At 36.1% G+C, this 1153433-nt stretch overlaps 2 protein-coding genes and 1 long non-coding RNA gene across 12 annotated transcripts; all 3 read left to right on the top strand.

The window, feature by feature from the left end:
* Window positions 1–108524: 108524 nt before the first annotated feature.
* Window positions 108525–296721, top strand: LOC145686588 (uncharacterized). The gene is made up of 31 exons (XM_081760044.1): window positions 108525–108737; window positions 124200–124348; window positions 127254–127348; window positions 134538–134692; window positions 138861–139054; window positions 145915–145996; window positions 152969–153187; window positions 159118–159298; window positions 163139–163267; window positions 165257–165440; window positions 168760–168874; window positions 171624–171700; window positions 176043–176182; window positions 177553–177703; window positions 184293–184472; window positions 188556–188648; window positions 197567–197677; window positions 201128–201259; window positions 202529–202632; window positions 213315–214125; window positions 232558–232659; window positions 233169–233277; window positions 237197–237320; window positions 247257–247419; window positions 252523–252684; window positions 256598–256669; window positions 261888–261956; window positions 268282–268385; window positions 281252–281289; window positions 292341–292450; window positions 296456–296721. The coding sequence occupies exons 2-31, from the start codon at window positions 124202–124204 to the stop codon at window positions 296531–296533; spliced, it is 4431 nt and encodes a 1476-aa protein (XP_081616170.1). The 5' UTR covers window positions 108525–108737; window positions 124200–124201; the 3' UTR covers window positions 296534–296721.
* A 41211-nt stretch (window positions 296722–337932) lies between these two features.
* On the top strand, window positions 337933–348352 carry LOC145684841 (uncharacterized). The gene is made up of 3 exons (XR_014131411.1): window positions 337933–338313; window positions 343942–344080; window positions 348206–348352. It is a non-coding gene; the product is annotated as an uncharacterized LOC145684841 (long non-coding RNA).
* Window positions 348353–466851: 118499 nt separating this feature from the next.
* LOC145686586 (uncharacterized) lies at window positions 466852–1145215 on the top strand. 10 transcript variants are annotated; one of them, XM_081760035.1, is made up of 19 exons: window positions 466852–466966; window positions 634887–634955; window positions 836931–837123; window positions 841627–841879; window positions 971181–971376; window positions 1030501–1030708; window positions 1049632–1049723; window positions 1062713–1064449; window positions 1070392–1070559; window positions 1076875–1077003; window positions 1078259–1078539; window positions 1090543–1090723; window positions 1098139–1098259; window positions 1102004–1102143; window positions 1104594–1104671; window positions 1114614–1114677; window positions 1117045–1117230; window positions 1127449–1127562; window positions 1139598–1145215. In XM_081760035.1, exons 3-19 carry the CDS (start codon window positions 836943–836945, stop codon window positions 1140086–1140088), a joined length of 4620 nt encoding a protein of 1539 aa, XP_081616161.1. In that variant the 5' UTR covers window positions 466852–466966; window positions 634887–634955; window positions 836931–836942; the 3' UTR covers window positions 1140089–1145215. The 10 variants fall into 10 exon arrangements, with proteins under 10 accessions (XP_081616161.1, XP_081616164.1, XP_081616160.1 ...); XM_081760038.1 differs by having other exon boundaries at window positions 466950–466966; window positions 634887–634908; window positions 1030501–1030546; XM_081760034.1 differs by having other exon boundaries at window positions 466950–466966; window positions 634887–634908.
* Window positions 1145216–1153433: the final 8218 nt, after the last annotated feature.

The following is a 1153433-nucleotide window of genomic DNA, read 5'->3' as shown; positions in this document are numbered from 1 at the left end:
ATTAATAGGAACCACTAGGCTAGGGAAATTACTCTCAGATAGCTTTTATAACCCTTTAATTTTAATGCATGAACTATTTTAGCTATGTGAAAAACATTTCTCCCTTATGCATTAAGGAAATGAATGTAAAAAATACTGGTATGATTTTTGGCTTTTTAACTTACGCAGTATCAATTTACAGGGTTGATGTCATTTGCTTATTTTTGTTTACTTTTTTACTTTATTGTAAATTGAGTACAATAAGTATAAACCTATTGATAGTGTTCACCTGTTTAGTGCCAATCTCAGTGAAAATAATATAGCATGGAAGATTATGAAGCGTTTATTTTTTATGTTAGTCAGGAAGGAAAAATGTTACCTATTTTACGACTAACAAACATGCACACTTGATATTCTGTATGTGCTCACTGACTCTCTCGTTCTACCCTTTGCCAGTAAATGGGAACAGTATGGTAGAAAACATTCTGCATTAATACCTTGTGTCATCACCAGGGGCGGATCCAGGACCGACTTCTGGGGGGAGCCGGTGGGTTATCATACAGCTATAATCCGCATCTCAGGAGGTTGCAAGTCTACGGAATTCGGTCTTCGCGACCCTTCCAGCTGAGTTTCTCCACCCACTCCCGGCTGTGAAGATTTTTTCAAGGTGGCCAGTCTTATATATATACGAACACACGACTAACTTTATTTCTTGAAATGGAAGGGTCTTGGAGAAAAGGAAGCAAAGGATGTAGTGTGTGTGCATTGTCCATTCTCAACATGGCACTTGACACAATCTGTTTCACATTTATCACATGGCTACTGGTTAACATTTGTGAAGAATACTCTCATTTCACGATATTTCAGAACTTGTTTTAAGTCCTCCCAGTCAACTTTTTAAAGTGTGTATCCATTCGTGCTTCAAGATAAAGGATTATCTTGTTACTTATTGACAATTCATCCATAAAAAGTATCCTACAATATAGAAAAACTAAGAATACTAACTGCAACTTTTTCGTTTCACTTGACCGAGATCCCGCCTCTATGTTGGATACCAAATGCCCAAACTCTAAAACTGTTTTCCTTTTTCATATCAGACAAATACTGGGACCGGCACTTAGAAAAGCTTGAGCCACTTTCTTCCTCATTTTATGTCATATAATGTAAGCAGGTATTTGGACTTGAGATAAAAATATACGTGCAAGATGCCAACAAAGGAAACAATGTGAAGTCTAGTCTACTGGCATTTTGATGTTGTCCAACAATCGCAAGTTTTCTCACCTTTCTACATATGAACATATACATAAGAATATTAATTAATAATAATGTCCTCAGCTAAATCTATTATCCATAAAAGCATTATGACGCAATTGAAAAAGATAAATGCAAAACATTTTCTAAGACCTCCCCCCGCCTAAAAAAGTAAGTCTTTATCCCGGTCGTGTGGTAAGAAGTTCTTTAGAGAACTCTTTTTATTGTACTTATTAGACATAGCTGCCCGTCAGATTGTTGCACGGGTTTTGCTTTATCGTAAGTTCCTCTTAGTTATTTTATACTTATCCAAGGGGGTCTAGAGGGGCCGGCCCCCTAAAATGTTCACGGTAGGTTTGCAAATGAACTATAATATGTAGATGAACTATAATATGGTTCGATCGGGCCTCCCTAATTTCTACCGCCCCCGACCCCCCTACATTTTTGGGCTGGCTACCGGCCTGGCCTTTCCCTTTAGTTATTTAGTCTAAGAGTTGAAGAACTCTTTCGTTTTGTGTGAGCCGCAAACTGAAACAACATAACCTAAAAAAGATGAACTCGAAAAAGTTTTCTAATTATTTTTCGTTAATCATCATCAAAGCACCACTCCATAATCGAAAAAAGTAGTGTATATTATATTTAAGATAAAGAGGCATATATTTAAGATATGATGGCTGAAATAAAAGAAAGAATATTTTTATTGCTGCGGGTGGGGTGGTTATAATGTATGTAATTGCTTGGATTGTATTCCATTCTTAATCCTTCTTTGTTCATCCTTTAAAAAGTGAGCATTTTTAAAAAGTACTCTTAATTTGTCATTTATTTCGTATATCCGAATGTTAGTAAATATATAGTTTGTACGTTAAAGGGCATATGTTTAGAGTATGAACAGAAATATCATTTGATTGTTACCTTTCTGTTTCTGCTCGAATTTTTAAATTTCTGTTTTCACTAATCTTCAGAATGTCTCATTCCGTTTATTACTAAAGTCTGTTGCTTATTTGTATGCGTGATAAGTATTTCTATTAACATGTATATAATTTTAATCAGTTTGAAATTTGTTCAGATTCCGAGTCAAATCTGATCAACTGCCCCTAAATTTGCCCTTAATAGCCAAGCATAACTGCAACTGAAATGAATAATTTTGGGTCAAATCGCACACGTTCGTAAGTTGTTGGATAGTTCTTTCATAACCATAATTACAAGTATTTCGATCCGATACTAAAAAAGAAAGGAGGTTATATTTTAACTCTGAGTAACCATTGGCAATTAGTTATTGAAATTTTGTTAAAACAATTCTTAGAAAAATGTTTGGAAAAACTCCCTTTAAAAACTGTAGGCAGCTGTTAGACGATAAGATAAAGATTTGTTGACAATATCCTGTTTTGACCGGGCCTAGGACAAATCTGCCAATTACCAAATGCGCCAATCGTGAAAATGGACAAATCTGCCAATGGACAAATCCGCCAATGGACAAATCTGCCAATTGACAAATCTGCCAATTACCAAATGTGCCAAACGCGAAAATGACCAAATGCGCCAATTGTGAAAATGGACAAATCTGCCAATTACCAAATCTGCCAATTACCAAATGCGCCAAACGCGAAAATGACCAAATGCGCCAATTGTGAAAATGGACAGATCTGCCAATGGACAAATCTGCCAATGGACAAATCTGCCAATTACCAAATCCGCCAATTACCAAATCTGCCAATGGACAAATCTGCCAACGGATAAGTCACCGAACTATCATTTTATTTTAGATGTATTCTTCAATCATCATCCTACAATATTACGAAAAAGAAGAAGAATTATTTATGAAAGAAAGCGGAAAAGGGTATTTTAATTTTGATGTGTCTTACTTTAATTAATTCGCAATTATGTTTCAAAATGAATGTTTACTGATGTTGGTTGTTAAAGTTTAGTATCCCATTGCTGTACATAGGTTATATGAGACGTGACGTAACGCGATTGAATTTTAATGTCCTCTTACTGGGAATCGAACCCGAAAAGACTAATGTTTGTTGTAATTATTCGATAGCCAACAAATAATTTTCAGAGTAAGTTTCTCTTTATGTAGTTAATACGTTTAAAGTGGATTGAATATGATCCAAGATTAGTTCATATAAAAGGAAAATTAGTATAATTGAGTTCACTTCGCATCTATTAGTAAATACACATTAGTAACTGATGTTTTGTAACTTGTATGCTTAGTGATTTTGTAATAATTTTGTGATCCTGATTACAGATTTCTAAAGTGAAAAATATTAACTGTTAACAATCGGATTGTACGTTTTGTTACTTGATTTCTCTTAACACTGACACATATATTTCCAAGAATGAAACGCGTAGTTCTAACAGTCTTCCAATGACGAGACATATATCATTCCATTGATAATATTGAGGTAAACAAAATGTTATACATGCGTGTAAAAACCCATGTAAACTTTTCTAGAACATGTAGTAAAATATCGTATTCGTAGATATGAACATTGATGCTCTGTTACAGCTACTTACTGATATAAAAGTGAAATTGAATTATATCGTCATTAACCATGCACACTGATCTTGGAATTGGCCTCCCTGGATGTAGATATCTTTATTCGAATTTGTGACAAGGATATACACATATTTCAATACCTCCCCAAAATTATACAGAAGTCGTCATCGCTGTCATTAAAATATTTATTACACCAATTCTAAGACTACATTACTCAGTTAATGAGATATAGTCCACACTGTTGATTGATTTTCTTCCTTTAAAAATAACATTGTCAAACACATTATATATGTATAAATCGAACCAAATAAAATGAGATGCTCGAATACAAGTTTAGTTTATATATATATATATAAAAAAATATGCTGCACTAACAACTGTATCTTTCGTTGCCAATAATCAGTGACAGCTTTCATTCATTGTCCTGGCAGTAGCGAACTAGCAGTTTCCTTGTCTTTTCGTAAGGTGACACATACACTTTTTCGAACATGATAGTTGTAATCGTAGGTAATAACAATAAAGTTAATTAAAAAGTCTTGGTAATAAGTAGTTTCAAATTTGTTAAAATGAATACGAACCTGTTTTCGGAACGGGTAATTTGAATAGGGACATCAAAATATAAGCCGTCACTTTAGAATCTTTTTAAAGAAAATTACAAAAGTGTTTACTTAAAATATTTACTTTATATTTTACAAGGCTATGAAAATATTTCTTCACATTCTTTCAAATATTCATAACTTTCACAATTACAAACTAGAATTTCTCACCAAGTACAAGATCGTATAAAAAATAAATACCAAAATTTATAGTTGTAAAAGAATTTTTTCTGTTATAACTTTCGATTTTAAATTTCACGACTGTAAATCAGGTCAAGAGGACAAAAGTTACCTGTAATATGGGCAAAGTTCCTACAATCTAAGAACCCCGCAAACCTGACTCTTAATAAATTATATGAAAATATATATATATATTCTAAACGTTCTAAATAGAGTACTCAAAAAAGATCTCAAGATACGTGTTTGCAAACAAGTCATGATTATACTAACTACTGCCTACTTATTAACGATGTTATTATTGCTAAAATAATTGCGTTTCTTCTTACTTTCCTTATCCATTTTCTGTTAAAGATTATAGATTCTTGTTCAAGACTTTTTATTATTAACTTTTACCGACTGTATTTTTCTACTTATAATAAGGAATATATATATTGGTTTATTTCGAAAATGTAAAAAAGAAGCAGACATCCGCTTAATGAATTAGGTCAGCCATAGACAGGGCTGCTCGTAGATTTCATGGTCTTTCACACAAATTCTATGTGAGGTCCAACCAAACTTGTGAAATCTCCATCCCCGTAAAGGTCGTCAGCACAGTTGCAACTTCGTTTTTGTTGAAATAGTCAAGTAACAATAATTATATGGTTCAAGTCCTTTTTCTTTATTATTTCTTCTACTACTTTTAAATTTGAAAATTGAAAGAGCTTTCGTGTAAAGTGTATCCCTCTCATAGTGGGCTACTTACATGATGATGCACCACAGGCACTTCGTCGGTAACTTCAAACTTGAAATACTCATAACGGAATAAATTGAGTTGAGTTGATTTTAGCTTAGCGTCTCTTTCAGCAGCGAGTCTATATGAGACGTGGACCTACTGATTAACGTGGAATCCGAACCACATGAGCTCCCGCCGGGAATCGAACTCGGGTCTCCCACGCCAAAGGCGCGTACGCTAACCGCTTAACCACGGAAGAGCTCTCATAACGGAATAAACAAAATAAACAAAGAAGAGAAATAAACTGGCTCCCCAAAGACCCGCTTTTCCACAATATTAGCCACGGTTACCCCCTTTGCGGTCATATTAGTAAAGAAACGCAGTTTGTCCTTTACAAGATAATATTTCCTCTACATACATTTACAGTCTTTTTAAAATTAAATAATATACAATAAGCCAATACATTACTCACATATTTATCTTCGTATTCTCTTGTATTTCTTTCATTATAATATATTCATGGGCATATATAGATTGATCCTTTGGAACAAATGCTATACTTCAATAAAAGTATCACAAATTGCCTACTTATAATACAGCATATATAAAATATATATATTCTCTTATTTGTGTAAGTGTTATTCTCTTACATACAATTTTTACTTTATGGTTTTCAATGAATAGGTTAGGTTCTCTAAAATAACGATGTGTATGACATGTTCCTTTTCTGTACTTATAAATTTATTTATACAAAACTTAACATTTCGACTCACATTTCTTTGATTTACTAACTAGTTATATATTTTTCATTATTCATTTCGATAACCTGAGAATAGTTGTAAACTATATTTATAAAGGAAGTAGTCATAACTTCGAAATCAACATGTTTTCTTCTTCTATTTCTCATTCAGTCACTTTCTTTTAGAAAAAAATGTACTGTGTCTTTTTTACAATTGCAAACGTAATATAGTCACAATGATACAATTTAATGGCATATAAATATTATAATGTCTTAGGAATGTTCGTTAAAATGTCATACATTAAAGCTTATACATACCACGTTTTTGATAAAGTTATTATAACCCATTATGTATCAATAGTGGCATCTTAGGAAGAAGGGCAATGCATTATACGACATTACATTAGTTGAATCGCTTTTGGCGTTCTTTTAGGTACCTCATTGCAACCACAACCTTGAGCTACACCACAAGATGTAGAAAGAGTAGAAATAACATTCTAGATAAGTGTGTTAAGTCTGGTGAAGATACTATTATAGTATTGAAACTTTACATTTTATACAGTGTTTTTACTAAAAAAGTGCTGTACCTTGTCATGACAATTGAGTTAAATATAAAATTTGTTTACAAGGTCTACAGGTGGTTTATTTAACGTTAGAAACATTCTTTGAACATATCGTTGTGCATGTTAAGGAGATGCAAAGAATTTTCACCTATACAAAATTAAACATCACTTTCATTATTGCTTACAGTAACTGTTTACATATACTTAATTTTCAACTCTTTTCATCTCTGAAGCAAAAACAGATAATTTTTCCAGATATATTTATTTCCTTTCTACAGAAAGTAATTTATTACTTGAATTATTAAAGGTAAACTAAAATATTGCTCTGAAGTTTACCACTATTTTACGTATTTATAGACCATTCTCGTGGGTAATGATGTATATAGTTATTCGCTGTAAGTCGTAAGTAAGACACGTGCGGATAACCATAATTGATAGGACGATCATTACCAACTTCATTGGAACATGTGTGGGCCCACGTGAACGCACGAACAGTAACCAATCTACTATTGAATCGCACGTTTATGTTCTTTTCCTACGATTTTTCTCCATCTGTTCATCGCTTACAGAATCTTCGTCATTGACTAGGCACATGGAGGACGCTGATATTTCGATAATATTGTCGTTTTACCCTTTAACACAATGACGACTATTGAGTGTGTATGAATTTCGCATATAGGATGAATACCAAAATTTTACTATAGGGCATTAAGCTACATATCTCACACATCTGTTGTTCCGCTATGGGTGCTTTCATCCTCAATTGTCATCTCTATAAATATTTGAACAACTTTTTGCGATTTCATCTTCGAGGAGGATAACACGTTTTCATAACATGAATCAGGTGTATTCTAGTCACTGTACACCTTCTATTCTCGTTTGATAACCTACCCTTGGTTCATCAAACATAGCCCTAGCATGCGATTCTGACAGACACATGATTATGACAGCATTTCCTACGGCCACCACCTAGCTACTTTAAGACTACATACCTGCTCAAATAGCAGTTTGTATTTGTGCTGGAAGGTGATATTAACATGAGTACTATGCGTTTTTTTTACAGCCTTTATAACGTATGTCTGATGCGAGCAAGTGATGCAGTCATGAACACCAAGTTTCCCTTCTTCTTTTGAGCAAGCTTTCGTATAGATGAATGAATTCTTATTCTATGTACTTATCTTGAATGGGGGCAGACATCAAAGGGTATAAGAGTTAAAATGGTCTAAAGCAAATATTGTAATCCTCGGAGTGTATAAGAGTTAAAATGGTCCTAAACTAATATTGTAATCTTCTGAAAGTCCTTTTTGCACACTTATCTACAATATCTATAAACCCTCCCTTTGAGCCTTCGCGTTAATCTAGTCGCTAGTACGTGAGCATTTTGTATAAGGGGTCCCGGCCTTGATTCCTGGCAAGAGATACTTTATGATTTGGACTGTCCGTTACATTTCTGTTTGTCACTAACGTGTATGCTTAAGTTGAATTGCAACCAAAAAAGATTACTACACAGTCGGGTGTCGCTGTTGCAACTAATTAAAGGAAATTAAGCTGGTATAGTGGCTGGTGGGTGGGTTTTTGGTGTATGGGTCCGAGGTTTCATCCGCAGTGGAGATTCTCTGTGATTTTAACTGTCCTCGATCTTTCTGTGTCCGTGTCTCTGTCATGTATCATTCAGTACAATTAGAATCAAAAGATAATTACAGAGAATATTGTCTCAGTTGGGGCGAGTTAAGAGACTGACAGCTGCTCAGGAAATGCGAATTGCACATTTAAGTCGGCCATACATTGACGTATTTTTCGGTCGTAACCATAAAATTTCATACGCTAGTCTTGTTAGCAGCTGTCAATACGTTAGTGTATGGGACCTGGCGTAAGTTTGCGTAACGAATTTTTATACGCTGGAAAAGTCTGTCTGCTTTTAACTTCCAGCGTAAATACGGCGCGTAAAAACGGCTCAGATGAAAGAGTTTTCAAGCAGCAGGTGGTATCTTGCCCTTTCCAGGCCTTCTCCCCGTTCTGGTTTCATTGTTTTCAGAAGAGAAAACCTGTTCTTGTGTTGTCCTCGCGGATCGTTGCTAAGGTTTGCTGGCAGACCCACCAGAAATCATCATTCCAATCTACTTTCAGTCTTTCTATACAATACATGGTTTCAGCTAAATTAATATTTTCTATTGCACAAAACGAGATATTATTTCCTAATTAAAATTCATAATTAATTTTCAGTACATAGAGAAAAAGCTATTTAAATCCAATACTTCCTAATCAGAATTCGCAAATGATGAGAGCTCCTCCGTGGCTATATGGTCAGCGTACGCTTCTCTGGCGCGGGACATCCTGTTCGATTCTCGGCAGGAGCTCATGCAGTTTGGATCCCACTTCTCATATAGCCTCGCTGTTTAAGAGGTCGCTAAATTGAAACCCAATCCAAGATGATGTCTTTCGACTACGAATTTAACATTAAATTTAGTATTTGCATATTAGTCCCCCACACACACAGAGGTCGAAATGGTTATAAAGATGAAGTCACACCTTTAGAATTGCTCATGTTCTGATATTAAAAAGAGAAGTATAACATGACTTTTAATAGGGTGTGACCAATTCTCGGCAAACTGAAAATGTCACGCTATTTATAAAAGAGAGAGAAAGCAAGAGAAGGGAAAGAAGGAAGGTTAGGGCAACCAACAGCAATGTTACTTCCAGATATACTTTCGGGCACTTGGTTCTCTCAGTCGAATATGAATAAAAATGTCCCCAGTAGCAAAGATAAATTACATTTCACTCTTGTGAAGAACACTTCACCAAATAATGTCCAAGTGCAGCTTTCTGATAGTTTGTTTTGTCCCACGCTACCCATACAATACTTTTAGAAGAAATCATCACCAGTATAGAGGCTAGAGGTACCTACTAGGTATATTTCAGATAAAAAGTAGTAATCCTGACCTTCAACAAGATGCTATCTCGATATCTGCCTGATAAAACTAAGCAAAAATTTGCGTTTGAGTATCGAAATTCGCTTAAAAGTTTTTTGCTATTTCGACCACCTGCTGCTTGTTATTTTAAGTACCTTCTCAATCTTACAAGAACTTGTAGCAAAATGTGTTCAGAAAGTCTATTTTTTTTCGTGACTATACTCGTGAAAAAGAAAATGTGATAAACCACAATACATAGCCTAATGCTTCTTTCTTTGTGTATTATTTCAAACCTCAGAATGTACACATATTTAAGTTTAATAGACCTAATAATCCTATTTTTCTATTAATGCTCACATACTAAGTATAAATAAAAGAATCATTGTACCGCTTGTTTTAGTGTGCTTGCTTTCCAGTGATAAAAGTTCTAGTTCAATCCAGGATACCAGCTATGTTGAATATTTTTCAACATTTTATTATATCTCGTCATGATGGGGACTGTACCACCACTTACTTGAAAACTTATGTAAGTTCAAAACAGAACATACCTAACATCAAAATTTAAATGACACCCATTTGCAGGAAATAGGAATACACTCATAATAGTTCATGTTAACTTGTAGTATTCCATTAAAACATTTCTCAACCTTTGTGGTATGGTTACTATCAATCTTTCCCAGATAAACGTTAACTTAAGGTATATTACCACAAAATATTAAATAACAATGAATACCTGACACTTAAATAATTTCTTTCCTGAACAACTCAATCGTTTTACTGAGCTCCTATGCCACTAAACGGTTAGCGTACGTGTCTTTGGCGTGGAAGATCCGGGTTCGCTACATGGGAGTCATGTGGTTCGGATTCCACGTTATTCAGTAGGTCTCATATCATATAGCCTCGCTGTTGAAAGGGACGTTAAACTCAAAATCAACTCAAGTTATATCGTTTTACTATGTTTGTAAGTAGCATGTCCATCACTGTCAGGAGAATTGATATAATAATTGACGCAACTTCCTACTTAATAGTGTGTTATTTTAGTGGTATTTTAACTACTAGAGCTTCGAAATTAATTGATATTTAATTGTTTTCAGTTTCGTATAACATACAAGTTTGTTTACATTTTTCTTTTTACTTTCTCCTTAATTCCTTATAACCACGATTTCTTACAGTGAAATATGCCTTATGTAATGAATATAAGAACTATGAGTATTAAAAACATACAATTCGACGGGATCTTTACACTGAGAGAAATGAAAATTTAAAATAAAACAAACCTGTTTATTTTCTGAACCAGTATGGAAACTCTTTCGACTTAGATTCCTTCAAACTGATTGGTTCATAAGTTGTGAAACAAATGTAGTAAAAAAATAAATTTAAATGAACGAATGGATTTGGTTCAAAGTGTCTTTAATGAGTTAACAGTTTAATCATTTGAAAGAAAAAATCTGAACCAAAATTGGGTAGTTCTCAATTCATTTAATTAAGCAGTTAGATGTTTGTACCAACATGTATTAAAATTTAAACAAACTAGTAGTTCAAATAGTTTAACTTTGTTTGAAAATAACCTAATCTGAGTTGAATTGTAGGATAGAGAGTTGTGAATGGCTAATGTTTGAACAGAATTTGACTACTATAAGTTCGAAATTAAATTGGCCCTAAATTAAGGTCTATATTATGGTAAAGCTTCGTGATAATATGCCAAATATCATATCTACGCCAAATTCATGAAACAGCTCCAATGATTTGTAACAACCCTACATTTTATTATATGTTGTTCCCATATAACATACACGTGCAAACCTCTCTTTTTAGAGAAAATCAATATTTAGTATACTAACTAACTATAACAATTTTAATAAAGTGTGAAATTTATCTTACTTTCCGTGATCGATTGTAGTTGCGCAAAAACAGATCCATTCACTTGTAATAGAAAGTACGGCAATTGGGTATGAACACTAAAAAGGGGGTCAAAACACTACTAATATAAAGGGGCCATGTAATTAGGTTATAGTGTAAAGCCAAAAAAGTGAGAGCAGCAATTACCTCCACGCATCTAATCGCCGATGGACAGCAAACTTGTTAATATTATTCCCAATTTAACTGAATTTTAAGACATTGTTGAGGAATAATTTTAGTAGTATTTAATTATATCTATACGCTTTTATTTGAATCACTTCACTTCAGATCTACAATTAGTTTCATTATATTTTCATTAATTGTTAGTCATCCAACGATGCGTTCAAACATAGAATATTCACTAACAATCATTGCATTGGCCAACAACTTAAATTAATTTGTTTACAGTTAACTAAATTATTTTTTTTAAAAAAACACCAAATTTGTTATATTTAATTTGAACATGTGGTTTAGTCCAGTCATTTGAATCAATAATTTTTCAATTTAAAAGTTGGTTTACATCGATCAAAAGTGTCTGCTTACTGTGTCAAAATGTTTTCAGTAGACCTTACATTGAATGCTGTAAATTTCTTATATCTTATACACTAACATGAGAGACGGACATAGGGCGTATTGTGAAGTTATACACTCAGAAAAAATGTATGTGGCGTACGTAAAAACGTAGGTTACATGTGTAAATCCTGTAGTTTTTGGACTTAAGGTAGAACTAAAAAAACGTATAACTAAAAAAGTATAACAAAAACATACTTTCCGTATAAATATTTCGAATAAACGTACTTTCTGTACGAACGAAAGAACTGTATATAAGTGATCAGGATGTCACATACAGATATACGCATGTAACATACAGCTGGCGTATGTAACATACGTATACGTATGTGATACATGGAAGACTGTTAGATGTCATACATCCTAAAACGGCATTATGTAGCATCTAAGTGAGGAAAGTCTGTAGCATATGGATAACGTGTGCTCCTTGCAGATTCCTGTAGTAAACATAATGATTCCGTATATTTGTACAATGTATCGCTGTCCGAATAACCGACTTTTCTCAGTGTATTAATTAATAAGAATTTGCGTCCGGTGAAGGGGAATGTTAAATGTTCGAAAAAATTTTATATATATTTTTTTTACAACAATGAGGAATATCACAGTCGAATCGATAAGTGTTAGTAAACTAGACAAATGTTTAGAAGGGGGATGAAAAACAGAGCCGTAGCTATAGACTTCGGCGCCCCTACACTCACCTTATCGAGCTTTTCCTTTTTTTTTTTTTTTTTTTTTTTTTTTTTTTTTTTTTTTTTTTTACAAATAAGAGAAACACCTGTTGTCTGGTTGCACAGATTATTGCAACAGCCAAAAGTGATCATTCTCTATTCTTTTACAAATAAAAGCTGTTTTCAAGAGGCTTATTTTGGACTTTTTTGTTGAACTTACAAAACTGCCTCTGGCTGTACCTTGAGAACAGTTATGAAAATTTACAATGTTTACGTTTCATACTATCTAGAAGAAATGAAATTTTAATATGTTTGAAACTATGTGTTTAAAAAGAAATGTTCGAAATGGGTAAGAGCTTCAATTTCCAGTAATAATTGTAAACTTTTGTAAATTTATTCTGTATGTGACCACATAAAGAAGATTTTAATTTTGATTGTTTTATAGTAAAAAATATTTTGTGAAATGTAACGGAAGCTCTGAATGGACCTTCTTTGTGAATTTCTTAATATTGATCGATAGAGGTGAAGAATAGTTTAATGTTTGTACTTGAAATGCAAAATATAGTTTGGCTACTACATACATTTAAAATTATAGTACTTACTTAATTTCTTAATGACTGAAAATTTTGAATTTAAGGTTACTTATTATTAATAAACATACAAAATATCACACAACTAGATACGTAAACACACACACACACACAAAAGAAATCCTGGCGATACAAGTGGTTGATGGGGAAATGATCCCAATCGTGTCTTCACTGTTCGCCTTTTCCCATTTTGCCTTATGATTCTTATCACAGGAAACGTCAACCAAAAATTGGTACTTAATGACTTGTTATCATAAGGCAAAATGGGAATTCCCCTTTCGCCTTACAATAATTTTCATATATTGGTAGCCCTGCTTTAGCAAATATAAATGTAATTAAAATGTTCAACAGAAGGATACTGAAAAACTGGAAAGAAATAAGTTGCATTGAAAAAGAAGGTAACAATGTAATGGATTCGAAATCAGAACTAAGAATTAATTATCACAGAGCAAACTTTGGGGAACCATCAAAATTTTGACCCATGAATCCGACCATTATGGCTCACGAATCCGGATTTTCGACACCCTACTGCAATTCACGGGAACAAAGTTATACCTAATTACAAAAAAAGAAAAAAGAAAAAGAAAAAGAAAAAAGAAAAGAACAAAGAAAGAAAGAAAGAAGAAAAGAAAAATGGCATAAACATAGTCCTACAAGTTCTGGAGTGCGTAAGTGTTTGTTTTTGTACGTAAAACAGTAGAATCTCTTTTAACAAGGGCGGATCCAAGGGGGGATAAGGAGCTACATCCCCCCTTGACGCTCAGGTTTACACTGGATAAAATGGGCTTCAATTCTGCTTTACACTGGATAAAACGGCAAATTATGGATTATACTCTTGATCATATCCTGGATCCGCCACTGCCTTCTAACCTTACATGTATTCACCTTACATGTATTTTATTTCTTTTACCTCAATATAAATCGTTTATTCTGCCTACAGAAATAGAATTGTAACTCCTCGAAAACAACTTAATTTGGATCAGGAACGCAGAAAATTTTTGAAGAGTGAAAAAAGTCTTCACCGACGCTCAATGCTTATGTGTAAAGAAAAGAGACAAACTAAAATGATAGTTCTCATAATCATGTTTCATTTATTGCGTAATGAAAACATTTTTGCATAAATTCCGATTGAGAAAACTTCCCAGATATCTAACAGTCTGAGCCTAACGTTCCATATAGGGATGCACACGAGACGAGTCGGGATAGGATTTTCCTGACAAAATTCGAGTCGAGACACGGCTCTTCCAATACAGAAATATACATTTTTCGAGTCGAGACATCATCTCTCTCTCTGAACATCTTATATTTCTTGAACCTATTGCTATGGGCAGCTAATTTTTTGGGAATGAACATCTCTGCTACAGCTCTTTCAACTGGCATAGGCCTCATCTTTCACTGCAACTATCATTTTCAGAAGGTTCCCTTGTGAGACAGTGGTGAACAGAAGAGGAAGAAAAGAACACATTTCTTTCAACTTCCCTAAGGGGTTTTAGAAGTGACATGACAATTGTGCAGCAAGAATAGCACGATCTTTCAAGTGAAAAATCCTTGTTCTTTAGGCGCCAAAAGAGAGGGGTGAGGAGAGAAGTACGAAATTACATTTATACATATAAACTAGTTCTCACTTTGGTCAACCCTAGCACACTGATAAGCATCAAATACTTTCTAGGCGCTAAGTATACGATATTATATGCGGGCGCTAAATCTACGGGCGCTAAGTATACTCCACGGTGTATAAGTATACTCTTCTATTGAGCGCAAACACACGCAAAAACATCCATTCTGTGGTTGTTCCATCTGAAATGTTTTGGAAGTTGACAATTTCTCGTTTAACATTTTACTCTTCTCTCTTTCTTGCACTTCGTTTTTCCTTTCTAGACCACAATTTACATTACTTCATGCTTGATTTGTCAGCAGTAAGTACGCCAGAAATTTTTACTTGGGGGGTGTTCAAAATAAAAGGGGGGTGCTCTCAGAATAGTGATATACATTTTTAAACAAACTTAAAGGAAACAGTATATTTTGTTACGCAACTATTGCACCACCACCACCACTACTACTACTACTACTACTACTACTACTACTACTACTACTACTACTACTACTACTACTACTACTACTAGTAATAATAATAATAATAATAATAATAATAATAATAATAATAATAATAATAATAATAATAATAATAATAATGATATATCAGCTCTTCGCAGTGGTAGGATCAATAAAGGAAGTTCACACATTTGAACATTTATGATTATTATTATTAAACTAAGTAATACAGTGAAACCTCTCAAAACGGACATCGGTAGAAACGATTGTCTGTAAATGACCGGTGTCCCTAAAAGGAATGGTTCTCATTCATAACACCACACCTCACATATTTATGGCATGGAAGAATAAGAAAGTTTGTCCTGTTAAGAGGTGTCCACTATTGAGAGACGCCTGTTAAGAGAGGTTTCACTGTATTAGGAATTAATCACCACTATTTTACCCAGTAATTACATATGAATCGATTACATACGAATTATTGTACGTTATTGGCTCTGAATATCTTTCATAAGAAAATTATTCATTGGTTTAATTGTTTTCCAGAAATCGAGTTTTTCAATTTACAAATATTTTGCATCTTTCTGTTTTGTCTTTTTTAATGTAGCCTAATTTTAATAATTCACTCAATGAAGTTACGTGGATAAAAGTATACTTTACAAAAAAAAAAAAAAAAAAAAGCTAGCGACCAATGCGTTCCTGCATAACATTAGACTCAGTTTAAAATATATATAATTATTACCTGGATCGATCTCTTCATTTCTAAAAACGTTTTGACTATACCCTTCTAACTTCCATCCCTTGATACATCACTTGCAGAGTCGCACTTACCAACTGAATCTGGTATAGGCTTATTACTATATTGTCAAATTATACCTTATTGAGGAGGAGGTAGGTGAATGACCACTCAAGACGTTGCCAATTTCAGTCATCTACATCTGTCAATCAATCTCTTTTCGCGGAGCCCAGGAGAGTAGGTATGAGCGGGTCTGTTTTGTCAATTTTTTTGATCGAAACAATGACGTCATGTGGTTCTCGAAGCCGTATATGAGAACGAGGTCACTTCGTATTTTGAAGTGAAATAAATAAATAAGAATATTGCCTTCTTTCCTAAACGCTAAACCTTTTTTAAATAACTTATATGATACTGATTGATACAATTGGATTTGGGGGAGTATTCAATTTCCATCTAGGGGTGTGCGTAAAGAAATTTGGGGGGTGTTAGGGGGTGTTGGGAGGGTGTAGATTACTCCCTGTTTGTCAGAATCTCACACAATAAACCGAATTTACAAAGCACTTCCACATTAACATACATTTGCACAATAAAGCTAGGCAAATACTAACGTGTTTTCCCGTGCGCATTTTACGTCCGTAAATTTCCGACCGAAATGTCTATCCGTATTTTGGCCCTTACACCTAGCGTAAAAATACGAGCGTAAAGAAAAGAAGAAAAAGTAGCGGTCGCTTTCCAGTTTCCTCTTTCTAGTTGTTTGAACGAGTGGTTATTTTCCAATGTACTCAAGTTGTTTAAACAGGATAGATCGATCTAAAGCTATGCTTTTAAATACAGGTGCTGTAAACATTATGCTATTAAGAAAACGAAAACACATAAGGAATAGTACATAGAAAGATGTTAATTAAGAGCTAAGAATTAAAATAACTTAACCGGCGGTTTTCATTTGATAATCAAACAAAAGTGTCTAGGATAAGCGCAGATTATAATTACACATGAGACTGGATTTCAGACAGGTCTAGTGCCTAGGAGATGTCTGCCACGCAGGAAGTCCCGGGTTCGATTCCCAGTGGGAGAAATTTTAAGTTTAAGCGCATTGTGGTGGTTCGGGTCCCATCTCAAACTGTAGGTCCAAGTTATAGTCTCGGTGCTGGAAAGAAACGCTAAACATTAATAATTAACTAATTAGATAGGTGCTTCAAGGATCAAAGATTTATAGAGGATTTTTGATTGGCGTTCAGCACCCATAGAATTTTTTGCTGAAATTTATTTCGAAATTTATCCACTCTGATGCCGATCGATGCAGGGAAGAACATGATTGTCACCTTAATTGAACTTCACCAATGAATATCACTATTTAATTGCACGAATCACTCTTAAAACGGTAGTCCGGACCACCAGAACTTATCGCTTGTGTATGTCTCTGGTTTGTATTTTATAGGTTAAACTAGCTGAAATGCCCGTCCTTCGAACGGGAAGATCAGGTTTATAAAAATATTTGAACTCCCAACTACCCTAACAATATACATTTCAATAATTGATTACACGGTTCATTCCGACTATACATGTCATCCTCCATATGACCTCGAAGGGTTGATAGGGGTTTCTTAGCCATATTTGGACGGAAACGCCATCGGAAGTCACCATTCATCTCCACAACCCCGAAAACCATGGATTCGAAACAAATATCGCTAATTTTCGAGTATTTGTACGTCATTTCCCCTGTGACCCCCTTAGGGATGGTAAGGGTATCTGACCTCCACTGGGGCTGAAACGCTATCGGGACTGTCACTATTCATCTCCGTGACTCCAAAAACTAAGAATTCGACACTAATACCAGTCATTTTCGATTATTTGCATAAGTCATCCCCCTATGACCCTCTTGTGAATGATAGGGTATCTCACCCCTACAACATTTTTTCCTGGTTATAAGTAATATGTGTACCAAGTTTCGTTAAAATTGCTCCGGGCGTTCCAGAGTTATGCTAGACAATATATAGATACATACAGACACCTACATACATTGTTTTTTACATATCATCCTCCTGTGACCCTCCTAGGGATGAAAGGAGTATCTTTCGCCCATAGTGTTTGTTTCGAAGTAATACGTGTACCAAGTTTGGTTGAAATTGCTCCAGGCGTTCGAGAGTTATGCTCGAACATACATACATACATCCTATTATATATAATGTCTTAACAAGTTTGATGTTTTTAATCTATGTACAGTACCATCTCGTTTATCCGGCCCTCGTTCACCCGGATCTCCGGATAATCCAAACCAGATTTGAAGAAACTTTTTAAAATTTAATGTCCCCATAGATAATAATTTTTAACTATGATAGCAAGAACGCAACCATAAATACGACAAACGTTTCTTTTTTTGTTTTGATTAAATGTACAGTTTGTGTATAGATTTCACAGTAAATTATGGTAATACTGTACATAAAATGCTTCTTATCGAGTTCTAGAAAGCTTTACTCACAAGACGTTGAAGTGAATTGACTCAGGATTTGTTTTGCTTATTATCCATATTATCAGGATTATTCGGATTTTCGATTTTCCAGATTGCCTTTGGTCTCAGATAGTCTGGATAAACGTGGATGTAGAATACTGTATTGTATATATATATATATATATAAAAAGACGTATGTATAAAAGTATGTAGGCCTTATGTGTATGTGTGTATATGTTCTAGCATAACTCTGGAACGCCTTGAGCAATTTCAACCCAACTTGGTACACGTATTACTTACAATGAGGAAACAAACACTATGGGCGAAAGATACCACTTTCATCCCTAGGAGGGTCACAGAAGGATGATGTGTAAAAAATAGTGTATGTATGTATCTATATATTGTCTAGCATAACTCTGGAACGCCCGGAGCAATTTTAACGAAACTTGATACACATATTAGTTATAACCAGGAAAAAATGTTGTAGGGGTGAGATACACCTATCATCCCCAAGACAGCCACAGAGGGATGACATATGCAAATAATCGAAAATGACTGATATTAGTGAGAAGTTAAAAATAAAAAGTCACGGTGAGTATAACATGAACAAAGAATAGATTCAGTCGAGATAAACCGGGTAATCAAACGTTGAAATGAGGACTCTGAGGAGTTTCAATTATACACAGATTTCCATTTTATTCAAGTTCCGGTTTCTACAAGTACCACTGGATATACACTTCCTCTTCTGAATGGCTTGTGGTAGGCGCATACACTTGAATCACTTGTAGTGTATATCTCTGGGAGAGTTTGACTACAAGCCTTGCTACTCGACTAGATATACTATCTACCTCAAGGACCTTGTTTTTCAATTTTTCGTTGATAAGAAATCCCACCCCGCCGATCTTGCCACATTCTGATCCTCTGTAGTAGAATAAGTGTCTGTTCTTCAATTCGCTTAATTCTTCTCCCTTTCTTCTTACTTCGCTCAATCTGACGATCTCCCAGTTGATTTTCTGTAGCTCTTCTTCCAGCTCCTGGAATCTTGTTTCTGAAGCAAGGGATCTTGAATTGTATGTAGCCATTGTCAGTTTTAAATGGTAACCTAGTCCGTAACTCCGGGGATTCTTAGCACCCTCTGCCTGCATGTGATTCTGAACGTTGCCTTGCCCAGACACACTTCTGCTTCCAGAGAATGAGGGTCTTGGCTTACTGTGTCCTATCATGATTGTTTAAAGAAGTTGGAGGTATTTGGCAAAAAACACCGTGCCGGTCAGGCATGTTGGCGATAGCCCTCCCTGTTCGCCTTCCTATCATTACGGAAACCTGTAAGTTTCACCGTAGACAGGAAGTTACCAGTCTGCACCACTAGCAGGTACGGGTAGGACATAAGTGGCTAACCCGGGCGGTTCCATACATCGTCGACTAATTCTCAGCGTGCGGGTCTTCTTCCGGTTTACTACTAGACACCATTTCGCACATTACATATATATATATATATATATATATATATATATATATATATATATATATATAGAGAGAGAGAGAGAGAGAGAGAGAGAGAGAGAGAGAGAGGGTGCGTCATTTATAATGTCCAACCTTGATAACAGAAAAACAAGAAGAGGGAGGGAAGCGAAATCTTGCATGAAGAAACTGTAGGAAGGGTGACACCTAGCCATGTATTGGTTAATGTCATCGGATGAAAAGTGTTGCCAACACTCAACACAAAGTTGTATTTTTTTTAAATAGCACTACGTTAAGTTATTACAAATTTTAAGTGTACATACAAATCGAAAACAAACAATACCACTTTTATTGTTCAGTGTTTCAAACTAAGGATGCTATAGTATCACAAAAATCCAGAAACTTCCCAATTTTGGAGACCTCTACAACAGTAAGGACGCAAGTGAGACGGATGGTGCATCGCACATCGAAAGCAAATTAGTATCGAATACTATAGTCAGCATATAATGTATTTCTATCAAACAGAAGAAAAAAGCTACAAGGAAGGTGTCGTCCCACTTGCGACAGTCCTATTAGCGACGGAACTGTTAACTGTCCTATGAGCGACCGATTCGATCTGTGAACTGCCCTATGAGTCACCGATTCGTTCATACTAAGATAATGGAAGAAGATAAGGTTCTCTCTTTTTTAACTTGTTTCATGCCAATGTGATTTAGAACCTAACAAAATGTATTAAGAAAAATTTCGCTCTACCTGAATTTGATACGTGAGAATGCTCTCATTACATTTTCAATCTTTTATACGTTCGTCCTAATATTATATTTTTGAATTAATTTCTATGAATACACTGACTATATCAAGGGGAAAAATAACTAAATATTTAGAGTACATTAGCCTTTAAATTTCATGTAAAATGGTACGGAGCATACGTTTAGATTGAATATGTTTATGGCATAAGAAAGAGATCAGAAAGAGATAGGGGCGCCATAAGAAAATTTTCTAGGGAGGGACATCTCCATGGTTGCTGTATCACGTCTGGTATATCTGTTATTTAATATACGTGGTTTGCTATATTACGTATACATTTTCGTGAGCCAGGGGGGCGATCCCTGCCTTCCCATCGGGAGCCCATGGAAAGTGGGTGTTCACCACGTGAGGATATCAAAGAAATCTAAAAACACGGTGTATTCGAAAAACATTATTATACAAGTTACAAATCTCTCGCAGGACTTAACAGTTCGTCTAGTTATAAGGGATTATTTCAGATTGTTATACGACAAGCTTTTATGTATAAGTCAAAACAAGGGAGGAAGGCAAATTAAGCAATTAGTTACGTTTTACTAGTAGCTTACAATAAGGGGAAGGTAGTTTAAAGAGTTTGTTTATCTTTTAGATTGTTTAGAGTGAGCTGCATTGTAATTGGTGGGATTGGTTGAGAATAGCCAATTAGATGTAAGGGATCTCAAAAGCTGTCTTTCATCATTGGCATTTTTTTTATTTTATTCACAGTCTTAGGAAGTCTAAAAAGTAGATAGTTGACGAAACTGTTACATGTTTAAGTTTTCCAAAATAAAATATATTACTGTGCTTAGTGAGTAATTAGATTTGAATCAAATTAAGTACAGCAAACAGAGCTTTTGAAGAAAGGGGATATTACAACTGGACTTTCAATAATTACATAGGAATATACTTTTAATGGAAATATTCCTGTTGTCTCGTCATATCAAATCTAACTCAAAATTAAAATAAGGTTTATTTGCACTCACAGTAAAGGAAAAATATATTTGGCGAACAGTATCACTGGCACGTACATATTTCATACCAAGGTTGTTCGGTCGCTAATAACGCCAGAGGCAAACATATTTTACAAGAGGGAATCATATCATCTTCCATTATCTCAATATAAATGAATCGGTCGCTCATAGGACAGATAACAGTTCCTGTCGCTAATAGGACTGTCGCTTCTGGGACTAATTCACAAGGAATTCAAAACTTGACTTCTTGCAAAGGGCTTTGTTTCGAAAAAGAGCTGAGATAAGTATCACATCTAATTACGTAGATTATTTTCAAAAGATGTAATGATCATAATGCCGTTTACAGCAATTTGGGTGGCGTGTTGTTTGCAACGGTGTTGTTTGCCACGACTCGATTTTCGAGTTGTTTGCCACGACGTATTTGCATTCCGATCTTATCATATCTTATAATCGTGAAAATTTACACACATCTAGAGTAAGAGGAAGGGTTGCCAGGCACCTCTGTTTTGATCCTCTGGAACAAGTGGTAAATGTTCTCGCCTTTGGGACGAGAGAGGTCTCATTAGAGTCGCTAGTGAAAGAGACTCAAAACAAACATCAAACAAGAGACATTAAACTCAAAACAAATTAACACAGAACATCATTAATATCACAATAACTTAATAAATTGATATAATTGCATTTTCTCTTCTATCGGAGTTTTAATATTATCTCCTGTTGTATAATTTTCTGTTTTCAATTTCAATCACGCCCTACCACTGGCGCAAATCCCAGGGGGGACATGTCCCCTCCAATCTTGGAACTGAGGGGGACTGTCCCCCCCAATAATCTGACAAAAAGTGCTTTTTGGGAAAGTGTGATGATTTGTGTCCGACTTCCACAAAGGAATGTAAGATGAAATTGATTTCTCTTGGCTTTTCCATTTTTTAAAAAAGAATCGTATTCTGTAGTATTTCAAACTGAACTTCGTGCTGTAGTGCGTTTAATAGTCTCATCGCTACTTGGGCACAAATTGCAATAAATGCCAGAGGAGGATATGCCTCTCTCCTCATGCTGGAAAGTTGTCTCAGCTGTAGGCACGGGCACAAATTCCGGGGAAATGGGGAGACATGTCCCCCCCAACATAGGAACTAGAGACTCTCCCAATAATCCGATTTGAAAAGTGTTTTTTGCAGATAAGTGTGATGATTTGTGTCCGACTGCCACAAAGGAAAGTGAAATGAAGTTTGTTTCTCTTGGCTTTTCCATTTTTAATGAAAATGAAGGCGTGCAACTGTGTGTGACGTAACCTGATATGAAATCTTATCTCCTCCTCTCCCCTAGGCCCTAGCACGGGAAGAGTATAGACTATCCAATGTCAGTAGAACTCATCTTTTCAGTAAATGCGTATTTAATCTATTTGTAGTATCAGCCTAGGCATCTACTCATGCTTCGTAAGCTAACTACCTTTGTAGCCAATGAACCCGGACGTTCAATGCCGCGTTCACAAAAGCTCTCCACTGACTTCTATCCTTAACCAACTGGATCCAGTTTCTACTTTCTATTCCTATTTTTACGAGATCCATCTTAATATTGTCTTCCCATCTGCGCCTAGGTCTTCCTAATAGTCGTTTCCCGATTTGTCTTACTGCTAACACTTTGAAAGCGTTCCTACTTTCTTACATCCTGGCTATATGTCCTGCACACCTAAGCCTCCTAGACTTGATGACCCTAACAATATTTGATAAGCAGTATAATTTACGTAGTTCCTCGTTATGAAGTTTCCGCCATTTCCCATTCCCATTCCTCTTGGGTCCGAATATTCGTCTGAGCATTTTGTTCTCAGATACTTTACGTCTATGTTCTTCCCTCAGAATAAGTGACCATTCCTCAACAGAATTCGCGACGACAAGAGATTTTGAACTGAATAATAACACGAATTTCCTGTTTTTGGTCGACATTTAATTTCTTCGTGAATAGGATTTTCGTCTGTTAATATTGATCCTAAATATTTGAAAGTATCCACTCTATCAAAAGTATTATTTAATATTTTAACGCATTCATAATTTCCCGTATTACGGTCCCGACGCACTTTCATGTATTTAGTTTTCTCTGCATTTACTTCTAAACCCTTGTCCCTGCAAGCGTTTAATAACACCTCTGCATTTCTTTCTATTGTTCTCCTACCATCTATTAAATTTACATCATAAGCGTACGCATAACCTGATGAACACCGTTCAGCTCTAGGCCCTGGTTGCTATCTTTGATTTTCCTTGTAGCGTATTCTAGGACAAAATTGAATAATAATGGCAACAACGCATCTCCTTGTTTCAGGCCATTCTCGACGTGAAAGCTCGTGGACAAAAATTTTCCTACCCGGACTTTATTTTGGGATTTATTTAAACATGCTTTAATTGATCTAATTAGCTTTTCCGGCATTCCAAATTCTGTAAGAACGTTGTACAATGTTTCTCTCCTAACCGAGTGGTAAGCCTTTCTAAAATCAATAAATAGTTGATGTACCGGGCTACTGTATTCCCACTTCTTTTCGAGTATTTGGCGAATGGTAAATATTTGGTCGATAGTTGATCGATTTCTTCTAAATCCACACTGATAATCTCCAATAATTTCATCTGCGTATGGGGTCAATCTTGCTAATAGAATGTTCGAGAGGATTTTATAGGATATTGAAAGATGAGAGATGCCTCGATAATTATTACAGTCAGTTTTGTCGCCTTTCTTGTGGATTGAAACAATGATTGATTCTTTCCACTCTTGTGGCAATTCTTCCTTGTTGTAGATAAGGATAATGAGTTTGTGTATCTTGCTCCACAATTTTTCGCCTACAGCTAAAATTAACTCAGCCGGAATTTCGTTTACACCCGGAGATTTGTGTTTCTTTAATTTCTTTATAGCGATTTCTACTTCTATTCGGGTGGGTTCTGGAATATACGGTTCTGCGGTGAGTATCTCCCTTTCTCCACGCACATTTGTTTTTGACTGGGTGTTAAGCAAATCGTCAAAGAAATCTTTCCATCTATTTAAAATGCTATCTGTATCAGTGAAAACTGTTTCATCAGCTTTCTTTAATATATAAGCACGAGGTTGATAGCCTTCCTTAAATCCGTTGATCCCTTTATACATGTCTCGAATGTTTTTATTTTTACTATTATTTTCAAGTTCTTAAATTTTAGCTTTCAAAAAATCGCGTTTCTTTGTTTAGAAGTTTTCCGCCTGATATCGACGAAATTTTGTGTACCGGTAGTTATTTCATTCGGATTTTTTAGCCAACATAATTTTGCCTGTTTTCTCTTCTCTGCTAGATCGAACCATGGTTTGTTCCTACGTATTTCCGTATACCAATTTTACTTTTGAGAGAGGATGCTTCGTAAGCAAAGAAAAGAATTCAATTGCTGGAATATTTTTCTCCATAATCTTAAGGTTACATCTGTTAACTAAAGAGTATATGACATGCGTTAGATTTCTGTAACGATTCATGTAGTGTTATTGAGATTATCATCATTTTGCTCAAACAGTATTGTTGCGTCATACATAATTGATATTCTTTCTTCATAGTTTTGGGGAAGTCATTTATATTATTATATTATTATAAAACAATTTTAACATTGATCTTTGTGGATGCCTAATTAGAAATATACCAATTATAAATATGCGTGTATTCAGATTTCAGAATGTGTTCACGGCAGTGATTTGTAATACTGATATGTACAACTACTTCACCTACATCGCCTAATATATAATATACTCCACAACAGTTGATCAGATTCATCTACCGTAATATGAGTTTCATCTCCCTTCTCTAGAATAAGGTGTACTTAGTATTTTGTTTCGAGGGGCTTTGCCCAACACAAGGAAGGAAGTGGGAGTGCAAATGCCCATCTGAGTTTGAGAATTAAATATATTTTAATTTATGCGTAAATTTTATTTATTTATTTATTTATTGAACAAATTCCCAGATACAGCATAACTTTGCCATTTTACACAGGGACATGCTAACAAAAGAAAGAAAAAAAAGACAACAATAACAACAACATAGAAAAAAAAGAGTGTAAAAGTAAAACTATTCCGTCAAAGCTCGTTTAATTGCTCTTTCAAACACTGGGTAGCTCGAAAAAATGTCCACATCAGTTGTTACTTGATTATAACAGTTTGGTATTCTATAAAAAAGAGACCTCTGTATAACAGCCAACCTAGGACGGGAGAGATGGAATAGGTGGGTATTCCGGGTGATGCGGGAAGGGACACGTAAGGATAGTTCCTGAAGTAATATTTCCGATCTTAAGCTTCCATTAACTATTTTCTGTAGATATTTCAGGTCAGAGATAATTCTGCGTACTTCAGGAGTCTGAATATTAAGATGTCGCAAGAGCTCCTTCTTAGATAATATTCGAAGTGCAGGAACACGAAAACGAACTATAGCGATGAAGAAATTGAGAACAGAATCAAGTCTGGAGAGATGTGTAGGTGCTGCCATGGCCCATATGGGAGAGCAGTATTCGATCTTGGGCGCTATCAAAGTCTTATAAAAAGTTGCTAATGAAGAAACAGTGCGTAGTTCGGTGAATCGATAAAGAAGTCCCAACATGCGCATTGAATTCTTTAGTATTGAGGAGATGTGGTCAGAGAAGGTGAGTTTTGAATCAAAGATGACACCAAGATCGTTATGACTAGCAGAATGTGTGATAGGGGAGTCGTTGATATGGTATGTGGAGGGAACAGGAGACTTTTTCAAAGTAATAGTAATACTGTCACATTTCTTACTGTTGAGTTTCAAGTGCCACATTTCACACCAGCCTGTAAGGTAATTTATGTCTTCCTGTAGAGCAATTGTGTCATGGAGACACGATATTTCTCTGTATAACTTACAATCGTCAGCAAAGAGAAGAAGGCCACTAGGTTGAGCTGATAAGTGCGTGTAGAGATCATCCATATACAGGACAAACAGCAGAGGCCCAAGTACACTCCCCTGAGGCACCCCTGAGATCACGGGTTGGGGGTTAGAAGTCGCCCCTGAAAGAACAACTCTCTGTTTACGGTCCTTCAAGTAGCTTGTGATTAGAGAGAGAAATTTGCCATGTACATTAAATCTATTGGAGAGTTTATGAAGAAGATGAATGTGACTGACAGAATCAAAGGCCTTCGAGAGATCAAAGTAGATAACATCTAATTGAGTATTGTTATTCATACATTTGACTGCACAGGAAAGAAGAGTACTTAAGTTTGAGAGACTTGAGCTTTTCGGTAGAAAGCCGTGCTGAGAACTATGGATGTAAGGTGAGGTGAATTTAAGTAGCCTGTCTTTGATTATTTTTTCGCAGATAATTGATATTACAGAAAGAAGAGATATTGGCCTATAGGAGGATACATGATCTTTAGGTCCTGATTTATATATTGGGGTCACGTGAGCTAGTTTCCAACTGGTGGGATAATACCCTTCCTTGAAGCATCTATTGAATAAGATAGATAGAGGAACCGCAATAACTGAAGCAGTTTTGTTGAGAAAGAGAGGACTAATTTTATCAGGTCCAAGTGATCTATGTGGAGATAACGATAGCAAGAGAGCCAGAACTTCGCCCGGGGTGGTAGAGAGAATGGATAAGGTGTCCGAACAGATGGGTTGGAGAGGGGGGAGATGGGTCGTAGAGGGAAGGGAAGTAAATGTTTTGCAGAAGTAGTTATTGAAGAGGTCTGGTCTTTGATCATCACTCGCTTCAGTATTTTCATCTTGAACTGTTGCCGGTATGCCCGGAGATTTTGTTCTAGATTTAATTACAGACCAAAAGACTTTAGGGTTACTAACAGTAAAATCACCAATTGATTCCATATATTCAAAATATTTACGCCGCTGTATCTTCTTGGCGAGACTTCTAATTCTAGCAAAGTTTTTGTATGTGTAGTCACTCGGATGTGATTTCCATAGAGTCCAGGCAAGCTTTTTGTTTTTAAGAAGTTCACGAAGTTCATTGTCGTACCAGACCGGAAACCTGTTCGATTTTGATGCTTTCACCGGCACAAAGTCCTTTATGGCTGAGTGGACAACAGATGTAAATAAGTCCACAGCGTCGTCAACAGTTCCTACCTCTAACAAACACCAAGGAAACAGTTCAATAGCCCGGCAGATGTCACCCCAGGGGGCTTTCTTCCAAACAAGTTGTGACCTACTTTTGAGGGGCTGGTTTGTAGTAGTGGAGGGGAGGAAATCGAAAGAAACATCCAAGGAATCATGATCCGAGGGAAAAAGATTTCTGCATGGGACAACACAACGAGGTTCTAAGTTAGAGAGAATATAGTCAAGATTGCTATTATTGCGGGTATTATGCATATTATGTTGACCTAGACCAAGTCCATGAATAAAATTGTCCATGAAATAACTGTCGTTTCCATCTTTAGCGACGCCATGCTTGCTGTCCTGCCACGTGATGGAAAGGTTGAAATCACCCAATAGGATGACGTCACCGTGTGACAACGCATGTAACAGTGAGTCATGGCAAGCTTCTAAGATGTGCTTGGGGGTGTTCTTGTGCGGCCTATAGAAGCATCCAATAAACACAGAACGACGCTTTGGAATAAATACTTCCACCCAAATAAGTTCACAATCCCGTTCGAGATCCAGTCTTCTCTTGCTCTTCCACTTATTATTTACACAAATCATCACTCCACCTCCACGAGTTATGCGGTCTTTACGATAAATGGTGAAATTATTAGAAAAGCTAATTTCACTGTCGTGCACTGATTCATTCAGCCACGATTCGGTCACTGCGAAACAATCCAGTTCCCTTATCTCACCTAGGTTCAATGAGCACTCAAGTAATTTGTTTTTAATGCTACGAACATTTTGATAATATATATTGAAAGCACTGGTGTAATATGGACAGGGTGGGCCAGGGTTTACGTGAATATCACCACAAAGGAGGAGAAAACAAACGAGAATGAGGCACTGTTTTTTTGCTTTCGACTCATACCTTGGCACAAAATCACTTGTAGTTCCTCCGTCACTGTTAGCAGTACCAGAGAGAGCACATGGCGGTCCTCTTGGTATGAAGGCAGCAGCAATAAAATGAAATGATCTTCCACTACACTTCAGACCATGTTTCATTGGCAATGCTTCACTTGGGAAAGTCACAGCACCAACAATACATGAAGACAGTAGAGCACGCACATAAACACTACACACAACCACGAAAAACAGGTAAACAATAAGAGCACCACTTTGCATCGACTTCGAGCCTGACGCCATATTGATACAAAAACTTATGAGTGAATCTAACCCTTTATTCTATTCATACAAGAGAAAGGAAACATCTTCTTGGCCTTCCTAACTTCCTTGACTAATTATTCCCCCGTTTTGATTTTCTTTAATTCAAATATTTCCTTCTTTTAAAAATAACTAAACGATATATTATTTCCTTTATTATAATAACTAAAGTCCTGACATGTTGATATCCGCGCATGTTGGTGTGGAACACCAGTTTCTCTTATCAACTCCTCTTAGTTTTGGTGTTACTGACGACGGCCCACTTGAATCACAACTGACAACGGTCGATAAAGTATGATAGACGAAATGAAAGAAAGTAACGTCCAGAAAAAGAAACAGAAAAGTAGAAAGAACGAAAGAAAGAACAAAAGGACGCAGTTCTTACGTGGAATGAAATTTGACAAATACAGTATTATTTGTGAACAAAGAGCATAAGAAAATGGAAAGTCAATTGCATTCTTAGAAATGGTAAGAAGGATTATTGTTGTACGTGGAATGCGAAAAACTAACAAATTTATTTCGGGGGGGGGGGGGGGAGGACTTGAGCCGGATAGCCTCCTAAATAAGCCACTGAAGACAATTCTGCTCCTCTGATCCTTCACAGCATTGTTTTTCAACTTCATAAATATTTTGAACATTGCTTATATATATATATGAGAACGGTCTTACTCGTCCCCCCCCCCCAATGTTGAAGACAGATTTGCGCCGATGCGTCCTACCCTTATGCCGTGTAAGCTAAAGAATATGGTAATGATAAGAATGAATGAAAAATAGTGTAATGAAGGAAATGGGAGGAAGAAGAACCCCGAGAAACCTCAGACACACTGTGTTTGTCCACCACAAAATCCACTTCGCGCGAGGAAATTCTGAAGTTCAGGAAACACAAATATAACATCAATTTATAATTTTTATTGTGAAGATCCGAGTAAGTAGCTGCACAGAGACTGACTTATATACTTGTTTCTCTTTGACAAAATTACAACTGAAGTCATCAGAGTAGATTGTAATTAATTTCTTGATTGTGACACTGTCATCCCAAGTGTTTACTCTGAGAATTGCTTGAAAAGTCAAGTAAATATATCTCATTTCTGTACATCGAGAATCCACCTGACATACGATCTTGTGTACGATTACATCAAAAAGCCAATATTTTAAATTGTTCTTCTCTGATTTCTTCTCGGAGTGGTTCAGTATCAAATGCGGGATTCAATTTCTTACATTGATATGATCTAGATTTTATCTTCAAACGTCCGGAAGAATTAATGGTTGTAACTTAGAGAAATGTAACCTACCCGTTTCTTCTGCCATAGGTTTTATAGTCTTAAATCGTACACAGGGCTCCCTTGTGGCTATGTGGATACGCGCCTTTGGTATGGGAGACCCGGGTTCGATTACCGGCGGAAACTCATGAGTATCGGAAACTATGTTAAGTTGTAGGCCTAAAGTAGGTAACCCGTAAAAATCTTAGTTTTTTGGTAATTGAAGTAATGAGTATTTTCAATGAGAGTCTAATTACGCTAATAGCGCAATGAGTATTTTGCAATTGAACTCATGAACGAGTACGATGTATGTAATTGAACTTATAAAAGAGTATGGGTTGTTAATGATAATATGAATTAATTTTTTATATGACTTACATATGTAATTGTTATTTGCATACGACACAATGTTTCGCGCAATGAGATTAATCCCTAATTACGATTTTTTAATGATGTACACGTACATAATGTTTCGCACAATGAGACTTTTACCTAATTATGAATTTTACTTGTACTTTTATTAGACTAATTACGAATTTACCTTGCACCCTGTTAATGGGGAACAACTAATATTTTTATTGAAATTTAAACTAATTAACTTATAGAATAACTAATTACCTTTTAATTTATATTATGTACATACTTACCTATTGGAATGGTTTTATTGAAACGCCCTGTATATATGACTGAACGAATGTAGCGCCACGAAATTAATAGCGGGGGTAAAAAACGGGCAGCGTTTGCTGCATGCAACTTCGAACACGAAAGATGAATGACGGAGCATTAATGAATTTTGAAGCTTGTATTACTATCCTATAGGCAAATATAAGAATTGTGAGAAATTGAATTTAATGTTTGTTTTTGTGTAAATTATATATGCTTTATACATATGCTTTGACACTTGTGATTGTATTATTATTATATGCTTATGGATAACAGAAAATTATATAGAATTGTTAAAGTACTTGAGTTAATTTGTGCAGAATACTGCTGATTGGTGCTGCCATCTGCTGTACATTTTTACAGTTTTTTAGGAGTATAAGAGAATGTGTATATGAAGTGAGCGAGATTTGATATGATTGGAATGAAATGAACTATGAAAGAGAATGAAGAGATATATTTACAGTTATGTTAAGCCTTATTGATTAAAAATTGTGCAGGAGATATAATAACCATTTTTTTATGCTTGATTGTTGAATTATATAGAATGGCAGGTGTAACTGCGGTATTACTTATTTTGTTATTTTTAAACACTGATGTTATTTAATACTGGATTGAGGAGAGTGATATTTGGAATTTAGCGAGTAGAAGAAAGGAAACATTATTTACGTATAGACATACATTTATATGTTTTTTTTTTTTTAACTTTTTGGATTGCAAGAGAAATACACAGTGCAAATTAAGTTACTTATGAGAATTAATGATTATTGTAAGTGCATTATTGCGAAAACAAGAATCGATTGAGGACATGTATATTTCACAGTAAATGGGTTGTTATTTTTTTATTATTGCAAAATATTACGGAAAACATTTCTTATTTGGACATATTTTTTTAAAGTTGGATTTAGTCTTGCAGGAATATACAGTGTTAACACATATTGGAAACGAAATATGGAGTAAGATTTTTTTTTTTTAAGATAGAGTGTGCTGATGACAGAATTGCTCATGGAATTTGCATTTTATGTTTTGAACAGAACGTATTGAACGCTATATATTTGATTAAACTTAGTATTTTAGGAATAATATTGCATTTAGAAATACGATATTACTCACATTTAAGAAAGTACGTTATATTACTGACCTTTTGAATTAGCTATCACTCTGTATGATACACTGAGTTACTGAATGCTAGGCATTAGACACAGTTGTTTTTTATTGACGGCATTGAATAATAATATAGGAATAACATTTTTTGACTTGATTGCTACGCTATTGAAATATATTTTTATAGTTTACTTTTTATAACTACATCTTAGAAATCTTGCTGTAATTTTTGAAAGAAAATTACGTTTATTTTTTTGTGTGAGGTTTTACATTTAGTTTTTTTTAATGGAATGAAATAGATCCTATGATTAATAATTTAATTTGATTTGTTAGGAATATTTTGGGTTTGGACATTTATGATCATTTTAGCTTGTAACATGTGAAGGATGACGCCTTTTGGCAGCTAGATTATTTGATGAAAGGAAGGAAATGCTTAGGTGAAATATCGAAGTGACCTGGAGCATGTATAGTAGGTATTATTCCGGCATTTATTTGATGTGAATGAGGAGAATTCAGGAAAATTTTTATGCAGAATAGCTGCTATAATTTTTTGAATGGTATCGAACATGGGACCATTTGTACTGAAGGTGAGAATGTTTGTGACAATGCTATGTGGGGACACAAATTTTATTTGCGAATGTATGTGATTATAATTTTATGTATTTGTTTGGATAACTTGTAGCGTATGAAAGATGACGCCCTTTGGCGAGCAGATTATTTGATGAAAGGAAGGAAAAGATAGAAGAAGGAGGGAAGTGACTTGGAATTTGTATACTAACTATTATTTAGGCATTTACTTGGTGTGAATGAGGAAACCGCAGGAAAAAAATTACTTAGGCTGTCTGTTTGACTTTTTGAACGGCAATGAATACGGAACCATTTGTAATGAAGGCGAGAGCGTTTGCGACAATGTTATGTGGGGGGAACAAATTTGATTTGTGTACGTACGTGATTATAATTTTATGTATTTGTTTAGAATGTGAGTAGAGGAACCTTTATTTTTACTATAAATATATAAGATTTGTAGAAATTATGGATGAAGGATGTAGCGTGTATTGTGAAATATTTGAAACTAATGAAGGGAATGTTAGGGGATTTGAAAATCTGATATAGTGACTTTAATATTTTAGAGTACATTTATTTAGGAATATATGTAGGAAGTTGAAATATTTTACTTTTATGTTTGGAATTGAGCAGAACAGAGACCAGAGCATAGCGTTTGGTGCCTTGATTTTTACTGAATGAAGTATTTGGTACTTTAGTGTTACAGATTTTGTTTGTTATGTTTTGTTTTGGATTTGTATGATGGTATTTGTGGTGAGGACTAGCTATAACTGGTTGCAGAGCGACAATACAGAAAGCATATAGAAATGAAATTATGTGCGTATATTTGTAGGATTTGATTTTGGCATATAGCAGGAACAAAACTTAGCCGTTTAAAATTTTGCAGTTGTAAGGATTTTCTTTTTGATTTACTTTATGAGCTACAGCATAAAACAGTATTATTGCTTGGGAAATAAAGATACTTATATTGCCATTTGGTGGTAGAAAAAAAACATAACACATGACATAAAGATGTAGAAATACTAATTTGAGATTATTATTATTTCCATGTAAAATAAGGCTATGCGTTTTGGAAAACAAGGATCAAATTTGATTATGAAATTATATTTTTTTAATTAGTGAACATACACATGAACTATAGGCATTGGAAATTATAATTTAACATTTTTAAATAAAGTGAGATTAGCTGAGGAAAAGGACACTTTTGTAATTAATTTTGTATAATATTTATAATTTTGTTTACTGTATATGGGTTGTTATGGAAATATATTTTGTAGATTTTGTATGATAGGTTTTAATTATTGTGGATGTGGGAGGAAACGGAAGAATTTCTTGAAATTTGCATGTGTATTGCTGTATATTGTAAGTTGAAAGCTTCTGTGAACTAAGCCAGTTTGCTTTAGAATTGAGGAGTAGGGAATGATTTGATTGAAAAATATTGGTAGATACGTAAGGACTAGCTTTTAGAATGTTATGTTCTAACGTGATTTTTTTTTTAGTTTAGCTTTTATTATTTATGTCTTTAAGTATTGAACAGCAGTATTTTATAATATTTATTATATTTAAAGAAGGAAACAGATAAGCAGAAGAATGAAGAAAGTTATGAATATATGGTTTAACGATGTTATTAAATGACGAAACTTGATTATGTAGTTGCTGAAACGCGCTTTGGGTAGTATTCAATGATGATTTACTTAGGACTGTAATATCTATGACTGACTAATTTTTTTATTTTAGGTATTACTTTATGTAGATGTGAAAGAAATTTACTGTAAATTTGATTTCCTTTACGTTTGAAAATGGAATTTTGATGAGATATGTAATACAGATATCTATATAATCCCTATGGATTTGACTTTTTGGTGGGAACTTATGTGGTTTGAATTTTGGATTAATTAGTAGGTGCACGTTTCATATAGCCTTGCTGTTGAACGGGACGTTAACCCCAAAATTAACTCAACACAACCTTTGGATTTGCCCAGTTAAAATTTGGAATATTACAACGTATATATATTTTATTGTAGGCTTTTGAACATGTGGCATGCATGTCTTTGGTGTTAGGGTTGATTTTTTTTTGTGATGATACGTTTGACGTATGTTGATAGTAGTAATTAATATGTTGATGTTATGTTGTGGAAGGATTGAGAAGTTACGACTTGCCATATATGGAAACGATTATTAAAATTTTGAGTTACAGAAGTACTGAACATTAGTTATTTTCATTTTTTTTCTTTGCAGTTTTAGGGATACACTTGAAAAGATTTATTTACATTATATGATTGTTGCAGAATATTTGTACAATACTTTGATTTGTAATTAGCATGGTATTGAACCTTTATTGATGAATGAAGCAATCTTTACTAATAGAACTATCGTACAGATTGCTTATTATAGCTTTGGAAATATTTACTAATTAACTAGCGTAAAGCCATATGGATTTTACAGGTTTACAAATATTTTTTTACTGACTATGGTTGCAGCTATCAATTGTATTTGATTATTTTTACTTTGTATTTTTATTTGTAGGAGAATTATTTTAACATTGTTCAATGAATTACATATAGGTCTTCTTAACGGTTGTTTTTCGATTTGATTTTTCAATTTTGGCTTTGAAAAGCGTTTTACTCTTTGCCATTTTGGATATATGACTTGAATACCTTAGCCACGTACACACTTGGTTTTATTATTGTTTTGGTAAACGTAATACATTATTTAGGTGTTTGCTGTGAAGCTTGTTTATTTTTATTACCGTTTTAGGATTTGAATGTATGGCTTTGAATTTTGTTTTAATAACTTTAGTGTATTTTTTTGAGAGTAACCGAATATGTTTTTATTTATATATTACAGAAGCCATAGGCATTGTTTATATTTAAGCTTTTGCATTCTTTGATTGAATTTGTGCCCCAAAAATATTTTATTGCGTTTCAATTAATATTTATTTGGTATGATTTGTTATTATTGATTTTAGATATTTGAAACTATTTACTTTGACGAGACTATTACTGGATATTTTAGTGTATTGATATTTTGCAGTATTACGAATGCAGCGTAGCGTACTTTTATGTATTTAGCTTTTTTGGCAATTAGTTTAATATTTATATTACTGCAAGCGTACAATAAGACTGTTGTATTTGTTTCTATTGTTTTCCTATTAGATTTATATCATCAGCATATGCCATAACGTGATGAATATGATACAGCTCTAGATTCTGTCTTTGATTTCCTTATAGAATACGGCAGATCAAACTTGAATAATATTTTGAAAATGCATTTTCATGTTTTAGGTTACTTTGGACACAAAAGTTTGTGAACAAGACTTTTTCAAAAATTGAACTTTACCACGGAATTGACTTAAAGATATTTTAAACAATATAACTAGTTTTGGAATTCAATTTTCTAAGAATACTATATAATGTGTTTTCTGTTTGAAAAAAATTAAAAGCTTTTGTCTTTAACGTTCCACAACTAGGCACCGAAGATAGGAAAGACGATAATTGTTAAGAAAAATAATAATTACGGATTAAAGAAAGTGGAAGGAAATGGAAGAATTCCGAGAAAACCTACGAATATGATGACTTTGAAATGCTTCTAAATTAACATATATTTGACGCATCAGAATTTTACGTTTTCATTTTTTTGGGATATTTGTGGAATAGTAAAATTTTACACGATTTACACAAACTTTATTGATATTTTTGTTAAATTTTGGTACGCAGGATTATTTTTAATATCCCGATGTGTGAGAGGACTTATAAAATGATGACAGAAGAGAAATACAGACTTAATAACTATTGCTACTGTTTTCTTGTTTATGAACAGAAAGTACGATGATTTGATTTTGTACTACTACTTTTTTTGTTACAAATAATGAAACTGATTTTATGTATGTTGTTTACATTTTATTCCAATTAGCATTAAGTCGGTTATAAAATACATCTATGTTTGAAGGCAACTATTTATTTAACGTTTTTTGTACTAGCTTTTTAAAATAAATAATTGTCTGAAATCATTTTTTTTAAATTTATTGGTGATTTTATACACATAATGAAGGATTTTGGTTAGTATTAACCGCAATTTTATTATCTTTTAATATCAAAATTGTATTTTTTTTTGCTCTAAATATTGAAAGTTAAATGTTTGATGACAAGGAATTTTATGTAGATATTTGTATGGATCTGGGAACGATTAAAGTTTTCCATGTTTATGTATGACTTAAGACTTTTTTTGTTTGTATGTGTCACGAGTTGTTGGTATGTATGTTTGCATATTTATTTTGCTTGTTACTGTCTGCAATTTTAAACTTATTATTTGTATTATTAACTAACGAAAGTTACAGTGCGCTATATAATGCTACTCACAGACTGTGATGTTTAGTATAGGAAATTTTGATTTGACTTAGCTGCGGTATTTAAGTAAATACAATTTTATTGATTATAAGCGACAACTAGAGACCAATTTGTGGTCAGTTTTTTTACTAAGTACAAGATTTGAAAAGGATAGGAACATCCCGAGAAAGAAAATCATGTATGAGCTTATTAATAACTACATACTGATTAATTAACAAATAACAAAACCTAGAAACTTTTACTTAGTAGTATTTACAAGAAAACATTAGGTAGTACGCAGAACTAAAAATAATAAGTTACATTAAGAAGAATGAAACGTACAATCAAAGACAGGAGTATTAAAGAAGTGAAAACTTAAATTAGTTCAAGATAAATTACTCAGATCATCTAGGCAAGATCATACTAAAAGCCATCAAATATGTGTCGCAACACGACATCAGTAAGGAAAGCAAGCAGAAAAGATCTACCAAGAACTACGAATGAGGAGACCACAGAAATATGTTAGAGCATCTTGAAATCAATTTTGAAAAAGACATAGTACTAATAAAAAGAAAAGCAGAAATAAGTTAACTGAAAGATACAAAATATAAACAAAGTTACTTAGAAGGCACGCTGTCAAAGCTAAGGTAAATTAAGTTGTAGTAGCATTAGGTTCCATACGATCGTCAAACTCAAGCAAGAGAAGATATTATTATGTAAGTGAACTATAGAAAGAAATGCATGCAAAAAACTGAAAATAAATATTTTAAAATAGCAAAAGGTGAAATAGAATTTTAATAGTATACCATAAAGAGCAAAGAAAGAAGACAAACAGAAAAAATATAGATACATAACTACAAAGATATAGCTAAGTAGCTGAAGAGAAAAAAATGAAAGATAGGTAACCACATAGATCTAACTAAGTAGCTGAAGAGAGAAATGAAAGAAAGATAAGTACACAGAACTAGCTAAGTAATTGAAGAGATAGAGAAATTTTGGTTAGGCAAAGATATACATTACAAGAAAGAAAGTAGGTCGTGTGTTAAGTCATTTACATTAGGATCTTAGAAAATGTAAATTATTCCCTTCAAGCAAAGTTTCAGCTGGGGAACCAAGGCAAATCGCAAATACAATAAATTAAGTTTTAGTTCACATTAGGAAATAAAATCAGAAAACATTAGTGGGTAACAGAAAATGAAGACTTGAAGGTAAGAAATCACATAAGGAAAATTTCAGTTCATAGGAAGAACACAATAAATGATAGCTATATTACTTTATCAGTAATGATAGGTTATGTTAAATTAAGAAATCATTTAAACCTACAATACTAATTAAGAAAAGTTAAAAAGTAAAGTTGGAAGGGCAATAAACATGCACATCGAATCAGGTCATACTTTAGATTAAGTTTAGTTAGAAGCCAAAAAATAGTAATGCCAAAGTTAAAGTCAGACAAACACATTATGTAATACCAATAAAAAAAATCAATTTCATAAAGAACAACGCTTGGATATCATGTCAAGGGAAATTTGTTCCTTAAGCAAAATCCAAAATTTGTAGTATCAATAAGCTTATTCAAATTAATGTAAGTCACCTTTATCTCTTTACGTATTATCGGTATTACAAAAATATTTCTGTTGTTATGCTTCTTCGTTTCACGCTATGATAGTACGATTAACTTGAGTGTGCAGTAACATTACCTTATAAGCAAATTTTCGTTCGGTTGGTATAGTAAAACAAGAATCCAACATTTCGTAACGTTTCCTTATAATCAAAGTATTCTATTTTCTCCATACTCACATTTCGTACAAGTCAATGCAGCACAAATGGAATCATTGACTCATTTGTTTACACCGTTTTGCGTTCTATAGATGCATAATTACCCGCTTCCATATTTTTCTCGCCCTATTGTTACTTTATACTAAGAATACTTAGAATAAGAATAATAACGTATTACTGGAGTTTAGTTTAGTTACCAAAAGTGTAAAATAGTCTAAAATCAGCAAAGCAAGTGCAATCAAAATAAGTATATGTGGTTTATTCTCTATATAATGAAAGAATTCTTTAATAAAGAATCAGGCGCAGACAACGTTCAGAAAAGCAAGGCAAGTGCATAACTACTGCTAATTAAAACCTTTCACCCGTAAGCCAATAAAAGCTTCATGGCGCCCCAAAAAATAAAATACTATGTACCACTGTGGTAATAGAGAATAAGGTAAAAGCTAAACCAAAACTAAAGCTAAACCTGTAATATCTATGACTGACTAATTTTTTTATTTTAGGTATTACTTTATGTAGATGTGAAAGAAATTTACTGTAAATTTGATTTGCTTTACGTTTGAAAATGGAATTTTGATGAGATATATAATACAGATATCTATATAATCCCTATGGATTTGACTTTTTGGTGGGAACTTATGTGGTTTGAATTTTGGATTAATTAGTAGGTGCACGTTTCATATAGCCTTGCTGTTGAACGGGACGTTAACCCCAAAATTAACTCAACACAACCTTTGGATTTGCCCAGTTAAAATTTGGAATATTACAACGTATATATATTTTATTGTAGGCTTTTGAACATGTGGCATGCATGTCTTTGGTGTTAGGGTTGATTTTTTTTGTGATGATACGTTTGACGTATGTTGATAGTAGTAATTAATATGTTGATGTTATGTTGTGGAAGGATTGAGAAGTTACGACTTGCCATATATGGAAACGATTATTAAAATTTTGAGTTACAGAAGTACTGAACATTAGTTATTTTCATTTTTTTTCTTTGCAGTTTTAGGGATACACTTGAAAAGATTTATTTACATTATATGATTGTTGCAGAATATTTGTACAATACTTTGATTTGTAATTAGCATGGTATTGAACCTTTATTGATGAATGAAGCAATCTTTACTAATAGAACTATCGTACAGATTGCTTATTATAGCTTTGAAAATATTTACTAATTAACTAGCGTAAAGCCATATGGATTTTACAGGTTTACAAATATTTTTTTACTGACTATGGTTGCAGCTATCAATTGTATTTGATTATTTTTACTTTGTATTTTTATTTGTAGGAGAATTATTTTAACATTGTTCAATGAATTACATATAGGTCTTCTTAACGGTTGTTTTTCGATTTGATTTTTCAATTTTGGCTTTGAAAAGCGTTTTACTCTTTGCCATTTTGGATATATGACTTGAATACCTTAGCCACGTACACACTTGGTTTTATTATTGTTTTGGTAAACGTAATACATTATTTAGGTGTTTGCTGTGAAGCTTGTTTATTTTTATTACCGTTTTAGGATTTGAATGTATGGCTTTGAATTTTGTTTTAATAACTTTAGTGTATTTTTTTGAGAGTAACCGAATATGTTTTTATTTATATATTACAGAAGCCATAGGTATTGTTTATATTTAAGCTTTTGCATTCTTTGATTGAATTTGTGCCCCAAAAATATTTTATTGCGTTTCAATTAATATTTATTTGGTATGATTTGTTATTATTGATTTTAGATATTTGAAACTATTTACTTTGACGAGACTATTACTGGATATTTTAGTGTATTGATATTTTGCAGTATTACGAATGCAGCGTAGCGTACTTTTATGTATTTAGCTTTTTTGGCAATTAGTTTAATATTTATATTACTGCAAGCGTACAATAAGACTGTTGTATTTGTTTCTATTGTTTTCCTATTAGATTTATATCATCAGCATATGCCATAACGTGATGAATATGATACAGCTCTAGATTCTGTCTTTGATTTCCTTATAGAATACGGCAGATCAAACTTGAATAATATTTTGAAAATGCATTTTCATGTTTTAGGTTACTTTGGACACAAAAGTTTGTGAACAAGACTTTTTCAAAAATTGAACTTTACCACGGAATTGACTTAAAGATATTTTAAACAATATAACTAGTTTTGGAATTCAATTTTCTAAGAATACTATATAATGTGTTTTCTGTTTGAAAAAAATTAAAAGCTTTTGTCTTTAACGTTCCACAACTAGGCACCGAAGATAGGAAAGACGATAATTGTTAAGAAAAATAATAATTACGGATTAAAGAAAGTGGAAGGAAATGGAAGAATTCCGAGAAAACCTACGAATATGATGACTTTGAAATGCTTCTAAATTAACATATATTTGACGCATCAGAATTTTACGTTTTCATTTTTTTGGGATATTTGTGGAATAGTAAAATTTTACACGATTTACACAAACTTTATTGATATTTTTGTTAAATTTTGGTACGCAGGATTATTTTTAATATCCCGATGTGTGAGAGGACTTATAAAATGATGACAGAAGAGAAATACAGACTTAATAACTATTGCTACTGTTTTCTTGTTTATGAACAGAAAGTACGATGATTTGATTTTGTACTACTACTTTTTTGTTACAAATAATGAAACTGATTTTATGTATGTTGTTTACATTTTATTCCAATTAGCATTAAGTCGGTTATAAAATACATCTATGTTTGAAGGCAACTTTTTATTTAACGTTTTTTGTACTAGCTTTTTAAAATAAATAATTGTCTGAAATCATTTTTTTTAAAATTTATTGGTGATTTTATACACATAATGAAGGATTTTGGTTAGTATTAACCGCAATTTTATTATCTTTTAATATCAAAATTGTATTTTTTTTTGCTCTAAATATTGAAAGTTAAATGTTTGATGACAAGGAATTTTATGTAGATATTTGTATGGATCTGGGAACGATTAAAGTTTTCCATGTTTATGTATGACTTAAGACTTTTTTTGTTTGTATGTGTCACGAGTTGTTGGTATGTATGTTTGCATATTTATTTTGCTTGTTACTGTCTGCAATTTTAAACTTATTATTTGTATTATTAACTAACGAAAGTTACAGTGCGCTATATAATGCTACTCACAGACTGTGATGTTTAGTATAGGAAATTTTGATTTGACTTAGCTGCGGTATTTAAGTAAATACAATTTTATTGATTATAAGCGACAACTAGAGACCAATTTGTGGTCAGTTTTTTTACTAAGTACAAGATTTGAAAAGGATAGGAACATCCCGAGAAAGAAAATCATGTATGAGCTTATTAATAACTACATACTGATTAATTAACAAATAACAAAACCTAGAAACTTTTACTTAGTAGTATTTACAAGAAAACATTAGGTAGTACGCAGAACTAAAAATAATAAGTTACATTAAGAAGAATGAAACGTACAATCAAAGACAGGAGTATTAAAGAAGTGAAAACTTAAATTAGTTCAAGATAAATTACTCAGATCATCTAGGCAAGATCATACTAAAAGCCATCAAATATGTGTCGCAACACGACATCAGTAAGGAAAGCAAGCAGAAAAGATCTACCAAGAACTACGAATGAGGAGACCACAGAAATATGTTAGAGCATCTTGAAATCAATTTTGAAAAAGACATAGTACTAATAAAAAGAAAAGCAGAAATAAGTTAACTGAAAGATACAAAATATAAACAAAGTTACTTAGAAGGCACGCTGTCAAAGCTAAGGTAAATTAAGTTGTAGTAGCATTAGGTTCCATACGATCGTCAAACTCAAGCAAGAGAAGATATTATTATGTAAGTGAACTATAGAAAGAAATGCATGCAAAAAACTGAAAATAAATATTTTAAAATAGCAAAAGGTGAAATAGAATTTTAATAGTATACCATAAAGAGCAAAGAAAGAAGACAAACAGAAAAAATATAGATACATAACTACAAAGATATAGCTAAGTAGCTGAAGAGAAAAAAATGAAAGATAGGTAACCACATAGATCTAACTAAGTAGCTGAAGAGAGAAATGAAAGAAAGATAAGTACACAGAACTAGCTAAGTAATTGAAGAGATAGAGAAATTTTGGTTAGGCAAAGATATACATTACAAGAAAGAAAGTAGGTCGTGTGTTAAGTCATTTACATTAGGATCTTAGAAAATGTAAATTATTCCCTTCAAGCAAAGTTTCAGCTGGGGAACCAAGGCAAATCGCAAATACAATAAATTAAGTTTTAGTTCACATTAGGAAATAAAATCAGAAAACATTAGTGGGTAACAGAAAATGAAGACTTGAAGGTAAGAAATCACATAAGGAAAATTTCAGTTCATAGGAAGAACACAATAAATGATAGCTATATTACTTTATCAGTAATGATAGGTTATGTTAAATTAAGAAATCATTTAAACCTACAATACTAATTAAGAAAAGTTAAAAAGTAAAGTTGGAAGGGCAATAAACATGCACATCGAATCAGGTCATACTTTAGATTAAGTTTAGTTAGAAGCCAAAAAATAGTAATGCCAAAGTTAAAGTCAGACAAACACATTATGTAATACCAATAAAAAAAATCAATTTCATAAAGAACAACGCTTGGATATCATGTCAAGGGAAATTTGTTCCTTAAGCAAAATCCAAAATTTGTAGTATCAATAAGCTTATTCAAATTAATGTAAGTCACCTTTATCTCTTTACGTATTATCGGTATTACAAAAATATTTCTGTTGTTATGCTTCTTCGTTTCACGCTATGATAGTACGATTAACTTGAGTGTGCAGTAACATTACCTTATAAGCAAATTTTCGTTCGGTTGGTATAGTAAAACAAGAATCCAACATTTCGTAACGTTTCCTTATAATCAAAGTATTCTATTTTCTCCATACTCACATTTCGTACAAGTCAATGCAGCACAAATGGAATCATTGACTCATTTGTTTACACCGTTTTGCGTTCTATAGATGCATAATTACCCGCTTCCATATTTTTCTCGCCCTATTGTTACTTTATACTAAGAATACTTAGAATAAGAATAATAACGTATTACTGGAGTTTAGTTTAGTTACCAAAAGTGTAAAATAGTCTAAAATCAGCAAAGCAAGTGCAATCAAAATAAGTATATGTGGTTTATTCTCTATATAATGAAAGAATTCTTTAATAAAGAATCAGGCGCAGACAACGTTCAGAAAAGCAAGGCAAGTGCATAACTACTGCTAATTAAAACCTTTCACCCGTAAGCCAATAAAAGCTTCATGGCGCCCCAAAAAATAAAATACTATGTACCACTGTGGTAATAGAGAATAAGGTAAAAGCTAAACCAGTAAGAGGTAGACAAGACATTCAATATCTAGATGCAGTCATCAAAGAGTAAATCTTAAGTCATTCTTCTCCATACATGCATTTTGCAATATATATGCTGCATCAATGAATATATGTTTCCCCTCGCAACGCTAAGTAAACAGCTAAAATTGAAAAGCAAACACACTGAAACTACAGTTCCTTCGTTTTCATTTCTAGAACCATTTGTTCCGTACCAATCATCGGTATTCTCCACACCCACATTTCAAAGGTTTGCCATGCATCTTCCCTAGAAGAACGCATAAATCTAATAATCATTAGATTAGGTCTTATCCTAATTTCCCATTTCTTTTATTTTTAAAAAAATCGAGTCCTATTAGTCACAAAAATGAATTAATTTCCAAATATAAACAGTCTTTCTTTGACCCGTCAAAATGGCCTTAACACCGTTTAAATACGTGTTTCCGTATCTTTCATATAAGTAAAACTCTGTTCTTTCCCTGCTCTAATATTTACTTAATGATTCAGGTAGCATTTCGGTGTAAACTACCTCAAATTGCTGAGGGACAGCACAACAAATAATGATTTTCAAATGCAATGCTAACAAGCCTCCTCGTCAATTTTCAAGACCTTCCTTTCTTCTTAGCGCCTAAAGGAGTATATGCAAATATCACTTTCCAATAAGCATTTGCAAGCAACAATATATTTGATTTTACTTTATTTAAAAAAACATCTCTTCCCCTCCGCTCCTGCCTTTTGATACACTTGAAGAAAGGTGTAAATACTTTCCAAGTTAGACTTCCTAAGTTTTTTTGCAATATACCAACGTAACTATAATAGTTATTATAATTAGTGCGGCTTAGCACAATGAACATTATTATCTAAATTCCATTCGGTCTCCTCCCAATCTTCCAAGCAAAAAAAATGTACAGAAATTCAGTTTTAGTTAGCTGCATTAGTTGTCAAAGATTATAACCTAATATTGTTTCAAAGAAACACATATATTTTTTTTTCAAGATGGGCAGGGTAATGCGCAAATAACACAATATTCTTCCTACCAAGCAAGTAAAAGCAATCCTACATTTTTCTGCTCCATACAATAAACAGAAAACAAGCCCAGCTCCCAACAAAAAATTTCCAACTACTATTATTTAAAATTTTAATGCCAATGCCAGTATCTCATATAGACAAACTATACAGAATGTTCCACATCTTAGTCAAGAGCAACATTATTTTTAAAACCCCACCACAAAATTATAACATTAAAACTATCTTTTGGGTCTGCAGATCGTTTTAATGTTATAATTTTGTGGTGGGGTTTTAAAAATAATGTTGCTCTTGACTAAGATGTGGAACATTCTGTATAGTTTGTCTATATGAGATACTGGCATTGGCATTAAAATTTTAAATAATAGTAGTTGGAAATTTTTTGTTGGGAGCTGGGCTTGTTTTCTGTTTATTGTATGGAGCAGAAAAATGTAGGATTGCTTTTACTTGCTTGGTAGGAAGAATATTGTGTTATTTGCGCATTACCCTGCCCATCTTGAAAAAAAAAATATGTGTTTCTTTGAAACAATATTAGGTTATAATCTTTGACAACTAATGCAGCTAACTAAAACTGAATTTCTGTACATTTTTTTTGCTTGGAAGATTGGGAGGAGACCGAATGGAATTTAGATAATAATGTTCATTGTGCTAAGCCGCACTAATTATAATAACTATTATAGTTACGTTGGTATATTGCAAAGAAACTTAGGAAGTCTAACTTGGAAAGTATTTACACCTTTCTTCAAGTGTATCAAAAGGCAGGAGCGGAGGGGAAGAGATGTTTTTTTTAAATAAAGTAAAATCAAATATATTGTTGCTTGCAAATGCTTATTGGAAAGTGATATTTGCATATACTCCTTTAGGCGCTAAGAAGAAAGGAAGGTCTTGAAAATTGACGAGGAGGCTTGTTAGCATTGCATTTGAAAACCATTATTTGTTGTGCTGTCCCTCAGCAATTTGAGGTAGTTTACACCGAAATGCTACCTGAATCATTAAGTAAATATTAGAGCAGGGAAAGAACAGAGTTTTACTTATATGAAAGATACGGAAACACGTATTTAAACGGTGTTAAGGCCATTTTGACGGGTCAAAGAAAGACTGTTTATATTTGGAAATTAATTCATTTTTGTGACTAATAGGACTCGATTTTTTTAAAAATAAAAGAAATGGGAAATTAGGATAAGACCTAATCTAATGATTATTAGATTTATGCGTTCTTCTAGGGAAGATGCATGGCAAACCTTTGAAATGTGGGTGTGGAGAATACCGATGATTGGTACGGAACAAATGGTTCTAGAAATGAAAACGAAGGAACTGTAGTTTCAGTGTGTTTGCTTTTCAATTTTAGCTGTTTACTTAGCGTTGCGAGGGGAAACATATATTCATTGATGCAGCATATATATTGCAAAATGCATGTATGGAGAAGAATGACTTAAGATTTACTCTTTGATGACTGCATCTAGATATTGAATGTCTTGTCTACCTCTTACTGGTTTAGCTTTTACCTTATTCTCTATTACCACAGTGGTACATAGTATTTTATTTTTTGGGGCGCCATGAAGCTTTTATTGGCTTACGGGTGAAAGGTTTTAATTAGCAGTAGTTATGCACTTGCCTTGCTTTTCTGAACGTTGTCTGCGCCTGATTCTTTATTAAAGAATTCTTTCATTATATAGAGAATAAACCACATATACTTATTTTGATTGCACTTGCTTTGCTGATTTTAGACTATTTTACACTTTTGGTAACTAAACTAAACTCCAGTAATACGTTATTATTCTTATTCTAAGTATTCTTAGTATAAAGTAACAATAGGGCGAGAAAAATATGGAAGCGGGTAATTATGCATCTATAGAACGCAAAACGGTGTAAACAAATGAGTCAATGATTCCATTTGTGCTGCATTGACTTGTACGAAATGTGAGTATGGAGAAAATAGAATACTTTGATTATAAGGAAACGTTACGAAATGTTGGATTCTTGTTTTACTATACCAACCGAACGAAAATTTGCTTATAAGGTAATGTTACTGCACACTCAAGTTAATCGTACTATCATAGCGTGAAACGAAGAAGCATAACAACAGAAATATTTTTGTAATACCGATAATACGTAAAGAGATAAAGGTGACTTACATTAATTTGAATAAGCTTATTGATACTACAAATTTTGGATTTTGCTTAAGGAACAAATTTCCCTTGACATGATATCCAAGCGTTGTTCTTTATGAAATTGATTTTTTTTATTGGTATTACATAATGTGTTTGTCTGACTAACTTTGGCATTACTATTTTTTGGCTTCTAACTAAACTTAATCTAAAGTATGACCTGATTCGATGTGCATGTTTATTGCCCTTCCAACTTTACTTTTTAACTTTTCTTAATTAGTATTGTAGGTTTAAATGATTTCTTAATTTAACATAACCTATCATTACTGATAAAGTAATATAGCTATCATTTATTGTGTTCTTCCTACGAACTGAAATTTTCCTTATGTGATTTCTTACCTTCAAGTCTTCATTTTCTGTTACCCACTAATGTTTTCTGATTTTATTTCCTAATGTGAACTAAAACTTAATTTATTGTATTTGCGATTTGCCTTGGTTCCCCAGCTGAAACTTTGCTTGAAGGGAATAATTTACATTTTCTAAGATCCTAATGTAAATGACTTAACACACGACCTACTTTCTTTCTTGTAATGTATATCTTTGCCTAACCAAAATTTCTCTATCTCTTCAATTACTTAGCTAGTTCTGTGTACTTATCTTTCTTTCATTTCTCTCTTCAGCTACTTAGTTAGATCTATGTGGTTACCTATCTTTCATTTTTTTCTCTTCAGCTACTTAGCTATATCTTTGTAGTTATGTATCTATATTTTTTCTGTTTGTCTTCTTTCTTTGCTCTTTATGGTATACTATTAAAATTCTATTTCACCTTTTGCTATTTTAAAATATTTATTTTCAGTTTTTTGCATGCATTTCTTTCTATAGTTCACTTACATAATAATATCTTCTCTTGCTTGAGTTTGACGATCGTATGGAACCTAATGCTACTACAACTTAATTTACCTTAGCTTTGACAGCGTGCCTTCTAAGTAACTTTGTTTATATTTTGTATCTTTCAGTTAACTTATTTCTGCTTTTCTTTTTATTAGTACTATGTCTTTTTCAAAATTGATTTCAAGATGCTCTAACATATTTCTGTGGTCTCCTCATTCGTAGTTCTTGGTAGATCTTTTCTGCTTGCTTTCCTTACTGATGTCGTGTTGCGACACATATTTGATGGCTTTTAGTATGATCTTGCCTAGATGATCTGAGTAATTTATCTTGAACTAATTTAAGTTTTCACTTCTTTAATACTCCTGTCTTTGATTGTACGTTTCATTCTTCTTAATGTAACTTATTATTTTTAGTTCTGCGTACTACCTAATGTTTTCTTGTAAATACTACTAAGTAAAAGTTTCTAGGTTTTGTTATTTGTTAATTAATCAGTATGTAGTTATTAATAAGCTCATACATGATTTTCTTTCTCGGGATGTTCCTATCCTTTTCAAATCTTGTACTTAGTAAAAAAACTGACCACAAATTGGTCTCTAGTTGTCGCTTATAATCAATAAAATTGTATTTACTTAAATACCGCAGCTAAGTCAAATCAAAATTTCCTATACTAAACATCACAGTCTGTGAGTAGCATTATATAGCGCACTGTAACTTTCGTTAGTTAATAATACAAATAATAAGTTTAAAATTGCAGACAGTAACAAGCAAAATAAATATGCAAACATACATACCAACAACTCGTGACACATACAAACAAAAAAAGTCTTAAGTCATACATAAACATGGAAAACTTTAATCGTTCCCAGATCCATACAAATATCTACATAAAATTCCTTGTCATCAAACATTTAACTTTCAATATTTAGAGCAAAAAAAAAATACAATTTTGATATTAAAAGATAATAAAATTGCGGTTAATACTAACCAAAATCCTTCATTATGTGTATAAAATCACCAATAAATTTAAAAAAAATGATTTCAGACAATTATTTATTTTAAAAAGCTAGTACAAAAAACGTTAAATAAATAGTTGCCTTCAAACATAGATGTATTTTATAACCGACTTAATGCTAATTGGAATAAAATGTAAACAACATACATAAAATCAGTTTCATTATTTGTAACAAAAAAAGTAGTAGTACAAAATCAAATCATCGTACTTTCTGTTCATAAACAAGAAAACAGTAGCAATAGTTATTAAGTCTGTATTTCTCTTCTGTCATCATTTTATAAGTCCTCTCACACATCGGGATATTAAAAATAATCCTGCGTACCAAAATTTAACAAAAATATCAATAAAGTTTGTGTAAATCGTGTAAAATTTTACTATTCCACAAATATCCCAAAAAAATGAAAACGTAAAATTCTGATGCGTCAAATATATGTTAATTTAGAAGCATTTCAAAGTCATCATATTCGTAGGTTTTCTCGGAATTCTTCCATTTCCTTCCACTTTCTTTAATCCGTAATTATTATTTTTCTTAACAATTATCGTCTTTCCTATCTTCGGTGCCTAGTTGTGGAACGTTAAAGACAAAAGCTTTTAATTTTTTTCAAACAGAAAACACATTATATAGTATTCTTAGAAAATTGAATTCCAAAACTAGTTATATTGTTTAAAATATCTTTAAGTCAATTCCGTGGTAAAGTTCAATTTTTGAAAAAGTCTTGTTCACAAACTTTTGTGTCCAAAGTAACCTAAAACATGAAAATGCATTTTCAAAATATTATTCAAGTTTGATCTGCCGTATTCTATAAGGAAATCAAAGACAGAATCTAGAGCTGTATCATATTCATCACGTTATGGCATATGCTGATGATATAAATCTAATAGGAAAACAATAGAAACAAATACAACAGTCTTATTGTACGCTTGCAGTAATATAAATATTAAACTAATTGCCAAAAAAGCTAAATACATAAAAGTACGCTACGCTGCATTCGTAATACTGCAAAATATCAATACACTAAAATATCCAGTAATAGTCTCGTCAAAGTAAATAGTTTCAAATATCTAAAATCAATAATAACAAATCATACCAAATAAATATTAATTGAAACGCAATAAAATATTTTTGGGGCACAAATTCAATCAAAGAATGCAAAAGCTTAAATATAAACAATGCCTATGGCTTCTGTAATATATAAATAAAAACATATTCGGTTACTCTCAAAAAAATACACTAAAGTTATTAAAACAAAATTCAAAGCCATACATTCAAATCCTAAAACGGTAATAAAAATAAACAAGCTTCACAGCAAACACCTAAATAATGTATTACGTTTACCAAAACAATAATAAAACCAAGTGTGTACGTGGCTAAGGTATTCAAGTCATATATCCAAAATGGCAAAGAGTAAAACGCTTTTCAAAGCCAAAATTGAAAAATCAAATCGAAAAACAACCGTTAAGAAGACCTATATGTAATTCATTGAACAATGTTAAAATAATTCTCCTACAAATAAAAATACAAAGTAAAAATAATCAAATACAATTGATAGCTGCAACCATAGTCAGTAAAAAAATATTTGTAAACCTGTAAAATCCATATGGCTTTACGCTAGTTAATTAGTAAATATTTTCAAAGCTATAATAAGCAATCTGTACGATAGTTCTATTAGTAAAGATTGCTTCATTCATCAATAAAGGTTCAATACCATGCTAATTACAAATCAAAGTATTGTACAAATATTCTGCAACAATCATATAATGTAAATAAATCTTTTCAAGTGTATCCCTAAAACTGCAAAGAAAAAAAAATGAAAATAACTAATGTTCAGTACTTCTGTAACTCAAAATTTTAATAATCGTTTCCATATATGGCAAGTCGTAACTTCTCAATCCTTCCACAACATAACATCAACATATTAATTACTACTATCAACATACGTCAAACGTATCATCACAAAAAAAATCAACCCTAACACCAAAGACATGCATGCCACATGTTCAAAAGCCTACAATAAAATATATATACGTTGTAATATTCCAAATTTTAACTGGGCAAATCCAAAGGTTGTGTTGAGTTAATTTTGGGGTTAACGTCCCGTTCAACAGCAAGGCTATATGAAACGTGCACCTACTAATTAATCCAAAATTCAAACCACATAAGTTCCCACCAAAAAGTCAAATCCATAGGGATTATATAGATATCTGTATTATATATCTCATCAAAATTCCATTTTCAAACGTAAAGCAAATCAAATTTACAGTAAATTTCTTTCACATCTACATAAAGTAATACCTAAAATAAAAAAATTAGTCAGTCATAGATATTACAGTCCTAAGTAAATCATCATTGAATACTACCCAAAGCGCGTTTCAGCAACTACACAATCAAGTTTCGTCATTTAATAACATCGTTAAACCATATATTCATAACTTTCTTCATTCTTCTGCTTATCTGTTTCCTTCTTTAAATATAATAAATATTATAAAATACTGCTGTTCAATACTTAAAGACATAAATAATAAAAGCTAAACTAAAAAAAATCACGTTAGAACATAACATTCTAAAAGCTAGTCCTTACGTATCTACCAATATTTTTCAATCAAATCATTCCCTACTCCTCAATTCTAAAGCAAACTGGCTTAGTTCACAGAAGCTTTCAACTTACAATATACAGCAATACACATGCAAATTTCAAGAAATTCTTCCGTTTCCTCCCACATCCACAATAATTAAAACCTATCATACAAAATCTACAAAATATATTTCCATAACAACCCATATACAGTAAACAAAATTATAAATATTATACAAAATTAATTACAAAAGTGTCCTTTTCCTCAGCTAATCTCACTTTATTTAAAAATGTTAAATTATAATTTCCAATGCCTATAGTTCATGTGTATGTTCACTAATTAAAAAAATATAATTTCATAATCAAATTTGATCCTTGTTTTCCAAAACGCATAGCCTTATTTTACATGGAAATAATAATAATCTCAAATTAGTATTTCTACATCTTTATGTCATGTGTTATGTTTTTTTTTTTCTACCACCAAATGGCAATATAAGTATCTTTATTTCCCAAGCAATAATACTGTTTTATGCTGTAGCTCATAAAGTAAATCAAAAAGAAAATCCTTACAACTGCAAAATTTTAAACGGCTAAGTTTTGTTCCTGCTATATGCCAAAATCAAATCCTACAAATATACGCACATAATTTCATTTCTATATGCTTTCTGTATTGTCGCTCTGCAACCAGTTATAGCTAGTCCTCACCACAAATACCATCATACAAATCCAAAACAAAACATAACAAACAAAATCTGTAACACTAAAGTACCAAATACTTCATTCAGTAAAAATCACGGCACCAAACGCTATGCTCTGGTCTCTGTTCTGCTCAATTCCAAACATAAAAGTAAAATATTTCAACTTCCTACATATATTCCTAAATAAATGTACTCTAAAATATTAAAGTCACTATATCAGATTTTCAAATCCCCTAACATTCCCTTCATTAGTTTCAAATATTTCACAATACACGCTACATCCTTCATCCATAATTTCTACAAATCTTATATATTTATAGTAAAAATAAAGGTTCCTCTACTCACATTCTAAACAAATACATAAAATTATAATCACGTACGTACACAAATCAAATTTGTTCCCCCCACATAACATTGTCGCAAACGCTCTCGCCTTCATTACAAATGGTTCCGTATTCATTGCCGTTCAAAAAGTCAAACAGACAGCCTAAGTAATTTTTTTCCTGCGGTTTCCTCATTCACACCAAGTAAATGCCTAAATAATAGTTAGTATACAAATTCCAAGTCACTTCCCTCCTTCTTCTATCTTTTCCTTCCTTTCATCAAATAATCTGCTCGCCAAAGGGCGTCATCTTTCATACGCTACAAGTTATCCAAACAAATACATAAAATTATAATCACATACATTCGCAAATAAAATTTGTGTCCCCACATAGCATTGTCACAAACATTCTCACCTTCAGTACAAATGGTCCCATGTTCGATACCATTCAAAAAATTATAGCAGCTATTCTGCATAAAAATTTTCCTGAATTCTCCTCATTCACATCAAATAAATGCCGGAATAATACCTACTATACATGCTCCAGGTCACTTCGATATTTCACCTAAGCATTTCCTTCCTTTCATCAAATAATCTAGCTGCCAAAAGGCGTCATCCTTCACATGTTACAAGCTAAAATGATCATAAATGTCCAAACCCAAAATATTCCTAACAAATCAAATTAAATTATTAATCATAGGATCTATTTCATTCCATTAAAAAAAACTAAATGTAAAACCTCACACAAAAAAATAAACGTAATTTTCTTTCAAAAATTACAGCAAGATTTCTAAGATGTAGTTATAAAAAGTAAACTATAAAAATATATTTCAATAGCGTAGCAATCAAGTCAAAAAATGTTATTCCTATATTATTATTCAATGCCGTCAATAAAAAACAACTGTGTCTAATGCCTAGCATTCAGTAACTCAGTGTATCATACAGAGTGATAGCTAATTCAAAAGGTCAGTAATATAACGTACTTTCTTAAATGTGAGTAATATCGTATTTCTAAATGCAATATTATTCCTAAAATACTAAGTTTAATCAAATATATAGCGTTCAATACGTTCTGTTCAAAACATAAAATGCAAATTCCATGAGCAATTCTGTCATCAGCACACTCTATCTTAAAAAAAAAAAATCTTACTCCATATTTCGTTTCCAATATGTGTTAACACTGTATATTCCTGCAAGACTAAATCCAACTTTAAAAAAATATGTCCAAATAAGAAATGTTTTCCGTAATATTTTGCAATAATAAAAAAATAACAACCCATTTACTGTGAAATATACATGTCCTCAATCGATTCTTGTTTTCGCAATAATGCACTTACAATAATCATTAATTCTCATTAAAAAAAAACATATAAATGTATGTCTATACGTAAATAATGTTTCCTTTCTTCTACTCGCTAAATTCCAAATATCACTCTCCTCAATCCAGTATTAAATAACATCAGTGTTTAAAAATAACAAAATAAGTAATACCGCAGTTACACCTGCCATTCTATATAATTCAACAATCAAGCATAAAAAAATGGTTATTATATCTCCTGCACAATTTTTAATCAATAAGGCTTAACATAACTGTAAATATATCTCTTCATTCTCTTTCATAGTTCATTTCATTCCAATCATATCAAATCTCGCTCACTTCATATACACATTCTCTTATACTCCTAAAAAACTGTAAAAATGTACAGCAGATGGCAGCACCAATCAGCAGTATTCTGCACAAATTAACTCAAGTACTTTAACAATTCTATATAATTTTCTGTTATCCATAAGCATATAATAATAATACAATCACAAGTGTCAAAGCATATGTATAAAGCATATATAATTTACACAAAAACAAACATTAAATTCAATTTCTCACAATTCTTATATTTGCCTATAGGATAGTAATACAAGCTTCAAAATTCATTAATGCTCCGTCATTCATCTTTCGTGTTCGAAGTTGCATGCAGCAAACGCTGCCCGTTTTTTACCCCCGCTATTAATTTCGTGGCGCTACATTCGTTCAGTCATATATACAGGGCGTTTCAATAAAACCATTCCAATAGGTAAGTATGTACATAATATAAATTAAAAGGTAATTAGTTATTCTATAAGTTAATTAGTTTAAATTTCAATAAAAATATTAGTTGTTCCCCATTAACAGGGTGCAAGGTAAATTCGTAATTAGTCTAATAAAAGTACAAGTAAAATTCATAATTAGGTAAAAGTCTCATTGTGCGAAACATTATGTACGTGTACATCATTAAAAAATCGTAATTAGGGATTAATCTCATTGCGCGAAACATTGTGTCGTATGCAAATAACAATTACATATGTAAGTCATATAAAAAATTAATTCATATTATCATTAACAACCCATACTCTTTTATAAGTTCAATTACATACATCGTACTCGTTCATGAGTTCAATTGCAAAATACTCATTGCGCTATTAGCGTAATTAGACTCTCATTGAAAATACTCATTACTTCAATTACCAAAAAACTAAGATTTTTACGGGTTACCTACTTTAGGCCTACAACTTAACATAGTTTCCGATACTCATGAGTTTCCGCCGGTAATCGAACCCGGGTCTCCCATACCAAAGGCGCGTATCCACATAGCCACAAGGGAGCCCTGTGTACGATTTAAGACTATAAAACCTATGGCAGAAGAAACGGGTAGGTTACATTTCTCTAAGTTACAACCATTAATTCTTCCGGACGTTTGAAGATAAAATCTAGATCATATCAATGTAAGAAATTGAATCCCGCATTTGATACTGAACCACTCCGAGAAGAAATCAGAGAAGAACAATTTAAAATATTGGCTTTTTGATGTAATCGTACACAAGATCGTATGTCAGGTGGATTCTCGATGTACAGAAATGAGATATATTTACTTGACTTTTCAAGCAATTCTCAGAGTAAACACTTGGGATGACAGTGTCACAATCAAGAAATTAATTACAATCTACTCTGATGACTTCAGTTGTAATTTTGTCAAAGAGAAACAAGTATATAAGTCAGTCTCTGTGCAGCTACTTACTCGGATCTTCACAATAAAAATTATAAATTGATGTTATATTTGTGTTTCCTGAACTTCAGAATTTCCTCGCGCGAAGTGGATTTTGTGGTGGACAAACACAGTGTGTCTGAGGTTTCTCGGGGTTCTTCTTCCTCCCATTTCCTTCATTACACTATTTTTCATTCATTCTTATCATTACCATATTCTTTAGCTTACACGGCATAAGGGTAGGACGCATCGGCGCAAATCTGTCTTCAACATTGGGGGGGGGACGAGTAAGACCGTTCTCATATATATATATAAGCAATGTTCAAAATATTTATGAAGTTGAAAAACAATGCTGTGAAGGATCAGAGGAGCAGAATTGTCTTCAGTGGCTTATTTAGGAGGCTATCCGGCTCAAGTCCTCCCCCCCCCCCGAAATAAATTTGTTAGTTTTTCGCATTCCACGTACAACAATAATCCTTCTTACCATTTCTAAGAATGCAATTGACTTTCCATTTTCTTATGCTCTTTGTTCACAAATAATACTGTATTTGTCAAATTTCATTCCACGTAAGAACTGCGTCCTTTTGTTCTTTCTTTCGTTCTTTCTACTTTTCTGTTTCTTTTTCTGGACGTTACTTTCTTTCATTTCGTCTATCATACTTTATCGACCGTTGTCAGTTGTGATTCAAGTGGGCCGTCGTCAGTAACACCAAAACTAAGAGGAGTTGATAAGAGAAACTGGTGTTCCACACCAACATGCGCGGATATCAACATGTCAGGACTTTAGTTATTATAATAAAGGAAATAATATATCGTTTAGTTATTTTTAAAAGAAGGAAATATTTGAATTAAAGAAAATCAAAACGGGGGAATAATTAGTCAAGGAAGTTAGGAAGGCCAAGAAGATGTTTCCTTTCTCTTGTATGAATAGAATAAAGGGTTAGATTCACTCATAAGTTTTTGTATCAATATGGCGTCAGGCTCGAAGTCGATGCAAAGTGGTGCTCTTATTGTTTACCTGTTTTTCGTGGTTGTGTGTAGTGTTTATGTGCGTGCTCTACTGTCTTCATGTATTGTTGGTGCTGTGACTTTCCCAAGTGAAGCATTGCCAATGAAACATGGTCTGAAGTGTAGTGGAAGATCATTTCATTTTATTGCTGCTGCCTTCATACCAAGAGGACCGCCATGTGCTCTCTCTGGTACTGCTAACAGTGACGGAGGAACTACAAGTGATTTTGTGCCAAGGTATGAGTCGAAAGCAAAAAAACAGTGCCTCATTCTCGTTTGTTTTCTCCTCCTTTGTGGTGATATTCACGTAAACCCTGGCCCACCCTGTCCATATTACACCAGTGCTTTCAATATATATTATCAAAATGTTCGTAGCATTAAAAACAAATTACTTGAGTGCTCATTGAACCTAGGTGAGATAAGGGAACTGGATTGTTTCGCAGTGACCGAATCGTGGCTGAATGAATCAGTGCACGACAGTGAAATTAGCTTTTCTAATAATTTCACCATTTATCGTAAAGACCGCATAACTCGTGGAGGTGGAGTGATGATTTGTGTAAATAATAAGTGGAAGAGCAAGAGAAGACTGGATCTCGAACGGGATTGTGAACTTATTTGGGTGGAAGTATTTATTCCAAAGCGTCGTTCTGTGTTTATTGGATGCTTCTATAGGCCGCACAAGAACACCCCCAAGCACATCTTAGAAGCTTGCCATGACTCACTGTTACATGCGTTGTCACACGGTGACGTCATCCTATTGGGTGATTTCAACCTTTCCATCACGTGGCAGGACAGCAAGCATGGCGTCGCTAAAGATGGAAACGACAGTTATTTCATGGACAATTTTATTCATGGACTTGGTCTAGGTCAACATAATATGCATAATACCCGCAATAATAGCAATCTTGACTATATTCTCTCTAACTTAGAACCTCGTTGTGTTGTCCCATGCAGAAATCTTTTTCCCTCGGATCATGATTCCTTGGATGTTTCTTTCGATTTCCTCCCCTCCACTACTACAAACCAGCCCCTCAAAAGTAGGTCACAACTTGTTTGGAAGAAAGCCCCCTGGGGTGACATCTGCCGGGCTATTGAACTGTTTCCTTGGTGTTTGTTAGAGGTAGGAACTGTTGACGACGCTGTGGACTTATTTACATCTGTTGTCCACTCAGCCATAAAGGACTTTGTGCCGGTGAAAGCATCAAAATCGAACAGGTTTCCGGTCTGGTACGACAATGAACTTCGTGAACTTCTTAAAAACAAAAAGCTTGCCTGGACTCTATGGAAATCACATCCGAGTGACTACACATACAAAAACTTTGCTAGAATTAGAAGTCTCGCCAAGAAGATACAGCGGCGTAAATATTTTGAATATATGGAATCAATTGGTGATTTTACTGTTAGTAACCCTAAAGTCTTTTGGTCTGTAATTAAATCTAGAACAAAATCTCCGGGCATACCGGCAACAGTTCAAGATGAAAATACTGAAGCGAGTGATGATCAAAGACCAGACCTCTTCAATAACTACTTCTGCAAAACATTTACTTCCCTTCCCTCTACGACCCATCTCCCCCCTCTCCAACCCATCTGTTCGGACACCTTATCCATTCTCTCTACCACCCCGGGCGAAGTTCTGGCTCTCTTGCTATCGTTATCTCCACATAGATCACTTGGACCTGATAAAATTAGTCCTCTCTTTCTCAACAAAACTGCTTCAGTTATTGCGGTTCCTCTATCTATCTTATTCAATAGATGCTTCAAGGAAGGGTATTATCCCACCAGTTGGAAACTAGCTCACGTGACCCCAATATATAAATCAGGACCTAAAGATCATGTATCCTCCTATAGGCCAATATCTCTTCTTTCTGTAATATCAATTATCTGCGAAAAAATAATCAAAGACAGGCTACTTAAATTCACCTCACCTTACATCCATAGTTCTCAGCACGGCTTTCTACCGAAAAGCTCAAGTCTCTCAAACTTAAGTACTCTTCTTTCCTGTGCAGTCAAATGTATGAATAACAATACTCAATTAGATGTTATCTACTTTGATCTCTCGAAGGCCTTTGATTCTGTCAGTCACATTCATCTTCTTCATAAACTCTCCAATAGATTTAATGTACATGGCAAATTTCTCTCTCTAATCACAAGCTACTTGAAGGACCGTAAACAGAGAGTTGTTCTTTCAGGGGCGACTTCTAACCCCCAACCCGTGATCTCAGGGGTGCCTCAGGGGAGTGTACTTGGGCCTCTGCTGTTTGTCCTGTATATGGATGATCTCTACACGCACTTATCAGCTCAACCTAGTGGCCTTCTTCTCTTTGCTGACGATTGTAAGTTATACAGAGAAATATCGTGTCTCCATGACACAATTGCTCTACAGGAAGACATAAATTACCTTACAGGCTGGTGTGAAATGTGGCACTTGAAACTCAACAGTAAGAAATGTGACAGTATTACTATTACTTTGAAAAAGTCTCCTGTTCCCTCCACATACCATATCAACGACTCCCCTATCACACATTCTGCTAGTCATAACGATCTTGGTGTCATCTTTGATTCAAAACTCACCTTCTCTGACCACATCTCCTCAATACTAAAGAATTCAATGCGCATGTTGGGACTTCTTTATCGATTCACCGAACTACGCACTGTTTCTTCATTAGCAACTTTTTATAAGACTTTGATAGCGCCCAAGATCGAATACTGCTCTCCCATATGGGCCATGGCAGCACCTACACATCTCTCCAGACTTGATTCTGTTCTCAATTTCTTCATCGCTATAGTTCGTTTTCGTGTTCCTGCACTTCGAATATTATCTAAGAAGGAGCTCTTGCGACATCTTAATATTCAGACTCCTGAAGTACGCAGAATTATCTCTGACCTGAAATATCTACAGAAAATAGTTAATGGAAGCTTAAGATCGGAAATATTACTTCAGGAACTATCCTTACGTGTCCCTTCCCGCATCACCCGGAATACCCACCTATTCCATCTCTCCCGTCCTAGGTTGGCTGTTATACAGAGGTCTCTTTTTTATAGAATACCAAACTGTTATAATCAAGTAACAACTGATGTGGACATTTTTTCGAGCTACCCAGTGTTTGAAAGAGCAATTAAACGAGCTTTGACGGAATAGTTTTACTTTTACACTCTTTTTTTTCTATGTTGTTGTTATTGTTGTCTTTTTTTTCTTTCTTTTGTTAGCATGTCCCTGTGTAAAATGGCAAAGTTATGCTGTATCTGGGAATTTGTTCAATAAATAAATAAATAAATAAAATTTACGCATAAATTAAAATATATTTAATTCTCAAACTCAGATGGGCATTTGCACTCCCACTTCCTTCCTTGTGTTGGGCAAAGCCCCTCGAAACAAAATACTAAGTACACCTTATTCTAGAGAAGGGAGATGAAACTCATATTACGGTAGATGAATCTGATCAACTGTTGTGGAGTATATTATATATTAGGCGATGTAGGTGAAGTAGTTGTACATATCAGTATTACAAATCACTGCCGTGAACACATTCTGAAATCTGAATACACGCATATTTATAATTGGTATATTTCTAATTAGGCATCCACAAAGATCAATGTTAAAATTGTTTTATAATAATATAATAATATAAATGACTTCCCCAAAACTATGAAGAAAGAATATCAATTATGTATGACGCAACAATACTGTTTGAGCAAAATGATGATAATCTCAATAACACTACATGAATCGTTACAGAAATCTAACGCATGTCATATACTCTTTAGTTAACAGATGTAACCTTAAGATTATGGAGAAAAATATTCCAGCAATTGAATTCTTTTCTTTGCTTACGAAGCATCCTCTCTCAAAAGTAAAATTGGTATACGGAAATACGTAGGAACAAACCATGGTTCGATCTAGCAGAGAAGAGAAAACAGGCAAAATTATGTTGGCTAAAAAATCCGAATGAAATAACTACCGGTACACAAAATTTCGTCGATATCAGGCGGAAAACTTCTAAACAAAGAAACGCGATTTTTTGAAAGCTAAAATTTAAGAACTTGAAAATAATAGTAAAAATAAAAACATTCGAGACATGTATAAAGGGATCAACGGATTTAAGGAAGGCTATCAACCTCGTGCTTATATATTAAAGAAAGCTGATGAAACAGTTTTCACTGATACAGATAGCATTTTAAATAGATGGAAAGATTTCTTTGACGATTTGCTTAACACCCAGTCAAAAACAAATGTGCGTGGAGAAAGGGAGATACTCACCGCAGAACCGTATATTCCAGAACCCACCCGAATAGAAGTAGAAATCGCTATAAAGAAATTAAAGAAACACAAATCTCCGGGTGTAAACGAAATTCCGGCTGAGTTAATTTTAGCTGTAGGCGAAAAATTGTGGAGCAAGATACACAAACTCATTATCCTTATCTACAACAAGGAAGAATTGCCACAAGAGTGGAAAGAATCAATCATTGTTTCAATCCACAAGAAAGGCGACAAAACTGACTGTAATAATTATCGAGGCATCTCTCATCTTTCAATATCCTATAAAATCCTCTCGAACATTCTATTAGCAAGATTGACCCCATACGCAGATGAAATTATTGGAGATTATCAGTGTGGATTTAGAAGAAATCGATCAACTATCGACCAAATATTTACCATTCGCCAAATACTCGAAAAGAAGTGGGAATACAGTAGCCCGGTACATCAACTATTTATTGATTTTAGAAAGGCTTACCACTCGGTTAGGAGAGAAACATTGTACAACGTTCTTACAGAATTTGGAATGCCGGAAAAGCTAATTAGATCAATTAAAGCATGTTTAAATAAATCCCAAAATAAAGTCCGGGTAGGAAAATTTTTGTCCACGAGCTTTCACGTCGAGAATGGCCTGAAACAAGGAGATGCGTTGTTGCCATTATTATTCAATTTTGTCCTAGAATACGCTACAAGGAAAATCAAAGATAGCAACCAGGGCCTAGAGCTGAACGGTGTTCATCAGGTTATGCGTACGCTTATGATGTAAATTTAATAGATGGTAGGAGAACAATAGAAAGAAATGCAGAGGTGTTATTAAACGCTTGCAGGGACAAGGGTTTAGAAGTAAATGCAGAGAAAACTAAATACATGAAAGTGCGTCGGGACCGTAATACGGGAAATTATGAATGCGTTAAAATATTAAATAATACTTTTGATAGAGTGGATACTTTCAAATATTTAGGATCAATATTAACAGACGAAAATCCTATTCACGAAGAAATTAAATGTCGACCAAAAACAGGAAATTCGTGTTATTATTCAGTTCAAAATCTCTTGTCGTCGCGAATTCTGTTGAGGAATGGTCACTTATTCTGAGGGAAGAACATAGACGTAAAGTATCTGAGAACAAAATGCTCAGACGAATATTCGGACCCAAGAGGAATGGGAATGGGAAATGGCGGAAACTTCATAACGAGGAACTACGTAAATTATACTGCTTATCAAATATTGTTAGGGTCATCAAGTCTAGGAGGCTTAGGTGTGCAGGACATATAGCCAGGATGTAAGAAAGTAGGAACGCTTTCAAAGTGTTAGCAGTAAGACAAATCGGGAAACGACTATTAGGAAGACCTAGGCGCAGATGGGAAGACAATATTAAGATGGATCTCGTAAAAATAGGAATAGAAAGTAGAAACTGGATCCAGTTGGTTAAGGATAGAAGTCAGTGGAGAGCTTTTGTGAACGCGGCATTGAACGTCCGGGTTCATTGGCTACAAAGGTAGTTAGCTTACGAAGCATGAGTAGATGCCTAGGCTGATACTACAAATAGATTAAATACGCATTTACTGAAAAGATGAGTTCTACTGACATTGGATAGTCTATACTCTTCCCGTGCTAGGGCCTAGGGGAGAGGAGGAGATAAGATTTCATATCAGGTTACGTCACACACAGTTGCACGCCTTCATTTTCATTAAAAATGGAAAAGCCAAGAGAAACAAACTTCATTTCACTTTCCTTTGTGGCAGTCGGACACAAATCATCACACTTATCTGCAAAAAACACTTTTCAAATCGGATTATTGGGAGAGTCTCTAGTTCCTATGTTGGGGGGGACATGTCTCCCCATTTCCCCGGAATTTGTGCCCGTGCCTACAGCTGAGACAACTTTCCAGCATGAGGAGAGAGGCATATCCTCCTCTGGCATTTATTGCAATTTGTGCCCAAGTAGCGATGAGACTATTAAACGCACTACAGCACGAAGTTCAGTTTGAAATACTACAGAATACGATTCTTTTTCAGTCTTATCGTCCCGTTCAGCATCGAGGCTATATGAGACGTGGACCTACAATTTAACGTGGAATCCGAACCAAATAAGGTCCCGCCAAGAATAGAACCTGGGTCCCTACGCTAACCGCTCATCCACTAGGGAGCTCTTTGTGTGGACTTGAAAATACCCCAGTAACTATACATAAGTCACTAAATTTTTGTATTAGCAATAGACTAAATTTTTCTCTTTTCACCAAAGGTGTTTAAAAGATCGCTAAATCCAGATTTTTAAATCTAATTTTAATTTGATCTCTAGAAAGGATATGAAATATATACGTATATATATATATATCGTATATATATATCGCGTATCGCGCCCCCTCTGGAAGGTTTGGGTCCCCATTTATCGGGATTCCTATACCAAGGGGGGTATAGGGTAGAAGTGAGACAAACCCCTCGTAGTAGTTAAGTCTCATTGAGACGAGTTATGCTTAATTGTTTACAATGGGTTTATTGTTGACAGGAATCTCGCTTAACCTTGATCATATACTTGAACAATAGATGGTTGTTTCGGAATTTCTAAGAAAAGCTTGTGATTGTTTGGGGAGAGGTAGAACACAGGTGTGCGTTAAAAGTTTTTATTGTTGACAGGAATGTCGCTTAACCTTGATTGATCACGTACGCAGAGGTTTGTTTTGCATTTTCTAAGAAAAGCTTATGATTGTTTGGGGAGAGGTAGAACACAGGTGTGCGTTAAAAGTTTTTATTGCTGACAGGAATATCGCTTAATCTTGAATAGTCATGTAGGCACAAGTTTGTTTTGGATTTTCTAAGAAAAGCTTATGATTGTTTGGGGAGAGGTAGAACACAGGTGTGCGTTAAAAGTTTTTATTGTTGACAGGAATGTCGCTTAACCTTGATTGATCACGTACGCAGAGGTTTGTTTTGGATTTTCTAAGAAAAGCTTATATTGTTTAGGTGAGAAGTAGAACACAGGTGTGCGTTAAAATTTTTTATTGTGACAGAGAAGTAGTTTGACATTGACTAGTCACGTAAGCATGGGGAAAAAAATTCCAAGATTTTTAATGATCACGTGATAGGGAGACTTGTATGAACTTGTTGTTGTTAGGACGCCATTTTGTTGTGACGTAAACGCTTAAATACAGAGTTTCAGTAGAGTGTTTTATGTATTACGCTGTGGCTCCCGTACCCAAGTTAGTTTTTAGCGAACTCAACGACGAGGAGACATTATCATCGCCTCCTGCGGGAACTAAGAAGTTAAAGACCGACAACAGGGCGGATTCCCCGCACTCTATTGAAGTAGTCTACATATCATCTTCGGATGATGAAATTTATTCATCATCTTCGGATGAAGAAGGCGAATTGGAGGAACCAAAGACACCATCTCCAACGGTGTCGCCAACGCCACCTGCATCACCATCGCTGTTAAGCCGATCCAGTTCCAGATTTTGGAGTTTAAACTGTTCATGTTCCAGTCAAAAAGTGGATCGTGATTGTGTAATTGATGTAATTCTTAATTGGGACACTGATAGAATATTAATTTGTGGTGGATGCGCAGAAGCATTGGCTAATCAAATGGGACATGACTGTTTGTTTTTGAGTCCAGAGGAACTAGAAGATCGGGCTCTGAATTCTTTGCTGGACGTTGAAGTAGTGGACTTATTTTATATATATGCGAGAACGCATATTATTGGCATATTTACACAAGAACTCTTTTATGAAACCTTTTTGACTTAATTGAAGAAAAGGACCCTAATTTTTTGAGCGAGTTAGTTAAAATTTTTGAAAGTAAAGACAAAAAGAAAGGCTTTGTAAAGTGATTGTGCGTGTGTGTATGAAAATAGTGAAAATACTGTATGCAAACTGAAATGACAGTGTTTGAAAAACATGTATTCTCATATCAGTGGTGATGGTGATTATATTTGTGTATCTTGTAGTGATAATAATATTAGTGAACTGTGTATTTTAAAAACTATAAATGTATACTTACGTTTAAATATTATTTCCTGTGAACAATGCATGTTGAATCTTCAACACCGGTGTTTGCTTTTTCATGATACTGGAACTTTTGCTGTACAGCATTTATCCAATGAAATAACTCTTATTGATTTGTTTGAAGTGTTTGAAGAACATCATAGTGAAATCTCAAGTATAAACTTTATACGAAAAACGCGAGAATGTTTAAACAACATGGAATTTGTAGGACAAATAATTCCGTTTTTGTTGAATCGTAAACATGAAATTTCACCATGTGTTAATGAATACATTATCGACATACAAGGTTTTAAGATTTCAAATAACGAATTTATTATTCGTGAATTTTGTTTAATTGCATGTGATGATACAGTAAATTTCCATTGTTTAGTAAAATCTCCGATTGAATACAATCAATTATCTTTAGGATGTCAGAAACAAGTTGATTGGTTAACATCAAACTTACACGGACTAACTTGGAATAATAAAAACGGATATACTGTATTACATATACGTAACCTTGTATATCAATTATGTTTGCAAGATGCTACCTTTTATTGTAAAGGTGCAGAGAAATCCATTTGGATTAAGAAACTATTTTTGTTAGATAATGTTATTGATCTTGAATCAAAACAATGCCCACCATTAAATGAATTATGTGCAAATGTTATGAATGAATATTGTTCTTTTCATGAACAAAATATACAACTTGAGAAAAAATCAGGTTGTGCATATCGAAATGCCCAACAACTTAATTTTTGGTGGAAGTTTCAACGATCAACAGCATTAACTAACATGTTTTCAATGATGTAACTTTACTTTTTTTATATTTTTATGTTTGTGAAATGAAACACACGAAGTAAAATTTGAAACTTTTATTTTTTAAAAAAATCTTTTTTTATTTATATATATATATATTTATGTACATAATATATACATACAATAAACTTATTATTTCAGATAAATATTTTGTTTTCTTTTTAAAAATTTATTTACATGGTTATATACAATTTTATCATTTTTCTTTAATTTTGTCTTATGAAATAAACTTAAAGTTTTTTCAAATGAATTATTGCGTACTATATGATACATGAAAAATAATACGAAATATCCACACAGCACAGATTCTTCGTGTTGGTATGGTTGACTATTTACATAATAAACTTTACTATTTTTACATAAGAATGAATGAATTTCTTTTGGCACAGGCATTCGTAAACTATCGAAATAAAATCCTTCATGATTTTTGTTTATGTATAGTCCAACCCAATGACTTCCTGTGGAATCTGATGTATCAAGATTAATGATTAGTCCAACAGGAGTTTGCACTGTTTGTGGAATTGTATCAATGGAATAAATTCCATTCACATATGATCCAGTTTGTTTATCACTGAGAAGCACTTTTAAAATTTCATCTGTATACATGACTTTTGTTTATTTCTTTAACGGAGTAGGAACATATTTATCACTGTTATTGTTCACAAACAAAACTTAGTCATACACTTTTACATATTCACTGTATAATAAAACTTCATGCACACTGCACTTGTAATGTCCAAAGCGATGATTATAATGTGCACACTTTGACACATGAAATCCTAGAGATGTGTACCGTGGACAGTCCAAATCCTCGAGATTGATAATATCACGTTGAAGAATTTCCTGCAGAAAGTCCTGACGAGCTTTGCCGAAAGTGTAAACAGATGAAATATTTGTACAATATTTGCGAAGAATTTCTTTAAGGTGTGAGTATTCGACATCTCCTTCATGCCATTGGATTCCATAGAAATTATCACACAAGTATTTGTTTGCTTCTATTATTGTTTCACACAGTTCAGTAGTAGCGCACGGAGGTTTAAATATCCAGCTTTGTATGAATGGTATATCTGGATTAGCTATTGCTAACTCTTTAACAATAAGTTCATCGTCATTCTCCCCACGGTAAGCGGAGAAGTGAACAACAACCCTCATGCTACTCAACTGATTTAAATTTAAAATGAATTATCACTATATACATTTCTATCTTTATCTATTTATATGAGTGAGTCAAATTGTGCGTACACAATACAAGTGATGGGTTGTGTTAATGACTCTTTGAATGATACTTTTAAATTAACGGGAGCATCGCGTACAACATCCCAAGTAGTATCATCCAATGTAGCAGTAGGGGATAGAATAAATGCATAAAGAGTGTATCCATGTGGATATTCATCATAGGTAACAGTATGACCATCATCTTTATAAAATATTCCTGTACCGGAGAACAGAGTCTGGTAACTTAGAACGTATAAATTATTTGAAAAATCAGGGGTGAGGGGATTGGGAGGAAATGATTTTGAACCAACTTGTAGTTGCAACTTGTTAACGTTAAAGTTTCGGAATTCAAAAGGATTAATTTCTGATTTCCCATTAAAGGCTGCGTTAGAGACAAATCCGATAACGATTGCTTTAGGTACATTTCCAAGGAACAGATTATCAAGATTGTAGGAATTTACTAGTTGAGGTATTGTATATGATCGAGTTTCAACTCTTGTAAGAGGTAATTTGGCCGTTTCATGCACCATACCTGAATTTATTTCCATACCAACATGTGCAGATGTGTCAACACGTCGTGCATACATCGTAACTTCTTGAAGCACTACTTTATAAGATGTATTTGGAGCATGCATTAAACAAAACATATCTTTTGTTCGGTGTAATTTAATACGAAGACCAACTTTGTTTGGAAGCACACGACCTAAACTTGCAATATCAACATGAATACGTCCGTACATTTCAAATGGTGTACTATTCTTAACAAAAGCAGCACGTTTATTAAACCCTGTATTTGTTTCATCTAATGAATTAAATTGTTTTGCGGTATCTTTGTACCATAAAGAAGATGTAAGATGTGTTTGCGAAGCATCATTTGAATAATTTAACAAGGTTTCAATATATGCGCGATAAGGATAAGATCCAGATGATGAACTAATTAATTTATCATTTAATGAAATATCAACTTGACTAAATAATGAATGTAAAAAGTTATTTACTGGTGCAACTACATCGTTTGCATCTAAATTATTACCGTTTGATTTTGTAATTTTACAACGTACATAAAGATAAAGATAAGCAAGATGAATAGATTCACCTGTTTCACCAGGAATAACAAATTCAATAGGTCCTTCTGAAGTTAGTGTAGAAATAGGACGATATTCCACATGAGAGGTTGCTTCTATCGCAGTTTGTGTCATTGGAACGGAAAATAAGTCAAATTCTGAAGTACAACACTCATGGCTATTTGAATTAAGTAAAGCCATTATGAAAATATATCTTTAGTCTTCCTTCTTTTTGTTTTACGTTTAACAGTACGAGAACGTTTACGTTTGATTGGTGGTCCAATTCGTATTACAGGAGCTTTACGTTTTCGTGGCCGTCTCTTACCGCTACCAGATAGTAACTGACCAACTTTATTAACAGCTTTTGTCTTTAATGTTTCACCAGCTTCTTTTACACGTGCGCGAACGGATTCTTTTATTGGACGATTTTCTAATACATCGCCTGCAACTTGTATACCTGTTTGTAATGCTTGGCGACCTAATGCTTTGGCACCTTGTTTAAGGAATGGTAATGCAATACGTGCTAAACCTTTAAAGAAACTACCGATACCGTGTCCACGTTGATAAACTGGACCTGAAAAATAAGGTATTCCACGACCACGTTGATAACATATACGTCTAGATTTCATTCTTTTATTTAGGAGCAGCGCGTTTAAAATGAAGTGTTACCGTTAATGTCCCGGAACGAAATGGCAAATTTCGCCCTGCATGGTCCTTTAGTAGTACTTCGATATTGTTAAAACAAAATTTTGAAACTGGTAAATAATGAATATCTTGAAATGTAATTGTTTGCACTTTTCCATATTTCACATTTCAAATTGTTGCAATACGTAATAATGGTGCCTTGGTATCACCTAAATATTGATATTGTACAATATCACTATACACAAAATTTGATGTGGATAACCAATATCAACGTAAGGTTGTTTAAATCCACGTTTATGTAAAACAAGATCTTTATTTTCAGGAAATCCTAATTGTAAAGACAATGTAGGTGACAATGTAAGTGATTTAACACGTTGATCACATTCTACGAATACTGTATTTGACACATTAAATCTTATGAATTTGGAAACTTTATTTAATTCTTCAATTAAATGGTACACGGTTGAATAATATCCCGGTGTAATTTTACTTTTCTGAGGTTCCCCATCTTTTAATGTAAACCAAACAACATTTTCACCATCGAGAACATTATGACATGTTAGCGGAATGTGTATTTCATTTAAACCAACACACCAATCGGATTCAGATAAGCGAATAGTATTATTTAATTGATTAATAAAATGTGACGGACTATTTTTAGGATATACATCAGTACTAGCATTTGAAACGAGTGTAATGTAAAAACTATCATCAATACTATCAGAAATCATTTTTGCTTAAAGTGTAGTGTTAAGTTTGAAGTTCCAAATTGAAATGGTAGTTTTTGCCCGTGTTCATCTTTTAAGTTTACTTCTATCGTGTCAAAATATTTTTTCTCTACTTTAACATAGTGTGGTGTATGAAATACAAAACATTTGATGCGTGCATGCTCTTCATCATAAACATTAAGTTTTCGAAGTAAAGGTCCAACGTCTTGTTGTTGCTTTACAACATCAACACAAACATTTACTTCAGTTGGAATATTATAATCTAAATTGCACGGGAATTTTCCACGTGGTAGTATTCTTTCTTGTGTGTTTGGTGGTTTTAAGTATACAACAGGAGAAAAATCTGTTGAATGTTCATTAATAAAACCTAAAATGTGTTGTAATCCTTTTGTAATACCAATCATACATTGATCGGATGATTTTAAAATATGTGATATAAATACTTGATTTTTATTTTTATGATATCTTATCATACGTACATTTTCAGGTATCATATCTAAAATACTTTTTATAGAAGAATAATATCCCGGTATGATATTAATTTCGTGACGTTCATGTTTACTATCAATTACAGTATTTATGGTAATTTTTTCGTTTTCAACTACATTATAAAAACTCCAAGGAATATTAATTTGTGTTAATGCAACACCCCATTCTCCATCCCTTAAATCAATAGGTTGTGCAAGTTTTACTCTATACGATGCTGTTGTATTATCAAAAAGTTTACTACTTGCATTTGAAGGAAGAGTAACGTAAAAGTCGTGTTTAAATGTTGAATTCATGTTGAAGACTGAACGGATTTCGCTTTAATCCATGAATTCATACTTGACGGATATCCTAACCACTTTACATAAATCCAACCCTTTTTCCGTTTAAGTACTTTTTCAATTAAATAATTTTTATTTGAATTAATTATTACTTTTTGTAATTCTTGTGCATAAAATATTCCTTTAATTTCATCACCATTCCAATCTTTTAATTTATAAGTTATTGAATTTGATTTAATACATCGATCTACAACAAATATTTCTTGCGACCATTTTGGTAAATATCCTTTCTCTAACTTGTGTTTATATTTACTGACACGTACATAATCACCTGGATAAAATTTACATGTTAATTTCTTTTTCGCAGTTAATGTTCCATATAATGTGTTCCATACTTGATTAATGTTTGAATCATTTACTTCTGCAGGTGCCATTTTAATACTTCTGTGATACGAATGATTATAGTTATGTACAATTTTATCGAGAACATCAATATAACGATAAGTATTTTTTGCTGTAAAGTATCGATACAATCTTTCTTTTAATGTTCGTATAAAACGTTCTGCTAATGCACATTTAATTTCCGAATGCACACTATAATGATTAATTTCATTTTCTTGAAATAAACGTTTTACACGTTGATTATAAAATTCACCACCTAAATCTGTTTGTACATGAAACACGGGTAATTTTAACTGTTTAAAAATTTTTGTGATTGCTTTAACCATTTCAGGACCGTTTTTTATTTTTAATGGAACGCAATACGCATACCGTGAGAAAATGTCAATACAACATAAAATATATTTATAATTATTATTATACTTTGCAATATTTTGCATATCTGCTAAATCTATTTGTAATGTTTCATTCGGTGCACTAACGTAATATTTCTTTCGCTCGAAAACTTTTCGTGCTGGTGCATGCAATGTATACGCATCTTGTGATGCTAACCATTCTTTTATTTTCTTTTGTGATAATTTAGTTTTACGTTGCAATGTTTTAAAACTAGATAAAGAAGCGGGATTTGAATAATCATAATATATTTTTGATAACTTTGTCATTTTTATTACATTTTATATTCTTTCCAACCTTTTAAAAAATCTGTTTTACGAATTTTACTACTAATAACTTTCGGTGTACTCAGAGGAGTAGAAATAAATTCTTTAGGAACATTAAGTTCTTCTAACAAAATTTTAAACTCTTGAATTCCTACTGGTTGTCTTGAATATTTTCGCATACGAACAACATCATTTACTAAATCTATAATATTTGAACCTGGAATTTGTTTTCCATGTATCTTTACTGTTCCTGATTGATCCCAATCTATTTTATTCGAATTTATTAATTGTTTAATTAATAGATCTGTTTTCCTTCGATGTGTTTTCGGTACTGATTGTAAAATGTCCGATACAACGGGTAAAATAGAATGATTCTTTTCTTCAGATGATGTTGATCCTTGAATTTCTTTTTCAACAATAGGTAATGTAACAGGTTTTTGTGTAGATGAATATTTTAAATATTGATGTAATGCTTGCTGGTACATTTTCCATTTTTCTTCAACACTAAGATCACGACGTTGTAAAATATTACTCATTTCTTCATCTAATCGCGATTGATGTGTATCTATAGTCTTAGCATTTGATTGAAATTGATGCATTGCATTCTCAGGAACTAAAATCATTTTACGTAAGCCTGACATGATTTTTTATCTTCCAAAAATACTACTTGCTACAGCTCCTAGAATTGGACCTAGTAACATTGGTAAGAACGCACCGCCTTTCTGAAGTAATATCTTCCTTTTCTTGTTTAATGCTGTACGTTGTTGAGAAAGAACTCGCAAGATCTTTTTATGTCTACGTAATCGTTGCTTCTGACGAGAATTTAAAGGAATGTTCCCTTTTATTGTATTTTTAGCAACTTGTGAAATGGTTCGTATTAAATTACACGAAGCATTTTTCAAAATATGTTTACGTTTTGCCGCTTTGCATTTACACAGAGCACGGAGTGTGCTAAAGTGTTGTTTCACCTTCAACATCTTGATAACAACTAAACATAAACTACGATTTCATCGTCTTTTACGCTTGTGTACACGTACATTGTTTCATCGGGAAATATGTTTGTACGAATTCTTAATGCGTCATTTGTTTTCTGTGTTAAATCAAATAATAAATAAGTATGAGGTGAACGTGTAACTTCATCAAATACATCAACGATATGTTTACTTTGTCGTGGCATGATTTGTCTAGCTAAATATTGAATTTGTAATTTATCACGTGGATTTTTAAATACTATAATATAATGTGCATTTAAACTAATATCACGTGCATATTTTCCTTTTGGAAACAAATTTTGTACTATAAATATTAGTTAATTTTTTATGATGTGCATATTTTGTAAATAAATTTGCGACATCACCATTGGTTTCAGACATTAAATCATCTAATATTAATAATGAATTTTCTTCAATGTGAAAAGTATTCATATCTGGAATTCCCTCTACGAAACGAATATTTGCATGAGAATCCAAGTGTGGTATTACTGCCCCATAACACCATACAATTTCACGAAATGTTGTAGTAAACATATGTTCACGTTCATTAAGTAAACGATTTACAAAACAAGTTTTACCAGCCCTTGATGGACCGGCAATTAAAATCGTAGAGGGATGATTAAACTTTAACATCTCGTTATCAAATGAATGCATGGAATAGAAAGCTCACCTTTTTATACATTCTCACACACACTCTTACTCAACAATATTAAAAATGACTAGACTATTTAAAATGACTAGAATATTAAAATGACTAGACTATTAAAATGACTAATATTTAAAATGATTAAAATATTTAAATTACTAGAGTATTTAAAATGACTAGAATATTAAAATGACTAGAATATTAATATAATCACAATCAATAGGAGTCAATAAATAAATAAATAAACAAATAAATAGATAGAGCTTCAATATGAATTTTACGAAAGAGTTTGCATAGCAAACAAAATAGCACGCACACACTCAAAAGCATTTGGCGTTCGTGGGTCAAACGTTAAGTCTCTTGGTAACCGTATGGTATAGTCCTAGTCTTGTGTACGTCATGTAAAAGAATATCGTCTTCGTCATCAATACGTTTACGTTTTTTGTTAACCATACGGTGTGTCTTGGTCTCACGTCTTGAACCCACGTTTGCGGATAATACTTGTAGGATTTTCTATTATTACAGAATCAATTTCTTCTCGCACTAACGCATAGAAGCTCTCAAAATTAATTTTTTCAGAGGTTCTATGGTTCAGTGTTATCCCCCGAATTTTGTAAATGTGCCGAAATTCCCCTGCAGCATTTCTAAGCCGCATACTATAATTTTTGGGGCCAAGAGCAATCAGAGTGATAAATTCCCACCCTTCATCTATTTCATCTGTTAAATCCCCAAGATAATTACCCAACTGTAACACGGGTTCCTCATCTTTCCGTTGCAAAAACATAATACTGTCCGTATCACAGTAAAGTGCTCGTTCAGGTCCTACAGCAGTCAAAAGGTCATAATGTTTAAGTCTGGCCCACGAAGTAATAAATGCTGCCAAGACGACATTGGAAAATCCTAACGGGGTGTTATCATTTTCCAAGTCCTTGTAGTTCATTAGTAAATGCCTATCACCGACTGGAATCACTGAATGAACTTCATATCTTGCCGATGAAAGGTACCTAAGAAACTCTTCTGAGCTGTTGAGGATTGTACACTTCATCGTGTCCGGGCGTTGACCCCATTTCCCATACAGCGAATTAAGATATAATTTCGCTGTAGCGCGCAATCCCGGGTTCTTCCTTATATTATCATAATTTAATTTAATACCTTCATGGGCATAATATTCATCGATGTATTTCTTTTTGTCTTCTTCGCTTTTGCAAGAAGCAGGAAAACCTGAGGCTTCCTGTTTCATTTCAAGAAAGGAGTTCACGTAATTCCCGAACAGACCACCTGAATTCCCTTCTTCTGGGTCCATGAGTTCGAACTCCCAGATTTCGTGAATATCGATGATCTTATAACCTTTTTTAAGAGCAAGGTGAAGCTCTGGAGTACAAAATGTACTTGTTATTGCACGCTCCATTCCTTCATGTGTACATTCCCCTACAACTTCAGTTCCCTCTTCTTCCATACATGTCCGGCACAAGCCAAAAAGTAAGCGTCCACCTGCCACATATGGGAGAATAGGAAAATACATGTTTTTAGGAGGCATAATGGTGCATTTCACTAACCCATGAGTATTTTCTACTTCTGGAAAATCCGGCCCCCTGTGAATCTTAGGCATTCCAATTGGCATTGGTCTACGTGCCATTACCCAAGGATACAGAGATGTAATATCGAAGTAACGGATTGTCTCATTATCCTTGCAATTAACGTATGATCTGAAGACTTCAGTACGTCCACCTTGATATGCCATTCTTGGAACAATAGGATCCGCTAGATGAGTACAATGTTCTTTAATGAACTTTTGTAAATCTTTATCTGTCTTCACCTTATTATCCCAAGTACATTCCCAGATCTCGTGTAACTTTACACCAAGATTTTGAATGTATTCTCGACGTCTCATGGTTTGTTCGTACCGTCTTGCATACGTATCGCAAGGATCCTGAGAACCATGAATGATTTCATCACGGTTATTAGGAACACATGAAACACACCCGTGGAAAAAACAGCCATAAAATTCATACGCTGTATTTGTACTTGGATCATATCCATCAACCCTGTATTTACCGAAGCGTACCTCTGGACCAGTACCACAGTACTGGATATTCCTACCAAGTTGATGCTCAACATATTTTAACCACAAGAGTGCTTTTGCACTTTGTCGCTTATTATGTTGAAATCCCTTTGGTGGAATTACAGCAATGGTATTCTCCGGTAAGTACAGAGTACGATATTTTTTCATACTTAACCCTGCAACCGTTGAACAAGTAATAAAACATTGGAGACCATTCGTCTTCTCTTCTATGATGTTACTAAATTTGATGATAGCTTCTGTAAGAATTCTAACGTCATTTTCACAGTAAGCTAACATTTCCTTTTGGAGATCATACTCCTCGCCACTTGCAGCACGTTCTTGGTGCCAGGCGATTAGTTGTTGTCTTTCTTCCGTGTTTCGCGAGTCAGGATCAAAATATTCAAGAGCGGGAACCGGACCTACATAATTTTGATTTTCCAAAGTGTTAAATAAATATGGGTAATCTCCCTTTTTCAAATTTCCAGATAGACCTAACGTTTTAGGAATTTTGGATAATTTAATTCCAAGGAACAAATAAGTGTCACGGAAGAAGAATCTATTTGCAATATTCATACAAAATATTTTTTGACCCTGTATCAGAACATCAGGAATAATATGTTGCTTCTCAATTAGATTTCTTAAGCAGAAGATACCATCAAAACGCCCAGAATTATGAGCCAAAATTACTATGCGTTGAAACACTGGACGCGCCATTAAAACATGTTTAATGAAGTCAACCATTGTTTTAAAAGAAAACTATCGATTTCCATTTTTATCACCGCAAAAGTTGCAGGGTTCATCCAAAGATTTACTCATACAGTGTGAACATGTATGTCTGCTACAAATCAGGGCGACTTCATGTTTCCTTTCACCATTCTCATTTTCCGGCATTAACATCGTTTCTATATCATATGCAATGTACATAAACCTTTTGATATGTGTAGGCTTCAATTTTTGCACAAAGCATTGATGATTAGGTTCAACGTGAACCTTACACGTGGCACAAAAATGTTCACCACACTTATGTGCAACTTTTCGAAGTCTACTGTCAGTCATGCGATTACAGTCGGGACAAACCTTTACATAATGACACTCACTAAAGCCAGCCTTATTACGTGCCAAATGATTATTAAAACATTCACCCTCAGAAAACTTTCTATTACATGCATCACACTTAATTTTTCTTAATGTTGGGTTTTGGTAATGCTGCTTTTTACAATCCGAACACCGCAATTCACACTTGTGTTTACGCCGACGATCATCGTATGCTTCCAAACATTTAGTGCAATACTTTCTATTTTCTAAAAACGATGTAATGCACTTAATTGGTGCGAAATGGCCAACTGTAATACCTCTTTCATAATAAATATACATTTGTTTTGGTGCAGGAGTTCCAGGGACAAGTACCTTATATTTACGCTCATTAACGGATTCATCTCTTATATAAACAACAATTTGATACTTCCCTGAAAAATATTTCTGAAAAGTATCAACATCGTTTAGATCGCAACCATTCTTTGCTTTAACATTAACATTTACAAAGTTGCTCTGCTTTGCTGTTCCAAAGTTTATCATTGTCTCTTTTTAGATTATATAAACTATCTTTGTTTCCATTTAGTTTCTCCAAATACCAAACAATACTCTTTGGCAGACAGAGCATATCAGAGCCGTTAATATAGACAATATGGCGGTTGAGAACTTTTTCCATATCTTCGTAACGGGCGGCATTACATCTTTTTGATATACCTTGCCCGCTTACGTTTTTAACTCTATGAAACCGAAATTGGAGTTCATTTCCGAGCAAAAATTCTTCATTGGAATTTAGTATATTTTCCAATGAAGTTAAAATGACCTCAGCACTTAAATCGCTCTTTCTTCTCCAAGGAATATACGCTGGTTTTTTGTTTCTACTGTTCGAGCTATCGATACAGAGACCAACGTAATCCTCTGCTCGGGCGTCAGCGAGAACCTCGTCTAACGCAAAGTTAACTAATTTCTTAATATATCCTTCTGGATTTTCAATATTGTTTTCACCAGAAGGACGAACAGCGATTTCTCTTCCACGAAGATTAAAATTCGTGAAATCTTTTGTGCTGTCTCTTACGATTTCGAAGTTACCATCATCTGATTTTTTAAATTGTTTGTGACCAACTTGGTCGCGCCTATGCGACACATTTCCGTGAGATGGTCCTGGCTGAGGAGATACTGATCCATAGCCAATAGTATCCCGTGAACATTGCACATCTGGATGAACACTGTTTACAGGATTTGTCCCTTGGGTCATTTGAGCAGATGAAACTACATCGATACCCAACTCTTCTTCTAAAAACTTACCCAGTATCTCCATATAATCATCATTATTATCAACGGAATTTTGATTATATTCTTGTTGTTCAGCATCATCAACAATCATTCTATTATCCACCATATTACCCAAGTTTGAATTTCCTTGGGGGGTATTGACTATGGAATTGTTACATGATGATGCTAGAACATTACGTTGGGCCAAAACAAAACGCGAGCCATACTGATAAAATTCAGATACCTCTCTATCATTTACTCTATCAAGTTGTCCTTCCCCCCTATTAAAATAATGAATAAACCTCTCGTGCGCTAAATGATACATGTTTTCCCCTCTGAAAAATCCTGCAGAAAAAAGATATAACACATCTGCAGAGGAAAGACATGTATTCAAAACTGCGTGTTCATCAGAAGCAAAATACTGATGTAATAATGAAAGCAAATACTCACACCTTTCACTCCCTCTATGGCCATCCTTCTGTAATTTAACAATTTTCTGCCAAGCCGTCAGGACTCTTTCAGCATTATGCAACCCCTTCAACTCTTCCTGGAAGAGGGTTTCACGAGGACGAGGTTAAACTCCAAGTTAAAGAACTCCATCTGTAATCAGGAATTGAGTTTCTTCTTAATATGAATATAATAATAATAATAATTTGCTGTTTCTGTATATCTGTTAATACAGTCACTTCAACTTCAATATATGTACTTGTTTTGTCTTGTTTTGTTTTCCTTAACACAATAATTTCTTCTTATGTCCAATTTTTATCTTGAGTAATAATATACAATAAATTTAAATTTGAGGATGTAATAAAATTATGTCATGCAGGTATCGTCGTCAGCATTCAAATGATTATAATTGTACAACAATACAGTATATATATACAAAACAAAGTATGACGTCACACAAATATAAAGTGGTAGAAAACAAGTTTCAACATGTTTTGCAATTTTCCTCGTAGTTTGCACTGCAAACGATACGTAAAAGATTTGAAAGGGGAGGAAATCAAAGCTATGCCGCCTGAGTGGGAGAGGAAATCAAAGGAATGCCGACTGAGTGGGAGAGGAAATCAAAGGAATGCCGACTGAGTGGGAATGCCGTCTAAGTGGGAGAGGAAATCAAATTATTTATCAGTTCACACAGTGTTCCGACTAATTTATTAGGAGAATTTAAATAAGAACAAGTTTCGAAAGGAAACGAAAAATAAATAAGTTGAGTGGGAGGGTTAATCAAAGGAATGACATCTACAATGTAATTATAAGGCTTGTGTTACATAGACATCTTTCTTGAATGTTAGTGAAAATATTAAATTAAATTAATATGATAAAATCATCATAGGGAGGTCAGGAGATTGGAAAAACATAAAATGAAGAAAAGGGAAAAGTGAACATGTCCGTTTGGACATCAAGAATACGAATATTTAAATAGTATAGTGAAAATCACCATAGGGACGCCAAAACATTGGAAAAACATAAAATGACGAAAAGAGAAAAGTGAACATGTCCGTCTGGACATCAAGAATAAGCATATTTAAACAATATAGTGAAAATCATCATAGGGACGCCAGGACATTGGAAAAACATAAAATGAAGAAAAGGGAAAAGTGAACATGTCCGTCTGGACATTAGAAATAAGAATATTTAAATAGTATAGTGAAAATCGCCATAGGGACGCCAGGACATTGGAAAAACATAAAATGACGAAAAGAGAAAAGTGAACATGTCCGTCTGGACATCAGAAATAAGAATATTTAAACAGTATAGTAAAAATCACCATAGAAACGACAGAAAATTGGAAAAACATAAAATGAAGAAAAGGGAAAAGTGAACATGTCCGTCTGGACATTAGAAATAAGAATATTTAAACAGTATAGTGAAAATCATCATAGGGACGCCAGGACATTGGAAAAAGATAAAATGAAAAAAAGGAAAAAAGTGAACATGTCTGTTTGGACATCAAGAATACGAATATTTAAACAGTATAGTGAAAATCATCATAGGGACAGCAGGAGATTAGAAAAACATAAAATGAAGAAAAGAGAAAAGTGAACATGTCCGCCTGGACATCAAGAATAAGAATATTTAAACAGTATAGTGAAAATCATCATAGGGACGCCAGGACATTGGAAAAACATAAAATGAAGAAAAGGGAAAAGTGAACTTGTCCGTCTGGATATCAGAAATAAGAATATTTAAACAGTATAGTAAAAATCACCATAGAAACGACAGAAAATTGGAAAAACATAAAATGAAGAAAAGGGAAAAGTGAACATGTCCGTCTGGACATTAGAAATAAGAATATTTAAACAGTATAGTGAAAATCATCATAGGGAGGCCAGGACATTGGAAAAACATAAAATGAAAAAAAAGGAAAAAAGTGAACATGTCTGTTTGGACATCAAGAATACGAATATTTAAACAGCATAGTGAAAATCATCATAGGGACAGCAGGAGATTAGAAAAACATAAAATGAAGAAAAGAGAAAAGTGAACATGTCCGTCTGGACATCAAGAATAAGAATATTTAAACAGTATAGTAAAAATCACCATAGGGACGCCAAGACATTGGAAAAACATAAAATGAAGAAAAGGAAAAAGTGAACATGTCTGTTTGGACATCAGAAATAAGAATATTTAAACAGTATACTTAAATTGAGTATAGGGACTGTGGAATTGTGGAAAAACAATGTTCTAATCTTAACAAAGGAAATTTAACATTTCGGCTATCATGAAAGATACTTCCAACATTTTATTATTGTAAGTTCCCGTAAAAGTTTGTAGTTTGCACTCAACTCTGTTAGTTGTCTTTTCTAAGTATAATAAGCATAATAAGTTACTATATCTTCTGCACCTCCAATTTATTCATATTTAGCTTTTACGCATAAAGAATACTATAATTTGTGCGTGGCGTGAAAATATACTTGGGCATCTTAACATTGGTTGTTCACTAACATATAATATACCTACTGCGCAACCATATCACGCACTGGTAGCCGTCGCGCAGAAAAATAAACGATTTTGTGCATGGCGGGAAAATGTACACGGTCATCTTATCATTGGCTACTAGCTAACATGTAATGTACCTACTGCGCAACCATATCACGCACTGGTAGCCTTCGCGCAGAAAAATGAACAAATTTGTGCATGGTGGGAAAATGTAAACATGTACCTGAATAGTGACAGTACACATATCTAGCCTGTATTATCATTTACTGAATGTGTTGTGTACAAGAACAACAAATACTACTTATCGTACCTATATAAAAATCACTATGGATCTCTTGCGTACGGGAGCGGTGTGTATAGATACCATATGTTATCTAAGCATTACTGATCTTCGCGTAACACGTACCTGTTCGCGTGCGTAACATTATAATGTTCGTCTTCGCATTCGCGTAGGCGTTCGGACGCGTTTTTCATTCGCGTAGCCCGCGTCGCGAGGGGTTTTCCGCTACCGGGCACCCGCGTTGCCGCAACCGGATATTAATGATTACGTATTCAGATCTAAGACAGTTTCCTACTTGTGCAAGCAAATATATTTATGCAGAAGCCTTTAGGTAAGTGAAAACTGTTTGTGTACTCAAATGATATTAAAATTAAAATTGTGTATAGGTATAATACATACAAGACAATAGCACATATAAAATCATGTGTACCAATGCAAAACACAAAACAGTGCAACAGCACAATCGTACAAAGTCATACATACGAAAAGCTACAATACACATCCACACATACAAACATACACATGTACACACACCCTAATGCTTCACCACATACAAACATATATATATATATTTATATATATATGTAGGTCTAGAATAATGAACTCCCACAGATAGAAACATATGTACATACAGGTAAAAGGTTGTCTACTATCGAAAAGGATAAGGCACAAACACACATACAGACACACATATGTACACACATCACATACATAGGCAAGCAGCAATAATACAACTGGAAACACAAAACAGAAGGCTACCATTGCCTACAGAGGCAAACCTATGTACATGCACAACAATACTCCACCACACACATCACATACATGTGTAAAGCCACAATACTACAGCAGGAAACACAAACGGAAGCCTACCAAGGCATACAGAGGCAGACCTATGTACATGCACGGCAAAGCTTCACCACACACATCATATACATATGCAGAACCACAATACTACAGCAGGAAACACAAAACGGTAACCTACCATAGCCTACAGAGGTAAACCTATGTACATGCACGGCAATGCCATACCACACACGTCACATACATAGGCAGAACCACAATAATACAGCAGGAAACACAAAACGGAAGCCTACCAAGGCCTACAGAGGCAGACCTATGTACATGCACGGCAATGCCGCACCACACACATCACATGCATGTGTAAAGCCGCAATAATACACCAGTAAACACAAAGGGAAGCCTACCTAGACCTACAAAGGCAAGCATTTGTACAAACACAGTAATACCGCACCACACACACACACACACACACACACACACACAAACATACATACATACATACATACATACACATACAAACATGCACAGAAAGAGAGAGGGTAAGAGAGAAAGAATGAAACGGATGTCTATCAACGCGCAAAACAAGCAACAGACAGATATACTTGTAAATAGATACCTACATATAAACATATATACATATAAACAGTTGTGGGCACGTACATATATACATATATACACATATATAAACAATATATATGGTCATAAACCAAAAACGTAATCAAATACCCTCAAATAACGGATTCATATCAGAAGTTCATACAAAATATGCTACAAACTTGTCTTGATATCGTTCTCCTCCCCTTTCTCATTCCACCATTTCACTCATCATAAAGAAAACTAAGACAAAATAGCTCAACATGTGTATTCTTGGAACGTAAATCTATTAATGTCATTTACATGTATGTAAAATACAAATATACCAGTCACCCCACCGTAAAAATGTCTTACTACGCCCCTAAAATGCATATAGAACGTTTTATCCTATCTCTTTCATGAATATTTAATCTTTCTAGCCTAATTTAAAAAAAATAAAAAAGATTCCAATGAATGAATGAATACTGGTTCCATTTTATTCAGTCAAAACAGGAAAGTCTTCCTTTTTACGGCCGACCGTCATAAAAACATCAGTTGTCATTCAAGAAGATTCCGGCCAGGAAGGAAAAAGAAAAAAATGTCAACAATAACAAACAATTTAGCCAAAGCAGTTAGACTTGTCTCATTCATTGATAGTTTCGTAGCCCGGAAAGGGAGTTTCTTGGGGAAAGGGATGTCTGGTTCATTCACAAGTTTTGCTACTATTTTTTTCTTCTTTTTCTATGAACGTAAACAAGCCATTATTCCTATTTCATTCACAAACTTAGAGGATTACCTGAGTCTCCTAAAAAGGGAAAGTATACCTCCTATCTGGTTCGAATAGCCTGTTCTATAGGAACAGAAAAATGCCTGTAATTCACGTATATTTTAGCATAAAATGAATAAAATTAACATAATTAATTCCATTTTTTAATCTTTTATCATTTCCAAATACTTTTCACATCTCAATGGATTATAATAACCCAAAAATCGAACATATATTCGTCTCATAATAGTACTTTACTCTTATAGAAGTCCGTATTTACATTGAAAAGTCTGTTAAGATATGATTCTCTCATTTATATTTTCAGTACAAGAGTTCAAACACCGATACCTACAATCAATAAGTGTGTTTACTACAGTATATTCTATTTCTCAATTGTACGTATAATAACTATTTGCTTTCTTTGCTAAGGGTGGTACGATGGGTCAGTGAAAAACGTTTACTCTAGTCTCGGGTTCAATTTCTGTCAGTACAAAGTTATGTTGGACAACATTATGTCTAATTTTTCTCGGAATTCATCCCGCTTTCATTAACTGCAGTTTATAATCTAATCTAATATGTTAGTCTAACTGACATAATTGTGGGACGATAAACTGATTAACTTCATTTTGTTTTCTTGCATTCATTATATCCACTACCATTTACTTCAAACGAATTCCAAGTCATAGCAATTTCATTCCGTTAAACATCAAGGATATCATATGAGTTCCCGCAGGTATCAAACCCGTGTCTCCCCTCATACAATCAAGTGTTGTTCCCTCTAAAACACATAAACAAATACTCGTTGATTCAAAGATATGTCTGCTAAGAAAACTGATTCCCTCCCTATGTCCACATTTCAAATGCATAAAAATAATAAATATTCTTACCTTAATGATGAACTAATCACAGGAACAAAAATATATCACCAGCAAGGTTTCATACAAAAACAATCACAACGAGTAATATCACACAAATAATATCAATCAGCCAAGAATCACCCACTCAAAGAAACAGAGATCAAGTCCGAACGGAATACTTGTTCAATAATAAAATGTTCGTTTCTCTTCCTATCAATTTTATAAACCCATCTTCCCGCCAAAACAAGTTTGGGCAACTCAGTTCACCCCTCCGTCCCTTCCGTTCCAACATAGAATCCGGCGCCTCTTTCTTTTCCAGCGGTCATAAACAATAAAAGAAAGAATGTTTCGTTTCAATACAATCTTTACAAAAAACTCGAGGGAAACAAATTCATGTAACAACCTAACTGTTACGTAAAAGGGGAACAATACATAAAGCTTTTCCAAGTTCAATGTCAAGTTTGGGTTTTATTTTCTTTTTTTCTGTAAGGGAGAAAAATTTTCTTGAAGGACATTCACATTCCTAGAATGCAATCTTCACAAAGCTCTCTAAAAAAGTAGACAATAATCCCTAACAGTTTCTTTTTTAACGGTAACTAAATTGCACAATTGTGTTCCAAAAATCTCTTTGAGTGGGACTCTGGTATCTATGTGAAGGTCACACTGTCTAATTAAATCTGATGGTTGTATCTAACGGTCAATCCTAATTTTTTCACGGCTCCTTTCGGGTGAAGGACGGTATCACGTCATAAATACCAACACAGAATCACAGGTGTATCCTCCAACAAAGATGGTTAAATCTTCAAAGAATTCTTCAAAGAATTCGTATATAGCCAATAATAAAGAGTTATTTTCAACTTGGCCTTGCATCAACTCTCAAAAAACCTTCAGGCTTCATTTCTGAGAATTCAGGTGTTCTATTACAAAAAATCAATAATAAATGATCAAACAACGTGCCAAAAACAACAATAAAGTTTTATTTTTTCAAGATAACCTTCAGTTAAATTGTATTTTCTACGAATTTTAACTTTCACAACCATAAATTGTCAATAAACACATATTTTCAACGTAATAAATAACATAAAAACACTCATAAATAGCAGACACCCCTCTAATCATGCAATAAACCTTTATTTTTCAATTAAGCATAACTCGTCTCAATGAGACTTAACTACTACGAGGGGTTTGTCCCACTTCTACTCCCCTTATTGTTAGTCCTGATGATATGCCTAGATTTAACGTTGGCTACACAGTCGAACACAAACAAATTGTAGGCACTATCAATTTTGAAAATGCACTTGGAGAGTTTCTAAGCAAACAGATTATTATATTGAGTGCTTGAACTCACCTTGAATAAATTTAACTGTGGCGTTAACAGCCGATAGCGTAGTAACCCAATAACGTGCTTGGGACAATTCGTATTGTATGCATTCTGTTTATAATATAATAGATTTTATCATTATAATATGCTCATCTGGCAACCCTTAGCTTATAAGTCGATTTTGTATAAGTCTTCACGATTCTGGTATAAGATAAGCTAGAGAGAATAATACCGTGGCAAACAACACCAAAATGGAGTCATGGCAAACAACACGTAATAGCAATTTGATATTTTACATAGTTTAGGAGATGTGATAATGAATGTTAATGTTGGCAATACTGCTAAAAGTCGTGAAATTAGGAGAATATGTAGTAATCGCGACTCCCAAAAACTGTTGGTCAAGTGTCAAAAGTACGAAAACAAACAACGATCGTTTTAAAAATTTCTCGCAACTACGTCATTTTAAGAAGTATTGCCAACTGTAACAAGTATAGTGTAATGTCCAAGAGGTCGGTCACCCAAAAATATAACCTCAGTGCAGAAAGGGGGCAATCACTCCAGCAAATAACAAGAACATTCATTTTTAACAGTTATAAATTCATCAAAATTAACACATAAGAACAAACAAATTATCTCATTGCGTTAGAGCATGTACGATTTATTGAACTTTTACATCACGTCTCTCCGGTCTTCATAAAATAACCAACTTTTTTTTTTTTACATATATTGAGTACACGTTAATATTATTTTAAATGGTTACCTCGTTCAAATCCTCAAATATTTGGGCGATGATTTGATTACTTTCTATTAATTACTTTTAGTTTCTTGCTTGATATTCATATATACTTTCTTTCTGTATGCTTTTTACTAGACTATCCAGTTATTTGATGATAATACAAACAGAGTTCGGTGTTTTCCGTTTGGCAGATTTGTCAATTGGCAGATTTGGTAATTGGCAGATTTGGTCATTGGCAGATTTGGTAATTGGCAGATTTGGTGATTGGCAGATTTGTCCATTTTCACGATTGGCGCATTTGGTCATTTTCGCGTTTGGCAGATTTGGTAATTGGCAGATTTGGTAATTGGCGGATTTGTCAATTGGCAGATTTGTCCATTCTCGTCATTGGCGCATTTAGTCATTTTCGCGTTTGGCAGATTTGGTAATTGGCAGATTTGGTAATTGGCAGATTTGGTAATTGGCAGATTTGGTCATTGGCAGATTTGGTAATTGGCAGATTTGTCCATTGGCTGATTTGTCCATTTTCACAATTGGCGCATTTGGTCATTTTCGCGTTTGGCGCATTTGGTAATTGGCAGATTTGGTAATTGGTGGATTTGTCATTTGGCGGATTTGTCCGGGTCCCTTTTGACCAATCAAAAGCAAACATTTGCATTCATATTTCAACTACATCCTATATTATGTATCCTAGTAACTACCCTTTCAGTTTTGTGTAAATTATCCCCATATTTGCATTTCCATCATTAATGTTCGTAAGTGCTGTAAGAAAGTTTTGGGAACTAAGAATAACAGCTAATTCCTTTAGGTAATAAGCCATGATGATATTCTTCTTCAGGAAGAAAGCTACGAAATTAACAAACGGGTAATCATCAAGAAGGACAGTAATCACAGATCCTGTCAAATTTTTAAATTTAAAACTACTTTAAACCAACATATAATAATAATAATAATAATAATAATAATAATAATAATAATAATAATAATAATAATAATAATAATAATAATAATAATAATTTGTTTGAGTCGATAATGAATGCTAGCTGCAAGAAGTATAAATTCAATGTGATGCGAGGTAAATTGATTTATAATTTTATTTTCTGGCTATGGAAGTATCGAGACTGAAAATGTGTCAAATAATTTGTATTTATTTTTTCAAGCAACCTCCAGATTTTCCCTGTAGTCTAATAAATTAAACTATAGCAAAATGAGTAACATATTTACTCTCAAATACAATATATTCATTGATAAGTTTTTCAAACGCGTTTTTTTTCTTCTTCTTTCTTCCTTCATTCTAAAGACTAAGACGGAATTTTTCTGCTCTTTAACTGCTGGCTAGCCATGTGTCAGGTGTCACTGAAGCTTGATTTACAGCATCTCCTCCCTCCAAATGATCAGAAGGGAGCATTTCTTTGGATTTCACACAAACATGGCATTCACCATATACCTGGCAACTCTGAGAAAAACTATCGTAGAAGTTTTCAGAGGGTAACAACTACATCCTCCTGTTCCCCGCTTCCTCACCCCGAACTTGTATTCTTCTCTGAAGGGGACATTACTTTTAAAGGCTCCAAACTTTGAGATGGGTTTTATTTATATATATAAAATAAGAAAGTTTCCTCTTCTGGGGGGGGGGCGATCGCCCCTGATTAATATCATACTATTTACCATTTAGGACTGCCTAAAATTTATAAGTGAGATTTTGGGGGATTGTCCGATCTTACGTGAACGTACTTTCGCTTTGGTTCATGAAATTGGATAATTAACGTGCTCTGAGGTTTTTATTTTTAAATCTTTCCTGTTATGCAGGGGTGCCCACAAGGGGGGGCTATGACGCAAACTGCGTCATTGAAATATTTGGGGGGGGGGGTAAAATCTATATAAATATGGTTGATGAGGGGGGTGTAAACGGCAAGATTGACTTGGGTTCATTTGCATATTAATATTTAAATTAACTATTTTATATTGTATTTTTTTATAATTTTTATTAGTTAATTATATATAGTATATGTATGCATTATTCCTGCATATTCTTGGAAACGCTCGAACTTTATAGTATTTTATATTTAATCGGTACCTCCCAAGAGTTTGAATTTTTCATACTTTATTTTTTTAAATAAAAATAGAAGGAAAAATCTCAAAAACGGTTTCTAGAGGGTGAAACATCTGAGTGAAATAGCAAAAGCTGAAGGGTTTGCTTGCTTGAAGCGAACAGAATTCGTTAGTTGACAGTCACTCCGTTTCGAAGGCTGTTTTATGGTCCCCTCAGTGGACAGGTCAAGAGGCCACACAAGAAGAACGAGGGGTGAGAGGAAGTCCTCTGAATTCCTGCAGAGCAAGTGGGTGGTAGTTTTTTTTTTTTTTTTTTTTTTTTTTTTTTTTTTTTTTTTTATTTACATAACTCGGTGCAAAGAATTTGAAGGGTAAAGGCAGTTCGTTTTTAGCTTCAAGAGAGAAAGTTGAGTAAATTGGTCGTTGGCTTTTTGTGTCAGTTTTTCGTCTTCAAGAATGGTGTTCGTGAGGTCACCAACTGATATGGCTTTTTCAGTGTACATTGAGACAGCAGTTAAATTCCAATGAAATGATGGACAATGCAAATTAAAGCCATCAGATACCAAAAGGCATCAGTGTCATTCTCTCATGGGAAGAGAGGGAGATTCTAGGATAGATGGAAATAACTGGAACTTTTCGTGTGGAAAGACTTCCTTCAAGTGATTTTATTTTCTAGTAGGAACTCTACCACATAGTTGTGGTGTATAATAAACTTTGAACATAAAAAAAAGAAAAAAAAAAGAAAAGAAAAGAAATAAGTGACAAAACCAAGTTCAAAAGTTATTGGAGTGGGGATCCCAAGATGTTGTAACAGTTATTTTTTTCTTTGTTTTTGTTCCGTGGCCAGCATATATCATATAGGCAATAAAGTGTGTGTGTGTTTTTTTTATGAGATGGAAGTTGATAATTAACTAAAGTTTTCTGAAAGGCAGAGGGTGAGTAGACGCATTTTGCTATGTTTTATAGGCTTAGATGTCTTGTTTTCAGATGCCTGGTTTGAGATTTCATAGTGTTATTGTGTGTTGGGACTCCTCAAGGGGTAGAGGAGAATAAATAATTACCCACAGGTACAGAAGTGAAGAAGAGGAGGAAGGTGAAAATTAGCAAGAGAGAATATTTTGATAATATTCATGTATAGTGTACAAGGGCGTAGCCGTTACATATTGAGGGAGCAGAATTGTTTATTTTTATATTTTTGTTGTTTTCTCTCTCCCTCACTTTCTTGTTATGCAAATAATTAATTTATGTTTGCCTCCTCCTCCTTCATATATCACCCAGCCTTACGGCAGTTAACACCCACAGGTACAGAAGTGAAGAAGAGGAGGAAGGTGAAAATTAGCAAGAGAGAATATTTTGATAATATTCATGTATAGTGTACAAGGGCGTAGCCGTTACATATTGAGGGAGCAGAATTGTTTATTTTTATATTTTTGTTGTTTTCTCTCTCCCTCACTCTCTTGTTATGCAAATAATTAATTTATGTTTGCCTCCTCCTCCTTCATATATCACCCAGCCTTGCGGCAGTTAACAAAACATGGCGCCCAGTGTGAAAGGGCTCTTGTAGCTTACACTCTTGTGTGCAATTTTCTTTGGCATAGCACCTAGCGTGGCAGGCTACTGTTGCATTAGCCTTATAGGCAATACGGAGCCCACACCAACACACAATAATACAAAATTTTCACTTGTATTTGTCACGGTATGATTATGTATTCCCCATTAAGTTTCCAAGAATAGAGCATGGAAATATATGTTAATTTATGTTTGGAAAATAATTTAATGTTGTGAAAATTAGTGTTTTGGGGGGAGATATTTTTCTTATATAGAAATTTTAGGACGAATTTGTTGGTTTGTTAGGATTGTCGTATGGTGAGAACACGATCACAAACAAGAAAAATCGAAATGGATTTGACATTAGAAGCGCCTGCACAAAGAAGCGAAAACCTCTTAGAAGGTGACGGAGAAATAGATGTCAGACTCGCGGATGTTCGGAGCGCTGAAAGTGATACCCCTCCAGGCGGAAGCATCACGCCACTGGAGTTGGACACCGGTAAGGCTGAGGGAAATCGTATTGCAGGAAAAGAATGTCAGGGTGAAGATAGTAGACCAGCGTGGGTGGATCTTCTTTTTCAAAAGATAGAGAGATTAGGACAGGCCAACCAGACTTTGGAGGCGAAGTTAGATCAGGCGAGACAGGAAGCTCGTGAGACAAGCTTGAGGTTAGAAAACAATTTAGAAAACAAAATGCAAGCTAATAACGAAAGACTAGAACAGGGTCTAAAAGAGACTAGGGAACAACTCACCAGAGAGACTTTGAAATTAGAACAGCGATTAGAACAGGTGAGAAAGGAGTCGAATGAGAATGTAGAAAGAAGCATGTATCAGGTGAGACAGGATGTTTCACATCAGATAGGTGAGTTCAGAGAGGAAAATAGCAGAATGTTAGTGGAGGAAATGGCCCGTATGAGGGAGACAGTAGGAGACAATATGGCAAGAACAGAAAAAGAGTTGACTCATCGGATCCGTGAGACAGGCCAGAGGTTTGACGATTTAGAAAACAATGTAGAGAGTCAGTGTTCGGAAATTAACACTGAAGTACAACAGTTGTCTGAGGGGCTACAGAATGTTGGTAGTCGGGTGAATACGCTAGGAACTTCGGTCGGAAGAATCACGAATGAGGTCGAACGAGTCAAAGTGAATCTAAGAGAGATAACGCGAGCTAGGGAAGAAACTCTGCAAGAAACACATCTTGAAGAGGTACGTTCAGAGTGCACTGAGATGATGGAACGCACTTGCGAAAACATCCAGAATAGTTGGGCGCAGTGGAAGGAAACACTTCAGCGTGAGACAGCTGAAATAGTTGCTGAGAAATTGGCCAATATTTCCACTGACTCACCGCGTAACGAAAGATCATCTGGGCCATCTCGGTCTTCAGGATGCGACTCGCAGGTTCTTCCTCAAGCAAACGCAAGAGATAATCATGAGACAGCGACTCGTACTGTTAGTCAGCAACCCTCGACATCGTCCGGTTGTGCGACTGGACACGCGAACACCATGCAACTTGCTGCTGCTATGGGGTTCATACACAGAGATCTTTCTTTACCTACCTATTCGGGAAATGAGAGTGAGGTACTGACTCACAATTTTCTCATAGACTTGGAACGATATTTTGAGATGACAAGGGTACCCGAGGAATTGAGGCTTAACCTCGTGGAAAAATGTTTGAGAAATAGTGCCCTTCAGTGGTTTCGAGTGACCTCTAACAAAATAACCTCATATGAGAGCTTCGTGAGTCACTTCCGTGACACTTATCTAAGCCAAGAACGTCTGGCTAACTTGAGAGCAAACATTCTAATAGCTCACTATGACTATAAGAGCAACAAAATGCCGTCACAGTACTTACTAGAGTTACTACATCGCAACAGTATCTTGGGGGGGCTATGACGCAAACTGCGTCATTGAAATATTTGGGGGGGTTAAAATCTATATAAATATGGTTGATGAGGGGGGTAAAATTAATCGAAAAGAAGATTTTTCATGGGAGAACACCTACGGATAGACAACTGGGGGGGTGCGTCATAGACATAAGGGGGGTGGGCACCACTGTGTTATGTATTTATGTTACTGCTATTTTAAAATAATTTTCTAGTTCCACACACACACTTTATTGTTTATTCTTTTAGCCTTTTGATGGCCACTATTTTAGTTTTCATAACTTTCTTTGAATTGTTACCTTTAATTTTCAGTACTTATGTGAAAACTACACCTTTCCAGATTTTTTAATTTTTAATTTTTAATATACAACATGTATCGATCATTGGCTTTATCGGACGGAGACAAATAATCTCAAAATTGACATTCCCGTTAAACTACAATTTTCTTAATATTCCTGGCTTCTGAGCTTGTCCTTCGCAGATATTAGGCTCGCTGAAATATTACAAGATTGTTAAAATAAAGCAAACGTTAATTTTTTTGTCTTTGTTAAAATAAAGCAAACGTTAAATTTTTTGTCTAATTTCCTTCATTATTTCTGGCGATGTAATTCCTTGCAGCCTTTTGATTTCTCGGAATGTACTAACTTCAGATAATCTGAATGGCATATAGTAGTTTCAATCTTTCAATGGTGCTGTTACATCACTCTTTAATTCACTATCTTACAGCGTCATTCCTAGGCTAAAGACTAGCTTTTGAATTCTTACTTCTTTAATTGGGAAAGTAATATCTTCGTAACAGAACTATTCAAGTGTATCGCTAAGTCGTATCTGTGCTTACGACTCTATTTGAACAAAGGTCACGCATTAACAGGTAGGCGTCGACACAAATGTCAAAACTAAAACCCTGTAAGTTGTGCAATAAATTTAAGTTATTCTGAAAACATGGATAATCGAACCGAGAGCAGATATTACTAAACGCTGACCAAAGGTTCACTTTATACTCTAACATATTATCATGTAAATGTATGGTTTATATGATAAGTTAAAAGTGACTCTCATACACTCCCAACCTAATTTCCCAAAATATTTTCGCATTTTGAATGCCACAAATGAAGCTTTTTCTATAAATCACATTAAACAGGATTTGACATTGCAAAATATTTCATTCCCCCCCCAAAAAAAATCCATATTTCATTCATTGCAAAAGGTAATTTTTTTTTTGTATACAAGGGCTTTATTTTTAAAAAATGGCAACATTGTTATAATTCGTACCCAACACATATTATGCACAGAACACCTGTTACATTCATTCAGTACAATCGCCTTCCATTTCTATCACCTTCTGCCACACGTATGGAAGGCATCGTACACCGTCAGTAAGTTAATCTTTGTCGATGTCCTGCCGGATTCGCCATATGGCACGGATGATGGTTTCTTTTGTGTCGTAATGCTTCCCACGAAGTGGTTAATCCATTGACGAAAAAGTCCTCACGAAGTCCCTGAAAACATTGTTGTTCACTGCGCCCACGTTCCACTTCAATTTTGATCCTCGTAAGTTGTTCGTCTTTCCGAAACATATTGTTATGATGCTTCCACTTTCCTCCTCTATTGTACGCCACTGCTTCCTTTATTATTATTATTATTATTATTATTATTATTATTATTATTATTATTATTATTATTATTATTATTATTATTGAATAACACACAGTCGTCGTCACCCGCCATAGTTCTTCACCTCGCATTTCTTTATCAGCTACGGAAATCTTATAATGCTGAGACACAACCTTCTGAAGTAAAACAGTGTTGCTACTATTTTCTACCCAACCTATATATTTATAATTTTTATTTCTATTTCAGGTTGATTAATAAAGCTTGCAATTCAAGATCCTAATTAATTGTTAGTTATCTTCTAATTAATTGGTCGATTTTTATGCAAATCAGAAACTCTCTTCTATTATTTATTTTGATGCTTACAGCTGATTTTACTTAAATAAGGCTATTTTTATTTCTCTAAATTGCATTTTGATACCAACTATCATCGTAATGAATTAATATGAACAATAACAATATTCCTAAAACGGAACATTAGCGAAAAGTGCACGGTGATGAATCCTTCTCGTTGGCATGGTAACCGCCATGTATTTTCCTAAACAACGCGGACTAAAGAACCTAAACACAAAGCAATAATGGTGACGTGTTACGTTCAGGATTGCAAAGAACACTGTGAAAATACAACGGATGAAACTAAAACAAGGAGATAGGAAAATAAGTAATACGAGTTGAAATGTTAAATAATATGCGAAAAATGGAACTACTAAAAATAAAACGAGCACTTTACTCATAAGCACTGTGAATCGTAAATACACAGTATTACGTATTAGATACATTTTCTGCAAAATTTTGATTCACTAAAATCAGTTCAGGCTACATGTATGCAAAAAGAACACGCTACAAATAAAAATAAATATTTTCAGGCCAATACTCATTCGAAAGTTCGTATGATAAGCTTGGCAACAGCGTAACCATTACGCTGCGCGCTGCATACCGAGAAATCTCTGTTGATATTGGAACGCGCTTCCTTGAGATTTTCATGATGTGGACCCCATGTAAAGTACTATCATAGCTATCATCTTGGATTCAGATTCAAAATTGTTAAAGGAAAGGGATCACGTGATATAGTTTTGGAGTAGCTTTTCACTATACACACCTGACGCTATTTTCAACTTACCTTTAATCATTTAATAATTATTACTTTCAAATATCTGTTTGTTAATTTACAATTGACTTTCCAAACTTACAGTACACCTTTCTCTCATATTGTGTGCTGTTAATGCATTGAAAACATGTTGTCGCTTGTGACACCATTTTATATTTTTCAATTGAGCTAATTTTTCTAATGTATTACCTTGATCTGGTATGGAACCATTTTAGGAGGTGAGATTCAAAAAGAAACTTGGAAGTTGAGATATAATGACCACCTCCTAGAACAATTATGCAGTTGGATTTTTTTCTGCAGGAACGATGCAATTGGCCTGGTATTTCAGATTCTAGGTAATAAGGCTTATATACACTATGTGTAAGAGAAACACAATCGTCAGCAACCAGGTAACATTATTTTTAGTGAAAATCAGGGTACAATATGAATTCGATTACAGTAAACCTATAACGTCAAACATGACAAATTTTACTAACTAAAATACAAAAATATGCCCACATATCAGAGAGCCAGGATGCGGTCCCCAAAATATTTCTTCGCAACGTCAAACACTCTCATGGGCAGACAGTGGTGCCCACCCTCCCTTATGTCCATGACGCGCCCCCCAATTGTCTAGCCATAGGTGTTCTTGCATGAAAAAATACTTTTCGATTAATTTTTACACCTCCTGAAGCATATTTATATACATTTTTAACCCCCAAATATTTCAATGACGCAGTTTGCGTGATAGCCCCCCTTTGTGGGCAGATGGGGTCGAGATCCATTCTGTATAAATCACATCTTGTCGAAATCAGGGTCACTTTGGATAATGGATATGAAATCATTTTCCAAAACCGTCATGTATCGTGCAGTAGTCACCGTGCCGTCAAGGAATATCGCACCGATTATTCCGTAGCTGGACATTGCACACCACACCGTCACCCGTTCAGGGTAAAGATACTTCTCCATTACGAAATGCGGATTCTCAGTCCCTATATGTGCTGTACCGTGACATTTTCACTTGCATGTGCACGTTGCGTGCACATGTGAATACGAATCCCCATCGTTCCCTGTGCTCAGCCACACAGTTTGGACGTAATCACGCGAACCGTTCAGAAAGTATGACTGTTTTATTTCGTATAGTTCATTAATTATAGTTACCCTGTACATAAAAATTAATTACAGATTTGATTTTCTCATGCAGAAATACCTAAGAAAAACATATTTCCATATAAAGGACAGATTTCGTGTTGCACAGTGTAATTTGCGAGAAAACTGATGTGATAATAAACGATTACTCATTAAAAAAAAAGATCATACATTACCATGTGGTTAGGTGACTAGTAGAACAAAAAACTATAATTATTTCGCGTCAGGACAAAGTGAAGCTTATTCTTCCGAGGGAGTAGACGCAAAACAATGTTGAGTATACCCAAAAATGATAATTCATGCAAAAACGAGCACCAACCTGTGCTAAGCAGCCACCACAAACAAGAATTACAATTATTTCGCGTCATTGAAGGACAAAAATGATGAACCACGCAGGAAATATAAAGCAAGCAAGAAATAGTGATGGCGGCGGGTATACGAGAAAACGATTATTCATACACGCACCAACTTCTACTAGATTACCACTACAAACAGATCGATCATGCTTGTATGTTGTGTTACCGTTCTCGCAGAGTTTCAATGTATTTGATTCTCACTGGACCAAACAAAATCAAACTGTCTGTTGTAAACATTCCTGAAACTACTAAGAAATATCAACGGGTATACGAGTTCCCTCGTGTAATGATTCCACTGTTTACTCTTGTAAATATAAAATACAGCTTCCTCACATTGTGTACTAATACTCCGCCAGTGGAAATAATATCCTAATACAAGTCTTATTCACATGTATTCAGTCAGTTTAAGGATTTTCATGACGGTCTATTGTGAACCTGCACTATAGTTCCAAATTTATGTTATGCTGTTATTCTGTATATGAATAAATATTATTTTGCTTCCGTTTAAGGAACTTACATTCCCTTTGCAGGGAATAGATTTTTCTCGAGAGTGTCACGAAGACGCCACTCTCCACTTCATTCATATTACCTTACACTATAATATGTCTGAATTATGAATATACGTAATATAAAATGAGAAACATAAAATGTTTGTATTTTAATAAATCGAATAGTTTAAAACACATGCGTAGCATGAATTTAATGTTCGATGATACATTAAAATAAACAGTGTTAAATTTAGACACAAATATTTCGATAATACAGTACAAAATTATTTTTATTGTTCCCGTTCTTTCTAAAATGTATATTTACACTTTATTTACTCATACCGTTTTTCGAAACACTATACTGTTGCATTGCTTCGATTCCAAACGACGCTTATTTGTAAGAGTTTGAGACAAGAGTCCAACATATTTTCTTCAGTCTTTGCAATTTGCAATCTCATTTGGATCCAGCGGAGACGCTCCTATAAGCCACAATCGAGGGTCAGGAAGGAAAGTACAGTTTTCTCTGCTTTCTGATGGACATTACTTGAAGTAAAAATAAAGTGCGAAAGGTATATTTTATATCCCCTGCTGAGTCATACTAGGTCAATGCAACCCGACCTGAGCAACCATGCTCTTCAATGCGAAAATGCCTTATGGTACAGCTTAAGACACATTCATATCTGAGACAGTTCGATTCGGCACGCATAGGTTTGATTCGCATGACTCAGCGCTGACGAAAGTATGTGGGCTTTGGTCAACCCAATCTGGAGTCCTAGTGTGAAAAAGACTAGGAAGTAAGCACTGACTTGCATGCACAAGTGGGGGGGGAGTGACAAACTGAATAATAAAAGTGTTATTAGGTCACCTTATAGAATACCATTATTGTTTCCTGGGTTGTTTAAGTCTCATGAGACTTTACCGTAATTGGGACTTACTTGCTGCATGAATATCTACAAAGTTGAGTGAGTGATTGCCACAACTGTAAACTGTGTCTCTGACTAATGCCATTTCTGTGTCCCGTCTTCACAACAGTATATTGTCATAGCACTGGGAAAGAGGATCTGTAATGTAGATTTTGCTAATTGATATGTAAGCCATGCTTACAACACCGGTTTAAATATTTAGTTAATAAAGAAATACATGAGGGAATAGCAATATGGGGAAGGAAGAAGTAGTATAATACACTAAATTGTCGGCAGAGTTTAGAATACAACCGTCGTTATCGGTTTGGTGAAGAGTAGGCGCCAGAAAGATATTGGAGAGTACAGCAGATGAGACGGAGCCTTAAGGAAGATCTTGAGAGCTGGTACGTTCGGAAGAGAGGTGAAACACAAGCCGAAGGTTGAAAACAATGTGAAAATATTTAGAGGATATGCATTGCTGACAGTGAATGTCAATGAGGTAATAAGGGACAACAGTGTCATAACCCTTTCCGGATCCTGGCTTTTTGGGCTATTTTTTAGACTTTCAATCAAGCAGCTACTGTTTCGTCACTATTTATCCTAGGATCATGGTTCATACCTCATTCTCTTCAGAATAGAGCTGGCTTTCAAATGCTACCACTTGCATGCTCATACCATATACCAGAAGCGGGAAAAAATGTCAAAGTGAAAGTTTTGGAGGGAATTTTTTTCTCGAACTTTGGCCCCCCTGCCCCCCCCTCTGTCAACGTAGCCATCTAAAAAAATCTGAGAAATAGTACTTGGTATACTGAATTGTGTGCCAAATTTCAAGTTTCTATCTTGAATAGTAAGGGAGGGAGAAATTTTATCAAAATTTCCCACCATGCCCCAAATTACCACAAAACACTATGATCTCAGGGAAAAAAATCCTGAGACATCCCTAATTACCCTAGGGTCATGTGTCGCCCATATTCTCTTCTGAATAGAACTGCCTTTCAGGCGCTACCATTCAAATGTCTCCATCATGTATCTAAGGTGGGAAATTGCAGAAAAAAGGGGTTTTTTGGTCTAAATTTCCCTTTTTTCAACTTTTAGACCCTCTGGACCCCCCTGTTTTAACGCAGAAATCTGAAAGAAAATCTGTTAAATACTACTCGGTGGACTGAATGTTTGTGCACAATTTCAATCTTCTAGGTGCAAAAATAAGCCCGCCAGAAAAAAAATCAGAAATTTCCCCATGTTACCCTATACAGAAGTATATTTTGAAAAAAAAATCACTGAGACGTCCCTAATTAGCCTAGAATAATAATTCGACCGTCATTCTCTTCAGAATGGAACTGCCTTTCAGACGGTATGACTCACGTGTCTCCATCATGTATGTGAGGCGGGAAAATGACCAAAAGCGGGATTTTTTGGTCTAAAAATCCCTTTTTGCAGTTTTTCCCTCTCTGGACCCCCCCTGTTTTAACGCAGAGATCTGAAAAAATCTGATAAATACTACTAGGTAGGATGAATGTTTGTGCACAATTTCAATCTTCTAGGTGCAAAAGTAAGCCCGCCAAAAAAAAATATACCCACCATGTCCCATTTTTCCCTATATAGAAGTATATGTTTCAAAAAATCCCTGAGACGTCCCTAATTACCCTAGGACAATGATTCTACCGTCATTCTCTTCAGAATGGAACTGCCTTTCAGACGGCATGACTCACATGTCCCCATCATGTATGTAAGGCGGGAAAGTGACGAAAAATGGGATTTTGGGGGTAAAAATATCCTCTTTTTTTTACCCCTTTGCCCCTCTGGTTCCCCCCCCCCCTGTTTTAGCACTGATATCGGAACAAAAAATCTGGTAAATACTACTCGGTAGACTGAATGTTTGTGCAAAATTTCAATCTTCTACGTAGAAAAATAAGCCCGCCAAAAAATATTGAACATACACTTAGAAAATGAGAAAAGAAATTTTTTACTTATGACGTCATCACCTCCTATTTCTGGAGGCAGGACGGTCTGAAATCATACGTAATGTCTTCTACAAGGCCTCTGGACTTGGAAAACAAAAAAACCCGGACGAAAAAGCTCAAATAGAAGAGAAATAACGCAATGTACCATGAAAAGTGCGTATGGTACAAATTGTACCATAGGATCCCCAAAGGGCGGAAGAGAGGTGAAACAGAAGCCGAAGGTTGAAAACAATGTGAAAATATTTAGAGGATATGCATTGCTGACAGTGAATGTCAATGAGGTAATAAGGGACAACAGTGTCATAAACGTGAAAGAGAGCAATAAAGGAGTTACTTGAGAAAAACAAACTGAATACGGGAGGAGGCCAGCCAAATCTCGTAGATAAGAGAAACAGTCATAAACACTGCAACAAATGCTAAAGCCATATTGCTGTTTGAAGAATAAGAGATTATCTTCTGACGAGTAAACCTTACGTTTGGGTGAATCGAGTTGCTGACTGAGACACATATGAGAAAGTAGTACTAAATGTGGTCAGTATTTCAGTGAAGTTGTAGGTGCGAAGCTCCAGGGGTTTAGGAGATATAGCTACCAGAACATCACATGGAAGTACAGAATAATCTTCATACAGTTGGAGGTAAAAACTCTGTAAGACCTCTTGTAACGACAAAAGGTGAATAACAAATATATGGGTACATATTAGCACTAGGAGGAAGTCATATAGTAAGGGTATACCTGACGGCGGCCATCTTGAAATCCGCCATTTTGAATGAAGGTTAAGTTTTTAAAATAGGAATAGGGTCATGAGACACATGATTTAAGGCCCAAATTTAATCAGAAGAACAATGGTGTCGTTAATTTTGATTTACGCGCAATTGGTAAAAAGTTACAGGGAAATTAAATATTGTTGCAGCATATGTATTAGTCCTTTACCCCACCTTGTAAATTTTGTGTTAATGATAATAATTAAATAAAAAGCAGGTGGAAAAAATATTAGATCTATGGTAAGAGTTGCCTTGATGGCGGCCATGTTCAAATCCGCCATTTTGAATCAGACAAAAGTTTTAAACAAAACGCATAACATTGACACCTTATTAATAGCAAATTTTACCATAAATCCAACGGTATAACCATTTTTGCTTTCTCATTAACCAGCATTTGTTATCGCATAAACAAGTTGCTAATTTAAAGAAAAATGACCAAAGTGGAATTGAGTCATAATTGAACTTGGGACTTTCTTCCAGAAAAGTCCTCAATTAGTACAATCAATATGTAGTTCAGAAAAGAGTGCATGACTTGCACAAATGCTCTGCTCACAGTGAGCACACCTGACAAAGGCAATCGATTTACACTTGACACATTTATCGTTAACAATTCCGTCAAAGCAGTACTCGTAAGGAGCGATCCATTTAATTTTGTGCTGGTTAATGATACAGCAAAAATGGTTATACCGTTGGATTTATGGTAAAATTTGCTATTAATAAGGTGTCAATGTTATGCGTTTTGTTTAAAACTTTTGTCTAATTCAAAATGGTGGATTTGAACATGGCCGCCATCAAGGCAACTCTTACCATAGACCTAATATTTATCCACCTACTTTTTATTTAATTATTATCATTAACACAAAATTTACAAGGTGAGGTAAAGGACTAATACATATGCTACAACAATATTTAATTTCCCTGTAACTTTTTACCAATTGCGCGTAAATCAAAATTAACGTCACCATTGTTCTTCTGATTAAATTTGGGCCTTAAATCATGTATCACATGACCCTATTCCTATTTTAAAAACTTAACCTTAATTCAAAATGGCGGATTTTAAGATGGCCGCCGTCAGATATACCCTTACTATATGACTTCCTCCTAGTCCTAATATGTACCCATATATTTGTTATTCACCTTTTGTCGTTACAAGAGGTCTTACAGAGTTTTTACCTCCAACTGTATGAAGATTATTCTGTACTTCCATGTGATGTTCTGGTAGCTGTATCTCCTAAACCCCTGGAGCTTCGCACCTACAACTTCACTGAAATACTGACCACATTTAGTACTACTTTCTCATATATGTCTCAGTCAGCAACTCGATTCACCCAAACGTAAGGTTTACTTGTGAGAACCATTGTAGGTGTTGCATGACGACATATTCCTAAAATTCCAAGAGACACGAGGAGAGCAATAGAGTGATAATGATCATCAATGCCACTTGTTGTTTATTTGATTTGAGGATGGAAATAATAATGTAGTCCTACCAAGGAGGGGGGATGCATTCAAAGAACCAAAAGAAATTATACGGGGTAAGTAAAAGAGGCAGGTACGCTGGTGAAAAATGTTGGGGCGATAGATAATACCATCCTTACGAGAAGAAGAGTGGTAAACGAGATATGGTGTGTGTGTGTGAGAGAGAGAGGGAGAGGGGTAAACGGGAGATGTAAGGACGAGATCGATTCTGTGTCATAAAGAGAAGAAAGTCAGAGAGGAGGAAAACGGGATGTGGCAGCAGCTAATTGAAAATGAAAATGGTGGTGTCAAGGAAAAGATAAAGATTCACCAGATGGAGGTAAGTGTTATTGCGAAGGGAGCAGTAAAAAGTCGCCAGGCGTTACGACGAGTTTGCTAAAAAAAAAAAAAAAAAAAAAAAAAAGGTTGTTGTAGCTTGGTTGTTTGGTGTCAAGGTAAGTATTAAGAGCTTGGCGCGTGTGGAAAACCCATTGCTGGTATTCCACCATTTAGGATAATGGGACGGAAAAGCGGAGAATAAAAAACAGCCTGAGAAATACGATGATTAGATGTAGTGTGAAGCAGGCCCGTGCTGGCCCACCGGGACACCGGGACATGTCCCGGTGCGCCCTCCGAAACATCACATTATATATAAATAAAGGTACGAATTTTTTGTATAATAAATTCTTACAGTTGTTATTGGTAAAGAACCTGTGATAAGTACACTGCGCCCTTTATATAAGGCGCTCTTGCGAAACCACATAAAAGATAAACGGTTTTATTTATTTTTCTCTATGGCATAGTTCTATACAATGAATACATACTTTTACTGTTGGTAAAGAACCCGTGAAGGGACACTGCGCCCTTTACATAAGGCGCCCTTGAGAAACCAGATAAAGCATAAACGGTTTTATTTATTCTTCTGTATGGCACAGTTCTGTACAATGAATACATACTTTTACTGTTGGCAAAGAACCTGTGAAGGGTACACTGCGCCCTTTATGTAAGGTACCCTTACGAAACCACATGAAATATAAACGGTTTTATTTATTTTTCTGTATGGCATAGTTCTGTACAATGAATACATACTTTTACTGTTGATTAAGACTCATTTGAAGGGTACAGTGCACCCTGAGCACAGAGCGCCCTGCGAAATATCACTTTATATACCGGTATTAGTGGCTTTAGTTGTTCTGTAGTATACCATTTCAGTATAGTAAATTCATATAATGACTTGGTAAAGAACCTGCGAAGGGTATAGTTCGCCCTTATAAAAGACGGCCTACGAAATATCATATTACATTTTTTTTTTAAATTCTTCTGTGTACTAGTTTTGTATTATGCATTCATACAGTTGCTATTGAGGGAGAACAGGTAAAGAGCACAATCGGGATATACATAGTCCGATGGAATTGCTGTATAACAGAATAGAAAGTGATGCGTTCAACGTTAGAGGGTTGTGTCTAGGTATTCACGGTCTAATAAAAGTGTAGACGTCGGTGTTTAAGTAAAATTGATTGTGTTAATCTGTATGTGCCTGCGCAGTGGTAGATTACGCTATCCATGAGCTGGCAGATATGCACCTCATTTATGGAGAGGCAAAAGAAATAGCCCAGAGACGATTCTTTTATATCGTGACCGTCGCCCTCAAAGGAGATTAATTTTTCTTGTATTTTTTCCACGCGTCCATATTCGCATTCGAGAGATAAGGTCTCTTCAATTTCCCCTACGTGAAATCGGATCGCACAATGTGGGCAGTTGAATTTGAAGACAGCGAACTTGGCATAATCAGAGGCCGTCCTGAAATTAGCAGTAGGCTAGTGTAGGGCGTAAAAGTCCACATGCAACTCTAGTGTAGGATCAGCAGCAGAGATTTAATATGAGCGGGCTGTGCAGTATGGTGGATAATTTTGTGGTAGGACCTTATTTATTACGAACTCGCCTGTGTGGGAGGACATATTTTTTTTAATTATTATTTTTACGTAATGTTCTTCCGAAACTGTTAGAACATATGCCCTAGAACATAAGACAGCAGATGTGATTCCAGCATAACAGAGCACCTGCACATTTTAACAAAAATATGCAGACCTACCTAAATGAAACTTTCCAGATCTTTGGGCTGGGGAGAAGGATACCATGCCGTAAGCGTCGGTGGACCACCGATGGGCACTAGCGACATCTCGTCAAAAATTGACGGCCCCGCAGCGACGATCCGCGGTGGCCCCACTTCCGTTTTAAAAATTATACCACCAGCGGCCCACCAGCGGTAGAAACGCGACGAAACGCCAATGAACCACAAAATATGTTAAATCGTCTATATGAATAATTTGTTTAAATTTAAGTGATTCTAAAAAACATTAAAAAAGTAAAAAAAAAAATGTACCGTGGGAGTGGTAGAGGCGCGAGCCATCAACCTTTGGATTACTTGGTTCGCATGCTCCCGACCTAGCCACGGAGGCGATGAAGATTACGTCGCTTGTAGAGGGATAAGTGTAAGAGGTCTTTTTAATTTGGCTAATCAGAGTGCTCCTTTAATAGTGTATATTCTATGATAACCGTTTGGGATCAGATAAAATACGTTCGCCATGTAATTTTATAATAAAATGATGCTTGTCTATTTAATTTATTTCATGGTTCTCCCATATTCATTTTCAAAACATCGGTGACAGTTGTTACCTAAATTCATACAATTATACGAACTTATCTCAAGATTTTTCACTTCATGATGCTGAGGCAGTAGTTACTCTTAGCCCTAGAGCTCACTTTAGGAACAATTCGTCAGGAAAAAATAATATATAATAATAACCGCAGCAGATGACAGGCGATAGTTCGTGTTGGTCCCTTTGCGATTCTCCGCGACGAATCGAAGGAGTGCGGATCAAAATGAAGTCCTCGCTGCTACGCGGTGGTAACTCCAACACCCCGACTCTAGATATCTCTTTCGACTCGACGAAACCCTGCCGCCAGTGGCACACTAGTGGGAGTCCTTCGACGCGTCGCTATATCAACGATCGACATTTACTGGCAAGTGGGACACTAGGAGTTGGTAAATTTTACGGCATGGGGACCTGTGTTATGACGACCTTGTTCACTCTACCTCACGCCCGCTTTATTCCTTTTTAAGGGGGTGATTGAAACGCTTTTTGTATGCAACACCAGCTACGACAGCCGAAGAACTTGTTGCTCGAATTAATATAGCTGCGGCAGTCATCTCCGATATTTGGTCACAGTACGGTCAATGGTCCACAATATCAGACTGTGAACTCCTATTATTCACATCTGTCTCGTGTACACATACTCCATTACGCAAATGCTGTACAAGGTACCTATGAGTATTTCATAGTTATACTACTTTGTACAAAACAGAATAAATCGGTAGTTTGAAACTGTATTTCTTTGTATCATTGTGCAACACACACCCAACAACTTGTGTTTCGTCGAGTTTCATTGCTTCTGTGCTCGGAGTTATTATCTTTCAAAGAATTACGTATTACAAATAGGAAACCTTTTAATACAGCTTACTTTCGCCCTAATTGTGTTGACATAATTTGTGACAAATCACTGTTATAATATGAAGAATCCCTTGTAATCTCGTTCATCATACATAGTCTTTGCTGCTTGACTGTCTTATGCACAGTCGTTATAAACCTAATCTGGATCAAAGTTATTTTTTCCATTTTCACACACTCTTACTTTGGACAGGAAGCAGTTAATTTGTCATCCGTTACCATTAGACTAGAAGATATAACTGCGATGTGTTAAAGACTTCTTTTCATTTAAACTCTTCTTCCGAGAGTTTATTTTGTGCTGAGACAAAATAGCTCAATCACATATGTGTATTTCTCTTTCGAAATCTAAGTGTTCTAATTTCAACTCTGTACTATTACTTTTGATGGTCCAAATCTTGTACTTGATTGTTGTACATTTCCTCATTCAACGTTTGCTAAAATACTCGAAGCCATACTTCAGTTTCTTTGGGAGTCACCCTTGCACCGCCATTTTATTACACCCAATTGTACACTAACCTTAATCTAGAATTAAATATAATGGACATTCTCTTTTGCCCAGTTTCGATCCGACATTTTGTTCTCGAGTATGGCTGTTTTTGGAGTTTTCTGAAAATTTTCGGGTGTTCATAGCTCCAATGCATCTTTACACCCAAGTTGGTCTATACTTTCCGTTTTATCTCGGGGACAGGAAACACCTCCGGATGTTTAAGACATTAATTAATTTATAACGCACACACACACACACACACACACACACACACACACATATATATATATATATATATATATATATATATATATATATATATATATATATATATATATATATATATTCATGTTTGTATGGGCACCCTTCTGGTAGACTTGTCCACCGCCCTCGTTAGTATCCCAGCACGGCCCTGGTGTGAAGGAATTATGGATAATGAGACGAAGGAGAAATAGGTAGGTGGTCAAATGGGGAAGAATAAAAAGACTGATCAAGGCTAATATAATACGGAGGAAGAGGTAAAAAAGATGATAAAAGAGGAGAAACATTATTATGCAGAATAATACGAAATTATCACAGCCAGTGCCGGTCAGTAGCCCAGGGTAGGGGCAGTTTTTTGAGCAACAGAAAGAATTGAAGTTATTATTTATATATTTTTGAAAGTTTATAACATAATCATGATATACCTAACATACTCTGAATTCTGACTTACCCCCAATTTTTACCTTCTAGAACCGCCACTGATCACAGCCGCATGGATCAGAATAATCGGCCATTGTTATATGCCCAGAGTAAGCAGGAGAAACCTATGATTCTCTGGCTGTACGCTCCAGTCCTATCTACAGTTTTCTTGGAAGCTGCGAGGCAGTGCTAGTGGTACGCATGAGCACTTTCCTGATGGACACTGTTCTAGAACATAGTATTTAAAGTAAGAAATGTGATATAAAAGAATTTTATTAAAAGACTCCAGTGTTCTTAATACGAACGAACTTTAGTTCTGATCAGTCAATTTTAGTGCTGCTTTTCACCTTAACCCATAGAGAATTCTAATAAAAATCATGTAAATTTAAATATCGGATTGCTGTAAAATTAAATACATTCTGTAGCAACGCTTTATCTCAACAGAAAGCAAAATTAGCGTTTTAGATGTGGTAGGAGGTTTAACGGCTTATTATCCTTAGCAAAAATTGCGGAACGTACGCCAAACTGTCAAAAATTATTAATAACGGCTGTGACTATTATCACAAACCAAAACTCAGATTTGGGTTTGCGCTGACACAACAGATACAGAATGGAGCCCATAGTAGAGACCTGCACGGCCCGGGCTTGGGAGGGCAGACTGTTATTTCTTTGGGTCTGGCCGGGCTTGGGCGGGCCGACACTGATTTTTCTTCAAGTTGGGCCGGGCTGGGGCCGATTAATTGCAATTCTTCAATAATTATTGACTTTCGTTAAACGATAATTAGAATAAAGGCAAACGTTGAAGAAGTGTGCACGTGAAAAATTTTAGAAAATGAAACTTCTAAAACTTATTTTGCCCGGGCCGGGCTTGGCCCAAGAATTTTAAAAAACTTATCGGACCGGGCCGGGCTCTCCAAAATATTTCGGGCCCGGGCTGGGTCGGGCATAGGTACATTCAGGCTCGAGCCGAAAAATTCGGTCCGTGCAGGTCTCTAGTCCATAGCAGTTATACTACTTGTAGACGATCCAAGAAAGATTGAACAAGACTTGTTCAAGACCATTCAAGACTATTTGATCAAAAAGACGTCAGCACTGACGTCATTTTTGTCTTCAATTCAATAGTTTCGTTCAAGAAATTTCGTTTCGGTCCTGTTCTAAACAATCCAATACAAGAGCATTCAATAGCCAATCAGCGCTCGAGTTGAGTGCAGGAAAACACAAAACAAGTATGAATAAATATCTTTCCGTTACTCTTTTCCATAATTATCTGATATTCCAAGTGTGTATTATAATAAACAAAAGCTAATGTTTGCGCCGGAAGATATTGTTAGTACTTTTTGTTAATAATATTGACGATTTATATAGTTATAATGCTTGCATGCCCATAACTTTTGTTAAATTTTGAGGCAATGAGAAGTATAAGTATTAATTTGAGAATTTAATATACAAGAATACCGGATGTAGATTAAGAAAGAAGAGTCCAATAAATAAAAAATATATAACTGACTTTTCTCGATTTAAAAAGACGTTTTGTACTGTTATTAATCTCTGATAATATCAAATAATTGCGTACAGATTGATAATATGCCCGCAAACTGAAGTATCCTGGAAATGATTGCATGTTATCCTATTGTAATCTAATTATTTTATCACGAAATCCACACGTAATATTTTAGAAGTTATTTCTTAAGATAAAGGTTGCTTTCACGCGTGCAGATTAATTTTACCAGTGCTTTCCCGTAAGGTACAAATGTGCATCCTAACATATGCTTCATACATGACTGTGCAATAATAATAATAAATAAATAAAATCGAGATGCTATTCAACAGTGTCGGGGCAGGAGCATTGAAGGGGGTCCACGGGAGAGTACGTCCGTACGGAGCAGGCACGTCATCGACGGAGGTTATAGTACGGTACAAGAATAAAAATCATGTATAAATGAGAATAGTGCAACAAACCCTTGACATCGTATTCACTCATTTGAACTGAACTATAGCTCTTGTAATGATTTGATACTGGTAACATTAAACTTCTAAACATAAAATACTGGTTTCGTACATTATACAGGCATGTTTCGACAGTGGGTATTATTACGGTATCTCAGATAATTGTCCTTCATTCACACTAACAAATTTTAACAGTAAAATTACTATTCGTTTGACGGGTTATTCTTAACCAGTTCCAAAACAGGGATAGATTTGTGAAGAAAGTCTGATGCAGATATGGGCGGTAAGTCCTGTAGCTGAAAAAATATTATCATTGCTTCGTTTTTTTTTATTTCAGCCTTTTCTTTAAACAGTCTTCGATACCAAAGCATAAATAACATCAAAAGGCAGTCATTGCCGCCTCGTTATACACACAATTTTAGGAAATAGTTCGATTTTTTCTTTTTGAGTGTGGTTCTGTCATCAGCACGCCATTTGATTAATCAGATTTTTTTTTTAAAAAGGAAAGCTTAGTATAGGGAACGATTTTATACCTAAGCAGCACTTTATTTTTTTTTAACGCCAGGTAACCTAACTCGCATTTAATGTAAAAGGGACAAACTATTTAGTGAAAATTCGATAAGATTGCTGCAAAATCAATTGACCTGTTTTCTAAATTATTTAATATAATCTATTAAATTACAAATGCCTGCAAAAAGTTACGAAAAATATACTAATATTATAGCTATTCATGCGCAGGTCTGAACTAAATCAGTACGCAGTTTCGCTTTTATTTGTTTTCATAGTTACAATCTCTTGTTTTAGACTGACATCTATTAACAAGAATATAAAACAGATTCAATACCTCTGTGATCGTGTAAAAGTTGTTTCAAGTCCATTCGAGAATCTTGTTCAAGCGTCTCGAACAATACTCCTTTGAACGTGTAAATTTGAGGTATTGAATGGTCTTGCTCAAGCTTTCTTGGATCGTCTATAAGAAGCATTATAATACCTCATTGCATTCCTTTTGTTGCGTTTCAAATTCGCAAATTTTGCGAAGGTCCTTAAAAATGAGGTTCATCATCTGGGGAATGAACACATTCTGTACTGTTCTTCGCAAAATTTACAAACCGCAACGCATGCAAAAATGCGAAGTTCCATTATAAGTGTTATGCCGATTATCACAAACTAAACAGCAAATTTTTCAATCTCATGATGCGAAGTTTTTCGAAACGTCTTGGTTCACAGAAATATGAACATTGAAGACGCTGCAATATGTGAAATTAAATTGTATACGATCTGACAACTGTGCTGCAAAGGGAACAGCGCGTTTTCTGATTGGCTTCTTTGTTCAAAAGTTGCGGTATCGGCTTGGTGTGTGTTTTGTTACCCATTAATGCAAGGAGCGCTGATTTTTAAAGCTACGGAAAGAATAAATATATTTTTTATTCTGTGATTTGAATATGTATACTTCGTCAGTTAAATGGTGACTAGTTTACATGTTTGCAAAAGCTTCAATCTGAAGAAACTGAGTGTGGCCGTAGGCAAGCAGGTAGATCAATTTATTTTCTTGTCAGTTTAACTTCTTTACATAGACATTGTGTCAGTAATAAAATGCATTGTTTACAGTCGTATGCCGAGATGGATGGCACATATTATTTAATCAGTGGGTGTAGTGTCATGTGAATTTTTGGAAATCTAATATGCAGTGGTGACAGATGACATCTCTTACAAGCTTACACAACAGTAGGCATCTACGGATTTCTCGATTTGGATAAGTAAAGGATAACCTTAGTAACGAAAATATGAATAAAAAGTTACCTGACTTGTTAGGGTACCTGCAAAACATGAATTTCCAAGAATGTTGCCCTTAACATTTACGTACAACCTACGTTTTTTTTTGTGGAATTTACTCGTTAATTTGAAGTTTTGGTGCATGACATATAATACGTAAGGAAAGGGGACCTGGTAAGTTCTTCACGAGGTCGCTTTTGAATTCTCGTTTAATCAGCACATTACTTCAGGTTATGGTTGAACTTTACAATATACGCTTCAGCTGCGCATCGATAAGTAGGCTAGCGGTAGGAATGGGTTAGCTAAAGGTTAGGGAAGTTTTGGTCAATTTTCATAAAATTATTAGAGTGTAATTTCTAGTCACTGAGTGAGTATTCCAACTGAAGCAGGCATTGTAAAGTTTATTGATGTATTTACGAACTCCTTCATGCCTGTATGTTAGCTCTGACCTAACTTGAAAATGTAAGAAATGTGTCAACATATGGTAGAACTGTCTGCTCGAGTAATGCCGTATTTTATAGGAAACATAACATTCTTCGGTGCAAGTTTATTTTAGGGATCATAACTGTTCATGGCTGTATATACAGCAGTTAATGGAAAAGTAAAGAAACAAAAATTTTATTTGTGCGAAGAACGCACACCAATGTGTCCTAGAATGAGGCCGCGTTAAAAGGAACTCTGACAACTCTCACGTGCGATCTAGCGCGGGTGCCATATTTAGGGTGAACTAACCAGTGAATGACCATTTAAGATAACTTCTCCATATAAACAAGTGTGAAACCAGAACAATAAGTATAAATCAAGGTTTGTTTATGCTATTAGTTTCTTGAAATCTTTCCTTTAGAAAAAAAAGAAAAATACATTTATTCGTAATGTATATTTAGAGAATGAATAATAATGACAAAAATTAAAGATGCCAAAGTCCTAGTGGATGACCGGCGAAGCTAGTAAATAAACAAGAGACACACCAGTGAATGACTGACTAAATCATTTCAAGAAAATAAGTGCGCAAAATTTAACCTTTAAACCATTACATCACCTGGCCTTTCAACTGTAGCAAGTCTCATGGCAGAAACACAGGTTCGAAAGGTGTACATAGTTTCACAATGCTAGGATTCTTATTGTCTTGCGTAAATTCTTATTGTTGTAGGACTAAATACAACATCCAGGTATGAATAAGATCAAAAGATAGTCATGTTTAAAACTGAAGAAGTTAAAAAAAAAAAAATGTAGTAGATTTATGCGTGGACAATTTGCCGATTTCAAAGGGCTTGAATCGTGAAACTATAGCATAAAATTCTAAAATTTTGTAGTTATATACACATTAAGAGGAGTTTATGACGTCTGGCAATCACTAGGTGAACTTCATGACACATGATTGTGAGTAAGATTAAAGGTGGTCGCATTCAAAATTGAAAGAATAAGTTGTTATGGAATGATGATGAATCCAGGGGTTGGACCCACCTGAGAAAAAACACTTTAAAACCCACCTGGGTTTTATTGCCTGCCTGGGTATTATTTACCAGTAACTGTCACTTTAAAATTATCGAAACAGATGAACACGTATAATCTTTACGTGACAATTTTGGATTAGGAAAATGAAATTTATTCTTTAAATTTATACTTCAACTACAGGGAATTGCTTTAAGAAGTCCTTTTTCACTCTCAATAAATGTATAAAATTCCTTACAACCAGGGTTTGAAAAAACCCGGGCTTTTTTGAAAAAGCCCAACCCACTTGGGCCCATATGCGGGTTTAATCTTTTTTTTTTTTTTTTTTGAAATATTTCAATGTCTATGGGGTAAAGGTGTTAAAATGTGATTTATATTTCAAGATTGTCATTGTCACAACTTGCAACAATTTTCTACTTACTGCTGTTTTGAAAAAAATGACTGCCATTTTGAAATTTTACATTCTATTGCCGAGATAATTTATACAGCAAATTTAGTATATTTCTTGCTTTCCACCGTGAAATTTTCGACTTAAAAGACTGAAAATTGTGCTTCGTAGCGTGGATACTCACTGTTTTGGAAAAATGGACGCCATTTTGGTATTTTACGTTGATAGGCTGCCAAAATCTTTACAGAAAATTTAGTGTGTCTCGTGCTTGTACTCTGAAAATTTTAACCTATAAGGTCGAAAGTTGTACCCTGTAGTGTGTGTGGTAGGGGCAGACAAACGAGTTGAGTTGATTTTGTGTTTAGCGTCCCTTTCAGCAGCGAGGCTATATGAGACGGGACCTACTGATTAACGTGGAATCCGAACCACATGAGCTCCCACCGGGAAGCAAACTCGGGTCCCACGCCGAAGACGCGTACACTAACCGCATAGCCATGAACGAGCTCGGCAGACAAACGAACAAATGCAGATCAAGTCATCCAGAAGCCTGACTGACGTTCGCCAAATATGAATACTAAAAGGGGTTTATTCATTTAAAACAAAGGTACAATTCATGTTGTATGAAATAAATAAATGTTTTAAAATGTCTTATATGAAATTAACATCTTCCAGCATAAATAAACTTGTCATATTTTCTCCATGAGAATATGGGACACCTAAGATCCCCCCCTCAACTTGCCAACACAATGCAATGAGCTGTAGTCTGTTTATGAACAAAAATATAATAGGCCGCGGTGGCTCAGTGGTAGAGCGTTCACCTCTAGTGCGTGGGGTTCCTAGTTCGATCCCAGCTCGCGCCAAGTGAGCTTTGTGGTGGACAAACACCTTGTGCGTGGGTTTTCTAGGGATTCTCACGTTTCCTCCCACTTTCTTCATTCCGTCATTTCATTCATTTCTCATCATCGCCGTCATCTTGAGCATAGCAGGTATAACCGTGAGACTAAAACTAAAAGATTTTTTTTTTCTTTCTTTTTTTTTTCAAGAATATAATAGGCGAAAGTCCACTAAGCAGCAGCTGCTTTTCTCTGTTCGTACCCGCAATTAATTGTACAGACTGATGATGCCTAAATTATGCTTTACAATGCCAACGAAACAATCAAATACAGTTCGTGTCCATACGAATCAGTTCCGATCACTGCGATACATTGGATTGTTTCAGTTTGCGTTCTACAAGGCAGCTTACGAACAAATTATAGGCCTATAACTTTTGAATCGCTTGTTGAATTTGCTTTGGAACTGTTCCCTTGACGGATGCAACGAATTGCACATATAAAATGTTCATGGTTCAAGGGAGTCTTTTGCCTGCGTCATTTCTTCATACAACAAAAGAAGAACAGTGATCAATTTTCATCTCTAACCTATCATTATTGTGAACAACATAATGAATAATTGTATTTAACAAACCTGTTTGTTATTGCAAATTTTTTTTTTTTTTTTCTGTTACTTCCGATAGCTTTCAATTTGTGTGTCCATATTCGTTGCTAATTATGTTGTACTTAACGCGTTTAAATACGCATATCTTCATTTTCTCATATAAACTTCCAAACTGAATTTCTCGAACAGTTCTCAACCGTACAGGAATTTTATTAGCTTGTTGTAATAAGCATAAATTAGGGTTTCAAACTGCATACTTATTTTCTCTGTAGGCGAGTGCTTTCTCCCGGACTTCCCTTGTGAGGGACAGTCAGCAGTGTTTTTTTGATGGAACTTTCAAGAGCTGCTCGAAACAATTTGCGCAGATGTATATAGTTCATGCTGACATAGGGAGTTTAAGTGAGAACACACAAATCGTATCAATTTTATACGCACCGCTCCCTGACAAAACTGAAAGTACATACAGAGAAATGTTTATGTTTGTTAGGAGTTGTTGGAACATCACGATCCTAAGGTTCATCACGTTTCTTTCATGCTTCTTGGCGTCCGGTAATGTTGCGTCTAGCAACTTTCTCTCAGGCTCGTGGCAATCAGCACCAATAATTGGCTGTGGCAGTCAGCACCCCACAATTTACATGACTGTATTTGCAAAAATTACGTTCGTCAGTTTAATCTGATGAAAAGTTGATTTTTCTCCCTGTGTCGTGTGTAATTGTCAGGACCAGATTTACATTTTTCTAAGAATTGGACCAAAGCACAATTCTGTGCCCCAAGCCTCTGAAAAAGATTATAATTCTTGTTAACTTATCTAATGTGTTGCCGGAGAAAAGGTTAGTCATCTGCCCTGTGTTTGTAAATGTAGAAACACTAAAAGCCATTTTTTTATTTATGTATTTATTTTTTTATTTTTTTTTTAAATCCGGAGAGTGTCCGAGTTTCCATCAAGTGCAATGGAAAAAGTAGCATTGCAAACTTCGCTCACTATCAAGTCAAACAGGATGGTGTAATAACTTCCTCAAATTGTTACATGCAACAGCGTACTATTCATTCACTAATTACAGGATTCCCAGCCAATGTCAGAATTTTTGTTTTTCACTTTTCGAATAAGCTGATATTGATAGCAGAAATGGAACGGAGTTAAAATACGGGACATTTCGCTGTCCCGACTAAATTTACGGGGACGCGGAACAATCGGGCCCCAAAACGGGACATTCCCGTTTTTCACGGGACGTATGGCAAGCTTAAGCGTAAAATAAATAGTTTTATTGTTGAACTATTCATTTCCGGTCCTTCTGCGTTTAATTCGGAAATTTCCCGAGCACTTCTTTCACGACGTGTACATCAAAACTTTCGCTAGTACGCCTTAAAGTTGTTTTTTTCAGGTTTGTCCAACCCGAAAAAATCCACCGGGTTTTTTCGGGCTGGGCCCACTTGGGCAAAACCTGCTTACAACTAAGTTTAAAATTTTCCCTGATACAGCACAGTCCCTGTCATTTCTTTAGAATTATCTAAACAGATGAACAAAATGTATTAATCGTTGATAGATGGTGAAAGGTGAAACTTTTGGACTTACTGAATGAAAGTTACTTTTTAAATCTATACTTCGAATTAGATGAGGTTGCTTCGAACTGAATACAAATGTGAAAATACCACTGATAAAGGGGCTGGTAAGAAGTTTGTACCGGTCACCGGCTTTAATCAAATAACATTTCCAGCCAGTTGCCAACCCTATTTGGAAGTGAACTTTAACAAAACATTTGGCGAATGTCACTGAGGCTCCTGGGATGATTCGATCTACATTTGTTCATTCAGCCCTTAAATCATTAGACGAATATTTCACCTCCATTAGATCTGACCGCTCCCCCCCCCCCCCCCCCTTTGGAGTCTATCCGCCGCCTCCGGAACTCCGTCCTGTATCCACCCGTGGTGTTACCACACATACTACAGGGTACTACTTTCGATCTTTTAAGTTGAAATTTTCAGGGTACAAGCACGAGACACTGTAAATTTCCTGTTTAGATTTTGGCAACATACCAACGCAAAATTTCAAATTGGCGGCCCTGTTTTTGCAAAATAGCTGTTATCCATGCTACAAAGCTCAATTTTCGGTCTTTCAAGTTGAAATTTTCAGAGTAGAAGCACGAGATACTGTAAATTACCTGTATATATTTTAGCGGCGATCCAACATAAAATTTGAAAATGTCGGCCATTTTTAAAAATAGCTGTTATCAACGCTACAGGGTGCAATTTTCAGACTTTTAAGTTGCAAGTTTGAGAGTAGAAGCACGAGACATTCTAAATTTGTTGTATAGGTTCTCACGGCAATTCAATTTAAAATTTCAAAACGGTGGCCTTTTTTTCACAACAGCAGTGAATAGAAAATTGTTGCAAGTTGTGACAATGATAACCTTAAAATATAAATCACATTTTAACACGTTTACCCCAAAGGCATTGAAATATTCCGAAAGAAAAAAAACAACGAAAAATCCCAGGTGGATTGGGCCTTTTCAATAAAACCCGGGTTTTTTCAAACCCTGGTTGAATCAAAAAAGTGTCCTCTGGTGATGATAGGACTTGAATTACCATTTCTTGCTTAAAGGGAGATTATTATAGCAATTGAGTTAATAGCTAGGCGACTTTTTTATTTCTTAAATCTATTGACCACTCACCTGTGTTGACTTGATTTTTGAGTGATTCAACAAGAGTAGATATTTCACTCAATGATCTGATAGGATGTAGATTGAATATTATTAATGCTTGTACTCGTTTAAGCAACCGGCTTGTCACTTTCTTCGGTACGTCCCCTTTAAGGAGTTTTACAGTATTTGAAGAATCATATTATCGCGTAACATTTCTGCATTGTAAAATAAATTATCAAGACTCACTTCTTACTTTAAATTGACTTGTTTAATTTTAGAACACACTGAAAGGGTTAATTAATGTAATGATCCTAGTTTTGTTTCGTTTTTTGTGTTGCCTCCTTTGTAGTGTATTCAAACTTGGGGGTGAGAAACATATTTAAACTGTACACCAAAAAGCTTCTCGACTTGATGTAAATTTAGTTCCTTACTTTTCGAAATAAGGACATACAATGAAAATAGCAAAACCGCTCGCTCCTACAGTGAGTGCAAACATAATTAATAATGAATATTTCATTATAGGCTCATTCCATCTCCATTCAGGCAGGGGAAGGAGGGGGGGGGGCAGGTGGCCATCACAGATTAAAAAAAAAAAAAAATGGTAGTCCTGCTGGAGATATGAAACCTGCGAAGAAGATTTTCCCAGAAAAAAAAAATTGTCTTCGAGTTATGGGCTAATGAAATTCGGACGAAAATCACTATTTGTAATACAAAAGTGAATTAGCATAATCTTGAAAGACACGTAGTTCAGTAACTACTTGTGATAATTGGATGATTCTTTTTTTTTTTTTTTTTATTATTATTATTTAAAAGTACTCAAATTACATTTGAAGTTCTGATATAAAAAGCACGAATTACACTCCAACAAGAGTATTTTGTTAACACCGGAAAACTTAGTAAAAAAAGTAAAATGCAAGAATTTTGACATTTATTTTCCGTATGAAAGAATGAGAGAATAACTGTATTATTGTGACACAATATAATACTCCTTCTGGGATCCCTATAGATAATTTTGTTTCCCGTCTACGATGGCACATGGATGAGAAAACGTGAGTGAAAGTATGATAAAACGTAATTTTCGTCTGAAATTAGGGCGGATTTTCTCCAAAAGGCCATTCTTAAAAAATCTGAAAATCTGCCCGAACGATCTTTCATTGTTCTCTATGTGAATCATGCAAACAGAAATGGAGATATTTGTGTATTAAATTTTTCGCAAATTTTTAAAATATTATGTTGCACAGGGACCGGGTATGCAACCACGCATAGCATTGGCGCCTGTAATGTATGCACCCATGATATTGGAGTTGTTGCATAGTAGAGACCTGCATGGGCCGGGCTTGGGCGGGCCGACTCTGTTATTCCTTTGGGTGGGCCGACACTGATTCCTCTTCGGGTCGGGCCGGGCTGGGGCCGATTAATTGCAATTCTTTAATAATTATTGACATTCGTTAAACGATAATTAGAGTAAAGGCAAACGTTGAAGAAGTGTGCCCGTGAAAAATGTTACAAAATGAAACTTCGAAAATTTGCCGGGCTTGGGCCAAGAATTTTGAAAAACTTATCGGGCCGGGCTCGGGCCGAAAATCTCCAAAACTTTTCGGACCCGGGCTGGGCCGGGCCTACGTACATTCGGGCTGGATTGGGCTCGGGCCGAAAAATTTGGCCCCTGCAGGTCTCTATAGAATAGTATTGCACAACAGGTATCTAGGTATGATGCAAGGGGGTTTGCAGTATATCAAACACTCTGGAATAGCTCCCATTTGACATTGAGACTGCATTGGAAATACATTGCATTGTGTGAAGTGTTATATGCCAATGATATTACACATTGTGCATGTCAGTGCATCGTCTTGTTCATGTTTCATAATAGATACACTATCTAATGTATTTAAAAGTTAGTTAGCATTGCAAATATGTCTCCACAATATAGCACCAAGAGAGTTAAGTGCAGTGATTATCTAAAAACACACAAGAAAGTAATATACAACAGTAACACGAAAAATTTTACTGTTGGTAATCTTGCAGAATCATTACAAAATTATTTCGGATCACAAGTACAAGTAAACAGTGCTGATAACTTGTGCAAAAACTGTTTTATTTATTACAAGGCTCAGATCGAGAAACCAGCTGCTTCGGTTGAACCAAATAGTGCGATTATTATTACAGATCAAATGACTGCAGATGACGATTCAGTGACTTCAGATCCAATCTACGTTCCATGTAGTGCAGTGATTGGTACTTTAAATAGTAGCATAAGTGTACTTGATACGCAAGTGTTGCCCGTGAAAAAACATGACAAGTGAAGGAAGAAAGAAGAGTCACGTACGTAAACGAAAATCAGAAGAACTAGAAAACGTGTTTTCGACGGCAGTGTCTGGAAAATTACAAGATGCTTTTGATGTGAGTGTACCGTGTTCCTCAGGAAGTTCGTCTGAGAGTTGCAATAATTGTGAAATATGATTTTCCAACATCACTTGTGCAATAGAGAAATCACCCTATCGTGAAAAAGTACGACTTCTCAGTATCGTGCCTGAAACCTTCAGTAAACGCATGATAGTCGAACGCATCCCATCTGTGACAAAGTATCTAATAGATAAGTCACGCAAAGTGAAAAAAGAAAAGGGTATGTGGGCAACTCCGGATCCGTACCAAGGACACCCTTTACGGGCCGCTTACCTCGAGACTGCATTGTCATATTACGTGCATGATAGTAAAGACTGTTCTAGACAAAGTCCGAATCAAAAAGATGTTTCTGTATATGAAAACGGTGAACAAATAAAAAGGGTTGAACATTTTATGACCCGCTTCATTAAAGAAGCCTTCAGATTGATTAATGGAGGTAATCCCGATATAAAGATATCTATTTCTAAATTTTACTCTTTACGTCCCAAGTGGGTTAAATGTCAGACGGTGAAACAAACATGCACATGTATTTATTGTACCAATATAAATCTCATATGTACATCCCTGAGCAATCTTACTGAACGAAATATAGTAAATACAGATCTGTACTCTTTGTGTCTCTGTGGCGATCCTACCGAAAAGTGTTGGTTGCAAGAATGTGAGAATTGCCCAGGACTAAATGCAATTTCGGAACAAACTTTAGAGATACAAGATACTGATGAAATCACGTATGTACTATGGGATAGCGGAGATCTTGTGAAAGAAACTGGAAACCTAAATAGATTTTTAAAGCATGTAATGTACTGGATTTCAAAAGGAATAACTCATAGCTATATTCGAAAAATCCAGAGAGAAAGTATAGCGGAAATAAAAAGATCTACACTTCTTGAAACTTCCTTGGTATTGCATTTCGATTTTGCCGAGACTGGTCTGTTGTTTTGCCAGATGAAATACAAAGTTATCATTGGCACAATTCACAGATATCTATATTTATGTGTGTAGTGTACTTCAATGGCAACACAAACAGTTATACGGTAGTGAGCAATGACTTGCAACATGATAGTGCTCATGCACTTTGTGCAATCAAACTGATACATCAAGATGTTAATGAAATCACCGACTCATACAATGAATTGCTCATAATTTATATTTCAGATGGAGCAGCTTCTCATTTTAAAAGCAGGTTCCAGCTGTATGAGCTTGAAAAACATTTCCAAGACGATTCAATCAAGAGAAGATGGATCTTTTCGGCAATGGGACATGGAAAAAGTGCATATGACAGTATAAGTGGGCTCTGCAAACATTACGCAACAACGTTTAATCTTCGAAATGACCCGGTAAGAGCTATAAGGGATGCAGAATCGTTTGTCAACACGGTTTCGGAACTTATCAAAGGTACAAAGCTCTTATTATTAAGTGCACGTACTATTCAAGACTTCAGAAATCAAAAATCACAAGAGTGGGCCAATGTTAAACCTGTGATTGGTATTCAGTCTAGTCATTTTTGGCAGGTCGACAATAGAGGAACATTCATGGCAAGAAGCACGAAACATGTACTTGAAAAAAATACAAGTAGCTAACAGTTCCCAAAGAATATATTGTACTTTGAATGACCTTCAAATTGGAGGTTTTGTTGCTTGCGTCTATGATAAGCAGTAGTGGGTGGGTCAAGTAGTTTCACTCTCACAGGAAATTCGCGATATTACAGTCTCTTTTATGATTCCTCATGGACCTGCAACTTCCTTTAAGTGGCCAGCTGAAAACGATGAGTGTAACGTTAATTTGAAAGATGTTCTAGAACTCACCCCGCCGTCTCCTACATGTGCCGCAGCACGCTATCAGAAATTCCTTCCCAAAGAAGTGATGCTGGTAGAAGACCTCTTTGCTTCAACATGACTTACAGAGAGAGAGGCCAGTATGTAATAATTAACTATGCTATTGATTAATTTTTCATGTTATTTATACATACCACAAAATTGTTTAAATCGACCACTTTTTGTAACATGTTAAATTCCATATATATATATTCTAGTGTACATTTATAAAAGAATATTGCATCATTGCACGTTTCGATTTACTTCTTCAAACGATGCAAAATAAAAAAGGAAAAGAACTGCCACGCCAAGCGTGGTTGCATACCCGGCTCCTGTGCAACACAATATTTTAAAATTTTGCGAAAAATTTAATACGCAAATATCTCCATTTCTTTTTGCATGATTCACACAGGGAACAATGAAAGATCGATCAGGCAGATTTTTAGATTTTTTAAGAATGGCCTTTTGGAGAAAATCCGCCCTAATTTCAGGCAAAAATGACGTTTTATCATACTTTCACTCACGTTTTCTCACCCATGTGCCATAGTTGGGAAACAAAATTATTTATAGGGATCCCAGAAGGAGTATTATATTGTGTCACAATAATACGGTTATTCTCACATTCTTTCATATGGAAAATAAATTTCAAAATTCTTACATTTTACTTTAAGTTTTCCGGTGTTTACAAAATACTCTTGTTGGACTGTAATTCGAGCTTTTTGTATCAGAACCACAAATGTAATCTAAGCACTTTTAAATAAAAAAAGAATCATCCAATTATCACAAGTAGTTACTGAACTACGTGTCTTTCAAGAGTATGCTCACCCACTTTCTTATTAAAAATAGTGATTTTCGTTCGAATTTCATTAGCCCATAACTCGAAGACAAAATTTTTTCTGAGAAAATCCTCTTCGTAGATTTCATATCTCCAACAGGGTTACCAAATATATATTATTTAAAAAATCAGAGATAGTCATCTAGTCAATTTTGCATATACTTGCCTGAATTGAGAAGGAATGGGCCTAAAGAATAAAGGTTAACATACCAGTTTCAACCGACCTTAAAAAGCCTGTGTATTCAGTTTACTCGTAAAAAGCCCTGGAAAATTAGGAAATTTGCTGAAAAGCTTAAAATGTCTGGAAATGTCAGAGAATTATAAGTACGATTTTTTTTTATTTCTCAGAACTTACATCTATTTAACTACAAATTTGACACAGCTTATCCTAAGCCGCTGATCGGATCGTCTACTTTTTCTGTACGTGGTATTCACTTCATTTTTTCTTTTCTTTTCTTTATTTATTTTTGTATATACGAATTCTAAGAAACAAGAAAAGTGTGATAATTATTTAGGCTTACTACTTACTATGGCGGTAAGTGGATAAGCGTTAAATAATTATTAATATGCATATTTTTTGTCCTTAAAAGGTTGTAATTCTTACCGTGTTTACTCGCGTAATAGTCGCACTTTTTGTACCGATTTTCTAATGCGAAAATCCAACTGCGACTATTACGCGAGGAATGCTGCCATTCAATTATCGCTACGATCAAAACAGCCAGGAAGTGATTTTTGAAACTGCGGGGAATTTTTTGGTGAATGTTTTTACTCCAAACTTAAGGTGCGACTATTACGCGAGTATTATTTGTCATGGTAGTCTTAATTTATTTTTGTACTTGTATGATTTCGACAACTAATCCTGTTGCCTTCGACAGCTAGACACTAATAAAGAGCATCGGCATTACAAATATTTTATCTTATTCAGCTTGGTCCTTTTTTTCACAAATTCTAAAATTAACAAGTTACTGAAATGTTTTGATTGCTACATATTAGTAACATATTGATTGTCGCTAAGTTGTGAGTAATAATTACAAATGTTTCAATATCTTATTGTTAAGAAAATGCTAACATGCTCAGGTATTTTAACAATTATTGTACTTATTGTGAAATAGCAACTTTCCCTACGTGAATAAAAGAATGCTCTAACTGAGCTCGACATTTTACAGCGTACTGCACCACCGTTCGACGTGTGACTAGCAGCTAAAACAATCTGTTTTTTCACTGCTTTAACCCAGTGAGCCCATTCGTTTTTATTTTTCCCGATGGTTTTTCTTTGTTTTTGTCTTCCTTGAACATGGCTGTAGGAAAGAGCCGACGCTCGGAAGTACAAGATTTCACGAATCACAGTTACGTGTAAGTTTCTCATATTGGTGCCATTAAGTTGTGAGTTAGTGTGTAGGAAAAAAAAAAAAAAGTATTAAAATGTAAAATATTGTGAAGTCGAAGCTTGTCATTATTGTCAAGCTGTCGAGGGCAACAGCAATATGAGTTTTTTTTGTTTAACGTCCCACGATTAAGCCTTTTAGGGTAAAGGAGACAGATGGTTAACGCCAGTGAAATTATGTTTTTGTGATTTCCTACCGGGAATCGAACCCGGAGCTACGTTTACCAAAGGCACACGCACTACCCACGAGATTAGAGGGAAGGGGGTCTAAGGCAACGGGATTTGTTGCCGAATTCATACTGGGAATGTGAATATTCGGTTAGGATTCCCAGGAGAGAGGTTAGTGTCAGTAATACTTGGCTAATAAATTGTTGTATTTATATGGATTTTACACTTTCCTTTGTTTCATGAAAATTGAATAACTACATATTTTTACTTCACATTCATCTACTCTGTATTATTCAATATATTAAATACTTGATAAAGATTACTGTATTAGAACCATAATTTTATGGGCATTGTTGACCGTTTAATAATTTTGGCGTATTAATAACTTTAGTCTAAGTGACTAATATTTTTTGTATTTTTCGTCTCGCGTTTCTGATCTGTGAAAACTGCCATAAGGAATCGAACTCGGGATTGCATAGCCAAAGGCAAATGTGTTGATAGTTCCACTTTACAGTGACGAGTTAGTTTGTTTACTTAAATAAGCTCGCTCTTTCACTAATATCAAGTTGTGTTCAGTTTTTCGCTTGCTTGTATATATTGTTCTTAAGGCACGTAGCTCTAAACTGTATAGAAGAGATACAGATTCTTATAAACTTAAGGGAACACCTGAAAAAAAGTGCAACTTACCGGATTACAATGGGTTGGACTAGCGGCGAAAATCTGTCTTCAACATTGGGGCAACGGGTTAGACCCTTCTCATATTTTTTTTTCTTTCTTTTTTTAAGCGGTGTTCAGAATATTTATGAAGTTGAAAAATAATGATGTGGAGAATCAGGGGAGCAGAGTTGTCTTGAACATTTGGAGGCGGGCAGATTTGAAGATTGTTCTGGGAGGGAGGGAGATGAGACTCGTATTACGGTAGATGAATCTGATTTCTGAGGTGAACCTGTTGATTATTATATATGAGGCGATGTAGATTAAGTTTTGGTACATATCAGTATTACAAATCAGTGCCGTGAACACATTCTGAAATCTGATTTATAATTTGTATGTTTCTACTTAGGCATCCACACTGATCCATATTAAAATTTTAGGACATTTGCTTTATAATATAAATAATCACTTCCCCAAAACTATGAAAAAACTAAATTAATTATGTATGACGCAACAATACTGTTACTTGAGCAAAATGATGATCTCAATAGCATTATAGCAATCGTTACAGAAATTAAATGAATAGCTGAAAATAGACTAAGAATAATTAATGACAATGAAATATTAAAGAATACATTTTTTTTTTTTTTTTTTTTTTTTATGGAACAAGCCAAGGGTCATCAATTTCATCCCACTTTTCTTTGTTGGCAGTCGGACACAAATCAGCACGCGTTTCAAATCGGATTATTGGAGGACATGTTCCCCTCATCCCTTCCCCGGGATTTGTGCCAGTGATTGGACTATTGTTCGCTCTCAAAAGAGCTTTGATGCGACATGGAATGGAGTCAAAATTCACGAATGGTAGCAAGTGTAATATTACAGTATTCCGCGTACGGTGTATTACTCAGTACCACAAACGTTGATGGAGGCAGAAATCTGGATCTGATTCTTGTCTCCGAAACGTAACACAGATGTTTATTTCCAAGGATTCTGCGGGCCAGAAGTGTTCAACTTCATCCCGATGTTTCTCAAACCACGCAACAGCTCCAGCTATGTGGATGGGCTCATTATCATCCTGGAGTATGACGTCATTGTCCGGAAAGAACATCTAGAGCATGGGATGTGCATGGTCCCCTAATATGGTGACATGATCACGGGCTGTGACATGACCAATAAGCGTCAGCACAGGAAACACTGACTGAATGCTGAACAGCCAAGCCAAGGAATGCAGGACAAAATGCGGAGAGAGAAAGAGAGAGAGATCTTTCTCTAGCATGTGAATATACATAAACTGTATTTTGGCTTGGCCTCTGTGCTTTGGTCAGTGTGGCCGGCCACAATCGAGATATTGTAGCTCACAGCATCACGGAGCCGCCGGTGTGTTTCATTGTTGGGCGAAGACACTGCGGATCATACGCTTCTGGGCGTTCGTGACACACAATGTTTACTCATTCGACCATATCACACGTTTCCAGTTATCAGTGATTCACGTTGCATGTTCGTGGCACAATTGGCATCGTGCTGTAGCGTTCTGGTCCTTTATTAGCGAGTTCACCCGCGTAAGCCAACCCTATATGTTATGTATACCTCGCGGCAGACTGATTGTTGGCACAGTCTGTGGGAGATCCTGTTTTATTTCTCCGTCACTAGCACCAGTGAAGCACGGCGGTTCTGAGTGGCAATCCACTTTATGGTCGATGGGACCTGTCACTGAGGGTTTCCTTCCGATCAATGTTCCTCTTTGTGATGTGATTTTGCTTGATTTTTGTTTAGGCCGTCATCACCTTGAACGTTCTCCCGCAAGACACCCAACACACTTGACACTTTCGTCACGCTCGCACCACACAACCGAGCTTATATCTGCTTGGAGATATAAGAGGTCGCCCATTCTATACTAACACCATCTATTTCCAAATCCAGGAATTCCCATTATATTGATAAGAATATGTACCTAATTTCACTCTGAATCGCTTGTATTAATTTGTTTAGTTTAATGATTTCGTACTCTTTCTTCGAATAGATTTAGTAAAATGTAATATTTTATTTCAGAAATGGAGGGGTCTATTGATCAATCTGCCTGTATTTGGGGCTCGAGTATAATTGAAATGCCTTTTAGCAGAAGAAAGTTGTGCAGTGAATTCGAGGATGAAGAGGATCAACACATAAGAGTGTATTTACGGTTGAAACCAGAAGTAAATGTAAGTTCATTCTCTCTTTTGATCTATAGGTCTTTGTTTATAAGACACAAAAATTTGAATGATAACCACACTCATCTTTTTAAAGTATTGCAAAATTTCTACTGGGGTTACATCATGCATGTGATCAGCTTGTTACACAGAACATAAGCCTGTTTTTCCATTCTGATGAAGGGTAGTCTATGAATTTTCTCGAAATATTGACCATTTGAGGAATTTCACCATAGGAATATGTATAAGGTATTCGCACAAGCTTTAATTATTAATTTAAAATGTTTTCCTCTCGCGATCTGGCAATGGGAAAACAACGCAGAAAACATTTCTCTACCCCCCACTCTTTCCCCTGATATTTGTGCTTCGAATCTCGTCAAAAGTAAGGAATTAACTACTAAATTTTTGCGTTTTTCCTCTAGTAAAATATTTTGATTACTGTTCTTGTGTTTCTGTGATGTTAGTGTACGATGAATATGCCTGTAAATTTTTTGTGAAAATTTTATACATTGTCTCGTACTGCCCTTGAAACCAGTAATTTCTCTGTAATTGGTCCACATCATGTTCCAACTTGCACATGCCTGCTATAAAGCATAAATCAACAGATCAGACTAATTCCATTTTTTTTCCTTTCCACCCCTATCTTATGCCAATGATGCGATACAAAACATAATTAGTCCATACATCATACATGTACTAAAAATCGGCAGATTTAGTACAGCGGTCTTAGAGGATTTGGCAATCAAAATATCGTTACATTCATTTTTATTTGTATAGTTACCGTCATTAAAACCCGTCCTTACTCCGTTAAAACAGATATTTCTAAAAATGCTGGAACTTATTTCCATTACTTTTAATGACCAGTGTATATACTAAATTTCATCTTCCTAACATAAATTCGTGATAATTTTTTGAACCCATTATATCTCCTTTAGGATACGCCTTTCTAGAAAACTAATGTGATTAAAACTTTAGTTAAGCCATGGTCGTTTCATGTACCGAAAACCATCAAAAACGGTCCTGCAGTTTAGGAGTTAGCCATTATATATTTTTACATTTTATAGATTGTTTGGTGGGAGGACCTGGCAAGAATATACATATGAGTGCTTGTAAAAAGTGTTTTTGCTCAGAGGCTTTTTTCTTTCCATTCGTCTTATTTTTATTCTTTACCAAAAACAGCAGGATACCTTCCTTCCCTTGAAACATTAGTGGGATTTCCTCTTTCAGCTTCAGGATAGATGGCCATGTCAGTAATGTGTTCGGAAGTCCCCTTCTTCCCCTCAGAAAAGAAAAAGCCAGTAATGACATAGACAAGTCTACCAGGTGCTTGAACATCGCGGAGATAAGTAATTAATGCTAGCATAGGATCGTACAAATTACTCATTATTTTTATTATCTTGTATTGTAGTTTGAGGAAACTCTTTCCAGTGTTGCTTTTCGAAAACCATTTGTGCATTTAGAAACAACCAAGGTTCTATCTACATTCTAAGCTTATTAAAATGATTTGGCGTTTCCTTGTTTTTTATTGTTTTCTTTGTGGAGTTTTCGATTATTAATATACTAAATTACAAGTTTGTTATGTGTATGAAGCTTCTGTTAATATAGCTGCATTAACGTATCTGTAGGTTACGTTGAGCTATTGTGAAAAAAGAAAAAAAAAATCATAGCCCCAAGATATATAGTGAAAGTTGTTATGGACCATGTTAAATCGAAGTTCTTAATCCATACTGGCTGTACAGTCTTCCAGCCTGTCCATTTAAGTGTTTATTTCTGTCAATAGCTCAAGGTTCCCACTCGTCCTGGAAATGTCCTTAAAAATACATTTCTGTCCTTAAAATTTAAAGAAATACTGAATGCCAGATTTTTCATAATTATCATGAAAATTTTAATTGATTGCTATATTTGTTTGCCATTCCTGTTTTTGTGGTGAATAATAATTTGTCGTGATCCTGCATGTGTGAGTGGTTGGTGGGCTTTCTCCCAACAGGGTGGTTAACTAGAACTTCTTTCTTTCATCAACTAAGTGTGTCAACCCATTCTTGGATTCTTCCTTCACTAGCATTATCCTCCAGAAACTGTGCTTTGTACCTGTATCAGTCCTCCATAATCAGTCTATTTTCGCAACTGTACTTACTTTTCAGTAAAATTTTATATGAATGCTATTGGTGACAAGATCATATCTAGGTGAAACTCAATTCCTTGCTCTACCAAAGAAACTTTTTCTTGCAAATGAAGCAGAGCAGAAGTCCTGCTTTACTTTATTGACAAAGTCAAATGCTATCAGTGGAGCAGTTTCGCTAAAGAAGAAAGAAATTATGTCTATAGATGAAGAAATCACACAACTCCATACTGTTAAACAACTTTTGATATAATTCCTCCCCCCCCCCCCTATTATATCTGTCTCACTATCATGCAATGAAGATGCCATGTACGAAAAACAGATTTTTGTTGTTTGTAAATTTGTTCGGTGCACAATTAAAATGTCATGTAGAAAGAATGAAAATACATGTGCTGGATGTGGGTGGTTCGAGTGCCTATAAGGAGTTGGGAGGCCACTAAAATAAAGCAGCACATTACGCTTCGCCTTGGGTACTAAATTATTGTGTATTATTACTGTACTTGCATTAATATTCACTGTGTAAGCTACTGTACTTTTCATTTTACTATTGTGAGTTTTGAACCTACAGTTGCAATCCTATTATACCTTTCTGTGTCGAAGTTCTGGAAAATTGGTGATTTGTCCTGGAAACGTCCTGGAATTTTTTTTGGGAAAAAGTGGGAACTCTGATAGCTTATACCCCCTTGTTCACTCTTCAAGCACCCCAGGTTGGGAACCACTGATCTGTAATAAAAATGTTAAAATTTCACCCCTCTTATAATAATAATAATAATAATAATTTTATTTTATACTTTACAGAGAAATCCCACTACGGATACGTTTCAAGTTTTGAACGACACGACATTGAAGTTTCTCACTAATGATGGGAGTAAAATAGCGAAAAAGGCTCATAGGTAAGTTTTACAAAACTTTATATAGAACATTCTATTTTGATATCATAATTGATGGGTGTTCAAGTTACAACGATAAGCTGTTTCAGAGGCTCGTATTAATTTGATATCTTGTTTCAAAGTATTTTTTAAGTGTTAGCCAAGATTTTGAAGTTGTGTGTGCTGTAGTTTGAATAAAAAAAAGTTTCCAAGGTTAATCAGAAAAAAATATGCTCACCAATGCACCTGCATAACAATTCGAGTCATACGTTTCAACGAAAAATTTTCATGAGTGCGCTTCCTTGTGTTATGAAGACAGAAATTTTATGAGTATATATTTGGTCTAGGAATTAATTCGTGCGGGTGGACAAGAGATGGCGCAACGAACGGAGCGTCCCACAGTTCCGTGTATCCACACATGTGTTGCAAACCCCTGTCATCGCGTATCGTTCGTAGTATAGGGCAGTGGATTAAAGCGTCAACAACACCAGTTTGTAGTTAAGTGAACATGGCGCAATTTGTGCCTGATAAAGTGTTTTTGCGGGGTGTCCTGCTGCATTACTTTAACATGCAGAAAAGTGCGACTGAAAGTCATCGTATTTTGGTGGAAGTGTATGGTGACCATGCTCTAGCTGAGCGAACGTGTCAGAAGTGGTTTGCACGGTTTAGAAGTGGTGATTTCGGCTTGGCAGACCAAGAGCGAGCTGGACAGCCAAAAAAATTTCAAGACGAAGAATTGACAGCATTGCTCGAGCAGGATTCGTGTCAAACGCAGGAACAACTTGCAGCAGCATTAGGCGTTGATCAAACAACAGTCTCCAAACGCTTGAAAGCCATGGGAATGATTCAAAAGATGTCACATTGGGTTCCACATGAATTGAAAGACAGAGACGTTGAAAGACGAAAAACCATTTGCGAATTGCTGCTTCGACGACAGAGCAGAAAGGGGTTTCTGCATCGAATTATTACGGGTGATGAGAAGTGGATCCATTACGAGAACCCTAAACGAAAAAAGGCCTGGGTGAAACCAGGTGAACCAGGTCCATCACAACCAAAACGAGATATTCACTGTGCAAAGGTTATGCTGTGCATATGGTGGGATATGAAAGGTGTGGTGTACTATGAGCTGCTGCAACCGGGTGAAACTATGAATGGAGAACGTTATCGACGACAATTAATGCGTTTGAAGCAAGCTCTGGCCAGAACACGACTAGAATGGGAGAACAGACATGATAAACTTATTGTTCAACATGATAACGCTCGCCCACATGTCGCAAAACCGGTCAAAACCTATTTAGAAAATGTCGGATGGGAAGTTTTACCCCACCCGCCGTATTCACCAGGCGTTGCTCCTTCGGACTACTACTTGTTCGATTGCATGAACAACGATTTGATTGGACAGCGGTTTACTTCTTCAGAAGATATCGAAACATGGGTCTCTGACTGGATCGCTTCCAAGGATGAGGACTTCTTTCGCCACGGAATCCGTACATTGCCTGACAGATGGGCGAAAGTGGTGGCTAGCGATGGACAATATTTTTCTTAAAGTATTTATGTATTTTGTGTTTGTACTACAGCTTCAATGTGTGCGTACCAACCGCACGAATTAATTCCTAGACCAAATATATATAATATTCGGGATGCAACGGGCGAGTGGTTCATCGGTGTGGGCGAGTTATTAAACAGTAAAGACTAATAATCACGATTGGAATGTGGGATGTGGGAAAATAAAATTTTGTTGCTTATTTGCATCCCTGAGATATATATATATATATATATATCTCGGATGTTGCAAAATAAGTGTTAGAACTCTTGGGAGGTGACTCCTGCCACTAAGACAAGAAAAAAGTTCTCTTGAACTTTCGACTATCGGACAGTTTCAGATCTACAAGGTGCCGAAAGCGTGGAAAAATTACTTTCGGACGCCAATAGTTCGAAAACTATCCAGCGTAAAGAGGGCGGGTAAAAAAATCACCGAAGAAGTCATACCTGCTGTATTGAATTGTGCATGTTTCACAATCCTACTATGCACGCGCAAGGGATTAAGGGATTCCCCCAAAAAAACGTAAGGAGTCCCGGATTATCTGCCAAATGAAAATTGGTCTAAATGGATATGAATTGATAGGGTTTCTACCAGGTAACAATAATTCGTTTGTATTAAGTCGATATCTGGAACAAATACTAAATGGCGGACACCTTCATGCCCACTATGTGTGGTTGCATAATCGCCAGATGCGAATGCTGGCCAATAGTGACGTTCTGAGTATCAAGTGTAGTAAATTTGTACTCAAATGCTTTAGAAAGACATGTGGAGTGTCGGTAGAGCACAACAGATGAAGCAAGGCGATTCACATGTGTGAAAACACATAACGAAAAATGCCCAGAAATGCACTCATACTCAGTAAACGTGAGTTCGAAGCGTCGGAAATGTAAGGAATAGCATCAAGAACATGAAAGTCATTGCCAATTCACCAATAATATTCCCTCAAACTGATGGAATATTATGTGCACGGTTGCATACCAATAAGGATGCAACAACTGACGCCAAGTTAAAATTGTGCAAGGGGTCTCATTAAGAAACTGAGGAAACTAACGAAATGTCAGTAGTAGGATTGCAGGATCGATATTGAAATATGGCCAGTGTGTGTGTTGATATCGACATGTAGCTAATGGACAAATGTCAGCATGTCGTACTACTGCTGAGACACCGTTTCTATTTTTCGCACGTGGAATGGTGTCGCAGCAGTAGTGGGACATGTTGACATTCGTCCATTAGCTACATGTTGATATCAACACACACATTGGGCCACATTTCAATATCGATCCTGCGATCCCACTAGTGACATTCTTTTAGTTTCCCCAATTTCTTTGTGAATCCGCTTGCACAATTTCAACTCGTCCTCAGTTGTTGCATCCTTATTGGTATGCAACCGTGCACATAATATTCCATCAGTTTGAGGGAATATTATTGATGAATTGGCAATGACTTTCATGTTCTTGATGCTATTCCTTACATGTCCGACGCTTCGAACTCACGTTTACTGAGTATGAGTGCATTTCTGGGCATTTTTCGTTACGTGTTTTCACACATGTGAATCACCCTGCTTCATCTGTTGTGCTCTACCGACACTCCACATGTCTTTCTAGAGCATTTGAGTACAAATTCGCTACACTTAATACTCAGAACGTCACTATTGGCCAGCATTCGCATCTGGCGATTATGCAACCACACATAGTGGGCATGAAGGTGTCCGCCATTTAGTATTTGTTCCAGATATCGACTTAATACAAACGAATTATTGTTACCTGGTAGAAACCCTATCAATTCATATCCATTTAGACCAATTTTCATTTGGCAGATAATCCGGGATTCCCTACGTTTTTTTGGGGAATCCCTTGCGCGTGCATGGTAGGATTGTGAAACATGCACAATTCAATACAGCAGGTATGACTTCTTCAGTGAATTTTTTACCCGCCCTCTTTACGTTGGATAGTTTCCGAACTATTGGCGTCCGAAAGTAATTTTCCCACGCTTTCGGCACTTTGTGGATCCGAAACTATGTCCGATAGCCGAAAGTTCAAGAGAACTTTTTTTCTTGTCTCAGTGGCAGAAGTCACCTCCCAAGAGTTGTAACACTTACTTTGCAACACCCGATATATAAAATTAATGGGGATTCAGATAAGTTACAAGTGTTTAGTGCTGAAGTGTAATGGTAAGAAGAAAACCTTGAGACTGCAGTCTTAATGGACTATTAATATGTTTTCTTTTCGGAAATGACCTGTCCTGTAGGATAAAGGGATTTTTAATTGCTAAGGACTCATAGTTTAGCATCTTATTGAAAATTAATGAGTAAAAATTTGTAATGAGGGACCTGGAGTCGGGGGCATCATTGGTCTTGGTGTCTACCAAGAGAGAGAGATGGAGGGAACTAACGAATCCTCTGAGATCGTATTAGTCATGCACGTAAAAAAATATTAAAAAATTTTGTTCATGCAAGTCTCTTTTTATTATGTAAAATTTAGTTTAAAGCACAGCTTCTTGTTTTGGTCTCTTAGCGAATATTGGTTTATAACATTTAATTCAGTAACAACTCTGAGAAGTAATTTACTTTCTTTTTGTAAAGTTGTAATTTTCTTTTATATTACTAAATTGTAGTTCTATTATTTAGAGGTTGTAACGGTTATTTTACTTAACTTCCGCAGAGAAAAGAATAGAACCTACTTCGTATGCGTAGACTTTTCAGTTCTGACAGGTTGGAATGCCATTGCCAGGGTTTGCCCGCCGGGTTTTTTCGGATTGGATCCAATTGGCAATGTCCAGCTTAAAACCTACTTGGGATTTTGAGCTTTTTGATAGTATATTATTGGTACAACTAAAGTGATCACATTAAAAGTTATTTTTATTAGATTTTGGAATTTTCTTGGGCGAATTAGATGCTTTCACGTTAAAAGTATGCATCAATATTCAACATAAGACCTTTATAAAGTTCTGAATACATTGAATGAATAAATAAAATGAAATGCCTTAGCTTGAGATAATTAAAAAAGAACAAATTAATGTATGAATTATGCTAATAACCTAATTGAAGTAAAATACGCAGTTTTATATTTTAGAAAATACTTTCCGTGAATAGTGTGCTCGCTGACTCGGTGACGCCGAGGGGCGGTATCCTTCATACGTTTGACGGGTTTAAGACCATAGGTGGCGGTATTACCAGTAAATATGTAAATACATTAGTAAAACTATTTAGTATTATTTCTTATCTGTGATGGTAACGCAAGTATTCTTCAGTAAAATTTGGTTTTCCAACAACAGTTTAGTTCAGTCATTTGTTGCTACTCTTGATATAAGCATTCTGTAGAATAGTGTAGCAATAGCGGAAAAATTCTTGTCAAATTTAAGAAACTTAATGCTCAAAGTTTCTAGGACTACATAACGCTACTATTTCAAGTGCTAAGTTCAAATTTCTGTACTAGTGGAAGTTTCGATGTACAGTAAAGAAAGCTACATTTTCGGGAGAAACCCATCGTGAAAGAAGTGCTTGGGAAATTCCCGTAATTGAATTGCACAAAGCATTGGAAGTGAATACTTCAACAATAGAACTATTTATTTTACGCTGGAAGATATTTAATTTCATTTAAGACATTTTGAAATGTTTACTTTATGAATTATATCTTTGTTAATTGTTTTAAATTAATTTTCGGGAAAGAACCGTCTTGCAACAAGTCCTCGGGAAATTCCCGTAATTGAACGCATAAAGTATCGGAAGTGAACTTCAACGATAAAACCATTTATTTTACGCTTTAAAATATTTATTTCATATAAAACATTTTGAAACATATCTTTATAAAACATGAATTTTATCTTTGTTTTAAATTAATATGTTTGGTATTCATATTTCGCGAACGTCACTGAGACTCCTGGGATGAATAGATCTACATTTGTTCGTTTGTCTGCCTGTACCACACACACCACAGAATTCAACTTTCGATCTTTTAAGGTTAAATTTTCAGGGTACAGGCACGAGAGAGAGACTATATTTCCTGTATTGATTTTTGCGGCATACCAATGTAAAATTTCAAAATGACGGGTTTTTTTTTTTCTTTTCTTTTCTTTTTTTTTTTTTTTTTTCAAAATAGCTAGTATCTACGCTACAAAGCGCAATTTTCGTCTTTTAAGTTGCAATTTTCAGAGTAGAAGCACGAGACACTCTAAATTAGCGGTATATATATATGTATATATTTTGGCGGCGATCCAACGTAAAATTTCAAAATGGTGGCTATTTTCAAAATAACGGGTATCCACGCTACAGGGTGTAATTTTTGGACTTTTAAGTTGAAATTTTGAGGGTAGAAGCACGAGACATTCTAAATTTGCTGTATAGATTTTCTCGGCGATACAATGTAAAATTTCAAAATGATTGCCATCTTTTCTAAACAGCAGTGAATAGAAAATTGTTGCAAGTTGTGACAAAGACAATCTTGAAATATAAATCATATTTTAACGCTTTTACTCCAAAGACATTGAAATATTTCAAAAAAAAAAAAAAAAAAAAAAAAAAAAAAAAACCGAAAACTCGTATGGGACCAGGTGTTTTTTAAATGTTTTTTCAAACCCTGGCTATTTTCCTTTAAGATAATTTTATTTTGATACAACTGCCAAATTAACACACTAAACTTTCATTTTTATTAATCGCTTAGGACATTACGCTTCTTGTAGAATTATAATCTGATCAGTTTTCTGTAAAAACAGTATTAATAGATCTTGAATTACTGCCTTCAAATTTCTTCGTCCGATAAAAGATGATTATGAATTATATATCTACATTGCTTCTTAATACCACTTAATATATGAAGAACTGGTACGGATATTCCACCGAATCACTAGTAGTTATCTCTTAACGCTGTGTTGCTTATCTGCCATACCTGAATTGAGAATTTCTTCTCAGTTTGATGGGAGCTGTAACTTATAACTCTGCCTAACGCACTTATAAATTCATTTAACTTAGTATAAAGAACCGGTACAAATGTATAATCTATATAGACATTATAGGTCTTATCTATAATATCTACATAATTATTATAGATATCTCTTACCGGACAAAGATGTTTAGATCTTACCTATAATATCTGCATAATTATTGGGCCGCGGTGGCTCAGTGGTAGAGTGTTCACCTCTGGTGCTAGGGGTCCCGGGTTCGATCCCAGCCCCCGCCAAGTGAACTTTGTGGTGGACACACCGTGTGCGTGTTTTTCCTCGGGGTTTTCCCGTTTCCTCCCACTTTCTTCGTTCCACCATTTCATTCATTACTCACCATCACCGTCTCCTTTAGCCTAACCGGCATAACCCGTGGGACGTAAAACTCAGATTTCATTTTCATTTTTTTTCTACATAATTATTGTGAATATCTCTTACCAGGCAAAGATGTTTAGATTTTATCTATAATATCTACATAATTATTATATATATTTCTTACCGGGCAAAGATGTTTAAAAGCAGAAATTCAAAGTCCATATACTATTTTTACAATGGAAGAAACTGATCAAAATAAGTTAGTTGTACAAGCAGCATGGTGTCCTAAGTATGAAGACAATTGGTTGTTGAACCGTATGCGTCAAATTGTGTGTTGTGGTGAGTATACTTTTTATGCTTAATTAATATGTATTTTCTCACGTTAATATTTCATTGTCGTTGAGGTTTTTTAATTCACAGATTCAAATTTACTAAAATATTTCGTCCAGATACTACGCAGAAAGAAGTTTTCGATGGATTCGTTACTGATTTAATGAGAAGCCTAATAGCAGGTGAAAATAGACTTCTTTTTGCGTATGGAACTACGAATGCGGGAAAGACATATACAATGCAAGGTAAGTAATACTTTTCTTTGCTAAGTTTAGAGTTTGTAATTATTCCCAAAACCTTTTTCTGTGAATTGAATATTTCGACTTCCATTATTATTATTATTATTATTATTATTATTATTATTATTATTATTATTATTATTATTATTATTATTATTATTATTATTTACTAAATTGTATTAACTCTTTTTGTAGACGTATTAGTAATATTACAATAGCGGACGGTTGGGGTCTTCAGTGTTGCTCAACAACTGATATTCAATTGTTAAAGATATTTAAAATTGGAGATGTTAAAAAGGTTTTTTATGGATGTTTTTCTCATAAGAAGCAATATTATATATATATATATATATATATATATATATATATATATATATATATATATTTATGTACAGTTTTATTATTCAACTATCACTTCAAGCCAGGGTTGGCTGGTTTAAGCCAAAGTAGTTTAAACCAGCTGATTTTTTCAAAAAAAAAAAAAAAAAAAAAAAGTTTAAACCAAAAAACGAAAAATGTTCGTAAACGTGTAAGTGTTTGTACAATCTCGATAAACACACATTTGTGGGTAATCACGTTTCACTCCCGTATATTATGCGTATTATATTCACACCTAAATTCCCCATTCATTACTCAAAAAGATTATACTACAAAAGCAACTTTTTTTTTTATGTTTATGAATGTTTGCTTTGTAATATTTTTATAGTTTATTATTATTGTTATGTAATTGCAATCAAATAAAAATTCTAAATATTGTTTCGTTTCAATAATGTTTATTATTGATAAAATACATCGAAATGCCGTATTTTTGTGTGTGTGTGTGGGGGGGGGGGGCTGGGGGTCATACAAACCCCACGAGAGGCATTTAGTGAAATGAGAAGTATCTTTGGTATCTATTTATGTATAAATGTGTCTGAGCCAAAGTGGACTCAAATAATTCGTATCTTTATTCACTTTTCTTACTGATATGCAAATTAAGTCGTATTTTTTTAATTTGAACTAAAGAAGTCGTTGTTAACTAACTTGGACTAAATTAGTTCTTCTATACTCTGTAGTACTTTGAAATTGTCCATATGTAATTCTGTATAATGGTTTCATTTCTGCAACTGTGTATCCTTTTGTTCTTCTGAAATGACTCTTGACAATTATATTAACAAGTAGGCCTACGTAAAGATCAGTACAACGTATTTTTATCAGGAGTCCTTCGTGAGTGAGTCGGCAGACGTATTGCATTTCTGGCCAATTAGTCCTGGTTCCGAGTTCAAATGGAGAACAGTTTCTCTCGGATGTAAGTCGAGAAGCGGTTTGGATTCCGCTTTAAGCTTGTGTGATCCCTTCCAGCATAACCCAGTTGTTGCATAATAACACCGGGGCGAAAAAAAAAAACTTACTTCTGTCCATATATGATATGAATACATAGACTATTTAAACCCAAAAAATCTGGTTTAAACAAAAAAAAAAAAAAAAAAAAAAGGTTTAAACCAAAAAACCGGTTTCTTTGGTTTCTTCAATAAAAACTATGGTTTTTGCCAACCCTGTTTCAAGCTATAAGAAAGTATCTTTAAAACATATAGCATTTGTAAGGCCTATATTCAATCCAGAGCTTTTTATCTTCACTGGTTTTCAAACATTGCATAATTATACAACCTAACTTCTTATCCAGGTCATTTAGGTTATCTAACCATCTTATCAGTGCCGGAAAGTAACACACATGTTACCTTCTGTGATTTGATTTTTCTAATTTCAAACAGGCAGGCAAACTATAAACAAAAAAACTGACAAAGTCATATTTGTTTAGATATAACTTGCTTAAGTCTCGTTCTTCCTTTGAGAAATTTTATTGTCGGTATCAGCTACAGATCAGATGTTCTATAGAGGTGAGTAAGAACTCTTTTGTTAAAAAAGGTAATACGGTAATCTTACTTTATTTCTGAAAAGTACACAGAATGCCATTTTAAACAGGATTTGCCCAAGTGGGTCCAACCCTTAAATAAATAAATAAATAAATAAATAAAAAAAAGAGGGGGGGGTTGGACTCACGTGAAAAAAACCTAGGGTGCCATTTTAATACTTCGGAGAATATTAAGAAGAGCGTAGCCGACAGGCTGAAAGATATTTCAGCAGAAGCCTTTCAGCACTACTGCGAAGAATGGAAACAATTCCTCCATCTGCCAAATGAGCCTATTTTGAAAAGAATAACCTTGATTTGTAAAAATAAAATTCACCATTACAAAAGAAAGTCATTATTTTTTAACACACCTCGAACACCACAGTTGATGAAATGGTAAGTAGTAATTAAAGGTGGTTTTGGTCTCTAGGCGATCGTTTAATTAATGTGTTAAATCCGAAACTTGGGTTTATTCATACAAAGTGGAATCCAAATCTTATATACTCCCAAGGGATCAAACCTGGACCTTTCACACCAAAGTACACAACAATAACCATGTAATCACGAGTAGCTGAGAAGATAACTTTAGAAAATTTACATCAGTGTTAGAACCTTATATTTCATTTCCACATATGCAATACCAGTTTTTTGCTATATGCAACTGTAGCACTACCGGTGTCTTTTTCCTGGAGGGTTTTTTCTAGTCATTTTTTAATATGTGTTCTACAGTCTGCAAATCCTTGCATCAACATTGTGGGCGTTAAAAATGTTGTATATGATCTTACAAAGGTATGAGATTAAGTCGAAGTTTGTTAAAATGTGGATGTAGCTGTAATAACATTGAAGGTGAGTATTAGCACCCTTTCCCCCAGTAAAAGAGCAGTGTGCAATACTATGAAAGGAAATAGGCAAGACAAGTTAGTATTAAAAATGTAAACTATGGATAAAATCATCCTCAACCTATTAGTGCAGATGTATTCGAGAAATCAGATGTGATGTTTATTACTTTTACATTCATTATAATGACACATCCATAACTTGTACGGACAGAATATTGTTGCGTAATCGTATAATAGTCTTGAGAGTGTTTTATTGTTGTCGAAAAGCTGGCAACTTTGGTTTTACAGGACTATCGGTTCAGATACAGGATTGGTAAAGAAATGTCAATTTTTAATGAAAATCGAAAACAGTTAACTAAAGTAACCAAGTGTAAATTTTGTATGAAGAGTAAGATATATATATATATATATATATATATATATATATATATATTGCATTATAAAATATTGGTAAAATGTATTACTCTTGTGCATGCAATCCGATTTTTCGGGTGGCATCTCCCGCCCACTACAATCAGAATTTCAAATCGAGTTCATTACGGATGTTTAAAGTGTTGTAAATCTGGTCTAAGAAAACAAACTATACACAAAAATTTCCTCTAGGAAAATTACTTCATGCATTAATGGATTCAAAGCATGTAAATGACTTGCAAAGAACTGGAACAATGGTATTGGAAGAAAAGAAAAAACGGTGTAATAAAGTTGCAGTGACATTCAGTTTGGAACATATCTTTTACGAATTTGGAAGAAAAAGAAAAGAAAAACTGGTATGGTATCATGTAACGTGAAAACTTGATTTGGATAAGGGTTTTTGTGTAGCGTTTTCTTCAAGATGAGTTTTATTGCATAGATGACTGTGCTTTGATATGAACCCATTCCCGCACAAAACTTACCAAAGTATACGTCAAAGTAATTCCTCACAGTCCCCATAAAAGAAAAAAAAATCTGTAAAAGATGAGACGAAAATTAAGAAAAAACTCACTTGTAAAGTTTCAAATTTGTTACGTGACCTTTTAGCCAAATCAACTATTAAAGAAACTAATTTAGCATCACTTCATCGTACACTCTTCTCTTGTTTTTTATGCTGTCTTTGTGACAGTTTCTGAAAGCATATATGTGGTTTAAGAAATTTCCATTTATATATATGTATTTATTTAATCCACTTCTCTCGTAACTTTGATAATAGTTCATTTTGGAATCGAATTATAGTATTCTAATATTGACAATTTGAGGTTTTAGACATTTGGAAGATAAAATTTGTCATTATTTAGATATTTAGAAGAATGTTGGCGCCCATTACATTTATTCTACACTTATTTATTTACAATCACAGTGATCGTTTTAATCTTTCATACTGTTTTTTTATTTTATTTTATTTATTTATTTATTATCATAGCCGTTCTGTCCTAGAATAAGTATGTTAAACTTTTTGTATTTTTTTTTTCAGGGACTTCTACACAACCTGGAATTCTACCCAGATGCATTGATGTGTTATTCAACACTATAAAGGATCAGCACAAAACAAATCTCAGGCTAAAGCCTATTGATTTTAATAACGTGATGAAGTTAGATGAATCGAGTTGGAAAGCTGAACAAGATACAAAGCATCGTATTTTAAAACACAGTATAGAGAAACTTCAGGTAAGTTCTTAGTAAATATTACTTACGAAATTCACCAACTCTGAATTTGTATGTAAAATAGACTAGCAATTGGAAATATTAAATTCTGCACATCTTTTCAAATTTCTTATCCATAATTTTCTCCAGTTCACATAGTCATCACTGAACTAGTGTTCTCTAAACCTTTCCGAAGCTATCGAAATTACTTTTTTCTATCTTCCAGGTCTCTCGGTGACCCCTCTTTGCAATAATGATTTAAGTTTTAAATTGCTAACTGAACACACACAAATTAACTTTCTCATACAGGTTACAGAGTGCTTTTTGTGGAATACTTCGTTTTCATTGCGATAATAGAATTACAATAATACCACTCAACTCATATATTGCTTAAACTGTTGCATTGTTATGCCAACCAGATTCTACACAACAAAAAATGAGATGTTGGTACAATACAAAATGAATACCACTGAAGCGTGTTACTTGTGTGTTAATTCAGCACCAAGGATATCGCGTTCCTAGCATATGAGAAATAACTCGTTACTGGCTGTGAGTATTTGCATTGATTTTTATTGTTTGGTATGGGCAAAGCTTTACGCAGCATATTTGGCATTTATACCAAGTAATGAACAACATTCTATGTTTTCTGTAATCAGTCACAGTAATAGTTTTGTAAACCTGTGAATTGTGTGACAGCAGTTACATGGGAAGCGCTTGTGCTATCTGTTATTCTTAAGTACTAGGACATAACAATAACATAAGGAAAACAGATGGCAGTACTGCTATTTATATAACTGTTCATGTAACAGAAAACATAAAACGCTATTTGTTACTTGGTATAAATGCCAAATACACTGCGGAAAGCTTTGCTTATAAACTTTTAGAAACATCTTAAAAACCTTGGGGGGAGGTATGGAAAATTGATCTATTAATCTTCTCCTCCTACTACATGGTAGTGAAACAGATACTTTCTCCGAAATCCGGTGTTGCCAAGAAATTCTAGCTAGCTGACAATTCTCGACCAGAGGAGTGCGTATTCCTCTCTGTCGCTTGAGAAAGGTTTTGGCGAAAAAAAAAAAAAAAAGCGTAGAAACTCCGAATGGTTTGTGTTGTTTTGTTATTTGACACTTTGAGTGGAAAAATCTTCCTCCTTCCTTTGGAGAAGAACAAAATTCAAACTGGACAGCAGCTCTCGGCGAAAATAGGGGGCGAGCAAAAGCTGATCTTCTCCGTCACATGAATAAGGAATGGAGTGTCTTAAATGTTTTGGCGAAGAAAAAAGTAGTCTGGAAACTCCGAATGCTTGATGTTGCTTTGTTATTTGACACTTTCAACCTGCTTTCAACAGAATATTTCTTTTTCCATTGAGAAGGAATGATCTATATATGCAGGCAAGTTGGTCAGTGTTTGTTTATTTCCCCCTTCTGTATATAGAAAGAAAGAACCCACATGTGTAAGCCATTAATCACAGTGTAATGGGCAACGTCGTTGAACATAAGTTAAGTTACAATGTCACTAGTAAGAGGATATGATTGTTCGGACAGCTCCAATTACCACCCACTAAGGTTTTTAAGACTCTACCAGTTCTATACCAAACAATATCAATGTAAATACAGCCAGTAACTAGTTATATCTGATATCAGGGTTCCCACTCGTCCTGAAAATCATGGAAAATCTGGAAATGTCCTTGAAAATACATTTTTGTCCTTAAAATTTACAGAAATACTGAATTTCAGATTTTTCATAATTATAATGAAGATTTTAATTGATTCCTAATTTTGTTTGCTATTTCTGTTTTTGTGCCGAATAATAATTTGTCATGATCCTGCATATGTGGATGGTTGGCAGGCTTTCTTTCTCCCAACAGGGTGATTGACTGGGAGAACTTCTCTCTTCTTTCATCCACTAGTCTGTCAACGCATTCTTGGATGTTGTTTCCACTAGCACTATCCTCCAGAAACTGTGCTTTGTACCTGTATCAGTCTATTTTCGAAAGCGTACTTACTCTTCACTAAAATTTCATATGAATGCTTCTACAAGGTCATATCTAGGCGAAACTCAATTCTTTGCTATGCCAAAGAAACTACAGAGTCCGCTCGTATTGGACCCTGAGAGGCTGGATTGTTTTTACGTAAAACTGTTGTATGATTTGAAAGAATTTAAAGATTTGTTGTTAATCGTAAAGAAGCTTCTGGTTTTGTCTCATAGACAGGCTGCTGTCGAACGAGGCTACAGCATAAATAAAGATCTGCTTGTTGAAAATACGAAGAAGAAATCATTGGTCGGTTTGAGATTGGTGTATGATAACATTTCCCATAAAGACCGTACTTCAATCTACATCATGAAAGAAATGCTGTATCATGCCTTCCAGGCAAGATAGCGTTATGTGGCAGAGTTGGAGTAAATAAGAACTGTTGAAAGTGATGTGCAGAGAAGAGGAAAGAGATAAGTGGAAATGTACAGCAGCTGCAGAGAAAGAAAAGGAAATTGATGGAAATAAATGAAGCGTTGCAGGCTGAAACAAACCAGCTTGCACATGAAGCAAAGCAGAAGTCTTGCTTTACTTTATTGACAAAGTTAAATGTTACCGGTAGGGCAGCTTCGCTAAAGAAGAAAGAGATTATGTCCAGAGATAAGGAAATCACACAACTCCGTACGCAGTTGTAAAACTTGTAATATAATTCCCTTTTTTCCTTTCATTGTATCTGTCACACTGTCACGCAATGAAGATGCCATGTATGAAAAATAATTTTTATATGTAAATTTGTTCGGTGCACAATTTGAATGCCATGTAGAAGGAATGAAAATACCGTGTATGTGGGTGGATCGAGTGCCTATAAGGAGTCGGGAGGGAAAAAAACGCTCCGCTTTGCATATTTAATTATTTTGTGTATTAATACTGTACTTGCATTAATATTAACTTTTAACTGCATAAGCTACTGTACTTTACATTTCACTGTTGTGAGTTGTGAACCTACAGTTGCAATCCTGTTATACCTTATTGTGTCGAAGTCCTGGAAAATTGATGATTTGTCCTGGAATTTTTTTTAGGAAAAGAGAGTGGGAACCCTGTTACATGTTCGGAAGTCGATATCCTTGGTGTTGAATTAACACGCAAATAACACACTAAAGTAGTAGTCATTTTGTGTTGTTTTTTTTGGTGTGTAATACAGTTAAACATTAATTTGATCCAGTTTTTGTAGAACTGCAAATTCTCATCGTGAAGCATGCACTACTTAGTACTCACTAAATTGACCACTTATGTATCTGTATCGTGTTTAAAGAACTTTATTCCTAACAAAGTCAAACTATTTTTATCATTTTTGAGTGCATTATGTAATTTGAAGTATATAGTATTTCTGTCAGCTTGATTTCGCAAAATATTTCTTCGGAATTACTTGAACTGCTAACTACATCATATACATGTTCTTTTGGTGTGTGGGTAAAGGAACTTCTCTCTTTTGGAATATATATTTAGTAAAATTTGTAGAAGTACTAAAAATAATGAAAGTAAACTTTAAAAATTTAACTTACACGTGGGTTGGGTTCCATCTTTATTTTCCAAACTATCAATTTAGCGATGTCTAAAAGTTCTGTATAGGAGAATATTATGGGATATTTTCTATTCGGCTGCTACGGAAATGTTGATGCATTATGGTTTCATATGGGAGTCTACGATTTAATACTGTTGCTTTTCTAAGCCTCTTTTGCCTTGATTTAATTTTAGACTCTTTATTCTAATGAAGTAATATATTCTTTCTGTTAACGATGAAATTTTATATAGAATGTGAATTTGTTTAATGGATAATTACTGGTAGATGCTATAGCAGGGGACATTTTAATATATAGGAATGTGCTTACCTTTGCACCCGTGGTCCTCTTCGTTTTAGTTTCCTATGTTGATATTTCGACTCGCGCAGGAGTCATGGTCGCCACTGTTTCTTACTATTTGCATGCAGTTAGAAATGGTTGTGACCATGACTCTCGGACAAGTCGAAATATCAATATAAAGTAAAACGAAGAGGACCACGGATGCAAAGGTAAGCTTTTTAAAGGAAGTTTTATATTCTCCTAAGTATTTAGTATTTAACGTTTGTGATCATTAGAATCATTTGTGTACTGAGTCTGATTCGGTGTTTTCTTTCGGTCATCTCTATATAGGTTTGGTCACAGCTACATACCACCTCGTATGCAATTCAAAAATTTATCTTTCCTGCTATACAGTAACTTCTGTTAAAAGTTTTTCTATATTTTTCGTCGGTTTAAAAACTACATGAGACTTACCTATTAAACACTACGACACATTTTTTGTTCTTTTCTATTTTCTCCACTAAAAGCGAGCCTATAGAGCATCTAGAAACAGCTACATTTACTTTACTAATGGGTTTTGACCAGCAGGCAGTGAAACGAAACTCTCTTTTTCTTGTCAGGTATTTGCAACATGAATCAGAGCGTTACTTGTGCATTTTCTGCAAGCTCTCCAGAAGGAAAAAATTCAAACGCGACGAAGAACATTCATAGCTTAATAAATCTATCTGAACTGATCTACCAATGTCTTGCAATATATTACTGAGTATTCAAGATAAAACGTCCAGGGCTTATGAATCACGAACGTTTGAAGATTTAAAGGACTACACAAAAAATGAAATAGGAAAATGTCAGTTGGCGTATTGAATAAGCACTCTCGTTGTTCCGTATAGCTCCCTATCGTGGAGCACCAGCAGATCATCTGATAACTTCAAATAGCAATATATATAATTCTTTACATCATTAGAAAGATCATGGAAAAGCAAACAACTTCTGTAAGAAAAAAGTTCCTGTAAGAAAGCATAGGCAGAGATTGCAATACTGCTAAAATGACGTAATTGTGTGAAATTGTTTTGAAAAAGTGTTGCTTTCGTCTACTTCTATAACACTCCAACATTAGATTTTGGTAGTTGTAATTGTAGTAAGTACTCGCAATTTCATCATTTTAAGCAGGGATGCAAATTTTACCAATGTTCATCATATCTGCTAAACGGATAGAGAGATCAAATTTCTGCAAACGACATTATAATCTTTACGGGCTCGTGGGTTTTCTCGAGGCTCTCCCGTTTCTTCCCACTTTCTTCATTCCACCATTTCATTCATTTCTCATCATCACCGTCTCCTTTAGCCTAACCGGCATAACCATGGGACGCAAAACTTAAAAGATATGATTTAAAAAGATTATGATCTTTACGTTCGTCGTAAACAGTCTGTGATTGGATGTGATACTTTAAGCACCTTTTCGAAGTAAATCTTTTTGAAGAAAGTGAAACTTGAAATTTCTTGTGACTTTGTTCCTGGTTGGTAGAGACAGGCCATATAGCCGTAGTATTCGACACTCAAGTGCTTCCGATGTGTATTGACACGTTCGTCTTATTTTTGTTATTACTGTCGTAGAGACTTCCAAAATTTGGATGTGTACGAATGTTTGTGATACTGTAGCATCGTTAGGTTGTAACACTGAATGATGTATGTGGTATTGTACGTTTTCGTTTTCAAATGTAAATTTGAAGTAGGTAATATCCTGATGTAAAGCCATTTAAAAAATACAGTTTGATATTGGGTTGGCAACACTGTTAATTGGGTGGTATTGCGATGTATGTCAAACAATGTTTCCCTATCGTGCAGAATTTCATCAGTTAATTTAAAATTCACAAGGTCGTTTCAAGATAATTGGCCCACGCTTTATACCAACAATTTCAAGCATTACTTAGCACTAAGCAAACAACAACCCGCGGGCTAGACACGGCCCGCTAAAAGGTTTTATCCGTCCCGTTACTGATTCTTATCTGACAAATGAAAGGAAGAAGAATGAAGGGAAACAAAGTAATTCTGGATTTTCTTCCTCTTATCTTCTGCTTATATATAGCTTAGAGACTAGAGGTTATTTACTTATCCACAATATTGGGATGTTACTGTAACATTTGTGAGGTACTGTTGTTTTTAATAAATTCCATTGGCCTATCATTTATTTTTCTTTGACCCTCTTCTTTAAAAAAGTTTGCCCATAGTACGTTAAGTTTAAACTTATTTAAGGACTTTTTTTGTTTTTCAATCTTGTCACGCTTAAATGGTGGCTGGTCATTTTCAGTACGAATCCTTGAAGGAGTTATTTTCGTTCCTTTTTAAACTCCGTTACCAATAATACTCCTTACTATAGAAACATTTATACTCTGTCCAAGAATGTTACCGGTAATGTAGCCTACAATGCAATGTAAATAATCCAAAGCAGTGATTCCCAACCGGTGTGACGCGCGGTCCCATAGTGTCGCAAAATTTTAGAATTTAAAAATAAAGAATTTAATAAATTCAATTTTGAAACAGAACGTACTAGTGTACGCTTTGAGTGGCAGCAACAGTGCTTAGTATTATCTAGAGTCACTACTTTATAGAGGCTTATATAGTCTCACACTATTATAATTTATTTTATTGTTAATAAAAGATCAGACAAAGTGTGTCGTGCTGTCATTGGCGTTCAGTATAGTGTCTCATTAGTTAAAAAAAAGGTTGGGAACCACTGCCTTAAAGGACTCGTACTGAAGTTGATAACAAGCTGTGTCGTTTGAACATATATGGATAACATTTTAAAAAAATAAAATAAAACTGGTATTTAGATGAGTTCAGTCTTATTAATACACAATAAGCGTGTAGGTTATAAAGTTTTTTAAAACTTACTAAAAGTCCACAGGATAGTATTTTGATATATTTATTTTCCAGGCAGAATCACTCCGGATAATCGAGAGTTTTTTTTTTTTTCAGTATTTTCCAACACTAAGTTAGAATTAACGCTAGGTTTATATATTATAGATAATTATGTGTGAGAAAATGTAATTTTTTTTGTGTTTTAATGTCAATAGGGAACTGGAGATTCAACGCGTTTCAGATATACTTTCGAAGAAACCTATCATTCAGCTAGCTCAGACTCCAGTACATCGTCTGGTAAGTAGCCTTTTATTTTACTTGTTTTCAGTTCTCGATGTAGAAAATTGTATTGTTTTATTAGCGTTTAACGAGAAAAATAGCAACTTTTCGAAATAAAACTTTGAAACTTCAATCCTTGTAACTTTGTTTGTAGCATTGTAGTTTACTGTTATAGTCATATTTAGTTCCATTTTCACTTATTACGTGTTATATATATTGCACAAAATACATGCCTTTGTACTGTACCCTGATGTTTTGTATGTTGTACTTTCCATCGTTAGTTTTATACCTGAATACTCTAAAATAAATTCCTATTTTATACTTTAAGTAGAATATGAACTTAAGTAGCATACATTTCAGAATTTTCGCACTTCTCCCACCACAGGTATTTAAATGCAAACATGGGCATCCGTGTTCCATATTTGATGCCCTATAAAATCATCATTATTCATTTCTATGATCTCACGTCGTACAACTGTACATTCTGTGAACGCAAATACTAAGTTCATATAGTACAATCTTGACCCAACTTCTTCCCATGGCTTAAAAATGATAATTTGGCTTATACTCATTCATGACTTAGTAATATTTGGAATTGGGATTTTAAAAAGCTTTTTGCATTGCTCATTAAAGATCACTTTATTTCCTTTCCTATAGTTTCTCATATCTGTACCACTTTCCATTTCTGAGATACTGCGTTTCACATGTATCTGATTTTCTCATAATTTGATTGTTGGAATCATAGTCGGCATTGCATTCGGAATGGAATCCTATATTTTAATCACACCAGGAGCCGCGGTAGAGTATTCATCTATGGTGCATGGGATCCATGGTTCGATCCTAGCTCCACCAAGCAGGCTTTGTAATGGATAAACAGTTTGTGTGGGTTTTCTCGGTTTGCCTACCACTTCCTTCATTTCCATCATTTCATTCATTTCTCATTATCACAGCTTTCTTTAGCCTACACATCATAACAGTAGGACGTAAAGCTGAAAGATTTCATTTCATGTCTAATCATACTAATGTGTTTAAAACTTATGTACCAAATGTAAGGTTAAAAAAAAAAAAAAAAAAAGAAAAAAATTTATTTATATATTACTATTAGTAGTTCTATTAGTGTCTCTTCTGTTCTGGTCGCTTCGCTTTATATCAATTTGAAAGTATAAACCTAATCGAGGTTCTTTATCACACCACTCATACGAGTCTGCCATTTTTACCTTACAACAAAAAAAGATATAAATTCCAAAAGAAATAAATCGTTCACTCGCTGTTGTCTAGGTAACAAGTTCAAAAATACGATTGAGTTAAAAATAACAACTCAAGGTATTTACGGAGAATAACTAGATTTATTAAGCTTAATGTTTCTCTAATTAAGGTAAGGTGAGTGATTAGAAATTTGAGATTCAAAGGACGTTACTTCGCCCTTGTAAATTTAATCTTTAATATTTTGCTCGGCTTCCCAAAAACTCATCATGAGAGTTCAAGGAGCACAAACTCTAATATAAATATCACTAAACATAAAAATAAAAGACTTCTCTAATAATTCTTTGGGAACTGCGGTAATATGGAAACTAGTACTCTCTCTACTCTAGGTCCATATTCATTACTTTCAAAGACTGCTTAACTTCACTTAGTAACAGTCCGGCCTACACCTGGTTTGGACTCTCAACACTCTGAGAAATCCAGAAAAGAAAACTAGCTAAAATCTTAAGGATAGGTAAACTTCGGGAATTAGGAGTAGCAGCCGTCACTCATGGCCCAGCTATAGTATTACGTCTTCCATTCAAGACTCTAGGTTCAAAGGTGAACACACACTCTAATACTTTCAAACACGAAAGTCGCAGCGTGAAAACAAAACAGCAGTCAAGTCTCACTACTGCCTGACTGTACGGGGAACGAAACCAAATCGCAACTTGGATTCTATTTTAATGGGAAAAACCTCCAGCACCTGGAGAGTTTCAAAACCTAAGTGCCCTGGGTTCACTCTCTCCCTAGGGTCACCCCAAGAGCAAGTTACTTTTCACTCCTTGTAACCAGTAACTAGAGCCCATTTAAGCCATTACTCTGACGTAGAGCTCAAAATTCCTATTTTATTCTTTAATTCCTATTCCTAACTCTGGAATTCACCTAAGTTACGGCCAGAGACCACTTTCTCTTTCGGGACTGAAAGCCAAGGACTAACATATCCACTGGTCATCCAGTAACTAATCTAAAAGGAAAAACTCCCAGGAAAAAGCTCGCTTGCTAATTCCCTTCGGACTGAACAGCCACCAGCATAGCCCTCTACTCTACAGGCCTCCCTAGCTGAAACAGCGAAAGCCATATGTTTTGCCGGGGACAGAAAAAATGAAGAAAAAATCTAAGTATTAACGGTTCTAGAAGCTTCTACAGCAGTGGAAAATTACTGGAAAAGCATGAAAGAAAAGAGAAATCTTCAAAAAACTAGCCTCTCTACCAGGTCTATAATCAAGTGGGAGCGAGAGTAATACTCGATCTAACTAACTGAATCTTAATCTTAAAAGAAAATTTGGCTTATATAAATGATTGGGATAATGCACTAATTGATATTTACATACATTTACATATAATAAACATAGTAAGATTATATATTACGCTATACTTATTAAATAGTTAGAACCAGATAAATGCATTAGATAAATACGTGTCAGGCCTGACTTATTAATACACACAACTTAATTATGCATAGATAGATTTAATATTAAAATATATAACCTGAAATATCAAAGCAAGGTAACGAAGTGCCCCTTGCACAAAATATGTGTAAATTATCAGAACTTTCAACAGTGGTCGTGCTATCACAATCGGGCGATTTTCGGTGGAATGACCCAGTAGATATTTTGAAATCCCAGTTTCTTGTTGCAATGATATTTTTTTGCCACTAATAGAGGCAGTTCTTATAAATGTTATAGTATTTTGTATTTGTCCTTTTGTGGTTGAAAAGTTTACATTGAAAAATTAAGTGATTTATAGTTCCAATCAGCAGAGATTCGCATCCTTCTTTAAAAATTAAATTTATATTTTGTTAAGACAGTATTGAATATGATCCGATAGAGACCAGATTTGAATGTCTGTCTCTGTTGTGTTACCGTTAATGTTACAGATATCCTGGACCTTATGTATTTTTTGTTCATTTGATTTTCTGTTGTCCTATTTTAGTTTCAATATATTATTTTATTAGACATTCGAAGTTGTAGAAAGTTATGGTTATGTTTGTATTGACTGCATTGTCTCTTGCAAATTTTGATAATGCATCATATTCTTCATTCATATTTATGCCAACGTAAGCCTTGACATAATTTAAGTATATTGCATTTCTTGGAACGTAAGATTTCGGTATAGATTTTTTATGCTTAAGATATTCCATGACTTTTTGTAAGTCCAATTATTATTCGTTAAAACTATAAGTACACTCAATGTGTCTGAACAGATTCAGACTATAAAAATATTAAATTGTATGGAATATTATTGGAATAATATGGAATATGTATTAAAATATATGAGGTGTGTTAGAAAAGTAATGAGACCGAAAACACTGTGACAACTCTGTGGCCTCCACCTTCATACATTAAACTAATCCTTGCCGTTGACTCGGTACAAGTTTGAAGTTGCTCGAGTTGTTACACGATTGTTGAGATCGTCTGAAGTGAAGTTGTTCTTGTGAGGTCATTACGAAAATGGGGTCGGCAAAATTTTAAATAAATTTTATGCCGCCAGACTTTGTGCAAAGTTTGGCGAACCCGCTATTGTGACTTACAAAAAGTTGCAAAAGACTTCTGGAGAACATTCGCTTTTCAGGACACAAGTGTTCAGCTGGCACAAGTCCTTTATAGAAGGCCGAGAACAGGTGGAAGCCGAACCTCGTACGTGAAGGCTCTTGTGAGGTCAGATCGTCGATTGACGGTGAGAATGTTCAGTAGAAAGTTAAATTTGAACGTGTTTACAGTTCATCAAATTTTAACACAGGACTTGGACATAAGAAAAGTGCGCGAGGATGGCTCCAAAGAACCATGTCACACGGCATCTTCAGCAATGAATTTTTAGCAGAAAAAAGCTTCCTGTGGTTCCTCCCCTTTTTTTAGCGGATTCCAGTCTCTGCAACTTTTTTATTTCTTTTGCTCAAAAACTGCTTGGAAGGGCGCCATTATGGTACTTTGGATAATATCCAGAAGAACGTAACCGACCAACTGAAAGTTCTTCCAGCACTGCTAAGAAGACTGGAAACAACGCCTCCGTCGCTTCGTAGCTGCCGAATGGGACTATTTTAAAGGAGATAATCTTCATTTGTTAAAATAATAAAATTATTAAGAGAAAATCATTTTCCTAACACACTTCATATCATAGCTTGTCGAACGGCAAATGCTTCTCCTTCAAGGATCGATATCAATTTAGGAAATTCAATTATTTCTGTTTTTAAATCGGTGTATATGGTGTGAATACAGCTGCTCGTATAGGTTTTCTGCTGTCTTGGAAGCATGAACTTCCAGTTTTTTGTGTAGCAGACAATATTCATTAGTATCATGTTGAGACAATTGTAATTTTTTCAATCTTCTATTATTACAAATTACTTAACGTTGGATCAATCACACATGTCTTGACGTGTCTAGACGCTCACACGTGCACTTTCCTCTGTAATGTCTAATAATAATTTTATCTTGGAGAACTTCCGCAAATCGATCCCTCTCATATGTTATCAATTCCGTCAAATGAGTCTAACGATAACGCTTCCATGCCCCCAGAAAATTGTTTGTAAAACTTATCATCCTTCATGACCCTTCAAGCTAAGAGATGAACATTCCATTAGGTTAAAAGACAGAATGAGCAAGTTATATGCATTTTTATGTAAGGTACGCGAATTATATAACACTTCTTTAGCTTCACGCAGAGTTGTTTAAAAATAAGTTTAAAAAGAAATTAGCCCATTGAGTTACATTGGGTAAAATTGTTATTTCAAGTGCAAAGTTTTTTATTATTATTATTATTATGTTTTGTACGTACATTTAAAGCCGTATTCCTACTTAAAATATTATTTAAGCACTCATGTTTTATTGTACATATGAAACTGTGGATTTCCCTTGTCACACAAATTGGATCTGTGAAGCTTCATCCGCGTTTCGTGGGACATACTTTTCACCATTGGCACTCGTTTGTATTTCAATTTCTAGAAAGAAGAAAGTAGACTATTTTGTAGAGTGACAAAGATGTAGGTAATTCAGGTAATTCTATAAAATATAGAATAGGAATAAAATCTGTTACACTCAGGATTCAAATTCCTGGGTTACCTGTCCTGACTGAAGACTCATTTAGTTTCCATCAAAACACGCCAAACAAATATTGGGTTAGTACCTCAGGGTCAAAAATATCCAAGTGTAATATTAAGAAAATAGAGGCATATTTTTAATATTTTCCAATTTTAATTAAACGTTTTCGATTTGTAACTAACTGTCACATGAAGGAAGAAATTTTATTATTTGTTAAGACAGAGTGCCTACTACAAAAACAAAGAAAATGTAGACACATTACTTGTTGTTCCAGATTACTGTTCTAGAACACTGTTGCAGCGAATTTGACAGGGCGCAAACAAAATTCGTTAACCATACATGTTTCTGGCGATCTTCTTTTGATATTTTAAGCCAATTCTGAATTTAGGCGTGTAACATGTTACGGACGAACACGGTTGAAGAAAGTAATTATGATCATATTAAGATTGTAATTTCAGTCCAAGCTGAAGTATATTTTTGAAGGTGGATAGGTCCCTGGTTCGATTCCCGGTGGAGCCACTCGGTCGAAAAAGTATAAAACGCTTTTTCAAGCCAGCCACCCTGAATGAGGTTTTCCTCATTCACACTAGGCAAATGCCGGGGTGGTATCTAACTTACAGGTCCCAGGCCACTTCTTTTCATCCTCAATCCTTTCTTCCTTCCCTTTCCCCGGATAGTGTGCTCGCCGAGGGTCGTCATCCCTCAAACGTGATGGGCTAAATGGCCTTTGATGCCGAAAGCCCATAAATCTAAATCCTAAATCCTTGAAGGTGGGTATTTTTGGACTGAGGAAAATTCCAGAAACCCTGTCCATTGAACCTCTGTCTTGAACCGAGAATTGAGCTATGAGAGGAAAGTCATGGAACCTTGGATATGTTGATATTCTTGTATCTACCGTTCTAGTACAAATATCTAATCTAAAATCGACCATAGAGCTGTATTCACTCACTAATGGACCTAATTCTACAGTTTGTTTTTTGCTTAGAAAAGCACTCATTCATTTCATACAGTCACTTCATACTACCTAAAATGTACACTTTTATTATTATTTTTCCTTGCTCTAGCTTTTCACATAGTTGTAAGTCACAAATCTCTAGACTTCTTACAATCAACTAAGATGCATTATGATTTAATTAAGATGCATATGCGTTATCTCTAGATTTCTATGATGCATTATCAACTATGCTTGGTGTAGCACAGTTTGTGCTTTGAGTTATTTGAAGGGAATGCCAAGAGCATTTAAGTAACGGGGAAAGAATAGAAAAACTCAGGTGTCTTATTTATTTGTCTACAGTTCATTGCTTCGCTGTTAAGGGCTTGAAGAGCAAGATTATTTGAGTTTGTGTCCTTTAATCTCTTTTTAGATTATGAAAATAAAATGTATAGTATTTAAAATTCCATTACAGTTACCATTAGAACACATAATCCAAATATACATGTTCGAAACTCCTTTCCCATATGTGCTCTTAAGAAACAATCGATTTAGCTGTAGCGATCCAACTCCTCCTCTGATTAACACAATTGTAAGCATTGTACGTAATCTTGTAGTGCATTTTATTCATCCAGAAGCGTTATTTGTCCAAAGCATTTTCCCACCTTATATTAATAGAATTCCAATTATAGTATTTGGGCTACTAGTTCAATGTATCTGCTAGCAAGATAAAAATTTTGAATTGCTATTTGAAATAAATTTTATTTTTTTCTTTTAAAGAATTTGTTGTGAAAACTGTTTCTGATCTAAGGGATAGAGTCAGAGATGACACTAGAATATCTATAGATGTTCCTGCTGATATTCTTTGTGCTGTTTGGATATCGTGTGCAGAACTATACAATGAACGAGCATATGATCTCTTGGATATAGTACCGCTTCATGGGCAAAGACAACAACTGAAAATTATTGAAGACAGAAATGGAAATGCCTTTATCAAAGGTAAGACAACAAGCAAGTTTTTTCATAACAAACTACTGTAATGTAGTCTTTTCGTGATTAATTTTGGCCATTGGTACAGAAATTTTATATTTGTCTCACAGACGAAATATAAAAGTTACAAGGTATTGGATAAGTCTAAAGAGCCAGAAATTCCTAACATAAACTTGCTTTCATCTAATTATCACAAGAGATTGAAAATAGCAAACATTTGTATTTTTACTTATTGCGATTTCTTAATTCTACCATATACTTTTTTTCTTATTAATATAATGTGCATACTTATAGCATTGAATTCGTATTGAAAGGCTCTATCAAATCATAGAAAAAACAGTAGAAACCTAGCTACTGTACGGTTCAAGAAAGCTGACGTCTGATGATTGAACAGAATATGTTGTTCGTTGGAGGCACTGTTGCCAAAGGCTGCATCAATAGAGAGGAGCTTTGCCGACAGGCTTAGAATGTTTAACAAGTAGTCTTGATTCCATGAGCATAATAATGACAGAATGATTTTTAACGTACGATTTTCAAATTACAAAAATAACGATAGTTGGAATGTTGATCCGAATACTCAATTCAACTGCCAGCACTAGCGCTGTTAGTGACTATAGTTGCCTCGAAACAGCGTAAAAGAATACTGTCATGATTGGCGAACAATTTTCCGTTTAGTTTTGTTTACAACACGTGCAGTTATTTCCTAGCTTTTTTAAATCGCATAATAGTTATTGGTTCCTAATAATACCTATGCCTGAATCTTCCATGTTTCATCATTTTCACAATTCTAAGAGCATGGAAACGCGATTTTGAATTGATTCACTTATAAATGTGTTAAAGTCATCATGTCCAGTTTAGCTTATTATAAATTTTGTCTCCTTTAAACCTTGTTCTCTTACTGATAAAGCAAATAATAAAAACAAGTAAAACATATTTTGATCAATGGTCTGCAAAGGATTCAATCCTATCTAAGTAGATATCTTTTGGCAACTACAGTATTGCCTCTGAAATCCGAACGCTCCAGAAATCGGAATAACTTAAAATACAAATTTAAAATTGGAGCAAAGTATGGCCCGGAATATGAATCCTGCTTTGGAATCCGAACGCTCAAGAAGTATATGTATAACGCCTTCGTGTATTCGCCATTTTAATTCAAGTATTATTAGTTAATATTTTACCTTCATATCCAGTGTATTTTCTGTTAAAATTATTTTGAGAATTCAAGTTGTGCGACCCAGGAACAGATTCATCCAGTTTCTGTTTTTTGAAAGGGAAAAGGTTGTGTTGGAACTCGAACGGAGTTGTGGAACGGATGAAGTTTATATTACAAGGTGTCACTGAATGTTGCAGATGCAATTCAAAATTTGTGTTATTTCAATAGAGAATTATTCTACTTTAAAAGTGCAGCATGAACAAATTTTAAAATTGTTTTTCTTCTTCATATTGGATGATTAAAGCAAAGAAATTCTCAACCGAAATACCCATACTGTCTATTTAATGTATAAAAGATTAAGTGGTCTTGTTTGTGTTGAAACATGAAAGAAAGAAAAAAATAACGATTGAATAAATTTTTGGGTGTGATTGTTATCTCGAACTAGTTTTTCATCATATTACTTTGATTAAAATACATATCATAAAGAGAAGGGGGGATATAATTCATGAAAGAAACTGTATATCTAACGACTCTTTCAAGTTAGGAAGATGTAACTCGTTATGTAAACTCTTCATTAAAAATAAACGGATCCTTGTCCTAACGTTTTTTAAAATTCTCGTTTTAAGGGGAGCATTTCGTGCTTTATACCTAGTTATATCATAAATACTGTCACAAGTTTGAATATGAATAACACAGAGAGTATTAACACCAAGGCAATTTATTTTGGTCATGTTTTACATTGATATGTTGTACACCTGACGCACGAATCGTTTTTCGAAATGTCCCCCCTTGGCCTTGATGCAGGCACGAAGTCTGTCCGGCCACTGGTCAATGGCATTACGCACCACGTCCATGGGAAAATTATTCACTGCTTGAGTCAAGGATTGTTTCAGACTGTTGACAGATGGATGCCGTTTATATCAGACCTTTGCCTGAAGGACTGCCCAAAGTTTGTAGTCCAACGGGTTAAGATCCGGGCTGCTAGAAAGCCAATCAGTGGTAGAAATGAAGTCCGAGACGTTCCGTACCAGCAAGTCCTGGCTTGTTTTCGCTTTGTGGCCTGGAGCGGAATCCTGCTGGAAGGTCCACCTTTCTCTAGGAAACATGGTAACAGACAGTGGTTTCACTATAGGTGTTAGCACTGTGTCCTGGCACATCTTAACAGATGTTTTTACACCTTGTTCGCAAAAATGCAGCTGGGTTGTGCTTGAGTAGCTCACTCCCCACCAAACTATCACTGAGGCAGGATGATGTGCCCTCTGAACCCTTGGAGCTGCCTCAGCAGCTGCAGAAGATGATGAGGTGGCATACACACGGTCATTTTGGGCGTTGTAGGCCTGCTTAATTGTGAATACCTTTTCGTCAGTGAACAGACTCTTTCTGTGCAGATTGTTGGCGTAACGCCGCAACATTCTCTTTGATTTAAGGACCTTCTGCGACATTAATATTTGGGTCAAAAAGTGACCAGTACGCCTCTTATACGCCCATAGATGTAGGTCACTCCTGAGCACACGAGACATGGAATTTCTGCTGATGTTCATCTCAGCAGCCATCACACTTTGTGTTCGAACAGTATTCGAATTCTTGCTGCGACTGCTTTCTGGACCTGCGGGGTTCGTACCGTTCGTGGTGTGCCACTCCTTGAGCGGTCAGCTGCCGTTCCAGTCTCTGTGTATTGCTGTATGGTGCGATACACGAATCTCTTGCTGATCAGGAGGTTGAAAATCTCACCTGCTGTCTTCCCGACCTTGTGTAGTGCAGTTACTGCTACACGATTTTCCTAATCGCCCCACCCCATCAGAACTTAGTACAATATCAACGTGTGTCATGAACAGTCAAACACACACTACATGCATCTTCCGCTTTATACACAGATGGCAGCACTGTGCCACTCCGGATGCCTACAGCGCCACTCCAAACTTTGTGACAGTATTTATGATATAATTAGGTAATTTCTTTCTTCACGTTGAAAGCAATGTTGCCTGTTTGGGATCACATCCCAAGGAAACGATTAAACAGTTTGAAATTAATTTTGGAACATAGTAACTATCTTAACCTAACTTTTCAGCTTTTTTATTTTGATTAAAAGACGTATTCTAAGGAAGATAGAAGGGATTCAGAATTTATGCCAAAAGTGCAGCATTTCACTAATCTGTCAATCTAAGAAGATGGAAGTCCAAATAAGTGGACACTTGTCTCAGTGTTTTTGAAAATTTACGTTTCAAGTTGGGAAGGAAAAGTGATTTATATCAGGGTGTCTATCGGTCATGAAAGTAATGAAAAAGTCACAAAATCAGAAAACGGTAATGAAAGTCAAGAAAAAGCCACGAAATTTAGCTTTTGGGTCACGATTTTTTTTTTTTTTTAATTTATTATATATATCTGTACAAATATAAATACAGATTGGAAAATTTTGTTCTATAAAACGTAAAAATTTCCCACCAAAAATGTTTATGGTCGGCTTTAGACGCTACCAAATCGCAAGCAAAGCACACTTCTATCGCATGCATGAAAATTCGGCCTAATTCACATTCAAATTCGCTCTTGAGACTGTCCTTCAGCTGGCATCATTGAGCAGTGGCGATGCAAATCGCATCCCATCGCCGAAACCACCTACGCATCTAACCAGTTTATTCAACTGTGAGAAGATACCAACCTTTTATCACTCCAAGGAACAGCCTTTAAAAGTGCTGAAGAATATAGGTACTGTTGTTAGTTTTTGAATGTTACGAAATTTTATGATTTGGTAAAGAAAAGGTCACGAAATTTCATTGTGGAATTTTAGTAGATACCCTGTAAAAGAGTACTTTATGCGTACCTAAAGGGAAGGAGATAAGGGGGGCTCAGATATTTTGCACGAACCTACTTTTCTCGTACGACGAACGTGTATTCCAGCTAGTACAAAATAACTGCCAAAGGACATTGATTTCGTTGAATAAACAGTAAGTGCAGAAAACTGGGATGGCTGAAGTGAAAGAGCATGAACCGGACAGTCTCCACGAGTCCAGTATTTTTTTTTTCGTATATACTATGTAACCCAAGACTCATACTACTACTACTACTACTACTACTACTATTACTACTACTACTACTACTAAAAAAAAGTATGTGTAGCCTTATAATGACATTTAGCCAGTTCCACCCTTTAGAGTAATAGGTTTAAAGAGTAAAGACAGATTTTTCATTAATAGACAAATTGCGGGCATCAGATTTGCAACAAAATCCGTTGTTTTGGATTGGTAAGTTTAGATATACTGTTGATTATATATTATTCCGGTACCTTATGTCTGTTTTCTGAAAATAAGTTCTTAACTATTAGTGTGTGGACGATTGTGTACTGACAAGAATAATAGATTGTTGCTAAATGTAGAATTATTTCTTTGTGCTGAAAGATAAATTGTGAGTTTGTATGGGTATTTGAAGAAGCAAATTTATATATATATATATATATAATTAGCAGGTCTTAATAGAAAGAAAATGGTAATGATAATTGTATGAGAGTATATAATATATGAACTGTGAGAAACATTTCAATCTACTCATATTGTAAAGGATTGTTCTCTCATTACTGTCCTAGGAGAGGAGAAAGAGCCAAATTGTTGAAAAAAAAAAGGGGGGGGGGGCGGGGGTCATGTGACGTGTTCGGTACTTTTCACCACAAACACACACATAATATTTCAACTTATGTCTAATCACGTAATAGTTTTTACTCACATCTGCTTATTAACTTACAGTTGTCTTTCCGCACTTAAAAGGTACCTAGGCTCGTTGTAAATGCATTAAAACTCAAGGTCGGTTGGGATATCAGGGGCGAGATTCATAAAACTCGTAAGTTGAAAAATAAGGACCACGATTATATATATAGATCAGGAATACCGGTATTACTCTAAATACTTTTCTTCTATCTTTATAAATATTTTGATACATAACAGTTCCTTTCATACCAATAATTTGAAATCAAATGCCGTTTATCATTATAATAAATTATTATTATTTTGTGAAAGTCAAGTAAGTTTGTTAGATGATGTGAAGTTATACAAATACACACGACAGTAATAATAAAGCAATGCTATAGAATGACAATCTTGCCTTCTATGTCACTGTCTTTATCTGCACTATCCAAAAATTTGGTTAGTTGCAAGTTTTAGATGAGCTTCAAACTTATTTTTGTCAGACACGATCTTCTAAAATTCAAAATGCAAATGAGAATGAAAAACTTCTCTCATCTGAAATAGATGTTGAATGGCTCTGATTCATTGACCATCCAGTTTGACCATGAACCATTGAACTTTACACATCATAATGTTACTTTAATTTACCTCCTGTTCCTCATGTAGTTCAACTGTAGTTTTATTTTTAAATTTTTAAAATTGAAATTTCAATATGAGTATGATGTGCTTTTATGCTTTTGCATTGTTCTTGAAACCACTTATCAGAGAAGTCCAAGCTGTCTGCTAGTTACATACATATAGTGGCGTATTTAAGGGGGGAAGGCTTCTTGGCTTAAGCCCCCCGAAATTTTATTTACTATTTTAAAATAAATGGAATATTTTGCAGAATTTTCACATTTCCAGGAATCAAGTTAGCAAAGTCCCCCCGAAACAAAATCGTAAATACACCACTGTGTGTATATATGTATGTAATACTTTTAGTAGATCTTTTTCAATACTATCTTATGTAACAGTATTTTTTCTGCAGGTGCAAAGATGCTATTTTAAGATAGCTTTTTTAAGTTTACAGTTGTTAATTGAAATTCATAATTTTAAAATGATTGTTTTACTTTCAGGTTTAAAGGAAATCCAGGTGAACTCTTCAGAAGAGGCGTTCTTGCTACTAGTCCTCGGAATGCATAATTTGAGGTTCGCTTCTACAAAACTTAATCAAAATTCCAGCAGATCACATTGTATTTTCACAATAAAACTAGTAAGAGTGGCAAGTGATGATCCCACCATTGCTGCTACAAGCACGTAAGTTGGAAGTAAAGATGCGTAATACGTATTATCTTCCTGTAATGTCATGTCCCTGTTCTTTTACTTATTGGTAGACACTATATTTATTCGATTGTAAGCCGATCTCCCGGAAATCAAAAACGAAAACAATTAAATTCAGGGTGTCCACATTCTGGAAAGTCAGGGAAGTAAAATGTATCAGAGAAAGTCAGGGAAATAGCGGATTGGTCAGGGAAAGGCAGGGAATAGTCGATTTAGGTCCATTGTTCAGTTATTGAATTTATGAGATAGTGTCATATCGGCCTAATGCATATGTTTGTAAATTTACATTCTTTTGGATTAAAGAAAATTGTAAAAAAGAAAGAAACAGAAGTGGAGAGAGCACAAGGTCAGCTATGGGGAAGGTGGAGACTCGGGTTTCTATATTTTTTTCTTATTTTTAAATTATTCAATGATCAGGGAAATTGGAACTTTAGTCATGGAAAGTCAGAGAATTTTTTTGGCCAAATTGTGTGGACACCCTGTAAATTAATTAATAAACAATACGAAACAAAAGGAATAAATTTTCTTTCATTTAATTGTAGAGTCAAGCATCACCACCAGATGACTCAGATTCATCGTCACTGTCTTCGTACAGAGCGAAGTTTCTGTACCATTAAGCGCACATTTTTAAATTGCATACCGACGATTTCTTTCGAGATACTCGTTCGCGATTAGTCTGTCTATGTACACTTGTGATAGACTGGCGTGCTTCACACGTCCAGTAGGCGTCAGCATTCTATTCTGCGTGGTAGGCCAGAGTGTGTACATTGCTTTCAACTTGCCCTTGAACATCTTATTTATTCACATACTAAAGGGTTAAAAAAATTGAAATCATCACATCTGGAATATTAGCTAAGTCCAAAACTTCGCAATTCTTTCTCGACAAAATCTAATTAAAATCCACTACAATTAGAAGAAAATTCACTGACTTGGCAACACCGAATATGCAGAATAGTAAGAGTGTCTACTTCATTCTTCATGATTACCATTGAGGATAACCTTAAAGAGCAAACTTACTCTTATGGTCAGTCCGTACTTCCAAATACCAACCAGGATCCATATGTGGGTATATATAAGGGGCTTTAAAGAAATTCCTTACGGTTACCCGGTATTATTGCTGAATGCTTGTGTTGTTTCCTAGCGAGTAGAGGCTTACCCCATTGCAATGATGGCACCCGAATATTATAAGGCAAGCTCATGTTCCCTTTGGAGAACGTGACTCCAAGTTCCCGAATCTCACGGTATAACAACCCAACAGAATCCTACCCTATCCAGGATCCTCGTCAACCCCGGGGTACTCGGACCCTGGCCCTACCTACCTCCATATCTTCCACCAGCGCTAGGAGATACCGCGCAGGCGCCCAACCTACCACCTCCCGGACTCAAGGGCACTCTTTAGTTGCCCATTTGAGAGGTATCCGTCCTCCGGTAGGGATGACAAGGTCCAGCCTATCTGATTCTACGGAAGAGGTGCAGCGTACATTACCGGCACAAATGGGTACTGTAGGCCATCTGTACCAGGCAGATATTCTCATTAGAGGCACAATCGTTTCCCTCCCGTAAGTGTGGCTAAGATATTCTGCCTCAACAATATCTGTGGTGAGGCATCACTTACACTCCTGGCTCCATGGTTCGTGCCATTGAACCGTTTGAGAGGCTCACAGTCTGTCTTGCCTCCTCCAGAAGGGGAACCGAGTCTGCACAGCGGGGAAAACTTGTCGCTGCTTCTGCTGTTTTTTGGATTTTTTTTCCTATTGCATCACTAAAGGGTGTCGGCCACTTAACAGACCTATGGACAACACCAAGCTCAGGGACATTTCTTGAAGGCAGAAAAAAATTTTTTTCCCCTTTCTTTTTCAGGGCGTGATATTGTTTCACCCTGTTCCGAAGAGTCATAAAATTGCGGGCGAGTATTTACGTACACTTTTGGATCCAGAATTTAAAAAAAAAAAAAATGACTGAGAAACTACTACAACAGGGTTCCCACTCACCTGGAAAAGTCAGGGAATTTCATTAAAATGTCTGAAAACCTGGAAAAGTCAGGGAATTTCATAACTTATTGTTTCAATTTCATTTAGCTACTACAGGCATTTCTTATGTAATGTCAAATGCTTGAAAGAGGTGGCAACTCTTGCTCCTGGAGCCAGTGGTTTAGTATTTCCACTTTTAAAAAAAATATAACAGGGCATTTCCTGGGTTAATGCATGAATGTGTTTGACTTCTGCATTTCTAATGTTGAATAATAACCACATATCTTCAACGCAAGCAGACGTTGCAAACCAGCAGTACACCCGATTTCTTTCAGATCCTGAAGTCCATCAGAAGCTCAAGGAATTTTCTCTTGAAAATGGTAAGCTTTGTCAAATGTACGCAAACATATTAACAGACAACAAAGAATATAAGGAATTATGATCTGTCATGAAATTAACACTTACGCTTTCGCATAGCAACGCGAATGTTGAAAGTGGATTTTTTGTAAACAAAGACTTACTAGTGGAAAATTTGCATGAAGAGACAGTTGTGACTCAAAGAATGCTGTATGACTCAGTTTATGTAGAGGGTGATCCATTAAAAGTGAACGTGACCAACAAGATGCTTCAATATGTACGTTGCTCCCACTCAAGATATACTGATGCATTACAGAAAAAGAAAAGTGAACAATCAGATGAGCATAGAAAGAGACTGCAGAAGAGACACATTCAATCTCAAATAAGAGAACTTGAAGCTAAGAAGTCCAAGGTTATTACAACTTTATCTCGCGAGGAATTATCAGACTTGCGAAAATTTTTGTAATTATGTATCATCAGTGCAGAAAGCTCTCTTGACAGACAGAAAATATATATCTGTAGTAAGTCTTACAAATAGTCAAACTGATGATAAAATGTTTTAACTTCTGAATCCGTCCATTAACAACTTTAATGATTGTAAATGTTTACTATAATTACTTCTGTGAAAAGGAAAAATAATAGATTACTTATAGCAATAAATAAAAATAAACAGCCATACCCTATCCAGGGTGAAAAGTGAAGTCAGGCTCAGATTGAAAATGTTGAGCACTTTCATAAATTCATCGGCAACATTATTGACCAGAAAATTTATATAAATAGCGTACAGGTTATTTTCATATATTATTTTAAGTTACCAGATTTCACTTTTTGCCTTATCCGGCTATTTGGTAGGGGGAATTTCATAATTTAAAAAAGTTTTGTTTCTTTTCCTTCATGTGCAAATTCTATTTTTCTATGCACTGGTACAAATATGTGCTACAAAATGGTGTACCTGGAAATTTCTGAGAAGTGACCTGGAAAACCTGGAAAAGTCAGGGAATTTGATCTTGGAAAATGAGTGGGAACCCTGTACAAATGACAATCTCATCTTCCACATGGGCAGTGCACCACCACACCGTGGTAATGTTATAACTTCATTGTTGGCTGACCACGGTATTGAACTTCTGCCACATCCACCGTGCTAACCAGATTTAGCCCGGAGTGACTTCAAGCCTCAAGGATTCTCTTCGTGGATGCCATTTTGCCAGTAGATTATCCCTGGGAAGAGCTCTTTTCCAGTATCTGAAACATAACCGCAAAAATGACTATGCTACATGCTACACAATATAGTTTAGAGTGTTGTTTCCAACTGGATAAAAGATAAGTTGTTAAATAAGTAGAAGAAACTAGCACTCACCTTATTTTAGCATGCCCCCCTCCTTCCCTTATGAACTCTGGCCCTAAAAATCCTAACCCTGATTATAACATTTGTTTTTACATGTCGATATAATCTCATTGATTTTTTTTTTTTTTTTTTTTTTTTTTTCAGGTTTTCTTTCTGTGATCTAGCGGGTTCAGAAAGAGCACAAAAGACTGGCAATCTTGGTGGAAGACTAAAGGAAGCAGCTAATATTAATACTTCTTTACTTGTGTTGGGAAAATGCATTAGTGCTCTTAGGTACGTACATGAAAAGTCATTTTTGTGCGTTCCGAGTTGTATTTGTAATCATATCTGATGTTTCGTTAAATGTAAGTTGTTAATTACCTTCTACATATGAATATTGTCACGTGGAGTGATCGGTATCTTTCTAACAAATTGATCCTAATAGTATAGGGGGGACAAAGACGACGAAAACTTTATGTTTGGTAGTAGGTTCCACATAACATCAAAATACTGTGTCTTCTACGTATAATTCTAAATGCAAGTGGATGAAAATTACAATGTTAGAGTTACTGAGTTCGGCCATAAACTACAGTCAAAATAGTAAAATCACATATATAATCCGATGATGAATTTTTAGTTAGTTTTCATAGTTAGAAAATTCGAATCTGTATTTTTACAACATTGTAAATAATAAGCGACGAAAATGGAAGTTTTAAAACATAGAGAATAATTTCAAAGTAGAACTTACCTAATATAAATAAAATAAAGAGTTTGTTTGTGTGTCTGTGTGCGGCCTGGGAACCAGAGGAGTAGACCGAGAGTTATCAAATTTTCGTCACGGGTACTTTGGTTCAGGCGTTTTTTTTTTATTTATTTATTTCAAAATTCGAATCAGGGGGCCTCGGGGGAAGGGGGCGTTTATTGGGAGAGGTAAAAGTAGTAGAAAATGACTGGTATTAGTGTCAAATTCATAGTATTTGCGGTCGCTGAGATCAATGGTAAACCTCCGATCGCATTAACTTCTAAATTCACCACATTCGGTTATAAGCCAGGGGAAGGAATACCGAGACATGTAAAAATAATCCAAAATGACGATATCAGTATCAAATCCATTAGTAAAATAAGAGCTTTTACTTTCGTTTTTCAGTTTGTTTACATAGATATTTCATCTGACCCGTGCGAAAAACACAACCGGCTATCTTGAAATTTGCACATGAATTTAAATTAAAAAACTAAATAATGTTCACGTAATAACAAAAAAATAATTAAAAAAAAAAAACATGTAATAGCCTATATACATATAGATCGAACAAATAAACATTTCATTATATGGGTACATTTGCAGGACGTGAAATCAAGATTTATAACAGCAAAAGGTCGGGCTGTTATAATTTTTAAGCATCTTGCTCTGAAGTTACGTGTTTTGGATCAACTTTATATATTTATACAATTCTTATAGGAAGGATTAATGCGTGTAGGAAAAAGCTTATATGTAAATTGATGTTCATGTATAGAAAGATGTAATCCTCTGAATACTAATAAAAAATCTCTTTAAATCGGTTATTTACCTTATCAACTTAGATGTAGAATTGTTCGGTAGAAATGTTTGCCTTGGAAATACATAAAAGTTTAGGACAAATGCACGATTTCTGATTATATATAGATTTGTGCAGTAAATATAATCTATAAAAGCAAATATTTCAAATTTATCACTATGTACAAGTGGTTAGATTTCTCTATTCTTCTATATGTTTTTATGTTCTTGTTAAGTATCTGATCCAAGCAGGTTGTCCACATTCTGGAAAGTCGGGGAAAAGTCATTGAAGTAAAAATGTGTCAGGGAAAAAATCGATTTAGGTCCATTGTTCAGTTATTGAATTTACGAAATAGTAAAAACAGAAATGGAGAGAGAGAACAAGACCAGCTATGAGGAAGGTGGAGACTGGGGTTTCTTTCTTTTTTCTTATTTTAAATTATTCAGTGGTCAGCGAAATCTGGAACTTTGGTCATGGAAAATCAGGGAAATTTTTTGGCCAAATTGTGAGTACACCACCCTGCCAAGGCTTCATGCTGAATGCTAAAGACAGGCGTAAAGTATATGTTCATGTATCTTACACTATCCTCGGTAGAAATGTATATGGTACACCTTTCTTTATTCTCCAGTTACTATACCTGAAATTTAATTCACTCGAGATTTTGCGATAGATAATATTTTAAAAACTCATGTAAAATGTATAGAGAAAGCTAGAACTCATTCTTTCTCTTATTTTATTTTACTTTAAGGGAGAGACAAAAAACCAAAGATAATAAGATAAGAGTGCCATATCGAGAGTCAAAATTAACGAGGATACTGTGGCCATTTCTCGCCGGAAGAGGGAAAACTAGTATTATTGTGAACGTATCGCAAAGTCCAAATTTACACGATGAATCCCTCAATGTACTTAAGTTTTCTGCAATTGCCAAAGAGGTAAGTATCCGTTATTATTATTATTATTATTATTATTATTATTATTATTATTATTATTATTACCACCTATGGCCAAAGAAGTGCGATGTATAGTGTAATCTTCAGGCGTATTTTGTCTTGTAAAATGGAAATAGTGAAGAATTTGTAATGACCGTGGTGGTATGTCATACTGTCTTTTTTGATGATTGGTGTACTTTATGATACCCTGTAGAGGACTAGTTTATAGATAAGTAGACCACCAATGATTTCTGAAATGAACAGTAGCTCTCAAACCTAAAATGGCTGATCATCCCTAGGATACACAATAAGTAAATGTACAGTCTCACGTGATAACACGAAGCATTTGTATTTTAATCAGTTTAAGTATATGTGTGTGATGACTTCGAGAAATTTTTAAATGAAACACATGGGAGGGTTCTTGCCTACTTACGGAATCTTTTTGAAAGAAAAGTAAAAGTACTTCACTTCTCAAAACTGAACCAGACTTCTTAGAAGTACGATACATAGTTCATAAACTCACCAAAGATTTTAATTAGTCGACCTTCCTAGAGTAAAAACTAAAATGAAATTCTTGACCACTATAATTCACTTATCCAGATAGTTCAAAATTGTAATGAAGTCGGCTTGAAAAAAGAACGAAGCACAGGTTATAATATAACCACTGTTTTTAATTTCTTGACTTCAGTGAATTTAAAGTAAATTTATGATAACTGTAATTCACTTCTCAACTAAAGGGTGAGGCATAAGTCTGTTCAGACCCCTTTAGCACACGAACGGCTTGGCGTTCACACTTGGTTCATGGTATGTTATTCGGGTGGGTAATGGACCATATTGCACGACATGGTTGCCATGGCGGCTATCTTGGAAGCCGCCACCTTGGATCCAACTTTGGATTTTTAAATGGGAAGGGACATGACACGAGCTCGATCTCAGGGAAACAGTGATGCCATCCATTTTCACCTACTGTTATTGGTTAATGACTTATTGCGTCACAAGGGTGAAATTTGTCATTACAGCATGTGCTCTATGTGCTTTCTTTCTTGAGCAAGACACACTGCAAGTCGTCTCTGCCATTCCGCATGGATTCGCAACAGTATGTCTGGGTGACGGTTTCACAACATGGCATAATTCGCTGCATCAAATGGTAGATATCAGGGGTGGGTTCTTGATAAACCAGGATCTTCAGATGGCCCCAGAGGAAGAAGTCTAGCGGCGTAAGATCTGAGGATCATGGTGGCCACTCTATCGGTCCCCGTCACCCTATCCAATGTTCCCGAAATTGTCTATTGAGCCATTGGCGTGTACATAACGCATAATGAGGTCTTGCTGGAAAAAGGATGGGAAATCACCGTCCTCATTCAAGAGAACAGGGAGCACATCATCCTCGAGTAGATCACGATATTTCTCATCAGTCAGTGTGCCGTGGGTGAAGTACGGTCCAATAATGCGCGTCACCCAGATTCCACACCACATCATCACCTTTTCCCCACCCACCTCTTTGCTGTCTTGGCCCCAATGTGGGTTTATGTCACTCCAGTATTTGTAATTTTATTTATTGACCTCTCCGTGGACGAAAAATAATGTCTCATCACTCCAAAGAACACGTTGTGGGAACACGGGATCCTCCTCACACATTTCTGTGGCGATTCAGCAAACTGCACTCGCCTGTCTGGATTATCATCTGTTAACCGCAGCTGGAGTTGCAGCTTGTATGAGTGCCACTTGTTTCCATATAGCACTCTTAACACTGATCGCAGACTGATTTCTGTTATAGATTCCATACGACGAGAACTGCGTTTTGGGCTTTTCACAATAGCAGCCAACACTTCTTTCGCCTTGTCGTCGGCAGTAGCGGTCCGTGTGCGTCCAGATCGATCCTTGCCGTGCACCGAACCCGTCTCATGGAACTTCTTCAACAAGTTGAACACTGCAACGTATGAGATGTTCTCCCTCTATGGGTGGGATGCATTGAACCCAGCCGCAATCACCCTGACAGATCGTCCACCACTCTTCTATACGACCTCGATTCTTTCTGGGATTGTTAGCGACATCTTACATCACCTGAAACAACAGAGAAAAACACGCTGTAATGCCAAATTTTCATCCTTTGTGACGCAAAAACTCCTTAACCAATAACTGGAGGTGAAAATGGACTGCACCACTGTTTTCCATGAGATCGAACTCGTGTCAAATGATACCCCACATGCCCCCCTTCCCATTTAAAACAAAATCCAAAGTTGGATACAAGATGGCCGCCAGGGCAACCAATTCGTGCAATATGGCCTATTACCCACCCGAACAACATATACTATGAACCGAGTGTGAAAGCCAAGCCATTCGTGTGTTACAGGGGTGTCAATCGACTTCTGCCTCACCATGTAGTTTAAGATCTAACCACAAAATAAAGTGATTCTTCCTACTACTCTCTTGAATGTTGTTGGTTAATAGGTGTCAGCTCACACTGAAATTTTGGTTAAATTACAACGTGATATAAGGTAAGACTACATTTGAGCCCTTAAAATCGTATTAAAATTAAATCAAGCATTTAAGAAGCATAAATGTCGAATTATTTTGCAATGTGCTGTATATAATGGAATGCAAGTTTCATTAAATGATAGTTAGGTTCGATTCTGACCTCTTCATTACAGCTGAATCAAAAATCAATCAAAATGATTCTGTATTAGTGCTGGATATCTAAATTGCAACTGAAATGTTATTATTTACTCGATATCTAGGTCAGTAATTCTTGACTTTTTTCTCATGACACAGACCTCCTTTGAGTGTACCCATGACACACTAACGTAATTAATGAGACAGATCCTCATTGATAACTAGTGTCAATTGTTGCTCGACTTTAGAAAATAAACATTTTTAGGTCTTTGTGATATTGTTCTTGTTCCTTTTATTTATTTATTTATTTATTTATTTATTTATTTAATTTATTTTTAATTACTTTCTACCTTCCTTGTCATACTGCCTTCAAAGTTCCCAGTATACACGCTGAATCTCTCGGCACACCGGTAAGAATCATGGATCTAGATGGTAAGAATATTGTAAATTTCTGAACTAACCTCTGATAGGTTTTCTTTGTACTGATGGCTTGATTTATTTTAAATATTTATAAAGAAAATTACGTGAGGAAGAATTTACCTCTGAACACACTCCTTCAACTTCATTATTTTTTTCGTACGATTTGTTTCTTTCTCTTTAACAGTTCGTTATTTAACTTTGGTTCAGTATATAGTGCATACTCAGATCTTATAGTGTAATTTACTGTATAGTGAGTGATTCGATGTTACATGAAAGTTACATTCTTCAGGTTTTGTTGGAGACTAAGAGAGAGTCAGCACCAAGGTACTCGAGGTTCTCGCAGTTCGCTAACGCACAAGTGATGAAAAGTACAAATATTTGGGAGTCTGCACTGGCGTCAGATGGTAGGTTTACGAAATACTGTTTTTTTTTTTTTTTTTTTTTTTTTTCTGAAATATTTTATTTTTTTCCTTATTAGTAATCTTAAAGAAAGGAAAAAAATCGAGGCACAAGGGCTCAGTGGAAGTGCTCAGCTCTGGTACTTGAAAGTCTTTCTTTCGATCCCAGTTCTCACTAAATGGGCTTTCTGTTCGAGAAATACGGTCTGCGTAGTTTTTCCTCGGGGTTCCCCGTTTCCTCCAACTTTCTTCGTTCCATCATTTCGTTCATTTACCATCTGCACAATCTCCTTTAGTCTTAGAACATAATCGTGAGAGTTAAGCTTAAAAAAAATGTTTCAGTGGATTTTCTCGGTGTTCTCCTATTTCCTCCCACATTCGTATTCCACAAATTCTTCCATAATCACTCACATTCATTAATCACCTGTCTCCTTTAGCATAAAGGACATAACCATGAGACAAAAGTTAATAATTTCGTTTTATTTCAATAAAAGCGTCTGCATTACGTAGTCTAATATATTTATAAGCAAGTAGGGTAAGTGGGACCGCGGTGGCTCAGTGGTAGAGCGTTCACCTCTGGTACATAGGGTCCTTGGTTCAATCTTAGCCCGCGCCAAGTGAGCTTTGTGGTGGACAGACATCGTGTGTGTGAAGTTTCTCAGGGTTCTCCCGTTTTCTCCCACTTTTTTCATTCTCCATTTCATTCCTTTGTCATCATCACCGTCTCCTTTAGCCTAACCGGCATAATCGTGGGACGTAAAACTTACAGACTTCCTTTCATTTCATTTGAAGTAAAATAACCATATGGTAAAATTCTGAATTCCTAATAATATCTTTGTGAAGATGTAGAAAAACAAAATGAAATTGCACTTATAGTGGCCGGTTAGAATTCTCTTAACCTTCCTAATGCAGGACTAAAACCTAGCTATTGTATTAGAGTTGGTTTGGTTATTTCGCCGTTGGTATATAGTAAGGATATGTTCGTGACTTGTAATTTGCATTCGATGTGTCATAATTAGCAGTTGAGTTATTAAATGTTGGATAACATCATTTCTAGACTGAGTAAATTTAGATAGGTATAAGATCAAAAAGATGGAAATTTAATTGCTGCTGCTGTTTTCTTGAAGGAGAATTTCGTCAAAATTCATATAAATTTTCGTGAATTTTTAAATAGTTTTAACCTTCAATAGAGATGTATATTTCCAATAACAAAAATCATATATAAGATTATTCAAAAAGCGCGTCGGTTTTGGATCGTCTGGCAATTTTTTGTCTCTCTTTTATCGACATTGTTTTGTATTGTTGCTCTACCCACAAACATTCCGATTGTCGCCTTAGTCTGAATTTCTCGCATTTCTTCAGTCTGTATCTGGCCATGAAGCAGTGTACTATAGCGCAACGTGTGCTAATTGTGAAAACTTTTTATCAGATCGGAGAAAGTTATGCAGCAACTGTTAGGAGACTTTGCGCGGCTCTAGGGTGAAATGAGGCAGCGAATGAATCAACAGTTCGCAGACTTATGAAAAAGTTCATTGAAACGGGTTCAACAGTGAACATTAAAAATCCTAGGCGTCGTCGTAGTGGTCGTTCTGCGCAAAACATTGCGGTGGTTCGTGACAGTGTGGCTGTTAGTCAGGCAGTCATAGCCAATTTCACGAACAGAATTATTGCATGCCAGCGCAGTAGAGGTGGTCATATGCTCGACGTCATTCACCATACGTGTGTGTGATGTGAATGGGAATGTGTGATGAACATATTTATGAATTTTGTTAGTGTGTTTTGAAAAAATAAAGTTCATTATTTGATGTGACAAAACCGGCGCGATTTTTTGAATAATCCTTTATTAACAGCTGTTACAAAAATTTAAAAAAAAAAAAAAATCTCAAAATAGATACTAGAAGGAAGGGAAGTTAAAACTTGATTATTTTTTTATGTTGGAACGAGAGTGACAAGTCATCCGCGTGCTGTAAGTAGGAATTGAAGAAAATTCAGTCCCATTTCCAAGATTCCCCTTCCTTCAGTCCGCAACAACACGATGGCTCAGTGGTTATCTCTAGAAGAGAAAAAGATCTTTGTTCGGTGCCAGCTCGTGGTGAGCCATCATGTTCGTGGATGTTTCTCTATGTTTTTTTTTTCTCACCGTTGCCTTTATTCTATCAATTCTCTTGCCAACATAGCATAATTGTTCAACGCAGGAGGGGACCGCGGTGGCTCAGTGGTAGACCGTTCACCTCTCATGCATGGGGTTCTTGATTCGATCCCAGCTTGCGCCAAATGAACTTTGTGGTGAACAAAGACCGTGTGCGTGGGTTTTCTCGAGGTTCTCCTATTTTCTCCCGCTTCCACCATTTCATTCATTTCTCATTTTCTCATCATCATTACAATCTCCTTTAGCCTAGTCGGCATAGCCATGGGACATAAAACTTTGTATATATATATATATATATATATATATATATATATATATATGTGTGTGTGTGTGTGTGTGTGTGTGTGTGTTTGTGTTTGTTCAACGCAGGGCAAGGTAAGAATGTTGAAGAAATTTAATTTTTTTCCCTTTAAAAAAAAAAAAAAAAAGTAACATTAAAATTAGACTTGTGTCTTGTATCGTAAGTTTGTCACACTGCAGTAACGAAGGTCCCGTAAAGGATTACTAAACACAATGAAAATAATTGCAGTGCGAATAATTTTGAAGTAAAGTTATACCTTTAAAAAAATGCACTTAAATTGATAGTTTTCCTTTGTTTTCAATTAGTTATTACGGAGGAAGAAGAAACAGTTGAAAAGACTGCTAACGAGACTAAGGCAGAAGAAGAACGTGAAACTTACAAGGTAAGTGATTGAATTGATATTTGGAATTAATTCATATATACCATATTAAAAATTGCATATTCAAAATGTATTCTGGATATCGTTGCTTGATTAAATATCAAATCATTCATTTACTTTTGCAACTAGTTAGCAAATACGTAAGATATTCAGTCAGCAGTTCCAGTTTTACTATATATTACAGTGTGTCAGAGTTACCAGTGGTGGTATTGTATTTTAACGAGTCGCGGTGCAATTTACTGACATATGGAACTTTTAATAAATATTATATTAAAGTATTCTGTTGATTAAAAACTCGGACTTGTGGCAGACTACAAGTTCCTAGGATATTGAAAGTTTTTTCCGAGAACTAGCCATAAATTTCTTTCCTGTGTCATATATACATTTAGTATGTTAGAACCTTTATTATTATTATTATTATTATATTATTATTATTATTATTATTATTATTATTATTATTATTATTATTATTATTATTATTATTATTATTATTATTATTATTATTATTATTACAGAATGTAAGAATTCATGGATAAACAGTCCTTAATCCTATATATAAAAATTTTTGTTAGTTTGGCCTGTATACAAATCCACACGGTCGGCTTCGAATACTTCTAAGTAACTGTATAGAAGAGACCTAGACTATTTAGAAATATTTTATGCTTACCCTAAGGTGAAAGGAAGGGGGTTTAAAGGTAAGAGGTCTTCAGGTGAGCCTCAAATCCACAACCGATTCCACTTCCAAATTTTTATATACCTCGCGATACATCCACGAAGATGCGTGCTAGTTGTTTTTTCTTTTACTTTTCCGTGTGCGTGGGTTTTCTAGGGGTTCTCCCGTTTTCTCCACTTTATTCATTCCACCATTTCATTCATTTCTCATAATTTAAGACGATGTATTGAATCCGCGCGCATGAAAGTTGGGGGTCCGATCGGACCTAGTCGTGTATTCTTGGATTATGGGCAAGGGGATAAATTACAGTTGAACTGGCAACTCGGATAGTCATTTGTTCATTATTATATGAAGAAGCATGGGAGAAGTTGGATGAGTTCCCGTTGCTTTTAGTGTTAATAAGTAGTTTCTTTGTGCAATGAAAAACGAAGAAATATGCGCAGATCAGCAAATTGACGGAGACTTCAGAACACTGGTATATTTATTAAAAAAAAAAAAAAGCAAGTCATTCAAAAAGCAACACGTAGGTCCGATCAACCCTATAAAAACAGTAAATACTTGTTAATTGATATTCAGCGCCTCTAGCGGCGTTAATCAGCAACATCTAACAACAAAACCTACAGCATAAATATTCCGATATAGTGTGTGATAGAAACACTACAGTTCATTAACACTAGATGCAGCACTTTAAAATACAAGGCTCTAACGACAACTCGACGAATTAGAAATTGTGAGTCCGATCGCACCCAAATGGCAGCTAAAGTGTTAAATATGCTAACAGTGTATTATGAAATTACTGTAAAATACTTTTAAAAATTGTTAAAGTTCAGCACCGAGTCTATATGAGACGTGAACCTGAAGTTCAAGGTGGAATCCAAACTACCGTATTGCGTTCAGGAGTTTAATGCTCTTTCAATGAGAATTGAACCCGGGCGCACTCGCTAGCCCCTATAATAGTGGGGAGGGCTGCTTGGTAAATATTCGTTAACAACTCATTTAATGATACTTTCTTACTAAAGTCTGTTTCAGGCAACCTGATAGAAAACTCCCCTACCTCCCCACCACTTCAGAAGGGGAAAGCAAGTCTTTGACCTTCACAGGGAGGGAAGCTTTTCTAATAAACATAATCGTGAAAACTAAATTCGTGCGTCAATTCGCTCGCTCCTGATGTGAAGAAAGCACTGCTATTCTTGTTAGCTATCAACCCCGAGTAACAAACAATTACTGTTTTTAATTTTTGTCTTGTAGAAAAGTATTGCATATTATTTATGTACTAAAGTTTACCCTACTGTAAAACATTTCATTGTCCTAACAAATATCAAAAATATTAAAATCAATAAGAGCTTAATCTGCCCAATTTTGTATGCATGTGGAAGCTGATCCCTAACATGAATACAAGAACGGGAACTGCGGGGTTTCGAAAATAAAATGTTGATAAAATATTTGGAGCAAAAGAGGCATACATTCAGGTGAATTAAAACCTATACTAGCTTTTACTTCACAACAAATACAGGTCACATAGTATTATAGAAATAGCAAAGTTAATACATATAAGATAAGCATGACACGTTGCTTGTGTAGGAAATAAGTAAGTCACCAAATCAGTCAGCGAGTAACTCACCAAATCTTACTCGAAAAGCCCAGGAGATGGGCGAAAGAGAAGGCTTCCGGACAATGTAAAGCATTATCTTTAAAGGATGGTTAATAACAAACATGGTACATTGACTTTCCGTAGATTAATATGTAATGGAAATGTTTGTTTCTGCTACGATAAGCCTTTGAGCTCTTTAAGTCAAGGCGTTCGTTATTTTTGTATAATTAAACCAACTTGTATTTAGTTTTTACTCTCTCCCTCTCTCTTATACAATAATCAACTGTTGTTACAACATTAGACTACCCTGCACGCCTGGGGCCGCGGTGGCTCAGTGGTAGAGCGTTCACCTCTGGTGCATGGGTCCATGGTTCGATCCCAGCTCACACCAAGTGAACTTTGTGGTAAACAAACACCACGTGCTTGGGTTTCCTCGGGATCTCCAGTTTCCTCCCACTTTGTTCATTTCACCTTATTTTTTTCTCATCACCAGTTTCTCCTTTAACCTAGTCGGCATAATCGTAGGATGTAAAACTTCAAGATTTCATTTCATTTTATATCCTGCACTCCATAACCGTCCCTCTTGCAAGTTAAATAGTGCAAATGATTATTCCTATTAATGGAGACCGATAATATTTCTAAGACAATAAAGCGTCATTTTTCCCCTCTTCTGCAAGAGAGACTCAGCAAACAAAATTATTATTGGAGCACTATTATCAGTAAATATATGGTTCTTTTCCTTTTTGTTCTTTTTAATGTAAGAATATGTTAATAAGAGAGGAAATGAGGAGTGTTTTTTTTTTTTTTTTTTTAATCATTTCAGGTTCTATTATCATCTTAACGCTCTGATAATTTACCCATACAAATTGTACGTGGTTTTCGATTTTACAACGTGTACGTTGGTTTTCTCGGGGTTCTCCCGTTTCTTCCCACTTTCTTCATTCCACCATTTTATTCATTTCTCATCATCATAGTCTCCTTTAGCCTAGCCGGCATAATCGTGGGACGTAAAACAAATATTTCATTTTCGGTTTTCGATTTTACATTATCAAATTATTGTATCAATAAGTAAATATTCATTCAGTTGCCAATCCTTCTATCCCTTGGCATTCCAACATTATGTCACAACTCCGACTGCCAAAAAGAAGGAAAATAACAATACAACCGTTAAAATTTTCATTATAATAAGACGTCTTCCTTGCCTCACTAATACAAGTAAATGTAATTCAGTGTTTTAAAATACGCAGTGTTATTATGAAAGTTGTTTTTATTATGTAGACATATTTATATACACTCTATAGGCCTACCTTTTTGTGCGGCGACTGATGGTGGAAGACGGAACGCTAACATTCTCCTGTACTTGAGCGTTGTGGGGGGGGGGGGGGAACTCCCAGGTTACGTGAAACAGATTATAGTGTTGTAGGTCACTGGACAGATCTCTGTAGCTTATAATAAAGTAATTTTCAGGAAACTTTTATTCTGCGAACGAGACTTTTTTTCTTTCTTTCTTTCGGTTTCCTTTATACCAAAGCAATCTGAACTACTATTGGAAAATAAATTTATTGTTTTAGTTTGGTGCTATATGGTTGCAGAAATGCGTGGTTTGTGCTAGGCTGATCAGAAAATACTATATAAATTGTACAATTCTATCCATGAACGCTCTAGGATAAATTGAAGGGCAACGTGACTTAGTAATACTCATATTTAGAGTGAAGGAAGAATTCAAATATTTTATTCGTGGTGGTGTGTTGGTGTCCTGCAGTTGCACTACATATAGAACTATAATCGATTTGATTATTTTGAGATTTTACAAACTTCAGATTTTAGTGAATGACGCTTATTATGTCTTTCATAAATGTTTAAAAAGTCAAGAGTAGTACACTGAAGCGCGGGGAGCCTGTGTACTCACTAAGTCTCAAGAGCACGCGAAATTTCAAACTGTATTCACAAACGGACCTTAAAAAATAACCCTTAAAAATAATTAAATTTGTCACCAGTCTTCTTTCCTTTAGGGCTTGTAGGACACTAATATATGATTTCGTATCGGTAAAATTATTTTTCTTTTCTTTTTCTTACTTTAGGACTTGATTTCCATAATCGAGAAACTTGAGGAGCAACTGAAGCAGGAGAAGAAAGAGAAACTAGAATTAGAACGACGGCTAAGAGTGGAATTGTGTGATGAGTTCGGCAAGATGCTTGTCAAAGTTCAAAAGACATACGAGTGAGTTATCTTATTTAATCATTTCTTTGTATAGTTAGATTGCATAATTTATTCTTTCAGCAAATAGAGTGGTATATAATTCAGTTTGCTTGGTAAATTCTACAATGATAGCGCTTGACGAAAGTTAAAATAGTCAAAGATGAGGCTTGTGTTAATCGATAAACTTCGGAGCGAAGTGCAAATCCTCATGCGTAGGTTTTGAGAAAGACAGTCTTGTGTATAAATATGGAACACAATAGTGTTAGCCTTAATTCGAGCCTTCAAAATGTATTTGGTACACTTTTTTCTGTGTGAGATAAGATAGAGGCAAGAATCAGGAAGTTAAATTGTGGTGGAACCGTTTGGAGAAAGGAAAATAGGATTCCTTTTATATACTGAATGATTTCATTGATTTCAATGAACAACCTCTTTTTAGTGATGTTTCTGAAAGTATGATTGCTTTTGAGGTCACTGGCATTTTAAGTAGTCTGTATTTTCCGATTTGTTATAAAAATAAAAATTAAAAAAAAAAAAGGCCAGGAACAGAAGTTTCGAAGTTGCAACTCGTCCACAAATATTGATATCATGTGCCTGTCATCGTCCTGTGATTACAGTAGTTGAGTTCTGCACTCCATTGTACCGGACTAACTTAACAGATCTTTATAACATTATTTTTCATTGTTCAAAACCCAAGTTTCATATGAGATACCTAGAAGGAAGGCGATAAGGATTACCGAAATAGTATAGTATATACACCGTATTTAGACTTAATAAATAAAAACTGAGTGAAGAACTCATGTTTAACTATTGTAATTGTTACAACGCTTTATTGTGAACCTAGTTTGATTTAACCGTTTTTAGGAAGATTGAAGAAAACCTGCGTAGTGTGGCTTTTTCAAAAGGAAAGTTTCTACCACTGTTTGTATTTATGTATGTACACTCATGTCCAAAATTATTGTCGCATATCTATAACTGTCTTCTTGTAAGAATATAATTTCATAATGATTTTGCAGGTTACTTTTAATACTGATACTATGTGTATAATTGGGAAATGTATATTTGTGGTAAATTTCATAGGAGAAGAATTATAAATACGAAAATTATAATGAATAAAACAAAATGTTTCTTAATGGACAAGAAAACTTTATTTTTGTTTTATTGTTGTTATTTTATGCTCTTTTGACATGAAATTTTTCACATACATGTCTTTGCCGATTATACACATACTAACATCATAAGAAATTCCGGGCGAATTCATTATCAAATTATATTCCTAGAACAACATATTTATAGATATGCGACAATAATTTTGGACATGAGTGTACCTGGTTTGTCCCTTTGGAGTAACTGCTTTGTTTTAATATTTTATTTCCTTCCTTTATTTCGAACAGTGAGAGATTGAAAGAAGAGCAAGCACGACAGGAAGAACTGTCTGAATGGCGAATCAAGAAGGTAGAGGAATTCTATAAGAACCAGAAGAGGCGACGAGTCAGTGACTCCTCGGATGACAGTACGGCGAGTGAAGACAGCGACGATGATGAAGTAAGTTGGTAAAGATGTCTTATGAATATTGTATATAGATACATCATTGAAGTGATTTCAATCAAGTGCCAAGTACTTTCAGAAAAATAATATAAAAATTATTTGGGAACATTCAATGAAACTTAAAAATTTTAGATGCAATTGTTTAATTTTTAAATTCGCTACTTTTCTTAACTTAAAGCATTTGTTTGTAAGTTAATTTTAATATTATTGATGTTGTAATAGATTTTCTGTTCTGGGAAATCTGTAACCTTTTCGATTGTCAAATATCGTTGCAATTATTCATAGGATAGAAATGAAAAATATTGGAGCAATTAAAACTGGTTAGAAATCTTTTTAGAGGGAATTGTATTCTAAGCGACGTGATACAAAGTATGGTGAAAGGAAAAAGAGAAAGACAAAGAAGGCAAAAATTTATGGATGATATTAATGACTTACTAGAAAAGTCGTGACTTTTTTTAAGGGTATTTTTATATAGAGAAAATATCAATCAATGATACGTCGTTTGCTTTGTTCGATAACTTTTTGTCATGATTCGGTGACCTAATTTCCCGTTCATAGAAGGACCTGTCTTTATGGGCGAGAATTCAACTTACTTACCGTGTAAGTAGTTTAGAAGAGAGCAAAACAAGTGGAAGTCTAACGATGTAGGGTCAAGCGAGTAGTGTGGATGTGGCGAGACATCCTATCGAAGCTTCAATAATTTATGACGTGTGAGCAAACTTGTGTGTGGTTTCGATTCGGCTTGATGGACAGTCTGAACGTTTCTGTATTATAAATTCGTTTAAATTGTCCGATTACCGACAATACACATTCATATTGATTGTTTGGTTCTTTAGTAGGAGCTGAAGAAACACACCTTTAAAATCCCACCTGAGATTATAATCCTCTGATGGTTTCGACGACGTTTGAATCGAATCATATCGGAACAAAACTGTTTGCGCACTATATTGTAAACAGTTCATTTCTCATCACAAGCTATCAGTCGCTGTATATATATAAACGTCTGTGACATGCTCATTAAACATGAAGATTTATGTTTAATATAAATCTTCATGTTTAATGAGCATGTCACAGACGTTTATATACAAAGTCAATTGAACTTCCCTTGAGTGCATGAGGAACAAAAACATCGAGCTTCCTTCTTGAATTGTTCGTGAACGCTTGAAAGATTGATGTTCAATGTCTCTGCAACCTCTTATTGTAATAGGTTTCAGTCGATTAGTGTATTTATTTTGTCATCAACCTCGATAGGCCTCCCTGATCGTGGAAGTCGTTGAGATCAAATGATCAAATCACCAGCAATACGAAATTTCAGTACAGTGAATCATCGTCTTCACTGACGTTCTTGGAAACATTTTCACTGAAACTTTGCGCAGCTTTTCACAAGCTTTACTTGCGTTCTTCACTTTGTGGAAGTCAAGCAGTAAAATGTGGTATTAAATTAAATATATATATACTTTGGTCTTTCATCAATTTGTTGTAAAATATGCAAAACTACAAAATCACTATATATATATATATATATATATATGGTATCCATAAAGTCCGTTGCCACCCCGTCTATCTTACGAAACGACTGCGAATATGAGAAAACGCAAAAACATGTATTTAAGAGGCTTCAATTTTGAGCTATAAAAGGTCCACTCCAGACACCCCCATATAGGGGTAGGTGGGGTCAACTTGAAAATTTTAAATGACAAAGGATGTCGAGTAATATATCGTTGGAAAGGTCTCGACAAGAAAAATATTTTGCCGAAAGTTTCAAGTCCCTATGTTGACCCCATCCAAAACGGCGGGGGTTAAAATTTCGTGTTCATAAAGTTCGTTGCTACCCCGTGTATCTGCGAAACGACTGCGAATATGAGAAAACGAAAATACACGTCCATAATTATTTTAATTGGTTGAAATTGTGTACTATAAAGGGTCCAGCCCAGACCCCCCAAATAGGAGTACAGGGGTAAACTTGAACATTTCAAATGGTAAAGGGGGTGGAGTAGTTTGAACGGGCTCGACAAAAGAAATTTTGCTGTATGTTCTGAATTTGCTAGGTTGCCGAAATCTAAAATGGCGGTGAAAATAAATTTCAGATTGAAGGCCAATCTGAAGAGGTCGGTCCTTAGCGCTTCGTGTTTCAGGAAACTTGTTCACAAGTTGGCGCACATACTGATGATTTACACTAGTTCGTTTGGTATACAATTCATTAAATCTTCGAGCAATCACACGGTAGTTTCGCCCATATTTTCCGAAAAGAAAAATAAGTTCAGTTATATCTTCAGCAGTGCGTGCTCCTTCGATACGATTCATTATGAATGTCGTAAGAAAATCTTCAGCAATACTCGAACACTCACATATAACCTCAAACTATCCTCGATAAAATGTCTTACAACAATACAGCGTTAACTACTTCATTTCAGTACTAATTGGAGGACTGCATCCAATTAGATTCATTTGTATGAAGATTGGATTCGACGAGAAGAAAGGCAGAACTACAACAATACTAAAATTTATGAGCACTGCAACGCATGACTCACCATTGTGTGTCAGAAGTGTAAAAGTTGCTAAGCAAAATAACATCCAAATGGCCAAATAAGATAGGTAATTGTACTTTTAATTGCTTGCGTTAGCCTAATTTCTCTTAAGATTGTCTCCGTCAAATGAATAACTTATTGGCCGATCACTCAACCGAAGGAAGAAAATAGCTAGGTTGTAGTCAAATCTGCTTCGACTAGAGGCAAATCTCAGGATGAACAAGTGATCCATTAAGATGTTTATGCAAAGATTGATTCACGCCAATGTAACTAATTTTAAGGTAATTTGGGACTGTGTATGTGGGTTGTTTAATTTTCAATTAGCGAAACTACATAGTTCTACATGTCTAAAACCTGCAGTGATTACTACTACTCTAAACTCTGGTAGTACTGATCTCTCCTTGTGAAGTCCATATTTTCTCAACTCTTTATTTCTACTTTTGAAATAACCATTTCTTAAAACCTTACTCTCCTGGCTATACAGTATAACAGCAAAATGGGCCTCCGTTTACAAAACTAGGGGTAAGATGCACAGAAACAGTCTCAACCTAATAACTCATCATTTTCTCGTTTACAAAATTATTTACAATACTTACACCATGCCTAAAAATAAATTTTAAAAAACGTAGAAGGATCATATTCACAAGCCATAGATATCTAAAGTCATCAAAGGTCCGAAATTTGATTTCACCGCCATTTTAGATTTTGGCAAAATAGCAAATTCAGAACTTACAGCAAAAAATCTTTTGTCGAGCCCGTTCAAACTACTCCACCCCCTTTGCCATTTGAAATGTTCAAGTTTAACCCCATACTCCTATTTGGGGGTGGGGTCTGGTGGAACTTTTTATAGCTCATAATTTCAATCCCTTAAAATAATAACGGGCGTGTTTTTGCGTTTTCTCATATTCGCAGTCGTTTCGCAGATACACGGGGTGGCAATGGACTTTATGGATACACTGTATATTATCAACGAATGATTCTTGAATTAGCGCCATCTGTTGCAAAATTTTGTTTTTTCCGATGACTCAATTGAACAGCTAACTCATACGCATGCCTGTGTTTTAAGTAAGTATTTTATGCCCCTGGACCCAAGCAGGTTTTGTGCTCAATTATTTGTTCGTATTCGTTTGTAAATATATATAGAATATCCTCGGTTGAGCTGTGGTATCAACTTCTTCGTTTTCAATATAGATCTTGTTTATTTTTTTTCCTTTCGTTTTTCTTTCTTGCATATGTCACTTCAATCTAATTGAAATTGGGGGCGCGGTGGCTCAGTGGTAGAGCGTTCACCTCCGGTGCTTGGGGTCCCTGGTTCAATTCCAGCTCGCGCCGTGTGGACTTTGGTGGACAAACACCGTGCTCGTGGGTTTTCTCGGGGTTCTCCCGTTTCCTCTCACTTTCTTCATTCCACCATTACACTCATCATCACTGTCTCCTTTAGCCTAACCGGCATAACCCTGGAACGTAAAACTTAAAGAAATCATTTCATTTTCAATCTAATTAATATACCTCCCGGGTCCCTGCTGCCCATGAGTAAATTCGGATCTCCTAGTACGTGAAAATAAAAAGATCGTCTTAAACGCATTGTGCATGGAAACTTATCGGTAAATGGTCTGCCAGTGTTTGATAAGTTTTTATTATTATTATTATCAAACTATTTTCATGTAATTTATACTTAGGTATTTTTACAGTTTACCGTCCTTTTCTTTCTTTGTGACCACTGCAATTTTAATAATAGTTGATTCGGATTGAAAGAGAGTTTTACATCCTTAAATGAACCCACCTTATACTTAAATTCACACAGATCTACACCGTACACTTGACCATACTCTCTGTGTATGCCGTATGTAGCCTCTATATCTTTCTTCCAGATTCTTCTACGTTTCCTCAGAAAAAGATGGGAAGACTTTCTCATCGTAACCATGAATACCATCACTCATTCTTCTCGCTGTTCTTAGCCGACTATAACACCTACCTTACTACATTCACTCCATTCCCTGCACAGGTATTTTTTCCTTTGTCATTATATATTAGTTTTTCACTTATAATTTCCATTTTTATCCCGTATTTCACTATGGAGCGAATTCAATGAAATTTAAAGAGCATAAAATGAGAAATTGGATCAGAAATCAAACCTTGCTCTCCAGACAACTGCGAGCCAGTGCGCTATTCCACTTCCTAACGAGGCTCACACTTCAACCTTTGTTGCCAATACTCAGATAACGTGACTCTTGATGCACTTGGACAGTCCAGTGATTAATGAACACCTATAGGGTGACGCAATACTTACCTGCCAATTTTGTAAAAAGTACTGAATAAAAAGACATAGAATTTTTTTTAATTTTTCTTTTCTTTTCTCCGTATCGGAGGAAGCTTATTTAACGAAGTGTACTCCTTAGTGTGTGTATTTTTTCGACTATTTGCTAATAAGTAATTTACATTATATAGAATTCTATAATATTATTTAAAAAAATATAAAAGTCGAAAGATGAGACAATCCATCGATAGTTCTTACGGAGCTGAATAAAATGTGATAAGTGTAAATCCTCGTGGATATTTTTCGAGAGAATGGAGAAAAAGTTCTTGTAAACCTAAAACGTTGATGCTGTACTATAACGTAATACGATGAAAGTGATACTGAAGTATCCATTCTACAAGCTCTTCATTAAGATACTAACAAAATTACACTATTTAATATAGTTAATGAGAGATAACCAAGGATGTTATAAAATAGATCTGCCCACACATATCTTCATCGTATGAACTCATTGAAGCCAAAAAACAACCGAGCATCATCTGAGCCGGAACGTCTGATTGGCTACTCTCGTTTCCGCCATGATTGTTGGCTCGAAACATTGCAATCATAGTGGTGCAGAGTGGGCAGAGTAGGTGTGGCGAAGCAGTGACGTATGGCTTCACAATTTTGTTGTATGGGCAGATCCTCTATTTTATAACATCCTTGGATATAACCCAAAATTGTGATTGATTAACACTTAAAAATTATTATTGTTTACTGATCTATAATATTGTCCAAATATATGAGACGTATATCAGTTGATAGATCAATTGACCTGAACAAAACCTGCTTGAAGGTAAATTATCGAGATTGTAATTTTACAGCGTTAAAAAGTACAACGTTCTTTGTCAGTGTGATGCAGTTTATAGTTTTTATTTCCCTGAAATTATTTCTAGACTGTATATGAAAACTATACACTATTAAGTAACGATCGTGTGTGTTATTCTTTGATTTTTCTTAACTGCGATGCATTTCCCACTTCTCTCTCTCTTTCACACATTTTCTTTGGAAACTGTCGATGAGCTGTTCGCTACTTGATAGCAAAGCGTCTCACATTTCATGCTTTCAATTGATACTACTATTCATGCATTATTTTCAACGAACTTAAATTATCTGGCTGTTTCTGTTATTTGCGAATTTTTCAATGTTGAGATCCTCCATTCGATAAAGCATCAAAAACTATTTAAAGAAATGATGGAATTTTTCCCGTCACTCTTACCATTTCTGACATATTAGCCCAAAATTCCGATTTCGAGAGATTTAAGGAGCCATATCTTGGGAACCGTAAGTCATAGAGAGATGATTTTGGTGTTGATTAATACCTAAGAGGATGGTGAACATTTTGGTACAAAATAGTAACCGGTGGCCACTGGTTATATCTGTATTTTCGGTATATATACGGTGATAAAAAGTGACAGCTCATTACAGCTAATTCAATAGATCCCCTAATACGCAGGTTCTAAATATGTAAATGTATTATCTGTTGAATTTAAATAAATATAATATACAATTTCATATAAATTTCAGAAAGATTATTTCTTTTTAAGTTCATTCTGGTAATGCTCTTGGAGCATTCTCTATTGGTTTAATTTTCATACGAGCGCTATACATCGCGCTATTTATACTATACAAACCTTGTTATATTTTTAGTTGTGTGTAGCTGTTTGAGATACCTCAGTGGGTCGATATTGTGCACTCTTCTTCTTTTGATTATATTATAGATAGCGGAATTTATTCTTTGCTTATTGTTGTTTTCTTTCAGAATTATACCCGAAAGGAACTACTTGCTGAACTAGATCAACTGAAAGAGAAATATGAGACTGTGAAGAAAACTTTGGATAAGTTTTCTGAAGAGAGAAAAATTGCTATACAAGAAAAATCACAGTTACAACTTGAATTAGGGCTATGTAAAAAGGAATTGGAAGACCTGAAGAAAATTAAGGTATTTTTATTTGCATTTACTTTTCACTAGGATAATCAGGTTAATGATGGAAAAAGTTCTAGCAAAATTTGAGTGTAAAAGAAAACCTAATGATTGAACCATATCAAAATCTATGTATAAAGTGTAATTTATAGAATTGCTGTTCTGCTTTGTTGTTTCAGTAGTCAGTAACTAAATTTTTCTAATAGGCATTTGATCCTGGTATTCGACTAGGGTTGCTTAAATTTGAAAACTACTATTTTCGTGAAAATCTCCAAACTTTCTCCCGAATTTCACATCCGTGAAGCATATTTAAAAGTCTGCTTCATTCTGAAGCCAATGATGTTCGAACCACAAATTCAAGATAATTAGGGTACGAGCAGAACCTTTGTAAAATGTATTTTTTAAAATTATTTTTCAGTAATTTTCCACTAATATATGGTTAATTTTTTTTTTTTTTTTTTATCTTCCTACCTATTACCTGTATTTCAGTAATTCAAAAAACATTTCAAAGAGAGGAAAATGTTACTTTTAAAATAACCTATGGAGGTAACTTCACTCTAAGTTCTGCTAGAAGCGCCCAAATAGGTTGCTTGAAAATGAATTTCCAGGAAATTCTCCTGAATTTTATATCCTGGAAGTCTATGTGTAGTATCATTCGGAAGGCTGATTAAGTCTAAAATCAATTATGTACAAATCATGAATCAAAGGGAATCAGGATATCAACGACATCTTTCTACAGCTTTCTAAGTGAAAGTCTGCAATTTTACAAGAACAACTTTGAGTGTAAAAGGAATAGCCGCAGAGCTGTCTCCAAGTGTATATTTTACTTGCAAAACAGTTTAAGAAAATAGAAAAGCACTCTAATCCAGTTTGATTTTTTTATGCTTTCGTTATTCGCTAATTTCAAGAAATTAGAAATTCTTGTTTTAGTACATGAGTAAAGTTAGTTGGAAGTGGTGAAACTGAAATATTAATGAAAACCCAATTTGTCAACTCAAATGGACTTTAAATCAAGCAGGGATTAATGGATGAGAGAAAAAAGAAAGAGACTACTAAGGGTAGATTCCATTATAACGTGCCAGGGCATCGGGAATATTAAGTAGAAACTAAAATTTCTTTCTTGCATATTTCCTCTAAGAGTTTGAATTTCTATAGATCTGTAGATTAAAAGTAAGATAGATTCAGGTAAAATTAGATAGAGCCAACCTAGCTGCAAGAGAATACTGTGTGTGAATGCTTGTCTAGATCTGTGCAGTAGTTTAATCCCGGAGTTAGCATTTTGGCTTGAAAGTATTCAAATAAGAAAATTCAGATGACACATAAATGTCTCTTCTGCACATTCCGCAACAAGCCAAAGTCCATGTTTGGAAAAATTTTGTCCCTAAAGCTTCAAAGTAATGTTCGTAAATGGAATTTCAAAGTACTGAGTTAGGATACTCTTAAAAAATAACTAATACATGACAAAAGAAATCTTTAAGTACGAAGTAGTCTATAACTACTAGAAAAAATAAGTACCGCAACTATCACATGCGGGGTCATATGCTACCATTATGATATCACATGCGAATATGACGATTTTACATTGGCATGACTAAATACAGATATCATGACCAAGGAACACACACGTGACTAAAACTAGATCAATGTTTTGCCTTTACAATTATTTAAATGCACACAAATCGAAAACGACAGCAGATAAATTTATTTGAATATATATATATGAAATGAAAGTCACAAATTCAATATGTAATATTGATAAGGGCAATTTGAACTAAATATAACATATAAACAAATAGTTTCGCGAGGTAAGGCCTAATACAGACAGAAGAAACAACACAAACACCTGGATGGGAGGGGTGCCCACAGAGGGGGCTATGACGCAAAGTGCGTTATTGAAATATTTGGGGGGCGTTAAAAATCTATATAAATATATTTGAGGGGGTGTAAAAATTAATCGAAAAGAAGATTTTTTCATGGAAGAGCACCTACGGATAGACAATTGGGGGGCGCGTCATGGACATAAGGGGGGGGGGGCACCACTGTGGATGGGAACATAGCGACTGGCGGCCGCAGGAATTTACCCGTTATTCCACATTGATTAAAGGATTAGACCTTTGCACTCAGCTCTGAACAAGTATTAACAGATGCTGTTTCATATATATATATATATATATATATATATATATATATATATACATTTTCAGTCTTAAATTTTACCTGAATTTCCCTGCTTTTATTCCTCTTTCTGGCACTTTGAAAACGTCTTTAGACAATAGGTGAAATACAGGGCTGTGGCAAATATTATTCCCAATTTCAAAGTTCAGTAACTCACGTTATTTATTCACAGTGAAATGAAATTTACGTTAAATAACAAGAGAAACTCAAAAAGGTTTAATGGCTGTCAATGCTGATATTGAGTTCTGCATTCCGCCGCTAGAGCGAAAGTAAATTTAGAAGGAGGAAACGAAGACAAGAGAGCCTGTTGTATTCTAAAATTTCATGTAAAACAGTCTGTTGTTGATGTTCAACGAAGTTTTGGGTCAAAATTCGGGTCAGATTCATCAAGCGGGCACTCAATTTGGAAGTAATACAGATAATTTTAAGAAAATAGATGCATCTGCGTAATGAAATTAGCAGGTTGTCCTGAAGTTTATGAGCAAACAGTTGATCGTGTACGTGCGACTTTCGCCAGGAGCCCACAAAAATTATCGGTTTGTCCAAGCAAGGAATTGAACTTGAAGCAGATAATAACGTGGAAGATTCTGCGAGAACGTTCGAAGTTTCACTCATACCGATTTAAATTGTTGCAGACGCTTAAATCTATTGACAAGAATAAGAGATTTGAGTTTCGCATTGCAATTCAGAACCTTACGGAAAGAGATGGTTTCATTGAGTCAGTTGTGTTTAGTGATGATACCTTCTACTTTTCGAGGAAAGTAAACAAACAAAATATGAAGATCTGGGCTTTGGAAAATTCCAATGATTATGAACATATCCTTTATTCCTCCAAGGTGAACGTGTTTTGTGCAGTCACCTGTAAAAATGTTTCTCAAGGAGGACACTAAAAACGGACTTTTCTACCTCCTTATTCTGCAGACATGTTTTTTCCAGCAACTGGAAAAGCACATGGACAGTTTTAGTTTCTAGCAAGACGGAGCACCCCTACGTTGGCGCGGGGATGGCAGGAGGAAACTCAACAGGTTTCTAAATCAATGGATGGGACAAGCAAGTTGTGAGGATCAGTTTCTGCTTCCTTGGCGCCTCCCGGCCCCCAAACATCACTCCGTACGAGTTTGTTATGGGGTTATGTTAAAATCCAATTCACCTGAAAAAGTAGTTTATCTGAACATCGAGTACGGTTTCAAGAAGCAGCTGCATCTATTGACCTTGGAGAGAGTGGCAAGAATTACTCTTGCATTGATGTATACAGAATTGCAAAAGGCATTCATGTTGAACATCTTTGACTTGGGACATAAGGCCTATATATTAAAAAATCTTTCATTTAATATAAATTGCATGTTAGTGTGGATAAACAAACGTGAGTTACTGAAGTGTGAAATCGAAAAGATCGTTTACAATAACCCCGTATTAGTGAATGTAAATTGGTTAATAAAATAAGAAAATCAATCTATATATATATTTTTACCTTTCATTCTTTTTAGGTTAAAAAGACAGACAGCAGTGCGATAATCATTGCACAAAAATGTAGTAATGTACTTACGTTTAAATTGTTAAGGTACACTATCTATCCTGTCATGAGCTTGAGTAGAATTGAAGTTCCTACGAAAGTAGCGTCCTAAAACATGAAATATTCCATTGTTCTTTATAGTGATTAAACGCACTTTTCTTTTCTTTTTTTTTGGGGGGGGGGAGGGGCTAAATAGTGGAAGTAACTATTTAGTCATTCCTTGTAAAGATATTGCATGTTTGTAAACGAAATAATCAGATTTTATTTGCTATATTATGTGAGATATTATTCAGTTGTATCACTTACACAATGCATGCTTTTTAAATAATCCACCCCTGCAGTATTTCAATAGGTACAAACTGGAGTATAATATATCATTTTGTTTAATACCGTTCTGTATTTAACTATTTTAGAATGCCGAGGCTGACAGTGAAGTACCACGAAAATCCAGTGATGGCCATGAAGATTGTGAAAAGAAGTTGAAGGAAAAAGATGAAAAAATACAGGTACGTAATACTTGTAACGATTTTTAAATTTAAGGGAAGAATGATAGTTCGGTGTTTCATTGCATGTCTGGAAACAGAATTTTGTGATTTTATTTAATGTATTGTAAATGTGATATTGTTCAATATTTCTGTAGAATATCATCCTGAAACGATTGAGATTAAATCCTTAGTTAGGGATGGTCCAATTATCCTGATGTTGGATAATATGCAAATGTAGTCTGTCCGTTTTTAAGGAGTTTTGTTTATCAAAACTCCTTTATATATTTACAGGGTGTCTACTGGTCTGGAAAACCTGGAAAAAGCCTGGAATTTGACAACAAACCTGGATTTTTCTCAATTTTACCTTTTTCACTGCATATAATAGAAAAATCTTAACTTTTCTTAAAGGCTTATGTTGTGTGTGTATGTTGATGACGACCACAGGGATACCTGAGTTGAGTTCTATCATTGCTTGCATTTCCTTTTTTTCTTATTTCATTACGCTTTCCTGTGACAGAGTTCCCATAGTCCTAGAAAGTCTTTACTTGGACACATTTTGTGTGGCAGTTCGAAAACATTTTTTGCTACAGTACAAACCTAGAAATCAGGGAAATACTGCAAAAGGATTTTTTTTTTTTTTTTTCAAAAAAAGTAACGGACCAGTTAGGGAAAATGATACTTAAACTGGGAATCAGGGGAAATTGGGTATTTTTGCTCAGGAAATGAGACTTTTTACGTTTTGCTTATTTGTTAAGATAAGACGATAATTGAAACGCGAGAACACAATGAAACAAACTGAGGGCAAAACATGCTCCTGTGTGCCGTAACACACACTGTTGTTAGTACTTACTTTCAGGAATCCTTTTTCCAGTACCTAAGTTTCAACATATTATATCGCAAAATTAAGTAGCAACTTCTAATTTTTTTTTCTTGGTAAAAGATATTAACAGTAACAACTTTTCTTTGTTTAAAAAAGAAAAAGAAAAATAGAGACCTGAAAAATAATATAAATAGACCTGCAAAAAGCCTGGAAATTAAAAACAAAAGTCTAGTAGGGGTCATTCCATGCCAAATCATCACAAAAAAGTGTACTTTTCAACCCGACCATCTCCGATTGACATGAAAGTCGGTGAAAAGTGAAAATACATGAAGTTATACACACACGTAAAATTTTACCCCTCACTGATGCACGATGTCCAGACAGCAGTGTTGCCAACTTGAGAAAAAGTGCAAAATTTGACGTCGGGTGCTCTGCAAAAATAAATCATAACTTCGCTTCTAATTGAGTTAGAAACTTCATATTGGTCTTATTTTGAAGCTAAAGGATCATAGTGTCTATTAAAAATAGTTACAGTTCAAAATATTGTATTTTTGTTTTCAAGGTCAAAAGGCGTAACCTTTGACCTTGAATATCTCAGAAAGTGTATCTTGATTTTCATTGTAGAAAAAATATAATTAACAGTAAAATACCATCTCTTTTTGGTATAAATTTCATTTTGGGAAGGCTATGGGAACAGGAGTAAAAAAATTCCTGAAAATATAATACTGCAGATTAAATTGAATACCTTAACATTTATGTATAGAACGTACCTAATAGAAGGATGAATGAAATGCTGTATACAACACGCAATGAAACTTATAAGCAAAAAACAAGTTAGTGCCTCCTCCTCTGTAGTACTTCTTCTGAACTTTGAGTGTCCACAGCAGTTAATGTGTAAGTTCGCCCAGTTGCAGTACGTGGATCAACCTTAATGAGAACTTGTTCACTTGGAATGCTCAATATGTCTGGATGGGGAGGATACACATATGATGGTGATGGTCCTTTGGGATGTAGGAAATTGATCAAAACTTCTTGTGGTGTTACATCTACATTCATGACACAACCTAACCACCAGGCATCATTATAGATACAAGTCACAAAACCTTTAATTTCGTCCAATGGCAATGTTTCATGTGGGCTATATGTTTCCTGCACAGTACTGGTTGTGTCTGTTGAAAACCTCTTTATTACTAATTCATTCCTTGTTCCTGGGATGAAAGCATGAAATGCGTGAGTTCCAGGTATTGGTCTTGCTTCTTCATGTCGACTGTGAAGCATCCGCCCATTTTCCAGGATTTCATTTTGACACACATATACAAAGTTCATATTCTTGATATTGTCTTTTGTCCACTCAAACAGTTGTCTTGGAGTCATAATCTGATCAGTATAGATACGTTTCAAACTTGCCCTAGCGGCTAGTCTCTTGACAGTTCCACCTAGTCCGTCACATGAATTCTTACCATGCGATGTGGCAAAGAAGTGCCACTCCGCTGGAATCCCAAAGTCAAATTTGTGGTGTACCAGGTTTGAAAAGTTTTTTCTGTTTTTGTATTGGCCTGCACACCCATCTGAGAAATAATATATCTTAGTTACATGTTGAATATTCTGTTTTAGAAATTGAATGAGATGCTTTTGAAACGTATGTACAGCTATTGTAGTGTGTTGCAAACAATCTGAAATAACTACTAAATTTGTACATGCCAATTTTCCTGCAGGCATTTCTCTGTAGTAAATGGCAAATGGATGTATTGTTGCTTGGGCATTGTTCCAGTGGAAACCCTGCACCTCGTCTTGTAGTATGAACGAATAATTTTCTGCAAAATCACACAACACAATAATTTCACCCACCTGTATGTTATCTTTTAGGCTTTTCAAGTATGATGATTGCTGTGTTGCAATGAAAGAGTGTGTTTGTAATTGTATCAACTTAGAAATAAATAAATCTATGAATTCGTCCGTGGTCTTGACAAATGTCTCAAGTGTGCATATTTGTGATGTAATCCACTGCTTGCAGGTAACAGTTTCAATGGCATTGTCTTCTAGTACGTTTTCCAATATTGTCTTTACATTACTGGATCCTACACAGTCACTACATTGCTGGAACCAACATTGTACTTTGGTTGGATTGCACATCATATTTGCCAAATAGTGGTGGTACGTGGATAAATTAATATCATGGTCTTCCATTAGCTTGTCTAATTTACACCCTTCCATTAATAATTTAACATTTTGATATAAAGCACACACAAATACAGTGTGTGTACCACTTGCTCCCACAAGAACACAATGTTTAGGCCGCAGAGAGGCAAATTTGGAAAAACCAATCTTCACACCAGGATACGATTGTTTGAAATGAACATACACTTCTGCAAGGTTGTTTAACATTAGCCTTTTTTGTATGTGTTCTTTTGTACCACCCATTCTAAGACTCACAAAGTCTTTCTTACCTGGCATAATTCTGCTGACATCATCATTGCAGTAGAAGTTCTTCACAGTGTCAGCAACATCTGGATCCAAGCTCCTCCCTGGTTTGGGATTTGGTGTAGACAAAATCCCATGTTCTTTTACTAATTGCTTAGCTTTACGTATCATGTAGTTACTTGCACTAGGAAATTCATGCTCTATTTTTCTGATACTCCACTCTTTCGGAAGGATGGTCAAAATTGTCACTTTCTCACTCTTATCACTGGTTTCTTCGAACTTTTCTTTTAGTTGTTGCAGCATGGCATCACAACGTTGTCATCAGGTACGGGATCTTCAGCTGGTATGTGAAATATCTTCTCTTTTACAACTTTCGCAATTTTCGTAGCTTTTTTTTGGCAGTATGACTCTTCCTTCATTCTCTTCTTCTTGATGGGTGATGCACCGACACTACTCAAACTTTCATTTAATGACCGCATAGCAGATTCAGTCCTGTATGTGTTCACATCGATATCACTTTCTTCATCAACTGATGTGCTCGGTTCTTCCTCATCAGTTCTTTTAATTTTCTTCCTATAGTTGTCACAAATCATTTGTTCACTAGTCACATGTGGTAGTTTTTCTATCATCCATGGTAGCACCTTCCGTAATTGCTGTCTACTGCTCTTGTGCCCTTTCAAATCAAATGGGTTGCAGCACTGGGTCTGTATGTACTTCTTCTCCATTTTCATGCACTTTTTCGAACTATCACTCCTTACGGAAGCACTAGTCTTCTAATCACTTTTGCCCTCCACAGAAGATTGAGCAGGACTGAGCTTGCTTCGCAGACTAACAGTGCACCTAGAGAATGATAAAGAGAGAATGTGAACTTGTGTTATGTATGTTTGGTGCAATTATAATTTACTATTGTGTCATTTCACATGCCAAAACATAACAAAAAATGCAACACTCATACTTTCTATTTGTTTTTACTCCTGTTCCCGTAGCCTTCCCAAAATGAAATTTATACCAAAAAGAGATGGTATTTTACTGTTAATTATATTTTTTCTACAATGAAAATCAAGATACACTTTCTGAGATATTCAAGGTCAAAGGTTACGCCTTTTGACCTTGAAAACAAAAATACAATATTTTGAACTGTAACTATTTTTAATAGATAACTATGATCCTTTAGCTTCAAAATAAGACCAATATGAAGTTTCTACCTCAATTAGAAGCGAACTTATGATTTATTTTTGCAGAGCACTAGAGGTCAAATTTTGCACTTTTTCTCAAGTTGGCAACACTGCTGTATGGACATCATACATCAGTGAGAGATAAAATTTTACGTGTGTGTATAACTTCATGTATTTTCACTTTTCACCGACTTTCATGTAAATCGGAGATGGTCGGGTTGGAAGCTGTGATGATTTGGCGTGGAATGACCCGTAGACACACTGATTTATCCTGTCTGTCCGTGTGTCCATCCAGGAGACTAAAAAGTGTGCGTCATCCGGCAGACAAATAATCTCAAGAACTTCTTAATGAATTATTAATTTCGACCAGGATGTAGACGGTCAAAAATTAGGAACCGAGTTCATTAATGGAAGTGATATTCGAAGTGGAAGGGTAGAAATCAATCATTTCTGGTTTTGTCGTTGATCACTATAGAGAAAAACCGGTAATAAAGAGAAGTGCTTTCCTGTAATCGATTAAGCGTCCCAGGAAAATCTTTCATCTCATCCTTAACATTCTACTAAAACCGGAAGTGATAGAAATCCAGTACGACTTTCGGTTTCAATGTTGATTTACATAGAGCAAAAAGCGACAAGAGAGTCAAAACCGGTTCTTTCAGAATCAATTTAGCATTCTAATAATAGATATCGTCTTTCTTAATTGTCTATTCAAACCATAAGTGACAGAAATCAACCGCTTCCGGTTTTAACGTTGATTGGTATAGAGTGAAGATGGTAATAGATAGCGAGAAGCTATTTTCTACAGTCAGTAAGCTTCCCAAGAATATATTTCATCTCCACTCCAATCTCCCTAATAAAGGCGGAAATGGTAGAAAACTACTACCACTTTCGTTTTCAATATTTGACAAAATATCACTCCTCAGTCAATCAAGCTTGCCTCTCAGAAAGGTCAAGTGGAAAAAGAAATGGTAGTCGTTAAGCGATAGGTCTGATCTGTATGACGAATGATCGAATTCCTCCCGCCAAAAGATTTCGTTAGATCTTGTGAGTTTAACTTCGTGGACGCTCTCCCGATCTTCCTAGAACAATCTGATCCGTTTCACCCTTTGCTGTCACTCGTGGCCTTATCACTATACAGGGGCCGCGGTGGCTCAGTGGTAGAGCGTTCACCTCTGGTGCTTGGGGTCCCGGGTTCGATCCCAGCCCCTGCCAAGTGAACTTTGTGGTGGACAAACACCGTGTGCGTGGGTTTTCTCGGGGTTCTCCCGTTTCCTCCCACTTTCTTCATTCCACCATTTCATTCATTACTCATCATCACCGTCTCCTTTAGCCTAACCGGCATAACTGTGGGACGTAAAACTTAAAGATTTCATTTTCATTTCATTTTTATCACTATACACCTCACCTATCTAGTGATGAATATTCACTTTTGTCATTTTTCTTGTTGTTGGGAACTGAATGACTCACTGTATTTCACATTCTACGGACTGACTTATATATTTTTTAAATACGTTACCCCCCCCCCCTCTGTCTCTCTCTCTCTCTCTCTCTCACACACACACACACGCACACACAAAATAGAAAACGTAAGTCTGACGTCGTGAATGCAAATTACGCCCAATTATGGGCAAGGAATGCCAGGAGGCTGCACGCGCACTCATTGTCAAAATAACATTATCGAAATTATGTTGACTAATATACACAGGATAAAATTAGACTCTTTTAAAAAATTAATTTATCTTCGTAGTTCTTTTCATTTTACTGCGCCTGCATAACGACGTCGAATAGTATAGAAGACAACACTGCTTATTTCGAACCATTCACTTTTTTCATGGTTATTCGTCTGCATTCTGCACTAGTAGTCCTTTTTGAAGTTTTTCGATCTACCATATTGTTTCTTCCATTCTAGCTTATTGAAAGTATTTATATGTACTTCTTAGGTACGTTCTCAGTGCTTTCTCTGGATCAATGGAGGAGCCGCAGTAGCTCAGTGGTAGACCGTTCACCTCTGGTGCATGGGGTCTTTGGTTCGATCCCATCTCGCGCCAAGTGAGCTTTGTAGTGGACAAACACCGTGTGCGTAGGTTTTCTCTGGAATCTGCCGTTTCCTCCCACTTTCTTTATTCCACCATTTCATTCATTTCTCATCATCACCGTTTCCTTTATCCTAGCCGACATAACCATGGGACTTACAAGATTTCAATTCATTTTCTGGATCAATAAATGCTATGAATGTCTTGTTTATCGTATTCACAGCTCTTTCCAATTAGCTCTCAGTGAATATATATATATATAATATTGTTGACCTTTTCTAAAAGCCGTGTTTCTCTCCATTTATGTGAGTATTCTTTACATTTGTTGTAACATATCCAAAATACTCTGACCTCAGATCTAATATTAGCCAGATTTTGGGGAATAACCCTATTTTTGATGATATTGTTGTTAGTTCTGTTGGTGAGATTGAAATAGTTGATTTTATTATCTGAGAATTTTCTTTTTATTCTTAGTATATTTTGTTTTATAATGATTATTATAATTATTACTATTGTTTTATTTCTTTTTTATTTATTCTGCCTCCTTTTATGAAGCTTAGGTCGATTTACAGTTTTTAAAAGTCTTATTTTTGATAATTGTTTTTGTGCACCGGTTTATTTGAATCATGTGTCGGTCATTGGCCTTATCGTGATGGATACATACCCTCGCTGCTGACGCCCCCATTAAAGCATAAGCATTCAGTCCCTAGTAAAAGTTTCAGTCAATCTTCATTTATGATCTGTTCGATATTTTTAGTTTTTGTTTCATGTATATATATATATATATATAAAAAATGAAACATTGTTTTGTTAACGCACATTTAATCTCCCTGTAAATCTGGGGGACGTTGGGTCAGTATTGCGGTGGCTTTTGTCTAGTGCGTGGTGTCCCTGATTCGATCACTGGCCAAATAAGTTTGTGGTGGACATCATCATGTGGATTTTCTCAGTTATCCCCTCCCCCCACACAGACACATTGTAATTCTACCGATTCTTCCTCATCATTCACTTGCCTCGTCTCCTTTAACCAAGGGCATAACTTGGGACGTAAAACTGAGATTTTCCATATAGAGGTAGTATAATCTGAACCCACTTGTGTATCATTTCGATCGTTATTTCATCTGCTCCGAAAATTTTTCCTGCTTTTATCTTTATTAGAGCTTCGTCTGCATCTCTCAGATTAATTTCCGTAGTTATTCATGCTGTTTATTGTTTTGTTTTCGTGCTGTCTTTCTATTATGGCTTTCTTTTGCCACATAATCCATTTCTGATTCCCAGTTCTTAGTCCATTCCTTTCATTGAAATATATAATCTATTGCTTTGATTTTGTTGTACGAAACTGAAGTATCACAGTAGTTCTTCATATCCTTGTCTGACCTTCCCACTTGCGTATTCTTGTCTCCTATGTTATTCCTATGTTCTGTATTTTGTCTTGTTATTCGAAAAGACCTTTATCTCATTGACTTCAGTTTGTTTGTAGAGCATATACTTACGAGAGATATATTTTTTTTAACCTCCGTTAAGTCCTACGAGAAGAACCACGTGACATGACGAAACAGGGATAAGACAAATTGTTCATTGGGCATCGGCCATGACACACCAAAATACAGATTTTGTCGTTCAATTATTGTGGTGTGTATTCATGTGTCTTGGCAAGTCCTCCTTTAAAATCTTCATCACTTATAAGCCGTGCACTCAGCCATAATTTACAAGGTTCTCGCCTAAACCTTACTCATGTGACTATAAATTGTATTGATATTATGCTCTTCTAACTGCAGAAATCGAAGTACGTCACGTGATCCACTCGGCGGACGCTTTGATTATACTCGGCGTATTTTCATGTTCACTATTCCACAATAATTGAACGACAGAATCTCTCTTGGTGTCGGGGATTTGCAATGTTCAGCGATCATTTTTTTCTTATCCTTGTTTCGTCCTCTCACGTGGTTCTTTTCTGGTGGCTTAATGGAGGATTCCTCATATATGGTTTTCAGCTTTTTCATTGTTTACTATTGTCGCATTTCTGTATAAAATACTTGTATATTTGACTTAACATTTTTTACGTTGTTTCTAGCCATTATTTGTATTCTGTTTAAGGTATTATCAATATTTTTGCTATAACACAAATTTATTCCTTGTCTTAGAATCTTTTCGCCATTGACTTTTTATTTTGTTTCACAATGACAAAATATGTTCCTTCTTCTATATGCTCTTCACACGTAACTCCAAATGTTTATTCTTATTTCTTCCATAACATCTTATCTATTCTTCTACGTTACCTATAGAAAGTAATATATTTAGTGTATCAAATCACAAGTTTATTTTCATGTCAGATGTTTCTAAGAGTTGTGAGAAAGTAAATTAAAAAAAAAAAAAAAAAAATCACTTTTCAACAAACCCTGGTCTTTTTATCATAGTATTAATTGTCTGAAAAATAAAATATTTTATAGTTTTTCTAATCGAATGCATATTTTTTTTTCTTTATTTCAGAACTTAGAAGCTTTCCTTAATGAAGCGAAAGATGAATTTCTCCAGCAACAAACTGAGATCAAGAAACAAATGGAGGAGTTGGATCAGAAAGATACACGCATTGTTCAATTGGTGCCTATATTTTTCAAATTTTGTGCGCTATTTCTTCTATTACTTAAGGATATTGGTCTTCTTACAATTGGTTGTTAAATAAACAGAAAAATAATATATTTGGAAATAAAGTTGTTCGGATCATTTGTTATATGTATATTAGTCTCCAAAGTACATAGTATGGCAACAGGCCAAAATTGAAATAACGAAAAGTTGTTACTGTATATTTGCAATAGATGATAACAATAAAATAAAATGTTTCTAATGCAATTGTGGGTAGCTTACACGTTATTTCTAAAATTTAATGTAGATTCGACGATTTTTCTGTTTAAAAGTAATTGATTTTAATAGATAAAAGAGCCATTTAAAATGTAGGCATGCCAAAATACGAATGGAGACAGGTACGCTACAAATAGATATTCAGTTTTGCCTTAAGTTCTTTCCATAGTTGTTGGTGAAAAAAATAAGATAGTTTGTATGTAATTTATATAGACTGCACTTGTTACTATCTTGACATAAAGATGTAAGTAAAGTAAAATTTATTAATTTTTATGTATTGTCTTCTTCTACATACACAATCTAGTCTAAAAGCACTTCGATTCGAAGCATCACTCGTAATTTCAAGTAGGATTTTACGTTGTACTACAACTTGGAATAAATTATTAATATTCACCATGAAACAACCATTGAAAATCTGTGAACGTAGGAAAGTAACGTAATAGATACACGAAAATAGAGCAAGGTGAAAGAACATTTCTTAAAAATATGAAATTTAATTTATTTTCCACTCTTTCTGAGTATTCAGAAGAGTATTAGCTCTGTTGTAATTTTTTCGACAGAATGTCCTTGATCTCAGTACAGTTTGTGTCAGTATATAGGATGTTAATGAACTAGACCGATAAACTGTAGGAAGTGATTCCTTTCATCGAAATAAAAATAAAAAGTTCTTTTGGATCTATGAGAAAGTGCATAGTTTCGGAGCCAGGGCTATCCTAAAGCGTGGAAAAATGCATCGCAACACGGATTATTTAGAACACAAGAAATTGTGGAGTAGCGGTCCATACAAGCGTAAAGCAAGTCACACGAATGGTACCCGGTGGCTCAGTGGTAGAGCGCTCATCCTTGGCACATGCAGTCCCTGGTTCGATCCCAGCTCCGGCTCCCTATAAGTGGGTTTGGTTATGGACGAATACCATATGCTTGAGTTTTATTAGGATTCACCTGTTTCCTCCCACTTTCGTCATTCCATAATCATCATCACAGTCTCCCTTAGCCTCGATACATAATCCTGGAACGTTATATATATATATATATATATATATATATATATATATCCGGAAATGCATATTTCAGCAATGGGTGTGCAAGAAACTAATCACAAAACATAAGGAATTATTAGATGTACTCGGATTTCAAAGCAGGCAGAAATCAAGCCTTGACAGCAGTAAACATGGAATGCGACATGGTGAAGTCGGAAGTGTTACAAATAGCCATATAGTGATTCCTCGTGTCCGAAATAATACATTCCGCAGTGTGTTGTTTCACGTCACGCTTTTGGACGGTCCTGGCTTCGAAATTATGCAATTTTCCTTACATGCACATATGAAATTTTTTCCTACTTTGGTGTGAGGAATTATCTCTTTTGTCTAGTTCATTGACAAAGTATTTTCTTAAAGTACTAAGCTTTGGATCAATAAATTGACATGACAATGTTTTCTACTGTTTAGAGTTTGTGATTCGAACTTTGAACAAATATGTCTTCTGAAATGAACTTTCAAATAAATTAATGCAGATTACTAATTAAATTGTCATTCTTAACTTAAAGAACAATACATGATTTTCATATAAAAGTTCATTCATACTAGATCTTTTCTTTAATTTTTTTAAGTTGTTACCAGCAAATATCTTGAAGATTAGGACATCTAACATCTATTAACTCCAATAGCGTAACTATAAATTTTGTTTACGAGCTAATTTCTTTCTACTTTGATAGTGAATTTACGAACTGTTGTACTTAAGAACCCATAGTAACTTAAGGTCTAGGAGTCCTTGCGTTCTTCCTTATACCACTAGAGCTTCCATGTGAATAAATGATTAGCGTTCTTGTCTTTACAGCTGGAGACTTCTATTCTCTGCAGAATAATTTGGGTCTCATACATTTTCTTGATAATGGAAAGGGACATTGAAGTTTCTCTCCTTTTGCCTTTTGAAGATACTCTTGTAATTATACTACTGGACATTAAAAATGAAATACCAAGAATAATGCTCTGTACTGAACAAGTTTGTAGAATGTGCAGATGAAAGGCAGTATAAGACTAGGCATGCAGCTCCGCGGCACATCACATGTGCCAGCTACGTTCTTTGGAAACAACATCCGGAGGAAGGCCAGAGAGCTACAGTTGACAAGTAACTGACTGTTGCCGTGACGTGAATATGCCTGAATGGTCGAACAAGGATTCGTCATTCATTGTGACGTCAACTCCAGCAGATACCTTTACGGGGAAGAATTGTGGAATATTACGATTGCTGATACCGAGGCATTGGCAATCTTTTTGGAAGCAATGCAATCACAATGATGCGAATCTGTTATCGATGGCTTTGGGAAGTCAATATACAATGACGTGCAAGATCTCAGCGGCCGCATGATACTTCTGAGAGGATATACTTTTTGTGAACATTGCTATAGCGGATCGGACATCCACATCTCGAACACTGATGCACGAACTCGGGTTCTTGTGCAGCGACAAATGTCTCCACGAACAGTTCATCTCATGATATATATTTGCACGGAGTTCATTATACAGCTGCTATCTTTGTGCAGCATAAGTGCTCCAATGAATAGAGGCATCTTCTTTTCGTATAAATTTCGCTTCCGTCTGCTGCACAATGTTGACTGACGGCGACATCTGTATTGTGCTAGCCAATGGCACATTGATGAGATGTTTGATACGGTTGTGGTCCTGTTATTGCAGATCATGTGTCTTGTGTGAAATCATTCTCCAAGTTACCTGTGACTACATTGGCACGCAACGCACTATATTTTCTGGATGAACACAACATTCCACTACTTCCTTGGCCGTCACATTACCTGTCGCCATATGAATACTTCTGGTCCACGATTGCATAACACCTTAGCTACAAATGACGAAATTCGTTACAGCTTGCCATACTCAAGGAGGACATCCAAAAATGTCTTCCCCTATGCTTCGTCGTTCCTCAGCTGTCCTGAATGTCTGTATTGAATCCACGCGCTATTGATCTTTGGACTTTGGCTATGTTTTCACGGCACTATTACACGTGCACCGAGCGGTAAGTGTAATAATTTCACACTTACACCTTAAGCCATCTGTTTACCTTTCGTTCTTCTTGATGTTGCATTTTAATGTCCAGCAGTGTACAAACATGAATAAACTTGTATTTTTTCCTTTCTGGGCGTAGAATCGTTTACTAATATTTTTCACTTAATTCCAGGATGAACTCGTTGAAGATGCTAAGAAGCATGTTAATGAGCTAGAAACATTACTCTCGGAACAGCGCCAGAAGACAGAATGTGAGGAGCTGAAATGTGAAAGAATGAAGAAACAGCTGACTCAGGTTGAAAAAGTAAGGAACTAACTAAATTAATGGTTATCGTATAATAATGTTTCACGCTGAGTTAAAATTCAATTTTTTCTTCACTATTTTAAAAGAAAATATTTAGAAGAAAAACTATAATATGGATAATGTAGCGTTCTAGAGCTTTGAAAAAGTACAACAAAATAGTATTCAAAGTTTCTGAAGTGATCAAGTAGACAGTAAAACTGTGAAGTTGGCCACCTGCCTAACTTGGTTCCGTTTTTTGGGAACGCTTTTTTTTTTTTTTTTTTTTTTTTTTTTTTTTTATAAGATGGCCACTTATCTATCTTGAAAGTTGGCACAATTGAAACAACTCTTTTTCCATGCTGCTAATTTTGTAATTTTGAATTCATCTCTGTGTGTTGAAAAGCTAGAATATATCAGCAGTATACGTGATCTTTCTCGTTTCGGAAGGCCAATGAGCAGGGGCAAAAGTGGAGGAAATTCGTCCATCAAGAGTGGATCGCTCCAAGGTGCAGTTCATTGGTCTTATCAAAATCGCCTTCATTAAGGCTTTCCATTCACAGTCTACAATTTCAGGACCTTCGCTAGTTTAGTCAATATGGATCTAATGAACTATGTATCTCTTTTTTTCTTTACTAATTCAAAGGATTTTCCTTCTCAACACCTGTCTGGTGGGCGATCACACTAGGAAAAGATAATGGGATTCACGTTGAACATATATATATAGGTCAGTATCGAAATACTGTACTAATTGTGCGAATTTCTGAAGGAAATCCTCTCCAGAGAAACAAAAGTATCACTGGGGAGCTTGTTTATGTCTGCGTGTACTGTAAAAAATATTTCTGTATGGTAATTTTCTTAGGAGCGTAAAACGAAGAATTTGAAGTTTAGCTTGCTAGTTTCTGTATAGTAGTTCATCAGATCATGGATTTATGAGAGATTTTGTGAGAAATGAATTTTCTGTTTACTGTACTATCCCAGATTTATTTTCGAATTAGAGAAAGTATTTTCTATATAAAATACATATTAACTGAGAACAATTCGTGTCCGAATCTGAGGTTCTGTCCTGTAATATTACGTAATTTTTGCCACAAAATCATATTATGGAGGTATCAGTTACGGAGGGTTTCACTGTATTTGTTTCATATTGTGGCATTTACTAAGGAATTAATTCTGAAACCATTGTAGGATGAGTAAAATTTTGTTTTAATGTATATTTTGCTCTTCAAACAGTTTACTTACTATGGAGATTTTTCACAAAATAATATTTTTTTAATGAACTACTTTTTACAGGTTTTGAAAGAAAATTCACTGGAAATTAAGTGTCTGAAGGCCAAACTAGAAGAGAAAGACAAGGAAATCGGAGAGAGAGAGAATAAAATTGAAGAAGGAATCAGGTTTGTGTGTTCTATAAATCATTTAATATGTCATCCCATAAGTAATGTCATATTTTTGCACCCTGGGAAAAGAACTATAACTTAACTTAAACACTACTATCAGTCAGGAAAGTAGTCTCCATCGAGCTCCACAACAGTGTCACCTGTCAACTAGTTGTTGATTCCCCCACTGAAAGAAGTCACCGATGTTGGAGGCAAAACACTGGATCACTGTTCATTGTACGTCATCCTCATCTTGCAGGGATTTTTCGGAGAGGTGGTTTTGCACGCTGCGAAAAAGACAGTTTGTTGTGTAAGATCTGGTGAAAACTTCGGGTGGAGATTTTCTCCCAATCACGTTCCTCGATCTTAGCATAGGTCCTTTTTGCCGTGTGGTCGCGTGTTATCACTGTAGATGATGAGCACCCGTGCAGTGAATCAGAGCAGGTCGTTTCAACATTGTAATTCGTAGACATTCAACCTGTTGACAGTAAACATCTACATTGATTGTCTGGTTATGTGGCAAGAGCTAAAGTGGATTGTACTACGAAACACTCCAACATTGCTTTGCAGGAGTGGAAATCCTATTTTGGCACAGTTCCTGCACCCCTCTATCCTCCTTTTAAGTCTATCCACTGACGTTTAATAACATGGTCTGTGTTCTGGTCTGTTATCCATCTGTTAACGGTATACATATATAACATGTTATATATATATATCATATAGAGCTAAGTGACTTAAAATTACCAGCGGTCTCACAGACCGATAATACCGTTTAAGCGTTAATTTAGAAGTTAGAAACTGCACGCACAAATTTTTGAACCATAAGAAACGACTGCTTAATAGCATTTTGTAGGTCGCTTCAGTGTCAGTTTCTAATATTTTCTTTACTTATTCTCGAAAATTTGATTTCACTTTTTAAACTGTTTTCTACTGATGTTGATCAGAACGTAATTACAAATTGCAAGTAAAAATCCGTCACCTTGTAAGCACAAATTTCACCTATCAATATGAAATTTATAAAAGATATATTTTAGGGAAAAAAAGAAAGGAAATAAATTGCCCAATCACATTCTGTTGCATTAGATGGCACAAAGATGAAAGTTAAGATGGGCTTGCAGTAGAAGTCCTGGACTACCAAAAGGAAGACTAGTGAAGCTGAAGGTGTAGATATGTAAGTCAACGCCAAGTGGTATGACGGGTTTAAGGTTCTACTTGAACACCGAAGCAGGGTGGCTCAGTGGTAGAGAACCCACCTCTAGTGCGAGAGTTCTCTGATTCTATCTTCGGCTACCACACTAGTTTGTCTTGGGCATCGTGTTCGTAGGCTCTTCCGTTTCCTCCCATATTTTGATTCCATCAATTATTTCATAATCATTCGCTTCTATTAATTAATCCGTCTCTTTTACCTTAAGGTGATTATCAAGAGACACAATACTAGAAATGTCGTTTCAGTTTTCATTTATATTTTAGCACCCAGACTGTATGAAACGGAATCTATCGTTTAAAGTGAACCGAAACCACTATTCAGGTTAGTGCAAGAATGAGTGATCCAGCAATTAGACTGGGTGAATTTTGAAGTTCCTTCTCTTTAAAGGTATACAAGTAAGCAGTTTATACACATTTTGCAACGAGAATTAGAAATCCTACATTATCATTATTAGCGTTTAACGAAAAAAAAAAAAAAAAAAAAAAAAAAAAAAATCGAAGTTGATGTATACCAATTGTTAAATCTCATTGAGTTAAAGAAAATTATATGGGTCAGTGATAAATCCTCAGTGCAAAGTTATCGAGAAAAAAAGAGTATGTGTGTATATATGGATGCATGTTTTTATTTATTTATTTATTTTTTTAAAAAAAGACCTTCATGCTGTACGATAATTGAGGAGTTTGATGTAATAAGGGCGTAAGCAAGTTTACGCTCTTTTTGCATCAAACGCATTTGTGGCTTTCGCCATGCTTGTTTAGCCTCCTGGTAACATTTCAATTCAATATTGGAATAAAATGCTGCATATTACGTTGTTTTATGCAAGAAAAAACACTTAAATTTTGAACATCGTTTTTCTCCAACTGCATGTTTCAGACGTATGCCCTTATTGCATCAAACTCCTCAATATATCACAAATTAAGATTACAATTAAAGTGTAGTCTCATCAAATTTTTCATTATGACACTGGCAAGACGGCAGTACACAATTAGTTTATAAGATACAACCCAAAATTTGATTAACTGTTAAATTTTAATTCTTCTTTAACTATAATATTGTCCAAGGATAAAATATATACACTCACTGACAAAACCGAGAAAGAATCATCAAATTCAGGTGTAATTCGGCAGATATGTAGTACTGTGGAGGGTGTGTAAACGATGAGTATCGAAGATCGAGAACAACGCGAATGGTCGCTAAAGGGCAGTAATGTCAATGGTAAGGAATGGAGCCCTGGTCACGTTAAGCAGTTATGTTGTGAAGCGTGAGTGAATGAATCAGTACAATGCAAGATGGTCAAGAAAAATATACACGCCTCGTAACTGCATTAGACTACGTGAGGCGACTGGGCGTTTCGTGCGATTACTAGACATGTGGGGCATTCCGAAGTCACTGGCCCGATGTTGGGGCTAGTGAATACGTGAAGGCTCCCACACACGACGTAAAGGTTCCAGTCCCACGATAGACCACAACACGAGAGAACTGTTGCATTGTGTGTGAGCCATTACGTAACCTGTGTCATCCCGCATCGGATCTTAACGACTGGTATCAGCTGCAGTGGGGGTGCACCATCCCCTGCGTACGTTGCCACTAACACCAGTGCATAAACGACAGCATGTGGCGTCGCACTCTGGCAGCATGGAATCCTTATGAATGGCAACGAATAGTGTTCATTGACGAGTTTCGCTTCTGCATTACGACATACGCCATCATGTGGGTGTGTGACGATCTCGTGGAGAGAGAGGTCATATCCAATCAATATTATAGAATGGCACACCGGCGTTACTTCTGTTACGGTATGGGGAACCATCGTGTTCGGTCAGCTCTTGTAGTCATCCACAGAACTGCGATACGTGGGTAAGATTCAGCGTCTGCATGTGTTACCCCTGCTGCGACAGTACGCTGGTACAATCTTTCGACAAGACAACGCTGGGTCACACATGGCACATATCTCTATGGTCTGTTTACGTCATGTTGAGGTTCTCTGGCTAGCAGATCACCTGATTTCTCCCCCAATCGAACACATTCGGGACTATCATGGACACCAACTCCGTGCAACTGCTGATCTGAAAGATATCGAGGCGCAGTTACAATAGCTATGGACTGGCTTGCCTCATCGCAATACAACGACTCTGCGAATCTCTTACAAACTGCATCAACGCATGTATTAGGTGTCCGAGGAACTGGTACAATTTGCTGATATGCAACAAATATTTCGCTCGCATAACCATACCCGTTGTTAGATTGATCTGACATCCTAATCATTACAGTGCAGTTGTATGGTCCTACAACTCATGAAGTTTTATCTCATTCCCTTCATTCCTGCTGAGAGTTTTTTGTCAGTAAGTGTATGTCAATCGATAGATCACATCGAACTAAACGGAGTGAGATGCTTCAGAGCAAGTTTTCATGCATAATTTTCGAGAAAATCGAGAGAAAGTAATTTTTATGGAGCTAAAATGTATGTTTTCGTTGCCAATAATAACACTAGTTAACAAATTTAAACTTTTGTTTGTTACATGAGAAAAATCACCTGATCTTAAAGGAACTTTTTGCGCTGAATTCGAATATGCACTCGGTTTCTCTCCATCACGTACAGTTTTCCCGTAACAGAGGGATTTTCGGGAAATTCCCTCAAAAATTTCCTTTTTTCAGATATTTTATTCCCCTAGCTCCTGTCCCCTTACATATAGTAACATAGAAATTATACCTAAGTATACCTTGGTTTATATTTAACAAACCCTAAAAGTTTCGTAAAAATCGCTTTGTTCTTTCTAGAGAAATAAATATATTTGTATGTGTACTGTGTGCACTGTTTATTGCACCTGATAGTAATGCTTTCAGATCTCCTGAGTTGGGGTAAAAACGATTTGCTTTATTACTACAAACACAGACATAAAAATGAATATTTACAATAGTCAACAACACACTTGTATTGCTCTCTGTAAATTAGAAACGTGTATAAAAATAGAATGTACTTCCAACGTATATTTTTTTTAAACTTACAGTATATGTATATCTTAATACATATATATACAATTCTCCAAGTTTTTTCGTTTTGTTCATGAAATGGTTATCAATATTTGTTATCAAATGTAACAGAATGCAAAAGAAAGAAAGAATGGAATACAGACTCATTGTTGACAACAATGAACTAATGCAGTCTGAATTTTCCACTACGGTATCGTTTCCCCCCTCCCCCCGCGCATTTCTTTCTTGTGTTCTTGACACCTGGTGAGGGAGTTTTGTACATTTTTATATTGACGTGTGGTTTAACACTACTTCACTTTCAAAGTAGTCTTTGCTGCTAAGAGTGCTTTCATGTTTGATCTTAACGGCAATATACCCAACTAAGACCAGAAGTTTAGTTTGTGATCAGTACAATGGCGTCAAGAGGACGGCGTTCGTGTGTTAACTCACCAAATAGTTTTTGTTATGTGTGTGGCCAGTTTGTAGTTAAAGGACAGTGTAGATCCATTACGCCATCGGTGAAACTAGCATATTATATATATTTCGGATGTCGAGTGGGAGATCAGGACAAAACTTGGGCACCCAACATAATTTGTGCGTCGTGCTACGTCACTTTACTTGTATGGGCCAAAGGGAAACGGAGGTTCATGAAATTTGCTGTACCAATGGTGTGGAGAGAACCCACCAACCATCTGGATGATTATTATTTTTGTCTCACAGTAGTTAAGGGACATTCTAAAAAAAAAGCAAATACACAATAAGTTATCCCAACGTTAAATCCGCAATTAGACCTATTCCGCACGGGGATGAACTTCCACTTCCCGAGCCCCCTACCAACTGGGAAGAGATATGGCCAAAAGACTCTGATGATGATCATGACCTTGATGAACCATCGACATCAACATGTACATCCAAGGATCCAACGTTCATCCCTGACTGTGTTCGCGAGCCACATTTCATCCTCAATGTAAACTTAATGACCTAGTCCGTGATTTGCACCTGACAAAACAAGAGGCGGAACTTCTGGGATCAAGGCTCCAGCAGTGGAACTTATTGGATGCAGAAACGAACATATCAGTGTACAGGAAAAGGCATGTTCAATTTTCAAGCTATTTCTCAATGCAAGATAATGTGTGCGTATGTACGGATATAAATGGGTTGATGGCGGAGCTAGGAATTCCTTACGTTCCAGAAGAATGGAGGTTACTTATCAACGCGTCAAAGGTCAGCCTTAAAGCGTCCTTTTACATAATGGGAATAAAAAACCTTCTATACCACTTGCGCACTCAGTGAAGATTAAGGAATCCTATGACACCATGTCAACTTTGCTAAATCTTATAAATTACAAGGACCATTGTTGGCAAATATGTTGTGATCTCAAGGTAGTTGGTATTTTATTAGGACTGCAGTGCGGTTACACGAAGTACCAATGTTTTTTATGTTTATGGGATAGCCGAGCTGATGACAAACATTATGAAGTGAAGGAATGGGAACCTAGAGTGAATTACGTACCTGGAGAATGCAACGTCAAATACGCTCCTTTGGTAGATCCTAATAAGATATTACTAGAGGTCTGCGCGGATGCGGATATCCGCAGCAAAATGAGTATCTGCGGATATATATTTCTTTTCTGAGCGGATAGCGGATAAAGTTGCGGATATGGTGTCCTACATCTTTTCTCTACCTAAAAAAATCACTATAAAATTTTTGATGATGGTGGAAAGAGCACTAAGAAACGTTTGTTTTGAATTAAACGTTTTAAAACAGGTTGAAAAATAGCTAAAATCAAAATAAGTATGTTTGAAGCTTGTGACTCAGTGACAGCAAAAGGACAAGAAATGACATGAGAGTTGTCCTTTTATTGCTCTTTTCAATATTTTTAGCAGCCGTTTTGTAGGTGAATGACATCTCTGACCTAAAATGAACGATACGACAGGCCCCTTCGCTACTCCTCGAGTATCGCTATTTACTGTAAAAATGAAAAATAATTGCCGCCAAAGACCCTCTGATAAAGCTGAAAATTTTCAGACCATTGGCCTTGAAGATGAAGAAATGTGTTCAAATAAAGTTTCCCCAGCCTGAGAGGTCAGGAACCAAAACCATAATTTAACACACCACATCCCCATCCGTAAACTGGAAACTGGTGGCAAACTGGAGAAGCGCGTAGGTCACCGAAATAGTAAACAAATCACATCATTCTTCAGCAGCTAAAATCTAGAAAAATACGCTCATCTCTCTCTCTCTCTCTCTCTCTCTCTTTACTGTTACTTGACTGTTCTTCTTTACTGTTTTCTTTGAAGTACAGCAGATATCGAATGCACATTTGCAATCCCGCAGATTTCTCTTTTCGGAAAGGTACCAATGACCTCAATGAAGATCCCGACGGATTGGAGTTTTATAACAGCAATTTCTGTCTCTCTCCTTCTCTTCGTGTGTGTATATATATTCTGGGCCTCTGGTAACGAAAGAAAGAACAACCAATGCGTTGTTTCTCTGACCCTGTGTCCAACAATAAGTGGAGGCTGCAAAAAAAAAAAAAAAAAGTAAATTCTAAACTTCCTCTATTGCCTCGTCCCGAAATTAAAGGCATAGACCTCCTATTTGTATTCGAAGTTATTTTTACTTCTAGTTTCAGTAAAAGCGTGGTCGTGAAAGCATGCAGATTGTATTGCGTTGTTAGTTTCGGGACATTTTTTTATTTAGTGTAATTGCTGGTGCTAGTGTCAGTTTGGGATGGAGGCTACCTCAGCCACTACAATTACTTCCAAATTAAAGCAGGGTGTATATACTATTGTGCAAGAAAATAAACTGAAATCAATAATATGGAAAAGTTTTGGTCATGTGTACGATGGTGATACTAAAGTCAAAGATGTTGTGGCATGTTTCCAATGCAAGAAAGTTTACACTTACAAGGGACATCAGTCAGGTACATCAAATATAGCAAAACACAAATGTGATATAAAGCAGGCGTCGATGATTAGTTTTTTGAATGTGAAACCACAGAACAAGTGTGTTCCAGTTCCACCGAACTTAAAGCAAAGTGCAACAAAAAGACTTGTGACCTTTGTTTCAAAAGATATTGTTCCTTTCTCTGTTGTTTCTGGGAACGGTTTTGTAGAATTTTCGCAATTCTTGCTTGAAACGGGTGCGAAATATGGACCAATAAACGCGAAAGATCTACTTCCACATCCAACCACGATTTCTAGGGCGTTGACAGAAGAAGCTGCGTCTCTTCGAGATACGGTATCTAGTGAGGTGAAAGAGGTGCTTGATGATATTGGTGGTGCAGTGACTGTTGACTTGTGGAGTGATCGGTATAGAAAAATAAACTATTTAGGGGTCACTTTTCATTACATTCACAAAGGAGCACTGCAAGAACGCGTCTTGTGTACTAGGGGATTGGACTGTGAGATGAAAAAGACTGGTGATAATATAAGAATTGAGATTGTTCGCGTATTTAGAAGTTTTAATATCATCGAATTTATTGACCAAGTAGTGTTTGTGACTGACAGAGGTCCAAATATCGTTTCTGCTTTGCGGCAATACACAAGGATATCGTGTTCTGCTCACATTTTAAACACAATTGTAGAGAACACTACAACAAATTCAAACACAGAAGTGGATGATATTTCGTATTTGATTGGTTCTTGCCGTGGTCTTACGACATTCTTTAAAAGATCCGGACTGCAAAATCGTCTCGATAAAACCCTGAAGGGCGATATTGACACTCGCTGGAATAGTAAATTAATTATGTTTGAAAGCATCGAAACACAGTGGGAGAACATCTTATCCATTCTAAAGGAAGCAAACAAAGAAGACTTATTGGATGATTTAAACAGGGATTTGTTAAGAAAATTGATACTTTTCTTATCACCCTTTAAAGCAGCTTCCGATGAGCTTGAAGCTTCAAAAAGGCCTACGTTATTTCTTGCTGTATTATGGAAAGAGAAACTTCAAAGTATGTTGAGAACACAAACAACACAAGACTGTTTGTTTCTTCAGAACTTGAAGAAAAAGGCGCTTGCACTTATCAGTGAAAAGTGGGACATAACAATGATCCATAAATTGGCAGTTTTTCTTCATCCTAAATACAAAAGTATGAAGTTTCTCTCAGAGGATGAGCGAGAAGAAGTTAAAAACAATGCTAGAGAGATGGTAGCGAAGAGGATGAAAAGCTCTATCCGAGAAGAACGACTATCTCCACCAATAAAGAAGCAAAGGGTCAATGTTGGCACCTTTCATGAATTTGAAGATTCTTCTGATGATGAAGCCACAGGAAGTCCATCAAGCCGGAAAGATGAAGTTACCAGCTATGTACATGGGAAGTTTCACTTCGAGGAGGATTTTGACCTCATTGCCTGGTGGTTTCAACAAAAAGAAGAGTATCCCTTTCTGAGCAAAGTGGCATTGTTTGTCCACTCTGTGCCCGCTACAAGTGCTCCATCCGAAAGAAGTTTTTCAACTGCAGGTCATACTTTGCAGGATCGACGCACTAGTCTGAATCCAAGTTCAGTCGATGATATAATTTTTCTCAACAGCAACTTACCTTAACTCCAAAATTTGCAACATGTATAAAAAAAGTGTGCTTCTCTGTGGCAAATAATAACTAGAACATTATGTTTCGTTTGATTTTTTTCTTCTTTTGCGTTAAAACCTCTACCATAAATATGAAGTGTTTTTAATGTGAATTGTGATGTGTGATTGTATGTGAATTTGTTTGCGGTGCTGCGATTAATTTTTAATTCTTAATAACGATTATTTCTATTTCACCTTTGTGTTTTGAACAAATGTTCTTTTTTTTATGAGTAATGATGTTTAAAAACTTAGTGACGTGGTCCAAAATTACTCGATAGAGGGGATATCACCTACGTGGCATTATTTTGGTCCGATACCTGCATTTGAAGATCTTGGGTAAGTACATAGATCGTTCATTAATTTCTAATTTGTATTTGCACAGTTTATATTACATTTTATTTAGCGTAGTTGATATTTGATCACGAGAAAACTGATATAATATATTGTTTCGTTTGATTAAGAAAACTACAAGGGATAGCTATTTAAAATGTGTTTAAAAATATTTTCGAAATCATGACTATTATAGAATATGTAAGTTGTATATATTTGCTACCTCATTATCTGCGGATGCGGATGCGGGTGCGGATAGAGATGTTGCGGATGCGGATAGCGATGCTGCGGATGCGGTACGGATGCGGATGCCATATTTTATATCCGCGCAGACCTCTAGATATTACTACCGCCACTTCATATCAAGTTAGGACTTATGAAAAACTTTGTCAAAGCCATGGACACATCTGGTGAAGGTTTCAAGTATTTGCGAGATAAGTTCCCTAACCTGAGTGATGCTAAGATTTCAGCGGGAGTGTTTATTGGTCCCCAAATTAGGAAATTAATGCTTGATGATAGCTTTGACAGCAAGTTAAACAGTGCTGAGCTAGCTGCCTGGACAGCATTTAAGTGTGTTGTGCGCAACTTTCTGGGCAATAACAAAGCTCAGAGTTACACAGAAATCGTACAGGACATGATACAGAAATACAAAGAGTTGGGTTGTAGGATGTCTTTAAAAATCCACTTTTTGCACTCCCACCTCAGCTTCTTTCCTGCTAACCTAGGTGCTCTCAGCGACGAACAGGGGGAAAGATTCCACCAAGATATAATGGCAATGGAGAAAAGGTACCAGGGACGATGGGATCCTTCAATGATGGGGGACTATTGTTGGGGTCTTGTTAGAGAATGCAACATTTCTTACAAAAGAAGGAAGTAGTGTACGTTTTTGTAACCCAATGGAAGTTTCATATATTGTGATAGTTTTGATTGTCTTTTCATGACCTTTTGGTACATTTGTATTATTGTTTATTGTAAATTGTCACACTTGTAAATTATATTGTATTATATTTTATATATGTGTTTGTGGTAATAAAGCAAAACGTTTTACCTCAACTTAAGAGATCTGAAAGCATTACTATAAGGTGCAATAAACAGTACACACAGTATACATACAAACATATTTATTTCTCTAGAAAGAATAAAGCGATTATTACGAAACTTGGAGGGTTTGTTAAATATGAATCAAAGTATACTTAGGTATAATTTCTATGTTAGTATATGCAAGGGGACAAGATCTTGGGGTGTAAAATAAACGAAAAGGGAAATTTTTGAGGGATTTTCCCGAAAATCCCTCTGTTACGGGAAAATCGTACGTGATGGAGAAAAACCGAGTGCATATTCGAATTCAGCGCAAAAAGTTCCTTTAAGAACAGGTATTTCCTTTTATGTAACAAAACCTTTGTTAACTAGTGTAATAGATACTTTTATTATACTGAACAATAAATGATATTGTTGATTTATTTATTTATTTAATGTAAATGTAGATATAAAATATTGTTAAGTAGCAGATTATATGTATTGTTGTTTGTATAACGGTGACATACAATTCCTCACAGTTATTTAGCTATTACTTGTGATTATACACAACATAGTTGTTCATTCCATATTCATTTTATTCTAGGGAGCGTTCAAAGCTGCTGTTGGAGGTCTCTAGTTTGCGAGAACAGGCTTCACAGCAGAATATAGAAGCCATAAGGAAAGAACAAGAGCCGAAAGACACTAAAGAAGCTGCTGTGTATGTTAACCTTTCAGATGAAATCAGAGAGAGCATCGAAACTGAGACGAATTCTCAGTTGAATGAGGTAAAGTGTCTTCGTGAAGAGAATACTCGTTTGCAACAGGAACTTCAAGACTGTTTACTCTCTTTGGATGAACAGAAAACAAAGTGTGAAGAGATGAACAGAAGAATGAGTAACATATCTTCTCTCGCGAAAAGTCTAGAAGAAAAGGACAAAGAAATAGCTGAAAAGGTGAAAACCATTAAGGTTCTTGAAGAACGGACTCAAGCTTGTAAGTGTTCCACTCTTAATGAAAAAGTGGCAGAGCTGGAAACAAAATTAACCAAAGCGACAAATACACAACAGTCTTTGTTGGATCAAATCAAATCTTATGAGGAGCGTGTAGCGGATTATAAAAGTATTATTGGTGCTAAAGACAGTGAACTTGGTGTCCTTAGTGAAAAGTTATGTGAACACCAGCGACTTCTCGAAGTCGAACAAGCAGAGCATAGTGATCTTAAACATGAAACTGAAATGTATATGAATAGGATGGAAGAATTATTGTCATCTGTGAATAAATATGAACGAGAGATTGAAACGTTACGTGCAGATAAAATTACTCTGGAAGAAAGAAGTAAAGCGTTTGAAGCGAAGAAAGACATGATCTCACAGCAGACGTGTGAGATTGAATCTTTGCAAACACGAATGAAGGAGGTAAGATTTTTATTATTAAATAGTTGATTTTGAGTTTAACATCCCGTGCAGCAGCGAGGCTATATGAGACGTGGAGCTACTGATTAACGTGGAATCCGAACCACATGAGCTCCCGCCGGGAATCGAACCCGGGTCTCCCACGCCAAAGGCGTGTACGCAAACCGCTTACTCACGAAGGAGCTCTTGTTGAACATTGAGAAATGTTGGGAAACATTTGCTTTTTTACTAAGCAATGTTCGATATTTCCTGTTTAGAAATGGTGGCAGTTCTCTAAATATTCTAGATTTCAAGAAAGAGACCCTCGTTAGTTTCAGAGAAGTGATGCATTTGGAGGTATGTATACTCCTTGGAAAGAAATTGCTTGTGAGATAGGCATAAACTTTTAAGTTCTGTAGCATTTTTGTGGATAATACGGCTCGCTAGCGTGAGCAAAATAGATATGCTGATAAGAAATAATTACTACATTAATAAACAGACTAAATACTCAACAGTTACGCAGACATTGTAATTTCTGCAACATTTAGTGGGTAGCTCGTGTTTTTTGGTGCACTAGGTTCTAGATTCGATTCCCGGTGGGAGAACCTTGAAAGAACTACAGTGGTTCAAATTATATTTTAACCGTAGGGAGGGTTCCGGGTATTTGGAAAACCTGGAGAACCTAAAAAAAAAAAAAAAAAAAAAAAAAAAAAAAAAAAAAAAAAAATAAAATAAAATAAAATAAAAAAAAAATAAATAAATAAAAAAGTCAGTGAATTTAGTTGCTAGTACTGTGCTATGAAAAGCATAGTATTGAAATAATATGGTATATGCAGATCTTTAATTTTCAAGCTATTGACCATCGAAGATGGGTTTGAACTCAGTGAAACCAAGAAATTTTACTAAAAGCGATTGATGGAACACATCGTATCTTGACCAAATTTGACATAGTGGTAGACCTTCTTGAGGTTACTACGTGTATGAAATATTATATTGTTCATATCTTTGGTCCTCGAGTTATTTGTCATTGAAATTGAGGTTTAAACTCACTTGAGTCCAAATCCCAAGTTTGAAAGCCAATAACTCAAGAACCAGATGCCTGCACATCACTTTATTTCACAAACATATTTAACTTGCTAATAGGTAAGTCAATGAAGGGTCGAATAAGGAAAAAAAAAAAAAAAATGGTGGAAAGCTGGAACAAATTTTATTTTCTTTATATGTGTCCGTAACAACATACTAATTTTGCATCACTCTACCAACCCGTTTTTGGCCGCCATCTTGGAAAAATGGCCCCAAAAATTAGTTTTTTGTAAATATCTCGCATGGAAAGCATTTTAAGCAAAACATGTTATTACAAAAAAATAATCTATATTAAATTCTCTACAAGAAATATTCTCTTCATTTTTTTTTCTCTAGGATGCACCGTTTAGATGTTATAGGCATGGCAAATTACGCATTTTTCTTCCAACATAGCTTTGTAGCAGAACCTTTTTTAATGTAAAATATAAATTAATATATTTTTCATTAATTGCAGGTGTGACTAAGGATAAGTAATCATTTCTATTAGATCATCTATGTTCAAGATGTCAGCTGAAAAATGTTTTATCTGTGACAGACTTCTCGGTGATGGTGTTACATGTACAGTAAAAGAAAAGGGACTGAAAACATTAGTAGACTGCAGTATTAAAGTGAAAGATGGAAACGAATGTCAACTTAAGGGACTGAGAAGTGTTACACTTCATGAAAAATGTAGAAAAGTTTTCACCAAAAAAAAAAAAAAAAAAAAAAAAAAAAAAAGCGTTGCTATCGTAACGCACTTAATCACCTACGCACATAACCCTTAGGTCCGAAGTACTAAGATTTAATTTTTAAGAAGCCTGCCTGTTTTGTAGACAATGTACATCAGATGAAAGTTTAGAGAGAGAGTGAAAAACTTTGTGAGTGAGCGTGAGAGTGTACATCGCGTCGAAACCATTCAAGTTGAAGATTCTATTATGGAAGCAACCGACATAAGAAATGACGACTGGGCCAAAGAAGTTAGTATTAGGATTGACATTGTTCATGATTTAGTTGCTACTGAAGCCAAATACCATTCTTCATGCATGAAAAAGTTCTACAAGATTTCTTCTGGAATGAAACGTGGTCATCCGAAAGATAATGTTTCAGGTGCCATGGCTTATGCTTTCAACTACCTTGAAGCTAACAAGGAAGAGTGCCAATTTTCATTCAGTGAAATTTTTCAAGATTATAATAATGCACTGCCAACTGAAAAAGCAATAAGAATTAAACTGAAAGAAAATTACTCAGAAGATATATCAACAAACAAAGAATACAGGGTGTAGAAGAACCGAAACTTGAAAGAAAGCTGCCTCAGCATATGATGCATACAGTCCTAAGAAGATGCTTACTACCATACTTTTGATTAAAATGCATCGCTAGTCCTACTTGCGATGAGGATGAAAGATATTTTGGTGTAGGTGCTGTGATTATGACGTAAGAAATTGTTATACTTGTTCTTTCACATTTTGTGCTATTCCCAGTCTTGTTTTTCAAGATAATAGTATCGAGAAGGCATTTTAAGGTCCCAGGAATAAATGAATTAACGCCATTCAAAGATGATTTGCTGATTGCTATTCGTAAACCTGGGATCTGATATCTTCAGCAATTATTTGCCCGGCTGTCATTATGATTCTCAACTTCTCTTCTTCCATATACTTGCGCTTTTGACGATCACACCATGCATCCGTGAGAATTTCATGCCCTGTATCACGGAAGCAAACTATGGACTTTGTTTTTGTTTGTTGGCATAATAATATCTTCTAAGTAATTTTCTTTCAGTTCTTATTGTTTTTCTTTTTCAGTTGGCAGTGCGTCATTATAATATTGAAAGCACTGAATGAAAATTGGCACTCTTCCTTGTTAGCTTCCGGGTCAATCCAAATGAAATCGATAATGATGGTTGGTTGCTGACAAAATTTAGTTTATTAATTTTTTTTTTTTTTTTTTTTTTTTTTTTTTTTTTTTTTACCTAAGTTTATACCACATTTAGGGAGCTGAAAACGGGTATTCATTTATTTTTTAGTCGCCCAGGTTTTGTCGTGGCGGCCAGGGGCCTGAGCTCATTTTGAACTTGTTAGTGCATTCCGTTAAACACATAACTTTTTAGGTTTTAAAGATAACGAGTTCAAACCAAAACCATATGAAAGATATGGAATGGACAATATTCTATGTTCTGTGCACATTGAGACGTGCTTCAGAACGTCGAGAAAGGAAGCTCTGAACATTGAGGTTGGGCACCTAGAAATTGCAATTTTGGAATGTACATTTTGAAACAAAGAATTGAAAGTGTCTCATTTATTTTGTCTACATAGAGACTAAATAATAGACAACTTCCTAAACAAGTTTCAGATCTGAGAACTATATACTTGATTTTTTTGGAAATTTTTAAACATTGCTAATTTTCGAAAATTGTATATTTTCACTCTCAGGAAGGACAGAAGTAAAAAATCCCAAATTTGCACAAAATAGACGATAGTTGTGCAGTAACAAGTGGGTAAAATTGCACCACTGAGACTCGAGTAGTTTCAGTTATAAGGATTTTCTTCACTGGGACTTAATATCATGAAGCGCCATTCGAGTGAATATAAACTTTGTAGCAAAAGTCAAAATAACACTACAGTAATATTAAATGGGTAAAGTATGCATAATTTATAAATCATATCTTGTACAAAAAACGAAAGACGTCTGTTATTTCTTTCCTGCCTACAGCGCTGCTGTTAAGAATCAGTGAGGTAAATAGTTGACTAATTTGTGTACAGAGTTGGGCACTGATAATTGAAAGTAAGACCTTAGGAATTGTGAGATCTGTGGGTGTGAGTTTCCTTCAAACCTTAGTGATTGGCACCTACACTTTGTCATTCGTACATAGTTTAAAAGAAGTTCTTGGGCCATGGGGATGGAAAAAGTGATCCAAAAGATCGTTATTTTCCTGACTGATGTCTTCAGTTCCCTCAGTCCACCATTTCTGTCATAAATACAGGCTACGGTATCATTAGGTGCAAATGACAACATGCTATGTTCTGGAAGTACTGAATCACTGCAATCAGTAAAATCATCTGATTGTGAGTATTCATAACATCTGATTTGTTTTCATGAGAGGTACAAATCTATGATGTGATCTGGTATTAATTCTTTTACAAGTAGGAAATCTCAAATTTCTTGATGTTTGACTGCACTTCTTCTGATGAAACATAGATAAATTGTATGCCTGAGATACTATATCAACACAAAACCTGGACATCTGTTCAGTTTTTAGAATCGTGAATTTCACATTACTGCAACAACTTATAACTCAAAAACTATTCAAGGGGGCGCGGTGGCTCAGTGGTAGAGCGCTCACATCCGGTGCGTGAGGCCCCTGGTTCGATCCCAGCTCGCGTCGTGTGGATTTTGTGGTGGACAAACACTGTGCTCGTGGGTTTTCTCGGGGTTCTCCCGTTTCCTCCCACTTTCTTCATTCCACTATTTTATTCATTTCTCATCATCATCCGTATCCTTTAGCAGTGGTGCCCACCCCCCCTTATGTGTATGACGCACCCCCCCAATTGTCTATCCGTAGGTGTTCTTCCATGAAAAAAATCTTCTTTTCGATTAATTTTACCCCCCCCCATCAAACATATTTATATAGATTTTAACCCCCCCAAATATTTCAATGACGCAGTTTGCGTCATAGCCCCCCCCCTTGTGGGCACCCCTGCCTTTAGCCTAGCCGGCATAACCGTGGGACGTAAAACTCAAAGATTTCATTTTATTTCAAAAACTATTCAAGCCTCAGAGATGCAATTTTACTCACTTGTTACTGCATAACTATCGTCTATTTTGTGCAAATTTGGGATTTTTCACCTCTGTCCTTCCTGAGATATTTGATGGTGAAAATACATGATTTTCGAAAATTCGCAAAGTTTAAAAATTTCCAAAAAATGAAGTATATGGATCTCAGATTTGAAACTTGTTTGAGAAGTTGTTTACTATCTAGTCTCTATGTAGACAAAGAATTGAAGATGAGTCTTATTTATTTCGTTTCAAAATATACATTCCAAAATTGCAATTTCTAGGTTTCCAACCTCAATGTTCAGACCTTCTTTCTTCGACGTTCTAAAGTACCTCTCAATGTGCACAGGACACAGAATGTTGTCAATTCTGTTATCTTTCATATGGTTTTGGTTTGAACTCATTATCTTTAAAACCTAAAAAGTTACAACGTTTAACGGAATCCTCTGAAAAGTGCAAAATACGGTTAGGCGCCTATACAAAATAGCTGCCACATACAAACCTGCGCAGCAAAAAAATAAATGAATAACCGTTCGCAATCTTAGGTAAAAAATTTATAATAATAATAATAATAATAATAATAATAATAATAATAATAATAATAATAATAATAATAATAATAATAATAAATTTTGTAAGCAACCTTTGACCTGGAAATTGGTCGATTTCATTTGGATTGCCCCTTCCATAATGGAATCTTTAACTTGAATGGTTTCGACGCGATGTACACTCTCACGCTCACTCACAAAGTTTTTCACTCTCTCTCTCTAAACTTTCATCTGACGTACATTGTCTACAAAACAGGCAGGCTTCTTAACAATTAAATCTTAGTACTTCGGACCTAAGGGTTATCCGCATAAGTGATTAAGTGCGTTGTGATATCAAACGCTTTGCTATTTTTTTGTTTTTGTGAAAACTTTTCTACATTTTTCATGAAGTGTAACATTTCTCAGTCCCTTAAGTTGACATTCGTTTCCATCTTTCACTTTAATACTGCAGTATACTAACGTTTTCAGTCCCTTTTCTTTTACTGTAAATGTAACACCATCACCGAGGAGTTGTCACAGATAAAACATTTTTCAGCTGACATCTTGAACATAGATGATCTAATAGAAATGATTACTTATCCTTAGTCACACCTGTAATTAATGAAAAATATATTAATTTATATTTTACATAAGAAAATCACTAAAGCAAAATAGTATCAGAAAATTTTCGTTAAGGCTCTGTTACAAAGCTATGCTGAAAGAAAAATGCGTAATTTGCCATGCCTATACTATCTAAACGGTGCATCCTAGAGAAAAATGAAGAGAACATTTCTTGTAGAGAATTTAATGTAGATTTTTTTTTTTTTTTTTTTTTTTTTTTTTTGTAATAACATGTTTTGCTTAAAATGCTTTCCATACGAGATATTTACAAAACACTCATTTTTGGAGCCATTTTTCCAAGATGGCGGCCAAATCCGAGGTGGTAGAGTGGTATGTTGCAAAATTAGTATGTTATTACGAACACTTATATAAAGAAAATAAAATTTGTTCCAGCTTTCCACAATTTTTTTCTTATTCAACCCTAAATGATCCCTTATTGACTGGCCTATAAGATTTGCTATTCTTTTTAAATCAATGATTTATTTTTTTTATTTTTTTTTTTTTTTTTTTTATCGCTATAGGGAAATTATTAGTTTAGCTAAATATTCTGTAGAAAGTAAGATTTGTTACATTAAAAGAGAGATTTTGTTGTACTCTTGACGTTGTTTTGATTTTAAGAATGTTGCTGAAAGAAATTTAAAGAACAAATCAATCATGTTCACTATATCTATTAATACATTGATGATTAAAATTTTGAAAAAGTAAATAAATACATAATGCTTTAGTTGAAAGTTGACTTTGTCACTGACTATAGGATTTCTTTTTTTCACTTATTATTAGTAGTATTAGTATCAGTATTAATATTATTATAGAAATGCAACTTACTTATAAATACAGGTCGACATACAAAACTTGATTCTTGTAATTGCTTGTATCCTATGTTCACAGAAATACTCCATAATTATAAACTTTTTTTTTTTTTTAACTTTGTAAGTTGTGTATTATGAAATTTATATCACGCTATTAGAAAGAACGACTCAAAGAACTCCTTTTTGATAATTTTGGTAATCGCCAGTGAAAACAGTAGGTGATACTATAAGCACACTGAGCTGATACTATTATTTTATACTGGTCATCGCTCTTTCTCTTATCCTCTATTATTATTTGTTTGTTTGTGTGCATCGTCCCTTTTCAGCACTGAGATTATATGAAACATGGATCTATAGTTCAAGATAAAATCCAAACCACTGTAATGCGTTCAAAGTTTCATTGCTTTCCCACTGAAAATCTAGCCTGGGAGCCCGCGGGGAAAGGTGCGAGCAATAGTCACTAGACATTATGGAGAGCTCAGTTCTCTCTTGTTGCATGTGTTGAATGAAAAGAAAGCAACGATATGCGTGCGATTGTTTATACAATTTAAGTTAATTTGTACAGATATTAGTGAATTAATTGCGAACCTACAGAACGTAGTTAGTGTGTGTTGGAGTACCATATGACAAAGAGTGCAGAGAGTGTTCAGCGCAACATCATACGACAGTTTCAACATTACGCACGTAGTGATGAGATGATTGTGAAATAAAGCAGAAATTGGTGCATATGTAATCAAAGGAAAGGGCATTCAAATAAACTTCCTGTCAATGCGGAAATTATGGAACGTGTGCGGAATATGTACACAGTCCTAAAAAATTGTGCTAGCCTGGGTTAAACACCCATAAATTTATCGGTTCAAGATTCCGCGTATTGGGCTAAGATTTCACCCTTATAAATTGCAATTAGTGGATAATTGAAAACTGATGATTCCTCCAAAACGATTCCTTTCCGTGAAGTTTTATTGACACAAATAGATGATGAACGACCTGCTAACAAAGTCATTTTCAACAGTAAGACACTGTTTCATATCTCTGGAAAAGTAAACTCACACACTATTATACCGGGGATAGCGAGAACCCATATTTCATTTTGGAAATTTTAAATAAGGCAATCGAATTAGGTGTCGATTGTGGATATAATTAATAATGATTTTTTCTTCATAAGACTGCTTTAATTGTCTTCCCCATTAACATACTAAAAATTTCCATTGATCTGATTTATTAAGGCCGCCATCTTGGTAAACAGCAGACGAAGAGGCACCTTCATTCGGTTTTTGTCTAATTTCGTACAAGTGACCTAGGAAAGAAAATAAGCGGACCACTTTGAAAAAGGAGAAAATTCCAATTAGGTAAAGTTTTTAGATTGGAACCATTCCCCAGAAATGATGGTCGAGTTCCGAAAAAACATTGCATTGAAAAAATACATAGAACTCTCTGTCTTATCAGGATGTTGAAATTTTATTACGATTAGTAACATTGTACATATCCAAATCATGTTTTTTATTCTGAATGATTTTTACGGTATTTCTTGTTTTTTAACGATCGGCGAAATGTTCTCGTCCCTTTCCCCCAAACTACCTTTACTACTAAAGTCATATTGTGTGTTTTGTATTTAATATATACTAATGGCTAATTCCGGAATTTCTACTTTCCGGAATCCGGAAAATAAAATCTGGAAAAATTCCAGATTCTAGAAAATTTTGGCCATCCCTAATGTATATATAATGAAAATGTGACACTTGTATTTCGTTCTTCAAAATGTTCATACGACCCTTTTGTTACTAAGCACGAAATTCCCGAAATACTGGTTGAAATCACCAAAATCAATCTTCTTTCTCAATCGTCATCTCTCTCAGCAACTTTATCATATTTTCTTTAACTGTTAGTGGGATTACTTTCCAAATTTTCGTCTTATAGGAAACTTATTCTCAAATTTTTCGCTACATTCTTCTCCAACAAAATAGGCAGTTTCTTGCAGTGAAAACAGAATTCAGTCTGCCCTAATTTCTTTTTTACTGGAGATCTGCTCGTACTTGCTACGTTTTGTTTGATACTAGCTCGAATGATGTATGCAATCATTATGAACGGTAAGGATTTTTGTTTTTAGTTACATATGTATATATACGAGGAGGAATAGGAAAGTTTTTTGTTACAGCCAAACGAAACACTGCAGGAATAAAATTTTGATTGCATGAGAAGGACCCTTCCTTTGTAAGTGAACTTGCTTAGTCTCGCAACAATAATTCCATATGATGTGGTGAGTGGTGTTGCCAAGAGCCGGAGTTGCCACCATTTGCACCATAGTCATGGAGTTGGAAAAAAGGGATTTGCGAGCCATGATTCTGTGAGCGTTATGGGATTTAAATTAATCAGGTAGCTGGAAAGGTTGACACGAGCCTTGGAGAGTGCACCATCGCGTGCAACAGTGTTTCGTTGGTTTTCAGAATTTAAACTGGGCCGGACCTCATTAGAAGACGAGGGGCATAGTGGAAGGCCTCAACAGCTGTGACAGAGGAAAACATTGATGCCTTGCAGCAGATGATTAGGAATGATTTGCGAGTGCTATACAGTGACATCGGGTGTACCGAGTTTTTCAAACATCGTGCATAAACACTCGTGTGAGAAAAATTTCATGTCGGTGGGGTGCCACACAACTTGACTGAAAATCTAAAGCAGAGAAAAGTGGAATAGTGTCAGCACATACATCATGAATGTTCAAAGTGGGGACTCTAGGAGGATTTGAGACATTATGACAAATGATGAAACCTAGATTTACCAGTGTGATCCCGAGACAGAGCCCCAGTCATCTGTTTGAGTGTTTGGATATCGGTTTTCCATCCCTGAAGATGCTGTGAATCTCCAAAGAACAGTTAGGTGCACTGCTAGAAAACCTTTGCTTCCAGGATTAGTTTAGGAGGATGAGACGTTGTGTGGAATGGCGGAGAGAAAATTTCGAAAGTTATAATACAGGGTGGTCCATAAGTCTTAGTACAGTGGATTATTTTGGAAACAAACATGATTAAATCAAATCTGAGTAGCGGAGGGCGGACTTGGGTAAAGGAGCTACCGATTGATGCATGCGTGGTGAATGGTAGCCATCTTGGATCCAGGTTATTTTTTTCAATGGCAAGGTAGGCATGTGACACATCAGTTAACACTGTTTTTTGCAGGGGAATGCAGTCCTGCCAGCAGAAATGCGTTATGTCCCGTTCCAAAGTTATGACGCCCCAAAGTCCCACCTACAGGATGTGCTCCACATGTTGCCCGTCAATTGCAACACACAACCGGAGTCTTTTAATCCAGTCCTCCTAAACCCGTAACAGCATAGCGGGGGTTATGCTATCACAGGCGTCCTGAATACGTCCCTGTAGGTGTGCAACATCCCGAATCATCATCTTATACACCAGGTGTTTTAAGTGTCCCCATAAAAAAATCTAAGGGAGTGAGGTCCGGAGACCGATCCAACGTCCAGAAAAATGTAGATCCAAGCATTCCCAGACAGACAGTACATAGTGCGGTGGGGCACCATCTTGCTGAAAATATCGCGGCAAGGTGGCATCAGGGCGGAGAAGCAACGGAAACATCAACTCCTGTAACATGTCCAGATATCGGACACCATTTAGGGTACCAGGAGTGAATAAGGGTCCTATGATCTACGTGTTCCATACGCCACACCACACCGTGATATGAGCAGGGGTAACCCTTTGCAGGGATTGATCGCATGCGGGTTTGCATCCGACCAATATCGTATGTTCTGGCGTTTCACTTCACCATGCAAATGAAAGTTTGCCTCGTCTGTGACGAGAACGCTGGCTGGGAAATGCGGATCACGGTCATATTGTGACAAAGGCCATTGACAAATTCCATGCGCTGGTCCGGATCATCCTCTGAAAGGTTGTGGACAAGCTGCAGCTTGCAGCTTGAAGGGATGCTACTTGTTCGTATGGGGAATCCTCTTCACGGAAACACGTGGTACGCCTGTTATCGCTGATAGATGTCTTGTGCTATGCTTCGGACTTTTCACACTCGCAGCAAGCACCATTGTAGATTCTCCTCATCTGTCTCGGTTCGTAGGGGACCTGACCGTGGTCTGTCGGCAACATTACCAGTTACACTGAATTTCTTAATGAGGTACCTAACGGTGTTGTGGCTTATTGCAGGTCTTTTGGAGTAGCGCGCGTTGAAGTCCTGGGCAATCACATGACTGCTGCTTTCCCCAGACATTAGGATGATCTTAATTCTTTTCTACTTTGTTAGTGTCATCTCGCTCTACCTGCAACGAAAAGAAAATCTGTCAAATTTGGGGCGTCACATCTTTCTTGCAGCGTTAGTGCCGTGTCGCTCTCCCTGCAAGGAAACAGAAAACCGTCAACTTTGGGGCGTCATAACTTTGGAACGGGACATGATAACGCATTTCTGCTTGCGGTACTGCATTCTCCTGCAAAAAACAGTGTTAATTGATGTGTCACATGCCTACCTTCCCATTAAAAAAAAAAAATAACCTGGATCCAAGATGGCTGCCATTCACCACGCATACATCAATCGGTAGCTCCTTTACCCAAGTCCGCCCTCCGCTAGTCAGATTTGCTTTAATTATGTTTGTTTCCAAAATAATCCACTGTAACTAAGACTTATGGACCACCCTGTAGCTGAAATAAGTACACATATCTTTATTTCAATTATTGTAAGTTTAAAGTATTCTCTCCAACATTCTACACATCATCTCATCCTCCGAAACCAATCCTGGAAGCATTGTACCTAACTGTTAATATACATTTCTCTCTCTCTCTCTCTCTCTCTCTCTCTCTATATATATATATATATATATATATATATATATATATATATATATATATATATATATATATATGACCAATTCCATTTCAAATCGTCCAGGGTGGTCCACACGACTGTCTCAGATTTAGTTCATTTTTTGAAATAAGAAACTACATACAAAATTATTAGACCCATATTTTTTCTTTTTGCTGAAAAAAATTTTTTCTTCGACATACAGCCTTCCAAAATGGCCACCCTCCTCTCAGATTGCTCGAAAAACTGAAAAACATGTCATATTAAAAAAATTTATTGTAGAGAAACGAGTGTACTTAGTAACGTAATCGCAATAGCAGGAAGAGTATAAAGTTGTATGTTTCGTTGGAGGGCCAAAATTCGTCTATTGGTCCAATAGGAATCGCGCAATTCACTCGCAATGTTGCCAACTTTGATAAATTTTTGCTAACTTGAAACCTTTTTTTTTCTGTCCTCACGAGCAATATCAACCATCTGCTTCTAGCATCGAAATCTACTCCATAAGGTCTCTTGAAAATGTAAAGGACTTACGTTTCTGATTATTACATCCCACGTTATAGCATGATGAAAAGCTGAAAATTGCATTAAGACGCCATGTTTGGACGCCATTTTCTCAAAAACCCCACCTTTTAAAAATCTGAATTTTTTACATGTATTGGAGAAGTACCTAAGTATTTAAAATCCGTTAACCGTTCATGCGGCTGCAGCCCCTAACATTCGCAATTAATTATTGAAATTTCGATTTTTGTACTTGCAATGTAAATATTTCCTATGGGCATTTAGGTCCTATACACAAGGCGATTTGAAAGGGAGTGTGAAAATTTTGAGAGTAGAATCCTGACATCAAATCCATTAGAAAAGTTCCTATAAACATGAGTCGAATTCCGCTTCGTTTTCGAGTTACAGGGTTTCCAACTCGGGATCCAAAATCGGTTCGGGACAATAGAAAATGAAATATATATATTTCGCGTTAAAACAGAAACTGTGTGTTAAAGCTTTGATAAAATTACATGTATTTCATTAAAAGGTTTATCTCATGCGTTATTGATAGTTTGCAACATTACGTGTGAATTTCACTTGATGTATGCCATCATTAGTAAAACCAAAATGTCGAATAAAAACTACGTCTGTGTAAGTTGTAATAATAATAATAATAATAATAATATAATAAAGATGAAGAAGAAAAATATTTTTTATTATCGCAAAACCTCTCGTAACTCCACGCATCAAGTTCGAACTTAATCAAGAAGTTCTGCTTCAACCACGAAACAGTTTATTACGAGATTCGGTGTCGTGAACATCGTCCTAGTGTTCTCTGGAACCATGAAAATTGTTTTCACTGGTAACATGACATTGTAGTGCACTAGTTACAGTGTTTGTGTGAATAACAATGGGGAAGATCTACACAGAGAAAAATCCGTTCTCCGTACAGCGATATATTGTACAAATATACGGTATCCTCTTGCTTACTATAGAAATCAGTACGGAATATACGTTATCCGTATGCTACATAGACACTACCCTTAGATGTTACATCATGCTGTTGCAGGATGTCTGACATCTAACAGTTTTCCGTATATCACATGTATATACTTATGTTACCTTGGCCAGCTATATGTTATATACGTCCATTTGTATCTGAGATCCTGACCGCCTACATTGTTTCATACAGAAAGTACGTATAGATGGAACATTTATACAGAAAGTATTAAAAAACATGCATTTTCAGTTATACGTCTGCTGTACGTTGTCCAAAAAATACAGGAATTACGCATGTAACCTATTTTTTTAAGTTACCGCCTACAATTTTTTTCTCAGTGTATTACAGTAAGGACCGTATTAAATGTGTTGATGATTCTAAAAGGCATAAGATAATTGTGTACAGAAAGAATTCTTGACAAACATTTTATCTTGCGGTAAAATATACGTATTGCGTACAGCGCGTCTGCCAAAACGTAGTATTAGGAGAGGATGATTATTCGTGTAAAGGGTGCTTTGAATATTTACCGTGAACAACGTGAATGTGTGTGATATATTGGTGATCACGAAAGAAGATGTAAATATGAAATTATGCACCAGCAAGATAAAGAATTTGTTCCTCTGAATGTAGATTTGGAAACCATTAATCAGATAGTTAACATGAATGTGTCCCCATTAAAATGGCCGTTATCGGTGAAACCTAGACTACGGTGAAGGATTCACATCTCAAAATTTTTCATACTGCGTTTCAAATCGCCTTGTGTACAAGACACAAATAATCATCCTCCCCTAAGAGTACGTTTGGGCTGACACGCTGTACGCAATCCATATATTTTACCGCAAGATAAATTTTTTGTCTAAATTCGTTCTGTGCACAATCACCTTACGGCCAGCATAATCAACACATTTAATACGGTCCTTATTGTAATAGGACTTCCCCATTGTTATTCACACAAACACTTAACTAGTGCACTACAATGTCATGCTACCAGTGTAAACAATTTTTCATGGTTTAAGAGAACACTAGGACGATGTTCACGACACCGAATCACACAAACTATCAATAACGCACGAGATAAAACCTTTTAATGAAATACATGTAAGTTTTCGAAACCTGTGGTGATGTGAGGGAAAATTTTGCTTCGTGTGATGTTGGCAATCACTAATGAATACCAAATATCAAATAAAATCCACGTAGTGTCATTTGGAAACAAATAAAAGTTCTAGCAAGTTGGCAACACTGCCAACTTAATTGCAACGCTCGTAAAAATCATCATATTGATACGAATCAACTTTCTGAACTTTATCAAAGCTTTAACACACAGTTTCTGATTTAACGCGAAATATATATATTTCATTTTCTATTGTCCCGAACCGATTTTGGATCCCGAGTTGGAAACCCTGTAACTCGAAAACGAAGCGGAATTCGACTCATGTTTATAGGAACTTTTCTAATGGATTTGATGTCAGGATTCTACTCTCAAAATTTTCACACTCCCTTTCAAATTGCCTTGTGTATAGGACCTAAATGCCCATAGGAAATATTTACATTGCAAGTACAAAAATCGAAATTTCAATAATTAATTGCGAATGTTAGGGGCTGCAGCCGCATGAACGGTTAACGGATTTTAAATACTTAGGTACTTCTCCAATACATGTAAAAAATTCAGATTTTTAAAAGGTGGGGTTTTTGAGAAAATGGCGTCCAAACATGGCGTCTTAATGCAATTTTCAGCTTTTCATCATGCTATAACGTGGGATGTAATAATCAGAAACGTAAGTCCTTTACATTTTCAAGAGACCTTATGGAGTAGATTTCGATGCTAGAAGCAGATGGTTGATATTGCTCGTGAGGACAGAAAAAAAAAGGTTTCAAGTTAGCAAAAATTTATCAAAGTTGGCAACATTGCGAGTGAATTGCGCTATTCCTATTGGACCAATAGACGAATTTTGGCCCTCCAACGAAACATACAACTTTATACTCTTCCTGCTATTGCGATTACGTTACTAAGTACACTCGTTTCTCTACAATAAATTTTTTAATATGACATGTTTTTCAGTTTTTCGAGCAATCTGAGAGGAGGGTGGCCATTTTGGAAGGCTGTATGTCGAAGAAAAAATTTTTTTCAGCAAAAAGAAAAAATATGGGTCTAATAATTTTGTATGTAGTTTCTTATTTCAAAAAATGAACTAAATCTGAGACAGTCGTGTGGACCACCCTGGACGATTTGAAATGGAATCACTCATATATATATATATATATATATATATATATATATCATTCCCCAATATGGTACTTGCAATTGTTAGTGTGGAGAAATCTTTATAGTGTGACAAAGTTTTAACACGCAGTTTTTCATCCCACAGAATACACATTTTTTAACGACTGATTTCTACATTGCTTAGAATAAAATACGAAAATACAGGGTGCGGCACGTAAAACCGGCCCGTAAAGTGAACACATAAAATGAAAGGTAATGTATTGAATATGATTAACTACAACACATAAATGAAATGTAATGTATTGAATATGACTACTCACCTTCACAGCAGCCTTCACAGCAGGTGCTGAAAGTGTCCTCCGCCCACTTCAACACACATGTGAGCACGATTGAGGAGATTCATATATACCCTTGTCAGTTCTTGTGTTGTAATGCTATTGGTGACATCCTGGATCCTGGTCTTGAGTTCTTCAATTGTGTGTGGATTTGTTTCGTATACTCTTCCCTTTAACAGTCCCCATAAGTAAAAGTCCAGTGAGAATGAACCCTTCAACAATGGCAACACGCTCGGATATCGAATACGGTATTATCACACACTGACACTCACCCGGCTTAACACAACGAGACCTTTTTCTCAACTGGTTTCGACAAGTTTCACTGGCTGCGGCTGCACGTGACTGCTGCAGGTCACGTAAGTCGACCCGACCTCGACACGCCATCTCTTGGTAGGAAGGTAGATTATTTAAGTGTTGCCAAAAACACAATATACCAGAATATTACGACGGGCCAGTTTTACGTGCCGCACCCTGTAGCATCCTATTGCAAAAAACATTGTGTTTACATGTTTTTAATATTCTTCATTGAAGGTTCAAGAACATTAATATAAATTGGAAACATGATATTTTTATTTCATTCGCAAGTTTCTAATAAATTAACAAGCGTAATGACTCAAGCGCTTATCAATTCTTTACTTGCACTTAGTTGGTATTGCCGTTTTAACTGCGAATGATTAGTCCGTATGAAGTGTAAATATCACTGCGCCAACAGAGCTTTCTCCTCTATCTATCTCTATCTCAGTTTGTTTTACCGGATGACGATTGTTACATGAGACAGAAGCGAAGTGGAATTTTTTCTATGAACTATGGTCTAGACAGGAATTTTTTGAGGGGAGCATACTACATGTAGAACCTTATGTACTAACGTAAAGAATATTAAATATATCGTTGAGATATTCATTCGGGTCTGATCTTCAGTGGTATGTCACTTTTTGACATTTTCGAGCTGTCACCATATCTTCATTTTAAATATTATATATAAAGGGACCGTGTCCACTTGGGTTCTTTTTGGATATAGCTCTGATGTTAGCAAGAAGACCGTATGAATATTTTGATGAACGAAGGTCCAAGTTTTCGTTTAAAAAAAAAAAAAAAAAAAAAAAAAAGATAAAGTAGGAGAGGGAAGGGAGAACATTTCCTCGATCGTCAAGAAACAAGAAATATTCTAAAATTCATCTTTCATAATAAAACATAATTTAGAGATGAATGATGGACGTTAGTCCTAAAAGTATTCTCACATTCCAATAAAACTGACAGTTCTATGTTGTTTTTAAATTTAATTTTCTGGGAAGTGGTCATCGTTTATGAAGAATGGTGAGTCATGGAGAAATATCTTAAAATCCTGTTTAATAGGAAATTTTCTGCTCTTTTCAATCGGTCAGTTCAGTTTCTGAAGTTGACTGTCTTTGAGAAAGTCAAAAACCGAATGTTAATGCCTCTTCGTCCCCCATTTTTTCAAGATGGCGACCTTAGACAAAGTCGGATCAGTGGCGACTTTTAGTATATTAAAATGAGAAAGACAATTACAACGAGCCTAGAAAAATCATTACGTTCGTGAGTATCATATAAGTGAATTCTAGTTCTACTGGCTTAAAAGTATCTTTTGTACCGTATCGAAACAAACTGTATGACCTATTTTTCTTCCAAGAGCACACTATCACTGGTAGAAATTGTCTTAATATGAGCAGTAAATGGCTTTCCACAATTGGACGGAGGTGGCAACAATTTTATTTTCCAACTAGTCAGAGCACCACCTCACTAACATCCCGATATTCGGAATCATCTGAATGAACTCCTGTCAGGACGATGAATTGGGCGCGCTAGAGACCAAGATGTTTTCTACGAGTGGCCACCGTGGTCCCCTGACTAATATACCTGAGACTTACTTTTGTGGAATTATAGATCAGATATTTTACCTCTCCTACCTGAAAAGTGTCACTACTGTCATCGAGTCTATTCCAGTTGATATGTTAGCGCGTGTTCGACCTGAGCGAGAATATTAGCTCGATATGTCCAGTGAGACACGTGGAGCATACATTGAGCGTGAGGTCAACAATAAAATTTATGAGTTTTCATGACAATAGTCTCAGTTGAATACGATTAACAATAGCCACATTATTTGGTTTGATAAGTCAGGGTGGACATTCTGCACATTATTCACTCTCACATTTTCAAACTATAATTCTTGTTTTTCTCTCTTAAAAGTACTGAGCTTGTACATACCTTGGTACATAAACATATTTGTTTTCTGTTTCAAGTATCTTGTTATATCATACTTTGCATATATTCAATGCATATACGATATACTTTTATGTATGGTACAATAATAGGAGACTATTTATGGAGGCATTCGTTTTGGGTTTATTTTGATGATATTTGTCGAATTACTGCTAAGCATCGCATATAATTTCAGTTTCCATTACCGTAATTAATCAATTGATAGAAGAGACGAAAAGAATCAAACATAATTCTTTTTTCAAGATGATATTTCAATATATTACAGTGGATAGGGAACTTACAATGTCTTGCTACTGAGTGTCTATAATATATATGAGAGATTGAATTCCTACAACTGAGTTTCAGTTCGCAAAACTCTGACACATTATAGAACTTACGGAACATTAGTTGATATGACATCATTAACTTACACCTTTAAATCTCAAAACATAAGACGCTCATACTGAGAAAAAACTGGAAACTGTCATCTCTGGTAGTTATGTTGGTCGATTTTTCTGTGGTATTCGATTATTCTTCTATCTGAATTGGTGATTAATGCATATATGAAACAAATTAGCTTATTAATTAATTTGTTTATCAACAGTTGGAATCCCTTGCACAAGAAAAAGATGAAAAGATCCAAAGTCTTGAAAATAATTTAGAAGAACAGAGAAAGCAGTTTGAAAAGAATCAGCAGCTTCAAGAAGTAAGTTCCGTAATTTTTATCTATGTAAGGAAAATATTTTACATTCTTGAATTGTTCGATTTTAGTGACGCTATTGGAACGTATGTGTAGATTATTGTCTTATTTACTTTCACTGTGTCATTTTAAAATAATAATAATTTAATGAACCCTATATATATATTAACACCCCCTAAATTAATAGCTTAGATTTAACGTTAACCACGTTCTTATATATATATATATAAGAAAAGTGTTTGTTTGTGGTTAACGTTAAATCTAAGCTATTAATCTATATAAAATGTATCCACTAATGCATCGTCTTGAAAAATGAACTTCGTTTACATATGCATTTATTAAACTGAATCAAGTGTGGTAAAATCAATGTTTATGCAACATGTGTATTGTAAAAATAATTTAGTAGCTTAAGTACATTTTTAATGGGTTTTGTATTACCTTTAAAAGCGACAAGAGTAATTAGTTCATATTATTTCTCTAAGTTTTAATTCCTTGAATTTACACCGTTGTTTCAGAATTTGCATGCGGAAGTTGAGGAATTACGAAAGGTGCTTCATGAAAAGGAAAATACGTTACAGAAAGAAATATCTGGGAAGGAAAAGGAGATAACTTCACTGCAACAAGGTAATATATTATCATTTATCCAAGTCCTTTTTTTTCTGTATTGAAATAGACGTGCGTTTAAGAGTCACTAATACCTTAGAAAGATTTCCAACATAAATTTTTAATGGGGAATCACCTTTCGTTGATAATGACAAAACAAATAAAATTTCCTACAAAATATTAGATTAGTGATGTAATGCACAGAAATTAAATTAAATCTTTTATTTTACGCCTCATACTTATGCTCAATAGGTTAAAGCAATGGTTCTCAATGTGGGCGTCAACCCTCCGCCCCACCTCCAGGGACGTTTGAGATTTCATGATCTGTTTTACTTTGTGCTTATTACTGGACGAAAGCCATTATGCATTTTTCAAAATTATTAAAAGTTGGACATTTTTATAATTATTATTAATATAAGAGCCATCCAAGTAGTTGGATTGAGTTAAAGATGACGGAGACACTCAGGATAATCATATTCACCCAAGGAGACGCTAGGCTTGAAAACATTGGGAACCATTAGGCTAAAGAAGACGGACTATGAAGGAAAGTGAAAGGTTAGGAAAGATTTGACGGAAACAAAAAAAATATGCGGAAAAACGGAAGATCCTCGAGAAAACCTACTGGCACGATATCTACTACAGATTGATATGGTCTGGGATCGAACCACGGAATCTTTGTGCCAGAGGTGAACTTTTTACCGTTAGCCATCGTGCCCCAATATTGATGTACATCTACGACTTGTATCAGATAATTGTAAAATAATCATCTATAATTTGTATATATCTACTGTAATTGTTTGATTATGAACTTCATTCTTTTTTTTAAGTTTGTATTTTAAAAAATAAAAAGTTATTCCGTTAACAGAACACTGTCCCAAACCTTCAAGATATTGCCTTACACATACTGTTCAATTATTTCAGACATTTAATCTTACAACCTATCGAAATAAACAGACGACAGTTGTGTAAGAAACTTAATCATCAATAATCTATTTAAAACCTTTTCTTGTCTTTTTTTTTTTTAAATAATTTCTGTGTTGTGTGGTGGACAACATTGTGTCAGTGGTTGTCTTGGGTATTCCCGTTTCCTCCCACATTTTCATTCCAGAAATTCTTCCATCATTCACTTGCCTTAGTCACGTCTCCTTAGCTAAAAGGACATAATCTTATAACGTTAAATGGAAAGATCTCATTTCATCATTCTATGCAGTCTTCGTAAATCACGTAGTCTATAGTCTTTAAGCTAATTACTCCGATTCCAAAAATAACAATCTATCGATATCGCTGTTTTCTCCAAAGGTTTTTAGGATAAATTTTGTTACATTTTTATACTAATTTACTCACTCCTCAACTTAAAAGGAAAACAATCAGTAGATTGAGTCTTCATGTGATAATCATGTAGAATATGTGCATTGCTAATGTAAGGTTTTTACATGACATCTAGCCGTCAATAATATAGGGGAACATTGGAAGTTCATATTAAATTTTGAGAAAGCTAGAATAAATTCTGTAAATTCGTTCAAGAATTTGATTAATATGGATTTAAAGTCCCAAAACGTGAGATTTCGTTTGGAATTAAGTCCCAAAACCCACCAAACTAGGTTTTTCTCCTTCACAATGCACACTTCTACCAAACTAGTTAAAGTCGTTCATAGTAGGTATAGGAGCTCTTTAAGAGTTTAAATATTTTTTAGTGTATGGTTATAGCTACAGATCTTCATGTTTAGCTTTTATGCATGCATATTCAGAGGTAAGAGGCCTAACTTTGCTTAAGGAAAGAGCGGTCCCATTCTTCTCCTGGTTTGTACTTACTTGAGCTAACTTCCGTTGAACTCTGAATATGTTTTAAAAAAATAGTAACCTTGAACTCCACATAGGCTCCCGTATTATTAATTTATTCGTAGACATTTTGATGACTTTATCATCATGATCAGTACACGATAATTAAGAAATATTTACATTGATTCGTGACTCATAGAATGTTAAATTTTTAGTCCTTAAAAAAAGTTAACAGCAAAACAACTGAAAATTTTACTACAATAAATCACTTGGTGAAATTACGTGTCTCACAATAGTTTCCTCTTTTTCGTGCCTTTCGTTAAATAATTCGTGAATTCACTATGTTAATTCTGCGCGCATAATCTAAAAATCTTATGGAAGCTTAAATTATCGAGATAAAATAACATAAGATACTCCCTGTTGTAAAATCTTTGAACTTCAGTGTCTGTAATGCGATAGTATTAGAAAACGTTTTTGTATTTTTTTAGATTTTTTTAAAAATTTTTTATTTATTTATTTATTTATTTATTTATTTTTACATTTTTGCATATAAATAAACAAACATTTCAGTGTGGATTCTATCAGATTTGATGAAATCTGAAATTAACTTGACGTACAAATACAACAATTTCTGAAGAAAGAATTCTGTAAAAATTTTGAGCAAATCAAGTAACCCTTTCCATTAAAGAGCAATCTGTATCTACCACTATATCAATAATACGGGTGCTTAATAGGAGTTCAAGGTTAATGTGTCTTTAATAGTTATTCACCCTATCAATCCATTTAATAACTTCTGCGTAAGCTATTTCAAATCTAGCTTAACTCTGGTAATAGCAGTACGATCTACAGTACAGTAAAAGTTTTAGTGAAAAAAAAGTAAACAATGTATGATAAAGCCCGAGTTCATTTGCTTCATTCCGCACATATCATTAACCGAACCTGACTTGCAATTAATGATATGCGTGTTGTTGTCGAAGATAGAAATGCAAAATTTGAGGTAAAATTGGTAGTTTAAAAGATTGCAAAATTTGTCAGAACAGAATGAAAGAACAATATCTTTTTTATAATATATTAAGGTTGGTTTAAAGGGACAAGTTCTGCCGGTAGATGGCATTACAGTCTTCGTATCTCTCCCATGTATTTTTTTATCTTTCACGAAATTTCACCATTTCTCTTACAAATTTCAACCTACAGACTTCAAATTTTTAGAAAGGGAACTTCATAATCTATCGAAAGCAATATTCCGTGCCGATATTTTATTTAGAATTTTCTTCATTGTTGAAATGGCTTGATTGTTGAAATGGATATCCAAACCTTTAACTTTAACAATCGAACTCTTTCAACAATGAAGAAAATTCTAAATAAAAAATCGGCACGGATTGTTCCATTTAATAGGTTATGAAGTTCCTTCTCCAAAAATTTGAAGTCTCTAGGTTGAAATTTATAAAAGAAATTGTAAATTTTCGTGAAAGGTAAAAAAATACAAGGGAGAGATACGAAGATTGGAGTGACATCTATCGGCAAAACTTGTCCCTTTACACTAACCTTAAAAGAGAAAAGATTTCTGGTATACTGCAATTGATACTACTTGTTCTTTCTGATAGCTCGCTGCGCGCACGTGGTGCTCAATGCTGTGTTGCCAGCTTTTGCGTCGGGTATTGAAACACGAAATTATTTACTGCAAGTAAATCTCAGTTTTACAAAATTAAATAACACAAAAGAATGCTCTCAATAACTAGCAGGTCCACTACTAAAGTTGACATTCGACTAAAACAATGTGTATTTGTTTATATTCAAATTGGCAACGTGCGGAAAGGGTGGAATGTTTACCATTGCAGAGCGAGAGAAATGAGCCACTATAATTGACTGAACGAGCTGTTGCCATAGAAACAGTTCTTCTTTCCTGATCGTTACGACCACGTGCAGGAAGGAAAAAAACAGAGGAAACCATCTTTCAGAAAGGACAAGTATCAAACGGACTGTAAATTAAACCTTTAAAATTAATGGATAAGGTGAAAAAGTGGGAAGATAGATAACATGAGAGATTTTTTTCCTTTGTAAAACATTGCATTTCATGTCAGATTTGTTTGTATTGCGAATTTAGAGAATTAGTATTACATAACAATGTTAAGAATATTTATTCTTCTTTTCCTGCCTGTAGCATTGAAGGAAATACTTTCTCAAAAATCGAAAGAAGAAGAAGAAAGAAATACAGCGAATAGTATGTATTCTGAAGAATTGAAACATGCTGAACGTGTTATACGTGATAATTCAGTTACTATAAGGTATTATTTTTTATTTAAGTTAGTCGCAATTTATTATTGGAGTATTGGAAGAAGTCTTTGCATTATTTTTCAGTTACAACTTAACCCATTACTGCATGTTGTGATCTGAAAGATTATATGCCATGTTTATAATTTTTGAATTTATTGTAACCGTACATCCACAACTTGTGAACAGAATATTGTTGCGTAATCTCATAACAGTCATGAAAGATGTTATTATTCACGAAGACCTGATTACTTGGAGTTTAGAGGGTAAATACTTACAATACCATTGTTTGAAAAGACAATAGTAGCTCAACGACGTGGCTGGTAAAGAAATGTCAGTTTGCTTATCAGCAATTAAAACTGTTAACGAAAGTAACCAAGTATTAATTTTTGATGATGAATAAAATGTTATTAATGATAAAAATATTGGCAAAATTAATTACTCCAAGTGTTCCTGTGACCCGATTTTACGGGTGTGCCTCCCATCCACTGTAATCAGGATTTTAGATAGAATGTGTTACAGTTGTTTAAAATGTTATGAACCTTGTCTGCTATAACAGACTGTACACAAAAATTACCTTTAGGAAACTTCATGCACTAATGGGTTAATATATTCAAGGTTCAGTTGGCTATCTATTTGATTTGGTTGGATATGTATGTAACAATGTAGATAAAACATATTCTATTGTTATTCTGTGAGTTGACTCTGTGTTTTGAACATTTTCCTTAAAACCTCATCTGACGAGAGATGGGAACATACAATTAACTTAGACATTGTCGAACAAGATGGTCCGTTGTTGGGTGGGGAGGCTTTTGATCGCGGTACACTTACCAGTCAACGTTATTGAGACAATGTACCCCTTCTCCACGTGCATCTTTTCAGAGGTGCAGTTGGTCCTAACTTCTCTATGGATGATAACTCGCGACCGCATCGAACGGAAAGTTTGGGGCGAGAAGATATTCGGCAAATGGACTGACCTCCGTGTGCCCTCAACTTGAATCCATATTTGAGATGCTATGGGAAGACGTCTTGCAGTATGTCCAGATGCACCAAAAACCATCCAGCAGTTGTGACCAGTAATGGTGGAATAAAGGAACTCCATACCACAACAACTCATTACCAACTTTATGAGCACCATGTGATCACTTTGAAGAGCATGCATTCTTATCCGTGGTGGTCACACCCTTTACCTTTGTTCTTTTTATCACATGTTTCTGTCTGTTGTTTCCTATATCATACTGTAGCACTACTTGCTACGTATGCTTCATGTTGCACCAATCTGTCACTTAGGAGTGATACAACATGCGAAACTTTTGTTTTGCACACTAGTCTTCATATATTTTCCTGACTTAAATAAACACTGGTTACATTCTTGTAATAGAACAGGATGTCTATCGTTCACGAAAGTCACGAAATCAGAAAACGGTCTTGAAAGTCAAGAAAGAGTCACGAAATTTGGCTTTTGGGTCACGATTTTCTTTATCTGAACAAACATAAGTACAAATTGGAAAATTTTGTTCTATAAAACGTCAAAATTCACCACCAAAAATGTTTGTGGTCGGCTTTAGACACTATCAGATCGCAAGCAAACCACTCTTATATCGCATGCATGAAAATTCGGCCTAATTCGCTCTTGAGAGTGTTGCGAAATTGATTTGGTTAAGAAAAAGTCACGAAATTTCATTTTGGAATTTTAGTAGACACCCTGTAGAAAAATTGTTTTAATTGAATGTAATTGACAACTTGAATAAAAACTTATGGGTAATCGCAATTAGTACTTCGTTGTGCCAAAATATTTTAAATCGAAATAATTTAAATATACATATAACCAGTAATTCTTTTCTTCGGACTGTTGTATAAAGTGATAACATGCAAATAACTTATTTATTAGTACACGAAAATAATTTCATTCTTCGTTCTTTAAAAGATTCTAAGGGTTCTCGAATAGTTCTAGATTATTTGAACACCATGCCTTATTTAAGTTCAGTTCGCGCATGTCATTAAATGTTTATGTTCATTATTTCGAGTTAGACTTAAGTGCTTCTTGAATTATAAGTACTTTTTTAAGTGTGTAAACATCCTATCTCTATTGATAAGTGTTTGTAATTTTGCCTTACACCTTTATGCAGTATATTAACTATGAAGGACGAAACCTTTTATGTCAAGTATTACGTATCTCGGTGACTTTGTTTTCAATGAGTTCTTTACTCGAACAAGCAGGTGTTCGGAAATAATGATAAAAATAAATAAATAAATAAATAAATAAAAAGAAATTAATCCTTACACAGCAACACGAAAAAATATAGATCAACATGGGTGCACAAAAGCGTCATTTCGAAGCTAAAACTGGTCGAAAATTAGTCGAAACCTAAAATGAAGGGTCATAACTCGAGAACGAAATATCAGGTGAACGGGTAAAATGAGGTAGTGGTTATTTTGTGCTTAATTTCGTTAATATATCAGTCGATATAGAATTGTACGATTTTTCAGTTTTCTATTCTGTTTCGTTTCTATGAGACCTGTCACCGGCGGCCGATCCCTATTCTACATCCACTAATGGAATATTGGCTCTAAATAAGCACTATTTTCTTTCATCTGACATTTCGTTCTCAAGTTATGATTCTTTCTATATCGATCATTCCAGTCCTCGGCCGGCTGTGGCTCCGAAATGATGGATTTTGCACCCATGTTGGTCTATGAATTTTTTTTATGTTTTTGTGTGAAGCTACATCCCCTAAACAATCATATTATACTTGGAAAAGAATATATCTGTATTAACACGCGAGACTGGCAACCATATTGAACGTGACAAGCTGACTGCAAATGATCTGTGGTTAATTTTAAACTATTTAACAATTGTACAATGTCAACTTATCCTCGCTGTTGAGAACTTCAATAACCTTACTTTTAAATTCACCGTAAGCAATCAACAGATCATGAAGATTTTCACAACAAAACACAGTCAGGGCTTTTAACAACAGTTCAATTTTGTTGATGTGTACATCTTTATGAAGTGAAACAGTTTCTAGATCAAATAGCTCGCAGAGCTTTTCGTAAACTGTCCACACAGAATTGTCGTCACTTGCTTACGTGTAATTTTACAGCTTCATCAATACTTTTGATACGCAGGTTTTCAACTTTACTTCAACTTCAACCTTGTGACCCTTTTTAATTAACTCTTCAGTAGCAGACTCAAATTTTCCTCGAGCTAACTCTAATTTATTTTGCAAGTTTTTCTTTTCCCCGACAATAAGGTGAGCATAAGAATCCCGGCTGGCCTTAGTGACGCACAAAGAGGCATTGAAAATCCTAGGAAGTGACATCACGCCATGCAACCTTACGGATTTTATGAAGAACTTGATTTAGAGTCGTGCACGATTTCGGTAAAATGAAAACGATTTTTTAAGTTAAATAATATTGAAAATGTTAATTTTAGCTATAAGTAGCAAGAATTCCACTTTTTCACATCTATCGCAAGTAATATCGAATTTCGCGAAAATTCGCGATAATATAAATATGATTTCTGGATTTGAAATAAAACGTTTGAAGTTTCCTGAAATATATACGCAATATTTTAACGTTTCGCACAAATCGCATTAGCGAAAAAGTTTCGTCTCTACATCTTTCGATTGAGAGTGGGAAAGGAAAGGCGAATTACAATGTTGTGAAGACTTCACATTCCATATTTTCTCTCACTCCGTAACAATTCCTTTCGTGCGAAACAGAAACTGCGCAGCCCTGTGAGTTTAGGCAGAAATCATTCCTACTGAACACTGGTCGCCAGCTCTAAATTTCTAGGAAATTTTGCGCCCTGTATAATATATAATATGCATGAAAATAGGTATGAAACATATTTTAAGTTACGATTTCTTTACTATCAGTTTGAATTATACATATAAAAACGTAGAACCGTCTCACAGTGGGCCGAAATTTGCAATTTTGTGCGCATAATTAATGTACTATTGTCCAATGATTGTTATTTATTTTGTATGGTCAAAAATGAAAGAAAATGAAGAAACATAATGAATTAGATTGATTTACTGAAAATCTGGCATTTTAACATGCAGAAAATCGTTCAAGATGGGGATGAAATATGTGATATGACGATATATGAATCAGTACTACAAAACCTAGATCAGTGCACTCTAGTTGGTACATAAAATATATTATGAAAATATAAATTTAATAATGTTTAAAACCTATGCTTTATGTGCGAGACGTCACACAATACCTTCATGTGTTATGCAAAAAAAATGTGGATATGCAATTCTACAGTATAAATCTATGTAAGTTACACTGTACGCACCATATTGAATTATCACAAGTTAACCACACGTATCACCATGATCTCACTATCAGTGAGTGTTATTTCAGTCACTACTGTCTTCACTGTCACTTACACAGAGTTGTCGCTGTCTTCTATTGTTGTAATGTGAAAAGACTCCACCAGAAGAGCTAGCATTGCTGTTGAAAGTTTGTTTCTCTTGCTTTGCAGAGGTCTCATTGAGGAAATGACAGGGTCCGATGTAGTAAGTTTAAAAGTAGATCTTTGTGTGTAGCATATCATGAGAATTTTCTGCAATGATGCTGCTTGATTAGACGCACGTCTTTATTTCGTGCTTCCTGAGCTTCTTCGCTTAATTGTCCAATAGGAAGTAATGGAGCAGAAATTATAGAAGGACCATGAAACAAAATTTTATGCACAGACGCAGGCATGTAGTACCATGGATACTTCTCGACGAACATCTTGGCAGTGTGAAGAGTATACTCATCGAATGCAGGAACATTTGTCTCAAATCCGCAAGAAATAACTTCCAGCACAACACCAAACCCCTCAATAAGTATCTCGTCAATCCCAGTAATTGCTGCTGTCAGACTCAAATCTTGGAAAACTCTTCGTACCGATGCCGTATTGCCATCATTAGATGTTCCACTTGCATCAGGCTTGGGTTGGTCCACCAAAAGACCCATTTGAGTTTTGAAGTTCGCACGTATCATTTCCTTCTTTATTGTGAATTTTTGTTTATCTGATTCCCTAACTTGCCATTTCTTGATATCAAGCCGATATGAGACATGTACAAGGCATTCAAAAAAGCGAATCCAAGGTGGAGAGTCGATAATCCAAACTGAAAGGTATCAATATTAATGGGCCTCTTCTAACTTTATCAATATCCTAGTACTTCCATCACACGTCTTTCAAGGTTCTTTGTCTCTTAGCAGATTGAGAATGACTGACTTTCTCAAAAAGTACGTTGAACAGATCTTATATTCCATATTATTGTTGGCATATATTCCATGTTTACACCTCTAAAGGTAAGAAACAAAATTAATTCCAAAGTTGCAAGTCACATTATCTTACACAGTGCATTATCATCATGTTATTTAAATATTTGTCATTATCATGTCGTTTGTAAATGTATAAGACTTGTCTTTACTACTGTTGCTGACTTCTTGCAAAAAGTCATTTTAACATCCAGCACCTCATGATTAGGGGCAGGAGTTTTTCGCAAGTTGCGAAATCGCGCAAGTTTTCCTACAAAGCTGAGAGTTGGTTTTCCAACGAACTATGTCAGATTGAGTAAGGAAATAGGTATTTTGAAGTCGCGAAAAAATGCGATAACTGACATTTTGAGCGAAATGTGCCGCAAAACGCGACAAATTGCGAATTTTTAAAAACGTCAATTTTAGTTGTTAAAATACAGAAATAAAAAGTACAATTTTTCAAAGGGGATAAAAATTTAAACTTAAATAACTTATGCCTGTCGGCAATATGGCTTCCAATAACGAATACTGACTTTTTTTTTTCAATGATAGAAAGCTATAAATGAAATAAGAAAATGTTGAAACATGCAACATGCTGCACTTTTCATCAGTATAATAATTTGCAGACGAGATATATAGAAGATACTGCACTAATGTGTTCTATGTATGTTTTTACATGTATATACTGTATGTTTTCGGTGTATAACAAATACAATGTGTGGTGTTTTGTGATGGCAATCGTGATGATACTGTGCTAGTGTATTTCAAGTTTTTGGACTTGTAAAAGAAGAAAGAAGTAATTTGTTGTTAGTAACTTCATTGTCCTAAGTAGCATTATTGATTTATTGCTTATTACTTATATTGGGCTTACATTAGAATTTGTATAATTTATATTAGAGTTTGTAAAATAATTTACTTAGCGACAAAATGAGAAATTTTATGTGTCAAAATGCGACAAAATACGAAATTTTTAATTTCAAATGCGAAATAAAATATGTAATTTCAAATTGCGAAAAACTCCTGTCCCTACTCATGATACATTTGTCAGTGCTATTTGTATAGGGGCACACATGGGCAGCTATAGTTTTCACATGTTACACCTTAGATATGGTAGATTGAACAATGCTTGTATTTCAGGTGTACATCGTGGTACATTTTTTGAAAGGCAAGTATTGTAACTACTGATCTTGATTACAAGAACTTGCACAGTTTCATTTACATCAAATAGTATTCATTCTGTACATTTGCAATATACATGATTAACAGGGTGCCCACCCAACCGTAAAAGCCATGAATATATTGTGAAAAAATCCGGAATGAGCTGTAAATGTCGTTTTCGAACCATAAAAATCTAGAAAATTGTAATTTTGTAGTCTTCTCCCAGTTGTGTGTGAAGTTGACATTGGAAAATCCAACGAGGACAAGTTTGCTTATTCCACTGCAACATCCGTCGCACCTTGGATTCCGCACCAGATTGTTTTTATTATCATTGTGCGGTCAGCAAAGATTATTTTTATAAATTTTCCAACTATGAAATTTAAAAAAAAAGTGCCCAGAAAACCATGAATTTGATTATTTAGTTTGAGTGGAAATCTTATGAAAGGTTTTCTCCCAATACAACCATAAGCAAAATCGCTTCCATTTTTGTTTATAGAATTTTTAAATTTGGGAAATAGATTTTTTGACATATCAATTCTTCTATAGATGCGAATTCAATTATATACAAAGTAATTAAAGCTATAATATTAAGTGCAGATATAACTGTTTAAAAAAAAAAAAAAACTTTTTAAATGCCTTGCGTTGTATAGGAATATTTTTGTCTATTTTACAGTCTTTTAAATTGTTACATCTTTTACCAAAAACGTAAAGATATTAATTAGTCTCGTTTTTCACGTTTCAGCTTTTTCAAAACATTTTATAATCAAAATATTCTACTAAAAATTGTCTTCGTAATTTTGTAGTAAATACGAGATATTTCTAAAGGAAGTAGTTATTTTTTTTTTACATTATTTTTACTCACAGTCTGTCTTCTAAGCCTACAACATACATCTGTTTATTTATTTTTGAGAATGGGAAACTTATCCACAACACAGACTATTTCATTAAGTAATACGAACTAAAATGCCCGTTCTTCGCACGAAAAGAATAGGTTTATGGGAAAAAAATTGAATTCCCTCTTCCACTTTAGCCGCGTACTTGAACCGAAATAATTATTTTTATAAAAAATCTCAACTAAGGTGCTAATTGTACTCAAAAATTCATATCAAATTGTGCAGCCATTATTCTTTGCGAGTAATTCAAATCCCTTTCCCTTCCTTACGATACGCCAAAAGTGTAAGGAAGCAGAATTTTCCAAAACGCCGGTACACGTGATAACTTATTTTAAACAAGGAATTGATATACCAAGTTTCATCTCCCTAACTTGAGGAGCTCCTGAAATAGTCTATTTTTTGACATAAAATTTGAAACCCGCTTCCCCCTTGGATGCGCATTTTAATGAAAGCGACATGATAAAAGCCCAGTTCAAGGATTGTGGTATGTTCAAAACTAATTATTTCATTTGAAGTAATTAAGCCATTTTCCTATGATGCAAACAACTTCGATTTGGAGAAACGACTATAGAAATTTCCTTCCTACCCCTCCATTCTAAAAGTGAAATTTTCATTTAGTTCAGAAAGTAATTTTAAACTGTTCAACCGTTTCCTCATGATGCGATCACAAAAATCACATTTAAGATCCTGAAAATATTTTGTATTTCCTAGCTTTCGGCTCTCTGCGAGAGCCTTGTTCATGGAGGAGAAAAAGCAATAAAAATATCAGGAAAAATGAAAAGGAAAGGACTCATCGGGATAGAGCAGTGCGAAAAATACTTTCTTACCTGCAAGCTACACGTCGAATGATGTTGCAGAACACTATAGAATTGCGGGCTTAATTTATGTATCCTTTTGTTCACATAAGGAAGATCGCCAACTTATTCTGATGTTTTTGTTTTGGCGCAAATGTATGTACTTTCCAATTACTCTCTCCTATATCTTGCTTAACGAACTCTTATCTATGTTAAGCTTGGACTTTAAAAAACATTCAAACACATGTCTTTCAATTTCATTCTTGAACCACCATTCGAAATGTGATTTGCAGTTAGGACGAAATTTTTTTCTCAGTACTCTTCCCCGGTAAATCCTTTCCTTTTTATTTTTCCGATGTTTTTGTTTATCTTCCGTGAATATGGCTTTAGGGAAGAGCCGAAGGCTAGGAAGTATAAACTATTTTTGAAGATCACAGTTATAAGTAAATGAGATTATAGTTAAAATTTTTAAGTGTATTAACATATCTTCCAAGATTACTTTCTTTTCTTAGTTCGTATGATCTTATGGCTACTAAATAATTACTCAGACAAATTTTATTCTTTGATTTCCACAATATTTTGAAAAATAGGGCACACTGATCACGTTATGTGCAACTAACATGTAATTCTTTTAAATTGTGAATTCTTTGTTTGGTGTAAAGTTTCGAAAATAAATTCAGATTTTTTGTAAGCTATGTAGCTTCTATTATTTATAAAGTGGTTGTAAAATCAAAATAAGAAAGCCAATGCCCAAAACATCTTCTAATAAAGGTGAGATGGTAGTAAATTAAATATCATCTGAAAAATATATCTGTCATTATTGTTAGGTCACTTTGATCAAACAGAGAAGCGTCGATGCACCATGATCTTCGGCTAACCTCTTCGTCTCCACGTAAGAATCTTCGGTTCCAATACCATCCATCAACTGTAGCCTGTTTCGCTCCCCCCTTTATTCCTGTGCCATCATATCTTTTAGCACATTCCTCAAGATATAGTTCCTACTCAACTAATGTCCAAAGTGTTTTGGCATCTCTTCAATTACGTACATCTAAAATGTTTCTATTCTCTCCCCTGTTTCTAAACTTCCTGATTCGCTTTTCGTTCTACCCACTTAATTCTCTCAATTTTTCCCTGCATGCATATGTCGAAGTCCTCCGATTTTTTTTTCGTTGCATTTGCATGATGATAGTGTTTCTGCTCTGTAGAGTACAATACTCGACACGAAGCATTTTATGAGTCCTTTTCTCAAGTATTTATTCAAGTTAATTCTTAAAAAGACACGAGCTTTTCTTAAATACTATACAGTAAGATAGTAGTACTTAGCGAAATATGTGGAGAAAACATTGTTTTACTCACACTAAACGATGTGGTTTCCTTTCAGCATATTGCTGTTTGTAATCCCAATAAACGAATGGGAGTACTTCTTCATTTCAATTTTTTACAATTGCTTATCACACTCTCCCCTACACTTCATAGTAATTCTTGTTAAACTCCCAACCCTAGCATAACTCCATATTTTACTGTTGATAACATGTATATAACAAAGTAAGTTCTCAAGTTCAACAACTGCATCTAGCATGTGCATGTACGATAATACAATTCCTCTCCAGCTAACCCTGGAAGGAACTTCGATTTAATCTTAAGTGTTATATCTAAATGGTTTTTGAATGCTGAAGTTTATATAAGTAGAATTTGCAATATGCTTAATTCTGAGTAATTACTCGTTTGGTCAACGTTTCCGGTATTTCAGACTTCCAATGTGGAAATAGTTACTTAAATTGTGTGTTTTATTATCTAATAGATTTCTAAACATTTGTTGCTTTCTTCATTTGATACTTTGTAGGGAAAAAGAAGCTGAAATTGAGAAGCTTCAAATACAGCTTAAAGCTTATGAAAAGAATGAAATGTACGTAAAAACTATAAGGCAAGAATTCGATACCCTTCGAGGCGAGAATTATGAACTCAAAACGGAAATCGACAGCCTGAAGGAGGCTTTAGACTTGAAGGTAAGCAAATGGCTTTGAATGAATGTTAATAACAGATTCCTTTATAATTTTCTATTGCATTGTTTAGATGAGTTTTTTTTAACTTTGTCCCTGAGATCACTATATAAGATACATACATAGTTCTTTGATTTGCAGCGTAGCATTACTATTCTACTTAACTTCAGATAAGTGAAAATACAAAAGTGGGTGGGGGAATATTAAAACGTGGGTTTAGTTGTAACTCGTAAATATATATATATAATGTAGGCGAATAATACATACCGCTAATTCATGGGCAGTTAGTCCCACTTTATTATTATTATTATTATATATATATATATATATATATATATATATATATATATATATATATATATATATATATATAGATAGATAGATAGATAGATAGATAGATAGAGAGAGAGAGAGAGAGAGAGAGAGAGAAAGAAAGAGTATTAATTGCACAAAAGGTACTAAAACTTTTACCGTTTATAAACATATCTTTGTTAACACTTTGAACGTAGCAGGAGTTTAGAAAGTTACTTGAAGTTCTCAGACGATATTGGCATGACAACAACAGTAATAATAAGTGTATATCACAATCAAAGAACATAAAAAAGACGCCAAATATATCGATAATACTCTAAACTATTGTCTATACTATCTAAACATTTTAGACCGTGCAAGCAACAAAAGGTATTTATCTCTAGCTGAGAGACAGGCGTACGAAACATTCTTAAAAATCACAAAATTAGCATTTAATACAGATTTAGGTTGATTAGTTGGCTTGGATTTTCACGATTCTTTCAGCACCAAGTGGATATGAAGCCTGGACTACAGCTTAATACTATTCCACCGAGAATCGAGCCTGACTCTATGCTGCTGTAGGCGCGAGTTGCTAACTATATATCCACGTGGAAGCTCTGATATTACGTAATTTGATAAAAATTGAATACAAATCACGGATATTTTTGCCCACTGCTCTAGTTACTAGTGTGCGCTTCTTTGGTGCACAGGTTCTGAATTCGATTCCCAGTGCGTCCGTGTCTCATAGTAATGTGAGGTGGATATTTTTCCGGAAAATTTTCCGTTCTAAAAAAATATCAGTAATCAAGTAACAATTCCTCAGGAATCATGAAATTGTTTGAATTCATGTATAGAAATGTTAAAAAGTGAAAGATCGTTTAAAGAATCTGAAAATTTTCATGGCTCAGACAATTTTCAGTACTATGTAGGAACAAGTGAAACAATTTTTCATGAATCGAAATATTTTCTGTCTTATGCGGAAAAATTGAAGAACTTTTTATGAATCGGAAAATTTTCATCATTTTGAAGCAAAAAGTAAAACCACCTTTTGTGAATCGGAAAGTTTTATTGCTCTGTAGAAACAAGTGAAAGGAATTTTCATAGATCGGAAAATTTTCATCACGATGTAGAAACGAGTGGAAAAAACTTTTCGTAAGCCGGACAATTTTGGATATTATGTATAGTGATGTTAGGTGGAAAATTTTCCATTATATTTAACTGCACATCAGTGATGAAAATTTTCCGATTCATAAAAACATACTCCACTTATTCGTACATCGTTGTTTAGTCGTGATGTGAGGTGGAAAATTTTCTTCTATATTTTTCCGGAAAATTTTCCGTTCTTAACAAATATCAATGATCAAGCAACAGTTCCTCAGTATTCATAAAATTGATTTAATTCATGTATAGAAATGTTAAAAAGTGAAAGATCGTTTAAGGAATCTGAAAATTTTCATGGTACAATTTTCAGTACTATGTAGGAACAAGTGAAACAATTTTTCATGAATCGAAAAATTGTCTATCCTGTACAGTGATGAAAATTTTCCGGAAAATTTTGAAACGGAAACTTTTTCGATTCACAAAAACATATTCCACTTATTCCTACATCGTTGTTTAGCCGTAAAATTTATTGGTAATAAATATTGTCTTAAAAAGTTTCACGAAGTAAAAATCTAACGATTCTTCATTTCAAGAATGTTTCAAAAACTTCAGTGCGTTCTTCCTTCAGAATCCACCTTTGATCTTACAATATTAGATTTCGTCAGTTTAATACGCATAAGACAGTTTTTTCATAGCTTTACTACTTGTATAGATTTACATACTGCGACATTTATAAATACGTAGATATAATATAAAGTGCCTGCTGTAAATTTTTGACTACCCAAAATTCGAGTTTAAGTAACTCATGAACGCAAATACTGATCATTTTCTGGAAATAAACATTTATTTATTCATATATTCATTCAAAAGATAAAGTGAAATATAAATAATAAGGAAGCTGATTTGTGTAGTTGTTCTTCCAATAAAATAATAAAAAGCTGCACTATTATCGCTGCGTTCTAAAAGCAACAAGTAATTTCATTTTAATTTACAAAATAAAAAAACATATTTCTTATTTATATATATACAGGATGGGCCATTTTAATCAATCCACGGAAATATCTGAAAAATGATAAAACATAGAAGAAATGTTTGAAGTACACGTTATAAATTGCTAAGGGGGAAAACCAATTCCGCCAAAAGTACCCCTCCCCGCCCCCCCGTAAATGGGGGTTACGAGGGGTAACTTTGAAATGTCAAATGGGAACATGGGTCGAGTAATACCTCGTTCGAAAGGTCTTGGAAAACTAAGTAAAGCTGTACCAAAAGATGTTTCATATGGAGCACCAATTTCAAAATGGCCACCATGATATAGTTCGGAAACTCCAGTACCCGTAGTATGGAAACCATGGAAGGTAAATGAATGAAACAAAATTGAAATACGTAAATATCAAATGATGTGATCCCTTTGATCCCAGTGCCCTATGATATTTACGTATTTCAATTTTGTTCCATTCATTTAACTTCCATGGTATTCATATTATGGGTACTGGAGTTTCCGAACTATATCATGGCGGCCATTTTGAAACTGGTGCTCCATATGAAACATCTTTTGGGACAACGTTACTTAGTTTTCCAGGACCTTTCGAACGAGGTATTACTCGACCCATGTTCCCATTTGACATTTCAAAGTTACACCCCGTTACCCCCATTTACGGGGGGCGGAGAGGGGTACTTTTGGCGGAATTGGTTTTTCCCCTTAACAATATATAATGTGTACTTCAAACATTTCTTCTATGTTTTATCATTTTTCAGATATTTCCGTGGATTGATTAAAATGGCCCACCCTATATATATATATATATATATATATATATATATGTACTTGTTATATCAAATCGTCATTATTTCTAATATAGTACATTTTTATACATAATAATGGTAGTTTTACAATACAAATATCTGCTCTAAGATGTTTATACAAAATTCCAATATGGAAATTATGATTTACTTGTGTTAAATACAATAAAATCTTTTTTCTTATTTTCTGTTACAAAAATAGTCTTCATAAGGAACTTGGATGTAGTCATTTCATTACATAGGCAGTCCTACATGTGAAGAAATAGTGGAATTCTGTTTCTGAAATTGATAAATTCACAAAGGTTTCTTTTCAGTTTCTTGTTACATTTTAAATATTGGAATGGGATATTTGTTTTCTACGAACTCGATGTATGTTCCCTGCACTTTACACACACACACAGACAGCGAGAGAGAGAGAGAGAAACACTGTATATTTTTACTTCCCAACTTGAAATATTAGAAAATTTTCTGGTTTCCAAAAGCTAATTAGAAAAGTGATAATTTGTTGCTGTCTAACTTCCCTCTACAGGAATTGAATGTGAGTTAAATATAGTGTAAAATTTTCCACCAAACATCACTATACATAATATCCAAAATTGTCCGGATTATGAAAAGTTTTTTCAATTGTTTCTACATCGTGATGAAAATTTTCCAATTCATGAAAATTCCTTTCACTTGCTTCTACAGAGCAATAAAACTTTCCGATTCGCAAAAAGTTGTTTCACTTTTCGCTTCAAAATGACGAAAATTTTCCGACTCATAAAAAGTTCTTCAATATTTCCATATAAGACAGAAAATATTTCGATTTATGAAAAACTGTTTTACTTGTTCCCACATAGTACTGAAGATTGAGCCATGAAAATTTTCAGATTCTTTAAACGATCTTTCACTTTTTAACATTTCTATACATTATTTCAATCAAGTTTTTGAATACTGAGGAACTGTTACTTGATGACTGATATTTGTTAAGAACGCCGGAAAAATATAGAAGAAAATTTTCCACCTCACAGCACGGCTAAACAACGATGTAGGAATAAGTGGAGTATGTTTTTATGAATCGGAAAATTTTTCGTTTTAAAATTTTCCGGAAATTTTTTATCACTAGTGTGTCATACACCTTTGGTGCTGAAATGGCACGCTAGACTCTAGCCAACAAATCACGGACGCACGTACAAAAATATTTGTCCGTAAGAATTAAAAATTTTTTAAAAAAAATATTCTGAACAGCAAAATGAAAAGAATTTTAAAGCAAATGAAGAAAGATTAGAAGAAAAGTGTGATAAAGTTTCGTAAGCAAGTAAATTTGCTTTGGATACCTATTAACGGTTTTAATTATTTCCTGTAAGCGTTACTTACATCAGGAGCGCGCCCACGGGGAAAGGTTCGGGTCTATCCTCCAAAACTTTCTAACTCAACATAGATTTGTAAACTTTTTTAATAAAACTAGTTTAACAGAGAAATTATTGATGTAGCATGAACATTTCATTTTACACTTCATCTGTACTCTTTTCTTATAAAAGGAATCTACTTCTATCATTTCCTGTGTGAAGATATAGGTGAAAATATTTTACAGTTACTTATCGGGTACACAATAATACCCTTCAATACTACATAGACGTAGTAGTTTGTAGTATTGGACCTCCCTCCCCTCCCCCCAACAAACATTTCTGGGTGCGTTCCTGACTTACATACATACTTAATGTGCTAAAATATTCTCTCTTCCAATTATTTTTCCTTTAAATAGTAACGACACTGTAGATAGATGAAAATACTTTGACTTGTTGTAATAAACTTTTCATTGTTGAGTATTAGTATATAGTTTCATTATGAATTGAGCTTTTGTGTACCATACAAATTAATAAATAAAATCACGATAGTTAATGCTTATAAATTATCTTTTCTGTGTTTTGATTTTAGGAGACCGAAATGGTTTCATTCAAGACAAATCGCGACCAGTTGTTATCTCAGTTCGAAATGAGTTTGAAACAAAAGCAAGAGGAACTAGACCGAGAGAAGCGGGAAGTTCAAGCTCTTAGGGATGTTCTCTCAAAGAGTACACCGAAGAAAGTCGATATTGAAGTAAGTTCTACATATTATGAGAAGAGTCATTGAATATTGATAAACTATCACAAGAACTACCAAAAGGGTTGTTCTGATCTCTCAGCAACATTCAACATTATTTTATTTGAACATAAATTATAATGTAAAGTGTATTTCTTCTATACATGGGCAGTTCGGCAAATTCTTTGAACTTCCTCTGCTGGATTTTACAACAGTATCTCTTCCTCCCCTTATCCCTCTTTTGACCGCATTTGCTGGGTTGCAGTGTCGCAGCACCCACTGTGTCTCGTGTCTCTTACTCTTAGTAAAACTCCCAATACTATCGCTAATGTGAAACAGTCAGGCCTCCACATTTTGCTATAATCGAGTATAATGTATATGTATAAGAAAACTATATATATTGAACATCAATCTTCTAATCATTGACTGAAAGGACAGCGTTTGGAACTGTGACAACTAAGTATTCCACGTGGATTTGACGAGCGGTTGTCAAATGCTAGAAATGAGGGTTCTAGTTGGCCATTTAGTTATCGGGGGTGTTTTCCACAAGTTCCCGCGGACGATGACTTATTTATGGCACTTGCTCCCACACGTAGAAAGCGGCATCCTTTATATGCAAACTGCACATGTATAGATGGAATACACTTTACTCAACAGGTGGCGATACTTTTCTTCTTTCAGATCATAATGTTCATACCATAAATATTTTTTTTTTTACTGTCGTTGGTTGTCTTAGAAAATAAGAATTTACTTAGAACTACCAAGGGGGTAATTTTGACCATTGCTCACGATTTCTGTCCATTTATTCAATTCATGGGTAGTAAGCATGGTGTCGAATATGGTGTCAGGCTTTGGCTATTTGTTGAGGGGAAGAATAAATGCATTTTAAACAGTTTCCCATATGTAGGAAAAAGTGAATAGAGGCCAACAAACATCTCTTGCTGAACATGTTCTACAAATTGTGAAATTTTCCTTACACTATGTGTAACACATAAATTTAATCTCTCCTTCTTGTAAGATAATTAGAAAATAACCAAATTAATGTGATTTACACTATCCGAGCAAATATACTCCAAATAGTGAACTTCCACTAATACAATAACAGTGGAAAAAAAAGTACTGAGAGCCCTTCACACTGATATACAGACTATGAGTGATAAGAAAAGAGAAGAAACGTGTAAATTAGATGGCCCGCTGGCAGACGATGGTTCGTTCGGCTTTTATTATATGTTCTACGGAGAAAGAAAGAAGTGTCAGATCAGGAAGTGTAAAGAAAATTAAACTCTAGATCAGTGTTTTTCGATGCACGAAAGTAGTTCGAAAGTGTATGGTGTGCTGCAGCAGTTCTGAATAAAAGGAGTCATATCCATATGATGGCTTCTGGTTTTGATTTAAAAAATCGCAAGTGCGAGTAAATTGTACTATTTTGATATTAAAACCCTAATATCAGAGAGAGAGAGAGAGAGAGAGAAACTAATTTGTGAGAAGATTGTTCTGTATTATATTATTCATATATGCATTGAACTTCAAAGACCTATATGTACGCGTAAATAGATTATGTTCAGAATTTTGGTATAGCCTTGAAACTTGTACCGGTTCGTTTGAGGTTCCGGGTTCGATTCCCGACAGGAGCTCATATGTACTGAGAGGGACGCTAAATTCAAATTAAATCAAATTATTTGGTTATATAATAAACTGAATGTACATGTAAACTTCATAATCTCAGGAGTCAAAATGGGCCCCCTTTGGTAGTTATTTCATTTAGTATGTTTAGCTTAGTGTCAAATAAATTAGGTGGATCTGTGGCTTAGTGTTAGAACACTCACTTCTGGTACAAAGATTTCGATCCTAGGCCAGCGAATTCGTGGTGGACAGCATCGTGTCCGTGATATCTGAATTCTCTCGTTTCCTCTCATTACCTTTACTGCATGAACGTTGCATTGCCATTAATTTGTCATTCATCTCCTTTAGTTTAGTTATAGGACTTGGAACATTAACATAATAATAATAATAATAAGTGAAACACTTAATCCATTGGTTGCGCCTGTAAGAGTTTTCCTGAACTGTTTTAACAACTTATTCTGTTTCCTTGTTCACCAGGTTAAGTCACCAACATGAAGATTGAATCACTTTATAAACAAATTTTGCACTTTTGGTGCAGGAGTTTTCAAAACTGAAAATAAGACCTCTTGATAATAATCTTTTCAATTTTAGAACCCTTGCACCAAAAATGTAGAAAATCTAACCATCATGTCACTAATAAATAATTCCCGTACTTAGATACATTTCTAATTACGCTTTTTATACTAACTTGAGGACCCTGAATTCAATGGAGCTATTTTCGAACACATCAGTCCGTGGAATCACGAAGAAAAAAAAATAATAAATAACTCTCAGAGTTGTTATACAGGGTGGTTAAAAAAAAACGGGAAATTTTGAAAATTAAATAATTTCATGAAAAGTTTTTTTTTTTTTAATATTCCTTTAATAGTAATAAAAAAATGTCATTTTAGAATACATAGAGTACAATTTATTAAGATGAATTTGCAGGTAAGCTCCTTCTCTACGCAAATATTCCTGCAATCTCTTCGTTACATTGTTCATGGTTTGATGTAACATCTCAACTAGAATTTCGGCAATTACTTCTCGGATTTTGGCTTTCAATTCGAACACTTCAACTATGCAACTGTCTAGATGATGAGTGACAACGGATTGACCGACGTGGATTTACTACAGCATCTGAAACATCTTCCAAAATTGTCTGGTGTACGAACGGTTCGCACACGGCCTTTAAGTTTTTTTCATTGCTGAACCAGTTTGCACGAAATTACGTATCCATGTTTTAATTTCATGTGCTGATGGAACACGACCGTGACGTCCTAAATTAAAATGACGCCGGAATTCTCTCTACGTGCCCCCTCCACACTGTCATTGTTGTAAAACGCTTTGATCGTGAAAGCATGTTGCGCACTACTCCAAGCATTCATGATAACTAAATGGCAGGTTGTCGTTGACAGGCTGGCGTACGTTATTCAGTGTTACCAAACGCCCACTGTTGCCAACACAACTTTCAAAATTTCCCTTTTCTTTGAATCACCCTGTATTTATGCTTACTTAAATCCCAAATTTGAATCACTTTTCTAGGCTCCCATTGACGCGTATGCTTAAAAATAGCTCCATTGTATTCAGCGTCCTTAAGTTAGTATAAAAGGTGCAATTAGAAACGTATAGAAGCGTGAGCACTTTTACTATTGGCATAAGCTGTTCATCAAAAATCCCAGCTTTGAGGCGTTGTAAGCTTTCAGTAACGCAGTAATAGACCTCTCACCGTAATGCGAAAGATCTGTAAATAACGTGAGCGCTTTATGGACAGCATATTGTCCATCAGTTTTCTTCCGTTTTCTCTCATTAACTCCTTTTCACTAATCCTTTCATAATCATTCTTTTATATCTGTAATTCCTCCCTCTTAGTCTGTATGATATCTATAGTTTATTTTAGTTTTTCTTTTGTCTTTTCTGAATTTGGTAGTGGACAAAGCCCAAATGAGCCTGAGTTTTCTCGAGGTTCTCCAATCTCCCCCACTTTAGTCATTCCACCATTATCGCCATCCATTTCATCATCTTCATTAGTCTCGGTGCATAATCATAGGACGTTAAACTTTTTTTTTTTCTTTTTTAGTTCAAACTTCTCGCTGAGTAAAACAATACATGTATTGTAAAAATTATTAACATGGAACAGTTTCGCCAACTATCTACTTTAGCTTAATCAGAGACTTACTGTATGGCATATGAGTAACCCAATTTGTAGTGGTTGAAATACCATACTTCGAAGGAATAGATGTATTGAAGTTTTGTATATTAATTGAAAAAGATGATAGTGTTAAATTAATGAAAGAGAAATACTACACATGCTTTTTCATATATTTTGCAGACTTTGGAAGCGGAGAATTCCAAGTTACGAGAACAAAATAAAAAACTTTCAGAATCCGTTCAGAAGTGTAGTGTAAGTATTATTTAATTTCCTGGAATATAAACTTAGTTGTAACAAAATTGAAAAGTTAACGAGCATATTTACAAATTGCATCTGGAATCTTGTTCGTCTTGTCATTGTACGAGGGACTACTGAAAAACTCGTAATCCAACTCAGAGAATGATGAAATCGTACGGTTTTAAAGAACATATCTGTTACACAAAGAGTGCAAAAGTGGTTGACTGGATCGGAACTCGAACCCTGGATCTTCGGTGTACTATGCCAATGCGTTAACCACTACACTACCCAGACTACTTCCCAAAATAGTCATATACACTCTCACTCTTGAAGTCGGTGCTTTTTACTTAGATCATATTGTTTGTACCACAATCTAATTGTGCTTGGACAATCCAGTGTCCATATTCAGAACACTTCTGATCGTAGTATTATCATTGATAATTGATAATATAACCGTTAAAGAATGAGAGAGTGTATGGCTGTTCTGGAAAGCGGACTGGGTAGCGTAGTGATTAGCGCATCAGCACGGTAAGCTGAAGATCCTGCGTTCGAGTCCCGGACCAGTCAGACTTTTTCATTCTTTGTATATAATTGAATTTGCACCTACAAAGGATTTGGTATCTTAAAAATCTAGTTGTTTCTTTCTTTCATTAATATATATATTTCTGTATTTACAAATACAGATTTTCATATTACAAGGTAACCAAATTAGTTCTTGCTTTTTTTGATGTCCCATTAATCATGCGCTCACAGAGAGGAAACGAAATGACACGTACTTGCCAAGCGATCATTAGTTAGTCTGACCATCGACCTTCAGTAATACAGGCACGTTGCGTACACACAACAGTCATTGCTCGTCCAATGTCGAAGAGAAATGAAAGTATCGAACCAGTTTTTTTCGCATGTGTTTGTTATATGACTTTAAAGTGGGCCTGTCAGCTACCACATCAAATCGCTGCATATGCCAGGCATTTGGGGAGAATGCCGTGAATGAACGCAACGCCAGGCATTGGTTCCAGAAATTCCGTTCGGGAGGTGTGAGCCTTTCAGTTGTATCATGCAGTGGACGATTACATGTGTTGGATGACGAGGCTCTGAAAGCAGCCATCGAAGAGGACAGTGGTTTAATGTGTGATGAACTTGCAGAAAGGTTCCATGTTTCCGCTGAAACAATCAGACTGAACTTGCATGGGATAGGAAAGTCATGCAGGTTTAGCAAGTGGGTAGCCAACAAGAAACAACGAATGACAGATTGTCTGTCCTTGCTCATCGGCAACGAAATGTAGGTCTTCTGTGACACACTCAAGTGTACCAGACATTGGTTATCGTGTGGCCCTGTTCCTCACACCTTAAGACCACCTCTGCAGCAACAAAAGGTTATGCTTTCTGTATAGTGGATTGTCGGCAAGTGGTGCATTACGAGCGCCTTCCACCCGGTCAGATCATCATTGCTGACCTCTGCTCTCAGCAGTTGCAAAGGGTGTGCTGTTCTTGCACGACAGTGCCAAGTCACATATGGCAAAAAAGTCGCGGGAGACCCTTCAGCAACTTGCTGAGAGATATTGTGCCATCCGTCATATTTACAGGACCTTGCGCCAACATCACCACCTGTGTCATTTCCTCGACGACCACCTCTGTGGGAGACCCTTCCCAAATGAGGGAGACCTGCGGTACGTGCTCACGGACTTTTTTGTATACATGACCTCCAGGTTTTATCACCAGAGTATCCAGAGTGCAACTGCAGGAACGTTGGCAAAATGTGGTGAATGTTAATGGAGATTACTTCGAAATCTAAAGGTACGTACCGTCCACTGTATTGTTCTTTGTTTATCTCTGCTCTAGAACGGTAAGAACGTTTTTGTTTACCTTGTAATAACGAAATTATTATGTTCTTCAGACCCCTGAAGTAATCATGTGCCCAACCAGCGAATTTCATGAGCATCGAGATCAGAACTCTTATCAAATTTTTGTTCCACCAAGAAAAGTCACCGAAACAAGTTCATGAGGAAATCAATAAAACACTACGGGACTTTCCTCCGTCATATGCAGTGGTGAAGAAGTGAGTGGCAGAGTTTTAAACGTAGCAATTTCTCAACAGATGATACCCCACGTGCAGGAAGACCAAAAACATTGACTGTCTACGAAATCGTGGATGAAATCATGATATTATTTTGGAAAATCGCATAATCTCACCAAAACGTGTTTCAGAGATTGTGGGCATTTCTCGGAATTGCGTTGGTGGCATAATTCATAATCGTTTGGACATGCAAGCTCTGGGTAAAATGGGTATCCAGAAATCTTGTCGGCAGATAAAAGCGTGAAAGAGTGAAAACATCGAGGGAAGTAATCTTCCATTTTGATCGCAATGCCGAGCTATTTCTTTCGCGAATAGTAAACATGGTTGTACCACTACGATTTTAAAATGTAAGAACAGTCAATGGAATGGCGGAACTCAAATTTCCATTGCTCCAAGAAGTTCGAGACAGAAGTAGGCGAGGAAAGTGTTTGCAACATTCACCTAGAATAAGGATAGAGCTGTACTCGTAGACTACCTGCCCGAAGATCAAACATTTAATGAAGAGTATTACTCTGTATTACTCTGAAAACTGAAAGACAAATTGAAAGTGCAATGCCGCGAAAATTGAAAAAAAGGAATTCTGTTCCTGTAGGGCAATGACCCTGTCCACTAAACACAAATGACATTGCGTGATCTAAGGTTTCAATATCTGTCTCCGTCCTACTGTCATCTATACTCCAGACTCAACACTTGAAAGGACCTCATTTTGGATCTGGTAAGCAGGTGATTAGTGCTACGGAACAGTTAATGCGACGAACAGTCTTCAGATTTTTAAATCTGGTCTGCAAAAATTGGAGCACTGTGCGAGAAAGTGAATTGAACTTCGGGGGGAGTATGTAGAATAACTGTAAAAATTCATCATTCCATGTGCATTGTTTGGTGAGGCTGCGAACTTTTCAGCAGTTTCTTGTATGTTACTGGCCTACTATTCATAAATTAGTTTACGTATACTAAGAAATTAAGTTTGTAATGTGAAACGTTCATTTTTATTAACCTCTTGTCATACTATTCTTTACAATGCATAACACACCTATAAGTAGTAATTTTTAAGCGAAAATTGCAATTTTGAACATTTTATTTAATTCAACTTTCAAATTGTATAAGACAAGTCATTTGACATATTGACAGAAAGTTAGAATTAAAAGAAAAAAGAAAGATAAAAGTGCAGTTGAACTGTGAACCGAACTCAGATGTTCCCGGCATGCAAATTTGGTCTTCGGCCGAGCTCAGCCAGCAAATATAGTAATCTTTATTCCTTAGGCGATTGGCTACTTGCTCACTAAATTTCGTTGAGATCCGACCAGTGGTTACCGAGAGATAAAGTACCACATACAAGCCGAACTGAGTCGAGCTTTGGTCCCATGTATAGCGGTCTGTATTCCTTAGACGATAGCCTACGTGCCACCAAATTTAGTTTAGATCCGTCCAGTAGTTACTGAAGAATCCAATATCACACACACACACACACACCTGAAGTGAAACTATAAGCTCCCTTATGCTTACGCTGGAAGCTGAACAGATATAGACAGCTGTTTATGCCAATGGGTTAATTTAATATTGTGTAGTGTGCCATGTCCCGTTGAATTTTACTCTTTAACTATTAGAAAGCAAGTTTCTGATAATCTAAATTAACAGCTCAATGAATATACTGTGGATCTGTGGTGTGCAGTCCTAAGGTGTAAGATTCAACATATTATTTTTAAGATTTTTTTCCTCATCCAAAACTTTAAACTTCAGTGGGTGCTGATTAATATTTACGCGTACTTCAATGATTTTCCTTCATACTATGATATAAAATAAGCTCATACAATTCACTGTTCGTGAAAAGAATTGCCAGATAGTTCTTTGATGCCTCTTGAACTTTTACACTTCAAATAATTTGGAAAGTAGACGTTAAATGTATGTACTCATGTGCTTTATTTACAAGAGAGAGAGAGAAATTTGGGGAACGGTGTGTCAGTGGTAGAGGACTCATAACTGATACGAAGGAATTACATAAGAAAATTGTGGTAATTACAGAAATATCAACGTGTAAAAAGGTGAATCAAGTTACATTTTGTTAAGGTATTGAAATACAAGGTGGAGTTCTGAACAGTGAATGATTTAAAATAATGTAAAACTACACAGATTATTCGTCGATTATTGATTTTGTTTCGTAACCTTTTAAAATCCATTTGTTGAATTTGACTCAATTACTGGGAATAGTTTCGCTTTCTTACGTTGGAAAGGTAGGAAGAAGTGCCCTACATGGCAGTCAATCGTCTTTACTCTCCTATTAAATTCATGATATATGGCGTTGCAATTTCAAGAATAATTATTCGTTATTCTAAGACAAACATTATAATGTATTATGATGAATTCAAAGTTATAACCAGAAGTTATAATCAATCTGTTCTCTTCTTAGACAAGTGTTATACACCCACTCTGGTTCTCTTAAATTCAGTGCATATAACTGTTCAATATTTTGTAGAAGCTTGACACATATTTTAATGCAGGGAGTTTATTCTGCGTACGGCACTCATAATCCTATTGATACATTCCTACCTATGCTTCTTAAAATATGTGACGTAATGTTTTAAATTACCGTGGATTCTACAAATATCTCCCAAACTAACACTTTTCCAGCTCCTCTATGTTAGAACACAGAGACCATTTGTAATATTAAAACCGGAAAACAGGGAAGAAAACAATCTCTCCAAGTGCGTTGTCATAAATTGAAGTTTACATTATATTGAGTTCTTCCAAAGGTAGGAAAGAACTAGTTTGCTTTCGAAAAATCGTAGACGAAAGCAGACAACACTGTTTTAAATCATTTCAATTCAAACGTGAAAAAATGGAGCTTTTGTCCTCAGCTTAAACATACTATAATATCTTTATTTTCTAAGAAGGTTGTATAATGGATGTAGGAAAAACATTGCACAAAACAGTTGAAGTTGAAAGATGTATGTTGTATTATTAATATTTAGCAGCATTTCTTTAATTTTATGTTATGCTAAGTATTAGAGATATAACCGATCTTTTCTTTCTCTCCGTGCTATTCTAGTGGAATACTTATAAAAAAAAACACACACACACTTGTTTCACTAAGATGAATGTTAGAATTTGTCGTTAAGTTGTTAGAATTAAGTTCTAAATTTTGCTTCTTCTGCCTTTCAGAGGGAACATAGTAGTCGGAGGCCTAAAAAGGAACCATCAAGCCCTGATTATTCGCCAGAATCTGACGAGGTATGTTATATGATTATACTTCTTACTTTTTGTTCTGAATTTTACTTCTTCCACAACATAACTGATGATCCTTCGTGAACTTTCTCATACGAACAAAGTATTTCTTAAATAAATAAAATCAAGATACCAAAAGAAAAGTTTTTTTTTTTTTTTTTTTTTTTTTTTATTATTATCACTAAAACAAATATGTGAATATACGAGGTTTGTCCGGGAAGTAGTAGGATTGATTTTCCCCCCGCTAAAACGTGGTGAAGGAGGGGGATGTTACTGCGTTGGTTGGGTGATTGGAGGTCTTAGCTACCAGCGCACCTGTTGCCAGTCGTCTCCAAGCCTTCATTGAGTGTAAATCGAGTTTAAGGTAAACCCCTTTCAAGGTGCCTTATTATCTGTACAATGAATCGTTTGTTAGAGCAGCGTTACGCGGTGAAGTTTTGCATCAAACTGGGTGAAACTGCGAATGAGACCATAACATCATCAAAACTGCTTATGGAAATGATGGCATGGGTCGATCAAATGTTTTTGAGTAGCACAGATTGAGCAAGTCGAAAATTAGATTGATGTTAATAATTTTCATTGCAAAGGGGTGGTTCACAGAGATTTTGTACCGCCTGGTTAGACTATGAGTGCTGCATTCTGCGTGGAAGTACATTAATGTTTCCTCTTCAGAATTAAATTTTCGTTATATTTAATTTTAATAATTAATAATCAAACTTAAGTGATATTAAATTTATAAAGAATGCAAATTTATATTGAAAAAGTAGGGGACATTTAACTCAGTTTGAAGGAGAAAAGAAAATGAAATGAAATCTTTGAGTTTTGCGTCCCACGGTTATGCCGGTTAGGCTAAAGGAGACGGTGATAATGAGTAGTGAATGAAATGGTGGAATGAAGAAAGTGGGAGGAAACAAGAGAACCCCGAGAAAACCCACGCACGCGGTGTTTGTCCACCACAAAGTTCACTTGGCGGGAGCAGGGTTTGAACCCGAGACCCCTAGCACCAGAGGTGAACGCTCTACCACTGAGCCACCGCGGCCCCTAGTTTGAAGGAGAAATCAGAAAAATAATTCCTCATGTAAATCAATGGGTTAAAAAAACAAATGTGGTGGTTTTATTTCATTTTTTTCACTCTCATTTTAGTGCAGATACGAAATTTTCTTCTCGCATCGTCTAAAATTTTCATTCAAGTTTCATTGACAAATTAAATTTGTGTGGTGAAAAGTTTTAGTAATTTAAATAGATTTATAATTTAGTGATCAGGTAAGTTGTTGTTGTTAATTGCTACACAAATTTGCGCTTAGGACTTGAATATGGAGTCAGTTCAATAGTATTCGCACTTTCCAGGGAGTCTTTGACATATGATACGCATACTTAATTTATATTAGTCTTTATTCTGAAATATATTGGAAATAAATGTTTATGATGAAGTAAATATTGATTTATACTAATACTTTTTAAATTACTAAAAATAGCACATATATTTCTTTTCCAACATTGTCTACTAGAATTCAGCCAACCTATGTATCCCGGTCACAATATTAATCCATGCAAATCTCGCTTTCCCCATCTTCCAAACTTGTAACGAAACAGCACACTACACCTCGAAAAATATACTCATTGCTGTCATTCTGGCAATTGTGATTCCTCCATGTATTAATTTACGTTATAACCATGGGGGGCGTAGGTATGGGGGCATCACCCCCCGTAACTTTTTGACAAAAAAACAAATCAATTGATTTTAAATTAAAGAAGGCGAGTTGTAGCAAATAAAACTAAATAACAGTAAGAAAATGATCAAAAATGAGTTTTTCATATTAACTCCACACTTGTCTAGGAAATATTCCACAGGTCCGAGACCGACCAAAAGGTTTAACCTCCAGCAGACAATTCCGAACTCCGCCCATGGTTATAACAATGTTGAACACTTCTGCATTCTACATCGGAGAACCCCAGCCTCGTCTGTTCGTGTGTTACAATTACCGCTATTCCTTCAACATTCAGATTCCCAGTTATTCATCACCCACAATAATTAAAAAGTGACGTATATACGTCTATAATTCTGTAAACAGCGACAAACTGTTTCAGCAAACTACTGTGATCTTCGTCCCGTGGATTGAATATCACTTATAGCTGCTGACCACTTCATATTATGAAGTTGCTTTCAATTCATATATGATTGAACAAAACACACTACAAGCTCCTTCGTGGCTAAGTGGTTAGCGTGTGCGCCTTTGGCGTGGAGACCCGCGTTCGATTCCCGGCGGGAGCTCATGTGGTTCGGATTCCACGTTAATCAGTAGGTCTACGTTTCATATAGCCTTGCTGCTGAATGGGACGTTAAACTCAAAATCAACTCAACTCAACAAAACACACTACGTATAGACAAATGGAATGAATGAGTTCTTGATCGCTATATATATATATATATGCAGAAAAGCATCGAAGAAATTAATTTCCGCGAAGGAATCGCGAAGCTGGAGAAACATTGGGGCAAGTGCGTTGAACTTCGAAAAGAAAGTACATTATGTTGGAAAATAAAGTACATTAAATAAAACATAAACCTCTTTCTTGAATAACAAACGAAGTTACTTATCAAACCACCCTCATAGCCGAAACTTGCACCAGACAAACAGAGAAGTTAAAAAAAAAAAAAAAAAAAAAAAAAAAAATAGGTAAGATATTGGATCAGTTGTTTATGGGCATGACAAAAATGAAAGAGTAATTAGAGGTGCAGAAAAAAAAAATCCAGAATGGTAAGAACCAAATAGAAAGTTTGTACTGTCGGTTCAATAATGAAGTCCATGAAGCCTTGGCTGCTCTTGAAGGAAGTTACGTCGATAAACATTTAAAAGTCGAAAGTACAACATGCGTACGCAAAAGAGATATAGTGTCAAGTTTGCAATGAAACCTTAGTTCATAACCAATTTTTGTAATTATTAATTGATACGATGGAAATATGTCAACAATCGTACAACAAAGATCAAAATCTGTGGCTTCGAGGCATTTCTCCCTATTCTCAGTGCATTTAAAGAAAATTTGTTGAAAGGGCATGGTGTATCGAGAGAGATCATATGTCAATTTTGCAGACAAGCTTCCCAAACTTTGAAACGGTTACTGTAGTTTGTAACCAATTCGTATAATTACCGATTGATACAATGAGATACGTATCTATTATAAAGAAAAAAGAAAATATTCTCGTACGTAGTTAGTGTTGAAAAAAAACTTTTTTCTGTTAAGGGATTTTCAATAAAAAATATCGTTCTTTTTCATGTTTTTTTTCAAACGTCTGTTTTTTTTTTCTGGCAGTTATCATTTATTGATTTATGTTCCAGATAAGTCAAATAAAATCAGCGGTACTTGATTCGAAGCCTTGGTAACTTACAAATCCTTTGTTTTTTTGTACCTACACAAGTAAAATTGTGTGATTATTGTACATTTGATTACAGTTTTTCACTATTAACTCGTGTTGTTGTAGTAGTTACAGTCTCGACTAGTAATAGTCTCTGTTGCAAACAATAACTTAATAGAAAAAATTATCTCCTTTTTACATCTTAGTACCAATAGTGTTGCTGAGAAATACAAGGTATTTCAAAATGAATATCTAGGTTTTAAGGCTTTGTAGAACTTATTACATTTAACGTACGATTATAAACAATACATCAAGTAAAAGGGCAACTCAATCACTTTTTGCTGCAAGTGCTACGAGTGTGAGCACCATTCATCACACGGTACACGTAGAGCCGATAGGCGAAAAAAGGCCCATAAATTTTCCGCCGTATGGCATGTAAAATATAGACCCGGTCGGTATTTTATATAATTTCTTATTGTTATCAAACAGGTAGACCTAGTTTCTTTATTATTTGTTCTTAACGTCTTTTTATTTATAACTTAAGCCCGGAACAGTCGAAGTAAATAAATCTGTAATGTATACCATCTCGTGAGGATTTGCTGACCCACAGTTATGAGTGTTCACATCGCCACTTACGTGAAATGTTGATTTATCACTGAAGACGACACGATCCAGAAAATCTTCGTCATGCAGCAGTATTTCATTTGCAAACTGACATGTAAACCGTAGTCTGTAGGCTTTAGAGTTTGTAGCAACTGCAAACGATAAGGACGTAAGTGTCTCCTTAAAATTCTCCACATAGACGGATGCACTGTAACTATGGATTCAGTCTTTGCAAAATGTAAAACACAAAAAGCTTTCCGCATATTAGTTGCCATCTTTGCTACTAGAGCTTTCTAACGGCAGACAGAGGAAACCGTGTATGCGCATGCGTGCGTACAAAACTTGAGTTGTTCTTTCATTTGATATTTATAATTGTAATAGACACTACAAAGTTTCAAAACCCCAACATTCATTTTGAAACACCCTGTACTACTTCAAATTATGTCATCGTGTATTCATGTCTCTTATGTACACTCATGTACCAAAATGATTGTCGCATATCTATAACTCTTCTTGTAAAAATATAATTTGATAATAATTTGATAATACTGATACTATGTGTATAATGGAAAATGTATATTTGTGGTAAAATTCATAGGAAAGGAATTATAAACACGCAAATTAGAATAAGTAAAACAAAATGTTGTTAAGTGGACAAGAAAATTTTTGTCTTTGTAGTTATTTACTGCTCTTTTGACAGAAAATTTGCAACATACATGTCTTTGCCGATTATACACTTACTAACATTTTAAGAAATACCGGGCGAATTCGTTATCAAATTATATTCCTACAACAACATATTTATAGACATGCGACAATAATTTTGAACATGAGTGTACATATTATCAGGGACGGCCCTAGGCAATTTGCCGCCTGTGCAATGGCATCATTTGCCGCCGCCTCCTTTCTCCAGAAAGAACAAATCTTACTAGCAGGAACAACGAAGGGGAAGGAGAAAAAGGCTTTGCACTCAGAAAGGCTTAAATACTACAAATACAGTTTCGTTGTGTCTGTATTTTTTCTTTAAATAATAATCTATTATGTTAGTGAAAGATAAAGCAAACACATTTGAAAGATGGTAACCCTTTTTATACAATTCAATATCGAGCTTCAATCTCAATATATCAGTTTGCAACTCTAGTGCAATTAGCTCTTTTATCTTTGTTCCTTTATTATCCTTCTACATCTATTATTAAATTAAAAAAAAAAAAAATCAATCTTCAATGATAAGGAACTTGTTTGTGACAAAGACAAGACTAGCTTTCATATCAAAACTGTAATAACTAACTAGGTGGAACAAGCGTTCGAGAATTGAGTTCTTGTATTTGACAACTATCAAGCAATTTATGCTGGGATTTATTTGACCATTTGCTTTAGCACTGTCCATGTGACCTTAAACTAATGCGATCTAAACCTAATTTATGAATGTAGTATTCAAATAGAAGGTCAACTTAATAAATTTAACTACCATCATCATGAAGTCTGTTTCCAACAAGAAATATATATTCTAAATACTATACTTAGGACAGATTTTGCCAGAGCCGGCCCTGCATATCATATATCTAGACTACAAATTATATGATATTTAGAAAAATAGTACTTGGCAAATTAGTATTAGTTTTTACCTTTAGACAAGTTATTTGCATTTTATACTGTACGTGATATTATTTTCGTACTTATTAAAGGCCTGCTTTCACGAAAGAACAAATTTCATTTATACTTTTATTTCTTAGTTGATATTGGTGAAACACTGCTGAAACTCAGATTATCAATAACTACACTACTCATACTTTAAAATATTTGTACCGTATCAGTATCTACCGTTTAATTTATGTTGAACTTTATGGTAATTACCTATATAAAAATATTTCTTACTTAAATAGACGTTAAATACATTACAAATGACTATTTAAAAAAACGAAATTTAGAAAAAAAGCAATGTTTTTTTAACTTAAATTTCTGAAAAATTACCAGTCTGTTTTCTATTTACAACACTACACATAGTAAATAGTAAGGTGTAAATATTAGTGCCTTAAGCTGGCATAGTATTGCTCAATGCTAAAGCATTCCCTTTTATTAATTTCAACAACTGTGTTAAAGTTTTGCATCATTGCTACGAAAGTGTGTTCAGAAATGTAAGTAAAATCTAGTGTTTAAAGTACTTACCTTCTTCCAATAGACATGAATTAGTTTCTCCTGTATTTATTTATTTATTTATTTATTTATTTTTTACACTTGTAATCACTACTTTTCTCTTCTTTCTTTTTTTATTTATATACCTTCTTCCAATTCACATGAATTAGTTTTCCTGTACTTTTGTCTTTTACCTGTAATTATTACCTTTCTTTTATTTGTTTATTCACTTATTCATTCTAGGATGATGATGATTATAATCTGCAACGGAGACGAACTAAGACCCGACAAAAGAAAATGGTACTCAGAGAAAATAAAGAAAATAATTACGTGTCAAACGGTTCAAGGTAAGTATTCTAGTTAATATTGATTATAAATGCTTACTAGTTACTGTCTTCCTCAGCTTAAATCCTTTTAGAAAACTAACATTGTTTCTGGAAGTACAACCGTTGATTATTTTCTTTCCAATGTCATTAAAAAAAAAAAAAAAAGACTGTAGTATGTTATAAAATTTTCTTGTACCAACATATTCCTTTCCATAAGTATTAACCGATAAATCAGATACACAGAGCACGTTCTGTACAACTTTCTTTTGTCGTCTTTTAGTTTAAAATGTAGATTCTCTAAAATTATCTATTCCTTATTGCACTGAAAGTAAAAACCATGTACTCTACTTACTTTCAAATTAACACTTTGTAATCTCACAAACGTCCTTCAGAACTCAAAGTTTACATATGTATATATAGTCCCTTATATACTACGATTGCAATGGGACTTGATAAAAAAAATCACATTAATTGAAGATTGAAAATTCTGTATTTCATACAATCCACATTATTTCTTTCTACTAATGTATTTTATAGATTGTGTTGACAACACACATGGAACTTCATAATTGGTCCTAAGTATTGATGGTCGCCGCGCGTACCGTAGTCGCTAACGCTTTCGCCTTCGATGCAAGCTGTCCCGGGTTCGATTCCCGGTGGGAGCACTCGTCGAAAGTGTGTAAAAAGCTTTTTCAGACCAGCCATCCTAAATGAGGTTTTCCTGGGTTTTCCTCATTCACACCAAATGCCGGGATTGTACCTAACTTATAGGTCCCAGGCCGCTTCTTTCCTTTCCCAATCCTTTCTTCCTTCCCTTTCCCCGGATAGTGTGCTCGCCGAGGGACGTCATCCCTCAAACGTGACGGGCTAAATGGTCTTAGATGCCGAAAGCTCAGAAATTTAAAATCCAAATTCTAAGTATTAATGGAATAGTCTTACTGTTATCAGCCATGTTGTATACTAACCATCCTATTTCCCGCAACGAGTGACTTATTATTTTATCAACTTCCATTGTTTTACGAGTGGAAAGTCGTATGATACAGAAGAAATAGTTGTTGACCCAAATTTCTGTTAAATGTCTGAAGGCTTGTAGTATTTAATTCCTCTATATTGCTTTAAAGATTCAGTAATAATAATACATTTCATATCATTTCAACACAGCCATATACTTCACTCTCGAACTTTGCTATAATTGTAGATCTCGATGAGAAACCAAAATCTGCAAATTTTCACCTACGTATCTTTTGTAGCTCCGGAGTAATGGCACGTCAAATTGGGCATTTTTTTTCTTTCATTGCTTTATAAAACCGAATCTTATTCTGACTATAATAAACGTAGAATTGTCAGGCAAGAACCGTTATAGCGAAATAAAATATGTGACCTTTTGCGCAATTTTTAAAATTTGACCATGGTCTGTGACCTTTAGTTTTGAACAGTGAGAAAGAGGTATTCTTCGATTTTCGTCAATTTTTTTGACATAGATGCTAGGACAGCAATGGGATCCTAAGGAGTAAAAGAAACAGTAAAAGCAAGACACCAAAATTTTCCACTTACTTATATATATATATATATATATATATATATATATATATATATATATATATATATATATATATATATATATATATATATATATATTATACAGGGTGGTCCATTTTAATCTTTTCACGGAAATATCTCAAAAACGGTTGAACATAAATGAATCAAACAAAAACTTGCCATGGGGCACATCGAATGGCGTGGTTGCAGTGCTGCCCAGGGCCACCCTTCATGGGGGCCCAGGATCCAACTTGAAAATTTTAAATGGAAACATGGGACAAGTGATACCTCGTTGGATAGATCTTTACAAACTAAAAAGCGTTGTGGCAAACGAATTTTCATATCGGTCACCCTATTTAAAATGACCGCCAAGACATGGTGCCTGTATCAGATAAAACGTCAAGTACCATTAATGTGAAAACAGTTGAAGACAAATAAACAGAACAAAATATAAAACAGTAAAATGGCATGGGCACATCAAATGGTGTTGTTGTGGTCCCCAGGGCTGTCTTTCATGGGGGCCCAGGGCCCACCTTCGAAATTTTAAATAGAAACATGCGTCGAATGATACCTCGTTCGATAGATCTTCACACTAAAGAGTGCTGTGGCAAAGGTTTTTCATATGGGTCACCGTTTTGAAAACTACCAGTCTGTATCAGATAAAACGCCAAGTGCCCATAGAATGAAAACGGTTAAAGGTAAATAATAAATATTCAAATAGGAAAACACAGAGGGTATTTATAATTCTGTGGCTCGAGAATGATGCAACAGAGAGAAGTAAAAGTGGCATAATGCAAAGGAAGAAATCTAATTCATAGAATGTTTCCGAACTCCCAACGACAGTGGGTTAAGCGGGAATAAATGGTAAAATCTCAAGTGAGAACCACACTTTTACTTGGAATAGGTATGGTTTGTCTTAAACATTTGTATGTGCAAGTGACTAGTACTGTAAAGAATAATAATAAGGTGAAATTAGGTTTAAACGGTAACACTCATTTGTATTGCCAAGTATGATTTGGTAAGAAAAAAAATGGCGTGGGAGGCCCGGGTTCGATTCCCGGCGGGAGCTCATGTGGTTCGGATTCCACGTTAATCAGTAGGTCCACGTCTCATATCGCCTCGCTGCTGAACGGGACGTAAAACTCAAAATCAACTCAACTCATTGGTAAGAAAAAAGAAGCAACTGAAATGCGAAGCAAAGGTTTTAATAGTACTTTTTTGAAACTTGCAAACATTTTACCCATCCCTTTCGTTCTTGAGAATTTAAGGCAATGCGTGCAAGATATGTGGGAGGCATTGACATCAGTATATACCGTTTCGTTACTGAGGACCACAACTGAAATTTCCGCTCAAAGTTATTCGGAATGTAACTGTGGATAACATCTCAGTGAAACTCATATTCTATCTCCTAAATTTCCGTCGTAGGTGGTACTGGGTAGGTTGAAAATGGGCATGTATCCTACACCGCCCGTTATAGCTGAGATTGTCCTTGTCTTTCTGATCCACTAGACGAATCCCGGTACTGTACTTTCTGTACTGCCACGGCTGTTGACTTCACACATCTTTGCCTAATAATTCGCAATCTGTGAATTAGGCAACTGCACGTCAAAAATAAATTCATGTCACGTCAATTTTCGTTCCTGCACTTCACGCACGAAAACTGAAGCTTCAAGCGAAGCCCTCAAACGTTTATCCATCTGAAATATTCACTGTTAAGGAATGAAAATAAATAAAACAGTGTTGTTTGGATTATTACATAACAATGTACCAATACTTTGTACACCAAAACGTTCGTACTGTTATTACCCTAGTAGCAGAGACAACTTGCAAACCGCTTGCTCTAAGTTTCCATTGCAAATCAACCAAGCTTGCAAGCATGCCGGAAACTGGATTCCAGTAACGAAGTTACTTGGGGGCAACCCCTTGCATTCAAGCTTTACGCTGGCGGCAAGTCAATAGCCAATGAACGACGAGTGATGCTATGGCGTTCTGCGAAGGGCCTAAAGCATAGCTTGCAAGTACAACAAAAGCCAGATTGTATGAAAGCACACGTTGAACATGCAAGCGTAGAAAGCCAAAAACCAAGCACGCGCCATCTAGCCGAAAGATTTCTTATTGCTTGGGTAGCGTTGGCTTTCGTGAGTTTAAGCTCCAGATGTGATATTCAAGGAGACTCACGAAGAAAAGACACCCCCCTGGACTTGACATGCAACAAGACACAGAAGGAAAAGAATAGAACCAATACTGTGCAGACGACGGTTGAACAAAACCAACGTTTGTACACATTGTTCTAAAAACTACATTGTTCAACAATATGTTTTGCAATTCAATTCATTCATTTTTGCATCAAACCATTGCCTGCAACAAAAATGAAGGTACCATTTAATACGAATTTTACCTACTTTTTCTCATTACAGAGCATCTATCTCTTATACAAACACATTTCAGATAACTTTGTTGTGTAGATTCAGTTTTGCGAAAACTAAGATTCTCATTTGCAATTTCACCGTTCCTTCCCGCTTCACCCTTTTACGGAGAGAGGTTGGAGCAATAATTTTCTAGGAATTAGATTTCCTCCTTAGCACTATGGCACTTTTACCATCTTTTCTTCTGTTGCAACATTCTCGAGCCGTGGAATGATAAATCCTAGCCGTGGAATCGAGCCTCTGTGATTTCCTATTTGAAGTTTTGTTATTTACCTTTAACCATTTTCATTCTATGGGCACTGGGCGTTTTATCGGATACAGGCTGGTCATTTTGAAAACGGTGACCCATATGAAAAACCTTTGCCACAGCGCTCTTTAGTGTTTGAAGATCTATCGAACGAGGTATCATTCGACGCATGTTTCCATTTAAAATTTCGAAGTTGGGCCTTGAGCCCCCATGAAAGACGGCCCTGGGGATCACCACAACAACACCATTTGGTGTGCCCATGCCATTTTACTGTTTCATATTTTGTTCAACCGTTTTTGAGATATTTCCGTGAGAAGATTAAAATGGGCTACTCTGTGTATACAGTCTTCCACAAAAAAATAGCACCACTTAGGAAAAAACTTATATTGTTAATTCCAGCTGTATTTTACACACCTTGTTGGTCACACACTGTTCAACTGATATTTTAATAGTTCTCTAATGTTTATGTTGTGCTACTATAGTACATATATAAACATTACTTGAAAACATTGAGTTTTAACACCACGGGCAGCTCTTACTGCTGCAAACCAACAGCATATGATGTTCACAAGTGTTTCACTTAATGTAATATCTAGTTCGAGGTGCCAGATTCGAACCTGTTCCTCAGTGATTTGTCTCCTAGACTGATATATCTTCCCATGTCCTTTTTGAGACATACACATAATCTATATAGAATTCATATCCGGAGAATTTGGTGGCCACCATAATCTTTGGAAATTCATACTTTGAAACCAGTCCGCTTCACTCCGTGCTCTGTGTCACGGCGCATTGTCGTCTTGGAAAATAAATCAACTCGAATTAAGATCTGAGAAATAGTTAACAGATGGTTGTAATAACTTCCGGTTCAGGATGTCAATGTAATATGCCGCATTCACTTGTTTATTCCAGATTTTAATTCATCCCACTCCATTTGAAGTAAAGCATCCGCACAACATAACACTTTCTTCAAATTTCCTTCTTTTGGAAACTTACTTTGGCTTAACATTTTCTCGTTTTCTCATCCAAAATTTCATTCCACTGTCATTTCCGACAATCATAAACTTCTCCTCATCCAAGAAAATTACGTACCACCACTGTTCATCACTCCATGCACTGTGTCTACTCACGAACTCTCTTCTAGCGTTTACATGTTTATTAGTTAAAAGTGGATTCTTTCTTCGAGTTTTCTTATGTAACCCTTTTTTTATTAAATCGTCTGACAACAGTCATCCAGCTTATGTTGTAACCTGCATTAGAATAAATAATCGCTGCATTTCATACCCCTGGAAGCTCTGATACAGCCAACCGAAAAACCTCTCAATCAAATCTCGCAGCCGTTTTCATTTTCTGCCACACCGTTCTCATTCAGAAGACATACCATGCTCTCCTTGCTTCTGTATTATTCTATCAAAAATAGTATGATGTATACCTAGAATTTTTGCGATTTGTCTATTTGAGCAGCCCTCACTTCGCGGTGCCGGTCTTTTGTTTACAAAGCCTTGTGTCACATTTTTCTCTTATTTTTCTAGTTTCTAGGGAATAATGAGATTCTTCAACATCTTATAATGTACGTGAAGCACTTCCGTTTAGTACGTAAACAAAACGAACATTCAAAATAATGCATAATTTTCATTAAAATTTGTACTTTACACCGCTCCAGAAAAGCAAACAAGACGAGCATTTTAAGTCTCAACCACACTCATATTGAGTACAAAGACACCAAACGGAGAGCATCTGAACTACTGTAAAACAAAATACTGCTTTGATCTTTCCCAAACTTAAAGGTTGTTGGAAACACCAAGTAGATACTAGTATGTCACGGAATGGCTTATTTAAGTAATAAATATAATGAAACTGTTGCGGTTGCTCTGAGGAGTGGTGCTTTTTGTGACTGTATATAAGATAGATAGATATGTATTTTACAGGAAAGAAAAGTCTAATACATTCATTAATACCCCATGGCAAGGAAGCAGATGTATTTAGAAACTTTTCAGTGCATTTGTCGATTTCACAGTGTTCTGTACACTTAAAGTGTATGCTCATCCAGTTTGGGTTTATGGATCCACTTTGACTAGAACATGTGTGACTGTAATTTGCAAAATTTCGTCCTTATTTGGATAATAGTATGATGGTTGTGGACCTGCTGGATGTAAAATCAGCATTGAAGTATATTCTTCATATGCACTAACAGACAAAACGCATCCCAACCACCATTTGCTATTGTAAGGAACTGTAATAAATGGGCCAACGCCTTCGATAGGAATGCATTCCTTCCATACCTAAACAGAATATTCTTTGTGTTCTTTCAAAGATGAACATTGGTTTCTGTGTAAGGTGTTAAGATTTATTGGGATGAATACATGTAAGCCACACGTTCCAGCTATTCTGGCGGCTTTTTCAAATCCTGATGACAAGAACAAATCTTTTGCAGTACATCTTGTGACATATAATCAAAAGTTACATTCAACATACTTGCCTTTGCTCAATCATAGTTGCCGAGGAGTCATAATCGATTCCCATAAGGACGTAATAAGCTAGCTTTTCCGGCTAGTCTTTTGAAGGTACCACCTAACCCATCACATAGTCCTTTTCCATTGGCAGTAGCCAAAAAGTGCCACTCTGCCTTTATACCAAAATCACGTTCATGGAAAGAAAGATTAATGAAATTCTTCCTATTTTTGTAATCAGATAAGCAATGTCGCTATTCAGTGTACTCTATAACACATCGCGTAAATGCTCAAATTTCTGCTGCAATACGACTGTTACCTTCCGAAATAAAGCATGAAAAATGAAAACTTCAAAAATTCGAAGGATTGTTTCGTCTCAAAATATATCGTAAAGTGTAGTATACCAAATGTGTATTAAACGTGTTGGAAATCAAGAAATGTTTCGATCAATATTGTTGTAATAACTTAGTATTAATGAATTTAGTTATTATGCGTCAATAACTAAAGTAAATAAGTTGACATATAAAAAGGATTTCTTGGTTCCAAAAATGGCAGTACTAAAAAGAACTTATCAGTTTCATGCTACGACACAACTAACGACAAGAAACAAATTAATAAAATTTCAAAATGAAACATAATATTTGGTTAAGGGAGGCGTACCATAGTCAGCAAATACTTCAGAAATATGTTGTATTTTACATTTTGTGTTGAACATCTGCAACAATCTTACAACTCCCAAAGAATGTACTGTTAATCAAAAAGTGATTTACTGGTGTAATAATATGTGCAGAAAAAGAAGTCATATGAAAACTGACAGTGCGAAACGATAAAAAGAATAAGTGATGAATTGATACTACAAAGTGTTAGAAGTGTCGCACTTGTACACAAATTCCGAGAATATAGACATGTTTTTTGTCTATGGTTTCTGCAGCGGTGGTGCAAGGCGTACAATAGAATAATATAGACAACGGTATCCTGATCGCAGAGCACCTGACCAGCGCGTATTTCCCCGTGTGGATAGGGCATTACGTAATAGTGGCATGCATCCAGGTGCACAGTTGTCATTTGAACATCCCAACGACTCACACTTGACGGGATACAATATTTTAGAAATAATCCAAAGAAATCCTACAAATAGCATATGCAGAATTGCTACACGTGAACGTGTAATACTATCCTATATGCATCAGTTACTACTCAAAAAAGATTTACATTCTTTTCATCTACAACAGTTGCAACACCTCCATGCAAGGGACGGTGAGCTGCGTATGGAATTTTGTCAGTAGGTGCAGGCAGATAGACATTTACTTCTATATATTATGTTTACGGACGAAGCTATCTTTACCCGACAAGGCGTGAACAACACCTGAAACAGTCATCAGTGAATGCTTGAGAATTTGCATACAATTGTATAGACATATTTCCAGGAATGTTTTGCGATGAACGTATTGTAGAGATAGTCGATGATTTGATTACTGACCTCATTGTGTTACTAGGACGAATGACGGGCCAAAATTTTCTGCAAGATTATTTTCCACTGCAGTTAGATGTACTCCTAGCTACACGTTTAACAATGACTTCAAACTGACGGGGCACCCTATCATACTCACATCATCTCAATATAACCTTCCCCAATCGATGGACCAGTCGTCGTGGATTCGTTCACTGGCTACCTCAATCACCAGATTGTAACTTTTTTTGTATATAGAGTTGTGTTATGGAGATTTGTTACGGGAAAAGATATGGTATATGAAAACTGATTGTACAAATTCATGAGACCTTTGTGATGATCTGCGCTGAACTACAAAGCATGTCCTAACACGCATTGCCAAGTAAATTGCAGTTTGATGGCAACATTTTCGTAAATTTATTGTGATAATATACTCAGTAGATATTTAGCGAATAATTTCGTTTGGCTATTATTTTCAAGACGGTTTTGGCCTTTCCAATGGTCTTAACGTGTGGCAATGGTGTCTTTGGAAGGGAAGTTATCTTGGGAATCACTGTTACCATCCAGTTCCCTTAAATCTTAACTTACCGAAATTTCCTTCAATAACAAGATGCTCATACAAGACGTTCGAATTATTTGCGGAACCTCGAGTTACGATGAATTCTATATGAATGGTACAGAAGGAAGAACGCAAAATATTGTCCAGAGTAACACGTGCAGGCATTTGCTGGTGTATATATATGTTAGCAATTATCAATATTTGTTAAAAGATAACGAATAGCAATAAAATGAACAGAAAGTTTAAGGCGTCTCATTAACATGTTGATGAAACTTTAGATCATTTTGATTTTACGTTTCATAATTGTCGGATAGAAGGTAAATATTTATTTTAAAAAATAAATCTAAACTCTGTAGATACCTTTAAAAGCATACATTATGAGACTATACAGCTAAAAAAACAAAAATCTTCGTTTTCTCTAATTCGTGTCTCCCAACTACTTTTTCTACGCCTTTTTGTATTGTATTTGTTCCAACAGTGGTTATTAATATTACTTACTTAATTTCACAAAAGTTTGCTTTTTAATTAGTGTTTCCCAATAAGTAGAGGCACGAGTTTTTCGCAATGCGCGATAAAACGAAATGCATCAGAATTAAGTAATTTTCAGTTTCTTGACGTTTTATGATATTCTGTGTGTATTTTCATTGGTTTCCGTTGCACGATAAAACGTGAACTTGAGAGTTTTGCGCGAAATTTTAAAAATAAGTTGTCATTAATTAAAAAACCCTGGTTTTCCGCGGACGGAACGGTAGAACGTGCATGAAAGGTGCATTTTGGGTGATACGGACACAGGTATAGAGAGAATATGTTGTGCGTTAGTTATCACCATCGCAGCTGAGTGGGGAGTTCCTAAGTGATGATTGAAGTTTGTTGTAAATACACTTACATATGTGTGGCTTCCATCAAGCAATGCCAATTGTGAGATTTTTTTTTTTAACAAGTATGAATTGGTGATAAGTGACAAACGTACAACAATGGAGAAAAATGTGGAAACATGTAATATTCTTATGTTTAATACTTAAATGTAACTTGTACCTATCTGTTTTCAGAAGACAGCAAAACTTTCCTGCTCACAGTAAGTTTAGTTGCTGATGATTTTTTTAAAAAATGTTTATAAGTGAAATTTACAATGTCAAGTGAAGTATTCAGTGTATTTTGTTTTTAGATTATTAATGGTTTGTTTATGTCATGATCTATGAATAAAAGGAACAATCATAAAAAGGTCAAGGAATATCTTTTCTACAAGAGCTACAAAATGTGAAACTATATTTGAAAAATGCAACAAAATGCGAAATATGAAAAACGAAACGCGAAATTTTTAAATTCTTAGTGTGAGAAATTCGTGCCCCTATCAATAAGGTACACTTAATAAAATTTACCTCTTAAAATTCATTAATTAGTACTTTGCTAATAGCATTGTTTTTGTGAAAGTTCACTGTCGGTGTAACGCCCAATATTTTAGTTTATGATTAAATCTTAATTTTTTTCTTATATCTCACAAAAGTACATTACAACATTCATATGTATAATACCTGTATAGAGTTCCTTCGTAGCTAAGTGGTTAGCATACGCGCCTTTGGCATGGGGAAACCCAGAGTCGATTTCGGGCGGGAGCTCATGTGGTTCGGATTCCACGTTAATCAGTAAGTCCCGTCTCATATGGCCTCACTGCTGGAAGGGACGTTAAACTTAAACCAAATCATAATACCTGTATTTAAAACAACAGGCCAACTATTTGCTGGGTTACCTGTTGAAGAATTATCGTCATTTTGTGTACATGATCACTGTTTATAAATGTTCCCCATATAACTACATATACACTAAAGTTACGAAATCGTTTGTAACCCTCTTCTTATTTCTCTGTTTAATGTGTGTTAAAACATTTGCTTTCAACGAATTTGCAACTTTAAGTATAACAAATTATTTTTTTCATATTTAACTTTATTTTTATACAATGTTATTGAAATTCATTCTTTTTATAATATATATTTTTATTACATTATTCAGATGATATGGTAACCATTTTTCATTTATGTATATAGGATATCGGTTTAAAAGTAACCATTGTGCGTTATTCCATTACGTAGATTTTAGCACCTTTTAATGCAAGAGAAAAGGCACTAAGTCGTAGTCAAGATATAATTTATCTTATTATAAAATGTTAAAATTAACTGCAATTATGTAGATATTAAGGATTGAACTTACTTCACTATAACAAACTAGCTGTCGTTCTTCTCATAGGGAGAATAGGATTATGATTGAATCCCCCCCCTTCTCTTAGGATACGCATGGGGAATGAAATTGGACTATAACAAACTAGCTGTCGTTCTTCTCATAGGGAGAATAGGATTATGATTGAATCCCCCCCCCCTTCTCTTAGGATACGCATGGGGAATGAAATTGGAGTTGAACGGGATCAGGAGTGTCTTTATTCACCTCAACGGCCTCGAAAACTGTGATTGGACACTAATATCGATTGTTTTTATTAGTTTTACATGTCAATAAATTATCCGATCGTCAGTTCATGTAATTCGCATTATTAAACTTATATTCCTGTTCTGTTGTGAAATAGTTCAGAATCAGACAAACCAACGAGTCACATACTGATAGTGCATAGGTTAATAAAAAAAAAAATCGAAAAGTTACATCGAGTTCAAAATCACTTTTGCATATATATATATATATATATATATATATATATATATATATAATATAGTAGTATACTTGCAAATCATTACTTAGAATATGTCTATACCGTACCTTCTGTGTATAGTATCTTCCAGTTGCGGTATTATGCCATACCGCCTCTGGTTTTTCGGTGATCAAGACATACTGTCACTGGAGAGTAGATGCTAAATACCTTAAATTAATCCATTTTTATACACAGTAATTGACGAATAGCTTTGCACATAAAGATATTTTATTTCTTCTATAGAAATAATTTCTAAGTTGACAACACCGACATTGTTGTTCTTTTTCTAAAGTAAGGTGTCCTCAAAGAAGTTCATCTACTGTATATTTTGATGTGCCACATTCAATTGTTTTTTTTTCTTATGTATGTGTGTGTCTTCTTGCCTTAAGGTTGGTTTAAAGGAACAAATTTTGCCGATAGACGTCACTACGGTCTTCGTATCTCTTGTTTTTTACCTTTCACGAAAATTCACGATTTCTCTTACAAATTTCAAACAACAGATTTCAAATTTTTAGAGAAGAAACTTCATAACCTATCGAAGGCAACAGTCCGTGCCGATTTGTTGTTTAGAATTTTCTTCATTGTTGCAATAGTATATGGTTAAGATTTGCATATTCAATTTCAAAAATTAAGTCATTTCAACAATGAAGAAAATTCTAAATAAAAAAAAAATCGACTTGGATTGTTGCCTTCAATAGGTTATGAAGTTCCTTCTCTAAAAATTTGAAGTCTCTAGGCTGAAATTTGTAAGAGAAATCGTGAATTTTCGGGAAAGGTAAAAAATACATGAGAGAGATACGAAAACTGTAGTCAAAAGCTTGTCCTTTTAAACCAACCATAACGCATACAAATGTGTTTTAAGCATGGGCGGATTTAGGGATTGTCTGCTGTAGTGCGGATCTTCCGAGGGTTTGTAATATCCCTCAGTCGAGTGGGGGTCCGAGAGTTTTTCTGCAGAAAATTGTTTATATAAAAACTCGGTCTTTGAGCATTTTCGTGTATAATTTTCTATAATACAACATAAGGGGATATTTTTTTATTTTTTTTTTAAGAAAGTTGTTGGTAGGGGATCAAAGTTTCTCCATCCCCCCTCCCCGTAAATACAGAGACAATCTCCAATGGTTTTCAGTCATTATAAAAATAGAAATGCAATTTTTTAGGAAACATACCCTCACTGTATTTCAATATTTAGATAGCTGGTATGTCGAGTCAAAATCATAATGAAACATACCGCCTCTACTTTTTTTCCACTTTGAACACTGGTATCTTCGACAAACAGCCCAAGTGTCACTATTCCTTTGTGCTGTCAGACATTAGTTTGTGAGTCTTCCCCTGTAAAGATAAAGTATCCAAAATGAAGCTAGCCTGATAAATCCCGTCGTTTGGTATTGTATTTGGTTTTGCTTCATATTTTGTAATGCTCATTTTATTCAATTATTCTTGAAAATTATATGAAGCAGCCTCAATATTGTGACTTTTAACTTGTTTATGTATTGGTAATGATTGGTGTTTGTCTTTTTGTTGCAGAAGAGGACGAAAGCCACAAAAGGAGTCTCAGGATGAAGGTTAGTAAATATTTTATATATATAATATAGTGTGTCCGAAAAAGAAATGCAAGGTTTTCGATTAACTTTATTTTATTCTAAATTAAATGTGTGAGGCGTATTTCATGGAAGTGTATGGTCAAAAGTGTTTTTAAGTTTTAATATAATACAATTTATGTATAATCCACTGTCCTATGTACACTCATGTCCAAAATGATTGTCGCATATCTATAACTGTCTTCTTGTAAGAATATAATTTGATAATGATTTTGCAGGGTACTTTTAATACTGATACTATGTGCATAATCGGGAAATGTATATTTGTGGTAAATTTAATAGGAAAAGAATTATAAATACGAAAATTAGAATGAATAAAACAAAATGTTGCTAAATGGAAAAGAAAGTTTTATTTTCGTTTTATTGTTCTTATTTACTGCTCTTTTGACATGAAATTTGCTACATATTTGCCTTTGCCGATTATACACATACCAACTTACAAGAAATACCGAGCGAATTCGCTATTAAATTATATTTCTACGTGTTTATAGATATGCGGCAATAATTTTGCACATGAGTGTACATTGATTGATAATCCACCTGGGTCTACACTTAAATACAAAGACAAATTTTCGATTTAATGTATTGGATTTTACCTATGCACGAAGTGTCTCCATATTTTCCTCATTCCTTGACGTTCAAAAGAGCTCTTACCTTGAATCACCTTCAATATTTTTCCGTCCATATTTGAAACGGTTGTACTGTTGATACACCAGTCTTGTAACGCAGCATTATCTTAGTGTCCTCACCATCTGCAGCATTTCAGTAAAAGACTTTTGCAATTTGTAACAAAATTCTATGTTAATATTGTTCTGTTTTGATGCGCGTGTTTTGCACGACCACTTCGCAATGTGTGTGTTTGCTACAGAGTACCCAGATCCAAACTGCATCAAACCAGTTTAAACATGCACTAGTAGGAAGCTTAGGGGCCATTTCATATCAATTCAATACAGTGAGTTAACCTCATCATCTCACATTTTAATGAAATTTGGTACATAGATGCGCTCTAGGTAGACTAAGAAAAATACCAAATTTCAACTTTATATATCGAACAGTACGTATTAAAGATAGGGCTATGTAAAATTTGGGGAAAAAAATGCCCAAAATAACTTGTTCAATGTATTTTGAAATTGAAATTGCAGCTCTCTTAATTGAACTAGCGAGCTGGCTGAGGTGTCATTTTACAGCATTTTTCAAATCCTTTTCTGTGGTATACAACAGCATATAGGTTAATACAATTTTTTATTTTCAAAATCAAAATCAAAATGTTTCAAAAAGTACATACTTTTAAAGTTGAAATTAATTCCGTGAATAGATAGTATTGTTGTAAAGCACCTGGCAAAATATGAATTTGGGATGATAATAATGGGTTCATTGTTAAAAAAAAAAAAAAAAAAATTCAAAACTAATACTTACTTTTCAAGAATACTCTGTACGTAGGGTAATAAAACAAGAATACTAAGTTTTATACTTCTGTGAAAATAAAAATGAACACTAATTTGAATAAAGAGTATAGATGATTTCATAGTAAAACTTTTCCGTAAGTAATAGGATATGTTTATCACTTGAAATTTGAAATAGTCACATTTGTGCGGCATATATCACTTTCACGGAGAACATAACTTCTTTAATCGGGAGTTACAGGATTCACTTTTGTCAGAACGTCCACTACAGACATCCACAGAACATCAGCGTTTCTTGGATACGAGAATGATAGAGATCGCCAGGTGGATGAAGAAAAGTTAGTTTTACTTCATCAAGTTCTTCATTTTTCTGTAAAACATACCCGAACCACTAATTTCCTTCATAAACAGCGGTGACATAGCCTGGTATGTATTGGAGATTGTGACACTTCCTTTTCCCAACCCTGCAAACTATCTGAAAAGTGTTTCACCAATAATGTTAATGTAGTTATGAAAATGAATGCATGATATTGCTGTGTCCCTTTAATAGTCAATGCTTGATCGAAGCGACTTTCCAGGAACATTTCAGCTCCAGTATATTCCTCTTGGGTTGAGTAGGCAAAATTTACTTTGGTAATGTTTTCTACTGCCCACTCAAAAAGTTGTCTTGTGGTTTGAATTTATTGTCATAGGGTCTCTTTACTGAACCGCCTACTCCATCGCAAGGCCCTTTTCCATGTGCTATAGCCGAGAAGTACCACCCTCCTTTTACTTTAAAAAGTTGCATCATGAAAGCAGAGGTTCAAAAAGTTTTTATTTTTGTATTGAGCGGTAGACCTGTCGGAAAAATAAAAAAAACCTTGTTTGGAAGTTTTTGAAATTCGGATATCAGAAATGATACGAGTCTTTTTTGAAAGGTGTAAACAGCAACTGTATTGTGCTCCAGGCAATCGGAAACCTCTACATATTTAACATATTCAACTTCGTTTTCCTGTTTGAAATATGAAACAAAAGGATGGATTGTGACCTGTTAGCTTGTCCAGTGGTAGCTCTGTGCTATAATTTTCAGAAAAATCACAGATGACAGCAAATTCCGATTATTTAAGATTTTCTTTTGTGTAGTTAAGGAAGGCTCCCTGTTGCTTGGCAATGAACTCATGCCTACCCGCTAAAGCTGCTTCAATTCGTTTGGTTTGATTAGGCTTAACTCCTTATGTAACAGCGAGGTTATGAAGGATTGGACTTACTACTTGAGGTGGCATCTGAATCACTACTCGGTTTCCACCTGAGAGAAATTTTGTAGGCTCATCGGGATTCCTTAATTACAAGGGGAATGTTAGATTCAACTAACACAGATGATTCGACATAATGTGAAAACGTCACTATGAAATTCACGTGGCATTTGTGATTACAATTTGTGGCTTTATACACCAATTGTCTTTTCTATTTAAAAAACACCTGGTTTAAACCGATCAACCCTGCTGTTGTACCAGTGCTACATGTATACTTTTTACAAACCACGTTTTTAGTTACAGTAACATTTTTAATTGTGAAACTTGTATTAATATTATTTTAAAATTCAAAAGTATCAGCACTTGCTTTAAGTTAGTTTTTAAAGTATGAGGTAATAAGTATAGCCAGCAGATTACAAGTCGATATGTTTTAGACCCATTACTGTACTCTTCATGTTAGTGTTCAGATTTATTCCCACAAGTTGAAAAATAAATAAATAAATGCATTCGTGTATTTTTTAGCTAGGTACAGGATAGTAATGAAAACTATAGTGTCAGTTTCAAATTTTTTAACAATGAACTCATTATCATCCCAAATTCATATTTTGCCAGGTGCTTTAGAACAATAGTATCTATTCATGGAATTAATTTCAAAATTTTAAAATATGTCCTTTTTGAAAAATTTTGAAGTAAAATTTTGATTTTGATTTTGAAAATAAAAATTTGTATTAGCCTATATGCTGTTGAATACCACAGGGCATGAAAAATGCTGTAAAATGACACCTCAATCAGCTGGCTAGCTCAATTAGCAGAGCTGCAATTCCAATTTCAAAATACATCGAACATGCTACACCGTATTTTGGGCATTTTTTCCAAACTTTACATAGCCCTATCTTCAATACCGTTCGATATATTAAAAGGAAATTTGGTATTTTTCTTAGTCTATATGAATAGTAACCCTGTGCAAAATTTCATGACAATCTGAGACGGTAAGGTAAATTGTTTTGATTTGACCTGGAATGGCTCTTAGAGTGTCTTACCAGTGTTGTTTGATAACATTTTAAAGGGAATTGGCTGTTTAAAAGTTCGGTTACTTTATGGGTGAATCTTGTACTTTGACATGCAGTAAATTTTCATCTTAAGATCAATTTTGGGAAGTGATGTCATTGATAAACTAAACTATGCTCTTTAACAATGTAAACAGTGAATTGTAAAGAAAAGGAGCTAATGGATCATTCGTCAGAAACTCTTAGAGAGGAAGCTCGTAATGGACTACAGTGGACTCTTTTTAATTCGAAGTCCAAGGGGACACGAAAAAACTTCGAATTATCCAACAACATTCATTTTCACATATATAACAACAAACAAACCAAAGTACTGTGCATCAAAAACATATTCAAATGGTGTAGACTTTACCTTTAAAGCAGCTTATTATTTGCGTGATCGAATACCGCAAACTAACAAACGACATTGACTCCACATAATTCAAACTACGTGTACTATGGAAAATATATTTACGTACAACACTACAACATACATTGAATAGCCCAAACAATTAAACACCAGTAACAATTTGAATACTCTGTTCTCACTTTTAAGAAGTCATAAACCTCATTTACTTAAATTAGATTGTTTTTGTACGGTCAATAAATCTTGAATTTCATGTATTGCGTGGATTACAATATTAATAACATTTGGTTGTCTTTATCAATAATTCATCTTAAATTTTCAACCAATTCTGAAACAAGATGAGATTGGCACACGTTCTCTATCTTTACTTCTTCGTCAACTCACCTTCATCTTTATCATTACATAGATTTTCTATTCATCTTTTGTATTACTCTTCCCTATGGCTGCATCTGGATAACTGAAAACACGTTAAAACTGTATTTCTCTGTTTACATCTGTCCAACATTAAAAGTTTTCAACTGTATTTACTTCGAATTATCCAAAACATACGTTCAAAAGTTCGATTTATCCACGATTTTTTGCTATTGTTTTCAATACAGTTTTCAAGGGGAATGGACTTCTGTTCGAATTATCCAAGTTCGAATTAACGAGACTCCACTGTATAACGCAGCCCTACCAAAACCAACTGCTGCCAACCAAGAAAATACAAACACTCTCTAACAGCTCATACACTACAAGAATAAATGCACCTGACTAAAGTCGTTCTGCGTGTGAGGGGGAGGAATCGCATTTGGTCAAACATACGCGGAACAGCGTTCTGTATTCATTATATAGTGTTCTATATAGTTAATTTATTCCATTTTTACAAGCAGACTTTGACTTAAGTAATGATATTTTTTCCTATACCACAACAAAAATTAAATCATCAGATGTTATTGAAAATTATATTAAACGTAGAATTTTATTTCCATTTATGGAAATACTCTCTTTCTGTACCAGAATACCATTCCCTACCTAACTGTTAAAAATGCTGATAGCTCTCAGCGAAAATTTGATATTTAATATAATTTTTAAATATCTATTAGGTTGGTATGAATGAAATGTTCTTTGACGTCTGGTACAAACCTCACCTGAGCAACACAACTGAGTGACAGACAAAGTTTACGGATATAACGTCATAAACACTGTACATGTCCAATAAAGTCAATCAGGAAATAGTGGTTGTTGAACAGAGTTGTACGAAAGTTCACCATGGAACACAAACAATTACGAGTGATTTTTTTCCCTGGGGAATTCAAGCGAATTTCTGCAAAACAAGCCAACATTAACGGTGCATTTGGGCTAGGAATGGCGAATGAACGCATTATTCGCAGTTGCATTCTCAAATTTCATTCCGGTGACAGGATTGTAAAATGAGCTCCGTGGGTACCAAACATCATGATGTTCAGATGAGCTTCTCAGGAACACAGTGGAAGCAGATTGTCGGAAAAACGTTTGTGCCATTGCAGACAAGTAAAGCATATATCATTCCATTGTCATTGAGCGGCTCCATGTAATTGCTAAGGTGAAAAAAGTTGGAACCGACCAACAAGAATTGCCGTCTGTATTGTGTGCAGTTCTCTGGGTGTAAGAAAGAACCGAAAAAGTTATCAGCATCAGATTGTCACTTCAGATTAAAAATGAATCTGTTATGACAATCTTAAATGGTCAGAACAATGATTGAATCGTGATCAACGTTTAGGGCGGTTTCCTAAACAATCTTTTTGACGAACAGAAGGTGGTGGTGTTAGTATGGTGGTTGTGATCCATCGTATCTTTCTCATGCGATGTGGAATCATCAGCGCACATCGTCATAATACTGAACTCCTTAAAATGCATCACAGATTTGTCCGCAAATATCCAGCAATGGTCAACAGGCATGGTGTCCTCTTGTTGCATGACAGTGATCGCCCACATATCGTGCAGAGGGCGATCCAGGATGCCCGTGAGTTATAGTATGAAACACTTCCTCACTCACCGTATATCCCCGATATTTCTTTCGCTGACTACCACCTCTTCCGGTGTCTCGATGGCTTCTTAAGAGAGAAGACCCTCCTTGATGATCGGGCAGTGCAACGTGCGGATGAGGACTTCCGCATTGCAGACTCGAAACTACTTTGTCCGCGGAATCCAATCGTTGGCTGACCAATGGCAAACATATGTGACTGCAGACGGCGACTATTTTAATTAACCAAATATTGTAGTTTTCATTTTTTGGCATTTGGGGTGGGCATCTCATCTACATCAATCTAATCTAAGAGTTTGGAGAAGCAAGAGTGTGTACCTTTGATTTTATTGACACAGGGCTCTCAGCAAACAACCATTTGCCACTTTTTGCAACTTTTTTTCATGGATGCAACTATTTTTATTATTTTGCAACTTTTTCACGTGTTGTAGCCTATAAATTTAAAAGAAAAAGCTCAGTAAAACTTTGGTGGAGTATGTTGAGGACACAAGTTCTTCATGAACAAACCTGCATTTAAATTTCCCTCCATTGTGTACATTCCCTCCTCACTGGTGTTCTGGAAGGGAGTGAATCGGCCATTTGTGGAATAAGATTTTCTCATTGAAAAACGCCAGGGGCTCACCAAAGTATTCTACTGTCGTGAACGTAATGAAGTCCATCTTGACACTGTTCTATGGAAATTGTGACGTTGAACGTGGGTATTCTTTCTCAAGGAGAGTTCTGTCTGAAGAACGAAGCAGCATGTCAGAGAGAATGTTAAATGCAAATTTGTTGTGTTCGAAAGAATGAAGAAGTATGGAAGCAACCCAACAGCGTTTCCTATAAGTCAAGAACTCATCAGAATGATTCAGATGGCTCATCACAGTTGCCTAAATTACAAAGAAAGGATGAGGAAACAAAAGGAAGAAGAAGAACTAAAGAACACGAGCGACTCGAAAAGAAATCAAGCAAGTAGCTAAGTCCAAAGCAGCAATAACTGACTTGGAAAAGAAGTTAGCGGAATCAAAGGAAGTTGAGCTGTCTAAAAGGAAAACATTTGACCAGCTTCTCTCGGAGGCTAACAAACGGCTTAAAACAGCGTTAAAGAAGGACATGGCAGAAGTACAATTGGCACAAGCCATGATTGAAGGTATGGCGAAAGTTAAAGAAAATGAAAGAAATCAACAAGCAGCCACAGAAAAATTACAGATGATTACCAGTAAACAGTCAGAATTGATTACTACATATTTTAAGAAGGCAAGTGAGAAACAGTAAAATCTGTGTGGGATTTGGCAGGTCTACATATCATGGACAATATATTGTTGAGTTTAAAATGCTTTGATCCCTATTTCATTGTTCTTACCACTTTTTTAAACACAGTTTGCAACTATTTATGAATACAATATGGTGGAGCTATCTTGTAAATACAAGCAACTATTTTTATACAAAATATCACTGGGAGCCTTGTTGACATGCATTTCTTTTTTTAATTATTAAAAGTGACTTAAAGAAATAATATTTGTGTGGTGTATATAGTAAGTTTTTTTAAAAATTTTTTTCTATAAAATGAAAGACAATCAACATACTATAAATGTACTCATAGGACTAATTAGACCTTTATAAAAAATTAATCTGAAAACGAGAAACGAGAATCGGGTCAATGTCGCAAAGGAAAATAAGAAATCAGTAAATGGTAGGATATAACGGCATGCATAAAATAAATATAGAGAAATGTGTTAAATAACACATGGAGGCATAATTAGAGCAAAAATGATCAAAAATAGTTGAAATATTAAAATAATGGAAACCAAGGAACCAAGTCATGGAAAATATGGAACTATTATGATTTTAATATTAAAGATGTTAAGAATTGATTTTAGTTTTGATTTGTAGGGGAAGAATTTTCATTTTCTCGGTGAAATATGTAGAATTCTTAAATGACTCTTTGTAAAAATGAGTTCAGTTTGCGTACTAAAAGGAGCAGGCGACCAGTAAATATCCTCCTAGGGGATATGAAAGACTTCTCAATTTCTTAATATAATGATACATACAAAATAAGGAATGCCTGGAAATTTTTGAGATTATTGTTTTTAAGATGCCTAATTTTCTATCGATTATTGGTTGAATACTTCTAATTAAATGACAACTGATAGCAGGGAATTGGGGTTATTATTCAGTTCAAACTCTTGTCTTCGCGAATTCTGTCGAAGAATTTGAAGCTTAAAATGTATAACACGATAATTTAAACTGTACGGTTACGGAACATGATCACTTATGTTGAGGGGAAAAACGAAATGTTTGAAAATAAGATCCTGAAGTGAATATTCGGACCCAAGAGGGACGGAAATAGCAGAAACTTTATGACGAAAAGCTGCACAATATTGTTTACGTAACATTATTGAGAGTCATCAAGTCTAGGAGAATGAGGAGGGGTAAGGCAAGTAGTCAAAGTGGCAAAAAGGAACATTTTTAGAATTTTAACTGAAAACCCTCTCGGAAAAAGACCATTTTGGAAGACTTAGGCGCAGATGCGAGAACATTACCCTTTCTGTTACACTTTCGCATGTTCGAGAGGAAAAAATTAGCTAATTTTCAGTAGGTGATTGAATACTGAAAACTATCCAGTTATCGAAGTCACAGCTCGATAAATTAAGCAATTCGGAATATACAAGATTTTTATAGGGAAATCTCCATTGTAAGTCCAATTCTCTCACTCTGATTAAGATAACATACGATGATGATAGTATGGGGTTGATGGCTTCAGAGATACTGGGTGTTGAAAAAGTAAGATTTTCTATAAAAGCGGGACGTGGAGGATCTCGGTTCAAACGTGTACATTGACTGTGGTAGGGAAGGAGACTATTAATTGATGGAAGTACCATTCCGATATTGCAAGGTGTTCGAAAGAAGTAGGGTAAACCTGACACCTAATCCTTTCTTCCTGACACGTCCTCAAACACTTCCTAATGTGAGGCAAAAATGAATCAGTACGATTATCTAATTTTCAGGATGCTGAGTTGAATACCTTAGAACTTATCACCTCGTAAAATCAACTGAAGCCCAAGAGGACTCAGAAATTTATGTAATAATAAGGATAGGGTTGCCAGACGTCCCGGTTTTCGTTCTTCAGATTGAAAAAAATCAGCCGGCAAGAATTAGTATGTGTCACCTAAAAACGGAAGGTTTTCGGAAGATTTATGAAATGAAATGAAATCTTTGAGTTTTACGTCCCACGGTTATGCCGGCTAGGCTAAAGGAGACGGTGATGATGAGAGATGAGTGAAACGGTGGAATGAAGAAAGTGGGAGGAAACGGGAGAACCCCGAGAAAACCCACGAGCACGGTGTTTGTCCACCACAAAGTTCACTTGGCGGGGGCTGGGATCGAACCCCGGACCCCAAGCACCAGAGGTGAACGCTCTACCACTGAGCCACCGCGCCCCCCTCGGAAGATTTATGTAGCCAGTTAATTTTACTAAACAAACAAGGAATTTTAAAATCACCTATTCATTCTTTCGTCCAATGGGTTGTTTCGCTTCCAGGAAAAAGAAAAAAGACTGATTTTTAAAAATATTCAAGAGGGGCATACGTTATGGTAATAATTTCTCGAATAATACCTTCAATTGAAAATAACTTTTTTTTTTTTTTCTCGGTGACGGGCTTTAACTGCTAGCTATTTTATACTTCAAATGAATTTTTTCTTAATAAATGCTAAATTTGTATATTTTTTAGGGTAGTGGTTCTGACTCAAGCGGTGACGCAAAAAAGAAAAAAAATATCTCTTCAATCATAAATGGAAGAGTATGTCGTACTTTGCGCAATATTTAGGACTTGTTAAACACAATAAATCTGAATAAGACGCCAGGCAGTAGAGACCTGCACGGGCCGAATTTTTCGGCCCGAGCCCAATCCAGCCCGAATGTACCTAGGCCCGGCCCAGCCCGGGCCCGAAAAGTTTTTTAAAATTCTTGGCCCGGCCCGATATATTCTTAAAAAATTGAGCTCGAGCCCCAATCTCTCTCAAAATTTAGTACTAATTTGACCTAACCCTCAGAAACATTTTCTAAACTCTGAATCTCAACCTGACGCTGGCCTACCGAATAGTACCATTGCCTCCTAGAACTTTGCCTATCATCGAGAGAACAAAATCTCCATTTCCTGTAAGAAAAATCTAACTTAATTGATTTTTAGCATAAGTGAAGATTGCAATATTGTTTTGCTGGCAAAACTTTCCCACCCCTTTTTGTCATATTTTGGGTTCAGTGAAGGTCAAGATCAGAGCTCAATTTACCGCGCAATGCCTGCAATCCTCTATAGTGAAAGTGGAGCCGCTAAGCAACAAAAACTGTAAATAGCTATTACATTCTTTGTAACATTTTTCAAGGACACAATTCTTCAACGTTTGACTTTACTCCAATTATCGTTTAACGAAAGTCAATAATTATTAAAGAATTGCAATTAATCGGCCCCAGCCCGGTCCAACCTGAAGAGAAATCAGTGTCGGCCCGCCCAAGACCGGCCCATGCAGGTCTCTACCAGGCAGCTCTTGTTCTGTCACCTTTTCACATTCTTTATACGTCTCTTGTGAGGCTTCATTTGTGTTAGCTGTGTATAGAATAAACTGGAAAATTGTGAGTAGTAATCTGGAAAAGATAGGTAATTAATTGATTCTGATCAAATAAGTAGGAACTCTGACCTTATATATAGCCTCAGATTGGTGTCCCAGTTTCTCGTTTACAAAATCTGGCAACCCTAAATAAGGAGCGTGAGTACACTGCAAGGGAGGGACAGTAGCTGTGTAATAAACTGCTCGTATTTGTGTAAAAATGTACCAGAAAACATGATTTTCACAAGTTGCCTTGCAGTTATATAGAAAGTATTTTCAAACATTACCTAGGTAAAAAGTTTCTTTGTTCTTTCTTACAACTGTAAATAACAAAATGCCTTGTAATAGATTGCACTTTATTTGTATATTCTTTGTTTCCAGATTTTGATTATCCACAGCTTAAATCCAACAGTAAAGAAGGATCGGAGCGTTCGAGAGGACGTAAAAAGTTACTATACCAGGCAGAAGTTTTGGACTGTGAGCCTATTTCAGTAAGTATTTCACTACTAAGATGGAAGAAGAATGTAGAAATGTATCTTAGGGATGTGAATAACAGATATTCTTGATCGGATTGGCGTGGCATATGATGAGATTCAATGGTCAAATTTTTGTTTCTGTGACCCTGAACTACAGTAAGACCTGCCTATCTTAGTCATGCCTGGTTTCATGTTTTTTGCTACCTCGTTTATTCCTTTTAAGTTGATTATTACTCTTATTAATTATGAGAGTAACAAAATAAAGTAATTGTCAAAAATTTATAAAGTAGGATTTTTAACACTTACAATAGTGACAATTAATTAAAAAAAAATTAACGTCCTACTCTTAGATCTTTTGGGCTAAAAGAAATGGATGATTGTGAAATTCGATTTTTGTGCTTTCCAGCGGGAATCCTCGAACTTAGGACCACATGGAGCAAAAACACATGCGCTAGCAGCTAGACCAGCGTTGAGGGCTACTCATAATTATAGTTAACTCCCAATTTACCGGGGTATTAGAGGGAAGATATCCACGCTTAAATCAAAATCAGGTTAATCCAAATGCAGAAAAAAAAAACTAGAAAGATAAATAACCACTATACAATGAATAAAAAAAAATGCTACAAGAAACTATGCATATTTTCGTATTTTTAGGAACTATGCTTTAATAAAGTTTCAAATTAACTGTATCAACAAACAAAAAGGAAATACGTACACAAAGTAACTTCAACAATGTGACAGTTCATATTCGCGTTAAAAAGTCAGAAAAGTCAGTCAGTCAACTTCGTTTCTTCAGTTTTATTTTTTAAAGATCGATGATCTTATTTTGCGTAGCGTCATTTTGTCATTCAGCACTATCTTCTTGTACTTCCAAGTAATCCAGAATGCACTTGACGTGATGAAATGCAGCTCCATGCGTGACCTTGTTCTCAGCTGACAGCTCCCCGCTTTCATCCATCTCCCCCTCACTGTCTTGATGCTTCTTCCCCCTTACACAACTAACAGTTTGCTCGTCTATAAGGGTTTCGAATGTGGTCAAATTCCAATCACACTCGGCCATTAGGAAATGTTTTTTCGTCCACTTGTTCAGCAGGAGGCATGATCAGGAATATATGCCGGGCATAGTTTGATGACATTATGTTTCTGCATTTTAGTTGCATTTTTCGAACCAAGTGTGCTTTTCGCGTTACCCTATTGCAGCAGGGCGCACTGTCGGTTCATCAATTGGTAATTTTTGGCGTAGTGCAGTATATGTCTGCTCAAACTGTTGGCCATAAAGGACGGAGTTGATAGTATCACTAGTAGAAACGAACTCGAAGTGATTATCCCTCTAGTCTCACCACATACAGAGCATGAAGTCGCACATTCAGATTTCAGTAAAACAACCAATTTTCATCGCTCATAAAAATTTGTTGCAGAAAACTCATCACGCGGATTTTGCAGCAGTTGTCAGTACACCTTTACTCTCCTCTGCGCCTGCACAGGAGCCAACTCATGTGGCACAAGACAGGAGCTCGTGATCGTTTTTCCGAATTTGTGAAGGTGACGCCTTATAGTGTACAGGAACATGCCATGTTAGTTTGACAATTGTCGTGTGTTAGTGGATGGATTTTCCTCAATATCATGTCATATGACCCTCAGAATCTGTTACCCTTGGGCGGCCGGATCTCGGTTAATCTTCAACGTGTTTACAACCTCCACGAAATTTCTGGAACCAGCAAGTTGCTGTTCTGTGGCTCACTTCACTTTCCCCTTTCGAATGAGTAAGCTCAATAATCTCAGACAGTGACAGTTCACGTATGAGATTATTGAGCACTCATCGTCACTGCCACTAAAATCTGACTGAAGATACTGGCGAAATGGTGGCCTCCATAGTAAACAGTCTGCTTGCCACTACCTCTGGGACCAGTTTTACCATGTACTTACGACCGATCACGGCGTATACACGTACCTGCTGTTGGGTTGTGGAAGTATTGCAAAACTTACGACTCATTCTTGTAAATCCATTAAAACTGCAACTACAAGCAATGTACGATCAACATTATCACTGATTTGTTGAGAAAAAAAAAATAAATAAATAAACCTGTGAGATCTTCACAGGTAGATTACAACTCTAATTTTTTAGGAAATTATTGTTTGCCTGTGAAGGCCGATAGTCATTTGCCTCTACAGTTAGTCACGCAACAATAACAATAACACGTGTTACTTTTTCTTTCGCTATGAGCGTCAAAATTTGAAAGAAGAAAACAATATGCAAGACATTAGGTGGAAAAGATGAATGCATCTTTTATGTGATTTCTAAGAGCGTGTGCCGGAGCTGAGAATGAACAATATATGAGATAAATCTCTTGATATGTGTAAAATTTGGTACGATTTCCTTAAATATATACAAATATGTATTAAAGATAGAAATATGGAAAAATACGGACAATGAAATGTATCTTAAATCACTGGACACTGATAACATTATTATTTGTGAAGCTGTAACAAAATTTCAGTTATAATAATTTGTCAAACTAAAAATATAAATTTATATATAAGTCCTAGTTCTGGTAATAAGTAAAATATAAAACTAACGAGAAAGCTTCATGAAAATAAGGCGAAGTTAACAGGTTTTACTGTATTTTATTTACTGATTGAAGTTATATAGTACATAAATATAATGGCCTTTGTACCATGTCGTTGTCTTCTTACTAACAGGGATAAAAGTGGATCTGAAAACATAAGAGGGGACGCATGACGTCATGCCGTACCCCGTGCCCTCTTTCTCCATTGTATTTTTTTAGGAAGTGGAGAAATGCATAGATATTCTCTGGAAGGAGGAACGGCGTCATCCCGCGTTCTCTCTCACTTTTATCCCTGCTTACTAATGAATAATTTCGGTTAGTTTTATCATCTTTTTCGATATCCTGTCCGTCTGTTTGGAACTTACTTCCGTCTACATTGCTTAATTATTAATGTTCTGTGAAATAGAGTGAGAATCATCAGAACATTTGAGTATTATACCAGATCATGTGTTCAATTATAGTGCCATAAAAACAGACTGTGTTTCATCTCCGTACAAATTAAAATTGCCGTAGCCATTATCGTGTTTACTTTTTTGCAAATTTTTATTTGAAAAGGTGGTGATTTTAATTAAGTTCCATCTACATAGATTGCTTTTAAATTCTATCGTGTACTGTGTCGTAGGAAGTCGACTCTGATTTGCCGCTAAATAAGTGAATAAACACAAACAAACTAGTTGCTGAGCAAAACAATATATTCACATAAAAAACTACGTTTAGGGTGTGATGAAGCCAAAGTGTTAGTTGGCGAAACTGTAACACGTATGTAGTTTTTTATGTGAATATATTGTTTTGCTCAGCAAATAGTTTGTTTGTGTTTAAGTATATACAAAGCAAAGCTTCTACTTATGGAAAATATTAAAGTGAACAAAGTGTAACTATCATAATATTCCTTCGTTTTTTAATGATACGTTGAATGTAGTCAGAAGACAGTAATTCCTAAGTAATTTTGTATTTTCCGTATGAAGGAAGGATTACCAAATATTTGAAGAGTAATTAGTGTTAAAAAAAAATGAAAAGTCTTCCTTTAGTATCAGTCCGAAATAGTATGTTTGATTATTGAGCTAAAGTAATATCAAAGAATTAACTTTCATCCGACAATGTGTTCCTTTAACTCTGAAAATTAATATAATTTTTAAATTTTCCCTTTAAACCCTTTGGCATATGTCGATTATATCTTTTTTATGACACAGGAAGCATTGGTAACAGTGCATTTGGCTATATATATATATATATATATATATATATATATATATATATATATATATATATATATATATATATATATATATATATATATATATATATATATATATATATATATTTTCACGTAAGAAATAGTAACATGCTCTCATACCAAACTGGCTATAACTATGGGAGGATGGAGTTATATTTTTGTATCACTGAAAGGTACTGGTGTTTATTTTTATTTTATTATTATTTCCTTTTATTTCAGACAAAACCTGCAGATCAGCAGCTTTCTCCTGTCACGCAAGTTCGAATGAGGCTTAGAAACAATAAATGGAGAAAATAAATAAAATAAAAGACATACCGCTGCAATGGACTTGCATGTTCTATTTACTTCTAGCTTTATTTCCTATTCGCTTTTCAATGTATTATTTGTATACTTTTTGTATCTTCAAATTTTCTGTGTATTTTTTTAAATCTCAATGAAGAAAAAACATTTTTTTCTAGGAATAAACCTTTTTTTTATACCATAAATGTTGTTATTAATAACTAACTGGTGTGAATTAGAAAAAGGTAATATAGTTATATCCGAGCACTAAATTACAGCAAATTAAATCATGTCTATATTTCCTGCTCATTTGTTGTACGTACTGTGGTATCGCAAAAATTTCTACTACAAAACCATTTTCTACGTGATTTAACACATCACTACTACGTGAGTTTTATGCCAGGTAGTGAAATTCTGGTTAGTGGATCCGTCTCCAAGGATATTGCGTAAATTTATTTTACAATTAAAGAATAACCATTTTAAAAAATACGTATAAATTACTTTCAAATAATAATAATAAAAACGGTTCTTTATCACTAGGCGCCATGGTAGGTTCCTTTTTTGCAAGACTGTCATTGTGATAAAAGTTCTGTGTAACGTATTTTATAAAAGGTGGTTAAAAAGTTCTCTGCTTGGGTACAAAGGATTATATTGTCAGCTCTAAGAGATGCTGTTGCTCTATACAGCTATTAAGAACAAGTGATCAACGAAATCGTCCAAATTCATTGATTTTCTGAATGATAAGCGGAACCTAATTTCGCAGCTTACACTGTTAAAATAACACGGTCAACACGGTCTAACACGGTCAAGTGTCTCATAATGATTAAAATTCCAGTGTTATTACCATTATGCCAGTGTCATTAATATCTTCTGAATGAATTTATATGGAGAACTGCTATAGAATAGCCTAGCTAGTAGACAGCATCTCCAGCAAACAGACTTGCTGAGGAATGTTATAAGAGGAATCAAACCCACGACTTCTTTGCTAATAGCACGCCTCTGCCTCTTACTTATGGTAGAACTAAATTTAGAGAAATTACAAGCTCTAAGAATTATATATATATAGTATTTTGTGTGTGCGAAGTGGGCCACAGTTACTCTTATACGGAAGTGATTCATAAGTATTCAGGGTGTCTATCGGTCATGAAAAAGTCACGAAATGAGAAAATGGTCATGAAAGTCAAGAAAAAGACACGAAATTTAGCTTTTGGGTCACGATTTTTTTTTTTTTTTTTTTTTTTTTTTTTTTTTTTTTTTTTTTTTTTAATCTACAAATATAAGTACAGACTGGAAAATTTTGTTCTGTAAAACGTCAAAATTCAGCACAAAAATGCCTATGGTCAGTTTTAGACGCTACCAAATCGCAAGCAAAGCACACTTCTATCACATGCGTGAAAATTCGGTCTAATTCGCACTCAAATTCACTCTTGTGCATGTTACGAAATTTTATGATTTGGTAAATAAAAGGTCACGAAAAAGTCGCGAAATTTCATTTTGGAATTTTAGTAGACACCCTGGTATTGCAATATTCTGGCACACAGTATATTTGTATTACAGTACAATGAAGACAGGTTAAGATTCAGAATATAGCTCCTCGTGTTGGTCTGTTTGTAGCAATCTTCCCGCCAGTTCCTCGATTCCATGACTTATACTTAGAATCAAATAAGTGAGTCACCACTGTTTCCACCTCCTGCTGGTTCTTGAAGCATTATGATTTCCGGAAGTATACCATGGATCAAAACAGGCTGTAATCCGAAGGGCAACTTCAGGACTATTTGTCAGGTGTGGCATCATTTAGATGCCATTAAGTTCCTAAAATTTTTCTTGCCTTTTTTGAGCCGAGTGATTTTTTTTTTTTTTCCTCCTTCCTTTATCCTGTTGCACCAGGGTGGTGCTTTCGGTTCACAAATGTAGGATACTTTTGGCGTAATGCAGCATACATCCACTCCAACTGTTCGGAATAAAGTCGTCATTGATGACACTTCTCAAACACCCGTTAGGAACAAACTCGAAGTGAATTACCCCCTTGCTCAATCACTGTTGTTGCCAAGGATGTTAGAAAATAGAGGATCTGCCCATATGTATCTTCATCATATGAACTTAATGAAGCCGAAAAACAACCGAGCATCGTCTGAGCCGAAACGTCTGATTGGCTACTCTCGTTTCCGCCATAATTGTTGGCTCGAAACATTGCGATCTTAGTGATGCGGAGTGGGCAGAGTTGGTGTGGCGAAGCTGTGACGTATGGCTTCACGATTTTGTTGTATGGGCAGTTCCTCTATTTTATAACATCCTTGGTTGTTGCACATTTGGAACTCTGAAACGAAAACACCCACTTTACGTCTCATGAGACAATCAGTTTCAGGAAAAGCACACCACGCGACAGTTGTCGGCACACATCAACTCTTCTGGCCTGAGCTGTCAACTCATGTGCACAATGCGGCAGCTCCTGAGGAATTTTCCCGAGTTCGTGAAGGTGAACTAGGACAAGCTGAGTTTATTTGATAATCGTCTTGTAGTAGTGGATGGATTTTCCTCAATGACGTGTCGTATGACTTCAGAATCTGTTACCCTGAGGCGGCCGGAACTTGGCTAATTGACATTTTTACAACCTGCACGAAATTTCTGGAATCAACGAAAATATGAAATCTTTGAGTTTTACGTCCCACGCATATGCCGGCTAGGCTAAAGGAGACAGTGATGATGGGAAATGAATGAAATGGTGGAATAAAGAAAGTGGAAGGAAACGGGAGAACCCCGAGAAAACCCACGCACACGGTGTTTGTCAACCACAAAGTTCACTTGGCGGGAGCAGTGTTTGAACCCGTGACCCCATGCACCGGAGGTGTGAACGCTCTACCACTGAATAAAAGACTTGACGGTCATTAGGTCTAGAAACCTCCCGATACGCCGGTTAGTGATAGGGCGACGCAGAGAGCTGATCGCGTGTTCATCGTTAAGTTGGGCGTAGCTCCACCAGTCGCTAACAGATGGCATGGAGCGACTCAGGCCCTCAGAGCGGGCCGTTACGCCAAGTGGAGAGAACATACATTGTTAGATTCGCACACAATCTAGGATTGAACACAGATGAGCAACGCTGATTAAAATTATGATTACATCCAATTTTTCTTTACGAATATGAATCATGAGATATGCTAGCATAAGTTATTCAGTTTTTTTTCTTATCCTGGTATCCCATTTTATTATTTATCAACACTCAATTGGATTTCAATTACTGAAGGAACAAAATTTCAGCTTTATATAAATGAATTATTAGACCAAACTGTATTCATGGATTATTTTCCTTTCATTCCATGGTTTTTTTTTTTACACGTTATACACATTTCTATTTAACTGTACTGATATCAGCATATTTAGTTATTTTTTTTAAATAACTTAACCATTATATATATCGTTTTGCATTTATGCTTTACTAAATTATTATTTAATAACGTCACGACCTCCAATTATCAATTCCAATCTTAATACTGTAAGACATTATCATAGGAATGATATGCTTTTGCGATGTTTCTTATCACAAAATCATACATTCGAAGCCACTTCTTTGTTTTGTAATTGATTAGACTAAATTCCTTCGGTTTTCCTTTTGAAATGTACTCAGTTAATTAGAACTAATTTAAGACAGTTGCGCTGAAGGCTCTCCTCACAAGTATTAGTGAAATCTACTAACAATACCTTACGCGAGAATCATACTATCCGAACCAAAATATAGTTACACTTTTAACGTAAATTTAATGTTGAATACTTGATTATTTATAGATATACAAATAGACGAATTAGGTTAATCTTTGCGGTTCGGGGCAACATGGTGTCGTGAAAAGCAGCACTGTCTCAGACTCCAGTTTGATACATTATATTTTTTACAAGTGTTATTTTTAGTTCATTTTATATTTGTTACAAACTTTAACGAGTGTGGACATTTCTAGTGACACTAATTTTCAATATCACGGAAAGTTAGTTATATGACAAACTGATTAACACGGGCGACTTCCGCCTCTATTCCTGCGCAATTTTGATTGCAACTTCGGTTGCGATCATGTCAATTAAAACAATTTCTTACTAATTAGTAATTATAGAGTAATAGACGACATGGCTTATGGCTGCGACATTCCTATTATAAAACCACCACTGTGGTTATAGAACAAGAACAAATAGACTATTTAACATTACATGTGAATTACATTCATTACTCTGACCAATAAACATATACAAGAGCTCACTCTTGTTTGTTAAATAATAATGATAGTAATGTGTAATAGATAATGAAGTTAATATATATTCATGTTATATCATGCAATACATAATTTCAAGCAGATTACTGCAATTTTTATCTGAAGATTTTCTATCTGTTCAGTTTAATATATTTGAACAAATTGATTACATACCGATAACTACAACATACGTAATAATCAAATTTTAATGTTGGGTACCGAATTGCAAGGGTTTGAAGTTCATATCGTGTCGTCATAAAGGGCTAGGTTCGATTCCTAATAAGTTATTTTTAGCTGAAAAAAAAACAAAAGATCATATGCAGTCGTTTTGAAGTATTATTAGCGTCGTACTAAGGTCTGACTACTGCAAGAAACATGTTAGTCGAACTCTTTAGTACGGCACTAATCACGCGTGAGAACGACTTTGCATAAGTCCCAAAGATTTTAGTAACGAATACATCATTATAGCAGTCTATTCCCTGTTCAGCGTAAGCTCTAAACTCCGATAAACAAAATATTTGTATCCTTCCGTTTGTCACAAATACGATTGGCTAGTGATGTATCATTCCCACTCCCCACGGGAAGGAGCAAATTATACACGTGCATTTTGACAATACTGTCTCATGTTGTTCAGATACAGCAGCAGCAGAAAAGAGAAAAAAAAACTCGAAAGATTAACAAAAAAAAAAAGTATTTGAATTTCGCTGGTAATCAATTGTTGCTTAGTGAGTAAAAGTTTGCCGTGTTGGTGTTTCACCACAACATTCGCGGAACCGGGATTCATGTCAGACGTCTAGACTTAAAAGCAGAACACCCGTCCACAGTTGAGTTGGCGCCATAATTGGTGCGCATGCTTAGTGTTTATTTCTATTGTTTCATTAACCACACTCGATTGCAGTATTATTAGATAATCCGTATTATATTTTTGTCATTTATAATAATATAGCATTTTTATATGAAGCTTCATAGTAAAACTAATAATCCAATCACATGAACTATTTTGCGGAGGAATACAAGCATCGGTAGGACAACAGGAAATCAGCGAGATTTAGTTTCACGTGGCTTTGTTTATCGCAGTTTAGAGCTTATGCCGAACAATATTTAGAGACATTAGCTTAGCAGGTATTATCAGGACTCAGAACAGGAAGGTCAATGCTGCTTCTGCGGCCTTGCAGTTGAGATATTTCCGTTCTTAATATTCAGAGTCCGTGCACGTTGTAAACACAGTGCGTGTGAAATGAATTCGAAACAAGAATCAGAGTGTGCAAAATTTCAACATGTACATGACCATAGGCGAATATATTCATAACAGGTGTATTATTGTAAATTAACGTCGAAAGTGGAATGACTTCTGTCAAAATTTGGAGACAAGCAAAGTAAAATAAGGATCATTCAGCATTCTTTAAAAAGTAAGTGTTATACTATTGTTTTAAAATGATAGAGTTTTTAAAACCTGTATACTCTTTTTTGAAATATAGCATTCTAACGACCTTCGTATGTTGAAAATGATTGGCTATCAAAAACAAATAAATTATAATATTTTTTTAATTTTTATTGTTATTGTTCTTTAAGCAACAAGCCAGTGCAAATCAAGATAGTAAATGCCACAGCTTTTTAACAAGAAGATTGGAAATTTAATATTATTTTCTCTAATTGAAATGAAGGAAAATGAGCAAATATGAATCTTTACTCATTTCAAATAATTCAATATGCAATTGATATTCATTCTACGCCCTTTTTTTAATGAAAATTTGTGTTCAATAAAATCTCTATTCTAAAATACATGAGAATGTGTTTCTTCAATTGTGTCACTTAAGCGTAGTAGTCATTTTCTTTTTGAAAGAGAACAGCATCAGGGTTAACTCCAAACCATCTTGCTCTCAGTGAAAATCATTGCCACTTAAACAGGGGGTTGCAAAATTTGCTTTTCTTCTACTGTCCGTAAATTCCACATTTATGCAATGGGCAGGGGCAGTTATATTCTTGCTTTCCATATAATAATTGAATTGACTAAGGAAAACAAAAGAAAATGGAATTGTGCTTGCTATAAAAGAAGACATTATAAACAGTCCTCAATAGCTCTCAGATTGTTACCCTCTCTTCTTATGTATGGACTGTATACTGTTACTGACTGGCATCCATGCGGATCAATATTTTCTGAAAAACATAGCAAAGATTAGTTGCTATATTCGCATTTATGCAAGTTAATTTTAAATTTTTCTTCTCAATAAATACTATGATACGTAATACAGTAGGTCGTAAAAATAACGGAACTTTTTAAATTAAACAAAACGAATTAGGTACTTTACCAACTGTAATTCTTTTTATTCAAAATACATCCCTTCCACATCAGTACACCGCTGGGTACGTTCAACCAATGCTAAATAGCATAGAGTTTTTAATGTCCTTTCTCGGAATCGCCTCAATGATCCTCGTCACGGCAGACTGGACGTGTGTAATATTGCCATAAAATGTTCCTTTCATGGCCAATTTTAATTTTGGGAAGAGGATATAATCACACGGCGATAAATCAGGCAAATACGGAGGATGTACAAACATTTATTTTTTAGCCAAAGTCACGAACTGCGACAGTTCTGTGACATGGTGCATTGTCGTGCAATAAAGACCAACTGCCTGGTGCTTGATACTCGGGCCTTACGCGAACGATTCGCTTCCACAAACGATCCATAACACCCAGATAATATTCACTATTTTAATCAGGTCCTTGCAATGTTCAACGCGAGCAAGTTTTTGGTCATCAGTTAAGGTGTGCGAAACAAATCGAGCACAGACTTTCCATTTCTTTAAATGTTTTGGCAAAATTTCGTGAATCATGTCTTTCGTCGTATTTAATTCCTCCGTCATCCATCTCACGGTCGAATTCATATCGTGGGCAATCATTTCACGCACTTGTTACACCGACTCATCGCAATTTTTGGTTTTCGGTGTGCCTGGCTTTGGGTCGATCGTCTTCCAAGGACTCATGACCATCCCAGAATCGCGTATACCACTCGAACACACGTGTACGGGATAAACACTCATCACCATACACTTGTTTTATCATGTCCAATGCTTGTGTAAACGTTTTACCTAGCTTAAAACAAAATTTATTATTAACTCCTTGCTCCATCGCGTTTTTGTGACGTAATACCAGATACACTCACTTTTCTTGCTATAACTTGGTACTCCGTTAATGGGTTCTCATGAATGTGGTCTCGTTTTGTTGAGCAGATACCCATCTTTCCGATGATATGTTTCTTCAAGAGATGGAGCTAGTGGTTATCTGTAAGAAAAAAAAGTTCCGTTACCTTTCCGACATGCTGTGTACATACGAATTAGCACATTCAATGATTATATAATGTTTATTAGGCTTATTAATTTTCAATATGATGGACGTATTTTTAGGGTTATCCTTTCATTCTACAATATTTTCATTTTATGTTATACTAGCAGCGTTCACCCCGCTTCGCTGCGGTCACCCCGGAACGCAATAAACTTTGTTACTTAGATAATTTTTACTTTTTCGCTTTCAAGTGATATGATAAAAACCATAGAAGATTGCAGTAAATCTTAACATTATATCGCCTGTCATTTATGTTAACCCGCCCCGCTTCGCTGCGGTCATCCCGGTGCTGGCATATTGTAAAAGTGTCTGTAAAAATAAGCAAATCAATTAAAAAATTTTAAACAGAAGATTCAAGCTATTTTCCGCTGTATATCGCCTGTCATTTATGTTAACCCGCCGAGTGACACGGTCATGCGGGTTGCATATAAATACGTTTATTTTTACCTATGATGAACTAATAACAAAGGATTTGTACGTTATGGACACCTGAATGGTCAATTATCTCAAGACACTGGTAATTAAAAATTAAAGTGATATGATAAAAACCATCTAGGGTCCAAATCCTAATAACCCCCCAAAAATGAAAGAAATTGGTTCAGCCGTATTAGCGTGATGAGCGGACAAAAAATTGTACGTTCTCTTTTATATATATAGATATTGTGACTTTATTTAGTCAAATGAAATATGACTTGGAGTCGACCTTATTTACTTCGAATTTTCAGCCAATTTCTGAAATATGCTTTTTAATATCTCACTGATCTGTCGTCAGGAGTCCTTCGTGGCTAAGCGGTTAGCGTTCGCGCCTTGGCGTGGGAGTCCCGGATTCGATTCTCGGTGGGAGCTCATGTTCGGATTCCACATTAATCGGTAGGTCCCGTCTCATATAGCCTTGCTGCTGAAAGGGACGTTAACCTCAAAATCAACTCATGATCTGTCGTCAGCGTAACAATGATCTCTTCTTTCACGAGAAACAAGGCTCTGTGTTTAAGTAGAAATGTTTTCATTACTTTATTTTTTACTATATCTGTCTATACAGATTAAATTGAGCATAAGCGTGAATATGTGCACTCTATAGGTCTTATTAAGAGCCTGACATACTAAAAATAATACAAAATTCACCGTTTTTCTTTTGCTTGTTGTTTATAAGTGAAAGGAGATAATTAAATGCAACTTACGACAATCATAGATAACGTTATTCTAAATAGAAAACATGAACCTGAAGAATTTTCAATGTTGCTATCCGTAAAAATTACAGTATTGCCATAATAACAATTCCCCCAAAATCTAAGTTAAGACAGCGACTAGAAGAACGAACTCAACTGCACTTGATTACGTATCATGTTGTGTTGGTATCCTCTGAACTACTTTTTAAATAATAGTTGTATTTAGTTTGTAATAAAGAAAATAGTTTTAACATACAATTATTAAAATTAAATAATAATGTTATTTAAAAAGTAGTTCACAGGATACCAAACCATGATACGTAATAAAATGCAGTTCAGTTCGTTTTTCTAGTGGCTGCCTTAACTTAAATTTTGAGGGAATTGTTATTCTTGAAAAATTATTCAGGTTCATATTATGTATTGTAGAATAACATTATCTATGATTGAGATAAGTTGCATTTCATTATCTCCTTTCAGTTATGAATAAGTAAGGAAAAGAAAAATTGCATTTTTTATTTATTTTTTAGTATGTCAGGCTCTTAACTTCGATTTGCATAAAATTTTCTTATTTGTCTATTCTTGTTTCTGGTCTTTAGTATTGTTTGATTCGCTTGATACGTACTGTCATCGTCATTGAAGTACTAATTAATTATATTTCACAATTATGCTCTATACTGCCATGAAAATCCAATAAACATTTGTCCTGTTCTTTATGGCGTATGTTTATTATGTTTAACGCTGTACACTAAAACAGTCAGTTATTTTGAATTAAACTACCGTTCAAATTCAATGATGAACACTTACAAATTATTTGCCTAGCTCTCCATAGGGGTATTCCTCGGTAATATCCATTATACAGGGTGTTTCAAAACAACATCGACAACGTTTGGGAGGTGATTCCAGACACCAAGATAAGACGAAATGTATAGATCAACCTGGATGCACAAATGCTTCCTTTCGGAGTTATAGGCTGCCGAAAACATGAAGAAAGGAACTTTAAAGGTCCATAGCTCCAATAGTATGAACCTACCGTAGTCGGGTCAATTCTTTATTTAGGAACTAGTATGTGTTTTATCCAAATATCCATGTTTCAGAATCCTGCGGTATTTCCGCAACAACTTTTATAGAGGTAGTTGGTGAGTACTTCAAATTATATGCTGTAGCCAAACTGCCTCTATAAAAATTATTGCGGAAGTACCGCAGGATTCTGAAACCTACATTATAAGGCTTAGGCTAACCACTTAGTTTTGCCGTAATATCTGATTCACTATATTATCTTCATACTCCATAGGAAACACCTTTTGATATAAAATAAGCTTAAAAATTAAAATTCTTAGTCGTGACTAAAACGTAAGGAGCCGTTTATATATTACGTAAGCATTTGAAAGAGGCAGTTATTATTATTTTACTTTTCCATTTTATACATGCTTTTAAATGGGGCATCTTACTTTTTCGTGATACTTGAACGTCTTTCGTCAAAAGACGGTTTGTAGATTAAAGGGGCGGGATGTGAAAGTACCGCCCAGGGTGGCAAAACTGCTAGCACCGGCCCTGGGATGATTACAGAACCTATGAAAGATAGTAGGATTAATGACTGGATGGGATAATTTTCTTTGAAATTAAGACGGCTATAATGTAGGCATTATTGAAAAGAAATAGCTTCAAATCCTTACTCCCACAATAACTCCTGATGATTCTTGAAACTGAATAATTTAAGACATTGGAGACGTTTTTGATAAAATACGCAGGTTTTCTTTTAATTTTTGGATACGCGTGATCGCTAATTGTGGACTTGGAAAAAAGTACCTTCTAGCTACCACTTAAAAATCTAAATTTGGTTGCGATACGTTGAATTTTTTGGTCAAGAAACGTATAAATCCGTGAATTCTAGAAAACCATTTTTTCATGAACTCACTCTGACTAATCAAAAGTAAGAATAAAACAAGGTAATATAAATTCACATAAAGCACCACCTTACTTGCATCATAAATTAACATGTAGATCAGAAATTCACCGTTACAATACCCGAGGAAGTAATAAGCTGAATATGCCCCGGCATTCTTTAAAAATTACAGAGAAGGCATTTTCAATCTCGGCAGTAAGAATCTGGAACTCCCTACCAAAGTCAATCACTGACAAACCGTATAATTTATTTAAATCATCACTCCAAACATTATTATTTAGAGATCAGAAACAAAGCATTGGCACACATGACAGGTTTACTACAGTTTGAAATTGGACTGAAATTGGACTAGCAGTATGAGTATAGTTTTTTTTTTTTCATTTACATTTACTGAGTGTTTTATTTATCATTAGTATTATTGAATGTATCATGTTATGTTGTTATTTGTATCTTGTATCTTATTTGTGTCTTTATTTTTTCTTTCTTTTCTTTGTAATGATGACAAGGGTTAGGTGGCAGAGCAGCCTCCGGCTGAACCTCGCCCGCTGAAATAAAGAGAAATTCAATTCAATTCAAAAAACCACTGTACACGGTATCAATACACAATTCCAATTCTTGGTTTTCACACTTTCATTCTTTAAAGACTGTATTGATAGTTGCCGATTGTGAGGGGGCTTAGAGCTCTCTGAAGTTTACTTGGGCCGACGAATTTGTATTAAAATCCTCATTGATGTCTTGTTAGATGATATGTGAGAAATTTGTATTCCCTTCGTCCGCAAAGTTATACAGAAATCGTCTGTATTTTTACTTTCGAAAGAAGAAAGTATGATGATTTGTGATAACAACACTGTAATGGAATTCGAGATTTCAGTATATGTACACGTTTATAGCTCCTAAACGCCGAAAAAGTAAAGTTTGAATGCCTGTCCATTTGTTCGTCCCAATGTGTTATGTAGTACATACGGCTAGATACCGTTAACGTGTTTGGAACGAGTTTTAAGCTTAAGACATTTATGATTCTCTATGGATTTGATTTTCTTCCTATTCCAAAAATATGGGCAGTTTACTGGAGGATTAAAAACGAGTTTTTCGAAAATTGCTCTCTAACCATTTTGTTTATATTTCATTAACAACTTCTATGACATAGTATAAATTGCATACATAAGGATAATTTATTGCACAAACTTAAGTTCTTTACGAACTATGTTCTAGAAAATACTCAAGCTGTTTGGTTCATATTTGAGAGACCAATGTTTTATTAACAACCCTACAATATGGTATAATTCCTCCTGGGAAAGGTTCTGGTTTGAATTGGTGGTGGACAACATCGTCTCCTGAGTTTTCTCGATATTCTTCCTCGAAACATACTCACTCCACCACTTATTTCATAACTATTCACTTTCATTAAACATCCGCCTCCTTTAGCCTAACTAAACATAATACCGGAGCGTTAAATATTCCATTTTTCTCCTTAAAAAAAAAATCATAAGGGGTTAGTTTAGTCTTCAGTCTTTTTCGACGATTTTTATCAAAAATGACTCAGGCAACTTTGTTCTTATTTTATAAATAAAAGATTCATTAGCAATTCTGTGACTTAAATCATTTTCCATATCGAAATCCAGAAATTTAATTTTGGAGGTTAAGATCTTTTCGTATACTATGGTCAGATGACTGTATTCGTATTTCATATGTAAATATTTCGTTAATATCCCCAATGGGCCTATATGACATACGCTATTTCTAAGAATCCGCGTAAAAGGATCAGTCATAAGTCTTGCAATATTTCCTCAACCCGCGTGTATACGCCGTGATCGACCGTAAGTGCAAGATCAAACTGACTCAAGACGTAGTGTGGCAAACAGACTATTTAACACGGAGACCGGTACTCTGCCTGAATCTTTAGACAGTTTTTAGTGGCAATAACGATGAGTGCTCAACAGGGCTGATACGTGAACTGTTATTGCATGAGTTCGGATTCAGGCATGACGCTGCGGCGACAACCCAAACATCTGTCATGCGAAAGAGAAAAGTGAACTGAACCACAGCACAGCAATTTGTTGGTTCCACAAATTTCGTAGAGATTATTAAAATTTCTGGCAAAATCTGGTTGCCGCAGGTTAACGAGGTCATATTAAATGATATTGAGGACAACCCATTCACCAGCACACGTCTATTGTCAAAACAACTCGGCATGTCTCAGTCTATTATAGTGCATTATCTTCACGAAGTCGGGAAAACTATCAAGAGCTCCCGCATTGTGCCACATGAGTTAGCTCCAGTTGGGGCTCAGAGGAGAATGGATATTTGCTGACAACTGCAGCAAAATCCTCATGATGTGAGTTTTCTTAAATGAATTTTCACAAACTATGAAGTCTTTTTATTAAAATACCAAAATCGAAATGTGCAACATACAGAACCACTCGTCAAACAGAGCTGTTTCGGCATAAAGTCATGCTCTGCATGTGGTGGAACTACGAGGGCTATATTACTTCGAGTTCGTTTGTAACAATCGTACCATCAACTTCGACCTTTATTCCGAACAGTTGGACTGGATGTATGCTGCACAACCCCAAAATTATCCCGCATTAGTGAAGCGAAAGCACGCCCTGCTGCAGTAGTTAACGTAAAAGCAGACTAGGCTCAAAAAATACAAGAAAAATTCAAAAACTCAATGGCATCAAAGCGATGCCATATCCGGCATATAATCCTGATCATCTTCCCTTTAGATTGCTATCCGTTTCGGTCCATAGACTACATTCCGAAATCATGATGCTTCACCAACCAGCAGGAGGTGGAAACAGCAGCGACTGGCTTCTTTGTCTCTAAGGTCAAGACGTGGTATCAGCGTGCAATAGAGGAACTGGTAGGAAGATGGCTGCACACAGATCAACACGAACGGCTATACTTTGAATGTTAACCTGCTACTAAATACAGGTATGTTGTATATCAGAATATAGATGACCCCAGAGGAGAGTGGGTGTGTGCTGACAATTGCTTTAAAGAAACGCTTATGTGTTTCCTGAAACGGATTATCATATGCAACAAAAAAATTTAGTGTTGTTCCGAAATCCGAATGTGAAAAAAAAAGTGGTTGAGCAAGGGCTAACTTCCGAAACTAATCGTCAAACAAAACTGTTTCAAGCATAAAGTGCTACTCTGTGTGTGATAGAACTAGGAGAGGTAATTCATTTCGAGTTCGTTCTTAACAATCGTGTCATCAATGCCGACCTTTATTGCGAACACTTAGAGCGAATAAAAACCGGGTATATGTTGCATTACGTCAAAAAATAAACTACGTTGGTAAACCATAAGCGCACCCTGCTATAACAGGATAACGCAAAGCTACACTCGACTCAAAAAAACGCAACAAAATAATCAGGAACTTGATGGAATTGAAATGACGCAACACCCGAAATACAATCCTGATCTTGCCCCTTCAGATTACTACCTGTTGTTGGTACAAGATCAAGGGCGCCGATTCTAGTGGGCCGGAGGGGCCTGCGGCCCCAGTGCTCATGTAGGCCCCATGTATTTTTATTGTTATATGTATTTTTTATGAATATACAATATTTAGTATAATTTGCATTGGAACTTGTCTTAAAATCATATAGGTCTCATATAGGTCTATGCCTTTTTATACCGTTGACTGCATCCAAACACACACCTGAATGCCCCCTCCCCCAAAGTTACAGAGAGATTGGCGCCCTTGTTCAAGGCACACTTTCTGAAGTCACGATGCTTCACCAACTAGAGGAGATGGAAACAGCAGTGACAGACTTGTTTGCCTCTAAGGACAAGATTTAGTATCGATATGGAATATAAGAACTGACAGGAAAGTGACTGCAGTCAGTCCAGTTTAGGGAGCTATATTTTGAATGTTAACCTACCTTCATTGTACTCTAACAAATGCATGTATATTGTGTACCAGAATCTTGCAAATTTATGACTTATTCTTATAATGTGGTTTGCACCTGAAGAGGGTATTTTCTTTGGATGAAACTTTCGAAAACGCGTATTATAATTTTGCTCATATTTCATAAATAAATGTTTCTGTAATGGCGAGATTCAATTTAAGAAATCGAAACGAGAAAGTTCAGTGTGGTGGCTGCGTACAAGTGCGAAGTGTGTCCGGGAAGTAAGTACCGTTTAAAAAAAAAAAATACTAAAATAGGTTTATTCAAGCCAAATTTATGTTTCCTTAAAGACCAACTTTTCCAAACCTTCCTCAAAGAAACTTCCCGCCAGTGAAGATAACCATAACTCCACAGCGTTTTTGGCGGTGGCGTCACTTTCAAAGCCCCTACTGCCGAGCTCGCGCTTCAGGTGCAGGAACAAGTGGTAGTCAGGCGGAGCCATGTCGGGACTGTACGGGGAGGGTCAAACTACTCCCAACCGAACTCTCAACCACTTTCTTCACTAATTCATCAGTACAACAGAAGGCCACCTACTTAGTGGTTCGTCGTGGACATTTGTCGCCCTTCATTGAATTGCCTCATCCACTTTCGCAACATTCTATCATTCATTGCATTTTCACCATAAGTCTCTAGAATTTGACGATAAATTTCGGGCGGCTTAACGTTCCTTGCATTCAAAATGCGGATAACAGAAGGACTCTCACAGTCGGCGGGTCCAGCATTTGTTTCAAACATTGTAAACGATCACATTACACGGTACACTCGCGACAACTCTACCGTACTGGCCTGAGTGGAGATGCAATGAACCAGTGAAACTAGCATGCATGAGCGGAGAGCCGACAGTAGCGGTGTGGTGGCGTTCAAACGAAACGATGCGTACTTGCCGGTCACTGGCGGAATGTTTCTTTGAGAGAAGTTTGGACAATTTGGTCACTCGCTCTGACAAGTGTTTGAATATTGGTGAAAACTATGTCCGAAAATAGTTTGTGTGCTCTCGCATGTAAAAATAAATTTGGCTTGAAAAAACTTGTTTTAGGACTTTTTTTTAAATGGTACTTACTTTCCGAATATGCCTCGTAATACGATGGCTACTGGAAAGTTTCTGTAAAGTACTACTAACAGTTAGGTTGGTGTTCTGTTTTTTAAAAAGGGGGCGCGGTGGCTCAGTGGTAGAGTGTTCACCTCCGGTGCTTGGGGTCCCTGGTTCGATCCCAGTTCGCGCCGTGTGGACTTCGTGGTGGACAAACACCGTGCTCGTGGGTTTTCTCGGGGTTCTCCCATGTCCTCCCACATTCTTCATTTCACCATTTCATTCATTTCTCATAATCACCGTCTCGTTTAGCCTAACCGGCATAAGCGTGGGACGTAAAACTTAAAGATTTCATTTTTTCCGCTATTTAAAAATTCGATAAAATAGACTTTTCTGTATTTAAATGATCTTTTCTTGTCTGTTTAAACGTATTCTTTTTTTTTTCACAGCAGTTTGAAGACGTTTTGTGTGAGAAACAAACATTTTTCGTGAACATTATCGGACAATGATTTTTTTAATGACTTCAAATGTAGTTTAACACCAAAACCACGGGCGTGTCTGGCGGGGGGTCGAGGCGGACACGTTCCCCCCAATATTTTGAAGTACAAAATGTTCAATGTTGTATTATAATTTAATTTATTTACTAACGACAGAATAACATATATAATAATAATTATATTTATTTGGAATATAATATTCAGGCTATGAAACAAATATAACCGAGCTGTTGATATGTCTCAGGAGGTCCGTGAAGATAAGCAGAAAGGTAAAAAAAAAAAAAAAAATGGAATCGAAGATAAAAAAAAACAGGTTGAGCTAGGTACTATCATTTACATCACTTTCTTTGATGTCCCCTTTCCCCAAATTTTACATGCGAGAGACGCCACTGACCGAAACAATGCCTCGAGTGACTTCCTTTGGCTTTTGAACATGATGCAACATCCAATACTACTGCATACAATTGATGTTTCGAATTCTATCGTGCTCGCGCATTTTTCAGTTATGAATTTCGTGAGAGTCGTCTATGCATATCTGTTGTTGCCAGTAATATTCAGACTGTGTGTGAAATGATTGAGAGAGATCAGTATGTGATATCCATGAGATTTAGGTATCCTTTAACATTGACATCAAAGTAATAGATACGATTTTGCATAGTCACCTTTACGTACGGAAACTATGAAGCATTGAATCTCGCACAACTTGATAGGCTAGTGTTAATGGTGTAAAGAATTGCTCAAAAGTTCAACCCAGGTATAAACAACTTGGATACTACATTGCTATAGGGGATGGAGGGTCGAGGATTGTAAATTTTGAATGGTATACAATAATTTGTTTGCCAATACTCATAAACGAATCGTGTGAAACAGACCCAAATCATTGCATCATTCATCACCACGACAACGCTAGTTGCCACACAGTACACCAACCAGTCTGTTGATATTTTGTCCAGTAAAAATGCCGAATTAATAACTCATTACCGTACTCCCTTGATTTAACATCTAATGGCTTCTTTTTGTTCTCACGCATGAAAAATAAGATGTGTGGTGAGTGAACTGTGTCGCCCGAAGCAGCTGTTGACGCATTCCGATCAGTGGTTATCAAGCGAGCAGCCTCAGAGTGGAAAAAAATACTTTCAAGATTAGTTTGAGCGTATGAAAAATTGTATCGATCTTAAAGGTGAATAATTTGAATAACAAAATCATTTCCAGAATTTCACGTGTTTTCTTTATATTGATTGCAGGAACTTTTCCAGCAACCCTCGTATGTATGTCGCTGCTAGGAAAAGACAAACAATCTAGTTAACAGCGTATTTGGCTTCATACTATACACTAAATGACAATTTCTTTCAGTAAAATAAAAGCTGTCATTTATTATCGGTAGTGGCGTATTTAAGAGGGGGCTTCCAAGCTTAAGTCCCCCCAAATTTTATTTACTATATTAAAGTAAATTAAATATCTTGTAGAATTTTCACATTTCCAGTACTAAAGCTAGCAAAGCCCCCACCCCCGAAACAAAATCGTAAATACGCCACTGATTATCGACAAAGAATGACATACGTATTTTTTTAGCACCACAATTTTTTTTCTTTCCTCGATTTTATGGAAAGCTACACATGAGAATTTACGCTCAGGCATATTAGACCATACCTTGTTCATCTCGATGCAATCGATAGAACATACCTCATCTTTAGACTTTTTTCTCGTTAGATCGTTTAACGTTCCGTTGACCCAATGGAACCTACAGTTACCTTTCTTAACCGGCCACATAGGTATTACTGCAAACCTATATGTCTATTCTGTTTATTACTTTCTCAGGAGACCACTGCACAGTGGGCCAGAATTAGAATCTGACTGGAAAAAAGTAGTTTTGGCAACTACGTCTAATCTACATTCGAACAGCTCAGTTGCGTTAAGTAATAAATAAGGTTTCTTGCTGCGTATCAGTAAACACGGATAACAGCATATAGTGGCGGCAGCAGCACTTCAAATTTGATAGTTCATTATCTGTTTTATAGCGCGCTGAATTGGGGTAGTATGAACGTAAGGTTTGCGGTTTAATTGCGCATGTAAAAAGGCAACGAACGATCGTAAAATAAGCTATGAGTAAAGATATGTATATGTACTTGCTGTTTGACTAAAGTTTTGATTGATTGGTTTACGTTGCTGTTCTGTAGAAGCATTTCTAGAGAGTCGAAGTATTCACGTATTGAAGAACTGCTATTGGAAATTGAAATTGAGATTTAAAAATGTACGTTCATGTCTGTATTGAGATCTTTCGTCATGGTGTAGTTTGAAATATGTATTTCGAAATACAGTTGTGATCTACTGCCCGTTCTTGCCCAATTTTTATATTTATCATCTTTTCAAAGTTAGGTGTAGCGAGCCGGATACGCTCTTCGTGACGTGAAGAACCTGTACGAGGTATTGCGTTCTAAACCATCAAACGAAGCACTTTATAATTATGATACGAACAGTTATGAAATGTAAATTCTTTCTGTGGATGTTCTTCGCAGTGTGAGAGTGACTTTAAGTGCCTTCAAAGTGATTTCGAGAAGAGCTGGAAGCTGTGTAATAGAATGACTGATAAATTTGTATCCAAATATAATGATTGGTTGGAAGGACATATTCAGTTCTCTGATAAAGTATTTACTGGTTTCAAAACGATCTCTTGAAGCCAAGAGCATAGGCCTTTGACAAGCAAATCAGGCAGACCTAGTAAACTCTTCGAAGATCCGGAAACAAAGTCGAAGAAAAAACTTGTACAACCACTCGTTACAAAGCATTCTGAGTAAAAGCTGGTGTTGGCTACCCAATGTTCATTGAGAGCTGCTGGAAAAAGAGATACCGCGGTTGTATTAGGAGAAATCACTCAAACGACACTTAAGGGAGCAACGAAAATCAAAAAAGCTTATCATTCGCCAAAACTCTCTCAAACACTTATTCTCCGGATGAAGTCGTGGCACTTATTATAGATAACAACTTAACAAAAAGACAGTACGCACATTTGAGACTAGATGCAAAGGCAAAACATTGTGACATATATCCGTCGTATAAAGTGGTGTGGGAAGCAAAATTAAAAAGATTATCCCAGAGAAAAGAATATTATAGTAACTGACACGTCAGCCGAAGATAATTTACAAGCAATAGTAAACCAGACAATTGAGCGCATCGTGATTTTACATGAAGATTATATTAAACAGTGCATCAAAGATGGAGACATAATGAAATTAGTGTGTGAGTGGGGTTGCGATGGAAGCAGTTGTCATAATGTATATAAGCAGAAAGTTGAAACAGAAGATAAATTGTACTAGTGGCTCAGATATTTTTGTTATCTCCTTCGTTTCCTTACAGTTGTATTCAACATCAGATGGGGAGATTGACAAAGCAATTTTGTAGCAAAATCCCAAACCATCGTCGCCTAGATTTTGTCGACCCATTAAATTATTGTACCAGAAAAGAGAACTGAACTGTCGAGAAAAGAGGCATGTTCAATGGAAACGCAAATACGTAATTTAAAGCCTACTAATGTACCAATTCAGGAGAAGGAAGTAAATGATATCCCTAAACTTGTGTTCACAATGGTGAATGGGAAGATGTGAAACTCTGTTACAGAAACTTCCTCCTCAAACGTACTCCTTGAAGGCACTTAAAGTCACTCTCACACTGCGAAGAACATCCACAGAAAGAATTTGCATTTCATAACTGTTCGTATCAAAATTATAAAGTGCTTCGTTTGATGGTTTAGAACGCAATACCTCGTACAGGTTCTTCACGTCACGAAGAGCGTATCCGGCTCGCTACACCTAACTTTGAAAAGATGATAAATATAAAAATTGGGCAAGAACGGGCAGCAGATCACAACTGTATTTCGAAATACATATTTCAAACTACACCATGACGAAAGATCTCAATACAGACATGAACGTACATTTTTAAATCTCAATTTCAATTTCCAATAGCAGTTCTTCAATACGTGAATACTTCGACTCTCTAGAAATGCTTCTACAGAACAGCAACGTAAACCAATCAATCAAAACTTTAGTCAAACAGCAAGTACATATACATACCTTTACTCATAGCTTATTTTACGATCGTTCGTTGCCTTTTTACATGCGCAATTAAACCGCAAACCTTACGTTCATACTACCCCAATTCAGCACGCTATAAAACAGATAATGAACTATCAATTTTGAAGTGCTGCTGCCGCCACTATATGCTGTGATCCATGTTTACTGATACGCAGCAAGAAACCTTATTTATTACTTAGCACAACTGAGCTGTTCGAATGTAGATTAGACGTAGTTGCCAAAACTACTTTTTTCCAGTCAGATTCTGATTCTGGCCCACTGTGCACTGGTCTTATCTTGATGAGACCTTTCCATTAGAAGAGACCGACGTGACCCCTTCAAAGAGTTTTGCACCAACTGCCCAGCAGTTATTATTATTATTATTATTATTATTATTATTATTATTATTATTTACAAAACTATTATATTTGCCTCCTGGAAAGAAACACAAAATTCACAGAGGTGCTAAATGCTTGTAAAATTTGAATTGTGATGTTTACCTTGTAGATTTAATGGTAAAATAAGCTGTAATAAAGTTTAAATTGTTCAGTCTTGCTCAGTTCCCTGCGAGCGGAGACACTCATACAGTGTTGCCAAAACATTGGCACAAAAGTCACTAAACGGGACATAAAATGACTCCAATTTTGGATTAAAAGTTGCTAAAAAATATATTCATGAAAGTGTCTCTCTGCACTGTTTTAAGTTTCAAAGATTCAGCGTGTGTGTGTATGTGTGTGCGCGCGCGGAGCCAGGATTTCGTAATGGGGAGGGATCCGTGACGAAATACTCTGATTATCACGCCAGGGCCTCGATTATTCTAAACTATTTTACTGGCAACATATATTGGTTCGTTTAGCCAGGATTTCGTAAGGGGGAGGGGGACATGACATGAAATACTGTGATTACACACCAGCGATTCGATCAATCTAAACTATTTTACTGGCAACATATATATATTGGTTTGTCAGGATAATAAAATGACCTATATGTTAGTATTTTAATAACGAACTATGAAGAAATCTCGAATAAAAGAATATTAAAAAGTATTGAAAAATATATAGCCTTCTGAACATTAGAACTCGGTTCTTCTTGTCTTCTTTCTTCTTCCTTTTTTTTAAAAAATCTCCGTTTAATGCCGTCAAGGATAGCAACGAGATCTCTTTCGGCCGTAAAGACATCCTATAAAATGCATTAGTGTTGCCCCGAAATTGAAAATTTCTTTAACAAGTGTCTCTGGAAACTATGTTTTCAGGCTCATATTATTGGTGATTGTGGTCATTTCTATAGTCGAATTACAAACTAAACAATTCTTATCAGCACTAAAACTGCGAAAAGTCCATTAGGGGCGCGTGCAGAGCACCAGTGAGTCAAATTTGTCCACTATTACAAAGGGTTAGCCACCTGGCATAGTCACTAGAAACCACAAACAAGATTGACTTATTTTTTTCTTTAATAGTGTCTCCAGTAGGTTGTGTCGTTCAAGGGGCAAAAGTTGGTTTTGTTTTGGTGCAAACTATACCTGAAAGTCTATCTGATCGAACCGGTTTATCGATCGTCATTAGATAGGATTAGCATGGAGCTAGATGGAATTCGGAATGCCCCGTTACAATATCAATTTTCAACTTGATTCCCCCCCTCCCCGCCCGTTTCTTCCTTACAAAGCTCCTCCGATGTCTATGTGCCTGGTGTGCAGTAGATATATGATCAGTCTCAAGATCCGCTCTTTTATGTTATTAATTTTCAACATGCTTTCAGAAGTATGTTAACCAAAATGCTCTAATTATAATTAAAATAATAATAACGCTTGACTAGAACGCACTTATTGTCCGTTTTACTGTAGGACAGGTGACACAAAACCTGGCTAGCGAATCTTAGCAGTCCTTCCCCTTCTTTCCCCTTAACGCAGTGGTAACAGTGGCGCTAACTCATCAACTTTAGCACTAGTAGGGTTTGGTATATGCAAGTTGCGTAAATTTCGAAACAGTTTACTTCTTCTTTAATCAGGGCCGTAACTTGTGTGGGGCAGGGGACGGGCAACTGGCCCCCAGGGAGGTTCCCCGCCGTTCGAAGGGGTCCATTTTGAGACATTTTCTTAATCCATATACGATACGAACATGAAATTATAAATGAAGCATCAGTTTCACTATATTACATAAAGCAGCACACAAAAGGTAAATAAAACAAAAGTGAGTCGTGGGCCCACTTAAGTAAGAAACGTCTACTAGTAGGGGCCCTAGAAATAACATTTATTCGAATGGTTTTGAGATTTATCAATATTGTCCCCTTAATTAATTTGTCATGTATGGAAGGGGCCCAGGGACGTAAGTAACGGCCCCTCAGACCTTGCCGTGAGGGAGAGCCCACAGGCTTCGGGGAGCATAAATAGTAAGAGAAAGATAGAAATAGGGGGCCCAAGAATAAGAAAAAAAACTTTTTCTAGGAGGCCCAAATACACGTAATAATGCTTGCCTCCCAGAAAAAAATCTAAGTTACGGCGCTTTCTCTAATGTGAATTTATTGGTACAGTTCTGCTAATTGTTAACTATATCAGGTTGGTCTCTTCAAACCTTGGGTCGTGGAGAGAAACAATCTTACAGGAGGATAGTATTCAGATTTTAAGAAGGTGGGGAAAAGAGAGCGAGGATGAGAAAGATGAGAAGAAAGAAAGAAATAGAATGAAAGAAACACTTCTACATTTACTTTATAATGAATTTAAGCACATATAAACGAAAAGGGGATCGTATCTATATAGAGATAATCGGCTAGTATTTAGTAACGTCATATTCAAGATCGGTCTTAGGATGTGCGGGGTTTGTTTGGGAATACTTTTGGTCCACCCTGGGTTCTAGCTAACTTGCACCAAAGTCTGTCGTCAAAAATATAGAAAAGTCTATTGTAATCTACCGCGGAGCCCAATTGGGAACAATTCTTTTAATTGGCTTAAGATTGGTCTTCGATGGATTACGTGCTTCTCAACGGAAGTTCTGCAAACTAAAGGACATATAAAATGGAGTTATTTTGCATTAGAGGGCAAGAATAACAGATAGCAAAACGGGATTGTTGAGGGATATTCGCGCTGAATACCTGCCCAACTCGTCGTTGCTTGTGCTGATCAAAAGAAAGAAGCTAAATAAACAAACAAAAAACCTCTAAATTGCTCGCAACTCTAGAGTCGCTAGATTTATAAGAAAGTTGCCAAATTATCATTTTAAAATCACCAAAAAAGCCACCAATCGGAAAAACCATTTTTTTTTGTGTGTGTCTTGAGAGTCGAATCCCCTAATTTTAGCGACTTTTCAGCCAAATCGGCAACACTGCACTCATAAAATAAAAGCTTTGATTTTATTTTCAGTGTCAAGCAGTGATGCCAATCTGTGGAAAAAATCCCATATCGTGGGAGTTTTTGACCTTATTTTCTCGGAAAGGGATAAAAAAGCAGCATATATGGGATTTTTCGAGAAGATCGAAATTTACGGCTTATTCATTTAGATATTGTAAAAAGTGACTAAAACAGAGAAATTTATTTTTTAAATAAATATTATAGCATACTTTTAATTAGTATAACTGGGAAATTCAGACGTAAAATGGGAAATTTTGCCTCTCGACATGGGATTTCATATTGTTTCAGGTTGGCATCACTGGTGTCAAGTCAACTTGCGATAACTTTAAATTTAGTCTTGCTGTCGCAGAACCTAACTACGGCCTTGGGAAGTACCAGACTATCAAAATCTTTCTTATCAAATATTAAGTTCAACATATTACCACATCCTGTCTCATATTGCTCGCTTTTATTTTAGTTTTAGTTCCTTCCTTCGCTTTAGATAAGGCTTTAATGGAAAGAAAGAACCTTGACCTGCAGTAACAATTTGTGGTTAGTTTTCATTTGTTTTTAATACTGCGTGCATCAACAGACAATTTGTTTTTCAAATATGTCAAAGAGGAGACAGTGTTTTGTTATTTCATTGTTTATTGCACCTACAATGTACAAAATAGCCAACGGTGTTGCGATGTGTGTGGTGATTCAATTTAATTGTGTGTAGTGGGTTTTTATAACCTATCAAGTGTAAGAAATATCTACGGAAACAAACGTAATTATATTGATTTACAAATAAGCAACAAATCTGGTAAGTAAGAAATTCTATATTGATCTATTAACAGTGTGTAATGTAGGCCTAGGCCTATTAGCAGAAAATCTTGTTTCTAATATCTTATATCTGCAATGTAACTTATTCTAAGGCCTTTGTGCCGCTGAGTAGGTCCAGCATGGTAAGCTTAGGATATTTTAGTTCAGTTTAGTTAGTTTAGTTTCGGTTGTCTTCTATATTTCTGGATCTAATCGGCGGCTCCTAACTTTATTCTAATTTGATTTTTTTTTTTTTTTTAACTGTCCAAGTATTCATTCATGTATCTACTGTATTTCTGTAAGGCCTACCGCTCACTGGCAACATTTTGTCGGGCAACTATCTTGTTGCTCTGGCTAAATGCATTGAGTCTTATGGGAGTCCGCTCACTGAGGCGACGGCGACAGAAAAGTTGCCGAGGTGTCGCCAAGCAGGGCGACAGCAGGGCAACAGCTCGGCGACGGAACAGTTGCGCAACATCTAAAAATGCATTGAGTCTTATGGGAGTCCGCTCACTGAGGCGACGGCGACAGAAAAGTTGCCGAGGTACCGCCAAGTAGAAAGGTAAAAAAAATAAATGTTTTCTACAAGTTTTTTCACGTAACAGTTCGTTCCGTGTGTAGCGCGTGAAAAAGAAGTGTTCGCAAAGTAAACTAACACATTCTTTGATTAGTAACTAGCATGTCTTTAATTAGTGATAAAGACTATGAAAAATTAATTCAGGAAATAGAGAAACGCCCAGCGTTAAAGAAGAAATATATATAAAGAAGAAATTGTTGAAGGAAGTGTGTTTTACTGTTGTGAGAAACTAGAATGGCCTCTCCAGCCAAGAAAAAAAACACAGGTAGGTACACTCATGTCCAAAAATTATTGTCGCATGTCTATAAATATGTTTTTTGTAGGAATATAATTTGATAACGAATTCGCCCGGTATTTCTTATAATGTTAGTATGTGTATAATCAGCAAACACATATATGTGCAAAATTTCATGTGAAAAGAGTGAGAACAATAAAACGAAAATAAAACTTTCTTGTCCATTTAGCAGCATTTTGTTTTACTCATTCTAATTTTCGTATTTATTATTCCTTTCCTATGAAATTTACCACAAATATACATTTCCCGATTATACACGTAGTATCAGTATTAAAAGTACCCTGCAAAATCATTATCAAATTATATTCTAACAAGAAGACAGTTATAGATATGCGACAATCATTTTCGACATGAGTGCACATTATTTGATAATGACATATCCCTGTCATTATCATTACACACTATTACTTCCGTTAATTTCCCACACCTAGAAGAAATAAAGTTAAAATTATCATTCTCAATTTTCTTTCGATTTCAAATATAAAAATGAAAAAAAAAAATGCTCAGTATAAAAATGGCCGGTTTTAAAACGTGAAGAATACGCGGGAAGAACAAAAAAAGTAAATTTTTATTTTATGGATATACGTAGAACATCTGAGAGTACAGTTACGGTACAGTGTTGTCGGATTGCCGCTTTTGTTAGTTTCGTTCTGTTAGTTATTTCCAGTCGTTTTATATTTTCTTTATTATTATTATTATATCTTTTGATTCGAATAATTGTTCCCGTTCGTATTAGCTTACATAATGCTGTTATTTTTGTCACTCATTGACGCTCAGGGACGTCATTTAGGGGGGAAGGAGGGGGCAATTTCCCCCAAGAATTTGATATATATATATATATATATATATATATATATATATATATATATATATATATATATATATATATATATATACTCTAATCTATTGTCTATTAATATACTAGTACAAAACGTGAAAGTCTTATGTCGGTAGTACTCTTGTCCCCCTCAAGCGAAGTTTGAAATGACGCCCCTGTTGACGCTACCTTCCAAAATTTGATAGCATTGGTGTAATTAGGACAATTTGCTGGAGAACCATGGCCCCTTACTTCTAAACATTGCAAGAACATTTTAGAAGATCTTGTTATAATAATGTTATGTCGTCTGAGTCCATCCCCCGTCCTCATTAATTTTTTCAAATTATTTAGTTCCGCATTGTTAGTTCTACTCATGACTTTTTTGAACTTATACACCTTTAACACGCCCGAAAACCTGTGCACGCTTATTCCGAGTGTGAATTGATTAGAAAAAAAAAAAAGAAAAAAAAAACTCATGTAAATGGTAAGGATGCCCACGATAGGGTACATGTCTAATAGACCTTTCGTACTAATTTAAGGAGCTCAATCCACCCAATTTTGAGATTATTTTTCTCGAGACCCCAGAGAGGGACATGTTAAGAATATAGTTCTATTGGATTGAACGTCTTGAAATTAGTAGAAAAGGAAGATTTTGAAATTTATCCAAGCAGGTCTTATTTCATTTGTTTAAATTTGTTTATTTAACCATTCTAATGGGCTGTAGTTTTTTTTTTTTTTTTATGCCCGAAACCAGCGATTATATGAACTGTTCCAGTTGCCGATTATGTAAATTGTGATAGCAAATGCTCGGCAACTTTTCTGTTGCCGTCGCCAGTGAGCGAGGGTATGGCAACAAAACTGTTTTGTCTCCGTAAAGTTGCTGACTGCAGGCGACAGCGACGAGATAGTTGCGCAACTGTTTTGTCGCCAGTGAGCGGTAGGCCTAAGTGTCAAATGTGGTTAGGTTCTACTCAGGAGTAGAAATTTAATTCTCGAGTTACGGGGGCGCTCATTAATAGAAAACACAAACCCAGGGAAGAGGGTACAGAGGCGATTGACTAAAGCGCCAGCGTTAGATACAGAACAAACATTATTCTTTTGCTGTTCAGGTGTTTAGCTTTTAAAAATATCACTCAAATAACGAGTCATTATCGAAGTTTCAAACAATTATGCTTTTTCTTTTCTTTCTTTTCTTTCTTTTTCTTTTTTTTTTTTTTTTTAAAGAGTATTTGACAATCATCTTAAACTGAATTAAGAATCTGTTGAGATCCAGTGTCACGTTGTGGAAGGGAACGAAGAGTTCTTCCTGTGTCCACATTTTCGTGTGACTTTAATAATTTTCCCTTCTTTCTTGAACTTTTAGTAGGGAAACACCGTCCCCCCTCGCACCCTTCTCATTTCCACCTCTGGTTCTACTATGTACGGGCCGATTTCTAAGGCCTACCGCTCACTGGCGACAAAACAGTTGCTCAACTATCTTGTCGCTGTCGCCTGCAGTCAGCAACTTCACGGAGACAAAACAGTTTTGTTGCCATACCTTCGCTCACTGGCGACGGCAACAGAAAAGTTGCCGAGCATTTGATATCACAATTTACATAATCGGCAACCGGAACAGTTCATATAATCGCTGGTTTCGGACATAAAAAAAAAAAAAAAAACTACCGCCCATTCCAATGGTTAAATAAATAAATTTAAATAAACTTTCGAAGGTAGCCTCAACAGGGGCGTTATTTCAGTCTTCACTTTAGGGGGGCAAGAGCACCACCGACATAAGATTTTCACGTTTTGTACTAGTATATTAGTAGACAATTGATTAAAGTATATGTATTCCTCAAACTCTCGGGGAGCAATTGCACCTCCTGCCCCCCCCCCCTAAATGACGTCCCTGAACGTCAATGAGTGACAAAAATAACGGCATTGTGTAAGCTAATACGAACTGGAACAATTATTTGAATCAAAAGATAACAAGAATAACGAAAATATAAAACGACTGGAAATAACTAAAAGAACAAAACTAACAAAAGCGACAATCCGACAACACTGTACAGTAACTGTACTCTCAATCTTTTATGTATAGCCATAAAATAAAAATTGGCTTTCTTCGTTCTTCCCGCGTATTCTTCACGTTTTAAAATCGGCCATTTTTATATAGTACAGTTTTTTTTATATATATTTGAAATGGAAAGAAACTTGAAAATGATAATTTTATCTGTATTTTTTTTCTAGTTGTGGGAAATTAATGAAAGTAGTAGTGTGTAGTATGACAGCGATATGTCATTATCGAAAAATGTACCTACCTGTTTTTTTTTTTTTTTTTTCTTGGCTGGAAAGCTCATTCTAGTTTCTTATAACAGCGAAACACACTTCCTTCCATAATTTTTTCTTTAACGCTGAGCGTTTCTCTATATCAGCGTCTCCCAACCGGTGTGCCGCGGCACACTGGTGTGCCGCGAGGAAATCGAAACAAAATTATTAATTCTATAGCAACCAAATTGCAAGACATACGAAAAAATGTATATTTTTGTATTTCACATTACTATGAATTTCTACCATGGAAAAAATTTCTGTAATTGTAATATATTATTCTACATCTATTACTATGTAGCAGACAGTATTTCTGCTCGTACACATTTCCACGGTTAGCTGCTATGTTACGCTTCAATTGAGAATCATACTATCACCGAGAAATGGAAGCACTTGTACGGTACGCGTCAAGTGAACGTTCGTAGAACACTCATTCGCACGTGAATGACAGAACAACAGTTTATTCAACAGGTATGTTCTGACTTTGAAGTATCGCAAGCTGTGTGATTGCAATAATATGCACCGATTTTGGTAAAAACAGCGAAGTTAAAAGTATAAGACATTTGTTTGTTCGTTCGTTATTTAGTGATCTTCGTTCTTAGTGAAAGATTGGATACAGTTTTCGAAAAAGAAAGCGTATTTTTAAAAATCTGAGTCCTATATTTCATTGCAATTCTTTGCTATTTTAAAATTAGAATTAAAAAATCATCATAATGAATTAGCATAGGGGAAAACCAGTGATCGAACTTTCATCTCTGTGAGAAGGAGATCAGTAATCACAGAAAAGAAATGCTATGGTATTTTATACTTGCAAATAATAATAATAATAATAATAATAATAATAATAATAATAATAATAATAATAATAATAATAATAATAATAATAATAATAATAATATCTATGATTGTGCCGCGAGAATTCAAGTTACACCCGTAGTGTGCCGCAAGTTGAAAAAGGTTGGGAAACGCTGCTCTATATCCTCAATTAATTTTTCATAGTCTTTATCACTAAAGACATGCTAGTCACTAATCAAAGAATGTATGTTTCCATTGCGAACACTTCTTTTCACGCGCTACACATGGAACGAACTGTTACGTGAAAAAAAACTTGTAGAAAACACTTATTTTTTACCTTTCTATTTGGAGGTACCTCGGCAACTTTTCTGTCGCCGTCGCCTCAGTGAGCGGACTCCCATAAGACTCAATGCATTTTTAGATGTTGCGCAACTGTTCCGTCGCCGAGCTGTTGCCCTGCTGTCGCCCTGCTTGGCGACACCTCGGCAACTTTTCTGTCGCTGTCGCCTCAGTGAGCGGACTCCCATAAGACTCAATGCATTTAGCCAGAGCAACAAGATAGTTGCCCGACAAAATGTTGCCAGTGAGCGGTAGGCCTAAATAGGCCGAGTAGGTTGTAGCCTAGAGCGGCAGATTTTAAAGGAGCGGCAAACTTGAACATTCTTTTGGAGCGGAAAATATCGTAAACAAAAGTTGTGTACCCATGTACGAGGTGTGTTCAAAACGTATTGAACCTTTAGTTCGACGGTATCGAAATACATTTATTGATTTGGAAATTCGAAATATTAAGCCCCTTTGAAGTAGTCTCCTTGGTAATGCACACACTTCTCCCAGCGACCCCGCCGTTTTTGGAAACCCTTGTGGAACGCAGTTTTTGGAATGATGAGCAACCGTGCCGTCGCATTCCGCATGATGTCTTCTCTTGATTCAAATCGGGCCTCCTTTAGTACCATTTTCAGCTCGGGAAATAATCAAAAGTCACATGCAGACATGTCGGATGAGTAGGATGCCTGACAACTCACAGGAATGTGTTTGGTGATGAAAGCCTGAATCAAATTTTGCGGACATTCTCCTCATGCCCAAATTCCCGTTCACAATTGAACGTAGGCCTACCGATTTCACTGAATAGTTTCCGCTTGGGTATCGCCAATCTTTTGGCAAAATTTGATGCAATATCGCTGTTAAAGTGTTTATTTTACAAAATAAATAAATAAATAAATAAATGACGTGCGCTCACTACACGTCTTCACTTGTTGACCGACTGCCAGCGGCTGATGCTTTCTGTGGCCGAAAAAAATAGCAACTGCGCATGATTGCCCCCTCTACATCTACACTGAAGAAAGTCTCCCGCGCTTCAGTGGTTTACGCGAAAAAAAATAAGGTTCAATACTTTTTGAACACACCTCGTATTCTCTTAAGACTGAAAAATATTAGTAAATTAATATAATACTTTAAACTACAAAAATAATAAAAATTGTCCATGTATTTTTTCTATTGACTATCAAAATATTACTAAACAGAAGAAGTGGACCTTTACTGGATAAACCACTTGATATCCATTTTGTTTAAATGAGAAAAATAAACCAGGAGAATGTTTATCGTCTGCACTGGTACAAATTCCGGGGGAGATGAGGGGGACATGTCCTCTCCAATCTTAGAACTGGAGGGACTGTCTCCCAATAATCTGATTTCAAATGTGTTTCTGGGGAGAAACGTGATGATTTTTATCTATTGCCAGAAAGGAACGCGAGATGAAATTGTTGTTCCCGCAGAATAAGCCTCAAATCTGCCCATTTCCCATTGTTGAAGACAACTCTGCTCCTCTGGTCCTCCACAACATCGTTTTTCAACTTCATAAATATTTTGGACATCGCTTAAAAAAAAAAAAAATATGGGAACGGTCTTACCCGTCCCCGCAATGTTCAAGACATTTGCGCCTCTGGTCATCTGGTTCTGTTCTTGAGCTGTCGAACAGTTAAATTTAAAGGAGCAGTTCGAGTTAAAAACAAGTTTGGTGCAATAGAAAGAGTAACAAAAAATAAGAGACCCGTATTTTTTTATATCTTGATAGGCAGTCTCGTTTAGCTTCTACAGACATTTGTTTTTGATGAATCGTAAATAGTGATTAATCCCACTGGTGGGATACGCGAGAAACTGAATGTGAGTCAGCAACCACTCCCTTGTACGCAGCTGATAAACCTTTAATAGTGCATTGGATTTAATAGATTGTGTTTTGGATTTGTTAGCAGTCTTGCTCTGTGTTGATTTTTGAGGGAAGTTTTTGTTAGTTGTTTTTCCTATAGCATTAGTATAAAAAAGAGTAGAGAGAGAGCAATAATTACGTTTGTTGTGCGAAACAGTGTTTCTTCCAGACATGTTTTTAGGGTGGCACAGTCTCCCGGAGCTCTGAGAGATTCCCCCGGAGGAGAGCAAACTATTACGTCTATAATGTAATAAATATAATAGTACTATGTAAAAATAATGTGCCTCTCCGAATACCAAGTGTCCCTTTGCCCCCCCCCCCCCGGATTTTTTCTGAAAGAAACACTAGTGTGAAGTAGAAAACATGTGTTAGTACAGCGCGTGCTGTGTCTGTGAAGTGAAGTAGAAATGCCTAACACCTGCTGTGTTTTCGGTTGTAATTCTTGTGCAATTGAAGCTGAGGACGTAAAGTATCTTTTCTTACGTTTCTAAGTCGTAAGAAATCACCTGATTGATATAAATAATGGCCCAAGAAAATCAATGGGAAAAAAATGTACCAAATAAAATCACTCGTGTTCCAAACATCTTGAAGAGCCTGCCTTCGAGAAGTCAAGTTTACTGAAAAAAAAAAGTTAATGTCAGCGGCGGATCTAGGCTGGGGTCGGAGGCCTAGGCCCCCCCAGTTTTGAGTGGCAAAATTGCTTTAAGCTATTATTTAAATATTTTTGAAAGTTTTTAGTAAACATGATATACATATCATAGTCTGGGTTCTGATTCCCCCCCCCCCTGAGTTTTTACCGTCTAGATCCACTTCTGGCTAATGCCAGGAGAATTATTTACACGCAAACTGAGAAAGAATGCTGTTCCAAGTATATTATTGAAAGGTTTAAAATCCGAGCCATTGAACAAGCACCAATCTATGTCCAGTTACCAACGTACAAATATCGTACAAGACGCAATTGACGGTTGTAGTCAAGACGAGGCATTAGAGGGTAATAGAGACGATGTCACTCATGATTCTGAAGATACTGCTTTAGAAATAAGCTATACAATGTGAATTAGGAAGTGAAATATACCGGCTTGTAGAAGGAATCAGTGACGATGACTGTTCCTCAAGACATTGATTCATCGTTTAATTTCTCTGTATCATGTGACAATGATGATGAAACGTGTGATGAGAGTTGTTCCGCGAACAGGTATAAGAATAAAAGAAATTTAACCGGTGAAGTGTTTTTCGTATTCTGGCAAACTTTACAGATGTTATTTCATTTTTGCCTCATATGTTGCGCTCCTGTACATACCTTGAAGCACAAAATTATAGGGTCAGCGTTAAAAATAGCAACAAAACGTGTAAATGAACATACTTATGTTTGGGAATCGGAAGAATGCTTAAAGAAAAGGTACGTAGGTGTTGCAGCAATCTCGTCCGCCATCTATTTACATATTGGTTTCGATTTTTTTTATTTATTTATTTTTTTTTTTTTTTTTGAAACGCTGAACTAATGCTTTATAGGATACGTTTTATATTATAAAAAGGTTTGTACAGCCCACCACCAGATATCATTTTCTACATGCAGATGATATTTGTAAGTCTTTGCAATCAGTTCTGGAAAAGGAAACCGTACTTAGAACGTGCCACCGCACCTCTCACAAACGAAATGCTTGGCACTGCGTAGTATGTATATGTAAGCGAGTAAGCCTGCTCTCGCTCCTTGCCCACCTATGACGTAATCACAAAATCTTTCTTCCTCTGTTACTCGCTAACGACTGAACGTATCGCGATCAAACAAACACCATTCCTTTTAGAATTTTTAACTCTACAAGTGGAAATAAATTGTAAAAAATGCGTTTCTAAGTCGAACTGCTCCTTTAAGTGCTTTTCTTTAAAATAAAAAATCAATTTCCTCGTAAAATACGAGGTTTTGAAAAGTATTATTAAGGTTTTAAATGCGATGTCACAGAAACCCGCCTTAGCCTACAGGCGTCAAAACTCGAAATCCGGTAAGCTTCCCTTGCGTGTGACGGGAAAACTATATTTTGAGGTTTTGAGTTCAATTTTGTATTGTTTACATCCTACCGGTTCTTAATGTGCTGATCTTACATTTCAAGCCAGGATGGAGGGGAAAGTAGGGGGAGTAATAGTTCTCATTCCATTAAAGAGTCTATGTCAATCCCGTGTGGCCTTGGAGGTGATGTTAAGCCCCGATCTTCAATCAAGAAGCAGTGCAATTCACCGACGAAAAACTCAGCCAATGAGTGTACGCAATCAGCAGCGAACTGAACTCCTTTCCCCTTCAAATAATAATAATAATAATAATAATAATAATAATAATAATAATAATAATAATAAACTCAAATGGTAGTCAGTAGCGTAGTCATAAACTCATTAAGGGGATCACATACGTACGTACAAACATATATGCAGGGCTCGAAAAATCCTGGGCGACTGAAATTCCGAACCTGGCGCCTAGATACCACATGTAGGCGTATGAATCAAATTGAATTTGTATTATTATGGCGCGGAGGTCAGAAGAATTTTTCAAATATGTACAGGGTGGACCATTTATCTTGATACACTCTTGTAAGTTTTAAACTAATGAACAAAAACGCTGAAATTTTGTAACATCCAAATATTAGGAAGGGGACATTTTGAAATACTCTGCGATACTACAAGGTTAACAGTGTTGCCAATCCAACATAAATTTGTATATTTTAAAACAGCATTACATCAGATTATTACGTATTTCAAATCTACGTATAAACCGAAAATATACAATACCACGCTTGTCATATTGTGTTGTAAAGCTACCATCTTGGGCAATATGGACAGTGACAACGTTAGTACTATGTAATTACTTTCCTTCATTACTTCATCATATTAGAGTTGCCAACTGGCCAGTATTTTGATTAAGGTCGATGACCGGTACACAGGGCCGGACTGGCTACTAGTTGGCCCCGGCGGCTGACATAGTGTGTTGGCCCCGAATTCTCAATCTCCCCCTCAACCACCATTACCGCAACGGCCCACTGTTTTCCTACAATAAAAGCACACTATTATCTTCCTATGCTGTTCTTTAGTAGCCACACCGTACTTTATACCATAAAGATCATAATATAAAATGAGGGTAGGCTATATGTTACGTAATAATATTAATGAGAATAACACAGACAGTAACCAGATTATTATTATTATTATTATTATTATTATTATTATTATTATTATTATTATTATTATTATTATTATTTTCATCTCGCATTGGAAGGGACAAAGGAATTTAAAGTCAGCGCTGGCGGTTTCAGTATTCGTGAACAAGGGGTACGATAAGCTGTGAAACAGCGCCCCTGCACGTAGTCCGAAATATTTTTGGGGGGCATATACCCTCCGAAACAAGCTTGACAAAATTTCGTAAGGACATGATTATTAATAGATCTAAGGCCAGGAAGTTGAGGAAAAATCCTCTTTGTTACGAGTGCCCGAAGACGAGGTTTAACATGTTCATTTTGGGTCAGTGTAGGCTAGAAAATGATAGATTTTATTTATTCTTTTTTGTCTTTTTGGGCGTTTCTTTGTTTACTGGTCTTTTTTAAAGCTTTTCATAGGTCTTAACGTCTTTTTTTGCACTTCATCTTTCGACAGTAAATTTACTGGCCATTAACTCGAATCACTGCCACCTCTTAGTAAAGAAAATTCAATAGATAAGACATTCTTCAGCGACTGGACTGATAAGACCAGATCTGCAACAAGCACAAGTTAGATAAGGAGGCGTAACAATGTCCTTTCAGTAAGGGGTGGTAAGGGTAGGGAAGTTTTCTTATTTTGGTTTGGACTTCAGTTTGTGGAAGAAGGATAGACCCTTAACCTACCAGAAGCTTGTAATTTCTTGAGCATTATATTCATTAAATATGTAATTCTAATTAAATTGGGTCTTATTTTTACGTCTTTTTACAGTTTTTAGGTCCTTTTCTAAATCTTTTTAGGTCTTTTTATAGGTCCTTTTCAGGCAATTTTTAGGTCTTCAACTTCCAAGCACTAATTATTAGTAAGCACTTGTGGTCCACGAACTATGTCAAGTAAACAGATTGGCTGTATATATGCAAATCGTGTGCACATGTAGGCCTACAGGAGATCGTAATGGAATTATCTAATATGCTTGCGACATGATAAAAGAGCAGGAAATAAATTATCAATAGTAAATCTTAATATTGCTACCAGAAAGTAGTGTAATGAATTGTTATTTCGATTTACGTAATTTTATTCTAAATTTAAGTGTATATCCAGTTCTTAGTGTAATAGCAAATGTAGTATATGAATGCAGAACAAGAACCGTAAAGCCGGATTCAACAGCAGCTACAGTTTTATTTAAAAGAAACACCTACATACGTACGAAGAATTTAATAACTTTTCACTTATCAGTGCGTAGATTCAAGAAGTCCTAATTTATAATCCCCTTGTTACAATAACATAACTTCCGCTCTCACGGTAGTTTTCGAAACGACACGATAAAAACAAACACTACCTTACAGTAATGTCCCTTTCACATTATCCGGCGATTTGCCGGATCCGGTACCGGCGAATTGCCGGACGAGGTAGAAAGACATTGCAAGCAATGAAGCTCTTCACATATGTCCGGCGGTCGCCGGACATTCATCCGGCGAGCAAAAACAGCCGGATCTCCCAGCTAGAATCCGGCGCGGCAAATCGCCGTGTATAGCCAAGCGGGACATTACAAGCAATGAGGCTCTTCACATATACGCGGCAAACTACCGGATGGGTGTTGGGGGAGGAAGCAAGTGTTGCCAGGAAAGAGCAGAAAGTGGCTGCTATAATATGGGAGCGTGTGGTTTTGTGTGTTATGTGGAGTGTGTTTGTGTATGTGGTTATGTTCTAGCCCAGTACATCTGGAATAATTAACCAAACCTGTATATACAACATATGGGGAAAGATGACATGTAAAATTAATGGAAAACGACCAATACTACCCAAGTGTCGAAATCAATATAAATTATTTTTTTCTATGTAATAGAAGATTGGGAGATGTCCGTGTAGCACTGGACAAATGACCTTCTGCTTCTATAAATTTGTGGTGACCCAAAATTGAAATATACACTATCAAATATTTCAGCAAAACAGTCTTTTGCTATATATTTATGTACTATTTTGCTACGCAAAGCAAGAGAGAATTCATGATGTGATATTTGATAAATATACCGTACTTTATATATTTTATAATTATCTGGCTGTAATCTCTTGAATAGTCCTCTGAATTCAGAGACTAGAGCAGTGCTTTAAAGAGACTTGAGTCAATAGTCGGAACGCTTAAAACAAAAGAATAAACCCGAAATAGTATAATAATAATAATAATAATAATAATAATAATAATAATAATAATCTAATATAAATAAAATAAAGAGTTTATGTGTCTGTCTGTCTTTGTGCGGCCTAGGGACCATACGAGTGGACCGAAAGTTACCAAAATTTGGTCACGGGCACCTTGGTCCAGGCTCCAGATCAAACCGATGCGTTTTTTTTTCAAAATTTGAACCAGGAGGTCTCAGGGGGGCGTTTACCAGGACATGTAAAAGTAGTAGAAAATGATCGATATTAGTGTCAAATCCATAGTTTTCGCGGTCGCTGAGATCAATGGTAACACTACCATTAGCGATGACTTCAGCCACCATTTGTATGCGGGCCGGGGATCACCAGAGGGTGGGGGGGAGGAATTTCGAGACATGTAAAAATAATCGAAAATGACCGATATTAATGTCAAATCCATAGTTTTTGGGGTCACTGAGCTCAATGGTGAAACTCAAGATAGCGTTTACTTTCACATTTAGTCCCCATTAGCTAAGGAACTTGGGCCAGAAGATCACCGAGACATGTAAAAGATAATCCACAATGACCAATAATTCACAGTTTTCGCGGTCTGAGATAAATGGTGATACTTTCATTAGCGATGATTTTCAAATTCAGCCACCATTGTATGCGGGCCAGGAGTCACCGGGCTGGAGAATTGCGAGACATGTAAAAATAATCGAAAATGACCAATATTAGTGTCAAATCAATAGTTTTCGCTGTCGCTGAGATGAATGGTGATTCTCCCAAGGCGTTGACTTCCAAATACAGCCCCTGTTGACTGGGAGCCAGAGGCGTTGTATTTTCAAAATTGGAACCAGAGGATCACAGAGGCGTTTACTTTCTATGTAAAATTAGAAAATGACAGTTGTTAGTGTCACATTCATAGTTTTTGCGGTATCGGCTGAAGACCAGAGGCGATTTTTTCACAATTCGAACCAGGGAGGGGTCTCAGGGGGCGTTTACCGGGACATGTAAAAGTAGTAGAAAATGACCAATATTTGTGTCGAATTCATATTTATCGAGGTCGCTCAGATGTATATTGATACTCCCGATAGTGTTTGCGTTCAAATTCAGCCCCCATCGGCCTTCCCAATAAAAACACGTATGTTATTGGATACATATTCACACAAAATGTATCTAATTTTAGAAATGTTTCTTAATTCTTCTCTCATTGTTCAGTTTGTTTACATTGATATTTTATCTGACCCGTGCGAAGAACGGGCATAACAGCTAGTAATAACAATAATAATGCCTACAGACCAGTCTTTGGGGCAGTGGCTGAATGTTGGCTTGAGATTCTCGGATAGACCTCAACGGTTGACTATCCAGAGAGGACTTTAGCCTGATTTTCTCAGTCACAACAGTTGAATACCGGAACGGTATTTTAAATATCCAGAACCGGGCCGCTATTTTGCCCAAGTTTATCAATTGTGGAAACAGTATAGAAAAATGTCTTCCAAAATGCCGCTTCTCTAATAAAAAGTGCACATCTTTTCTGTATGTGGCATGTTCTCTCATTCGGTAACAAACAGGCCCGTATGTGTCTCTGACGTTTTTTTTTTTTTCTGCCTTTGTCTTAACAACTCGAGTAGAAAACACATTTTGCGTCTGTCCATTACAACCACCACAACACGACAAGAGTCACTGAGTTTTGTATCTTCAGTTGCACAACAACCCTGCTCGCATATTTTTCATCCACGGCAAAACGCCGGATAATATGAAAGGGGCCGAAACCGAATCCGGCAAATCGACGGATAATGTGAAAGAGGCATAACTGAATAACTGACCGCGGCTCGACTTCTTGGCTGATAAAATTGCAACTACTGAAAGATGAAAGCAAGCACTCATGAGTGACTCAAGAATGCCAAAACTAAAGGATCTTGTTACAAAGGCGACGGCACGATGCCGTTATATCATAAATCACGAAAGTGAACTTAGTCGTCTTTCTGTTGGGTACCAAGTTTTTTAACTCTTCCTCCTGACTTTTTTATTAAAATTTTTATTTGGCCCCTGTCTGGGCGGGGATCGCCACCTAGCCACCTGGGCCAGTCCGGGCCTGCCGGTACAAACTTCTTACCAGCCCCTTTGTGACTAGTATTTTGAAATCTGTAATCCAGAGTAAAACATCGAACATCGAAATTCTTCAACAGTGCCTTTACAAATACAAATTTCCGTTGTATTATATATTAAGCGATATTTTTTTTTTAAATGTGTGGGTTTCTTCATTTATTTAAGAAATTTGATAACAATTAGATTTTATTGTGAAACATTGTTTTCAACAATAGAGATAAAAGCGTAGGCCTATAATTTGTCATGATTGTGAGGCATAAATATAGCGATACATTTTAAATTGACCATCGATTGTTGACAAATAACTTTAGGTGTTTCGTTAGTATAATGTTTGTTGCATTGTTTAGTTTCACGTTTCTAGCTGCTGCGTATGACAACTGTCCTTGAATTAACAACTTCCTTCCTTAGGACTTCTTAAAGTAATTTCCTATAGTTAAAACGTAAAGTAAATTTTATTTTGTAAATCCAAAATTGTCGCATAAGGATTAATATATTTTTGTCTATCTCTTTCGATAATCTTGAAGTAATAGTTACCGGTAAATACAATAAAATGATCAATACTAGCTCTAGTTTCTCACATTTAGCACAAGGTATCTGTTAAGCCTATTAGTGAATGTACTAAGGATAGGGCCTATGCAGAATACATGTGAATACAATTTTGTCCACGATAGTATACATTTCCTTCTGATGGATGGGTCCGAACATAGATACTTCACACTTAGGTCTATATCATAGGGAACTTTGAGGGGATGCTGGTAATTTTATTTCCGAAGTTGGCAACCCTACATCATATATGTCATTACTTTTCATTTGTTTTGCCTTTCATGTACGTTTTTACGTACAAAAATTGTGTATTTTTATTATTTCATGTCTACATAAAGCAGTAAAATGTATAAATATGATTTCCTTCGCTTCCGAAAACACTATAAAAATTATAGCTTACAGTGCAAACATAAAAATAAAAAACAATACATATATATATATACACTGAGAAAAATCCATTATCCGGACAGCGGTGTATTGTACAAATACAAGGATTCGTTATGTTTACTAAGGAAATCTGTACGGAGCGTACTTTATCCATATGCTACACAGGTACTGCCTTTTACCCGCTTAGATATTACATCATGTCGCTGCAGGATGTCTGACTTCTAACAATCTTCTGTATTTTACATACATATACGTATGTTAAATACTTCAGCTATATGTTATATACGTCCATCTGTGTGTGAGATCCAGGCCGCCTATAGACACCTCTTTCTTTCGCCATGGCTGACGTCATTGAACTACCGTCTTTTGCTTGCGAAACGAGGTTGTTTACAAACGGAAAAGAAGAGAGGAAGGAAAAATGCTTGGGTAAGTACACTAGTTAACTATTACTTTAGTTAAATATTCCATTAATTATATATTCTTTTAGTGTAACTTGCTTTAATATAGTACTAAGTAAGTAATGTAGTTTACGAATACAATTCTTACTATTGTAAAACTCGTTAATGATTGAGGACAATGGAATGGGTGAATCTGAATTTTGAGAAATCTTTGAATATTAATGTTTTGAAACATTTTACATTTCAAGGTAGCAAAATGAATGTTATGTGTTTATTCATTCCGTTTTATATGTGACGATTTATTACTTGGTGCAGATTTACTACAGGGCTGCTTAACATAATTGCTAATAAACCGTTTTCAGCGCGAAAATTCCCTTGTGTAGTGAAGATTTAGGATTTAGATTTCTGGGCTTTCGGCATCAATGGCCTTGTTAGCCCGTCGCATATGAGGGATGACTTCCCTCGGTGATCACACTATCCGGGGAAAGGAAGGGAAGAATGGATTGGGGAAAAATGGGGCCGCGGTGGCTCAGTGGTAGAGCGTTCACCTCTGGTGCTTGGGGTCCCGGGTTCGATCCCAGCTCCCGCCAAGTGAACTTTGTGGTGGACAAACACCGTGTGCGTGGGTTTTCTTGGGGTTCTCCCGTTTCCTCCCACTTTCTTCATTCCACCATTTCATACATTACTCATCATCACCGTCTCCTTTAGCCTAACCGGCATAACCGTGGGACGTAAAACTCAAAGATTTCATTTTCATTTTTGGATTTCGGAAGGGAGAAAACGGCTTGGGACCTATATGTTAGGTACCACTCCGGCATTTGCCTGCTGTGAATGAGGAAAAGCCAAGGAAACCTCATTCAGGATGGCTGGACTTAAAATCTTTTGATACTTTTTCGACCGAGTTCCCCCACCGGGATCGAACCCGGGACCGTTCGCACCGAAGGCGAGAGCGTTAGCGAATACGCTACGCGGGGCCACTAGTGTAGTTTAGAAAACTCATTTTTACTAGGATATTTGCAAGATTTTTTTTTCTTTTAGTTTAACGCCCCATGATTGTACATCAATGTAAGAGAGAAGGTGACGATGAGATACATGATAATGGTGGAATCAAGAAAATGTAAGGAAACTGGAAAGTCTTAAGAATAACCACAACTACAGTGTTCACCAAAAGCCTATTTGTCGGGAGCAGGAATCGAACCAGGGACCTACCGCGTCAGAGGTAAGCGCTCTCAGAGCTTTCTTTTGTTTAAAGAACTTGTTTACAATGATATATATATATATATATATATATATATATATATATATATATATATATATATATATATATATATAACGAAGATATTGACATATTTTACAGCCTCACTGAAATTTAAAAAAAAAAAGTAGTCAGGGAGAGCTTACTTGTCAGGTTTTTATTTTTTAATTTAATTTATTTTTATTTATTTATTTTTGCTTTGTTATGTTCCCTAGTTAATTAATGTTTGGGTTACTGAAAATTAAAACCTTTTTAGTATTATTGTTATGTCATCACTTTGGAACAAAAACGTTAGATTTTTTTCTTGTGTTTTCATATAGGAAGTTGGTGAGTTTGTGCCTAGCACTGGTTTGGTTTCTAGAACGTAATTGAAGGTCATGTTGAGTTGAGTCTTGGTGGGTTTGAGTTCGTGAAGTGTCAGGCACTGCTTGTGCCCCTGTCTTCTGTTTGTGATGTTTCCTGGCTTTGGGCTGTGACGTATTTATGTTGAGGAGTACCAACGAAGGCCGCGTGATATACAGGTAGCTACAACACAGCTTCAACAGTTAACGAGTGCCATGTCTTTGAATTTCAGCTTTCGTTACGGCGTGATAATGCAGTATAGTGCTAGATTGAAATTCTATGGGTGGTAAAAACGGTATGGTAAGAAATACAACGTAATTGTTATTAGTTTAATTAGTGTTTCTTCATAGTATTGTTTCACTATTTCTAGAAGGAATTAAGTATTAACGAAGTAATGAATAAGCAAAAGAACACATTGATTGACGTTTACTATTTCTCATACTCCATTGAGAATGTTTTGATCCTCAGTTGCGCAAACATCCAGTGTGCGTTTATTTTCTTTCTTTTTTGGGGGGTTTACACTGCCTCACAGATGAGCTCTTTCGTGGCTAAGTGGTTAATGAACACGCCTTTGGCGTGGGACACCCGGGTTCGATTCCCGGCCGGGGGCCGCGGTGGCTCAGTGGTAGAGCGTTCACCTCTGGTGCTTGGGGTCCCGGATTCGATCCTAGCCCCGCCAAGTGAACCTTGTGGTGGACAAACACCGTGTGCGTGGATTTTCTCGGGGTTCTCCCATTTCCTCCCACTTACTTCATTCCACCATTTAATTCATTGCTCATCATCAGCGTCTCCCTTAGCCTAACTGGCATAACTGTGGGACGTAAAACTCAAAGGTTTCATTTCATTTTTTCTTAATCTCTTGCACCGACCGACCGATCTCGATCAAATTTCCAACGTAGATGCGCTTCTGGCCTGGGAGTGTTTTTAGCTATTTACTTTGACAGTAGAACTTAGGGGAGGGGGAGGAGGGGGACAGAAAAAATAAATGACTTAATTTACTTTGAAGTGTAAAAGTGCGAGCGTTTTCTTCTCTCTCTCTCTCTCTCTGTCTCTCTCTCTCTCTCTTCACTCCTCCAGTCTCCTCTCACTTTTAGGGCCGCGGTGGCTCAGTGGTAGAGCGTTCACCTCTGGTGCTTGGGGTCACGGATTCGATCCTAGCCCCGCCAAGTGAACCTTGTGGTGGACAAACACCGTGTGCGTGGGTTTTCTCGGGGTTCTCCCATTTCCTCCCACTTACTTCATTCCACCATTTCATTCATTTCTCATAATCACCGTCTCCTTTAGCCTAACCGGCATAACCGTGGGACGTAAAACTCAAAGATTTCATTTCATTTTTTCCTCTCACTTTGATTTCATGATTTCGCACTCTGATGAAAAGTATTAAATACCGACAGGAAAAGTACTAATATATAACCTCTCTTTTAGGCGCCCCTCCAACCACGCGCCCGGGACACGTGCTTTGCTTGCTTGCCCATAGCTGCGGCTCTGTGAGCTACATAAGTAACATACAATGCTTACGTAATACTTTGGGTCATAAGCAGTGGCGGCGATTGGACGTTAAAAGTGGGGGGGCAAGACATGATCTGAATATTTGTATATCAATGTTAATATACAAACTTCCCTGGTTGAAACTATATACATTAATAGGTCATTTGAGAAAAGTGGGGGGGCAACTGCCCCCCTTTGCCACCCCTAATCGCCGCCCATGGTCATAAGTACTATTAAGAAAGGAAGAATTGCATTTTTTTAACTTTGGGAAAGGAGCTACTATGGGATTAAAGTTAAGGTAAGAAAGGCAACACATTCCAGTCTATGCTTTCACCCAGCAGACATATTGTTTGGAACCAAAAAAATGTGACTTTTGGAATCTTGTACTTAGGTTCACAGGGAAGCGACGAAATAACTTGAATCATCCATTGTAGCTCTCCCCGCAACCAGTTTCTAAAATGTTGGCAATAAGTTTGCGAAACGAGAGGTGACGACTTCAATTTTGGGTGAAAAGTCGCTATAAGAAATAATCGAGAAATTCATTGTCTATAAGCATTGTAAAAGTTGTAGATGTAAACTAAACAATATGTTCTACTCACTGGCGCAAATCCCGGGGGGGGGGATGACGGATACATGTCCCCTCCAATCTTGGAACTGAGGGGGACTTCTCCCAAATAATCCGATTTGAAATGTGTTTTTTGGGAGAAATTTGATGATTTTTGTCCGATTGCTACAAAGGAACGTGAGATGTCCCCCAGAATAAGCCTCAAATCTGCAGCCTCCTAACGCTAAAGACAACTCTGATCCTCCACAACATTGTTTTTCAACTTCATAAGTATTTTGGACATCGCCAAAAAAAGTATGGTAACGGTCTTACCCTCCCCCCCCAATGTTGAAGACAGATTTGCGCCGCTGGTTCTATTCACATCTTTGTAAACAGGGCGCAACCAATCCTTTAATTCAGGGATCATTTCAGGTTGTTTCGGGTACTTTTGTTCATGTTGTGGTCAAAATAGTTCCGAAATAATTAACACTACAGTACTTACGTTAAGCAATTTTTTGTAAAAGAAAAAGTGCAGAATAATTAAAAGACCCCAGAGGACAAATATAACAAACACCTTCTTCGCCTTTTTTCACGCATCTATAGCTAATCTTGTTGCTATCGGTAATGATGTATTACGTGTGTCTCTCAACGGAAACTCTGCGAACTAAAGGACATCAAGTTTGTAGTTATTCTTCAGGGTAACATAACAATGCAGGATTGTGGAGTAGTGAGTACGCTGTATTTCCAAACTCTTCATCACTTGCGCTGATTAAAACAAACAAACAGAAAAAAAGAACGTAAAAACTGTTTTGAACTAATAATGCTTCTCTACAGATGAACATTTTGTTTGCAGCAAAAAGTCGCTAAATGTGTAAGTAGGTAAATCGTTATTTAAAAATCACCCAAAAAAGTCTCCAATCGGAATTTTTTTTTTTGTCGTTATCGTAGGGCGACCATACGTCCCGTTTTGACCGGGACAGTCCCGTTTTAGGGGCGTGTCGCGGCCGTCCCGTCAGTAGATGGAAAAAAGTAGTATTCGTCCCGTTTTATGTAAATGAAAGAAGTAAATAACAAACCCAGTACCTTTACTCCTTTTAAAAGTATTAATAATAACAAAGCGGCAAAAATTGAACTGAAAATCCCTATATTAAAAATACTCTATAGTTCGCAGTACTGCTCGAAAGGCAGCAGAGGTTTTAGCAGTTGGTTGTGTGTTAAACAAACTTCAACGTGTCTTTCCTTTTTCATAAGTACCCGCTCTGTAACGAAGAGAGAGAGGGGGAACTCTGATATCAAGGCACTGATAAGAACAAAGGTAGATCTAAAAGTCTAGTGTTGCAAGAACCTGTCCCGTTTTTAACTGAAAATTTTATGGTCACCCTGCGCTATCGTTGAGGTCGAATTCCCCTTATTTAGCGACTTTACCCAAAATTGGCAACATTGACCCCCACCGAACAACACCCCGTCATCTTGAGCCTAGCCAGCATAATAGTGGGACGTAAAACTTAAAGATTTCATTTCGAACAACACTCCCAGAAACCTACTGTTATACTATTCTCAAACCACCCTTTCGTACAGTTCTCCCTATTCGAAAAAAAAAAAAATTGTAAATAGCAGTGTTCATACATAAATATGGAACTCAATTTCCCTGAATTTTGCAGGTTTTAAAGGTATTAATTTTGCAATTTCCAGGTCTAGTGGAAGAAACTAATAGTACGAGAACACATAAATTTTAAGAATACTATATTTATATATTTGAGAATGGCCACCCTTCTCCCCAATGAACGATTGCAATTAAATATTGAGTCACAAGAAAATAAATAATTAAAATAAATAAAATTTAAGTTGAAAAATATTAAGTTGAGAAGCCTACTAAGGGAATTATATAATACTTTTGTTCCATACTTGAATACATTCAAAATATACAAAAAAATATTGGCTTGGGGAAGAAAAAAGGGCCCGCGAGATTTTAACTGATTCTTGTAGTACTCGACGACAGAAATAGATTACTGAAAGAATTTTCAAAATCGGCACAGGCAAACATGAAGAAAATCGCATTTTCAGGTACCGGTTCAAAATGAGAAGAAAAAAGGACCGCGAGATTTTAACTGATTCTTATAGTACTCGACGAGAGAAATCGATTAGTGAAGGAATGTTCAAAATCGGCGCAGGCAAGCATGAAAAAAAATCGCACTTTCATGTACCGGTTCAAAATGGGGAAGAAAAAAGGGCCCGCGAGATTTTAACTGATTCTTGTAGTACTCGACGACAGAAATAGATTACTGAAAGAATTTTCAAAATCGGCACAGGCAAACATGAAGAAAATCGCATTTTCAGGTACCGGTTCAAAATGGGAAGAAAAAAGGGCCCGCGAGATTTTAACTGATTCTTGTAGTACTCGTCGAGAGAAATCGACTAGTCAAGGAATTTTCAAAATCGGCGCAGGCAAGCATGAAAAAAAATCGCACTTTCATGTACCGGTTCAAAATGGGGAAGAATAAAGGGCCCGCGAGATTTTAACTGGTTCTTGTAGTACTCAACGGGAGAAATCGATTAGTGAAGGAATTTTCAAAATCGGCGCAGGCAAACATGGAGTAAATGGCATTTTCATGTACCGGTTCAAAATGGGGAAGGAACAAGGTCCCGCGAGTTTGAACCGCTACGATGTATGTTTACGAATGTGCCCGTCTTCTCAAATTTAGTTAATTACTGTGACACTGAAACATGTGACACAGAGTCACATTGTGGATGACTCTGCAATCGGCAACCACTGCACATATACTCCTCCCGCCCCACAGTTTGATTATTTCGATCCATTCCTCACGTGCTAACGGCATGGTTCAACATCTGCAAGAAAGAGGTAAATGTAACGTTCAATTGGCAATAGCTTTTCACCAAATTAAGCTGCATGAAATCTGATTGCATATTTGACATACTGAGAAAATTCTAGCCCGTGGCCATATGTATCACATATCCCACCAGTTCATAAAAATTTTGAACACACAATTACGGTCGTCCGTGTGACGTACTCCCAAAAGGCCTAATGTGTATCACCCACCTCACATTCAATGAAACCACATCCGTGTAGAATTAAGAAAGGAACCTCTTATGATGTATACAGGATGTCTCAAACGTTCCCTGACATAGGGTAACTCTGTTATTATCAGAGTTACGACAAAATGTAAGAGGAAAAACATCTCGAAATATGACGTTTTCAATCTAAAGTGAACACTTTTTTAAAAAATCGGACAAGATGAATGTGCTGTATACTCTTTATGCACCCAATTTTAAATGAAAATGCAACGTTGTCATTTACCTGGACCCACGACATAAGTGAATGAAGTTACTGTTTGAAACGGGGGCTGGCCATCGACATGTTAGCGTAAAAGACAGTAACTTCACTCACTTCTGTTGTGGGTCCAGGTAAATGGCAACGTTGCATTTTCATTTCACATTGGGCGCATAGAGAGTGTACAGCGCAAACGGGTCATCCGATTTTAAAAATTCCTTCACTTTAGATTGAAAACATCATAATTGGATATGCTTTTCCCTCCTACATTCTGTTGTAACTCTGATAATAACAGAGTTACCCTATGTCAGGGGACTTTTGAGACACCCTGTATACCTTATTTAATGTATGTTTGATGTCACTATAACTGTAGTATAATTTAGTTTGTTTAAATTTACAATTTAATACAAGTAGATTCGGATTTACATGCGTAGGATTTTGTATGCATCTAACTAATGAATTCTTTTATTTTTATGCTTAACTTAGTGACTTGGCTTTGGACTGCAACTGATTATTGTAACCCATTATTGCTTGAGAAGAAACAAGATATCCGAATCTTCATTTGGAGAAATCAAAGGTCTATTGGAAAGCTGGGGATTACAATCATTAATTTCTACATTTCAAGGTGCGTAGTAAATTATATATTGTGTTTATTGTTAAATTACTATTATTGGGTTTAGAATCAATGAAGCACTTCATGATATTTTATGGGGATCAAGATGGGTGCCGGATAGATAAGTATTTGAGCGTCAGGCTCTTATTTCTTTTCAATTTAATATTTAATCAATGATTATTTTTCTCCCTCATTATTCCACCAAATCGTATTCCAAGATCATATATCCATTTTTGTTCGATATATCCATATTTTTGATCTCTTTCATATTTCTATATTTTCGATTTTTGATATTGTTTATATTTCGATATTGCTGTATTTTTCGATATTTCGAACAAGTTTCGATAGTTTGTCGACATCGATTATCTATATCTAAATTCGGATATCCCAAAGCCCTATCGAGCACCCTCCGAAATGAAGTTTTTGGCTATGGACCTGATTAGGGATGCGCACGAGACAATTTTTGTTACGAAATTCGAGGCAAGATAGAGCTTTTCCAATAGAAACGGATCCAGTTTTCGAGACGAGACAACTTTCGCGGCACCTTTTCGAGAGGAGACAACCTCAAATCTTTTCTCTTGCGCATCCCTAGACTTGATCATGAGTTATCAAAAAAAAAAAAAAAAAAATGTTAATGAGAAATAACATGTAAATACAATATAGGTAGCTAAAACATTTTTGTTTTCATTCTTCAGTAATGCATTGTTATTAATCTCAGGGGGGCGGTGGCTCAGTGGTAGAGCGTTCACCTCCGGTGCTTGGGGTCCCTGGTTCGATCCCAACTCGCGCCGTGTGGACTTTGTGGTGGACAAACACCTTGCTCGTGGGTTTTCTCGGGGTTCTCCCGTTTCCTCCCACTTTGTTCATTCCACCATTTCACTCATTTCTCATTATCACCGTCTCCTTATCCTAACCGGCATAACCGTGGGACGTTAAACTTAAAGATTTCATTTTTTATTAATCTCAGCATTTTATAGTGTATTCTTAAGCTTAAGGTGATGTATAATTAAAGTTTGAATTCAGTTAACTTATTTTGTTTCTCAGATTGTTTTTAAAATGTATGTACAATTGTTTATGTTCATTCTCGAGAGTTTAAAGTGACGTATAGTTATTAAACATAGTATTTAATATTGTACTCTTAACGTGGAAGTGATATACAGTTAACTTTTGAATTCAGTAAACATTTTTCTTTCTGAAATTGCTTTAAAAAGTATGTAAAAACGTTTTTATTTTCTTTCTTGAGTGCTAAAAGTGATGCAAAGTTATTAAGCTTACTACTTTATATTGTATTCTCAACCCTAAACTGATACACAGTGCGTTTTTGAATAAATTGTCAAGTTATTTGAGTGATGAACACTGGTAGAAAATCCTGACTACTACTGGAACATTTTGATTTTAAGGTGACGACTACTGGTGCAAGGATTTTAAAATATTGTTTTTCCTTCAAGGGCTACTCCTTTTTGAATTCTGACTACATGGTCACTATAGGAAGGATCAGTGAGTCTTTCCAACTATGGTACAGCTCCGACAGAGTCACGATGCTCAGAGAAGAGACAAAATAGTATGTTTTCAAACTTAAAGTGAGAACCACTGGCGTTTTTACCTTGCTATGCAAAAGTAAGTGAGTACTCCAATGGGGTTCCAATGCGGTACCTAATTTCTGCATTTTAGATATATGGAAATACATGTCTCTAAAATGTAAAGAACTGATTTTTTTTAGGGGGGGGAATAAACTATAGGTATGTGGGGCTTGCATACTTGACGCTACAATTCGGAAATTGAATTAAAATATGACTAACGGCTATCAAGATGTTGTCAAATAAAGGGAGGACCAACACAGTTAAGGGGTTTTCGTGTTAGATGCTAAAATTTCCGAAATCGGTCATGGAAAGTTAATAAACACCAGTAGCAATTTCATCTTAAAGTAATTAGATATCTTCATGGGGTGTTAGAACATCATGGAGTCTACCAAAATTAAATTTTAAAAGCTTTTGAAAATATAATCTGACATTTGTAAACAGTATTTGAAATATGTATTTACCCAAAACTTCCAGCTAGTACATCTAACATCTGGAGAAACACTGTGAAATAAAAGCTTGAAATTTCGGAAACAATTATTGGTCGCAACAAAATTAAATAAGATGGTACTTCTATGGGTTAAATCAGTACCTCAGTACAATTTCGATCGAAAGATTAGTTCAGTCCTAGGTTTTCTTCAGGCAATTCCAATGGTTCATCGAGCTGTACAAAAGAATGAAAATTCGCTGTCAATATCTAAGATAGTAACCAAGATAAAAGGAATTATATATTTTATGGCGTAAAAATAGAGATCTTTATATATTTGTACTTTTGGGTCTTTCCTATAAGAAAAAAAAAATCAGAAAACTACTGTATATACCTTAATAGACAATTCAATGGGCGGGGACACAGTAGCTTAGTGGTAGGGTGTTTAACTAATCTTTTTTTTTGCAGAAACTATTGGAGTATTCACTTAACCCGTAGAGATACGATCATACTTAACTCCCTATTTAATTTTAAAATTAAATAAAAGGAAATATTTCAGTGTAGCGACCCACGATTATGCATTTTAGTCTCAGGGAGATTATGATTAAAGCAAGTGAATGTTGTTGACAGAATTGATGGAATGCAAAGGTGGGAGGAGAGTACCCCGAGAAAACCCACGAATACGATGTCCACTACAAACTGACTTGGCCGTGGATCGAACCAAGAACCCAATACACCAGAGGTAAGCACTCTACCACTAAGCCACTGTGCCCCCGCCCATTTAATTGTCTATTAAGGTATATACGGTTGTTTTCTGAAATTTCTTCTTCTTACAGCAAATACTCAAAAGTACAAATCCATGTGGGTCTCTATTTTTACGACGTCATAAAATACATAATTCCTTATATCTCGCTTGCTATATTAGATATTGACAAAAAATGTTCACTTTATTTCAGAGCCCGATGAACGCTTGGAATTGTCCAAAGAAAATTTAGAGCTGAATTAATCTTTCGATCGAAATTGTACTGACGAGTCTGAGGTTCTCACTTAACCCATATAAGTACCATCTTATTTAACTTTTGTTAGGATCAATAATTGTTTTCTGAAATTTCAAGATCTAATACGCTTTTATTGTATGGTGTCTCTCTAGCTGCTAGATGTACTAGCTGGAACTTTTAGGTAAATACATATTTCTAATACTCTTTACAAATGTCAAAATATATTTTACAAAACTTTTAAAATTTAATCTTGGTAGACCCCATGATGTTCTTAAACTCCATGGAAATACCTAATTATTTTAAGATGAAATTGCTACTGATGCTTATTAACTTTACATGACCGGTTTCGGAAATTTTACCACCTAACACGAAAACCCCATAACTATATGGATCCTCCCTTTATTTGACAATATCTTGATAGTCATATTTTAATTAATTTTCTAAATTGTACTGTCTAATATGCAAGCTCCACGTACCTATGGTGTCGCTTTTTATTTCACCATATTTCGGTAACTGTTAGGCGTACCGACTTGCGGTTTCGGTAAACACACACCTCTAACGTTCTTTAAAACGTTATTAAGACATATTTTAGAATATTTAGAAATGAGAGTTCTGGGAATATCATGGTACCCGAAAACCCCCATCAGGGCGTGTGTGTAGTGTATTTAATTGAAACTACTTTTGAGGTTGTTGTAAGCCCTCGTAATTACGTTTCCGAAACTGCACCATCTAGTACGCAAACTCCACAGTTCTGTAGTGTCGCTCTTTATTTTCCCATATCTCGATATCCATAAGGCTTACCGAGTTGAGGTTTTCGGTAAACAGATGTCAGTTCCTTACATTTTAGAGACATATATTTTCATATATCTAAAAAATACAGACATTAGGTACCCCATGATAGCCCGAACACCATTGAGGTACCCACTTACTTTTGAATGGTAATACATTTTGAGTTGTTGTTCAGCATCAATAAACACTTCATAGTTTTTCTACGTGCAACCCAAAAGTCCATACCTGACCGAACATATTTTGTCCATTTAATCTCAAAAATGTTAAGATACTTTGTATTGTTAAGTACAACCAAATTAAGCACACTGAATATAACATTTTAAATATTTTCTGATTTTTGTTGCAGGTATTTCGTGCATCAAACCAGAATTCTGCTTGAAAGACAGTCAAAAGAAGCAGTGTAGGTTGTGGCTAAAAGTACGCCCTTTCTGAAGACAGACTCAGTTGTACTTACATTATTTTGTACGAATATATAACCCTAATAAAGATACTGTACTACAAATTATTTCTTTCTTCCATAAATTATAATAAAATATTATCTCTGTTTAAAGAAAATGATTTGTTAATGTTAAGCCATTTTAATTATTTTTCTCTGTAATAAGAACATTATCCCTAGCAATATTTTTTATCTTTGTGCTATTGCGATTGGATGAAGTAAAATTCTATACGAAGCACTATTATTTCAGACATGCATTAATAACTAATGTATTGTTCTGTATGTAAGACAATGTGTATACTGAACATGTCTAGCGAAGGTGTTGTTTTAATACAGAATCTATAACTCAGCTTTTCAGTAGTCAACTTTATTGGGAATCCGAAGAACGAAGTTAAAAAAAAAAAAAAAAATGTTGGACTTACCAGCGTGTGTGTGTTCGAATTCTGGACTAATCCAAATTATCCAGAGAAATCATTATATATTTCTTTGTTGCTATTTCAGATGTATCCTTTATCCAAGTCGTATGAAACGGAGACTTCATACATCGCTATACTTTGTATGAACTATGTTCCGTATTTACTTAATCACTTTGTAACTTTCTCTAGTGTTGACAAGGCCGCAGGTGTCAATCGAATAGTTTAGTGTTTCACTCATGTCACCTTGTGACTAAGGTACGTCCTGTCGGTATATATATGGTACTGGGTTCAATTAGCGATAAAATACATTTTTAGCGTTAAACAAATGCAAAAATCTACACGAAATGAGATACCGTGATCTCTGACTTACGGATAACACCAAGCAACTAATGGTACTGAGTGTGATTGAGTTTACTAATTACTATTTGGCTAAAATCAGTGTTCCTTTATCTATAGTTCTTTTCGTGCTTTGAATTGCAAAGTTTGAAATAACCGTTTTAAATTATTGTGTATATATATATCTTCCGAGTAATTCTGAGAATCATTGCTCTTTCTTTAAGCAATGTATGAGACTGTTAAATTGCTCTTTCCTTAAAATGTTGCACTAAGAAGGATGCATCCAGGAAAGTCCAAATTTGCAGAATGTCTATAGCAGGGAAGAATAAATATGTTTAGTCGATGGCTGCACAACGCCTCCGCTGTCACCACGTTGTCACACAGCGAATACAGCGAACGTTTAAGAGTATTCTGCACTTACTATTAGGTATCGGCCTGGGAACTTTGGCGCATCTACCCAGTCTCCTTCTTGGTGTTTCATTTTTAATGGCGAGTACTGAGTAGGAATAATATTGTAAGCGAATGCGTTTCCGGCTGACACCACACTTTTAATTATTGCGACATTTAAAAAATACCTGTTAATTAAAATGTACAGAGAAGTTATTTCTGGAAAATTCTATTCAGGCCTCTTGTGGTAACAACTGCACTTTAGTAGAAGATACTATTAAGGAAAAGAATGAGGTAAAATAATCTTTATATCGTACAAGCAATGGATGATAACAGCTTAATAAATGATTGTACGTAAATATTGTTTGAGTTTGAATATAGGATTGTATAAGGCTGTGCATTTTGCATTATTATTGAGGTGCTGCAACTAACTAACTGCAAACCATATGATAAATTCTTACAGTAATATATCACATATTGATTTACTCTGTATGGAAACGAAAATAGTTTAATATATGGTTAACCTCCTTTGTGCCAGGGGCGGATCCAGAGGGGGGCGATCGGGGCGATCGCCCCCCCCCCCACAAGAGGAAACTTTCTTATTTTATATATAAATAAACCCATCCATAACAAGTTTGGAGCTCTTAAAAGTAGCAGTATTACCGCCGACCGCCCCCCCCCCCAGAAGTCCGTCCTGGATCCGCCCCTGCTTTGTGCCCATAATTTTAAAATTAACGTTTGTCACTTTTCAACACTTGGCTTTGCAGTAGCTTTCCAACGAATTAGCAGGAAGCCCAAACTTATAGGACACCCTGCAGGTAAATACATTTCTTTGGACAGTTTCACTGCTCCAAACTAAGATTTGAAAAGTGTAGTATTGTTAATTTTATTATTATTGGCACAAAGGAGATCAACCATATTTTAAGCTATTTTTGTTTTCATACAGAGTAAAACAATATTTGACAACATTACAGTAAGAATGTATCATGCACTTTGCAGTATGTTGCAGCACTTTAATAATGGTGCACTATACGTACACTCTAGATCCTGCATATGTCCGATCCATACATTACAAGAAGGCAATACGTATTCGATACAGGTAAAATCTGTATATTTCATATGGACAACCTATTAGCTATATACATCCAATCTATACATTACATATGGCCAACCTGTACGCGACATACGTATAATCTATATGCTGCATGCAGACAGTCTGTAAGCTACATATATACACTCTGTATGGTGCATACGGATATTCTGTATGCTGTATCTGGACAAGCTGTGTGCGACATAAGGAAAATTTGTATAATACATACGTACAATACGTATACTGTATCTAGTCGTACGTATGGGGCACAAGTACAATATAGATGCTGTCTCGGGGTTGAACGCAAGAAACATACGTACAGAACGTATATTGCATACTTCTTGAAATCATGCTCCGTCCTGATACCTGATACCTGATACCTGATACCATGAAACCCACATGCTACATACGACCCTGACGTCACAAAGCTAGATATCACCTCCGTATATACTTGTTACTGCAGATGACGTCACACGAATGACGTCATTGCACTTATGCAGACAGTACGTATAATACATACTTTTTCAGCTATACGTTTGCTGCAGGATGTTATATACGGTTGTACGTTAAGTCCAGAAACTACAGGAATTACGAATGTAACCTACGTTTTTAAGTATGCCACCTACAATTTTTTTTCTCAGTGTATATATTTGAGTTTTACGTCCTACGGTTATGCCGGTTAGGCTAAAGGAGATGGTGATTATGAAAGATGAATGAAATGGTGGAATGAAAAAAGTGGGAGGAAACGGGGGAACCCCGAGAAAACCCACGCACACGGTGTTTGTCCACCACAAGGTTCACTTGGTGGGAGTAGGGCTTAAACCCGGAACCCCAAGCACCAGAGGTGAACGCTCTATCACTGAACCACCGCGGCCACTATATATATATATATATATATATATATATATATATAGAGAGAGAGAGAGAGAGAGAGAGAGAGAGAGAGAAAGAGGTACAAATATGGAATATCATTTACTTTTTGCTTGACGAAATCAATATATTTGCATAAATTAACACAAAAAACTCTATAAATGCTGTGTAATATATCCTTAAACAATATCCAAATTTTGTGCTGCGTAAAGGAATGGGAAATATTTATAAACATCAATTTCCAATAAAGTTGCAAAATTCTTACTTTAAAAAACGGGGTACAAATATGGAATACCTTGAACATTTTCGAACAAACACTTTCAACAAGCAAAATTAGTGAGCTAAAAAAGTTGAAAGTTAAACCAAGTTATAGGAACAAAGTAGAAACGAACACCACTAACATATTACGTCATTGTACAGTTCTCTTACATAAGTTACAAACGTAATAACCATATTCATAACCTGCACAAGCAGTGTGAGCCCACTCAGTGCACATCTGGCACATAACCCATTATTCCCCTTCCTTATCACATGAAAATCTACCCGAGCAGAAGATGCATTCAGTGTCCTCGCTATAGGGTGTTCCACCTTCACCAATATCAATATCAGAAGAGTCGTCTCTCACACTAAATGAACTATCACTATCACTCGCAGTGTCGGACGTTTCACATCTTGCTGGTCTTCGTTGTCTCTTGTTTCGTTTGGCACATTGCTTCCTTGCTCCCAGAGACATTTCAATGGACGCTTTATATGGTGATGAAGTCAGGATATTGGCAGTTCCTGATTTTCTTCCCCTGCTTCCCCTTTTCTTCCCTACGTTGGGCACAGGCGATATGTCCCATGGAGTAATCACTGTACCTCTGGTAGGTGCTCCTGCTTCATCGGCACAAGAAACACTCCCACTGCTTGGCCCAATTCCTTTCTGCTCAGCTTCACTGACACTGTCCGTTTTTCCACTAGATGCAATGAAATCTGCAACTGTGAAAACATTCCGATTTACTGGGTAGAGCCCTGTAATTCGAAAGCCATTCACGGCGATCTCACCAGTCTGGCATTTGAGATAGGCCTTACCAAAGAGTTCAGCAATGTCCATGTTAGTCAGAGGCCTATCATGAAGCCTTAGCCACATCCACACTTCCTCGCTATAGTAAGACTTCAGTGGACTCATGAACGTTTTGTCCAGTGGCTGCATTTTGTGAGTAGCATGAGGGGGGAGGCACAAAATGCAGACACTATTCTCTCGACCCAAGTTAATGACATCTAAATTTCTGGAGTGGCTATAATGACCATCCAAAATCAAGAGAACAGGTGACTCAGGTGACGGTTTCACTTTGTCGATGAAGTGGAGGAACCACTGGGTAAAGAGATCATTCTGAATCCACCCTGAGGGATGACAAGCAGCGACAGACCCAGGCGGGGCACTTCTCATCAGCTGATTGTTCATGTTCTTGCGGGGGAAAATGAACATGGGTGGAACGAATATTCCACTAGCACTCATGCAAGTTACGACTGTCACCAGAGAACCTCTCTCAGCAGAACTTACTGCTGCCACCTGCCACGTACCCTTCACTGGAAGAACTCGTGGTACTTTGCTCTGCACCACACTCAATCCAGTTTCGTCAACATTAAATATCCTGTCTGCTGGGTATTTTTTCTTCTCCATTTCTTCAGTTAGGAGGTCGAAAAATTTGTTGATATTTTCCTTTGTGAATCCGGTGGCCCGTTGGAAAGAAGTTGCTGTTGGCTTTCAAAACGAGCATCTATCCTTATGCCTTTTCAAGAAGAGGCGGAGCCATCCTCTACCAGCTCTGTCGCCCAAAAATGGATTTGGAATCCCGTTTCTTTTGGCTATCTGAAAGGCCATTGTTTGTAAGTCTAGTCTGGTCAGTCCAAAAAATTTGCTTTCCATTGTTAGAGCATGTTGAAGTAGTTGTTCTTCAATTTCTTGCGGCAGAACTGTCTTCCTTCCAAGCCTGGTTTTGGTGGTTTCATTCACTGTAACGTCTGATTTAGCCAGTCGGAAGAGAGTTGCGCATGGAACATTAAATGTCTTGGCTGCCTTCAAATAGCCCATCTTTTTCTGTCGCACCGATTTTATTGCCTCCTGCATAGCAACCTCATCCCACACTTTTCTAGCAGGTGACAATTTTCTACCTTTCGATGTTGTCGCCATATCTACAGTTGAAACACAGTTCTAGAATAAGGGTCTAAATATGGAATACCAGGTATTCCATATTCGAGCCACTACTGTCTTGAGAAACAAAACGTCAAAACACTCACAGTTCAAACAATTGAAAAAAAAAACTAGATACTGTATGTGGTAATGTCGCTACAAATGTCCTCTTTCCAAACGAACAGAAGTGTATTTGAATAGGCATATGTATTAGAAATATACGACGAAATGCTCCTTACCTACAAAAAATTCACTTCACCGGGAAAACAATCAAAAGAAACCGACGCGTTGCTTTCGGCTTTAAACTCAACAACGACTACTTTTGTTAACAAAGGAAGGAAGGAGGGATTGTTTCACAGTTTGTTCGCTAGAGTACTCACGTTACCTTACGAGATATAGTATTCCATATTAGTGTGCCCCTATTCCATATTTGTACCTGTTCCTATATATATATATATTTGTACCTGTTCCTATATGTATATATATATATATATATATATATATATATATATATATATACAGTGTGTTTGCAAAAGAACTCCCTAGTTTTCATGTGTCCTAGTATCTGTACAAACTGACATACACTATTCTAGTTTGTGATGTTTGATTCATCAACTCTCCAAGTTTGGCTCCCCTGGAGTTGGCAGGTCTGCTTGACCTTGAGATGGCACCAGTGCTGTTTTTCTCCTCTGTTTTCTCAGTTCAGTCCAGGCAGGCGTGCAGTGCAGAGCAAATCAGCAACAATGCGTACTCCGCAACAGAAAGCGCAGTGTGTTATTTGGCTTGTGTAAACTGAGTCAGTTATAATAGTACAGCGTAATTTTAGACGTCAGTACGGTGGTGAACCACCTACAGCAAAAACTATCCGTCATTGGCTAAAGTCTTTCAAGGAAACCGGTAGTGTTTTAAAAGCAAAATCACCAGGTAGACCGAGTACTTCTGAAGATGTTGAACAGATCCGTGTTTCTTGTGTTCGGAGCCCGAAGAAGTCATTGGCTAGACGTAGGCTACAATTACGAGTACCTAAAGATACTGTTTATAATGTGCGTAAAAGTCTTAAGTTGCGCGCCTACAAATTGCAACTGTTACATGAAATTAAATCTACTGATAAAAAATCGAAAGGTATGAGTTTGCTGCTGACTTTCTACACAGAAGTGATGATGATGTCAATTTTTTAAAAAAAGATTATCTTTTCTAATGAGGCTACATTTCATGTCAGTGGAACAGTTAATCGTCATAACTGTAGAATTTGGGGGGCAGAGCATCCACATGAAGTTATTCAGCATCAACGTGACTCCCAAACTTAATGTCTGGTGCGGTTTGATGGAAGATCGTGTGATTGGTCCTTTTATTTTTGTAGAAAAAACAATAAACGGGGACGTTTACTATGACATGCTGACAGAGTACGTCTTTCCCAAATGGACGATATTGAGGCGGAAAAGGTCCTTGTGTTTTTCCAACAAGATGGCGCCCCACCTCAATACAGTAACCATGTGCGTGCGGATCTTGACACTCGCTTTCCAGCGGCAGGGCTGGTCCAATACCTTTGCCACCACGAAGCCCAGACTGCACTTTTTTTCTTTTGGGGCCACATAATAAATGTTGTGTACAGTGAAAAGATCAGAGACATCAATCATTTACGGGAAAGAATCGTCGCGGCGGTTGGGACAGTTATACCTGAAATGTTAGTGAATACGTGGCGAGAAGTGGAATATCGTCTCGACGTGTGCAGGGCCACAAATAGATCCCACGTTGAAGTCTACCAACATTAAACAAAACTTGAAGGAATTCTCTTTCATGATATGTACTCATTGATGTAAGGTTTCATTCATTTTCCAATTAAATTTATACTAAAAACTAGGGAGTTCTTTTTCAAACACCCTATATATCCATTCGTCTGCTCGCCAGTGGCGAGTAAAGTCACGACATGTAAAGTACATTTGGCGAGTATAAATGCAAGATGGTCTGATAAGTAGATTTTTCGGCTGGCTGGTACTTGCAAGCAAGATTTTTCAAGCCCTGGTTATAATCATTATCCAATGTTATGTAATAATCATGTGGTAGCGCCACTTTACTGAGTTGCTATTACAGCAATCGTAATTCCTTTCTATGTAATTCTAATAAATAAACACATTAACCGTTGAGTATTGATAGGTAGTTTGGTTCTTTTCCCGAAACCCATTCCTTTCCACCCATTCCAAACAAGCATTCGTTACTCCGGATCGAATCCTTTCCTTTCACAATGTTGAATGATTAGTTCCTTGGTTATCCAATTTGATTTCCCCCAAACAATGATTCATTCGCAAGAGCGAATCCTTTGGCTCCGATAAGTTGAATAATTCCGAGTTCTCATATCGTTCTTTAATGTATCTACTACTTCAAATTTCAGAATTGAATTCTCATAGTTTCGAAATCTACCGTGGTTTCATACTATGAAACGGAACTCATATGTTTTTATGTTCTAAGATTTTTCATATTTATTTCTTTCGGTCATAAATCCTTTGAATAAAATGAGTACCAGTACTGCTACCAAGAGAAAATTCACAGTGGGGCACTTCGTGTGTCACAGTGAAGGACATTGTGGTTTTAGAGAGGCCTAGATGGAGTATGACCCCAAAAAAGGTTGAGAACCACTAGAGTAGACTATTTCTTAGCCACATACTGCAGAAAAATAGTCTGGAAACAAACGTTAAGCAAGTTGTAAGCGTTAAAAATTTAATTTAAATCGGGGGCATCGGGGAAGCACCAAACTTCAAAGTTAATGTTTTTAGACCAGTGTTTTCCAATTTGTGGTCCGCAGACTCCTGGGAGTCCGTGAGAGATTGAAAGGAGTCTACGGGACACTTTAATTTTGCTAAATTTTATCATGTACATTATGTAGGTCTCAGCCACTTGAGAAGAAAATAATACAAAAAGATAAAAGAAAAATAACAAAATGACGGTACCAACTAAGATGGAAAGATAAATGTAAAACATATTTCAAGATCAAGAACTTTAAGCTATTAATTCGCAAGTTGTATTGGTCCAATATATGCATTCGGATTAATAAACTACACTAGCTGCATGGCGTATGCCCCCTAAAATGAAAATTGTTCTTGAGAAGGCAGAAAAAAATATAAATTTTATTAAGACCTGTCGTCTTAACAGACTGTTATTTTCTGTTCCTTGTAATGAAATGAGAAGTGACCAGGAACGCAGGAACGCCTATTATTACACACAGAAGTTCTCAGGGTAAAGTTCTGATGTGGCTGCGCTTTGTGACGAAGTAAAGTTGTTTCTCATTAATTCCAATTTGACTTAACACAGAGAATTTAAACGATTTTACATAGTTCTTGTCTTGCTTCTTTGGTGAACATTTTTAACATCTTAAATGCTCTTAACTCGGGCCTTAAAGGTGTCATATCTGTCACCGTATTTTCTGTGCTAGACAAGATATAGGCAACAATCAAGAAATTAAATTTGTGATTTATCTTTTACCTCCTGAGTGATTTCATTGATTTCAGTGAACAACCCCATTCTGCTGATGTTGCTGAAAGTGTGATAGACTGTTGACACCTCAACTATATCTGTATATTCCGAATTATCCTGAAAATAAAGGATAAAATCTGTCTTTCTACACTCAAAATATGGATTCCGTCTGTCAAAGGAAAACAATTATCATACTGTCTTGTGATTCAACGTTCAAAATGTTTCCTTTGTTCAAGTTACTGGAGTTTTTGTTCCAGTCTGAGTCTGTTTATCCTAAAATTCTCAAAAGGACTGTAAGACATCTGGTGCGGTGTGCCACTACATATCTGTGCGAGACAACATATTCTGATCTCGTACATATGAAAAACAAATACAGGATAAGAACATACTTAACTTGGAGCCAGATCTGCATCTGAAATTATCCATTTTGATCCAGACATACCGAAGTTTACACCACCAATCACATTAGGTGATTGTTAAATTCAAAATATTAGGCCTAGTTGGTAGCGTAGGATTTTTCCTAATAGCTGATTTATAATAGTTCTGCATGTTACAAATGAGATTTAGTGTTGTCGCCTTATTTTTATGTGTAAAATAATACTTTTTGATTTCATGGGGAGTCGCGGAGAATTAGCAGTTGGTACACTCCGCATCAAAAAAATTGCGACAGCTAACGCCGTGCAGCTAGGCCACCCAATATACACCTTATCCCATAATTGTGTCTGGTAGAGAGACTCCCCCTTTCCTCCTTTCTTCTCTCCCATACTAAAATTAGGTAACAACATGAACGCAATTCTAATTTCAAACTACACATGTATTAGTATCGATAAAATGAAATTTAAAAACCGAGACGAAACAAGATTCGTAAGTTGATTTAGGGAGAAACTGAAACACACATAATGAAAAATTCAAACCAATAGATGTCTATTTCCCAGAGGTTCAGAAATGAGGCAGAGACAGAGAGAGAGAGAGAGAGAAAGAAAGAAGGCGAGAGAAAAAGAAAAGGGAGAACAGATAAAAATGTGGAATTTTAAACTTAGTATGAAAAGAACCTAACATTATAAAGTTCCGTTACCAGAAATTAAACAGTAATATAGAAATAACGTTTGTTTCTGTATATTTTTTTCAGAACTGTTCAAATATATAGAGGATGCTTGAAACATTCATCAAGTCTCTTTCATAAAAGATAGCATACTCAATTTCCAAATGAAATGAAATGAAATCTTTGAGTTTTACGTCCCACGCTTATGCCCCTTAGGCTAAAGGAGGTGATGAGTAATGAATGAAAATGGTGGAACGAAGAAAGTGGGAGGAAACGGGAGAACCCCGAGGAAACCCACGCACACGTTGTTTGTCCACTATTCAATTTCCAGGAAAACTGTAGATCTCACAGACACATCTAAGATAATGTCAAAAGTTTAACACATGCTTTGATCTCGCGTGGTTCGGTTCGGTAGTGTTCATTGGACGTACTGATGCAAACTACATTCTAATAAACCCAGGACGTAGCGTAGGTCATATCTTCCATTCCAGACTACTAATGCAAAGTGAACGAAAAAGAAAAAAAGAAAAGGGAGAAAGAAAGATAAAATTGAATGAGTGCTATTTTACTGGTAAATTTTTATCAGAAATATGCTATATTAAAAGTCCAAACCGTATCATAATGAAAAGTTACAAATGTTCAAATGGAAAATTGGATGTTCCTTATAGATGTAGCAAACCTTGCATGTTTCAAATTTCAACGTAAATAAATCACATTGAATTATAAGATGGAAACAAATTTGTGTCGAAAATAAAATTTTGTTTTCAAATAACCAAAGAGGTTGCCATTTTCTAGTCTCTTCCGAAGATTTATCTGTACCGAACATCCAACATCACTTTCATCTCTTGCAAATATAACGTTGTAATTTGAACAGACAGAATGAACACGCTAGAAATCAAACGGATCATAGTGTCAGTCGGATGATGTTGGTTAGATTATGGGCCACCACTGGGTCGAGGATTCAAACCCGTAGTGATCCGGTAATTCGATTAAGACTCGTAACCCAGATGATAAAAAAGATATTTTGCTTATTCCCTTGCGTTTAAACAGTATTTCTTTCAGAGATGACCAGGACTGGAAATGTTATGTCCAAAGCACGAAAAACTCCACGCTGAAGCTGTCAGTTAATTACATTCTCTAGACCAGGTCTATCGGTCTCTTGCTCCGTTTCAACTTTGGAACACGCACACGCACATATAGTGCGTGGGTACGTGAGAGAGAGGGGGGGGGGGAGAAGTGAAAGATGCAACGATAGGATAGGGAAACGTCAAGAAAGAAAGAAAGAAAGACAGAGATAGAGAGAGAGAGGTGAATATAAATATGAAACATACTTATCATTACAGTGTATGATGAAGAATGCACACACTGTTTATTCGAATTCTCGCCACTGATGCTTTGTAAGTTCTCCAACAGAAGATAAATCTCTGTTTGCAGCCATTATTTTATGCGAAAAATTTATACTACCTTTGGGGAATCGAACCTAGGATTTCCGCTTGGAAGTCTGGTACTTTACCACTACACCACCGATTGCTTTATCCAAACTTTCTTCAAAAAGTGCTGTAATCTTTCTTTCCGAGAACGTTAACACGAAAAGTATTTACTGCAGATCAATGAAGTGTTTCGTATGTCCTGGTACATCCCTTGCCCTTTCCCAACCAACATTCGTAAATTGTCTCTATCATGATAAAGGTGTTTACTTCCACATTCTTAAGCATTGCAGTATTATATGAGAAATCTATTCTTCATTGTCATTTTGTAAAAAATGCAAGCTTGGCGTGAACAGTATTCGAACCTATGCGGGAAAGCTGTATTGGTCATACCTTCATTACGTTACCGCTACACTACTATGCCACCTAAAACTAAAACTCAAATACTACTTACTTTAGGCTTGATTATTAATACCATCAAGCTTCTTCCTGTAATGTTTTTTGCACCTAACTGCACAATGAAATTTATTTATTCGATGACCTAGAGAGAAATTAGTGCCCACTAATAAAGGAAACAATATACAATCCAGGAAAAATTACAGAAATAAAAACACATTATGAATTAATTTCGTTCTGCAAGTTCAAAAGTACGCCAACAACAACAACAACAACAATAATAATAATAATAATAATTATTATTATTATTATTAATAATAATATTATTATTATTATTACTATAATCAATTGGCTGCTTTGCTGGGCTAAATTGAGAAAAAATAATAATATGCTCCGTTATTCAGTCACTTTTTACTATTACTAAAGCGCTATTTGATATCGGTCATTTTCGGTAAGTTTTATATATCCTCTCCCCTTCCCATGTTGCGGAGCGCGGCATCTTCCGTGCCATTGTTCATCTCAGCCACCCGGAAAACTATGAATTCCACAATTATATTGGTTATTTTGATCATTTTTATATCTCTCCCCCTCCTCATGTTGCGGGCTGAATTTGGATTTAAACGGCATCAGATGTGTCATTGTTCATCTCAGCGACTCCAAAAATTATAGATTCGATACTAATATCGGTCATTTTTCGTTCTCTTTTAAATGTTGCTATCCTTCCCCCTTCAATTAGTTACAACATCAAAATGCTATGAGGAAAACCATCTCGGGTTCGTCTTGCATCTAGGTTGAAAATTTTATCGAGATTGGTACGGTGGTTAAGGACTTACTAAATTTTAGTTTAGTGTACATATATATATATATATATATATATATATATATATATATATATATATATATATATATATATATATATATATATATATTATATATATATATCCCTTTCGCATTTCCCTTCTCTAATTTTTAGCGTGAAAGTGAAGTAATAAAAACCATATCAGGCCCGAACCTTATCTATGTTAAAAATTTGATCGAGATAGGTCGCGTGGTTCAAGAGTTACTAAGTTTTATTTATTTTTATATATCTTTCCCCTCCCCTCCACTCTCCTAAGCTTTACTGTCAAAGTGATATGATGAAAACCACTCCAGGCTCAAACTTCATCCATGTTGAAAATTTGATGCAGATCTGTCCGTTGGTTCAAGACTTATTAACTCATTAACATAGTCACTTTTATTTTAATTTACAATGATTTTTGTATATCTTCCCGTCCTCTCCTGCCCTACATTCCACCACAAAGTGAAATGATTAAAAGCATTCAACTGCACGAATGTAATCTATGTTAAAAATTTCATCCAGTTCGGTCGTTTGATTCAAGACTTATTAAGTTTTCTTTATTTTTTAAATATTTTTCTCTCCTCCCTAAGTAACACCATCAAAACGAATAGATAAAAAATACTTCCAGGTACGAACATTATTAATGTTGAATATTTGACCGAGATCGGTAGTGTGGTTCAAGAGACTATAAGTCACAGTCCCTTTCAATTTTACAATATAGGTTATTATTATTATTATTATTGACGTACTTTTGAATTTGCACGGCGAAATTACTGCATAATATGTTTTTATTTCTGTATTCTTTTCTGGATTGTATGTTGTTTCCTTTATTAGTGGGCACTAATTTCTCTCTAGGTCATCGAATAAATAAATTTCATTGTGCAGTTAGGTGCAAAAAACATTACAGGAAGAAGCTTGATGGTATTAATAATCAAGCCTAAAGTAAGTAGTATTTGAGTTTTAGTTTTAGGTGGCATAGTAGTGTAGCGGTAACGTAATGAAGGTATGACCAATACAGCTTTCCCGCATAGGTTCGAATACTGTTCACGCCAAGCTTGCATTTTTTACAAAATGACAATGAAGAATAGATTTCTCATATAATACTGCAATGCTTAAGAATGTGGAAGTAAACACCTTTATCATGATAGAGACAATTTACGAATGTTGGTTGGGAAAGGGCAAGGGATGTACCAGGACATACGAAACACTTCATTGATCTGCAGTAAATACTTTTCGTGTTAACGTTCTCGGAAAGAAAGATTACAGCACTTTTTGAAGAAAGTTTGGATAAAGCAATCGGTGGTGTAGTGGTAAAGTACCAGACTTCCAAGCGGAAATCCTAGGTTCGATTCCCCAAAGGTAGTATAAATTTTTCGCATAAAATAATGGCTGCAAACAGAGATTTATCTTCTGTTGGAGAACTTACAAAGCATCAGTGGCGAGAATTCGAATAAACAGTGTGTGCATTCTTCATCATACACTGTAATGATAAGTATGTTTCATATTTATATTCACCTCTCTCTCTCTATCTCTGTCTTTCTTTCTTTCTTTCTTGACGTTTCCCTATCCTATCGTTGCATCTTTCACTTCTCCCCCCCCCTCTCTCTCACGTACCCACGCACTATATGTGCGTGTGCGTGTTCCAAAGTTGAAACGGAGCAAGAGACCGATAGACCTGGTCTAGAGAATGTAATTAACTGACAGCTTCAGCGTGGAGTTTTTCGTGCTTTGGACATAACATTTCCAGTCCTGGTCATCTCTGAAAGAAATACTGTTTAAACGCAAGGGAATAAGCAAAATATCTTTTTTATCATCTGGTTACCGAGTCTCAGTCGATTTACCGGGTCACTACGGGTTTGAATCCTCGACCCAGTGGTGGCGCATAAGCTAACCAACATCATACGACTGATACTATGATCCGTTTGAGTTCTAGTGTGTTCATTCTCTCTGTGCAAATTACAACGTTATATTCGCAAGAGATGAAAGTGATGCTGGATGTTCGGTACAGATAGATCTTCGGAAGAGACTAGAAAATGGCAACCTCTTCGGTTATTTGAAAACAAAATTTTATTTATACTATTTCGACACAAATTTGTTTCCATCTTATAATTCAATGTGATTTATTTACGTTGAAATTTGAAACATGCAAGGTCTGCTACATCTATGAGGAACATCCAATTTTCCATTTGAACATTTGTAACTTTTCATTATGATACGGTTTGGACTTTTAATATAGCATATTTCTGATAAAAATTTACCAGTAAAAAAGCACTCATTCAATTTTATCTTTCTTTCTTTCTTCCTTTTTCTTTTCTTTTTTCTTTTCTTGTTAACTTGCATTAGTAGTTTTTAATGAAAGATATGATCTATGTTACCTCCTGGGTTCACTAGAATGTAGTTTGCATCAGTACGTCCAATGAACACTTCCGAATTTACAACCGAACCACGCGAGAACAAAGAATGTGTTAAACTTTTATCTGTTCTCCCTTTTCTTTTTCTTCTTCCCTCGCCTTCTCTCTCTCTATCTCTTTCTCTGCTTCATTTCTGAACCTCTGTGTAATATACATCCATTAGTTTGAATTTTATATTGTGTGTGTTTCAGTTTCTCCCTAAATTAACTTATGAATCTTGTTTCGTCTCGGTTTTGTTATTTTATTTTATCGATACCAATACATGTGTAGCTTGAAATTAAAATTGTGTTCATGTTGTTAGCTAATTTTAGTATGGGAGAGAAGAAAGGAGGAGAGGGAGGGTGTCTCTTTACCAGACACGATTATGGGATAAGAATGTGTATATTGGGTGGCCTAGCTGCACGGCGTTAGCTGTCGCAATTTTTTTGATGCGGAGTGTACAAGGGGTCCGCGACATCAGAAAGATTAGGAAGCACTGTGTTGATAGTTTTAGTAACGTAAAAGAACTGTTTCATTTAAAGGAAGGCCAAAACAAGCAAGGGCGCCGATTTCTCTGTAAATTTGGGGAGGGGGGCATTCAGATGCAGAAGACACATACAGTATAAGGATTTTAAGACAAATTGCATTCAAATTATGCCAAATATTATGTTCACAAACGCAATGAAGAGGACTCACATGGCCCCCTGGCCCCCGGGGATCGGCGCCTTTGAAAACAAGTAGCTCTTCTGCTATTTTCATTCCTAAAATTTATTCAGATATAAATACCACTAACCATAAAACAAATTTCGTAGATCGATTCCATTTGATTTTTGTGAACCCACTCAATTTCTTGATTTTGTAATGACTATATTTTTTAACTTAAAGACAGTTACAGAGTGTTGAAGATTTCTAAGATTTTCATGTTAAACTCAAAAATATTGCTTCTTCTTTGAGAACAATAAAGTAAGATCACATACAGAATGAGGAATCGAAAGGGTGAGCTATCGAAACCCTAGTATCTTTTTGCCTCTAGAACTAATGTATTTTGGAGTGAGGGTAGAAACTTGCTACTGTCAATAAACCTCCCGATATAAGACATGAACATCTTCAAAACAAGGTCTTTTGACTTTTATATAACGTATACTATTATTAAGTAAATTCTTCAAAGGTTTGATTTTAAAGATAGCGGAGTTGATTTGATTTTGAGTTTAACGCCTCTTTCAGCAGCGAGGCTATATGAGACCTGGACCTACGCATTAACGTGGAATCCAAACCATATGAGCTCACGCCTGGAATCGAACCTGGTCCTCCCATGTCAAAGGCGCGTATGCTAACCGCTTAGCCACTAGTTTTAAAGGAGCTGTAATTTTAAAGATGGTATCATGAGAGATGTTCAAATATTAGATGCTACAAATATGTAGTCATTTAAATCTATTATTCCTCTTGTAACAGCTTTCTAAACATAGTGATCAAAGGAGGACCTAGAAGCTAAAAACTTAGGGGCAGGGTCAACCGGAACCAGTAGCATACGCAGGAACTTATTTCGGGGGGGAGTCCAAACTCAATATGAGGGTATTTTATATTAAAATTCCTTAAATTGCCCCTAAAATTAGGCTAAATTTACACAAAAGTCGAAATTTCGGGGGGTCTGGACCCCCAGGACCCACCCCCTGCGTACGTCCCTGACCGGAACCCAGACTATGATAAGAATATAATGAGTTTAATATAAACTTTCAATATATATATATATATATATATATATATATATATATATATATATACAGGGTGGGCCATTTTAATTAATCCACGGAAATATCTGAAAAATGATAAAACATATAAGAAATTTTTGAAGTACACGTTATATATTGCTAAGGGGGAAAACCAATTCCGCCAAAAGTACCCCTCCCCGCCCCCCTAAATGGGGGTAACGGGGGGTAACTTTGAAATGTCAAATGGGAACATGGGTCGAGTAATACCTCGTTCGAAAGGTCTTGGAAAACTAAGTAACGCTGTACCAAAAGATGTCTCATATTGTGCACCAGTTTCAAAATGGCCGCCATGATATGGTTTGGAAACTCCAGTACCCGTAGTATGAAAACCATGGAAGGTAAATGAATGGAACAAAATTGAAATAATTAAATATCATAAGGCATATCGAATGATGTAATCCCTGTGATCCCAGTGGCCTCCCTGAAGGGGTCTTGTGGGCTAACTTCAAAATTTCAATGTCCGACCGGACAACGGTTCGGCCGTACGCTTGACCTTCCCAATGCTGTTTGGAAGGCAGACTTCATGCATAGAGAATTGGTGCACTAAGTTAACGCGGATGGCCACAGTTACATTTTGATTAACTATTAGCATTCATGTCATATTGTGAGCTTGAGGGACGAAACGGTGTGTACGTATATCCCCGAAATGCTTTCTGAATAACCAGCACGCATTGAATAAAAGTTTCTCTTTTTTTAGTCACTACAGCGTCATCCTTACAAACAAATGTTTCAACCACACCATACCTATTTGTAAGGTTAGCCTTAATTTACGAATTAAAGTAGAGTTCTCGTTTGAACTTTCACTTTACTTTCCACCCCACTCACATACAGAGCGCAGGGAGAGATTGTTTTGCAGGACTTGGATTTTTCTCTATACATTATGGCAATTTTACTCTAATATTTTTATCTCTGTTGTATTATTCTCGAGCCTTGGAACGCCTCCGTGGTTCTCCTATTTAATTTTCGTTATTTTCATTTATGTCTAACCGTATTCATACTATGGGCACTAGACGTTTTCTTAGACACAGTCAACATGTCTTTGCGATCATTTTGAAAACGGTGTCTCATGTCGAAAATTTTCTTACAGAAGCTGTTTGATATTAATTTGTCTATGTAACGTGATGTTACTCGCTTCAAGCTGCTATTTGAAATTTTCAAGTTGGCCCCGGATACCTTTCAGTTGGCCCTTGGAGTCACCCCGACAACACCTCTCGATGTGCCTTACGTCAGTTAGCTACTCCAGTTTTTCTTTTGTTGATTTATCTCCAATCGCTTTCATACTACGGGTACTAAACCTTTTCTCTGACACGGATACTATGTTTCGGCGGCCTTTTCAGAACACTGCCATTTCACATCAATCGTTTTCTCCTGCAATATGTTAGATTTTGCAAGATTTATCGAACGAGGTACCACTCGACTCATGTTACTATTTGAAATTTTGAAGTTAGCCCCCAAGACCCCTTTAGGGAGGCCACTGGGATCACAGGGACCACACCGTTCGATATGCCCTATGATATTTACGTATTTCAATTTTGTTCCATTCATTTACCTTCCATGGTTTTCACACTACGGGTACTGGAGTTTCCGAACCATATTATGGCGTCCATTTTGAAACCGGTGCACAATATGGAACACCTTTTGGTACAGCGTTACTTAGTTTTCCAAGACCTTTCGAACGAGGTATTACTCGACCCATGTTCCCATTTGACATTTCAAAGTTACCCCCCGTTACCCCAATTTAGGGGGAGCGGAGAGGGGTACTTTTGGCGGAATTGGTTTTCTCCCTTAGCAATATATAACGTGTACTTCAAAAATTTCTTCTATGTTTTATCATTTTTCAGATATTTCCGTGGATTAATTAAAATGGCCCACCCTGTATATATATATATATATATATATATATATATATATATATATATATATATAATAGTTTCAATTATTTTTGTCACAAAAAACTGGGAGGGTCTAGGTCCCCGGCTAGATCCGCCACTGATAGTGACATGAACAGAACTGGAATTAGGATTGATAAGGCCCTAAGCTATTGAAGGTGATGGAGCCCTTTATAGCACTAATGTCTAGCTGGGAGCGCCATTACTTGCACCGTACGCGCTCACACAACGCAAAACACTGTTGCTGTATGTAGGTTTTGTTTTACTTTATATCTTATAGCCTATTTTAGAAATGCATACTCAGTTTTTCCTTTAAATTTTTTCCGGGCCCGCAAGAGAGCGTTACGCTAAGCTATAGCTTGTTTAGCTTACACGTAAATCCGGCACTGGATATGAACAACTTCAACAGATGACACTGAATGGCAGTTTTACGAAACAGTAACTTTCCACTTGGTAATAGCACACAAGACTTTTGGAATAGTGTTTAAAAAAAAAGATTGCTTGGAACTTTAAACCAGTATTTCCTGTTTTATGTAAATTCATTTCGTGCATCTTAAGCCTTTCGCATAGTCTCATTAAGTGCAGTGGTAGAGCAGGTATTTTCTACAGTAAACTTGCTGAAAACTAAAACATGAATAATAATAATAATAATAATAATAATAATAATAATAATAATAATAATAATAATAATAATAATAATAATAATAATAATAATAATAATAATAATAATAAACACTGTACGCTAAGATATTTTATCATTACTACTGTTACTTATTTCCAGTTGGAAATTAAATGAAGAGGGTAAAACTTGACAAAGTACGACAGTGAGTAAAAGCAGGGAAGGAGTAGAAGGATTACACAAGTAGGAGCAAAGATAGAGAATGAGTGGTAAAGAGATGTGGGAATAACAAATCTGAATAATTTAATTCATCTTCTTTAATTTTTTTTACTAAAACTTTAATTATTCACCATCAAAACAAGTATGCGAATTTAGCTTAAATAAAAATGGGTGCAGTGAATTTAAACATTATTGTGATTTTCTTTTAAATAAATAACTCAGAAATTACATTAGTATGCCTACAGATTGTTCGTTCCATGTTTCTTTTTCTTTTCTTTTCTTTTTTCTGTTTTATATATATATATATATATATATATATATATATATATATATATATATATATATATATATATATATATATATATATATATATATATATATATAATCTTCAAGTACTGTACTTGCTACTGATATTTGGATCCTTGGGTTCGCAAGGTTGCTCAGTCCCCGTAGTGGTGCCAATAGTGGTAGATTTACTGCATTGACGTGTAAGATTATCATGCAGCGGCGGCCGGTACTATATGTTGCATGGTTGTGCAACCGGATATTTTTTTTAAATACTAAAACTATTTTTAAGTATTAAAGTAGTGTATCAGTAAAAAATAAACCTCTGCTCTTGAGCGCAAAACAGTATTGATGCATTTCTGAAAAAAGTCAATTAAAAAACGGAAAGAAAGAGAGAGATTTACATTTCCAGTGGCAGCGAGCTCCTATCACTTAACATGGGGAAGTGGATTTATGCTTGCATCGCTCCTATCTTCCCGTATTGCTCTCTTGCGGTTGCCTTTCTTCTGCAACTGGTCAGCTTCTGTAATAGTTACGAATTCCTCCGCTTAGCGGCGCTTGACTCAATTGATAGGGTGAGGGAGATACAGACGCTTGGAAGAAAGAAGCTATTCACAAAACATAAACTCACAAAGAACAAATATAAGTCTGGTGGTAACAGGGACGGATCCAGGCTGAAAGTTTGGGGGCGGTCGTTCGAAGTCAATAGATTTTATTTAACATTTATAATACAAAGATGAAAATTCTTGGGATAAGATTTATTTTAAAAAAATCCTATTCTGGGAGGGGGGGGTCGATCGAGTCTCGAAGAAGAAAATGTCTTACTACTGGTCTAATTCCTAGCTCTGTGTCTTTCGTGCACGATTCCGTGTTCGATTTCCGGCGGAGAGCATAAATTAATATCAAATCATTCACTTCCAATACTCATCTGTCTTCTTTAGCCTAATTTGCTGGAATGTTAAACTATTTTTTTTTTTTTTTTCATTTTCGAAGGCAAACATCTTAGATTTCATGCTTCTTTACAGACAAAAATACGTGGTTTCTGAAAATGGACTTTTTGTACCGTATATTTATACAAAGAAATGCTAACAAAATGCATATTGTCGGAGGAGAGAGGTGTTTCTGGACCCTAAAGAAAATAAAGCGCAAAATATTTGCGGTAGCGATGCTTTCTATTCAGAGAAACTTGGCGAGCAGAATTTCAGAATTCAATAAAGTCATAGAAAAATTTGAAGTCCAAAAGATCGAAGAAAGACCTTCCATTCTAAAATAATGCATAGTTTATATAATTAAATAATTTTGTTTAACTGCGTGCACGCAATTTTCTTGCTTTTTTTCTTCTTTTCGGATTAACGCCATCATTCATGGCTTACAACACATGCTATATATTCGATTTATCTCTTGTCCAATAACATGAGTGTAGAAGTTTTGTATATAAATAGTGTATAAACGTACATTGATAGTGGTTGTTTGAGAAAAAGGAAATAGCTTATATATTAAATCAATATTATAGAAATAATTTAATCAATAATATACAAATAGAGCTTAAAAGACTTTCCTCTTCATATTTGCTGAATATTTTTCGGATAAGACTCAAGAATCCTGGGGGAGGGGAACACTTGTGCGTACCTACATACCTTTGATATTGCAACATTGCAACCGGTGCTTGTACAGACTACGAGGCGCTACTGTTATCAAGAATGATTTACAGAATAATTATTTTTATGTTTTCCCGTTTTGTTCTTTTCACAGTATTTGACCAATCAGCATGTTCAAAGAGACCTACCTATGTATGGTATGTCGACATTGAAGGAAAATACTGTATATTCCTAAACGCATAGATTAAAAACAACAACAACAAAGAAAGTTATACTGAGTTTCATTGTGCAGGTGGTTTATTATGGTTTTCTGAATAGAATCGTTGTTCATATTTTTTTAAAAATAATGTAATACATCTGCAGGTGGAGGGATGGTTTACTATCTCTTTTAAAGTGACTCTTTGTTTTAGTAACACTACAGACACACCAAACGTGACAACGCAGTGCGTTTTTAAAGCTACACTTCCTTATCAGCAAAACAGAGGCGCTAAAGTTTTTATTATTATTATTATTTTTAATTTATGTACGATTTGCCTGGTTTCTTTCTTGCAGTAGAGAGGGATGAAATTTTAAAACAAAAAGCTTTAGATTCCTGTTTGTTTGGTGCTGCACAGAACCATTTTAAAGTTGCTACAGGCAAGCTCGTAGCTAGATGCCTTCCAGAACGGGCACAACTCCGCTGGAAGCATTTGTTATGTACAGGTACCGGTACTATAGAAAAAAAATGAAATCTTTAAGCTTTACGTTCCACGATTATGCCGGTTATGCTAAAGGAGACGGTGATGATGAGTGAAATGATGGAATGAAGAAAGTGGGAGGAAACGGGAGAACCCCGAGAAAACCCACGAACACGATGTTAATCCACCACAAAGTCCACACGGCACGAGCACAGGTACTATAGATGAGTTTAAATTAGCTCACCTCCCTTAATCTCTCTCTCTCTCTATCTATCTTTGGCTATATCAGGGGCGGATCCGAAGGGGGGCGATCAGGGCGATTGCCCTTCCCAGAAGAGGAAACTTTCTTATTTTATATATAAATTAAACCCATCTCAGAGTTTAGAGCTCTTAAAAGTAGCTTTAAGTAGCAATATTAAAAGCCCCCGCCCCCGAAAGGCCGTCCTGGATCCACCTCTGGGCTATATACAGGGTAGACAATTTATCTTGATCATCCGCTATAACGCCGTGCTGTCATATTTGAAAAATGAAAATCCGGGATGCTACTAAATTACGAGAATCTTTGAAATGCTTAAAATAAAAATAAGTGTTACGTACCAATTTACTTTCTTGCATTAGTTTGAGTTGTACAAGTACTACATAATCACATTTTTAGTCATTTTAGTAGACCTCCTCCCAAGTTAAGCAAACGTAAGCAGATGATTTAACCCTACCCCTAGCAACGGCGCCGACTTTCCAAAATTTATGTAGGTGCATATAAATGGCAGGACGTGTTAGCCTATATGCTTTCAGGGAAGTCTCGATATTTGATTGATTTATTTTTAGTTAAAATCTTTCATGAGCACTGTTATAAAGGGCTGTGCTGTGTATGTATAAAGTAAGATATACTGGTACTATAAGGATAAGTTAGGGCTGCCCTAGCTCAGTCGGTAGGATAACTTAAACGCAAGAGAAAGGGGTTCAAACCCAGGTCCGCACCCACAAGATTATTTGTGTGGGTGCCGGAGCTCCGGAGCTCCGGAGCACCCACATAGTCGGCGAGCATGCGCCCTAGTAAGCAAAAAAAAAAAAAAAAAAAAAAAATCTCAGGATCTGTTGTTTCGTGGCTTTCAGAGTCACCCCACCTCATAAACTTCTATTTAAAAAATACTCCAACATTTTCCCATTGTTTGTTTTTTATTAATTAAAACAATATACAGTATTTTTCTTCTTAAGTGGTCAGCAGAAAAGTATCAAAAATATCGGTCAGGGATTATTGATTAAAATATTTCAGAAGCAAGGTGCAGGCTGATAAAGAGTACTAAAGATACTAAAGAGTACTAAAAATAATGAGATTGAGCAGTTAAACCTCTTGTCCCTAGCCCAATGAAACGAATGTTCGTTCAATGTCAAAATAGTTAAATCGTGAACTTAATTAAATCCATGTTTTATGTGTTCAAGTTTTTTTTTTCAACTTTTGAATTGCCATACTCAGAAATCGAAGAGAATAATTATATACCTAATCCTTGAAAAAAAAATAATATTCCGTTCCTTTCTTTTTCGCTGAAATCCGGGACATTTAAGCGTCCTGAGAAGTATTTTCGGGACTCCGGGACGCAGATCTTGATTCCGTGATGTTCCCGGATTTTCCGGGACGAATGGCAACCCTAGTTTAACGTCCCTTTCAGCAGCGAGGCTATATGAGACGGGACCTACTGATTAACGTGGAATCCAAACTACATGAGCTCCCGCAGGGAATCGAACCCGGGTCTCCCACGCCAAAGCCGCATACGCTAACTGCTTAGCCACGAAGTAAAATAGTTTCGAATACTTCTGCAAAGACACATAATGTGACAATCGGCCTGTAATTTTCAAGTTCTTTTGTACAATTTGATTTGGGTATAGGACACACTTTTTTAACTTTCCATTTATATTAGGGATAGCCACGTTTTTTCGGAAAATACTTTTTCGGAAAATGACATTTTCGAAAACGAAAAACGAAAATTTTTTCGAAAAACGAATTTTTTTCAAAAAACGAAAAACGAAATATTTTCGAAAAAACAAAAAAAAAAACGAAAAATTTTTTGAAAAATGAAAAACGAAAAATTTTCGAAAAGAAAAAAAACGAAAAATTTATATGGGAATTAGCTGGTACGAAAAGCGAGATTGAAAATGATACAAAGGGGATACAGAAAATGTTCTGCACATTCCTTCACTACATACCTTGAGATGCTACTAGGGCCAATCGAACGTATTTTTGATTTTACTATTTTTATTTCTCCATTCATTTCATCTGATATTATGAATGAATTTGTGAGCTGATGTAAAGCGTCATATTCTTCCGAGCATGTGTCGTTAGTTGTAGTGTTTAGCTTTATATCTTATCTTTTTTTATAAACTGATTTAAAATAAAGTGTGAAAGAAGATGCAATCTCATCATTAGCTTTCAGTTCGTGACCATTGTAAGATAATGCACTTGAATTAAGATGGCGTGTTTTACTTTTAATGAAATCCGAAAATTGTTTGGAATTTGATTCTATTGCAGATTCTGACGTTGAAACGAAATTATTGTATATGATATTGGTGTCACAGTTCCTTACGTAATCGAGATCTACATTATCTGCTTCTCATTTTTTTCTCGATGGTACACTTTAGCTTTTACCTTTTTAATGGTATCTCGTCAGGTCCGTATCCACGGGGGCTAGGGTGGGCCGACCCCCCCTAAATTTTCACTGTCCCCCTAAAATGTTCACGGTAGGCTTGCACGGTAGGCTACATTTTTGGGCTGGCTACCCGCCTGTAAGTTATCTCGTGTAAAACCAACAAAGATAACTTTGACTGCATTGAGTTTTTGAAGCAATGCTTCGATCAGATATTTAATATAAAATGCCATAAGATTTGTCAACTACTATATTGATGTTATTATAGTGGTTAAGTATATTCCAATCTACTTGAGAGAGTTCTAAATAAAGTTGAAAGTTCGCTTTTCTAAAATTGTATCCAGAAATATTAGACTTTGTTTTTGAAACTGAACATTGACTGAATTTCATAGTAATATTTAGTACAGGGTGATATTTGTCATCTTTTACTAGGAGAAACTCTTCCGTAATGACCACTACATTATGTATGTTGCTAAGAATTAAATCTAGAGTTTTGCCATCTCTATTGCAAACATTATTGAATGAATTTAACTGATATAGGGACATGAAATTATGCAAGCATTTATATTTATCGCTTGCATTCAAAAGATTAAATTCAGTACCAGTTATTTTTCTTAAATTGAAATCAGCCAACATGAGAATAGTGCAACCTGGTGGACATTTTGAATCTACATATTGATATACAGTACTTCTTCATATTGTTTCATATTTGATTCAGGCAGAAAATATATTACAGACAACTAAAATGTGGCTTTTTCATATACAAGTTTGGTCAATACGCAACCGACATTTAATTCAGAGCAGTCTATTACGGGCACTTGATTTTTTTTATTCATTAATTTATTTTTGCACCGTTAGAAGCACCATTCTGCCAGTAGCTTTTCTTGCCTTTTTAAAAGATCTCTATCCCGTCCCAGTACTGTGTATCTGTAATCAAAAAGTTCACCACTATAAAATCCAAGCTGTAGCCATGTTTCGCAGACACCTATAATATAATTCGATGATAGTACATTACAATAAAATACACAGTACTTGTTTTGCTATTAAGCCCCCTTGTGTTTTGAAAATATATATATTTAGAATTGAATTTTTAACAGTATCTGTCCCCTGGCTATTATTCTTCTTTCCTACATACTGTATCAATCTGGTTTCCCTCAAATTCTTAATATCAGATAGACCTTCATTGTCACACAAACTACTTTTGCCCCATCACTGCCATTGTTAGCAGTGACGACGCCAAAATGAAGTTCTTAGGGGGGCAAAGGAGGGGCAGATACATTTTCGGGGGGGGGGCGGCTATTTGCCATACCAAAAATGACATATTTATTACGTTTGACTTATTTTACATTGTGTATTTCGTTGCTGTTTTCATATTAGACCGAATATGATTATAAATTAAACTTCTTTCAAGTAAAATTTGTAACTAACAAATAAGTAACGTCTGCACATGAAATATTTTTCAATGAAACTTTTGAAGCCTAAACATAAATTGAATTACTTTCGCGTATGCTACAAGTGACACATTCGTCTAGTACTATATGCTACGTCTCTCTCTCTCTTTATATAGTACTATATATATATATATATATACAGAGAGAGAGAGAGAGAGAATTTACGAGGAGCTACTGAAAATGTCGTAGTCCAATCCAGAAGGGGTGTAGGTACTAGGTAGAAAAATGAAACCGTAGTTTAGAAAAACATATCTCTGTATGTACAAATACAAATTTTCATATTAATAACTAGCAGCGTTCACCCCGCTTCGCTGCGGTCACCCTGGAACGCAATAAACTTTGTAACTTAGATAATTTTTACTTTTTCGCTTTCAAGTGATATGATAAAAACCATAGAAGAATGTTAACATTATATCGCCTGTCATTTATGTTAACCCGCCGAGTGACACGGTCATGTGGGTTGCATATAAATACGGTTAGATTTAGCTATGATGAGCTAACAAAGGATTTGTACGTTATGGACACTTGAATGGTCAATTATCTCAAGACACTGGTAATTAAAAATTAAAGTGATATGATAAAAACCATCTAGGGTCCAAATCCTAATAACCCCCCAAAAATAAAAGAAATTGGTTCAGCCGTATTAGCGTGATGAGGTAACAAAGGATTTGTGCGTTCTCTTTTATATATATAGATGAAATTCTTATTGTTTCTCAGGCCTCTGAAGTGATTATGTGTGCCCAAACAGCAAAATTTCACGAACATCCTAACTGTTAGCCTATAACATTTTTGTTCCTCCAAGGAAAGTCACCGAAGTAAATTAATTAGGAAATTAGTGAAACACCACGGGACTCTCCTCTGTTATTTACAGTGGTGAGGAAGTAAGTGATTTAGTATAAACGTGGCGATTTCTCAACAAATTATGCTTTACATCCAGGATGATTAAAAGCAATGACCCTTCCCGAAATCATGGATACAATTTGTGACATTATTCTTGAAAATTGCAGCATTTCAGCCAATGGTGGATATAGGCCGGAGCCGGAGGGCCTAGGCCACTCCAGTTTTTAAGTGACAAAAATAATTTATGCTATTATTTATATAGTTTTTAAGGTGTATAGTAAACTCACGATATACTTATTATAGTCTGAGGTCTGGCTGCACCCCGCTTTCTCAGTTTTTACCTTCTCAGCAAACCTTGTGTCAGAGATTCTTAGCATTTCTTTGGAACTCGTCAGTAGCATAATTCAGAATGGTTTCTGTATGCGCAAGTTCTCGGCATAATGGGTTCCCAAAAAATCTGTCAGGAGAATAAAAGAGTGACGGCATTAAGAGAAGTATTTTTTCAATTTGACTGTAATGCTGTTCAATTTCGCTCACGAATAGTAACCATGGACGAGATATGGTTGTGCCACTATGATCCTGAAACGAAACAACAGTCAATGGAGTAGTAGCACTCATTTCTCCCTCGCCCCAAGAAGTTCAAGACACAGACGTAGGTTGAGAAACTGTTTGCAATATTCTTTTGGGATAAATATGGAGTCGTACTCATAGACTACCTCCGCAACGGTCAGATATTTAATCCAGAATCTCTACATTACTTACAAAACTGAAATAAAAATTGGAAGTTCAACGCCGCGGAAAATGAAAATAAAGGAATTCTGTTCCTTCGGGAGAATACACCTGTCCATTAAGCCCCTGCGAACACAACTGATATTGCATAATCTAGGATTTCAATGTCTAGATCATCATTCTTATTCCGAAGATTTAGCTCCGTCTATTACGTGTACTTATTTCCCAAACTTAAATAACACTTGAAAGGACGCCATTTTAGATCTGATAGGGATAGTGCTACGAACAGTGGTCCGAGGAAATCTTCAGATTTTTAAACTTTTCTGCAAAAACTGGAGCACTGTACGAGGTAGTATATTGACTCTGGGGGAAATGTAGAAGAAGTAAAACTTTACCATTCCACGTGCACTCCTTCTGATTTGGGCTACGAATTTTTCAGCAGTTCCTAGTCAATATGGTAACGTCACGTCAGTACTTTGAAACAAAATAAGTAAGGGAGCACTAGTATATACCAATTACTAACGAAAGATCAACACTCTAACAATACGTTTTATTGGGAATCAATTTAATTCCATAAATTTATTATTATCATTTGCAGGAAGGGAAAAGACAACTCTTTTTATTCCCTTCAAAAAATTAAGCCCTGGTAGTTGCAAACTAAGCTGTTATAAGCACATCCTCTGAATATTGAAAGCCGAGAATAATGTTTCAGAAAAAAGAAGTATAGAACTTTTAAATAAAACAAAATATGAAACTGAAATCTTCAAACCTGGATAAATACAAACAAGTTACGTAACTGGTTTTACCTCTCTTTTGTTTCCAATCAAAGTTGATCCAATGAGAAGAAAACAAGTCGACCAAATCTACTATTATTCGCTAGGTACAATAATTAAAAATCATGAGAAAGAAGTATAACTAAAATTTACTTCAAAAGGCGCTAAATTAGAAAACAGAAATATGCGTGCATACCTTGACGCTCAAAGAAGAAGGCTTGAGGAGTAATTTGCCACATAGTATTTGGTCTAGGAATTAATTCGTGCGGGTGGGCAAGAGATGGCGCAACGAACGGAGCGTCCCACAGTTCCGTGTATCCACATATGTGTTGCAAACCCCTGTCATCGCGTATCGTTCGTAGTATAGGGCAGTGGATTAAAGCGTCAACACCAGTTTGTAGTTAAGTGAACATGGCGCAATTTGTGCCTGATAAAGTGTTTTTGCGGGGTGTCCTGCTGCATTACTTTAACATGCAGAAAAGTGCGACTGAAAGTCATCGTATTTTGGTGGAAGTGTATGGTGACCATGCTCTAGCTGAGCGAACGTGTCAGAAGTGGTTTGCACGGTTTAGAAGTGGTGATTTCGGCTTGGCAGACCAAGAGCGAGCTGGACAGCCAAAAAAATTTCAAGACGAAGAATTGACAGCATTGCTTGAGCAGGATTCGTGTCAAACGCAGGAACAACTTGCAGCAGCATTAGGCGTTGATCAAACAACAGTCTCCAAACGCTTGAAAGCGATGGGAATGATTCAAAAGATGTCACATTGGGTTCCACATGAATTGAAAGACAGAGACGTTGAAAGACGAAAAACCATTTGCGAATTGCTGCTTCAACGACAGAGCAGAAAGGGGTTTCTGCATCGAATTATTACGGGTGATGAGAAGTGGATCCATTACGAGAACCCTAAACGAAAAAAAGGCCTGGGTGAAACCAGGTGAACCAGGTCCATCACAACCAAAACGAGATATTCACTGTGCAAAGGTTATGCTGTGCATATGGTGGGATATGAAAGGTGTGGTGTACTATGAGCTGCTGCAACCGGGTGAAACTATGAATGGAGAACGTTATCGACGACAATTAATGCGTTTGAAGCAAGCTCTGGCCAGAACACGACCAGAATGGGAGAACAGACATGATAAACTTATTGTTCAACATCATAACGCTCGCCCACATGTCGCAAAACCGGTCAAAACCTATTTAGAAAATGTCGGATGGGAAGTTTTACCCCACCCGCCGTATTCACCAGACGTTGCTCCTTCGGACTACTACTTGTTCGATTACATGAACAACGATTTGATTGGACAGTGGTTTACTTCTTCAGAAGATATCGAAACATGGGTCTCTGACTGGATCGCTTCCAAGGATGAGGACTTCTTTCGCCACGGAATCCGTACATTGCCTGACAGATGGGCGAAAGTGGTGGCTAGCGATGGACAATATTTTTCTTAAGGTATTTATGTATTTTGTGTTTGTACTACAGCTTCAATGTGTGCGTACCAACCGCACGAATTAATTCCTAGACCAAATAAATGAATGGAAAGTAGACTACAATTTGACAATGAGATTGGTTATGATACTGAGAAAATACTACATGTAGAATGTTTAAGGATTGTAGGAGTCTGGGCGGGGCAGTCTAGGTGGAAGTCAGGGGGACAGAAGTAGCTACTAGGGGGGCGCTCGCCCCCCTCTGGCGTCGTCACTGATTGTTAGTCTATTTCTTTTATTGTCTAGGAAAAGATTACCAGCTGTATGTTTAGGACTAGGCTAGTCGACAAAGCGTTACCCCCCACAGTGAACGCGGCCTAAGTGGCTACACGGTAATTTTAGTTTCACCAAAGTTGTAAATCATACTATGAGCCAGTCAGGGTTTCCAGGTCTTTTCTTTTCATTTCCCGCGCCAGAAGTGGTAGACCTGGATTCGATTCTAGGCAGGAGGTTATGTGGTTAGAGTCCCACGTTGAGCTGTAGTTCACGTCTGATGTAGCCTCGCTGATATAGTCGAAAGAGACGAAGCAAGAGGCATTTTCTTAAAGATATCCTCTGTATCGAAAACAAATATTAGACCCCAATCAATAACTTCCAACATTTACACTACTTTATACTTTACTAGCTATGCACGTGCCTTTGGAGAATGGGGTTCCGGATTCGAATCCTGTGGGAGATCATTGAAAAGTTTCAGCGCATAAAGGTAGTTTAGATTCCACCTTAAACTGTAGGTTCACATCTTGTATAGCTTCGGTGCTGAAAGGACCGCTAAATTCCAAGCCACCAAGTATAAAATTTACATCATGATATTTTTAACCAATTCTCTGGTTTAATCTTTTAATTTTTTTCCTCTCATGATTTTGGCTTCTTCTGAAATTCCTACTCTCTTCCAATTTTAGCACCTTATTTTCAGTTTCAGAACAAAGTTGATAAAACACGAGCAGTTACAGTTAAAATAAATAAATAAAATAAAATAAACATATCTTTCCCATGAATATTTCTAAGCTGCATGGAAAGAAATGTCTGGAAACTGAAACATTATGTGTTTGTTTTACAAAACTAAGTTTCGAAATAATTTGGCAACGTAGTTTTTCGGTCATTTCAAAGACTGGAAAGAGAATAAGATGTATTGAATTCCAATTTAAAATTATGGTCTTTGCTGTTTAAAACATTTTCGATATACCTAAGTACCAAACTATTAGAGGTGGCATTTTCCGCCTTTCTACTGTGCACACATCTATGGCTTAGACCATCTAAGGGCAATTGTTCCATCATCCACCCCATAAAATGACGCATAGGCGACCCTGGCCCTTTCGGACTGTTGCGCCTGAAGGTTTGGTATATATTAGGTATATTGGAAGTTGGCACAACTTTAACAAAGTATTTATTATTATTATTATTATTATTATTATTATTATTATTATTATTATTATTATTATTATTATTATTATTATTCATAGTGAACATCAATTTGGCTCGATGTAGCTCTACTTAACAGTACCGGTATTAAATGAAATCATAAAATAAGAATATTCTTACCTTCTTCATTCTGAGAATTCCGTTCCATTCCCTTCCAGTCTGGAACAAATATCGCAGCCACTTCTCTCCACATTTTTATTTTAAAGTCACGATTCATGTAGTTCGGATCTCTTAAATCATATAGGCATGGCCTATTTTGTATTTCGATTATAAACGCCTCTGTGTTAAACACACTAACCATGACTGGATATGTACACAGGACACGTTTTCAAACACAACTGAAAATTTCTCTTTGTGATTACACTTGTGGTTATCTGTTTGGGGGTGGAGTTCGAGCTTCGGAGATAGGGGCTCAAATTCAAGTTATTTCGTTGTTTCATATTTTGCCTAAAGCCAAATATTTTGCTTATAGATTACCATGGCATCAGCTAACTGTCAATCAAGTGTATCACGAGAAATCACCCTATTGTGTTACATAGATTTTTCTGTAATTAGCTAATTTTACGGAATTTCCTTCTATTTTTGTGAATTTTCTTTTGTTTTACACACACATACTTTATAATAACAGAGTTCCATTCTCTGCACAAAGCGTCTTCCAAGCAGCTGTTTCTTGCTACAATCCTCTTGCCTGGCAACACGTCTTTCCTTTCTGTCCTTCCTTTTGAAATCTTTTAAACAGCAGGCGGTCTATTGTTCCGACCTGCACCAAATACGCTCGAGCCGGCGTTTTTTCAGCGATTTTATTGCTTTCGCGTTCATGTTTAGCCGCTCAGATTTAAATACATGGTCAGCGTATTTCAAGCAAACGCAGGAGCAATAAATGCGCTTTGCGATCGCTTCCAAATAGCCGGGGACTTATAGACCTTGCCACTTTCCCCTGGAGCACAACTCTCACTTGTGTCCAAGCCACTGCCCTCTATATCCGCTTCGAGAAGGCAGTCATTTAATTGTGAGGGAGGGTTACTGTTATCTTCCGGCAGCAGTTGTCTTCCATGTGGTGAAGTAAACGTCATTTCCGCTTCTGTTCAGCTAGCTGGTTACAAACAAACCAGCTTTGAGCGGGTTATATGAAGAAGTTTACATGGTACTCGCCTATGAAAATGATTTGTTTCGTTTTCGGATATAACCATAACAGTTTAAGAGGTACATGTAATGCTTTTTTTTTTTTTTTTGTTTGTTTGTTTTCCCAAGAATAAAATTAAAAATATTGTACTATATAACATATTACAGAGAAACAAAAACAAAGCCATACTGTACAACAAGCGATATAATGATTAATTACTTATTGGGCGAACTGATATATCTCAATCTTTTTGAAGAACACTTTCTCTCCTTGCATATTCTGCCAGAAAGAAATTAAAATGCACATATTTCTACCTTAGCTCCCTTGCTCTATCTTTTTGTTGTTGTTGTTGTTGACATTTTTAGGCTAATTTCGCTGTTTAATATATATTAATACTCAGAACACTGTAAAATCGTTTCTCAGTAAACTGATAATTGAATCACACCTTTAATGGCATACTATAATCATCGAACAGTGCCTGCCCAACATGGAGTGTGATATTCGCCTGCCTCCGCTCTTTCCGATCCTCACCAGCGAAAGTTCGATAACAATTTTACCTTTGTGATTACATATATGTCTAAAAATTTGAAACTCTTGATACAATTGAGATTTGCAGGCAATGGATGATTTTAAAATTGGTAAATCGGCATTACACACACATGTAAGACAATCGCATTTAAGTAATCACAACCTAACCTAACCGTACCTTACAGCATATGAATTTTGGTAAGAGTATAGTACAGGCAATATAGTAAAGTTTAAACCGGACTTGTTAATTTGTTTCATCCCATTTGACATGAAATATAATTGCTCCATCATATCGATCTACGCTAAGTACGCATGGAAAATACGGGATCATTATGTGAAAATATATGTGTAAAATTTGTCTAATCTACGAAAATACTTCTGTGCAAGAAAATTAATTATTAGAGGGAGAACACAGAAACAGCGTTAAAAATGTGCCATGGTTACTAAGAAATTGAAATGCAAATCCAGTTGTAGTGATTACTAGCCCTGGCTAGTGTACGCTTTTCGTACCTGTCTTTCTTTCACGCACATCAAACTTCACTGATCCGCGTGCTCCCTACAGTTGCATGCTTTCATGCACTCGAGCTTCAAGCTGCCCTTAATCATCATAGATGTAGGGTTACGTGAAGTGACCACCCAGCGTAAGTTGGTACGTGTTCTCCTTATGAATTTTAATACATGTATATGCTGGCATGTTACAAATCTGTACGTCGCTTGTGGTAGACGCAAATAAAATAATTCAGATGACATTAGGACATTATATGGGATAGTTAGAGAGTTACACCTTTTAAATTATTTCTGGTGACGCATTTCAACTTTACCAGTGCCAAGCAAAGAATGAACACCTGCTAACAAAAGAATGAAGAATAAATTAGGAAATTATTTCCACGAAGATGCTAAGTTTCTGAAATTATGTATTCGTAATTGTACGTTTTAAAATGCATTGGTTATTCTAGCGCTGTACTCCTTTGTTCCGAATATCTGATCACTAATTTTATAAAAATCAAGTTTCTTCCATATTAAACATTTTCACTGAAGCTAAACAAACAATATAACAGAAGTACAGTGGAGTCTCGTTAATTCGAACTTGGATAATTCGAAATATTGGATAATTCGAAATATTGGATAATTCGAACAGAAGTTCATTCCCCTTGAAAACTGTATTGAAAACAATAGTAAAAAATCGTGGATAAATCGAACTTTTGAACCTATATTTTGGATAATTCGAAGAAAATGCAGCTGAAAATATTTAATGTTGGACAGATGTAAACAGAGATACAGTTTTAACGTGTTTTCAGTTATCCAGATGCAGCCATAAGGAAGAGTAATACAAAAGATAAATAGAAAATCTATGTAATGATAAAGATGAAGGTGAGTTGGGGAAGAAGTAAAGATAGAGAACGCGTGCCAATCTCATCTTGTTTCAGAATTGGTTGAAAATTTAAGATGAATTATTGATGAAGTTAACCAAATGTTATTAATATCATATTCTCCACAATACATGAAATTCAAGATTTATTGACCATAAAAAACAATCAAATTTAAGCAAATGAGGTTTACGACTTATTAAAAGTGAGAAAAGAATATACAAATTGTTACTGGTATTTAATTGTTTGGGCTATTCAATGTATGTTGTAGTGATGTACGTAAATATATTTTCCATTGTACACGTATTTGAATTATGTGGAGTCAATGTCGTTTGTTAGTTTGCGGTATTCGATCACGCAAATAATAAGCTGCTTTAAAGGTAAAGTCTACATCATATGAATATGCTTTTAATGCACAGTGCTTTGGTTTGTTTGTTGTTATATATGTGAAAATGAATCTTGTTCGATAATTCGAATTTTGGATAATTCGAAGTTTTTTCGTGTTCCCTTCGACTTCGAATTAAAAAGAGTCCACTGTATATAGCATAACAATTTTCAATAATTTTAATTAAACTCAATCTAAAATTATTATTAACGGGCACTCATGTACATGCTTGAGATTCTCACTCACTTGTGCAGCAAGTTATTGGTGATTGAAGGTATTAAAATGTAATTTTGTTTCATATGATAAATATAGCCTTCCTATACGTATAAAGTAAATATATTCACTGCTATTCGTGCAAATGTAGCCTTTTATTCATAATTTTAAGTTCGTCTTTCACAAGACTCACAGCTGATACATACAACACCATTAAAACTGCCTTAGAAACCACCTTAGCAACAGATTGTTTGTAACCAATATTGCTGCGCCCAGTAGAATTCACAGCAGACGACTTCAGCAGCGTATTGTTTCCTTGCTACACCGTCCTCATGATGCAAAAGATGCGCCACATGGAACTTTGGGTGACCTGGAACTTTCTGCTTGGCGGCGGGGGGGGGGGGAAGGGGTTGGTGTTATCTTTTTTGTGTGAAAGGTTTGTTCTTGATTGACTGATCCCTCGCGAGTTTCACAAGTTTTCACTACACTGGTTTGCTTGTCTTCTTGTCCCACGACTTCCCTATCCCTACAGCTGTGTAAAGTCATTGTCCTCAAGTTTTGAGACTGACCCTTTTTTCCCATCAGCAGGGTGCGAATTACCGTGGGTAGGGGTGTACGGTTCCTGGAAACGTAAACCGCGGTTTCGGTTTGTTACTTAAACCGGTTTGGAACGGTTAACCGAAACCGAACCGAACCGTTTTCAAACCGAACCGAACCGTTCCCAAACCGAACCGAACCGAACTGTTTTCAAACCGAACCGAAGCGTTTTTAAACCGAACCGAACCGTTCCCAAACCGAACCGAACCGTTCCCAGACCGAACCGAACCGTTTCCAAATCGAACCGAACCGTTCCCAAACCGAACCGAACCGTTCAGACTGAACCGAAACCGAACCGAACTGTAATACAAATTGTTAAATTTCTGGTAGTTTTAGTACTCATAAAATAGTATAATTGTAATATTTCCATTGTGCGACTCTTCACACTAGAACATAATTTAGTACTATTAAATTAAAGTAGTTCCCAATTACTTCGGTCGGTTATCGTATCTATATGGTTCTCATAAAATATCAACAGATAAGAAACGAGTCAGTCTTTACTCAAAAATATTTATCTTTCTTTTCCTTGTATTATAATATAGCACCACGATATACTTTTTCATAGTACAGTAACATTCGCCATCATGAATATTTACAAGTTACATATTATCATTTAACATTTATAATTTTGAATACTTAAGGATACCTTGAGTTTCTCGGATTTCAGGTAAGGGCAAAGTCGATTCACTGAACTATTGAATACAATTGTATACGATATTTATCCCAAGACTGAGACACTTCATCCTTTCTAATTCTGGTATATATCTTCTACATCAAAATTCTTTCTACTATACGACTTTTATTTCTATCTTTCCTTTCTTAATTAACTTTCCCACATAAGAACTTTTAGCCCCAGACGATTTTTTACACAGATTCCATATTCATTATACAGTACAGTAAAACCTCTCAACTTGGCCACCTCTCTAAGTTGGCCACCTGCTTATCTTGGCCTGGTTCGTCTTGAACCTGCATTTTCCCATAAGACATTCGTTAATTATTACTCTGTAAGTTGGCCACCTGTCTATCTTGGAAGTTGGCCGCATTAAAGCAATACTTATCCTATGTTGATAATGATAAATTTACCTGCGTATCTTGGCCATGCAAATACGTTTTGTTATTATTATTATTATTTTTTTAATTCTTTCGTATTCCCGTATGAGAGCCAAATGTTCTGTATTTGTTACTGGAGACAGAGAAGCATAGATAGACTCCCATGATTTGTTCTTGGAGGTCAATGGCCAGAATACTACCCTGACAAAGGGGTGTTGAAGGAAGATACGACGAACAAGGAAAAGCACGTACAGGAATTCAGGAAATGGTTGTAAGTATTTGTTTACCCTGTCTGTTTTGGTAAAACCATTAGCTATACCGGCTTCTTTCATCACTGGGGAGCTTTAATAATTGCGAAAATTCAAGGTTAAAGCTAACCATCTCAATTGTCATTTATTGGCACGTGACTGCTTGTCGAAAGGTAGCGAAAGTTTGGAGATACGAGGAGTTATTGCATTCTGTCCAAGTTCGCTATTGCCATTTAAATCCATGGTAATCTATTTTAGCTCTAATTCTCTTATCATGTGAGATATCGTTGTGCTCTTTTTTTTGTTAGATAGATTAAATTGTATGTAACAGTTGTCTGTAGTTCTTTCCTCCAATAAGCATGGTAAAATAACTTTAATTAATAAAAGTATTAATAAAATATCGAATTGACAGCTTGTCTATCAATTACTCTTCAACAGAGAAACAAATTGTTTCGTAAAAGAAAAAGTAGAAACAGGAATTTGTAGACTGTACCTTTTGCTAAACGTTCCTGAAATCAAAATCTATTTTGAATGCATATTAGCAAAACTATTACGTAAAAAAGAAAATGGTACGTTAAAAAAAATCTAGCCAGCACAGGCGGCGTTTGCTGCAAGCATAGACCCACCCACTTTCTGACGTCAGCGCGGAGTGATACTATTCCTTGCAGTCTGCCTCACTTAATTTCTTGGAGGCGCGAAATACGAGTTCAGTTCGTTCGAAATCGGCTGCTTATGTCACGTTCGGGAATCCTTTCCTCTGTTGGTAGCATGGTAGAAATAAGACAAGGTAAGTCCATCACCGAACGCGTTTGCGTCCTACTCGCGCAATGACGTCACCTTCGACACACGCTCGAGAAAGGAGTCGCGCTGTCGTCTGCTTGCTGCCGTATATTCTCTTTGGAATATCAATGTGAAATTACTGTTTCCTCCTAATTTCAATATATCTATTTCTATTTAAGACTTAGATGCCTATTATATTACTGGAATTTTATTCTGGCATGGGAATATATTTATTTATTTTTTAAATGCACATAAAAAGAAAAGTAGGGTAAATCAAGTATTTCAATATACTCTTATTACATCCAAAACAATCAAACTTTCATCTATATATACGGTATAGACAAGTTTCCCCACAACCTTAGAAGTATTGTCCGTCGTGTTTTTTTTAATTTTTTTTTTTATTATTAAATGGTGTCCCCAGTAGACCTAATCCACTTGCATTTACCAGATTTTTTTTATATACTGAACTGAATTCTTTCACTTCACCACTTCCTTCATTTTCTTTAAAATATTCTTTTGCGGGAAGAGCTTTTCAGTTGCTTGTTTAGTTCATTTATTCTTATGCATGTTCTAAGTCGGATAAAATATCTTAAAACTTTCGGTTCACACTTATTATCAAATTCATTTTTCATGATACTTGTTAATTTTCTAATGATGCTCCATTTCTTTCCAGATAAATTCTCGTTCTTTTTTGTGATATGCAAGAAAATGTTTGTTAGCTACTTTGATTGAGTCCAGACGTTTCCTTTGATAGAAATGTCAGTCCTCCTTTTGAGATTAATTTTGTCCAGTTGTATTGCAGCAGGTTCTTCGACAGGGAACTGTGAATATTTGATTTTAAATTTGAAACCTACCCGCCCAGCTATAAATTTAAGACCATGGTCATGCATATTTAAGAGTCGGAAGGAGTCAAGTGACCTTGACAAATCGAAGATATCGCAGTGCAAAGTGTTTCCTTATTTTGGCAACAGATGGGGTTGTTGCTGAAATGCCGTCAAAGCAAATGGCACCCCTCCTTTTCCTTCGTTTTCCCCTGCATGTGGTCAAAGTTGGACAGCGCAGGAGGGGGGTGGTTACGGATGTAAATGGGACAGAGGAGTGAAATTCCTTTCTTTTGGCTAAAAGAAACAGAACTGAAGAAAAAATAAATACAGAGATATTGTAAGAGGGACCAACATGATATCAGCCGTCAGCCACTCAAATATCTACAACGGTCACAAATATACCATAGAGAACTAAAGTACTTGTCGCCTGTCTGTCTCTTTCTCAAAGGATTCTACCTATGGTAAATAACGCGGGAATAGTGCAGGAAGAGTCTGATATAAAATAAAAATATTAAAAAAAAACAAAAAAAAACGGGAGAGTCGATATTCTAATTTATTTTGGGCCTTCGTGGTTAAAAAAAAAAAAAAAAAAACTTGGAATTGAAAGGCAGAAAACCCAGACAAAGATCTGAAATGTATTGGCAATGTGACTCTTTTTTAGTGGAATCCATTTCTTTATTTTCTTTTCAAAATATGATCACCAGATTTACATTCTGTCTCGCCTTCACATTCGAATGGTCCTGGGATCGATACCAGTAGCTGACCATCCTGAATTTTTCCTATTCAACAGGAAAGGGGCGCAATGTTACATTTAGCCTTGGGTACCGGCTTAGAAGGACAGGAGGGAGCATATGCTCTGCTTGGTATTGGTTTTTATTTGGGGAAATAGACCACTTCATTAACAATAGAATTAAAAGATGTGTCACCTTCTTCAGGAAGGTACACTCATGTCCAAAATTATTGTCGCATGTCCATAAATATGTTGTTGTAGGAATATAATTTGATAACGAATTCACCCGGTATTTCTTATAATGTTAGTATGTGTACAATCGGCAGAGACACGTATGCAAGTTTCATGTCAAAAGAGGAGTAAATAAGAACAATAAAACGAAAATAAAACTTTCGTGTCCATTTAGCAACATTATGATTTACTCATTCTAATTTTCGTATTTATAAATATTTTCCTATGAAATTTACCATATATACATTTCCCGATTATACACATAGTACCAGTATTAAAAGTACCCAGCAAAATCAGTATTATATTATATTACATGAAGACAGTTATAGATATGCGACAATCATTTTGGAGATGAGTGTACAAGGACGTAACAGGTGTTTGTTTCAAACATTGAATAAGTGTTCGTATACATTGAACTTATTTCCTGACGTCATAGAACTAAGAACTGTCACAGAGCGACGTAAGTCCGGCGACAATACAATATTTCATTTTTACTTTCATACTTTGCAATATATCTATTTATTTTAAAAGCAAATTTTAATGTTTTTATTTTCAACTATTTTATCCTAAAATAAATACTAGCCTTTAACCAGCCCTTATTTCCCTGGTTGCATATCACTTTAGGATTTGGAAAATGTGTCCAACGAATAAAAAAAAAAATGATAAAACACCTTTTAAAGACATTCTTTTGTTAATCAATTCGCACTAAAAAGTTAAAAATAATCTTATTTATGCAAGCCTAAATAAAAAGAATGGGGCGCGTCATTTTAAGAATTTATAAAGTAACTGTATGTAAGCCTATATTAGAGCGCATCCCATTTTTTTTTTTTTTTTTAAGTCATGCATAACCAAAATTGTTTTCTACTTTTAAGTGCGACTTGATTAATGAAAGAATGTCTTTAAAATGTTTATTAGTATGTTTTTCTATTATTATTGTTAATGTTTGCATCCTTGGCATAGGATGTTTATTTTGTAAGGTACCGTATGGTGCGTTTCTATACTACTAGGGTATATAAAAATTTAGTTTCCTATGCGATACATTAAACAGCACTTTAAAAAAAAAAAAAAAAAACTACCGAATATAGAGTATTTCTCCGCTAATAAGAGGGAGACAGATTGAGGATACCAAACACCCCTACCATTGATTGAGAAATATTTCGGTGTCGACACTGATGAACAACATTTACATTTGAATTTGAATGTTTTATGGGCTTTAGGCAATTGATTCAGACCGGGATACATGGGGGACAGAATGTTGGAAGCAAGTAGTCCAGTCCCTAGTTTGAATGCCTGGAATGAGTAAGGACTCTTCCCTCCTTGGTAAAACCTGCCGGAATCTGAAGCAATATCAAAGAAACACTGCTTAGAAAAGAGAGGGAGCAATCATGTATAAATAGATAGTCAGAGTCGGATTTAGGTTTCGTGGGGCCCCAAGGTGTTTAAGGTAATGGGGTCCTTTATGTGTCCAGATGAACATAGGCACCCTACATACAGAAATGAACAAACTAGAGATAATTTAGGAAGCAGACTAGCAGAAGGAGCCCCATTAATTACATGAACGTAGGCTACACAGCAGGAAGCATTGTTGCTACGTATATATACATTTTATTTTATTTTTTTAATTTTCTTATATTTTAGAAATGTATATCCAGTTTTTCTTTAGATTTTTGGCCCCCAAGAGAGCAGGGCCCTAAGCTATAGCTTGTTTAGCTTATACGTAAATCCGGCACTGTAAACAGTATACACATACAGGCGCGGATCCAAAGGTGGCTATAGAGGCTATAGCTCCCCCCCCCGCTTGACGTTCAGGTATACACTGGATAAAATGGGCTTCAATCCTGTTTACTCTGGATAAAGAGACAAACTATGGTTTAGCTCCTCCCTTGATCATATCCTGGATCCGCCACTATATATATATATATATATATATATATATATATATATAATGTTTGTGTTTAGTATGTTGTACGATGGAAGCTGATGAAAGAGCTTTATATTATTCTTGATTTTTTGACAGGTAAACAAAGAATATTTCGGGGATTAATCTACTCGATTATTATAATAAGATTATAATAATGTATTTTATTTTTTCTCTTGTATGTATATTCTCAGTCCTGCAGGAAGTTTTCATTTTTTTCTTGGAATAGATAAACGAAGACTTTGGTTCGGCTTCTCCTTCACAAATCTCTGTCGAAAGGTTGACTTTATTGCTACCAACACAAATTACTTCTTCTCATAGAAACCATCTACAAATACACTGTACTGCTGAAACAGAAACCATCAACTAAAGAGGTCATAAATTTTGCCATTCCTCGTGTTTGAAGTTCCCATTCTCCACAATGATTTCCTTTCTCCCGCCCCTGTTAAGAAGTTCAAAGTAGGTTTTCAAAAGGACTGGCTCCCGCTGAGAAGGAAAGTGGGATGAGGAATAACTATAGTGCCATCTAGCAGTTAGACGGCCAAGTACGTGAACACGCAAAAATCTGATTTCTGATTTCTGTAGATTCAATAATGAAGGATATAATTTCTCGTCGATTGTGTAATGAATGTCTTTGGAAACAGCGAAAAAATAGTACAGTAGCGCACAATTACAAAGATAGTACTCCATTCTCAAAAAAGTCCGAAGTTTTTAGCTCTTTTCCTTACTGTAAAAAAACAGAAGACTTTTCCTCTAATTTTGATCATTTTCTTATGGGAATTTGGATTATAATTATCTGTATTTATAAGAAGAAAATATCACGCACAACGTTCAAATTGCACCTTTAAAATGAGATGCATCATATTGAGTGAGCTATTGAGACATTTTTGCGAAAGAATGAAATGAAACCATGATTTGCCTAAAAAATGGTTGAGATCCCATGTTAAATTGAACACCAATCTTCCGGCCGCTGTGGCGCACTCCTTCTCCCTCTTAATGAACATATTTGATCTTCATTTTCATTTATATATATATATATATATATATATATATATATATATATATATATATATATATATATATATATATATATATATATATATATATATATATATATATATATATAGGGTAGGTGCGCCATATATGGAATACGTTCCTAATATGAAATACTAGATTATTTTGTCTGCTATGTTCTGCCACTGAGTGGACTGTACGTAAACTTGTACACCGTGGCGCCCTCAATGTGCGCATGACTGGTTTGCTGCTGAACGATAAGAAGCCATTTCCTTTTGTTGCAGAATATTTTTCTGAAGAACTTGAGTTTTTCGAAGGTATCTTTCCAAACTGCTGAATGTACGCAAAGAGTTATGTATTATTGTTGAGTTTGTGATATTCAGATTACATATATAGTGTACCATAAAGGCATAAAGATTCAATACATAGAGAATCACGTATGCGTGTGTAGGAAGAGAACTATCCAAAATGGCGATGTTCCCAATATGGAATATTAGCAGGATCCTAATATGGAATATTCCTAATTGTAATAACTACTACTACTCTTAAAGAAACAAACAAATAAATTTATTAGCTTAAGGAAAGGAACAAAGGAAGTGTTCGTAGATCACATCGGCCTTTAAGTTAAGTCTACGAATGGGAAAGGACTCGACCCTGGCCTAAGGAAAAGTATCATCCCGGCATACGCCTAATTATACTCAGGAAAAACAGGGAAAACCTCACCAAAGGCCGGCGTCAGGATAGGCGGTCTGGGCAGGGATCGTGCCCATCCTCGAATTATCCAAATATCGCATTATAGACAAATGAGCATTTTTTGTTCTAGTATTCCATTTTAAGAACAGGTGGTGTTCCATATTAGGAGCGGGGTGTGCCTAATATGGAAAATTGAGTTTCTTTCAATTTTGTAATATTGTAAAAAATCGTGAATGAGGAACAAACTTTCATACTTGTATTTTGTTTTGTAAAGGTACCACAAGTATTATGATGTATACTATTTTTATTCTGGAATACGCATTTCTGAGAAATAAAGAAGAAACAAAAAGTATTCCATATTCGGTGCCTTTACCCTATATATATATATATATATATTGTAAAATATACATCAACGGTTGCACTGTTGTACATAATTCATCATACAGTACGGAGTTTTTCAAGTATATATCTTCAATTAATGTAGATCTTACTGTTTCCTGCTGCGTAGAAGATTCTTCGATAGCTTTAACATTTTTACCGTGAGTAAATAAAGCAGCAGAATGCTTACTCATTATATATCCTCTTAGTCTGTACTTAAATCCTAGAGAATCCGGATGGTCGTTGCTTGAACCCATGCCTCTGATTTTTTTTTTTAAAAAAATGTGAATTTAAACATACATTTTGATTCCAAAATACTCTCTTATAAACCACTGCTGAATATTAGAAAATAAGCGCATATGGATTAAAGTTACGTGATTAACTTGGAGCTTCAAAAACAAATACCAAGAAACCGGCATGTAAAGTCTAGCTCATGCAGATTTTTTATTGAATAACTGCTTTCGGTTAGCCGGGGACTTCGCCCCCAGACCCCTACATTTGCTTTTTCGACCTCTCACTTCTTTTACCCCTAAGAACTCTAATCTTAAGGGATTTTTAGATATATTATCTTATTATAACAATTGAAGCGCTTAGGGTGAAAGTGTTATGTTACATTTTTCGAAACGTTAAATTTTGGCGGTTCACGCTTGTGGAAAGTCATGCTACATAACAGATCATTTAGTGAGTCCTCGTCCCAGTGAAGAGATTTGAAAACGATGAGGGAAGTATGTTAACGGATATAGTGTACATTTTCCCGAAATGTACAATTTGTTACATACCATCTTTATCCTCTAACCGTTTCAATTGCAATTGGCAACTATTTTCTTCCCGTCTTTTTTCCTTTTAACTGTAATATCAAAATCGCTAAAATACATAATTAATTAAGATGTTTATACTCTTAAGGGATTTCGGGAAATGGTCATTTTATTTTACTAATTACAACCCCAACCCCTTTTTCTATTTTCTAAGGAAACACTAAAAAACGCAGAAACATGTCTAATTGTTTTAAATTTAATTATTTTAAATTAAAAACCTAAACACCAATTTTCATGCCAATAACGTTAAGGGATTTCATGATATGGCTGTCCAATTATAACCGCCCTGGTTTCTTTCCTTCTAGAGCAAATATCAAAAAACGCTTACATACATACCTAATAATTTTTAATGAGATGTCCAAATAGCAAATTTCATGTCTTTAAGCTTAAGAGATTCCGAGATATGGACATCTTATTATATTAATTGTAATTCCCACCCCTTTCTCATTCTCACTTCTTTTCCTTCTTGTCTAGGCAAAATATCACAAAACGCTAAAAAAAAAAAAAAAAAAAAAAAAAGTGTATAATTGTTTTAAATGAGAAGTTCAAATACCAAACTTCATGTCTTTAACATTCAAAGATTCCAAGGTATAGAGATTTTAAGATAATAATTTCCACTCATCTTTCTCTCCTTCCCCTTTGGATTAAGAAAAAACCCTGCCCTGTTAGGCGTTGATCAATCAGTCAATCAGGATTTGATATTTTATATAGAGAGATACATAATAAGCAAATTAATGCCAAAAGCAGTATTTAAAGGGGTAGTAGCAAAGAACACATATGTTGTGTTACTGTATACAGTATATTCATTTATTTGGTAAAATTCTTACAATTGCTTAAATCCTCCTGCTTTGGAAATGAATGGAACTTGGCATTCTCTTCACCAACTTTTCTCTTGTGTTCATTTTACAGCCATACACAGTGCATGAAGGTATTTTTAAAGCTTTTAAAGTCAATGCAACAAATATAGATGAGTTGTACAGTATAAAATACAATATTTATACATAGAGAATGTAATACACAGCAGCGTATAACAAGTTAACCAAATGTTAAAATCAGAGAAAACGTAGAAAATCTTCAATAGAGATACAGCTAGTAACCTGTCAACTGAGAGGGCGCGACAATAGTATCATCTTGTTCGGAGGGTCAGTGATTTGGTGTCGAAGGTGACGTCACGCGAACGGGCAGGCTGCGCGTGGGTTTACCTTATCTTATTTCTACCATGTGTTGGTAGGTTTGTAATCTCCGAATTCCAGGACGAACGCATAGTGTGTTTTTGTTTTGCTTCCGCAGTGTGTTTGTGCAGCTTTGAAGAAAGTAATCGTTAGGAAAATGCCATCTCAGAAAAAGAAGAAGAGCGGCCTTTATCTTTTTGCAAGAAGGAAGAAAAATCGAGGCGAAAATTTAGCTGCCTGGAGGGAACGGACAAAGTTAAATGTCATTTGTAAATTTTGAAACTATTGACAAAATTTTCTTCTTAATTTTTCATTCATTACGTGGGTAGATTTTTAATAAAATTTTTAGATAAGTTGTTAGTTTAAGATTTTGATTTCTAATTTAGTGCACCGAATACCCTGAATGTTGATGGCTTTTTTAACAACTGGACGTCTTCAGCATAAAAATTCTGTCTTTCTTTTATCAAGTATATCACTGTTATGTTTATCACTCATCAGTAAAGACTATAAGTATTTTGATACTTTGCCTATGCGAAAGGAGAAGTAAAGAGCTTGAAAGAAAATTGTAAAGTAGGCGGGGGTGGTCGCATAATTCACAATCAGTAGCGTACCGTACGTAGGAATTTATTTCGGGGAGATCCAAACTCAAAATGAGGGTATTTTATATCAAAATTCCTAAAATTGCCCCTAAACTTAGGCTAAATTTATACAAAAGTCGAAATTTCGGGGGGGATCCGGACCCCCAGGACCCACCCCCTGCGTACGTCCCTGTTCACAATTCTTATCAGAAGGGCATTCTAGTTTTATAAATATTCTCGGTTCTGTGGCAAAGTAGCAACCGAAATCACTGAGGGAAAATCAAAGAAAAAACACTTTATTGGCTAGAAAATCAGGTGGTCTAAAGAAGGTTACGAGAAATTCAGAAAGCTGGAGTCATATCTTTTCTAGGACCTCACAAATAGGCTATAATTTTGAGTACATTTCGTTGGTGTGCTGCAGATACAGTCTTGGTATTGTCTCAGCTATTACTGCTATTTGACTTCGGTTTCTCTTCCCGAACATCATTTCAAAAACCGGGCTAGTATGTAGTCAACGGACATTGCTAATATTAAATGATAAGTTACGGTACCATGCCAGTGATAATAGAGTTACCCTGGCAACAAATACTAAAAACTTTTTTTTTTTTTTTTTTTTTTTGCGAATACCACGCATCTAACATTACACGTGCCTGCAGCTATTTATTTCTTTTCCTTTCTTTCTTTCTTTCTTTTTCTTTCTTTTTTTTGTCTGTTTGTTTGTTTTTGGTGGATGTCTCACTTTACTTGTACGCAGTGGCGTATTTACGATTTTGTTTCGGGAGGGGCTTTCCTAACTTTCGGGGGGGGGGGCTTTGCCTGGAAATGTGAAAATTCTGCAAGATATTTTGTTTACTTTACTATACTAAGTAAGATTTCGGAGGGGGCTTAAGCCCGGAAGCCACCCCCCTAAATACGCCACTGCTTGTACGTATCGTAAGGTGAGGTTACTAGCGCCAAAAAAAAAAAAAAAAAAAAAAGTCTTGCACTTGAAGTGATGTAGAAAGAAAACGGAACTTAAAAAATGGAGACAACTAACGATGAACATTATATGATGATGAGTGTTCTGCCCGAAAGTAGGTCTTTAACCCAACTTTCTTCATGAAATTACCCAAATCAGACCGTTTGAACACCACTCCGATTCCTTAGCCCCAAACATAATGCAGACGAAACATAACATTTTATTCCCTACAGAACACCCAGAAAGCCAAGAAAACCTATCATCATACCACGAAGACTGAAATATTCGCGACTGATTGCTAGTTGTCGATTTTATGGAAAGCTTTGGGGTAGGTCGTATCCCTTTCAGAGAGCAGCGCTGCTCGTAAGTCAACCAAGATCTGGTTGTTGTTAACAAAAAAATAAATTAAATTTGTGTCTGGTATTGTTATCGTAGTCATCATTTGCTAATAGTAAGGTACTATACCTTGTAGCAGCCGAACACTTTCCACAGCTTTGTGTCTTAGTTATAAATACAATTTTCTTCATACTACAGTAAAACAATAAAATAAATATTCATCTCAAATCACAACACAAAATAAACTTTATACCGCCAATTTTTCTTGACCACCAACGATCAATGTTGCTAACCAAAAGCATAAATCTAGTACAGAACGCAAGGGCATAGCCCGGGAGAGGTGAGCCAATAATTTATCACAAGAAAGGATTGTAAAGCCATGTTCATTAAACAACTTGCAGAAGCTTTATATTTAGCACGGCATAATTTGCAACCATCCCATACAATTACACAACACAAATAGAAGATTAACAGGCTGAGTCTGCTCATTAAGGCCCGCAACCAGCCATTAAAGTTTAGGAGAGAGGTACAAATACGCTAGGGGGTCCAATCGTCACAATTCTGTATCTCTTTTATCAATAACTAATCTTAATAATTAGGAGGCCAAAACATTAAGGGGGCCAGGCTCCCTTAATTGCACGCCTGGTGGAGCATACAGAAGCAAATGCGTAGATTACGTTGGACACCAATAAGCAATTTGTCTCAGCCTTCCTTTTCTGCCACTAGCATTGTGACGAGAAAAACCGGCTCCACTTTTGTATGAATATTGTTTTCAGTGTAATTTCCTTTATTTTTCTCTCGTGGGTAGCTTCTTTCTCCGCATACCATACTTCAATCTCGTTTCTTAATGTCACCCTAGAAATTTGTCATCTTGGGTCCGGACCTCAGGTGCCCGTTCGTGAATATGGGCTTGAGTGTGTATATCATTTGAAGATACAAATAGAAAGCATTTAAAACAACTCTGGGGGCCTATTTCTGTGTATCTACTTCATTGTCAGATATCCAGATACAGAAGAGCCCAAGTAAACTTTGTGAAGGGCGGAGGGTGGCCTACCAGATCGGTGACCGTGATTCTACAGAATGCATTATAGTTATGCTTGTGTGTGTGAGTCCTCTCAAAGAGGCTACACCCTGGGACATGATATGTATTTATGATGTAGATTATTAGTTTGCCTTTAATTACGATTACAATTACGATGCATTTAATTACGATTAAAGCATAACTATTTTTATACTATCACTTACATAAGCGACATGCTTCATAATGGCGTTGAACTAACTATTTATGTTTTGTTCTATTTCCTTGACAAAGCTCGTACGTTCTATACAGAAACCATAGCTTAGTTAAAAATATATAGAGTTGGCAGTACTTAAGCATATGCCAGCTTATATCTAAAGCAAATGTTGGGTTGCAAAGGATGACTGCACTGGGAGTAGGAAAAGAAGTAGTTGGGCATGCGCATTCGACAGAAAGCAGACGAAAACCCCGATGCTTCCAGTAGGCCTGGATGCTGAAGGAATATAGCATCTTGCATAGCATACGACAAGAGGAAAGACAGAAAATGTGCATCTGAGTGATGCGCATGCGTAGGTTCCGCTTGCTAAAGTAAAGCGAGAGAGCGCATCCAGAAGATTGCAGTGGAAATAATTGTGGTAATTATAAGCAAACAATTTATAAATATAATGAAATACGTATTTTTTCTTATTAATAGGGGATGCCAGGCATACAGGCGTTCCCTTACGCTACGCCGCTGAAATAATTTTACATCTGAATAAAGTTATACCGAAAACATAACATTACACACTTATTGTAATCTCATGTTGGACGATTCCTAATAACGCAAACTGCATTTCCATCGATTTCGAATATTGAACTGAAACTGAACAAAATAGTCCACAAACAGGCTCCAACAGTTCTTAAACCGAACCGAACCATTCTACAAACCGAACCGAACCGTTCCCAAACCGAACCGAACCTTTCCAAACCGAACCGAACCGAACCGTTCCCAAACCGAACCGAACCGAACCGTTCCCAAACCGAACCGAACCATTCCCAAACCGAACCGAACCGTTCCCAATCCGAACCGTTTCCAAACCGAACCGTTCCCAATCCGAACCGTTTCCAAACCGAATCGAACCGAACCGTTCCCAAACCGAACCGAACCGTTTCCAAACCGAACCGAAACGGTTTGAAGTCCAAACCGACTGATTCGGTTTAAGCTACAAACCGAACCGAAACCGGTTAACCGGTTTTTGGAACACCCCTAACCGTGGGGGATGAGAGGGATTTCCCCCTCAATCGCATTTTGTTCCCCCCCCAAAAGTATCCCCACCTTGATGCTCGCTTTCCCCGCCAAACTATGCTCAGTATAACTCCAAATTTCTTCGGAATGATCGATGTAAACTATTCAGTTTTGGTCATTTCTACTTACCATCTAATTACCCACTATTTTCAGGTTGTTTAGTTGAACTATATTATTATGACTACGGTTGTTACTTGCAACTGTACCTTCGTACCCTTTAGTTCGTCATCGTTCGTGAATTTGAATGTACTCATTGCGTATAACAAAGCCACATATGGATTTATAAATGTTCTTAGCGGTTAGCCAAGAAGAATTAAACAAATAGTAGTGTTGCCACGAGACGAGACAGAACCTTTTAGACGAGACACGAGACGAGACAGCCTACTTGTCCCGTCTCGAAAACGAGACGAGACACGAGACGAGACGGGACGTCTCTTGAAATGTCTCGTCTCGTCTCGTGTCTCGAAAATGAAAACGGTGGCGAAAATGGCCAAGATTGAAATTGCCAATAGTCATATAGATTGCAAAAGGAGATGACATTGTGTGAAAACATGTTGAAAGCCTTCATAGAAAAGTGTCCTCTGTCTATTGAATGAAAAAATCGTGATACATGAGCTTCCAGGAATATCATCCTTAATGTCTTGTCCCCAATTCCCCTTGCTGTAAACTGAGGAATTCTCATTTTTTTCATTTCTGGCTGGAATGATGACAAACAAAATCAAAGACAGGGAAGATTTTTACAAGGTCAAGAAACCGAACTACCACGACCATCTATTCAATTTGAAAACTGGATAAGGTCTACACTCATTACAGGCTGTAGTTGAAAGTTCTAGCTGAGGAAGAGAACAGAACACACTACACTTGTCTTTATTCTTTGGTGGCGGTATTCTTTTTGCTATATGAACCGAAAATGGCAATTGAAGTATGTCATCTTGCAACTAAAATTTTGTCTTCTCTCTCTCTCTCTCTCTCACACACACACACACATACACACACACACACACACACACACACTCACAGACACATAAAACACACTTTTACCATTTTACCAATCGCTCGCTTGTAAAATTCACCTCTTTGTTTGGAAGGCGGTCGAAGGACAAAAAAAAGCAAAGATATTATCGACGAACCCTTCAAATTGTTTGCTTTCAGCAAATTTATGATACTAACAATAACACTTATAGGTTTTACAGGGAGACCTTCGTTTTGTTACGCGGAAATGTTTGATCTGACCAGAGTGCGAATTTACCCTCTGCTTCCATGTTGAGAGGAAGGGAATACTTCCCTTTCCTAGTGAATAATATTCATTAGGACCTAAATTATCTTCAGAAATGGTTTCTTACAGAGTGTAAAGAACATTTGGTATAATATTCATGGAACTCCGTTGAAAGCAGAAAATATCATGAGAATGATCAAAATTCGAACATTGAAGAACATAATTAACAGAAAAGAAATAGGATACCCAAACCATAATTTTAAACCTGCTATAAAATGTATATCCTATATTTTTACTAATTTCTTACGCCCATGAAAGTATCCTGGGGAGGATATTCTCTCCAATTTTTTCAGACTGAAATCCTTTTATCCCGTACGATTTCGCCCCCTGACACAATACGAAAAAACAAATGCTGTTAAAATCCATACACATGACCCTTCCGGGACTCAACCCGGGGCCTTCAAGCCGATGGTCTATCGCCGCAGACCGCTGGGCTTGGTATGAAGATGTACGTTGTATGATTGCGAATAGATCACGACAATATAAGAAACTTTAATCCAAAATGGCCAACCAAAAATCAACATTTTTTTGGACCACTAGCTAATCTGGGTGTACTGTCATGAGTTTGTTACACAAACGGGGCAACCACCACATAGTAGCACACACCCCGCGGTTATGGGAACAGATTTGTACCATGGAGGTGAAGACTGGCCCCAAGCATTCTTTCGTCCGATGTGTCTTTCAGCTACCATTACTATGGCACTTTAAGTAGAGCTTACTGTGCAGTAACATATAAAATTTCAATCAAATACTTTCCATTACTCAATAAAATTATTTGGTTCCGAGCTTTTTTTTTAAAAAAAAAAGAAAGAATAATTGCAACAAATCTAAATATGCTATAATGGAAAGTAGTTTTTGGATTGGTATGGAAACCTAAAGGCTGGAATATATGAAATCAAAGTGTACACACATATCTATCTCTCTATTTATCTATATATCTTTCCATCTCTCTCTCTCTCTCTCTCTCTCTCTCTCTCTCTATATATATATATATATATATATATATATATATATATATATATATATATATACAGACACTATAAAGTAAGTGGGCTCACTGGTATACAAATTTTGATCAAGGTTGTGCTTATGTTGGTCTTTCGTCGGTTTCTTAATGATTTGCACCCGCTGAACACGAGTATGACAGTTACTTTCCCGTAATGTCAAAATTTGTAATGCTATAAGCATATTAGATTTTACTCAAACAGTAATATATTATACAATTGTGTCTTATAAGAACATGGAATTACAAACATAACACATTTTGGACATCAACTTTCTGGGTAACAAAAACCTACATAACAATACATAAATACTCAAATATATGAATATTACATTTCTTATAAAAATTATATACAAAAGTACTTGAGGTTGGAGGAAAGTGTTCATCAAGTAATGGAATTCCGTAGTCAAAAGTGAAAGTTAGTGGTTCTTTTTCTTTTGTGGGAAACGTTCACTTCGTCATGGACTAACCCCCAAATATAATCACCAATCATTGCGCAGTCCCACCCTTCTTGGTATCTGCTTTCCATTACCTCAATGCCCTTATGGAAACGTTCCCCTGCTCTTCGCTAACATCTCCTTAATTCTCCCTAAAGAAATCCAAGTACGAATGTAGCATATGTAATTTTAAAGACATTCTACATCCCAATGCTCGATATTGATCAATGAGCGTCTTAACTTGGTGTTCAAACGCTTCACTTCGGTTCTGCACAAGAAATCCCGTCACCAATTTATGAAAGGCCCCCCAAGTGTTTCTTTCTAACTCCGTCATTTTTTGTTTAAGTGGACCACTATTAAGCATGACATGAATCTGAGGCCCTGTGAAAATACCAGCCAGAACTTTTGCCTCTGATAAAGCTGGAAACATTTGTTTGATACATTGTAGGGCAGGTGAATTGCGACCCAGAGCTTTCACAAATTGTTTTGCCAATCCCAGCTTAATATGTAATGTTGGCATGAGAATCTTCTCCCTGGGCACTAATGCTTCATTTATCACATTATGTGTTCCTGGAATAAGCTCCGTTCTTTCAGGCCACGTGGTTTGATCATAATGCTGGTTAGTTGTCCGACTGTCCCACAGACATAGAAAGCAGGAATATTTAGTATAACCACTTTGCAACCCAAGAAGAAAACCAATAATTTTGAAATCCCCACACACGTCCCATTGATGTTCCTTATATTTTGTTTTCTCCAAAATCAGCTTCACACTTGAATAACTCTATTTAATCAATTTACAATTCTGCTATGTATCTTTAGAATCTATATTCTCTATTTCGTACTCCGAACAATTATCTTTAATAACAAATGCGATACCACCTAGCGAGTATCGAAGTAAAAGGACGCAAATTACTCTGCATAAATCAGTATATAGGAGAAAAATAAAACATGCTTATATCATTGCAAATATTGACACTACATAAAAATAAGTGCCAGATTCGTGTTCAGGGGGTCAAAATACATAAAAATTCATCAAGAAATAATAATAAGCAAAATTTTGTATACCAGTGTAGTATACGGGGATGGTGACAACTTTAGGGTCTACATCGAACTTTGCTTGTCGTGTAAACATTATTTGACATTAGTGTCTTCATCTTCGACGTACCTATGAGCAATTTACTGTATATTCGTGTATTGAAACTGGTGAAACAAATTACAATGTTTCAGAATGTTAAAAAAAAAAAAAAAAAGCCAGGGTCGAGAAGCCTCAGACAACTAACAGCAGAGATATATTATCTTGTAAACTATTTTTCCTTGCCTCGTGAGCTTATTTGAATTTATTTTAAAGACCTTTAGGCAACTTTGGCCCACCCCGAATGGATGTTGATGGGAAAATTAGTGGAATGAAGAAAGTGGTAGGATACTAGACAACTTCGAGAAAACACACACATACGAAAAAGGAAATGAAATCTTTGAGTTTTACGTCCCAGGGTTATGCCGGTTAGGCTAAAGGAGACGGTGATGATGAGTAATGAATGAAATGGTGCAATGAAGAAAGTGGGAGGAAACGGGAGAACCCGGAGAAAACCCACGCACACGGTGTTTGTCCACCACAAAGTTCACTTGACGGGGCTGGGATCGAACCCGAGACTATAAGCACCAGAGGTGAACGCTCTACCACTGACCTACCGCGGACCCCACACACATTCGACGTTTGTCCACCACAAAGCTCACATGGCACTAACCGAGATCGAACCGACTACCACATACACCAGAGGTGAAGGCTTCACGGTGTAGCTACCGTGACATTTCTTTTCTTGTGTGTTCTGGTAATACTTGTAACTTAGTTGTATCTTGATTAGCATGGTGCAGTCGGCTACATTTTACTTTCGTTCCCATGGTATGCTGCTATATTTTTTACGAGACAAGACGAGACAAAACGAGACAAACGAGACGAGACGAGACGGGACGGGACAGAACCTCTCGAGACGAGACACGAGACGGGACGAGCACATTTTTTCGAGACGAGACACGAGACGAGACAAGCTTTACACGAGACGAGACGAGACAGCCTAAAGTCTCGTCTCGTCTCGTCTCGTGGCAACACTAACAAATAGCTTCTTCCACCATACTTGGCGAAGTTCGAACATGTCATATTCATCCTCTACATTTGTATCGATTATCATCTTATTTTAATTTTTGTTATAACATGTTATTTCATTTCCCAGATACTTTTTATTAGCACACGGTCTTCATTCCCTAGTAGTTTGTGTGTATGCAACTCAAAAGTTGCATTTAATTTGTGATAATTAGCATAGTAATCACTGCCTTTTACAGTTTACGGAAATGAACTTTTGAAACTGTACTCAAAGTCTGAGATATAGGCAGTGTTGCCAACAAGTTGATACAAAAAGTCGCCAAATAGGAGATGAAATGACTCCAATTTTGGGTGAAAAGTCGCTATAATTTTCGTGGAGTTTTGCCTCTTATATATATATATATATATATATATATATATATATATATATATATATATATATATATATATATATATATATATATATATATATATATATATATATATATATATATATATATATATATATATATATATATATATATATATATATATATATAAACTTTATGATCAATTTTGCTTCAACGAAATCAAAAATAAGTTTAGAAAAACGAACAATATTCAAGGTCTAGGAAAAATCTTACTTCACTTCTACTCACGCTTCTACAGATAATCTGTTTACTATCGTTAATGAAATATTTGTGCTTCTAAACGGAAGCTCTGTAAACTAAAGGACATTAAAAGCTGGAGTTGGTCCCCGTTAGAAGGTAAGAGATAACAGCAATCAAAGCGGGAATATAGAGATAAATGTTACGTACTTTCCCAGCTCGTCAACATCTGCACTGATTCAAATAAGCAAAAGGAAATAAACATATATCTGAACTGATTCGAGCTAATAGTACTTATTTTATGATGAGTTGTCCGCAGTACAAAAGTCACTAGATTTGTAAATAAGTCGCCAAATCGTCATTCCAAAATCACCAAAAAAGTCGCTAATCGGAAAAATTATTTTCTGTCGCTATCCTGGAATGCGAATACCCTAGATTTAGCGACTTTTATTGGCAACACTGGATATAGGTATTCTGTTGTAAGTATATGTTAACGTACACGGTGTGGATACGCTCCTAGTGAGCAGACATGTTAGTGAAGGTGATTTTTAGGTGAATAAGCGCATAATTGAAGATTTGTTTCAGCATTTGTTAATACGACTGGTTCTCCGTGTCATTGTCCGTGTCTGTATAAGCATTTCAACTTGAGCGTTTTTTTTTGTTTTTTTTTTTTTTTAAGTTAACCCTTCATTTTTCCATCTTTCTTTTCGCTGTACAGTATGCTGTCCACGCTAATAATGTCTGAAAAGCTTTATTTGAATAACATAGCCCATAGTGAAACTCATCTTCAACTTAACAGTAAAGTAATTGTAAGTGTTGACTTCCTGAGCCCCATCACGGAATCGATATTTGGAAGAAAAAAAGTCGTGAAGAGCGCAGCTTTAGCCTGGAGTAGGAGCACAAGCTCGAAATTTGAATTGAGAGATTTTAAATATTTGGCCTTCGATTTGACCTTGATGTCAGAAATCGGGACCAGCAACAATCCATTTCTTGTTTGATAGGCTAATATCTAGATTTTCTTTTCTTTTCTTTTCTTTTTTTTTTTTAAGTATGCCCGGTTTAACTGATAATTTTAGTGGTTTTCATAATACTGTTTCTTTTATTATTATTTTTGCTACCTGTATGTAATAACGCAAAATGGAAGATTTCAATATGAGTGGAAAAATTAACATATGCTTGTGATCAGCTATCGCTCGGGCCGAATTACTAATTAAATAAACCTTAAAGAGCTACGGGGACAAGAGTGAGTACAACATTTAAACACGTCCAGAAAAGTTTGGTGGGGTGTGTGTATATGTCAGACAATATATAGTTATTATCAGTTATTGTCGGTAGATTTATTAAATTAATAAATCTCTTTATGTATTACAAATGTCACACACACACACACACACACACACACACACACACACACACACACACCACACACACCACACACACACACACACACACACACACACACACAAACCCTTTTGACAATTGTCCCGTCGGAAAGGTATATAGTTTTGATATATGAGATACGTCGAAAAGTGCCCCTTCGGTTTAGTAATTTTGTGCAGAACCGGTTGAGATGAAATGCGACGTATAATAGACTCAAGCTTATAAGCAAACAACATATGCTATGAAAATAAACTTTCAAAAAAGAAGAAGTGAGAGAAAAATGTTGGGAATCAAACCCAGGTCACCTGCCTAGTAGCCTCATATCATTCCCCTACAGTACGGAATTCCTTAGATTTTCGATTACCTGCTTACTGCTCACATAGTACTGGTACGTATCGGGCCGGCGTCTGTGGAATTACACCCCTAAAATCGGAATACTAATAAGAGTATTTGTGTGTTTTTCATATCATTAAGGAAATGACTTCTTGCTACTTGATGGTAATAAGAAATGACAAATGCACCATTCTAATACACGGTTATACTACAATGCAAAAAGTGGCGTTGTTTAAAATGCTATAAACAAATTTTTAAAAAGCCTCCAATAATATTCATGTTCTAAATTACCTATTAAATAATCGTCTTCTTTGAAAATATAAGAGTAAAAATACAGGAAGACTGTATGTAATTGCCCAGTATATGTAAACATTTCAAGAAGTCTTGCTGCCCATTATGTACATTTGTACCAAAGGACACCATTATAATACAGTGTACTACGTTACAGTGCAAAAACTAGTGTTCGATCAAATGTTTTGAATAATGTTTAAAAACCCTTAACAAAATTCATATTTGTAAATTACCTACGAATTGTATAGTCTTCATTGAAAATACAAGACGAGAGATACAGGTAGACTGCAAGAAGCTGTCCAGTAAATATGTAATATTTCAAAAAGTCTTGCTGCAGGTAATATGTACTTCTATGCCGAATGTTTCCATTACAAGGGACTTTTCTACATTACACTGCAAGAGTAGTGTTCTCTAAAATGCCTCCAACAATATTCATATTTGTAAATCACCTACGAATTGTAGTCTTCATTGAAAATATAAGAATAAATATACAGGGAGACTGCAAGAATTTCTGCAGTATATATAAAACTTTTCAAGAAGTCTTGCTGCAAGTAATATGTACAACTATGTCCAAGGTTCCCATTATAATCCACTGTACTACATTACAGTTCAAAAGTAGTGTTCACTCAAATGCTATGAAAAAAATAAACAATTTCCAACAATATTCATATTTGTAAATTTCCTAGTAAATTGTGGTCTTCATTGCAAATACAAGAATAAATATGCATGAAGCATGAATTATTTTCCCACTCTTATATCACAGATATGAATTACTTCTCCTGCAGGTAATATCTACAATTAACAGCAACGACACTATTATAATACATTTGCACTTAATTACACTGCAAAACATAATATTAAAAAAAATGCTACGAATAAATATTTGAAAGGCTGCAAAAATTCACATATATAAACAGTGGGTGTTTCCGGAAAATGCAAGGTTTAATAGTTAGGCTATTGCAAGACAGTGTCCACTGTTTATGTTTCAGAAAATAAATTCTGTTATTGTCTCTAACATGTATACATGTGCGCAAAGAACATAATAAGCCATGTACATGATTCCCAGAGTAGAAGTAGCAATAGAGTTCTTTCTAATAAATTGTGTGCTTGTTTTACAAAGTTACATGGAAGGAATAATACCGGTTGAATTGAAGTATGTGTTGGTAACAGGTGTCTTCTGTAAAGGGAAGTGAATTCCTGAAGGAATAGTTTTCTAGAACTTGACACCTCATGGCAAAGCCATGACCGGGGGTCTGGGGGCGGAGACCCCAGCAAGCTTTAGCGAGTTTCACCTCTAAAATCGGAATAGTAATCGTGTTATATATGTGTTTTTTAGGATGATTAAGGAAATGATGTCTTGTTATTTGATTGTAATAAGAAATTAGAAAGACAAGATTCTAGTGCACTGTTCTATTACAATGTAGAAAGTGGTGTTGTTTAAGTTGCTATAAACAATTTTTTTAAAAGCCTCCAATAAGATTCATATTCTAAATTATCTAGTAAATAAACGTCTTCATTGAAAATATAAGGGTAAAGATACAGGAAGACTGTATGTAATTGTCCAGTATAAACAAACATTTCAACAAGTCCTGCTGCCCAATAATTACTTTTGTACCAAAGGACAGCATTATAATACAGTGTACTACGTTACTGTGGAAAAACCGGTGTTCAATCAAATGTTATGAACTAATGTTTAAAAAGCCCTAACAAAATTCATATTTGTAAATTACGAACAAATTTAGTCTTCATAAAAATACAAGACGAGAGATACAGGTAGACTGCAAGAAATTGTCCAGTAAATATGAAATATTTCAAAAAGTCTTGCTGCAGGTAATATGTACTATTATGCCGAAGGATTCCATTATAAGGGACTTTTCTATATTACAGTGCAAAAGTAGTGTTCTCTCAAATGTTACCAACAAATGTTTAAAAAGCCTCCAACAATAATCATATTTGTAAATCACCTACAAATTGTAGTCTTCATTGAAAATATAAGAATAAATATACAGGGAGACTGCAAGAATTTCTGCAGTATATATAAAACTTTTCAAGAAGTCTTGCTGCAGGTAATATGTACAACTATGTCCAAGGTTCCCATTATAATCCACTGTACTACATTACAGTTGAAAAGTAGTGTTCACTCAAATGCTATGAAAAAAATAGACAATTTCCAACAATATTCATATTTGTAAATTTCCTAGTAAATTGTGGTCTTCATTGCAAATACAAGAATAAATATGCATGAAGCATGAATTATTTTCCCACTCTTATATCACAGATATGAATTACTTCTCCTGCAGGTAATATCTACAATTAACAGCAATGACACTACTATAATACATTGCACTAAATTACACTGCAAAACATAATATTAAAAAAATGCTACGAATAAATATTTGAAAGGCTGCAAAAATTCACATATATAAACAGTGGGTGTTTCCGGAAAATGCAAGGTTTAATAGTTAGGCTATTGCAAGACAGTGGCCGCTGTTTATGTTTCAGAAAATAAATTCTGTTATTGTCTCTAACATGTATAAATGTGCGCAAAGTGTACATAATAAGCCATGTACATGATTGCCAGAGTAGAAGTAATAATAGAGTTCTTTCTAATAAATTGTGTGCTTGCTGTTCAAAATTCAATGGAATAAATAATACCGGTTGAATTGAAATGTGCGTTGGTAACAAGTGTCTGCTGTAAAGGGAAGTGAATTCCTGAAGGAATAGTTTTCTAGAACTTGACACCTCAGTTTTCTAGAACTTGACGCCTTAAGCCGATTGGACCGATTGCTTCCAATCGGGCCCTGAGCTAGTGCCATCTACTCTACTGTCCAGTGTAATCTACTCTTCAGTGTCGTTTCAACAGCATGTTAGGGCCCAGAGCAAACAAATGTATTGTGGTCCCTATTACAATTTTGCTCTTAATACGTGTAATTAATACATGGCATTTTATTCGCGGGGCCCTTGGCCAAGTGGCTATGGTACCGTTAAAATGGCTCTGCTAGTCTCAGTTGTCAAGTACACACAACCTATTGCAAGACAGGCACATTCATGGACTCCACAAGGGAGGGTATGGCCGCTCAATAACAAGTAAATAAACAGTTTGTATTAGCAAGTATTTTCTGAATTTAATGTTGCAGTTCTTTCTATATTTTTTATTTTATTTTATTTTTTTTTTTTATGTTGACAACTTCTGTTGTAAAATAGATATTATGTCCAGGGAGTATTTTGCACATCCCCAACACTCCTAACTCCCCCAAATTTTCTTACACACACCCTGGGCGTAAACATATTGTTTTCTCTGAGTTGATGTCAAAATATATATCATTATTCCGGGGGGGGGGCGGTGGCTCAGTGGTAGAGCGTTCACCTCTGGTGCTTGGGGTCCCGGGTTCGATCCCAGCCTCCGCCAAGTGAACTTTGTGGTGGACAAACATTGTGCTCGTGGGTTTTCTAGGGATTCTCCCGTTTCCTCCCACTTTCTTCATTCCACTATTTTCACTCATCTCTCATCATCACCGACTCCTTTAGCCTAACCGGCATAACGGTGGGAAGTAAAACTTAAATATTTAATTTCATTTTCATTATTCTGGGTGCACACCCTCTTTTCTTTTGAACACTCCACTAAGTAAAAGTTCCTGGCGTTCTTACAGGTTATGTCATGCGAAACTACCGTGAATACAGAGATGGTATCAAATAAATCTGCCTTAGTATGACTTCTTTGCATATCATTTCTCTTATTATACAGCTATATTACAAATACAAAACCCGGCTACAAACTCTCCTGCGAAAAATCCCGTGGATATATTTTTAAAAAGATCAAGTCAGAAAAACTGAATGTATAGTGCGTACTGAATAGGCGGCTGCTTATGAAGGTTTGTCTTCTAACTCGAAGAATCCAATGGAAAATATATCATATATCTTCCATTATTTCCTTAAGGTTTGTGATCATCTTATCACCATTTCACTTTGACTGCAGGTGATAACGATTTCAAGCTGATTATACCTTTCATAAGTAGCTACCTACGATGTTTTCAATAGCATAAATTAGGTTTTCCTGCCTTGAATTTTTTTCAAACACATAGGCTACAGCTGTTAAGAAATCTTCGAACCAATGAATTAATATCAATGTGCATTTCATTATGTCTTACAAATATAAACTTATAGAAACAAACTTCACCATTGTATTTCTCGTAAACTTCTAACCCATTTTGATATATTACATGATTTCTTTATTATTTAGAAAAGTCGAGCGAGATACAAGATGGCCAACTTCAAGATGGCAGCCATGATAAGCATACCCTCAAATAGATGTCTATTTCCTCCCAGTGTTGATGAATGCGTTTTTGTTTTTCATTATTTTACCCGTTTTACAAATAAAATGAATTTTTCAAACCTGAAACATATTGTTACGGCTGATTCTAATCAATCAGATTTTAGGCCACTGTGGCCGTTTTTATGGACGGAAGAACTTCAAACTTGATATTCCACACTTCTCTGCCAAGTTTGGTCGAGAAACTACATTTCGATATCGATAGGTGTACTTGTAAGATAAGAAAACTATGAAATACTGGTACAGAACCTTCTTGAAAACTTGCGAGGCACCAGGTTGACATATGTATTTTAAAATTCATTCAATGTTTTCATTTCCATTTTAGTTATTTCTCTGAAAAATAAGCTGCAATAAACACTGAACAGGGTGAATGTCTTCACCAGAATATTTTGCAGATGGATAAACGTTATAAAGAGAAATGGGCATAACCACTAGACCACCAGAGAGAGCGCAATATCTATCTATCTATCGCAATATTTATCTCAGAGTCGGATTTAGGTTTGGTGGGGCCCTAAGCTATTGAAGGTGATGGGGCCGTTTAAGTATCAAAATGAACGTAGACACACTATACAGAAATGAAAAAATGAAAAACAACTAGTGATTTTTAGGAAGCAAGCTAGCAGAAGGGGCCCCATCACTTACGTCATATGAGTCTACACAACACAAAGAACTGATGCTATTTGTAGATTTTATTTTATTTCTTATTTTTCTTATATTTTGGAAGTGTACAACCAGTTGTTTTCTTCAATTTTCGAGGTCCCCAAGAGTGTGGGGCCCTAAGCTATAGCTTGTTTAGCTTATACGTAAATTCGGCACTGATCTATCTATCTATCTATCTATCTATCTATCTATCTATCTATATATATATATATATATATATATATATATATATATATATATATATATATATATATATATATATATATATATATATATATATATATATATATTGGTTCTACAGACTTTGGAGCAAGTTAGTTGTAAACCCGCAAAATGTTCCCAATCGGACCCCGCACTACCTAAGGCCAGCCCTGCTCATGGCAAAGCCATGACTGGGGGTCTGAGGGCGGAGCCCCTAGCGAGCTTTAGCGAGTTTGGTTCTATAATCTAATTCGAAATAACCTATAAGACGAAATTTGAACTATAAGTTTGATCGAAATTAGTGAAGCTATGAGAAATTATATTATTAATGTACATTCATTTTCCGACATTAAACCGTGATTACATGAAACTCTTTCTCATAGGCATCGGTTAATTAATTATCGTTTCTCCCCATTATATTTTTCGATTTTTTGGCTAGGTAGTTGGGAGAAAATCTATTATTGTACCACCGAAAGTTACTATGAACATTTCTTTTAGACAAGTGTTCAACACAATGTGGAAAACCTATATTTACTTAAGTTATTAATAAAAATGAAAAACGGCAAATTGCCAATTTTTTTTTTTTTTTAAAGTGTTCAAATACCGTCCCAATACGTTTTCTTAATGTAAAAAAGCAGAATAAGGTGAAAAACAGTGAAATAAAGCGGAGAAAGTTTATTTAGTTTTCTGTTAGTCTTATTTTGCTAACCCATACAACAATACTTCAGTTAATAAGCGTATTAAAGAGTGAAAACGTTTTGTATTGAAAATAGAAAGAAAAAATGGCAAAGTCTGTTTAAAATAATATTAATTTTAGGGGCACGTTCATAATAGAGATTGAGAACCGCATTCATCCGTACAAACATATACCACAGATTTTTTTAACGTTCTTTAGTTGAAGAACACGCTTAGTGACACCACACAAAACAGTTAACGTGCCTAATCCACTTTGTTGCCACCTTATCCTGTGAAAAGAAGTTTCCACACATTGAGCAGGTTGCCTCATTGCTGTTATCTTTCTCATCAGCGGAGATACATTGCACATTACAATATTATAGTTTCAGTATCACTTTCACTGGATGAGCATGACGAAAGGCTTCTCATCCTTTGTCGAGGGCCAATATTCTTCTTCGAAGCTTTTGGTTGTCTAACAGCAGTAGGTGGTTGTTTCTGCGTTTCTTGAAAATGATGTTTCCTTCGCAATGCTGACTAAACACTGCTTTGTTGGATTGATTCCTTTTTCTTCTTATCTGATTCCATGATTGTTTTTTTGTGTGTTGAACCAGTGACAAACAATGCAGTTTCAGCGCTTTTTGATGTTGAGGGTATGATCACTGGGACTGCCCTGTAAAAGAAATCCATTTGAATTTCAATGGAAATCGATTCACTATTTGTCAATAAACGTATAATAATTATCAGAAATGTAAATAGGACAATATAAAGCTTTCCTCTGTAATTCAGAATTGACAGAGTTTCAAATACAGTCGGTTAGTTATCAGGCTACCTGCTACAAGACTCGTGATCATCGTCCGTACATATAGTACTTATGGTATGGTATAGCACAGTGTTATAAACCATTGGGGTAAAAATATTTGGATCTAGTTTTCATGCCACTTGATTCGTTAGTAAAATTTACATGAGTTAGAAATCAATCAGCTAATAAATAAAAGTAAAAATGATAGTGGTTGATATTCCAAAAAATGGATTTAAAAAAATATTTGAATTGTAAATCCACCTAATGATAACTTTTACTTTTTATGCAAGGTAGCTTTTCCAGATCCTGGAAACAAGTTTTTATAATCTTTCACCACTTGCAAGAGTAATTGTTTCTGTTCTTCAGTTTTAGTTAGAACTGCATTGTGATCTTCCTTCAACTTTACGCTCTTTTCACTGCGTCATTTGTAACATGCAGCTTATCAACTACTTTTTCCCCGAAAACAAATTCGTCATTTGTGGACCAACAAACCGGATCAAGGACTAGAAAACCTGTAAAAATTTAAAAGCTTTCGAAGAACTTCTTCGTGTTTCACATCACAAAATCAGTAATTTCTTTTTCTTCGATATCATCTATTTCACTACAGTTCAAATCGCTTCATCGTTTCATATGAAGTGTCACGTTTTTTAAAATTTTCTCTGCTATTTTGTGTTTTGTTCATTATTGACATTCACGTCAAAAAATGAAAGTACTCACACTCCTCTGAGAGGTACCAAAGATATTAGGAAAACTTTAATAAATCCACTCCCGAGACATCAGATTTTATGAGTTTGTACGTTTGAAGGCTCTTCAAAAATTGTAAATCTTGATGTGGTGAACGTGATGCACTGGGACAAGTAAACCAATCTTTTACATACAACATAAACCAAGCTTTCCAGAACAGGAAAAGTGCACCCTTGACGCAGTCCTTCTTCTTCCCGCTCATTTAGCTTAACTGATTACTAAAAAGAAATATTTTTAAACATCATAAGGCTTTTCCCATCCACCTTGCCTGATGTACAGCTCCTGGGAAATGGAAAGAATTCTAAAATTCTCTTTATCACAATTCCCAAATTTAAAGAATACCTCTCTCGATATACCTACAGTAAGTGTTATAATTAACCATATCATTATATGTTCAATAAGATCAATAATCTCAGTCAATTGTTTACCTTAGCAGAACCAACTGTTTTCTAGAAGTGTGTACTCAAACTTAAGAAGTACCACAATAAAGGAAATGAATCCCTGTATACTACCTCATCAAGGTCAATCACGTGGTACATCGTATTGCTCACATTTATATTTGGCTCATAGGTAGGGATAATCAAATCCAGTGACTTCATTTCATTTTGACAATTCTCAAATTATCCTACAAAGTTTCAAGGTACCAATGTCCTGGACTCCTAATCGCATTATAGGTCAATAATTGCTCACGTAACCATACTAATATTTGACAATGATTTACCCAATGAAGGAGTTACCACCCAATTCTAAGAGCAATTAATAATTATCGATTTAACAATAACAAATGTACCTTTCGCAAAATTTAAGATTGGTACACAAATACACTTGTGTCTTATGAAAAAAGTAATAAATCCTGTAGTGATTCAATAATAAAGCCGTATCAAAAAAAGATAAAATAGGTCAATAACCTTTAAAATTTGAATATTTGTCCATAAGAGGAACACCAACTTATTATTTGATAATTCTCAAATTTAAGAAATGGTTCTATGTACCCCAACAAAATTTAAGAGGGATTATAAAAATATGAAGGTTACAAACCTCCCTACACATTCATCCTTATCAAAGGGAATAAATTGAGCCAATAATCGAATACGTGGTCATACTAATTTCTGGTAACTTTTACCCATGAAAGAAAACGAGATTTCTAATTTCCTAACTTTAAAGGTGAGCCAATGTACCACTAACAAATTTTAAGATGAAAGCATCGATGTTCTCATGCTTTATAAAAGAAAATAGACCCAGGAACACATTCATATGTTCATATAAGGTAACATAATCGTATCAAAGGAGGTCAATAACCTTCAAAATTTGTATTTTTAAAAATTTTTTTTTCCATAAAAGGGAACGAGGTGGACCATCCAAATTTATCATGATACATACAGAGGTCCTCTACTATAATACCAAATGCTTCTGTTGGAGAATTTCCAAAATTTAAGGGGTGAGCCAAGGAACCCCTCCCAAACATTTAAAGAGGTGCATCAATATACCCATGTCTTATGATAGGAAATGAACCCGTGTATACGCCCATATAACCATATAAAGTAATAGAACCTCATCAAAGGGGATAAAATGGGTCTAAAACAAAACACGTGGTTGTACAAAATTTGGCAATTTTGTACCCCTAAAAGGGAATGAGGTGGACCGCCCTAATTTATAATGATATATATTAGGGTCCTATACTATAATACCAAATGTTTAAATTGGTTAATTTCCAAAATTTAAGGGGTGGGAATATTTTCCCCTCCCAAAAAATTAAAAGGGTGCATCGATTTTCCTATGTTTCATGATAGGGAATGGACCCCTATACATGACCATATAACTATGTAAGGTAATAAGACCTCATCCAGGGGGATAAAGTAGGTCAAAAACCACACGCGTGGTACATCCGCGGTTGAGAAATTGTTACAAAAATTCTAAGTCCAAATTAATAACAAACTCTTGCTCCGTTTTCTTATGCAATCAAGAAATTCATGTATCGATCGATTAGTTATTTCTTGCCTTCAATAAAACTCCTCCTTCCTTCACCTCTCCTTGTCTAAAGCAGAGTGTGTGACGTAATACACTCCATTCAGACGAAAAAAAAACAGGAATCAAGTTTACAATGTTATAGCTCTAAAATAGCCTTTACATTCGTTTGTTCTGAAATATCTTTAAAGAGATTATTTAAAAAAAAAAAAGTCATACAATCTTCCCATAGCTTCATTAATAAATTTAGTTTTATTCTTACCCTTCTTTAAAGACTCCAAGCTAGTAAGATGCTACCTAACAAATCTATGAAAATTGCCAATAGCGGCAGTAAGTTTTGTGCTTCCTAAAGTTTGTAATGCACGCACAGAGCTCGAGAATATCTACTGACAAAAATTAATGTTATTCAATGATTCATTTAATTTCTTTTCAGTAATTGCAAGCAAATGTTCCAAGAGCGTCATTTGGGCAGGACAGAAAGGTGTAATTTACCCTCCCTTGTGCTTCATAAACACATATTGTTTGAACTAATGTATAGTAATACACTAACAAAAAGTCAAAAAATTTTGTCGGCGGAGACTCCCCCCCCCCCCCCCGAAGGAAATCTAAAATGACGCTGCTTTTAGCAACAAACCTATAGAGTTACGATAGCACATTGCTGGAGAGCTTATATTTGGTTTCAAGATTCGAAAGTTTGATCTCAAGCCATATGAGTTCCTGGGCGACATTGAGAGAGACAGACAAAGAGATTGAAATATGGAGACAGAGAGGAATGATTTATATACACAGATTTAGAACTGGGGAAAATGATCGGACACCATTTGTATTATGGCGAAAATTGTGATTTAGTGATACAGAAGAAGGGAAGCTTTGGAACTGCGAGGATCACATTAGGTAGTTGTCGAAATACGGTGGAGAACACTTTTGAGAGCATCAGATGAGTATGAATGGAGAGAAAGATCTTGAGAACTGAGGAATTAAGAATTTACAAAATCTCAAGCTTCCGAGACGGTTTCGAACCGCGAACTTTGTAGTTATCGAACTATGACTTTATCCATTCTGCTACGGAGAACTCTATACTCATTCACATACGTTTCCTTTAGCTACGTTGAAAGCTAACTTAATGGGATATACCAAAAGTTGACTTAATGGATGCGCCGTTCTGATAGGATATAAACCTCTTGTAACTTAGTTGCAATGTGCATAATGAACTTCTCCTTGTTCAGAACACTTTTTAGGGCAGTAAAAGTTGTTACTATTGGGTCAATTAGGTTACATTTGATAGAACCATCTGATAAAGTAGTGCCAAACCCTGTGCCTCATCGTCTGTTAGGTGAATGGTTAATGTAAGTTACTCCTACGTGTATGGTTCGAGCTTTGAATCAAGACCATTCTAATTGATTATTTTCTTCGAGCTACGCTCATACTGTGCATTCCACAAGTTAAGTTTTGAAGTAATGTAGTCACAGCTAGTTTCATTCGAAATTAGTTTCAAATATGATATTTGTTATTTCATGCCTTTCTTTAACTTGCGATGTTTCGAACTTGATATTAAATCTTACAACCTTAATGTAACTCATTTTCCTACGGCATATCATCATGAATGTTTGCACAACGACGACAGGCAGGCGTTAATACTAAATTCAGTTCTTACTCTAATGTATGTATATATATTTAGAGAGTTTGACTCAGAAAAAACTTACAGTGCAACACTGACTCGGAGTAATTTCAAACGAATTTACTATACGTATAAATTACCATCACAACAATTTACTCTGGGGGCTAAGACACTGAAACCATTCCAGGGGGTGAAAAGTGTTATAAGTAAAAAATTGTAATAGAATACGAAAAATATTGGTATCAAATTCAGTTTTCTGATTCGAGGAAATGAATAGTGGCTACCAGATGGCACTGCTCACTTGTTTGTAACCTTGCATAAATGGAAATTTGTTTTAAAAGTATATTTTACATTCAAGTATGATTGTTTTAAAAAAAGCTTGTCCTTCAACATTATGTTTTATAATTATTTTCTACTGTATTTCTTATTTATAATATATTTTCTATATATATTGTATTCTATGTTATACGTTTCTTAATTACATTTTACGTCTTACATTTGAAGAGAAGCTTATGATAAATCACAGCAGCAGGGACATACACAGAATGTAGGCCTTGGCAATCCAAAGCTCCTGTCCCAGGAAATCACTACTTTTCTGTAAATTATATATAATTTTAGAGATGATGATAGACATTTTAGTAAAACATGCCCTCAAAAAGCCTTGTCTACGCCCCTGCGAAGCAGTGAAAATTTTAGAAAGTGAGCAGTTAGTAATGTTTCCCCAGAAGTTATATCTCCGATAATTCCGATTGTGATATCAGTATTTGTGTATTATCACTTTTCACCCGCAGTGTATTGAAACACACTAAAAAGGAACAGTTATGAAGTCTTCACTGGTTCCCCCTATGACCTCATGCCAATAGAGTAAACCTTGGACATAACCACATCTAAAATAACGCGTTTTATTTCAGTGATTCCGAAAACTATCCATTCGACACAAATACAGGATATTTTCGATTGTTTTTGCCTGTCACTCTCCCATTGTCAACTACATGCCAACCAAGGCTTGATTTGGACTTATGGAGCATCCACAGTGTCACTATTCATCTTTGCACATGAAATCGACATTAATATCATTCGTATTTGACGCCTTTTACATGTGATCTTCACCTCTTGGTAGGAGTGTTTTCAGTGTCTGGCCACCATAACTATGCAGACGTTTCAACCAACGTAAATAAAATTATAAATTAACATTTGAAAAGTTAGGGTACAGATGATCTTTGTCGGGGAGGAATTCGTTAACTTCTGTTTTCGATATCAATGTATTGCCTTTGTTTGTTTTCCATGGTAAAAATTGTCAAAGGGTTTAACTTCATCTGCACAATTGTACTATGAATTTAGGTTTTAGTGATTTAATTCACTGAATGCTCGCTTAGATGTTGCTCTCGTCACAGGAAAAGTGAGATACAGTTATAAAAGAAAAATGAACTGAAATATTTAAGTTTCACATCCCACATTTATACCGATTACGCTAATGGTGACATTGATGCTGAGAAATGAATGAAATCGTGGAATGAAGAAGTGGGAGGATACGGGAGAAACTCGAGAAAACTCATGCACACAGTGTTTGTCCATAATAAAGATAATTCGGCGCTAGCGGGGATCGAACCAAGGACTCTATGCACCATAGGTAAAGTTATAAAACTATAGGAGTCTAAACAAATACGGAACATTATTGTCAATGAGAGTTATATAAGCTAGATCTTTAGTTATTTCATTCTAAGGTAAACTTTTAATCAATCTTGTTTTTCATTACTGTTCGAAAACTTAAAGTTGTTCCTGCAAGGACATGATAAATGTTTACAGTACACTTCACAGTCTATGGCTCCTTCACAACTTCTTTTCCATCTAAGGCTAAAGTAGTTGCATTTTACCCATTGAGAAAAAAGTGTAAAATTACATAAAAAGCTCCAAAGTGGAATTACAAAGCTTCAGTGGGCCCATTTTCGCTGTAGGGCTCCCTCACCACAGTCCCGTTAGTTACGCCAGGTGCATGATACAGTTTCGCCCTTTTAGGAATATTTTCTAAGGCAGTACGAGTTTATTTACTGCTGTGTGAATCCAGTTGTATTTGTTAGAACTGTTTTTTAAAGGAGAGGAAAGATTCAATACTTAAACACAAATCATGTCTTTCAAAGCTGTAATGGAAAACGAAACGAATCGTCGTATACATGTACGTTTTTGAAGAGAAATAGAGCAAAATATTGATTGAACAAACGTATAATGGTATCATTTGCATGCACATTTATAACTTATAAAACATGTTGGCTTGTTAGATGAGGGGTTAGTAAACAGTATTCTTCTGTTAGTGGCCCTACCTTCGAATCTCGTCCATTCTTGTTGCGATTTTCTTTTAGCTACACTGAGTTTGTGCATTCCAGATCTTCAAGCTTGAACCAAATCTAATACTAGTTAGTGAATTACAAGTAGCTGACATTATTTTCAAATACGAAACATTATTACATGCTTTTCATTAGCTTATAGTACTCAACTTTGATATCAACTCTTCCATCCTTCATTTAACTCATTTCGTGACGTGTTTTGTTACAAAATTCATGAATCCTGCCAGAAAAATTGGTATACCTCTTCATGGTGACTTTTTTGAAGGCAAGTTCAAAGTATGAAAATTAAATTTCATATCTGCAGTTTCGTGTGGAGAAGAAGAAAAAACTTGTGAGCCGAAGGTTTAAGAACAAATCAAGTTATTAATAAACTTTGTCGATGATTATTCACTTATACATCATCATAAAAGAAATACGGAAGACGTTCTGAAACGAAGAAATACAACATACAATTTTGCCAGGCTACGCAAAGAAACCTAACGTAACAAGACTAAAGACGATTTATTTACAGCGTAGTGATCGTGGTTGATTATTCAAGGCACTCGATTAGTAATCTTGAGGTTCGTGGTTCGAATCCGCGTCGGGCACTTTTTTTATTTAGGACTTTTGATGACGATTGATCGACGATGACACACGTTTTATTATATTCAGATATTTCAATACACGAATGTTTCAATACTTGTGCTACCAAATCTTCAGGGATAATAATAGTAATAAAATACTTATTATTATCTCGTAGAAAATTAAAAGCTAGGAGCTAATTATCGCTCCAATCATACCGGTACAAGCAGATACGTGACATTTGCCAACAATATTTCTGTTTTGTTTAATGTTGCCCACGAGAAGAGAAATTTCTCATCTTGTTTCTAAAACAAACAAAATAACATTAGAATTAACAGTTTGCATTCGAGACGGGATAAGGGTAACTCAAATTTTCATGTCGCTTTAGAGATGAGAATCGAGACGAGATGAAAAGTATCGTAAACATTTCTCGTCTTGTTACGATTCTCGAAATAGTGCATGTCCATTTTTTAAGCAACAATTGCTTTGTAGACGGAACCTTATGAGCTTTTTGTATTTTCCAGCTCATTGAATTATGGTCTGTGTAGGTATCTTTTTAGCAAAGCTTTTATACTTACCTCTGCATATCCTAAAAATTAGTATATTATATATCTCCCTGTTAAGTTATATTCCATTATTTCTATTACAGTTATTTTTCTTAAAACATACAGTAGAACACTTTCTACATGAAAGGTTAGTGGAAAGTTTTTGTTTAAAATGTGGGTGTTGCTGAGGTGTATCTTGAAGGTACGGAAACAATTCTCCGAAATCCATACGTTTAAGTAAGTTTTCCAAATTCTAGACCTACTTTAAAACTTTTAATACCATTATTATTATTATTATTATTATTATTATTATTATTATTATTATTATTATTATTATTATTATTATTATTATTATTATTATTATTATTATTATTATTATTATTATTACTGAATATTTGAGACCTAAATATTACGTCTTATTTCAATGCAAATAAGCATACTGAAGTTAAGAAAAATCAAAAGAAATTTGTTGGACCCTCTATAAGAATGAATTGCCTTATAAGAGATACTTTGGAAAGAAAAGAGGGGAGGGAAAGAAGTTTCCAGGCCAATTTCATGTAGAAAATACTGAACTCAGAAGAGCTATACAAAAATTTGTTTTTAAGCAATGGTTATGCCGGCTAAGCTACAGAAGAAGTCCATGATGAGAATGAAAGAAATATTGAAATAAAGGAACTTTGAGGAAGTGAAATCCGGAGAAAATTAAAAACACGGTGTTTATTCAGCACAATGCCCTCTAGGCGGAAGCTGGTTGGAAGAGGGTGAACTCTAAATTACGAACACTTCAATAATAATAATAATAATAATAATAATAATAATAATAATAATAATAATAATAATAATAATAATAATAATAATAATAATGATATTAAAAGTTTTAAAATAGATCTAAAATTTGGAAAAACTTACTTAAACGTAGGGATTTCGGAGAATTGTTTCCGTACCTTCAAGATACACCTCTGCAACACCCACATTTTAAACGAAAGCTTTCCACTAACCTTTCATGTAGAAAGTATTCTACTGTATGTTTTAAAAAAAATAACTGTAATAGAAATAATTGAATATCATTCAACAGTAAGGCATTTAATATACTAATTTTTAGGATATGCAGATGTAAGTATAAAAGCTTTGCTAAAATTCCACAGACCACAATTCAATGAGCTGGAAAATACAAAGTAACAAAAAGCTTATTAGATTCCGTCTACAGAACAGTTGTTACTTAAACAATGGACATGCTCTATTTCGAGAATCGTAACAAGACGAGAAATGTTTACGATACTTTGCATGTCGTCTCGATTTTAATCTCTAAAGGAACATGATAATTTGAGTTATTCTTATTCTGTCTCGAATGTAAAATGTTAATTCTCATGTTATTTTGTTTGTTTTAGAAACAAGATGATTAATTTCTCTTCTCGTGGGCAACATTAAACAAAACAGAAATATTGTTGGCAAATGTCACGTTTCTGCTTGTACCGGTATGACCGGAGCGATAATTAGCTCCTAGCATTTAATCTTTTACGAGATAATAAGTATTATTATTACTATTATTATCCCTGGAGAAATTAAATGTCGACTAAAAGCAGGGAATTCGTGTTACTATTCGGTTCAAAATCTCTTGTCGTCGCGAATTCTGTCCAGGAATTTGAAGCTTAAAATATGCAAAATGATAGTCATGTCTGTTGTTCTGTATCGCTGCGAAACATGGTCACTTATTCTGAGGGAAGAACATAGACTGAAAGTATTTGAGAACAAGATCCTGAGGCGAATATTCGGACCCAAGAGGAACGGGAATGGCGAATGCGGAAACTTCATAACGAGGAACTACATAACTTATATGGTTTACCCAATATTGTTAGGGTCGTGCAGTCTAGAAGGCTTAGGTGGGCGGGTCATGTAGCTAGAATGGGAGAAAGCAGAAACGCTTTCAAAGTCTTGACTGGAAGACCAAGACCGGAAAACGATCATTAGGAAGACCTAGGCGCAGATGGGAGGACAATATTAAGATGGATCTCGCAAAATTCCAAGATTGAGATTGAAATTCAAAGTAGAAACTGGATGCAGTTAGCTAAGGATAGAAGTCAGTGGAGAGCCCTTGTGAACGCGGCATTGAACCTGCGTGTTCCATAGGTCATAGAGTTAGTTAGAAGATTTCATAGTTCAAGTATTGAAACATCCGAGAAATGAAATATCTGAATATAATAGAACGCGTGTCATCATCGATCAATCGCCATCAAAAATCCTAAAGTAAAAAAGTGCCCGACGCGGATTCGAACCACGAACCAGTACCTTGGCCACTCAACCACGATCACAACGCCGTAAATAAATCGTCTTTAGTCTTGTTACTTTAGTTTTCTTTGCCTCCGCTTGCAAAATTGTATGTTATATTTCAGAACGTCTTACGTATTTCTTTTATGATAATATAAGTGGATAATCTCCGGCAAAGTTTATATTAGTAACTTGAGTTGTTCTTAAACCTTTGGTTCACAAGTGTGTTTCTTCTTCACACGAAACTACAGATAGTCATTACTTCAATGGAAATTCAAGATGGCGTCCAAGAGTAGTGGTGTAAATTCTCAAGCTGTTGATAAAAACAAGATAAAGTGTGATGAAACCTGCGGTAAGTGTAAGAGAAATGTTAAAAATGGCATTTTGTGTGTATCATGTGACAAATGGTTCCATTTCAAGTGTGGAAATATCAATAATGGTGACAGAAATCATAAAATGAAGGAACAGCTCGAGTGGTTTTGCCCAACATGCACAGAACATGGTGGACCAGTAAACATTGATACTTCTACTTGCGATACCGATAGTTTGCTAGAAATTATACGTGTTCTACAGGAAGACTTAAAACTACTAAAATAGAAAATGAAACTTTACATCAAAGAGTTAAAGCAGTAGAGCTAAACCTTGAGAAGAAAAATCCATCGAAGTTTGAGTGGTCAAAAGTAAGTACTAGACAAAGGGGGTCTATATTTCATACAGGAATGACGCCAGAGTTTCCATTAGTGTGTGAAAATAAATTTAGTGTTCTACAGAATGTTGACTGTGAAACCATGAACAACTCAAAGTGTTTGAAACAGAACGGAACCAACAGTAAAAGGACAATGAATAACGCCAAACTTACAGTGAATCCGGCCTTCAGTGCGGTAGACAAGAAAATAAGTGCAAGGAATAAACCTGGAACAGAACCTCAAGTTTTTGTATATGCGGATAGCAATGGGAGGGGTCTAGCTGAGCAAATGAACCTCAATCTAAAACACAAGTTAAAGGCACAAGGAACCATTAAGCCTGGAGCAAAAAGTGCAGAGGTATTAAGCGGAATTAACTCTAAAATTGCAAATAAGGAGAAAAACTATGTTGTAATGTTAACCGGTACAAATGATGTGGCTTGTAACCAAGGAAATGAAGTTATTAAGAAAATTAGAGGTAAGCTTACTGAGCTAAATTACTGTAAAGTAGTGGTGGTAAATATTCCAAATAGGTATGACCTTATGGAAGACTCATGTGTAAATCAAGCTACTAAGGTCACTAACATGAAGCTGCAATCTTTGTGTAAACACTTCAGAAATGTGAAAATGGTAGATGTAAGTAAATTTGGTAGAGAAATGTTCACAAGGCATGGTTTGCACTTAAATAAAAGGGGAAAAGAATTTTTAAGCAATGAAATTTGTGATGTAATTAACAGTGATATGAGTAATAAATCTAGGTCTCAAGCAGCGTTGCCAATACCTTGGGAAGTAACTCAAAGTAAGAAGAATGTGGATGAGGGCACTTCTTTTTTAGTTCAAGGGTAAATTTAACACAGCGAGTAGGCTTACGTATCTTTCACCAAAACGTACAAGGGTTTTCCATTGGGAAACAATTAACTATGGAAATTTTGTTGACGGAAATTCTGAAAGATGTAGATATTATTTGTATAACCGAACATTGGTGCGCACAAAACAATATAGAAACTATAAATTTACCAAATTTCAAGCTAGCAAGTAGTTTCTGTCGAAAAAAGAAAACAAGGGTTGGTTCAAGCATTTTTGTAAAACATAGTTTAAAATTTAAAGAATGCACTAAGTTTAAACATATAAACGATGAAAAAAATTTTGAATGTTGTATTTTGGAGCTCCCAGTGGAAAAAATTGTAATGATCTGTATATATAGGACACCGGATAGTGAAGTTGAAATTTTTGTGCGTAACTTAGAAGTAATACTTTCACATTATAGTGGTACTAAATACAGCCCAGTAGTAGTAGGAGATCTAAATATGGATTTTTTGAAAGATATAGATGTAAAGATAAAAACATTATTGGGTACGTTTAATTTAAAACATTTAATAAATAAACCTACTAGGATAACTCCAACCAGTATATCAGCACTAGATCAGATTATTCTAAACTGTGACCACTTGAGCTCAAGGACGCAAGTGATTAGTACCGGATTTTCTGATCATGAAGCTCAGATTGCTGAAATATGTGATAAACGCTTCTCTGTAACTCAAAAGTGTAAGAAATATAGTGTAAGAACTTTCAAAGTTACAAGGGTATTCAGTAATCAAAATATCAATTATTTCAATTATTTACTTAGTCACGAAACATGGGAAGATGTACTTTCATTAAACAACGCAAATGATATATATAATGAATTCATAAAAATTTTTGCTTACTATTTTGATATAGCTTTTCCTAAAATGAAACTCGTGTTAAAATCCCAGAAGAAGGGACAATGGGTTACTCCTGAAGTACTAAAAGCAAGTGCTACAAACATAAATTTACATAAACTTAGTAAGGTTTTTAAAACAGGTTGTGCAAAGTCCTACTATAAACAATATAAAAAAAGGTACAAGGAACTAATTAGAACGACTAAAAGGAACTACTACCAACTTAAACTTGCTTATGCATCGAATAAAACTAAAACCATGTGGAACATTATAAATAAAGAACTAAATGGTGGCAAAGAGACACCATATGTGGATACAATAATACATGAAGGGAACAGTGTATCAGACCCAAGGGAAAAAGCAGAAATATTTAATAATTTTTTTATAAATGTTGTCGCAAAAATTATGGATGATGATAAAGTAAATAAATGTAAACAGAATGGCCACAAAGTAGTTACTGTAAATAATTTTAAACAAAGTTCAAATAAATGTGAAAAAACAATCTTTCTACAGCCAGTATCAGAAGATGAAATAGCAAATATAATAAAATCTCTCAAAAACAAAAATACAGCTGGAATTGATGAAATCTCAGATAATTTATTGAAAAGATGTTTCAATCAGGTGACAAAGCCACTTTGTCATTTAGCAAATATATCACTTACAAATGGCGAGTATCCAGAAAAGTTAAAAATTGCGAAAGTTAAGCCCTTGTTTAAAAAAGGTGAAAAGCAAAACATAAATAACTACAGACCAATATCTCTCTTACCTGTCGTTGGAAAAGTTTTGGAAAAAATTATGTATAACAGGGTAATTAATTTTTTATTGAAAGAAAATGTTATCTCAACAAAACAACATGGCTTCCTTAAAGGTCGATCTGCAAATACGGCAATATTTAATTTCATTGAGAAAGTAAGAAATATTGTAGATAAGAAAGAAAACTGTATAGGAATCTTTCTTGATTTGTCTAAAGCTTTCGATACAGTACAACACAGTTTACTTTTGAACAAACTGGAGAACTGTGGAATACGTGGTAAAGCAAGGGACTGGTTTGGTTCGTACTTAAAAAATCGTAGGCAGGTCGTAGAAATAACGCATAAGAATAATAACATTGTAGAAAGCTATTTATCAGATGAATTATATATAAAACACGGAATTCCACAAGGATCTATTCTAGGGCCATTGCTCTTCCTTTTATATATTAATGATTTTGAGAAAAGCATATCTTCGGCAGATGTTACCCTTTTCGCTGACGATACCACTCTGCTAGTGAGTGGAAAAAATGAAAAATTATTGGAACAGAATGCTAGGCAAACATTAAATGAAGTATCTCTTTGGATGAAGAACAATAATCTTTTTGTTAATGTTAAAAAATCCATTGCTATAAATTTTCATAACAAGTGCAGTAAACCAATATACCCTAACCTATATCTGAACCAAAATAAAATTAACTATACAACACACTGTTCGTTTTTAGGTCTTACTATAGATCATAACCTGACATGGGAATTTCATATAGAGTCAGTTATTAATAAATTAAATAGAATATGTTATGCACTAAGGATTATTAGAAAGAAGGTAAATTTAAAATTAGCTAAAACCTTGTACCATTCGTGTTTTAACTCTATCTTGCAATATGGTATCATGTTCTGGGGAAATTCAAGTCAGAGATTTAATGTTTTCAAAATTCAGAAGAAAGCCATAAGAATACTTTGTGATAAGAAGCCGAATTTTTCTTGTAGACATTTGTTTAAGGAGGTCAATATACTACCTCTGGATAGTTTATATTTGTATCGTCTCTTTTTGTATTTGAAAGAACACGCATCGGCATTCGTAACAAATAAGGATGTACATAATCATAATACGCGAAATAAGAAGGATTTTCATTTGTGTAATCACCGGTCAGCAATGTATCAAAAAAGTGTAAGTTATGGTGGTGTTAAGTTGTACAACATGTTGCCTATTGATATAAAGTATGAAGCAAATATGAAAAGGTTCAGACAAAAGTTAAAATTATTTCCATTAGAAAATTCTTGTTATACGATTGAGGAGTACGTAAATATCATGACAAGGTAATATTACTTTATTTTACTAATGTAAATTTTTTGTACATATGGCGCATGTTACACTTACTTGAGAACATTCCTCGTACTTGTAAGTTCATACAAAAGAAATAAATACAATACAATACGATATGACAAATTTAATTCTCATACTTTGCACTTGCTTTCAAAGCAGTAACCATCAACTTGTAAACCAATTTTTTTTTTGGTCACGATTAATGAATTTTGTAACAAAACACGTCAAGAACTGAGTTAATGAAGGATAGAAGAGTTGATATCAAAGTCGAGTACAGTAAGCTAAAGAAAAGCATGTAATAATGTTTCGTATTTGAAAATAATGTCAGCTACTTGTAATTCACTAACTAGTATTAGATTTGGTTCAAACTTGAAGATCTGGAATGCACAAACTTAGTGTAGCTAAAATTAAAACACAACAGGAATGAACGAGGTTAGAACGTAGGACCACCAGCAGAAAACTCGTTGACTAACGCCTCATCTATCAAGCCAACACATTTTATAAGTTATAAATGTGCATGCAAATGATACCATTATACGTTTGTGCAATCAATGTTTTGCTCTATTTCTCTTCAAAAAGTAACATGTATACGACGATTCATTTCGTTTTACAGCTTTGAAAGACAAGATTTGTGTTTGAGTATAGGATCTTACCGAAAAAAGGCAAAACATTGATATCGAAAAAGTAGTTAACGAATTCTTCTCCGAATAAGATCACCTGTACCTTACTTTTTCAAATGGAAATTTATAATTTTATTTACGTTGATTGAAATGTCTCCATAGTTATGGGGGCGAGACACTGAAAACACCCCTACCAAGAGGTGAAGATCACATGTAAAAGACGTCAAATACAACGATATTAGTGTCGAATTCATGTGCAAGGATGAATAGTGACACTGTGGATGCTCCATAAGTCCAAACTAAGCCTTGGTTGGCATGTAGTTGACAATGGGAGAGTGACAGGCAAAAACAATCGAAAATATCCTATATTTGTGCCGAATGGATAGTTTTCATAATCACTGAAATACAACGTGATGTTTTAGATGTGGATATGTCCAAGGTTGACCCTATTGGCATGAGGTCATAGGGGGAACCAGTGAAGAATTCAGAACAGTTTCTTTTTAGTACGTTTCTATACACTGCGGGTGAAAAGTGATAATGCACAGATATTGATATCACACTCGGAAAAATCGGAAATATAAATTCTGGGGAAACATTACTAACTGCTCACTTTGTAAAATTTTCACTGCTTCGCAGGGGCGTGGACAAGCCTTTTTGAGGGCATGATTTACTAAAATGTCTATTATCATCTCTAAAATTATATATAATTTATAGAAAAGTAGTGATTTCCTGGGGCAGGAGCTTTGAATTGCCAAGGCCTTCATTCTGTGTATGTCCCTGCTGCTGTGAATTGTCATAAGCTCCTCTTCAAATGTAAAACGTAAAATGAAATTAAAAAACGTATAACATAGAATACAACATATATAGAAAATATTACTATTATAAATAAGAAATACAATAGAAAATAATTATAAAACATAATGTTGAAGGACAAGCTTTTTTTAAAACAATCATACTTGAATGTAAAATATACTTTTAAAACAAATTTCCATTTATGCAAGGCTACAAACAAGTAACGAGTGCCATTTGGTAGCCACTATTCATTTCCTCGAATCAGGAAACTATGAATTTGACACCAATATTTTTGTATTCTATTACTTTTTTTCTTATAACCCTTTTCACTCCCTGGAATGGTTTCAGTATCTTAGCTCCTATAGTAGATTGTTGAGATGGTAGTTTCTACATATAGTAAATACGTTTCAAATTCCTGCAAGAGTCAATGTTGCACTGCACGTTTTTTTTTGAGTCAAGCTTTCTAAATGTATATGCACACATTCCAGTAAGAACTGAATTTTGTATTAACGCCTGCCTGTCGTCGTTGTGCAAACATTCATGATGATATGCCATAGGGAAATGAGTTACATTAAGGTTGTAAGATTTAATATCAAGTTCGAAACATCGCAAGTTAAGAAAACACATGTAATAACAAATATCATATTTGAAAATAATTTCGAATTAAAATAGCTGTGACTACATTACTTCAAAATTTAACTTGTGGAATGCACAGTATGAGCGTAGCTCAAAGAAAATAGTCAATAAGAATGGTCTTGATTCGAAGCTCGGACCATACAAGTAGGAGTAACTTACATTAACCATCCACTTAACAGACGGTGAGGCACAGGGTTTGGCACTACTTTATCAGATGGTTCTATCAAATGTAACCTAATTTTAAAAAATAGTAACAACTTTTACTGCCCTAAAAAGTGTTCTCAACAAGGAGAAGTTCATTATGCACATTGTAACTAAGTTACAAGAGATTTATATCCTATCAGAACGGTGCATCCACCAAGCCAACTTTTGGAATATTCCATTAAGTTAGCTTTCAACGGAGCTAAAGAAAAAGTAAGTGCATGAATACAGAGTTCTCCGTAGCAGAGTGGATAGAGTCATGGTTCGATAACTACAAAGTTCGCGGTTCGAAACCGTCTCGGAAGCTTGAGATTTTGTAAATTCTTAATTCCTCAGTTTTCAAGATCTTTCTCTCCATTCATAATCATCTGATGCTCTCAAAAGTGTTCTCCACCTTATTTCGACAACTACCTAATGTGATCCTCGCAGTTCCAAAGCTTCCCTTCTTCTGTATCACTAAATCACAATTTTCGCCATAATACAAATGGTGTCCGATCATTTTCCCCAGTTCTAAATCTGTGTATATAAATCATTCCTCTCTGTCTCCATATTTCAATCTCTCTGTCTGTCTCTCTCAATGTCGCCCAGGAACTCATATGGCTTGAGATCAAACTTTCGACTCTTGAAACCAAATGTAAGCTCTCCAGCAATGTGCTATCGTAACTCTATAGGTTTGTTGCTAAAAGCAGCGTCATTTTAGATTTCCTTCGGGGGGGGGGGGAGTCTCCGCCGACAAAATTTTTTGACTTTTTGTTAGTGTATTACTATACATTAGTTCAAACAATATGTGTTTATGAAGCACAAGGGAGGGTAAATTACACCTTTCTGTCCTGCCCAAATGACGCTCTTGGAATATTTGTTTGCAATTACTGAAAAGAAATTAAATGAATCATTGAATAACATTCATTTTTGTCAGTAGATATTCTCGAGCTCTGTGCGTCATTACAGACTTTAGGAAACACAAAACTTACTGCCGTTATTGGCAATTTCCATAGATTTCTTAGGTAGCATCTTACTAGCTTAGAGTCTTTAAAGAAGGGAAAGAATGAAACCAAAGTTATTAATGAAGCTATGGGAAGATTGTATGACTTTTTTGTTTTTTTAAAAAATAATATCTTTAAAGATATTTCAGAACAAACGAATGTAAAGGCTATTTTAGAGCTGTAACATTTTAAACTTGATTCTTTTTTTTTTTTTTTCGTCTGAATGGAAAGAGTGTATTACGTCGCACTCACTTCTTTAGGCAAGGAGAGTTGGAGGAGGGAGGGAGTTGTATTGAAGACAAGAAATAACTAATCGATCGATACATGTATTTCTGAATTGCATAAGAAAACGGGGCAATAGTTTGTTATTATTTTGGACTTAGAATTGTTGTAACAATTTCTAAGCCGGCGGCTGTAAAACGTATTGCTTACGTTTATATTTTTGGCTATTTCGTACCCCTAAAAGGAAACGAGGTGGACCACCCAAATTTATAGTGTTATATATTAGGGTCCAATACTATGATAACAAATGTTTAAATTAGGCAATTTCCAAAATTGAAGGGGTGGGCGAAAGTATCCTTCCCAAATTTTTAAAGGGATGCACCAATATAGCCATATCTTATGAAAGGGAATAGACCCCTGTATACGCCCATATAACTATATGAGGTATTAGCACCTCATCAAGAGGGTTAAAATAGGTCAAAAAACCGAAATTTGAATTTTTAGCAATTTTTTTACCCATAAAAGGTACCGAGATGGACCCCCAGTATTGACAGAGGTACATACAATGGTAATAGGCTACCATACCCAATATTTATATTTGGCAATTTCCAAAATTTAAAGGGGTGGTCCTATGTACTCCTGCCAAAATTTAGTGGGTGGGCCAAGGTACCCCTACTAAAATTTAGAGGGGGTGATCCTTAGTACCCCTAGGTCATTGACCCCTGGCCAAGGTCATTGTCTTTTACCTATGACATCATCATAATTTTGCTGACTCGGCGAGATATACGAGGGTCACTACTACTCAGAAGAATTACACACGGCGGAGAAGATATGCACGTTTCGTCTGGGAATTTCACAGCCTCACAAATGTCCTGATATACTTTTCAGCATTTAAGGTTTCTTCTTTCTCTAAATAATAGGTCAGTAGCATACCTCATATGTCCCACAATAAAGAACACAAAACTTTCCTGGACGAAACATCTACTTCGAATTTAGCCTTCCATGGAGAAAGTGCTTAATCCCATTCCATGGAAGTCTATTTCTGTGATGGAATGAACGGATGCAATATTGTTTTATCACTATTCACTACCCAGAGAAAAAAATGTCGCCTATCTCCTGCGGTGTACCGCTGCAGAATATTCAGTGACGCCGCCATAATGGATGATTTATGGCTCTTGGATAGTACTTGTGGCTCCTACTAAGAGCACACTTTCTTATACTTTAGGGCATGAACCAAAATGTTCCTCATAATAACACATGGCATTCCCAGCTCACCTGATATAGTGCGTAATATTCTTCTGTATGCACGAATATAGTTTTGAATACCAGCACATATCACGTCAGTGATTGATGTACGATGTCTACCACTGTGTTCAGAGTTGTCATTAACAGTACTAGTTCGTGCTTCTTTATGAGACACGACACTACTTCACTTCATGTTGTCTTGAAATTTAGTCCTTTCCATACACCACAATCTGCTTGTAAATGCCAGAAGATGTAGTTTTCTTTTTTTCCCCACAGGAACCGCCCTCCTGATTTTACGCCTATCCTTCGCCAATTTTCCAAACAAGTCATTATTAAAAATGTCGGCTTCTCGGCTATACATGATCAAATCCTATGTTTTTAAACCTGCAACAAAACAAAAATTTTCTTAATCTAGAAGTAAATTTTCATTAAGTTATATTGAATAACACAAAAGTAATATGCTATGTAACTTTTTAAGATAATCCCTCGTAAATTCCTAGAGCGTATGTAAGTCCAATTTCTCACGTTTATCTAATTATGGAGCCAACTGAAGGCAATGATTTATGTTGTGAAAATCCGGTTTCTTCATCACTTAGAGACGCACATTCACGTGGCATGTGATGACATTCTTCGTTACGTTTCTCATGCGTTACATGAGGACTAGATAAAACGAATACCACACACATCGACTTATGACGAGTGACATTTTGAGCACGTATTGTAGGAGTTTGTATCTTCAGATGTTCCTCCAGAAAATCTCAATTATCTACCACATCCTTGCATTAAAGAAGATTGATACTAAAATTGTTTCAATTCACATTTTTATAGTGTCAAACGAATAGCTTGACCTTATTCCTATTATTTATTAAAAAGTATGCTTTTGTTCAAGATTGAGGACATCCACGAAGGGGGCTTATTTGATCACATTACCAAAAGATTTGCTAAAATCCACAATGACCATTTTGGAGTTGGTTTAGTCGATATATGCATACAGCTTCCGTTCCAGAATTTTGCACAATCTCTTTTTAATACAATAATTAGGGAACAGGTCAAAACTCCCACAGCCAAAACTCCCACACTTAAAACATGTCAAAACGCCGATACAAACGGTCATAACCCCCACACAAATGGACAAATCTCCCAAATCTACGAGCGGTCAAAATTCCCACAGGCAAAACTCTCAGACACAAAAAATGTTAAAACGCCCACACAAACGTTAACAACTCCCACACAAAGATCAAATCTCCCCAATGCACGAACGATCAAAACTCCCACAGCCAAAACCCCCACACATGAAGCGGTCATAACCCCCAACGGTCATAACTCCCACACAAATGGACAAAATTCCCACACATAGCAACGGTCATAATACACACATAAAAGGAGAAAACTCCCACAAAAATGGACAAAACTCCCACACGCAGAAATTGTCATAACTGCTACACAAATGATCAAAGCCCCCGCACAATTGGACAAAACTCCGACACATAACAACGGTCACAATACCCACATAAAAATTGGACAAAACTCCCCACATGCAGAAATTGTCATAAGCGCCACACAAATGGTGAAAAACCCCACACAATCGGACAAATCTCCCACACTTTGAAATCATCCTGGTTTTACGTCTTGAAAATTTCACACGCTGAAAATAATTTTAAGAAAGTCCAAAAAGCGCTTATGATCCAAAGTGGATAAAGTAATAAGTGGACAAATTTTCCACACCTCAAAACGGTCATACCTTCCACACAAATGGACAAAACACCTATTCGTCGAAACGGTCATAACTCCATAAAATTGGACAAAACCCCCACATGTCAAAATTTTGACTGTTATGCTAAGAAATTTTTTCTTTCTCAGAATGTGGATGCTTTTTTGTGATTTATTTCTCCACTTCTAACCTTGTATCTCTGAAATATCTCCCTTTGTCCCTATTTTTAAAAATATTTCCCCCCCCCCTCTTCTCTCTCTTAATGTTGTCCGCCACAGTGTTCTCCCATTATATTGCTTCTCGAAAAAGGGCCGTGGTTTGGCCCACTTCATCATTCATGGTGATAAAACTAACATATATCCTGGTTATGAGCTCTCATTTCTTTGCTCGGAGAAAAGAAACCAGATCAAAACAAATCAGCAGAAGCAAATGCAAAATATAAAAACAAATGACTTATTAAATATATATAATGTAACACTTGTTGTATATCACATATTATGATAAGGATATACAACTATGTTACAAAGCATATTTCAATAAATGGACTACTTAGATGAGAAGTGCCCTAGTTACAAAAAACTATATAATGGACTGACATTTACATTCATTTCCAAAGATGTGTTTTAAAAAATGTACATAGTATACTTTAAAACTATAAATTTCATAGTTATGGTGTTAGGTGCCAACATAACAGAAATATGTATTGTTCTTAATATATTGAGCTTCAAGTTTGTTTACGTAAAATTTTAAATTTGGAATTAGGTCTCTTGGCATCATGGCGATGCACTTTAAAATAATTCCCTTCTCATTTTACTCCAATGATATAGTTATTTTAGGAATCTATAGATGTTACATTCTCTCAAATGGAAGCTAAATGATTAGTTATTGTACGATGACTACGTGTATGCATTCTCTAAAGGTTAAATAGGGTATTTACCTTTTAACTTTCTCTCGTGCGCATCCGTATTTAGTATATCACTGAAAAAAAAGTATATGTAACTTTCCATTAATATGAATTTATTTAATTTAATTACCTATTACCTTCACAACAATTTCTCGGTGTTATCATTGAGGTTTCTTTATTGACTAGACACTGATTCAGTGAATTGCCAAAGGAGATAAATTTAATCTTTTCTTTCGTTTGTCTTCCGAAATTCAAGTGTTCCTTCAGAAGTATTATTTAATTTGTTTACCAATCTTGTTGCTATCTGGTGACAATTTCCTTTTTTTCTTTCAATGGAAATTGCAGATAGTCTTGTCTTGTGCTGGCAGTATGTATTATATTGATTCATTTGAAATTAAGTATTAACTTTATAATTAGTTTTCAATTTTCAGAAGCTTTTAAATTTACATTAAATCGCGTTAAATGTTCAATATATTTATAATACTTTGGTTTTTGCGTACTCACTGAGGAAAATCTATTTCATAATGTTAGCATTCATGAACTAAGAAACTATGAATTTGTAAATTATCGATTACAGCTTTGGAAAATTCAAGATTACTAATAAAACTCCAACTGACCAAAGCAGTTTATATATTCTAAATTTATATATTTGTGTTACAGTTTCGGCTATGTAACATATAGCCTTCCTCAGACACATTATGAGAGAAATATCCAATTTTGACACCTTATATGATATATCAATGCAAGACACGCCTTTAGGTACAAGAAAACTCGTCTTGAAGTCAATAAAGTAAATAATCTTTTAAACTTATCTTTGATAGATGTTCTGAAGTTCATAATGATTCTTATTGAGATTCATATTTTGCAAATATCTTAGACACTGTTTTGAATCCGAAAGTATGCGTCTTCTACAAGTTTGTATCATAATTAAATAGTTGATATCAGCTTTAATTTGCAAAGAAATAAAGAATGAAACCTGGCATATACGTGCACAAAAGTGGGAGTTACAAAATTAATAAGTTCCATTTCCCGACGACTGGAAATTCTTGAAAAAAAAAAAAAAGAAAAGAAAAAGCACGACACATTTGACCAAAGTCGATTCGTTTTTCACGAAAGTTATCATCGATAATACTTCTCTAAAACTATAACATGGGTGGGGGCAATTAAGTGAGTCATATTTGACTGACTTCAACTCCAGGCAGAGAGGATTATGTGAAAATCTCGAAAAACATATACAACATATCACACAAAAAACGAAACGAGTGTGCTATAAGGAGAATACAGATTTACTCACAACATTTTCCAAATCATTACCTGACAAGGATAGCAGTGCGGTTTTGAAGGGATGGCGGTGATGTTGTGTTTACTTCAGTTCCAAGGCAAGCGCGGTGTGACACGGGAGCGGAGAGTGTCACCCTGTAGTGTATTGAACGGTTTTTAAAAGTTGCAGTTTAGATGTTATACATAGCCTAATCTGTTTACACTTAATAAAGAAAACCATAAGTTATGTAGTTGTAGTGAACTATTCCTGCAGTAATACAGATGTATTGTGAATAGTGATATATGAATGGAAATTACCAATTTAAGAACAACATAGCACAATTGACAATTTAGTGAGTTTCTACCGTGTACTAAGCCGATTGTATAAAAATTGATTACGTTTTATTTGATTTCATTATAAAACAGGATCAACCTGTAAAAATCAGGAATGACAATGTCAATGACTAAAAGGTTAATTTAAGGTTGATAGTTTAGAGTTTTGCGAAATACCTTGTAACTGTAAGTTTAAATAAAATTAAAGCTTAAGGCTCACGATGCTTATGTTTGTTTTAAGTGTATTTTATCGGATGACAAATAAATTATTTTCTCGAGTTTTGGCCAGGGAAGAATTCCAATACGTTTCCACTCGAGAACTGTGAAAGTCTTCTCCGCTGGTCTATTGGCTAGTGCATGTGCTTTTACTGTACGTGGTTCTGGGTTTGATTCCCAGTGAGAGACCAAAAGTTAATTTTACAATTCTTCACTTTCATTAATCACCTGTGTCCTCTATAGCATAAACAACATAATCATGGGCGTTAAAGTAAAGAAATTTCATTTTCTTAAGAAAAATGAATCATTTGAGGGAAAAGGAGGTGAAGAAATTTCTCCTTCATTTTTTAAAGATTTATGGGATTGGATAGCTTGCCTTTTGGGATTCATTTGTAAAATGTGATTCAGTACATCCTTAATTTAGGATCATTATAGAAATACAGCCCTTGGTAGAGGTTGAATAAAAGTATTGATAAACCATCAGCGTATGGCTAGTGTAAGCGTAAGTATAATTGCTTCATTACATAATAAATTCACTACTTTTATTTCTGAGGAAATAAATTTCCCCTGGACTCCCTCTGTATTTATCTCAGATTCTAGTTATTGTGTGACAAAGAATTAAATCTATTATCTGCTTTCACACACAATATAAATTTAAAAATTGGGAGCGTAGTGGTATCTTTGTGTCTGTAGTATATAATAATACTGATACGTTAATTTCTTTAACATTTTAATGGTATTTGTCGATTGACTTCTGAGTACTGAGTTTAGCCTATAAGCACAAGTTGCTTATAGTTAAAACATATCAGATGTACGGTCTTGTTTAGTAAAACCTGCCCCTCCTTCTCTTCTGTGTGAAGAGCCCTATATTGTTATTCACATATGAAATCCACAGACAAAGGCAATCGTTTTATCCAGTTGTATTTTTATTTTAAGTGTAAGTGCTACAAATGGTTGCAATTGGTTGGGTTTTTTTTTTTTTTTTTTTTTTGTTAATACTGAACTTAGGTACCAAATATTGAGACTCATGTTCTTCATGAATTGATGTAAGATGCGGCCGCGTAATTTCCGGCCATTTTTTTCATCACTGGTATAATGAGCAATGAGATAGCAACAGTGGAAGAAACTTCGTTCTTCTCAAACTTGATACTTTGAAAAAAACTTATGGGACTGGTTTCGTTATTCAAATACATATTCAGTTTCAGAAATAGCATTAATCTTATAATAACGCAATAACTGTAAGAGTTACCTTGAAAATGTATTTTGTATTTTTTTTCTTTACGTAATTTAGAGATTTTTCCTGAATTTCACTGGAGTTATAAGGAACCTTCAATTATCAGGTACCCCACTTTAATCGCTAAATCTCCACCCCAATGCAACATTGGGAATATTTGCAGCTTCGTGCAGGTTAAATGAACATGAACGTACATATTTGATTTCTTACTCTCTTGCTCATATCGTTGATCTCGAGACGATATGAGAATTCAGGCTTTCTCGTGTCGTGTCGTAAATGTTTTTAAAAGTCTCGTCTCGAATCAACATTTTCTTGTCTCATTTTGTAAATTTTTGTAAAAGAATGTGTCCTAATTTCCGTCTACGTTTCATGTAAAATATATCCAATGGAACATTTACGGTTTTGTTTCGGGAGAGGCTTTGCTGTTTCGGGGGGGGGGGGCTTTGCATGAAAATGTGAAAATTATGCAAGATATTCCATATACTTTACTATAGTAAGAAAGATTTCGGGGGTCTTAAGCCCGGAAGCTCCCCCCTTCCAAATACGCCACCGCCCACGATTATGCGTGTTAGACTATCGGAGATGATGACGTATAGAGAATATAATGTAACTGTAGGTTCCTTGTTAAGAGACACATAGCTTATCTGTTTAAAGCATAATGCTACAATTAAACCTTGTATTTTTTATGGTTCCTTTGGTTCCTTAGTTTGATGAACTTGATATGTTTTTTTTTTTAAGAACTAAAGCACTTTTGCCATATCTTTGATTTAAAAAAGTCGTTAGTTAGAATCTCAAAACAAACAACAAAAATATTCATTTAAATTATTTACTATTTATGATTTACATATTTATGTGTACGTTTAATAAGTTTCAAGATACAAAGAAAGTTTTAAATGTTCCAGACTTTCGTTTTAAAAGTTAACAATCTTTTATTTGAGATCAGGTCTTCTTTGTTTCTAACCAATTTGTCAGGATGAGTAAATTTTCAGCGTTTTTGTGCCTTTTTTTTTTTAAATTTTAAACCACAATATTTTATACTTCGGAGAATGAAGAAAGAATCCGAGAGAGACAAAGTTAGTAGAGTTTAATGTTTCTTTTCAAAATCTTGTGTGCGAAATCGGTAGAAGCCAATATCTTGTGATACTTTCAACAACCTTAAAGAAGATTATACGCTACAAAAAAGAGAGAAGATGGCAACATATACTAAAATAGATTTGATCTATACCTGGCAAAACTCCATAAGAATACTAAGAGTAAGAAAGAACCAGATAGAAGGATCGAATCAAAATAGAGAAGAATGAAGGATGTATTATAACAACAACAAACGAGTAGCCATGTCGGTTAAAAAATACTCGTAAAGGACCTTCATTAGGAAGGAAATAAGAGGATTTAATGGAGGATACAACACAAAGTATAAAATAATGAGCTAGAATACACAAACACCAAACGAATCAGGAATCTAGTAAACAGCTAAGCAAGAAAATTGAAAGAAACTGAATAAGTGCAAAGAAATAGAGGAAAATACAAAGATCAGTCTTACAAGGAACACCTACATGGAGACCAGAAATCTATATAGTGGAAAAAAAAGAAGAAAGCAATCAGGCATTGTAGAAAATAGAGGGAATAAACTTGTCGAAGAGGAGGAAATCAGGTGCCAGTGGAAGAAATATATATATATATATATATATATATATATATATATATATATATATATATATATATATATATATATATATATATATATATATATATATATATATATATAGAAACTTTACAAAGGAAATAACGAACGCAGGGAACAAATGAATTGAAGAAGGGAATCAGACAGAGCAAGCCGATTTGCCTTTTTCAATGGAAATAGTGACCTTAAGAAAGTAATATAAAATATGAACTAAAATCATGTTCAAAAATCCGGTGTAACTACGTCTCTCTCAAAGAAATTTTTATTTTTATTCTACTGCAAAGGCAATTATTTTTATTAACGAAACTTTTAACAAGATGTGAGGGGTCTGTAACCAGGTTCTCTAAGCCTGAATAAGGTTAATAAAATAAGATTTTGGTGAATATTCTTCCATTAATATCATTACAGAGTTTTCCAAAGTAGGGTGATATTATTATTATTATTATTATTATTATTATTATTATTATTATTATTATTATTATTATTATTATTATTATTATTAATAATATTATTATTATTATTATTATTTGTAGTAGTAGTAGTAGTTTAGAAAACAAGGCTTACATGACAGGGAAAATGTCTACATATTTTCATAAAAGCGCCATAATTTCCCTAAGAAAAGAGGAGGGGGAAAAGAGAAGAGACTTATTCTTCAAAATCTTTTAGAGGGCACTGTAGCTGAGTGGTTCAACGCTTACTTCTGATGCATGGGTCCTTTGATTCGATTCCCAGCAAAGTAAGTTTATGGTAGACAACTGGTTTTCTCGGTGTACTCCTGTTTCCTCCCACATTCTCATTTCCACCAATCCTTCCATCCTCACTCAATTGCCTCAATCATTTGTCTCCCTTAGCCTAAAAAATGACAGCTTTTTGCTTTGGCCAGTATAAAGAAATTAATTCTTTCCATTACTGTTTTTTTTTTTCAACGTTCAACGTTCTTGACAAAAATAATATTTTCCAGTAAAGCTGAATAATCATCTGTTTCACAGAAGAAAGAATATGCTAAAGTTTTACTTTTCTGTATAAATTTAATCCTTTTCCCGTGCTATATGTGCTAAACAGTGCTTTATTTGTAGACTGGAAGAAGAATTTACGTAATTACTGCTTTCCCAGGGTGGGAAGAGTAGATCCACCACTTTAGAAACCTAACAATTCTCATAGGCATTATCAGTTAGGCAATATTCCTTCTACAATACTGCAACTATAGTTTGCATCTCAAGTAATATGTAACATTAATAATAATAATAATAATAATAATAATAATAATAATAATAATAATAATAATAATAATAATAATAATAATAATAATAATAATAATAATAATAATAATTTAGTATTAGACTTGAAGAGATTTTTATATGATACATTTATTCATGAAAATAGTCACTACTTGTTACGTACTCAGTTAGTCTTCCATTCCCGGCGGGAGCTCATGTGGTTCGGATTCCACGTTAATCAGTAGGTTCTGTCTCATATAGCCTCGCTGCTGAAAGGGACGTAAAACTCTACAACGAAATGAAATCTTTAAGATTTATGTCCCACACTTATGTCGGCTAGGCTAAACCAGATGGTGATTATGAGAAATGAATGAAAGGGTAACATGGAGAAACTGGGAGACCCCGAAGAAACCGATACACGGTGTTTGTCAATCACAAAGTTCACTTGGCGCGGGCTGAGATCGAATGCGCCAGAGGTGAACGCTCTACCACTGAGACACGGCAGCCCAGTTTAAACTCTACGGGCGTTATGTAGAGTCGTTCTGACGAGTGATTAGTATCATACTAAAGAGATCGACTAACACATGTTTCCTACAGTAGTCAAGCCTTTAGTATGACCCTAATCCTACGTCAAAACGACTTTGCATAAGGCGGTGAATGTGTAACATGTTACACTTCCCAAGTATAACACTCCGAGTTTGATAAAATTTAGCAGGTAGATACTACATATAAACAAATATGTGTTTTTTTTATTTTCTGCGGAAAAACGGTTTTAGGGGGAAAAAGCCCCCATCCAAAATTTTAAAAGTTGACTTCCGAAAGGCAAGAACAAGTGGACCGAAGTGAATGAAATTGTGCACAGATATTGTTGACGTAAATGATTGAGCAGGAGTTTCGCATTTTCCGTAAAAAAAAAATAAAATAAAATAAAAAAAGTTGGGTTGGGCACGGACTCCTCCAAATCTTTGATCACGAAATATCAAAAGTGCTAATAACAGTTTGTCAGAAGTGTCTATAGAACATGAAGAATTGAACGAAACTTTGTATAGGGACAAAGGACAATACGGAAAAAGTGAACGAATACGTTTTTTTTTCTTTTTGCGGAGAAACTGTTTTATGGCACCCACTCGAAAGTTTGATAGTTGACGCCCGAAAGGCAAGAGTGGACCAAAGTGACCAAGAAGACGTTTAAGTACTTTTCTAATATTTCTCTACTGAATCTTTGTAAATAATCAAATCGTCGCAATAAATACCTAAATAGTCATCTTCTAGATCTCTAAAAATTTTATGCATTGAGCTAGAAAGAATAAATGGGCTAACAGCTAGACCCATCGTTAGCTTAACCATTTGTAATAGCCTATTAGGTGTTCCAAAAGCAGTTATTTTTCTACATTCTGGCTTAATGTTTACTTGAAAAGACGAACTTCTTAAATCGACCGATGTATACAGATTATGACGTCCAATTTTAGAAATAATGCACTTTAAATTAGGTGACGGGTAAGCCGTCAATAACAACTTCTTGTTGATAGAAAAATAATTTATGACAAGCCTTCTAGTATTATCCTTGTTCGTTACTAAAAAAACACGGTGAAATGTAAGGACTACTATCAATCTCTTCAACAACGCCAGTTTCTATTAATTTGTCAATATATTGATTAATATCTTTCAATTTATGTTTAGGAACTGAATAAGGTTGTTATGCTAGGAGACGGATCGGTTAACTGAATTTCATACTGATAATCCTTAACCTGACCTAATTTTTCCGTTATAACGTCTTGAAATTCTATAGCTAAATTTTTCACATAGTCAATTAAATTTTCACTAGCAATATTCTCAAAATTATTAATACCTTTTGATTTTATTTCGGCCTCCTCCATTGAGATATCTCTATACGTAGGATTGGAAACCCGTAGGTTCTACCACATTCTCATGCGCCGTCGATGCTTCTGGCCACATCATCCCCACACACGAAGTTTCAAAGGGAACTTTTTCTCCTCTCTGCCTCTTTCCTCTACCATTGCTGGACTGGCTCTTCTTTCCAAAACTCCTTGGCTGTGGTGAATTTTGAATTTTTGTTCTGCCCGATGCATGTTGTGGAAAATCAGGTCTGTTATCTCCGTAGGACTCCCAAGGTTTGGCGCCAAGTTGCCTGGGGGCATTCCGGACAGACCTGAAAATATATGGGGAATCGCACAGCTTACTATTCATAACACAATATTCCCAATCTAAAAGCTTTAATCCAACTTTAAGATTCACTTTCTCAAACCAAAGTTCTTGGGCATTAACATTAATATGAGTAAAAGTTTCGCGGAGAAAGTTTATACCAATTAATAGTTTATGTTTTGGATGTTTCACTACACCAAACCAGGCAGAAAACCGAACACCATTAATGAAAAACATAATTTGTAGCAATTCGCGCACTACTAGTTCCTTTCTTGCATTATAGTTACAGAATAATTTACTTGCTTCACTGCAGGTTGACATTTTGTTCTTATTGCCTCTAAAACCTTTTCCTCGACAAAATTTAAACTTGATCCCGTGTCAATAATGCAGGGAAACAATATATGACAAATGCTAACAGGTAACTGTAATAATGTTCCATCATTACCGTCTTCCTTGGTAGGGTTTGTAGCACTATGAAATCCTAATCCTAATGAAGTCGTTTCTTTTTCAACAGATTTTTAGGGTGCAATTCCCCCCCCCTTTGTTGTACACTCATAAAAATTAGTATGTGAAACAATGAAGTAGGCCACTATATGATATTCTCCTGTATTTGTACATCTTGCTTATGTGAGGGAGTAGGAAGGGGCAAATTTGGCCAATTTTTGGAGTTTTTTCTTTTATTATTATTATTATTATTATTATTATTATTATTATTATTATTATTATTATTATTATTATTATTATTATTTAAATTACATTTATTTTTACAACAAACATCAATAGCTCAGTCTCTAATTAAGCTAGAAAGATGTTTTGGTACCAATGTATTCCTGAGGGATGAAGCTTTCCCTAGTATGCATTTTATGTATGTGGAGGGAGTTACCACGGCCGAGGTTGAAGTTCGTTTATTTTATTTTTTCATCAAATTTTTTCATCAGATTTTGGGGACCACTCTTTCCCCCTCTGTGGTACACCAATAAAAATTGGTATCTGAAATAATTAAGAAGTCCCCTACATGATAATAGCCTGTATCTGTACTTGTTGTTTATAGAGGAGGTGGGGGGAGCAAATTTAGGTAACTGGCATTTATTTTCAAGACAGTTCCATGTAAGAGAAGATATCTTTCACTAAATTGGTCTAGAAGCATAATTCTTGCTCCTATACATGATGTGTGAAGCAAAAATGATCTGCATATGAACGTGGTAGTATGGTGGGGAAGGGGAGTGAATGTAACGTTCAGTGATTTTTTCTGCGCGTAACATCTTTTTGAGAATATTTCCTACATAAAACGAATTCATTACTCATTGTATTGCATCACTGGCTACCATTTTTTATATTATTGTCACAAGTGTCTGGCTTAATCTTGTCAGCGTAGGGTGACTACAAGGGTTGCCAAGGCCCCGACAGAGATGGAGTGGGTCAGTGGGCCGTGGGTCAACAACATGTAACCCAATGCGACCCACCACCCACCATGACCCACTGTGACCCACCATCCAATATGACCCACTGCGACCCACCACCCACCGTGACCAACTGTGACCTACCACCCACCATGACCCACTCCGACCCACCGACTCAGTATGATCTACCGGCTCATTATGCTCACTGCATTGTAGACAGTATCTTCTGAAGACTGGTAAATTTGTCTTCCTTTTACTTTCAAGACCTTCATTTCCCTTGCTTTCCCATTTGTTTCTGTCTACTTACCTGAGGTGAGTATATCTAACAAAGTGAAAAAAAGAACTTCAGGCACTTTTGGATATTGATATGTGTACTTGTAATAATAGCAATAGGACTTACCAGGTATACTACTACTTGGCTTTCGAGGCCTGTGAGTTTCTAGAGAATACATTTTTGTATCACTGTTCTGTAATATATAAATTATTATATAAAAAAAAATGAATGTAACTATATGTGCCTGATCATCACGGTCAAATTGCAAAGTCAAATGAAATTACTTTTGATATATAGTTAGGCCTTAATCCAAACTGGTATGTTACATTGTTTTTATTATAATACATAATATCCTAAGGAGGTAGTGAGAATCCGAATTTTTGAAAAAAAAAAAAAAAAAAAAGTTTCTCGCAAGCCGTTAAACTTACGGAGCTGAAATTCTGTGTTTTAACTCTTTATTGAAAATAAACAGAATGTGTCCTAGCATTTTTTAAAATTCTCCTTTATGTGGGAAGGGGGGCACTTTGAGTTGAGTTGAGTTGATTTTGAGTTTAACGTCCCGTTCAGCAGCAAGGCTATATGAGACGTGGACCTACTGATTAACGTGGAATCCGAACCACATGAGCTCCCGCCGGGAATCGAACCCGGGCCTCCCACGCCAAAGGCGCGTACGCTAACCGCTTAGCCACGGAGGAGCTCGAGGCGGGCACTTTCTATATATGGAAAATTGGTAGTGAGTTGGTTTGTAAAAATGATCGAAAAGGATCGATGTTATTGAAGAAAAAAATCAGAAACAAAAAATTCAGTGCTTGGCTTCATATATCCATTGCTTTCTACTATAATAATTACTGAAGCTTATGTTTATTATATGGAGCGCTTACTGCACAGGGCAATCAACCGATAAAGTTGTGAGAAAAATAGACATAAAATTTGTGCTGTAAGCTTAATTTCACGGAAATTTTAAGTTTGGATTGAACGCATAATTATATGGAAATTTTTTCCCCTTTACGTTGATCTACTTACCTTGATTTGAAACTTTCAAATTTCATCCTTTTTCTACTCAAAAGTATTGATAATTCAACAAGGAAATAATTATACTATGGTGATAGAGAGATGATACTTCTTGCTGAGTATTTCAAAACTGGCGAAGAAAAATGGTTATCAGACTTAAGTCTAACAAGCAGATTGTCGATGAGGAGTGGCAGAAATCGGGTAGAAGTATTATCAATTTCCACGACAGATTGCGAATGGGGATTTTTCCTTATGAATTTACAGATGACTGATATTAGAAATAGACTAAGTGCTCAAACATTGTCTAACTTGTTGACTTTGTGGTGGACAAACACCGTGCTCGTGGGTTTTCTCGGGGTTCTCCCGCTTCCTACCACTTTCTTCATTCCACCATTTCATTCATCTCTCATCATCACTGTCTCCTTTAGCCTAAGCGGCATAACCGTGAGACGTAAAACTTAAAACATTTCATTTTGTCCAACTTGTTTTTCATCAATGTTAATGGCCTACCGCTAGACAAGCTCAAAGTAGACGAGCTAGTTATTTCTTGGCTTAAAGATTTACATCATTCCGCTGCGGATGATTTACCACGAAAAAGTTCTGGAGGCCAACAGGAAATAAATCAGATTTCAGATTTGTTTTAAGGTGGAAAATTACGAGTTATGGAAAATGTATACTTGTATTACTAATGGCTTATTTGTGTTATTCAACTTTGTACCTAATTTTTAGTAAGTCTCTTCTTTGCTTTAGGTAAACTACTATGAATAAATATTCATAATAATTGCAATTATGCATATTTGTAACTTAAATTTAACGCAGTGTTTTAGTGATTACACAAATTACAATTATGAGCATAAATTATGGAGATGCTCTCACTTAGGGTACGCGAGCACCTTTATACACAATGAAAAACTGATTTTTCAAGTCTTTTGTGAGAAAAATACTGTGAACTGAGAAACCATAACCTTTTCCATATTGTACAGGGGTATTTTCCTGCGAATAGAAGTTTCTTTTGGAATGCGTTCAGAAATTAACACTTGCAAGAATACTCTCTTAGTACAAGTATATTTTAGGCACACACTAATCCCCCCCCCACCTGAGCTGTTTCAATTTCCTAACTGACAAACACTTTACCATTTTATATCGTAAAGGTCAGATCCACCGTTATTGTAACAGAGTGGTGCTTGAGCGATTGACTAGAAGTTCAAACTCCGATTAGTGACAATTTCACAGTCTTGTTTTATTACAAGTGTAAACCCTTTAGTCAGTACAGAAGAGGCTGTGGATTGTGTTCAGAGTTGATGACGGTGGATTTTGGTGAGTCAGAATAGGTCACAGTGGATGAGAATGGTTCATGGTGGGTGGTGGGTCTCGGTGGATCAGAGTGGGTCACGGTGGGTGGTGGATCAGAGTGGGTCACCGTGGATGGTGGGTCATGGTGGGTCGTGCGTCAGAGTGGGTCACGGTGGGTGGTGGGTCAGTGTGTCGTGGGTCAAGTTTTTATTGACCCACGCCAACTCTGCCACCGTACACTAACCACATAACGACGAGAAAGCTCGTGTGAAGGGTTCTTAAAATCATTGAAGATTTTTTTTTCCACTGCAATATAATTATTTTAACGTAGTTCGCTTCAGTGTTTGTTTTACAGTTCATTAACGTTACATTTTTCTTTCCGTACAATTCTGCTGTTTAAAATTGTGTATATTTCTTGCAAAGATTATCTCATAATTAGTATTATTTCTGTACCAAAATCTGCTATGATATATTCATTCCTTATTTTGATATACAGTGACATAATAAGACAAAGCATACAGCATTCTTTCCCAGATTCAGGATTGAAAAGTATCCTTTACAAAATCACTGATGTGAAATAATCAGTGATAACATGTGATAACATTGTTTTGCGCGTTTGTTTTCTTTCTTTTTTTTTAGGAGACAGTTTGAAATGTTGGGGCGACTTCTGAAATGTTGCTACAGAATATATCTTTCATAATTTGGGGAGGGAGGCACGATGGCTCACCAGTAGAGGGCTTATCTCTGGTGCATGGGGTCTATGGTTCGATCCCGAGTCAGCTGTGATGGGTTTTCTCTGGACACTCCTATTTCCTTCCACATTATCATTCCATCATCATTCACTTGTCTTAATCATCCGTTTGCCTTAGCCTAAAGGGTATAATCGTGAGACGTTAAACTGAAAGATTTCATTTCAGAATTAAACCAGTTGAAAATGCGCTCAAGAGCATTGCCAGAACGAACTTAAAAAGAATGGAGCGATGCAGCGGCAAGAATAACTGTGATTGTTCCTACATGTAAAAGTAAATCCTTTTACCTGCACCACCTTTTTCTGTTTCTTGCAAAAATTCGCAACATATCACCTCGCTATGACTTACACTTCCCGAGATATAGCTCCTTAAATATCCCGAAATTTGAACTTTTTTGGCCAATATCTGGAGAACGGTAGCAAGGTGGTCAGTGGTCACCGGTTACTGTTTGATACCAAAATATTTATCATCCTCTTAGGTATTGATTAACACCAATATCGTCTCTCTATGACTTACGGTTCCTTAGATATGGCTCCTTAAATCTCTGGAAATTGGCCATGTTTTGGCCAATATCTCGGGAACGGTAAGAGTGACGCGAAAAATTTAATCTCTTTCTCTGATAGTTTTGGATGCTGTATCGAATGCAGGGTTCAAAATTGAAAATATCTGAACGGGACCCTGCAATGGGACCACGGCTCCCAATCCAACGTCCAGGAAATTGTTCATCCAGATAGATACGGACCGGTAATCCGTAATGCGGTGGTTCACCATCCTGTTGGAAAAAGAATGGAAATTTGCCGTCCTCGGATAATATGGAAGGGAGGATGAGATCCCGCAACATATTCAAATATCGTTCAGTAGTGAGGGTACCAGGAATGATGAATGGATCAATTAATTTGGTGATCCATAGACCACACCACACCATTAATTTGCCTGTACCTACCATTTTGCAAGGGTCAACCCACTGAGGATTTGTCGGGGACCAATAGCGACAGTTTTGCTTTTTCACTTCCCCAGTGACATAAAAATTGGCCTCTTCGGAAAATAAAATTTGTGTGTGGAATGTGGGATCCGTTTGCAACTGTGCAAGGGCCCAGTCGCAAAATTCCACACGACGATTAGGGTCATCTCCAGATAGATGATGTTGAATTTGCAATTTGTACGGATGCCACTTGCATTTTGTAAGATACGTCTGATGGATGTACGGCTGACGCCACTTTCCATGGATAGACGACAGATACTGCGGTGTGGTGAGTTGGGCGACATTAACATGGGACACAGGATGTCGATCTGGGTGCCTGGCATTGAATTCAGTTGTTACGGCCCTTGCACCCCTTCTTTCCCCATGCCCTAATCAACTCCTTCCCCTCTGCTGTCGTTAGCGGCATAATTATTCACCTGCAACAACAGAAACAATATGGTAAAATTAGCAATTTGAAATGCCTGTAACTTTTGAACAAACTAAGATATCAACAAACCAATTTCATGATTGTGTTTAGCTTTAAATTTTAACCTAAAATGATGTGCCGCATGACCATGTTCCTATTTAAAAATCTAAACGTGAATTCAAGATGACGGCTTTCAAGATTGCCGCCATCTTGGCCACCATCATAATCCGCCTTGCCCCTCGGCCTACTATGTTACTGCTTGGCGGTTGTTCACTATTTCCCACGAACACGGATTTAACAAGGGATGGTAAGGTCCCACCCTGTATATCTATCTATCTATCTATCTATCTATCTATCTATCTATCTATCTATCTATCTATCTATCTATCTATCTATCTATCTATCTATCTATCTATCTATCTATCTATCTATCTATCTATCTATCTATCTATCTATCTATCTATATCTATCTATCTATCTATATATATATATATATATATATATATATATATATATATATATATATATATATATATATCCCTTTGGTTATCCGATGGTAAATTTGTACCATACGGGTGGCATTTTCGCCGATCCCAAGAGGTTCAGCGAAAACATGGCTGAAGTAGCATTCTTATTGGCCACGTACCGATGACGTCACCTATTATTATTACTACTACTACTGCTGCTGCTTTTGCTTTGGATCTGTATAGTACAAGGGCAAACTTATTTTAATGAAAGAAGTTTAATGGAAATTTTACAAAATAATCGTTAGATCACTTTGGATCTGTATAGTACAAGGGCAAACTTATTTTAATGAAAGAAGTTAATGAAAATTTTTAAAAAAATAATCGTTAAATCACTTTCTGAATATTATTTCTAAATTATTTTAAGAAAAGAAATGTTACAAAAAAATTTTAAAATAATAAAAAAAAAACTTAGGCACGAGGCAGGGCTTGAACCCACGCCAAAAACGATTTTTCTTACTAGCATGCTGCACTAGCTCACTCAGCCACGAGGGCCGACAGCAACTAGCGTTTACTTTGTGTTATATGTATGTCATGACTCATGATGTCTTATCTGTATCGGCCAATCAGATCGAAGGATATCTGAAGCTCTTGGGATCCGCGAAAATGCATACGGGTGTTTCATGGTACATTGGATTATAACTCTCCTATTTGAGCTTTTTCGTCCTTTTTTTATTTTCCAAGTCCAGAGGCATTGTAGAAGACCTTACGTATGGTTTCACACATTCCTGCGTCGAGACATAGGAGGTGATGACGTCATAATTCTAAGATATGTTTTCGTTTATTAAGCCTATGTTCATTATTTTTGGCGGGATTATTTTTGCACGTAGAAGATTGAAATTTTGCACAAACATTCAGTACACCAAGTAGTATTTACCAGATTTTTTCAGATTTCTGCGTTAAAACAGGGGGGGGGGGATCCAGAGGGGCAAAAATTTGAAAAAGGGATATTTTTACCCAAAAATCCGTTTCTTCTTGATTTTCCCGCCTTATATACATGATGGAGACATGCAAATGGTACCGACTGAAAGGCAGTTCTATTCTGAAGGAAATGATGTGCAAACCATGATCCTAGGCTAATTAGGAATGTCTCAGGGATTTTTAAAAAATATCCTTCTATATACGGGAATATGGGACATTGCCGGTATATATATATTTTTTTTGGCGGGCTTACTTTGGCACCTAGAAGATTAAAATTGTGCATAAATATTTAGCCCACTTAGTAGTATTTATCAGATTTTTTCACATCTCTGCGCTTAAACAGGAGTCCAGCAGGGCTAAAAGTTGAAAAAAGGAATATTTAGACCAAAAAATCCTTTTGTTCGGGATTTTCCCGCTTTAGATATATGATGGAGACACGTGAGTCATACCGTCTGAAAGGCAGTTCTATTCTGAAGAGAACGATGGGCGAAACATGACACTAGGGTAAATAGGGATGTGTCAGGGAACTTTTATCAAAATATACTTCTGTATAGGGGAATATGGGACATTTTCGGTTTTTTTTTTCGCGGGCTAATTTTTGCACCTAGAAGATTGAAATTGTGCACAAACATTCAAACCACCGAGTAGTATTTAACAGATATTTTTAGATTTCTGCCTTAAAACAGCGGGGTCAAGAAGGGCTAAAATTTGAAAAAAGGGATACTTAGACCAAAAATTCCTTTTTTCGGGATTTTCCCGCCTTAGGTACATGATGGAGACATGCGAATGGTACCGCCTGAAAGGCAGTTCTATTCTGAGGAGAATGACTGGCGGATTATAGTCCTAGGGTAAATAGAGATGTCTCAGGAAATTTTTTACCTGAGATCATAATGTTCTGCGGTAATTTGGGACATTGTGGAAATTCTTGATAAAAATTTCTCTCGCCTTTAGTATTCAAGATAGTAACTTGAAATTTGGCACACACATTCAGTATACCAGGTAATATTTATCGGATTTTTAGGAGATCTCTACGTTCACACAGGGCCGTTCCAGAGGGGCCCAAAATGTAAAAAAGAAACCCGAAAATTTCCCTTTGACATCACTTTTCCCTCTCATGGTATATAGTATGAACATGCAAGTGGTACCATTTGAAAGCTATCTCCATTCTGAAAAGAATGAGGTATGAACCATGATCGTAGGATAAATAGTGACGACGCCGTAGATTCTTGAAAAAATACCTCAAAAACTCCGGATGCCGAAATGGATATATATACACATCCTCACGGCATTGTCAAGGCTCAATATTTGTATTTTACATTTAAAGTTGCAACCGGGCGTTTCTACGGTAGCCCGATCATCACCCTTGTTCTTCGCGCGCAGAGTCATTCGAAGAACTGAAAACGTACTCTGTACACAGAGAGTTTATGGTTGTGAACTCGGAAAGCCTGGTACTTCTGCTTGTCAAGGTCAAAAAGTGGGAGAAAAAAGGATGTGTATAATGTAAAAAGGGTGCAACAGTGACTGATACTTGTAAGAAACATATTCATTTGTAGTTCGTGCACATTCCGCCTGTAGCGCTACTGTGGCACAACGTATATGGTAACTGTATAACTCTTGTACACCGCTTGTAGGTCTATTGGCGTAAGTGACGACCGAAACTATGTTGTCAGCTTTCACTGCGATAAGGCACTGCTGTGCTGCTTTTGCTTTTCTTTTTTGTCCTTCGTCATTTGTGAGACGCCAAGCATGTTGTTTTTGCTTGTTGCACGCGCTGAACGGGATCCTGCGGAGCAAAGTATTTAAGAAGTTAACTACATATTCTTGTTTTGCGATAGAAATATGATAAGTACTTTGAATTATAATACGGTTTTAAATTGGTTAACTGTTGAAAAAAACACGAAAATAAAGCTGTATTTGTAAATGTATATTAGTCGAGGACGTAGTTACTGACAGTGTTGCAGGCACGTAACCAGGATTTCGTGAAGGGGGGTGGGGTCAGTGACATGAAATACTGTGGTCATCACAAAAGGGGCTCGATCACTCTAAACTATTTTACTGTAACATGTACTGGTTCGTTTAGCCAGGATTTCGTAACACTGGGGGGGGGGGGGGGAGTGACATGAAATTCTGAAAGCCCAGTACCTCGATCAATCTAAACTACTTTACTATCAACGTATATTCGTTTGTTAGGACAATAAAGTGAGGATATGTTGGCAAGTATTTTAATAACAAACTATGAAGAAATTTCGAGCAAAATAATTAAAAAAATGTATTGAAAAAGATTTTGCAATATTTACGTTCTTCTCCCGTTTATTCAAATATAACAATTTTCCTTTCGTTATGACCTCAATTATTATAAAAGTACATACTGAATACTGTCTTGTAAGCTATCTTCTAATATAAATAAAATAAAGAGTTTGTTTGTGTGTTTGTCTGTCTGTCTGTGTGCGGATTGGGGACCAGACGAGTGGACCGAGAGTTACCAAATTTTGGTCAGGGGTACCTTGGCTCAGATCCCAGGTCAAGACGAAGCGTTTTCTTTTTTTTTAAATTTCGAAACAGTGGGGTCTCAAAGGGCGTTTACCGGAACCGGCTTGGGAACCAGACAAATTGACCGAGAGTTACCAAATTTTAGTCACGAATACCTTGGTCCAGGCTCCAGATCAGAGTTGAACATTTTTGTCGAAATTCGAACTAGGGGGTCTCAAGGGGGCGTTTACCGGGACATATAAAAGTAGTAGAAAATGACCGATATTTATTTATTTATTTAACAATCACCAGGTACAGCTCAGAGGCCATTTTACATTGAATATCCAACAACATTAACAATGGAAAGGATTTGGGAAGGTATCCCCCAGGGCCTATTTAGTAGGTGCCATCCCGGCATTTGCCTGGTAGGACTGAGGGAAACCCTGGAAAACTTCAGTCAGGATGGTAGGCAGCGGGATTCGAACCCACGACCTCCCGAATGCGAAGTCAACGCTCTACCAGTTGAGCTATTACTGTCGAATTCATATCTTCGCGGTCGCTGAAATCAATGGTGAAACTCCAGTTGCATTAACTTCCAAATTCACGCTATTCGGCTTCGGGCCGGGTTCACCGGAGGGGGATGAGATACCAAGACAAAAAAGTAATCCAAAGTGACCGATATTAGTGTCAAATCCATAGTTTTCGCGGTCGCTGAAATTAATGGTGACACTTCCATTAGCGATGACCTGCAGGCATGCGGACCGGGAGTCAGCAGGGGGTGGATACCGAGATGTAAAAAATAGCCCAAAATAACCGATATTAGTATCAAATCCATAGTTTTCGCGGTCGCTGAGATCAATGGTGATACTCCCACAGGCGTTGACATCCAAATACAGCACCTGTGCGAAGCATGTGTATATTCAACTAGTTTTACAATATATGCATTCCTTTCTCTGTTGAATCAAATGGTAACAGAACTTTCTTTCAACATAATTTTTTGTTTTTATTATTCCGTCAACTACTGTCAGTTCCAAATGACAGGTTAAAGGAGCAACAGAAAATTGTCCTTGAAATAACATGTTTGATACTGCAAGGATGCGATGACGAAAAGTTATGACTAAAAATGTCCACGCTGTAACACAACGGTACTTACGCTTTCGAAAGCTTGAAATGTCCCTGACTATAGAGCGTCCCACCCTTAGATTGCAGTACAGGAGTAAATGGCAATGTTTTTCCTTATGCCCATTGTTGCCAAACTTAGCCTGAATTTTAGAAATAGTTTCTTTTACTAGGTATGAATAAATTATTGTAGAACATTGTATTCTCTATCAAATAATCTGTTTTTCTCACATCAAGAAGAATTTTCAAGTATTGAAATAAATTGAAAGAGTGAAATCTTGCTAATGGCAAATTCTAACGTCGCGGTAAATATATCACGTCGTAAGTTCGGAACTCTACGAGATACAACGATGAAACTTATACACCTATTAATACCATATTTGGTGCCAATGTTGGAGAAGTTTGCATTCAAAAAAAAAAAAAAAAAAAAAAAAAAAAAAAAACTTTTTGAATTTTAAAATAAAAATAAAATGTAAGAGAAAGTGCATATACTATTCCCATGCAATATCTAAAAAGTTGACTAGTGAGAAACTTTTTTATTTTTCAGGTTAGATGGGGGTGCAAAGCGAGAAAAATATTGAGAAAAGATTGAAATTATTTTTAAAACAATTCGCAGGTCAATATCTTTCTTTATTTAGGTTTTATGACTTTTAGTGTTAAGCATCAACTTTCCAAAGCGCGCGCATCTGACCAGAAGAAAAGCAGTGATAAATCTTGCCGATGATGTTTTCCTTATAATGTTTGTTTTAAAGTTACTGATGTAGAGTATTGTGCTATGACGATGAGTGTTTACTGTTGACGGTATGCGAGCACGAAATCTACTGCTTAACGGAACCATATTCGCAAAATCGAATCCTGGACCTCACCTACGATAAACATTGCGTCAACTCCACTCAATCTTACGTTCCACTACTTACTTCGCTCGTTTTCCTTGAGTTGCACGCACACACACACACACACACACACACACACACACACACATATATATATATATATATATATATATATATATATATATATATATATATATATATATATATAGAGAGAGAGAGAGAGAGAGAGAGAGAGAGAGAGAGAGAGAGAGAGAGAGAGAGAGAGAGATGGAGGCTCATTTTGTAATTTGAACTTTCAGACTTTATGTCCTGTTGGCCTAATTTTATCCCCCCCAATATAGATTATCTAATTCGCACACTGCCTATCAGTAATGAGATGACGAAAGCGTAAAAATGATGTTTGCCTTCTTGGCGCGCTTTTAACAAATAAAACTGTCTTTTTCGGATTATCCAGTGTAAAATGGCCTCTGAGCTGTATCTGGTGATTGTTAAATAAATAAATAAATATTTCATTCATCCTGTAGCAAACCACGCAAGTGTGTGGAGTGTGGACTAGCGTACTAGTAGTAGTGGCGCGAAGATAATGATATGGAGAAGGTGTTTGTTATCGAGAGCTATTTCCTCTCATGCGGTGTGGGGCAGCATCTCATTGCATGAGATAAGAGCGCATCTCTCAATGGCATATCTACTGTATTGCTCTGGCGTGTTAGCTATGGATGACATATGAAGATGGAAGACTTCGTAGGCAACGTATGGTTCAGTGATGAAACCATGTGCCTTGATCGCTACATCAATCGACAAACAACTTTTTTGTCGAGTTTGAATGGCCTGATGTGATCATTGATAGTCCATGGCTTACGATTTGGTGTCCAGTGTCTGGACATGAAACATTTCCCCCATATTTCTTAGAGGCTGATAAAAGTAGGGTTGCCAACTCTGGAAAATAAAAAACCGGCACCCCCTCAAAATTTCCTATGATCTAGATCTAAGTGTGAACAACCTCTGTTCGGACTCATTCATGGGAAGGAAATGTACTATCGTGAACAAAAGTGCATTAGCACCTGTATTCTACATATCCTTAGTACATTCACTAATAAGCTTAATAGACACATTGTGCTATAAATGAGAAACAGAAATCGGCATTGATCATTTTATTGTATTTACCAGTAACTGCCATCTCTTTAAAATTATCGAAACAGATGAACAAAAGTATATTAATCTTCACGTGACAATTTTGGATTTGGAAAATGAAATTTATTCTTTAAATTTATACTCAAAATGCAAGAAATTGCTTTAAGAAGTCCTTTTTCACTCTCAATAAATGTATTAAATAAACTTCAAATTTTCCCTGATATAGTCCCTATCATCTCTAGGGATGCGCACGAGTCGAGAAATGTCTCGAATCTCGACTCGACTCGACTCGAATTCGAGTCGAGATTCGAGTCGAGACACACTTTGTAAAATTCGAGACGAGTCGAGACAAACGTGTTTCTCGACTCGAATTTTCGAGTCGAGACACGAGTCGAGTCGAGACAGCTCATAAAAATCTCGACTCGACTCGAATGTCTCGAAAATTTTTCTAAAACTTTTAATATTATTATGAAGAAATTATTCACTCAGGAACAGCCTTGAAACCAATTTCAGCATTTATTACTTTAGAAAGGTACAGAACGTATAAATTTAATAGTTAATCTTCCGAGATCAAGATCTAATTTTCAGCTCAATTCAGTTAATTAAAACTAGTAATTAATGTCGTGATATTTGATTGCACTTCAAATATAATAATAATAATAATAATAATAATAATAATAATAATAATAATAATAATAATAATAATAATTGATTATCTAGTTTGTATAAAAATAATATCCGTAGCCTATATCTAGTCTGTATAAGAACATTGCAATAAAGTGAACATCATAAATTGTCTGAATGAGCAATTGGCAGTCTATAGTAATTTAGCATAGTTATAACTATTGTGTTTTTATTTCCATGAACGATATAGGGCTACATAACTTCTGGACAGGGCCAGATTTAAGGGGGTGCAAAGGTGCACGTTACCCCCTTTGTTGTAAATATACCTGTCTAAAATGAGAAGCTAGCAGTGAATATACCGCAACATTGATATGTCGTGAATGGGCCACTGATGTACCGCGAGGATATCAAAACAAAATTATTAATTCTATAGCAATCAAATTGCAAAACGTAGGGGAAAATGTATATTTGTATTGCACATTACTATGAACCTCTACTATGAATCTACAATTTTAAGTTTCATGACGTGTTACTTTTCTGTACATTTCTAATGTTGAAAAAAGTATTTGTTATTGTTATGACCATTATTGCTTCTTTATCGTTACAGACTATTTCGTAACTTGAAAATTTAAAATATCATTCAATCCTTTCGATAAATTATTTACATTTGTGTTTTAAAAGTAAAATAGATTTATTTGTTCGTTCGATATTTAATGATCTTCATTCTTAGTAAAAGGTTGGATATAGTTTTCGAAAGAGTAAGCGTATTTTTAATAACCTGAGTCCAACATTTCATTGCAGTTGTTTTCTCCTTTTAAATTAGAATGAAAAATAAGCATAGTGATTTACCACGAGGAAAACCCAGTGATCGAGCTTTCTTCTCTGTGCGAAGGAGATCAGTAATCAAAGAAAAAAAATACGAGTGTGTTTTATATTTACAAATAATAATATCTATAAGTGTGCCGCGAGAATCCATGTTACATCCATAGTGTGCTGCAAGTTGAAAAAGGTTGGGAAACGCTGGTTTAGAGGAAAGAATAATTGGTACACTCCCTCCTCCCTGCTCTCTCTCTGCCTAGTATATTTTCTTTATTTTATTGTCTCCGAAACACCATTCCAGACAAATGCTTTTCGGTAGAAAAGTTAGAAACAAACCATCCCGCTCTTGGACAAAGTGGGCAACATGCGGTAGTCAGGTCAATGAACCTGCTTTGGAAATTTTCGTGCAATTTAGGTTACTGAGAGGGTGTAGTTTCTTCAACTAAGCCGCCTTCTACTATGGCTCGTGCCATAAATAAGTCATCGTCTGATCATATGGGAAACACCGCTAGTTGTCCTTGCCTGACATCCGTTTCATATTCATATAGCAAATGTTTTTTTTATAGACGGTGTTGTATCTATCCAGAGAAATATCATCCGCCCCTGTTCCCATTTGAAATGTTGCGGTTGACCCCCTTGAGCCTTATGATGGGGGCCCTGGGGGACTTGCTTCTTACAAAGTTCTCTTGGCCCTCGACATGAGTACATTCCTGTGTAATTGGATTTGCAACATCTCTTTTCGCTTCGCAGCAATTTGAGATCACATTGTTCGATGCCATGTTAAGACAGCACATATTTGTGGCGGCCATTTTGAAAAACATGCTTCATATAGCAAATGTTTCCTATATATGTTGTTGCACATTCCATGATCAATCGAGAGAGGTAACACTCGGTCCCTGTTTCCTTTTGAAAATTTGAAGTTGGCGCCTGGGGCCCTATGTTGGGGATCCTGGGGGCACTTCTTCTCACAGACTTTTATCACCCCCTCACATTGGTACATTCCTGGACAACTGGATCCGTCACATTTTTGTTCGTTTCGCAAATCTTTCAGGTCACAAAGTTTGATGGGACACCCTGCATATTCCCACATACGACCCAACCATGACATAATGTTCACTACTTCTATTATCGGTTGTTGGCTCAACCCAACCATTTCATGTTCCCCGACTTGACATTGCCTCAATCACTCTAACATTGATGCATTCCGAGTGATGCCTGTTGCCGGAATTTTCTTTTTATGAAGCGAGTGGCCTAACTATATTAGACTTGTCTGGATGTCCATGGCCAGTCTTGCCGACTTTGGAACTCGTTTTTCTTTTCGACTCTAGGTACGTCGGTTTCCTGCATATTCGGTGCTTCTTGTTTTGTTCATTCTAAAATGTACAGCCCCTGATCAAATGTGGCGCATTATGGCCAACTCCGTATTTTTCGTACTTCTGTTTTTTTTTTCTATTTTCTTTTGTTAGATTGTACCACTGATTAGACACGCCATATCTTATGTTCTACATGACAGGTTGACACTGAATATTGCACTCACTTCATATAGTGCTCTTTGCAAAACGTACTTTTCATTGCAGTTGGCAACACTGTTAACCCCACTGGTGGCCTTCATTTGTTCCCTATTGTGGCAAGTCTCTTTCTATACATCACTTGTCAGCATTGTATTTTGCCGTGCCCCCCTTTTTTTGTGGAATTTGCACTTTTCCCCCTTGTCCAGCCTTGCTGTTTCCCGAACTTCCACCCCTTATATTTCCTGAGCCTATTGCTATGGGCAGCTAATTTTTTGGGAATGCTCATCTCTGTTACAGCTCTTTCAATTGGCATAGGCCACACCTTTCACTGCAGCTATCATTTTCGGAAGGTTCCCTTGTGAGATCCGAACGAGACAATTGTGTTCGCATTGGATATGTTATAACTAGTCGAATCCCGAAGTTATACGTGTCACCGGGCGGGATATCGTGAGTTACAACATATTCAACGAACTTAAAAAGTTCGTTACTGAATTCTCTATGTCTGTGTGTCTATCTGTCCGTCTGTCTGTTATTTGCATTTTTTTCAATTTTGTACACTGCATTAGATAGAACATCAAAAACTATTAGACGAAATGATTAAATTTTTCGCGTCAATCTAACCGTTCGCAAGATAGTGGCCAAAAAATGACCGATTTACAGAAATTTAAGCAGCCATATCTCGGGAACCGTAAGTCATAGAGAGATCATATTGGTGTTGATCAATATCTAAAACGATGGTAAACATTTTGGTACCAAATAGTAACCGGTAGTCACTGTCCAACTGGCCAGTGGTTTGGCCAATGGCCAGTTAGCCAGTGGCCACCAATTAATATCAGGACAAAAATTTTTAGCATTCTATTAAGGATTGATTACCACCAATATCATATCTCTATGGCTTACCGTTCCCGTGATATTGGCCAAAAACATGGCCAATTTCTAGATATTTAAAAAGCCATAGCTAGGAAATTACCTGCTAGAATAGTTTGAACCGAGTCATTTGTTCGGAAACGATTGGGTAAATGGAAAACTCGGTGAACATGTATCCCATCATTTTCAAGGCCACACTTTTTTGGGGTAAAAAGTTTGCCTCAGGGTTCCCCGCAGGACCCCAGACGGGATCCAACTTAAAAGTTTTAAATGGCAAGGGGGGTTAAGTAGCACATCGTTTGAAATCTGTTGTAAAATGAAGGAAAATGGAGCAAGTCTCGACTCTCTACGACAACCCTGTGCAAAATGGCGGCGGGTCAAAATGAAAACAAAAACTTAATTGAAAAGTCCACGACCACCCGTATAAATCGAAAATGGTGAGACAAATGTAAAAACAAGAAAGGACGTGTGGCATTACGAGATCGAGCTGAAGAGAATTTCACAGTAAATATCAAGCTCAAGCTCGAATTAGTGAGAAACTTGACTAGTGTGATCCTCATTGAGATTAGCGAACGCGAGCTCCATTGAGGATAGAGAGCATGAGCCCGAGTGAGTCACGGTTGCAAAATTACCAATTTTACTTCTTTCTTTTCTTTTCTTTTTTTTTTTCCTACTCCAATGCGTAAGGTTTATGAACAGCAGAAGTGCTTGCTAGAAAGACCTTAATTAGCATTGCTTGAATTATCCATAGACTAGGAACTGCTTAGATATCTAATGCAACTTACGTTCGCATTTTAACAATTCAGGTTGTAATTAAAACCTTGAATACTGAGCAGATGAGCACGCAGAATGTTTTGTTGGGGGTGTATTTCTAATACGCAATTAATTCTTCGTAAACAAATACAACTCTATAGTATCTGAAGCGGCTTGAGTTGGATTGAATGAAAACGTGAACATGTATTCGAACTGCGCAATGTATTGTTAATTATCATGAATTGGAACAATTAGAAAAAATGGAAGCGCGACTGATGAGCACCAAACATCAAAATTTCACAAGGCATGGTCAAAGCTCACACCTCAAAGACCAGAAAAAAAGATTGCCCCATCAACTAACTGTTGTCTTGTCCAAGTCAGTTGCTTCTTTTAATTGTGAAATTTCCTGCAAGTTAATCAGAATGTTGAAAATTTCCTACATTTTAAATTTATTTAGTATGTACTGATCAGTCAGAACATTATGACTACCAACCTACTATCGATATAATTTCCGTCCAGGCGATATCTGTGTCACCTGCCGACGAATGCCTGCTAGTCAGTCACGCGTACGGTGCATGTAGTATCAGTGAGAGTGCTGGCCGTGTGTAGAATGGGGAAGGCGCGCGATCTGAATTTGACCGAGGGCAGATTGTAATGACCCGCATACTCGGCAGGAGAATTTCGGAAACTGCAGGACTTGTCGGATATTCGAGGAGTGCTGTGGTGAGTGTCTTCAACAAGTCGCGAAACCAAGGGAAAACGACGTCCAAACGTCAAGGGGTTGGGCGCCCCACCTCATTACAGATGTCGGACGTCATAGGCTGGGGAGACTGGTAAAACAAGACAGGTAGCGAACTGTGGCAGAACTAACATCATACTTTATTACTGGGCAAAGTACAAGTGCGTTTGAACACACAGTGCACCGAACACCCCTAACGATGGTCCTCCGAAGCCCATGTCCCATCTATGTGCGAATGTTAACACCACGACATCGGCAACTGCGACTGAAATGAACACATGACCATCGTCATTAAACCTTGGCACAGTGGCAGAGCGTTGCATTGTCTGATGAATCCCGATACCTTCTTCATCATGACGATGGGAGGGTGCGAATTCGTCGTGTTTCAAGAGAACAGTTCTTTAACACCTGTACTGCGGGACGGAGACAAGCTGGCGGTGGCTTAATTATGCTCCGGAAAACATTCACGTGAGCATCTATGTGTCTAGTGAAGCTCGAGCAAGGCACCATGACGGCCAAGGCGTATCACACACTGCTTGCAGAAGACGACCATGTTTCCCAACGGTAGTGGCATTTTTCGAAATAATAATGCACCATATCACAAGGCCAGGATTGTGATGGAGTGGTTCGAGGAACACAGGGACAAGTTCCAAGTGATGTGCTGGCCGCCCAACTCGCCTGATCTGAACCTAATCGAACACAAATGGGATGTGATTGAACATGACTTCAGAGCGCATCGCCCCTCTTCCCGGAATTTACGGGAATTAGATGACCTGTGTGCAAGGGCGCCGATCCTGGGGGGCCGAGGGGGCCCGGGCACCCCCAAAGCTCATGTGAGCCCCCGCATTGTATTTATGAATATACAATATTTGGCATAATTTGAATACAATTTGTCTTAAAATCCTCATATATATGCCTTCTGCATCTGAATGCCCCCCACATTCACAGAAAAATCGGCGCTCTTGCCTATGTGTACCAATCAACTCTCTCCAGTGACCCTTCAAGGATCATTGCGTCCATGCCAAGACGCGTCGCCATTGTTATCCGTGCCAAAGTTGGACACACTGACAATAAGGTAGGTAGTCATAATATTCTGGCTGATGTGTGCGTATATTTTAACTCGTATATTTTGTCTCGACTCGAATTTCGAGACGTCTCGACTCGAATTCGAGTCGAGTCGAGACAGAGACTGTCGAGTCGAGACACGAGTCGAGACAGAAACATATTTTCGAGTCGAGACACGAGTCGAGACAACATTTTCTCGAGACGAGTCGAGACAGGCTTAAATCTCGACTCGACTCGACTCGAATGCATCCCTAATCATCTCTTTAAAATTGTCTAAACAGATGAACAAAATATATTAATTGTTGATAGATGGTGAAAGGTGACAGTTTTGGATTTACAGAATGAAAGTTATTTTTTAAATTTATACTTCGAACGAAAAAAATCGGTCATAGAGGGGCTGATAAGAAGTTTGACCGGTCACCGGCTTTAATCAAAATAACACCAATATTTCCGGCCACGCCAGTTGGCAATCCTAGATAAAAGTAATCCACAAACTGTGGACTACGAACGATAAAAACAGCTGATGACCCATTCTTGCATGATTTGCGTGGATTTTGCCGCACCAAATTCTGTTATTACAACAATAATGAATGAACAAGGCCACACTCCAAGTGAGTCACTTGCTCTTCTGCCCACAAGAGTTTGGACATTGGAATTTCCATATCCTTCTTGCTCCTGACCTCACGGCCCAGGATGCTCACATATGAGGTATACCAATGGAACCAATTTCTACAAACAGATAACCCCCTACCACTATAAGGGAGAAGATTCGGTCTTTTATTTTGTCGTTCCAGCAACTAGTGTTCACTATTCGTTCGCTTGCTCGCTTTGAGTTTAACGTCCCGTTCAGCAACGATGCTATATGAGACGCAGACTTACTGATTAACGTGGATTTCGAACCACATGAGCTCCCGCCGAGAATCGAACCTGGGTCTCCCACGCCAAAGGCGCATATGTTAACCCTTAGCCACAAATGAGCGTGTTCACTATTGTAGAACAAACAAATAAATAAATAGGGAGTTCAAGAATTTTGCTTTTAATGATTTTTAAAAGCATTATTGTGAACTCTGATGTTCCATATATACGTATTTGCTGTCTGTTACGTAACTGTTACAGTAATATGTTACTACGATTCTATATATGATATTAATGCTTGAAGGTACTTTATTATATGTGTTCTTTAAACGTCGTAAGTATAGTGGTCAATGACCAAAGTAAATGACCTCACTGCAATTAGCTGAGGCTAAATTCAGTGTCGCTAAATTTATAATGATGATTTCTTTACTGATAGAATCTTTCATTGTAATCTGAAAATAAGGTGTTCAGATAATGTTACTCAACCTCTGAGATGCTAGTAGATGACATCGGAGCAGTGATTTTAATGTTCTTTCTGTATAGCCTCCGCTCTGTTGATTATGGTCATACCAGAGCGCAGAGTGGTGACGTATAATGTTTTTTTCCCGTCAAGTGCGTGATCATTAACTCACTTTTAGTGCAGAAAATATTAATAACGTGGTGTAGAATAACAAAAACTGTTCACTATTTACTATGAATAAAAGAAATGAGATATATTCATAAGTTTATATACGTTCAGTACCTTTGTTAAATCCATAAAATAATAATGTATATTTTACTTGAGTTCCTGGCTCTGTTTCTTTGTTTACTTACTTTAATTCTGCTTCATACTTGTCACATCTGTGTTATATGCAAAAGGCGTTGTACATTTTCTTACGGAAAATGCAAAACTACGTGTAGGCCTATCTGATATATCAAAGAGTGAATTCAAAATTTTGTTATGCCAACGAAGTATGAAAGAACAACGGGTAGACTATGTAGAAAAAATCAATGTTGTATTATATGTTTTTCGAAATTTTTATTTGGTAAATAAAACTTTTTAATTTAATTTATGTGCGAATCATTGTTCTAAACATTCTTTCAGCATTTGTTTTGGCCCACCGTGATTACTTCTGATACTTTATATCTTTAAGATTAAGATTTTGATAGAGTTAGTTAAAACTTAATTAAGGGGATCCCGATTAGATAGCGCATCGTTAACGATGCTTAAATTCGCCATAGTTTCCGTGTCTTCTGATGCATTTAGACCAGGGCTGTCCGATTACAATAATCCTGAAAGCAGTAGCTATGTTAACCAGAAATACAGAAGATGGTAAGGCGTTAAACTCTTCAACAAAAGTAACAAATAAAAGTGTCAATAAAATGTATTATATTAAATGATAAAACACTGGGGCGTTTGTGAGCCATACAGTATTGTTTCTACTTCCTGCGGATCGCCTATTGGACAGCCCTGATTTAGACCGCTGTTTTGTCTTCCACTGATTTGAAGATCCATCCTTGGATCTTTTAGTATTTTTTTCACTCTCGGTCAAATGTGTGTTAACAGATGCTAATGCTAATATTTCCATTACCTAATTGATTATTTTTAAGTTACTGTAGTTTCTGTTTCTACTATGCTAGTGTTTCATTATCTCATTTTAAATATTCTGAATTTTATTGTCGTTGGATTTCACATAAAAGCTAACCAACTTCATAGATAAAAATATGGAACTTAGAAGTACTAAGGTTTTAATATGACAGTAACCACTAAGTGATTAAGCCATTAACCATAACGATACATTAAGGACAGTGTCACTTACACTTTATGAAATATATTACAGAAAGTGTGGTACTAAGTATGACATTCACTGTTCACATGTTCCTTCTAGGCGATGTGACTTGAATGTGTGACACAAAATGTTAGCGTATAACAGGGTCTTACGAAGACCTTTAATCTGATATCTCATATCACGATGCAAGATGTTTGTAACTTCTAATGTCGCCTAATGAAAATGTCTTAAAATATGCACTGGGCTACATTGTTGAACTCAAGAAAATCTGAAACTAGCCGATTAGGTGAAACATCGTCATCGTCAGTAAATGGGCGATTCTCAGCGTTACGCACGGGACATTTGTACACAAAAACGGCTTTTTTTAAACAAAAATGTACTTTCAAATAAAATAAAAAATATGTCAAAATTAGGGGGGGAAATTATTAGTGCATAGTTCAATAAAAAGAAACACTCAAAACAATTGCAAATTTGAGTTATAAGCCAAAATTAAGCGTTACGCACGGGACTCAGACAAAAAGCTCATTTCACAACTTCAATTTCATTGGACATTCTCTGCGATTTATGGCAGCATTTTCATTTTGTATGCCATCACTTATGTTTTAAATTCATTCTCCTTACTGTGCATTATATTTTTAAATTGGATAATAGAATTTAATTAGCTTCACATTATGTTTTCTTTTTCGACTCACCGTTACGCACCGAATAGAAAAGTAACCATGCAATTGTCTGGTTGTTATAAGACTGTTATTATGCAATATCCTTAATAAAGAGATTGGTATTTTAAGATTAGCATTTAGACATTAACAAGCATAAAAATTTACATCCGTAATTTAATTTAAATGAATTAAATTACATTCCAAAGTATCAAAGTCGAACTTTGCTAGGCAACTCGCTTAGTGTTATTACCATGTCTTTGGAGTATTTGTCTGAGCGATGATTGGTGGCGTTCAAACTACATAATGTTGCACAAATATTGAGCTGCTCGATCCTATGTGCTATCTACCAAACGTTGAGTTGTTTGAACGCTGCCATTGTCATGTGAAATGCGGGAAAGGGTATTGAAGGGAAACAGTTGGTTTTTGGTTATTTGGTATGATTGATTGGTACTTAACAGTGAAGATTTACTTTAGTGTGAGTTTTTTAAATAAGTAATATGGATTCACAGACAAGTAACTCTATTCCAAGTAATATTGTCAGTGATGAACTGAATCACTCAACAAAAGCAATGAGCGGCGCTGAAAGGGCTAGAAAATATAGACTTAAACGTAGAAACAAGATAAGACTGAAAGTGAGAATGCAACGTTATAGGCAAGTTAAAAGATTAACTCTTTTCCTCTCATGTTCCTTTCGCGAAACTCATTCCGCATTGTTTCGTTGTTGGCCATTTAGAAGAGAAAAGCACTCTAAAATGTGAAGAAGAACAAGGTAATTTAAGTTAGATTGGTTCAAAGAAAACGAAAAGAGTGCCAGTGTACAGAATTATATATTTATCAAGTGATGTGAGCGACATTCAGAATACTGGTACAACTTTGAAGACGATGTTCATAATGATATTCCAACCCTCCAACTGTCGAGCTCAGAATGAACAATATTAGAGCAGCTGTATTTCTCCTAGTGAAATTTGATTGTGGTTCTTCCAGAAATAGGATTAAATATCGGTATGTATGTGTGTCTGAAAGTGATGTAGAAGTAGATGGGGACTTTAGAGTAACAAATCTGAAATGTATGGACAACAGTTGTACAAAGTTTTGTTTTGATGAAAAGAACAGATATTATGTCTTATTTAATCAAGTTTTATTTATAGTTCCAGAAGTTAATTTGCTGATAAAGGTTGAAAGAATGTATTATACATTTCCAGAACCAATAGACATTTTTGAAAGGAACTAAAGAGTTTTGAGGCTAATTTATTTGCCCCCTAAAAGACGGTCAAACCAACGTAGATACCTACATTTCTAATGACAAGAAAAAAGTGTGATTTATCATAATAATTTCTTTCTAAGTCTCGTGGTAAATGATTCTATGTAACTTAACGTAGACAGTTTTGATAGTTTAGTTATGCTTGGTTTAGTTTCTGTCACCAAATTCGTGTGTTTTTGAGTTAATATAAAAGTTTATTCTTCATTGTTTAATCTCGATAACAATAAACACGCGTTGAAATCTTAATAACTTGATTTTATTCACTTTCTTGCATAAATCTGTAAATGTCCCGTGCGTAACGTTACCACGGGACAACATTTCTATATTTCTTAAATTAAATAAGGAGGATAATAAACAAATTTAATAAGTACCACAAACAGGCTAATAATAAATGTTTCAATAGTTTATCTTCTACAATTACAAAGGAAACACGAAAAATACATGTTTTCCGTTACGCACGGGACAGCAAAACATGACATGAGAAAACTACGATTTTTGCCTACCAGAATCAAACATTAATTAAAACAAAATTGTCAAATTTTTGCCAAAGGTCCACTTCATATTTTTTTTTCTATTGTTCATAAAATTACAGATTTTGAATTTAGTTTGAAAATTATTTGAAAATTGGAATATGTGAACAGCATTGAGCATGGTGTAGAACAGATAAAGTTTATGTGGTCAAAACCTAGTAAATATATTTTACAAAAAGATTTTAAATATCTCAGTATATAGTTACACTATTTCTTAATAGAAAAGCATAAACATCATAGTTTCAAATTAATTTTGAAAATTTACTGACAATGGATCACTTGCCAGAGAATCGCCCAATTATATTGTATGAGTAAAGGACAGTTGTACGAGCTATGAGAACCCATTTTCCATTCGAAAGTGTAATGGTCAATGAATAACGCTGAAACAGACGATTAACAAGATTCCGAAACAATTCCCTAGTTCAAAAATGATCACCATGGCATTACTCATATAACGTCCACTTATTCTGCGTTGCTGTCTGTCCCGATAACTCTGCCCTCTGTGCAGTAAACTGCGAAAAGCGTCAAGAGCAGAAACGAAATCAAATCATCCCCAGAGTAGAGTTTGCCGACCCTTTGAGTGCAGGAGTCTTCCTTTCTGTTCGGTGCGCAAGTTGACTGTGTGTAGTTTTGTAGTTCAAGTAGTTGTACATGTAAGTATTCTTTTGTTTTTTTTTCATTTGTAGTTTTTGTTATTGATATTTACAGTTTCTGTTGCTTTTTGTTATTTTTGTAATTTCATAATTAATTAATTATCAACTGTCAGTGTAAAGAAGTCCCCCCCCCCCTTTAATGTCAACCAGTGTCCATACAAATTATTTGATTCTGGTTCGTCATGTGGGAAGGCAGAGAGCAATTGCCCCCATGAGTTTCTGAAACATTTACTTTTTAATAGATTGTATAAAACGTGAATCTCTTGTGTTGGTGGACAATCTTCCTTCCCCCTCCATGAGAAAAACTGAAATGATGCCACCATCGGCGCAAATCTGTCTTCAACATTAAAGGGGACGGGTAAAACCGTTCCCATATTATATATATATATATATATATATATATATATATATATATATATATATATATATATATATATATATATATATATATATAAAGTGATGTTCAAAACATTTATGAAGTTGAAAAACAATGCTGTGAAGGATCAGGGAAGCAGAATTGTCTTCAGTGGCGGATTGAGGAGGCTAGCGGGCTCAACCTCCCCCCAAAATAAAGTTGTTAGTTTTTCACATTCCACGTGCAACAATAATCCTTCTTACCATTTCTAAGAATACCATTGACTTTCCATTTTCTTATGCTCTTTGTTCAGAAATAATACTGTTTGTCAACTTCTGCTAACATATTAAAATTCCTAAAATTACCCCGTAAGATTAGGCTAAATTCACACAAAAGTCGAAATTTCGGGGGGGGGGGTCCCGACCCCCAGGACTCACTCCCCTGCGTACGTTCCTGTCTGAGACGTCATTACGTATGTCTCGTCTCAAAATTTGTTTCCAACAACGCAACGTAAGAAGTACAATAAGGAATTATATTGCTAAGTCGTCTTCTTGTTCACCTCAACCATAGGTTGGTGGGCAACACGGATATTCTATTCTAAAACTTTTCTGTCGCTTGAGAGAGCTGTTTTATAAATTGATAAGGCCTTTACGATATATTGTAAAGCACAAATCTGCATTTCGTTGACCGAAATTATTGATACGTATGTATGTAATGGAGTTCCACCATGAGCGGAGTTCGGAGTTGTCTCCTGGGGGTCAGACCTTTTGTCTGCTGGCGTTCACGGTAAATACAAATGAGAATTGAAGGATCATATAGGTGGAAGGTAGCATTTTTATTTTTTGTCAAAAAGTTGGGGGGAACAATGCCCCCATAGCTCCGCCTATGAGCCCCACTGTGCACAAGACTTGTTTAGAATAGATCCTATAGCAGAGCGACTATGTGTACAGATTAATTGGGATTGCCCCGTTTCTTCAGTCAAGAACTCCATAATCAAGTTTTATTGTAATATAATTGTACTGTCATTTTGTAACACTGTTTTATCAAACCAAGTTTCCAAATCACATAGTAAACTGAAATACAATTTAGTTTAGTTTATTTATGTACTTTTAGCGTAGGTTAAGAAACTGCTTTTAGCTGTTAAAGTTGTTGTAACGTGTCACCTCATATACAGAGAAAGGTTTCATAAAGAATGGGGACAGTCGTTCTTTCAGAAAAAAAATGTGCGGGGGGGCACTGCTAGTACTATTCTATGCATTATTATATTATAGACATATTATTTTTGTCTCTTCCGGGGGGGGACACAGTACCCCCAAAAACATGTATGGAAGAAACACTAATAGGCATATTCGAGGGCCGTATTTCTGATCGTTCTACTTTAGTAACATGCATATTGTCAAACATTAGAAGTTCGAAGTGTGATATGTATTTCTGCTTTCTTCCTGTACAGTATGTGAGCATTGACATGTGTGATAAGTCAAACAGAAAAAAAAAAAAAAAAAAAAAAAACTTCTTCAACCACTTGACAGGCATACTAATAGCTCTTGCGTAGTTGATTTGTAAAAATCGCGTAAAGCTAGCTTCCGTACAAGGCATATGTGAATAATTAGTGTAAAAAGTTCCTTGTTTTCAATTGAAGTATCACGCTTTCATTTACCTAGAAAACAAAGGTTTTTGTTTTAGTAATTTTTCTTTTTCTCAATCTACTGTTTTGCGTATTGATTCATTTCTTTTACTACTATTCCTGGCCGGAATTCATGTAGTTTGGATTGCACGTTAATCAGTAGGTCCACGTCTCATATAGCCTCGCTGCTAAACAGGACGTTAAACTCAAGAGCAACTCAACTTTTCTTTTTACTATAAAACTTCATCGGTAAAAACAGCTGAAACACTTTATATGCGGAATACTCTGTAGATAGCCCAGCATTTTGATCAATTCCCGGGACACCACAGGGTTTTGCATTTACTTGAATTTTATCGCTCCAATCTACATCAGAATCTGCCTTTGAATAGGAACGACGCGTTTCTCTCTCTCTCTCTTTCCCGGCGCAGCCTCAGGTTTACTTGAAACAGAGTTACTATCTTGTTCACTCCCGGATACGCCACTGAGAACACAATAATCAATGTTATTACTATTAATTACTAACTCATAACCGACTGAATCGGAGTTATTAATCAGTTCTGCAATTTCATTATCGCTACAGGGTGTTAAAAAATCATGATTTTTTTAAAAATCACTTTTGTTGATTTTTTTTTATTTAGATTTTTTTGATTTAAATCAAATCTTTCTCCTCATATAATACAAGTCGCGAACTGAAGGAAAAGCGTTAGGAATTAGTATTAAATGCTAATTATTCCATTTAAGTGAAAGTATTGGGGTTGAATTTTGAATTATTCCCAATCGTTAACCTATATCAATCCCAAACAATGTTTCTTAACCCTTTTAAATTATGGCTCTTTTTAAAGGTAAATTATAGACTTTCAGTGAAGCAGCTACAGCATCATCCCTATTTATTCTAGGATCATGGTACATACATCACTCTCTTTAGAATAGAACAGTTTTTGAAACGGTAACATTCACATTTCCCTATCACGTCCCTGAAGCGGGAAATTTTGAGAGTAATCGGCATTTAAAAAAAAAAAATTGATCCTCTCTGGATTCCCCTGTGTTAACGCCCAGATCTCAAAATCAACTGGGAAATACTAAGGGGTGTACTAAATGGGTGTACAAAATTTCAAGCTTCTATCTTGAGTAGTAAGGGTGAACAAACTATTTAACAATGAGCTAAGAACATTCCCACAATGCCCCAGATGACACAGATGTACCGTAAAATAAAAATTTTCTCAGATATTTCTATTTATCCTAGGATCATGATTTATGCATTATTCTCTTCAGAATAAAACAAATTTTCAAACGGTACCCTTCAAATGTCTCCATCATGTATCTGGGGCGGGCAAATTACGAAAAAAGGAATTTTCTGTTAAAAATATTTTTTGAAAATGTTTACCTCTGTGGATCCTCCCCCTGTTTTAAGGCAGAGATCTGAAACAAATCTGAAAAATACTGAGGTGTGCACTGAGGAAATGTGCAAAATTTAAATTTTGTAGGTGGAAAAGTAAGCCCGCGAAAAATATTTCCCAAATACCCCAGATTCCCGTATAAAACAGGATCTCAGGTAACAGTTTCACGAGGCATCCCTATTTATCCTAGGAGCATAGTACGTATATCATTTTCTTTAGAATAGAACAGCCTTTCAAACGATACCATTCATATGTCTCAATCTGAGGCGGTAAAGTCACGAAAAAAGCTATTTTTTTTGTTAAAAATATCCTTTTTTAAAAACATTTTTGCCCCTCTGGACCCTGCTGTTTCCACGCAGAGATATGAAAATATCTGAAAATTATTAAGGGGTGCACTGAACGACTGTGCAAAACTTGTCTTCTGAGTGCAAAATGTAACCCGCCAATAATAATAATAATAATAATAATAATAATAATAATAATAATAATAATAATAATAATAATAATAATAAATATCTTTTTTAAATTTATGACGTCATCTCACATTATGCCTCAACACAGAAAGGCGTGAAAGCATATGTAACGTGTTCTAAAATGCCCCCAGTCTTGAAGAAAACAAAGTAAAAAGCCTTATTGATACTTTTTTAATCGAATAATGAAGATTCTACCCATCATCTAAAAATAGGTGATATAATTTAAAAGGTTAATCATTAAGGAAAAAGTACAACATCGTTTATCTAAATGACACTTTATTTCACAAAAGTTACTGATATTTGGCAGGGGACTATTTTTAAAAACTCAGAACTAGTTTGCGGTATGAAATACATAAATTTCAGCTAAAGTTATAAAATTAAAAAAAAAAAACCCTCTAAATACGCCCTATTATCTGGGAACAAATAAACAGACACACACAAAAAATAATTTTCGTCTTAAATGTTGATGGTGATTTCCCCCTTGGAATAGTTAACGATTTTAAAACCCAAACCTAATGTTACGAAAAGAAGAAAGCAGGATTGCTCTGTTACTTGTTCAAAACGGGATTTTCCCTAAGCATCCTCTGCATGACACTTGTTTTCAAACTATAGTGCACATTTGAGTCTCATTGTATTATGATTATTAACTTCCATAATCGAAATAACAGAACAGAAACGAGATTTTACTTATTTTCACTTTAAATTAATTTATTTCGGAATTCGATTTAAATCAACGATTTTTATTTTTTTAAAAAAATCAAGTGATTTAAATCTTGATTTAAATCATGATTTAAATCAATCCACCCTGTCGCTAAACATTTTGTCTCTTCTTTTTGTAATACCGCCGCTCGTAAAGGAATATCCATATATATATATATATATATATATATATATATATATATATATATATATATATATATATATATCAAAAAGCACAAGATATACTCAGGAAGATATAAATGCCCATTCGTCCGCCCATTGCAATAAACCCATATGATGTGAGTGCTGTGTGTAAGTTTTTGACGCCTACGAACCGAAGGGAAGTGTTGAAGACATAACACTAGTTAACAAAGGTTTTCTTACATAAAAGGAAATACCTGTTCTTAAAGGAACTTTTTGCGCTGAATTCGAATATGCACTCGGTTTTTCTCCATCACGTACGATTTTCCCGTAACAGAGGGATTTTCGGGAAAATCCCTCAAAAATTTCCCTTTTCGTTTATTTTACACCCCAAGATCTTGTCCCCTTGCATATACTAACATAGAAATTATACCTAAGTATACTTTGAATCATATTTAACAAACCCTCCAAGTTTCGTAATAATCGCTTTATTCTTTCTAGAGAAATAAATATGTTTGTATGTATACTGTGTGTACTGTTTATTGCACCTTATAGTAATGCTTTCAGATCTCTTAAGTTGAGGTAAAACGTTTTGCTTTATTACCACAAACACATATATAAAATATAATACAATATAATTTACAAGTGTGACAATTTACAATAAACAATAATACAAATGTACCAAAAGGTCATGAAAAGACAATCAAAACTATCACAATATATGAAACTTCCATTGGGTTACAAAAACGTACACTACTTCCTTCTTTTGTAAGAAATGTTGCATTCTCTAACAAGACCCCAACAATAGTCCCCCATCATTGAAGGATCCCATCCTCCCTGGTACCTTTTCTCCATTGCCATTATATATTGGTGGAATCTTTCCCCCTGTTCGTCGCTCAGAGCACCTAGGTTAGCAGGAAAGAAGCTGAGGTGGGAGTGCAAAAAGTGGATTTTTAAAGACATCCTACAACCCAACTCTTTGTACTTCTGTATCATGTCCTGTACGATTTCTGTGTAACTCTCAGCTTTGTTATTGTCCAGAAAGTTGCGCACAACACACTTAAATGCTGTCCAGGCAGCTAGCTCAGCACTGTTTAACTTGCTGTCAAAGCTGTCATCAAGCATTAATTTCCTAATTTGGGGACCAATAAACACTCCCGCTGAAATCTTAGCATCACTCAGATTAGGGAACTTATCTCGCAAATACTTGAAACCTTCACCAGATGTGTCCATGGCTTTGACAAATTTTTTCATAAGTCCTAACTTGATATGAAGTGGCGCTAGTAATATCTTATTAGCATCTACCAAAGGAGCGTATTTGACGTTGCATTCTCCAGGTACGTAATTCACTCTAGGTTCCCATTGCTTCACTTTATAATGTTTGTCATCAGCTTGTGAACGTCACATTATCTATGTTATTAGATGATTTGCATATTTAAATTTTTCGTGAAATTATGAATAATATTTCAATTTAATTAGGAATTTGCATATAAAGAATTTTGAGATTTAAATAATTACCAGCGGGAGCAGATAACTTTTATTAATATTTCTATATATAGTTATGGTTTATTGTGTTATGTAAATGAATAGTAATGAACAACAGGGCAGGACGTAAGCGAGAAGCAATGAGAATTTGATATTAATTAATATTAACGTATAAGAAGATAGCGAATTTTGTATTTCGAGATGCTAGTGTGTATGGAAAGAGGCAGAGAAAGCTTCCCAGAGAAAAAAAAAAAAAAACTCAAAGAAAGCAGGTGTACTTAACGGAGCGTTGGACACCCAAGTTGAGAAGAATTTTTGAAATCAATATAACCATCTGAATAAGGATAGAAAACCTATGAGATTCAGATTTTGCTTAGAGGTAGTGCTAGTTGAATTTCTTAGTGTTGTTATAGGGAGTAGCATACACTATCACTACCGAGACACAAATCCTGCAGATACAATACTTGAAAAATCATAAAATTTTTAGCATGTCTACGAGAGAAATCCTAATACAAAGAGGTGTTATTTTTTTTAAACACGCCCATTTTTAGCGTGTTCGACTTGTGAAGCGTTGTTTTGCCAACGGAACTTTCTCAGAGAAAGAAAAGTTGACTATTTTAAAATTATTGACTAGTCCACTTGAACTAGAGGGGAAGCCGTCTAGAACGTTGTTTGTAATGGTTCCATGACATCCGCTAGATGTCTCTGTAAAAATATAGTTATCGTCTGCACCGCTGATCTGATTTGAATGATAATATGTGTTATGTTATGTAAATAAACTTTCTGGGTGTTCCCGTAGTATTAGACATATGTAGTTCGATATATATATTTTGTTTTGTCTAATTGGCTTGTACTAAAACCGATTTGGGCCTAGTTTGTGGTTGTGGAAGGTATGCAGGGAGACGAACACATACCGTTGTTTTTTTTTTTTTTAATATAACCGAGAAGGCAATACTGTTGCAAAGGAAAAGCGACCTTCCAATCAGTAATATTATGTTGTTTATCATGTGTCAGGCTACTTCAGCCTTATCTAAAGTCATTTTAATTTGTTTGTATTTTGCATAGTTCATTTAATTTGTTTAATTAACACCATTAATTTGTTCAGAAGCCAAATCCTTCAATGCATCCGCTTTTTGTAATTCATCATATTCAATGTCACTTGTTCAAGTAATTCCTGGTGTCGCCGATAGATGGTGTCACCTGACAAAGGTGTTTAAGTAAACATGTCAAGTGACAGAGTTTAAAATAATGTTGGTGTTTGTGTTAATATTTCTCGTAATTACGGCACAGTGTGTGTGCGTAACAGATACTAAATTGAAGCTTGAATATTAAACAAGTGAACAAACATAGTGACAGACAACGATGACATTGAAGTGATAGACAAAATGGAAAAGAACATGAACAAGTGTGTTTTTTTTAAGTTATTTAGGTCACTGGGAACTTGCAAGTGAGGGATGCACCCTCACCCCTATTCCAGTGGAGCGGGCTACTTTGGTTCGGCCCAAACCAGCAGCTGAAAGAAACAATGAAACTGCAAACGAATATAACAGTACTCGGGACAACCAGAGAGTTAGTTATTGCTAAATCGCGAAAGAGTGCAGATCGAAGCACTGCAACTCGTGTTGACCGTCAGCCTTTTGGTACTCTGACCATTCAGAGATGAGCATACAAGAATAGTGCGTTAGTTACACATTGATATTCTGAGCGGGTGTGCGGTAGAATGGGCAATCATAATTAGTTTACTTTCAGTATTTCCTCGTTTTTCTCCGGACTAACATTCTCGTGGTAGAATGGGAGAGTGGGAGATACCGATTATAGATATATATATTTAAAAGTGTGTTTTCATGAAAGTGATATGAGACAAAGTGAGACATATATCACCAATTACTAGTGGAAGAGACAAAGCTTTACATCATATTTCGTAAAGTGCTTCGCACCAGTATAAATTTTGTGCCATGTTTACGTCACACGCTAAATCACTTGTTCACACTACTCACAGTGAAATTAAATGCGAATAACATTCCTAGTGAAGAAAAAGCATTGCAGTGTTCTGTAGGAAATCACCAATGCTATCGTATAGCATAGTTTAATTAAAACCCATTCAATACAAGAACTGAGTTATTTTCGCTTGTATTTAGTAGACGGATTTTGTGTAGGAGAACGGCATGAGAACTTTCGTCAAATAACAAATGTCTTTGATCGTTGTATCACACCAAGGATTACCCAGTTGAACTAGCTCTGGTATTTACTGAAATTCCATGGAAGAGGAAACCTGACGGTTAGCAGAACCTAAGAAGAGGATGGCCCACATCTTTGGAAGAAACTCGACCCGGAAGCGTAGTCTATCGAGAAACTAGAGACACTTCAAGAAAGAAGAGTGCAGCGTGATAAAAACAAAAGTGCACAAACAGTACTAAATTGCGAGCTCAAAGTGTGAGAAAGAAATATTAAGAGAAATATTTTTTTTTCTTTTGCTCAGGTCTCTTAGTAAGACCGCGCGCGCGAGTGCTGTTGTAAATATAATTTCTGTGTGCTCTGGAATTACGGAAGTGGTGGATTAAAGCAGGATTACTACTGGAATGTTGGCTTCCTTTATTGTTGCAGTTGGCCGCAAGGTAATGTGTTACCCTTTTGTCTTTCTTGTTTGCTTTTCAGGCCGGAAGCTGGGTCTACCAATGGATCGTAATTGCGATGATCATATTGTGGGTATCTTTCGCATACAGGATGGGTGTTAAAACCATATGAACCTGTAAATTAGAGTGTCATGCTTAGCAGGAATCTTATTTAATTTTTCTTTTCAAAATTTTAACTTTTATTCATTCTAAGACTCTACCGACTGACTAAATTCACTAAATTAACTTTGTGGCAGGAGGTTACAGTAATTCTAAAGTAAATATCAGTTTCAATATTAAGATTCCTCCCACATTAGCATTTTTGCATATTAATGATTTTGGTAATTTATTCAGATTATGCAAACTCACAAACCTCCGCTCACAAAGAACTTGGCGCCCAGCGTGGGGCACGACACACACACCATCCTGGATGTATGTTTTGTTTTAGAAATGTCCTTTGCTAAATTTTGCTTTTGATAGTAAATCTTGTGGCAAGAGAATTAAAGTAAAGTCTTGTTTTCTTTTTCATTTTCGAGTCAGTAAAGAATGTTGCCACAAGAAATGAAAGATACCCAACGTTTTTACGATATTTAGTGCAAGCCAGACGCGGGTAGCAGTAGATGTGTTTTTCTTTCAGGTTGTCGCGCTGCCATCCAGAAAGTTTATTATTTCTGTGTATATTATTGTTGTGTTATATGCATTTATTTTGTTGAAGTGTATTGCCAAATTTTAAACCTTTTGGAGGGGAATAACATTTAGCGAATCAAGTTTAGGCAATTTAGAGAACCTAGTTACTTATTTAGAGTTCATAATCACTTAATGGTAGTAACGCGAAGTCAAGCTAGAGCGATGGAAGGCTTTGTAGGCGACAACATTATTGAAGATCAATTTGCACAAATAATGGAATTTCCATCGGAGTCTCAGGACACCGGAAGCGATTCAGTAGGAAATGTAAACACCTCTCTCCAGGAAGTAGTTCCGCCTGGAGAAGGTACAGTTAGTAATGAGAGGGCTAATGAATCGGAGCAGATTAGGGAACCGGTTCCTAGCACCTCAGCGCAAGTCACATCGGTATCTGACCCGTGTCTCGCGTCTCTGTTTTACATGATTAAAGAAATGGCAGACAAACAAGAGAAATCACTAAATGACATTTCGAATAAGCTAGAGAAACAGGAAAAGAAACTAGAAACTCAGGAAAAGAAGCAAGAAAGGACGTTATTAGAAATTTCCGTGAAACAGGAGAAATCGCTTTCGGAGATTTCACAGAAGTTAGAGAACCAAGAAAAGAATCACGAAAAGTCACTTTCAGAAATTTCAAGTAAATTAGAATCTCAAGAAAAGAGGCATGAAAAAACGTTATCGGAGTTAGCAAGTAGGCAGGAGAACGCTAGCAGAACCATGTTAGAGAAGTTGGAGGCTGTTGAAAAACAGATCACTGACAGTTTCCGGCGCGAAATGATGCAAAACGTGACAGAGCTAGAGGCCAGGATTGATTCCTCAGCGGAAGCTCTGGAATCCAAGATAACAGCATCCTGCCAAGAATTAAAATCATCAGTAGAGGCAACCGAGAATAAAATCAGCGAACTAGAGGCACATACCGAAAGCAGGATAGGCGAGATATCTGAGGTCCTTGGTTCAGACCTCGCTCAGGTCTCTCGAGATGTCAACCATTTACGTGGTGACATGGAGAGAGTGGGGGAAAATGTAGCCGCCGTTTCTACAGAAATTGACAGAGTAAAAGCTACAGTAGATAGTTCGGTGGGCCACTTACAATCAAAGTTGCGTAGAGCAGAACTGAGATGGGAGGAACAGCTGGAACTGTTAAAGGAGTCGGTGCGAGAAAACAGTTCCAGTTGTCAAAACACAGCCTCTGTCTCGCATGAGAGAATCGAAACGCCGGTCGCTGGACCGAGCCATGCGGGACAGTTCCCTGAGCTTCCCAGGCGTGAGAACTCAGACGAGCAGGCTGCCCCTCCCCTTCCAAACATAAACAACGTCAGCAGTAGCAATAGTAGTGTTGCGAATTGCCAGGTAGCGTCAGCCTTAGGGCTGTTACATCGAGATTTGTCACTTCCTGTTTTTACAGGAGTTGAATCAGAAGTACAGGCCCATAATTTTCTAGTAGAGCTAGATAATTACTTCGATTTAACGGGTGTACCAGAAGAAAGACGGTTGGCCTTTTCCTCCCACTGCTTCCGCGGCATCTCACGTCAGTGGATGCAGGTGACTGAAGAAATGCGCTAATTATCAAGATCTCGTTAGACATTTCAAGAACGCCTATCTTAGCGAGGAGAAACTTGCTAATCTCCGTGCCTCTATTTTGACGTCACGCTTCGAGACACGGGGAAGCAAGAAGCCGACAGAATACTTGTTGGAATTACTGCATACCAACAGTATTCTCGACCCCCCGTTACCGCCCCAGGTACTTTTGCGAGTTCTTCCACGGCAATTGCCATTCTCCATCTATAGATGTATTGTGTCATCTAAACCTCGATCTATAGATGAATTGTTGAACATTGTTGGTGAGCTTCAGTCCACTTACCAGCCACCAAGTAATAACAACAATAGGAGGGGAATAAACACACTGTCTGTAGAGGAAGAAGAAGAAGATGTAGGACGATCTTCCCCCCCCCCACGAAACAGTAGGCCGAGTAACCCCACTAGAGACAGGAGGTTCCACAGGGACAATGGGCCTTATTATAATAGGGGTTCACGAAGAGGCAATGTTAACAGAAATGGAAACAATAATGGCAATTGGCGTTCGAGAAATTCCAGTGGTCAGGAGCGTGACACTGGAGATTCTCGAACGAGAAATCAGGGAAATCGAGGACAACGACGTGGAAGGAATAGGGGTCGTGCACAAACTCGTAATAATAATAATAGAAATAGTGACTATGCTGCGGAGGTTAATGAGCTCCGTGTTCATAATGATAGGACTGAGCAGTCCACGAGACAAGTCTCGTCTCGTGGGAATTCACGTTCGAATAGCCCTGGAACTAGTCAACGCCACTGAGAACTGTCCGCATGTTCTCAGAGCGGTGACTTGAATACTGGAGTACTGAATATTCAGGATAAACCGGCGAAATGTATTTCTGAGGATATGCGTAATTGTGTTATTGCATGCAACAATGTTTTAGAAGAAGAAAAAGAAGAAAGTAGTGAGACATTTGTAAAGACTTTAGAGACACTTGAGAATGGGGATTGTGAAACCTGTAGACGTATAATTAGCACGACACATTTCGATCGTGAAGGAAATAACGACATTCGTCAGCCCGAAATTATGCTTTTACAGAGAAATGGGGACAAAATTAGAATAAACAAAGAATTGTTTGACGAGACGAATGCGATTTTTAGGAACCTTTTAGATAGTTCGACCGAAAAGCTACCCAATAACAATTTGGTTACACTTCCTGAGGTAGAAGTAGGTCTATTTAATAGCAAAATTCTGGCATTATTGGACAGTGGCGCGAGCATCTCGGCTATCTCATTGCAATGTTGGGAAGAAATACGTAAGCGAGACCCCCCACCAGCGTTCATTAAGTCAGCGAACATTAGAGTCAGTTCAGCGTTCGGTCGCGCCGTCGCTTCGATCATCGGCCAAGTATTGTTAGAGTTAGTGATTGCAGAAAAGGAGTACTATACTTCGGCAATAGTAGTGAAAGGGCTGAACCGTGAACTCATTTTGGGTTCACAGTTCTTTGTAGAAAGTAGAGCGATCCTAGATTATGAGAGAAACGTCCTTTCGCTTAACCATCCCCACCATATAGAAGTTTCTTTTCGTGACATCGAAATAGAGGAAGAAGACCTTTTCATAAGAAAATTATCCTGGGAGTTCGAAGAGGATGTGGTCGATTGTGAGAATCCCACACTTAGTAGTATGTGCGTGTCGAGGAGAGGACCGCTGACTACAGAGCAGTTCGAGCGAGCGTCAGCAGGCGGAGGCCACCAGGGAGAGTTGGCTACCCTGCGCAGCCAGTTGGACGATGGGAAGTTCCCAACTGCAGCCGAACTTGCAAACGTCGTTTACTCGCCTCAGGAATGGGCGAAGGTTCGAACCCAGGCTACCCCAGAAGAAATAAGAGATCATGTCGAAAAGTATACTGATTTGAGTGGGGAGGAAAAGCAAAAGTTGTACGACGTGCTCTACAAACATCGAAGCATATTTGACGAGAAGCCCGGAACCATTAGAGATTACCAGCATTCCATTGAGGTGACCGATGATCGAACTATGAAGACGAGGATGTATTTTACCCTCTGTGACCTAGATCCGCAGCTAATAATACGTTTAGTTGATAGATGACGTGGGGATTAGTACTGAAGAATACCACTTCGTTTAAGAGTCCGCTTGTGGAGTGCGAAAGTAGAATGAATTATTGCACCACTGTAATAGAAGAAATTAGCCAGTAAAAATTAAGTTTCCTTGCACGATAGCATAGCGTAGAAAATTGAAGAAATCGTTAAGAGCTTGAAGCCGTGGTGAGCTTCGCTCGTGTGTGTGCCTCTCAACCATCCTGGTTGATGAGTAAAGAGAGTGTCAATAAAATATATCGGAAAATTAAGTCTTAATAACTCCTCACAAATGAATATCATTAACGCATTTTCGTCGGTTATGCGCAAAGTTCAGTACACAGTATTCGAGAAAGCATTGCTGTAAGATAAACGGTCCTGAGTTGAGACTAAGGAAGTATTAATGAAGAGAAACGTGTTCCACCTGAAGAAATACGTTCAGCGTGAAGCCACGCCTCCTCAGGACACAGCTGACCTGATGACGTAGGAAAGGGAGGAAATAAACACAGCACGTCATACAGGATGGAGAGCTGAAGAAGAAAGAAACACTCCCAGACGCACCTCTTTACGTCTGGCCTTCAAGAGAGTAGTTGCGCGGAGTGTAATACAACAGCTGAATCAGGATATTACGAAAGAGATGAATGTTGTATAGAATTATGATGATAAAGTGATTATGATAGGTTAGGGATTATCTTTATGTGTTATTAGTGTTTAGTTTATTATCTTATTATTGCTATGATATATTGATGTGTTTAGGGAAATCTTGTATAAAGTTAGTATATACGGAATATGTATGTGATTTACGTAAAGTAGATTAGTACAACTTCTGAGAAAATGCAACGATTAAGCGATTAACGGTTGCATTTCCTTAAGAGGGGAAGAAATGTGAACGTCACATTATCTATGTTATTAGATGATTTGCATATTTAAATTTTTCGTGAAATTATGAATAATATTTCAATTTAATTAGGAATTTGCATATAAAGAATTTTGAGATTTAAATAATTACCAGCGGGAGCAGATAACTTTTATTAATATTTCTATATATAGTTATGGTTTATTGTGTTATGTAAATGAATAGTAATGAACAACAGGGCAGGACGTAAGCGAGAAGCAATGAGAATTTGATATTAATTAATATTAACGTATAAGAAGATAGCGAATTTTGTATTTCGAGATGCTAGTGTGTATGGAAAGAGGCAGAGAAAGCTTCCCAGAGAAAAAAAAAAAAAACTCAAAGAAAGCAGGTGTACTTAACGGAGCGTTGGACACCCAAGTTGAGAAGAATTTTTGAAATCAATATAACCATCTGAATAAGGATAGAAAACCTATGAGATTCAGATTTTGCTTAGAGGTAGTGCTAGTTGAATTTCTTAGTGTTGTTATAGGGAGTAGCATACACTATCACTACCGAGACACAAATCCTGCAGATACAATACTTGAAAAATCATAAAATTTTTAGCATGTCTACGAGAGAAATCCTAATACAAAGAGGTGTTATTTTTTTTAAACACGCCCATTTTTAGCGTGTTCGACTTGTGAAGCGTTGTTTTGCCAACGGAACTTTCTCAGAGAAAGAAAAGTTGACTATTTTAAAATTATTGACTAGTCCACTTGAACTAGAGGGGAAGCCGTCTAGAACGTTGTTTGTAATGGTTCCATGACATCCGCTAGATGTCTCTGTAAAAATATAGTTATCGTCTGCACCGCTGATCTGATTTGAATGATAATATGTGTTATGTTATGTAAATAAACTTTCTGGGTGTTCCCGTAGTATTAGACATATGTAGTTCGATATATATATTTTGTTTTGTCTAATTGGCTTGTACTAAAACCGATTTGGGCCTAGTTTGTGGTTGTGGAAGGTATGCAGGGAGACGAACACATACCGTTGTTTTTTTTTTTTTTAATATAACCGAGAAGGCAATACTGTTGCAAAGGAAAAGCGACCTTCCAATCAGTAATATTATGTTGTTTATCATGTGTCAGGCTACTTCAGCCTTATCTAAAGTCATTTTAATTTGTTTGTATTTTGCATAGTTCATTTAATTTGTTTAATTAACACCATTAATTTGTTCAGAAGCCAAATCCTTCAATGCATCCGCTTTTTGTAATTCATCATATTCAATGTCACTTGTTCAAGTAATTCCTGGTGTCGCCGATAGATGGTGTCACCTGACAAAGGTGTTTAAGTAAACATGTCAAGTGACAGAGTTTAAAATAATGTTGGTGTTTGTGTTAATATTTCTCGTAATTACGGCACAGTGTGTGTGCGTAACAGATACTAAATTGAAGCTTGAATATTAAACAAGTGAACAAACATAGTGACAGACAACGATGACATTGAAGTGATAGACAAAATGGAAAAGAACATGAACAAGTGTGTTTTTTTTAAGTTATTTAGGTCACTGGGAACTTGCAAGTGAGGGATGCACCCTCACCCCTATTCCAGTGGAGCGGGCTACTTTGGTTCGGCCCAAACCAGCAGCTGAAAGAAACAATGAAACTGCAAACGAATATAACAGTACTCGGGACAACCAGAGAGTTAGTTATTGCTAAATCGCGAAAGAGTGCAGATCGAAGCACTGCAACTCGTGTTGACCGTCAGCCTTTTGGTACTCTGACCATTCAGAGATGAGCATACAAGAATAGTGCGTTAGTTACACATTGATATTCTGAGCGGGTGTGCGGTAGAATGGGCAATCATAATTAGTTTACTTTCAGTATTTCCTCGTTTTTCTCCGGACTAACATTCTCGTGGTAGAATGGGAGAGTGGGAGATACCGATTATAGATATATATATTTAAAAGTGTGTTTTCATGAAAGTGATATGAGACAAAGTGAGACATATATCACCAATTACTAGTGGAAGAGACAAAGCTTTACATCATATTTCGTAAAGTGCTTCGCACCAGTATAAATTTTGTGCCATGTTTACGTCACACGCTAAATCACTTGTTCACACTACTCACAGTGAAATTAAATGCGAATAACATTCCTAGTGAAGAAAAAGCATTGCAGTGTTCTGTAGGAAATCACCAATGCTATCGTATAGCATAGTTTAATTAAAACCCATTCAATACAAGAACTGAGTTATTTTCGCTTGTATTTAGTAGACGGATTTTGTGTAGGAGAACGGCATGAGAACTTTCGTCAAATAACAAATGTCTTTGATCGTTGTATCACACCAAGGATTACCCAGTTGAACTAGCTCTGGTATTTACTGAAATTCCATGGAAGAGGAAACCTGACGGTTAGCAGAACCTAAGAAGAGGATGGCCCACATCTTTGGAAGAAACTCGACCCGGAAGCGTAGTCTATCGAGAAACTAGAGACACTTCAAGAAAGAAGAGTGCAGCGTGATAAAAACAAAAGTGCACAAACAGTACTAAATTGCGAGCTCAAAGTGTGAGAAAGAAATATTAAGAGAAATATTTTTTTTTCTTTTGCTCAGGTCTCTTAGTAAGACCGCGCGCGCGAGTGCTGTTGTAAATATAATTTCTGTGTGCTCTGGAATTACGGAAGTGGTGGATTAAAGCAGGATTACTACTGGAATGTTGGCTTCCTTTATTGTTGCAGTTGGCCGCAAGGTAATGTGTTACCCTTTTGTCTTTCTTGTTTGCTTTTCAGGCCGGAAGCTGGGTCTACCAATGGATCGTAATTGCGATGATCATATTGTGGGTATCTTTCGCATACAGGATGGGTGTTAAAACCATATGAACCTGTAAATTAGAGTGTCATGCTTAGCAGGAATCTTATTTAATTTTTCTTTTCAAAATTTTAACTTTTATTCATTCTAAGACTCTACCGACTGACTAAATTCACTAAATTAACTTTGTGGCAGGAGGTTACAGTAATTCTAAAGTAAATATCAGTTTCAATATTAAGATTCCTCCCACATTAGCATTTTTGCATATTAATGATTTTGGTAATTTATTCAGATTATGCAAACTCACAAACCTCCGCTCACAAGCTCGGCTATCCCATAAACGTAAAAAACATTGGTACTTCGTGTAACCGCACTGCAGTCCTAATAAAATACCAACTACCTTGAGATCACAACATATTTGCCAACAATGGTCCTTGTAATTTATAAGATTTAGCAAAGTTGACATGGTGTCATAGGATTCCTTAATCTTCACTGAGTGCGCAAGTGGTATAGAAGGTTTTTTTTATTTCCATTATGTAAAAGGACAGCTTTAAGGCTGACCTTGGACGCGTCGATAAATAACCTCCATTCTTCTGGAACGTAAGGAATTCCTAGCTCCGCCATCAACCCATTTATATCCGTACATACGCACACATTATCTTGCATTGAGGAATAGCTTGAAAATTGAACATGCCTTTTCCTGTACACTGATATGTTCGTTTCTGCATCCAATAAGTTCCACTGCTGGAGCCTTGATCCCAGAAGTTCCGCCTCTTGTTTTGTCAGGTGCAAATCACGGACTAGGTCTTTAAGTTCACATTGCCGGATGAAATGTGGCTCGCGAACACAGTCAGGGATGAACGTTGGATCCTTGGATGTACATGTTGATGTCGATGGTTCATCAAGGTCATGATCATCATCAGAGTCTTTTGGCCATATCTCTTCCCAGTTGGTAGGGGGCTCGGGAAGTGGAAGTTCATCCCCGTGCGGAATAGGTCTAATTGCGGATTTAACGTTGGGATAACTTATTGTGTATTTGCTTTTTTTTAGAATGTCCCTTAACTACTGTGAGACAAAAATAACAATCATCCAGATGGTTGGCGGGTTCTCTCCACACCATTGGTACAGCAAATTTCATGAACCTCCGTTTCCCTTTGGCCCATGCAAGTAAAGTGACGTAGCACGACGCACAAATTATGTTGGGTGCCCAAGTTTTGTCCTGATCTCCCACACGACATCCGAAATATATATAATATGCTAGTTTCACCGATGGCGTAATGGATCTACACTGTCCTTTAACTACAAACTGGCCACACACATAACAAAAACTATTTGTTGAGTTAACACACGAACGCCGTCCTCTTGACGCCATTGTACTGATCACAAACTAAACTTCTGGTCTTAGTTGGGTATAATGCCGTTAAGATCAAACATGAAAGACAACTTTGAAAGTGAAGTAGTGTTAAACCACACGTCAATATAAAAATGTACAAAACTCCCTCACCAGGTGTCAAGAACACAAGAAAGAAAGAAATGCGCGGGGGGAGGGGGGAAACGATACCGTAGTGGAAAATTCAGACTGCATTAGTTCATTGTTGTCAATTATATTCCATTCTTTCTTTCTTTTGCATTCTGTTACATTTGATAACAAATATTGATAACCATTTCATGAACAAAACGAAAAAAACTTGGAGAATTGTATATATATGTATTAAGATATACATATACTGTACGTTTAAAAAAAATATACGTTGGAAGTACATTCTATTTTTATACACGTTTCTAATTTACAGAGAGCAATACAAGTGTGTTGTTGACTATTGTAAATATTCATTTTTATGTCTGTGTTTGTAGTAATAATGCAAATCTTTTTTACCCCAACTCAGGAGATCTGAAAGCATTACTATCAGGTGCAATAAACAGTGCACACAGTATACATACAAATATATTTATTTCTCTAGAAAGGACAAAGCGATTTTTACGAAACTTTTAAGGTTTATTAAGTATAAATCAAGGTATACTTAGGTATAATTTCTATGTTACTATATGTAAGGGGACAGGAGCTAGGGGAATAAAATATCTGAAAAAGGGAAATTTTTGAGGGATTTTCCCGAAAATCCCTGTTACGGGAAAACTGTACGTGATGGAGAGAAACCGAGTGCATATTCGAATTCAGCGCAAAAAGTTCCTTTAAGATCAGGTGATTTTTCTCATGTAACAAACAAAAAGTTTAAATTTGTTAACTAGTGTAATCAGTGCGACGTTATTAGACGCAAATACAGCCCTCGTCACCTACTCATTGCATTGTTTTCTTTCGTTGAAAGAAAACAAAGGACCCATTCTGTGTTACTGTACATTCGGCAGGGGAATTGGTAGCAGAACTTGGGTGAACACGTGATTGCCAAGGCTACAGTACATTTCTTTTTAACCTTTAACATGTTCGTAAGCTGGAAAGTGTGTATACTGATAGATCTTGAGATAGAAATGGAGCCATTGTTAATAAGTATTCAGGAAGATAGCAGGAGCAGCGATGAGTCAACAAAGCCATGACGAAAGTGAATGAAGTAGGACCTAAATAGATTAAGAGATGAGTTTTTGGAAGTTTTACTTCAACGTTTTATTTCGATTACTTTGAGATATGTACACTAATGTCCAAAATTATTGTGGCATATTCATAACTGTCTTCTTGTAAGAATATAATTTGATAATGATTTTGCAGGGTACTTTTAATACTGATACTAAAAGTAGTCGGGAAATGTATATTTGTGGTAAATTTCATAGGAAAAGAATTATAAATACGAAAATTAGCATGAGTAAAACAAAATGTTGCTAAATGAATAAGAAAATTTTATTTTCGTTTTATTGTTCTTATTTACTGCTCTTTTGACATGAAATTTTCCACATACATGTCTTTGCCGATTATACACATATTAACATTATAAGAAATACCAGGCGAATTCGTTATCAAATTATATTCCTACAATAACATATTTATAGACATGCAACAATAATTTTGGACATGAGTGTACATGCATTATTATTATTATTATTATTATTATTATTATTATTATTATTATTATTATTATTATTTTGTGAAATGTTATAATAAATACTTTTTCCTATTACATTCTTATGAAGTAGGCATCGCGCTACAAGCTTCCTGAACGCGACAACACTGCACGACAGCGTTGCCGCACTTCCAGTTACTGTATGCTGTTTCTTCATATAAGCGCGGGGAATTTAAAAAATGGGCTGCAACATGGCTCATCGCTTAACGCAGAGAATATGTTGAAGTAAACATATTTTTAAAAATAAATACTCTACCAACTAAACCATTTTTTGTTAATAGTTCCAAATATTTAGAACACTAGACTTCCAAATTTTTGAACAGTGTTTTGTACGTTTCTCTACCTACCATGGTAAAGGAGATCAGAGCGTCGTACATTTGTTTTAATTACACAAAAAGTATCAAGTGATGAAAATTGAACTTTTCACAACTTACAGTTAATGGATGCATCTACATATTGTACACAGGAAATTATTTCACGTGATCTCTTTTCTGAGATATAGTCCTATAAAAATTAATCTACCAAAAAAGTACGAAAAAATACGCACTTTTTCATTATTTTTTTTTTCTCACTACATAGTACAAAGAAAATTTTTATGTCCTAAGTATTGAAAAGACAACATTCCAGCAATTCCAACGAGGTACGAGGGTACGACAATACAATATAAGTTTTGACTGGACGTCACGGCAGCACCGCGAAGTCAGGAGCCTATCTTTATGAAATGGATAGTAAGTACTGACCACTGTATGGTAAGTCATTCCCGTGTAAAACTCGTTTTCCGCCGACAGCGCCACCTATCCTTCGAAACACTAGCAGTTAAATTCCTCGTTATAGGTGCTAAGTGAAGATCAGTCAGGTGGATAGTGTATGGTAGTAAGCTCGAATTAGTGTTAGGTGTGTAGTCAGTGTGGAAAAATGGGGTGGGCTGCTGGCATTAACCCCTTCATGTAGTTGAACTGTTAAAAGACAAACTAAGGCGCAGATTTAAGAATCAAATATCAGTTGGAGCAGATGAGTCATTTGCGACATTTCGATGCAATTCAATTATCAATGAGTACGAAAATGAATTAGAAATGATACACACATCGACACTCGCCAGAGATGATAAAAACAAATGGCACGGCACAGCAAGATATCTATGATAGCAGTTCAGAGCGCGAAGAAGATAGCAGTCCAGAGCGGGAACCGGGAAATGAAACTCCAAACAGTGAAATGTGAAATCATCAGACTATTTGATGAAGGTCGTACTCGTTCGTGAAATAATATCTGCTTGTTTCTAAAGATTTTCAATGAAAGTCGGCTACGTTTTGAAATCCGATAAGCCAACTTCTTTTGCCGTTTGGAATGCCCAGCACTGTAAATACCAGTAATGCACTGATGTTCCATGCTCTCGCGCCTCGTCAAATAATCTGATGATTTCACACTCCATTGTTTGGAGTTAAATGTCCCCATTCCCTTTAAATGAAGCTGAGTTCGTAGACAGCGCGTGCGCATAATCCAAAATAGGTTTGCAGTTACTTAAAGAAATAATTTTCTTGTGTCGTGCCAGAAGCTTCCTGTACGAGTTGTATTCTCCTTCGTTATAATCTTTGTATATACTCTGGACTTCCTCGTCCGTAAAGTGCTATAAAATGTCTGTCTGTTCTTTTCAGTTTTCATGCTGAAGATACGTCGTATTCGCTTTGACTAATGCCTTGTTCCCTCTCTGGACTGCTGTCTTCTTCCCGCTCTGAACTGCTATCATAGATATCTTGCTGTGCCGTGCCATTTGTTTTTATCATCTCTGGCGAGTGTCGATGTGTGTATCATTTCTAATTCATTTTCGTACTCATTGATAATTGAATTGCATCGAAATGTCGCAAATGACTCATCTGCTCCAACTGATATTTGATTCTTAAATCTGCGTCTTAGTTTGTTTTTTAACAGTTCAACTACATGAAGGGGGTTAATACCAGCAGCCCGCTCCATTTTTCCACACTTGACTACACACCTAACACTAATTCGACCTTACTACCATACACTGACCCACCTGACTGATCTTCACTCAGCACCTATAACGAGGAATTTAACTGCTAGTGTTTCGAAGGGTAGGTGGCGCTGTCGGCGGAAAACGAGTTTTACACGGAAATGACTTACCATACAGTGGTCAGTACTTACTCGTGTCTACCAAGTTTTATGTCGATCCTCGCGTTCGAACCGAAACATGTCCCTTGTGAGTCTAAAATTTATCTCAAAAACTGGAAATCCTAAAAGGGTTAAAAAATATTTTTTGTTATGCCTATTTTTATTATTTTTGACGGGCTTATTTTTGCACCTAGAAGATTGAAATTTTGCGCGCACCTTTAGTGTGAAAACTTGCTACTTAGTATTTTTCAGATCTCTGCGTTAAAACAGGGGGCCCCAGGCCGGTATTCAGGGGGGGCTAGGACGGGCTCAGCCCGCCCTAAATTTTCTACGGCCCCTCCTAACTAAAATCATAGTTCAAATTAACGTGAGATGCCGGGGAAATTCCCCTTTCGTAAAAATTTATGTCCGACTCGTGTCACAGAAGTAACATAACATCCTGTCTGGGATAAAATTTCGACTTCTACATTTATGGCGACAACACATAAGCATCCCCCTCTCGTTCGGAAGTTTAATTCGAACACTGATTAAAATGTTGCAAGAAATTGTATTTCTAAATGTACTTTGGAGTGCTAAATTAAAGTTTACTTTTATTATCCTCATTTAAAGTATTGACCTATTTATGCATCTGTGTCCGTCTGTGAATTGCTAACATTTCTTTGAGCGTGAGACACAGTTTTTTTTAATTCATATGCAAATCACCCTCGCTGCAGGAGAAAAATAATTTATGGTTATTCTGTCAGCAACAGGGTTGGCAAAAACCATGGTTTTTATTAAAAAAACAAAAAAAAATTTTTTTTTTTGTTTAAACCAGGTTTTTATGGTTTAAATGATTTGCTCTATATATTCATATCATATATCGACAGAAATAAGTTTGTTTCGCCTTGATGTTATTATGCAACAATCGGGTTATGCTGGAAGGGGTCACATAACCTTAAAGCGGAATAAAAACCGCTTCTCGAGTTACATCCGAGAGAAATTGTCCTCCGTTTGAACTCAGAACCAGGACTAATTGGCCACAAATGCGATACGTCTGCCGACTCACTCACGAAAGAATCCTGATAAAAAAAAAAAAAAATACGTTGTACTGATCTTTACATGCTTCTTAATATAACTGTCAAGATAATTTCAGAAGGACAAAAAGATAAACAGTTGCACAAGTGAAACCATTACAGAGAATTACATATGAACAATTTCAAAGTACTACGGAGTACAGAAGAACTAATTTAGTTCAAGTTAGTTAACAACGACTTTTATTGGTCCAAATTAAAGAAATACACCGACTTAATCTGCATATCAATAAGAAAAGTGAATAAAGATACGAATTATTTGAGTCCACTTTGGCTCAAACTAATTTATACATAAATAGATACCAAAGATACTTATTTCACTAAATGCCTCTCGTGAGGTCTGTATGACCCCCCCCCCCCCACACACACACACAAAGTACGGCATTTTCGATGTATTTTATCAATAGTAAACATTGAAACGAAACAATATTTAGAATTTTTCTTCGATTGCAATTACATAACAATAATAACAACTACAAAAAAATTACAAAATAAACATTTATAAACTTGTAAAAAAAAAAAATAATAAAGTTGCTTTTGTAGTATAATCTTTTTGAGTAATGAATGGGGAATTTAGGTCTGAATATAATACGAATAATATATGGGAGTGAAACGTGATAACCCACAAATGTGTGTTCATCAAGATTTTACAAACAATTACACTTTTACGAACATTTTTTTTTGTTTTTTGGTTTAAACCAGTTGGTTTTTTTTTTAAAAAAAAAACAGCTGGTTTAAACCTTGGTTTAAACCACCTTGGTTTAAACCAGCCAACCCTGGTCAGCAAAGATGCGTTGTGTTCAGAAACAGCATACTTTTATCTTAATCTGCGGACGAAGAGCTCACTTCTTCCTGTCCTTTTTAGAATTGCAACTGAAAACATCCTTTTCGCTGTGAGTCATTGGTTTTTGGTCAATATACGAAAGATTGAAAAGACAACATTCCTCACCAGAGGGTCACAACTTCTTCGCTCTAAAAGGCAGTGTGGTAATTCAAGCACTTCGAGGGGGGGGGGAGGTTAGTGTGCCTAAAATATACTTGTACTAAGAATACATTTGCAGCAGTGGCGTATACTGCTTTGATGGCGTGGCCTACCACTAATCTTTGTAACATCCGTACATTATTATTATTATTATTATTATTATTATTATTATTATTATTAGTAGTAGTAGTAGTAGTAGTAGTAGTATAGTTTAGTTTCCACGTTATTATACGGTCTTCAAAATAAGAAAAAAAAACTTGCACCACCGTTTTATCAAGTAGATAAATATTTTGTTCACTGGCAAGACTTATATTACCTTATTAGTTTTACAGAGAACCGATCGTACATTTCTACCATTATTTGTAGCATGAAGTATCGCTACATTTCGCATTGTATAGGTGGTAACTCTACTCACCAGAGTAAATGGAAGATGCCGAGTAATAATGAACGCTGAAATAGGTGATTAGCAAAGAAGGAGCCCCAGTCTGTAAGAGCTTCGTAAACTGCTGTAAAACACAAATTTTCGTTGCGTTAACGCAAATCGTTATGGAACGAGGCTCATGATGCCCAAAACAATTCACAGAGACCTCCCAAAATGCACTGTCATTACTCATATAACTTCCCTTTTCTCTTCGCTCACGCCCAAGAAACTGATTTCTCTAGAGGCAACTGCTGTTACCTGGCAGCCCGTTTGTACGCTGTGGGCGGAGGTGGAGCGAAGGAGAATGCTCTGATACGATTCTTGCTGTAGTAGCTAGAGAGTGGTTTCTGCTGAGGTGTCATATTGAAGACTCTTAAGTTCGCGAGACAGGCTGCATGCAAAGAAGTTAGTGGACCTTTCTAAATAATACAATTCTCAGTAACTTGTGTCAATGAAAGAAGATACTAAAGTATAAAATTATTATAATAACTTTATTTTGTAATATTCTAGGGCTACCGCCGATAGGCCCGGTAGTCCACAAAGTACGCCGCTGTCTTGGAGACTAAGTGTTAATTTCTCAACGCATTCCAAAAGGAACCTTTACTCACAGGAAAATACTCCTATACAATATGGAAAAGGTTATGATTTCTCAGTTCACAGTATTTTCCTCACAAAAGACTTCAAAAACCAGTATTTCTAATATAGGGGAGACCGGGGCTGGTTGAAACAGCGTCTTAGTTGAAACAGTAGCGAAAAATTACGAAGAAAGGGGCCTAGCAACTCTGTTTTCCTAGCATTAGTCAACTGTGTTCATTGTGTACGAGTTTCATGAAGGTTGCAGTGATCGTTCACAGTTTATCTTGAAAAATGTTTTCGAAGGTGTTGAGTAACTTTTAAGAAATTTTTTCTTTTATTATTTCAGAACAACAATGTTATGGAAATATAAGTAGTATTTAGGAAGTGACTTGAAGTATCGTGCACAATTTGCATCGCTTACATTTTGATTTAACGAATTGTGTGTGTCACTGTTTTCATTCTTATCATGACGGACAGCCGGGTAGTGGTTAAAACACAAATTTTCTAGTGTTTCAACCAATCTCGCTTATATTTTCATATTATCAAGGCTTATGTAAGCGATGAATTTATTTTTTTTTAAATGATTTGAGTTCTTATGATTGAAATAATTTAGTCATTTCAGAAATTACAAACATGAAGAAGCACAAGCTTAGTAGTACTGCCGAAAAAGAAACTGTTTACTAAATCAAAGAAACTCCATCCAAACAAGAAATCAAAGAAAGAGAAAAAATATCACCCCAGTTCCGTGCAGAAGATGAATACTTTTGTATTTTTTGTTGAGATACATATTCTAACAGCAAACCTCGTGAAAAGTGGGTTAAATGTACATCATGCCATTTTTGGGCTCATGAAATGTGCACTGATGGAACAGTTCGAGCTACTGCAACACATCCCAACCTGTTCACTGTTCAAATGTTACTTTTCAGCGTTTCGGATAACTAACTGTACTAAAACTTTATACTCTGTCTTTTTGGAATAAAATCCATTTTGATACTCGTACACATTCCTTAGTAGTAAGTTGAAAAACTGGTGATTTGATTTCTTATTTGCTTTTAAATTTAATTTTTGTAATTACACATGAAGGTTTCATACCATTTCCAAGTCCCCCTCCCCCCTAGAAAGCACAAAGGGAAAGAGGTTCCAGGGACGTGTTCAGAGGTGCCTGGAAATTTCCCGCCTTTCCCCTCTTCAATTACCACACTGCTAAAAGGGTCTTGTCACTCTACAATAATCACACAGATGTATGGGTTTGTTTTGTGTATGTTGGACATAGAGAGGGAGGGGTGAAAAGAGGAGAAACAGGGTGTCTCTAGAAGGGGTACTTATTGTGGAATTTTGACCAAGTCTTATGTCACGTGATAACAGAGTAAGAAAAGTTCTCTTTTCTGAATTGTATTTACTCTTGTTGTGTTGTGAGTTATACATGGTTGTAATTGAAATTGATCGACGCTGGTTTCCGAAGATGCACCGAAGTTGCCTTGAAGAATGAGAAGAAGTGTAGTGTAGTAGCGACTTGACTATTTGTTAAACAACTTGGAATAGGTAAGTATTATTTTTAATCTATCTTTAAAGATAAGTTCGATTCACTTAATCTTCACTGGGGATGAATTATTAGATACTTATACTAAAATGATTTAATAATTGTTGCCAATCTTTAGTAGGGGAAAAGTGAAACAGAATCAAATGTTTATGCAGATCATCAGGCGTAAGTGTAATCATCAAAAGTTACTATCTTGTAAACGAATACCCTGCAATCTTCTGGTATGTAAACAAAAAAATGCAACGGATTAAACGGGGGTAGTAGTTGCGCTTGTAAGAAAAATAGAATTTTCAATTAAAAAATGAACCTTATTGGATGATAATTTGTATAATGCTTTATAAATTTGAAATTGACCTTTAACTTAAAACAGGATGCAAAATAACAGGAAGGTTAGGGGGAATTTTCTCCACCAAAGTCTCCGAAAAGGTAAAATTTTGCATACTTACCATTACTGCCAATTTTGAAATCAACTTCCCCCACTTCCCCTGCCTAGGTTAAGACGATTTTGAACCCTGACTTACAAGGAGAGAATCCCAACCGTGGGACCTGGATTGAGATCAAACTTTGTGATATAGGTATTTCGTCTTCACTGAGAGTGGTGGTGATAGTCGTTCGATTTTCTTTTGCTTCTTTACGGACTTGGGGTCGTGGAAGTTAAATTTTCACAGGAATTGAACTTTTCTTATTTTACTATATAGGAAAACAATCAAGATAGTAAATTTAAAATATTTTTTCTTATATAGTAAATTTCTGTGAAAATTGAAATTCCAAGAACCCTAAGTTCACAACAAAGCAAAGACAAATCGAAAGATTAACATCACCATTCTCAGTGATGTTTATATATACCTATATCGCAAAGTTTGGGCTAAATCCAGTTCTCATGGATGGGATTCTTTCCTTGTTAGTTGTGTAAATGGAAATTGCGGAACAATGTCTCTCAACTTATTCAAAATCACGCGTGTGTCCTGCCTTTTCTCTGCAGGAATGCATGGGACGGGGTACTTAAGGACAATATACAGTTCTTTCAACCCTATAAATGCATCGAACTAATAAACTACAGATTAAAAATATTTAAATAAGTCAGCAGCGTCTAAACTTCACATTACAGGAATTCAAAAGTAATCACTGTTTGTTGGGGAGTTTAGCGTCCCTCTTCAGCAGGGAGGCTATATAAAGACGGGACCTATAGGTTAAAGTAACATCCAAATCACTATCGGTTTCAATCCGAGACATTGGACTCCCAGCACGGTTTGAACCCGGAACCAGACACACCAAGGGTGAGCGCTGTAGCCATGAGGCTACGGCGTAGCCTACAAAAGTAACAATTTGTTGATGTAGTTTCATTTTGAAGAAGAGAGATCTTCAATAGAAATAAGTAAATAACTGTTTAGATACTTAGTTGTTAATATAGATTTTAGTACCTACGAAAGCAACTTATCTCAAATATCTTATTTGTACATTGTAAAGGACAATTTCATGTATAATTTGATATGAATTGTAAATTCAGGACTTTCTTAAGGGTGGATATAAAGTAATAGTTTCATAAGTCAGGTGTTGCTGATAAAATACGAGTCTTTCAAACACAATGAGAGGAAACTCTGGTATATTCGGAAAATGTTTGTAAAGCTTTAATTTAGAACAGTGGCGGCATTTGATTTCGAGTGTTGCAGTACAAACGATCGGAGACAGGAGATATAATAAACTAGACTCATTGACTAATCAGCATAACTTTGGATGCAAATGCATGTGACATGTGAAATTAAATAAAATTCGGTTTTATAAAAATAAAAAAAGTAATGCAGAACATTTTGTCCGGTTAGTTACCTTATTTAATTATTGTGCTGCCAAAATGTCTTGAACCGTGGCAAAAATGCGAACTAACGCTCACACCCTCACACACTCACGCGTTGAGCCAATAAGGATTCAGCTGTTGCTAAGCGAGAGAAAGCGAGTGGAATTCCTTCAGCCGATAGCAGCGCTTGCAACGGAAGACTAGGGATCAAGTCAATGCAGCATATCTATAGTAAGCCCATTCTCCTCTCTTTGATTGGAGTAAATTTGTCTAATACATGCTGGTTGAATTGTTATTCCCATTATAAGGTATTTTTCGATGGAAAGCATAACCAATGGTGATAATCTTTCTTGGAACATTCACTTCCTTGAAAGCGTCAGTACTTTTAGATGTCTAAAAACGCCTGTTTTCTTTTACTGACGTCATAGGTACAGTTAGTATTAATTTCAAAAGCTTTGTAGATTCACTAAATAATTTTTCTAGATTATAGGGAACAATTCATTCTAGCAAACCCAGTCCCTGACATTGATCCAAATTCCTCTGCAGCGTTGACTGAAGATAGTTCGTAGCAGAGATTAGTGTTTTTTTTAAAAAAATGTAAATTGAACATACTTTATTCACAATTTATCCAGGAAAATTTAAAACAAATTGTGGAAAGGTATCTGAGGCAAACAACATTGCTGCCATAAGATGACCTGTGAATTTAAACGGATTTTTTTCAAACACTCTTCTGAATTGCTCTTTGCTTGTTTTGCAAGTTATTCCTCAAAGAAGAATTGGGCAAATTGCTTTCTTTTCGTAAGTTATTTACAGAAATCATGGTATAAAATTAATTCAGAATTTGTAGGTTATTTACAGAATTACAGCGCACACAACTCAAGTAAATCCAGTCTTGAGAAGTAACGTAACGCAAGTAACGCGTTACTTTTAAGTAACGTTTCCTAGTAACGCGTTACATTTTTTCCAAAGTAACTGTAACGGTAACGCGTTACAAATTTTTAAGTAACGTACCTAGTTTGCGTTACTTTTTTCGCGTTACATTTCGGATGAGTAACTACAATATATGTATATTTTTTTCGGAAAGAAATGTTTTTTTTTTTTTTCCTGTAAGTGAATTTCTCAGAATGGAACAATGGAGCATGAACGATGTCAGTGACCGACGATTCCTGCACTGCTCGCCTTTTCCCGTTTCGCCTTATGACCTCTAGCAATGAAATTTGCATGTAAAATCCGTTATCACTTTTCATCTTAATGTAAGGTGGAACGGGAAATCTTGATGTGTATTTTCCCGTTTCGCCTTACGAACTTTATGTTGGTAGGCTTGCAAATGCACTCATAGATACAATTTGATTTGTTTATTTATATAACAAAATACGGTGCCACTTGCTGTTTTTGGAAGATGAGGACAGCCTCAGGGAAATCACGTGTACTGATTGCAAGCACCTGGAAGATTTTGTCTTAGATTTTGACAGCTCCAAATCAATACATTCAGTGAGTGAACTACGAGTGCAATGGTACTGGTAGTCTATTTTACTTTGATTGGTGTTGTTTTTATAAAGATGGAAAACGAAAACATTTTATCGTTCGAACACTTGAAAGAATACTTTTTCTTAAAAGCTGAAGATGATGGTGAACAGAATTTAAAAGTAAAGTGGTGCCCCGGCGAGAAATATTTATCAACAACTAGGGTGTCATAATTAACGACATACAGTAAGGGGTTAATATGAATAAACTGTGTTCTGATGAGCAGGCCTACTTTATTGATGTAATGTTGATGGTATGTAATATTAGAGTTCTTTTAGATCAGTTTGCGTATCTAAAATCCGTTGATTATATAGTTTGGAACAACTAGCTTTAAAAAGCATGTATCGATTTTAGAGTTATTGGCAAGTTTTGATTCACCTCCAGTTCATGTGTTCATTTTGACAGTTTTGTGTTTTGTTCATGTCTAATTTTGTCAGTTGTAGTGTAATGTTTCTCTATATTCTGTATTTTTAATTTTACATAGCAACATTGTTATTATTATATAATTAGTTTAGCAAAATAATAATAAGCAACCATTTTTCTAACGCATAGGGATGGGCACGGGTCAAGCTAAAACTCGACTCGAATCCAAGTCGAGTGTCGAGTCGAGTCAAAAGTAATATTCTCGAGTCGAGTTCCGAGCCGATTTCCTGCTTTTGGCGTCGAGTTTCGACTCGAGTCGAGTTTCATAAATGGCTCGCTCGTTTTAACTCGTTTTGAAATCATGGTCTGATTACACTGGAAAGCGAAAGCAATGGAATACTTTGAGTGTTGCTCACGAGAGGGGACACTGTTCTCGTCTCGTCTCATCTCGGCCAGTGCCCTATAACTTTTAACAATGTTTGGCTAGAGCCCGAATACTCAACCTAGACCCTCAACTCAAATTCAGAAGCTCGTGAACATGTCCTTGATCCCTAGACTTCACGACTACCGATTTTGGCAATCAACTACTTTTTTAGTATTCAGATATAAACCGCCTATCTTTCATGTTTATACACAGTGTTGTTATAATAATAATAATAATAATAATAATAATAATAATAATAATTTGTAGTAGTAGTAGTACCATTGATAATAATTATATTGTAAGATACTTGATGAGAGTACTCGAAACTATACACCAGATTTGGCTCGACTCGACTCGAAACTCGACCCGAATTCGAGTCGAGTTGGAGGAAATTTTTCAAGCAGAGTTCTTGGGTCGAACTCAAAGATGTTTGTTTCTAGTCGAATCGAGTTTGAAAGAAAACTTGCTCGAACTCACTCGTGCCCATCCCTACGAGTAACGCAGTATGGCATTTTAGTCAATGTTACATTACATTAAAATGTTCATATAGCTGTCAAGTAAAAATTTGTCCTTGCATTTATATAAATCATCCAGAACGTGCATTAATAATAATAATAATAATAATAATAATAATAATAATAATGGCGGTAGTAATAGTAGTACGGAAAACTGAAGCAATAAGATTTTTTTCACATATTCAAGGTTTCGGACCTAAAAGTAACGCATTAGTAACGCGTTACTTTCCAAGTAAAGTAACAGTTACTTTTTTGAGGCAAGTAACGCGTTACATTTTAAGGGAAAGTAAAGTAACTTGTAAAGCGTTACATTTTTACAAGTAACTTACCCAACACTGAGTAAATCTAATAACTAAAAACCGAAACAACTGATTCAGAAAAAACAACTGATACAAAAGAAGTATATGAATCGCGATGTCACATATACAGCAACCCACACACGTGCGTAAGAGAAAAAACTACATTCCAAATCCTCCGCATTGTAAGCAATGCACAGTGAACACAATATAAGGGGAAACAATGCTTAATGTGATACGTTTTGGAATGCAAACTTTGAAACCCGCCAGATGTAGGATCAGCATGTACCAAAAAACAAAGAACGTCAAAACAAACAGCATTGCCAGTTCTACACCCAGAAATGTTTTTTGGGAGGGTCCAAAGTATTTGAGGGAGTTCAATACGTCTTTGTAATAACGAACCTGTCTTATTCTACACCCGAAAAGACGATAAATAATTAATTATTGTCACGTGGAGATTGGAAGAGGAGTCAGACAAGGATGTAGTTTGTCGCCCCAATTATTCAACATTTAGAGGGAATGTTTAATGAAGGAAGCATTAATGAGAATTGGAGACTTCAAGATTGGAGGGCAGATAATTAACAAGATCAGGTATGCAGATGATACAGTTATAATAGCTAAAACTGAAAAAAGGACTACATACAGGAGATGATTGACAAAATATTTGAAACTGGATAATTGTATGGAATGGAATTTAACATAGAAAAATCGAAAGTCATGAGAATATCTTGTGGAAACACGCCCTTACGGATCAGAGTAGAACACAGAACTTGAAGGGGCCGATAATTTAAAGTATCTGGGAAGTATTGTGACGAGAGACGCTTACTGCACCAAAGAGGTCAGGTCAAGAATTGCCATAGCTAAAGAAGCATTCAACGAGGAAAGATCACTTAACTAGCAGGCTCAATATTGGACTTAAGAAGAAGTTGGTCAAGTGCTACATATGGAGCATTGGACTGTATAGTTCAGACTTGGCCATTACGGAAGTTAGAAAAGAACTATTTGGAGAGCTTCGAAATGTGGTGTTGGAGGAAGATGGAGAAAATAAATGGACAGAGAGAGCAACAAACGAAGATTTTTTAAAACGGATAGGAGAGAAGAGAACACTTCTACCCAGCATCCTTCGTAGAAAGGCCAATTGAATTGGACACATCTTGAGAAGAAATTGTCTTCTCGCCACCATAGAAGGAAAGGTGGAAGGGAAGCGAGGAATAGGAAGAAGAAGAACATAGCTGATCGATGATTTGAAAGCTAGAAGAAAATATTGGGAGTTAAAAGAGAAAGCTGAAGATCGAGAAAAGTGGAAGAAACCTTTCCAGGCCCAAATCTAAAATTGAAAAAAAAAAATCCTCATTGGTACCAGGACCTGCCGAAAGGTAAAATACTTAATAATAATAATAATAATAATAATAATAATAATAATAATAATAATAATAAACCTATATTCTTAGAAAAGTGATAGAACGATTATTTTTATAAGAAGAATACACGATGAGACGTAAAATAAAATGTTTAGTAAAATAAAATCAATCATTTCTCTATTAAACAAGTATGGTTCGTTAAGAAAATCTATAAATGTTAGTTGAGTTTCGAAATTTTTGGGAGGTTCGGACGCGGTGGACCACCCTCGTGGCTGTGCCCCTGCGCATTGCTAACTAGTCCCAAATTCAATGTGGTGTTTCCCATCATACAGTTTTATGTGAAAAGTTATCAAGAGTATAAAATACATTTCTTTTATAAAACAAATATGTTTATACAAAAATACCATCCACATGGGGGAATTCTGTATATTTACTTATTAATATTTGGTTCACAAATTACTGTACAAAAAGCCTTCATTATCAGTATAAGCAAAGAATTAACTTGTAAATGCGTGTTTATTTTCATTTCTTTTCTACTTTATTACATATTTTTTCTTATTTTGTAATTTTGCCATCACTTTTTTTTTTTTTTTTTTTTGTCATTATATTGGTTTGCTTCAGCATAGCCCCATAATTAAAAGATATGAATGCATATAAATAAATTCCATTTGTAAATGGTAGTGAAATAAAATTCAAAAATCTTATTTAGCGCGAAAATCCTTCTCGTTCACTGAAAACCGTGCTGCGTTCTTGCAGAAGCACTGCAATGACCAGAGCCTTTAATTTCTGACAACACAATTTGTGAGATAGGGGAAACGAGACTGCCCTTTATTCAGATTGAGGCGACGATTTGAGTCGCCGATCGGGGCAGTTTGGGCGGGGTCTGACTTCTTCGAGGGAGTCGAGGGAGTAAAAACAATCACTCGAGGGAGTCGAGGGAGTAAAAACAATCACTCGAGGGAGTCGAGGGAGTAAAAATAATCACTCGAGGGAGTAAAAATAATCACTCGAGGGAGTCGAGGGAGTAAAAATATTCACTCGAGGGTGTCGAGGGAGTAAAAATATTCAGTCGAGGGAGTAAAAATAATCACTCGAGGGAGTAAAAATAATCACTCGAGGGAGTAAAAATATTCACTCGAGGGAGTAAAAATATTCAGTCGAGGGAGTAAAAATAATCACTCGAGGGAGTAAAAATATTCAGTCGAGGGAGTAAAAATATTTACTCGAAGGAGTCAAGGGAGTAAAAGTATTCACTCGAGGGAGTCGAGGGAGTAAAAGTATTCACTCGAGGGAGTTGAGGGAGTAAAAATATTCACTCGAGGGAGTAAAAATAATCACTCGAGGGAGTAAAAATATTCACTCGAGGGAGTCGAGGGAGTAAAAATAATCACTCGAGGGAGTAAAAATATTCACTCGAGGGAGTAAAAATATTCACTCGAGGGAGTAAAAATAATCACTCGAGGGAGTAAAAATATTCAGTCGAGGGAGTAAAAATAATCACTCGAGGGAGTAAAAATATTCAGTCGAGGGAGTAAAAATATTTACTCGAAGGAGTCAAGGGAGTAAAAGTATTCACTCGAGGGAATCGAGGGAGTAAAAGTATTCACTCGAGGGAGTTGAGGGAGTAAAAATATTCACTCGAGGGAGTAAAAATAATCACTCGAGGGAGTAAAAATATTCACTCGAGGGAGTCGAGGGAGTAAAAATAATCACTCGAGGGAGTAAAAATATTCACTCGAGGGAGTAAAAATATTCACTCGAGGGAGTAAAAGTAATCACTCGAGGGAATAAAAATATTCACTCGAGGGAGTCGAAGGAGTAAAAATATTCACTCAAGAAAGTCGAGGGAGTAAAAACAATCACTCGAGGGAGTCGAGGGAATAAAAATAATCACTCGAGGGTGTCGAGGGAGTAAAAATAATCACTCGAGGGAGTAAAAATTATCACTCGAGGGAGTCGAGGGAGTAAAAGTATTCACTCGAGGGAGTCGAGGGAGTAAAAATATTCACTCAAGGGAGTAAAAATATTCACTTGAGGGAGTAAAAATGTTCACTCGAGGGAGTAAAAATATTCACTCGAGAGAGTAAAAATATTCACTCGAGGGAGTAAAAATAATCACTCGAGGGAGTCGAGGGAGTAAAAATAATCACTCGAGGGAGTAAAAATATTCACTCGAGAGAGTAAAAATATTCACTCGAGCGAATCAAGGGAGTAAAAATATTCACTCGAGGGAGTAAAAATAATCACTCGAGGAAGTAAAAATATTCACTCGAGGAAGTCGAGGAAGTAAAAATATTCACTAGAGGGAGTAAAAATATTCACTCGAGGGAGTCGAGGGAGTAAAAATGTTCACTCGAGGGAGTCGAGGGAGTAAAAATATTCACTCGAGGGAGTAAAAATATTCACTCGAGGGAGTAAAAATGTTCACTCGAGGGAGTAAAAATATTCACTCGAGGGAGTAAAAATATTCACTCGAGGGAGTAAAAATATTCACTCGAGGGAGTCGAGGGAGTAAAAATATTCACTCGAGGGAGTAAAAATATTCACTCGAGAGAGTCGAGGGAGTATAAATATTCACTAGAGGGAGTCGAGGGAGTATAAATATTCACTAGAGGGAGTCGTGGGATTAAAAATATTCACTAGAGGGAGTGGAGGGAGTAAAAATATTTACCAGAGGGAGCCGAGGGAGTTTAGTTTCTCACGTGTGATCTATCAGTTTACTCATTCGTTACAATGATATGATATTAGCTTAATTATTTCCCTGTGTCCGCTTAAGCAATAAAATCTTTTTGGGTAAGTGACTTGTCAAACACATGTATGTATGGCGAACATGTCAAAATTGTGTACCTTTTTGAAATATTCAATTGTAGCATTTTTTTCTTTCTAAACACCTCTCATTTACTTCAGACACGGTACGAGTAAATTTCCAGTAAACTGGAAGACGCGTTTAATGTTCGCTCTTTGAAATTTTAGTTGAAATATTGGGTAAAAATGTGTGGAAATCACATGGGCGTATACGGTAATCAGAATATATATATATATATATATATATATATATATATATATATATATATATATATATATATATATATATATATATATATATATATATATATATATGTCCATTATTATTTTTTATGTATAGTTCACGTTCGTGATTTTTTATGTTCATTATTGTTTATGTCTACTGATTATTTCCTTTTAGTGTATAAAAACTTGTTAGAAATTATAAAATATGTATGTGTACAGTAAAAGCTTGAAGTCAAAGAAACAGAACTTTTACCAAGTCAGCGTATTTCATTAAAATTTGCAAGATTTGTGTATTACAGCTTTTCTACATAAATTAATTCTATTACCGGTATAGTTTGTAATCCGACTTAGATGTGTTAAATATGTAAGCCATAATATGAGCAATGTATAAATGTTATATGTAGCACAAAAAAAGAAAAGATGTTGATAAATCAAGATGATTCTGTTGAGTGAAGATGAATACTAACTCTGCATTACAGTTTATTTTATAACAATGAAGTTTATCTTTAATGTATATTTTTACTCCCTCGACGCCCTCGAGTTAATATTTTTACTCTTTCGACTCCCTCGAGTTAATATTTTTACTCCCTCGACTCCCTCGAGTGATTATTTTTACTCCCTCGAGTGAATATTTTTACTCCCTCGAGTGATTATTTTTACTCCCTCGACTCCCTCGAGTGATTATTTTTACTCCCTCGGCTCCCTCGAGTGATTGTTTTTACTCCCTCGACTCCCTCGAGTGAATATTTTTACTCCCCCGAGTTAATATTTTTACTCTCTCGACTCCCTCAAGTGAACATTTTTACTCCCATCGACTGCCTCGAGTTAATATTTTTATTCCCTCGAGTAACTCGAGTGAATATTTTTACTCCCTCGACTGAATATTTTTACACCTGCGACTCACTCGAGTTAATATTTTTACTCCCTCGACTCTCTCGATTGAATATTACTCCCTCGACTCCCTCGATGAATATTTTTACTCTATCGAGTGAATATTTTTACTCCTTCGACTCCCCCGAGTTAATATTTTTACTCCCTCGACTCCCTCGAGTGAATATTTTTACTCTTTTGACTCCCTCGAGTGAATATTTTTACTCTCTCGAAGGAATATATTTGCTCCCTCGACTCCCTCGAGAGAACATTTTTACTCTCTCAACTCCCTCGAGTGATTATTTTTACTCCCTCGAGTGAATATTTTTACTCCCTCGACTCCCTCGAGTGAATATTTTTACTCCCTCGACTCCGTCGAGTAAACATTTTTAGTCTATCAACTCACTCGAGTGAATATTTTTACTCCCTCGAGTCCCTCGATGAAGTCAGACCCCTTAAGGGCGAAGCGTTAAACCTAATTGAAAATTTACCAATTACCGAAACAAATTATTCAGTAGCATGGCAATTACTCGTTGACAGGTATTCAAATAAAAAGCTAATTGCTTCTTACATTCTCGAAATACTACAAATCAAACCATAAAGAAAATGTAAGTAAACTTTGCGCTTTTATAAATACAGCTACTAGCAATATAAATGTGCTACAAGCACTTGAGCCAAACGCTTACCTCACAGACGTAATTTTGACCCAACACTTTGTATCAAAATTAGATGCAACTACTAGAAAGTCATGGGAGCTTCAAAATACGAATCCTAATTTTCCTGCTTTATCAGAATTCTTTTTGTTTCTCGAGAAACGTTGTCAGGTGCTTGAGAACATGAGAACTAGTATTGATGGTGTGAAGCAGGGTAGTAGCGTACACAACAAGCAAACAAAAAGTATTCAGTCATCAAAGACTTATTTATCAACATTTTCAAATGCATGTGAATTTTGTAATAGCCAACATCCCTTACATTCTTGTTCGTCTTTTGTGAATGCGGCACACAGCCAAAAATTAGAGTACATTCGTAAAAATAAATTATGCATGAATTGTTTGAAAAGTAATCATTTTTTGAAGAATTGTAAGCAGTGCGGTTTCCAAGTGTAAGCAGTGCCGGGGTGCAAGAGCGTAGTAACAGCTCAGATTCCAGTGAAAATTTAGGGCAAATGTCATATTGTGCATTAAAGGCTAGACCTAACGCAAGAGTGTTGTTATCCACTGCAGTAGTAAAAGTAAGGGATAACAAGGGAAATTTGGTTCCTTGTCGCGCGCTTCTAGACAGTGCTAGTCAGACCAATTTCGTAACAGAGAATTTGGTGCAATAATTGAACATCAAACGGTATAGACAATATACTCCAATTCAAGGTATAAATCAAGCAATATCTAATCCAAAGTACTCTGTAGATATTTGTGTCCATTCATGTGTTAACACATTTTCATTGAATATAAGTTGTTCAGTTCTCCCTCACATTACAAGTAAACTACCGGAAGAAAGAATTAATTATGACGATTAGAACATTCCCAAGGACACTGTTCTAGCAGATCCTACTTTTAATACGCCTGGAGACATAGATGTTCTTTTAGGTGTGGAAGTATTCTACATAATTATGAAGTCAGGACACAAAACACGGCCAGGTGATTTTCCAGTGCTTCAGGAGACAGAATTTGGATGGATCGTGGCAGGACGCATTCCTCAAGAACGTGACCCCCATATTCCATTAACAACATGTTTTGTGAAGACAAACGTAGATCTACAGCAACAACTACAGAAATTCTGGGAACTAGAAGAAATTACTGTTACACCTAGATCAAGTGAAGAGCTTGCATGTGAGCGACATTTCGTTCAGAATACAACAAGAGATCATACAGGGCGTTTCATTGTACGATTGCCTTTGCTTGAAGACCTACAGTTTTAGGCGATTCTTATCAGCAGGCATTGGTTAGATTAAAGCAATTGGAAAGATTCTATCAACACCCGGACTTTGAAGCTAAATATACGGAATTCATGCAAGAATATGAAGATCTTGGTCACATGGTAAGGATAGATGAGCGTAAAAAGGAGGACGTCAGCGTTGCATACTATTTGCCACATCATGCAGTTTTTAAGCCCACAAGCTCTACAACGAAGCTCCGTGTGGTGTTTGATGCTTCAGCAAAATCTGACAGCGGAAAAAGCCTCAACGACATTCTCTTAGTTGCTCCTAGAATACAGGGAGATTTGTTTTCTATCATTTTGCGCTTTAGAACTCATTTGGTAGTATTCACTGCAGATATCGCTAAGATGTATCGCATGGTCAATGTTCATCCAGAAGACACGCCATTACAACGTGTATTGTGGAGAAGATCTAGAAATGAACCGATTCAAGTTTTTGAGTTGAAAACACTAACGTATGGTACGGTATGTGCTTCATTTGTGGCCACAAGATGCCTACAGCAATTAGCAGACGAAGAAGAGCATAATTACCCTGTAGCAGCAGAAATATTGCGTCGATATTTCTATATTGACGATGTTTGTAGTGGCATGAGCAACATACAGCAAGCTCTAGAGGTCCAGAAGCAATTGATAGAGTTACTGGGGAAGAGAGGTTTTACACTTAGGAAATGGAGTTCGAATGATCCTAGGCTATTGGAATCCATCTCGTCAGAGCTTCGAGAAGTGTTCCACGAAGGCCAAGGCGTCAAGGCATTAGGATTGTCATGGCATCCAGACAAGGATATATTTCTCGTTGAAAGCAAGACGTCAACAATAAAGGTTCAAGAGTGCATTACTAAACGCCAGATTGCTTCAATCATTGCCACCATATTCGATCCATTAGGAGTAATTTCACCAGTTGTCATTTCATACAAAATATTTTTGCAAGAATTGTGGCGGCAAAAGGTTCAATGGGACGACAATATACCAATGTAATTAGCAAAGAAATGGACTCAATTATACAAGCAACTTCCACTAACCAATCAGATTAAATTCGACAGATATGTACTCGTTGAAGGAAACAGCGGAGATTCAGATCCATGGTTTTTCAGATGCTTCTCAAAGAGCATATGGAGCTTGCATTTATATGCGATCGATCAATCAGCAAGGACAAGTATCAGTTAAGTTATTATGTGCTAAATCACGTGTGGCTTCAGTCAAGAAAATTACTCTCCCACGTCTGGAGTTATGCGCGACAGTTGTTTTGGCAAAATTAGTTCACAAGATTTTGCCAAATTTAAAATTGAACATAAGTAGCGTCCATCTATGGACCGACTCCCAAATTGTGTTAGCATGGCAAGCTTCTCCGTGCAACAAATGGAAACTTTTCGTGGCCAACAGAGTAGCTCAAATTCAAGATTTAACTGACGTTAGCCGTTGGAAACATGTAACTTCTTCAGACAACCCTGAAGACTTGATTTCAAGAGGAATAGTTGCAGTTTCCATAAAGGACAATTCATTATGGTGGCACGGTCCACAATGGCTTTCTAGTTTAGAATCTAATTGGTCAGTGACAAGTAAGGATTCATTGCAACCAGATCAAGTTCCAGAGAGTAAGGGAACCATAACATTGACAGTCACTTTAGACAATTGGTGCAATGAAACCATAACAAGATTCTCAAAATTGTCAAGGTTAATTAGAACAACAGGGTATTGTAGACGTTTTGTACATAACATCGGACACAAGCAAAACAAACTAACAGAAGGTCTTTCAGTACAAGAACTCCACACAGCGCTCCATGTTTGCATCAAATGGACACAAGAAATTGGATTTCACAGCGAATTACATCATCTTCGTGATGGAAACATTGTTCCGTCAAGAAGTAAATTGAACAATTTACATCCATTTTTAGATAGTGAAGGCATGATCCGAGTTGGAGGAAGATTGGAGAATAGTCAGCTTCCGTTTGATGCCAAACATCAAATAGTTCTGCCTTCAAACCAACACTTAACAAAACTTATAGTTGAAGCAGAAGACTTAAGATTACTTCATGCTCGAACCCAATTATTAATATCATCACTACGCCAGAAATATTGGATCATCAGGTGCAAACAGGTAGTAAAACAAGTGATCCATCATTGCTTCACGTGTTTCAAGTTAAAGGCCAGTGGTTCAAAACAACTTATGGGACAGTTACTAGCAGCTCGTGTGCAGCAAGCTAGACCATTCCTAAACGTAGGCGTGGACTACGCTGGAGCGTTTTACATAAAATCAGGAGCAGTTAGAAATAGATCTGTACATAAGGCATAGTTGCGTTATTTGTTTGTTTATCCACCAAGGCAATACATCTGGAATTGGTAACAGATCTTAGTGCGCAGTCATTCATAGCAGCTTTACGCAGATTTATAGCAAGAGGAGGAAGATGTCTCAATATATACAGCGACAATGGCACAAATTTCGTTGGAGCCAACAACAAATTAAAAGAATTGTATCAGCTGTTTTCATCAGATCCTTTTAGTTCTCAAGTTCATGATTTTACATCGACCGAAGGAATTCAGTAGCACTTCATACCACCAAATTCGCCGCATTTTGGAGGACTATGGGAAGCCGGTATAAAATCAATGAAATACCATCTAGTTCGTATTACAAAAGGTGCAGTGTTAACATATGAAGAGTTTGCAACATTACTCACACAGATTGAGGCCTGTCTCAACTCTCGACCACTTACAGTGCTATCAAGTGAGCCTAACGACATCAGTGTTCTCACCCCTGGACATTTTTTAATTGAAGAAGCACTTACAGCTTTACCAGAGCCTAACCTCGCCGATCTACCACACAACCGCTTATCTCGTTGGCAGAAGATACAACAACTAAAACAACACATTTGGAAGAGATGGTCCCGAGATTATTTACATGCTCTTCAACATCACTCTAAGACAACTTCACCGCAACACAATCTCAAGGTCGGAGATGTAGTTTCGCTGATTGAAGACAACGTTCCTGCATTGCAGTGGAAATTGGGCATCATTGAAAAAGTGTTCCCAGGAAAGGATATCTTAGTTCGTGTAGTGACGGTTCGTACTACAACTGGAACATATAAACGTTCCATCAAGAAACTAGTTGCATTACCATATAACAAGGATTAGAATTGAGATTTGAGTAATGAAAAATAAGTCAGTCAGGGATACATTCTTTACTTCTCCAGGTATGCATTTCTTTCTCCTGTATGTATTCACGGTTATGTTCCATGCCCTGCAACTTCCTTCAGCTGCAGATATGATTTCCTTGCCCAGCTCAAGTTTCCAGGTATCAATGGTGTCAACCAGGCTCTGTAACTGAATAAGAGTTTAATTGAAACTCATTTCCTGAGATTGAAGGCATTTTTGGATCCGATCAATATATTAGAGATCTGCAGACCAGAAATATAGTAAAGCGATGCAGTTAAATGACTGGATGCTTGCAAGACCAGCATCTCCTCTAGTATCAAGTGTTTCAGTCGAAGTGTCACGCAGATCTTCCAACAGATCAATTACTTCATCCAATTGACTAGAAACTGCCTTCAGAGCTTCTGCTTTTGAACTCCATCTAGTGTCAGTTTTACGTTTCAGATCAATTTTTACGTGATTTTGCAGCACATTCCATCGGTGAGTAGATCTAGAGAAGAATACCAAAAATGTTCCATTGTTTCAAACAAAGTGTTCGCCACAACGTTAACGTGCGCAGCATGTAAGCCACAAGGTTCAATGAATTATTGTTACAAGGAACGAAAATGGCCAAAGGGCTTATATTCCGTATCAAAGTTTGAACTCCCGAATATTGCCCGGTCATTGTAGGATGATTTTATCACAAGATTTGCCTCTGCAATCTTAATATCAAGCGTATCACGTTGTAGGTACTCCAGTATTTCAGCAGAAATACTCTCAGCAGTCTTTCCTTTGACAGAGATAAAATCAATAAATGCTTCCCGGACTTGAACAGAATCACGTTGTATGTCAACAAATCGAATGATCTGTGATAACTGTTCCACATGAGAATAATCAGGAGTTGAATTAAATATAATTCTGAAGTATTTTGAATATTTGAACACTTGTTTTCTTATTGAACATTTTCTTCACTCCAAATTTGTGGGCTGAAATGTAAATTCATACGAAAAAAAAAAAAAAAAGCAGAAATGAGGAAACCAGCTAAGCAAAAGGTTTTCGCATGCAGAAAATTCGACTTGTAAAGGACAGAAGAAAAACAAGTGAATCTGTGACTATAGCGTCTGCACCAAAGAGCTTTCAGTTAGCAACAGAATGCTAGTACCCTAATAAAACATTACGTTCATCCCTTCTTTTTACCCTTCTTTTGAACTGATATGTGAATAAATAAATCAATAAACAGTGATGTTTTAGGAAGCAGGCTAGCAGATGGGGCTCCATTATTTGCATCATAAGAACTTAGAATGTAAACAACACAATATACTTTGACTTTCTTTTATTATATTTTAATCTACACAGCTTTTTCCTTTATATTTCTCTGAGGTTATTGAACAAAGTGAAACTTTTATTTTATTCATATTTTAATCCTCATACATTTTTTCCTTTTAATTTCTTTGGGGCCCCAAGAGAGTAAAACTTTTATTTTATTTATTTTTCACCTACATTCAACCTTTTTCTTTGATTTTCTTGGGGGTTCCAAGAAAGTTAAACGCTTACTTTATTTTTCATCTATATTCAGAACTTTTTCCGTAAAATTTCTTTGGGAGCCTCCAAGATAATGAAACTTTTATTTTATTTTATTTTATTTTAATCTACATTCAGTTTTCTTTCTTTAAATTTGTTTCGGGTCTCCAAGAGAGTGAGGCCCGAAGCTTATAGCTTGTATAGCTTTACGGAAATCCCTCACTGACAGATATTTCTGTTGTTTCATCCGTCATTTGGTGTAATATTGATTGACAATTAATTGCGTTTTCTTGTAGGGAAGGTGTGGATTATAAACCTTGACAGCTCTTGTACGGATCATGCTAACAAAGTTCCCTACTAATTATTTTTTGCCTATCGCCGGGGCCCCCAGAAAGTGGGGCCCGGGGCGAGTGCACCTCTCGCCCCGCCCTTACGCCGCCACTCTATTGTACTATAAGATAGAATTACGTTTCAGCTACAATACAAGACACTGATTCATTTAAATGCACCTTCTGATATCGAAAAAGGCAACAAATACCGGAAAATATTTAGTTTATTTTACAATGAGGACACAAGATAGCACTTGCTATTAGATCTTACTAGAAGTGCTCAGTTTTATGAAATGTTTATTTGTATGTGTAAAACACTTTAAATTAACGATCTTATTACGAAATAGATATATTGTTTCGCCGTTTATATTTCACATTTTATTTAAATATTAATTTATATTAAGGAAACATATTTTGACAAGAAACTTGTGCAGAACGCCATAATGCGTTGATGCCAAATTTGTACGTTTTCTGTGGTAGTCACAATAAGAAAATTCCTGGATTCTAGCGTTGCAGTTCGAGAAGCGGTACTTTGCTGTGAATTGCGGTAAGGATCGAAAGCTAATTTCTGCAGTAAGTATGCAAGTAGAATTCCATGATTACTTCCTTTATTATCTGATATCAGTAAACACTCGACACTATCTGGCAACGCCGCACTATTCAAGCGGTGTTTAGCACAGCACCGAGAATACCTAGGGTGGCGAGCACCAAACTAGTGTAAATTACTCTTTTAGTAACTCTTACTTCTTTAGTCTGGACTACTTTAGTAAATTACTTCCGTAGTAATATACTCTTTTAGTAACTGTTGGAGAGCTCAATTTATATTTACTTCTTTAGTTGTAACTAAAGTAGTAACGCCTTTTTACTAAAGAAGTAAGCCATTTCTGCACTGTTGGCACGTGCATTTCGTTTCCTATTGGGAGTTGAAGCTTATCAGAAGAAGTGCCCATGAAAAAAAGGCAGAAAACATGCGAGTGTAGTGAAGTACAGCAAGTTGTTGTAAAAAGCAGACGAGCTTCATTCGTTAAAAATGCGTTTAATACGAGAGAAATATAATACAAAAATGTTGTTAATTGAAAGACAAAAAGAAATCGTGGAAGACCATAACCTTAAAATGGAAGTTATGAATAAGAACGAATTCAAGAACGAAATGGAACAGATTTCAGGTTCTTCAGGCAATGTGCTCCAGAAATTTATGTTTTTATAAATGAATGTGAATATATTTTATATCTATGAAACCAGTGGCGTATTTAGGGGAGGTCTTCCGGGCTTAAGCCCCCCCGAAATCTTACTTACTATAGTAAAGTATATGAAATATCTTGCAGAATTTTCACATTTTCAGGAAAAGTCCCCCCGAAAGTTAACAAAGCCCTCCCGGAAACAAAATCGTAAATACGCCACTGTATGAAACATATTATTTTTGCTTGATAGGTCTATATTTCCCAATGGTTAGTTCTTGTTTTTCACATGACATAATATTTGTGTTTAAGCATCAGTACATTTAATTTTTCTAATTACCACATTATAATATTTATTTGTATCAGCGAAGTTATAAAAGTAGACATCTTCTTTTTCTTAGAAATAATCAAAACATCCTTATTGTATAACTCTGTGTACTGAAGAAAGAAATAAAATGAAAATCTTAATCCCCTAATTGCAAAATAAAGAAGAAAGAAAAGAAAGAAAAAGAGAGATACATAACTAAAATTATACATAAATAAAATGGGTGACATTTCACTGCAGTAGTGATGATCCAGAGTGCCTTATTTGTTCATTTAAGAAGGAAAAGTATTTATACTAATTTATTATTTTACTAGCAAATTAGGTATAATTTTTCTGACAGCTTGTCCTGCAGCATCTGCTTCTGGCTGAAATGCATATTGGTTCATGCCATTCACATCCACAACATCAGTGTTTCTTCTAGACATGTTTTTTTTGGGGGGGGGGATTGCCCCTCGGAAGCTCTGAGAGTTTTCTCTGGGAGGAGACGAAAATAATACTTCTATAATATAATAATAAATAGAATAGTACCATGTAAAAATATGATCCCCTTCCGATACTAAGTGTTCCCTCCGGGACATTTTTTCTGAAAGAAACACTGCACAGCATCAGGGTGAAACACACCTACTTCTGTTCCAAAGTTGTGCAAAACTGCAGTATCCTCAATAACATTCCCACACATGTTTGTTTATATCTCATTGTTTTAGTGAGAATTTGGAAACGGTTCTTCTAAACACAGAATGTGCGTTTTATTACACATCTTGTAACAACATGGGCTTTATTGTAGCGTCCTACGACTCCTGTCTGAGATCGAAACATAGGAGTCATAAGATGTTTGGAGAGAGCATATCCACTATCTCCAACAAGCAACCCATTATATTGTTCGTTTTCTAATTCTGGATGAATTCTACTACTGTCTCAAATGCGTGCATCATGCGTGGAACTCAGCCAATGGCTTACCACGTTCAAAATCTTCATATTGGCATCAGAAATGATTTGTGTATTGATAAAAAAGAAATTCTTGCAATTTTTGTATAGTTCTGCTTGTGCTCCAAAAGGACAAAGTATGGGTATAGGTACACATGACCCCTATGACATTCGGGAATCAACCAATTCGATAGAATTCACTTTTTTCCTTATATATATATATATATATATATATATATATATATATATATATATATATATATAGTGGCGGATCCAGGATATGATCAAGGGAGGGGCTAAACCATAGTTTGCTGTTTTATCCAGTGTAAAGCAGGATTGAAGCCCATTTTATCCAGTGTAAACCTGAGCGTCAAGGGGGGGCTATAGCCCTTATAGCTCCCACCTTGGATCCGCCACTGTATATATATATATATATATATATATATATTTGTTCTGTGGCGTGGACACACACACACAGTGGCTTTAAGGCAATTGAACTGTCTATCACACTGTTAAAAGCTCTTCCAGCAGTATTACGATGTATGTTAATGAGATCCCCTGCTAAGATTTGATAAGTACCAGTGCGAAGGATTCGCAATTTACAAAGAAGTTGCAGCCTAGGAGACAAAGCACGGTTCCTGTCAGAATTATGCTGCAGTAACGGCTCCAACATATCAAGTAGCCTCTCAAAAGATTCCTTAAGCAACCCAAAACGCTCTTTGAAATCAATGTCATTATACATTGCAAATAGGTCTCTTCTCTCCACTAAAACTCTCATTCTTGGGATGTCTACTTCTTCCTCCTTCTCCATATATTCTTCGTAGTCCAGGTAATCCATAGAATTCGATATTTAACACGTAGAAACCAAAGAACTCATCTTACTCTCTAACTTTACTCCTACTACTGCTTAGGAGTAAATTTTGGCTTTATTTACTCCTGAAGTTACTAATGTAGTAGCGTACTCTTTGATGGTGCTCTCCACCAGTTTTGGAGTAAATAAATTTACTACAGTAGTAAACGAAAAATTTACTCCTGTAGTAATTTACTCCTTTAGTTCAGTACTCTCGACTGGAAGTCGCCGATTTCCTTCTCTCTTAGTAATTTACTACTTTAGTTTCACTTACTCTCGGTTGGTGCTCGCCACCCCTAGTGATCCACCTTAAGATACGTTAGGATCTTGTGTTAGTAGGGTAGGGTAGATTGTTACTGAAGTAAGGTTGGTTAGTGGAGTGGAGTAGAGTAGATTAGGTTAGGATAAGTTGGTTATTTTACGATATTAGAGCAGCGTGGGTTTGAATGCCTTAGAATGAAATTTTTGTTATAATGAATCATGTATAAATGTGTATTTCTGTTACTAATATTACTAAGTTCATATGTTTTGTGTGTTGTTTACTTTGAAGTACTGTTTCTACGTTAATATTTGAGTTAGAGGTTGATCGCCTCTCTTTTGTGTACTAATACATTTTACCTGTAACATTTTTTAAAAAGTGTTACCAGTCCGTATCTGCACCTATCCATGTTCCCCAATTCAGCTTTAGTGCAGATTTACTTTTGGCGCACTATTTCTATATTTTGGAAGATATACAGGAAAAATTCAGTACTTTGCATCAAAAGACATTTATAAAGAACAAATTTCTGCAAGCGATAGAATTAAATACAAAGTAATACACCTGTATTTTATGTTTACAAGTGTAGGGTTACTAGTGTAAAATCATTGCAAGTGCTTTATGACGGATAAAATAAGTGAGTAGATATGAAAAAAGACTGTATTAGAAATTATTTTCCACTGGCGGTGTATTTCTGCACAGTGTACAGAAGCTGTATTTTTTTATGTTTAAAAGTGGAGCGCTACTAGTATCAAACCATAACACGTGCTATTGAAACTCGTATCATTGCCAAAATCCACTCTTTCGAACGTGCTTCCTCGGTAACACTCAGGCCCTCCAGCTTTGCCCTTCTCTGTCTCAGTTAGATAACATTCGTGCTTTTTAGTGGCAACCTAACACAGGTTGTTTGTATCTTTTGCACTGTAGTTTTTATGCATACACCCGGACGCCGTATTTATACGCAAATCGTAAAATTGTAATTTTTTAACAATTGTTTATGACGGACCCCTTGAATTTGAAACTTGCCATGTGAGATATTTTCATATCGCTCAGTGTAAATCATTTAGGAAACAATAAGAAGGAAATTAGTGAAAGAACTCTAATTTTTCAATAATTATTTCGAGTGGTACGCCAGAAGTAAGCCTGCACGCCAGATTTTTTTTTTCATAGTAATATTTTTGATGTACCCTCTTCTACGTCTGTGCTGAAGAGGTATAATGTCATGTCCCCAAATAACATGATAAAAGGATGATTAATAAACGAAACTTCATATTTGAAGAAAAATGTTTATTAGCGATCTTAAGAGTCCTTATCACTGCGAAATTAAAATACCGCTAATTTTACAATAATTATGTGATATCTTCAAATAGATAAAAGATAATTGAAAAGTGGATCAAGACCTTCCTAGACGATGTTATTATGCATGAGGTACCATTATCACGAGTCACCTAGTAGCTTTCCGTATGCAGTTATTTAGAAACACGAAAATAAATGCCGATTTTCTAAATGGCTGCAAATTGAAAACAGATAAATGAGTCTTGATAGCGGTATCTCACGCAAAATAATATTGACTAGGAAGGTCTTGTTCCACTTTTCTATTATCTTTTATCTATTTGAAGATATCACATAATTACTGCAATATTAGCGGTATTTTAATTTCGCAGTGATGAGGTCTCATGAATATAACCTCCATATTACGTATTTATTTTAAACATATTTATTTTAAACATTCAGAGAATTCGTTAATGAAGGGCTAGACACGGACTAGTTAGTGGCATGCTAGCTCTATACTAAGAAATGTGTACTTTTTGGTATTCAGAGTCTACTTTGAATACAACTAAAAAGTTGATTTGTGTATGATTAACTAATATAACATGAATGCATCGGGTGAGAAAAATAAATGTGGCAACCAGCGGCGGATCTCTTTGAGGGGCACCCGGTCACGTGCCCTGCCATTCATGATCTAAATAGAACTGCAATTATTAAATCAGTACTAATACATTAACAGACTTTTTTTTTTTTTTTTTTTTTTTGTAATGTTCGGATTTGTTCCGCCACAGCCGTGTTTGCGAGTGAAGGAGGCTGTGGTTATGCGCTCTCGTAGGATAGACGAAACTTGGCAACACAGCGACGATTGTTTTTTGGCTGCGGACTTAAAATCTTTATGCTTTGACAGTAGCCCTATCATCAGAGGTGGCAGGGGATTTTATGGCTATGTCCATTGAAAATGGGCACAGTAAGCTTGAGACCTGTCGCATGAGGCGCTATGCTCTGTCTTATGGAACATACAGCGGTAAGAAGGTCGCGACAAGGAAACTCAACTCCGTACAGAGGGGAACGATAGGAGGGCGAAGGAGGGTCAAGCCACTTTCAGAATTTGGGGATGGAAAAGGTTTATGCTTGGCCTTTCCGGGTGTAGCGAATGACATATGAAGGGTTGCCACCATGGTGCAGTTAATTTACAATACATTGACCTAAAATTTACACGCATAAGTTACCAATCGGCATCTGCAATCGTATTTTCAAATAGTGAGCTACACTTTACGTAGATAATGTTTCCCAGAAAAGTAATTAAGAAACCACACATAATTGAAGGAAATGGACATATAGTAGTTGAAATAAATTGTTGAAAACAAATAAATAATTCGTTACCCAAAATATCAATCAGGGGCGTTTCTACACATGGGCCAGCATGGGTCATGGTCTGGGACGGCGAGTTTTCTGAGATCATTTTATTTAATACCAGCTTTGGAAATTTCAGGTATTTATTTATTATGCATAGTTATGGTGATATGACACGGGATTATTGCATTTGTATATATATATATATATATATATATATATATATATATATATATATATATATATATATATATATATATAGCCTATATAAAATATACAGATGGTGATCAGAAAAATGGAAACACCTGAACGAAATTGCAACTTACCAGATTAATATGGTGTCGGACCACCTTTCGCCTTCAGAACAGCCTTGATGCGACGTGGGATGGAGGCATAGAGGTCGTGAATGATAGCAAGTGGAATTTCACATCATTCCTCGTGCAGGGCATCGGCCAGTTCCGTGAGAGAGGATGGAGGTGGAAATCGTCGCCGGAGTCGTGTTTCCAAGACAGACCACAGATGTTCAATTATGTTGAGATCTGGGGATTGGGCGGGCCAGGGGAGGTGATGAACTTCATCCCGATGTTCCTCAAACCACGCTGCAACAACGCCAGCTGTGTGAATGGGTGCATTATCATCCTGGAAGATGGCGTCATTGTCCGGGAACAACATCCGGACCATAGGATGCAAGTGGTCTCCTAAAAATTGCGACATAATCGTTGGCAGTGATTAGTCCGCTAAGTGTGACCACAGGACTCAATGATAACCATGATATGGGGGCCTACAGCATCACCGAGCCGCCGCCATGTTCCACAGTTGGGCGGAGACACTGCAGATCATAAGCTTCTTTGGACGTTCTCTACACATAAACACGGCCCGTGGTTGGGAATAGGGTGAAGGATGACTCATCCGACCATATCACACGTTTCCAGTCCTCAACCGTCCAAGTGGCATGGTCGCGGCACCATTTGCGGCGTGCGAAAGCGTTATGGTCCCTGATAAGCGGTTTGGCCCATGCAACACGACCCCGTAAGTTCATGTCATGTAATTCGCGGCGGACTTTGATTGTCGAAACAGGGTGGGGGAGGTGCTGATTGATTCCTCCGTCACTTGCTCCGAAGTGGCACGACGGTTCTGCGTGACAATGCGCTTTAATACCCGGCGTGACCTGTCACTCATGATTTTCTTCCGCCCACTGTTCCGCTTCCCCGATGTGGTTTTCCCGTGTGTTGTGTAGGCCGTCATCACCTTCGACACTGTCCCACGCGACACACCTAACACAGTAGCCACTGCCGTCACACTCACTCTACATAACCGCGCACCAACAATTTGCCCTCTTTGAAAATCTGAGAGGTCTCCCATTTTACACTACCTCCGTCTGCTGCAGCCACTGGACACTGCTGTTCCACTGCGCCTGACGTAGTATGGAGACCAACCTAACACACCACTACCAGCGGTCAAACGCTGCGGGCGCCACGATACCACTGTCAACCCATACATCTGACGTATTGCCAACTACAGGTGTTTCCATTTTTCTGATCACCATATATATAAATCTGCTTGGCAAGAAGTAAGTAATTCTAGTTATTAATTTACATAAATTATTTCCCCTCTCCTATTGCTGACACCTTATTCTTTGATCGTAATTTTAAAACATTTCCATTGTTGATAAACTTCCAGAATTACCTACAGTTTTCAAACTTCAACCGAGCCGCCAACGCAAGAAATTTGAATGTTTTAATGTTGTATTATTATTCTTGAACTTGGCTGATCTCATGAACTTGGTTTCATAATCAGCAACTGTCTCAGAATTTCTATACTGCAAGGTCGCCCATCGGGGAGGGGGGCAAGGTGGGGCGCTTGCCCCCTAAAGGAAATTATAATTCAGAATATCGAAAATCCAATGTAATTTTCACATTAATTACAGCAAAATTTGAAACTATTTTTGAAACGTCGCTTATACTTGCACCCCCCCTTGGAAACCACAACACGGGCGCCCTTGCTATACTGGTATTTAATTTATTGTTATTGACGGGGCGGCATTTTTACAATGGCTCGAAGGCGGCAAAAATGTTAAATACGTCCCTGAATATCACGCTACTGATCTTCAACGAGAGCAGGATTCAAAAGAATGGTCACTCCTAATGTTATCCTAGTGTGTAGCAGTACATTATTTCAGATTATGGTAGGGGGACGGGAGGCAAGACTATCCACCAACATAATTAAAATTTTTAATTAGTATTTTACTATAGTAGATTATTAATGCTATATATATAATATATATGACGCCCTAGTATGTAGGTATTTTGGATGTGCCCAACCACTTTTAAATTCCACGAGCCGCCACTGGTGGCAACTACGGAAAAGAATATGTGCGCATGCGTAGTCTGTAAACATGAAAATACATGAAATATGAAATGTTATGTCGCACGCTAAACCGTTGGTAAAAGATTAGCCTCTGCTCAAGATTAATTAGTCACATCTGATTAACTTCGTCAACTACTACGTCCTAATCAGAGACTCTGAATACACTTTTGATAACCATCCGTTAGTCAAACCCGTAGTAGGTCATTAATCAGACTTCAAAACGACTCTGCATAAGGCTCATACTGTATAAACTTTAAAAGTTTAATTATATTTTTATTCTATTTAATACTGGAGTTATGTTGTAATCCCCAGCATCACTGTGCTATCTGTATGTCCAATAAACTTATGTACTCATATTTTAGATTTTTAAACCTAGGTAATAAAAGCTATAATATATAATAATAATAATAATCTTGTCTCTCTGAAGTAGTTAATTTCCAATGTAAAAATAATTTTTCAAAATATATATATATATATATATATATATATATATATATATATATATATATATATATATATATATATATATATATATATATATATATAAACTTTTCATGTTAAATGAAACTTTTCTTGATTAACTTTTGATCTTCCCTCCTCGGTTCCCTCTCAAAAGAAATGTACTGTGCTCAAGTTGAAAGATCATTGATTTTCAGGTTTATTTTGGTGAGTCTACTTCCCTCGCGTGTCGCTAGTTCGCCACGAGAGTTTTCTACTTGGAACGATGTGTAGACGTAGCAAGTGGCCTGTCATGTCGCGATGTTCAACAAGTGGTGCACGCGCGGCCGCGGCTTTGTGTGTTTTGCTTTACAACGTTGTATTATAGGCAATGTGCGGCAAGCACGCTGTTATAACGCGGCATTTTGTGTGATCACGGTAAGATATCGTATATGGATAACTTTATTATTATTATTATTATTATTATTATTATTATTATTATTATTATTATTATTATTATTTAGTAACTGATTAAATCTGATACATCTAGTGAGAACATACAAACTATCACTACCCTAAGTGTAAGTGATAAAATAGAATCATACGATCCTACTGTGAAAACAAAACTTTGTTTCAATATTTCAACACAAAAAATATTCAGTTAATACACAAGAGATGAAATGTCATTTTGCTTCTTCTAAAACATATCCTACTCGTATTTCGTGGTATCATTGGTTCGTACCGACTAGTCCGATCAATTGTTAAAATTTTCTCCACCTCTAGATCCAATACTTACGAAATAGAATAATTCTCTAGTACTATTTTTGAGACTAATATACTATACAACTAGAGTTGCTATTCGTCCCGGAACATCCGGGACCGTCACGGAATCGAGATCTGCGTCCGGAGTATATTTCTCGGGACGTTTAAATATCCCGGATTTCAGCGAAGAAGAAAGGAAGGGAATATTATAATTTGCTTTTTACAAAGGATTAGGTATATAATTATTCTGTTCAGCTTCTGAGTATTGCAATTCAAAAGTTGAAAAAAAAAAACAAAAAAAAAAAACTTGAATGCATAAAACATGAATTTAATTAAGTTCAGGATTTAACTACTATAACATTGAACGAAACATTCGTTTCATTGGGCCACGAACAAAATATTTTACTGCTCAATCTTATTGTTATTTTTAGTACTCTGTTTTAATCTCCATCTTGCTTTTGAAATATTTTAATCAATACTGCAAGTTATTGAGTTGTTAGTGTGTTAAAAATAACAGAAATAAAATAAAAATTCAATGAAAGAAGTTTATTGAAAATAAACGCCGCCAGAGCATATTGCCAATGAATTTTCTTCTTCCGTTCTTTTTTTCTTTCTTTCTTTAAAGGTTAAGACACGAACAGACAAAACGTGTGAAAGGAAACATCATACCTTGAATGAGCTAAAATAGACTCTGAAAACCATGAAACAACAGATCCTGAGAATTATATATATATATATATATATATATATATAACGCTTTCAAAGTCTTGACTGGTAGACCCATAGGAAAACGACCATTAGGAAGACCTAGGCGCAGATGGGAGGATAATATTAAGATGGATCTCGCAGAGATAGGAATACAAAGTAGAAACTGGATCCAATTAGCTAAGGATAGAAGTCAGTGGAGAGCTTTTGTGAACGCGGCATTGAACCTCCGGGTTCCATAGGCCATAGAGTTAGTTAGTTTAGTTATCTATATATATAAAAGAGAACGTACAATTCTTTGTCCGCTCATCACGCTAATACGGCTGAACCAATTTCTTTCATTTTTGGGGGGTTATTAGGATTTGGACCCTAGATGGTTTTTATCATATCACTTTAATTTTTAATTACCAGTGTCTTGAGATAATTGACCATTCAAGTGTCCATAACGTACAAATCCTTTGTTATTAGTTCATCATAGGTAAAAATAAACGTATTTATATGCAACCCGCATGACCGTGTCACTCGGCGGGTTAACATAAATGACAGGCGATATACAGCGGAAAATAGCTTGAATCTTCTGTTTAAAATTTTTTAATTGATTTGCTTATTTTTACAGACACTTTTACAATATGCCAGCACCGGGATGACCGCAGCGAAGCGGGGCGGGTTAACATAAATGACAGGCGATATAATGTTAAGATTTACTGCAATCTTCTATGGTTTTTATCATATCACTTGAAAGCGAAAAAGTAAAAATTATCTAAGTAACAAAGTTTATTGCGTTCCGGGGTGACCGCAGCGAAGCGGGGTGAACGCTGCTAGTATATATATATATATATATATATATATATATATATATATATATATATATATATATATATATATATATATATAAACTCTTACCAGAGGAATTAGAGGTAAATCATCTGCTTACGTTAGCTTAACTAGAGAGGAGGTCTACTAAAATGACTAAAAATAATAATATTATTATTATTATTATTATTATTATTATTATTATTATTATTAGGTAATAGTTTACTTGAACAACAGTTTCTAATGGAAGAAAGTAAATTGGTACGTAACACTTATTTTTATTTTAAGCATTTCAAACATTCTCGTAATTTAGTAGCATCCCGGATTTTCATTTTTCAAATATGGCAACCCTATTCACTTGAGGCAGTTAGGACATTCTGCAGTTAAGACATGATACTTTATCTCATTGAAATAAATAAATAAATAAATAATAATAATAATGTATTCCCATGTGCAAAAAAATTGCGCGTATACTGTAACTCAAGATTTTTCGCATTTATTCCATTTTCCTTACGTTTATGGGTAAAATTCAGTTATTAGTATGTGGAGATAATAGAAAGCAATTCATCTAAGGAGATATTTCCAAAAAATATAATAAAATAATAAAAATATAAGCAAAAAACAAAATTATGCTCCGTTTTGTGTATACTGGCAACGATGATTTCTAGGGATTTTTTCAGTAGCAGATCACAATTGCGGAGGGAATTCAGTAGGGAAATCGAGAAGTTGGATCAAGAAATGGATAGTGGACTAAAATGTTGCATTTATTGGTTAAAACCTAGTGTGTAGATTGCCTGCCAAATATAAATTAGCTTCTGTAACTAAGATGTCGTACGAAAATATAGAATTAAACAGAAAAACTCTTATCTTAAGGTTAGAAGCGATATGCACCATGGTTATGAAGATAATTTCTTTAAAAAAAGAGCCAACACAACGTAGCCTCGGTGGTTAGGTGGATAGAGTGGCGGAGTCGTAGTTATTTTATTATTTTGACACCACATCGAATCCCATCCCATCCTTTTTTTTTTTTTTTTTTTTTTTTTTTTTTTTTTACAAAACATTATAGGAAGTGTTTAATTTTGATGTTAATAAGAACCGAAACAATATAATAAGGAAATAATTTATTGGTAGTATCCTTTAATCGACGTATTTATTCAGTATTAGAATACGTGTACTATTGGAAACAGTTATTGTTTTCAGTTTATAGTCTTGCATGTTACTTCCCGTTCTTGAACAGCAGACAACTCACTTCGGGTTTGTGTGTCGGGAAGAACATACGCGACCTTGACAGTCTGCCGTCTTACCCCTTGTTACATCGACCTGATGTTAAATGATCGTTTATGTGTGTGTGTGTGTGTGTGTGCTTGTTTTTTGCTTTTTAGAGTATTGACTTTCTCTCTCTCTCTCTCTCTCTCTTTTTTTTTTTTCATATCCACAAGTGCAAGAATGCTTTCGTTGAACGTGACTAAATTATACAGATCTATGTATACGGAACACGAATATTTCCAAATATAGAATGAATATGAACGATAATCATACCATATTTCTACATTATATAGTAGCGTGAAAAACTGATATTAAAATGATATAACAAACAGGCATAAGCTTTTTTTTCTAGCATGGCAACACATTAAACGTAACTCATTAAATTTTGGGAATTACAAATTACCACCTTACGTGTCGTTGTATTCCTATTCTTTTTCACGTTCAAGCGACGAAAGAAGAAATTGTAGTAATAGTGATAAAAATCGAATTCGAGATTTCAATGAATTCAAGTTTCACGCCCCCACATATCGAAAAAGTTATTTTGATGTCTGTCCATCTGTTCGTTTGTTGGTTCGTCACGCTTTTACATGCATTCAAATAGAGGCCATACTGTTCGACGTATCTGGACCTAAGTCTAGACATGAAGTTTTTATAACACTTTATAGTTTCGAATTCTATATTCTCCGACACATAAAAATAAGGGTAGTTTCCTGAAGGATGAAAATTTAAAATAATTAAATTGTTTCAAAAATAGCTGTAAAGATTTTGCTTATTTTTTTTACAAATATAGTTTGAATCATTGCTCTGAAAAAATACGTAAGGTGTAATTTACTGTATGGGATGCGTTTTTTCGAACAATTTTCTCAATCACATTTTATAAATAAATGTATCATTAATAACCTAACAATATGACACAACTCGTTCGTCCTGTAAACATTCAGAAGGGTAGTTTAGCCTACTCTTCGACGATTTTCCCATTAGCGCCTGACCCAATTTTGTTCATATTTCATAAATAAATGTCACATAAATAACCTAACGATACGGCATAATTCCATCATCCTAAAAAGCTAGAAGTGGTATAATACTTTTCGGAGTAAGATTTACCCTACGATTTTGTGGAGAACGACTCAGGCAATTTTGTTCGTATTTCATAAATAGCATAACTCGTTTGTCCTGAAAAGATACACAAGGGTTATTTTATTCTTGGGGATGACTTTTTTGACGATTTCTCAGAAAGTACTCAGACGCTTTTGCTCATAGTTCACATGCAATTATTTCCTTAATAATTCTAATATATGGCATAAGTTATTTCTAACAGAAATATGACCAATGGGTACTTTACTTTTGGACATAAGTTGCTTCGAACAAAGTTTTCCAAAACACATTATTTTATTCGCATTACCCAAATAAATGTTTCAGTAATAGCTGCAGCCTAACACGAGTCAGTTTAAGAAATTCGAGCGAGAAAATTCAGTGCGTTTAATCCGTACCCATTCTTAAATATATTTTTAAATGTTACACCTAATCACAATTTTCCTAACAAAATCGAAACTTCTATTTAAATGTGCCTTGTAGTTGCCAAATGGTTCAAGCCCATTGGTTCTGGATTTGATTCCCGGTGAGGGCTAGTGTATTTTTATCCAACGTTAAGGTATAGGTAATAAGTACGTGCAAAGAGAAAAGTGTTGAAACAAGCCTAACCAACCTAATAAATAATCAAAGAAATAATACAATATTACGAAATTATAGAAGAAACGTTGTTAATATTAGATATTTGCGTGTGAGATTGTCCAACCGATGACTGTCAACTCCAAAGGTAAGAAAGTGAAACATCCAATATTTTTTCTACCAGGTTAATCAGTGGTCTCTAGGTAAACCTATCCTACTAGGAAGTGATTGAGATACCAAAAAATGTTGTAATCGCTGGGAGACATGTTAGGAGAATACATTGGGTGAGAGACTTTAATTCATGAATAGTCTGCACCTTCGTTGGTGTATTGAAGTGCGTAGGTGGTGTGTGTTTAGCACATCGGGTTCCTTTGTTGTTAGTCCCAGCTTTCTAGACCGGATGCAGTTATTCCCGGTAGAAAATACAAATATATATATATATATATACATTTCTATTACTATTAAAGTAAATAATTACACTCATTCCCTCAATGTGATACTTGTTTGTTTAATTGTATACAGAGAGCTGATCCGTGGAAAAATCGTTCATAATAATAAATAAAATAAACTCGACAAATATTCTTGTAAATAATAGGTAAAAGTTTGCGTCACACTGTTCATTTTGCTGGGCACGTCAGTGTGCCACGTTATCCGGTTGTGGCACACTGGAATATAGGGTATGGCTTTCTAATTTTTCCCAACTATTTTAACTGCTTCAATTGAAATGGATTTATAATAATAAGAGAGTGAATTTAGTCTTCTTACCCTTCGATTTAGAAATAAGGTCCGCTAGAATTGTATATATAAAAAATAATAATACTCAGAATTTTATAGAGTGGTTTGTTTTATTCGAAATGACATACTTCCTGCAAGTGTTTGGGTTGGAATTATTTGAAATCAAATCTTTAAGTTTTACGACCCACGGTTATACCGGCTAGGCTAGAGGACACGGTGATGATGAGAAATGAATGCAATGGTGGAATGAAAAAGGTGGGAGAAAACGGAAGAACCCCGAGAAAACCCATGCACATGGTGTTTCTCCACCAGAAAATTCATTTGGTGCGAGCTGGGGTCGAACCAAGGATTCCATGCACCAAAGGTGAACGCTTTATCACTGAGCCACCGCGGCCCCTCTGAAATTATTTATAGGAGAGAGTGACTACTTTTATGAAAACTTGATATCGAACACATTTGTTTAAAAATACCAGCTTTTTGTGAAATATTGCTTAATATTCAGGAAAACCTAAGTCAATAAAATAATAATAATAATAATAATAATAATAATAATAATAATAATAATAATAATAGTTATTATTATTAATATTATTATTATTATTATTATTATTATTATTATTATCATCTTAAATTAAAAACTCTCTGGACTTAGTGCATTGGCACAATTCCACGAATCAAAAAGAATGTGTTTACTTATCATATAAGTGTAGAAGGACTTAATCCCTGTTGCTTTCAATATAAAAAGAAAGTGTCCAACTGTCAAATGATATGCTACATAAAATGCCCTATGCAACATAATGTAGTATAGAGTCATCATTCCAGGTTGTCTAAAGAACACTTTCGTTTTAGCAAGAAAGGAAGAAAATAGAAAATACTGAGTTTTAACCTAGTAGAAAGTTTGCAGATTTAAGGGAAAATGCACAGAGTTGTTGGATATAAAATGTAGTTCGGATTAATGGAGTAAGACACCGTAAATATTTTATTGTTTGAAATATACTAGGAGTGACCAAGCCATTACATATGGAAATATCGAAAGAGATACGTTAATGGTGTTAGTTGCAAACTTTTTTAGAAATGAAAAAATTAAGGAAATCTCTAAAACTCTGATATCACAGATCCAAATTGACTGACTGTTAAGTAAAACTGCTGAATCTGAGTAAAGCAAAAAAAAAAAAAAAGTATTAGTGACCTGTGTTAGTTTCAGACATATCATTCTCATATCAAAACTACGATAGAAGTAAATTATGAATAAAGGTGAATTCACAGTTCTGGAATACCAACAAATGATTTTGCTAGATGTAACTTTTCAGAAAACTTTTTTATAAGGCTTTAGATTTATTATTATTATTATTATTATTATTATTATTATTATTATTATTATTATTATTATTATTATTATTTTGTTTATTTATTAGCTTCCCCATGCCGTAAACGTCGCCAACTCCTAGTGGCTCACTTGCCGGTAAATGGCGATCGTCGATATAGCAACGCGTCGAAGGATTGCCGCTAACGTGCCACTAGTGGCAGGGATTCGTCGAGTCGAAGCAGATATCTAGAATCGGGGGTATTGAAGTTACCACAACGTAAGAACGAGGACTTCATTTTGGTCCGCGCTCGTTTGATTTGTCACGGAGAATCGTAAAGGGACCAACATGAACTATCGCCAGTCATGTGCATGCGGTTATTATTATATATTATTTTTCCCTGACGAATTGTTATTATAAGGACAATATTTGAGCTCCGGGGGTCAAGAGTAACTCCTGCCTTTACATCATGAAGTGAAAAATCTTGAGGTGGGTGCGTATAATTGTATGAATTTAGTTGGCAACTATCGCCGATCACTAGCAAGTGAATATGGGAGAACTATGAAAAAAGTAAATAGACGCTTGCCATTTTGTTATAAAATTACATGACGAGTGCATTTGATTTGATTCCGAACAGTTGTCTTCAAATATACACGGTTAAAGAAGCACTCTGATTAGAAATATTAAAAAGACTTCAACGATTTATCACTCTACAAGCTGTGTCTTCATAATCGCCTCCGTGACGAATTCGGAAGAACACGCAATTAGTAACCCTAAGGTTGATGGTTCACGCCCAGCTCAGGGCACTTTCGTTTTATTTTTTAAAAAAATGTTTTTAGATTCATCTTGATGCAAAGAAATTACGCATATAGGCGATTTAACGTATTTTAGGGGAATAATTTTGTGGTTCGTTGGCGTTCCGTCGCTTCTCTGCCGGTGGTGGTATAATTTTCAAAACGGAAGTGGGACCAATTTTTGGCTGCGGGACCGCCAATTTTTGGGGACATCTCACTAGTCGCCTATCGGTGGTCCACCGACGCTTACGGCATGGGATTGTCCCCTCACGAGTGAGGCAGATTGTAATCGACCAAGAGTGTTTTGGAAAAATGGGAAACATCTTCCGACTTCGACTTCTAAACAATCCGTTTAGGATCAAGTCGAATCAACGCTGCGCCACGGGAAGGTAGAACAAGTGAGGCAATCGTTCCAAGCACTACGCTCGACAGCTTCCGTCTCATTCACGACTTAGACTCTTCAGGAAAAGTAACAAGTTTATTACTTGTAATTTATTCTTTGAGTCAAAATATTTTGCAATAAACCATCGTTTTGTAAGATATTTTTACGATTGTATACTATTAATTTCGAAAATTGTACTCATAATATAATTTCCCATCATGGATTTGAAAAAAATCAAAGTTGGAGCAAAGAAAGATCTCCGATCCACATGTCTCTTCATGTTTGATATGGAAGTCTCATCTTCATTATTGACCCTTAATTTATTTTAGTCCTAGGCAACGCGAATCGACGGGATGGCTCTAAGTGAAAACATTCATTTAGATGGTTAAGTAATCAGGAAATTCCTGCTGTTATTTCACGAAACACAACAGATCTTGAGGAAAAAATAAAAACAATTTTGCTTACCAGGGGGAGGGAGTAAATCATCTGCTTACGTTTGCTTAACTAGGAAGAAGGCAAGGGCGCCGATCCTGCGGGGCCGAGCCCGCTCAAAGCTCATGTAGACCTCCTTTGTATTTATGAATATACAATATTTGGCATTATTTGAGTGTAATTTGTCTTAAAATCCTCATATATATATCTTCTGAGTTTGAAATCCCCCCCCCCTCCAAATTTAAAGAGAAATTGGCGTCCTTGGAAGTTCTAGTGAAATGAATAAAAATGTGATAACGTAATACTTGAACAACTCTATCTAATGGAGGAAAGTAAATTAGTATTCAACACTTCTTTCAGTTTTAAGCATTTCAAAGATTCTCGTAATTTAGTAGCGTCTCGGATTTGCATTTTTGAAGTACGGGAACTTTATCTATACCTTAACGTGGGAATCGGTTTCGGACCATGCACTTAAGCCTCTTTGCCATAAGAGGCACAAGGAGTTTTTCTTTCGATTTCCTCAGGAATATTGCGAATGGTATAACTTTTAAAACTATGTTTATAAAAGAATACACATCGACATAATAAGATGATAATCTGATACCTAGGAAATATATTGAATTGTTTTTAATTTGTTCTCACGCTTCCAAATCAGTACTTATTTTTTTTTATTCAGCCTTTTAATATAAGCATTTTAGACTATTGTCTGTTCTAGGACGATACAATTCTAGTTCATGTATATGCTAGCTTTGGAAATACAGTAGAGTTTCGCTTATCCGACATAAACAGGCAGGCAGAACGCTGGATAATATGGATGTGTTAAGAAAAGACCTATTAAAAGTAAAACTTATGATATAATTTTACATATTACGCATCTAATAATAATGTTTTATAACAAATAACTGCACTGCACTGAATCAGGGACGTATCCAGCGTGAGGGCCTGACAGCTGTCTCTCTCCGAAACTCAAGCACTTTTTAATAAACTTGCCTTTACCCTTTTGAGGTTCTTTTATATCAGTTTACTAGTAGTCAGTGTCCAAACTTTGGGCAATGTGCTGTTGTCTTGTTATAATTCTAAGAACATACCATAATGCCATTATACCAGGTGCAGTGGCGTATTTAGGGGGATGGCTTCCGGGCTTAAGCCCCCCACGAAATCTTACTTAGTATAGTAAAGTAAACGAAATCTTGCAGAATTTTCACATTTCCAGGCAAAGCCCCCCCCCCGAAAGTTAGCAAAGCCCCTCCCGAAACAAAATCGTAAATACGCCACTGACCAGGTGGAATTAAAGAACAGTTTTAAATAGGATTAACATTTCGTTTCCGTTCTGTTTTTAACTTGAATATATTAGAACGATACACTCCATGTCTTCTTGCTATTTTTGTTATGTGATATACGTAGCAGACAGTTTTCTTTAGTTACATTTCTCTCGAAAATATGTTTCATTTTGTTTGTGCTATAATGCAGTTTCCAAAATAAACCGGTTTATAAATGAAAAGTAGGAAAAAGTTTAAGAGAGGTACAGAACTGTTGCATTATTATTATTATTATTATTATTATTATTATTATTATTATTGATATTTAAAAACATTAGAATTACGTGCTTACGAGGATTCGTGTTGGGTCCCCTCCGAATAGAAAACCTGGATACGTGTCTGCACTGAATGATAGACGTATGAGTCAAGGTGTAGACGGGCGCGCTAGGCGATAGACTCCACAGCATGAAAAATAGATTAAGACCACAACTTGCAGATCTTCTTGCCGATTGGTGCTATTTGCAATGATATATCGGATCATATGGTATGTGGAACAAAGGATGGTCGGATAAGCGAGACCATGGTGTATTGGTGTTTCACGCACCTAAACCTGTAAAATGTTTGTATAAACAATTATCTTTCACTCCGTAGCTAAATTTGTGGGTATGATCACACACCTTGCCTCATAAAGTATAGTCTTATAAAGAAAAACATATTTTTTTAAGCTAAATCCTAAAGAAAAGCAAACTTCATTTTTTTTTTTAAATAATGGCAAACTAGTCCACTTCATCACGATAAATCACGTTTGGTACTCAGATGTCTTTTTCTGTCCGTATATATCCTTCACACTTCGTTGGATACAAAATTGTTTTTTCCCCAAGAAACCAGGATGAGAGAAACTATACAACAGCATGAACAGAAAACAATAGCTATTAACAATAGTTCTCTAATCCTCGATAAATACGTCATTACAGCAAAATATCAGTAAGTTGTCCTTATTATATTGCTTCGGTTCTTATTAACATGAAAATTATAATGTTTTGTAAAAAAAAAGAAAAGAAAAGAAAAGAAAAAAAGAAAGAAAAGAAAAAGAAATGGGATGGGATTCGATGTGGTGTCAAAATTATAAAATAACTACGAGTCCGCCACTCTACCCACCTAACCACGGAGGCTACATGGTGTTAGCTCCTTTTTTTAAAGAAATAATCTTCATAACCATGGTCCGTATCGCTTCGAATCTTAAGATAAGAGTTTTTCTGTTTAATTCTATATTTTCGTACGACATCTTAGTTACAGAAGCTAATTTATATTTGACAGGCAATCTACACACTAGGTTTTAACCAATAAATGCAACATTTTAGTCCACTATCCATTTCTTGATCCAACTTCTCGATTCCGCTACTGAATTCCCTCCGCAATTGTGATCTGCTACTGAAAAAATCCCTAGAAATTATCGTTGCCAGTATACACAAAACCGAGCATAATTTTGTTTTTTGCTTATATTTTTATTATTTTATTATATTTTTTGGAAATATCTCCTTAGATGAATTGCTTTCTATTATCTCCACATACTAATAACTGAATTTTACCCATAAACGTAAGGAAAATGGAATAAATGCGAAAAATCTTGAGTTACAGTATACGCGCAATTTTTTTTGCGCATGGGAGTACATATTAGTGATGGCCAATTCCGGAATTTTTATTTTCGGGAATCCGGAAAGTAAAATCCCGAATTCCGGATTTAGAAAAAATTCCGATGTCGGTAAAATTGCGAAATTCTGAAAAGATGCGGAATTTAGAAAATTTCGATTTCGGAAAAAAATCCGGAAGTTTTCCGAATTACGGAATTTTTCCGAAATTCGGTACGTGAAGTTTCCGATTCCGGAAAATTTGGCCATTCCTAGCACATAGGTATACTAATATATACATAATAGTATACTAATATAGTAATAATTAATACTAAGTAAACTTACTATACTAACTATAGAACCATTTGTGAAATGATTTTGAATGACATTAGTGTTTATATAGATGCAATATAGCATGTGCACTTACGACCACATGCGTGTTGCGGAATTAAATACGTATATCAAGCAGAAAATTGCTGGTAAGTCATATTTTGAGCCATGTGTTGCCATTATGATTAAACTTGACATTGACAATGTCTGGAAAGAGTGAGGAGAAACAGAAACGCAATGGGGTTAAAATGAATTACAACGTAATATACAGAGTGACCCGAAAGTAGGTATACAGTCCTACATTGATCAAGTTTGATATTTTAGTTTATTAAGATAATTAGTTGTTCCAACCTTGAAGTATGAGTGAAAAGAGAATAACAACAAATAAAGTTGTTACTACCTCTATGAATAACAATAAGTAAATTATATAAAATGCCATGAGCTGGTCAGTATGGGATTGTATACCTACTTTAGGGCACCCTGTACACAATAAGCAAAGACTGTAACAGATCTTCTTCTTCTTCTTCTTCTTCTTATTATTATTATTATTATTATTATTATTATTATTATTATTATTATTATTATTATTTGCTGTTCATGGGAGCTGAAGAAGAAACGTTTATCAGGTGATTTTCAGACTTAAAGGGCACTATCATTGCGACATTAAAATAACGCTAATTTTACAGTAATATTGTGCCCCCAACTTTATTTTTTTTTTTAAATATTTCTATACGTTTTGGAAACAAACGATTTTTTTCTTCAAAACAATCAATATCAAAAGAAAAACAAACGATTGGCTTCGGTTTCGAGTCGACATTTCATACTAGAGCCCAGCGGGAAATTGTCCATTCCCCCCAATTTTATTTAGTGAAGATCTCCGTAACGTTTTCGAAACAAACGATTTTTTCTTCAAAACAATCAATAACAAACGAAAATAAACGATTGGCTTCGGTTTCGAATCTAATTTTTTTTTTTAATATTTCTGTACGTTTTTCGAAACAAACGATTTTCTCTTCAAAACAATCAATAACAAACGAAAAGAAACGATTGGCTTCGGTTTCGAGTCGAAATTTCATACTAGAGATCCCAACAGGAAATTGCCCATCCCCAAATTTTATTTAGTGAAAATCTCCCTAACGTTTTCGAAACAAAGGATTTTTTCTTCAAAACAATCAATAACAAACGAAAAGAAACGATTGGCTTCGGTTTCGAGTCGAAATTTCATACTAGAGATCCCAACAGGAAATTGCCCATCCCCAAATTTTATTTAGTGAAAATCTCCCTAACGTTTTCGAAACAAAGGATTTTTTCTTCAAAACAATCAATAACAAACGAAAATCGAACGATTGGCTTCAGTTTCGAGTCGAAATTTGAAAGTGGGAGGGTAGTATGAAGTTGCCCCCCAACTTTATTTTCTGAATATGTCCGTACGTTTTTCGAAACAAAAGATTTTTTCTTCAAAACAGTCAATAATTAACGAAAAATAAACGATTGTCTTCGGTTTCGAGTCGAAATTTCATACTAGAGAGCCCAGCGGGAAATTGCTCACCTCCAAATTTTATTTAGTGAAAAACTCCGTAACGTTTTCGAAATAAACGTTTTTTCTTCGAAACAATCAATAACAAACAAAAAACAAACGATTGGCGTCGATTTCGATTCGAAATTTGAAAGTGGGGTGCAGCGTGAAGTCCCCCCAATTTTATTTAGTGAATATGTCCGTACGTTTTTCGAAAAAAAACTTTTTCTTCAAAACAGTCAATAACAAACGGAAAACAAGCGATTGGCTTTTGTTTCGAATCGAAATTTGAAAGTGGGCGGGGCCAACTTCACATACGTCAATTGTGAACTTTGGCGAAGAATTTTGAAGAAATTCTCACCTTGAGGGCCCTAAAATGATGGAAAAACTGCGAAAATCACGTTTGTTTTAAGTTTTATTTCTTTTTGACAATGTTGCCATCACTTTCAGGCCCGGAAAAAATATATGTTGTACCTAAGGGTATAACAAGTTTTTTAACCAAAAAGTCAGGAACGTGTCCCCCCCAAATTTTTTTCTAATTTTTTTTGAAATTTTCAACACGTGTCGATAGTTGTAAAAAAATTGCACATTTGCATCTAGATAGTATCTACAATCTGTGAAACTTTCAAAATTTTTGGACCACCCTACCAAAATTTAAAAAATGTTCAATTTTGAGCATATATGATACGATAATTCGGTAAGGGGAGGGGGTAGGGGGTCAAAAAGTTTTTTGAGGTAGTTTTAGGTCAAGGGTAACCTTCTGGGTCAATTGGAATCCAAATGGATCTAGGGCCGATTTCACTATCTTACTAGGAAAGATCCTGTACAATGTCAAGTGAAATATTCCGTGTATTTTGTTTTTAGGTAATTATTTATTTCTGTACTGATCTATGAATAAAAGGAAGAATTGTAAAAATGTCAGAGAATATCTTTTCCACAAGAGCTACAAAATGCGAAATTTTATTTGGAAAATGCGACAAAACGCGAAATATGAAAAACGAAACGCGAAATTTTGAAATTCTTAGTGCCAAAACTTGTGCCCCTAGTTAAGATACAACTGGGAATCGTTTAACCTGAGTTTTATGGAAAGAAAGAAGGACATCATTTGGAGCAAATTTATTAAAGTAACTCTAACTCTATTAGATAAGAAAACGACCATACGAACTCGTAGCAAAACGTGTAAGAAAGATATAGTTGAAAAAAATGAAGAATCATTATGCAAAATGTGATGCTATGAGAAAACTGAAAATCCAAAGACATGATAGAAGTGTTGATCCGAAAGTTGCTTCTGATTATTCTAACGTCAGTGATGTGATTGAGATGCAACCGGGAACTTCAGGTAAAAATTAATTTTGTATCATAAATTTATTTTCCATTATATTATGAAAATTTTATTTCATTCCCCTCCCCCATGTCCGTTCTAAATTTTCTTTAAAACTTTACACCTTGGCATAGCTTGTATTGAGGGGACCAGGCGAGAAAGCGCATGGTATGCCAGTCATCGGCGTAACTATCCCTAAAAGCGTGATACTTATTGTCTCATCATTGCCGAACGTCAGTGAAGCTCCTGGAACGACTTGATTTACATTAGTTCGTCTGTCTGTATGTATGTAGGGTGGTTGTGCCAGTCTTCGACCACCCTCTAGTTGCCGACCAATTTTCACTTTGAAACCATGTATTAGGCTTATTTGCCGATTTTTCAATTTTTTTAAAATACAAAAGCATGCGTTTCCGTTATAATTGAATTGCAGCTTATTCTGAACCAATCACAAATATACTGCACATGCATTCGGTAATAGCCACTGGAATGTATGCTTACGGAAGACGCACTGAGTTTTCGACAACTTTAATCTGTTGCAAATGGGAAAGACAGTGCCCTGTTTTTCGTGCTTTTCCATAGTTGTATCGCACCAGGTAAGAAATGCACATATTATTCTGTTGCATGGAACTGTAGAGCACATTTTAGCACTGGAAAATTGTAGAAATGTCAATAACGACTAACTTTCGATTCATCTGCATGAAATGAGTTCCTAGTTACCAATTCTGAAGTTATATTGGAATACAAAAACATTTACTAGTGTTCGACCACTACTTTTCGTGATACATTTGTACTGGTCGAGGATTAACTTTTTTTGTTTTTTCAATGTCCGACCATGATTTGCGTTTGTATTTTCTCGCAGAATTTCTTGATTCAAGCATTAATTCAGTGATCAATTTACATTTGTATAATCATCTGCTAAGGCTCACTGTTAGTACGTGAATATTCACCGAATGGCCGTGGCCGAGTGGTAATGGTGAAGAAGCAGTCCACTGAGGGCTCGAATCCCTTTCAAGAGCAAGGGAATTTTTAGTTGTCCTCGATATTTCTGTGTTCGTGTCTCTGTCATTATTGGATTACCTCAAATTGGCGCGAGGAGCATTCAGGCTCAATGTCTCGGTTGATGCGAACTTGAAAAAAATTGTAGAGCGTTGGCTTAGCATTCAGAAGGTCGTCGGTTCGATCCCAGCGGTCGACCATCCTGACTGAGTTCTTCCGCGTTTTTCCTTAGTCATACCAGGCAAATGCTGGGATGGTACCTACAAAATATGCCCTGATCGTCTAACTTCCAACATCCTCTCTCCCACCCTATCCCGGCCGGAACCGTAGATGCCTAAAGGCCATAAAATAAATTCAGATTCAAGTAAGTGAATATTCATGCAGTTTCCCAACATTTTCATTGAAAATTAACGGCACTCTTAGGGTATGACATTTCATTTGAATAATACATTTATTATATTTGGTCTAATTCGTTTAATACTGAACTACACTATTCTCGCTTCGTCGTGGAACGCATTCAAATATTGTTAGCGGAATAGCTACTATCAACTTACGTCTGGAATACATGTTTTCCTTGCATGTCCGTAAGAATTTTTGTTTCTGTCAGAGATAATGAGTGATTAGGCCTAAGCTTAAACTACCACCTTATTCAAACCGAGGATCTACATAAAGCTCTGGAGGCTTGTCAAAAAAAAAAAAAAAAAAAAAAAAAAAAGCTATCCATACGAAAGACATCAGTAATCTATGGAATTCCTCGGGTAACGCTGATGGATCAATTTCATGGTCACAGTCCCAAAGAGCGACAAATGTATGCAGAACCATACCTAACACAGAAAGAAGAGGGATTAGCAAACTGGCTCCTTAATATGAGCAAAAAGGCTTTCTACAGAAGAAACACGATCTTTTGAACAGTGTTAAAAAGTTATCGATTCAGAAAAACGTAAAACGGCGTACAAAGACACCTGGTGAAACCTGGTACTACACTTACTTGATGAGACCCACAAATCGTGTCCCGAAACTTTGAAGAAGGTGCGATACGCTGTAACCGAGGGAAACATTCGCTTGTGGTTTTAGGATTTTGAGAAATACTTGCAAGAAACGGGATAATCTGATATTCTAAATGATTCTGAGAGAATATTTAATGCTGATGAATGCAGCTTTCAACTGTGTCCCAAATCAAGAAAAGCGTTGGGGTCTAAAGAGTGGAAAAATATATACGAGGTGAAGGGCAAGGAGAAAGAAACATTAACAGTGCTTTGCACTTTTTCCGCAGCAGGAGAAATTGTATTCCTGATTGTCGTATATCTGTATGTAAGACATCTTCCAAAGACGTATCAGTGCAGTTTCTTCAGAGATTTTTATAGGCAGGTTAGGTCAGATAGCGGCTGGATGCGAAGTGAAACATTCTACGAATGGATAGCAAACTGCTTCCTAAAATAGGTGGATGATCCCTCTATTTAGAAACCAGTTCTTCTGCTAACCGACGGCCACAAGACTCACTTGGCAATGGAAGCCAGCGAATTTTGTTCCAGCCATGCTATAGTACTATACTGCCTTCCACAAAACAGCGCACATATTCTTCAACCCTGCGACGTATCAGTGTTCAAATCGTTAAAAATGTTCAAATCCTTAAAAACTGAATGAAAGAAGACAGTTCGAGAGTTCTACGTGGAAACTAAGTAAAATGTTACACGCGTTACTTTTGCACCACTAATTAAAAGATTGATATACAAGGTAGGAACACAATTAGTAATTAAAAACGGATTTAGAAGATGGGGTTTATACCCCTTCAACCCTGAGAAGACGAAGCCTGTTTGGTGCTGCATTCGACTGAACCTTAAATTAATTTGGACGTTCCTTTCTTGATAAAACTATCACAAAATTACTTATTCTCAGCGACTATTGTCCGAAACTGCGAAGTGATACCTAAAAAAAAAAAAAAAAAGTAACATCTACAGATGCTATTAGTTTGGTAAAAGTTATGCTTTAGCCTTCGTACTGTAATTAAAAGCACATTAACCGAGTAGTGGTCGATGACTGAACAGTAGGCGGTCGAACATTAATGAAAACTGGCCGAACACTAAAAGAAATCAGTCATTGGTACAGGTGCTTGACAAAAAAATCTTAAAACACTTCATACAGGACACGTAAGTTTGGCCCTCTACTGTACAGCACGTGTTGCGGTTGCCGATCGTTTTTTGTTTTCAATGTGTTATGTGGACGTTCCTCTTCCGTCAGCAATAACCAGTCCACCTGTGAGTGTCGTGGTGCGAAAGTGGTGCGGTAGAATGAGCGACCCGACAGACTTCCAAAGAGGCATGATCGTTGGTGCCCGTCTGGTTGGAGCTTCAGTGGCAACAGTGGCGAACATTGTGGGGGTATCGAAAGGCACTGGGTCCATTGTCACGAGGGCATACACAATTCATGGGCAAACGACATCTGCAAAGCACAACAGTGGTTGAAAGACAATCCTGTCAGATAGGGACCGGAGAGCATTAAAACGGATTGTAGAAGCTAAAAAGAAGACCACTGCAATGAAAATTACGTCTGAACTCAATTCCGGCCTACAGAACCCGGTTTCATCGAAAGCAGTGCGACAGGAACTTCATAAAATGAAAATTCATGGCAGGGTCGCTGTCGCCAAACCCCTGGTCACAGTAGTAAATGCGAAGAGGCGTATCCAGTGGTGCAAGGACCACAAGGCATGAACTCATGAGTGGTGGAAACACGTAATGTGGTCCGATGAATCGACCTTCACCTTGTTTCCAACAACCGGTCGTGTTGACGATGGAGAATACCGTCGCAGGCCTATGATACAGACTGTCTGCTCCCAACTGTAAAGCATGGGAGTGGTTCTGTTACAGTATGGGCAGCGATATCGTGGTTTTCTTCAGGTCCCATCATAGCATTGCATGGAATCATGAATGCTAAGACGTATGAGGCCATTTTGGACAGGTTCTACCCATGGCCCAAATATTGTTCCCTGATGGTGATGGCATCTACCAAGATGATTTGGCACCCTGTCACGCTGTGAAAACGGTGAAATCATGGTTTGAGGAGCATGACCAGGAGCTATCACACCTCCCTTGGGTCCCACAATCACCAGATCTGAACATCATTGTGCCATTGTGGTCTGAGTTAGAAAGGCTGTTCGGTCTCATTACCTTCCACCAGCATCCCTTACGGAACTGGAGCATGTTTTGGAGGAACATGGTACAAAATTCCACACACCACGATTCAGGAGCTGTATATGTCCTTTGCACTTCGGATCCAAGCTGTTTTGGACGCAAAAGAAGGCCCCATACCATACCAGGTATGATTTTCACATTTTGCAAACGTTTTAGATTTTTTTTGTCCAACCCCTGTATTTCTCCGACTAATATTACATAAATGCTATAAGTTGTCTCAGATAAAATATAGATAAAATATAGCTTTAGGAACACATGTAAGCTAGTTGCATCCTCCTAAGTTGTTCCATTCAGTGAACAACGATTGAGGACCATACGAAAATTAGGTAGATGGTCGAGGACTGGCACATTTACCCTACCACGCAACATGGCGCAATTTTCGGTCTTTTAACATTAAATTTTGAGGGTGGACGCACGAGACCTCCGGAATTTGTAACATAGATTTTGACTGCAATCCGTCGTAAAATTTCAGACTTAGTGGTTCGGATCCCACTTTAAACAATAAGCCCTGTTTCATATAGCTTTGCTGTTGATGCAAAACTGTAATCAATCAAACCAAACAAACTAAATTTATGCGTTTCGAACAAACTCGAGTTGCAGGATAAATTTGACTCGAACTTTATCTATCTATCTATCTATCTATCTATCTATCTATCTATCTATCTATCTATCTATCTATCTATCTATCTATCTATCTATCTATCTATATAGATAGATAGATAGATAGATAGATAGATAGATAGATAGATAGATATGGGGATCCAAGTCCATTTTCAAAAAGATTCATTCCCCCCAAAAAAATAACAAAAAAAAAAAAGGAACCATGTGAAAGGGTGTGATGTGTGCTAGAGTTTCATATGACAACCTCTAGACAAGGGCGTTTCTGGAACGGGGCAACAGCTAATTTCCCCCTCCCTGGTCATAAATTTAGGATATTAACATTATATTGTGTACGCTGCAGCGGAAAAGATTAACAAGTCAAGGTTCGAATGCCATAGTCAGTGATGCATAATTACGTTAAATAAATGCAGGTGTGTCAAAAGAATACACCGACAGAAAGCGTCATATCTTCGCAACCGCGGATCCGAAACGAAAGAAAGAAAAACTACGTGACAAGGTGCAATCTAGAGTTTTATTTGATTGCCTCTAGAAAAGGGTATCCGTTTAGAGGTCATCCGCCCCTACCCTGAATTTCAGATTTTGGGGGCTGTAATGCAGATTTAGAAACCTTTTGCTGAGCAAAGTCCAACAGAACGAATTTTGAAGTTCTTACGCCGAATAAATACGGACTTAGATTAGTTATAATTCATTTCCATTGGCCGCAAGGAACTATAGACCTTTGGTGGGGGGCAAGGGATTCCAACGGTGGCTCTACTTTCGAGTTTCGGGCCTACCTAAAAATTCTAGAAATTAGGCTTAAGCAACTTTCCAGTTTTGATCATGTGTATTTCCTCCGTATTTATTTGATGTAAAGACCTCAAACTTGTTCTTTGGACTTTGCTTACCAAAAGATTTCTAAATCTCCCTTATACCACCAAAATCTGAAATTCAGGGTGGGAGTGGGGGCGGCTGTCCTCCTGTCCCCACAGTGACGCTCCACTGTAACGGCTGTCATGAAACTAGCCCACGCCCTTTCATGTTGCTTTAGTTTCATTTATTTCTGACTCTTGACTACGACCGTATTACGTGTTGGAATAGAATTCATTTGCTGAGCAAAACTCAACCTTATTGAAAATGGACTTGGGTCCATTGTGCTTTGCCCAGTGGCGTATTTATGATTTTGTTTCGGGGGGGGGGGCTTTGCTATCTTTCGGGGAAGACTTTGCCTAAAATGTGAAAATTCTGCAAGATACTTCATATAATTTACTATAGTAAGTTTGATTTCGGGGGGGCTTAAGCCCGGAAGCCCCCCCTAAATACGCCACTGGCTTCGCCCCTTCTCGGTATAGCACAAATTGTAAAACATGCGAGAGCTCCCTCGTGGCTAAACGGTTAGCGTATGCGCCTTTGGCGTGGGAAACCCGGGCTCAATTCCCTGCAGGAGCTTATATGGTTTGGATTCTACGTTAAGCTGTAAGTCCACGTATAATATAACCTCACAGGCGAAAGAGACGCTAAACCAAAAATTAAATCAAATTCTAAGATATGCGGCATGAATCAGCACAAATTATGCACTAAATATTGGCATAGGTTTGAATCGAATCCGAGTTGGTTGGGAAGGGCTAACTTCACATCTCTCCGCAAACAATTGTTAGTCGTTTCTCCTTTTGTGGCCATAGCACAAGTTCTAAAACTGTGGCACAAATCAACACAAATTGAGCACTAAATATTAGCAGAGATTTGAATCCAATCTGAGTTAGTGGAGGAGCTAGTCTGAAATTAGCCCCTACCATTGTTGTTTAATTCCTTTGTTGTTAATGGAGCACAAACGCTAAATTTTACGGCACAAATTAACACAAATAAGGACTAATTCGTGATAATATTCGCAAGCGTTTACCGAGAGGCAGGGAGGCCAACTTCACGCACCCCGCCCACCACCTTATCCAAGTTATTAGATTTTCTCTTCTGACTGTGAGAGAGATTCCTCAGCATTTCAAGCCATTAAGAAGTTATGACATGAATTTCACATACACAAAAAGGTAAACTACAGAAATCCGTGTTCCTTTTTCTCCTTGCAACACAGTTAGTCTGTCAACCTTTAGAAATAGAAGCAAAAACAGCTTGTGGAGTAAAATGAAGAAGGAAGTTAAAAAGGTGAACTAAAAGATTTTAAATATTTGATAACATTTTTTTCTTAGTTTTGGTGGTGGCTTGTAACTTTTATAATGTTAGAAATAGTTTAGAACATGGAAAGTTCTCAGCTCCCGAAACAACAGACTAATACTTTTGTGTAATGTTCAGTACTGATACTGATACGAAGAGTAGATATTAAAGGTTTTGAAAATTCGTTTAAGAAATCGTAATGCTGTTTATGATCAAGCTCGCCTTTCCTTCAGGACATAAAAATGAAAACTATAGAATCTTCGCAATACTACAACCCTTGTCTCGAATTAGGGAAACGATCTAATATTGGTTTACGCGCCTGTAGGGAGGAACCGAAACGTCTTTAAATGCATCGTGGTTTAAAAACTACTGTAACGCAATTTTGAGGCATCTTTTCGGCATGTGAAACTTACTTATTGTTTCGGATTCCGCGTGTGAGGGTCTCTCCCTTACTTACACTTATTTGCACTGCCCTGCTACAACACCTATTGCAGTCGCTTTTGTAATATCTATCTCCGCCGCTGCTATAGTTGCACATAAAAACTTTGCTTCAACAATAGTGACCAGGACTGAGGTGATATACTTACGCACGGATATTCACTTCCAAAACCATGAGGGTTTTTAGACTAAATTTAGGGCATCCTAAGATTCATTTATTGGGAATGCGAGAACGAATATCAGTCGTCTTCTTTTGGCGTATAATTAGCCTTCTAAAAGAACCAACTAAATTGCGATTGGTGTGCGCACTTCTGTTTCTAGATATTATGAAAAACCACATTATATTAGCTTCGGGCTTTTCATTCTTTAAACTTAAATAACCTTTAAAATGAAAGCTAAAGTTTGTTTTCTACGCAAGTTTCTTAGGCATAAAACTGTAAAAAGGGTGGCAGCGAAAACTCAACTTATTTAATTTTATTTATTCACTAATATAATCGTATTTTTCCTTACTAATCTATATCTCATTTCAACAACGTATGATTCCATGACAACCCGAGATTTTCTATCAAGAATTTAATTGCGACTTATCGGCGACTAAAAAGACCGCCAAGGTTCGCTGAACGCGCTACAGTGATGTTTCTATTTAATTATATCAAAATTAGGCAAGGGTTCTAAAACCACATTTAAATTTTGAGTATTCATGTAACTTCTTGTTAATTGGTTAGGAAACAAAAAAAAAAAAAAAAAACCGTTAAATGAAAACAATTAGACCTTGCAATTAAGCGTAATTTTAACCTATAGGCATTTTAAATAGCCAGTGGCAACAAGTAATAATAATAATAATAATAATAATAATAATAATAATAATAATAATAATAATAATAATAATAATAATAATAATAATATGTATGGTGAGTCATTAATGCTTTCATACCCTGACAGAATAATTTTGGTGTAAAAGATCCAGCCTCTCTGGACAAGTAAAGCCTCCCTTAGAACAACTTGCTGGCCACACCGCTGGTAAATCACCTTTTTCTTCTTTCCTTCATATTATTTTTTCTCCCCCTGCCCCCCTCTCTCTCACATACACAATGCAGCAAAAAGTCAGCGTTTTGCCCAGTAAAGCCATATCTAGCATCTTGGTGCTAGATCTAGTGTAATTCACACTTACTGAGCATCTAGCACCTTGGCTTTAGCACCATGCGAAATCTAACAATTTCATTCTTTCCTCTGAAGAACAAGAAAAGAACGATTTTTTTTTTTTTTTTTTTTTTTTTTTTTTTTTACGATTCAACCATTGTTGGATGGTAGCGATGGTTAGAGTAATGAAATCATTTCATATTTCCGCTGTATAGACTGAAATAGTGATGTCGTCATTTCCTTTCCGTTACCATGGTGATCGCCATGTTTTTTCCTATATAAACGCGTGAAGCGAATGGTGTATTTTAAAGTCGAGTACAGACAAGGATAACGGCTTTAAATTTATTTACAATTATAAAATGTTTTAATGCCTAATAAAAATGGTGGGAAAGGGTACAGATTTAGAATATGGAAATGCGTTTAGGAAACTACAAATAAAATTTTAAAACTTCATAAAAAGACTAATATCTAAGGAACTTATTTCTAAAAACACCACCTCTCTAAGTGATAAGGTAAAAATCAAATAATTAATGTAGGCCTAAACGTCAATATCATGTGATCCACCTTAAGAAACAATTATACCCAGTACAAACTCCGTAACGTACAGACTGACAAACTGTTAGCACAAGGAAAACTGGAAAAATATACGGTTTCTTAAGAGATTTTTTTTCGAACAGTGCTAATTCTGTTGGGACATATACTTTTCTTATGTCCACTCTTGATAATGGAAATCTGCAATATTACAAAAGAGAGGGGGAAAAGCAGACTTTTGGAAATTTTCAATCCGAACCTTCAGTGGATGGATGTAGGTAAGATTTTTCTTATATTACGTATCATTAAAAAAAAAAAAAAAAAAAAAAAAAAAAGCCTTTAGAAATATACAATAAGAAAACATCCAATTATGAATTGTTCAGCATATATTCTAAACAACTGATAAACATTAATCCTGTACACGAATGCAATATTATAATACTCATATTAATGAATAAAAAAAAAAAAATCAGAATTATTATGGTTAATATACCTGAATATGAACAAGATGAGTACATTTGTTTCCTCTTTTTTTCTATATCTTTGTTTTTTTAGTTTCATTGATTAGAAATATTAAAAAAAACATAAATATTTCATTCACTCTAATGTTTGCAATTCTGAAATATTTCATCACTGTTTTCACTTTGTATTTATTTATTTATTTTTTTTTTTTTTTTAGGATTTGAACTACTTGTTGTTTAGAAAATAAAATGTCGATCACCATGGCAACGAAAAGGATGTGACGTCACACTATTTCAGTCTATTGTGTTGTTGAATTCATAGAAGTGTTCAAATATAAATTCAAGAAGTAAAACATGACCTACAAAAGACTGTTTACTAATCTACTAGTTCTGTCAACAGAAATCAGAGTGCGCGGTCATCTTCAATGTTTCTGTCCTTTCTCATTATGTATTGCTTGCAGTGTTATTCCTTTATAAAATATTAATTAGCAATTCTTCCCCTTCCCTTTTCCCAATATAGAGAACGCGACTCTTTTGCTGAAGAAAGATGTTAAGCGAAAATTAAAATACTTGTGGTTCAAACTTTCTTTGAAGCATAGTGTTTTGTGTTTGTAGTGATTCGCGAGTATGTTTCCATATCAGTATGAAGCAATCGCAAGCTGGAATTCCTGACAATAAATAATAAATTAAATAAAAATGCGTAAAATGCGTAGGGAAACGGGTCGTTTTTCTTTTTTCGAAAAATTTTTCGTTTTTCGTTTTCCGAAAAATTTTTCGTTATTCGTTTTCCGAAAAATTTTTCGTTTTTCGTTTTCTTTTTTCGAAAATTTTTTCGTTTTTCGTTTTCCGAAAAATTTTTTCGTTTTTTCTATATGTTTTCTATATGTACCTATAACAGCACTTGCCCCCCCCCAAACACATCCTGGCTACGCTACTGACTGAGGGGCACAGGTTTTGAGGGAGAAATGGCGCTTCGGTACAGAATTAGGAAAAAATATTTGTTTACCTTTGTAAAATAAAGTAGAAAATTAAAAAAGTGCTTTTAACTTACACCAGAAGTGTTCAAAGTTATGTTTTAAACGTTTACTCATTCACAAATAAACGTTAATAAATATTCATAATTAGCTTTCAATTTCTATTTATGTTGAAACTGTGTTTTGGAGTCTGTTATCTTCCATCAACCACTCAGGCACAGATGAATTTGGGACTATCAAATAATCCTGATATTGTTTAGCCTACATTACAATAGGTCTGTAGGCGACAGTCGGGGCGTAGCGTTGCATCAAAGAACTACCCCTTCCCCTCTTTGGCCTCGTCGCTAATTGTATAGATTTTTGCTGGATAAACACAGTGCATGTGGGCTTTCCCGGGTTCTTCCCTTTCCTTTAAATTTCTTAATTCCATTATTTTTGCTCATTAGCATCTCCCTTAGTTACGCAGCCCCATTCGAGGTCCCTCGTGGTTATATGTTTAGCGTATGCGTCTTCGGCTCGGGAGACCGGATTCGATTCCAGGCTGGAGCTCAAGTGGTTTGTATCTCATGTTACGCTGAGTTCACGTCTCTATAGTTGAGTAGGACGCTAAACCAGAACCAATATCCTCATCATCATCGGAACACATTTGCAAGGTGTTAAGCTTAAAATAAAAACTAGATTGCAATTCTTCTATTTATATGTTTTCTTTTCACTTGAAAAATATCTTGGGTCTCTTTAAACGAAGGAAACGCAACAATCATTTGAGATTTTACATTTAAAGAAAGAAAAAAATGATTACTTAGGCTTATATATAATGGAACTTCTTCACTTTATAGTATAAAAATTTGAGATGGACCATTGATCTTGATACACCCATGCAGTGGCGTATTTACGATTTTGTTTCGGGAGGGGCTTTGCCTGGAAATGTGAAAATTCTGCAAGATATTTCATTTACTTTACTATACTAAGTAAGATTTCGGGGGGGCTTAAGCCCGGAAGCCACCCCCCTAAATACGCCACTGCGCCCATGTAATTTTAAAACTAATTGATAAAAATAGCTGGAATTTTGTAAGATGCAAATAACAAGGGAACTCTGTCTAATAAACTCCGCAGTACCAACAAATTAATAGTGTTGCCAACATAATATAAAGTTATATTTTTAACGGCACTATGCCATGGTATTACATATCTCAAATCTAAATATTAAACGATAACTTACAACAGAAATTTGTTATCCAGTGTTTCATATTAAGGACGCTGCAATATGACAAGTATCTAAACTTCAGAAACCTGATAACAGTATTAATAAAAGCATAGGCGGATTCAGGACGAACTCAACGGTGAGGAAAGAAGGTAGTGAAAGATTCTATTTTCTCTCTCACCGACTTTTGCAGCACTGGTGATTATGAAACTCAGGGAGGTGAATGACCTTTCCCCCCTTGATCTGTCTATGAATACAAGTGAGACAGACGGTGAAATGCAAACTCGAAGTACCTTAGTGTCGAATACTATGACCATGGCTTATTTCGAATGAATACAAGAAATTGAAAATTAGACTTTTTCGAAAAATTTCTTACATAAATAGAACGTCTAATCACGTAGGTGATTCTCAAAAAACGTAAACTTCTCAGAGCCTTTACAACAATTTGATATCTCAAATCGTTCAGAGGGTATGAAAAACGTGAATACTGATAGCGATACTCCTAAAAATGACGTATTTGGGGATTGTTTGTAATTATCTTGATCCTCTTTGCTTTTATAACATTACAGAAACAGATTTTGGTACTTGTAATTACAATAAATTCTTGCAATTACATAATTTTAACCAGTGTTGCAAACTTTACCAATGTGTACCATATCTCCAGATCAGTTTGAGATATCAAATTGCTGTAAACTGCATTATTATCTTTACGTCCGTTGAAAACCTTCTATGTTGTTGGATATGATACTCATCCAAGCAGTTCTCGAAATAAAATCTTTCGGGAAAAAAAGTCAAATTGCAACCCCTTACATGAAGACTAAGGAGCATGGAAGCTTCTCAGTTGCGGTAAGTAACTTGCCAATAATGGCAGAATACCTATGATGACAACTTTTTGTACCTATTTATTTGAAATAAATCATATCATGATCATAGTATGTAACACTAATGTACTGTGGATGTGCATGCCCGTCCATGTTATTAATTACTGTTATAGAAGCCTAAAACATTTGGATCTTTGTGGATGTTCGTGATACTGTAGCATCCTTAGTTTGTAACAAAATTTCAGCCTTTTTTTTATATTATTCTAAAAGCTACAAGAGTGTAAAGATAAATAGTCCAATAAGTGTGTTCGTGTCACGTTATTTTTCATTTTTACCCTAAGAGTGTTAAACACGAGTACCCCCTAAATAAATCTTATCTACCCCACTCGGGGAGGAAGGTAGAAGCTTCAAATGACACCAATAGATATGTAGACCCTATATACAACCACTTACCTCTGTTTCTTTTGTGGCTTCATCTCTGGATCACTCTCGGCCTCAATAATCTCTTCCAGTGACTGCTGTCTTGATGTTTCCTGTATAACACCAACGTGTCGTGATCTTAAATGGTACCACAAGCCAGTTGTTGAATTTCGATTGTGGATAATACTTTGACAGTAATTGCATTTTGAAGAAACACCACCATTTTCACGAGTGAAATGTTCCCATATATTCGACTTTCCCATTGTAAATACTTCCCGAAAATATCTTCTTGCAGTTAGTTCGAAACAAGCTCTGCGTTGGTAACTGATATAATGAACGTCGGTTGGGTATTCCTCGTAATGAACTAATGCTTCTCCCACTAGGCCAATAAACATATCAGAAGTGTTGATATCGTAGGACACGTGTCCTTTCTCCAAACAATAATCTTTTATTGTTACCAAAATAAGCAGTCACAGTGAATATGAAACCACGTACCGTATCAGCAAAGGCGAGTACGAGATAAAAGCAGTCTCAAATAGCTATTACGATTAGAACACGCCGCATCAGCGAAATAACATACTATTCAATTTCAGTCCAGGAGTAAAGCTTATCTGTATGTAATGATGCGTTTATTTTCTTTTGTTTACAACTGCAATCAAACCAGGCAAGGAAAGAAATGTTGCTCTTTCGCAACTACAAATTTCTCTTCAGTTTCGTTTCGTCCCTTCGTGTTCCATCTCCAAACTTTGTCCTTCTGTTTCGATTGTTTTTCGTTTTTCGCTTTTCGAAAAAGTTTTCGTTTTTCGCTTTTCGAAAAATTTTTCGTTTTTCGTTTTTCGAAAAAATTTTCGTTTTTCGTTTTTCGAAAAATTTTTCGTTTTTTTAAAAAAAATTCGTTTTTCGTTTTTCGAAAAAATTTTCGTTTTTCGTTTTTCGAAAAATTTTTCGTTTTTCGTTTTTCGTTTTCGAAAAAGCCATTTTTCGAAAAAGTAATTTTCGAAAAAATGTGGCCATCCCTACAAGAAATATCAAACCCAGCCCATACATACGAAACCGCGAATAGAAGGAGACAAAGATTGTAGTAGAAAATCACGAAATCAATCGAGATTCCCACTCGCGCACCCTCCCCTCAGTCTATCCACAGGCAGTTCGAACTGAGCTCTTGCCCTTGGTTTCCAGGTTTGATTTTCCCGGAAAGCAGGTCCGCTTGGCACCATTTTGGAGATTAAATCTTTTGATAATGTCACGTAAATACGCTGAAACCTGTTCCGTCTGTCCTTATAACTTTTCGTCAATTCTAGTCTCTTGAATTTCTCACGAGAATATTTACGACTGTGCAATTGTACTCTTTCTGTCTAAACTAATGAGAACACCAACTGATATTAATAAACAAGAAAGAATACAATACTTTATGCTCCCATCATTTGGTGTATTGCCTACATGTCTATGGAAGTTGTTTTCCACAGAAACAGCTTTCCTTTTTCCAAAATAGCTCCTTCGTGTCACAGCTGGTCTAGTTTAGTCTTCTTTCGTGCTAGGACGACAGAGAGAAATGCAGCATTTGCTTTGCATTTGAAATTTTATTTATTTTATTAAGATGAGCGATTGTAAGAAGCGAGATACAACTAAGAGATTTTAACAAGGATTAGCTTATGGATACACAATTTAACAGGTGGTTACAATCCGTGTAGGGAATCTATAACAAAGCTAGACGTAACACCTGTAACATTGAGATTTTTTGTGGTAAAAGTGAACTTCCGAAACAAACAATAGACTTGAAACATTAAATTAATATAAAGGAATTGCAAAATACTCTGCCAATCTCTGCATCTCTTTTTTGTGCTAAGGGACAAGTGGTGTTCAGCAACAAGAATCGTGTTAAGGCCAGTAAAACTGAATTAAGGGTTGCTAGGGCGAACCTAACCCCCTTCCAAACAACAAAGAACAACGTAGTGTTCGTTAAAAAAAAAAAGTGTATGGAACTTAAAAAAAAAAAATTGTTTGTGGTCTCATACATAACTGTAAATAACACCTTTTATCCTACGAGAATAAATGTACGTAGTAGGCACTCTAAAGCGATATTTTTCAAAGTTATTTATTACTAGATATTGTAAACTATATCTAATTTAGTTGGCGGGAAATTTTGCATATAATCGAGGAATTTCATGGCTTCGAACGAGAATTTCGCTCTGACGAAACTGTCATCGCTTGGGTAGTTAACAGCAGAGTACGAAGTGGCAAAAACACGTTCTTCCAGGTGTCAATTCCTTTCTTATTTTGCTCAATGTCGTGGCCTGGGCGTGCAGTTTTTGTAATTACCGGGCAAATTCAACTAAAATATGAACTTAACGAAAATGTATAGGTCTGTGTTATTTCTAAATTCCAGTTCTGCTACTTCGTTCCATTTAACAAATATCTGCGGTTTTTGTTGTTGTTGTTGAAGTTTGTTTGTTTCGATGTATGTATTGAAAACTTACATTGACAATTTTGTGCTCCTGTGATTGCTGTAGTCCTGTTGCAGAGGCGGCCTTAGTAATGTTACCAACTATGAGTTCATGCATTCTGGTACAGTCAGCGACAGTAGAAAATGGAGGTTGGATACATAAGAAATGATAGCTTTTTCCAGTATCAGAATAGTTTCACTCGATGTCTGATAGTTGGACAACCAACATGACAGCAAATACGTGCCCGAAAACATAACATGCCAGGATATTCCTCCACTTGGAGGAAAAAGTATTACTATCTGACAGCATCATTTAGAGAAACAACCACGAGATAAATCTGCAGAAATTCCATTCACATTAAGTTCAAAGAGATAGGAATTAATGCAAAGAAAACGAAAAGAATAATACGCTTCATGCAGAAACCGAAAAAGTACGGAAAGCTAAACAAAATGAGAAAAGAAGGAAAGGAAAGAGCAAAAGATATGGGAATAAATTAAACTTTAACACTTAAGGATAAACAGTGTCCGTCTTTCTCCATGCCCCCATCGTGGGTTTTCTCCCTTCATAGGATAAATCTCTTTCAGTATCAAACGCGAACATCATTTATAGTGTTGAAAAAAAATTTAACTCAGTGTAGGCCGAGACTCGAACCCCAGACCCTTAGAATGACAGTCCCACGCGGTATCCACTTACCTACACAGGCTCTATCTATAAGTCAGCTATTACCCGCGCTGTTATCTAACGTGTTAAATCAGCCATTGTCGGTGAGCCACCCCAGTTCCATTTGAAGTTTAAATTTTATTTACCTCACTTAGCCATCTATGGGTACCAGTCCCCTTGCTTTCATAAAAAGCATTTGTTCTGTAGATTAAAATCGAGAATGAATTAATCTGTACTCTTGGGAGCTTACTGGTGCACCAACATATCTATCTATCTATCTATCTATATCTATATGTCTATATATATATATATATATATATATATATATATATATATATATATATATATATATATATATATATATGTGTGTGTGTGTGTGTGTCGAATTGATTTTGGATTAAAAGAGCGACTTCGTAAATTTACGGAACGCGTGTTAACACAACAGTAAGGACATCTCGTAACGTTGTTACGTAACACACGCAGTGTAAATAAAGTTTCAAAACCAGAAGTCGGAAGATATGCCGTGGGTAAGTCGGTAAGACGTCTGCTTGCTGAGTGGAGAAATCCGGGTTCAAATCTGGGCTGTTACGTTTTTTTTTTTTTGTTCCGTTGAAAATACATTTCTATATTTTTGCGTTTGAAATTGCTTTCTTTCATTTTTTGTAGATTATCTTAAATTAGTGAAGGCCAAGTAAGGTCAGATTACATATATGTCTGCTTTATCTGTGTGTACAGTCCAGATATGGGGTGGGTCAATTGTGTCAAGATTTGTGAGTAGGTTAGTGGATCGTGGGTCAACAGGACGTGATTCACTGTGACACACCACCCACCGTGACCTCTCTGACTCACACTGACCCTACGTTTTAAATTTTAATGTCTCCCTCTTTATTCGGCCTCCCTCCTTCAAGGTCTCCTTCCTTATTATTAAATTCAATGTATAGATAATTATTGAGTTGAGTTGATTTTGAATTTAGCGCCCTTTTCAGCAGCGAGGCTATATGAGACGGGACCTACTGATTAACATGTAATCTGAAACACATGAGCTCCCGTTGGAATCAAACCAGGGTCTCCCACGCCACAGGTATATAATTGTGTCTTATATAGCAGTTAATATTCTTGCTATAAAGTATAAAGTTAAAGAAAACTTGTAGCTTCAAATCCGGGCATTTGTTGGTTCTTCAAGGTCAACACAAGGACAAAAAAAAAAAAAAAAAAAAAAACTAATACTAGGTGTGTCTTTACAAGTGACTACTATGATAACAACAGAATGCTGCCTACGTTTAACATATTATGCTTCCGGGGGTTAGTAAAACGCTTAACTGTGTGAAAATCGCTGCACAAAACAGGTCTTAGGAACACTCACAAATACGTAAAATTGAAAGAACAGGAAATAGTGCATTTTTGAAATGAGCATACAATTCACACTTCACGCAAAGTTCCAATATGGGAAATCAGTCAATATCTTCAGTTGGAATTACTGAAAAAGACAGAAACTGGCTATTTAAAATTCCAAGTGTAAACCTTGGAGCGATTCTATTAGCTATATCACAACGCATTTTCGTGAGTTGCCTCTGTGGTCAAGCGTGCTTAATAGCGCTGTTGAAGTTCTAGAACCGGAGGGCGGCGGTTCGAGCCTGAGTACAGTATTTTTTTTTTCAAAATAGTGTTGGATTTTTAAAAGTAAATCTGAAGTTGTATTTTGAAGTGATTGTAAAACAAATTCAGATGAACTTTCACATTTCCAAGCTCACTCGTATTTATTCGCCATGTCCCAAATTTCACAGAAATAAATCCCTACGTTAAGCGGGTTTACATATCCAGACTCCTAACAAGGAAGGGTCACGCAGTGCCTCCGCTGAGATCCGAACGAGACAAATGTGTTTTCATTTGATATATTATAACTAGATAGATCCCAAAGTTATACGTGCCACCGAGCGGAATATCGTGAGTTACAATATATTTTGTAATGTAAGAACTACAAAGCTGACAGAATATTTTGACCGAATCATTTGTTCGGAAACGGTTGGGTAAATGGAAAACTCGGATAATATGTATCCCGTCTAGGCATGGGCGCGAGACCAAACGAGACGAGAACTGAAACAAGTCTCGTCTCGTCTCGCAAAATCAAAAGCTGTTCTTGTCTCGCGTCTCGTCTCGTCTCGCAGACCTAAGTTCTCGTCTCGCGTCTCGCAAAATTTTGGAAGTCTCGTCTCGCGGTCTCGCGCGAGACTTCTCGCGTTGGTCTCGCAAATCAATACTGGAATAATGTAGTCTTCATTCGACCCTTTTAAAATAATGTATACTCAAAGTTTACATAGTTTTGTTTCATAGTTGCATTGTTACACAATGCTTATCCACTCATTCCGATTCACAATGCTTGATTTTACACCCCACATTCTCGGTATTAAAAAATGCCAGTTTTCTGTAGTCTCTGTCTATGTGAAGTATGAATGAAATCGGCACGTTACATTTGAGTAATCTTACTTGCAAGATAAAAGCTTTCAAATAACTTGGTAAGACGGTAACTCAAATAGCCGTGTTTATAGTAAACATGCAGCGTTAGTAATATATATTTCACAACTTAAATGCACTTTCATCTAAACGTTTTTTTAACAATTGAGAGTTAAGAGATTAAACTTTAATAACTACAAGAAAGACTACAATGAGCTTAAATAAAAATTTATTCAGATCATGTGTATGTTTCTTAGACAAATACTCTTCCATCACAAAAACAGAATTTCATTAGCACCACTTATACTCAATACAAACCGTCTTTCGCAAACTGAGGAATGGAATGAAATTCACGCAACGAACCAAGCTCATCGGAAATATTTCAAACTGTTTGCAATTTGAAACACTATTTTTTTCCTCAAAATCAAAACAAAACCATAAAAAAGTAGTGGAGTACCGACAGCATTTTTCTCCCCAGTGACGATGTTAGCTTTAAGTTCTTAGGGGGGCAGATACATTTTCAGGGGGCGGCCATTTGCCATGCCAAATATGACATATTTATTACGTTTGACTTATTTTACATTACATTGTGTAATTTCGTTGCTGTTTTTATATTAGACCTATATGATTATAACTTAAACTTATTTCAGGTAAAGTTTGTAACTAACAAATAAGTAACGTCTGCATATGAAATATTTTTCAATGAAACTTTTGAAATCTAAACATAAATTGAATTACTTTCGCGTATGCTACGAGTAACACATTCGCCCAGTACTATATGCTACGCATCTCTCTCTCTCTCTCTCTCTCTCTCTCTCTCTCATATATATATATATATATATATATATATATATATATATATATATATATATATATATATATATATATATATATATATACGGAGAGAGAGAGAGAATTTACGAGGAGTTGCTGAAAATGTCCTAGTCCAATCCAGAAGGAGTGTAGGTACTAGGTAGAAAAATGAAACCGCAGTTTAGAAAAACATATCTCTGTATGTACAAATACAAATTTGCATATTAATAATGAAATTCTTATTGTTTCTCAGGCTTCTGAAATGATTATATGTGCCCAAACAGATAATTTCACGAACATCCAGATCCTAACTGTTATAACATTTTTGTTCCACCAAGGAAAGTCACCGAAGTATATTAATTAGGAAATCAGTGAAACACCATGGGACTCTCCTCCGTTATATACAGTGGTGAAGAAGTAAATGGCTTAGTATAAACGTGGCGATTTCTCAACAAATTATGCTTTACATCCAGGATGATTAAAAGTAATGACTCTTCCCGAAATCACGGATGCAATTTGTGACAGTATTCTTGAAAATTGCAGCATTTCAGCCAGTGGTGGATATAGCCCGGGGCTGGAGGGCCAAGGCTACCCCAGTTTTTGAGTGACAAAAATAATTTAAGCTATTATTTATATAGTTTCTAAAGTGTATAGTAAACTCACGATATACATATTATAGTCTGAGGTCTGGCTGCACCCCGCTTTCTTAGTTTTTACCTTCTCAGCAAAACTTGTGTCAGAGATTCTGGGTATTTCTTTGGAACTCGTCGGTAGCATAATTCAGAATGGCTTGGGTATGCTCAAGTTCTCGACATAATGGGTTCCCAAAATATCTGTCAGGAGAATAAAAGAGTGACGGCATTAAGAGAAGTCTTCTTTCAATTCGACCGTAATGCTGATCAATTTCGCTCACGAATAGTAACCATAGATGAAATATGGTTGTACCACTATGATCCTGAATCGAAACAACAGTCAATGGAGTAGTAGCGCTCATTTCTCCAACGCCCCAAGAAGTTCAAGACACAGAAGTAGGTTGAGAGACTGTTTGCAACATTCTTCTGGGATAAGTATGGAGTCGTACTCATAGACTACCTCCGCAACGGTCAAATAATTAATCCAGAATCTCTACATTACTTACAAAACTGAAAGAAAAATTCAAATTTCAACGCACTGGAAAATGAAAAGAAAGGAATTCTCTCTCTCTTTTTTTCAGGAGAATACATCTGTCCATCAAGCCCCTGCGAACACAACTGACATTGCATAACCTAGGATTTCAATGTCTAGATCATCATTCTTATTCCGCAGATTTAGCTCCGTCTAACTATTACGTGTACTTATTTCCCAAACTTAAATAACGCTTGAAAGGACGCCATTTTAGATCTGATAGGGATAGTGCTACGAACAGTTTTGCGAGGAAATCTTCAGTTTTTTTAAACTTTTCTGCAAAAACTGGAGCACTGCACAAGGTAGTATATTGACTTTCGGAAGAAGTAAAACTTTACCATTCCACGTGCACTCCTTCTGGGTTGGGCTACGAATTTTTCAGCAGCTCCTAGTCAATATGGTAGACGTCACGTCACTACTTTGAAACAAAATAAGTAAGGAAGCAATAGTGTAAGCCAATTACTAACTAAAGATCAGCACTCTGACAATACGTTTTATTGGGAATCAATTTAATTCCATAAATTTATTATTATCATTTGCAGGAAGGGAAAACACAACTCATTTTATCCCCTTCAAAAAAATTAAGCCCTGGTAGTTGCAAACTAAGCTGTTATAAGCACATCCTCTGAATATTGAAAGCTGTGAATAATGTTTCAGAAAAAATAAGTATAGAACCTTTAAATAAAACAAAATATGAAACTGAAAACTTCAAACCTGGATAAATACAAACACGTTATGAAACTGGTTTTACCTTTCTTTTGTTTCCAATCGAAGTTGATCCAATGAGAAGAAAACAAGTCGACCAAATCTACTATTGCTCGCTAGGCACAATAATTAAAAATCATAAGAAGTATAACTAAAATTTACCTCAAAAGGCGCTGAATTAGAAAACAGAAATACTCAGACGCTCAAAGAAGAAAGCTTGAGGACTTATCTACCACATAGTAAATCCATGGAAAGTACAGTAGACTACAATTTGACAATGAGATTGGTTATGATACTGATATAAAATACTACATGTAGAATGTTTAAAGATTGTAGGAGTTTGGGGGGGGGGCGGTCTAGGTAGCAGTCAGAAAGCAGAAGTAGCTACTAGGGGGCGCTCGCCCCCTTGCCTCCCCTTTGGCGTCGTAACTGTTTCTCTCCCTCAATTTCTGACGAATAAAAGCTAAGCAGATATCAGTTCTGGTTTTGGTGAGAGGATCCGTCTTGCAGCCATAAATCCATTTATCCTAAATTTATGTTTACGGAAAGAAACAACTGCTTTATTTTGACCACCGCCCGCTGGAGTCACTCTTCTCTTGCTCGCTCTCTATACTGCCTGTCGAATCATTGAAAATAACATGGAGATCACCGTACGAATATTTTTCCTAATTCCGCCGCCTGGGTGCAGCACTAAGCGAGGCTTGTGTGTATAAATTTCATAGAGGAAAATACATTGTGCGGTTCAGTGTTTTCGCAAATTAAAATGTATTACTGTTGTATGTCCTTTTCTAAGCCACAAAGAGACATTTTACAATATGTTGGGGTATCGTTTCACGAAATACCAATGAGTATTCAATTACAGAAGAATGGTTAAGTAAAATATCAAGACATGGTGATATGAATGGTAGTAACTGAATTCCTCCAGACAGATCTGTTGTTTGTTGTCAACGTTCTGTAAAAGAAGATTTAAAAAAGAATGTAAAGTTCGGAAACTGAAAGAAGACTCTGTGCCCAATGTGTTTTCTGAATGTTAGTAATAGACGAGTAGAAGAGCCACCTAGAAAGGTGAACTTCTATACCCTAAAGCTAAACTGTGTCACTTTCACCTCATTAAAGGACTATAAGACTTCATTGAGGTTGCTACACCGGATTTCAAGAAATCGGTAGATTTACTGAGAAATCTGAGGCAGTATGTTTGCCAGTTCTGCGGAATGCACTTTGTCACAGTCAAGAAAAGCACAAATTGCTATTATCAGAAATAATAGTGAAAAAAATTGAGAAACCACTATTCATATGTGCAGAAAGCATAAACAAGGCGTTTTGATTTTCTTGAAAATTCAAACCCATTTCCAGAAAGACAGTTGAAACTCAAAAACTGAGTATTGGACAATTTCCACTATGTTTCGTATTATTATTATTGTTATTATTATTTTATTATTATTATTATTATTATTATTATTATTATTATTATTATTATTATTATTATTATTATTATTGATAATAACATTGAGATTTGGAGTGAGTGGAGCGCGTCGTTCGCAAGAAAATACTGTAGAGTTGAGTTTAACGTCCCGTTCAGCAGTGAGGCTATGTGAGACGTGAACCTACTGATTAACGTCGAACCTGAACCACATGATCTCCCGCCGGGAATCGAATCTGAGTCTTCTACGCCAAAGGCGGACAGAAAATACATTCAGGGTCGGTGTCAGATTTAATGTTTTGCCACCCATAGGCAAAAAGATATTTAAGCTTCTCATACCGACGTACAAAATTTTAACACAATATAATTTAACACCATGTATATATATATATATATATATATATATATATATATATATATATATATATATATATATAATATAATTTCAATATAACGTCCCACGTTTATGCCCGTTAAGCAAAGGGAGACGGATGATTAAGGCAAGTGAATGTTGATGGAAGAATTGGTGGAATAAAATGTGGAAGGCAACGAAAGTACCCCGAGAAAACCAATGGACACGAAGTTGTGCATCAGAAACTTACGTGGCCGGGAATAGAACCAGGAACCCCACGCATCAAAGGTAAGCGCTCTACCACTGAGCCAACCTGCCCCTATATATATTTTTTTGTACAAATTTTATCGAATTTTAGTTTCGAATCTGCTGTAAAGAAAGATTCAAACTGCTACAAATTTACGTCTTTTAAAACAAAGTTACAGAGAATGACCAGTCTGTGCAAGAGTAAAAGAAATTGTTTCGGTTTCGTGCGTAAAATGTTAATATTGAAATATTAAAAAGTCTCAGAATAATTGTATTTGAGTATTGAAATTTATGTTTCTACTGCAATGCGAAGTGATTATTTTGGTTAGAATAATTAAATCCTTCAATAAAACTTTTGAATATTATACTTTTTATTTACACTAAAATCTTAATTTCAGTATCATCTTAATGAACACTAAATCATAAAGATTAATGAAGGGGAAGAAAAGGGTATTATGAAACAGTATAATATGGAAATTGTTGTCATTGTCCAATTTATTTTAGATTTGTATGAACTTTTGCCCTTAAAATAAATTTAAACTGCCTTCCTTCTTGCTTTGTACCGAGCGAAGGTGTCCATCTCCCCAACATGATTAACGTAATCATGCTGAACGTCATAGAGGGTGTTTACTGTCTTTAACCATGTTTATTATTCTTCATCTTTTGCATTTTTTCGTTTTGCATATTAAATTTTTGTCCAACGGGCGATCGTAAGATCGTTCTGCCCTTAGACCTGTGTCTAGTTGTTGTACTGTTAAATCCAGCCTTGCACAGGATATATACATATCAGGTACGAAATTTCTTGGGTTGGCATAGAAAAATATACGATGTATGAGAATGTATCTTGCGGAGATGGATGGTAAATCCTGATTTCATTTTATAGTGTGTAGATTCAATGATAAGATTCAACGGTAGTCTTGTGTTTCTGAGATGATGAGTCATCGCTCTTTTTGTCTATAATTTTAACATAATAATAATAATAATAATATAATGGTGGTGGTGCTCAGTCAACACCAGCAATGTGAGCTGCTTGTGTTGGTCTTATCAACTGAGTTGATCATAATTTAATTGCTTGGCGTGTGTGTGTGTGTTTTTTTTTCTATTTTGGATTTACTTCTTTGAGAAACTAACGATGATACTTTATGTATTTTCAATTACATACTATTTATTTTTTATATGTGATAGAAATACTTAACAAATCACAAATGACATGGCATTACTGACATACAGCTAACGATGATTACATGTCTATTGCGATATTTTTTGTGTTAACCTTTCTCTTACTTTGTGATAATAGATATGTAGAATTTGTTAAAAGTAAAATTCTTATTTAAAATATATATATACAACCTTGCCGTATGTAAGTAAATTATTCAAAAATTGTACTAGTTCTTTCAAAAATTGGGGAAAAATATGCCGAATTGCTGCAGAGCTACATTGAAATTGACGAGAAGAAGCCTCGGCTGTCCCTGCCACCTAGCGGCCAATTTCTTGTTTTTGTCGTACGCTATAAATCGTTGTTTCGACAGGCAGTATAAGGAGCGAGCGAGAGGAGTGACTCCAGCGGGCGGTGATTTTGACTAAAAAATTTTCCTTCTTAAACAAGCCAAGAGGCCCTTTTTCTGCCTTCATAAAACAAGTTGCCGTAAGAAAACAATTTGGTGGGCAGGGGGAACAAATCTGTTCTAAACCCAGAGGCTTTACATCACATTGGAACTAAACACTTGCCTTTTTCCCTCATATATATATATATATATAATGCATTGAAAATAGGAAGAAGAAAGTCAGAGTGTCAGGGACAGGCAGAAACAGAGAGAGAGAGAGAAGATATGGTATCCTCTGACCGACGCCTCGAATTTCTGCACTGAAGGAAAAATCAAAGCGAGCCGTATATTGTTGAACTAGGATATTTTTACCGAGGGTGCAATAACAGAAGACCGGAAACCGCAGCCGCGAATATGCAATGTTACCTAAGTTCATTGTTCCCATCTACAAAATTTTCCGAAAAGACGTCTTCCAAATATGTTCTCCATAAAGAAATAAAAAAAAAAAATGCATTGTATAGGCCGCATCTCAGGAGGTTGCAAGTCTACGGAATTTGATCTTCGCGACCCTTCCAGCTGAGTTTCTCCACCCACTCCCGGCTGTGAAGATTTTTTTCAGGGTGGCCAGTCTTATATATACAAACACACGACTAACTCTATTTCTTGAAATGGAAGGGTCTTGGAGAAAACGAAGCAAAGGAAGGGCAGATAGTGTTAGGTGTGTGCATTGTCCATTCTCAACATGGCACTTGACACAATCTGTTTCACATTTATCACATGGCTACTGGTTCACATTTGTAAAGAATACTCTCATTTCACGATAATTTAGAACTCGTTTTCAGGGTTGAATTCAGGGGGTAGCCCGGGGGGGAATCTCCCCCCCGAAGAAAATTCATTCCCCCCCGGAGAAACAAAACATTTCAGTCACAAAATATAGAAATTACTTCACCCAATTATTTGCTTTTCTTTCCGTGCACGTGCAGACGAAATCCGATCTCTCAATATACATATAAACGACGCAGACCCATTCTATATAAATAGTAACTTGTAACATCTAAGATAGAATACCAAATAGCGAATAAAACTTGTATTTCTTAACGCTATGACCGAGTTTGACAGAACATGAAATTGTTAACTGTTTAAGAAAGGTTTGTATTTTAGTAGGTACTATACTCTCACCCTATATTATATATTAGTAGGTAGCACTAGCACAGATTGAGATAGGAAAGGAAAGATAGGGAAGATCTTTCGATCATTCCATATGATCTCTGATGTCAGCAGACTTCAGTTCTTGAAAATGTACAGTTCTTGCGTTATTTGAAATAGAGCGCCTAAATCATATTTCTCGCATCGGAAGTAACAGACGTAAATGTGATTTACGATTGTTAAAGTAAACACACCTTTCTTTAATTAAAAATAAGTCAGTTAAAGGGTGAGAATCAGAGGTCGTCATTTAGGGGGATCAGGGAGGAACAGTTATCCCTCCTGGGTTAGAGATTTATATAGAAATTATCAATATGATAGTAGTATATAAATGAAAGATTGCTATTGAAGGTGATGAAGATCCTGCTTAGTGTCGTGCCATGGGGGAGGGGCAAGCGGGGCGACAGCCCCGGGCGCCGAAGTAAGGGGCGCACGATTCGAGAGGGAAAAAGAAAAGAAAACAAGGAAAGAAAAACAGAGGAATGAAACACAGTGCACATGTGCACATATATAAAATGAAAGGAAAAAAGTAGTGAAAAGTGTTCAAAATCAAGGAAAAGCAGGGTTTACTTTTTAAGATTTTCTTACCTTTCGCGGCTGGTCTGTCGACCTCACTCATATATACGGGGGTGCCGTCGTATACTCTCACGCCAAGTGCTGATTTTCAACGGCACGGCACTAATCCTACTGAAAATTTCGTAAACTAAACTATACCAAGGCTAATATGCTTGATTTAGAATCAGAAGTGTGAGAAAGAATGATAACTTTTTATTAAGATATTCCTATGTACAGGTATGTTTGTTTTAGGAGAAAAAATATTTGAGTTAATTTAAATCTTTTTAAAAACTTCTACATTAGTAACAAAAAGTAACTACTGAATATAGGAAACAATAACAAAAATAGCTACTGTATGGTCCGTTACACAGTCAAGAGGAGCTCCGCGCTCTGCACTTCGTCTTCCGCCCTCCGCGCTACGCGCGTGTGCTTGCATAGTCATCCGTAGCTACGTGCTTACGTAGTTACGCGTCACGTGATTACATACAAAATTCTCCTCAGTCAGTGTTGCGAGTCAACATGAGTAAGATCGAAAGGACAATATTGACTTCTTATTATCTCTGTAAGAAGAGAAAACGAACACAGAAAAATAGCGGTTCCAAAGTTACCCCTTAGTTACTCAAAGAAGTTTGAAGGGAGCTTTTGTGACTGTGTGTGTAGGTTTGCGACAAAATGAGAAAAAGTTCTTCAATTATTTTCGCATGTCAGTCCGGTCGTTCGATGAATTAATTGGAAAAATTGCGAATCTCACGATTTTTGTATTCTACGGAAGCGGGATCCCTCAAACATGGTCTTAATTCAACTTCTGTAATAAGTCTTTCTGGATCAATCTCCATTTTGGTTTTGCTACTATGCACCTTGCTCTTTACATTTTAAAGGGAAGTTGCTGCTCCGCGCGCGGAGTTCCGCTTGACTATGTAAGCATCCATTTGCTCAATGGCCCTATCCGCCTTGCGGAGGAGAGAACGCGGATAGGGCCACGCGGAGGCTGCTCCGCGTGACTATATATGCATCCATAAATAATAAAACAATCCTGCCACGCGGGACTCCGCGCGCGGAGCTCTGTGTGACTGTGTAACGGACCTAAGTAGCAGTTAAAACTTCAGTGTAAAATATTTTTGTCAGTCTTTATTTAATGTTTTAGATAAAATTAAACGATTGTTTTTTTTTAAATTATGATCTCGGATTGAATATTTTCGAGCAATTAGTCTCAATATTAGGTAAGATGTGCATGTGAATGGAATTGTTAAATATGTTGCTTTCTTGCAAAAATACAGAAAAACAACCCTTCCCCCTCTAGGAGTTGACATTCCCCCCCGGGTGAAAATGTCTGAATTCAACACTGCTCGTTTTAAGTCCTCCCAGTGAACTTTTTTAAGTGTGTATCCATTCGTGCTTCAAGATAAAGGATTATCTTCTCACTTATTGACAATTCATCCATAGAAAGTATCCTACAATATAGAAAAAACTAAGAATACTAACTGCAAATTTTTAGTTTCATTTGACCGAAATCCCGCCTCTATGTTGGATACCAAATGCCCAAACTCTTCCTGTTTTTCTTTTTCATATCAGACAAATACTGTGACCGACACTTAGGAAAGCTTGAACCACTTTCTTCCTCATTTTATGTCATAAAATGTAAGCAGGTATTTAGACTTGAGATAAAAGTATACGTGCAAGATGCAAAGAAAGGAAACAATGTGAAGTTTAGTCTAGTGGCATTTTGATGTCCAACAATCGCAAGTTTTCTCACCTTTCTACATATGAACTTATACATAAGAATATTAATTAAATAGATAAATGCAAAACATTTTGTAAGACACCCCCCTTCAAAAAAAAAAAAGTATGTCTTGATCCCGGTCGTGTGGTAAGAAAGTTCTTTAGAGAACTTTTTATTGCACTTATTAGACATAGCTGTCCGTCAGATCGTTGCACGGGTTTTGCTCTATCGTAAGTTCCTCTTAGTTATTTTATACTTATCCAAGGGGGTCTAGGAGGGCCGAACCCCTAAAATGTTCACGGTAGGTTTGCAAATGAACTATAATATGTAAAGTTTATTCAAGGAACGTTCAGTACCTCATATAAACAAATACACGTGGTGATTGTTTGATTTTATTGGTTAGAGAGCCTTAGAACACCCATGCGGCAGAAGAAAATAGTCCTTGTTTATAAGGCTCATTATCAGAATTCCTTAGAATTATACAACAGAAACAGCACTTTATCTAAGAACTAAATTGAATTAATGCAATAAAAGAGAATACGCATGCATTGAAAGTGGTTTTGACCCAACTTTAGCGCGAATCACAGTTAACAATATGGCCACATGCAGGGAATAAGTAAAACATCGACAGGGTACAAGCACGTGCTTCTCGAAAGAAGCGCTGACCGATAGCCAATCATCCGATGACTGGCGGAGTAATACAATTCTGCAATGTTTACATCAGGATCAGAAGGTTCGTTGAATGAACTTTAGATGAACTATAATATGGTTGGATCGAGCCTCCGTAATTTCTACCTCCCACCCCCTACATTTTTGGTCTGGCTACCGGACTAGCCTTTCCCTTTAGTTATGATTTAGTCTAGAGTTGAAGAAGTCTTTGGTTTTATGTGAGCCGCAAACTGAAACAACATAACCTAAAAAGATGAACTAGAAAAAGTTTTCTAATTACTTTTCGTTAGTCATAAACAAAGCACCACTCCATAATCGAAAAAAGTAGTGTATATTATATTTAAGATAAAGAGGCATATATTTAAGATATGATGGCTGAAATTAAAGAAAGATTTTTTTATTGCTGCGGGTGGGGTGGTTATAATGTATGTAATTGCTTGCATTGTATTCCAGTTTTAATCCTTCTTTGTTCATCCTTTAAAAAGTGAGCATTTTTAAAAAGTACTCTTAATTTGTAATTTATTTCTTATATCCGAATGTTAGTAAATATATAGTTTGTACGTTAAAGGGCATATATTTAGAGTATGAACAGAAATATCATTTGATTGTTACCTTTCTGTTTCTGCTCGAGTTTTTTAATTACTGTTTTTCACTAATCTTTCAGAATGTCTCATTCCGTTTATTACTAAATTCTACTGCTTGTTTGTATGCCTGATAAGTATTTCTATTAATGTGTATATAATTTTAATCAGTGTGAAATTTGATCAGATTCCGAGTCAAATCTGATCAAGTGCCCCTAAATTTGCCCTTATTAGCCAAATGGAAATGGAAATGATCAACTGAAATGGATAATTTTGGATCAAATCGCTCACGTTGGTAAATTGTTGGATAGTTGTTTCATAACCGTAATTATAAGTATCTCGATACGATATTTAAAAAGAAAGGAAGTTATATTTTGAGTAACCATTGACAATTAGTTATTGAAATTTTGTTAACAAAACTAAAACTATTTTTTTAAAAAATGTTTGGAAAAACTTCCTTTAAAAACTATAGGCAGCTGTTACACCGACAAGATAAACATTTGTTGACAATTTCCTGTTTTGACCAATCAAAAGCAAACATTTGCATTCATGTTTCAACTACATACTATATGTATCCCAGTAACTACCCTTCAGTTTTGTATAAATTATCCCGATTTGCATTTCCATTATTAACGTTCGTAAGTGCTGTAAGAAAGTTTTGGGAACTGTAAGAATAACAGCTAATTCCTTTAGGTAATAAACCATGATGATATTCTTCTTCAGGAAGAAAACTAAGAAATTAACAAACGGGTAATCACCAAGAAGGACAGTAATCACAGATCCTGTAAAATTTTTAAGTTTAAAACTACTTTAAACTCAAATATGAGATAATAATAATAATAATAATAATAATAATAATAATAATAATAATGATAAAGTTGTTTGAGTCGATAATGAATGCTAGCTGCAAGAAGTATAAATTCAATGGTGATGCGAAGTAAATTGATTTATAATTTTATTTTCTGACTATGGAAGTATCGAGAATGAAAAAAGTGTCAAATAATATGTATTTATTTTTTCAAACAATCTCTCCAAACACTCCCTGTACTCTAAAAAATTGAACTAGCGAAATGAGTAGCATATTTACTCTCAAATACAAGATATTCATTGATGTTTTTCAAACGCTTTTTTTCCCCTTCATTTTAAAGACTAACAGGAAGACGGAATTTCTCTGCTCTTTAACTGCTGGCTAGCCATGTGTCAGGTGTCACTGAAGCTTGATTTACAGCATCTCTTCCCTCCAAATGATCAGAAGGGAGCATTTCTTTGGATTTCTACACAAACATGGCATTCACCATATACCTGGCACCTCTGAAAAAAAAGTTTGCTTTTGGAGAATAATAAACTATCGTAGAACTTTTCAGAGGGCAACAACTATACCCTCTGCTCCCCGCTTCCTCACCCCGCACTTGTATTCTCCTCTGAAGGGGACAGTACTGGTGTTTGCTATCCTGCTTTTATGATTTGTCAAGATGTAGTCTCATCACCAGGAGGAGGGTGGATACACAAGGCAAAACGTGTCGTTTTTTTCTCCGATTTTCCTCCCCCTCCTCAAGAACTTTATGACCAAAGATCTTGGCTCACGACCCCAAAGAGAAAATAAAGAAAACAGTGTAGATAATGGAAGAATCTATTTTATTACATTTTGGGAAAGTAGTGACAAAAAAAGAAAAAAAAACTAACACAATCTTTATTTCTTGAATCTTTTGTCATGAGGAAATATCCTAAAATAACTAGATTTTGATTAACCTTGTTAACTTAAACCTATCATGAAATCAGTAATTGTGACAATCTGACCAAACCATTTCAAGAAGCAAGAACAGCTAACTAAGCAACTATCAGTGTTGCCGAAAAGTCACAACACTTACTCCGTTAACTAGATACTTTGAAACTTCCAAAATAACAGTAAAACAAAAAAAAAAAATCAATAGAAATTTCATAATACAAAGGAAAATTGTATTTTTTTATTTCCACTAGTCGACATAATTTATAGTAAATGTTCAAATAAATGCTAGCCCAAAAGTTAAGAAATAAACTATTAGTTACTGACTTGCCTTCGTCTGCGATTGTCTCTACGATTTCAGGTGATGATGTTGTGTGGAAGGGATGTTTCGATGAGAACCATGCACTTCTAAGGTATCAATTTTGACCCCGGTTACCCTAGCAGACATCTGCTACGTTAAATACAAGATGTTAACAGGGTTGCCAGCAACATACGAAATTTAATACCATACAGTGTTCTACTAATTATTCGATATGCACAAATCAATTAAAAACAAAAATGGCATACTTCAATATTATAAATGTATCAACTAAGCTGCGAGATGTACAACAATGGACAAAATATAAAATGAAGATTAAGCATCACAATGAAAAAGTAATTTTGAAAACAAGAGCGAAACCAGAAATGACCGCTCAAGAATTATAGCAATAATTATCCAATATTCATCTACATGAATACCACTATAATATTAACCCACTTACAATGTAAAGACGTCATCATGAAAAACCAAAAATACGAGGTGTTCTTAAAAGTAATTATATGCTCCAAGGTTCAGCTGATTTTCCATTTAAAACCCACCAAACAGAAATGACCTGATACCAATCCAAATGTAAATTATATAGTAAGAGTCTACCTAGATTCTTGTATAGTTGAAAACCGCTTAGAATCTAGGGACGGTACAACAAAAGACCGAAAATACGAGATGTTTTAAAAAATAATTTTGTACTTTTAAGTTCAGCTCCCATACCAATTAAGGCACAAAAACCGGAAGTGACCTTATAGAAATCGAAATCCAAGTTATGGAATAATAATCTACATCGATACCACTATAATTTATACCCACCTAGAATCTAGGGACGGTACAACAAAAGACCGAAAATACCAGGTGTTTTCAAAAATAATTTTGTACTTTTAAGTACAGCTTTTATACCAATTAAAGCATAAAAACCGGAAGTGACCTTATAAAAAAAGAAATCCAAGTTATGCAGTAATGATCTACATCGATAACACTATCTATATATATAAAAAAGAACGCACAAATCCTTTGTTACCTCATCACGCTAATACGGCTGAACCAATTTCTTTTATTTTTGGGGGGTTATTAGGATTTGGACCCTAGATGGTTTTTATCATATCACTTTAATTTTTAATTACCAGTGTCTTGAGATAATTGACCATTCAAGTGTCCATAACGTACAAATCCTTTGTTAGCTCATCATAGCTAAATCTAACCGTATTTATATGCAACCCACATGACCGTGTCACTCGGCGGGTTAACATAAATGACAGGCGATATAATGTTAACATTCTTCTATGGTTTTTATCATATCACTTGAAAGCGAAAAAGTAAAAATTATCTAAGTAACAAAGTTTATTGCGTTCCAGGGTGACCGCAGCGAAGCGGGGTGAACGCTGCTAGTAATTTATAAACACCTAGAATCTAGGGACGGTACAACAAAAACCCGAAAATACCAGGTGTTTTCAAAAATAATTTTGTACATTTAAGTTGAACTATCTTACCAATTAAGGCACAAAAACCGGAAGTGACGTTATAGAAATCGAAATCCAAATTATGCAGTAATAATCTACATCGATACCACTATAATTTATACCCACCTAGAATCTAGGGACGGTACTACAAAAACCGAAAATACCAGGTGTTTTCAAAAATAATTTTGTACTTTTAAGTTCAGCTCCCATACCAATTAAGGCACAAAAACCGGAAGTGACCTTACAAAAATTGAAATTCAAGTAATGGAATAATGATCTACATCGAAGCCGCTATAATTTATACCCACCTAGAATCTAGGGACGGTACAAGAAAAGACCGAAAATACGAGTTTTTTAAAAAATAATTTTGTACCTTTAAGTTCAGCTCCCATACCAATTAAGGCACAAAAACCGGAAGTGACCTCATAAAAATCGAAATCCAAGTTATGGAATAATGATCTACATCGATACCACTATAATTTATACCCACCTAGAATCTAGGGACGGTAGAACAAAAGCCCGAAAATACGAGTTCTTTTAAAATATAATTTTGTACTTTAAGTTCAACTTTCATACCAATTAATGCACAAAAACCGGAAGTGACCTTATAAAAATCGAAATCCAAATTATGCAGTAATAATCTACATCGATACCACTATAATTTATACCCACCTAGAATCTAGGGACGGTACAACAAAAGACCGAAAATACCAGGTGTTTTAAAAAATAATTTTATACTTTTAAGTTCACTTCCCATAGCAATTAAGGCACCAAAAACCGGAAGTGACCTTATAAAAATTGAAATTCAAGTTATGGAATAACGATCTACATCGATGCCACTATAATTTATACCCACCTAGAATCTAGGGACGGTAAAACAAAGACCGAAAGTACGAGGTGTTTTCAAAAGTAATTTTGTACTTTTAAGTACAGCTTTTATACCAATTAAGGCACAAAAACCGGAAGTGACCTTATAGAAATCGAAATCCAAGTTATGCAGTAATGATCTAGATTGATGCCACTATAATTTATACCCACCTAGAATCTAGGGACGGTACAACAAAAGACCGAAAATACGAGTTCTTTTAAAAAATAATTTTATACTTTTAAGTTGAACTTTCTTACCAATTAAGGCACAAAAACCGGAAGTGACCTTATAAAAATCGAAATCCAAATTATGCAGTAATAATCTACATCGATACCACTATAATTTATACCCACCTAGAATCTAGGGACGGTACAACAAAAGACTGAAAATACGATGTGCTTTCAAAAATAATTTTGTACTTTTAAGTACAGTTTTTATACCAATTAAGGCACAAAAACCGGAAGTGACCTTATAGAAATCGAAATCCAAGTTATGAAATAATGATCTACATCGATACCACTATAATTTATAGCCACTTAGAATCTAGGGACGGTACAACAAAAGACTGAAAATACGAGTTTTTTTAAAAAATAATTTTGTAGTTTTAAATTCAGCTCCCTTACCAATTAAAGCACAAAAACCGGAAGTGACCTTATAGAAATCGAAATCCAAATTATGCAGTAATGATCTACATCGATGCCACTATAATTTATACCCACCTAGAATCTAGGGACGGTACAAGAAAAGACCGAAAATACGAGTTCTTTTAAAATTAATTTTGTACCTTTAAGTTCAGCTCCCATACCAATTAAGGCACAAAGACCGGAAGTGACGTTATAGAAATCGAAATCCAAGTTATGGAATAATGATCTACATTGATACCACTATAATTTATACCCACTTAGAATCTAGAGACGGTACAACAAAAGACCGAAAATACGAGTTCTTTTAAAAAATAATTTTGTACTTTAAAGTTCAGCTCCCTTACCAATTAAGGCACAAAAACCGGAAGTGAGCTTATAGAACTCGAAATCCAAGCTATGCAGTAATGATCTACATCGATACCACTATAATTTATACCCACTTAGAATCTAAGGACGGTACAACAAAAGACCGAAAATACGAGTTCTTTTAAAAAATAATTTTGTACTTTTAAGTTCAGCTCCCATACCAATTAAGGCACAAAAACCGGAAGTGACCTTATAAAAATTGAAATTCAAGTTATGGAGTGATAATCTATATAGATCCCGTTGTAATTGACACCCACTTGGAATCTAGTGACGCAACCACGAAAGGCCAAAAATGCAAGGCGTTATTAAAAATAATTTTATACTTTAAGGTTCAGCTTCTTTAAGATTTAATACCTATATACCGGAAGTGACCTTATGCAAATCGAAATCCAAGTTATAGTAATAATCTATGTAGTTCCCGCTATATTGGACACCCACTTACAATGTAGGGACGTCAATACAAAATTACAAAAATGCTAGGAACTGTTATAATAATATTATACATTCAGTTTCAACTCTTATTATTTAAAAGCTAACTTTACATGAATGTAACATAAACTATACAATATTATTTTTCATAAGACCTACGCTATTTCATAAAATGTTTTGCATATCATCATTCATAATATTGTTTATGTATGTGGTAGCCTATGTACTTTGTTAATTCTTTTCTTTATTAATTTCTAAAACGCAACAATACTTATGTACAGTGAAACCTGTCTATGTTGTCCACCATCTGTTCCATTGAAAAGTAGGCAACTTACATGTTTCCAAAAAGTAGACATGTTTCCAATTTACAGAAAATAAGTGTGATTGTTGTATTTTTGGAATAGGATTTCTAGCATTACTTGATTATAGAATTTCAATGAGCAATGGCAGGACAGCTACTTTTAAGTAATTCATATAGAGTAAACATAACAATATACAGTACCAGAAAGAATTACTGCAGTATGTTTAATATATGTAGGGGAGAGGTGGGCAAAATTATCTCTGCAGATAAAATGATCCCCTACCCCTACAGCGGAAACTGGTGGCGCTACCTGTCGTATCGCGTAGTTGCTACGTCACACATAATAAGGTGTCCTTGTTCATCTGTTCTCTATGGGTGAGAAACGTTTTGTTGTCTTCCAGACGAAAAAAACAAAACATTTCCATAACATTGTCTATAAGGTAAGTGCTATTTTTTTAAACTTTATTTGTACTAACGCATGAATTAGAATATAAATCAGAGACTATTTGTTGAAAGTCAGTGCTTAACTCTATACATTTAGCAATGCAGGTGGAAGTCTCCATGTTTTGACACACAAGAACGTATTTAATAGAAGCCATATGAAAAGGCAAAATAATTCCAGGATCACTTTACCTTAGGATTATTCCATTTTCTTAGGGATCATTTTGCCGTTTTTGTTTATTTCACTCAAGTTAATCCTGATTAGCACGATAATGAAATCTTTGGAGATAGGCCTACTATAAGTGATGTCCATCAGAACCCATCAAACCTTTCTATTCCTACTGTTTTGGAAGCTGTTGTTCCAAAATTAAAGGAATATAAAAAGAAGGCAATGATTTCTAAAATGAAGTTGCAAGGCGCATAAAAGAAATATCGTCTGCTTTTGACGACGAATCCATGACAGATATCGAGTGTATCTATTGTCATGACTTATATTCAAAGCCTGCTGGAGGTGACGGTTGGATAATGTGTCAGCAGTTCCAAGAATGGGCCCACTATCAGTGTGTTGATGTTGATGAAGATGCAGATTTCTTTGTATGTGACATGTGTTCTGCTACTTAGACTACAAGAAAGCTGATTCCCAAAAAAGCATTACAGAACTAAGTATTCAAAAATATGTTTTCTATATTGAACAATATATTAGCCTACCTTAACAAACTAAAAATACTATTATTACTAACATGCTTTAACAAGTATTACTACACCCTGTACTCCAGTTTTAAAAAATAATATCTTTTTTTTAAGTTTACAATACTTTTCTATTATTTTCAATGGAGGGATCATTTTACCCACCCCTAAAGCAAAATGATCCTTTATCAAAAGGTTGAAATTTGTGTCAAAATAATATCGAAGATATTTATTGACAATGTTCAAAATTGCATGTTAGAAACCTGAGATAACACCTTATCCTACCGACACAATTACCACAATATAGTTCATTAGAGCTAAGATCTGGAGGCCTGTTTGTCTTAAGGGGATAATTTTATCCACTCTCCCCTTCATACCTTTTTCTCTTCCTGAAATTTATTCTGGTATACTGAATTATTCGGACTGAAAACCTCAATAACACGAGCAACCATAAAAGAGAACCTTACGTACGCACTTTATTGAAATTCATATTGTAGCAAACTGAGTTATTCAGATTGAAAACAAGAAAAGCAAAATTATACAGTACATCGAAAAATTTATATGCAGCTTATATGACTTTTTTCAGTTGTTACTGTTTTTTTCTTATTGCAAAATACGGTCTTTTTTCTTTCTTTTTTATTTTATTTTATTTTATTTTATTTTATTTTTTATTTTTTTTTTTTATTTTTTGGCACGTATCCACATTCTACTTTGGTACTTAACTACCTCTTGTTAATGAGCTGTAAGAGTTTCCCTAGGAGCAAAATATGTTTTGAATAAATCTTAAGGGAATTCATATATCAAAACCTCCGCTGTCTTTCAACAAGCCGTCATGTGCCAATAGTTGACAATTGAGATGGTTAACTTTAACCTTGAGAATTTTCCGGAATTACCAAAGCCCCTCATTGATGAAAGGAGCCGATATAGCTATTGGTTTTACCAAAAGATACAGGGAACAGAAATATGCAAACCGTTTCCTGTATTCCTGTTCGTGCCTTTTCTTGTTCACATCTTCCTTCCCCACCCCTTTATCAGGGTAGTGTTCTGACCATTGACCGCCAAGAACAAATGTGGGAATCTATGCTTCCTTGTCTCCATTCACAAATACAGAACATCTGCCTCTCATATGGGAATACGAAAAATAAAACGGTATTTTGCGTGGCCAAGATATGCAGGTAAATTTATCATTATCATCATAGGGTAAACATTGCTTCAATGCAGCCAATTTCCAAGACAGACAAGTGACCAACATACAGAGTAGTAAGTAACGAATGTCTTACGGGAAAATGCAGCTTACTTTGGCGCGTGGGGTCCTTATTGTTTCGATCCCCGGCCAAATAAGTTTGCGGTAGACAAGATCGTATCCGTAGCTTCTCTCAGGGTACTCCCGCTTCTTGCCACTTTTCACTCCATCAATTCTTCTATTATCATTGACTTGCTTTAATCATTCGACACGGCAGCTCAGTGGTAGAGCGCTTCCTCTTTTGCGTGGGGTCCTTATTGTTTTGATCACCACCCAAGGAAATTTGTAGTGGACAATATCATATCCGTGGTTTTTCTCAGGGTACTCCTACTTCTTCCCACTTTTCATTCCACAAATTCCTCTATTATTATTGACTGGCTTTAATCATTGCGCGCGGTGGCTCAGTAGTATAGCGCTTCCTCTGGTGGACCAATTAACATTGAGGTGGATGAGATCGTATCTGTGGGTTTTGTCAGGGTACTCCCGCTTCCTCCCACATTTCATTCCACTAATTCTTTATTATCATTGACTTGGTTCAATCATTGGGCGCAGTGGCTCAGTGGTAGAGCGCTTCCTCTGCTGGGCCAAGTAAGTTGTGTGGTGGACAAGATCGTATCCGTGGGTTTTGTCAGAGTACTCCCGCTTCCTCCCACATTTCATTCAACCAATTCTTCTATCATCATTGACTTGCTTTAATCATTGGAGATGCCTTGGTCCCTTGAGGATTGCGGTGATGTCAGAAATCAGATTCGATCCCAAGCATTTGGGTTGTGATGTAAACCTTTGCTGTGGTTCAGTCTCAGTATTTTATTACGCGAGATAAAGCCATCCATACAGCTATAAATGTTGTTCTAACTTGCGCAAGCAGGTATTGATTTTGAGCCAATTCGGAACCACATTTTTGGCGCTTTGAGGCCAGAAACCGATTTCGGACATTACGCTGTCCTCAAACTACTAGGATCTTTTCAATGTTACCATCCGCGTCCAACAACCCCATGTTTAAAAGGGAAATAGAAAGGACTCGTGTCTAAAACTTCCGGACCCAGTTTCTTGAGGTTCAAGAGTAGGGATCGATTTCTGATATCACCATTGTGCTCAACGGATCAAAACCTTTGAAATGTCGCCAACGCCGTCCAATAACTTCATCTTTAATAGGTGAATAGAAGGGACCTGAGCCCATAACGTCAGGACCCCATTCCTTGAGCTTCGTGGTCTGAGCCTGATTTCTGACATTACTACTGCACTCAGGGGCAGTGGTTAGGGATGGGCACGAGCGAGTTCGAGTGAGTTTTATTTTAAACTTGATTCGACTCGAAACAGACATCTTTTAGCTCGACTCGGGAACTCGACTCGAAAAATTTCTTCCGACTCGACTCGAATTTGGATCGAGTTTCGAGTTGAGTCGAGCCAAATCTTGTGTGTAGTTTCAAGTTCCTTTTTCACTTATTCTGCATAAACAATATAATTATTATCAATGTTGCTACTTCCACTACAACTTATTATTATTATTATTATTATTATTATTATTATTATTATTATTATTATTATTATTATTATTATTATTAAATTCTGTAATTAAGCTTGAAAGATAGGCGGTTTCCATCTGAATACTAAAAACTAGTTAACTACCGATTTCGGTAGTCGTGAAATCTAGGACACAAGGACATCGTTCACGAGGTTCTAGGTTTGAGTTCCGGAGGATCAAGTATTCGTGCTTGGGCCAAAATTTGTTAAAAGTTATAGCGTGCCAGGCAAACATGTTTAAAACTGTTCTGCCTGGGTCTACGGTTGTCAACGACTTGTGCGGCTTGGCTCACAGCTTATTCAATATCGAACCGAACCGAGAACCGAACCGGATGTGGACGAGTCGAGACACAATTTGTAAAATTCGAGTCGAATCGAGACTGCTCGTAAAAATCTTGATTCGACTCGAATGTCTCAAAACTCTTCACATATTTTTAAAAATAATTTTGAAGAAACTAATCACTCAGAAACAGTTATATATATATATATATATATATATATATATTATACAGGTGGGGATCCAAGGGGAGCTACAGCCCTCTTGACACTCAGGTATACACTGGATAAAATAGGCTTCAATCCTGCTTTACACTGGATAAAGCGGCAAACAGTGATTTAGTCGCTCCCTTGATCATATCCTGGATCCGGGGCTTTAAGGGTTCATAGCTGTAAAACTATGGGACCTATCGTTAGGGATGCGCACGAGACGAGTCAAGACAGAATTTTCCTGACAAATTTCGAGTCGAGACACAGCTCTTGCAATAAAAAAGAATACATTTTTCGAGTCGAGACATCACTTTTACAGCACATTTGCGAGACGAGAAAGCCTCAAATCTTGTCTCGTGCGCATCCCTACCTATCGTAGTCGGGTTAAGACTTCACTTAGAAACTAATATGTGCGCTATCCAAAAATACAATGTTTCAGAATCTAGAGTACACATGCGACAATTTTTAGAGAGGAACTTTGGCTATGTGCATATAATTTGAAGTACTCACCAAATACCTGTATAAAAATTGTTGCAGAAGTATGTTAGAATTCTGAAACATGGATATTTGGATAGCGCACGTACTAGTTCCTAAATAAGGTCTTGACCCTACTACGGTAGGTCGCCTAGTTTTGGAGCTATGGACCTTTAAAGTTCATTTCTTCATGTTTTTGGCAGCCTATAACTCCGAAATTAAGCATTTGTGCTCCCAGGTTTGTTATTACCTTTTGTCTTATCTTGATGTCAGGAACAGTATTTCTTCCAGATATGTTTTTGGGGCACTGCCCCCCTCCGAGCTCTGAGAGTGCCCCCCGGAGGAGACCAAAATATTACGTCTATAATACAATAATAAATAGAATAGTACCAGCAGTGCTCCCCTCACCCTGAACATTTTTTCTGAAAGAACAACTGGTCAGGAATCTCCTTGCATTTTTTAAATGGAGTATCGCATCGCAGTTTGCAGTGCAAATGGGAATACAATGCAGCGCAAACACGGAAATGCAACATTGCATTTACATGTTTGCACTGCAAATTGAAAAATGTATTGCAAATTGCGATACATCTTTGTGTCTTAAATTACTACATAAGCTAAAATAAGGAGCAAGTTAAAAATATATTACTATTATTTCAAGAAACTTCCCCCGACTTGAAGGGTCGGTTATTGCAAGGAAAAATGCCTCGACTTTGGATTACAATAGTTTTCCACTTTTGTATTTCCTTCCCTTTGTCAGTTTATTGTTACTGGGTCATTCTCCAGATCTTCTCAGGTTTCGGGTGATTATCCTTGTTTCTGAGCGTGTAATAATAAAAAAAAATGTTCCTTGAAGAAAAGGCGCATTGGCAGCAGATTGGACCTAGCCGATATATGGTATATATAGCATGATTGTGGGTTGGTTAGTAAAACGCAGAAGTGCGTACAGTAGATCAATAAAACAGTAACGGTATTCTTCAATGCCAAAAATACAGTGTAGGAAATTACTCATCTTTATCTCTCTTTTCTTTTTGCTTTTCATTTGAAGTACTGATATACCTGATACCCATTTACGTTCCTTGTTAAAAACAACATATGTTTTAGCAAGATTTCTCCTTGGGAGACGCCGCGAACCTCAAAAAACATCCTGAACAAATGGACTCTCTCTTTCTGTGTGTGTTTGAACCAATGAGTTGTTTTTCCTAAACCTAATTGTTGAATTTGCCGCTGTGGTAAAACTATTTCGCTCAATTTGACAAATAATATAATAAAATATAATACTTATCCAGCAATGAGCGTGGATTGCAAGGAAAAGCAGTGAACTCTAAAGTACCCCTGTAGCAGGGGCGGATCCAGAACGGACTTCTGGAGGGGGGTGGATTGTAATACTGCTACTTAGCTAGTTTTAAGAGCTCCAAATTTTGGGATGGGTTTTATTTATATATAAAATAAGAAAGCTTCCTCTTCCGTGGGAGGGGGGCGATTGCCCCGATCGCTCCCTGGATCCGTGTCTGCCCTATAGCCTCTCCTCGAAATTAAATGCATTGATCTATTATTTCCAATTCGAAGTCATTTTCGCTTCCATGTTAATGGTGACGGAGTTCTTGTTCTTTGTGTATCTCTGTACTCAAGAAAATAATAATAATAATAATAATAATAATAATAATAATAATAATAATAATAATAAAGCATCTGAATAATAACGATATTTTTAACCCCCCTTCTTTAAACTTTCTGTGTATTTCTCTGAATCTGGATATGTTGTTTTATAGTGTATAATGCAAAAAGGCTTCAAAAGCAATCAAGCAAAAATTATTTGTGTAAAAGACACAAACGCCTTATCAGTGGCTCTGCAAAGAAGTACTAAACAACTGACGTTGTTTCTGCTTGCCTATGTTACGATTTACAAGGCACAGACAAAAGTAGAGAGCAACGTGAAATTTCGCCTAAGGGCACCTTCGTTGCTAAACTGAAGACTAGCACTCTGTCAACATATTGCATAGCTATCAATAAGTCACACTCAAAGTTTCTTTCCAACCTTTTTGGTATAACAGGTTAATGAAACTACGCTGTTGTAGGTAAGGGATGAGACTCTGAATGACCGATAAGTGTTGGAGTTCAGAGCCGTAGCTAGAAATTACGTTGCCCGGGGCGAAGTAGAATTCGGCGTCCCCCGACACTCACCTTACCAAACTTTGACTTTTTCTTTCTGTGCTTTTATTTTTAACATATAAGAGAAACACTTTTTTGTTGTTATGCTACGCTGTTTTTTCTTTTTTATCAAGCCGCTTAGACAGACCATTGCAACAGCCAAAAGCGATCGTTATGTATTCTTTAACAAATAAGAGCCACTCTCAAGAGGCTTATTTTAGACCTGCTGCTAAACTTGCCAAACTACCTTATATACAAATCCATTTGGAGAATAATTATGAAAAAAGCATGGAGTCGATTCTCCTACGTCAGGACGACCATGTTAGACATGGAGTTGCTGGACGCGAGTGGTAGCGTTGGAAAGGTCCGGGTCCCCTGAGTGCAGTAGTAATGTCAGAAGTCTGGCCCAGGCCACGCAACTCAAGGAATGGCGTCCTGACGTTATGGATTCGGGTCCCTTCTATTCACCTATTAAAGATGAAGTTGTTGGACGGCGTTGGCGGCATTTGAAAGGTTTTGATCCGTTGAGCACAATTGTGATGTCAGAAGTCGATCCCTAAACTTGAACGTCAAGAAACTGGGTCCGGAAGTTTTATACACGGGTTCTTTCTATTCCCCTTTTAAACATGGGGTTGTTGGACGCGGATGGTAACATTGGAAAGATCCTAGTCGTTTGAAAACAGCGTAATGTCCGAAGTCAGTTCCTGGCCTCAAAGCGCCAAAAATGAGGTTCCGCATTGGCTCAATATCAATACCTGGTTGCGTAAGATAGAACAACATTTATAGCTGTATGGATGGCTTTATCTCGCGTAATAAAATACTGAGACTGAATCACAGCAAAGGTTTACATCACAACCCAAATGCTTGGGACCGAATCTGATTTCTTACATCACCGCAATGCTCAAGGGACCAAGACCTCTCCAATGTTTAAAGCAAGTCAATGATGATAGAAGAATTGGTTGAATGAAAAGTGGCAAAAAGCGGGAGTACCCTGAGAAAACCTACGGATACGATCTTGTCCAACGCAAACTTACTTGGCCGGGGATGGAAACAATAAAGGCCACACGCACCAGAGTAAGCGGTTTACCATTGAGCCCCACAACAAGAACAAGAAAATTGGAAGTTACTTGGAAATATTTTAGAAGCAATATCTTTCAATGGTAAAGACCACTGCCCGATGATCCTGTTTTAATAACTCCATGAGCAGAAAGGACTGATATGTCCCTCTCCTATATGGTATTTTTCAAACTATATACTTTATCGGGAATATTATCCTTTATTCTTCAATTCATGAATTGTTTGAGGTTGAAGTGAGCGTAAATGTTTTCATACTTAGGAGTCTGGATATGCAAACCTGCTTACCGTGGGGATTTACTTCTGTGAAATTTGGTCCATGAAGTTATACAAAAACCGGTAAAATAAGGAACGTTAACATTCTTACAATGAGAACAGATTTCAATTCCCGGTGGGAGTTAGCGTACGCACGACTTTATCGTGGGAGACCCGGGTTTGATTCCCGGTGGGAGCTCATGTGTTTCGTATTCCATGTTAATCAGTAGGTCCACGTCTCCTATAGCCACGCTGCTGACCGGGCAGTTAAACTCAAAATCACAATCACAACCACACGGCGGGAGTTTACATGGTTCGGGTTTTACGTTAATCAATATGTCCACGTCATATGGTCTTGCTGTTGACAGACACGTTAAACTCCAAATCAATTCAACTCATTAAGATCAGAGTTCTGAGTTTAATACCAGCTTGAAACCATACATTCAAAACAAAAATTGAAATAAAATGAAATCTTTATGTTTAACGTCCCATGGTTATGCCGGTTAGGCTAAAGGAGACGGTGATAATGAGAAAGGAGTGAAATGGTGGAATGAAAAAGTGGGAGGAAACGTTAGAACCCCGAGAAAACCCACCAGCACGGCGTTTGTCCACCACAAAGTCCAAACGGCGCGAGCTGGGATGGAATTAGGGACCCGAAGCACCGGAGGTGAACGCTCTACCACTGAGCCACCGCACCCCCCAAAATGAAAATTATTCATGCTTCTGATACCTATATAAAAATGGAGAGAGAGAGAGAGAATAAATATGGTTGTATTTTTCATAGGGCCAAAGTGGCTTAGTTGTAGAGCGTTCACCTCTGGTGCATGGGGTCCTTGGTTCGATCCCAGCTTGCACAAAGTCAGATTTGTGGTGAAGAAACACCGTGTGCGTTCGTTTCTTCAGGATTCTCCTGTTTCCTCCTACCTACATCGTTGCACAATTTTCGTAAACTTCTCATCATCACCGTCTCCTTTACCTCGCCGACATAAGCATGGGACATCAAACTTAATTTAATTTAATTTCATTGAAAAAATTACTATAATTCATAATTTGCATCTTTATAAAGCAACTTTAACAATCATATGGATGTATAATGCTTAAAATTGAATTAAATCACAATTGCAGTAATCTGCAATATTTTAGGTTTCTTATTTATTTACATCAAATGTTTAGTTATTTGATACTTTATAGCAAGAATATTAACTGCTATATAAGACACTATTATATACCTGTGGCGTGGAAGACCCTGGTTTGATTCCCAAAGGGAGCTCATGTTTTTCGGTTTCTATGTTAATCAGTAGGTCCCGTCTCATATAGCCTCCCTGCTGAAAAGGGCGCTAAACTCAAAATCAACTCAACTGAATAATTATCTATACATTGAATTTAATAATAAGGAGGGAGGCCGAATAAAGAGGGAGACCTTAAAATTTAAAACGTAGGGTCAGTGTGAGTCAGAGAGGTCACGGTGGGTGGTGTGTCACAGTGAATCACGTCCTGTTGACCCACGATCCACTGACGCTGACCTACTCTCAAATCTTGACCCAATTGACTCACTCCATCTCTGGACTGTACACACAGATAAAGCAGACATATATGTAATCTGACCTTACTTGGCCTTCACTAATTTAAGATAATCTACAAAAAATGAAAGAAAGCAATTTCAAACGCAAAAATATAGAAATGTATTTTCAACGGAACAAAAAAAAAAAAAAGTAACAGCCCAGATTTGAACCCGGATTTCTCCACTCAGCAAGCAGACGTCTTACCGACTTACCCACGGCATATCTTCCGACTTCTGGTTTTGAAACTTTATTTACACTGCGTGTGTTACGTAACAACGTTACGAGATGTCCTTACTGTCGTGTTAACACGCGTTCCGTAAATTTACGAAGTCGCTCTTTTAATCCAAAATCAATTCGACACACACACACACACACGCTCGCTTTGCAAAAATTGCTCAGAGTGCTGTTCTGTAGCCGATCGACCTACAAAGATTGGCGGGTTCACCAACGCGGACACACACACACACACACACATATATATATATATATATATATATATATATATATATATATATATATAGATAGATAGATAGATAGATAGATAGATAGATATGTTGGTGCACCAGTAAGCTCCCAAGAGTACAGATTAATTCATTCTCGATTTTAATCTACAGAACAAATGCTTTTTATGAAAGCAAGGGGACTGCTACCCAAAGATGGCTAAGTGAGGTAAATAAAATTTAAACTTCAAATGGAACTGGGGTGGCTCACCGACAATGGCTGATTTAACACGTTTGATAACAGCGCGGGTAATAGCTGACTTATAGATAGAGCCTGTGTAGGTAAGTGGATACCGCGTGGGACTGTCATTCTAAGGGTCTGAGGTTCGAGTCTCGGCCTACACTGAGTTAAATTTTTTCAACACTATAAATGATGTTCGCGTTTGATACTGAAAGAGATTTATCCTATGAAGGGAGAAAACCCACGATGGGGGCAGGGGGAAAGACGGACACTGTTTATCCTTAAGTGTTAAAATTTAATTTATTCCCATGTCTTTTGCTCTTTCCTTTCCCTCTTTCCTTCTTTTCTCATTTTGTTTAGCTTTCCATACTTTTTCGGTCTCTGCATGATGCGTATTATTGTTTTCGTTTCCTTTGCATTAATTCCTATCTCTTTGATCTTAAAGTAAATGGAATTTCTGTAGATTTATCTCGTGGTTGTTTCTCTAAGTGATGCTCTCAGATAGTAATACTTTTTCCTCCAAATGGAGGAATATCCTGGCATGTTATGTTTTCGGGCATGTATTTGCTGTCATGTTGGTTGTCCAACTATCAGACATACAGTGAAACTATTCTGATACTGGAAAAAGCTATCATTTCTTATGTATCCAACCTCCATTTTCTACTGTCGCTGACTGTACAAATGTCAGCGGATAGGCTTGTGCGCATCCATATTTGGGGGTAACTTGAGAATCGATGTATTTACTTGTTACCAGATTTAAAAAAAAAAAGTTCATATAAACTTACATTTCTAAACATTATCTAATTTGTTATATTGTTATTGACATTTGTGTAACTCCCACGTCTGCGAATTCCATTTTTACAAGATAATGCACGAAACACGCACTTTTATGAAAAAATTAAATTTCTGAAAAATCTCATGATTATAATCACAATCACAAATGATACTTTTAGTTACGGCATATTTCACTTAAAAATGTACAGGGTTGTACTTACAAGGATAGAAAAAAAACAACCAATTTTTATTCTGCTAAAAATATGAAATAAAGTCATTTTATTCTCGAATGTTTTGTTTTTAGAGGATTTTCAGTGCAAAAAAGAAAAGAGATTCCATGATCATACACGGAAAGATAAAACATTAACTCTTTTTCTTACTTCTACTAGGAGTAGGCCTATTAATCGTCGTCACCTGGGCTGAAATTTTTAATTCGGTATTTTTCCTGAGACTGCGATTGCAATAATATTGAGATAGCGATAGTTGCAAACTTGCACTTTATTTATTCAGTAACCTGCGGTTTACTGGAGACTGCGCACTTCACACTCCCTATTTCAGCCTTTGCTTTCGTTCTTCGCACGGCAATAATAGGTTTTTGGCATTATTTTTTGCTCGAAATTTAAGCCCATTAGAATAGATAATTTCAATCAAAGTGAAATAAAAATGCATGTCGGCCTAAGTCCTAATTGCGTTCAAAAATTAATTTTAATTTGTTCATCCGTTTTTTTTTTTTGATGACGAGACTGACAACTTCGAGGTCATTTTTATATATTGAGAAAAAAAAATAGAAATTCCACCGGGGGTGGGGAGTGAACAAAATATTCCTCTGGGATAAAATGTAGAATTCTGTCCAAAGTGGGACAGTTTGGAGCCTTAGACCTTAGCTTTTACGGAGCCTAGGGCAAGGGATCTCTTCGGGGCCCTTTGTTATTTGCATGCGGAAATCAAAGGTTAAAGTGTCGACGACAGAATATCGCCCGTCCAAATATCGTCAAGATAAAAAAGAATAATTCTCGATTTCAGTAGTATCTGTTTTTACAAATATTACAGAGAGCTGCTTAATATAAGCAGTATTTCATGTACAGTCAAGAATAATGGAGTAGTACTATCTACTATCTTAAAAAAAAAAAAAAAAAAAACCTTTTCGTAAATTTTTGTTTTTGGTTGCCATGAAATTTGTAAGTTCATTCTAAATATCGAGAATGAATTCGTTCTTCCGAGATGACTCCTAAATGCTAAACTGCGTGAAGTTAGAAGCTGAACAATGGTTAATATATACCCTCTCTAAAATATATTTCTGTTGTTCTGCTCGAATTTGAATCTGGGCTATACATTCAATAGTTGTTCCACAGCAGCCTTTTTTTCGATCTCTTTGTAATAACTTGTTGGCTAGCGTGTCACCTTTGATCCAAGATTTCGATTCCCGATGGGAGAGCAGTACAATTTGAACGTATTATGGTTGTTCTGATTGTATCTTAAACTGTAGATCCACGTCTCATTTAGCCTTTGTGCTGAAAAGGGACGTTAAACTTCAACAAACAGATACCAGTCTAACAAAATAAGACGTATACTGTGTGCAGACTCGGAACGAAGGGTGGAGAAGTCTATACTGCGAACCACTCATAAATATAGGAAAGATCAAAAAGATGATGAGAGTGGCGGTTATTGTGAAGATACAGGCATTGGGAGCAACACTGCGTCGATCATATTACAATCTTGAAGAAATGATGATAGACGGACAATAGCAATTCTTGATCAGATAATCAGAGGTACAAATACGAAAAAAAAATTCAGGATAAAATTATGTTTTATTGTACAAAAAACACAGACTTTTAAAATACCAGTGCTCTACGTCTAAATCACTAAAATAAAGAACAGTAAACAAAAAACAATACTGTGCTGTAAACCTCTCAATAACACATCCTGTACACAAAAAATAAAAGGTCTGTGCACCGGAGTCCAGGGTAGGGGTTCGATGTATTTTGTTATACAGAGTCTAAATTTCAAAACGGAAAATTGACCGTGTGTAGGGTATGATGAAATCAAGAAGCCCTGGAGTAACGTCCGAAATGATTGCCGGAGACAGATGATTGTGGAGAAAAGTTCGAGTGGTACTCATCCACTAGTGGATTCACAATGGTTCTTTGTGTTAAATATAAGGGCCTATCCGGTTTGCCATAAGGACCAGACTGTGTCACGTGATCAAACGAAAAGAGATTCAAAATCTAGATGAGAGATATTTCAACAACGTAACCTTCGCGTGGGGCGCCTGGGTAATTCGTAGAAGTTGCATATACTTTATCATTATTATTGACTTGACTCAAACAACTTGACTTTTGACAATGTTCTATCCATATTTACCGTACGTCCTATAGATCGTTTTTAAGCTCTTCATTATCTCTTTGCAATAAGAGCCATCTCCTAATTATAGTTTATAAAATATGTGGACGACTTTATTTTAATTGATTTTCCATTGACTCTAATGTTCATATTTTGTGATTTTTACGATGTTCCATCCATTTTAGGACAATTTGCTTTTGGAACATAGCATCTACATAGCCTTTTCTACATTTGAGCTGAATTTTAGCCATCTTCTCCAAAGTCTGTTCACAGCATTGCAACCGGATTGGCCCTTTGTTTCTAGAATGTATTGATATGTGTTTAGGGATGCGCACGAGACGAGTCGAGACAAGATTTTCTTGCAAAAATTCGAGTCGAGACACGGCTCTTCCAATAGAAAAACATATTTTTCGAGTCGAGACATCACTTTTACAGCACATTTTCGAGACGAGACAGCCACAAATCTTGTCTCGTGCGCATCCCTATATGCGTTGAGTCGCTCCACTTTTGAAATTATCTTTGACAAAATCAGTCTATTCCGAATCATTGTCATATTGACTAGTTAATTGTTACTATACTTAACACCTCTTGTAGACCTATATAGGGTAAGTAGGGTGTTGTATATAGGGTAAATAAATTGGTTAATTGGATTGAAGCACCAAAACCCTATGAAACGAATACCTACAGCTTGATGTGGGATCTGAACCAGGTCTGGACTCACCCAAGAGGCTAGGCGGCGATCGCAGGCCAAATGAAAAATTTAATAAAGAGAGGAGGTCACATAAATTTGGAATTACGTAAATCACAATGAAAATTCATTACACCCATTTCTGGTAGCAATATTAAGGTTTACTATTGATAATTTCTTTCCTGATCTTTTATCGCGTCGCAGCCATAGTACATAATTGCATTACGACCAACCTGTAAGCTTACAAGGGTAATGCAAAAGTTATGGCACTATTCTTTTTCTCAAAAATGGTAACGAATAAAAGAATTCTAACATATGCAAATGGAATGTTAGTTCATATGTGAATATTACATGTAGGGAGATGGATGAACGTATAAACTACCATAAAGATATAGCACGAGAAAAAAAAAGACAACAAAAATGTCGTTCCAAACGTGTTTTACTGTCAGTTGCAACAGTACACAATAGTGCAGAGCAGGAGCACATACCTGTGACATCTTAGAGTCCCTGCCATTTTATGGATTCTTGTAGAGACTCCTGATGCCATGGAATGCACGTAGTTTGTAATGTACTATTGTATACAGTTGCAATTGACAAAAACACTTATGGAACGACAAAATTTTGTCGTCTTTTTTTCTCGTGCTATATCTTCATGGTGGTGTGTGTTTTCATCCATCTCCCTGCATGTAATGCTTACATATGAACTAACCTTCCATTTGCATATTTCAGATTTTTTTAAAATTCTGTACCATTTTTGAGAAAAAAAAAATAGTTGCCATGACTTTTGCAATGGCCCTCGTATATGTGCACGCGATTTACATAAATACACACAAACTGGGTACTTGGCAGTTCGTAGACCACAAGTGCCTACTGATGTTAATGTTCTTACGAGAAGATTTTCTCGTGCTTGTTCCCGAAAGTATATCCCCCCCCCCGGTAAAATATTTCGGGTTACGTGCAGTGGGCGTTTCTTTGCAGCTTATCGTATCCTTTTTTCACGAATACTGAAATCGCCAGTGGTAACTTTAAATTCATTTATCCGTAGTTCTTAATTAACAAATCACAAATTTCAGTCATCCCAAGGCGAAATAGATAAAATAAAAAGTATGGTTAGAAGTTAATGTTAGAAAGTTAAAAAAAAAAAAAAAAAAAAAAGTGAACATTTTAAATTTAATCAACTAAATTTTGCACAAAGTAGTTTTTTAATTGATAATCGTTCAAAAATATGTTTACAATTAGAAAGTTAATGGTTTCCTCCGGAAAAATCTGTAAAATGTGTGTTGTGCTGTACAAGCCTTGCGGCAGGGACCTTACAGATGGTTTTCGGGTGAAGGTTGCGTCCGTGAGATTATTTGGGAGAGGGGCATATTTTTACATTGGAATTGGCACAAACTGGAGAATAGTAATTTTGGGAGGGGGAATAATAAATTTGGGGTGAAGAATAGTAAATTTTCGGGGTAATGTGCCCAACCTCTTGAGGAAAAAGGAGATAAGCACTCCTGTCTTGCAGCTTATTCCAGCTATTTTTGAGCGGTTTGATAGAAGTAATTTTCTAAGTGTGTGTTGTACACTCATGTCCAAAATTATTGTCGCATGTCTATAAATATGTTATTGTAGGAATATAATTTGATAATGAATTCGCCCGGTATTTCTTATAATGTTAGTATGTGTATAATCGGCAGAGACATGTACGTGGCAAATTTCATGTCACAGGAGCAGTAAATAAGAACAATAAAACGAAAATAAAACTTTCTTGTCCATTTAGCAAAGCATTTGCTTCTTGTCCATTTTGGTTTATTCATTCTAATTTTCGTATTTATGATTCTTTTCCTATGAAATTTACCACATATATATACACATACTATCAGTATTAAAAGTACCCTGCAAAATCATTATGAAATTATATTTTTACATGAAGACAGTTATAGATATGCGACAATCATTTTGGACATGAGTGTACATGTGATTTCAAAAGTAAGCACGGGCGGCGGTGGTTAAGTAGACGTTAGACTGACGATCGTGAGGTGAAATTCTTTGGAGATTCTACTGTTTCTGTAGTAGCGTGGGTAGAACTTTAACTGTCCTCGATGTTTCTCTGTTCATATCCCTGTTAAGTCCAATAGTCCCGAAAAGTGATAGAAAGAGAAAATGAGATTCTGAACGTTTTTCTTTTCTTTTTTCTTTCTTTTTTTTTAACCGGTAGACCATTCATTTCTGGTGCGTGGGGTCGCTGCTTCGATCTCAGCTCGCATGAATGGTATTCACAGGGTAGTCTCATTGTCTCCCACTTTTCATTTTATCATTTCATTCTTTCTTATCATTATCATCTCATTTAGCCTACCCAGCATACCCATGGGACGTAAAACAGAGATTTCATTTTATTACATTGTATGAATGACTTGGTTTAGAGTCAAAATCAATGTCCCTTTCCCTCATAGAAGGATAAACTCTAAGAACACTCATACCATGAAGGATTTTCTTACAAGGTACATTCGCGAAGTGTCCCCTCGGGATTCCTGTAAACTTGATTTAAATCCAAAGTTCTCAGTTGCCCAATGTGTATTGTACTAATTTTAACGGCCCATACGGGTAGTTTGCATATTTATGGGCCTTCATATATCCGGAATTCATACACTACTATAACGCTCGGACACAAATTGCTTTTAGTTTCGTTAGATGTAAATGAATATGAATGTGGGTATATGCAAAACAAATTGCATCAAGTACGGCTTCTCTGACACATGTCACCCCGGCCGCCATCTTGGATCCGCCATATTGGATTTAACTTTCGGTTTTTCAAATGGGAATAGGTGCAAGTGATATATCAAATTCATATAAAATTTTCTCGGAAATCCACTGGTGTAGTTAATTTTACCGTAGCTTGTACCGTTTGGAAGATATTGCATATTAAATCCCTCCAGGCACTTCGCAAATAGACATTTTAGAGTAATATCAGTTAAGGTAACGATGTTGACAAATCAAAACAATTTCTAATGCAAAAATCTGTAGGCAGTGGCGTATTTAAGGGGGCTACCGTGCTTACGCCGCCCCTCAAAATTTTATTTACTACCTTAAAGTAAATGAAATATCTTGTAGAATTTTCACATTTCCAGAAATAAAGTTAGCAAAGCCTCGAAACAAAATCGTAAATACACCACTGATTGTAGATACAAACAAACTCTTTACAACATTGGTGTTATAATTTTATCACTTTTCTGTGAGTGATTGTTATTACTTTCATGTTATACCATAACAAGCAAGTATTCTATTATGGTCAAAATGCCTAATGTAAATGATACGACCAGATTTGGGTGAAACCTACCATTTCCGTATTTATGTCTGTGTGTATGTATGCATTTACGTTCAGGGAATATTTCATCAACAATAAATCGTTTAAAAGACTACATATACACACGGGGAACTGCACAATTTTCTATTTTTTTCAACATTCGTGAAGTGCCTGACATTTAACATGCCATACCTTGCAAACGGTAACAGCAACGTTAAATTTAACTACACCAATGATTTTCCGAGAAAATTTTATATGAATTTGATGTATCGCATGCATCTATTCCCATTTTTTTTTAAATCGAAAGTTCAATCCAATATGGCAGATCCAAGATGGCGGGCGGAATGGGTAACACGTGTCAGAGAAGCAGTACTTGATGCAATTTGTTTTGCATATACCCACATTCATGTCCATTTACATCTAACGGAACTAAAAGCAATTCGTGTCCGAGCGTTATAGTAGTGTATGAATTCCGGATATATGAGGTCCATAATGCAAATTACCGGTATAGGCCGCTAAAATTAGTACAATACCCATTGGGCAGCTAAGAACTTTGCATTTGAATCAATTTTACACGCATCCCGAGGGGACACTTCGCAAATGTACCTTGTCAGTGTCTGGGATAAAATATTAGTGGGATTCAGGATGAGCGCAGCAGTCTGAGACTCGAAAGCAGTAGCGTAATTTCAATTCTGCTTCGGGGGATACGCTCAGCCGCGTAACAACATTTCGAATATAGAAGGGGACAAGTCTTTTTGTTGCACCCCTATAACAGCGCCCCCCCCTCACAGCGCGTAATTTCCATTAATCTTTACAGATTACTGTTATGTATTTGTGTGTGTATGGGGGGGGCGGAATAATTGTAATTTACGGAAACAGCTATACATTTGAAAAATTAAAATATTAGACTTACTTTAAGTAAAGACAGCTTCTTCACCCACCTAATGTATTCATTCAACACAAGAGTCGTACATGAGTAAAACTAGTAGACCTCATTTGATTTGCGTTGAGATACGTATGAAGTACAATTTATTATTAATTAATCACTAAATAGTACGACATGATTGTTTCGTATACGTTCGGCACTAAAGCCACATTCTCACTCCAGAACTCATAGGCTGAAGACATACCACAACGACAATTTTTTTTCTAAAGTGATCAACAGATTTTCGCAATACACATATACGCACACTTTTCTTATTTTACTTTCACACCACATTAATGTTCAAATGTTTCAGTACATAGATTGAACTGCACTTTGTATTGATATACCGGACTAGCGATGCAAAATAGCCGGATTTTTTAGACGTGCTTTATTTTCATTAAAAAAACGACTTTAGGAAAGAAAACGGAAAGTTTCGCTCTTTTGACACAACTAGGATCTCACTAAGTCTCACGTTGGTTGCCTAACCATGTTATCAAGTTCTTGAAATTTATACATCTTGAAATGTGTTGTTCGGGTTGCTTAAAGTCAAACTGGCAGACAAGAAAAAAGTATCACCGCCGTTCCAGAAAGACAATTGTTTCAGATACTCTTCAATACCTAATATTAGAGCCGAAAAGGCTTCATAATTTTGTTCATATTTCAGAAGAAAATGTTTCACTAATAGCAGCAGCATAATATGATTTAGTTCAAGGAACTGGAGCAACAAAGCTTAGTGCGGTGGCTCTTATCTTTTATTTTTCTTCAGAATACAGTATTTTTTTTTTAAAGTTAGACTATGATGGGAAAAGAAAGCTGGAACACACTGTTGTTTCTTCGCTAAATATGAAATATTAAAGAAAAAAAAACCCAAGCCAAAAAAAACATGGAAAAGATATTCGTTAAAAAAAAGTTTTTTTTTTTCTTTCGAGACCTTAAACCACTATTCAGAAAAGTTATTATTCCCACCACTAACTTTCCACTAGAATTTTATTGTCGTTAAATATTATTCTAAGAATTGTACAAACAATTCGTTCGAACTAGAAAACTCTATACATTAACCCTTTTGAGGTTTCCATTTTTTCAGGTAAATTTTAGACTTTCAGTCAAGCAGCTATTGCGTCGAGACTATCGTAGAATCATGGTTCATACTCCACTTTATCGGAATGAAATAGTGTTTTCCTAATTTGTAAATTTCTCTAATATATACCTAAAGCAATAAAATTCCTGTCCAAATTGGGAAAAAAAGGATTTTTTTAAAAAAAGACTCCATTTCCTGCGAATTTCTTCCCCCCGGTACACAACATGTACATGCAAATGTTACCCCCCCAAAAAAAACTTTGCTTCATTCCAAACAAAACGAGGTATGAACCATGACTGGGGTAAATAGTCTTGGTGTTAAAATTCATTTACTATTTTTCCTAATATCTACCATTGTTATTCAACAAGCTCTCGAGCTCCTCCGTGGCTAAGCGGTTAGCGTACGCGCCTTTGGCGTGGGAGACTCGGGTTCGATTCCCGGCGGGAGCTCATGTGGTTTGGATTCCACGTTAATCAGTAGGTCCACGTCTCATGTAGCTTCGCTGCTGAAAGGGACGCTAAACTAAAATCAACTCAACTCAACAAGCTCTAGTGTCAAGACTTTTTTATCGTAGGATCATAGTTCGTAACTCTTTGTATTTGTAATGAAGGAATGTTTCCAACTGTACCATTCAAATTTCCCCATTATGTACCAGAAGTGAAAAAATCCCGCTTAAATTGGGAAAAAGAGATTTTTGTCAGGAAAAAAATAACCTTTTTGAGAATTTCTTTCCCCAGATACATGCTAGCGCCACGGCAGTGGTACAGTTCGAAACGTTACTTCATTACAAACAAAATGAGGTACTAACCATGGTCCTACAATGAACACTTTTGACGCTAGAGCTTATTGAATAACAATACATTAGTTATCTCCTCAGGTACATGATAGCGCAATGGTAATGGCACCGTTAGGAACGTTGCATCATTACGAACAAAATGACGTGCAGACCATGATCCTACGACAAGTAGGGATGACCTGTACCTACTTCACTAAACATGTTGACTAAAAATGTATATTAGGGGAAAAATTCAGATTTTTTTCTTTTTTTGAAAAAATCACTATTTACCCTAAGATCATGGTTTGTACCTTGTTTTTTAGGTTTTAAACGGTACCACTCACGTGTCCCTAAGGCCTCTTTCATATTATCCGGCGATTTGCCGGATCTGTTTCCGGCTGTTTACCGGATCCTGTTTCGGTCCCTTTCATATTGTCCGGCGTTTTGCCGTGGATGAAAAATATGCGAGCAGGGTTGCTGTGCAACTGAAGAAACAAAACTCTGTGACCCTTGTCGTGTTGTGATGGTTGTAATGTACAGACGCAAAATGTGTTTTCTACTCGGTTTGTTAAGACACAGGCAGAAAAAAAAATTAGAGAGACATATGGGTTCACCATGATTTTTCTATTCTGTTTCCACAATTAAGGGAAGACCAAGGAAAATTCTTTAAGTACTTTCGTATGTCTATCGCATCAACTATTGTCATTCATTAGTTTTGTTAACATGGCTGCAGTGCACAAATGCAAAATAATATGCATTTTATTCGCTTTGTTACCAGGCCCGTAGCCAGCCCAAAAATTTAGAGGGAGCCCGGTAGAAGTTAGGCGGGTCCGACCTAATCATAGTATACTTCATCACCATATTATAGTTCATTTGTAAGCCTACCGTGAAACTTTTAGGAGGTCAGCCAAAGTTTAGGGAGCCCGGCCCCCTAGCCCCCGTGGATTCGGGCCTGTTTCTTACCGAAATGAGAGAACATGCCACATACAGAAAAAATGTGCACTTTTATTAGAGAAGCGGCATTTTGGAAGAGATTTTTCTATACTGTTTTCACAATTGATAAACTTGGGCAAAATAGCGGCCCGGTTCTGGATATTTAAAATACCGTTCCGGTATTCAACTGTTGTGACTGAGAAAACCAGGCTAAAGTCCTCTCGGGATAGTCAAAACCGTTGAGGTCTATCCAAGAATCTCAAGCCAACATTCAGCCACTGACCCCAAGACTGGTCTGTAGGCATTATTATTATATTTAATAACTGTTATTCCCGTTCTTCGCACGGGTCAGATAAAATATCAATGTAAACAAACTGAACAATGAGGGAAGAATTAGATACATTTCTAAAATTAGATAAATTTTGTTTGAATATACATCCAACAACGTACGTGTTTTCATTGGGAAGGCCGATGGGGGCTGAATTTGAACGTAAACACTATCGGGAGTATCAATATACATCTGAGCAACCTCGATAAATATGAATTCGACACAAATATTGGTCATTTTCTATTACTTTTACATGTCCCGGTAAACGCCCCCTGAGATCCCTCCCTGGTTCGAATTGTGAAAAAATCGCCTCTGGCCTTCAGCCGATACCGCAAAAACTATGAATGTGACACTAACATCTGTCATTTTCTACTACTTTTACATAGAAAGTAAACACCTCTGTGATCCTCTGGTTCCAGTTTTGAAAAAAAACAACGTCTCTGGCTCCCAGTCGACGGGGGCTGTATTTGGAAGTCAACGCCTTGGGAATATCACCATTCATCTCAGCGACAGCGAAAACTATTGATTTGACACTAATATCGGTCATTTTCGATTATTTTTACATGTCTCGCAATTCTCCACCCCGGTGACTCTCGGCCCACATTCAATGGTGGCTGAATTTGAAAACCATTGCTAATGAAAGTATCACCATTTATCTCAGAGACCGCGAAAACTATGAATTTCACACTAATATCGGTCATTGTGGACTATTTTTACAAGTCTCGGTGATCTCCTGGCCCAAGATCCTTAGCTGATGAAGACTAAATGTGAAAGTAAACGCTATCTTGAGTTTCACCATTGAGCTTAGTAACCCCGAAAGCTATGCATATGACATTAATATCGGTCATTTTCGATTTTTTTTTACATGTCTCGAAATTCCTCCTCCCCCCATCTGGTGACCCCCGGCCCGCATACAAATGGAGGCTGAAATCATCGCTAATGGTAGTGTTACCATTGATCTCAGCGACCGCGAAAACTATGGATTTGACACTAATACCGGTCATTTTCTACTACTTTTACATGTCCTGGTAAACGCCCCCCTGAGACCTCCTGGTTCGAATTTTGAAAAAAAAAACGCATCGGCTTGATCTGGAGCCTGGACCAAGATACCCGTGACTAAATTTTGGTAACTTTCGGTCCACTTATGGTCCCCAGGCCGCACAAAGTCAGACAGACAGACACATAAACTCTTTATTTTATTTATATTAGATTATTATTATTATTATTATTATTATTATTGTTATTATTATTATTATTATTATTATTATTATACTATTTCGGGTTTATTCTTTTGTTTTAAGCGTTCCGACTATTGACTCAAGTCTCTTTAAAGCACTGCTCTAGTCCCTGAATTCAGAGGACTATTCAAGAAATTACAGCCAGATAATTATAAAATATATACAGTACGGTATATTTATCAAATATCACATCATGAATTCTCTCTTGCTTTGCGTAGCAAAATAGTACATAAATATATAGCAAGAGACTGTATTGCTGAAATATTTGATAGTGTATATTTCAATTTTGAGTCACCACAAATTTATAGAAGCTCATTTGTCTAGTGCTACCCGGACATCTCCCAATCTTCTATTACATAGAAAAATAATAATTTATATAGATTTCGACACTTCGGTAGTGTTGGTCGTTTTCAATTAATTTTACATGTCATCTTTCCCCACGTATTGTATGTACAGGTTTTGTTAATTACTCCGGATGTACTGGGCTAGAACATAACCACATACACAAACACACTCCACACACACACAAAACCACATGCTCCCATATTATCGCAGCCACTTTCTGCTCTTTCCTGGCAACACTTGCTTCCTCCCCCAACACCCATCCGGTAGTTTGCCGCGTATATGTGAAGAGCTTCATTGCTCGTAATGTCCCGCTTGGCTATACACGGCGATTTGCTGCGCCGGCTTCTAGCAGGGAGATCCGGCTGTTTTTGCTCGCCGGATAAATGTCCGGCGACCGCCGCACATATGTAAAGAGCTTCATTGCTTGCAATGTCTTTTTACCTCGTCCGGCAATTTGCCGGAAACGGATCCGGCAAATCGCCGGATAATGTGAAAGGGACATAAGGGGAGGAATTCCCAAAAGAAGAAAAAAGATATAAAAATCCCTTTTTTCACTTTGGGCGGGATATTCCCGCTTCTGATACAAAATAGGGAAATTTGAGTGGTACAGTTGGAAACATTTCTTTATTACGAACACAACTGGGTATGGATCATGATCCTAGGATTAATAGCGATGTGTTAGGATTTTTTTTTTTTAAAAAAGAACTCTAAAATTTATCCTTTTCTGTCTTCCTTCGTCCATGTTTGTGGCGTCACTGTGCCCAGGCATCGCAAGCGTGACTGCAAAATGCCCTTGAAACATATTCTTTGATGCTTCTCCGCTTGAATGAATGCAACTAAACACTGTGAAAAGCTTTACTAGAGATTTATAAAACAAATTCCGAAGGTCGACGACATGGTTCAGATCTGTACCAAAAGTCCCCAAAGGGTTAATATATTTGCCTCTCTTTTTCTTATGAGTGATCGATTATTCTTGATTGTTGAACTTCTCATATTTATTTGTCTTCAGAATGCAGTAATTAAGTCTCTTTTTCTTCTTATAATGGGAAACAAAGGCGGAAAGTACTTTCTTCATTAAAGGTGAAATATTAAAAAGAAAAAGAAAAGAAAAAGAAAATGAAATGAAATGAAATCTTTGAGTTTTACGTCCCACGGTTATGCCGGTTAGGCTAAAGGAGACGGTGATGATGAAAGATGAGTGAAATGGTGGAATGAAGAAAGTGGGAGGAAACGGGAGAACCCCGAGAAAACCCACGAGCACGGTGTTTGTCCACCACAAAGTTCACTTGGCGGAGGCTGGGATCGAACCCGGGACCCCAAGCACCAGAGGTGAACGCTCTACCACTGAGCCACCGCGCCCCCAAAAGAAAAAGAAAAAAGTTCAAAAGTTGACAGACATAAAAGCGATGGAAAAAAACTTTTTCAAAAGCCGTTTTTAGAGCCCTTGCGTACGTAACATTTAACTTTTAATATATTTAACAAGAACGGAATAATATAGTTTCAATTTGATTAAATGTTCAATGCAAAAAATAACGAGCCACTGTGATCCTATAGCTCACTTTGACACAAAAACTGCACACTTCAAAGAGCAGAATTCACATTTTTCCGAAGGCAGTTGCACATGTACGGTAGGAGCTATTTGTGAATTCTCTACACAGTTCCTTCACGTCCAGTGAGTCAAGCCTGTCTGGGTATGCATTAAGAACTGCAAAATTGTTCAGTCTTGCCTGGGTCATTGTGGACCTCAAATAAATTTTAAGACGCCGCAACATTGAGAAACTTCTCTCGGCAGTTGCAGATGTCGCCGGGATGACAAGCAGGAAACGAAGGACTTTCAACACTTCAGGAAACAATTTTTTGTTTCTTTACAGAGTTTTTTGAAGTTGTCAAGCAGGTCTCTCAGATTTTTTGAAGTGGGAATAGTGGTGAGTAACTGTTGCATCTGTAGTTGTAGTCGGTCCGGATTGAAATGGTATTCTTTTAAAATGTCACTAATGTCGTGAGAAAAGTTACCTTCCAGAATTACATCCTCTATTGTACGATACTTCTTCAGTTCAGGCTGATAGAATCGACTAAATTTTGCAAATGATATTGTCCAAACATTCATAATAGGTTGCGCGTAATGACCAATTCTTCTACAGTGTAGAATTGGTAATTTTTTGCGGATGTCTGCGAGTGTTCTGGTCTTTTCGGGGTCTGTCTCCTGCGCGGTAGCTAAGAAGATCCTTGTTTGTTCTATCGAAGGCCCCCCTATACAATCAGGGGCGACAAAAGGAATAATTAATCAGGGGTGTAGCCAGCAGGTTTGTGTAGGAGGGGCCCGTCGTTTTTGAAGGAGGGCAGCCACAATGTACAAAGCCAAAAAAAAAAAGGGTTGCTGCTAATGTTTTTGAGGCCTGAAAGAAAGGAAAATTTTTGTTTCCTTTTGGAAAACTAAAAATACTATTTTAGCTTCTTCTTCTTCTTCTTCTTCTTCTTCTTATTATTATTATTATTATTATTATTATTATTATTATTATTATTATTATTATTATTATTATTATTATTATTATTATTATTATTATTATTATTATTATTGTTTTTCTCCATAAATTATATTCAAGGTAGTTTTTATTATGCTTAATCAAGAACTACTGCCCGGGACCAAACGCTATACTTTTGTGCATAACTATAAAGGTAACAAAGAAAGTTCTGTCTCTTTTCATGGGGGTCTGTGTTCAATTGAACCTCACACCGTGAGTTGAATGCGAGTGGAGATAAGGCGAACGTCAGTTGTTGGTGTGGGTATATCCAACATACTACCTGGTTGTGGCAATTCAGATACACCGTGAACTTGCGTAAAGACAGAGGGAACATGGGACATCCACAGAGCGTCATAAGAGCATGTATGCTGAACGAGTTCAAATGGAGGTCGAACACCGCTGTAACGGGACAGAAGATATTCCAGGCTTTTGGTGAGGTTGTCGTGACGACGCGGACAGTGCAGCGATGGTTTAACAAGTTTAAGGACGATGATGAAACACCCGAAACCCCCACGTGCCGGAAGACCAACACATGTACAAAGAGGAACTGAGACTACAATTCAGTGTGAGTGGAGAAACCATTCGGCAGCACATCCATCAACTTGGGAAGCACTACAAGTTGGGTCGATGGGTCCCATATATTTTGACTCCGGGCCAGAAGACAACGCGGCAGTCGCCTGTGTTTATTTACTGTTTCGGAGCCATTTCTGGACAGGGTGTTGACATGTTATAAAAAAAAAAGTGGGTCCTATACGAAGCTCCACCGCGCCATCATTGGTTAGCATCCCATGAACCGATTTCAAAACAGCCGAAACCAGCACTGCACCAAAAGAAGGTTCTTCTGTGTGTTTGGTGCATCGTTCATCGAGAACTGCTACCAGCTGGTCAGAGTATCAATGCAACTCTTTAGTGTCAGCAGTTGAACTGTGCTCAAGAAAAACTCAAAACTCTGGAGCCATCATTTCTGAATTGCAAATGGGTCCTCGTTTACGGGACAAAGGTAAGTCCCATATGGCTAGGATGACTCAGGACACCATTCTCCGCCTTGGATGGGAAACAATATTGCAACCACTATATTCCCCGGGTATTGCACCGTCCGATTATCACCTGTCTATTCTTTGAACAATCACCTTAGAGGACGCCAGTTCGAATCCCTAGTAAAAGTCCAAAATGCACCTGATACCTTCTTCGTTTCACGTCCCACCAAGTTTTACCGCAATGGATTCCATGGCCTTCCAGAACGTTTTCAGAAGGTCGTCGATGCTGATGGGGACTATTTTTGATCTTCCAGGTAATCTTAGGTGACATATCGATGTTCGAAGGTGGTGAGTGAAAAAGCAACAAAACTTTTCTTGGTTACCTTTACATTTAAATTTAAGACCTTGTATACAGAACCTATCTACAAAAAATTGATTTTCTTTGGAATTTCATTTAATTTCTTTACGGTTTCCTAACAAAGATATTTATTTATTATTCGTGACTAAAAAAAAAAGAAACATAATTATTTTATTATCCTGAGTAGAAATAAAAGAGACAGCGAATGAAATCCAAACTGAATAAAAACATTGTTTCTCATCAAATTTTCCATCCCGTGTCTTTTAAAACACTTGTTAAAGCATATAAAAATATACTGTATTTAAAAATCAGTTTAGTACCTTTGTTTTATGGCTGTGTTTATGGTACCTTGTTATACGTTTGTCTTCAAACTGTCAAATATAAATCGCAGCAAATTGTGTAATCTGCTTTCACAAAAAAGTATCCTATTTTTTCCTATCGGTATAAGGAAGATATACCATACTATTTTTCGATTGGTATGGAAAAACATTCTCCATATTATTTTACCGTAAATTATTAATTGTCAATAAACTTTGTTACTTTTAAATGAATAAAGCGAGATAATTTTACTATGATGTTTTAAAAGCTGGTCATTTGGGGGGGGGGCAGGAAATCATTTGGGGGCCTGGCCCCGATGGGCCCCCCTTGGCTACACCCCTGTAATTAATATATCTACATCGCCCTTCGTGCAATATTACATCCTTTTTTTGTTCAATCGAAGGCGCCCCTATAAAATCAGGGCGACAAAAGGAATAATTAATATATCTACAGCGCCCTTGGTGCAATATTACATCCTTTTTTGTTCTATCGAAGGCGCCCCTATACAATCAGGGGCGACAAAAGGAATATTTAATATATCTACAGCGCCTTTGGTGCAATATTACATTCTTGTTTGTTCTATCGAAGGCGCCCCTATACAATCAGGGGCGACAAAAGGAATAATTAATATATCTACAGCGCCTTTGGTGCAATATTACATCCTTGTTTGTTCTATCTAGTTTTGGAATTTTTATTTCAACATTCTAGAGGGAAGAAACAAAAAACAATCCGAAACCTTTTCTAAAATGATGCTCATGATACACTATTCAGTATCTCCGTGAAAGTCCCAAAAAATCCCGCGTCGGTTATGGTCACTATGGCCACCATATTGGGTAGCCTATTTCCGACATCAAAAGTTTTCGTGGAGACCTAGCATTCACTTTAACTGACTATAATACAGGTTGTAAACATCAGAGGTATGAACCATACGTCGGTTGGAAATATATTTACTTAATCTTTTTGTATGAAAATTGAAGAAATTTAAGTTTTCTCGAAAGGGAAAAAAGGGAAATTCTACAAAATATCTCAGAACAGAAGTGGAAAATTGAGTTTTGAGATTTTTATTACAATATTGTAGGGGAAAGAAATAAAAAAAAAACAAGCCGAAACCTTTTCTAAAATGATGCTCATGATACTCTATTCAGTAACTCAAGGTCCAAAAAAATCCCGCGTCGGGTTTGGTCATTATGGCCGCCATATTGGGTAGCCTATTTCTAACGTCAAAAGTTTTCGTGCAGACCTAGCATTCATTTTACAACCTGTATTAAAGTCAGTTAAACACAGCAGAGATATAAACTATACTTCATTGAAAAGATATTTAACTAGCTGTTGTTATTGTAGGAAAATTGAGGAAATTTTCACGTTCCCTAGAGGGGATAAAAAGGGAAATTCCAGAAACTTTCTCAGAACAGAAGTGAAAAATTTTTTGTTCCTTACTAGCAGCGTTCACCCCGCTTCGCTGCGGTCACCCCGGAACGCAATAAACTTTGTTACTTAGATAATTTTTACTTTTTCGCTTTCAAGTGATATGATAAAAACCATAGAAGATTGCAGTAAATCTTAACATTATATCGCCTGTCATTTATGTTAACCCGCCCCGCTTCGCTGCGGTCATCCCGGTGCTGGCATATTGTAAAAGTGTCTGTAAAAATAAGCAAATCAATTAAAAAATTTTAAACAGAAGATTCAAGCTATTTTCCGCTGTATATCGCCTGTCATTTATGTTAACCCGCCGAGTGACACGGTCATGCGGGTTGCATATAAATACGTTTATTTTTACCTATGATGAACTAATAACAAAGGATTTGTACGTTATGGACACTTGAATGGTCAATTATCTCAAGACACTGGTAATTAAAAATTAAAGTGATATGATAAAAACCATCTAGGGTCCAAATCCTAATAACCCCCCAAAAATGAAAGAAATTGGTTCAGCCGTATTAGCGTGATGAGCGGACAAAGAATTGTACGTTCTCTTTTATATATATAGATTACAATATTGCGAGAAGAAGAAGAAACATAAAATATGTGCAAATTGTTGGCTAAACCTTTCTCAGTAAACCGTTAAGAATACACAATATTAACACCTTCTAAAGCTGGGATTTTAACTTAGATTCACGGAATGCATTAAAGTGCCTTTTGTCCAAATATTGTAAAATTTTCACCTGTGCAACCACAAGTTTTTAGTGAAGTTATCAGTGGATAGGCATTTGAAATATCTTCAATATCTCTTATTCACAGCTCGATGTTGACTGTTTTTGGTGAAGGGGAAAATTACAAAATTTGAAGGATTTTTTAAAATACTGTATTCTTAGTAAGCCAAATTAGTTGGAGGAAATCGACGCATAAAAATTGTTGAAAGAAGTAATGTTTGCGGTAGTAACGTATAAAAATTCGTAATGTTTGAGCTATGAAAAGGCCTAAAAAACAATTCTTTATTACGTAAAAGTTTCAAACTTAGATAATTTTGATTTGAAAGTAGGGATGCGCACGAGACGAGATTTGTGGCTGTCTCGTCTCGAAAATGTGCTGTAAAAGTGATGTCTCGACTCGAAAAATGTATATTTCTCTATTGGAAGAGCCGTGTCTCGACTCGAATTTTGTCAGGAAAATCCTGTCTCGACTCGTCTCGTGCGCATCCCTATTTGAAAGTAACTTATGTTTATTTGAATCTATTCCAGATGAGGGTGTTTGGCATTTTGGAATGTCTCTTTTTCGATATATTTTTCGCGATGTAGCAAATCTCCATCCATTTCCACTTCATCTTCTATGTTCCTGTTGGTACGTCGATGTCATAGGCAGTACGTACATATGGTTGATCATTTTAACATACCTTTCCGGCACTCAGAACTTCCTTCATAAGTGGTCGGTACAGGTACAAGAGATAAGATGTAGTAAGTCTTCAGAAACTGGAGTGTTTGAAGTTGGTATGGGACGTAGATAACTATTGACTATCTTCAAACACTGGCATAATATATCCATGTTAACACCTCACCTGGCTCCACTTGATAAAAGACTCGGAGTGAATGCTCACGAGCGTCTCCTGTTGTAGGAAGGAGTAAAGCTAAGTTAAACTTCAAGTGTATATTTTGTTTGGCAATTGTCTTATCGTATAGTTGGTGACATAAGGTGTCCAAGTTCCCGATATCTTTTGACCCATACAGTGACAGAAGAAAGATCCACCAGCTTAAGCCACAGCTTCAGCTGACAATCGAGAATTATTGAAAATACTTACAAGGGACATCACCCAATTGTCCCGCTCCGATTTCAATGAAATTTTCTAGCTGATGGAGGACATATATGTATTATTTGTGATGACAGAAATTTTTGCCATGGTGCATGTTTTCTCATTTTTTAAATAATTTTTAAGAGTTGTGATGTGATTATTAGAGAGTACTGCAGAAGTCCCTTACTAACCTTTGTAAATGGAGCGTTAATGAAAGAACAACCTTGTAGATGCATATAAGGCCTAGGGGAAAGTTGTATGGCAGGTATGACCTTGACGGCAGCCATCTTGAAATCCGCCATTTTGAATTAAGGTCAAGTTTTGTAAATGGGAATAGGGTAATATGATACATAATTTCGGGCTAGAAGTTAATCAGGAAGGCAATGGTGAGGCTAGTTTTGAGATATATCTATTTAAATATTTGGATAAAAGTTACAGGCATTTAATTGTTCGCTTACTATGTGCGAAAGTCCCTTACCTCTGCTTCTAACCCGCGTATTAATGATAATAAGTGGACAAAAGCTTTGGTAATACATATTATGGCTAGAGGCCTTGACGGCAGCCATCTTGAAATTCGCCATTTTGAATTAAAGTGAAGTTTGAAAAATGAAAACCATGGCATGTAACACCTTATTTTAATAGCAAATTTTCCCAAATAGCCAATGGTATGCTTATTTTTATTTTATAGTTAACCAGTATGAATTTAGGACTGCTTCTAATGTGCATCAAACGTCCATTATTTGATCTTTCAAATTGGCAACACTCCTAATTTTCACTGCATTTTTTAAAATTCCAACTGGCACTTTGCAATTGTTCCCATGACTCATGTTTTCTAAATTTATCACATTTCTTTAAGAGTTGAAATTTGTCAGTTCATGAGTGTAGGAAGAATCCAACTCTTAAAAAATGTAATAAATTTAGAAAACATGAGCCATGGCAACAATTGCAAAGTGCCAGTTGGAAACTTAAAAAATATGGTGAAAATTAGGAGTGTTGCCAATTTGAAAGATCAAATAACGGACGTTTGGCGCACATTAGAAGCAGTTCTAAATTCATACTGGTTAACTGTAAAACAAAAATAAGCATACCATTGGCTATTTGGGAAAATTTGCTATTAAAATGAGGTGTCACATGTTATGGTTTTTATTTTTAAAACTTCACTTTAATTCAAAATGGCGGATTTCAAGATGGCTGCCGTCAAGGATACCCTTACCGTATCACTACCCTCTAGGCATAATATGTATTACCGAAGCTTTAATCCACTTATTATCATTAATAAGCAGGTTAGAAGCGGAGGTAAGGGACTTTCGCACGTAGTAAGCGAACAATTAAATGCCTGTAACTTTTCCCCAAATGGGCGTGTCTCAAAACTAGCTTCACCATTGTCTTCCTAATTAAATTCTAGACCGAAATTATGTATCATATTACCCTATTCCCATTTACAAAACTTGACCTTAATTCAAAATGGCGGATTCCAAGATGGCTGCCGTCAAGGTCATACCTACCATACAACTTCTCCCTAGGCCTTATATGCATATACATGGTTGTTCTTTCATTAACGGTCCGTTTACAAAGGTTAGTAAGGGAATTCTGCAGTAATCTCTAATAACCACATCACAACTCTTAAAAATTATTTAAAAAATAGAAAACATGCACCATGGCAAAAATTTCTATCATCACAAATAATACATATATGTCCTCTATCAGCTAGAAAAATTTCATTGAAATCGGAGCCGGACAATTGGGTGATGTCCCTTGTTAGTTTCTCTCTAGGTTCCTTATTACTCTAACTTTTTGTAAGCAGAATTAAAAAAGCAGAGCAGAAGCAATAAATTGACAAAACTGAATCACATCCTGTAAAGCCGGGTATAATTAAGAGAAAGTCCTTCATATCACCTATATCATCTTGAATAGTTCCAATATGGGGAACTTTGTCTGGGCAAGTCTTCGTTCCTGGCATCATCATTTTCAAAGATGTGTCTGGTGGAGCAAGGGTAACTAGAAGAACTAATAAATCTTTGTGTTCACCATTCAAAATAACTCTAAGGCCTTTCTTGGCCTCTGTAATAACCGTGATTACAATTAGCATATCAACATTCTGCCTTGGGCTGGAGTACCTTGCATCCTGATTTCTGGAGATGCTTACTCCAAAAATAGCTGAATCTCATTTTGTTGCTGTAATTTAGGAGAAATTCAGTTTGTCCTACATCTATGTCTACGTGCAAATCTTTCCTGCACATCGCAGATGCTCCTTATCTTTTGTCCTTATACCTTCGTTATTTCCATCAAAAATGGCGAGAGTTCTTTGATAATGTGTCACAACGTATGCAGTATATTGCTGATATATTTCTTTGAACGTGGCTGGGCGCTGCCGTACAACACGTTGCAAGAGATGCTCACCTTCAACTATGTAGGATACACCCTGTTTTGCGGCACTACTTGTTGTTTTCTGGGTCGAAGTTGTCGATGATTTTGTAGCTTTCTTCATTAGACCTCCTTCATCAAATAAGGAGCTAGGATACGGAGATAGTTCATCTCGGAGATAGTTGGAGATCTTACAAGTAAACCTCACCACCAAGGAAACAACTACTGTCCTAATGCAGGGTTGAATATAAGACACTGACAGAAATTTTAGCTGCTAATGAGCACTAGAAATATGGGAAAACGAAATAGAAACATGAATGTGGGAAAGCCATCTACAATATAATTTAATAGTTGCAACACCGATATTTTTTCGAAATAGATGGAGGAACAATAGTTATGTCTTGAACTATGTAAATCGAGTTAGGAGGGATGTTTGTATGGCATTCCGGATCATGACCGCGATCTTGAAATCCGCCATATTGGATCGACGTCAATTTTTTCAAATGGAAAGAGGGCCATATGAGGTATCAAACGACAGTGATTTTTTCCACTCAATCAAATACACTAATTAGTTTGTCCATATCTAGAACTGTTTACTGTTACAGTTCTTTGAATGTTGAAAAATTCGTTGTTTGTAGCAGATAACAGATAACTATAATAACCATGGGCGGCGATTAGGAAGGGCAAAGGGGGGCAGTTGCCCCCCACTTTTTGAAATGACCCATAATTATATAACTTTGAAAATATAAAGATTTTGTATGTATTAATGGTTCATAGAATAAAAATGGAGACAAAATATTTGCCGTTCCATGAGTACGTATTGATTGTCTTCCCGTGGAGTTAAGGAAGCTATGAGAATTGCTTTTTAATTGCCACGAAAAATGGCCCAAAAATTAACCTATTTGAGCGCCAAAATGCTAACGTACTTTCATTCCTTCTTACAAGGGCTCGATATGTTAGTCAGCCGCTTTGGAACTAATTGAGATAACATTTCGCAAAAAAAGAAGTCCTTCACAAGTTATTCCTTAATTACACAAAAATCGACAGTTTCTAAAATGTCTTTTCTTCTTTCTAGTAATAAGGAATATTTTGATTTGATTTTTTTGAGTTTAACATCCCATTCAGCAGCAAGGCTATATGAGAAGTGGACCTAATGATTAGCGTGGAATCCGAGCATGAGCTCCCACCAGGAATCAAACCGGGTCTCCCACGTCAAAGGCGCTTAGCTACGAAGAAGCTCAGTAGGGAATACTAATTAAAAAGGGAGTAATAAGAAAGAAAAAAAACTTCTACCTTTTTCATTGTTTTGCAGTGTAATATACGAGTCTAGGGTGTACATATACAATTTTGTATATACAATTAAATATAGTGAATTCAGCATAATACTAGGTTTTAGGATTATTTTGTATAACTGGAGTATGGAGTAATTCTACGTATTGTTGGGTTTTGATGTATTTCTTTAAATGTCGTAGCATATTCTTGTAGTATTTACTGTCTTTATAAGAGTAATAACACATATACAGTAATAGCATGCGTGGAATTAAAAAAAATATAAGTTGTTCCCAATTTCAATATAACTTTTGCAAAACAAGCCTCATCATTCATTACTCTGATTAATATTATCCTTTCTATTTATTTGTTTTGCAAATTTGTTATTAAATGGGCCCCTAATCTGATCACACAATTTTCAGACAGAATTTTAATATGTTCATGAGCAAGAAATCAAATCTCTTCTTACACTTTCGTTGTTTAAGAGTACAAAGGGCTAGTACCGTATCTACTTGCGTTGCTCTTGTCAATATATTTAGTAAAATATGAAACACGATATAAGGTATTTTAACTGAAAAAAATAGTATCCTAACAGTTATACAACCTTTCGTCAAAGTGATAGAAGCAACGAGGAAAACTAACACTGATACACAAATATTCAGATCATGTCTTGCCCCCCACTTTTAACGTCCAACCGCCGCCACTGATAGTGACAATGAACATAGCTCCAGAGATAGCATTCTTACAGAAAAAATTACGGCAATGCAAGAAATGCAAGTCCTCAGCATTCATAAAATGGTCAAAAGAGAATTTTGCATAGCACCATGAGCATCTAATAAAAAATGAAGCGTCACAAATATCACAACCATTCGATCGGATCATTAGTATATACTGATTTATAAAATGCATATTGAATCATTCCTGTGAAGTGAGGAGACTGAAATTGATTGTACACAAGGGAATGCAGAGTGACAATAGTATCTCTGCATGCAGTTTTGAATGGAAATGTTCGTCCTTTATTGCATAATCACATATGGAACTCCAATGTTTTGTATTGTCTGAAACAAAATACATTCATATGCCGGTGGTACCTTTTGGAATTTGTCGCACTTCCATTAATTTCCCAGGTGGAGCTGTTGTACGTCGCACCTCTTCATTATTAAATAATTCTCAGTTATCCAGTATAAGTGAATTCCTGCTCCCTGTATTCGGCCAATAGCAATTCACATACCATTCTCGTAATTCATGTAATCCCATTTCTTGCCAAATTTCTGCACTAATCTATTAAATCCAATCTGCAATCTTACAGGCACTAGTCCGTTCTTTTCCTGAAGAACAATGAACAGCTTACCAACTAATTCTCCCTTTAAATTAATTAAAGGCATGATTGTGTAGGAATGTGTCATAGCATTTACAGTTATTGCAAGGGCCTCGATTTTCCTTTTGCCTTTTATATCCAAAGTTCTCGGGCGATGCATTTCAAATTGGAAACCACTTTGGTCAGCATTACAGACATATTTAAGCTCAAAATTAGGCAACGTCTGTTTGATGCTGTGAACGTAGTCTTTATCTGTCTGCATTAGGTATGGCTGGCGCTCATGATGAAGTCTTGTTTTAAAGGTTGTCACTTTCCGTAGCCCGATATTATAATGTCGTTTGAAGTTCAGTAGCCAGGCCTCCGAGGCTTTAAAGCAAGGGACACTTAAATAGGCCAGAAGGAGAAATTAGTAAAATCAAACAATTTAAATCCCTCCATTAAAAAAGGAGTACTTTTTCATATAATACAATGGGCTACAAAAAGAAAGAAAGCGGCGAACACCGTGTCCTGGGTTCGAGTCCTGATGAGAAGAGCCTTGAAATTTGATTGTATTACGTTGCTTACGATTGCACTTTAAATTGAAAGTCGCCGTGTCATATAACCGTGGTACTCGAAGGGATGCTCCGAACGATTGCAATAAGCAGTCCTCACTGCTGGTGTAGTGACTAGCGCGTATTTCCTTTGTTGCACATGGTTCCAGGTTTAATTCCCGGTAAGAGAGCACAAAGTTTAATTTTTCATCATCATTCACTTTCATTTGAGCGGAAAGACCGGGTCGAGGAAAATTCGGTGTAGGAAATTTCGGTGTAGGAAGATTCGGCGTAAGAAAACTCGGTGTACGGAAAACTGGGTGTGGGGAAAGTTAGGTGTAAGGTGAATTCGATGTAATACATATTTCATATTACCACTTACTATAATTTACAAAACTTCATGTTGTGAAAACGAAAACACGATAAAATTTACCGAACAAAATGTTATTACCTACTTCAAGAAAAGCAAATTTATTTATTTATTTATTTATTTATTTATTTATTTATTTATTTGCTTTGAGTTCGATATCTCTTGCATGTCTTTTGTGTGGTATTACTATAATTAGTTTCCATTATACAATTAATCTGACACTTTTTGTCAGAAGTAAAACAATTGCAACTACAAGTTCAGAGATAGAAGCAACTAAAATCACCTTCCGTATTCGAAGCAATAATGAAATATTAAAAGAACGATACATACACTTTAGTACAAGGCATTTTTCTCAGTTCGGAGAAAGGTTGCCCAATATCGGATAGTAAGGGGTCTTAATATCGGACGGAAATTAAATTTAAAGGATTTAAGAAAAATCACACTTGGAGAAGACTGTGCGTTATTTTAATTATATTACATGGTATAAACATATACAAAGTGTAAAATTGCAGGACATGTAGATTTAACAAAACAAAATAGACTATTTTCTAAATATATACATATGTAAATTTATCTTAACTAAATATTGTTCTTTAAAAACAGACAACTTTCTAAATATGCAGATTTTCTGATACTTAAACACTGTTCGACAAGCGAGACTATTTTCTAATAATGTATATTTATTTGTAACTAAACGTTGTTGTACTCATCTGTAGTAGGATCTACCAAGAAGTTAAATTACTGGCAAAAATCACAAACAAAGGATTTCCACGTTTTTTGATCAGTGCCTATACATAGCTCGTGTGCCCATTTAAGAATTTGGATTCATCGTTTCCATTGTTCACCACCTTTGTGAAGTTTATACGGCTCTGAAAAAAACATTGAAAATATTGGATGCCTAGAGGAACCCTATGTTCTTTCCCTTGACGGCAGCAACAGCGTGGAACATAACCTCAGATCCCGCTTCTTCTTTCGAGCGATTTCTGTCATCTGTAAATATGAAATGAAATCTTTAAGTTTTACGTCCCACGATTATGCCGGTTAGACTAAGGGAGACGGTGATGATGAGATATGAGTGAAATGGTGGAATGAAGAAAGTGGGAGGAAACGGGAGAACCCCGAGAAAACCCACGAGCGCGGTGTTTGTCCACCACAAAGTCCACACGGAATCGAACCAGGGACCCCAAGCACTGGAGGTGAACGCTCTACCACTGAGCTACCGCGCCCCCTCTGTCATCTGTAATAATCTAAGAATGACATCAGCAATACCGTTCCCTAATATCTGATATCCGATATTTGGAACCTCTGTATTATCCGATATTTGGCAACGTAGGTCGTGTGATAACTGTCAACTATATACATCAGTAAACATAAACGAACTTCCAAAACATTATATAATTTAAAACTACTCTTCTTAGTCTATATTATAATTATGTAGAAAATTCTAAGATATACCTCTAAAACAGCATAAAAACTTAAGTTTTAAATTAAATGTCGTTTGGTAGCAATAGTTCTTCGCTAAATCACACGAATCGAAAAACAAATTTCTCGTCATGTAAGGGTCATGAAATGTTAAAATCCGTTGAAATATTGAACTCAAATTATTTTACAATCACAATTTTTTCATTCCTTATAGTAGATAGTAAAGGTACGTTCTACACAAAGCTTGAACTTAAAACTAATATGCTCTTTTATCTTCAAACTTATGGATCTTACAGTCTACTACAACGAATCTTTCTTTACACCTAGCATTCCCCACACCGAATTTTCCGTACACCTAATTTTCCGTGCACCGAATTTCCTTACACCAAGATTTCCTACACTAAATTTTCGTACACCGAGACTTTCTACATCGAATTTTCGTGCTCCCCGAAAGACCATAATGGTGGGACGTAAATTAAGAAATTTGTTTTATTATTGTTATTTTTTCTGTAATCAGCAATCGAATATGGTTGTGTTTTTGAACTGTATACACGGAAGAATAAGAGGTTTGTTCAAAATATTCGAAATGTATATTTGAAGAGAAATTTGTTTTCACAATCTTCTAGTAGGTTCAATAGTTCTATTCATCTTTAAAAGTTATCATAAGATTCTACGGAGATCTATTGTTCTATTAGAGTAAACTTGCGCTTCAATATCATCTGGACTCTCACCAATCAGCTTAGAGACTTAAAAATATGGATTTGACATGGATATAAGTCGTTCTCGATTATTTTTACATGTCACTCCTTTTATCCACCGCTAGGTGGACTGGATATGTCTTATCCCTATAATATTATTTTCTGATTGTATGTCATATGTGTATCAAACTTGATTGAAATTGCTCCTACCGTTCCAGAATTATGCTTGAACATACACAACATACTCTAGGGATGATACCGAGACCGTGACTACTCCAAAGTATCTTGTTTCTCGCCTTGAAATTTCGAGACGACACAGAGTTCGAGAGAGACTTTAGTCGAAACGAGATGGAGATTCAACATATCGAGCCTTATTCGAGAATCTGAAACAGAACAGTGAACGAGATAGACAGTTGTATTCTGAGACATGCCGAAACAAGATAAAGTTCAATCTCAAAAGTCTTGGTCTCGTGTCGGATATTAACAGAAATTACTAAAATTACATGCTTTACCTAAAATTTGTTACTATTATGTTATATGTTGGTGGAACAATTGCCCTTGGATGGTCTAAGTTGCAGACGTGTGCATGGGGTTCCGTATATGTAGCGCCCAGTATTTCGGGCTCACGTAAGGAATTTTATATTGATTTTATCTCACAATCAGGGATTTCCAGTTCATTTTACCACTCTTTCCACAGGTCGTTAATTCCTGTTATTTTCTTACATCCATGTTCCGTGTACTTAGCGTCCACTAAGTAAAACTGCTGTTATGAAGAGAGAGAGAGAGAGAGAGAGAGAGAGAGAGAGAGAGAGAGAGAGAGAGAGAGAGAGCAGCCGATAGCACTGATTATGACGCTTCAATGAATCATAACCTCCGGGGGAGAGGGTGAAACGCAGAAACGAAGATATGTGTGTGTGTGTGTGTGTGTGTTAACTTCAGCAAGATATAAAGTTTATTTTATAAACTTGTTTGGCAAGAAAATATCACAGGACGAGATGGGACCAAGTATTAGGGGTTACCTGTCATTTATATGTGACCTTGAATCATGGCTATAGGACTTTCAATGGGTATGGCGCAAAACTATTGGTGTGGGAGGAAAATATTTACTGTTTTCCAAAGTCTAATTATAAACGAAGTTCCATTTTGCTCATTTTATTTTTGCGTCTTGAACGAGTATGGTGTTTTCTTGAGAATAATCCATCACTAAGTTGGACAAGCGAATTAGTCCCAGAAGCGACAGTCCTATTAGCGACAGGAACTGTTATCTGCCCTATGAGCGACCGATTCATTTACATTGAGATGATGGAAGATGATATGATTCCATCTCGTAAAATATGTTTACCTCTGGCGTTATTAGCGCCCGAACAACCTTGGTATGAAATATGTACGTGCCAGTGATACTGTTCGTCAAATATAAAATATATTTCCTCTACTGTGAGTGCAAATAAAACTTATTTTAATTTTGAGTTAGATTTGACATAAAACATATAAAATAACTTAACGAGACAACAGGGATATTTCCATGAAAAGTATATTCCTTGTAATTATTGAAAATCCACTTGTAATATCCCCTTTCTTCAAAAGCTGTTTTCTGTACTTAATTTGATTCAAATCTAACTACTCACTAAGCACAGTAATATATTTTATTTTGAAAAACTTAAACGTGTAACAGTTTCGCCAACTATATACTTTTTAGACTTCCTAAGACTCTATGAATAAAATGAAATAAAAAAATGTCAATGATAAAAGACAGCTTTTGAGATCCCCTACATCTGATTGACTATTCTCAACCAATCTCACCAATTACAATGCAGTTCACTCTAAACAATCCAAAAGGTAAACAAACTCTTTAAACTACCTTCTTCCCTATTGTAAGCTAATAAAATGTAAACTAATTGCTTAATTTGTCTTCCTCCCTTATTTTGACTTATACATAAAAGCTTGTTGTGTAGCAATTTGAAATAATCCCTTATAACTAATCTTTGTTTCACCCTAGGAAGAATATAAAACGGAAATACGTCAAACGCGTCAAACCAGTGTAGCCAGTAGCAAAAAGTGCACTTTTCTGTCAGAAAGGATGAAAGACTATTGTCCCTTTATACATGTGCATATAGTCTCATACAACAAGGTTACAGACCTTACGGTTGCCTCTATTCGTAGAACAAGTGGGAAGTGAACAACACAAGTCACTTTATGTAGTTATTTATATCTTTACTTAAAATAACTTAATAGCGTGTGTAATCCAATTTTATGTATGGCCAAACGGCAAAGCAGAATGAAAAGATTTTCGGTTTATATTAGACCCCAATCCCAATTAAGATGTTATCATATCACATTAATTATAATAGCATACCAAGGAGGAGTGGGGAGGAGTCCGAATTTTTGCAAAAAAAAAAAAAAATTAAGTATCTCACCAGCCGCTCAACTTAGAAAGCTGAAATTTGACATTTAAAAAAAAAAATAAGCAGGCAGCCCAGGAATTTTAGCGTTTTTGAGAATTCCCTTCAGATTCTAAACCCTTCTAACATTCAATTTTTTTACACCCCCCTGGATAGAAAAGGAATCCAATTCTTTCTTCAAATCCAATTCCATCAATCAGTGTTGTATGTTTATTGCATCAATTAAAAAAAAAAGGTTTGCTAATTTCTTTCCTTTCAAAATATGAAGTAATCACATGCTCATGTCTGGTTTTGTAAAGCACATGATTTCATTGTTTCGGAGTTTCGATCAAGACAATCAACAAAATAGACATGCTTAATCCTTCTCTTTTGGGCGCCGCAGTTCCTTCCGAGAAATAATTAAGCTTTTTTTTTTTTTTTTTTTTTTTTTTTTTTTTTTTTTAAGGAAAAATGAAGGTTGAAAGGGAAGAGACCATTAAACCAGTTATCACTAATAGTTGAGTTACAGAATATATTGCTTTGTGAATACACCCCCTTTTGTTTTGAACATCCCTGTAAGAAAAAGTTCCTGGCGTACGTATTGACTCCCGTTTTAGTGGGAGGTCGCGCTTTTGGTATATTACGAGTTGGTAGTGGGTTGATATGTAAAAATAATCGGAAACGATTGATATTAGTGTCGAATTCATAGTTTAGGGGTCACTGAGATATATAGTAACTCTCCCGAAGCTGTTCAAGTCTAAGCTTAGCCCCATCCACATGGTGGGGATGAAAATTGAAATGTCCAAACTCATTAAGATTAGTGTAGAACTCATAGTTTTCGTGGTCGCTAGATGAATAGTGACAATCTCCAATTTGTGCAAATAGTGTTGCTCACGAGACGAGAAATTAGGTTTTCTCGTCTCGTCTCGATCATGGAAGACTTACCTTCTCGTGTCAATTATCGAAGGATTAGTTCTCGTCTTATCTCAAAATTTATTCGGATTGTTTTGTAAATTTATTTATGCCCTGAGTTTTCTTAATTTCATCCACAAATTATGAGATTCCCTCCTCATCACGAAAGGTTTACGAAAGGTAACAAAAATTTAAACTATGTTAACTTTTGTAGCAGTAGTGTGGCCAGGGAGGACGATCCGGGGCTATACACCCCTAAAAGGTTTTTTTTTTTTTATTCCTGCATTATTATTTTTGTCAAAGTTATAGGTAGCCAATTTTAAAACTGTCAAAGTTAATAGCCTATGCTATTCTTTTTTTTCAGTGCACTGTATTTTTTATGTATTTTATTGTTATTTACGATGTAGAACCTGTTTAAATGCGCCTGCCCTTTCTCTATTGAAAGTATTTAAGCAAAACTAAATTCGCTTGAACAAGTCATTGAAGCGGTGGGGGAATATAAATTTGTAAAAAATGAAGCCTAAAACAACTTTTGCGGGGGAGGGTTCCGGACCACCCACTATCCTGTGTGGTATTCCATACTACTGGTGCGTAAAGAAATAACGGTTTTTAAAAGAACCGACAGATTTTTTCAAAAACTGGGAAGATTATGAAAATTCCGATTTTCAGAGAAAATTCTTTCGAATTTAAAAAATGTTGCGTTTGTAACTGATGCCGATTTTAATAGAAAACCGAACCGTTTTTTAGTAGAAAAACGAGCCGGTTTAAGATCAAAAACAGTTTTGGTGAATTCGATTAGTGACAGAATTTAAAATGTTTTTGAAGATTGTGGTAAAAACAAATTAAAATTCAGAGTTGACTTGCGCGGCAGTTTATAATTGTTCGTGTGTCCAGCGTAGCTGGTAAGTTCATCTAGCATATTAATATAAGTGCTTGCAACCCTAACGGTAGCCGACAACAACAGCAGAAGCATGACACAAGTAAGATTGTCAGATTTACTCTCACTCAAATATTAGTGTATCGAAAAACTTTTTTAAAATGGAGCTACTTTTGCAGTAGATACACGAAGAAAGTAAGACTGACTGTTAGAATAACAATAGAGGTATGCAAACTCATTCTTTATCAGTTAAACTTCTTACGATAAGGTAAGTTTGGCAACATGAGCTCAGTTGTTGCCACGTCGGCGGAAGCGGGATGACAGTTTTGATTCATTGTGTTCTGTGATAGTTCAGTGAATTTTGTTGTGCAAATTTCTTCTGTTTTGTTTTATTTTGTTATTTTCTTGTTATAGTTATTCCGTGTTATCTGTGTTATTATTAGTGCTGTTAGTAGTTAATTTTGTGTTTAACTGCTATAGTGGTATTTTTGGAGACAGTGGCTAAAAATTCCCACATTGTTATAAGAAGCAAAGAAAGAAGGGAAACCTCTTTCTACTGGTGAAAAAATAATGTTATTAAACGTTTATTCATATTTTCGAAACCAGGCAGTGAAGCTGGAGAGAGGGTTTGTCCTTAGGCGTCAAGGCATCTCTGAAAAAAAAGGGGGGAGTAATAGTGTGATTCATACCATGACTGAGAGTGGGTAAATTCCTGGAGCTGACCTCGTTTTTCGCGGCACAAAAACAGCTGATTATCACAAAGAATTTGAGCAGCAGAATATGAATATTTCCAAGAAATACTCTTTCCGAATGTACCACCAAATTCCGTGATTGTTATAGATAATGACCGCACATACTCAATAAAAGACGAAAAAATCCTTACGAAATCATGTTCCAAAAAAGAAATTGTAGAGTGGTTAAAAAGAAAAGTGTTGAATGTGATTCAAGCTGCAACAAATTTAAAGTAATACAAATGTTAAATAAAGTTGCTTCTAACACAGAAGTCTCCTACAGAATAGAATGCATTAAGTTCTTCGTCTCCCCCTTATCATTGCGAACTCCCTCCCACTGAACTTGTGTGGAGTAAAGATTTGGGTGCTTCTTGCCTCCAGGAATAGATTACGTGATTGTAAGTAATTACAATTCCTCTTATATTATTATTATTATTATTATTATTATTATTATTATTATTATTATTATTGAGTCGCTTACCGCTGCGCAGTTTGGTTTGTGTTTTTTTTTTTATTTTCTCAAATCGGCTTCCTCCTACTCATAATAAGTGGCAACATCGCGCTAGTTGAACGTCATTTCCGTTTTATAATCTTCCTAGGGTGGGACAGAGAGTAGACGAACTGTTAAGTTCTGCGAGAGATTTGTAACTTGTGTAATAATTTCTTCGAATACACCGTGTTTTTATATTTCTTTGATATCCTCAAATGGTGAACATCTTTTTTCCATGAGCGCCCGATTGGAAGGCAGGGGTCGCCCCCCTGACTCACAAAAATGTATACGTAATATAGCAAACCACGTATATTAAATAGCAGATATACCAGACGTGATACAGCAACCATGGAGATGCCCCTCCCTAGAAAATTTTCTTCGGGCGCCCCTACCTCTTTCTGATTTCTTTCTTATGCCATAAACATATTCAATCTAAACTTATGCTCCGTATCATTTTAACATGAAATTTTTAATTATATTAGAATCATAGACAAAGACAGAGCTACTCTAAATATTTACTTAGTTTTCCCCTTGATACAGTCAGTGTATTCATAGAAATTAATTCAAAAACATAATATTAGGAAAAACGTATAAAAGATTGTTAATGTAATGAGAGCATTCTCACGTATTTAATTCAGGTAGAGCGAAATTTTTCATAGTACTTTTTGTTAGGCTCTATATCACATTAGCATGAAACAAGTTAAAGAAGAGAGAACCTTATCTTCTTGCATTATCTTAGTATGAACGAACCGGTGACTCATAGGGCAGTTAACAGATCGAATCGGTCGCAAATAGGACAGTTAACAGTTTCTGTCGCTAATAGGACTGTCGCAAGTGGGAAGACACCGGACAAGCGCCTTTGAAGGCTAGTCGTCTTCCATTTTACCCTCTTTTTCGGTAATTCATCTCGCTACTCTTGTTCGATGCAGTTGAAAGCATGGCCTCATCCATTTACATATTAATTTAATTACATATTCCATAATGTATTTACGGAGTATGTAGGATTAATTTAATTACATAATTTAATTTTCATGTTCCAATATTTGTTTGTTTTATCCCTCCCCACTGGTCTAGTGGAAGCACGCAAGCCTTTGGTGTATGAGGTTCAAGGTTCGATTCCTGGTGGGAGAGCATTGAATGACTAAAGTGGTTCGGATTCCACTATAATCAGTAAATTCAAGTCTTCTTTAGCCTACCCGGCAAAACTATGGGACGTAAAACTAAATACAAACCTTTTCTTTTTTCGCAAAAGAAAGGTTTTATTATGAAGTAAAACACTATTCAGAAATATAATATTGAAATTTGCAAGAAGGAAACTTATTTCTGCGTAACAAAATTTAAAAATTAATTAGTCACAGGTAATTGTATTATTGGATTGTAACGAGTTACAATATAATTTCCCAAAGACTCTTCTCATACAATTCTGCTGTTCTCACATGTAACACTTCCCAAGTGTAACACTCCAATTTTGATAAAATTTAACAAGTGGATACTACACATGAAATAAACAAATGCATGTTTTTTTTTTTCTTTTCAGCGGAAAAACAGTTTTAGGGAGCAAAAGCCCCCACCCAAAATATTGAAATTTGAGTCCCGAAGGGCAAGAAGAAGTGAACCAAAGTGAATGATATTGTGCACAGATGCTATAAACGTAGAATGAGGGAATACATGTTTCGTATTTTCCTGGGAAAAACGGTTGGACGTAGTTGCAACGATAGTTTGTGTAGGGACAGTACGCAAAAGAAAAAATAATAAATAAATGAATACGTGTATTTGATTTTGTGCGGCAAAACAAAGTGGTGACAAAGAGCCCCCTCCTAAAATACGAAATTCAACGCCACGAGCCCAGAAAGAAAGATACTGTAATAAATGAAAATGTCCACAAATATTGTAGAAGTAAAATGAGGGAATACGTGTCGTATTTTCCTCTGAAAACTACCTGCGCTTCTGCAGTAATATTTTTTTTTTTTCGGAGGGACCTTGGTCACACCACAGTTTTTCCGCAGAAACTAAAAACGTGTAAATATATATATATATATATATATATATATATATATATATATATATATATATATATATATATATATATATATATATATATATATAGGGTGAGTCAAAATAAGTGTTACAAGCCAATATCTCGCGAACTATACATCATATAAGAAAAATATTAAGAGAGAATGTACAATATAGAGGGGCCTAAGAAATGAGTCAAACATTAGGTTTCCCCCGCCCCCCATTTTGGGGGGAGGGGGGTGAACGTGAAATTTTCAAATGGGAACATAGGTCGAGTGATACCTCGTTCGAAAGAGCTCGAAAAATTGAACAATTTTTGTAGGAAACAATTTTTGATATGGGGCACCGTTTTCAAGATGGGCCCCAAAAATGGTCCTGTATCCGATAAAATTTCCAGTACTTATAAATAAGTGTTACAATCCAATATCTTGCGAACTATACATCACATAAGAAAAATACTAAGAGACAATGTACAATACAGATTGGCCTAAGAAATGAGTCAAACATTAGGTTTCTCCCGCCCCCCATTTTGGGGGGAGGGAGGTAAACGTGAAATTTTCAAATGAGAACATAGGTCGAGTGATACCTCGTTCGAAAGAGCTTGAAAAATTGAACATTTTTTGTAGGAAACAATTTTTGATATGGGGCACCGTTTTCAAGATGGGCCCCAAAAATGGTCCGGTATCCGATAAAATTTCCAGTACTTATAAATCGGAAACGTATGAGTAGGAAACGATTAAACAAAAAATGAAAAACGGAAACATCATAGGCAATGTGGAATGATGTTGTCGTGGTGTCCGCAGGGCCCTAATAATGGGGCTCCGGGACCAATTTCAAAATTATTAATGGGAATATACCTGTAGGTTGAGTGATACCTTGTTTGATAGATCGTGGAAAGCCAAACAGCTTCGTACGAAATTTGTTTTCATTTTGGGCAAGCCTGTTTCAAAATGGCCGCCAAAAATGGTTTCACATTCAGATAGAAAGTGCAGTGTTCAATTTGAGTATTACACGCCAATATCAACGCAACGAACTACGCATCAAATAAGAAAAGTGTTAAGAGTCAATGTACAATACAGAAAGCCTGAAATTTGTGTTAAAGAAGTTCCCTCGTCCCGCTTTTGTATGGAGGGGTGTACATGGAATTTTCAAATCGCAACATAGGGCGAGTGATACCTCTTTGATAGATCGTTAAATACCAAACAGCTTACTACAAAAGTTGTTTTGATTTCAGACAAGCCTGTCACAACAGCATTACCACAACCTAATATCCTGTAAAGTAGTAGGATAACGTTTAGTAATTCTACGGGTATGTGCGATGTTAAAAATTGTAATTTCAATCACTGTAAAGCATATAATTTCAACACTTACTATGTTACAAATGATGCTCGATATGTCCTCCATCCTGCTCCACACACCTCCGTAAGTGGCGGCATAGGGATGTTCGTACATCATGTAGCATCTCTGGAGTGATAGATGCACACACACCTTGGATACGCGCCTTCATATCATCAGTAGTTGTTGGTACGTTGGACATTACCCGATCCTTAACATAACCCCAGAGGAAAAAATCAAGTGGGGTTAGGTCAGGAGATCGTGGAGGCCAGTGAATAGGACCTCGACGCCCAATCCATTTATTCGCCATACGGTGGTCCAATAAGGCTCTGACCTGACGTGCGTTGTGTGCTGGAGCACCATCATGTTGATACCACATTCTTATACGTTCAGCGAAAGGAATATTCTCTAACAACTCCGGGTATAGTACATCACTGATAAATGCGGCATAGGTATCACCAGTAAGACGTCCATCAAAAAAATATGGCCCAATGATATGGTTACCAAGGATGCCACACCATACATTAAGAGACCACCGATGCTGATGAGCAACTTCTCTCTGCCATAGTGGATTTTCCCTAGCCCAATAATGCATATTATGTCGATTTACGTGTCCTGTGTTTGTAAATGTAGCTTCATCGCTAAACAAGATGGTGGATATGAAGTTGCGCTGTCTGTTTTCCATACCTTCCAACCATAGACAAAATTGCAATCTGGCTTGAAAATCATTGCCAGATAGTTCCTGATGTAAGATGATATGATACGGATGAAACATGTACTCGTGCAAAATACGCACTACAGATCTTTGGCTAACTCCACTGGCCTGAGCGAGATATCTCGTGGTAACATGTGGGTCTACATGCACTGCTGCCAATATTCCTGTTGCACGTTCTTCATTGGTTGCAGAGCGGTAACGACCCCTACCTCGTCCCCGGACAAGACTACCATGTTGCCGCAAACGTCTCTCCAATCGCAGAAATGCCATGTGAGATGTTTGTTGGCGTTGGGGATAGCGCATTGCATACATTCGTGCCGCGCTACGATAGTTTCTTCTACATTCCCCCAACACCAGCAACATATCTACACAATGATCAAACACCGCCATTGCTCTATTCAAACGCTACCCAAACTAATAATATCAATACGATAGTGTTCGTTTACTTATACGGAAAACTTATCACCAAAGTTTATATCCCGTTCTTTCTACGTCTGCACACTTACACTTACATTTATTACGTTTCCATAGCGATTACATTAATAGTTGACGATCAAAAATAATCTAAAGATATTTCTTTGCAACTTTCTTTTCTTTGTATAAAACGGCTCAAATAATTCGCCTTTGATCCTTTTTTTTTTTTTATAAGATGGTACAGATTGTTAATGCAATATACAACGTTATCGTTGTACTATGTTCCGAAGGCCATCGGTTCCATTCCCCAGGCAATGACATTGACGGGCTTTCCTTACTCTAACTGGGCACATGCTGAGATGTTGCCTACAAGTAGGGCCTAATAGGTACCTTCCTATCCCTTTCTCATAGGATTGTAGTGATTGAGGAACGACGTGTTTTTGCGCATACGTATTAGTATTAATCATTGTCTTATTATTTTCATTCATATTATTATTATTATTACTAGTTTTATTATTATTTTTCGTATTCTTTTTCTTCTTCTTCTTCTTCTTCTTCTTCTTCTTATTATTATTATTATTATTATTATTATTATTATTATTATTATTATTATTATTATTATTACGTTATAGGTCGATTTTGCCTCCGAAAATTTTACTTGTTATTCACTTACAGTATGATGATGGAACCTCGTGTTCGACATATTTTTAGGCCTGTTTGTATTGTACATGGACTCTTAACACTTTTTATTTGATGCAATAATTCGCGTGATATTGGCTTGTAACACTCAGTTTGAACACTGCACTTTCTATCTGAATGTGGAACCATTTCCGGCGGCCATTTTGTAACAGGCTTGCCCGAAATCAAAACAATTTTTTTTTCTAAGCTGTTTGGTTTTCCATAATCTATCAAACAAGGTATCACTCGACCTATATTCAGATTTGAAATTTTAAAATTGTTCCCGGGGCCCCATGATGGGGTCCTGGGGCACCACGACAACACCATTCCACGTTGCCTATGGCGTTTACCTTTTTCATTTTTTGTTTCATGTTTTTCTACTTAGCCGTTTCCGATTTATAAGTACTGGAAATTTTATCTCTTACAGGACCAATTTTGGGGTCTATCTTGAAAACGGTGCCCATTTTCAAAAATTGTTTCCTACAAAAATTGTTCAATTTTTCAAGCTCTTTAGAACGAGGTATCACTCGACCTACGTTCCCATTTGAAAATTTCACGTTCACCCCCCTCCTCCCAAAATGGGGGGCGGGGGAAACCTAATGTTTGACTCATTTCTTAGGCCCCTCTATATTGTACATTGTCTCTTAATATTTTTCTTATATGATGTATAGTTCGCGAGATATTGGCTTGTAACACTTATTTATAAGTACTGGAAATTTTATCGGATACAGGACCATTTTTGGGGCCCATCTTGCAAACGGTGCCCCATATCAAAAATTGTTTCCTACAAAAATGGTTCAATTTTTCAAGCTCTTTCGAACGAGGTATCACTCGACCTACGTTCCCATTTGAAAATTTCACGTTCACCCCCCTCCTCCCAAAATGGGGGGCGGGGGAAACCTAATGTTTGACTCATTTCTTAGGCCCCTCAATATTGTACATTGTCTCTTAATATTTTTCTTATATGATGTATAGTTCGCGAGATATTGGCTTGTAACACTTATTTATAAGTACTGGAAATTTTATCGGATACAGTACCATTTTTGGGGCCCATCTTGAAAACGGTGCCCCATATCAAAAATTGTTTCCTACAAAAATTGTTCAATTTTTTAAGCTCTTTCGAACGAGGTATCACTCGACCTATGTTCTCATTTGAAAATTTCACGTTCACCCCCCTCCTCCCAAAATGGGGGGTGGGGGAAACCTAATGTTTGACTCATTTCTTAGGCCCCTCTATATTGTACATTCTCTCTTAATATTTTTCTTATATGATGTATAGTTCGCGAGATATTGGCTTGTAACACTTATTTATAAGTACTGGAAATTTTATCGGATACAGTACCATTTTTGGGGCCCATCTTGAAAACGGTGCCCCATATCAAAAATTGTTTCCTACAAAAATTGTTCAATTTTTCAAGCTCTTTCGAACGAGGTATCACTCGACCTATGTTCCCATTTGAAAATTTCACGTTCACCCCCTCCTCCCAAAATGGGGGGCGGGGGAAAGCTAATGTTTGACTCATTTCTTAGGCCCCTCTATATTGTACATTGTCTCTTAATATTTTTCTTATATGATGTATAGTTCGCGAGATATTGGCTTGTAACACTTATTTATAAGTACTGGAAATTTTATCGGATACAGTACCATTTTTGGGGCCCATCTTGAAAACGGTGCCCCATATCAAAAATTGTTTCCTACAAAAATTGTTCAATTTTTCAAGCTCTTTCGAACGAGGTATCACTCGACCTATGTTCTCATTTGAAAATTTCACGTTCACCCCCTCCTCCCAAAATGGGGGGCGGGGGAAACCTAATGTTTGACTCATTTCTTAGGCCCCTCTATATTGTACATTGTCTCTTAATATTTTTCTTATATGATGTATAGTTCGCGAGATATTGGCTTGTAACACTTATTTTGACTCACCCTGTATATATATATATATATATATATATATATATATATATATATATATATATATATATATATAGAGAGAGAGAGAGAGAGAGAGAGAGAGAGCGTTCAAAAAGTCTCGTGGCAAGTCAAAGTCGCATTCGAAGTCACATGAAATAAAATTTTATGCGAAGGTTTGCAACACTGCTGTAGTATCGCCTTGCGTGAAGTTCCTTTCTTAGATTCCAGTCGGCAAGGTGACGTTGAAGTGATTCTTGCATCTAGTTAGCGGTCTCTGAAACAGTGGTGCTAACTTTGGAACAACGAAAATTCCTGGTTGAACATGTGTTCCGTGAACAAGGTGAGTACAAACAGACAGTCAAAGATAAGTTTGCAGCAAGGTTTCCGGATACACCTATTCCGAATCGTCACACTGTAAGGGCTCTGATCGATAAATTTATAGAGACATTGGAACGGTAATGGACTATGATCGAAGTGGTAGACCGTCAGCCCCATATCCAGAAGATGAATAGTCGGCCCCATATTTTTCAGACAAACAATAGATTCAACTCGTTATTGTGAAATTATTCACTAGTTCATGGGAGAACTAACAGAAGACGAAATTCGTAATGCTTGGATACAACAAGATGGCGCTTCAGCACATACAGCTCGCCAATCCATGAGATTACTGCAAGCGGTTTTTGAAATCGAATAATTTCAAAGGGATTGTGACCACCTCGGTCTCCTGACTTGTCTCCTCCGGATTTTTACTTCTGGGGTTATGCAAAGAATTCTGTTTATATAGGGACATAGGTGTCCAAACTCGCGAGCCCGACGCTTGTTAGCTCGGCACTCACGCTCAACCGGGCTCGGGCTCAATAATTGAGCGCGAGCCCGAGTGAGCCCGAGCCCCAATGAAATAATTGAGCGTGAGCCCGAGCCCCAATGAAATTAGTGAGCGCAAGTCCGAGTGAGCGCGAACCCAATCGAGAGAAGTGAGTGCGAGCCCGAGTGAACGGGAGCCCAGTTAACACAAGTGATCGCGAGCCCAGTTAAGAGAAATGAACGCGAGTGCGAATGAGCGCGAGCGCAGTTGGGAGAAGTGATCGCGAGCTCAAGTGAGCGCGAGCCCAGTTGAGGGAAGTGAGTGCGAGCGCGAGTGAGTGCTAGTTCAGTTGAGAGAAGTGAGCGTGAGCCCGAGCGAGCGCGAGTTAAATTGAGTGCGAGCCCGCGCTCACTTAACACTCACGTGGACTCATTTGCTTTAGAGTAAAAAAAAAAAAAAAAAAAAAACTAATTCCATGTGCAGAATTGTAAAGGAAGAATGAAACAACTTTACAAAAAGAAAACGCACACTCTTGAGGTCCGAGCTGTCATTTTATGGTCCAGAAGACTTCAAACACCTTTCGATAGAGAACCGACTTTTTTATGGTTATTATGAGAGGATGGTATTTGTTTGAGGCAGGTATTTGTTTTTGTTGTTTTAGTAACAACTTCCATGACCCAAGCTTTTTTTTTCTTTTTTCTTTTTCTTTTTTTTTGTGAGATCATAGAGTAAGGAAACTACTTGGCCTTGCAAAGTAGGAAATTTATTTACTAGCAACTAATGAAGCTGTGCGTTCATAGAAAAGTCGTCGAGCGAAATAATTATGTATTATTTAATTGTAACTTCTTTAAATCCCAATAAACAACAGTAGCTCTTAAGAATGTTGATAATTTGCACCATAGTGGTTATTCAGCCCATTAATTTATATAAGGAAACATTGTTTTAATTTTTCGAAATAAAAGAATTTTAGCCTGTTAATTTTACTGACTACTTCTTCTTGAGATCTTTAAATGTATTCTAAGCGAAATTTAACTACGGTGTTATGCATTTTAATATATACCGGTATAAATAAAAACTAAAACAATATTACATCGAATATTTTTAAAGCAAGGAACTCTTAAATAAGCCAGAAAACGAAATTAGTAAAATTGAATGATTAAAATCTCGTCTATTTAAAAGAAAAATACTTCCTCATATAAATCAATGGGCTATTAAAAAAAGATAGCAATTCAACATCCAAAAAAATAAGACACACACACACACACACACCTCCTTTCATTAAAGTCTTTTTTCGAAAGATACCCTGAAACGATGGCAAGTCGTTTGTTACAACCAGTGTTAAAAGTGAGGGAAAACACGAGGGACGTCATCCCCCACTTCCAAAAATATCTATGGCGTCCCTCCACTTCCTAAAAAAATTAGTGGGCAAAGATAGGCACAGGGGACGACATAACGTCATGCGCTCCCCTCTATGTTGAAAATTTGATCAAGATCGGTTGGGTGGTTCAAGAGTCACAAACATAGTCGCTTTCAATTTTATAGATAAAGTAGATTTTTCATAAAGAACGACTGACTCGATGTATACGCAAAGACATAAATAGACCTTGCAGTATGAACTAAGAAAAAAATTAAGAAGGTATAGGTAGTTACTCAGGTTAAACCTGAGTCATTAACCCTCCGTGGACAGACCTCAGAGAAATTACTTTTAGTTCTGATTTTTTCCGTTGTTTTTTGAAAACTTTCTCATTCATGTAAATTCAATTGGCAACACTATCTGTTGTTATGGCTGATACGCTGCTTCTAACACACACACACACACACACACACAAAAAAAAAAAAAGATATGAAAAAAAAGACATTTAAAACATTAAATAAGACAAAAAAGTTTCTGGGGTCCATTAAGAACCGCAGTGTCAAAATAAGTGTGACCAAGGAGGGTTAAATTCAATAGGAACTTCAAGCTAGTTTGATTTGAATAATCAACGTAAGTAAATCGCTTTCAGTAATTAGTGCTAATGGCATTATTTTGTGTCAGCATTGTCATTTCAAATTTTGCTCAAAGTGCGCAAAATTCTTCTTTGTATGATACTTTTGCGTTTTTTTTTAATTAATATATTACTACATAATTGATTAAAATATATATTTCTCGAACAGGCACTTTTCAAACAATGCTCCTGATTTTGGCACTGATTTGTTTTGTCGCTACAAAACATTATAATTAAGTCTTTTGTTGTAATATGATTATATATTCACTATGTAACAGTGCTTTATTATGTTGCCAAGTACACTATAACTTGTATTGTTTCACATTTTCATTTAGTAGTACTATTTTAGTGTCCATTTTTTGTTATAACGTGACCCATTTTCAACTGTTGAAATCGTTGTCACCCTAACTCACGGGCGCCAGAAGAAATTTTTTTAGAGGAGGGGGGTGTCTGTCTGGTTACTATATTGGGTTTGGTATTTTTTTTTATTTGTATTAAGAAAATCTTAAATTGAAGTTATTATTTACACTCATGTCCAAAATGATTGTCGCATATCTATAAATGTCTTCTTGTAAGAATATAATTTGAAAGTACATTCATGTTCAAAATGATCGTCGCATATCTATAAATGTCTTCTTGTAAGAATATAATTTGAAAATGTTTTTGCACGGTACTTTTAATTCTGATACTATGTGTATAATCAGGAAATGTATGTTTGTGGTAAAGTTCATAGGAAAATAATTATAAATAAGAAAATTAGAATGAGTAAAACAAAATGTTGCTGAATGGACAAGAAAGTTTTATTTTCGTTTTATTGTTCTTATTTACTGCTCTTTTGACATGAAATTTGCCACATACATGTCTTTGCCGATTATATACATACTAACATTATAAGAAGTACCGGGCGAATTCGTTATCAAATTATATTCCTACAATAACATATTTATAGACATGCGACAATTATTTTGGACATGAGTGTACATGTTCGTGAGACAGGAGGGAGGCCTGGCCTCCACCTTCGGGCTACCATACCTTGACTACATAACAAGTATGTGTATGCGTGAATCTAGGTTGAATTCAGTTATATGCAAATTTTCTTTCATCCGACTAGGTGTGCATGAATTGTTTGTGGAAAGGACATAATTTATTCCTTGAATATTTTTTGTTCAGATTATTCAATTAAACCGGGAAATGTCTTTTCTTGCCCCAGTGCATCCCTGGTTAGATTCAATTTTTACAAAAAAAAACTGTGGTTGAAAGTTTATCATCTTGTATCATTCAGCACGATGAATAATAGAAGATGGATTTCATTCTACATTTAAAAATCTAATTATGAAATCTAGTTCAAAGCCCCTGGTTCCTAATTTGTTCTGCGTTGGTTTCCTGAAGTAAAAGAAATACGTCTGCTTATGCGATGATGTCACACAGCCATTGTCTTCTTCGGTGATCCTGTAGGCGCGCACTGCCTAGCCGGGCCACTGCGCACCTTGGTCTTAGTATTGCATTCGACTTTTCCAGGTGAATCTGAATAGTTCGTTCCTAGTGATGATAGAAGCAAGTGTTAAAAATATCGACAGCTGACTTTAACAAGAATGTAATGATAATACAACTGTATAAATATACTTGAAACAAGGTAAGTGTTCGCTTTCTGTTTATTAATTTAGTTAACAAACTTCCAGATTTCTGTATAATTGCGAGGTGAATTTACACTGAAATTTTTAGTAGGGACCAGTGGTCGAAGTGAGACGATATGGGTGGTATGCCATACTGCCTCTGTTTTTTCAGTAATGAGGACATACCGTCTCTGGTTTTTCAGTGGTCAAGACAATATTTAAATAGCCGGTATGTTGAGCCAAAATTGTAACAAAACATACCGCTTCTGCTTTTTTCTCCACTTCGAACACTAGGGCCTACTCAGAAACAATAGAAAGAAAGAATATTGAGTGTGGCTTGTAGCTACTATGCCGACATTCTTTTGGTAAAATAGCTCACTTTATATTTATTTGTTAAGGTAAGAGTGCGCTTTCAGCAGAACAAGTGATTTTTCACAGGATGTGGCATTGTTCACATAAGGTAAGGTCAGGGGCGTCATTTAGGAGAGGAGCAATTGCCCCCCCTGGTTTTGAGATTTCTATCGATTTTATCATTAAAATAGTAGTAAATCAGTGAAATACGCGAAATGTTACTTATATTAAGGGGTTTTGCCCTCCCCCAAGCAAAATCTGAAATGACGCTCCTGGGTAAGGTAGGGATAAGTAGAATAGGATCGGGTTAGCTTAGGGTTAGGGAAGTTTGGACCCATTTTATTAAAATTAATAGAGGTGTAATTCCTCGTATTGCTATTTATTGTGACTCGGTTCCTATGAATATTCTGCTCAAAGTGCACTTTCACACATGGCCGGACTGGCTACTACTATCCATTTCATAAAGATAAGCCTCTGACTTCGCGGTGCTGCCCTGACCCTTACTCAAAACTTATGTTGCATTGTCGTACCTTGTTGGAATTGCTGGAATGTTGTCATTTTAATACTTAAGACAGCGTTTTTCAACCGGTGTGCCGCGGCACACTGGTGTGCTGTGAATGGGCCGCTGGTGTGCCGCGAGGAATCGAAACAAAATTATTAATTTTATAGCAATCAAATTGCAAAACGTAGGGAAAAATGTATATTTGTCTTTCACATTACTATGAACCTCTACTATGAATCTACAAATTTAAGTTTCATACCGGTTACTGTTCTGTACATTTCTAATGCTGAAAAAAGTATGTGTTATCATTGTTATGACCATTATTGCTTCTTTATTGTTGCAGACTATTTCGTAACTTGAAAATTTAAAATATCATTCAATCCTTCCGACAAATTACCTACATTTGTGTTTTAAAAGCAAAAGAGATTTGTTTGTTCTTTCGTTATTTAGTGATCTCCCTTCTTTGTAAAAGGTTGGACAGAGTTTTCAAAAAGAAAGCATATTTTTTTTTAAAAGAAAAACCTGAATCCAATATTTTATTGCAATTGTTTTATATTTTTAAATTAGAATGAAAAATAAGCATAATGATCTACCACGGGAAAAACCCAGTGATAGAGCTTTCTTCCCTTTCAGAAGGAGATCAATAATCACAGAAAAAATACCACTGTGTTTTATATTTACAAATAATAATACCTATTAGTGTGCCGCGAGAATCCAAGTAACAACCGTAGTGTGCCGCAAGTTGAAAAAGGTTGGGAAACGCTGCCTTAAGACAAAAATTTTCTTTGTACTGTGTAGTAAGAAAAAAAATAAAAATTAATGAAAAAGTCTGTATTTTGTAGTGATTTTTTTAAAATCAATGTTTATGAGACTATATATCGGAAATGAGATCGCGTGAAATAATTTCCTGTGCACGATATGTAGGTGCATCTATTACCTGTAAATTTTGAAAATTTCATTACTCAACACCTAGTAATTTTCCTGTTATTCAGTAAAAAGTGAGATATTATCTCTGAATTACTGCGGTGTATTATCAATCTGAAAAATCTATTAAAAAGAATAAATCTTAAAGTACCTTTTTCAATCAAACTTTTTCGATTTAGTTTAAAAGGCAAACAATGACAAATATGAAATTATGATTTTCTGTGCTCTGCGCCCTTTACTATCGCAGTTGATACGGAATGCTACGTTGCCACATTTTCCTTGCGCAACACTCTCAGTCCGACGGGTATTTAAACTTGTCACGCACGGTCCGGTACGTTTCAGAGGTATTTTTAAAATTTTGTATCTCCACAGTTTTAAAACTAATTTGTTAGAAATTAACAGGATATAAAGTAAACTTACCAACTGTTTAAAATTAGAAAAAACAAACCGTTTATCTTGGTTGGATTGCATGTGATGGTCCTCGAAAATTTGTTGCTTTGTCAGCTCTTTCACTCAGGGCACGCAGTACAAAATACACTTGCACGAAAACAAATATACTCACAAAGCTTATTATATGACACAATCATAGTTGATATATAATATTGAGTTCACACTTCACAGAAAATCTGTTCGCAGATTTCTACTATAAAACAATATATATATATATATATATATATATATATATATATATATATATATATATATATAAACTCTTTATGTGGAGAATACTCTGTAGACAGCCCAGCATTTTGACCAATTCTTGGGACACCACTAAACAGGGCTTTGCGTTTACTTGAATTGTATCGCTCCAAGCTACATCAAAATCTGCCTTCGAATAATAAGAATGACGCGTTTCTTTCCTTTCCCGGCGCAATCTCAGATTCACTTGAAACAGTTACTATCCTGTTCATTCCCGGTTCGATTCCCGGCGGGAGCTCATGTGGTTCGGATTCCACGTTAATCAGTAGGTCCACGTCTCATATAGCCTCGCTGCTGAACGGGACGCTAAACTAAAATCACCTCACCTCACCTGTTCATTCCCGGATACGCCACTGAGCACAGAATAATCAATGTCATTACTAGAGACCGGATGTTCCGGCACTAAAACCTGGAAAATAGGCAGGCAAATAGGCACTACAAATTGTGAAAGTAGGCAGTTAAATAGGCACTGAAATGTAACTCGAAATGAAGATAAATACTCGATACAATTAAAAAATGTCACAGATAATGTTCAAAGAATATAGAAACATAACTCATACATGTTTGTTAATATTTTCTATTACTATATATGTGGGTTGCATTTATATATATAAACGAAACTTGACATGCATTCCATATATATATATATATATATATATATATATATATATATATATATATATATATATATATATATATATATGGTAATTACATTCTCTTCAGCACCTTATCACTACACATAACAGTCCAAATTTTGTGCACTTTATCAGTACATACAGCAGTCCAAAGTTATAGCATTTTGTCAGTACACTGAGTAGTTGGCGTGGGAGACCCGGGTTCGATTTCCGGCGGGAGCTCATGTGGTTCGGATTCCACGTTAATCAGTAGGTCCACGTCTCATATAGCCTCGCTGCTGAACGGGACGCTAAACTAAAATCAACTCAACTCAGCTACACTGAGTAGTTGAAAATTTTACATTTTATTACTACAAACAGCACTTATATTTTTCAGAAGAGGCAGAATCCTTTATTGAAGTACTAAATTATATACTTTCCCCCAATAAAGCCTTATTTTGAAGAAAATACATCGAATAGGCATTACTAGGCACTAAAGCAATTATTTAGGCAGGAACTGACAAAATAGGCAAAACAAAATTGGCTTAAATTGAAACTATAATCCGCCATATAAACTTTAAAATATTATTTTTGATCATATCTTTAATATTAAAGAATAAGCATTTTGCCTAACATCCGGTCTCTAGTCATTACTATCTAACTCAACCATCTGAGTGGGAGTTCTCAGTTCTGCAATTTCATTATCGCCCAAAATTTTGCATCTTCTTTTTGTAATACCGCCGCTCGTAGAAGGAATATCCATAGGCCTATATTTCTTTAATAGAAAGCACAAGTGTGCGTGTAAGTTTTTGACGCCTACGAACCGAAGGGAAGTGTTGAAAACGTAATCAGTGCGACGTGATTTATAGTAGATAAGACGCAAAAACAGCTCTCGTCACCTCACATTGCATATTGTTTTCTTTCGTTGAAAAAACAAAGGACCCATGTTTCTTTTTTACATTCGGCAGGGGAATTGTGGGTGAACACGTGATTGCCAAGGCTACATTTCTTTCTTCTTTTTAATTTTTAATTGTCCCATTGTGTGTGTATACGTATATACACAACCATCGCCGTCTACGATCCCTAAGAGATGGTAGCCGGCGATGACACAACGATCGGACTCAACGTGCGTGCAAAGCCCGTTGAATATATACAATATTCGGACTCCAGAGTGTTTTAATCGTTGTAGCTGGGTTGTGCGAGAGATGTGTTGCTGAAAAAGTGCCCATAGTTTGGTGGATGTGTACTTCAACGTTTTATTCCCATCTTAGATTGAGATAAGTACATATTATTTTTAAGATGTGAAAGATTATGATATGCTTTTCCCCCCTATTACATTCTTATGAAGTAGGCTCCGCGCTGCAAGCTTCCTGAATGCGACAACGCAGCACAAGATGATCTGTACAGCGTTGCCGCACTTCGTTACTGTATGCTGTTTCTTCATATAAGCGCGGGGAATTTAAACGCTGGGTTGCAACATGGCTCTTCGCTTACCGCACAGAATATGTTGGAATAAACATTCTTTTTTAAAAAATAATACTCAACTATAGAAGTTTCGAATATTTGGAATACTTGAGTTCCAAATTTTCGAACTGTGTTTTGTATGTTTCTCTACCTACCACGGTAAAGAAGATCAGAGCGTCAGACATTTATTTTAATTACACAAAAAGTATCAAGTGATGAAAATTGAACTTTTCACAACTTAAAGTTAATGGATGCATGTACATACCGTACACAGGAAATTATTTTAAGTGGTCTCGTTTCCGATATGTAGTCCTATAAACATTGATTTATCAAAAAGGTACTATAAAATACGCACTTTTTCATTAATTTCTATTTTTTTCTCACTACGTAATACAAAGAAAATTTTTATGTCTTAAGTATTAAAAAGACAACATTCCAGCAATTCCAACAAGGTACGACAATGCAATATAAGTCTTGAGTGAACGCTAGGGCAGCACCGCGAAGTCAGGGGCCTCTCTTTATGAAATGGATAGTAGTTGGCCCCGGCGCTGACATATTACGTTGGCCCAGAATTCTCAGTACCCCTAAGCACGATTACCCGAACTGTCCACTGCTTTCCCATGATAAAAGCACATTATCTTCTTAGATAAAGCACATTATTCTTTAGTAGCCACACCGTACATTATACCACAAAGATGGTAATATAAAATCAGGGTATATGTTATGTAACAATATGAGAAAAACACACAGTAACCAGTAGCATACATAATTTTTTTCATCTCGCTTTAGGATGGCTGTTATCTGTTAATATAGAACTACGGACAAATTAATGTAAAGTTAGCACTTGCGGTTTCAGTATTCGCGAACAAGAGGTACGATAAGCTGCAAAGGAACGCCCACTGCACGTACCCGAAATATTTTTCCGGGGAGATATATACTGATGTGGGGCAACGAGCGTTAAGCGGTAAAGAGCACCAAAACGTGTGAAACCACTAGATGGCGCAGTGCGACACGAATTAGATCATGTGTTACAATTGTCCTTGCTTTGTTTGACAGCAGACGTTGTTCTTCATAGGAGCTGATATGCACTTGTAAAAACACAAAACATCTTAAGTTTCATTCAAGATAACGTAATTTTCATATTCTTAAAACTTCAAATTTTGATACCAACGGCGCCGACTTTCCAAACTTTATGTGGGTGCATATCAATGGCGGGACATGTTAACCTATATATTTTCAGGGAAGTCTCGATATTTGATTGATTTATTTTTAATTAAAATATTTTATGAACACTGTTATAAAGGGCTGTGCTGTGATAAAAAGTAAAATATACCGGTACTATAAGGATAAGTTGAGGCTGCCCTAGCTCAGCCCGTAACACAACTGATTTAAATGCAAGAGAAACGGGTTAAACTAAAAATATTGTGGGTGCACCGCATCCACAAGATTATTTGTGTGGATGCCGAAGCCCAGGAGCACCCACGTAGACGGCGCGCATGTTTGATACAATGGTGTCTAAGCATGTTACGTAATATAATCAGTTACTAATATACATGTTACACATGTTTACATGTTACATATTAGTAACATGTTATACATGTTTATACATGTTACTAATATGTATATGGTTATAAGACTTTGTTTTTATTATCAGTGATTGTTCTAGAAATTTCTTAATTGTAAGCAAACAGTATTTCGGCGCCCCAACCAAAATGATGATAAAAGAGTAGAAAGTTGTAACGAACAAACATTCATCAAATAGTTGTTACAATTGAAAATTTCTTCAGCATCTGTAGTCTCCCTATGAATATTAACGAAAACTGGCGAAATTATAACTAATTGACAATGAATGAGTACTGAAGAAAGCCAGTTTTAATAATTAGTAGCATTTTTCTTAAACACAAGACACAATTAACGTAACATATATATATAAAATGAAATCTTTGAGTTTTACGTCCCATGGTTATGCCGGTTAGGCTAAAGGAGACAGTGATTATGAGAAATGAATGAAATGGTGGAATGGAGAAAGTGGGAGGAAACGGGAGAACCCCGAGAAAACCCACGCACACGGTGTTTGTCCACCACAAAGTTCACTTGGCGGGAGCAGGGTTTGAACTCGGGACCCCAAGCACCAGAGGTGAACGCTCTACCACTGAGCCACCGCGGCCCCAGAAAGAAAAAGCTGTCGGGACAATATTGTGCTCCTAATTGAAGTGAAATCCCTCTACAGTATATAGTCAGAGACACTGCAGGGGTAAAAGTGGATCTGAAAAGTTAGGGGGAGGGATGACGTCACGCCGTGCCCCGTTGTATTATTTTTAGGAAGTGGATGGACGCCATATATATTTTTTCGAAGTGGGTTAACTGCGTCCTCCTGCGTTCCTTATACTGCATAGTTTCAAGATAAGGAAATGAAAAGAGATTTGTTTGAAATTTCAAAGGAAAGTATGAGTTGGAAAAAGTAGACGTAGAGACTAACTAGTGGTAGAAGCATTTCCTACTTCGCATTTAAAGGTATGGACTATGAAGCAATGTTGGGCAGACTTCAATTGAATTAATGATTAATCTGTAAGTGTAATTGTCAGTTCCAATCAACCATTGAAATAGGTAATGGTCAATTGTTAATTGTGCCTGGCCATTAATCAATGAGGAGAATCATTTGAAAGTAATTGCTGTGGAAAGTAACTACAATTAAATTCGGTCATTCAGTTGCAATTGAATGTAGTTTACAATTAATTCAGTTGCAATTTTCTGAGCAATTACTTTCAATTGATTGATTAATTACAATTGATTTCGATTAGTTAATGCCCAATACTGTAGTTGTAGCTACTACATCGCAGGGTTGGCAAAAACCATGGTTTTTATTTAAAAAAAAAAACAAAAAAAAAAAAAAACGTTTGTTTTTGTTTAAACCAGGTTTTTATGGTTTAAATGATTTGCTCTATAGTATATATTCATATCATATATGGACAGAAATAAGTTTGTTTCGCCTTGATGTTATTACGCAACAACCGGGTTATGCTGGAAGGGGTCACATAAGCTTAAAGCGGAATAAAAACCGCTTCTCGAGTTACATCCGAGAGAAATTGTCTGCCATTTGAACTCGGAACCAGGACTAATTGGCCACAAATGCGATACGTCTGCCGACTCACTCACGAAGGAATCCTGATAAAAAAAACGTTGTACTGATCTCTACATGCTTCTTAATATAATTGTCAAGAGTCATTTCTGAAGGACAAAAAGATAAACAGTTGCACAAGTGAAACCATTACACAGAATTACATATGAACAATTTCAAAATACTACGGAGTACAGAAGAACTAATTTAGTTCAAGTTAGTTAACAACGACTTTTATTGGTCCAAATTAAAGAAATACACCGATTTAATCTGCATATCAATAAGAAAAGTGAATAAAGATACGAATTATTTGAGTCCACTTTGGCTCACTCATTTATACATAAATAGATACCAAAGATACTTATTTCACTAAATGCCTCTCGTGGGATCTGTATGACCCCCCACACAAAAAGTACGGCATTTTCGATGTATTTTATCAATAGTAAACATTGAAACGAAACAATATTTAGAATTTTTCTTCGATTGCAATTACATAACAATAATAACAACTACAAAAAATCACAAAATATTTATAAACTTGTAAAAAAAGTTGCTTTTGTAGTATAATCTTTTTGAGTAATGAATGGGGAATTTAGGTCTGAATATAATACGAATAATATACGGGAGTGAAGCGTGATAACCCACAAATGTGTGTTCATCAAGATTTTACAAATACTTACACTTTTACGAACATTGTTTTTGTTTTTTGGTTTAAACCAGTAGTTTTTTTTTAAAAAAAAAAAAAACCAGCTGGTTTAAACCTTGGTTTAAACCACCTTGGTTTAAACCAGCCAACTCTGCTACATCGTACAGCTGTTTTCTAATCTATCTTTCTATTTACCTCTATATATGAAATATAAAACACCTCCAACGCCGTTAGATCGATTTTGATGTTTTTGGTACACGAGTGAATCCTATCCAAACTTACGAAGAAAGTTTTCCAACTAAGCTTTCCATAGTTTGTATAATCTTACGAAAACTGATTAAAATGTATTTTCATTTAAGTTATAATAACAATTTCGAGTTCTTAAAATTTATATATATATATATATATATATATATATATATATATATATATATATACAGGTATATATAAACAATATTAAGAAGCATATGCACATTATTATTTCTACACACACATATTTTTGACGTTTCAAAAATTAAGTACAATGAAGAAACAAGAACTCATTTTAGTATCAAGATACATTTATGAAGTTTCTAAAAATTTAAATGAAAAATTAAGAAAAAAATCACCTTTCTGTAAGCACCTTTACTTTGGAGTAGGAGGAAAATTCGAAAACGTCTCCAGGAGAATCTTGTTAAAATCTGGTTCGTATACGTGGAATGGTAAGGCCTCTAGGCAAGTGAACACATTTACATCAGGACGAACGTACTGACAGACGAAAAGTAATCCAAAAATTACTCTTTCGGGATGTGTTGGGGGGTGGAGCATGAAACGTGCAGATCTCTTGAATTCTCGGGTTTAATTTTTTTCACGATCACCATACATTCTTCTCTCTCATCGTCATTCGAAAGTTACCTCACGTTCTCAAAATCTTCAAATGAGAACACTAAATTATTATCTCTTGTATCAAATGTTTGTGTCATGGTGCTTGAAATTGAGTGTTACTTAAGACTTGCTGATATACGAACGAGAATATTAACTGAATTCAGTCACCAACATGAATTAAGTTGCTCTGTCTTTCAGGTTGGAAGAAATAGATCCCGGGGTAAGTGGTCTCCGTGAAGAAATATGCTTCTTCAAATCAGAACCTAGGTAAGTAATGCCTTAGACAAAAATCTTTGACACACACACACATATCACAAGAACTATATGATCATTTTATTTATTTATTTATTTATTTATTTATTTATTTTAAGTGGTAATATTGAAGACATTGTTTGCGGTCATGCTGAACCTCTAGATAGAAAACGTCATTCTAAAACTCATGCTACTAGATCTCAGAACGCTAGCTCTAGTCTCGACTAAACAGGCAAATTAACGTCCTTCAGTTCTAAAGTTTAAAATTTCCTACATAAAATTCTTAATTTGTGAACCCGATTTGTAATTGAAATATGTAGAACGTGCGAAAATTATCCAGGGTGGTCCAAAAATAGGTATACAGTCCCGTACTTACTGCTCACTGTATTTCATGTCATTTCTTATTGTTATCAAACAGGTAGACCTAGCTTCATTATTACTTGCTCTTAATGTTTTTTTTTTTTTTTTTTTTTTTTTTTTTTTTTTTTTTTTTTTTTTTTTACTTATACCTTAAGCCCGCAACAGCCGAAGCAAATAAACCCATAATCTAGAATGTTGTACTTATCAATGCAGGGGTGTATACCTACTTTTGGGCCAGCTTGTATAGAGTATATATTCAAACAAACTTTCAAGGCAAAATAATTTCTCGGAAAAGTAAAACAATACCAAACATGCAATCATGTTCTGAAATTACTTTATTTTAGTTATAGGGAGCAATAATAATAATAATAATAATAATAAGAGAACGTTAGTTCAGGAAATATAGGATGTTAAATTATTATTATTAGTATCATACATTGAAGTAGAACTAACAATTCATATCGAGCAAGATTCAGAGTAGAAATGAATACATATCAGCTATAAAACAATTCGACGGGGACAGGACATGATAGACAGAAGTAATAGAACACGACTTCATCCTATTAATTTCAGAATAACTTCAAAATATGATTAATGTAAGTGACTCTCATTACTTCATTTCTAATTATAATTAAATGTTATCGATTGAATAGTTATTTCATTTTTATTATTTAGTATTCCTTCATATTATATGCTTCAATTTTTGTTATTTCATTTTATCAAATATTCATTAAATAACATAGTGGTTTACTATCATAAATTATGTAATAGAATATCGTGAGTTTCTCAGTTAAACACTCTCTCATTAATTTGTTCGTAATTGAATATGACGATAAGTTAGTATAATGTGATTCATTATTTTGTGTAATCGTTCGTTTTTAGATCTATAATATTTCTGTCAATAGTGATTAGACAACAGAACGTGCAAAACCCGGAGTAACTGACAAACAAAATGATTGTATTGTAATTTACTATATTCTGGAAAGCGATCATATTTGCCCATTATGTATTTTTCGTGAATTATACTAGTCATTCATTTTTCAATAGTATTGATTTTGTTAGAAGTAACACGTATCATATTTATATCATATTAGCTGAAATGCATGAAGAATATTTGAACCTCTTCCCCTCTTGGATTACGCATATCCATGAAGAAATAATGATAAGACTTAATGTATTTTTGCCACAGATGTTTAAATCCCTCTACTGATTTAGGGAATTTCCTTTAATCCAAGTGATATAATAAGAATTCAACTTGAGATAGGTACGGTGTTTCAAAATTCATTTCAAACAAGTCAACTGTTTTTGCGTTATGCGATCGTAAACAACAAATAACATACTTTTTCACCTCTGACGATGGGGATAAACTTGGATCGAAGCATATGGAATGTCACTATTTATTTCAGCGATCCTGGAAACTATGGTTTGAACACTAATAATTATCATTTTCTTTTAGTTTTACGTGACCCCTTCTCATCTGCACGCCTCACTCCCATGCCGATGGAATCTAAAATTTTACTTAAATTCTATCGCAAGTGAAAATATTAATTTTTGCGACCCCGGAAACTATGAAATTGACATTAACTTATATCGGTCGTTTTGGATTTTTTTTTTTTTTTACATGTCACACCCTTCCCACCTTCCCTCACCCCTTCTAATCTGTCATGCAGATAATGTGATAAGAACTCAAGTTAGGCTACGGACCACTTGTCACCAAATATTATCCAAATCAGCGCAGTTGTCTAGAAGGTGTTACCGCCAACATAGTCAAATTCATTAAGAAGTTGGATTTACTAAAACTCCTTTATATATGAACACTCATGTCCAAAATTATTGTCACATGTCTATAAATATGTTGTTGTAGGAATATAATTTGATAACGAATTCGCCCGGTATTTCTTATAATGTTAGTATGTGTATAATCGGCAGAGACATGTATATGGCCAGTGTCATGTCAAAAGAGCAGTAAGTAAGAATAATAAAACAGAAAATAAAACTTTCGTGTCCATTCAGCAAGATTTTGTTTTATTCATTCTAATTTCCGTATTTATAATTCTTTTGCTATGAAATTTACCACAAATATACACTTCCTGATTATTCACATAGTATTAAAAGTACCCTGCAAAATCATTATCAAATTATATTCTTACAAGCGGACAGTTATAGATATGCGACTTAATCATTTTGGACGTGAGTGTACCTGTCCGGCCGTCCGCGAGACAAAAAAAAAAAAAAAAAAAAAAAAAATTCAACTGTTTAATCAATCATCTTCATATACAGTGAAAATTTAGAGATAAAAATTAGGAATAGATTTGTTTTTCGGTTCCGATACCCATACTGGAAGTGATAGGAGTGGTCCATTTCCGGTTTTAACGTTGATCGCTGTAGAGCATCCTTTCCTAACCTGGGGTCCGCAAGCCAATCTGAGAAAGGCACACACAGGGGTGAGAAATACACCATTTTAAATTAAATGATCGAAGTAATAATGAGAAATCAATTTGCGTAAGAAGGGATATTAGACATACAATAAGTTGTCTATACTCCGACGACATTTTTTCTGACGGAGCCAAAAAGCGTGTAAAGACTGATGTAAGTGTTTGTAAAATATCTTCAAACGAAAATCTTTGACACAATAGCTGACTCGAAAAGGAAAGATGGAATGAGAAATTCTTGCTCGACATTCTTTCATTTGTCAAAAACCCTTGACTAAGCTATTTTCTGTGTTATACACACGAGCAAAGGTGCATTCACTTCATTTTTCATATCCTGCAACGTTAGACAACCAACAATACTGTTGAGGTTCGCTTGTTGAGAACTACATAAGGCGTTTTACAAGTGCAATAGTTTATTCGAAACTTGTCAGTGTAGCAAACAGCAAAAATTAGAAAAATATCCATGCCTCTGCGACGGAAAAAAAATCGGGTAAAATACGTTTAGTATCTACTTACTGGGATAGTCTACTATCCGAGGTATTAACAAGAAACCAGGCCGTGAACCAAACGATTTAGAGATAGGAGCTAGGTGTAGGCTGACTGTTCCAAAAACAGAGGTTTCTGCCAAGGCATTTGGTAAGGAATACCTAATTGATCCTGGGAGGGTCGATCGTGCAAAGCCGATTGCAAGGTCCCGGCCAGACACAATTCTAAGGAAGGTCCTGGGCAATGGGCCCACAATAACCACGGATTAGCGGTACGTGCTCCTGGCATTTGGTATGCTTCCAGTGAGTAATTCTTGAGCGATTGCCGAAGAAATGGCCTCTGACATGTTTTTAATTTTTTTTTTAATTGACTACATGGTACACAGCACAAATCTAGGACCCGTGTACATACTGTGAACGGAAAGGTTCAGAGGTGAGCGTGCATACAAAGTCAGAACCCCTTCTAGGGTGTCGATGGAGATGTGACTATTTCTAGGTTAATTCTGATTGCATACAAAATGATCGAACTGTAAAAATTTGTTCAAACATCTTTGGAAATGGGTTTTCCGATGTGATTGTAATCACGTCATGAAATCAGACGGAGTAGGATGTACAAGCTATGTCTGCGTAGTAATGCTGTTTATGCAAATGAAACCTTTAAGTTTTACGAGGCTAAAAGAGACAATGATGATGAGAAATGAACGAAATGTTGGAATAAAAGAAGTGGAAGGAAACGGGGGAACCCCGAAAAAACCCACGCACACGGTGTTTGTCCACCACAAAGTTCACTTTAATGCTGTTTATGTATACCTGTGTGTTCACCCCTCTGGATAGTTCTATACATTCTATTATTACAATAGTTACACATAGTATTTATGAACTTGATTATACTAGCAGAGGAAATATACATGTTTATATTATTCTTTAAACAAGAACACACATACTGTTGAAACATCACATCAAAAAACTTTTTAAAAAGAATAGACACAAAACCTAAGACTAAAGATAAAAACTCCATTGGCTTGTAAGAATTCGAATACTATCACTAATAATAAAATTAATAATAATAATAATATAATAATAATAATACATATAGTTGTCATAGAAACATTCTCTCTCTCACATACACACACGCACACCACATACTGTGAGAGTGGCCCAAAAGTAGGTATACAGACCTACATAAATATAAAACATACAGGACTGTATACCTACTTTTGGGCCACTATATACTTGTAAGGCATTTCAATATTGTAACTATATGAAGGGAAGGTGAAGGAAGTGAATTAGGGATGCCCAGAACCGGTTCCTGAAATACTCGGATCCCACAGTAATATTAGATCCGGATACCTGTGAATCCAGATCCAATATCCGGGTACCTGATTCCGGTTTTCAGAACCGGGTATCCGATTCTCGGTCCTGGGTTCGGGTACCTGATTCTCAGTTCCGAAACCGGAATTCTAGGTTCTGGAACCGAGTACCCGTTTTTGGATCCGGATACATACTCTGGAGTATTAAGTATTCATGCGTTGTAGACATCGTAGAATTCAATTCTGAAATAAACGTCGGGTCAGAGAGCACACAAAATAACTTACTGTTCTGATTCAGAACCACGCTTGACTGACTATCGGGTACGTTCTTCTGTTCAGTAGCTTGTTTTACACGTTTCAAAAATATTGTGGCGAAACAAAAGGCCTAATAGACTCATACTCTACATTCTTGTACCAATGTAACGTTTTATGTGCGTTTTTAAAGTAGACCACAAATTAATATTTTCATTGTTCATTGCTAATAAACAGTTAGTGAATTCATAGTCCTATGAAGGAAAATGTGGCAATCTGATGTGGGTTGATATCAACAAGTTGAAAAACGCACTTTGGATATTGGAAATGAGGTTACTTGCCTTGCCTTCGCTAATGCTGTCTAGAAAATACAGAGAATATTCCCCACAGAAGAAACTGGGAGGTCACGAAAAACACATGCCTTCAGAGATATCCTTATTATCCCAACTTTTTACTATCGCTTCACAGTAGTATCAATTCAGATTTTGCCAGGTGAGGGATAGATTGTCCACAGACATGAGTTTCACGTTTTTTGTTAGTATATTAGTATACATTTTAATAACATGCATAGATTTTTCAAACTCGGGAGGGAGAGAGTATTTTCCTGTCGCTGCACTTCCCAAATGACACTTTCCTCCTACATTGGTGCATTAAATTAATGTTTTTTGGTACATGAGTTGACCATGACCTAACTTAGGATTTTATTTTATCGATATGCGGGGGTGAACAGGTGAGGAATGGGAAAGGGTGGCAGGTAAAAGTAATAGTTAATGACCGATGCTATTCTGCAGTTCTTAGGTTTATTATTTGCTATGAATAGTAATATTTCCGATGCCGTTTTAAGTTAAAATTATCCCCTATCGACACGAGAGGATGTGGAAGGGGTGACTTGTAAAAGAATAAACGAAAATGATCGAAGTTTATGTCTAATCCAAAGTTTCTGTTGGCGCTGAAATGAATAGTGACGCTCCGAGAGCTATTTAAGGTCAAGTTCAGCCCCCATCGGCATGAACGTGATGATTGGGTTTGAAAGAGGTAACATTATGGATTTCTATCATTACACTTTCATTGAAATACGTATTCTTAGGGGAGAAATAAAATTCAAATACTTGACGGTTCAAATACCTAATCTTTCCGTACTAGGAACAAGCATTTAACACGTTAGCTGCCATGTGGGTCCGATCGGACCTACTGGAGTAGTCTAAAAAATGTCCTCGTAGGTCCGATCGGACCCACGATTTTTAATTTGTCGAGCTGTTCGTACAGTACTTGTATTTTAAGGTGCTGCCTCTAGTGTTAATGATCTGTAGTGTTTCTATCACATACAATATAGGAGATATTTATGCTGTAATTTTTTTGTTAGATGTTGCTGATTAACGCCGCTAGAGGCGCTGAATATCAATTAACAAACATTTACTGTTTCTGTAGGGCCGATCGGACCTACGTGTTGCTTTTTGAATGACTTACTCTAATTTATTTTAACAAGATGCCAGTATTGTGAAGTCCCCGTCAATTTGTTGAATTTTCAGAAAGGTCTAGATCACTATATTGTTACTTCAAATGACATTAAGTTCTGCTCATATTTCTTCGTTTTTCATTGCACAAAGAAACTACTTATTAGCACTAAAAGCAGCAAGAACTCATCAACTTCTTATATAATAATGAACAAATGACTATCAAACAGAGTTGCCAGTTCAACTGTAATTTATCCCCTAGCTGATAAACAAAAAAATACACAAGTAGGTCCGTTCGGACCCCCAAGTTTCACGCGCGCGGATTCAATACATTGCCTTAGGTTATGTTTCAGCATTACCATTATGTTTAAAAAATATGAACGAAACAAATATAATGTAAGTACGTACGTTTGGCACTCTACCGGTAACCAACAAAATTCACCCCTGGCAGCTAACGTGTTAAGCTAGTATGAAATGTTAATAGCATATGAAGTATAATAATTAAGTTCCAGATTTCTGACAATAGTGTCATTCACCTTCTCCAGTAACTTTTAACGGGAATTGAACTTTCTTCCAAAAAAATGTAAGTAGAAAAATTCCCCTGATCGCCCCAGGATTTCACCAGGGGCGGATTCAGGGGGGGGGGGCGATCGGGGCGATCGCCCCCAGAAGAGGAAACTTTCTTATTTTTTTATATATATATATATAAATAAAACCCATCCCAAAGTTTGGAGCCCTTAAAAGTAGCAGTATGACAACCCACCGCCCCCCCAGAAGTCGGTCCTGGATCCGCCCCTGGATTTCACATATCCCTGAGCATGTTTCATGAGGTTCAAATATGTAACGTTATACATTATGCTTCAACGCATATATTTAGAAATAACTGTTTCAAGTAAATTTATACCGAGTGATGATAGTCACTTAAAAATTACGTGAAGCTCATTTGGAGCTTATGAGAAACCATACCGTGTTGGTTTGCTTGCATGATAAATATTCTGCGTATTTTAACACTGAGTTAAATTAACTTCAAGAGAGCATGATGGTATGTACTTACTAATGTAATTTCTATGAGAATCTATATTGGTCTGCCAAATATTGTTTTAACGTAGTTAAATTTATGGTGCAGATTTACTGTACGAAGCCACATATTTGTAAAATTTACAGGACACATTTGTAATAATATTTTAAAGAGCAGTATGTGAATAATAGAAACATGTTGTGTTCTTACGCGTGAGATGCGTATCTTCATAAAAATAAAATAATGAAAGTTAAACATTGATTCACCGTAAGGAAGCCATTAATCAGTGTATACAAAATGAAATGAATTATCTGAATTCAGTGTGCTAACTCATGATGTGTAACCATAGAAGTGTCGTAGAGTTAGGAGATCCACATATTTACTAAATTTTACGTTAGTGATGTTATGTCAGTTTGGAACACAAATGTGCAAGCAATAAAAACATATCGAATCTTACCTAGTGTCATTAATAACGTATAAATGCATAATCCAGCACTTAAGATGCATTTTTTTTATGCCATATACAGTGTTTTGCACTAGTCTCGTTTATGTGTATACCCACTGTCGCTCACACGCCTACTCCCAATAGGCGCATCCCTTCACTCTGCTCGCGCTTCTGCCTTGACTCGGTTAGAGCTCGTGCTTTTTAGGGGCCACTTAGGACAAGTTGGTTAGTGTCTTTTGCACATCGGTAGTGAATCTGCATAGATGAATTCAAGTCCACACCCCAGAGAATTGATTTACTGGAAAAGAAGCTTATATAATTACAGGGAATAATATGTATGTACCCATACAATAAATCTGCACCAGAGTATTTTTTTTTTTTTTAAAAAAAAAAAAAAAAAGACCATGGTTGCGAGATGCATAATATAGTCTCGATGCATCAAATTTTACTTCTTTGGAAGCATTGTAGAGATAGGCAAAGGACTCTACATATAACCTCCATGAGTGAATAAAGACAAAAGCATTGCGGATGCCGATCTATTCATTGTGTCTTACTTCAGCTTAACCGTCTTTCTGAGACATCTACACCGAATTTGTTAAAAACGTATTTACACTTAATTTGTGATGTCTTTCGCTTTCATATTTTGTTTCTGTAAGTAAGGTAAGTGATTTTTTTATATATATAGAAATGATGACATATTTTTGGATTTGGGGAGCCAGAACTTTTTTGAGTTAAAATTTCTTACTTTCTTTGTATATTTTATGTATTTTTTGTTGTTTCAGGTTAGGTTAGGGTATTTTAAGGTTAAGTTTGTATTGGCTCCCCAGTTCCAAAACTATCCTGAAATGACATTCAATTTAATTAGAGTTACGTAAAATATTCAGTTTTAGTTGATGTGGTTAGTAGATTAGTTTTGATTAACATCCAGTTTGTAGGGTTGCCAGTATTTTTTGTCAGGATCAAGTATATATCACAAGGACACAATACAACTAAGTTTTGAGGATTATAAGCGCTGGCCAGTAATTTTATTCTTTAGAGTTGGTAATTTTACCAGATCGCCTTCATACGTATCAAACAGTAGTACTTGCTTAGAGAAAGATGTTACAACACAGGATATGCCCATACAAGAAAATAATGTAGCCAGACGTAGCAGTTTTACCACGCCCACTCCAGCCACGTTTATTGTTGAACTTATAAACAATGCATCGTAAGTTAAAGCTCAAAATTATATCTTTCGTGCCATTTTTTGAAAATTAAACTACTAGCAAGTATTGTTACTGTTTGTTGCTGTGTGTTTCTGCTTCTGTATAAAGGCTTTTTTGCAGACCAATATATAAAGAATCTGTGTTATAAAAGTAACATACAGACCACCAATGTATTATATATTACATTTATATGTTGTTATATATTACATTTATATATTTATATGTTGTCTATATATTACATTTAGACAACATAATGTAATATACGCATAAAGAATGTTAGTATGTGTGTGTCGTGGCTATGTGGTTATCGTAAGTGCTTTTGACTAAGGAGACCCAGATTCGATTTCTTGTAGGAGCTCATGCAGTTTGGATCTCACGTTACGCAGTATGTCTGCGTTTCATATACATTCATTGCTGAAAGGGACACTAAAAACATACAATTAATATATGTAGTTTTAGTATATGTAGTTTTTAAACTTGAACTGGGAGAGAGACAGACAGTGAGTGAGAAGGGGAGGGGATGTTTGGTGGTACATTGTAGGAGGAAGTTACTGATCCATTTAGCAGCGAGGATATATGGTATGTGGACCTACTGCTTAATGTGGGATCCAAACCACGAGAGGCCGCAGAGGAAATCGAACCGGGTCTCTTACGCAAAAGGCAAGTACGCTAACCATATAGCCACAGGGGAGCTCCGTTGATGCATTCTGTTATGGCGAACGTTAATGTTAACGAAAGAAGAAGAAGAAAAAAAGAATAATACCTTGCCTTGGCATTCTCACATACGCACTTTGAATACAGAGCTAAGTGTGCGCAATTTTCTTTTTCAGGAGGGGTATAGTATGTAGGCCTAGTCCTTATCTCTCTCTATAAAAGTAATTGTCCTGACTCATAGATCATCGCCCAGGCCATGCCGCTTAAGCTAGAAACCTTAAGGGTCTTCACTACAGTGAAATTAAACCACCGCTAAATTTAGAGTTTTTTGTAATATCTTTGAAACAAATAAAATATTCAAAAAGCAGAAACGTAGTGAACTAGATAATACGATTTTATATCTGGTACCGTTATGATAACTCATCTATCTGCTTTCGATTTGCAACTGTAGATAGATTTAGTTTTTTTTTTTTTTTTTTTTGGTTCTGTAAATATCGGCGAACCAAAAGCAGATAGGTGAATTGTGGTAAAGGTATCATATGCAAAAACGTATTGTCTAGTTCACTATGTTTCTCCTTTTCGAATATTTTTATTTGTTTTGAAGATATTACAGAAAAACTAAAATTAGCGGTAGTTTAATTTCGCTGTAATGAAGGGCCTTAAATTTTGACAGTGTAACGTAAGGTACCGCTAATGAAAATTCGACGACGAAGGTTGGGGAATAGGGATTACAATAATTATAGTAAAATGTCCGTATCTCCGAATGTCTGAAGGGTAGAGATATGAAATCTGGCATATAGATTTTCCATTTAAAGTAATTAGACACCCGTTTCATCGTATTTTGATATTTTTCCTAGAAGGGAAGGGAAAAAAATGGTGGAGGGTTGCAGTTGTTACAACAATATGACTATCTCGAAATCCTTTCAGGTTAGAGATACGAAATTTTGAATTTAAACTTTTCATGTAAAATTATTAAATACATGTTTTAGTGTTTTTTTTATATTTCCCTTACGAGGGAAGAAAAAAGGCGGGAATCAGAAAAGGGTGGGGTTGTAATTGCACAATAAGATGGTCATATTTTGATATCCCGTAAGGCTAGAGACATGAAACTTGGTATTTAGACTTCATTTAAAACAATAATTCTAGAAGTGTTTTAGCGTTTTTAATACTTTCTCTACACGGGACGGAAAAAGATGGGAAGAAAAAAGGATCGGAGTTACGGCTATATCTGGAGGTTCCTTAAGGTCAGAAACATGAAAAATTAGTATTGTTCTTTTTCTTCTTTACTGTTTTCCACAGAAAGGAAAGAAAAAATGTGGGGTTGCAATTGCTATAGTAATATGGCCATAAGATTAGAGAATGTTAGGGATATTAAACGTGTTATATACTCGCTCTTTAAAAGAACGGACATATGCCACAGCGATTCTGGAAATTCCGCTTTTAACGAGAGATGGGAACAATTTAATATATGTAAGGGTCGTTCAAAGTTGACCGGGGATTTCGTACGTAAATAATCGATGAATAGCCGGATCATGATGAAACTTGCGGGTGACGTAATGTATTCCTTCTCGAGTAACTAGCGCGCGGCATGATGTATTTGGCGCATGCGCAGCAGTTGCAGCAAACATGGTGGCAAGCAGTGTGTCTGTGTCTGGAGCAGCGATGTGTAATCAAATTTCTTGTGAAGGAGAGAGTTAAACCAGCTGAGATTTTCAGAAGATAGCAAGCACAGTATGGTGAACAAACGATGTCACGGACAAGAGTGTACGAATGGTGTGAACAGTTTCGCGAAGGACGGGAACTGGTGATAAATGAAGTGCATGGACACATTCGCCCGACTGCAGTCACACCAGTGAATATTGCACGTGTTGAGCAAATGATTCTTGAGAACCGGCGAGTAACCGTACGGGATATTGCTTCCGAGGTGAATATCATTGTCGGGAGTGTTGAGACAATCATTCACGACCACTTACGCTTCCGCAAAATCTGTACAAGTTGGGTTTGCCGCCAGCTGACATTTCACCAGAAGTGGACACGCATGATGGTCTGTGAACAGCTTCTGAATCTGTTTCGAGCCGAAGGTGATGAATTGTTGTAATCCATCATTACGTGTGATGAAACATGGTTGCACAATTCAACCCCAGAGACCAAAAGAAGCAGCATAGAGTGGCGGCATAAAGGTTCCCCGCCACCCAAGAAAAGCAAAATGCAGCCGTCCGCTGGAAAGATCATAGCAAGTGTCTTCTGAGACATGAAGGGTGTTATCCATTTGGATTTTCTGGACATAGGGGGAAGTTAATGCCCAGTATTACTCCACATTGTTGAGTGGTGCTGTACGAAAGTCCATTCGCAAGAAAAGACCTGGGATGTTCTCTGGAAATATCATTCTTCTCCATGACAATGCGCGCCCTCCATGTCAATGTGACAACAACTCTGGGCGAAATACGCTGGGAAGTTCTGCCCATCTCCCCTGCCCGTTAATATTTAGCCCGAATTGATTATCATTTGTTTGCACCCCTTAAAGAAGATCTGGGAGGGAAGAAATTCACTACAGATAAATCACTGCGGAACGATGTCCTCCAGTGGCTACAACAACCAAGTTCTTTCTTTCTACGCCAAAGGAATCGGGGAGCTGCCAGAACGATGGCAACGGTTCGGTGCTTCTTGTGCTATCGGTGCTTGTGTTCCTCTGAAGAAATGAAAGTCGCGGTTAACCTTGAGCGACCCTTATATATATATATATATATATATATATATATATATATATATATATATATATATATATATATATATATATATATATATATATATATATATATATATATATATATATGACTTTGGGGTTGTTAGTTTCATCAAGCGAGAAATATGGAAAATCATTTGAAATAGTTTTTTGAACTCACCACATAGGATTTTACCATTTCACTCTTAGTGCACGGTTTGTAGATACTGTGGCAACGCGTTTTCATGCTTCATGCGTACGCTTGGAATACGCTGACCATGTATTTAAATGTTGATGGCTAATCACAATTCGCTGCAAGCGCGAAAGGAATGAAAACGCGGAGATTACATCGGCTCCACTGTATTGGGTGCGTTTCGGCCCAATAGACCGCCTGCTATTTCGGAATCAGTAAAAGATATCTAAAGGAAGGGGGGGGGGGAAGGAAAGACGTGTTGCCAGGCAAGGAGATTCTAGCAAGAAACAGCTGTTTGGAACGTGCTTTGTGCAGAGTATTGGAACTTGGCTATTATAAAGTATGTGCGTGTATAACAAAAGAAAGTTCACATAAATACATGGAAATTTCGAAAAATTAGCTAATCACAGAAAAATCTACAATAGGGTTATTTCTCGTGTTCTGCATGAATGAGACTAAGGTTGTGGTAGTAATTCCTGAAAACTCTAACTCTGGTGAAAGTACCGGTAAAATTACCGAGTAGCCACGTAGGTCCCTTTCGCTGCGGGAGTAACGCATCGGAAACGCATACTTGTTAGCCATACACTTATTGAAATGCACATTCTAAGGGAAAAGAGGTTTACATTTTTAGGCCAGAATAATCTCATAAACGTATTCTTCCTGTGCAAAGAAAGGAAGCAAAGGTAGAAGTATGAGGTCTGAAGCCCTAGGCTAAACAAATGAGGACTGAGGCGAAGTATCGGGATATGGGTGATACTGCAGTACCGGCTCGTAGTCTGTTCAAGCACCGGTTGCAATGTTGCAATATCAACGGTATGTAGGTACGCGCAAGTGTTCCCCTCCCCCAGCATTCTTGAGTCTTATCCAAAAATATTCAGAAAATATAAAGAGGAAACTCTTTTAAGCTCTATTTGTATATTATTGATTAAATTATTTCTGTAATATTGATTTAATATATAAGCTATTTCCTTTTTTTAAAAAACAACCACTGTCAATGTACGTTTATACACTATCTATACAAAACCTCTACACTCATGTTATTGAACACGAGATAAGTAGAATATATAACATGTGCTGTAAGTCATGAATGATGGCGTTAATCTGAAAGAAAGAAAAAAAGCAAGAAAATTGCATGCACGCAGTTAAACAAAATTATTTAATTATATAAACTATGCAATATTTTAGAATGGAAGGTCTTTCTTCGATCTTTTTGGCTTCAAATTTTTCTACGACTTTATTGAAATCTGAAATGCTGCTCGTCAAGTTTCTCTGAATAGAAAGCATCGCTACCGCAAATATTTTCCGCTTTATTTTCTTTAGGGTCCAGAAACACTTCTCTTCTCCGACAATATGCAGTTTGTTAGCATTTCTTTGTATAAATATACGGTACAAAAAGTCCATTTTCAGAAACCACGTATTTTTATCTATAAAGAAGCATGAAATCTAAGATGTTTTTTCCTTCGAAAATGAAAAAAAAAGTTTCCGCAGGAAATCGAACACGGAATCATGTGCACGAAAGCCACAGAGCTAGGATTAGACCAGTAGTAAGACATTTTCTTCTTCGAGACTCGATCGATCTCCCCAGAATAGGATTTTTTTTTTTTTTTAAATAAAACTTATCCCAAGAATTTCCACCTTTGTACTATAAACGTTAAATAAAATCTATTAACTTCGAACGACCGCCCCCCAAACTTTCAGCCTGGATCCGTTCCTGTTACCACCAGACTTATATTTGTTCTTTGCGAGTTTATGTTTTGTGAATAGCTTCTTTCTTCCAAGCGTCTGTATCTCCCTCACCCTATCAATTGAGTCAAGCGCCGCTAAGCGGAGGAATTCGTAACTATTACAGAAGCTGATCAGTTGCAGAAGAAAGGCAACAGCAAGAGAGCAATACGGGAAGATAGGAGCGATGCAAGAATAAATCCACTTCCCCATGTTAAGAGATATGAGCTCGTTGCCATATTCTCAATGTTACTGCTTGCAGTGGCAACATTCGCTGCCACTGGAAATGTAAATCTCTCTCTTTCTTTCCGTTTTTAATTGACTTTTTAAAAGAAATGCATCAATACTGTTTTGCGCTCAAGAGCAGAGTTTTTTTATTTACTGATACACTACTTTAATACTTAAAAATATTTTTAGTGTTATAAAAATATATGTTGCACAACCATGCAACATATAGTACCAATCGCCGCTGTGATACTGTATGCAGTACTTTGGGACTTGATACTTTTGTACTGCATGCAATACAATTATGTATTACTGACAGTAAAACGAGTTGTTAATAATGTTCTCGAGCAATTTTATTATAATTTTTTAAAAGACAACTTTGGTTTATGTTTCAGAGACTTGCACTTTTCTTTCCGACATATTTTTTACTGTGACATTTATCTAACTTGAAAAACACAAATATTTGATTCCTATTTGTACAGAAACAAATAAAAAAGATATATACTAGAAGACTAATTTACTACTATTTGTAAGTGAGTTCTTAGTATTTACACTGGTGCAAAATGTTTGTTAATATGAAAGTTGGCAAAGAAGTTTTGTTCAAGAATTACGCACAGGTATACCGCAAAATCGAGGGTGGTACTTACAGTGATTATATCTACATGTGGAGCAGTCTTGCCTCTTTCGAAGTGGACAGTTTCAGGCAAATGTGTATATTTTGTCATTTTGTTTACACTAGGAGGACTAGCAGTTGTTTTCAGTTGTGCCTCTTCATCATCGCTACTATCGTTTATTGTATGCTAGCTGTATGCTGAGTGGATTAACTTTGTAACGAGATAGAATTTCAGATTCACGAATTGTATTTTGTTTCCTTTCAAATTTTAATTTTTCCACCATTTCCTTGTATTGCAGCCTTGCTTGGAACACATCAAATCCACCATGTGTAGTAGTATTATCCTAACTGTCTCATTTCTTTGTACATGCCGTATAGGAAAAGAAACTAATCATTCAGTTACACAAATATATCCCGCCCATGTTACTGTTCTACTTCCTAACCACATTATTCAATAGCGCGTCTACTGTCTTTTTTTAAAATCTAGATCATCTTTGACAAGATTTCAGCGAGTATGGCCAAATCCTGAGGAAACCAGTGCGCTTTTATTGCAGAACAATATTTTAACACGTATAGTTTTGTTCGAATTAATAGCAATTCCAAATGATCCACTGGCTTTAGTTTTCAACATTTCGTCGGATGGAAGTACAATTTTTTGCTTCTTGAGGTATGCAAAAGTTCATTATTGTCCCTATACCAACGAAGTTATATATATATATATATATATATATATATATATATATATATATATATATATATATATATATATATATATATATATAAGATGATTTATCAAAGTAATATTGGAAAAATACCTGCCAAAATGCAGTCTGTGCTCTGGGTTGACTGATCGTGCCAACATTATAACAACAGCACCGCACAAATCAAATTTCTTTTAAGCGTTCTTTTCAAAAGTGTGTTTTCTTGATAATAAACAAAATCAAGGTTTTGATCCCAAAAGGGTAAATGCGTTTGCACACGGCAACGATAATATCGGTTGAAGCGCTGATAATGTCGGCGGTTAAATCGACTTCAATGTACTCAAATCGTAGCTTTCACACGCCAGCGATATTATCGGCCAATCCTCCGACACGTAGATGCTGTCGGCCAAGCTCCCGATATTATCGGCGGGGAGCAATGTTTTCTTATGATTGGATGCACATGCGGCCGATAATGTCGGCCGGCCAGTGGGTTAGATGAAGAGAGTGAGTGACAAGGCGTTGTGTATTTTTGTTTCGTTTCTCTTCTTTGGAATTTTGTTGTTTCCATTTTTCTATTACAAGTATATTATTATTATTATTATTATTATTATTATTATTATTATTATTATTATTATTATTATTATTATTATTATTATTATTATTATTATTATTATCTTGTCCTATAAACAACTTCGGAACAGCTTATTATTTTTTTACAGTCTCTGTTTTGGAGTAGCTAATTCCTTTATTAATATAAAATGTATAAGATATGCAGTTGCAAAGGGTGATAGTTTCAAGAGGGTAGGCCCAATGTTCTATTACTTCTACTACTACTACTACTACTACTACTACTACTACTACTACTACTACTACTACTAATAATAATAATAATAATAATAATAATAATAATAAAATGAAACAGGTTAGTCAAATATTTTACTACAGAAACACAAGAAAACAAATTCACATAAATTTAACGTAATTGTAGTTCATCGTCAGCTCTTATTCGATCCGGATCTCAATTTTAATAATGAAATTCACGTATGTGACTCATAGCTTATCTTAATTCACCGTAATGCAGTTTGTTTTAATTGAGTGTGATCGGGTGGGGAAGGTGGATTATTATATAATTTGCGCTTTACAAGAAACATATGAGGCCTTATTCAGAATCTCGCGCGATTAGTGCCATACTAAAAAGCTCCGCTAACATGTTTCCCGCAGTAGTCAGGCCTTTAGTATGACGCAAATCATACCTCAAAACTACTCTGCATAAGGCCCATGTTATATAATCTATGACTAAAACAAACCCTGCTTGTAAAATTTCGTCTTTAATTATATTCTTCAAAACACATGACAAGCATTTAATCAGGTCATTTTGTGTGTCACTTAATTCCTCTTCAAAAGCAGAATCATACTTAAATATTTTTTTCATACGTTGCTCTTTATATGTCAACAATCACAAATATTTTTTGTACCAATGCATGCAGAACTCTCTTGCCCTCTGTTTGTTCTATTTTCAACACAGGCGTTAGTCTTCGTTCCTTAAAGACCACTGATATAGAAAAATTCTTTAATAGGAAATATATTATGTGATATTCTCCACTTACTGACATTTTCTCTCATTCATTTTTGCGAATGTAAGATAAAAAATGTCACTCACAATATCTCGAAAACACACACTCTCTACTCAATTCTAAATAACTCAACGAGTCTGATTTTGTACAGGCTTGCGCCAATGTAACGAAATAAAGAGGCATTAGTTTGCGATAATAAGCGTAGCACCTTTAGAATAGCTTGCTCCAGCTTTTGCGTTGCGTTAGAGTCCGCAAAATTAAGCAAAGTTGGTACGGAATGGGGCCCTACATTCTCTTGCTCTTTATTTGTTTGACATATCGAATCGAAATCGAAGGTCTCGAGAGAAACGCTTTATGTAGAAACGAAAGTCGATAAGCGCTGAGGCCGGTCTCTTTCGCATGTTATTACCAACGCGTTCTCTCGCGGGATTTTCTGAATAGCTTGGCGGTAGTTCGGGAATGCGGCGTAGGATCGAAACTGCGTAGCGTCGAAACTGCGTACGATCGAAAAATTCAGCTCAAAACCTGTTTCGATCCTACGCAGTTTCGATCGTACGCAGTTTCGACGCTACGCAGTTTCGACGCTACGCAGTTTCGACCGTACGCAGTTTCGATCGTACGCAGTTGCCCTGATATAATTTAAGTTTTAATCATGCGCTCAAAAAATATATATTTTTTTCTCTCTCTTTAATTTCTTTAACCTGTGCAGCTATAAATTAGGGTTATATTCATGGACTCCACACGACCTAAACTGCGTAGGATCGAAACTGCGTACGGTCGAAACTGCGTAGCGTCGAAACTGCGTAGGATCGAAACTGCGTACGGTCGAAACTGCGTAGCGTCGAAACTGCGTAGGATCGAAACTGCGTAGGATCGAAACTGCGTAGCGTCGAAACTGCGTAGGATCGAAACTGCGTACGATCGAAACTGCGTACGGTCGAAACTGCGTAGGATCCACACTGCAGGTAGGATGGACAAGCTACAGGCGTATGGATTGAGAATCAATTATGATTTGTAATGATGACTATGTCAGAAGTGTAATACTAACTTTGAAACAGCTTCGACGGAATATAATGTAAAATAGTTAGGTAATATGAAGAATTTAAAGTAATGAAGAATATGATGTATGATGAATATTGAAGGATAAGAATAATAATAATGTTTAACGAATATTTCGATTGTAAAGATATTATTTCGTAAAGGCTGTCAGAAAGTTAGAGAAACAAAAGTCAGATAAAGATTCCTATGCTGTTCTGTGTGTACTTGTCTGCGTAATATGAATGAAAATTTATATGATTTTATGTACAGCTTAACGACCTAATCACCAGTTATTCATATGTATGTCAACAACGTTACAATATTGTACTTCGCTTTGGGAGTTTCTCAGTTGTACACTGAACCTCAAAGCGATTTATAATTGGAACACGTACCCGTGGGAGTAGGAGCATTTCAATGTATTCCGTTACATTTCACAAAAATATTTTTAACCGTAAAAGATTCGAAATTAACTACTATTCAAATAGAGAATAAAATTACGGAAGTTTACAATTATTACTGGAAATCAATGCTGTCATCCATTTTGAACATTTTAAAAGAACATAGTTTCTAATGTATTGAAATTTCATTTCTTATGAATAGTTTGAAACGTTGTAAATAGTTGTAAAGAACCTGCAGAAAATTCATCAAAATCCTCCTACAATGGGGAAGCCGTGTTAGACATGGAGTTAGTGGATGTAGATGGTGGCATGGAAAAGTCCGGGTCTCCCGAGCACAGTGGCGATATCAGAAACCGGGCCCCAGCCATGGGGCTCCAGAAAAATGGGGTCCCGAAGTTTTGGGCGCGGGTTCTTTCTATACGCCTATTAAACATGGAATTGTATGTGGGTGGTGAAGTTGGAAATGTTCGGGTCGTCTGAGCACAGTGTTAACGTCAGAAATTGGGCCCTTGTCTCAAAGGTCCAAAAATGGTGTCCCGAAATTTTGAGCTTGGCTTCATTCCATTTTTCTTTTAAGCATGGAGTTATTGGATACATATTGTGGTGTTGGAAAGCTCCGGGACCTGAGACTCCAGAAATGAGATCCCAAAAGTTTGGGTTCAGGTCTCTTTTATTTGCCTATTTAACATGGTGTTGTACTATAGTGTTAGCGTTTGAAAGGTCGGGGTCGATTAACGAAAGCGGTAATGTCAGAAATTGGGCCCTGGCCTCGAAGCTCCAGAAAATGTCGTTCCGAAATGTTGGGCTCGAGTCCACTCTATTTCTCGTTTAAGCATGGAGTTGTTCATACAGATGGTGACGTTGGAAAGATCCGATTTCCCTCAGCACAGTGGTGGTCAGGAACCGGGCCCCCACCATGGGGTCCCAGAAATGGAGTCCCAATGTTTTGGGCATGAGCCCCTTCTATACGCCTATTAAACATGAATTGTTGTACGAAGGTGAAAAACTTGTATCTTCCTTAAAAAAAAAAAAAAAACTTGTATCTTCCTTATAATTATTAGATAATAATCTCAGCTCCTAAACACGTATAAAAGATACCGAAGTTATATTTCAGCAAAAAACAATTACCATAAAACATCTCTTTGCATGTGTAATGACTTAAATGTATTATATTTTGCCTCCCTCCCAAATAAATAAACAAATAAATAAACGATTACAGTCGATAAACGTAAATCTGGCAGAATCTATTTTTCGAAATCTAAAACAAATCACGCAGATTGTTTATTGCTTGTTCGAGATTGTCCACATTACATTTTCGGTCGCAATTGTCCACATCACATTTTCGGTTTTTCATTGTATGTAATTAACTATACCATAACAGAAATTCCCGCTACTAACAAATTACACGTTAGGTATACGCCTATGTGTCTCGTCTCGAGGACTTCTGGGCCGCAGTGGCTTAGTGGCAGAGGGTTCACACTTGATGCGGGGCCCTGGTTCTATACCAACTTGCGCAAAGTGGGGTTTGTGGTGAACAAACACCGTGTGTGATGGTTTTCTCGGAGTTTCCCTTTCCCACAACTCTTTCATTTCACCATTCCATTTATTTTCATCATCTGCGTCTCCTTTAGTCTACCCAGGATGACAGTCGGACATAAAACTTAAAGATTGCATTTTCATTTTCACATTTGGAGACCCTGTATCTGTGTTCCTTGAGTGCCCCAAATGCTAAATAATAATGGGTTGGAAGGCCCATGAAGTTTAGTACCTGGTACACCCATTATCTCAACTTGCCCAAAAAGTTAAGGGCTCACGTTAAGTTAACGCCCCAAAACTTTGGTTTTCACACCTTATTAACTATATTGGCCCAAAAGATGAAATTTGTTAGCCCATCGATCTTTATCTCGACTAGCCCAGAAAGTTGGGAGGCTCTGGTGAAGTTAGCCCCCAAATTTTCGGCGCCTATATCACATTAACTATGGGAGAACGAAAGCTGAAATTTGGTAGCCCATCCAGCCCGTAGACAGTACTATGTAGGCCATTCATTCTCTGGACCAGCCCAGAAACTTGGGGGGGGGGGGGCTCACGTTAGATTAGAGCCCGAAAACTTTGGCGCGCGTATCTCATTAACCCTTTCGGGACAAAATCGATTTTGGGATTTTTGGTAGACTTTCAGTTAATGATTTATTGCCCAAACACTGTTAGCCCGATTGATATCGTTTACGTCTTGTATTTTAGAAGAGGGACATGGCTATTTTTTGGTGTAAGTTAGATTGCAGTGTTGCTAACGGGAGGGATTATTGAAAAAATGTAAGAGTGAAATTTTTTTTTAAAAAAATCCCTAGCCGAATTTCATTATTTTTTTCTAGCTGGCAACACCGAAACCACATGGGTTCAAGTCACCTAAAAAGAATTTTCTGGTATGTTGACAAGGTACAGTAAAAACCTGAAGTCGCTGGCTGCCATACAAAGAGAGAAAGAAAAAAAACCCTCTCATAATACACATTAAATTTTGGCACTTCTTACGCGTCAGAAGCAAAAATCAGCATACATGGTGGTTCACCGGCTTCCCTAATTATCCAATCGTGCTCCTCTATGGTGCGTTTTGTAGGCCAAGAATGATTCCAGACAGTTGTACGTTGGTTTGAATATAGCCAAGGACACTGAAATAATAGGGGGGAAAGGATAAATTTCCCAAATTTTTCACAAACAATTACAATTAACATTTTCTGTAGCTGGCAACATTGCTACCAGTCAGAAGCAAACAATTTTAAAGTAATCTTTGGCCCACCAATAATATATTCAGCTAGTATCATGATGATATCTCTCAAATTAAGCATGTAATTTTAAAAAATATATCATTTTTCCTAGAAAGTCACTATTATCCTTAAAATTATGTAATATGGTATACTGTAAGACCGGAATTGTAGTGTCCCCAATTATCCAAGTGAAACTTTTTATAGTGCGTTGTGTAAGTCAACGATGAGGCTTCCAGAATCTGGTATGTTCGTTCCAATGTAGCCAATAGAAGAGAAGGAAATAAGAGGCAAATTTTAGAAGGGAAAAAAGGGATTTTTTTTACCAAAAAAGTCTGGAAATAAATACAGTGAAACCTCTACTAACGGACACCTCTATAAAGCGGACACCTCTCATAACGGACATATTTTGTAATCCCCAAACACTGTAATAGGAAAAACCATGTTGACAAACCTCTCTAAAGCGGACACTCTCTAGTACGGACACGGACAGTCTTTTCTGTCTCTTATAGGTATTATTTACCTCCATATTACGGACACTTTCTCTAGAAACAAGTTGAAAAATACAGAAAAAATACATTTTCAGAAATGCATACATATATCACCAAGGAAACATTGTAATAACATTTTTCCTTGTCAACTGGCTGTTCAGAAACTCAGATAAAGCGTCTTTGTTTAACAACACCTTCATATCCTTTGCTTGCATTCCACTCCCACCCAACCTGTTTTAGAATCAAGTGATTGACAGTTGCCTGCCATTTGGGATGACACGTCATTTTACTGTTTTGCTGGAATCAAGCAGAAGACATGTTTGGTAATTTTTGTTCACGTATTCGCATATTGTCTTAGTGCCTCTATTTGTAGACGGAAGCAATAAGTTGTAAGTTGTTGTGAGCTTTCGAAATGCCACGAGAAGCGCTAATGTTAAAATCGAATTGATTGAATTTTCGAAGAATACTGAGGTCTGCGAAGGATAGCTGAAAATTTTTGTATCGGTAAAACTCAAGCATCTGAGATCATATAAAACCTAGACAAGTTAATAAAGTTGTGGTGTGAAAATGACAATGAAAATTGTGTCTCATTGCTTTGAACAAAGTTGGTGTGCAAGTGAATGTTTTTATAGAGTGCGGAATGAAAAAAAAAATCCTGTGTTAGAGTCGATGCTAAAAGCTAAGAATTTAGAGGTAGCAACAGAAATGAATGTTTCAGATTTCAAGGTCTCGAACGAGTGGTTAGAGAAGTTTCGGATTAGACAAAATTTCTTTCAAAGCGATTTGTGGAGAATCCGCAGATATCGACATGCCCACAGTCATAGAACGGTTTGATAAATTACCTTCAATAGTTTGTAATTACATATCACCTTATTTACTAATTTACGTAAGAAAATATCGAAACCTCTCTAAGACGGACACCTCTCTATAGCGGACAATTTTTGATTCCCCACGGCTGTCCGCTTTAGAGAGGTTTCACTGTAGTTCTATGGCTGGAAATACTGCTAAGAGACAGATGCAACTATCATAAAATAAACCTTAGTCCACCAATAATATATCCTGAAAGTATCATGTCGATATTGAATAAACGAAGCTAGTAATTAAAAATTAATAGATTATGGTAAATATAAAAGTGAGAAAAATCAAGGATTAGAACCTTAATACGAAAATGAAATGAAATGAAATCTTTGAGTTTCACGTCCTACGGTTATGCCGGTTAGGCTAAAGTAGACGCTGATGATGAGAAATGAATGAAATGGTGGAATGAAAAAAGTGGAAGGAAACGGGAGAACCCCGATAAAACCCACGCACACGATGTTTAGAACCTAAATACGAATTTATGGTGCGCCTTCTAATTACGCAATTGCAACGATCTGTGCCCAAGTTTGTTCAGTAAGGACCGATGTTTGACTGACGTAGTTCACTTGCGCTCGGACGTATAGGTACGGAATTATAAACATAAACTTCGAAAATTGACAAATCTGAAAATAATTTATCTTCGCATTGAATTTGGACCCCTCCTCCGAAGTAAATTCATGCGTAGGGTACGTACCACTATACTACGATTTTTAATTTCAGTAAAAATCCCTTTGTTTTCTTGCCCCCAGGATATTTATAAACTCTGCCAGTTAATATTTTCTAAACATTTGGAGTGATGTATCGTCATATGTATAGATTAACCTCTTGCACACAGAGAATGTTTCTTTTCCAAGATTTAAATAAAACTGAAATGTTTTCCATTTCCATACAGAATTCAATTCACCTAAGATGTCCAAAGTTTGTGCGCTCACCTGCTCAGACAATTCCTTCCTCCACCAACGGTTGTGCTCGATGTGGCGGCCACGAGCCTGGACTATCGCCCTGCAACGCAATTGCCACTGAAGCATTGCGCGTAGAAGGTGTGTGAGGGGAATTGTAGACCACACCGCTTGACAAGCTTTCCAAAGCCCTCTATGGTATGGGACGCCTTTGTGTGAGTCCTTGTTTCAGAAGGCCAAAGGCGCAGAAATCCATTGGCTACGCATCTGGTGACTCCACAAGTTTGAACGAGAAGGGTATAACAGACACATCAGTCTCCGTGGCCATACGCCAATAATACGCGACAGAACTGCGCACATTATGACTGGATGCTTTGACCATGTGGATCCACACCTTCCGGGTGTCCCTGCCATACAACTATGGGATGTGCGTTCTGTATAAGGGTTCCATGATGTTCGTTTGAAAGTAGTCTGCATTTACCTTGCCCTCGAAATTCACACGATGCATGGGCAACTTCCCACTGGCGCAGAAACCTGCCACCATCATGAAGCAATTCGAAAACTTCTCGCGACATTCACAGACGGACTCGCTGCGGCTCTTCGCATCATGTGGTGAATAAAAAATGGCCCTGGGCTTATTGGTGTAATCAAGGTAGATCCAGGCTTCATCCACAGTGACAACCCACTACCATTTGTCATCTGAGAGGTACTGTTCATACAACTTTCTTGAATCTCTCTTGAATGTACCTTGGTGATAACTTATGGCCCATCGCCTTATGTCTTTTTTTTTTTTTTTTTTTTTTTTTTTGCAAATTGTCCTTTGTGAATCAACACATTGTGCTCTGAGACTTCCTACATGAGATGGCACGTTTGCTTTGGGTGGGTGGGTTCTTCTTCACAACTGCTGTCCTGATGTTTCTCACAACGCGTGGTTTCCTGGCTGGACTCCTTTCTTCACTCTCACGACTTGATCTTGACATTTAGGGCCGGTGCTTTTACAGCGCTATTACCCTTCCTACTGCACGCTTGATGATGTTGTGGCTGCTTGCCGCACACATTTTCACAATCACTGACTCATTGCATTTTGCATCGGGAAGTGCACATATGTGACCTTCGCAATAAGGTGTCACTTTAACAGAAATACTAGCTGCTCACCACAACAACTTCCACAGCGGTGTACGTGTCTCACTACTGGATTTACGGGCTACTGACTTCTGGTTCCTTCTCCTACGCTGTGCTCGTTATCAGCTCTGTAAACCACCTTGGGTGAACTGACCTGTAGTATATGAAGGACTCAATGCGAGGGGTTACAAACCCCCCTCTTCGGTACGCCACTGCCTAGGTATATGACATATTTAAACGGGATGTGTTGAGTAATAGAAAAGATCTTTTCGCAAACTCTCTCTAGTGCATTTTCTATTTACAAATTGTGGTTAGGTCATTATTAGGTAAGTAAATGTAGGCTCAGAAATATGTCTCCATCATGAGACATAACAAAATGGAACGAAACTTTATTCGTCAGGCCTGTACATGGCATTGAACCAGAAAACAGAAAGTCAGCACCAATATCGAATGGTAATATTTAAACTAAACACATGTGAGCATTGACATTCATTTATGAAATACTAGCTGAAATGCCCGGTGTGCACAGGGAAATATAGTTATAGGAAGGTCTCAAGGTATACTTGAACTTAATTTCTCCTTCCTGAAATATTTTATTTTTGACAAAGTTTAAACCACTCCCCATTGAACCCCGCCCTAGGATCCGCACCCAATAAAATTAAATATAGGCCTACTACAGTCTTTTCCAGACTATTATGTCCTTGATGAATTTACCTAGAAGGAACTTATATATTAAGTTTAATCTTCCTAACATAAGTGTCTCGACAAATATTCTCCCGAGTTCGATCTCCGCTGGGGTAGATCCACGTCTTACATAGAGTCGCTGCTGAAAGAGACAGTATTCTATACATCACCCCACCTCGTAAGATATTATAATTTTTCATTACTTCTTACCCCCTTTTCCGTTTTTAACCTTTTCCTTCCCCTCTTTCTCCCCTCCCCGCAAGATGCGCACCAAAAATTCTATATAGTCTACGTTTTCTTCCAGACTACGATATCTTTAATAAAGTTAGTAGAAAGGAGCTTATATATCAAGTTTCATCAGCGCCTTAACCTTTGACCTTGAATATCTCAAAATACCCCCTCTTCAATTTATTTGAAAAAAAAAAAACATTTTATAAGTCCAATATAGTAGCACCGACATGACAAATATAAAGATGGCACGCCAGAGGCATCGTACAAAAAATATTTATCCACATCGCTGCATCACCGAAAATCACGAAAAAAGCACTTTAATGCATCTTAAGTACCATTTACTCTTATAAGCTTGAAAATTAATTTTACTAACAAGGGATGTATCTGGACTCGGACGGAAGAATCTAAATGAAACCATGTAGGTTATATAAATTATTGGACACAAAAACCGCGGGGTCAGACATTCCCATGTAAAAGTCTGTGTTTGTCGACAGGCGGCATCTTTGTGTTCGGATATGGGGTGAACTATTCATCTTGATACGCCTTTATAACTTTTAAGCGAATAGATATATAACGCTGGGAATTTGCACATACAAATATCAGCAGGGTGACATTCTCTGCCATACTCTTCAATACCACCAGATTAACAGTGTTGCCAACCCATCACAAAGTTATTTTTTTAATGGCACTACGTCAGGTTATTATAAATTTCAAATCTACATTCAAAGCAAAAACAAACCAAACCAAACTTGTTGTTCATTGTTGCAAAACGAGGACGCTACAGCATCACCAGTATTCAGGAACGTTAAAATTTTGGAGGCCTCTACAATACTAATAACTGAAGTAAGACGGACGGAACAGTTGCAAGGAATTGAAAATTGCATTTCCAAGGACTATTTCGAAAAAAAAAAAATAGTGCTTAGATACGTACCATATCAAATTACGTAGATTCTTTTTAAAGGTTGTGAGGATCATAATACTGTTTACGGCAATATGATAATTCAAACCGTTCTGGAGGTATAATAATTATTGTTAAAGTTACCAATATTTCCTAAAATAACGTAGTCCTAGTTGCGAGAAATTTTGAAAATGACATTTTTCTTCACGATCAAAATGTAATGTTGAAAAGCCTGTCAATAATTTTCAAAATGTACAAAATATTCCTCTCACACACAAATTCCACATAAAAGTTGTGCAATTCATATTTCCTTTTCTCAATTTAAAAAAGCATTACATTCACCACATTAATAAAATATTGTTCACGAAACCAGTCAATTAAAAAAATAATAAAATTTACAATATAATTAACCATATTTGCAGTTTTAAAAAAAAAACATATTTACAATATTTAATATAGCCAATTACATTCGGCGTCATTGCTCATAATTAGGGAAGCGCACCAGACGAGTCGAGACAGGATTTTCCTTACAATATTCGAGTCGAGACACGGCTCTTCTAATAGAGAAATATACATTTTTCGAGTCGAGACATCACTTTTACAGCACATTTTCGAGACGAGACAGCCACAAATCTTGTCTCGTGCGCATCCCTACTCATAATTCAAATACGTATTAAAGTAAAATAAATTGAAATGTCCCTTAATTTTTTTAAAAATCCACATAAAATATACATTCACTAACATAATTAAAATGGCAATTTAACATTTCAATCGTAGACTTCAAAGCAGCAAAAGCAATTTTCTTTTGGGTGAATTTAGGCACCCCAAGTTTTGTAAACACGTTTCTTGCAACATGTGTTTTAGCTCCCCTGGATCCTATGACCAAGGGGAGAACCTCAAATCGCTTGTTATCATGGACCTAATGTTTAACCCTTTGGGGATCCTATGGTGCAATTTTGTACCATACGCGTTTTTCATGGTACATTGCGTTATTTCTCTTCTATTTGAGCTTTTTCGACCGGGTTCTTTTTTGTTTTCCAAGTCCAGAGGACTTGTAGAAGACATAACGTATGGTTTCAGACCGTCCTGTGTTTAGACATAGGAGGTGATGACGTCATAAGTCAAAAATTTCTTTTCTCATTTTCTAAGCCTATGTTCAATATTTTTTGGCGGACTTATTTTTCTACGTAGAAGATTGAAATTTTGCACAAACATTCAGTCCATCGAGTAGTATTTACCAGATTTTTTGTTCCGATGTCAGTGCTAAAACAGGGGTGAACCAGAGGGGCAAAGTGGTAAAAAAAGGGATTTTTTTACCCCCAAAATCCCGATTTTCGTCATTTTCCCGCCTTACATACATGATGGGGACAAGTGAGTCAAACCGTCTGAAAGGCAGTTCCATTCTGAAGAGAATGACGGTCGAATTATTATTCTAGGGTAATTAGGGACGTCTCAGGGATTTTTTGAAAAATATACTTCTATATAGGGAAAAATGGAACATGGTGGGTATATTTATTTTTTGGCGGGCTTACTTTTGCACCTAGAAGATTGAAATTGTGCACAAACATTCAGTCCACCTAGTAGTATTTCTCAGATTTTTTTCAGATCTCTGCAATAAAATAAGGGGGATCCAGAGGGGGAAAAAATTTGAAAAAAGGGATTTTTAGACAAAAAATCCCGTTTTTCGCGATTTTCCCGCCTTACATACATGATGAAGACACGTGAGTAATACCGTCTGAAAGGCAGTTCCATTCTGAAGAGAATGACGGTCGAATTATTATTCTAGGGTAATTAGGGACGTCTCAGTGAATTTTTTCAAAATATACTTCTGTATAGGGTAACATGGGGGGATTTTCTGAATTTTTTTTTGCCGGCTTATTTTTGCACCTAGAAGATTGAAATTATGCACAAACATTCAGTCCACCGAGTAGTATTTAACAGTTTTTTTCAGATTTCTGCGTTAAAACAGGGGGGTCCAGAGGGGCTAAAAGTTGAAAAAAGGGAAATTTAGCCCCAAAAAATCCCTTTTTTCAGGAATTTCCCGCCTTAGATACATGATGGAGACATGTGAATGGTACCGCCTGAAAGACAGTTCTATTCTGAAGAGAATGATTGGCGGATTATAGTCCTAGGGTAATTAGGGATGTCTCAGGATTTTTTCCCCTGGGATCATAGTGTTTTATGGTAATTTGGGACATTGTGGGAATTTTTGATAAAAATACTCCCGCCCTTACTATTCAAGATAGAAACTTGAAATTTGACACATACATTCAGTATACCAAGTACTATTTCTCAGATTTTTTTTAGATGGCTACGATCACACAGGGGGGGGCCAAAGTTCGTGAAAAAATTTTTCCCTCCGAAATTTTCACTTTGACATTTTTTCACCGCTTCTGGTATATGGTATGAGCATGCAAGTGGTACCATTTGAAAGCCAGCTCTATTCTGAAGAGAATGAGGTATGAACAATGATCCTAGGATAAATAGTGACGATACAGTACCTGCTTGACTGAAAGTCTAAAAAATAGCCCAAAAAGCCAGGATCCGGAAAGGGTTAAGTCTTTCATACTTAGTTATTTTCTCTTCTTTTGCCCTTACATCCATGCCATTTCCTTCAAACGTAATGATAATGTCAATTACATACTAACACAGTTATTCTCAACAATTAGGTCTTGTTTCAATTGTACATTCTCAATATCAAACTCTAGCTCTTTACCCGTCTGATAGCCTCTTAACGCGCAATGTCTTTCAATAATTTGAACAATCTGGTTATGCCTGACTATACGTCTGTTGGCATGATAAGTGATTTGGAGATACGCTCAATTTTTTGAAATTCTTAGAACCCCACTTCCTCCCCCTCTTCCCCATCGAATTTCCAAAAACCCTTCCTTAGTGGTACCCTACGTCATAAATTATACATACTGTGCACATTTCAAGTTCCTACCTTAAGCGATTTGGTCTGTACAAGGAACAGTCAGTCTGGGGGGGGGGGAGGTTGTTCATGCAGAACACCAATGTAATGTATTTCTATAAAACTGCATATAAGACAAAACAACTGGAAGTTCCAAACAATAAGTAGAAGAGATTTAAATTCAAACAGATGTACTGATGCCATTAAAATTAAAACAACATTACACTACTACAATTATCCATATTTACAGTGATCTCCATACATATATTTGTATCTATATCTATCTATATATATATATATATATATATATATACATATATATATATACATATATATATATATATATATATATATATATATATATATATATATATATATATATATATATATATCAAAGGCGCCGACTCAATGGGGCTTAGGGGGGGCCGGAGAGCCCCAATGTTAATGATGTGGGGGAAGAGCCCCCTCAATATTAACGGTGTCGGAGTAGGGCCTCCTAATAAATTTGCTTAGCATATTATTTCTCTTTTATTATAAAGTTTACTTTGAAATGTGCTACATGAATTTAACTTTAAATACGCATTTCAAATGTTTTAGGGATGGTATCGAGACGAGACGAGACGAGACTTTGTACAGTCTCGGTCTCGTCTTGGTTGAAACATAGCTGTCTCGGTCTCGATCTCGTCTCGAGTCAAAAATCGCCGTCTCGGTCTCGGTCTCGTCTCGGTCAACAAATGCTTGTCTCGATCTCGGTCTCGGTCTCGAGGGCCAAATCTCGGTCTCGTCTCGAAAGTCTCGAAATAAATAGGTGAAATTAAAATTGCAAAAGTATTATTATCGTACAGTCTGTCGTTTCTGCTTCTTATTTTTGGCCTTATTCTTGACTTAGAATTATGGTGTACTTCTTCAGAGCTAATTTGCTAGCGCTGATGCCTTCCATGTGTGTGTTCCAGGTTCAATAATCAGTGGGAATATCATATCTGGGATATAATTCTACTAGTAACCCATATTTCACTTTCAGCAAAAGACTTTCTCATATAGCCTCAGGTCAGAAGTGCCTATACAATTAAACTCTATTAAATTAACTTCAGTACTATACAGTAGCAGGGTTAAAAAAAAAACGATTTAAAAAAAAGATCGTTTTTTATGTTTAAAACATGGTGTTTTCGTTTAAAACGTTTTTAACGTTTAAAACAAAGTACTTTGTTTTAAGCAAAAAAACATGTTTAAAATGTTTATTTTGTTTAAAACTATAATCTAAATAGGCATATATATTACATTTTTACACTCTTAGATATTGCTTGCCATCTATATTCAACCGCTAGATCAAATTTCGGGAACTTCCCTAATCTCGATCCGCCCAAATGTTCAATTCCGGAGAAAGAAATCGGGAATTTCCCGATCTTCGTTCACAGAATATGTAGTTTAGTTTCTTTGTGTTACGTTCTATCAGGACTTTAAACCTCAATGCCTCAGTTTTAAACCTCAAATTAAGGCTGGAAGATGGTTTTGATACCAATTCATTCCTGAAAGATGCAGCTTTGCTGATGTGCATTTTATGTATGTGGGAGGAGGGTAAATATCGTGTTTTTTTTTCTTGTTTTTGTTTTTTCAACAGTTTTCTGGGGACCATTCCCCCTCTTGGGAGATAGATTCATAAAAATTGTTACGTGAAGCAATGAAGTAGGCCACTACATGGTAACAGGAAGGGGGCAAAGTTAGCCAATTTGTGGAGTTTTTTGACGTAAATTACATTTATTTTTACAACAATCAATAGCTCAGTCCTTAATTAAGCTAGAAAGATGATTTGGTACCAAAGTATTTTTGAGGGATAAAGCTTTCCGTCGGTTGCGTTTTATGTATATAGGGGTACGTATGTACGGCCGAGTGAGGGAGGACGAAGTTTTTTTTTTTTTTTAATTTTTCATCAATTTTTTTTCCATCGGGTTTTGGCGGGTATTTCTTCCCCATTTGTGGTACATCCATAAAAATTGGTATGTGAAACAATGAAGTAGTCCCCTACATGATATTAACCTGTATGTGTACTTGTTGTTTATAGAGGAAGAGAGGGTCAAATTTGGTTAATTTACATTTATTTTCGGGACGGTCCCATATAACACAAGATATATTTCACTGAAGTGGTCTAGAAGCATATTTCTTGTTCGTATACATGATGTGTGCAGCAAAAATGATTTTTATATGGACGTGGTACTTTAGTGGGGGAGGGGAGAGAATGTCTAATTCAATGAATGTTTTTCTGCGTATATTTTCTTTAAATATTTCCTACATAAAACGAATTCATTACGCAATGGCAGCAATGGCTACCATTTCTTATATTATTGTCACAAGTATGTGGCCTACACATTAGCATCATTTTGTCAGCGTAGGGAGACTTCAAGGGTTGCCAGGGCCCCGCAAAGTCAATATTTTCATATTTCATATTTCATTCATAATCTTCACTGTGAAGTAACAATCAATCATACCAAATAACCAAAAACCAACTATTTTCCCTTCAATTCACTTTCCCGCAATGGCATTCAAACGACTCAACGTTTGGTAGATACCACAGAGGATCGAGTAGCTCAACAGTTGTACAAGATTATGTGGTTTGAACGCCATCAATCAGCGCTCAAACAAATACCCCAAAGACATGGTAATAACACTGAGCGAGTTGCCTAGCAAAGTTCGACTTTGATATTTTGGAATGTAATTTAATTCATTTAAATTAAATTATTGATACAATTTTTTTATGCTTGTTAATGCCCAAATGTTAATCTTAAAATATCAATCTCTTTAGTAAGGATATTGCATAATAACAGTCTTAGAACAACCAAACAATTGCATGGTTACTTTTCTGTCCCGTGCGTAACGGTGAGTCGGAAAAGAAAACTTAATATAAAGGTCATTAAATTCTATTTTCCAATTTAAAAATATAATGCACAGTAAGGAGAATGAATGTAGAACATAAGCGATGGCATATAAAATGCTGATGCTGCCAAAAATCGCAGAGAATGTCCAATGAAATTGAAGTTGTCAAATGAGCTTTTTGTCTGAGTCCCGTGCATAACGCTTAATTTTGGCTTATAACTCAAATTTGCAATTGTTTAGTATGTTTTATTTTATTTAACTATGCAGTAATAATTTCCCCCCTAATTTTGACATACTTTTCATTTTATTTGAAAATAGATTTTTGTTAAAAAAAGTAGTTTTTGTGTACAAATGTCCCGTGCGTAAGGTTGAGAATCGTATATATATATATATATATATATATATATATATATATATATATATATATATATATATATAAAATGCCTGCCATGCGTCCCGTAAAAAACGGGAGTCCCGATTTTGGACTCAAGTGTCCTGCGTCCCCATCAATTTAGACGGGACAGGCAAGTGTCCGGTATTTTAGTTCCGTCCCATTTCAGCTCTCAATATCAGCTTATCTATATCAATATGAGCAAGATGCAACATTCATTGTTTAAGAAAAGAAAATTATATTTCGTATAATAAATGAATAAAATTTCTTGTACTAATATTCTTTGTGAAAATCCATTAACATCTTTTTTTTTTTTTTTTTTTTTTGGTAAAGACAATTAATTTTCTTGAGTCATCCTAGAATGGGTACTATTGTGTCTATGTAGGACATTGTAGATTGATGATTTTTTCGTCTGTTAGATTCTTAAATAACATTATTTGGGTAGCATTTTCAAATAAAAATCTCATGTAAATGAAAAACACTACAGAAGCATAAAGTTTCCTGAGAACGCATTGCGTTAAAGATTGTTCGCTATTTCTTTGTATCCATTTCAAATATTGCAGTGAAAATGTTTCCAAAAAATGTATTGCGTTGTAAAGTTCTTTAAGTGGGGAAGAGATCGAAGGTTATATATATATATATATATATATATATATATATATATATATATATATATATATATATATATATATATATATATTATGAAGTAGTATTTGAATGAAATTGCGACGTATATTTAATGTATGAATGAAAAAGGATATTAAAGTAATTTTTATATAGGGGAAAGTGGGGTAGAAACGGGTAACTAAGGTTTGATGTGTTGTCAAAGTGAAGATTGGCAACAAAATGTAATGATGATCAGAACAATTACTCTTGACTTATAATTCGTGAATACTACAAAAATGTGATAGGTTCTGTCTATTGTTTTGCATGTATGTTTTTCACAAAAAAGCGAATCACATGGAAGTACCCTAATGGTGGGGTAAGACCCGGTGTACATGCTAATCGTGTTTCACCCCACATGTATCGAGTATGAAAAACGTGGCATCGCTAAACTAATACAATTTTATAGTTTATTTTATGTATGTATTAGTATGTTCATTTGTGTCACGTAAGTCCTCATGAAATGTGCAACAAGGAGTAATAATTACCTATTCAGTCACTAACAATCATTGCAATCCCGTCGACCACTGAAAGAAAAACTACAGTAAACACGATACAAGACGCTGACGGTTGTAGCAGTGGGGCGAAATGGCCGTTCCTTCTTTACATGTTAAAGGCTGCCGAAAACATGAAAAAATGAATTCTAAAGGTCCATAGCTCCAAAACTATGGGATCTACTGTTGTCGAGTCAAGACTTCACTAAGGAACTAGTATGTGCTCTATCCAAAAATACATGTTTTAGCTTCCTAAGGTACTCACGCAACAATTTTTATGGAGGTAGTTGGAGAATACTTTATATCATAGGCCCGTAGTTAAACTCCCTCTATAAAAATTGTGGAAGCACCTCAGGATTCTGACACACGCATTTTTGGATAGGGCACATACTAGTTCCTAAGTTAAGTCTTGACCCGACTGCGGTAGATCCCATAGTCTTGGAGCTATGGACCTTTAAAATTCATTTTTTCATGTTTTTGGCAGCCTATAACACGTAAACGCTGGGGTTTTCGCCCTATGTTTATTGGAACGTTTTTGTTTGTTTTACTCTCAGGAATAACTCCTCTGCTTTTGTACAATGAATTTAGTGCCATACTGTATATATATATATGGGTGCACCGAAAAAAATATTTTTTCTTTTAAACGCTACACTGCGGAAAACTTGCCTCTATGGTAGATAAATAAAATACAAAAGAAATATATTTTCTTGTTTACGTATGACGGTACGCAACGACCCTAAACTTTGAAAAAATATACGATTTTCATAACTTTTTGAATACATTGAGAAAATTCAAATAACTTCTATAACAAGTACCTATAGTAATATATCAATAGAGAAAATTATAGAAAAGATAAATAAATGGAAAAGGAATACATTTCAAATTTATTAGTAGTATATTACACTTATAAAAACACTTTTTTATATACAAAAAATGACATTTTGAAATATATGACTGATTGAAACCTACAAACTGTTTAGTGATTTCATTATATTAACCACTGTGTCGTGGCTGTTTACAAGAAAATTACTCGCAGCCAGTTTTACTGCCCGTTATTTGGCAACCCAAAAGAGTTATCATTGAATAAACTTCCAACTTATGAAGATCTTCTTAAGCGTTTTCTTTCATTAACATTACAACTTAGTAGTGAAAACAAACAGCAGTTCAGTTAGTTTTTCTTAAGTTTCGAATATTGTGGCAGACAAGTTGAATCTGTGTTTGATAAAGCTTCAATACCAATAGCAACGTCTTACAGAACTGTTCAGTTAATAAATGCATACCAGGTAAGTTATCATAATCTTATGAAGTAGTTTAAGCTGGATAACATTTCAAAAGAACATTTAAGTTGAACATTTCAAAAGAAAATGTTTTTTACTGATTGATGTCTTTGCATGTATGTAAGTGCGAAATAACATTTGACTGCAATAGCCAAAAGGTCACTAATACTGAGGTCTGTGAATTCCCTGTGTCCATTATCTATAACTGTGAAAAACTGAGAAAAAAAATACCCATCATTGAATTAAATTCTTGTACCCCGAAAGAAATATTGGCACAGGTAATATTAGAAGTGTAACGGTACAAAAGAGATTACCCAAAGACATGAAAGGAAGTTGGTTGAACATAAAAGAACTCAGTCCAATGTTAATTTATTTTCACAGCCATCTTGTTCAAAATATACAAATGCAGAAACTCTCCTGTCAAAAGAGGTAGGCAGTGATTTGCCTGAAGACAGTAAGTACGCCAGAAATGTTTACTTGGGGGGGGGGTGTTCAAAATAAAAGGGGGTGTGCTCTCAGAATAGTGATATAACTTTTAAACAAACTCAAACAAGAAAACAGTATATTTTGTTACGCAACTATTGCAATACTACTACTACTACTACTACTACTACTACTACTACTACTACTACTACTACTACTACTACTACTATTAATAATAATAATAATAATAATAATAATAATAATAATATCAGCTCTTCGCAGTGGTAGGTTCAATAAAGTAAGTTCACACATTTGAGCATTTATTATTATTATTATTAAACTAAGTAATACAGTGAAACCTCTCAAAACGGACACCGATGGAACCGATTATTTGTCCGTAAATGAGAGGTGTCCCTAAAAGGAAGGGTTCTCTCTTTTTTATAACACAACACCACACATATTTATGGCATGGAAGAATAAGAAAGTTTGTCCTCTTACGAAGATGTCCACTATTGAGAGATGCCCGTTAAGAGAGGTTTCACTGTATTAGGAATTAACCTCCACTATTTTACCCAGTAGTTACATGTGAATTCATTACATACGAATTATTGTAGTCTAATTATTTTGCAAAATTCTGCTATTATTTCAATTTATTCACCCCAGCAAGTTTTAGTGGGTGATTTTTTTAAAAATATTAATTGGGAAAAAATTCCCTCGTCCCATGCTGAAATCACATTCGTTTAGTAATTAATACTGTACATAGTTCCAATTTCATTATTTTAATATTCTAACCCTGTTATTAACGTTAATTGTTGTAATATTATTTGATCTCTCAATCTCTGTTCCTGCCCCTTCCTAGCTACGTTATTGGCTCTGAATATCTTTCATAAGCAATTATTCATTGATTTAGTTATTTTCCAGATATTCAGTTTTTCAATTTACAAATATGTTGTATCTGTCTGTTTTGTCTTCTTTAATATACCCTAATTTTAATAATCCCAGGGCTCATAGTGGTCTGATCTCTTGTAAATAGTTGAAAAGTGACCAAAAATGGCCAAAAGCACACGAAAAAGTGACTAAAATCTCATCATGCCTCTTTTCCTTTGTCAATTTCTCCAACACCTCTCTCTTTGTTTGTTATTTTGTTTCTTCTTTACTTCTTCTTTTTGAGCTTCCTCCTTTCTTAGAGTTTCAAAGTATGCTTTGTAGTTACGGTAAGCAGACTTAGCAGATGTAAAAAGCTTCTGAGTAAGTGAAACCAGTTCTGGCCTATTTCCGAATTCGTTCATCCCAGACATTATATTTAACTTCCCATTAAGAGTTCTCAAAAACGTGAAATATTCGAATTCATCACCTACTCTTAAGAAGAACATACAAGAAGCATAGCACAAGACGAACATGATGAACCACACAAACACACACGCACAACGTTGAATGGGGCATTAACTATTACGAGAGAAAACTAAAAGATTATTATGATAGAAGGAAGAATAGACACAGAAGAGCTCTCAACCTCACTTTGAGAGCTTAAGCATTCACCAACCGTCCACTGTGCTTTAGAAAGAATAGAAGCTGAAGTGAGAATAAAGCTGACTGTTTCACATGTGGCAGCAAGTACTGAAGCGTTTAGAAGAGTAATGAGTAACAAGTTTCTGCCTTTTTCCATTTGTTTTTATATTTTTTTCTTAGCAAACTGCCAATGCGAAACATAAATCACACGAAAAAGTCACTTTACCTCTCAAAAAAAGTAACTTTTAGTGACAAATTTGAAAAAAAAAAGTAACTTTTAGTGAGGAACTTGAAAAAAGTAAATTTTAGTTTAAAAAAGTGACTCGCTATGAGCCCTGTTCCGGTCAATGAATTTACGTAAATAAAAATATACTTTACAAAAATTAAGCTTGCGCCAAATGCATTCCTGCATAACACTAGACTCAGTCTAAAATATATATAATTCTTACTTCGATCGATCTCTTCATTTCTAAAAACGTTTTGACTACAACCTTCTAACGTCCGCCCGTTGATATACCACTTGCAGAGCAGGCTCGAGACCAGCAACAGAGCTTTGGGGTCCATGAATATGTTAGGAGGGGCTAAGTCATTAAAAATTTTCTTACAAATATCTAAATTGTGCATTTTGTATTGAGGTCTGGAGAGGACATGAAAAATTTAGGGGGGCCAGTCCCCCTTTACCCCCCTCTGTTTGCGAGCCTGTTGCAGAGTAGCACTTACCAACTGAATCTGGTATAGGCTTTTTGTCACATTTTTCCTTATTGAGAAGGAGGTAGGTGAATGACCGCTCAAGACGTTGCCAATTTTTGTTTTGTTTTTCAAGTCCTGGGGCATTGTAGAAGACCTTACGTATGGTTTCACACCTTCCTGTGTCCAGACATAGGAGGAGATGACGTCATAATTTTAAAATATATATTTTCTCTTATTAAGCCTATGTTCATTATTTTTTGGCGCGCTTATTTTTGCACGTAGAAGATTGAAATTCTGCACAAACATTCAGTCTACCGAGTAGTATTTACCAGATTTTTTTTCAGATTTCTGCGTTAAAACAGGGGGGATCCAGAGGGGCAAAGAGTTGAAAAAAGGGATATTTTTACCAGAAAATGCCTTTCTTCGGGATTTTCCCGCCTTAGATACATGATGGAGACACGTGCGTCATACCGTCTGAAAGGCAGTTCTATTCTGAAGAGAATGATGAGCGAAATATGACTCTAGAGTAATTAGGGATGTCTCAGGGAATTTTTGTAAAAATATACTTCTGTATAAAGGAATATTGGACATTTTCGGTATTTTTTTTTGGCGTGGTTATTTTTGCACGTAGAAGATTGAAATTGTGCACATACATTCAGCTCACCGAGTAGTATTTACCAGATTTTTTCTCAGATTTCTGCGTTAAAACACGGGGTTAAGAGGGGCTAAATGTTGAAAAAAGGGATAATTAGACCAAAAAATCCCTTTCTTCGGGATTTTCCGCCTTAGATACACGATGGAGACATGTGAGTCATACCGTCTGAAAGGCAATTCTATTCTGAAGAGAATGATGGGCGAAACATGACCCTAGGGTAATTAGGGATGTCTCAGGAATTTTTTTACCTGAGATCATGGTCTTTTGCGGTAATTTGGGGCATTGTGGGGATTCTTGATAAAATTTCTCCCACCCTTAGTATTCAAGATAGAAACTTGAAATTTGGCACACACATTCAGTCTACCAAGTACTATTTATCAGATTTTTTTTGAGATCTCTACGTTCACACAGGGCCGCTCCAGAGGGGCCCAAAGTGTGAAAAAATTCTCCCTCCGAAATTTTCCCTTTCGCATCAATTTTCCCTCTTCTGGTATATGATATGGGTATGCAAGTGGGACCATTTGAAAGCCAGCTTCATTCTGAAGAGAATTAGGTATGAATCATGATCCTAGGATAAATAGAGACGATGCAGTAGCTGCTTGACTGAAAGTCTAAAAAATACCCCAAAAACCCCGGATCACGTAAGGGATAACAGACTTAGGGTTCAGAAGAATTACAAAGGCTAGAAACTTAACTTCTAAGAGGAAGTCAATAAGGAATTTCCAACTACCTAAGATCAATTTCCTAGCTAGAGACTACACCGAAATGATTCACTGGAACACTGTTACACTTTCACCTCAGCCTTTGCTGCGGAAATTTACCGATCACAAGATTTGGTCTAAGGTCCAATCAGGTGAAACAGCGGATGAGTGGAACTTTGATAAATTCCCGTGTCACACCAAAGCATTAGAACGATGCGTGTAGCTGGTAACTGAGGCGTCACAAAAAGTTGTCGGTTTCAATTCCAGGGATGGTTTTATAAGATATTTAATGCCAAGTTTTCAATCAAATCATTTTTCAAACTAACAAAAGAAACTAAAGACAAGTAAAAGACTGTATTACATTACAAACTTAAGTATTACACAATCAGGAAAAATGTCTATTTCAATGGAAATTTGTCTTTTTTAAGTGTTTTTATAAGTGTAATACGCTGCTAATAAATTGTAAAATGTATTCCTTATACATTTATTTATCTTTTCTATAATTTTCTCTATTGAAATATGACTATAAGAACTTGTTATAGAAGTTATCTGAATTTTCTCCATGTATTGGAAAAGTTACGAAAATCGTATATTTTTTTCAAGGTTTAGGGTCGTTACGCTACCACCAGACGTAAAAAAAAAGACATATTTCTTTTGCATTTTATTTATCTACCATAGGGGCAAGTTTTCCGCAGTATAGCGTTTCAAACAAAGGAAAAAAAATATTTTTTCGGCCCACCCTAATATATGAGGGTCACTACGAAAGTTTTGAGATGTGAAATAACTTACATACTTAAAATCAATTTAACACATTTTCTCAAAGTATTCACCATTACACTGTATACATTTTTGCATCCTTGAAAACCACTCTTGGAAGCAGTGTTGACAGTATTTTTCTTCAAGTTTTGAAAGTTCATTCTCGTAAGCCACTACAGCTTCTTCAGGGCTGCAAAATCTCTTCCCATGCATGCGATCTTTGATCCTGGGGAATATAAAAAAATCACACGGGGCGAGGTCAAAGCTATACGGCGGATGAGTCATAAGTTTGACCTCCGTAGATTCTAAAAACTGAATTGTGATGTTGGCCGTGTGTGCGGACGCGTTGTCATGATGAAGCAGGATCCCACGCAATCCAGTTCTTGGACGCCGTTCCCGAAGCTTCTGGAAGCTTCTGGATGGAAGTTCTTGGACACTTTTGTTAGGCAAACAGTGGTGTGCCACTGAACAGTAACAGTCCTTTGTTCTTCAAGTGGAACAGTTGCAACATGGCCAGATTTGGAGAAGAAAGTTGCGACCATCTTCTTCCCCCACATCGCGGTCGCTTCACTTTCATGGGTGGATTTTCGTCTGGAAATATCCAAACTGTAGACTGGCGTATATTTTCAGGGTGAAATTGATAGATCCAAGTCTCATCACCAGTAACTATGTCAGAGACGTGTCGAGAATTGCCTCCATCAAATCTTGCAAGCATTTCTTCACACCATTCCACACGAATGCGTTTCTGCTGTTCAGTCAAAGTGTGAGGCACCCAACGAGATGAAACCTTCCTGAGCCGAAGATGATCATGAAGAATTTTTGTTCTGGCTGGCAATCCAACGTTCACTGTAGATTCAATATCCTTGAAAGTTGTTCGAGGATTTTCTCGAATCATTTGTTTCACATCGGCAATGTTTTCATCTGACACAGCTGTTGTCGGACGTCCAGCTCTCTCTTCATCTTTAAGCTATGTCTGGCCTCTTCTGAATTCACCAAGCCACCGAAAAATTGTAGAAGGGAGGGGCAGGAACCACCAACCTTTCAATTACTAGCCGCGTGCTCTTCCGACTTGGCCACGGATGCGATGAAGAAACCGTCGCTTGTAGAGGGATAAATTCCTAAGGTCTTTCGAATTTGGCTAATCAGAGTGCTCCTTTAACCCGCGTATATTCGACGATAACCGTTCGGGATAAAATCTGCTCGCCATGTAGACCTAATTTTATAACAAAATGACGACTGTCTATTTACTTTATTTTATAGTTCTTCCATATTCACTTTAAAATGATCGGCGCCAGTTGCCATCTAATAAAGTTGATGCGTTTGTTGCTTCTAGTACACAACCGCTTTGAAAAAGAAGCAATAAATGCATCAAATGTGGGAGATGAATTTAGAACACCTAAATGGTACATGCCTAGCACATCTTGTGCTGTTAGGGTTTCTTCAGAAACATTTTGTAAAACAATTGAAAACACATCGCGCGGTTTGTATTTTGAAATTTTGCGTATACTTGGATTTGTTTAAGTATTTCTTTCTACTGTGTTTGCCTGTAGCTTCAGTTCATAAGCCTTTATAATTAGATACCCAACATATTTGGCAATCACGCAGAAAACAACACCGAAGATTCTACACTTGTGTTAATTTAACACACAGGCTGTGTGTCATTTCAACTAGCGGCATTTGACACACAACTCCAAACGGAGAGTGAGTCGTTCTAACCACTTGTTTGTGTTATATTTTAACACAATCGTGCTAACACATAGGCATGTCGTTGAAATAATACAACGATTTTTTACAGTATAGGCACTTCCAGTAGAACTACAACGATTAAATTTGGCAAAGTTTTTAGCCTCCTGGGACTATATAGAAAATTTCCAAAAATGAATATTTTCCAATTTTAGCAGCTTTAAAGAGACAAAAAACTGTGTAATTTAAATAGACTTTTTGGATGTACAAAATCTCATATTTTAGGTACCGTAATTGAAATCGGAATAAAAACTAGGAATTTTGGTATGTTAGTAGGTTTATGAGGCGCGAGGCCGTAGGATGAGAAATTTTGTATCTGGCGACAAATTCCCACCTACTTAAAACTAAACTGATTATATAAACATTCAATTGTGCCAATTGCCAAGTTCATAAAGAAATTGAAAATCACAGCAACTGGGTAAGTAAGAAAATGCTAATCCAAATGTCAATTGAAAGAAACGGAAGTCTTTTAAGTAAATATTGGCAACAACGCATTCTAATTTTCCAACTTGGTCAAAAGTTAGCAGGGTTGGAAAAATAGTTTTTTTTATAAAAAAAAGAACAAAACGCGTGTTTAAAACATGAAAAAAGTGTTTAAAATGTTTTAAAGATGTTTTAAAAAACACACGAAAAAGTACATGTTTTAAACATTTTGAACAGTTTAAAATATGATTTTAAACATATTTCAAAATCGTGTAATCACGTATTTATTAAGACTTTTTGCTCTTTCAACCGATCTTTTCATTTATTTTATTCTCTTTAAGACTACACAGTGTTGGGTACAGAACATTTCCGTATAGATTAGTAATTCTCAACTTATTTCATATAACGACCCCTTTTATTACACCCTCTTGCAAGTGACTCTCATACAGTAAGTATTTTCTTGGATATAATAAGCTTTTAAGGTAGATTTTAAAATTTAGCAACTATAGAGGTTTCACACAATCTATCAATATACATGGCAAAACAAAAGTCCTCACCATCCTTGTGCGTTGAGAACGGGTTGAGAGAGAATGATGAAACTTGGAAGTGGTCTGACACACCAGATGGTGCTATCAAGCATCATGGCGAACATCTGTGCTTAGTATTCGAAATTTCAAATGCAAATGGTGTCATGTTACATGAGGGCTAGAATTTTACCAGAAATGCTGTTGTGCGGTTATTTTAACCATAAAGAAAATCATTTCGAGTTACCGCTTCTAAAAATTTTGTAGTTATGCCTTTAGGGGCTAAGCTAGCGTTTCGTGGAGACGGGTGAGATTTTTGTTGCAAAATTTGATTACTATTTCATAACACTGGTGCTAATAAAATTATTTTATAATAATAGGGCTACGTTTTCGAAAAGTAATGTTTGAAGCACACTTCATATTGTGCTAACTTTATATTTTCTGCAAGTCTATGTAATTGGTTGTTTTTTGAGTCAAAAATTTATTGACGAAAGGTAATATTTGGGGCGTTCAGAGCACAATATATCCAAATACATTTTCAATAAACTTCAGTTTTCCTCAGCAAATAAATTCTATTTCAAAAAATAATACTTCGCAGTCAAGAATCCAAAACAAATGTAACTAAAACCATGCGAAAAGGCGTGGCGTAGTTTCATATGACAGCCGCTAGTAGGGGCGTCAGTGGAACAGGAAGGCAACCACCCTCATCCGCACCCTGCATTTCAGATTTTGGGGACGGTAAGACAGTTTTAGAAATCTTTTGATAAGCAAAGTCCAACAGAATAAGCCTGAGGTAATTACACCGAATAAATACGAAGAACATACAGATTATTAAAACTGGGAAGTTGCTTAGGTCCAATTTCCTGAATTTTAAGCAGGCCCGAAACTCGAAAGTAGAGCCACCTTTGAAATCCTTGGGTAAAAAAAAAATATACAAGAAAGCAATATAGGCCTATAGCTCCTTACAGCCAATGATCAAAATCCGTATTTATTCGGTGCAAGGACTTCAATTTTTAAATGTTGGACTTTGCTAAGCAAAATGTTTCTAAATCTGCATTACTGCCCCAAAAATCTGAAATTCAGGGTAGAAGACGGATGACTTCTAAACGAACGCCCCTATCTAGCGGCAATCATACAAAATTCTAGATTCCTTTTTTTCAGGTAGTTTTTCTTTCTTTCATCTCGGATTCGTGGTTGTGAAAATATGACATTTTACGTCGATGTATTCTTTTGAACACATTCTGCATTTATGTAACGTAATTATGCATCATTGACTATGACATTCGGAGCTTGACTTGTTAATCATTCCAACGCTGCAACATACACAATACAAGTATAATGTTAATATCTTAAATGTATGAGCAAGGAGGGGGAAGGGAAAATTAGCCCTCCTCCCCATTCCGTCAACGCCCTTGTCTAGCGGTTGTCCTATGAAACTCTAGTCCATACGCTTTCCCGTGGTTTTTGTTTCATTTATTTTATACCCTATGCTACGAAGATATTACGTTTGCTGAGCAAAAGTGAACCTTTCTGAAAATGAACTTGGATCCCTTGTGCTCTAAATGTTGAGTTGAAGCCAAATTTATCCTGCAACCCAAGTTTGTTCGAAACATATAAAATTAGTTTGTTTAGTTTGATTGATTACAACTTGCATCAGTAGCAAGGCTATATGAGACAGGGCTTTTTGTTTAAAGTGGGATCTGACCCACTAATTTTGAAATTTTACGTGGGATCGCAGTCAAAATCTATACAGCAAATTCCGACGCCTCGTGTCTCTATCCTCAAAAATTAATGTTAAAAGACTGAATATTGCACCCTGTAGCGTGGTACATACATACAAACAAACTAATTGAGATCAAATTGTCCCAGACCTTGACGTTCAGCACTAACGTTATAATAAGTATCACACTTGGTTAGTTACACGATCGACTGCCATACCTTGCGTTTCTCGCCTGGTCTCTTCATACAAGCTATGCCAAGTTGTAAAGTTTCAAAGAAAATTTAGCACTGTGGTGGGGAAGAGGTACGAAATAAAATTTTCATAATATAATGTAAAAGATATTGTTGATACAAAATTAATTGTAACCTGAAGTTTCCAGTTGCATCTCAGCCACACCACTGACGTTAGATTCATCAGAAGCAATTTTCGGATCAACATTTTTACCATTTGTTTGGGTTTCCATTTTTACCAAGCATTGTATTTTTCATAATGATTTTCGTTCTTGGAACTAAACCACCCATTTCTTTCTTACACGTTTTGCAACAAACTCGTTTGATCGTTTACTTACCTGATTGAGTTTGAGTTACTCTAATAAATTTGTACCAAATCATGTCCTTTTCTTCACGTATAACCCATGTTAAACGATTCCATGTTGTACGGAGACAGAACTAACATGTACTGTACAAACGAATGCTTGCGATATTTTAATTTCAGAACCTCAACGTCGCAATGAATACAACACAACAGTTTGTTTCCGTGATAATTATTTTATTTATTTTTTAATATCAGTTCTATAAGTAGTCCAACCTTTGACTACGACACTTTCTCGCAAGTTAACTGAGAAGCATTTAAACAATACAATATACGTTAAAAATAAGGAGGAAAAGAGACAAAATAAATTGCAGATCACCACATTGACCTGCTGTAGCCACGAGAAATCAAACCATTCACATGGGAAGAAAATAGTCTTCTGATTGGGGAGCACTTTTGGACAGTTCTCTTGCTCTGGAAGATTTTTTTTACGAGCATAAAATAAAATGCAAATAAACATATGTTTAAGACAAGTCTTCAAAATACACGTGTTTAAAACAAAATGTTTAAAACATAAACAAAATTTGTTTTAAACAAAATCAATTGTTTAAAAAAAGTTTTAATCATTTGTTTTAAATATTTTGTTTTAAACAAAACAACCCTGGAAGTTAGTAAATTTGGGACGAAGCCCAAACTAGCAAAAACTTGAACTAATTACATGAACCTTCGATTGTGCCACCTGCAAAGTCTATAAAAGAAGTGACAATTCACAGCAACTAGGTAACTAAGAAAATGTTAAGCTAAGTCAATTGAACTTAACGGCAATCTTCTGAACAAGGAATTTGCCAACTTGATCAGAAGTAGTGGCTTTTGGGGGGAGGCTTCTCCTTTCTCCCTGCTGAGACAAGACTTAGCTTTTTTGGTCCTCCTGAATAAGTCATAGTCCCCCAAGAAAAACTTCCTGGGTACACCCCTGTATGATTATTTAATTATATTTGTCACTATTTTATTTGTCAATTTCGTTTCTATGCAGTTTCGATCGTACGCAGTTTCGATCCTACGCAGTTTCGACGCTACGCAGTTTCGACCGTACGCAGTTTCGATCGTACGCAGTTTCGATCGTACGCAGTTTCGATCCTACGCAGTTTCGACGCTACGCAGTTTCGACCGTACGCAGTTTCGATCCTACGCAGTTTCGACGCTACGCAGTTTCGGTCGTATACAGTTTTGATCCTACTCCGGTTTTTCCCTATATAACTTCAAAAAATTACTATTACTTAATATTCTGTGATTATAAAATAATTGTTTTTTTATTGCTTGATCATATGATCTTATCTGTTTTCGATCCTACGCCGGTTTTAGTTTCGATCGTACGCAGTTTCGATCGTACGCAGTTTCGGTCGTACGCAGTTTCGGTCGTACGCAGTTTCGATCGTACGCAGTTTCGATCGTACGCAGTTTCGACGCTACGCAGTTTCGATCCTACGCATGTAACCCGGTAGTTCTACTGCTCGGTGAGCCTCCTAGCAATGGTGCTAACCACGATTTCTTTATCAAACAATATATATATTTTTTTTCAAATTTGAAAACTAACATACATTGTGTGTAAAGGAAATGGATTAATTATAATTTCTGAAAGTAAATGGGTAGGCCGGGCCTCAGGGCCTCTTACGACCCTTCGCCACTGAAGATGTGGGAAGTCTGAAGAGTACTGGTTTCCCTCTAAATAGCTATTACCAAATAGAATATAGGAAATTTAGATAACCAATTTCTTGGTTTCTTTCCACTCCTTTTTTTATTTTTTTCTTTCTCTCTCTCTCTCTCACACACACTCTTTGATGGTATATTTTTTAATCTATTAATGCATTTAAATTTTAATACATTCTGGAAATTAATTTAAGCGTAATTTTCGAAGTTTGATACACTGTGAACATAAACATATGGAAAAAATCCTGATTAATATTACTTTCATTTTCATCAGATTTGTGCAGATCACTTTTCCCGGTCCCACTCAATAAGCAATGATTGAATAGAATATTTGTTGACAAGTCAAAGTAGAATTATTATTATTTTGAAACGAAACCAGCACAATCAAACACTGTTTCCAAAGCTCCAAGGACAAGTTACTAATTTTGCATTTTCTTGATTGTGATCTCAACAAATAGGGATGTGACTTCATGCTTCACTTGTTGCAGATTTTTTCTCTCACTTCCAAAACTATCCGAAATCTCTCATTTTAAAAAATAATTTGTGGAATGGCAATTGGAAACAAAGACCAAAACTATGTATCCAACTTTTCCCGCTCCCCTTTGTACCGGGATCGACCCCCTGATAGTTCTGCAGTTTAGCTACAGTGACTGGATGAAAAGGTTGTGTATTATTGCATTCTTACCTTTTTAGTTTTGGTTAGATTTTTAGAGATGGCAGGAATTTTTCCATTCGATATTTTAACCCTTATTGAACTTGTGGAATGTAGACCTTGCATATGGGATAATAAAACATTCTTTCAAGGACAGACCTGAAAAGCAAAAAGCATGGCGAGAAGTTTATGCAAGCCTTGCCCAGGATTTTGAGTTCATGGACTTAAAGAAACGAGAAACGACAGGTATGTATGCAACAGCGCAAATCTGTCTTCAACATTCGGGGTGACGTTAAGATCGTTCCCATATTATATATATATAATATGTTCAAAATATTTCTGTAGTCGAGAAACAATGCTGTGGAGGATCAGGTAAGCAGAGTTGTCTTCAACATTGGGAGGCGGGAAGATTTGAGGCTTATTCTGACTGAACATTAATTTCATCTCACTTTCCTTTCTTGCGATCGGACACAAATAATCAAATTTCTCTCCCAAAAAACACGTTTTAAATCGGATTACTGGGGGGGGGGGACAAACTCCCCAGTTCCAAGATTGGAGGGGACATGTCCCCTTCACCCCCCGGGATCTGCGCCAGTGTATGTATGGAGCAATGTAAAACAGAATTACTGATTCGAATCTTATCATTTAATCTACTATGACATTAGTGTTAATTGCATGGAAAACAAAATAATATACATACAATATGTAACAGTGTTTCAACAAAAATTAAAACTATTATAGTTTGCAATGTACCGCAGCATCAATTCTCATCGAAACGAAAATAATATGTTTACGACATCTATTTAAAACGGTACTGTTAAATCTAAACATGTTTAGGCATAGAACTATTTTTTCTAAGTTTTGTACCGTCCTCCACACCTCTTCAGAACAGTTTTTGTAGTCCTTGTTTTATAAAATAATTTTCCCAATTATTATTTTTTAAAATTTGTTTTCATATATGGAGACGATTTTTTTGTGTGTCGCTTACTTCGCTCATCACCAACAACGATATTGTCGGGGCTTCCACCGATATTATCAGCGATGTGTGCAAAGTACGCCGATACCGACACCGATATTATCGGGGCTTCCTCCGATTTTGTCGGTATCGTGTGCAAACACACTTAGGCTTTTCTGGGACATATTGCCGGAATCGTACTCTTCCATGACAAAGTATTTGTTCATCAATTGAGCAAAATGCTGTTTTCGTTTGTATTAAACAAGCGTCCCTAACACATTTCAGGGTGGGCTTAACTTTTCACATCTGTTATTCTTTCTCACATTTGGCATATCACTGTCAACAATTACTTTTAAGTTTTTTTTTTTTTTTCGCGAAGAATCTGTCCCTGCTCGTAGCATCAGCTACCAGTGAAATTCTCGTATGTTTTTGCCAGTACATTCCAATGCGTAGGAGCTTCAGACATCCCATAATCATGCAGATATACAGAAGAATATTTCTTCCTGTGTAATGTTTAGAATTTCCGTGGATCAAGAACACATCTCTCGTTTGTACGAAAAGCAATAGTTTTATACATTTCTCTGGAAAATATTTCTCATACATTTTGACTGTATCTTCAAAAATAATTTTATCGTCAGTTTGTGCTGTAGTAGAAATTGGCTCTTGTGAAATATCTGGTACAAACCTGGTGGTTTAACTCCATTGAAAAATATTTTCTCTGCAGAAAACAGTTGCTTTCGATCCGTTTCATTTGTAACTGACAGTTCTGATGACAACGTATCAACTGGAATAAATTCATTCTCATTTCCACTACTTAAATCGATATCCAGGTCCTCTAATCCACCGTAAAGTGCATCAAGGACTTTCTCTGGGGAATATACCGTTAGTCCACATGCGAAATAAAAATTAAAAAATACGTTCGGTATGAGCTTCCCGGGTTCGATTCGCGGTTGGGGCACTCGGTCGAAATATTGTAGAAAGCTTTTTCAGGCCAGCCATTCTGAATGAAGTTTTCCTGCGTTTTCTTTATTCACGTTAGGCAAATGCCAGGGTAGTACCTAGCATATAGGTCCCAGACCGCTTCGTTCCCTCCCCAATACTTTCTTCCTCCCCGGATAGTCTGCTCTCTGAGGGACGTCATTCCTCAAAACGTGACGGGCTAACATGGCCATAGATGCCGAAAGCCCAGAAATCTAAATCCTAATCCTAAAAATAAAAATAAAAAGATAGAAAAGTTAATGAATATTTGCACAAATGTAATGAAACTTGTAACATCAAAGCATAAAAAGTCGTAGCATAGAAAGATAAGAAAAACAGTGGAAATTTAAGTGCTTTGTATGTTGCATATGTACGACATGCAGTGCATTATTAATAAATGCAATAGTGCGCAAATCCCAATATATTGTATACATTACATGTCTGCATGCAATACAACCTAATGAACTTCGGTGCGAGCGGTTCCGGGTTCGATTTCCGGTGGGGACAATCGGTCGAAAAAGTGGAACAGCTTCCTAGATGCCGACAGCCCATAAATCTAATTCCTATTCCTAACAAGCCAATGAAGATCCAAAGTACTTAAGGCAATACAGTGCTACATCTAATACAAGTGCGAGAAGTCCCTACGTACTGCATGCAATACTTCTTATGAAAACTACCGTCTAGTTGAAAGCTGTAATTGAAATATGAAGTACATATAATGAAGCTAAAGTTTTCTGACATGTGGATATAAAATCAACTGATTTGAAAAAACCATGGAAGAACAACAGCAAATTTACCTCGTGAAGTTCTCACTTTGTTCGTCTCTTTGTCGATCACATCATTCACTGAGCCAGGAACCAGTAAGTAATTGCGCAGAAATCAAAGAACCATAATTATTACATTTAACTACAAAGGAGTGATTTTCATTTTTGTGGTATTACGTTCCTATCTTTGAATAAAAATAATTTTAGTGCAGATTAAGGAATTTATGTTCCGTTTTTAGGAGCCGGTTTCCACTAGAGATCCAAAAAGATGGCAGTAGCCACTTCATTTATGTAGCTTGTTGTAATATGTGTCTGGAAAATTTCGATAATTAACATAATATAAAATGGAAACATATATATAAACATGCGTGTATTAATAAGAACAACAATTAAGCACACATTGCATCATGATAGCTTCGATCTTCACTCAAGACCTGTCCACAATCTCATTACATGTGAGGTAGGCAACCCAAATAACCTTCCTGCATTTCAGGTTGCCTGCCGTTCAGATCTTCAACTTTTATGAGAAACTTTATTCTTTGCGTGCGAAGTCGAGCACTTCCTGCTAGTAGTATATATAATTATATTGCTAGTATGAGTGAATTTAGTATGTTAGGAATCTACTGTTTCCGGGAACTTTTATTGAATTTGATAAATATCGTAGCTAAAAATGTTCTGTAATTTTTGTGGCAAATGAAAATTTACGACATTCATTCGCATTGTAACTGTCAAATACTGGTGCTCTCTTCAAACTAAAAATGAAAAAAAGTCACTCATTGATTGTACGTGCTCTATATCTCTCTACAGAGAACATCTCCCATGCTTCATGTAGTTTCCAAGCCCAGGTCAAACCTCTTAGGCTAAAAACTTGAAATTTCGACAGGGCATAGGATTTATGATGTAAATTTTTAGTAAAGAAGGATTTATGGAAATTCGACGGGGAAGGTGGAAAGAGTGATGACGATTATTATCTGCAAATGACAGTATCTCGGAATCTTTGAAGGTTACAGACATAAAATTTGGTATATGGACTTCTGATTTAAAATAATTAGACACTCTTTTCGATATTTGTGTAGAAGAGAAGAAAAAGGTGAGAAGAAAAAAGGGGTAGGAATTGCAATTATTTTAATATGTGCATACCTCGTAATCCCTTAAGGTTAGAGACATGAAAATCAGTACTTGGACTTCTCATTTAAAAATAGACATACGCTACACTTTTTTTTTTTTTTGTATTTGCCGTAGAGGGCAAAGGAAAAAGTCTTCAAGAAAAAAGGATGGATTTCAATTGGGTGGCTATATTTCGAAATTCGTTAAGGACAGAGACATGGAATTTTGTATTTATATTTTTATATAAAATAATCAAAGACGTGTTTCTGGTGTTTTATATTTCTCGGAGAAAGAAAGAAAAAAGTGGATAGAAAAAAGAGTGGAACTTGCAATTGTAGAAACAAGATAACCATATATCTGAAAATACGTTAAGGTTAGAGATATGAAAATTGTTATTTATATGTTCATTTCAAATAAAGACTTATTTCAGCGTTTTTTGATATTTTCCTTACAAGGGAATAAAACATCTAAAAAAAAAAGATTCGTGTTTGCAATTATTAAAATAACATGCCCATGCCTCGAAATCCCATAAAGTCGAAAATACGTAATTAGCCTTTTAATTTGAAATAATTTAGGGACGCGTTACAACGCTTTTATGTTTCCCATAGAAAGGAAGAAAAAGGCCAGAAGAAAAAAGAACGAATTGTAATTCTTGAAAAAAAATGTCACATTTCGAAACCCCGAAGATTAGAGGTACGTTAGGGATATGAGAAGTGCCAGGGTGCAGGCCGAATGCTAGGGGTCTGGGTCGAACAGCTAGCCGAATGCTAGGTATATATTAAGACATTCTTACGCGCAATTAATGTTCACTCAGTTAGTCGGTGATGGACTCGTCTGCATTATCAATTACCATCTGCCACCGTTGCTGAAGACCTCGATGCCACTTCTATAGAACTACCGTGGTTTTGAGTTGAAGAAATCAGTGGACTAAGTTTCAGGAGCTGGACATTAGGGAACATCTTCCTAAATGTGGAGAGAGAGAGGAGAATGTGTGAAGTCTGTAAGCGCAAGGTCGTCCAGTCGAGTTGAAATTACCAGGGGCATTCCATATTGATTTACACTTTATTTATTTTTTTTACACTTATAAGAAACTTTATGCCTCGGCAGATACATTCTCTTTCTCAACATAGTTCCCATTAAGACGTACACACTTGCGCCACCGATATGGCAACTTCTCTATGCCCTCTGCGAAACACTTTTTTGGAGTCTGTCGTAACCACGTCCGGACAGCGTCTTGCAGTTCTCGGAAGTCGGTGAAATGATGTCCATGCAGCGGTTTCTTCAATGCCCTGAATAAGTGGTAATCAGAAGGGTCCAAGTCAGTAGAATAAGGTGAGTGTGGCAGCACCTGGAACCCCAGCTCATGGCAGTCATGGTTGCTCGACTTGTGTGGGTACGAGCGTTGTTGTGTTGCAGGAGCCTTGTTCCTTTTGCCAATTTTCCTGGTAATTTCTTCTGAATTGCACAGCGCACACCCCGCAGCGTTGTCATGTATGACTCGCTGTTAATCGTGGTCCTGGGTTCAAGCCAATCAATGAGATGATTCTATCCCTCTCCCAGAAGACTGTAACCAGAGGGCTGTGTTCAAAACTTCTTTGGTGTAGGGCTGCCTTTATGCTTCCACTGCATTGATTGGACTTTGGTCTCTGGCTCATTGTAGTACAGACAAATCTCGTCGCCAGTAACGAATTTGGACATGTAGCCTTCTGGATCCTGGTTGTAGCGTTGTAGAAGGTCACTAGTCACGTCCTTACGTTGTTCTCTTTGTATTGCATTCAGGGATTTGGGAACCCACTTGGCAGACACCTTACCCATCTTAAGGTGTTCGTGCAGTATTCCGATGCAGAGTGATTCTGACAAGTCCTGTAGCCGCCTCCAGTTCTGTGAACATAATGCACCTGTTGTCCTGAATAAGCCGCTCCGCTCTTGAAATGTTCATTAGTGTTGTCACTTTCCTTCCAGAACTGGTTCCCTTCTCCGTTGATGTGCGTCCGCTTTTCCAGCTGTCCACCCAGTTGTATACAGTTTTCGTGACGGTGTGCTCTCTCCATTCACTGCCACTAATCGCCTGTGAATTTCCGCAGTCTGTACACTCTCTTTCAATAGAAACCACGTTGTCCAACGCTGTCCTTGCTGATCACCTTCCATGTCGTCGCTCACGTACTTACAGCTGTGGGTGAAATGTGCTGTAGTTTCAAGGAATTACACTTCTCTGTATTGTTCTTCCACCTGAAGACAGACGTAAGTACTACTTCCTTCCAACTGTAATGACGAGCTCAATGTTGGACCCTGAAGGAATAAAAAAGAAAAGTGCAAATCAATACGGAACGCCCCTCGTAAATAAATAAATAAATAAATAATACAGTGAAACCTCTGAATAACGGACATGAATTTTTGTCCGTTACTGAGAGGTGTCCGTTACAGAGAGGTCACAGAAATTTAGTTTCTGACAACAATAATTGTATTCAGTAACTAGCAGCGTTCACCCCGCTTCGCTGCGGTCACCCCGGAACGCAATAAACTTTGTTACTTAGATAATTTTTACTTTTTCGCTTTCAAGTGATATGATAAAAACCATAGAAGATTGCAGTAAATCTTAACATTATATCGCCTGTCATTTATGTTAACCCGCCCCGCTTCGCTGCGGTCATCCCGGTGCTGGCATATTGTAAAAGTGTCTGTAAAAATAAGCAAATCAATTAAAAAATTTTAAACAGAAGATTCAAGCTATTTTCCGCTGTATATCGCCTGTCATTTATGTTAACCCGCCGAGTGACACGGTCATGCGGGTTGCATATAAATACGTTTATTTTTACCTATGATGAACTAATAACAAAGGATTTGTACGTTATGGACACTTGAATGGTCAATTATCTCAAGACACTGGTAATTAAAAATTAAAGTGATATGATAAAAACCATCTAGGGTCCAAATCCTAATAACCCCCCAAAAATGAAAGAAATTGGTTCAGCCGTATTAGCGTGATGAGCGGACAAAGAATTGTACGTTCTCTTTTATATATATAGATATACAGTAAATGCATTATGTATGAGCATAAATACGTAAAATTCAATATCAGAATACCCGATTTTAAGTGTTCTCAAAACTAGAAACAAATTGACGTTGGGAGAAGCACGTGGTACGCTGTTGCCATTTTGTGCGCACCGGTGATGTGTCAGCTGGATCTGTCTTGCGAGTCTTAACGAAAATCTCTATACATATTGGTTTGTTTGGATGGATGAAAGGATATGTTTGTCGTCCCAGTTTGTGCATGTTGGGTAGGCTGTGTGTGTGTGTGTTTCTGTATGTGACAGAGAGGGAGAAGAAATAAGATCTTGCTTGTGATTGTAAAGAAAGTACTGTTTTCATAATACGTGTTTTCTTTAAACAATAGCACATTTTTAAATGCTTACGAGGAAAAAATAAATGAAAAATATAAACAAATCATGAGGATGAAAAGAAATTATAAAGCACTTCTGAATGTCCGGGTTCATCTGGAATTTGGGGCTGGGGGAGATATACATTTGTCAGGTATTTGTCTACAAATATTTACAAATAAATTATCTTGGTTCCCCTTGATTGTGAAGTTTCAGTGCTGAGACTATGTGAGGTTGAGGTGGGATTTACTGCCTGTTGGATCAGAACCTTGCCAGGCAAGTGACTTACCGAGAATCGAACTTAGAGACCGCGTGTGTCAAGAAATCGTGGTCATTAGAGTCTTGGCTGCGAAGAGAAAAGGTTCGTTTCTAACTTTGAGTTTAGCGTCCAATTTCACGAGTATATGGCTCACAGTTCAACATAGAATTCGAAACACACACTGTCTTTCAGGGAGCGAACCCTTGATCTCTCACTAAAGATGAAAAAGCGCGTCACTAAGTAACTCATAATATATTGAATATTCTGTTCGCAAATGTTGACTACTATTGATTTTTTCGAGTGAAAAACCATAAAATCCAGAAATAAGGATGATGCTTGAAGCTAACCGTCTGTCCCATTACAGGGATGAATATACATAGCACAAAGGAATGTATTCAAATCATTACGATATTAAGAGGAAATCATTAATACTGAGTAAACATGCTTGTAAGAAACAAGTATTTCTTCAATTAGATAAGCAAACAATTTTTGGTTCCCGCAATGAATTTTCTGAGTTTCATGAGTTTGGCGTTTTGCACGGAGAATGTCTTTTAGTTCACTGGACATGATTTAAAATATGTATTCGTGATATATATAAATGATGTATATACCAATGTGTATATACATAAACATAGAACACATACACTAGCACACGATATATACAACAAAAGAGCTCACATATACAAATATAATTACAGGATTGATACGAAGATAATACTCAAATGGACACGAATATAAACAAGTAAACTGAATCTCACTTCCGCGCACATAGAAACAGCTTCTTTCCTTCTGAAAACACGTGTTTACTAGCGGCAACATTGGAATGTTCAGGTCTGTTGTCAGGGAAACCCTCCACCCACTGTTGCTAAAAGAACGTTTGATTCGATTCTTGCTAGTGATGAGCAAATGCAAGACCAAGACCAAGACCGTGGTCTTGGTCTTGCACTGAAACCTTCGGTCTTGGTCTTGCACACCCGGTCTTGGTCTTGGTCTTGCGTGCAAAAGTCTTGCAAGTCTTGCTTTTAAGAAATCTTATGCTTTTCATGGATAAAACTCTGGATATAAGGGATAATAAATTCTACAATGCTCCAATAGTAACTGAAATACAATGTATGTTTCTAAATGTAACATAGTTTATCTTCGTGTAAGTATGATAATAGTGTACAACATAAGTGATGATCTTTATTTTTTATTGGGTGCCCACGCTTCGCTACCTATAAGATAAATCACGACGTTTCGTAATCTTTTTATATTTTTTAATAGACACAACACTCCACTGGTTCCCAAACTGGGGAGGCTACCCCTGAGACGAATGAAAGAAAATCAAAGCGGTACAGATTATTGAAATACCAAGAACTGCAAAATTATTTTTACACTCTAAAGGCGTCAGATTTTTCTTTTCAACCACGATTAGCTAATCTTTGTATCAAACAAACTTATAATTAAATATTGATATTTTGTTTTACTGATCCCAATGGGGCAGAAACATTGACATTACGCAAAAGCGATGGAAAAAATTGCAGGCTTTCGAAACCTGGGCATAGAGAAAAAAGCAGAGAATTAGCTGTGTTGAACGGAAAACGAATGAGGTGGTGTTAGAAATATTACCAGTAGGAGAAAAATGAAGAATTTTAGATATTGATAAGAGGAGAAAGAGGAACTGGTTGGGATATTGGCTGTAAAGGACGTGCTAGAGGATATGGTGAAAGGAAAGAGAGAGAGGGAGCAAAGGAGATTGTAGTTAAAGGAAGGTATTAAAACAGAAAATTGCTACATTAAGACGAAGAGAATAGCTGAGGACCACCGTACATCGAGGTTTCTCAGTTGCAGCAAGCAACCTGCCAATAATAGCAGAATAGCTTTGATGATGATTATGATGATATGTTTAGCATACCGACCAAAACCGAGATGAAAAAATTAAAATAATTATTATAAATCACTAAAATAATTTAGTGAAAACTAAAAACGACTCCGACTCATCTGTCCATGTCTTTTCTATAAATTCAATTTGTATAAATACTTTTGACCTATATTAGAAATACAAAATAACGGTATCAAACCACAAGTTATTTAAAATAACTGTACAAAATCAGTCTCACTTGTGAGTATGGATGGATTACTAGCATCAATTACCCACTTCGTTGGGTTAAATAAAAAAAAATAATAATATGTTTCGTTAGTCTCTTTTTATTATTACTAAAGCGCTTTCTGATATCGGTCATTTTCGATTATTTTTATATTTCTCTGCCCTCCTTCTCCTCAAGTTGCGGGGCTGAATCTTAGAGACATCACGAACTATGGATTCGGCACTAATACCGGATATTTTCAACAAATTTATGTATCTTCTTCTTCCCCATGTTGCAAGGCACGGCATCAGAAGTGTCACTGTTCATCTCAATGACATCGAAAACCATGAATTTGACATTGATAATAATGATCATTTTCCATAATTTTTATATATCTTCTTCCCCCTTCCCAAGTTGCGGTGCTGAATTTGCATTTAAACGGGATCGGAAGTATCATGTTCACTTTAGCGACCCCAGAAACTATGAATTCGACACTAATATTAATTTTCGATCACTTTTAAATATCTCCCCTCCCACCACCAAGCTACGGGGCTAAATTTGGATTTAAACAGCATCAGAAGTGTCACTGTTTATCTCAGCGACCCCCAAAACTATAGACGCCATTCTAATATCGCTCATTTTCTATCATTCTTAAATATCTCTGCTCTCCCCGTCCCCTAAGCTCCACGGTCAAAGTGATATGACAGAAACCGTCTCAGGTTTGAACCTCATCTATGTTGAAAATGTGCTCGAGATCGGTTGGGTGGTTCAAGAGTTAAGTTTTATATATTTTGTACACTTCCCCTCCCCTCCTTCTCCTCTAAGTTCTACCGTCAAAGTGATATGATACAAAACACCCCAAGTCCGAACCTCGTCTATGTTGAAAATTTCATTAAGATCGATTGGGTGATTCAAGTGTGATGAAGTCGCAGACAGTCACTTGTACTTTTATTTTATTTATTTATTTATTTATTTTTTTTTTTTTTACATATATCTTCCCATCCCTTATGTTGCACTGTCAAAGTAAAATGATAAAAACTGTGAAAGCCCTGAGCTTCATCTATGTTGAAAATTTGATCGAGATCGGTCAGGTGTTTCAAGAGTTATTGTTTGATTTATTTTTATATATACCTCCCACTCCCCTCCTCCTCCCCGAGATTCTACCATCAAAGTGAAACTATAAAAAAAATTCCAGTTCTGAACCTCATACATGTTAAAACTTTGATCAAGATCGGTCTGGTGGTTCAAGAATTATTAAGTCACAAACTTAGCCACTTTTATTTATTTTGATTTTTATACCTTCCCTCCTCCTCCCATACGTTGCTCCTTCAAAGGGAACTGACAAATAACATTCCGGGCCCAAACCTGATCTATAGTGAAAATTTGATCGATCTCGAGCGGGTGGTTCAAGAGATTAGGAGTCAAAAACATAGTTACTTTCAATTTTATAATATTGATTTACTGTTGTAGCATAATGTCATACCGCTCAATCCTCGATGTGCCGTATATCTAAGGAGGCTAAAAGTTGTATTGATAAACAATTATTCAACGTATAAGCATCCGCCCATGAAATCAAACTTGCAATCATATGCACTAAGTTTTTGTCAATGTCATGAAAATGTTATTTCGATATTAATTTTATGAGCACACATTAAAAATTTCCAACGGATACTTGAGTCTTACAGCCAAGGCCATACCCATGTAGACAGTACCTATGGTGTACGGAATTACCGATGTTCAATACTACATTTCTCTTCAGTTTTGGAAGAAGAACACCACTAGTATGCTTTGAAATGAAATGAAGTCTCGAGTTTAACGTCCCACAGTTTTGCACCAAGGCTAAGGGAGACAGTGATGATGAAAAATGACTGGAATAGTTAAATGAAGAAAGTAGGAGAAAACGGAAAAAACCTGAGAAAACTCACGCAAACGATGTTTATCCACTAAAATTGCTTACATGGCGCAAGATGACATATGTGTGGCTTGAAAACGAGCAATATCTACAGAAAACGCGAACAAGCAATGCAGGAAACGATATACTGTAGCTATATGCTACAGGGGTAGATCGACTCACACAGATTGCATAAAACTACTGGGAATACATTCACTGCAGTAGCATTTTTACTGAAGCCAAAATATTCAAGTAAAAGATGTAATGATTTTTCTCCTTTTTTGCATTCTATAAAAAAATTCTAGTAGTACCAGTACTTGTGCAAGACTCTTGCCCAAGAGTCTTGGTCTTGGCCTTGGTCTTGCAGGTGTGGTCTTGGTTTTGCACCCCTTGGTCTTGGTCTTGCATCGGTATTCCTGGTCTTGGTCTTGCATGCAAGACTCCTGCAAAAACTGCAAGACCAAGACTCTTGCGCTCATCACTAACCCTTGCTGAGTGACCGCAATAACTATCTGACGTAGATTCCCTTCTTCAAAACAAATCTGCACATGTTTTTGAGCTGTCAATTTGTTTCTAGTTTTGAAAGCACTGTAGTATGTATTTGAATTACTGGGAGGGATGAAGGAGAAATTCATCTGTTAAATAATATTATTGCTAGGGGATGTTAATATGTTCGTATACTGCAAAATATAATGCGTGTATAGTAATTTTCTAAAGTACCGGCATCACCCTGTAAGCGTTTTTCATTTCTTTCATGTTCTCAGAACCTTCTCAAAAGATGCGTTGGGAACCAACTAACCTGTTACTCTTTTCTTTAGCGAAAAAAGCATGCTTTTTCCTTTACAAGGATAAAAAAACTCATTAGCAAGTGTCCTCTGAGAATCCTCAAAGGACAGAAGAAACATATATATATATATATATATATATATATATATATATATATATATATGTGTGTGTGTGTGTGTGTGTGTGTGTACTGGCGCGGTATGTTCGTTCGCGGAATGGATGAAAAGCAAGTTATTGAGAGTGCGTATGTTTATTGATCTAGTCCCAATCACAAAGAATATCCTCTTAAAGAAAGTGGGAAAGGAAGCCCAGAAAACTGTGTACATATTACAAATTCTTGACAGCAAGAAAGGTGTTTCAACCTATGCAGCACTGCACTCTAGTGGACAAACAGTGAACCTCCTCATTAAAAACAAACAGTGAACCTCTTTATTTTGGCGCACTCCCCCTCCCTGTCCAAAAGAATCCGTTGTTTCGGAAGCGGCGAAACTGTTTTTTCCTTTATGTCAGCGGGAGGGCGATAGCAGATAGCAAGCAAGACTTCCTAGAATGTTCAAGATTTTTTTTTTTAATGACAGCTGCAAGTTGTTCTAACGTGGCAACCCCCTTTAAGAGAGTAATCATTTCTCGTTGAAAATGTTATTGTAAAACAAACGTTTGTTTTGTTATCTATGAAATGGTTGATAAAGATGCAAGGCCCAGAGAAAAAAGCACTAAATTTGTTACGGAAAGGAAGATCTTTCGCATAAAATTCTTGGCCATACAACTTTCCATGAGTATTATCGCTTTTTGAAGGTTTCTAGGATTAGGTAGTTTATTGCGGACAGGAAAAAAGAATTTCTAGTTCAGCCTCAAGCTGTTCTCTTTAATGTTCACCAGATTTAGACTAATGATAGATACACGTGTGGGGAAAAGACTCGGTTCTGCGATATAAGACAGAAAAGAATAATTTCTGTCCGTTATGAAGAGGTTGTGGAAACTTTTGGGGAGTCCGTATTATAGAGATGTTCGTTATTGAGAGATGTCCGTTAAGGGAGGTTTCACTGTAATTATAAACGTTCAGTTAGTCGAGTCTGAGCGTGCATTAATCACTTTAGTATCTTAGTCATAGAATATAAATGACGGACAATGTTTGAGCAGTTACAGTTCATAAGTTGTCACGGTTCCTGTGTTGTGTGACCGGGATACTCCTTTTCTTATTTGGACAGAATACTCCTTTTGTTATGTAAATAAGTAACAAGGAAGTATTTTGCGGTATTCCCGTCTATTTTCATTTTCTAGAAGTATTGAAACCGAATTTTTCTCTTAGTAGGTAGCAATGTAGCATAATTTCTTCCGGAAGTATTGTTTCTTGGAGATCAAATCCGATCAAAAGATAATGTTTCGGCAAGGGCAAAATTTTTTATATTAGAGGAGGAGCTGGCGTGAAGTTAAATCCGTTAATAAAAATTGTCAATGTTTTGTTTTAGGGCATTGATCAAACATCGGGAATCTCTAATCAAATAAAGACCTAACGATTGGCGTGGCCAAGTTTTCAACCCGATGTATATGGGAGCTGGTCTCCCTAATTTCTTGGCTTACATTTCGGGAAGAGTTCTGACCAAAGGTTTAATCTCATCAAACGACGATATGTCGACGGGCAAAGGAAAAAATATTAAATAGACGAGCTGGAGTGTTGACTGGCATGCACCAATTAGACGAGTTAAGAGATAATTCCTTTGGTGAATTACGAGACAAAACAAGCGACCTGTAATAGAAAAATATACTCTTGTAAAAGAGACAACTCTTTCACGACAAATTTTTGAGATGGGCAAGTCCTATATCCCGTCTCGGTGCCGACACTAGCTTCATCACATCGAAGTTTGATCGTTTGGCCAGATTTATTCAACAATTTTCAGCGTTTGAACGACTTTGCTGACAAAAATATACGCTAGTTTTAATAAGAACATGTTAATTGTAACTACACCAGACGCAAAATTTCTCGACGCCAACAGTTTGATCAGACTCACTCAAACAGCAGATATAAGGCGTTGAAAGTATGGCTATTCTGTGCATATCATTTATCAATTTATAACGCCAATTGTTTAATCAGATTTGATCAATGATTTCCAGCGTTTAATCGATTTAATAGGCAGAAATATAGGCTATCTTGAGAAAAGTGGTATCTACACGCCAGCTGTGGCCCCCACGTAGCGTAGTCGCTAATGTTCTCGCCTTTGATGCAAACGGTCCCGGGTTCGATTCCCGGTGGGGACACTCGGTCGAAAAAACTTTTTCAGACAACCATTCTGAGTGAGGTTTTCCTCATTCACACAAGGCAAATGCCGGGTTGGTACCTAACATACAGATCTCAGGCCTCTTCCTTCCCCCAATCCTTCCTTACCTTTCCTTGGATAGCGTGATCGCCGAGAGACGTCATCCCTCATACATGACAGGTAACGTGGCTATTGATGCCGAAAGCCCAGAAATCTAAATCCTAATCCTAATCTACATGGCAGCCGTTTCCCCGCCTCCATTACTTGCCATTCATCAATTCTCAATCAGTCTTTCTTTAATCAAATTGGTTACCGGTTTCCGGCGTTTGATCGGCTCCCTTTTCTATCATTTACATCTGTTACAAAAGTCGATCAAACGTTGGGATATTTTTGATTAAACCTGATCAAATAAACATCCAACAATCAGCACCGCAAAATTTCGAATCTGGCTTAAAGGCGTATAGCTTATAGTTAGCGCCCTAGTAAAAATAGCTTTATTGATGTTAGTAAAGTCGACCAAGCGTCGAAAATTGTCAGTCGTACCTGATCGAACGAAGATTAGACAACTGACAAGTGTAAAATCGAAGGTGTAAGGGGACGGCTCCACTTTAGCCCTTCATACAGGGGTGTAGCCATGGGGGGGCCCATCGGGGCCCGCCCCCCCCAAATGACTTCCTGGCCCCCCCAAATGACTAGCTTTTAAAACATCATTATAAGATTACCTCGCTTCAGTCACTTGAAAACAACAAAGTTTGCATATAATTGATAATTTACGGTAAAACAGTATGGGAAAATACTATTTTACTATACCAATCGAAAAATTGTATGGTATTTCCTCCGTATACCAGTCGGAAAACAGCATGGTTTATTACTTTTTTACAGCAGAGCACACAGTTTACTGCGATATATATTTGACACTTTGAAAACAAATGTTTCAACAATTTACTGTAAATACTACCATAAAACAATGGTACTAAACTGATTTGTAAGTAGGCCTGCATTACATTTTTATATGCTGTAACTAGTATTTAAAAAAAAAAAAAAAAACATATTTATATCAGATGAAAAATTTGGTGAAAAACAACGTTTTTCAGTATGGATTTCAATTAATCGGTAATTTTCAATTATTTTTACATGTCACCATCCCCCTTAGGAGTAATAATGGTGACTGAATTTAGATTTAAACGGCATCAGAAGTGGCACTGTTCGTATCAGCCACTCCGAAAACTATGATTCAACATTAATATTGGTCATTTTCGATCATTTTTGTATATCTCCCTCTTCTCTTCAAAGTGCACATTCAAAGTAAAGCTATAAAAAACATTCCAGGCCCGAAACTCGTCTACGTTGAAAAGTTAAGCGAAATCAGTCGGGTGGCTCAAGAGTTGTTACAAATGTAGTAATTTCATTATATATATATATATATATATATATATATATATATATATATATATATATATATATATATATATATATATATATATATATATTACAGAGTGAATGGTAACTACGTGGACAAATTTGGGCGGGTGATAGTTCATCTAACAAGAAACAGAAAAAAAAGTCGTAGTGAACATGGGAAATTCCGTCCCGTTTAGGACTGACAGAGTGTCGAAAGCAATACATCATAGAGAGTGCGGTTAAAAATGTCACTTAGAAAGTCATACCTATTCTGTTGAAAAATGCATGTTTGGAAACACAGCTATGCGTGCGCACGGAATTCCCCAAAGGAACGGAGGGATTCCCGGATATGCTGTAAAGGAAAGAAGTGTCACATGTTGTTAATCCCGTGCGCACACGTAGCTGCGTTTTTAAATATGGATTTTTCAATAGAGTAGGTATGACTTTCTAAGTGACGTTTTTAACCGCACTCTCCACGATGTATTGTTTTTAAGCTGTTGGCCACTGAAGTACATGTTCCCATGCTTTCAACACTCTGTCATTCCTAAACGGAACGGAATTTCCCCCATGTTCACTAGGATATCTTTGCTTTTTTAAAGATATAACATCACCCGTCCAAGTTCGTCCACGTAGATACCGTTCACCCTGTATATATAGATAGATAAATAAATAATTACATTATTTCGGAAAGTTGCGAACTATAGCCTATATAAATTGAATCATACAGGAGTTGAGTTGATTTTGAGTTTACCGTCCCGTTCAGCAGCGAGGCTATATGAGACGTGGACCTACTGATTAACGTGGAATCCGGACCACATGAGCTCCCGCCGGGAATCGAACCCGGGTCTCCCGCATACAGAAGTTATTCGAAGACGCACTAGACACCAGCATGACTGGTGAAGAACTCTGTGTGTATCACAATACAATAAAACTCGGTTTTGCGGCTATCGCAGCATTGCATTTACGTCACACGATTTTCTGGAGTTAGTTGTTAGTGATCGTAACCACCGCTTTAAAATTCCTTTGCGTTCCCACTTGTATCGCTATTTCTGAGAATATTATTTAAAATTTCTGATTCGAATCATTACCCACTCTTTCCTTCGAAGAAGTTTCGCATGTGAAACAGAAGAAACTTTTTTTTCTTGAAACATTTTTTGACGGAACAATGCACGATTTGCAGACCTAAAGATATTAAAAACCTAATTCGTCGGATATTATTGTCGTACTACTTTATTATTATTATTTTTGAATTTGAATATTTCTGAAGAAATCGAGTTTATTCGCATTCTCGCACTATTTTTTTTAAAAAAAGAATTTGTATAGTGGTAAACTGAAGTTCGAAGTGCAAAGAAGATGCTCGAAGGCTTGTTTACAAACGAGATGTCCCTGCTCCTTCACGTGTGCAGCCACTTCGAATCTGTGGTCGACGAGGAACAGAACTCTGCATCGTTAACACTGGCGAACTTCAAATGCACGAAGCACCCTGTATCTCGGAAGAAGAGGTCGATGTTATTTCTTTAAATCCTGTTTTAACTGCATCTTCCGCAGTACTTTCTTCTTGCCAATCACCAGTGACCTAAAATGATGGGTGCGACCTCCTTGGTTAATTAAACAACCTTATGGGGATAAAAGATTATTACGAGTCCACCATATTCTAATACTTTGATTCGTTGGCGAAAAACGCTATAAATATATTCACAATAATATAAGCATTTTCTAATAAAAAGTTCTACCATTAAAAATAGTTTTTTTTCATTGTAATAACCCCTAAAATAATCAAAATAATGAAAAAATAAAGAGCAAAAAGTGTTACGTAACAAAGGGGTGAGGTTCGGCCTTGCGTTACGAAGTGTGACAGGCAGGAGGGTGGGGTAAAATTGGTCAAAAATAGCGTTACGTAATATGTGGACGGCCCCTACAACAGGAAATAAGACATACAGTACTGGCACAATTATTATGGATTTTTGGAAAAAACATAATTTTTCTACAAAAACGACATTTAAGCAAACAAATAATAATGCAAATCAATTTTATTCACAAATAGTGAGTACGTCAATAGTAAACAACTATTTTAATATTTAGTTTGTTCACCCTTTGCATTAAGAAGTGCTTTAACACGTCTGGGTGTTCCAGTGATCAACTTCCTGCACAATTCCCTGATTCTACCTGAATGAATACATACTTTGATAAGACGTTGTATGAGCTCTGCTTTGGTCGTTACGGGAACTTCATGTATTTCATCTTTCAATACAGACCATAAACTCTCAATCGGATTCATATCCGGGGTATTTCCAGGCCATGAGAGCACTTCTACACCATTTTCTTCAAACCAGGTCTTCACTGACCTTGCCGTATGACACGGGGCAGAGTCCTGTTGAAAAATCCAAGGTCTATCGTCAAACCAGTCCCTTGTTTGAGGTAGCAAACGTCTTTGTAGTACTTCTTTGTACTTATACTGGTCCATGGTGCCATCAACAATCTCCAAACGAATTGTTCCATGCACAGAAATGGCTCCCCAGACCATGACCTTCTGAGGGAATTTTACAGTCTTCTTTAACCATTCCGGTGTAAATTGCTCACCTGATCGCCTTCTTACAGTCTGCACACGGTCGTTAAGCACTGCAACGATAGACTCGTCACAGAACACAATCTGCAACAATACAGGCCACAAAATAAGGCGTTGAACAGCTGATGAAAGTGATGGAAGCAATTGAATAACGAGTAAGCTTAATGACGTGAAAGTCTGCAAGGCTTAAAATTGGAAGTTAAGTTTAATATTTTGCATAATTTTAATTATTTGTGTTATTAACGTTTTTACATGAATATTTTAAACTCTTTCCTTCTCCCCTTGCTCAGATGTCCAGTCAACGTGAGCCTCTGCCCAGGCCTTGCGAGCCTGTTTCATCTTATCAGTAAGGCGAGGCTTTTTTCTGGGACGATATGCTTTTAGTCCACCTTCCAATAGTCTCTTATTTACTGTTCTGCGAGCAATGGTAGTGCCCTCTGCTTCAAGTTAGTTGGAAATCATTCTGCAAGATGCTCTTCTGTTGTTAATTGCCATTTAAATTATTTTTCTGTCCATTCTCGGTGTTGTTTTCTTAGGTCTACCACATTTTCTAACCTTATTTGATGCCAAACTGTGGCCATATTCCAATTTCTTCTTGATATTACTGACGGTTTGAGTTGAAACTTTAAGTTTCTTCCTTATTTCTTTCTGTTTTAAGGTGGTTTTTTTCAATAAAACACTAATCTGTCCAACTTTGCGAGAACTCAAATCACGAACTTTGCCCATGTCTGCTCAATTGCATAAACACATTAGAAAATCTGGGAAAAAAAGCTGGTATTAAACTTGAATGCACAAGCACACAAAACTAAAGTGATAACATGCAAATGGCAGGCGGACAATGCAATAAACACACATTTCTCCACGCAAATACCAGACTATTACTGAGCTCTGTCCGCAGTGATTGTGTCAGGGTTGTCAGACATTTTCTCTCTGTATTGCCAGACATTCCCGTATAAGACTGTAAAACCAACCTAAAATAACTAATAAATATTTGTTTGGTACTGGTGTGGTAAAGTAAATAAAATATTAGTTAATAAAATTGTTTGCAAGACATTTTTGCACAAAAGTTTTGTCTTTATCAAAAATCCATAATAGTTGTGCCAGTACTGTAGATATTAATAAAATAATTATGTTCTTTTAGTCACGAATAATAAATAATTATTTTTGTCAGGAAATCTTAAAGAAAATAAGTGAAATTTCAAAGAAAATTAGCCTTATGTAGATAGGTTCTGCGAACAAGGGCTTAAACTAGTTATGCAGAAGGTATATTCCGGGTCCGGTAAGAAATTTGGTCCGGGACAGTGATTATTGGTTAAACATAATAAAACTACCTGGAATATAATTTATGCATAAAAAGCAAATAATAATAATAATAATAATAATAATAATAATAATAATAATAATAATAATAAGAAGAAGAAGAAGAAGAAGAAGCTGGAAACCAAAACTTGCCGGTTTTTTCATGCCTCAAAAACACTAGCTGGAACATAATTTCTTTTGGTTTTGTAGCTGGCCCCCCCTCAAAAACGACGAGCCCCCCTACATAAACCTGCTGGCTACACCCCTGCCTTCATATATCTGTTAGTAAGTCGATCAAATGTTAGAAATAGTTTATCAATCCTGATCAAACGATTAGCAGCGAGAAATTTGGAGTCTTGCATAATGTGGAGGGCTACTGCGTAGTTAGTGCCCCTATTAAAGTAGCTTATATTTACGTTAGTAAAGTCCATCAAACGTTGAAAATTGTTTAAAATTCTTGATCAAACGATTGACGCAATAGAGTGTAAAATCGGAGGTGAAGGGGCAACTTCTATCTTTTATACCCTTTTCTATCTCTGTTAGTACAGTTGATTAAACGTTGGATATTATTGATCAAACGAAGATCAAACGACTAGAATCGAGAAATTTCTAGTCTAGCGTAAAGAGGAACGAACTTGAGTGTAGTTAGCCCCCTACTAAAATATGTTATATTTATTGTAGCAAAAAAGTTGCTTAAACGTTAATCATACCTGATCGAACGATGGATGTAATAAAGTGACCCTATCCGATGACCCGATCCGATCCGATTGACCTGACCCGACAACCCGACCCGAGCTGACCCGATTTAACCGACCCGTCAACCCGACCCGACCCGAGCTGATCCGATTGACCCGGCCCGAATAACCCGACCCGAGTAGCCTGACCCGAACTGACCCGATCCGTAACCCGACCCGAGTCGGGTCAACCCGACACGTTTGAGAGCACTATGGTCACGACACTGGGTGAACGCCAAAATGCACTCCCATTGGGAATTAAACCCGAACCACGTGTACCGAAGTCTTACACGTTAACCACTAGCTAGATCAAGCGAGAGATTTGTATATGCATCTTAATGAATATTTTGCACTTCTGAGGTTTGGTTATTTCTTTTTATAACTGATATCAGTGTCCGACGTGGGAGAAATTTGTATTTTCTTTTTTTAGTTCTATGTGACGAAATTTTTCTTCAAGGTCAGTGTTCTCACCTGCTCGGACGGCAGGGGGTCTTCTCGGAAGGCAGTAGCAAGAGTCTCTTGGCGGAGACAAAAGGAAATCGTTTAACTACAATGATAAGGGTTGCGGAAACGGGAGAACACCTGTGATTTTTTCCAACCCTTCAACTTTCATTCCAAAATAGGTTTTCATGATTCCGGGACCCGCGCCACTTTGATTTTTCTTTCTCGGTAATTAAAACGTATTTTACAGTATATATAGTTGCACGTAAGAAGATACATAATATGAATTTTGTAATTTAAAATTTAAAAAATACAGTATGATAATTATAGAGTACTAATTTTATTTCATCACTTTCAGCCCAACAAATGAAATTCAAACAATTCGCACCCTGGGTTTTGGTCATCAATACTGCGTCTTATTCTTTGTCTTGAAAGTCAAGTCTTGGTCTTGCATTTCGTAGTCTTGGTGGTCTTTCATGCTATACAAGAGCCAAGAATGCTCGCCTCATCGTTACAAATGAAGACCAAGTGTGATTTTGATTATGGTATTTCATACTATACGGAAAGCAAGAAAATATGCTCATCGCTACTTGGTGATCACCAAAACAAGGCCAAGAGCAAGATTACTATGCACTTCGTTTTGCATATCCAATCTTGTTCTTGTGTCGATGTTCTTAGGCTTGGTGAAATAAAATGAAATATTCAGTTTAAGGTCCCTCGATTCCACCGAGGCTAAGGGATATGGTGACCATGAAAAATAAATGCAATGGTGGAATAAAGAAAGTGGGAGGAAACAGGAGAACCTCGAGAAAACCCACTACTCGGCGTTTCTCCACCACAAAACCTACTTAGCACAAGCTGGGATCGAACCATGAACACCATGCACTAGAGATGAATTCTCTACCACTGAGCTACCGCGGCCCTGCTTGGGCTTGGTCGTTCATATCCAATCTTTCTTTTGGCCTTGCTTAAACAACTTCTAGTTTTGTTCTAAATCCCGACTCCATATTGGCGTAGATATTAATATTACAGTCGATTGGTAAAATCAATCTTCCAAATCTTCCACATTTAAAAATTAAAGTACACACAAGTACAAAAATAAGCATTTACCATAAAAACAAAGCTGCAAGAGTTCAAAATAGATTTATGGCTTCTATAAAATCAATTGAAAATTGCTATTTTTAATTAGGCAGCTAGTAAAAAACAGCAGCTTTCGACTCCAGCCGAGTTTAAGCTCAACCTAAACTCAGTTGACCAAAGTGCACTGACCCGACCCGATAACCCGAACTGAATAACCCAACCCGAGCCGAGCTGACCCGACCGACCCGACCCAACAACTCGACACGAGTAACCTGACCCGACTGACCCAATCCGACCCGAGTTGACCCGATCCGTAACCCGACTCGAGCTGACCCGACCAGACTCGGGTTGGGTCGGGTCACGGGTCGGGTTGGGTCAACCCGACCCGTTTGAGAGCACTAGTCACTATGCAGTAAAAAATCACTACACCAGTTGAGGGTTAAAGAAATAGCGTATACTTGTTAGTAAAGGCGATCAAATGTTAGAAATCGTTGATCATACTCGATCAAACAATTGCCACGAAAATAATTCTATATTTATCATGAGGGGAAGGAATAAGTGTACATAGATTAAATCGCGGTTGCTTTTACTGTCTTGTTGTAATCATAACAGAGAAAATGTATTATATCAGTTAATATGTTTTAGACATAGGACTTCAAATATTTTAAGGAAGACTTAAAGGAGCAGATAGTTGTAAATAAATAAATAATCAGAGCAGTTCCAAAGTTGAAAAGAAAAAAAGTTTCGAGGTGGCATCCTGACCGCCCTTTTTACTACACTATTCTATACAATAGTGCACCAAAAACGAACTAATAAACCTGAGATTTTTTTAAAAAAAAGTCTGGATTTCACCACTCGCAAACATTTTTCACCTCTAGGTGTAGGTTAATCGTAAAATGTCAGATTTAGCAACAACAAAAAGAAATCATTTGTTAGCAACATTGTATCCATTTTAACCGTTGTAAAATCAGAAAAAGTAGTAAAGAATGAAACCAACAGGCTTGCCAACTGTACGATAATGACCTTGCGATAATAAGTGAATATACGATAATTTTAGAACACTTTTTCTTTTGCAGTTTCTGAACGTACCAAATTTCACAATATTAAATCCCCACGTTAAGCGGGTTTGCATATCCAGGCCCCTAACTATGAAAACATTTACGCTCAGTCCAACCTCAATCATTTCACGAATTCAACCTGTTTTACGTATGCTATTAGGACATAATATCGATTGTGGTTTATTCTAAAAACACTTTTATACATTGCAAGAGCTGTAACGTCCAAATATTTACTGAGAACTCATAGTCGTATCGGAATAAACAAAAGCGAGTATGGAACAGTAAACTGCTATAACAAAAGGCAAAAGAAGATGTGCAAAGGGATACAAAATGGTCGAGTGGTTTGGGTTGATACACTATCAATCACATGTTTGTGTGTTCAAACCCGGTAGCAAGTTGTTTCTTTTTTAAGTGTCTTCCTATTTTCATCCGGAGGCTGAAAATATTTCTTTGAGTAACTCATTGAAAACTTCTTTTGTTTCAAATTCGATTAGAACGGAACATTATATGAATTGCGAATCTTAAATTCATAGCTTAAAAAAATGAAGTATACTCACTACTCCATTATCCTCTGATTTGTAACGAAAACCTATTTATAAACAGTGGTGACTTCAGAAAATTATCCTCGGGGGGAACTTCAATATGCGGGTGGAGGGCAAATATTGGTAGTCCACATTGAGCACGATCGAATATATGGTCCTGAAGGCGGAAATTCCTTAGCTCGAGAGGGGTCTCAAATTCTCCCTCAGATCACGTCCTGAAAGCATCATTGCTTAAAAGCTTTTCGTAACAAATATAATATTACACTTGTTTCTCGGTCTACATTTAGAATTGGTAAAATCATAACTTATAGAGGATTATAATAAAAGCATAAAAATTACAATACCAATCATGTATAAATTATCCTGTAAGTTACCAACTTTGGGTCAGATTAAAACTCAAATATTTGTTTTCGGATTGCACTTAGAAATAAGTCCTCTCTATATAATCCTAATTGGAAAACCATGTTTAATACTAATTAATTAATCAATATTTATACGAATATTTCTTTTATTTTACTATTTTTACTATTCAATATTATATACACTTCATTTCCAAAATCAAAATTTCGAAAATGTATATTGTACGAGTGCAGACTCGCAAATAAATGATTATTTATCATATATATTGGTCTCTATTCGAAATTCTATTTAATCGAATCCGACAGGAACACAGACAGTAATATCGAGAACAGGTGAAAAAAAGAGAGAATAAAGCGTTGGACTCGGCGGGGACTCGAAGTAAGTTCGAATGGTGCTTTATAAGCCGAACGCCTTAGACCATTCGGCTATGGTAACAACTAGTAATTGTAGCAAAGGCTTCGAGTAGTAGTTCTTATTACAGAATAACATTTTCTATTGCCTAAAATTTAAACCCAATTTACTTTGATATAATATATCTATTAATTTGTTACATGAACACGTTTTCGTTACTTTGATGAATGATGTATGTTGTTGATATAGATTCTATTACACGTTCTTTCGTAAATATTATAGAAAGTATCAGGGTTATTTATGATCTTTCATGGAAATTGACTGGTGCATGCGCAGTACAGAGATAGTTCAATTGGAAGGCGAGGAAGAAAACGCTAACACACTGTTAGAATGTTTCATCGCTGTGAAGTATAAAGAACAGCTAAAATGTATTTTACGCTTGTCATTGCGTAAAGAATCACCAGGTTAATGTTTGTCCAAGTTCTCACTAATCAACTGGACTCATAAAAAATAATTAATATTGTCATTACTGCACAATATGAAGAATAAAGAACGTATATTATACCACATTGTTCTCGAATTCGAACTTAGCTAAGGAAGGGACAATAAACAAAATGTGATTTATTCATTCGAATTGAGATAATTCAATGAAACTAGAAATTACGCAATCAAAAGGAAAAATATAGTTAAAAAGACAATAATACTTTTATCCGAGATGTGAAATAAAGTTATTAATTAACTGAAATGAAAGTAATATTGGGCATGATATAGAGTAGGAAAAACAGTAAATGTATTCTTAGAAACGTTCAAAGTAAATTCACAAATGCTTTTTGAAGATATACTACTCTTCCTTTACGTTTTAACTAACTAATAAGTAAACAAGCAAAGGAAAAGAATGAAGAACAAAAGTATTGCTCTTGAAAAAATATAATAAATAAATGAAACTTAAATAAATGTTTACACAAAAAATTACACACTAGTACTTCGTGTAGTCACCTCCAGAGTCAGTAACTTCTTGAAGTCTGGAGGGGATACTAGATACAAGTCTCGAGCAATACGACGGTGTGTCACGAAAATGTTGCCATAGTTCCATAACATGATTTTGAAGAAACGTTTGGTCTCTGTCTTCACGTCTCTCTTCCCATTCTTGCACCATGTAGGCCTACAGATGTTTAATTGGGTCCAAATCTGGGGATAGAGGGGGCCACTCAATACAAATTAACTCTGAATGTTCACTTAGCCACTCTCGTGTTTGCCGGGAAGTGTGAACAGCACTGTTGTCATGCATAAATATATATTCTTCCTTTTCGGGAAAGTTTCTTTCTAAGGACGGTAACAACGTATTTTCGAGGATATTACTGCTGTAAACACTGCTGTTCATTCTCTCAGGCACCGCAACCAAATCTCCAGGACCAGGAGCCGTCATGTATCCCCAAAAGTGTGCTGATATTCGTCCTGAACAAGAAGTTCTGATAATATTTTGTTCAGCATACCTGGTTCCGCGCGGTCTATACAATATAACTCTGCCTTGTTGGCTAGACTTGAAAACCTTCTCGTCGGTCCAGATGACTAAGTCCCAATATGACTGAGGTTGGGTTATGTTATTCTGTGCCCATTCCATTCATCTGGCCCTGTGAGTTTCAGTCAGGAGAGTCTTCCTAGCGGGTCTTGAACAGTGTAGACCAGCCCCCAATAATTTTCTTCTTATTGTTTCGTGAGAACAATTATATTCTCTGGCTTTGTCCAAGAGGATTGACGTGTGTCGTAGAGATCTGTTGATTACTTCTGTAACTAAAGCTTGATCTTGAGCTGCAGTTGTCAGTTTTGGCCTTCCACTTCTTGACTGAGACCTGAACCATTCACCACCTTCTTCATGTCGCTGAACCCATTTCTTGACCGTTTGTTTGTCACATCCCAGATCTCTAGCAATCTGAGGCACAGTTTGTCCCATTTTTGCTCAGCCTATGATTTCTCCTCTCAGAGCAACAGACAGTTCTCCACAACCTTTAAAACGAGGCATTTTGAGAACCTGTTAGAAATTTGCGTTCTGGCGTGTATGACAAATGTCGGTAAAGTGCATCTTTCTGTTTCTACTGCGCATGCACCAGTCAATTTTCATGAAAGATTATAAATAATCCTGACAATTGCTGTAATATTTATGAACGAATACGTATTAACAACATCATTCGTCAAAGTAAAGAATACCGTAAACATAAAACAATTTCAAAAGACTATTACATCAGGCCAAAATAGGCTTAAACTTCAGAGAATACAAAATAAATTTCATACTCTAACAAAAGATTGAACATGAAACACGCTTACTATATTTTCAACTTGTCACATTAGCCGAGTAGATTAAGGCAGTCGGCTAGAGATTCTGAGGCACCATTCAAGAGTAGTTCAAATCCCACCACAATACAATTTGGTTTTACCTCTTCTTGACGTTTCTGTTTGTGATCCTGCCGGATTCTATTAAATATAATTCCGTAATACGCTAAAAGATACGTAATATTCGAGATTCTTAACCTCCCATTTTTACATTTTTTAAGCTCAATTGAGAAGAAAGAGGGAAAATGAAAGTACAAAGATTTACAATAATTACTTAGCATATACTGTCATTGTAATTGTGGATATTTTATTTATGAAAATGTATAATGAACTAAAAATATATTTAGTAGGTCACATGTCTCCATTTTTCGATTCTAATTTGAAAGTTACAGTTTAGGCGCTGACATATCGAAGACCTAGGGGGTTGAGGGGGTTGTAACCCCTCCCATTGAAACTTTTATATTCTATTGAAATAAAAAGTGTTTCAGTTTATAATCTTGGAAAAGCAACAATCACTGTGTGTGGAGGACGGTTTATTTATACTACGATTTATCACTTCCAAATGTGTAGATGTGACTGGATGTTGTGTATAATCATTCAAGAAATATAAGACAACCAAGGGACTTCGTAAACCCTTCACGCCACCCCAGGAGGACGAAGTGCGTCCCGCAGTCCCTCGGTTGGGAACTACTGCTTGCGAGGGAAACATACTAACAGTGTGTTAGCGTTTCCTTCCTCGCCTTCCAATTGAACTGTCTGTGTACTGCGCATGCGGCAGTCAATTTCCATGAAAGATCATAAATAACCCTGATACTTTCTATAATATTTACGAAAGAACATGTAATAGAATCTATATCAACAACATACATCATTCATCAAAGTAACGAAAACGTTCATGAAACAAATTAATAGATATATTATATCAAAGTAAATTGGGTTTAAATTTTAGGCAATAGAAAATGTTATTCTGTAATAAGAACTACTACTCGAAGCCTTTGCTACAATCACTAGTTGTTACCATAGCCGAGTGGTCTAAGGCGTTCGGCTTGTAAAGCACCATTCGAACTTACTTCGAGTCCCCGCCGGGTCCAACGCTTTTTTCTCTCTTTCTTTCTATCACCTCTTCTCGATATTTCTGTCTGTGTTCCTGTCGGATTCGATTAAATAGAATTTCGAATAGAGACCAATATATATGATAAATAATCATTTATTTGCGAGTCTGCACTCGTACAATATACATTTTCGAAATTTTGATTTTGGAAATGAAGTGTATATAATATTGAATAGTAAAAATAGTAAAATAAAAGAAATATTCGTATAAATATTGATTAATTAATTAGTATTAAACATGGTTTTCCAATTAGGATTATATAGAGAGGACTTATTTCTAAGTGCAATCCGAAAACAAATATTTGAGTTTTAATCTGACCCAAAGTTGGTAACTTACAGGATAATTTATACATGATTGGTATTGTAATTTTTATGCTTTTATTATAATCCTCTATAAGTTATGATTTTACCAATTCTAAATGTAGACCGAGAAACAAGTGTAATATTATATTTGTTACGAAAAGCTTTTAAGCAATGATGCTTTCAGGACGTGATCTGAGGGAGAATTTGAGACCCCTCTCGAGCTAAGGAATTTCCGCCTTCAGGACCATATATTCGATCGTGCTCAATGTGGACTACCAATATTTACCCTCCACCCGCATATTGAAGTTCCCCCCGAGGATAATTTTCTGAAGTCACCACTGTTTATAAATAGGTTTTCGTTACAAATCAGAGGATAATGGAGTAGTGAGTATACTTCATTTTTTTAAGCTACGAATTTAAGATTCGCAATTCATATAATGTTCCGTTCTAATCGAATTTGAAACAAAAGAAGTTTTCAATGAGTTACTCAAAGAAATATTTTCAGCCTCCGGATGAAAATAGGAAGACACTTAAAAAAGAAACAACTTGCTACCGGGTTTGAACACACAAACATGTGATTGATAGTGTATCAACCCAAACCACTCGACCATTTTGTATCCCTTTGCACATCTTCTTTTGCCTTTTGTTATAGCAGTTTACTGTTCCATACTCGCTTTTGTTTATTCCGATACGACTATGAGTTCTCAGTAAATATTTAGACGTTACAGCTCTTGCAATGTATAAAAGTGTTTTTAGAATAAATCAGAATCGATATTATGTCCTAATAGCATACGTAAAACAGGTTGAATTCGTGAAATGATTGAGGTTGGACTGAGCGTAAATGTTTTCATAGTTAGGGGATTGGATATGCAAACCCGCTTAACGTGGGGATTTAATATTGTGAAATTTGGTACAAATAGATTGTAGATGTGCACTAAATAAAGTACATACACTAAGGTTTTTAAGTCATTCCCGCTCAGGTATGAATTCAGAGGGTAGCCCGGGGGATCTCCCCCCGAAGAAAATTCATTCCCCCCGGAGAAACTAAAAAAAAATTCAGTTACAAAATGTAGAAATTACTTCACCCAATTATTTGCTTTTCTTTCCGTGCACGTGCAGACGAAATCCGATCTCTCAATATACATATAAATGACGCAGATCCATTCTATATAAATATTAAACATGTAACATCTGAGATAGAATAGCAAATAGTTAATAAAACCTGTATTTCTTAACGCTATGACCGAGTTTGGCAGAACATGAAATTGTTAACTGTTGAAGAAAGGTTTGCATTTTAGTAGGTACTATACTCGCCCTATATTATATATTAGTAGGTAGCACTAGCACAGATTGAGATAGGAAAGGAGAGATAGGGAAGATCTTTCGATCATTCCATATGATCTATGATGTCAGTAGGCTTCAGTTCTTGAAAATGTACAGTTCTTGCATTATCTGCAGTAGAGCGCCTAAATTCCATTTCTCGCATCAGAAGTAACAGACGTAAATGTGATTTATGATTGTTAAAGTAAACACACTTTTCTTTAATTAAAAATAAGTCAGTTAAAGGGTGAGATTCAGAGGGCGTCATTTAGAGGGATCAGGGAGGAACAGTTATCCTTTCTGGGTTAGAAATTTATATAGAATTTAGCAATATAATAGTAGTATATAAATGAAAGATTGCTATTGAAGGTGATGAAGATCCTGCTCGCCGTGCCATGTGGGAGGGGCAAGCGGGGCAACGGCCCCGGGCGCCGAAGTAAGTGCGATGTTGGCATGTGCACATATATAAAATGAAAGGAAAAAAGTAATGAAAAGTGCTTAAAATCAAGGGAAAGCAGGGTTTACTTTTTAAAATTTTCTTACCTTTCGCGGCTGGTCCATCGACCTCACTCATATATACAGGGGTGCCTTCGTATACTCTAGCGCCAAGTGCTGATTTTCCACGACACCGCACTAATCCTACTGAAGATTTCGTAAACTAAACTATTGATATGTATGCAGTGAAGAAACCAAGGCTAATATGCTTGATTAGGATCAGAAGTGTGAGAAAGAATGATAACTCTTTGTTAAGATATTCCTAATGTATGTTTGTTTTAGGACAGAAAATATTTGAGTTAATTTAAATCTCTTTATAAACTTCTACATTAGTAACAAACAATAACTACTGAATATAGAAAATAATAATAAAAATACCTACTGTAAATAGTAGTTAAAGTTTAGTCTAAAATATTTTTGCCAGTCTTTATTTAATGTTTTAGATAAAATTAAAGGATTGTTTCTTTTCAATTATAACCTCACATTGAATAATTATCAGCAATTAGTCTCACAAGGTACATTCGCGAAGTGTCCCCCCCTGCTTTAAATGCAAAGTTCTCTATCTCTTAATGTGTATTGTACTAATTTTAGCGGCCCATATGGGTAATTTGCATATTTATGAGCCTTTATATACCCGGAATTCAATCATACACTACTATAACGCTCGGTCACAAAATTGCTTTTAGTTTCTTTAGATGTAACTGAACATAAATGTGGGCATATGGAAAACAAATAGGATCAAGTACTGCTTCTCTGGCAAATGTTATCCACACCGGCCGCCATCTTGGATCCGCCATATTGAATTCAACTTTCGGTTTTTCAAATGAGAATAGGTGCATGTGATACATCAAATTCATATAAAATTTTCTCGGAAATTTATTGGTGTAGTGAGTTTTACGGTAGCTTGTACCATTTGCGAGATATTACATGTTAAATCCCTGTAGGCACTTCGCGAATAGACGTTGCAGAGTAATATGAGTTACGCTTACGTTTTTGATGTTGAAAAATCAAAATAATTTCTAACTGGAAAATACTGTAAGTATAAACAAACTCTCTACAACATTGGTGTCATAATCTTACAACATTTGTGTGAGTAATTGTTATTACTTCCATGTTATACTACGAACAAGGAAGTATTGTATTACGAACAAAATGCCTAATGTAAATCTAGATACGACCAGATTTTGGTGAAGATCTACCATATCCTATTTACGTCTGTGTGTCTGTATGTATGTGCGTTCAAAAAACATTTCGTCAACAATGAATCACGTAAAAGATCACATATTAATACGGGGCACTGCACAACTTTTTAATGGTTGAATTTGTGAAGTGCCTCACATTTAACATGCAATATCTTCCAAATAGTACAAGCTACCGTAAAACTCACTACACCAATGAATTTCCGAGAAAATTTTGTATGAATTTGGTGTATCATGTACACCTATTTCCATTTGAAAAGCCGAAAGTTGAATCTAATATGGCGGATCCAAGATGGCTCGGTGTGGATAAAACCTATCAGAGAGGTAGTACTTGATCCAATTTGTTTTGCATATGCCCACATCCATATTCAGTTACATCTAAAGAAACTAAAAGAAATTTTGTGACCAAGCGTTATAGCAGTGTAATGAATTTCGGATATATGAAGGCCCATAAATATGCAAATTACCAGTATGGGCCGCTAAAGTTAGTACAATACACTTTGGGCCGCGGAAAACTTTGCATTTAAATCAATTTTAGACGAATCCCGAGGGCACACTTCGCGAATGTACCTTGTCAATATTAGGTAAGATGTGAATGGAATTGTTAAATATGCTGCTTTCTTGCAAAAATACAGAAAAACAACCCTCCTCCCCCCGAGGAGTTGACATTCCCCCCGGGTGAAAATGTCTGAATTCAACACTGTTCCCGCTAAAATGAATCAATAACGATTTGATAATTGGCAAATGTCAACCTTGCATCCATTCTTTAAATTGAACTATGTTTACGAGGGGGTGGAAATATTGTTGTTCAGAGTAGTGTTAATAAGGATTTAAAAAATTGTGAAGACCAGTGTTGAATTCAGACATTTTCACCCGGGGGGAATGTGAACTCCTCGGGGGGAGGGTTGTTTTTCTGTATTTTTGCAAAAAAGCAGCATATTTAACAATTCCATTCACATACACATCTTAGCTAATATTGAGACTAATTGCTGATAAATATTCAATGTGAGATTATATTCAATGTGAAAAAATCCTTTAATTTTATCTAAAACATTAAATAAACAGCGGCGTAGCGTAAGGGAACGCCGGTACGCCCGGCATCCCCTGTTAATAAGAAAAAGTACGTATTTCATTATATATAAATTGTTTGCTTGTAATTATCACAATTATTTCCACTGCAATCTTCTGGCGCGCTCTCTCGACTTACTTTGACAAGAGGAACCTACGCATGCGCGTCGCTCAGATGCACATTTTCTGTCTTTCCTCCTGTCGTATGCTATTTTCCTCGGGCTTCCAGGCCTACTGAAAGCATCGGGGTTTTCGTTTGCTTTCTGTTGAATGCGCATGCGCAATACTTCCCTTCTCACTCCTCCTCATCCCTTGCAACCCTACATTTGCTTTAGATATACGCTGGCATATTCAAGTATTTCCAACTGTATATATTTTGAACTAGGCTATAGTTTCTGAACAGAACGTACGAACCCTAATATACAGGAAATAGAACAAAACGGAAATGGTTAGTTCAACGCATTTTTTAAGCATGCCGGTTATGTAAATAATAGTATTAAAATAGTTATGCCTTAATCGTAACTAAATGCATCGTAATTGTAATCTTTATCGTAAAGGAGCTCACAGACACAGGCATAAATTTAAAGCATTCTGTAGAATTACGGTCACCGATCTGGTAGGACAAGAGAGCCACCACTCCCCGTCACTCGCAAAGATTGTGCCAGGGCCCTTCAGTCACTGGCACAAATCTCGGCGACATAAGGGGAACATGTTCCCTACAATCTTGTCCCCCCCCAATAATCCGATTTGAGATTGTGATGATAATGATTTCTATCCGACTGCCACAAAGGAAACTGATGTCCTTTGACTTGTTTCATTTTTTTAAAAAAGAATTGTATTCTTTAATATTTCATCGTCATTAATTATTAATAGTCTATTTTCAACTATTTGTTTAATTCCTGTAACAATTCCTATAATGCTATTGTGGTAATCATAATTTTGCTCAGATAAGAGTATTGTAGCGCCAAATATAGGCCTGATTGATTTTCTTTCATAGTTTTGGGGAAGTCATTATTTGTATTGTTATAAAACAAATGTCCTAAAATTTTAATGTGGATAATTGTGGATGCGTAAGTAGAAACATGTCAATTATTATTATGCATATATTCAAATTTCAGAATGTGCTCACGGCACTGAGTTGTAATAATGATATATACCACTATTTCATCTACATCATTTGGTATATAATATACGAGTACAACAGGTTTACCTCAGAAATCTGATTCATCTACTGTAATATGAGTCTCTTCTCCCCTCCCCCCACAATAAGCCTTAAAATGTGCCCTCCTGCCGATGTTATAGACAACTCTCCTCCCCTAATCCTCCACAGCATTTTTTTCAACTTCATAAATATTTTGAACATCGTTAAAAAAAGGAAAGGATTATGGGAACAGTCTTACCCATCCCACGAACGTTGAAGACAGATTTGCGCTCTTCACTTCAGTATCTGGATACAGAAACAGGCTCCCAGAGTTGGTTTAAGTGCTTTGTATTTACATCTTCAAATGATATATACACTCAGGCCCATATTCACGAACGGGCGTCTGAGTTCCGGACCCAAGATGACAAATTTCTGGGCGATATATATATATATATATATATATATATATATATATATATATATATTGAAAGAACGAGATTGACGTGTGGTATGTGGAGAAAAAAGCCGCCCACGAGAAAGAAATGAAGGGAACGATACTGAAATCAATGTTCATACAAAAGTGGTGCCTAGTTTTCTCGTCACAACGGTAGTGGCAAGAAGGAGCTGAGACAATTGGTTATTAAATTCTAACGTAATCCACGCATTCGCTTCTCTATGCCCCACTAGACCTCCAATTAGGGGGGCTTCCTCCTAAATTTTGTATAACCCTATATTTCCATTCGGAATAGCTATGTATTGCTACTTGCAGTAGTACTATATCGTACAAATGACTAACTTTGGCATCCCCATTTCGGAATATCACGCTACGCTACTGTAAATAAAGACTGGCAAATATATTTTTAGACTAAACTTTAACTGCTATTTACAGTATCTTTTTTGGTTATTTTTTCCCTATATTCAGTAGTTACTGTTTGTTACTAATGTAGAAGTTTTTAAAAAGATTTAAATTAACTCAAATATTTTTTGTCCTAAAATAAACATACATAGGAATATCTTAACAAAAAGTAATCATTTTTTCTTACACTTCTGATTCTAAATCAAGTATATTAGCCTTGGTTTCTTCACTACTCACACATCAATAGTTTAGTTTACGAAATCTTCAGTAGGATTAGTGCCGTGCCGTGAAAAATCAGCTCTTGGGGCGAGACTATACGACGGCACCCCCGTACATATGAGTGAGGTCGACAGACCAGCTGCAAAAGGTGAGAAAATTTTAAAAAGTAAACCCTGCTTTTCCTTAATTTTGAGCACTTTTTATTACTTTTTTCCTTTTATTTTATATATGTGCACATGTGTTTCATTCCTCTTTTTTCTTTCCTTCTTTTCTTTTCTTTCTCTCTCCCGAATCGTGCGCCCCTTACTTCGGTGTCCGGGGCCGTCGCCCCGCTTGCCCCTCCTTCGTCACCTTCAATAGTAATCTTTCACTTATATACTACTATTATATTGATAAATTCTATATAAATCTCTAACCCAGTAGGGATAACTGTTCTTCCCCGATCCCTCTAAATGACACCCTCTGAATCTCACCCTTTAACTGACTTATTTTTACTTAAAGAGTCTTCATTCCGGCGAAATTAAAATACCGCTAATTTTATAGTAATTATGTGATATCTTCAAATAAATAAAAGATAATCGAAATGTGGAACAAGAGCACCCTAGACAATATTCTTTTACATGAGAAACCGTTATCACGACTCACTTATCTGCTTTCGATTTCGAGCCATTTTGAAAATCGGCATTTATTTTCGCGTTTCTAAACAGCTGAAAATGGAAAGCCACTAGGTGACTTCTGAAAACGGTACCTCACGCAAAATAATATTGTCTAGGGCGCTCTTGTTCCATATTGCAATTATCTTTTATCTATTTGAAGATATCACATAATTACTGTAAAATTAGCGGTATTTTAATTTCGCCGGGATGAAGACTTAAAGAAAGGTGTGTTTACTTTAACAATCGTAAAACACATTTACGTCTGTTACTTCCGATGTGAGAGATGGGATTTAGGCGCTCTATTTCAAATAATGCAAGAGCTGTACATTTTCAAGAAATGAAGTCTGCTGATATCAGAGATCATATAGAATGATCGAAAGATCTTCCCTATTTTTCCTTTCCTATCTCAATCTGTGCTAGTGCTACCTACTAATATATAATATAGGGCGAGAGTATAGTACCTACTAAAATACAAACATTTCTTCAACAGTTGACAATTTCATGTTCTGCCAAACTCGGTTATAGCGTTAAGAAATACAAGTTTTATTAACTATTTGGTATTCTACCTTAGATGTTGCATGTTTAATATTTATATAGAATGAGTCTGCGTCATTTATATGTATATTGAGAGATCGGATTTCGTCTGCACGTGCACTAGGGTGGTCCAGAAAAATATGGACAAAAACGAAATTTATGCAGGATACCGCGGCACCCTCTAATTTTTTTACTTCCAATGTTAGTATTATTTTGGTAGAATTTCAGCTTCCTAGTCCCACTGGAAGATGGTGCTCAACCACCCTTTTTCTTAGAAATACAGTAGAACCTCGACTATCTGATAGTTTTCGGGCTATTTCTCAGCGCCTATTCAATCGATTTGCACCAAATTTGGAGGGCAAGCTTCTATTACTATCTAGATTTGTTCCTTAAAATTTAAAACATATCGGGTGAATAGAAGCTGAGAAAGAGCTTGGAAACTGTCGGATAATCGGAGTTTTACTGTATTTTTATAGGTATATAGAAATTTTAATTGTAAAGAAGTTAACTTTTTACACGCTATATTTTTTTATTTAGAAACGACATAAATTAGAGAAGCATGTACATTGTACACAGAATTACATTTGTACAATTTACATACTATATTTAGATACATTTATACCGGTCTATACACACATGGAAAGTATAACAAACACAAGTGACGTCCTCCATGGTGGATTACGGTACAGAAAGACAAGGTCAATAGAATGAACTCAAAAGTACAAAATAAAAATAAATGCGCAAAGTAATAAACAACGAAGAAAATTGAAACAAAATATTTTATCTCTATCTTATCCTGATAAAACAGTGAATGCTTAACAGTTCCACAGTGTCCAATTAACAATTGTGAGTCTTCTATGGCGGACTTTTTAGTTGTCTGTGTCGAAACTGCTTTCCGATTTACCTCAACAACTTGCAGGAGAAACTGTTTATCTTCTTCGTTGTTAAGAGATTACTAACTCCACGAAAAAGCTTGATCTCTCTTTTTGCGGTGTCATTCACAACTCGAAGTTGTTTCACTCGCTCTCTGCCTTCAAGATATTCATGATCCTTCTTCCATTCACCGGCGGAAGATTAAGAAATTCATCTCCAATCTGTGAACTGGAGGGAAACTTTGCCGTTCGATTGGTTGCAAAATCTCCGAGACTTACTCCTTCTTTATGTAAGGTTGTATCATCTCTCACGTTCCTCTCTCTGGACTCAGGTGTCATTCCTTGAACAATTTTGTTTTTCTCTTCTGCCGTAACTTTGTCTGAGAACAAGGCGAGACCTACCAATTCATCGGAAAGGTACCATAAATGACGTTTGAGGACTTTTCTTGTGGCGATGCTGATCTCATAATTGATATCTTGCTATTTCTGCAACTGGACTAGAAGTTCGTATCTCCACCAAGAGCTTCAGCTGCTAGTGGAGCTTATATCCATACCTTGGTGTAGAGAAGCGCTCCGAACAGCACGAAACGCACAAATTGGGTTTCCTTCTCCTTCGGCAGCTTGAACACATCACGCTGATGTTGAAATGGAAGATTTTCATTACGTAGATTAACTTATCCATCCACCGAGCGTGGTGAACTGGCCCTGAAGCTCTTCAATGAATCTTGTTAGAGGAAGATCCTAGAACAAGCATCCTCAGCTCCATGAGTTCTTGATAATCGTCTTTCGGTTGCAAATTCCCTTTCGATAGTTATCTTCAGGAAGTCTACAGTTGAGACCATGGAAATTTCACTTTCCTTCTTGATTTCCAATGGCCGAAAATTGCCTCTCTGAACCCGATCCCAAAACGCCTTCAATCTCTTGAAGATAGGAATATCAGGTGAACTCAAGCAACCATAGCATAGGGTGAATTTTTTTCAAAAAAAAAAAAAAATCCTTCACCTGGTGACGACAGGCTAACCACAGAAACTCTAGGCCAATCCTGTGTTCAAGAAGAACGCACATCCCATTGATATGACCTGTGTTCACAGGGATGGCATCGAAACTCATAGCCTGCACTTCTGTCGATTAGGTTCCAATGTGTGATAAGGTCATGAACGATCTTGTCTTGATTCTGCCCTGTCAATGAATACAATTTTGGCACACCAAGAAACTTCTCGTGACCATCGCCAGAAACAAGTATTGTCAGAAGGTCAACTTTTCCCCCACCGAAAATTTCAGGTAGAATTTTCTCATCCTAGTGGATCATGAGAGGATATTTCGGAGAAAATTCTCTCTTCAGGGAATCTGCTCTCTTTTCTCTGAATTTCTCTCGCTCTCTGCGGACTGTGCTTCGTGAAAGTGGAAGGGATTTATTGTCGCAACCTAGAGCTGTTGCTATCTGGACCATTATCCGGACTGCTTGGCGATCAGGTGTTTTGTTTCAATCCAGGTGTTGTGACCTTTTCCGCCCGTTTCTGTCGTTTCCGTCTTAGACATACAGCTGGTTCAAATTCCTCATCCGAACTGGAAGAATTTTCGGAGTTTTCTTCTTCATCTGTAAAGCAAACATTGGAAGCTGCTGATGATGATGATGTTGAAGCAATTGCTCTTTATCTGCGTTCTTCTTCTTTGTTTCGTCGCTGAAGAGGTCTCTACTGCTTTTGTACAAGTACCTTGTCTACTGCAGCCAGAAACATCTTACGATTCCCCCTTTGATCTAGGAGAAAATCGCAAGCTTACTTTATTTTCATAACCGTCTAGGTATCAGCGTGGGCGATATCAAAGCCAGCGTGGGCGGTTCCAATAACTTTACAAACTCCAACTCCCAACTGCGCTTGGCTTCAGAAGCGCGCCCCTTGATTTTTCAGCATCAACCAATTGCAATGGATTTTTTCTATTTTTACCTATATGTTTCCTCAGGGTTGTAGGAATTGCTGCCTTAGACCACAACATCATCGATTCCTGGGTTGTCACCTGGCTCGCATTTCGCATCGAATTATTGTGTGATACCTTTAGGTGATAATGAAACCGTGGTAAGAAATGCTTCGTAGTTTGGAGCTGTTTCAACCTTAATAGCGGCAGTAAGTCACGGACACCAAACAGGAAAACTTCGTACAAGTTGATGCCATTTTGTGACAAGTTCAGAACGAAACACCATTAAAATAACTTCGAAACCTAGGTTGAATCGTAATTTACAGTTTTGTCCCGAACTCAGTTTAACTTACTATAACTCATTTAATAATTACTAATAATAAAACCTATACTTAAATATTGAACACTTGAGTAAAAAACAGTAACCTTAGCCATGTCTCACTAATTGTATGTGTATACCATGTAATAGAATAAGGAATGTCCCACGTTTATGATATGCTTTAAAAATGTTATATATAACAAAAAAATAATGGGGAAAATGTGATCTTTTATGGGGTCGTTGAGCACCATCTTCCCTTTGATTTAGAAATCCAAAATGTTACCCTAAAGTTGCTATGTATGAATGTAAAAATCGTAGGGGGTGCCCCAGGTTGTAGCACAAAAATGAGTTTTTTGGACCACCCTAACGTGCACGGAAAGAAAAACAAATAATTGGGTGAAGTAATTTCTACATTTTGTGACTAAAATTTTGGGAGTTTCTCCGCGGGGGAATGAATTTTCTTCGGGGGGAGATTCCCCCCCGGGCTACCCCCTGAATTCATCCCTGGTGAAGACAGTTACGCCAATTTGGAGTTCAAAACTTAGGCTTACTAAATACGTTTATTATAATTATTGCTATTATTACTATTATTATACATGTTTCTACAATTATTACGTGCATAAAGAGTATACAATAATTTTAAAGACAAAAATCGATAATTTTGTTTTCTGATATTGGCAACTTTGGAAAGAAGAAACTTCATAATCCATTGTCACATTGATGGTTGGGAGTTGGGAGTTATTTGTGATTCAAACATTGTTGTATCGTTGATTACAAAACGAAATTCCAAATGCATAAGCTAAATAGAGCGTTAAAATTAGGAAGGTTGTAGAAGAACTTACATTGCATTTAAGCTACTGTCATCAATTAGGAGCAAAAGTGTAAGTATAAGTAGATTGTGTAATAGCAATTTCCATTTATTGTATGACAGCAATTTCCTTTTCTTTTTCTTTTTTTCTTTTTCTTTTTCTTTTTTTTTTAAGCAGAAACAATGTTTAGGTCGTGCAGTTTACGAGCTGTCGTCTAATTTATAAATTTATTTTGCACATTCTGTTTTAATCTTTTCTGAACCAATGGGCTCAGGGGCTGAGCCAGCAGTTTAAACCTCAGTAGCTCGGCTCCTAATTAACCTAGAGAGATGATCTAAGTGTCTGTCTTCGCAGGAAGGACGAAACTTTCCAACGGTGTGCATTTCACCCACATCGGAGGTCCCGCAGCGGAAGGACAGGGGGAAAGTTGGATTTTTACTTCCCCTTCCCCCGCAGCATTTGAAGGGAAACTCTACCCCATGGGAGGGGTATAGAATTTATCCTCTTTTCAGTGTATATTTTCTAATATATATAAAAAAATACTTGAAAATTGTGGCACGCTGGCTACACTTGTTTTCTGCCGTACACCGAAAAAAATAATCTTACATGTACACCAGACATTCGGAACAATAAAACAAAATGAAAGGCGAAGATACAATAGGAAGGGAGAAAAATTCAAAATACCGTACATACGAGAATCATCCTGTAGACTATCCTATATATTTTCGATGGACTCTGACCTGGCAGCCTTTACCGACGCCTCTGTCACAGAGACATAAACGATACTCGTTGAAAAGTTTATGGGAGACAGATTCCAACAAAGTAACTTTCCTTCCTCCCGTGTCCAACCCGTAAAAGAAGAAGAAAATTTAAAAAGTTGGGAAAAATTAACGTACGAAGTTTATGGGACACTGGCAACACTATTTGTCGTACGCACCGCGGGCACAAAAGTTAGCTCGTTGGAATCTGTGTTCATAAGCTTTACAACGAGGTACGGTTCATGTCCCTGTGACAGTTAGAAGGGGTATTAGGGCTGCTAACGTATAGATCTACGATTTTCTTGAAATCCTTGTCGGTCCTGGGAAGGTTAAATAATACCCTAGCACAGTGGTTCTCAATAACTTCAGAGTTACGGAGCTTTTTATCTTTAAAAAAAATATTTTTAAGGCAAGGTACGGGCCCCACACAATTAAATTCGGAATCTGCGTCGTGGTAGCAATTGAGAGATAGGTAGCAATATTAACATTTAAATTATAAGCATACACTATACGGCACATACATGAGGAGGGCTACGACATTATGTATAGTTTTTAATAAATTATGAGATGTAAGTAAAGCCACGAACCCCGTAAATTTGCTCTAAGAACCATTACTTAGGCAAGACGAGTCTAGTACATTCTAGTATTATTTTCTTGACACGTACGCAAATAGTTATATATAGATTGAGAATATGCGTGCACACTGACGTACCATAAGAACTAATATTTGTGCGAAAAATACAGTTCAATCTATGCTTAGGGATCACTACAAGTATCAATTGTGACTATTTCCATTCAGAGCAGGGCGATACTATTGGACTCTGCGCGGGTGGGATTGGGGAGTCCATAGGAAAGCAGGTGCAAAGGAACGTTGGATATTCTCCAAAACGACTATTTTCTGTGGAAACTACATCCACTACTTATTTATTGCTGTAAAGCGGTAATCCATGCGGAAAACATACTCCAACTTCTATGAGTAAGATTTTTTTTGCTTAGCCAGGGATAAGCTTGAATGATAGCTTATTGGATAAGTGATTCCTATTATCATCTAGATAGGAGAAAGTAGGTTATGTACTTTTTTTTTAATTTCAGAGGCAGTGCTATTTTTTAAAGGTTTCTCTTAGAACTTTATTTTTTGCTAGGACAGAGAAGCCTGAGTGATGTTTTCTTTAGAGCAGTAGTTCTCAACCTGATTGCTATCACGACCTCATACTATCATATCCTCTTGTCAGCGACCCCCTTTTAATTTCTAGTTTGTAATAAGCTTGTATTGGATGTTTAATATACCTATTGCGGAGATCTCACGATATCCATCTATGTTTATAACAATAGAAATCCGTTTCTTGTATATAGTGGGTACAGAAAATTCTTTAAAAGTGAATGGATTAAAATAAAATTTCGTCAGTTCATTCATATTACAAACATCGAATCCGATTCGTAATACTGTTTCAAAATGAAAGCGTTTGGAAATTGTAAAACTCCACAACTCCGTTAATTTTGGGTCCTATAAAAAATAAAGTAATTTCTAATTTTGATTTAAAAAAAACTTGGACAGTTGTTAGAACAGGTATCGAGTATTTTCAGTGACTTGACAATGTGCGTCACGAAGATTGAACTGGACATCGCAGCACTAGTGAAATCACACCACACTCAGGTATCTCATTAGCTTTCAATTTTAATTGTATTTCAATACGTAGGTTTTGTTACATTTACATTTTTCTGGTATTTCAATATGCAGTTGTCATTAGTTTCATACCGTAAATCTTTCATTTAAATTTATTTTTAAACAACTCTTCCTTTCTAAAATGTTTAGTAGACCTTTTGTTTGTTGTTCTTTGGATGCATAGAAATAAAAATATCCCTATGAGAACAAAATTGAAAATAATAGTTAAAAATATTTTCCGGTATTAGATTTTAATTATTTTTATCTCTTCCGCTTATCTTCGCGACCCCTATGAAATCCTCTCGCGACCCTCTAGGGTTTACAACCCCAGGTTGAGAAACCCTGCTTTAGAGAAAGACTAACCGTAGGGTAACTGTCCCAATAATTGACAGTATAAGAACAGTGTTTGACAAATTGCAAGTTTCTTCACCCTTTAAATGAGCCTGGCTTACTGATCTCTCGTAGAGGTACGAAGGCATCCTTCCTTCATCTATATAGACCATCATAAAAATAATAGACTAATAATTATTACTTTTTACAATATGTATACGAAAAGTTGATCATTGTATCCTCGTCGCCAAAAGTGCCTTTACATCGCCGTGACGGGTATGTGACCGCGCAGTATTCCAAGGAAGGGATGGTTGCATAAGAAATTGTGATTAATTTTAAACAGTTTTTATTTTGACTAGGGAAATAACGTAGATATAGGGAGCAAAGGAAAAGATTTGAAGCATCAGTACACTATCATCTCTGAAAAAATTCGTATTCCCAGTTTTTCATTTTATTCTCTTATATGTTAAGTTAATAACTGCTGACTGATACTAGCGCTTTTCACTCTTCAGGAATTTAACACGACATGTTCGCAGGACACTTATTTAAGTCCTAAATGTATGCGTGAATTATTTCATTCGTCTCACTGTCCTTATTTCAGAATGGAAACTGAATATGCTGAACGTGAGTATGTTTCGCTGTCGTCAAGCAAGGGTTGTAAAAAATGTAAATAAGGTTCTTATTATTAAATAAAACACAGAGGTATCTATTCCATGTATAGCACAATATAATACAGTAATTAACCAACACGATAATCACTAACGCCCGCAGGATTTTTTCGAACGGGGGGGGGGGGGCAAAAGACCCATATAGAGTTTTTTGATTTATTGCCCTATATATATTAAAAGACATAGTTTATCATTGATAGCGTATATCCTCTTACTTTTTAAAATCGCCAGTGTAACCTATTAGTCAGAACATACATCTCCAGATATAATGTAGAGGGAAAAGAAGGAAAGAGATATGAAAAGTGGCGTAAGTAATTTTACTGCACCCTGGATAATCCATTACTCACACCCCCCTTATCCCACGATTTTCAACTGCTGCGTTATATATATATATATATGGCTCCATGTCAGAAGGGCCCGAAGAAGGGCTAGGATAGAAAGGCCCGAGTCAAAACGGGGCTCGGTTTTAAAAGGCCCCGCGTCGAAAGAGCAAGTTCAAAAGTGTCCCCACGACAAGAATGCCCGAGTCGAAAATGCACAGCGTGAAAATGTTCCCCTCGTCAAAGGGGCCCGACTCAAAGATCATCGCGAGAAGAGAGTCCGAGACAAAATGGCCCTATGTAAAAAAAACGGACAAAGTGGACACCGCCTCAAAAGGACACGGGTCAAAAAAAGATCCTTGCGAGTAAAGAGGCCGAGTCAAAAGGGCTTATGTCAAAAAAGCCGGGTCAAAACAGGACCCCGTTTCAAAAGGGCACAAGTCAAGACGGTCCCGCGTCAAAATGACCCGAGTCAAAATGAAACCGCGGCAAAAGGCCCCGAGTCAAAAAGGCCCCGCGTCAAAAGGAGCCAAGTCAAAAGAGCCCCGCGTCAAAGGGGTCGGCAAATACAATTCCACGGCTAAAAAACCTGAGATCAGGAGTGAAAATCAGGAGAAAAATACATATGACCAGTGGCGTAACTAATTTTATTGTGCCCTGATCGTTCATCCAACTCATACCTTCCCCCTGCCGCCCGCATTTCAGCTGGTATATATATATATATATATATTTATTTCTATGTCAGAAGGGCACGGACAAAGGACAAGAATAGAAATGCCCGAATAAAAAGGGTCGAAAGGGCCCTGCGACAAAAGGATCCGAATCAAAACAGCCCCGCTGTCAAAAGGGCCGGAATCAAAAGGACGTCGCGACAAAAAGCCCCTATCAAAAATGTCCGAGTCAAAAGAGACCTCACCTCAAAAAGGACACGGGTCAAAACGGTCCCGGGTCAAAAAGGTTACAGGCGAAAGGGCACCGCGAAAGGAAACCGTCAAAAAGGCCCCCGTTAAAACGGGACGAGTCAAAAGACCCTGCGTCAGAAAAGACCGACTCAAAAGGCTCTGCGTCAAAAGGGCCCGGCAAATATAATTTCACGGCGAAAAAGCCTGAGATCAGGACTGGAAATCAGGAGAAAGAAAGAGATATGATCAGTGGTGTAACAAATTTTACTGCGCCCTGGTTATTGATCATGTATTTAATCATACCTGCCCCACACAGAGTTCATGTATATATATATATATATATATATATATATATATATATATATATATATATATATATATATATATATATATATATATTAGTTCTGTCAGAAGGACACGGACAAAAAGTCGAAGACAGAAATGCCCAAGTAAACTGGACCCCGGTCAAAAGTACCGGCGACAAAAGGGTCCAAGTCAAAAGGGCCCCGCTGTCAAAAGTGCCTAAGTCAAATGGTCGTCGCGACAAATGGGTCCTATCTAAAAAATGCCCGGTGAAAAAGGACACCGCATCGAAAGGGCACGGGTGAAGACTGTCCCGTGTCAAAAGTTCCCGAGTCGAAAGGGCCACGCTACAAAATGCCCCGAGTCAAAGGAGGCCCCGCGTTAAAAGAGGCCGTGTCAAAGAAGCCCCGCGTCAAAAAGGCCCCGGGATAAAAGGCCCGGTAAATACAATTCCACGGCTAAAGAGCCTGAGATCAAGAGTGGAAATCAGGAGAAAGAAAGATATATGACCACTTACGTAAGTAGTTTTACTGTGCCCTGGATCGTTGATCATCTACTCATAACTTCCCCCTGCCCAACGCATTTTAGCTGGTGAACATATATTCTATTCCAGAAGGGCGAGGACCGAAATGACGGAGTCAAAAGAGCCCCAGGCGAAAGGCTCCCATGACAAAACTGCCCTAATCAAAAACGGTCCTGCGTCTAAAGGGCTCGGCGACTAAAGGGGCCGAGTCAAAAGGGTTCAAGTCAAAACGGCCCCGAGTAGAAAGAGCCCGGGTAAGGAGTCGGCGACAAACGAGCCCGCGTCAAAAGGCCGCTGTTTCAAAAGTGCCCTGGTCAAAAGGTACAGAGTCAAAACGGCCCCGCACCAATACCGTTCGAGTCGAAAGTGCCACGCGTGAAATAGTCCCGACTGAAAAAGGCCCCGCGTCAAAAGGGCCCGGTTCCACGGCTAAAAAGCCTGAGATCAAAGCACGAGAGGAAATCGAGCATGCACAAGTGTATATTGTCCCTTTGGTAAGTTGATGGTTTTGTGCAAAAGAAGGAAAAATATCTGTAGTTATTAGTAGCAAATAGGAAATTTGAATGGCGATATAAGTGTTTGGTTGTTGATTGTTCTGCAACAAATGCTATTACTTAAGTCATTCTCCATTAAAGTAAAGTTGCACTCCCGTGTTTCGGAGTTTGTATTCTCGTTACTTTCTATATTATTAATTTTCCCCTTAGTTCTAAAATTCGATTTCTAGCCCTGGATCAAAGTATAGTATGAAAAATATTCTGTGAAAGCGATTAGTTTAATTTTGCAGTCAGAAGACACATGTGGAGCTGTATACAGGGTTAGTCAAAAGTATTGGGACAGAACAATAATAACGACGTGCGTGGATGGAGGCAAAAAATGTTACAATTGGCATTATTGCATTGACTTGGAGTGGGGTCACCTTCGAACCCATCTTGAATTCCGCCATATTGCATATCACACAATATTATTAAATATAAAAGGTTATGTTTTTAGACTAACATATACCTTAATATTCCTACAAATGAGAATCTGAACTCGTTTGTGACACATCATCTGTTTGGGACAGAGTATGCTCTGTTTTACAGTGTCCGATGTTTAAAAGTAAATTACAGACATTCAGTAAAGCGACATCAGCATCATCCCTATTTATCGTATGATCATACTTCAGGTCTCGTTTTATCACAATACAGCAGCCTTTCAAATGGTAAACTCCGCATCAAAAAATTGCGACAGCTAACGCCGTGCAGTTAGGCCACAAAATATACATATCACATAGTCTTGTCAGGTAAATAGACCCCTCTCTCACTTTTTTCTTCTCTTCCATATTAAAATTAGCTAACAACATGAGCGCAATTCTTATTTCAAACTATACATGTATTAGTGTAGATAAAAAGAAATAACAAAAAAGAGACGAAACAACATTCATAGGTTGATATAGGGAGAAACTGAAACACCCACAATGAAAAATTGAAACCAATGAATGTCTATTACACAGAGATTCAGAAATGAGCAGAGAGAGAGAGAGAGAGAAGAGGAAAGAAGAGAAGAAGAAAAAGTAACGCGAGAATAGATAAAACTGAATTCAAACGTAGTAAGAAAATAACCTAACATTATAAAGTTCCGTTTCCAGAAGTCCAACAGTAATATAGAAATAATGTTTGTTTTTACATAGTTTTTCAGAACTATTCGAATATATAGACGATCCTTTAAATATTTATTATGTTACTTTCATAATGGATAGCATACTCAATTTCAAGTAGAACTGTAGATCTCCGAGACACATCTAGGATAATGTAAAAGGTTTAACACACATGCTTTGTTTCCGCGTGGTTCGATTGCAAATTCGGTAGTGTTCGTTGGACGTAATAATCCAAAATACATTCTAATATACCCACTAGACAGCGTTGGTCATATCTTCCATTTCAGACTACTAATGCAAACTGAACGAAAAAAACGAAACGAAAAGAAAAGAGAGAGAAAGAAAAAAGAGAAAATTGAAGAGTGCTATTTTATTGCTAAATATCTATCAGATATAACCTATATTAAAAGTCCAAACTGTAACGTAATGGAAAGCTACAAATGTTGGAAAGGAAAAGTTCATGTTTCTCATAGATGTAGCATCTTTCAAATTTCAACGTGAATAAAACACATTGAAGTATAGGACGGATACAAATATTGTGTCGAACTAGTAAAATAAAATTTTGTTTTCAAATAACCAGAGAGGTGTCATTTTCTAGTCTTTTCCGAAGAGTTATCTGTTCCGAACATCCAGCATTGATTTCATCTCTTCCGAATATAACGTAATTTGCACAGAGAGAAAGAATACGCTAAAAGCTCATACGCATCATCGTGTCAGTCGTATGATGTTGGTTAGGTTATAGACCACCACTGGATCGAGGAATTTAAATCCGTAGTGAACCGGTAATTCGACTGAGATTCGGTAACCCAGAGGATAAAAAAGAGATTTTACTTATTTCCTTGCGTTTAAACAGTATTTCTGTCAGAGATGACTAGGACCGTTGATGTTATCCCCAGAGCACGAAAAACACGTCGCCGAAGTTAACAGTTAATTAGATTCCTCGGACCAGGCTTCTGCTCCGTTTTAACTTTTGAATATGAACTGCATGTATGTGTGAGAGGGAGAGAGCTAGAGAAGTGAAAAATGCAAACACAGATAGGGAAACGTCAAGAAAGAAAGAGAGAGGGACGGGACGAATATAAATATGAAGCATACTTACTATTGCAGTGTATGATATAGAACGCACACACTATTTAGTCGAACTATCGCTAGTGATGCCTTGTAAGTTCTCCATCAGAAGATGAGTCTCTTTTTGCAGACATTATTTTATGCGAAAAAATCATACTACCTGATGGAGTATCGAACCAAGATTTTTCATTTGGAAGTCTGACACGTTACCACTACACCACCGATTGCTTTAGCCAAACTTTGTTTAACTAATGATGTAGTATTTCTTTCTGAGAACGATAACACGAAAAGTTCATACTGCAGATTAATGATGTCTTTGGAATGTTCTGGTAATTCCTGTCCTCTTTCCCATCCAACATTCGTAAATCGTCTCTATCATGATACAGGTGTTTGTTTTAATATTCTTACGTAATGCTTGTCCAGTATGATAAGTCGATTCTTCACAATCACTATGCTACGAGGGTCATCCGGAAATTGGTACCCGTTTGTGCAATAAAGACACAGCAGTACATATTAACAAATATACACATTTTTATTGGAAAGAGCATACTTTACACTACTTCTCCACATAATCACCAAGCAAATTTAGGCATTTGTCATACCGTGTGACGAGTTTTTGTATTCCAGCGTCATAGTCCTCCGCCACCAGCGTATTGAGATACGTAGTCACGCCTCGTTTAAGTTCGTCATCACTGTCAAATTTTTTCCCGCCAGAAAGTCGAGACACATTAGGAAAATGCTCACAGAGTTCATCAATTGTGACGCGCCGATCGTTCCTCACTCATTCGTCTACTGACCTCAGCAGTTCGTCTGTAATGACAGATGGTCTCCCTGAACGCTCCTCGTCGTGTGTACTCCCCCTCCCCAGGTTGAAGTTGCGACACCAGCGCCGAACAGACGACTCGTCCATCGCATTGTCTCCATACACCTCCTTTAATTGGGGATGAATTTCATAAGGTCGAACGTTTCGTTCATTAAGAAATTTAATCACGGCCCTCACTTCACAACTGGCGGGGTTCTCAATTCGTTTAATCATTATAAATCAGCACAGACAGAACACAGGCACTGGTAGCATCACGCAACCTGGCACAGAGCAGGCAGACAAGCCACTGACGCGTTATGACCTTGCCCAGCGGCTTTCCGAGTCGTCAGCGCTTCAAGCGGCGCAAATGGGTATAACTTTCTGGATGGCTCTCGTAGATAGCAATATTATTCATAAGGCCATTGCGTTACCCCTACACTATCATGCCATCTAAAATTTCAAGCCGAATATTACTTTCTTTAGCCCTGATCTTCAGAACGAATCGGCTTTTTCCTGTAACGTTATTTGCAACAAAGTGCACAACAAAATTGATTTGTTCGACGGCCTAGAGAGAAATAAATGCCCACTGATTAAAAAAAACTTACAATCGAGGAAAGAATGTGAAATTAAAACATATTTTGCAGTATTTTTTTCGTGCAAGTTCAAAAGTAAGCAAATAATAATAATAATAATAACCTATATTATAAAACTGACTATGTGTGTGGCTCCTATACTCTTGAACCACCCGCCCGATCTCAATTAAATTTTCAACACAAATCAGGTTCGGGCCTAAGATAGCATTTATCTATTTACTTTGACGATATAGCTTAGGGTTGATTAGAGGGAGAAGTTAAAAAGTGTAAAATAAAAGTTGATAACTCGCGAAACAAATGACCCATCACAATCAAATTTTCAACCTAGATGAAGTTCGAACCTGAGATGGTTTCTGTCATATCACTTGGACGTTGGAACTAAAGAGATGAAGAGGAGGAGCAGCATTTAACAAAGAACGAAAAATTACTGGTATAAGTGGTGTATCTGTAATTTTTGGATTCGCTGAGATTAATAGTGACACATCTGATGCTGTTTAAGTCCAAATTCAGTCCCTCTAGTGGGAGGAGGGAGAGACATATAAAAATGATCGAAATAACCAATATCAGTGTCGAATTCACAGTTTTCCGGCTCGCTGAGATCAACAATGACACTGCAGATGCCGTGCACCAAAACAAAGCGATAGAAGAGGATATAAAAAAACACAACGAAAATTACCGATATCAAAGAGGGCTTTAGTAACACGAAACAGTGACTGAGTAACGGACCATATTAATATTTTTTCTTAATTTAACCCAATGAAGCGGGTAATTGATGCTAATAATAATAATAATAATAATAATAATAATAATAATAATAATAATAATAATTTTTCACTTCTCTAGCTCTCTCCCTCTCACACATACATGCAGTTCATATTCCAAAGTTAAAACGGAGCAGAAGCCTGGTTCGGGGAATCTAATTAACTGTTAACTTCGGCGACGTGTTTTTCGTGCTCTGGGGATAACATCAACGGTCCTAGTCATCTCTGACAGAAATACTGTTTAAACGCAAGGAAATAAGTAAAATCTCTTTTTTATCCTCTGGGTTACCAAATCTCAGTCGAATTACCGGTTCACTACGGATTTAAATTCCTCGATCCAGTGGTGGTCTATAACCTAACCAACATCATACGACTCACACGATGATGCGTATGAGCTCTTAGCGTATTCTTTCTCTCTGTGCAAATTACGTTATATTCGGAAGAGATTAAATCAATGCTGGACGTTCGGAACAGATAACTCTTCGGAAAATACTAGAAAATGGTACCTCTCTGGTTATTTGAAAACAAAATTTTATTTTACTAGTTCGACACAATATTTGTATCCGTCCTATACTTCAATGTGTTTTATTCACGTTGAAATTTGAAAGATGCTACATCTATGAGAAACATGAACTTTTCCTTTCCAACGTTTGTAGCTTTCCATTACGATACAGTTTTGACTTTTAATATAGGTTATATCTGATAGATATTTAGCAATAAAATAGCACTCTTCAATTTTCTCTTTTTTCTTTCTTTCTCTTTTCTTTTCGTTTCGTTTTTTTTCGACCAGTTTGCATTAGTAGTCTGAAATGGAAGATATGACCAACGCTATCTAGTGGGTATATTAGAATGTATTTTGGATCATTACGTCCAACGAACACTACCGAATTTGCAATCGAACCACGCGGAAACAAAGCATGTGTGTTAAACCTTTGACATTATCCTAGATGTGTCTCGGAGATCTACAGTTCTACTTGAAATTGAGTATGCTATCCATTATGAAAGTAATATAATAAATATTTAAAGGATCGACTATATATTCGAATAGCTCTGGAAAACTATGTAAAATTAACGTACTGTTGGAGTTCTGGAAACGGAACTTTATAATGTTAGGTTATTTTCTTACTATGTTTGAATTCCACAATTTTATCTATTATCCCGTTACTTTTTCTTCTTCTTCTCTCCTTTCCTCTTCTCTCTCTCTCTCTCTCTCTCTCTCTCTGCTCATTTCTGAATCTCTGGGTAATAGACATTCATTGGTTTCAATTTTTCATTGTGGGTGTTTCAGTTTCTCCCTACATCAACCTATGTATATTGTTTCGTGTCGGTTTTGTTGTTTCTTTTTATCTATACTAATACATGTATAGTTTGAAATAAGAATCGCGCGCATGTTGTTAGCTAATTTTAGTATGGAAGAGAAGAAAGGAGGTGAGAGGGGGGTCTCTTTACCTGACAAGATTATGTGATAAGAAGAATATATATTTGGTAGCCTAACTGCACGGCGTTAGCTGTCGCAATGTTTTTGAATCGGAGTGTACCATTTACACTTCCCTATTGTGTCCCTGAAGTGAGAAATTTTGAGAGAAATGAGAATTTTTTTCTGATTTTTAATTTTTTTTAAGTCTTTTTGGACCCCCGTGTAAACGTAGACATCTTAAAATCAACTGAAAAATACTATGTGTGTACAAAATTTCAATTTTCTATCTTGAATAGTAAGGGCAGGAAAAGTATTTAATTTATCATTAATCCCCACAGTGCCCCAGACTACCGCAAAAGACCCTGATGGCAGGTAAAAAATTTCCTGAGACATCCGTGTTTATTCTAGGATCATGGTTTGCCATCATTCTCTTGAGAATAGAACTACCTTTCAAACGGCATTATTCACATGTCTCTATCATGTATCTAAGGCGGGAAAATCGGGAAGAAAGAGATTTTTCATCAAAATATCCTTTTAAAATTTTGCCCCTCCGGACCCCTCTGTTTTAACGCAGAGATCTGAAAGAAATCTGATAAATACTATTCGGTGGAGTGAATATTTGTCCAAATTTCAATCTTCTAAGTGCAAAACTAAGCCTGCCATATATATATATATATATATATATATATATATATATATATATATATATATATATATATATATATATATCCATAATACCCCAGATTCCCGTATAAAACAGGATCTTGTGTAGAAGTTTCCTTGAGACATCTCTATTTATCCTAGAATTGTGGGTCGTACATAATTCTCTTCAGAACTGGCTTTCAAACGATACCATTCACATGTCTCCATCGTGTATCTAAGGCGTGAAAATGGCGAAAAAAAGATTTTTTTGGTTAAAAATATTTTTTTTACCTTTTTGCCCCGATGGACCCCCAGTGTTAACACAGAGATCACCTGAAAAAATCTGATAAATTTTGTTCGGTGGACTGCATGTTTGTGCAAAATTTCAATCTTCTAGTTGCAAAAGTAAATCCGCCAAAAAAAAAAATAATAAATATCGGCCTAATAACAAAATATTTTTTAAAGTTTTGACGTCATCGCCTCCTATGTCTCGACGCAGAAAGGCGTGAAACCATATATAACGTATTCTACAATGCTTCTAGGCTTGGAAAACAGAAAACCCAAAGTAAAAAGCCTTATTTGTTCTTTTTAAATCGAATAATGAAGACACTACTTTAGTAGCTAAAACATATTAACAATCTACAAGAACTGTCACTTGTTGAAACCTTCATCCAATTATGAATGGATTTCAGGTGCTGTACTCAACAAACGAAAGTCAAGCCTGATGTGTGCAAACACAGCTGACCAACTCATGGCAGATACGTAGACTACAACTTTCGTGCCACAACATGCACTGTGGTAGTGGTTGTCCTTATTCATCAAAGTAAAGCCCGCCATGTAAGTCTTGCAGGCCGAGTATACCTTTTAAATGTTTTTATATTCAGTCGTCTTTGGTTCCATACAAAACTATTTTCCTGCCAAAGAAATATCTCAGTATCATACAGAAATACACAATGCAACTGCTGTGGCATACTCACTCCCTAAGGGTGAATCACGCGACAGTGTACTTATCAAAATGTGTTGGTGGCCTTGGCCTTGAAAACATTCAACTTCAGAGCTGCTCGCTGTTCGCACATAGCTTCTGCCAAAAGGACTAGCTCGGGAGAGTAATGCTCTTGGAAGTAGGAACGAGAAATACAGTTCTGATTGGTTGGCGTTATCAATTTCTTGCCACGTTGCATTTAAATAACAGAAATCAAATTATTGTTGTTGACGGTCTTCGTGGCCGAGTGGGCTAGCGCTATATGCTACTAATGAAAGTCCCTTTTGGCGTGAGTTCAAACCCGGCTCGAGGATTTTTTTTTTTACATTTTAAAAATATTTTATAACACTTTTTAAATTAAAATAATATGAAAATAATATTCAAAAAAGTGATTTACTTACTTTTGTGCAGATAAGTAGTAGTAGTAGTAGGAACGGGTTAGAAACCCTGCAGAGCTAGTTTTGTTCCCCTTGTACTCCATGATATAAATTTTGGGACCAACTTTGGCTAGGATAGCGTTTAGAACAGCTGGCTAGAGTAGCGTGCGAAAAAACGTACTTCTGGGAGCATTACTCTCCCGAGTGGGTCGTGTGCCAAACACTGCTCATGGAGTGCCTTTCCAGCACAGTAAAAGGGCAAAAAAAAAAAAAAAAAAAAAAAAAAAAAGAAAGAAAGAAAAGAAAAGAAAAAATAAAGAATACGGAAAACTGTTCCTTATGCAAAGAGCGTTTGAAAACATTTCAAAAGGTACGCTATGACTATTATCAGTTAATTGGCAACAACCGATATCACGGACAGATCCAGGAAATTTTGAGGGAGGGGGGGGGGCAGGTCTGAAAAATAAATTTGAGACATTTCTTGATATGTGGTTGGCTAACCAAAAATGTGAACTGGAGTGCTTCATAATACGTATTTATCGCCCTTCTGGAGGCTGCATTGAGGAAAGCCATGTTGTTCAACACGAGAGAATCCAGGATTACAATAAAAAACTTTTTATTACCATCTTTATTATTGCATTATATTATTTTATTATTATCATTATTTTTCTTAAATTAGATTATGTAGAGTAAACTATTTTTAATTTAATTTCCTATTAACATAATTCATATTAACTCTTTACTAATATCCTTATTTTTATACTGCATAAGTACTATCGTGGGGTCAGATTTAACACCATTATTTGTTTTGAAATTAAAATATGTTAATACGTGTTACCATTGGCAGTTGATTGTGAACCGTTTACTAGTGCTAAACTTTAATGGACTTAACTAGTTTTGGGGACAAAAGATATTTTCAAAATATTTTTTGACTAATGGTCTTTTGGTAATAGATTATTACGAAGCGAAAGAACATACTTAAATGAAATAAAATTTTTTGTTATCCGAAAATAAAGTATGAAAATAAACTTATTTTTATGTAAAAAAGCATTCAATTATTAGTGCTGAGAAAATGTAACTTGTCATTCAAAAAGCTGACAATTGGTGCTTTTGTGTTTGATTAGTTGCTTGGCTGCAGGCCCGTATCCACAGGGGAACTAGGGTGCCAGCCCCCCCTAAAGTTTTACTGTTCCCCCTAACAGGGACGTACCCAGAAATTTATTTCGGGAGGAGCGTAAAGCGTTTTGGAGGGGTCCAAATACAATTTGAAGCTAAATTATATGAAAATTTCTAAAATTGCCCCTAAAAGTAGATTACATTTTTTAAAAGTCGGGATTTCGGGGGGCGGACCCCCAGGACCCACCCTGCGTATGCCCCCTAAAATATTCACGGTAGGCATGCAAATGAACTGCTATACTATAATGATGAACTATAATATGGTTGGATCGGCCCCCTAACTTCTACCGCCCCCTCATTTTTGGGCTGGCTACGGCTACCTGTTTGGCTACCTACCAATACACACAATGATTAGTCTTAAGGGGCCGTCCACATATTACGTAACGCTATTTTTGACCAATTTTTATCCTCTCCCTCCCCCTTGTCACACTTCGTAATGCAAGGCTGAACCCCTGCCCCGTTCGTTACGTAACACTTTTGGATTTTTGTTTTCTCACCAATTTTCCTTAGTTTGGGAGTTATTATAATAAAAACTATTTTTAATAGCAGAAATTTTATTACAAAATGCTATTTTTCTGAATATATTTGTAGTATTTTTCACTAATAAATCAAAGTACCGGTACGTATTTGAAAATGGTAAAATGGTAATAATATTTTAACCCCATAAGATTGCTTAATTAACAGTCCTAATTCTTCAAACCTGCATACTGTCGTTTCCCAAGGAGTTCACACCTATCCTTTTCGGTCAGATGATGACAACGAGGGTCACTACGAAAATTTTGAGATACGCATTGTTGTGGCACAGTATTTGAATTCCAACAATTGCGTTCGGTAGTGGTATCCAGAGCAAAGAAGCGAAGCAGGTTTCAACGGCGTATCGCCTTCACTTGTTTGTTGATGTGAGCAGTATTCGGCTGTCTAGAATGGAGCTCGAAAGGGAAAATTTTCGGGCAATGATCCTCTACGATTTCAAAAGTGGTTTGAACGAGACACAAAGCCTTGACGGTTTGCGGACATTTGGGAACCTTGCTAATTCCCGTGCTACAATTTTTCGGTGGTTTGGTGAATTCAGAAGAGGCCGGACATCGCTTAAAAATGGAGAGAGAGCTGGACGTCCTGCAAAAGCTGTGTCAGATGAAAACATTGCCGCTGCTGAACAAATGATTCGAGAAAATCCTCGAACAACTTTCAAGGACATTGAATCTGCAGTGAACATTGGATCGCCAGCAGTAACAAAAATTCTTCATGTTCATCTTCGGTTCATGCAGATTTTATCTCGTTGGGTGCCTCACACTTTGACTGAACAGCAGAAGCACATGCGTGTGTAATGGTGTGAAGAAATGCTTGCAAGATTTGATGGAGGCAATTCTCGACGCGTCTCTGACACTGTTACTGGTGATGAGACTTGGATCTATCAATTTGACTCTGAAAATAAACGCCAGTCTACAGTTTGGATCTTTCCAGACGAAAATCCACCCACGAAAGTGAAACGACCGCGAAGTGTGGGGAAGAATATGGTCGCAGCTTTCTTCTCCAAATCTGGCCATGTTGCAACTGTTCCACTTGAAGAACAAAGGACTGTTACTGCTCAATGGTACACTACTGTTTGCCTAACAAAAGTGTTCCAAAAGCTTCGGGAACGGCGTCCAAGAACTGGATTGCGTGGGATCCTGCTTCATCATGACAACGCGTCCGCACACACGGTCAATATCACAATTCAGTTTTTAGAATCTAGGGAGGTCAAACTTATGTCTCATTCGCCGTATAGCCCTGACCTGGCCCCGTGTGTGATTTTTTCTGTTCCCCAGGATGAAAGATCGCATGCGTGGGAAGAGATTTTGCAGCCCTGAAGAAGCTGTAGTGGCTTACGAGAACGAACTTTCAACACTTGAAGTAAAAGGCTGGCAACACTGCTTCCAAAAGTGGCTTTCGAGGATGCGAAAGTGTGTACAGTGTAATGGTGAATACTTTGAGAAAATGTAAGTGTTAAATTGATTTTAAGTATGTAAGTTATTTCACATCTGAAAACTTTCTTAGTGACCCTCGTACTGACAAGGAAGATGAAGGTGGAACAGGATCTGAAGAACTAACATCGATCTCTTTTTCAGGGATCCAGGATGCTTCGTGCATTTGAAAATTGCCAGTTTCGACGATGCAAAGTTGACTTCCTCGTCGACCACAGATTCAAAGTGGCTGCGCATGTGAAGAAGCAGGGACATCTCGTTTGTGAAGAAGCTCTCGAGCATCTTTTTTTGGACTTCGGACTTCAGTTTACCTCTTTTCATATTCTTCTTGTCCTAAATCAGTGCGAGAATGCGAATAACCTCAATTTCTTCAGAAATGTTCAAATTCAAAAATAAAAAATTTAGTACAAGATAATATCCGACGAATTAGGTTTTTTAATATCTTATTTTGATATACAAATCCTGGATCGTTCCATCGCGGAAAATATAATTTCACGAAAAAGAATTTCTTCTGTTTCCCATGCAAAACCCCTTAGAAGAATAGAGTGAGTAATGATTCAAATCAAAGGTTTCAGATAACATTCTCAGAAATAGCAATAGTAGTGGGAACATGAGGGCATTTTCAGGCGGTGGTTACGATCACTAACAACTAACTTCGGAAAAGCTTGTTCCCTAAATCCAATGCTGCGATAGCCACAAAACGGAGTTTTGTTGTATTGTAATACATGCAGGATTCGCCACCATTTACTCTGGTGTCTAGTGCGTCTTCGAATCTCTTCTGTATGATTCAATTTATATAGGCTATAGTTCGCAATTTTCCAAAACAATAGGAATATTTATTTATCTATATCGATATATATATATATATATATATATATATATATATATATATATATATATATATATATATACGAGGGTTCGAACTTAAATAGTGGCAACACTGCTGTGGAGACACTATGCAATGAAATGTACTAGTGGCGCTGATAGCGCACGTTGTTAACATACCTACCTAACCTCTGAGCAAATAGACTCGCCCGTCCCACGTCACCGGCAGGCTCTCAAGCGAGGGAAGCACAGTCACTTGTGAGCGAGCGGTCTAACGTAAAGGTGTCACTATGTTTTCGAAAGAGGAACAACGGAGTTGGATCAAGATTGAATGTGCCAGAGGTCGTACAGCTTCAAGAGACGTGTGAGGAATCGGCATTGCCGTACAGAACAGTGGCACGGTGGGTAAAAACCTTTAACGAAGGTCGGCAAACTGTGGCGGACGTGCATCGGGCAGGTCGTCCTAGCATCTCTGAAGAAGTGAAAGCTGTTGCCGCGTTAGTGGACAGTGATCGACGCCTGACGAGTCGTGAGCTCGCCCACGAAACCGGATTAGGGCATTGACGGTCTGCCCTGGAGGAACGTAAGGATAACACACCATAACTTTCACCACACTGAGGCTCTGACGCACTTTCGACTTTCGCGGCGACCCATAATGACGCCATTCGTTGGATTGGCGTTTCAGTGTTGGCTCGTAAGATCTGGCCCATGCCTCATCCAGTGTTACGATACGGCGTAAGAAAGCCTCGCCTTCGCGCTCATACCGCTCCAAGTGCGTCTGAGCAGCGTCGTAACGCATCCAGTTTTGCATTTCCATCAACTCATGCGGAACCCATTGTGATGCAGTTTTGCGCATGCCCAGGCGTTCCTTCAGAATGCGAAGCACAGTCTTACGCGCTAATCCGGTTTCGTGGGCGAGCTCACTAATCGTCAGGCGTGGATCACTGTCCACTGTCCACTAGCGAATTTGACACCTTTACGTTAGACCGCTTGCTCACAAGTGATTTGTGCTTCCCTCGCTTGTGCGCCTGTGGGACGGGCGAGTCTATTTGCTCGGAGGTTAGGTAGATATGTCAACAACATGCGCTATCAGCGCCACTAGTACATTTCATTGCATAGTGTCTCCACAGCAGTGTTGCCACTATTTAAGTTCCAATCCTCGTATATATATATATATATATATATATATATATATGAAAGTGACCATGTTTGTAACTTAATAACTCTTAACCACACGATCGATCTCGTTCAAATTTTCAACATAGATGAAGTTCTGACCTGGGATGTTTTTTTATCATTTTACTTTGAAGGTGCAACTTGGGGGAGGGGGAATATATAAACAAAATGATTGAAAATGAACGATGTTAGTGTCAAATGCATAGATTTCGGGGTCGCTGAGATAAACAGTGACTCTTTCCATGCAGTTTAAATCCAAATTCACCCCGCAACTTGGGTAAAGTGGAGGATGACATATACAAAATGTTCGAAAATGACTGATATTAGAGTCGAGACCATGGTGTTAGGGGTCGCTGATATGAACAGTAACACTTTCGATGCCGTTTAAATTAAAATTTGGCCATGCATCTTGGGGAAGGGGAGATATATATAAAAGTGATCGAATATGACCGATATTCGTGTCGAATCCATAGTTTTTGGAGTCCGTAAGTTGATGATGACAGTTTTGGTGCCCTATATATCCAAAACGAATCGTATTCTCCCCGTATGAAAAACGGGTATTCTAGCTAATTTATAAAAAAGAAAAAAAACAATAAAATTATTTGTTTAAAAGATTGCATATAAATCTGAGAATAAAAATAAAAAATACAGTAGAAAAAACTGTTACGTAACGAAGACCTAAAGCCCCTCCAACCCCTTATCACTCTTCATAACGCAAGGCCGAACCCCCTTCCCTCCTTGCCGCGTTACGTAATATGTGGACGACCCCTAAATGTGTCTTAATCACATATCCATTAGACACAGAACAAATATAGACACTTTAGTTCTTCTACTGACAGTCAGTACATATAGTGATTTTTCTTGATTGATCCTTATGCACATTTCGGTTGCACATAGAACAAATCCAAGAACGTTTTATGTCATCAATTCGAGAACAAATAGCACATCTCCACCTTTTACCTGGAGAATCTGTTTGCGGACAGTCTTCATTGATGTTCCTATCAGGTAGTCGTAACAATGACTGCCGAAGCCTACGAGAAAGTGTCCCGCATTCGCCCCTTACTTTTAGGTGATCTTGAGCGAGAGTCATCGTAATACTCCTCATGAAGTCTCGTCTCTGAAGTCTTCTTGGTTCGTTGGAAAGATGGTAAAAAAAAAAAAAACAAGACTATTTAAGCATGCAACGTCCAGTATTCTATAGAAAATTGCAAGAAACCACCTTCTGCAAAATCTGCCAGTTCCGAGTTCTGCACACATCTTAGTAACACTCCCCAAGAAAACCACAGAAAAAATGTAATGCAGGAAACGTATAGCGCAAGTACTATCCTGGGAAAAATTTCGACCCCAGAGGTCCGAAACTATCGAAACAATAAAGTGCATGGACACGAACAACAAGTCGCTACGAAATCTCAAGATCAACTGAAAAAATGCAACCGTTAAGTTTTACGACCCACGATTATGCCGGCTAGGCTAAAGGAGGCGGCGATAATGAGAAATGAATGAAATGGTGGAATGAAGAAAGTGGGACGAAACTGGAGAACTCCGAGAAAACCCACGCACACAGTGTTTATCCAGCACAAGGTTCACTTTGCGCGGGCTGGGATCAAACCCAGGACCCCATGCACCAGAGGTGAATACTCTATCACTGAGCCACCGCGGCCCCCTAGCAAGGTCAACTGATCCCCCACGATAGTAGTTACGAGTTAAGTATGTAGTGATAACTTAGGAAAAAGATAAGTAAAAACTTAGATTTCTTAATAAAAATAACTTTGTATACTGTTATATATATATATATATATATATATATATATATATATATATATATATATATATATATATAAGGTTTGTCCGGGAAGTAATAGGACTGATTTTATTCAGCCATGACTGTACTTCGGAGCGTGCGCGCACCGACTGAATCCAGTAGAGGACGTTCCTAGCTAACGAGCGATCGGCTGGTCAGTTGTCTCCGAGCACACGAAGAGTCAGGACAGGCTTTTTCGCGCGACGTGTTTCTGTGAGTGGTGCAAGCCGAAAATGCAGCGTTCGTTAGAGCAGAGGTACGCGATTAAATTCTGTGTTAAACTCGGTAAATCTGCGACAGAGACGTTTGATATGATCAAGCAGGCTTACCCAGATGATGCTTTAGCAAGAAGTGGTGTGTTTCGGTGGAACAAGGCCTTTTCGGAGGGCCGGGAAGAAGTCGCCGATTAGGACCGTGCTAGAAAACCATCGACTTCGACAAACACCGACAATGTGACTCGTGTGGGCGAAGTTTTGAACTCAGACCGTCGACAAAGTATTCGTTTAATTGCCCAGATGTTAAATTTACCAAACACTGTGGTTCATGAAATTGTGACGGAACATTTGAACATGCGCAAGGTGTGCGCGAAGATTGTCCCAAAAGTGCTCACTGACGACCAGAAATTGCGACGAGTGGAATTGTGCCAAGAAAATTTGAACATGTGTGAAAGTGACCCCCAATTTTTGAAAAAAGTAATCACAGGTGACGAATCATGGATCTTTGAGTATGGTCCTGAGACAAAGAGGCAATCTTCCGAGTGGCACACGCCGGCGTCTCCTCGCCCAAAATAAGAAGAATGAGCAAATCCAAAGTGAAAACGATGCTCATTGTTTTTTTGACATCAAAAGCTTCGGCCCATATGAATTTGTTCCTCCTGGACAAACCGTCAACGCCAAGTTTTACGTGGAAGTGCTCAAGAGACTCAAACAAAGGGTCAATCGTGTCCGACCAGACATCGGAGCTGACTGGAAGCTGCACCACGACAACGCTCCGGCTCACACCGCCTTTCTGCGACAACGCTCCCGCTCACCGTGAACAGCTACCTGACCAAGGCCGGCAACCCAACGCTTCCGCAGCCGCCGTACAGCCCAGATGTGGCCCCCCGGACTTCTTTTTGATTCCTCGCCTGAAACGCCCGATGAAAGGCAAGCATTTTGAGACGACAGAGGGGATCCAAGCAGCTTGCCCCGCGGCTCTCAAGCATATTCCGGAGAATGACTTCCGTGACGCCTTCAATACTTGGAAATCGCGCTGGCAGCGCTGCATCGACGCAGAAGGAGCCTATTTTGAAAGTTTTCAAAGAATTGTAACGATTGGCTCAATATATTTTTTAAATCGACTCAGTCCTATTACTTTCCGGACAAACCTTGTATATATATATATATATATATATATATATATATATATATATATATATATATATATAACGCAGCAGCTGAAATGCGTGGGGCAGGAGGGTATGAGCAAATCGATCACCAATGGAATGAATCGATCCAGGGCACAGTAAAACTAGTTAGGCCACTGGGCATATCTCCTTCCTTCTCTTCTCTTTACATTATGTCTGGAGATGTATGTTCTGACTAATAGGCTACTGTGGCAATTTTAAAAAGTAAGAGGATATACGCTATCAATGGTAAATAATGACTTTTAATATATATATAGGGCAATAAATCGAAAAACTCTATATTATTGTTCTGTCCCAATGCCCTGTATAGAGATCCACATATGTCTTCTCAGAGCAACATTAAACTACTCTTTTCCACAGAATATTTTTCATTCTATACTTTGATCCAGGGGTGGAAATGGAATTTTAGACCTAAGGGGAAAGTCAATAATAGATAAGGTTTGATTCAGAAAGTCGGAAGAGCAAGCGATCTTTGATGGAGAAGCGATAGAGATTGTTGCAAAACAATTAACAAAAAAACAAAATTAATATCACCATTCAAATTTACTATTTGTTAATAACTACAGATGTTTCTCCTTCTTTTGCACAATCACTTCAACTTACGAAGGGGATATTATCCACTCGTGCATACCTGATTTTCACTCTTGCTTTGATCTCAGGCTTTTTGCACGTGAAACCGTATTTACCGGGTAACTTTGACGCGGGGCCATTTTTACTCGTGCATTTTTATCGTGGAGCACTTACGCCCAGACCTTTTTCATGCTGGGCCGTAAGACTCGGGCCCTTTTGAGGCAGGGTTCTTTCGACCCAGTCTGCTTTGACGCAGGACTCTTTTAACTCGATTCCTTTTGACCCGGGCAATTTTGACGCGGGGCCGTTTTGACTCTGTCCTTTTAGTAGCGGGGCTATTTTCACCCGTGTCCTTTAGAGGCTGATCCTTTTGACCCGGGCTCTTTTAATGTAGGGCTCGTTTGTCGCGGGGCCCTTTCACGAAGCCCTTTTGGCGCGAGCTGTTTTGACTCGTATCCATTTGTAGCGGGGCCGTTGTGACTCTGGCCCTTTTGTTGCGGAGATCTTTTGACTCGGAGACTTTTCTCGCGGGGCCTTTTGACCCGGAGACCTTTTGACCTATGCTCTTTTTTTACAGCCGGTGCCTTAAGCATTCAAAACCGGCGAGGTAACATTATTGCGAATGTTTCTTTATTTTTTCTAGGCTCTCTTGACGCGGGGCTGTTTATACTCGGGCTCGTTTGACGCAGGGCCCTTTTGACTCGGTTCTTTTTGTCGCGGGACCATTTTGACCCTGGTCTTTTTCACGCTCGGTCGTTTTATCCCGGAAACTTTTAACTCAAGCCTTTTCGACCCGGGGCATTTTGACGCGTGGTCATTTTGACTTGGACTCTTTTCTCGCGGAGGCTTTTGACCTGGACATTTCACTCTGGGCTGTTTTGACCCAGGCCATTTTAACACGGGATCGTTTTGACTCGGGCACTCTTGTCGCGGAGACCTATTGACGCAGGCCTTTTTGACGCGGGCTCTTTTCTAACGGGGCTGGTTTGAACCGTGCCCTTTTGAGTTGCATCCTTTTGACCCGGCCTCTTTCGAATTAGGGACCATTTGTCGCGGGGTCTTTTGACTCGGCTCCTTTTCACGCGGGGTCGTTTCTACTCGGGGTCGTTTGTCGCTAGGCCCTTTTGACCTGCAGACTTTTTGACTTGCGCTCTTTTAACGCGGGGCCGTTTCTTCTCGGGTCCGTTTGACGTAGTAACCTTTTGATTCGTTTTTTTTCTCGCGGGATCCTTTTGACCGGGGCTCTTTTGACGCAGGGCCCTTTTAACTCAAGCCCATTTAACCTGGGCCCTTTAGACGTGGGGCCATTTTGACTCGGGTCCTTCTGTCGCGGAGACCCTTTCACACAGGTCCTGTTGACTCGGGCCCTTTTGTTGCAGAGATATTTTGAACCCGGGCCTTTTGTCGAGGGGTTCTTTTATCCGAGCGCTATTGACCTGGGATCTTTCCACGCGGAGCCCTTTTTACTTGGGCCTGTTTGACACAGGTCCATTTTGACTCGCGTCTTTTTGTCTCAGAACACTTTTGACACGAGCTCTTTTGACGCGGGGCCGTTTTGATCCGGGAACGTTTGTTGCAAAGAGCTTTAGACCCGGGCCTTTTCGACTCGGGCATTTTAGTAGCGGGTCCCCTTTTGGCACAGTCCGTTTGTCATAGAGCCCTTTTGACTCGAGCTCTCTTAACACAAGATTCTTTTTTACTCCGGTCTCTTTGTCGCAAGACGAGTTTGATCTGAACTTTTTCACGCTGTTTCGATTTGACCCGGCGGGGCTCTTTTTACGCAGGCCTCTTTTAACTCGAGCCCTTTTGACGCGGGGTCGTTTTGAGTCGTTCCCTTTTGTCGCGGATACCCTTATACCCAGACCTTTTTCACGCAGGGCCGTTTTGATTCGGGTTCTTTTGAGGAGGGTTCCTTTTGACCCAGGCTCTTTTGACACAGGGCCTTTTAACTTTATCCCTTTTGACCCGTACAATTTTGACGCTGGGCCGTTTTGACTCAGGCCTTTTCGTTGCTTCGCTCTTTTGACCCTTGTTCTTTAGAAACTGGTCCTTTTGACTCGGGCCCTTTTGTTGCGGGGTCCTTTTGACTTGTGCTCTTTAGAGGCCTCTCCTATGACCCGGCCTTTTCTGACCCAGGGCCAATTTGTCGTGGGACCTTTTGTCCAGGGCCCTATTAACTCGGGCCCTTTTGGCTCAGTTCCCTTTTGTCGCTGAGATCTCATGACCCGGGGCCGTTTTAACTGGGCGCCTTTTGTCGCGGTGGTCATTTACCCTGGCCCTTTTGACACTGAGACATTATGACCTGGGCTCTCTTGACGTGGGACTGCCTTTTCTTAGACCCGTTTGACGCAGACCTTTTTCACGATGGGTCGTTTTATTCCTGGCTCTCTTAACGCGGGATAATTTTGTCTCGGGCCTTTTTCACGCCGGACTGTTTTGACCTGGTCCCTTTTGAGGCGGGGTCGTTTTGACCCGTACTCTTTTGACACAGGGCCCTTTTTACTCTAGCCCTTTGGACTAAGGACCTTTTGACGCGGGGTCGTTTTGACTCTGGCCCTTTTGTCGCGGAGAGTTTTGACCCAGGCCTTTTTGACGCGGGACCTTTTTCACTCGGGCTCTTTTGTAGCGGGGCTGATTAGATCGGTGCTCTTTTGAGGCGGGTCCTTTTGACCCGGCTTTTTTTGAACTAGGGCCCTTTTGTAGCGGGACCCTTTGACGCGGGGCCGTCTTGACTCGGGCCCGTTTGACGCAAGGCCGTTTTGTCACGGATATCTTTTGGCCCAGGCTGTTTCTACTCGGGGCTCTTTTACCCGAGCCCTGTTGACTCGCAGACATCTTAACCTACGCTCTTTTAATGCGGGGGTGTTTTTACTCTGGCATGTTTGACGCAGGAACCTTTTGACTCGAGTCTTTTTGTCACGAAATCCTTTTGACCCAGGACCTTTTGAGTCGGGGTCCTTTTGACCCTGGTTTTTTTGACGCAGGGCACTTTTGAACCAGACACTTCTGATGCGGGGTAGATTCGACTCCCGTCTTTTGTCGCGGAAACCTTTTGACCCAGTCCCTTTAGACTCGGGTCCGTTTTGACTCTGGCCCTTTTATTACGCGTTGTTTCGACCCGGCTCCTTTGATGCGTGGCTGTATTGACTCGGGCCCTTTTGGCACAGGGCCCCTTTGTCGCAGAGAGCTTATAACCCGGGGCCGGTTTTACTCGGGGCGTTTTGTCGCGGAGGCAGTTACCAGGGCCCTTTTAACCCAGGCTCTTTTAACTCGGAGCCATTTTGACCCGGGCCCATTTGACGCGGGGCCGTTTTGACTCGGGCACTTTTGTTTCGAAGACCTTTTGAGCAGGTTTCTTTTGACTGGGGCCCTTTTGTAGCGGGGCCCCTTTTTGACACCTTTCCATTTGACGTAAGGTCCTTTTGACAAGGCCCGGTTGATGCGGGTCCGCTTTGCCTTGAGCTCTTATGTCACGGGTCCTTTTGATCGTTCCTGTTTTGACTCCGGCCTTTCTGTCCTCGCCCTTTCGTCTTGCCCTTCTGACATAGAACCATGTATATAACGCAGCAGCTGAAATGCGTGGGGCAGGCGGCGGGTATGAGTAAATCGATTATTAATCGATCTCTGGCGCGGGAAAATTAGTTACGCTACTGGTCACATCTCTTTCTTTCTCTTCTCTCTACATCATATCTGGAGATGAATGTTCTGACTAATAGGCTACAGTGGCGATTTTAAAAAGTAAGACGATATATGCTATCAATTACAAATGTTATGAATTTTAACTTAATATATATAGCGCAATGAATCGAAAATATCTATATCGGCCTTTTGCTCCCCCATCCTGTTGGAGAAATCTTGCTGGTGTTAAGGATTATCATGTTGCTTAGTTACTGTGCTATATTGTGCTATACAAACAATAAATACATCTGTGTTTTTTTTAATAAGAAGGACCTTATTTATATTTATTACGGACCTTGCTTTACGACAGCGAAACATATTCACGTTCAGCGTAATCAGTTTCCATTCTGAAATAAGGACAGTGAGACGAAAGAAATTATTGACGCATACATTTAGGACTTAGAAAAGTGTCCTGTGAACATGTCGTAGTAAATTCCTGAAGAGTGACATGCGCTAGTAGCAATTGTTAGCAGTTATTAACTGAACATAGAAGATGATAATCTGAAAAACTGAAAATACGAATCTTTTCAGAGATGACAGTGTACTGATGCTTTAAATCTCTTCCTTTACTCCTTATACATACGTTATTTCCCTAGTCAAAATAAAAACTCTTCAAAATTATTCACAATTTCTTATGCAACCATCCCTTCCTTGGAGTACTGCGCGGTCACATACCCGTCACGGCGATGTAAAGGCACTTTTGGCGACGAGGATACCAGTATTTGACACCAAGATTTGTGAGATTCACCAGTAATTGACACCTTGTGACCCAGTAATTGACATCTCCTAATATCTTATTCTAATGAACCATATAATTTTCTACCAACTTATCAAGCTGATTTATAAGTTTCCACCTGGATAAACATGTTTATTTCTTTCGCTAATATAGCTATTATAGTACTATTTTGCACTGTCCATCGATTTTCTGTTTTCTTTGGAGAACTACTACTTAGAGGCAAATTTTAACAGTGATGTGGGATTAACAACACTGCAAAGGAAGAAAAGGTAGCAGCATTTGCTTGTACCTAGTCCCGCAGTCTTGTTGCGTCGGAAAAAAGACGACAGTGTCAATTACTGGTACACTGTCAATTATTGGGACAGTTACCCTATTTGTGCTAAGTTGTGTCCATAGATAACAGGGTACTCAAAATCTTGATGGAAAGTTGTAGTCAGGCGTTCTGGATAGAGATAGGCGTCAGACAAAGCTATGACAGAGTGGAGTCTGAATAAATTTGTTGGGGTCTACTGGGATGAGTGATGACCAGCAGCTTTAAGAAATGGGGTTCTGAAGTAAAACCTCCAGATTTTTTTTTTTTTTTTTTGCCTTAAAGAAATTTCATCAAATCACTTTTTGTATTATTCATGAATAAATTAGGTTTAGAGGAAAACGAGGAAACGAATTTGGCAGTTACACTGAAATAAATTAGAAAATTGAAGAATGCAATGGTGAGGGTAGAAGCAAAACACTTTTTAATTGGAGGAAGGCAGGCGATGTGATTGATATTAAGTTATGCACACCAGCTTTTTCGGGAGCTAAAAACGAATGCGTAATCGAGTTTCGAAATTCAATAGATTTCGCGAAGCAGAAAAAGATAATGGAGGAGGATATTTTAGAGCCAGTACTTCTGAAAATTCTACGGGATGAAACTGGACATTGGTTCAAATTCCGCACGCCATTTGAAAACTATGCAGCATTTAAACAGTTTCGTACAGGATCATTTTAGTTTTGATTACAACTCCGAAATAGAGAGCATGATTGCGGTTAAAATACAGAATGCAGAAGAATTGTTGGCCAAAGTTATAAGAAGTTTGACAACCCTGTTTTCGAGACTCAGAAATCCCCCGACGGAGAAAGAACAGATTTCCAAAATTATAGGAAAATCACATTGTAAATTTAGACAATTTTTACTGGGAAAGAATTGGATTCTCTGAAGCAGCTCGACCAGGAATCGTTAAAAATAGTCATATCTGTTTGGTGAGTATAATTATGTGCAGCAATCGAAAACTGGAATTTCCAATTATTCTCACTCTGTAGCAGCAATAACTACGAGGGAGAGAGAAATGAAGCATCCGTTACAGCGGATATAACAATTTCTACTTTAGATCCAGCTACGTTTAATAAGGTTTCTAGCGAGGAAATACGTTAGAAAAGTAATCAAAACGTAGAGGGGAAAAAGGATCCAAAAGACTTTTCTTGTAAATGAGGAAGAGAGTTTTTTCTTGTTTAAAAAAATCGATCGTAAGAGCTATGATTGCACGGAGAAAAAATAAGAACGCACGAGAGAAAATGTTTCGGCATCAGTTTTCGGTAAAAATCATATAAATAAGAATCATATAAATAAGAAAAGAGTTGAGCCTTATTTGTATGGATTCTTTTATAGAGATAAGCAATTTATGTATTTTGACAGCTTATGTAATACGAAGATGGCAAAACAGATTGGAAGGAGTAAATAACAATAAGTTACTACACAATCCCTCTCTACTTCCATATGCAGTCTTCGAGTTGGCACCTCTCTCCCAGGAGAATTTCGGGGTCACTTTTGGGTTTACTAGAAGTGTTCTTCGTCAAAACTGATTAATGATGTGTTTCATAGTTTTCATACAGTTTTAACTGTTTAGGAATTACAGGGATGATAAAGATCTTTTGTGCTCCCTGACTTTCATTGTCGATAGTCCTACAGAGCGACAAAACTTTTCTTTCCTCGAGCCCTTTGAAATCGTATGTTCCTCAATACTTTTTCTACTTAAAATATTGGGGTTTCTCCGACCTCGTCCACCATTCTGGTGACATCACTGTTCGAATCCATTTAGTTCAAACTATTAACCACTAGTGTTGTCCAGATGAGAAATTTCTAGTCTCCTCTTTGCCTTTAAATTCGAGACGAGACGAACAAGACAATTTTCATCACGTTTTCAAAACGAAAAATTCCACGAGTTTCGTGGGAACAGTAGTTCACTTAGTCTTACTTCTTAAACAGCATGATCCATATTAAAACTAGTGCTGGGCACATAAACGGATTTTTCGGTTTCCAGTTTTAGGAAAACCGAAACCGATTTCTGAAAATTTTGAAAAAACGATTTTCACCGAAACTGGTTTTGAAAATTTTCAAAAAACCGGCTTTTCTCCGAATCCGGTTTCGGTATATTGATTTTACGGCATTGTAACATTTATTGAGATCACATAAAAGAAGCTCAAAAACATGTGTAGATTATCATAAAAAGAAGTGCGAACCGAAATCGATATGCTTAGAAACCAATATGTTTAAAAACAAAACTTTTTGTTGTAAACGGATCTGGTTTTCTGAGAATTACGAAACTATACTCTGGTGAAGGACCGAACCACGTTTTGGAGAAAACCTAAGGGTGTTTCGGTGAAAACCGAACCGGATTTTTGAGAAAACCGAACCGGTCTTGAAGAAAATCGAAACCGGTTTCGGTGAGGAACCGAATTTGTTTTTGGAGAAAATCGAAACCGGTTTTGAGGAAAACTGAGATGTCAGTTTTTTCGATTTTCTATAAACCGGTTTCCGTTTATTGTAAACCCGGTTTTGCCCATCCCTAATCAAAACAATAATTTGATAGTGAATGTACGAAACCAATGAAGAGCATTTGTCAATGTTTAAAGATACGCGTCATTGTACAATATACTCCAATAATAAATATGACTTTAATGTTATATCATCGTAGCTGTATGAAGGAGTCTGATATCTTCTAGATGAAATTAAGAAAAAAAGTGGAGACACCAAAATTTTGGACATAAGTTTTCAAAAAAAGACTACAAATTTTCGAGAGAACTTTTTGTAGAATGGAGATAAGACGAGGAAAAAAACTCACAAGTAAACCTTACGAGTTGCTGACTGGGTGAATCGAGTTGCTGACTGAGACACATATGAGAAAGTAGTACTAAATGTGGTCAGTATTTCAGTGAAGTTGTAGGTGCGAAGCTCCAGGGGTTTAGCAGATATAGCTACCAGAACATCATATGGAAGTACAGAATAGTCTCCATACAGTTGGAGGTAAAAGCCCTGTAAGACCTCTTGTAACGACAAAAGGTGCATAACAAATATGTGGGTACATATTAGAACTAAGGGGAAGTCATATAGTAAGGATATACCTGACGGCGGCCATCTTGAAATCCGCCATTTTGAATTAAGGTTAAGTTTTCAAAATAGGAATAGGGTCATGTGATACACGATTTAAGGCGCAAATTTAATCAGAAGGACAACGGTGACGTTACTTTTGATTTACGCGCAATTGATAAAAAGTTAGAGGGAAATTAAATATTGTTGCAGCATATGTATTAGTCCTTTACCCCACCTTGTAAATTTTGTGTTAATGATAATAATTAATAAAAAGTAGGTGGATAAATATTAGGTCTATGGTAAGAGTTGCCTTGATGGCGGCCGTGTTCAAATCCGCCATTTTGAATCAGACAAAAGTTTTAAACAAAACGCATAACAGTGATACCTTATTAATAGCAAATTTTACCATAACTCCAACGGTATACTCTATAACCATTTTTGCTTTATCTTTAACCAGCACAAAATTAAATGGATCGCTCCTTAAGACTACTGCTTTGACGGAATTGTTAACGACAAATGTGTCAAGTGAGGTGCTCGCTGTGAGCAGAGCATTTGTGCAAATCATGCACTCTTTTCTGAACTACATATTGACTGTACTAATTGAGGACTTTTCTGGAAGAAAGACCCAAGTTCAATTATGACTCAATTCCACTTTGGTCATTTTTCCTTAAATTAGCAACTTGTTTATGCGATAACAAATACTGGTTAATGATAAAACAAAAATGGTTATACCGTTTGATTTATGGTAAAATTTGCTGTTAATAAGGTGTCAATGTTATGCGTTTTGTTTAAAACTTTTGTCTGATTCAAAATGGCGGATTTGAACATGGCCGCCATCAAGGCAACTCTTACCATAGACCTAATATTTATCCATCTGCTTTTTATTTAATTATTATCATTAACACAAAATTTACAAGGTGGGGTAAAGGACTAATACATATGCTGCAACAATATTTAATTTCCCTCAAACTTTTTATCAATTGCGCGTAAATCAAAATTAACGTTACCATTGTCCTTCTGATTAAATTTGCGCCTTAAATCGTGTATCACATGACCCTATTCCTATTTTAAAAACTTAACCTTAATTCAAAATGGCGGATTTCAAGATGGCCGCCGTCAGGTATATCCTTACTAGATGACTTCCCCCTAGTCCTAATATGTACCCATATATTTGTTATTCACCTTTTGTCGTTACAAGAGGTCTTACAGGGCTTTTACCTCCAACTGTATGGAGACTATTCTGTACTTCCATATGATGTTCTGGTAGCTGTATCTCCTAAACCCCTGGAGCTTCGCACCTACAACTTCACTGAAATACTGACCACATTTAGTACTACTTTCTCACATGTGTCTCAGTCAGCAACTCGATTCACCCAAACGTAAGGTTTACTTGTCAGTAATCAAAATCAGACCTTCACGAAACTTACTAGATAAGACAATAAACCTTATTTGCCGATTTGTCTCATCTTGTGGGCAACACAATTAACCACTTTAAATAATGTAATATGGCTCTTGGCATTGTTCGCAAATCTCAACAGTTTCCAGGTATGGACACCCTGCATAATTCAGTCAACAATTAGTCAATCTACTACTGGAAAAGATCTCAAACTCATAGTCATGATCACCTATCAAACGTTACTTCGTAGTGTTTCTTGTCTTCGTCGTACCGTTTTGTATGACATAGTTTTCTAAGTCATTTCTCCTCTTTGTTTCCAGTCAAGATTTGCTTCCATCCATCCATCACGATTTCTTCGTGTCACTACTGTAGCCTTTCTTATCCTTATGATTCACTTCTTGTCTTTGTGATTTCCAGCATACTTACTTACATGCTTCGTTGTGTGGTTAGTAGACAGTGTAGACAAGTCTCCAATCCATATATCGGTGGCGGCTCAGTAGAGCGCTTACCTCTGTTGCGTGGGGTCACTGCCTGATCCCTTTCCAAGTAAGTTTGTGGTGGACAGCATCGTCCGTTGGTTTTCTTGAGGTACTCCCGTGTCCTAATACTTTTTCATTCCACCAATTCTTCCATCATTTATTTGCTCTTAATCATTGTCTCCCTTAGCCTAAAGGGTATAACTTGGGACAGTAAACTGAAATATTTCACTTAATTTAATTTTTCCAATCAATATACCAAAACAGGCACAATGCATTCACTGAAAATTTTATACTTGAAATACATTATTATTTAACATCTCAATATAAAGCTATTCCTTCCTAGTGCATACATATATACCAGCATTTTTGTTTTGTCCTTCTATTTCTACTTTACAGTGTAATCTATTGGTATCTTCTTAGACAGACATTTCTTCTAATTTTGAATTTTCAACTTCAATTGTTGCTTTTCTGGCGAAGTTTTTGAACATTATTATCGTCCTTTCCATATTTACATTGCACCCTACTACCTTCCCCCATAGGCGTATATAGCCACGGAGTGTGCCTGTAAATACCTGAATGAATTAGCTCCCAGTGGCGGTTGTTCAGGGAAGTCACATTGGTAAATTTATTATTTATACACATTTCTGGGCATTAAAGGCATCTGTGGTCTTAAGCCGTTACACATGAAGAATGATGTCTTTCAGCGAGTAGACTTTCTGGGGAAAGGGAAAAGATAAAGGAAGTGCGAAGAAAGCTGCCTGGGGTCTGTTTGTTGATATCACCTCGCCGTTTGCTTGAGAAAGGGGTCATTAAGTACGTAGGGTTTACGGATGGTGCGTCTGGGAAACAAAATTTGGAACCACTGGTCTTTCAGACTTCTCCACTACATCGACCACACCTCAACGGCATTCGACCACGAGATGGCACATTTATGGTAGGTAATTCTGGAAAACCTCTGTGAAGACACAATATTGTTTGCTGTGTTCATTTACCTCATACATACTCGATTCGATCTCAGATCGTGTAAGTTTGTAGTGGACAACGTCATATATATGTAGGCTTTCTTCGGATTCTCCCGTTTCTCTCCATGATGTATATATTTCAGTAATTCTTTCTTAACCCTTAATTTGGATTTATAATTTGTTACATTTAGCATACAAAACCTAACACCGACGAAACATTAATCTAACCATTTTATATCACGTCGTTTCTAAAACATAGGAGAGTTGTCTTATTTATTTTTCACAAATCAGAACCAATTACGCATTTTATGCATTTTATAAAATCAGAAATATATATTTTATAAAATCAAATTTAAATTGAGTTTGACAGATTATAAGCAATACAGTGAAAACCTGTCTGTTGGCCACCATCGGTTCCACTGAAAAGTGGCCAACTTACAGAAAATAAGTGTGATCGTTGTACTTTTAGAATAGAATTTCTATTGTTACTTGATTATAAAATTTTAATAAGTAATAGCAGGACAGTTACTTTAAATAATGTATATGGAATAATCATAACACTATACAGTACTAAACGTACTACATATGCACATTCTAATTTTGTAGTTCACTACCTCTTGTTAAAGGAGCATTTCGAGTTAAAAAGTTTGGTGCAAAAGGAGTAAAAGAATAAGACACGCGTATTTTTTAAAATTTCCATAGGCCTTCTCGTTCAGCTTCTGTAGATGTTTGTTTTTGATGAATCGCAAATCCTGACGTGACCCGTGGGCTGTGAGTTAGCAACCACTCTGTTGTGCGCAGCTGATAAACCTTGAATGGTGCAGTGGATTTAATAGATTGTTTTGGATTCTTTAGCAATCTTGCTTTGTGTTCAATTCTTGAGAGACGTTTTTGTTAGTTGATTTTCGATCAACTAGAGACTGATCTAGAAGGTAGAAACTGGGGGTGCCAGCCAGACCCCAGACCAGGCCCGAAACCAAACACAGAAGTTTTTTTTGGGGGGGGCATGAAAATGTTAGGGAGGCCAAATCATTAAAAATTCTCTTACAAATAACTAAATTGTTTTTGTATTGAGGTCTGGAGGGGTCAGGAAAAATTTAGGAGGTCAGGTCCCCGTTAGCCCACCTGGCTGCGGGCCTGCCACAGACTGTTAGGTATATCAAAGTTTACTATAAACTTTCAACAATATAAATAACCGCTTAAATTCTTTTAGTCACTCAGAACTGGAGGGGGATTAGGACCCCCAAGCCCACGCTAGATCCGCCACTGTGATGAGCAGTAGTAAAAAATGTAGAGAGAACAGTGATTACGTAGTGTTGTGCGAAGCAGAAAACACGTGTTATAGTCAGAGTTGGCGTGGGTGAATGAAAACTTGACCCACCACCCACAATGACCCACTCTGACCCACCATCCACCATGAACCACTCTCATCCACTTTGACCTACTCTGACTCACCAAAATCCATCGTCATCAACTCTGAACACGATCCACGGCCTCTTCTGAACTGACTAAAGAGTTTACACTTGTAATAAAACAAGACTGTGAAATTGTCACTAATCGGAGTTTGAATTTCTAGTCAATCGCTCAAGCATCACTCTGTTACAATAACGGTGGATCTGAGCTTTACGATATAAAATGGTAAAATGTTTGTCAGTGAGGAAATTGAAACAGTTCGAGGTGGGGGGAAATTAGTGTGTGCCTAAAATATACTTGTACTAAGAGAGTATTCTTGCAAGTGTTAATTTCTGAACGCATTCCAAAAGAAACTTCTATTCGCAGAAAAATACCCCTGTACAATATGGAAAAAGTTATGGTTTCTCAGTTCACAGTATTTTTCTCACAAAAGACTTGAAAAATCAGTTGTTCATAGGGTATAAAGATGCTCGGGTATCTTATGTGAGAGCATTTCCATAAAGTATGCTCATAATTGTAATTTGTGTAATCACTAAAACACCACGTTAAATTTAAGTTACAAATATGCATAATTGCAATTATTATGAATATTTATTCAAAGTAGTTTACCTAAAGCAAAAAAGACACTTACTAAAAATTAGGTACAAAGTTGAAAAACATAAATAAGCCATTAGTAATACAAGTATATATTTTCCGTAACTCGTAATTTTCCACCTTAAAACAAATCTGAAATCGGATTTATTTCCTGTTGGTAACTTTTTGGCGGTAAATCATCCGCAGTGGAATGATGTCCATCCTTCAGGCAAGAAATAACTAGCTCGTCTGCTTTGAGCATGTCTAGCGGTGGGCCATTAACATTGATGAGCAACAAGTTAGACAATGTTTGAGCACTTAGTCTATTTCTAATATCAGTCATCTGTAAATTCATAAGGGGAAATCCTCGTTCCCACTCTGTCGTGGAAATTGATAATACTTCTACCCGATTTCTGCAACTTCTCATCGACAATCGACTTGTTAGACTTAAGTTTGATAACGAATTTTCTTGGTCAGGTTTGAAATATTCACCAAGAAATATCATCTCTCTATCACCATACAACATCTTTTCCATATCGACCATGTCAGTTGGCAATGTCGACCCATGTAGAACAGAAACTTCATCTACCACACCTTTGATAGGAAATCTTGTGAATAAATTATCAATTAAAGCCTGATTAACTGATGATTTCTTATTTGTTTATAAATTTAATTTTTGTAATTACACTTGAAGGTTTGATACCATTACAAAGATCCCTCCCCCGTCTAGAAAGCGAAAGGGAACGAGGTTCCTGGAAAGTGTTCAGAGGTGAATGGGAATTTCCCTCCTTCTTCCCCTTCAATTACTACACTGCTGTTTGCCATGGGCCAATGAATTTCAATTAAATTATCATATTGATGAATTATCGATACTTTTCAGTGGAAAAGGGATGAAATTTGAATGTCCCAAATCAAGGTAAGTAAACCAACGTAAAGGAAAAAAAAGTAAAATTTTCCATATAATTATGCGTACAATCCAAACTTAAAATTTCCGTGTAATTAAGCTTACAGTACAAATTTTGTCTATTTTTCTCACAACTTTATGGGTTGATTGCCCTGTGCTGTACAAAATAAACACAAGCTTCAGCAATTATTATAGTAGAAAGCAATGGATGTATGAAATAAAGCACTGTATTTTTTGTTTCTAATTTTTTTCTTCATTAATATCGATTGTTTTCGATCATTTTTACAAACCAACTCACTACCAATTTTCCATATATAGAAAGTGCCCTCCTCCATAAATGAGAATTTAAAAAAATGCTAGGACACATTCTGTTTATTTTCAATAAAGAGTTAATAGACTGAATTTCAACTCCGTAAGTTTAACTCATTTTCTTTCGCAAAAATTCGGATAATCACTACCTCCTTAGGATATTATGCATTATAATAAAAGCAATATAACATCCCAATTTGGATTAAGGCCTAACTATATAGCAAAAATAATTTCATTTGACTTTGCAATTTGATCGCGATGATCAGGCACACATAGTTACATTCAATTTTTTATATAATAATTTATATATTACAGTGATTCAAAAATGTATTTTTTCTAGTAGTTAGCTCTAAAAACTCACAGGTCTCGGAAGCCAAGTTGTAGTTTAAGTTCTATTGCTATTATTACTATTAAAAATATCAACATCCAAAAGTGCCTGAAGTTCTTTTTTCACTTGGTTAGATATGCTCACCTCAGGTAAGTAGACAGAAACAAGTGGAAATGGAAGGGAAATGAAGGTCTTGAAAGTAAAACGGAGACAAGTTTACCAGTCTTCAGAAGATACTGTCTACAATGCAATGAGCAGAGAGGGTCGGTAGATCATACTGATTCGGTGGGTCGCAGTGGGTCACGGTGGGTGGTGGGTCACAGTGGGTCACGGTGGTTGGTGGGTCACAGTAGGTCATGGTGGGTGGTGGGTCACAGTGGGTCACGGTGGGTGGTGGGTCACAGTGGGTCACATGCTGTTGACCCACGATCCACTGACCCACTCAGAAAACTTGACCCACGACCCACTGACCCACTCCATCTCTGGTTATAGTACAGTGCGTCTGTGTGAAGTGCCTAAGACGTGCAGCGTTTCCGGTTGTAATTCTGGTGCGATTAAAGCTGAGGTATATAAAGTATCTTTTTTACGTTTCCAAGACGTGACAAATCACCAGATCGATATACATTATGGCTCAAGAAAATCAATAGGAAAAATTTTGTGCCAAAAAAAAAAAAAAAAAAAAACGTGTTTCATTTAAACATTTTGAAGAGCCCGACTTCGAGCAGTCATATTTACTGAAAGAAAAACTAATGTGAGGAGAATTATTTACATGCAAACTGAGTAAGAATGCTGTTGTAAGTATATTATTGAAAGGTTTAGGATCAGAGCCATTGAACAAGCACCGATGTATGTCCAGTTATCAACATTAAAAAAATCTCTTAAGACGTGATTGCCGGTTGTAGTCAAGACGATGAGTAGGAGGATAATAGAGACGGTGTCACTCATGATTCTGAAGGTACTGTTTTAGAAAAAAAATGTAAATAGAAGTGCTATACAATGTGAATTGAGGAATGAAGTATACCGGCTTGTAGAAGGAATCAGTGATTATGATAGTGTTCCTCAGGAGATTGATTCATCGTTTAATTTTTCTGAATCAAGCGACAATGATGATGAAACGGGTGACGAGGGTTATTCCGCGGAGAGCAATGCGAATAAATCAAAATTAACTAGTAAAGTATTTTTCGTATTCTGGCAAACTTTACAGATTTATTTTATTTTGACCACATATGCCGCGCTTCTGTCAAGGGCGCTGGGGGTCCGGGCCTCCCAAAGAATGTGGTGTATTTATGAATATACAATATTTGGCATAATTTGTCTTAACATCCGTCTTAACATCCTCCTTAACATAAATATCAATTTTCAGATCGGGCTGGTCTCACCCCCTAAAATGGTTCCATATGGGACTAAATTAAGCCAGGAGTAAAGTTAGCTTGATTGAATAATATTAAATGGTGCCCCAAGCGACCTAAAATTTTGAATCCGATTACAGTACATAGTATATGGGAAAAATCTGGAATAAACTTATGTAATTTAGAAACGGCTAAAGGTAATGCAAAGATACCCTGGATAATAGAAATAGAGGAAGAAACATATCTAATTTTGTATAGTACTGCCATTGCGGCCATCTTGAAATCCGCCATCTTGGATTCAGGTCAAAATTTTTGAATAGAAAGAGGGTCGGTCCTGTGACATATCGTTTTACCAAAAGCACAAATCTGGCACTATTTTAAAGATAGCTTTAGTCATGTAAGAATTATTACCTGTGAAAAGATTTCTCCTTTTCAGGTTAATAATTCTTACACGACTAAAAGTAAAGACATGAGTTTGGCGTGAAAAGAACGAAAGGGATATGCACGGCTTCAAACGAAAGAGGAACGCGAAAGAAAATGCACTTCTGAAAATAATTTGTTTGAACTGTATACGCCAAAGGACATGGAGCAGTTCAAGTAATGTAGAGGAAAACCCAGTTAAGAATGTTAGAGAAAATGTAAATACGAATACGTGTGTGCCCGGACCGTCCAAGAGATGTAAAAGGGAAAAAAACTAATTTTATTACTCAAAGACTGGTGTTGCTCTTAATCGAGAAAAGATCGCTCATAGAGCAGCAATACATATTCTGACAGCGACGACAGAGGCATTAGGCCATAATGTAGAGGAACTAGCAATAAATGGGTCTTCCAATCACCGATGCTGAGAGAAAACCTGTAGTGAAGTTGCACAGAACTACAAGAAACAATTTCAGAGTGCATCAAGTGCGTTAGTTGTGCATTGGAACGGAAAACTACTGCTGAATTTGATTGGCAGAGGCTGCCGGCAGGTTATCAATAATTTTTACGGGAGATGGTCATGAGAGGCTAATTTGTGTTCCCTTTTTGTCGTCATCAAGAGAAGAACATATTGATTCTACTATAGTACATTCGCTTGAAGAATGGAACTTGGTAAAGTTCGTGCAGGCAGTTTATTGTGACACTACTGCTTGCAATATAGATCTTGTCAACGGTGCTTGCATTCTGTTAGAGCAGTAGCCCCAAAATAACCTTCTATACCTTCCTTGTAGACACCACATTTATGAATTAGTTTTTAAAAAATGTGTTTTTGATAACTGTTGTGTTTCGTTTGCATCTGAACCGGACGTTCTCCTATTGAAGTGTTTTCAGAACAAGTGGTCTAGAATAGATTGCACTAACTTTATTCCAGGAATCGAGGATGATGATGTAACAAACAATATTTCCGATGTAAGAAATGAAGTGTTGAATTTCGGTATCAAACTTGTAGAAGCAGAACACTGCAGAGAAGATTACAGGGCGTTTTTAGAACTGACCATCATATTCTTGGGTGGCATACCTCCTTGAGGAGTTTTCTTTCGTTTGCCTGGAGCAATTTACCATGTAAGGTTGATAGGAAAAACAAGCTACTATTTAAAATATTTCTCTTTCGCCAACAATTTCGTTTAACGAAGCAAATAGAAACAGGTCTTCGGAGAGTATGCACTTTCTGATCCGACTATATGTTCACAGTTGGCTTAAATATGATCAAACATCCCATTCACCATCACAAGATCTACAATTTTTGAAAGATTTGTGCAGTTAAAGACAAATAGATGCTTATTTATCTGAAGTGGCTCTTTCTAAATTTTCACGCCGACTCTGGTACTTGACGGAGGAAAACGTAGCATTGGGGTTTTTGATAGAGTTACCATAATGGAAAAAAAGAATGGTTTAAAGATTAAAACTATAAAGGGAAACCGTGAAGCAGCAAAGAGGCTTGACGCAAGAGGTACCATAAAAATTCTTGTGAAAAGAGAAATCAGTGATTTTGTTACAACAAACAAATTTTCCTCGAGAGATTTAAAATACCTACAGGGTTTCTTGAGTGTGATCCGACTTCATGGCCAAATAACAATGATTATCTTCAAGGAAAGAAAATAGTTTAATTCATCCACGTAACAAACGGTGTGCAGAAAGGGGAGTGTAACTAATAGAAGATTACAACAACGTTCTTACGAAAAATGAGGAGCACAAACAGTTTCTTTTGCAGATAATAAAGGCCCACAGACAATCTTTTCCTATATGCGACAAAGTGAACTATGTAGCAAATAAGATTCATAACTTACCAAAAAGATACTACATAAATAAGGGATATTTCAATTTCTTCCAAGTTATAATTTTTCTTTTTCCTCATAATGGTCTGTGAATCATCTTGATGAAGAAAAAAACTTATTTGTAGTTCAAAGCGAAACAAACAGTTTACTTCAGTTTATGTAAACGACTTCCAAAATTCTTACATATCTGTGTTCCATAACTGCAATAAAATAACATCACATGAAGCATTTTGTTTTTCATATGTAATAACTTACATGAATATAGGTAACTTGAAAATAATACCAGATTTGTGCATCTGGTGAAATGCTACCTCAAAAAGATATGTCACATGAACCTCTTCCTATTTAAAAATTTTGACCTGAATTCAAGATGGCGGACTTCAAGACGGCCGCCATGATAACGTATACAAGATTAGGTTGCTCTCTTCCTCTAATTCCATTATCCAAGATATCTTGTCATTCCCTTGACAGGGTGTCTATCGGTCACGAAAGTCACGAATGTCACGAAAAAGTCACGAAATCAAAAAACGGTCATGAAAGTCACGAAAAAGTCACGAAATTTAGCTTTTGGGTCACGATTTTTTTAAACTGTACAAATGTAAGTACAGATTGGAAAATTTTGTTCTATAAAACGTCAAAATTCACCACAAAAAATCTGTATGGTCGGGTTTAGACGCTACCAAATCACAAGCAAAGTACGTTTCCATCGCATGGATGAAAATTCGGCCTAATTCGCACCCAAATTCGCTCTTCAAAGTGTTAGAAAATTTTATGATTTGGTAAAGAAAAGGTCACGATAAAGTCACGAAATTTCATTTTGGAATTTTAGTAGACACCCTGCTTGAGCCGTTTCTAAATTACGAGAGTTTATTTCAGCTTTTCCTCATACACTATGTATTCAAAATTTTAGGTCGTTTGGGGCACCATTTAAAATTATTCAATAGATCTCATTTTTCTCCTGGCTTAATTTGGTTCCAAATGGAACCATTTTATCGAGTGAGTCCAAAGAAATTCCTAGATTTATTTTTTCCCCATATATACCCATATATATACACCTTCTGCGTCTTAGTGGGTCCCCCAAATTTACAGAGAAATCGGCACCCTTGGCTCCTGTACATATCGTGAAGCTCAAAATGATAGCCTCATCATTAAAAATTGCAACAAATTGTGAAAACGAACATACTTCTGCTTGGGTATGGCTTCTCAACTTTTAATGCCTTTTGTAAAACGCTGAACTTGTGCTTTGTAGGAAAAGCTACATTTTGTATCATGAAAACTTTTGTGCTGCCCATCTGCCATCAGGTATTATTATTTTATACATGCAGATGACATTTCTAAATCTTTGCAGGGTTGCGATATTTAGTTGACAGAGTATGGACAATACGACTTCCCTGGATTCTCGGCAACATGGGCGGCGATTAGGGGGGAACAAAGGGCCCCCCACTTTTTTGAAGTAACCCATTAAGTTATATAGTTTCATTTAGAAATGTAAAGTTTTTGTATGTATTACTGGTTCATCGAGAAAATGTTGCCACTTAATATTTGCCGTTGCGTGAGTGCGTCGGTTGTCTTCCCGTAGAGTTAAGAAAGGAACAAGAATTGGGTTTTAATTGCCACCGAAAATAACCCAAAGATTAACCTTTTGGAGCACAACAATTCCAGCATACTTTCACTTCTTCTTACAAGGGCTCGATATGTTAGGCAGCTACTTTGAAACTAATTGAGAGAACATTTCTCAAAAAAAGAATATTTTCACAAGTTATTCTTTAATTGCACAGAAATTGACAGTTCCTAAAATGTCTTTTCTTCCTTCTAGTAGTAAGGAATATTGATTAAAAAGAGAGTAATATGAAACAACCAGCTTTTCCATTGTTTTGCAGTGTAGCATACGAGTGAAGTGGTGTGTTTAGGCGTGTACGAGTTTTATATATAATTAAATTTAGTGAATTCAATATAATTCTAGGTTTTAGGATTATTTTGTATAACTGGAGTGTGGAGTGATTATAAATATTGTCGTGTTTTGATGTGGTCCAAAAAAGTGAAAACTGCACCTAATAGCAAAGAACATGTTTCGGGAAGCTGCAAAAGTAAATAATTTTTTTATAAATGTAGCATATACTTGTAGTATTCACTGTTATTCATTTTCTAAGAGTAATAACATACATTTAATAATATGTGTGGAATTAAAAATAAAGTTGTACATTAATCTCAGTTTCAATGTAACTTCTACGAAACAAGCGTCATTATTCATTACTATGATAATATTGTCCTTTCTATTTATATGTTTTGCAAATTTGTTATTAAATAATTCTGATCAAACAATTTTCCAGGCAGAATGTTAAGATGGTAAAGAGCAAGGAATCAAATTTCTTCTTACAATTAGTAGTTTAAGAGTGCAAAGAGCTAGTATCTACTTCTGTTGCTCTTGTCAATTTACTTAATAAGATATAAAATACGATATACGGTATTTTAACTGAAAAGATAGTATCCTATTAGTTATACAACCCTTCGTTAAACAAAGTGTTAGAAACAACCAGGAAAAATAACATTGGTATACAAATATTCAGATCATGTCTTGACCCCCCACTTTTAACGTTCAATCGCCGCCACTGCTCGGCAAAATATTTAACATGTAATGTTTCACGGATTTTCTTTACCATACAAGTGGTACACTTTTCGTACATTTTTCCCTAGTGTATTCCATGAATTGACCCAATACACGAACTGCCTGTACACTACAAATCGCCACATAAACTGACATTGCAAACAAATGCTATCTTTCACAATTGTGTCTTTGGAGTTTATTATCATGAATTATCTGGCGATATTTAAAGTACCAATATTTACAATAACACTAGTAAAGTTGTCGTGTAATGTTACACACTCAGCAATTCCTCTGACTTTATTGTCATGCTTTCAATACAACAGTATCTTCTTTTTCGGTAGCCACATGAGAACATCTGTAACTATACCGGTTGAAGTTTTCGCAACGACAACGAAAATAATTTTTTTCATGTGTTTTTCTTCCTCCGCTGCCATAGCCTGAAGTTGTCAGTCATCGAACGTACCACCGCACCACTCATAAACGAAGTGTTTGGATGGAAGCCTACTTTCGCAGCTTGAGCACGGATGACGTCATCAAAATATCTTTCTTTCCTCTTATACTCGCAAATGACTTAACGTATCGCGATTAAACAAACAGCATTCCTTTTAGAATTTTCAACTGTCGATGGAAATAATTTGTAAAAAATACATTTCTAAGTCGAACTGATCCTTTAATGAGCTACAATTGTTTCCCTCGGACCAAAGATACAGTGTCAGACAAAATAAATATACAGTGTCTAGAATAGACAGGTATATGTTTTGTGTGTTACCAGTGGCTACAAAATTTTAGTTCTGTGTCTGCTTATACGGTATAAGAATACTTTTACTTGATCAGAAACTTTGGTAGCATTCAGAAGAGACACTGAGGACTTATAGTTAGTTTCAGACGATCCGTATAGGCTGCAAGTGTACTCTTAATAAGTCAGTTTAGTTTTCTTTCCCCAGGTTGCACAAGATGTGGAAAGAGATTAGACTGCTCTCAATGCAATGTTATGAAATACATAGCTTTGAATTTTAGTTCTAAGTTACATCAAATTCCATTAATACAAAAGAAAGAAATAAATACAAAATACCTTTACAGCCCTATATTTAAACTATGTACCAATAGAATAATCAGAGATTATTATCACTAATTATGATATTGAATTCATGAAAAAACAAAAAGCAATCTCGGAAAAAATTGGAAAATATTCGACGACTACAGAACCACTGATTGTTTCTAAAATTTGGAGCATTTCCATTTCTATTAAAACTAGATTCGGTTGTGTTATTATTATTATTACAAAGAAACCTGTTGCCTCTCGCATTACGACTATAATTTTATTGACATCGATTTTTGCACAGGTAGGTGATCAGACTGGTTTCTGTTTGTATTATTCTGTAATATTTGATTCTCAGAATTTTGAACAATAACAAGTAAATTAAAATTAATACACTGCGAAAGTATAAGGATTTGTTGTAACCTAAAAGGTAAAACATGCGCATTGAAGCGATGTTACGAGATTCTGGTTGGAATGGATTTAACAATTTCAAATCGTTGTAAGCTGTTATTCGTACAAGGTCTGTGAGGCTCTTGTCTAACTTGGAATCAAAACACCTTTTCATTATCTGTGCATCTCGATTAGGTAGTTTAAAATAGTTATCAAAATTTGCTAGTAATGCCCTTTTGAAATCAACGCAACTACGTACATTACTTCGGATAACTTTAAACTACCGAGCAAGGCGGCAACAAAATATGGCTAAGATTTTAATAATACTAAACTTATTTACACCTATCAAATCTTTCTGCTTCCAATTATACAAGAAATGTGCAATCCGGAATATCATCGGGGCGTCCAGAAAATTTAGTCATTCATCTAATTTCACTAACTTTAAAATGGGTTTTAGACTTTCTTAACTTGCTAGGATTTACTTGAGTATGAATATCGTGCTGTACAGCCAACCGCAAAAGTATCTCCCCCTAAGTGCTCTAATTCCATTACTTGGGGTCCAGGTAATTTGCAGTTGTGAGAACGCCGAGACAGCTGCAACCCAACTTAAAATAAACTTTTCTCGGCACTGACAGAAGTTGGTAGCCCTGATCCAGGTGTTTATGTAGGTAAAATTGTAATGTAGGTGACTAACGAAACAGTTCCCTATTCTAAGAATAATCTCTATGGTTCTGATCGTGTTTTCCAAAAAACACCATATATTAATCTCAATATTGCTGTGTATGTAATGTGTTACTTCTTTATATACTATATGTTAAGAGAAAAATACTGACCACGCATGAATCAGTAAATGCTTGAAAGTAGCTGAAAATATTAAATCTAGAACAACTGCTGGAAATAAGTTTGTAATTGATTGCCTCCATTGAGAGGCCTTCTCCAATTCTCATTCCAACATCTTTTTCTTTCTGGAGAAGATATCTTGCTTGTCACACTAAGTATGTACTGAAATTGAAACATTTGAAATACTTTGAACCTGGCCGGTGTAGAAGGATCGTTGTACCTCTCCTTATTTCCATGTTATTGAATATTCATTATTTGAATATAAGTAATTTTTATATTGTCTCATTTTCTGTTTATTGTATTAATTATATCCATGAATATTTAGCTTTAGAAAATTTGAAATTTAGTATATTCAAAGTGTGTCCAGTATATTTAGCGTATCTTATTTACTGGTATTTAGTTAAATAAAAAATATATCAAATGTTTTTTTTTAAAATATTAAGTATCGTTTATTAGTCACAAAAACAGTACAGTCCTTTTTTTAAACTCCCAAAGATACAAAGACTAGAGGAAATATTAGCTACACAGCTGCGGACACAGATGTCTGTTGTAGCAATGTTGCATACTTCATAGCATAGTAAAGCCTAAAAATCAAGTTTTTTTTTTTTTTTTTAAGTTATAACTAGGAGCTACCGAAAGACTAGGAAAATTGTGTTTGCTAAGCTGTACTTGGAGACAAGATTCTGTTTCTGGAAGTTCAATACAATAGCTGTGAAATTCATACGATCTTTCCTAAGTCACGTACGGATTCGCCGTAGTGTTAGTGGGTAACGGTGCTCCACAAAACTTAAGCAACTCGAAGTAGCAAAAAATAAAACGACACGATCACTGCACCAAGTATAATCAACAGAAAGATAGTACAGTTGCACAATGCAACACAAATGAGGTACATTTAAGATGTACAGGGTGGCCAGAAAGTTCAGAACCACGACACCTTGACATATGTAAAACTGGATTGTGCAAGGGTATTGACAGTCAATATGGCGGGTGATCACCACGAACAGATACACAGGTACGACATCTGGCCTTCATGCAGCAAATCAGAGCGTTGATCAAGTTTTCCAGCAGATGACGCTAATCCTCGAGGAGGGCTATTCGCAGTTCAGAAAGAGCGCGTGGTGGAAGATTGAGCTATGCTATTCGCCACCTAACAATTCTAAGAGCATTCCGCACATGCTCGATAGGAACCAGGTGCGGCGAGTATGCAGGCTATGCAATGCGCGTGATGTCTTCCCTCTCCAGATACTCTGACACCAGATGTGCACGATATGGGCGGGGTTTGTCATCCATGAACAGGAAGTCCGGATCTAATGCTCAGCGGAAATTGTGCACATGTGTATGGAGAATTTAATCCCGATACCATTGTGTCGTCAAAGTGCCATGTTCAACAATATCGAGGTCCGTTTTCCCATCCATCATGATCCCACCGCACACCATGACGAAACCAGGAGCAAAGGATGGCCGTTCAGTAATGATGTTTGGGTAATAGCGTGTTCCTGGCTCTTTCCATACTAATGTCCGACCAGAGTAAAACAACAGACTGTATCGAGATTCATCGGAGAACATAACGCGCACCCACTGGTGTTACTCCTCTGCAACATATTCCTGACAGCACATGTGACGCACGTTTGTGCTCCCGTTTCAATTCAACACACAACACAGGCCTCCTGAGATACAGCTTTGCTGTATTGAGCTGCCGATGCACAGTTTCACGACTAACACGTCCCGTCGCCTGAAACAAACCATTTTACCAGTTGAAACCATGACCCTTGACGGTTACGTCCGGTAGCAAATGTCAGAAACCGGTCATCGGGGCCGTCGTCTCTCGAACGTTTTTCTCCATGACGTTAACTAACTGTATGTCCATTTTGAAAGCGACATCACAGCCTTGACACAAAATTTGTTCTCATTGAATTCCTGTGCCACATTCACCTGGGATCAGCCTAGTTCCCATCGCCCAATTATTCTTCCGCGGCCAACGTCACTCAAATGTTGTCTGCCAGCTATTCCAAGGTATCTACGCTTGATAGTCCCCATAAGAACCACCAACTCACTGCTTGCAGCCTCGGACACAACTCGGCTGTCGTGAATGTTTCGTGGCAATTTTTTTTACCGCAGTTGCAACGGTGCTACGCACGTGCTGTAGCGGGCCCTCGCCTTGCCTTTGCGTATTTTTGTATGTACATGCCTCCTACCAGTCAAATGAACCCACACATCACTTACTCCACGGTCTCTTGGATTGCTTAAGTTTTGTAGAGCAGTATATATATATATATATATATATATATATATATATATATATATATATATATATATATATATAGATATAGATATAATATTATAGTGCGATTGGCTAGAGAAGCTATCCCAAGAAACGCTATCTTTCAAAATTTTTCAAAATCAATACTAATTGTAAGCGTATCAAAGTATTCTAAGAACAGTCAGAATATCGGAATATTTTGTCCATATTATTTAATGTTTTATCCCCGCGTTTCATCCCATCAAAAATTATGTTTTATATTAATTGATACTTTTTGTACAAGCAGATTGGACTACACGTGAGTTACTGCCTACCCATAGCAGACGGTTAGGACAGAGATCTGTTATTTCATGTATTTTTATAAAATATATAGCATGACATCTCTTTTTCAGTATGTAACAAATTAAAATGAGGTTAAAGAAGCATATATACCTGTGTATGTAATTCCCAACATTATTCGTTTATTTGTATCTTGTTTGTTTTGTGATGTAAACAATGGTTTATTGTAGCAACCGCCACACTGGGAGGCTTTAGGAAAGTCGCTAACAGGCGGCACCACCGATCACGTGAGGGTCAGTGTACGCGTGATGAAAACGGAGTTAGTTAATAGTTAAGCGGAATCAACGACACATGGTCTCAGTGTTTGATGGCCGAAAAGATATAGAGTAAGCTATACTGTTTAAAGTACAGTGTAGTACTGTGTTTTAGACACATCATGAAATATTACCAAAAAAAGCAGAACTACCTGATATTAATACTTGCTTCGTATTATTAGAGAAAAACAGTAAATGCAATTCTTGTGTAACATGGGAAAAACTTGTACAGAACAAGCATTTTAACAAGTTAAATATAGATGAATGTAAAAATAATTGTAGGCTTATCTTACGCAATAGAAAAGAAGTGGTAGTTAGTAAGGGTGAATGTCGAGAGGCAAAGTCAATGTTTGACCGCTTACTGGAAACAAATGAACCTGTTGTACATAATAATAATATCACATTACCAGAGATTATTATCAAGGTTTTCGGCATTGAAACTATTTCTTTTAGATAGTGGGGCGTTGGTGTCGGCAGCGAGCGAAAGCTTTTGGGACAGTGCAAACAACTCGTGAGGCACGCCCACCATTTTTGAAAGCCAACAATATCAAGATAATTTCGGCATTTGGAAAGAAAACTGCTAAAATTATAGGTCAATATTAACACTTGAAATTGAAGGGGCAGTATATAACACTAGCAATTATTATTGCTGGTCTAAATCGAAACCTAATTTTGGGGTCTCAATTTTTCGTTGAATGTGTGCCATTTTGAATTACGAAACAGGTATAATTAGTTTCAATAGACCTCAGCAGAGACATGTATCATTCAGAATCACGACAATAGAAAATTTGGTCGTTAGGGCCTTAGTGGAAGAGTTTACTGGCAACGCTAAATTTGAAGGGGCAGTTTGTGTTCATCCTTCCCTCTCTGATGACTACTTACACTGACGGCGGAATTACAGCTCGCACACACGAAGAAGAGCTACAGATGAGCGTCCTAGTGCAAAGGCCATTAAAAGCGCCTGGGGCAATTTGCCTTTTAAATCAATTCCCCGTTATTCGCAGCAAAAGAGAATAGGAGATGGTAAGAACAGTTGCCACCAAGGAAGAAATCGTTGCCCATGTAAACAACTATACTGAGTTGCCAACTGAGCAGAAAACAGCGTTATCAGAGGTACTATTGAAACACCAGAAGATTTTTGGTGATAAACCAGGCACAATGAAGAATTATGTTCATAAAATAGTTGTGATTATACCCCTATCAAAAGTAAAATGCTTCCGTATGCACTGAAATATAGAGATTTGGTATCAAGTGAGATTGCTAGCTGGAAGCGTGGAATATTGTAAAGAAGTGTGAGACTGAGTGGAGCAACCCTTTAATTGTTGTTCTGAAACCACAGTCAAATCAAATTCGCGTTTGTTTGAACGGTCGTAATTGAGTCAAGTTATGGTTGGAGAACGGGACCAACCAGTTTCGCCTCTTAATATTCTGCAAGCGCTTGGGGCAAACAATGGTTTTCAAAATTAGATTTGACTGAATTCTTTCTACAGGTCGAAGTACATAAGGACAACCAGAAATATTTGGGTTTTTTGCATGGAGCGATTTCATATTGTTAAACTTCCGTTTGGTTTGAAAACAAGTCTCATCATGTATACATGCACTATACCAACTCTTGGGTCACAGGGTGGAAGATCTATGCCGGATATGTTGATGACGTAATACTGTCAAGTTTTAGTTTCAAAGAACACTTAGTCCACATTGATAAAGTTCTACATATATACATAAGATTGAATTTACTGAAAAACTAATTAATATGTATATATGCAAATTGTTAGTCTCGTGTGTTGTTCACAATAGCGCCCAGAGTGGGGCTTCACTTATCATTACCAAGACCCATGGCAAGTGTGTTCATTGTTATAACAGATCCTCATATCTGGGTTCCTGCAGAGCCTCTAACTAGGCCTCGAACTCACGACCTTATCGACAAGCATTGGAACGTATTCAGGAAGTATTCCAGAATGACGTGTTAAAGAAATCTCTGCCAGACAAACAGTACATCCTTGAGGTTGATGCCAGCCCAGTAGGATCCTCTGCTCTCCTCTATCAATTAGACAAGAATGACATAAGAATCATAGGAATAACTTCAAGCACTTTTCGTGAAGCACAGATAAGATACACTACGACTGAACGTGAATTCGCTGCATTGATAGGTGGGGTATCGAAATCCAAGTATTACCTAGTAGGAAACAAGTTCAAGATTAGTTCTGACCACCAATCTCTTAAATTTATTTTGATGTGTCGATTGACAACCGCATTTCGTGGTGGGTTTTGGCTTTGTCAGTGTTTGATTTTGAATTTCAATACGTCAAGTCACAAGGGAACTTAGCAGATTATATGCCAAGATATCCATCTAAAGCCAATGTAGACACAGTGGTGGATGATACTCTATGAAACAATAGCATCATTAACGTAAGTAGTACCTTGCGAACTTCGAAAATTAATTGCTATATTACCAGAAATGCAATCATCTGATCCATTTTATGGTAAAATCAAAGAAATTCAGTCTGATGCAGAAAATAACATTGTAAAAAAGTAAATATGCATACCAAATTGTACATGGCAAACTTTGTAGAAAGGATAATGTAGGTGTGAGAATATGTATTCCTGAGGTACTTGTAAATGGAATATTAGAATATTACCATGACCAGAGGGGCCATTTCTCAGGAAGCATACTATACCCTATGTTAGTAGAATACTTTGTATGGTCTGAGATGAAAAATTAGATAATACTATAAAAGTTGCATTGTGTGTCAAAAGGCAAATAACCCTCAATGCTACAAATCAGGACCGGTTCGCTCCAAACATCAGGGGTGAACTTAGTAATATTTGGTTTATAATTTCCTATGGGAAGATAGTGTAGGGGTAACATGCTGGCCTTCTGAGTTATACAGCTAATCAACATAGGTTCAAGTCCTTTTCAACTTAAATATTTTTACAAAGCGGTCGTGAAGAATCGAAGAGTGACTTCTCATACTAAACGAGTAGTCCTTATGAGGGTGGAATCATACACCTGTATCACGAAGATGATTTACGAATGTTGGTTGGGAAAGGGCAAACAACACTTACGGGGATTACCAGTGCCGTTCGAAACATCACTAATCTAAAGTATCCTCTTTTCATGTTATTGATCTTAGAAAGAATCACTACACCATTTCTTAGAAACACATTTTCGGTAGAGTAATCTATGAGGTATTGGTATCATCAGGGGCGGATTTTAATTTTGGGTAGGCCAGCTCCCTCGCTTATGAACAAATATACACATTTGATTGATTAATGGCAGGAAGAAATAAATTTTACAGGAGTTGTTGATCCTATTAAACAATTATCTACCATTAATATAAATAGTTGAAAATATATTTTCTCATTATCGTATCTTTTAGCGTTTAAAAGTTTTTCTAAATTTTTGGGCATTGTGTGTCATATAAGTTTATGCATGTTTTCCGCGGGATAGTATATTTTGCCCCTTGAAGCGATAGAAGTTATGAGGAAATCACTGGGCTTAATGTAGTTAACCTTAAAAATTTTTAAAGTTGTGAATCCTGCTAAAACAACAAAATATATTACGTTTGCAACTGCAATCTACACAACAAACAACACGAATAGTGTGCAATAGTGTGACAAGCAGAGAAAGGAGAGAAACTGTTATACGGTAAGACGACAGAAACAAAAATCGAGCTCAATGTTTAAAGTGTATAGTAAGAAAACAACCACGTAAGTGTGTGCTATAGTGGGTAATGATCTATCCTACCAATCAGTTGATCCATGTTCGAATCTTCAAGTGTTTTCTTTTCGTCGAAGGAACAGCCATTACTTGTAGTATTTACTTTTTACTTTTCGTCAAAGAAACGGCCATTACCTGTATTTTTTCTTTTCGTCGAAGAAACAGCCATTACTTGTAATGTTAAAGTTTTATACATGGAGTCATTCTGTAAGAGATTTTCTTATTCTTGTCTAAGGTAATAATAGAAGGCTGCAAGTGTGATTTCACCTAGGTAGATCAAAAGTAACGATGTTCTAGATTTCTTTCCATTAATAAAATATAAAAATAAGTTTACATCCGAAACTAAATATACAAGTAATTGAAATGAAAATAACACGTTAGTGCAATATAACATGAGGGAAAAAGAGCAAACCACTAGGTAGAAGAGCAAAGCAATATAACCTGAGGAGCTTTCAAGTGGCTGTCTTACGCTGTCTTAACTGTGAACTGAACACACCTTTTATTTAAGACACGATGTTATTGAAATACTGGTCTGTATGAAAACATTAAAAAAGAGAAAAGAAACAATATTAATATTTTGTTTTTATTATTAGGTGTTTCAGTATGTTAAAAAATCACGTCCACTATTTAATGAGAATATGATTAATAAACCAGTGTTCACACCCAGCGGAAAGACAGTATGTATTCTGGAAAGTCATATTCCATTTGGGAATACTCACGTGAGAATGAAAAGAATGTAACATTTATGGAATCAGCCCTATCAAGGGATTGATTTCTGATGGGAGTTCATTTAGTTTAGGATCCCAAGTTAAGTTGTAGAATCATGTCTCATATAGTCTCGGTGCTGAAAGGGATGTTACACTCCCAATGAACCAACTGATCAGTCTTAGAACTATCAGTTTCAAGAAATATTGGTTTGCGAACTATGAAAGGTCTCTATTAATCTACAAACCAAGCTTGGAGCAATTTCGACGTAAGCCAAAATAGATTAATCAAATCTGCGTATAAAAGTTGATCGCTCGCTGAACTATTGTGACCCATAATTAAACTTGATGTGTAGCGTCCTAAAATTGTGCATCTAGTTTCACTGAAGCAAATCATGAGGGAATGAGAGAGATATATCCCCTCCAATCTTGGAATTCGGGAGTACTGTCCCAGTGGCGGATCTAAAAGGTAAAACGGGAGACAGCCAGAATCCAGACTGATATATCATGAGTCATATCATGAGTTTTATCATGAGGTATATAATGAGTTTACTATAAACTTCCCCCCAAAAATATATAAATAATAGTTTAAATTATTTTTTCACTCAACTGGGGGTCCTAGGCCTCCCCGACCCAGGCCTAGGTGCGCCCCTGAAAGTCCACCCAAATATCCGATTTGAATTGTGTTTTTTGGGCAGAAATGTGATTTGTGTCCGATTGCCACAAAGGAAAGTGAGACGAAATTGATGTCCCCCCAGAATAAGCCTCAAATCTGCCCACCTCCCAGCGTTGAAGACAATTCTGCTCCCTTGATCCTCCACAGCATTGTTTTTCAACTTCATAAATATTTTGAAGATTACTTAAAAAGATTGTGAACAGTCTTAATGTGAAAGACAGATTTGCACCGCTGTCAAGGTTCCTAATACGGGTTCAAAAGAGCTGTAAATATATTCTAAAAATAAAAAATAGAGTACATAATGCGTTTAAAAATATAGGCTGGACCAATCTTTTAAGGTGAGACACGAACTAGTTGAAATGCTCATTCTTCGAACGAGAAGAATAAGATTACGGAAATATCATTTGCGAAATATTCAAACCACTTCCCCAATAGAATAGCATGTCAGTCGAAGCGAAATGAAAAAAAATCAAGCGAGTTCAATTACTATCTTCAAGATTTATTTTATACATCTAAAATGCTTACTCACTTTGGCCAGTTTATGAACACAAAATGGGAAATTAAGATATTGTAGCAGTTGCCTTACTTTCTTTACTAGAGTTGGAATTTCCGAAAACGATGCACCACGTTGTCAGATTTGTAAGGAGGACTTTAAATGCCGAGTTTCTTCTTCCTATGATAAGAGATTCGTCAGAAACTATTTTTAATACTCCTTTCCTCGCTTAGAACATATTGTATGAAAGTAATGTGATCAAAGCCCGGCGAGAGTTAAGTAAGAAGGGGAAAGCAGACTTTGGTAAATAAACTTCGGGGCCATCCTTCGCGAGATAGTAGTGCACATTTAGTGTTAATATTACAAATTGAAGGAGTGCGATAGCCAGAAATAGTGGGGGGAAAGCGTCTTAAAGACTCCAATTCGACACATGCATGAAACGAAACGTAAAGTTATCAAGTGACGGCATAGCAGAGTTAAAGATCCACGACTCACGTGCAAAGGGTCCTGGGTTGGATTCCTGTTCGAGTCTTTTTCCCTTTAAACAAAGTAGCCATGTTTAACTACGAGTAAATATTAATTCATCATGTTTGTGAAGTTTTGTCAAGTTTCCAGTAGACGTCAAATAATCATTTTCTTCCAAGTACTAAATGTATTCAAATATTCATTTCAAACGGTTCATTCATTTCCGATGATGATCGGACAGAGAATCACTGTCTCACTTTTATATATTGACAGCTTAATTAGAGCTTCTTCCCTCAAAACCGGATTCTTAGGGACAACATCGGATGATGGGCTCACGTATTTGAAGATGTGTTTATGTTCATCTCTTTCTCTTAATGATATATGCATTAATGAATTATAGAAACCCGACTATAATAAAAAGATATATTACACTAGTTAACAAAGGTTTTGTTACATAAAAGGAAATACCTGTTCTTAAAGGAACTTTTGCGCTGAATTCGAATATGCACTCGGTTTTTCTCCATCACGTACGATTTTCCCGATACAGAGGGATTTTCGGAAAAATCCCTCAAAAATTTCCCTTTTCGTTTATTTTACACCCCAAGATCTTGTCCCCTTGCATATACTAACATAGAAATTATACCTAAGTATACTTTGATTCATATTTAACAAACCCTCCAAGTTTCGTAATAATCGCTTCATTCTTTCTAGAGAAATAAATATGTTTGTATGTATACTGTGTGTACTGTTTATTGCACCTTATAGTAATGCTTTCAGATCTCTTAAGTTGAGGTAAAACGTTTTGCATTATTACCACAAACACATATATAAAATATAATACAATATAATTTACAAGTGTGACAATTTACAATAAACAATAATACAAATGTACCAAAAGGTCATGTAAAGACAATCAAAACTATCACAATATATGAAACTTCCATTGGGTTACAAAAACGTACACTACTTCCTTCTTTTGTAAGAAATGTTGCATTCTCTAACAAGACCCCAACAATAGTCCCCCATCATTGAAGGATCCCATCGTCCCTGGTACCTATTCTCCATTGCCATTATATCTTGGTGGAATCTTTCCCCCTGTTCGTCGCTGAGAGCACCTAGGTTAGCAGGAAAGAAGCTGAGGTGGGAGTGCAAAAAGTGGATTTTTAAAGACATCCTACAACCCAACTCTTTGTATTTCTGTATCATGTCCTGTACGATTTCTGTGTAACTCTCAGCTTTGTTATTGCCCAGAAAGTTGCGCACAACACACTTAAATGCTGTCCAGGCAGCTAGCTCAGCACTGTTTAACTTGCTGTCAAAGCTATCATCAAGCATTAATTTCCTAATTTGGGGACAAATAAACACTCCCGCTGAAATCTTAGCATCACTCAGGTTAGGGAACTTATCTCGCAAATACTTAAAACCTTCACCAGATGTGTCCATGGCTTTGACAAAGTTTTTCATAAGTCCTAACTTAATATGAAGTGGCGGTAGTAATATCTTATTAGGATCTACCAAAGGAGCGTATTTGACGTTGCATTCTCCAGGTACGTAATTCACTCTAGGTTCCCATTCCTTCACTTCATAATGTTTGTCATCAGCTCGGTTATCCCATAAACATAAAAGCATTGGTACTTCGTGTAACCGCACTGCAGTCCTAATAAAATACCAACTACCTTGAGATCACAACATATTTCCCAACAATGTTTCAACAATGTTTCATATTTGCCAACAGTGTAATTTATAAGATTTAGCAAAGTTGACATGGTGTCATAGGATTCCTTAATCTTCACTGAGTGCGCAAGTGGTATAGAAGGTTTTTTATTTCCATTATGTAAAAGGACAGCTTTAAGGCTGACCTTTGACGCGTCGATAAATAACCTCCATTCTTCTGGAACGTAAGGAATTCCTTGCTCCGCCATCAACCCATTTATATCCGTACATACGCACACATTATCTTGCATTGAGAAATAGCTTGAAAATTGAACATGCCTTTTCCTGTACACTGATATGTTCGTTTCTGCATCCAATAAGTTCCACTGCTGGAGCCTTGATCCCAGAAGTTCCGCCTCTTGTTTTGTCAGGTGCAAATCACGGACTAGGTCATTAAGTTCACATTGCCGGATAAAATGTGGCTCGCGAACACAGTCAGGGATGAACGTTGGATCCTTGAATGTACATGTTGATGTCGATGGTTCATCAAGGTCATGATCATCATCAGAGTCTTTTGGCCATATCTCTTCCCAGTTGGTAGGGGGTTCGGGAAGTGGAAGTTCATCCCCGTGCGGAATAGGTCTAATTGCGGATTTAACGTTGGGATAACTTATTGTGTATTTGCTTTTTTTAGAATGTCCCTTAACTACTGTGAGACAAAAATAACAATCATCCAGATGGTTGGTGGGTTCTCTCCACACCATTGGTACAGCAAATTTCATGAACCTCCGTTTCCCTTTGGCCCATGCAAGTAAAGTGACGTAGCACGACGCACAAATTATGTTGGGTGCCCAAGTTTTGTCCTGATCTCCCACACGACATCCGAAATATATATAATATGCTAGTTTCACCGATGGCGTAATGGATCTACACTGTCCTTTAACTACAAACTGGCCACACACATAACAAAAACTATTTGGTGAGTTAACACACGAACGCCGTCCTCTTGACGCCATTGTACTGATCACAAACTAAACTTCTGGTCTTAGTTGGGTATAATGCCGTTAAGATCAAACATGATAGCACTCTTAGCAGCAAAGACAACTTTGAAAGTGAAGTAATGTTAAACCACACATCAATATAAAAATGTACAAAACTCCCTCATCAGGTGTCAAGAACACAAGAAAGGAAGAAATGCGCGGGGGAGGGGGGAAACGATACCGTAGTGGAAAATTCAGACTGCATTAGTTCATTGTTGTCAACAATGAGTCTGTATTCCATTCTTTCTTTCTTTTGCATTTTGTTACATTTGATAACAAATATTGATAACCATTTCATGAACAAAACGAAAAAACTTGGAGAATTGTATATATATGTATTAAGATATACATATACTGTACATTTAAAAAAAATATACGTTGGAAGTACATTCTATTTTTATACACGTTTCTAATTTACAGAGAGGAATACAAGTGTGTTGTAGACTATTGTAAATATTCATTTTTATGTCTGTGTTTGTAGTAATAAAGCAAATCGTTTTTACCCCAACTCAGGAGATCTGAAAGCATTACTATCAGGTGCAATAAACAGTGCACACAGTATACATACAAATATATTTATTTCTCTAGAAAGAACAAAGCGATTTTTACGAAACTTTTAGTGTTTATTAAATATAAATCAAGGTATACTTAGGTATAATTTCTATGTTACTATATGTAAGGGGACAGGAGCTAGGGGAATAAAATATCTGAAAAGGGAAATTTTTGAGGGAATTTCCCGAAAATCCCTCTGTTACGGGAAAACTACGTGATGGAGAGAAACCGAGTGCATATTCGAATTCAGCGCAAAAAGTTCCTTTAAGATTAGGTGATTTTTCTCATGTAACAAACAAAAAGTTTAAATTTGTTAACTAGTGTTATAGAAACCCGACTATGATTTCAAGTGCTTCATCCGTCTTGCTATGACAAAACACAACCTTGATGTCATCATTCTTAAATATTGAGCAAAAATGATACAAATAACCCCTATTCTCCACTTAATACCGAAAGTTCTAAACACGGTCAGACACGTGCACACTCGTTCTTAATAAGGTTTTTATATGTCAAGTTTTATTTCACAAATGTTAGATATTTTATTTTTAACATACATTTTTAACCCCCTCTCCTCTGTTACGATAAGCAATTTAATAAAAATGGCGTGACAACAAGCCAGTCCCAGGTAGATGTTAACTATGTTAATAAAATTCATCTCAAGCGGTTCAGCCATTTTTCGTTATGGTAGACAACGTATTTTTCACTTATATGCTATGTAGATATAGATTAATGGTATTGTTACCGTCTTGTTATTTATTTATTTAAGTTATTAATTTATATAAAATGAGCTGTTATGTTTAATGTTTAGCAATACGTATCATTTTTTAATTTTATCAACAGTCAAGTAGCGAATTTTGTGTGTAATATTTAAATTACATTGAATTTAATGTGTGACGCTAGTAACAAATTAAGCTTACATGCGAAAACATTGCTCAGTTTCAGATCTCAAGAGATTTTCTTTCCTGTCTTTCTCTTATTTTGTCAATACCTTACAAAACACTGACACCTGACTTTTGCATGTATAATCTTTAACATTTTTTCCATATACTTTTCTCAACGTTTGAGTCCTTTAGGCTAAAACAGACGGATGATTAATAAAAATAAATTCCAGTTAAAGTAAAATGTTGACTCTTAAAGGAAATCGAACACGAGACTACAAGAACCACAAACCCACGCGCTAGCCACTAGATCAGCAGAAAGCAGGGGTAGTGTCATATCAATTCGCCGTGTGTATGACGACGTTTCGTCATCTCTAGGTCTGTTCCTGTCATACCGGGACACGAGTGTGACTGTTTCCACGTCACAAAATTTTTAACCAGTTTTTATCACTGCTTCCCAATACTAGTATAATAATAGGGTGTTCCAACGCCAACGGGTAAGAACTTACTGTAGTAAGATACTTTTTTTTTTTAAAAAAAAAAACGGGAGTTCGATTCTCAGCGGGAGATCATGTGTTTCCTATCCCACGTTAAGCTGTAAATCTGTCTCATAACGCCTTGCTGCTGAATGGGACGCTAAAATCAAGTCAACTACTACAACTAATAACATACATTCTAGAAAGAATTCTGTAGACCATTTTCTTCATAATAAACTTTTTTCGTACCAAAGAGAACAAACATATATGTACAATAACAAACATTCTGTAAAACCTTCCGAAGTATTCAAACACTTAAAAAAATGATGTAGGAACTTCCACCAAAAATAGGCTCTAGCAAGCAAAGTAGGCTATTTTTGGCACCATTCAATTTGATCAGTTGCTACATTTGCTAATGAAATGTTGACGTTACATGTTCTCCCTGAAATATATGGAAAGGAAAATAATATCTTTTGACCAAAACTCCGGCTTAGGTACGTTAACTTATATTAAAAAACCGGAAAACAGGAGCTGATTTATTGAGCTGCTCCCTGTATTTATCGCTAATTTTTAATCAGTTTGTAACGACAATATTACAACCATGGGACGTCAAACTTGTGTTTCGTTCTTCAAGGTTTAAGGTTCTTAGCATATTTCAGATTCTATCGAGAGACAAATTCATGGTGTATATTTCAAGGTGAAGTTTCCCTATCTATTCAAGAAACTTGTATTTCAGCATATAAGGGCAAATTTTTTTCCTAACTTCAAATACCCTGCACTTCATAGCAGTTTATTTTATTATAAAACATTGGTTAATTCTATTATAGAATTGTTCATAATATTTGTCATATTATCTTCGACATTTTCAAGTATAAATATATCATTTTTCATTTCTTTATATAACGAAATGCAATGCCATAGTAACACTTTGCGCTATGCTGTCTGTTTCGTTAAGAACTAAAGGTGAGTATTTTATATCTAAACGAAAAAATAAAATTAGTTATATTTCCAGAAATAAAGATGATGGATGCCAATGTGCTGACCACACATAAAACAACAGAAATCCATCTCCTTCACCATAGCTAGTTGTGGACTACAATTGAAGAGAATTTATTTTTGAGCTGTAAACCTTTTCATAGTTTTTATTAATAGTCAAATCTAGAACAGTTTCACGCTTGTAAAATTCTACTTCATCTTGTTCGCTTGACAATAAATAAATACATCAATACTTGCAGAATATCAAATCACTTTAAACTGTAACCATATATTTCTTTTTACTGGAGTTCCACCTGATCAATAAAAAAAAATAAATAAAGATAAAAATAGTAGGACAAAGATTTGAACGCGGGTCGCGGAATGGCAATTCTGCACGAATCAAATGAGCTACGGAACAAGATACACAAGACCTCTACTCTATAAATATATGGCGATAACCGTAAGCTTCACGCTTTGAAAGAACGTTTTTTTTTTTCTTTTTGTTGAGTTTTACGGTATTTCTATAGTGTCTTGTATGAACTGCAAAGAGAAAAATCATGCAGTTATCAATTTGGTTACGGATTGAGCTTTTAAAACCTTCAAAACATTCAATTAAATCATAAGGGATTCGGAAAGAATCCTGAGTTTGGAAAAATTCCGGAGTTTTTCCAAAATCGGATTTTTTCCGAAAGCGGAATTTTGCGAATTTCGGAATTTGTCCGGTTTTACTTTAGGGAGTCCGGAAAGTAAAAATTCCAGAATTGGCCATCCCTAGTTTACACACAACCCTTCAGAACACTAAACTAATAGCTGTCTACAAAGAAACAAGTAATCCAAAGCATTTTGTATCCTGCAATACTTCATGTACTAATATCCGACAGCAGTTACATTATCTAACTAAAAATTGCATGTATCTAGCTACTGGAAGCTGAAGTATGAAGAATTGTATTGTCTTATCTTTCAGTGAATATACAACCCTGCAAACCACTGAATGTCTAAACGGCTTTCGTTAAATCCAAGTTGTAGTACTCACATATATCCATTTGTGTCTATATGATAGGGTTAGTAAGTCTTTCTGTGCTCTCCCGTAAAGTTGTGATGTATAACATACGATCTATTATAGGATACAGAATGAATTATCAATTTAACAAAAGTTGTTGTATTACTACACATCTCCTTCCGCTTCTGTCAACTCTGGTCGATCTCGTTGACGCGGCATGTTTGCTTTCTACAGGATTTGTCCGGAAAGTAATAGGACTGAATCGATTTTAAAAAATATTGAGCCAATCGTTACAATTCTTTAAAAACTTTCAACATAGGCTCCTTCTGCGTCGATGCTGCGCTGCCAGCGCGATTTCCAAGCATTGAAGGCGTCACGGAAGTCATTCTCCGGAATAGCCTTGAGAGCCGCGGTGCAAGCTGCTTGGATCTCCTCTGTCGTCTCAAAATGCTTGCCTTTCATCGGGCGTTTCAGGCGAGAAAACAAAAAGAAGTCCGGGGGGCACATCTGGGCTGTAGGGCGGCTGCGGAAGCGTTGGGATGCCGGCCTTGGTCAGGTAGCTGTTCACAAGAAAGGCGGTGTGAGCCGGGGCGTTGTCCTGGTGCAACTTCCAGTCGGCTCCGATGTCTGGTCGGACCCGATTGCCCCTTTGTTTGAGTCTCTTGAGCACTTCCAGGTAAAACTTGGCGTTGACGGTTTGTCCAGGAGGAACAAATTCATGGTGGACGATGCCTTTGATGTCAAAAAAGACAATCAGCATCGTTTTCACTTTGGAGTTTCTCATTCTTCCCTTTTTTGGGCGAGGAGACGCCGGCGTGTGCCACTCGGAAGATTGCCTCTGTCTCGGGATCATACTCAAAGATCCATGATTCGTCACCTGTGATTACGTTATTCAAAGATTGGGGGTCACTTTCACACATGTACAAATTTTCTTGGCACAATTCCACTCGCCGCAATTTCTGGTCGTCAGTGAGCACTTTTGGGACAATCTTCGCGCACACCTTGCGCATGTCCAAATGCTCCGTCACAATTTCATGAACCACAGTTTTTGGTAAATTTAACATCTGGGCAATTAAACGAATACTTAGTCGAAGGTTTGAGTTCAAAACTTCGCGCACACAAGTCACATTGTCGGTGTTTGTCGAAGTCGAAGGTCTTCCAGCACGGTCTTCATCGGCGACCTCTTCCCGGCCCTCCGAAAAGGCCTTGTGCCACCGAAACACACCACTTCTTGCTGAAGCATCATCTGGGTAAGCCTGCTTGATCATATCAAACGTCTCTGTCGCAGATTTACCGAGTTTAACGCAGAATTTAATCGCGTGCCTCTGCTCTAACGAACGCTGCATTTTCGGCTTGCACCACTCACAGAAACACGTCGCGCGAAAAAGCCTGTCCTGACTCTCCGTGTGCTCGGAGACAACTGACCAGCCGCTCGTTCGTTAGCTAGGAACGCCCTCTACCGGATCCAGTCGGTGCGCGCACGCTCCGAAATACAGTCATGGCGGAATAAAATCAGTCCTATTACTTCCCGGACAAACCCTGTATACCCCTTTCTTTGTTTAGTGAACTAAACAGTAACTATTCTGAATTATGTTACTGCGCATACCTCGTAGATAAATATTTCTTCTGATGCCAATAATTTCCGTTTTGTCCAAGCAATCTTCTGTTTCTTTTTCCCAGCATGTACTCCCATGCGCAAAAAAAATTGCGCGTATACTGTAACTCACGATTTTTCTCAATTATTTCATTTTCCTTATGTTTATGGGTAAAATTCAGTTATTAGTATGTGGAGATAATAGAAAGCAATCCATCTAAGGAGATATTTCCAAAAAATATAATAAAATAATAAAAATATAAGCAAAAAACAAAATTATGTTCGGTTTTGTGTATACTGGCAATAATGTTTTCGAGGGAATTTTTGGAGCAGCACAGCACGATTGTAGAGGGAATTACAGAATTGGTAACAGAACAGTTGAATCAAGGAACACGAAAGTGGAGTAAAATATTGCATTTATTGGCTTAAATCTAGGGTGTAAATTGTCTGCCAAATATAAATTAGCTTCTGTAACCAATATGTTGTACGGAAATATATAAACAAAGAGAAAAACTGTTGTCTTAAGTTTGGAAGTGACATGCTCTATAGCCATGAGCATTTATTTCTTAAGAAAAAGACAGGCAACAGAAGAAAGTCTGTGTGGTCAAGTGGGTAGAGTGACGGACTAGTAATTCTTATACTGTTTTGACCCCAGATCGAATCTCATCCGATCCTGTTCAATTTTTTTTACGAAATATTATAGAAGTGTATAATTTGTATGTTAATAAAAACTGAAACAATACAATAAAGAAATAACTTTTTGTTTCTTCTGATGACGTATTTATTTAGAATTAGCTTACTATTTATTACTAATAGCGATTGTTTTTAGTTTATGGTATGGTATGCTTAATCATTCCCTCTGCGTTTTTTTTAACACAGCAGAAGTAACTTTAAACTTCAACTCACTGCGAGTGTGTCTGTAAAAAACAAAACAAGCGCGACCTGCAGCTTTACACACAGCGTGACGAACACAATCACAGCCATAGCTCGTTGTCTGTTCTAGTGTTTCTGTGTGTGTGTGTTCCTTTTTAGAGTATTGACTCACTCTCTCTCTCTCTCTCCTTTTGTTTCATATCAACAAGTGCAACAAATGCAAGTCTGTGTAAAAAAAATCAAGAATGCTTTCTTTAAGCAAAACTAAATTTTACAGCTCTCTTTGTGAATAACACGAATGCTTCCGACGAATTATACAGTAGCGTGAAAAACTGATAATAAAATGATCTAACATGCATAAGCTTCTTTTTCTAGCGTGACAACACATTAAACATAACAAACTAAATTTTTGGGATTACAAATTATCACATTACGCGTCGGTGTAGGCCTATTCGTTTTCACATTCGAGCGACGAAAGAAGAAAGTGTGGTTATAGTTATAAAAACCGAATACCAGATTTCAATGAATTCAAGTTACATGGCTCCTACATATCGAAAAAATGTTTTTTCGATGTCTGTCCATCTATTCGTCTCTCGGTTCGTCACGCTTTTACACGCACTCAAATAGAGGCCATACTGTTCAACGTATCTGGACCGAATTCTAGACATAACATTTTAATAACATACTATCTTTCGAATTTTATGTCCTTCGACATCTAAAAGTAATGGTAATTTACTGAAGGATTAAAATTTAAAACAATTCAATTTTCTCTAGTAAAAAAAGCTGTGACGATTTTATTTACTTTTTATAAATATATATTTTATTAACGAATCTCCACCGCATATGAATATTTTTTGTGAAAAAATATATATGGTGTAATTTACTGTATGGTATGCGTTCTTTTTGCAGAATTTTCTCAACCACATTTCATAAATAAACGTATCATTAATAACCTAACAAACAACTCGTTCGAAGGAGTAGCTTAATCTTAGGGTGAGCTTTACCCCGATAGTTTTCCCATTAACGCCTCAGGCAATTTTGTTAATATTTCGTAAAGAAATGTTTCATTAATAAACTAACATACAGCATAAATCGTTTATTCCGATAACATACAGAAGAAGTGGTTTTCTCAAGGGTTGAATTTTTTTGGACAATTTTCTCAGTAATAACTGAGACAAATTTGTTCTAATTTCAGTAAAATATTTTCTGTAATAATCTTACAATATGGTATAACTCGCTTGTTCCGAAAAGAAAAATCCAAAAGAGACACTTTGACAGTGAATTTTTTCCCGACGATTTGCTTAAAAATTACTCGATATACTGTCAAAATTACAGATAGAAGAGTTTACCTTTGGGGGTAAGATTTTCCCGATGACCTTCCTAAAAACACTCAGGAGATGTTTGTTGTTCATATTTTAGAAATACATGTGACATAAATAACCTAGCTATATGGTATAATTCCCTCATCCGGAAAAACTAGAAGTGGTATATTACTTTTGACAGTAAGTTTTACCCTGCAATTTTCTCAAGAACGACTCAGGCGATTGTGTTCGTATTTCATAAATAAATGTTTTACGAAAATACTAACAATATAGCATAGCTCGTTTGTCCTGAAAAGATCCACAAGAGATAATTTATTCTTGGGGGTGACTTTTTTCATGATTTTCTCAGAAATTATTCAGACGCTTTTGCTTATAGTTCACATACAATTATATCCTTAATAATTCTAATATATGGATCAAGTTATTTCTAACGAAAATATGACCAATGGGTACTTTACTTTTGGGCCTGAAGTTTCTTCTAGCAAAGTTTTCTAAAACATTATTTTATTCGCAATTTCCCAAATAAATGTTTCAATAATAGTTACAGCCTAACATAAGTCAGTGTAAAAAATTCGAGCGAGAAAGTACAGTGCGTTTGCTCCGTATCCTTTCTTAAATATATTTTTTAATGTTACACCTAATCACAATTTTCCGAACAAAATCGAAACTTCTTTTTAAACGTGCCTTGTTGTGGTCAAATGGTTCAAGTGCATTGGTTCTGGATTTGATTTCCAGTGAGAGCTAGTGTATTTTCATCCAAGAGATGTGACACGTCGGTGCAAAGAAAAAAGTGTTTAAATAAGCCTAACCAATCTAATCAACAAAAGAAATAATACAATGTTACGAAATTATCGTAGAAATGTTGTTAATATTAGGTAGGTGCGACTGAAATGTAAAACGATTATTGTCAATTCCAAAGGCCTTTGTTTTCGTCCGGCGGGAGCTAATGTGGTTCGGATTCTACGTTAATCAGTAGGTCCACGTCTCATATAGCCTCGCTGCTGAAAGGGACGTTAAACTCAAAATCACATCACACATCTTTGTTTTCGCCTTTGTTTTAAATGTCTCTGTTCATGAGCTCCTTAGTGGCTAAGCGGTTAGCGTACGCGCCTTTGGCGTGGAAGACCCGGCTTCGATTCCCGGCGAGAGCTCACGTGCTTCGGAGTCCACGTTAATCAGTAGGCCGACGTCTCATATAGCATCGTTGCTGAGCGAGACGTTAAACTCAAACTCAATGTCTTTGTTCATAAATGTCTTTGTGTATGGTTTTGCATATACGTGGCATGGACATTAAATTTTGATTTCTACGCCATATGTATCTAATTACATACACAGCTATAGAACGAACACAACAAACTTGGAATATCTACATTGTTTGCGTATGGAAAATAATCACGCTCTACTGCACAGGAGAGCCGTGTGTATGGAATTCCATACACATGGCAATCAATGTAATAAGAAATGTATAATAATAATAATAATAATAATAATTAATAAACAGAAAACGATACGATCACTTACATAATTTATAAATATAAGTTAACATTTAATAAGCATATAACTGCAATGGAATTAAGTTGTTTCTCTCTCTCCCTGAACGCAACAGCCCTTATTGTGCTAAGGCGTAGAAGGGAACTTGTGGCACTCACGATTTGGGGCGGTGTGTGGTCACAACTTCGGATCCCTTTGTTGTTAGTCCTAGCTTTCTAGACGGATGCAGTTATTCCCGGTAGAATATACAAGCAAATAGATTTTGTATTACTATTAAAGTAAATAATTATACTCATTCCCTCAATGTGATACTTGTGGTTGCTTAACGGTATACAGACAGCTGATCCATGGAAGAATCGTTGATAATAATAATAATAATAATAATAATAATAATAATAATAATAATAATAATAATAAATAACAGAAGCTCGACAGATATTCTTGCAAATAATAGGAAAAAGTTTTCGTCACACAGTTCACTTTGCTGGACACACCAGTGTGCTGCGTTATAGCGATTGTGGCACACTGGAATATAGGGTATGTTTTGTTTTATTTTTTTCCAACTATTCCAACTGCTTCGATTGAAATGGATCTATAATAATAAGAGAGTGAATTTAGTCTTCTTACCCTTCGATTTAGAAATAAGTTTCGCGAGAATTTCATAAAAGAATAATATACTCAGAATCAGTGCTTAAAGTGACATCAGATGAGGTGACGATATGGAACAAATATGACCACTTAGAACAATAATTTAGACAGAACCCTAAATACGATCCTTACTCCTGATATTTTTGCACAATTTTTATGTGAAGAATACATAGAAAAAAGGGAGAAACATTGAAATAGAGAGAGAGAGAGAAAGAGAGGGCTAATATAGTAAATGCTTTACTCCCCACTATCATCAGCCTAACAGAAATAAAATTTATAAAATAATTTTGTTTTTCTAAGATTTTGTTTGAGGATATCGGTGATCTAAATTTGGAAGAACGAAGATGGTACGTTTACTAAAACATTGCATTTATAAAAGTAACCAAGTAAGTTCTGTCGCCTTTTGTGGAGGTCTATGTTCAATTCGCCGTCACACCGTGAGTTGAATGCGAATGGAGATAAGGCGAAGGTCAGCTGTTGGTGCGGGTATGTCCAACATACTACCTGATTGTGACAGTTCAGTTACACCGTGAACTTGTGTAACGACACAGTGAACTTGGGTCTTCCCAGCGCTGTAGCTTAGATAGCAATAACACGAGTATATGGGCTCCCGTAGAAAAAGTTGTTTTCCTAATTCTTAGGCCCCCTCTTTTGATCTTTCTCTTATCCTTTATGAACCCCCGTACTTGCAGGCCCTCCAGCACAGCTAACTGACGTCTTATGGGCGTCTTATGGGCCCGTTTCATACATGACAAATTAATGAAGGGGACAATATTGATAAACCTATAAAAGCCATAAGAATGAATATTATTTCTAGGGTCCCTCGTAGCAATTGAGGCGAACAGTGGCCAGACATGTGAGGAACTTAGATTATAAGTCAGTGTGAGTGAAGAAACCATTCGGCAGAACCTCCATCAACTTGGGAAGCACTACTGGTTGGGTCGATGGGTCCCACATGATCTGAATCCGGGCCAGAAGACAACGCGAGCAGACACCTGTGTCTCTTTGATGTCTCGACTGAGGAAGGAGCCATTTCTGGACAGAGTATTGACATGTGATGAGAAGTGGTCCTGTACGAAGCTCCACGGCACCGTCATCATTGCTTAGCATCCCATGAACCGGTTCCAAAGCAGCCGAAACCATCACTACACCAGAGGGTCCTTCCGTGTGTTTGGTGGACTGCTTGCAGCTTCGTGCATCGGGAACTGCTACCAGCCGGTCAGAACATCAATGCAACTTTGTACTGTCAGCAGTTGAGCCGTGTTCAAGAAAAACTCAACACTCTGGAGCCAGCATTTCAGAATTGCAAAGGGATTATCCTGTTACAGGACAACGCTAAGCCCCACGTGGCTAGGATGACCCGGGATACCATTCTACGCCTTGGATGGGAAAATGCTATTGCATCCGGTATAGTTTCATGATATTGCACCGTCTGATTATCTCCTGTTCTGTTCCTTGGCTAATCATCTTAGAGGACGCCAGTTTAAATCCCTAGTAGAGATGCAAAATGAACTTGATATCTTCTTCGCTTCACGGCCCACCAAGTTCTATCGCGACGGAATCCATGGCCTTCCAGAACGTTGTAGAAGGTCGTCGATGCTGACAGGGACTATTTTTGATCTTCCAGCTACGTCTTAGATGACATATCGATGTTCGAAAGTGGTGGGCGAAAAAGCGACAGAACTTTCTTGGTTACCTTCATACAATAACATAGTGATCCAACGTGGCTTTCAAATCGATTCAAACAGACAAACAAAGAAAAAACGTATACGCCAATAACTTTTTCATCTCGTTTTCAAGGCTTTGTAGGCACTTTCGTCTCGTCTCTAGTATCTAGCATTTAATGATTCTTTCCAGTCTCATTTCTATTTTCAAAAGGTTCATCTGGTCTCGTCTCGTCTCGTGGTAAACACTAATTTTCTTATAGTTGTAAACACAGAAGTTCAGACATTGTGAAAAGAATAATTTTGAATTTAAAAAAGTCAATGCCAGGGGTGGATCCATGTTAAACATTTTTGGCGGGCAATACGGTAGTTGGAATTTTTGAAGAGGGATGTTTGCAATTGCTCGCACAAATGTTGAAAAATTCAAGAGTACAAATTCTGCCATTAAATAGGGTGATATGGAACTGTTATTTCTTAGGAAGCAGCACAAACGAAATCTTTGACAGTACAAACATATTTGTTGACTCAATATCAACGTCATACTTATTTCTATGTGTAAAATCTGTTTTTAGCTAAGCGCAAATTGCAATTTAAATGTTATTTTTACTGGTATGCCATACCGGCCGATTTTCTAATTTTCGGATACATAACCGGCTCATACCGGCTCACTTTAAGCACTGCTCAGAATTGTATATAGTAGTTTGTTTTATTCGAAATTACATACTTCCTGCAAGTGTTTTTTGATTGAAATGATTGAAATGAAATCTTTAAGTTTTACGTCCCACGTTATGCCGGATAGGCTAAAGGAGACAGTGATGATAAGAAATGAATGAAATGATCGAGTGAAGAAAGTGGGATAAAACGGGAGAACCTCGAGAAAACCCACGCACAGTGTTTGTCCAGCACAAGGTTCACTTGGCGCGAGCATAGATCGAACCAAGGACTCCATGCACCAGAGGTGAACGCTCTACCACTGAAACACCGTGGGCTCTGAAATTACTTAAAGGAGAAAGGGACTACTTTATGAAAACTTGATGACGAACACATTTGTTAAAAAATACCAGCTTTTCGTGAAATATTGCTTATAGACAGGGGCGGATTAAGGCTTTTTGGGACCTAGAACCGACTGTTTTAAGGGGGCCCTATGTTAAGAATAGTTCCAGTGCATAAATTTTCTTTTCTGCCTTCCGCAGCCTCATAGGCTTATGGAACTACCGAGAACTATGCTGTAATATTTGATTGTGCTCCAAGTTTAGAATAATTAGTTTAGTTAAATTCATTATTAACAATTAAATAATTGCATTCATTATTAACAGGTAAATGCTGCTGATAGAAAGACTTAAATCTAGCGATACCGCGAGCGTAACGAGCGGGGAAAAAAATAGCATCGGTCTGAAGCCTATAATATAATAAGTTGATTACTATATTTTAGTATTAAACAGAGGGATTTTAAAGGCCCCCCCGAGCTTGGGGCCCCGAAGCCTGGGCTCCATTGGCTCCGCCCTTAATCCGCTAATGCCTATAGATTATAAATTAAAGGGGACGGGCCGGGTCCGTTCTAAAAATTCCGGCCCGTGCAGACCTCTAGCCTCTGTGTATATGCTATCTTTGAAAATACAGTAGAGTTTCGCTTATCCGACATGAAACAGGCAGGCAGAACGCCGGATAATATGGATGTATTAAGGAAAGACCTATTAAACGTCAAACTATGATATAATTTTACATATTACGCATCTAATTATCATGTTTTGCAAGAAACAAAGACAATGCATTGACTCAGTGACGTATCCAGCGTGAGGTCTTGGAGCTGTCCCTTACCAAACCTCAAACACTTTTTAATAAAACTACTTTTTCCCTTTTGAGGTTCTTTTATGTCAGATTAGTTTGAGTCAGTGTCCAAACTGTGGACAATGCGTTGTTGTTATAATTCTAACAAGTAACACTTCCCAAGTGTAACACTCCAACTTTGATAAAATTTGGCAGGTAGATACTACACATAAAATAAACAAATAAGTGCTTCTTTATTTTTTGCTGAAAAACGGTTTTAGGGGGCAAAAGCCCTCACCCAAAATTTTGAAAGTTGACGCCCGAAAGGCAAAAACAAGTGGACCAAAGTGAACGAAATTGTGAACAGATATTGCGGACATAAAATTAGGAAATGCGTGTTTTGTATTTTCCTGGAAAAAACAGCTAGGTGGGGCACAGACCCCTCCAAACCTTTGATCATGAAATATCAAAAGTGCTAATAACAGTATGCCAGAAGTGCCTAAATTTACACGAAGAATTGGAACAAAACTTTGTGTTAGTACAATAAGCAAAAAAATAAACAAATACGGCTTTTTTATTTCCTGCGAAAAAACGGTTTTAGGGGCAAAAGGTCCCACACAGAATTTTGAAATTGGACGCAAGAAAGGCAAGAAGAAATGGACCGAACTGAATGAAATTGTTCACAAATGTTGTAGAGGTAAGATGAGAGAATACGTGCTTCGTATTTTCCTGAAAAGAAAAAAAAAACTGTTGAGTGGACCGAGGCGTTGAGTGTCGGAAGGAGAGGACCGAAGCGAATGAAATTGTCTGTAGATATTGGATATGAAAAATAAAGCCTCTCGTGTTTCACAAGCGTCTCCATCAGATTTCTTCAAATTTGGCAGATCAACAACAAGCACAAACAGTTAGCGTATTTTGTAGTATATCACGAGGCAACTTTAACCCTTATAATGTTTTTCCGCATAAACAAAAACACGTGCCGATTAATTTCCTGTTTGTTGTTGATGTGCCAAAATTGATAGGGACATCTTAAAAACACGAAAGTCCTTATTTTACATACAGTCTATACAATATCTACACACAATTTCATTTGCTTCGGTCCATTCCTTCCTGCACTTTTACGGTAATATTTATTTATTTATTTATTTATTTTTTGGAGGGGCCTTAGGCCCCAACACTGTTTTGTCGTACAAATTAAAACGCATTTCATTTATTATTTTGCAAATTGTCCCTATACGAAGTTTCGTTGCAATTCTCCATACTCTTTAGGAACTTCTGACGTATACTTATTTGCACTTTTAATATTTCGTAATCAACAGCTTAGAAGATCCGCTCCCCACTCAACCGCTTTTTTTCCAGGAAAATACGAAACACAATTACCTCAATTTACGTCTAGAATATCTATGCACGATTTCAAAATTTTGGGTGGGGAATTCTGTCCCCTAAAACCATTTTTTCCCAGAAAATAAACCCGTATTCGTTTGTTTTTTGCGTATTGTCCCTACACAATGTGTCGTTCAAATTCTTCATGTCCTTTAAGCACTTCTGACATACTATTATTAGCACTTTTAATATTTCACGATCAAAGTTTTGGAGGGGTCTGTGTCCCACCCAAACGTTTTTCTTTCTTTTTTTTTCCAGGAAAATACGAAACCCGTATTCCCTCATTTTTCGTCTGCAATATCTTTCCACAATTTCATTCATTTCGGTTCACTTCTTCTTGCCTTTCGGGCGTAAACTTTCAAAATTTTGGATGGGGGCTTTGTCCCCTAAAACCATTTTTCCGCAGAAAATAAAAAAACAGGTATTCGTTTAGTTTTTGCGTATTGTCCATACACAAAGTGTCGTTGGAATTCTTCGTCCTTTACACACATCAGACATATTGTTACTAGCACTTTTGATATTTCATGATCAAAGGTTTGGAGGGGTCTGTGCCCCACCTAACCGTTTTTCCAGGAAAATACAAAACACGTATTCCTTCATTTTACGTCTGCCATATCTGTGCACAATTTCGTTCACTTTGGTCCACCTTTCTTTGTCTTTCGGGCGTTAACTTTCAAAATTTTGGGTGAGGGCTTTTGCCCCCTAAAACCGTTTTTCCGCAGAAAATAAAAAAAAACATGTATTCGTTTATTTTATGTGTAGTATCTGCCTGTCAAATTTTATCAAAATCGGAGTGTTACACTTGGGAAGTGTTACTTGTAAGAATATACCGTAATGCCATTGATACCAGGTGGAATTAAAGAACACTTTTAAATGGGATTACAATTTCGTTTCCGTTCTGTTTATAACATTACTGTATTAGAACGATACACTCATTGCCATTTGCTATTTTTGTTATGTGATATACGTAGCAGACAGTTTTCCTTACATGTCTCTAGAAAATATATATTTTTTTTATTTCGTTTGTGTTAGAATGCAGTTTGACCGGTTCATAAATGAAAAGTAAGAAATGTTTAAGAGAAATACAGAACTGTTGCATTATTATTATTATTATTATTATTAATATTATTATTATTATTATTATTATTATTATTGATATTTTTGAAACATTAGAATTACGTGCTTACGAGCTTTCGTGTCTTGCCCCCTCCGAAAAGTAAAGCTGGATATGTGCCTGCACTGAATGATAGACGTATGAGTCAAGGTATAGACGGGCGTGCTAGGCGATCGAGTCCGGAGCACCAAAAACAGACTAAGACCACAACTTGCAGTTTTTCTTGCCGATTGATGCTGCTTTTTACTTGCTATGATATGTAGGATAATAATGTGAAATAAACGAAAGTCAAGATCATGGCGTATTGGCGTTTCATGCACCTAGACCTGTAAAATATTTGTGCCGAAAACATCTTTCACCCACTAGCTAAATTTGTGGGTATGATCGCACATCTTGCCTTATAAAGTATAGTCTTATAAAGAATATATATAGCATGCTAAAAACCTAAGACCAAATTTAATGATTTTCTATAGTTTTCTTTTTTAATAACGGGAAACTTGTTTATTTCATCACGATAAATCACGTTTGATACTAAGATGTCTGTTTCTGTCTATATATATTTTTCATACTTTATTGGAGACAAATTTGTTTTTTTTTTTCAAGAAAAGAGCATGATAAAAGAAGCTATACAACAGCATAAACTAAAAGCAATGGCTATTACTAATAGTACACTAATTCTAAATAAAAAGTTATTTCATTATTGTATTGTTTCAGTTTTTATTAACATACAAATTATACACTTCTATAATATTTCGTAAAAAAAAATTGAACAGGATCAGATGAGATTCGATTTGGGGTCAAAACATTATAAGAATTACTAGTCCGTCACTCTACCCACTTGACCCCACAGACTTTCTTCTGTTGCCTGTCTTTTTCTTAAGAAATAAATGCTCATGGCTATAGAGCATGTCACTTCCAAACTTAAGACAACAGTTTTTCTCTTTGTTTATATATTTCCGTACAACATATTGGTTACAGAAGCTAATTTATATTTGGCAGGCAATTTACACCCTAGATTTAAGCCAATAAATGCAATATTTTACTCCACTTTCGTGTTCCTTGATTCAACTGTTCTGTTACCAATTCTGTAATTCCCTCTACAATCGTGCTGTGCTGCTCCAAAAATTCCCTCGAAAACATTATTGCCAGTATACACAAAACCGAACATAATTTTGTTTTTTGCTTATATTTTTATTATTTTATTATATTTTTTGGAAATATCTCCTTAGATGGATTGCTTTCTATTATCTCCACATACTAATAACTGAATTTTACCCATAAACATAAGGAAAATGAAATAATTGAGAAAAATCGTGAGTTACAGTATACGCGCAATTTTTTTTGCGCATGGGAGTACCTTTTATTACATTAGACCTACACGCTCTCCATATAAATACCTCATATATTACATAACATGTAGGTTTAACTATTACATGTAAGAACATTGTCGATTTCCAGCAAAGAAAGAACACGTGATAATAGTATACAACCCACCAAAGTGATAGCTGTTAACGCAGTGGTTGTAATCCCTAACGACATAGTGGGTGAGGTTACAAAGCCCTGGCTTTTCGCACCGGTCACTCGATTTTGCATCTATCTTGGCTTAATATTTTTTAACCATTTGAGAGTAAGTATTGTTTCTTTCCACTACAAGTATTCACTCCTTTCGTATTTTTCGTCGTCCTTCACAGTTAAAGTAACTGTCTATTCTTATTCTTTCTACGAATGATGGATCTTCTCTTTGGTTTCATGTCAAATATTCACATGTGATGAAAACACTCTGTTGGTAATAATAATATAATAATAACAATAATAAATATTACTAGCTAACTGGTGCGTATATTTCACACAATATAATTTTATATTATCATGTGGAAATAAGTGAGGTTGGCTGGGGCTCCCCATATTTTTTTTCGATGCGCCTTATTGGTCCATGGTGTCCAACGATTGTCCCATTCCCCTAACACCTCCAGTTCTCTCGACATAAGTTATTGACATTTTTCCTAAAGAGGGTATCTGCCGTAGCCCCATGATTCCTCCATGACAATGCCTCTTCGTTGCATTGAAGTCGCTTATTTCTCTGAGTCCTATGAGTGTATACTGTCCAACGTTGCTCCCATCCCTCTACCATTTCCTCTTCTCTCGATATAAATTATCATATTAATATTTTGCCTGTAACGGAGATAAGGCGTTTCAATCATTACGTTTGATGAAGAATTGAGGAAGATATTGCGTTGCCACAAAAAACACCTTTTCGTAATATATATATATATATATATATATATATATATATATATATACTGTGGCGGATCTAAGGGGGGCTATAGTATCTATAGCCCCCCTTGACGGCGAGGTAAGCACTGGATAAAATTGGTTTCAATCCTGCTTTACACTGGATAAAACGGCAAAATATGGTTTAACCCCTCCCTTGATCATATCCTGGATCCGCCCCTGTATATATATATATATATATATATATATATATACTGTATATATATATATATATAAATATATATAATATGTGTATGTGTGTGTGTGTGATCAAATATCCGGACACCTGGCTGAAAATTACAAGTTCGTGAAGACCTCCATCGGTACTGCTGGAATTCAATATATTGTTGGCCCACCGTTAGCCTTGATGACAGCTTCCACTCTCGCAGGCATACTTTCAGTCAGGTGCAGGAAGGTTTCTTGGGAAATGGCAGCCCATTCTTCACGGAGTGCTGAATTGAGGAGAGATATCGATGTAGGTCGGTGAGGCCTGGCACGAAGTCGACGTTCCAAAACATCCCAAAAGGTGTTTTATAGGATTCAAGTCAGGACTCTGTGGAGGCTAGTCCATTACAGGAATGTTATGGTCGTGTAACCACTCCACCACAGGCCGTGCAGTATGAACATGTGCTCGATCGTGTTGAAAGATGCAATCGCCATCCAGAAATTGCTCTTCAACAATGGGAAGCAAGAAGGTGCTTAAAACATCAATGTAGGCATGCGCTGTGAGAGTGCCACGCAAAGCAACAAGGGATGCAAGCCCCCTCCAAGAAAAACACAACCATACCATAACACCACCACCTCCGAATTTTACTGTAGGCACTACACACGCTGACAGATTACGTTCACCGGGCATTCGCCATACCCCCATCCTACCATCGGATCGCCACATTGTGTACCGTGATTCGCCACTCCACTCAACGTTTTTCCACTGTTCAATCGTCCAATGTTTACGCTCCTGACACCAAGCGAGGCGTCGTTTGGCATTTACCTGCGTGATGTGTGGCTTATGAGCAGCCGCTCGACCATGAAATCTAAGTTTTCTTACGTCATGCCTAACTGCTATAGTACTTGGAGTGGATCCTGATGCAGTATGGAATTCCTGTGTGATGGTCTGGATAGACGTCTGCCTATTCCACTTTACGACCCTCTTGAACTGTCGGCGGTCTCTGTCAGTCAACAGACGAGGTCGGCGTGTACGCTTTTGTGCTGTACGTGTCCCTTCACGTTTCCACTTCACTATCACATCAGACACAGTGGACCTAGGGATGTTCAAGAGTGTGGAAATGTCGCGCACATACTTCTGACACAAGTGACACCCAATCATCTGACCACATTCGAAGTCCATGAGTTCCGCGGAGTGCCCCATTCTGCTTTCTCACGATGTCTAATGACCACTGAGGTCGCTGATAATGAATACCTGGCAGTAGGTGGCAGCACAATGCGCCTAATATGAAAAACGTATGTTTTTGGGGGTGTCCGGATACTTTTGATCACATCTCTCTAACTCTAAATATCTGATTTACAGTTGTCTGTGTTAGGGGAAAGCATATTTATTATATTATTTCAAATAAAAGGTTTCACAAATTACTTCACTTTCAATGTGTAACTTCATATCATCACTAACAATCATCTTGTTCCGATAGGAAAATATCCCCCTCCTCGCAAAAAAAAAAAAAAAGAAAAAAAAAGCCTGATCGTAGCGGAAGGGCGTGAACCTTCTTTAGGTGATTAATCGGGTCCAATATTTCAATCAAAGAGGAAAAGTCACTCAAACATTGTGAATACCCATTTATGGGCGAAATTTGGTTCCTTTGGAACCTTTTCAAAGTTTGAAGGGCCGCCATTTTAAACATTTTCATCTGATTATTCTGGCTAACGAACTCATTCAAGATATTTCAACAATTAATGTTTATGCCAAGTTTGATCTCAATCCGCTGAAAGTTACGGCGGTTTTGGCATTCACAAAGAACACACACACACACACACACACACACACACATATATATATATATATATATATATATATATATATATATATATATATATATATATATATATAGACACAGAGAGAAACTTTCGAACAAGGTGGTTTTCGTTTTAGAGGGTGATGATCAGCAAAAGTGCCTAGAAATTTTGCGGCATTTCTGACATGATGGTCTCTCCGCCCTCTGATACATATTCCTGATCAGATATACCTAGTTCCTCGTTTTTATGGTTTCACTTCCCTAATAAATGTCACTGAAATTTTCATCTCGTTTTCACTTTACATTTTAAACGGGGTAGTACGATCTCAGTCGTTTAGTTGGCGTATTTGTTTGTATTTGTATTTTATGTTCCCACTTCGACAATTTTTACTCTCTTTTTTTCTGCGTTTAGCAGCTGTTTCTGTTTTTCTATTCGATGTCGTCCTTTATTTACACTATGCAGAGTTTGTATCCACAGCTTGTACCCCTCTGCAATGTCTTATTCAGGTTAGACTTTTCTCCTTACCCATACTACATATTTGATTGATTTAATTCTCATATTCTTCATGATTAGAGCGCAGGAATGCCAGATTCAAAAAACAGAGGTACATTTACTTTTCTGACAGACGGTACCTATATGGGCTATAAATATTTTCCTTGCGTTACTAACAGCGTAGATAGTAAATTTTATTTGAAATTCAGAATAAATATGATATATATGTCTTAGTGGAAACCATTAGAGAATTCTACGTAATTTATAGAACACTTCTAATTTAAAATGTGGAAGAATATCTGGTCTATCACAAGCAGTAATTTACATTCAGTTTGCTCACCGAAGTAGATCTAAATGGCAACAAATACTTGGTCCTGATTTTCCGAAACTAGATGTCAACTACTTCGTGATTGTAGTTGGCCAACAATTTTTCTGTAGTGAAACCTAAGTTGCTTATTTCAAATAAGGAGACAGTGGCGTCTCGTGACAATTTTTTGGGAGTTCACAGGCGTTAGAAAATTCTAATTCTAGATTTTTTCAGTATTCTAAATAAGAAAAAACTATAAAAATCAATGAATATATATATAAGTACCCATTCATAAACAAATGCTTCATTTCATTCGTGTATGAAATCATTTCTAGTGTTCTTTTGGGAATCAACTTGTCAATAACTCTTCTGAAATTTAATTTTTACATTTTTTTCTCTGTTGGTACTATAGCTAATGCATGGAGACTATTTTGAGCTACGGCGCTCCTTAGAATGCTTTTATATTCTTTAATATGGTAAAAACAATTTTCAGTTTCTGAAGCCAACCTCGCATTATTTACTATGATTTTTATTAATTTTATTGAATGCCATTCTCTTTCCACAGATTCACCATTAATTTCACGACAATGAATGAAATTTCCATTAGACTGCAAACGTATGCTATTATGTATATTTGAATTGCCAGGTATGCTGTTTTGTGAACTGTTAACAGTATACACGAAACATGCAATGTATCAAATTATTATGATAGTTGTAGAGGCACCTTTAATTAGAAAGCTTTGATTGACCATGTACTTTTGCATTGTTATCGTAAGACACTTCTTTACTGTTCATTTACGTTCTCTCTTAGAAGTTAGACTATATAAGACGAGATTTACAGTTTAAAAAGGAGACCACTGTAATGTGTTTGATGCTCTCCCACCTGGAATTGAACCCAGGGCTTGTCCACCAAAAGACACACTAGTCACTCTAGAAATGAAGAGGACAGGACGCATCATGAAATCAAACAAACCAGTGCTACTAGAATCTTCGAAGTCTTAATAAAATACACAGCATATTCATACACTCCAAACTCTGATGCAAATAATCAAAAGCGAGCGAATGTGACTTCTTTTTCTACAAGATTATCATGAGTCTTAATAGAAATGAACATGCGAACTAATCGTGATGGACTGTTTGACACTTATTAGGCGCACACCCAAAAAATTTTGTTGGATGAGCCCAAAGTTTGGGAGGGGGGGTCCAATGCTATAAGACACTACATCTACTATGTACGATTGATCCGATGTAATTCTACAGCCGAGAAACGATATGTAATTGTTAAGTTCACCTATCTACTGTACTCTCCGTCAAATGGGGTGAATAGAAACACATTTTTGGCTATATTAGTATATAAGTTTGGTGATGTTAAAGATTTCGCGTATCAGATTATTCCAAAAAACCGGTCTTAATATGCTAATGAAGTTCAGTAAATATCATATTAATTTATCAACTCCACTTTTCTTCACTTTGATTTTTCTTAATGTTTCTATTTACCCCATGGGAAGGGGTGAATAGAAACAATGACTTTATTTTCATTGTTGTTTCTTTTATACTATTGGAAAGGTAAAAAGAAACAGAGTATTTGTTGAAATGAACTATTTATTTGATATCTGCAAGATATAAGTTTAATAAGACCAGTATTACATAAGTTACAAACTTATAAAACAATACAATGTACAAAGTAGGTACAAACGACCATACTGTTTTGATGATATTTGAAAAAAGACTTAACCATTGAAATCACTAGGGAAACTTATCATTAGAGACCGGATGTTTAGGCACGAAAAACCTAGAAAATAGGCAGGCAAATAGGCACTAAAAATTTTAAAAATAGGCACCAAAATGTAGCTCGAAATAATAAAGATAAATACTTGTTACCATTAAAAAATAGATTCAAGTCATAAATAATGCTCAAAGAATATAGAAACATACTTCTTTGTCAATACCTTCTTTTATTGTATATATAAAAACGAAGCTTGTTATGTTTCCTTATATACTGGGTGAACCTGGAAGATGTGCACATACTTCGGGAGGTGATTCGTGACATCAAAACAATACAAAAAGTCCTCTTGCATATTGTGGAACTCCGCGTCGTATACGAGTGACAGGGGGGCCAACTTGGAATCGAAAATCGAATCCTGACAATTGGAGCGAGACAAAAGTATGCACATACTTTGGGAGGTGATTCGTGACATTCAAGAGGACTTTTTGTCTTCTTTTCATGTCACGAATCACCTCCCAATGTATGTGCACATCTATCTGTTCCGTTCCAATTGTCAGGATTCGATTTTCGATTCCAAATTGGCATCACTATCACTCGCACACGACACTGTATTCGACAAACTACAAGAGAACTTTTGATATCATTAATCACCTCGGATGTATGTGCACATCTTTGAAGTTCACCCTGTGTATATATTGTAACGTACCACGTGCTTGTGTTTACAAACACCTAATATACATATATATGTATGTATTATTTATGTTATATAAATTATATATTTTCCCAATGAAGGCTTATTTTGAAGAAAATGCATAGAATAGGCAACATTAGGCACTAAAGCAATTATTTAGGCAGTAAAGGTCGAAATAGGCAAAATAAAATTGGCTTAAATCGAAACTATAACCCCCTATATAAACTTTAAAACGTTATTTTTGATCATATCTTTAATATTAAAGAATAGGCATTTTGCCTAACATCGGGTCTCTACTTATCATATACTTAAAGCGTGCTGACGAACTCCTAATAGGACCCGACAGTTTCATCACAATATCCTCATGTAGTAAGAACGATTCTTCAGAAGTTTCTGAAAATGTCATTGTTTTTGGTGCTCTTATAAAACACTCTCACCTATCCACCATGTTCACATTTTCCCACTTGGGTAGTGAATAGCCTCACCGAGTATTTTAGCTTCCCATAAACCTTTACCACAGCAAAATCACCAGCTTCAAAAAACCATCATCTAGTTCGTGATCGTCTGGAATGTTGTCTTCTGGAGTGTTGTCTTTCTCCTCTTCCGACAATACACGGGTTAAACTTAAATCTTTGTCACTGTCGTGAAGAGAATAATAGTCTGAGCTCTCTGATGACGAGTGTTCCACATGCATTGACTTTCTTGTACGTGAGAGATCCGTTCCGTTGCTATCGGAGTGAGAGAGCCCAGGTTGAGTTTCGTTGTGGTTTGATGAAAATGTATCATTTTCACAAAACAAACCAAAACTCTTACCAGGAACATCTATTCATACTCTCTTCTTCCGTTTAATTGTTTCGTCTTCACGCATGCCCATGAGAAGACCCATAAGGGAACGGTCTACAGTCTGAGATGTCTCTTGCTGTTTTGTTTCTTCTCGTTCAGTGTCTCTTTTTGGCAGCATCCTCAGTACTTGGTCTCGAAAAAAGAGGGAAAATTCCATACTTCTCAAATCCAGCCCTGATATTTACCTCCTCCAGTTTCACACTTTTTTCTTTTTCCTTTCTTTTTCTTTTTTTTTCTTTTTTTTTTTTTTAGAGAAGACTTGGAAATTTGTTCTTAGAGATGGTTGATTCATTCTTATCAGATCCTTTTTTCCAGTCCTCAAGAATTTTCCGCTCCTCAAGGAGTGTTTCTATTCACACCATTAATTAAAAATCACAGCAATAACCCAGTAAAGTTAAATTTTCATTATAAATAATTTACAAAAGGAAAACTTTTACTATGAACCTCATTAAATGAAACAACAAACTACAAAATAGGGATATGTTCAAATGCAACAAATATAAAAATGTCATACTTATCCAGAAAGTTTGAGGAGCGCCAAAATACCATGTAGGATTTCAGTAACATATTATAGCTGCTGCCATCTATCTCAGTGTTCCCAACTCACTGAAACATTTTGTATCTGCTGTGAACACTTTAGCCATATAAGACTATGTTAAGAAATTTCAGCTTTGTTGATTAATTTATCGTCCAGATAAATCCAAAACTAATCTGGGAGTTTTGTTTCTATTCACCCCCATGTTTCTATTCACCCCATTTGACTGTATATTCTAAGAAACAAGTATAGAATTAGATTTTTTTAAGAAAAGAAAGAGTATACATAAAAGTGTAGCATCAGATCTTTACGGAACATCAGTCATTTCTCTACTAAATAATTATAATTTTATTATGAAAACGTACAAACGCATGTCGAGTTAAGAAGTATTAATGGGGTATCCGAACCCTGTAGATTCTCTGTGTGGATGCGCCCCTGGTGCTCACACTAGTTAAATTCTGCATAATTATAATGTGTTTATTACAGTTCTCATACTTCTTTACTTTTTCAATCAGATGTCATAAATATATCACACAATTCAGGTCCACTGCTAATTTGCTTCATATAAGCCGCAAGAAAACCAAAACAATGATATTTTATTTCATAAAGTCAGCCTTTTATTGCTTTAAAGCAACTTTGAAATTTCGACACAGTTTAGTTTTCACCGCCAGATGATAGTTAACTTTGGTCGATTATGTTCTAACTTCTTTCTAAACTTTTACAATCCGCCTGTGTACTAAAAGATATACAGGAATTTGCAATAGCTCAACAGAATCCTCTACAAAATGGGTAATAAGATTTTTCTTACAAAAAATCGTCCGAAAAATGCTGCAGAAGTCTTGCGAAAGAAATGCTGCCGTATTGAACAGGCCTTAGAGTCACTAGTATTGAGAAAGTATTTTAGGAAAACCTAATACTACGAGCCTATCGAGAAGGGTGTATGAGAGTATACGGAATATATTTACCTAACTTTTTTATAGTTCAGCATATATATATATATACTTTAATTGAGAGATGTAATGAAAATATAAAGATGCATATAAGCTATAGTTTTGAAGACCGTTGAGCATATACATACCAAATAACAATACTCGTCTTTTCTTATTTTGGATGTGTTAAAGATGAACGTTGAAAAAGAAAAATCAGTTCCAAAATTTCCTTCTGGTTCCTTCAATACAGAAGGTAATATTTTACCATTGTAGCAATGTTACTAAGTACAGTATGTTTTGATAAAGCTATTTGTTTCAAACATTTAGTTTATTTAAGCAGGAAAACCATAGCCTAAACAGGCACGTAGCCAAGGGGTGGGTCCGGGGGGTCCGGACCCCCCCCCCTTCAAGACCAGAAATAAAAAAAATTAAGGAAGGATGAATCAAAAAGAAATGAGAAATAGGAAGAATCAGATTTAAAAATAAAAAGCTAAAAATAAAAATAATTTTTTATTATTGTTTCTTTGTAGTATCAAACATGTTATTTCAGAAACTTTTTTCAACTGCTCCTTTAACTTGTGATTTGGAACAGACAGTAGTTGACGGAATAATACAAACAAAAGATTTATGTGGAAAGCAAGTTCTGTTAACATTTGATTCAACAGAGAAGGAAACGCAGATATAAAATATTTTACATTATTGGATACGTACTTTTTTTTTAAATAGTTGAGGTCATAATGAAAGGAAAATTGTTATATTTGAATGAACAGAAGAAGGAATGTAAATATTGTAAAATCTTTTTAAATCTTTTTAATATTCTTTTATTCGAGATTTCTTCATAGTTTGTTACTAAAATACTTACTAACATCTCCTCATTTTCTTGTCCTAACAAACCAATATGTGTTGCTAGTAAAATAATTTAGATTGATTAAGCCTCTGGTGTGATAACCACAATATTTCATGTCACTCTTCCCCCCCCCCCCATTACGAAACCCAGACTAAACGAACCAATGTATGTTACCAACAAAATAGTTTAGAATAATCGAACTCTGGTGTGATAACCACAGTATTTCATGTCTCGGACCCCCCCCCCCTATTACGAAATCCTGGCTACGTGCCTGGCCTAAACAAAAATTACATTATACGTATTTTAAAATAGGTCTTGAAAAGAAACTAAAATTTAATTTTGTTCTGCGTTAACTTAAGAATCTCTGTGGGAAGTAAACCTCTCATTTCTCTCGGTACGACCTAGGAAGCCGATATTTTGTTTTTTTCATCAGTTTATTTTTATTACAAGAAAGTCAGATAAAAAGAAATGTAGATAACTTGTAATGCCCCACTAAGTGGGTTACAACAGTTCATTCTATGGGTTGACGTGCAATCCGCAGTTCATTTTAATATTATAAAAGTTTGTTGTAAAACAGTTAAGAAATGTATATTAAGTTTAATTGATTTTATCAGTAGTACTCGGATTATATATCTGTACATAAGTTTATGGGAAAATATTATTATAAATAGACTATGAACACTCTTTAAGAAACTTGTTCTCGGAAAATATTTTTTTGTAAAAAACTCATATATTCTATTGTTGAGTTGTTTACATATTATATTCTGGAATTATCAAAATTCAACGAAATTGTTAGATTTTCTGCAGATAAAAGGATAGCAACGAAACAAATTATTGAGAAAATTCTATCTTGAGTGTGGAGTGAACCAGATAACATTGCCTGAGTAAGAATTTTTTTTTTTTTTTTTTTTTGTAATAGAAAGATATGCCAAACAAAATTATAGCTTAATTTTTTTCAGGCTTGAGGGTCCCATTCCCTCAACACCACCGAAGCCTTTAAACATGATATAATCTTCATATGGATAATGTCAAAGTTATCAGTACTAAATATGCAATAATAGGTGATAAAATTTCCGTATTTCGATAAGTATTGCAGTATGTATTTTTAAATGATGGTACGTTTTCTGATTATCACTGAATACGTCTTTCTTTCACGTGGATCTTTTGCATTGTATATCAGGTCAGGTGCTGCGATGATTCTTTGGTATCGAAATAAATATAGTTATCTATCGAGGAATTTCGTAGCTATTCTGCAGATTTTCTTCTTAAGGCTGTCTAAATAGAACACAAAATATGTCTTCTTCGAATTTTAAAAATATATTAAAGATGAAGTTTAATATTACATAGTAAATATGAAATACGAATGAATTACTTGGATATGACCGCAGAGGTATATCGCATCATGCATGAATAGTAGATATTTACTGTTTTGTGTTTCGTGGAAAATCATGTTTATCAACTTGGGGAGAATAGGAGCTGCTTAACTCGCAGTCTGTATGGTATTGTTTTCTAGCATCGTACTTCCGTTCCCTATCGACTTTAACAGCCCACTTGGTTCGCTAATGATAAACTTAGCATCATCCATCATCGCACTTCTGTTACTAATATTATCTACCATCCTACTTCAACTACTGCTGCTGATGTTGTTGTGTATCATTTTATGAAATCTAACCTCACATAATCTACCTTTTTACTTTTTTACTACTAGTATTCATAAATTAAATAACAATTACGGAAATTTTATACAAAATTGAGATTCGTCATAGAACATACCTATCGAAGACGTTTATAGCCAAGAATTACATCAGAAATCCTTGATGATTTTCATTAGTTTTCTTTTGTGTCTGTTACTTGTATTAATATTAGTTTGCTGATAATATAATATCAATTCTATTCTAAATTTTGGTTATTGTCTATTAAGTTTTTCTCAATAACATGTCATGCTGCCCTCTGGATGTTGGCTCCAGTATGTCGTCTTTAAGTCCCAATCCGATATGTCACACTCGATATCAACGAAACGGGAATGAAATAATCTACAGATGCGTGTTCTTATGATCCCTGTCAAATAGAACTTTTCCGTTGCGCGATACTAGATAGTTGGAAAGACAGGAGCTACATAGTGTGATGACCAGTAATATTACAAACTAATTGAACGAATGAGTTTTATATACTTCTATATTCTTTTATTTTAATTGCAGTTCGGTTTTTGATTCTGTTTAAAGCGCCACATTACTGGAAATTAGTGAACAATAGCTGTCAACGCCGCTCGTTCAAATCTTGATTTGAACGTCAGGAGACCACAGTTCCTTCTCTCAGCTGCCCGCGCTTCCCTTCTGTATTACACAGAAAAGTCTATCACGCTCGCTGCTCTGTTGCGAACGTGGTGTGATGATAGAATGCATATACGCAAGTGGTAAAGCAAGTGACCCTCTGCGGTCATATCCAAGTAATTCATTCGTATTTCATATTTACTATGTAATATTAAACTTCACCTTTAATATATTTTTAAAATTCGAAGAAGACATATTTCTGTTCTAAATATTATTAAATATCTTAAGAAGCAACAAACAGCGCTCGATATTTGGTGGTTCACGTGCTCTTGCGAACTGCACAAGGTGACGCCACTGTTATAGACCTCAGATTCAGTTGTCCTTACTAGCTGCCAAAAGCTACGTACATTGAATTATTTATACTATATTATGTAATGGAGCTGTTTTATAAATATGATTGATATATCTTTTAATGCCAATCCACTAATGAAGTACATACATATTTGGTTTCAATTTCAAATAGAAGTTACCTTCTTGTTGATAGAATCATATATAAGAAAAGGCTTTATTATGCTATAGTTTTCTACTTAATGGTCATAAAATGAATAAAATGAGAGAAATAACCCATGAGAAAAAATCTTACCGAATATGTGTTGATATACAATAATATAGTAGCATTTGAAAGAAAGCAAAGTCTAGATTTTTGACCTTACACTCATAGCACACTATAGGTACTGCACCATAGTGTACGACTTATTAGGATTGTTTTTACTGGAAAACTTACGTTACAATGAACAGTTTTGAGGGTCATTTTTCACGGGAAGTTTATGCTAAAGATAGAGCTTATGAGAAGTAAATTTTTTGAATATGCCTGTATTTTTGTTTTAATGAATTACATTATATATATTAGGGTGGTCCTTATTTATATGGGGAAAAATAAATTTAGGAATTTCCTTGGACTCACCCCCTAAAATGGTTCCATATGGGACCAAATTAAGCCAAGGGAAAAATTAGATCCACCGAATAATTTTAAACGGTGCCCCAAACGACCTAAAGTTTTGAATGCGTTTACAATGCATAGTATATGGGGAAAACCTGGAATAAACTCTTGTAATTTAGAAACGGCTTAACCCTACGTGCACCAACGGGGATTTAAAAAGTTCACCCTTTCCAAAAGTAACTATTTTAATGGATATTTCGTTAGTATTACACCATAACTCAGGTTTTGTGTAAAAAATAATGTAAATTGCACTTTCTGCTTTTCAGTGTTTTTAATTTCTGAAAATTAACCTTTTTTTTTTTAAAAAAAAAAAGGTTTTCGTGGTGGACATAAAGTATCCACCATTGATGCAGCGTATCACCATAATGTACAAGAAGTTATATCAATTTAAAGTTTAAAATTATGACGCTAGGCGTTGCTGCGGGCACAGCTGATACAAATTATCATTCACCAATGGCGGTGTGCTAATCACAGCTTCGTAAACACGCCTCCACATTAGATCTAGTACCACGTATTTGTGACAAACAGTTGAAAATCGCGATCCTTCGGTGGAAACTGTGAGTGAAGTAAACAACACGTTTTCGCTTTCTTTTGAAAGCAAATATGGCATATTTTATTTTCGATAGTGACATTGAGCGCGAACTGGCAATGGACACAGACAACAGTGACTCTGTATCTGTCGTTGATGAAATTCCAAGTGAAAGTGAAGATCACTTCAGCGATGTAGACAATGCGAATTATATTGCTAAAAGTGGCCGAGTGTATACTAAAGAAACTTCCCACCCTACACGCAGAACGCAACAGAATATTATTCGTGAAAAATCAGGATTGCGACCATCAGGAAAACTAAGGAGTATAACAGTCATTTTCTAATTTTTTTTACGAAAGACAGTTTGTCACTAATCGTTAAATACACTATTGAAGAGGCGCAAAGAAGAAATGTTGCTGAAACCAATGAGACTGAAATGCTAGCTTTGATTGGAATTTTGATTTTGATGGGTGTAAATAACAACAACAATTTGAATTATCATGATTTATGGTCAAAAGAACATGGTAGGTTATCATATATAGCAAGCATGAGTCGAAATCGATTCACTTCACTTCTTAGTGTTCTCAGATTTGATGATAAAAGTACAAGGGTTGAAAGAAGAGCTACAGACAAATTTGGTGCTTTACGTGAAATAGTCCAGCTTACAAATGAAACGTTTACCAAGCACTACGAAGCTGGCCAAAACACTGTTGTCGATGAAATGCTTTCGTCTTTCAGGGGAAGATGCCCATTCAGGTGTTCATGAAAGATAAGCCCAAAAAGTACGGGGTATTAATAAGAACGTTAGCAGACTTGTGAACAGTGTTATGTCCTCAATATGGAAGTTTATGCCGGCAAAGTAGAAGGATCGACCTCCCAATCAAGGGGCCCTAAAGAAATAGAGAAACGACTTGTTGCTCCAATTGTAAATACAGGATGCAATGTGACAACTGACAGGTATTATACATCTGTAGTGCTTGCCGAAGAATTGTACAGAGACTATAATTTTCCTCTAGTTGGAACGATTCAGTGCAATAGGAACCACATTCTAGAAGAACTGAAGTCCACTAAAGTCAGAGAATTACACTCCAACATATTTGCATTTACGGATCCTTCTTCTGGTAAACCACCAGTCACACTTGTGTCGTACATTGTTCGGTAAAAAACAAAAAAGTACTAGTCATGCTCTCAACACATCATGCGGATACAAAATGCGATGAAAGTAATAAAACTAAGTCCGATATTATACTGTTTTATAACTCGAGCAAAGGCGGAGTCGACTACATTGACCAAATGGCCAGAAAGTATACCATCAAAAGGAACACCCGAAGATGGCCATTATCTGTGTTTTTTTTCGTTGTTGGATATCATTTGTATCAATTTATATACTAATTACGTTTTGAATAATCCAGAGTGACATAAAAAAGATCTAACAAACGGTATAGTTTCCTCCAACAACTCGGCATGGAACTTACCACAGAAAATGTGGAGGAAAGAGCTAAGCATGCAATTGGTCTTCAGAATCACGTCACAGCAATAGAAAATGTATTGGGACACACAGTCACGAAAAGTGTTACGGAAGTGAAAGATCCAAAAACAGGAAGAGGAAGATGTGTCCTTTGTTCCAAAGAAGCCAAATCGAAAAATATTCAATTGAAGAAACTTGCAAAAACAACAATTAATTGTATGCGCAAAATGTAAAGCCTTTGTTTGTGGAAATCATAGTGAAAAAACCAACGTATGCCTCACTTGTAAATGCAATATTATTGATTCAGAGTAACCGACAAATTACTTTTGGCAGGTAATATAATAAAATAATGTTTACTCTGTAGCTTTCACCAATGAAAATAACTTATGTTTGTACTATCATATCCTTATTCTTGTAATTAGGAAAATATACTAATAGCATTTTTTTGCTTTTAAAATATATTGTGAGACTAAGAAATAAAAATGTTAACATACGTAATAATTGTTCTGTTTGTGGCCTTTAGTTGTCTTAGTTTACATTTAGTACAAAATACAGTAGAAAATTACATTTTCTGGGACAGATAATTGATTTATGTGGTGGACATTTCTAACCCTCCCTTGGTGCACGATGTTACGCGCAACTCCTTAGTACACGTAGGGTTAAGGAAATGGAAAGATATCTTGGATAATGGAACTAGAGGAAGAAACCAACCTAATCTTGTATAGCATTATTATGGTGGCCATCTTGAATTCAGGTCAAAATTTTTAAATAGGAAGAGGGTCATGTGACATCGTTTTGAGGTAGCATTTTATCAGAAGCACAAATCTGGTATTTCTTGTATATTCATGTAAGAGTTATTACGTCTGAGAAACAAAATGCTTCGATGTAATGTTATTATATTGTAGTTATGGACCACCGATTTGTAAGAATTTTGGAAGTCTTTTACATAAAATGAAACAAACTGCTTGTTTCGCTTTGAACTACAAATAAGTTTTTCCATGAACATGATTCATAGACCATTATGAGGAAAAAGAAAAAATATAACTTGGAAGAAATTGAAATATCCCTTATTTATGTACTAGTTTTTTTGGTAAGTTAAGTATCTTGTAAATATAAGCGTAAACGAAGATCCTTTGGGAACTACAATAGCTACTCATATTATAACTTAAAAGCACTAATATCTCTAATGTTGTTTGTACACCGTCAAAGAAAGCTTGAACAAGAACATTCAATACCTCAAATTAGTTCACTTTTGTCGCATCTAGGAAAAGATTGTCTGTGGGCCTTCACTATCTGCAAAAGAAACTGTTTGTGCTCCTCATTTTTCTTAAGAACAAAATTCCTGTTCTACCTAAAGATAAAGATTAGATAAAACTGTGTTACAAAGTGCTAGCGCCAGCAGCACTATGCGAGAAAAAATTATTTTTCAACATGCAAGAGTAAGATTATAACAGTTGAAATTTTCCTTCCGGTGTTTTCATACAAATACATTTTAAATATTAATATGCTACACAGATGAAAATCATGTGCAAATGAACCATTAATATTTAAATAACATAATATTCCTTTATATATCAAATATGAATTAGTCTCAGAAGCGACAGTCCTACGCGTATTATCGACAGGAACTGTTATCTGTCCTATGAGCGACCGATTCATTTACATTCAGATGATGGAAGATGATATGATTCCATCTCGTAAAATATGTTTGCCTCTGGCGTTATTAGCGCCCGAACAACCTTGCTATGAAATATGTACGTGCCAGTGATACTGTTCGTCAAATATATTTTTCCTCTACTGTGAGTCCAAATAAAACTTATTTTAATTTTGAGTTAAATTTGACATAAAACATGAAATAACGAGACAACAGTAGTGATGAGCAAATGCAAGACCAAGACCAAGACCAGGGTGGTCTTGGTTTTGCACTGGAACCTTTGGTCTTGGTCTTGCACTGGAATTTTTGGTCTTGGTCTTGGTCTTGGTCTTGCACTGGAACCTTTGGTCTTGGTCTTGTCTTGGTCTTGCATGCAAGAGTCTTGCAAGTCTTGCATTTAAGAAATCTCAAGCTTTTCATAGGTAAATTTTACTCTGGATATATGGGATAATAAATTCTACAATGCGCTAATAGTAACGGAAATACAATGTATGTTTCTAAATGTAATATAATTTAACGTCGTGTAAGTATGATGATAGAGTACAACATAGCTGATGATCTTTATTTCTTTTTTATGGGTACCCACGCTTCATTACTTATAAGATATGCCTAAATCACAACGTTTCGTAATCTGTTTATTTTTTTAAAGAGATCCAACACTCCACTAGTTCCCAAACTGGGGAGGCTACCCCTGAGACGCATGAAAGAAAATCAGACGGCACACTTTATTGAAATACCATGAATTGCACAATTATTTTTACACTCTAAAGGCGTCAGGCTTTCTTTTCAACCACGATTAGCTAATCCTTGTATTAAACAAACTTCCAATTAAATATTGAAACTTTGTTGTACTGATTCCAATATGTACTCTATGGGGCAGAAACATTCACATTACGCAAAAGCGATGAAAAAATTGCAGACTTTTGAAACATGGGCATGGAGAAAAAAGGAGAGAATTAGGCGTGTTGATCGAAAACGAATGAGAAGGTGTTAGAAATATTAGCAGTAGGAGCAAAAAAGAAGAATTCTAAATATAGTTAAGAGGAGGAAGAGGAACTGGTTAGGATATTGGCTGAGGAGGAACTGTATTATGAGGGACGTGCTAGAGAGTATTGTGGAAGGAAAGAGAGGGAGGGAGCGAAGCAGACTAGTTGAAGGAAGGTATTAAAACAGAAAATTGCTACGTCAAGACGAAGAGACTACCTGAGGACCACTGAACGTCGAACCTTGTCTGTTGAAGCAAATAACCTGCCAATAATGGCAGAATAGCTATTATGAAGATGATATCTTTAGCAATATTGACCAAAAAAGAGGGAGAAAAAATTAAAATAATTATTATAATCAAACATCTTAATATTTGAGAATAATTTGAGTGAAAACTGAAAACTACTCAACTGTCTATTAGGGGTGTTCGATAAGGCTGAGGACCTATCGAACTTCGGGACTGAAAATTTATCGAGTTGTCATCGGTTACTCGAAACCTTTCGAGTATTTGAAATTATCGAAGTTTCGGGTATTATCGAAATTTCGAGTATTATCGAAGTTTCGGGTATTATCGAAATTTCGAGTATTATCGAAGTTTCGGGTATTATCGAAATTTCGAGTATTATCGAAGTTTCGGGTATTATCGAAGTTTCGGGTATTATCGAAATTTCGAGTGTTATCGAAGTTTCGGGTATTATCGAAATTTCGAGTATTATCGAAGTTTCGGGTATTATCGACATTTCGAGTATTATCGAAGTTTCGGGTATTATCGACATTTCGAGTATTATCGAGGTTTCGGGTATTATCGAAATTTCGAGTATTATTGAAGTTTCGGATATTATCAAAAGTAGAGGTGGACAGTTCGGTTCCTTCACCTCTCGAATGATTCCTTCTTGCAGCCAAACTAGTCAAACAACATTTTTCATCTGATAAGTTATTGCAAAGTTGTATTTGTGAGGAGAAAGGAAACCGTGCAGAAAGGGATTGCTTTTTCGTCCCCCCCCCCCCCACACACACAGAGAAAGCGTTCTTTTTGTCCTGAATTTTATCTCTTGTTTGTTAGTTGCTAACAGCTAGTGTATTAGTGTTGCCAGAGATACGGTCTTAAGCGTACAAATAAGGTAATTTGCTCTTCATATGATATAGTATACACCCAACACCTCAACCATATTAATCACGCACGGTGTTGCTAAAATGTTATAGCAAAATTTTATTTTTAAGCCAAATGTGTTATCTTCTGTCATGTTTGCTTTCTCTTAATGGCCACTAGTTCACACATTGCCGCAATCAGATATAATGATGCTTTGGGCGCAAACTCCCCCTTTAGCCTTTCAGTAAAATAAATGTTAGTCAAATCAGTGGTGATTTCAGGGGTTGTTCAGGAGGAATATTTCCCCACAAACAAATCTCTGATCATGTTCACCGTGGTTTACCAGTATTTTTGCTACTTTCACCCTCCGTGTATTCAAAATCTCTCGGGGTAGGATTACCATAATTTCTGGATATTTTTAAGAATGATGTGTGTGTTTATTGAGAAGTTAAGAAAAGCCTAATCTTAACTTCCTAAAATGCTTATGCTCATTTTCTATACTTAAAATATATTTTTTATATTATTGTCTTAATTATTTTCCTGAGTAAAGTATTCTTTCGAAGAACACCTTATCGTTATTGATTTTTTCATAAATATCAGCACAAGACAGAATTGCAAGCCAAGCACTTGACCAAACACAGCGAAATTTCCCAGTCTTCCATTTTCCCTAAAATTTCGGGCATTAGTTAATCCCAGACAATTTTCCGGATCGGGCTTGAATCTAGGACGTATGATAAGACTACGCGGGGGAAACCTTGAAATCATCACTAAGTTTAATGAAGGTGAAAAACGGAAATAAATCTATTTCCTCGACAGTAAATATACAGTGTAGCATATGTTCTATACAGTTGGTTTGTACATTATTATGAATCCACACACTAGCGGATCCAGAAGCGTCGTTTGGTGGAGGCAAATTGCTTCCTGGACGAATAATGTAGGTTTTAAAAACGTAAGAGTTTTGCATCAATTTAGAAGAACGTGGTGCATTATTTTATATAGAGTGTTTCAAAACAACACCGCCAACGTTTGGGTTGCCACATTACCTAATTTTAGCGGATACCACCAGATTTTCAGGTCTTATATTCGTCCCCCGCTTAATCATCTCTTAATCACGAAAAACCACCCGCTTTTTTGGATTGGAGAAAAATCTAAGACAACTTTGTTGATAAAGTGTTGTTATATTGAACGTAAACCGCTACATTTCTGTGTCAATCTCAATCGCGAATGGACAGATGACAGAAACAAGATGAACGCAAAAACTGTCAAATTATTACTACGGGTTTTGTACAATATGAAAGACGTATCATGCGTAGAATTTTATGATAAGATTTTATGCCATCGAGATTTTTTAAAGGAAGTTAAAGGGAATGAAAAATGTAAAAAAAAAAATTGGCATAATCATACACATTTTGGTTCAACCCATGAATACTAATGTATGATCTCATGGGTGCGTATTTCCTTGATAACATTCTGTCCAGTTCAAATGAACACGTCTATGTTGTTACGTGCCGTTTTATCCAGTGTAAAGCAGAATTGAAGCCCATTTTATCCAGTGTAAACCTGAGCGTCAAGGGGAGGGGGCTATAGCCCCTTAGCCCCCCTTTGGATCCGCCTTTGTGTTCAACTAGTCTTTATATATTCAGAAATGATTGCAAATTGAACCTACAGATCGTTAGCATATTGTTTAGATTAGATTCATTATTAGTATTTTTTGTTTTAAAATGTTTATACTGTATTTCATATATTGTGAAACTGTGGTATTTTCGTATGTTAGTATGACTTCAAGTAGAAATCTTTGAAAATGATAAGAAATTTTATAAGAGATGGACCAAGACTCTTAAGTATGTTTTAGCTTTCTTACGATAAAAGTTTAGAAATTATTTTGTATTCCTTAGAGAGAAAACCGTATGAACAACATCTGCCATATATCGCTTGCTTTTTTTTTTTTTTTTTTTTGGGAAAACTTGTTTTACAGAATCCTTATTAGAGATATTTTACTGTAATACTTATTCAATACTTACTTTACAATTCGAGATTCACATTTGTTAAACTTAATAAAACATTAAAGGCAAAAACTAAGTTTTCTTTACTTTATTTTGTTAGAAAAGTACATTGGAAGTGTCGAAATCACTAAAAAAAAAAAAAAAAAGGTCAGAAGGATCGTCACTATTTCTAATACACAAATTCACATCAGTACTTACGGTTTAGAATCCCCCGCTTTTCTAATTTCAAAATATGGCAACCCTATCCTGAGACCAAGATAAAACAAAAAGTATAGACCAACCTGGGTGCACAAATGCTTCCTTTTGGAGTTATAGGATGCCAAAAACATGAATAAATGAACTTTATAGGTCCATAGCTCCAATACTATAGGATCTACCGTAGTCCGGTCAAGATTTTATTTAGGAACTAGTATGAGCCCTATCCAAATATCCAAGTTTCAGAATGATCCGAATATCCCACATGACCTTTTCGTTGACATTTTCACTACAGTAACTTAAACACACTTTCCAGTACTGTTTCAGCTTGAATTAGCAGTATAACCTTGTTTCAAATAGAGAAATCTGATTACAACCGAAGTGCAGTGTAATCGTAATCGGTTTCAAAGACATTGGCTTCTTGTTTCGGAAAAGAAAGAAGCAATGATAAGTAGTCTATTGTATGCAGGACACAACAGGAGATATAGGGTCTAATATTTCTTTTAACAACTGCAAAGCAAGTAACTGCACGACCATCTTTCTTTGAAAGGCTGTTTGCAACAATATACGAAGCAGCTAAAAGAACTTTTGAGGAAATAATGTTTTCTATTTTTCCTTAAGAAGTGACCGGAAGTTATTTTAATTTGATATGGAAATTGAATCAGAGCCATTGAAATGTAAGTCAGAGGATGTGTGTTTTCCTACCCTTTCCCCTTCATCCCTTTTGTCCCTCCCCGGTTCGATCCCCGACCAAGTAAGTTTGTGGTGGACAACATCGTGTCCGTGGGTTTTCTTGGCGTACTCCCGTTTCCTTCCACATTCCCATTCCACCAATTATTCCATCATCATTCACTTGCCTTAATCATACTTCTCTCTTAGCTTAACAGACATAATAGTAGGTCATTAAACTGGAAGATTTCACTTCATTTCATTTTCCTTTAGTCTTCGTTCTGTCATATGTAAAGTTCTCCCTTGTGCATAGCACCATGCCATGAGGGCATGTAGGGAGTGTGTCCTCAATCGTAGATGAATGTGGTGTTGTCGGCACCACGCATCGACCGCATCCCCCCTCCAAGGTACGCATTGAATCTGAGGTTGGTAATGCCCAGAGCCGCACGGCATCTTATGCAAAAAATCAAATATCGTAAAGTAACCAAGAGCAACAGATACCTGACATATGCATTTAGACCAATCCTCTTTAGAATCGGACAATTCATTCGAAAGTTATCGTAGCTTTCACACGCCTACCCCCAAAGTAAGAACAAATACTTCAATTCGGGAAAAAATCCCCTTGTAGTATGGCAACCAAAACAATAGGTGTCTGGTGAAAGCAAACGAGAGCATTTTAAAATGAGTTCCATCAAAATCGGACAATCCGTTCGAAAGTTATCGTCGGATGCCACATACAAACAGACAGACAGGACGGCTTCGCACCCAAAATTCTAAAGGTTTGTTTCACGACAATCTCAAATACTCGAAGGCATTCGAGCAAGTAAATTTTCGAAACGGAAGTTTGATAAGTCTTCAGTCTTATCGAATTTCCTTACTTCTACCTATATCAGTAGCTGTCTCTATACAGAACTTTAAATTAAACCTTCGAAATCATATGTAAAATTATTTTTCTGCCTGCTCCGTTATTGGCGCAGTCGGCAAAGTGACTATTAGTAGACTAATGGTGTCTTGGATTCCAATTCCATTCAGGTGATGCATGTTTTCTCTTCCTCTTTCTCTCTTCTGACAGACTGCTTAAACCTTATACAGATCTGTGGGAAAAAAAACTTTTCCTTCACTTCATTGCTAAGGGAAGAAGTTTTAATATGAACACCCTGCATATATGTAATACATATTATATACAACTATGATAACCTCGAATGCATTGTTTCTTCCGAACACTCCGATAACCCCGAACTTTCCAAAATATTCAAGCGACTCAACAAATGCGATCATATTGATATATTTCTGTATTTGCTGCTTTCAAACAATTCGAGACCCTCGAAGAGTTCGAGTGTCTCGAAGCTGTCTAATGTTTTTTACATTTCGAGTGCCTCGAACACTTCGAGAGTCCCGAACATTTCGGGAGTCTCGATCATTTCGGGAGTCTCGAACATTTCGGGAGTCCCGAACATTTCGAGAGTCTCGAACATTTCGGGAATCTCGAACATTTCGGGAGTCTCGATCATTTCGAGAGTCTCGAACATTTCGGGAGTCTCGATCATTTCGAGAGTCTCGAACATTTCGGGAGTCTCGAAAGTTCGATAATTCGATAAAATTAAAATTCTTTATCGATGAAACGGTTTTGAAATTTTATCGAATTGTTATCGATTACTCGATTATCGGAACAGCCCTACTGTCTATGTCTTTTATGTAAACTCAATTTATATAAATACTGTTGACCTGTATTAGAAATACAAAATAACGGCATCAAACTCCAAGTTATTTGAAGCCTCACTTGTGAATGCGGATTACTAGCATCAAGTACCTACTTCGTTGGGTTAAACTATAATAATAATAATAATAATAATAAATATATTTCGTTAGTCAATCACATTTTTACTATTAGTAAAGCGCTCTCTAGTATCGGTCATTTTCGATTATTTTTATGTTTCTCTTCTCCTCCTCCCCAAGTTGCGGGGCTGAATTTGGATTTAAACGGTATCACAAGTGTCACTGTTCGTGTCAGAGACCCCGAAAGCTATGGATTCGGCACTAATATTTGGTCATTTTTGATCATCATTATGTAGACCTATCTCTGTCTTCCCCAAGTTACGAGGCTGAATTTGGTCCTAAACGGTACAGAAAGTCTCAGTATTCAACTCAGCGACTTCGAAAACTATGGATTTGACACTAATGTTCGTCATTTTTGATCATTTTTATATATCTCCCTTCCCCTCCGCCAAGCTACAGGAGTGAATTTTGATTTAAACAGCACCGGAAGTATCATTCTTTATCTCAGCGATCTCCAAAACTATAGATTCCATTTTAATGTCGATCATTTTCGATCATTTTTAAATATCTTTCCTCTCCCCTAAACTGCACCGTCAAAGTGATATGACAGAAGCCATCTCAGGTCTGATCGTCATCTCTGTTGAAAATAAGATCGAGTTCGGTCGGGTGGTTCAAGAATTATTATGTTTTATTATATATCCCCTTCCCCCCTAGGTTCTACCATCAAAGTGAAACAAACTCTAAGAAACTTTCCAGGAAAGAGCCTCATACATGTTAAAAATTTGATTGAGATCGGTTTAAGAGTTATTGAGTCACAAACTTAGCCACTTTTATTTTTATTCATATTGATTTTTGTACATCTCCCCCTCCCCTACGTTGCTCCGTCAAAGTGAACTGACATTATAACATTCCAGGCTTCAACCTCATCTATGTTAAAAAATTGATCGAGATTGCTCATTTGGTTCAAGTTATTAAGTTTTATTTATTATTTTATAAATCCCCCTTCTCCCCTCCCCTGAGTTTTACCGTCAAAGTGAAATGACGAAAACACTCCCAGGCCCAAACTCCATCTATGTTGAAATTTGATCGAGATCGGTCGGGTGGTTCAAGAGATTAGGAGTCACAAAAATAGTCACTTTCAATTTTATAATATAGATTTATTGTTGTGGTATAATGTTATATCTCTCAATCCTCGATGTGTCGTAAACCTAAGGAGGCTAAAAGTCATGATAAACAATTATTCAAGTATAAGCATCCACCCATGAAATCAAACTTGCGGTCACAAGTTTTTGTCAAATGTCATGAAAATGTTATTTCGATATTAATTTTATGAGCACACATAAAAATTTCCAACGGATGCTTGGGTCTCGGAGCCAAGGCCATACCCATGTAGTCGACACCTATGGTGTAAGGTATTACCAATGTTCAATACTACATTTCTTTTTAGTTTTGGAAGAAAAACACCACTAATATGTTTTGAAACGAAACGAAATAAATAGTTTAACGTACCACGATTATACATCGAGGCTAAGGGAGACGGTAATGATGAGAAGTGAATGAAATGGTGGAAGGAAGAAAGTACGAGAAAACATCAAAACACTGAGAAAACCCACGCACACGGTGTTTGCCCACCAAAACTTTCCCATGGCGCAAGCTAGAATCCAACCAGGGACCCGTATAACCACACGTGACTGCTCTACCACCGAGCCGGTACTTGTGCAAGGCTCTTGCGCAAGAGTGTTGGTCTTGGTCTTGCAGGTATGGTCTTGGTCTTGCACCTCTTGGTCTTGGTCTTGCATCGGGATTCCTGGTCTTGGTCTTGGTCTTGCATCGGGATTCCTGGTCTTGGTCTTGGTCTTGCATGCAAGACTCTTGCAAAAACTGCAAGACCAAGACTCTTGCGCTCATCACTAGACAACAGGGACATTTCCATGAAAAGTATATTCCTATGTAATTATTGAAAATCCTGTTGTAATATCCCCTTTCTTCAAGAGCTCTGTTTTCTGTACTTAATTTGATTCAAATCTAATTACTCATTACTAAGCCCAGTAATATATTTTAGTTTGAAAAACTTAAACGTGTAACAGTTTCGCCGTGAATAAAATGAAAAAGAAAATGTCAATGACAAAACAAAGCTTTTGAGATCCCCTGCATCTGATTGGCTATTCTCAACCAATCCCACCAATTACAATCCAGTTCACTCTAAACAATCCAAAAGGTAAACAAACTCTTTAAACTACCTTCTTTCGTATTGTAAGATACTAAAACGTAAACTAATTGCTTAATTTGCCTTCCTCCCTTGTTTTGATTTATACATAAAAGCTTGTCGTGTAGCAATCTGAAATAATCCCTTATAACTAGACGAACTGTTAAGTCCTGCGAGAGATTTGTAACTTGTGTAATAATTTCTTCGAATACACCGTGCTCTTAGATTTCTTTGATATCCTCAAGTGGTGAACACCCTCTTTCCATGGGCACCCGATGGGAAGGCAGGGGTTGCCCCCCCCCCTGGCTAACAAAAATGTATGCGTAATATAGCAAACCACATACATCAAATATCAGATATACAAGACGTGGTACAGCAACCATGGAGACGCCCTTCCCCAGAAAATTTTCTAAGGGCGCCCTTACCTCTTTCTGATTTCTTTCTTATGCCATAAACATATTCAATCTAAATTTATGCTCCGTATCATTTTAACATGAAATTTTTAATTATATTAGACTCATAGACAAAGGCATAGACAAAAGCAATACTCTAAATATTTAGTTATTGAGTCAGTGTGTTCATAGAAATTAATTCAAAAATATAATATTAGGAAAACATATAAAAGATTGTTAATGTAATGAGAGCATTCTCACGTATTAAATTCAGGTAGAGCGAAATTTTTCAAAATACATTTTGTTAATTTCTAAATCACATTAGCATGAAACAAGTTCTTCCATTAACTTAGTGTGAACGAATCGGTGACTCATAGGGCAGTTAACAGATCGAGTTGGTCGCTCATAGAACAGTTAACAGTTCCTGTCGCTAATAGGACTGACGCAAGTGGGAAGACACCGTCAAATATACACATTCATTTCTTTACGAACTTATATAATCAGTTCCGGATTAAAGGGGGCTTAGGGGGGCTATAGCCCCGGGCCTCCAGGTAGACAAGGGTCTCCACTCTGATCAAAATCTTAACTTGCTATCTAAAAAGAATTAAGAAGATACAATCATCATAAAATAAAATATGATCAAAAATAGGAAAATATTCCCTTAACTTTCATACTGTACTTTCACAAAATAAGTATTAGGTGGTCAGCAGGGGCCACGTATTTTTTTCTATCCCCGGGTCTCCAGTTGTGTTAATCCAGCCCTGATGTATATATATGTATATCTAAAGAGGAGAAGCATATTCAAAACGAAAAAAATAATTTAAAATGTATTGATTTGGATACATTGCTCATGAACAGAGATAGGTTATATATATATATATATATATATACAGATGATGATCAGAAAAATGGAAACACCTGAACAAAATTGCAACTTACCAGATTAATATGGTGTCGGGCCACCTTTCACTTTCAGAACAGCCTTGATGCGACTTGGGATGGAGGCATAGAGGTCGTGAATGGTAGCAAGTGGAATTTTACACCATTCCTCGTGCAGGGCATCGGCCAGTTCTGTGAAAGAGGATGGAGGTGGAAATCGTCGCCGGAGTCGTGTTTCCAAGACGGACCACAGATGTTCAATTATGTTGACATCTGGGGATTGGGCGGGCCAGGGGAGGTGTTGAGCTTCGTCCCGATGTTCCTCAAACCACGCTGCAACAACGCCAGCTGTGTGAATGGGTGCATTATCATCCTGGAAGATGGCGTCATTCTCCGGGAACAACATCCGGACCATAGGATGCAAGTTGTCTCCTAAAATTGCGACATAATCGATGGCAGTGATTCGTCCGCTAAGTGTGACCAGAGGACCCAATGAAGACCATGATATGGCGGCCCACAGCATCACCGAGCCGTCGCCATGTTTCACAGTTGGGCGGAGACACTGCAGATCATAAGCTTCTTTGGGCGTTCTCCACACATAAACACGGCCCGTGGTTGAGAATAGTGTGAAGGATGACTCATCCGACCATATCACACGTTTCCAGTCCTCAACGGTCCAAGTGGCATGGTCGCGGCACCATTTGCGGCGTGCGAAAGCGTTATGGTCTCTGATGAGCGGTTTGGCCCGTGCAACACGACCCCGTAAGTTCATGTCATATAATTCGTGGCGGACTGTAATTGTCGAAACAGGGTGGGGGAGGTGCTAATTGAGTTCCTCCGTCACTTGCTCCGCAGTGGCACGACGGTTCTGCGTGACAATGCGCTTTAATACCCGGCGTGACCTGTCACTCATGATTTTCTTCCGCCCACTGTTCCGCTTCCCCGACGTGGTTTTCCTGTGTGTTGTGTAGGCCGTCATCACCTTCGACACTGTCCGACGCGACACACCTAACACAGTAGCCACTGCCGTCACACTAACTCCACATAACCGCCCACCAACAATTTGCCCTCTTTGAAAATCTGAGAGGTCTCCCATTTTACACTACCTCCGTCTGCTGCAGCCACTGGACAATGCTATTCCACTGCGCCTGACGTAGTATGGAGACCGACCTAACACACCACCACCAGGGGTCCGGCGCTGCGGGTGCCACGACACCACTGCCAACCCATACATATGACGTGTTGCCAACTACAGGTGTTTCCATTTTTCTGATCACCATCTGTATATATATAATATGTGTGTGTGTTTCTGTCATTCATCCCAATGTGAGACAAGTGCCTTTCAATAATCTTTCTCCTCTTCGCTCCTCTATAGCTAGTTTCAACTCGTATTCTTTCCACTCCAGCTTCCCCCTCCTTCGATCACAATTTTCCTTTTTGCGTAACTATTGTCAACTGCATATCTTTTCCAAGAGCCTCGAAGTCTGTGCAATCCAAAATTATTATGGAAACAGATTATAACTCGATTATGATCCAACCTGAGCTTTTAGTTCCTGAGAGAGATGCGTTGAGAACAGAATGTCAAGTGTTCATTCTTTTAGTAAGCGAGCGAACGAACGATTCGAGGAGTAGGTGTATTTATTTGTATGTGTATGTGTGCAAGAGCACCGATTTCTCTGTAAATTTGGGGGGCCCATTCAGATGCAGAAAGCATATATGATGATTTTAAAACAAACTGCATTCAAATTATGCCTAATATTGCAAATTTACAAATAAAATGAGGTGGGCCACATGAGCTTTGGGGGGCCGGCCCCCTCGGCCCCCCAGGATCGGCGCCCTTGTATGTGTGCGTAAGTTTTTCGATATTTATTCCTATTTTTGTCTTTGCAATGACAATGACAGAATGTAGATGGAAAGTAACTATTGGTTTCACCTATGTAATTGTACTCCCATGCGCAAAAAATATTGCGCGTATACTGTAACTCACAATTTTTCGCAATTATTCCATTTTCCATATGTTTATTGGTAAAATTCAGTTATTAGTACGTGGAGATAATAGAAAGCAATCCATCTAAGGAGATATTTCCAAAAAATATAATAAAATAATAAAAATATAAGCAAAAAACAAAATTATGTTCGGTTTTGTGTATACTGGCAATAATGTTTTCGAGGGAATTTTTGGAGTAGCACAGCACGATTGCAGAGGGAATAACAAGATTAGTAGGAGAACAGCTGAATCAAGGAACTAGAAATTGGAGCAAAATATTGCATTTATTGGCTTAAATCTAGGGTGTAAATTGTCTGCCAAATATAAATTAGCTTCTGTAAGCAAGATGTTATACGGAAAATATAAACAAAGAGAAAAACTGTTGTCTTAAGTTTGGAAGTGACATGCTCTATAGCCATGATCATTTATTTCTTAAGAAAAAGATAGGCAACAAAAGAAAATCTGTGTGGGCAAGTGGGTAAAGTGACGGACTAGTAATTCTTATACTGTTTTGACACCAGATCGAAACCCATCCGGTCCTGTTCAATTTTTTTTTCTTTACAAAACATTGTAGAAAGTGTATAATTTTTATGTTAATAAGAAACGAAATAATATAATAATGAAATAACATTTTGTTTTTCTGATGACGTATTTATTCAGAATTAGCTTACTATTTATTACTAATAGCGATTGTCTTTAGTTTATGGTATGGTATGCTTAACCGTTCCCTCTCCGTTTTTACACAGCTTCAACTCACTGCGAGTGTCTGTGAGTCAGGAACAGGAAAAAACAAAACAAGAGCAACCTGCAGCTTTACACACAGCGTGAGGAACACAGTCACAGCGATAGCTCGTTGTCATGAAGAAAAAAACTGTTCTAGTGTTTCTGTGTGTGTGTTTCTTTTTAAAGTATTGACTCTCTCTCTCTCTCCTTTTGTTTCATATCCACAAGTGCAAAAAATGCAAGTCTGTGTGAAAAAAAAATCAAGAGTGCTTTCTTTAAACAAAACTAAATTTTACAGCTCTCTTTGTGAGGAACGCGAATGCTTCCAAAAGATGCCATGAATATTAACTATAATCGTACCGAATTATACAGTAGCGTGAAAAACTGATAATAAAATGATGTAACATGCATAAGCTTTTTTTTTCTTTTTTTTTTTTTTTAGAGTAACCACACATTAAACATAACAAATTAAATTTTTGGGATTACAAATTATCACATTACGTGTCGGTGTAGGCCTATTCGTTTTCACATTCGAGCGACGAAAAAAGAAAGTGTGGTGATAGTTATAAAAACCGAATACCAGATTTCAATAAATTCAAGTTACATGGCTCCTACATAGCGAAAAAAATGATTTTTCGATGTCTGTCCATCTATTTGTCTCTCGGTTCGTCACGCTTTTACACGCACTCAAATAGAGGCCATACTGTTCAACGTATCTGCACCGAATTCTAGACATAACGTTTTAGTAACATAATATCTTTCGAATTTTATGTCCTTCGACACCTAAAAGCAAGGGTAATTTACTGAAGTTCAATTTTCTCAAATAAAAAAAAGCTGTGACGATTTTATTTACTTTTGATAAATATATATTTTATTAACAAATCTCCACCACATATGAATAATTTTTCTGAAAACATATATATGGTGTAATTTACTGTATGGTATGCGTTCTTTTTGCACAATTTTCTCAACCACATTTCATAAATAAACGTATATTAATTACCTAACAATATGTCAACTCGTTGGAAGGAGTAGCTTAATCTTAGGGTGAGCTTTCCCCCGATGGTTTTCCCATTAACGCCTCAGGCAATTTTGTTCATATTTCGTAAAGAAATATTTCATTAATAAACTAACATAGAGCATAAATAGTTTATTCCGATAACATGCAGAAGAAGTGGTTTTCTCAAGGGTTGATTTTTTTTTTGAACAATTGTCTAAGTTATTACTGAAATTTCTATTTTTACTGAAATTTGTTCTAATTTCAGTAAAAATATTTTCTGTAATAATCTTACAATATGGTGTAACTCGCTTGTTCCGAAAAGAAACATCCAAAAGAGATAGTTTACTTTGACAGTGAAATTTTTCCCGACGATTTGCTTAAAAATTACTCGATATACTGTCAAAATTACAGATAGAAGAGTTTACCTTTGGGGGTAAGCTTTTGCCGATGACCTTCCTAAAACAACTCAGGAGATGTTTGTTGTTCATATTTTATAAATACGTATTACATAAATAACCTAGCTATATGGTATAATTCCCTCATCCGGAAAATCTAGAAATGGTATATTACTTTTGACAGTAAGTTTTACCCTGCGATTTTCTCAAGAACGACTCAGGCGATTGTGTTCGTATTTCATAAATAAATGTTTTATGAAAACACTAACAATATAGCATAGCTCGTTTATACTGAAAAGATCCACAAGGGATAATTTATTCTTGGGGGTGACTTTTTGCATAATTTTCTCAGAAATTACTCAGAGCTTTTGCTTATAGTTCACATACAATTATATCCTTTATAATTCTAATATATGGATCAAGTTATTTCTAACGGAAATATGACCAATGGGTACTTTACTTTTGGGCCTGAAGTTTCTTCTAGGAAAGTTTTGGAAAACATTATTTTATTCGCAATTTCCCAAATAAATGTATCAATAACAGTTGCAGCCTAACATAAGTCAGTGTAAAATCTTCGAGCGAGAAAGTACAGTGCGTTTACTCCGTACCCTTTCTTAAATATATTTTTAAATGTTACACCTAATCACAATTTTCCGAACAAAATCGAAACTTCTTTTTAAATGTGCCTTGTTGTGGTCAAATGGTTCAAGTGCATTGGTTCTGGATTAGATTTCCAGTGAGAGCTAGTGTATCTTCATCCAAGAGATGTGACACGTCGGTGCAAAGAAGAAAGTGTTTAAATAAGCCTAACCAAGCTAATCAACAAAAGAAATAATACAATGTTACGAAATTATCGTAGAAACGTTGTTAATATTAGGTAGGTTCGACTGGAATGTCCAAACAATTGTCAATTCCAAAGGTCTTTGTTTTCGTCCGGTGGGAGCTCATGTGGTTCGGATTTCACGTTAATCAGTAGGTCCACGTCTCATATAGCCTCGCTGCTGAAAGGGACGATAAACTCAAAATCACATCACACATCTTTGTTTTCGCCTTTGTTTTAGCTCATAAATGTCTCTGTTCATAAGATCTTAGTGGTTAGCGTACGCGCCTTTGGCGTGGAAGACCCGGCTTCGATTCCCGGCGAGAGCTCACGTGGTTCGGAGTCCACGTTAATCAGTAGGCCGTCTCATATAGCTTCGTTGCTGAACGAGACGTTAAACTCAAACTCAATGTCTTTATTCATAAATGTCTTTGTGTATGGTTTTTCGTATACGTGGCATGGACATTAAATTTTGATTTCTACGCCATATGTATCTAATTACATACACACCTATAGAACGAACACAACAAACTTGGAATATCTACATTGTTTGCGTATGGAAAATAATCACGTTCTACTGTACAGGACAGCCGTGTGTATGGAATTCCATACACATGGCAATCAACGTATTAAGAAATGTATAATAATAATAATAATAATAATAAACAGAAAACGATACGATCACTTACATAATTTATAAATATAAGTTAACATTTAATAAGCATATAACTGCAATGGAATTAAGTTGTTTTTCTCTCTCCCTGAACGCTACAGCCCTTATTGTTCTAACGCGTAAAAGAGAACTTGTGGCACCCACGATTTGGGGCGGTGTGTGGTCACAACTTGGTATCCCTTTGTTTAGTCCTAGCTTTCTAGACGGATGCAGTTATTACCGGTAGAATATACAAGCAAATTGACTTTTGTATTACTATTAAAGTAAATAATTACACTCATTCCTTCAACGTGATACTTGTGGTTGCTTAACCGTATACAGACAGCTGATCCATGGAAAAATCGTTAATAATAATAATAATAATAATAATAATAAATAACAGGAACTCGACAAATATTCTTGCAAATAATAGGAAAAAGTTTGCGTCACACTGTTCACTTTGCTGGACACACCAGTGTGGCGCGTTATACCGATTGTGGCACACTGGAATATAGGGTATGTTTTTTTTTTTTTCAACTATTCCAACTGCTTCAATTGAAATGGATCTATAATAATAAGAGAATGAATTTAGTCTTCTTACCCTTCAATTTAGAAATAAGGTTCGCGAGAATTTCATAAAAGAATAATATACTCAGAATTGTATATAGTAGTTTGTTTTATTCGAAATTACATACTTCCTGCAACTGTTTTTTGATTGAAATGATTTGAAAAGAAATTTTTAAGTTTTATGTCCCACGATTATGCCGGATAGCCTAAAGGAGACAGTGATGATAAGAAATGAATGAAATGGTGGAATGAAAAAAGTGGGATAAAACGGGAGAACCTCGAGAAAACCCACACACACAGTGTTTGTCCAGCACAAGGTTCACTTGGCGCGAGCATAGATCGAACCAAGGACTCCATGCACCAAAGGTGAACGCTCTACCACTGAAACACCGTAGTCTCTGAAATTACTTATGGAACTACCGAGAACTATGCTGTAATATTTGAATGTGCTTCAAGTTTACAATAATTAGTTTAGTTAAATTCATTATTAACAATTAAATAATTGCATTCATTATTAACAGGTAAATGCTGCTGATGCAAAGACTTAAATCTAGCGATACCGCGAGCGTAAGTATTAAACAGAAGGATTTTAAAGGGCCCCCTGAGCTGGGGGCCCTGGGCTCCATTGACTCCGCCCTTAATCCGCTAATGCCTATAGATTATAAATTAAAGGGGACGGGCCGGGTCCGTTCTAAAAATTCCGGCCCGTGCAGACCTCTAGCTCCTGTGTATATGCTATCTGAAAATACAGTAGATTTTCGCTTATCCGACATAAAACAGGCAGGCAGAACGCCGGATAATATGGATGTGTTAAGGAAAGACCTATAAAAAGTCAAACTATGATATAATTTTACACATTACGCATCTAATTATCATCTTTGCAAGAAACAAATATAATGCATTGACTCAGTGACGTATCCAGCGTGAGGTCCTGGAAGCTGTCCCTTACCAAACCTCAAGCACTTTTTAATAAACCTACTTTTTCCCTTTTGAGTTTTTTTTTTATTTATTTATGTCAGATTACTTTGAGTCAGTGTCCAAACTGTGGACAATGCGTTGTTGTTATAATTCTAAGAAGTAACACTTCCCAAGTGTAACACTCCGATTTTGATAAAATTTGGCAGGTAGATACTATACGTAAAATAAACAAATAAGTGCTTTTTTATTTTTTTTGCTGAAAAACGGTTTTAGGGGGCAAAAGCCCTCACCCAAAATTTGAAAGTTGACGCTCGAAAGGCAAAAACAAGTGGACCAAAGTGAACGAAATTGTGAACAGATATTGCGGACATAAAATTAGAGAATACGTGTTTTGTATTTTCCTGGAAAAAACGGTTAGGTGGGGCACAGATCCCTCCAAACCTTTGATCATGAAATATCAAAAGTGCTAATAACAGTATGTCAGAAGTGCCTAAATTTACATGAAGAATTGGAACAAAACTTTGTGTTAGGACAATAAGCAAAAAATAAACAAATTCGGCTTTTTTATTTCCTTGCGAAAAAACGGTTTTAGAGGACAAAAGGTCCCCCGCATGAATTTTGAAATTTGACGCAAGAAAGGCAAGATAAAATGTACCGAACTGAATGAAATTGTTCACAAATGTTGTAGAGGTAAGATGAGGAAATACGTGCTTCGTATTTTCCTGAAAAGAGAAAAACATCTTTTGAGAGGACCGAGGCGTTGAGTGTCGGAAGGATTGGACCGAAGCGAATGAAATTGTCTGTAGATATTGGATATGAAAAATAAAGCCTCTCGTGTTTCACAAGTGTCTCCATCAGATTTCTTCAAATTTGGCAGATCAACATCAAGCACAAACAGTATGGCGTATTTTGTAGTATTTCACGAGGCAACTTTAACCCTTACAATGTTTTTCCGCATAAACAAAAACACGTGCCGATTAATTTCCTGTTTGCTGTTGATGTGCCAAAATTGATAGGGACATCTTTAAAACACGAAAGTCCTTATTTTACATACAGTCTATACAATATCTACACACAATTTCATTTGCTTCGGTCCACTCCTTCCTGCACTTTTACGGTAATATTAACTTTTTTTTTTTTGGAGGGGCTCTAGGCCCCAACACTGTTTTTTTCATACAAATTAAAATGCATTTCATTTATTGTTTTGCAAATTGTCCCTATACGAAGTTTCGTTGCAATTCTCCATACTCTTTAGGAACTTCTGACGTATACATACTTATTTGCACTTTTGATATTTCCTAATCAACAGCTTAGAAGGTCCGTGCCCCACTCAATCGCTTTTTTTCAGGAAAATGCGAAACACAATTACCTCAATTTACGTCTAGAATATCTGTGCACGATTTCAAAATTTTGGGTGGGGAATTCTGCCCCCTAAAACCAATTTTTCGCAGAAAATAAACCCGTATTCTTTTTTTTTTTTTTTTTTTTTTTTTTGCGTATTGTCCCTACACAATGTTCCAATTCTTCATGTCCTTTAAGCACTTCTGACATACTGTTATTAGCACTTTTGATATTTCACGATCAAAGTTTTGGAGGGGTCTGTGTCCCACCGAAACATTTTTTTTTTTTTCAGGAAAATACGGAACCCATATTCCCTCATTTTTCGTCTACAATATCTGTGCACAATTTCATTCATTTCGGTTCACTTCTTCTTGCCTTTCGGGCGTCAACTTTCATCATTTTGGATGGGGGATTTTGTCCCCTAAAACAGGCATTCGTTTAGTTTTTGCGTATTGTCCATACACAAAGTGTCATCGGAATTCTTCGTCCTTTACACACATCAGACATATTGTTACTAGCACTTTTGATATTTCATGATCAAAGGTTTGGAGGGGTCTGCGTCCCACCTAACCGTTTTTTCCAGGAAAATACAAAACACGTATTCCTTCATTTTACGTCTGCCATATCTGTGCACAATTTCGTACACTTTGGTCCACTTGTTTTTGTCTTTCGGGCGTCAACTTTCAAAATTTTGGGTGAGTGCTTTTGCCCCCGTAAAACAGTTTTTCCACAGAAAATAAAAAACATGTATTCGTTTATTTTATGTGTAGTATCTGCCTGTCAAATTTTATCAAAATCGGAGTGTTACACTTGGGAAGTGTTACTTGTAAGAATATACCGTAATACCAGGTGGAATTAAAGAACACTTTTAAATGGGATTACAATTTCGTTTCCGGTCTGTTTATAACATTACTGTATTAGAACGATACACTCATTGCCATTTGCTATTTTTGTTATGTGATATACGTAGCAGACAGTTTTCCTTACATGTCTCTAGAAAATATTTTTTGATTTCGTGTGAGTTAGAATTAAGTTTGACCGGTTCATAAATGACAAGTAAGAAACGTTTAAGAGAAATACAGAACTGTTGCATTATTATTATTATTATTATTATTATTATTATTATTATTATTATTATTATTATTATTATTGATATTTTTGAAACATTAGAATTACGCGCTTACGAGGATTCGTGTCGGGTCCCCTCCGAAAAGAAAAAGCTGGATATGTGCCTGCACTGAATGATAGACGTATGAGTCAAGGTATAGACGAGCGTGCTAGGCGATCGAGTCCGGAGCATCAGAAACAGACTAAGAGCACAACTTGCAGTTCTTCTTGCCGATTGATGCTGCTTTTTACCTGCTATGATATGTCGGATAATAATGTGAAATAAACGAAGGTCAAGACCATGGCGTATTGGTGTTTCATGCACCTAAACCTGTAAAATATTTGTGCCGAAAACATCTTTCACTCACTAGCTAAATTTGAGGGTATGATCGCTCATCTTGCCTTATAAAGTATAGTCTTATAAAGAATATATATAGCATAATAAAAACCTTAAGACCAAATTCAATGATTTCTATAGTTTTATTTTTTAATAACGGGAAACTTGTTTATTTCATCACGATAAATCATGTTTGATACTAAGATGTCTGTTTCTGACTATATATATTTTTCATACTTTATTGGAGACAATTTCTTTTTCAAGAAAAGAGGATGATAAAGGAAGCTATACAACACCATAAACTGAAAGCAATCGGTATTACTAATAGTACACTAATTCTAAATAAATACGTCATCAGAGGAAACAAAAAGTTATTTCCTAATTGTATTGTTTCAGTTTTATTAACATAAAAATTATACACTTTCTGCAATGTTTTGTAAAGAAAAAAAAATTGAACAGGACCGGATGGGATTCGATCTGGTGTCAAAACAGTATAAGAATTACTAGTCCGTCACTCTACCCACTTGCCCACACAGATTTTCTTTTGTTGCCTATCTTTTTCTTAAGAAATAAATGATCATGGCTATAGAGCATGTCACTTCCAAACTTAAGACAACAGTTTTTCTCTTTGTTTATATTTTCCGTATAACATCTTGCTTACAGAAGCTAATTTATATTTGGCAGACAATTTACACCCTAGATTTAAGCCAATAAATGCAATATTTTGCTCCAATTTCTAGTTCCTTGATTCAGCTGTTCTCCTACTAATCTTGTTATTCCCTCTGCAATCGTGCTGTGCTACTCCAAAAATTCCCTCGAAAACATTATTGCCAGTATACACAAAACCGAACATAATTTTGTTTTTTGCTTATATTTTTATTATTTTATTATATTTTTTGGAAATATCTCCTTAGATGGATTGCTTTCTATTATCTCCACGTACTAATAACTGAATTTTACCAATAAACATATGGAAAATGGAATAATTGCGAAAAATTGTGAGTTACAGTATACGCGCAATATTTTTTGCGCATGGGAGTACCTAGGTAATTTCAATTGTAGATACTTCTCTAAACCATAGTAGTTTCTTCTGAATGTTTCTCTTTCTACCTAACTTTGGTTTTAAAACATTTTCAACTCTGAAAGAAACTTGTGATTTTTTGTTTCTCGGTGCATGTTGAAAAAGCTGTTTTATCCACAACTGCGATGGCTAACGTGCGCGTTTCTATTGCATGGCGTACCGCATTTCCAGCTATCTTTCCTGTCTGAATCGCGAGTTTATGCTTTGCATATCCTTTTCACCTTTATTTTCCGTTCTTTCAAAGCATGCACTTTCAGATCCCGCTTTAATAAGACGCACAAAAACAAAAGTGAAATTTAACTCTCCACACGGTAATAATTTCCAAAAAAACGCGGAATTTTACATCAATTACTAATTTAATTATATACAACAATCAAATACATATATTCACTTACATATTTCTGCATTCCGCAATTTTCCCATTGTTCTCCCTAATTTATGCACTTAATTAAATTACATTGCATAACTTAAGTGATAAGATAATATCTCCTATGTATCCGTTTCTTAACCCTTCTTAACTCTTAAGTACTCGCGCGGGTGTTCACACACCCCCAACCAGGTAACTTTTGTGTTACTAGTCAGAAGTCCTGATGAAAAAAATATTTTTAAAAAATGTCTCAAAACGAGTTCAAAAAAATCTAATTGCAACAAATACTTACTTTAAAGGGTGTTTATATATATATATATATATATATATATATATATATATATATATATATATATATATATATATATATATATAAAATATGAACGAAGAGGTAAATCTTTATGTAAAAGCAACTGTTATTTCAGGAAAACGCTTATTTTCATACGCAAACGGATTACCTATTTATATTTTACGTAATGGATCTATTTCAGTATCAAATTCATTTCCAGTAAACAAAGTGTACCTTTCGAGGAATAGTCGCGAAATACCGAACGGATTCACATCTACGTCATTGACACAAAAGACTCCTTCTTTCAAAAGTTTTTATGTTCCTTTTTCAGTAGCGAATGATTTGGTGATGGGTTTACATTCGGTGATGAATTAACGGTTTTCAAATAGATACAGAGTGCATTGAAGGACTCAATGGTAATATTTTTAGTAATAAACTAGCTGAGATACCCATTCTTCGCATGAGTCAGATAAAATATCTATGTAAACAAAGTGAACAACGAAAGGAAAAAATATCGGTCATTTCTACAACTTTTACATATCCCGATATACGCCCCCTGAGATCCCTGGTTCGGATTTTTTAAAATTAAAAAATCCTCTGACCCCTAGCCGATGGGGACTGTATTTGTAAGTCAACGCCTGTGGGAGTATCACCATTCATCTCAGTGACCGCGAAAACTATGGATTTGACATTAATATCGGTAATTTGGATTATTTTTACATATCTCGGTACCCTCCCCCCCGCAGGGGATCCCTGGCCCACATACAATTGTAACTGAATTTTAAAGTCATCGATAATAGAAATGTCTCTATTGATCTCAGCGACCGCAAGAACTATGAATTTGACCCTAATATCTGTCATTTTCTACTACTTTTACATGTTCCGGTAAACGCCCCCCCCCCGAGACCCCGTGGTTCGAATTTTTTTTTAAAAAAAGATCGTCTTGGACTGGGGCCTAAACCAAGGTAGGTACCTGTGACCACAATTTGGTAACTCTCGACTCACTCGTCCCCAGGTCACACACAGACAGACACACTAACTCTTTTTATTTATATTAGATTGGACACGTTAGCCATTTTAAACTATATTGTAAGGGGTTTCTTCCTCAAGGCTATTTAGGCTTCTTCTTCATAGCTATTTACTCAAGACTAAATACTTATTGTCTAACTCTTTCATAGCTATTAGAAAGAAATGTCTTTTGTTCTTTCTCACAGACTTCAGTCATGATGCCTATCAAATATTATGTTTATTTCTGTAAAAGAAGTAAAGAGAATTTCTTTCGCTAGCTCCTTTAGTTCAGCATGGCCATTCTCGCAAGAGTCAAAGAGAACGGGAATAAGAATTAACAGATTCTAAAATTAAGGTTCAGATGTCCAGTGAGAAGAAACTTAAAAACCAGCGTGAAAGTAAAATTAACCCTTTCGATACATATCCTAAGGGTTTATAATGAACCGTAATATATTACACGATATAAACTACACAACCCAAATAATGCACATATACAGGGTGGCCCAAAAGTAGGTATACACCCCTGCATTGATCAAGTATAACTTCCTAGCTTATAGGTTTTTAATTGCTTCGGCTGTTCCAAGCTTAAGATATAAGGAAAAGGACATTAACAACAAATATTAAAAACAAGCTTATCAGTACGATACTGTACGAGGGTCACTACGTAAGTTTTGAGATGTGAAATAACTTACATACTTAAAATCAATTTAACACTTACATTTTCTCAAAGTATTCACTATTACACTGTACACACTTTTGCATCCTCGAAAACCACTTTTGGAAGCAGTGTTGCCAGTCTTTTTCGTCAAGTGTTGAAAGTTCATTCTCGCAAGCCACTACAGTTTCTTTAGGACTGTGATCTTTGGTCCTGGGAAACAGAAAAAAACCACACGGGGCCAGGTCAGGGATATACGGCGGATGAGTCATAAGTTTGACGTCCGTAGTTTCCAAAAACTGAATTGTTGGCCGTGTGTGCGGACGCATTGTCATGATGAAGCAGGATCCCACGCAATCCAGTGTTTGGACGCCGTTCCCGAAGTTTTTGGAACACCTTTGTTAGGCAAACAGTGGTGTACCACTGAGCAGTAATAGTCCTTTGTTCTTCAAGTGGAACAGTTGCAACATGGCCAGATTTGGAGAAGAAAGTTGCGACCATCTTCTTCCCCACACTTCGCGGTCGCTTCACTTTCGTGGGTGGATTTTCGTCTGGAAAGATCCAAACTGTAGACTGGCGTTTATTTTCAGGGTCAAATTGATAGATCCAAGTTTCATCACCAGTAACAATGTCAGAGACGTGTCGAGAATTGCCTCCATCAAAGCTTGTAAGCATTTCTTCACACCATTCCACACGCATGCGCTTCTGCTGTTCAGTCAAATTGTGAGGAACCCAACGAGATGAAACCTTACTGAGCCGAAGATGATCATGAAGAATTTTTATTACTGCTGGCGATCCAATGTTCACTGTAGATTCAATGTCCTTGAAAGTTGTTCGAGGATTTTCTCGAATCATTTGTTCCACAGCGGCAAGGTTTTCATCTGACACAGCTGTTGCCGGACGCCCATCTCTCTCTTCGTCTTTAAGCGATGTCCGGCCTCTTCTGAATTCACCAAACCACCGAAAAATTGTAGTACGGGAAGGAGCAAGGTCCCCAAATGCCCCCTGCAAACGGTCAAGGCTTTGTGTCTCGTTGAAACCACTTTTGAAATCGTAAAGAATCATTGCCCGAAAATGTTCCCTTTCGAGCTCCATTCTAGACAACCGAATACTTCTCACATCAACAAACAAGTGAAGGCGATACGGCCACGCCGATAAGCGAGGCGAGTTGAAACTTGCTTCGCTTCTTCGCTCTGGATACCACTACCGAACGCAATTGTTGGAATTCAAATACTGTGCCACAACAATGCATATCTCAAAACTTTCGAAGTGACCCTCGTATACCTACTTTACGTACTTTTGGGCCACCCTGTGTAAAGGAAGTAATAAAAAAATATTATTTAACTGCATAATAGAGTTGTTAGTTTTTATCTTGACCATATTCTACTCAGACTCGTGTTATAGAAAACGTGAGAACGGTAATATGAACTTCAGAGGTGTAATCTTACATTCGGTATAGAGTATTTATGATCGTGGTATAAGACAATGCAGGAGGTTGAAACGTCAGTCAAAGATTTCCTTAACTATATGGATCTTAGTTTTGATATTAGCTTAATATTTCTGTATGTGTTTTCCAAGGATCGAGTATTGAGTTGCACTATGAATATAATTTTTATTTTTCGTAGAACATTGAGGAAATGCCGGAGCAAAGAATAATATTTTCTTCAGTTCTTCAAGAGGATAGAATCGACCTTACGAGACTTGCACGTGAACTTGGAGCTCATGTGACATTGAGCTCCCAATATGATCCCAAGTGTACGCACATTGTAGCGGCTGTTCCGTCTAAAACAGAAAAGATAGCATGTGGACTTGCTGAAGGTAAGATATTTGATAAAACTCTGCACTAAAATAGTGAATATTGGACATCGGTATTACTCTACATTCTTTAATTCATAATATTCCTTATTTGTAACTCAATGATAGTATAAAACTTTTAATATTTCCGTTTATGTGAATCGTTGCTTTTCTTTTTTCTTGCGTTGAATGAAAATATGTCGTTTGATTCAGACAGTAAAACATGAAGTATTGTTCTATATGCTTCTAAAAACAGGACACACAGGGCCATATGCAGAGTCCTTCTGACGTGTGATTAGTGCCATACTAAAGCGTTCGACTTACATATGCTTCCTGCAGAAGTCGGGCGTTTAGCATGATGCTAATCATTTATCAAAACGACTCTGCATAAGGCGGACATACTCTTATTTTACGTTGGCATAAGAACACACAAGTTACTGCTGATTATGTTAGTTGAAGAGAAAACAAAATTGGAACCTACCTTTAGAAGAATCGTCACACAATTGAATGCGGTATTCTTTTACTACCTTGTTTTATTTGAGGACAAAATAATACAAACGGTCCTGCAACCACTGAAGAGTGTGAAAACGATTTTGATAAGAGCGTTCAGTTCTAAGTTTGACTGTAAAATAAAATAATTATAAATTTATACCATACTAAACGTTAAAACACAATCAACACGTGCTACTCAGGGTGGACAGAAGAGAGATATTTCATGCCAAAGAGGTGCACATAAGGGTGTCACGTCAGATGGGCCTAATCAAAAGGGTGAAGACAGTAAAGACCCAAGCCAGAACGGGTCCGGATGAAAAGAACACGAAGATAATGCTATTCTGAATTTCGGTGAAAATGACTGAAACTGTTATATGTTGTAGATATTGTGATCCTTCGAAAAGAGTCTCAGTAGGCACAACCACAAATCACTAACCGTTTGGTCAGTACAAGGTCACTTTAAAAAAGAAATAGCTGAGTATAACGATGTTACGGATTTCGGTGAAAATAAATGAAACTGTGATATGTTGTAGATGTCATGATTCTGAGAAAAAAATGTTAATTTGTTGATACCGAGCAACTTTAGGTCAATTGCTAGAGAATTTACATTCGTGAGGTTCGGCCAGGGCCGATCATCCTGTTTATGGTTTTCCAGGGCTTTCCTTTCTCCTGTAAGATGAATATCGGGATGTTATCTATTCTTAAATGGAGTTGGCCGCTCTTCTCCTTATCCCTTTCCCGGGTTGTTGCATAAGATTAGAAGATTAAACCTTTTCAGGGTTTCATACAATTCACCAAAATCCTGGAATATCGCTACCTTCTGCTGTTTTCAAAAACGTAACCCTGTAGTGCCAAACGGTCAGTGTTGGATGATCGTGCCCATTGATATTTTTTCTCAGGATCACAATATCTACAACATAATACGGTTTCAGTCATTTTCACCAAAATCCAGATTATCATTATCTTCGGCTGCTTTCAGAACTGTGGTCCTTTAGTGGCCAAAGGGTCAGTGATTGGTGGTTATGCCCATTGAGTCTTTTTCTCAGAATTGCAATATCTACAACATATCACGGTTACAAGCAATTGTACCGAAATCCAATTTCCATATGGATTGTGCGGGGTCCTTTGATTTACATCCGATCAGTAGTTGTCGAGAAGTAAAGAACTATATAGGCTATACACGCAAACACACACACATACACCAGGAGTGAAAATCTAAGTTCCCTTATATTTATGCCGGAAACTACAAAGAAAGACTAAGGGTCTGTGCTTTATGTTTTTAAGAATATTACTGAGCTGGTGCTACTATGAGGGCTCGAAATTTCAGGTCTGGTCCCCAGCTTTTCTTGCACAGATCTAATTTATGCAAATGCGTAATGCCAAACCAAAGGGCAACCAAAATTTCGCATATATTTGTGTTAGAACCAAATTTAAATCGGTAATTTGTAATGTAATCAGTAATCAGTGATATAAGTCATAAACCAAAATTTCAGTGAGTACTTACATGCGATTTATTTTAAGTTGTTTTGGCTTGTTTTTCTTAATTTATTACACTGAAGAATAATAAAGTGTCATTTATGTTGTGTGTGTTTATTGTATAACAGTTTATCCATTATTCCGCCATTAAAAATTGAGAATCTCAAAACCTCAGTATGAGTGTCAAAAGATATTTTAAAAGGAAAGTGACCAGCTAGAAGCTGTATACGAGAATCTAATTCTTACACTAACTCTTACTGGCAGTAGTTAGGCCAGTAGACTTCAAATCCATCCAAACCCATGGAGGAACCATATCCAGCTTTTAATAGAAGGAAGGCACTAAGTAAACGTATGTGTTATCACATACAGGCAACATTTTACTTAAAAACATTAAATTCAGTTATCATACGAAATTCGATTAAAGTTGAATTTATCTAGAAGTTTAAATAAAAAGATACACTACTAGCAGGTAGCTGGTAATAATTGCAGTCCCTATAGATCCAACCACTTGCTAAAGTATAAACTATCTAAACCACAAAATATAAAGGCAACCAAGAAAGTTCTGTCGCTTTCACCCACCACCTTCGGACATCAATATGTCACCAACGATGTACTGAGATCAAAAATCGTCCCATTCAGCATAGACACCTTGTGCTAACGTTCTGAAAGGCCATGGATTCCATCGCGGGAGAACTTGGTGGGCTGTGATACGCAGAAGGTAGCAAGTGCATTTTGTACCTCTACTAGGAATTTAAACAGGCGTCCTCTAAGGTGATTGTCCAAGGAATGGAACAAGTGATAATCGGGCAGTGCAATGTCCGGGGAGTATGGCAGATCCAATAGTGATTGTCATCCAAGGCGTAGAATGGTCTTCCGAGTCATCCTAACCACGTGGAACTTAACTTTGTCCTGTAACACGAGGGCTTCTTTGCGATTCAGAAGTGCTGGCTCCAGAGTTTTGAGGTTTTCCTGAACAGGGCTCAACAGCTGACACTACACAGTTCCATTGATGCTCCTGCCAGCTGGTAGCAGTTCCCGATGCACGATACCGCGAGCAGTCCATCAAACACATAAGAGGACGTTCTTCTGGTGCAGTGCTGGTTTCGGCTGTTTTGGAACCGGTTAATGGGATGATAACCAATGATGACGACACCGTGGAGCTTCGTGCAGGACTCACTTCTCATCACATGTCAGCACCTTGTCCAGAAATGGCTACTTCCTCAGATGAGACAGCCAAGAAACACAGGTGTCTGCTCGCGTTACTTTCTGGCCCGGAGCCAAATCATGTGGGACCCATCGACCCAACTTGCAGTGCTTCCCAAGTTGATTGAGTTGCTGCCGAATGGTTTCTCCAGTCACACTGAATTGTAGTCCCAGTTCCTCACATGTCTGGCCACTGTTCGCTTCAATTGCTTCATGAAGATCGTCATTTTGTACATGTTGGTCTCCCGGGCACGTGGTGCGTCGTCTCCGTCCTTAAGCTTGTTAAACCTCCTCCGCTGCACTGTCCGCGTAGTCACGATATCCTCACCAAAGGCCTGTCATATCTTTTGCCCCGCTGCAGCGGGTTTGACCCCAGTTTGAACTCGTACACCATACACGCCCTTATGACGCTCTTTGGAGGTCCCATGTTCAACTGTCCTTACGCAAGTTGACGGGGTAACTGAACTGACACAACCAGGTTTTATGTTGGATATACCCACATCAACAATTGACCTTCGCCTTATCTCCATTCGCATTCAACTCACGGTGTGAGGGCCAATTAAACATGGACCTCCACAACAAACGACAGGACTTTCTTTGTTAGCTTGGTAGCATTCTTTAAGCATTTTGAAGGCATATATATATATATATATATATATATATATATATATATATATATATATATATATATATATATATAAATGTGTTAACCCCCGTTGATGAGTTTCTGGCTGCGCCACTGCTTCAGTATAAACACATTTTCACCATTGTAAATAAATATATAAGAAACACTTTTGTGAGCTCAGTTCCTAGAATCTTCTCATTCGGTTTCATGAAAGAAGTTATTCCAAACTTGGCGGTTCTGAGTAGGGATATCGATGAAGTGATAATGGTCTTAACCTTTTATGCTGTAATAAGAATACTAAATTAAATAATATTAAACAAATGAATAGGTAACTATTAGACTCTTTAAGATTCTCTAAATATATTTTTCATTTTTTCTTACTCCACAGTATTTAACCTAAAATAGTTTTCCCTGCAACCAATGCATGTCCCGAAAACCTGGCAGTCTTCACTTAAGTTCATGAGTAAGAGATCTGAATTTAATCCCCATCTTGGATTAAGAATTATTGCATGAACTAAAGAGAAGTATTCCGTAAGAACTAGCTTTATTTTCCAGCTTAATAATAATATAAAAATATGTAGGGATAATTACCATAGTATTCAGTACAGTGGATGAGCACTTAAATGGCAACAGCACTGGGTTTATCCGTTTGACCATCCTGCAGGTGCGTGTTGCTTATAAATGCAATTATAAATTACAATTATTGATTTTTCTGTTTTTCTATCTTCTAGGAAAATGGATTGTACACCCTGATTATATTAGGGACAGCCATTATGTTGGATATTGGCTGGAGCCAGATGATTACGAGTTGGGTGAGCGAGATTTTCGCTATCAAGTCCTAGATGAGGATGGAGACACTGTTTACCATTATTTTGCCGGCAGACGCAGAAGAGAAGATGTTCTTGTTAAGGGACGACCCACTCTGTCTGATTGGAAAGTGGGACTCCTTGTCGACAATGAACTTCTAAGGCAGATGTTTGAACGGTAAGTCAAGTGTAAAGTGATCAAGTAATATTCTGGAAAATCACGAATAATATATTTGTCTTTTTGTCGGGTACCATGGCCACCAATACATTATGAATGGAGGTGCATCAAGGAAGAATATACAGATTGTCCTGTAAGTCTGAATACACATGACGCCTCAGTAACCCTGAAACTATGGGAAAATAGAGGAATCAATTGGAATTTTGCAAATCGGAGCAACTGTGTAAGCTCTAAACTAAGGTACTCAGTCGTGAATGAAAACAAACGTGTGGTTTGATACCCTGCGGACCAAGAACCGAAGAGATGGGCACTAAGGATATGGCCACACGAGGATGCGTTTCCGATGCGTTACACCACGCAGCGGACGCGATCTAGGTGGCTACTTGGTAAGTTTACTTTTGGCAGAGTTATAAAACATACTGTGAGCCAGTCAGGTTTTCCAGGTCTTTTTTTTTCGCGCCGGAAGGGGAGAATCAGAATGACTTCCAGTTGATTTCTTGTGAGACGACATGAAGGTCTTGCTAAAATCCTTTTACCTGGCAATATGTATTTCCTTTCTTTCTTCCTTTACACATCTTTTACTGATTCCGAAACAGCAGGCTGTCTGTTTTTTCGAAACGCACCAAATACGCTCGAGCCGACGTGTTCTGCGCATTTTTATTGCTTTCGTGTATGCAGCTCATTGTGGTTAGCCGTCCAGATTTAAAAACATGGCAAGCGTATTCCAAGAGTACGCATGAGCCATAAAATTGCGTTGCGAACGCATTGAATAGCCGTGGACTAAGAAAGATGAAGGATCACACACGACTTTAATGTCCACAACAGTGGAGTCAAACACAGCGGGCAGAGGGGCCAAGTACGGAAACGTCGTATGCGTGAATTTTTTTCGAAGTCCCTTAGAATAGACAGTTTGGCAACTACGTTTCGAAAGAAAGGTAATAGAAAATGTGACGTGATTTCGGATCACAGCTCACAGTTCGCTTTTCGAAATACTCAGCACACCTTTTGTTACTTAATGCAGTGTTACTTTCAGAACAAATAATAATATCTTGCCAAATGCCGAAATTTTGTAGATAAAGAAAACCCCCCTTTTGGGGGGAAAACGTCAAAAAACAGGATTGTTCGTCAGAGCTGGCAATACAACTGAAAGATAAGATGTTTCGGTAGCCATATGTATTAATCTTGGTTCGAATTAATTTGACTTTTGAAGTATTAATTTGACTTTTGAACTTGGTTCGAATCCAATTGGATGAGTTTATTTTTCTTTCTTCCTTTCTGTTCCTTTAGTTTTATTATTATAGACTAAAAGCACCAAAAGCGACATAGGTCTGTAAACCGACATATCCCCCTTTTTTGGGCTGGAACGCGCTGCACTCTGGCGGAAACATTATCAGTAGTTTCTACTCTCACCATTAAGTGGAGTAAGTGCAGTTTAAACCAGTTGGGATGCTAAAAGGCATAAGAGCATGTGTGTGATGTATCTTAACTCCGGTGCAGGTCAATTTGTCAACTCCGCGGAGGCAGAAGCATACATATAAAGCAGTGCACTTGCTGCTGACCTCAGAAATTTGGGAACCCATCTCTGTGATATTTTGTCTATTTTTAGTCACAGATCTGTGTCCTCAGCACTTCGTCAGAATCTGTCGTAACTTCTTACACGAAATGCCAATATTTTCTGCAATGCATCAAAAGACTACTCTTCGATTCTTCAATACCATGTCATGTATGACATAGTTTTCTGTGTTAGCATTGTTGAAGGTGAACCACAGCTAAATTAATCTTCAATGGATGTTGGCAACAGAAGGCGCAAAGTTCCTCAGCGATTGACATTTTAAAGATGGATTCTTTAAAATCATTCCTTTCTTGTAGAGATACTCTATAACGGCTTGATTCTTCGCTCACTATTTCTTGGTTATATCTATGCACAGAGCCGTTCTGCCGATTTGCGAAGCGTGGGGTGAAATTAAATTATAGAGCTAGTGATGTAGGTGAGAATTCTGTATCCATCAATAGTAATTTTTTTGTGCCAATTTGGATTATCCATATAAATTAGTGATACTCCACTAAATATTTAGAACAAGAGGACAATAAAAATAATCTGCTTTATTTCATAATACAATACAGTGCAGAGCATTCTTTACCTTTTATATGGTATCAAATCCATGCTAATTTGTTTTAAACAAGCCTGTTTTGTGTAGTAGGAGTTCATGATCTGAGTAGTACAGAATAGATATAACCATTTGTTCATCCGTCTTATCTGTCGACAGATAACATAGCAAAAATGGTAAAAGAAATCAAGATTTTTTATATATGGACTCATGTCTGAAGAATAGGTTACTCCCTCTTAAGCCTGTATTGCAAATGAAAATAATAGAAATCAACTATTTTTTATTTTAACGTTGATCACTATAGAGCAAACTGTATTATATTGGAAAGCTATTGCTTGTAATGGATTCAGCGGCCCAAGAATAAACTTTTCTTCTCATTTTTATCCCTCTGTTCAAACCTAATGGATTATTATATTTTGTTCATTTATCGCACGAAGAAACAATAATAAATAGCTAGAAGTGGTTTGTTTATTTATTTATGGATTCATTATCCTAGGAATAGTGTCTATTTCCGCCCTATAGAATAATGATGTTGTAGAAATTTGCACAAATTCCGGTTTCAATTCTGATCTCTTTGAATCAAAAGCTAATAGATAGAATGTTTTTATATGAGTTTTCATATGGATTCAACGTCTAAAGAACAGGTTTCATCGATCTTGTCCTTCTATTCCAAGCGGAAGTTATAGATATACAATTTTTGGTTTTCATAACATAATAGTAATAATAATAAACATAGTTTGGAAATCTAGTGTTGTTTCACAATACGCAACGCAGGTCATTTGTTTGTTGAAAGAAAAATTTAATTGAATGATAATTTAACAGTTAATAATACGGGTATCTAGAAAGTATTTAATTCTGCAATGAATTCGTAAAAAAAAAATGATCAATTATTACCATTATTACTATCACTGTTCTTACAATCACCCTATGCTGTTTTTTTTTAACCCAAGAAGTGTTAACTTTAAAAGAAAACGTCGTGATGGTCTTTTTCTCTTATAAATTGTTCATCAGTTCATCTTTGTGAATTTTCTTCTTATTTCATTTTCAATAGAAATCATACTTCATTCAAGTGTTCTTGCTTTATTGATGTCCTAGTATTTATTATTGCAGTAGGCTAGTGTTATATTAGGATAACAGTGATGTAAGGTCAATGTTCTAACATCTTAACAGATTATAGTACGGCAAATTCGTTTTTGGAAACCCTTTGATACGCAGTGTTCTATTTTGTTGAGTGTGGGATCCGGAAGTTTAGTTTAACAATCTATAAATTCATCTATAGCCCACATGAATTTTATAACTTGCACCGTGTTAAGGGTTAAATTGGATATTCATTATGGTTATCTTTAACGTACTGTTAAGTTTGTGAGTACGTTTCATGAAATTAATAGTATATATTTATAAAAATGTCTTACCAATGATGGTTCATAGTCTTCAAATATTTTATTTCCAAGATTGAATCAGAAATAAAAAGCTGTTACTTTTCCTGAACAGCCTGTCTCTTTCAATAGCGCGGGATCTAGGGCATATACATCCCATTTGCTTTACCCACGGGACGTCCCTGTTTATTCAGGTTGCCATCTTTCAACTTGTAAATCATTATCTCTAGATGCTCAATATTTGGTACCAGCTTTTCCAAAATATAATGCGTCAAAGGTCGTAAAGATTTCGTTTAGTCATGACGTTGAAATCAAGTAGATTCGTTAATAATACGTTAGGTATTTCTGCAGAACCCCTAGTCAATGTAACAAGATTCCACTGGCATCCGTGGCTAATGCACTGAGATTTTGCCATTGCGCGAAAGTTAACATGTCTATCTAGTGTACGGTATAGTTTGGTTTGGTGTGAATATTAAAAATAAGAGACCTTAAGTTAGAATTGTCAAACATTTTGTGTCTTAAATGTTAATTAGGAGTTTGTAATTACATCGGTAAATAATTTTCGGTGTCCATTGAAGCTTGTCACGATGCACAAGGGAACAGCGACGCAAAGGCAACTTTCTCAAGTTTGGAAACTGATTTAAACTGGACGAGGGTAGCTACAATGACTATGCAACTGAAATGTATAACAGAAGAAAAGTTAAGCACTGATTTGAAGTTAACTGTTTGCCACAGCTTCTGAGTACTTAAAACTGAGAAAGATCAAACGATTCAACCAATTAAACTCCAAACAAACAAGAATGCTAACACTGGTGCGATTACGTAGGCCATTGTTTTCATAGTGAAAATAGGTATTCTATCTATACAAGATACTGATTTAATCTTTAAGTATTTATCGCATCTCTTACAATTTTAGTTTTAATCAGGGGATTTTTTCCTCTCACAGACGATTTACAATAATGCCAAATAATAATTATTTATATTACCAGTCGTTGGAGATGTCTGATAAAGTTACTCAGCAAATAAGTTTGCCAAAAGCCCACAATCACAGATCAAGGAATTATTTCTAACAATACCAGGTAAAACTTTATTATTACCCTCAAATATGACCTCCAAAATTTCTCGGATTGTTTAATTGAATTTCTGTTTTATTATGGTAAATACATTTATCATTTATAGTTGAGTTTTAAAGGCTTTCTATACTTCACAAATAATAAATAGTCTTCATATTTGGAGAGCACCTCCGTGGCTAAGCGGTTAGCGTACGCGCCTTTGGCGTGGGAGACCCGGGTTCGATTCCCGGCGGGAGCTCATGTGGTTCGGATTCCACGTTAATCAGTAGGTCCACGTCTCATATAGCCTCGCTGCTGAACGGGACGTTAAACTCAGAATCAACTCAACTCTTCATATTTGGATGTAATTTTGTATTCTTAGTCTTTGTTAAGAAATAGATCTTTTAGAATACCGATAAGGATATTTTAATATTCCAGGGCTCAGTTTCGGAATATTACTTAACATAGCTGATAAAATTACATTTTCAGGATCCAAAACGGTTTTATTTATATCTGTTGTTATCAAAATATTGTGCCAGTCAGTATTAGCTAGTTGTTAAATATGATGTTAATATTCACCTCTAGCATATTGAAAACGTTCAGGAATCTTATTCACTTTACGACCCTTAGGTAAAAATACAATAGTTTCGATCAGGTGATGAATCAGAACTATATACTGATTTATCTTTCTTGACATTGTGGTAGCGTTTGGTGATGACAATATCTAGAGCGGAACAAAAGGTTCGACATGCAGGTTAGAAAAAAACCTAAAGCTTTAAGTGTTGACTAATATTGTATTCCTGGAAGCTATTCATTATTTAACTAATCAATTTTGGATATAATTAAATCTCCAAGTATCAGTATATCATTCTCAAGAGGATTCAGCCTGCTGGAAACGTAGTTGTGGTTTTCGAATATCTTCAGGGAAAGGTTGGTTGAAAATAAATACACGTCATCAATAGATTCTTCACAGAATTGTATTCTAGTTCAGTCCACACACATGCATTTATAAGTTCGAGATTAGGCCTGCCATTCTGTTCAAGGTGTCTCCTTATTGCTTATCAGAGATCTACTACGTCTTTGCATGGATCTTCAGTTTAGTAATCTGTTGTTTTAAAATAGATGTGTGTTTGGGAAATAATTGTAGTCTTTATAAATGTTGGACAACCAGGTTTCTGTTGCCGGAGTTATATCATATTCGCAGTCAAAAATTAAAAAAAAGCACTACTCTTAGATCAGGAACATTTTGATACCAAATTTCAAAGTTGAGTTCATAATGCCTAATAGGAGAATTATGATTTTTAATACCTTCGCCATGATTCCGCAATTCGCCAAAGAAAGATCCAATAAGAATATCTGCAGGCCACACTTTAGGATAATCAATTCAAGATAAATCTGATTCATTCACCTCTAGGAAGTAAATAATAAGATTATATTTAGTTTTTAGTCTGGTGCAGCCCACTTCAGCTATATTGAGTTCCTTAACAATTTCATCAGCTTCCCTAGTAACGAATAGGTTGAATCTTGTCACAAAGAATGCTTTTTATATTTATTTAGATTGCCTGAGCAACAGCCTACAGTGAGTTTTCCTCAGTTCTCTTCTAGAATTCGGTTTCGGCAAAGTATTAACTTTCCGAACTTGAAATGGTTTGTTTCTGAATATCGTGTAGGGTCTAACACCAAAATGAAGGTGTTAACTTTGAGAGCAATTCTTTTCAGTTTCACTATTATCAGTCACATTTGGGAAGTTACCTTCATCATTGATATTAAGAGTCGGTATAATATCTAGTTCCGAGTCCTGGTTTGAATTTGAGACTTTATGGGAATGCATTTGTTCACTAATTAACAAGTCTCTTAACAAAGAGTTTAATTTCTTTAAATTTACAATTTCCTTTTTAAGTTCAAGGAGTTCATGTAAAAGTTCGTTTGTGATTTTCTTTAGACTGAACACAGATAATTTCGATATTATTTCAATGTCTATAGAGTAACCCATACAACAGATTAATCTGTCATTTTGTCTCAGTTACCTGAGATGCTTAATTGACTACCACTGGCTCAATTATCACAGAGGATTTCTTTCTGGACACAAGCGTTACATTTAAACTTATTTAGTTCAATGTTTATTTTTCTTAGTTGTTCGAAGTAACTAGAGTGACATTTTCTTTGACATACATTACACTTAAGTTTTTTGGGGGCGCGGTGGCTCAATGGTAGAGCGTTCACCTGTGGTGTATGGGGTCCTTAACTCGATTCGATCCCAGATCGCGCAAAGGGAACTTTGTGGTGGACAAACACCGTGTGCGTGAATTTTCTCGGGGTTTTCCCGTTTCCTCCCTCTTCATTCCATTATTTCATTCATTTTTCATCAACACGGTCTTCTTTAGCCTAGCCGGCATAACCGTAGGACGTAAAATTTAAAAGATTTCATTTCATTTTTAATCGTTTTTGTGCTGTCCGTAGATAAATTGACTACATTGCGGACAATCATCAGGTAAAGGTACCATTTTAATATGTACTTCTGTCTTCAGAAAAAAATGCACTTATCCTGTAACTCAGATTTTTTGCATTTATTCTATTTGTCTTACGTTTATGGATAAAATTCAGTTATTAGTAAGTGGAGATAATAGAAAGCAATACATCTATGGAGATATTTTTCTAAAATATATAATAAAATAGTCAATATATAAGCAAAAAACAAAATTATGCTCGACTTTATGTATTCTGCCAATCATGATTTCGAGGGCTTTTTGCAGTGGCACACCAAGATTGCGAAGGGAGCTGGATCAAAAAAGTGGAAAGTGGAGTAAAATATTGCATTTATTGGTTTAAACCTAGTGTCTAGATTGTTAAATATAGATTAGCTTCTCTAACCAAGATTTCGTACCCAAATATAGAAACAAACAGGAACTCTCACAATGTCACCAAGTATTCTGAAAGTCGCAATGTTTACCCTTTCCCTTGCAAGTAAAATACTTTGAATTTGTGTTCATCTTTTATCTTCGTTGTGTTACAGAGATGTAGCTATTAGAATGTTCACTGATGTTTATGTTCATTTTATAAATAGTGAGTGATAATTTCTGGAAAATTTTAAAATTACTGGGATAATTTTATGAGTAATAATGAAAATTCAACTATTTTCAGTATTTTGGATGCCATGAGGCGTGATCGAGTGGTCTGTGGCATTAGGCTGGTAATTATAGAATTGAGGAGTTTGATGCAATAAGGGCGTAAGTCTGAAATATGCAGTTGGAGAAAAACGATGTTGAAAATCTAAGTAGTTTTTTTTTTCTTACATAAAACAATGTAATATGCAGCATTTTTTCCGGTAATGAATTGAGGTGTTACCAGGAAGCTAAACCAGCATGACAAAATCCACAAATGCGTTTGATGCAAAAAGGGCGTAAACTCGCTTACGCCCTTATTACATCAAACTACTCAATTATTTTTTGTGTGTTCGAATATTGGTCTAGGCATGGATGGTTTATCCTTTTACTATTCGTCTGATTGTGCTTTTTAGTTTGTTTTTTTTGTTATACTCTATCTTGAACTTGATCAATTCCTAGGAACGTTGATTTGATTTTTTCTCCTGTTTAATTCTGGAGGACAAGAACTTAAGGAGTGATAATATCATTCCGAAATTGTCCCTGCAATTTTTACAAGGAAGATATTTGGGTACGAAGTAAAGTGTGCAGAATGAATTTTTTAAGAAATTCTCAGTAGTACTGCTACTTACAAAGTCGAATTTTGAGTTTGAGTATGTATGTACAAGTTCATAGTTCTATTATTTCCTGAAATCTTATACCGAAAAGAGGTTCTAGCAGATAACTACAAACATTCAAAACAATAGTTTTCTTAGTATACAAGTGTGCGGGGATGACGCTAGCTATCACTTGGAAAAAATCTTTATAACAAACATTGATGTATATAAGAGCTCATTCATATTTATTGATAATCATTGATATATATATTAGGGATAGGCAAAATTTTCCGAAATCGGAAATTTGAGTTTCTGGATTTCGGAAAATTCCGGAATTTAGAAAATTCTGGAGTTTTACGAATTCCGAAATTTTCCCGAAATCTTAATTTTTCGAATTCCGGAACTTTTCCGATTTTACTTTCCGTATTGCGGAAAGTAAAAATTCCGGAATTGTACATCCCTAATATATACGAGCTATTTCTCTTATAGTATCACATACTACTTCATGAGGTCCTGGACATTCTTCAAGCATAGCAAATGACATTTCTTATGCACCCGTAAATCTGAATTAGAACATGTGTTTTGGTGTTTCCCATAGCAAATTGATTTTAATCAGTTAAATCTATTTATACTTACAAATACATATTAGTATAATGGCAATCAATAGGTATTCTACTTAATAAAGTAAAATTTAACTTCAAATTTTCGATGGTGATAGTTGCTACTTCCCATCTGTTGAGTTTATACGCTAATGATTACCCAGAATTAGGTACATATAGGGGTGGACAAAAATATGGAAACACCTGAAAGATTGAACATTACCTTTATAAATAGCGCGTAGAACGGCCTCCAGTCGACGGGTAGTGGAGAAATACAGGTTGCGTATGGTTGTCAAAGGGATATTATACCATTCTTCAGCCAAAACAGCTGCAACTTGTTGTACAAAGACCGGTGGTGGGCAGCTGGCTCGCACCTTGGCCTCCAAAACTGACCACAAGGGTATGATATTGAGGTCTGGCGATTGCGGACTCCATGGAAGATGTTTCTCTTCATCTTCGTGCTCATCAAACCACTCCTGGACGATGTGAGCTGTATGAATAGGGACTGTCATCTTGAAACATGGCATTACCATCTGCGAACAAAATTTGCACTATGGGATGTAGTTGAACAATCAAAATAATTACGTAGTCCTTGGAAATGACATGTCCATGCAGGGTGATGATGAGTTCGGCAGAATATCAGGACATGAATGCCCAAATCATTACTAAACCACTGCCATGCTTCACTCTTGGTAACAGGCAGTCTGTGCATACTCTTTGCTGACATTCTCTATACGTTAACTCGGCCAGAAGTTGGAAACAATGTAAAGGAAGACTCAATCGACCAGATGATGGTCTTCCACTGCTCCATTGTCCAGTTTTTATGGGCGTTGCACCATTGACTCTGTATAAGACCGATGGTCAACAGTCACGAGTGGTTTGCGAATTGCGCATCTGCTCGTAAATACCCTGCTTGTGAAGTTCTCTTCTGATAATTTGGCGCTAACAGGGTTTGTAAGGACTGTATTTAGCTGAGCTGTGACTTTTGGTACCGTGGTGATCTGCTTGGTCACAATGAAATGAAATCTTTCAGTTTTACGTGCCACGATTATGCCGGTTAGGCTAAAGGAGACGGTGATGATGAGTAATGAATGAAACGGTGGAATGAAGAAAGTGGGAGGAAACGAGAGAACCCCGAGAAAACCCACGCACAGTGTTTGTCCACCACAAAGTTCACTTGGCGGGGCTGGGATCAAACCCGGTACCCCAAGCAGCAGAGGTGAACGCTCTACCACTGAGCCACCGCGGCCCCCTGCTTGGTCACAATCCTACCCAATGTGCGCCTATCTGTATCACGCAATACACACTTGCGTCCCCGCTTGTGCTTCGCTGATTAATTCGTATGTATCATTATTTTCGAGACTGTGCTTCTTGGTACACGAAACATTTCCGCTAATTCCGTCTCCAATGCTCTCACCATACGCGCACCTACAATTTGGTCTCTCTGAAACTGTCAGCTCAGACATGATTCACGAAAACATGCACGGACCGGTCGCTATGTGTTGGATTCGCCAGGTTGTATACCTCACAGGTGTGACTGGTGACCACAGTGACACCTATTATTCAGACGCAAATCGTGTTTGAAATGGCTACCTCTTTTATGCTATGTGTTTCTATATTTTTTGTCTATTCCCTGTAGATTAGTATTGGAAAGTATTTACATTTGAGACCTTTGCTCCGATCCAAGTATCTCCCTTGTCAGGGAAAACCTCAGTCAGAATGCCTGGTGATCAGGACTGTAGCAGACTTCGCATTCGTTATACCAGATAAAGATGAAATTACAAGTGATTTCTCTCTGCTTACACTATCTTAAATAGATAATGAAATAGTGTACACCATATTGGAAACTAACATCCCAAATGGACTATATTTTACTTTAGTCGTCTTATTTATTTATTTATTCCTGTTTCTTAATAAATTCTGAAAGTGATATTTATCTAACTTTTCGAGTATAATTTATCTAGACATAGTGAATTTTATTGGGATAAATGCTTCTTTGTACAGGACCTTGAAACCAGGTATGGAAGTTTAATTTTAAATAATTCACCTTAGGTGCTAGTGTTCTCCTAATCTTCGTGAAGTACAGCAGGCAGTGTTAAATCTCCAAAACCATATTTCCGATCGTGGTCAATGTGAATTACCAGTACTTTTGCAGTAGTATATTTTCAACGTGTGTATTAAATATCGCCCCGAGGAAAATCTCAAATTTTCACTGTTGGTAGAAAGCGTCATAGCTATGAACTTCCTCTGTGTCTTACAGTTTTTTCTATCGCCCGTTACCTGGTTTTGTTTTAAATTAATACTAATCATGTGTCGTTTAGCCTACAGACATATATCCATGGCATCAACTTTAATGTTATTTACATCAAGCAGAAACATAATATCCTAAGTTCAGCTGAGAAGCTTCAAAGGAAATAGGGACAGACAAACATGTTTCTTTCCTTACAAAACACAGCACAGTCCATCAAGACAAGTCTTAAAAGATCCACAGATTATTAAATGCATTTTAATTTCTAGAACAAAATTAACTTCTTGAATGGCAGCGATAACCTGTGCATTAAAGACAGTGCAGAAGCACTTAATCGAAAGCGAAAATAAGAGAGAAAAGACAGTTGGGGAGATCTTCGCCCATGCTGGACTGGGTTGATCGATAATACCTATACCATACTACTTTTACCAAATCGGTATTTGCAAAGTTGAATGGTAACTGCTTCGTTTAATTTGTATTGCAAAGACAAGGAATGCGATGCACCCACCAGCTTTATATCAGTTATTCCTACTGGTGGAGGGAAAATTTTTAGCGAGTGGTTGCTGGCACATCCAGTGTTCGCGTCGTGCATTTTAAGGCAAGCTGCCACACTCATTTTGGTACCAGCAGGTATCGCTACAGCGCAAGTTATCGAATTCACGATGGTTGCACCGAACCCTTCGGCATGACCGCAACTCAAAAGAGTCCAAACCTTGATCTGGGAGCCCCTGGAAACGAGATCGGATGGCTCGTGTAATCGTGCATTCGGGAGTAGGGCGAACCTTTTCTCCCGCGGTAGGATGTACCTTCTTATCTCTATATAGGGGAGAAAAGTACTCCAAAATAAGATTCAATTGCTCCCGAAAATCTGGGAGTTAGAGAAGAATAATTCTATCGATTGAAACGCTAGAATAATTTTTTTGGGAAAAGGATAATAAAGACAGTAAGCCAATAAGCAAAAGTACCGAAATCCCTCCCGAGGTATGTCCTGTATTGAGTACCGAGGAAAGTGAAGAAAATAGTGTTTGCCTAGGAAAAATAGTAGTCAGTTTCAACTGAACCTCAACAGCAGCAGCTGATTGAGAACATGTGTATTACTTATATAGTGCAACCACCTATGCAGTACAACAGCAGTAGCTGGTAGAGTGCATTCATCACATGGTCTACAACTTCGACTACTGATTGCAATCAGCTTGGTTGCTATTAAGGGAACCTCAGTGGCTTCTTGGCTGTCAACTGTAAGCAACATTGGATGTGTAAGCAGATCCAGTGTCGTATTGCCGAGGGTGAGTAGAGAATGATTTTCATTTTAAAAGTATTTTTTCAATAGTTATCATAAGTATAGAAGATACAGGTAGTATGTTACTTTCGTGAGTACTTCACCGAAAGTATTATGATTTTAAGATAAAGGAATATCTTCAATAATTTAAACACGAGTAAAGTACGGGACAAGAATAACCGACCAAAAATGCCATTTAAACTAATGAAGTTTTTGGTCGATGCCTCATACTTTAAAGAAATCATTGTCTGTTTTGACTTAACTCTGAAAATTATAACGAAAGCTTTATTAGGAGATATAAAATACAATGCAACCCGGAGTTTAGGATAGTAGAACTTCTGATCTTGAAGCGATACACAAATAATGGTAATACCAAAATGAAGCTTCGTTCATTCACATATTTTTAAACTAGGAAGCAACGATTGAAGTACACTAGAACCACACGGTGTTGCCAGATGTAACCGAAGGTGTAAATCATTTTTTGTAAAACATTTAAATTGACTCATAACTCATACTATGAATGTTTTGTCGTTAATTTTCAGTTTTAGTTGGAGTACCTTGGAACCTATGGAGCAGAAAAATGAATTTTTCATTTCCGTAGATAACTAATCGGATGAGTTCCCTGTAAGGGGAACTAGGGAAATCGTAATTTTCATAAATTAACATTCTGAATTGACAACACTGCTGATGTTTCAGTGCGTCAAAAGGTGTGTTAATGATATGTCCACATTATGCAATTCCTGAAAACAAAAAAGAAACTGAAGTTATCATGATAAAACTTTTACTTACATGCACCCGGCAACACTGCTATTCATTTCTATGGGACTGCTTAAACCAAGAGGTATACAAGAACAATTCTCGAACTGTACAAGAACTGGAAACGAACATTCACAGAGCATTTGAGAACATTAATACTTCTATTCTTCGTAAAGTTGCTGCCAACTGTTGCAGGTTCTTATGTAAATTAATACGGAATCGCTCGGATAGTACGTTTGTGGTGTATTCTCAGGTTTAATAGTAAGAGCAAAGAGGAAATTTTCAACTAAACGAATATAAATTTTATTGTGAAAGATAACATAACCTTCTAAGTCTGAATATAGATCTCCGTGCTTCCTAGTGCGTAATAAAGATGGGTCACCTCGATTAGTAGTCAACTACTCTAAACTGAATAGGTTCATTTGTGGGGACGGCTTGCCATGTCCTAATATAGAGGAATGTATTAGTTCGCTTGCTAAAGCTAAATACGTAAGCAAGATCGATGGAAAAAAAGCTTTTTTCCAGTTACAGTTGACTCCCGATAGCCGTAAGCTCACAGCATTCGCCGTACAGGATAAATTATATGAATATTTGCGAATCCCCATGGGTATCTGTGTCGGAGTACAAGCACTTATGAGGGCCTTGGATGAGATCCTGGGAGACTTACGTGGGCGCGGGGTAGAATACTATGCAGATGACATTGTGATCTTTGGTTCTACAATCCAAGAACATAATCAGTTGTTAGAAGATGTCTTATCGCGTTTTGCGAAAAGGGGCTTAACCATCTCACCAGATAAATGTTTACTTTTGAGAAGTAGTATTGAATTTTTGGGGTTTCTTATTAAAGATGGTGAGATATCTATGTTGTCAGATAGGTTGCAAGCCATACAGGATCTCCGTCCGCCTGTGAATCGCCAGGGGTTGTGTAAAATGTTAGGATTTTTAAATTTCTACGCTAAATTCTGCGATAATTATGCAGGTATCGTAGAACCGATGAATCGATTAAGATCTCCGAAGGTGAAGTTTGAGTGGGGCCGTTACAGGATGCTAGTCTTGCACAAATAAAAGAGGCTTTTGCTGAAAAAATTATTTTACGAATTCCAGACATGAGTAAGCGCTTTTACTTGCATACCGATGCAACTTTACGTTGCCAAGCGGCTATTTTGTCACAAAAGGATGAGCAAGGTTTATTGCGTCCTGTTTGGTTCTACAGTAAAACTTTGAAACCAGCTGATTTTAATCGCACTATTTTTCAACTTGAACTTCTTGCTATATATAATGCGGTAATGAGATTTCGCCCGTTTTTGTGTTCGGAGTTTACTATTTTCACGGATAATAGTGCCTTGGTTAATATGCTGCGAAACCCTAAGAACTTAGGAAGATATGCCAATATTGTGCAGAACTTATTTGAGTTCAGATTTAAAATATTGCATGTCTCGTCTTATAAGAACTATCAGGTAGATGTCCTTTCAAGGATTTATGAGGTAAATCCGAATGATATTGATGTTGATCCTTGTCCTTTAAATGACTCAGAGGGATATATGTATAGTCTGTGGAACTTACCGCTAGCACATGAGGACATTAAACAATATCAGCAATCAGAGGCAGATACTAAGGATATTTATGAGATGGTAAAGAGCCATGGCGGAGAGCATGAACAATATAAGTTAATGAGAGATACTTTATACATAAAAACCAAGGCCAAGGTGTCGCCTTATAAAATACTCGTCCCACGTATTTTGAGACCTCTACTACTAAGCTATTATCATACTTTATTGCCCAATGGCGGGCACTTAGGTTTGTTGAAGGTATACAAAAAGATTTGTAGATATTTTTCTTGGCCAAATATATTCAACGAAGTGCGGGACTTCGTTCGCTCGTGCCATGAGTGTCAATTAGTAAAGGCACGAAATACTCTTCCGCAAGGACAACTAATTTCGGAATATTGTAAGGAAGTTAACGCCCACTATTACGCAGATTTAGCGGGGCCGTTGCCTTCTAGTTTCGGGTATCAGTATGTCCTTCTGTGCTTAGATAATGCGAGTCGTTATCTACATTTAGTTCCCTTACGCAATGCTACTAGTAAGTTAGTAGTTAAGGCGTTATATGATATTTTCTGTAAATATGGATTTATTAGAGCTATTTCCACGGATCGCGGCCCTTGTTTTTCATCGGCCTACTTCAAACAATTTTTGTTTGGTAATGGGATAAAGCACATACGCTGTTCTCCGTATTTTCCAGGAGGGAACGCAGTTGAAAAATATGTGAGACTGGTTAAAACGAGCCTTCGGGCATATCTGGATGGTAAGCAGGAGAAATGGGTGCATTTCCTGAATGAGCTCCAATTTTGTCTTAATGCTGCGGAACATGCGGAGCTTAAGTTTAGTCCATTTCGTCTGTTTTTTGGGAGAGAACCGGTGGATACGTTGATGGTAAAGTGGAGTATTACACCTGAGGATTTGGAGGGCCCTAATAATGCCCAAATATGGGAACAAGCTTTCGTTAATATGGATAAAGCATGGGAAGCAAGGCGTCGGTTGTGTAATAAGCGGATGCTTCCAGTCACGTTTGCTGTCGGAGACAGGGTGTTGGTTAAGTCTCAGTTAAAATCTTCCTTGAAAGATAACATAACAAAGTCATTGATGCCACAGTGGTGGGGGCCAATGACAGTCGTATCTAAACCTACTGCTAACACACTTCAATGTAAGACTGAAGATGGTAAAATGGTTGTTACCCATACAAGTTTAGCAAAATTATATAGAGAACATAGAAATGTTAATAACATCAGTGATAATTGAAAAGCATAATGAGAAGTGAGGGTACCAGTTGTGTGTGTATATTTTGTTATTGTTCACCTTCATAATCAATCAATCATCTACTAACACTTTTTTCCATCATCATTTCATTTCATCTTCATTGAAAAATGTGTAAGGTACTCCTCAAATCTGGTTAAGATGATTTAATTTGTTCATTTTATTGAAAATTGGTCAGTAATGAAAAATTTCTTTGGGTAAAATTTTTCATCTACGGAGGGGGATGTGTGACAACGTGGATCGTCACGAATATGTGGGTCACTTGTTATTATGGATTGTTTAGGAAATAGATGGCGCCATCTTTTATTTTTATGGAGACATACGACCTTATTCTCCCTTCGCCCTTTTCCATCCTACCCTTTTGGTCTCAAAATCAGGTTTGTGTTGTAGTAAGAAAATATACTAGAAGATCTGGTACCAGCTGGTAAGGTAAAATGACGAGGTCCTCGTGATGTAAAATCCGGATTGTGATTGGTTGGTTTTGAACCCGGAATGGAAGCCATGGATCAACTGACGTAGATCGTCAGTTGGTCACTGTTCGAGGTACGTAGTGTTTCTTTTTCAAATCTGTTAAATTAAATTATTGTTTTTTTGTGAAAATTGGTGTGAAATTTATCATCAGAAATTTCGTGAGTATACTCATAAATGTATTTGAAAAATGATAAATTCTTCTGAATTGTCATATTTAGTCACGAGCAAGTGTAAAATATTGCTGATTGAAAAGTTAGATTACTGAAAAGACGAAACATAGTGGTTGGTGTAGGCCATGTTGGAATGGCGACTTTTTTTTAATGTGTGCTAGGCTGTTTTTCCATCAGAAACAGTAAGATTGTTTATTCTTCTTATTACTATTAATATCGAACTGTTAATATTTTGTGTACTATTTGTTTCTTTTATTATTATTACTTTTTTCCTTTGTTATAATAGATTGTTTATTTTTGTTAAAATTGAAATAGTAGGTTTTGTCATTGCTAATTAACTTCCTTAAAACAACTGAGAATTTTTGCTTGCATTTTTCGTAAATTAAAGGTGAGAGTTATACCTATACATATTCTGGGTGCGCTACGCGGCCTTTTAATACAGTACCGGCGAAAGCTCTCCTCGCTTTTTTTCAGGATTATTTCCCCGGTGAGCGGGTCTGTATTTGAATGTTTAGATGTGTGCTATTCTTTTTCATTCTATTCAAGTATGGATTTTGGCCCGGGGTGGTCATTCTGAAAAAGAAGGGGGGATTAAGGGTGTTTTTCGTTACAATTGTAATAATTCAAAAATAGAAAACAACCTTGAAATTAATTTCTCTTGAAAAAGATTAAGAAAACAAAATATTGTCTCAAATTCAACATCAAACAAAATTGACTATCCGCGATAATCAAATAATAACGGGTAGATACAATGTCTGTAAAGCATGTTACCAAGTGAAATACTTTATACACAAATTAAATTGTCCATTTTGGTCTGCATGCCAAAAATAATAAAGAAAAGAATACATACCAAAGGTCCAGGTAACTTAACATCTATTCTTTCCAAATCAAACTTGTTTCAAGTATCTACTACTAATTTTCATTCAAAATTGTGCTTTTAACACAATATAACTTTCTTTTATTTTTCATTTCTCAATTTCAATACACTATACACTTTAGAAAGGTTTCGAAGCACTAAACTATAACTAAATTTTAACGATAACATGCTTGAAAGCAGAATTAGACTACAAAATCTTAAAGGTAATTTTTCCCTTACATACCTTTGCTTGATAACTGAAGAGGGGCGGTTTGCTGTACAACCACGAAAGCTCGTAGAGGGCAGCACCTTCCACAGATCAGTCAGAAAGCAAGATAACCAGCTTGTAAACACCTTGGACAGAAACCTATCCAAGAGGCTTAATTCTGCTAAGACTTATACTTTTTTCCTAACAAATAAATTTTTTCACACAACAAATATCTCGGGGGACGCACAAATAATTTATGAACACCACTGAAAAATTTATTTGTTCACAATTCACATCCACTAGATCTTCATAACTAAGTTCTGATTCTCGGATAGTTCCAACTTTGTATTCCAAGGGCCCTTATTACGTAGAAATACAACGATGTTTCTCTGATGAAAGTTCACTATCCAAGTAATCTTGATATCAACGGTTAAAAGGTGGTACCACGTCCTCCTAACTCTGGGTCGAAAGAGTCTTCTATATGTGTTTGGCGACACCCCAGGTTACAAAAAGCTGTGAAATAATAAACCCAAAACAGTATCTTTCTTACACAAAATTTCCCTACATTCTATGAATATCTATAGTAATTACCTTAAAACATCTTTAAACACACACACACACACACACACACACACATATATATATATATATATATATATATATATATATATATATATATATATATATATATATATATACAGTAGAGCGTCGATTATCCGAAGTAATTGGGGGACATGGGTGTTCGGAAAACTGGTTTGTTCGGATAATCGAACTGTACATATTTATTTGCCAAAAAGAAATACTGTACAGTAAATTTATTCATAAGAACAGGTATCTCTTTATTACAAAGTAACGTACAAAGGCAACGCCTTATGAAGGCCCCATTAGAAGCAATGTTCCGCCAGCGGTGGCTCAGTGCGGCGACTACTGTGGGAAACTTGGTTTGGGAGTGAGGGGGATGATGGACGGTAGGGTGGGAGAGTGACAGGTGCGAGCGAGTACACAATTCGGTTAAGCGGTCGTTCGGTTGACCGACGTTCGGATAATCGACGCTCTACTATATATATATATATGGCATGCTATTTTTTCTCTTTTTCTTCTACATTTTATATAATATTTACAATAATTCCAAAACAAACTTATGTTACTGTTATATTTGTTGCTGCTGCTGCATTGGCATTTACAGAGTTTCTTCGTTCATAATATGTCTTTAGGATGTTAACATGTCTTTTAATTGTAACATCTGGATTTTCTACTAACCTAGCCCAAACAGTATTCTGTGTAGGGAAGTCCAAGATTTCATATGGGCCTTTATAGATTTTATCGAGCTTAGGATTATATTTCTTTAATAACGAAGCCTTTGTCATGTTCTTTATAAGTACCTTTTGTCCTACAGCTAACTCAGCAGGGATTCTTTTTTTTTGATAATCTTGTTCTTTTCTTTTCCATGATTTACTTGTTATCTGATATAATTTCTAACATTTGTTCCTTATTTTTCTCGTTTTCAAAAAGATTTACATTTAAAAGACCATTTACAATCTAACGGACTAAAGAGTTTTCTACCAAGATAAACCTCTGCTGGAGAAAACCCAAGTTCACTAATTATACTTGAATTTAAAGTGAATTGGATCTTATGTAAGAGTTTTGACCAAAGACTTTGCTTATTGTTAACGTAACAACGTAAAATCTGTTTAACTATAGCATTCACTTTTTCTGTTAAATTCGGAGACGGGTTATATGGACTAGTTGTAATGTGTTTTATTCCTTGACTATATAAATATGTCTCAAAGGCATCGCTTACAAAGTATGGCGCTCTGTCTGATACTAAATTATTTATCCACCCATAATTACACAAGATTTTATCCAACTTATTTATTATAAGTCTGGAATTTAATTGTCTTACAGGCTCTAAAAATGAATATCTACTAGCATTGTCTGTGAGTATCAGAATATATTTATAACCAGAACTGCTATGTAGGGACCTTGAACATCTATGTAAAGATATGATTAGATATAGTAACTGTTTTTGAATAATACGTTCCTACCATTTTCGTATTTTTCGGTTTGTTTTCCTGACAAATTTTACAGCTCTGCACATAATCTCTAATATCCTTAAGCATTCCTGCCCATGTAAATTTTCCTGCTATACTTCCTATTCGTTTGATTCCTTGATGAGATCCTGAACCTTGGAAATCATGATGATAGTGCATAATAATATTTATCATATCTTTAGGTACTACTGCTCTATAACCTTTATTTATTTTACCTTTGGTTTCTTTTATGAGTACATTGTCGCTGATTAAATTACCTCGCACTGTTCTACCTTCCTCTATTTGTGAAATGATGCCTTTTAATTCTGGGTCTTGACGCTGTAATTCCTGTAAAGAAACATTCAAAGAAGGAAGCTTCCAAAAATTACTACATGAAAGAGTTACTGTCTTTCCTTTATATTCTAAAATTTCTTCTATTTCTGGAGATGGAGAATGAAAATAAGTAGTATCGTATAATCTACTGATACAGTCAGCTTGGCTGTTATGCGAACCTTTTAAGTGAACTATATCAAATTGAAATCTACTGATTTTTTCTATAAGAGTACCATATTTTCTGTCTACCATGATTTTTTAAAATCCAGCTTAAGGCTTTCGAATCTGTGAAGATGGTAAACTTCCTATATAAATAAGGTTCAAATTTTGAAAGAGCTAAAACTAAGGATTTTAATTCTAATTCAAAGACATATTTACTCCACTCTGTTTCAGGAACTACTTTAGAATAAAAATAAACTGGCCTAAGGTTACCATTCTCGTCATATTGACTAAGAATCCGACTGTAATTTTTTGTACTAGCATCTACATGGATTGTAAATAGAGAATCAAAGTCTAGGACTTTCAAAATTACATGTCTTTCTATTTCTTATTTTGTCTAGAATTTGATTTTCTGTTTCACCCCACTTAGATGGTGTTTTCTCGGACCTTAATTTATGCATAGGTCCAAGTAATTCTGAATAATTGGGTAAATATCTAAGATAGTATCCTAAAAAGCCTATGAGCTTATGTAGACCTCGTCTATTCTTCGGTGCAGGTAAATTTCTTAACACCTTGACTCGATTTTCGTCAATACACATGTTCCCTTCCCTAAATTCATATCCCATAAATTTTACCTTTTCCTTAAATAATTTGCTTTTCTTAGGAGAAACTGTTATTCCCCATTCTCTACATCTTTCTAAAGTTCTTTTATGAGATTCTACATCTGGACTGTGTATTATAAAATCGTCCCACAAGATATCTAACTGGTCGCCTAATAGGTCTTTAAATGTTATTAGAGAGATTAGCTAGTACAAAGGGTGAAAAACATAAGCCCATTGCGAGTCTTCTGCAGGCTAGAAGTCTATTGGGAGTAGCAAAAGCTGTATATAATTTTGATTTTTCATCTAATAAACACTGGTAGAAAGCCGATTTTCCATCTAAAACTAAATATTTTATGTCTACCTATGTTTCCTATTATGATTTCACAATTAAAAGCGGGAAAAGCCTGCATAATTACCTTTTCATTCACAGAAAAATAGTTAACGACTAATCTCTTACTATTGACTCTGTTCGTGACTAAAAAACACGGTGAAATATAGGGTGAACTTCTAATTTCTTCCACAACTCCCTGTTTTATTAATTCATCTACGTAACTATTCAATTCTTTCATTTTATGTTTCGGTAAAGCATAATACTGTTGAATACTAGGCTTACTTTCTTTTAACAAAATTTCGTATTTAAAATTTTTGATAGTACCTAATTTGTCTGAGATGACATCAGAAAATTTTGTTTTTATGTCCTTTACATAATCACATAAAATTTCATCAAAAATATCGATATGAATTTCGTTATTACCTTGCATTTCATTCGTGACTTCATCCAACTCATGGTCATGAATTGTATGATATACTGAATTGAACACGGGCTGTCCTGCAGCAGGGGAAAAATCGGTAGCCTCCTTTTTTCGCTCTCCTCTGCTATCTTTTCTCGCCTGTGGACGCTAAAGATTTAGCTGACTGGTAGACATGGATGTTGATTCAGTTGTCCAAAGTTGTTAGTCCTCACCCCAGCAATGCCTAGTGCGCCTGTCGACATAGCTGTTGAGCCGGCAACCCCGAAACGAGAAGTTTTCTGTTTTTGACACGCTGTTCCCTTCCAATTTAAAGTTCACAAAAATTCCATCTTTACCCGAAGTTTCTTTTCTTTGTACCGAATGCATGCATCGTGGTTTTGCAAAAATTGTCCACCAATTAATAATGAAATATCCGGAGAGTCTATCACAAGAAACCAGTGTATAAATTTCCTATTGTTAATGAAGAAATGAATTTCCACTGCTTCTTTAATTGAAATGGGTTCTTGACTCATGGAAGTGACTACATGATTTACTGTCTTTCTTTTGGGGGTACGCTTTAACTTGATCTGATCCAGTAATGTTCTACCTATATAGTTTGTACTACTGCCAGTGTCTATGTAGCAACGTACAGGAATACGACACACGGAAACCATAATTTGCACCATATAACCATGCGTTTTATCCGAAATATTGTAGCATTTTTATTTTCTACCAAATTTTCCTTTCTTTTTTCTTAAACCACACTGGCGCCAAAAATGATTTTTTATACCACATGAATAGCACTGTCTATTTTGACTCCGAGGTAAATTTGCACCACTAGGTACTTGTGACTGTACGGTCGCATAATCTATATTATACTTCCGGTTAGAATCGTATGTTTCAGCAAAGGACAATAATACATGCTTTTGATTAGGTGTTGAAATTACTAGAAATATATTACGAATCTCAGGAGTGATTAGATTAACTATCATGTTACAAAATTCTACATCACCCATATACATGTTAAATATTTCTATTTTCTTTTTCTAGTATAACTTCCTTAAATGTTTCCTCTGGACGCATTACTCTATACAGCCTTTCTCTAATTATTTCAGTTTTTATAATACTGCTTACATTTCTATAATTCTGCTACGTACTGTAACCCAATTTGCGTTTTCATTTATGATTTGTTGGACACCTAAAAATAATAGACATGCAATTCTACCTAATAAAAGCACTAATATGATATCTGTAGGTGCCACATTCTGTTTTATTAAACTGTTAGCCTGCATTAAAAAGTGACATCTGGTAGCCATCTACGGAATTTAATACGAGAATATTGTTAACTAAACTTTCTATTGCTTCAAATGCAATTTAGATTTTTAAATTTACTGAAATCACATCGCGGTATTCTGTCCTATATTAGGATTATTAGGATTATGACTTAAGGTGTCGTGAGGGATTGTAGTCCCCGCAAAATCAATCAGATTCTCAACAGGTCGCATCTGACTACTTCTGTCCGGTTCTACATGCCCAAACGAACACATGTTTCTCACATTAGCATTATAACCACTGCTATTTAAATGGGTATTATCTTGATAGCGGTTAGGAATATAATTCCCCCTATTAAATTGGTTATAATAATCATATGCCTCTGCAGCGTACATGAAATTCATATTAATTTACTTCTAATTTAACGTGCTTCTCTTTCACAGTCCTAAACTTTCTTTTACAGATTTTAATTTTGCAGATTAATTTCTGTCCTAATAAGGTTACAATGCAAACATGTACAAATTTTCTCACAAGCTAAAGCGAAACACCGAGTTATCAAGCAAAGGTGTTTTAATTTTGTTGCAGGTTCTTATGTAAATTAATACAGAACCGCTCGGATAGTACGTTTGTGGTGTATTCTGAGGTTTAATAGTAAAACCAGAGGAAATTTTCAACTAAAGGAATATAACAAATTTTATCGTAATAATTCAAAAATAGAAAACAACCTTGAAAATAATTTCTCTTGAAAAAGATTAAGAAAACAAAATATTGTCTCAAATTCAACATCAAACAAAATTGACTATCCGCGATAATCAAATAATAACGGGTAGATTCAATGTCTGTAAAGCATGTAACCAAATGAAATACTTTATACACAAATTGTCCATTTTTGTCTGCATGCCAAAAATAATAAAGAAAAGAATACATACCAAAGGTCCAGGTAACTTAACATCTATTCTTTCCAAATCAAACTTGTTTCAAGCAAGTCAAACAGGTACCTACTACTAATTTTCATTCAAAATTTTGCTTTTAACACAATATAAGTTTCTTTCGTTTTTCATTTCTCAATTTCAATACACTATACGCTTTAGAAAAGTTTCGAAGCACTAAACTATAACTAAATTTTAACGATAACATGCTTGAAAGCAGAATTAGACTACAAAATCTTAAAGGTAATCCTTCCCTTACATACCTTTGCTTGATAACTGAAGAGGGGAGGTTTGCTGTACAACCACGAAAGCTCGTAGAGGGCAGCACCTTCCACAGATCAGTCAGAAAGCAAGATAGCCAGCTTGTAAACACCTTGGACAGAAACCTATCCAAGAGGCTTACTTCTGCTAAGACATACTTTTTTCCGAGCAAATAAATTTTGTCACAACACAACATGGTGAAACGTGTGAACCACTGTTTGAATCCAGAGGGGCCATTTTCAGCATTCCTGTTGAGGTGATAGTTCTTTCGTGATAATAGCAGTATTGCTGAGTGCATGTAAGTAAAAGTTTTATCATGATAATTTCAGTTTCTTTTTCATTGTTTTCAGTAATGTAGACAGATCCTTAACACACGTTTTTATGGACTGGAACATCAGTAGTGTTGCCAATTCAGAGTGTTAATATTCCAAAACTGCGATTTTCTTAGTTCCCCCTTACAAGATGCCTCATCCGATTAGTTATCGGTGGAAATGATTTTTTCTGCTCCAGAGTTTCCAAGCTACTCCAACAAAACACACTGAAAATTAACGACAGAACATCCATACGTATGAGTTCTGAGTCAATTTACATGGTTTAAAAAAATTATTTACACCTGCGGTTACATCTAGCAACACTATGGTTCCTAGTATACTGCAGTCGTTGCTCCCTAGTTTAAAAAATGTGTGCATGAACAAAGCTTCGTGTTGGTATAACCATTATTTGTATATCGCTTCAGGTACCAAAGTTCTACTATCGCAAACTCCCGCGTAATGGTATTACTCTTTTCCTGTTTCGTTTTTAATTTGTTTCCATTACTACAAGTAGTATACTACTCTTTTGTTTGAGAAGAGTATGGAAACGTGTCACATGCTGACATTAAGTAAAAATGGTAAATAAATTTGTTATACAATTTAAAAATTTTAGTTTTAGGATATATATATATATATATATATATATATATATATATATATATATATATATATATATATATATATATATATATTAATACAAATCTTTAAATCTGAGCGGGTAATGATGCTTACGTTTATTATTATTTCGGATGTGATATATTATGCGTGAGGTGCGGGTAAGCATGTCAAATGTACAGATATAGAAAAACGAACCAACATGTCGATATAATATACCGTGACAAAGCAGAGTGATTTTAAATTAGAAATCATGCAGCTAAATTGCTTCATTCGATCAACCTGTGGAAATTATCCGATTAGGAGTAACCTATAATATGGTTTGGTAAGAAATAATCCTCTGCTGGAAATTGATCTAAACCTTTATGGGGCTATTGTCATGGTATGTTTGTTCCGGCCTAGTGGAAATTGCATCACGGGACAAAGAAATCTGTTGTTAGTGTCGTGATTCGACCGAAGATCAAATCCGACTGGGGTTGAAATTGGGTTGTATCCCGGAGCTGATCAACAGTATTTAAACCTAATAGAACTCAGGTAACCCAAAATTTACTTAAATCTTTAGGCAAGCACATTCGAAATTTCTGGAACCAATATGGCGACTGCAAAGCAACCATAATAATAATTTTTATTGAAATAACTTGAGTGACCGTGTTTATTAGTTTATTTGTGTTGAAGAAGATGGATACAGAAATTTTAGTTTAAACTGTACGGCGTCACACACCTTAAACATTCTCTAATTTATCTTTCCACTAATGTAGTCTGTTAAAATTTCTGAAACAATGATAGCGATCTTGCATAACTTCCGTTGCTATAGCAACCTTGCATAACTTCCATTTCCATGTTTTTTCCTTCTGAAATAATTTAAATCTGAGGTATAAGCATGAGAATTCCAGAAATTAATTAAAGTCTGGAACTTAAGTATATTTTTATAAGTATTTGGCTTATAAGATCAAACAATAAAATAGTTACGTCATTTGTAGATGCACTTACGGTATCAACTTGTTGCACTTATTTATGAGAGACTGATCTATTATATTAAAAAGATAGGACTTTTTCTTTCGCACTTCATCTGTGTTGAAATTTTGTTTCTGCAATTCCCCTTGTATGTGTTATGAATTAACTTTAATATGCCGTCTGGTAGATTTTTTCATGCATGTCCATTTGTACATATTTCATATTTCATTACTTCATTATGTTTGGTTTTGTGGCGTAATTGAGCAATTCAATGTTATGGCCATATAGAGTGATGCCTCATATCCTCCACTAGTTCCTTCTAGTACTGAAATTGAGAAGGCGTGCGATTGTGGAATGTAGTTAAGGAGATATCGCTCATTTGAACCAATATATTTAACGACAGAGCTTAACTGTTAATTGGAGTTATGAGGAGTCATGAAATGCAATGTTGTTAAAGGCGAAGAATTGTAATGTGCCATTTTGTTTGATTCAGTTACAGAAATCCTAGATGAGTCTGGAATATAATACATGTCGCATATGTTACTGCAATGAGGTACTTTAAACAGAGAAGTAAGATTTCTCCACTTTTTTATTCTTTTCAATGCAAACAAGCAAAGTTATTTTTTATTTCACTACGAAAAGAATACAGGAGAACTCTTGTTATGAAATTATATACATTAAAGAACAGAGATTGTATGAACAATATTGTCAAATATTATATAAATGTTTCCTTGATTCAAATGATATTACTATCATTCATTTTATTCGTAATGTTTAATCCTGTTTTGTATGCTGTTACCTGAAAACAATAAGATTAACAGTATAGTTCTGTAGAAATCAATTAGGTTGCAATATTATAAAAGTTTAGTATATATAATGGAATAGTGCCTTATAAATTCTTCACAAGCGGTTACTATTTTAGTAAGAATTCTGGGAAAAGTTAGAATGCGTTGAATACAACCTTGAAAACAAAATGGGAAAATGAGAATAAATATAGAATTCTGGAATAATTGGCTGGGATAAACAACTATATTGTGTGAACATTAAGATATTAATTATTCCGGTAATATTTCAATTTTAAATAAATTGTGAAAATCTATCTTTTTATCAATCTAGCGTATCCAATCAAAATTCGTTACCACAATCGGTGATTTTGTTTGAATTTCACTGTGCAAAAAATAATTGGCTTTTATCAAAGTAGCTTAATTTGCCTGGTATGTTTTCTTTTTCTTTTGTGGCGTGAAAAGAGTAACAAAGTGGCAATTCAGCCAGGATATTTCGTTTTTCTTTCTCCTTTTCGTAAGGAGGGAGGTAGTTAACAAAGTGGCTACACCAGTCAGGATTTGTTCATTCGATATTTTGTTCATTTTAAATAAATAAATTGTGCTAGAAGTAGTCTTGAAAGTGGGGACCTTCAGCTTTAGGATTAGTATAATATTTATAGTTGTAAATAATGTATGTATTACCGTTGTCAGAATTTATAAGCTTATTCCTATCGCAAATGAGGTGTTGTTAAATGCTCATTGGTGGAGACTTTGTTGGAGAGTATTAGGGATTTGTAGCCGATATGACAATATGAGTTTTTGTAAGTCGGGTGTTGATGGACATGTACCAGAAAAACCTAGTTGTTGTGAAGGTACAGGTGATTCAAATCATACTATATTTAAGATATGCACGTAGAGATCAATATGAGAGGGTAGCAAACTTTATTGAGACAGATACTGTAAGATCTCATATGTCGGATGACATTGATATTTCCTTCTGTATCGTTGACAGAAGAATGGCGTATAATCGGAAACGTATTAAAAGAATAGAGAAACCCAACAGAATACTGAATATGAACTTCCAGCAAAATAGGTCAAAAGTATTCAGGTGGTTAGTAGGAGATTGCTCTAGTCAGGGTCAAGGATATTTTAACTGGAAAATATCTGAAAGTGGCTGGAGGCACTGCGTAGAATCAGATAGGATAAAGTCTTATCGCCTGTACTAGCTCCTCCTACAATTGGAAATTATAGACTTGAATTTTCCTTGTTTTGTTCTTATTGTGAGTTCATTTTATTAAGTTGTTTTATAATATTCCATAAATAGTGTAAGAGGCAAAGGATTATAAATATATAAAAAATGTAAACGAGCAGCAAGCTGATTATGCCGAGAGGCATATAAGAATTTTTTGACGAGATAATAACTGCTCAGGAAACGCATTATTTGCCCAGTTTTCTTTCCTTTTCCCATAGGTATAAACATTTCAACTTTGAATTAATTATCTTCTGATCAAAGTTGGTTCAGTTAATGATAAGAACTTACGTCGAGCCCTAGTATACTTCAAAAGATCATGAACTCCTATTTCGGACTAGATACTCGGCATTTTGTGGTTATATATCTTGGCGATTTGCTCTGTTATAGTTGAAACTTTTAACCATTTGAAAGAATTATTCAAAATTTTGGAATTTGGAAACTTTGCGTTAAATTTAAAAAAATGTCAATTTGTACAAATAGAAATCTTGTTTTAGGACATGTCGTGAACGGAAATAAATTGAAACCAAATCTAAAGCAAACTGAATTAATTAAGTATTCTCCTATTCCTAAAACTAAGAAAAATTTGCGATCTTTCTTAGGAATTCTTTCATGGAAAAGAAAATTTATTCCCCAATTCGCTGCTTTAGCTGCACCGTTCTTTGACCTCTTGAAGAAAGAAAATGTATCAGTTCACTCCTGAAGTATTAGAACGGTTTCAACAATTGAGGATGTTACTGAGTGAACCTCCGGCACTCAGCCAACCTGATTTTTCAAAACCTTTTCATTTCTCAGACGCGTCGTTTTAAAAATTAGCCGAGTACCTTGAGCAGTATGATGAGACCGGAGAGCTATTAGTTATCAAGTATGCCAGCCGTAAATTAAAATTGTCTAAAGTATCCTACTCGATCTTTCAACTAGAACTGATAGCAGTCCTGTTTTTATGTGAACATTTTTCCTATTATATTTTGGGCAGGCAAGTTACAGTTGATTGTGATAATAACGCTGTAACCTTTGCGTTCACATTACAAAATTTAGATATGAGAACGACTAAAATTTTATTCAAACTACAGCGATTCGACCTTCGGTTCGAACATTAAATGAACGGACAATAACATAGTAGACATTTTGAGTCGGAACACTCCCGAATGCTATGCCGAACCCACCAATTACCAAATGAATTTTGTCAATTATAATGTTGATACATTGTTTGAAGTGAGTGAATTGGAGACTGCAAGCGTCGGATAATTATTGCTGTGAATTGAAAAGTAAGTCGAATACTAAGACATTAAATGATCGAATTAGTTATTGGTAATCTCCTCTATATTCGAAATTCTAAATTTAACAGTTGGCTCTTAGTAATTCCTACAGCTTTGGTTCAACGTATAGTAAAACAAATTCATGAAACTGGACATTTTGGGGTGGCCGCGGTGGCTCAGTGGTAGAGCGTTCAGCTCTGGTGCTTGGGGTCCTGGGTTCAATCCCATCCCCAGCCAAGTGAACTTTGTGGTGGACAAACACCGTGTGCGTGGGTTTTCTCGGTTTTCTCCCGTTTCCTCCCACTTTCTTCATTCCACCATTTCATTCATTACTCATTATCACCGTCTCCTTTAGCCTAACCGGCATAATCGTGGGACGTAAAACTCAAAATATATTTATTTTTTTTGGACATTTTGGGGTAACAAAATGCGTGAAACTGGCTCAAGAATTATTCTTTTGGAAGAATCAAAAACAAACTTTTAAAATATATGTAAGAAATTGTGAACTCTGCGCTCAGACAAAATTTTTTAAGCGTGTTATTGCACGTGAAGACCTGCATACCAGAGCTGAGAAACCACATCAAAAGATGTGCGTTGATTTAGTCGGGAAACTCCCTTGTAGATATGGTTACTATTACATATTGTCTATAATAGATGTCTATACTCGACTTGTTTGTTACTTTTGAAAACCATCAGTGTTGCGTAAATTATTCGAGGTTTAGAAAAAGATTATTTTTACATATGTCCTTACCCAAATTATGTAGTGTCAGACCAAGGCCCACAGTTCTTATCAGAACTGGAAAAAGTACTGTATGGAGCGTCAGATTCATCACACCCTTGTGACTCCATATAACTAAAGGAAATGGGATAGTGGAGCGTTCCCATCGGGATTTGAACCGCATAATTAGGTTGATGTGCAAAAAAATCATACAAAATGGAAAACAGTTGAAGGTTGCGCAGGACTTGTTAAATTATTCATATAATACTACGGTTGGATTTAAACTTGCGAAACTCTTCACGTCTTTTTCGGCAGTTAATAGATTTAGGGAAAAATTCTCATGGCCTTTGGAGTTGCAGGATTTGGAGGACTCGAGGCGACATATACAAGTGGAGCCTCGATGGCTAACAAAAGGAAAAAGAAAATAAAATTTTTAGAAGGCCCTGGGAAAAATGTAACGTACCGTATTTGGTAACAATACACTTTTGGCTGCAATTAGTTGCACCTACACAGGGTTTGAATTTTATTGTTTCACGTTGTATTAGGTTTCACTTCGTTTTTATACTTGCGAAATTGTGTTTAATATGTTATTATACGTAACCTCTATCTGCGCCCTAGCCTTTTATTTAATGTCCGTTATAGTCGTGATTGTGAATTAATGGTATACGTTATCTCTATCTGCACCGTAGGCTATATTATTATTCCTGGAAGCTTATTAGGTCTCGGCTTAAATTAATTCAGAAATGATATGTAATGAATATTCTATGTTCTCCGAGTATTTATTTACAACATATAGATATTGTTACCATTTACCCGTGTATTGTATATCTAGAGACCATATTAGTGGAGAAAACCTATTAACTAATTACTCCCTGGCACAAGGAAACTACTTACTTCTACCCGTAAGCAAAGTTGGATGACAGCGTGGTGTGCATTATAATGGTATTGCTCTCTTCCATTTTCGTTTTTAATTTGTTTGCATTGCTACAAGTAGTATGCTACTCTTGTTTGAGAAGAGTATGGAAACGTGTCACAGGCGAGATTAAGTGAGAATAGTAAATTTGTTATACCATTTAAAAATTTTAGTTTTAGGATATATATATATATATTAATACAAATCTTTAAATTTGAGCGGGTAATGATGCTTACGTTTATTATTATTTCGGATGTGATATATTATGCGTGATGTGCGAGTAAGCATATCAAATGTACAGATATAGAAAAACGAAACATGTCGATATGATATACCGTGACAAAACAGAGTGATTTTAAGTTAGAAATCATGCAGCTAAATTGCTTCATTCGATCAAACTGTGGAAATTATCCGATTAGGAGTAACCTATAATATGGTTTGGTAAGAAATAATCCTCTCCTGGAAATTTATCTAAACCTTTATGCAACTATCGTCATGGTATGCTTGTTCCGGTCTAGTGGAAATGGCATCACGGGACAAAGAAATCTGTTGTTAGTGTCGTGATTCGACCGAAGATCAAATCCGACTGGGGTTAAAATTGGGTTGTATCCCGGAGCTGATCAACAGTATTTAAACCTACTAGAACTCAGGTAATCCAAAATTTACTTAAATCTTTGGGCAAGCACATTCGAAATTTCTGGAACCAATATGGCGACTGCAAAGCAACCATAATAATATTTTTTATTGAAATAACTTGAGTGACTGTGTTTATAAGTTTATTTATGTGTTGAAGAAGATGGATACAGAAATTTTAGTTTAAACAGTGTACGGCGTCACACATCTTAAACATTCTCTGATTTATCTCTCCACTAATGTAGTCAGTTAAAATTTCTGAAACAATGATAGCGGTCTTGCATAACTTCCGTTGCTATTGCAACTTGCATAACTTCCATTTCCATGTTTTTCTTTCTTCGGAAATAATTTAAATCTGAGGTATAAGCACGAGAATTCCAGAAATTAATTAAAGTCTGGAACTTAAGTATATTTTTATAAGTATTTGGCTTATAAGATCAAACAATAAAATAGTTACGTCATTTGTAGATGCACTTACGGTATCAACTTGTTGCACTTATTTATGAGACTGATCTATTATATTAAAAAGATAGGACTTTTTCTTTCGCACTTCATCTGTGTTGAAATTTTGTTTCTGCAATTCCCCTTGTATGTGTTATGAATTAACTTTAATATGCCGTCTGGTAGATTTTTTCATGCATGTCCATTTGTACATATTTCATATTTCATTACTTCATTATGTTTGGTTTTGTGGCGTAATTGAGCAATTCAATGTTATGGCCATATAGAGTGATGCCTCATATCCTCCACTAGTTCCTTCTAGTACTGAAATTGAGAAGGCGTGCGATTGTGGAATGTAGTTAAGGAGATATCGCTCATTTGAACCAATATATTTAACGACAGAGCTTAACTGTTAATTGGAGTTATGAGGAGTCATGAAATGCAATGTTGTTAAAGGCGAAGAATTGTAATGTGCCATTTTGTTTGATTCAGTTACAGAAATCCTAGATGAGTCTGGAATATAATACATGTCGCATATGTTACTGCAATGAGGTACTTTAAACAGAGAAGTAAGATTTCTCCACTTTTTTATTCTTTTCAATGCAAACAAGCAAAGTTATTTTTTATTTCACTACGAAAAGAATACAGGAGAACTCTTGTTATGAAATTATATACATTAAAGAACAGAGATTGTATGAACAATATTGTCAAATATTATATAAATGTTTCCTTGATTCAAATGATATTACTATCATTCATTTTATTCGTAATGTTTAATCCTGTTTTGTATGCTGTTACCTGAAAACAATAAGATTAACAGTATAGTTCTGTAGAAATCAATTAGGTTGCAATATTATAAAAGTTTAGTATATATAATGGAATAGTGCCTTATAAATTCTTCACAAGCGGTTACTATTTTAGTAAGAATTCTGGGAAAAGTTAGAATGCTTTGAATACAAACTTGAAAATAAAATGGGAAAATGTGCAAAGAATAATGCCTTTTATCAAAGTCGCATAGTTTGCCTGGTAGAGCTTAGCTCACTAATCTCTGCCGCGATTCTAATACGTTTATGCTGTCAACCGCGGCATTGATTCGTGAGCTAATCTAGTTTTCTTTTTTTATGGCGTTAAAAGAGTATTCAACAAAGTGGTAATTCAGCCAGGATATTTCAAGTTTTTCTTTCCCCTTTTTGTTAACAAAGTGGCTACCCCAGTCAGGATTTGTTCATTCTGATATTGTTTTCATTTTAAATAAATAAATTTTGCTAGAAGAAGTAGTCTTCACACTTGCTGAGGATCTGGATTAGCATTAGCACTTTCTTTGCTGTAACTGCTTTTTTTCTCTCTGACATAATCTTCATATTGATCCTGGAATTCAGTTTTCTTTTGCGGGGGGAGGGCATGACCGCTTCTGTAACTTTTGCATAATCCACAGTGTCTTCTCGGGTGAAAAATTATATATATCCAAAACATTATTGTAAGTTGTGTAGCTGGCGTGTATTCCCTTCTCAGAATATTCCGTATTGAGCATACTTATCTTTTGTTTGTTCAAATGTGGGTATGGGCAGTCCCTTTTTTACTTTTTCTGTCAATAATGAGACTACAATGCGAGGGCATATTGATATATGTTCTACTATTGCTTCCCTTCTTCTATACTTCCACCAATTTCATTGGCCGGCTTCCCCGCTTATCTTTGGCAACAACTCTGTACTTTCTTTCTTTTCCAACGCAGTTTTCATGGCCTTTCTGATATATTTAAAGCATTTAAAAAGATTGTCTTATATACACGAATTTGATTTCCCTGTTTGGAGAGGAAATAATGATTACATTACACTATGCAACACTCATTTTGTCCTGGTATTATAGTAGTGATTTTCTGTCTTTTTACCTTGAAGATAAATAGAAAAGGTGTATTTTTTCCATGAGACTTTGCTTATGTAGGTAGTAGCATCGAAAATATGGATTCTGCATTATATTAATGAATTTATATGTGCATGTTAACACGTTATTTGGGTCAAGTTGCATTAAAATTTGGTTTAAGGACCTGCCAATTCTCTTGATAAGTAATTTATTTTACTGTTTTACTTTATGAAATATGAATTCGTGTAATACAATCGCTCCATAAATTTTAAATGTTTCAAATGTTAAAATGTACATATCCGAAACAAAATCTATATCCTAATTTGTAATATTTCAGTCATGCCGAGGTCTATCCATTCTGTTTTGTCTGTGGAGAGTTTATAAGGACAAGAGCAAAAAGTTATTAACTGCAAACGTCCTTGAAATTTTGTGAGATGGGTAAAGCCTACTTTGGAATGCCAGTGAATGATCAAGATAAATCATGGGTGCTCCCATGTTTGTGACATGTGCAAACGTACATTGGAAAATATTTATGATACTGCATATTTTACGTTACACATGAAGACCTGCTTTTAATCAATTTAGAAATGTTATTGAAAAGAGTGTTCACCTACCTAAAATGGTAGACATGTAAAACAGCATTGCCAAAGTTCTGTATGCAGTTAACAGTAAAATCATTCATTTGTCTTAAAACTTTGCAATTTTCTACCTACTTTAATATCGCAAGCACTGTAATTCGTCCTTGAACATATTTTTTTAAAAAAATAACAGTATTTCTTAAAGAACACTGGTACTTTTCATTTTTTTACTTATTAATTTCCAAAAGTATGTATGAATATTTCTGTTTCTAGATGTTAGTAAAGAGGGAAACGACGATTAATGAGGTTCGATATCTCCAGAGTTTGCAGGGAGCCCATGGACCACACTACAAACTGTTAATTTTGTATGGTAGATCCAACAGTGCGTTGCAGAGGCAAGAAATCAACTCCACGGTTCTAACATTCCCCCTTTAATTGCGCCAATTCCACATTCAAACGAGTTACCCATCGGCACTCCTCCCGTGGAGGATATATCTGTGTGTAGAACAGGAAGTGCAATCTGATAGTGATGAAAATATTACAGATATGAAATACAAAGATATGTCTAATAGACAACCGTATTTTCCTAACCAAGCGAATTTGAACGATTTCATTTGAGATGTAAGTCTACGTAAGGATGGTTTAATAACTTCTTTCCAGACTAAAACAGTGGAACATAATTGATAAATCAGTAAATGTAACCGCTCAAAGGAGATGACACGAAGAGTTTTGCAAATTCTTTTGCATGAAAGATGGGTTGTACTTCTGCCAAGATATAATGTTTTACAGATACCCTTCATCATGAAAGAGTGATTTTTATTTATAGACAGCTCATCTAGAAATCTGAATGTTGTGCTTCTGGACAATGGAAATAGGCACCCGTCTGTTCCTGTGGCTAAGATGGAGGCTGCAGTGTTTAGAGGACCGCAAGAGAGGAAGATGATCCAGTCCACTGAGCTCTCCGAACTGCTAACAGATTGAAAAAGAGGATGTGAGTATTTTTTCTACATATTCAGAGCAATATGGCGAGCGCTTTCACCAAGACATTGTGCTTTCGAACAGCGTTTATCAAGGACAATATAACTAGAACATGATGGGGGACTGCATCTGGAGTTAATTTGTAGAAGTGATGATACGCATCAACGAAAATGTAGGAAAAGGACACATTTCGAAGATGTACACAGGAACACATGGGTATATATGTAATAAAGGTATGTAGTAAAGGGGCCTACACTTTTGATATTGCAGTGTAGGTGCTGATGAACTTAGTAGCAAACTCCTTTCTTTCATTTCAATGCAATGTTTTTATACATTTTATAGCGTTATTGGTATTTGCAAACAAATCGATGTTAAACTTCCAAAAGCAAAGTTTCATGACAATTGTTCATATTTTCTTAAATGTTCGATGAATATGAATAAGGCATCAGCAATAGCAACTGAAAGACATTAAAAAAAAAGTGTTGCATAGTGTTATAGAATCATCTTTCTTTGAGGTTTACGTAGCGAACAATGTATTCACGTTGCATTCGGATAATGTCAATTTTGTAAAAATTAAAAAAAAAAAAAATCTGTTTCACTTTTTGAGAACGAATCACATTTTCATGTTCTACGAATCGTAGAATTGCATCTTTGTTTCAAATTTTTAGCAGGTATAGTTTTCCTGTTTTAGGACTAACATACTCCATACCATGAATTCTTCATGATTCTGCCACTTTCTTCTTGTTTTCTTTAGTTTCTCTTGGTTGCTATTTTCTCTCTTGCTCCCTTCTACTTTAAATCTTCTGATTTCGGAGCTGCCTGCTGTGACTGAGGCATAAACGTAACTTGACCCAATTGTTGGGGCAGCAAAACATTCGTGTACACACACACACACACACACACACACTATATATATATATATATATATATATATATATATATATATATATATATATATATATATATATATATATATATAGTCAGCCTTTGTCGATCCACTGCTGGATGAAAGTATCTCCAATTCTTTTTCACATGTATCTATTTTCGTCAGTTCGTTTCCATGTTACTACTTCCTAATTTCGTCACACCATATTGTATTACAACGTTTTCTGGGTCGTTTTCGTTCCTTTAGGATCCAGTCAAGAATTGCTTTTGTCTACCTATCGTCAGAAAAATCCATATATAGGAAATATATAAATATATAAATACATATATAGGATATCTAAATATATAGGAAATATTTAGATATCTATTGAAAATTTATTGCTTTTACCGAATTATTCAAAATTCAACGGCCATGCGGGACCGAAAGATATGTAAATAAAAATCTCTTCTTGGGTTTTTTCTTGTCTATACCAACGGCAACTTTTGCGCACTATAGCGTTCCGGAAATAGAAAAATGATTTTTTCGAACCACCCTATTACTGAGGATTTCGTACCGAACTTCTCTCGATATATTAATGCACCTAGTATCCTCTACCAAAACACCAATATCATTGCTGTCGTATGCTTCAGTCTGCAGTTGCTCACCACTCGGAATGTCTTTCCCCAGATCTAACCTCTGAGGAGAACAGTTACTTTCAGAAGCAACCGTATTTGTTGTTCTTGCAGTTTTACCTACAGGCTTAAAAAAAACTATCTGTTTTGCCGGATCTCTTCATTTTTACACAAAAATTAATGTACCCGTTAAAATCGCGAGCACAACGCACTAGGCATAAAATTGGACTAGCTTTTTTATTTTATTTATTTTTTTTATTTTATTTTTTTTTTTTTTATTTTGCTGTTTCTTTCCCCAATAGAATAGGTTGTTGCAAAGTTGCCAAACGATCAACTTAAGAATGTTGGGAGAGGATGCTAATGTGATGCCTCTATCACATCGACTGTATTCTCTCTGAAACGCATCGCATGAAAGTCTTCTCCCATCCTTTTAGAAATGTACGAACTAAAAATGTTATACCTACAGTTTGGCACAGATCATGTGCAATAATTTATTTCTTTAAAAAGGGCCTATGACGTTTCTTCGTATAAATTACATTACATAAAGAATTAAGATCATACAGTTGGAAACATTGGGCCTGTCACTTCAGCTACTACTTTCTCTCTCCCCTATCCTACTAATTGTTCTAAAACACAACAATAGTTCACGTGACTATGTGAGCGATCAGTGACTGACCTCACCTTATACCCCTGACTGCAGAGCAAACTAACTGTGGGTTTGCCGGGAACTAAGGCTTCCACCGGGACCGGGGCGTCACTTTAACAAACAATTCACGGTAAAAATTGTACTCCCCTCGTTCACCTTTTTATCTGAAAAAAATTTTTTTTTCATTATTTAAAGAGCGAAATCTGGCAATGTAGAAAACAAAGGTTCTATATTTATCGAAAGGTAAAAAGAACAATCGAACAAATAAAGCTTACTGAAAGTTGCAAATAAGAGTAAACACGTTTTTCCGAAAGTAATTGCTGGATATTAAAAAGTACATAGGCTTAATGATAACTACATTATATTTACGATAGTAACCTGTAAGTAAACTGTTTACCCCCCCCCCCCAACTTGTTAAGAAAAGATTAAATCTGGTACCAAAAACCTTATATTTTGCTACCTTAAATTGTAAGGCTTTGCAGTTTTTGTGTATATAATTCCGCGATTAATAGATTATTACATTAAGGTTGAATCCATTTGGGGGGTTCCGGACCCCCCAGACCCCCCTTAAATACGTCACTAAAAAAGTTACCTGTTTTCATATTTTGTTCGTGATACAAACAACATGTTGGGAAGAGTCATATTATGTCTGATAATTTCTATCATTGCTGCTGTTCCTTTAAAGTTGTATTTATTTTTTAAAAAAATGCTGTTTGTCGTTTGCCCAACATGTAGGCTATTTCATAATAATTTTGTGTTCGTATAACACCAATTTGTTATAATATCATTTGTGTTTCTTTACGTCACATAGGTCCATAGGTTCCTCATGTACTCTGGGTTAAAATAAATAATTATACTGCAAGTTTTCAAAATTTAGAAAGATTGCTGGATGCTTATCTATTGTGTATTAGAAGAGTGACCGGTACAATACAATCAAAAAATTCTATTGTTATATACAAAGGAAGGTCATAAAACCTTTTGTTATTGCAGATAGAGAAGAATAGCGTATCATAAAAGTAATTGTAATGTGTATGTTGAAGAATAGGGTATTATAGTAGTTATTGTTAATGTATATGTTAAAGAATAGGGTATAATAAACTTGTTCGGTGTAAAATAAAAATCCTTTGTCGGTGTTTGAACAAAGAAAATAATGGAAGGGGATGGGAGAAGCTTATATGTTAGGCTTTGATGATAAAGAAAAAGTGGAAGGAGGTGAGAGACGTTTTTGTTAGGTTTTGATGGTAAAGGAACAGCGGAAGGAGGTGAAAGATATTTTGTTAGAACGCAGCTGTTTGCCTTTAAGTGTTTTTTAAAAAACTAAGCAGGTTTTCTTTTTATAATATTTTGAAAGAAAATTTTTAATGTAATTAAATTCATTCCGAAATGTTTGCAGCGATGTTATAAAATTAATGATTACTATTAGGGTGAGTTCGCCAATAGTCGACCGCCATCCAATAGTCGACCATTTTTGCTTATTATTGTGCATATAAAATATATCTAATGTTTTTTTGGAGCGGAAAGTGATTCACGATAAAGCTTGCATCATATACCACCAATGACAATCATTGTTTCCCTCTCCCTTGGCCAGCTGATCGTCTTTCACCGATAAATTTCGACGTATCTGTAGAATTACGACTCAGGTGCACAGTTTAAGACAGCGTGTAATGGGAATCTTGTTCACCTGTTGTTTTTCGCTTTTCTGAGGATATAGATAGTACGTGAGCTAAGAAATGTTTTTGTAACATTTAGGGATGCGCACGAGTCGAGACATGTCTCGAATCTCGACTCGACTCGACTCGAATTCGAGTCGAGATTCGAGTCGAGACACACTTTGTAAAATTCGAGACGAGTCGAGACAAACGTGTTTCTCGACTCGAATTTTCGAGTCTAGACACGAGTCGAGTCGAGACAGCTCATAAAAATCTCGACTCGACTCGAATGTCTCGAAAATTTTTCTAAAACTTTTAATATTATTATATGAAGAAATTATTCACTCAGGAACAGCCTTGAAACCAATTCCAGCATTTATTACTTTAGAAAGGTACAGAACGTATAAATTTAATAGTTAATCTTCCGAGATCAAGATCTAATTTTCAGCTCAATTCAGTTAATTAAAACTAGTAATTAATGTCGTGATATTTGATTGTACTTCAAATATAATAATAATAATAATAATAATAATAATAATAATAATAATAATAATTGATTATCTAGTTTGTATAAAACTATTATCCGTAGCCTATATCTAGTCTGTATAAGAACATTGCAATAAAGTGAACATCATAAATTGTCCGAATGAGCAATTGGCAGTCTATAGTAATTTAGCATAGTTATAAATATTGTGTTTTTATTTCCATGAACGATATAGGGCTACATAACTTCTGGACAGGGCCAGGTTTAAGGGGGTGCAAAGGTGCACGCTACCCCCTTTGTTGTAAATATACCTGTCTAAAATGAGAAGCTAGCAGTGAAAATACCGCGACATTGGTGTGTCGTGAATGGGCCACTGATGTACCGCGAGGATATCAAAACAAAATTATTAATTCTATAGCAATCAAATTGCAAAACGTAGGGGAAAATGTATATTTGTATTGCACATTACTATGAACCTCTACTATGAATCTACAATTTTAAGTTTCATGACGTGTTACTTTTCTGTACATTTCTAATGTTGAAAAAAGTATTTGTTATTGTTATGACCATTATTGCTTCTTTATCGTTACAGACTATTTCGTAACTTGAAAATTTAAAATATCATTCAATGCTTTCGATAAATTATTTACATTTGTGTTTTAAAAGTAAAATAGATTTATTTGTTCGTTCGTTATTTAATGATCTTCATTCTTAGTAAAAGGTTGGATACAGTTTTCGAAAGAGTAAGCGTATTTTTAATAACCTGAGTCCAACATTTCATTGCAGTGTTTTCTCCTTTTAAATTAGAATGAAAAATAAGCATAGTGATTTACCACGAGGAAAACCCAGTGATCGGGCTTTCTTCTCTGTGCGAAGGAGATCAGTAATCAAAGAAAAATAATACCAGTGTGTTTTATATTTACAAATAATAATATCTATAAGTGTGCCGCGAGAATCCATGTTACACCCATAGTGTGCTGCAAGTTGAAAAAAGTTGGGAAACGCTGGTTTAGAGGAAAGAATAATTGGTACACTCCCTCCTCCCTGCTCTCTCTCTGCCTAGTATATTTTCTTTATTTTATTGTCTCCGAAACACCATTCCAGACAAATGCTTTTCGGTAGAAAAGTTAGAAACAAACCATCCCGCTCTTGGACAAAGTGGGCAACATGCGGTAGTCAGGTCAATGAACCTGCTTTGGAAATTTTCGTGCAATTTAGGTTACTGAGAGGGTGTAGTTTCTTCAACTAAGTCCCTCTTCATATTCAGCCACTGCAGTGGCGCAACTCGGTGGCACAACTGCTTGTGAAGCATTGCTTTAAATTGCTGCTTTCGTTTGCTTCCACTGCAGTTGCTTCCACTAAAACGGTTGCCGCCACCGACCGCTCTCGCGCAACTGTCTCGAGCAACTCTCAGTGTCCGTCACTCGAGGAAAAGCATTGCTTTAAATTGTAGCCTTCGTACGGGGACACTGAAGTGGCGGTCACCGCACAAGGTTGCCAGTGTGTATCTCGATGCCAATGTATGTATATGTTGTTTAAAAAAAAAAAAAAGGTAAGAAAGAAAAGAAGAAAAGGTGCTGATCAGACGAAACATGCACACTTGATCTTTCCGTGCCTGCCCTAGCCGCGGGTTTACTACCCCTCCCCGATGGGGAAATTTTTTAACACAATAGAAAATAATAATGAAAAACTTATTTTATGCATACCTTTATTTCGTTTTAGTAGAAATTCTAATGAATTTTCATTTTACATATGTTGTGAAGAAAGACTTTAGTTACTATAAATTCACGATCTTTTCTTGTTGTTTGAAATAGTTACAGAGAATGATGAGTTTTACGATATGCGTTGGCGCAATAATGAAATAAATTCGTTTTGAATTTTCGCCCGTAATAATTTGAATATTCGAACACTAAGAATTTCATTAAAGGGAATAAAATAATCGGATTGCAAGGGCGCCCATCAGGAGGGGCAAGGTGGGGCGATCGCCCCCCTTAGAGGAAATTGTACTTCAGAATATCGAAAATCCAATAGAATTTTTACATTAGTTACAGCAAAATTTGAAACTATTTTTGAAACGTGCTTACACTGCCCCCCCTTGTAAACCACAACATGGGCGCCCTTGGATTGTTGAACTTTATCTAGATTTATATTGTGACAAGGTGTTGAGGAGCACATGCACAGTGGGTTGCGAGGGAAGTGCAATACACCATAATTACTCGCCTCTTCGCCACTGTCTACTGCAAGTAGAACGTTAAAATTCTAATTAGCTTCCACGACCAATGATTAACGCCAATAGATTTGCTAAATCAATTATTATTTGGAGACTGTTTGACTTCTGTTATTTTTATTATTATTATTATTATTATTATTATTATTATTATTATTATTATTATTATTATTATTATTATTATTATTAATAATATATTTTTGCACTTTTCTTCGTCTTGCTAATTAAATTTTTATTCAAAGTACTCCCCTCAAAACGTTGCGCCCCTAGACTCGGGCCTAGTGGTAAATCCAACTCTGCCTAGTCGTTTATTATGTTTTGTTCTTTGGGTATTAGTCATTTATATTAATCACCAGATTAGCAGCCACCCCTTATGCCAAATGAATCATTTCCGGATACGTTTATTACTATTATTATTATCACGTAACGGGACTTGTAATATTGTATTCTTAGTCCGCCGTCCGTTACTCCTACGATAACTCTTGGACAAATACCAAATTGTTATATTCTATTTTTGCAATAGATATGTTGAGCGATTATAGTATCTCGTCCGAGTTCGTTAATGGAGACGATTAATCAACCGGACGTGGTAAAAATCAACCATTTCCGGTTTTGACGGTTTTAGAGCGAAAGCCATAATAGATAGCGAGAAGGGGTTTTCTCAAATCGATTAATTGTTCCAAGAATATCTTCCATGTCCATCCTTAATACTGTATTAAAACCGGAAGTGGTAGAAATCCAGTACGACTTCCGGTTTCAATATTAATCTATATAAAGAAAACCGATAAGAGAGCAAGTTCGATTTCCTTGGAATCGACTTAGCGTTTTAAGAATAGTTCGCATTTTCTCTTTTAACACTTTATTCAAACCGGTAGTGGCAGAAATCAACCATTTCCGCTTTCAGTGTTGATCGCCATAGAATAAAAACGATAATAGATAGCGAAAAGTGTTTTTGTAATCAATTTAGCATTTGAAATATATGTACTATCTCCCCTCTTAACCCTCTATTTAAACCAGAAATGGCATACATCAACTACTTCCGGTTTAAACGTTGATTACTATAAGGTAAAAACGGTAATAGGTAGGGACAAGCGGTTTTCTGTAATCAATTGTGTCCCAAGAATAATATTCCATGTCGACTCTAATCTGTTTACTAAAACCAAACCTGGTACACATGTACCATTTTTGGTTTCCAGACTAATTTGAAAAAAATATTGGCACGCCAGGCACGTAGCCAGAATTTCGTGAAGGGGGGGATCCGTGACATGAAATACTGTGGTCATCACAAAAGGGGCTCGATCACTCTAAACTATTTTACTGGAACATATGGTTCGTTTAGCCAGGATTTCGTAACTGGGGGGGGGGGAGTAACATGAAATTCTGAAGGCCAGGGAGCTCGATCAATCCAAACTACTTTACTATCAACATATATTGGTTTACTATCAACAATAAAATGAGAATATGTTGACAAGTATTTTAATAACAAACTATGAAGAAATTTCGACAACATAATAAAAAAAAAAAAAGTATTGAAAAAGATTTTGCAATATTTACGTCCTTCTCCTGTTTATTCAAATATAACAATTTTCCTTTCGTTATAACTTCAGTTATTATAAAAAGTACATACTGAATACTGTGTTATAAATTATCTTCTAATATAAATAAAATAAAGAATTTGTTTGTGTTTTTGTCTGTCTGTCTGACTGTGTGCGGCCTGGGGACCAGACGAGAGGTCCGAGAGTTACCAAATTTTGGTCAAGGGTACCTTGGCCCAAGCCCCAGATCAAGACGAAGCGTTTTTTCAAATTTCGAAACAGTGGGGTCTCAGGGGGCGTTTACCGGAACCGGCTTGGGAACCAGACAAATTGATCGAGAGTTGCCAAATTTTAGTCACGAATACCTTGGTGCAGGCTCCAGACCAGAGTTAAACGTTTTTGTCGAAATTCGAACCAGGGGTGTCTCAGGGGGGCGTTTACCGGGACATGTAAAAGTAGTAGAAAATGACCAATATTTATTTATTTATTTAACAATCACCAGATAGAGCTCAGAGGCCATTTTACATTGGATATCCAACAACGTTAACAATGGAAAGGATTTGGGAAGGTATCGCCCAAGGCCTGTTTAGTAGGTGCCATCCCGGCATTTGCCTGGTAGGACTGAGGGAAACCCTGGAAAACCTCAGTCAGGATGGTAGGCTGCGGGATTCGAAGCCAAGACCTCCCAAATGCGAAGCCAACGCTCTACCACTTGAGCTATTAGTGTCGAATTCATATTTTCGCGGTCGCTGAAATCAATGGTGAAACTCCAGTCGCATTAACTTCCAAATTCACGCTATTCGCCTCCGGGCCGGAGGTCACCGGAGAGGGGGGTGAGATACCAAGACATATAAAAGTAATCCAAAATGACCGATATTAGTGTCAAATCCATAGTTTTCGCGGTCGCTGAAATCAATGGTGAAACTTCCATTAGCAATGACTTGCAAATATGCGGTCCGGGGATCAGCGGGGGGTGAATACCGAGACATGTAAAAAATAGCCCAAAATGTCCGATATTAGTATCAAATTCATAGTTTTCGCGGTCGCTGAGATCAATGGTGATACTCCCACAGGCTTTGACTTCCAAATACAGCCCCTGTGCGAAGCATGTGTATGTTCAACTAGTTTTACAATATATGCGTTCCTTTCTCTGTTGAATCAAATGGTAACAGAACTTTCTTTCAACATAATTTTTGTTTCTATTATTCCGTCAGCTACTGTCGGTTCCAAATGACAGGTTAAAGGAGCAACAGAAAATTGTCCTTAAAATAACGTGTTTATACTGCAAAGATGCGATGACGAAAAATTATGATTTAAATGTCCACGCTCTTACACAACGATACTTATGCTTCCCAAAGCTTGAAATCTCCCTGAGTAGTAGCAAGAATTCTGAGAATTCCATAACTTTTCTTGAAATTTCAAATTCCCTGACTCTTCCAGAATACCTCGCTTACCTCGCCACCATATTGCAAGTAATACAAATCTCCTCATAAGAAAGAGTAAGCAAAAGCTTCCTGTAGTTTTCTTTTTAATTTTTAACGCTGATCCTTCTTTTTTTCATTTCATTTTGTTTCATCCTTCCTTATTTTTTCATTTCTGGTCTCGAAGGGGGGGGGGGGGGGTCCGGACCCCCCGGACCCCCCCCCCTTGGCTACGTGCCTGGGCACGCTCCACTTTATTGTCTTTACAGAATTACCTATTATTATTATTATTATTATTATTATTATTATTATTATTATTATTATTATTATTATTATTAATAATAATAATAATAATAATAATAATAATAAATCATTAAGGAAAGAAGTAAAGGACGGAAATATGTTGTTGACAAAACCAAATATATAGTGATGGGATTCTTTGTGGCTAAATGCTTAGAACTTTGCACCCTTGCATGAGTCGGGTTCGATTTTCGGTGGCAGGTACTGCGGTTTGTAGATCTACGTCCCATGTAGCCTAGTAGCGTAGGTGTTGAAATGAAGTAATTAAATGAAATGAAATCTTCGTAAGTTTTACGTCCCACGTTTATGCCGGTTAGGCTAAAGGAGACGGTGATGATGAGAAATGAATGAAGTGGTGGAAACGGGAAACCCCGAGAAATCCCACGAGCACGGTGTTTGTCCACCACAAAGTCCACACGGCGCGAGCTGGGATCGAACTAGAGACCACAAGCACCGGAGTAAGTAATAAAAATATATAAACAAAAATATTGGTAAGTGGAAGAGTATTACCTGCGTCTAACAAAAGAATATAAATTGAGAAATTAATTACAAAGTTTATGTTGACTTTGGAGCTGCAACACCTCAAAAAAAAAAAAAAAAAAAAAAAAAGTATGCATATAATACGCATATGTATAAAGTATGAATGACAGCTCGCCGAATGGACACTGAAATCACGAACCATGAACGGGTGTATGTGTCTTTCTGTGTGTTCCATGTATTTCTGTGTGTCCTGGCAACACCACTCATAATTTGAGCAATAAAAAAGGGGGAAAACAGAAAATAACAAGAACCCTTGGTACCTGCTGTCGGTTGCTTGTCTTTTCACAATCAGTGGCGCAACTCAGTGTTTCCACTCAGTGGCCGCGAATGAAGGGGACCTAAGCCGCCTTCTACTATGGCTCGTGCCATAAATAAGTCATCATCTGATCATATGGGAAACACCGCTAGTTGTCCTTGCCTGACATCTGTTTCATATTCATATAGCAAATGTTTTTTTTTTTTTTTTTTTTTATAGACGGTGTTGTATCTATCCAGAGAAATATCATCCGCCCCTGTTCCCATTTAAAATGTTGCGGTTGACCCCCTTGAGCCTTATGATGGGAGCCCTGGGGGACTTGCTTCTTACAAAGTTCTCTTGGTCCTCGACATGAGTACATTCCTGTGCAATTGGATTTGCAACATCTCTTTTCGCTTCGCAGCAATTTGAGATCACATTGTTCGATGCCATGTTAAGACAGCACATATTTGTGGCGTCCATTTTGAAAAACATGCTTCATATAGCAAATGATACCTATATATGTTGTTGCACATTCCATGATCAATCGAGAGAGGTAACACTCGGTCCCTGTTTCCTTTTGAAAATTTGAAGTTGGCTCCTGGGGCCCTATGTTGGGGATCCTGGGGGCACTTGCTTCTCACAGACTTTTATCACCCCCTGACATTGGTACATTCCTGGACAACTGGATCCGTCACATTTTTGTTCGTTTCGCAAATCTTTCAGGTCACAAAGTTTGATGGGACACCCTGCATATTCCCACATACGACCCAACCATGACATAATGTTCACTACTTCTATTATCGGTTGTTGGCTCAACCCAACCATTTCATGTTCCCCGACTTGACATTGCCTCAATCACTCTAACATTGATGCATTCCGAGTGATGCCTGTTGCCGGAATTTTCTTTTTCTGAAGCGAGTGGCCTAACTATATTAGACTTGTCTGGATGTCCATGGCCAGTCTTGCCAACTTTGGAACTCGTTTTTCTTTTCGGCTCTCGGTACGTCGGTTTCCTGCATATTCGGTGCTTCTTGTTTTGTTCATTCTAATATGTACAGCCCCTGATCAAATGTGGCGCATTATGGCCAACTCCGTTTTTTCCGTATTTTTCGTACTTCTGTTTTTTTCTATTTTCTTTTGTTAGATTGTACCACTGATTAGACACGCCATATCTTACGTTCTACATGACAGGTTGACGCTGAATATTGCACTCACTTCATATAGTGCTCTTTGCAAAACATGTACTTTTCATTGCAGTTGGCAACACTGTTAACCCCACTGGTGGCCTTCATTTGTTCCCTATTGTGGCAAGTCTCTTTCTATACATCACTTGTCAGCATTGTATTTTGCCGTGCCCCCCCTTTTTTGTGGAATTTGCACTTTTCCTCCTTGTCCAGCCTTGCTGTTTCCCGAACTTCCACCCCTTATATTTCCTGAGCCTATTGCTATGGGCAGCTAATTTTTTGGGAATGCTCATCTCTGTTACAGCTCTTTCAATTGGCATAGGCCACACCTTTCACTGCAGCTATCATTTTCGGAAGGTTCCCTTGTGAGATCCGAACGAGACAATTGTGTTCGCATTGGATATGTTATAACTAGACGAATCCCGAAGTTATACGTGTCACCGGGCGGGATATCGTGAGTTACAACATATTCAACGAACTTAAAAAGTTCGTTACTGAATTCTCTATGTCTGTGTGTCTATCTGTCCGTCTGTCTGTTATTTGCATTTTTTTCAATTTTGTACACTGCATTAGATAGAGCATCAAAAACTATTAGACAAAATGATTAAATTTTTCGCGTCAATCTAACCGTTCGCAAGATAGTGGCCAAAAAAATGACCGATTTACAGAAATTTAAGCAGCCATATCTCGGGAACCGTAAGTCATAGAGAGATCATATTGGTGTTGATCAATATCTAAAAGGATGGTAAACATTTTGGTACCAAATAGTAACCGGTAGTCACTGTCCAACTGGCCAGTGGTTTGGCCAATGGCCAGTTGGCCAGTGGCCACCAATTAATATCAAGACAAAAATGTTTAGCATTCTATTAGGGATTGATTACCACCAATATCATATCTCTATGGCTTACCGTTCCCGTGATATTGGCCAAAAACATGGCCAATTTCTAGATATTTAAAAAGCCATAGCTAGGAAATTACCTGCTAGAATAGTTTGAACCGAGTCATTTGTTCGGAAACGATTGGGTAAATGGAAAACTAGGTGAACATGTATCCCATCATTTTTAAGGCCACACTTTTTTGGGGTAAAAAGTTTGCCTCAGGGTTCCCCGCAGGGCCCCAGACGGGATCCAACTAAAAAGTTTCAAATGGCAAGGGGGGTTAAGTAGCACATCGTTTGAAATCTGTTGTAAAATGAAGGAAAATGGAGCAAGTCTCGACTCTCTATGACAACCCTGTGCAAAATGGCGTCGGGTCAGAATGAAAACAAAAACTTAATTGAAAAGTCCACAGCCACCCGTATAAATCGAAAATGGTGAGACAAATGTAAAAACAAGAAAGGACGTGTGGCATTACGAGATCGAGCTGAAGAGAATTTCACAGTAAATATCAAGCTCAAGCTCGAATTAGTGAGAAACTTGACTAGTGTGATCCTCATTGAGATTAGCGAACGCGAGCTCCATTGAGGATAGAGAGCATGAGCCCGAGTGAGTCACGGTTGCAAAATTACCAATTTTACTTCTTTCTTTCTTTCTTTCTTTTTCTTTTCTTTTTTTTTCCTACTCCAATGCGTAAGGTTTATGAACAGCAGAAGTGCTTGCTAGAAAGACCTTAATTAGCATTGCTTGAATTATCCATAGACTAGGAACTGCTTAGATATCTAATGCAACTTACGTTAGCATTTTAACAATTCAGGTTGTAATTAAAACCTTGAATACTGAGCAGATGAGCACGCAGAATGTTTTGTTGGGGTGTATTTCTAATACGCAATTAATTCTTCGTAAACAAATACAACTCTATAGTATCTGAAGCGGCTTGAGTTGGATTGAATGAAAACGTGAACATGTATTCGAACTGCGCAACGTATTGTTAATTATCATGAACTGGAACAATTAGAAAAAAAATGGAAGCGCGACTGATGAGCACCAAACATCAAAATTTCACAAGGCATGATAAAGCTCACACCTCAAAAACCAGAAAAAAAAGATTGCCCCATCAACTAACCCTTGTCTTGTCCAAGTCAGTTGCTTCTTTTCATTGTGAAATTTCCTGCATGTTAATCAGAATGTTGAAAATTTCCTACATTTTAAATTTATTTAGTATGTACTGATCAGTCAGAACATTATGACTACCAACCTACTATCGATATAATTTCCGTCCAGGCGATATCTGTGTCACCTGCCGACGAATGCCTGCTAGTCAGTCACGCGTACGGTGCATGTAGTATCAGTGAGAGTGCTGGCCGTGTGTAGAATGGGGAAGGCGCGCGATCTGAGTTTGACCGAGGGCAGGTTTTAATGACCCGCATACTCGGCAGGAGAATTTCGGAAACTTGGCAGGACTTGTCGGATGTTCGAGGAGTGCTGTGGTGAGTGTCTTCAACAAGTCGCGAAACCAAGGGAAAACGACGTCCAAACGTCGAGGGGTTGGGCGCCTCCACCTCATTACAGATGTCGGACGTCATAGGCTGGGCAGACTGGTAAAACAAGACAGGCAGCGAACTGTGGCAGAACTAACATCATACTTTATTACTGGGCAAAGTACAAGTGCGTTTGAACACACAGTGCACCGAACACCCCTAACGATGGTCCTCCTAAGCCCATGTCCCATCTATGTGCGAATGTTAACACCACGACATCGGCAACTGCGACTGAAATGAACACATGACCGTCGTCATTAAACCTTGGCACAGTGGCAGAGCGTTGCATTGTCTGATGAATCCCGATACCTTCTTCATCATGACGATGGGAGGGTGCGAATTCGTCGTGTTTCAAGAGAACAGTTCTTTAACACCTGTACTGCGGGACGGAGACAAGCTGGCGGTGGCTTAATTATGCTCCGGAAAACATTCACGTGAGCATCTATGTGTCTAGTGAAGCTCGAGCAAGGCACCATGACGGCCAAGGCGTATCACACACTGCTTGCAGACGACGACCATGTTTCCCAACGGTAGTGGCATTTTTCGAAAAGATAATGCACCATATCACAAGGCCAGGATTGTGATGGAGTGGTTCGAGGAACACAGGGACAAGTTCCAAGTGATGTGCTGGCCGCCCAACTCGCCTGATCTGAACCTAATCGAACACAAATGGGATGTGATTGAACATGACTTCAGAGCGCATCGCCCCTCTTCCCGGAATTTACGGGAATTAGATGACCTGTGTGCAAGGGCGCCGATCCTGGGGGGTCCGGGCACCCCCAATGCTTATGTGAGCCCCCGCATTGTATTTATGAATATACAATATTTGGCATAATTTGAATACAATTCGTCTTAAAATCCTCATATATATGCCTTCTGCATCTGAATGACCCCCACATTTACAGAAAAATCGGCGCCCTTGCCTATGTGTACCAATCAACTCTCTCCAGTGACCTTTCAAGGATCATTGCGTCCATGCCAAGACGCGTCGCCATTGTTATCCGTGCCAAAGTTGGACACACTGACAATAAGGTAGGTAGTCATAATATTCTGGCTGATGTGTGCGTATATTTTAACTCGTATATTTTGTCTCGACTCGAATTTCGAGACGTCTCGACTCGAATTCGAGTCGAGTCGAGACAGAGACTGTCGAGTCGAGACACGAGTCGAGACAGAAACTTATTTTCGAGTCGAGACACGAGTCGAGACAACATTTTCTCGAGACGAGTCGAGACAGGCTTAAATCTCGACTCGACTCGACTCGAATGCATCCCTAGTTACATTACTAAGTTATTCTAGAGGCTGTACAGTATAATTTGTCAATAACTGGAAAGTATTAAATGAAAAAATACATGTTAAAATGTGGTCGGAATTTGGCATTTTTTCTTTCCCATACAAACCAATTGTCGACCAAGGGTGGTCGATTATTGGATTATTTGAGAGTGCGCCAAATTGCTTCAAATTATTTCCTGTTTGGTATTAAGGTCTGTTTTTCAACTAGGGATGCATTCGAGTCGAGTCGAGTCGAGATTTAAGCCTGTCTCGACTCGTCTCGAGAAAATGTTGTCTCGACTCGAAAATATGTTTCTGTCTCGACTCGTGTCTCGACTCGACTCGAATTCGAGTCGAGACGTCTCGAAATTCGAGTCGAGACAAAATGTACGAGTTAAAATATATGCACACATCAGCCAGACCATCATGACTACCTACCTAATTGTCAGTATGTCGACTTTTGGCATGGATAAAAACGGCGACACGTCTTGGCATACACGCAATGATCCTTGATAGGTCGCTGGAGAGAGCTGGCACCACATGTGCTCACTCAGTCACCTAATTCCCGTAAATTCCGGGAAGGGGGGCGATGTGTTCTGACGTCACGTTCAATCACATCCCACAAGGGACATCACTCAAATGTCCGGTTCCAATTTCAATGAAACTTTTTTTGCTGATAGAAGGCATGTATGCATCATTACTTGTGATGACAAATTTTTGCCATGGTGCATGTTTTCTATTTTTTTTAAATAACTTTTAAGAGTTGTGATGTGGTTATTAGAGATTACCACAGAAGTCCCTTACTACCCTTTGTAAACGGAGCGTTAATGAAGAAAAGTGAAGAAAAACCATGTGGATACATATAAGTCCTGGGGGGAAGTCGTATGGTAGATATGACCTTGATGGCAGCCATCTTGAAATCCGCCATTTTGAATTAAGGTCAAGTTTTCAAAATGGGAATTGGGTAATATGATACATAATTTCGGGCTAGAATTTAATTAGAAAAATAATGGTGAGATTAGTTTTAAGATACACCCATTTGGGGGAAAGTTACCGGCATATTAATTGTTTTTACTTACTGTGTGCGTAAGACCCTTCTTACTTTCGTCTCAAGACCTGTAAATCGATCGCAACGGCAGAGCCCGGTTTCGCACTAGTGTTTAGAAATCTTTAAACTCACTTGAGGCAATATTTGTGGATTATTGTATTGTATTTTGCCTCTAATTAAATTTGAACCCACTTCATGATCTTGTGTAAAGTATCACTAAAAGAGAATTTCTGTTTTTATGGAGAACGTAAGCATAGCAATTATAAAAGGTGAGTAAGGTGCGTATGTATTTATAAGAAAGATTATTTTACGAGTCTTTTGTGGTTCCGCCAACCTATTCTTTAGTTGCTTTTTTTTTAAAAAATACTCATATATCATAAATAAAAGAGCTATTATAAAATCTCTTACCACTATTCTTTAATACTTATAAAATTTTATTTATTGTAAAAGCACTGGCGAGATATTTCTTATCGCCCACTAAAATTATGGTGGAGCTCCTTCGTGGCTAACGGTTAGCATACTTGCCTTTGGCGTGGGAAACCTGGGCTTGATTCCCGGTGGGAGTTCATGAGGTTCGGATTCCACGTTAATCAGTAGGTCCACGTCTCACATAGCCTCGCTGCTGAACGGGACGTTAAAATCAGAATCAATTCAACTCAAAATTAGGGTTTTGACTTTATTATGATGTCAATAGTTTAAACGCCCAACTGCCCAGTAATTATAATTATTGACTACATTATAAAATTGTAATTTGTGACGACTAAAATATCAGAAATTAAAGAATATTCTTTGGGTTTTGGAACATTTTGAAAAACGTGAAAAACTGGTACTGCACCGATACAACACACCTTTTGGATTTGTCATTGTGTAAAGTGATACAAACTAAAGAAGAATTACAACTTTATGAAATTGTATTAGGACTTATTATTTAGAAATAAACACCAAATAAGTGTAATAGTTCATATCCGTATCAAATACCAAGTTTATGATGAATCAACTACACAAAGTAGGATCCAAAAACGCTCATTGCAATTTGTTCCATCCTTCAGTCGAACCAGGAACTGAAACATAAAGAGTGACATTTTCTTTTTAAAGATACTTTGTCCAGCTAAGTATTGTGAAGGTTTATGTCAGTAGAAGGAATTGCATTCCATTATACAAGCGCAATTTCACAACTTTATGTACACATTACTAAATATCGAACACCCTTGTCCATATGATTAGCGTACGCGTCTTTGGTGCGGGAGACCTAGGTTCGATTTCCGATGGGAACTCCTGTGGTTCTGAACCCACGTTAATTTGTAAGTTCACGTCTCATATAGCCTTGATGCTGAAAGGGACACTAAACTCTAATCTAATACTAAATACAAATATTTAAAGAAAAATGATGACGCACCAAGATGACGTGAATTTGGCTATCAAATCCATTTTGTGTTTTCAGTTATTTTCTAGTACTATTTTTTCTAGGCATCCTTTCAAAAGACAGTGATGCAAATTTCGTAATTGCGAATTCCTGTTAGAAGCCATGAAATTATCCGATTAGATGCAAAATTTCCCGTCCACTAAAATAGATACCGTAAATTTACAATATCTAACAATAAATAATTTTGAAAGATATCGCTTTCGAGGGAAAAAATGAAGTGAAATCTTTGAGTTTTACGTCCCACGGTTATGCCGGTTAGGCTAAAGGAGAGGGGTGATGATGAGACATTAGTGAAATCGTGGAATGTAGAAAGTGGGAGGAACGGAAGAACCCCGAGGAAACCCACGCACACGGTGTTTGTCCACCACAAAGTTCATTTGGTACGAGCTGGGATCGAACCAGGGTCCCCAAGCACCAGAGGTGAACGATCTACCACTGAGCCACCGCGGCCCCGCTTTAGAGGGGCCATGCAGGGATGAATTCAGGGGGTAGCCCGGGGGGGAATATCCCCCCGAAGAAAATTCATTCCCCCTTCCCCGGAGAAACCCAAAAAATTTCATTCAAAAAATGTAGAAATTACTTCACCCAATTATTTGCTTTTCTTTCCGTGGACATGCAGACGAAAGCCGATCTCTCAATATACATATAAATGACGGAGACTCATTCTATATAAATAGTAAACATGTAACGTCTAAAATAGAATACCAAATAGTCAATAAAACTTGTATTTTTAACTCTATGATCGAGTTTGGCAGAACATGAAATTGTTAACTGTTGAAGAAAGGTTTGTATTTTAGTAAATACTATACTCTCGCTCTATATTATATATTAGTAGGTAGCACTAGCACAGATTGAGGTAGGAAAGGAAAGATAGGGAAGATCTTTCGATCATTCCATATGATCTCTGATGTCAGCAGACTTCAGTTCTTGAAAATGTACAGTTCTTGCATTATTTCAAATAGAACGCCTAAATCCCATTTCTCCCATCGGAAGTAACAGACGTAAATGTGTTTTACGATTGTTAAAGTAAACACACCTTTCTTTAATTAAAAATAAGTCAGTTAAAGGATGAGATTCAGAGGGCGTCATTTAGAGGGATCAGGGAGGAACAGTTATCCCTCCTGGGTTAGAGATTTATAGAATTTATCAATATAATTGTAGTATATAAGTGAAATATTGCTATTGAAGGTGAAGAAGATCCTGCTCAGTGCCGTGCCATGGGGGAGGGACAAGCGGGGCGACGGACCCGGACGCCGAAGTAAGGGGCGCAAAATTCAGGAGGGGAAAAAGGAAAGAAAAAAAAGAGGAAAAAAATGAGGTTTGAAACACATGTGCACATATATAAAATAAAAAGAAAAAATTAATAAAAAAGTGCTCAAAATCAAGGAAAAGCAGGGTTTACTTTTAAAAATTTTCACACCTTTCGCGGCTGGCATTTTCGCGGATCCCAAGAGCTTCAGATATCCTCTGATCTGATTGGCCGATACAGATACATCACGAGTCATGACATACATATAGCACAAAGTAAACGCCAGCTGCTATCGGCACTCGTGGCCGAGTGAGGTAGCGCAACATGCTAGTAAGGAAAATCGTTTTTACCGTGGGTTGAAACCCTGTCTCCTAAGGAAATTTTTTTATATTATTTTTAAAACTTTTTATAACACTTCTTTTGTTAAAATAATATTAAAAATAATATTCAGAAAGTGATTTAACGATTATTTTTTAAAATTTTTCATTAAACTTCTTGCATTAAAATAAATTTGCCCTTAGATCCAAAGTGATTTAACGATTATTTTTTTAAATTTCCATTAAATTTCTTTCATTAAAATAAGTTTGCCCTTGTACTGTACAGATCCATAGCAAAAGCAGCAGTAGTAGTAGTAGTAGTAGTAGTAGTAGTAGGTGACGTCATCGGTACGTGGCCAATAAGAATGCTACTTCAGCCATGTTTTGGATGAACCTCTTGGGATCGGCGAAAATGCTCGCGGCTGGTCTGTCTACCTCATTCATATATACGGGGGTCCCTCGTATACTCTCGCGCCAAGCGCTGATTTTCCACGACACGGCACTAATCCTACTTAAGATTTCGTAAACTAAACTATTGCAGTGCAGAAACCAAGGCTAATATGCTTGATTTAGAATCAGAAGTGTGAGAAAGAATGATAACTTTTTGTTAAGATTTTCCTATGTATGTTTGTTTTAGGACAAAAAATATTTGAGTTAATTTAAATCTTTTTAAAAACTTCTACATTAGTAACAATCAGTAATTACTGAGTATAGGAAATAATAACAAAAGTAGCTACTGTAAATAGCAGTTAAAGGTTAGTCTAAAATATTTTTGCCAGTCTTTATTTAATGTTTTAAATAAAATTAGATTTTTTTAAAATTATAATCTCACATTGAATATTTATCAGCAATTAGTCTCAATATTAGGTAAGATGTGCATGTGAATGGAATTGTTAAATATGCTGCTTTCTTGCAAAAGTACAGAAAAACAACCCTCCCCCTCGAGGAGTTGACATTCCCCCCCGGGTAAAAATGTCTGAATTCAACACTGGGGCCATGACGTATAGTTGAACTCATTCTCGTAGTATGAAAGGCATTATTTATAATTATGCATGATAGGATCACAAACAAAATTTAAAAATATTATGTTCACTTTCTTTAACAAACATTATATTGTCTTTTATGGTGTGGAAGGGAATGTTATGTTCGAAAAAAGGTCCTTAACACGATTCTTGTTGCTACACACTGCATGTTTCTAGCCACAGTCGAGTCGAGACAGAGACTGTCGAGTCGAGACACGAGTCGAGACAGAAACTTATTTTCGAGTCGAGACACGAGTCGAGACAACATTTTCTCGAGACGAGTCGAGACAGGCTTAAATCTCGACTCGACTCGACTCGAATGCATCCCTAGTTACATTACTAAGTTATTCTAGAGGCTGTACAGTATAATTTGTCAATAACTGGAAAGTATTAAATGAAAAAATACATGTTAAAATGTGGTCGGAATTTGGCATTTTTTCTTTCCCATACAAACCAATTGTCGACCAAGGGTGGTCGATTATTGGATTATTTGAGAGTGCGCCAAATTGCTTCAAATTATTTCCTGTTTGGTATTAAGGTCTGTTTTTCAACTAGGGATGCATTCGAGTCGAGTCGAGTCGAGATTTAAGCCTGTCTCGACTCGTCTCGAGAAAATGTTGTCTCGACTCGTGTCTCGACTCGAAAATATGTTTCTGTCTCGACTCGTGTCTCGACTCGACTCGAATTCGAGTCGAGACGTCTCGAAATTCGAGTCGAGACAAAATGTACGAGTTAAAATATATGCACACATCAGCCAGACCATCATGACTACCTACCTAATTGTCAGTATGTCGACTTTTGGCATGGATAAAAACGGCGACACGTCTTGGCATACACGCAATGATCCTTGATAGGTCGCTGGAGAGAGCTGGCACCACATGTGCTCACTCAGTCACCTAATTCCCGTAAATTCCGGGAAGGGGGGCGATGTGTTCTGACGTCACGTTCAATCACATCCCACAAGGGACATCACTCAAATGTCCGGTTCCAATTTCAATGAAACTTTTTTTGCTGATAGAAGGCATGTATGCATCATTACTTGTGATGACAAATTTTTGCCATGGTGCATGTTTTCTATTTTTTTTAAATAACTTTTAAGAGTTGTGATGTGGTTATTAGAGATTACCACAGAAGTCCCTTACTACCCTTTGTAAACGGAGCGTTAATGAAGAAAAGTGAAGAAAAACCATGTGGATACATATAAGTCCTGGGGGGAAGTCGTATGGTAGATATGACCTTGATGGCAGCCATCTTGAAATCCGCCATTTTGAATTAAGGTCAAGTTTTCAAAATGGGAATTGGGTAATATGATACATAATTTCGGGCTAGAATTTAATTAGAAAAATAATGGTGAGATTAGTTTTAAGATACACCCATTTGGGGGAAAGTTACCGGCATATTAATTGTTTTTACTTACTGTGTGCGTAAGACCCTTCTTACTTTCGTCTCAAGACCTGTAAATCGATCGCAACGGCAGAGCCCGGTTTCGCACTAGTGTTTAGAAATCTTTAAACTCACTTGAGGCAATATTTGTGGATTATTGTATTGTATTTTGCCTCTAATTAAATTTGAACCCACTTCATGATCTTGTGTAAAGTATCACTAAAAGAGAATTTCTGTTTTTATGGAGAACGTAAGCATAGCAATTATAAAAGGTGAGTAAGGTTCGTATGTATTTATAAGAAAGATTATTTTACGAGTCTTTTGTGGTTCCGCCAACCTATTCTTTAGTTGCTTTTTTTTTAAAAAATACTCATATATCATAAATAAAAGAGCTATTATAAAATCTCTTACCACTATTCTTTAATACTTATAAAATTTTATTTATTGTAAAAGCACTGGCGAGATATTTCTTATCGCCCACTAAAATTATGGTGGAGCTCCTTCGTGGCTAACGGTTAGCATACTTGCCTTTGGCGTGGGAAACCTGGGCTTGATTCCCGGTGGGAGTTCATGAGGTTCGGATTCCACGTTAATCAGTAGGTCCACGTCTCACATAGCCTCGCTGCTGAACGGGACGTTAAAATCAGAATCAATTCAACTCAAAATTAGGGTTTTGACTTTATTATGATGTCAATAGTTTAAACGCCCAACTGCCCAGTAATTATAATTATTGACTACATTATAAAATTGTAATTTGTGACGACTAAAATATCAGAAATTAAAGAATATTCTTTGGGTTTTGGAACATTTTGAAAAACGTGAAAAACTGGTACTGCACCGATACAACACACCTTTTGGATTTGTCATTGTGTAAAGTGATACAAACTAAAGAAGAATTACAACTTTATGAAATTGTATTAGGACTTATTATTTAGAAATAAACACCAAATAAGTGTAATAGTTCATATCCGTATCAAATACCAAGTTTATGATGAATCAACTACACAAAGTAGGATCCAAAAACGCTCATTGCAATTTGTTCCATCCTTCAGTCGAACCAGGAACTGAAACATAAAGAGTGACATTTTCTTTTTAAAGATACTTTGTCCAGCTAAGTATTGTGAAGGTTTATGTCAGTAGAAGGAATTGCATTCCATTATACAAGCGCAATTTCACAACTTTATGTACACATTACTAAATATCGAACACCCTTGTCCATATGATTAGCGTACGCGTCTTTGGTGCGGGAGACCTAGGTTCGATTTCCGATGGGAACTCCTGTGGTTCTGAACCCACGTTAATTTGTAAGTTCACGTCTCATATAGCCTTGATGCTGAAAGGGACACTAAACTCTAATCTAATACTAAATACAAATATTTAAAGAAAAATGATGACGCACCAAGATGACGTGAATTTGGCTATCAAATCCATTTTGTGTTTTCAGTTATTTTCTAGTACTATTTTTTCTAGGCATCCTTTCAAAAGACAGTGATGCAAATTTCGTAATTGCGAATTCCTGTTAGAAGCCATGAAATTATCCGATTAGATGCAAAATTTCCCGTCCACTAAAATAGATACCGTAAATTTACAATATCTAACAATAAATAATTTTGAAAGATATCGCTTTCGAGGGAAAAAATGAAGTGAAATCTTTGAGTTTTACGTCCCACGGTTATGCCGGTTAGGCTAAAGGAGAGGGGTGATGATGAGACATTAGTGAAATCGTGGAATGTAGAAAGTGGGAGGAACGGAAGAACCCCGAGGAAACCCACGCACACGGTGTTTGTCCACCACAAAGTTCATTTGGTACGAGCTGGGATCGAACCAGGGTCCCCAAGCACCAGAGGTGAACGATCTACCACTGAGCCACCGCGGCCCCGCTTTAGAGGGGCCATGCAGGGATGAATTCAGGGGGTAGCCCGGGGGGGAATATCCCCCCGAAGAAAATTCATTCCCCCCCCCCCCGGATAAACCCAAAAAATTTCATTCAAAAAATGTAGAAATTACTTCACCCAATTATTTGCTTTTCTTTCCGTGGACATGCAGACGAAAGCCGATCTCTCAATATACATATAAATGACGCAGACTCATTCTATATAAATAGTAAACATGTAACGTCTAAAATAGAATACCAAATAGTCAATAAAACTTGTATTTTTAACTCTATGATCGAGTTTGGCAGAACATGAAATTGTTAACTGTTGAAGAAAGGTTTGTATTTTAGTAAATACTATACTCTCGCTCTATATTATATATTAGTAGGTAGCACTAGCACAGATTGAGGTAGGAAAGGAAAGATAGGGAAGATCTTTCGATCATTCCATATGATCTCTGATGTCAGCAGACTTCAGTTCTTGAAAATGTACAGTTCTTGCATTATTTCAAATAGAACGCCTAAATCCCATTTCTCCCATCGGAAGTAACAGACGTAAATGTGTTTTACGATTGTTAAAGTAAACACACCTTTCTTTAATTAAAAATAAGTCAGTTAAAGGATGAGATTCAGAGGGCGTCATTTAGAGGGATCAGGGAGGAACAGTTATCCCTCCTGGGTTAGAGATTTATAGAATTTATCAATATAATTGTAGTATATAAGTGAAATATTGCTATTGAAGGTGAAGAAGATCCTGCTCAGTGCCGTGCCATGGGGGAGGGACAAGCGGGGCGACGGACCCGGACGCCGAAGTAAGGGGCGCAAAATTCAGGAGGGGAAAAAGGAAAGAAAAAAAAGAGGAAAAAAATGAGGTTTGAAACACATGTGCACATATATAAAATAAAAAGAAAAAATTAATAAAAAAGTGCTCAAAATCAAGGAAAAGCAGGGTTTACTTTTAAAAATTTTCACACCTTTCGCGGCTGGCATTTTCGCGGATCCCAAGAGCTTCAGATATCCTCTGATCTGATTGGCCGATACAGATACATCACGAGTCATGACATACATATAGCACAAAGTAAACGCCAGCTGCTATCGGCACTCGTGGCCGAGTGAGGTAGCGCAACATGCTAGTAAGGAAAATCGTTTATACCGTGGGTTGAAACCCTGTCTCCTAAGGAAATTTTTTTATATTATTTTTAAAACTTTTTATAACACTTCTTTTGTTAAAATAATATTAAAAATAATATTCAGAAAGTGATTTAACGATTATTTTTTAAAATTTTTCATTAAACTTCTTGCATTAAAATAAATTTGCCCTTAGATCCAAAGTGATTTAACGATTATTTTTTTAAATTTCCATTAAATTTCTTTCATTAAAATAAGTTTGCCCTTGTACTGTACAGATCCATAGCAAAAGCAGTAGTAGTAGTAGTAGTAGTAGTAATAGTAGGTGACGTCATCGGTACGTGGCCAATAAGAATGCTACTTCAGCCATGTTTTGGATGAACCTCTTGGGATCGGCGAAAATGCTCGCGGCTGGTCTGTCTACCTCATTCATATATACGGGGGTCCCTCGTATACTCTCGCGCCAAGCGCTGATTTTCCACGACACGGCACTAATCCTACTTAAGATTTCGTAAACTAAACTATTGCAGTGCAGAAACCAAGGCTAATATGCTTGATTTAGAATCAGAAGTGTGAGAAAGAATGATAACTTTTTGTTAAGATTTTCCTATGTATGTTTGTTTTAGGACAAAAAATATTTGAGTTAATTTAAATCTTTTTAAAAACTTCTACATTAGTAACAATCAGTAATTACTGAGTATAGGAAATAATAACAAAAGTAGCTACTGTAAATAGCAGTTAAAGGTTAGTCTAAAATATTTTTGCCAGTCTTTATTTAATGTTTTAAATAAAATTAGATTTTTTTAAAATTATAATCTCACATTGAATATTTATCAGCAATTAGTCTCAATATTAGGTAAGATGTGCATGTGAATGGAATTGTTAAATATGCTGCTTTCTTGCAAAAGTACAGAAAAACAACCCTCCCCCTCGAGGAGTTGACATTCCCCCCCGGGTAAAAATGTCTGAATTCAACACTGGGGCCATGACGTATAGTTGAACTCATTCTCGTAGTATGAAAGGCATTATTTATAATTATGCATGATAGGATCACAAACAAAATTTAAAAATATTATGTTCACTTTCTTTAACAAACATTATATTGTCTTTTATGGTGTGGAAGGGAATGTTATGTTCGAAAAAAGGTCCTTAACACGATTCTTGTTGCTACACACTGCATGTTTCTAGCCACAGAAAAGATGCAGCGATAGGTAGGCTATTTTTCAATTGCTTTACATTAGCTTGATGTTTCAAGTCTTTTGTGTGTTTCTGAAGTTCACTTTTACCACAAAAGAGCTCAATATTAACATGTCTTACATAGCTTTGGTTCGATTCTCAACACGGACTGCAACTACCTGTTAAATTGTGCATCCGAAAGGCACTCTTTGTTAAACCTCGCTTATCACCGCTCATCTTAATAATATATATAACTTCACCTCGAAGCAAATGTTGCATTTCTCTCTTTCATCCTAACACAAAACAAAACTAACCACAGCTGTGACACGAAGGAGCTATTTCAAAAAGAAACAAGCTGTGCTTCATAGAGATGTGTACCAAATGATAGAAGTATAAAGTATTGTTTTCTTTCCTGTTTATTGATATCAGTTGGTGTTCTTAATGAGTTTACTCATTAGTTTAGAAAGAGTATATATGGAATTTGGACATATGTTGTACGTATTCTCCTGAGAAATTGATGAGACCAGAAAAATTATAAGGACAGATGGAATAGGTTTAAGCGCATCTACGTGACTTTATCAAATATTTATTCTCCATAATGGTACCACGCGGAAAACTTGGTATAGGCCTACTTTTATCTTTGCCTCCCTCTGTTAGCTGTTTTGTATCATATATATCGGATGGTTTTGATATTTCTTCTGATCATTAAAACAACAATGGTACCTGTGTGCGTGCAGAAATGCAAAAGCACAAGGTAACTTCCTATTTGTTTTGGAAACAACAAACCCATTTCACATGTGCGAGAGAAATTGAGCACAGCGAGATCGGGTGTTTACTCACGGTCAGTTCGCAGCAGGAGTCCATGGTAAAAATTTGGCTATCTCGAAAACACTCGCAAAACCTTACAAATACAAAAGACTGCGCTTCAAAGAAAGTTTAGACACAGATGTTTCAATTTTCTTTTAGCATCGTTCTTCAGCAAAAGAGTCGGTTCATTGTATTCGAAAAAGAGAAGGGAGAAAGGGTGAATTTATATTTTATGTGGGGGGTAACGTTCTAAGTAGTATAAACAATACATACCGCTTCCGACTCTGTACGCATACACTAGCCGCGGAGTTCACACACACACACAGAATCAGAGTCCTCACACACCAAGGGTGAGAGCTGTGCCACTGAGTCACAGCGGCCACGGGGCTAGGTCGAGTCCACTTTACGTTCATAGTTTCTTAGTACATAAATGTTATGATTATGAAATAGATTTTCCTTAATGAGCTGCATAAAAACAAAAGCTTTCGAAATGCATTAAACAATTAGCTCGATTTGAGTGTGAACTTAAAGTTATATCAGAGTGTAAATACGGATACGCACCAAAGCTCGAAAACTTAATACACTATTTCTCCTATATAGTCAGCATGTATCAAGCAATCATTCAGCTTTCATTTGAGAGGATGGAAATCGAAGGCCCCTGAACAACTATGTTACTAATGTGCGGAATGTATTTATCTTACAGTGAACTGCTTTGATGCCAAGGGGCCTAACTCCAAAATTGAAATTTTCCAGGAGTGAAAGTTGAAGTTCAATATCTCATGAACAATCCATATTTTTTTTTATGTTGGGAACCAAAACCATAACTACTGTATGTAGTTCATTGTTTTATAACTTAGTGTTTACAAAAATCCTTTTAAAAAATACCTATTTATAGAAGTGGATGGTACTTATCTGTACTAGTTCTTGGCATCCAAGCAGTCCATTTATTGTAATACTAGCTTAATATACCCATTCTTCGCATGGGGCTGTATTTGGAAGTCAACCCCTGTGGAAGTATCACCATTCATTTCAGTGACCGCGAAAACTAAGGATTTGACATTAGTATCAATCAATATGGGCTATTTATACATGTCTCGGTATACCTCACCCGCTGACACCCGGCCCGCATACAGTAGTAGCTGAATTTGCAAGTCATCGCTGATTTAAGTGTCACCATTGATCTCAGCGACCGTGAAAACTATGGATTTGACACTAATGTCGATCAATTTGGATTACTTTTACTACATGTCTCGCTAAACGCCCCCCTGAGACCCCCTGGTTCCAACTTTGACAAAAACGCTTCGCCTTACACTGGGACCTGGACCAAGGTATCCGTGACCAAAATTTGGTAACTCTCGGTCAACTTGTCTGGTCCCCAGGTCGGTCCCAGTAAACGTCCCCCCCGAGACCCCCCTGGTTCGAAATTTAAAATAAAAAACGCTTCGTCCTGATCTGGGGCCTGGACTAAGGTACCCGTGACCAAATTTTGGGAACTCTCGGTCCACTCGTCTGGTCCCCAGGTCGCACAGACAGACAGACAAACACACAAACAAACTCTTTATTTTATTTATATTAGATAAGATATACTATGTAAAATAGTCTCGTATCATAATATGTGATGTACAACAAATGTTACATTATATATTATCCGTAGCTCGTGATATGCTGCAACATATTAAAGCCTGAGAATAGTTGGGCAAGCGAATAATCCAGAAGTTACGTAACCCTATTGCTTTCATGGGAACGAAAACACAATAATTATAACTATGCTAAATTACTATAGACTACCAACTGCTCATTCAGAGAATTTATGAAGTTCACTCTATCGCAATAGTTTTATACAAACTAGATTTAGACTACGGATAATAGTTTTATACAAACTAGATAATCAATTATTATTATTATTATCATTATATTTACAGTACAACCAAATACAACGGCATTAACTTTTAGTTCTAATTAACTGAATTGAGCTGAAAATTAAATCTTGATCTTTAAAGATTAACTATTAATTTTATGCGTTCTGTACCTTTCTAAAGAAATAAAAGCTGGAATTGGTTTCAAGGCTGTTTCTGAGTCAATACTTTCTTCAAAATAATATTAAAAATTATAGAAAGATTTTCGAGACATTCGAGTCGAGTCGAGATTTTTAAGAGCCGTCTCGACTCGACTCGTGTCTCGACTCGAATTCGAGTCGAGTCGAGTCGAGATTCGAGACATGTCTCGACTCGAGCGCATCCCTATTTTCAACATGCATGTATAAAATTTTTGATTTCGTGACATATTCTAAAAATCGACCGCCTGTTTCTCGTGTTGGTCGACTATTAGAATATTTCTTGCCACCTGTCGACCACACTGTTTCATACTATGTTTTGCGTTTTGCTGACTAGAATTTGTTCAGTAACTTAATTGAAAGTTTATTTCTCTGACGATCTACTATTTCAATGTGAAATCAAGTTTTTTATACGAGAATAAGAAGCCCTCCTTGCTGGTCTAATGGGTATCACCCGTGCCTTTGGCGCTCTGTGTTCCGGGTTCAATTCGAAGCGGGAGAGCATAGAACGAATTAAAGCGGTTTGAATATTACTATAAACTGCAGGTCCACATCTCTACATAGTCTCGAGCCTAAGAAGGGACGTTAAACCATAATAAACAAAGAAACAAGCAAATAAACGAGAACAAGAAGGGTTTCCTGTACGTCTACCACGTCTCCCTGAATGAGAGAAATAATAATAATTTCTTGGAGGCAGGTACCAGACACGTTGTCCAGTGCTTAGCCTGCTGGATTACGAATTGGGAATGGAGAGATGTGCGGGTTAAAACCTCAATGCCGGTCCTTCTGACAGATTTCTTAGGGGTTTTATCAGTTATACCAGGCGCATGTCATAATGTTACCTACATAATAGGCTCTGGCTGACACCTTCCCTCATCCTTCTCCCTCCCCTATCCCGTCCTGTGCCACAAATGCTTAAAGAATAAATAAATTCAACAAATTTCAGGTAAGTGTTAACGTATGCTGCTTTGTAATAAAGTCCTTAGTTCAATTTTCCATGGAATACAATTGGTTCGGAGCACGTTAAACTCTAGGTCTCACGTCCTTGGGACGTCATCATCATCCGATTAATGGCAATAAAAAATATCGATTCACTCGGCTCAGGTTTTTTCAGGTCAGAACCTGCTTTCGGGAAGAACACTGAAATATTAAGATTATTCTATCAATATTGAAAAACAATTTTTGATGATATATTCTTGATTACTTCTGCTTTGTAATATAGCAATGCATTTTGTTGTTAGAAATATGGCGAAGCATTTTAAATTTTGTGTATTTTTGACAGATAGCATGGCTCCGGGATATAAAAGAAAATTTTTCCGCTATTCGGAATTTGATATGCAGTGCGCTTTAGAAGCTGTAAGAACAAAACAACTTTCAGTTATGTCTGCTCCAACAACAGAATCAGAGAGGCCTTTAATTATTCTGAGAAAGGAAGCGTCTATTCCAGAATTTGTGCCATCAAATGAGAAGAAAGGAAACACATCAACTACACTGAATGAAACTGAACCTATGAAGGATATTCGGCAAGATATTTATTCTTCCAAAGACCCTCATACTGAAGCTTTGCTTTCTATACCAGAAGCACAGCAAGAAACAATGGACATTGAAAGCGATGCTGTTACTGGACCAAGTGAATCAAGTCAGAAGAATATCGCAACAACACCTAAAACTATCAGACCAATATATATAACGCCAACTTTTATAAAGCATCTGTTCTGGCCTAAGAGTCCAGTCAAAAAGCCTAAGAAGAAGGTAGAGAAGATACCGTTTGCAATTAGCTCAGAAGAATATCGCCGCGCACTGACTGCAAAACAAGAACAGAAGAAACTAGAGGAGGAAAAGAAACACAAAAGGGATGAAAGAACAGCAAAAAAGAGCAACAAACTGAAAAATCCAAAGAAATGATCGAAGAAGACGGCCACTGCTGTTATAGAATAACATCACAATGAAGAAGATGTAATTGACCACGGCGATGGAGCCATATGCGCAGGATGTGGAGTGAAATAAACGATTTTGCTTTGGAAAGTGAGGATAAACCAGTGGGTTGCCATCAATGTGATAAATGGTTCCATCTTCCGTGTACCGATTTATCTGGCTACGCATAGGAAGAACTTGCAGATAAGCTGTTCATGTGCGCAGATTGTACCATATAAATTATTTGAATAAACAATCAGGTATTTACTGTTATTATATGAAAAGATAACTCAATGTGCTCAAGTAACTCAAAAGAGAAACCTAACACGAGAGAGAAACCTTATCATATATAAGACGATAACACGACGTGCTGAAGTAACAAAGGAGAGAAATCTTATCATATATGAGAAGATAACTCGATGTGCTCAAGTAACAAAGGAGAGAAGCCGTACCATATATAAGAAGATAACTCGATGTGCTCAAGTAACAAAGGAGAGAAACCGTATCATATATGAGAAGATAACTCGAAGTGCTGAAGTAACACAGGAGAGAAACCTTATCATATATGAGAAAATAACTCGATGTGCTCAAGTAACAAAGGAGAGAAACCGTATCATATATGAGAAGATAACTCGATGTGCTCAAGTGACACAGGAGAGAAACTTTACACCGGAGAGAAACGTATTTCACACAGGAGAAAAGTGAACACTTAGGATTTTCTAAATTATTAGAGACTCGTTCTTTGTTTAGGATTTGTAAAACCGTAATATAAGTGATAAGATAACGTGTGCATATAACGCAGGAGAGAAGTCTTGTTTCACGTGGAAGTTCTATTTAATATTCAAATCCATTATTCCAAATAAAGTAGCTATGTATCAAATCCTAATAACGTGATTCTTTCATTTATAATCACTTAGGAGAAAACCTTAATGAAAATTAAATAAAATCTATATAATCGTTTTGTCAAGTTCAAAAATCTCGCGAATAATACAATTTCGAAATATCGCCTAAGGCAATCAATTACTTCTACGTGATAGAAACGATAGAAATTGCGCGCGGTCGACTAATAGCATGAATGCGGTCGACTACTGAGCGATGATGGTCGACAAGTGGGAATTTTAATGAGTTTTCATAAAATGTGTTTTTATATTACTGCAAAATTTTAAAAGTGAGCAGTTAACACACGGCATGGTACAAAAGAACCCAAATATAGCAAATAATTCACTTTTGTCAAATACTATGAAATCATCACGCTTTATGAGTGCTTAGAAGTAAGATTTTTTTTCAGCGGTCGACTATTGGCGAACTCACCCTATATTATATTCCTTTGATATATATGAAAAACCACACATATACATACCGTACGTATACCTTGAATTTACAGAAAACACTATTTTTTTTAAACATGTTAAAATTTTGGAAGGCGGGAAAAACATGTTTGAACACGCACCCTGGTGGCAGGTTCCCAGAACGCGTTGCGGGGTGCGCGGTGCATGCGTGGACGCGCGAACGGAAATTTACGCACGGGCACGAATGCGTGATGTCATTTAAAATTTTTGTTTAAATATGAATGTTAAAATTTATGTGAATAGTGTTAGCCATGGAGAACCGTCAGTTTGCTGAAGACATTACTGAGAAGCAGGAGGATGATACCAAAATTACTGAGCTAGAACGAAAGAAAATTAAGATAAATAATTGTGAAGATCTATCTGATACTTGTGAAAAGGAAACAAAGTTAGATTATCCAGATTCACCGGATTCATCATCATCATTTAATGAACGGATGCTAGAAAGATATGAAAATTATAATGTAGAAGTTTACCCGTGCCTATCATCAGATAGTGAAGAAACGCATGATTTACCTGATGACGAAGTGTACGAGTTTTCGGAGGATCAGCTGGATTCTGAGGCGGAATCAAACGAAACCCTGGTATCAAATGTGGTTACGCCGGCACCATCACCTACTCCAGCGCAATTAGTTTGGAACTGTGAATGCTGTGTTAATTATGTGCATGTAAACCGTGTTAGAGATTGCATTGTGAAATGGATTCCCAATGGATATGTGGTGTGTTTTCCATGTTATCGAAATGAAACATTTCAGTGGTCTCATGAATGTTTTTATTGTGATGATGATATTCTAGGATTAGGTGCATGGTCTGTGCTGGTGAATCCAAGTGTACAGGACGAATTGTTTTATATTTATAGTTTAACTCATGCTATTGGACCTTTAACAAGGGATTATTTTAATATTACATATGGTGAACTAACACTTGATACGGATGCAAGAGATCTTGTGCGCGTTTTGCTTGAAAAAGACAGATTTAATTTATGCAGTGAATGCGAGTAAACTGTGATTAACAAAACCTGGTGTGTGTGAAAAAATGTTTTTCGAAAATACATTTTGTGTTTTATGTAATGAAAATCATTAGTGAACACTGCGTACTAAAAACAATAAATGTATACTTACACTTTCATCCATTACTAGTAAATCCTGAGTACATTGCAGTGCAGTATTTATCCAGTGAAGAAACTCTTCTTGAAGTATATGAACTGTTTGAAAAAGAACATAGTGAAATCTCAAGTATAAAGTTTATACGCGAAAGGATTGTGTTATTAAAGAACACTGAATTTGTTGGACAAATTATTCCGTTTTTCATGCTACGTAAACATGAAATTTCACCATGTGTAAACCAATATATTATCGATATACAAGCATTTAAGTTTTCAGATAAAGAATTTATCATTCGTGAATTTTGTTTATCTGCGTGTAAATTTCCACTGTTTAATAAAATCACCAGTAGAATATAATTTACTACCGCTAAGTTCTCAAAAACAAATTGAATGGTTAACATTAAACTTACATGGACTAAGTTGGAATAATAAATGCGGTTATACTGTATCACATACTTAAACTTATATATAAACTATGTAAAGATGCAACCTTTTTTGTAAAGGTGCAGAAAAATCATTTTGGATTAAGAAGATTTTTGCGTTGGATGTTATTCATTCGGAAAGTAAACAATGTACATCATTAAACACGTTACTTGCGAACGTATTTAATGCTTTGTGTTCGTTTCCTACTATTACAAGTAATAATAATTATAATGTTCTCTACCAATACATAAAGAAGAAAGCTTTAAAATTCTATGAGAAATTCGGATGGCTCCTTTTCAATTTTGACTTGCATTTGGATAGCTTCATGTATGCAAATAGATTTACTTGTTTCATTAAATGCCAGGGGCGCCGGAACCGGGGGCAAGGAGGTAGCTGCCCCCTAAAACTTTTAGAGGGGGCAAGATACTCGTTTTGCCCCCTCACTTTCAGACTGTAAAAACATCACACAACAGTGATTATATAAACGAAATTTTGCTTTCTATGGTAATGTGAAACAATTCTCTATTCCAGATTCATCTTTCTCTTGGAGACATGGAACTGGGCGCTTTTTCTGACCCCATGTTAGACAGAAAGATTTAGGAAAAATAATTGAAAATTCTGTTTATTTCCATTGGTTTACATTCTCAAAACACTGTAAATTCTTTAAAAATTATTGTTTAAGTAATCGTAAGTCTGCAATGTGAAACGAGTCGTTGAGCGAGATTTTAAATTTTAAAAAAATATAACAGTTTAAATAAGTAATAGGACATTTAAATACATTTTCTATAAAGTGAAATTCATGTTCTTACAAACAATATGCAGAGTGCAGTAAGTTTTATAGTGAGAAGTAAAAATGTATGAGGTAGGATTAATAACTGAGAATACATCAAAAAAGTGAAGTCCATTGTAGGGGTGTTCGATAAGGCTGAAGACCTATTTGAAATTATCGAGTTCGAGTATTTGAAATTATCGAAGTTTCGGGTATTATCGACATTTCGAGTACTATCGAAGTTTCGGGTATTATCGACATTTCGAGTATTATCGAAGTTTCGTGTATTATCAACATTTCGAGTATTATCGAGGTTTCGGGTATTATCGATATTTCGAGTGTTATCAAAGTTTCGGGTATTATCAAAAGTAGTGATGAACAGTTCGGGCAGCCAAACTAGTCAAACAACTTTTTTTTCATCTGATAAATTATTGCAAAGTTGTATTTGTCGAAATCATAGGTAAAATTATTTTTCTGCCTGCCCCCGTTATTGGCGCAATTGGCAAAGTAACTATTAGTAGACTAATGCTGTCTTGGATTCCGATTCCTTTCGGGTGATGCATGTTTTCCCTTCCTCTTTCTCTCTTCGGACAGACTGCTTAAACATTGTACAGATCTGTGGGGGAAAACCTTTTCCTTCACTACATTGCTAAGGAGAGAAGTTTTAAAATTAACACTCTGCATATATGTATACATATTATATACAACTATGATAACCTCTAATACATCGTTTCTTTCGAACACACCGATAATCGCGAACCTTTCTAAATATTCAAGCGACTCGACAAATGCGATCATATTGATATATTTCTGTATTTGCTGCTTTCAAACAATTCGAGATTCTCAAACAGATCGAGTGTCTCGAAGTTGTCTAATGTTTCTTACGTTTCGAGTGCCTCGAAGACTTCGAGAGTCCCGAACATTTCGGGAGTCTCGATCATTTCGAGAGTCCCGAACATTTCGGAAGTCTCGATCATTTCGAGAGTCTCGAAAGTTCGATAAAATTAAAATTCTTTATCGATGAAACGGGTTTGAAATTTTATCGAATTGTTATCGATTACTCGATTATTGGAACAGCCCTAGTCCATTGTAGTTTCGTTCGATTAAGATATGAGTGCAGAAACAGAACACCTATTTCAGCTCTACTTTCCGACCAAGTTCGTAAACAACAAGAATAAGGAAGACAGTCGCTGCTTGTAATAATTAGTAGTCTTAGATAGTTATCTCACAGTGGTCAAGTAATCAGTGGACATTTGCATAGTACGGGTAATTTGATGTTGCTCCTGGATGAAAGAAAAATGGATGTACCTGTTCTCAGCCAATGGATTAATCGACAGGATAACTGGCTTAGTGCTGATTGAAATAATGACATTTTGAAGATTATGGCACACGCAATACAGACAGACTTGGTAGCAGAAGTTAGAGTCTCAATTTTATGCAACCATAGCCGACTCCACGACTGATATTTCAAAGAAAGATCGGTTCTCTCTGTGTGCACTGTGTTCACTCTGACTCATCAAACCCCCCAAAATATTTATGGGAATGATTACCGCACATGGCACAAAATCGGAAACATTAGAATTCGCGATCAAAGATATTCTAACGAGACTTAACGTGAATGCAGAAAATATCCGCGGCTAGTGTTAAGATGGTGCAGCTAATATGTCAGGACGAGTGAATGGTGTGCAGAAGACAATTTTGACTCAACATCCGAAAGCTGTATACATTCATTGCAGTAATCATGCATTAGATCTTCCATTTCAGGAAGTAGCATGAAAATGCTAATATTTGTGTGACGTACCAGCCATAGTGAAAGACGTTTGTATAATCAACCTGGATTCTGCAAAACGAGAGACAACAAACGCCGACATCGTTCTTGAATCTTGTAAAACTAACAACGAAAGTCATCCTAACATTTGCTTCCTCTTTGTCCTACTCGCTGATGTGTTAGACGAAAATCTCTAATCAGATTTTAATCTACTACAAACGAATTCAAATCACGTTGAAAAAATCATGTTATACAAGTGGTCCAGATGATGGTCAAAAAGTAATACTAAAAGGGTATTTGAAAAGAATGAACAAATTCGGAATGATATTTTTTCTGATAGTATATGTGCTTTTGTACCTTGCGAATAACTGGCAAAAGTACTTCAAAATTCTGAAGCTTCTGCTTCGAGAGCTAAGAAAGCAACAGCGATTCTAGAGGATACTATGAGAAACCTAGGAACGAATGGTGCATTTGAAAATATCTATAAGGAAGCAAAGGAAAATGCAGACAGACTACACTTAAAATTGCCCACTTCATCAAGATCAAAGGAAACACCAATTAGGTTGGAGCAGACTGATAATCCTTCTATAGCAGCTACCCTAGAACCTGTATCAGCTCTTCGAAAAAGTACATCGAAGTCATTGACTATTTGTGAATGAAGTACAGCGTCGTTTCAATCATCCAGGCCTCAAACAACTCATATAACTCGAGAAGATGCTTTGTGAAGATGCTGTATGTTGTGAACATGTCTCAAGAAATTATTTGAGGCGGGAATTGGGAGTTCATGCATCAAATTTTAACCTGGATAGATTATGCGGTCAGCTCTCACTGCTTCCACCTACTTCGATGACGACCACCATCATATTAAAAGCTATTAGTTGTGAAACCCGAAATGTTCGCAGCCTTCTCGATCAAATTGTTCATCTAGAGACTCTCGTTCTCACTTTGCCAGCTTCTTCAGCGTCTTACAAAAGATCATTCAGCTCTTTGCGTCGTCTAAAGATATATTTGAGGACTTCCATGGCGTAGAAAAGATTGTCTCATCTGCTGTTGTATGTGCATAACGACCAGATTTCAATGTGAGATTTAAACACCATTCCAGGAGAATTCATATCAAAGACAAGGGAAAGGAAAGCCACTTTTGATCAATTTTGAGAAGAAATAAAATTAGAATCAAGTAAGTGAAAATGTTAAGCGTTATATAACCAATTCTTTATATTACAAAATAGCACCTAGAATTCAATATGAATTTGAATTATTCCTTATTAACTGTGTAGTACTTTATTAGTGTGAAGTGAAGTGAACGTAATGAATTACATTAGGAGGAGAGGTGAGTGTAATAACAAACTGGATATACTGAAGTAAGTGTAATAAAAAAAAATACAGGTAACTCTGGATAATTAGTGTAATTGAATTTTCTATATAAATTTCATGAAGTCTTTAGTGAAAATTCCATTTTTCCATTTTTGGCACGTAAGTAGAAAGAAATATATTTTCATATTTTTTACTTGATTATGTAGCCTGTTTTATAATGTTCAAGTTACTTTCTACTACAAAGTACTAAAAAGTTTGTAGTTCTAAATAGGAATTTCAAATATTACAGTGTACTGCAACACAAGATCTGGATTTTTAAAAATATAATTTTAATTTCCTCGTTTCCAAGTGATTTAAGTAGCTTTAAGTTTCTTTAATAGTGGCCGCGTGGTCATTTCCAGTACAGTTAAAAATATGTACCGGTATATAAAATGGTAAAAATTATACTTACAAACATTGTAAGCAGTGCAAGTTTTACAATTTTATGTTTTTAATAGTGATTTCAGTGCTTGAAAATTTCTGCATCAGACCAAATCCAGCACAAAACTGACACTAGATTAATTAATCTAAAGATGTAAACCAAGACACTTCTCATAAAGGAAATTTCACTCTCACGAAACTGTTTACAGCTGTATTGTATTGTATTATTATTATTATTATTATTATTATTATTATTATTATTATTATTATTATTATTATTATCCAACCAAATCAAATTATTACATGACGAACATATATTCGTATTATCTATGTTACATTCCCGTGTCTATTTTCAAGACAGCAGTTTGCCCCCCCCCAGCTGAAAAATACTTCCGACGCCACTGTTAAATGCAGTATTTTGATCCTGTTGTACGGAAATGCCACTGTACTAGTCTGTACTGTCCTTCAACTGCGTCAGTGCGAAAGTGGTAGAGAAGTAAGACAGAACTTAGAAATAAGAAAGAAGTTGGGGTAGGTGGTTTCTGGCCCGGTATGGAGGCAAAAATTTTCGTGTAGTTTTTAACTTTCGTTTGGTTCAATGAATTACAGATAACATGACATTATATATAAGAAAACTTTATTTCACCTTTATTTTGAGAGCATAATGTGTCATGAGAAGGTCGGTGGCTACAAGTGGGCAGGGGAATGGCATGGACAGCTCCACGTTGGCACTGTGACGGCAACCATCACTCAACCAATCATCGGAAGGGTCGCAGTGGCTTAGTGGTAGAACATTCGCCTCTGGTGCATGAGGTACTTGGTTCGATCCTAGCTCGCACCAAGTCAACTTAGTGGTGGACAAACTGTGTGCGTGAGTTGTCTCGGCGTTCTCCCGTTTCCTCCCACTTTCTTCATTCCACCATATCATTCGTTTCTCATCATCTCAGTCTCCTTTAGCTTAGCCGGCATAACCTTGTAACATAAAACTTAAAGATTTCGTTTCATTACATTTCAAACAATCATCGGCTCCCAAGTGGGTTCTGTTCCAAAAATGAGTCTGACTCGCCACAGCCGCCAAAGCTGGCACCCGAACCTGTATGCGGCCATATGTAGAGGCTCGCCGTCAGCACCCGTAGTATTGCTCATTGGGTTGTTGACATGATACTTCATGTAATATTCATACTTTCAGTAGATTCATTTGTCAGGAGATGATGATCGGATATATTACATAGAAATTTTCCGGAATTTCTTACATGAAGGCACTGGTAGATCCATGTGGGGGCGGAGGAAACTCCCTCCCGAAGATTTTTTTTTTTGGACTTCCAGCACTTATCGTTGAGAAATACAAATAGGGTCTTTTCCCGACCGATCCAATCTGTGTGACAAGCCTAGCTGAGTCTAATAAAATATGTGGTACTTAATAGTAGAACAAACATATTTGAATTGTGAATACTTCTGTCTCTAGTTCCTTGAGGTGGCCACCATAAGCCTTAAAGGAGCGAGAATATGATTCATTAATTGAACGAACAGCTGTAGGAAGGAGGATAAGACTGCTCACTCTTTGAACTACAAATGTATATTTTAAGATCATGTCCTAGAAGATGGATATATAAATGGAATTCAAAATCAAAAAAGATGAACGAACTCAAATTGTTTAACGTCACACGATTGTGCCAGGATGGCAAAAAGAAACGTTGACCTACAGATTATGGTGGAATCCGAACCACTATTTTCGTTCAACTGTACCCCAATCGGGAATCAAACCCGTGACCACGAGTGCCATAGGCAAGTGTGTTAGCCAGTGGGCCAAACGGTGGTCCGTATTATATCTGAGATGAAAATAAAACAACTAGTTATACGTACATTTTTTCTCTATTTGTAATTTCGTTGAAAGATGAGAATTTTTTCAAAATTAAATTTCAATTAGCATTTTTTTCAGACATTTGATATTGTCAAATAATATTGCCAGTCGGTATGTTAAAGGAAATATAGTCTGTGGAGTAATGAACAAAAACATCACTTTGGTTTTACATTTCTGATATTTCGTTCATTTTATTGCACGCTTTGCGAATCTTTCAGTGGATTTCATTTTTTAAAATTCTTTGTGCATTATTCCATGCATGCTTCCATTTGATTGTATATAATTTTAATCCATGTAAAAATTTATACAAATTTCGTGCTAGGTCTGACTAAATTTCTGTTGAGTCTGTATTTATATTTTTGTTATTACATTATTTGCAGTATTTTATTGAATAAATTGTGCATTACTTTCGCAGTGACTACTGATTTATATGGTTAAGGAGTACTGCAATATATTATATTTATATTCACAATTCATTTCTTTATATGTTACGGTAGTAGGTTATCTTCAAACTGTCCGTCGCTCCGGGTTCCTGTTAGTAGTACAGTACAATGTTTAAATGCAGTGATTATTATTATGCTTTAAAAAGTGTATATTATTCATTTCATTCTCCTGTACAAGATCTATATTCTTGAGTGAGGAGGCCATTTTTTTAAAGGGAAAAACCATAACACACTTATTTCGGAGGAAAGCCACGAAATTCATGTTCGGGCAATCACTACCACGGGGAATAATCACTAAAACATCCTTGGAGTTCAGTTTGAATATTATAGTTTTTCTTTTCAATTTTCAATTTGGTAAATTATATACTGATATAAATAGAAATGAAAGCAATATTCTTTATGCATATATACTTTTGTTATCTGTTTTCGCCTAGACCGAGCCTGTCTTTTTTTTTCAACTGTTGTCGCACAATTGCTAATCAAAATATAAATGATTAGAGTAAATTTTACACTCTTTCATTAAAATGAACGCCATCGTCAATACAGTATATTCTTTTGTGCAAGTACTGTGCAGGACAGCGAATCTTTATATCGCGGTGACCATGGGCGTGCCAGCCGGAGGGGATGAGGGGGACGCGTTCCCCCCCAGAAATTTTCTAGGGAGGGATTGCCCCCCCCCCAGAAAATTGTATAGCAGGAATTCTTCCCTAAATATCTCGGCAAAAATGATGAAATAGTGGAATGGGAACGTCGATTATCAATTGAAGGAATTACAGTTTCATTGAAGAAAATTCTGTGACAATTACCAGGGTATATAAATGAAGTATAGAAAGTAACGACACTGTATTAGCTACGTCGAAAACTACCATAAAGCGTGCACACATTCATTTGCAGTAAAAATAAAATTTTGAAATATCTATATACAGTGCTGTAGTCCTAAAATTTTCAGAGGGTATACGCTGTTTTTTTGATAATCTATAATTGATATAAGAGGCATAAAAGGCACTTGAATAAACAATGTAAATCGTATGTATTAATTAATTCAATTACAATATAAAGAATATAATACTGTTTTATAGTCTAAAAGCATTTCAGCTGTTTTCTTGATGACACTCCTTACTTAAATCACGCTATTAATAACATAAATGGGTTTAGAGGTATGGAGAAGGAACCAACTTACTTAAAAAAAAAGAAAAGAAAAGAAAAAAAAGGCAGGAAAAGTTGTGTCGGATCTTTTCATGACTCATATGTTTGAACATCTGCTAAGAATATAAGAGAAAAAAACGTAGTCACTTTATCTTTGAAGTCGTGGCCCGATTAAATAAATAAATATAAACAAAACAAAAGTAGAAAGTATTATTAATATACGCTTTGAAGCAAAAGGTACAATCTAACGACTAAGATTAAGCAGAGGGTATACGGCGTGTGCCCTCGACGACAGCCCTATCTATATATTAAAATGCTACGTTTATACGTTTGTGGTCAAGAAAAGTTTATATGTTTGTGGCAAATTCTTTTAACATGGATATCTCGAAAACTACAAGCTCTGGAAAGATGCCGTTTCCACTGATCGATTACAAATTTTGTGAAGATTGTTGAGTTATAGTTGAATATTTTTTTTTTAAAATGGACGTTATATCTTTATTACATTTTTTAGGAGTACGCGGAAGTATTGAAAATTTAAAAAGTAAAGCATCATATCTCAGCGAGTTATACATTCCAACGCCGCACATTTGTATATGAGGTTAGTATATTTCTTCGGCATTTGTTTCATGGTCAAATGATAATGAAAAACGAAGCATAACTATTTCTCAGGTGTAAGATGAATCTTTATTGTTTGGAGTGTTTGGCCCAATCAACACCATATAGCCTATCACTAACATTATAATTAATTGTGTGTGTGAGCTAGTATCTTTATGAAAAATAGTAGATTCTAATTGAAAGTACGTAATTCTTAGTGTCTCTTTTCATTTTGAACAGTTACCGCTTTGTGAAAGATTTACAACTTGGTTCCAAGGCAAAAATATTTCGAATTTGACTTAGTACTTATCAAAAGTTTCATGCTCAGTTCCAAATATTTCTGAGATTTTATCTTTTGTCATCCAAGAAAGCGGTAGCTGCAAGAAAAAAGTATCGCTTTCTAAGTATCTGAAAAAGATTCCTTTCCCTCTGCACTTATAGCATTACAAAGAGAAAATAGAAAATGTGATATGATTTTTTTTTAATATACCGACTTTTGCTGTATCGGCTTCGAGTAAAAATACCACCATTATTGTGCCAACCTGGACAATCGATTGACAACTTACAACACTGTTTAGCTTCGGAAATATAGCTCAAAACCTGCCTAAAAAGACCTTTTTCTTCGTGTATGGGTAACGTAGGTCTCTTTGCGTGTCCTTTTTAATGTATTGTTGAACTTCGTCAACTGGGCTGTGCGCAAGTGAACTACTGTTTTTGAAAGGACATGTTTAGCAGCGTGTTTTTTCCAAGAGTATCGTTATTTAGATAGCTGTGTTTATGTGTGTTACTGTGAATAAAACATTGATATGAAGTTTTTCATCACTTGTTTCTATTTAGTGTTGTTTTATTGTTTGAAATGGGATCAATTTGTCATAAGAAAAAGGAAAGACAGCACATGGGCCAAAGCAGTGCCATTGTTGAAGAAAAGAAGAGAAAAAATGATTCAAATTGTAGTTCAGCTGATGGATAACAACCTGAAACTGACAATGGAAATTCAAATCTTATATCGACCACCATCACCAGAAACCTCTCAATCTCTACGTCTAGCAAGTGGTTCAATTTTCCCCACCCTTCGAACCTTTCAAAGCCCAATTAGACTTTAGTGTTACCTACAAATTTTCCACAACAGTCCCTGAAAGGTCGAACATTGAAATTTGTGTCAGCTTGGTTCCTTCCGTGGCTGCACGTGAATCCAAACAAAATTAACGTCATTTTCTGTCTTGTTTTTACTGTATGGACATCTTGAAAAACATTAAAAAAAAAAGTTCTTACTAAAATCATGGAAGACTTTTTCTACTGTAGGATTTTGCAACTGGAAGAAGGCTAAAGAGAAATTAAGTATACATGAAACTTCAGAATGCCATAAACTAGCTGTATTGCGCTACACGCAGAGAAAAAATCCAATAGAAAACCAACTAAACAGACAAATTTTAGATGAACAACTGAAAGCCAGCAAATTCTTGAAAAAAAAATGTAATCTCAAGTATACGTTATCTTGCAAGACAAGGTCTCACATTTAGAGGACATGACTCCCGCTTCAGGAATTTATTTCAGTTGATGAGCCTTTGATCTGAAGATTTCCACAATTGAAGAGCAGGATAAAGGGAAACATGGAGAGATGTAATTTCATGGATGTTAAAATCCAGAACGAAATCTCGAAACCATTTGCCAAGAAATTGCTTTTCATATAAGTAACAAAATCAAATCTCAAAACCCTCCTCTGTTCTCTATCGTGTTTGATGGTTCCCATGATGTGAATGGCAAAGAACAATTAAGTATTTGTGCCAGGTGAGTTGATGATGATCTCTGTTCTCATGAATGTTTTCTTGTGTTCTACAGTACATCAAAAAACTACTGGTGAGTTTATAGCTTCAGTTATTCTGGATGAGATGGTGAGACTCCAGCTTTCCATTGCTCAACTCAGTGGACAAGTTTATGATGGCTCTGGAAATACGAGTGATGGCTCTGGAATTAGTGTTCCATCTCTTATATGTAAACAGCAACTTCTTGCCTTGTATGTACACTGTGGAGCTCACAGTACTAATTTTGTGATTAAGGGTGCCTATAGTGCGTCAGAAGTAGTGAGAAACTCTTTGCAGTGGGTGCACGAATTATAAGTACTGTTTTCACAGTCACTTTCAGTGAGGTCACGATTTTCTACTTTAATCGAGCCCAATGCTTGTGGTCTCGTCTTAAACATTGTAAACATTAAACCCTCGTGTACCACTAGGTGAATTTGTAGACTTAATCTAATATCGAGAGATGTTTAACATTATGAAGAAATTCTCTCTAGGAAAAGATGAAGACTGACGGAATTGTCAACACATCTTCAGGATCGGCAGCTGGGCTTTTGCAGCTTTTTGAAGAAGGATCTACGTTTCTTGGGCTCATATGGCTAAATATATTATCGGAAATTGACGCTTTTTAACAGGACACTTAAAGACCCAATTTCAGTGTCAAAATGGGAAACAATACAAATCATAAATAAAAACATGAACTTGAATAATATGCTTAGTCACTGATCATAAGTTCATTGTACTGTCACGAAACCTACAAATTAATATCATCACCCTGGAAATCCCATTAATTTTAATAAATATTGACAACAGTACCATAAATAGGATTTTTTGTGTCTCTGGAATAGAACCTGTTATCACCATTGATAGGATATATCTATCTTAAATTGCGACACTTTAATTCATGTTATGACATTTTGAAAATTAAGGGGGGGGGGTGGAATGGCATCAGCCTTTCTTTAAATTTGGTCCACAATGTTGAATGAAGAGTACTGTCCCCCCCCAGAAAAATTTTGGTGGGCACGCCTATGCGGTGACTATATGTGAAGTGAATCATGACACCGCCGCGAATTCGAAACGGAATTGCGTATTTAATTTAAATCTACAAGATATATATATATATACTTTAAAAAACTCCAAACTGGTTCCAAAATGGAAACTGGGAATCCGGGTTTACACGGTGTCTTCCCACTTGCGACAGTCCTATTAGCGACAGGAACTGTTAACTGTCCTATGAGCGACGGATTCGATCTGTTAACTGCCCTATGAGTCACCGATTCGTTCATATTAAGATAATGGAAGAAGATAAGGTTCTCTCTTCTTTAACTTGTTTTATGCTAATGTGATTTAAAACCTAACAAAATGTAGTATGAAAAATTTCGCTCTACCTGAATTTAATACGTGAGAATGCTCTCATTACATTAACAATCTTTTATGTTTTTCCTAATATAATATTTTTGAATTAATTTCTATGAATACATTGATTCTATCAAGGGGAAAACTAACTAAATATTTAGAGTAGCTCCGTTTTTGTCTATGATTCTAATATAATTAAAAATTTCATGTTAAAATGATACGCAGCACAAGTTTAGATTGAATATGTTTATGGCATAAGAAAAAAATCAGAAAGAGGTGGGGCGCCCGAAGAAAATTTTCTAGGGATGGGCATCTCCATGGTTGCTGTTTCACGTCTGGTATATCTGGTATTTAATATACGTGGTTTGCTATATTACCTATACATTTTTGTGAGCCAGGGAAGCGACCCCTGGCTCACGATCGGGCGTCCATGGAAAAAAGATGTTCACCATTTGAGGATATCAAAGAAATCGAAAAACACGGTGTATTCGAAGAAATTATTACACAAGCTACAAATCTCTCGCAGGACTTAACAGTTCGTCTAGTTATAAGGGATTATTTCAGATTGCTACACGACAAGCTTTTATGTATAAGTCAAAACAAGGGAGGAAGGCAAATTAAGCAATTAGTTTACGTTCTATTAGCTTACAATAGGGGGAAGGTAGTTTAAAGAGTTTGTTTACTTTTGGATTGTTTAGAGTGTACTGTTTTGTAATTGGTGCGATTGGTTGAGAATAGCCAATCAGATGTAAGGGATCTGAAAAGCTTTTATTATTGGCTTTTTTTTAAATTTTATTCATAGAGTCTTAGGAAGTCTAAAAAAATAGATAGTTGGCGAAACTGTTCCACGTTTAAATTTTTCAAAATAAAATATATTACTGTGCGTAGTGAGTAATTAGATTTGAATCCAATTAAGTACAGAAAAGAGAGCTTTTGAAGAAAAGGGATATTACAACTGGATTTTCAATAATTACATAGGAATATACTTTTCATGGAAATATCCCTGTTGTCTCGTTAAGCTATTTGATATGTTTTATGTCAAATCTAACTCAAAATTACCGTAATACCGGTCTGTGAGACCTTGAACAATATTTGTTTTTGTCGTGTGGTAGCCTTGATCAAATTGCTTCCTCTACGTCTTAGTAGCTTCTCCCCCTTTATCCCTCTTCACAATAATCTTGTTTTTGGGCAGTTTGAGTGAGCGACTCGATTGTTACAGTTTACTTTTTGAAACACTTCTAGTCTCAAATACCGGATATTACAGTATACGTCACTTTCGCGGCGGTCTTTGGTATCGTATATTACGTTGTACGCCATATACTCTATTTCGACTAGTTTTATTATAGTAATGTAAGTTTTTTTATTATTATTTTAGTTGCATATGCTTTTCTGGAGACATCATGGAACAGGCAAATGCAAGTAAAAAGATTTCAGTTAGAGATAGCAGATTTATGTTTGAATCTACAATAGTTGACGCTATTGTGAACACTGATGCGAAGCTCGCGTCAGAAAAAAATATCTTGACTGATCCATCATACAAAACACACTATCGAGAAACACAGTGTTGAAATCAATGCGGTTATAGGTTTGCTATTTCTGACATCAGGTTTGAAATCAAATCATGAAACTGTTCTGTGAATGTTCTCAAAAGGTGTTTGTAATAGATCGTACTTCAGTGTTGTGCGAAAAAAGGCCTAAGCAGTTGAAGACAAAAGATAGAATTTCAATATTTTGTTTCGTTTGTACCTTTTCGTAATGGTTTTATAATTAATAAATGTTCTTAAAACATATCTGTAATTATTTTATTGCATTTGTGTATACTTACATCAAATACTTGCAATTTATAATATTTCATGTATTCTTGCTAGTTAAAAAACAATGTATACTGAAAAAGTTCATTCATAAAGAAACCTTAAACTTTCTATATAATTGTAGAAAAAATAACGTAAAGATTTTGTGGTTTTCTGTCGCTTAAATTTTAAACATGTATGGTTTATAAATAAAAGTCAATGTACCGGTCTCCCAGACCGTGTATTACAGTTAACGTTTCGGGTGTTATATTACGGTTACAGTGTTAAAATAAGTTTTATTTGCACTCACAGTAGAGGAAAAATATATTTGACGAACAGTATCACTGGCACGTACATATTTGATACCAAGGTTGTTCGGGCGCTAATAACGCAAGAGGCAAACATATTTTACGAGATGGAATTATATCATCTTCCATCATCTCAATGTAGAGTAAATGAATTGGTCGGTCATAGGACAGATATGATTCCATCTCGTCCATAGGACTGTCGCTTCTGGGACTAATTCGGTTTACACCTCCCTCCAACCCCGAATTAAAATGCGTCCCACTTCTGCACATCAAAATTCTGATTACCTTAAAGCTAAGCTCATCTTCCAGGAAACGAACCGCCCCCTCCCACACCAATGGATCTTCTGGATCGGCTAGTGCATTGAGGTCTCTGCAACAGGTAGCTTTCTAAAGCAATCTACAACTGTTCTGCTGAGCTAGCTGCCAGAAGTAGTTGAATTGTTTCTATTTGGTCCGTGTGTGAAAGCATGTCTGTAGGCAACACACCCATGGACTTTGGCTCCACTGCTCCCCTACGTTCCTTCCCGCTCGATAACATAGTTCAAGATACGTGCTCCACTAGCAGCATATATATATATATATATATATATATATATATATATATATATATATATATATATATATATATTATATATATATATGTAATAATTTGAATTGAACTATACAGTAAGTAGCATGTTATGGTTATTACGAGCGCAATTTTCCCTCCTAGTACTTTGACCAGCGCAGGACTCCCAAATAATTATAGAAAGTTATAGAGCGCAAAGTATTTCCATAACTACAATGTTAAAGCGAGATTGAGTAGGATGCTTTGAGCATAGGACTTTATGATGTTATAACCATAAAGTTTAAATTATTAGAAAATACATTTACAATTTAAACAATCCTCATATCAGCATAGACTTGGAGTTAATAAATATAATTATATAACAAATTCGATTATATTCATTCTGGTATATATGTAATTCTCCGTTTTTAATATTTTTAAGATGTTCATAATGCTTTTCGTATCTAGATGGTAGTTTTAATACAGCTCTTTCTTCTTTAGGTGATAAAAACAGCATAAATTTCTCCATTAATAATTACATAATCAAAAATATCTTGTAGCCCTTCTAAATGAGTACCTTCAACTATAGTATATTTAAAATCAGGTTTATTTTTCTACATTCTATACATTTTTTAGCATTTGGATATCTTGGGTTTATTTTAAATTCTTTTTGACACATTCAACATGTTAAGGGTGATAATGTTTCGTACAGACATTCACGACAAAGAGAATCTTTTTCTATATATCTAAACAGCTTTATATTTTTTTTTCTTAGATTTCTTACAAATTTTAGTTTTATTATTTTCTTTATGTGTTTTAGTATTATTATGTTTTTCTATATCTAGTAAGTATTAGTTACATGGTTCACAAGTGTCTTATTCATATTTGTAAAATATAATAATTTTTATATTTAAATTTCACTTTTATTATATTACCCCTGTGAAAACTTTATAGTTATATCCATAAAGTTATATCTAAACAAAAAACTAACTTATACCTAACTTACATCTACATCTCTTCTATCTAATAATGTCCCCATGGTAGAGTAGTTATCCCATTCTACATCTTTTATCGTCTACACAACTTAAAGCTAACTTATTTACTTCTATACTGAACAAATCATGCTTGTAACTTCTGATTAAATTCATCTTTTTATAATATTCTTTTTGGTTGAACAAACAGTCTTTATAATCTTTAAATGATAGTTCTTACTTACAATATTTTCTTAACTTCTTTTGCTTTTTTACAACATTTATCATTTTCGAACATGATTGAATACATTTTTGATCTTAAACCAACAAATTCTTCTATGATTGTTCCTTTAAGTTCATCTTTCATCTTACCAAGTATTTTCTTAGTGACCTATGGTATCTTATATCTGTTATCTTTAGAGTAATCACTCGTGTCGAAGTAATCAATATAATTTTTCATATCCTTGTACACATCTTCTGTTTGAATATGGTAAATATAACTATCAGTATCTGGACACCCTATATATTTATATAACTCGCACAATATATGCATTCGGGAAATTTTTATTAGTTTCGTAATAGGCGTCATTATTGTTTTCGATTGGTGTATCCACTTCGATATATAATCTCCCTCTCTTCCCTTGTCAGAGTTACGGATGAAAAATGTTACATAAACTTGTATTTCTTTGGGCACGACAAGAATGACAAGAATGTTAACACCGAAAGCATTTAGATTCCTTAGTTACTTTTGTATTACGCAGGAAAGGATTTATATTCTTGGTTTACGTAAAAGAAAAAAATTGCTAACATGAATCTCAGTTTATCTATTTATACAAAACGTATGTATGTTCCTGCATAGCTCTGGAACTCCTCAAACAATTTCAACCAAATTTTAGTACACATATAAATTACAACCTCGCAAAAAGTCTGTGCAGGCATCCCTACGAATAGTTTCGGGTGAGGAATATATAAAATAATCGAAAACCGATATTGATGTCGAATTCATACTTAATGGGAGCACTGAGATCAATAGTGACTTTCATGGCATTTAATTCCAAAGTAAGCCTCAAGGACATAGGTGGTAAAGGCGGGGATGGAAATGGACGGCATGTAACAATGAAACGACCAACATTACTGCCAAATCGTGGCTTAAATGTCGCTAAGATAAATAATGACAATCCCGATGCTATGATTTAGATCGTCTCTGCATTGGAAGTAAGAGTAAAAGGAGAGTAACGAATAAAATAATCGAAAACGACCGATATTAGTGTTAAATTCATAGTTTTCGAGCTCACTGAGATGAATAGTGACACTCTCAATGCCACTTAAATCCAGGTTTGACACATCGAAAATGACCTAGTTATTTTTCAAAGTGGTTAATTTTATTAGTGGCAGTTCCAATGACGTAGATATTCGGACAACAAACGGCAATCACTAGTATAAGCTTAAAAACTAATTATCTCCAACATAAAGGGACCCACATAAAATTCTTTTTAACTTCGAAAGAGAGTAAACAAAAGGGATGTCCACATGTGAGAATGCAATGATTGTACTGAGTCTTTTGTATTTTAAATGAACATGGAACTAGAAAGAATATGTTGGTAAATTGCTGATCAATTATTATTTTCTGGAAATCGGGGACTAACTGGAACATAAACAATCCACTACGAAAGGAATTAGTCCCAGAAGCGACAGTCCTATTAGGGACAGGAACTGTTATCTGTCCTATGAGCGACCGATTCATTTACATTCAGATGATGGAAGATGATATGATTCCATCTCGTAAAATATGTTTGCCTCTGGCGTTATTAGCGCCCGAACAACCTTGGTATGAAATATGTACACCTTGTCTCAAAAAGTTTGAGCGCATTCTTTACTGGTGTTTTGAGGCAAAAATTTTCTAAGTCCAACTTCGGGTATCTTCGGAAAAAAGTAAGCCAGGTTCGAACCTCCAAGCGAGGCTTTGCAATCGGGAAAAAGTTTGCAGATCTGTTTTTCTTCTTTTAAATATAATGAGACTTGTTACCAAGTGTTTAAAAAAGCAACATTGATTGAAATACTTAATGATACAATATTTCGAAACCTTTTATTAATGTCAGCACATGCTTGTTTGTCATTTAGCTCTCCATACGTAATGGAAAATTTAAATACGTTAAAGAATCTTTCCATATGTAAAAGAATGCTCAAAGTTAAGAAATAGAACATAATTATCGCCTGAGTACTAAAATAAAAGTCAAAGTAGAACAGAAACAGCGTTTGTAATGGATATGAATGTCATAATTATCTTGAGATCCGTTATACATCGCTAGAAGCATAGTTCTAGAAGTCCTTGTGTTAGCTCATTGGTAAGCCGTCGGATTTCAAATCATAAGGTTGTGAGTTCGATTCTCATCTGGGTCAATACTTTTTTTAAATTATATTTTCCGCAATGCATGAAAAATTATATAAAATAATTACATTAAAATACATAAGTTGTGTATATATAACATAATCATTGCAGAACATAGTAATTATTATGTTTAAAATATAACATCTGAGATAATTTTCACAGTAGGTCGGTATTATATATGAGGATGTAAATACATGTTAAGGAACTCGTTCCATAGCAATAAATAAGTCATGTAATGTATTTATTTGCAGCTATTTGTCATATAGAGGATAATTTTAACATTCATAATACAGAATGTCATTTATGTTCTTGAAAAGGTATTCGATGCATAAACATAGGGTATAAACAGAGAATCCAAAGTCGGAACGCTCGCAAAAAAATTCATGAACCCCAAAGGTCATGTAAGCAGACTGGAATAGTCCTTATGAAGCATGCCACAGCAGAAAGTCTTTACATAGATTTTCAATTCAATTCCTGATATATGCTTTTGCAATGTGGAAGTGGTGATGCCTTGAGTCGCCCTCTCTCGCTTGCTCGCTCGCTCACTCTCTATTTATACAGAATATACAAGTGGATTTATGTGTGTGTTTCAACATAATTCTGATATATCTAGAGCAATTTTCACTATATTTCTTACAGTCTGGAAAAAGAGTACTGTCGGGATACATATCAAAAATGCTAGAAACGGTTCGATATTAGTATCGAATCCATAGTTTCGTGGTCGCTTAGGTGAATAGCTCTACTTTCAATTCAAGTGCAATTTAGCTCCCATTAGCACCCAGGGTGGTTACGTAGCGACATAAAGATATCGAAATCAACCGATATTAGAATCGAATCGTAAGTTTTCAGCGCCGCTAACAGTGCAGCATTTCCCATTAGTCCACATTAGTCCACATTTCACATTAGTTCCATTGCGTAGAGGGGAACATATTTGCATAGTGCAAAGTTTAAAACTTGAATAAAATTTTAATTTTTTCCGTATGAAAAAGTTAAAAATCAAGAGCAAATATACTATTTCACGAACAATCCTCTTTTACTATTCTAATATGTTTAATAATAGCGTAAGAAATCTAATAGTAATTCAGAACATGTTTCACAGTTGTTATTTTTTGTTACATAGTTGTAGCTGTAGCATGTAGTGAGTGGAATTTAACTGTAATAAATTCACTAATGAACCATATTCGAATTAAGTTTTATTTTTAAGTTCGGGATGAAGGGGCGGAGAAATATATAGTTATTGGGGGCACCGAGCTTTTCCACATTTTACTTTCAAGTTCTCCATTTTTCTTTTGTCATTTGTTCCTAATAAAAAAAGTTCAGTCACTTTTGGATTGTCATAGGATAGTAGGAGTTGGATTTTGAGATGCAGCCTGTGAGATTCTAGAGGAGCTAACTGCTTGAAAAAATATTTTTGAATCATCTGTAACAAGGATATGTATCATAAAAAATTGAAAGTAACTATGTCTGCGTAATCATCACGGTCAAAGTGCAAAGTCAAATGAATTGACGTTTGGTATATAATCAGGCTCCAATCCCAACTGGGAAGTTATCATACGCGTGTAACTTTCATTATAAGACATATCCTTAGGGGGAGTAGAAGTCCGAATTTTTGCGAAAAATTTAGTATCTCACAAGCCGTTCAACTGAGAGCTGAAATTCAGCATATAACTCTTTATTAAAAATAAAGAGAATATGTCCTGGCATTTTTTTAAATTGTCTTTTATGAGCGGGAGGACGGGGGTGCATTTTCTATATATTGGAAATTGGTAGTGGGTTGATTTGTAAAAATAATCGAAAACGATTGATATTAGTTGAGAAACAAATTGAGTAATGCAAAGTAAAGTTCTTTTTGAATTTTATACCCACTGCTTTCTATTTATAATTGCTGAAGCTGGTGTTTAATATATGGAGCGTTCCGAGCATAAGGCAATCAAGCCATAAAGTTAGAGAAAAATGGCCATAAAATTTATATTCTAAACTTAATTACATGGGCATTTTCAATTAGTACGGCATGCTTAATTATATAGAAAATTAGTTTCTCTCTCTCTCTCTTTTTTAACGTTGGTCTACTTTTCCTTGATTCGAAACTTTCAAATTTCACCCTGTTTTCTACTGAAATGTGTCTGTAAGGCAACAAAGAAATAATTATATATGATAAATTTAAATTCATTTTAATTCGGAAGATAAGAAACACTTTGCCATTATGTATCGTAAAGGTCAGACCCACCAGTATTGTAACAGAGAGGTGCTTGAGCCATTGACGGTAGAAATTCAAACTCCGATAAGTGATAATTTCACAGTCTTGTTTTATTACAAGTGTAACCTCTTTAGTCAATGGAGAGGAGGACGTGGGTCATCGGTCAGAGTTGATGTCGATGGGTTTTGGTGGGTCGGAGTTGGTCGCAATGGTTCAGAGTGGTTCATAGTTGATGGTGGGTCAGAGTGGATCACGATGGTTGATGGGTCAGAGTGGGCCAATGGGGCATTTGGGTGGTGGGTGATACTGGGTCATGGTGGGTCGTGGATCAAATTTTCATTTACCCACATCATCTCTGGTTAAAATTGTACTAAAGATAAGAGGCACCGAAGATGCATGTCGGCTATTATGCTCAAATTTTGCGCATGGATAGTACTCCACCAGAAAGCAATAAATCTGAAACGGTTCATGGTATCACCTCCTAGAACTCGAGATGTAGGGGTTTGTCTGATTGGCTAAATTAAGACGTCAATGATTTATTCTTCAACAACCAAGCTTTTTATGATCGTTCCCGTGGGGAAGTCAGAAGAACACGTGCCTAGTAATCGTAATATTGATAGTTCGCGTCCATCCCGGGGTATTTGTTTTGTGTGTGTTTTTTTTTTGATTCACCTAAATATAAACAAATCACACATATAGGCATTTTAACATATTTTGGGAGAGTAATTTTGTGGTTCGTTGGCGTTTCATCGCGTCTCCGCCGCTGGTAGTAAAGTTTTCAAAATGGAACTGGGGACACCACGGATCGTCGCTGCGGGGCCACCAATTTCTGGCGAGAGGTCAATAGTTGACCATCTGTAGTCCACCGACGCTTACAGCTTAGGGTAATGAACGATGTCTTTGCCTTGTAGACTTCATGACTACCGACGTCGGCAGTCAACTAGCTTTTAGTATTCCTTTACTAACCATCTATCGTTCATGTTTGTACACGGTGTTGTAATAATAATAATAATAATAATAATAATAATAATAATAATTATTATTATTATTATTATGATTTGTAGTAATAGTAGTATAATTGATGATAGAATAATTATTGTCTATGTATTGTCTAGGTAGGACTACACACAGGATTTGGCTCGTTTTGGTTCGACTTGACTCTAATCCGAGTCGAGTTGGAAGATACTTTTCGCGCCGAGTCCAAGAGTAGTCCTCAAAGATGTCTGTTTCGAGTCGAGTCGAGTTTCAAAGAAAAGTCGTTCGTGCCCATCCCTACTAATGAGAGCTTAATCGGAGTTAAGCGAAATTGAAAGTCTCACTATTTATCTAAGCGACCCCGAAAACTATGAATCTAATATCGATCATTTTCTAGCAATCTTTTATATGTATCCCCCTCCCATTCACCATAGGTAACCCGACAGCACTCTTTTTGAAACTATAAGTAAAGTGATTAAAATTACTCTAGGCCAGTGGTTCTCAATCTAATTCCTATCAGGATCCCCTTTTATCACACGCTCTTGCCAGCGACCCTTTTATAATTTGTTTTATAATAAGCTTGTGTGGGATTTTTAACATACCTATTTCTATAATAGTAAAACCCATTTTTTTGTTTATAGTGAACAGTGCCATGGAAAATCAGCGCCCGGGGCGAGAGTATAGTACGATGTCACCGTATATATGAGTGACGTCGACAGACTAGCTACGAAGCGCCACCATGGTTGGCACGAAGCTCAATAACATTTTCAAAATAAACCTTACCTTTCCTTAATTTTGAGCACATTTTATTACGTTTTTCCTTCTATTTTACACATGTGCACATGCACTTTCCTAACATGGGTAACACACTTCCTCCGAAATGTGTGGCCCCTTTTTTCGGCGCCCGGCAGACAGTGGATACAGTAACTGTAATATCTATATTCCCAACGACGAAGGTGCTGGTTCAAGATGGATGTTAGACTCCTTCATTGAAGAGGCCATTAACGTATCCGATCTAAGCCCACAACCTCTTGACCAAATAATAGAATGATGATGCGACAAGTCTTTGCAACTGGTTTTCTGTAACGAAGACTTGGACAAGTTCTGCCTGATGAGGAGAGAAGAATATCCTGGTCTAGTGATTGCTGCTTTAAAAGTAATAATTCCATTTGCTATATCGTACTTGTGCGAAAGTGTGTTTTTTTTTAATGGTAAACATTAAAACAAAGATAAGAAATCGCTTATCAGTTGAAAATGGCTTGATAATGTTCGCCATGAAGCTTGAACCGGGCATTGCTGCACTAGTGAAATTACACCATGCTTAGGTATCTCATTAGGTTTTAATTTTAATTGTATTTCAATGTGCAGGTTTTGTTGCATGTGTATTTTTCTAGTATTTCTATATACAGTTCTCATTACTTTTATATCATACCTCTTTGATTTAAATTCATTTTTAAACAACTCTACTAACTAACTAACTCTATGGCCTATGGAACCCGGAGGTTCAATGCCGCGTTCACAAAAGCTCTACACTGACTTCTATCCTTAGCCAATTGGATCCAGTTTCTACTTTGTATTCTTATCTCAGCGAGATCCATCTTAATATTGTCCTCCCATCTGCGCCTAGGTCTTCCTAATGGTCGTTTTCCGATTAGTCTTCCAGTCAAGACTTTGAAAGCGTTTCTACTTTCTTCCATTCTAGCCACATGACCTGCCCACCTAAGCCTCCTAGACTTGACGACCCTAACAATGTTGGGTAAACCGTATAAATTATGTAGTTCCTCGTTATGAAGTTTCCGCCATTCCCCATTCCCGTTCCTCTTGGGTCCGAATATTCGTCTAAGGATCTTGTTCTCAAATACTTTCAGTCTATGTTCTTCCCTCAGAGTAAGCGACCATGTTTCGCAACCATACAGAACAACAGGCATGATTATCGTTTTGTATATTTTAAGCTTCAAATTTCTCGACAGAATTCGCGACGACAAGAGACTTTGAACCGAATAGTAACACGAATTCTACACCCTTTGAAAATATTCAGTAGACTTATTTTTTATTGTTCTTTACAGTGTGTATAAAAAATAAAAGTATGACTATCAGAACAAAATTAAAAATAATATTTAAAAATAATTTCTGGTATTAGATTCTAACTATATTTATCTCTTCTGCCTATCTTCGCGATTCCCTAGGGGCCGCGACTCCCAGGTTGAGAAACCCTGCTCTAGGCATACATGAGTTATGTTGGAACATACATACATACACTTTTATATGTATAAATGCAGATAAGAGAGAGTTGAGAGAGAGCGATTAAGGAATTACCGCTCTCAATCTCTTCACTTTACTTTTGCGATTCGTGAATTTCTTACGTGACAGTTTGGGGTTAGTTAGTTTTTTGTCTTGAACCACTATCCGATTTTCGATATGCTCTACCTAAATGCTGTAATGCGAATATTGAGAAGTTATCTGCGATGAAAGTAGCTGCAGATAAATACATTACATAACTTATTTATTGCTATTACACGATTTTTTAAATTTGTATTCAATATTCACATATAACACACCGACGTTCTGTCAATACCTTAGATGTTATATTTTAAAGATAAGAATTACTTATGTCGTGAAATGATATGAATATATATATTCAACTGGTATATACAACTGATGATATGAATATATATATTCAACTCATATATACAACTGATGATATGAAAATATATATACAACTGATGAATTGTAATGTAACTATTTTACATAATTTTCATGCATTGAGGAAAGTAGAATATCATAAAAGAATCTCACCTGAACGGGTATCGAACTCACGATTTAAACGCTGGGTGGTGTACCACTGAGCTAACATGACTGCTTTTCGGAAGCTGCTTCTGAAATATAACTGAGCTCATACGTATGGAAATCACAATGACGAAACGAGAGTGTGAATACATAGTCTCGAAATATTGTATCATTAAGTATTTCAATCAATGTTACTTTTTTCTACACTTAATACCATTTCAACATGTCTTATTATATTTAACAGAAGGAAAAACATATCTGTACATCTTTTCCCGTTTATTAAGGTTGGCTTTGGAGATTCGAACCAGCAGCCTTAGTTTACTGTTTTCCGAAGATACCCGAAGTTGGACTTCGAAAGTGTTCGTCTCAAAACAGCTATCATCATATCGATCAATCTGTTTGCTATATGGTATATGTTTTTATACGTGTAAAGTCAGTATAACAATTCATTCTTTAAACAGCTTTTCGTATGTATTAATATTCCTTTATAAAAACTTTTTAATGTTATTATTACGGCGCACCATTTTCAGATTTCTTTCGCGAGTCGTTGACCAAGTCGTTCCCCACCAGCGTTGCCAGACTCACAGCTCGGAATTATTCCAAAACCTGATCGAACTTATGCTAGATTCGGTCAAATTATGCTAGATCCTCATAATTACTAATTCAGGTGTTTAAAAAAATGAAGTTGAGATACGATAACGTAACTTAAAATACACAGAGAGCAAGAATGCATGGATAGAACTCAATACTTCACGCACCAAAATTTTAACTCAACTAAATTACTGCAGTCGTAGCCAGACTCAATAGCGTATATATCGTATAAATGAATGCAAAGTTTTTCTTCACATATTTTGAAAGAAAATTACTTCGCAGCATAAGCGGAGTTGGGAATTGTCTGCTGGGGGGGGGGCAGAATTTTGGTCGGTCTCGGAGCTGTCATTTCAGGAATAAATATGATCATGAAGTCAGAAATAAAGATGGTGAAGTTGTCAAAAAGTTGGGGGGGGGGGAAATGGCCCACATAGCTCCGCCCATGCCTCGGAGTTAAAGGATTAGAAAACCCTGGGTCGAGCCACAAAAAACCCCAAAGCCGTTTCGAACTTACTTCGGAAAATAAGACTGCCTGTATGATTTACCGACTGTATGAATCAATGGAAGAGCATACATTTCTGCCGTTCTTTTTCTTCTCACGACCAACTTCTTTCTCATCTCCAGGTTTTACGGCTTTTTGATAAACTTGCTGAAATTGTGCTAGATTTGGACAGGATGCTAAAAGCAAGATGCTAGATGCTAGAGACATGCAAATTATGCTAGATCTAGCATCATTATGCTAGATCTGGCAACGCTGTTCCCCACAATAGGCGTGTCGTGCAAGTAACCAATCACACGTCAGGTACTAGCTTTTACCTATTGCTTCCTTCTCACAGCTCAGAACATTGGTAACTATGGATAGACGTACAGCAGTAATTACTTTATGGGAGTTGGAAGGTTATTCTGCAACTGCATCTAGCAGGCGAGTAGGTGTCCCGGCCTCTACAGGAAGGCGATGGATTCGGAAATATGGTGCTACAGGTCAGACTGGTAATTTACGATCTCCTGGTCGTCCGCATGTGTCAACCGAAGCCGAAGATACGAGATTAGTAAACGAAGCCCGGTTAGACCCACTAAGGACGTCTAGACAGCTAAGAGAAGCTTCTCTCTTTCCTGGTAGTAAGCATACAGCTCTGCGAAGGCTTCGTCATGCTGGGTTACGTGGCCGTGTTGCTGCCGTGAAGGAAAAACTCTCAGACGACCACAAAATTTACCGTCTCGCGTTTGCACATACGAATGTGGGTCTCAATTGGAAAAACGTAGTTTTCTCAGATGAATCCATATTCACAACATCAAAGGAGGGACACCGTTTTGTGTGTCGTCCGAGAGGCACCCGATATGACCATGGATATGTGGCTGCTTGCAATCGCAGTGGCCATGTATCTATTTTATGTTGGGGTTGGATTTCCAGTCGCGGAGCAGGACAGTTTCATAGAATTGAAGGACATCTGGACAATGCTCAGTACTTAGACATTATTAGTAATATCATGGTGCCATCTGTACGAGTATTTCAGCCTGATGGTGTAATTCAGTTCCAGCAAGACCAGTCGCCAATACGTACTTCCCGTGTGGTTCAGGAATGGTTCGCAGGGCACCCTGAGATTGATTTAATCGACTGGCCGCCTCGTGGAGCAGACCTCAATCTCATGGAAAATATGTGGGCAGAAGTGAAGCGTACTCTAAGGGAAAGTTGGCTTGAGGCAGATCCACCAAGAACTCAGGATGACCTGTGGCATCTTGTTTCCGAGGCATGGCTGGAGGTAGGGGAAGGAGATAGATTTGTCACCCATGTAATAGATTCCATGCCCAGAAGAATGGAGCGTGTAATAAATTCAGAAGGGTCTTGGACACAATATTAATGTCCCCGCCTTAACTCCCGAAAACAGCCCTTTTCAGGGCTACCTAAACGCTTCTGAAAATATTTCTAGAAGTAAACCACTCCTTGTATCCGATTTCTTTGCAATCCTACTAACAAAAGAATGATAATTAGCTGTAGGCTTTGAACTCAAGACCTCTTCATTGGCAAGTCCGTACTCTACCAGTGAGCTAACATGAACACGCAAACCCAACCAGAGTTGGCGTGGGTCAATGAAAACTTGACCCACGACCCACTGACCCACCGTGACCCACGACCCACTGACCCACCACCCACCGTGACCCACGACCCACTGACCCACCACCCACGGTAACCCACTCTGACCCACCACTCACGGTGACCCACTCTGACCCACCGCCCACGGTGACCCACTCTGACCCATCACCCACTATGAACTACTCTTATCCACTTTGACCTACTCTGACTCACCAAAATCCATCGTCATCAACTCTGAACACGATCCATGGCCTCTTCTGAACTGACTAAAGAGTTTACACTTGTAATAAAACAAGAGTGCGAAATTATCACTAATCGGAGTTTGAATTTCTAGTCAATCGCTCAAGCACAACTCTGTTACAATAACGGTGGATCTGACCTTTACGATATAAAATGGTAAAGTGTTTGTCAGTGAGGAAATTGAAGCAGTTCGAGGTGGGGGAAATTAGTGTGTGCCTAAAATATACTTGTACTAAGAGAGTATTCTTGCAAGTGTTAATTTCTGAACGCATTCCCCAAGAAACTTCTATTCGCAGGAAAATATCCCTGTACAATATGGAAAAAGTTATGGTTTCTCAGTTCACAGTATTTTTCTCACAAAAGACTTGAAAAATCAGTTTTTCATAGTGTATAAAGGTGGTCTGGTACCCTATGTGAGAGCATTTCCATAAAGCATGCTCATAATTGTAATTTGTGTAATCACTAAAACACCAAATATAAGTTACAAATATGCATAATTGTAGTTTAGTAGTTTACCTAAAGCAAAGAAGAGACTTACAAAAAATTAGGTACAACGTTGAATAACATAAGTAATTAGCCATTCGTAATACAAGTATACATTTTCCGTAACTCGTAATTTTCCACCTTAAAACACATCTGAAATCGGATTTATTTCCTGTTGGTAACTTTTTCGTGGTAAATCGTCCGCAGCGGAATGATGTCCATCCTTCAGCCAAGAAATAACTAGCTCGTCTATTTCGAGCTTGTCTAGCGGTGGGTCATTAACATTGATGAGCAACAAGTTAGACAATGTTTGAGCACTTATTCTATTTCTAACCCCGTTTGCACTCTGTCGTGGAAATTGATAATACTTCTACCCGATTTCTGCAACTTCTCATCGACAATCTACTTGTTAGACTCAAGTCTGATAACGATTTTAGTAGATTATAAACCTAACTTCTAGCGCAATTTTGACCCTTTTTTTCTGACCAGATTACTAAACATAAAAATTAATGAAGCTGTACTATGCGCAAAGTATTCCCATAACTACAATTCTAAAGTGAGATTGAATATGCTTTTATGACATTTAAAATCATAAAAACTTATATCTAAAAACTTACAATCTAAAATCTTATATCTAAAACTACAATTCTTCTAACTTATAATGACCCCATAGTAGAGTATCTATCCCATTCTTTAAAACACATCTCTTATCATCCACACAACTTAAAGCTAACTTATTTACTTCTATACTGTACAAATCGTGCTTATAACTTCTAATCAAATTCATCTTCTTATAATATTCTCTTTGGCTAATCAAACAGTCCTTATATTCATTAAATACACGACACTCTTCTTAACACCTTTAGCTTTCTTACAACACTTTTCTTTATCGAACTTACCTTTAAAGTCTTTATCTGCTAAATCTATTTGAGGTGCTTTTATACTATACATCTTACTTCTTAAACCCACAAACTCTTCTATGATTGTACCTTTAATTTCATCCTTCATCTTACCAAGTATTTTCTTATTGATTTGTGGTATCCTATATTTGTTATCTTTAGGGTAATCACTCGTGTCGAAGTAATCAATATAATTTTTCATGTCCTCGTACACATCTTCTGTTTGGATATGGTATATATAACTATCGGTATCTCTATAACATACTTCTATTTTGTCTTGATACTTAGGTTTCATCACATTATAATGGAAATCATACATTAAATATTTTGACAAATCTAGAATTGACATACCAACATAAATTGGTTTGTTAAATTGCACTTTAACCTTGTTCATGTGAACTGCTACTAAATTTTCCGTAAAAACTGTAGTACTCTTATAATTCGGTTTTGCTACAAGCTTCTCGTATTTTTTCTCATCACTTACAAGTTTAATATTAACTCTCTTTCTAATATTTTCCATAGTTTTCCCAAATACTGAATTATTCATGAGCTTATAAAAGTCTTTTTCAAAATCATTTGTTGCTTTCGTTCTCATTTGTGTGCTTAAATCAATATATTTATTTAACCAATCTGATTGTTCGAACTCTATTACTCGATGTATCTTGTTAAGTTTTAATCCAAGTGAAAGACATTGTTTTAGGTTTCGATAGTGAATTACATATTTTTCTTTGTCATATAGGGTTGTTAATAGCTTTGATTGTTTTGAACCAGGCGGACATATGTTTTGAGGAGCTAATGGATAGTCTTTGTGATAGTCATGTAATTCTTTAGGATATTCAAGATCAACTTCTAATATGTAACCAGTATCAGAATCATCAGGTATATTTGTGAAATCTATTTCTTCAATCTCATCTTCACTTAACCATCTAAATCCTTTATACGGTAGATATTGACTCATTGCCCACCCATACAAGTTATTGGCATCTAGATACATTAAGAATCTTCTTTATTCTTATCATAATCTTCCATATACTTATTATTTGCTTTAACATATCTTTTTGAGCATTGACTAATCCCACCTCTTATACCTTTCTCTACCATTAATACCGTATCATAATCCCACAACAATTCTAATTTTATATTTGTCATCTTTAACATTGCATCCCAAGCTAAACCTGGTGCTGTCATATACCAAGCAGGATCAAGATCATAAGCTTTAAGACATGTTTCTCTAAAGTTCTCAAACACATCTGCTAACAATAATACATCTGTTTTCAAATATAAATCATGGTATTGTCCGAGATTCTTAATGTCAAATGTTTCCCATACTTTCTTTGCATGTTCATAATCTTCATCACTTATGTGTGTGTTCATAAGCTTGTTGAAGAATGCTTCCTTTAACGGTAATTTTCTTTCTCTAAACCTATCCCAATTGTTAACAATCATATGGGTAAACACCTTTTCTTATTACAAGCTGAAACTGTTCTTGATTAGGATAAAAGTGTTGGGTATGTATCATTTGCTCAGGTTTTAAGTTCGATGACAATTTGTCTAAACTAGAAGCCATAAATCTAAATGAATCTACAAATTTCAATTTAATAGTTCCAACCTTTTTACTGAATGATATGTATCTTTCTTCATTATTGGGTATTAGATCTATTTCTTCGTTATTACATCCAAGCTCTTTTATAAACAAGTGAGAGTCATATCCTGTCAAGTTATGTATGATCACTGGTACAAACTTTGGTACTTTAACTTTTAAATTGCAGTTATTACATAGAGGTGCCACAAACTTTCCTGTTATATGATCATGATGCTTAACTTTATGATTTTCTTTAGTATACTCTTGCTTACAGTAATAACAACATTTAGATTCATTGAACTCTTTTCTCTGACTTTTTGTTAATGGTAATTCGTTATTTTGTTTGTATTTGTTCGATATGTGTTTGGCTTCTTTTGTTAACAGTCTTATAAATTTATTAGCAGCGTTCTTACCTCTATACAAAACAGGATTAGTTTTACTTCCATCGCTCTTTACTACATAATAACAAAATCCAGATGGTTTATGTTGTTGATATTTTTTCGTATATGGCTCGTTATCCGGATAACATTCTTTACAACCCATAACTTTATGTAACAAACATTCAAAATCAGCATAAATCACAAATGGCATTTTCATTATGTATTGGTAGTTTTTAAATTCAACACATTTACCTTCTTCAGGCATTATTATTTTTACTGGCTCATTTAACGAACAATCTTGCTCATGTTTATTTAAAGCGTTTTGGGAGTAAAAGTATAACAAACATCTATCACATAAATATTTTCGAGCTCTCCATTTAGTTAACTGTGTACATACAAGTCTGCTTAAATCCTTAATCCAACAATAATGTGTTTTAACTTGGTTATCATTTTGTTCTTTTATATATAATAAATTGACATGATTTTCTTGCTTGTTTTGTTTATGATGTAGTATATAGATTGAATAGTCTTTATCATATGCATAAACATTTATAGAAATATTAAGTAATTTTTCAGCTCTTGGAATATCGCATAAATTTACAGGAAAATGAATAGTTTTTAATTTTTCTTCTAAGTATTTAACAGCTTGCTTGTACTTGGAAGGTCGTTGTGGATCTTTAACTGGGTATAGTGCAGAACAAATTGAATATAAGAAACATTTTTCAGCTTCATTCTTTACATTAATTACTGCCTTTTTGTTTTCAATTTGTTTAGGTAATTCTATGTATGTTGATCCTCTATATGGTGTATACTTGACGATTGCTAGTTGTAAAAAGTTAATGGTTATAAGAGCCCAGCCAGAACCTCTAGCTTGGAACTCATCCATTCTTGTTCTTAATCTTTGTTTCATCTTAGTTATTTCTTCTTTTAAATTACTTGATTGATATATTTCTTGGTTTTCAGTGTTAAAATAGAAGTTTTGAGTTTCTTCACCTTTTTTATATGTACAACTTATATAAAGATTAGCTTTTAATGAACTATGTTTACTTAAGCTAATTTGTAATCTGTTTAATATAGCTTTAGATGTTGCAGTAATATATTGTTCAAGTGGATCTTGTGGTTTGTAATCTGTTGTAAATTCCCATGTTCCTAATCTTGATTTCATTGTTGTTTCTTTGAGCTTTACATCGATTGGTACTGATTCAACTTTGATTCTTGGTTCTTCAAATACTTCTTGTTTAAATGGGAATATATTTCTAATCTGTCTTCTGCTTTGTTCATCATCATATTGTTTAAGAAGGTCAATAAGTTCTGCTTTTCTTAATCGGGAATATCTTCTGATTCCCTTCTCTTTACATTGTCGTCTTAACTCTATTACGGTAAATCTATTGTAATTACTCATCTTATTTATTATATAGAAAATCTTACTATAACTCAATTTTTATCTTCGTCGGATTATTTCAGTTCATTTTTGTACTATTTTTACCTCTATATATCCTAATACAACACCTAACATTGTACACTCCTACCATTGTCTACATATTACGCGTTGTATTAGAACAGGACTTTCATGGGAATAACCTATCAAAGTCACATATACACATATTAAAATTAAATCATTTTTGAAAACTTACTCATCATCATCATCATCATCATAATCATCACTACCATATTTATATTCATCATCACTACTCAAATCAGATGTTTTTTGTTGCATTATTAATAATTCTTCTTCAGTTAACAGTATTTGCTTCTCTAATAGTGCTGCTAAGAGTTTAAGATCATGATGAATTAGTTTAAATCTATCATGTAATAAATCAAATTCTTTCTCCATATTTATTATATAGAAAACCAACAAAAATGAGATAAATTTTAAAAAATCTAAGAATAAAAACGAACATGACTAGTGCTAAGGAAATATCTTACAAACCTATATTTGATTGTGTATGTAAACATTTAGATATTGGCGGCTATAATGATGAAGACAAAATAAATTTTAGCGTATCCATAGGTATGTTAGATCATTTGTTCAAGAAGGCCAATAAAGAAAACAACTCATTTCTTATACAAAACATTATCTATGCGAACGTTATGAACTTGTCTGATGAGATATTAGATTCACTGACTGATGAACAATGGTTATCTATAGGTTATGATGATTATGAGGGGGAATATAACTATGATCACATTACAGAAGATTTCATACGCAAATATCAGGAGAAAGTTGATTTGAGCGAAATATGTTTATGGAAAAAGTTATCAGGAGAGTTTATAAGAGAATTAGCTGATAAAGTTGATTGGGAGATTATTTCAGGAAGCCAAGACTTATCAGAAGACTTTATAAGAGAATTTGCAGATAGAGTTGATTGGAGACAAATATCGTATAATCAAAACCTATCTGAAAAATTTATTAATGAGTTTATAGATAAAGTTGATTTTGATGCTATATCTTATAGAAACACTCTCTGAAGCCTTTATACGAGAACATGCAGATAAAGTTTCTTGGAGGTGCTTATCTGGAACTCAACAATTATCAGAAAACCTTATAAGAGATTACGCTGACAAAGTAGATTGGGAAGCAATTTCATTGTTTCAAAATTTAACAGAAGGATTTATTGCAGAGTTCCAAGACAGAGTTCATTGGCATAACATTTCAATATATCAGCACGTCTCTGCAGAGTTTATATATTTATTTAGACATTACGTAGATTGGAGAGTTATAAGAAAATATCATAATAATCCTGATTTAGGTGATATATTGAATTTAGCATTCAATGTTATAACAGATGGTTTGTTTAATGTTTAAGAATAACTTTTACGATTATTATATCATAAAAGTCGTAACCTTTACAAATATCTAAACACACAACTTATTGTTAATTGTCTCTTATACTTAAAAACAAATCAATAATAAACTCATCATCTTCTTCTCCATCAACATTTTTAGGTCTACATGGCAACCATGCGAAATTATACAATCATACTTTTCTTTTACTTTATTTAGAAGGTTGATTGAGTTTGGGTCTTTGGTTTTAGACAATATAGTCATGTCTGGATATTTTTCTTGTGAGCATTGTAATCTTGTCTTTATGTTACACTCTTGAATTCTTCCAACCCAATACCTGTAACTCTCATAGCTCTTTACTTGTTCTCTTTTGCCTGTTTCATACTTTTCTAATATCTTTTGTAGTTGAATAGGGGAGAGATTCCTTTTAATAATAACTAGTTTGTGTACTTTCCCTGGATCTTCTGTATGTTCAGCTGCGATTGATTTAAGGTGTTGATTTTCAGTTTCTAATTTCTCATTGTTTATACGTAATTGATTCATTTGTTGTTCTATTTCTTGTAATCTTGTTTGAAGTTGATCGTTGTTAGTAAGGTATAGCAGCTGAAAGTCTTTAACGAAGTCATTGATAATGATTTGATTACATTTAAGATAAAACTCTGGAGATAACCATCGTGATATATCTAGAATCAATTCTTTACAAACATATGTTCCTCTTAATTCATTCCATATTTCTCCTTTGCCACCTGCTACTTTTCTAATAATTTCCACAGCTGGAATACCAGCGCTGGAAATGTATGCTATTAGTTCTTTAGATTATTTATTTTGAAACCAATTTTTAAACTCTTTACCACCGTCTTGACACAACTTAGTAGCATTGAAGTATCCTGTACTCTTATCTATAATCAGTTTAAAATCACCAAAGATACCATACCAATAATTGTCTTTAATCTGTTCATAGCAAACATCGTTTAAACTAGGAAAACTATCCATAGTACTCATATTTAAGGTAAGTGCACCAGTAGCTGACACTGCTCCAAAAGCTGACACTTTTATCTTAAATTGAACACAATAAGGTTATTTGTGATCATTAACAGATTTCTCAGCGCACACACTTTTCTTGATGGTTTAGCAACATTTTGCTCAGTCGTGGTTAATTTTCGCTCCAACTGATAGAAGTATGACGAAGTTGAATTACGTGCTATGAAGAAATATGCAAAAATGAGAAGAATTCTTAAGAAAAACGGTAAGCCTACTTACCTTGTTACTCTTATGTTAATTTATGATTTTTTTCTAGTTCAGTAGCATGTTGAATATGTATTCTGTTGGTGAAACAGTGTAGTGAATTGCGGGAGGAAAATTTTGTTCAATTTCAAATTCTAAAGCTTCAGAAGGGGGGTGTCAGGTATTGGTGTCGTTTTGTGTAGGGTTATTCCAGTAGCTGACACTGCATGTCAGGCATTGGTAAACAGCATAACGGCATTAATTTATGAATTTCATACATAATTTACACGAGAAAGTAACACTTGTCTTCTGTTACCAATTTCACTAAATTTGGATGTCTCGGTCCAAAAGCTGACAGGGATTGTCACTTATTAGAGCAGCAAAATACTGTTTTGTATCAAGACCTGACATAAAAATTTTCAATGGATTTGAGCAACGCAATGATGCAAACATCATTTTACAGAAGAAAAGTGTGGTTCTGAAGCAGATTTAAGACAAAATAAAAAATCGTGATCTGCTTCTTTTTAACTTTTCATTGATTAGAACACAGATAGATAGTGTCACTTTCACCTGTAGTTGGAAACTAGATGAGCCGAGGTGTGTGACCAGCCGAGAGTGCGGTATTTTATCCAGGCACCTTAAGATCCATCCAGAATTCTTAACGCAGACGAGACTGCATCCTTTTCGTTTCCGAAAGGAAATAAGGTGTTAGTTCGTAAGGAAGAAAAAACTATATACACATATGCAAGCAATGATGAAAAAGAATGTATGACAATGCTGATTATAACTAGTGCATGTATTTTGGCTCCCCCGATGGTTGTATAGAGTTGCAAACGAATACCAACTTCTGTAGCTAATTCAATGCCTAAGAATTGGGGTATTGGTAGATCTGAGTAGGTTGGATGACAGTAGAGACATTTTATGAATATATGACTAATGTGTTTCAACCATGGCTTGAAAAGTTAAATATCAAAACTCTTGTGTTGGTTTTTCTTGATGGTCATGCATAGCATCTCACTAAGCCTCTAAGCACTTTTTGTAGAAACAATGGTATTGTGCTTGTAGCTTTGTATCCGAATTCCACTCATGTTCTTCAACCGATGGATGTTTCAGTTTTCCATCCACTCAAGAGCGCTTGGAAATGTGGTGTGCATCAGTGGAGAATCAAACATGACGGTAGAAAGCTAAGAAATGAAGACTTTGCACCTCTTTTGGAAAAATACAATGAAAATGTCAATAACTCCTACCTCAATACAAAATGGATTCAGAGCATGTGGTCTCTACCCATTTAACGCTGATAATGTAGACTATCAAAAGTTCAGGAAAGGAGGAACAACTTGAGAGATATCTTCCGGAAATCTCTCCAATGAAACTCATCACGGCCAAATAAATTAATTCTTGTGTTTCCTAAAACAAAGAATTTGTATTGGGAAAGTTAAAAAAATCTCCGATTGTTATGGCACGCTTTTACGCAACATAGAAGATAATTTTTTTTCCTCCTATGGATGCAGAGAAGTGTAGCAGACATGTTCCTGCACCCAGAATATACAACAAAAAAGTTACGGATGAAATATCTACTCAACAAAATACGAATGACACTACTAATATATCAATTTCAAGCACTTCGGAAATTACAGGAACACACGTTTCTACGCAAGAACAAGTTGCAGAAGTAACTAAAACTTCTACTCATCAAAATAGAAGTGAAACTATGTTTTCAGTTCCAAGGACTTCGAAAACTACAGAAACTGACGTTCCTAACCATGAACAGGGAGCAAAGAAAAGTACTGATACTATTAATTCCCTCGCCATTTAAAAGATTTTTATTTTGGCCGCATCATACAATCGTGCCTACCTTAAAGAGTAGGAGAGAGAAAATAGCTTCAGTCGCAGCATCGGCAGAGTGGAAGAAATATAATATAATATAAAAGTGAATATTTTCCAGGAAGAATTTTGAAGACTAAGCAAAACGAAGCTTTGGTCAAAGTTACGCTAAAGACTAGATATGGCTGGTGTTAGCCGAAAGTTGAAGACAAGCTATTGTATGCATATGAAGACATATTGGAAAAAACAATCAATTCACCTAAATATGATTTGATTCCAAGGTGGGGGCATATCTGATAGAAGAAATTGAGATTATCGCGTTAACAAAAGGTAAGAAATGTCTTGAAATTTTAAATGGATATATTTGAATAAATACTAAACAAAAAACATATTCTACCTATTATAAATCTGTTACTTCTGTTTAACCTATATTTTAAAAGAATACGTGATGTTATTCTTACTAATAAATGATTTCATTTCACTGTCAGCTTTTGGTACATTACTATGTCAGGCATTGGATCATTGGTATTTTCTGCGTGTCAGCAACTGGTACAAGTGGGTTGTGTTCCATATAAAATTCGGTAACTCATATATGTTTATCTGAAGGTCTTATATCAATTGAAAACCATTCCTTAAACTTAAACCTTTCAGTTACTAAAGGCATAATTTTCCTATATTGTTTTATTTACAAACCAAAGCATTACATTTAGTAATGCATCCTTAAAGTGTCAGCTATTGGTGCACTTACCTTATTATATAGAAAATCATTATTTTTACCGGAGCATATCTGCTCCAGTTAAACATCCATGATGAAAAGTAACGTTTCATTACTGTGTAAGATGAATTTTCAAAGTAGCCTGAATTCGGTCCACTTAGTTTGTTATTATAAAATACTAACCTTTTATGGAATAATAACCATAAAAGACAAACATTTATATTTACACTACAACATTACTTTTATCTACCCAACTATTATGTGAATCATCAAAACCTAGCCATTTAACATATACTTTATCACCTTTCTTTCTTAACACCTTTTCCACCAAGTATTCATCTTTATGTTTCGTCTTTAATAGTTCTGGTTATTAAAATCTACCTTGTACATCCTCTTCTAAATCTTTAATTCTATATGTAGGTGGATTAGATGGAATAACTTCACTAATAACAAATACTTCTGTTGACCAATTAGGTGTATATCCTTTCTCAAATAACGCTTTCGACTTACTTATACGAACATGATCACCTAACTTGTATTTGGGTTTAACACGCTTATATTCTTTCTTATACACTTTCTCCAATATTGTTCGTTCATTCTTCTTATTAACTTCTATAGGCTTTAAACCAATTGTTCTATGTACTCTATTATTATACTCACTAACTAATGTTGGTAATATCTCTATCCATTTATAATTCCCTTGTGTTGTGAACCTTTTCCACATGTTTTGTTTTTCTTACCACTATAGGTTGAATAATGATTAATCTTATTTTCCTCCATTAACTTCTTAAACTCTTTATTGTAAAACTCTTTACCTTGATCAGTTTGTAAGTTACTAGGTTTTCTCATTCTTAATATGGATTCAAATGCTTCTGTAACATTCTTCCCACTCTTATCTTTAACAGGAACAGCAAATGCATATTTTGAAAACACATCTATAATCGTTAGCAAATACTTATTACCTTTATTTAATTTTGAAACACCTTTTAACACACCACTATCCATTTCCACAAGATCTGCTTGCCAAAGATTATAGAAGAAATTCACAAACCATCTAGAAAAACTTTGACAGATTAAGTGTAGTTATAAAAGGTATCGATGATGTCTTCTCTAACACCTTTACCTTCCTATAGTCAATCATTCTTTTTAACGAATTGAGTTTTAGTAACACCACATACAGAACAAATACCTTTCTTTAAATATCTTCCATTCTTTGTTTGTTCAATTCTAATGGTATCTTTCTCCGTATCTCTCAATTTCTTACACTTAACACAATACATCATCATTATTTATTGTATAGAAAATCATTAAAGTTCTCTTTCTATGTACATTTCAACAAACAATAATTGACCTTCTTCCATAGCTGAATTTTTATTTGGTTTAATTGTAATTATATCATTCTTGTTAAAGTTAAAAGATACATTTTCAATCAAAGTATCACCTATATATATCTCTAGAAAGTATTCATCCAAACTTAATTCCATGTGCATTATTTTTCCATTATAGAGAAATTTGTAGCCATTAGAAAGATTGAATTTTCTAAAGATTGGGTCTTTAACATTTTTAGTTCTCAATCAACATAATAGAGGTATGGTTTCTTTCTGTATAATCAATTTAGTAGTATCCATCCAAATCTTTTGAAAATCTTCTTTCTTTATGTATGTGTCTTGTAGCGTTTCTAATGCATCTTCAAATCGTTTTCTATCATTGGGTTTCTATTGACCTAAGTTGACTTACGCTAACAACATCATTTAAATTCTCCAACAATTTTAATTTTTCTTCACTAATATCAACATTATCTTTTCTATCTTTAACATTACAAAATATATCCATACTCATTTATTATACAGAAAATACCCATCCTAATTTTTCAAAACATTTCTTTAACATCTCTATTTGCTTAGATGAGTGTTTAAAATCAATATCAACATGAACATCATGCTTTTTCAACAAATGGTACAAAACACATTTTAAGTTAATAAACAATACTCTTTTCGGATACAGTTCTTTAAAGGTTTCATATAAGTTTTCGAAGTCTTTTATAAGTGTTTCTTCCATATGTCGTAAGTTTAATGGTTTTTGATCGGTAAGGTGATAGTGTATTAAATAGACATAATATTTTGTGTATTTGTTTTTCTGTAGTACTTCTAGAACATCTTTTCTTGATATTAAATGTTTAGATATATCTCTAAATTCATCATTTAACACCTTGAACACATCTTCAGGAATAATTCTATCCTGTAAAGCTTGCAAACGAGATAACTGTAACTTAAATCTTTTTGTAGTATCATACCATGGTTTTCTTGCACAACCAGCTTTCATTTCTTCATTAGTACTGTAAAACCAACCACTCTCTACAGAACAATCATCACAAATGTGCCTACTCATACCTTTTGTTAATGACTTACTACCACAATTACTGCATTTTAATGGTCTAGAGCTATAATTTGACAACTCCTCCTTTAAGGTAATTATTGGACGTAACTTTTCCAACTCTTCTTCCGTGTACAAAAATTTAGGTATTAACTTTTTCCATAAATCAATAACATTATATACGTTGTTTTTATCTTTTAAGTCTATCTCACTAACATACTCAAAATACTGATAAAAATTATAGCTATCTAGTGCATCTAGTTCATCCTGATGCTTCTGAAAATAATCTAAAAATCTATTGTGTATAGCTTCCATATTTATCTTAAAACAAAACTTTTATGGATATAAACCATAAAAGCACTTAATCATTTTTAATCATATACATAACGTCACTAAAAGAATACCCTTGATTTAGAAAATTTAAAACCTTAACACAAAGATGACCACATATAACTGAATTGAAGTCTTGTATTCGTTCGTCATTGTAAAATAAGTTCTTGATACCAAGATATTGTACTAGCTGCTTAGGAGGAACACGTACTTTATGTTGTTATCTTTCCAATAGCACATCCAATGAGTACCAATGTTTTCTGATTTATCGAGGTTAACTACACTACACTCATTTACATAGGGTTTTTGTGGAAGTTCGTCACTCATAAATACACCTCTAAATCGTTTTATCTTTAATTCTTTAACCAACCTCTCTATATCGAAGTTGGTCAATGGTTTTAGTTTTTTGACTTCTTTGCTTTACCTGCCCCCTGCTTTTCTTCCATAGCCATATTGTGTCTTTTTTTTCTTCAAGTTCTTGTTTATTCTTCTTAGCATCCAGTACAGTTTTAGTAATCGCTGCCGCACCACCTGCTAATGAACCGACTGCATCTAAAGCTGCTAAAATGGCTGGAATTGTAAAAATAAAACCACCCATATGCTCTTTCTTAATCTTTTTCATTTGTGCAGTAGTTAAAGTTAAATCCATACCTTTACCTTCTTTAATTTTCTTAGATTTATCGCTAAGTTGTTTCTTTGTTAATACATGATCGATATTTAAATCCTTTAGTTCGTTGTAAGGAACGCTAAACATACAACCTTTAATAGAACACATCTTCCTATTTATTTAAGAGAAAATCTTAGTTTGTAAAAATACAGTTGTTGTAGCTCCACCAAAATCAATTAAGGAATCATTCTCAACTGTTATCCTTATCTCAAAATTGTCAACCTTGTCTTTAGATATAGGGAAAAATAATGCATAAGCAGGCTCATAAATAATACTATGTTTAAACTCAGCATCTGTTTTAAATGATGCTATAATTCCTGTTTCTCTATGTGTGTATTCTGTATCTTTAACAAACATACCATCTGCTATATTACAGTGAACATTTATAGTATCAAACGGGTGAAACTTTCACAACTTACTTCCAATATGTGTTTTGTTTTTATATAAAACTTCAAGAACATTAAAGCCGAGGACAGTACCTATACCCCCAATTGTAACATCATTACTATCAGTTTCTATTTTAACTCTATTTCTTAAATGATCTTCTGATAATGTTATGTTGATGGATTGAGATTTTAAATACTCATTAAGTTATTTTAAATTATATTGCCCTTTTGGTATAAAAACTTGTCTATCACCATATGAGAAACTGTATTTTCTGTTTGGAGTTAGATATGTACTGTAAAACCCAACTAGTCCTATACTTAAATAGTTGCTACTGTTGTCTAATTCGTAATGGAGTTTCTTCTTTAAAACAGAAGTATCACTCGTTAACTTAAATACCTTAGCCATTTATTATATAATAAATGAATGAGTTTGATTTACCTAGAGATATTCCAAGAGAGAAAGTAATCAAGTTAATTGAAGATGTCATTCAAAAGTTAGAATACAGTTTAAAGAAGAAAAAGGGAAAACTAAGAATTGTTAAATATGCATACTACACTTTGATCACGTTATCAGTTATACTTTCTGCAACAACTGGATTTATTAATATTTTTATACCTGTAACAATTTACTCAATATTAACAACATCTCTTGCAACTGGAAGTGCTACAATAACAGATTTGTCTTCTAAGTTAAACATAAGCAAAAGAAAAGACGAATATAAAACCATTGTCACTTGTATTAACTCATTTAAAGAACAGTTAGAGATGATAATAACATTAAATGGTGAAATGGATAACGAATATATAAAAGATACGTTGCTTAAGATCAGAAAACAACTTAAAAATATAAGATCATAAAAGAGACGATTTTCTCTATAATAAATGAGTAAGAAAACTATTAATTTGGATGTAAAAGAGATGATAAAAGAGACAACAGTTAAGAAAAGAAATGGAGAGCTTATACATGATGATATTCGATGCCTTATCGTGGGTCCATCTGGGTGTAGTAAGACGTTTTTGCTATTTAATTTTTTATTACAGCCAGGTTGGTTAAACAATAATTACTTCTATATATATTCTAAAAGCATGAATCAGCCAAAGTATGAGCAGTTAAAAGACCGATTTGAAAAGGCAGAACTAAAGTTCAATTAGCATATAGCAACGTTCTTAAGCGGTAATGATTCTATTGTACCTATTGATGAATGTGAAAAATACTCTGTCGTTGTGTTTGACGATTACATTTTAGAGAATCAAGATACTGTTAGAAATTACTTTACAAGAGGTAGACATAGACATTTAGACTGTTTCTATCTTGCACAAACATATTCAAAAGTACCTAAACAGCTTATGAGAGATAACGTTAACTTCCTATGCATATTCAGACAAGATGATACTAATCTTAAACATGTGTATAATGAGTTTGTTGAAGGAGATATGTCTTATGATAAATTTAAAGTTATGCTCAAAATGTTGGCAAGAAGATTATGGTTTTATAGTAATTGATATGACAAGGAAGATAAACAATAGTAAGTATAGGAACAAGATAAAACACTTTATAAACGTTTGACTTTTTTACGTTTATTGACGTATTTCATGTTTATTGACGTTTTAACGCTTGACGTTTATTGACGTTTTTCACGTTTATTGGTGTTTATTAACGTTTATTGACGTTTGTTCGTTTTCTATATAATAAATGGATGAGAAAGATATTAATAAGAATATCAAGTTAAAGGACTTCTTGATAAAGGGCTTCAAATCTTGGAAGAAAGAAAGAACAGGTATATATGATAAATTTAAAACACAAGAGCAACCTGTACTTGATGCTATTCAAAACTTGGGAAATGAGATCAAAGAAGTAGCAGAACAAAATAAAAATCTAATAACTTAACTTCTTCCAGTTGTACATAAGACGGCTTCGATAGATCCTAGTCTACTAGAAACACCTAAAAGATAACTTATAATAGTTCTCCAAGTAGTAGTGATACGCCTATAACAGAAGAAATAAAACAAATGAGAAAACAAATTAAAGACAAAGTGGAAGGAGTAGAACCTTTAACAGCACAGTCATTTGGTAAGATTGCAACGAAATATTATAGTAAAAGAAATGATAGTGTATTTGGAATGAGAACTATAGAGGAAGATGGGAAAATAATAAATAAGATAGGAAATTCTGAAGTTAAAGTGAATGGTGATGATTTGATAATTAATGGTAAAACTTATAAAGGAACAGAAGGTCTATGGGAATTGTTAACGATAAATACTAATAAAACCATTGAAGATTATGACGATGACGATTTTGAACAGTACAAGGAAATAATAATAGAATCAGATGCTGCCTTCCAAAAATATAATCGAGATAAAAAAGTAGCATCTAGTAGAGGTTCTAAGTACATTAATATTATCAACCCTATTTAGGATAATTATATTAAACCATCTTTACCTCCAACTCCTAAAAAGAATACGACACCTAAAAGGACTGGTGAAGGAATTAAACAATATACAGAGATACCTAAAGAATATATATGGATGGATGATGTGAGAAAGTTAATTGATCGGTTAATAGTTATAGATGGAGAAGAAAAGGCTGGTAATAATAACTTTTATAATGAGAAAGTAGGTATAGCGAGTATGATTAATAATAAGCTTTCACAATTTATTCCTAATGATCCAAAAGGTATAGGTTATTTGATAAAGATATTGAATACATTACCACCACGATTCTGGAATGATGAGAAGCTTGGAAAAGGATTAGTAACTGATTTGATTAATAAACTTCCAGTTGAATTACATATTCCAGGTTTTAGATTTTGCGAGCCTGGGACTAAGCTCCAAGAAAGATTAGAAAGAGGTGATGAAGGTATTAACCCATTAGATGAGCCTTGTAAAGAACACGATATATACTACAGAGACAATAAAGATACAGAGTCAAGACATATTGCAGATAAGGAACTAGAAACTAAAGCATGGAGAAGAGCATTTAGTAGTGACGCGTCAATTGGTGAACGATTAGCTGCTTGTGGAGTTGGTACTGCTATGAATGCTAAGGTTAAGTTAGGATGGGAATTATAAGTTAGGATGAGGATTATAAGTTTTTAAATGTTTATTATGTATGATTCTTTTATGGGCATATCCCATAAAAGCGTTGTTTCAAGATTTTCTTTATAATAAATGGATAGTGTTGAGAGTTACGAGTTACAGAGTTTTAAAGCTAACACAAGAACATTTAATAATTTGAATGAAGCTAACAAAGATATTGAGTTCGATTTCGATGTGGGGGATGGCTTTATACATCCACACAAAGCAGATTGTCACACGACTTTTGAAGTTGTTGGTGCATCAGTTAGAGGAACATTTGGTGCAAATGATACTATAAAACTTGTAGATAACTTCTTACCATTCTTCTTTTCTCAAATTGAGGTTAGAAAGCATGGAGTTGTTATAGATAAGATTGAACTACCTGGAATAACATCTACAGCTATTGGAACATTAAAGATTTCCAAACCAGAAGTTGAATATTTAAAACAAGCAGGATTTGAAACATGATAAACTTGGTCTAAGAAAGGACTTTAGGGTTTTGTACCCATTAAGATTAATTCCAGGCTTCTTAAGTGATTATAAAGAGGTTATGTGGAAAGGTGGATTGAGAATAACATTTACAAAAGCTAACAACAATAACGATGTCTTGTATAAATGGACTGGATCAGGAGCAAGTGCAGCAGCTCTTCATGATGGAAAAATAACAATAAAAAGTATGGAGATAAGAATGTCCATTGTTGAATTCGAATCTAATTACGAAAACAAGTTAAAGTTGAATATTCTTAAAGAACCTAAAATTATGTTTTCATTCCATACTTATCAATGTGTTCAGAAGACTGTTGTAGGTTCTTTCTTGGAGTTTGATGTTACTACTCAATTTAATTCTAGACAATTTGATATGCCTGATTTCGTAGTTGTAATGTTCCAAACTGATAGAAGTGGCAAACAAACAGCAGATGCAAGTAAGTTCGATCATTGTAAGGTAAAGAATATTTATCTTAAGAATGGGAGGAATGAGGTATTTCCAAAAGAATCAAGAAACTTACATATTGCTAACAGGGATTATTTTAAGATGTATGAAGATTATACTGCATTTAAGAGAATAACATGTGGCAATACGGAAATGTACTATGGCCCTAAAGAGTTTATAGATAATAGACCAATGTATGTGATTAATTGTAGTAAGAGGAAGAATGTATCGGTAAATGAGAGAACAAACATAAAGATTGTAGTAGACTTTGCAGAAGCTGTAGCTGCTAATACTATATGCTATGCGATTTTAATTGGACAAAAGAACTTTACATATGACCCTAAGAATGAGAAAGTAGTAGAAGAGTTTTAGATAGTTAAATGTATGTTTGTATTGTTTTATGAAAGTTTTTCCATAAAAATTAACAAAAATGATTAAAATATTTTGGTGAATATAAAAATTGACGAGTGTTCATTGATTTTCTATATAATAAATACGATGGCGAGTCATATTGAACTTTTAAATAAACTTGGAAGTCTTGAACAAAAACAAGTTATTAGATTAAGAGAATTAGAATTAAATACAGAATATAAGATTGTGAAAATGGAAAAGATTAAAACTAAGTTTGGAAAGAGCATTTTAGTTGAATGTGAAGAGTTTAAGGTATTTCTTCCACCTAGATTTACAAAACACTTAACAGATAAAATGATTGATGAGATCGTTAAAGATGAAAAAAAAATCAAATACACTGGTTTAAAAGATAATTATCCAACTGTTGAGTTCTGTATGTGAATTTCAAATGATCGGTTTTGTGAATCCAAAGAATAATAAAAATGATCAAAAATATGTCGTCAGAAGTAAAAAATGGAGTGGATAGAATAGATCCTCAAAAGAAATTTATACTTACTAATAATTTCAATGTAATTGTGAAAAATGTGCAAACCGAAGTTCAAGTTGTTTTGATATTAACGGCTGTCTATTCAGCTTGAATTATGATCAGTGGACAGAGTTTAAGTCATTGTTTCCTATAGAGAACGAGGTTAGCAGAAGATTTCATTATCAATATCCAAGCTTGTAATTTTAAGTATGTTTTAAGTGTATAAGTGTTTTTATAGTATCAAGACTATAAAAACTAAGACCTTTGGATATACAGAACATTTAAATTTTAAAGATACATGTATAAATAAGAGATTTATTTGAGTTTTTTGTAATTATATCCTTAGAGTTATGCAATTTATAAAACATTCAATAGATAGTCAATTTATTTGTCTATTGAATGTCGTTTGAATTTTGAAAATCGGTTAATATTTGATGAAGTTATAGCAAATTCGAAATTCGGGAATTTTTTACGGGTTTATTTTTGAGTTTTCGGGAAAATGTTATTCTTTAAAAAAGTCTTAGAATTTTGTGGAGATTATGTTAGTATTTTTTATTTTTCAAATATCTGAATTTTTATTTTTGCAGTGTATACCAACTCATTTTTTCTGAAATTTGCCAACTTTTTTATTTGATGAGTTAGCACATTATAACTATGGGGGCGTAAAACTACCCTCTTAAAAATATTTTGGGTAAACACTATAATATTTGGTAAGTGAGTTGGCAACACTGACATTTTTTCTTTTTTGAACATTAATGTTTTAGCTATATTTGCTAGCTAGGTGGACATTTTAAGAAGTTACTCATTTACTCAGTAGATAGTGCTGCATATCGTGTAGTAGATAGTGCTGCATATCGTGTAGTTTATCACTTTGCTAATAGATGGCGTTACTTGTAGAAGTATTTGTTCATATATAAGGACCGATTTTCACTTGATTTCTTTGAGTACATGTTAGCCGAGTGTGCTCGCTCATGGTCTGACCAGCTATGAGTAGTTATCGGCGTGGTCGTCGCAGGTTCGAGTCGCCTCCAAGCCAGAAGAAGGATTTTCACTCTCTCATCTATAAGCCAAGCAAATCAGATTGAGTTGACGTGAATGGAGACTAGCGCTAGTCGGGAAAAGAAAACGGAGGCACAAGAGAAGCAGCAACAGAAAGAAAACGGAGGCACAAGAGAAGCAGCAACAGAAAGAGAAACAAACAGAAAAAGGAGCCTGTGAGGCAGCCAAAAGCAAACCAAACAAACAAATAAGAGAAAGGCGTAAGTCCTCTCAGGTCCACCTGTGCACAGGTTTTGCTGCTTTTTACTTTGAAAATTTATTTATGTTATAGAGTTTTTGATTTTAAATGTTATAAAAGCCTATGCAGCATACTAAACTTTATCTTCTTATAATTCAGCTATTTCTGAACCGATTTGGACCAAACAAAAACTATTTTTTCAATCAAAGACAGCACTATAAGCTATAAGTTTTTAGATATAAGTTTTTATGATTTTAAATGTCATAAAAGCATATTCAATCTCACTTTAACATTGTAGTGTGGGAATACTTTGCGCATAGTACAGCTTCATTAATTTTTATGTCGAAATAATCTGGTCCTAATTTTTACAAACCAACTCACTACCAATTTTCCATATATAGAAAAGTGCCCCTCCCCCATATAAAGGAGAATTTTAAAAATGTTAGGACACATTCGGTTTATTTTCAATAAAGAGTTAATACACTGAATTTCAGCTCCGTAAGTTTAACGGGTTGCGAGATACTCATTTTTTTCCCCGCAAAAATTTGAATCCTCACTACCTCCTTAGGATATGCATTATAATAAAAGCAATATAACATCCCAATTTGGATTAAGGCCAAACTATATACCAAAAGTAATTTCATTTGACTTGGCAATTTGACCGTGATGAACAGGCACACATAGTTACATGCATTTTTTATATATTACAGTGATTCAAAACTGTTTTTTTTCAGTAGTTAGCTCTAAAAACTCACAGGTCTCGAAAGCCAAGTTGTAGTGTAAGTCCTATTGCTATTATTACAATTAAAAATATGAATATCCAAAAGTGCCTGAAGTTCTTTTTTCACTTGGTTAGATATACTCACCTCAGGTAGGTAGACAGAAACAAGTGGAAAAGGAAGGGAAATGAAGGTCTTGAAAGTAAAACAGACAAATTTACCAGTCTTCAGAAGATACTGTCTACAATGCAGTGAGCAGAGAGGGTCGGTAGACCATACTGAGTCGGTGGGTCGCAGTGGGTCACGGTGGGTGGTGGGTCACAGTGCGTCATGGTGGGTGGTGGGTCACAGTGAGTCATGGTGGGTGGTGGGTCATGGTGGGTGGTGGGTCGCAGTGGGTCACGGTGGGTGGTGGGTCACTGTGGGTCACATGCTGTTGACCCACGACCCACTGACCCACTCAGAAAACTACCCACTGACCCGCTCCAACTCTGAACCCAACCTGAAGAAACATGACTTTCAATTTCTGGTATTCGATTACAATGATGCTCACATACTTTGCAAATGTTGTATTCAACTTGGGATATTCCACAACACACACACACACACATAAACAAAGCGAAAGAGGGAGAGAGAGAGAGAGAGATGAATATACAAAAGCATATTCAACGTATTCGAATTGGACTCTAAGTAACGACATTCCGTTCTAAAGAGAATTTGTGTTTCTTCCCGTGACGTTAAGGGGATCGGGAAAAGTTATGTGTCTTGCAGCAGGATACGACTTTGGATACTCTGTTTATACACTTTCTATATCCGTAGGAATTTACTGTATTTCACGAATGTAAATGACATGCTGTAATGAGAATATTGAGAAGTTACATCTGTATGACAAATAGCTGCAAATAAATACGCTACAAAGTTTATTTATTGCTATTAAACGATTTTCCTAGCTTGCATTTAACATTCTCACATATAATACAAACCTACTGTGAAAATTATCTCAGATGTTATATTTTAAACATAATAATTACTATGTTCTGCAATGATTATGTTATAGATACACAACTTATGTATTTTAATGTAATTATTTTATATAATTTTTCATGCATTGCGGAAAATATAATTTTAAAAAAGTATTGACCCAGATGAGAATCGAACTCACAACTTTGTGATTTGAAATCCGACGGCTTACCAATGAGCTAACACAAGGACTTCTAGAACTATGCTTCTAGCGATGTATAACGGATCTCAAGATAATTATGACATTCATATCCATTACAAATGCTGTTTCTGTTCTACTTTGACTTATTTTAGTACTCAGGCGATAATTATGTTCTATTTCTTAACTTTGAGCATTCTTTTACATATGGAAAGATTCTTTAACGTATTTAAATTTTCCATTACGTATGGAGATCTAAATGACAAACAAGCATGTGCTGACATTAATAAAAGGTTTCGAAATATTGTATCATTAAGTATTTCAATCAATGTTGCTTTTTTAAACACTTGGTAACAAGTCTTGTTATATTTAAAAGAAGAAAAACATCTGCAAACTTTTTCCCGATTGCAAAGGCTGGCTTGGAGGTTCGAACCTGGCTTACTTTTTCCCGAAGATACCAGAAGCTGGACTTAGAAAATTTTTGCCTCAAAACACCAATGCACTCAACCTTTTTGAGACAAGGTGTACGTGCCAGTGATACTGCTTGTCAAATATATTTTTCCTCTACTGTGAGTGAAAATAAAACTTATTTTAATTTTAAGTTAAATTTGACATTAAACATCAAATAACTTAACGAGACAACAGGGATATTTCCATGAAAAGTATATTCCTATGTAATTATTGAAAATCCAGTTGTAATATCCCCTTTCTTCAAAAGCTCTGTTTCCTATACTTAATTTGATTCAAATCTAATTACTCACTAAGCACAGTAATATATTTTATTTTGAAAAACTTAAACATGTAACAGTTTCACCAACTATCTACTTTTTAGCCCTCCAAAGACTCTTATGAATAAAATTTTAAAAAAATGTCAATGATAAAAGACAGCTTTTGAGATCCCTTACATCTGATTAGCTATTCTCAACCAATCCCACCAATTACAATGCAGTTCACTCTAAACAATCCAAAAGATAATCAAACTCTTTAAACTATCTTCCCCCCTATTGTAAGCTACTAAAACGCAAACTAATTGCTTAATTTGCCTTCCTCCCTTGTTCTGACTTATACATAAAAGCTTGTCGTGTAGTGCAATAATTTCTTCGAATATACCCTGTTTTTAGATTTCTTTGATATCCTCAAATGGTGAACACCTTTTTTTCCATGGGCGCCCGATGGGAAGGCAGGGGTCGCCCCCCTGGCTCACAAAAATGTATACCTAATATAGCAAGCCACGTATATTAAATACCAGACGTGATACAGCAACCATGGAGATGGCCCTCCCTAGAAAATTTTGTTCGGGCGCCCCTACCTCTTTCTGATTTCTTTCTTATGCCATAAACATATTCAATCTAAATTTATGCTCCGTGTAATTTTAACATGAAATTTTTAATTACATTAGAATCATAGAGAAAGGCAGAGCCACTCTAAATATTTATTTAGTTTTCCACTTGATAGAGTAAATGTATTCATAGAAATTAATTCAAAAATATAATATTAGGTAAAACGTATAAAAGATTGTTAATGTAATGAAAGCATTCTCACGTATTAAATTCAGGTAGAGCGAAATTTTTCATACTACATTTTGTTAGGTTCTAAATCACATTAGAATAAAACAAGTTAAGGAAGAGAGAACCTTATCTTCTTCCATTATCTTAGTATGAACGAATCGTTGGCTGATAGGACAATTAACAGATCGAATCGGTCGCTCATGGGACAGTTAACAGTTCCTGTCGCTAATAGGACTGTCGCAAGTGGGAAGACACGCTACGAAAGTGTTCTTTCGGAGACAATGCTCAAAAATTGGAACGAATGGTCAATTTACTATTACTATTATTACTACTAGTATTATTAATACAGGTTGTACCAAAAGTCACTGAACCCGATGTTTAAGACCGTATAAATAAAAAAAAACTAAATGGAATGAGAAGGAATGCTCTTTGCAACAGAAAGCCCTATATATTGAGAATTTTCAGACGCAAACTTGTTTCTTGCCATGCATGATTTAATAATAAACGTTAAAAATGTTGCCAGAGTCGGGAAAAAAATTGCAAATCGATTATACTGAATCACAGAAGCCATACCCGTAAAATTTTTCATTTCTCTATACTACCGAACAATTTCGATGCCCATATATTGAATTTGACAGAAAAAAAGTACGTTGATGAAGTCTTACAAACATTGCATATAGCTTCTGAGACTAAATGTCTCCACGTATAGCAACGCACTATAGTTATACTGTATAATGTCTGCTAAAACGTTTTTCACGACTTATAATTCAAGTCAACTAGCTTATATCTGATATGAAAAAAATGCCAATCTTTTCTTTGGCCATTGATTTATGTCAGATCCTGGTGTGTCAGAGTGGATCACAGTGGGTCGTGGATTAGAGTGGATCACCCTCAATCAAGGTGAGTTCAGAATAGGTCAAAGTCAGTTGGTGGGTTAGAATGGATCAAGGTGGGTTGTGGATTAGAGCGGGTCAAGATGGGACTTGTAGTGAGTCGGAGCCGTTGGTGAGTCAGATGATCATGGTCACGTTTTCCTTGGCTCATGTCATCTCTGGACCCGTCATTATGTTACGGTGTGGGTTTGGTACTAAATAATTATACCGAAAATTGCAGTAGGATTTTCTGGCGCAAATCCCGGGGGATGATGGGGATGACTTACCCCAATCTTGGAACTAGGGAGACTATAACCCCCAATAATCCGATTTGAAATATGTTATTTAGGGGGAGGGGAGAAATGTGATGATTTATGTCCGACTGCCACAATGGAAAGTGAGATGAAATTGATGTGCCCTTAGAATAAGCCCCAAATCTTCCCGTCTCCCAATGTTGAAGACAACTCTGCTGCCCTGATTCTCTACAGCATTGTTTTTAAATGTCATAAATATTTTGAGCATCAGTTAGAAAAAGATTATGGGCGGAACGGTCTTACCCGTACCCCTCCCCCTAATGTTGAAGACAGATTTCCCCCGTTATCAGGCCCGTAGCCAGCCCAAAAATGTAAAGGGGGCTCGGTAGAAGTTAGGGGGGGCCCGAGCCAACCATATTATAGTTCATGAAATAGTAACATCAGCAATTCATCACATATCCTCTTGAATGTTTAAGTATTTTGCTTCTACTTAATTCTATTGTCCCCTCTACACACACACATTAAGTTAACATTATGTTATCTACATAAAAATGTGAATTTTATTAAATGGGTATTACTAACTACAAGATTTAGAATTAAAATATAAATGTTTTAATAGTCCCACATGTAATACTAACATTAAGATCAACAACAAGAGGTGGTTCACTGTGCAATAAGGATATTCAACTTAGGTTCTTGTTTAGGGTTAACTTGCGAAGCTGCCCTTTCGTTTTAATCAAAATTTTGAAACTTTACCTAGAAGAATTTGATAATTTGTTTGCTTGTGTGCTTGATAACATGTAAGTGAAGCGTAATTTATGTGTAATACCTTTTGATAAGCGGTTATAAAGACGGGACTAATTCACAAGTAGAGGGAACTACTTGTCTCTAGGTTCCGGGCGGTTGGATTGTGGATAATTTTCGAGTAAACATGCCTGCAAGTGTACAGGGTCTTTGCGCTGGATGTGAATTGACAGTACTAACATTTGTAAAACATGATGTTATCCGGGCAAGTGGGGCTTCCCGGGCCCAGTAGTTTCATATATTTTTTCGAATTTCTCAATAACCATAAATATTTTGATGACATAAAATTCTGAATTGTTCTATTTTTAGTCGAAGTTAAAGCCATGAACATATCGAGTTGGTAAGGTTAATAGAGTTGTTAAGGCCCCAGTTGCCCGTCTACGTTACAAAAATATCTTGCCCGGACAAGGGCTAATCTTTTGAATATTCATGACTTAATGAATGAAAGAACAAAGATCACCAACAATCGTTCACGAGTTTCTGCTTGAGATAGGAGAGCTGTGCAAACTTAAGTACATACTAAGGTAAGTGCGAAGTAGGCATAACCTAACCTAAGTAACCTAGTAGTGCGTTATCCCACCTTACTTCGGCTTCTCGCTTCGCTCGTTCTTTCCTCTCAACTCCGCACTCCCCATTAACTACACACAACCGTGCTCCGCGATGCCCGCCAGTCTCCCTTTAGGTTAACAATGGATTTCCATATGTAATTGTGGTTCCTCCCCCGTACTCACATCCTCGAGGTAACGTAACAGAACATAAAATGAGTCAAGTTTAAGTAGAAATTGATGACTGTAGATTTTATTATTATTATTATTATTATTATTATTATTATTATTATTATTATTTTGAAAATTAGGTGGACGGGTAACTTTCAAGTAATTCCCTTGTTTACAATTACAGTTGCATTTGTTTAAATATTTATAGTAAGTTCTTGTTTAAAATCTTAAATTAAACTCGTTTTATATAAATGAACCAGCTGCACACTATACCAAGAAGACACATACCAAAACAGCTTTAAAAATACTATAATGTTATTCAACGCTACACTGAAAAAAATGTATGTGGCATACGTAATACCGTAGATTACATTTGTAAATCCTGTAGTTTTTCAACTTGACGTACAGCAAGCGTATAACTGAAAACGCATGTTTTATAATACTTTCTGTATAAGTGTTCCATCTATACATACTTTCCGTATGAAACAATATAGGCGGTCAGAATCCCACATACAAATGGACGTATATAACATATAGCTGACGAAGGTAACATACATATATTTATGTACTGTTAGACATCAAACATCCTGCAACGGCATGATGTAACACCTAATTGCAGTGCCGATGTAGCATACGGATCACGTATGCTCCGTTCTGATTTTTGTGGTAAGCAAGAGGATTCCGTGTATTTGTACAATACACCACTATCCGGAGAACGGATTTTTCTCACTGTAAGTAAAACGCTACACCCATCTAGTATCGAGTAAAAGCATCACTGCTTCTTTCATGTTGAATTACAACATTATTACGCGTACGCGACTAAAAAATAGTTCCAATTTACAACGTGTTTATATAAAAACTAGCTACTTCCACGGGATTTCCCACCCCAAGTACAATACAAAACATTTTGCTACTTAATTTCTCCTCTAAATCTTGCAAATTTAGTCCTGGCTCCACAACCCGGAATTTAATCCTTAAACTTAAACGTTAAATATGTTCACTTGCTCAGTTACTCATCTAATTAAGGTAATTTAGCTTAACTTTATTCTTCTACGAAAACAAACATATGAAAGTCTTTGCAACCATTACTTTTTTGGTGAATTTTTCACCACAGTTCTTGTTTTATATATCACATCACCATAATTTGGACCCTACTAGAATTAATCGCCTTTAACAGAACTCGGAGCTCTTAATTCAATTCACAACTAATTGTTCCACAGTTAATCTAAGGTTTGCTGTTGACGAGGATTTTGCAATGCGTGTATGTACTACAACTACAGAATAGAATAACAATAACCTATCGCCGTTACTGCAATCGAGAAAAGATAAACACTTTGTTCCTGTTCCTGTTTTTATGATTTGGCTTGCAGCAAGCACTTCACACTTCGTCTCCTACCTTCCAGATCGCTATTACAACTGTGGCATGAAGTATTATGAACATATTCCTTCTTTTCGTAAAAACTTGCTTCAATATGTATTGTGTCATTTCATATCGAGATTCGAGAAGACTGGTAAACTTTACTTTAACTCCTTTAAAATATGTTTAGAAGTGTTCATCAAACAGTTAAAATGGAAAAATTCTTGGAATAATCTCTTTTATGTTGCATTTTATTCTTAGTGTTTACAGATAGTATTAATCGAGTTTTTTTTGCAAGCCTTCCATGAAAATTGTAGGGGGGCCCGACCCCCTCTTGCCCCCCCCCTCGTGGATACGGGCCTGCCCGTTATTACTTCGCTGTAACTACAAAATAGTAGGGAGTTCACACTCACTAATTAGCACACTGTTGAGGAAAATAACACTTGACATTTCTGTAACCATAAAAATTAATGCAGATAATATCGACACTTCTCTATGCATAACACTATGTACACACAAAACACGTTTATCCCATTCGCAATTCTTGTTTCAACTTTATCAATAAATGTTCGTTGTCAACGTTGTTCGGTGTCACCCCGTTGTTGTAGATCCCTAGTGTTCGTAAAACGCAGCTCTTGAAGAACAGTGGCGAATTGGAGAAGCCGAACCTCAACTCAGTCGAATAATTGCCCCCTTTAATGCATAACTCTTCATATTGTTGGAACTCGGGTAACTCGGTCTCACAAATTAAACCCTAAGCAACTTTGTGTTTTATCCGAGGGCGATACCGGGATCTACCCTACTCCCCGGGGCTGACTCGAAAGTCTCTTCTTGAGGATAGCACTTTCTTTCAATCGTATCCTGAGACTTGGCTTCATATTCGTATTCGTATTTACTTCGATTGTTCCTTCTTATATTCCATAACGTCTTTGGTACGTGTGGAACCCGAGGCAGAGCCAATTCAAGTGGGGCACTAGACGATGTTTGTGAAGCGGGGAACGACAGCTACGATTCGGTGAGATCGGATCGGAAGCGGATTTCGAACCCAAAACCTCTGGATGAGAGTACTACCAAGCCGGTGAAATTCCTTCTGTGTAAGCCCATAACACCCATACGGTCTGCGGGAGACTAAGGAGTCTGAACTCACTCCATACGGTCTGTGAGAGTCTAAGGAGTGTGATGTTACTCCATACAGTCTGGAGGAGACCAGGTCAACTCAAAAGACCAAGAGCTTTGCATATTCGTCCTTTTCATATCATCTTTTTCCAACTATTTTGTTTTGAACTTGTGAAAAGGGAAAGGAGAGAGAGAACTTGAAATCCGGACATGTTCAAAAATTTCCTTCATTGCCTTCATCCCTTCTCTTTAACTTGTCTTCGCTTTGCACCACTGTTGCTAACTATATTTATACTTCACCAACATATACGGAAACGAATAGAAATCAAAAGAAAATAGAAAATCGATAGTACAGTAATGATTTCCTTAATCACTATAGCTTATTATAAGTGTGGGTACAAACGAGGTTGATACCGATCTGGAATCAGTTCAAGAAATTCAAACATAACTTCAGCTTTATTCCCAGATTTTGTTTTCCTCTCTCCCCTTATTTATTTTTCAACTAGATGTCGGTTCATTGTTGTGCAAAAAATTAGAAACTCCAGTTTTCTGTACTCCAAAACTGTTTCAAAGTCTGGTTCGATCTTTTCCCACAACAGTCAAAATAAGGAATCTAAATAACTCTTTTAGCTCTTTAGTATTTGCGTTGTAAACGTTTTTTCCTGAATTTGTAGACCATCAGCACGTTTACGCGTATTAGTGTGTGGGCAATAAGTCTAACTTTTCAAAAGTTATAAGAAAGTTTGAAATATTCTATTGCGCTATGTATGTCCTCATGATCTGTCAAACCACAAGCAACAAGAACAACGTTCAGATCGGGTTGCCTTTGGATATATTAAGATCTACTGGATATTTCCGTTTCAAATAGAAACTGTTCTCACACTTTCCTCAATTGCTTCGAGCTTTATTTCACCTGGTTCAAACCTAATATCATCTCCCAGTTCGTCTGCATATTAAGTCATCATCTGCATTACTTCCATTCCTGTCATCATAAAAGTCCTCCTGTGTGTCACTAAACAAGAGTGTATAAGGGTTCCTGTAGGGCACGAACTCAATAGTTGCAGCCCTTGGCTGTAACTTATAAAAGTTCAGAAATTACTGTAATTTATCGCCTTGGAAATACGAATCAAGCATTTAAATTCATTTAAATATAATTTTGTCCTATATTAATTCTTGGTTAAGAGAACTCCTAATGGCTCAGCAATGATTCTGCTGATTTAAAAAAGACACTTTTGTAGACAGACGAATGAACAGATCCAACGTTTTTGACCATACATTTGGAAAATACATAACTTATCATTTGCCCCCCCCCCCGACAAGTAACTTTATAATCAAATTAGGCAAAAATAAATTATTAGATTTGTAATTAGCGCCTTTGAATCTATAAGATCAGCTTAATTTCAGTCTCTCCAAGAATGTTCTGTAGAAAGGAAGTTTTAGAACAATGGAAATTACCGTAATTTGTCATTTTGCTTCCCCCCTTCTCCCGAAAAGTGACTTTATAGTCACGCTACCGAAATTTCAGAATTGTATTCAGCGCTTTTTAATCTATAAGATCAGCTTGGTTTTAGTTTCAATATAACCTCAAAACTTGCTCCTTAGTCACGCTACTAAAAAATATAGATAGGTCAGATTCGTGATCATCGCATTTGAAACTAAGACCTATTCGGTTTCATCCTTGCATCATATGATTTGTAGACAGGAGTGCTCTAAAACAATGAAAATTATCATAATTAATCACTTTGCTCCCTTAAAAAGTGACTTTCTAATCACGCCACTGAAAACCAAAGTTTTAAATTCGTAATTAGCGCCTTTACATCTGTAAGATCAGCATTATTTCAATCTCTTCAAATTTTTAGTAGACAGTGTGTTTTAAAACAATATTAGTTATCGTAAATTTCTTTGACCCCCTACCAAAAAAAGGGGGACTTTCTACACACAGCTCAGAAAAACAAGTTAATACTTGTAATCTGACCAAGTCAAGAGCACCACCGACGTAAGACTTTTATGTCTTGTACTAGTATATTAGTAGGCAATCGCTAAAGTATATGTATTCCTCAAACTCTTGGGGGCCAATTGCCCCCTCCTGCCCTCCCTAAATGACGCCCCTGTGAAAAATGTAAGATAATTTAGATTTCAGTTGCTGAAAAATTGTTTTATCGACGCTATAATTTATCATAACTTTTTACTTCCCCTCTCTCAAAATTGTCTTTCTAGTGACGCCAATGAAACATAAAAGGTCAGATTCGTAATCAGCACTTGAGCTCCTTCGTGGATGAGCGGTTAGTGTACGTACCTTTGACGCCTGAGACCTGGGTTCAATTCCCAGCTGGAGCTATTGGTTCGGCTTCCACGTTAATCAGTAGGTCCTGTCTCATATAGCCTCCCTGCTGAAAGGGTCGTCAGCACCTTCAAAACTATAACACATGTCTAGTTTCATCCATAGCAAAATGTTTTGTAGACGGGGAGCTCTAAAACAATGGAAATTACAATACCTTACCACTTCGTCCCCTCGAAAAGAGTTTTCTACCACACTACTGAAAAATAGAGGTCATATTCGTAAGCAATGACTCTGAATCTATAAAATCAGCTTATTGTTCTTCCCAAAAGTTATTTATAGACAGGAGAGCTCTAAAACTCTGTTAATTATCGTGTATTTTCACTTTGATTCCCTCCCCCCTAAAGCGACTTTCTAGTGATGCCACTAAGAAATGAAATTCATATTTGTAATCAGAGCGCTGGAAACTGTAATATAAGTTGCATTTCCGTTGGTGGCAATGTATTTTGTGGATTATCGTATTTTTTCACTTCCTTCCACACAAAAGTAACTTTCTTTAGACACCACTAAAAATAGAGGCCAGATTCCTGATCAATACTTTCAAAATTATAAGATTCGTCCGGTTTCATCCTTCCCCAAAATGTTTTGTTGACACCCATCCAAATGCAATAGCTCTTTCCTTTATAAGGACTGCTAATAAAATGTATCTTTATTTTTCTGCGCTGTCCCTGTTGCAAACATAAAATTTTCTATTACAGAAACTAGATTTCAATTATCTGGGAACTAAAGTTAAGCTCGTCTTCCGTAGAAAACCAGCGCACGAACATACTGTATAGCAGAAGACACAAAAGCATAAAAGACAACATTCTTTACTGGCTTACAGTTAGCATGATTTGCAAACCTAGCTTTCTATTTATAGCTCAAAACCAAACCAAACTGTTCAGTGCAACAGTCTTATAAGACCAGAGACTGCCACGCAGCTATCTAAGAGGTAAGAGGTGTCAGCATATCGCTATTCCCTGTACATTATTTGGTTTTCTTCCGGTAGATAGGAATTAGTCTCAAAGATGCCTAAAGGACCCAAACTACTCACTTCCAGAGTCTGTCAATCTCTGAGAGATATTGACCTAAGCTAAAATTTTCTTCTACACCCACCGGGGATTTCACCCGGGTCGCTCGATTAGAAATCAGTCCCTCAGAGCACTGGACTTCATGACCAACTTACTTATAGTCCAAAGTCATGGCTGGGCAACCTTTCTGAGAGTCTACCAGATCTCTGATACAAAATTTTCCCACCCGTGAAGAGATTTTCATTTTTACTTGTATGTTTCGAACCAATTTTTGCATTCATTTTGTATCAAGATCTTCTAAGTAGATTTCATATTAGCACTACTCAACCAGAAAACAATATGAATATATGCTAGTAATTTCAAAATATTTGTGTTTAAGTTGTAGCGGAGCCATTGCGTTTGATGTAATGGATAGTTGTTAATTTCCATTGAAATTACGCTAAGACAAATAACATTACCTTTTATTGAATTTTGTTTGTTTCGGATTTTGAAGGGACAAAGCAATTATCAGTTAACTATATTATTTTCTCTTTTCTAATAGTATGTATGTATGTATGTGTATGTCTTATTTGATCTTCAGTACTAACGATTTCCTAGGTTTTTTTTTTTTTTTTTTTTTTCACTGACAACCATCTAGAAATCTAGGTACTGCATATTTGTCACATCTACCCAGAACAAACAGGTCATGAAACTCTACTTTTATCTTCTGAGTTAAAATTTTGGACTGAGATATCCTCAAAAATTATAAATAATTTTAGCAAGAACTTGTTTGGTGTGCCAGAACAGTCATCGGGGTTCAATGTTTGGCATGCGTATCAAGGGTTGTTCACCCCTGCCCTAAGGAAATAGAAAGTGTAAAATTTTAGATGTGCGAAGTTCGCTTGGTTTCTTTTTGACTAACTCTCAAATGGGTCCGGTTGACCTACGCAATCCGAGCAACTCGGGTCCTGAAATATCAGTCGGTAGTAGAAGTTTGCATTATATCTGACTTACTTTCTGATAAATTAAACCTTGTGGGATAGAGAAAGGGGAAAATAAGAAGGAATACCAACCAAAGCACCAGAAAAGAAAACAAAAGAAACAAAAATATTTGTCCCTCTTTTTTTTTTTTGATTGCTCTCTGTCGTTTTGCATAACTAAAATAATTGACAAGAAATATTGCAAATGCAAAGGTTGGTACCCCTGTGCATTGAATGAATGGTTTCATAATGATAATGGAGTAAAATTTGTGGAACCGTATATTTCGGGTTTCATAATCATATAACATGAATGGATTCCACTTTACTTATGAAATGAAAAAATTATACTTTTTTCTGGAAATTTGGAAAATCAAAACCGATTTTTATTCTGACAGTATGTGACGCTGACAATATTCGCACTTAGAAATCAATATACTCTACGTTTTCTAATGGTTGCCACAATCCTGCGAAATATAATGGGTGCAACAATGGTAATCGTCTTTGAGAGAGAGAGAGAGAGAGACAGAGAGATGTGTGTGTATCTGGTGTTGTTTCTACCCAATTTTTCATGACACGCTTCGCCACTGAGTATGTCTGTCTAGGATATAATTGTTTAAACAATTTCTATGAATACATTTCCTATCAATTGAAAACTCTTGTGTTCTCTACTCTTAATGTTTTATTTTTCAGAATAATTCTGATAAATTTAAGTTTCTTTCTCTAATGGGAAATGACTAGACAACCTAGATCTTGCAATACAATTTAAACTTTATCTCCCTTTGGAAATATAGTTCTTAATCTTTCAGATGAAACGAGAAATCCAATATCCATAAAGGGACTAGGGTTTATATAAAATATCAAAATTTCCTAATCTTTAAATCAAGAAGAAAGTTACGGGATATTCCTACCAAACTCTTATCATTAAAGAAAGAAGCATAGGCTCCCAGTAGAGCACTGAGACTTCTAGCTCAGAATGACTCATCTGAGTTCCACCAAAAATCACTCATCTGGGTTTTTGGACCCTATCGTTCCTTATAAACTACTATTCCACTACAGGCATCTACTAGCAAAAGTGCTGTGATACGATCCTCGACATGCCCTTAGACGAACGGACAAAATGAAGATATGAATGGGCTCCATTCGTATTTATAGGGATAGGCCGAGGGTATGCTCTTCTCCCTTTCTTTCAAAAAATACATAATTTATTGCCACATAAATTATGATAAAAGAAACTTAGCGGATAGTGAATCATTAGATGTTACATACGTGAACTGCAGATATTTTCTCCTCCTACATGTATTTTAATTACATGTATGGTCTGTTAATAGTCAATGATTCACGATGACAACAAACTGAAGTTGAACATAGGATGTAGTGCTCGTATGCATTTCCAATACGAAGTAAATGTTTTTAGTTAAAATTTATTACATGACATGATTTCATGACGGTTTTTCTTTTCTTTTTCCAGGATTTTGAAAGCAGGAAAGGCAACGTTTGTAATAATAGACCCAAATATGTTGGATGTATCCTTACTGACAGAGGCGAAATCAACGGAAAGATGCTTTGTGCTGGTTGATTCTAAGGACTACGTTACAATACAATACTTAATGGATATAAATATTGTATGCTTAAGAGCGGACTACATGTTCTTCTTTTTGTATAAGGTAAGTAGCAATATTTACTTTATATTTACATATTTTGATGCCCACGGTTATAACCTTAGGCTAAAGGAGACAATTGATTAATAAAACTGATTGTGAAATTAAATGTTTGTGCTTTCCCATTTTGAATCGAAGACAGGATCACGTGCACTCAATGGACATGCGCTAGTCACTAAATCAGCATGAAGAATATTTCCAAGAGAAGAAAAAATGAAATCTTTAACCCTTTAAGGATTAATGGTACCTTTTGTTACCATAGCGTAGTGTTGTCTGATAGTTTATTTAGGTTCTATAACAGGCATTTAAGCCGTTTTTTTAACTGGTGAAGTCAACCAGGAGCGTCGTTAAGGGGGGTGTAAGAGAGGAGTCTGCCCCTCCAAAATTACCAATTTCTTTGGCAAGTTGGCAAATTAAAATACCTAGTTGGCAATTTGAAGAATGCCATTTTGTTCAATTGACTTATTTGGTTTAACATTTTCTTAGCTACCCAGTTGCTATAAATTATTATCAGTTCTTCTATACACTTGGCATGAATTTTGTGTAGTTTCCTATCTTGAAATAAATTGATATATTCGTTTAAAGCTTCTTTACTTATTGCAAGTGATCACACTTCACTTTTGTTCATTTGATATTCCTAAACATTTTGGAGAATCTTTAATGAAAAATCGAGAAGTTGTACCACTGACCAAAGTAGAATAGAGGTGGCGTCCAAAATTAAAGCAAAGACAGAAGAGGCGTTTCGGTGGTAGATACGTTGGACGCAAAAGTATTTGATACAAGAGCGTATACAAGACAACAGGCAGATTGTGGAGATTAATAATAATTGATATTAATAAAACAAGAACAAGGCAATGATTGGTTAGTATAAACTTTTTACTATGTATAGTATGTAAATTTGACAAATTTAAGAGCTTCCTTTTCTAATAGTAAAATGTCAAAGGGAACTAGATTTTGATATCAGAGTGAATATATTGTGTAACCGTGTCTTCTTTATGAGGAAATAAACCTTTCGCTTTGAAACAAAAGGTAATCATATTAATATAGAGGACAACAATAGCTTATTTCTAGGGATGAGCACAAGCGAGTTCGAGCGAGTTTTCTTTCATTTCCCGCTTCATGTGTATGATACGGACACGGGAGTGGTACCGTTGGAAAGGGCTCGTTATACTGGGTCCAAGACAAGGTCCCATTGTCATTGTTTGGGAGAACTACATTCGACTGATCCTTAAAAATTGGAATTATCAAAAATACATTTTAAAAAAACTTGTAATTGTCCTTTATGGTTCTGGTAAATTTGGATAATCCAACTTGTATCTTTTCAAGGATATGAAATTGCTAAAAATTAGGGATGGCCAAAATTTTCCGGAATCCCGATTCCGGAAATTGTTCTTCGGAATCGGAAATTTTACTTTCTGGAATTTTTCCGATTTTACTTTCCGGATTTCGGAAAGTAAAAATTCTGGAATTGTCCATCCCTAGCTAGTAGCTGTTAAAAAAAAAAAAAAACACCATAATGAATATATACTGTAGTTTGTATTAGTTTCATGTAGCTGGATGTCTTATCACTTAGGTAGAGATTGCTACTGCAGTTATTTACTGCTTTATGAGGAAGGTGTTATTTTCACTCACAAAAATGGTGCCAGTATGTCTGAAACATTATCGTTTTCCCACCTGCAGCTGCTCCAAAGCACTACAAATTACTTTTTAACCAGACGAAAAGGGATGAAGGTAACCTTCAAGAAAACCTTCCACAACCATTCTGATAACATTCACTTAGGCCTACCGCTCACTGGCGACAAAACAGTTGCGCAACTATCTCGTCGCTGTCGCCTGCAGTCAGCAACTTTACGGAGACAAAACAGTTTTGTTGCCATACCCTCGCTCACTGGCGACGGCAACAGAAAAGTTGCCAAGCATTTGATATCACAATTTACATAATCGGCAACCGGAACAGTTCATATAATCGCTGGTTTCGGGCATTAAAAAAAAACTATAGCCCATTCCAATGGTTAAATAAATAAATTTAAATAAATGAAATAAGACCTGCTTGGATAAATTTCAAAGTCCTCCTTTTCTACTAATTTCAAGACGCTCAATCCAACAGAACTATTTTCTTAACATGTTCCTCTCTGGGGTCTCGAGAAAAATACCGTAATCTCAAAATTGGGTGGATTGAGCGTCCTCAAATTAGTAGGAAAGGTCTATTAGACATGTACGCTATCGTGGGCACCTTTACCATTTTCATGAGTTTTTTTTTTTTTTTTTTTTTTAATCAATTCACACTCGGAATTAGCGTGCCCAGATTTTCGAGCGTGTTAAAGGTCTATAAGTTCAAAAGAGTCATGAGTGGAACTAACAATGCGGAACTAAATAATTTAAAAAGATTAACAATGAGGACGGGGGATGGACTCAGACGACATAGCCCTATATAACATTATTATAACAAGATCTTCTAAAGTGTTCTTGCAATTTTTAGAAGTAAGGGGCCATGGCTCTCCTGCAAATTATCCTAATTAAACCAATGCTATCAAATTTTGGAAGGTAGCGTTAACAGGGGTGTCATTTCAAACTTGGCTTGAGGGGGGCAAGAGCACCACCGACATAAGACTTTCACGTTTTATACTAGTATATAAGTAGACAATAGATTAAAGTATATTTATTTCTCAAACTCTTGGGGGCAATTGCACCCTTCTGCCCCCTAAATGACGTCCCCAAGCGTCAATAAGTGACAAAATTAACAGCATTGTGTAAATTAATACGAACGGGAACAATTATTCGAATCAAAAGATAACAAGAATAACGAAAATATAAAACGACTAGAAATAACTAACAGAACGAAATTAACAAAAGCGGCAATCCGACAACACTGTACCGTAACTGTACTCTCAGATGTTCTACGTATAGCCATAAAATAAAAATTGGCTTTCTTCGTTTTTCCTGTGTATTCTTCACATTTTAAAATCGGCTACTTTTATACTGTACAGTCTTTTCTTTTTTAGTTCTTTTTAGTCTTTTCTTTTTCTCATTCTAGTTTCTTACAAGAGCAAACCACAATTCCTTCAATAATTTCTTCTTTATATATATTTCTTCTTTAACGCTGGGCGTTTCTCTATTTACTCAATTAATTTTTCATAGTCTTTATCACTAATTAAAGACATGCTAGTCACTAATCAAAGAATGTGCTAGTTTCCATTGCGAACACTTCTTTTCACGCGCTACACACGGAACGAACTGTTACGTGAAAAAAAAACTTGTAGAAAACATATATTTTTTTTACCTTTCTACTTGGTGGTACCTCGGCAACTTTTCTGTCGCCGTCGCCTCAGTGAGCGGACTCCCATAAGACACAATGCATTTTTAGATGTTGCGCAACTGTTCCGTCGCCGAGCTGTTGCCCTGCTGTCGCCCCGCTTGGCGACACCTCGGCAACTTTTCTGTCGCTGTCGCTTCAGTGAGCGGACTCCCATAAGACTCAATGCATTTAGCCAGAACAACAAGATAGTTGCCCGACAAAATGTTGCCAGTGAGCGGTAGGCCTTATTGTCAACATACCTACGTACAGTAAATACAAATTTATAATTTTTGACTTGACGAAGTATTCAATGTAATTGTTCAATAATTAACATAAGCAGGTATTCATTAATTTATAGCAATATAATAATTAATAAAACTAATAAGCGGGTGATTGATGACTCAGTGGTAGTTTTCATCTATGGTGTTCTAACCCAGGTCATGTGGTTTTTCGATGGCTAATTTTGTGTTTGAAAATTTTCCCGGTTGTTCTCTTGGTTCCCTTTCTTGTATTTCTTCCATCATCACTAACGAGTTTACCAAAACTCTATAGCCCTATATTCATTCTGTCCATCAGGGAAACAAACAGTCTCAAGAACTATCTGATGGATTACCATCAATTTTTCGCCACGATGTACGGAGTCAATAGTTAAGAATCGAGTTCCTTGATGAATGTAATATTCAAACCGGAAGCGGTACAAAACAACCATTTCCGGTTTTAACGATAACACTGTTCAACAAAATTTGATCGAAAGTATGTAAATTCTTTGAAATTGCTATGTTTACATTCATTTAAGCATAATATGAAAGGAAATGATAATAGAAGAATTTTCTTAGCTCAGGTTCTGAAAAAAACGCCCTTGTACAACAGTAGCTGTATATATACAAATGTATTAATATTTATAGAACATTTGAGCAAAATCCTTGTAAAAACTTACATTTCACTTTTTTATCTATTTCACTGTGATGGGATAAGCTGGGGAGTTAAGAAGTACCCTAACCTATAGTTTTCTATACCCTTGTACTTCCTTTTTCAAAATTGCGCAAATACCAGTTTCACAGCGATACAGAAAATAAAGTAACCGTGGTCAAGTTAAATATTAACAATTCCGTAATAAAAATCAGTATTAACTTCAAAACATGAAAAATATGTACAAATACCTTTTTGTGCAAGAACCACACTGCAATGTAGACAAAAGTTTCAAGTGATCCCTTGTACAGGATTATGTTTATTTTATTTGGAGCGTCTTCGCTTGGCTTGCCTTTTGTAGGTTACATCTGGAGCATCCCTTGCAATAGTCCAACAGTAGTCGGTCAATATGTTAGAACTCCACTTTCCTTCATATCTCTTCTCCATGGCTGCAATATCTTGATGGAAACGCTCACCATGTTCGTCACTTACTGCACCACAATCTTCGGGAAAGAAGTCTAGATGTGAATGAAGAAAGTGGAATTTCAGAGACATATTGCAACCAAGATTTTCGTAGCACAATAACAACTTTGCTACCAGTTGTAATTTGTTGCTCGGTGTCTTCCCAAGAACTGTGAACAAACACTCTTCAAGCTTTCCCACGCAGCTTTCTCCTCACCTTGGAGAATTTCGTCGAACTTGTGATCTTTGAATAGTTGCCTAATCTGTGGCCCTATGAAGCACCCTTTTTAACTTTGGCATCACTTAATCGAGGGAATTGTCCTCTTAGGTACTTACAGGCCTCATCCTCTTGGTTCATGCTCTTAACAAAACTTTTCATAAGACCTAATTTAATATGTAGAGGGGGAAGCAAAATTCGGTTACGATCTACCAGTGGTTCATGCTGCACATTTTTCACTCCCGGCTGAAGAGTTTCTCTGGTACTCCAATCACTTTTGCGGTAATGAGATCCACGATCTCTACTGTCCCATTCACATATAAAGCAACAATACTTTATATATCCTAACTGCATACTTAGCAACCTTAGTGCTATTACTTTAAGGTCACCACAAATGAGCCACTGAAAATCGTAATATTTAATGGCTTGAAGTAAACGTTTCAAGTTTTCATAAGATTCCTTCATATGAACTGCGTAACCTACAGGAATTGAAAGAATTTCATTTCCAATATGTAAAAGCACTGCCTTTAAACTCACCTTGGACGAATCTATAAAGAGCCTCCACTCCGTAGGTTCGTAATTAATTTTAAGTGCCCTCATGAGACCATTTACATCTGTACATGCCACAAGTGTGTCTTCCATAGTAAAAATGAAGTGAACATCTCCCTATTCCGATACACTGAAATATTTACTTTTTCCTGCAATAAATTCCATTGCTTTAAGCGTGACGCTAAAATTTCGGCTTTGCTTTTCGAGAGGTCCAAGTCTGATTAGATCACTTAGTTCCTCTTGAGTAAGTCTATGTGGTTCACATGGAGGTTCTTCTACAACAAACGTAGGGTCCTTCAAAGTACTTGATTCAAGAGCTTCAACTTCTTGATCATCATCAGAAAAATCATCGTATTCTGTAGGTGGGTCAGGAACAGGTAGTCCTTCTCCATGTGGAACAGGGCGCATTGCAGAAGGAATGTTAGGATAGATCAAGGCCCGCTTCTTCTTCGTGGAAATTCCCTTCTTGACGGAAGGAACCATACAAAAATAACAGTCTCTGATGTGGTCGCTTGGCTCCCTCCAAATCATGGGCACTGCAAAAGGCATTGAGCACCCCTTCCCATTAATCCAATTTCTTAGATTGCTGGCACAAGTGTTACACACAATGTGGGGTGCCCAAGATTTATCTTGGTCTTCAATTTTAAAACCAAAGTAATATTGATAGGCTTTTCTTATTAGTGGTGTTATAGTCTGCTTTTGTGAGGAAAATGTCACTTCCCCACACACGTAGCACAAGCAATCCGCACTGTTAACACAATTTCGCGGCATTTTTTGTTTATTGAAATCCTCAAAATGTCACTTGAAATAGTTCCGACAACTATTTAAAAATATACATTCGAAATACCAGCATTTTTGCGTACTTGTAGTTGTATTTTTATGTCCTGCACTACACAAACGTCACACCCAAAACGCTGATAACTGCACTAAACCTGTCTTTTCTAACAATAGCAGAACACTACTGAGATAAGGAACACAATGAAACCAAGCGTTCATATAGTTTCTCCAGTGTTGCCGGATCAGTGTAACATGTTACCCCAAACGAAGCGAATATATTTATTTTTAAAGCGTTATTATTAGACATGCTTGTAAAACGAAAAGTAGGGCTAATATTCGAAAATAACTTTCAAATTCGTGATCAGCACCACAAAATAAATAAGAATTAGCTGATTTTGTTCAATTTACATTTTCGTTGTTGAACAGTGTAATCATTATACAGTAAATATGGTAATAGATAGCGAGAAGCGGTTTCCAGTAATCGACATATATAATATTCATGTAGATAGAATGGTACCCAATTTGTGCATCTGCTGAAAATAGTGAGCTTAGGTATTTAGAGAGCATTTTCGGCTTCAGATAATGTGTGCTGGTAAAGAATGTAGAGAATTAGCTGGGCCAGGCACGTAGCCCGAATTTGGTAATAGGGGGGGGGGTCGTAACGAAATACTGTGGTTATTATAGTAGGGGCTCGATCATTCTAAACTATTTTACTGGCAACATATATTGGTTCGTTTAGCTAAGATTTCTAATTGGGGGGATGACATGAAATACTGTGGTTACACACCAGGGGCTCGATCAATCTAAATATTTTACTGACATCATACCCATATGATTTGTTAAGACAATAAAATGAGGATATGTTAGTAAGTATTTTAATAACAAGCTATGAAGAAATCTCGAGTAAAATAATATTAAAAAGAGTATAGAAAAAGATAGTCTTCCGTGGTCATTCGAACTCAGTTCTTGTCTTTCTTCTTTCTGTTATCTTCGTTAAGGATAATAACAAAATCTCTTCTGGCAGTAAAGATATTCTATAAAAAAAAAAAAAAGAAAAGATTAGTGTTGCCGCGAAATTGAAAATCTCTTTACTAAGTGTAACTAGAATCTATGTTGCCAGGCCCATATTATTGGTGATTGTGGGCATTTCTTAAGTTCAACCTGAGAGTCTCTTTGATCAAATCGGTTTATCGATTTTCATTTGTAGTCCATAGGATTAGCATGGAGCTAGATTGACTTCGGAATGCTCCCCCGTTTCCTCCACACAAAGATCCTCGCAAGAGAAAGTAACCAAACGCTTTATATTTTTAACGCTGATTCTTCTTTTTCTAGTTTCTTTTTGTTCTATCCTTCCTTAATTTTTTCATTTCTGGTTCTGAAGAGGGGAGTCCGGAGCCCCCAGACCCACCCCTTGGCTACATGCCTGGCTGGGTCAAACGGGAAACAAATGAGAATGTTTAAGAAATAGTAGGAAAGAAAAGAACAATTTTAGGTGTTATAAAAACGAGGAAGAGAAACTAGTTGGAACATTACCTTGAAAGAAACTGCGTCATGAAGAACGTGCTGGTACATATGGTGGCAGGAGAAACAGGGAGGGGCGAAAGAGGCTACAGTTGATGGATGGTATTAAAACACGAGTCAAGTAGTATAGGTTTGATTACTTGACCTGCTATGAGTCAAGTATTGTAGGTTTGATGCGTATACATTGTTTAAGCCTAGCTGTGACTCATACCTATTTATATATGCTGAATTTTGACAACAACGAGGTGAAGGTTGACTAGTCATATAACTTCAAACATGAATAGGAGATGTCGCTTACCGTACAATATTTAGGTTTCCTTGCCTGTGTGAATATGTTCGAAAAATGTATCGCTTTCGTCACTCATAAATAGCAGCAATGTGAAGCAGATGTAAATCATCGATTTCTTTGGTGGTTGTTCAATTCATTCACATTTTCACCTTTTCTAGTTTTTCAAAATGCCATCAACTTCTCGTGTTGCCATTTTCCGCAGAACTGCTTCGGGGATCAGCTTCAATTCGTAGTGTCTAACAACCGAACAACGTTAGTGATCTTCCCTATCCTCCAAGAGAACAACAGAATTTTTAAAACCAACCTTCTATTGTATGTTCGCTTACATTACCATAATTTATATCTTACTTTCATTAATGTTTCAATTTTGGGGGGGGGGGGTCCTCTTCGACCGAATTTAAATAGTTACGCTGCATTAGAGTTTGGAAAATTGTATAATATTTTGGCTTCCTATCGTCTCAGGCATGATCATATAGCCTGCAAGGAATGCAACCAGTATATTTTATTAGCGATTAGATTTTTGAGCTGTCGGCATGTATGGTCATTTACCCCGTCACGTATGAGGATGACTTCCCTCGGCGAGGACACTATCCGGGGAACGGGAAGAAAGGAAGCGGCCTGGGACGTGTATATTAGGTACCATCCCGGCATTTTCCTAGTGTGAATGAGGAAAACTCAGGAAAACCTCAGTCAAAATGGCTAGCCTGAAAAGCTGTTACATTTTTTCAACCGGGAGGTCCCCACCGGGAATCGAACCCGGGACCGCTCACACCAAAAGACGAGAGTGTTAGCGACTACGCCACACGGGGCCAAAGCATATTTTATTATCCTGATATGTGTCAAAATAAAAGTTCCCGAATTCGTACATTAATTTCACTAGTCAACAAATTTTAACTTTTTTCTGCCATATGAGAGAAAGCACCTGATCTTAAAGAAACTTTGGCTGCTGAATTCGAATCTGCAATCCGTTTTTCTCTATCACGCACAGTTTGTTTCCTGACAGAGGGATTTTCGGGAAATTTCCCCCAAAATTTCCCTTTTTCTTCATTTTTGTACCTCTAGCTCGGGTACCCTTAGGCATATAAACATACAAATTATATTCTAGGTTAGCTTGATTTATACTTAGTAAACCCTGTAAGTTTCATCTGAGTCGCATCATTCTTCATTGAGAAATAAATATATTTCTATAAATATATGCTATGTGTACTGTCCATTTTACCATATACAATAGGTGCAGAAAAATCACATGTAACTTCCACGGGAATTACAATATAAGCAAGGTTTATATTTTATTGGATTTGTAATGAAACATGCTTTACAATGATGTATACACCATGTCCGCCATTTTTATAAGAGGGAAATTCTAGAGGGATTTTTCGGAAAATTCCCTAAAAAAAAGTAGATTTTTTGTCTCATGTCACTGTTCATATAGTGATACAGAAGCGGGAATTGCACCAGAATATAGATTTATATCAATTCAGTAAATCAATAGCTCACTAGTAAACAAGGTTTTGGCCACATGAAAGAAAACATCTGATCCTAAAGGAACTTTGGTAGCTGAATTCGAAAGTGCAATCCGTTTTTCTCCATCACCCGCAGTTTTTTGCGTGACAAGGGGAGGGGGCTGAGAAATTCCCTCAAAATGTACCTTCTTTTCCAAATTTCCGAACCACTGGCCCTTGAAAGATAAATACAAAAATGACACCATATAAAACTTTGATTTATACTTAAGAAACCTCGCAAGTTTCAGAACAATCGCATTATTATTTCTAGAGAAATAAATATAGCTGCATGTATGTTGTTTGTACTACTTATTTTAAGACGTGATGTTGCGTTCGTTGCACCGAAAGAAACAAACACAATTTCATTTACCCATACAGGCACAAATACGAAAAATGAGAGTATACGACATGGAGTAAGAGGTCTGTGGTTTTCTACCACCTGGCATCTGATTGCATTGACACAGCTGTACAACAACACGTGTTTAGCTGGTGCAATAAAGCTGCGCAAAATCGGACTCTACTGATAAATTGTCAGGTCCATGGCAAATAGATAAGGAAGTGTTGTATAACTGCATGCATATTGTAGGTTTAGTTTTAATTTGATTTATCTGTGACAAGTGGTCGTAAGTGCGTGTGCGTGTTTGTTTTCTTTCTCCGCCATGAAGAGATCGCGGCGTGCGTGTATAAACTCACCGAACACTTTCTGTTACGTGTGTGGAAAATATATTGTGAAAAGTCAGCGCCATGCATTAACAGAAACGTTAAAACAAGCTTATTATTGCTATTTTAGGTGTCCTGTGGGTGATCAAGACAAAGTGTGGGCTCCCCATGTGTGCTGTGTAACATGCTATTCTACTCTTATTAAGTGGAAAAGTGGCGATAAAACTCGAGCTATGCCTTTTGCGGTGCCAATGGTCTGGCGAGAACCAACCAGTCATGCTGAAGACTGTTATTTCTGTCTAACAAAAATTTGGGGTCATTCTAAACGAACAAAATCTAATATTGAGTACCCAAATGTTCCATCCGCTCTAAAACCCATACCACATGGACCTGAACTCCCAATCCCTGATCCATACGCACAGTCAGAAGAATCTTCTCCAGCAGAACAGCAAGTAGATGATTTGCCCGAACCATCAACTTCCTTTGATCCAAACTATAGCCAACCAAAAGCACACCTCTTCTTGTTAACCAGTCCAGACTGAATGACTTAGTGAGGGATCTAAATCTGAGTAAGCAACAAGCTGAGTTGCTCGAATCGAAGACTTCAAGAATGGAATTTACTGGCTCCTACCACCAGAATATCAATTTTCAGAAACCGACATGAACAATTTTCAGGTAACTATATAATGCAAAATTCCCTCTGTGTATGTACAAATATAGATGGTTTAATGGATGCACTAGGTTTCTAACACATCCCTGAAGAATGGAGGTTGTTTATCGACTCCTCTAAAACAATCCTTAAGGTTGTTCTGCTACATAATGGGAACACTAAACCATCAATTCCAATGGCATATTCCGTAGAGATGAAGGAAACTTATGAAAGTTTGTCTGTGTTGTTAGCTGTGATACATTATAACAAGTACTGTTGGCAAATTGGTGGTAATTCAAAGGTCATTGCTATATTACTGGGGCTTCAGGGAGGATTTACAAAATACTATTGTTTTCTTTGCTTGTGGGACAGTAGGGCAACTGAATCACACTACATTCAAAAAGAATGGTCCCCAAGAGAAACATATATGCCAGGGAAACACAATGTTAAGTATTCTCCCTTAGTTAATTCAGAAAAAATTCTGCTGCCGCCTTTACATATAAAATTAGACTTAATGAAAAACTTTGTTAAGGCCATGGACAAGAATGGAGAAGGTTTTGCGTACCTTAGAAGTCAGTTTCCAAAACTTAGTGACGCGAAAGTAAAAGAGGGGATATTCGTCGGGCCCCAAATTCGGAAACTATTAAAGGACAACATCTTTGAGACAAAGTTAAATAATGATGAACTATCCGCCTGGAGAGCTTTCAGTAAAGTGGTGTATGGATTTTTGGGAAATCATAAGGCAGAAAATTACCGTCAATTGGTTCAAAAGCTTTTGGATAGCTATCAAAGGTTAGGATGTAGAATGTCCCTGAAAATTCACTTTCTTCATTCCCACTTGGAATTTTTCCCCGAGAATTTAGGAGCTGTAAGTGACGAACAAGGGGAACAATTCCATCAGGAATTTCAAAAATGGAGCAACGTTATCAAGGTAAATGGGATCCTCATATGACGGGCGACTACTGCTGGCTTTTAGTTAGAGAAAGTGACTGGCACTACAAAAGGAAGAATTAATTGTAAGTACAAATGTATATTTTCAAACTTTGTAAAGCAGTTGTGCATTTGATCCATTGTGAGTTATTGATATTTGTTTTTGTAGGTCAATATTAATTTTTTGTTTACTATCTTGAATAACGTTTAAAAGGCGTGGAAACTAAGAATTTTGTTGTATACTTTTGGAGTTAAAGATCAGTTTTTCAATAGGATTAATCTGGCGCAATTCCCAATTCTCTATCACTATATGAACAGTGACATGAGACAAAAAATCTATTTTTTTAGGGAATTTTCCGAAAAATCCCTCTAGAATTTCCCTCTTATAAAAATGGCGGACATGGTGTATACATCATTGTAAAGTATGTTTCATTACAAATCCAATGAAGTATAAACCTTGCTTATATTGTAATTCCCGTGGAAGTTAAATGTGTTTTTTCTGCACCTATTGAATATGGTAAAATGGACAGTATACAGCATATATTTATAGAAATATATTTATTTCTCAATGAAGAATGATGCGACTCAGATGAAACTTACAGGGTTTACTAAGTATAAATCAAGCTAACCTAGAATATAATTTGTATGTTTATATGCCTAAGGGTACCCGAGCTAGAGGTACAAAAATGAAGAAAAAGGGAAATTTTGGGGTAAATTTTCCGAAAATCGCTCTGTCACGGGAAAACTGTGCGTGATAGAGAAAAACGGATTGCAGATTCGAATTCAGCGGCCAAAGTCCCTTAAAGATCAGCATTCTTCTTTCATGTGGTAAAAACCTTGTTGACTAGTGTTTTGTGCAGACCAAGCGAATGGACACGGGGATATCCTACAGTCCATCAGAATATTGTATCCAGATAGCTTCAAAGCAAATTGCTACTTCATTTTGTGCATGTAATGCTGGCTTCAGAAACAAGTCGTGACTGGTCCTATTGATAAATAATTCCAGAAAGACTACTGTTTGCGTTATTTCCAAAAGTCAAGTACAGTAGACTCTGCACTATCCGGCCTAGTTAAGAGACAGAAAAAGAAAGAGAGAAAACTACGTAATAAAATGAGAAATGTTTTATAAACGATCTACTAAACTTGTAACGCTTTCATAAGCACGCAACTGTGCCAAGAAGAAACAGTCATCGATCAAGGACATTTTCTAAAATTAGATACGATATATTTTGCCTCTTTTAGGTCTAGTTAATTTTGATCGCGAGGTGCTAAGGGTGAATCGTACTGCTTACGGCAGTACGCCAGTGCAAAAGTTGAGAAGTCCGGATTTACATTTTTTTTCATGTTTCCTGCAACTAAATTAGACATTATTAAATTTATTTTAAAATGTGTAGACTACTTTTTATTCTTTTTGACTTCCTTTTCATATAATACCGTTTAAACGTATGTTACCATATTAACAAATATTTATAAATTACTTGTCTGTACTAAGTTTTCATATAATATTAAGACATAATGTAATGCAAAAAGTGTTTTTAATGGTATGTTTGGAGCAACAATCATAGTACTTCAATGTACCCGGCATTTTTGTTATCCGGCTTACCCTTTTGCATCATTAGACCAGATAGTTGGTAGTCTACTATATTTACGACACACAAGACGATAACTTTTCGAGAGGAGACGAAAAAAGCTTGCCAAAGATCGATTTAAGACGAGAGAGAACCGTTTGGGAATCGAGGCGATACTTTCACAAAAAATGAGACGAGACAAAACTTTTTTCTCGTCTCGTCTCGTGGGTAACACTAATATGAGATTTTAAGAAAGTAATTGTCATTCCTCTTCTGCTACTGTGCCGTCGAATCTCCAAAAATCCTTTCCTAGTGGTACCTACTGTATGTCTTATCCAGTGGCGTAACTAAAGACTTGGGGGGCCCTCCGCAGACAGCGTGCAGTGGAACCCCTTCTCTACGTACCAATTCATGATTTGGGGGCCTCCTGATCACTTGCGCTCCCCGCAATGCGGGGTCTGCGGGGCCATTATTTACGTCCCTGGTCTTGTTTCTAGCTTAAGCTGTTTGGCTTGAATGTTGATCAGTCAGTCAGACACTCACTCAGTCAGGACTTTTTTTCAAATATAGAGATATATGAATACAGGTCGCTACTAAGGGGAAGGAACGTGCCCCGGGCGTGTGGTTGGAGGGGCGCCTAAAAGGACAATAAATAGATGTACTGTGACGATGAGGCAGCTCTCTAGTTTCATCTTGCTCGTTTTTCCCATATTTTTGGAGAACTGCTCACGCTAACACTTAGCGGTTGTCACAAGAGAAAAATATTAGTAAACACCAAGAGTTACTTGGGAATAATGGGAACTTAAATCTAGGGGTTGAATAAAGGTTCTTGTTAATATTAATTGAAATTTATTTACATGGTTAATTATGCAACATACAGCTCATTACTTAATTGTTATTAAGTATTCACTACAGTTTTTACTATCAACATTTATCTGAGGACAGACGGTGAAATGCAATTATACGACCGTCGTTCTTAATCGTGAAAGCTTTATCGTAGGGAGACAAAACATAATTGAGTCTGGTATGACATCCCCAATACAAGAAAATGGTACTATAAGAATCTTTGTTACGTACCTTGCTGAATACTTGTAAGGCTGAATAAGTCGTTACTCCTATGGTCGTCACACTCACTGAGGAACATCTCAGGGCTGACTCTTGAATCACCGAGGGCTGGCGGTCCTCCGACTTTTAAAGGATATCGGGTCACATCCAAATCTCGTGGTGATAAGACCATAAATTGCGTCAGATACCTAAATATGGAAACCTATTGCCCTTTTAGCCTTCTCATTGGTTCTCACCAACTGCCGCACCCAGGATACGATACAGATGACACATGTACACGTGTACAATATCCGACTCATGATGCAATGTCACGCGTCCAAGCATCCGTAAGCACTGACTAAATTCCCTATGTTACTGCGTTGTTGCGGTCATAGTTCAATACCAGGTATCCTGTTTTTGTACTATCAATTATCTTCACTGAGTAAGCTTCCTATTGCGTCGTAGTGATATCATCAATTGTCTTCATCGTTTGCATATTTCCCTTCTCTTGTTGCTAGCTCTAAGCAAACCAAGAGAACAAAAGTGTCTGAAGAAACCCATTAATTCAACTTTCCTCAATTAAGGGCAAAAGATAACCATATTTTAAGCTTATCGCCACATTCTCACTGCTTCATAATTTTCGACTCTGAAAATTACCAAGAAGTGAGCGAGGCATAGTCTGAACATGGGGAACTTACTTTTTGAATGCCCCTCGTACGTGAGAATTTTACTACTATGTAGCTAACACTATGGATTGAAAGAAAGGGGGATTCAGTTGGTAAGCGAATATGATCACATAGTAAGGGAAAGGAACTTTACAGTCGAACCTAACAGTCGTATGGTTGCATTTCGTCCTTACCAAATAGAACGATTAATATGTATTTGGAAATCATATTTGACAACATAGGAATGAAGTAATGATAGTGTCTCCATAAGGCTTAAGTACAAGCCATAACACAGAGAATGAGACACAGGTGAAACACATTGAGACACAGTTGAAACACATTTTTAAAAAAAATACGGTATAGTGAATAAAAGTAATAGTTACAAAACTACACTTGTTTCTTAGGACATGGACGTACAAAAAGCAAAATAATCGCGATACACAAGACTTCAGAATGGAGTAGTTTAAATCATAACAATGCTCAATTGTAGTCATTGGTTATCATCAATCAAGAGTAATCATCATTAGTAGAATTTATACAGAAAACCAGAATAAACATACCTCCAGGTACATACGTAACAGATTCACATGCAGATGACTCATTACAATAATGACTTATTACAATAATTGATTGTCCCACATATCAAACGTTTCGTTATTTTGTTTATGAATTTTATCTTGGACAATTTTATGTGGTTACAATCTAAAATAGAGAGTTTACAAGACTGAAGCACTGAATTAATTTGTCACACGAAATATTTACGTCACTCATTGAAATGTTATTACAGTTATACTACACAAATGATTTGACTCTAGATAATTAACAGCAACTACATTAAATGGGCAAGGTCGTATGATTCCCGTCAATATGGAATGTTTGAACATTTAGAAGGTCGAATATTCAATGAGTCTGTGTTAGCATAGTACATGCAATAAAAATAAACAAAATTGAGATGAAACAACTAAGAAATGAAGATTGGCTAAAACAGACCATGGGCTAAAGAATTAATTACAATTGCTAATTCTGACTAATGGTAAAAGAGTAAATTTGAAATGGTAAAAGAATAATATAAAATTTTAGAAGAACGAAATCGGGTTCGATACCTAGTAACATAGTGAACTTTATTTGTGAGATAAATTCAAAATTATATATATACTTAGCATTTACATGAAACATGGCTTGAAATATGAAATCAATTTTCAGCATTCATAATTGCTGGCAATTAATTTGTATTACACAATTGAATGACATTTAATGTATATATATATATATATATATATATATATATATATATATATATATATATATATATATATATATATATATATATATATAAAACTAACTAACTAACTAACTCTATGGCCTATGGAACCCGGAGGTTCAGTGCCGCGTTCACAAAAGCTCTCCACTGACTTCTATCTTTAGCTAATTGTATCCAGTTTCTACTTTGTATTCCTATTTCTGCGAGATCCATCTTAATATTATCCTCCCATCTGCGCCTAGGTCTTCCTAATGGTCGTTTTCCTATGGGTCTACCAGTCAAGACTTTGAAAGCAATTCTACTTTCTTCCATTCTAGCTACATGACCTGCCCACCTAAGCCTCCTAGACTTGACGACTCTAACAATGTTGGGTAAACCGTATAAACTATGTAGTTCCTCGTTATGAAGCTTCCGCCATTCCCCATTCTCGTTCCTCTTGGGTCCGAATATTCTTCTCAGGATCCTGTTCTCAAATACTTTCAGTCTATGTTCTTCCCTCAGAGTAAGCGACCATGTTTCGCAACCATACAGAACAACAGGCATGATTATCGTTTTATATATTTTAAGCTTCAAATTCCTCGACAGAATTCGCGACGACAAGAGATTTTGAACCGAGTAGTAACATGAATTCCCTGCTTTTAGTCGACATTTAATTTCTTCGTGAATATGATTTTCGTCTGTTAATATTGATCCTAAATATTTGAAAGTATCCACTTTATCAAAAGCGTTATTTAATATTTTAACGCCTCCACAATTTGCCGTATTATGGTCCCGACGCACTTCCACGTATTTAGTTTTCTCTGCATTTACTTCTAAACCCATGTCCCTGCAAGCGTTTAATAAGATCTCTGCATTTATTTCTACTGTTCTCCTATCCTCCCCTATTAAATTTACATCATCAGCATATGCCATAACCTGGTGAATGCCGTTCAACTCTAGGCCCTGGTTGCTATCTTTGATTTTCCATATGGCGTATTCCAGCACAAAGTTAAATAATAATGGCGACAACGCATCTCCTTGTTTCAGGCCATTTTCGACGTGGAAGCTCGTGGACAAAAATTTTCCTACCCGGACTTTACTTTGGGATTCATTTAAACATATCTTAATTAATCTAATTAGCTTTCTCGGTATTCCAAGTTCTGTAAGAACGTTGTATAATGTTTCTCTCCTAACCGAGTCGTAAGCCTTTCTAAAATCAATAAATAGTTGATGTACCGGGGTATTGTATTCCCACTTCTTTTCGAGTATTTGGCGAATGGTAAATATTTGGTCGATAGTTGATCGATTTCGTCTAAATCCGCACTGATAATCTCCAATAATTTCATCTGCGTATGGGGTCAATCTTGCTAACAGAATATTTGAAAGTATTTTATAGGATGTTGACAGAAGAGAAATGCCTCGATAATTATTACAGTCAGTTTTGTCGTCTTTCTTGTGAATTGGAACAATGATTGATTCTTTCCACTCTTGTGGCAATTCTTCCTTGTTCCAGATAAGGAGGATGAGTTTGTGTATCTTGTTCCACAATTTTTCGCCTCCAGCTAAAATTAACTCAGCCGGAATTTCATCTACACCCGGAGATTTGTGTTTCTTTAATTTCTTTATAGCGGCTTCCACTTCTATTCGATTGGGTTCTGGAACATACGGTTCTGCGGTGTGTATCTCCTTTTCTCCACGCACATTAGTTTTTGGCTGCGTGTTCAGCAAATCGTCAAAGAAATCTTTCCATCTATTTAAGATGCTATCCGTATCAGTGAGAACTGTTCCGTCAGATTTCTTTAATATATAAGCACGAGGTTGATAGCCTTTCTTAAATTCGCTGATCCCCTTATACATGTCCCGAATATTTTTATTTTTACTATTATCTTCAAGTTCCTTAATTTTAGCTTTCAAAAAATCACGTTTCTTTGTTCTAAAAGTTTTGGAAGTATATATATATATATATATATATATATATATATATATATATATATATATATATATATATATATATATATATATATATAATATTGCTGCTGCCTTATAATTTTTAATTACAAGGGGATTCAAAGAGTTACATTTAACATCCTTGTGAGATACACACAACAGTTTGTGAGGGATCAATTGAGATCAACGCCAGTTTTTTTTTTTTTTTTTTTGGTAGGGGCGGACATGTTTCCAGTAATCATACTAATCATAATACCATACTACCAGGGGCGGATCCAGGATATGATCAAGGGAGGGGCTAAACCATATTTTGCCGTTTTATCCAGTGTAAAGCAGGATTGAAGCTCATTTTATCCAGTGTATACCTGAGCGTCAAGGGGGGCTATAGCCCCTATAGCCCTTCCCTTGGATCCGCCACTGCATATTAGCCCTACCATGCGGAATCAGAGGTTGTCACTGCTTCTCGTAGATTTTATATATTATATTTTTTGTTAGTGAATTTAATAATTAAGATTTATATTTTAAAAAAGCATCAATATCAGAACTTGTTAAATGAAATGACTATCAGTCTGGGCTTTGAATCAGCATGCCAGTGAACTATAAGGTTGGAACCCTTTTTCGTTATGATTGGTTTCGTCTCGAAACCGGAATAATTAGTGATCTTTCTCTCTCTTTTTCTTTATAAGATTTGGGACCGTACTCAAAAAGGAGTGAAGAAAGAAAGAGAAATTGTAACATTCATTCCCATCCGGGGAATCGAACTGATATCCTGGAACCTCGATATCTAGTGGTGATAAACCGAATTAGCCGAATGGAGAACATGTTAATCATCTATATTTAGTTTCAATAATTTCTTGCTTTCAATACAGAATTTTTTCGTGGACATTCAATCGTAATCTTGGGTTTAACTTAAAACCACAGTAGTTTGATATGGGTTTCCTGTGTACCAGTTATAACGGCATAATAGGATACGTGTGCCAAATCAGCTAGGAAAGTGTTTACAAGATTTCCATCTAGAGTAGGAAGTTTCTTTCTTTTTCTCGTATTAAATTTCTTTCTTTTCAACTATAATCCTTTTTTCTGCCTTTGAATTCACACAAGAGGTACGGCTTAATAGTGAGAATTTACAGATAATGTATTAGGTTGGATACTCATTGCTCGGGACATTGCCCCGTGTATGATGCCCCTCTCCGTATAAGGAAGGCAAATGGTGTCTCGAAATTTTATTGGAATTTAGAATTCAGCGGAAGGGTTGGGCGGGAAGCTTGCGTGAATCGTTAGGGCAGTGTAAAGCTTTTTACCACGTTGTTAGTTTCCAATAGTGCGCCGATAAACATTCTATTCCCGTGTGTCGCGAAATATAATTCCGTTTTTTAATTATTTATTTATTTTTTGTTTTGTTTTGTGTGTAAGTACGTGTGTCGGGTGGAAATAAAGTACTACATAATTATGGTGTGTGAAAGTGAGAGATAGTACATATTTCTCTCATTATAGTATATAGTATAGAGATAGTGAAATTAAGCTGCGGTTCCATGTCGAAACCGTACCGCTGTTGTCACGTTTCCTGTCGAGCCATAGTTCGAATTAATTGATGTTCTTGGAAATCTTACATTGAGACTACTATGGGGAACCAACCATAGGCAGTTCAACCAACAGGTGTTGAACTAACAGGTACCACAGCTACAACTAATAGGTAAGTAGAAAATCCTTTTTATAAAAAAAACTTCTCCGAAAATATCGGCAACTTTGCAGAATATTTAAATAAAATACCACATTTCATCTGCATTCTCTTACGACATTAGGGAATAATTTCTTCCTAAAGTTGGAGTCCGATTGCTCAGAATTAGAGTTGGCGTGGGTCAATGAAAACTTGACCCACAACCCACCGTGACCCACCATGACCCACTGTGACCCACCGTGACCCACCACCCACTTTGAACCACTCTCATTCACTGTGACCTACACTGACTCACCAAAATCCATCGTCATCAACTCTGAACACGATTCTCGGCCTCTTCTGTACTGACTAAAGAGTTTACACTTGTAATAAAACAACACTGTGAAATTGTCAACCAATCGGAGTTTGAATTTCTAGTCAATCGCTCAAGCACTACTCTGTTACAATAACGATGGATCTGACCTTTACAATATCAAATGGTAAAGGATTTATCAGTGAGGAAATTGAAGCATTTCGAGGTGGAGGGAAATTAGTGTGTGCCTAAAATATACTCGTACTAAGAGAGTATTCTTGCAAGTGTTAATTTCTAAACGCATTCCAAAAGAAACTTCTATTCACAGGAAAATACCCCTGTACAATATGGAAAAGGTTTGGTTTCTCAGTTCACAGTATTTTTCTTACAAAAGACTTGAAAAATCAGTTTTTCATAGTGTATAAAGGTGCTCGGGTACCCTCTGTGAGAGCATCTCCATAAAGTATGTTCATAATTGTAATTTGTGTAATCACTAAAACACCACGTTAAATTTAAGTTACAAATATGCATAATTGCAATTATTAAGAATATTTATTCAAAGTAGTTTACCTAAAGCAAAGAAGAGACTTATTAAAAATTAGGTACGTGGTTGAGTAACACAAATAAACCATTAGTAATACAAGTATACATTTTCCATAACTCGTAATTTGCTACCTTAAAACAAATCTGAAATCAGGTTTCTTTCCAGTTGTCCTCCAGAACTTTTTCGTGGTAAATCATCCGCAGCGGAATGATGTCCATCCTTTGGTCAAGAAATAACTAGCTCGTCTACTTTGAACTTGTCTAGCAGTGGGCCATTAACATTGATGAACAACAAGTTAGACAATGTTTGAGCACTTAGTCTATTTCTAATATCAGTCATCTGTAAATTCATAAGGGGAAATCCCCGTTTGCACTCTGTCGTGGAAATTGATAATACTTCTACCCGATTTCTGCAACTTCTCATCGACAATCTGCTTGTTAGACTTAAGTCTGATAACGATTTTTCGTGGTCAGGTTTGGAATACTCAGCAAGAACGATCATATCTCTATCACCATACAACATCTTTTCCATATCGACCATGTCAGTTGGCAATGTCGACCCATGTAGAACAGAAACTTCATCTACCACGCCTTTGATAGGAAATCTTGTGAATAAATTATCAATTAAATCCTGATAAACTGATGATTTCTTATTTGTTTATAAATTTGATTTTTGTAATGACACATGAAGGTTTGATGCCATTACCAAGTTTCCTTCCCCCTCTAGAAAGCGAAAGGGAACGAGGTTCCTGGAAAGTGTTCAGAGGTGAATGGGAATTTCCCTCTTTCTTCCCCTTCAATTACCACAGTGATGATTGCCATGTGCCAAATTACGATGAATTTCAGTTAAATTATCATAGTACAATTATTACCTTGTTGAGTTATCGATACTTTTCAGTGGAAAAAAGGATGAAATTTGATGATTCACCAGGTCTAGACTCATAATAGATACGCTTGTGAGGAAGAGTGTCCGGAAAATGGAGGGTTTTGATCCATAAGGGAACATATATTTTTGCCGGGACAAAAAAAAAATGTGTCCGTATTATAGAGATGTCCGTTATTGAGAGGTGTCCGTTAAAGGAGGTTTCAATGTAAGTGTTATTTTGTGCATGAAACAAGCAAGACTCTGTGAAATGCATCCCAAGTAAAGTTGTGCAAGTTACATTTTTTTTTTTTTTATGCGAAGTTAAATTTGAAAAAGTGAAGGCACAATAATTTCTGTGTGGATTTTAACGTATTCTCTTTACCTTCCTCATAATACAGAATGTTAAAACTGATAAATGTTTAATATTTGTATGACGAACCTAGTACTTCTTTCAGTTTTTTTTTTTTTTTTTTTTTAATCCTGCATAAAGTCATTTGAACTATATCCTGAAATCTATCAATGAGTATTTTAATTATTCTTTGGTGTTCTTTCTCCGAAAGTAGAAACATAATCTGAATATATATATGTATTTATATTTTAAAAAATTCTTATGGACTATTGAATATTTGCGTATAGTTTCTAATGTGTCCCTGCGTAGCGTAGTCGCTAACGCTCTCGCCTTAAAAAGATTTCAGGCCAGCCAGCCATCCTGAATGTGGTTTTTCCTGAGTTTTTCTCATTCACACCAGGAAAATACCGGGGTAATACCTAACTTATAGGTGCCAGGCAGTTTCCTTCCTTCCCTTTCCCCGGATAGTGTGCTCGCTGAGGGACGTCATCCCTCATACGCAGAAGCGGATTAAGGGCGCAGCCAATGGAGCCCAGGCTCCGGGGCCCCTAAAACTCCCTCTCTTTAACACTAAAATGTAGCAATCAACTTATTATAATTCAGACTCATGCTAATTTTTTCCCCGCTCGCTACGCTCGCGGTATCGCTAGCCTTAAGTTTTCTTCCCCGTCTTCACAATAGGCCTACTTATTTTGTGAGGGAATAAGCTGTTTTGGGCCTCTATTACAAACCAAATTGGACCCCTATTAGCTTGTGGTGTCATTACTTAGAACAAATCTAGGAGGTTTTCTAAATCTCCTTAATAATAAAACGTTCCTATTCAAATCAGTTTGGTCTCTCTTAGATATTAAAGTCATTCCCTAACATGTCTTGGGAAAAATGCTCATACACTGTAGTATATGAGTATTTAACTATTAATAACGACTGTAATTAACTAATCATTGTAAACTTAGAGCACATTAAAATATTATAGCAAAGTTCTCGGTGTTTCGATAAGCCTATGAGGTTGTGGAAGGCAGGACCCCCTTGAAATGGTCTGCTCCAGAGCCCCAAAAGCCTTAATACTCCCCTGTTCATACGTGAGCTAAATGGCCATAGATGCCTAAAGCCCAGAAATCTAAATGCTAAAATCCTGTAGTTCTGAATTCCATTATGTAATCTGATCTCATATCAAGCTTGAATTGTGATGGTAATCTTTCAGTTTAACGTCCCACAGTGTTATGTTCATTAAGCTAAGAGAGACAGATGATTAAGCCAAGATAATGATGTTGGAAGAATTGGTGAAATGGGAGTGTGGGAGGAAACGAGAGTACTCCGAGAAAACCCATGGACACTGTGTTGTTCACCATAAGCTTACTTGTCTGGGGATCGAACAAGGGATTCCATGCACCAGAGATAAGTGAGCCACCGTGTCCCCCTCAACGGTCATGGTGTAGCCTTGTAATGCAACTCTCTAGAGTTATAAAGCGTTTACACTTAGTCGATTTGCATTCGATTCAGTTGAGAGCTCCTTCGTGGCTAAGCGGTTAGCGTACGCGCCTTTGGCGTGGGAGACCCGGGTTCGATTCCCGGCGGGAGCTCATGTGGTTCGGATTCCACGTTAATCAGTAGGTCCACGTCTCATATAGCCTCGCTGCTGAACGGGACGTAAAACTCAAAGTCAACTCAAGTCAACTCGATTCAGTTGAATTGACGTCACTTTCAACTTAATCGACCGTGTAAACAGGACTTCAACTTAATCGCTTGTTGATCGAAAGCGTCTAATCGACTGGCAACTGAATTGAAAGACGTTCTATATTTTCTGTGGTCGATTCGATCAGATTGCCTAGTGTAAACACCTGATTCCAAAACATTTTCAGGGGAAAGGAAAAGTGCCTTGGAAATGGTCCGTTTTGTTACAGCTGAGAATATTGCGGTTATGCTTATTTTACATTATATTACTTTTATAATTATATGAGAAAAATGAATGCTTATGCTCTTTACAGAAAATACAGAAGATACTCTTTTCAGAAACATTGCTGCTAGATGAACAGCATTCATCAAATGAATTTAAAAATCACAACTGCTGATCTACATAATAAAATTAAAAATAATAAAATGCTTCGAAAAGGTCAGGTGTAGCTGTGGAAGAAATATCCCAACAAAAGATACCTTGGTCCATGAAGCTGATCGATTTTTACGCCAGATTATATAAGCTTCATTAGAACGTACAGGTCTACTTTTGCGCACCACTAGAAAGAATTGTTGAAAAATTATAAGTCTTTCACTAATATCCTTCTTATTATAAGTTTCCTAAAAAGTTTCCACTGGGCACCATGAAAATACCTCACTTGGCATAGATTAAATCCAAAGGGGCCACAACAAGTAATTGCTGAAAATTTACAATTCTTTTACGATTTACGTATAAATACGGCTTCCGGGTGTTAGAATAAAACCTAGTTAAAAACGCAAACCAACCTGTGCTAGGTGGCCATTGAAAGAAAAAGGGGACGCGGCAGAAGTCCTAAATGGCAGAAGTCCTAAACGGCATTAGACCTAAAATGCACAAGTCCTAAAAATTATTTCGCGGCACAAGTCCTAAATGGCAGAAGTCCTAAAGTGCAGAAGTCCTAAAGTGCAGAAGTCCTAAAATGCAGAAGTCCTAAAAATCATACCGAGGCAGAAGTCCTAAAGTGCAGAAGTCCTAAAAATCTCTTGTGGCGCTACCATCGCGTCCGTAAGAAGAATACTGTCAATCTGTTAGTCAAGTTTTAGATATACTGTTTCATATTACAGAGCCTTAGTTCTTACAAGTTATTTGTATAAGTACATATTGTATCGTTCTGAAATAATAAATAAATAAATAAATAAATGAAGCCTGTTGTCCTTTCTTACTCTTTCCATGATATATTTCTATGTTGACAAAATTTTAACTTTCTACCAAATGTATTCCCAGATCTTTCATAATGTCTGTTTTTCTCTATTTCCACACCATTGACTTCATATTAGTAACATAATATTGTGTTTTAGTTATGTACGTCATAAATTTTGCTTTCCTTGTGTTGTTTTGAAGTAAATTATTTTTACACATATATTTCTTGTACAGAAGTCTTTCTATAGCAAATAATTGTCATATTCGTAGTTAACTACTCCTGGGATACGGCTGTTTCGGTGTAGGACGTTTTGGTGCAGGGCGTTTCGGTGTACGGATTGCTCGGTGTAAGGACGTTTAGGTGTGAGGCTGGTTCGGTGTAAAAGTTCTAATGTTTACACCGAAACGTCCACTCTTCAAAATGAAAATTATTCGTTAGGGAGAAATAAATTCACGAAGTAGAATATATAAATTAATAAATAAAATAAAAGTTAAATGTTTCTGTAATTGGCAAGGGTTACTTATTTATAGTGAGTCCCCTCGCTTCACTCTATGTCAGAACTTCTTATATCCTCAAATGTTATAATTATTAATTGATTGGGAAAACGTTTTACGGTAATGATATATAGTAAAAAAGTGTGTGATGCATAAACATTGTGTACACCACACACACCTTATTACGGCAATAACTGTGCACAAATCGCAAAATGCTGCACAATCTTTGAAAGAAAATTTTCAAACACAGATGGTTTTTCTTCCAATAACCGCTTTTATATCATGCATACCCAATAAGATTAGCAAATCTAGGAAAAGAAAGCTGATTATGAATCAGTGATGAGATCTTAATTATATTATTACGGAGATGTAAATTCATGTTATAGTTGTAGAGAAGGACAGTGTCAGAAAAATGTCTCAAGAAAATTTTTAACGGCCTAAAGAACACAACAAGAGGCTGAATCCTACCAGTTGTTCCTGCAGAAATTGTTTCTATTATGAGTTGCTCTTTTGTTCTTAAACGTGTTTAATAATTACAGTAAATGAAGGATGTTTATAATAGAATGTGAAAGAATACAGTTTTAAAAGAATTAAACTACGTCAACATGTTAAAATAATTAAAACAACCTAATTAATTAGCCACTTTGTACTCTCATTTGCTTAACTGGAATAACCGAGGCCTAAAGGAAAAGAGTTTTCTGCTCAAATCTTATAAGCAGTGGGATATTTTAATATTATAGAAATTGACCCTTCCCCTTAGAAGTGTAATTTTCAAGATACTGAAACATATAGTATTTTATTACTTTTAGTTAAAAGTTCAAATGCCGAGTTGCACGCATCTAGCTTAAACAAATCCTTCCTTAATTTATTTACATATTTTCTGAGTAAGTAATGGGGAAATCGAACATAAAAAAATGTGCTCCCTTTGCTCTTTCCCTTTTATGTGTTCAATTTTCAATTTTCAATTTTCAGTTTTTTTTTTTTTTTTTTTAATAGGAAAGCTTATATGCCAAGTTTTATTTTACTAGCTTTAGAAACTTGCGAGATACACTACCCTTTAAAAAAATCTTACCCCACCCTTTTTACGATACTTATTTCCAAAAATTCTTTCTTATGTCCTGCTTTCATAAGAAAATTATATTTTATAATTAAAATTTAACGACTCTACTTGTAGTAGTATGCCCAAAAAATCACTCATCTTTACTCTTTTACATAAGAGTACAGAAGATAAATACAGTCAAACAAATGGATTTCCATGAACAGTTTCCGATTTCTTATAACTACCTGATTCGTACATTTCCCACAAGCTGTGATTTTAAATTTACGCTCTGTCAAGGTCCAGGTTTCAAAAAGGAACTAACTGGAAATATAATAATATTATGTATTTGTGTACATGTGTAATATGTATAAATTTATTGTCTTATTGAAGCTTTCGTAATCTGGAAATAAACTTTTGATTTGCTTTTAATATATAAAAATCATGCTCCCCTAGAAAAATTTGCAGGCTACACCCCTAAATGACTATGTAGTAATTTTTGCAAAAATGGCACAGGACCTAAAATTTAGGTCTAATGCCTATATTTTTAGGACTTGTGCCATTTAAGACTTATTAATATCACCCACTGTATTGCATAATAAATGTTCTTTGCTCAATTTTAAATTTACTGCGTTCTTTATGTATACAGTTGGTATTTAATGTTCACTCGTGAAATGTCTAGTGAGCTTTTGTCCTAATTAAGTAAACTTTGGTGGATTTTTGTCCTACTCTTAATAAAATACGCTCCGCACAGTATATATTGCAATTCTGAATGTTTGCTTGGTTTCAGAAGTCTGGTAAAATATGCTTTTTAAACATTTTTTTTATTATTTATTTATTTATTTATTTTTGTTTTAGGAATTTGTCTTGGGATTCTCGTATCTCCATTCGAAAGAAACGAATTTCTTAACAAATTATGTAATTAATTCTTAGAATGAAATAGATTGTATTATGTAATTCGTGTATAAGTGCAGAACAGATAGTGATAATAACGATCTTAGTAGTACAAATATAGCTGTTACTGTTGGAATTAGATACGTTCGTAACATTATTGCCAACTAGTTGCTGCATCGTCCCAATTTCGTGTGGTGGTGGCGAATTTCAGAACTAAAGCAAGTGAATGATAAAGGCACAAGTCCTAAATGGCAGAAGTCCTAAAAAGCAGAAGTCCTAAAAGGCAGAAGTCCTAAAGTGCAGAAGTCCTAAAATGCAGAAGTCCTAAAATGCAGAAGTCCTAAAGTGCAGAAGTCCTAAAGTGCAGAAGTCCTAAAATTTAGGTCTAGTGCCCATATTTTTAGGACTTCTGCATTTTAGGACTTCTGCACTTTAGGACTTCTGGATGTCACCCAAGAAAAATACTATTTAACGGAGTCAGACAGGACGAAGCTGGTGGGTCCGCGTGGTAGTGCGGGGAAGTCCGAAGGGATCAGGAGCGCCAGCTATAGTAGGTGTGCGCGCGCAATTGAAGGTAGTGAAAAAAGTTGATTTTGGCAATGATACTAGTTTCAATAGCACTTGTTGTGGTTTTATACTAGTAACGCTGCACTTGTAAACATAAAATAGAGGTCCTGTACACTGTGCAGAAATATGCCACAGGTGGAAAATAGCATCTAATATAGGGTTGCCAACTGGTCGGTTTTTCACCGGCCTGGCCGGAAATATTGCTGTTATTTTGATTAAAGCCGGTGCAGCACATTTATGAGCGGTTTTTTTCAAACTTGTATCTAGTTTGGAGTATAGACTTAAAAAGTAAATCCAAAGCTATCACCTTTCACCATATATCAACGATTAATATATTTTGTTCATGTGTTTACATAATTTTAAAGAGATGACAGAAGTTGTATCACGGAAAATTTGAAATTTACTTGTAAGGAGTTTTACACATTTATTGAAAGTGAAAAATGACTTCTTAAAGCAATTTCCTGTAGATGAAGTATAAGTTTAAAGAATAAATTTCATTTTCCGAATTCAAAATTGTCACGTAAAGATTTATTTGTTCTTTTTTTTTTCGATAATTTTAAAAGAGGTGGTGATAAATACAATAAAATGAACAATGCCGATTTCAGTTTCTTATTTATAGTAGGGATGGCCAATTCCGGAAAATTTTGGCCATCTCTAATTTATAGCACATTGTATCTATTAGGCTTATTAGTGAATGCACTAAGGATATGCAGAATACAGATGCTAATGCACTTTTGTTCACGATAGTATTTTCCTTCCCATGGGGGGGGGGGGGTCCGAAAAAAGATACTTCACACTTAGACCTATATCTTAGAGAATATTGATGGAGCGCCGGTTTTTTCTATTTTCCATAGTTGGCAACCCTAATCTAATAGAGCCATCTTTCATACGCACTCACTTATTTTATCCATCGTAAAGCACTTGTAATTATTTTACACTAGTAACCTTCCACTTGTAAACCTAAAATATAGGTGTATTACTTTGTATTTAATTCTGATGCCTGTAGAAATTTGCTTCTTATAAACATTTTTTTTTTTTCATGCAAAGTATTGAATCTTGCCTGTAAATCTTCCAAAATAGAGTGCACCAAAACAAAACCTGCACCCGTTAGTAACGTGATAACTGGTAAGTGTTATGATTTGACCTGTTAAAAATAATCTATTGTTTTGTGTTAAGCAAAGTTTTGCTGCTCCTAGTCTGTGCGGTTTAAATACCATTCTTACTTTACCTTCAGTGTGAGCGGTCCCGGGTTCGATTCCCAGTGGGTCACTCGATCGGAAAAACTGTAAAAAGCTTTTTCATGCGAATCATCCTGAATGAGGTTTTCCTTATTCATATGTCAAATGCCGGGTTTATTCAGTTTGTTTTAAACGTTATAAACAAATTGTTTGAAACGTGTTTTTTTTTTCGATGCTGGTTGGACATGTTTAAAACAACTAAAATGTCAGATTGAAGAAGCTAATTTAATTTTCTAACAAACAACCCATCCTCCGCAGGATTTGTGCATGGAGTAAATTACAAGCAGAGTTATTTTCCTACTATAACAGCAATTACTGAACGAAATTCTGCACATCAGTGTGCGTATATCTAAACCAAGAGAAATTCAAGTGAAGTATTTAAACATTTCTTAATTTCCAAGAATAACGCAGCTTAAACACACTATACACTATTCTTAGATCCAAATTCACGAATTCATAACTTGGGTATTTTTTGATCACTATCATTTCCATAATAATGAACAGTTCTCTCACCATAAGCTAGAAGAGATGCTCTGACAAATACAATACAACTCACAGAAAAGAGCAGTGACTAGCCTACAAGGAGCAAATGACAAATTTTAACTAAACAGTTTTCAAGATACGTACATATCTATCTGCAACATGGGTAGCTAATAATGATTAGTGTCTACGGCATAACAACACTATTAATTCTAGACACCCACCAGGGATTTTAACAAAATGGTAGATTCTCAAGTTCGGGGCTCTGGTGACCCCCTATTATCACAGAGTCATGAGTTATACATCATTGGAAAGCTTATAGACCATAAATTCCAACGAGGTAACATTCGTGAAATTCCCGCCGTATTCGTAGAAAAAGAACAGACATAAAATATAATTAAAAATATAAAAATATTGACTTTGCGGGGCCCTGGCAACCCTTGCAGTCACCCTACGCTGACAAAATGATGCTAATGTGTAGGCCACATACTTGCGACAATAATATAAGAAATGGTAGCCATTGCTGCCATTGCGTAATGAATTCGTTTTGTGTAGGAAATATTAAATATATATATATATATATATATATATATATATATATATATGCGCAGAAAAACATTTATTGAATTAGACATTCTCTCTCCTCCCCCATTATAGTACCACGTCCATATGCAGATCATTTTTACTGCACACATCATGTACACGAACAAGAATTATGCTTCTAGACCACTTCAGTAACATATATCTTGTGTTATATGGAACCGTCCCGAAAATAAACATAAATTAATCAAATTTGACCCCCTCTTCCTCTATAAACAACAAGTATACATACAGGTTACTATCATGTAGGGGACTACTTCATTGCTTCACATACCAATTTTTATGGATGTACCACAAAGGGAGAGGAATACCCGCCAAAACTTGATGAAAAATTAAAAAAAAAAACCTTCATCCTCCCTCTCTCGGCCGTACATACGTACACCTATATACATAAAATGCAATTGACGGAAAGCTTCATCCCTTAAAAATACTTTGGTAGCAAATAATCTTTCTAGCTTAATTAAGGACTGAGCTATTGATGTTTGTTGTAAAAATAAATGTAATTTACGTCAAAAAACTTAAACTATAAAAATTGGCTAACTTTGCCCCCTCCCTGCTCCCCCATATAAGCAAGAAGTACAAATACACGATATTACCATGTAGTGGCCTACTTCATTGCTTCACTTAACAGTTTTTTATGAATCTATGCCCCCACCAAAAAAATGTTGAAAAAAAAAGAAAGAAAACGCGATATTTACCCTCCTCCCACATACATAAAATGCACACCAGCGAAGCTGCATCTTTCAGGAATAAATTGGTAGAGCCTACTAAAACCATCTTCTAGCCTTAATTTGAGGTTTAAGACTGAGCCATTGAGGTTTAAAGCCCTGAAACAGCAGTTACATCAATGGGCGTTTAAAGATTAAGAATACAGACGGCCAGTAGAACATAACACAAAGAAACTAAACTACATATTCTGCGAACGGAGATCGGGAAAATCCAGATTTCTTTCTCCGAAATTGAACATTTGGGCGGATCGAGATTAGGGAAGTTCCCGAAATTTGATCTAGCGGTTGAATATATATGACAAGCAATACCTAAGAGTGTAAAAATGTAATATATATGCCTATTTAGATTATTGTTTTAAACAAAATAAACGTTTTAAACAAAGGAAAAACATGTTTTAAACATTAAAAAACTTTTTTTTAAAGAAAAATGTTTTTTTTTTTTTTTTTTTCAACCCTGATAGACCGTCATAAAAATGGAAATTTTATGGTAAAAATGAGTTGGCTATATATGAAAGTAGATTAATACGATATTGATTTCCACTGGTGGAGCATTTTTGCAAAATCCAGGTAAGCAGTACTTTAGTTGACAAGTAGTATACTGCGGTTACGATGAGTGACTCCATATGAAAACGACTGTGTAACATATTAATTTAATTTCACCAGCGGAGTCTTTCTCTATAATGTAGGAAAGTATATTTTATGTTTACAAGTTTAGAGTTATTACTGTGGAACCATGACAAGTGCTTAACCCTTTCCAGATTTCGGCTTTGTTTTTGGGCTTTTTTAAGACTTTCAGTGAAGCAGCTACTGCATCGTCACTATTTATCCTAGGATCATGGTTCATACCTCATTCTCTTCAGAATAGAGCTAGCTTTCAAATGGTACCACTTGCATGCTCATACCATATACCAGGAGCGGGAAAAATGATGTCAAAGGGAAAATTTCGGAGGGAAATTTTTTCTTGCATTTTGGCCCCCCTGGAGCGGCCCCGTGTGAACGTAGCCATCTAAAAAAATCTGATAAATAGTACTTGGTATACTGAATGTATGTGCCAATTTTCAAGTTTCTATCTTGAATAGTAAGGGCGGGAGAAATTTTATGAAGAATTCCCACAATGCCCCAAATTACCACAAAACACTATGATCTCAGGGACTTACCATAGGATCATGTTTCGCCCATCATTCTCTTCAGAATAGAACTGCCTTTCAGGCGATACCATTCACATGTTTCCATCGTGTATCTAAGGCAGGAAATTCCCGAAAAAAGAGACTTTTTGGTCTAACTATCCCTTTTTTCAACTTTTAGCCCCTCTGAACCCCCTTGTTTTAACGCATAAATCCGGAAAAAAATCTGTTAAATACTACTTGGTGGACTGAATGTTTGTGCACAATTTCAATCTTCTAGGTGCAAAAATAAGCCCGCCATAAAATACATATATATATATATATATATATATATATATATATATATATATATATATATATATATATACCGACATTGCCCCATATTCCTCTATACAGAGGTATATTTTGATAAAAATTCCCTGACACATCCCTAATTACCTTAGGGTCATGTTTCGCACATCATTCTCTTTAGAATAAAATAGCCTTTCAAACGGTATGACTCACGTGTCTCCATCATGTATATAAGGCGGGAAAATCTCGAAGAAAGGGATTTTTGGGGGTAAAAATATCCCTTTTTTCAACCCTTTGACCCTCTGGTTCCCCCTTGTTTTAACTCACAAATCTGAAAAAAAATCTGGTAAATACTACCCGGTAGACTGAATGTTTGTGCAAAATTTCAATCTTCTACGTGCAAAAATAAGCGTGCCAAAAAATATTGAACATAGGCTTAATAAATGAAAAAATATATTTTAGACTTATGACGTCATCACCTCCTATGTCTGGACACAGGAAGGTGTAAAACCATACGTAATGTCTTCTACAATGCCTCTGGACTTGAAAAAAAAACGGACGAAAAAGCTCAAATAGGAGAGTTATAACGCAATGTACCATGAAAAACGCGTATGGTACAATCCGCGGCAAAAAACCTGCAACATGAGCATATAAATTTATTGTGAAATGACGAAGTCTTTTGCTCCAAAATAAGTGTGCACGGGAGGAGGCCGAGGTTTATCCTGGCGTGATTCGTTCCACTTAGACGTTATGTTCATTCCCTGTGCTGTTAAGCGTAGTTTCACAATAAACTTACATCCTCATGTTGCAGGTTTTTTACCGCAGATTGTACAATACGAATCAAAAAACCTGCAACATGAAAGTTTAAGTTCATTGTGAAACTACGCCTAACAACATAGGCAACCAACCTAACGTCTTTGTGGCACTCATCACGCCAGGATAACCTTCGGCTTCGTCCCCCTGCACACTTCGTTTGGAGCAAGAAATGCATAGACCACGTGACTACAAACCACAAATTTCTCACAAGATGGAGTAATAGATTGAGGCTCTTCTCATTTCTCTTCTCATTTTACATCCTCAGTTTTAAAGAGAGAGAAAGAGAAAAAGGTCAACGTGATAAAAACTAAATAAAGAGGAATATGCGAAATATAAAGGAAAAGAACACATACGCATATATTGACAAATGACACATGCACTTCAAAGAAGACCACCACAAATTTTGTTATGAACCATATATAATAACTGTGAGAATCAGCAAACCACAAATACATAATTACACACAGTAAGTGTTATATAACACATATTTATTTAAACAAATAAAAATGCTCGCAGAAAGCTGAAAATTTCTTTAAAATCTCAACCATAACTGAAAGAAGAGATTACTTCTCTATTGTTTTTCTTCGTAGCATCCATCTACATGGAGAAATGAGAAAGAGAGAACATCTTAAGAGATTCGCACTATACAACATCGGAAACTGCTAAATGGAAAAAATTACAGTCTTTGGATGGGATTCGAACGCAGAACCGTAGCATTAGAAATCCCACGCTCTACCGATGTAGCTAATCTGACACTAATACCCTGTTCCTCCATAATTACCTATGAAAGATGGAATGGAGTCTGAAGAAAACAGCGTCTAACATGTCCATGACAGACCGCCTATAACCTATGTCTAATTGGTACTTTAAAAAAACTAGCTATACACGTGCATAGAAAAGTAAAATCAAATGAGTAGTTAGTACACATCACTTTGTCTGTCTCACTCTATCTCTGACTACAGAAATCGAGGAAGAAGAAAAAATATAGAGGTGAGAACACAGGAAGAACAAGTAAAAATAAAAGTTGCAGAAAACTGAATATCAAGGAGAGAGAGAGAGAGAGACATAGAGACGGAGAAAAATAGAAGGAACGGACCAAATGATTTAATATACATCCGAAAAGAAGGTTCACAACTGTGCTATACATTTAATGTATTGAATACTCTGTTTCTTCTAAATTGCTTGCTAGATGACAAATATTAATTCGTAAAAACGTAACAAATGCCCGCGTTGTCTTGTTTTCTTACTGTTTCAGTAATAGTAGAAAATGTGGTTTATGCAACATAATAAATTACTAATTTTCCCACAACAACCATGTAGTTGTTGTTGATGATTTTGAGTTTAACGTCCGTTCTGCAGCGAGACTATATGAGACGTGGACCTACTTATTAACTTGAAATCCTAAGCATATGAGCTGCTGCCGGGAATCAAAGCAACCATGTAGTGTTGGTAAGAAATTTCTAAGCAAAAGAAAAAAACTGATCAGCAAAATACATAAAACAATAGTCGTGCAAACCAGGCCCGTAGCCAGCCCAAAAACGTAGGTGGGGCCCGGCGAAATTAGGGGGGCCCGATTCAATCATATGATAGTTCATCACCATATTATAGTTCTTTTGCAAGCCTACTGTAAAACCTTTAGGGGGCCAGCAAAAATTTAGGGGGGGGCGGCCCCCTAGACCCCCCTGGATACGGGCCTGGTGCAAACTATTACTTGAAGAGAATTTATTGTAAAATCAATACATCCATGTTTCGGTATATAGTCGTAAAGTGATTAGAAAACTTAATATTAAACAGTCGATCACATCGTTTTACTTATTTGAATTCAATGTCGTATAGGTTCAGTTTTAGCTCTAGATTTCAGCGTTCTCACTTCGATTCTTAACTTATTGGAAATATGCATTAATCGAAATTATTAAAGTATACGAAATTTAACTAGCTAAAAGAAGAGAATAACATAAAAATCCGGATTAAACTATTACAATAAACATGTGTATTTTGTTTAGGGTTTGCAAGTCATAGCTTATAGGAATTATAGAAAAAACGTTCGTTGTGAAAGCACAAGAAAAAAAAAACAACAAACAAACAGAGAATAGACACAAATCTCAGGTGGGTATGAACACGAGGTGGGTATATCTTAATTCTCTAGTACGTTTTGATAAATATTGTCTAGAGTATTTGCACTTTACTTGTTTCTGTTTTGTTGTTTGTCATATAATGTATACGAGTCGCGAATAATAGAATAGAACTGTTTTAGACGAGTTTGAACAAATTTCCCGGACGAGTTATAATCTTATATGTATCTAAATTGCACAAATAAATCAGATTAAATCTTTAAGGTGCTTCGGGAGTTTTGATGGAGGTAAACTGTTGCATAGTTACGAGTTTGTGTTTATGCTCACCACTGGATGGAAGTTATGTTCTTGAAAGATAGTAACTTATACTATATTCTAATGTGTTGGATTTAAAAAAATTGGAAAATATTTTGTTACTAACAGTGAGTGAATATTTTTGCGTGTACCATCAGTTGATTACAGGCACATCTACTTCTTCTGCGCATGCCTTTCATAATACGACGTCATGTATAGCAATATTGTGCATTATCCTATAATTAAAGACGTTCTAGCACTTTTTCTTTGGTCTGTAAGAATGGCGCAATATTATCATTCTGTACGTGAGAGTGTTATCGCTCTTATTGAACATGCAGGATTGAGTGTTCCTGAAGAAGGCACTCGATTACGCGTGTATCGTGCAACAGCGTTCAGGTGGTGGAAAAAATATGAGGAAACTGGAAGTCTAACTCGAAAATCTGGAAGTGACCGGCCACGAGTGTCTTCACTGACACAAGACCAACGATTAGTTGATGAATGCTGTCGACAGCCTTTCATGTGTGCCCGACAACTGCAGCAGTCTACCGCCTTTCCAGGTGATGTAACTACAGTCTGACAGCGACTTCAGGCCGCAGGCTTAAGGTCCTTCCAGGCTGCTGTTAAGGAGAGATTGACAGAAGATCACAAACTCGATAGACTGGCGTTTGCAGAGCTAAATATTGCTCGTCACTGGGACACTGTTGTCTTTACAGATGAGAAAATATTTTCCACTGGAAACTTTGGGCCGACAAGTGTGTATCGCCCATCTGTAAGACGGTTTGATCCACAATATATGTCCCGGTCAGCGCGAATGGGTTATGTGACGATTCACTGTTGGGGGTGGATATGCAAGGCTGCAGGTGGAGGTGGTATTAATCGAATTACAGGCCGACTTAATGGTAAAAAATATGTTGATCTTCTCGACTTTATGCTCCCTGAAATAAAAGCACATGTTGGTGACGACATACTCCAGCTACAACAGGACCATAGTTCCGTGCATGATTCAGCTGTGGTTCAATCATGGATCCAGAGGCAACCTGATCTCGAGCTAGTCGAATGGGTACCTTGAGGAGCTGATTTGAATCCCATTGAAAACATGTGGGCTGCTGTTGAAAGAATACTTCGTGAACGTTGGTCGGACAATCCACCGTGAACAGCTGAAACTTTACGGGAGCAAGTTGAAGAAGCTTGGGGACTTTGTTGCACTCCACGTTTCATCGCTAGCCTTGTTAATTCAATGGGTCGGCGATTAGAAGCCGTAAGGGAAGTCAATGGCGAATATACCCGATATTAAATATAATACCCTATACACCCTTCCCAGCCCTTTTCAGGGCTACTTAATTGCAACCAAATATATGAATATGTACTCGTACTTTCCAGGTCCACGTCTCATATAGTCTCGCTGCAGAATGGACGTTAAACTCAAAATCATCAACAACAACTACATGGTTGTTGTGGGAAAATTAGTAATTTATTATGTTGCATAAACCACATTTTTTACTATTACTGAAACAGTAAGAAAACAAGACAACGCGGGCATTTGTTACGTTTTTACAAATTAATATTTGTCATCTAGCAAGCAATTTAGAAGAAACAGAGTATTCAATACATTAAATGTATAGCACAGTTGTGAACCTTCTTTTCGGATGTATATTAAATCATTTGGTTCGTTCCTTCTATTTTTCTCCGTCTCTATGTCTCTCTCTCTCTCTCTCTCTCCTTGATATTCAGTTTTCTGCAACTTTTATTTTTACTTGTTCTTCCTGTGTTCTCACCTCTATATTTTTTCTTCTTCCTCGATTTCTGTAGTCAGAGATAGAGTGAGACAGACAAAGTGATGTGTACTAACTACTCATTTGATTTTACTTTTCTATGCACGTGTATAGCTAGTTTTTTTAAAGTACCAATTAGACATAGGTTATAGGCGGTCTGTCATGGACATGTTAGACGCTGTTTTCTTCAGACTCCATTCCATCTTTCATAGGTAATTATGGAGGAACAGGGTATTAGTGTCAGATTAGCTACATCGGTAGAGCGTGGGATTTCTAATGCTACGGTTCTGCGTTCGAATCCCATCCAAAGACTGTAATTTTTTCCATTTAGCAGTTTCCGATGTTGTATAGTGCGAATCTCTTAAGATGTTCTCTCTTTCTCATTTCTCCATGTAGATGGATGCTACGAAGAAAAACAATAGAGAAGTAATCTCTTCTTTCAGTTATGGTTGAGATTTTAAAGAAATTTTCAGCTTTCTGCGAGCATTTTTATTTGTTTAAATAAATATGTGTTATATAACACTTACTGTGTGTAATTATGTATTTGTGGTTTGCTGATTCTCACAGTTATTATATATGGTTCATAACAAAATTTGTGGTGGTCTTCTTTGAAGTGCATGTGTCATTTGTCAATATATGCGTATGTGTTCTTTTCCTTTATATTTCGCATATTCCTCTTTATTTAGTTTTTATCACGTTGACCTTTTTCTCTTTCTCTCTCTTTAAAACTGAGGATGTAAAATGAGAAGAGAAATGAGAAGAGCCTCAATCTATTACTCCATCTTGTGAGAAATTTGTGGTTTGTAGTCACGTGGTCTATGCATTTCTTGCTCCAAACGAAGTGTGCAGGGGGACGAAGCCGAAGGTTATCCTGGCGTGATGAGTGCCACAAAGACGTTAGGTTGGTTGCCTATGTTGTTAGGCGTAGTTTCACAATGAACTTAAACTTTCATGTTGCAGGTTTTTTGATTCGTATTGTACAAATTGTACCATAGAGTCCCCAAAGGGTTAAACCTACACAAATATTCTCTACTGAAAATTATTTCATCAAAGTGCACGTATACTATGCTTCTAAATACTGTTTTCTTAATATAAATTCCCTTATCCAACACCATTTTCTTTTCTTTTCTCTTGTCACTGCTATTTTATTTTCGTCCCTTATTTCTTCTGCTATAACACCGCAAATTGTACCAATTACTTTTTGCTTGGACATCTTTAGTATTGCCAGTCGATTTCGAATCGATCAGAGGAGAGCGAGTCGACAAGCAGTTTTTAATTTCGGTTGAAATAATTGAACACATCCACCGATCTGATTCGGCCTAGTCGCTTCGATTTAGTGACAAATGCAGAAAGTCGATTTAGCCGTACGACCAAGTCGACTAAGTGAATACAGGGCTTTAACTCTGTGTAGAAGGGAAAACCTACTGTAACATACGGAGCCCCAATCTGAAGCAGCCATCTCAAAATTTGCGGAACAGAAGGCAAATCATATAAAAATCAGTTATAACTATTCTGATGATAATCGCAAATTATAACACAGATTTTACGTTGCGTTAACGCAGACCGTTACTGAAAAGCCCTATGGTCTTGCATGATAGTTTGAACTCACTCAAAAGTGTATTGGTTAGGATTCTACATAAATAGCTATGAGGTTCAATCCTTGACTCAAGGACCTTCCATAAGGACGTAAACAAAAACTGAAGCAACCCCTCAACACACAAACAAAAAAGCTGCGCTCGGGAATAAACATCATCTTTTCAACTAACAAATAAACAGGAGCAAATTGTAATTGCCTTATGTCACGCTCAATTTTTGAAGCGTTTCATAATACCGTACATAATTTAATGCATTTTCGTGAGCCAGGGGGCGCCCCCTACTGGCTCCTATGGTAAGGGATAAGTAATCTTTGCAATTAGGCCTGCAGTACACTACGAGATAATTCCTACGACATATCTCGTAGGGAATCCTACCCTTTTGTGCCATACACGTAAAGATTTTTCGTATTTCACATCCTCCGAATAAGTGTTAGGTCTCACAATGCATACTTGCCCAGCAATGTTTTCCGGTGCCTTCTGCTTTGCATGTCAGTTGCGATAAAGCGTTGCTTTGTAGTAGATAAAAATGTATGCTCCCCGAGTGCACTAAAAAGTGCGCAAATAGCATATTTGCTGGTTTGTAGAAAACAAATTTTTCACTTTCTCTCACTTGATGTCGCTTAAATCGAAACATTACGAATTTTCTTTGCGAAAAGGAGCGTGCTCTAAACAAGAGAAATATATGAGCAGGGGCGTCATTGCAGATTTCGCTTGACAGGGGCAAGAGCACTACCGACATAAGACTTTAACGTTTTGTGCTAGTATATTAGTAAACACTAGATTAAAGTATATGCATTTCTCAAACTTGGGGGGGGGGCAATTGCCCTCTGCTGCACTCCCTAAATGACGCCCCTGCTCATAGGATCGTTCAGAACTTAGGAAATGGCATGCGATCTGATGTCCATATACTTGATATTTTGAGTAGGAAGAATCGTAAGATAATTTCTAGGATTTATCTCATAGTGTATAGAGCAGGCCTTACTGTTACTCTAGTATCCTTTCTCTATGTTTACTGGGTTGCAGTGTTCGTAGGTTGAGGGAAATTATTAAATAGGTAAATTTAGTGAAAAGGGAAAATGGGAAATTTTCGATAAAGCGTGAAAATCCAGGGAAATTCTCGACGTGACTGACTAAAGGCTAAAATTTTTCTTTGTTTCTGTTCAAGGTAGCATAATTTGCATCCATTGTTTGGTGGATGAATTTTTTTGTACTTTTTGTTTAAAAAGTGAAGGAAAATTAAAAATAGAAACAGAATGTAAATGGACAGAAATGCGGTTGGCATTTACTTTAATATATCTAAATAATCTTATCGTATAAGATATAACTTCTGTCAGCAATTGGATACTCAACAAGCCAGGGAAAATTTGATAAGGAAAGGGAAATTGTTGTTAGTTGAGGGAAATTTTCTTAAGAAAACCTACGACCACTGGTTGGTTGGCAGCACTGTTCTACTGAAAAGCCAAGTTATTTCATGTTGAGTTGTATGGTTTTACTAAGTTCGCGGGTTTTCTGTTTCAAATCATGTATAATAAATTAATCATGTGATGTACTGAATTATGTTCTTAAATCGTAAGTATTCAAATATTATGTTGTTGACATAAGGTTTAGAAAACAAATAGTTTAACTATAAATTCGGGCTTTGTTCCTCTCAAGGTTTTCAGTAAACTCGTCGAAAGAGGATAAGACAAGACAAACGGCCGCCCAAAGGTAAAAGGAAGTATCTACATTTTGTTTGTTTTGAGTACAGCAGCAGAAAAGTTATTTTTGATAATTAACATAATCTTAAAGATTTTGTTTTCTTTTCGGCATCAATGAACAATAAGTGTTGGTTGACGCCGAACAGAAAACAAGTCGTTTAACGTTAATTGTCAAAAATCACTTTTTTTTTTTTTTTTTTTTTTTTTTTTTTTTTTTTTAATTTTCAGTTATTCTCAAAACAAGCAAAATGTAGATACTTCCTTTTACCTTTCGGCGGCCGCAAGGTTTTCGGTATTGTGGGATGCTGGATTCTCACAGTGAGTACAAGGAAACAAACAAATCTACTTTTTTTTTTTTCTCAAGGTTTTAACTTAGTTGGCTATAAAAGTGGAGTATGTTTAGTACAAGGGGTCCAGAAGCTCGTAGAAAACACAAAATTTACAGGAGAAATGAATGATGCAAGTACTTAGACGTAACATAACGTAACCAAATCTAACCTAACCTAACATAAACTAACGTAAGCTAACCTGAACTAACCTAAACTAACGTAATATTAGTAGAAATAAGTGAAATTCTATCATTTTTTGGAAATTATGCGGGATCCCTACACTAATATAACATAACCTAAAGTAACCTAACGTAACCTAAACTAGCCTAACCTAACTTAAACTAACCAATCCTACCCTAAACTAACCGAATGTGAACAGAAACTACCAAAATTGTATCATTTTTTAGAGAGAAAAGCTGGACCCCTTCTGCTAAACATAGGCCGTAATTTCTCGTGCAGGTTGTTTTTAGTTACACCACCAGAAAGAATTGTTGCAAAATTATCACTCTTAAATTTCTTTTTGTACTCCTAAATGTTTGAGCTGGGCAACATGAAAATACGTGAGTTTGCAAAGGTAAATTTCAAGGTGGCCACCGGAAGTAGTTTTTGAAAATCTAGAATTTTTGCATGATTTGCGTGTAAGTACAGTGTTCGGACGTAACCCGTAGGAACTGCAATTCAAAAAGCAACCTGCGCCAGTTGTGCAGGTCGATGCTGATTGGCACGCACGAGCATAGTTGTAACTAGCACGTCCGCAACCCTCGCGGCGCGGGGGAGCGCAAAATATATAGAAAGTAGGGGCGCATAACTAAGATTTGTGGGGAACACTGAACCTTAAAGTAATTCCACTGCGCACAAGCGTGCGATCGTATTGAGCAGGCACGTTAATGACGGTGGATATAGGTGCAAACGCGTCAATGACTGTGCTATAGGGTAGTGACAACACTTCTGCATGTTATTAGATGCTTTACCTATCTGACAGCTTTATCGTTACTGAGTTAGGTTAGCGTTTCTCAACCTTTTCTTCTTTGGGGCACACCAAAATATGTTTCAAACTTTTGTGACACTTCTACACGTGATTTTTGTCCTAGATGCAAGAAAGCAAACACAAATATACTTGTAATACATTTTTTTAGAAAACATTATGGAACGACTATAAGGTACAAAGGCTGGTGTTTAGCAGAAGAGGTCCAGCAATTGCTTCGGCCTATGTTTAGCAGAAGGGGTCCAGCTCTTTTCTCTAAAAAATGTTACAATTTTTGTAATTTCTGTTCACATTCGGTTATTTAGAATATGTTAGGTTACTTTAGGCTAGCTTAGTTTAGTTTAACTTAGGTTTATGTTAAATTAGTGTAGGGGTCCCGCATAATTTTCCAAAATTTATAAAATTTCGCTTATTTCTATAATATTAGGTAATTTTACGTTAGTTCAGGTTAGCTTAGGTTAGTTTATGTTAGGTAAGATTTGGTTACGTTATGTTACGTCTAAGTACTTGCATCATTCATTTCTCCTGGTTTTTTTTTTTTTTTTTTTTTTTTTTACGTGCTTCTGGACCTTTTTTAATAAACATATTCCATTGCGTCTAATAAAGATGCTACAATTTCGGTAATTACTGTTGACATTAGGCTAATTTAAGTGAATTTGGTTTAGTTTAGGTTAGGTTAGGAATGGATTGTAGCTCCAAGGAGTCAGTTTAAAACTTCTCTATATTTCCTAGCTAATTTCTTCACTATTTCAAGATGGATTTATTATTATTTTACTGCCAACGCTCTAGCTACATTGTAATATCACTTCCCGTGAGATCAACGAAGTTAAGCAGTGCCGCGTCTGGTCAGAGGAAATATAGGTGTGCAATTCGTACTCACCAGACGGTGTTGGCGTTGTGGCGTCCAACCGCGTCGTGAGAACAATTCAGAAGCTACTTGAAAGAAAAAGTATCGAACTGCAGTCTAGGAACATTAACAGCGAGGGTAGCAAATCTACTGACAACACATCACTCTCACAGGAATGAGTGCCATAAATCCAGGCCTCGTGCGCCAGGAATAATTATAATCTTTCTTTCAAGTGTAAACCAAGTAGAGGTTCGGGTGTCACTTTAAACGAAAATCTTCTCCTTGATAACCTCTGTATAACAAGGATGTTAAGCCTAAACATACGAAACGACACCAAATTGCATATTTCTGCTTGTTTGAATGCCTGTTGTTTTATAAAGAAACCAAAGTTGCTTTTGCATAACCCTAGAACGTATAGGTGGGTTGTAGGGTACCCCATTATGCATTTCAAGTGAGTGCTTATGCGCAGTATTTCAGCTACACTGCTGCCCTCACGTGAGATATCATACTTTAGCCTGTTTTCTTATTGGGGTTCTGCACCCCACCTATACGGTATTGTTATAAATTCCAACCTATACGTCCTAGGGTTAAATATATTGATAGAAATTTGCAAAATTTATCGACTGCCTACGTAGCTTCCAACATTAGCTTGGATTGGACTTTCAGTTGTAATTTTATTGAATGATGCGTACATACTAAATTTGAAATTTATTCCTTTAGTTTTAACGTATTGATTATGATACGTTTACCTTAACATTTTACATACCAAGCAATAACGGGATGTTCCCAATGGCTAAGGCGGGAGTTTCCCGATTTATATATAATGGTTTCATTTGTGCAACTGTTTATCTTTTTGTCCTTCTAAAATGACTCTTGACGATTATATTAGAAGTATGTGAAGATCAGTGCAACGTATTTTTATCAGGAGTGCTTCTTGAGTGAGTCGGCAGACTCATCTTATTTGTGGCCAATTAGTCCCGGTGTCGAGTCCAAATGGAAGACAGTTTCTCTCGAATGTAAGCCGAGAAGCAGCTTGGATTCCGCTATAAGTTTGTGACTCCTTTCAGCATAACCCCGTTGTTGCATAATGACACCAAGGCGAAACGAACTTATTTTTGTTCATATGTAATATAAATACATAGAGCAAATAAGTTAAACAAAAAAGTTTTTTTGTTTTTTTCGAAAAGAAACCACGATTTTTGCCAATCCTGAATTCGTGGCTTTATTACTCAGATATTAAACCTGCATACATTAATAAATATGAGGATTTTTTTACTTAATAGAATGCTTTTTAACTATTTCTTTTTCTTAAAAAAATTCAAATTGTCATTATAGACATATGGCTTGTCGAATAATAATAATAATAATAATAATGGTATTTATAAAAGACTAACTAACATTAGTGCATCACGCTAACTCCTAATAGTAAATCACGTTCATGCTCATTGCAATAATATAATGCAATAATTTAGATTTTAGCATTTTTGTTTATGTAATCGGAAGTTCGTTAGTCGGCTAACTAAAAAGAAAGCGAATCCAAACAATTAGAGCTGTTAATTATGATTTTAATTAGTGCTTGAACTTTTCGGGTAAACAGGTACCTGCCCGATACCCGTTGCATTTGGTTTACTCGACTGTTAAACCTGATAAACCCATTTGGCCTGTTTGGACCGTTTGACCCGATAGACTCGTTACGAGTTCATGCATAATGGAACAATTTGTGTTAGGATAATAAAGTGAAAGAACACACCATTTACAATAATGACAGACTAAGTTTGTTTTCATAAAAACAGGGTTATCAGGCCAACCCTATTCATAGGGTCAAACAGGTCAACCCGATTCATACGGATCGAGCGGGCAAACCCGATTCATACGGGTAAAAACACAATATCGGTCCAACGGGCGGTCCAGGATCGATTCTATTTTCCGAGCATTACCGAAAATGCACAGTAGACCGGAAGGCTCATATTATACTATTATTAACGAATTATTATTATTGTATTAATAGGAGAGAAAATTACTTTGTTGAATGACCCGTGGTTATTCTTGTTTTATTTATCTGCTTATTGGTTTGGAACACTGAGTTCGTCTGCATTGTTTACCCTGGCGAAGGGCGAGCGGCTAAGTTTTTATAATACCGGCAACATCCAACTGACTGACAAACTACACGTGGCCGCTAATAATCTTTTGACAGTTTTACTGCTGATAAGAAAACTTGGTTTAGCTTTGGAAACAACTATACTTGTAGTCGGTGTGTGTCAGGTTTATTCGGTGACTTTTTTTTTTTTTTTTTTTTTTTTTTCAACCCTGGTTTGCAACTGTTAAATCAGGTTGTATTGTGGAGTATGTCAAACAGTGTCCCCTGTTAATATTTGCACGGTACAAAAATTCCAGTGTTGCGCACCTGCTATTTGAAAGCTACAAGAACGTATCAAGATAAAAGGTCCATCCTGTATATATATGAAATTCCTGGATTGTTTATTAAAATGCAAGATATTCAGAATGACCGGTTCTGTGAGCTGAATAACCTCAAAAATTCGCTACTACTCCATCGTGATCTGTTGGTCAGGTTTTTGAAGAACACAATTTTACTTCAATACATTGGAAAAATCAAGACCTTCCACATCCTTCAGACTGTTGTTTCTTGCCTTAAAGCTGTTTGGTAGCAGTAGATAAGTTATGATACTGTTTATTTCACCATTTTCTTAGCCTATATAGGTGTAACTTTTGTATTCTTGTGAGTTTTCATCCTATTGGAGATATGGTTTAAGGAACCTCGGTTAATTTCCTATTTTCTCATCCAACTTAGAGTTCAACCATTATAGGTATTCATTAACATAAGCATTTGCCTGTACAGGTATAGCAGGAGTTGTGCTCTTTAAAGTAGAAAGATCTACCTCATAAATGTTTTGATTTTTTTTTTTTTTTTTTTTTTTTTTTTTTTTTTTAACTTTCGAGCAACGAAAGAAGAAAATAAAGTATCGTGATCGTGAAAAAAATTGAATTAGAGATTTCACGAATTTACGTTTCATGCTCCATGCACAGGGTTGGCAAAACCCATGGTTTTTATTGAAAAAAAAACAGTTTTTTTTGGTTTAAACCAGTTTTTTTTTTTTTTTTTTTTTTGGTTTAATTAATTTGCTCTATGTATTTATATCACATATAGACAGTATTTATATCACAAGTAAGCTTGTTTCGCCTTAGTGTTAGTATGCAACAACCGGGCTATGCTGGAAGGGGTTACATAAGCTTAAAGCGGAATCCAAACCGCTTCTCGGCTTACATCCTAGAGAAATTGTCCTCCATTTGAACTCGAAACCGGGACTAATTGGCCAATGCGATACGTCTACCAATTCACTCACGAAGGACTCTGGTAAAAATACGTTTATTGATCTTTATATATTTGTTAATATAATCGTCAAGAGTCATTAGTACAGAAGGACAAAAAACAAACAATTGCACAAGTGGATCCATTATACAGAATTACATATGGACAATTTCAAAGTACTACAGTGTACAGAAGAACTAATTTAGTCCAAGTCAGTTCACTACGACTTTTATTAGTCCAAGTTAAAGAAATTTAACGACTTACTTTCAGTGTGGACTGATTTAAATCAGTCTGATTTAAATCACGATATAAATCAAGATTTAAATCACTTGATTTTTTAAATAAAAATCATTGATTTAAATCGAATTCCGAATTAAATTAATTTAAAGTGTGAATAAGTAAAATCCGGTTTCTGTTCTGTTATTTCGATTATGGAAGTTAATAATCATAATAGAATGAGACTCAAATGTACAGTATAGTATGAAAAAAGTGTCATGCAGAGGATGATTAGGGAAAATCCCGTTTTGAACAGTAACGGAGCAATCCTACTTTCTTCTTTTCGTAACACTGGGTTTCGGTTTTAAAATCGTTAACTATTCCAACGGGGAAATCGCCATCGACATTTAAGACGAAAATTCTTTTTTGTGTGCGTCCGTTTGTTTGTTCCCGGATCATAGGGCGTATTTAGAGTGGTCCTATCCCCACTCCAATTTATTTATTTATTTATTTATTATTATTATTATTTTTATTTATTTATTTATTTTTTTGTTATAACTTTAGGCGAAATTCATATATTTCATGCCGCAAGCTAGTTCTGAGTTTTTAAAAATAGGCCCCTGACAAATATCTGTAACTTTTGTGATAAAAAGTGTCATTTTGATAAACGTTGCTGTACTTTTTCCTTAATGCTTAACCTTTTTAAATTATATCACCTATTTTTAGGTGATAGGGTAGAGTCTTCATTATTCGATTAAAAAAGTACCAATAAGGTTTTTTCTTCGTTTTCTTCAAGACTAGAGGCATTTTAGAACACGTTACATATGCTTTCACTCCTTTCTGCGTTGAGGCATAGTGTGTGATGACGTCATAAATTTTAAAAAAAATTGTTATGCGTATTATTATTATTATTATTATTAGCGGGTTACAGTTTGCATTCAGAAGACAGAAATTTCCACACTCGTTCAGTGCACCCCTTAATAATTTTCAAATGTTTTCAGATCTCTGCGTGGGAACAGCGGGGTCCAGAGGGGCAAAAATGTTTTTAAAAATGATATTTTTAACAAAAAATAGCTTTTTTGGTGATTTTCCCGTCTCATATAGAGACATATGAATGGTACCGTTTGAAAGGCTGTTCTATTCTGAAGAAAATGATGTACGTACTATGCTCCTAGGATAAATAGGGATGTCTCAGGAAACTGTTATCTGAGATACTGTTTTATACGGGAATCTGGGGTATTTGGGGAATATTATTTTTCGCGGGCTTACTTTTGTCCAGAGGTAAAAATTTAATATATATATATATATATAATATTTTTTACAGAAAATACCTTTTTTCGTGATTTACCCGCCCCAGATACATGATGGAGACATTTGAAGGGTACCGTTTGAAAATTTGTTTTATTCTGAAGAGAATATTGTACAAATCATGATCCTAGAACAAATAGGGATGTCTGAGGAAATTTTTACATTACATCCGGGTCATCTGGGGCATTGTGGGGATGTTCTTAGCTCAGTGTTAAATAGTTTCCTCACCCTTACTAATCAAGATAGAAGCTTGAAATTTTGTACACATTTAGTGCACCCCCTTAGTATTTCCCAGTTGATTTTGAGATCTGTACGTTAACACAGAGGAATCCAGAGAAGATCAATTTTTTTTAAAAAAATGCCGATAACTCTCAAAATTTCCCGCTTCAGGGACATGATAGGGAAATGTGAATATTACCGTTTGAAAAACTGTTCTATTCTAAAGAGAGTGGTGTATGTACCATGATCCTAGGATAAATAGGGATGATGCTGTAGCTGCTTGACTGAAATCTATAATTTACCTTTAAAAAGAGCCATGATTTAAAAGGGTTAAGAAACATTGTTTGGGATTGATATAGGTTAACGATTGGGGATAATTCAAAATTCAACCTCAATTCTTTCAGTTAAATGGCATAATTAGCATTTAATACTAATTCCTAATGCTTTTTCTTCAGTTCGCGACTTGTATTATACGAGGAGAAAGATTTGATTTAAATCAAAAAAATCGATTTAAATAAAAAAAATCAACAAAAATGATTTTTTTAAAAAAAAGTGAATAAAGATACGAATTATATTTGAGTCCACTTTGGCTCTGACCCATTTATACATCAATAATTGCCTCTCGTGGGGTTTGTATGACCGCCTCCCCAAAAAAGTATGGCATTTCGATGTATTTTATCAATAGTAAACATTATTAAAACGAAACAATGTTTATATTTTCCTTTGGTTGCATAACAATAATAATAAAACTATTTTTAAAAAATCACTAAAGAAACATCCATAAACTTACATAACAAAACAGTTCCTTTAGTAATATAATCTCTTTGAGTAAAGAATGGGGAATTTAGGTCTGAATATATTACGAATAATATATGGAAGTGAAACGTGATAACCCAGAAATGTGTGTTCATCAAGATTTTACGAATAGTCACACTTTTACGGACATTTTTCGTTTTCAGGTTTAGTTTAAACCAGTTGGTTTTTTTGAAAAAACCAGCTGGTTTAAACCAGCCAACCCTGTCCATGCATATCGAAAAAGTGATTTTTCGACATCTGTCCGTCTGTTCTCCATGATGCGCATTCGCCTCGAGGCCGTACCGTTCAACGTATTGGGACCAATTTTAAACTTACGGTTTTTATGTAATTCTCCAGTTTTTTTTTCTTCGAAATTTCTTCCTACTCCTAAAACTGAGAGTAATTTACTGAAGTGTGAAAATCAAAATTTACTATTTTCTCAAAAACGGATTTAATAATGATTATGTTTACATTTCGTAAACTTTTTTTTTTTTTTTTTTTTTTTTTTCAATAACAACCCCATTATGTGTTACAAGTCGTTTCTCAGCGAAAAATCTAGAATGGGTAGTTTATTCTTGGGAATGAGTTGTTTTCGGACGACTTCCTCAAAAATGAGATAGATGATATTCTTCCTAATGTATTAATAACCCAACTATATGGCATAATTAATTTCTCCTGAAAGAATATACGAGGGGTAGTTTATTTTTGGGCTAGTTATTTTTACACGATTTTCTCAGAAATGATTGAAGCGACCTTATGCATATTTCATAATTAAGTATTTCATTAAGTGATAATGGGTCACAACTCATTTGACCTGAAAATATATGTGAGGGGTAGTTAATTCTTAAGGATAACTTTTTTAGAACGATTTTCTCAAAAAGAAACTCGGTCAAATTTTGTTTATATTTCATAAATAAATATTTCATTAATAACTCTATAATGTTACGTAAATTATTCCTTACTAATATATTCACAAGAGTAGTTTATTCATAAGGTAAGTTCCTTTTCAGACTACTTTTACAAAAACAACTCAGGCGATTTTGTCCATATTTCATAAATAAATATGTAATTAATATTCCTATAATGTTTCATAAATAACTTCTATCAGAATATCCACAACAGATAGTTTTCCCCTGGGCTGTGTTTTACAGTTTCCTGATATAGGACTTGTGCAAGTTCGTTATTTTTATACAGGGTGTTCCAGAGCGACCCAGACACTACCTTTTTCTCGAGAACGATACATGTTATCAACTTGAAATAAAAAATTGCATCACAAATGTGGGTCCAAAGAATCCGTAGAAATTATTTACAAAATCCCGAAATCCCCTCTTCGTGGTGTAATTGGGGGGCACATACCTCGCGACTTTCAAATGTGAACGATATGTTTCGAATGCACATTCGAAAAGGTGGGGAAAAAATAAGATTGCCCTATGAAACATTTGTCCGTACTACCTACCGTTTTCCGTGTTTTTTTTTTTTTTTTTTTTTTTTTTTTTTTTTTTTTTTTTAATGAAGGTGCGCGAAATAGAGTATACGGAGTTTACTAATTAAGATAATGTAAGCACCATCACAGTTTCGGGAAGTGCAAGACACACGCTTTCCAATGATAAGCTACATGGTGACTCAGGGTCTAAAAAAAAAAAGAAACTGCGTGACCCAAAAAAGGGGGTCCAAAGTAAGGTCATAACTCGAAAATTTTAAATGGAAAGGGGGGTCAAGTAATACCTCGTTGCAAAACACTCTGCAAATGTTAAAATAATTCGAACACGATTTTAGAATCCACTTACCACTTTCAACATGGCGACCATAACAATATTGAAACCCTGAATTTCTGGTTCGTCATGAAGAAATAAAACTACTAGTGAAGTTGCCCACTTGACCCCCCCCCCCAAAAAAAAAAAAAGCAGGCACGTAATAGTACCACAAAGAAGCAAGCAGGGCTGGATTTCCCAATAGGCCCGGGCCTACCCAGGGGGCGCACGGCCGAGAGAAAAATTAAAAAATATTTAGAAATAAAAATAAATAGCCATAACTTAATATATTTTTTGAATTTATTTTTAAAAAATCAGGCTAATAAAGCATTCTGACTGAAGTTCATTGGAACAAATAATTATTGGTAAAGTTCACCAATCTTTTGCTAATACATTAACGGTATTTTGTTAAGCCCAGAACCAAGTAAATTCCTCAAAAAACTTGCGGTGATAAAATTGCATCGTGGAGTGGTATTTAAGCAATTAACATATAGGCGTGATATAATTTTTTAATAAAGGTTTTTAGGAAAGTAACTTTAACCAAACTAGGGGGCGGAAAAAATTATTGGGCTTAGGGGCGCCAAAATGCTAAATCCGGCCCTGGAAGCAAGCGTCATTTGACTGCCCGGTTCAACGCAAGTTATGTCGCACAGATGGAGGTGTGCCCTTCTTCCAGTTCTAGTTTGCTTCCACAGATAACGAATACGCCGCTCCAATCTTGGTCTCATTCACCGTTGTCTGTTGCAAGACGTTGCGTCGTCGAAGGGATTGTGTGAAAAGTCTGGATTAGTTAACGTACATCTTCGTGGTCGTGGGCATTTCTGTCAATTACTTCGCACTGGCATATCGTGGCATGTAAGTTGAAATGCCTTTCACAAACGAAGAAGCATTTGATATGCTCATGGTGTTGGGTGAGTGCCAACGAAATAGGTTTGCTCCTGCTCGTGTGTGTGCTGATAGGTATCCCGATCGGGAATGTCGTTCAAGACATGTGTTTCGCAACCTTGCCGAACGTCTCCGCAGAAATGGAAATGTTCAGCCTCCTAGCAGTCACAGGAATGAACGCATAGTTCGGCCTGTTCGAGATAATAGGTCTGCTGATGTACTTGTAGCCTTCCTTGTTAATCCTCACACAAGTATCAGGCAAGTTGCTCGCGATTCTTGTGTCAGCGCAACTATGGTGTCAAGCATTTTTGAAGGCTAATACATTTCATCCATACCATATTTCCTTGCATCAAGAGCTACATGGCACTGATTTTCAAAGCAGGCTCGACTTTTGCATGTGGTCTCAAGCTCAAGTGCGTGCAAATGGTAGATTCTTTGACGAAATAGTATTGTGGTCTGATGACGCTACATTTAAAAGTGATGGTCAGATAAATCGTTACAACATGCATTAATGGGCCGCCGTAAACCCACAGTGGATGCAAGAGGTTGATCATCAACGGAGATGGTCTGTAAATGTGTGATACGTAATCATCGGCGGAAGAATAATTGGATCTCATTTTTTGAAGCGAGTCTTACGGGTGCTGTTTACCATCATTTCTGCAAGATCAATTGCCCATTCTTCTCGAAGACGTCCCCTTACACATCAGGACACACACGTGGCTACAACAACATGGTTGCCCACAGTGTTGGGCAAATTTCAATTGAATTAACAATTAATCTGTAAATTTAATTGTTAATTGCAATTAACAATTGAAATAAGTAATGGTTAATTGTTAATTGCAGTTGGCCATTGAAAAAGGAGAATCAATTGCAATTGATCAATTGATTGAAAGTAATTGCAATGGAAATCTGTAATTCAATTGCAATTGAAATTAGTTGGCAATTGATTCAATTGCAATTGATTTTCACAGATTAATTTTCAACACTGTAGTTCAGAGAGGGCGTGGGGCAATGAAAACTTTAGCCACGACCAATTGACTCACCACCCGTCGTGACCCACGACCCACTCTGACCCATAAACCACTATTACCCACTGTGACCCACAGACCCACGAAAACCCATTGTCATCAACTCTGATCCATGATTCACGCCCTCTTCTCTACTGATTAAAGAGTTTAAACTTGTAATAAAACAAGCCTATAAAATTATCACTCATCGGAGTTTGAATTTCTACGATCAATCGCTCAAGCACCGCACTAATACAATAACGGCGGATCTGACCTTTCTAATATAAATAAAATAGAGTTTGTTCGTGTGTCTGTCTGTCTATCTTTGTGCGGCCTGTGGACGAGACGAGTGGACCGAAACTTTTCAAAATTTGGTCACGGGTAGCTTGGTCTAGGCCCCAGACCAAGACGAAGAGTTTCTTTTTTAATTCCTTACTACGGGGTCTCCAGGAGACGTTTACCGGGACCGGCCTGGGGACCAGAAAAGTCGACCGAGAGTTACCAAATTTTGGTCAAAGATACCTTGGTCCAGGTCCCACACCAAGGCAAAGCGTTTTCAACAAAATTCGAACCAGTTGGTCTCAGGGGGGCGTTTACCGGGACATGTAAAAGTAGAACGGTATCAGTGTCGATTTCATAGTTTTCGCGGTCGCTGAGATCCATGGTGAAACTCCGATCGCATTAATTTCCAAATTCACCGTGTTTGGCTGCGGGCCGTGGGTCAACGGGGGGGGGGGGGGGGGATACCGAAACGTAAAAGTAATCCAAAATGACCGATATTAGTATCAAATCCATAGTTTTCGCGGTTGCTGATATCAATGGCGACACTACCATTAGCGATGACTTTCAAATTCATCCACCGTTGTATGCGGGCCTTGGGTCACCAGAGGGGAGAATTCCGAGACATGTAAAAATAATTGAAAATGACCGATATTAATGTCAAATCCATAGTTTTCGGGATAGCTAAGCTCAATGGTGAAACTCAAGACCGCGTTTACTTTCATATTTAGCCCCCATCAGCTAAGAAAGAGGGGCATTATAAATGGGATCACGAGACATGTAAAAATAATCCACAATGACCGATGTCAAATCCGTAGTTTTCGCGGTGGCTGAGATCAATGGTGATACTTTCATTAGCGATGATTTACAAATTTAGCCACCATTGTATGCGGGCCGGGAGTCACCGGGGGTGGGGAATTGCGAGACATGTAAAAATAATGGAAAAATGACTGATATTAGTGTCAAATCCATAGTTTTCGCTTTCGCTGAGATAAATGGTGATACTTCCACAGGCGTTGACTTCCAAATACAGCCCCCATCGGCCAGAGGCATTGTTTTTTACAAAATTGGAACCAGAGGATTATAGGGACTTCTACCGGCATATGTAAAAAGTAGTAGAAAATGGCAGGTGTTAGTGTCACATTCATAGTTTTCGCGGTATTGGTTGGGGTTGGTGGGGGCCAGAGGAGATTTTTTCACAATACGAACCAAGGGGGTCTGAGGGGTGGTTCACCGGGGCATGTAAAAGTAGTAGAATTTGTGTCGAATCCATATTTATTGGGGTTGCTCAGACGTATAGTGACACCTCCGATAGTGTATACGTTCAAATTCAGCCCCCATCGGCCTTCCCAATGAAAACACATGTACGTTGTTGGATATATATTCACACAAAATATATCCAATTTTAGAAATGTTTCTTAATTGTTCTACCGTTGTTCAGTTCGTTTACATTGATATTTTATCTGATCCATGCGAAGAACGGGCATAACAGCTAGTACGAAATGGTAAAGTGTTTGTTATGGAACAAATTACAATGAATTCAATTATATAGATAATAATTATAATTAATAATTATTTCCTTGTTGAATTATAGATACTTTTCAGTATAAAACTGAATAAAATTTAAAAGTCCCAAATCAACGTAAAGTAGACCAACGTAAAGGAAAAATGTATAAAATTTTCCATATAATTAAGCTTACAAACTTAAATGGAAATTTAGCTTAATTACATGGACATTTTTTGTCGTTTTGTGCGCCTATTTCCTCGTTTTCTGCGTCACCGGAAATGGGTCAATGTTATCCTACAAATATGGCGGAACAAGTTAATGCTGTTCCGTCAGGAACGATTTCGAGGTCGTTTCCTTCACATACTCTTGTGTGTGTTTTCTATCGTTTTGTAAACCTATTTCCACGTTTTGTGAGTCAATGGTAGTGGGTCAAAATGGGCATTCAATGTGGGAAGAAAAATGATCCACTCTCCCACCAGTATCGAATTTCAAGGTCGCTTTTTCGAATTGTTTAGTGCATGCTTTTACCGTTTCTGCGAATATTTTCACGTTTTGTAGGCCAACGAAAGTGGGTCAATGACGACCTACCAATATGGCAGGAAAAGACATATCCATTCCACTTTCAAGGTCCATTTTGACCCTCTCCCACTGATGCACAAAGCGACACAAATCATGCATAAAAAATGTGAAGAAAACGACCTCGACATTCGATGGTGACGGAACAGCATTAAGTTATTCCGCTATACTTGTAGGCCATTTTGACCCATTTTCGTTGTCGCACTAAAGTGGAAATAGGAGCACGAAACAGTACAAAGCAGGCACTATACGATGCGAAAGAAACGACCTCCAAATTCGACAGTGGCGGAACAATGGCTCTATTTCCTCACACATTGATGGACCATTTTGACGCATTTCTGGTGATGCTCAAAACGCGGAAGTAGGCGAACAGAACGGTACAAAATACACACTAAACGATACGAAAGAACCAACCCCGAAATTCGATAGTGGCGGAACAGTGAGTCATTTAACTCCCACTTTAAAGCTCGTTTAACTCACCTCGGGTGATGCACAAGACGAGAAATAGGCGCAGAAAACTTTTTTTTTTTTTTTTAAGTGCACTAAACGATGCGAAAGTAACGATCTAGATATTCGATAGTGTCGGAACAGTGGGTCATTTTCGTCACACCTTGGAGGCTCCTCTTGACACACTTCTGGTGACGAACAAAACGTGGAAATAGGGGCACAAAACGTAACAAAACAGGCACTAGTCAATGCGAAAGGAAGGACCTCGAAATTCGGTTGTGGCGGACTGAGTCATTTTCGTCACACTTTGGAGGCCCATTTTGACACACTTCTGGTGACGCGCAAAACGTGGAAATAAGGGCACGAAACATTCACTAGTCGATGCGAAAGGAAGGATCACGAAATTTGGTAGTGACGGAGCAGTGGGTCATTTTCGTCCCACATTCGAGGCCCATTTTGACCGTCTTTCAGTGACGCACAAAACGTCGAAATACGCGCACAAAAGGGTACGCGATGTGAAATTAACGACCTCGAAATTCGATAGTGGCGGAACAGTGGGTCATTTTCGTCCCATCTTGGAAGCCCATTTTGACCCACTTCCGGTGACGCACAAAACGTGGAAATAAGGGCACGAAACATTCACTAGTCGATGCGAAAGGAGGAACCTCAAAATTCGGTAGTGGCGGAGCAGTGGGTCAATTTCGTCCCACCTTTGAGGCCCATTTTGACCGTCTTCCAGTGACGCACAAAACGTCGAAATAGACGCACAAAAGGGTACGCGATGTGAAATTAACGACCTCGAGATTTAATAGTGGCGGAACTCTTGGTCATTTTCGTCCCACCTTGGGGACTCATTTTAACCCACTTCCCATGACGCACAAAACGGAAGGAGACGCACAAAACGATGTGAAGGATACGACCTCGAAATTCATTGGTGGCGGAAGAGCAATAATTTGTTCCGCCATATTTGTAGGCCCACTTTGACCCACTTCCGGTGATGCACAAAATGTGGGAATAGGCGCACAAAGCGACATAAAACACGCACAAAAGATGCAAAACAAAGTACCTCGAAATTCGTTGGTGGTGGAACAAGTTAATGACGCCGTAAGCACCAATATAAGTATATACTGTAGTTCTTACCAGGGGGCGCGGTGGGTCAGTGGTAGAACGTTCACCTCCGGTGCTTGAGGTCCCTGGTTCGATCCTAGCTCGCGCAGTTTGGACTTTGTGGTGGGCAAACACCGTGCTCGTGGATTTTCTCGGGGTTTTCCCGTTTCCTTCCACTTTCTTCATTTCATTCATTTCCCATCATCACCGTCTTCTTTAGCCTAACCAGCATAAGTGTGGGACGTAAAACTAAAGATTTCATATAATTTTTTGTAGTTCTTACCATCAAGGCTGAGAACTACAGGGTCCAATTTTTTAGCCAAAGTAGAAGCCCAACCGGAATAGTGATGTCAACCAGCTTGGTTGGGATTACCCATCGACTGGGCTCAATTAAGCCAATGGCTTGAACCGGCTCGGTAAAGACGAGTTATCGACTCGGCTCGATTGGAGCCAATGGCTCAAACCAGCTCCGTTGAAACGAGTCCATAGACTGGGTTTGAGTTAGCTTAACTGAGCCAATGGCTCGAACCGGCTCGGTTAGGGTAAGCAATGAGCTCGGTTCGGTTCGGCTCGTGTGAGCCTTCGGCTCGAGCTGGCTCGGTTGGATGAGCTGTTGGCTCGGCTCACTTCTCGATTCGGCTCGATAAGTGAATGAGCTGTGAGCGAGCCGCTTGAGTCGTTGACAACCCTAAACCCGGGTCGAGCAGTTTTAAACATGTTTGGCTGGAGTCCCATAACTTCTAACAATTTTTGGCTCGAGCCCGAATACTTGCTCCTCCTGAACTCAAACCAAGAACCTCGTGACCGATGTCCTTGCCTCCTGAAGATTTCTTGACTACCGAGATCGACAGTTAACTAATTTTTAGTATTCCGATACAAACCGCCTATATTCCATGTTTATACAGGTACATGGTGTTATAATAATAATTAGTTGTAGTAGTAGTGTCATTGATAATTATATTGTCTATGTAGGATACTTGAAGATAGTAGTACTTGAAACTACACAAGGGATTCAGCTCGAATTGGCTCGACTCAACTGGAAACTCGATCCGAATTCGAGTCGAGTTGGGGGAAATTTTTCGAGCCGAGATCTCGAGTCAAACTCAAAGATGTCTGCTTTGAGTCGAGTCGAGTTGAGTTTTAAAGAAAACTCGCTCGAACTCGCTCGTGCTCATTCCTATTATATGCATGACGGGCATGTAGAGTTCTTTCGAGGGGGATAGAACCATAAACATAATATATTTAAAAAAATACTTAGTTTCACGGCTTTCTTCCGAGGGGGTAAAGGGATGGTAGGTATCCAGCATTTCTTATAAGTACCTTATTTGAAATATGTAAAACAGTAACAAGTGGACAATACAATATACACACATCTTCTTATCTTCAGTTTTAATTGCTGATTTCAATTGCAATTAACAATTACAAGTTTCAATTGTCAATTGCAATTAACAATTGAATGTTTCAATTACACCCTTTGCAATTGACAATTAACAATTAAAAGTTTCAATTGCATGATGACCAATTAACAATTGACGAAAATTTAATTGCAAATTTTATGATTGAATTCAATTGCAATTGAAATTAATTGTCAATTACAAATTGAAATCAATTGCAATTGATTTTCAGAGCAATTACTTTCAATTGATTGATCAATTGCAATTGATTTCAATTGATTTTGCCCAACACTGGTTGCCCAGCACATATTGAACTGACAGCGAGGAATCAGGTGAATGCAATGTTTCGTGGTCGCTGGGTAGGTAGGGGTGGACCTGTGTCCTGACCTCCTAGGTCACCAGACTTAACATGTTTAGATTATTATTTATGGGGAGGACTTAAAGAAATCGTTTAGCATCATCGCCCCCCAACAAGGGACATGATGGAGCGCATAGTTGCGGCATGCAGGCAGATTAGTGAGGAGGAAATTATTGCGGCACAGAATCATTTCAGTTACCGTGTGCAAAAATGCATTGAGGCACAGGGTAAGCATTTTGAACATGTACTGTAAGTTGGTAAATGTGCATCGAAGCCAATGCTTTACCTGTTCTTTTAGTTTTCGTTCATCATTCGCTTCTCATTCTGTTTCGTTTTTCTTTTTATTTCACTTAAGACAAATACACTATCTTTTGTCAAGCAACGTTGTGGCATCATTTTCTGTACAATGAAAGACCTTTTCAGTTGGCGAAGCAGTCGTTAAACACGCCAACGAATTCCTTATTGTGAGTGGAAATGGTTACCAATCCTAAGCCTGGAAAAAGTGTGAAGGGCGCCAGGTTACATTATTTCTTCATGACGAACCAGAAATTCAGTGTTTCGATATTGTTATGGTCACCATGTTGAAAGTGGTAAGTGGATTCTAAAATCGTGTTCGAATTATTTTAACATTTGCAGAGTGTTTTGCAACGAGGTATTACTCGACCCCCCTTTCCATTTAAAATTTTCGAGTTATGACCTTACTTTGGACCCCCTTTTTTGGGTCACGTAGTTTCTTCTTTTTTTAGACCCTGAGTCACCATGTAGCTTATCATTGGAAAGCGTGTGTCTTGCACTTCCCGAAGCTGTGACGGTGCTTATATTATCTTAATTAGTAAACTCCGTATACTCTATTTCGCGCACCTTCATTGTTTTGAAAACATAATTGGTACACGGGGACCATTCAAACAAAGGAAGATAAATAACAACATTAATGGCAATGTACGTAACCGATAAACGGTACGTTACAAGTCTACATATATAATAACATAATAAAAGCCTGGTAGTTGGATACCTCCTGTATGTTGCACACTTTATATTTTCCGGTTTTTTGAAACTCGAGGTAAACCCAACGTGAAGGACTCTTTTATTTGAACAATATTCGAATCGTAAGTCTCCAGTTTAGAGGCTTTCATTGTAATTTTTTTGAACTAATATGTTATGTTTGTGTGTGAAAGAACCATTTTATAGTATATATATATATATATATATATATATATAATGTGTGTTTCCTACAAGGAGACAAGGAGTGGATTGGTTATTTTACTAATACTTTTTTTTTTTTCTCCTACAGGACCCGCCACCACCAGAGACTGATTTTGAGTTTCGGATTAATCATGGTAAGCAACTTGGAAATCAAAGTAGCCTCACTGCACCGAATCGAATCATGCCATTCATTGTTAAATCCCAGGTAGTGGATTTCTGGGGGCAAGTTAGGTTTTCGCGAGGTTCGCGTGAAGACCACCGTAAAAGAACGCGGAAATCGCATTCTAAACGTAAAGGTAAAGATTTTGTGGTTATATCTTGAAACCTTTTGTTCTCAAAACTGTTAAAACTTCCAATTTTCACAATACAGTGTCCGTCAATGTTTAAGACTGTGAGACTATTGTTAACATCATGAGAAACGTAAAACGTGTGATTTTAAAATTTAGATTCAGGTTTTTATTATTTTGGAAAGTCATAAAACCCAATCACATACAATATAATGGAAAAAAATCAATATAAAATATACAGTAATAGCAGAGCAGGATTTGTTGTATGGAGACTGAAGCACTGGTCTAAAAGACATCTTCTACATGTTTTCTCAGTTTTAGAAACTTGGCTTATTTTTGTCTTGGGAAGTTAGGGGCTCCTTGAACACCAATGAAAAGTTTTTAACACCCATAGATGGGCTTCGAAGTTAGTCCTGGAATGGCTAGAATAGTGTCGTTTTGTCTTGCTCTTTGTCATGATGGTCATTATTAAGTATGTAATGCATAGCTAGATTCTGTACTTTCGTTTTACAAGTACTGAACAACAAAAACAATATATTAATTATTCATTACAGCGAGTGTTAGCGAAGCTCTTACTATTGGAGTTCATTGATATTTGTGTGTCTGTTCATCCGTCTGTCCACGATAATTATAAAACCTATTCGAATTTGGTGAAACTTGGTATGTGCCTTCCTTCCACTTGCGGAAATAATTCTGTTGTTTGGGGTTACAATACATGAATTATAAGGAGGGTAGAAGGGGTAAAATCAAACTCATGTTGCAAGTTTACACATGTACCGGTATGTGGAAAACAATTTTCTAATATAAACCATGTAAATACTTTTCTATTATGACAACAATTGGTATATATTTTCTCTATGACATTGTGAATATCTCCCCAACTTGAGGTTAAAATCTATTAAGAATGAAAATGTGATTCTTGGGCCTTCGCTCCACTCTCAAAAATGTCCACGATAATTTTCGTTAAAAAGTGTGCGATTTTTGCGTAATATGTCGTACATTTTCTTTAAGGGTTCCCAATCATCAATAAAGAATAAAGTAGTGGATGTACTCTTCTGCTCCTCAATGTCGTTTAGAGTTAAAGGATAAATTTTCTGAAATTCAATCGTTTATATATATATATATACTTTGACTTTTTCTGTAATCCCCGGTGCTCTGAATTGAAGTCAGTTAAGAACGAGTGGTAAATTAAACCCACTTACATGGTATGGCTCCCCCCTCCCTCAAAAAAAATGTTCGTCAATAATTTCTGAGTTTAGTGTAATACGACGTACATGTTTCTTAAGGCTTTACAATCATTCAGTCTAGGTCTACATAGAGCTAAAATTAGTAAGCAATAACGTAGTGGTATTACTCCTCTCCACCCCATTTTTTTAACCTTTTTATATTATGGCTTTTTTAAAGTTAGATTATAGACTCTTTCAAGAAGCTACATCATCATCCATAATTATCCTAGAATCATGGTTCGTACCTCATTCTCTTCAGAATAGAACAGCCTTTCAAATGGTACCATTCACATTACCCTATCATGTTCCTGAGGCGGGAAATTTGGAGAGAAATTGGATTTTTTTTCTGATTTCTTTTTTTTTTTTAATTTTGAACCCTCTAGACCCCCCCCCCCCCTGTGTTGACGCACAGATCTCAAAATCAGCTGAAATTCTAAGGATATACTAAATATGTGTACAAAACTTCAAGGTTCTATCTTGACCAGTAAGGGTGGGAAAAAATATTTACCAATGAGCTAAGAATATCCCCACAATGGCCCTAATGTAATATAAAAATTTCCTGTAATATAATCCCTATTTATCCTAGAGTCATGCTTTCTTCCTCATTCTGTTCAGAATAAAATAGTCTTTCAAACGGTACCACTCATATGAGCCTATCATGTCCCCAAGAAGGGAAATAGGGATTTTTGGTGAAAAAATCCCTTTTTTCTAATTTGGGCTGTCTGGACACCCCCTTTGTTAACGCATAGATCTCAAAATCAATTGAAAGATACTAAGAGGTATACTGAATCTATGTACAAAATTTCAGACTTCTATTTTGAAAAGTAAGGTAACTAATATATTTATTAGGGATGGCCAATTCCGGAATTTTTACTTTCCGGAATCCGGAAAGTAAAATCGGAAAATTCCGGAATTCGGAAAAATTCCGGAATTCGGAAAAAATCCGGAATTCAGAAAAATTCCGGAATTCGGAAAAAATCCGGAATTCAGAAAAATTCCGGAATTCGGAAAAATTCCGGATTTCGGAAAAAATCCGGAATTCAGAAAAATTCCGGAATTCGGAAAAATTCCGGATTTCGGAAAAAATCCGGAATTCAGAAAAAATCCGGAATTCGGAAAAATTCCGGATTTCGGAAAAATTCCGGATTTCGGAAAAATTCCGGAATTCGGAAAAAATCCGGAATTCGGAAAAAATTCCGGATTTCGGAAAAATTCCGGAATTCGGAAAAATCCGGAATTCGGAAAAATTATTTTTTCTTTTTGTAATCCTAAGAATTTTGTTCAAATGCAAACGAACAAATTTCCTTTTTTTAATCCTAAGAATGTATGATGCAAGTTAAGCTGAAACTTACATCCTGAAGTATACACTACTCAATCTTCCCATGGTTAATGAGATGTAGTCCAAAAGTACGATGTACTCCTAATATTTAATTTTTGTTTTACTGTGATATTGTCCAGAGGTAAGACATTTATATCACACTGAGATAAAAAACTTGACATAATGATGTTATCATACGTAATTTTCCAGAAAATCGTGAGAAACGATTTTTTATGAAGTTAAAATATGCGTCGCTTGTTGCCAGTGTGATGCAATTGATAACTTTTATGCTGGAATAGTCTTATTATTATTATTATTATTATTATTATTATTAATCGTTTATGTACTGTAAAAGAAAAATATGAACCGTTAAGTAGTAGATTTTATCTGTTGTTTTTTGATATCTTCTAACAGTAATAACAAATTGCTTGTAAATACGCAATGATTATCAAGAACAATGGCATATTAATGTAAGGACTACTCTGCAGGCTAGCAATAAACAATAAACAATAACAGATAAACAATAGTCCCCCCACCCCAAAAAAAAGTAACTAACTTGGGCACGTCAGAATGTTCGCGAGCATATAGGGACGCATTGAGACTAGCAAAAAACGGGGTGTTATTATTACTCAAAGGGCCGTACGATGGAGGCATTAACGTTAATGTTAATGGCACCAATGAGCACTTACTTGCTCTAACGGTTAACCTCATTTTTGAGATGATTCTTAGAAGTGAGCGTGTTGGCATGCAGTTGGAGTACTAACGACTTGCGTCACTATCGAACACTAACGTAGCACTAGCGACGTTTAAAGTCGAAATTGGAGTCTGACATAAGTGGCTTGTCAACTTCACGGACATTATATTTTCCTTGAATGCGAGAATTTTGCGCTCGGGAAATTTGCGCCCTACCACAAAAATAGGAAAAAATGCGCTCGCAATATATTTGCACTGGGATGTTTGCGCCCTACCCCAAAAAGAGGGGAAAATGCGCCGGCTATATATTTGCACTGGGATGTTAGCGCCCTACAATTCAACTTATTATTGTATTGTGTAAAGTAACTTCCACTCGCACTTGAACTAGGCTTGCCTCTCATCGTCTCAGTGAGTTACTCCATCCGTTATAATACTCCGAACAAATGAAAAAAATACAATTTTATTTCACTAAAGGGCAATCCATACAAATACAATTTTTCATTATACTACAAAATTTACAATAAACGTATAAATGACTGATATATAATTATTTATTAATATAATCAAAGAGTATAATTTAATCTACCAAAGGCTGTTTGGCTCTACCCAGATATCTCTGTTCACAATCCTTGCGAGTTGTTTGGCTTTTCAGGACACAAAATATAGAAAAGAAAATGTAAAGTGAATGTAAAATCAGTTCAGTAATATTATCAAGAAAACTATGTACAGTGTGTTTGCTTGCTGGAATTACACTTCAAACACACAATTGCGTTCAGTCGTTCTTTCAGGAAAAATGTTCCGGGGGGCATATTTAGTATTCCGGAGGGGGGTCACTGCTGGTACTATTCTATTTATTATTATATTATAGACGTATTATTTTGGTCTCCTCCGAGGGGGCACTCTGAGAGCTCTGGGGAGGCCAGTGTTCCCCCAAAATCATCTCTGGAAGAAGCAGTGGTTGCGTTGATCCGTTGTGTTCTTTTGGCTTATATTGAAGTTTATTCTCCCCTTATATAGCCACAATGAAAATAAATCACAAATGGCATGGTTGTGCGGGGAGGATTGTTTATGCTGTAATGTCAGCCCCTCCGAGGAAATGCGTAAGCTCCAATAGGTTCTTTTATTTCGCAGGGCTCAAACTTCCCGGTGGAGGTACATCGCAGGCGCAATTTTCCCTGTTCTTGAAGTAGGGCGCAAATTTCCCAGACGCAAAATTCTCGACACCATTCGAATGACCTCGGAAGACTATATCTTTTTCAATACTTTTTTGTATTATTTTACTCGAGATTTCTTCATAGCTTCTTATTAAAATACTTACTAATATATCCTCATTTTATTGTCCTAACCAATCAATATGGGTATGTTGTCAGTAAAATATTTAGAATGATCGAGCCTCTGGTGTGTAACCACAGTATTTCATATCATGCCCCCATTAGAAATCTTGGCTAAACGAACCAATATATGTTGCCAATAAAATAGTTTAGAATGATTGAGCCCCTGGTAAATAACCACAGTTTTTCGTGACAGACCCCCCCTTCCTATTACCATATTCTAGCTACGTGCCTGACTCAGCTAATTCTCTACATTCTTTACCAAGCACACATTTTCTAAAGCGGAAAATGCTCTCTAAATACCTAAGCTCATTATTTTCAGCAGATGCACAAACTGGGTAACATTCTATCTACATGAATGTTATATATGTCGATTACTGGAAACCGCTTCTCGCTATCTATTACCATATTTACTATATAATGATTAACGTTAAAACCGGAAATGGTTGATTTGTACCGCTTCCGGTTTGAATATTACATTCATCAGGGAACTCGATTCTTAACTATTGACTCTGTACATCATGGCCAAAATTGATTGGTAATCCATCAGATAGTTCTTGAGACTGTTTGTTTCACTGACGGACAGAATGAATATATGGCTATAGAGTTTTGATAAACTAAATTCGTTAATGAGTGATGATGGAACAAATATAAGAAAGGGAACCAAGAGTACCACCGGGGAAATTTTCGAACACAAAATTAGCCATCGAAAACCCACATGTCCTGGGTTAGAATACCATAGATGAAAACTCTACCACTGAGTCATCAATCACCCGCTTATTAGTTTTGTTAATTATTATATTAATATAAATTAATGAAAGCCTGCTTATGTTAATTATTGAACAATTACATTGTATACTTCGTAAAGTCAAAAATTATAAATTTGTATTTACTGTACATACAGTGAGTGCAGAAAGTGTTCGTACACCTATGCTATTGAAACGAGAATGCCTGCGAAAAAGAAACAGAAAATTTAAGAAGTGTAATAACACACACAATATGAATAATGAAAACTAAGCTTTATGAATATATCAATAAAGAACCACAAAGACAAGTTTAATGGTCAGAAAGTGAATAAATTCCGTAGAAAATGTATAGAGTAGACGCAAAAAGTGATCGTACACCTGACGTACGAATACGAAACGAAGATACCACAACTGGGGTTCACTAGTATTCACCTGAGTATACACCTCTGTATAGCATGACGAGTAACAGAATGAGTAATTGTGAATAGGAGTGAAAAAACTGCACGGTGGGCTGTCGAAATGGGAAGCAACCGAACAGAAACAAATGAGGAGACAAGAAAAGTAATTATTAAAGTGCATAAGAAGGATAAGTCTTTGAGAAAGATAGCAAACCTCAGGGGCAGATCCAGAGGGGGGCGATCGGAGCCATCGCCCCCCCCAAGAGGAAACTTTCTTATTTTATATATAAATAAACCCATCCATAAAAGTTTGGAGCTCTTAAAAGTAGCAGTATTACTGCCGACCGCCCCTTCCCCAGAAGTCCGTCCTGGATCCGCCCCTGTATAGAGTAGCTACAATCGAGTATTTTCCGCTGTATGTTTGGAGTCGTTGTCTTGCTGAACAATAAATTGTTTTCAAGAACCATCTTCTGCGCACTAGTATGGAGATATTCCTTTAATATGTTAATATACACTTTGTGGATCATCACTCCATCGATAAGGTGGAGACGACCCACTCCTGAGGCACTCATACAACCCCAGACGAGCACGGACCCTCCTCCGTGTCTTACTTTAGGGACGAGATTTTGAGGATTCATCTCTGTATTCACCTTGCGCCATACCATACGCCTCCCATTGGACTCGATAAAATTAAATTTACTTTCGTCCGAAAATATGACCCTATTCCAGAAAGAAGCCTGATCCCTTATCTTTATACTCTTTTTCAAACTTTAGTCTCTTTATACGATTTGTCTTGTTCACCCAGAACATTTTCCTGGCTATCCGACCATGATACCCTGCAAATATTCCGCACTGTACTGGCTGATACTTTAACACCGCGTGTTTCCAGATCCGTTGCCAATTGCAAAGCACTACTTTTTGGAACCTTTTTTATTTCCCTAATAATGTAACGTTTAACTTGTTCACTCAACACTCTTGGTCTTCCAGTTCTTTTTTATTATTATTTTTTTTTATTGTTTTTTTTATGGTTTCGCACAGTGATAGAAACATTATACATCGCAATTATTGTGTGTACTGTTGAACGAGGCCTGTCTGCAAGGTTTGCCAGGGGCGGATCCAGGACAGACTTCTGGGGGGGGCGGTCGGCGGTAATACTGCTACTTTTAAGAGCTCCAAACTTGTTATGGATGGGTTTATTTATATATAAAATAAGAGTGTCCTCTTGTGGGGGGACGATCGCCCCGATCGCCCCCCTCTGGATCCGCCCCTGACTCTATAATACCTTGAAACAGCTTCGCACACCTCCCCAATCCCCAGACATGAACCCCATAGAACATCTATGATCTGTTCTGGAGACAAGAATCAGAAGGCACAGCTTGTCTACCAGGGACGGCGCCAGAAACGTTTGATGGGGTGGGCGGAAAAAGGCGGACCTAGTTGCTGGGTGGGCGGACAATGAAAATAAGAACTGGGCAATGTAGACATTTTTTTGGGGGGAATAATTAAGTTTCAATCTTTAAACTCTTTAGTTAGCTAAGGCTCAGACCGAAATAGGGGAGAGACAAGGATGTGGAAAACAACTGTCTTGACCTTATAGAAGATACAATTCTGGCATTCGCCTGGTGGGACTGAAGAAATGCAGAATTTAGGATGGGCTGCGGGAGTTCGTGGCTATATGCTCGACCTACCGAATTCCGTGTAGCAGACACACTAATTCTATTTCCAGTTTTTTAAAACAATAATAACGGTGTGTACTGTGTAGTCGATGAAGTTCAAAACAGCTTTACCTTCTCTCCCTCCAAGAATACACATGAATACATAGAAATAAAAGAAGGTTCAAACAACAGACTAACAGATAATATTCTACCTTTTGTTAATATCTTAAAATACACAATAAGTAAGTAAAGTAAAACAAGAATAAAATAGGCTGTTGTAAACATTTTTATCTTTGAAGCATTTATTACAAAAAAGCAAGAGACAAAAAAAAATCATTTATATTTTCTCTCGTATATCCTTAATTTGTGCACATTAGATTTTTTGACGTGATCTCTATATGCAACAGCAAAGATTTATGTTACTAAAAGAATAGGGAAATTCGACAGCATAATTGTTTGATCATACCTTACACAGAAATCTTTGAAATAGAAACTCAAGTTGAAAAAAAAAAAAAAGTTAAACAATTTTCAATTGGATAAAGAAGTAAATAGCAATTAACAAAACTCCATCATGATCCACAGAAACAAAATGTATTTTAAACTATGAAGGGCCAGGCCTATATCCAGGAGGGTCGAGGGAGGCCGCCCCCTAAATTTTTACTGGCCCCCTCTAAAATTTTCACAGGCTTGCAAATGAACTATAATGTGGTTATGTACTATAATATTTTTGGATCGGGCCCCCCTAACTTTCACCGGGCTGGCTACGAGCCTGTGAAAGGCTGATTACATGGTACGAACAAGCTTACAATAAACTTTTATACCTGCACTTTAATGGAGTACATTGCGTTGATTGTTATGTCCAACATCGAATAATTTTACCACATTCTCTACAGCAATATTCATTACAAGTTTTCTTTCTATTGAAAGGAAACAAAGATCGCTTAGGCGACAGTTTGCCATACGATTTCTTACACTCTGTAAAGACACTTGCTCGGATATGGTTTTCACAAAATACATTAACCAAACTATATTTTACATGAATTCCTGATGACATTACAATGCATATTCTCAATGAGCAGTTCATCCTTAATACTTGCGCCAGAGATTTGGGTTATTGAGGGGGGATTTAGATTTCTGGGTTTTCGGATCTAAAGCCATTTAACCCTTCACGTTTGGGGGATGATGTCCGTCGGGGATCACACTATCCGGGGAGAGGGAAGGAAGAAAGGATTGGGAAAGGAAGGAAGCGGCCTGGGACCTATAAGTTAGGTACCATCTTGGCATTTGCGAGGAGAAAAACTCAGGAAAACCTCATTCAGGGTGGCTGGTCTAAAAAAGCGTTTTTTTTACAATTTTTCGACCGAGTGCCCCCACCGGAAATCGAACCCGGGACCACTCGCACCGAAGGTGAGAGCAATAGCGACTACGCTACGCGGGACCACTATTTAGGTTATTGAGATTAATATAATTAATTTATGTGTAAGTAGCTCTGTGTGTTTTGTACCAAATCTTTTCTAGAAAGAGTTACACATAAAAATAAGAAAGGTCAACAAGAGCAGGCAAATCAAAAAAAAAAGAAAAATATATTAAGGGTAAGATATATTTTGTACAAACATCAGGAAGTACAATACAGCAAACTAGTATTTTGTATGTCCAACAGTGGCTTTCTGCAGTGTACCGAATCATCCAGATATGTTCGTAACAAGGTTATTGCAAAATCCAGCGTCGATTTCGTGGAATCACGCCCGGAATACCTGTTCCGTGATTTCCATTCTACTCGAGATAATTATCTATTCAATCTTCTGCTCATATTGACTCACACATTTTCGATTGGATTCATGTCAAGTGAATTTGGAGGCCACATAAGTCTCTGAATACTCATATTGTTGAACCACGTATTAACGATTTTCGCTCGGTGACATGAAGCATTATCGTCCTGGAAAACGAAATAGTCCATATTTGCTTCACAAAAGTAATCTTTAACCGTTGTAAAAACTTTACGTATCAGAATTTGAAGATATTTTCGTACATCAATTGACCCTTCACATATATCAATCGTTTTGACACCTTTAGCGGTGAAGTAAAGCCACACCATCACTCAGTGAGTGAATATTTGCAACTCTTAAATTCAATCCTTGTCAAGTTCCACGCTCGTGCGTATCCACAACTTCACACTATAATCGTTTGCCACTATTCTAAACTTCTTTTTGGCGGAGAAATCGATGTGTTTCCAGTTACCTTAAGTCCAAGTTACATATCGGCTCCCACACCTACGTGTTGATGCCCTCTGTGATTTTGTCAGTTTCAGGTTCTTACGAAGTTTCTTCTTCGTAATATCCTCTTCATACTGTGAAAACAATACAGCTGTACAAGTAACTGCAGTTCCCAGGTCATCTCGAATTAGAGAAGCGAGTTGTCGAGAACTCATTCCTTCATTGTGCAATGCTATTGATTTTATTTGGCCATCTGCTGTGGTTGATGCTTTCGTTTCTGTATCACGTTGTTGACGAAGGGACGATTGTTATGCCGTCTGTGCTTGTGAATTACTCTTCCTGACGTCAAGTAGTGGATTTTGAGTATTCCGCCCATCTCCCTTCGAGATTTACCGTAGCTGAGCAAAGTATGAATTATGCCTTGTTCACATGGCGAAAAATCACATTTCTTACCCACCTTATTTGTTTACAGTCCATATAATATCAACAATATCAAACACAAACAACGCTGCACGACAAGAATACTGCCACTTGACACTGTCCAAACATTGAGAAACCAAAGAATAAACACAAAATACTATTTACCTGGACCTACACATCTCAAATTCAAAGCAGAATTCTTCCTACAATAACTTGCGAGGTGCTCTCACTGCCATCGGAAGAGAATATTACTGCTACATAAAAAATTACCAAACGCCGTTGTACACCACAAGTATCACATATAACGCAAATGAACTATCCCACTGTTCGTTTCCTTCTATTTCTTTTCTAGTGGGTTGCAATTATGGTTTTCTGTATCAGTTACGTTGAGAATTGAGGTGTGTCTATTTTTTCTTTACAGAGTGTAGATATGTTTTAACCCGTCTAAGACACGAGAAAGAACGTTCACATGGTGAACTAGGAATGGTGACAGCAATTACGGCTAATTTGTGAATTTCATGAAAAGAAATTTTAAAACGATCCATCACTTCAATAAACTGAGAAACAGAGGTAATTTTGCATTGTTTTTCCTCCTCATAACGTTTCAAAACTTTCGGAAGAAGTTTCATTTCCACCTCTACACTATCGATATCACATCCATAATGACACGTGCAAGTGGTTCAATTTTCTCAAATGAGAGGAAATGTTCCCCTTTAGGGTGAAGACTGCTTATTCCAGTGTAAATTGGCTTTCAGCTGTATCTGGAATTATGTTTGTAAATAAAATCGTTGTTCATTGCAGAGTTAAACAGGGTCCTAGAACCTATTACATTACAATCAATAGTAATACTTATTGCTTTGGATGTCACTTTCATCAATTTACTTCTGTTGGGGTGGGCGGATGGGTGGGCAAGGCCATTCATCGGGTGGGCGGTCGCCCACCCCCGCCCACCCTTAGTGCCGTCCCTGTTGTCTACTAAAGAAGGCCTAAGAAAAGCTATTCAAGAAGAATGGGACATAATCAGTCCCGAAGCTACAGAACTACGAACTACTACAGGTGAAATCAATGCCACGAAAACTACAGACAATCATTAACGCACAGGGTAATCCCACAAAATATTAAATAACGTAATATACTTTATAAGCATTAATTCAAGCATAAGTGTACGGTGACTTTTTGCGTTTACAAAAAAGGAATTCTCTCTTTTCTTCTGAACAAAACAGTGATTGTGTTTGTTTGGCCTTTCTCTTGTATATAGAAATAAAATATGAATGTGTAGTCTTAATTCTGGTTATATATATATTTTCCACCTCCCGTTCTCATGCTAGCTGTTTTCAATATAAAGTATGCACGGTGTACGAACACTTTCTGCGCTCACTGTAGGTATGTTGACAATAAGCGAATGTTATTAGAATATTTGTTGAGATTTATTTTCCTTCACTGCCTTTCGCATGGTTAAAAAGTAGTTTGCAGTGCTTTGGAGCAGCTGCAGGTGGGAACGCGATAATGTTTGAGACATACCGGCGACTTTTTTGTGTGTGAAATAAGACCTTTCTCATAAAGTAGTAAATAACTGCAGTAGCAATTGTCTACGTAAATGATAAAGACATATCCAACTACAAGAAATTAATACAATATATATAGCCTATTCATTATTGTGTTTCTCTTTTAACAGCTACTAGCTAAGGATGGACAATTCCAGAATTTTTACTTTCCGGAATCCGGAAAGTAAAATCGGAAAAATTCCGATTTTTTCTAAATTCCGGATTTTTTCCGAATGTCGGATTTTTTCCGAATTCCGGATTTTTTTCTGAATTCCGGAATTTTTCCGAAATCCGGAATTTTTCTGAATTCAGGAATTTTTCCGAATTCCGGAATTTTTCCGAAATCCGGAATTTTTCTGAATTCCGGAATTTTTCCGAAATTCGGAATTTTTCCGAATTCCGGAATTTTTCTGAATTCCGGAATTTTTCCGAAATCCGGAATTTTTCTGAATTCCGGAATTTTTCTGAATTCCGGAATTTTTCCGAATTCCGGAATTTTTCCGAAATCCGGAATTTTTCCGAATTCCGGAAAGTAAATTTTCCGATTCCGGAAAACAAAATTTCCGGAATCCGGATTCCGGAAAATTTTGGCCATCCCTAATATTTATCAATGTGCTAAGAATATCCCAGATTCCCGTACAAGACAGGATCTCAGGTAAAAGTTTCCTGAGACATCCCTATTTATCCTAGGATCATGGTTCGTACCTCATTCTCTTCAGAATGTAACGTTTCAAACGGTACTATTCATATGTCTCCATCATTTATTTGAGGCAGAAAAGTCGCGGAAAAAGTTATTTTTAATTTTTTTTCCCCCTTTTGCCCCTCTGAACTCACGCTGTGTTAATACACAGATCTGAAACAAATCTGGAAAATACTAAGGGGTGCACCGAATTATTAAGGGAAAATTTCAGTGTTCTAGGTGCAAAAGTAAGTCTGCCGAAAAATAATAAAAATAGGAGTAACATAAAAAAAAAAAAAAAATCACACCCTATCTCAGGACGCAGAAAGGCGTGAAGGCATAGCAACGCGTGGCTACAATTCCTCTAGGCTTGAAAAACAAAAACCGAAGTAAAATGCTTATTAGTACTTTTTAAATCGAATAATGAAGATACTACCGTATCGTATATAAAACTTATTCGGTTTTGATACAATATTATGTACTTTTTCTTTGATTCCTTTTCGTAATCCCTTGCGCTTGGAATTAAAACCATTCAAGAATAGTCGGTGAATTTAATCCTCCAAAATCATTCAAGAATAATCGGTGAATTTAATTTGTCCAATGTGGTATGATTACTCACGTGCTCCCCCTCATTAAAAGTATGTTCTAGATATCTTTTTCATAGAATATGATGTTTACTTTTTGAGGCTTCACAGTCATTGCCACTAGTTAAAATCTAAAATCAGTGGAGAATTAGGGAGTCAACTTCCTACCCCCCATCCCCAGTTATTAAAAAAATCGTTCTGTGAGAACTTTCGATTTCAACACAATATAATGTATGTGCTTAGTGAGATTTACTCATAATCCCCACTCTTGCAGTTGAAGTCAATCAAACATCAGTACTCACGTAACCTCCGTTGAGGGTTAAATAAGAATCCTAGATGGGTTTCGTAAAATATACAATTTTGTTGAATATATTTTTTTAAAGAATCTTCCCAATTGTGTGCGATTGAAATGAGCCAATAATGAGGGAGCGCATTCATTTTATATAATATTTTCGTGAATATTTGTTACTCGCACTCAGATTTTTATGAAATGTTGTGTGTATTTTGTCTAAAAGTAGGGACTTACTCCTATAGTTTGGGGTTGGAATTAGTGAGAGAGAAGATCGCTCGCTTCAACAATGCACATTATCACTAATATAACGTATTTCGCACGCAGTGCACATAATTAGATTTAAACAATAATATTTTCTTTATATACTCAAACATATATACACAGGAAATTTTACAGCTTTTACTTCTTGTTAATAGTTGTTTCTAGCAAGTGGATGTTTGTTCCAAATTGAAATGTGGTTGTTGTTGTTTTAACTTATCAGAAATCATGTATCGCTTTCCCTGGCTATACCCATTCGAGACTCAATTCGATATATGGCTATCACTTCACGATTTTTTCTTTCTTTCTTTCTTTTACACATTCTCAGTACATCCACTAAATCTGTTGTATTGTCCACCTAAACATTGCCAGATCATTACAGAGTAATTTCGCTTCCATGCTTTTATACTTCCGTTCGCTGGAAATTGAGCTCTGCGAAGATGGCTTACGAATTTTATTTCCAAATATTTATAAAATTACTTCATATTTTAACTCCTTCGGTCCCAGACTACCAACTTTTTATACCATCTTTCAATTGTTTATATGCTGCATAATTTGAAATCATATTTTTCAGTTTATTTTTTTAGAATTTGAATTTGTTTATTGTTTTAAAGAAAATACTGTGTCCACGTTTGTGCACATTGGTTCACTAACAAGCAATTGCATATTTAAGTATTTGTGAACAATTATGATACATTTTATTCCGTTTCTTTCTGTCCTACACCTTTCTTCTGACATATTACATTGTTGTGACACAATAAAACAACAGCTACAATTATATACTCAAAGTGGCATGAACCGAATACTGTACTATTTTATTTAGTAATGTTTTCTTTACATTTTTCTCTTTTTTTTGAGAACATAACTGACATCAAATTGTTTGTTGTGTTTCTGAATATCCATTTTTATATTTTTGTGGAACAAAAGCAATTTTTTTCTCTACTTCTCAAAAACAAGCATATAGTCAATGTTTTCGTTCTTTTTATTCTTAGGAGAGCTAATCACAGAAAATGTTCTAAATTTGCTTTAGGGTTCAGATATCGACGATTCAGATAATAATCCAGATTTTATGGATGATGACTCAATTAACTCTAGCGGCGAAGATAGCGATTGCGGTGTTGTAAGAGATAGAAATGGTAAACAATAAATTGTACTCGTTATCTTTTCTAAAGAATTGAATTATATACACAAAGTTATTGGTCCAATCACGAGTTCGTTTATTTAGAAGACGTTGCACTATAGATAATTGAAGTGGCCACATTTTGAAATGGCCCTCCGTCGTTTATTTGGATTGTACAAAACTTTTTTGGTTTAACAAAGTTCTGAGGTAGTTAAAATTCAAGTTTGAACGTGTCGCACTACAACTAAATGGACCCGCCTCTGATTGATCAAATAACCTCGTGTTTGTAATTCAGTTCTTTAGAACAGATAACGAGTACAACAATTTATTGCTTGCCATTTTCGTCTATTGCAAAACCGCTATCGCTATCTTCACTGCTAGAGTTACTGGAGTCATTATCCATAAAATCTGGATAGTCGATATCTGAATCCTAAAGCAAATCTAGAACATCTTCTGTGGTTAGCTCTCCTAAGAACGAAAAGAACGAAACCATTGACTATATGTTTCTATACTTTCTAATAATGCTATCGTTAAAAATATATATTTTACTCCTTTCAATGCATTTATATCGTGTTTCGTTTCTAACATGTACAATTTTGTAGCAAAACAAACCTAAAAAAGTTTACGAAAGAATATAGAGAAACAATTATCTAATATAAAACCAGTGTGCACAATTGTAAACATTAAAAATTAAGTTCTCATTATTTTTTGTTCTCCAGAGATAAAGCGAAGCTAATAATCGCCACCAAGTCTCTGAAACTCTAATGTTTATCACAAAAATACCTTGATTGTAGCAATAATATATTTGGGCGAAAATGATACTTGCTTTTCCAACTTACAAAAGTCTGTGTTCCACCAACACCTGCCATCTAAAAACAATTGAAAGGCAGTTGTCACTTGCACTCGAGCTTACCGAAAAAAAATCTATGTGATGTTCAGACGTAAACGCGTGTGTACGTCAGGAATTAATCGAGCAGATTTAACGAAACGATCAGGAAAAATATATCAATTTGTGTGCACAAATGTGCACATAGGGACCGAAGGGGTTAAATTAGACTAATCCTCAGTTCTTAATATATGCATTTAATAGCACTCAAATAATCTCAAGCAGCAGTTTCTGTTCAGCTATTTATTTGCCCTTGGGAAACTACTTTTAGTAGCGAGGTTCTATGTGATTAACTCTCACTAAATAAGTTGAATTCAGACGCTAAATCGAGTCTGTTACACATGCTAATAATCTGTTTTTATGTTTTAGTATCTTCCTTGATACTCGAATTGAAGATTATCGTCGTAGGAACTTGTACCTTGATATCTGTCAACCGTCTTGGCTTGCCAGATACTGTAGCCATGTCCTATTCTTGACAGCCTAACTCAACACGTTGAGATATTTTATAACTTTTGGTTTATACAGCGTATTGCTCTTTGGTAGGTTTTTTAATCGTTGACTATTTCTACGGAAACATATCAAGCTGAAGACATACTCTCTTTTGTTACTCTTAACGTGTACTTTGAGCACAAGCAATTGAGGCGTTTTGAAGGCAAGATCTCTCTAGCCTGGATATAATGTTTGCTACTGACCAGGGTGTGAAAGTGATCATCAAAAGTACCGGAAACTTATGCTAAAACACTTGTCAGATATTTTTGTAATGAAAGTGTAGACATGTTTGTCCCATATAGAAATTTTGTAATTCTGTTGCACGTCTTCGTATGTTCCAGCAAAATACCTGCACAGAAAGCAATCATACTTATGTACAGTGGATTTTTTAGGTAACATTGTAAATTCCGTTGATTTTCAAGCACTTTTATTGAGTGGCACTTACAGTAGCTTTGATTACCCGTTTTTGATGATGGAAAGTCTTGCGTCGAAATTTAAAGTAATCGATTGTATAACATGAACTGCATATGCAAATGCTCTTAAGCTTTTGTCTGACACTGTATTTTCCAATTGATGTAGAGTGAAGTTGGGTCAAATATTTATTGTCAATATTGTGTAGAGCACAAGGCATTTTAGTTGTTTCATTTTCTAACCGTAGTATTAGTAGTAGTAGCAGCCATCTTTCTTTAAACAATTGAACTAACAATAATAATCATGTAAACTGAGGGGGATATTATCATGGGTTTAATGTTTGAGTATGTCAATGGTGCAACAATGCTATTGTGTTAATATACTATGTTCAATTAACGCCCTTTTAAGATTCGACGCTATGTGGAATCTAATGTTTAACACACAATCTGAACTGTTACATGAACTGGCATCAGGAATCGAACCTGGGTCTCACGCACAAAAGCTGACTAATTCTAATCGTTTAACCGCCAAAGAGCCCAACTAGGAACTTGGAAAAGAAGCTTCCATGTATAGGAATAAATGTATTATGCCCATATTGAAGAACTAATACTGATAAAACATCAAGAAATATTGTAGTGACGATATTTGGAGCATTACGGCTCAGTGATAGATTGCACATTTCTGCTATGAGGGGTCCCAGGTTCAATCTGAAATCATTTGATGGACGACATTCTGCTTACGTAGATTCTCGGTGTTTTTTCTTGTTCTACATTCTCATGCTAGCAATTGTTTCTTAACCATCCACATTCATTATATATCTGTGTTCTTTAGACTACAAAGAATAAGTATGGGACATGAAATTAGAGATTCCATTTCATTAAAAGAAAGAAAGAAAATAATAATAGAGCTGAATTCTCTTCTTCTATTATCTGGGATATTTCTTCAAAATTTCTTTCCTTTGTCGTGTTATGGCCGAGGAATAAACGTAAAATTCAGTTTCTCGTTATACTGTCTACCGTGCTTTCAAACACTTCATACAACCTTTTTCCGATTTCACCAAGAAGTGGTTTGTGGATGGCAGGAGTGATTTATATCAGCAACGCTTGTTTTCACGGCCTCCTTAGTGGCTAAACGGTTAGCGTACGCGCCTTTGGGGTAGGAGACCCGGGTTCGATTCCCGGCTGGGGTTCACGTGGTTCGGATTCCACGTTAATAAGTAGGTCCACGTCTCATATAGCCTCGCTGCTGAACGGGACGTTAAACTAAAAATCAGTTCTTTAGACTTCACGGGCCCGTTGTGGCTTACGGTAAAGCGTTCATCTCCGATACGTGGGGTCCCTGGTTCGATCTCAGCTCGCATCAAATGAGTTTTGATGTGAACAAACACCGTATGTGAGAATTTTCTCGGGGTTCTTCTGTTTCCTCCCACTTTGTTCATTCCATTTCATTTTTTGTCATCACCTTCTCTGTAGACTACCCGACGTTGCGGCGTAAAACTGAAAGATTTAATTCCATTTTCTCCTCATTCTTCCCACATGAACGACGTTGCTAAGCTAACGTGTTTATTGAATAGTTCCCTTGTCTTTAACAGTTTGCAGAAACTGTTTCTAAAGGTGTCGGTTTTTGGTTTTAAAGTCTATTTTGAGAGAAAACCCAGTTTACATTTTCCTCAAAGAGCGGTGAGCAGTCAATAATTTTAGTTTTATAGGATCTTAGCTGTAGGAGGAAACTACGAAATGGTTATCGATAATATATGTATAGTAGAATACCTACTTCAAAATATCGAATTTCGTGTGTAGTTCATGTTGGTTTCTGAGGAACGGTAAGTCTAGTTACGATAATCTTTGCATTTTCAGAAGCTTGTTTTGTTTATTTATTTTTCGTATTTTAACTTGAGTTTTGCTTTAGTTGTTACCTGCATGGAATCTTATTTCGTATAATCAGTAATAAACATAAAATTATCTGTAGTATGCCTGTTTTAGTAGTAGTAATAAGTTCGATTTAGCAAACTATTATAGAGTACTGAGCTATTACGTAAGCAAAGCTCTTTATTTTAGATTTGTAGTGTACTTTATAACATAGTTTTGATTTTGTATATTCCCTTGTTTGTTGCAGTTAGTTGTACATTTTAGTAATGAAATACACTCATTCCTCGTTTTAACGGATACAAAGGAGACATCGGTCTGACGTTGCCGATTGTCCGTAAGTTTTAAACTTAAGTATATAGTGGGTAATATCCACAATTACATTACGAAAGAAAGAGGAAACTAGAGTACTGGTATTAATCAAACATATTATTAAATTTAACAGTGTAAAATACCTGTACACTTCATGTACACTATAATATAGAAAATGCAACCTTTCTGGTTTAATATCAGGACTTTCAAACAAAATGGGCTGATCCAGATCTTGTCCGTTGTTTCCGATATCCGTTAAAGGGAGGTTCGTAAGATCGAAAAATGAACATGGTACTTATAAGAGTGTGTTGTTAGCTCGTAAAAGGATATTTGCAATTTATAACATTTCATAAAACAAGTACTAATATAAAATGTTATTGATTTTTGTAAAATGCAGCTTATACTAGTATAAAATCAAGCTATGCAAGCTAACTTATACGACAATTTCATTTATATTTATTTAATGATAATGCACGTTTTTGTTCATTTTAGTTGTCAGTGTCAGCAGCAATGAGAATAGGAAAATTCGGAAGAAAGCACCTTCGAACAAATCGTTTGTTGAGCATATTTCATTAAATTTTGAGGTATGTAATCACTTTAGAAATGTATATACAATTGCTTTCACTGTAGATTACAATAGAACGGACATATTCCTCTAAATATTTTCTTGCCACGATTCATTTTGTCAGCGATTTCTTAGGCATTACATATTGTCGTTCCCACAAGAAGAAGAGGAGCAGGAGAAAGTTGATTTGTGTAAGATCATTATGTGAGGAGGGAAATAATGCTGTTGACAAGGTTTACTTAGCTTGATTTATTCAATCTTGAGATGCCCTTGGGTAAGGTGCGTGACATCTTTGAACATCAAACGAGAAACTTTTACGGGCACACAAGGTGATAGGATTGTTCGTTCCATATTGATAATTATCTACTTGTTCACAGAATCATATACTTTCAAGGGAAGTACTTGGGCTCGAACGGATGAATATCCACAAAAAGAAAAGCCTTGTAATGTGAGCACCCTGGAAGCAAACAGTGATGCCCGTTTTCCTGCAAGAGCAGGGCAGAAGTAGAGATATGCCATAACTTCGGAGTGTTACAAAGTCCGACCCCGAGACATTTTTGTGGAAAAGGGTTACGCGGATTGAAAAATCGGCGCACACGTATCTCATTATTTTTAGGGGCATACATTTTGAATGAAAAAAGTTGTGTCCCAGGGTCCCCTGGAGGATCCCAGGCAGGGTCCAACCAAAATTTTCAAATGATAAGGAAGTCAAGTAATATATCGTTGGAAAAGTATTGTGAAAAGAAACGAGATGTAGCAAGTCCTGAATCTCTATGCTTACCCTGTACAAAATGGTAGGCAGTCAAAATGTCAACATAGTTTTCATAAGTCTGTGACCACCATGCGCATACGGACTTGGGACTTGTTGCAGCTTGTTTCTTTTCACAACACCTTTTCAGCGATCTACTACTTGACCCCCTTTACCATTTGAAAATTTTTGTTGGACCTTGTCTGGGACCCTCGGGGCACTCTGGGGCACAACTTTTTCATTCAAACTGTGTGCCCCTAAAACTAATGGGATGCGTGTTCGCCGATTTTTCCATCCACCCAATTTTTTTCCGCAAAAATATCCCGGGTTAAGCTTTACAGACACCCTATAGTTATGGCACGTGCTCTACTTTGCCCTGCTCTTGCGGACGTTTACACGATCTTGCAGAAAAACGGATATCACTGTTTGCTTCCGGGGTGCTCACATTACGTATACTTTCCTTTTTGTGCGTATTCACCCGTTCGAGCCCAAGTACTTTCCTTGTTAGTATGTAAAATATACTTAGTTTTTAAGTACTTTTTCGCTTTCTTTTTACCTTTGGCAGTGAAACTGACGTACATTTGAAATATATTGAACCACGTTATCTTCAGTTGCTAGAACAGTAAATATTTTTTTTTATTTTTCAACTTTATTAATGCCGTCCATACAAATGTTTTCGTAAAATAGTTTCTGCTTTTTCTTTTTTAGGCATTTAGATATTCTTATACTGTTCACACGTGAAATTAAAAGTTATGTTCCTGTTGTTTATTTAGCAATTAAAAACAAGTATGATTATATGCATGCGTAATACTTATTATTGAGGTAATTCAGGAGCAAGTCATTAGTATTCAAGGAAGCAGTAGTATTTACTTTTCCATGACAGACAATTTTGTGAACAGGATTCCCGGTGGCTCAATGGTAGAACTTGCGCCAAGTGAGCTTTCTGGTAAACAATGTGTGCGTTGGTTTTCTCGGCGTTCTCCCGTTTTCTCCCACTTTCTTCATTCCATTATTGCATTCATTTCTTATTATCACCGTCTCCTTTAGCCTAGCCGGCATAAACGTGGGACATAAAACTTAAAGATTTCATTTTATTTTCAATTTATGAGTGAACAGTTATAAGATACTTTAATCCAAATATAATATGGCATATTCAGTTACGGTTAAGTAACATTCACTTATGTGCCCTGGTAATTTTTTTATAAGGAAAAAAAAGGAAAAAAAGGCTATATTCCTACCTTCTTACCTTCCAATCTTCTTACTTTCAGCAGCTAAACAATAGTGAAGGACTTTACAAATATCCTTTACATTTTGTTCACCTTAGTCTTTTTTCCACATAAAACATCAAAATCGGCAGTAAATTATTGAAATGTGAAGATCACTGCACGCATTAAATCACAACTTAGCCGTACTATCAAAAAACGAATTGTGATGTTACCTTACACGTGTTTCATTCAATTTAAAATGTTGCACTTTTCTTCTTTCACCCATAAAACAGTTAGTTATGGGGGAAAACTACATTTTTCAGGAAACTGCATTTTGGCCTATGTACAAATGTAAAAAAATACCTGTAATAACACTGTACATCTTGGCGTGTACGAGGACATTTATAAAGAGACGCAAAAGTGCAGGATTCCGCTGTTTATGGCTTGTCAAAACATCTAGGTGTGACCTAATACAATTTAAAAGAAGTCAAAAGTTATTACGAAAACGTCATCATCAGTGGAAAGAAATGTATACGAGTCATTTAGAACAAAATTCCCAACATAGAATTTGGATGTAGGAAACCTCGACAAGAATTGGGATCTAGTTATACACCGTTTCGTTCAAAACTTCAAATTTAGGTGATTTTAAATTGTCTAATTTGTACTACGGAAATTTTTGTATGAGTTAGAGTGAAGTGAAGTGAAGCGAAGCATTTTAAGTTGAATGAAACATGTGTAAAGAGTAACGTCGTAGCTTGTTTCTGTGTTGGCACTAATTTGTGAACTAATGTGTGTGTGTGTAGTGATCTCGAACGTTTCAGTAAGTTATTGTTAATTCTACTGTTTTGTGTAGAAACATAAACCTGAAACTCCTCATTATTATCTAGCTGTTGAAGGCAACGGAATTGGTTTCCGAAGTCATACTATGAATCTTAACAAATCTTTTTAGAATCCTGTAGGCACACTATGGGTAAGTTTTAATATTTTGTGTTTTTCATACAAAAGTCGCATGGCTAAGAAATTTAATTAGTTAAGAGGTAATCTTGGTTGTTGTATGGCAGGTTTAACCAGCTGATAATTCAGTATTTTCAAAAGTTTTTAAGGACAAGCCTATTTTAACACTTCCACTAATCACACAATAATTCATGAGTTTTCATACATACTAAGAATTGATTTGAAGAAATAAAACTCGATAGCTCGGTGAAGTATCACTAACTAACTTCAATAAAAGAAATGTATAAAAAAGACGAGTAAGACAAGAATTCGTGATAATACTGTGATTTTAACAACAATTAGAATACTTTACTCACAAAATATTAGTCACATTTGAAAAAGTGACTAGTGTCTTCAAGATGAGTATTGCACTTTTAACCATTGAGTAATTTATTAAGTGGATGAGGATCTTTAACTTGACTCCCCCTTCCCCTCATTACTTAATTCGTATCGTGAATTAAAGTGCAGACTCTACGCCAAATCAGAAAGAAGATTAAATTCGCTAAATCCGGCAATTTCATTAAAATTCGTAATGAAGTTAGTACGGAACGCATAAAGGAAGCAAGCAAACAAACGACATATTTATAGCAACACTGATAAAGTTAAGTACAGTGAAACCTGTCAATTTGGCCACCTCTCTAAGTTGGCCATCTGCTTATCTTGGCCTAGTTCGTCTTGAACCTGCATTTTCCCATAAGACATTCGTTACTATTCTATAAGTTGGCCACCTGTCTATCTTGGAAGTTGGCCACACTGAAGCAATGTTTATCCTATGATGATAATAATAAATTTACCTGCGTATCTTGGCCACGCAAAATACCGTTTTGTTGTTTTTCTTAACTCTTTCGTATTCCCATATGAGAGGCAGATGTTCTGTATTTGTGACTGGAGAAAAGCAAGGATTCGCACTATTTGTTCTTGGAGGTCAATGACCATAAGACTACCCTGATAAAGGGGTGGTGAAGGAAGATGTGAATAAGAACAAGCACGTACAGGAATTCAGGAAATGGTTGTACTTATTTGTTTACCCTGTCTGTTTTGGTAAAACCATTAGCTATATCAGCTCCTCTCATCAGTGGAGAGCTTTAGTAATTCCAAAGAATTCTCAAGGTTAAAACTAACCATCTCAATTGTCAACTATTGGCATCTGTCGGCTTGTCAAATGATAGCGGAGTTTGAGATACGAATTCCCTCAAGATTTTCTAAAAACATTTTTTGCTCCGAGGGAAACACTCCTAGCTCCTTAACAACAGGCTATAGCCTATTGTGTTGACAATAAATAAATAAATAAACTACAATATTAGAATGTGCATATCTCCCAAAAAGGATAAAACACGTCTAGAATGAACCAGCATTTAGTAACAACTGAAAAGAAAAATAAATTGCATATGGATTTCTCAATTTATAATAGCTTTTCTTGTTTTCAATCTGAGTAACTCAGTGTGATATAATATCAGTTTCAATAAACTACGTACATACGCTTCTATTTCATGGTTGTTTGTGTTATTATGTTTTCAATCCGAATAATCCAATGTACCAGACTAGTTTTCAGGAAGAGAAAGGTATGCATATATATATTAGACATACTATAGTAATATTTTTTAGCACTGTATATTTTTATGATTACTCTATATACATTATTTATAAGTAGCTGTCGTGCCACTGGTTATTAAAATTTTACAATCAAGTAATACTAGAAATCATATTCTAAAAATACACAAATCACACTTATTTTCTGTAAGTTGGCCACCTGTCTAAGTTGGCCGCTTTTCGATGGAACCGATGGTGGCCAACATAGACAGGTTTCACTGTATAGTTACAGAACTTAAAACTCAAATAAAAATCAGTCAATTACAGAGACTCGCAAAATAACAGCTTAATAGCAGTAATGTTCTTATGGTATTGAACAGTTGAACATTGAAACATTTACGCAGAATAGAATATATTTATATACTGTTCCATCTGCAATACGAGAAAAAAGATGGAAGAATTTTGTGGTTAGGAATTCACAACTGAAACACAACGTTCGTTCTTTTTAGTGCGAATAAATATTTTGGCAGATCAGACTTCGTACACAATACAATATGCTGCATTAAGAAGTTCATATTTGTCTCCGTTATTTTGCCGAACTTAACATTTTTATTTTATTTTGTTTTTCGTTTGTTTGAAGTAAGAACGCAATACAAGCCAAGAATGTAGACTAGAATTAAGTTAGTTGTTTAGGTGTTCCTTCTATGGATTTTATAGTATGATTCTTAACCACAGTTATTACTCCCCTTTCCTTCCTTTTTTTCTTTCTTTCGCGATGTCTTGGATTAATATTAAGAAAAAAAAAAAACCAGTAGGTTTATCGGTTCTTCAAATATACATTACGCTTTTGTTAGGTCATTAAATCATAGTCTTCAGTACTTAGTTTTTCAGTTATTGTAATTAGTCATTAACACGTCTGCTGAGTACTTGAAATTTGCGTGTCTGTATTAATAATTTCTCATGATTATTGGTAGTCCGTACTACGTATTATTTTATGTTAAAATAGACTATTATTGTATTACAGCTTATTTACTAACTTTTACAATGTGAGGTAAACTCGTATGTTTAGTTCAGTATTAGTATTAGGAGTTAGATTTCTGGGCTTTCGGCATCGAAGACCATAGGGGGAGGGGGCTGCCCCCCTTCGGGTGCCCATGATTGTAGGCTTCTGTGTGAAATAGTTGTAATAAAAGTTATACATTATCAAATAGCCTATATCATTATTTCAGAAACTCGTTAAGAGGCAAAAGACACATTCAGATTTTTGGGGCCTTAGAGTCAAATACCCAAAACCAAATTTCGTTCACACAAAGTATAGGTATTTCTTCACCTTGTGCTAAAATTTCACACGTACGATTTTTACCACATACTCATTCCGGGGCCTGAACTTGGGACCTATAACTTTACATCTATACAATGTTCATTAGTTTTGATTGCAGATTTGAAATCTACAGGCAAAATTACATGCGGATGAAAATTTTTAGCTTTATAGCACTTATGGTTATTGAAATAAACAATAAAATGAAAAAAACAGCTATGTTTGAGTCGTGATCTTGAAGCTAATTGCGTAATTAATTACTAGTTACCTACGAGGGCTGGAAAAGTTTTATGTTGGGAAATAACTATTCTCAAATATGTCTTTCAATGTACAAAAAATTATCAAAATCTGAGACCATGAAATTTTAAAATGCTTATACTTTGGTCGATTTGAGATAGAAGGTCCGCAACGTATTCTTACGTGGACTCGATTTGCGGTGGGAGCTCATGTGGTTCGGATTCCAAAGTTGCTGTAGATTGACGTCTCATACAGTCTTGTTGAAAGGCACGCTAAACTCAGCCAACCAACAAGCAGCATATTCGTACTTAAGAAAAGTAATACAGCCAAGCTGCATATTTGCTAATGGATGCTATATGCTACCTGGACCCACAACATAAGTGAATGAAGTTACTGTCTTTTACGCTAACGTGTCGATGGCCAGCCCCAATTTTAAACATGTCCCCGTTCATCATACTCTCGCAAAATTTATCTGTCTCCCGGTAAATGGCAACGTTGCATTTTCATTTAACATTGGGCGCATAAAGAGTGTACAGACCAAACGAATCGTCCGATTTTAAAAAAATCATTCACTTTAGATTGAAACCGTCACATTTGGAGACTGTTTTCCCTCTTACATTTTGTTGTAATTCTGAAAATAACAGTTACCCTATATCAGGGGACTTTTGAAACACCCTGTATATATAAAAGAATCAATAGACTGGATATTAGGATAGTATTGACAGGGGAAAAAAAAAGACACAATACAAAAAATCTACATACATTTCATTCACTGATGTTTGTCGAACAGAAAATGCAACCGACGAGGGCCCTTCTTAGCAAATCTTGTAATTGCTTGCTCTATGAATACAGTCTTGTTTTCAAGCACACATTTTCGGTGGACAGTTAACATACTGAGTCGCTGAGTCTTTCGTCCTTCATCATTAAGCATAACCAAATTTTTACTCTTCATAAAGTACTAAATAAACGTTCTACTGTGCAAGTAGAAAAAGAATTGTTTCCATGGCGGTCGCTACACCAGGAAAGAAGTCCTTGCAATGTTGTAATAAAACAATATAGGAACACCGAGCACTTAACCGTCCTTGTTTTAACAAATATGGTACCAGCTTTCGCTTTCCCCTGACAAGTTACGGATAGAATAGAAATTTTCAACATCTTTTACTATTTGCATGAATTCCCTTTTCTAAATGTCTTTATGACTATGGAATGGAATTATTGCAACGAATAAGCAACATTGTTACGTTTAGGGAAACGGCGCTTAAGGGACACAATAATGGAATCCAAATACGGGATAAATAAAGACACCTTGTGATAAGCTAATGTGGCAGCTTGGTAATTCGATCTATGTCATTGCTCTGCTACAACACATGGAGTTTCTATCATACTTCCAACAACGATAGCCGAGGTGTCGGCAACTGCGTATAGTTGGTGAAAGCAGGTGTGGCATCTAGCGATGATTTTCAAAAATGTCCAAAATAACTTCAATGGGTTCTTGTACCTTGGAACGATCTATTCTCTCTCCCTGTAGAGCATTTGTAGTTGGCTCTAAAATAGCACTTTATTTGGTCATGAAGTGCATTGATATTATAAAAGTACTAGATGACACTGAAGAATGTAAGTAATGAGCATGTTATCGCACGCTGCTGTTTCCATCAGAGTACACCTGTTTTAGACAGTTCACTATTTCTGCGAAGTTTTCCGAAAATATTCTGATGCTTTTGTTCTTTGCAGAGCACCGTGTTTAGCAGAAGAGAGGCACAAGGAACAAGATTTCTTCTGAGGGAACTTTCACCCCCCCACCCCTCCCCAAAAAAAAATGTTTGATTATATCTTGCATAGTTGCAACTGAATTTTGAATGTTTGAACTTCATTAGTGTCATTAATAACCAGATTTAATTTATGGCTAGTACAGTGAAAAAAGAATGCCTTAGGATATTGTTCTTATAATTATTTTCTTCACACTACCTTCTGCTCCTGCCACTGTGCTGCACCCGTAATAACCTTGTCCACACAATTTCGACATATCAAGGCTACATTTTGACAAAAATGATAAAACTTCATTTGCAATTGCCTTTACATTAAGTTCATGTAGAGAGAGACACAAAACTAAGGAATTCTCGAATTTTGGGTTGATTTAAAGTTGAGTCTATATACCTAATTCCTACTGACAACTGCTCTACGCCTGAAATGTGCATACTTTCATCAGCAATTACTGAGAATGATTTTGCTTTATTTGCTTCCTTAACTAAAACATTTTTTAAATTTCTTTTCACAAACTTAAATCAATTCATTTTGAATTCGATGTGAAGTATATTTCGTATTGCCTGATCGTCCTTTAAATTATTTTCTGAACACAGTGTCTCCAGCCTCGACAGGAAAGTCTAACAGGTCAACAAACACACATGAGTCCGATTTATCACTCGAAGAGGTAAATCATGTGTTGCGCAGAACAAGATGCAAGATAATATAGGAACTAACTTTTTTTTTTTTTTTTTTTTTTGTTACTTTCAGTTTGCTTTCTGAGTCCGGAATTCATATGTTCTACCACGTTCACTGCTTTATTGTCCATCGTACCTAAAAAGCATTTGGCCTTTTCAACCGACTCCTTTATGCCATTCAGATTTCATGTAATGTCGTGCTGCTTCGTGAAAGTTCTTATGCTTAGTAAAAGTTCGAACAGTAAAGCTGCCCTGAACACCACGATGAACACTGGGTTTAAATAAAACACACGTGCGACACACAGGTTCCTTAAGAACAGAGGAGTATGATAACCAGGACCCATAATCCTTTATCCACTGATATCTGAAAGGACGAGTATTTCCGACCGGAGGTCACTTTTAAAACCATAAGAATCACTTAGAATCCACCATGAACATAGCAGGTTAAATTGTCATCCACATGATGTGCTCCTAGATAATTTCGAATGTCTTTTTCGTAGCCTACAACACTGTATGTTTCAGCACTTGTCACGATTGAATACGATGCGTCAACCCTATCATCCTCGCTTTCTTCCTTTTCTTTGAGCTTCTCCGTGGCTAAGCAGTTAGCATACGCGCCTTTAGCGTGGGAGACCCGGGTTCGATTCCCGGCGGGAGCTCATGTTCGGATTCCACGTTAATCGGTAGGTCCACATTTCATATAGCCTCGCTTCTGAAAGGGACGTTAAACTCAAAATCAACTCAACTCGCTTTCTTTTTCTGATCGTTTCTATTTTTAGTCCTCTCCAAACTTTCCAATGCAACAACGGTATTCTTAACTTTTTGCCTCCTTTAAAAAAAAGTTTTATATCCATTCTGAACACTATACCAGTAATACAGGTTTAAAAAAAATAGTAATAATAATAAAAGTAAAAATAAAGAAACAAGCGACAGTTGACTCCCGAAAGCAACTAAAAACTCACTGTTACCAAAGCTTTAATTAACGAGTTTGTTTATGCAAGATCGGCACCTTTTAATAATATAACAAATGATTCTTTCCTCACAGTCACAACAATTGTAACTGAGAGGAAAGGAAAGGAAATGTAGCCAGCTTTCTCATTGTGTTAATTTTCTCGCTAATAACTTAGATATATTCCAGTGTTGTATTAATAAAACGTTGTTCCGTAGCTGGTCATGTTAGTGTTTAAAAAATGTGGTGCAAATAATAATGAAGCTTCATTAGAAGGCTGCAAGGCCCAGTTATGCCCAGAACTTTATTATTATTATTATTATTATTATTTGTAAAGGTAAAAATCACTAATATTTTGTGAATTCGGCTGGTCTTGAAGAATGAAATCATCTTATATTTGAAAATGGTATTGAAAGTCTAGCTTAGATGTCAGTTTTCGAACTTTATAAGTGCTAGAATGAAACCCAAAAAAACAAAACTTCATTGTTATCAGCACTATGTCTGCAAAAGCAACAGCAAAGAGCGAAATTATCTTTTTAACTCTACTGACGGACACTATCGTGCAAAATATTTTGTCATTGCATTCATCTGGCTGAATATAATCAATTTTCAGGGTTCCCACTCGTCCCGGAAATCCTGAAAAACCTGGACATGTCCTTGAATTGATTTTGCCTTGAAGACATCCTGGAAATGTCCTTGAAAATGCATTTCTGTCCTTGAAATTTACAGCAATACTAAATATCAAATTTTTTATAATAAAGATTTTAATTGATTGATATTTTTGTTTGCTATTCCTGTTTTGTGCTGAATAATAATTTGTCATGATCCTGTATGTGTGGGTGGTTGGTATTCTTTCTTTCTCCCAACACGGTGGTTGGCTAGGAGAATTTCTCTCTTCTTTCATTCACTAGTCTGTCAACCCATTCTTGGATGCTGTCTTCACTAGCACTATCCTCCAAAAACTGGATCCAGTATCAGTCCTCCATAATCAGTCTATTTTCGCCACCGTACTTACTCTTCAGTAAAATTTACTGAGCAGTTTAAAGATGCACTTTCTGGGTATAAGTTGGACCCTCAGAGGCTGGATTGTTTTTACACAAAACTGTTGGGTGGTTCGGACGAATTTAAACATATGTTGTTAATCATAAAGAAGCTTCTGGTTTTGTCTCATAGACAGGCTGCTGTCAAACGAGGCTACGTAAATAAAAACCTGCTTGTTGCAAGTATGAAGGAGAAATCATTGGTCGGTTTGAGATTGGTGTATGATAATATTTCCCATAAAGACATTACTTCAATCAACGTAACGAAAGAAATGCTGCATCATGCCTTCCATGCAAGGCAGCGCTATATGGTAGAGCTGGAGAAAATAATGATTGTTGAAAGAGAAAGTCAAGTGCAGAGCAAGAGGAAAGAGATAAGTGAAAATGCACAGAGGTGCAGAGAAAAAAAAGGAAATTGTTGGAAGCAAGTGAAGCTTTGAAGACTAAAGCAAACCAACTTGCACATGAAGCAAAGCAGAAATCTTGCTTTACTTTATTGACAGAGTCAAATGCTATCTGTAGAGCAGCTTCGCTAAAGAAGAAAGATCGTGTCTATAGATGAGGAAATCACACAACTCCATACTCAGTTGGGACACTTGTAATATAGTTCCTTTTTTCCCCTAATTATATCTGTCACACTGTGACGCGATGAAGATGGCATGCACGAAAGAACGATTTTTGTTTGTAAATTTGTTCGCTGCACAATCAAAATATCATATAGAAAGAACGAAAATACATGTGTTGAAAGTGGGTGGATTGGGTGACTATAAGGAGAGTTGGAAGGAAAGAAAAAGCACACTACGCTCCGCTTTGTTTATTTAATTATTGTGTATTAATACTGTACTTGCATTAACATTCACAGAATAAGCAACTGTACTTTTCATTTCACTGTTGTGAGTTTTGAACCTACAGTTGCAATCCTGTTATACCTTCCTGTGTCGAAGTCCTGTTTTTTTGAAAGAGAGTGGGAACCTTTCCTGACACCAAGATGAGACAAAAAGTATAGACCAACCTGGGTGCACAAATACTTCCTTTCAAAGTTATAGGCTGCCGAAAACACAAAAAATGAACTTTTATTAAAGGTACATAGTTCCAAAACTATGGAACCTACCGTAGTCGGGTCAAGACTTCACTTAGGAACTAGTATGTGCCCTATCCAAATATCCAAGTTTCAGAATCCTGCTGTACTTCTGCAACAATTTTTATAAAGGTAGTTGGTGAGTACTTCAAATTATATGCCCGTAGCCAAACTCCCTCTATAAAAATTTTTGCGTGAGTACCTTATAATTCTGAAACATGTATTTTTGGGTAGCGCACATATTAGTTCCTAAGTGAAATCTTGACCCGACTACGATAAGTCCCATAATTTTGGAGCTATGGACCTCTAAAGTACTTTTTTTGTGTGTGTGTGTTCGGCAGCCTATAACTCCGAAACATTTGTGCACCCAGGTTGGTCTATAGGTGCCTTCCATTTCAATTCAGGTAGAGCATGTACCATCAACATCTCAGATATTGTTGAAACTATTTTATTGCAACTAGACATGTTTTTAAGGAACCTGTATTTTTTTGTTTTCTCGAGAGAAAAAATCCCGCCAAGTAATGAGTCAACAAAGACGGGAAATACAATTTATGAATTGTAGGAAACATGAAAAATGGTCGTCTTCAGAGCTCCCACCATTATAATTCTTGTTGTGGTATTTACACAAGGATATTAATAAACTATATTTTATTATAGTTTGGTTTGAGCGTCCGTGAACATGAGACCTCAGAGTATATAATATAATTACGGACCCTATACTGAATTGCAATAGAAAAGAGATCATGGTGTCACTTCTGCATGTTTTTTTTTTTTCTGTTTTGTTTTGTTTGTGTTTTTATTAACTTATCAACTTGGCAGTCCCCTAAGTGCCAGTTTAAGACGATGTACTTTATTAATAATGTGATGCCTAAAATAATGTTATCTGATCATATCACCCTTTTTAAAGATGGGATGTGATAGGCTTAATTAAAACTATCTTTCCAAATATACTTTTACAGTGCCTTGGTTTCGGAATAATATGATTTCTTAACGAAGTAATTGCCTCCATCAAACATCGTTCGTTATATGATATATTTATTTTTGTATGAATATTATGCATTATAGAAATTCATGATGGTAATTTTCCCGTAGTTCATATTTTCAGCATCTCTTGTACATAAACAAACATACAGTAAACACTCCAGTTAACTCATAGTAGATATTATGCAAATACAGGTGGTGGTTAAATTAAAATTCCGATTGAACCGTTAATTTTCATGTTTGAAGATGAATCATTTTAGTTCCTAAAACTTAGATCATTAGTTAAAACTAAACTATAATTTCAAACTGATTGGGTAACATTTCGTACGAAACAAGTGCCACATAAAGTACAGATTGGGTATTTGGATTTCCCTTTATTAATTGGTACATCTAATATTATTTTATAGTTCTTGAGTATGTTCATCATGTTTTAAATAGTTTGCTTCTTGTAAAGTATAGTACTTATTGTAACTTTTACTTTCTTTTTGTAGACCGACTCCCAGAATGTCAGACATCAGAACTGTAAAGAGTCATCGTCTGATGAAGCGATATCTAAAGCTTCGTCAAAAGAAGAAATGAATTATCTTTTTCCTAAAGAACGTTTCTCTGGAAACGCAGAGAACATAAACCCAGAGAAGTATAAGGGAAATGAGGTATCTGTAGGAAAACCTGCTGTTAGAATCAATCTACCACTTTCCCCTTTCACTGAAAATAACCACAGACTTCATGGGTGTAGAAATGATGAAAACAAGACCAATTTTCTTCCAAATGGAACTCAGGCACAAAAACTCAATTCGAATGCGTCGTCGTTGTGGGAGAGCGATCTTACTGAAGATAAACTATGCGACACAGAAGTTTCTTCCTCAACATTGACGTACACAGATCGTGCACCTATTGTCCCCATGTCGGTGCTTGGTAAAAGACACTCTCCCGTCCGTAATCCTAACTCTCCATCCTCGTTGGGTCATAAATCTCCTAATTCCACCCCTAGAAAAAGAAGAAAATTTTCTCCGCAGAGTAACAAAATCACAAACTACTTTCAGCGCTGTGAAGAAAAGAAAGTCTGTGATAACAATGCTAATCACGTTTCAGTAATACATTACGCGAATCCAAGGCAAGTTACGAAAGAAGAAAGCGAACAACCACCAGTGATCAATTCTGACGTGTTACGAACGCATTGTTCCTCGGAACTAAGTTTGCCTTGCAACAGTAATGCGCAAAGAAGCCAATCTAACATAGAGATTATAGATTTGGACGAAGTGGATGGTACCAGTGATTCAGAAATAGAAGTTCTAAATAGCAAGAATAGCAACATTGACGGAGATCTGTTTGTGAGTTCTGATTTAAGCCGGAAAGAACTCTTGTCTGCTGTGCTAGAGCGGCTCATAAAGACAGAAGACACTAAGCCTGAAAGAACAGATAAGAATCGTAAGTGTACAAATAACTTGGATGAATATGAAGTGTCTACCACTACTATTACTCAGGATGAGATAATAACTATTAGTGACAGTGAAGAGGAGAGTCATTGTAAAACCAAGAAACCAGAGGGATCAAATTCTTCGTACCTTTTTAAGGACAATATGTGTGAGGATAGTGTAATTGAGATTTCGGACAGTGACAGTGAAAGTATATGTATACTATCTGATAATGACGACGATAATAACATCAGCATTGGTAATTTATTGGAAAGTTGTGGTATTCGTGATACCTGTGATAATTCGCACGAAGCGAATTCAAGCGATAATGCGAATAGTTCCAGTCACCGCGTGAACATCGAAAGTAGCGTAGAGACAAATAATGATTGTGTAGGTGATAGTAAGACTTCAGTAAGCAACATGGTGGAGTTAAACATGAATTCCAAAGCGAATAATGAATGGAAGAAACATGCACCAACCAATGAAATTGTACAAAATACAAACGAAATTGCACCGAGAATTTTGTCCGTTGTAAATAAATTTAGTGCTTCAAACTCTGATCACGTATACGATGGAGAACCAGCAAGTGGCATTGAAAATGTTCTTTGTGATGGAAATAATGTACAAACCTCTGACGGAAGCTTAACCAAAGAAGTTTTAGCTTCAAGTGCTGTTAACCTTAAGACGTTTACTGAGACCCTTAACCTTTTAATAGGATATGTTTTGGTAAATCCTCATATAAGATATAGTATTCAACCCACTTTCATTTGTGTCCGAGGAGTTTGTCCCTGGTGTCCAACACAAAATGGTGAGGTAAGAATATTTTAATTTTATTAATAGTTGCTGCAGATTTTTATATTTATTACTATAGTTTTATTTGATAACTTCTAATTTAAAATATAGGTAGACAGTATATCCAGCAGGTACAATAACAGAAGTATTGAAAAATGCGCTGAACGTTTCACGAAGGAGAAAATAAAAGAATTATTTTCGACATTAGTGTCCGAACTTTTGTTATTGAAATAATGGAAAATTCTTAACAGAATGCAGAGGTTATTCATTTATATTGAACCGAAGGCAATGTGTAATTGTACCGCGCATGCGCAACCCATTGCCGTGAGATTTCTAAGAGACAAGCTACGGTATCTCATTAGTCACGTAGTAGAGCAGTGTCGTCGAGCATAGTCTGATGCCACCGATACTGAACAGATTCTGGGACAGGCTCATTGTGGCCCATTCCGAGGCTAAGTTCACGCATCGTAGAAATGGGTCGAGTGCGAAATTTTCTTGTAGGTCGTGCCACTGTGAATCGTATTAAATGGAAACATGTGGCAAAGTCCAGGGCCCATCACACCAACGTGAGCAGCTAGAAACCGGCTTTCTGTGACGAGAGCCCCGCTATTATTGCATGTGATTCGGCGTATGGTGACCTATGGAAATCCCCACTCACAACGTGTGATGGCCAGCAAATACCATACATCGCAGGCGATAATCAGACGCACCATTCATAGGGGTTTACATCTCATTGTCGTTCTCAATAGCAGTGTGCGTGCCCTAAAACCGTATCATGTGGCTGATCGAAAAAGGAACCGCAGAAAGCTATATGAACGTCATCTCGCGGATGATTGGTGGAAGTTCGTTGTTATCTTTGATGAGGTGTGGATTTACGTAAAGACTGCGGTAAAGTTTATACTATTACATACAGACTTGTTGACACAAGAGCCGAAGCACGTTCTTCCGCCAGTGCATAGAGATTTTGCCAGAAAGGTTCATGATTGTGGCTCGTACAGGGCAAACTGCGTCTCCGAAAGGTGGAGCAAAACGTCAAAATCAATGCTGTGTACTACCAGACTCCGACTGAAATATACTAGTATTGTACGGACAAGACGTAGAGCAGGTTGAACTACACAAAGACAAGGCATCCAGCTATTTGGCAAAAACATCACTAGTATTCTATCGCCGTATAGAACAGGAAACTGCAATTTCAGCAATTCTTTTCTCAGCATTCCTGTCAAGAATCCACATGTCAGCCCATTGTTGAGTCCGCGCCGTCTCGGGCCGCTGGAAAGCCTGTCAAGATTTGTGGGATGCAATACCTATAGTCCAGCTGGAACGCAGTTTTCTGCAATGGAAACTCCAGTGCCGAGCAGTAGTCATTAGAAGTGGCCTACAGATCGAGCACAACTGGAGGTGGAAACATTTCGTAGATAAGTAGGACATTCAAATTCGTCTCAATATAAATGAATCAACCTCGATACAAGTGTGGTCCCATAGTCACTAACGCTCTTGCCTTTGGTGCGAGCTGTTCCAGATTTAATTCCTGGTGGAGACACTCGACAGGTGGTGACATTGGGTGTCACAGCATTTTCAGACCAGACATCTTGAGTGAGGTTTTTCCTGGGTTTTCCTTATTTACACTAAACAAGTACCGGAATGGTTCTTAACTTACAGGTCTCAGGCTGCTTCCTTCTTTCCCCATTCCCTGGATAGTGTACTTCCCACGTGGGATGTCATTCCTCATACGTGACGATTTTCAGGCCATAGATGCCGCTAATAGTTAAAATATATATAAATTAGTAAATAAACAATATGTAACTTTTTGATTAATATGGCGTTTGGCTACAGTACATATAATGGCATTCGTTCATATTTAAAATTTATTTATTATATTTTATGAAGTCTTCAGGTTTTGTGTCCTTTAGCAACACCTAAGACGTATTATTAACATAGGTTCCGAAACACGATAGAACCCTGAATCCAGTGCAGTTGGCAGGTTGACAACCACATACAAGATTAACCCTCAATGCAGTTTCTGACCACACTAGCTAACTAACTCACCTTCAGAAAAACTGGATTACAGGACCATTTTACCGGCCCTAGTTGGAGGTTGTATTTGTCATTGAATTGAGATATTTAACTCTTCAGTCGTTTCTAGGAAAGTAGTTGAAAAGTGGATCATTCTTCGATGCAGTGTAGCACTGTATCAGCGATAATGTCGGGAGATTTCCACAGGAATCACTGCTCTAAAACTGAACATGAATATATAATAATGTTCAGCGTTGGATTGAGCGGATCAGGAGTTCTTTATGTTCCTTAAAGTACGCCGGAAAAGGTATAATTGGTGTATTGGGGCACTGTAATCCTGGAAAATCATATCGTACCTAGGGAACGTCTGTACTACAGAATATCTAGTCACCTATATTGTGTACACAATTACTGTCAGTAATCTTCCTGATCTCTTGGGTGATGTGGTTAGCGTGCGCGCCTTCGGCCCGGATTTGATTCCTGATGGGAGGTTGTGGATTCCACATTAAGCTTTAGGTCCACGTCCGTAGCCCACGCTTCTTTTTCGTCGTTGCTGTCCTTAAATTCTGCTTGCAGAAAACCAGGAGAAAGACGACACTCCATATTACTTCCTTTCAAGCATCAGCTGTCAGCGTTACTTTGTTGGCGTCGGAGATCAGAGTTGCAAATGAAAACCTTACCACAGATGTTGACAGCTCTCCATCCATTAATAATACGTCCTCGGTGTATAGCACACCTACACACACACATTATATATATATATATTAGTGTTGCAACTCACTCACTAGTGTTGCAATCGATTCAACTGCTTGTATTCGTACGCGTAGAGTAATGATAATGGCTTCCAGTTAATCTGCGACGTTGCCACATTGTGAAATTTTGATTCCCCATAGCGGCTGAAGGAGGCCTCGGAGGGCATACCGTCATATAACGTTTTCACTTTTCATTTTATTTTGGCCTGTAGAACTGTGCTCTGTGGTCCGTGGGCTTCATTTTTTAGAACACCCGGAATATATATATATATAAACTTTAGATAAAGTAAGTAAACAAAAATAAGCCACTCCAGGATGAAGTGATCCTGTAAGATTGAAAATTCAAATTAGATTTTATAATTTTTAAGCAACAGAAGACTGAAAGTTTAATTCTTTGAAAAGTCCAAACTTCGAATGAGTTTTTCAAGATCTTTATCAAATTTGTATGACAGTAACTCAGGTCTTTGTTATCGGATAAAAATAAATGATTGATTTGACAACCTGGGAGGAACCATTAATCATTTGCTTTATTCCAAAATATTGTAGCAAGGAGTTATATTAGTCGTTTCTTCGTTCTAAGTTTTAGAAAATGAGGTGCATAATTCTTGAAGTGGCTAGCCAGTTCGTGTCATACCCAAAGTCTAATTTTGCTCTCAGTTTTATTTATACACGAAATTAGTAATTAGTTTAACTGCAAATTACGTGAGAATTAGTTTTATAACGTGCCAAACGTAAAAACCGTTATTTCAGATACCCATTCAGTTCTATAGTCAGTTATGCAGTAGTGCTACAGTTCTTTGTGAAAACTTTTCAATGTCCGGCAACCACATTCTCACCAAGGCTTTTTCTTATTCCGTACCAAGAGTTTTATGTATCATCGTCACTTTCTCCGAAACCATGCCTTTCCTGTCGATATACCTAGCACTTGCACTCTTGGATGTACTTACTTCAACTAACCACGGACCTATAATTTACTTGTTTAAAAATCGGGAAGGTCACCAATTCTTTACCACCAGCGTCTAGTCTACTGCACCGCTCTGCGTACTACATACTGTCACCAAACAGGTCTAACACAAGACAGTTGCATATTCCCGGTTGGAGCTCATGTAATTCGGGTCCACGTTAAGCTCTAGCCCACATCTCATGTAGCTTTGGTAGTGAACAGACGCAAAGCTCCAAATCAACCAAGAAGTTAATTACTGTGCATGAATTTCCATATTTCGACAAACTATAACTCACTCACTCACTCTCTCTCTCTCTCTCTCTCTCTCTCTCTCTCTCTCTTTCTCACACACACACACACTCTCACTCTCTTTTTGGCAATAAGCGTTATTTCGAACACGAGGAACTATGGTTCGGTGGCTTATATCATCGTAAAGGAAAGGAATTCACACTTACGCCATCCAAAAATGTAATGTTTCAGCAATGTGCAGTAAGTGTGCAAGGGATTTTACATAGGGCGTAATTTCCAGACATGTTCTCAACACCATTCTTAGATATGCCTGGACTAAAAAAAAAAGGGGGAGGGTCAAAGTAGGTAAGATAAGCCTTAATAGCAGTGAACACGAACTGCGTCGGCGTGAAGTCGTAAGTATTAGGAAACACCAGTTCCACGGTTCCTCATGTACGCAGTAACGTGTGTTATTGTGTATTTTTAATGCTTTTGGACAGCTCTAGCTCCGAAACTATGCCTTTTTTTTCTCTACATTAAGTTTTTTATTTATTTATTTAATGTGAAAAATCACCTCGTATAGTTTGTCGATATAGTTCATTAACTCATTAATTCCCTGTGAATAAATATATATACCAGGTGTATCAAAATTTCGGGGCCGTAAGTAAACTCCGTCATGGATGAAGATACGAGAAAATGGAAAGAAGAAAATTGTTGAAAATGGGGTTGTTTTCAATCTAAAATGATAAAATTTTTCTATTTGTACCGGCCGTTTGGACTCCACACTGGTATTGCGACCAATGTTTAATGAAGAAAGTAATTTTTCCCAATCCAGGTCTTCTTGTTAAATTTTCTAAATTTCGAAATAAATCCAAGCACCATTTGTTAGTCCTCGCATATCGATGCATGACCTAGTACATGTCTCCGTTGTCATTCGTTTAGAAGCAAAATATCTTCTTTTGTAAGAAGAGAGTGACTGGTTTTCATGCTTATTTTAGCCAAGCATGATTCCGGATTTATTTTGCGCTGGGAGTCAGTTTTTCTAGCCATTTGATCGTTAAACAGATCCTTTATGTTGTTATATGTATAGTAATGAAATACTAACCTTGAACTCCAGTTAAGCATCAGCTTTTTCGTTTCGTTGACTTTCTGTCATCATCATCGTTACATGACTATTGCGGAATGTTTACATCGAATCATGGACCTAAATAACGGTATTTTTTTTTTTAATAAATACTTAACAGAAAAAAAAAATGCTGTGAAATTTTACCTCAATAAACCAGTTTAGGGTTTGATAAACTTCTGTGCCACACAATGCGTAGCCTCCAGTTCACGTTTTTTTTTTCAAAATCAGGAATGAAGAACCAATTATTTTAATTGTTCGCCCTTAATGTGAATGCTTAGGTGGGGTCGAATTACCGAACTGACATTGAAGATTGAAGAATTTAAAACATGGATTAATTGTCATTTCAGTAATTCAAACCGACGTAAACGTTTAGATTAAGGACACAGGATCATAACAATTAGTACTTCAGCCATGAATTATTTTGTCAAAGAGTTAAACAGAAGGCCACACTTTGTGTGATGTGAAAGTTCATCAATACTTCAAGTGATTTATTGGAATAATAATAATAATAATAATAATATATATATATATTTATTTATTTTATTTATTTATTTTTGCAATATAGAAGTGCTTTTTTTCCTGAAATTAAAAAAAAAATCTTGTTACGTGAGTCAGTGAGTGAACGAACCAATGTGAAAATTCCTTAACAGATAATGAGAGAGATTCATCGAAACGTACACGATTAACTTAATAAAAAACGGATGCTTACTGAAGTTCAAGGTTAGTATTTTCATTATTAAATATGCATTCTGTCAGTTCATTAGTACCTTTTATATCTAATTTATTTTTCCCCTAATCCAACATACTATAGGATAGAAATTAATCAGTGAAGAATACATAGTCGTAAGCTGGTTTATAAAACTTAGAGATCTATAATTACATATTCTGCTTTGCTTTACAGAAAAGAAAAAATGAAGCAGGACAGCTCACAGACGATTTGGCATCAAGTTTCTACTATTTTTCCAACATAAACGAATGGGACAAAGCATTAACAGCTTTGATGACAGTAACGTCTACGACGCGTTATCCGGAAGCACAAATTTTAATTTTAATATTAAAATTAATACTTGTAAGTATTAACACGACAAAGCTTTTATATTGGTTGTATGCGCTCATATTTAAATAAATAAAATGTTCTATTTACCTTTTGATAGTATTTTTAGTATTTTTTTTATTTGATAGTATTTATTTATTTATTTATTTAGTTATTCCTTAACCAATAATTGCAACTGTTCGTGTATAGTAATCAGGAATAAGCCCTACGAACACTTCAGCATCAGTTGAAGTAGAAATTATTGGTTAAGAAATAAATAAATACTCACAAAAAGTAAATGAAACATTTTATTTATTTATTATGTACCTGTAAGTATTCTAATATTTTGAAGTGTGGAATACGATTGTCTTTTTAAAATTATTGAAGATATTCCTCTACTCACATGCTTCGTCGTCTTTTCCTTAGAAAAAAAAAAAAAAAGTTCGCTGTATATATATATATATATATATATATATATATATATATATATTTCATCTTCTTGTTTATTCTAGAGTTTACTACACATTTTAGCCTTCGATTTTCGCACTTAATGCAATACGTTGAACTTGAACGTATATCTATATATATATATATATATATATATATATATATATATATATATATATATAGTTTGTACAATCCGCGGCAAAAAACCTGCAACATGAGCATATGAGTTTATTGTGAAATGACGAAGTCTTTTGCTTCAAAATAAGTGTGCACGGGAGGAGGCCGAGGTTTATCCTGGCGTGATTCGTTCCACTTAGACGTTATGTTCATTCCCTGCGCTGTTAGGTGTAGTTTCACAATAAACTTACATCCTCATGTTGCAGGTTTTTTGCCGCGAATTGTACACGTAAAATAATAATAAAAATAAAAAGATTCAAAATTTACCGCAGATTAGTAAATTGAGCATTTGAGAATGATCAGGTGTTGGAAGCAGAATTTATCACATTAATATTCCTTTCATCATATATTTAATTTATTTCTCTGTAGCATTCACGGAAATAAATTCTTGTAATTATTTTCGGACCCGTAGTCCGCTCTGTTAACAGTAGTCCATGGACGCATTCTCAGCGTACTGCATATTGCTGTACAAATGTGCCCAGTAACGTAAAAACAACACAGAACATTACAGCAAGTTAGTGATGTTACTACGATTATAGGAATTTTTTAACAGTAAAAATAATAGTCAAAATTTACTATAAATTCGAAGCCATTTTGCCTTACTTCCAGGCTTGTTAATTTTTTCTTAACATATTCAACCAGGGAATTCTGCTTGATCATAATTGTCAACGATTGAATTCCATGGCGAAGGAAGTCAGGAGTTTGCGATACGAAAAAGTGATTGAGTTGCAGGAAAAGGTGTCGGGAGTATGGTGAGTGAGGAAAGATTTCATACTGCATCTCATGGAGAGCCTGCACCGTCCTTTGCGCAACAGCATTGTCGTACAACATGAGGAAATTATGTCTGTTGACTATTTGTAGATACTTGCTGACAAGTTTTCGGTGCTTTTCATTGAGTTCAACACTGTAGCGATCTACGTTGATGGTTTCATCTCGCCTGAGAAAGACGTGATGGTTCACTCCCACCATAGATCACTATACTAGCAACAGCACGTTCTCTGAGTGTAGAGACAGTTTAGAAAACCGAACTAGACCCTCTAACCATTGTTCTGACCCTTTACGATTGTCAGTCATAGCAGATCCATTTTTCAACTCAAGTGACAGTCCGATGCAAGGAACTTTTCCGGTTATTCTTTACACTTCAGTGTACCTTACATCTCCAGACGGCAATTCTTGTTGGCCAATGTCAGCTCATGTGGCACCCATTAATCCGACTTTTTTCATCTTATTTTTTTGACGTAACCTTCAAACGACAGTGACGTTTTTCCAAGGGGTCTGCTTCCACGATGTTCCTAACGAACATTATGTTGGTTAGTGTCCATGGGCTCATTTTGCAATGCTGTGACCAACTGCGAATGGTATGTTCATTCGCCATTCCTAGCTCAAATGCACTGTTAATGTTTTTTGTGGCTTGGTGTGCGGAATGTCCAAGTTTGAATTCGTAAACTAAAATTATTCGCAGTTGTGTGTTCTTCTATGTGCACTTTCATACGACCCGTTCAACAACGCACTGCCTCCTGACGTGTATGTATCCCAACCTGTTTGTTGGACGTGTACTGAGTTTCTGATGTTAGACGCGTGACCTTAGTCCATCACTGTGTTGTCTTGCTGAGGTGAGACTTCCATTCACACGGGCATCAAGACGGGACTTCCATTCACACCAATCTAATATTATACCACATGTATATATATAGCTACTTCCCGGTTATATATGTTCTTTTGTCCCTGACTGTGCAAAGCAACTTAAGGAAAATCCATTTTAATATAATTTTTATGCTGAAAAAAAGAAAAAACTTCCTTATGCTGATGAACATTATGAGAAACCAGTTCTATTTTCCTTACGCCAGGTGTAGCAAAGACGGACAGACACCAGTCGACATTATTGCTAATCGCGATTTCTTTGAACTAAAATATTTTCATATAACCCTTTGGGGACTTTTGGTACAGATCTGTCAACCTTCGGAATTTGCTTTATAAATCTCTAGTAAAGCTGTTCACACCGGGTTTTTTGCATTCATTCAAGCGGGGAAACATCAAAGAATACATTTCGTGGACATTTTCCAGTCACACGTGCGATGCCTGGAGGCAGTGACGTCACAAACATGGACGAAGGAGAAAGGAAAAGGGTAAATTTTAGAGTTTTTAAATCCTGACATCGCTATTAATCCTAGTATCATGATCTGTACCTCGTTGTGTTCGTAATGAAGGTATGTTTCCAATTGTACCACTCAAATTTCAATATTATGTACCAGAAGCGGGAATATCCCGCCGAAGTGGAAAAGGGATTTTTTCAGGATTTTTCATTTTTTCGGAAATTCCTCCCCTCAGGTACATGATAGGGACATGTGAGTGATACCGTTTAAAACCTAGCGTCATTCCGAGCAAAACAAGGTACGAACCATTATCGTAGGGTAAATAAGAGATTTTTCAAAAAATTTCTGAATTTTTCCTCTATTACACATTTTTAGTCAATATGTTTAGTAAAGTAGCTACAGAGTGATTCGTATTTGTCGTAGGATCATGGCTCGTACCTCATTTTGTTCGTAATGATGCAACGTTTCCAACGGTACCACTACCGTTGCGCTGTCATGTATCTGAGGAGATAAATTTCCGAAAAAGGGAATTCTTGAAAATAGTAATTTCCCGCTACTTCTTTATACATTTTGGGCGGTAATTCCTCCCTTCAGGTACGTGGTAGGGACATGCAGGTGGTACGATTGGAAACGCTGCTTCATTACGAACAAAACTTGGTACAAACCATAATCCTAGAATAAATAGTCTTGGTGATAAAGCTGATTTACTAAATTTCCCTTCCAATTTTTGGGCAATAATTACTAGTGTATTGTTATTCAATAAGCTCTAGCGTCAAGAGTGTTCATTGTTGGATCCTGGTTCGTACCTCATTGTGTTTGTAATGAAGTAACGTTTCAAACTCTACACTCACGTGGCGCTAGCATGTACCTGAGGGAACAAATTCCCGAAAAAGTGATTTTTTTCCTGACAGAAAATTTCTTTTTCGCAATTTGAGAGGGATTTTTCCACTTCTAGTACATAATAGGGGAATTTGAGTGATACAATTGAAAACATTGTTTCATTGCAAACATAATTATTTACGAACTATGATCCTACGATGAAATCTTGACAGAGCTTATTGATTTTCACAAAAGAGACACTGACCAAAGCTTAAAACTTTACTTTATTTTAAATTATAATTTGTTACTGTTTCGGATATCTAGCATATCCTTCTTCAGACACGATCGAAATTAATGAAAATACAGGCATATATATAAATGTTGTTATAACAGAGTTTAAATTCTTTAACCGTCATATATATATTCATTGTTATAAAAAATTTTTAAATTCTTTTAACAGTCATATATAGTGTCATTGTTGTACTTTTTTATTTTTATTTATTTATTTATTTTTCTTATTTACCGAGGCCTTCAGCCCATCCTATAAGTCTTCGTGTTCACTTTCCAATTAATCACTTCCTTTATTTTTGGTTCTTATAAGGGCTTTTTATTTTTATTTATTTTTTTATTTTTATTTATTTATTTTTTTTTTTTTTTTTCTCTATGTTGTTCAAACTTCCTTGCCATGATTCATTAATTGGTAAGCCCCCTGTCCAGTTCATCAGTTTATCTCTTCCTACCTCGGTAAATAAGAAAAATAAATAAATAAATAAAAGGTACAACAATGACTCTATATATGACTGTTAAAAGAATTTAAAAATTTTTTATAACAATGAATATATATATGACGGTTAAAGAATTTAAACTCTGTTATAACAACATTTATATATATGTCTGTATTTTCATTAATTTCGATCGTGTCTGAAGAAGGATATGCTAGATATCCGAAACAGTAACAAATTATAATTTAAAATAAAGTAAAGTTTTAAGCTTTGGTCAGTGTCTCTTTTGTGAAAACAATTAATCCAAAGCCATGAATAGTCTTACTAAAGAGCTTATTGAATAACAATAGATTAGTAGTTATTAGGGAAAAATAGTAGATGAATTTTAGCACCAAGACTATTTACCCCAGGATCATGGTTAATACCTCGTTTTGTTCGGAATGAAGCAAAGTTCTTTTTGGTAACATCCTCATGTCCGTGTGTCGTTTGCCGGAAGGGAGAAATTCGCGGAAAACAAGGACTTAAAAAAAAAACTATAATCAGCATTTCTCACGAAATGTAGTTCTTCCATAAGAAAATCAGTGTTGCTAGAACTGAATATTTTACGAAGAGATAGTTTCTATATGTTTTATATCGACAATCACAGTTGCTTTCTTGAGTATCTAAATGAACTACTGCCAATCCTTCGGGAATTTCCCTATTGGAAGAACTACATATCAGGCCTCGAGATATCACTCTCTTAACGAACAGTGCATATCTCTAATCCGAAGACATAACCACGACTACTTACTATCTTCCATTGAACATTGTGTACGCCGAAAAATTCACACTAAGATTAGATTATAATACAATAGTTGTTTAACTATGATATATTGTGAATTCAGAAGAAAATAGCATCTCGAAATGTTATAAATTGTAGTAGGATTTCCATCTACAAAAATATCTTCGCTGGAGATAATCCCTTGGAGCTTATATCCTCCCCCCTTTTTTTCGCTTGAAATATAGTGTGGAAAAGTGTGAGTAGTGAAAACGTGGAAGTTTTATAAGTGAACTACGTCCAGAAGGACATTTCGTAGAAAATCGCTAAATATTTTTTAATTGTTATTTTGAGGTTCTAACGTATGTTTTATGAAAAATTTTGTGTGTTTTTGCGTATTATTCGTGTGTCGTTAAACTAAAAAGTGCCTATTGTGCATTAATGTTGACATCACGTCCGAGAACAATTTGTCAGCTCGTCTTTGGACGGCAGCGACATACACATGCACACTTGGAGAGCCGCATTAGACGAACTGTGGACCAAATGTTTGTGCCATTACAGATTAGAATCAATATTGCACTCGAGTTATCAGTTAGGACCATTTTCAACCGTTTGCTGGACACAAGAATTGTAATCATAAATGCGGGTGTTCAGACTTTTCCCTCCACTTTGTTACAGTACACGTCTTGAATATTGTCACGAGAGGAGCAATTGACAAAATACGCAGTCGTATTTAGTAATGATATTCTGTTATACTTCGGCGCAAGTGACGCTCGTTTATGGATGCAGCATCGACTGGGTGATCGGAAGAAAACATTGAGAAAGGTAACTACATCCAGAACATATCCAGCTTGTTCTGGTGCCTTTCCTCCACCATGGGGGAGATGTGATATTTGAGTAAGACAGTTCTCGCCCACACACTGCTCGCGTTATCTGAGGCGTGTTTCAACCTATGCATCAATTTCAATTTAGTGTGTGTGGATTGGACGACGTCGATAATATCAACATATAATCTGGTGACAGACCTTGACCAGTTGTGCCAGTATACGGAAGAAGCGTGGAATCCCATGCCCTAGGTTAACATCCGAAACCTCTACAAGTGTCTGTACGCGAGAGTATAGGCCTACGTTGTAGCTAGAAGAGGATAAAGGAAATAGTCATGCGTTTTTTAAAACACATCCTCTACATTATGTCCATTAGAGTAGGACCCTGTTCAGATAAACCTGTATCTTGCACACCCTACAGCGTGTGTATAAAGTATTGTATTATTGACAATAAAACTTTATGCCCTCTTTAATAATTAATGATAAATTAATACGTGTGTTGTTATTTGTAGGATGCTCCAGTGGAAAGGCTTGTAACAAGAGCGAGTTGGGCCTTCAAACAAATATTGGAGATGCATCCTGTGTGTACACCGGAAATGAGGGAATACTATTTTGAACTATTGACTCTTCCTTTAAAAGCGGTATGTTTTTTTTCTTTCTTTCTTTTTTAAAATTGATGTTCTGTCATAGTTACTAGAGACGTAAAAATGCTTTATTTTTCCCAGTGATATGATCGAGTTGTGGACAAAATATTAATAAATAAATCAGATTACTATTCTTTCACAACACGCATTGGGGCATCTCGCTTGCCTTGTATGCCTCCGATCATATAATGGAAGATTTGGCAGCATATACAAGAAGCTAACGATTTCTTTCATAAACTCTTTTTCAAATGAAGATACTGGCGCAGAGTTTTTTTTAATGCTGCCCATTATTATTTTTAAATATGTTCTGAGTTTTCCGTTTAGCACAGAAGCCGGGTTATACCTCGTTGTTCTCTTCTCTGTAGACGACACTAAAACACGCCACATTTTTGTAACTTTGATTACAGTGCTTTCACCAAGACAACAGGCGATCCAATTACACCGACGTCTAGCGTGAATTTTACACTAGGTACCTGCCAATTTGCAACCTGGAAAGAGAAGAGCAAGTGTGAATTATTTTTCAATCTTTCCTCGTTTTTTCTGTTCAACAATATATTTTGGTTGGGTGTTACAATGTTATAGAATAAGTAAGCAACCGCAAAGGTTAAAGTAAGACAGGTATTTTTCTCAAGGATTTACTTCTAATATTCATACAAATCGTCCGTAGGTTGAAACTGTAGGTGTAAACTCAATTTACACCAACAAGGTATTCATTTCTCAAGACCCCTTCTAAATTTCTAGTAGAACGCCATCTATTACCAGTTCCCAACATCATTTATCATCATTACTAAATAGTGATCACAATCTCCGTATTGTAAAACTTACATTAACCTAAAAGTGCAAAATCAAGAAAAGCCGGTTCCCTGTAATTCAGTTTTTTTTTCTTTTCTTTTTCTTGTGACTAAAAAAAGTACCTTCTGTGAATTTCTTGCACTATTCGTAACCAGAACTTACGTCACGAAAATACAGTCGAATGTTCCAATACTTTTCATATTCATATTCTTTGCTTCTCTTTTATACTTTGTTATATTTCCTTTTTGTGAAAAAAAATTATATGAATCAGTTTTTTTTTTTTTTTTTTTTTTCAATTCTAGTTTTACGAAATCTATTTGCTAGGAGGCAACATTTAGCAGAATTCTGTATCATAAAGAGTTTTTGCGCCAGCTGTTTTCAGAAAAAAGTGTCACATGTTGAGAGAAATAGCCTCTAGAAATTGCTTATGCTTAAATTGTGTATCTTTAATCTCTTTCAGGAGAACGTGGGGATATTCTTGGAAATATTAAACCTGGTGGAAACTGTTTTAGAAGAAGATAGCGTAATACAACAAAATAATAGTGACGTGCATGTAGATGACCCTCTCGAAAATGGAGAAAATTCAAATGATGATGATATACAGTTTCGAAAAGCAGCAACTGAAGAAGAGAAAATAAATTTTAAATTCCATACCAAAGACGTCAAGCTCTCTCGCCTATTTCGTGTGTTGTCTTTATTGGTAGATGTCATGGAAAAAGACTTCATCCTATGGCAGCTAAGGTGTGTAAATGATTATTGTGAAGTGCTGTCAAATTGTAGTATAAACACACATAAACTTAATGGTAGAGCGGGTGACGTATTGCGAAGGGTTGCTAGTTCGATCTAAGACCACGTGAAGTTTTGGTGAGCATAATCTGTGTGTTTCCTCCGGGTTCTTTTTCTTTGCGCTATCCGATTCATCCCTAATAATTCGCATCACATACATTTTTCTTTAGCATAAGACTATAAAGGTCGAATTTCACTAAGTGATCGGACATGCTGTAAGCAGTGAAATAGTAAAATTATCCTTTTGTACTTAACAACTTAACCACCACAGCCCTCCCCCCCTCATATATATATATACAGAGCTCTCCTGGCTGAGCTAATGACTAGCTCGTGCGCCTTTTATGAACGTGGTCCCGGGTCCGATTCCCGACTGGAGAGTCTTAAAATTTGAATGCATTACGATGGTTCGTATTCCACCTTAATATATAGCCTCAGTACTGGAGAAGGACGCAAAACTTAAATACACAAACAAGTGTTAGCACATATTCTTATCTACTGTTGTACCGTGTTCGCTTGATTCATATCGCTTAGGTACGCGGGTTCTATGGATCTGTATGTGGTTTTCCATTATATCTACTTAATAAGTTGGAGAATTTATTTTCTCTTTTCTATTGAATAAGAGGACTTTAAACGAAACTATGTTAGTGGTATTTTCTGGCAACAATTGTAACGATGGTCTCGATTTCCTGTTCATTTCTTCTAGAACGTTCCGAACTAGATAATGCGCTCTTACCTGTGTTTACAGGAAACTAAGAATTCGGTTCTCGGTAGATGTACATTCTTTGATGGCACATTGAACTATAGATTTATGCCTCCTACGTGCAATTACTAAATGTGAGGATGTTCCTCTTTTGTCTGTACTACGACGTCACTTCAAATCAGAGGTTCTTTTTGTATAAGAGATGTAACTTTCCAGGGAAAAGAAATTACTGCTTTATTTTTGAGCATGGTTGTGCAGTGAGTCCAAGGATGGTGATCCTTGGAAAATGCATTTCTTTTTCAAGGAACTTCTAAATATGTCGCTTTCCTAATATGTTTTTACAAATTCGAGTTATCTAAACTTACTTTAAGGTCAGGGCCGAACACCCTGGCACCGTACACTGCATTTCCTTTGGAAATCCCTCCCTCACCTTCCCGAATGCAGTTATTGTGTTGAAAATTACAATAACCAAATTGTCATCAACAATGTATCCAGCGTTTAGTTGCAGCTACACAAAATCTCATTGTTGAGTATATGTTAATACGACAGGATATTTCGAAAAGGGCAGGGTAACTCGACTGTAATACAGTAACGTTCACACAAGAAATTTCTAGTACAATAAAAAAAGAGTTAAATCTTTAGTATATAAGGCGCGGAGAGGGAGACATATTTCTTCCTAGGCTTCAGGACACTCAGCATAGGCGCGAATTCAGGGCTGCTTAAGGTAGCGTAATTTGTACTCTTGACTGGTCAATCCATTTAAAAGGTATTGTGAAAAATTGATTACAACACATAGGATTATTCCATATGAAAAGGTTTAATTCCAAAGATGGTCTCATCACTACCATTTCCAAAGTTAATGAAATTTAGCGGGAAGGTTCTATATTATCTGTGATGTTTAGATGCCAAATTTCAGTTGAATATCTTCTTTATTTGCATGTATATGGTCTTTAAAAGATTACACTTCCCTTCGCTCCTCATGCGAAGTTGCGTTTTTTAAAGTTGTAGTAAACATAAAGACCTGATCTTTCAAACACTTGATGACTTTTAATTTTGATTCAGAATATGTTTTACTGATAAGCCGTGTAAAGATACCTCAATAGATACCACTCTTGAAGGTTGATAAAAGAAAGTCTTTGCGCATTTTATATTGTGAATGAACCAATACAATCAAAACTTGGAGTCATGATTACCCCTGTGAAGTCGATGTGTGGATTAAATTCAGTTGGCACTATCCAGCTAGATCCAAAGATAGCACGTGCAAATTCGGTCAAAATCTAGTAGATGTTAATTATTGGATATCTTTAGGGGAGGGGGTCAATATCTCGGAACTATACCCTCTCCAATCTCATTATTCTCTCTAGCTGGGAAGAGCATGCTTTAAGCTTTAGCTGCGATAGAACCCTGTCTTACGAAGGGAAATCATCATCGACAGAATGTTAGAATATTTTGAAATGTTGTAGAAAATTATAGAGTATGTTAGAACATTACAGAATGTGTTAGAAAATTCTAGCAAATTATAAAATGTGCTATTCTGTAATATTCTAGCACATTCCATATGTTCCCGAACATGATAGAATGTTCTTAGAAATTTTGGAATGTTCCAGAAGGGTATTTCTAGAATGTTCCTCTTATTATTTATTGTCAATGGTATAAGATTTTTTTTTTTAAATGCTCTTAAAACATTTTAGAAAGTTTGATATATGTTAGAATGTTATAAAGGTAACCAAGAAAGTTGTGTCGCTTTTTGTGGAGGTCTGTGTTCCATTGGCCCTCACACCGTGAGTTGAATACGGATGGAGATAAGGCGAAGGTCAGTTGTTGGTGTGGGTATATCCGACATACTGTCTGGTTGTGTCGGTTCAGTTACATCGTGAACATGCGTAAGGACAGAGTGAACATGGGACCTCTATAGAGCGTCATAAGGGTGTGTATGCTGTACGAGTTCGAACTTGGGTCAAATGCCGCTGTAGCGGGGCAGAAGATATGCCATTCCTTTGGTGAGGGTGTCGTGACTTCACGAAGCGGTAGTTTAACAAGTGTAAGGACGGTGATACGAAACACTTGAAGACGCACCATGTGCTGGAAGACCAACACACGTACAAAATGAAGATCTTCAGGCAGCAATTAAGGCGAACAGTGGCCAGACATGTGAGGAATTGGGACTACAATTCAATGTGAGTGTAGAAACCATTCGGCAGCACCTCCATCAACTTGGGAAACACTACAAGTTGGGTCGATGGATCCGGGCCAGAAGGCAACACGAGTAATCACCTGTGTTTCTTTGGTGTCTCGTCTGAGGAAGGAGCTATTTTTGGACAGGGTGTTGATATGTAATGAGAAGTGGGTCCCGACGGCGCCATCATCATTGGTTTGCATCCCATGAACCGGTTCCAAAATAACCGAAACCAGCACTGCACCAGAAAAAGACCCTCCTGTGTGTTTGGTGGACTAGTCGCGGCATCGTGCATCGGGAACTGCTGCCAGCTGGTCAGGGTATCAATGCAACTATGTACTATCAGCAGTTGAGTCGTGTTCAGCAAAACCTCAAAACTCAGGATCCTCCTGTTACAGGACAACGCTAAGTCCCACGTGGCTAGGATGACCCGGAACCCCATTCTACGCCTTGGATGGTAAATACTATTACATCCACTATACTTCGCGGACATTGCACCTTCCGATTATCATCTGTTCCATTCCTTGGACAATCACGTTACAGGACGGCAGTTCAGATCCCTAGTAGAGGTGCAAAACACTTGATACCTTCTTCGCATCACGGCCCATCAAGTTCTACCGCGATGGAATCCATGGCCTTCCAGAACGTTGGCAGAAGGTCGTCGATGCTGATGAGGACTATTTTGAATCTTCCAAGTATGTCTTACGTGACATGTCGATGTTCGAAGGTACTGTGTGAAAAAGCGACAGACCTTTCTTGGTTACCTTTATAGGATGGTAACACATTGAAGACCTACATAAGCATGAAGATCTACATAAGATTTTAGAGCTGGCTGGGTGCACATTCGTTAAGCTCTTGTAGTAATCTAATAATAACTTGCTTGCTTGTGTTCACGTAGATAGTACACTTGTTTGTTACTAAATGTTTATCATTGCAGAAAATGAATCAAGAGACACCTGCATTCTGCTGTTTTGGAAACGCAGATGTCACTGATTGTCACAAGTCATCAGCATTTTTTTCTGGTAAAAGTCAGCTAAAGTCAATGAAAGAAACGTCACCAATGTACAACCAGCTTTTATGACTCAAGTATGGACTTGACTTTACTGAAGATGCCCAAATTTGTTCTGTCATCATGCTCTGCAGATGACCAAATTTCAGTTCCTACAAAAGATCTGCTGCAACTTGTTTGAGGAGGAAAAGCATACAATCAAGAACGGATTATATTGATAACCAGGTACCATTTCAACATCCGAGAGGTTAAAGCTGTTGACTAACAATGGTTTGTGCCAAATGTAGACGTGAACTAGTTGAAAAGCAATTACAAGAATCTCAGGATGAGCAAGAATCAGTGCTTACTGAAGACATGGATGTTGATGCTTGCTATACAGCAATTATTTCATTATCATCGTTTGGAGAGTCACTTTTGGAGCTTCAGCGAATTGACAAGAGGGAGTCAATGAGTTACAGTAAGCGAAAAGTTCAGAAAGCCTAAGACAGCATTAGTCAACTGATTGCAGCGCTTCTAGTGTGAGTTAAACTGTTATTGTTAAAACACAAGTGGAGACGGTGCTCCAAAAAGTGTAAGGGCGTGGACATCTTAATTGAAGAACTTAAAAATTAAACTTCAGAGTTCAAGTGATTCCAAAAAAGTTCAGATTCTGACCCCAAGTAGCTGGACTATAGCAAAAACACCTGAAGAACTTATCGTGTCAATTAGAATGGTGAAACAGGTTAGAAACCTAAAGATGGAAGATGGCATTTTGGCAACATCTGCGAACAAAACCGGGAAACAGTTCAATGATGAATTTAAATAAAATGTCCTTAGCTTTTTGAGGGTGATGAGTTTTTTTTCGTCTGTGTCCAGGCGGAAAGTTGTAGTACAGGAAGAATCAATGGTGAAAAAATACGTAAGCAAAAGCGTCTGTTTCTGTGTAGTTTGAAAGGAATGTTCATAGCTAATTGTAAGCAATTTGGCAGTCAGCTCAGCTTCTCGAAATTTCGTGAACCATGACCAAAGTTTGACGACAAGGAACTGATTAAGAAAACTGTATGTAGTTTGGAAGACTGTATGTTGGAGCGCTGTGAACAATGCTCAGGAAAAACTTAGGTCTTATTTAGAAGATGGTTTCATAGACTCTGATTTAGACGAAATGATAAAGGGATACAAGCAATGGATCTATACTGACAGGGAAACATTGCAGACGTGCTACACAACTGTTGAAGACTTCACAGAGGAACTGGTTTTAAAAAAATTCCAATTTGATATCCCATCATTTGTGCCAAAACATCAAATTTTATACCTTAAAAAGCTTAAAGGCAATCTTGCAGATCATGAAGTGATGATATTGATAGATTTTTCTGAGAAGTACTCATTTGTTGTGCATGATTCTGTCAAAAGGATTTCAATGGGAGAATACTCAGGCTTTTTTCAGCTGAACTAGTTAAAAATAATTGGTTAGATGGCAATAGGACAGATAGAATTGTGAGACAGTTGACAAAGTTTTGTTCAAATCTTAATTGTATTCAATTATGAGCCAATATTCTACTCGTAGAACTGGTTAGTGTTTCGATGACTTTTGAGTAAATAGTTTGGATATTTCAGAGTGCAATAATTTAAGAGATGTTAAAGTTGATCTTGTTTTCTCTCATGAGAATTCAAATCTAGTAAAAAAGATTTTTCAGTTATTGCGCAATGTGTAGCAAATTACAGTAGAAAGTCGAAAATCCGAACTAATTGGTACCACATGTAGTTCGGATTTTCGAAAATGACAAAGAAAATGCCATTTAGGCTTAAATATACTGTACGGTATGCTCTTTTATCGATACAGTGGTTATACAGTACATACAGTAACTACAATACCGTACGTAAGGCTACTTACATTTAATGTTTCTGAAGAACCTGCTCGTACACTAAACTACACTGTTCTTGTAACTCACACTTAAAACTTAACTTGTATAGGCCTAAGGGAAAATAAAAATATGTATGACAAACAATTACATATGAACAAGCTTTTGTAAAAACAGTGACTTCACACGACGCTGATGGACAACCCTATTGTTTGTTTATCGCTAGCGCAAAAACAAAATTTGAAAAGTTCTAGATTTTTGACGTTTCGGATTTTCGACGTTCGAATTATCGACGTCCTACTGTATTTAAAAGAACAAACTTGAGTACCACTCACACTTGTGTACGATACAGTAGCTTATCTTGGTGGCCGTGAGAAAATGTCCATAAGGAAATTCTGGATTCATTATACACAAAATGCTCGTATTTATTTCGCAGAAGCGACGACAAGAGAAAAAGAAAAATTAAAGAAAAGAAGCTAAGACAGTAAAGATAATTCTGAAGGAGCTTGAAACTTAGAAGGCAAATATAATGGAAGATGTGTCCAATATTTATATGGAAATATCGTGTTTGGCGAACTGAAATTAATTACATAATATAGTAGCCTCAGTCTAAAGACAGCCACTTGCTCACAAAGGGATGCCGCCCCCATGTGAGATTTCTCAATGATCCTTTTTCTTTGACACCCCCCCCCCCCCACACACACACACTCAAACACTGTTAGACACATGGATGAAAGGGAAAGAGAGGAAGAGTGGAAAGGGGGCGAGGGAAAGGAAGGCACGACGTATGGCAGCGTTTAGTTTTTTCTTCTTCCGAAGAAACCACAAACTTTATGATGGCCTCTTTGTGCTAAATTCAAAGTCTCCCGACTGGCTATCGTCTGAGCGCGCCTTCTTTACTGCTGATGACTTTTTTTCTATAGATATGTCGTTAATATAGAACAATTAGTTTTATGCCCATTTTTAGTGTGTCTCACTGTGATTTTCCATTCATAAGTAACGAAATTTTCATGTGCTAACATTATAGATTAAAGTTTAAGAGAAGATATTTAATTTCTTGTGTTCTGTAATTTCACAATAACATATATTTGTTTTTTTTATTATTCATTGTTGCAGTTGAACAAGGGGGAAAACATAGTGCTTATGTATCATCGGTGCCAGTTTTCTTGAACTTGTTTTCCATGAACATGGGAAACTGTGTGTGTGTGACTAATCACATGCCAGAGATTTTTTTTTTTTTTTTTTTTTTTTGTAAGTAGTTTTGAAAATTGAAAAACGTCAGACAAATCTTTCCCGTAAATTTTGTGGCCATCCTGTAAATTTGATATGCATATTTGTCGATACTCTTATTCAGTATAGGGCTGTTCCGATAATCGAGTAATCGATAACAATTCGATAAAATTTCAAAACCGTTTCATCGATAAAGAATTTTAATTTTATCGAATTATCGAACTTTCGAGACTCCCGAAATGTTTGAGACTCTCGAAATGTTCGAGACTCGAAATGTTCGAGACTCTCGAAATGATTGAGACTCTCGAAATGATTGAGACTCCCGAAATGTTCGGGACTCTCGAACTGTTCGAGAATCTCGAATTGTTTGAAAGCAGAAAATACAGAAATATATCACTATGATCGCATTTGTCGAGTCGCTTGAATATTTACAAAAGTTTGGGATTATCGGAGTGTTCGAAAGTAACGATGTATTCGAGGTTATCATAGTTGTATATAATATGTATTGCATATACAGTCGCGGCCACCGTTAAGCGACCCTTACCCATACCCTTCGTAAGAAACAGCTCCTTCCATAAGCATGACCACAAGTGACCACAAGAGTGTTTTCTGCACGTGCTGAGGGACAAGGTTGTCACATTTTTTTCTTGAAAATGTCTGGACACCATATGTTCTTTCTTCTAGAGAGAGCCATTGAGAAAACCTTAGTAGAAACGTATTGACTCGTGAATTGTGTAATAAAAAGTGATCTAAGAAAAATGATATGATCGAGTGCCAACAAAATTCAAATAGAGCGAAAATACCAAAACTGAACACGAATTATTTATGAGTTTTTAAAAAGATATATACACTATTATATTTTTTAAAAAAATAAAAAAGATTATATCTAAAGTGACTTACTCATCAATACTTTACTCAAACTATTATAGATAGAGACATGGATTTGTACAGAATATTCCTTTGTCAAAAGGCAAGGGCTAATAAAACAATTTTAAAAATATATGTCCTATAGGAGACAGAGAGAGTTCATTTTTTTTTTTTTTTTTTTTACAAAAATAGAATATATCATAAATTCTTCAGGTTAAGAAGATGGAACTAAGGGATAAATTCTTCATTAAAATTAACAGAAAACACGTTTCAATGATTGCGAAAACTTCGCTCCTATAGGAGAAAAGAGGGGGTTTGTATTAATAATCAAATTACCGATTATTTGTTTAGAAAATCCCGAATGTGAGGATTCGCTTAAGAAGGCGTAAAATTCAGCACATACACTTCTCATTACAAAAAATTACAGGCCGCGACCTTCGGATTTTCTTTCTTTCTTTTCTTTTTTTTTTTTAATTCTGTTCCTGAGAAGGGGAAATGGGGTCAATTTCTATAATATTATAATTTTAGTTTTACTAAAGAAATATCCTCAGGTAATTAGAAACAAAGATTAATGCAAAATGTCAGTAAAATTGCAAATTTGATTAGCACTCGGTTGATAAATCTGTCAGTACCGAAACTTAAAATAAAATTGAAAACACGCTGTTGAGAATTATATCTGTAAATACTTTACTTTTGTATTGAAATCAATGTAATTCAATTGAGTGCAAGTATCTTACATGAAAACGTATCCTAAGGTCAGTGACGTGGGCTGGCTGTATGGTTTCATCATTGAAGCCAATAAACTGGTGATATTAAATAAATGTTGTTTAGAATTATTTTATATTATTCCGATATGTGATCTCCTTTGATTAAAGTAAGGTCACTGGTTTTGGAACGCGAACGCGGGAAAACGATTTAACTCAGCCTTGACTAGTGTTGTCCACGAGAGGAGACGTCTTGTTAAGGTTGAAGAAGTCTCGTTTTGTCTCGATTCTCAAATAATCTTTATCCTCTCTTTCGAAAATGTTCTAGTTTTTTTTTTTTTTTTTTTTTTTTTTTTTTTTTTAGTAATTTTATCCTTGACTTTTGAGAGAATGTACGTCAATTTTTGCACTTAGTAATAAGAAAATTAAATGCTTTATGGGGATAAGTGTTGAATAATTAGCATTAATTAAAAAAGATACATATCGCCCGGATTTCTTAACCAATATTCATATCGAAACCAGACCCTAGCTAGGGGCAGCTAGGGTTTGAGCCCCTTTCGACCACCTTCAGCCCCCTGAAACTTTCATGTTTTATTTCCTCTGCTTTGCTTCACTTCCAAGTACACGATTCTTTTATTTGTTACTTAGACTTTTCTGGCCAGAAGGACTAGGTTGCTTATCCTCTGGTACCCCCGAAAGAAATTAGACATTTCCAATCAGCAAGAAAATACGTAGACCCCACCAGCATACTACAATCTCTTCAAACAAAATCTCAAGGGAAAGTAGAGAACTAAAACTTACCAACTGACAACTGTGAAAAACATTGATGGTCATAAACAATAAATTGAAGCGTTGTATAAGGAATGAAATTTTTTGAGAAAGCATTCGAAGCTAAGATTTTCACTTCCTTCTCTTCGTTTCTTTAATTTGCAAAACAATACAAAAAAAGTTTTAACTTTTAACTTCTTTTTGTGTTGTTACTCAATCGTGGATGAAGACGTAAGACATACTGTGTTTCCTTCTTTCTTTCTTTATATATACACTTCAAAAAAATCATGCTTAAATTTACAAATATATGATACATTTTATTATGGCTTGCAAACATCGGAAAACTATAAAGGGAAGAAAGGAAAATCACCCTACTACCTGCCTTAAGTTGTAAACTATAGCGCCAAAAGTTAGGCTCTTGCAGAAATTGAGAATAAATCAATAAATATTTACCTTTTAAGTGCGTAAATTTTTCCTTTCCATACTTTTTTCCTTTAAAAAAATGTCATCCCGAAGAAAATAGAATCCGTTTAAAAAAAAAATGAGATACTTCGTTAGCTCATTTTCCCTACAGATATTTTATGGGCAATAAATAAACATATCACTTTATCGAAAACTTCTGAATACTAACATAATGCAAGTTGTGTCTAGGTTGAACTAAAAAATAAGTTTTTACTTCTGTTGTTCCCATATGACAATCTGGAATGGAAACCTTCAAAACAGAGAGGAACCAGTTCATTCAGTTTAGAAATCTGGCATCATTGAGTCCTTCGCGACCTCCAGTGCAGTTTGCGGTTGCTAAGCCACAGGGGGTAGAGGAAAGTCTACCTTCTTCCAGGAAAAATAGTCGCTTATCCATGGCCCCGACTTTATGCAGAGTGTTCATTTTAAAACTTCTCTCCTTAGCAATGTAGTGAAGGAAAGGTTTTTTCCCCACAGATCTGTACAAGGTTTAAGCAGTCTGTCAGAAGAGAGAAAGAGGAAGAGAAAACATGCATCACCCGAATGGAATTGGAATCCAAGACAACATTAGTCTACTAATAGTCACTTTGCCGATTGCGCCAATAAGGGGGAAGGCAGAAAAATAATTTTACATGTGATTTCGACAATAGCAACTTTGCAATAACTTATCAGATGAAAAAAGTTGTTTGACTAGTTTGGCTGCAAGAAGAAATCATTGGAGAGGTGAAGGAACCGAACTGTTCATCACTACTTTTGATAATACCCGAAATTTCGATAATACTCGAAATGTCGATAATACCCGAAACTTCGATAATACTCGAAATGTTGATAATACCCGAAACTTCGATAGTACTCGGAATGTCGATAATACCCGAAACTTCGATAATACTCGAAATTTCGATAATACCCGAAATTTCGATAATACCCGAAACTTCGATAATTTCAAATACTCGAACGATTTCGAGTAACCGATGACAACTCGATAAATTTTCACTCCCGAAGTTCGATAGGTCTTCAGCCTTATCGAACACCCCTAATTCAGTACAATACAAATAACTTCCTGCTGACCTTGCCTCCCCTTGTACTCAATAAGCTCATAAACCTAACTTATATAAATCTTCAACCAAGAATCACAAGTACAACTTTCCTTTATATATATAAAAGTTCTAAAATTAAACACTATAACTTCTAAAGCTTGAAGCATCCTTACTTGAAAAAAAAAAAAAAAAAAAAGTCCACGTGATTTTAACCAACCGGCAAGTGCATACCTTTGGATCTGGCTGGACAGTGGCAACTAAATTTAGTCCATACATTGACATCAAAATTGGGAATCATTCCTCCAAGTTTTGATTAAATTGGTGCATTCACAACATAGTTATAGTGTGTTCAATGTGGGTTCTCTACATTTGCAAAAATTTTTTTCTTCTTTATTCGTGTGCCAGTTTTCAGGTGTTCTGTCTATACTGAGGTATGCTTACACAGTTAATTAATAACATTCTGAATGAGTGTTAAAAGTCTAAATGCGCAAAATGCCAGGTTTTTATGTTTACTAGAACTTTTAAAAACGCTGGGTAAACTTATCAACTTTACACGCGAATCGAAGGTGAGTGTCCTTTCTTTGGAAGGCCGTACACAGTCGAAGTGGGTATTCAACTAGCATTTGGAATACAATCATTAAATACAATATATAACCTTTCCAACAAGTTTCATTAAGTTTGGAAATGGTTGAGCTTGAGCACCTGGTTTCCTTGACGTAGAATAACTCATAACCTTTTCAAGTTTTAATGACTATTTTATTATTATTATTATTATTATTATTATTATTATTATTATTATTATTATTATTATTATTATTATGAAAATACGCAAAGAGATTGGAAAAATTGTTATAGAGTAAATCATAATTTTGTACGAATTTACATCTAATACTTAGATATAAGATGTTGAATAATAATAATATGGTGGAAGATGGAAGAGAAGGGAGATTAATTGATTGGGCTTAATACCGGGGTAGTGTTTCTCTTTCGCGGGGATACCCAAGAAGTAGGTTTAAAAAAACCCATCACGACGCCTGTGATCCAGTATTTTATTACTATACTCCTCCTTCTTCGTCTTCCCCTTCTTTTATTATTATTATTATTATTATTATTATTATTATTATTTGGAAAATGTTATAACTAAAGCTAGATTATTAATTTTCCTAGATGCTGGAAAGTGCTCCGATTAACTTTGGTTGCCAGAAGTTCAAAAAGACCTCTTATTGCTAAACTAATTTGGCCAAAAGGACAAGCCGGCGAAGTGAATGACATCTGTCGACATATCATTAAAATATTTTGTAACTGTGTTGTAGCTGGTTTGGAGGAAGACAAAATATTGGTGCTGAAGGTATGATTTATATTTTTATTATTATTTAGTTATTTATTTATTATTTGTAGACAATAGCATTACCTATTTTTCTTTACTCTTGTGAGTTTTTAGTAGTCGATGTGTCGCCTAACACCATTGCAAGCACAAAAGTTTATAGGGTATACAGACCAACATTAATCAAGTGTAACATTTTAATTTATTAAGATTGCTAACAATATGTCTAACAAATAATGAGGAAACTAAGTCAATACCTGTGTGGATCTCAATAAGTAAATGATATAAAATCCCATGAGCTGATCAGTCTGGAACTGTGTACCTATTTTTGGGCCACTCTGTATATATATTGCACTCTAAGAAATGTGCAGTGCACGTTCTGAAAATCCAGGTGTGTCAACCGAGATGTTTTGTGATTTATTTTTTAATAACTAGTGAGCAGTATTAAAGTGCCTCTGTCGCGAGATGGCTAGAACGCTGTCCATTGTTTTTATGTTTTTGAAATAGAAGTGCCAGAAGGTAACATACATCATAATTACACAGGAAAATCGGGACATTAGGTTGGTGGAGACTCGTACTTCGATCCCGTTTTCCGAGCTGTTGCTTACTTCACTTTTTGACAAGCGAGAGATCGAGATTCGAGTTTCCCCCATTTCATCGTCCAAATTTATCTGTGATATTACGTATTACAAGTGTAGTGTACATGAGAAGAAATGAAATATGATTTTCTTTGTATTATAATCCTATAATTGTAGGAATTATTGTTTACATTCCGTCGGCATACATATATAAAATTAATAATTTACATAATAATACTTATTTTAAAGATGGCCTCCTTTTTTCTTGCTTTTAGTAGCTTTGTTGCTTACAATTCATTAGCAAATTCCTGAAATGAATTTATAGTTATGTAAGAGACTATGATAAATATAGAAAGCTGTTGAATATATGAGGGTGATACAAAACTGTACTGGATTCTGAAGTTCTAGTATTTTACAACACTACTGCCTGGTGTGGGCATCAGTTTCAGCATTTACACATTTCTGCATTTGCTGCTGCAACTGTTGCTAATAATACTAAAAGCCATTTTCGGTGAATTCACGTAGAGATCTGCTGTTTCCGACTTGATTATATCTGAGGCAAAACGTGTTCTCTTTGAACTTCAGTCTTGGAAAACAAAAATATCACGTGGTGACAGATCCAAGAAAACACAACCCACGTAGGTCCATTTTTAAAAAAGATTTAATCGTTTTTTCTTCTCTTTTTCGGTTTAATTGAGTGTTTACAAAATTCTGAAGTGTCATACAGAAAAAATGTTAAAATATGACTTATAGTTGAACATAATATCATTGCCGTAATTTACAAAAAATTTCTGTTCATTGGTTGATAAAGACTTCAAAATTTTCCATTTTTAAGAAGTTTGGTGAACTAAACTCTTTTATATATTTACCCTGTCTGTCCGTCCGTGTGTGTGTGCGCGAGCCACCGTCCGGGGACAAAAAATTTCAAATACTAAGATGGATCACCAGTTTTGAACAAGATGTAGAAAGTCAGTATTTTGGAATCGAAATCATTTATAGATGTGATGTTCAAACCGAAAGTAGTAGAAATCAAACATTTCCAGTTTTAACGTTGATAACTATACAATAATAAGTCATAGATGGCGAGGCGCGGTTTTCTGCAATCGATTAAGTGTTCCAAGAATACATTTCATCTCCATCCTTAACATTCTACCAAAATTAGGGTGACCGGGAAACGGGACAGGTTCCGGATTTTTAAAGATCATGAGAAATGAGAAACAGGTTAGTGCGTAAATTAGTTCCTGTTCACCTTAGCAATACCTAATACAGTTATATTGTAATATAACATGATATATGTAAGCTATAAAATATAAACAGCATTTAGCTTACAATATAGTAGGACATGATGCTGCATGATGCATTGCTCCTTTGCCCTAGCTCGAATCCTTAATATTACATTGGGTGAGAAGTTGACTCTTGATCTGTAGAATGCCAGAAGTATTTCTCAGAACAACCTATCTTCTTGAGAATAGCTTTATTCTTCACTAGTCTTTCATAAAATCCACTGCAGTTCTCTGTGGACAGGGTGTCTGTCGGTCACGAAAGTCACGAAGTCAAAAAACGGTCATGAAAGTCAAGAAAAAGTCACGAAATTTAGCTTTTGGGTCACGATTTTTTTTATCTGTACAAATATAAGTACAAACTGGAAAATTTTGTTCTATAAAACGTCAAAATTCATCACCAAAAATATCTATATTTGGCTTTAGACGGTACCAAATCGCAAGCAAAGCACGCTTGTCTCGCATGCATAAAGATTCGGCCTAATTCGCACCCAAATTTGCTCTTGAGAATGCTACTCAGTTGTATGATTTGGTAAAGAAAAGGTCACGAAATTTCATTTTGGAATTTTAGTAGAGATCCTAGTGAAGTTTACCCCTACCAGTAACATAGATTTTATTGTTGCAGCTTGTAAGAAGGTTTTTCACTTGTCCACATATTATTCATGAATGAAAAACTCGTTCGACAGGAGTGGATGTACAGCTCACAGATGACGAGAAGAACCCTAGCAGAAGTAGTGTGACGTAGGTATGGGCTCGCCAACTTTTCGCATGGAAGTTTCAAATGACACCACGGAATAGCACACAGATAACTACCCGGAGTAGCAGGCAACATCTAAGTATAGATCACACCTCAAAAACCGAAAATGAACTTGACCGTGTCGTTGACCTTTCTCCGCTACCCCTGTTCTAGAGTTCTTCTCGTCATCTGTGAGCTGTACCAGGCAGGCACAACACCACTCCTACTGCTTTCAATGGAATATCACTTTGTATTTTCCTCTTCTAATTTACTAATTTACCAAAAATTTGTACCCTTCGTTCCAACAAGGAAACATTGTTTTCTTTCCAATTTTTTTGGAGTTGTGTTACAATTTCTTTTGGATACTGCCACTGATCAGTCGTGTCTCGTCGTCCGGACCAGATAGCATATTACGTTTTACCAGTTTAGTAGGAATACTGGAAATGTTGTGTTGAATGTCCGACCAACAGGGTGTATTCTACATAAAAATCCATTGAAATTTTTCAGCTCCACCATATTTACTTTCCCATTTTTTAAGGTATTTCACGCATGTGCTATAAAAATTGCCGACAGTGGCCAAGAAATCTTAAGTCTTGATAGCAAGTCCAAGTATCTCCAAGTATTGCAAACGGGTTACAACGTGCGAAATGAGAAATCTTTCTTCCTTTCCTGACACTAGCTTCTTTAATGAAGAAGTATAGCACGAAGCCTCTGTTTCTGTTATATCATCTGTCTCTGTCAATCGAATTGTTCCTTCAAATACCCTGAATTTGATCAGTCACAAACATTGAGTAGAGTTCAAAATTGGAATCAGTAAATAGGTTTTTCTACAACAACGGGAGGCTTTTCTTACGAAAGAAAATAGGAAACATATCTGTAATTCTTTTAGTGATGGGTCTAATGACAAAAGACGAGTATTTCCAAGTTCCAGCAGTTTCGCGTGTTATACAGCAGCAAAACTGCAAAAAATCTTCTATGCGAACTGAGTAAACGTGATAAAACTTGCACTCTTTAACTACAAAACTTTCAGTATCATAAGGAAGACTATCAACACATGTCTCCAAACAATTAATGCCCCACAGCGTATGCCAAAAATAGCCTTATCCAGTTTTGATTTTGCCACACATTATTTTTACCACGTTTATTGAAACCACTGAAGTTCGTGTTGGTGTTGTCAGCACGAAGCCCTACAACTTTATTTTGCAAATTATGTGTTTCTATTACCTTTCCCAACAGCGAACACTGAAGTTCAGAATTTTCATCTAGCAGAGAGGGAATTCCAATATTTTAGTATTAATAGCAATCTTAGGAAGAAATCCCACATTTCTTACACTTGAGCAGGATTTCTGAATATTGTGAACATCTTCTGAAGATAACGGCGCTAACACATTGCACTCAACTTCTTCACTTTTTGTGCGAGCAGCAGAATAGTTCACTTCGTAAAGCTTTTTTTTTTTTTATTAGCTTTGATGTACAATCACTTGATCGGAAACTGTGTCCGTGTTTAACAGTATGAAAGGCTTTTACTAACAAAAATTTGCTCGTCTTGTGCTTTTATATATATAGTAACGCTGGTGGTGCTACATCTTACTTTCTCAGCATCTTAATGCTTTTTCGATTGTGTATGTTGTCTAACCCTTAACGAGTTTCCTCATTTGGCTACACATTTTTTTGATCTTCCCTAATCCGTTTGAAGAGCATTATTTTCAGGTATTGTTCGTTGTGGTTATTTGCGTACATACCTTCCGCGATGGTAGAGCAGCTATTGCCCTCTGGTGAATTTTACGCGGGAAGTAGTCTGTGGATATGTTGTTTTGCAAGCAGTGCCGGAAGCAGACGGAAAAAGTAGTGAACCGTTAAGGGCTAATGCAGGGTTCCCACTTGTTCTGGAAATCCTGGAAAACCTGGAAATGTCCTTAAATTGATTTTGTGATGGCAGCATCCTGGAAATGTCCTTGAAAATGCATTTCTGACCTTGAAATTTACAGAAATACTGAATGTCAGATTTTTTCATACTTATAATGAAGATTTTAATTGATTGCTATATTTATTTGCTATTCCTCTTTTTGTGCTGAATAATTTGTCATGATCCGGCATGTGTAGTTGGTTGGTGAGCTTTTTTTCTCCCAACAGAGTGGTTGGCCGGGAGAACTTTTCTTCTTTCATCCACTAGTAAGTCAACTCATTCTTGGATGCTGTCCTCACTAGCACTGTCCTTCAGAAACCGTGCTTTGTACTAGTATCAATCTTCATAATCAGACTATTTTCGCAACAGTACGTACTCTTTAGTAAAATTTCATACGAATGCTTTTGTGACAACGTCATATCTAGGTGAAACTCAATTCTTTGCTATACCAAAGAAACTTTTAAGTTTTCCTGAGTCTTTTTTAAGTTGTTTAAATTAGGGTACAAGGCACCGCTGTATGGCAGAGCTGGAGAAAATAAGGACTATTGGAAGAGAAAGTCAAGTGCAGAGCAAGAGGAAAGGGATAAGTGAAAATGTACAGCAACTGCAGAGAAAGAAAAGGAAATTGATGGAAACAAGTGAAGCTTTGACTGAAGCAAACCATCTTGCACATGAAACAAAGCAGAAATCTTGCTTTACTTTATTGACGACGGCAACTGCTATCTGTAGAGCAGCTTCGCTAAAGAAGAAAGAGATCATGTCTATAGATGAGGAAATCACACAACTCCATACTCAGTTCAAAAACTTGTAATATAAGTCCTTTTTTCCCCCCTAACTATATCTGTCACACTGTTACGCAATGAAGATGCCATGTACGAAAAAAAGATTTTTGTTGTTTGTAAATTTGTTTGGTGCAGAATTAAAATGTCATGTAGAAAGAATGAAAATACATGAGCTGGATGTGGGGAATCAGATGGATGTAAGGGAAGTTGGGAGGCCTTCAAAAAAGAAACAGCACATTACACTCCGCTTTGTGTATTAATACTGTACTTACATGAATATTAACTGCGTAAGCTACTGTATTTTTCATTTCACTGTTGTGAGTTTTGAACCTACAGGTACAATTCTGTTATACCTTCCTGTGTCGAAGTTCTGGAAGATTGGTGATTTGTCTGGATTTTTTAATAAAGAGAGTGGGAACCTTGCTAATGTCACTCCTCTCACCATGTGAGACAGAAAAACTCACCCCACATGTCTGATACACAACACGAGATTTGTCTTTTGTACTTAAGTCAAAACGCAGGAATTTAAATTCTTGTCGCAGATCGTCATTGAAGCTACATGTGCGTTTCTTGGTCATAGCTAAGAATAACTAATTTTAAAATATCCGCCTGTTGCCCTTTATCCACACGTGAGGAAACAAATACACGACTCCTGTTTCCGCACTTAAATCACAAAGACTGCTTGGGACGCACAAGATCGTCAGAAGAAAAAACCCTTCTGTAGACAACGAATACCTCCGCTTTATTCACTTTTGCAGTGTTGCTAACACCCAATAAACACCCTCCCGCCCGTCAGGCGCCAAGCTGCCAGCATCTCTCTCGCCATGCCCGTAAGGAATTTGGCGTTAAAAAATTTCGCATTTAAATTCCCTCTGCCTACATACAATTTACTTATGTATTTACTATATTTGTAGAGATGTAAAAAATGAATTTGAAAATTGGCTGTAAAATGGCTAGAAGTGAAAAGAATGTGGCTAGGATTGCTACTGGTGCTGAATTAGCAACCCGGTGCTTTTAGGACTACTTTTGTTCTTATCAGAGCACCCTGATATCAACGCTCCCTCTCCTCTCTCTCCCTTTGTTACAGGCCGGGATCAAGTAATTCAATACTTATGAAAAATGAAACACGTTGAAGTTCCTACAACAAACAAACAACTGCTAAAATTCTCTATTGCCTTTCGAGCAGTACTGCGAACTATAGATCACGTTTAATGTAGGAAATTTCAGTTCAATTCTTGCCTCTTTGTTATTATAACTTTACAAGGAATAAAGGTACTGGGTTTGTTCAGTCACTTCTGATCTCCTCACGTACCCTGTAGATGTTCATGAGTAACTGAAGACGACGACCTGTCTAAAATAATCATTCTGTAAGACCTTTTCTTCATCCGAGAAACGTTTATGCTACTGAAAGACTGTATTCTGAATATAGAAATATCTCTGTGTGTCGTAGTCAGCATTAGGAATGTTTCAGTTGTTGACATTTTAAGCTTCACATTTTTTTTTTTTAATCCATTTTCGAATTAGTTAGTTTCTGACATAACACAATTACACATATTGACATCTTAAAACGTCAAGGTTAGTCGAGTCCATGCTTCATACAGAGAGGAGATGGTGCTTCAACATAGCACTTACCAATTTAATGCAACTGCTTCCGTTTGTGAAATACATTTTATATATATATATATATATATATATATATATATATATATAATATCATCTCGTATTAAAAATGTTAAGATTTTCAGAGAGCTGCTAATTTTCAGGAATGTCACTTAATTTTCAAAACAGGCTGAAGGTGTTTTAAACAAAGCTTTGAAGAAAACGTTCTGAGGAGAGAGTTGAACAAATGAGTCTACCCGAAAAGTGTACCAAGCATACGATATGTATTCCTCATAAAACGTAGGTCGATTCATTAAGTTAAGATGCATAGGCATTTTACTTGACATGAGAAAGAGAGAGAGAGAGAGAGCGATATATATATGGGTAACTAACACCAATCCTATCTGGACTGAACTAATAAAAGTTAGATTGTATTCGCGTTTAATTTATGAGTTTCGGAAATTACAAATTGTGTCTAATATATTCTAAGAGTGAAAAGTTTTGTCCCATGTATGATTTACTTCTAACTTATTTTGTTTCATTTAATTTTATTTGCAGCAATTAATACTCCTAATCGCAGAAGTGATATACACTAGTCAGAAGAATCCGGAAAACGTCTATCCTTGTTTGGATGATAAGTGCATTTCGTTTGCACGTAAAATATGTGATTGTTTGTCAGGTTAGTTCAATTTAAAATTTATTTATTTTTATTTTTTAAGGACTGGTAATGAACATGCAAAATATAAAATGCAAAATGCAACTAAAATGTAAAATGCACTACGAAAAAATGCAAAATGTGCATTGGAAAAAGTTTACATATCATTAAACTTGAAAAGACGTCTGTTATTTACAACAACAGATGGAGAAATCATTTTTGGCACTTCGTCCCTGTTATACGTAATCAGTCAACAGTTTGAATGATGTAGAGCAGCAATAGGTTCCATGACAGAAGATTTAACTGCACTATTAGATATAATTTCTGTAACTTCATCTGGATGTTGTGTTCCATCATAAATTAAAACTACTCACAAGGAACGGACATGAACCTGTCATCCGGACATCCAAATCAAACCTAGTCCATTCAATACAAAAAAATTAGGTGCCATGGACAACGGAGTAAGTCCCTGGGGCCCATTAACCTTGTTAGTATAAAGAAAATCGTAGACTCGCAGTGAAATAGCAATTGCATCAATAGTGTTTATTGGAAAGTCATGGTTTATAGTTCATTCTATTCAGCGTGAAACAAGCTTTCCAGAGGGGCTGTGTATTGGGACCTATAACGTACTAGAACAGGGAAAGCTGGGAGAATGTTGGGAAAATACCCTCCAGAAATCCCTTCCATCGACTTTGAAGCCCTCTGGAGTGGCCCCGGGTAAAAGCACATAATCCAAATATATGTCGAAAAATACTATAGGGGATAAGAAATGTGTGTACGAAGTTTTGTATTGACAGACGGAATAGATAGGAGGGAAAGGCTTGTATACCAATACTCGTTTTCCCCTGATACCTATTCTGCGAGTCTACGATTTTCTTTATACTAAGAGAGTTAATGGATCCCAGGGACTTACTCCATTGTCCATGGCACGTAATTTTTTATGCATGAACATATCTTCGTTATTAACAAAAATTGACTACTTACCAATGAATTCTCCCTTGAAAAAATTAAAGATTTGTGACGTTTTGCCATTGAGGAAGGAACCAGCTGAGAGTTCCGAAACGTCAAAATCTTTAAATTTTTCAAGGGAGGATTCATTGGTAAGTAGCCAATTTTTTAATTTTGAATATCCTCCCATGCGCCCATGTAATTATAATATCTTTGTTATGTTTATCGAATGGACTAGGTTTAATTCGGATGTCCGAATGACAGGTTCATGTCCTTTCCTTGTCAGTTACCAGGAACAATTTTAAAATTAAGTTGTGTTTGCTGGAAATGTTTTACGCAGCTACTGCAGCATTTTTCTTACCCCTTGTAGAACTGTTGGAAGCTGTGACAATTCAAAGAGTTCTAATACTTTCAACTGGTACTATATTTTTCCCAGGGACTTTCAGATCATCTCTTCTTCTGTGTAGTTAACGTCAATATGTATCACTTCAGTCTGTGTATTTAAGGTTTTCGCAGCTTCTGCAAAAATCCTTGTCAATTTAATAATTACAGCTCGTTGAAACATAATCTTCATTCGAACAAGAAGTTTAATGTTTCCAAGTGAATTGTTTGAGTTATTTTTGAGATAAGATTTGAAGCAGTTTTTACCACGTATTTGTTTTTAAATTCTGATGATGGGCCATTACTCCAAATGATTTCTTCTATTGTAGTATCATTTGTGTTCAAAAGTGTAGTATATGACAAATTTAAAAATGCAGAGACAGTATTTTCGTCCTTTCTGTTTGAGTCTGAACAAACTATATATATTGGAACATTTGCCATTGTGAAATAGTGCTGCTGTAAATAAAAGAGCACTTGCAGGAGACCACAAAGCATTTTGAACATTATTTTGATATTCACAGCTGAACGACATTTCGATATCAATCTGTAACGCTCTTTTGGCATTGCCTATTTTATCCTTTTCAAATTCTCTTTGTTGTGTTCCTTTTGTCTTCACATGTTCCATCATCATTGGCATATCAGCAGTTAATTTTTCATAAATATCGCCTTTACAGTCCTCTTTTTATGACAAATCTCAGTCGACCATCATCACTTTTTTCTTTTTCCCATTCGTTCCAGTTCGCATTACTTTCAGGTTCACTGGGACCCAGTATTAATTTCCCATTCATACATTTATCACAAGAATTTTGCCACCCTATAGAGTTAAAGCTGTTATTACATAGGTAAGTCTCTCAAAAGTTATTTGAATATGGTATCTTTAGAAATTTGTTTTAATATAAAGTTTTCATGTACTAAGGATCTACATTGTTCAACTGGTTATATTTCAGTAATAAAACATTTTGTGGTCTAAGACAATTAAAAACCTATTTTAAAATGTGACTTCTCTTCTTTTTAATTATATGAAGTGCTTGTCTTTTTAAATAGCACATCTTTCATATCAGAACAAGTGTAAGTTATGTCAGGACGGGAAAAATTATTACAATGTCATCATCATCAGTTTGGGGAGCTGGATGTAAATTATTCTCCATTTTCTGTGTTACGCTGAACCTGACACGCTTTGCTAAGCCTGCTACTACAGCTTTTTGTTTTTTTGGTAAACAGGAAAGTGCACGTAGTCTTTATCACTGCTTGTGAGAGTGTTTGCATCTATATGGTGAGTGCAAAAGTAATGATTCTGGCTTTTCTGCCTCACTAACACTAATTACCGTCATTGTAGATTTCATTTCGTTCAACTTGGCTCTTGAAAGTCATCGCTGTCTTTTCTTATTTCTTCAGATCATCATCTTGCTTTTTTTTTTCTGGGATTTTTTTTTTCTTCCTGAGTCAACTATTCTATTCCTTTCTCTTTGCAAGTACCCTCCAGGATTACTGGCTTTTGTTTATCACTCATTTTCTGCATGCATGATGCACGAGTTGTTTTGCACTTGACCTCAGACCCCATATCAGTCCTAAACAAAAGAAACATGGCATATATTATAATTACAAACACCCATAAAACAAACAGTAGTGACATAAATAAGCACAGATTAAGAGAGGGGAGCGGGCTCCCTGTGTCATGTTTCCTTTACAGAGAAGTATGAGGTATGTATTCTGGGAAAAAAAAGTTTAGGTATCACAAACATAAGTCAATTATGAATTATTATATAATTGAGTCTGTCATACAAAATCGGTAATAAACACCAGTTCATTTTCAGACATTCTTTATGTCCTATTGCAGTAGATTAATTCTTTATATACTAACCAATTACCATACTATCGCTCAACAATGTAAGCCGTGTCATGTACGGAACAAAAAGATAGTTTTAAATACAAACTCTTGTGAAGAAAGAAATTGATTTGAATGTCATTTTTGTTATATATGAAGTAAAACTATTTAGAAATAATAATAGAAAACATAACCTCTGTACTGTGACGTATGGGACAGTCAAAAGTATATATTTATAATAATATATTTTAACATTATTTTGTAATTATTATTAATAACAATAGTATTAAAGTTAATTGTTTTATGTTTGAAATGACACAATAGCAATATAGAACGTGTAAACTTTATAATACTAACCTATTTTAAGTTTCCAGACAGACAGAAAAAACATCACCTGTTTACCACTTGAGAACAGCCATCTTGAAAGCACTGTTGCAACATCATAAAATAAAAATTATTGAAAGCTTTCAAAATTAATCAATATTTACGTTTTTGAAAGTTATAAACCAATTTTGGAAACAGTCTGCTATTTTTTTATATTTTCAATTAAATTACCTTTTTTAATGGAATGCTTATAATACACACTAGCTCACATGTGTATTATTCTATTTCAGGTAATAATATTTCGTTCTCTGCATTAGAAAAAGTGTTATCTTATTTGGAACCTTCGTGGTTGGGACTGCTTATTAGCAACATGCTGATGGAGAAGTTTTGTCCGATCCCAGTGAGACAGAAACCAAATCTTCAGGATTTAGTAAGTACACTATTTATTCGTTGTATTTTTTAACATTTTATAGTGAGAGATGCTTGTATATAGCGACTATAGTTCCTGTATTTAAGAGTAAAGTTTCAGAAACAGTTAATGGAATCTGGTCGTTGTATAAAACAAAATGCTTGCAACTGGTGCTGGTGATTAGCTACTCCAAAATTTTCATTAGAGTTATGCAAGTTCGAACATGCTGAAGAAAGAAAAAGTAAATTTCGATACAGTTGTGTTTGCACATTTTAGTTTATTTCTATTTCATATATAATTGTTAGCTTAAATGCATGATTAACTCATGTATGTTTTGTTGTTAATAACATTGGTACGAGCAATTTGAATATAGATTTCATTTATCAAGATTACAGTGAGTCATCGCCTTTAACACAAGCTGTAAACAATCCATTTATGGTTATATTTTAGCTCCGTACAGTGTTTCAGAAAAGACTGAACAGATTCATTGAGTTCGAGTTCAATGCAGCAGGGTGGCGACAAACCTGGAATACCAGAAAAGAAATTCTACTAAGTCAGGGAATTCCGTTTTGCTAAGAATGAAATTTTAAAAATATTTGAAGTCAGAATTTTAAGACTATTTCAGATTTGGTTGAGTGCTCTTTTTTTTAGTCTTCTAAACTATGCTATGCATATGTCGGAAGTTCTTATAAAAGGACGTTGTCTGTCCGTCCGTCTGTAAACAGGCATCAGAGCAAAAACGGTAAGAGATACAGAGAAGTGTTTTTTTAGCAATCGATTTAGTGTCTTAAGAATAGGTTCCATCTCCTCCGTTAACTCTCTGTTTAAACCGAAAGTCGTTCATATTAGCCATTTCCAGTTTCATCGTTTGTCGCCATAGAACGAGAGCTGAACAGATAGCGAGAATTTTTTTTTCTCAAACGATTGAGCGTCTCAAAGCAACACACAATAACTATCCGCAACTACCAAAACCGGAAGTGGTTCAAATTTATTGTTACTTCCAGTTTCAATACTAATTTCCATAAAGTAAAAACGGTAAGAGATATCGAGATTAACAATTTCCGGTTTTAGCACTTATTTGCCGTGGAAGAAACATGGTAGTAGATAGTGACAATCGTTTTTATTATTTTATAATCGATTCATGATTTCAATAGAGCATATCACAATCTGCAAAACCGGAAATGGTTGAAGTTTACTACTACCTGTTTACCGAAGTTTCCGATTTCAATTCTGATTTCCATAGAGCAAATATGGTAAGAAATATAGAGATGCAGTTTTCTACAATTGATTCAGCGTCCGAACAATAAGTACCATCTCTTCGAGTAATCACCTATTCAGACTGAAAGTGGTTTAAATTAACTATTTTCGGTTTTAACATTTATCGTCATAGAGCAAAAATGGTATTAAATAGCGACAAGTGATTTTCTGCAATCGATTCAGGTACTCAAGAGAACATGCCGTCACAACCCGCGACACTACCAAAGCCAGAAGTGATTGAAATTTACCAATACTTTCGGTTTCAATACTGATTCCCATAGAGCAAAAATAGTAAGAGATATCGAGGTGCGTTTTTGTTTTGTACAATCGATTAAGCTTCTCAAAAGTGGGTTCTATCTCTTCCCTGAGCCCTCTATTCAAACCGAAAGTATTGAGAGTTCGAGCAGGTTGGGCTCGTGTTCTTCTTACAATTTCCGGCCGACCACGTACCACAAGAGCTTGTTGAGTATATCGTCGAATTATGAAACCCGTACCAGCTTTGCTGGTGATTAAAGCCGCTTCTTTCCACCGTTCCACTATTGTTGAGTGGCTATAATTGGCGGCAGAAAGTCCACAGACGTGAACCTTTCACTTAATCTTTATCGTTACACGGATTGTATTGATCTGATACTGTTACCAAACACAAGCCTCCAATGTACCCAGCAATGTATCGGAGCATAACAGCGGTTAAATGTGTTCTTCGGGTGGGCAGATGAAGACCGACTGTTTTTATTGTGGGTAACTTTCTGTTCATCAGAGGAACCAAGAAACTGCTCCAACATAGGTATTGTTCCTTTATGCACAGGATGAATGCTTTGAGAAGTTAACGTAGTATCTTGCGTGTCGGATTTTCTATTTTCACTGTACGAAAGACCCCAGTTAATCTTGAACGACCATCACAGTTTTTCTATTACTGCATAATTTTGGTAGTTACATTTTACGAAATTATACGTAATTTACTCTTTCCCCTCTCATCTCCAGACATAAATGTGTTTCACACTTTAAGGCATTATAAAGAATTATGTATTATCTTGTCGAAGGAAGCCATTTTATTCAGTCAACTATTATATAGTGCTAAGGTAATTTCGATTGAAAAGATTCTAAACGTAATTCAAATCTAAGGCAGATTACATTTTTTTAAAAATATTTTGTAACACAATTTGAATGATGTAGTATAGTTAAATTAATGATAATATTGTCTATTTTCTCTTTAGGATCTACTGTGGAAAATGCTGACCTCTCTCAAACGTGATAACAGTACAGTAAAAGAAGATAATTTGAGTGAAGCTAGAGTAAGTTGATTATTTCCATATATCTTAGGAACAAAAATTATATATTTACTTTTGTTTTATTTTTTTTATTTTTTAAAGCAGTTTTGTCACGCAAAGTACACAAACAACATGTGTAATACAAAACTGTACAAAGATCGAAAAATAAATCATTCTTTAGTTCCTTGTCAAAGTTTTATTCATGCTTATATATACTCGTATATACACCATGAAAGTACAAGTCTTACATGTTTTTCAACGTAAGAATCATGACACTTGAGTCATTTGCTTCAGCGTGACACTAGTTGTGGTAAAACTTAATTATAAGTGTCTGTTTGCTGAGCATGTAATCATCTGGCGACGCACGATTGAATTTGTTCAACTGAATGGAGTCATTGACCGCCTATAAACTGTTTCAGGGCATCAAAAAGATCAGTATGAAGAAATGAAATGACTTTCATGTTGATTCCTGCAGGATCCTTGCACTGTCTAGTTTCAACTCACCCGGAAAACCTTGCTTGTATTGCATATATTAGAACAATATTAAATAATTAAAAATCAAGGAATAGAAAGGAACAAACTTGTCGGAGGAGAGCAGTACTAATTTATATCTATAGTGGATGTTGAAGTATGTATCATCAAATAATAATGAAATTTTAATGCAGTATGTATTTCTAAAATAAAGAAATAAGCATTTGTAGATATCGCATATTGTAGTTTCCCTAGTCAAATTAAGTATTTTATAATCCTCCAATAATCGACAGAATGGCAGATTAGTGAGAAAGCATCAAAAACCAAAAATGCCTAGGTTAGTGGATATAATTTCAAATTTGTGAAAAGGTTAAGGAATTTAATAAGAAGAAAGTGAGAAAAGTTTCCAAATTTAGTTTAATTTAATTTTAAAAAAGGATTATTATTTATATGTTTTTCTTCCTTTCTTGTTTTGGTGGTGGGTGAATTGCATGGTTTCGGTTATGTGGGTGGTATACTACATATAAAGAGAAAGATCAGGATTCGAGAATGTGCCAATCCAAGAGTCAAGTTATTCTTAAAATTCTAATATAGAAACCTCATAAAACTTACTTTAAAAATTAATTTAATGTTCTTTAAATTGAATTTTTTCCTCTTAAGTTTTCTAAGGGATGATTCCTTATCACCATTTCCAAACGCTGAAGAAACGTCCTTTTTCCGGGTATGTGGATGAAGTTTAAATTCCCACTTAATTAAAATACAATAAAGTTCATTAAAATGAAGAATCACACTCCTCTTGTGTGTATTTACATTTTATACGTACTGTTAATAGATCAAAGTCATGTTTACGATAACGCTGTTTCGGTAGTCTTTAAGAGATCCATTAAATTCTTCAAGTTGTAGAATTAGTATTTGTGGTAATGACATAACTATGATGGGTTTTATTATTATTATCAGGGTTCTTACAAATCTGGTAAACAGGGAAAATGGTGCTTAACCTGGAAAACCTGGAAATCAAGGAAAATTGGGAATTTTTCTCAGGAAATAAAAAATTTTGTCCGTCTTACCTATTTGTTAAGATAAGCCAATAATTCAGTCACTATTTGTTGAAAGAGGCACTACAAATAAATGATTTTCGTTGAATTTCAAGAGTTATATTTATAGTATGTAAACTTATTAAGTAAAGTAGTTACTACTTCATGTGTGGTTGTACACAACATTATTTCTAATATTAAGAATGTAATTTATGAAGATAGTTTGATTTGTTGCACTTCACATTATAAATGTTGGCATTTCTTTCTGTTGGGAACATAATAGTGCAGAAGTACTGTTAACTAAATCAGGGTAATTAGCTTCTACTGTATGCTTTTTCACACCGTAATAGACTGTGAACATTTTTATTTAAGAATATGTGATAAACAGGGTCCGGATCTTGTTCACCTAAAAATTTTTAAAAAGTGACCTATAAAATGACACTAAAATTCCTGTAAAATGACCCTAAAATCACAAAAAATTGACCTTAAAACTTACGTTTTCTCAAACTTTTATTTCATTAAACATTGACATTTTTTAATATCCATTGGATTTTTAATTAACATTTCTCACTCATATTCTAAAAGTTTTGTTTCAGTTAGTTGCATTCCATTTATCACTTATGTCCATTGATCAGTCCATTGTACGGCATTGTAAGTATTGAAAGCGTCAGTTCACTCCCGAGTTGAAACTAGGAAGCACTCTTAAACAATAAAACTTAGCAAGTTTAGACTACAGGAAAATAATAAATAAAAACACGTTTAAAGCCCTTGTACGCCTTCTAATGCATTTTTAGTTATTCACGTGATAACATTCATTGTGGTCAATAACCCAAAACTATCTGTTTGGCCACCTACCAACCCCCGCCTTTCGTTAACCAGCTACAGTTTAGTTTTCATTAGCTTGTTAAGAATGCAGTTTTTCCACTCCAATAGTCAGGAAGTAAGAAAAGAGATTATTCAACTTCGTCTTTTCCACATCCGTAAACCGTGTTCATTTAAAGATTTCCTTATGTAGAAAAAAAGAATAAAAAGACCATAAGTGACCTAAAAATTACCTTAAAATATTAAAAAATGACCTGAAATTTCAAAACAGCAAAAAGAGACCAAAAGTTGATCCTAAAAAACTATATTTTTAGAACCTAGAGTTGATGGATAACGTTTTTACTTGAACTTGCCTTCTCCTATGCGGAACAGAAGAAAGTTGACTTGTCAACAAGATCCGGGCCCTGGTGATAAAATTTAAATGCCGATGCCCAATGAAGAAAACTGAGGACGAAACATGCTCCAGTGTGCCGTAACAGACATTGTTGTTAGCATTTTCTCTCAGGTAGTATTTTGGGAACTTTTCTGTGCATAACTTGGATCGAAGATTTAATATATTATATCCTAAAATTCAGGTGGTAATTTGTAATATTTTAAAGTAATATATGTTTTTTGGTTTGTTTTCTCAACTGCAAAGATAGCTACAATTCATGTAAAAACAATGGCTTTCGTTTTCAAACTGTTTCCAGACAGTAACAATTTTCACATGGGGCCTGTTAAATGTAGCTACACTATATGTTATGATATTGCCCTATTTATGAAGAAAGAAAAAAAAACCCTTGGAAAAATGTGAATATTTTGTTGTTGCATTTGACGAGTCAGTTAACAAAATTGCTGGGAAAGGTCAAATGGACCTGCATGTGCGATTTTGGGATCAAATTGAATATAGTGTTACAAGGTACTCGATCTGTTTTTTTATATATATATATATATATATATATATATATATATATATATATAGGGCAACTGCAAGTGATTTGTTGAAATTGAAAGAAGCTTCTCCAGAGGGTTTTGATTTAACCAAGATACTCCACATAAGCATGGATAGACTCAATGTCAATTGGAAGTTTCTAACTTTTCTACAAACTGAAATATAGATACAGGGAAGTGAAAGCAAACTTCTATAGATTGGATCCTGTGGTTTGCATGTGCTACTCGATGCTCTTGTAAGGGGATATTTAATGGTTGAATGGAACCTCAACAAGTTTTTACGAAATCTTTTTTACTTATTGAGTGAATCACCAGCCCGAAGAAGAGTGTTTATCTCATTTTGTAAGAACAGTGAAAATTCAGAGGAAATTTTGTTTTCCAAAAAATTTTGTGAAGTTCGATGAGTGGAAAATGCTGATTGTGTAGACAGAGCTTTAAAACTATTTGGAAATGTGAAATGTTTCACTGAAAGTCCTGACACTAAACTTCCCCAAAATTGAACCGTGAACAAATTGAAATCAGGTGTTCAAGATCCTCTCATGCCTGCTAAACTTACATTTTTCAAATCTGTGGCGTTGGAGGTAGAACCATTTTTAAACTGAGTTTCAGGTCGAAAAACTATGGTCCCTCTCTTATATGAAGAATTGTTCACTGTTATTGTAAAATTATTGAAGCGTTTTGTAAAAAGAAATTCTTCGCTTTATCATAATGGCAAATATTCGGGGTAAATCAGTAGTTGTCAAAATTACTCAATTTGCATTCTCATAATTGCATATACGTTTACACATTATTTTGAAAAGTTTAACTCATTATTTCATTTTCTCATTTTATTGAATTCAAAGAAATGTTGAGAAGTTCCATTAAAGTATTGTTTTTTTGTTTGTGTACTAAATTTTTAGGAGCACGTCGTATTTTCTTCGAAATTAACACAAGCAATTTGTTGATATTTTTTTTTAAGAATTCATAAGTTACAGCTGCTCACTGGGAAGAAGGGTGGCCAATTTCTTCTTCGTTTATTTCTTTCTTTTTCTTTTCTTTTCTTTTTTTATTTAAAGAAGTTAACGTTAATGTGTAATTTTATTTGAAAATGTCTTATAAAGTATTCACTAGCTCAAATAGCAATTCTTTGATTAGCTTATGCAGGTTTGCTTGTCTACTATTATTAGCCTTTTGTATGGCTTGGGGTCTACTGTATAATGTTGCAGACGGAAAGTAGCTGATCTTTCGCAGCATACACGTTGAGAACAACTGGCCCAAACCTTTATTTTGCTCTTACAGGTATTCATCATCAGTACACCGTTATCTTATAAAATATCGTGGGTCAAGGAAAATGGTTGGTCTTGCACCTGGAAATCAAGGAAAATGATAAAAGTAATTTTGTAAGAACCCTGTTTATATATATGCACAAAGAAAACGAATAAATTCACTTAATTATAAGCTGATAATACTAAGTTTCGAGGTACCTCTGCTAATTCTTTAAAGTAACTACATTTGTTCGTTTACAACGTATCCAGTTACATTTCTTACTTTCGTGCAATGTTTCTAAAGTAGTATAAAGGAATATTTGGTGGTGCGAATATACAAACTAATCGATCAGAAAATCATTGTGCTGAAGAAATATGAGTCAAAATGTTTGTAATTATGTATATGACACTCCGCGATTTTAATTGGTCATAAAATGAAAACTTTGGAATTTTTTGTTCATTTTTTTTCTAAAGGTATATCAAAACACAGTTTCATGTGGTGTATGTTCGTTACAGGCACTGGATATGGGCCTCACGCGTTACGCGGTAAACATCTATTCGATAATCAGGCTCACTCCACACTCTTCGAAGCGTATCCGGCGTGATTGTGTTGATAGCTTTTGTGATTCGTTTCTTCAGAATTTCCATAATTGGGGTAGTTGAAGTACGTACACTATGTCCTTGACATACCCCACAAAAGAAATCACATACAGTAAGATTCGTTGGTCATTGCATCCAGCATGACTAATTCATCTGTTTGGCAGGAGCTCACGGACATTGTGATGCTAGTACGGTAGTGCTCCATCGTGTTGAAAAATATGTCATCTATCTCTAAGTTGTGACTTCAATCAGTTCCGTAACATATCCAAGTAATTTCCGTCAAACACAGTTAGACCTTTAAAGAAAGAAAAAAAAAAAATCCATAAACTTTTCATTCTGATATGGCACAGAAAACATCACACTTGGGTAAATCACGTTTCTCCTCCAGCGTGGCGTGGGACTTCTCCAATCTGCACATTGTGTCTGTTGATCTTTCTATGCAGGTGGAAGCTTGCTTCATTATTGAAAGTGATCTTGGACATCAGGTTATCATCATTTTCGAGTCATTGCTGGAATCCGAACAGAACTGTAGTTGCTTTGGATGGGTCTTCAGGTTTCAATTTGTGCACCAGTTGCAGTTTATATGGATGAAAGTGTAAGCGTTTGCGTAACCGTGCTTCTTGGGATTTGTAGTTCTTGGCTAACTCTACGCAAGGTTTCTCTCACGCGATCAGTAACTTGCTGCAGCAGTTTTGGTAGGCCGGAATGCCCTTTAATTTGTCACAGATGCACCTTTCTTCTACGAAATCGTTGTACCACTTCAAAATTGACTTGTCCGAAAATGGTTTCATATCAAAATTGCGGCTGAACGCACGTTGCACAGACTTTGTTGAGTGAAATTTCAAAACGCACCTGCTGCGTTGCTGTTTGGCGAGCGCCATCTTGAATTTACTTCCCACTAGAAGAACAAGGAGTTAATGTTAGAACCTGTTGGGAAGAAACGAAGATGTTTCGTGTTGATGCATTTCCTGACACCTTAGTTACAAAGATATTGCAAAAAGTTTCCATTTTATAATCAATCGAAATCACGGAATGTTTTTGTGGACACGGTATATATTGGACGATTTCTCTTGTATGTCCATGTAAATGTTAAACTGGTGGATAAACAAAGCTGAAATTTTGTGCCATGCCAATATCGGCAGAGGGACATTGTTTGGCATACTGTGTGATGTAAGGTTAACAGTGTTGCGAACTCAACATAAAGTATCATTTTCGTAAATGGCACTACGTCAGATTATTACATGCCTTATATCTCATATCTACATGTAAAACAAACAACCAAATTTAGTAATAATAAAAAATGACTGATTACCGCAACATATTACATTTTTTCTGAATTTAACCCAGCGAAGCGGGTAATTGATGATAGTACATAAGAAATTTTAATCTGCATTTAAAGAAAAGCATATTACTAAATTTTTGGAATTTAATGAATAAAAAAGAAAAGCAGAAAAAAAAACATAATTAGTAAATAGAAAATATTGACATACATCTCTTACGGGACACCATGTTTACTAGAATCGATAAGTCCATTTATGTATTTCGATAACTATAGAGTTGATACTATTCTTTTGGGCTCAAAAATGGTAATGTTAACAATTCTTTCTCTTTGGGTTTTGGTTAGTTTTCACTTTGATTTGCTCAATCATTTTTGCTCTTGATTTTAGTACGATATTTTTCAGTCCTGGGATTTTTATAGTCTGATATAGTATACGTGTTTTTAAAAACAGTAGGTTAGATTCCATGATTGGTCATTTAGCAAGCTGTTTTTCATTTTTATTAAACGAACAACCCTTAAAAGTGCAGATCGAAATCATTTAGATTACTGTTTTGAAGAAACAAAATGTGTTGAAATATTAAAATATTATATCATACATCTTAGTGAAACCTTTTTCTATAATGGGCAATTCTTTTATATCAAACTCCATTTAAACGGGAAAATCCCAAGCAGTTCCTTAATTAGGAGTTATAGTGTACTTAAATTTCTTTGTTATTGTGTTTATTATTATATTACTCAAGACGTCGTCATTAATAGAGAGAAATGCGAGTGATTCTTTCTTTATGAGAGCAAAACATCCTATGTTGAATACAGTGAAGGAAATTTAGATAATAAAATAATAATAATAATAATTTCATGATAACGAAATTAATTTTAACACTAATTCACATCCATTGATATTTCTTTTTCATAATGTACCGCCAAATAGAGCAACCGTATTAATAAGCGCAAAACAGAATAGTACTAGTAGCAGCAAATAGTTTTTAATAACCAGTGTAAATAGTTTGAAATTTTTATGCCATATGTAACTAATTCCCGTACTTTCTGTTCCCGCAAAATCCTTTCATTACCTTTCATTCCTGTCTGGACAGTATTGACAGATGTTAGCGAAACTTGTACGCGAAACATGTTTCCTTAAAATTATTTACATGACATAGAAGAGCAAGGTGAATACCTGTTGGAGTTGATTGATATTTCTTCTGTATCATACCAAAACGTTCATCTATACCTGTTTTGGAAACACTGAAAGAAAATTTAATAGCTATTTCGCAACACTGTACAACAAACAAATATAGTACAAAATGTTAGTAGGGATACTTCATAATTTTGTATTGTCCGTTTATTAAGGGAAATTACTTGTTTTATTTGTACATACATTAAAAAAAAAAAAAAGTTTTCGTCGTTAGAACATGTTACCGTGTTACCATAAAGGACATTCGTTGGTCGTTGGACTAATATCCCACTATTATGCATCAGTGCTAAGAGAGACAGTGATAATGGTGGAATGAAGAAAGTGGAGGAAATGGGAAAACCCCGAGAAGAACCACGTATACGATGTTTGTTCATCACAAATTTCACTTGGCGGAACTGGGATCGAACCAGGGACTCTGTGGACACTGTATTGTCCAAACACAACAAGAATTGTGGTATAAGTCGTGTAGTTTGAGTGAATGGACACTGCTTTTAGGAATGAGGAACTGTATGGTTGTCCAGGGAGCGGACTGAATAGCTTGGTAGTTAACGAATTGGCACGGTACTTTGAAGATCCCAGGTTCGAGTACCGGTCGAGTCGTGCGTTTTTTCACTATTTGTATATCATTTAATAATTAGTTAAAATCAATTTTGAGTCAAACAGTACCAGTCAACACCTCCATCGACAGCAGCGATTTTCAGCACTACATAGAGCCACTATTTTGTTGGAAGTTATAGTTTTACACTATTATAATGTACAGGGATGAACAAAAATATGGGAACACCTGGTATAAAAGAGATAGCCATTTCAAACACGATTTGCGTCCGAAAGGTATGTGTCACTATGCTCATCGGCACATCCCGTAAGGTATACAACCTGGCCAATCGAACAGATGGGCCAGTTACAGTTGAGCGACCGGTGCGTGCAGGTTATCGTGAATCATGTCTAAGTTGACAAAGTTTCTAAAGGGCAAATTCTGGGTGCGCGTATGGTAGGAGCTTTCGTCACGAAAGTAGTGGAAATGTTTAGTGTATCAAGAGGCACAGTCTCGAAGTTCAAGATTGCCTACGAAAAACCGCATCAGCGTGGACGCAAGTGTATGTTGCGTGACAGTGATAGACGCACATTGAGTAAGATTATGACCAAGCAAAATATCAGCACCGCGTCAAAAGTCACAACTGAGCTGAATACAGTGCTTACGAACACCGTTAACGTCAAAACAGTCGGAAGAGAATTCCACAAGCAGTGTATTTATGGCAGATCTGCAATTTCCAAACTACTCGTTACTGTTGACCATACCGCTATACAGAGAGAGGGGTGAAACATAAAAACTAGCCAATAGAGCAGTGGAAGACTGTCATCTGATCGGATGAGTCTTCCTTCACATTATTTTCAACTGCTGTCCGAGTATACGTGTGGACAACGCCAGCACAGGCGTACGATACAGACTGTCTGGTACCAAGAATGATGATTTGGGCAGTTTGGATGGTCCAGTGATGATTTGGGTAGCCATATGCTGGTATTCTGCTGGACCCATAATCACCCTGCATGGACATGTCACTGCCAAGGACTACGTAACCATTTTGAGTGACCAGCTGCATCCCATGGTGCAAACTTTGTTCTCAGATGGTAATGCCGTGTTTCAAAATGACATATAGCTATGTTCATATAGCTCACATCGTCCAGGACTGGTTTGATAAGCACGAAGATGAAGTGTCACATCTACCATGGCCTCCACAATCGCCAGACCTCAATGTCATCGAGCCCTTGTGGTCAGTTCTGAAGACCAAGGTGCGAGCCCGCTACCCACCGCCGTCGTCTCTACAATAACTTGCAGCTGCTTTGGTGGAAGAATGGTACAACATCCCTTTGACAACCGTACCCGACCTATATTTCTCCATTTCCCGTCGACTGCAGTCCGTTCTGCGAGCCGAAGGTGGTCCTACTCGATGTTAATAAAGGTAATGTGCAATTTTTCAGGTGATTCCATATTTTTGTCTCGTGGGTGTTCAGTAAAGTTTGTCCGTAGTAAAAACAGTTTAGGAACCACTGGTATAGTTAGTGGATGAATGGAAAACTATTGAAATTTCCTTTTTTCGAAATGGGGGTATTCACCTATAACAGAGAGTACGTAAAAATATAAATGTGATTTATTCATTTTAATAAATAATTATTGTGAGGTATTTCAATGAGTGGGAAACATGATTATTTTTTCATGATGTAGGAAAATAACATGCCTTCAAAACTTCATCTAAACACACACCCGAAGGAAGAACACTAGTTTATCGTTCGAAATCATTGGTAATTGATAAGTTAGCATCTCCGCTGGAATACCAGAGGGGAAGAAATTTAAATAAATAATAATAATAGTACATTTTTCCTCTAAATTTGCAGGTAGCTCACAGTAATATGTGCTCAAGAACTAGTACCAAAGATGTTAATAAGCGGGATGGGAAAGGTATGTGTGTAAATTATTGTTTATAGTGTAATATAGGGTAGTTTGTTAATTATTTTCCTTTGTTTCTAGACATGTAGCAGTAAAGTTAGTTTTGATTTTAACATAATTATATAGATCTACTTTTGGTAGAGTAGAGTTCATTTGTACGGAAGTGTTTGTAGCATTCTTTTTAGATATAACGAAAATCTCCCTACCTCACAGTCAGATCGTAGAGTTTTGCTTCTGTTTCAAAACCTCTCAACTCACACAATGCAAAAACTTTTGGTAGAGATGTAGAAAAAAAGAAAAAAATCTTCAGTGGTGCTAGAAGCATATTTCTTTATATGATCATGTTACCTTCACGGAGGTCGGTGTCTCAGTGGTAGAGTGTTTATCAATTGCGCGTTGTTTTTGCATTCTTATTAACACTCAATTCTTATTAACATTGAATTCTTATTAACGTTGTCGTTTCTTCTCATATGTCTCTGTATGTCTGTCGTACACTGTTTTAAAAAAAATCAGATATATTAACTTATTTTCTAGTTTCTCATCTACAAAGAGCAAGAGATAATTGATATAGTCAACAAGTAATCGTAATTAAAGTATGTGAGGTGTACGCGTATGGGACCTTATTTCTGACAATAAAATGGAAGAAAGAAAAAAGATAGGCACAAGTTTGACGTCAAAAAACACAGACTGTAGCGATAAGTAAATTGACTTTGCGAGTAGCGGCAAAGTTTGTGAGCAGCTTGCAAAAGTAACACTGATGAGAAATGAAGGAAATACAATAGCGAAAATCTTCCTACTTAATTTTCAGGCATTTTCGAAATAACATTTCGAAAAATCTGGAAACACCAAATTCTAGAGCCATTTGCAAATACTTTCTCTTTTCTTTTCCTTTTTGGATCAAAAGATCCAATATATTTCAGTCAAAAAAATTTCTTGTACGTCTTATATCTGGAAAACGACATATAATGTAGCTAAAAAGTACAAAAACTCGATTTAGGGGCCATTTGAAAATTTTGTGACCTCTGATCCAATTTTGGGTCAAAAGATACATATTTCAATCGAAAGTTGGAGCCGCTGTGGCTCAGTGGTAGAGCGTTTACCTCTGGTGCTTAGGGTCCCGGATTCGATCCCAGCGCCCGCCAAGTTAACTTTGTGGTGGATAAACACCGTGTGCGTGAGTTGCCTCAGGGTTATTCCGTTTCCTCCCACTTTCTTCATTCCACCATTTCACTCATCTGTAATCATCACCGTTTCCTTTAGCCTAACCGGCATAAACGTGGGACGTAAAACTCAAAATTTCATTTTTTTTAAAATCAAAAGTTTTCGTGTACGCCTTATATCTGGAGAACTGCATATAGTGTAGGCAAACCCAAACTATCAGTTAACTCAGTATGATGTGCTTATTGCGTAGAAAATACGAAAACTCGGTTTAGGGGCCGTTCAAAAATGTTGTGGTCCCTGGTCCAAAAACTAATTATTGGCCAAGATCGCAATCTTTTGATGCTTTTTTTTATCATTCCCAAAATTCTTGTACAATCATTTAATCTGCTTTTTACTTGAAACTATGTTGATATTATTGTACATCTGAGTAGTTGGACAAGGCATCTGTATGCTAAATCGATTTTCATGAAACATGCTTTTTACACATTATTTTTGAGATTTATGTGATGTTTTCGTTTTCATTCCCAAGTAAGAAGTGAATTCTTTTCAGTGTTGAATAGAGAGCTAAAATAGAAGATCAGTTCCCGTTGATCTAGTGGCTAGCGCGCGCTTTTAGTACACGGAATACCGGATTCGATTCCTGGTGGGAGAGCTTTGAAAAGTTTGAACGCATTACTGTGTTTCCGATTCTACCTTAAACTGTATATCCACATTTCATACAGTTTCAGTTCGGAAAAGAACACTACACTTCAACAAACGAACAGGCAGGAATATAAAGGGAATATAGTTGTTCGTCTTAGACACTTTTTTATTTGTTTGTTTGTTTGTTTGTTAGATCTACTGTGAGTATTCAATCTTCTATTAAAGTTATCACCGATGTTGTCTTTAACGTATTATCCCCATCGTCTTCTGACCTTTTATTGAGAACTTAAGAGTGTCTAACAATTCATATTCTTTTGTACTTTAGTACAATAAGAATTAGAACCTTGGTGTAGTTGATCATGCACGCACAAAAACTGTTAAGAATTGTTAAAGTACGTATCCCAGTAATTCCTGTAGAGTGTAGAACTTCTCCAAAACTATTTGAATAAATATATATTTTTTTAAACTATACAGTTGGTTCTAAAATGCAAGCCACATGGCATCTTGAATTCAGTAAGTTATGGAAGTATGCACTTTTTATTAAATTACAAGCATTTAAGCTTCCAATGTTTGTAGGCGAGACGAAACTTCATATTGCTTGTCGAAGAAACAACAAGACAAGGGTGCTTGAGCTATTGAGTATGCCTGGAATCAATGTGAATGTTCCCGACAATTGTGGATGGACAGCTTTACACGAAGCGGCAATATCTGGAAGTTATGAGTGTGTTGAAGCATTGTTAACTCACTCTGCTTCCACCACTGGTAGGTGGACTGCTACATTTGTTTTATGAAATTCTGGTCTTTTTAATATTTATTCTATACTCTCAATTTGTATGTTTTTAACAAATCAAAGTATAGCATGAAAACAGTTTTCTTCATACTCAAGATTAGAACTATATGTTAAAAACACAATCTGTTCAGTGCAACACTTAAAATAAAGCTTTATAACGCGAGTGAATGGCGCTAACCTCAAGTCTCTTAGGTCAGCGTTTCCCAACCTTTTCCAACTTGCGGCACACTATTGGTGTAACTTGAATTCTCGCGGCACACTTATTATTATTATGATTATTATTATTATTATTATTATTATTATTTGTAAATATAAAATACCGTGGTATTTTGTGTGATTACTGGCCTCCTTCTCACAGAGAAGAAAGCTCGAATACTGTTTTTCCCCGTGGTAAATCAATATGTTTATTTTTCATTCTAATTTAAAAATAGAAAACAATTGCAATGAAATATAGGATTCAGGTTTTAAAAAATTCACTTTCTTTTTTAAAAACTGTATCCAATCTTTCACGAAGAAGGAAGATCACTAAATAACGAACGAACAAAGAAATCTCTAGTACTTTTAAGACACAAATGTAGGTAATTTGTATGCATGTTTGCTTTGTCGAAAGGACCGAATTATATTTTAAAATTTCAAGTTACGAAATAGTCAGCAAACATAAAGAAGCAATAATGGTTCTAACAATGATAACAAATACTTTTTTTTACAAGATAAAAATGTACAGAAAGGTAACACATTATTAAACTTAAAATTTATTAACATGGTTAATATACGTTACAACTTTTCAATAATATCTATTGAAAGTTACAATTGTTTAATAATAATATATGAAAGTTACAAATTTACAAAAATAAGGAAAAGAAGTTGGTTCACGAAGCAAAATTAATGTGCAACTATCCGTCAATTGTGGACGAATAGTTGATAAACACACCCTCATATCATGTCCCAGAGTTAAAAGTTGTGACCTCTTCTTACACTTGATTGTGTTCATTGCAGAAAATCCTGCTTCTTAAGCAGGATGATGAAAAGAGAATGAGAACTTTTACAGCCTTTATAGTATTCTCCCCGGAGAGAAATCCAGATGATGCCTTGTCTTGCTGCGAGTGCTGGAGGTTCAAACCTCAGTCATTCCTCACATCAACCAATTCACTTTCTTCCTAGACATTTAATTCTGCTGACTACAGGACAGAATGCGTAAAGGGGTTCCTCACAGTAATGTATGTACAATAATATATTACAATTATTTTTTCCGTAGTAATGTGAAATTCAAATTCACATTTATTCTTGTGTCTTCCAATTTGGTTGACACAGAAATAATAATTTTATTTCGATTTCCTCGCGGCATACTGGTTGGGGAACGCTGTCTTAGGGTCTTCTCTGTTCGTGCGCTCGTAGTTTTCTTCGTAGTTACGAAACTTTCACATCAATTTGGACAGTGAAGTATAGAATTTAAACATTTGATTAAGTGTTGCACAAATAATACCACCACTTGCAGAATAACGACTAATGTTAGTCATCGTGGCCGGAAAAGTATTCTTTATTCTAAGAACTTTATTGTTATAGAGTTGGAAACTGACTCCAATGTTTGAGTAATCAAAATTGTTGCGTCTACAACTACAGAGTCCGCCAGAAAAATGTGTACATTGTTTAAGAAGAAAGAAAGAAAGAAAGGAAAAAAATATATATCATATTTCGTAATTACATTTAATTATTGTTCAAATGTGTGTTACAAACCTTCAAGTAAGCATATGTTGACATTAGATGTTCAAAATGTTGGCCGTTGACGGCCGAACTCCTAACAGAACACGAGCGGTTGCTGCAACTACAGCTGTCAATGTATCAATGGAGACCGATGCACATGCCTCTGTAATCGTTCCACGCGCCTCAGACTTGTCAACGATGCGTTTGATTGTTAAGCGGGTTGGTGTCGCAAGAAAATATGTAGCTCAAAGGTAGGGTCGAAAGAAAAGATGTTGCTTAAAGAATATATTTATTCAGTACAGCACGGTGTCTTGATCGAGGAGATGGTCTTCAGGGTGAATCTGGTTCTCTCCAGTATGGTGAAAATCAGCGTCTAGTACGGACGTCTCTGGTTAGACGTACAGTCAGCAGCTCCTCAACAGTGCTTACTACGTTCATTACGTCCAGGACAAAATGACTATATGAAAGTAGTTATTTCGATTCAATGACAACTACAGGGTTTGTCCGGAAAGTAATAGGACTGAGTCGATTTAAAAAAATTTACTGAGCCAATCGTTAATATTCTTTAAAAACTTTCAAAATAGGCTCCTTCTGCGTCGATGCAGCGCTGCCAGCGCGATTTCCAAGCATTGAAGGCGTCACGGAAGTCATTCTCCGGAATAGCCTTGAGAGCCGCGGTGCAAGCTGCTTGGATCCCCTCTGTCGTCTCAAAATGCTTGCCTTTCATCGGGCGTTTCAGGCGAGGAAACATAAAGAAGTCCGGAGGGCACATCTGGGCTGTAGGGCAGCTGCGGAAGCGTTGGCATGCCGGCCTTGGTCAGGTAGCTGTTCATAAGAAAAGCGGTATGAGCCGGGGCGTTGTCGTGGTGCAGCTTCCAGTCGGCTCCGATGTCTGGTCGGACCCGATTGCCCCTTCGTTTGAGTCTCTTGAGCACTTCCACGTAAAACTTGGCGTTGACGGTTTGTCCAGGAGGAACAAATTCATGGTGGACGATGCCTTTGATGTCAAAAAAGACAATGAGCATCGTTTTCACTTTGGATTTGCTCATTCTTCCCTTTTTTGGGCGAGGAGACGCCGGCGTGTGCCACTCGGAAGATTGCCTCTTTGTCTCGGGATCATACTCAAAGATCCATGATTCGTCACCTGTGATTACGTTATTCAAAAATTGGGGGTCACTTTCACACATGTTCAAATTTTCTTGGCACAATTCCACTCGCCGCAATTTCTGGTCGTCAGTGAGCACTTTTGGGACAATCTTCGCGCACACCTTGCGCATGTTCAAATGCTCCGTCACAATTTCATGAACCACAGTTTTTGGTAAATTTAACATCTGGGCAATTAAACGAATACTTAGTCGACGGTCTGAGTTCAAAACTTCGCGCACACGAGTCACGAGTGTTTGTCGAAGTCGAAGGTCTTCCAGCACGGTCTTCATCGGCGACCTCTTCCCGGCCCTCCGAAAAGGCCTTGTGCCACCGAAACACACCACTTCTTGCTAAAGCATCATCTGGGTAAACCTGCTTGATCATATCAAACGTCTCTGTTGCAGATTTACCGAGTTTAACACAGAATTTAATCGCGTACCTCTGCTCTAACGAACGCTGCATTTTCGGCTTGCACCACTCACAGAAACACGTCGCGCGAAAAAGCCTGTCCTGATTCTCCGTGTGCTCGGAGACAACTGACCAGCCGCTCGTTCGTTAGCTAGGAACGCCCTCTACCGGATCCAGTCGGTGCGCGCACACTCCGAAGTACAGTCATGGCGGAATAAAATCAGTCCTCTTACTTTCTGGACAAACCCTGTATAAACTATTTACCTTTAACGTTGCGAGCAGTCCCGGGTTCGATTGTCGGTGGGGCACTCGATCAAGAAAATGTAAAACACATTTTCAGGCCAGCCACCCTAAATGAGGTTTTCCTCATTCGCACCAGGCAAATGCTGGGATGGCACCTAACATATAAGTCCCAGGCCGCTTCCTTCCTTTCCTTTCCTCCGGATAGTGTGCTCGTTGAGGGAGGTCATCCCTCAGACATGACGGGCTAAATGGCCATAGATGCCGAACGCCTAGAAATCTAAATCCTAAATCTCTACTTACCTCTAGGCAATTTTACGACTTACTAATTTAACTTGATGAAGTGGTGAGAGTGCTTGTACTTTTTACAAAATGTAAACCTGGGTAGTAATCAATGAGCCATTCAGAACTCTCCACTCTTAACTTCTCTTTTCAACAATTGTCAACAGCAGAATCCTTCACAAAGGCACTCACCTTCCCTATTTCAGTCAACCCAGAAGATAAAGAATGTGATGCAATGAAAGGAATGTGGAAAGAAGACGTGTGATAGCTTTATTTCAAAAGAATAGTGTTAAATGAAAGAATGAAGAATCGCATATATATTTCTGTCTCGAGCGACCATCTTAACGAGTATTTGAAATGAGTTGTCAGTATTAGAATTAATTGTCCATCTCAGAAAATGAAAAGCAATGTCTTTATATGAAGTTATTAATGTGTCAGTATCATCTCATTCATACGCATTATCATAATCTATCTTCACACCACCATATGATCCCTTCACATAGAGTACTTAATACGAGTAATAACCACCAGAAGAATAATATTTTTAAAGTATATGTGATATTTTTATGCTGGGTATTTTTATCTTCCCATTTAAAATCATCTCAAATGCTTGACAACATACTATATTCGAGATCGTATTTTATTCAGGCCAATACGAAATATGTAGAACTCAAAATACTATAGTACTTCATATAAGTGCTAAACCATTGTAACAACAAAATTGTGGTATTGTTGTCATTTTGAAAGGAAATAAAAGGGAGATTGGTAGTTAAGTAGACATTCTTGTAATAACTAACACACATTTTTATAATTTTGAAATTAATAAGATTGTACTTTGCTAGTATAAACTAAGATTTTACTTTGCTAGTATAGTTTTTAAGTTTACAGTATAGGTAAGTAGATTACAGTGCTTGTATCGTTAGCTTTTGTAGTTCTTTAGAAACTTTTTTTTTCCAAGACTGTAGAAACATCAAATAATGATATTACATTTATAACAGGGATGCAAATAACCACTCGCCTGGGGCGAGTGGTTCATCGGTGCTAGCGAGCCACTATTGTTTATTTCAAACTGTAAAGGCTCGGATGTGTGCTAATAGCTTTTTTCTTGGGCGAGTAAAATTTTGTTGCTTATTTGCATCCCTGATTTATAAGCATCGTTTTACTCGTACTTAAGAATGTGATTTAACAAATGTGTATCATGATTATTATTATTTCAACTATTTGCCTTTCGCCAGGTCCTAGGACTAACGAATTTTTAATTTTAGATTTAAGCCTGGAGATTTTTCTTCCAAGTTTTTCGATCTTCAGCTTCCTCTTCTAATTCTCAATGTTTTCTTCTATTTCTCAGATCATCGATCAGTTATGTTCTTCCTATCCCTCGCTTTCCTTCTATCCTTCTATGGCGGTGTGAAGAAGACAGTTTCTTCACAAGATGTGTTCAGTCCAATTGGCCTTCCTACGAAGGATGCTAGCTAGAAGTGTCCTCTTTTCTCCTATCCGTTCTAAAACATCTTTCTTTGTTGCTTTCTCTGTTCATTTTATCTTCTCTAACTTCCGTAATGTCGAAGTCTCTGAATCATATAGTCCAATGCTCCAGTTGTAGTGTAGTATTTACTTATCTATGTCTGTTTCTTCTCTTCTCCTACAGACTTTGCAACCATCTATGATTTTTGTTAAGTCGTACTTCTGAAATCATACCACAACGTTTTTGTGTGTTGTTTATCTGTCTCTATCGTCTAAATGAGTTTCCAACATGTGTTCTTGTTATACTTTGAAGTTACTATTGTTCTCTCTTACATAAAGTGAGAGTGCCTATATCGGAGGAATATTAATTGAGTGTTCGTGTGAATAAAGTCTTTGTTTATTGGTCCTTGTACACGTGGTATTCCTAAGCCTAAATCCAAATTTAATTCGAGTTGCACTGTGGATGAGTGGTAGAGTCACTAACCTCTGGTGGGAGGAGTCCTTGGTTCGATCCCAGGCCATGTGAATTTGTGGTAGACAACATCGTTTCCGTGGGTTTTTTCGTGGTTCTCCCGTTTCGTCCTATTTTATCATTAAGCCAATTATTTCATATTTATTAACTTTCATTAACTTACATTGTCATCCGTCTTCTTAAGCTTTAAGGCATAATAGTTGCAGGTGAAACTTGAAATTTCGTTTCATTTCCGAATCCAATTCACTCCATTTCCCGACCGACAGATACCTACAAAAACTTGCACGCAAACACTAAGAAAGGAAAACTTAGCAATATGTTGTTTTTATCGTTTTCTACATATGTTCTTTTATCACTTTTCATTTTATTATCTTCGTTTCTTCTGTGGAACATTCAGTATTATTTTATTTATTTTTGTATACTGAATTTTTCTTTATTCAGTAAATAATAAGAAATAATAGTAAATAAAAATGTAATAATATAAAAGAAATATAGAGGGTTAAAAATGTATAACATAAATTTAAGTCTAATATAATAGTAAAACTAAAAATAAATACAGATAGTGTACATAAATAGATCGTTTCATGATTCTTTGCGTGTCGGAATGTACGGAAGTTGAAGTGTTACCATAACTTAACATTTGTTGCAAACAGACATGAAAAAATAGAGAAGATACTATTTACTAATACTGCAGTGCAAAAACTCAGTTATACAATATGCTTTATAAATCAGATATAGAACCTACATTCTTACAACTCCGATGCAATATAACGTCCCTTTCCAGCGCCGAGAGTATTTGAGAGGGGCCTGCTATTTAAAGTGAGACCCTTGGATTTTTTATCTGCTGTAAGTGGTCCTACCAGTAATCAAACCTGGAACCTCAAGAAAGGACAGGAAAGGAATGCGGTTCGCGGATTAGGTCGCATTGACTTTTTATTTATTTATTTGTTTATTTTTATATAATGCGTGAAGGGAAAGGGTTTTTAAGAATACTGATATGAAAGAAACCGTCCAGTATATCGTGAAGGACTGTGTGTTGTAGAACAAGTAGTTGAGACTACTTTGTTTAGGTCCGCTAGACGAAAGGCGGAAACAAGAATTTCTGCTTTTAACCGCTTAAGTTCAACAACTACATGTAGCAGTTTTACTAAGTAGGTGACTGTAAACACAAATCCAAATGATGTAGTTCATGATAAAAGCATTTTACAATCTCTACTACAGTCGTTGTTCACTTAAAATTTTGTTCTTTTAACAAATAATCACTAAATAGCTTTCAGACATCGAACGGATCGTCGATAGCGCGTAGAGAGGAAAGAGTATTGGAGGAAGAGAAGAGTCTGATCGTGTCTGATTCTTAGCACTTTAAATGGTACATAAATGCACTACTGCACTTAACTAACGTTGAGTGGAAACGCGCTAAGTTAATTTTCTATTTCGTTAAATGTTTGGGAAAATGGGAGACAGTGGAACTGGAATAACTTTCCGTACCTTATTGCAACATTAATCCGTTTACGGTTTGTTAGTAATTTGTTGCAGGTGTACTGCCCTTTGGTAACTTTCCTGAGACATATAGTGGAGAAACTTCATTCGAAATCGTCGCTGGTAAGTTCATGTGCGAAATAGCCGTGAAGAATTAATAAACACGATTTCTTGTATTTTGAAGTGAGTTGTTTGCCATACTAGTTTTCCAACAAATTGTTGTTATGCTTATTCAGATTCTGAAACACAACAATGGCTTTTGGAAGCGTATTTTAAGTTTTCAAGAAAAAATCAAGTGATCATGTACGTAGTCGGACGTGTCCAATGTAAGTAGCCAACCTACAAAAGTGAAAATAGCATTTACTGCATTCGTCATAATCAGGTGTCCACTTTAAAGAGTAGTAAGTATATATGTCGGAATGGGATATCTCCAGTTCCACAAGGGAGATTCGAGCTAATTCCCAACATGAGCTCATGTGGTTCGGATCCCACGTTAAACCGTAGATCCACGTCTTATATGACCTCGCTGTTGAGCGGGACGCTAAACTCAAAAATCAGGTCAAAATTAAGTTCCACAAAAAATGGATCAAGTTACAAGTTCTACTATTCCTGTACTGTACTCAATGGACTAATGCCGAAATAAACTAGCAGGATGCAGAATAAGATCCTTGTACCTATACAGTACTCAAGGAACTAATACCGAAATAAACTAGCAGGATGTAGATAAGATCCTGACAAAGTCTGAAGTCGGAACTGAAGTGTCTGTCGTATCTCTGCCTCAAAATATGAGCTGTTAGGTCCGGTACCCTAGTGGCTTCAGCCATAATTTGAGGGAAGCAGGATACGGGTAGTAGCCCTCTTGGCATTCAGGGACTCCCAAGAATGATTTAGACTCTGCCAGGTGGTTGGTATATCCTGGAATTCTGTTCCTTGCGGCTGCCGGAACTACTATTTACACTTCGCCTACTCGCTAGGGGAATTCCTCTGCTAGTAGGTACAACTGAGAGGTAGACCTAGGTACCTCATGCTAATAGGTGTATCTCAATGTCCTTCTGAAAGGTTCTGAGTATTGTATGTGCTACTTTGAGCGAAGTACATCCTTGCTAGTCTTTGAAATCACGGGCCGGATTAAAGTGCACACCCATCTTACGACGCTACTAGGGTAGGAATGATTCGTCCCACCCCTAAATTGGCAGTTTGCAGGAATCATTGGGTCAAATAGTGCATGTGATACCTCAGCTGTAATTTGAGGAGGTCAGTACTGGAATTTTAGCCCCTACCTGGTTGCCAGGAGGCTTGTACAAATGAGTTTGATTCTTCTGGGCTTCATACATTAGAATTCCATAAATTAATTCCGAATCACTACTATAAGGTTTTAATTTTGAAGTTAAGTGACCAACAAAACGAGTTGACTCTTTATACAACTCTAAACACGAGGATGATCTAATAGGAATAATGTGGAATCTACCTACGTGCGCTTAAAATCAGTTTCAAGAGATATCGGGTGAGTAGCTTCTTTGCATTATAAAGAATCTTCTATAACTCATTTTCAGAATTGTTATTACGGATGTATATTGCAAAATACGGTACGCTAATAACAGTAACCGGTGTACTTAATAAATTTATGAATATACTCGTCACTAAACTTTTTTTTTAAAAGGTTTAGAGACATGCAGGCACTTCTTGAAGTATGTTTTACAAGGAATTTGCTAACTTGCTACATGCTTGCCAAGAGGCTTAGATTTCGTCCGTCCTAAATTCCCTTCATTCCTGTAAGCAGTATACTTCTTTTGCAGTTGCTTTTTAAAAAATAAATAAATAAATACAATGGGTAAAATAATACTGATAATACAAATAAATGTAGTTGTCAGCAGAGAATTATAAATGGAATTTAGACATGTTGTAAGGGAAACTAATTTTGTAAACATATACATAATCTGCTGTTTGTAAACATATACATGATAAGACTGAAGTATGCTGTACGCAGAAAGCGACCTGGCCTTCTAACATGTAGCGTTCTCTTCGGATGATACCATACTTGGTGGCGGCAACGCAAAACCATCTTGCAACTCTCGGTACGGAGTGCCTTGCTCATCCGTCGTACAATCCCGACCTCACGTCCAGTGACATACATCTCTTTCCAACATTCAAGAAGGCTCTCGCCGAAGGCACTTTGGAACAAATAACAAAGTGAGTTTTCCGTATGCAGGTTCAAAATTTGTAGAACTATATAACAAGTGTATCAGCGTACTTGGTTCTTAGACACCTCTGTCCAGAGCACCAGGGGAAACTTATTTTTCGACTTACCCGTATGTTTCTTGCGTTATCTTATGGCATTCAAAATTTCTTCCCCTGTTACCTATAACAACTTTAGTTTTCCTCTCTGCTTTTCTTACGTAGCTAGTGATTTACTGTTATTTGTGGAAGGCTTTTTTTTTTTTTTTTTTTTTTTTTTTTTTTTTTTTTTTTAATGAAAATGTGTACTGTTCATGATAAATCCTCGAAGAGAGCTCGTAAACGTTTCTTCTCATGCTGTTTTACACACTTGTAGTTGTAGTTCTTGTTTCTGTTTCATTTCTCCATACTTACTTACTAGAAACACTGATATGACGTGTTAATTGGAAATCTCTTGTTTTATTACTTCAGAAATACGAACTTTTAATCGAAACCCACTGAAAATCTTATTTCTCTTGGTTCTATTTTATTATTTCATAAATACAATCTGATTTAGTATGCTAAATTGTTCCTCACTATTCTTTATAAGAATTGAATATCAACGTTTTTTAATTTCTTTTACTGAAATTTATCGTAACTATGGAAAGTATCTATGCCCGAGTGTAGATTTGAATCTATAATTTTCGTTACATACGGAGAAATGTATAGTATTGAATTCAGATAATTAGCCTGTAAATTGGTTATTTATACTTTAAATTCTAAGATGCCAAGTGGCTTATATAATAGAATATATACGTGATTTACTATTGATTTATTCCCTCAGATCCGAGTCAGAAAGTTGATTTATTAGCATCCAGTGAAACAGGAGAAATACCACTTCATGATGCTGTACAGAATAATAATTTGCCTATCTGTAAAATATTGTTGGAGCATGGAGGTTTGTTTCTCATTCTATTACTAATATTGCACGCATCAAACTCCTCATTAAAAATAAATATAGTAATAATGTTTATTTCTGTTCCACAAACAGCCTAATGGCAAAAATATAGTAGTTCATTAGTTGTAGGCTGACAGCGAAAATCTTGCTAAGTGCCAAAATGAAAATGTTGAATAGAAAGCCCAGATTTTACTTCTAATTGGTGGGATATATAGCCGCGCGCATTCTTCTGGCGATTATTTGAACTACTTCCACAGTGAATACTAGATAGCCCGTTGTTCACTGAGTAGTGTTAGGCACATAGGCCACATTTTAACATTAAATCGAATTTTTGCATTTAGCACGAATTTTATTTTCAGTCTAGTTATATATTGATAACTGTACACTGAGTAACTTGCCATATAAGTTTCATTGTATTTATTCCAATATAATAATAATAATAATAATAATAATAATAATAATAATAATAAACTGTTGTATTATCGCCTTCCTTGTAATGTTAACACATAATTGTCATAGCCTCACAAATTGTAGACCTCAATAGTATCAGAAACAGTGGGTAGTCAATGTGTGAAATTTATGACTTAGGTTATTTACTAGAAATAGTCAGTTTTGGTATAAAACATATCAAATGTATGGTTCAATGGAATCACTGTTGATTGATTTCTAGTATTATAAGTTGGTTCCTGTATTATACAGGGCGTCTATAAAGTCTTACCCCGGATCATTTGTTCCGAAACGGTTCGGTAGATAGAAAAATCAGCGAACACGTATCTCATTCTTTTTAGGGGCACACGCTTTGAGTGAAAAAGTATTGCCTCAGGGTCCCCTGGAGGGGGTCCTTGATGTGGTCCAACTCAAAATTTTCAAATGGCAAGGAGGGTCAAGTAGTTTATGTTGGAAAGGTATTCTTAAAAGAAAGAAGATGGTACCAGTCCCAAGTCCCTACACGACCCCTATGCAAAATGGCGGTAGGTCAAAATGTCAACACAGTGCATTGCAGATTCTGTGGCCACTCATAGCAATCTGAAATAGTGAATCAGATGTCAAAAGTGAACAACACATGTCGCATCATTTCAAAAGTACAACATATCGAGGTAAAATAAATTATCCCGTGGTTCTCCTTACGGTATGAAACGGGTTTCATCTCAAACGTTTCAAATAGACAGGTGTGTCATATTGTATGTTGTGCGAAAGATCTGAATAAAAAGTATTGTTTTAGCACGACTATCCAAAAATAATAATGGCTTCAAAAATATCGATCAATCATGCTTCCCCCTACGACATTTTACTAGTAATGAGCAAGAAATCACTACATAACAGACACGTGGATTTTCAAATTGTACGAAATTGATGTTTGAGGTATTGAGCTCAACTCTGTTAGCCATCGGAGTACGATATACTGTAGGTTTACTGTAGAAAGATTGGAAGAATTGCACACAGAAAGAAATAATATGGGACAAGGCTTTAAAAAGGGTACAGCTAGTTGTCAGGAATCGCCAATAATAATAATAATAAGAAGAAGAAGAAGAAGAAGAAAAACACGAGGAGAATCCTATTTTCAGAAATCACAACTACAATGAGACTTGACCGAGCTAGTTCTCAAGGTTACTGGCGCGTCTGATAAACACCCTTTCTGTACTAACATTCCATACACACAGGAACTGAAAATCCTTTTCTGTGCTTCGTGCGAAAGAGAGTTTGCTTCTGCGCCTGTGTAGCCACATTGTCTCGTTTACGTGTTAGTCAGCAACATCGACAGCTGCGGCAGTAAATTATTGCCTGTACGAGTTAATAGTTGTTTTTGCCTTAGTTTAAAGCAAAAAAAATCGAATCATTTACACTTTCATTTCTTATGCCATTTCGTGCTTTGTTTTCTCACTTACCGGCCATACAATGGTACACTCAGCGGAAAGTGGAAATAATTTTCCTTTATGGGGAATGTGGTCGAAACTGCTGAGCAACCTCTAGATGGCTCAATGAATTATTTTCTGACAGACCAATCGATCAGAAGTATGTATCCAATTTAGTACAGAAATTTCGCGAAACACAAAGTATAAAAGATAGGCCGATCTCGTCGACCTCAAGTGGATGAGGGCACAATGCTGGAAATTCTTGGGAACGCTATTATAACACCCCAGCAATCCTTGAGTGAAATTAGTGCCTCCTTGGGCATACCCAAACCCACAATCGGTAAAATCCTGGGAAAACATTCATTTCATCCATATAAAATGCACATTACTCGCGACCTCAGTGAGGATGACTTTGACCGTCGTCTTGAGTTTTGTGAAGTAATGCTGCAAATAATCAGTTTGTACACAACATTTATTTCAGCGACGAAAGCACATTCTTTCTTAATGGACGTGTTAACATCCAAAATTTGCGTTACTGGAGCGATGCAAATCCCCATATTTCAACAGAAGGACATACTCAAGAACCAAAGAAAGTAAATATTTGGGCGTGAATTGAACCATATCATAGGGCCTCTGTTCATTGATGGCACTTTAGCCGGAGAAAGATACTTAGAACGAAATTGCTAAGACTGAAGAAGGCGAGCCAGAATTTGATGCGGAAGGAATTATATTTCAACAGGATGGTTGTCCTACACATTATGATCGCACTGTCTGGATCATAGATTGCCTAACAGATGGATTGGTAGGCGAGGAGCAATTGAGTGGCCGATTCGATCAGGGGGACACCTGAAAACTGTAGTCTACAGAACGCAACCAACTTCATTACTGGAATTAAGGACCCGAATAACTAGTTTGTCGGGAGATACCACCGCTTAATTTTCAGCACGCACGTCAGGAATTTGAAGATCGTTTATATTATTGTCAGGAAGTGAATGGTGCGCAATTTCAGCATTTATTATGCTAAAGTTCAATCCAGTATTACACCATGTAATTCTACTCGGAATTTGATCATAGTGGGACTAGGCAGATGTGTAGAATGGCTTCTGCATCTACGCATGCTCAAACGACACAAACACAGATGAGGATTTTACGTACCTGGTTCAGATATTTAGAACGACACACTACTTCACATACCTTTCTATTTAAAAATAAATTGAGTTGAACACCATTTGGGACTCTAAGGTACGCCCTGGGGCGTTTATTTTATTTATTTATTTTTTAATATCGACAAGCATCGTACTTTTGAAACGATGAGAAATGTGTTTGTCTCATTTCACGTCTGATTTCTTGTAGATTTCTATGGGTTTCTACAGACATTTCAATGGAAACTGTTGACATTTTGACCGACCGCCATTTTGCACAGGGTTCGTGTAGGGACTCCGGACTGGTACGATCTTCTTTCTTTTGTACCTTTCCAGTGATATACTAATTGACCTTCCTTGCCATTTGAAAATTTTGAGATGGACCCGCCAGGGGACCCTGGGACAATACTTTTTCACTCAAATCGTGACACCCTAAAAATAATGGGATACGTGTTCGCTTATTTTTCCATCTACCCAACCGTTTCCGAACAAATGACACGGGGTCAGATTTTATAGACGCCCTGTATATGTAGTGTCTGTTGATGACTATTAAATATTTTTGATGATGATGATGATTATTATTTATTATTGATTATTATTGATTATTATTTTTTATTGATTATTATTTTATTTATATTATTTAAAAAAATAACGTTCCTATTGTCCTCAAATTATTTTTCTAGGATTCGTAAGTGTAAAGAATAGTCTTTATTCATATTATGCCATAGTAACTTAATGCAACTTTTCTTTACTGATTAACTTCGTTTCTCAATGACGGTGATATACTTTTCCAGTTAATTGAACGAAATTATAATTTCGATCTTACAAGTGCCTTACAGCTTCCGTTTTTAAACCTGGCAGTTGTTTAAATGTGAATCTTATAGCTTATCAAGTGCTAGCCGTTTGTATAATAGCATTAATGTGGTTATCAAATGCTGTAAATGTAACAAACGTGATACCTAAAGCGGTAATTTCTTCAACTGTCTGTAGGGTTACAACAATAGTTATATATTTGCTAACATAATATTTCGTTCAAATAAGATACTTTTTTTTAAAAAAAATATTAATGTTGTTTCTGCGCCATATATTAACAGTATCCAAATCGCTCTAGTAGGAATTGTCATTCATTATTTTCTGTTGAGATAATTTCACGTCATTTGCCTTTAGTAGAATCTTCTAGTATTTGATTTTCACAGAGTGCTCATTCATAAACAATGAGAAAATAGAAATTCCAAAGGATATCATTAAAGTATACCATTTTTTATGTAGTCTTGACTTACAGTTGCTTGACGAAGGTTTACTCCGTATTTTCTATTTGAAAATATACAGTGGAGACAGATTTATGTTAAGTAGTACCAATAAGAAATGTATGGTCTGTGGAGAAACATTTTTGTATATACAGTCTGTTTTTCAATGGTGAGTACCGTAAAATAAGATGCCTTCGGTCGTTTCCGGAATATTCTATGTTGATGCCCATAACACAAAGCATGAACATCACATTTGAGTGTGTGTTATTGCAAGATCAGAACAAGTCCCAATGTATGCACTTTCAATGTGAAAATATATTGGCAGTTAATTGCTGTTCTGTTCATCAAATATATACATCATTAGAACAAAATGTATGTTAAAGGAGTGTTAGATGCAAATTGCTGTATGTTTTGTGTCTATCAACAGAGTTATTCCAAACTTGTATGTATTGCAGAAGTGTGCAAGTGTTTGAGTGGCGTAGTATAAGCAGATACCGAGAAATACATGCATAATCAAAATGCTGCTAATTGGTGAGGTGACTTCAGTCGTTCCTAGGAACTATATCAGAGTTGTTGGAGGACGCAGGTACCTTTCTTATAATTAATAAAGACTGATGTCTGCCATTCGAGAGGTCTGTGAAGGGAAAATTAGGGTGCGGAAGACTGCTGAAAAATAATATCCTACGCACGACAATCATGGACAAACTTCACAAGCGCCTCAGAAACGGCATGGTGGACAACCTTTTTGTTTCTAAAGATCATATGGCAGGAGGTTTGGCGAAGTGTGGTGAGTGGGGTTTTCCTTTGCATTTGATGGACATACAACTGTTGGCACAGACCTACCTAAACAAACTTGGTCGGCACGAACATCGATTTAAGAACAACTGCCTAAGAATTGACTGCGTATAAGGATTTCTCAAGTGTAACAATAAACTCAACTCTTAGATTTGAGGAAAAATTAAAACGCACTCGTGTTGCCGTCGATCGGAAGCGTCTATCCGAATACTTTGACAACTTACAGACCACGTTGGATAGCGTTCCACCTGAGAATATTTTGAACTTCGACGAGACAAACTTTAGTGACCATCAGGGGAAAGCGAAAGTCATAGTCAAACGAGATGTCAAACATCCTGAAGTTGTTGATTCGTCAAAGTCAAGTACAAGCGTAATGGCAGGTACTACTGCAACAAGTATTATGCTTCCGTAATATAAAAGTCTACATACCTATATCCGACCTGGGTTGGAAGGCAGAATGCTTGGTGCTCGCTACAATAGGAATCTTTCTGGCTGGTTTGATATGAACATATTTGAAGACTGGTTTCTAACAATTTGTTTATCCTACCTGCGAAACCTTGATGGCCCCAAAGTTCTTATAGGTGATAACCTATCCAGTCACTTGTCCATGGAAGTTTTAAGCGAATGTGAGAAATCAGATATCCGTTTTGTATTACTACCACCACACTCAACTCATTTGGGGCAACTGTTAGATGTCGCCTTTTTTAGACCGCTAAAAACTGCATGGTGTAAATGTTTGGACTCTTGGAAGAGGAAGAATGGAGGTGTACTTCCAAAAAGCGTTTCCTAAAATGTTTCGTTCGACATTGAAAAAGGTCGAAGCAAGCAAAGTTCAAAATGTCCGCGCAGGATTTAAAGCCACGGGCATCTTCCCGTTAGACCAAACTGTACAGTTCTGAAAAAAAGAGCCACACATTGAGAAAAATGCTAATGTCACAGCTGAACACCTGCTAAGCTGAAAGATGCTCGTGCATCAAAAGCTGTCAAAGGACGAGGAAAGAGGATTCCAATTTTTGCAGGTAAAAGTGTTGGAGTTGCTGATTTACAAGGTGGGGAAGCAGATATTTATAATCCCAATAATAATGAAGCATCTAAAACGCTTGCTCCACCTGCCATGCATGGAGAGGAGACTGGACCTAGCCACCACGATATGGAAATTTATAGGTCGTATAATGTGAAGGAGTTTGTTTTTGTGAGATTTCCCGGTTCCACATAGGAAAATTCACTGAGCAAGTAACTTCTACATCCTAACGAATTCATTTCATGCATAAGATCAGTTGTAAGGATGCATATTTCATCTTCCCTGCCAATTATGGTGTATCCGAAGTCTTTCAGTCACAGAATGTGCGGAAACTAAATACCTCATGTGGCCTGCAAAGGAATTGCTTTGTGTTCAGCGATGTAAATGTCACAGAAGTGCAGTACTTTTGTTACAAGTTATGCTAGCATCACAGAAATTATTTCCTTTTGTGAAAAAGTGTAAAAAGCTTTTTCAGGCCAGCCATCCTGAATGAGGTTTCCTTCATTCACACCAGGCAAATGTCAGGGTGGACCTAACATATAGGTCCTAGGCCGCTTCCTTCTTTTCCCAGTCCATTCTTCCTTCCCTTTCCGCGGATAGTGTGCTCTCCGAGGGAAGTCATCCCTCAAATGAGACGGGCTAACATGGCCGTAATTGCCAAAAGCCCAGAAATCTAAATCTTAAACCCTAATATGTTTCTGTTGTATATTTTTGGCTGGTTATTATTCACCACAGCACTTGTACAAGATAATATTGTGGACGCCGCGGCACCACTGACCTCCAGTTCCGTGCAGTGAAAGTGTTTTGTTGACTGGCCGAAATCACCCCACTTCATGGGACGACTTCGGCTTGTGTGTATATGGATGTTTGTTTGGTGCATAAAATGCAACTGCAATCATGGTGATAAAACTCATTTGAGAGATAAGCATTTATCACCATTTTTCGGTCAGAAACATAGTTTCTGTTGTCAATATAGAGTCAAAAGTGTCCGGAGTCACATCATTTTACGGTACGTAAAAGCGCTAAAATATAAAATACTTGTTGCAATTGGTTTTACCCGTATAAACTCCATGTTGTAAGTCGTTCAATTGATTTTTAACATGAATTAAAAATATGTGTCACTTTCTTTATGTTACTTATGTTTGAACACTTAAAATGCACATGTGTCCGCATTATTAAACATTAGTGCCTTCCACTTATATAGATTACCTGTATAATAGTGACTAGCTTTCTACATTATTCAGTCTAAATTAAAACTAGAGCTATAATACTAAGCAGCAATTGCTCATGTCGCTTCTGCACATTTTCTACGTTAAATTCTGCATTATCTTCTTGATGCATCTATCTCCACAAAGCTAATACATCACATAATTAATTACACTTCTGTTATTCATCAAAACTCTTTAGTAACTTTTTAAACCTACTAACTTATTTTTACTTCTGTTTATATATCTTGATAACACCTCTTTACTTTTCTTGTCAAAATCAACAACTACTTCGCAGTCAAGTTGCGTCTCAATCTTTAGGCACTTCCTGCACAACTATAGTAACTCCAGGAGGCGACAAACCAGGAAAGTAGGGAGATGTCAGAGAATTTGAGAAAAAAGTCAGGGAATTCTGCTAAAAGTCAGCGAATTTCGATGTGCGAAGAATGATATTTTTAAATCATTTAAAAATGAAAATTTTTAGACGATTTCAGACAGTTTTTATTGGCAACTTCAAACTAAGAAACTTATCTGTTTTTTCCACGAACAATGGTAACAAACTTATGTTCTGTAGCTGTGCGCATTATCGTTTGCTTTTCGCTTTTGCAGTGAAATATCATATTGGTGAATCATCCACAAAACGCAGTTAGATTCACGATCAATGGTAAATCATTTTCAACGCACTCATAATTCCAACCTGTTTCTTTTTTCGTTCCCATTAGTTTCGATTCCTTTTCGAAATTAAGTGAAAATAACTGGTTAAACGATTTTATTCAAATCGAAATCGCAAAACAATTATGACTCAGTGTTCTAGAATTGGTCAGGGTTTGAATCATTTTTACTAAATATTTTGAATACTTAAGTGTAATGAGTAAAGAGATGTTGTTAAAATGATCTTGATTTTCTCTTATTGAAATTCAAATCTAGAAAGAAGATTTTCAATCAATGCGCAATGTGTTAGCAGATAATTTAAAAGAACAAACTTTAGTAGTACACAAACTTGTGTACGATTCAATATCTTCTGGTAATCTTGAGAAACTATACGCATAAGCAAATCAATGATTCATTGTGTACAAAATGCTCATACTCGTTTTGCGGAAGCAACAAATCAACAAGGGGAAGAGGAAAAGAAGCAAAAAGCAGCTGAAGACAAAGTAAAGATCATTCTGAACTAGATTGAAGCTAAGACGACTAAAATAATGAAAGATGTGCGCGATATTGATAAAGAAATAAATCGTTTGAAGAAGTAAAATGAGTTCTAATACTATTTACGAAGTATTTTTTTAAAAAGATATATGGCAGCCAGCTTCATATACATACATCCACCCGTTTTCGATGAGCGTCTCACTAACTTTTCCTTTCGTATATGACGCACTTCCATCATGTGACTAAAGTTACAGATTTAAATTTTAGGGAAGATATTTAACTTCTTGCTTTGTGCAGGAATTTTTATTAGGTCAATGTTCTGTAATTTCAGAACAAAATTATGTATGAGGAGAATAACAGAATATTATTCGTTATTCTAGTTAATTAAGGACACATATACTGCTTACATATCATAGTTTTTTTTTTTTTTTTTTTTTTTTTCTTGTTTACTTTTTTTTCTTAAAGAAGTGTTCTGGAAAACCGAGAAAATTAGGGAATTATTTCCCTTAATTTTTGTAACTCAACCCAATCTTCCAACGTGTTTGTGTACTGAAATCTCAAATGTTTTATAAGTGTATTGATTAATTTTATAGCTTAAAATTTCTTACATTTTATCAGTCGCTTTATTTGCATACCGGAACAATATATGTTTATCTCCGTATTCAGAGATAACATACCCTTCTTTGCAAGGTAATGTTGTTATTAATAACTAATAATAATAACGTTTACACACAAGCAAAAGTCTCAGCTAGAAAAGCGCATCATACTGATACTAAAAGTTTCGAATAAGAAACCCTACAAACTAAAATGTGTAGAAATTATTTCTCCAGAATATATGAGAATTGTACTGCTACGTAAGTATAGATCTAGTGTTATTTCGTGTTTAGTTTCAAGTGAGAAAGTCCGTATAGCGAAGCTGTGGTGGTCCCTCTATTTTCACCTTTTAAAAAAAACTTACTAGACTCAGATGTCGTTGCGTGATCCTGAAGTTTTTAATATTTAGTGTTAAAGTTGGGCAGCTTCTTCAAATCTTGGTTCGAGAAAAGCGAAATAGGATTTTTTTATAAATTGAGCTACCCATAGTTAATCAAGATTATTAAGATTCATGCGATATGCCCTTCGTAAAATAACGTACCTGGACGCTGTACTATAACATCGAATGGTCAGTTCGAAGGAAGTTAGACAAGAATTTTTTTTTATCGTAAGTCGTCATTAACACTTCTTAAATAGTCGATAACAAGAGGCAAATAGCATTAGAGGTCTTTAATCGTCTCCGATGTGTTTTCCATAATCTTTCGAGACAAATATAGTTTGTAAAGATTATTATGCAAATACTTTTTGTAATTTTTAGCAACAGTTTTTTTAATTAATTAATTAAATAAATTAATTAATTTATCAATATCAGAATATGACTTGAATGTCTGCGTCGTCGCCGTTTCGAGCCCTAGATGACAGCATTCCAACCATGTTTAATCTGTTGGAATGAATTGAAGTTATTGCTTACCTAAGGTATTCCGCCCTTCCACCATAGATTGTGCTCGATGTGATGGTCACCAATGTGGACCATTGTATGACATCGCAGTTTTCACTACAGCGGACTTCCCATTGTTCTATTCAAGTTGCAGGCTTTCCAAAAGCACAGTAATCCATAAGACTAGCATCTAGACCAGTGGTGTCCCATAATGAGTCTGAGGGCCATAACAGTCTTAACTAGTAAAGTGGAGGATAGCTAATAATAATAATAATAATTATTATTATTATTATTATTATTATTATTATTATTATTACGCTAGAAAAGAAAAATATAAAAAATATATATTTGAAATTATACGCCTATTTAATGTGACAAATGAGGGTGACTAGCAGCGTTTACAAGGGCTGGGATATCTACATTCATTCCTATTGTTAGCTGCAGGAGATGTAAAAGAGAAGAATCTCCAAGCCAGCTTCTGAAGCGATTCTTCACAATTTTCATGGTGGAAAATTCACTTTCATACAAATAAGTGCTATCAAACATTGACACTCTAAATTTAGGGAAAGGTGTTACCGTGGATTCCCGCGCCTTTTTGTTGTACAGAATCACTAAATGGATGCCTTATTTCGAAAGAAGAGTGGAAACATTAAACGAATGACTAAATATAAATGAAGATAGTATCAGTAATAACAATCGTAAATCGTGAGAGCTTTGTGGGCCGCTAAAATGGTTTGGCGGGCCCCCATTTGGACAGCACTGATCTAGACTCTTAAGGGAAATATTTTGGAACTAAATAGTACGAATGTCATTTGCAGCTGTTATGCGTCGAATGAAAGCCAGCGACATTTTTATTAAGGAATGGGGCACGAAACATGCATACAGCTTATGTTTCTGTAAATCCTCCATTACCATTTGGCAAACAGTTTCCTTAATTATCCCCATGTGATATGGTACTAACTTTGGACTAACATTTCGGTCATTCAGAATGATTTCCCGAACTTTGTCAGTCATTTCAGTTGTTCTGTCACACGTTTTTGATCCTGAGTGCTCATTTTCTACAAACTCCGTGTTAGCACTGAACCTCTTATGTCGTTCAAAAAACACAGCATCAGGAAAGGCAGTTGTCCCCCTAAACCATTTACAACGTTTTAAATGTTTTCTTACCTTTGGAGATTTCGGTAAGCGCGCGCAGAAATTGATAATAACTCTTTGTTCCATTGTTGAAACGATGACCTGGTATCACAAGTCTGTACTTAGCCGCGTCACGTGCTGGACTGATGACCGGTCGAGTTGGACATATTTGCACGTGTTTTCAAAATCATACACCAGATCATCACTGTGAACAACTTTCGTGTCGAAATTAACTTCACAGAACAAAGAAAAGAACTCGTTTCAATTACATCACCGTATACAATCGTTCGGCCATAACACAGTGTGGTAATGGATTATCACAGGCCACTATATTTCGTATCTTTTGTGGCACAGATCTTGTAAATTACACTGCCGCTTTCTTTGGATGCGATTTGCTGTTGAGGTGGCTGCTATGCATAACGTTTAGTCAGGACGCTAACAGTGGCTCATCCTTCCACAAAGCCATTGTTCCGATATTGTTCTACTATGTGGAAAATGTTAAAGTTTGCATGGGAAGGAGTCATGATTTATTCTTCCTAAAAGCGATTTGCCCAATACACCTTCATTCTTACACAACAGCTGTAAGACGGATATTCGTATGCCTACAGTTTTGTTTCTCATTAATATTCGGTTTGCCGGGTGTCGCTGTCGACATGCTCCGGTGGAAACGTATCGCCCTTTGACGCATAGCATACTAGATCGTTTTAATATGAGATTATGTTTTTTAAGTGAGGAACTTGAGATCGATGTTTAGAGCACAAAAGTTCCGCATAAGATATAAGATTTGCTACAACTCTTATGTCAATTTCAGTATTTAGCAGTCATTTCATGCTCTTGTTCCTAGGATTACGGAAGCTGCCAAGGCTTGCCGCACAAAGTCAAGAGGGTTTTGTTTCACTAGCTAAAATTTTGTAGTAAAGGTCCTAAAGGTGTGTCATCTTTTTTTTTTTTTTTTTTAAGTATAGACGTTAGATGTGAAGACATGTATTTTGAGTATAATAAAGATTATTTTTATTTTTAGGTCCAGCTCTCTTACAAGCTAAAACGAAAGAAGGAAAAACAGCATTAGATTTTGCAGCGTCAGAAGATATTCGGGAGTTGCTCATTTCATTTGAAAAGAAGAAGTCTATTCATATGGACATCACAAGTGATAGTTATGATCTCAAGTGGCTCGAACAAATACACGAGAGAACCCCAAAGGAAGAACGGTGGAACTTGAAATTAATATTATTTCTATTGAGTAAGACAATAGAGTTTTACTGTCGTACGCACATGTTGGAACTTGTTAGGTGTTCATTATCTGATGAAAGTGAAAAGAACAGGTTTAGTGTTGCTTCGTTAAGGAAGGAAACTGAAAATCGGAAGTTGGATGTGAAAGTGGATTCAGGGCTTTATTTCGCGGACCTAAAGATGTATCTAAAATTACATGAACTGATGTGTCACTTGCAAGATATCAATAGTGTTAAAGAAGAATTCGAATTGAGTGTAGCATTTGCACATGTAAATATGTGACTTGTGTTTGGCTAGTTTATATATATTTTTTATGATTGTTTACTAGTGCATGTACTGATAAAGTACAAAATTACTTCTGTCTGTTTTGTGAAATATATAATGTAGATATCGTAATGAAATCTGTTTATTTACACATAGCTTGTGGGTTAAAAGCATGCTAATTTTTTTTATTATTTTTTTTAATGCATTAGTATGCAGTAAGCTAGTACAAAAAATTTTTATCGTACGAATTCCCATAAATATTTAGTTTCTTGTTTATTAGTTTTTAAAAATTATCTTGTTCGGCGAATTCTGAGAGAATTCTAAATACTTTTATATTGAAGATGAGATTGTGATACTAGCTGTTTAAAACCTTCGTTTTTTAAAAAAAAAAAATATATATATATATTTGAACGAAAGTCATCTATTTATCTGCATTTTTATTTACACTTAAGTTTCAGTGCTTATTGAATATATGTATATATGAGTAATTAAAATAGGAATCAGAAGTTTAAAATGTAGCATATCGCAGTTCGTATTATTTCTCTTTTTCAAAAAAAATAGAAGTCTGTCAGGAGTGGTTGGTTCTTGAAGCTAATGTGTTTTAGTAATATCTAAAAATGTCGAACTAGTTCTTTAGTATTATATAAAACAAATGAAGTGATTGAGTGGAAAATTAACAACAACGGTGATATTAGTAAGTATTAATAGTTTACAGAAATCATAATATACACAACCCATAATATGTGTCAAAAGTGTAATTTGTTGTGTTGAAAGATTTAAGAAAGAAAAAGGAAAAAAAAAAAACTACTGAATCTGATATCTATATTTGAGTATATTACAGTTTATCTTTTTATGTTGATTCGTTCTAGTTTGTGATCAGCTTTTCATATATAAGAACTGTTAGGTAAATGTAAACCTGTCCACAGTTCTGTCCAAATAATTCTACTGGAATATTCAATGTTTCTTTGCAGACTTAGTTAATTGTTCAGCGTGCCGACATTCCATGGTTCGATCGTAAAATGCCAGTGTTATTGTAATTAATATGAAGCATGAATTCCTTAATTGTAAAGTGAGCGTGTAGACATCTTCTAAACGTAAGTGTTAAAGCTGTTAGAAGTCTCAAATCTGCAGCAAGTTTCTAATAAAAATTTCGGTCCGGATTACTGTATTTTTTCGTACGAGAAGGTTATAGCGATTTCAAGATACTTACCATAATGCAATATCTTCCTCATTCGTTTGTACTCATTTTGAGAATGTTTGTACTCATCTTTCACATATTCACATATCACAATACTCTCATGTATTCAAGCGAAAGTTACTTTTCCTTTTTTTTTTCTTTTTTTCTTTCTTTCTTAAAAAGGTCGTATGAGTTCAATTATTTAGACTACTTATAGTGTGCGAAGAATACTTATCCACTAGATAAATTTTTCGTAAGCAGCCAGGTAAAATAATAATATAATAATAAATGAAAGTGGCGCATTGACATGGTCCATTTGAAATGCGAAATTAAATACAGTAGACTCCTGTGTATCCGGCCTAATATGGTGGAAGGGCAGGCCGGATAACAAAAACGCCAGATAAGCGGGAGTTCTATGAACTCCAAAGTTTTCCCTGCAATATTGGCCCAATTACAGGTACACCTTTTCCTCTTAAGTGTTCATGCCACAAAAATAAAGCTTCCTCAACTTCTTTATGCGTACCTTTGAGCATGTTTTTTCTTACTTTTATTCCACTTCGACTAGCTTGTGCAGCACACCACTTTTCAATTTCTGCTCGATTTTTTCCAATCCCCCACTGTGCTTTTCCCAACTCCTAACTTCGAAGCTATATTTTTTGCTGTTACACAAGAGTCTGTCGTTGTATAGCACGTAATTCTCCTCCTAGTCACTGTAACTTTTTATTCGTGAACAGCGGCAAGCATACTGTATTGAGGTCCGTTACACACTGACGAAACAATGAACAAGGAGCAGAACGCTGCTCTTTTCCTGTCACAACTTGTATTTTGCACACGACACGTGGGAGGATCGTAGCAGACGCCCGCTTCCAATTCCTTGGCAATGTTGACAATGCAACACCTTGCCTTCCTCCTTTAATTACGATTAAAGAAAACTAGGCCGAATAGTCGCGAGCCGGATACTCGGAAGTCTACTGTATACTTTAACAGAGACAGATACCGTACGTAGTCGCATGTATTACCAATTAAATTTACAATGTTAATGTAAAAATTGGAGCGGTAATTATATTATTCAAGGAATTTGCGTTATCGGGGAATAAGTGAGCTGACTGGAAGCTTATGTGCAATTGACGCTCTGAAGGTATATAAAAATCACTGCAATTATAAAATAATATGTAAATAAACCGTATTCCCATTATATTTCTGCAGTATTCAAATATAATCACTAACTTTGCACCCTCAGATTACACTTACACTTCAACAGTAAATAAGAATACGTTCAGTATCATTATTAATCAACTGAAGTATCGCGCGCAAAGAGTAATTGCATTACATAATTCATTCTCCCTGCTTTCTGGTTTAGATGTATCAGCAAGAGAATTGCCTTCTACTTGCCTATCAAATTCTAAAATAATCATTGTCACTTCATGAGATTTATCTTAAATTCCTACATTAAAATTTCACAATAATATTAATGGCCAGTGGCGGAAATGTTTTATCTGCAGTTTTATTAATCTTAATTGAATGTTTTTCTAATCGCTTTGCCCGTATATAATCACTAGCAAATATTGATAACAATGTTCTTATTCGCAACAAGAGACCAATAGCTTTGTGAATAGCTGTTGTCTTAGTTTCAAGTGTAGTAGTTCTTTGGTTACTTTAGTAGCGAACATATCTTTCAGTTATGGATAAATTTCATCTGAGTACAGTTTCCATATTAGTATAATTTGTCATAGCTGTTTTAAATCTCGCCGTATAATTGTTTCGTGTTTAAATCTTGTATTTTTTCAGCAAGTTTCGTTCTTGTTTGATTAGAAACAAGATGAACATTTTCACAATTTCTGATGCCATACAAGAATAAAGTATTGGTACATGCGTTCTTGAATTGATAAGTCTCCTACAAGTTTTACATGATTTTATTTCAAGATCCTGTTTAACGATTTTCTCTCTCTTAGTTTTGAGTCAAAATGAGCGGCATATTAGTAATATTGCAGTGTATTAACTAAATCAATTCATTCTTCTTCATTTCATCTTAGAAATTCCAGTGAGACAGAGATAAATTTTGCGAATATATATATATAGTGTACTTCTGTTTATGGATATTTTATATTAATACTGTATCTTGTTGTGTTTGCAGAGTTCTCTCCATAAGTAAATTTTATTTCTTCCAAAAGCTAAACGCCTAATTACTCGTGAAAACATTTAATTCCCATAATATAGTCCAGAAGTACAACTTCGTAGTATATGCGAGTAAACACGCTAATGAAAACAGCAGAAAGGCTTAACTCGGTTAAGTGATGCAGTGAAGTCGTATATGATCTTTGTGTCTGTTCACGCAGAGTTTTATTGCTACTGGTCTCTTGTGAGTTGCCTAGCTGAACTTGTACAGTACCTTCAAATTTAATGGAAATTTACCCTGTAGCCAAAAGAAACTTGCGTTAATTTGTGTTGTGTGATATTAGCTAGCAAGATGCAAATAGATGCTAGCAAGGCACTTCTTGTGTAAAACTCTTCTATACACTCGTAGATGAAACATACGTACGCTTGTGATATTAAGTCTAAAGAAGGTGAAAAAATTGCACTTGTATTTGAGTACATTCTACCTTACAGAAAATGTGTGGGTCTATTTTATAGAAACAGGGCAACAGAACATTTTGACTAATATACATATGAAATTTCAATAAGAATTTGTTATTTAGAAGTATATGTGTAAACTTGGATGAAACAATATATATGAATGTATTAATTTTGGTACTAGTGAAGAAAGAAGCGTTGGTTATATATAGTAATCCATATTAAATTCACATCACAGTGACTGCAGGTTTTTCAAAATATTGTGTGAAGTGTGGTATAAAATTGCGTTTAATTTATTGGTATTTTCCAAGACATGGTACTTATCTGTTAACTTTTTGAAATACATGTAAATTTATGTAAATATGAAATCATCTTCAGTCAAGTTAAGTTTAATATTCAAACAAGAGCCGTACTAGATACGGCTAGACTGGTTAGGCTTACTTCAAAATAGTTTCATATATCTTCATAGATACAATGTCTGGTTCAAGGAAAACTAAAATCTCACAAATGTAACTTCCGTGCTCTGTTGGTATTTTCATAACATCTGATAACTCCATTCTAATAAATTACGTTCTACACTTCACTATTTTGTCGTGTGTAGGAAAACAAAATCGATATTTCTTTAACAAAATACTATAAAGAAAAAACATTTTGCAACCCAGCCTGTTACAATATTTGTGAAACTATTTCCACGTCTTTGCCATTAGCCCCTTTCTTAAGCGTTAACTTTATACTCCCAGCATTATCTAAATTATGAGTAGAGGGGAGTGTATAAATGATTTGAAATGACTGGTTGCCTATAGATCGCATGAAAACTTTTTAACTGAAAAGTTCTTTCTTCAGTATTTTCGAATTGAACAGTGAACTTCAAGTACATTTCATATACCAAAAAAGAAAGTGATAGAACTTCTAGATTCCCGTCATTAACTAGGAAAAACTATTGAAAATCCTAGATTAACTGGAATCAAGAATTTAGTTAGTGGACTCATTTTTAAAGTTGGCATATCTATCGGAGTTTGAATTGCAAGTGAGGTGGAATTGCTCATGAGTTAAATAGGTCGCATAAGGGTTGAGAATATTTGTGACTCTTATCTTCTGACTGATCATAAGGGATTGTCTGGACAACCTACTGCCATAGAATTTACCATATTTTATATTGAAGACCTATTTCAAATAAATAAATTTCAGCTCATAACTTGCAGTATTAATTTCGAACTCATTTTTAGTACATAAATCCCAATTTATTGATGTCATTTATAGTGCCTCTATGTTTATGAAGTTCACAATCCATTTCCATAAACGAACAAAATATATATCACCTTGCTCTCGGGATTCTTAGGAATGATCTTTTAGTAGTACATCATCGATCAAACACTATCATTATCTCTTTATTACACCTGCCGAACCCTTCAGAACGTATCTTAAATATTCTTAAACGGTTTCTTCATATTATCAAACAGTTCCTCATTTTTTCCTGTATCTTATTGACATTTTCGAAGGCTTATAGCAGTAGATTTTCTTTATTTTCAAGTTTTTGAAACATACAATATAAGATTTCAATATATTTGATAGATTTATTCATTGCTTCTGTTCTGGAATTCATAAAAATCATATTTTCTGTTCTGTCTTCACATCTCTATTAATAATACTGCCTAGGTTCATAAACCGAACAGTATACATTGCATGAGTAAACTATGTATGCATTCCTTACGTTTAAAACTACGTAAATAAAAATACACTTTGAAGAAAGATGATCGTAATATTGTGCGTATTGACGATTTTGGTTTTGTGAACTACTTTGAAATGAACTACTTAGTGAGGTAGATACATTGCAGTTCAGAAAATAATTTTCTGTACGTAATTTTTATATATTTTCGTAATATAGTTTTGTATTTTAAGAAAGAATAAAAAATACTCTCTTGAATGAATGAAAATAACTAGTCATTGCTTTATACGGTAGTATTGCGCACGAAATGTACAGTTTGTAAGTTTTGTACAAAATGCAATTTACGTATTATGTAATAAATGACTAATATTTTCCTAATCTACTAGCATTTTTCATTTTTTAAAGTAAAGTAGCATGGGCACAAAACACTCCAGTTTCAAACAAATACTGAAATAGCTAGTACGCGCGTCAAAGGTGCACGAGTCCGAGGTTCGATTCCCGGTGGGAGAGCCTTGGAATTTGAACGCATTACGGTGGCTCGAATTCCACTTTAAACTGCGAGTCCACATTTCGTAGAGCTCCAGTACTGAAAAGGACGCTAAATTTTAATCCAACCAATCTAATGTTGAAAATACTATCGTAAAGTTTTTGGTGGTATTGGTTTGAACTACGAAAATTTGATGTGCATACCACTTGTTACACGGGAAACATGGATGCAATAATCGAGCTCCAACCACATATTGTGAAGCGGAATCGGCAGCAGTCCGGATTTGTACTTGAAAATGGTGCAGAATTACGAGTAGTGAATATATACAAACTTTGACCTTAATAGATCCCACAGAAAATACGGAATAAACTCTCAGGCCCGGTGATCGTGGAGGACACTTTCAAAGACCTTGATCATTAGGTCCATCGTGGTCGATTCAATGGTTTGGCAACTTCTCGTTTAGAAACATGTGCAATATGATTCCAGTGTGGTGAAACTGTATTTTGTTGTAGAATGTTCTCACCTCTTTCTGCAGGTAGTTGAGAAACCAGCCGCGTAGGAACTTCAAGAAACATTCATCTCGAAGAAGGTCTGTACTCTCAATGTTTTGATAGAGCACATTTTTTTTGGGGGGGGGGGGGGAGAAACGTTCCACATCCAGAATGGCATAAGGATCCTCGGTTCTCCAGACCCCTGACATTGTACATGTTTACTTTTCCATAAGTGGTGGATCGCTTCGTCGTTAAAAATTATTTTCATAAGCAGTATTCAATCGTTCTACATTATAGTCGCAAAACTGATGTCACGTTATCTTGTGGATGTTACTTGTACACCAGTTGCAGCATGAACGAGTGAAACCGGTAATGTTTGAATATGATCTTACTTATTACTGTTTGTGATACCTGCAACTCTGTTAATATACATTTTTCGGACTTCGGGGATAGTTGCTTGACGTCTTCGGGCTGCGGAGAAGGGATTCTCTAACAAACAACAAACTTCCTCCCAGATGGAAAGTCAGCGAGAATATATTCTTTCATATCACAAATACATCGTGTCTGTGTTTTGTGCTATTTCAAAATGGATTTGTGCACCGGTGGATCAACATCTATTTTATTTGAAAGTACGCTCCACACTCACAACACTTTTGCAAGTTATAACGCACGCCAGCATAGTTGCTATGATATGAACTCCACTTTTGATACCACTGACTTCTAGCAGTGGGAGTCGTAGTTACAGATTCTGAAAAGAAGACAGTTGAAGAGTTAGACTATAGTATCATTGATCAACTTATTCAAGTAGTGTTTTATTTTATATCTTGAAATCTGGGATTGTCTTTGAGCTCAAGCTATATATAATGCACAATTTGGTGTTACTACTGAAAGGGAATTGCCAATGAAAGTAGCCCTCCATGTACAGGGGGTGGACAAAAAAAATCTAAAAAACACTTCACACAGGACACTTAAGTATGGCCCTCCACTGTACAACACGTGTTGCGGTTGCCGATCGTTGTTTGTTTTCAATGTCGCATGTGGCAGTAACCAGTCAATGTGTCTTCCGTCAGCAGTAACCAGTTCACCTGTGAGTGTCGTGGTGTGAAAGTGGTGCGGTAAAATGGGCGGCCTGACAGATTCCCAAAGAGGCATGATCGTTGGTGCCCGTCTGGTTGGAGCTTCAGTGGCGAACATTGTGCGGATATCGAAAGGCACTGTGTCCAATGTAACGAGGGCATATACAATTCATAGGCAAACGATGTCTGCAAAGCAGAACAGTGGTCGAAAGACAATCCTGTCAGATAGGAACCGGAGGGCATTAAAACGGATTGTAGCAACTAAGAAGACCACTGCAATGAAAATTACGTATGAACTCAATTCCGGCCTACAGAACCCGGTTTAATCGAAAACAGTGCGACGGGAACTTCATAAAATGAAAAGTCATGGCAGGACCACTATCGCCAAACCCCTGGTCACAGCAGTAAATGCGAAGAGTCGTATCCAGTGGTGCAAGGACCACAAGGCGTGGACTCATGAGCAGTGGAAACACGTAATGTGGTCCGATGAATCGACCTTCACCTTGTTTCCAACAACCGGTCGTGTTAACATTTGGAGAACACCGTCGCAGTCCTATGATGCAGGGGGCGCGGTGGCTCAGTGGTAGAATGTTCACCTCCGATGCTTGGGGTCCCTGGTTCGCGCCGTGTGGACTTTGTGGTGGACAAACACCGTGCTCGTGGGTTTTCTCGGGGTTCTCCCGTTTCTTCCCACTTTTTTCATTTCACCCATCTCTCATTATCACCGTCTCCTTTACCCTAACCGGCATACCGTTGGACGTTAAACTTAAAGATTTCATTTCATTTTCCTATGATGCAGACTGTCTGCTCCCAACTGTAAAGCATGGGGGTGTTTCTGTTACAGTATAGGCAGTGATATCGTGGTTTTCTGCAGGTCCCATCATAGCCCTGCATAGAATGATGGATGCTAAGGCGTATGAGGCCATTTTGGGGGACCAGGTTCTACCCATAGCCCAAATATTGTTCCCTGATGGTAATTGCATCTACGAAGATGATTTGGCACCCTGTCACGCCGCAAAAACGGTGAAATCATGGTTTGAGGAGCATGACCAGGAGGTATCACACCTCTCATGGGTCTCAAAATCACCAGATCTGAACATCATTGAGCCATTGTGGTCTAAGAAGGTACATTCGCGAAGTGTCCCCTGGGGATTCGTGTAAAATTGATTTAAATCTAAAGTTTTCAGCAGCCGAATGTGTATTGTACTAATTTTAGCGGCCCATACGGGTAATTTGCATATTTATGGACCTTCATATATCCGGAATTCATACACTACTATAACGCTCGGACACAAATTGCTTTTAGTTTCGTTAGATGTAAATGGACATGAATGTGAGTATATGCAAAACAAATTACATCAAGTACGGCTTCTCTGACACATGTTACTCACCCCGGCCGCCATCTTGGATTTAACTTTCGGTTTTTCAAATGGGAATAGGTGCAAGTGATATATCAAATTCATGTAGAAGTTTCTCGGAAATCCACTGGTGTAGTTAATTTTACCGTAGCTTGTACCGTTTGGAAGATATTGCATATTAAATCCCTTCAGGCACTTCGCGAATAGACATTTTACAGTAATATCAGTTAAGGTAACGATGTTGACAAATCAAAACAGTTTCTAACTGCAAGAAAACTGTAGGAAGTGGCGTATTTAAGAGGAGACTACCGGGCTTAAGCTGCCCCCAAAATTGTATTTACTATTTTAAAGTCAATGAAATATCTTGCAGAATATTCACATTTCCAGAAATAAAGTTGCAAAACCTCCGAAACAAAATCGTAAATACGCTACTGACTGTAGGTATAAACAAACTCTTTACAATATTGGTGTTATAATCTTATTACTTTTCTGTGAGTTATTACTTTCATGTTATACCATAACAAGGAAGTATTCTATTACGGTCAAATTGCCTAATGTATATGAAGATACGACCAGATGTGGGTGATGATCTACCATTTCCGTATTTATGTCTGTGTGTATGTATGTATTTACGTCCAGGCAATATTTCGTCAACAATAAATCGTTTAAAAGATTACATTTACACACGGGGAACTGCACAATTTTTTTCAACATTCGTGAAGTGCCTGACATTTAACATGCAATATTTTGCAGACTATACAAGCTACGTTAAAACTAATTATACCAATGAATTTCCGAGAAAATTTTATATGAATTTGATGTATCACATGCACCTATTTCCATTTGAAAAAAGGAAAGTTGAATCCAAGATGGCGGCAGGGATGGGTAACACGTGTCAGAGAAGCAGTGCTTGATCCTACTTGTTTTGCATATACCCACATTCATCTCCAATTATATCTAAAGAAACTAAAAGCAATTTTGTGACCGAGCTTTATTGTAGTGGTTGACTAAATCTCGCATATATAAAGGCCCATAAATATGCAAATTACCCGTGTGGCCCGCTAAAATTAGTACAATACGCATTGGGCCGCGAAGAACTTTGCATTTGAATCAATTTTACACGAATCCCGAGGGGACACTTCGCGAATGTACCTTGTAAGTTAGAAAAGCGTGTTGGGTCTCATTACCCTCCACCAGCATCCCTTAAGGAACTGGAGCATGTTTTGGAGGAACAATGGTACAAAATTCCACACACCACGATTCGGGAGCTGTATACGTCCATTCCACGTCGGATTCAATCTGTTTTGGACGCAAAAGGAGGCCCCACACCATACTAGGTATGATTTTCACACTTTTGTAAACTTTTTTTTTTTTTCAGCCTTGTATATTTTCTCAAAACTGAAGGAATATGGGAGTACAATTTGCTGTGACTTAAATACCATGCGTTCTTTAACTTGCAGAATTGATTTCAGATTTTGGGAAAATTATGTATATGAATACCCATCTTTTTGACAAATGTTTAGGTTGGTTATAAATTAATTTTGGATTGCTGTGATGTGCTACTTATCGAACAGCATCGGGTTACGTGTAGTAGTTTATTCTTCCCTTAATAAAAGATGCTTAGTTAAGAATTAATAATTATTAGAAATTTAGTTTCCACTCATCAATCCAGAATAGAAAATTTTCAAATATTTGATGACAATATAGTATATGGCATCGAAAACACATCGAAAATAAACTTCAACAAAAAGCAAAAGGAACAATTATTATTGTTAATATTACGATATTCAGTGCAAGATCGCTTATAAAGCAGTTCATGATATTGTGTTGCATGCATTGATGTGTGCAAAACGGGTATTAATATTTTGATTATTAAACATGTTTGTTTAAATAATAAATATTTTCGAGTTAAATTATTCAGCAAGAAGAGTTCTTCATATGAAATGTTGTAAAAAAAATATTTGGAAATTGTTGATTCATCATATGGCAAAAGATTTAAAGCAATTGTGCGTTGTCTGGTATTTAACCAATTAAAAAAGAAGAAAAAAGAGATTCTCAATTTGACCCGTTTATATATGTTCTATGTATTCTAAGCGAACACCAAGGTCGAAAGACAAACCTTGAAGGTGCACTTAATGCACGAGGACATAACAGTCCAATAATCGAGGAGATATGGGTCGGATGGTTAACAGTACGGGCCCATAGGTTGCAGCTTGTCGTAGATGAGTGAATATGTGGTGGTAGACAACTCCATGTCTGACGTTCTGTGTATGTTAAGTAATTAGATACGTATGTACAGTTTTATTTTATTCATAGCATTACTGTTCTTGTGAAGTTACAGATCTTAAGAAGTAAATTTACTAATCTCATCTTTGTTATTCAACATCACACTTTATTGTGGACGGAGTGTGTGAACAAGTGCTTCCCGCAGACGCCAGATTTGCTCCGTTCAGTGAACGTGTATAATCAAGTGAAGTCCTTTTCAAGATAACAGGGCTCTCCTCATTCGTATAATCGTTTGAAAATAAAAATATATTTCTCCAGAAGAAAGATAAGAAGACCGACTGTAAGATGTAAATTTATAGCAGCGCTTCTTAGTTGAACACAGAATTATAAGAAATAAGGATTAATACATGATACGGCTTGTGTATAGCCCGCTCCCCCCAGTTCTTTGTCACTGGAACTGGAAGAGTCACTACTACTACTAGTACTACACTTATATCGAGAACAAAACCCAACGAACCCCTGCGGGGCTTCTAACCTATTCCTACTACTACTACTACTACTAGTACTAGTACTACCGTACTACTACTATTGCTACTAACTACTATTACTAGTACTGCCGCTACTACTACTACTTATACTAAAGCTTCCTTACCACAAGATTTACAGCTTAAATCCTTATAACATGCGGTTCCGATTCATTATGAACTAATATGAATCGTTAGAATCACTATGATTCGTTAAAAATCACTGGGGGGAGCGGGCTATACTCAATCCAAAAACTCTTCCTAATGCCTTTAAAAGTTGTGTACTTTAGCGCTGTTTTGAATACCTTGGTAAGAGGTCAGGATTCTTATTGGCTTGTGTATAGCCCGCTCCCCCCAGTTCTTTGTCACCGGAACTGGAAGAGTCACTGCTATTACTACTACTACTACTGCTGCTGCTAATACTACTACTATTACTACTACTACTACTAGTAGTAGTACTGCTACTACTACTACTACTACTGCTACTACTACTACTACTTATATCGAGAACAGAACCCAACCAACTCCTGCGGGGCTTCTAACCCGTTTCTACTACTACTACTATTGCTACTAACTACCACTACTACTACTACTATTGCTACTTACTACTACTAGTACTACTACTTATACTAAAAGAGCTTCCTTACCACAAGATTTACGTCTTAAATCTTTATAACATGCGATTCCGATTCATTATGAACTAGTATGAATCGTTAGAATCACTATGATTCGTTAAAAATCACTGGGGGGAGCGAGCTATACTCAATCCTTCTTATTACTGTAAATAGTTACATTTTTGCAACATTTGTCTTCTATGATCAGCGACCTTACACTTCTACTAGGCATGCTGCACAAAGAAATTTTTCTCTCGCCCCAGCATAAAGTGTTGTAGCCAGAGCGAGACGGAATAGATGAGTAGCGTAGGGTTAGAGTGCCGAAGGAGTTGGAGCTATTCGCAGCCACTATTTGGTAAACTTAGACTATATAGTTGTTTGCTCATTATTACATACTGATTCTCCTTACATTATGCAGTGTCATGGGATTGAGTATAGCCCGCTCCCCCCAGTGATTTTTAACGAATCATAGTGATTCTAACGATTCATACTAGTTCATAATGAATCGGAATCGCATGTTATAAAGATTTAAGATGTAAATCTTGTGGTAAGGAAGCTCTTTTAGTATAAGTACTAGTACTAGTAGTAGTAAGTAGCAATAGTAGTAGTAGTAGTGGTAGTTAGTAGCAATAGTAGTAGTAGTAGAAACGGGTTAGAAGCCCCGCAGGAGTTGGTTGGGTTCTGTTCTCGATATAAGTAGTAGTAGTAGTAGCAGTACTACTAGTAGTAGTAGTAGTAGTAATAGTAGTAGTATTAGCAGCAGCAGTAGTAGTAGTAGTAATAGCAGTGACTCTTCCAGTTCCGGTGACAAAGAACTGGGGGGAGCGGGCTATACACAAGCCAATAAGAATCCTGACCTCTTACCAAGGTATTCAAAACAGCGCTAAAGTACACAACTTTTAAAGGCATTAGGAAGAGTTTTTTTTCTTTCTTTCTTCAGCAAATGCTGTATTTTGATCCATTTTCGGCGAGCAATCACTGTGTTAAATGTTTTTTACCTAATTATAATACTCGTATCTTATTTACTACTTATATTTAATAAGCAAGCTACCTTTGTTTGCTATTTGTTTACTTCAAAAACGCATACATACATAATCTTTTAATAACAACTTTCTTTCAAAAGATCATCACCATTTCTACGTACTTTTTAAACTTCCTCTTCTGTTTCAGATG

Source organism: Thermobia domestica, chromosome 5 (assembly GCF_964235325.1).
Source record: "Thermobia domestica chromosome 5, izTheDome1.hap1.1, whole genome shotgun sequence".
Lineage (NCBI taxonomy): Eukaryota > Metazoa > Arthropoda > Insecta > Zygentoma > Lepismatidae > Thermobia > Thermobia domestica.
The sequence above is the reverse complement of the archived record's forward strand: the minus strand, read 5'-3'. Positions and strand labels throughout refer to the sequence as shown.

What these genes read in the sequence shown, in the direction of transcription:
- LOC145686586 (XM_081760034.1), top strand. An exon ending in ATATTTCATTAAATTTTGAG is followed by an intron (nt 1,049,724 to 1,062,712) that starts GTATGTAATCAC and finishes TTCTTTTTGTAG; the next exon opens with ACCGACTCCCAGAATGTCAG. An exon ending in ATAATTTGAGTGAAGCTAGA is followed by an intron (nt 1,104,672 to 1,114,613) that starts GTAAGTTGATTA and finishes CTAAATTTGCAG; the next exon opens with GTAGCTCACAGTAATATGTG.
- LOC145686588 (XM_081760044.1), top strand. Translation starts at nt 124,202, where the DNA reads ATGGAGGGGTCTATTGATCAATCTGCCTGTATTTGGGGCTCGAGTATA. An exon ending in AGCTGACTCAGGTTGAAAAA is followed by an intron (nt 201,260 to 202,528) that starts GTAAGGAACTAA and finishes TACTTTTTACAG; the next exon opens with GTTTTGAAAGAAAATTCACT. An exon ending in TGGACTGTGAGCCTATTTCA is followed by an intron (nt 292,451 to 296,455) that starts GTAAGTATTTCA and finishes CTTTTATTTCAG; the next exon opens with ACAAAACCTGCAGATCAGCA.